The 932,297-nt window shown below is 36.6% G+C and overlaps 5 protein-coding genes, 3 long non-coding RNA genes and 2 pseudogenes across 30 annotated transcripts; 6 read left to right on the top strand and 4 right to left on the bottom strand.

Annotated features, from left to right (window-relative positions):
- Positions 1-9,055: 9,055 nt before the first annotated feature.
- On the top strand, positions 9,056-15,563 carry LOC109269554 (securin-like; annotated as a pseudogene).
- Positions 15,564-17,560: 1,997 nt separating this feature from the next.
- Positions 17,561-27,602, bottom strand: GCG (glucagon). Of its 2 annotated transcripts, XM_019457732.2 has the most exons (6): positions 27,481-27,602; positions 24,126-24,226; positions 22,235-22,396; positions 20,212-20,349; positions 18,714-18,857; positions 17,561-18,041 (listed from the first exon to the last, which is right to left on the bottom strand). In XM_019457732.2, exons 2-6 carry the CDS (start codon positions 24,215-24,217, stop codon positions 18,035-18,037), a joined length of 543 nt encoding a protein of 180 aa, XP_019313277.1. In that variant the 5' UTR covers positions 24,218-24,226; positions 27,481-27,602; the 3' UTR covers positions 17,561-18,034. The 2 variants fall into 2 exon arrangements, with proteins under 2 accessions (XP_019313277.1, XP_019313285.1); XM_019457740.1 differs by lacking the exon at positions 17,561-18,041 and having other exon boundaries at positions 18,710-18,857.
- Positions 27,603-50,964: 23,362 nt separating this feature from the next.
- On the bottom strand, positions 50,965-125,462 carry FAP (fibroblast activation protein alpha). Of its 2 annotated transcripts, XM_019457750.2 has the most exons (26): positions 125,328-125,462; positions 124,914-124,998; positions 107,296-107,394; positions 106,245-106,339; positions 105,249-105,323; positions 103,731-103,783; positions 99,970-100,042; positions 99,177-99,297; positions 98,083-98,237; positions 95,956-96,059; positions 93,624-93,759; positions 89,560-89,604; positions 83,557-83,661; positions 83,388-83,458; positions 80,541-80,594; positions 78,692-78,816; positions 74,714-74,761; positions 69,396-69,494; positions 68,868-68,937; positions 67,926-68,120; positions 62,807-62,861; positions 54,882-54,981; positions 53,735-53,799; positions 53,159-53,231; positions 52,823-52,896; positions 50,965-51,363 (listed from the first exon to the last, which is right to left on the bottom strand). In XM_019457750.2, exons 1-26 carry the CDS (start codon positions 125,331-125,333, stop codon positions 51,262-51,264), a joined length of 2,283 nt encoding a protein of 760 aa, XP_019313295.1. In that variant the 5' UTR covers positions 125,334-125,462; the 3' UTR covers positions 50,965-51,261. The 2 variants fall into 2 exon arrangements, with proteins under 2 accessions (XP_019313295.1, XP_019313303.1); XM_019457758.1 differs by lacking the exons at positions 106,245-106,339; positions 125,328-125,462.
- A 26,454-nt stretch (positions 125,463-151,916) lies between these two features.
- Positions 151,917-207,951, bottom strand: IFIH1 (interferon induced with helicase C domain 1). 3 transcript variants are annotated; one of them, XM_019457769.2, is made up of 16 exons: positions 207,499-207,951; positions 198,455-198,623; positions 194,567-194,713; positions 180,995-181,099; positions 175,522-175,742; positions 169,253-169,463; positions 168,142-168,359; positions 166,532-166,648; positions 164,490-164,613; positions 163,706-163,984; positions 162,841-163,100; positions 160,105-160,254; positions 158,258-158,419; positions 154,625-154,815; positions 154,018-154,111; positions 151,917-153,919 (listed from the first exon to the last, which is right to left on the bottom strand). In XM_019457769.2, exons 1-16 carry the CDS (start codon positions 207,949-207,951, stop codon positions 153,740-153,742), a joined length of 3,081 nt encoding a protein of 1,026 aa, XP_019313314.2. In that variant the 3' UTR covers positions 151,917-153,739. The 3 variants fall into 3 exon arrangements, with proteins under 3 accessions (XP_019313314.2, XP_019313331.2, XP_019313324.2); XM_019457786.2 differs by lacking the exon at positions 160,105-160,254; XM_019457779.2 differs by lacking the exon at positions 166,532-166,648.
- Positions 207,952-208,463: 512 nt separating this feature from the next.
- Positions 208,464-257,961, top strand: GCA (grancalcin). 13 transcript variants are annotated; one of them, XM_053908199.1, is made up of 15 exons: positions 208,464-208,741; positions 209,022-209,106; positions 218,745-218,933; positions 220,852-220,955; positions 221,943-222,127; positions 222,233-222,343; positions 223,292-223,429; positions 231,643-231,807; positions 235,374-235,443; positions 243,171-243,214; positions 243,506-243,653; positions 248,041-248,154; positions 249,835-249,932; positions 254,022-254,080; positions 254,710-257,961. In XM_053908199.1, exons 7-14 carry the CDS (start codon positions 223,310-223,312, stop codon positions 254,061-254,063), a joined length of 801 nt encoding a protein of 266 aa, XP_053764174.1. In that variant the 5' UTR covers positions 208,464-208,741; positions 209,022-209,106; positions 218,745-218,933; positions 220,852-220,955; positions 221,943-222,127; positions 222,233-222,343; positions 223,292-223,309; the 3' UTR covers positions 254,064-254,080; positions 254,710-257,961. The 13 variants fall into 13 exon arrangements, with proteins under 13 accessions (XP_053764174.1, XP_053764175.1, XP_053764177.1 ...); XM_053908200.1 differs by lacking the exon at positions 221,943-222,127; XM_053908202.1 differs by lacking the exon at positions 221,943-222,127 and having other exon boundaries at positions 222,230-222,343.
- Positions 257,962-265,454: 7,493 nt separating this feature from the next.
- Positions 265,455-743,681, bottom strand: KCNH7 (potassium voltage-gated channel subfamily H member 7). Of its 6 annotated transcripts, none has more exons than XM_019457808.2 (17): positions 743,335-743,681; positions 741,432-741,662; positions 419,033-419,188; positions 399,118-399,546; positions 394,341-394,361; positions 393,892-393,915; positions 386,067-386,281; positions 338,363-338,788; positions 323,706-324,105; positions 316,382-316,581; positions 297,466-297,718; positions 294,314-294,519; positions 291,691-291,790; positions 282,280-282,543; positions 276,354-276,522; positions 268,559-268,751; positions 265,455-266,477 (listed from the first exon to the last, which is right to left on the bottom strand). In XM_019457808.2, exons 1-17 carry the CDS (start codon positions 743,408-743,410, stop codon positions 266,211-266,213), a joined length of 3,630 nt encoding a protein of 1,209 aa, XP_019313353.1. In that variant the 5' UTR covers positions 743,411-743,681; the 3' UTR covers positions 265,455-266,210. The 6 variants fall into 6 exon arrangements, with proteins under 6 accessions (XP_019313353.1, XP_019313357.1, XP_019313386.1 ...); XM_019457812.2 differs by having other exon boundaries at positions 297,466-297,709; XM_019457841.2 differs by lacking the exon at positions 282,280-282,543.
- LOC109272070 (uncharacterized) lies at positions 688,576-717,111 on the top strand. Its single transcript, XR_002082256.2, has 3 exons — positions 688,576-688,679; positions 714,188-714,361; positions 716,810-717,111. It is a non-coding gene; the product is annotated as an uncharacterized LOC109272070 (long non-coding RNA).
- LOC128778632 (uncharacterized) lies at positions 721,381-730,559 on the top strand. Its single transcript, XR_008424312.1, has 3 exons — positions 721,381-721,587; positions 727,812-727,940; positions 730,273-730,559. It is a non-coding gene; the product is annotated as an uncharacterized LOC128778632 (long non-coding RNA).
- Positions 743,682-861,912: 118,231 nt separating the features above from the next.
- On the top strand, positions 861,913-865,137 carry LOC109269762 (uncharacterized). 2 transcript variants are annotated; one of them, XR_008422183.1, is made up of 2 exons: positions 861,913-862,030; positions 864,872-865,137. It is a non-coding gene; the product is annotated as an uncharacterized LOC109269762 (long non-coding RNA). The 2 variants fall into 2 exon arrangements; XR_002081255.2 differs by lacking the exon at positions 861,913-862,030 and adding an exon at positions 862,402-862,623.
- Positions 865,138-900,516: 35,379 nt separating this feature from the next.
- On the top strand, positions 900,517-901,306 carry LOC109269767 (4-hydroxybenzoate polyprenyltransferase, mitochondrial-like; annotated as a pseudogene).
- The last annotated feature ends 30,991 nt before the right edge of the window (positions 901,307-932,297 follow it).

Below are 932,297 nucleotides of genomic sequence, written 5' to 3'. Positions count from 1 at the left end.
GCAAGAACTCTCTCTGTCTTGGCAGGAACCTGTAATTGCCCTGGGGGAAATGTCATTTCTAAAGAGCAAAACTTCAGAACTCCTTTCCAGCAAAGTTATGGTTTAAACTCATATTCTGCCTTCAGAAAGTTTTTGAGGCCATGTTGTTCCTCAGTCGATTTTTGTTACCTGTGTAACCTGGCATGCCAGGTGAGGACTGAGGCTGTCACTCTCGTGGCCTCTTTTCTCTAGGTCCTTCCCTTGGAAAGAAGAAAGTGCAACTCCACCTCAACGACAACCTTTCCCAAACTGCTGATCGTGTGGTCTGCCTAGGCTGGGAGGAGATACCTTTGTGTTCCCAACTCATCTCATCTTAACAAAGCCACCAGTTCAGTCACCCAAAACCACCGCTTGTTCCTACTAATCGGCTCTCTTCTTCCCCCTTATTTTCTCACCAGAACAACTAGTAAATTGTCTCAATTTGATATAAACCATTATGCAGATATGGTGTCAATCCCAATGCCCTTCCAACCACACTGCTGCTATGTCCTCCTTATGCAAGGACCTCGTAGCTGCTTCTACTCCCTTTCTTTTGGGCAGAACTTGAGAGATCACAGTGGTCTACACTTGTTATCTGTATGCCTCATTTTACTGTCTTTTCTTAATGCACTGTACTTCGATCTGTTGCATCCTTCCTTTGTGGGACAGGTTTTAGTGGGCTCTTCTGGGGTACGGGTGGCATAGAAGCCAACTGGATAGTTTTCCTATGTCCTAAACGAAACCCACAAATCTCCCTCCAGCTCCCAAAACCTGCTCTTCATCCAGCATAAACTCTTCAGTGAGTGACACCATCTAGATGCCAAACCAGAGCTCTGGGAGGCATACTTTTACCACCCTCTAGCCATGTCACTTGTGTCCATGCTTACCTCTTCCTTTCTGTTTACTCTCATTATTTCAATTCAAATCTTCAGTGTCATTCAACTGAAATGCTCTTCCAAATTGCCACTTCCCTCCAATCTTTAAAGTTGTTTTATGAGATTAATAGTTCGTTCCACGTAAAAGGAGGAAAGACAGGAGAATGCCCAGGTGAAGGAGACGTAGCTGTCTGTGTCCAAAGCAGAAGACATCCAGAGCGGTAAGATGGCCAAAGGGAGAGTTAAAGAGAATGATAAGAGAAACGGAAACCGAAAAGAAGAAAGGGGCTAAAATGTGAGGGTCACAGTGACTGCTCTAAAATACAAGGAGCCTGGCATGCTCCTGAACACTTTCCATCTCCCAGAGCATCTGGTATAATTGAGCAGGAGTAGATGAACACAGTGAGAGTTGTTACGGTGGCGAGACGAGCTGAGTTGGTAGAAATGTACCTAGAATCACCAGCCATGGCTACAAAATAATGGATTACCATTACTATTATTACTATTCATTATTATCACTATTTTGTCCCCATGGGTATTTAATCGGGAATTTGGAACACAACATGGTGATTTTTCTAATTCTATAATTTCTTTTGTATTTTTTAACAAGAATTCTATTAAAAAAAATCTTTCACCGGGGTGCCTGGGTGGCTCAATTGGTTGAGTGTCAGACTTTGGCTCAGGTCATGATCTCACGGTTTGTGGGTTCAAGACCCTTGTCGGGCTCTGTGCTGACAGCTCGGAGCCTGGAGCCTGCTTAGGATTCGGTGTCTCCCTCTCTCTCTCTGCCGCTCCCCTGCTTGTTCTCTCTCTCCCTCTCTCTCTCTTTCTCTCTCAAAAATAAATTAAAAAAAAACTTTTACCAACTATTATTTACGTTATTCTAAAATAACTAAATGGGCAGAAAAAGTATAGCAAATGCTTGCTTCTTTCCTTTTATTTATTTATTTATTTATTTATTTATTTATTTATTTTGGAGTAATGTTGATATCTTCAAAGATAATAAAATTTTAAAAATCTTTTACATAGAAAAAATATTAAAACTACAAAACAGGTGAAACAATAGTGCAACAAACACTCATACACTCTTCACTTTCTAGGTATGTCAATGTGTAGCATTTTGTCACATTTGTACCACCTCTTTCACCAGCCTTTGAGCATTTCCTTATTTTCTGGCATAAGCTCATCTTGTACTTTACATTCCTTAGGAGAATCAAACATTTCTCCAAGGAGCTCCTGATTTTTTGGTAGAAAATGGTATTTGAAATCGCGCGTGTGTGTGTGTGTGTGTGTGTGTGTGTGTGTGTGTGTGTATGTGTTGTGACTCAGTTAAATTAACATTTGTTAAGTTACCCCTGGGATGTGGAATGGTGACCCAAAGTTCAAGAAAAGACCACAAGACAAAGACAAAGTGAAATAGTTACTCACAGGTCCTGGAGGACGGTATGCACCATGCCTTAAGTGAGAGGCCACACGGGAGGAGGTCAAGGCAGAGTGCAGGCAGAGAAAGCGTGAGGACCTGGGACACATGCCTTTATTAGCGTTTGAGGGTGGAGTGCTTTGTGGTTGCTGGGCTAGGGCTGAATTGGTCAATTCAAATCAAAAGAGTAGGATTTTGGTAAGCCCCAGGGGGTCTTTGGTTTTAGTGTTTATTTAGTTTGAGAGAGAGAGAGAGAGAGCACGTGGGAGAGGGGCAGAGAGCGAGGGAGAAAGAGATTCCCAAGCAGACTCCATGCTACCAGTGCAGAGCCTGATGTGAAACGTGAACTCCTGAAACCGTGAGATCACGACCTGAGCCAGAATCAAGAGTCAGACACAACCGACTGAGTCACCCAGGTGCCCCACCATGGGGTCTTACTTAGTTGGTCCCAGGGGAAACGCCCTGAGCAGTGGGCATAATGTTTATCAAGAGGGCTTTTAGAAGACACAGAGCAGGGATTTACATTTACCTGTAACTCTGCAGCTGCTATCTGGGCATGTGCACCAGGGAGGGCCTAGCGTATTATGTAGTGTAGCCAAACTCTCAACAAATATATATGTACACATATTCTTATATCTAATTCTTGTGTGTTTCTATGCACAAATACACAGATATTCATGCACATATATACATACTAATACATCCAATTCGAGTCCACATAGTGCTTCCTTCCCTTTCTGATTTCATATCTGTTTCTCCTTTCTCATGCATTGGAAACCTGATTGCTAACAGTGTCAGAATTATTATACTAACAACACTACTAAAAACAAACCTAGCTTTATGAACTAAGATTCTTTCTTTTTTAAAATGGCTATATAGTTCTCTATTGCATGGGTGTATCTTAATCCATTCACCCAGTATCCTACAGATGGTATTCAGATTGTTTCTGGTTTTTATTTTATTTATTTATTTATTTATTTATTTATTCATTTATTTGAGAGAGAAAGAGAGAGCACAAGCAGGGGAGAGGCGCAGAAGGAGAGAGAGAGAGAGAGAGAGAGAGAGGATCTTAAGCAGGCTCTATGCTCAGTGTGGAGCACGAAGTGGGGCTCGATCCCATGACCCCGGGATCATGACCCGAGCCAAAATCAAGAATCGGTCACTCAACTGACTGAGCCACCCAAGGGGCCCCTGTTTCTGATTTTGTACAATGAACAATCAATATTTACAAGGAATAATCTCATTTACACGTAGCTTTAAAATTTTTGAGTGTGTATCTTTGGGTAAATTTCTAGAACCACGGCTGTTGAGTCAAAGGGCAAATGTGCAAGTGGTTTGGTAGAGTGTCAAGTTTCTCTTCATAAGGGTAATAACATTTTGCAGTCTCATCTGCAATGTTTGAAAGACTCTGTACCCACATCCCCGTCAACAGAATGCACTGTCAAGCTTTTGAATTAGAAATAATATCTCAGTAGAGGTTTATTTTGTTTTATTTGCATACATTTTGCATGTTTAAATTCATTCAGGCAAAATTTATATACAGTGAAATGCACAGATCTTAAACATGCATTTTGCTGATTTTTGATAAATGTATACACCCACGTAACCCTCATCTCATTCAAGAAATAGGACATGTTCATCACTCCAGAAAGCAGTCTTGTGCCCATTCTATTCAAATCCCACACCATCTCCTCCAGAGGCAACCACTAAGCTCATCTACCGCCATTGCTTGCTTTGTTCTCTTTGTTCTCTTCTTAAACGTCATATAAATAGAACCATGTAGTATGTTCTATTATGTATCTGGCTTCTTTTGTGCAACATGTTATTTGTAAGACTTACCTGTGTTGCTGCGTGTATTCAGTAACTTGTCCTATTTATTGCTGTGTAAAATTCCATTGCATGAAAACACCAGTTTTTCTGTTCATTCTCCTGTTGATGGACATTTGGGTTGTTTCTAGTTTTTTTACTATTAAAAAAGTCACTAGGAACATACTTGTTCAAATTATATTCCTTCGTATATATACATTTTTTTTTCTGATGGCTATGTAGTTCTCCATTTTGTCAATGTAACTTGATTCATTCTACCATTATCCTATGGAGAGATATATAGGTATTTAGGTTGTTTATAATAATCTGTTCTTTTTCATTAATATGTATAAGGTAAATGCATGTTTAACTTTATAACGAATTGCCAGTTTTCCTAAGTGGTTGCCCCGTTTTATATTACTGCCAGAAACGTGTGACAATTCTAGCTGTACTATGTCTTTGCCACCATTTAGCCTGCTGGTTTTACACATTTGATATAAATGTATAATGCATTAATTCCATTTTATTGAATTTTTATTTGAGGAATGGGTGCTAATTTTTTTTTCAAAGCCTATGCAGGGTGTGTTAAGATCATGATATTTTTCTTTGTTTTTAGATATCTTAATATGCTGTATTACATGAGTAGATTTCCTAATATTTAGCCACTCTTGACAATTTTGGGATAAGTCAACTTTGGTCACAGTGTATTAATATTTCTAATATGCTTTTGAATTCTACTTACTGATATATTTTTAGGGTCTTTAAATCAATATTCAAAGTGAAATTAGTCCATAATTTTTATTTATTTTCTATCTTTAACAACTTTAGATATCAATGTTACGCTTCCTATATAGATAAAAAAAAAAAGGACATTCTTTTCCTTTATTACCCCAGACTCATAATTCCCCATAATTTTTGAAACATTGTGGTTACCCACTCTTTGAAAGTTTGATAGAAATTCCATGTGAAACCATCTGGACTTGGTGCCTTTTTACAAGGTGGTTCTTTGATACTTTTCTTCATTTCTTTTATGGAAATTGATTTATTTAAGCTTTTTAAATCTCTACTAGTGTCAATGTTTAAAATTATATTTTCTTTAAAATTTTATCTACCTCTCCTATATTTTCAAATATATTTGTTCAGCATTTTCAGTGATCTCATAGTTGTTTTAATTTTATCTGTTTCAGTGGATTATTTCCCAATTCATTTTATTTTAAATATTGTTTCCTTTTATTTCTTGCTTAGAGTAGTTAGTGGTTTTCTATTTTGTTGTTTCTTTTCTTAAAATGGTGATTTTGTTTTAATATTACTATGTTTTTTTGTTTTGTTTTCTGTACAGTTTCTTACTGTCTTAAACCTTATTTCCTTCTGAGAGTTTAAAAAAATTGTTAATGTGTTTTGAATTAAAAAAAAATTCTAATGTTTATTTATTTTTGAGAGAGAGACAGAGTGCGAGTGGAGGAGGGGCAGAGAACAAGGGAGACACAGAATCCAAAGCAGACTCCAGGCTCTGAGCTGTCAGCACAGAGCCCGACACGGGGCTTGAACCCACAAACTGCGAGATCATGACCTGAGCTGAAGTCAGTCGCTAACCGACTGAGCCACCCAGGCACCCCAATGTGTTTTGAATTTTATCAGATGTATTTGCTACATTTATTGAGACTAGCATGTGATTTTTTTGTATTTATTTTTGTTAATGTTGTGAAGTACAGTGATTTTTTTCTGTTTGTTTTGCAAATAATAAACCACTCTGGAATTCCTAGAATATACCTTGTTTCTCTGTACTGTAATATTCCTTTTACATATTGCTAGATTTGATCACTGATGTTTTGTACAGGATTTTTCACCTATGTTCATGAACCAGATTGGTCTGTTGTTTTCCTTTGCTACAGAAGCTTTGTCATATTTTTGTGTCAAGGTTGTCCTTGTCTCATAAAATGAGCAGGGAAATATTACTTATTTTTTCCTTATTTTGATGAGTTTATATAATATTGGTATATTTTCTTCCTTAAATGTTTAGAAGAACTCACTTGTTAAGCCATCTGGTCCTGGATCTCTTTTATGGAAAAGTTTTTTTAAATAATAGATCCAATTTCCAAAATAGAGAACTATTAAGATTTTCCAATTATTTGTGTCTATTTTAGTAACATTTTTAGAAGACATTTGTCCATTTCATGTGGTTGTCAAAATTATCAGGCATATAATTTTACATAATATATTCTTATTACCCTTTTATTGTCTATAACATCTTTTTACCGAGGTCCCCTTTTATTATAGGTAATTTTTCTCCTTTTTTTTTTCTTGCTTAGTCTTGCTAGGCATTTATTAATTTTAGTAATCTAGTCAAATAACCAATTTTTGGCTTTTTAAATTTTTTTTAATGTTTATTTATTTTTGAAAGAGAGAGAGAGACAGAGCGTGAGTGAGGGAAGCTGTCAGCACAGAGCCTGACATAGGGCTCAAACTCATGCTGGTTTTGAACTGCAAGATCATCACCTGAGCTGAAGCTGGATGCCCAGGAGCCCCTGGTTTTGTTATTTTTTATTGCCAATTTTATTTATTTATTTTCTCCCATCTTTTAAATTCTCCTTTCTTTTACTTTCTGGGATTTCTGAATTTTTTCCAGCTTTTTGAGGTAAAAGTTTAAGCTAGTGATTTCAAACTTGTTCTTTCCTAACAAACCCATTTAAAGCTATATTTTAACTTTATTAAAAAATTTTTTTTAAATGTTTATTTATTTTTGAGAGAGAGAGAGAGGCAGAAACGCGAGCAGGGGAGAAGCGAGAGAGGGAGACACAGAATCCGAAGCAGGCTCCAGGCTCTGAACTGTCAGCACAGATCCCGACATGGGGCTCAAACTCATGAACCTTGAGATCATGACCTGAGCCAGTCAGATGCTTAACTGACTGAGCCACCCAGGTGCCCCTAAAGCTATATTTTAACTTTAAACACTGCTTTAGTTCTCTCTCCAGTTTGTATTTATTGTATCTTCATTACCATAAGGTTCAAAGTATTTTTAAATTTCCTTTATGAGCTCCCCTTTAACTTACGGGTTATTTAGAAGTGATTACCTAGTTTCTTTTTTTCTTTTTTTTTTTCTTTTTTTTTAATTTGTTAACGTTTTATTTATTTTTGAGACAGGGAGAGACAGAGCATGAATGGGGGAGGGGCAGAGAGAGAGGGAGACACAGAATCGGAAGCAGGCTCCAGGCTCTGAGCCATCAGCCCAGAGCCTGACGCGGGGCTCGAACTCACAGACCAAGAGATCGTGACCTGAGCCGAAGTCGGCCGCTTAACCGACTGAGCCACCCAGGCGCCCCATAGAAGTGATTACCTAGTTTCAAAAAATTTTTAAGATATCTTTTGTTTTTGGGGCGCCTGGGTGACTCAGTCGGTTAAGGGTCCGACTTCAGCTCAGGTCATAGTCTCACAGTCCGTGAGTTCCAGCCCTGTGTCAGGCTTTTTGCTGACAGCTCAGAGCCTGGAGCCTGCTTTGGATTCTGTGTCTCCCTCTCTCTCTCTGCCCCTCCCCTGCTCATTCTCTCTCTCTCTCTCTGTCCCCAAAATAAATAAAAACATTTAAAACATTTTTTAAAAGATATCTTTTGGGGCGCCTGGGTGGCGCAATCAGTTAAGCGTCCGACTTCAGCCAGGTCACGATCTCGCGGTCTGTGAGTTCGAGCCCCGCGTCAGGCTCTGGGCTGATGGCTCGGAGCCTGGAGCCTGTTTCCGATTCTGTGTCTCCCTCTCTCTCTGCCCCTCCCCCGTTCATGCTCTGTCTCTCTCTGTCCCAAAAATAAATAAAAAACGTTGAAAAAAAAAATTTAAAAGATATCTTTTGTTTTTGATTTCTACCTTAACTCTACTGTGGTTAGAATCTTTGAAATTTGTTGAAGACTTTTGATCAGCGTAAAGTTAACCTTGATAAATACTCTATATGCACTTAGAAAGAATATTCATCTGTTGTTACTGGGTACGTTGTTCCATAAACATTAAAATTATTTTGTTGATTGAGTTTATCAGATTTTATTGATTTTTCAACTATTGCTCTGTCAACTATTGGCCAAGTTGCTTAAGTCTTTCACTATGATTGAACTTTTCTATACTTTTAATTCTGTCATTTTAGACCTCATCTATTTTTAAAGCTATATATGAACCACTATATATCCCCAATGGATTAATTACTTTATCATAGTTAATGCTCCTCTTTATCTCTAATAATGCTAGTTTCTTTAGAGTCTACTTCCTGCTATTAATATATCAACACAAGCTTTCTTGTGTGAGCATTTGCATGTTACAACTTTTATAGTCTTTTTATTTTAACTTCTTATGTCTTTATGTACAGACTATGTCACTGGTAATGGTTCGACATTTTTTTTATCTGGTTGGATAACTTTAGTCTTCAATATGAATATTTAGTTTATTTACATTTAGTATAAAACTAGTATATTTGGGATTATACCTGCCATCTTATTGTGGTTCTATTATAGGTGATCCTCATTATTTGCTGATTCCATATTTGCAAATTCACCCACAAACTTTTATTTGTAATCCCAAAATCAATCCAGCAATTTCATGGTCATTCATGGACATTCACAGCGTGGTGAAAAATTGAGTAGCTCTATGGACATTCCCAGCTGAGATTAAAAAAAAAAAAAAAAAAGTGATGTCCTACCTTCTTTTTTCAGCTCTCATACTGTAAATAAATGTCTTTTTTATGGTCTATTTAGTGTCAAGCTTTCCACATTTTTGTACTTTTTTTGGTGACTTCTTTTTTAAAAAAACAAAAAACAAAGAAACAAAAAACCATAGGGGACAGCATTTAGCAGAAAGCTGAAGAGCTGCACAGTCAAGTTACCCAGGGTGAAGGAAAAATGTTAAACCCTTCTCAGCAGTGCCTGCTGGCTCTGTTTCAGAAGGTTGTATGGTGTGGAAAATGGTCAATCTGCAGGTAAACAAGGCAGGTTGTGTATGTAGATCAGGAAGCTACAGAAGAATTTTTAAAATACCTGCTAAGTGTTACAAGGAAAAGAGCGAGGTGGAAGAGGAGGTTTTTAATGCTTATGAGACTGGTATGTTTTACAAGGACATTGGCAAACAAACCTATATAAGGCATATGGCTTTATGTTGACAAAAATGGAGGTTTGTGGGAACTTCGCTCTGTATTTCCCCTAGCAGCCCAATGTTCATTAATTCAGTGTTTACCGTGGTTTTATGTAACATGACTACTATGAATTAATGAGAATTGATGTATTCATTTTGTTTTCTTTTCTTTCTGAAGGTTGTTGGTTTTGTATATTCATTCTGTATCATTCTAATATACTAAATTACCTTATTATTTGTAGTATTTTTCCATTTATTCTTTTGAGTTATTCAGATATATAAACACATCATCTTTAAGTAGATATAGTTTTAGTACATTCTTTTTCACTGTGCACTTTCTCTTATTTAATTACCTTAACTTCTTCAATTTCTTAGTACCTTTAAGACAGTGTTAAATAGTAGCCAAAATAATGGTGTCTTTTCCTTGTTTCTGAATGTAATGGGAATTTCTCCAATATATAGCATTAAGTAAACTGCAGACTTTTGGGCCAGTATATGTTTTATCATATTTAAAAAGTACCCGTCAATTTCTATCTTATCATGATTGAGGATTCAATATTGTGGTGTGCCTTTTTGGCATCTATGGAGAGGAGATTATGGTTTTCTCATGCCTATCAGTATGATGAATTGTATTAAAGGACTTTCTAATATTGAACTACTTCATATCCAAAGCATAATCCGCATCACTTTTTTTATATCTGTCTGGTTAATTCAACCTGAATCCTTTACTCCTTTATTCCCATCATTTAAACTTAGTTTATTTATTTTATTTTTTTAAATTATTTTTTAATGTTTATTTATTTTTGAGAGACAGAGAGAGAGAGAGACAGAGCACGAGCAGGGGAGGGGCAGAGAGAGAGGTAGACACAGAATCTGAAGCAGGCTCCAGACTCCGAGCTGTCAGCACAGAGCCCAATGCGGGGCTGGAACCAACTAACCGTGAGATCGTGGCCTGAGCCGAAGTCGGGCTCTCAACCGACTGAGCCACCCAGGTGCCCGTAAACTTAGTTTTATAATTAAATATATAAAATGCTTGAATGAGTCTTATCTGAATATTCTCCAATAATTTCTTTGTTGGATGTTTTACTTTTATCACATTGAATTCAGAGGCAGTCTAGGGTTTATATAAACATGCTTGGACCTAAGTTAGGCCAACAAAACCCCAAATCACAAAGGTGACACTCACTAAAATAAAGCTTGGGCATTACACACACGCAAACACACACACACACACACACACACACACATTTATTGTGGTAAGATACATGTAACATTAAATTTACCATCTTAACCATTTATAAGTGTACATACAGTTTAGTGATAATAAATTCATTCACATTGTTTTGCAATCATCACCATCTTCCATCCCCATAACTTTTTGAAAACTGAAATTCTATACTTATTAAACAATAACTTCCCATTCTCTCCTTCCCCCAGTCCTTGGTAACCACCATTATAATTTTTGTCTTTATGATTTTAACTACTTTAAGTACATCCTAAAAGTGGAGTCATATAGTATTTGTCTTTTTGTGACTAACTTATTTCACTCAGCATAATGTCCTCAAGGTTCATCCATGTTGTAGCATGTAGCATGAAATTTCCTTCATTTTTAAAAAAAAATTTTTAGTGTTTATTCATTTTTGGGATAGAGAGAGAGAGAGACAGAGTGCAAGCAGGGGAGGGGCAGAGAGAAAGTGAGACACATAATCTGAAGCAGGCTCCAGGCTCCGAGCTGTCAGCACAGAGACCGATGAAGGACTTGAACTCACAAACTGTGAGACATGACCTGAGCTGAAGTCGGATGTTCAACCAACTGAGCCACCCAGGCGCCCCCAAATTTCCTTCATTTTTAAGGGTGAGTTATTTCCCATTGTATGTCTATGACACATTTTGTTTATCCACTCATCAGTCATTAAACTCTTGGGTTGTCTCCGTATTTTAGCTATTGTGGATAATGCTGCCGTGAATAGGGGTGCACAAATAATCTCTTTGAGATCATGCTTTCAATGATTTGTGGTATATACCCAGAAGTGGAATTGTTGGGTTTGATGATAACTCTATTTTTAACTTTTTAAGGAACTGCCATACTATTTCCCACAGGAGCTACATCATTTTACATTCCCAGCGACAGTGCACAAGTGTTCCAATTTCTCCACATTGTATTTTTAATGGACAGTTGGATTCTTTTTAAAAGATACTTGAATCTATGTTTATAAGTGACATTCATCTGTAAAATTTTGTGCGATTTGTTTTCATATTTTACTATCAATGTTATACTCGCTCACTTCAGGAAAAGAATGTACAAGTTTTTGTGTTTTCAGTATTCTGGAATAGCTTTAATAGTATTCATTATCTGATGTTTCAAGGTTAAGTAAAAATCCATTGCGAAATTATATGGTCCACATGTTTTTTGTAGGGACGTCTTTAAAACCTTTTTCTGTTTATTTAGTGGAAAATGATCTCTCTAGATTGTCCATCTATATTGAGGACAATTTTGGTAAGCTATATTTTTTATACAGGTATTTTTTAAATCTGGTTTTAAATGTATTAACATAGAGTTGTTCAAATTAGTCTTAATTAAAAAATTTTCTTTTTACTTTGATAATTATTTACTCTTTAACATTTCTTATAGTATGTATGTTTTCACTTTTTTTTTTAAAAAACAGGTTTTTCAGGGATACCTGGTTGGCTCAGTCAGTTAAGTGTCTGACTCTTGGTTTCAATTAGGTCATGATCTCACGGTTTTATGAGTTCAAGCCCCACATCAGGCTCTGTGCTATAGCACAGAGCCTGCTTGGGATTTTCTTTTTCTCCCTCTCTGTCTGCCCCTCCCTCACTCATGCTGTCTCTGTCTCTCCCAGATAAATAAATAAACTTTATTTATTTTAAAAAAATTTTTAACGTTTATTTATTTCTGATACAGAGAGAGACAGAGCATGAACAGGGGAGGGTCAGAGAGAGAGGGAGACACAGAATCTGAAACAGTCTCCAGGCTCTGAGCTGTCAGCACAGAGCCCGTCACAGGGCTCGAACTCACCGACTGCTAGATCATGACCTGAGCCGAAGTCGGATGGTTAACCGACTGAGCCACCCAGGGTCCCCAATAACACTTAGGATCTTAAAGTATTCTTCTTTCTGTAATAGTTTTTCCTTAAGTTTTACCTTCTGATGACAAAAGCACAATTCTGCTTTCTTTTATATCTGCCTGGTTAATTCAACTTGAATCCTTTACTCCTGTATTCCCATTATTTAAACTTAGTTTTATAATTGAAGATATAAAATGCTTGTATGAGTCTCATTGAATATTCTCCAATAATTTCTTTGTTGGGTGTTTTACTTTTCTCACATTGAGTTCAGGGGCAGTCTGAATTTTTGTTTTTGTAAGTGTGTTTGGACTTACATTAGGCCAACAAAACCTCAAACTACAAAGATGACACTCATTAAACTAAGGCTTGGGCATCTAACCCTGACTGTGGTAATACGCTTTTTGATTTTAGTTCCCTACATAATATTCATTTTTTCCCTTTTCCTAATAAATATGATCCTGATTTTGTATGCTGCTGAAAGGCATTTCCCAGCCTTCCTTAGAGCCAGGATGTGGTCATGGGGCACGTTTCTGGCCAGCAAGACAAAATTGAAAATCTGAGGATTTCTGAGAGTGTTTCACTTTCTCAAAATCAGTTCATTGTATTTCTGATTGTTAATTCTCACTTCCTATATGTCTTATTCTTGTTTTCTTCCTCTTTTTCCTCTCTCTCTTCCTGCCCATCTTTCACTTTTTTTCTTCTTCATCTTTCCCCGGAAGATGAACAGGAAACTGGGAGATGGGCCAGTCACCTTCCAATCTTAAGGTGACCATGGGAGGAAAGGCATTTGTTAATGATGGCAAAGCAGAAGGATAAAGACCATGTACTATTACTGACGTGTTTAGTTTTGGACTCCCTATGTCTGGATTTCTTGTATTGTAAGAAACAAACACCTATATTGTTAACTCTCTGTGATTGGGATTGTATTACACACAGTTAAACAAATACATAACTAATAATTCAACTTCATTTCTACACTTACATGACTCCTTCCTTAGCTTTATTTCCCAATGTTGTCCCTTAGTTTGCTTCTTTTACTTAAGGGAAGATTAATCTTCTCTGGTTTTGACTTTTGTCATTCCTTTGGGCTTGATTCACATATCTGTTTTATCCTTCCCTTTTCCATTCATTGGAGCCATGTGCCAGTTTTCTTAGCTGACTACCTCTCCTCTTTTGTATGAGGACATCCCATGGTTCTGAAGGCTGCTGCTGAACTGGAACATTCACAGCGATGTTCTCACACTTTTGACTCTGGTATAATGAAGATACAGTTTCTAAACCAAATTCTAGTTCCAAATGGAGCCCTTTAAGTCACCCATGGGTACATTGGTTTTGGAGCGGTAAAAGGCAACGATTTGCATACAAGAAAGCATGGTGGACATTCCCCATCTCCATCAGGCCTGTAGGCTCTCTCAATACCCCAAATGCTGAATCCACACCTCCCTCAACTCTATGCCTGTCCCTTGGTGTGTGCTCCCCAGTGCAGTGGGTGAGAGAGCCAGCTCTGGTAAATGGAGTACGCTCATAAAATTAGATCAGGGTCTTTGAGCAAGGGAGAAATCACAAACTTGAGCTATAGTGCCACCTTTTGGAAAACAGAAGATAGGTTTCCAGCAGCCAGCCTGGTGGATCATAAGAACCAGAGAAGACACAAAAGCTTAAGAATTCTTCCACAAGAGGCAGTAGGAAGTGTAGAGTGGATGTATCCATAAAAGGTCAGAGAAGCCCCTCATATAATAGGACCAATGAACAGTATATCCTACTTGAAGGCAACTAGTAAAGATTTGAGAGTGTGTCTACTACCTTGAATATGAAAGCAGCAATGCAAAACTCTAGAAGCACGAAGGATCAAGAACACATATCATCACTAAAAGATAACAATAATCCTCCAATTGCTGAACTCAAAGACACAGAATTTTGCAATTTAGTCGATAAAGAATTCTAAATTGCTATTTTTAGGTAGCCCAATGAGCTACAAGAGAACACAAAAAGACAATTCAAAGAAAATCAGGAAAGCAATACATGAACAAAATGAGAAATTTAGCAAAGAGATAGAAATCATAAAAAGGACCAAACGAATTCTAGAGCTGAAGAATTCAGTGAATGAAATGAAAAATGCAATAGAAAGCATCTGCAGAATACAAAATAAAAAAAGAGGTAGATTGTGACACCTAAAATATAAAGGGGGGCACCTGGGTGACTCGGTCAGTTGAGGGTCTGACTCTTGACTTCAGCTCTTATATCGTCATCCAAGGATTGTGGGATCAAGACCCGCATCAGGCTCCAAGCCTGCTTGGAGCAGCTGCAGCTTGGACCCGCAGCAGGTTCAGCTTGGAGCCTGCTTAAGATTCTCTCTCTCCTCTGCCCCTCTCCCTTGTGCATGCTTTCTCTCTCTCTCTCTCTCTCTATATATATATATATATATATATGTATATATATATTTAGAGCTTTTGTGGGGCTTTTGGTGGAGCTTTTGAATGTGAATTAAGTGAGGTCACCGTCAAGTTAAAATGTACTGCTTTATCTATAAGATGTTTTTATGTAAGCTTAGAGCAACCACAAAGCAAAAATCTAGAGAAGATTCACAAAAGATAAAGAAAGGGGAATCAAAAGCAGAAAAAGAGGCTGAGCCTTGCCTAACCCAGAATGGCTGCTATGATCTTTGTTGTTGAGGAAAAATGGTGATCCAGGTACCTGTGTAGCACCTAAGGATGGGCTAAAGCTAGAATCTGGACTTCAAGCCAGAGCCTTCAATGGGAGATCTCAGGTTTCAATGCCACATGTTGGCAAAATGTTTGGTGCTCCACCAGCCTTATCTAATGCTTCCAGAAAGGCTTTGAGAACTGTTAACATAACTACAGAAAAGTCAGTAAAGACTAATGGAGCCCTCAAACAGAAATAGACAAAGTTCCCTGTGAAACAGATGACTGGGAAGACTGTTAAAGCAAAAAGTTCCATTCCTGCCTTGAGTGATGCTGATCTAGAAATAGAAAAATTCTTTCCTTTATATCCTCTAGTCTTCAAGAGTTTTGACCTGCTTGAGGAATATGAAATGGCATACCTCCTCTTGAAGAGAATGCTTCCCATGAGGCTGGATGAGAAGTGGAAGCTTGAAAAACTATTACATGTGGCTCCCTTTCCCCTCTAAAAATGCCCTCTTAACTCTGGAGGTATAATCTGCTGTGGTCTCCTTCAAGCATTCTGGGGGCCTTGGATGTTGAATTGCCACCTGCTTGCTATGACTTAAATATTTAAGTTTCTTAGCACTTTATAGTTTGTGGGTATGTATGTTTTTATGTTAATAAAACCATTGTTTAACAGAAAAAAAAAACATGTAAAATCACCAATTAACAAAGGGAAGCAGAAACAGAGGAAAAAAACAATTGGACTATAAAACAGCCAGAAAACAATGAATAAGATGGCATTCCATATCAATAATTACTCTAGGGGCGCCTGGGTGGATCAGTTGGTGAAGCATCTGACTTTGGCTCAGGTCATAATCTCACAGTTTGTGAGTTCGAGTCCCATGTCAGGCTCTGTGCTGACAGCTCAGAGCTTGGAGCCTGCTTCAGATTCTGTGTCTCCCTCTCTCTCTGCCCCTCTCCTGCTCGTGCTCTCTCTCTCTCTCTCTCTCTGTCTCTCAAAATTAAATGAGCATTAAAAAAAAATTACTCTAAATGTGAATGGATTGAATTCACCAATCAAAAGGCCTGGAGTAGGTTGAATGGATTAAAAACCATGACCTAACTATATGTTGCCTATAAAAGATTCACTTTAGCTTTAAGGACACACATAGGCTCAAACTGACGGGATGGAAAAAGATATTCCATACAAGTGGAATCCAAAAGAAAGTAGGGGTGGCTGTATTTACATCCGACAAAATAGACTTTAAGCCAAAGCAGTAACAGAAAAGAGGTCATTATATGTTGATAAAGGGGTCAATTCATCAAAAAGATATAACAGTCATAAATATAGACACACCCTACATAAAAGCACCTAAATATATTAAGCAAATACTAACATATCTAAAGGCAGAAATGGATAACAATATAATCATAGTCGTAGTAAGGGACTGTAATACCCAAGTTTCAACAATGGACAGATTATCCAAACCAATAACCAACTAGGAAATGTTGAACTTGAACCATACATTAGACTAAATTAACCTAACAGACATTTCTAGAACATTCCACCCAACAGCAGCAGCATACACATTATTCTCAAGTGCATATAGAACACTTTTCAGAATAGGTCATATGATAGGCCACAAAGCTGGTCTCACCAAATTTAAGAAGATAGAAATCATACCAACTACCAACTATCTTTTCTTACCGCAGTGGTATGAAACTAGAAATCAACAAAGGAGACCTGAGAAGTTTCTAGGCACACATTCATGAACAACCAATAGATCAAAGAAGAAATCCAAAAGGAAATTAAAAAAAAAATATTGAAACAAATGAAAATGGAAACATAGCACACCAAAATACAGAGAATGTTGCAAAAGCAGGGGAAGTTTAAAGTGATAAATGTGTATATTGAGAAAATCAAAAGATCTCAAACAACCTAACTTTACATCTCAAGATCTAGAAAAACAAGAACAATTAAGCCCCAAGTTAGCAGAAGGTAGGAAATAAAAAAGATCAGAGTGGAAATAAATGAAATATAGACCAGAAAAACAATAGCTTTTTTTTTTTTTTTTAAATAAACAAAATTGACTATGAGCATGTGACTCTTCCGGAGATAGCTGATACTTAGCTCCAGATGAGATTTGTTTTGCAGCTTAATATTGCTTGATGATTTAATTTTTATTTATTTTTTAAAAAAAATTTTAAACGTTTTTATTTATTTTGAAGGAGAGAGAGAGAGAGCATGAGCGGGGGAGGAGCAGAGAGAGAGGGAGACCCAGAATTCAAAGCAGGCTCCAGGCTCTAAGCTGTCAGCACAGAACCTGGTGCGGAGCCGGATGCGGAGCCAGAACTCACGGACAGCGAGATCATGACCTGAGCCAAAGCCAGACGCTCAACCAACTGAACCACCCAGGCGCCCCAACTGATGATTTAATTTTTAAAGATAAGCCAGAAATCAATACATTTATATATTTTTTCAGGGTTGCCCACAAAGCACGGTGCAGACATTCAAATCGTGAAGCCATGTCTGGGCACCAGATTTGGCTCATGGGCTATGAGCTTAGGAAGAAGGGGTGTTTGGAAGGAGTGGGGTCATGAAGAAGAGAGAAGGCAGACAATGGTAAAGAAGCTTGAAAATTTTATTTATCTACCATTTATATATTGAAAGCAGAGCATTTTTATGACAAATGTTTCAAGAAGGAATTTCTCTTTCCAGTTTCACCACTGTGGCTACTAGTCCTTCCTTTATCTTATCATTACAATGCAGATATGTTGTGATTGAAATAATTTATAGGTACAAATTACATCACAGAAAAGTAATTTCATTGCTAAATGTAAGCAGGTTAGGGTACTTCATCCAAAATAAGAAAAGGAGAGAATTCTGCACTTCCACATTTTAAAGCTGGTATTTTAACAACTCTTTGACCATGGTTTATTCCGTTTACAATCTTTGGTCACACAATATTAAAAGAAAAGTTATTTATTAGCATGCAAAGCAATATGGCTTCAGGATACATCTCTTAAATTTACAGAACTTAAAATTTCAAATATTCCATGTGGCTGGCAGGTGATGTGAAGTGATCTTGAACAGTGACATACTTATTTCCTAGAAATTAAAAAAAAAAAGGTAGTGAATTTAACAATAGCTATGACACTTAGATGACACTTAGTAGTTAACTTATCCAGGAAATATTTCAGTGATTTACTTTGATAAAATTTGTTCATCAATCTTTTCATCTTATAAATCCCTTAGTCTTTTCAACTCTTCAAACATTTGCAGAGACGACTTATCCTAAAGTTCCCCTATGATGAAATATAAAGTTTATGAAAAATTATAAAAAGCAATTATAACCTATGAAAATAAGTGGTTAAGTTTTGGTGTTTAAACTTTTACTACTATGCTTATTACAGTAAGGACATAATACCATGTATACTGGTGTTTTCCTATGTGCTAAAATGTCACCATAAATAGCAATTTTTAATATGACATTAATATGCAAATGCCTTAACATCTGCATGTTTCATTCATATCTGTGTTCCTAATGCCTTATCCCTTATTGACACTCAGGAAATGCTTTTTGCAGTAGAGGGGTAAATGAATAAATCTTACTGATGAAAAGTGAATATAATAATGTTTTCTTAAAGGATTCATAATTTTGATTATATACCAAGAGACTAAATAAAGACCCTCTTCCCCACACCGGGAACCACCTGTAGCCTGTGTGATAATAGTTATGAAAGTTTTGATGGTTTTCAGAATTAACTAAAATGGTGTCACCTCTCAGTAATTTTGGTCTGAAGCAGCCAGTTTATAAAGTCCCGGGTGGCAAGATTGTCAAGAACTGTGTTCATCTCATCGGAGAAAGAGCCGTCGGCGTGTCTGCGGCGTAATTCTTCAACAATGGTGACTTCTTCTGGGAAACTGAAGGAATAAGGGCCAAATGAGTGGTTAAAGGTTTTAAGTAAGTGCTTATTGATTGCTTATCCCTGGTAGCATGTGTGAGGGTCACTGAGAAAACAGTAAGTTTCTATTTCCCGGGGGAGGGGCCTGCTATGAAAAGCCTCACAGAAACCTGCATGTGGGCAAGGGAATGATTTAGGTAGGAAAGAGCAGAGTTGGGAACTGAAACCAGACCTAAGGAGTAGCTTCATGCCCTTCTCAATATTCCAGGCTGCTTCGAATATTTTAGTGTATTGGCAGCACAGATGTTATTACTGAGACTAATTCGTCTATAAATCAGAAAAATGTATGATGTCTCGTAAAACTAGTGATTGTCTGAACAGCCTGGCAAAGTACAGGATTAGCCGATTAAAGTTTAGTCCATATAACATTTCCTCTTTGAATGGTTTGCTCTGGCAGGAATTTTTGCGGTACATTAAAACACTACAAAATATCCTCAAGTGTAAGTGACTATTTTACCAATTAGTTTCATCGGTTTGATCATGTTTTAAGTCACTAACAATACTAGTTTCCTTTTGCCTTAAGCTCTCTTTAAGGCTCAGTGAACTTGTTTTAAATCTCACTTAAGAAAAAAAAAAAGAGTTGAACATGAATTTCCTGCCTCTCATATTTCAAATGTCAATCAAAATGATCAGGAGAAAATGAGATGGTTCAGGAATCTGTTTGGTTGTGGTAAGTTCCAAGAAAGTCCCAAAAGGCTCTAGCTTCATTTTCAACTTTGACAATTTGGTGATTGTCTATATGACAGCCCTATTAAAAAAATGGGCATATCGTTAAATCTATGGCTGTTCCCACGTATCTGTGCTTTGAGGGTCATTTCATTACACATCTTAAATTGTCTTCCTTTTAGTCTTCATCACATTTTTACCTGAATCCTGACACACACACACATATATATATGATCCCATGTGTAAATATTTGCAGTCGGACTTTCTGTTTTCATCATTGTGTCTCCTTTTTCCTTAAACCTAGTTTTCCCAAGACAGTTCTTGTTTAAGCCGGTTGTCTTCGTACAGTTATCAAAAAAGCATTCTACTTGTTATCAAGAGTGTTCTGGATTGACAAATGAATGCCCTAATTACAATGCCACTCTAATAGAGAATAATAATTAATTACAAATATTATTAATCCTTGCTATCAAAAGTAAAACAGACTAGACTTTTGTAGACTGTCTCCCACCAATATGAGTTATTTCCTCACTTTGTGAGACTATACTAATTGCTTCTGTAATCCAGATCCATATATAGATAACTGTAGTCTAAGTTTTCAGCATCATGCAAAAAAAAAAATGTTAAATAAGAATGTACAGACTTACTCTCGCCTTCCCCGGCCTTTCACCAGCCAAGCAATGAATTCCTTGGCAGCTTGGCCTTCCAAATAAGAACTTACATCACTGGTAAAGGTCCCTTCAGCATGTCTCTCAAATTCATCATGACGTTTGGCAATGTTATTCCTGAACGAAATGTGAAAGTTAAGTTGAAGATCTGTCTCTTTAGCAATATGGTTCTCACCTTTAAACAGTGCAGCCTGGGGTTCAGGATCCTATGTAGAAGGGGCTGAGGGAGATTTGGGAGATGAGGGTAGCCGGGGGATCATCCTGAAGCTACATCAATTACCTGGAGTGAAGGATGATGGGACAGGGCTAGTAACAATGAAAGCGGGCTAAAGCCCCTCCACTCTATCGGCTTACTCATTTTCGGCTCCCCTGCTTGTCTGTGCCATTGATTATTAAAGCTGCATTCACTTCGGTCTCAATATAAGTGGGTTCTGCACCGTGCTGTGCTACTTGCAGGTAAGGCGGCTGTTTGTTATTAGTCCACATGGGGTCAGAGTTAATGCAATGCTTCTAGGGAAAGCCAAGGGCCCTCTCAAAATCCAGCAAAAGGACCACAGGATAATGGACTAAAGGAAACGTGTGATGGGCCAGCAACGAGGAAAGCTAAGAAGAGGGCTCCATTTCACCCTCAAGCATGTGCAGAGTGCTCTGTGTAGGTGGGTGACGAGCCACCCTCAGTTTCCCTGATGTGTGTTACCCCAGAAGGTTTATCTGAAACACACAACAGAAACTGCCTAAGAAAATAATCGTCTCACATTAGTTTACCAAGTTGTAGCATTCTTTTTCTAGAAATGAGGACAGCTGTTTCCATTTTTTTCAAATTTCTGATTTTCCACATTTTACCAAAGGCCTCATCTCTAGTCCTTGGCAGGAACTTTTCCCAGTGTCTCTTCTGGCCATGACCATCATTTCTGTAGCTGTAACTTTCACTTAAGAACTTTTGGTCAATCGCTCTGTCTCTCCTGTTTCTCCTGTTGGCTTGTGTCTACTCTCTTGCTCTCCCTTCCTCTCTCCCTTCTCTTTTCTTTTTTTTTTTTTAAATGTTTATTTCTTTTTATTTTTAGAGAGAGAGAGCATGAGCAAAGAAGGGGCACAGAGAGAGGGAGAGAGAGAATCCCAAGCAGGCTCCGTGCTGTCAGCAAAGAGCCCAGTGTGGGGCTGGATCTCATGAACAATGAGATCATGACCCGAGCTGGACGCTTAAGCAACTGAGCCACCCAGGCACACCTCTATTCTATCCAGACAAATCTATGCCCTTTCCTGATTTTTAGATTCCTTTAGCTACTTTGTATGCATAACTCCCTTCCCCTTGTGGGCCATCCTCCAAAGAAATTGTGAAATTCCACCATCTCTGTGAAACCCTTGCAGATGATTTCCTCCAGTAGCCTAGATGTAGCAAAAAACCCAACACTGTCAAAGAAAATCCAACATTAAAATGTATGCCTTACGATAGGCTTGTGTTCTTATTTGCCTTCTTCTCTCTTTATGCTGTGCAGCTAGGCTGTAATTTTAAATGTGTATCTTGGATTGTATTCTACAAGAAAAAGACTGCATCTGTTTCCATTCCTTACCATGATTAACTTGGCTAGAGGATACTTTGAATGTGATCACAATCATGAGTTTGAACCCTACAAGGGAATGGTGAATTCGCTGTATCTTTTGGTCAGAAATTAGATTCCTAATCTTGCAGGTTCACAAAAGTCAACTTCTGATTTTAAAGGAAAATGGCCCAAGAGGGTAAATATTGCTAAGACCACAGGTGGGAATATAAAGTCTAAGTCCCATTGGAGGGTAGATAAGGGGACTGAAGGGGTGAGAGGGTGGGACGTTCAAGGAATAATACAAAGGACAGTATCACCAACCTTGAAAATCACCGAAATTGGAAGAGCCTATGTGCACTAACTGATGAACATGATAAAAAAAAAAAACAGTCAGGAGAAATTTTAGACATATTTATGTAATATATTTGTGTGCAAATTTTGGACTAGGTTCAGACTCTTACTTGTTCCTCTTGGTGTTCATCAACCACTGCACGAAATCCTGCGCACGCCTGGAATCCAGATACTTGCTGTAGTCACTGGTGAATGTGCCCTGAGAATGGCGTTTGTCCTCAATCATCTGATCCGGATCATTGAGCGGGTCTGTCTGAGGAGCTGGGAATGATCTGTAAAGAACAGTGATGGGTACAACTAAATCTCTACCCAAGAGTAGAATCATTTCAATAGTACCTCTCTACAAAATACTGCACCGTATGACGCTGGAAGGCAGGTGCCTTGAGTATTTCAGTGGGTAGTTCGGAGACACCTTGGCTTGCCATGGGAATTCCATAGTTGTATTGGAATTGAATACACTCTGATTCTGAATTCTAGTAATAGATTTTTTCACCTGGCATCTTTTTTTCTGAAATGGGATTAAATAAATCTTTTTTCACTTAATTCATCTACTCATGATTGTGCTAATAATGACAGAAGAGATCAATGACTTGAATATTTTAAAAGAGTAAAAAATTCCACATCATTTGCTGGGCAGCAGATTTATGTTCCTAATTTTGTTTTGCATATATTCATATAAAAAGTTTAGTTACCTGGGTATATAATAGCTAATGCTGGAAGAAAGACAAACATTCAAAGAAAGACAAAAGAGGTGCATAGGTGGCTCAGTTGATGAAGCATCAAACTCTTGATTTCAGCTCAGGTCATGATCTCATGGTTCATGGGTTTGAACCCCACATAGGGCTCTGCATTGACAAGGTAGAACCTGCTTGAGATGCTCTCTCTGCCCCTCCCCCTCTCACTCTCTCTCTCTCTCTAAAATAGATTAAAAACATTAAAAAAAAGAAAGACAAGAAAAAGTGCACTTGGTAATTTGAAACTGTATAGTGGATAGTACGCATGCTAGAAATCAACAGTTCATTGGCATGGTAAATATGGGGAAATATTCAATGTGATTAATACTCAGAAATAGAAATGAGATACTATTTTTACCTGTCAAATTAGTGAAGATTCAATACTGGGGAGGATAGTGTGAGAGAAGTATTTCTATACTGCTGATGGGAATGTGTATGTGTGTGACTTTTCTGGAAAGCAAGTTGGCAAGATAATATAAAAAAATTAGACTCATTCAAAACCCTTTGACATAGTAATTCTACTACTAGAAATCTATCCTCAGAAAATAGTAAGAAGTCTAGGGGGGAAAATGTTATTTGCAGTATTCTTGGTGGGAAAATTTGAAGAATTCTTAAGTGTTCAATAAAGGAGGAATAGCTAAATAAATATTGTACATTTATGAGATGGAATAGAATGCAAGCATTAAAGGTCTTACATATAATAGGTATTTTTAATGATATAAGAAAAAACTAGCAACATAATGCTAAGAGAAAAAAAAAACATAGTATCTGGAATACGTTTATACACCATACACGTAAGATACAGGAAAGTAATATACCAAATTTCAAAATTATTAACAGTTTTCTCTGAATAATGAAGTTTGAGCACTGGAAACGAAATTGCATGTTTTTAAAATAGTTTCTATCATGAACACATATGACTTTTATAGCTAACAACCAGCCATTATTTTTAAAAAGGACACAAAGTTGGTATGAATCATGAAAATAATCTATTCTACAGTGTGTAATGAATGTACAGATAGGATCAACTGAAGATTCGAAAGAGCTATAATTTACTGTGTAATAAATTTTCAACATTGCCCACCCCTTTGGGTATGAAACAGCACATACTCTGATCTATACTGCAGAAAAGCGTGTATCACAATGATACCTTGAACATTTGGAAAATGTGCAGAGTCTTTTACTGAGACCTATTCACGAATCATAGTTTTAACAGGCTGTATTCTAACCATAATATCATGTTAGCTAAAGTCTAGAGATTTAGTACCTGGATTTCTCCTCTGTGTCTTGAAGGGAACGTTGCCAGCTGCCTTGTACCAGCATTACAAACAATCCGGCCACAAAGTAAATGCTTTTCATTTTTGCTGCCTGTGGGAACACAGAGTCAGGGAGGGGGGTGTGCGGGTGGGGGGAGACAGGCAACCACATTTAAACCTGTCCAATTAGATTAGTTCAATTTTGGCTAAGTAAATATTACAAATAGCAAGTATAAGCTAGTCATCAACTTTACTCTGATTATATTTCCTGCTTCATTTCAGATAGTAGATTATATTTTTCCCCAGATTTGGGGGGTGACAAAAAAGGATACAAAAGATATGTTCCACCCAATTAAAAAAAAAAGCTATGTACCACCAACTAAGCTCTTTCATTAGTGTAGGACACTTGTGTTAATGATCAGAAGGCTCATTTCCAGACTTGAAATTAAAAATGTCCATGATAAACATTTAAAATATCTACTGTAGATGATATGCTACATATGGTTAGCCTGAATGGCACTTTATCCATAATGCCACCCCCTTCACTATCAGTCTGGCTTTCAATTAATAGTCCTTCACTTCCAAGCATTTACATTATACTGCATTTCAACCATCTTAAAGCAGCCTCAGGCTACAACTTGGCATACCAGCTGTCGGTTCAGATGTATTATTCATTTATATTTTAAATAGTGTAACTTGGTCTAGACTTTGTAATTATAAAGCGGCCAACAGATTTGAGGTATTTTAGGGTGCTTTGACCTGTTCTAAATTAAAGGGAAAAATCATTTTAAAGACAAGCAATTTGCAACAAAAACTAATGCTTCTGGCAACTTGAACAATCACAACCAAGAAACTAAGAGATCACTGTCATAAAGAAAATTAATGCTTGCTTCTGAAGTCTTGGAAGTCCCCAGGTTGTTTTATAATTGGACTTAGTCCAGGATACGTCATTCACTGCTACTGACACCCTAGGCTTGGTTGTGGGATACACCTGGTTGCTTGTCTTCGTATCTCAAGCAGATGCCCTGTGAAGCCATTGGATGCCAAGGACCTGATGATGCAGTGTGGACGGGATGGGGATCAATATGAATGTGAGCAGCATGACCCCACAGGGCACGCTTCTCTATTTACCGAATGGAACCTTTGAGTCCAGTATTGGTCATGGGCTTCTCTCTGCTACCTTTAAGACCGACCGTGTTTACTTTGAGAAGTGGGGATTTCAATCCATGTTTGATTATGCTTATCTGTAAATGATTTGAATGAGTACTTTTGGCAAATGGCATTTGGTTTGAAATAAGGATTTTATAAATATTAACATTTGAAACTATCAATCTTTTCTTGAACATCCTAGCCATATTTACTATCTGTTTTTGGCACTAAAACACGCAGACTGTAGTACCTGCAGTGGTATTTTTTTTCTTTGAAATACTGTCTTTTTAGATTAAGTGGTCAATTAGACAAAGTAACACATTAGGAATTACAGGTTCATCCTTCTTCATTCATCAGTATTAAGTTCCTCATCTGGCATTTCGCTCTGGGTCAGTTCATCTAGTTGGCAAACTTAGGAAACTTTGTCACCTACGCAAGTTGTGTCTTCTGATTATAATTCTCAATTGTAAATTCATACTTTGGGGAATTTTTAAAAAAATTATGGTGGCAAGCATTTCTTTTTAGGATTGCCCCACTGTTAAAAGTCAATGTAGTCCTAGGGGCGCCAGGGTGGCTCAGGTGGTTAAGTGTCTGACTCTTGATCTCAGCTCGTGTCATGATCTCAGGGTTCATGAGTTTCAGCCCTGCATTTAGGCTCTGTGCTGACAGTGAGGAACCTGCTTGGGAATTCTCTCTCTCTCTCTCCCTCTCTCTGCCCCTCCCCTGCTCATGCGTGCTCTCTCTCTCTCTCAGGATAAATAAATAAACATTAAAAAATATTTTTAAAAAGTTGGTTTAGTCCTAAATAATTCCTTCTACGCAAAGATCCAAAAAATATTTTCTAGTATGTTTTACAGAGGCAGATTTAGAACAGGTGGGATTTTGCCACTGTGGGAACTGAAAGAGAAGCAACTGTAGGGAAGTGAGTATCTTCAGTCCTCTACAGTCAACAAAATGAGTTCTACTGAAAAAGGAACTGATTTTTAAGATGTCAGTTATTCATTTAGTGGAAGCCTATGGAATTGTGAACATTTGAAGAATCAGATTAATTGTTTGAATACCATTACCGAGAAAGCAAATATTTACGTTATTTTAGCTCCACCTCCTGCTCAATAAGAGAAGAATTTTAATTACCCCCCTTCAGGCAGTCTAAGGAGAGAATCTGCAGTTTTTTTAAAGAACCACATATTGCCATTCAAATTCAAAGGAAAATATAGTAACGATAGTATTCTTTGTGTAGGAAGCCTTTTAGAAAGATTAACCTTAGACCTAGGTAAGGTGACATTATAGCATATCCCTAAATATATTGGTGTTGTAGGCCAAATAAGTCCTTTTCAAACCGGTTGGCTCATTTCCTCTGCTAAGTCCTTCGTGCACATGGCAAAAACACACGCCTTGATCATTTTCTCCTTTGAGGATCTTTGTAAAATTGTTCTTTGTCCTTAAGTTAAATGGGTACTTTAGAACATCTTGTTTTTTTCTGAAGAGACTTACTAAATTTCCTTTCAGGATGTGGACATTTTAGATATATTATTTATTATTATTGGTCTTCAATCCCTGGGAGGTAATTATTCATCAGTGGTTTTACTCAGTTCCATCCAAAGACTTCTTAATAACTGACTGTATTTTTTTCTGCACCAAATATGCTATGTCTCATTTACAGTGAACTGATTTCACGGACGTTGATTTTTTGATAGACTTATCAGAAATTTGAATATTTGAAGGATGATGTTGACTCTGTTCTTTTGGAAAGCCATAAGTTTTCATTGGTAAGGAGCAATTGCTGTTATAGCGTCTCTAATGGACACATTTCTGCTGAATTTAAAAGGCGCCTTCTGTTCAAAGTAGTATATACATTTATCAAACCCTAGCAAAATATTTATTTTTCAAAATGTTAACCATTTACTTTTAAAATGCAGTCCTCATAACTGTTAAATCTTACAAGGGCATTGATTTGAATCTTTGTTTTTCTTTCTATTTTATATCTTTAAATTGAATTATCTATCCAATGCACTTTTCAGCTTCATTATGTTGAAATAAATATATGTAAATGCGTTTTATATCACTTTTTCATCTCGATTCCGCCCCCTGTATTATGATTAATAAAGTATAAGATGAAAGAACAGCACTTAATTCATAATACTTTGCCCCATAAAAATACTCAACTGTACCCCAAACAAGATTTACAATCTTGCAATCACTCCCGATTCGTCTTACCTTCTGACACTTGACTGGAACAGAGCAGGTGGAGAGAGAGCGAACCCTCTTTTCGGAACTTTGGATGTGTGTGTCCTGAGCCCTGTACTTCTGCAGCACAGTGCACTGTATTTATATACTCTCAGCGTTGTTTAGACTCACAGATATTACGCTGACAGTATAAATTTCTCATCTGTAAATAATGAGTTTTTGTTACAAACGATTTCACTCGCCTACTCACTTTGCTCATCTGCATTCTAAGCTTATATTGGGTGGGACCTCGGAGACCAGGAAACTTTTTATTTACTCTCTTGCTTTTTTTTTGTTGTTGTTGGGAATGGAAAGGGCAGTTTGGAAATTCACCCTTCACCCTCAGTCAGGCATGAAAATCACTTAAGTACTCTAAAGTGAATTTTGATGCCGAAGACAAAAAACCCGTGAAATTACACAGACTATGGCTAACCTCACTTTGAGCAGGGCCTCATTTGGGGGTCTTACAAGTCCTCCCGCTTGTTGTTTAGTTATGATGCATTCATCTGAATGCAATAATCAGTTCATTCTATCATCTACCCAAGTAATAAATCATTTGCTCGACACATAATCAGAATTTTCTCATCCCCACCCTACGAAATTTATTTGTACTATTTTCTAGAGGAATTTTTTTAAAACATCGATTAAGATCTAATGTGTCCTGTTGTGGTAAATTGGATTCAGGCAGAAAGGATACAGCAAAATGAGGATTAAACATCCAAGATAGGTAATGATAATAAGACAGGAACTAGTATTTCTTTTTTCTTCTAATGGATATATAAAGACTAACTGTTGATGAGAGACCCGGACACTAATTCACAAAAGAGAAAATGTGAGGAAAACTGTTGAGATGAGATGCATATTGTCACATTTCCTGAGCTTTGTGACCCACCACTTGGGACTTTAAAGATATACAGGATTTAGCAGACACGAGTCTGGTCACTTTAGAGAAAGAGAGAAATGTGAAGTGACCTGGACAGGTGGCATGAGAACAGTGTCAATGTAATTAGATTTTAGTCTGGCTGCTATCAACAAGCTGTGTGACTGTGGTCAAGTCACATCCTTTCTTTGTGCCTCAGCTTCCTCATTTGTAAAATAAGAGGGTTGGTTAAATGACTGTTGTGAAATAAAAATGTGATTCCATATGACAAAATCATTGCACCATTTCCTAGCTAGATTCCAATATTTGAACACCATCAAGTGCATGCCAAAGCTAATGACTTCTACAGAAGTAAATCGTGGAAGCAGCTGGAGAAACATTCCCAGGGAACTTAAACTGTTTGATCACGGTTTGGACCCACTATTTGATGTAAAGCCAGTTAACGGCCACAGAGATCAGTTCTATGTGAAATTGGGAGACCTCAGGAAAGGGGTTTGTACTGGTGATTACCGATGGTATAAAGCCTTGCTAATCAAAGTGTGGTCCAAAAACCAGCATCACCTAGGAGCGAGCTGGCTAGAAATGCAGACTCTCAGGCCCAAGTCCAGACTTACCCAGTAAGAATTTGCATTTTGTCAAGATTCCCAGGCAATTAATATGCATATTAAAGTTTGAGAAGCTTGGTTGTATAAAATACCCATCTCATTTTCTTCACCTTCTTCTCGGTGTGTGCTGGTATTTTCACCTGAGGACTACTTCTTAGCACCACCAGCAGAGGGGGTGAAAGAGCAGAGAAAGGTGGCCTTCCTCAGGACACGTGGAATAACACTTATAAATACAGTAATGGCTTGAAAGTGTGGATTAGTTTACTTCTCTCTTACCTCAGTCCTCATGAGTACATTGACTATACATTCAGTTCTATTTTTTGTCTTTGCCTATTTGAACAGATGTCTCTTCATCCCTCTGTGTTGGCCTCCTTTTCAGGTGTTACCTGTTTGTGGAGCAGTCCTAAGAAGGGGGCTCTGTGGATGATGTATATAAAATCCTTAATGCGGTCCCTGGCTTTGTTCTTTTCCAATATCTCTCAATATCTTACTACATAACTTGTTCCCCTCCACCGCATTTGCTTTCTGTTATTTCAGAAGTGCCTATGCCAAGTTCTTTCAGGAAATCTCCTCTAGCTTCATCTCCAGCCCTCCAACACTGATTCTGGGCTGTCCCCAACACCATAATAATAAGCATTCTGAAAATGCAGAAGCGTTATGAGCCTCATTGTATAGGGCTCTGCTCTCCTACCTAGCAGGGGCAGAGCAGGCTCCCTAATGGACATTGTATCATCAGAAAATAAGACAAACATCAAGTGCAATGTGGACTTGTGGATCTTCTTCCAATGACTGTCCCAACGCCAGCCTCTACGTGGCCTTCAATTCCCATTGTTGCAGTTATTCAGTTATTCATATGTAAGGCAGAGAAAGCGGTGTCCTTGTATTTATATGACTAGTGCTAAATAGCTTATCTAGGAGCAGGGAAATTCTGGGGTATGCCATCTAGAGTTCTGCCATCAGACTATATGGGAGGTGCCTGGTGGCTGCCAGGGGGCATTGCCACATAATAGCTATGATATACTTTCCTGAAAGGTCAACTTGACTTGGTATATGTAATATAAAACATAATTATTGTATGGAGTAGAGTACAAAAATGTACATCAAGTTTTAAAGTAAAGTAAGGTATTTATTCAAAGATTTCTTGCTTTCTTTATGATGATTAAGACCAGGGATAACTTTTATGGGCCTAAAACCTATGCTGTTGCATTAAGCCATATGTTTAGAGAGCCCCATGCTTGGCTTAATACTCTGCTCTCATCATCTTGAAGTTCTTAATGACTTTTGATCAAGGGCTCTGCACTTAAAAAAATTTTTTTAATGTTTATTCTATTTTTGACAGAGAGAGCATGAGCAGGGAGGGGCAGAGAGAGAGGAGACACAGAATCTGAAGCAGGCTCCAGGCTCCGAGCTGTCAGCACAGAGCCCGACGCGGGGCTCGAGCTCACAGACTGCAAGATCGTGACCTGAGCTGAAGTCGGAGGCTCAATCAACTGAGCCACCCAGGCACCCCAAGGGTTCTGCATTTTTATTTTGCACTTGGCCTCACAAATTATGTATCGAATTCTTCTTAGGACCTCACCTGACAAAATCATGGAGTATGGGAATTTTGCATGTTGATTTTCCTCAGCTGTTCCAAATGGTTGGGTTGCAATATTTGGGAATGGAAAGGATCTAGGTTCATGGTATTACCCTGGTAGCAAGACTATGGGCAAAGGGAATTCTCTTGCATTGCTGATGGGAGCACATCATGTTACAAAATGTAGGCAAAATTTGACAATATTACAAAATACAAATACCTATAACCCTTGGCCTAGTAAGGCTCATGCATCATTCTGAAAATTTGTCCCGATTTTATTCCTACACACACACACACACACACACACACACACACACATATATATATATAATGATGTGGGTACAAGATTCTTCATTGTGACATTGTGTATAACAGTAACAAGTCGGAGACAATCCAAGGAGCCATCAATAGAGCAGAATTCAGAAAAAAAACAAGAAGAAGCTCTTTATTCACCAATGTAGACTCTAAGATATGTTGTTAGGTGGAAATAGGGAGGTACATTATGGATACGTAGTAGGCCACTTTTGTGTTAGGAGAGAGAATGGGACAAATATATGTTTATTTACTCATCACTGCATTTAAAATAACTGGAAGGGGGCGCCTGGGTGGCTCAGTCGGTTGGGTGTCCAACTTCGGCTCAGGTCATGATCTCGTGGTCTGTGAGTTCGAGCCCCGCGTCGGGCTCTGTGCTGACAGCTCAGAGCCTGGAGCCTGTTTCGGATTCTGTGTCTCCCTCTCTCTCTGACCTTCCCCTATTCATGCTCTGTCTCTCTCTGTCTCAAAAATGAATAAATGTTAAAAAAATTAAAAAAATTAAAATAACTGGAAGAATGCACAAGAAACTAATGGAAGCCCTTACCCGTAGGAGGCAGCAAGAAACAATCAGGTAGACAGAAATACAATGCCAAGAATACTTCTCAACGTATACTTGTTACACTGTGGGGTTTTTTTGTTCACTTGATTTAATGATCCTATTCAAAATAACAAAAAAAAAAATTCAATTTAAAAAGAAGTGACAGTGCAACCACTTTGGGAAAAATTAAACTTTAAAACTAAATAAACAACTACCCTTTACCTAGTAATTTCACCCAAAAGAAATGAAAACATTTATCTACAAAAAGACATGTATGAAAACATTCACAGCAGCTTTATTTATAATAACTAAAAACTGGAAACAACTCAATTGTCTGTACCTAAGCAAAATACTAGACAAATTGTAGTGTGGAATTGATACAATGGAATACTTCTAAACAATAACAAAAAAAAAAAAAGAATGAATAACTGATACTGGAAGCAATATGGATGAATTTCACAGATATTATGCTGAGTAAAAGAAGCTATATACATAAAAACACTGGATACTGTATGAATCCATTTTTAGAAGTTCAAGAACAGGCAAAGCTAAGGTTAAAAAAAATCAGAACTGTGGTTGTCCTTGGAAGAGGAAGGGAGGAGATAGTCTAGGAGGAAACTTTCTCGGGAGATAGAAATATCCTATCTTGTTAAAGGGGTGTGTGGTATCCAGGTTTGTCCAATTGTCAAAATGGTACAGGTAAGATTTGTGATTTCAATTTATATAAAATTTAACTAAAAGAAAAAATATATAAAATTTAAAAAGACATGTTGGTGGAAGTATAAATGATACAAATATGGCTGACTATTGATAATTGTTGAAACTGGCTGATGAGTAAATAGGGTTTATTATGTGATTTTGCTTATACTGCATAAGTTTGAAATTTTCCAAAAACAATAAGGTAAATTAAAGCTATAATAAAATAAATGTGGGGGTAGGACATTAGCACCAATTAATCAGTTACTTTGAAAGCTAAAGAGCTTGATCATTTAACCTGTAGGACAACATCAAGTGAAATAATATCCACATTATTGGGGTCCCAGAAGAAGATGAGAGAAAGGGATAGAAAACTTATTTGAAGAAATAATGGCTTAACATTTCCCTAAACTGGGGGAGGAAACAGACATCCAGCTCCAGAAATCATGGAGAGTTCTAAATAAGATGAACCCAAAGAGATCCACACCAACACACATTATAATCAAAATGTCAAAAGTTAAAGACAAAGAGAGAATATCAAAAACGGTAAAAAACAAAACAAAACAAAACAACTTGTTATATACAAGGGAACCTCCCCATAAGATGATTAGCTGATTTTTCAGCAGAAACTTTATAGGTCAGAGGGAGTGACATGATATATTCGAAGTGCTGAAAGGAAAAAACTTCCAACCAAGAATACTCTACCTGACAAGATTATCACTCATAATTGAAGGAGAAATAAAGAGTTTTCCAGGTAAGCAAAAAATAAAAGGGTTTATCATCACTAAAATGACCTTACAAGAAATGTTAGGGGGACTCCATTAAGCTGAAAAGAAAAAGCACAAACTAGTAACAACAAAGCATATGAAGTTAAAAATCTCACTGGCAAATGTAAATATATAATAAAATTAGTTACACTACTTATAAAGCTACAGAAGGTAGTAAAATTATAATAATTAGTTAAGAGACAAAATAAAATTCTATACATGCATACGTACATACAAAGGAAAACTTTATAATGGATACACAAATGACAATGAGAAAGGAATCCAAACATAACACTAAAGAAAATCAAACCACAAGGAAAGAAAACAAGAGAAGAAGAAAGAAACAGAAGATCTACAAAAACAGCCAGAAAACAATCAACAAAGTGATACTAAGTACATACCAGTCAATAATTACTTTAAAAGTAAATGAACTAAATTTTCCAATTAAAAGACTTAGAGTGGCTGACTGGACAAAAAAACAAACACAAATAAACATCTATATGTTGCCTACAGAACACTCACTTCAGATCTAACAACACACACAGACTAAAAGTGAAGGGATGAAGAAAGACAGTCCATACAAATGGAAGCAAAGAGAACACTGGTGTAGCTATATTTATATTAGACAAAATTGATTTTAAAATAAAGACTATCAGGGTGGCTCAGTTGGCTAAGCACCCGACTTCAACTTAGGTCATGATCTTGTGGTTCATGAGTTCAAGCTCTGCGTCAGGCTCTGTGCTGACAGCTCAGAGCCTGGATCCCACTTTGGATTCTGTGTCTCCTTCTCTCTGTTCCTCCCCACTTGCACTCTGTCCTCTGTCTCTCTCTCAAAAATAAAGAAAAAAATTTATTTTAAAATAAAGACTATCATAAAAGACAAAGAAGGGCATTGCATAATGATGAAGAAGTCAATCCTACAAAAGAATATAACATTTGTAAATATTTATGCACCCAGTATAGGAGCATCTAAATCTATAAATAAAATATTAACAGACACGAAAGAAGAAATGGACAGCAATGCAATAATAGTATGGGACTTTAATACCCCACTTATATCAATCGATAGATCACCCAGACAGAAAAGCAATAAGGAAACATTGGCCTTAAAAGACACATTAGACCAGATGGACTTAGTAGATATATACACAACATTCCATCCAAAACTTGCAGAATATATATTCTTCTCTAGTGCACATGGAACATTCCCCAGGATAGATAACGTTTTAGGCCAGAAAACAAGTCTCAATAAACTTAATTGAAATTATATCAAACATCTGTCAGACCACAATGATATAAAACTAAAAATCAATTACAGAAACAAAACGGGAAAGATCACAAATATATGGAGATTAAACAACATGGTACTGAATGGTTCAACAAAGAAATCAAAGGAAAATGAAAAAATACCTGAAGACAAATAAAAACGGAAATACAACAGTTCAAAATCTATGGAATGCAGGAAAAGAAGTTTTAAGAGGGAAATTTAAATGTAAGCCTACCTGAAGAAATAAGAATTTTCAAATAAACAATGCAGCTCTACTACTGCAAGGAACTAGGAAAAAAAAAGAATAAACAAAGCACAAAGTTAGTAGAAGGAAGGAAATAATAAAGATCAGAGAAGAAATAAATGAAATAGAGACTAAAAAGACAATAGAAAAGCTGAATACAGGTAACAGCTGGTCTTTGAAAAGATAAACAGAATTGACAAACCTTTAACTAGATTCATCAAGAAAAAAAAGAGAGTTCAAATAAAACCAGAAATGAAAGAGATGTAAAATACTAAAAAAAAATTAAGACACAAATAAATGGAAAGATAATCTGTGCTAATGGACTGATAGAATTAATATTATTAAAATGTTCATACTATCCAAAGTAATCTACAGATTCAATGAAATCTTATTAAGATTCCTGTAGCATTCCAGTGGCATTTTTCACAGACTTAGATCAAATAGTTTCGAAATTTGTATGGAAGTATAAAAGATTCTGAATATCAAAAGAAATCTTGAGAAAGAACAAAGCTGGTGATATCACACTCCCTAATTTCAAACTAAACTACAAAACTATCAAACAGTACAGTATTGGCATAAAAACAGACACAGAGCTCAGTGAAAAAGAATAGAGAGTCCAGAAATACAATCACTTGTATATAGTCAATTAATCTATGACAAAGGAGGCAAGAACATATAGTGACGAAAAGACAGTCTCTTCAGAAAAGGGTATTGGAAAACTGGACAGCCACATGCAAAGAATAAAACTGGACCACTGTTTTACACCATACACAAAAATTAATTCAAAATGAATTAAAGATGTGAATATAAGACCTGAAACCATGAATATCTTAGAAAAAATACAGGTGGTAAGCTCCTTTATGTTGGTCTTAACAATGTGGGGTTTTTTTGTTTTTTGTTTTTGTTTTTGTTTTTGTTTTTTTGCATCTGACTCTAAAGGCCAAGGAAACAAAAGCAGAAATAAACAAATAGGGCTGCATGGGACTATATGGAACTATAAAACCTCTGCACACTGAAAGAAACCATCACCAAAACAAAAAAGCAACTACCAAATAGGAGAAGATATTTGCAAATCATATATCTGATAAGGGGCTAATATTTAAAATATGTAAGCAACTCACACAACTCAACAACAAAAGAACAACTCTAAAAAATGGGCAGAAGATCTGAACATTTTTCCAAAGAAGACATATAGATGGACAACAGGTACATGAAAAGATGTTTAACATCACTAATTATCATGAAAATGCACATCAAAACTATAATAAGATATCACTTCACATCTATTAGACTGGCTAGTATAAAAAAGACAAGAAACAATAAGTGTTGGAGAGAATGTGGAGAAAAGTACCCACTTTGGTGAGAATGTGAATTGGTGCAGCCATTATGGAAAATAGTATGGAGATTCCTCAAGAAAGCAAAAATAGAAACACCATATAGTACAGCTATTCCACTTATGAGTATTTATCCAAAGAATATGCAAACACTAATTTGAAAACATATATGCACCCCTATGCTGATTATTATTTATAGTAGCCAAGATATGGAAACAACTAAGTGTCCATTGTAAGTGAATGGGTTCCATACACATGATGGAATACACACACACACACACACACACACACACAATGAAATACTACTCAACTATAAAAAAAGAAGAAAATCTTCTATGTGAAATCCACTTATACGTGAAATCGTAAAAACAAAACAAATGAACAAAGAAAACAAAAACAAACCCATAGATACAGAGAATATATTGGTGGTTTTACAGAGGTGGAGGGAGTTGGAGGTAAATGGAGGAGTATTGGGGCTCAATTTTATGGTAATGGATGGTAACCAGTCTTGTGGTCACTGTGTGGTATATATAAATATTAAACTACCCTGTTGTATGCTTGAAACATATAATTATACCAATTTTACCTTTTAAAAACAGTGTACTAATTTTACCTTTAAAAAAAGGAGTTTAAAGGGTGCCTGGGTAACTCACTTGGTTAAGCCTCTGACTTCGGCTCAGATCATGATCTCATAGTCCGTGGGCTGGAGCCCCGTGTGGGGCTCTGTGCCGACAGCTCAGAGACTGGCGGCTGCTTCGGATTCTGTGTCTCCCTCTCTCTCTCTGCTCCTCCCCCGTTCACACTGTCTCTCTCTCTCTCTCAAAAATAAATAAAAACATCAAATAAATAAGTAAGTAAGTAAGTAAGTAAGTAAATAAATAAAGAGATTGATCCTTTAGTTTACTAAGTATGAGCTAGGTAAAATAAATGTTTGGAGACACATGGTGAGCAACAAAGTCTAGAGGTGAATTGGTAGCACAGGACAGCACCTGGGTAATAGAGAAACAACTGCCGTGAAGGCAGGGCAAGGGAGCCACCATTTAGGGGTAAGGGAATCATGATTGCATCACTACATTCTTCCAGAGGGTATGCCTGGGCTTCGGGAGGCGGGAGGCATGACTTGGGCGTGACAGGTAAAATTGCCTTGTGAGTTTCAAGTTCTTTTTTGTTTCTCAGAGATAATCCTCTCCATATGCCATGTTCTTCCTAGATTAGAACACTCATTTCCACAGCCTTCTGAAAAGGTGTGAGCCTTCCTAAATAAATAAATAAATAAATAAATAGTATGTGAGAGAAAAGTTTGAGATTTTTTTAAGCTTTGATGACGAAAGTATATTCACTTAACAATAGCCTTTGAAAATTTAAAAATTGAGTACACAGAATGTAAAAATCTAATGTTTATGAGCTATAAGTATAAAAACCTGTTTATGAGTGACCTGATGGGCTCAGGCATCCAGGGACAATAAAGGAAGAACTACCAGGGGATGTTCTGAGTTTGCCAGAGGATGTGAGAAGTACCCTTACTGAGAAACATTTAAGGAACAGTTTGTGACCCATCCATCTGGAATGATTCAGAGGAAGCCTGCTGGGTCAGGAAATATTCAGTAATAAGATCATCAGACATCTTCCTGCCCTGAGGCTCTGAGACCCTGTAGGGGTCTCACAAGCCTGAGGCTCACAAGCGTGAGCAGGGGACTGTGTGGCATCATGGCTTTGCATACATTGATTTTATCTTTTGCTAGATCCCTGGTATAATGAGATGTTTAAAATTGTTCTAAGTTTCAGTTGTTATTTTTATTCATAAAGGGAACAAGAAAGAGAAAGAAAACAAAATTGCATTTGTACAAAATAATCTTATCTCATAATTTATAAGCAGAATATATATTTATATGTATAAATACATATATATCATTGAATACATGTGTTATGCTTCTATTTTTCGCATATTGTAGCTATAAAAAACAAACCATATGTCATTACATTTATCCAACCTCTTGCTCATCTGGAAAGACTTTTTTCTTCAAGCTTCTAAGAGTTTTTAATGTGAACCAATTAAAACATTGCAATTTTTCAAAGGCTTCTGTAAAAGGAAGTAACTTCAGCCATTAGAAAATTAAAATTTGAAATCTGTATACCAAAAAAAAAAAAAGGCAGAAAATGTGAAATGGAGTTATAAACACTTTTTTTCTATTCATTATGCCTTATAATCAGACTTGCCCCCTGCCTGAAACTTGCTCAATGCTGCCAATTCACAATTTATCTGATGTATTGTAAAGATATGCCTATTTTTTGGTGATATTGAAATAATAAAATCATAGAGTAGAGGATAATTTATAAAGCTCTCCAGACTATTATCCTACTCTACAATAAAATTTTATTTACTTTGTTGTAATTCGTTGTTTAGCTATTTTATTCTTCAAACACAGAGAGTTAATATCCACAATTTCATTTTGTAAGAAATTACCAAAAATAATTTCTTTCTGTGCCTAGAAACAGTCCTATAGCCCCCAAGGCATCAGTACTGTGTTCTAATTCTGACTCTTTTTTGCTAAAAGTCAATCATTTTTTTTGTTGGCTATTATCAGAGGAAGTAAAGACTGATATTTCACTTTTACTTTAATAAATTATTTTTTCTCTTCCTAGAGCCACCAGAGTATTAATAGTGAGCCCCTTATAATGATGCAGAAAGATGGATTCTCCTCATCTCATAGATCTGGCCCATGATCACTAGTGTCTTCCATAAACACTGATCGACTAAAGTCTGGAAGTCAAAGCCTGTGGCTCTTACACCTTTTTTTGACACTTCTTCCTCTCAATACTAGGCACAACGTGTAGCAAAAAAGGTGATTCAATGAATATCTTAACATTTGGTTTGATTTCTTAAGCACAGTTTAAATCTAATGTTTTCTTGGGCACTTGTTCTACATAAATGTATCATTTAGGACAGTTGATGCTTATGAAAACAATCCAGTATAAATTAATTTCAGGGCTACATTTAACTGAGTGCTTGAATGAAAGTGCGGCAGCCATTCATTCCAGTGGTTAGTGCCTTATTAGGTGATTACTTTTTTAAAAAACTTCACCTGGAACTCATCTAGAGACTTCATTACAGGCGATCAGTTTCAGAAATAACAATAGATTGAATGAAATAGAAAATATTTCTGTTGTTTTAGGCCAGATTATTTTATACTTCAGAAATGAGGAGCAAGTCCCCTAAGATAATGGAACATTTACTGATTGCCTACTAAGGGCAAAGCTCTCTGAATATATTATGGTCCAATTTTTACAAGACACAGTAAGTTATTATTATTATTTTTTCGCCTCTGTTTTTACAAATGATGAGATGAGGGCTTAGAACAGACAGTCAAGTTAATTAAAGCCACACTTCTGGGTCTGAATCCAGACCACGCAGCCTTTCTAGAGCAAGACTGCAAAGAAGTGGTGGGATTCCAGGCATAATCTTCTAACCTCCTCAGAATCTGCCTTGACTGCTGTCTGAATCCATTCACAGCTGCCAGATGGCTATGATAGCAAGACATCTAAAGATTAAACGATTGGCAATTCCAGCTATTTTATAGTTTAGCTTTTAAAGTGTATGATTCAGTAGTTTTTGGTGAGTTCATGCTGTTGTATAACTCTCATCACTGTCTACTTCCAGAACTTTTTCATCACCCCCAAAAGAAACCCTGTGCCCATTAGCAGTTGCTCCCCAGTGCCCCTTTCCCAAACCTTGATGACCACTAATCTGCTTTCTGTTTAGATATTTGCATTTTGTGAACATTTCATATGAATAGAATCACTCACTATGTGGCCTTTTGCATCTGGCTTCCTTAGCATAGTATTTTCACGGTTCATCAATGTTGTAGTATGTATCAATATTTCATTTCTTTTTTTTTCAATATCTTATTTCTTTATAGGACTGAGCGATATTCTATTATATGTATATACTACATTTTGTTTAACTATTTGTCAGTTGATGGCCATTTGAGTTGTTTCCACTTTTGGCTGTTATATATAATGCTGTTGTAAACATTCAATATGAGATTTTGTCTGGACTATATATTTTTTTTAAAAGTTTATTTATTTTGAGAGAGAGAGAGAGCATGCAAGTGGTGGAGGGGCAGAGAGACAGGGTGAGAGAGAATCCCAAGCAGGCTACATACTGTCAGTGCAGAGACCTCCATGGGGCTCCCTCTCACCAATCACAGGATCCTGACCTGAGCCAAAATCAAGGGTTGGATGCTTAACTTACTGAGCCACCCAGGTGCCCCTGGACTATATTTTTAATTCTCTTAGGTGAAGTAGAATTCTAAAGAAGAATTCTAGAAATAAAATTTGAGTTATATGATAACTCTATGTTTAATATTTTGAGGGCCTTCCAAACTGCTTTCCAAAAAAACTGTGGAGATTTCATTTTTTAAGAATCAGATCCATAGTTTAGAATGTCACACAATAGGGTTTCAGCCTTTTAAAGGGCTGCAGATTTCACTTTCTGATGACAAATTTGGGGTTATTAAAAGAGCAAAGGATTTAGAGCAGAGCATAGATATGGGACAGGTCTTGGTAGGGAGAAGAGCCCATTCTTCTTGGTTTCTTGAAAACTAATGAGGAGGCAGGGAGAAGCCAAGAAGGTGGCAGCCCGAGGTTGGGTATTTGAAAATGTTGCTTTGGAAGAGCCATTGTGCCTAACGCAGTTGATCAAGAAGCTGGAAGAACGGAATTTAAAAGTCAGACAAGGGAATTGCTGATATTTGAGAGGTCTGAATGTTTTGATTGCTCATGAGGTGTAAGGTTTGGGTCTGTAATGACTGAAGGGGATGAATCCTATGGGTTTCCTCTCTTTTGTACACAGATGTCTGGTACTATGAATGTCAGTCAGTTAAAAGAGTTTACCAAATTTTAATTTTCTTTAATTGAGAATGAAAATATTCCTTTCATTAGCAATGAGGATGGATCAAAATAAATATTTATAAAACACCCAAGAGCCTAGTTTCCTGGAATATACTCTTCTATGAAACGCCTGAGTCTACTGATTCTAGAAATGGTACCATAACTTTTATACATTACTTATACTGAAAACCATTACAAATGAATTTAAAGGAGAGGAAATTCACATAACAAAATCAAATCTTTTATAGTGAGTAATTTAGTGACATTTTAGTACATTCACAATGTGCATCCAACTACCTCCATCTAGTACCCAAACTTTTCCATCACTCCAAAATAAGACTCTCTATTATTAAGCAGTGACTCCTCATTTCTCTCTTCCTCCAACCTCTGGCAACCACCCGTCTGCATTCTACCTCTGTGGACTTATCCATCATGGATGTTTCACATAAATAGAATCGTACAACAGCCTTTTGTGTCTGGCTTCTGTCATTTAACATGGTTTTGTGGTTCATTCATGCTGTAGCATGTGTTAGTACTTCACTCCTTTTTATAACCGAGTACTATTCCGTGGTATATATCTACCACAATCTGTTCTTGCATTCATTCACTGATGGACACTTGAGTTGTTTCCCCCTTTGACTATTGTGAATAGTGCTGCTGTGGGTATGCTTGTACATCTATTTGTTTGAGAACCTGTTTTCAGTTCTTTTGGGTATACACCTCGGAGTGGAATTGCTGGGTTGTACGGCAGTTCTGTGTTTAATATTTTGAAGAGCTGCTAAACCGTTTTCCACAGCAACTGAACCACCAGCAAAGTACAACCTTGCCAATACTTCTTTTCTTTTTTTTTTTTTTAATAGCCATCTTTGTTGGTGTAAAATGGTATTTCATTGTGGTTTTGATTTGCATTTCTCTAATGACTAGGGATATTGAGCATCTTTTCATGTGCTTGTTGGCTGCTTGTATATATTCTTTGGAGAAATGTCTATTCAAGTCCTTTGCCCATTTTTAAATCGTTACTGAACTTTAAGAGTTCTCAGGGCACCTGGAAGGCTCAGTCGGTGAAGCATCTGACTCTCGACTTCTGCTCTGCACTGTCAGTGTGGAGTCTGTTTGGGATTCTCTCTCTCTCCCTCTCTCTCTGCCCCTCCCCTGCTCACTCCAGCTCTCTCTCTCTCCCCTCTCAAAATAAATAACTAAACTTAAAAAAAAGAGTCCTTTATATATTGTAGATACTGTGCCCTGCAAATAGTTATACATGTACACATTAGATATACATATGTAATATATACATATATATGTAAACATGTACAGTATACATATAAAACATATATGTAGAAAATGTATAAAATATGAATAAAATTCTTTTTTTAAAATGAGTAAAATTTTAGTGAAAAAATTAAACATTTAATAAATTACACATTTTAACAATTGCATCATGATTCCCATGACTTATTTTCTGGGAAATATGGCACATGGATGATGTGAATATTATTCATAAGGTGTTCCACAATTTTTAAACACTTTGATAATGTTAAATTCCAAACATTTGTTAAGAAGCAATACCATGCAAAAGAGTCTACGTCAAAGAACTGATAGTAGAGTTTCACTGGGCATGGCTTTTTCACCAAAGATTATGTAAACAATATTTTATGGTTCCTGATACTGTATCTTGAAAAAGCAAATAATAAAAGCACTCCAGATATCCTGACAGTGTTTGGCAACCTGGAGGCACACATGACTTTCTGAAAGCATACACTGATAGCTACTAGCTAAAAACAGGGGAGAGATACAAAATACTTATTTTACCTTGGCTCTTTTAAATTGTACTTTTTGATTTTCTAAAAACCTAATCTGGAGGAATAAAGCCTCAGGTTTACACTTTCATTGTTCTTTATTTCTGGAGCCTCTGCTTTGGCAGCCTCCTTACTGTTGGCAAGACACAACCGATGCCAACTTGGAGACCATTCTTGTGTGATATTTTAGAAGCTTCCCTACCATCCTGCCCCCTTCTGTAGCTCCATGGCCATGATGTAGGAGTTGGTAGGAGAACAGGTGTGGGAAGACACAGAGCAGGGGTAACATTAGAGAAAAGTCATCTAGAAGAAATACTGATGAGTGGAGACGAGGTGATGGGAAGATTGGAAAGCTAACATCATTCTGAGTCCAGACACGAATTAGATTTACATATTGGATGGTTTGCCTGTACATACACAAAATTTCACTAGGGCCAGAAGCAAGATGCGAACCCTGTAGAAGTTACCAAGTTATAGAGTGGGACACAAAACTCCATTTTCAAAGCCACCCTGGAAATATTTATTTAAACAGTCACTTAATGGCTACTTCATTAACTGTACCTAAATTCTAATAATGACTGATAAGAGCCTACTTACTACTGGGGTTGTGTTTATTTATACTCTATATTGAGCATTTGATTAATGACAGTAATATAACAAAAGAAAAGGCATTCCACACACTCCTTCTGGAATGGCATTGCCTGTGTTACATGAAGGTATGGTAGTGGTAGGAAGACCATGGTTGAACCCATGGAACCTTAGGCAAGTTCCACAGTTTTACCTCGTTTTCCTAACCAGATAGAGTTTTGAGATTTAAATGGAATAATGTGTATGGAGTACTGGGTGTATAATTGAAATCCAAAAAAAAGGCAATTAAATTATTACTTAAAATAGAAATTGATATCCATAGGCCAAACAGATAAGTTTTCTTTACTTAGAAATTAGTTGTCAAAGGTTCAAAATTGAGAGGGAGTTTCCATTTAAAAATCCATTTTTCTACTTTCTTTCGATAAAAATCAAGCTAAGAAATAATACGCCTGTATTTCCACATGGCAACAGCTTGTGCCAGTGGTTGTTATGCCTTCAAATGTACTCACCAGCTCGCCAGAGTCCCACCCTTAGGTCACCGGAGACCTTGCTAACACCCTCCTTGGTTTGTTCCATTCATCTGATGACCTGGCTGGCCTCAAAAGTTGCTTGAGATGGGGAACTCTACTCCAAGCATCCCTTACATTTGTCTCATACAAGATTCTCAACTACCAATTTAATTCATATAACATCAGTCTCATCAAAAAAGATGATGGATAATGATGCTGATGACAATTCCCTTGAGAATGTTTTCATACCAGCATCAAGCAAGCTACCATGGTGGATCCCTGGCCTTGCTTTTACCTTCTGAGTCAGGGGGAATACTTCAGCCACTGTGTTTCTAGGGGGTCTAAGATTGTTGTTCCACCCCATCTCTATAAATAGTGCCTAAGAGACTCATGAGAGAGCTCTATATGAAGAGGAAAGAAATCTTCAGTGTATATAACCACTGTAATCCCAGAAGATTAAGAGATACAGAGGAGAGAAGAGTGAATCAAAACATGGGATTAGCTCCTATAATCTGACCTATAAGTCTCAGTTTCTGGAAGATGATTTAGGGCTTAGGAATTACCTTGCATTATCACCTGCTGGGGCACAGAGGAATTCGTAGGGCTTGCAAAGCCATGAATCTAGTCCAGTAAGTGTGGCACATGGAGGGAGTAATGGAATCTGAGGAACATACAGAGCTTTACAAAATCGCAAGAATTAGAATTCAATTTTCTTGAATTCTGTTTGGCAATCTTGCAGATACAAAGGGCTACACTTGGGTGCATCAGTGAGACCCTAGAAAGTTCAGTTCACCCATGTTGAGTTGTCAGCTAGACAAATATGATCTAAAATGTTCAACTTTTGGAAGATATATTTCATTGGCTTATATTTGATGACTGCAGGTTTGTATTCTGCATTTAAAAGAATCAACCTGTTGGAGGGGAGGTGGGTGAGGGATGGGCTAAATAAATGGTGATGGGCATTGAGGAGGACACTTGTTGGGATGAGCACCGAGTGTTATGTGTAAGAGATGAATCACTGGGTTGTATTCCCGAAACCAATACTACACTGTATGTTAACTAACTTGAATTTAAATAAATAAATTAAAAAATAAAAGAATCAACCAACAAAGCTTCCAAGGTTTGAACTTAAGACCTATCTAACCAGGAGATAGAAACAGTATAAAGCACCGGGATACTTGTTTATCACATGAAAGAAATTATTAGTACTTGAAACATATTAGGTAAAAAATATTTTAAAAACTACTGTTTTTTTTTTAAATAAAAGCTCCTAGAGTAATCGATAGCATTCCAGAGAATTTTTTGACTTTTTCCAGTCTGAAAATTTTGTGTCAAATTTCCTTAGTCTGCAGTGTCTTGGTGATTGATCTAGAAGCAGTGATATCAGGGGTAGGGCAGTCAGTGGACTGTGCTTCCATTTCCTGACCCACATTATTTTTGTTTCATAGACCACCCTCTTTCAGAATCTCTGGGTAAGGTTCATATTCTTCCTAATCTCATTCTTCTGGACCACTCGATGCTCAGGGATTTTACTTTCTCTTCACTTTGAGGGGGAAACAGCAAGTACCTATCACATGCTAAGTTCCTGAAAGGATGTGATCTGTTTCCACGGTGAGGTCACACAAAAAGATCCTAGTTTCATGGGCCCTCCCATCCACAGAATATGGGGATACATTCGGCAAATATTTACGAAGCTCCTCCTACCTTATTCTAGGGCTGTCTAGGCCCTGGATACAGAGAGGTAAAAGGACAGAGTCACTGCTCAAAGGGAGCTTATATTCAAATGAGAGAAATACATACCAGAGGAGAACTTACATAAATAAAATAATTTCTGATGCTAATAAGTGCTATTAAGAAAGCAAATTTAGATAATGTAGTTAGAAGTCTCTGGTTATGGGAGAAGCAACATTAAATCCAGCGATGAGAGAGATTCTCTCTAAGGTGACATTACCTGAGCTGAGACCTAGGTGACAAGGACACAGCCACGTGAAAATTTGAGGATACCACATTCCAGTCCCTGAAACAGAAATGAGGTTGGATTTAAAAAAAAAAAAAAAGAAAGAAAGAAAAGGAAAAGAAAAAGAAAAAGAAAAAAAATAGAAAAGGAGACTCATGGGGCTGGAGTTTGGATGATGATGGGAGCATGGTAGAGATAGGACCAGAGTGGAAGGTCTGTGTGGTGCTTTGGGGGCTGTGCCTGAAGCCTGGGTAAACAAACTGTTCATGTCTTTCAACTGCATTTTTCCCAGGCTGTAGGTCTTCTGCAACAGTGTTTCCATCACTGCTGGCAAATATTCAACCCCTCAGATAGGTATTGAGATATGGGGTTGAATGACTCATTCAAGAGAAAGTGCCAAAGTCGATGAACTTCCTTGGACATTCATGATTTCTATATTAGTTATTCCTCATGGGTCACATTGTTTCAGAAAATATAGAGATTCCTTCATAAGGAACTGATGATTCCCACACTTATAATAAATTCACTGATATGGAAAAGAAACTATTGGCTTCTTATTTAGACTATTAATTTAATTAGTTTCAGGTATACAATTGAGTGATTCAACAAATCCATACACTACTCTGTGTTCATCATGATAAGTGTACTCTTAATCCCCTTCACCTATTTCCTCCGTACCCCCACCCACCTCCCCTCTGGTAACCATCAGTTTGTTCTCTATATTTAAGAGTCTGTTTTTTAGTTTGTCTTTTTTTCCTTTTTTCTTTTATTTTGTTTCTTAAATTCCACATATGAGTGAAATCATACGGTATTTGTCTTTTCCTGACTGACTTACTTCACTTAGGATTATAGCCTCTAGATCCATCCATGGTGTTGCAAATGGCAAGATTTCATCCATTTTTATGGTTGAGTAATATTCCATTACACACACCACATCTTTATCCATTTATCAGTCAGTGAACATTTGGTGTGCTTCCATAATTTGGCTATTACAAATAATGCTGCAATAAAGATCAGACTATTAATTCCTTTAAAATTAATTTATTGAAAATGCCAACTAAAAAGTGGTTTACCTTATGTATCTAGCAAACTCTAACAAAACGCTTACTGTATGTCAGACACTGTTAGCTCTACGAATAACAACTGAGTTAAACCTCCAAACAACCCTACGGGGTAGGAACTATTATTACCCTGGAACTTCATGTATAAGGATACCAAAGCAGAAAGAACTCGCGAAAACTGAGCAACATTACACAGCGAATATGTTACCGAGTTGGGATGCAAACCGGGTAATCTACTTTTATATCTGTGCACTTACCTATTAAAGCCCACTATCTCTAAAATAAGTTATAATGAACATATTATATTTCAAAGAACTGACATATGAGCTACCTTGTGTTTTATTTGATAGGAGGGAATTTGTAACACTGCAAAGTATTACTTTTCTCTTCAGACAGCGGCATTATTTCCTTTCACCGTATGAAGTGCTTACGTATATTAAAGCATCATTGCTTTTTATCACCTCTCAAAACTGAAAATTTAGCTTAATGCTGATGTGATATAAGCAAATTCTATGACAGATCTAAAATTTCGATTGTGTTCATGAATACTGGAAAGGATGCTTCAATTAGCAAACTGAATATGTGTGGATCGATAGTAGATTTTAACATACGAATGATTTATATATCATCTTAAATGTTTCATTAAGACATTCATTTCAAAAATTCACCTTCTGTAGCAGTGAGAAAAATTCCTGCCCCTAATAATTAATGGCTAGCAACGATGCTCCTGTCTTTGCTTGACAATGGACATTACTTATGAAAGAAGGAGGATGAGTTGTCAAACCGTGGTGGCATGCCCTTTGGTAGATTGCTGCTCTTTCTTATTCACAGGTTACAGATTCTGTAGAACCATAGAACAAGGTATGTAAGGCTGTGCCAACAAATATTTGTTAAAACACAGTCTGTCAAAGCAATTTTTTAAATAAGTAGAGTAAGTAATGGAGTATTAATTGGAGGCCAATAGGGTGAAATTATGCTGCTCTAGCTTGCCAAATATATTACCTGTGTGTCAAAAAGAAGAGTTTGTGACCAGCATGTTAGTATTGCATGCCAATAATCAGAGCAGGTGGCCATTAGAGACTTTTGCTAGGAGCCAGAACGTTTTCCCCATGAATAGCTTGGGAAGGTCCAATCACTTACTTCTCCCTGAATTACACATTCTACTTCAGATTGTCAAGGTGCCTGTCCATAATGCCAAGGGGGTGTTTTAGCAATTCTTTCACGGCTGAGAATGATTCACCATGATCAGAATTTTTTAATCTGTTTTATTGGATAAACTCAAAATCTCCGCTTTATTGGATAAATTTAAAATATCTGTTAGGTGTCTTCTTTCTTCTTTACAAACAGCATAATTGAAAGCATTGTTTTGGTAAAATCTTCCCAGAAGACCACATAATCACCATTTAAATTAGTCCTAATTCATTTTACATTTGCTTGTTTTACTGTTAACTTTCCCAGAACTGTAATTTTTTTTTTTTTTTTTACAATTAGAACATCTGAATTTTAATTACATTACCATCAAGAAGCTCATTAAAGTCACTTAATTGGCAACATTTCCAAAAAAACCTTAGCTGGGTTTAATATATTTTAAAGAGTTACTGTCAAAGTATAATTTCACCATTACAAACAGCTTGGCAACAACATTTGCATAAAGATCTGTCAGTTTCTGAAAAATGCTCAAATGTTGGGAAAATCAGATTCGTTAAGTCGCCTTTACTGAAACAGTCTAGAAATGGAGAAATTGTACATACATTCCTCTTTGTAAGCCCCACAGTACCTAGAGTACTGCCATGCAAAGCATAAGTATTCAAAAAGTGTTTCTGGAAGGAAATAATTCATACATTTTATGCTTTTGGGTAGACTTAATATTTTTTTTTCTAAACCTCAATGCAAGTTCCCTCATTTATGTTAAATTTAACAAAATACCCATTTTCTTACTAGTTCTTTCTCACTCACGTCAGGATATAGGAGATAGTCACCTAGAATTTTGAAACCTTTTAAAATAGCTCTAAGACTAGCATTGGAGGGCTAACATTTGAGGTCATTTTGAGATGATGAAATTTTTTACGGTTTCCTTCTTACACATGTTAGAATCCCACCCCTATAGCACTGATATCATTTGAACTTGCATTGTAGTTACATTCATTTTTCACCTTTATAAGGCTTTAGGTTTTGCCCATAAGCCTGCATTTTGTTTAACATGCATGTCTTTTGGGGAGGTGGAGGGTCAACTTTAGTACCTAAAACAGTGGCTTGCAATTATATCTGTTGAATGGATGAATGAAAATCTCAAGTTTGTGATCTATGAAGCATGATGATAGTTTGCAGCATTAGTTAGGGTGTTGGGACACCCTCCTCCCCAAATCTCATATATAGGAATAAAATGTGGTCAAAGGATAATTATTACTACAATTCGCTTCCTACAAATAGAAAAGGAAAGATGTTTTTAATTTTCCCTTTTGGTTTGGTATTTCCTATTAAATCTTTCCCTTTGGTAATTTATGTATCTTTTATCTTCTACCCCAAAAGAAGAGTCTAGTAAAGCTGTATAAAATGTGAACATTAAAAACAAAACAAAAACAAAACACCTGCCTCACAAATTACTGCCTTGCTCTTCACTGTATCCTTAAAGTCTTGCACAGTGACTGGTATACAGATAGACTCAACAAATACTTGTTGAATGAATGAATGAATGAATACATAAACATATGCTGAATGTCCTGAGGAGCACCTGGATGACCCTACCTGAGGAGGTCAGGGAAGGCTTTAGCAACAGTGATGGAGAAAAAGGAATCTTCCGTGAACACAGAGGCATTCGCTCATTTATCAATCAGTGAGCTTCCACCATATGCTATGTTCCCAGATATGGTCTGTGAAGATTCCGAGGATAGCATCATCCAATAGCACTTTCTGTGATGAGGGAAATATTCTACATTTAATATCTACAATATTATTTTGTAGACCGTGGAGAATACTGGAGGCTTCCACCTGGAATAATGACACAGTTCGGTTTGTCTTTTAGAAGTGGCCTCTGTGGCAGTGGGGACAAAGGCGTGAGGTGGGAGACCACTTACTGCATGTTGATATTAAATTACAGCTTTGCAAATTCCACAAAGGCAGAAAAGACCTTGAAAGAACGAGATTTTCTTATTCTTTGCTCTTGCTCTGTTGTCTCCCTTGATAGGGTATCAGGAAAGGACCGTTGCTTATTCTTTTCCCCCAGTTGGGGAGAATGGATGATGAGAATATTACGAGTAAATCTTGGCTTGCTTCGGAGGCTGTTCCACGCAGAACAAAACGGGGAGGTAATAGCTTCTCTCTGCCCCGCAGGGCATCAGCAGTTGCATAGATGTGGGGAGGAGGGGCGATGGCCCATTCTAAATCTGTGTGGGTGTTACCCAAGCCCCGTGACAAAGCATCCCTTCCTGAAAGGTGAGGTGGCACTATGTGGCCTGCGTGGGAGTCATGATTTCAGAAAGCAGTAGTGGAGAGAGAGCTGGACAAAGAAATATGTGACAATTCTAGAAGAGTCTGTGGTCTATGGTCTGAGGCCCCTTCCTGCTGTAATGCTCCATGCCTGGATTGGTTCTTCTGGTTATAGAACATGAGAGAAGGGATAATGGTCTTCTGCCTGCAATGAGGAAGAATCAAGCTAGAGGTGGGGAGAAATCATCTAGAGCAATCTAGTGCCAGGGAACACATCAATGAAAAGTCCCCTAGGGAGTGGCTTCATGGCCACTTCCAACATTCATTTAAGAAATATCTTCGGTGACCTGGATCTTTTTAACTCTGTGGCAACCACAGTGATGGAAGCCTCCCATAATTTTCTAATTGACGGGGACTGTTACTGGTGGAGTATCACCTTCGTGATTGCAAGCATTATGGCTTTTTTTTTTCTTTATTCAAAATGAGCTCGATAATGTAGAATTCAAACCCCAGAAAAATCTCATCGATACAACACTTTTCCTTTCTGGCTGTCAATCTCCATTTTATTTAATTTTTTTGCTGTTTTAGTTTTGTGTGGCTCAGTAATCTGCAGGCAGTTAGCATCACTAATTCTTAAAAGAGATACAAAATAGAAATGTTTCCAAATTTGAAGCATTTATTAAAAGGAGCTTGAATTTAAAATTCAGACTTTATCCTTATCAAATGCTTTTGGCCACATTGAAGAAATTTGGGAGAAATTTAAGAAACATTTCTTGGAGGGACAGCATAGAGGGTAAACATCAGGATGACTCTGCAGAATGCATCTCAAACTTGATTTCTGAACAATGCTTTTGCATACCCTGAGCTACTCATTCCAGCATCTGGAATTCTAATTACAAAAATCCCAAACTCTTGGGTTCTTCTCCTCCATAACCACCTAATATTATTCATGTGCTTCCTTAGTGTAAGCATTTTTTTTTCTGTAATAAAACCGGAGTCTGAAATTAATTCACACAGACAAAATAATAGCACTTTAACTTCTGACTTTATTATTTTCCGCAAATAAACAGGTGATGAAACATTGTCTGTGTCCAAAGCAAAAGGCATGGTTGCCTCTCCTCTTCTTTCACAGAGTGCCAGAAAATGTAAACAATCTTTAGGAGGTTGAACTTCTGAGTTTTAATTTTCTGCCAGCCTTTAGAACATCATTCATTTGTTTGTTTGTACCAGGATTTAACAGCAGAAAGAGTAAAACAAGCAAATGGTCGGAGGCATTTATATGAAGTGTTCAGACTGCGATACAGACTTGCGTCTGCATCATTTTTAGTCGGACAAAGAAAAACACTGCTTTAGGAAGTGGGTCATGTGGGTGTATAAGTGCTTCGTGGACAGGCCGGAAATGCCATGGTTCTGGTCAGAGTACCACTGAAACACAAAGGACAGAAGCCTCTGTTACAACTACAGGCACATGATGCATCTAGTTTTGACTTACTCATGCTCTCAGGTCCTGGTAATTTTTCTAATATTGTGGTTGAAATTCTACTTAAGCACGCTCAAATAACTAAACTAGCTTACACGTAAGCATTTAGAACAGGAAGGTATGAAAGCCTTCTATTAACCCTCACTGTTCTCTCACATTCTTTAAGCTGAGATTTTAGATCTTGGTGGCTGAGCTTTAACAGTGGCCAGCATCCCGGGGGGGGGGGGGGGGTGCGGGGGGGATCCGGAGGCAGGCATGGGTTCCAGAGCTGGTGTGTTGGGTCTATTACTTTGCTTCTCTGGAGCTTGGTTTCTTCATTTGAAAAATGAGGAGGTTGGATTTGATTTCCTCTGAGGCTCCTTCTAGCTCAAAAATTCCACGAGGCTTTTAGCCTCTGAATCCAATTCCTGTCTGCTGCAGGAAATCCACAACACATATAACTGTAAACACCTTTTATAGGAGTTAAACATAGTATCATTAAAAACACCCAGGGAGACGGCATTATAAATTTAAACTTCATTGTTGGGGAGATGCTGGTAAGATGATTGTTTTCACTGAATAAAGGTAGATCGTGGTCGTGATGGAATGCTCCACATACTCATCAGGTGAATTTATGTTGGGGGGGGGAGGGTCACAATAAAAAAGACCAGAAAAACCTCACGTCCGCTTTTGTAAATTATTTTTAAAAACCAAATTTCCAAAAATGAGGGTTTCCTTTTCTAGGTTCTTATTCAGGAAAAGCAAGTGAGGGGGAACTTATGCTCACCGAAGGGGGGAAACAGCTGTCAGGGGTTGTCTCCCTTGCCGTGGTTTTCACCTTACTTTTCTCTCTGCTGTCATTTCCTATTCCTCATGCAACCTTGATTTTACAGCTAGCTCATTCATTCCTTCGCTCGGTGAAAACACCAGCTCGTGTGCTGGGCCAGGCATGTGTCAGGTGCTGAGAACACACAGATGAAAGGGCTCTCTGAGCGGAGCCGCCTGACTTCCGGGAGCCTCGGAGGCCTCTGGTAACATTCCATGATTGCTTCTTACTGGGTAAACAGAGACTTTTAGCTGCTTTGGGTCTCCCGGCCTTTGTGGGGACTCTAAGTATGTAGCTACACTTATGTAAGCAGGATCGCAGAACTATTGGATTTCGAGCTAGAAGATCAGCTCATCTCACGGATGCCTTTATTTCATATATGACTCAACTAGGATCCCTGGAGGTGACATGGCTTGCTTAGTGTCCTTCAGGGAGTTCATGAAAGATCTGAGACCCATCTGCTAATGTTCTGCCCACTCTACCCTACAGCCAGTTTGCCAGGTTTCAGTAAAAAGTAATAATTATAATCAAAAAATTAGATTCTTCCTTTTAGCTTACGGGTCTAAGGCCGTGAACATGAGTAAAACGAAATTATGTACCATTGCCTGGAAATCCACTTGTGCATTAACCAGAGCTTTAGCAATCTGTGCTGAGTTTTGAAAGTGCACATTATCTGCAACAAAGAGAGAGAGTTAGAGTGCTGCTAAATACCAGAAAGCACAGAGTGACAATGTACCGCCTGGAAATGAACACCGACAATTATCTAGTCATGCAGTTGACATTGTCAGCAGTGAGTAATCACACTCATTTATGGAAATGTCCCTGACTCTTAGGTACTGACCCTGAGCATAGGCATAGGAGGATGCTTAATGTTTCTTAAACAAAGTGATGTTGGCTCAGTATTTTTATGTGTAAGAGTCTTGCTTAAACCTCACCATCTGCTGTTCCGTGGATGAGAAGATAGTCTACATTTCTGAAATATTCTGCTCTTGCCATCACAGTTGAATTCTGGAAAAGAGGAAAAATTAACATTTTAGTTGCTGCAAGTTCTAATAGAAAACTAGCTAAATCATTGTGCGATGGACTTAGCACCAATACTGAAATTATGTATTGCTTTGGTTGATAAATATTTAAGAGTCAGAGCAACACATTTTCATCATCATTTGCATTACTTCCATCTGATTCCTAGTTTGAAAAACGGAAAGTTTATGTGTCATATGTTACATATGAGTGAGACCTTAGGCATAGATGATGCCCGCTCAAGCTGTGTGGGGGTTGGGGGTGGGCAGCACGATGGGGAAAAGGGAGGTGAGGGAAGGGAGGATGGGGAAAGAAAGAAGAGAATCCAAAGAGAGTAAATTTCTTTCTAGGGAGGTGTTTTGCAGCTAACAAAAGATCATCGCATTTGCCTGGGGCCCCAGCAAGAGTGTAAACTCTGAATGACTGCTTCAAAAGTATGTGGCACATACTGGAACTCAGTTAATGACCTAAATTAAACAGAACATGCTTACTTTATAGTGCTCGAGATTATCGTCCTTTGTTGGGAGGCCCATGAATCGCTCCGTGTAGATAGATGCTGTAAAACATATAAGAACATGTTGTTTGCATGTGAAATGGTTCATTTCACTAACCAGCAAGAACCCTCAGTTTGAGAACTGCTCACCACTTTCCCCTGTGGAGCTGCTGAGGAAGGTTCTTGCTTTCCTTTACTGTAATGCTCCACCCAAGTCATTTGCTCTGCAATTTGCCTCAGTAGGGCTGGCGAAGCAAAGGAGGAAACAGGAACAGCTAACACGAGAAAGGATGCTCTTAAGTTTTTTCTCTTCTACCCAAAGCCCTTCCGTGGGGGCAGGGTGGGGGGGGGGGTGGAAATGTTGAGCTAGGGAGGACCTTATGGGATGACCTCATTATATTTTAAAAGAAATCACAAATGCAGCTGCCTCTAGTACTTTTATTGGTGTCTTACTGTGGGGTGGAACTGTGTCCCCCAAATCCTCCTCTCCCAACACACACACACACACACACACACACACACACTTTTTTTTTTTTCTGAATAAAGATTCCCTCCAAGTTATAGTGGCTTCATTTCTATCCCAGCACAGGGACGAGGATCTGATGAAAGCTAGTTTTTGTTCAATTATTAGAGTTAATTCCGACTGATCATCCTGCGTTAATGTTAATCATAAAAATAGGCACACACGGGAGGTGTACTTCTCAACAAATTTTGGTTTGTTTTTTGTTTTGATTTCTGGAGCAAAGGAACTGGCAGCTGCAAACTGTGGTGTGGAGGTGAATAGCGGTGGCTCTGCCTAACTTTGCATACAATGTGCTTAAAAGCCAGACCTGCTGCACCTGTGTGCCTGCGAAAACAAAGAGCTGGCTCTGGTTCTAGAGGTTTGGTTTAGCAGGAGGCACAAGGTGTTGGGGGAGAGACTAACATACTGGGTTTTAGAAGAGTCCTTCCTCATTCTTAAGATTTCTTTGATTGCTGCAACATGATTATAATGAATCATATAAACAACCTCGTTTATAGATTGTATTTTCCCCAGTGAAGCTGGGGTGAATTTTACTGCATAATTTGTTTTCCTAGCAACCTCAAATATAGAGTAATTATGTGTTAAATGTTTTCGCAGCAACATTTATGAAATGTTTCCATACCGTAATATTCCCAGCTGGAGACAGGAGCCACTGCTATCCCACATTTGAAAAGACCGGTTCCTGAAGCAAGGGCCAGTGATGAAACATAGCCTCCGTAGGACTGTGGAGACATCATTGCAAGTCAGTCCCAGATTTGCTTTCAGAAACTCTCCAAGATAGTTTTATAGCAACTCCTCTCACAATAAGTACTCATGGGCGCCGGGGATGTGCATGGGGTAGATTAAATGTCTATCTTGCACTCTTGGCAGTGACTTCCACCTGACACAGCATAATTTCACCCCTAGTAAACTAAAAATACTTGGTGTGCTAATCAGAGCATGGCAGGGGCAGTTTAAGAGATATTTATAATTGTAATTTTTCTGCCAAAATTCTTTCCTCCATATTTTTCCAAAGAAGACCTTGCCAGAGCAAAACCAGGATTTTACTTGAAAGAAATGCACAAAGAAAGCAGATTATTGCCCAAATGGAAAAGCGAGATACTTCTCACAGCTTGCAAAAGTCCCAGGAGGCAGAACTCACATCTGTGTATTAACTTATTTGTTTTCATAATAGAACAATAAGGGAAGGACATATGAATCTTCTGGATATTGAAGAAATGGCCAGAATTTGGGTATAATGTAGTGTTATATATTCTGCTCTGAAGATTTCTGGCAAAGCAGCTCAAAGGAGGAAAAGCCATTGTAAAGTCTTACATAGCCCCCCACAAATTTAATGGAAGAACAAAGACATGCAAAAGGGGATACAAATGGCACAGTCAGGAGTAGGGTTAACTCTCATCAAGTTTCTTCCCCAAGGAATCAAATAGATGGCTCACAAATGTGACCCTGACAACAGGAGATGTCTGCCTGTGTCACCTGGATATTTGAACCTTTTCCTAAAACTGAAGAAAAGAACACAATAAGGTGGCATCTCTCCCTGGAAGTCAAAGGTAGAAACATGCCTGAGAGAGATGCTTCTCCTGGGAATGTGGACTAAACAGTGCCCAGGGTCCTGAGCCCTCCAAAATGTGTGTGCTAGATTAAGAAGTGATTCTCAGTGCATATTCTTGCCCCAACACAGGAAGGTTCCCACAAGTCACAAGAGAACAGTGGGACTTTCCAACTAGAAATGTAATGTGTCTTGTACTTAGGACCTTATAACCACAAGCCTCTGGGAGCTATTCCCTTAGATCAGCGGATCTTATCACCCTTTGCCAACAGAAAAGTCAGTCTTTAGAAAGAGGGTGAAAGAGTGAGTGGGAGAGCTTTATAGAGTGAGAGACAACGGGCAGACAGACAGACCGACATGGTAGTGAGGGCAGGTCAGTAGCAAGGGTCTATTCTCTTTCTTTTTTTTTAAAGCTTAGTTATTTATTTTGAGAGGGGGGATGGTAGAGAGAGAAAGAGAGAGAGAATCCCAAGCAGGATCCAGACTCTCAGCCCGGAGCCTGACGTGGGGCTCGAACTCACAAACTGTGAGATCATGACCTGAGTTGAAATCAATATTCAGCCGCTTAACTTGACTGAGCTACCCAGGCGCCCCAGCAAGGGTCTATTCTTAACCTGTGAAATACATGGTATGGGGCGGGGGGGGGCGGTAAGCTAAACAATCTTGCTGAATTGATGAGTTCAAGGAAGAATTCTTTGACTAGTTTACAGTTGTAGGTTTCCAGTTCTGAAGAATTTTATGGAGGACCCTTGGCTACAAAACACAGAATAGAAGAAGCATCTCCAATTATATCATGGCCTCCTTAGAGAAGACTAAAACATGTTTTAATAGGGGAAATATATTTTAAAAATGGAAGGAACATTGGGTTTAAAAATCTTTTGGGTAAGTGAAAATTTTCACTTATAAAAATGATTTGTTTTAATTAGTAGGTTAGCAATGACTATTACTGAAATGGGAGTTCTTTCCTTCTTTCTTTCAGTTTTAGGTTCAAAGACAGTAAAGTAAGCCTGAGTTAGAAATATTATCATTTGTGGTTTTATTGGAAAACTGTGTTCACTACAGGTAACAACAGTGGGTCCCGCTGAAATAGCATGAAACAAGATTTGAAATCAAAGGCGCTTCTATATAGTGAAAAGGGTTTTGAACATTTCTGTTTGAAATCTTACAAGTTATGAATCTGTATCTACCCAGTGATTAGATAATAATGCTGTATCTAAATAAAATTTCCGTGTTTGCAGGATGAATACAAATTTTCTCTAGGAATTTGTAAGAGCAAAACTGGTGTAGCAGCAGCACAACAAAAGTAGGTGTTCTTTAAATTCTCAGGCAGCTTAGAAAAGCTATTCCTATTGTAGAAATGAAGAGGAAATAAAATAAACCCGAGTTGACTTTTTTCTGCTCTCCCATGGGTGGGGCTCCAAGGCAGAGTGGGTGGCTGTCGCAAGAAAGGAACCCACGGAGCAGATTGGCCATGAGAATTCTAGAATTTTGTCCTTTGCACTTAGATGCCTTGCCATTTTGTTTAAATGAAGGATATCTTTAAAAACATTCTTAGAAGGGCACAGAATTTTGAAGGGTTTATAGAACACTCTTATGTGAGCCATAACGTACATTGGAACATTTTACCTACAGGCGATAATAATAGATAGTTAATGTTTGTATGGCCAAGGCTGTTGTGACCTTCTTTGAGGACCCACAACTTTGCTTCCCTTCTCCCACCTCAGATGTCCCTCTGCTTGTTGGCTCTCCTAATGTTTTCTGGAGCCTCCAAGCGTGATCTAGTCCCAGGACCTTCACAAATGCTGCTGCCCTCTGCCTAGAACACTCTAGAACTCTGCCTAGAACACTGCTTAGAACATATCTCCGGATATGGGCAGGGCTCACTTCCTCCCCACTTCAAGTCTTAACTCAAAGAGTCTCACCCGTCCTTCTCATCTATAATTGCACCAACCCTGCTTCATGCTCCTTTCTTGTTTTGGCTTGGTTTCCACCAGGGCATTTTATCATTTAACATCTTATTCATTTTACTTATTTATCTTGCTTGCTGTCTTTCTTCCCAACCATTCCTAACTCCACAAAGGTCGACATTTTCATCTGTCTTGTGACCAAAGGTATCCCCAGCCCTGAGAATAAGGCCTGGAACACAGAAGGGAATAGACTAAATATTTGACGAATATGTGACTTTCCTATTAACTCAGCTAATCTTCACAATGACTTGGTGAGGAAATCAGGGCTGCATTTCATGATGAGGAAATTGAGGTTCGGAGTGAACGTAGAGGACTCTTGGAGTCATGAAACAGCAGAGCCAGGACTCAAAGCGAGGACACTTTCCTCTACAACCCATGACTTTCCGCTCCGTCCTTGCACTAGGGCAAACCTCTTTGGGGAACTTTAAGTTTGGAGTCTAATGTAGTCTCATTAGAGGTGCATTTGTCCTACTTTTACATCGCTGATCGCACATAGCAATTCAAATTGCTTATAATTAGTCACTGGAAGAGAAAGGAACTAAGATTAAATCATGAACTAATGCTTATTCAACACCACCTGGCTAGGCCTATATTAACAAAGCAAGGCCCATAAATGAGGTTGTTATTCTAATAATTTAGGCAAAACCCCTGCTGCTCTTCAATTGTCAGAATAATTACTTCAATTTTTCTTCAAATAAACCAGTGTTTTGCAACCTCAGCACTGCTGACATTTTAGGCTGGGTAATTCTTTTTTGTGGGGAGCTGTCCTGTGCATTGTGAGATATTTAACAGCATCTCTGGCCCCTACTCACTAGATGCCAGTAGCACTCTCCCAGTTGTGACAACCAAAAATGACTCCAGACATTGCCAAATGTCCCCTGAGGGACAAAATTGCCTAGTTAAGAACCAGTTATAACAGACACTCCCTAGGCATAGTGTTGGGTGCACAGTGGATATCTAATAAAACTAAAAACAGGGCTCCTGGACTTTGATTTGTGTGAGCCAGAAAAATAAAAGGGTAAGATAAAAATGCCTCTTCTCCCCTTCTTAATCAGGATAATGGAGGGAAATGCAGGATTTTCATCTTATTCACCCATTGACTACCAAAAATTTATGTGGTTAGCTGCAGTATGTTTCTCAGACCACTCTGGCGCCTAACACTTCATGCAAACAGATATTTCCTTCCTTGATATGAAACAATAATAGCTAAGCAATGCTCATGGTCATTCTCAATATCTTCCTCTTTCCAGTCTTCAGTGTCTTGCAGGCTCCTGCTTATTATACTAGAAAAGAGCACTTGAACCTCTTCCCACCTCATACCTCACTGCCTAAATTCAGGCCGTAGGCATTGGTTGCCCATATTACTGCTCACCTAGCTCCTTGGCTCACTCCTTCTCCTACCTCATATCTTCCTTCGCTCTGCAGCCAACAGGATCTTCCTAAGACACCAATTCTATTCCCTACTGACTTCAAGAGCGCATCTCAAAAAAGTATCTGTGGAATCAAATACTTTTTGGTAATACTGTTAATCGAAATCTCTCCTTCACAGAGCCAGCACACACTATTATGTAGACTTTATAATTTACCAAATTATTAGACCAGATAAACTTTTCCTGAAAAATCCCTTGGTACTAATAAGATACATGTGGGGGGACACTGACTTCTAGGATTAAATTTAGTTTAAACAACATCATCAATATATGAGATAGCCAAGTATTATGCCAAACGTTTGAGAAACAAATCTAGAAACAGATGAAGTCCATTCCCTCGATGAGCTTACATTTTCATGGGAGAAACCAATAGACAGACAAGATAAACCATGGTAATTCCCAGAAGAGCAGTAAAAAGAACCATTGGAGGACAAAGAAAGTCATGTCTGAGCTGGGTTTTAAAGAATAAGTGAGTTTTCCATTTCAGAGGAAGAGGAGGGGGATGGAAGAAGATGGACACATTGCAGGTACAAGGAGCAGGATTCACAAAAACATGGGAGTGAGGAAGCACAGACATGAGTCAAATTATTCATAAGGCATGGGGAAAAGTGGAAAGAGATGAGGCTGGAAAAGCAGGTTTCAGCCAGCTTGTCATGGGCTTTGCATGCTAGGAAATATATTTGGGCACCAGGTCAAGGTTGATGTGTACATTAGAAAATGTACAAGCATATAAGCAGAAAAGCAACATGGTAAATTCCCGTTTTGGAACAATAACTTCATTAGCAACATTGCAGCTTCTGAAGTCAAAGCAGGAAGGCTAGTTCAGAGGCAACTGAACTACCCAACCCATGGTCCTTGGACCAAAGGAATCAGCATCACTTGTGATCTTGTGGGAAATGCAAATCCTCGGGCCTCACCAGGGAGTACTGAATCAGAATCTCTGGTGGTAGGGCCCTAGAACCTGTTTCAATAAGTTCTTCAGGTGATGCTCATGTAAGCTAAAGTTTGAGAAGGTCTGATCTAAACTACATATGAAGAAACTTGGACTAAAGCATTGGCTGTGGGCATGACGAGAACAGATTTAAATGTTTGAAGGTAGAATTGATAGATCTTACTAACCACTGGAGTGTTGGAGCTGGGGAGCAGGAGAAGTTGCAAATAGCTCTGAACTTACTATTTGGGTGACTAGGTGTGTGGTGAGGTCCTTTAATAAAGATGAGGACTTGTTTTAAGTAGACTATAACAAGTTTAGCTTGTGTGAGTTAAGCCTGAGCCTCTTGTATGACATTGATTTGGGATAGATGACCAGTGAGCATTTGAAATGTGGAGCTGAGAAGAGAGGTGGGGGCTAGTGGCAGGGATCTGACTGTCATCACCATTTTTGAAATTACCTGGGTGTCACCAAGGAAGTGAAAAACAATGAGAGCCAAGGTCAGATCCTGAAAATCACCAACATTTTTAAAAAAATGGAGTGTAATGATGATGGAGACATAGAAAAATAAGAGAAATGTCTGCAAAGCCATGGAGAGAGCCTATTCTTCTCTATGCAGTCTAAAAGTCCTCCTGTTATCTGGCTACCTATCTATCCAAACTAATTTCCTACACCTTCTTTAGTATGTATGGATTACACTTCTGAAGTTTCAGGCATCCAGACCAACTGTGCCCTACTCATTGCTACCTTCGGACCCTGGCAATGTTGTCTCCATTCTCTGGCATGACCCACTACTAACCTATCTTCACTACCTCATTTCTGAATCTTCCCTTAGCTCTCATAGCCAGAATTAACCAGTCTTCTCCCTGGTATTCTCCGCGGTAAGTTGTGTCTGTATTAACACTTGGAATGTTGCTGAGCAATCGCTTTTTTGCTCTCTGTTTTATCTAACAGAGGGCCAGGGCTATAACTTATTCATCTTTTCATCTTCTAAAGAACCTAATATAAGACCTAATTGAGATCCAATAAAAATGTACTACATGCATGAAAGAACGCATGAATCAGTGATCGGATGGATGGGTTAAATAACTCTTAAATAATTGATAAATAACAGTATAGTATTAAGGTCTTTTTCCTTCAGGATCTTCTGGACCCTGCTGATTCAGGGGTTGCTCATGCGTTGCATCCGGTGGCAGTTCACTTATTTCCCTCTTCCGCGCATGTTCTCAGGGTTTAGCTTGCAATCACTGCCATGTTGGAAAGTAAGCAATAAAGGGGACCTAATATACTACTTCTTCTAGAAGCATTTGCACAGACATCGTGAGAATCCCTTATTGAAGAATTTCAGACTGATATGGATGTATTTTGAGGTGATGAGTGGGTTCTTTAAATCATCCCACATAGATGGTTCTCTACCAAACTAATACCAGGATGTTGTAGAAATGAAATTAAAAATTCCACTTTCTGATTATTTCAGAGCTTGCAGTAAAAGCAAAGTAAAAGTGTAAGAGAAATGGTAATGATTACATGGAAGTGTTCCGCGTGAAATTTGAATCTTTTGAAAATTTACTTTAGGAAATTTCATAAAAATGGATGGAGAGATTTTATCTGAAATATTTCACTATAAAAATATTTCATTTATTTCCACCCATTTGAATTCCATTCTGTTTAGATATTTAACATTTGATAGTTTTAAGAAGGACCAAATGGCTTGAAGTAACAACTTTCCACAAATTCATAACAGCTCTTCATCTGGTCACTGAGCTGAGAGCTGAGTCGGAGCCTGCAGATTCCCTTCAATATTGGGTTTCATTCCCTCCATCTTGTGCAGGCCGCTCTCAGAGAAAACAGCCAAGAAAAACAACCCAAGCACAAACGGCTGCAAATTGACTTGCAAATGTACAAATTCAGACCAAAAAGTGAAACAGGAAATCTTCTTTGAAGGGTAATTATCATAATTTATAATGGGCAAATCTAAACTCTTTCCAATATTTCTCTAAACTTTCCAGTGACTTCATTGCCCATGATTGGGAAGTTTTGCCTCTTCCTTTTAATGTGTATTTTGAGAACCTGCACAGCTCCTCAAACGTGGGCAGTTATCTCCATGACCTATAACTCTGAAACTAAATTATACTCCTCTCCAGTTAGCACAAATTAATGTTAGGTCTGGTAAAATAATTTGATTACCAAAAAAAAAAAAAAAAAAAAAAAAAAAGAATCAAAACAGCCAAGATATGACTGGGATAGGCTAGGTACTAGGGAATTTGTATTCTAAAAGTTCCTATAGTTGCAAATGTTAGCTTAGTTTTTCATTAAAAAATGAAATTATGAACTCTAAAAGATCTTTATTAACTCCAAAATAACAAAGGAAATGAAACCTTTGATGAACATAGTTCAATTCAGGATACTTTAATCTAATACCAAAAAATTAAGTAAAAATGTATCAATTATGAGTTAATTTGCTACACAAGAAAGAAATTAAATGATTGGGAAAAAGGAACACTTAAAGCCACCACTTTGAAGCCTAGATTACCCAAACTGACTGTTTCCATTGACAGATTAAATTATGTTGCAACATTAACATTTCATGAGAAACCTTATAAGCGAACACTTTAGAAAATTATGATTGCTGAACTGAATAACAGGCATAAAACATATAAAACAACTCACCCAGCCCCATATGGCTATTCTTTTTTCATCAATGAAACCCATTTCTATGAATTTTCTAAAATAAAAGAAACAAATTTTTAGAATTTTAAGTGTGTACACATGACATTTACTTCATTACACAAGCATATTTAATCCAAAGATTTAATAGAAACGCTTCATTTTCTTTGTTTAAACACATGCATAATAATGCTGCACTTACAAATAATTAAAAGAATATGATCATGTTTTCTGCAAAGCATAAAAAAGATCCTTTAAGGCTCTACTGTACATCTATTGAGTCGTACTTTCGGGGCTGAAAGTCTACTATCCTAATTGCGGGAGTGAGTTACTCCACTCAGAGAGGTCAAGACCTGGTCTTACAGTAACACAAGAAATACTAGCACCATAACTAGGACCAAATATCCAAATCCTCAGATTTTGGAAAAAAAGATTTGCATTGTTGTTGCCTTAAATTTTATCAATGTTAAATGCTTAGATGTTAATGATAATGGCCATCTCATTTTCGGTAGCTTTCATCTGCAAAAAAATATCCATCCCTCTCCCATTCCATACTTAGGAACCCTCGGTTTGTCACAGCATGGATATGTATCTTTTAGGATATAGTCATAATCCGTTTGCGTTTCATCACAGAAGAGCCATCGTTTGAAAACTATTTTGAAAATAAATGTCTTCTTAGGAGTAAGAGACCGTGCTGAAGGACAACTTTTAAATAAAAGTCATGGGAAGCCTTCAGAAATATAACTTTCCAAAGTCGGTGCGAAAATGGGAATATTTTAGGCAAATTTATCCCATGCCCCCTTGAGGATTGGTGTTCTAGAGCAATTGTGATTTATTTGGGGGATGGTTTGATAAGAACTCCAGGAACTCTCAGAGAAGCAGGAGCAGTGGAAGAAAATAGCAAACTGGATGAGCCATTGCAGAGACCCGGATGCAACAGTAATGGGAAGGCGAGGAGAAAGAAGTGGCACACGCAGCGCCAGAAAAAGACCATTTTTTTTTTTTGTTCCCTATAGTTATGTTAATGTCCTTTGTCATTTTTCTCTGGAAGTAAGATGTAGTGGTTTCATTAGTTGAATAATGGAGTTTCTTAAGGGGATTTCACAGCAACCATTTTGCTCGTTGCATTGATTCAACATGCACGTTTCCAATGCACAGAGGAGTTGGGCAAATGCCCGGGACAAACAGATGGGAAGAAGCCCCGTCAGTCACAGCTTACCCTACACCGATTCTGAGGGACACTGAGGAGTCTACGGGGAAGAAATGCAGCAGCAAACGGGAAGTTGCTACCTGTGTGGATGCTGTTCATGATAAAACAGAGAAAATGTGCAGCAAACTGTGGCATTTCAGCAATTCTTCCACAAACTTCACAAACCAAATGAAAGAAGAGAAGGTTCGCTCTCTTTGTTAAAAAAAAAAAAAATCTTGCCACTCGTGCTGGAAGACGGTTCTGAGCCATAAAATCAATTTCGATTTTATGATCTCCCAGAAGCTAGCAATCATATTGCCTTGCATCTGGGGTAAAAGCAAATAGCAGGTGATACATGGGAGCAGGAAATTCTTAACAGCTCCCTTCCTCGGTTTATTCCGAAAGGATGACATTTACAGGAAATGATAGTGCAATAGTTAACATGGAAATGAAACATTAACACTTAATGTGGCAGGACTAGGTTAAAGGTTAGCTAGATAACCCGAGCACTTTAAGGCCACCAAAGCTCTATAAAATTTACCTACAAATTCTGAAGCGCTTCCAAAAAGAGTTATCAGAAATACTGTTGATGATGTGGTTAAATGAAGAAAAATGTTAGGAACAAATGAAAAAGCATTTTGGAGGCTAAACTGAACTTCACAACTTTTCTCTCATAAAAATGATCCTATTCCAAAGGTCAATTTGGAACCCTAGGGATCAATTATTATCCTATTTTGGAAATGTTCTTGTTGATGCCAGGTATAACAGTATGATAGATTTTTCTCACCACTAACCTTCAAGTTACATAAAAATTTTAAATTGTGGGAATGCCAAAAGTGCCAAATACACCCCAAATTAGTAGAACTGATCCTATAACTAACGAAGTTTTGTGGGACCTATGTAAGTACCATTTGCAGAGAAGTCTGGGGAAAGCAGGTCTCAGTTTTGTGTGTGCTTTGACCTCACAAACATCTCCTTGGAAGCATTCTGTTTTGTGTAGTCAAAGTAGTGAGCTTGTGTGGCTTTTTTTTTTTTTTTAACACTGCTTTGCTTTGTTTAAATCTATTTATTGAGTCTAGCATTTACTGTCATTTCCGAATAGGTACACATGATTTTCTTTTGGTATGTAAAAAATTTAGCCAGATTGCATTTTATTTAGTTTTTATTTTTGAAAATATAATTTATTGTCAAACTGTCTAACATACAGTGTGTATAGTGTGCTCTTGGTTTTGGGGGTAGATTCCTGTGGTTCATCGCTTACATACAACACCCAGTGCTCATCCCAACAAGTGCCCTCCTCAATGCCCATCACCCATTTTCCCCTCTCTTCCACTGCCCTCCCCCCATCAACCCTCAGTTTGTTCTCTGTATTTAAGAGTTTGCCCAGATTGCATTCTATATGAGATTGAAGGGGATAAATTTCATTCTTTCGTGGGAAGGTAATTTGAGGGCTACCATAAAGGGATTACAATCCCAATTCCCATGTCAGACATTCAGTGTCTGATTCCCAAAACACTTCTTGGCAGACATGCGGTTGAATTATTCCCAGGATCATCATTATAAATCTATCCTTTTTAGCTTTTGTTTTCTAAAAGCATCCGGTTCCAAGGCTTCCCTTTCACTTTTGCAGAATGGCGCTTTCAAGCAAAGCCAGACCAGCCTCAACTGGCATCTCCACTGTTGCATACGTGCTGTGCACGGGCCACACAGCCTCCCCTTGTTCACTAGGGTGTTTAGTAAAAGTTCCATCTAATGGCAATGCTGTCCCTTCAGAGTGCCAGGGGTTTATCCATTTTACAAAGATTGTAAGTGCACTGAAAGTAGAGATTATAAAAATTGCACCGTTTTATACAGAGTGGATTGCAATGGCATACATTAATATTTGATCTGTTGTTGAATGGCTGAGCAAATGAGTGAACATATGCCTGCTCTATAGCAGGAAGACTTTCTTTAGATTCCATCCTAAAAATGGCTCAGAGAAGGTAAAGGTAGCCAATAACTGCCTCTGGTCTATCTTCAATTCTAAATGCCAAAGACATTTATATTATTGTGAAAATTGGTACAATTTGTGGCTTCATGTCCTATATATTGAACAGCAGAAATAACAATTTTAGCTAAGGCCTGTACATGGAATTCAGGTTTAGATTTTCATTCCATCCAAGAAACACGATAAGAAGCTATCTGCTCTGTTTCTTGAGGTATTCTTAAATACAAATGCTGCAATTTTGGTGGTAAATAAGTGCGAAAAACATAATGATGCACTTTGTTGTTATTGGTAGATTGGGATGATGAGCTGCTTCTGTTAAGTCTGGTTTTCAACCAATGCCAGAACAAACCACTGTTTAGCGCTACGAACTTTGGAAAAGATGTAACTGAATTACGAATGAGGTATAATCTACATCTGTCTTTTGATGTGGTCCCAGGGTTGCGTATCCTTGGTGTTTATTGCGTGGTTTAAATAAAAATAGATGTGACCTGCAGTGCCGAGAAAAATAATAATAATCCTTAAAGAATTAGGTCTATAATACTGACAATGGTGTTCATATTTCCACAATGGTGTTCATATGTGAGAAGCTGATCTCGTGGTGGATTTTTCTTTGAGCTATCTCTTCTGTGTCTCTCCATCGGGCAGAAGATTATCCTAAATAGGTTAACAGCAGACAGGCCAAATAATCTGGATTAGCAAGAAAGATGGAGCCTCCTAGAAATGAGGTGTGAATGACACCTAGAGATTTCATAGTGTTATTTAATAATCTACTTATTCGTTTGTCAGATTTTATTCAAAGAGACTGTTTTTAATTGAATATTTTGTGTTATAGAAGTGTGTGTATATTACTGTTCACAGAATGGAAGGAAAATTTGAAAACATATGGGTTATGATTACTTTTCTATTTTTAAAAATAATTACTTGTGAGTCTAAACTCTTCTGCTTTGATTAGAGACAAAAACACAGAAAAGTGTTGTCTGGGCCCACCTCCTTGCTGTTAAATACATTCTTCATTGTGTATGCTATATTGAAATCAGTAACTATCAGTGACATTAAGATGATAAAAGGAATGTGCTAATGAATTTTCTAAATTGCTCTTTGTTGTGCAACAATGTCTGACCTTAAGCCGTTACACACACATATATATCCACGACTAAGGGTGCAATTGGCCTGTGTTGGCTTTTACATTTATAAACTACTGTTCTCTGACTTCACATACTCACAACATAATAACAGAAACCCAACAACTATAGAGAAATATCCTGAAGCATCCTGCACAGTGTTTCCAAATAAACAGCAATTTTGATGCCTATATTCTATTTGTTTCAGAAAAGATGATGGAGATGCAAATTGTGGTTGAGAATGTGGTTGGGAAGGACTCAGATTATGGGTCTGCCTTCCCCATGAATGTTTTCATAATATAATTTGTATCACATAAAATGCATGTTTTGTCAAATGAAAACAGGAAAACACTTTCATGCTAACACAGCTAAACTTCACAGCTAGCTTAATTACAAAAGAATGCTTAGTATCTATAAGTGTAGGGTGTTGAGGAAATCTTGAGACATTTCTAAATCTATGAGATAGAATCCACAATGCTTGAGCAAATTCAGATGTTTGGTTTCCTATAGACCATCCCTAGTTACACAATTTTTTTTTTTCTAGTTGTGAGCCATGTGAATCAACGAAAGGATATCAGAACGACTGAAACACTGAGAGTATTTGTCATTTATCACTATAAATCTTGTTTCTACACATTTATTAGCTCTTGTCTATCATTATTTTTTTTCTCATATTGGGCAAAAATATCTCTTTAAGATTAATGTTAACTTGAGAGGAAGTTAGGAAAACAGACAAAAAGAATTAAATCATCAAAGATGGAGAAACCCGACAGTGATTGCATGACTTTTGTTGCACGCCAGTTTCTGTTTGAATGAGGTGCTCACCTGACAGCTGTGATCTGGTCCTCAACTTCATAAACACCCAGCTTTCGATACACTGCATACAGGAGTTTGTCACCTTGGAAGGCTGTTCCTCGGCCATCCACCAAGGCAATGACTATCCCTTCCTTACTTGCAAGATAAGAAATCCAACTAATAGCGAATACAGACCTTACGCTCTGACTACAAGGACCACCATACCTAAAGGAAAAAAAAAAAAAAAAAAAAAGAACCTTGGATTCCTTTGTAAAACTCAACTTCTCATCGTAGCTAAGAATTGCCTTTAGTATTTCCAGTACATTTGTATGATAAAATTTCAATAACAGTGGCATTAGAACTGGCTCAAAATCAAGAGAGGACCAGGCTTTTCCCAGAGGTTTGCTACAAGGAAGTTGTTTTGGGACACAGCCTCTCCTATTCCCCAAAACGGATACATCTAGGGTTGGCATTTCAAGGAATATGTGTGGGTTTTTCGTCATTTCTGCCACCTGCCACTTGCTAAAAGCAGGCATAAGATATACTAAAAAAAATGCATGGTGTTTTAAGCAAATTGTGTGTAGGTCAGCACTGATTTTGGGTGTGATTCCACTAAATGTATTCCATTCCCTTATTTCATTTCTAACTCACTTACATAAGACATTAAGATGATTTACAATATTTTTTGGCTGCAATTTCTCTATCTCAAAGGTATTCTGACACATTCGGCAATTTGCCATACAAAGGAAATTCAAGACAGCAAATGCAAGCCAGTCCATCTAAAATCCCCAAACTTCCTCATTCTATTTTAAATAGCCATATTTTATTTACTCTGATTAGTTGAGGAATATATAAAAACAGCATCAATAGGAACTGTTACCAAGGAGAATGGTTCATTCTATCTCATAAATGTGTATTTAATTTAACATATTTTCAGTAAATAGTTTTTACACCAAAGAAAATATTACATACACTTGAATTAGCAAGGGATACTTCTTTGATCTGTCAAATTGAGGAGGAAGAATCATCTTGTACCATAAAGCTTGGGAAAAAAAAGAAAAATCTTTATTCCACTATATGTCATTATTTATTTTCTTTAATTACAATATAACATAAAATAAATTTATAACTAGTAAATTGTAAAGAATCGAGCATATGTTTTAAGCTGATTTTTACTGTGTATTTTTGTCAAATTTATAAATTACTAGAAATCTTGAGTTATTGTTTATCTAGAAGCACACGTACTAAAATTAAAATCAGATAAACTTTTAAAAAATATCAGGGTTGAAGCGGAGCTATAGAGAAGTATCAGATCAACTCTATTTACAAACACATTAAAGACATTCTGTGAAACTCTATTATAGTAGTAAGATTGCTTGAATTAAGTTATTTTAATATTGTAGTGTTTGGACTATAATATTTAGCCTGTAATTTTTTTTTAAAAGCAAGATAAGTGTTCAGCTTCATATTTGTAAATGAGAAATTTTTATGAAATCTTACTAATTTCATCCACTTCAAGTTTCTTAATTTCTTCTTTAGGCAGCTGGATATTTTTCAAAGCATTTTCCAATTCCTTGTTTTCTTCCAGGATTTTAATTTCTTAAAAAATAAAATGCTCATTTTTAATTAATAGCATTAACACAAGAAAATTCCTTTCTTAAAATTCCTTTGGTTTTAATATGGATAAAACTGAAACTGTATAAGGAACTGTGTAGCAAGTTTCATATTGCCAAGCATATTTTTAACCCAGCCTTTAAAGCAGGTATGAGTTTATGAGGACATCAGTCATTGTCTCCTGTACTGATCCTTATGGCATCGCAACACATTTTGAGCAGAACCACAGAGACAGTAACGTTTATTCCCCATATTTTCCCATCTCCAACTTTTCTAACGTGAAATTATGTATGATCTGAGAAGGTGACTTTTTTATCACCTAAAGAAAAAAAAAAGAAATAAAATCTATATTGCTGAAATCTCAATTAAAATAATTGATTATGTAGTTACAAAGTTTGTTTTTAAAATTTTCAATGTGTAAAATCAAGTATTAGTTCTGTGATTTTTTAAAATATATGTTTATTTTTAATCTTTTCCTGCTCTGCTTAAGTAATACACGATATTCTTCCTTTTTTTGTAATTGAACTATTGCACATTATATTCCTTCAGATCGTTTCCCTCAAGGTGGTTACATACCTTAGTAAAATAACAATATATAACACTACGCTCTCTTTCTGTCTTTCACCTTAAAAGATCTTCTTAAAAACTGCTGTTTATATGTGAAATTAATTACGTTTCACACTTTAATCTTTGAAACTGAACAATCCATTGATCTCCTGAGGCTGTAGTTTGGTGATCTATGCAAATGGGTTTCTAGCAATAGAGGGTTTTTTGCAAGTTTTATTTTGAACTGGAATTGATACTGGCTATCTTCTAGAGAAAAGTTAGACTTTCATATGGCATGTGGAATTTGTAGATTTATTTTTTAAAAGAAGGTCTGGATGACTTCTGAGATATGGCAGGTTTTACAAAAGACATCCTGTGAACTTCTTGTTTTTGTGCCTTTTTAAAAAGTGGTCCTTGAAGATAGGGAACTGGAGGAGTACTTGTAACTACACTAAGTTTGCCAAACCACTTCCCTTGTAACTCTCAGTTTTCATATACTCATGGCATTTTGTTCCAACATGTTATATTTAATCTTAGAACAAGTATAGATGTTTTGGTATGAGTTGTATAAGATACATAATAAATTTCATTTTAACTTTGGATAATCCATCAGGAAAGAGATACTTGTGGCATCTTAAAAGCTAAAACTAGAAAAAAACCCAAAAAACAAAAAACAAATACACAATTCTAAGTACAATGGAGCCAATTCTTCATTCTCTTTGTGTGGGTTCTGTGTGTGGAGCTATTATGGATAAAGGGAATCCTGTGTGGAGTCACAGAGTGTGTTATAATTGCTTATTATTTCTTTTTATATTTTAGTTATTATTATATTTATTATTTGCTTATTTATTTTTATCATTTTACCAACAGGTACTGGAAGATCATACCCAAGTGTTGGCAGGTTGGTTAGACTTTCACTTCTCCATTTGGCTAGCTGTTGAACTTACTGATTCAAGACTTATTGAATGCCAAATTTAATTTATAAGCTTATTAATGCTCTATAGTGCAGAGAAGCATTTGTACATACGGTAACTTGGCAATTTTGCCCACCCCTTGGAGCAAAACGGGATTTCATAGGACTGTGGCTGGGGGATGCCGACTGGGCTTCTCTATGTGGCTTTGCATTAAAAGCCAATAGTGTGGGAGGAGTGCTGCATTCTAGACTGTACCTTTCAAACTTATTTCACTCATCATTGTATACGCAGTACCTAGTACATGATAGGTACGTAGGATGTGCTCTGTATTTTTTGTGGACTATTCATTATGATGAAATAAAAAAAGAAAAAGGATGGACCATGCAAGAAACTTTTGTTTCAATTGCATTAACTACTATATGTTGCTCATTAATTAAATTATGTGAGGAATCTGTGGAAAAGCTGATAAACGGGGTCATTCAATCAGTTGGGTAACCTGCTGTGCCCGAAGCAACTAAGCCTCAACTGGGGTACGTCAAGGGCCAACTCTTCTGGGTTTTTAAAGCACATGGTTGAGGTACTATGTTATTTTCAAATGGCCCGACCCCACTTTGCAGATAAAATGAAGCCATTGTACTGTTTTCTGCAACGTCTACAAACTTGCGTACATTATATGAAATTGTACTAAATCACATTAGTAATTTCTTCATTCTTGCTCAGCACAATGCCAGGGATGAATCTCTGCACCTGTCTCTGGACTCCATCCATTTTCCCAACTCCTTGGGGACTCCCCTCCTTTATGTCTTCAACCCTTTTGGTCTCTTCATTTCTTCCATCAGCATTTAACCACGCTCAAATGTTTATTATCTTTCAAAAACAAAATTGAACTTCTATCAACTGCTTCCAGCCATCATCCACCCCCCTCTTCCTCCTCTCCTCAGTCAGACCTATTGAAAATACTGTCTTTTTATCTACCTCCTCTGCAGGCCTAAACTTGCTTTATTCTGGCTGCCACCTGCACTGTTCTCTGAAAGTGCTCCGACCAAGACAATGCTAATTCCCTCTTGCTAAATTCATTGATTTAGAGCAGGTCTCACTTCAGTCTCTGCAGCACTTGACATAGGTGGGCACTCCCTCTTTGCCCTCTTTGCCCTCCTCCCTGCCTTCTTTGATACCATATCTGCAAGGTTGTCCTCCTTCTGGTCCCTCTGTGTCTCCTTTACAGGGTCATTTTCCTCTTCCCATTTCTCATGTTGGTATTCTGCACAGTTTTATTCTAGGCTCACTTTCTACTACCTCCGCCCACCCTCATTTTTCCTACTCTGCAGTCTCATCCACTTCCATGGCCTCAGTAACCATATATTTCGTAAAGTAATGACTTCGTGTTCCTCCTCTTCAGTCCAAACTGATCCCGTGATGTCCAGATTCAAAACTTTGCCACTCCAGTCAGCTCCACTTGCATATCGTCGCAGTGCCTCAAGCTCAACGTTAAAAATAAAACTCATCATCTCCACAAAAATATTCTCTCTGTTGTGAACCCCTCTTCCAGTAAAAAAACATCAATATCAATCCACTTGACCAAGCCAGACACCCAAGCAGAATTAATACCTCCTTCATATTTGTGGGTTTCCAGTTTGACGTATCTATCCTTATGAGACATTTCCAAACCCCTGAAACCCAGATGCGGTGCCCTGCTTATGTGCTTTCATGTTCTATTTCCCGTATCTGAATTCTCTACCCCACAGTATTGTCCATTCACATGTCTGCCTTCCCCATTGATCTATAATTTCCTTGAGGAAAGGAAATCTACCTAATCTAATCCAGTCATGTCTAATCCAGTATCTGTTCATTTTTAAGATCTAGTATCCAGCACAGTGCCTGGATTAATGTGATAGGTGCTTAATAAATATATGTTGAATAAAGATTTCTGGCATGAAATGCAATGGAAAATGGGTAAAAACAAAACAAAAGAAAACAAAAGCTACAAATGAATAGAAGACACAGCATCAATTCTAAAAAGCAGCTCCAAGACGTATCTGGGAATTTATTAAAGATACAAATTCTCTAGCCCAGTCATAGAGGTACTGAACTGGAATTTCTGGGGCGCGCTTGAAAGCTCAGGCCTTTATGATAAATATCTCTGGAGAATTTCATCACTAGGCAAGTTTGCATAACTATGCTCTAAAAAAATTTGTGTTCTGTAAGAGAGTTAGAAAACATATAAATACATATGACAAATGAAAATGACATGAACACTGCGCCTGCTTTGTAAGTATTGGGAGAAGTAGTAACACTTTTGTATGCAGTACAGAAATCGATACCTGGCAGGAAGAGGAGAAGGATAATAAGAGAGTGGAAATTCATACCCTGAGAAAAGGGAAGCTGACCGGTAACAGCCATGATAAAATGGAAATCATACATTTATGGGAATTTCCATTAAAGCAAAAGATTACAGGTTTGAATGTAGTATTGCTTTAAAATGTCTCTTACTCGGGGCGCCTGGGTGGCTCAGTCGGTTAAGCGGCCGACTTCAGCTCAGGTCATGACCTCGCGGTCCGTGAGGGCTGTGAGTCCGAGCCCCCCCGCGTCGGGCTCTGTGCTGACAGCTCAGAGCCTGGAGCCTGTTTCGGATTCTGTGTCTCCCTCTCTCTGACCCTCCCCTGTTCATGCTCTGTCTCTCTCTGTCTCAGAAATAAATAAATGTTAAAAAAAAAATTAAAAAAAAAATAAAATGTCTCTTACTCAAGGTTGAGTTGAGCCATATTGAGAAATACAATCACTTATTCTTAAAAGTATTTCATTATTAGCCACAAGGTTAAAAAAAAACACAAAACTTCAAAATGAAACTAAATTCACAGTCCCTGTATTACAATGCCTGTCCTGTCCAGAGCTCCTGAATTGACTCTGTTTTTCCTCATTACCATATTTTCACCTATTATACTTGAGCCATTGTGCTGGCAGCCAAACTAATCCCAAAACAGTCTCCTGACTTGTCATCAAAGCTGTTCAGGAATCAAGATCACAGGCACAAGTGCTCAAGTCCCTCATTGTCCCTTGTCTCCATCAACTTCGACCTAAAATGTCCTTTAATAGTAAATCAGAAGACAACGGGGAATTGCTGGGAGAGCACGGGGCAGTGACACACTTGGATAACTCTGCCGAGGGCAAAGACAGTCATCTTTGGTCTGTGAACCCTTTTTAACCTATATCATAAATACAGGATGGAGGAGGACGATCTTGATCATAGTTGAAGATGGGAAAAGCCTCTGAATTTCAGGGCTTTCATACGTAGCAACACTGTGATGTAGCTGTTAAAACAAAAAGCCAGCGTGATAGTCACCCTCTGCTTTGAACTGGACTTATATCTGGAATTTGTCTCCAGTTTGGGATGTTACAAAAAAAGCAGGAATTCTGATTTGGGAGGGAGGTTGTGCTAAATATCCTAACTGTCCTTCTAGTGCTAAGCTGCTGTGTTTTTTAGGGGGCTGATTGGGGAAGACAGTATGAATCCCTGTGATAACAACCCATCCGTGTTATGCCAGGTTCTTACTGCAAATAATTGTTAAATTTCATAGGGTCCAGTTTGACTCAAAGAATACCCAAATCTACGTAACAATAGGCTTTATGATAACAAGACTCCATCACAGTCCCCGTGTTGGTGTGAGGAAACTGTCTTGCTTCCTCTAGTGTGATGTCACCGACAGTTCAGGGTTTCTTTAGACAGCAGCATGCAAGAGAGCGTACCTTGATCAGTGCGACCGTCATGAAGGGTGGAAATGGGGAGGCCTGGGCCTGTGCACAGGATAAAAACAAACACATGCTTTAGCTTTTAAATAAACCCTGGGTTTCCAATAAGAACTGCTGGTCATCTTTGTGGTTAATGTCAGGCTCAACTTCATCTTTTAATTCTACAGCTATTTTTTTTCCCCAGAGAGAAGAAAACATCACCTTGTAAGTTAAGTTTAACCTACACAAGAGATCAGAGCCCAAAGATGAGATGTGAGAGAAGAGTCACGGGTGCGCTTCACCAGGAGGGATCCTGAATAGTTCAGGATCTAGTTATAGAAATGGACCCCAGAAACTCCTGTGGCAAATGGCCTTCTGAGAAGACACCATGCTGTATGAGCTACATTAGCTATGTCTCTATTATCCAATAGCCTTCACCAGTACCCAGATAATACTTTCAGTCTGGCTCCTTGGTTCAATGGTCAGTAGAACTCAACATCTTTTTTCTATGTAATTAATAAATGAAGAAATAAATTTATCTAGAATCTGTTGCCTGTTCAAATGTGTTGTGGCAGGTCACATTCCCTGGGAAACAGACCCAGCAGGAGTTTTGTGGGCGAGCAGTTTTTCCGGGGTAGTATTAGGAGGGATGAGGCAGTGAGGGAAGGTGGGCTTCAGTGCAGTCAAAACACAAAACTCAGCCGACCCCCACAGGGAGCTCCGGAGCTGGATGGCCTGCAAAGTTGCCTTCATGTACCAGCCGGGCTGGCTTTTACACAGAATGGAGTGGCCATTGGCTGTGGCAAGGCACGTCCCAGGGTGGGAGCTCAGCTGTGAGCTGTCAGCCGCTGGCACTCTCAGCAGCTGGCAGAATGAGGGGTTCAGTCCTGAGGTGGGAGGCTCTGGGTGGCACGCCAGTGTCCACTACACATTCCAGCATGGAACTCAGGGCCATTTTAACCGGCCATTTTAACAAGACCTACAAATAATTGAGCACTAATTTTCTCTCACTTGAGAGATAAAATAATATCCTCTTACAGGATAAATTTGCTCAGGCAGTCAATGCGTTAAAAGAAACAACATGGAGGTAAGGGGTAGAGCTTCGTTGCACTTCTGATGCTTCTGCCTTCTTTTTGGAACATCATTCGGGTAGCACCCTGGATCCCAGGCAAGCAGAGGAGGGGGTGACCTTTTGATGAATTCTGAGAAGACCTAGATTTAAGTAACGCCTTCTTCTGCCTTGTTCCTGGCATCGTTCTCCCTGCTTTTGTCGGGTCCTCAGTGTTCCAAATAGGATAGTGCCGGGCTCCGTGGGGGCAGCCAGTGGCTGTCCAGTCATACCCATATTTGTGTAATTGTAATTCTGAGGTACAATATTAGGAAGCTGTACACATTTAACCACATTTTCCAATTAACATTTACGAGTAATAAAGCTAAATAGTTTAATTTCCTTCTTGACCCTTCAGTCTAACTTGAGAGTGAGGAGAAGGGATACTATTTATGAGACTTCCTCAAAAAAACAACAATTCGTTATTGTGTGGAGTGCCAAAATTGTATAGAACTTAATTTCAGAGATTGTCATTTTGGCCAGCTTTTCTTCAAAGGTATTAGAAGGGACAAACGCATATTATATTTGTGGTCAGAATGTAAGGAAATGAAACATGAATCAGAATTTGTTGACTTTAGTCAACCGGCATCCATCCTATGGAATTTTCACGGGTATGCAGTTCCAGTAGTGACAACTAGCATATCTTTTCTGGCCAAATTATGACACTAAATAATAACTGACTGCCCTAGATACAAAAGACCTGAGCACAAATGACATAAAAGCATCAATTGTCTGGAATCCCCCCTTTGCATTACTTTTGTTCCATCGGCATCACGAAGAGGGTTTTCACCTATTTAATCCTATTCTCTGGGATTTACTCACCATCTCTCTTGGAGAGTTTGAAGTTACATAATGAGGCTTTACTCTTAGTCCTAAAGGGAAAGATTTCAAGGTTTTTCTTATGATGGCTCAGTGACTCATTTTACTGGAGCTTCAAAAACACCAGACGATGTGATGCTTCCCACACAGTATATTTTTTGCTAAATGGGAAATTACCATACTGCCGAGCAAGAGTGAGTGTGGAAAAGTCAGGCGATTCAAGTTCTAGAAAGGACTCTTCCACCAACTTTTGAGGAGAGCTTAGTCTTTGCTTCCTTATCTTTTCAGTGGGCACTCAGACTCGAGCAAACATTAGGAAGACAAACCGCTATAAAAAGTGGCATAGTGCTTTCAAAAAGGGTTGAAGCATTATGCAAATGCAGGATGCACATAAATACAAATGAGTGTATGCAAATGTAGGGTCACTGATGTCTTTATCAGTAAATATATCGGCATAAGAAAAAGTTTTTTTGTTAGACTTCACAAAAGGCAGTAATGCTTGGATCTTCTTTCGTACCTATGTTCATTCAACAATTATGCATTATACATTATACATAATTATTATGCATTAGCCATTTTTCTTGGCCTTATGAATGTGAAGATTAAAGGAAAGCATCCTCTGCCTTCAGGAGAGAAAGACAAACAGATTACTCAGTAGAGTCAATTCAATGATACTACATGCCTGGCATGTAAGCTTTCAATATGTTTTGCGTGAATACATAGCTTGGGTTGAAAAATGTTGCATATAATTTGACAAGGACATTTAATATATACCTTTAAGTACCATAACCACATTCAGCACATATGATTATGAACAACAATCTCTTGGCTTTTCAAAGATGTCATTGACCCAACATTTTGTGAAAATAGTTGTAACAAACCGACATCTTGTGCCATCTTACAGGGAGCATTTGGGGTAAAATGCTTATTCATTTCTGCAGTCAAGTGAGTTGGGGCTCTGGTTCAGGGGCCAGATGACTGGAGTGAGGAGAATGGCATGTCAGGGAAGCCTTCCTTCTGGGAAGTAAAGAACCTGGGGTCTTCTGCAACTGCTCAGGGATCTCCATCAGGCAAAGATTCCTTTTGTTCTCTGAGCTGCCTTCCACTGGGAGTTGATACCAGAAAGAGTTGAGTGGTGTGCATTTTGTAATAACATCTTCTGTTTGCTGTTCCCCACCAGAGAAACTCAGGGATTTAATTATGGGGATGGGACAGAGAATGGAAAAGTAGGTATTTCTCAAGTCCATTTTCCAAATCTCCATGACCCCAACATATTTCATTGATCTACTGATGCCCAACCTGACCTGTTTCATTGCTTTTCATATGTTCAAGATATAGCTAAGATGTTATGCATAAAATAAAATATTTTGGATAGAAATTATTAGCTAAATGTACACATGACCTAAAAAACCACAAAGTATTTAGTGTATTTAATTACCCATGACTTTTTAATATTTGAATGAATTCTTATGTTTCCCAAATTTAGAAAGGACATTCTGGGTGACAAACTTTATTTTCCATCCTCGCTGAAACTGTACTTCAAAGAATTATTGGCCTCCAAGGGAAGGAGCTCAGGTTTCTAGGACTTATTCTTCCTCCTGGCTATAAGAGTTTGACATTTTCCAGGCAAATGGGGCCGAAGTCCGGCAACCATTTTTAACACAGAATGCTTCTTTTAATACTATTGCTCGAGTCTTGCTGCAATAGCTGCTAGATGGTGTTTGCATATAACTAGATGGTGCTGTGGCAGGTGGCGGGTAAGAGCTTGGGATTTACAGTCAATAGATCCTTGGTCCCATCCTAACTCTGATGCTTGCCAGCAGTGCAGACCTTTTGCAAGCTATTCTATTTCCTCAACTGCGAAAAAAAAAAAAAAAAGAGATGATAATGCTCTCCTATCTTCTTTTCATTCTTTTCCCCCATAAGCATCAGGTCAGATAACATAGGTAAGATCCCCTCCCATAAAGGTACTTGATAACCCGTAGTTAAGATCGGCTAGAGGATAGTGGTGATGAAGGCGACCACACTGGCAGTGTTGTGGTAGAGTTCGTGTTGGGTCCATTACCTACCATAGCAGACAAGTGCATAGTACTTGGCGTAGTCACTGAAACTTGCTGTGTAATATTGGCACCTTTCTTTCCTTAGATGGCAAGTAATGCACTTTTTGCTTGGAGGATAGCTTCCAATGCTAATTCTAGAGGAAAATGAAAATAAAACTAAGCTGAAATTTTGAGATTGTATTTATCAAAATGTACTACTCCATGTAAAATGACTAATTTACATATTGACATCAAACCCACTCTATTTTTCTCTTGCCAATATCATTTAAAGTGAAGGGGAATTACAGTATTTTGATGTAGCCTGATTTTCAATCATCTTTGCTTGAAGAGGCACCAGACTTGAGGGAGAAGCCCCCCCAGTTTCTCTGGGGTGGGAGAAATACCTAACACCTTGAATGGAAGTGAGGTAACCACTTCCCATAGCCATTCATCTCTCACATCTTACAAAGTGGTTGGCAATGCATAGTTCTTCATCTTTCCATCTCTCTTTTTGTACTCCCATGTAAAACATGCAAGGAAATCTGGCAGTCTCACCAAGAAAAGGGTCGCTGTTCTTATCATATATCTGGAAGGGGAAATTAGTAATAAGCAAATTGGAAATTAAAAAAAAAAACACAGTTTTTAAGTGCCTCCTGTGCCTTTCATTCTTTTCAGAAGGAAGTTTTGGTTCAGAGAAGCTCTTCCTGGGAATGCTTCCCTACCGGCATTCTTACATAAGCCAACATGGACCTACACCCTCTCCCCAGTAGAACCTTCTGCGTGGCTCCTGAAGGAGGTGGTTGGTTTTAATATATAGACTCCAAGACCTTACCCCAAACATTCAGAATCAGAATCTCATTTGGGGCAGACTAGATGGTATGATGCCAACATAGATCAGGGTCAGAATCTGTTGTGACTGGTAGGATAATCTGTGGCTGCTGCAGTGTTCTTTCTGCTGCTGCCCTTGATCTTGCCTTGGACATGGTAGAGGGGAGCCAGGGACATTGCTGGCGCCATAGAGGGATTCTCCCCAACAGATAAGAAGTCATGATACAGGAAGGAGCAGAGGAATGCAGCAGAGGGAAAATTTCTTATTTCCTTGGTTACAGTCTGCATTCATGTTCACATTTTGGTGTAATCTTGGAAATATTAAGTAGGCAGTTAACAGTAAGGGGATTAGGTCAGCATGCCCAGGTACAAATTCTGGCTATAACAGTATTGCCTGCCTCCTGAAGTTGTAGGGATTCAACAAAATTACATATGTAAAGCAGATAAAAACGTGCCTGGCATATAGCAGACTATCAGCCCATGGTAGCTATGCCTTTTACTTCTACATCAGAAAGGGCTGTTGAGGGCACCATTCATTTTTTCTCCCTTTTTAAAAATGTTTAGTGGGGTGAGGCCACCATTCCATTTGCCAAGGGGACAATTGGGCCAACTTAAACACTAATTTGGGAAGAGAGAGGAATTTTCTCCAATCCTAATAGGCTTATGCCAAGGTGAACCATGTTAAAAGAAATCACACAATATGGGAGTCAACGCCATACCTGGTACACAATAGGGACTTAATTAGTGTCTGCTAAGTGAATGAACATCGTCAATTACCTCTAAATTTAGTTGAAGTATTTAGTATCATGTTTTTATCAGCATTAGAATTCCTTGGCTTTTCTTTCTGAAGACATTTTGAGTTAGCTAATATTTTGGGGGTGTATATTTTATACTGATGTGGGGTACAGTATGCTCCAAATGTTTTACCTTAATTCATGTATTATTTTTATTACATTCATGCTTTAAAGATATTCTATGTATCCAAAGGACTCTGACATATTTTCATTCAAATTAATGTATACAAATACTAGAATGAATTGACATAAATTACCTATAGATATTTCTTCTTCCAGGGTAGCCTTCAAATTCATTGCTAGAATAAAACCTGAAATACATTCAGAAGCTATTAAATAAATATTTATAACTAAATGGTGATAGAATTTTTAGTACTAATAGAGTAAACAATGTAGTCCAATGTTCATCTAATGAAACTATATTAATTGGCACTTATGTAGATAAATCATTGCTGGTTATTAACTTATTTTTAAATGTCTATTTATTTTTGAGACAGAGACAGAGAGAGAGAGAGAGAGAGAGAGAGAATGAGTGAGGGAGGGGCAGACAGAGGGGGCATAGAGGATCTGAAGTGGGCTTTGTGCTGACAGCAGAGAGCCTGAGGTGGGGCTCGAACTCACGAACGATGAGATCATGACCTGAGCCAAAGTTGGATGCTTAAGTGACTGAGCCACCCAGGTGCCCCAGTCATTGCTGTTTATAACACTGAATTTTATATACTTACTCTGACTTTCAAATCATAGGAGGATTAAAGTGTGCCAAATATTCTTTTTTTATTATAGGTATATTATATTCTGATTCATTATTTATGAGTTATACAAAATAAGCTAGGATATTGATTAATATCACCCCCTTCCTTACCATGATAAAGTTTACTGGTTTCTCTATGTTATATTATTTAATTCTGTTTGTGATTCTGAAGATATTTTGGATTTGTTTTATAGAAGCCCTGACAGAGAAGTTTGTTATAAATCCAGAAACGTATCCACACTACGACACAACACAAAGGGGCATGTTGATTTACCCAGATGCGAAAGAAGTCACAAGAGAACATACTTGTTACTTAAGTATCTGGGTCCCAGTTCTAACCTGTCTTAATATAGCCATGAAGTGGGAAATCCAATTTAGTGGCATGATTTTCACTCCTCTGTGAGTTCATCTGAATATCACGAAGAAACCGCCTTTTTTTTTTCCTTCAAGAAGAGCATAATAGACTGTAGAAAGTTAGGTTTAGTTACCAATTTTTTAATTCTTGAGGTTGTTCAGTGGCTCAGGTACTACTATGTGTTCACTGTCATAAAAACCTTGTTACCCGCGAGTAAAAAGAAAAGGTAACAGAATGCCAATCACTCCTAGGATTAAATGTATCTTCTGACCCAGCATTTTTCTACATGACTTTACTGATTTCAACGGACTCTGATAGACTGATGGTCACTTGCACTTGCCTTCCCCCACATCATCTCAAACTACTAGTGAATAAAATACTCAGTATCTTTTCCAAACAGCACCACCCTCCCCCCACCCTCCCACAGCTTTCTTGTTCTGTCAAAGGCTTCACGATTGATTACCTTCATCTGACACTTGCATCAGAGTCCAGTTTGCCTTGCCTTTCCCTTTTCCTTCACTGCCACGAAGTCACCAGTCTTGTTCAACCTCCATCTGTCTTTATGGTCTATCTACCCTTCCTCTCACTCACTTAACTAATATTTACAGAATTCCAGCTATGTGTCAGGCACTATGTCAAGTGCTAAGGACACACAAAGAAAGGAGGCGTAGCTTTTTCCTCAAAGAGTCCATATTTTATTGCCACTATTCTAGTTTAGGTCTCTATCATTGCAGGCCTGGATTATGACCATAGCTGGGTCTCCCTGCCTTTGGTTTCCCCTGAAGTCCTAACCTTGTTATGTCTGAAATTTGCCATCCACGTTTATCTTGTCACTCTTCTTACACTGGTGATTGTAATGACTGCTCCATATAATGTTCAAACTCCTTTGTCAAATGTTCCAAGAGTGCCATAAATCGACAATTGGTTTCTGACATGTTTTTATCCAGCGAGCCTGGACTAATGATTCCCCTTCTTTGCTCATAGAATTACAGATAATGACAGGCAGGTTATAAGAAAGTACCCTGGATTTGGGCTTTATTAGAAGCAAGGGAAAGAAACTGTACATTCTTGACTAGAGAAGTTTGATCATAAATGATTATTTTAAGATGATTTATTTAAATAGCACACAGGATGGACTGAGGAAAGAACTGGAAGGAAGAAGTCCCATGTTGAGATCACAATAAGAACCTTAGATTTAATATGTGTTAGGTTTGAATCCTAGTTCTGCTACTAATTAAATATGCAGTCTTGGCCATGTTAATTTGCAAGGATCAGTTTTCTCATCTGTATAACCAGGGTAATTGTTTCTACTTTACAGTATATGGTATGAAGTAATTGCTCAAAAAACGATAGCTGGGGAGCCTGGGTGGCTCAGTTGATTAAGCGTCTGACTCCTGACTTTGGCTCAGGTCAGGATCTCATGGTTCATGAGTTCAAGCCCCACGTTGGACTCTGTGTTGAGAGCACAGATCCGGCTTGGGATTCTCCCTCTCTCTCTGTCTCTCCCCCCTGGCGCTCTCTCTCCCTCTCTCTCTTTCTCTCTCTCTCTCTCTCTCAAAATAAGTAAATAAACTTTTTTTTAAAGATAGCTGTTGTAGATAATAATCTTAAACTTATATAACAGTGAATCACTACAAAAAACTTTCTGTATCTGTGGGCTGCCCTTCATGGACTTTTGAAGCTTGCTCATTTCTTCAAGTGCTAAAGAGTAAAATTTGTGTTTAAAAGTCGTTATTATTTCTAAAATTTTATACTTTTAATGTAATTATCTACCAAGTATCAGAAGAGAAGTGACTGCTGACTAAATATTCTTTCCTAAAAGAAATCGTGTTAACTATTAAAGAATACACAATTTTAATGAAACCACAGCTGTCTGAACTACACTACAGAGTAAGTAACAAAAAATGCTTTTAACTAAGAGGTGGTACAGTATCATTTGTGGGTCCATCAGTGCCAATTAAAACCTGAATGGTGCATCATGCTTCATGCAATACTTACAGTGAATCCTGTGTTACTCTGAATATATTTATGGCCTCCCACTTGCCACTTGTAATTTGAATAGCATTTTCCTATAAAAAGACAAACATTATGTTGTGTGAAGCTGAGCGTTATTTGAGCAACCTCAACTGAATGATCTTTGAGGAGATAAATCTTGGAAGGAACATACCACAGTGTCTTTGATATAGTGAATATGTTTGTAGCCATCCTTGTCGCTAAATATTTTGTAGTATGAAATGGCATCATAGCTGAAAACTGGTGTTGAAACAAAGAACTGAAAGAAATGAACAGAGGTTATGTTCAAAAGACAAACCAAACTAAAACTATAGAATTTTTTATAAGCAGTGGATAGTTCATGATTATCGGAACCAGAATGTCCTGCCTCCCCTAGTGTCCATCAACCACATCTGAAATGCCATTCTTTCAGTTAGACAGCTTTTCTAGTAATTCTAACAGGCATTTGCACATTCCAACTGCTGCTTAATTGCTACTACATGCCCCTCTGTTTATAATGTTTAATTTGATTGAATGTCTATGCTTGGAGACACTGTGGTTTGGAACAGAGTTAAGAGAATCATAAATGAGTGTTGCCATGTAGCCAAGTCTAACTTCAAAATGTGGTATTTGACCAAAGCGTGACTCATGAAGGCTGATAGTTTTTTTGAGTTTTGATTTGTCGGATGCCAAGCACCTAATGCCAATGATTCAATGAAGACATTTTAAAGATGAAAATATCATGCCCTGCTAGTTACAGTTTTTCATGATGGAAAGAAACTTCTAGACCCAGGACAAGTAAGTAGGAGGTTTGCTCCTTGAGCTCAGGGAGCAAAGCAGACCTCATTACCCATCTCTGACCTCTTCCCAGGGTCCCTACTGGTCATTTACTGGGAACTGGTGAATGATCTAAGGAGGCCCTGACACTCAGCAAACCATACTTTCATATCCTTCATGGTATAGATAACTAAAATCCTGCAAAAGTCCTCAGACCAAATTTTAGTTAGTAATTTCTCCCATAAAAAAAATAGCCTTGGGGAGCCTGGGTGGCTCAGGTCATGATCTCAAGTTCTTTCATGAGTTCGAGCCCCATGTCCGGCTTCCTGCTGTCAATGTGGAGCCCACCTCGGGTCCTGTGTGTGTGTCTCTCTCTCTGTGCCCCTCCCCTGCTTGTGTTTTGTGTGTGTGTGTGTGTGTGTGTGTGTGTGTGTGTGTGTGTATGTATGTGTGTGTGTGTCAACAACAAATAAACATAAAAAATTAAAAATATATATCCTTATCTTACATTTGTCAGCTTCTTTTTTCCTGGCCGTTGGGTTATAAAAGGAAGGTAAAATGGTAAAATAGCTATGTGAGGATAGAGCTACTCTACATCACGGCCAGTAGATACTCCCACAAATAATCCCAAGCCAGCTCTCTCTAGCTGGAAGTGTTTCCACACAACAAGGAATCAAGATGTTTAACTCCTTCAGAATTGACCAAGCAACAACAACCAAACTATCAGTATCTTTTAGTTGCTGTAGGCCTTTTGAGTGATGGTTTTTGACCAAATTGATGATTATGATTGCATGCTATTAAAATGTAACTTATTTGATGTGGTGTCTGTAGTGATCTGGGTAGGCTTCTCCAAAATTTACGTGAACCCAGAACCTCAGAATGTGACTATTATGGACTGTTTGTGTCTCCTTAAAACTCATATTTTGAAACCCTAATATGAATTAGGGTTAGTATTAGGAAGTGGGACATTGGGCAGGTAATTAGGATTAGATGAGGTCGTAAGGGTAGAGCCTTATGGGATTTGTGCCCTCTATGAATCACCAGAGAGCTTGCTTCCCTTGCTCTGCTCTCCATCACTTGAGGATACAAGAAGATGGTGGTCTCCAACCCAGAACAGAGCTCTCACGAGAACCCAACCATGCTGGCACCCTGGTCTAAGACCTTCAGCCTCCAGAAGTGTGAGAAATCAATTTCTGTTGTTTTTAAGCCACTCAGTCTATGGCACTTTGTCATAACAGCTCAAATGAAGGAAGATAATGACCTTATTTGCAGATATAATCAAAGTAAGAATTGAGATGTGACCATATTGGATTTGAGTGGGCCCCAAATCCAATGAATGGTGTCCTCATAAAAAGAGGGGGTACAAAGAAACACAGAGGGACACAGGGAAGAAGGCTTCATGGATGGGAGCAGAGATTGGGGGAGATGGCTACAAGCCAATGGAGTCCTGCCAAGAGCCACCAGGAGGTGGAAGAGGAGAGGAAGTATTCTTCCTTGGAGGCTTCAGAGGGAGCAGGACCATGCTGACACCTTGACTTTGGGCTTACAGCCTCCAGGATGGTGACACAATGGATTTCTATTGTTTTAAGCCACTAAGTTTGTGGTGATTTGTCACATTGATCCCAGGAAACTAATACCCTGTCCTAAGTCTTATCACTTTGGCATAGAATGGATGTCTTTCACAAAATGAAAAAATGGGATAAGGAGAAACTGCTGTCTCCTTCCATGGTTCCTTTATGAGTTTCATTAATAATAAGACCAGCCTTGGTGGGATTCTGTGTATTGAGACTTGTGCCTCTAAATAAAATTAAGAGTGAATTGAGTGAAAAAGAGGCCCAGGGAAAAGAAATTCTGGTTTGCAATTTTGTGGATGGAATTTTGTTAGTATAGGTCTGACAAGCCATTGTTTCATTTGAGAATGAAGCTTTGCCTTCTCAGACAAATGATGATATACTTACTTACTAGTAACCACTTTCCAATGCCTCCCTCTCACTCCTTAGGGTGAAAGACAAAAAACTGGCTGTGCATTGTTTTTACCACTAAAATGGAACCAGGGTCACAAAATATTTTAAGATGCCGGAGTAAAAACATAGTCTCCTCACACCTCTGGTTAGTAAGGAACTTTAAAAAAGGTTTTGTTCTGGATTAAAACTTAAAACTTTCATTTTCATTGAAAAAAAAAATAGGGCAGAGTGTTTGAAGATCTTAGAATCAGGCAAACAGGAAGACTATCTCCGCTAAGCAAAGAATGTTATCTTCTCCCCTTTTATTGCGCACACTGAGGACAGCTGCTTTAGATGAACAGGTAACTTGGGTGAGCTAAAGAGAGTGTGAAATATTTCCGCATTCACTTTCCCAGAGCTAGCTCCATAATGCATCCTGAGTTAAATGCGTCTTGCATCAAGTTACACCTGGACCCTAGAAAGCACAGGTAACTAGGTGGTCCTCAGTTTTAACAAGGCCTCTTCACAGTCTCTTTATCAGCTTAGATTTTCTGATAAATTACTCACCTCTATCTGCAAAGCCATTTAAACTGTTTTACTTGGAAGGTGAGATTATTTACCACCTGATAATTTCTTGCCATGGTTGGTAAACAACCCAAGGTCCTAGATATCAGAGGCTGATGCCTAAGCTGAGTCCACATTTGATGAAAAGCACAGACTTCCAAGCATCAAGCAGAAAACTCGTTTTTCTGGCAACCAATTCAGCCAACTTTATTTGTGAAATAAGGAAATGAAGGCTTACTTAAAAGTAAAAAAAAAACCCACAAGCTCATTTTTCTGAACAAAGGGGTTTTACTGACAGCAAAGGGAGGGGCCGTATTGCTTAATTATTTTAAAATAATTTAAATGCAGCATTGTAGTCTATGCTTTTAGTGTTTGTTCTCCAAATTTTACTGATTCAATACTACATTCTTTGATTAAATAGTTCTTTTTGTCGGTTGCCTACAGGGCAAAAAGAAATTTGTTTAAAGTGAACTCATGGTTTGTTATTTTTCTGATCAAATACCAAAGGAGATATGAGGCTACGTCCCCCAAATTAAGACACTTGACTAGCTCATGCTGGAGGAGAGAGAGTGATAGGTAAAGTTCTATTTGCTAGTTCCGTGCCCCGCACCGTAACAGGTCCATTGCTTTTAGGAAGTCATTCAATCTTTTCTGATTCACAGGTGATTTCCAAAGGTGTTTTTCAGTTGAAATCTCCTTAATAAAATCTAAAGGAACAACTTCTCCAACATCACTCTTTAATTTTATACTGATACGACTAGCCTGTACACTTTCTCTAAAAAGTTCATAGATATTACTTGAACAAATGTCTGAAAGGTTATTTCATACTCCTAGGTTTTTTCTGGGTAATTTTATTAAGTCACTGATTTGATTATAGGTCAAAGGAAGCTATCCAGCACATTATGACATATGACTTATAAGCATATGAAGCTATGGCCTGACTTTCAGAAGACATGTCAAAGCTTGTAAAATCTAATGACTTCTTCAAAGCAGCTGCCTTGGGAGAGTGTGAACTTACTCCTGAAAGCTATCACTACAAAGAATTTTTGACAATACCTCTTTGGGTATTTAGAAAGTTTACTGACTATTTTAAATTTTAAAAGATTGAGATGAATACATTAAAAGATGATTTTTTTCCAATAGAATTCCAAAGCTACAGATGTTAAAATGATCTAGCACAAAATCATATGTTGCAGATACATAATACATTATTCACTAGATTTACTTTGGCATCATTTTTTATTTAATGTAGGGATCTCATCTTCCCTCAAAGGATGTGTATGTGCCTCCACTGAGGGTATTTAAAGCAAGGCTCTACAGCTTTAGAAGGCAAATAATCAATTAATTAATTAATCCACTCTGCTCATGTTTGCTGAGATTACAAGGTTGGTGCTATACACATTATAAAAATTGATAAGATACAAATGTTGACTCCAAGTTGCTTATAAATAAGAGATTTCAAAAGATGCAATCTAAAATATTTCAGAGTGTTTTGAACGCATGCAGCATTTTCAGAATAAATGTGCATGGATTCCAAAGATCACGTCTTTGAGAAGATTGTTGGTATCCTTGTTTATCTATTTGTAAAATCATGTCACTCATAATATTCTGCAGTAACTCTAGCTATGTTATCATCACGGAGAATACAAGCAAAGGAAGTCTTAAAGTATTCTTTGCCTCCAATCTTTACTGGAAATTTTATAATGAGAGTGAACTCATAGATTAACTTCCCTTTTCCTCAAGTTTTCAAACAATGATCTAGGCATTGTCTTTTTGGAAGATGAGCTATGGATTGACCAAGATTCCAAAAATTTAGAAAATTCTGTCCTTCCACTGAATACTGCTGATTTTTCTTATGTTATTTAGTACAGTGGCAAAGAGTTCTTATGTTATTTAGAACTGAGATATCTTTAACTAAAGACAGAGTAAATATATGTAAGCTAAAATTGCTAACTCCAGAAAAATGTACAAGGAGTTTTTGACATCTCAAGATTTTTACTTTGCAATTTACCTTCTTTCTACCCATCTTAACTTTGAATTTTAATGAGTTATCATCTTACAATTAACTCTGAAGTCTTTATTGTCCTTGTATCATGGGTTAATGTGTTAAGCCAGGTCCTAAGGGTCTTCTTTTTCTTTGCTTGTGCTACTCAGAGAAACTGTGTTTTGTTTTGTTTTTTTAAATCCAAATGCTAGTTGAATTCAATCACGTGTTTGTAATAAATGGCAGCATCCATGCAACATTCACTTGGTCTCTGTCCTATTTTATATTCTTCAAATAGAATATTGTACACAATTGATAACTTTGTAAATCATGATTTTTTTTACACTAAAAATTCTTACAAATCACTGAATAAGCCTATCCAAAAAATCTAGTGATCACAAACCATAACAAAATATACGATTTCCTATTTGATACCACTTAAAAACTGGAAACGAATACATAATTCATTTATTCATTTCAGTTTATATGAAATTGAATAAGAGGCAGATTGTGTTTAAATTACTATGAATACCCAATGTATTTGGTTTTTCTGGATTCAACTGGCTAGTAAGTATTATTTTAAGTCGATCAGGAATTGTAATTGCTTTTGAAAAACAGCCTTTATTTTGTTTAATAAGAATATTAATTATGAATATCAGAGAGTCAGTTGAAAAAGTTAAGGTTGTGACATGAGGACTATGATTTGTTCTCAATAGAATTTTAAATATATAGACATTAATTGTCTGGCACAAAACTGCTGAAAGGATCCCTACCTCTGTGGTTTTTTTTACCTTGGTGTTTTTTCTATGAGACAAGTAGTGTCAGTTTGGATACATTTAAAAAAGTCCTTTGATGGCTGAGAATCTGTGAAGTGTCATTAAAATATAAGGAAAAGATAGCAAAATCATACTCCACCAGCCCATCCAGTTCTGCTTTCTTCTATATGCTCCTGGGTCTAAAAGAAAGAAAGATCACGTCAAGCACGCTATTAGGAGAACGGTTTTTCCTAAACATGATCTGGGCATTTGAACCTGTTAAGCTGCCCACTCAGAGTGTACCATTGCTAATAGCCTAACTTCACACTTGAATTTAAGATGACCGTATTCAACATCTTATACATCAACACTATTGCATATACATGAGCAATCTAAGGGATGGATCTTACTGAAAACCTTTAATAATTCTGGTTTAATTTTCCATGAGGCAGTGCCTGGAATTATTTCATTTATAGAAGCTGAGCACAACCCAAGCACTTGGTGTCATATAGTTTAAAAAGACATTTCAGTGGTGTCTGGGTGGCTCAGTCAGTTAAGTGTCTGACTCTTGGTTTCAGTTCAGGTTGTGATCCCATGGTTTGTGGGTTCGAGCCCCCCAGGTCTGCTGACAACACAGAACCTGGCTTGGGATTTCTCTCTCTCCCGTTCTCTCTGCCCCTCCCTCCACTCGCATGCCCACTCTCACTCTATCCTATTCCAAAAATAAACAAATAAACATTTTTTTAAAAAAGCATTTCACAGTGGAGTTTAGGTTAATTTTTTTTCTTTTCTTAATCTTATTAAGTAGGTAGGAATCTTAAAATGTGCACAGAATCTTATTTTGGTGTACATTTTAGGATAGTATAATCATTTGTTGATCAAAATTTAGTGGGCATAAAAGGATGAATAGGCTTTCCTAGACAAATAATTAGAGAAAGATCATTCTAGGTGAAATGAACAGCACAAAGACCAGGCCAGCTTAGTAGACCACAGGGGTGGTTCCATATGGCTGAGTGGAAGGTGACTATGGAAAAGAGTTCAAGAGGAAGGAAGATGTTTGGGTATCAGAATGATCTTGGAGAAACTTTTACGCCACACTAAGAAGTTTAGATTCCCCTTCTAGACGAGCCCTTTGAAGGAGTTCAAAGTCACAATTTGGAAAATATAATTGTGAACATGATACAGAGAATGGATTACAAGTCAGCAAGATAGAAAGAGGCAGAGAGATCAATTGGAAGCCTACTGGAATGTTTGGGAAAAAGGATGATAAAGGCCTTAATCTAGGTATGGATAGCAAATATGGATCAGAGAAGATGTAGCCAGAGACATTTAAAAGTTCAAATCCTCAGAATAAATTTGAGGGCAAATGGTAACCAAAACCTTTGGTACAGATAAAAATTGCCTAAAGAGTAAGTTGAGAGTTATGGTAGAGACTAGAAGATTATTAGCAATCATTTTCTCTGTTTGCTAAGACTATTGCTAGGCTACTTTTCCCAGGCCTGCTTCCAGTAAGATGTGGTCATGTGATAAATTCTAACCAATGGTGTGTGAGCAGAAGTGACTCATTCTACGTCTAGGCCTGACCTATATAAACCTATTATATGTGATCTTCCATTCTCTTTTCCATCCCCCAGTGGGATGTTGGTGATCAGGTTTGAAAACCGTGGACTAGCTTTGGAAGTCACTAGATGAAGACAGCACAAACGCCATCAACCTGGATCCTAGAGTGACTGTGCAGAGCAGAGCATCCCAACAATTAAAATTCCCCACAAACCTGGACTCAGTATTAGGTGGTTACCTCAATGTGTAAAAATTTTCTTTCTTCTTTTTTAAAAAATTTATTTATTTATTTTTGAAAGAGAGAGAGAGAGAGAAAAAAAACACAAGTGGGGGAGGGGCAGAGAGAGAGAGAGGGAGACACAGAATCTGAAGCAGGCCCCAGGCTTTGAGCTGTCAGTGCAGAGCCGGAAGTGGGGCTTGAACTCACAAGCCATGATGACATCATGACCTGAGTTGAAGTCAGATGCTTAACAGACTGAGCCACCCAGGTGCCCCCCAAAATTTCTATTGTATTAATTGTATTGTATTGTATTGTATTGTATTGTATTGTATTGTATTGTAATAATAAGAAGGGTCTTATTGGTGTTGTAGCAGTTAGCCTACCTTACAAACACATTAATTTGGAGAATAGTAAGATTTACAGAGAAATCATAAAAAGAAGAGCTGAAAACAAAAGGTCAGTGAAGTAGAAAGGGAATCATGAGAGAAGGTACTGTCATAAAAAGCAAGGGAATAATAAATTTTAAGGCACAGCTTTGTTGTCTAACACGACACTTTGCAGTTCTTATCTGAAAATGTGTTCCATGTATTTATCAAATTATTTTGAAACAGGTTGCTTTGAAATCCTAAGGTTAATTAAACCTGGTATTCTAAATTTAATCACTATTTTGGGCCGTAAAGTTAAAGTTTATATCCAAGGAATTCCACATCTCCTTGAATAAGCATCTTTTATATTCTGTCAGTTTAGATTAAAGTTGACCCTGATTTTTATAAATTAGAATTTCAGATTCCAAAGCAATTACTGTTTTTAAATGCCTAGTTTTAAGAACTAAAATCTTAGTCTAAATGACTGATCTTACAGGTTAAAAGTAATAAGTAAAACCAACAATTCCTAATACCTAGATTCAATAAAAACATTGAAGATATATTCATCCCAAGCTGATTTATCAGATGAATGGTTTCTAATTAACTACCACAATCAAGTTGATTCTTCTTTTTCCCCCTATGGTACTGCATTGAAGCCAAAATCTTTCTGTTTTGTATAGCAAAATATAAATAAGATATAAAAAAAAAAGCTTCTAGCATATTCCATCAAAATTAGTCAAGCTTCTTACAGAGTAGTGATTTAAAAAAATATTTTTAGCCCAAGTAATGTTGACTATAATAGTCCTGATATATTTCCAAATAGATTCATATGACTCTTTTCTTGCAAAACATAGTGTCCTAATTTCAAGAAGGAATTTAGTGATTTACTTTGATTCCTCTGTGCTTTTTTTCTTGCTTGATAAAAAAAGGTTTATTCTATATTTGGTTTAATGAAACATGTCTTCATAATTAGAAGTCTTATGAAATGTATCCATCAAATTTCCTATTTAAAGAAAACATTTTGTGTGTCTGAGTCTCTAATAGGAGTACTTATGAACAGGCTCATTTTAAAGCTTTTAGATTGGTGGAGTACTTTTCTAACGCATTAATTTAACAGATTATGTTTGGATTTGAACAATAGAAACAATTAAAACTCAACAATAAATCTGTGCTTAATTTTCAACTTTTCCCTTCCTAAAATTAGCACAGTATTTCTATTGTATTAACCCACTGAATTACTGCAAGATAACAGGATAGCAGGATAGTTTGACCTGATATTTCATGTCATATTCTTAATTATCTGCTTTTAAATTTTACAATGGGAATGTTTGGCTTTCTTTTGATGACATCAATTTCCTTCAAAATTTCTATTTTTCTATTTTTACACTGAATAGACATAACACCGTTGGCATTTTTCTGTTTTATTTTTTTATCTATTTCTTTTTTTTTTAATGTTTATTTATTTTTGAGAGAGACAGAGACATAATGTGAGTGGGTTGGGGCAGTGAGAGAGAGAGACAACAGAATCTGAAACAGGCTCCAGGCTCTGAGCTGTCAGCACAGAGCCCGACACGGGGCTCAAACTCACGAGCCACGAGATCATGACCGGAGCTGAAGTTGGCCACTAAGCCCACTGAGCCACCCAGGCGCCCCTCTGTTTTGTTTTAAGTAGAATATATCTATTTCCCTAAAGACCCATCTTATCTTCTCATCTTCATCATTTTGGGTTTTGTTGACTACCAATCTTATATTCTCAAAAGGATGGAATTTCATCCTAACTCAGAACCAGATACCTTATTTTTCCAATATTACATTGTTTCATTTAGTCTTTTTCTCCATTCAGTTTCAATGCTAAAGTCATTCAAGAAAACAAGGAGTCTATTACTTATTTAATAAAAATAATGGACTGTGAATAAAGGGTTGTTTTTGTTTTGTTTTGTTTTGTTTTACAAAGCAATCAAGAGTTGAATGCAGTAATTCTGGCTTTATAATACAAAATGTTAGCGATAAATAAGTCCTCCCTCATACACTTTCATCTTCAGAAATACACCTCTGTGGGTTTAATATGACCTACCTTTGGACAATCCCATGTCTGCCAACCTTCTCTGAAATCACATATAGACAGAACTGAAACATTCTGGATTCTTTTCAGCCACTGGAAACATATTCGTTCATCAGTAACCCATGTGAGCCAACTGAAATAATAATCACTGCAAATAAACCAAAACAACAGTCACTACCATAAACCAGTATGATGTCAAATAATTTCTCAAGTTCTGTTTTCTCAAGGATGTATTTTGTTATTATGAAATATCTATTCCATAGATAAAGAAGGTAGAACTTTCCCTTCTCTTCAGAGAAAGTTTAAATATACTTGCTGACTTTTAAACAATATCTATGAGAGTTGGTTCATCTAATGGAATTATTTTATATTTGAGCTTTCTCCTCATTTTGGACTTTTATATCTTGGGAAACATTTTAAGACATGAGGCCAAAGCTATTGGTCGATATAGAGGGGGGGAAAGCATTGAACTGGTTATTTTGCATGAGTAAACTCAATTTTTCACTTTTTAAGTGGTTGAGAGAAAGCCAAGTGTGATAAATGCCCATCTTTCTCTCTAGGCAGTTTGTATTAGAAGCCTCGTTTTAACTGTGACCAGGGTCAGGGGTTGAAATTCAGGTTTAGTATCATAATCAGAGATGATGTACACTAAGTAACTCTATTAGTGCTGGCATACAGTTGGTGTCAATGAATGGCAGCAATTATCACTCGGCTCTGAGAATGAACCTATAGATGGAGAACATCAATGTAAATAAACCACAGAATTCTGGACATTGATATAAAAGAAATCACAGAACTGGAAGGGTCTCTGGCTCAGATTCTGGTTTTACCTCCTAGTAGTTCTACTACGTAAGGCTACTTACTTAACATATCTGTGCCCCTGGTTCTTTATCAAATGGGAATAACAGTATTACCAAATGCAGAGCTTGCTGTAGAATTGGCTGAGTGTGCTTAAAGTTCGTGAGAATTCTGCCTGCTCCATGGTAAGTGCTGAGAAAATGTTAGCTATTACTATTAAATTGTTAGTATTTTACAGATGCTCCTCTTGACTCCTTATACAGTACCCTTTCTATCATTCCATTTGCTTCCTAAGGAGAATGACAGTTGAAAGAAAGAAAGAAAGAAAGAAAGAAAGAAAGAAAGAAAGAAAGAAAGAGAAAGAAAGATGTACTTAGTCGAAGTTTCCATCAACTAGATTGGTGGTAGTTGGGGAAGTAATGGATCATCCCCCCAGATAAAGCCATTTTAAACTATCCAAGAGGGGCGCCTGGGTGTCTCAGTCAGTTGAGCGTCCAGCTTCGGCTCAGGTCATGATCTCACGGTTTTTGAGTTCGAGCCCCGCGTCAGGCTCTGTGCTGACAGCTTGGAGCCTGGAGCCTGTTTCGGATTCTGTGTCTCCCTCTCTCTCTGCTCCTCCCCTGCTCGTGCTTTCTCTCTTTCACTCTCTCTCTTTCACTCTCTCTCTTTCTCTCTCTCTCTCTCAAAAATAAATAAACATTAAAAAAAATTTAAATTATCCAAGAGTAGATTCACCCTGGCAAGGCCCCACAGAGGCCTCTGGTGAGGTTCTCTTTCCTGTCAGTGATCAATCATTCTGCCCTGGCCGACTCTCCTGCAAGGGGCAGCATGCCCTGGCCTGTTAGGGTTTGGGAAGTAGTGAGGAGGCCCACCAGGCTGGGTGTGGGCGGCCTCTTACCTTGATCTGCTTCAACCATAATGACCACAGAGGACTGATGGAGGGTTGGAAGGGTTGCTACAATCAGAACTAATCAGACAGGATCTACATATGGCCCCAAGCTGGGGGAGTGAGACTGATTCATGTCCCTGTCTCCTTACAGTGAATCCCAAACAGATAATTGTACAACCAGATAATTGTGAATAGACTGCATCCTAGTAAAAATTGCTAATATTTGGAGAGGGTTGGCCTCTTGTTAGTCATGCATATGTGATCAAACATGATCTATATGTGATCAAGCCCTGGGCTTGAGAGAACGTAGACCAGACTTGAAATAAGACAGGCTGAGAACATATATGAATTTTATTATTTGCCCACTGATCCCAAGTTTACATTCACACATCTGAGGGGAGTATCACTTAGATTGATCACTCTGATCGGATGACATCCTTACATGTGTGAAAGGGGCTGACACTTTAAAATCAATTTAAGAAATGTCATTTTTAATTTGGTTACGTATTTAGGTTTACATGCCAATTTTATTTATTTATTTCTGCTTAGAGTATACATATCATAAACTCACTAGAAAAGAAGTGTAAATCTCAGCTAAGAAATTTAAGTGTTAAAATTCAGGTTAAGGTGGAAAGAGAGCATCTGGGCTTGCCCTACCTTGATGCTATCATTGCTGGAACTGGCACTTCTATGGGACCTATATGCTCAGGGTGAGTGGCATCGATAATAAATAACCGAACAACAGGATTCTTAGCTCCAGCCTGCCGAAAAAATGGAGATTATATGCTCATAAATTTTTAATTATGACTAACATATTAAAGACACTTTAGGAGTTTAGGCATTTTTTATAAGCTTACAATATTAAGTATATCATTGTTGAAAACATTTGAATTATAACATGACCAGGAATTTCATTTCGATTTTACTTGCAGGGCAATTACAAATATTATGTCAACCAGAGTGAAGACACATATTTTAAGTGATTAATGAGAGAGCTTTGATTCGTAGGGGAAAATAATTTGGATACGAAAATGCAGTGCCATAATTGATATTGTCTTTTCTGACTTTCAAGACAGATATTTCTTCTTCTTCTTCTTCTTCTTCTTATTATTATTATTATTAGGATAATTATTATAATCACTTCTCCCTGTACTGGAAGGCGTGCAGGGGGGAAGACAGTATAAACAATAAATAACAGAAGATATTTTTTGCTTTTTGCCCTATACTTTGGTCTAGGACAATCATCAGTCGGTCTCCTAGCTGGTTACATTACTACTGTTATCATCCCCCCCAAATTAGGGAAATGTCACCTCCAAATAAAGTGCCTGTAGAATTTGCACTTTTCTTGTTTTGTACTTTCTGTGCTATTATACACCCTAAATTTACATGACAGTGTAGTTCACACCCAGACAGCTTCTTAGAGTTCCTGTTATTTTAACACAGAAAAAGAGAGTCTTATAATTGTCAAACAATTTAAGTCCACAGAGTTCAGGTTCACAGCCTTAAATGACTCCATGCCGTTTGGATTTATCTAAAGAACTGTCCAGGCTCTCCTCTGACCTCCTGTTTCACTGTGAAGCTTAGCTGGGACTTCTGGTTTCTTTTGAGTTGCCTCACCTCTCAGCTTGATGTCAGATGTTTCAACAACTCTAGTCTTCAAGGAAACATGAAAATTTGGGTCCCAACTTCTCTGTCAGTGTCAGTTAGTCCTCAGCTCTGGGTTCCTCCATTTCTTCCTGCTGCCTTACACCCTCTTGAAGATCCAAATTCTTTTACGTCTTGGGTCCCAAGTGCCACTTCTCTTACTTCCAAACATCTTCAGTCTTTCAGACTTTATATACAGCCGTTGAGGGGTCTCCTACCTAAACGTGCATCTCCTATCCATTATCTTTTCTCACATGACTTTTAACATAAATTTTAGACTATCTGGAATTTCTAGTTCTTTATCTATACCCACTGTGACTGGCATCATAAACCACTTGTGTGTACACATATCCATAGAGGGACCCACTGGGTCCATCTGTAACAGTGTTCTCTTTGGCAAGTAAACACAACAGGGACCAAAGAACAAAGAACTATTTTCTACAGTCACTTCCATTCCTTGTAAAAGAGGAGAATTTATTATTTGATCCCTTTTTAGAATTTCTGCCTAAGTCAAATTAGGATACGGCGCTTCTCCACTGTGACCTTGCTGTTCTACTATACATACAAGAGCCCTCTCTTCAGACATGGGACTGAATGAAGTGTTTCACTCAGAATTCTAGAATGGTTATACAAGAAACACTGGGTTCATTCCATGTCTAATTTCCTCAAGGAAGACACTAGATTCACACACTTAACCTACCTTATATGTCCAGAAAAGATCATAACTCATGCCTGCTTCTACCTGACAGGAACATCAAGTTCAACATTTGTATTTTCCATTCTAGTTCGCATTTACATGAGAATTCAAGAAGGAATTGCAAAACAGAACTTTACCCTGAATTTGGAGCATGAAAGATGAAAAATTAAAATTAAGTTAAGCTTGTTTTTCCTCCATAATCTAGACCATATGTTTTTCAAAGATTCTGCGATGGATTTTGCAAAGACTACTTCATCCAGCACAACCAGATGTCCAAAGCAACAGATGTCCACATAAATAATAGAGCACAGTACAATGTTTGCCTTACAATGCACAAGGATAAGAAGCTCTCCAAACTTGTTGATCCCACCTCTATTCATGGTGTTGGTTGCTCATTTTGACACCAGAGGAATGGAAGCATCTGCTGAAAGTACTCAACATACCTTGGGGTATGGAATATTTATTGTTCTAGGATATTGTTCATCACCATAATAGGAATAGGCGATAACTGGTATCTCGGTATCATTAAATTCTGCATATGCCAAAAATTTTCCATTAGGAGACCACCAGAGAGCGTATTTTGTAGCAAGCATTTCCTCTGAAAAATAAAACACAAGCATACAAATAACCATTATGGCTTACTCTTAAAATTATTGCAAATTCTTCAAAATATATTGTATTAGCCATTTACTGACTGCAATAATTTATTTAATGTGGGTGTGACATATGCCAAAATTTTGTTATTAAAAAGATAAATAATCTGAGTTTAAAGACATAGCCTAACTTATACCTCATTTCAAACATCAATCAGTCTGTGTAGGAATTGATATTAATCAGAAATGTAATTCTTTAAGTAAATTAATTAAGCATTTCAACAATAAATAATTTTTCCCTTGGGGCAGCTTCTGGTTTTTACAGTCACCTAATGTAGCCCAAACAAGGAGAACTGTAATTACACTACAAGAGTGACATAAGTGTTAGATGTTGACTTTTTCTCCTAGGAATATTTAAAAAAAACAAAACAAAAACCAAAAACCAAAAAAAACCAAAAAACAAAAACAGTTCAGTTATATAATTTTTAATAAAGGCAAGAACTATAAGACTTCTTAAAGTCCAGTTAGGTCCTGGATCCTACATGGCCTACAAAGAGGACACAATTCACAAAAGTATCAAAAACTAGGAATATTTCTCTGCAAAATTATGTAGACAGTTGTTTAGTTTTGGAAGAAAGATTTATTCCTCAAGAAAAAAGAAACCTGAAGAAATGTACCAACACAGCATCGAAGGACCATAAACTTCTTGAAATGTAAATTATTACTACCACTTTATAATGCTCATGAAAATCAGCTCTACCAGCCTGATTATTAGATTTTGTTCTTTGAGAACATGTACATCCTGTTCATAACCTGATAACAGCTTCCAGAAATGCCACCATTCATCTTGGTAACATACCACTTGGCTAAACTTTACTAAATACATGCAATTATTTTCAATTAAAAGCCTAAAACAGCAACGGTAGAAAAGGAATATGATTTACCTTCATAAACCCAGTCTGGGATCCCATTGAATATTTTATTTTCTCTTCCATTAAATGTTATTTGAAAAGGTGGGTCTTCTGGTCTTTGTTTCAAATAGATATTGTTTTGATAGACATATGCCTAGAAGTGGTGGTAAGTTAGTTAATAAGGAGAATTCCATAAGAAATACAATAAAGCCTGTAAGCTTGTTTTAATTATTTACCTAATACCTTCAAAATGCATGGTAATCCAGATGCAAGAAGGAATCACAACTAAAGTATCATTTTAATAGGTCAAAAAACCAATCAATTCACATTGACATCAGTTATGATTTTTAAAGTCTATCAAATAAAGCATAAAGTTTACCATATATTTGTTGTTTTATTACTCAAATAAATAATTGTACATATTAACAGAAAGTCAAATAAATCTTTGAATATTAATAGCTAGCCAGATCTAATCTTTATTTAGAGTCCTTAAATAAGAGCTTGGACAAAATTTCATGTTGTCTGAAGCTAGTCTGGGAAACTTGTGAAAACCATATTTTTCCTCAGCTTTCTGGCACAACGCATTCTGGCTGAGTATGAGGATAAAGTTTTTGACTGCGATATTTAAAGAAGTCTATCCATGAGCTTGAGATTTTGCGGAATTCTCAGATGAGTTTCAATTTATCAAAACTCTTCCCGTTTTTAACCACTAAAATAGTCATGAATTTTTTTTTTCCTTTCAGGCAGGGAAATTTAACAAAGGCCAAAATCAAATGGCTCCTCTTTTATTTAAATGATTAAACACTTCTATAATTTAAACACTTACTAATTTACTCCCAACAGGCGACCAGCATAAATACTGAATTGGACGAGGAAGCTCATTTCTTCTTACAAACTGTCTAGAAGGAAAAAAAAAAAAAGGGAAAAAAAATAATAATAAACCTTGCTGTTCAAGGGGGAAAAAAAGCATCTTTACAAACAGAAAAAAGTAAATAATAAAAATGAAGGCTCATCCTCGGCCTCCTCAAACCTAACGGAAAGAATGTGACAAAATGGCACTGGAGGCATCAGGTTCTGGTAGCAGTTCTTTACCAGTTACTTAAGTCACTTAATTTCTCTGGGTCTCAGTTTTCTGACCTTTGTAATGAAGTGAATTAAAGATTTATTAAAGATTTATAGACTGTGAAAGTGAGACTATCTCTAGAAATTATCTGGTGGAACACCTCATTAAAAAAAAATAAATAAACGTGAGGTTAGAGAGATACGACTTTTTAAAATCACATCGCTGGTTCTTGGCCGACCCTAATTAAACTCAAGTCTCCTAACCCTCAGGACTGTAAAATTTGTACACATCAGGCTGAGATGGTCGCCGAAGTGCCTTCCAGCTCTAAAATGCTATAGCTGTGCTGAAGTTTAATATGTGCTCTTCCACATTCTCATTTACAACCCCCATCTCTGTGAATGCATATGCATTTCAAATTTTTGAAAATAAGATGCCATTTGACAATCTCCCCAGGGATCTGACTTGAAATCAGAAAAGGAAAGGAACATCTGATCTCAAACTAAACTGAAAAACAGATCATACACTGGGCAGTATGCCTTAAGCTTGCAAAGTTCTCCACCCATGGGGAAATTTCAAATATCTTATTGGCCAAAAATCTCACTTTGGTGCCTAGACTCACCCTGCAAATACTCAATTGACTAACTTGCACTGTGGGGCTTTTGTAGTTCTTCAACGAGAATGTGTTCAGATTTTTGTAAGTGCTAAAGAGTCATAGGATGCCATGCTTAAGTTTTGACTATTATCTTCTTGAAGATTATATTAATAGTTTCATCAAGACTGCTTTTGAAGATAAACGAAACAAGACTTGCCTCCAAGGTATACATTGAGGAGCCTGAAGAAAGACTCTTTGTCCTCTCCCTCAAAAAGCTAACTCCAACCTGGACCTAACATGCCTGACACTTCTACTTTTCTCATTCTTTTAAAGCTGGAACCTGCAAAGAATTGTAACCCACGTTACTTTGACACAACTTATTAGGTCATGCAGCCTGAGGCCTAGCAAGCCGTGAGGGAACACAGGCAGATCAGCTTTGACTGGGGATATAGAGAGTAATGGCCATGGAAGAGAGAGACCGCTGGTGAAGCAGTGAGAATCCTGCCTGCCAGAGGGCAGTATATGAGCAGCATGCACTGGGAAGGTCCACGATATATTGAAACACATGTGAAGGCACAGGCAAAGGAATGATCCAGAAGAAAAGGCATTTCTATCTCAGGCCAGCGTTCATGTTACCTTTGACATTGCAACGCTGTCTTAGGTTTCCATATGCTGTGGAATCATCTATGCAGGCATGCAGACAGCGCCAAGCTGAAAATCTCAGCGCAGAGTCTCTTCATGACTGGCAAGTCACCACAGCTGCCATTTTCTATGTTTTCTAAATAACTAACACTATGAGAGAAAGTGGAGGAGGCTGCTCACAAAGGCTGTCGTCTCCTCTCAGTATTCCTTCCCATGCTTGAAACCAGAACTATCTTCACTTTCTCTGTGGTAGATTTTTATAGACTCTTCAGAAGCATATAGAAAATTTGGAATTAGTGGTATGTGGTCTTGCCTTGAATCTCAACAAATTTGTCATCCCTCACTTCCTAAATTATGCTATATTTACCTGACAAAAGACAAATTTGGCAAATTAGATAGTTGTGCAGATAAGAAAAGAAAGAGAGAGAGAGAAAGCAAGCAGGCAAGTAGTGGCTTGACTAAGTTCACTGCACAAAAGCTAAATATTTAAAATGATTCGAGGCCATAAAACTTATACAAGCCATAATTAAAATATTAGTATTGTCACTTTCTTTTGGAATGCTGTTTAATTTGTTGAACCTTAAGGTAGGATGTGGAGAATTTCAAAACAATTAAAAGAAAAATAAGGAATTGATTAAAGCCTTAAGAAATTGTGCTGAAAGAGTAAGGATTTTACTTCACCAATTTAAAGTTTTCTTGAGAGTAGGGTCAGTGCCTCGAGTTCATTTGTATCTCCCCATATATGCTTTTCACATAATGGGTGTTCAATAATTTCTTTTTGAGGGGCTCCTGGGTGGCTCAGTCGGTTAAGTGTCTGACTCTTGATTTCAGGTCTGGTCATGATCTCAAGGTTCGTGAGTTCAAGCCCTGTGTTGGGCTCTGAGCTGATAGTGCGGAGCCTCTTTGGGATTCTTTCTCTCCATTTCTCTCTGCCTCTTCCCCACACACATGCGCACAACACACACACACACACACACACACACACACACACACACTCTCTCTCTCTCTCTCTCTTTCTCTCTCTCTCAAAATAATAAAAAAATAAACTTAAAAAAAGAAAAAAAAACTATTTTTGAATTTGGTGATGATGTGGATACAGAGAAGAGAAAGACCCAGAGTATATTAGATGAGTTCAGTTTCTACTTTATGTAGTAGTTCACATTTCCTCAATTGACAGTTTAAGATCAGAATCATTCTTTTCTGAACTCTTAAAACAAGTAGATTTTGTTTTGAATTTTTGTGTTCTTACTGGACAAAAGAGGAAATAGACCATAAAATTTTTCAATACCTCTTCAAGCCATATAATTATTTTTCCCTTTTATATAACAGCAAATAGGATATCACATTAAGATGAGTAACTAAACCAATTCATTGTCCATACTGAGTCAGAGTGATTTTTCTAAAGTGCAAATCTGATTCCCTATTGTCATCAGAACGACATCTAAACTCTTCTTAATGGTTTCCTCATGATTATTTGGCCCTTGCTTCCTGGCCCCAACTCCTTCCCAACCTTACACCACCTCTCACTAGTCAGCATGCCCTCCTCCAATTTCAACTCAACTGACCTATTTTGAGTTTCCGAAACTCTCTGTGTTCTCCCTTCCCTTGGGGCCTTTACAGGTTATTCCTTCTGTCAGGAATTCCCTTACTAGGTGTTCTGCCTACCTACTCGTTCCTTTTTCTTTCTTTCTTTCTTTCTTTCTTTCTTTCTTTCTTTCTTTCTTTCTTTTTTTGATTAAATTGAAATATTTCAAATAGTGAAGCATACAAAGAAAGAAAGAAAATGGTATGACAGATGACAACTTATCTACAGCCCCAATTTAAAAAATATTAACGTTTTGCAATTTTAGTAACAGTTAATTTAAAATCAATTAATGGAGTCTGTGTTTAGATACAACTGAAGGAGATTTGCATCTCCTGCCCTTCTGCTTCCTTCCGTTGAAACAGCCACTCTCTCGTAAGCAGTGTATCATTCCCATGCACGTGTTTGTGCTTTCAGTATGTAGGTTTATGTCCATAAATGGTATATTTATAATTTGGTGTTCCAAAGTAGGGAGAATAAAACTGCCTGGTGAATAAAAATACAGAACATTTGTTAAATAAAAAGAGGTAAATGTTTCATAAAAGTATTTCCTTAAATTTCTTCATTTTTATGGGTGCCCATACACGGTAAAGAAGTAAAACACTAAGATCAGTAACAAGATAATGTAGTCTTAACTTTAAATCAGAACGTGGAGTGAAAAATCATAATGGATTTAAGTAGTATCAATACATAGATATGAAATTTTACCCAGTATTTAGGTCATAGATGTGATATGTTGCTGTGTAAGAGTATCTCCAAAGCTGTCGGAAAGAAGAGAGACAGAGACAAATTATGATTCTTAAAAAGCTTCTATCAATAATGTATAATAACAAATGATTCAAGATTCAGAATTATAAAAGGACTATTTTCATAAAGCACTAGGAAGGATATGTTTCAATTCCAAAAGAGTCTTCATTTAAAGAGTTTTACTGTGGACTTTTGTGATGTTTGTCTAAGTTCCAGAACTAATCTCAGCAGTGATTCAACCCTCACTCCATAAAAAGCATATCCGAAGACATTTCTTAATATAAAAAGCTTTTCTTTGACACACTCTATCCTAAGAATTTTTCCTTTATGCTATACCTTGATTTGAAGTAAAACCCCCATGATCTCCCTGGCCATAAGGATTACCCCAAACCTGTGTAGTTCATTACAATGATACCCTCTAAAATTAGATAAAGAGAATTTTATTCAACACAGAGTTTTGTTACAACATGTTTGCCTTTCTTAAAATATAACACTTTTTAAGAATAATAGAAATTGAAAAAGAAATAGAAGCTCCATAGTTTATAATTCCTCCTAAAAAAAACTGCTCTTTTTCTCATTAAGTGTATTTGTTCTGTGGTTAGTGAATAATACAAATATTATTTTGGATTTTGTTTCTTAAAAGAGCTTTCAGACTCTTGGCAAAGAAACTCCAACTGGTTAAAACATGTCTTCCTGAAGACTGGTAGCGACCAGGACCCGGTCTACTGGAAAATAATCAGCAGACTGAACAACTTGGGGGGGGGGCAAGATTAACTATTCATTCTGTTTTATGTCTCACATAGGATATGAAAAATGGCAGTAAAAAGGTTCTCTCTCTAAAGGTAATCACTAGAAGTTTCATTTGATAATAAATTCTTTTGCCTTCTTGCAAAATTATCTCGAAGTTGTGTAAGTAGAAAAAATAAGATCATCAACTTCCCTCTATAACTTCATTCAAGAAGGGGAAACGAAGTAAAGGTAAATGGTCTGATTTGGTGGGATATCCCTACCCCAGTTTTTTGAAGCCACAGATTTAAACCCTGGTGTACCGCTGACCATATATTATCCTACTTGAGCAAGTGAGTTAAATAAGCTACACCTCGATATTTCCATTTTCCATAACAATTAACTTTCACAAGGTTAAAATATGCGAGGATTAACTAACGACTTATGAAGTCAACTAGTTTTAGAAATAGAAGTGTAATTGTCCCGTTTCTGATAAATATCAGTGCCCCCAAATGAAGTCCCCTACCCCAGAGGAAAGTAGTTTCTACCGTTGGAGGATAACCAGACAAGTGCACCAAATTCTGAATTATGCGTATGTTCTTCAGTTATGTTTTTTAGGCTCATCTAGAACTCACATTAACTTCTTGAATATTTAGAGATAAAAATATACTCTCACTTCCTCTTACTTTTATAAACCAAACTGTGGATTAGTAGCAGATATAAACGGATATACCCAAATTAAATAGTCAATACCTTTGAATAATCACTTTCTAGATAGGCAAATTGCCGATCAGGTGACAAGCCATAATTTGAAGCATTCACACTTTTCTGAAATCATAAATAAGTCAATTAGAATATAGAAGAAAAACCAGAGCCATGTAAATGTGAAGTATTAAAAGGATATCACATAATAGACATACTCTTACGTACATATACTGTCTATGCAATTAAAAAAACATTTACATGGTACTGTATACAAACAAATTTATTAAACACTATGAGAGGAAGATGTGATACATAGAATATACTTTATGATTTCAGGAAGCTTAATATGTTAAACTTGAAAATAAGTAACGTATTGCAAATTAGAAAGTTCTATTGAAGAAATACAAATATAGCATTGCGAAAGCATTTGAAAAAGAGTTGATTAAATCCAATTCAGAGGATCATTGGTTGCATGAGGAAGAGAGTATCATCTGAGCTTGACTTTAAAACATTAGCAGGCTTTTGAGGGTGGAGAAAGTGGGAAGAGCCTAGGAGCATAGAGCGGCAGAAGCCTACATTTCATAGTTCTTGTTTGTCGAGCGTGTATTCCAGGTTAGGTGCCGTCCTCCCACATTCAAATGTTACACTACTTACCTCTTCTAGAAACCCAGACTGGTATTATTCTTCCTACTCTTCAGAGAGAGAAAATGAGGCACACCGTGGCTGGTGTGGTATGGAACCTTATTTAACTTTCCATAGCTAAGAAGTGACAGAACCTGGATTTGAGCCTCAGTTTGCCTGTTATAAGGAATGATTTCTCAACTCTTATCTCTTACTACACTTTTTTTCGCAGAGAAAGAAAGATGCTGGGTGATTGAGAGGAGGCAAAGGCTGTAGTATAGTGTGACTAGAAGAGAGAACTGGAGAATTCAGTGGGGGATGGAACCGAGAAGGCTAGGTCAAGTGCTGAGAGTTTGGATTCTGTTCCTTGGTCATTGAGTAGGTGGCAAAGGTTTGAGGAGGAAGATGATGCTGGATACATACCATGGTGTTATTACTCAAAATGGTATATGATTCTCCTGTTTCAATATTGTAATATACTATATCATTATCTGTAGACTGATGAAGATATTCTTGTCCTTTAAACAAGAAGGAAAACAAACTTGAAATGATCCCCCTTAGTAGGAAATGCATTTATAAGAAAGAGAAACCTCCCTTATTTCACAGATGTGCTTTGCTTTTCTTCCCTGTCCAGGACATTGCTTCGTCAGACTTAAAATAATTAGCTGACAGTGGAAGGGAGGAAAGGATGCTCTTTTCTATTTTCCACAAAAATGCCACATTTGCTAGTAGGCTGTCCTATTGTGACCAGTTCAGGGTGCTGGGGAATAAAATTGGGTTTTCTCTGTGATACAACAAAGAGGATAAATTGGTGTGTTTAAAAACTGGTGTTAAAATGGTGTATTTGTTTTGAACTAAAAAATACATTATATTTGGGTTGTGTTTGATTTAGTTTAAAACTCTTTTGATGTGCATTTTATTTTCTAAAGAGAAAATTGAAAATATTTAAATGTGTTTAGTCCCACTTTAGATACAAACTATAATACCATAAATAATTTAGTTGACCTTACTATTTGTTTGGAATTATTTGACAATATCCTATTCTGAAAACGTATATGCAAATATCAATTTTATGGCCTATGAATGATTTTTTTTTTTTTTGTGGCCAGGATGGGATTTGTCCATTTCTCAGATTATCTAGATTAACAATGGAATTTCTCTGTTGGTAAAATTCTTATGGCCTCTCCTAAATAGGTGCATATTCAGAAGAGTCATACAATACGCTCAGATTGTTCTAGCAATGTACTCTCAACTTTCACTTTTTTACTGAAAATCCAACTGGCATCATTACTATTCGGCAAATGGTTCTGTCAAAGGTGCTTTTGGTGGCCATTTGACTTATCTAAGTAAGCTCTCTTTTTTTCTATTTCAATTGATATGGCCTCTGTTACCATTGAGATGTATTGGCACAAAAAATAAAAACAAAAACACGTATTTTCAAAAACCTCAAAAGGTAAAGAAATAATCCACTTACCTGAAATCCAGTTTGGAAAAAATGTCTTATAGGAAAATGTCCCATTTAAAATATCCTTCAAAGTGAGTGTTCTTGTTGTACTTCCTTCAGAGTCATGAACTTTAGGGGAGATGGAAACAGTATTACTAAAAAGATGATTAATAACGCAAATAAATCCTGAGCCTGTCTCTCATCTTTCCTGTCTCCTGTAATGAAAACACTGCCATTGCTAAACTTTTCACCCCTGTTAAGAGTTGTGAGTGTCATCTCCTTGATAGAGAGGCTAATCAAGGCCTAGAGAGACAGTCGGCTTGCCAGAAGGAGTATGATGGGCACTCAGGAAGGCCATGATGGGTTGTAGGAACCCTCTTCAGGCAGCACAGGGTTGTCAGAGGTCTTTTATAAACGATAAGATGACAGATGACCTGGGGCACCTGGGTAGCTCAGACGTTAAGCTTCCTAGTTCACCCCAGGTCATGATCTCGCAGTTTGTGGGTTTGAGCCCCTCCTAGGGCTCTGACAGCTGGAAGCCTGTAGCCTGCTTCAGATTCTGGGTCTCCTTCTTGCTCTCTGCCCCTCCCCCACTCGCGCTCCATCTGTCTCTCTCAAAAATAAACATTAAAAAAATATTTAAAAAAATTTTTTTTAATTCTAGAAGTAGAGGATTTCCATATAAAACCTCACCTAAGGTAGCTGACAAACCACAAGGGCGACAGAGCGTGAGTGGGGGAGGGGCAGAGAGAGAGAAGGAGACACAGAATCCAAAGCAGGCTTCAGGCTCCCAGCTGTCAGCACAGAACCCAATGCGGGGCTTGAACACATGAACTGGGAGATCATGGCCTGAGCTGAAGCTGGATGCTTAAACGACTGTCCCACCCTGGAGCCCCCCCCCCCCAAATATATTTTTAAAAGATGAGGTGACCTTCCAACAACCCTAAACCTTGCAAAGCTGGGATTGCAGACCTAGCTTAAAAACTTCGTCCTTTGTGTGCCTGGGTGGGGCTCGATGGGTTAAGCGTCTGACTCTCGGTTTCAGCTCAGGTCATGATCTCACGGTTGGTGGCTTCGAGCCCCCGCATGGGGCTCGGTGCTGACCATGCAAAATCTGCTTGGGATTCTCTCTTTCCCTCTCTTTCTGCCCCTCCTCTGCTCATGTGAGAAAAGCCCTCTCTCTCTTTCTCAACATAAATAAATAAACTTTAAAAAAAAACCACACCTTATCTTTTAAGCAGTTCTTTGTACTTCATCATAGATGCTTGGCTTGGATTACTACTGGTTTGTCAAAGACATATTTTAGCATCCCATTTGGTCAGAAGAGATCAGCCAAAATCCTTACCTTCAGACATCTCAAGGGAGAATGTATCAATGAAAGTAGATAATTTCTTATCCTGACTGGAATTTTTATAAAGAGAAAGTGGGACAGGGAAAAAAAAAAAGAACCGAAACCACATGATCTATACAAATGATCTTAAAATTTCCAGAAGTAGAGGATTTCCATGTAAAACCTCACCTAAGGTAGCTGACAGACCACAGGCAAGTTTCACCTACATTTGAATCTTCCAAAACAATTGTGTTTTTCAAACACGACTCTATTCTCAGAACACATTCATTACAGAGCTCCTGAACAGTCAGATACGCCAGATGGATAGTATGGCAACCATCTTCCAGTCCTCCTTCATATCCATATTGCCATTCTTCATCCCTCCCACCCTACCCCTTCTCCAGGCCATCACTTACAGAACCAAAACTTAGAAAAATGTCCTATACCTTGAATAGCATTTGTGAATCTGGTATTTGCCCATGTAAAAATAAAACTGTCGAAGATGAGAGCTATAACTTTATCCTCCTGCTAAACTGTCTCATAGCTTTCCATAACTCTTAGGATAAAGACCAAAAATGTTAGTCTGAACTATAGGCCCTGGATGGTCTGGGATGGCCCTCCAGTCCCTTCTTGCCTCTCTGTCATTTCTTTTTAGATTCCAAACATACTGGGCTTTCTGTTCTTCAAATACTCATTTCTTTCTCTGGGGCTTCGGCACTTCTTTCCACCTTCTCCCCTCCCATATCTTCTAGTCATGCTTGAATGCTTAATATAATGGCTACTTCCTCTGGGAAGCCCCTTCTGACCCTCTGGTTTAGATCTGGTTCCCTTGTTATACATTACCATAGACCATGTTCTTTTGCATGAAAACATTTGTCTTGATTTGTAATCATGTATGTATTTGAGTATTTTATTATTATTTCTCCACCTTCTACCATATTCTCAGTCACAATAAGTTCAGGGACCATGTGTAGTTTTGCTCACCATCACATCCCTTGTATCCAGAATACAATAGGCATTTCATAAATGCTTGTTCAATGGATGAATACCTTAAATGAAGAATGGATGGATGGACAGATGGATGGATGGATGGATGGATGGATGGAAAGATGGATGGATGGATGAGACCTATGTCCTCTTTTTTTACAGAATCATTCTACTACTAATTTCCTGTATAGCTTTGGTAAGTCAATCTCTGGCATCATAGCTTACTCACCTGAAATATTATGAAGGACTGTACTAGAAAATGATAATACTTCCAGTACTTCCACACTAGCTTTTGAAATTTGAGAATCAACATGCTCTATAACCTTGTAATTACATAAATGTACTGCCATGTGACAAGAGTTAATTGACCAACTGGATAATATCATCTTATGTTATTTTAACTGATTCACACTGATGTATGTATGCTCCATATGCTTAATTAGGACACTGAATTCTTTTCTTAATTTACTAAAAATTATTCTGGTGGCTATAAGAACAACAGGTGGCTGGTGAACCCTTTTGCAAGTAGACCCTAAATAATAACACTAAGTTACTCGGTTTTTTAAAATATTCATCTTCTTAAATTCTCCTTGAATTCTAAGCCAGATAGTTATTCATAATAAAAGTTCTTCTATTTAATTAAATGCTCTTGTATAAGATATATACCACTGATTTTTATAATTCCTATTCAATGAATAAAAGACCATTTTACTACAATAACATTAGAATACTTGCTAAGTATTTTAAATAAATTTTACTTAACTCTTCTAAAAGCAAATTACAATCTGTTTCTAATATAGTCAAGGGGAAATTCTAATACTATTTGCAGTGGAAATTACTTTCTTTTTTGAGATGCATTTAATTTTGCCTACACAATCCTGAACCTATAGATGAAGAAATTTTCAATTCAGTGAATCCCTTTATTGTGAATACCGAAAAAAAAGCCCTAGATAATTGCTTTGTAAAAAACTTCTTTTGATATTAATTCAATAAATAAATATAACATTGGTGGTTTATTTATTTACTTTTTTGTCTAGCATAAGTAATGCTTTGACTTTGGCTGATGACTTACATAATAGATTTTCCTATTTAAATATCCTTGCATATAATTTTCCTTACTTGCAATTATGCTTAATCGAGAAATTCATAGCTACAGTTAATTTTCATTTCTGTAGAAGGTTAAATTAAGTGAGCTAATTGAAATGAAACATTGAGCTCTATGCTTGGAACATGGTAATCAGTGAATAAATGTTAGCTTTTGCTATTAACTTATCTGTATTCTTTAAATATTTTTTCCTTTTTTTAAAATTTGGGAATAGTTGACACACAATGTTACATTAGTTTCAGGTGTACAACATAGTGATTCAACAAGTTTATACAGTCATTATGCTATGTTCTCCACAAGCATAGCTACCATCTGTCCTGTTACATCGCTATTACAATATCACTGACTATGTTCCTTATGCTGTGCCTTTTATTCCCGTGACTTGTTCATTCTCTAACTGGAAGCCTGTATCTCCCACTCCCTTTCACCCATTTTGCCCTACCAAATAAATATTCTTGATCAGTGTTTTCCAAACTAATTTGACCACTGGCACCGTTTTTGTTTTGTTTTGTTTTTGAATATCTACTAAAACCACAGATGGGAAATGCAGTTTCAGATTAGACCACTAGTATATAATTAATGTTCACTTTTATTTTGATATAATAAAATTCATCAGTTGTGTCTGGAACATTTTGGTCATCTTACAGCTTTACAACTGAAATATCACAATTGTGATCGTAAATGCAGTTAGTACTAATATCACATACATGGATAAATAAAGTTTATAAAAAACAAGAATTTCAAGTTATTTTTAAAATACCTACACATTTTCCTTTTCATATCCTTAACAATCATACTGATCCTTGTCAGATTTTTCAAAAAGATTTTAAGGATTAGTTATTTACTCTTTTAGAACCTCTAATTTAGATTATTCAGGAAAGTTACATGAAACTGTATTTCATACTACTCCCTAGTTAGTCATTTTTTTAAATGGGTGCATAGTAGCTATAAATGCCAACAATCTATATAGAGAACTTAGCGTATGTCCTATTATGACTCAAAATATCTGAAAAGCAATTTTAAACATGTATTAATTAGATTGCTAATTAGTATAGTGATAATAAGCCCCACCAGCACCCAAGAAGTGATGAGTGGATGCACAAAAAACATATCCAGAGGAGCCAGTTATGTTGGTGTGGAAATAAGGTTCATGGCACAGATTTAGGGCAGGCCACTGCTCTTAACCTTACGTGTGGTGTAGCCAGAGCTCAGAAGGTGTGATTATGCCAGAGTCAGGCTGGGCTCAGAGGAGTACCAAATCAAATGGGAAGAATTTAAATTAGGCATTCTTTTCTTTCTGCTGAAAATGGCCACATGTTCATAAATGCAGTGGAGTAATATATCTGTTCTGAGAAGTTGCATTAGGTCACATAATATGAGTTATGAAACATGAAGTTTACTCAGAATTTCCAACCCAAGCTTTGGTTCTTTGTACATCTAGAAAGACCATAAACATAGTTATGTTTTACTACACTATCAGTGTTAACCCCTGTATCAGCTACCAGCAAAAATGATCTTCCACTGGGTTCTATGAAACTGTCATTAGCTAATTGCTATCTCAGTACTTACCTAAATTTATTGTACACATACCCTTTTCATCTCTATATTTATGTGAATTGGATAAGGTGTGGGTGTTTACCCATGAGAGTAGGGTCTGTATTTGATTTTTCTCATGCATATATGGCCAGTAGCCAGGACTACTTGGCATAGAGTGGGAGCACGATAAATAATTGTTGAATTAAAAAAAAATAAATCAACTAAACAGATTTTATGTTAACTTATTTCTGTCAATTCTCCCTCAAAGATTTGCATATCCATGGGGCGTCTGGGTGGCTTGGTCGGTTGAGTGTCCGACTTCGGCTCAGGTCATGATCTCACAGTCCGTGAGTTCGAGCCCCGCGTCGGGCTCTGTGCTGACAGCTCAGAGCCTGGAGCCTGTTTCAGATTCTGTGTCTCCCTCTCACTCTGCCCCTCCCCTGTTCATGCTCTGTCTCTCTCTGTCTCAAAAATAAATAAACGTTAAAAAAAAAAAAGATTTGCATATCCTTACTCTTTACTCTCCTGTCCATGTTGTGAATTTCATGTATACACTCTTCTACCTGGACATATCTTCATGTACAGAATGCATAAAAGTTTAGTCCTTGGAGTCCCTGGGAGTGCTTTTTGAAAAACAGATTCCTAGTCCTTGTCTCAAACCTACTGATTTAGAATCTCTAGGCCCTGGGGCCCTGGTAGCTTTTATTTTTACCAAGCACCCCAAGTTGGTGCTTCTTCAAGGAATCCAAATTTAGTGATTTCGTTGAATCTACTTGATTCAATGTACTCCTGGGCCTATCAGTGGACTTGCTCTTTGCCTATAAATTCCTGGTCTGCATCCCAATCCATACCTCATAGATAAAGACACTCTACAACTAAGTGTTGATCGTGGATTTCAAAAGGTTGATGGTCTCTCTTAATGTTTATGCCCCTGTGCAATCCTCCTGCTCATTATCTGTTGAGGCTGTGTCTAAATGGACTCCTCTTTAGGTACATTCCCTCTGCTGATCCTTGAAGAATGGACAAAAGGCAAGGGATGTGTGTGTGTGTGCTGATTCTGCCCCAGATTAGATTAAAGGAAGATTGCAGGGAAAGCATGGGAGTCATTGTTCTCTAGTGGTTTGAGTGTGTGTGTGTGTGCACGCACGCGCGTGTGTGTGTGTGTGTGTGTAAATCGGTATAAAGTGCAACTCTGTGGCATCAATCACACTAAACAAGTTCTAGTCACTTGAAAAAAAATTCCACTATAGTTACTGTATGAATAAATAGATTTTCATGCAGTTTTCCAAATAACATTTTAATTTTGAAATATAACCTTTTGATTATTTTGGAAGTTTAGTTTTGGCATCCATAATTCTTAAACTTTAAATAGTTGAACAGAAGCACAAATGAATTCTGAAAGCATATCTCTCTTCTATACATAGCTGACACTCACTTGATTAACACCTAATTCCTGATAGTGCCCTTAAATTCAATTTGGCCCGTCTTTAGCACAAGTTACTCATACACCGCTTAAACACTCTAATTAACCATACTTTAATTATCTTCATTTTCAACCTATTAAAGCAAAGCTGAAAATTACTTCAATTACAAATCCAAGAAATTACAATTCATAGAAATGATTCACAAGTAATGATTCACTATTTTCTTAATTCTTTCTTAAAACTTTGTGTATTCTTTATCAGGATTCTGTTTCTATTTCTGCTCTTTAATTTTCCAGTCCTGAAAAACTGAGAGTTCGTGTTGGAGCAGAGACATCTGATGTTAGCTGTAATATTCATCATAAACTAAATGAGAAAATACGGTTTATTAAATGGGAACACAAATGGCTAGTAGGTCATTTTGCTGTCACTTTTGAACTTGATTTGGAAGCAATGCTTATGAGCCACCTCAGGGAAAGTGACCCGAGACCCCACACACACCACACCTGTGCTTCTGTGGGGTCTGCAGAGATGCTGTCTGTGAGGCAGCGTCACCTCCGATCATCACACCAGGTCATGCATGTTTCTGGAGTGAACACCGCAAGGGTTAAGGTAGGAAGTATTAGGGTGCGAAGTATACTATTCACAAACTAACATTATATTTGAGCAAAGGCTTACAACTCTGAAAAAAAAATAGGTCTGAGGCAGCCTTAGACGAGTAATAATTTACTAGGTTCTTATAAGTACTAAGTACTACTACACGCATTGGTCCTATTAAATATTCACAGCAACTCTCGGATGTAAGTACTATTATCAACACTATGTTACAGATTATGAAATGGAAATTAGAAGAGATAAAGTAACTTGCCTAATACAGAGCAGAGATGGAGTTTAAATCCAGCTCTATCTGATCTTAGAGCCTCGCATTTTATTACTATACTGTGATTTAAAGTGAAAGCACACGTTAAAACAACCACAGAACAAAACAAACACAAAAATAAGGTCAAGAAGCAAGCCACACACAAGAGCGTAGAATAATTACACCTCAAAACGTAGGTGAAGAGAAAATGAAGCAATTTGAGCTTCGTCAAAGCAGAGGTCACAAGAAACCTTTTAACGTCTCACTGAAGAATGTAGTAGTTCGCAGTTCTGAAAGCAATTTTCCACAATTTTCTCTACAAATAACACTAAACAACGTAAGTCAAAGGAATTGTCAGTTTTTCAAGTCCGTTTGTGTATTATGTCATTATTGTGCCATGTTATTATAATTAGGGCATTTTTTTCCATGATCTCTAAAGCTTTGAAGATCAGAGGACATGGTCAACATAATGCATGAGAACAGGAACAGTAAATGCCATTTGGGTGACCTTGAAGGTAAAAGCATACCTTGTCTATTTTTGAAGGCTCACTCAGTCTACGTTGCCAGCTCATCTGCCTCTAATACCTGGTTTAGATTTTGGAGTGGCTCCTATTGGTATTCCTTGGGGTCTGAGGAGAGCCACTTTCCTCAGCCATTTCATTTTAGGATTTCTATTACACATGGTTGGCCTGACTCACCTCCACCACCATTGCCACACTTGACCCCCCCCCCCTTGGATTTGTTCTTTAGATTCCAGACCTGTATATTAAACCTTATCCTTGGGGTGCCTGGGTAGCTCAGTCAGTTAAGCATCTGTCTCTTGGTTTTGGCTCAGGTCATGATCTCACGGTTTGTGGGTTCGAGCCCCATGTGGGGCTCTGTGTTGACAGTGAAGAGCCTGCTTGGGATTTTCTCTCTTTCCCTCTGTCTCGGCCCTTCCCCTGTTCATGTGTGTACATGCACACACACACTCTCTCTCTCTGTCTCAAAATAAATAAATACACTTTAAAAAAAAAAAAGCCCTCCTTCTTAACATCTCCACTCGCACATCTCTCAGGCATTTCAAAATCAGTATGTTACAAGCTAAGAATAAAAGAATTCCACGCTGCCCCTCCAGACTCCTCCAAGTAATGGCACTACCATCCATGTAATTCCTCAATTCAAATACCTGGGAGTTATCCTTGACTTCTCTCCTCCCCCTCTTCCTTTTTCCAGCACCTAAACCTGACAACCCTGTCTCCAAAATCTCTCTCTACTGTGTCTGCTTTTCTCCATTTCTAGACCAATGGCTTCAAGACCAAGCCATTTCTCACTAGGTAGACTATAATGGACACTTAAATGCTCTACCTGCAACTTCATTCCTGGTATTTCATTCAGATTTTGATTTACGTTTTTCTAATGACTAATGATGTTGAGCATCTCTTCATGTATTTATTGGTCATTTGCATACCTTTTTTTTTTTTGGATGGGGGATATGTCTATCTTTTGTCTATGTTTAAATTGGTTTACTTGCCTTTTTATTATTGACTTTTAAGAGTTCTTTATTCGTTCTGGATTCAAATCAGATATATGATTTGCAAATATTTTTCCCCATCTTGTGGGTAGTCTTTTCACTTTCTTGATGGTATCTTTTGTAAGCCCAAAGCATTAAATTTCAACGAAGTTCAATTTATGTACTTTGCCTTTTGTTGCTTGTATCTATGAAACCATTGACTAATCCAAGAACATGAAGATTTATTCCTATGTTTTGTTTTAAGACTTACATAGTTTTAGCTCTTACATTTAAGTCTCTTACATTTAAGTGTCTGATCTATTGTGAGTTAAGTTTTACATATAGTGAGAGGTAAGAAGTCCAATATCTGTTTTTAATGTGGACATCCTGTTCTCCCAACACCATTTGTTGAAGCATTTCCCCATTTAATTGTTATGGCATCCTTGCAAAAAAAATCAATGAATCATATATATAAGGCTTTAATTTTGGACTTGAAATTGTATTCCATTGATCTATATGTGCGTCCTTATGCAGGCAGCACACTGTTATGACTATGTAAGTTTTGTACTAAGTTTTGAAATAAGGAAGTGTGATTCCTCCAACTTTGTTCTTTTTCAAGATAACTATTCTGGGTCCTTTGCATTTCCATATGAATTTTAGTTTTCAGCTTGTCAATTTCTGCAAGTTATCTGGGATTTGGATAAGAATTACTTTTAATCTGTAGATAAATTTAGTGAGTATTGCCATCTTAAAAATATTTAGTTTTCTGATCTATATAAAGTTTATGTAGGATGTCTTTCCATTTATTTAGATCTTTTTGTACTGTTTATGGCTAATGTATGTTTATTGCTAATGTACAATTGTTTTTTCACACTGATCTTGTGTCTTGCAACTTTTCTGAAGTTGTTATTATTTTCTAAAGTTGCAACTTTTCTAAGTTGTTTGAATAATTTTCTTTTGGTGAATTCCTTGAGATTTTCTATAAACCATATTATATCATCTGCAAATAGAGATAATTTTATTTCTTCCTTTCCAGTCTGGATCCTTTTTATTTCTTTTCCTTACCTAATTGCCCTGGTTACAACCATCAAAAAATATGGAACAGAAGTGGTGAGAGAAGACATGCTGTGTTGTTCTTGATCTTAGGGGGGAAGCACTGAATCTTATAGCACTGTGATGTTAGCTGTGAATGTTTGTAGATGACCTTGATCAGATAGAGGAAATTCCTCCTATCTTTAGTCTGCTCAGTGCTTTTACAATGAAAGAGTGTTAGATTTCCTTAAATTTTTCCTGTGTCCATTGAGATAATCACGTGGTTTTTGTCTTTTTTTTTTTCCATTAATACAGTTTATTATAGTAATTGATTTTTGGATGTTAAACCAACATTCTTGGGATAAATTCCTCTTGGTAATGCTATATAATCCTTTAAACATAACTGAATTTGGTTTCCTAGTATTTTGTTGAGGATTTTTTTCATCTATATTCCTGAGAGATATTAGTCTGTAACTTTTTTTCTTGTGACATCTTTGTATGGGTTTTGGTGTCATGCTAATACCGGCCTGTGGAATGAATTGAGAGGCATTCTTTTCTATTTTTGGAAAAGTTTGTGAAAGATTGGTAATAATTCTTCTTTAAATGTTTGGTAGCATTTGCCAGTGAAGCCATCTGGGCCTGGGGTTTTCTTTGTTGGAAGTTTTAAAATCACTAAATCAATCTCTTTAGTTCTTATAGTTCTATTCAGATTTCCACTTAATCTTGAGTAAATTTGGGGAGTTTGTATCTTTCTAGAAATTTTTCCATTTTATATATGTTACCTGATTTTTTGGCATACAGTCTTTTCATCCTGTTACTTTAAAGATTCTATCACATCAAGGGTGCCTGTGTGGCTCAGTCGGTTGAGTGTCCGACTTCAGCTCAGGTCATGATCTCCCAGTCTAGGTTCAGGGCCGCGTGGGGCTCTGTGCTGACAGCTCAGAGCCTGGAGTTGCTTCGGACTCTGTGTGTCCCTCTCTCTCTGCCTCTCCCCTGCTTGTGCTCTCTTTCTCTCTCAAAATAAATAAATAAACAAATAAATAAATAGACGTTAATTTTTTTTAATTTTACATATTCTATTACATCAGTTTTTCTACCAAGTATAAAATCATAACCTATATGAAAAAATTTAATTTAGATACTAAGCAGTCATATTCTTTTTATGATTAATAGGAATAAAGGTTAATAACAGTTGTCAGTTATTCTGTTTTTACTACATAATTTTTATTAATTCACAAAGATACTGAAATGAAAAATAAGTTCTTTGCTTTGCATATAAATGAGGAATAAATTTATTTATTTATTTATTTATTTATTTATTTAACATTTATTTATTTTTGAGACAGAGAGAGAACGTGAACGGGGGAGGGTCAGAGAGAGGGAGACACAGAATCTGAAACAGGCTCCAGGCTCTGAGCTGTCAGCACAGAGCCCGACGCGGGGCTCGAACTCATGGACCGCGAGATCACCTGAGCCCAAGTCGGCCGCTTAACCGACTGAGCCACCCAGGCGCCCCGTGGGAATAAATTTTAAACAAAAGATTGGCTCGTGTTTGATTATCCTATGGAAAATCATTTCAATTTGTGCCTACTGTGCTAATTATTACAATATATTTTAAGACTCAGTTTGACTGTCTCTGGTTCTTAAAAACTTTTATCCCCAAATACACAAACCTGATTTGAGCTTTAGAGGTTTTTTTTCCAAGTATATCTGTGACTAGAAGTTCTTGTGTAAGTTGTAACACAATTCCCTTTGGAAATCAGAGACAGGTAAACTCCTCTGCATGATGGGACTCATCCAAACACGGATTATTTTCTATATTATTTAAAATTTGGCAAAACTCATTGAAAGTTTGCCAAGATTCATCTTCTGTGATTTAAAAATCCAAGTGCAAATTACAGAAATATAATCTGCAAAGTTGATTTGTTTATGCTCAACTCAAAAGCTCTTTCATGTCCATGAACTTTCTGAACCTTTTCCTCAATCCTTCAGACTTGCCCATATTTCCTCCAAAAGAACAGTGAAAAAATAAGCTTAAAACTCTTAGATGTTTGAGGGAGTCTGTTTCACAGTTCTGAATGTTGATACTGGGAAAATTTCAAGCCCTAAAAACATATTCACATCTCCTTTGAAGATGATTTCGTCTCACATGTATCTGATTTTACAAACAGTGATGACGGAGGTTATAGTAGTAGTAATAGTAATATTACCAACTGTGGATTTTTGCCTAAAATGCAGACATCCTAAATTATATTTCTTGAAAAATACTGATTTCGGTTCTTTCCAAATTGTCTATGGCTTCAGATATCTTCTGAAGTGAATTATATAAGGCATTACCTAGCTAAGGAAGCAATCACTATAGATTTTATATAGGTGTGTGTATAACTGTAAACATAGGTGTATATACATATTTTCCTGTGCTAACTGGTTTACACAATTTGACCTCACAGCTATCATTCTCTTTTTGATTCCTTGAACTTCTTGAACACTTTCTTGCTTCAGGGACTTTGTGCCTGCATCTCCCTCTGCCTTGAGGATTTATCCTTGGCTGGAGGATTGTAACCCCCCTGTCCTTAAGGTCGCAGCCCAATTGTCATCTCAGAGGAGGCTCATTGATGACCTTCTTTACAGACCGGATTGTGTCCCCCAAAATTCAAAGACTGAAGCTCTAACCTTTGATGTGATTGTATTTGGAGACAGTGCCCTTAAAGAGGTACATAATTAAGGTTACATAAAATCATAATGGTGGAGCCCTAATCCAATATAACTGGTGTCCTTATAAGAAGAGGAAGAGGCACCAGGAGTGTGTGTGCATAGAGAAAGGGCCATGTGAGGACACAGCCATCTACAAGCGAAGAAGGGAAGCTTCCAAAAAAACCAAACCTGTCTGCACCTTGATCCTGCACTTCCAGCCGCCAGAACTGTGACAAAATAAAGTTTTGTGTTTTTTTTTGTTTTTTTTTTTGTTTTTTTTTTTTTTTTAACGTTTATTTATTTTTGACAGAGAGAGAGACAGAGCATGAGCAGGGGAGGGGCAGAGAGAGAGGGAGACACAGAATCGAAAGCAGGCTCCAGGCTCTGAGCTGCCAGCACAGAGCCCGATGCGGGGCTCGAACTCACAGACCGCGAGATCATGACCTGAGCCGAAGTCGGACGCTCAACCGACTGAGCCACCCAGGTGCCCCTAAAGTTTTGTTTTTTAAGCCACCCAGCCTGTGGTATTTTGTTATGGCAGTCCTAGATGTCAATACAACCCTCACTCTACTTGTTCTAGGTAACATTTTTAAGAAATTGAACTATCTTGGATATTTATTTGCTTATCATCAGACTGCTCTTTCTTAAGGATGGAGATCTTGTCATCCATGCCCTAGACTAGTGGCAGTTATTTGGAAGGTGTTTAACAAATAATCGTTGGACAAATAATTGACATGTCAGGGAGCCACAGTGGACTGGATGTTGTGGATATTGGATAACTTTAGGCTGCTAATCTCAGGTTTTTCATATTTAGTAGACTGTTATTTTTAAAAAATTTTTAGGTTTATTTATTTATTTTGTGAGAGAAACAGAGGACGAGCAGGGGAGGGGCAGAGAGAGAAGGAGAGAGAGAATCCCAAGAAGGCTCTGTATTGTTAGCTCAAAGCCCAATGTGGGGCTTGAACTCAAACCGTGAGATCATGACCTGAGTTGAAACCAAGAGTCAGACACTTAGCTGACTGAGCCACCCAGGCACCCCGTAGATTACTAGTTTTAATCCTAGGAGGAATCATATGCTTCAGTCAGTCCAAGGGTTAAAAATCCAACTGTTTTCAGAAGTCGGGCAGATATTGTAAATGAATATGGTGTCCTGTGCACAATAAAATGGGAAGTTGTATGGTCTGTGGCAGACTGGAGAATGCATTGCCCATCTAAAGAGAGCACCTACTTTTCAACTAACGGTTACCATGGGCCCAATGTTGCCAGATCTAATATTTAAAGTGGAGTAAAAAATCTAAGATTTTTATGTGAAATCTTCTGATTCTTAAAAATTGGCAACTAATACAAATTTGTATAAAACACTGCCAACCCCAAAACAGCAAAAAGGGGCAAAATGTTTAAAGGTAGACAGAGGATTTCAGGGACATCTGAGGCTGGACTTCCAATGGTTCTCCTTCCACTGAGAGATCCTGGAGGCACTGCCCAGGAGAACTTTCAACTTCTCCACACTGCATTCTCCCTCTCTTTTTCTTTTCTTCAGTTTTATTCTGCACCTCCCTTTCCAATTTCCTTTATCTTCTTCCTTTTGCGCCAATGCTGCTAGTGTCCTATATGAGTGGGTTGTGCACAAAAGTTTCTGAAAAATACTTGTTTTTCGTTCAAGGAGGTGAGGGATAAGAACAGGGATGGTACCCAGGGGTAAAGACTCCCTACTCTCAGAACGGAGAACACTGTTGAAATTGGAATACATCGACGGCCTACTTGCCATGTATGTTAGGATGAAGAACACAATAAAATTCTGGCTGTCACTATTTCAGTAGCTATTCTATATTAAAATCATAAACAAAAAATAATAGCTAATACTTGTGGAGCATTTGCTCATTATCATGTGGGGAACTCTACACGCAGTAGAAGTTTAGGGGAGGGGCATTGCATGCCCACCTTTCCTATCACACACAATTTATACAAATCAGGTCCAGGAATTCTGAGAGTGTAAATTATGAGGCAAGGAAGGCCATATAGAATTTACTCTTGAAATTCTAGGGGCGCCTGGGTGGCTCAGTCGGTTAAGCGGCCAACTTCGGCTCGGGTCATGATCTTGTGGTCTGTGAGTTCGAGCCCCGCGTCGGGCTCTGTGCTGACAGCTCAGAGCCTGGAGCCTGTTTCAGATTCTGTGTCTCCCTCTCTCTGACCCTCCCCTGTTCATGCTTTGTCTCTCCCTGTCTCAAAAATAAAACATTAAAAAAAAAAAGAAATTCTGGAACTTCTATCACTTTCCAATTCTAGGTTTTTTTTGTGGGTTTGTGTTTATCTCTTGAAATCTCTTGTAACAAGATCTGTGCATTTGTCTTTGGGGTTGGCGAAAACAGGGGGAAGGTTAGTTTCATTCTTGGCCTCATTGCATCTTCACAAGAGAAGTGGAGCGATGCTTGGGAAGAAGAGAGAAAAAGAATAGAGTCAGGAGACTAGAAAGGGCATCGCTGAAAGGAGAGTCAGCTGAGGCCAAGGGGGATAGCCTTGGGCTAAGGGATAGAAAATCCTATGAATTTCCCATTTGGTGAAAATAAAAATGGGAAATTTTGGAAGTATCCAAAAATGTTGTCCCTTGTTTTTATTATTATGTGAGTGATGTAAATGGATCTTTTCATTTCACTACTACATTTTCTATTTTTCCTAAAATCCTGCCTAATTCCTCCACAGCTCTTTTAGAACTGAGGCTTGTGTTCCTGGGACCTTCTCCCTGTGTGGAAAAGCCCATCTCTCTCCTTCTGTCACTGAGACCTGGTGGGGATTGGCAGAAATCTCCTCTGGTGGTGATGACTATGCATCCACAGTGGGTTTTTACCTTGCATTTAAGAAGGAAATCTAGACCACTGCATCTTTGTTTCCCCAGTAACTGGCACAATGATGGGCAGGTCATTGGTGGGACTCAATTCGGTAATTAATAAATAAGCAAACCAATGTTTCTTAAGTGGGTGTTTAAGTTTCTCAAAGGAAAACTGTTCTTATACTGGCACAGAAACCCTGGGCTAAGAATACGAGGGCACTTGAGGCCAATGTGAGGTAATGGTATTTCTGAGGAAGTGTGAGAAGGCTAACTGGAAGCTTACTTGGCATTGAATTCTCTGTTCCTCCTTCCCTTCTCCTCCTGCCTTATTACCTTAGATGCTATTCTGACCAGGCACCGGACAGATGTGAGAGCGAAGTTCTGAATCTAGGATGATTAAGGAGTGAGGTGAGAAGACAGGAGGGAGGTCAGAAGGATGTGCTTAGCATCGGGGCTGCCTATACACTGACTTGAGGGAAGGAAAACTTCAAACCTGTTCCTGCTCAGAAAAGTAAGGCAACGAATTGTCCCATGTGCAAGTTATTGAAGTGGCAATTCTGAGAAGTGCTTCAGCCAACTTAGAATAGAAAAAGAATGGTATCATGGATACAAAAGATACAGTTCTCAGCTTTTTTTGTGTGTGATTTTTCTGTTGTTCAATGAGTAATAAAATTTTATCTAAAGTTTAATTTGATTATTTCACTCTTTCAAGAAATTACTTTGCTCGGAGACTAATCTTGTTGGTTGAAATGGACAACTATGTTACAAATGATAGGACTTCAAATATATATGTAGATTATAACATATTTATGTGTGTAATATACATATCTAACCTTGGGAAGAAGGTAATGATTGAGATCGTATACAACTACACAAATGTCTATGTGTTGTATGCTTTTTATAAATGTATAACCATAGTATGTTTGTTATTAAAAATTATGGGTTAAACTGCAAAGTGCCAATGCAATCCAATCTTGCTTGTGGACATGGCGGCAAGCTCAGAAGAATATCTACACACTTTTTGTTCTCAGAACATTAATTTTGGGGGGAGCAAAGTGTTGATTTCAAGTACTGGTGAGTTTCTCTCAAAATAAGGAGTTAATCTTGAACGGATTAGCATTCAACAGGTCACTTAGACCTAATCCACCATCTGACAATTAATAGTATGAGGGAAATATGGCCCAAAACCTTTGAGGTGAGACACTCGTCTGAAAACAATTTTAATTTGAAAAAACATATGAAAAATATGGATGGGCACACACATCTCAGCAGCCTAAGAATAATCAGTGCCAGAAGATAGCAGGAATAAGGACTAAAGATTACCACTGAAGATCTAAGAACACTGCTTTCATCTTATTGACTAACTTCTTCATTTTATAGTTCTGTGAAAATCCCAGTAACATTTTGAATTTTTCAAAATATTTTTCTATTTTGTTTTTTTAAAGCAACAGATCATTTTTTTAGCTAAAGGCTTACCGCTGGTCTGCATTTATCGTCAGTTAACCTGTAACCAAAAATGTTTCCCATCTTAGCTATCATAAGCTTTTGATATTTATTAGTACAAACTTTTCTCCTTTCCCGAGATCCCAACACTCAAGACCTGTTATTGTTGTGATATTTTTCCTATTTTAGAATTTGAGCTTCTCTTCATCAACTGTTTCATAAAAACTTATTCCCCTAATATCACTGGATTATTTGTAGACAGTCTTAATTTAAATTCAGACTAGTCCCAATATCAGTTCACACTATCTTCCAACTTACAGCAAATTGAGATCAATGTTAATCTTTTAAAAGGATCAATTTATCACTAGACATAATGCTCACTTGATGATAGTCTTCTAATCTGATTTTTCATTGCTACTGCATCCAGAGCAACAATTCCACCTTTTCTACACAGCTATTCCTGTGATATCTATTTTCCACTGCCTTCTTAAATTTTTAGAACGATTCGTAATACAAAACCCCATAGGCTCTGTTTTGACTTTTCCATTCTTACTTTATTTTCCATAAGCGAATCCGATAATGAAAAGCAATGTTAGTTAAAAATATTTTCTCTAAAGGCCTGTCCAAACTTGTAACTTAGCATATATTGTTGGCGGGTGTGTGGGGGGAGTGATACGGAATAGTGCTTAGGCTTTTCTATTGCTGAAGTAATACTGGAAATCCCTTCCTACTTGTGCCTTAAATTCCTCAGTATTTCTGGTTGCTCAACAACATCTCTGTGAGCCTCTATGTCTTCTTAGAAATAACAGACTTACTTTGGGAAATAGACACTTAGGAAATGTTCGATCACTTGCGACCATGCATTAGTGCACTTTCCAAGCTATCCTAAGCAGAGAGAGAGCAAAACAGAGAAAATTCTTACCTCTTGAAGGACGTAAGACAATGCACATCACCAGCAAAGCAAGAACAGCAGAGGTGGCAATTCCAAATACAATTTTTAACCATATCTACATAAAATAAAGAAAATTGACAGATGCACAGTTTCTGCTAGGAAGTAGAAATGGCAAGATTTTGTTTACACCTTAATCCTATTTCTCCCTCCCCACAAAGCTTTTGATTGTTTTCCACTGATCTGGCTATAATTGCTGGAATTCTTCCAGCTCGGCCAGAACAAATGTTTCTGCAATATATTCAGAACAATCTCTCCCTCCCAACCCACTCCAGGAAGTGCATACTTATGTATAAATCTTTACCTTCTAAACAACAGAAAACTCTGATCAAACTCAACCCAGCTAGTCCTCATTCTTTAGCAATACCTGAGGCTGCATATACTAACCTTCATTTTTCCAGATGTTTTTGAAAGTTAGCTGACTTCACAGCGTGGGTCACTGGATCTGTGAAAACCGTTGAAAAGCAGCAAGTCTGTCTTCAGAGTTGGAAGCTGAAGCTAGGACAAGGTTTTTTTTTTTTTTTCTTTCCACGGACTTTTGAATACCGTGCCAAATTTCAAAAGATTTCTGTAAAATTAGAAACAGATTTTGGGGGCGTTCTTGGCCTTAAAATGAACTGTGAGTGGCTCAAGGGAGGTTTTATAGCCTTCTCATCCTTGTAAATTCTACACCAACATCTGCTTACGTTGACATACAGAGGTTTTAGTTTTATTTTTTTTTTAACAAGTTTGGGTTTATGTTTCATTTTCTTCTAGAAATCGCTCATGGATCACTTTGGCAAGTATAAACTTTTAATTTGCAACCGAAATAATTTAAAATAGTATAACTTCCAGGTACATACAATATATATATGCCTATTTTTTTTTTTTTGCAGAGAAAGAAAATTAAAGCCATAGAAGATTTTATGAGACATACACCACATAACTGCACATTTTTCTTCCCCTGGGAGATTATGAGGTACTTGCGGACAGAAATGTTTTTCTTTCAGCACAATTTCTTTGTCCATATAGCACCATATGCACTTTCAGTAAATACAGAAGTTTAAAAATTCAACTGTCTAAACCCACGACTGCTTTACTTTAAAGAAATAAAATGCCATCTGGTGAAATTTAGTATGGGTTAGGTGTGTATGCACAGGCCAGAAAGATGGAAAGATCAGTAAGAATAATTTACCAGCAGACCTTTGGAAGAATGGAAATGGCTTTGCAAAAGTGATATTTCTGCTCCCATCTCAGAATATATTCTGAGAGAGAAGACCATTTAGTAATTATAAAGCCTCTAAAACAAATAAAAAAGCATTTGAAAATAGAAGTAAGTCTTAAGTACAATTTCCTTTTGGCTAAATCCATATAATTCCAAAGAACTGGTCAATTCAACAGACCAGAAAGATGGTTGACTGAATTTTTAAAAAATGCATGCATACAACAGTTTCTTGGAGTTTTCTGGCTGGCTCAGTGCAGTTCACTTGGATAGATTCTGTGGTTCCACGTAAACACAGTTGTTAACCTACTGTGTCTTTTTTTTTTTCCACCAACGATTTGCTTTTCTGGAAGTTTATAATGTTCTCAACCTGACTCAAACAACCTTCATGGTGACATTTCATGGGTTGTTCGTGAAAGATAATGAGGAAACTATACTGAAATCTGTTGCTGTTTGCTTTAGTCAGCTGGCCTGACTACCATGGGAGACTCTCTCCAGCAAACAGCAGGACAGTGGCTTGTGAACTTCCTTTCAGACATTCTCCAGACATCCCTCCCTGGATTCCAGTCTTATGAAAATTCTGTTGAGGAAAATGAGTCATTCAGCACTTACTGGCAGAGAGATGTAGCCACCCGGATTCTAGATGAGTCGCCCTCTTTTGCAGTTGATGGGGCGAATCCTTTACAAACTGAAGCAATGATTAAGAGTAATATCCTGGTTATGCTCTATAGTTGCAGTCATATCCTTTGATTGTGAGATCCTCAAACCTGAGATAAAAGCCACCAGCTAGGTTCCAAATGAACAGCTCCCGTGTGGGTCCTCTCTGATTGCCTCCTTTGGAAAATTCACACAACATGTTCTCATAAGTTCTGTTACAGCCTGCCAAAGCCCCAGAGTCCACAAGTACTTTTTAGTGTGTTATTTCCAAGACTTTACATTCTGAAGACTGACTGTAATAAATGATTAGGGTGTAATTAAAATGGAAACTATTCGCTTTAGCAATTAAATATACACTGACACTTATCTAGTCTGAGTACCACTTAGGATTGCAGCCAAGTGTGGGTGTCCACAAGAGACCCAACTGGTAGGTTCTATGGAGAAATTGGGGTGCTTTAAGAGGAACAAATTTAAGTTGAAACTGTTAGTGAGTGGGTATTATGAGGCTGAAATATGTTTATTTAGTTTTGTTTATTTTTTCCTTGGAAAGTTGGTGATTCAAACTGCAACTTCTGGAAAATCCTTACTGGTTTAAACCTGTTTTTAGAAAAATAAGACCAACTACAGAAGTAAAGATGTCAAGAGTTTTTCCCATGCGATTCCATGGGTTAGGGACATGTTGCTTTAATAGAACTGTACATGTCCATCCCTTTGAGATACTGTAAGCGTTCTAGGTTTCATCCAAACAAAATTTGGATCCTTTTAATATTATAACATCTTTACTGGCTTTTTCTTCTTTCAGAGTGAATATTAAAATATTTATGCTAACAGTTTTTTAAATATTAGGAAAAATGACCACCATTCTTATTTTATACAGTGAGTTAATATCCAGTCAGCATGTATGTCAGGAAAACAGGTCTGTCCTCAGGGAGCTTACTTTCTAGTATAAGCAGGACTGGCAAGTTCTTACATATTCATTTCTTTTGCCTTGTGGGAGCTCTTGCTGAGAATGAGCCTGAGGCTGGGTTTGCGCTTAGTAAGCAAGAGACCCCTGATGGGCTGTTGACTTCCACATAAACGCAGGAGGAGTCAGAAAGTCCACACACCATGTTTGATATCCTTAATGTAAGTCTAGTTTTTGTCAGGACTGGACGTTTTTCAGAAAGTGACTCTGGATCTACTCAAATGCAACAAAAATGGAAAGTATGACTTTGGCTTATATAAAACTAAGAGCAAGAATTAGGATAATAGAGGCTCAACTGAGCTTTTCCCCAAAGATGGGCTTTCTGAGGCTTAATTTGGAATATGACTACTTTCTGATAGGCCCACTGGGAAAGTTGACTATAATGTAAACCTTTAGCTTACTAAAACAGATTTATAGACCTGTTCAGCAGTAGCCACTGTGCATCTGCCAAAAATGATTTTGATGTAGATGTTTTCCTAGAAAGCACAGCCAGTGATACACCTGTAGAGAGTGAATGGCAGTAAGACCATGCTGAAGGCGTGAATAAGGATGCTGTCTCTCGTTATTTGGGGGTAGGAAGATAAAAAGAGATACATTTATTAACCAAAATCTAAGACAGATTATTTAATGGCAAATTATAAGTAAGGGGTATGAGGACAGGAGTGGAGTCCACATAAGCCTTGATTTTTATAAAATAAGAATTTTCTCTTAAGAAGGCCACACCTGCCCATCTGATACCTTAGATTCAATAAATATTTCTAGTTCGGTGGTATATACAAAGAGCTTTAGTACGTTATTTTATTTAACTCATAATCAAAACTCATTTTACTGACTAGAAAATGGAGCCCAGACAAATTAGTTAACTTACCCAAGATTCCAACAGGACCCAATGTTAACATATTACATTGTTTTTTTGCAATAGCTCCTGAAGTTGGTTCAATAGTAACAAATATTTTTTTTTTAATTTAATTGACATCTCACTGATTCTCTATTCAGACATATTTTAAGAGTATGATAGTAGAATCATTATCATTAAAATATGCACAATTCTCACATCTTCAAATTGTTATGTATGTCTTAAAAGATCACAGTCTCACCCTACAGGGATAGGGTCCAAAATATAAATTTGGTTAGTTTTATTAAAATGAAGATCTAGGGGCGCCTGGGTGGCTTGGTCGGTTGAGTGTCCGACTTTGGCTCAGGTCATGATCTCACAGTCCGTGAGTTCGAGCCCCGCGTCGGGCTCTGTGCTGACGGCTCAGAGCCTGGAGCCTGTTTCAGATTCTGTGTCTCCCTCTCTCTGTGACCCTCCCCCATTCATGCTCTGTCTCTCTCTGTCTCAAAAATAAATAAAAACGTTTAAAAAAAATAAAAAATAAAATGAAGATCTAGTAATCAAAGCAATAATTATTGCCTGGGGCTAAAAGGTCTTCCTTCAGGGACCTGTCAAAATTAAGGGATTCAGCAGAATCCCATCATCAAAGAGATTTTGAGATCCAAGCTGAAAGATTCCTGAGATCTTCAAAGCTCATAATAGCTATCCACAACTATAGATCTGAAAGTGGCATAACAGCATAACAGTGCCAGAGTTTAAATCACTCTTTGAATCTGGTCTATTTCCTAAAACCACAATCGTTATATAAGGGAGAGTATGAGGCAATATGCCTCCCAGTTTGTAATTGGTAACTACTACCTTGATAGATGTTATAATTAGACATCAGTGGTTCCAAATATAATAATTAGGGCAAGTTCTCCTTGGACATGCAGAGAGTTAACTATCAAAGTTAGCTTAGGAAAAAAAAATTAGAGAAATAACCCACTTCTTTGGGTGCCTTGATGTAGTTTAAATATGTAAATATTATATCTCCTTAGAAATGCTCAATCAAGAAAGACTGACTAAATTGTATAAATTGAATGAGTAAGCATTTCATATATGTCAATACAACTTATTAAAGCACACTGCGATTTCATTAATATTTTTAAATTAGAGAATATTATTACTCTGTCTAATGTTTATTGAACACTTTTATTGAGGCTGACCTCATATATAACTGTCTCATCTGATCCTCAGAACATCAGTAATACCATTATCCTCATTTTAAAGATGAGAACATGGGTGTACAGAAAGTTTAAGTAACTTCCCCAAGTCACACAGCTTATAATCTTGTGCTCCTAAGCCATGTCGGCGGTAGAGATGGGACATGAACACATCTTATTCCATAACACAATTTGATTGGCTCATGTTTAAGATTCTGACAGGAGAGTATATATAGGTACAGTGATGGGATGTGTAATCAAGGCTGGATCTAGGAGGAGGTGAAACAGAAGGAAGAAATTAAATGGGCTAAAAAGCCACATATCTTGACGAGGCCAAAAGCAGGTATTGAGTGATAGTGTGGGAAATAAAAGTTGTTACCAGAAAGCAGAATGTTTCAATTTAAGATTTCAGTTCAAGGTGCTGACAAGGACCTGTATCCTTGTGTGGATACAGAGATGGGTGGCCAAGATAGAGGAAAGGAATGACATAACTGGAAAAGTAGTTGGCAAAAGAATGTATGGTGTCATTTGCGATATCTATCTAGGAACATGATTTACCTCAAATTATGGTAATACTTGGGGAGAGGGGAAAAATACCCTGAGTCACATTCTAAACACTTTAGAAAAGAGTTGAAGAAATTTCCAATTCAAGACAGTAGACTGAACATATACATCAATTTCTTTGCCTTCTGAAACTCCATTAGACTGATTGTAAGGGAAAAAAGGATAAGGCATGCTACACTAGAGGGAACAGGGACAGTATCATCAGTGGATGAAACAGAAAAGAAATAGCAACTCCCTGGACACACTTAGAAAGGAACTTCCATGAAACAGTTCAAAAATAGAGATAGCATTTACCCTTGAGGTTGGAGAGAGAAATGGGGCTGCAGTAAAGGGTACAAGTTGAACATCCATAGATAGACTCTTCACCTCCAGATGTAGAACAATTCTGACGCTGAGCATTTAGTCCAGGCAAAAAGATATATTTATTTGTTTGAATGTTTATTTGTTTTTGAGAGACAAAGAGAAAGCGCAAGTGGGGGGTGGGCAGAGAGAGGAAGACACAGAATCTGAAGCAGGCTCCAGGCTCTGAGCTGTCAGCACAGAGCCCGACACGGGGCTCAAACTCATGAACCGCGAGATCATGACCTGAGCTGACCTCAGACATTTAACCAACTGAGTCACTCAGGCTCCCCAGTAGAAGATTTAATTTTAAGAGATATTAAACTACTGATGATGAAGGGTACTAGAGGCACTAACTGGGAGTCAGTGCAACAGAGTAGATCCAGTCTTCTGGCTTATTGGCTTCCTGACCTCTTTTCTGTAAACAAACCCATCAGCCAATAAGCTCTGCCTGCATAGTAGGGTCTCTTCATTCTTACCCTATTCTTACATCTGCTACAAAAATGAGAATAAGTAGACAAAAAAAATACCTTTTTTTAAAAAAGAAGAATCAAAACCCTAAAACATGCAAGAAAAAGTAAAGACACTAAGAAGAATAAATAGGAAAAAAAAAGACAGACAAGGAAAATAGAAAAAGTGACCACAGATATAATTCTGAGAACAAAAGACAACCATTAAAAAAAAGTTTGTATTCAGCAATCACACTTTTGGCTACATATGCAGAGGAAATGAAAACAGGTACCAAAGAGATGTCTGCACTCCCAGTACATTGCATTATTTACAATAGTCAAAATATGAAAACAACCTAAGTGTTCATCAAGAGACCAATGGTTACGGAATTGTGGTATATATGTACAATGGAGTATTATACAACAATAAAAAAGAAGGAATCCTGCCATTTGCAAAAACATGGACGCACCTGGAGGGCGTTATGCCAAGTGAAATAAGCTAGACAGAGAAAGACAAATACTGCATAGTATCACTTAAACGTGAAGGCTCAAAGAAAAAAGATAAGAGGAAAAAAAGTCAAACTCCTAGAAAAAGAGCAGAAAAGTGGTTGCTGGGGGAAATAGGGAGAGGTTGGTAAAGAGTACAAATTTCCAGCTGCAAAGTAAATGCGGTCTGAGGATCTAACGTAAATCATACTGACTATAGGTGATAACACTGTGTTGTATAACTGAAATCTCCTAAGAGTAGAACTTAAATTTTCTCAAACACAAACAGAGAAATGAGGTGATGGATGAATTAACTAGATAGAAGGACTCCTTCCACAATGTATATGTATATCAAATCACCATGATGTACACTTTATTTATTTTTATTATTTTTTTATTTTTTAGCAAAATCTGAACTTTGTGGGTTTTTTTAATATGAAATTTATTGTTAAATTTGTTTCCATACAACACCCAATGCTCATTCCAACAGGTGCCCTCCCCAATACCCATCACCCCCCTCCCCTCCCTCCCATCCCCCATCAACCCTCAGTTTGTTCTCCAGTTTTTAAGAGTCTCTTATGTTTTAGCTCCCTCCCTCTCTAACCTTTCCTTTTTTTTTCCTTCCCCTCCCCCATGGTCTTCCGGTAAGTTTCTCAGGATCCACATAAGAGTGAAAACATATGGTATCTGTCTTTCTCTGTATGACCACGTTGCTACAAAAGGCCATATTTCATTCTTACTCATTGCCAAGTAGTATTCCATTGTGTATATAAACCACAATTTGATGTACACTTTAAATATCTTATAATTTTACTTGTCAATTATACCTCAATAAAGTGGAAATGGAAAACAAATAAAAAAAATTAAGAAGCTTGAATTAGGGGGCTCCTGGGTGGCTCAGTCATTTAAACGTCCAACTTCAGCTCAGGTCATGATCTCGCCTTCCGTGAGTTCTGCCCCGCGTCGGGCTCTGTGCTGACAGCTCAGAGCCTGGAGCCTGTTTCAGATTCTGTCTCCCTCTCTCTCTGCCCCTCCCCGCTTATGCTCTGTCTCTCTGTCTCTGAAAAATGAATAAACATTAAAAAAATTTTAAAAAAAGAAGCTTGAATTAGCATCTTCAGTGAGATTCAGCCAGATATTGCTATAGTTCAGACACCAGTTTATGAAAAAGTAACATTCCAACAAACCCTTACATATTGAAAATATAATTGCCAAAAAAAAATCATTATAGGGGCGTCTGGTTGGCTCAATAGGTTAAACATCAGACTCTTGGTTTTGGCTCAGGTAATGATTTCACGGTTAGTGAGTTCAATGCCTGCATCGGGCTCTGTGCTGATGGTCCGGAGCCTGCTTGGGATTCTCTCTCTCCTCTCTCTCCTCTCTCAAAATGAATAAATAAATAAGCTTAACCAAAAAAAAATTATTATAGGTTTAGGAAATAAAATTGAGGAAATCTCTCAGAACAGAAATAAAAAGATGAATAAAATGATGGAGAAGGTAAGAGACATAGAATATAAACTCAACCAGTATGATATCCACTTAGTATGAGTTTGAGGAAGAAAGATCAAAGAAGGCAGAGGAAGAAGGGTTATACAAAATGAATACAAGAGAATTTCCCAATGCTCAAGAATAAAATAAGTTTTTAGGGCCAACCAAATGCCCAGCATAAAACATGAGAAAAGACTCACATCTAGATACATAATTGTGACAGTCCAGAATATTCAAAGAGAAAATTCTTTTTTCTAATGTTTATTTATTTTTGAGAGAAAGAGAGACAAAGCGTGAGTGAGGGGAGGGAAGAGAGAGAGGGAGACTCAGAATCCGAAGCAGGCTCCAGGCTCCGAGCTGTCAGCATGGAGCCTGATGTGGGGCTTGTACTCATGAACTACGAGATCATGACCTGAGCCAAAGCTGGATGCTTAATCAACTGAGCCACCCAGGCCCTTCAAAGAGAAAATTCTTATTTTTTCCAGAGAGAAAAACAAGTCTTCTACAAAAGTAGCAAGAATTAGGCAGACAACAAACAATATCTGCCTAGATGCTGCAAAATGACAGAATATTGTTTTCAGGGTTCTGAGAGAAAATGTTTGTCAAGCTAGCATCTACTTAGGCAGGAAACCAGTAAAACATGAAAATAAGATAAATATATTTTCTGATGAATGGGAACTCAGAAAGTTTACAGCTCAAATATCCTATCTTAGGAAGAAACTTGAGGGTATATTTCAGCAAAATGAGGGAGGGAAGTCCTACAGTCACCATTTAGAGCAGAACAAAGCTGAACCATGAAATGGAGAATCTGGTCTTTGGAAACCAGACGCTAACAGTGTGTGAGCCCGTCTCTTGCCATTTCTTAAGTCAGATCTACTCTTTTGAGTAACTATTTTTTTTCTAAGTTGGAGCTGTTTTGCATGCCACTTATAAACAAGAGTCCCAATAGTCACATAACAGATGGAGATAGTTGATGGAATATAAAAGTAGAATCTTAAGAACACTCTCTACTGATGAGCGTAAAAAGTACTATTGGACCCACAGAGGATGAAATGTAATCCTACCAAACTCCTTAGCTCAAAAACAATACCTATATATTCAATAATTTAATGTTTATTGGTTTTAAATTCTTCTAATTCATTGTGGAAAAATCACAAAAGCCTTTTTTGTGGTCAGAAATTATCAATAAAAAGTATTTATTATTTGTATCTGAATAAAATTAAATTTACATAGAATAGAATTTGGAAAGTAGAAGAGGGTGAAGAAACACAGACAGAAGGGCAGGGAAACTTATGCCCTCATCTCACAAAGTAGGTAGTTGAGAGATCTCATCTGGGATGACGAGAATAAGAGGTGGAGAATGTTCCATGTGTACTAGAAAAGAATGCGTATTCTGCTGCTTTAGGATAAAATGTTCTGAATATATCTGTTAAGTCCATCTGGTCCAATGTGCCACTCAAAGCTATTATTTCCTTGTTGATTCTTTTCTTTTTTCTTTTATTAATTTAGGGAGAGAGAGTGAGAGAGTGCATGAGTGGGGCAGAGGGGCAGAGGGAGAGAGAATCTCAAGCAGGCTCCATGCTTAGTGTAGAGCCTGATGCTGGGCTTGATCACATGACCCTGGGATCATAACCTGAGCGGAAATCTGGATTCAGCCATTCAACCAACTGAGCCACCCAGGTGCCCCTCTTTGTTGATTTTCTGCTCAAATAATCTGCTCATTGTTGAAAGTGGTGTGTTAAAGTCTCCTACTATCATTATATTATTATTGATGAGCTTATTTATGTTTGTTAGTAATTGATTTATATATTTAGATGCTTCTAAATTGGGGGGGGGGTATAAATATTTACAATTGTTAGATATCCTTGATGGATAGACTCCTTAAATATGATATAATGCCCTTCTCTCGTTAAAGTCTTTGTGTTAAAATCTAGTTTGTCTGATATAAGTATGGCTATATGGCTACTCCAGCTTTCTTTTGATGTCCATTAGCATGATAGATAATTCTCCATTCCCTCACTTTGAATCTGCAAGTGTCTTTAGGTCTAAAATGAGTCTCTTGTAGACAGCATATAAATGTGTCTTGTAATTTTTATCCATTCTGATATCCTATGTCTTTTGATTGGAGCATTTAGTCCGTTTAAATTCAGATTGATTATTGAAAGATATGAATTTAGTGTAATTGTGTTACACTAAATGGAATGGTAGAAGATATTTGCAAATGATATATCTGATAAATGGTTAGTATCCAAATCTATAAAGAGCTTATCACACTCAAAACCCCAAAAAACAAATAATCTAATTAAGAAGTGGGCAGAAGACATGAATAGACATTTTTCCAAAGAAGACATACAGATGGCTAACAGGCACATGAAAAGATGTTCAACATCACTCATCAACAGGGAAATACAGATCAAAACCAAGATGACATACAACCTCACAGCTGTCAGAATGGCTAAAATTAACAACACAGGAAACAACAGATGTTGGAAAGGATGCAGAGAAAGGGGAACCCTTTTGCACTGCTGGTGTGAATGCAAACTGGCACAGCCACTCTGGAAAACAGTATGGAGGTTCCTCAAAAAGTTAAAAATAGAACTACCCTATGACTCAGCAATTGCGCTACTAGGTATTTACCCAAAGGATACAAAAGTACAGATTTGAAAGGGTACATACACCCCAATATTTATAGCAGCATTGTCAACAATAGCCAAACTATGGAAAGAGCCCAAATGTCTATTGACTAATGAATGAAGAAGATGTGGTATATATGGTGTGTGTGTGTGTGTGTGTGTGTACACATACATGTATTGGAATATTACTCATCCATGAAAAAGAATGAAATCTTGCCATTTGCAAAGACACGGATGGAGCTGAAGTGTATTATGCTAAGCAAAATGTTAGTCAGAGAAAGACAGATACCATGTGATTTCACTCATATGTGGACTTTAAGAAACAAAACAGATGAATATATGGGGAAGGGAATAAAAAAAATACAGGAGAGAAGGAAACAAACCATAAAAGACTCTCAGAGATAGAGAACAAACTGAGGGTTGATGGAGGGAGCTGGGTCGGGGATGGGCTAGATGAGTGATGGGTATTGAGGAGGGCACTTGTTTTGATGAGCACTGGGTATTGTATATAAGGAATGAATCACTGAATTCTACTCCTGAAACCAACATTGCACTGTATATTAACTAACTGGAATTTAAGTAAAAATTTGAAAAGAAAAAAAAAAATGGACTGCACATAACAGGTTTTGCCATGCCACCTCCAAATAGTTTTGAGGGCTCATTATGGGAGGGGAATATTTACATTAGTAGAAATATAGAGCCATATGATTTTTCATATAATTTCATATGTTTAAAAAATAAATCTGCAAATTCATATGATGGATGTAAGTAGTCTGATATAGTAGGTGACATCTGTGCTCATTATCTTTTCCCTCTCTTTTGGAACATTTGCTCCACGGCACAATAGAGAAAAAAAATGGGTAAAGAGAAAAAATAGACAGTTTATCCAGGCACAGCTACAAGTTTTAAAAATGTAAAAAAAATGATAAGAAATTAATAAAGTAATGTTAAATGTTGTCAGACTTCCAAGAAATGCAAAGAATGGCATAGTTTTCATTTATTGGGTTAGCAGACATTTAAAAACGGTAACAGGCCCTCTCATGATCAGCTGATGATGGAGGAAAGTACAGGAAACTTTCTGGAGTGCAGTGTAGAAGTAAATATCAAAAATATGCATCCCCTTCAGGACGGTGATTCTATCTCTGGTAATGTATATTCAGGATGACATTAGATAAGTGTACCAAGTTGCAAATACAAGACTGCTGTTGAAACTCAGCTTACAATATCAAGAAACTGAAAATTTTCTAAAAGCCTATCAAGAGGGAATTAGAGCCGTATGGAACATACAAAAATGAATGATGTAGGTCTAAATTTGTTGACATGGAAAGCATCCACAATCTACCTTTTAGTATGTAGAGTATAAACCCACTTTTGGGAAGAGGAGACAGGAAAAGTTTATGTAGGTATATACATAATAGAAACTCTGGAAATACAGGCCTCAGAGTGGTGGGTTTCAAGGTGGGGTGTGGTGAGCGTAGTCTTTCACAGAAACAGAAAATAAAAGGGAAGTATTATCTATAACATACTTACAAGCAATAGTGAAAGCCACTAAAATCAGTCTGCTGTTTTCTCATCCCTGTCCAGTAATTGTAAACAATGCTAGTGGTAAAACACTCCTTCCTTCCTGAAGCAAACCACTGCACTCCCAGTATCCCCCACCCTTGGTGTACCATTCCATCAGAGGTCAAAAAGTGCTATCCCAGTGAGAAAATAAGATCAGAGTGAAGGGCCAGTTTGGTCAATAAAATTGTATGAGGTTATATTTATTTGTGAGAGTAAAAAATGTTGCTGTGTGTTTATTATGCAAAGCATATGAGACCAAGTCTAAGACCTTACAATCCTTGGGGCACCTGGCTGGCTCAGTCAGAAGGGCATGCGACTCTTGATCTCGGGGTTGTGAGTTTGAGCCCCCCATTGGGTGCAGAAATTACTATGAATAAATAAATAAATAAATAAATAAATAAATAAATAGAAATAAAAGACCTTCCAATCTTTGTCTTGTCTCCATCTGTACTCTCTCTACTCATCCTGTGCCTCCAGTTTGGCCCCTGGTATACTGGAATAATCCTGGGACTCTGCCTACAGGCTTGCCAGGCCATGCCACCTACACAGATTTTTCCCTTCATGAATGTGCATATTTCTTCTTGAGTCTTACTCCCATTGCATATGAGAATTTTAAAAAAGAATTGCTGATAATGCTATACTTTAATATAATGAATATCTTAATGGTGGTGAATTTAGGCAGCTTGGCTGAGTGATGGGAAAGTTATGTAATTTCTTTAAGAAGTAGATCTTAAAATAGTAAAAGAACTGAGAGAGGAGACAGAACTTTTGGTAGCACATTTCTTGTTATTTCATATAGGAACCTACTTACTGCTCTCATGAGTAAGACCAGGTCTCTTCGGTTTTCAGGAGATGAATCCTATGTTATCATGAAAAAAATCACTGGCCTTGACCTGAGGTCTATGTAGTCTTAAGCCTACACATAAATTTCTTTTTTTTATTTCTTTAGTAGATGGCATCAGGAAAGATAATGGCAGCAAAAGATTTCTGGATGAGGAAAAAAGACATTACCAACGCAGGCTCAAGTCCTCACTCCAATGTTATCTTCTCAATGAAGCTGAACCAGTTCATTGAGCATCCAACTCTTGATTTCAGTTTAGGTCATGATCCCAGAAGGAGTCCTGGGATTGAGCCCTGTGTTGGGCTCTGTGCTGGTCTCCATGCTGAGCATAGAGCCGACATAAGATTTTTTTTTCTCTCTCTCCCTCCCTCTGCCCCTATCTCCCACTCATGCTCTCTCTCTCTCTCTCACTCTCTCTCTATATATATATTAATTGACCCACTTCAATCTCCAGTTTTTTGGTTTACTTGTCTTTTTTTCCCCATAGATTTTACTACTTCCAAATAAACTATAATATGTATGTATGTATTATTTCTATTGTTTATTCCTCTTTCCCCTACAAGTAGCTCCATTTCAGCTTGTTTCACTAATTTATCTTAATAGGAGCATCTGGGCGGCTCAGTTGGTTGAGTATCGACTTCAGCTCAGGTCATGATCTCACGGTTTGTGACTTTGAGCCCCACATTGGGCTTGCTGCTGTTAGCCTGTCACCACAGAGCCTGCTTCAGACCCTCTGTCTCCATCTCTCTGCCCACCCCCATGCTTGCACTCTCCCCAAAATAAAGAAGTAAAAAAATATATGCTTAATAAATATTGCTGTCTGAATGAATGAACGATATAGATGATTTGGAGCTCACCTGCTACTCACTGTGGGTCCAAGGTAGATAAGGCTCAGGGAGAACACCTCCAGGTGTGACCAGTAAAAGGTCAAGCTCATTATTGTTAAACAATCAGATATTAACCATTGTTATCTAACAATGGTCATTTAATCCTTGTGCTAATGCTTAAGTGTGCCTTTCAACATGAATTGCGGTTTTGTTCATTATAACATGGAACATTAGTAATAGGACACTTTACTGCAGCTATTCAGTCATTTTTTTCCTGAGAACTGAGGAAAGATTACCAGAACTGAGGAAAGATTACTTTATGAGAAGTATCTGTTTTATGGATTAGTAAAGTGGAAATTAGCACAATTCCATGTCTGCTTCTTTCTGACATTCTAATTAGCTAAATTTCAATGAACATGTAACCTAATCAATGTTGTGTTCCATTCTGATCATTTTTCCAGTAACTTTTAGTTTAACACACACACACACACACACACACACACACACACACGTGCCAGAATTGTGGGTCTATTTTTTGACAAGTGATTTGCCATGCTCATGGTAGATGGTTTGGCATAATCAGTTTGAACGGCAAAGCTAAGCTGATGTAGTCAAGGAGTTCTTTGGGTGCCTGTGGTCTCTCGTCAATGTTCACACTGGTGAACTATCATGGTAGAGGGGCTTGTGAAGAAAGATGAAGGAAGCAGTAGGCAGGAGACAGGAAGCGCAGAAGAGGGCAGATTCTGTGAAGTCACACAATCTACCAAGGCATTAATTTATTGTCCTACAATTTGATGCCACAAAACTGGCTAGAGTGAGGCACGACCTCAAACCTACAATTTCTCTCTTGCCAAATACCGAAAGCTAAAGGAACTTTTTATGTGATACTGAGGCATGCTCTTTTATTCCTTAGTAACCTTGTTCCTACTATCACAATTTTTGAAAAAGGAACATTCTGTTCCTCTATATAAATCTCCATCTCCTTTTTTTTTTAAGTAGGCTCCATATCCAGCATGGAGTTTGAACTCACAACCCTGAGATCAAGAGTCAGATGCTTAACCAACTGAGCCACCCAGGCACCCATAAACTTCTATCTCTTGATGGAAAGTAAAAGAAAATTCCCTTTGTTGAATGCAGGAGGGGTAATGCTTGACTGCAGAGGGCTTGCTCTAGTTTGGCTTTTACTCAACTAATAGAAATAGCCAATGTGTATTATTAGATATTCTCAAATATATTTTCAGGGTATTAGCATGAGATATTATATTATCAAATATATTTCAGGTATTATCATGAGATATTACTTATGCCAGAATCTCCTTATCACTGTGATCCCCACAATATGTCCTTCACTAATTGTGAGGTCTCTCTTTTGAAAAACCCCTAGTCACTGACCTCTCAGTGCTGTGTATTGAGTATCACCACAGCGTCAAACCTACTTTTTTACAGAAGCGCAGAAACTTCCATGGTTTGGTATTTCTAACACAGTTGTATCTTAGTTATACACACAATAAAAATACTCAGAAAAAAACATATTTTCTAGGATTAGGAAAATAGTCACCTGCTCTACAATTCTTTTCTACTACTCTTCTGAATTTTGCCAAGACCAAAGCATCAGCAAGATGAAGAAAAGAAATACTGTCTTCCTTGTGTAAGATTTTACCCAATCTTCTAACCTGAATGTACAAGTTAGAAAAGTTTTCCCGGAACACAAATCACTTTTAAACATTATATCGCTACAGTTTATATGACAAATAGTAGAATATTTTAGCTATTAAGCCAGTTGTGAAAAACTTCAGTAGGAGACCAAATCAGGTGGAGAATCAAAGTCTCCTAACTTTTAGTTCAGGTCTAAGAACTAACTACTTCATCTTATTTATGGGATTTAAGATGTAGGGAAATAATGGGAATGATGGCTTCCTTCTTCCACTTCCCCAGGTTGTAATATATAAAAATAATCAATTATTTATGGCTTTGTAAGATCTGGAACAGAGCCGTCAGCCATGCTGTGCAGAATTAATTGTCACTAGCCTGAATGAGTATGCATGTATGTGTGTGAGAGACAGAGATATGAAGTCACTGAAGAAAGCTAAAGCAGGAATAGTAAAAGCCAACATCCTCCAGGAGAATAACCTTAGATGTTTGAGAGTCAAAGAACTTTATGTGGCAGACGAGCCCAAGTTTTAAAACGAGGGGAAATCTAGATTTCTCTATTCAAGGAAACTGATTTCCCCTTCTTATGCTTCAACCCAATGAGGATTAATCCCATTTTTGGCCATACCTTTGACTCAGTTGTCCCTTTGGCCTTTGGGGGAAGTGTTATCTAGAAAAAGAAACATAATGCGAGTGAACAGACATGAAAGAGAGGAAGGTTCAGAGAGAGCTCTGGCCTTGCTCACTTGTGGGAAAGTAGAGTTATAATACACAGAAATGAACCAGAGTCTGGCTGCTGCTTTTCCCTCTTCTCACTTCAAACACTGCCTGTAATTTTGCTTTTGCAGAAGTGAGGCTACTTTATATTCTCTCTTGGGGCGCCTGGGTTGCTCAGTCGGTTAAGCGGCCGACTTCAGCTCCGGTCATGATCTCACGGTTCATGAGTTCAAGCGCCGCGTCAGGCTCTGTGCTGACAGCTCAGAGCCTGGAGCCTGTTTCAGATTCTGTGTCTCCCACTCTCTCTCTCTGGCCCTCCCCCTTTCATGCTCTGTCTCTCTCTGTCTCAAAAATATATTCTCTCTTAAACTGGGTTCCCTGGAAACTGAGATGGAGAGATGCAAGTAGGGTTTAGTTTATGGGTGGGGTTAGGGGTCGATAGAGGTTGTTCTCAGGAGATGATACCTGTAGAGAAAAGAAGGCAGGTCTGAGCAGAGGGAGACACTGACCTGCAGAACGATTGCAAAGGAAGCCTCATTCTACCCTACGGGGACCTCAGGAGTTGGATTGCTCTTCAGGGTTGTTCCAAATGGAGTAAAGGGGGACAGGCTTGTGTTTTCTCATCAGTCTGTCATTTGACTTCAGGCCACCACCAAGAAGACATAATCCTAGGAAAGGCAGTTCCCCATAGCTTAGGGTGATACCCACAGAGGGAGGCAGCTATGAGCTGTCAGCAGCCATATTCCCAGGCCCAGGGGGATGGGTGCCTTGGCCCTGAGGAGGGGATCTGGGCAGACAGCCATGGTGTTTATTATGTATTCTCACAAGTCATTGTTTTATCATATATAAATATATGCACAACTTTAGAGATAAGAAGACCTCAGAGAATTAACAGAAAGTAAGAAAATTCGAAGTTAGGTAATAACTTGCAAGAAGAAAATTGGAACTTCATGTTTAAACTGTGTTTTCTCTATATCTAACTTAAAAACTAAAATGTCTAGGGGCGCCTGGGTGGCTCAGTCGGTTAAGCGGCCGACTTCAGCTCAGGTCATGATCTCGCGGTCCGTGAGTTCGAGCCCTGCGTCGGGCTCTGTGCTGACAGCTCAGAGCCTGGAGCCTGTTTCAGATTCTGTGTCTCCCTCTCTCTGACCCTTCCCTGTTCATGCTCTGTCTCTCTCTGTCTCAAAAATAAATAAACATTAAAAAAAATTTATAAAAAAACTAAAATGTCTAGAATTGCACTATTCATCTAGCTACAGGTGTCTATTGACCACTTGAAAACGTGGCCAGTCGTAGGAGCCCGGCTAGCTCAGTCGGTAGAGCATGAGGTTGTGAGTTTGACCACGGTGGGCATAAAGTTTGCTTTGGGATGCCTGGGTGGCTCAGCCGGTTAAGCGTCTGACTTCAGCTCAGGTCATAATCTCACAGCTTGTGAGTTCAAGCCCCGCATCAGGCTCTGGGCTGACATATCAGATCCTGGAGCCTGCTTCGGATTCTATGTCTCCATCTGTCTCTGCCTCTCCTCCGCTCATTCCCTCTCTCTCTCTCTCCTTCTTTCTCTCACCCTCTCTCAGAAATAAATAAACATTAAAAAAATTAAAAAAACAAGAAAATGTGGCAAGTCCAAATTGAGATGTGCTAAAAGTATAAAACACAGATCAAATATTGGAGACTTGACAGGAAAGATATGACATATATTATTAATAATTTTTATATTGATAATATGTCAATGTAATATAACTATATTGAGTTAAAATACATTATTAACATTAATGTCACCTGTTCCTTTTAACTTTTTAAATGTAGCTTTTGGCAAACTTTAAATTAGTTATCTGTTTCAAACCATAGTTTCATTGCACAGAGCTGGTCTAAACTAATCTTAAAGTCTGGAAAAAGGGTCATTATCTCAGGCCACAGCCTAAGACAGAGCATTATTGGAAAGGGCCACAGAATCAGGAGTGCAGAACTCTCCCCATTTTCAGAAACTCACTTCCTTCGCCTACTTAGAATGGCAGCCTCAAAGCACTTTATTTGGTTCTTGAGAGGTCAAGACAGCACCTGAGTCATATAACCAGTTTGCCCCCATTGGTAGACTGGGAATGGATGTAGGAAGTTCTTGGGAACCAGAGCCTCTGGGAAATAAAAGTGTTTGATTTATTCACAAATCAAGAGATTCTGACTCATTTTAAACCTTTTCTTCAGGACAAGGGAATTGTATCCACCACAGCTCAGTGATCAGTGTGGGTGGATTAGAAAACAGCTGGGGCCCAGTGAGCAAGTTCTTGGGTGAAATAAAAGAGTTATTCTGTATGCCAGGAATATGACCGCATGTGGAATTAGATGACGACCAAGCAGAATTATGAGTCATACTGAGAGCAAAAAGAAGGTAACGTAAAGAAATTTCTTGTATTTGGTTCTATCACCAACTGTGCTGTACTTTTGTATTTATTTTGTTTATTGCCCTCAAGTCCGTATCAGTCACAATTTTTCCAGCTCGTGATTTTATTTCGACATCTTCCAGCATCACTCATTGCTTCCACTCTCACTGCCAATGACCAAGTCCAGATGTTCATCATCTCAGACTCAATGGCTCCAACTTCCTTGATCTTTTTCCTTCCAATTTTTCTCTCTTCAGTATGATTTAGCCTGCTAACTCCTCGCAGATCGTCTTTCCTACCTGTCACTCTACTGCTCAAAAAACTAGAATGACTTCATATTGGTTACCCAGTCAAACCCAGATTCAGTTTGGTATTCCAATAGATATGCAAAACATGTTCCTTTTTCTTCTTCCTTCTTCCTTATTACCTTCATTTAAAGCATTCTTCCTACTCTTCTTCCCTTTTAAATTATTATGAAATATGAACATCTAATATATACAGAGCATTGTTCAAATTTCTTACTCTAATTCAGAAGCTTTTCTCAGTTCTAAAATACCTGTAATTTGTATACCACGTGATTATTGTATACTCGTATTTTTTCTGATTATTTTGTGTCTATAATCATGGAACACTCCGTCAATTTGTTGATGCCCCAAGGTCAGAGATTACATCTTATACTTCAAATTAGAGAAAGAAATTAATATTTATTAAATGTTTTCTTTGTGTCAGTCACCGTAAAATGTGTTAAACATTTGTTATCTGGAATTCTCTGTAGCCACTTTTCCTTGTGTGTGTGTGTGCTTTCTCTTCGCTGTTTCCATATTGCCCTGCCAGACAGCCCTGATGCCAAATAATACCAACTGAAGTATGGAAGTAGCATATTCACTGGTGCTTTGGGACAATGAGGATGGAATTTCCACTGGTAATTTCTACTTGGGCTGTAGCCTCCTGCTTTGCTCCTGAGACTCCCTCTCTCCAACATTTTCTCCCTTCCTCTTTAGCTCCTTCTAACTGATCCTGTTTTATGCAAAAACAGTTTAGCTATTTCTTTGATTCATTATCAATGGAACTATAAGAAGGTCTCATTTTCAAAAATAAACACACATTAGGGGGTTCTAAAACAAAAGTAGTTCTCTCTCTCTGAGGGTTTTAAATCATTTAAAAAATCTAGTATACAGACATTTTCTCATTTAATCCTCTCAATGTCCATTATGTGGTCTTTCATGTAAGATGGGAATTTTGGATTCAGCTATTGGCATTATAGAACTGATGGTTGGGATTTAGAAAATGAAAGTAGCTAATTATAAAATATATTCTGTCTTGTTTCTAAATTATTTGGTTAGAGAATTGGTCAGATGCATTTGAGTCATTTCCTGTGTAAAATATAATGTCTATACATAAGAGTAACTTGATATTTAAGCACTATAACTTCTTGTGAACTAACTCCCATATTTCTTTAGACATGATTGCATGAGTGAGTCTAGTCAGGTGAGAGAAACCACAGGTAAAATGTAAATAAATAACTATTTAATTATTAGTTATTATTATTTAATTATTAGTTAAAATTTAATATAAATAGTTATTAACTATAATGGGATTGGAGTAACAGAAAATTAATTAATAAGAAGTAAAAAGAACTCTAGAGAATACGGACATAACAGAGACATGAAGCAGCTGCTTCCCTTGTGGCTGAGATAGATAACCAAGCATGAGATTCAGACCTTATTGGAGAAAGCAACTGTAGGTTATTGAAAGCAAAGAATTTGCCAAGGGGCCGCTGGAACTCGCTGAAAGTCTGCCTTTTGGAGCTCGCTGGAAATGTGCCATCTGGGTCCCAAGGAAAGTTATTCATGGGGAGGGATTCATGGGGACACTGTATACAAAGCTCCTAAGGAGATACTGCTGGCCACTGCGTACGGCTGGCTGCCATCAAGACCTGGATGCCCGAGAAAGCCACATGTCCTACAGGAACTGTATGCCGGAGAAGCTACCCACACTTGCAAAAGCTTGCCAAAAGCAAGTGCACCAGAACCAGGAAGCAAAACCTTTCCTTTCTGCATTGTTTCTCCAGAAGCCTCTACAGGCAAAGTTTAATGTCAATGCCAGCTGGCAAAGCAAAAATACTTGAAGGGCCCAGCTGTGTGTTTAGAGACCAGATTAAAAAAAAGTTGAATTTGGAGATGAAAGATAATAAATTGGTAACGGGCATTGTTATTTTCCATTATTTCAGAGACTAAAAACATGCTAATATGCATATTCACAAAAAAATTCCTCATTTCCCAACGCATAGGGAAGGTGGAAAACACCGTTTGTGGTTCAAGCTTCCATAAAACCAAGGGTAAATGAACAGAGGGAGGAAAAGAAATAAACAAGTAAAATCATGTTGATTTACATTATAAGAGGAGGAGTCTGGGAGGAAAGTAGGGGATTTCAGAGGGGATAACACAGGATTTCAGGAAGGTGATTTCTGAGGAGTTTTGAAGAGATGTTGATGTTGGGGTTCTTCTAAATACAGTATTGTGCTGAGAGAAGTCACAAACAAGACCATCTTTATTTGGGTGACCATAACATTTTAAAACTTTTTGAGTCCATCAAATCTTTAAACATTCTGTTTTTTTTCTTTTACATATCGAAGGATAAATACAAGAAAACTTAGTCCAGTATCCTGCACATTAGTATTTATTAAATGATTAGTTCTATATTTGTTATTTCTAAATCAGCCAGTCCCACTACTGCATGGTAATCTTCTTACTCAGTTTCTGATCAGTCACTTTGCATTCATCGAAGCATGTTAAAAATCTTTACTGCTTTCCTTACTTCCCCATGTCCATCCTCAAATCCAAAACCCAACTCGGCAGATAGCCCAGTGATTGATGCCAGTAGAAAAACTCCATCAGCCTTCTGCTTTTTTACCTTTACATTAAACTGTACCTTTTTTTTCATATTTACTTTTTTCCCCCTGCTTCAGCAGCAGCAGAGGCAACTATCTTCATCTTTTCCTCTGCTCTTTATTTCATCCACTTCCTTCTTCCGATGCATTTTGTAACACCAGTTATGCCCTCCTCTTTCCCTTTGAGTCTTGAATCTCTCCCTGTTTCACAGCTCTTACTCCTCAGCCTGTAGACAGGTTTGAAACCTTGGATCCCCTTTCAAAAATTTCTCCTCCTCATTTTTTTCCCCCACAATACCCGTTTAAGGATCATCTAGGCTATTACATTCATTTCATCACCTCCTGAAAATCACTCTTTGTTGAAGACTATCTATCAGGAACACTTGGTCTATGCTTTCCTTAGCCTAACCACACGGTGCAGTCAGATTGAGCACTCATTACAAAGCATATTTTAAAACTTTTCTTAAAGTATTCCAATCATTGGATATTGTGAACAAAGATGTACAATGTACCAAACTAGCCATCCTTCCAGCTGTCCCAGACAAAACTATGCTTGTTTAGGTATTCTATCCCTCAGATGATTACGAGGTAGTGACCTTACCTGGGCCAGAGAATGACTGCTAGGCCAGTTGCTGAGGCCTCTATCCAGGATAATGTTGGAAAAATAGGATTGGGTCTCAAGGCATCTTTTGAAAAGGATGGATGTGACCAGAGCACAGGCATCTCACAATCTTTCTCCCACTCCTGTCTCCATCTAGAGAAGTCTTTTTTTTTTAAATTTTTTTAAACGTTTATTTATTTTTGAGACAGAGAGAGACAGAGCATGAACAGGAGACGGGCAGAGAGAGAGGGAGACACAGAATCTGAAACAGGCTCCAGGCTCTGAGCTGTCAGCACAGAGCCCGATGTGGGACTTGAACTCACGGACCGTGAGATCATGACCTGAGCCTGGAGCCTGTTTCAGATTCTGTGGACGCTTAACCGACCAAGCCACCCAGGCGCCCCTCCATCTAGAGAAGTCTTGACCTCTTCCCATGACTGTTACATCAGAAGCTGGCATCTTTTTTCACTGGTTTCTTTCTTTCTTCAGTCCCTTATTGTGGAGTTGAACCTTATTAAAATTAGTTTAACTGTTTTATAATTACTTGGGTAAACAAAGTTTAGTAATATTTTAAGTCAAATGGCATGTTTATCTACAAGATATTTCAAACGTATTATATGCTTTAAACCAAAAATATTTTATTCTAAATACAGTTAGAGTGAATTTTCTTTTTCTAACCATATTTGATAGTAACATTTTCTTTTATGGATTATCAGGTGTTCTCCTTTTTCTTATTTCTATGTACGATCCATCTTCAACTCTCCCACTCCCAAGATGGGAAAACTCTAAATAGGACTTGAAAAAATCTCCTGGGCACTCCACAATCCAATGCAGTCTTCTATCTTCCATCCCTGTTGGAAGTAATCTCTCCTTCCCTTCTCTTGTGGCATTGGTCATTGTCTTCCGTACTGATATTTACATACATGGCTAATCTCTGTAAGTGAATCCTAAAAGCAAGATCCTCATTTTACTCACTATTGAGTAAAAGATCCTCACCACTGGTTAAAAAAAAAAATCTCTTGAGCAAGATCCATATTTTACTTTCAGTGCCTAAAATATAATACCTTACAAATAGGAAGACTTAAAATTATTTGATGAGTAGAAAAGAAACAATTGGTCATTTATTAGATGTATGAATATCCCTCAGTTAAATTTATTTTTTCTTCTTCTGTTCTTATTTGTCTATGTGTTATCATGTGGCTGTCTTTTTAATTTCTTTGCTTCTATTTCATTTGGCTTCTATCTATTCCCTTTTTACCTTCATTTTCTCTTCTTTTTCTTCTCTTGCATGGAACACAATGTTTTACATGGAATGACAGGTTTTTGTTTGTTTCTTGCAGTTAGTCATTTGAGGATTGCATTTTATCCCAAAATAAATGAGTGATAACAATAAAACACTGAACCAAGTCGTTCATTACAAAATCTAGGGCCTTAAGTGAGCTATCACCATGAGGTTAGTAGCTTTCAATAGAATAAGCCATTTAGTCTAATTAAACACAAGAAACATCACAAGATTTGAGCTACACTTGTCAAATGAGATAAATCCTTTGAAAGTTGTGACTGTGAACTCAACAGGTTATCACAGTTATTGGTATAAATTGTGCAAAGTAAAGTCATGAAATTATAAACCTGGGTAAAATGCAAAGAAAAAAAGTAAATTTAGCAATAGAAACATTGGTGTGGTACTGAAGTGATATTAATCTCAGGTGGACAACCCTGTCCAGGATAACACTAAATCAGTTGTTTTGAGCATTTTAGTATTATACAAATCCTTACAGCTTGATGAGTTATGATCATTGTTATGACCTGTTAAGTGAATCAAAATGAAGGAACTAACCATCCAACAGTCCATTCATGCTATGTGTTTATAGTAAAGTACAAGCTTCGTAAGAGACAGAAGAAGACAGTGTTTGAAGGAAATACTTAAGTTGAAACAATGCTCATCTTTGGTTCAGTATTATTTTATACATACAACTGAATTAAATACAATTTTTTCGTAAGTGTCAAAATCAAGTCCATTTATGAGATTAGTACGTAAAAACTAATATACTTCATCAAACATATTCAACTTAAATAGTGGCCCAAATGTATTCCAACTGCATGATTAAATATTACTTCCTATAAAGTCTGTTTCTCTTCCCATAGTCCCACCGAGGATCTGGTCTTTAATTTGGATTTTAAAATTATGAACTAATAGGACTCACAGCCAATTTCATCTTCAAATGAGATGCTTCTGGGATGATTAATTTATATAAAGAAGAACTTGGTAATGCTCTGTGTGGAAAATATCTAAAAATTACAAAAAATATCTGCAGTGCTTTCCATGTGTATTTCATATTTCATATGCTCCGACTAAAAAGTTTAAGGATTTAGAAACAAATAAAAGACAATCATCATTTGTGTTGGACAAAAATTACTGTTGACATGCTACAACCCCTCTCTCTTGCAATTGTTGGGCAGGTCAATACAGCAACACTATCACATTATTCTTGAAGATAAAGACGGGATCTCATTAAAATTGTACCTACATAATAGACCTAGTGAAGTCCTATAACCACTTAATAAATCAGTGCTGATCTTTGTGTCCACGCTGAAACCTGTTTTTCTGTTGGCCTACAGATATGGACATTAAATCTTCCCTCCACTGACAATGAATAGCACATTCAGAGCAATCATGTTTCATTACAGCTACCACTTAGCTCTTGGATAAGCCCTCTAGGCTAACTGTTGGATGTGGGAACTCTAGTCCTGTAGGTAACCTACTTATTATCAAACATAAATCTAAAATTTACTATTTTTATGCTATACCTACAGCTGTTCTATTACAACTATTGTTGCTTTTCTGGCCACTCTCACTACTATGTTCTATACATTAATTCCTACTAAATGCCAAATGCTAGGTATGTTCCATGCAATATCCAAATTCTCATGACAGTCCCTCAAGGTTGGTACTAACTATAGTCTCAGAGAGATCAAGTGACTTGCCCAAGTCACAAAGCTACTGAGGATCCAAACCCAATTATATCTCAGTCCATGCTCTCCCCCACAAAAACAAAGATGTAAAATTCTATATCTAGTATGACAAATTAAGGAGAAATTCACAAAATGAAGGAGACTGAAGAAGCTTATGGTTATTTCATGGTTATTTCAAATTAACTTTATAACTCTTAGAAGGAAATGAAATAATTTTCTTGTTTTTTTGTTTGTTTGTTTTACTTTACTGCTGTGACTAATGTAATTGTTTATCAGGCTTTGGAAACAAGCACTTTGTTATGCTCAGGGTGAGTGAATATTATTCCCCCTGCATGTTCTTTCCATTCTAGTTCTTCTTTTTTTTTTTTTTTCTAATCTGCTTCCTTTTATTTATTTTTTTATTTTTTTAAATAGAATTTATTGTCAAGCTGGCTAACATACAGTGTATACAGTGTGCTTTTCGTTTTGGGGATAGAGTCCCGTGATTCATCACTTACATACAATACCCAGTGCTCATCCCAACATTCTAGTTCTGAAAACGTGAACTGTGCTAGATGCTGGGAAGTGCCACATGGGTTTCATCTGTGTGGAACATAAAGGATGTCAGCTGGAGAGATGGCGAAAAATGGAGAAAGCGTGTAAAGACGCACTGTTGAGAAAGGATCAGGGTGCCCAGAAAAGACTGTAGCAGCATCATTTGTCAGGATTTATCAATAACACCCAACAAGCAATTTACTATTCTCTCACTCTTTATTATTCTTTCCCATCTGCACATAAGTGTGTTCGAATTCTTCACATCTTAAAAGCAACAATGATGGGAAACTTTAAATCCTCTTTGGCTTGATGTTCCACTGAACTGAAAATACCACCAGAAGCCTTCTTTTCCCTAAGGCATAACAAACACTCTGAGATATTAAATTGCAGTGTTTTATGCTTTCAACAACTGCTTGTGACGTGTACTCATGGTCCTTTGAGCAACCATTTCTTATTCACTTACGTGCTGCCTCAATGCCTTACATTCAAATGTTTGTATGAACTGTAAATTATTGTATTTTAATTTCATAGGGTCTCAAATGATCTCAAACTTTTGGTATAAAACTTGACATCTCTTACCCACAAAGTTGGTCACTGATCTACTGGCTTGGGAATGCTTGCTCTAAAATCTCCTGACACTTTCAGGCCTTTCCAACCCACTTTGAGATACAGGACTCCAGCCAATGGACCTTTCCTGTGAGACCCCCGCAACTGCCCTTTAGCAGATATGAGTTACTTTCAAATGTGTCATATGCCTGCCAGGTATTTAGCCCACAGCTGATATTACCACAAGTCATGAGACAAGGTCTTAAAATGAAAGCAGCGAGGGAGCCAGAAGCATAGAGAATGGTAATGTTAGACTTGTAAGAGACCTTTAATACCATTCAATCCAGTCTCTCATTTTCCAGGAGAGGAAACACAGCACCTGTGAGATGAGGTTGCCCAAAGTGCCCCAAATAACTGAAGGTTTCATGGGGACTAAAACTAGGCCTAGGCCTTCCAACTCCAGGTTGATATCTACATGTCATGAGGCTATCCTGTAAATGATATCCAAATACTCTAAGTATTAAACTGTTCGGTAACGATCAATCAAAATGCTACAATTATTACATGTATCATAATTTGAGTTTTCAGGTACCATCACATATTAAGTTTTATACTATTTGGAACACGTATTTCAAAACTTTGAGGTAAAGATAACACTTCTTTATTGAAAAAAAAATTTACTGGAAAACACAGATGAAAAAACCTGATATTTGTTGACACCTCAAAAACAGTCTACATATGTTACAGTAGTACATTTAGCTATTTTATGCATTTGGTTTCCTGCATAGTTTCCAAAATGTTCTAGAAGACAGCAGTACTTTAAATGGAGTCAGCTGGAGGTTTTAAAAGTATTTTAAGAAAACCACAATCTTCTTTGTCCCAAGAGCTCTCATTGGTTAATATTCATCTTTGCTTGGTTCTTATTAAGAAAAGCTAATGTTAGACTGAATTTAATTAATCCATCAAAACCACAGAAGAATTTTCTTTCTCATTCCCTCCAACATTTTGTTTCTCTTTAGTCACAGAAGGTAACACTTTCCATGCAGCAGATCATCTGAGTAAGTGTGGGTTAAAATGGTCAATTGTGAATCAGTCTCAATCATGTGGCTCTTCCATGGCAAAAGAGGTTGTTTGTCTCTACTGTGAGAATGTTCTGAATGCTGCACCTTGTGCCTATCTCCAAATAATCATACTTACTTCAGAAAAGCTGAAAATATCACAGTCACGGAGAGGTTACCCTTCTACCTGGTGTTAGGGACAAGTGGAGGTAGATACTTTCTCTAATAACATCAAGCATCTGCTCCCTGCTAACATCCTTTGTGAACCCTAGACATCTCTACTGACATAGGTAATCTTACAAGTATTAATAAATAGTCTGGACTTAGCCACCATTCCTGTGTTTATGGAGGGAAAGCTGAAAAAATAAGACTTAAGCTACCTGATGCTGCTTCTTCATAGTACCTTGCTTTTTATGGTGCTTTAATATTTTTCAAAGTGCTTTTCATATAAATACATATATCACTTACTCACAAAAGCTGAGCAAGTGGTATGAGAGGCAGAATTCTTAGACGGCCTCCAAGATTTCCGTCTGCTGGTGTGGTGTATATGCCCTCAAAATCCCTTAACTTTGAGTGTGGGCAGGATCTATGAATATGACATAGTCACTCCTGTGATTTTATCTTAGCAGACAAGAGAGAGATTGTCCTGCTGGCTTTGAAGAAGCAAATAGCTGTGCTATAAAAGGTCTATGAGCAAGTCACATGATGAGGGCAGCCCTACCTGTTCAGAGTGATCCCCAGTGGACAGCTAGCAAGAAGACAGGAATCCCCATCTTCATCTTCAAGGAAATGATAGCCAACAACTTGAAAGAGCTTGGAAGTGATTCAATGTTCATCCAGTACATCCAGATGAAAAACATCACTTGTTTCATAACTTGATTTCAGTCTCTGAGACCCTGTGCAGAGGACTCTGTCCAGGCCTCTGACCTACAGAACATGTGTAATAATAAAGGACTGTTGTTTTAAGCCACTAAGTTTGTGCTAATTTGTTGTGTAGCAGTAGAAAGCTAATGAAAGCAAAGGTAAATAATACTATGACGATTTCACGAATAAGGACACTGGTTCAGAAAGATGAACTGATTTGGTTAATTTCATCGTGAAGATTGGTGTGACAGGACTGATAATGGTACCTTGGATGCCTCCTTTATATGCTAGCATTCTTTCCACAGTCCCATAATGCTCCATACTAATGCGTATTACTGCTAGGTGTTCTTTACCCCTGCCCAACAACAAGATAGATACTTGAAAGCATAATACATTATCTTCCTCCATGCAGCTCAACACCAAGTAAGGCAATGACTTTATTAATCCTCACATCAGTTCTGTAGTATAGTAAAAACACTCATCAAAATCAAAGTAAATGTTAAGATGATAATATTTTTTAAAGAGTCTCAAATCGAATGTTAGTCCTCATCACTTAACAAACAATATTCTGAATAGTCAAGATCAGGAAATGTGATCGGTAATTCCACCCACTTTTTGTATTGTTTCTTCGGTGAATTATTTTTGAAAACCACTACAAAATTCTTTATTTTGAGACAAGGAAAATCTAAGCCTTTGTGCACCATCATCGTTCCCCAAGCCTAGAAAACAAAAGAGAGTGAGAGGAAAAATTAAATGCACATCCAATTAAGAATTCCCTGTGGCCAAAGTAAACATAAGCTCACAGCACTTTACTCACTTGGCCACATATTTTGCAGATAATCTCGCCATTTGTTTGATAGTCTACAAACTTCTTTCGTAGGGCTTTGTTTTCTCTCACAATGTAGAGTTCCCTAAAATGATCAAGGAGTAAAAACATACCTGAGAATTTGCAACGGACAAATATGCAAATTATGGGTACATGCTGTTGGACCTGAAGCTCAGCCACCTGCATGCATATCCCACACCTTATCCCCCTCTCCTTCCTGCCCCCACAGATCATCAGGTAGACACTCCCTTTCCGCATACATCTCTCAAGGGCCATGTTGCTTTTGGTGGCCTCTTTAAGTCTGTAGATTATTTTAACTAGACTTAAGTTGTCCAAAATTTTGAGAACAAATACGACTACACACCAGACGATGCACCTTGGATCCAAATGGCTCTGGGGCTCTCCCTTCTCCCCACCGTGCCTCAGTGCAATATATTTGAAAAAGTCACATTTGAAATAGGGATAGAATATGGGGGCTAAAGGAGGAGAAGTTCTGAAAAATAATGAACCTCATTTGTACTATTTCGGAAGAACACGCACAGTACAACCTACTTCACTTCTTATACAGAAACTAAAAATTCAGTGTTCCCGGACCTACTTGAATACTGGTGTCATGTTGACATGGTGCATCTTCTCAATTACATGGATGTCTTCCCCAGAGCAGGCTACCACACCGCAGTTTTTGCAGAGGAAATTTATTAACGATGGGTTTTCCTTGTAATACTTGGCGATACTTCTCTTGATTTTCATTTTCTTTTCCATTATACTTTGCATCTGTAATTCCAAAATCTGCATTGAGAAAAAAAAATTCAGTGTTTCTTTTTTTTTTTTTTTTTTTTTCACAGCTTCACTGAAGTAAGTCTCCTGGAATTCAGAGATCTTAAATAGTTACAAAAATGTACACTTGGCCTTAGTATAGAAAGAAAAATAATGAGGCGATAGCCTCCAAAGAATTTTGCATATAATCCTTTCCTGTAATCATGGAAATGTGTTCAGAAAGCAACCTTTTCCATTTTAGACAAGTTCTACTGTGAGAAAGTCCTTAGTAATATTAAAAAAACAAAAACAAAACAACAACAAAATAACACCTCATCCTACCACCTCTCTCCCTTGCCATTAGTTTCAATTCGGTGTCATAAAATAAGTTTAAGCCTTCTTTTACATGGAATCCCTTTGAAGACCTAAACACTATTATGACATTACCAATAGTCTTCTCTTACTTGTGATAAGCCACCCCCCCGCCACCAATTTCTTTAATCTTTTCTAGACCCTTTGCTATCTTACTCAATCTCTTCTTTACACATTTGTAGCAGAAACACTAGTTTCCCACCCAGAGTCCATTCTTCCTGGGAACAGAACTATAATTTCATTCCAGGTGAAAATATGCTAGCTACATTACAACATTTCAAGCCAGTGGCCAGTGAGACATAAGATGTTGCGTAGAATTTCTAGAAAAGCTCAAGTATCAGATAGTGGCCATTTTGCACTTTCTGTCTTTTCCATCTTCTTCTTTCTTCCACCTAAAATGAGCATGTGACAGTTGAAATTTGAAAAAAAACTCTCTTTGGCCTGGATAACAGAAACCAAATACTAAGAGGGCAGATAAGAGAGAAAGGTCTTGGCTTCCTTGACATCATGGAGCTATCATATGGATCTAGATTATCCACATTTTTTCATGAGAGAATAAGACCTTAACTGTGTATTCCAGGCCCTGTGGCTAGTGGCAAAATTTATGTCATAACAGAAACAATGTAGAGACACAAAACTTGAGATAGGCACTGGCCAGGTCTCACACCTACATAACTTCACATTAGGAAAACTTGTTTCTTAAATAATTTACCTCCAAACTAAACCACTCATAGATAGCAAAGTTATATTAAAATGTGCAGGACGCCATTGTTTTCCTGAAGGCTGAGGGGAAGTTTGTAGTAAAAGTAAATTATCAGTGCTGATGAGCAAAGCTGAATGGCCCATCTCTGGCTCTCATCTCTGTTTTGGGCTTTGATTCAAGACAGCCATATTTACTACAGAAAGGAGAACGAAACCTTGTAAGCAGCCCATGGGCCATATAATAGTTTAAACAGACAACTACAAAGACTAGTGTCATGTGTAAATTATAACAATATAAAAAATTGAAGTATTATGTTCCCTAAAAGTTTAATTAGGTTGTTCCTGCAAGATACTATCATTCACTGAGCCGATAAAAGATGATTTGGCATGGGATCATGTACATGGCAGGCAATTAAGAAACACAGGTGCAACAGAAAAGATAAAAATAAATCCAAAGTTAGTGTATGGGTATGTAACCAGGACACCAGCAACTAAAAGATTAGTTTTAAAATAGTAAAGAATAGGGGCGCCTGGGTGGCTCAGTCAGTTGAGAGCCTGACTCTTGATTTTGGCTCAGGTCATGATCCCAGGGTTGTGGGATCCAGTTCCATGTCGGGCTCCACACTGAGCACAGTCTGCTTAAATTCTCTCTCTCCCTCACATATATATACATTAATTAATTAACTGATTAATTAGTTAAAATACTAAAGACCAGTAAGGGATTAGTTCTAAAATAGTGAAAAATAGTAAAGAATGTGAATTAGAGGGGCAACAAATGAAAACAAAGCATCATAAATATATGGGAGGTACAAGCTATAGTCAGTCAAAGTCTAAATAAAATGTAACGAGTTGGAAAAGCTGTTGGGTCATTGCCAGGGAAAATGTTTAAAATCTTCACATTGTTTCTAGAAGTTTGATTCACAGGCTATCAGTTATGTACAGATTCTGTATATGACATGGAAAATAGACCTCACCTTCTGTGTCAAGGCTCACCATTTACTAGTGGCTGTTTGAACATTGTGTTGATACGGATTCTTAACTCAGAAGAAGGGAGTGCTGGGGTCTATCAGCGATGTCTGCTGAGGGAGCTGCACAGAATAGTAGTCAAATGTACCCCCTGCCATCCTTTTCTGAGTTTGTCAGCCTGGAGTAGCTTTAGGAGGGCAGGGCTCTTAGCCAAAGGAAATCTAAAAAGGTAGCCGATTCTGGGGCCCCCAAAGAGACTGTATCTTATTGTAGATATAATCTGAAAAAATTTGCCTCATAAATTCCAGAGATGGCCTAGAGTTTACCCAAAACATCTGGTCTTGAAACATCAATCTTTGAAAATATCCACTTGATTAACTTTCCAGTGACATTATATGGTCACAGATGTTTGATTTGACATTATCAAATGTTTGGTTTGCCTTATATGTAAAGGGGTTTTAAAATATAAGTTTGTGTAGAAACCTGGCCAGGAAACCTTGGAGTTGGTTATAGCAATGCACACCAATTTAAAAGCATCCCTTTCGTGAAACTCTATTTAGGGTAGAGCCAATTCCAATGTTAAGAAACTAACATTCACACCCATATGCAAGGGTGTGAATTTTCTTCTAAATGGATTGTTTGCTATTATAGTAGTTACAGTCTTTAATTCAGTGGTATGGGGGATTTCCTGAAATATTGCAGAAATGCATTCTTCCTTCACGGCATTCCTCTTGAAGCTCAAATGACTCTACATTAGTAAACTGAGATGCAGCTAGATAACATATTATGTATTTTCTTATCATTCAAATCTAACCTCAATGTCTCTATTTCTAAGAGACTTTCCCCAAACATCCAATCTAAAAAGTACTCATCTAATGACTCGTTTCATGTTGTCTTATTCTAATTCTCTAGAATTTATCCTTATGTGATATATTTCTTGGTTCATTATTGTTTCTTGTTTCTCCTCTTCAACTCTCACTACGTATACTCTAGAATATAAGCTTCACGTGGCAGAGATCGGTCTGTGCTGTTTGCTACCATGCTCTCTCTTTCTAGAACATTGCCTGGCACAGAGTAGGCACTTCATAAATACTTCTACAATGAAAATTTGTGTCTGTACTGATTCAACGAAACCAAAATTACCAGGTTGGCTTGAATGGGTGAACTGCACTAATCTTTCTAAACAAGGGCAGATTAAATTTACATCATCAAAATTTATGGTTGGTTTCATTGGAACGGTGGCCTGACAATTTCTGCTCATGATGGATCTTGATTCTTTTTGTATGTGAATCTGGACTAAGTACAGCTCATCCAACTGGAACTTAAAATTCAAGCACAATTTCTGTCTTGAGACTTAGCCACAAAGCTATCAATGGCAACCACATGCAGCCACTTTAAAGTGAAAAATAAATTCAGAGAGGTCCAAAAACAATACCTTATGAGCATACTCCTCTGGGTTCATATTTTGAACATGGTCTATAGCTTTATACATCATTTTCTCTCGGAAATCATTAACTATCTCACGTTCAATAACTCCTGAACCACTGTGGGCAACCAGGACGTAGGTACTCTCATCAGCTCTGGCTCGACCTCGGGCCTGAGAACATAAAGAAATCAAATAAACGAATGGCTATGCCTTCTGTCCACACTCTCATCTTTGGTTTGGAATGGTATTCATTGCTCAGTGTGCCAGCCTTCAAGTAATTTTGTTATTCTCAGTAAAGTTAGCTGTTACCCATTTTTTGTAAATCAGTTATTTGAAATTCAAAATGTGCTTTAATGCAGAAACAATGTTCTAGAGCGATGATGGTTAGGTCACCACACCAACCCTCAAAACCCTCAACTGCACAAGACCATTCTGTCCACCTTTTTTGTTCCCAGGATCCTCCTCTCAACCCTGGGAACCGGCACCATTGACTTAGACTGGAATGGCATTCCGGCCTGGTAGGAGGGATAGATGGAAAGAAGGGGCATCTCTGACCTTGACAGCAGGACTATTGAAAATGCAGTTTCTGCTCCTGGTATCTATGTTGGATTTTGAGCACATTTCCCCATGAAAACAGGCTCAACATGGTGATAAATTTCTGTAGTCCTCTTTAGAAAGTAATATTTCGGTACATTTTGAGTAACAGACAATGTTGTGGCCTGGCCCAGGAACCTAACTACCAGCTATAATATCTGTATGAAAAATGCATTCAGTGTTACAAGCCACCAACAAATTAACTCTTGAAATTCAATTACTTGCTAATTTGATGGTTGTCTGGTTATCTTAGTCTTCCTGACTTGTCTCCCATGCAGGGATACAATTCAATGTATTTTAAAAAGATTTTAAGTTAATTTTATAGGAAGAGTATTATATATGCAAATCAAAGGTAACAATTATATTGTTAAAATAGTGTGGGTAAAAGATAAAAGAAAATTAGGACATTTCACTTTTGTTTTGTATGTGTAACTTTGCCTCCCTCAACATTTTATGATGAAAAATTCAAAACATACAGAAAAACTGTAAGAATTGGGAGGAGAATGCAGAAATGGTAGGGATCCTTAAGGTTTGTGCATATTGCTTTGTCAGACATTTTTAAGAACACTGCACTTCAGATTCCTAGTCCAGCTGGGAGCTCGCAGACATCCTAGGAATGAAGAGGCCTCTTGACTCTTACAGATGGGGCGGGGCCAGTGTCATGTTTCTGAAGAGTCTTGGGACACAGAAATAACAACCAAAGAAGAGTTGTTTAAAAATGCAACAGTTGGGGTGCCTGGGTGGCTCAGTCAGTTAAGCGTCCAACTTCAGCTTAGGTTGATCTCAGTCTATGAGTTGGGAGCTCTGAGTCGAGCTCTGTGCTGATAGCTCAGAGCCTGAAGCCTGCTTGGGATCCTGCATCTCCCTCTCTCTCTGCCTCTCTCCTGCCTGTGCTCCGTCTCTCTCTCTCTCTCTCTCTCTCTCTCTTTCCCTTCCTCCCTCTCTCTCTCTCTCTCAAAAAATAAACATTAAAAATAAAATTAAAAATAACAACAAAAATACAACAGTTATCTGATTGTCATACGAATCAAAACAGGAGTATTCAGCTCTTCAAGATTTCTTTTTTTGAATTGAGGTATAATTGACATATAATATTGTATTCGTCTCAGGTGTGCAATATAATGATTTGGTATTTGTATACAATAAGAACCGATTTCTCTTTTAGAAGAATAGATATATTTTTAAAACTGTGCTGTTTTGCTAAAACAATTAAAATAATAACACAAAATAAAAATTTAACATATTAGAGGTATTAAGTGTACCTGGACCATGGCTATTTCATTAGTGACGAGACCATAACGGATAACAATATTACATTCTTTAATATCCAGACCTTCTTCTGCCACTGTGGTAGCGATAAGCAGATTTATTTTTCCAGTGCGGAATTTACTAATGACTTCTTTTTGTTCATTCTGTAGAAACATTTTAATAAATTAAATTTTATGATGCTAAACACATTATAATCTTCTAATTAGCAGAAGAAATAATAAATTGCAACTGGTCAGTGCAAATCAAAGGATTAGCTCATACACGGATTCACTGCCATCTGTTTTTGGCATTGAACAAAGACATGATGGTAAGACAACATTTGATATCCAATCTGGGATTACCACACAATAATAAAAATATTTCCATCATCCAGTCTGGAAGTGGGAAGACCATCATTTTTGCCAAGGAAATAAATTGATGGGTAACTTGGGAGGGAGGAAAAAGGAGATGCTTTCGGTTGAGGAGAGGATAGGGCGATGAGAAACTAGAGTGGGCTTTGCTCTTTACTATGTTAACTTCAGAATCTTTAGTATTCAGAAAATAAGATGCAGTGACACTTTGAAAGATTGTTGAATTTTGAGTCACAGAGAAAATAATACAGTCTATGCCACATTTGGTCACTTTAAGAATCACTCAAGCATGAAACCTATAGAATATTTCTGGAAGGATATGTGAAAAACTGAAAATATTGGCTGCCTCCAGCGAGGGAGCCAGAATACTGGAGGGGAGTCGTGTGCCCTGAACCTTATTAATTCTGAAAGATATGAATATGTTATCTGTTCAAAGAGAAGATTAAATAAAAATGAAATAATAAGTTATTAAAACATAATATTAAAACTATAATTAAATGAAAAAACTCTGAATTTTGAGTTTTTGAGTATATTAATTTCTTAGTATAAGAAATAGGGGCGCCTGGGTTAAGCATCCAACTCTTGATTTCAGTTCAGGTCATGATCTCATGGTCTGTGAGTTCAAGCCCCATGTCAGGCTCTTCCTCTCTCTCTCTCTCTCTCTCTCTCTCTCTCTCTCTCTCTCAGACCCTCCCCCCTCTCAAAAATAGATAAATAAACTTAAAAAGAAAAAAGAAAGAAAGAAAACATGCACTCTGGCCCTTGCATAGGAGGGGCAGGTGAACATAAACCCAGCCCCATATGGCCACGGTGGTTTTACTGCCACAATTACTCTTATCAAAGCTGTTGGTCCAGTCTGCCTCTGGTGCATGTTTATGCTGTCTTTTATCCCCAAACATTAAACAAAAATAACATGTCACACCAGCAGTGTGTTTTCCTATCCCCTTCCTTCTCTTCTTAGAGGCAGTGTGTCTTTATTTGACTCCTAAATGCGAAAGCATTGTGCAGAAAAAGCCTCTCTCCAGTCTTCACTGATAATTTCTCCCTCTGGCACTCATGTCCACTGATAAAGGCTTACATGTCTTTGGATTTTAGCAGAAGATGTCTCTGCTATTCAAGAGTACTTTAATAATGAGAATTTCAGACACAGCATCAAACCCTGAAACAGTAGATGCTAACTCCCTCTCCCAAGGAGTAAGGCCAACTCTGTTCACAAGGGGAGGATGTGGGATGTAAGGAAGGTAATTTGGTATGTAGCCCCCAAATCTGAAATGACTTAGGACCAAAAAGTAGCTTGATAACAACATACTTTCCTTTTATACCTCACCACTTTTCAAAGAGGAGCTGAGGCCACATATACCTGAAGTCATAATACGAAAGCTAATATAATAGAAACTTAAAAACAGGAGTAAAAGGATACAGATGTATTACTTGTAAGCATTAACCCAGAGGCTGTGGGACTGAACTTGAGTTTTACCTGTGAGCTTCTGGAAAGGTAAGGCAAAAGGGAAACAAATTAAGAAAACTAGTTCTCATCACAAAGGAGGAAGTAAGCTCCTTACCCAAGGAAAACAGTTCTTTCTTTCTCTGGCATAAATTTTAGAGGGAGCTTTAACTGAGTATATGTAGTGAGTATATTGAGCATTATCATGTAAAATTTCAAGAACTATTTTTTTCAGCAAACAATAAAACAGATAATTTGCTCCATTGGACTGAATGATGATGACCATAACAGAATTCAAGTCTCCTCTTGTCCCTCAAGACTCAAAGTCAATATGACTTCAGAAGAACATTTTACTCTAACAATCCATGCTTGTAATGTCTACAAGTGCCTTTTTTTAAATCTCCCATGGGTTTTTACTGTGCACATGATAAGTAGTATAATGAAATGAAAACAAAACAAAACAAATCTTTAAAAGGAAAAGAAAATCGCTCATAGTCCCAAATCTTTTAACACACGAAATGTCTTAATTTTTCCAAGTTGCCTTACAGATCTCATCCTATGCAAACATATTCTACATTTTTCTAATTATAATGTACATACTTTGGTGGGGATTTGATTTTTCCACTCGATATGATATTGTAACCAGTTTTGCATTTTGTTACTAGGTTTAAATGTCAATCATTTTTGCAAAGGAAACTCAATTTCCAAAGTTGCTCCAAGTATGTGAAAAACGTGACTCCTAACACAATGTTCAGCTTATCAAATACCACAGATTAGACTGCTATTAAACTCACATTTTATCTTAAGAACACGTGTTTCATCCGACAAAATTATTTGTGGGGTGTGAAGAGAAAAAATGAAAAAAGAAAAAGACTACAATAAATTTGGGAAGAGAAATAACAACATGAGGAAAGAAATACAGGAGATGTTTTCACCTGTGTCATGGGCTTGAACTCACTGCTGTGTCCAGCTCCAATCAGATGATGGGCTTTGACGCCAACTTCAGCAAATTTTTTATTTTCAGTAATCCACTGGGAAAGGGCATATGCACTCTGTCGTGTTTTTGTGAAAATTATTCCTCGGGCTGATTCCTCAGTCCTTGTGTATTGTTCCATTATGGTGTTTCTTAATTTGGTCAGCTTCTCATTTTCATGTTTTGGGTTTTCAGCCAGCTTTTTCAACATTCTATTGTTTTCTTTAAAGAATAATTAGTTTGATTATAAAATATGTGAATAATTACACTGGGAGATTTTATGTAATGAGATACTGAGATACGTAGTTGACCTACAGTTAATCTTGTGCTATATCTAACAATGAGGCTAGCTTAATAAATAAATGTATTGCAGTCTTGTTGATAATAAAACCAGGTGGCTGAATGACTGATCGTGATTATACACAATTAATGGCTAATCTGAACCCATCAATTAGAAGGGGCCCCGATATAGGTGGGATTTCTTCTTTCAAAATGAAAGATTATTTTAAGAGGGCCTTTTGGAGGGTGCCTGGCTGGCTTAGTCGGCTAAGCATTGGAATCTTGGTTTCAGCTCAGGTCATGATCTTGAGATTCTCGGGATAGAGCCCCATATCAGGCTCTACACTAGTAGCTCAGAGGTTGCTTGGGATCCCCCCTCTCTCTCTGTATCTCTCTCTTTCTCTCTCTCTCTATAAATAAATAAATAAATAAATAAATACATACTTTTTTTAAAAGAGGGCCTTTTGGGGAGCTTTTGAGAAGTATTGGGCTCATGCCAAAGAGGCGCATGCATGAGCATACACCATAAATGTCACATTGATTCTCACCTATAAATAAATCCATGAGAAATCTATCTGTCTTATCCACTCTCAAAGGCTTCTTGTCATCATCCTCATCTTCGTTACCATCATCGTTACCCTCCTCACCACTCTCATCGCTATCATCTTCTTGAACTGCAAACTTCTTTTCTTTTTCATCATTATAGAAAGCTTCCAGGTGATTATAGGCATCAATCGTTCGAATTGTATCATTAATTTGTAGGGCCTCATTGTACTTCCTCAAATGCTCTGCGCAAACTCTGTCTTTGCGATTTCCTTCTCTTGCAGCTGTGAAAGAACACATTATACATAGTGAAATAATGGTAAAACACACCCCTACAATTGTGCTGTGGACTTGAATATGTCTTTGATACTTGTTTTTGAAATGGGAAGTTAAGGCCCAAAATGCGCCTTGAGCTCTTAAAGCCTTTCAACCCCTGGACTGGCTATCTGAGCTCTGTTACAGCAAGAACACCTACCTGATTCTTGCTGACTCAGAAGAATAGCATGGAAAACATTTCAGTTCAGTTTGCATTTGGAGACAGAAACGTTAATATTTATCTTAATGTGTTAAACATACAATAAGTGAAAGACTCTGGAAATGAAGACAAAAATGGATAGATTGGAGCTTCTTTCCATCAGTAGATAAGAGATTAGAACATGTACATCCGTGTACTACTTCAGAGAAATTCCATCTGATATTCCATTTGCTTTCAGCTTGCTTGAGAATATATGATAGATCATCTGAAATCTTAGCATAAACATGGAAGTGTTAAGTCAAAAACCCAGTTACCTTTTTTTTCCATTTGAATGGTCCATTGTTCATAGGGTTGAGTTCCAAAATCTGACATTGGACTCATTTCACAAAAACTTTGAATCCTGGTCATTATTTCTACAAGTTTATCTTTAAATGGATCCTAAAAATAAATTATACACTTATTCTTACATGTTTATGTTGTTAAAGAAATAACATTACCTTTGTTAACATAATTTCCATGTTATAATAAATTTGGTTCATAATCTTTGTTGAGACAAAGAAACAAGTTAATCTCTGACCACTTCCTCGTACATTTATTTCTTATCCGAAATCCACCCTTAAGCCACACACACACCAACACCATGCACCCCCACTGGAATTCCCATTTTAAAAGTTTTACAAAGATAAAACTAATGAATAATAAGAAATTTGAATGCTAAGAGTAATTTTAAAATATGTAAGTTAAAGCAATACCCCAATTATTTAGAGATTGTGATGTAATTTAAGAAACATTTCCATTTGAAGAACTGGTATGATTTCTAGCAAAATAAAAAGTCAAGAGAGACTTGTGATGAGCACTGGGTGATGCATGGAATTGTTGAGTCACTATATTGTACACTTGAAACTAATATAACACTGTATGTTAACTAACTGGATTATTTTTTATTTTAGAGAGACAGAGAGAAAGAAAGAGAGAGAGAGAGAGAGAGAATCTTAAGCACGAGCTAGCATGGAGCCTGATGTGGGGCTCAATCCCATGACCTTGGGATCAGGACCTGAGCCAAAATCAAAAGTTGGACACTAACCCACTGAGCCATCCAGGTAACCCTCTAATGAATTTAAGAAAAAGTTAAGAGAGTTTAAAAAACAAAAACAAAAAAACAGAAGAGTGCATACTAAATGATTTCCTTTAAATAAAGTTAAAAATCTGTCAAAACCCATCTTGGTGTTAGAAGTCAGGATAGTAGTTATCCTTGGGGGATGAATGACTGGAAGGAGAAATAAGGGCTTTTTGGGTGTTGAAAATGTTTAGATTTTGACTATACAGATGTGTTCATTTTAAAACAATTCAGCAATCTGTATATTTATGAATTTGTACTTTCCTGTACGTCTGTTATACTTCAATAAAAAGCATACCCAAATTAAGTAAGTTAAAAAGTAAGATTGCGGCTTTTAAAAATTTATCCTAGGGATGTCGTGGGGTTTTTTTTTCAATGATGATGAGTAGAAACATGCATTTAAATTTATCAAGTAAAAGGGAATAAGTAACAAAACTGAAGGAAAATAAAGTATATTCAAATGTTCTAGTTCAGCTGGAATAGATAGTAGTCTTCTTCAGAATTTCCACCAAAATTAATCTATGGAGATTGGTCACTGACACTGGTTTACCGCCTACGACATTTCAAACACAATATTGTCTATTATACATATTTCATGTCATTTAATCCTAACATCCTATGACATAGATTTTCAATGACTACACTTATTATCAAGTACATAGAGCTAAAATTTATCATGCTTTTTATATTTTACAAATGAAAGTATTGACATAACATACTGATCATAATATCCAAAACAACTCAGTTGGTTTTTATAATCAGCAAAAATACTCATTTCAAAGGAACCATTACAGTAAATATTTTACTTCTTTACTACTGTGTGTACCGTGTGTTCTCTTAAGAAAGTAAATGTGCAAATTAGGAATGATTCCCATTATCATTACCAGCTGCAATTTGGTAGCAACAAAATTGTTCTGTGAAATGTCAGAAAACTAGTCCTGGAATTCACCAAGAAAGTTAAATGAATAAAATGAACTATAGTAATCTCTCTAGTTTACTTGTATATAACCCTCTCTACTCTCATCCCCATGGCGTCTCTTCATATAAACTGGTAAACTAAAAGGATGGACAAGAGAATTCACAGCAGTGCTTTCTCATCTAATAATACAAAAGAATAAAACTAAGTTATTTTGCTAAAAATTTAAGATAATATTCTTCGGTTTGTATAAAATAACCTTTGCATGTTTCAGTTGAGTATGGCATTATTAATCTAATAAATATAAAACTTTAAGCACATACTTCTCTGGTGTCATCTGCGATTGCAAACTTTTTGCATGGCTCTTTTATTTGGCTTTTGAGTTGATTTATATTTTCTTTCACAGTTTTAATGGTGCATGCATCAAGATTGGCACATATCTGGAAAAGAGATTTTTTTCAATATTCAAATATTTAGTTTTCCTTTTCAATCGATTCAATGTAGAACTATTTTTTCATATAATAAATAAGTACCATGACTTGCTAAATATAGCATTTTAGTATTGCTTTACTGTGGATCTGATTAACCAGTACATTTATCTCAACAGACTAAAAAGAAACTTCTAAATCAGTTGGCGGATAATTCCAAAAAAGAAGTGTATTTATTCTCCTTTCTTAAACTCCATTTGCCAGCTGGAAAAACTGATATGGAAACAGTATAGTAAATAAAAGAGATCAGCAGAGAATGGTTATAAGATAACCATATTATATGAGACATTTTAAAGGCCATCTTGACATCCCTGGATCAGATTACCACCCTCTTCTACCCATAAAAAGGACAATGTAAAGCTAGGAGCAGCTGAAGACTAGATGTGCCTGAATCTAGACTGATGTTAGTCCTTAATCCCATAATAAATTGTATTTTGGAACCAATAATTGTGCTTCTGTCTGTTGTACGTGATTTTACTGAGTCCAACTTAAAGTAAGGGACTTAAAATATAAATGCAATTGCTTTAGTACCAACATACTCCTTGCGTTTCTCTGAATTCATTTAACATTTGAAATCAACAATAGTACTTTATATGGTGTTACCATTTGGGGTCAGCTGACAAGTAGTACAACTTCGAACAGAGATTTTTGTATCCCCCTTTTCCCATTTAATTTGGATTACTCAGAATCTGAGAACCACATAGAACAACAAAGGCACAGAAGAAAATATGCAATTTTTAAACTCATGGAGTATTGTGAAAATTAGAAACTTTCATCACTTATGCATATTTCTAAATGTTTATTTATCTTTTTCAGAGAGAGAGAGAGTGCACGTGTGTGCACAGAAGGAGGACAGAGAGAATCTGTCAGCACACAGCCTGATGTGGGGCTTGATCTTACCAGTCTCACTGACGGGGAGATCATGACCTGAGCCAAAATCAAGAGTCAGATACTTAACCAACTGAGCCACCCAGGCGCCCCTTTTATTTTATTTTTTGTTTTAAAATGTTTATTTATTTATTTTTTGAGAGAGATAGATTGCTTATTTGTATATCAAATGGATCGTTAAGTTTAACAATAAGAGTGGATATTTAAAATTAGGTATTTCATTTGCCCCAATTTTTCATTTATTATATCTGCACTCCATAATTTTTGTGACATGTTTATATGTCATAGTAATCAATTAAGGCATATTACTGTTTTGTAGAAGGTTGAATATATTTATTTTAACTAAAACACATTGATTTAACTTAATCAATGATCATGAAATACCTTCTGTTATGTATTCCATGGCATTTGGACCTAATCTTACTCAAAAAGCCCAAGAAGCACTGGCATTTGCTTTAGGTTTTTGTTGTTGTTGCTGTTATTGTTGTTGTTGTTGTTATACATAACATATACATATACATATACATATACATAATGTCATATACATAGTGGCTTACTTTTAAAATATGTTCTTTGGCTTCAGCTTGCCTTTTGGCTCCTCCAACACCTGGTGAAGCTGTCAGTCCTAGTATCTGAGGTAGGGGAATCACTGGTTTGCATTCTTTCTTGAGTTTATTGTTTTTCAACTTCTGTTTCAAGTAACGCCTCATGATGTTATTATAGACTGCTTCTTTGTTGGTGTGATGGCATTCATCAATAACGATGAGGGAAAAGTCTTAAAAGAAAATCCAAGTGGTTCATTTGTCCATACCAGCGAGGTACAGTGAAGAAAAGTACCTTTAAAGTTAGTAAACTGAGGTGCCATGGTGATGTCTTTTCTCGAGCAGAATTCTGGCACAGACCTCTTTTTAAGAGGGCAATGTGACTATGCCAGTAACCTGTACATCCAGAGGTCCGTGTATATTAATCATGAAACTATTCCTGTTAGATATTGCCCCTATTTAATAGATTCGTTTCAGAAAGTTTACAAAGGCACAAAGTGTTATGGGATAGAATTCCATCTCTGCCTATATTCTCCCAAATTAATCAGGATTACACTTAAATTAATCAGGATTACACTTTTGTTCTTTAATAACACATTTAATTTTAAGTGGCTGAAGGCTTTTTTTTTTATGTCAAATGAGAACCATACCATTTAAACAGAGATAATTTTGCCTTGTTTTAACATTGAATTTAATTATTATCATTATTATGATGAATATACTTCTTTCCCCTTCTCTCACTTTTTCTTCCCATTCCCCCAAAATAGAAAGGACTGTATTTTATTCTACGGAAACATGGCAGATCTAACAGTATCCATTAGCATATGAAAATAACTTGGTACATAGAAATAAAAAGTAAATAGAAAGTCCAGCGAGTGCTTGATTTAATAATGTATCCTTATGTATATAAAGGGAGCTAATTAAAAATATACCAAAATCTTTGTACGTTTCCCCAAGAAAGGAGAAGAGTTTAATGAAAACTTAAGCAATGAAAGACAATCTAAATCAGAGATACTCTTTTAAATCAGCATTTTGAAGATTATTTAACAAATACAGCCTCTGTTACTATCATTGATATTACTACTACTAATTCTTCTTTTACCAAAATGCAAACACTTCAACCAACCTGACAACTGGACACCATCATCTTCTCCTATTTCTGAGTTTAAAAGGGAGTTTTCAAGGATCTGGGCTGTACTGATGATAACATCATAGGTTTTGACAACTTCTGGAAATGATATTTTCAATTGGGTATCACCACTTAATCCAATAGTATGATACCATTTCTTCAAAAATGGTTCAAACTCTTTGCGGAAGAGCTGTTCAACTAGTGGTACCTTTAAAAATGCCAAAATTAAAAAAAAAAAGAGAGAGAGAGAGCATGGTCAAAGCAAAAGGAGTATTGATCAAAGGCCTACTATGTGTCAAGCATTATCAGAGGTGTTTACATTATCAGTTACTTAAGCATAATGACCTATCCAATTTGTCAGTAAGCATTTACTGAACGCCTATTAGGTGTAGACATTGTATCTGAGACACAAAATGTTTAAGATATGGCTGACAACTTCAAGGAACAGTCTAGCTAAGCACATAGACTAAGACTAAACAACAAAAAAGCACAACTTATTAAAACACAATATAATAATTCTCTCATAGAAATACATACAAAGTGACAGCAAAGAGGCAGAAGCAAATGACTGGTTTTAGCTCAAAAGAAAGGTTTAGAAGGAATTCTAATCAAGTAGGCCACGGGTCAATGACGAGATAAATGAAAACCAAGGCTGGATAAGAAATACATTTTGAATTCATAGATCAGGGCCAGGCTATAAAGGGTTGTGAATACCACACAGAATATTTTAAATTTACTATAGTTCATAGGACCTTATGAGTTGTGTTTAGTGTTGATTTATTCCTGCTGTTTGTTTTGGGATGGGGCCAGAGGCAATATGCCTAAAAAACTGAAGACAGCAGAGAACCAAAACTGAGGAGGTAAGACATTGCTTAGGAGAGCAGCTGTGCGGTGAAGGGGCAGACCACTAAAATGGCTTTGGTGGCTGAGAAAGAACAAATGAGAAAACAGGCTTGGCAAAATAAGTGGAAATCTTTCAGACTTGACTGACATTGTTGAGTGGGAGTATGCTGGCATTGAGGTTACTCAGTGTAATTGGCAATTCACAGTATCGTTGCGTTCACTAGCTGGTCAACATGTCACTCTTTTGAAGACCCTGACCTGAAAGACCATCTGGAGATCGGAATATGGAACCCAGTGATAGATACCATAGAGAACATGAATGCCGACATCCAGGATAAATAAGGCACCCGGACCCGCACCCCCCAACCCCCAGCCAGCAAAGATTCATCCTTGCAGGCAAGGAGCTGGAAGATGGCCACATTCTTTCTGACTACAACATACAGAAAGTGTCAACCTTGTATCTGGTCCTCTGTCTAAGGGGTGGCTATTAATTCTTCAGTCTTGCATTCATACTGCCCAATGATGGCATCACTCTGCATTATAGCCATCTGCCCCAATTTAAGTTTAGAAATTACCAGTTTCAGGAACAGCCGAACCTGGTGAAAGTTTTAATAAAAGATTTATTGCATGGTAGTTAAAAAAAAAAGAATCCTTTCAGCTGGCTCTCCATATGTCATAGCATCTGCTGAAGGTGGCTGAGTTGATACCTGAATGTTACGCACTGCCCATCATTCAGAATACCTCCTAGATCAAGGGAAAGGAATAACCAGGCCATCTTGAAGGTTATATGCTAGGAGAATTTATACCACGGAAGCCTAGGGATGTACAGTGTGGCAAATAGGGAATTGGCAGGAAGAGTTTCAAGGGCAAGCATCAAAGAATAAGCGTTATATTCCTCATAATGTGATTACCAGATAATGTAATCAATGGTTATCTTTCTATTGGTCTGCAGAACATGTGTTATTCATCTTTTTTACTTGAGGTGAGTCCTACTTATGTGTAAAATGAGGGCTGGCTGATACCCCTGGCTGAGAACAGTGTACAAAGAACACTGTCTTGTATCATTATTTAGTAGAAATGATGAACTTGTCCAAGAGTCAGTGTGGAGGGGGAAGGGGTTAAAATGGAATCTATGAATTTTAAGGAAACAGTGTGGCCCTAAAATCAAAAACCAAGTTTGGTTACTGGAAGAAAATAACACAAGGTGAAAAGACTAAGAAGAGAAACTTTCCATTAGTATTTGTTTTTGTTTTTGTCAAGGTAAAAGTCTCTGGTCTACCTGCCACAAAATCACTTGAGAGATTTGGAAAATGAAGACTCCTGGGCCCCACCAAAGAACTACTGAATCTAGGCACCATCTCTGGGGACAAAACATTAAAACCTGCGCTTATATGAAGCCTCTCATGTGACAGTAAGGCTTTAAAATTTGAGAACCGCAGCTCTTCTCTCACTTACACAAACTCATTTCTGATACATTTTTCTAGAACTATCCTTTTCATTCTACTTATATGAGACAGGGGAAATGATCTGAGGAAGTAAGAGAGATTCTGAAGAAGAGAATGGAAATTAAGCTTAATGGAAGGAGATAGTAAGATCCAGAGGAAAGAAAGTCAGCTCTGAAAATGACTCCAGCCATCTGCTTATTATGTGACCTGGGACAAGTTACTGAATCATCTGAATCATCTCAATTTCCACATCAGTAAAATGAGGATAATGTTAGCCCTACGGTAGAGTTGTTGTGAAAATTAAATGAAATAGAGGCTGTCATTTTCTGGGTACTCATAACTCATAAAAATTTCCTGATATTTTGCTAATCCTTTTATTCTAGCTGTAGAGTGAAAAAAGAAGGCCAGTTGGCTTCAGAAGGTAAGGATTCAAGTTTCAGCTCTGCTACTTATTGGCAGGATGATCCCTGATGGACCAATTAAAGCCTCAGAGCCTCAGTTTTCTGATGGGTAAAATGAGGATAATTATGGCTACCTCATAGAGTACCTGTGTGGATTTAATGAGGTATGATAAAAATAATTAATATTGTATCACCAAGTGCAATACAATATTAATTATTATATTGTTAGTACACATCTCTAATTTCTTAGATTGTAGATTCCTGAGGACAGGATACGCCTTTGATTTGTCTTTAAACACCCTCATGCTGCTGAGTGATTTAAGAATCTCTGTACCATGGGGTGACAAAGCGACCTGGGGTTCTGCCCGTAAAGGATGAGTCAAGAACTTTCAAAGAAGAAGCATCTTCTGGTCTACAGAACAAAAATAAGTTTTCATAGGAGGGAGCAGGTGTTGGAAATCCTGATACTCACTCTGGGTGGCATTGACTTCCTACTGAAGGACACAGAGAAAGCCAGATGCAAGTCTGACATGGCTAATTGGGAGGTGTGTGGTCCTCTTGGAGCCTTTTCCTGAGATGTGACAGAGTGCCTGCCAAGACTAATCAAACCCAACTGCTACCCACTTCTGCTGAATCATATGGGGCTGTATTATAGCATCTGAAGGAACCTGGGATTTATCTCTCGTGATGTTGAAGCCCTAGATAGGAAATAGAAAGTCTGGGAACACAGGTGGTGTTTTCATTTCTCCCTGCATTTGAAGGCGATAACTTTGGAAAGCATGGAGGCAGGGAGATGAAAGTAAACGGTGTTAGAGGGGACAGGATTTCTCTTTTCCAGATCAAGGGTGATAATACCATCTATTTGGTCAAATACAGAACTAAGTTTATGTGACATACGGAACTAGCAATTTCCGGACTCAATCAAAAAGAACTGAAGCTCATGTGCCTTTAAAATGGAAAGAAACAGGGTAATAAAGTAAACAATTATGACATATATGGAAGAACCAGTGGAGGGATTTCTAGTAATTCTTAGGGAAAAACAATAGCGAAGCAGATGATGAATTAGACTTATGTCCTTAAATGTCTACACAACAGGGCAGTGAATATGAAAAATTAATGAGGATAATTTAACCTTCAAACATGGCTGTAAATGTGGATTCGTAAGAATCACCTAGTGGCATGAGATGAATGGTTTGTGATGAGCATACAGCACTGAGAGGGAGTCATTAGTCATTATAAGAAGGAGATACATTAGGTGCATACAAAACCCTGAGACCTGCAATGATCAGTCAACATGCAGAAGATGAAGAAACGAATGTTAAGTATTTACATTTAGGCTCAAAAAATTAACTGCACAAAAATAACTTAAAAGGCTTCTAGTCTAACAGATTTTCGGACAAAAAGAAACTTGAGGCTTTTAGTTTATGGCAAACTCCAGATGAGTCTGTGGGTGCCGGCACCGTGATAAAGGCAAACCTGCTCATGGCTTCGTGTCACATGGGCTTACTATCTACACTGATAAGACCGTATCTGTAGTATTTTGCCCAACTCTGGACACTGTATTTTAAGAAGCCTCAAAAAGGATGGGCACTCAGGATGATGAAAAATCTGGAAACCATGTTATATGAAAAAGAGTTAAAGGGACTAGGAATATTTATCCCAGGGAATCAAAAGAAAAATGACACAGGAACCACATTTCTGCCTTCTCTATGTGAAGGGCAGTCACAAGGCAGGAGAATTAATACTTATTGTGTATAATCACAGAGGAAAAGAACTCCCACCAATGAGTGTGGATTCCAGAGAAACAGATTTTGCTAGGGCTTTCCTTCTGAGTCAGTTATTCAAAGAATGGATCAAGCTATCTTATTAAAATGGGGACTTTCTGGATATTCCAGCTTACTCAGCAGAGGTGAGAGAACCACCCTGCAATGGATAAGCACTAGATCTTGAAGTTCTCTTTCAGCTCTAATAGTTTATGACCCTGCGGCCTGATAAGAAAAGGGAATCAAAAATATACCCTAGGTGTTGAGGCTTCATGCTTTGGAGGAGGTGGTGTAACTAACAAAGAGATAGATATAGAGGGAAGGAGAGCCTGTAGGGAGGGTGATGGTGAGGCTGAGGTTGAGGAAATTAAACTGTAGAATATTCAAATGGTATCAAGAACTCCAGCTGAAGTATCTTCAAATCCAGTTAACTCTGTTTTTTTCTCCAAACCTGGCATTAAGACCCTGTTCAACTAGTTAAGAAGTTCCATTTACCAAGTTTTGGAGGTGAGGAAGAGGGAGGGGAAGAAAAACTAATATTCACTGAATCATTCCTAGGCTTTAGACAGATCATCTAATTTAAATTTCAGAGCAGCTGTATAGGGTACTATTATTTTGTTCACTTTACAGATGAGGAAACTAAAGTGAGAGAAGTTAGGAATTTGTCCAAGGTTAAACTACTGGTAGGTAGAAGTAGTAGTCAAAGCTAGATTCCTTTTATTCCAAAAGATAATGTCCTTAATAAAGACACTATGTGAAAAGCTATGGGCAAGTAAATTCTGGTGTATCACTATTGTCACAAAAGAAATAAAAGTATTCTAATAATAGTCATTTAAGCATAAAGATCTTTTGACTTAGTAGATGTATATAGAATGCATTTGGAACCACATGATAGAAATTACTCAGATCATAGATTCTGAGTATGTTACTTCAGTACTGAAAAGCAGGTTGCAACTAAAACTTTAAGCATAACAGAAATCCAAAAACACAAGAAAGCTGTATAGTCTGTTGCTATATTTTTGGTAAGGGTCATGCTGAAAACCGAGTTATTGTAAGTAATAGAGAAAAGACTATTTTGGCCATGGAAATGTATACTCAATTTTACTCCATAAAAGTAAAAATTAATCCACTCAATATGCAAATTAATAAATTAATAAACTCATTTATCTGAATAAAGTTCAAAAAACTAGATTTTGTTTTATCGTAAAGGGGAATTATACCTGTTTACGAAGATTGGTCTTTAAATATCCCAGGACATAAATTACTAGAGGGAAACCTCAGTTACATTTCAAGTAGCATCTTTGTATAATTATTGAAAGTTAGTCATCTATTTTCCTTTTTAACTTGATTTAGATCAGCCAAATATTCACTTAATTTTCTCTTTATCTTCACATAAATTATACATATTCTGGATAAGGAGGATTTACCACCTTTAACTAAGGGCCAACAGTTAAGGAGACTTCAAAAGACAATATTTGATCCTAGATTCCAGTAATATTTTGAGGTCATTCATGTCCACATACAGTGATAACTTAAATTAGTGCCAGTTAACCTTAAAGAATATCTGGGTAAATGTATTCTTAATACCTAAATAACAGCTATTTGATCTTTGCTCTGGTCTTATGAAGCAAAATCATTTTAAAAGCTAATAACTTAGATATCATTTAACTGTAAAAGCAAAGATATAAATTAAATAAAAGATTACTCTTAATTACACTAAATCCGTGCGATCCATTGTTATAGTGTCATTTTACAAATGCGTCAGAATAATAAAGTGAAAATAAACACAGTTGTATTATGTGCGATTTGAATACCTTATTGACAAGGACTATAACTTTTCCAGGTTCAGATGCTTTTTTCTTCTTGTCCAAGTGATCCTTGGCAATGTAAACAGCCACTCTGGTTTTCCCACTCCCTGTAGGGAGGCATATAATGATATTTTTCCCCTCCAAGGCTGGTTGGGCAACTTCCATTTGGTAGGGCCTGAGATGCAGTTCTGGCTCAGGGGATGCTCTTTCTGCCACATTTTCTTCCTCTGAAGGAAATTAAAAGGTAGAAAAGTAAGGGAATGGGCAATAAAACAACTAACGCTAGGAAGTCTAAAACCGAACATAGGCTTCTTGTGGTTTAAATTCCCTTTCATGTGTGGTCCAACGCAATCCATTTTTCTATTTTTCCATACCAAATGGGTGTCAGCTCTCTTGGCATTTGCAGGATACAACCAGGCACTCCACCATGGAAGTCGCCTGGGGGTGGAGGTTCCTGGGGAGGGAATGAACAGGATGGTGGGCAGGGAGGGGAGGGAACAGGGGAGAGTCTTTTCACAGAGTGAGCAAAGCCAGGGGAAATTACAGAAAGGGCTGTAGTACAGGATTGGCAGTAACAGTTCTTAATGCGTCAGACTTTCCAATTTTTGGTTGAGCCCTTATGCCCTACTTGTTTCTTTTTAGACTTTATACCTATGAATCAAGAGGAATTGGGAAAGGAGTCATTAGTTCTCTTTGTTCTGTATCTGCCCCTCCCCAGCCCTTACCTTTAATTGCAAAGAAGATATTATAGCTAATGCTACTTTCCTTCATTTGAAAAACTTTATCTGACAACCAAATATCCCAAGGCTTGTTTGTCTGTCTGTCTGCCTGTCTATCTATCATCTGTCTATTCCCAAACTCTAAAATGGCAAAAAAAAAACCCAAAAACAAAAACAAAAAAAACCCCTATTTTTGCCATGTGAGGTAGCTAGATTAAACAAGGGTGAAGGGGAAAAACTTCCCATGCAAGCCTTTAGTTGATAGGTTGTCTTTAAAAGATGAAAAATAATTTTGTTGGTTTGAACTGAATTGTGATAAATTTAGTTTTGAATTTTGGTCTTTATCACTTCCTTGTATGTATTCTCCACATCTTTGTATTTTCCTGAAACTCACCATGCAATATATAAAAAATATTTCCAGTTAATATAGATTTCTGAATTTAAAATTCTGATAAAGTACTAATATACATTAATTCTTTGAACATTAGAATAAAATCATTATAACATATCTTGGTTTAAACATGTTTTGTTTAAAAGTGACCAGATTCGGGGAGGGAAAAAAAAAAAAAGAAAAAAGAAAAGAAATAAATAAAAGTGACCAGATTTATCTATATTAGCCAGGGGAAAAAGATCTAAAAATGTATAACCTATCATGTGGAATGCAGTAAAATAAATATTATATCAATTTAAAAGCCTGTCTTATGCTTTATATAGTCATAAGGAAAAAATGAAATGACAGCACTTAGTACTTCATTACACATGAAGTGTTCTTTCTCTTATCAATGATTGCAAAAAAACTAAACCAACATAATCCCATTAACTTCACAAAAATTGCTGATGGTTCCATTTCAGCAACTGGATGATTCTATTTAAATGGGTTTTAACTTGTTGTGATAGTCCTATCTGCATAGGTAGGAAAATTCACACCAAATACCACTTAGTAAGAGTCATCTACTAACCTGGCAGGAAATTTGTCTTCTGTATGGATGAGTAAACAAAGATGCAATACATTTAAGTTATCATTGGATCATCTGCCGATTCATTTAATATGATTTTCAGGAGAAACTTATTTAAGATCACCAGCATTTAAAAATATGCATTTACAAGTTTGCTCTCAATGCTTGTTTTGAACTCTACAGCAATCATAATGATTCATCTTCTATTACATTTATGTAAGGTTCAGATTTATTTAAGAATATCATTACTTCTCTGCTAAGTGGCTTTTATAGATTATCAAAATCCTACCATTCTACCTACATTACCAGCATTGATTACCTAACTTCCAAAAGAGCAAGAATATTTGCAAAGGAAGATGTATTTTAAATTGCGTTTAACACCAAGATCCAGTTATTTACTTTTGCTAAATTGATATTTAATTTAGGAAATTCATTAAAAGATATTAACAGATTCCCTTTGTTTAATTTCACTCCAGGTATATTTTTGCATGGATTTTTACAAATAATAAAATTCTGGTTCCCTCGTAGTAGTTAAATGTACTTCTTTAATCATTTCCCCTTTTTATTTTTCACTCTTCCTACTATATCCTTGGGTGATACAAATTAAAAAGAGAAATTAGAGCAATTTTCTGTCTTTTTCCCAAGTAATCTAAAACTAAGTCAAATGAGCACAACATCAATACCACTTATGCATACTAGCTATTTATTATACTGAAAAGTGTAAGATGAGTTAGGAAGCTAAAAGGACTATCATGTTCAAGATTTGATTCTAGAGCCAAAGTTGTGATGTTTCCCTGCTACTTACCTCATCATGCACCACTAATTCATTGTGCAGTAATTATTCACTAGGTGGCTCTTATGTGCCATGCAGCCCCAGGAATGGAGTCCTTGTCTTCAAGGACTTCAGGGTCTAAAGCACTGTATGCTGCAGCCACTAACAATGTCTGGCTATTAGACAGATAGCTCTATTAGCTTCCATACTTTTGAGTCAACTCTAGGAAACTTGATGGGTAGCCCCAAGTTTAAAAGAGAAACACAGAGTGAATATGGAAAAAATCAGAGTTGGATTCATTGTGAGAACAGCATCCAAAGAAGAGCTGGGTGAGTGCTAAATATTCAGCCTGATTCTTGCCTTATCACATCCTCTGACATAGGGATGGAAGAATTTATCCACATAAGCAATGAAAAGAGAATTTTCTCTTCTCTGTCACCAGAAGGAGAGAACTGGGCGGGTGTCAAGGAGCCAGGAGCCAATTTCCTTTATAAAAGAAATGTTTGGGTTTTTGTTTGTTTGTTTTTTTGTTTCTTTTTGGCTTGCTTTGAAAAGCAAAATCAATTAAATGCAATAATGAATGTGGTATTTAAAATATGCACAAGCTTTGAATAACACTGTGCCCTTCCTCTACAACAAATATTGATTGAAGACCTTGAAATTATACTATGCCATATAAATGGTCAAAAAATAAAACCAAATAGGACTTAAATAATAACATTTTATTGGAACTACACCATGTGGCACATTTCATTCTCACATTGATTTTGACAGCTGAGTTATTCTTGGAGAGAAAAGGTCTGTCACTGCATGTGTTTGAAATCGACAAAGTATTCCTTTACCTATAGTATGTAACCACGGAAAAATACGCCATTCCAGCTGGACAAATATTAATAGGTATTACCTCGAAATAGTAAGGAAATACTTTCTACATATCAGGCCAATGCGTATTGCCAAAAACATTGCCACTTTGTGAGATGCAGTGTATCTCTCTAAAAATGAGAAACAGAAAAACAAAAAAGCCTTCCCTAGCATAATTAGAATATTTAAACTTTAGGAGCCTTACTAATCGTGTTTTCCTGTGATGAAATACTTCCACAAAGGAACACAATGTTATGGTATTGGGTCACATCCATGAGCCTTATGTCCCATTATGTAACTGTTGAAGGTGGACAAAGGACATATGAAATAGAGTTCCTTTGCTGTCAGCCTGAAAGGTTAAGATATAATCGCAAACACTGTGATGCTTTTTAGAAATTAAATGCATGTTTACCAATTTGCAATTTATCTAAACCTTTTTTGAACTGATTTCTAATTCGCTCTACACAATGCACCTGAGGGAAAGAAATCTCATAATTTTATAAATTCAGAATTTTACTACCCACTATGCGAAGTAATTCTTCATTTCTAAGCACTGACCCCATCTAGAACTTCAATGGGTGCCCTTTGAAAATGAGTTTGTCTTCAAATGTATTTGCCTTCGAAAATGTATTTGCTTTTTAAAAGTAGGTTGCGTTCAGATTTATCACGTCTTTCATGCCACATTGAGGACTGAAAATCAGTAAATAGTTACATTTGCTAACAGCTCTAAATAGACAAAATGGCCAACACATAGGGGATGCCCATTAAATATTTATTGAATGAATGAATATTGTTGAAAAGCCCTTACTTAGACAAACAAAAATTAGGATGAGGTCCAGAAGCTTAAAACAACCATAAAGATGTTAAATATTAGCTAGAGCACAGTTTGAGTTCTAACAGCAATAACATTTAATAGAAATGTTAATTATTAAATCTAACAGTTGTTTGCATAGCAAGTATAGAAAATTCAAATACAATCCACAGAACTAAGCATAGGGCAATAACTTAATAAACACTGCCTGCAGTGAACAGAAAATGAATTAACCCTTTAAAAGCTTGGAAAGCTTTTAGAGCAGATGACCATTTTCATGTAAATGATTTTGTCCCTTCAGGACTATTCTAGCTAAATTTCTATAATTCTTCAGACAATGCAGGGTAATCTGAAATACACAACATTTTCCAAGTGTTTTCTACAACTCAGTCACAAAACAAATGAATACAAAAGTAATTTGTGTTTCTGAATTTGCCAATTTCCTACCGATTCTTAGCTGGCCACATTGCAAAGCATTTTTTGTTTGTTTATAATTTGTTAATTTAATTGTGAGATACTTCAAACACCAGACGAATATAGAGAGGTGTATAACAAATCTCTGAGGATCTATCACCTATTCTTAGAAAATGTTAACATTTTAGTTCAGTAGTAATCATTGGAATTGCACATTCAATCAACAGAAAGAAGCGATATGAATTTGACCAGACTGACAACATTTAGGCAATCTGATAACAGGAGGTATTGCTAAAGTGTGGCATTGAGAAGAGGCGCTCTCGTTTATTGCTGGTGTGCTACCAGCTAATAGAGGGAGCAATTAGGGAAACACCTAATAAAGTTCTCATTTAGTGACAAAAGTGTTTTTGCAAACTCTACTCCTATGCAAGAGATATTTAGGGAAACTGAAACTCTCTTAACTACACGTGTCATTTTTAGTTTTTCATTTTAAAAGGACTCTTGTTATCTGCAGCTAATCTACAGTCACCATCATCTTATTGACAGTATTAATTGATTTATTTTAAAAGTATTTTAATTAAAAAAAATAAGGTTTGGAACACATGTACCAAACTGAATACATCATTTAAATGCAGTCAAATTAACTGAAACAGACAGCATAAATAAAATAGATGACATAATTCTATGGAAGGTGGCATATGCATAATCTTATCGACACCAAAAAGATAAGTACTGGATCAAAAATTAGAGAGCTTGATTCTAAGACTTTTATAAGTTGTACTTTTGAAGAAAGTGAATGGCAAAGTTCCAAAACTACTTCAACTGGAGAAAAGAATTGCTTTAATTGCATAAATACATTAGGGAGGGTATGAACAGCCCCCATGCTTTCCACTATATGGCGTCTTATTTCACACTTTTTAAGGTTTACACAACAGTTAGGCAGTACCTGAATCACTTCCCATGGTGCCTGAATCACTGCCCATGTTGCTGTTATGTCCAAGACTTTCATCTAAGCAGCTGACACTTCCTTCTGCCAAACTTGTGTCTGATTCTGCAAAGGAAAACATTTTAAAATATTTTAAAAATATTTCTGAGAATAAACGTATTTTAACTGCACACCTCTACAGCACACAGTACATACAGTTCAATGCAAGTGGAAAAGGCACACCCAGACAATTATGAATAAAAGGTAAGAGTTCCTGGCAAGCAACATTTAAAAAGTCTACTATGGATGAGCAGCTGTAGGGTAGTGAATCAAACACATATACCTACTTGAAGTATCATACATCCGATTCGAGAGCAAATACAAATTTGTAAACACGTGTGACTTTTGATGTCCCCCCACCATGTAAGTTTTGTGCAAGAAGAGAAGATCTAGGCTTGATGGTGGCATTGAGACAAAAAGTACTACACAGAAACCACCGAGTTATTTTAACATAATATGGCAGGGAACTAATAAAGGATAAAGAATTGATAAACCACATGGTTCTATTGATTGGTTCTGAAAAGAACAGTTCAGCGATAAACATTACTTCAAAATCTCACAAAGAATTTGCTCAAAAGGAATATCATTAAAGTCTGGCACTGCAGTTGTAATGGAAGCTTCTGTGAGGCTGGAAATAAATGTTTTCCTTTACTACAATTAAACTAAGCTTCCATCAAAAAGTCACCATGAGGATGAATGTCAAGAGCGTTCCCTTAACTTGTTAATCCCGATTTTTGGTTTTCAGTACTCAGCATCAATTCCTTTGGAAAATCTTTTTTTCCCTCTAGGGAAGACTTCCCTCTTTACAGTTTATTGCCAAGGATTTATGCCATCTTATCCACAGGGATCAGAACTATTGCTAAGCTGGGAAAAGTAAATGAAAGATGGCAGCAAACGCCAGCCCTGGAATCAGGACTTGTGAAATTTGCTGTTGAGGTTGCTCTGAGCCTAACTTGCCCTCATTTAAAATGGGGCTAGTACAATTCACCCTCCAGAATTTGATAACCAGTAAGTAATATTAGGTACAATAAACTCTTACCACTGCAACTTCAGTGCTGATAATTGGAAAATGAAATAAAAATCAAGTTGTTGATTAGTATTAGGGCAGGAGTTCCATTAAATACCGTTCTTCTTACAACGAACAACATTTCATAATATTTATACTTGTTGCATAATTATCACTTCATGCTAAAGCTCCCAAATGCACAAAACAAATTACATAAAGTAGCCATTAGCTATTTGAAACTAGTGTGAGTGCCACCCATTTAGGGCTAGTAACAGAACCGGTTGAAACACACACATAGTATATTATCAATAAAATTTCTCTGGAAAAAGACCATATACAACTCCTCAAAACTACAAGTATCTTCTTTTTCCTTAACCAGTTTTTTTTTTAAGTTGGTGTATTAAGGTACAATTTAGATAATATGAAAATCATTCTTTTTAGGTTGTTTTTTTTAGGTAGGTTTAGTTTGTCGACACTGACACATGTATATAGTTTTGCAACCATCATCACAATCAAGATTTTTCTATCACCTCAGAAGTCCCCTCAAGCCCCTTTGTTTTCATTTTCCTCGTGCTGCCCCCTAGCAGTCCCTGATTTAATTTCTATCCCTATAGCTTTGCCTTCTCCAGAAAATCATATAAACGGATTCACACAATACGTAGCCTCTGTTTGATTTCTTTAACTTAACCTAACACGTTCAAGATGCATCCTTGTTGTTCATATCACTAATCTGTTCCTTTTTATTGCTGACTAGTACTCCATTGAGCATCTACGACATCTGCGATATCTCCCTTCCAATAAGCCTAGTTAGCAGGAAATATAATGGAATTATAACTGATGCCAATCAAATATGTAAGATATCTTTTTTTTTAAGTTCAAAGAAAGCTGATAAGGAATTTGTGGAAAAATTCTCAACGGACACGCATATTGTTTAAGTATATTAGCACAACACAAATATACTAATTTGAAAATACTGTGCCTACCAGTTGTCGTAGATTAGCTCTCAAACTCAGATTTGAGGAATCCCTTATGACTACACGGGAAAACCTGTATATCTCACTGAGAGATTTTAAATATGGCACTTTGCAATTCCCAGAGGTATGCCTTGTTAGAAGCTTAGAGGCGAGTGTGGGATAGAACTGTCAAGCAGAAGAGCGTTTGGGGCAGATGTACTGATGAAAAGAGAATAAGATTTATAAGGAAAAGGCAAGGTGTAAAATGAGATGGGGAAAATGTCATTGCAAGGATAATTCTAGATCTAGAAATACAGACTAGGATTTCTGAAGCAAAAAAGTAAATTTTGACATGCTTTTCATTTGTTGTTTTAAATAGGGTATTGAGAACTGAAGATAATACCAAAAATACCGAAAAATACAAGTATTATTTAAAATTAACCCTGTATCTTTGTTTCCCATTAAGTGTAATGCACTTGATTTTCATTTGATTCTCTAATCATTAGCAGTTCAACAACAACCTTAAAACTATTTTGTGTATATGTAAAGTCAAAGTTTTCCCCAAGCTCTGTTCTAACATATATAAGTTTGGGGAAGCTATTTAACACAACGTGCATGATTAATTTATAAATATTAAAGAAAGTTGTGACCCCAAATAGGGTATTATTAATTAAGCTTGTTACCTGGATTATTTTGATCTTAACAAACAAATCTGCAGTGTGTTAAGAAAACACTGAGCTCAGTACCTTCACAGATGTAAATTACATTTTAAACCTGAACATTCTATTCTGTGTGGTAGATATCCATTGTCACCTCAGTTTTATAGATGAGAAACCAAGGCTCAGAGAAGTTAAATGATTTATCCTGACCACACAGCCATAATGGGGCCCCAATTTCTGGATCCGAGTCCAGTCACTATTCCAGTGCTTTTTATTTGATAGCACGCAATGGCTGATGCTTTGTGTGAAGCTTTGTAAACAAGCAAACAATCCTATATCTAATAGCGTTAAGTGAAATGAAAGTTGGTTTTTGTTGTCGTTTTAAAGCATATAGACATTTTCATTGTAATGTCGAATTTTCTAGCAATCTTGAAACGGTTTATCTTCTCAAGGGGAAAAAAAGCTAGAGAGATTGTTTTATTTTGCTCACATTTCTGATTTCATCGATAGACTTTCGTTTACTTTACATTTAAACATCCACACTTATTTTTGAAATTTTCTTTTCTGCACATATATAAAAGAGGAACACTTCCATCCTTGTTAAACAAAATTAATTGGAATAATTCTGCTAGAGATAATTATGAAAATGAAAGTGAATATATAGAGGTTTATTTCTTTGTCATTTTGAGGATATATAAAATCTCTACTTTCTCAACACAAAAATAATTTTGTTTCCTAGGCAGCGAATTTTTATGCATTTGATATATATTTTTTTTATTTCATAGAAAGAGAAGTACTAGAGGAAATAACTTGAACAATAAAAGAAAATATATTGAAACTCCCATAACATTAAAAATGTCTTTCAGAGATTCTCTTCCTGCAGTCACTTAAGAGAAATCATGTTTAAAAAAATCACACACATACACACACACACACACACACACACACACACACATAAGGTCAGATCAAGTGATTGTGTGATGCCAAAATTAAACCAAGCTATTGAGTTAATAACCCAAGAATGCCTGTAATTGATTTATATAGGATTATTTTGTTTCATCTTTTGTACTTTTCACAGTACGTCAATCTGGACTTATGTCCTGATGAGTAAAGTCATGTGTCTATGATTTTAAAATAGATCAGATAAAATAGAGTAGTCAATTGGAGGCAGGGTGTTGCCATGAAAAGAACATGTGCTATGGAGTCAAACAGATCGATCTCCAGATCTGAGCTCAGCCACTGCTAACAAGTGACTTAACCTTTTTTTTTTCTTAAAATTTTAAAATATAGATAGTAGTTTCTATTTTCTCATTTATTTTGAGAATGATTATGTTAGATAAAGGAAATGAATCTTGAAGAGGAACAAATCTTAAATTCTCATGAAGTTGCTACTTAAATGGGCTTTTGAATATTGGAGTTACATTATATAATAAGTTTAGTTAACTTTTATATAGCTGTCATTTCCTCTAGGGAAAATATCAAAGCTGGCTACAAAACAGATTAGAAAATGTTGGTAATTCCTAACTGTTAAAAAAAAAAAAAGAAAAAAGCAGTTATTTATATCAAACTTTTTTGGAATGAAAGAAAATGATACTCATCCAATTAAAAGATAGGATTTTCTGTAATAACTTTGTAAACAGCACAAAAAAAGAACAGCTCTGAGTACAATGATCCTAAGACCAGTCCGTAAGCCATGGAAAAAATGCCTCATTTTGCAATCACAACTTGAATATTTTACTAATAAAGCAGAAATATTAACTGGAATCTGAGAAATTTCACATTTAACATCTTCTAGACTTTAAATACTTTAAAATATTTTTAAACCATTTAGAACCAAAAATATTGAAGTTAAAAAAAAAATTCATATGAAAAAAACCTCTTGGTTGAAGGCCTTTTTAGATCTATTTCAATGTAAAGTATGCCCTCTACTGGCCAGTGCTATTATAACAATTAATTTGTAAGGATATTGTTTATTCAACTTAAGGGCTAAGCTTCATTAGGTAAGATACAGATTGGTTCTTCTATTCCTGACAGGTAATGCACCCCCCCCAACCATTTTCAATCTAGATGTGTTTCTCACCCCACAGAATACTTCTCTTTTTTTTACCCCTGGCTGTCATACATTCTCTTTGCTGAAAAGTGGTTTTGTATTAGAGCAGGAAGCAGTGCAAGGGGCCAGGGCCTGTACTCGTTGAGAAAGAAGGGCACCAGCAGATCCCATTCCCCCTGAGAGGTAGTGCTTACAAGGTCTGCAAATAATCTAATTTCACTTGTCACAGTACTTTGATGTTTATTCTAGTTCTGACCTTGTGGTGCATTTTAGCTTCACCTCTTTAGCTCTTCCCCTTTGCCTGGTTTCATAACCCACGCACCCTGGAATGTCAAAGAGTACCCCTCAAGATTCAAACACATGTGCATGTATGGGCATGCCCAAAACTACTGCGTGGGCTTCCTAAGTGTGTTTATTTTCATACTACTAATAATACTTATTTAGTTTTTCTTTCTCTCTTTCTTCCTTTCTCTTTCTTCCTTTTCTTTTTCTTTCTTTCTTTACTTCTTTCTTTTCTCTCTTCCCTTCCTTCCTCCCTCCCACCTTTCTTTTTCTTTCTTTCTTTCTTTCTTTCTTTCTTTCTTTCTTTCTTTTCTTCCTCTCTCTCTCTCTCTCTCTCTCTCTCTCTCTCAGGGTCCTGTCTGTTTCAATAGCTCTTACTGGTACTTAAAAATGAACAACAGTTGAGTATTGCCCATATGGAAAAAGCAGGCTTTTTGTGATGTGTACACTGAGGACTAAGATGAACCTTTAGCACTTTCTTTCTTTTCCCTTCCTCTTCTTTGAGGAGCTATACTAGCCAAACCCCTCAAGACCACCAATAAAGTTATTCTGGACTCTCCTCCCACTGTGGGTTCCTTTGACTCTGTGCTTTTCTGTGGGCTCCTATAATTGGATCAGACACATTGCTAAGACCTCTTGTCTTTTTTTTTTTTTCTAAAATGCAAAGTATCCTAACACTCAAACACTCCTTTTCTTTTGAAATAACTTATCCTTAATCTTTTTTGAGAGGAAATAGATGACTTTTATTTTCAGCTCTATGTATATGGATTTGTGCGTGTGTGTGTGCGCGCACACACACATACACACACACACACGCTCACATTTTGGTCTGTCAGATTCTGCTCTCCGTGCCAGGGAACATGTGTTCCCGCAGAATGGAGAGAAGCCACCTCCACCCACCTTGCATATTCTCTCCTGGATCCAAGCTTCTAGGAAATGAGTTCCCCAAAGAGAAAAAACTCTCCTAGAGCCACAGGCCCACATGGCTATCCACGGAGCTCCTTGCTCCTGTTTATAGAATTTATACTGCCGAAATGTTTCCGTCAGAATTACATTTGAATTGTGTGTAAGTAATAGTGTTGGCTTAAATCATCTAGACCCTTTAGCCTTTGGACTTGAGTCCCAATATATAAAGACAGTTATTAAAATACAGGGTTGTGGGGATAACCATATCCACTAGACTCATTCATTCACTGCCAGTCAGTAACAGAGGCAAAAAGTCCTGGAGTGAAAAAGTTATGAGTGAAAAGCTAGATGACCACATGGGAAGTAAGTCTTGGCAGTAACAAGGTTTAGGGATGTCAAGCTAGAAGATGAATTGGAAACTAATTCGGCTGGTAAGCACCCCTTAGGAAGAAGTATTCAAGTTAAGCAGGCTTAAGCAAATGTGAGGAAAGTATGGGGAGATACATTTAAGGTTGTCCGGATAAATGCTCAATGGTCAGCTGTTTGGGGGGGAAAGCCACAATATAGAAGCGTCTGTTAATTTCCATGGTGTAAATATTCCTGCCAGGGCTGATTTCAAGCTCCCAGCATGATGTCACAGAGTGGAGCTGAGCAGAGATGTGTGCATCTGGCTCCTGCAAACCAGTGGGAGCCGGTTCCAGCTACCCAGAGGATTCATTCCTCCGATTAAGGACTCTCCCACAAACATCATCTAAAACCATCAGGCGTGCATTGTGCTAGTATTTCATAATTGACCAAACGATGAATGATAAACTTGTAAGAGTATTTTTTTTTTTGCCTTAGAAAAATCATTTATAAAAACTATGGAGAAACCCATTAACACTCATTGATATAAGAAGTCTTATCTCACCCATCCTCCTCCATAAATGCTCCCCTCTTAACCGAATTACTCTCCTACATCCATAGTTATAGAATTTTGTTGTGTTTACTATAGCTAGATTCATTTTGTATAGACTTTTGTTTTCAGGGCAGTTTCAGATTCACTGCAAAACTGAGCATTATGGAAACTTTCCCCACAAGCCCTGCTCCCACACATGCAGAGCCCTCCGCATTATTAACACCCCTCACCCTAAACATACTTTGAACTTTCCTACACCTACTCTCTTGCTCACAGTGCCCATGCGGTCTGAAATGCTGCCTGCCGCTTCTGTGCACAGACCCAACCCAGGACTGGATGAACGGAGGTCTCCGCTTCCTCCTCGGGGAGGCTGTCTCTGCATCTTCCTTCCTTCCCAAGTCTTCCCTCCTCGTCCCTGAACACATTCTCTCTTTCGCTCTGGACAGTGACTGTTTCTCTTTGGGGGGCCATAACTTGCTTTCTGGAACTGGGTTCTAAACTCTTTGAGGGTGAAGGCAATACCCCCAGGACTCGGTTCTCTCGGTAACAAGACCTGACGAACTCACTCTGTGGCTTCTTGTCTTCATCCGCATGCTAAATAGAGAAGGTAAGGCCTGAGCATCAAACTGAAATAAAACCCGCCGCCTTTGTTAAAACGGTGCTAAAAAAAAAAAAAAAGTTTTTGGTTTGTAGCCATGAAAGGATGTCAGGAAAATAAACCCAGCATGTCATAGCTGCACACCAGGGATAGCCTTTCTGTCAAAATACCTATGGCCTCATTCCTGAGATATGAACAACAACCCTCGTGGAACTATTAAGCGATTAGAAGTCATATAAGTAACTTAGATAGCTCCAGGTAGGTTTCAAATAAAATAGAAACCCATATTAACCTTTAGCAAACACTAACATCAGCAGGGACAGCATCTCTCTCTCTCTCTCTCTCAGCTCAAATTAGTATTTGCCTTTTAGATTGCCTCAGTAGTATTTCTAGTTCTAATAATTAATGTACTTAAATTTAGCAAAATATAGAAGTAAAGGATAGTTATCTGAAGTCAAACCAATCCTGTAATAGTGTGGGTTATTTTGACACAATCTTATTGTATGTTGCTTTATCGATCATCTTTTCCACTGAGGTCTTAAATGCTATATGGTATTTTTTTTTCTAGAGATTCTAAAAATCTCTAAATTTCTAGAGGCTGGTGCCATAAAACATTATTCTGGTCCTCAAGTGCAAGGATAAATTTTGTGGCATTTTTACAGAAATTAGTATAGACCAAATCTAAGATTGGACTTTGGTCTATAAAAAGGCAAAACAAAACAACAACAAAAAAAGTGCTATAACAGATTGGGCCAGGGAGAAGGAGGCTGTTTTATAAAGGTCAATTTTTAAACCCCTCCTACAGAACATGATCTATGCAAAATATATCCACAATATATTCCAAAGCATAATGTCACCGGATAAACCTAAGGAGTGGAACATATGGGGGAATATGAAAAAGAAGGTATTAAAGTCTGAAAACAAGCAGGTTGGTAAGCTCATTAGCTGGGGTGGAATTTTAAAATCTTCACGTGAACGAATATATAAATCAAAATATACACATGCATTCACAGTCATGCGCACTGTATATTCACACATGGCACATTCTACAGTTACATTATAATCTTCCACACTGGAACAGTGAATCCCATTCTCTTTTTAATGTAAAAGCGCCCTCTGGTGGCCGACATGAGGTACTGGCATTTTCTAGTTTTCCTAACCAAGATCCAAGACCGAATGATAAAAGAAGTCTGGGAGATTTTATGTGAAATTCTGCATAAAAGTAAGTTTATTACAAATACGCGTTTTATTTTGTTTTGAACCTCATTTTCTTTACTTTTATTTTATTATAGATCATTAATTCCTGAAATAGTATAATGTAAAGGTCGGTGTAGAAGAACCACGTGCTTGTTTTGAGAAAGCAGTAACAGCAGACTATTAAAAACAGTCTATTAAAGACTATTAAAAATAGACTATTAAAAATTGTACAACCAATTTTACTGAAAGCCTATAGAATTAAAATAATCCAGCTAACTTTGTATTTTCTATAATTAAAATATTTTCAATGGAAGAAAATGAACGTGGGCTTTGTGTTCCTCTGATGTTTTCTTGGGAGTTGGGGGTTTTCCAATATTTTCTCGTTATGAGAGATGGCCAGTGACTTTAGAAAGCAGGACTATACCATCCAGCATTAAAATTCTACTCATAGTCTGAGAACTATTCAAATATCCTTTTGAAATTATTGGGTTAATTTGGAAGAAGGCAAATTTTAAAAATTGGTATATCTCACTTATTAACCAGTTTTGAATGGGAAGCACATAGTTGGAAGGAGGGAGGAAGAACAATGCCAGCCCCCAGTGTGGAGTCAGGACAAAATCACTCTCCAGAGCCATCTACTAGGGAATCCTGATACATCACCCCAAGGATGAAGGAGAAATGGGATTCAACTTGGTTTCAGGGTGGGCTACCGTTCCCAGCGGTAGTAGATCTCACCCTGTCAGGTGTGTCAAGGAGTAAAAAGGGCTAACAAACAACATACAAGGAACCTTTGCATTGAAATTATAAATAATTACCATTTGTATGCACCAAGACTATGCACTGAAAAAATATTTTACAAACTGGTTCAGAAATAAAAATTAGAGGAGTCAATTTAAAATTAGAAATAATTCAAGTCACATTTTTTCTTTCTGCATATGAAAATTCATATTTATAGAATGTGTGCAGCTTAAGTAATACGTTTCTTTCAATGCTACTTTGGTAGCATTGACTATATTTGAGCTGTATATGAAATCTTAATCCAATATATTAGAATTCAAAATAAAGATTATACATTACCAGTATCGATAAAATACAAAAAACAAAATTATGCAAATGCATATCAGAAACTATGGGATAACTCCTCCTTTATTTTGATTGCTAACTCTACGAAAGGATGACAGGATAGGCAAAATCTTCCTACCGTAAATTTTGCAACAAAAACTTGAAGCAAAAAAACATCAGTAGCTGCTTTGGACTAATGGTACTTTAAAAGTTATTTATATCCATCATCTTAGTTCTGGAGAGCAATAAGAAAATAAACACACACTTGGAATGATCCATAGCATCTATGAGTAGTGGTGTCTAAGGCCTAAGGTTAAGGAACTACATTTTAATAAATAAATTACCCTTCGTTACTTCTCTGAAAAGGGCTAGAATGGATTGGACTGACTTGCTCCCATGTGCACAGGGAAGTCCATACGGCATAAGGATCCTACAAACCTGAAGGTCGTTAAAGTCTCTGGATTGGGTGGGGTTGTCAGATCACTGTTAGCATACTATACTTTCACAGGTTCTCAGACCAGCACATGTTTTAATAGGCTGTACTTGCATTTACTGTATGACTGTTATTAGCACTTACTGTGCAGCCACATAGTGACTACTGTTTGACTGACGTGCCCATCAGTTGAAAGTTGCATGAGAGCAGAAGCCCACCTCTCTTACGTTCCCCCACGGTATTTGCAGTGCTAAACACTGAACACTGCATGCCTGGGACATGATAGTAGTTAAATAAATGTTTGTTACATGAAAGAATCAAAAGGTACAGAGATCAAATGGGAGGGAGGGTGAGGGGGAAGACAAGAGGCGTAAAAAACAAAACAAAACACACACAAAAAAAACCCTTTCTGTCCCCTAAGGCCATTATTACGTTCTAGATTTTTTTTTTTTTCACAAAATGCAACTTAAAGTTTTATGTGAACTAGTAAGAAAATAGAAAAATTTTAAAGTTTTGCCTTTAATTTTGTTCACTTTGAGACTCAGAATCCTCTGTAGATACATAAACTACAGGCTGATGAGATGCATTGCTGGCAACCTTTGATGAAAAACTCGCATTTGAGATGCAGGATCGTCTGCCGGCTTCAGTCCTGTCTTTGATTCTTTCTAGGGTGGATTTAGAAAGTAGCCAGTAACCCACGGAGACGTCAGGTAGCCTACCAAGGAAGTATGTTAAAATGTGACAAACCTACATTCAGATAGTACATTTGGGCATTCCTATCAGATCACGATTTCTGAAAGAAAGTGCAGCTGCTCAAATGAAAAAAAAAAAACCCTCTAGAATTCAAGTTTTTGCTATTCTATATATTAAGCCTGACTACCTAACGTGTGGTCCAGGACCAGCAGTACAGTGTCACCTGGGAGCATGTGAGGAACACAGAATCTCAGGCCCCACACAGGACCTACTAAATCAGAATGCATTTCAGGAAGACCGGCTCCCCTAGGTGATTCAGACACACAGGAAAGCCTGAGAAGCATTGCATTAAAAAAAATAATAAAGAAAGAAAAGAAAAGAAAAGAAAAGAAAAGAAAAGAAAAGAAAAGAAAAGAAAAGAAAAGAAGAGAAAAGACAAGAGAGAAGAGAAGAGAAGAGAAGAGAAGAGAAGAGAAGAAAAAACACAACAAAAAAACTATAAACAAGGCACAAGGTTGAATAGCAGGCAAACTATAATACACACTGGTGCTACTTATGACAAGATTGCTATCCTACATGTTTCATATAGTTCATATAAACCATCAAGAAGAATATTAATACACTAACAGAAAAATAGATAGGCAACTAGCAACAACAAAAAGAATAAACTTATAAAAATGCTTTTCATTGGAAATCAAAAAATTCAAATTCAAGTAGCAAGATACCAAATTGGCAAAGTTTGAAGAATTACCTCTTCTTGTAGAAGAGACATCAGGGCAATACACACTCGTATACTCCCGAAGAACATGTAATTTGGTACAAGTTTCTGGAGGTAATTTGACATTAAGTATCAGGTATTTTAATATTGTAGAGATCATTTGATCCAGCAATTCCAGTTATGTACTATGCTTTTAAGAATTAAATTTTAAAAAAGGAATTAAATTGAAACATAGATATTAAGGGACTTGTTCACAATGTAGAGATTTTTAAACATCCTAAATATTTAACAATTGATTAATTAATTATAAATCACCCAATAAATGGAAATATTAAGTCACTAAAAACCAGGCTGTGGAAGAATACCTAGGAACACAGGAGAAATGCCACCATGTATAAAACATTCACTTAGGTAAAAAGATTAGAAGGATAGATAACCCAAATGTTAAGAGTAATAGATCTACATTGCTGCAGTATGGGTGACTTTTTCCTTGTATGTTTTCACATTTTCCAAGTATTCTGCAAGGCAACTGTATTACTTTTCTGAAGTAGAAAATAGTAAACTTTGGGGGGCACCTGGCTTGCTCAGTCAGTGGAGTATGGGACTCTTCATCTCAGGGCTGTGAGTTCGAGCACCACCCTGGGGTTAGAGATTATTTTTAAAAAATGGAGAAAAAATAGTGAACTCTGCAGTGGTGTGATAGAGTCAGCTTAAACGGGCTCGCAAAAACCAATTGTTAAATCTTCAGGAATTTTGTGAGCAGGCTGTCAAACACAGTCATTTTAAAAATTAAATTATATAGGGGCACCTGGGTGGCTCAGTTGGTTAAGCGACTGACTCTTGATTTCAGCTCAGGTCATGATCTCACGGTTTCGAGGTTGAGCCCCGTATCTTCGGCTCCACACTGAGCCTGAAGCCTGCTTGAGACTCTTTCCCTCTCTCTCTGCCCCTTCCCTGCTTGCACACACCCTCTCTCCCTCAAGTTCTAGAAATAAATACATACATACACACATAAATAAACATTAGCAAATGAATTATATAAATGTATAATTAAATAAATTGTATTGAAATCAAGGTAATGAATACTTAAAACTCATCACTTCCTTATCGTGTTCCTGAAATTTACTATCATCCGTGACGTTGATGCTGTTTACGCCCCTCGTGTCTGCATCCTGGAAATGCTAACACCATGGTGAGCTCCCTCTTTTCTCTTCCCAGCTCAGGGACATGATGTTGGAGGTTTGACACCAGCTTTAGTGGGAGCATTTGCCCTGTGAGGACTGGCAAATGCTACAAGTCAGGACTTCCCTTCTTTCCTCCCAGACACTTGCTTGTTCAACATTTACCAGCATACTACAGATCCTGAAAAATTGTTTCTTTTAAATGACTATTTCCTATGAAAATAGAATGCAGCCCTTAGGTGGGGAAAGGGGAAGGGAGAAAGATCTTCCTATCGTGAGAAAATTAGGGAAGGAAATGTAATTAAATTGGTATTATTGTTCCAGTGACTTCTCATATCAGAAAGGTGGTCATGGCGGTAAACAGTTCTCTCACCAATTAGTTACTGCAAATCAAGCCAACCCCAATTTAGCCTCCCCTCATCTGCCTTTCTACAGCCTTGCTTTTGGTGTCTACAAAAACTGAACCTCTCTGAGACATCCCAGTCTATGAAATAAGAAAAAGATAATGAACGGCCTTTTACTTTCTCAGAGCTTTGGATGAATCAAACTAATTCATACATTTGAAAGTATTTGAAAACTATGAACTATAATAAGGTATGCTTATAAATGCCTATCACATTACAAAGACCATGGGTACCTTGTAAGGCAAAATTAGAACCAAATATGTTCATATTCATCACATATTAATATTGCATTAGTTATGAAAACATTTTTAGCCACAAAGGAAAAATGTAATCTTGTCTAGAAATAAGATTTTAATAAAAATGCTTGCAAAACCCCAAAGCCTGAATCTTCTCCCTCTGTGTAACAGATCATGATGTCATCAATCCACCCACTGATTGTTTCTGGAAGTCGTAATTAGTAAACTGCTGTAAAATGTGTGCAGGTTCCAAATACCTGAAGTTACACAAGGATCCGCAAAAGACGATTCCAGTGAGTGAGTCTCCATGTCCCGACCTTCTTTGTCTGGACTTAGCTGACCCGTGGCTGCAAGAACCCCCTCTTTAACTTCAGGGCCATCTTCTTGTGATAAACTCTCAGTCCCTATGAATACAGCATGAGACTGTAAACAATAGTGCAATGCAAGTTTTTATAGAGTCTGCATAACTGTGATTGCTATCCTGAAAACAAAACAGGAGTTCCTAATAGGCATTTACCTGCATATACTGGAGTACTTTGAAATTCTAAACAGAACGTAAATTGTACGGTAATGCAAGTTTCTACACAATATAAATAGCTGTTATTGTTATTGTGAAAACCAAGTGGAAGTTTCTAGGAGAAATTTGCCAGAATATACTTTCATACTTTGACATTTTGAAAAGCGAGGAACATATTTTTTGTTATGATACAGTATTTCTATTTTTAATGTGGACACAGTGAGTAATTCTTTTGTAATGGTTAAATTTTATCTAAAAAGACAGTAAAATAAGTATTATGCTAGTCACAAAAAGAGCATGATGATGTCCTAGCTGACCATTACTGGTAGGAGGTAAGCCACGGATGCAGTGATACAAAGTTATATTTAAGGTTGAATTATGAAAATGCAAATTTGGTGGTGGTTTTCTTTAGCTTGCGCTCTTGCCATTTTGTTCCCTCGCTATGTGTTCTATATGAGATGTACATATGCTTTAATGTCAGCCTAAATTCATGTATTTTGGATATCTGGAGATTTTTTAGGAATTCAATGAAATATTCTGTATCCCTCCCTTCTCTTTCCCTCCATTTCTCCCAACGGCCTTTCTTCCTTCCTTCAACCAACATGTTTTGAGTGTTTTCTTAAGGGACTATGTGAGCTACAAAGAAAAATCAAGTTTCTGTCCTCTCGCAGCTACAATCTATCAGCGAAGACTGATCCCATAAATAAAATTGCTTAAAGTATCATTTTGGATTAGCCCATCTTAAAGAAAGTATGTCTGTGTGTGGAGAATTTCCTAAAGAAAATTGTTGTGACTTTGGACTCTATTAGATGACTTGGCAATGTCTGCAGGTACACATTTTGTTTGGGGTTCATAATCATAATAATCAATTTATTTTACACTTATCATATTAAGTGCGATAGAAATGTTGAATCATTTAATCCTCAAAGTAGCCCTAGGTAATAGGTAATAGTATTCTCCCCATTGCACAGAGGAGTAAACTGAGGCACAGAGAGGCCAAGGACTTGCTCTAGAGTTACACATCGAGGGAAGTAAAAGAGCCAGGATTCAAGAAGCATCAGGATCTGGAGCCTAGGCTGCTGTAACAGTCAGCTCAGGCCACAATAACAAAATACCATAGACTGAATGACGTAAGCAAGAGAATTTTACTTTCGCATAGTGCTGGAGATCGGAAGTCCTAGATCAATGTGCCAACAAGGTTGGTGTCTGCTATGAGTTTTGCAGCAGGCCGCCTTCTCACTGTGTCCTCACGTGGTGGAGAAAGAGACAGAGATCTCTTCTTACAAAGCCACAGTCCTATCAGATTACGGCTCACCCTTCTCTCTTCATTTAACCTTAATTACCTCCTTGGAGGCCCTATCCATAGAAACAGTCACATTAGAGATTAGGGCTTCAATATATGGATTTTGGGGAAACACAATTTCATCCATAGCAGCTCCTCACCACAAGAATAGTCACAGCTAACGTTACTCTGGTCATTAAGGCCAGAAAAATGCTTAGATTCCCATCCAAAGAGGTACGGTTGAGCAAACAAAACTTAAAGCCCAACTCCTCTGATTGGATGTTCTGAGGAAATGAAAAACTAAGCCCAACTTTTTGGAGTGAGTTGATCAGGAGCAACCTGCCTGCAGTCGGGGTGTTGAGATACTGCACAAATGCTGCCCCATCCAGGGATTGGTGTTGTCCTTCCAACCTTCAGAGGAAGCTCGGTGACCCCTTCGCATCCTGCCCCCTGTCCTCACGGAAGCTCATATCTGGGTCAAAATGCATCACCACTTGCAGTGGTCGAATGGAGGAGAAGCCCCAACCACGAGAGGGCCTGGCTGTGGGACCAGTGAGGGAGGAAGGGGGGATGGATAGCTGGTGCCACTGTTTTCTTTTCACAAGGCCTTTCCCCCTTTTACAAAGGGCGTGGCCCTGACCAGCCAAGATATGTGTGTGGGCTTAGTCCCTAAGCCATTCTGAAACAGACACATAAAGACCTCATATCAACACAAAGTCGTGGCACGCAGTAAAGAAAGGTAAGAGGAAGGCATGAGAACACCAGGTGTATGTGACGAGGTGTTAACAATGTAGCTATTACCTGGGATTTACTATATTCACCCACATTACTCTTGTTCAAAGAATTGTAATTTTTAAAATTACACTACCCTTCTAGCAAAGCTTTTGTCTAGAGGAACTTAAAAATATTTTAGAAAGAAATATGGCCAGACATGTTGTCTATATCAGGGGAATCTAGAAGACACTTTGGAGCAGATCTTCTAGACTCCATCCTAAACAGGAAGCCACTGAACACAACTGTAAAATGGGTAGGTACCATCAAACGTGAGGGATGGATATGACAAGGTCTTGTGACCCGAAAGGCTACCCTTTCTAATATCACTTGATACACTGAGACCACTATTTCCCAGGGAACAAACAAACAGATGTAGACTGCAGCCACTTTCTCTTTGAAATTTAAGCCCTTGAATGTTTGTCATGGATGGAAATGGTTCCATGAGGTCCTGAAAGGGAACTCATCATGGATGTGTGCGTGTCTGTCTGCCTATCTCTGTGTATATACATACATACAACAGATATATATATATATACACAGATATATACACATGTATATATGAGTGTGTGTGTGTGTGTGTGTGTGTGTGTGTGTGTGTGTTTGTGTGTATTTGTAGCTACTGGGCAAAATCAAGCTATTTTATAAATAACATAGAATGAAAATATAATATGTTGTTTATTCTAATAATTGAGTAACTATCTGTTTTTATTCCACACAAACAACTTAGAAAAGTGTGTACTGTGTATCTTATTCCATTAGAAAGGCATATGTGGCGATAGGAACTTTGCATGTCTCATTTAAGTCCACATCTATGTCACCTAGAACAGTGTCTCACACTCATTCCATGTTAATTGAACAAATGATGGAATGACTGGATTAACAGAAAAAGTCAAGTAGGCCTGAAGTGACTCTAATCTATTTAAATCATTCATTACCAATTAGCTTTTGATTTATCTTACATATGAGATTTTTTAAAACATAAGATCCATACCCTGAAAAGAAAAATAAGATGGTAGTTTACATTAGATTTAGAAATAATATATGTGCAAGGGCTCTAAAATGTTACTTTTATTATAATATTTGAAGGATCGAAGAAACAGGAATTAATTTGAGATATGCTGGTAATTACTAACCTTTTAACAAATATTTAATAAATTCCTTAAAAATTGATATAAATGTCCAGAAGACTATGCAGCAGAGTTGTAATAGCCACTAAAATATTTTCTTCCAGTTTATTGGTTGTCTAATCAATGTATCAATTATTTTGAGTAAAACTTTTAGGTAATCACTGTGTTTCCAATATAGGATGGGTCATAGAAACAGTGTTAGACTAGTGGTCAGCTGCCAATATTCTAGCCCACTTGGCTGAGTTTTGTGACCTTTGGTAAGTTTATTTCTTCCCAGGCAACAGTTTCCTCATTTGTAAAGGGGAAAAAAAATAGATGATCTCTCAAATTGCCTCCAGTTTTGAAATTTTGATTCTATCTTAGTGCTTAGTGTTGTGTCTACAGTCTTCATTAAACTCTCAATCACTAGGAAAAATGTACACTCTTTCTTAGTAAAATAAGATACCTGCATTGCTTCCAAAGCAAGTGGTGCCTGTTAGCTCCTCGACAAGGGCATAGTTTTCTGTTTGACGCAAAACAGTCAGAAATGCAGAAAACCAGTTTTCTTTCTGCACGATCCTTTTCAGTAGCTCTCTTACACCTGATTCATTTCCATTGCTTTCTGCAGCAGAAATCTGTTTTAAGGGAAAAGGAGGATAAAAAGAAAAAACATCTTTTTTTGAATTTTTATTTTATTTTTTTATTCTAAAATTTACTTTAAAAAAATATAATTTATTGTCAAGTTGGCTAACATACAGTGTATACAGTGTGCTCTTAGCCTCAGGAGTAGATTCTCGTGATTCATCACTTACACAAAACACCCAGTGCTCATCTAAGCCAATGCCCATCCCACAATTTCCCTGCCTTCCCCACCCCCAACAACCCTCAGTTTGTTCTCTGTATTTAACAGTCTCTTATAGTTTGCTTCCCTCTCTGTAATTATTTTTTCTTCCCCTTCCCCCATGGTCTTCTGTTAAGTTTCTCAACTTCCACAAATGAGTGAAAACATATGATATCTGTCTTTGTCTGACTGACCTATTTCACTTAGCATAATACCTTCTACATACATCCATGTTGTTGCCAATGGCAAGATTTCATTCTTTTTTGTTGCCGAGTAGTATTCCATTGTATATGTATACCATATCTTCTATGCTCATGGATTAGAAGAACAAATATTGTTAAAATGTCGATACTACCCAAAGCAATCTACATGTTCAATGCAATCCCAATAAAAATAGCACCATCATTCTTCTCAGAGCTAGAGCAGAGAATCCTAAAATTTGGCCCCATATAGCCAAAGTAATGCTGAAAAAGAAAACCAAAGCTGGAGACATCACAATCCCAGACTTTAGCCTGTACTACAAAGCTGTAATCATCAAGACAGTATGGTATTGGCACAAAAACAGACACATAGACCAATGGAATACAACAAAGAACCCAGAATTGGACCCACAAATGTATGGCCAACTAATCTTTCACAAAGCAGGAAAGAGTATCCAATGAAAAAATGTCTCTTTAGCAAATCGTGTTGAGAGAACTGGACAGTTACATGCAGAAGAATGAAACAAGATGATTTTCTTACACCATACACAAAAATAAATTCAAAATAGATGGAAAGACCTAAATGTGAGACAGGAAACTGTCAAAATCCTAGAAGAGAAAATAGGCAACCTCTCTGACCTCAGCCACAGCAACTTCTTATGTGACATGTCTCCAAAGGCAAGGGAAATAAAAGCAACAACGAGCTATTGGGACCTCATCAAGTTAAAAAGCTTCTGCACAGCAAAGGAAATAATCACCAAAACCAAAAGGCAACCAATGGAATGGGAGAAGATATTTGCAAATGACATATCAGATAAAGGTTTAGTATCCAAAATCGATAAAGAACTCATCAAACTCAACACCCAAAAAACAAATAATCCAGTGAAGACACGGGCAGAAGACATGAATAGACACTCTTCCAAAGAAGACATCCAAATAGCAACAGACACATGAAAAGATGCTCAACATCACTCATCATCAGGGAAATACAAATCAAAATCACAATGAGATACCACCTCACACCAGTCAGAGTGGCTAAAATTAACGACTCAGGAAACAACAGATGTTGGTAAGGATGTGGAGAAAGGGGAACTCTTGCATTGTTGGTGGGAATGCAAACTGGTGCACTACTCTGGAAAACAGTGTGGAGATTCCTCAAAAAATTAAAAATAGAATCACCCTAAGACCCAGAAATACCACTACTAGGAATTTATCCAAAGGATACAGGAGTGCTGATTCACAGGGACACATGTAACCCAACGTTTATAGCAGTGTTATCAACATTAACCAAATTATGGAAAGAGCCCAAATGTCCATCAACTGATGAGTGGATAAAAAGATCAAACATCTTCTGAACAATTTTAAACAATGTGTAAACATTGTTTAATAAGTGAACAATTAAGCATCAGTGTTAATAAAGGCTTATATTCAAATATGAGAGAAAAGACGAATGTCACTTGTAGCAACTCTGGATTGTAGCCGGGAGCAAATCTCTGGGTCAAGCCCCCTTAAAACTATGCACCATTTTTAAAGCCACTGAGATATTCAAAACTGACGCTTAGGAAATAAATGTTTTACCTCAGCCATTCTGAACAAGGGGTGCAGGAGAAAGTGTCTTTAATTTCTAGTTCTGCTATGTCTATTTGCATTAATTTATTTCGGTATATCCAGGGCTTGCTATTTCTTTTAAACCCATGGAGTCTATAAATAGGAAACCAAATATTGCTTGGCCATCACTACTATGAAGGAATTACTATCACAAGACTTATATTCTTGCTAACTTAATATCTGTAATATGTACTCGACTATAATATTTTTCCTAAATTTGTGTTTATTTAGTATTATGAGACAAAGGGATTTGTGCACACATTCCTTTCTTAAAGTATGGGGCATAATTATTTCTATATCTATTCATTACAACCTTTAGCCTTCCTTTAATGTCTCTTTTAGATTAAACCAGCAAATCTTTTTAAGTGTGGATCATTCACGTAATCGTTATCACAGTGCACTTCCCAGGACTTCACACAGCACCAAACATTTGAAAAAAAGGCTAAACAAGCCACATTTAGACCAGAAAGAAATTAGACACCACACCATCAGCTTGCTGTGCCGTGATGCCAGCCACATCATGTCTCTGGGCCTCAGTTTCTGCATGTGCAAAACAAGGCAACTAAAAAGAAATGTCGTGGCTTCTTCACCCACTTTAGACACACCTGGGGAGCTTTAAAAAAACACTCATGCCTGGGATCTACCCTCCCTCCCAAAGATTCTGACTTGTTTTGTCTGTGTGGGGAAGCCAAAACGTTTTTTAAATATCTCACACTTCTAATTAGCGGCTTCGATGAGAAATACTGACTTACCTACTCTCAAAGGCCCTTCTGAACATTTGTCCACTTTCTACATGTATAATCTGGGTTGATTAGCTAGATTAATTGTTTCTTATTAAATTTGTGTATTTTCTAGTCCTATAAATATGTCCCATAACCTTTTAGTGTCAGGTATTAGTTTGCATTTTTGAAACAGTGTCTGACACAAATTCAGTGTTAGTTATTATTATGGATGACTGAAGAAAGCATGTACCTGTATAAACACTTCACCAGGAGCACTACTTAGTACAGAAGTGTACAGCATAATTTCTACCCAGTGGGTATGTTAGTCTTACTTAGAGAATACTTACTAATATTATTATAAAGCGTTTGTATATATTAACCCAGAAATCCTGAAGAGGGAGCCAACATTAAACCCATTTTACAGATCAGAAATCCAAGGCACAGAAAAATCCAGTTACCTTTCTGGAGCCACAAAGCTAGTGAAATGGCAGAGGTAGAATTTTATCCCAGGCAATTGGTTTCAGAGGCCAAATACTGCCCTCCTGAACTCTAATTATACTTACTAATCCTCTCCAACTTTAAGCACATTTTCCAGCAAGAAATGGTTAAGATGACTACTGGATTTAATTAAATTTAGGTGATTTCAGTCCATCTCCCCCATAGCATTTTCTAAGCAGAGTCTTGCTCATTTCCTACCTTTTCTCTAACTTCATTAATCTCCTATTAGAAACATTTCTTCTATGGTGTTTGTAAATGTCTTTATTATTATTTGCTAATTTAATAATAGTTGCTAAAGATATTAAGTAAGACTGGTTTAAGCAAACTTCTTTTAGGGGCACACGGGTGGCTCAGTCAGTTGAGCAACTGAAACTTGGTTTCAGCTTAGGTCAGGATCTCATGGTTCGTGAGTTCAAGCCCCACATCCGGCTTCACACTATCATAGTGTGGAGCCTGCTTAGGATTCTCTCTCTCTCTCTCTCTCTCTCTCTCTCTCTCTCTGCCCCTCCTGTGTGTGCTCTCTCTCAAAATAAATAAACTAAAAAAATTTTTTCTACAGCACCTTCTTTTAACTCAACCATTCCTATTTCTAATTACCCCACTCTTTAATCAGCTTTAAATCCATCTGACAGAAGTAATCAGAAAGCATTTCTCTAAAAACAGCAAGTGAGGCACTGTAATGAATATTCTTACTAAAAATCTAAGTATATTATAGGCACTAAATTTTCTTCCACTATTAATCAGTTAACTTGATTTTAACTGTAGAATTACATTTGTCAAGCTTGTTTTGTCCTTATTGAGTTCAGGCAGTTGAAGATCATTAGGCCATTATTTCCTGCAAGTATTTATATTATTTGAATATGGAACTACATATAACACCTGTGCAATTTTAGCAGCTTCATCAAGATCCCGAGTTTTTAAGAAGTTTTCTAAGTTTGGGTGCTAGAAAGTAGATCAATTCCCTTTGAAGCAGTCATATATAAATATATATATATATATATATATATATATATAATAAATAATATATAAATAATAAATAAATATAAATATATATAATATATATAACATATATATATAAACATATATATATATGTTATATATATAACTTAATCTGTCCTCCTAAAACATACTAAAGACATTAGATTCCAATATTAAGTTTGATTATGGAAACTCTTGGAAAGATATTTAGACTTGAGACTTCAACAGGACATGTAGTGATACTCACTCATGTTCTTCCCCCAGTGAACATTTTCTCTCAATATGCAGTTTAAAATAGCTATGGATACACTGCTAACTAATTTATAAAATAAATATGATTTGTGGGTAATACAATTATATGCTTTCACATTCTAAATTCTTTCATCTATGTTTTTTCTTTCCAACAGAAATCAGGAGAGAAAACAGTGATATTTTTCATTAAACACTGGCTTGCCAACACAATTGTAAAGTTTGACAAAAATGTTTTCTCTCTTTCATAAAAACCTTAGAGAGCTATTTAAATATAATGGTAATTTTTTTTTTTAACACAGCAGACCTTAGCTCTCACACCAGTAAATCAGAAGGCAAAACTCATATGTTAAAAGCAAAGAATTTTTAAAAGCTAGTTCCCCATAAAAACTTAATGTGTTTCTAAATGAATATCTATCATCACATTGCCATAACTAATTTCTTACTAGTATAGTATTTTTTCTTGCTAATAAAATCCATAAGCATCAGAATTTACCTGACAATACAGTAAGCTGGGAGAGACAGACTCAGGTCTTTGGCGGTCACATAAGGACAACTGGACTTGGTTTCTAGCTGCACTCATCACAGTATCTCTGGATCTCCTATGTAAATGAGACGTATATGGGGTCTTCCTGAACTATGGATGTTTACTGCTTTGAGCTGGCCAGGATTGGAACATGCACCTCTCTTTAGGTGTTCGGACTGCTATTAAGACACTATGGAAATGTTTATATTATCACCTCTTTTCCAAAATTCATGGCTGTCTAAGTCAATGGATGTGCCAAGAGGTCACTAAGCATCCTTAAAAAAAGCAGGTCAGTACAGGGGCACTCCCTTTCTATTAGGGATCGTTACATTACAATGATCTATGAGGTGATTCTTATATTTATTATTGGGCCTCCAGTATTTACAAGAGTGCCTTGCGCACACTAGACATTCTTTAACTATTTATTAGATGAATACGGATCCACACTACAACATAGGCTCCATGAAAGCAGAGACAATATCTGCATTATTATCCAGTCTTTTTACCACTAGCATGGTGCCTGGCACAAGACGTCACTCTATAAATTTAAACCGAGTGAATGAATAATTAATCCTTTAAATAAGTTTCTTTGAGTACTTGCTGAACACAAAACTAAATCTAGGATCATTTCTAGAGACTCTGATGTCTGGGGCCAGGGGCTGCAGGGATGGACATGAGAATCATGAACTAAAATGCCAGACCAAGTAGGAAAATAATTAAACTAATTTTTAGAAGTTCTGACTTCTTACTCATATACTACTTTAAGCTGTCACAAAAGCAAGCTTGGGGATCTTGTGTCCATCATCCATCCATTTCCAAATGCCTGGCAAAGCAATTCATGATGTCATGTGTTCTCATCCCTTATCCTTTATTCCAGACAACTGTTTGGAAATAAAACCAATCAGTCAATGAATTCTTATCGAGTACCAATTCTATACCTAGTCTTAGCTAGATTTCTAGAGGTGAAAGACATAGCTTTTGCTTGGAATCACAGTTTAATCCAGGGAATTTAAGCATATCTGAGCTTCAATGTAGGGGATTTACGTAAGTCTCTGAAACTTTTTTTTTTTAATTTTTTTTAATTTTTTTAAAATTTATTTTAATGTCTTATTTATTTTTGATACAGAGAGAGACAGAGTATGAATGGGGGAGGGTCAGAGGGAGGGAGACACAGAATCCAAAGCAGGCTCCAGGCTCTGAGCTGTCAGCACAGAGCCCGACGCGGGGCTCGAACTCACGGACCGTGAGATCATGACCTGAGCCGAAGTCGGACGCTTAACCGACTGAGCCACCCAGGAGCCGCAAGTCTCTGAAACTTTAAATTTGCAGGGAAATGTACCTAAATGAATGATGATAGAAGTCATCATCATCATCATATCAAAACAACTCTTGATAAGACTTTTTTCATAAACATGATTTCTCATTTGCATTCACTAAAGTATTGTGAGAGGAGACATGATTATGTCCATTTTCATGGGTAAATTTAGGATCAAGGAACTTAAATAACTTGACCCAAAGTAACACACATATAGTAAGAAACAAACATAGATTTGAGATGGGAATGGTTTTCCCCTTCCAAATTCTTCATGTTTTTCCCCAGTATGCTTTGCTGTTTTGAGATAAATGGTGATCAATGATCCCCATATCAACACAGATTCCTCTAACCCTAAAGCGTCTTTTCCACTGTCATCAATAGTTTAGTTTTGAGACTGATGACACATTAAAATGATGTGTACAAAGATGATTCCAGAATCTCACAGAGACACTACTCCTCCTTAGAAAGCCTCAAATGCATAGCTCCTCCATCTTTCGGAGCCTCTTTTGAAATATGAATTTGAGGGAGAGTTTGGGTTGCTTTGGCTTTAACTGCCACCCAGTACACAAATGTCCCTTTAGTCTACATCTTCTTTGTGTCAAATCCCAAGCTTTACTGCTAGCTGCCTCCAAGCTTGCCAGAATCAAGAACTTGGATAAAATCTAGCTGGCGGAAATTCAATCCAGGCAAGACAAAAGTGATGCTGATAGGCAGAAGTATTTAGAGTAAATAAGGAGAAGTGCTGTTTCGCTGGCAATCGGGACATCATACCCACCAAACATAAACAGCTTTGTGGTGTTACTGGACTCTGTTGCTTCTGGACTTCCTAACAGCTACTGTGGCTGGAAATGCCATCTTCCATCTCCAGCTGGCTTGAAGGCTGCATACTGTCTTCCAAATTAAGATTCTGCCACAGTGATGTACACATTTGTCATATCCAGCTGGACTACTAGAATGCGTTCTAGCTGGTTCTCAATACACAAAACTACATAAACGTTACAGACAACAGTGTAAAGTAATTTACTTGTTGGGAAAACCAGCCATCAAAATTAGATGCATGCCTTGGTCTTTGGACAGGCCCTATGGCTGTCACGTCTACAAAGGAACACTAACTTTAGTCACTAAAGACCAAGTTACATCACTGGCTCATGTGAGGCCAATGCCTGAGCTTTGTAATGAAGATACAAATAACTGATGAATCTAAAAGGAAGGAAGGAAGGAAGGAAGGAAGGAAGGAAGGAAGGAAGGAAGGAAGGAAAAGAAAGAAAGAAAGAAAGAAAGAAAGAAAGAAAGAAAGAAAGAAAAAGGGAGAAACCTTGTTCATTGGGAAACAATGAACAATGAAACATTACATTAAATGTAAAGTTCCCTGTAAAATTCACCCTGTCAAAATGCCACCCAAAAAATCTACTACTTCTTTGCTAATACGAAAAACTGCAATTGCAAAATAAAATGTTTATTTTTTCAATGAATTATCTGCCACTTTTTATTCCCAGAGAATATCGTAACTTATAACTTTGATTAAAGAAAAAAAGTGTGTGTGTGTGTGTGTGTGTGTGCGCGCGTGTGTGCGTGTCGTAATCTCTCCACTTGGACCAAGATTGAATGGCATAATGTATAATATAGACCAAAAATAGGCATTTTTTACCTGTAAAGTCCAGATAATAAGTATTGCAAGTTTTGTGAGCTGTATGATCTCTGTTTAACTACTCTTAAAAAGTGCAGAAGCTGTCCTAGCATGTAAATGAACATGGCAGTGTTCCAGGAAAACTTTCTTTATCAACACTGAAAATTTAAAAATGTAAACACCATGCTTAGTTTTTGGGTCTGCAAAAACCAGTAATAGACTGGACTCAGCCCATGGGTCCATTCTATGGACTATATAAATTAAGACATATACTTGCACACCACCAGGAAGTAGGTCCTTAGCTCTGCCGCTGCTTTCCTGGAACATCTGGGGCAAGTTATTAACCTACCTCAGTTTTATCATCTGTAAAACAAAATTAATAATATAAAAAATCTTTTTTTTTAAGTTTATTTATTTATTTTGAGAGGGAAAGAACGAGCAGGGGAGGGGCTAGAGAGGAAAAGAGAGAATCCCAAGCAGGTTCTGCACTGCCATCAGAGAGCCCAACACAGGGCTCAATCCCATGAACTGTGAGATCATGACTTGAGCCCACTTCAAGAGTCAAACACTTAACCAACTGAGCCACCCAGGCGCCCCATAACCTTAAAAGTCATAATGGATTACTGGGAGCATGAACTCTGATAATACGTTTTGCACATGATACCAATTGTCTGCAGTAAGTGCTCAATAAATGTTATCTATTACTATGCATTACTATTTTGGAATTAGCTCCTCTTTAGCTTATTTTAGTGAAAGGATTAGAAAAAGAGCTTTTCTTATATTTAAATTTTCAAAATTATGTTTGTAAGTGCCTGACTAGTCTCGAGAATTTTCAAGGAAGGAGGGAACCACATTTACCCAAAGATACCAAAGAACATTTGGAGTGGGGCAAATGAAGGCGCAACCCCGAGTTACAAAATGTCCCTCCATCTGAGAGGACACCTACCCGATTTCTGTCTTCGTTTGTCAACAGTTTCTCCTCCACACACTTATCCAAGACATCTTTAACCAGAATTCTGTCCACCAGGGAGGGCTGAAGGAGGTTCAGCAGCTGGAGACACTCATCATGAGCGTTCTCAGAGGATGGAGAGGGCAAGTCGGTGAGCTCTGGGTTCAGGTAGCGGGCGGCTAAAACGCTGCCTGCTCTCTGAAGGGCCACCACAAATTGTCTAGCCCAGCCCGGGGGCCAGACTCCCTTCTCCAAGGTGCTCAGAAGCAGTTCCGCTGCGTGTATGTTCCCAGCGGTGACGGCCATCCTCTGAATCTGCTCCTTCAAGTCTGCAGGGAGAAAGGTCAGGTAGTCCAGTACGGGCTCCACCTGGATGTACGTTTTCACTCTGGTCCTGAAACACGAGAGAAGGTAGCAGAAACTCCTGTCTGCGCAATATCCATTCGACATCTTTCGTTCGTGCTCAGAAAAGGGAGGGGGTTCTCCCAAGTAGACCGACGGTTGCTGTTCTCTGCTCAACAGGTGAGAGGTGCGCGCCGCGGTCCGCTGCCTTGGCAGCCACAGGGGTTCACAGCCAGGTGCCAGACGGCCGGGGTGCGCGCAGGGCCCGCTGGCCCGGGCGCGAGGGCGCGGTCGGTCGCACCCGCGGAGGGGGCGGGTGGGCAGGTGGCCGGGCGCGCTGGCCTAGGGACGCGGCGGCGAGATGCTGCGGACGGTCAGGCGCGCTACTTCCGACTCTCTGCAGTGCTCGCCAGAGACCCGCCAGAGACCGGCCGCTGCAAACTCGAGAGGGAGCTTTGAGCCCCGCTTTCCACCGGGCAGTTCTTGTAGTTTACCGAACTTCAGTTTCTGTTTCGATTCTCTTCCCCGCCCCCGCGTCAGGGCTTTCCCGACGTAATCCGCCAGGCGGGGAGTGTCGGTTTCCTTGGGGAGGAGACGCCCTTTGGTTGGTCCTGGCGAGGACCGGTCGCAGGCATTGTAGGAAACGGAAACAGAAAGCGAATTCGAATAAGACAGCCCCGGTGGAGCCATGCTTCTTATGCAGGTGTTTTCCCTTCTTTGCAGGGTTCTGCCTCAAAAATCAGATGTCTTTCCCACCGCCGTCTAGCATACCCCTTGTCAGTTAAAACGTGCAGGGCTTGAAAGCGCGTTATGGGGGACTTCCCAGTGCAGAAACGAAGAGAAGATGCCTGTAACACTGATGCCAACAGAAGGAGACACCCTTGGTTGGTGCGTACAGGTAGGTTCTGCCCTGACCCCCTGCCCGGTGGTAAGATGCTAAGACTGCAGAGTATGGGGTGAAGAGGTAAAGCTAAGAAAGCTAAGAAGACATCTTTCCAGAGATGTGTAGACCCAGAACGCCAGGATGAAGTGACCCCTGCACCCTTTCTAGAATAAACCTGACTTCCTGTGGGTCCCCCGAAACGACCTCTTTGCTTTTACAGTCTGTGGGGAAAGAGTGAATAATGATAAACACCTTATTTTCTTGCCTCATGTAGTATTTATTTGGCTTTGACCAGGGCCCAGTGACAGACGAAGAGGGACTTTAACCACCAACTCAGCTTAGGAGGAAGCCAAGAATGAAGGTTTTCTATCTCTCAGCCTGTAAGTTCCCCATATTCTTTAATATACAACTTTCCTTTAATAAAACAAAACAAAATCCCCAACAACTTATTTTTGATATAGCTGCCATTCTTTTCTTGGATTCAATACAGAAAGTTTTGGCTGAAGCAGCTAGGAACTTAATTAGCAACTAATGTACCAACTTGTAGTAAACATCAACATTTGTCTATGTCATGAGGGAAAAAAAGACACCCACACTGAAAAATGGCAGCTTCGGTTCAGTACAGAAGCCACATGAAAGTGAGTTCTTCAGGTTGCTACTCATATTCTGCCTCCCTGGGTGGCTGTGGGTAGTAGTGTATATGCTTCATGATGAGAACCTCATGGTCTAGAGTTATGTGGAGGAAGGAGGGGGTCACTTAAGCCTTTAAAAAGATACATTTAGGAAAAGTAATCTGTTAGCAAAGCACATTCAGTGAAGTTTGGATAGGACAGGGAGGCCTGGTGGTGCTTTGGACTAGGTAAGAGAAATACTTGTTTTCGTCAGAGGCATACAAAATATTCAATTGAGCTCTTCATTTTATTTTATCTTATTTTATGTTCTAATGATATTATGTAGCTAAGCTTTTTCTTCCTATGTGGATTGTAAGCTGCTTGAAGAGAGGACATATTTACACAGTAACCAGTACAATGCAAGCAGTAGGTCCTACCAGTAGGTCCTTGCTGATTATCCCCAATGAGAATTTTATTTGCCTTGACCTTAGCAGCTGGTCCAATGTCAGACACATAGTGAGAGTTGTTGAAGCGAAATGCAACTTTGGCCTTGCAGATGAACCTGCTTTATATTATTCTTTAACGTTTCTTCATAAAACACTACTATGTATTTACTTATTTTGGGGAGTTGACCCCTTAAATAAAAGATATCAAATTAGATGCCTCTACAAAAGTATTCAAATGATCAATTTTAGTTATTGGGTGTATGAAGATATCTTTTAGGACTATTCCAAGAAATTCCTTCCATGCCTGCTCTTCAGGTGCTGGCCGGTTTCACTCAGTATGTTAAGACAAAAACCAACCAACCAACCAAAAATCGTTCTGTCCCCTAATACTCATCCCTCTGTCCTTGGGTTTCAAACACTGGAGGATACAAAGGTTTTGATGGTCAAATATGGGGAGATAATGTCATCTTCTTAACACCATGGAACTGCTGTTGGGGTGACAGAAGGTCAAAAGTAGAAGCTTTGATATTTAGTGTTCAGCGTACCTCATTTGTTCATACAATAATTTGAAAATATTTATTAAGTACCTGCAATATGAGCAGTGCTGCTCTTGTGTAGTTAATAAAACTGAACAAAGTTCCTTTTTTTATGGAGCTCACATTCTAATAGGAGTGGAGGACAAATACCAAATAATAGAGAACAAATGCTATGAGGACTATGGTAAGATCCATTCCTGTTTCTGATACTATCATAAATGAGATCATTTTCTTTATTTCTCTTTCAGATAATTCATTTTTAGTGTATACAAATGCTACTGATTTTTGTATATTGATTTCATATCCTACAGCTTTGCTGAATGAATTAGGTGATGAGATCTAATTAGGTTTTGGTGGAGTCTTTAAATTTTTCTCTGTATAGAATCATGTCACCTGCAAATAGATACAACTTTACTTCTTTTTGTCCAATTCAGATGCCTTTCCTTTCTTTTTTCTTGCCTGATTGCTCTGTTCAGGACTTCTAGTACTATGTTGAATATGAGTGGGGACAGTGGGTACCCTTGTCTTGTTCCTGATCTTGGTAAGACCTAGATAATAATGCACATTATAGTTTCACCGGTTGATTTTCCATATAGACAGCCTCCTTTAAATCACACCATTACCATTCCATAATATCCATCAACAACAATTCATATTTATTCTCAAGTAAGATTCACTTTGCTGGATGAGGATTGAATGATGAGGACTGAGAATGGGTGGGGAAGCCTGAAGGAAAATAGAAAGGAACATCTTTTTTAGGAATCTTCCATCATCTTGATAGGACCCCTTCTGGAAGAAGGAGATTGGGGTGGGGGGGGAATCCGAGCCAGTCTCTCAAAACATGTCTTTTTTCTTTATCCACAAGTTTGCAGCATGATTTAGTTTATTTTCTGCTTTTTGTTTGGGCATTTTCCTCTGTCAATTTTCCTGATAAGTTTCATTTTCATTCTCCTCCTTGTTGTCTAAATATCAGTTTCTGTTTCCTCTTTCCTTTGGGATAGAAAATCTGTTGAATTTTATCTGTTTCCTTTTTTCTAGACCTGCCTTTTCTTTTTAAACCCAAAAGAAACATTTTAGGCCCCATCACCTCATCAATTTTAAAAGTCACTTGTTAGCATTTTGTTCTCAGAAACAGTAATTCAGAAAGATACAAGATAACTGACTCCTGCCATTATCCAACTTTTCATCTGAGTTTTGTACAATTGAGAAGTAATTGTACTTTTTTTTTCTTTTTGGCAAACTGGAAGTATAATTTCACAGCTGCATGTGGTTTTAAACTTAATCTAGCAGTATACTGTTCTGATTAAGCATCATGACCCTGAGCCAGGACATCAGAACTCACATCTCAGCCCTGCCTCTATTTTTTTTTAAGTTCAGGTATTTATTTTGAGAGAGACAGAGACAGCACAAGCAGGGGAGGGGCAGAGAGAAGAAGAAGAAGGAGAGAGAGAGAGAGAGAGAGAGAGAGAGAGAGAGAGAGAATCCCAAGCAGGCTCCACACTGTCAGCACAGAGCCCGATGTGAGGCTCAAACTCCTGAACCGTTAGATCATGACCTGAGCGGAAACCAAGAGTCAGTGCTTAACCAACTGAGCCACCCAGGTAACCCTCAGCACTGCCTCTTAATTGCTGTGTGGTCTTAGGAAAAACCACCTAAAATTTTGCACTTGTGAAACAAGAACACCAGTACCATATCATAAGGTTGTTCAAAGGTTAGACCGTAAAGCACTTAGCACCAGTCCAAGAAGCGACTGCCAGCATTCTTATATAAGCAATGAGTAAGAGATGTTGCTACCTCTCAGAGAATGCACAATTTATAGTGGAAATAAATTAGTGACGTATATATAAACCTATATAATAACTAGCCATGTAATTGAGTTTTTAGACAGTATCACTTTTTTCAAGAAACAGAAGCTGATAGACTGATTTAGCAGAGACGGTTATTGAAAGTGTACTGTCACAGCTTTGTATTTCAAAACAGGAGTTCCAAAACAGAAAGCTAAAACTTTTAGCTAAGTTTATTAGATCCTCATACTCAGTTCTTAATTATTTTTACCAATTCAGTTATAAAGGTCTGGTTGTAAGCATGCACATGTAAACGTCTTTTTACATAACAAACACTGTTAGAAAAAAAAATCAGGTATCAGTGAACATTTTTCCAAACATCTGTTTTTCCAAATGCTTCCTCCATAGCTTAAGTCTTTTCAAAAACAGTCACTTGGACATGTTTTTGTTAAAACAACACCTTTACCTCAAAGGCAGAAATTGGCCATGCTTCTTTTACTTGATTTTAAAACCAATGGTTGAGAGCAAGCTTCAATCAGAGGGATTAGAGCGTCATTGTGTTTTTCCTTGAAATGACGGTTGACATTTAGCTGGTAAACACTTGGGGTTAGATGTCTCATCCTGTGTTCATTTTGATTAAAGCATTGCTGCTCTAATTACTTAATATCCACCCCCATACAATTAGTTAAATATTTTTATTTCACCTGTTCATATTATAACTGACAAAGTTTTGAAGTAGGTGTGCTATAGAACGAGTTATTGAAATCAAATATTAACATAAATTGAATCAATCTATATGAATTGCTAAATCACAAAGGGTTAAACTAAGATTTTTTTAAATAAAAAAGCATTGTCAATTACAAAATACCTTTTATTGTTAACCCACTGGATTACATCAATGACATTGAACAATGTCATTTCATCTTCATCTGATGCCTTACTATTTAATTTGTTTGTATTTTATGATAAATTATTATAGTTGTATACGTAAAGATTTTTCTAAGTGAGTACATACAAAAGTTTATTATGGTCCACGGTCAACTACTTTTGTAATAAGGAATCAAAAACAAACTCCTTGGAGACCTCAGCTCTAGAGAGCCCAAGCACTAGAGGCTGTGATGAATTTGAAGAGCAGAATTAATATGAGTAGAAGAGGAAGATGTGTAGGTGAAAGGAGAGTGAACGTCGGAAAAAGAAGGGCAATTCAGCATTTAGATCTTGGAAGAACATTTCCAATTTCTAGTATTGCTTTGTGACAAATGTCAGTATACTAAGTTAACACATGCAAACTGAATATATTTCATATCATTGCCAGGCATGCAATAGGATATGAAATGTATTCGGGAATTGAATATTTTAATAAAATTAATGTTTCACTTAAGAAACAGTTTATGTTCACTGTAGAAATTTTGGAAGGAAATAACACAATACTGAAGATGATTGTATTAATTACTTGTCCTCCCATCACCCAGGGATAAGCATTATTAATATTTTAAGTGTATTTCCTACCTATATCTTATTATGTAAATACAGGTGTATATGCCTGTGTGCATATACACATCTCTTCAACAGGGAGTGATCTGAGATGAGGAAGAGGTCTCCAAGGAAGAGATCTTCATAGGGAGACCATGTTGACATGCCAAGGGGAGAAAGAGTCTGCGGGAGATTCCCAGTAGCAGGGATGGCTGGGATATTTGGGCAGCAATGCCTATTATTGAATAACAAGCACATTCTTATGTTGCACTTGCTGTACTGACCCTTCTTGGTCCCAGATCTTTCATAAAAGTCTGCCACAAAGAACAGCTTTGTGTTGTGGTGCTTTGGTGAATAAAGGGAGTTGGTGACCCCATGTGGTACAGCAGAGCTGCATAGGAAGAAAATGTATCTGCTGAAATTGTGACAGGGAACGTGGATTGAGAATTCCATCCAAGGGTGACAATGAGAGCATAAGCCCCCGAGGAATCTTCAGACATCTTAGGGATAGTGCCAGACTTACAATGCTCTGCAGAATGGAAAGGGCCATCTCTGTAGGCATGCTTTCAGCTACAAGATGAAAAATGCTAAGTAAATGTGGTGCAGCCAGAAGGATTGGTTTTTCTCACATAACAAGAGGAGTCAGTGCATTCATTGATGTCAGAACCCTAGGATGCGTCTCATGGTTGCAAAATGGCTACAGTAGCTACAAACATTATTTCTTCTCACAGCTTCAGTTAAAAGCTTGTTGTAGAGGGTTGGAGCATCAAGTTTCTCCCATTTGCTTCCTCCCAACAGTGAAGGGAAAAAAAAAAATGTCCTAGGAGCCCCCCCCCTCGCCCCCGCAGCAGAATTTCTTGTATATTTCATTGGCTGGAACTGGGTTGTATCCTTCCCTAACATAAAGTGGTATCTGCTCATAAATTAAACAATTCTGATATTTAATAGTAAGGCACTGTTTATCCTAGGCGCTCAAACCATTTTATTTAAATTTTAAAATACACAGATGACCCAAGGAAAGCTAGAAAATTTTGTTTTCCAGCTGATTTCCCTACTGGAGCACACATATTGCCCTTGGAGAGCACCCCCAATGGGAGGTAGTGCCAAAGCAGCCGTTCAATTCTTGTTGTGGCCACAGAGTGAGTTAGGAAGTTGTTCTCAAGCCCGGTGAGCTGCATATTAGACTCACATGGAAAGATGTATACAATTATCCACTGCATCCAAATCTCCACTGTTGGAACTTTCGTGTCAGTTATTTTCCCTTTCAATTCCACTTGTGATTCTGCTCTCCAGCCAGAGGTGAGGACGAGGTGTTAGGGCCTCTGCTAGCCTAGTGCTGGCTGAGTCCAGCAGAGTCTCATTATTCATGATAGTTTTGTACTATAAAGTTGTACTGAATCACTGAATACAGAACCACTGCTCTTGGGGATATGCAGAATGAGGTCACACTCTGCTCACAACATTTTAAAAACGAATCAATATATAACCTTGATTTGTGTGTGTTGCTGTTTAAAGACACCTTATGTAATATGTACTGTTGATTCGTTAACATTGAACTCACGCTGAACAGCACTATAACTCATACCTGAGGGAAGCTTATCCAATGCACATTTTCTCTGTGAGATGCATCACAGTTTTCCTGTGCTTGGAAACACCAGATAACACTTCAGGACTCTGCTTGGAGTCATTTTAAACAGTGAAATCACCAACAAAAAGCACAAAAATGCAAAAAATCGGCACTAAATATACCATGAAAAGGACACTTGTTCATAGTATGAGAGCTGAAACAAGAAGGGAAAACTTCGCCTTGTTCAGCCTCGGCTGGGAACATCCGCATCAGGTTATTCAAATTTTTCGCTACTCTGCACAGATCCACCAATGATTCCTCAAAAGTAATGATTTGGGGGTTACAGATAAATTTTAGTGAGTAGGTAAGTAGTTTCCTAGGCTACCCAGGTGAATATGAAAAACTCAGCTGTGCTTTGTGTACTTCCTGGGTCATTCCCATTCAGTTTAGCTAAAGCCAAGATATAAATGAACATATATTTTCAGCACTTTGTTCTGAGAAATGTAGTTTGCAACATTCGTCTACCAAATCCATTGACCTGGACACTGTCAGATATTTGCCTAGAACAAATGAAATGTATTCTACATCACAGAAAATACATACCTTCATGGCAGTAGCACTGTGAACACTTCAGAATGTAAATCTCCAGCAGATATTTGAAAAAAAATGGATCATATATAAATTCAACTAAAAAGGTCATCTAATGTGTGTGAACTGGAAAGTAACAAACAAGGGCAGAAAATCTGAACCTGAGTGACGTTAGAGGAATTTTAGCTTATCTTACACCTAACTGTTACCTAGGCTCTGGGTAGTCCCCAACCCATTGGTTCAGCAAAGAGAATCAGCGACCCCTCTGGTTCAAAACAACTGTCTTCCTTATGTTAAGCAACTGGAATTTCTTATACTTCTTCTACCATTAAGAGGGAAATTAGGAAGACTATCAGGAAATCCAAGTTTCACACCCAATAAAGCTCCATTGTGTAGCCACTGTTATTCCAAGTCTGTCATACCCTTGGTGACTAATATTCAAACTGTACTTTGAGGAAACTTAATATGACATAGTGATACCTTAGAGGGGTATGGAGAGAGGCTCAGTGCGCAAGGCTCTGGGCCCCACTCCTACTCCAAAGACAGCAGATCATCTTTTATACACTTTATACTTTGGGACTAAGACTAGAGGTACATTTGGAGTAGAAAAGCACACTGGTGGTGTCAGAGAATCTGGTGGTCATGCTAAACAGTCCACGAATATCTATTTGTACAATCAACTACAGTAAGGACTTTCCTCTGGTCCAAGGAATCAAGTTTTAAATAGGCCTCACCTCAAGTCTTTCTGGCATCCCTGACACAATTTCTTCTGAGGAAGACAAGGGACATTAACTTTTGCCTGATAAAAGGCATGATTTTGAATATGACAGTGGCTAATCCCTGATGACCTCAAGGCCATGACTAGGTCAAGAGACTCCTTTAAAAAAAAAAAATTGTTGTGAGAAAAAAATTCCACAAAGACCAGAACATGACGTATAAAGAATTCTTTAAAGAAATAGAAATATTGTACCAGAGACTTCTTTTTTTCATTTTATAGAGAGAAGAAGAGAGAGCTCAAGAGGGGAGGGGACAGAGAGAGAGGGAGAGAATCCCAAGCAGCCTTCATGACCAGTGTGGAGCTCTACACGGGAGTCAATCCCACAACCTGAGCCAAAATCAAGAGTCCAGTGTTCAACCGACTGAGCCACTCAGGTGCCCCAAGTAGTACAGCCTTCTTGAACTGTCTCCCAACAAGTCAAAACTCTGAGTTTAGGCTGGGCAGCTGCCTTTGCCCCAGCCATTTTTTCACAGAACCACATATGAGAAAATTTGGGCAAGTTCTGAAACAATATATCATATTGTTGAGGGAGGGAAAGGGACTTTGTTGAGGGACGGAAAGGGACTTCTACGCTTGTTATAAGTGAAAGAAGGCATGAGTAGAATCAGTCAGTGACTCAAAGAATGACACACCAATTCACTTAGGCTGCAAATGATACCACATTTTATAAAGCAAATGATCCTAAAATGTGTAATGATTTCATATTTGTACAACTTATGATTTACTTTTTTAAATATTTTAAAATATCTTAAAAATACTTTTGTAAAATATTTCCTGATTCCTGCTAAAATGATTTAATCTTTCTCCTTTAAATTCCTAATTAGGACATGTGTTTGTGCATTGCATTTGCTTGTTTCTAATGCATATTTGTGTTGAAGGTGTATAGACTTAGGGGAGTTTGCATAGTCCTTCCCAACCTTTAGAACTGGTGCAAAAATTTTGGAACTTAGTTAGCACAGATGGTGTTAATTCATTGATTCTTTCTCCTCCAATGCAGTAAAAGATTCAAGAGAGACATATTGTGCTATGTGGGAATTTGTTTTTAGTTACAGAGCGGTCCAAATTATTTTATTACTACAAGTGATGCACTTAAAAATATTTCAAGATGAAGGATTTATGATTTTAATAGATGGATAAATGTAAATAAGGCTGCAAGCATTGATTGCGAGTGGTGTTTGATTTAATACATTTTATAAATATTTTCTTTTTCAGGAACAGACTAGTTATGTGCACATAAATGTGCTGTATGTCATTGATTAGGAATTAAGAATAATATTTGGGGCGCCTGGGTGGCTCAGTTGGTTAAGCGGCCAACTCTTGGTTTTGGCTTAGGTCATGATCTCATTCGTGAGTTCGAACCCCACATCAGGCTCTGTGCTGACAGTATGGAGCCTGCTTGGGACTCTGTCTCTCTCCCCTCTCTCTCTGCCCCTCCTGCACTCTCTCTCAAAATAAATAAATAAACTTTAAAAAAAGGAATTAAGAATAATATTAACATTTAATATTTGTGGAATGCCACAATGAATTGTAGAGAAAACTTGAGCTTCTTCACAAAATGAATTCCAAAAGCTGACCCAGGTTCTCAGGTGGGCCCAAGAACTGCCTGTGGCTCATGAAGTGCCTGGAACTTTGATGACAAGTGACTCTCTGAGGAGGTGGCAGACTCAAAGCAGCCCAGGCCAAGTGGTTGACATTCGGCTGTATCTCCCCATTCTCAGAAAGGTATTCAGAAAGGGGAAGCCAGACCTTGCTTCCCTCCTCAGGCTCTTGTATACAACCTGCTTATAATTGTGTTTCCTCTGCCGCCACCTTGTGGGGTTTTTACTGTCAATATTAACTGTGTCAGAACCGATTTGGCTGGTATCAATTAAGTAAAATCGCAACTATGAACGATATATAGAATTTTTAACAGATAAAAGAAAAGGTAGGTAATCTATATTTCCCAATGGGAAGATAAAGATAAAGATAATTTGGTATAGACTTATTTTATAAAAGCAGAGAACAACATAAAGGGGACTAATGGATCTTCTAGAAGGGAATATCCCCATTTTCCAGAGGAGGAACCAAGATTCATAAAAGTTTTATTACATTGCCCAATGTCACAGAGCCAGAAGATGAACTTGGAGTCAATTATAAAGCTCTAAACTATTTATTGCCCAGTTCTTTTAGGCGTTAGCATAAACAATAATGACTAGTACCAACTGTTTTAACATGTAAATTTTCTTATTTTTCCAGTATGGTAAAGCCAACAGATCAGAGGTGACTGCCATTGGAAAAACAGTTTGTTATAATTTCCAAGAAGAGGGGCACATCACCCATGGAGGACCACATAGAGAAATGACAGGGTCAGTCAAGAGGCAGAGGGAACAAGGGAAGCATGGGCAGAAACCTTGATTGTGGTTTCTATGGGAAAGGCAATGCGAGGTAAGGTAGGTAGGGTTAGAATTGACGAGTTTGAATAATTTTAGAGGGCTCTGGGCAGGGAGGTTATCTCTAGCTGCCTGTTGTCCAGCCCCGGGGAGATTAATGCAGAGAAGTACTGTCCTTTGGGGTGAAAGAGCCCAGAAAGGAGGTAGTTTAGGGCAGGGACTGTGGATTGCCTAGTTTACGTATGACAGTTGAGTCATTTGCTATCTCTAAGAATTGCCTGTCTCTAAGAGGGCCAGTCTCTCGCGAGGCGGAGAGGCCCCAGATGCCTGAGAGTCAGGAATACAGAAAATAAGAAAATATAGTACATACACCAATTAACGTATTCCCTTGAACTCGCAATGTGTGTGTAAATAAATGAAATCAGTAGTGATAAAGAGAAATTATCCTAACTCTGACATTGGTATTAATTTATGACATTGGTAATTAATTTATTGGTATTAACCACATGATGTGGTTAGCTGATAGTTTTATACATAAATATTACCAAATATCAATCAGGAGGAAATACCAAAATTGATCTAAGTATCGGCTGTTTTTTTCATTATTGAAAAACTATGATAGGGTCACAAACTTAAAGATAAATGTTTTCCTGCAAGGTTGAGATTATACTTACTTTTTTTCAAATTTAGACTGAAAAAGATCTATTTTAGGCACATGCTTTTCCAGCAAAAATTAGTTTTGTTTCCTTCTAAACAGTTTTCACTTTATGTGAATATTTATTTAAAATAATGTGTAGAAAGGTTTTACATCAGAATTTGAATATTAAGAACCACGTGATCTTTCTTTCAATTTTTTTTAATGTTTATTTATGAGACAGAGAGAGACAGAGCATGAGTGGGGGAGGGGCAGAGACAGAGGGAGACACAGAATCCAAAGCAGGCTCCAGGCTCTGGGCTGTCAGCACAGAGCCGGACACGGGGCTCAAACTCACAAACCGTGAAATCACGACCTGATCCAAAGTCGGTCGCTCAACCGACTGAGCCACCCAGGCACCCCACAAACCACTTGATCTTTCTTACCCATCTACTTAGATATTAGTTCTCTCTGTCCCCAGTCAGCGTTTTGGTAACTTCTCTTTATTTAATTATGCATTCTGATATCACTACCATTTTCAACAATTTATGAGCAAACCGTTTTGTAAAGCTTCTGTTGCTAGGTTACATTCTCCTTTACTAGAATCATGGTGGCTGAATAAAAACTTACGTTCATGTTCGCTCTCTCTCTCTCTTTCTATCTTTTCTATCTCTGTCTCTTCCTCTATCTCCCTCCTTCTCCCCACCTTCTATATAGCCTATTTGTTTAATCATCCCTTTGGATTTAATTCACCATTCAATATAATTATTCTATAAATATTTGTTGTATGCAGTTTGCCTGGATTTTTGCCTTACCTTACAGAAAAATTAAATGGGTTGAGTTTCTCATTGAAAAGTTGTCAAATTCTGTCAGGATTGTAAGTGTAAGTTGTGGAATTTCTTTTTCTTCAACATGCATGATATTTTCCACTTGTTCCTGAAGACCCATGCTCTACCCTCTATTTTGCACTGTGCCCTGGGATGCTGACCTTTATGGACTGCATCCATGAACTCTCTTTCCCTCTGGCTTCTGATTGAGATCAGCCAGTGGAAGCACTGACAGGTGATCAGAGACAGGGAAAAGAGTGAGGTTGTAGTATTTGTTCCCTCAGCTCCCTTCTGTGTAGTTCATCATGTATCCCTCTACTAAAGGTCATGTGTCAGATGGCTGTCTCTGTATAGCTACTCTCTTTAGGTTTCAACACTGCTTCTTTGCCCTGCCCTCTCATCCTAAGGGCAGTAATGGATTCTCATCGTAGCTTGCTCTGAGATGCCCCATCATCCCTTTTTGGGGAATCTTAACTGTATTAACACCTTTGTAAATGGTGACTTTATTGCAGTTTCTCAATTACTATGCTTGAGTGTGCCATCTGCTGTTTTCTGATGGATATGGCAGCGACTGAGTTTTTTGGCTAAAGGCAGGAGAGCAAAACAAATGTCCGAGGTAGGTGAAATGAAGCAAATCTTGGATGGGGCATTAGCTGGGCTTGTTACACCTACCCAGGTTGCTCCTGACACCATTTGTGATCATGAGTCCTCATCAATGTTAGTATATATCATAATCCCAACCTCAGGGACTATATACACAGAGAGCACCAATTTTTTTTTTCTTTTTATTTAGTTCAGTTTTTAATTTAGGATAACTCAAGCAATAAAGTTCTACCCAGTTTAATTCTTTTTTTTTTAATTGTTTTTTAACGTTTTTATTTATTTTTGGGACAGAGAGAGACAGAGCATGAACGGGGGAGGGGCAGAGAGAGAGGAAAACACAGAACCGGAAGCAGGCTCCAGGCTCTGAGCCATCAGCCCAGAGCCTGATGCGGGGCTGGAACTCACGGACCGCGAGATTGTGACCTGAGCTGAAGTCGGACGCTTAACTGACTGAGCCACCCAGGCGCCCCTACCCAGTTTAATTCTTAGTTTAAGCAACATAAAAAGCTCTAAGCATGGGACTTCATTCATATATTCATTCATTCATTCATTCAAAACTATAGGAGCACTGTAGGTTGTCATTTTCCAAACATGAATAAATCAGGTCATGTTTTGTTTTAAAAATATTTTGCAACTCTTTCGATCTGTGTCTCCCTCCATAATTCAACTTATTACTATCTTAGTTTCCTCTTAAAATATAATTGGTGCTACTAATTTCACAAGATTTGGAGGAAACTCAAATATGATAATGTCCAAAATAGCTATGAAAAGCGTCATGTGCTATATAAATAAATAGGTTGTAGTTGTTAAAATTTCTATTACTGGGTCTTATTCTTACCAATAGTTTCACATTGATGAGAGAGAGGGGCAATCTTATCTTCACACATATGCAAAACAACTAAGCATTAGTGTAGAAATGGAATGATCTCAGCTTTTAGTCTGTAATGTGTTTAAGCACTTTTATGTTTTTGATCAAAATATTTTTGTTTTTTTGTAACAGGACTACTCTAACTTAATTTCCATTGTATGTGAGCAAGTTACTAACCAAGGATAAGCACCAGCTAAAATAAGTATTCAGTCAACATTAGTTTTTTCTATATTTCTATAATTTTGAAAGTATATGATCCCATGTTATTAATATGGAGTCTAATTGATATTCACAAGCATGAAACCTGGATTTAACATGTAAGGTGGGTATTTTTCCAACATTTCCTGAGTAACAGATTATTTTATCAAGGTTATTAATCAGTATTGCAGCTTGCTCTTTTACTTTCTTTCTTTTTTAAGTAGGCTCCACGCCAAGTGTGGAGTCCAATGTGGGGCTTGAACTCACGACCCTGAGATCAAGACCTGAGCTGAGATCAAGAGTTGGATGTTCACTTGACTGAGCCACCTAGGCGCGTAAGTATTGCAGCTGTTTTTGAGGATTTTTTTGTGGACACATTTTGTGGTCAACATTTTAGATACAGTTTTAGAATTTCTCAAGAAGTTTGCATTGAATCTAGATTGCTTAATAGTGCCTGATGATCCAAGTGAGGAAGTATGTATTACGAAACTACCATTCTTCACCTCTCTGAAGAGCCCTGTTGACACTTTTCATATATGCATTACTCTTTTTTAAATTGCTTTTGAGTTTGTGCTTCTGCCAAAAGAGTACTTAATGTTACGGAAATTAGAAACAGAAAAACTGTTGTTGAAAGCTTAGCTGAATAAGGGCAGTTTGTCAAGTGGCTGGTCTCAGTAATAAAAGACAAATAATATTTAGTTCTGTCTTATTTGTGAAGCTTATTTTTCTCTGTCCTCACTAGTGGGCATTAACCCTTAGGCACTTGCAATAGTTTTATAATAAAATTGTTACTGGATAGTTTCATTTTATACTGTCACATTTTTATGCCTTGTACAAATAATACACAGAGCCTTCATTATTCCATACAATATGTTATTCCATAAAAACAATAAATAGTTTCCTCAAAAAGTATGACAATTATTGCATGTATATCAATTAAAACCATGGCATGAAATCTGTATGAATACATTTTAGCATAAAATAGATAAACAAATACTAGGGCAGATCTAAGGTGATGACACAACAGTGGACGTTATGACTAACGTATGGACATATTTCCTCTTCCTCACCTTCCAGATTTGGTGTGCTATATAGATGGAACTGTGCCCCCCTAAAATTCATTTGTTGAAGCCCTAAGCCCCAGTGTAATGATATTGGGAATCATTGGATGGTAATTAGGTTTAGATGAGATGAGGAAGGTATAACTCTCACGATGGGAGTAATGCCCTTATAAGAAGAGACAACAGAGAACTTACTTCCTCTGTCTCTCTCCACCCACATAGTCAGAGGACAGAGCAAGAATGAGGAAGAACCATGTGTGGATACAGCAAGAAGGCGGCCATCTGCAACCCAAGGAGAGAGTTCTGACCAGACACTGCCCCTGCCGGCACCTTGATCTTGGACCTTCAGTTTCCAGAATTGTGAGAAATAAACTCCTCCTGTTCTTTAGGCCAGCCAGTCTATGGTGTTTTGTTATGGCAGCATGAGCTGAGACATTGTGTGTGTGTGTAGTTTCTCAAACTACATGGACTTAAAATTTGCCAGAATCATTTTGCATATGTAATAAGCTATACCTTTTATCTACTAGGTCATAAATCTATTTCTGTTATTAATTTCTAGGAAAATGATGTAAGGGGTATTCATTTCTTGGGCTCCTCTTATTTCATCGCCAGCATTAGCAATTAATTTTCACTTTAAGACCACTTTGGAGGAATACCTTCCACGTCCCACCAAGTTCTTCCCTACCTCCCAACAGTTGCTGCATATGTAACAAGTGGAGAATAGCAAGGTTCATTAAGATACAGATGCTGGGTGGTTGGTACGAACCATCACTAGCTAAGCTGTTCACTCCATCCAGCCTCTTAGATCAACAACCTACCTCACACTATCACCTAGTTTCACAGACATCCCAAGTCTCACATGTACCATATTGCGTTTTGATTTGGCCACCCCAAACAACTCTTCCTTGGTCTTTACCATTGGCAAAGATAAACAAAGCAAGACTAGTTAAAGTGCTAAGGATGATTTTAATCCATAATATACTATTTATACTAAATAATAGGGAAATATTTACAATAACAATAATGGGGAAAAATGTCCAGAGTGGATGGAATTCAACTTTGATTTGTACAGAAGTGACAGGGTATTTAAAAGGGAGAGTGAGAGAATAGGAAAGGAGTAAGTGGGGGCTTTATAGTGTCAGGAAAAAGAAAAATTACAAAAAGCAGTAAGAGGGGTTTAGTCGATGTGAAACACATCTGGGTTTGTCTGCTGGCGTTTCTCCAAGTTAGGCTCCTACCCTCTCACAGAGACTAGGAGAGTAGGCCCGATCTTCAGATGTTGGCTGGAACAAACAGTAAATTCTTTTGGCAGGCTTGAGTTCTCTCAGATAAGTACCTTAAAGGGAGCTACAGTCATCCTAGGGATGCAGCCTGGAGCTGTCAAACTATGTTAGTGTTTGTTCAATTCTTTATAGGTCAGGATTAAGGCTTAGTCAAGAAGAGAGCTCAGAAGAACCCGGCTAGAGTTTGGTCAAGGAGAGAGTTATTTATCACCATGTCATTAAAGGGCAAATCTAGGGGCACCTGGGTGGCTCAGTCGGTTAAGCGTCTGATTTCAGCACAGGTCACGATCTCACTGTGGGTTCGAGCCCTGTGTCGGGCTCTGTGCTGACAGCTCAGAGCCTAGAGCCTGGAGCCTGCTTCAGATTCTGTGTCTCCCTCTCTCTCTGCCCCTCCCCAGCTTGCACTCTGTCTGTCTCACTCTCAAAAATAAATAAACATTAACAAAAAAAATAAATAAATAAAGGGCAAATCGAAAACATCAGTACCTTACCTTAAAAATAAAAAATAATTTCACCACATCTCCCATCTCAGCTGCTAACCCTGGTAAACACCACCATCTCTAAATTACCAACAGATTGCTATCAGATCTCCTTGCTTTTTTTTTTTTTTTAATTTTTTTAATGTTTATCCATTTTGACAGAGAGAGAGAGAGAGACAGAGCATGAGCGGGGGAGGGGTAGAGAGAGAGGGAGACACAGAATCCGAAGCAGGCTCCAGGCTCCAAGCTGTCAGCACAGAGCCTGACACAGGGCTCGAACCCACAGACCTCGAGATCATGACCTGAGCTGAAGTCGGACGCTCAACTGACTGAGCCACCCAGGAGCCCCTGGATCTCCTTGCTTCTATGCTAACCCCCTTCAGTCTATTGTCAACACAGCTGGAAGAGTGATCTTTTACAAATTAAATCATATTATATTCTGCTAAGGCCCCAAACCCTCAGTGGGTTCTTAATCTCACCCAGAGTATAAAGTCTTTACAATGCCTAATAAAGGCCCAGGGTGACCTGCCCCATTCCCCCTCCTCTGTAACCATTATTAGACTTTCCCTCTGGCTCCATCCACACCAGACTCACTGGCCTCCTTGCTGTTCTCTGACAGGTCAGAAGGCTTCTGCCTTAGAACTGTAGCTCTAGTTCTGCTGGAACATTCTTCCTGCAGGTTACTACATGTCTAACTTACTCAGGTCAAGTCTTTGCTCAAACTTCACCTTCTCAATGAGGTTACCTTGAGCAACCTGCTCTGTCACCTTACTCCCCCAACCCAGCTTTTGTTTTCCTTTTGTTCCACAGCACTTATCCTCTCCTAACATACCACAGACTTGATTTATTGTCTTCACTTTTTGTTTGTTCTCTCTGCCAGAATGTAACGTCCAGAAGTACAAAACTTCCTCCAACCCTGGTGTATTTTTTTTCTTATTTAAACCATTGCCACATTATAGATGTTCAATAATTTTTTGAATAAATGAATCAGTCTAAGTGAAATTTCTTAATGATATAAAATAAGCTCCTGTAATGTTGTTTTTCATTAGTCGGTATGTCTTGTTATAGTATTTAGCATATATAAATAAATTCTGTGAGAGAGGTAGCCTTTGGCTGTGCAACTGAAGTTTTCCGAGGAGCATTAAAATTTTACACTTGGCGCTTATGTCCCTGTCTCTCCTATCCCTACTCCCTACTCCCCCACCCCCCTGTATAGAGGGAAAGAAAAATGAGGTAGCAACAGATAGGAAAGGAAAACATTATTAATTCAGTGTTTGTATTTTACTGGTTAGTTTAATATCTAAATTTATGGTAAGACCAAAGTTCAAGAAGATTAGGAAGAAATACCATAAGTAGACATAATCATGAAAGCTCAATGCTCACCAGAAAACTTGTATCTTGTGTAAGAGAAGTAATTTGATTGGCTCATCTTAGTCAAAACAATGAATTTTCTTGTCTACTTGTCTAGTTATTGGTGTGCTGTTTTTCTACTCCTTAAACCATTTTCTCCTATAGTGTAAATCATTTTTACTGTATTTTAAAATGATACGGTAGGGAGTGGGCAGGGAAGGGAAAATGCATTGTTAGAGATTACATTCTGCAGCCAAGGTGGCCTGAGTTCTAATCTCAGCTTTGCTACCAACTATGCAACTCTGGGCAAGTGATACACAGTTTTCCACCATACTTTTCACATTTGTGAAATGGAGATAATAATAGTATATACCTGATGGAGCTGTTTTGAGCAACAGCTCATCACAGCACACAGTGCCTGTTACACAGTATTCACTCTGTAAGCAGCTATTTTTATAGATTAATGGAGTGTTTTCAGAAAAGAAAATGTATAATTTAAAATTGGAAGTTTTTTTTTTTACATTTTAGAAATGTAATGTTCTACATTTTTTTTTTTTTTTTACAAAACATTGTGTTTTTACATTTTCATAAAACGACATTGGTCATACAATACTAACTGAATCATGGAGGTAAATTTTCATTACTATATACTTAAAAAAAACCTCTTTATGGGCTCATTTGAATTTTTAAATTCCTATACTAGAAAACTTATAATTTGAAGTACTAGGTTTAGAGAGATGCTGCAGACAGTGGTGTTCTGTACAAGAGGTAAAGTAATTCTCCTTTTACCTTTCTGAGTTCTTGGCTGACACCCCTGTAATAAAAAACAGATTACCAACAGAATAAACCCAGATGTTTAATAACATGTATCTTCACGTATACATGGGAGATACCCAGGGAAAAATTAATAACTTTCAGAGGTGATTCAAGCTTAGATACCATTTTCAGCTAAAGAGAAAAGGAAGAAAGGTGAGGGGGAGACTAGTTGTGGGGAGGTTACCTGGAAAAGCAGTGTAATCAAGTGTAAGATTTGTTATGCAGATTTATGTCTGCATCTTCTCCATTGATAAGGGTCTAAGTTGTCGCAGGAATCATCTTTGTCCTTCCTGGTAGAGAGGGAGGAAGGACACTTTTGTAAATTTATGGCATGATTTTAGGCAAATGCAGGGAGGGCAGGAGCTTTTCTTGTATCTGCTTCTTCTCAGTTGCTTTCAATTCAAAATAATCCTTACGCCAAAGTGGCATATTTTGGAACGGCATCTTCTGCTACCCTTTAGTAGGAACTTCCCTAGGTAGCTCTGTAGCTCCACTGCCAAGAACTGTGAAGGATTTGACATTTTATCTCACTTGTAAGCCAACAAGTAGCCTGTCACAGTTTCATAGAAGTTGCAGATGCATGAGATTCCTCTGTCAGAGACAAAGGATTTTATTGTTCATAGCACAACAGGCAGTGTGAGCTTCAGGCTCCCATAGATTCCTCATGCTCCCAAATCCCTCCAGCGTGACCTGCTAGGCAAGTGCTGTGCAAGCAGTTAGTTTGTATCAGAATGGAGGAACTGCAAGTTTTGGAATTTCTTGCTAGCAAACCTACCCAAACTTTGCCCTGGAAGGAGAGAGTATCTTTGTTAGCTTGCAACAAATTTCTCTGCCCTTGAGGGAAATACTATCCCTATCTTTGAAAGTAGATTTGTAGCAATGCAAGAGAGCTAAGGAGACTTGATCCCTGATATACACAAATGCAATACAAACGCAGTCTATTATGATGAAAAAAAAAATGCACAAAAATTCTGACCAGAGATTTAGACTAACACTGTAGATGTAAAACACTCAATCCTTTCTGAGCATTTGAGTATGTAGTTAATCATTTAGAATCAGACCTTGCTATGATTTGTTTTGCTTTGTAATGCATTATCACTTGATGCTTTAACAGTCATATGTTTTTCCTTTTGTCAAGTAGGTTTTATCATCTATTTATTTATGCCACTAATTTAACTTTATTGCCTAAAGTATTTCTTATTGTGTTAGAGGAACTAAACACACACTTTCTCAAGAGTCTCCTGTACATTAGCAATCTTCCTTTCTCTCTGCCTCTTCCTGATAAAATTTCAGAAGGTATGTTTCTTCTTTGTTGTGTAGCTGGGCAATTGTTACTCAGCTTTGCAAGGTTGTTTTCCTCTGCTAATATATGTCTAAATCTCATCCCCCATCCTTAAAATGTTAAGATACATTTTATTGGTTGTCATATTCTTCAGATCTAATATCATCCTCTTTTTTTTTTTTTTTTTTCCATTTTTGAGCTAAAGCTACAGCTATCCTGTTCTCTCATGTGTGTATGTGCATACGGTCTTTTTAAAGCCAGAGCTACAAAATTCATTTGAGTTCCAGAGAATAGCAGAACTATCAAATACTGTTACTTAATACATTAAAATAACTTTTTTCACCATGTGATATAAACAAAGTTGTTGGCTAGGTGCATATAATTGAGGGGCATATCCGAAGAGTTTGCCTAAAGGTTGAGTCATTGGTAGAGTTCCCAGAAAATATACAGGCCATCCTGTGTACTAACGTATAAACAGCGAATGTTTCAGTATAAGTGTATATCTCGTGTGATATTTGGGACCTGCATACATTAAAAAAAAAAATCATTGTTTATTTGAAAATGAAATTTAACTGAACATTCTGTGTTTTTATGTGCCAAATCTGGCAACTCTATTCGCCATTTCTCTATCAAACTACAAATAACCTGGTAAAATTTCGCATGAAGTGGGTTTTAGCTCAGAAGCACTCCCCTTGGGGCAGAGATGATGAAGGTTTCAAAGTTTGATGATGTGACGTCAACATTACGCAAAAATAAATGTGAGTAACTGAAAGTTTTGAAATTCACAAATGTATATTTGGAAGCACAGCTCAAAAGAGTGGAAGAGTAGGCTAAAAGAAACCATGGACTGGCGGGTTTAGGGGTTCTCAGGAAAAGGAAACTTCAACCTGGAGACCCTTGCCAAAAAGAGAGTAAGTAAGTTACCGGAGCAAAGCCTTCTCTGCAGTTTGGTGAGGAGAGAGCGCGAGACCTGAGCGAGCCAATAGGAACTGAGCAAGAGGGGGGCTGGGTGCGTGAAGCCAATCAGAGATGAGGTGGGTGGGATTAGATTCCTTGAAGGCTCGAGTTTCGGTAGCTTGGGCTACCGAGGGACGGGACTCAGCCAATCGGAGCCGAGCAAGGCGGGGTTCGACTCCGGGAAGGGGCGGTCGCAGGGAAGTAAACCCCGCGGCTAGCGCATCTTTCTGCCTCACTTGCTTCTGCATCTGCCTTGTATCTGCATCGGTTCCTCCTCCTTTCTTCCAGTTGGGCGGACGCTGACTCAAAGGGTGACGAGGGACGCTTATTCAGCTCGTCATGGCCTACCCGGGATACGGAGGAGGGGTGAGTCGCTTCTCCGCAGCCTCCGCCCCTGCAAGGTGGAGCGTCCCTGCGGGCGGTGCCAGCCTGAGGGGTCCGCCTTCTGTCTCTGCTTCGCGTGGCTAGTCTCCCGTACTCAGCGGGGCTGAGACTGCACTGTGCTGGAAGCTGGGGTCAAGGGGAGCGGGGAGCCACAGGTTTTCTGGTCCCTGAGGGGCACCTTAGGTGCTCCTTGTGGAGCCAGGGATGTGTTGTGCTTTTAGAAATTGCCTTCTTGGTTTAGAGGAACCAAAGCACCCTTTTCCTGTTCAGTGATGTTTTGTGGTGGACCCACACCTTCCTCAGTTTTGCTACACGTCCTCTTTCCGATTTTTTGACCACTTCTTGTTTTCTTCCCTTTAAGTTGCTTATGAATAAATAAGGTATGCTAAAAGTCTCCTAATTTTTGCTATTCTACCAAGGGCAATCTGTTCTAGATTTTTAGGGGGAAGTGGTCAGGGTTAGGTTACTTTTTCTTACATAACTGTTTATCCTAAATCACCTTTGAGAGTTGGAAGTTGTAATTGTGGTTATATACTCTTTTTAATTCCTAAATTTGGCCTTTTATTGGTCTCTTCTCTTCAAAGAAGTAACTTAAAAAACAAAACAAACAAAAAAACCTCCATGTATTTTTGTTTGTTTTTTATCCATTATATCCTTTTAACATTTACCATTTACTTTCTTAATTGCTTCATGATCTAGTCATGCATTTCCTGGAGTTTGAAGTGCATTTCCTGAGTTCCAGTGCTTCCTCCATACCTTTGCCCTGTACACATCTAGTGATGCAGTTCTTCAAACTGTTGGTAGTATCCTACCTTTTTCACTCTCCTCCTCCCCCCAATTTAGAATTCTTTTTTTCTTTTCATTCTGGCAGTCTCTACTCATCCTTCAAGGATCAGGTCAAGATTTTTGTTCAAAATGGAATAATGAACAATCTCGATACTTCTTTCTCCTCCAGACTCATAAAAATGCTCAATAAAATGCCTCTCTGAGGTTTTAAAAATGTATACCAAGTTGCAAAGTGAAAAAAGTAGAGAGAAACCATACCGTAGCAGGAAACAAACATCAGACTATCTACATTTTAACCATGGTCTTACTTCTTACTAGTTTAGGAAACCTTTTAAGTTTTAGGTCCTCAACTGCAGAACGTACATAGTATTTTCATACTTCATAAAGTTGTTGGAAAATCAAATCACATAACGGAAAGTATTTAGTACCTGGCCTATAAAAAGCTTTCAGTAAATATTAGCTGTACATTATTATTGTCGGTATTCGTATTGCTATTCTTACTAGTTTTGAAGACTGTGGTTGGAATTATCACTTTATCTGTTTATTGATGTCTTAAAAAAATTTTTTTTAAGTTTATTTATGAGAGATAGAGACAGCACGAGTGGGGGAGGGGCAGAGAGAGAGGGAGACACAGAATCCAAAGGAGGCTCCAGGCTCTGAGCTGTCAGCACAGAGCCTGGCTCACAACTGGAACTCACAAACCATGAGATCATGACCTGAGCCAAAGTCGGAGGCCAAAGTCGGACAGAGTCACCCTGGTTCTCCTATTGGTGTCTTTTTAAAAGGATATTTTCTGGGGGAGAGGATGTTTGCACCTTATGCAGTTGCCCATGACTAGTTCACAATTTCGTTGTATTTACCATGTATTCTTCTGTGTCCGAGGTATACTACTTCTTAGTTTGACTGTAGGTGAAATTGCTTTTTGTTTATTTCAGTGATGTTGATGGTAAACACTTAAAAATTGTGTGTCATGTTCATCTGCTAAGTTCCTAAAGGTTAGAGAGTACTTTCTTCTGTTACATTTCTTTGATGCCGGATAACATATTAGTGAACTGAATTATGTCGTAATGCCAGATATCTAGGATTTTTTAGCAAACAGCTTTTGTGACAGTGAATTTGGTTGCTTTTTAGGAACTCTTTCTATCCTTGCTTTTCAGTAGACAACTCATAAATATTACTTTAGTGGATAACAAATAATGTTTGCATTTATAATCTTAACCTTTTTCACTCTTATAGTTTGGAAACTTTAGCGGTCAGATGCCAGGAATGCAGCTGCAGATAGGACAACCAATGCCAGGAACAGGGCCAGACCTGCTCCCCGGTGGATACCCAGCGTATTCTGACAGTTATTCCTCAGCAGGAGACCCCATGTGGACATACTTCACTGCTGTTGCTGGACAGGTGAGATGCTAAATATATTGCACAGATATCAGGGTTTTTGTTTTTGCTTTTGTTTTTAAAATTTTTTTTAATGTTTGTTTATCTTTGAGGGAGAAGGACAGAGACAAAGAACAGGGGAGGGGCAAAGAGAGAGGGAGACACAGAATCCAAGGCAGGCTCTAGGCCCTGAGCTGTCAGCATAGAGCCCGACGCAGCGCTCGAACCCATGAATGGTGAGATCATGACCTGAGCTGAAATCCGATGCTTAACTGACTGAGCCTCCCACGTGCCCCACAGATATCAGTTTTAAGAAGTGATTGCTTTTTAAAAGAAATGTCAACTCTGTTACTTAGTGTGTCATTTTAAATGTATATGAAATTTGTATTTAAACTTATCTAGACTGATTTTTCTCTTGAGATCAGAGATGAGGGTAGTCATAATTACTTCATTTTTTTAAAACTCTGTTAGTATGATACCTGACCCATTGTTCATTTCACTGAAAGAGGAAACAGTGTGGTATGCTGCATGGTGACTGAGCCAAAGAGGATTGGGGGAAAGAGGTCTACGTGTAAATCTCCTTGAGGAAGCTGGGGCAGAGCGTCAAAAGGAGACTTTTCAATTGTGAATAGTTTGGGAGAGACTTGAAGGTAAAGCAAATTGGGAAAGGGTAAAGAAAACAGGGCAGAAAGGAGGTTCAGCTACCAGACAAATGAGAAGAGACAGGTTCACACTGAGTCTTAGTCACAGTCCGTATCTCTTCGTTTATACTTACCGATGAAAACTTTTTGAGTAGTTAGAACTTCACAGAACTTTGATAACACTTTTCATTCGGTATTCTTTCGCTTGAGTGTTCACCAGGTCCCATATACCTGGCTGGAAATAGAGGATACACACAGAATTATTATATGTGGCAGACACTTTGTTTTCGTGACCCCAATTCGATTCACAACCTCTTTTTCCCTTGTGTAGTGGTAGTTGGAAAAGCCCCAGTGTCATCCCGGACACCTTTGTGATTAGTAAAGGTAGCCACGTGCCATAGGACTGACCCTTGAGATGTAGGTGCCGTTTCTTTAAGACACTTTACGTTTCTAAGGGAGAAAATCCTTCCTGGGAACTAGTGTTGGCCTTTTTTGCTCCTTACTTCTTGCCTAGAAAGGGAACTTGAAGTTCGGAGGTGCAGCAGTCATCTTGGTACCTTGAGTCAACAAGCTTGAGATAAAGTCCTTTGGATGGGATACATGGGAAAATGCAGAGATCCATGGCATCTTAAAGCTGCCTTACAGTCCTGTTCTGCCTGGCCTTGGACTTCTTGTGCAAAACAATGAACCCTTATTGAATGTTTAAATCTCTTCGGTAGTATTTTCTATTGTTTGCAGCTAACTGTAATGCTAACGGTTACATTATACCATTCCAATCCGCAAAGAACTCTTAAGTACTGTAATGCTGGGAATAAGTCTGTTATCTATAAGTGACTATATATTAAATCTATTTTATAAAATTATAACTTAAAACATAGGAACTGGGCATATATATTTAGAGACTTTTATTTGACTTCTGAACTCTTTCAGTGTTAAAATCGTCAACACTAATTTGCTGTGTTTGTACTGTTCTTAGTTTCACTCTCTTCAAAAAGGGTTAACAAAGACTAACATAATTTTTATACTCCTTAACCCGAATTTATAATGACTTTTCCTGTGTGTCTTTTGAACCTACTGCTGTTCAACTTTGCTTCCTCTGTAATCTTTGTTCTTTCCCTACAAAAGAATTTCCATACTCTTCAAGGTCCCTTCTATGTCTCTGAATGTATATAATTCAGAGAAACTTCTTCTGTACACTAAGTGGGCTTTTCCATGAAATGTTAGAGAAGCTCATGGTTGAACAGAAATCATCAGACCACATGGGACTGATTTCCCTCATTTTAATTGGATTGGTCAAGGTTTTTAGTAGATGCAAATTTCTCTTTTCTAGAAAGTTTTAAGTTTGAGCCTAATGTTTACACAATGTGTTATTTCTTATAAATGAGAAAACAATTGATGAAGCTGAGTTAATTATAACTAATGTTAGTCTCGGGTGGAGTATCATTTTCCTACTTAAGGAAAGTTAAAGGTGATTTATAACCATGTTATGTTAAGCGTACTAGAAGATAGAATACATTTTTAAAAAAAAATGAGACAAAAGTCATTTCCTACCTTTTCTTCTGATTTAATAATTTGTAAAAGATTGTCTTTTAAAATTTCCTGTGCAATAATTGACAATGACCTGGCATCTGTGCCGTCATTTCATGGAGATACTATTGACAGTGGCAGCTGTAGACTTCCTTGATTGTTTTTGTTTGTTTCTTTGGTGTTGTTTACTGATGATTTCTTCTCCAATCATGTTAGAAATGTATGCCTAATTTTTCAAAGTCTTGAAATATAATAGTGATTTGATATAATAGGGAGGTAGGCAATTGTTTAAATAAAAATTCCTTCTAAGGTCTTTATCATTGGAGGAAAAATTTCTAACCTAGCTTTGCTTCTAAACAAATGGTGATTTTATAAAGTACAACTCTCTTACTAAAGAATTTAAAAATTTATAAGAGAAATCTAAAAACTATGCGTGGCAGAGAAAGGAACACTTAGATACTCTTTGTAGGCACATGGATGATCCATTGGAAAGAATGCTTTTTATTCCTGCTAGAACTACTGGGATTTTTTCTTCTACCGAAATTTTTGTTATAAGGAATTCCCTGCTAAAGATCCATTAAGATATGAGTGTTTATGATACTTCTTAGAAGTAGTTTGGAAACATTTTTTTTCATTTCTTGGGTCTCTTACAAAAATGAACTCTTAAAAAGTTTGTGTTTTAAATTTGCCTCCCCGATCCTTCCTCAGAGCTATTTTTTTTTGCACTTAGACAATGTCTGTGATGCTTCCAAGTAAATTGCTCTGTATATTTTTATAGAAAATAGGGTGAGATACTGAAACACGATGAAAATATTCAACCTGTTTTACTTTGGTTGTGATTTCTTGTTTGTGTTTAAAAAAAATTTATTTCCCACAATAAGTTCAAACAAGAATGTTTGGGCAGTAATCAGAAGAATACCAACAAGATGCCGGATGACTGGGGGTAATGGTGGAGGGGGGAAGGGATTCTCTCCTCCCGGTTACTGCTTCAGTGGTTACAACCTCAGTATCCCTTAGAAATAATCCCCCCCATGAAAGGGGCATTAAGGGAATGTGTCTGAGACTGTTCTGAACACATTTTGATCAATTTTCTGTTTTAGGTAGAGTTCCAATGACTCTCAACAGATGTTATTTTGACCTACTATAGGTCAGAATGATTATGTTGTTTCTCAGGAGTAGAGAAAATAGATTGTATTTGAAGTGCTTACAAATTAATAGAATATAATTTGTGAAAAATTATTTATTTTGTATGCTCTTCTGTAATTTGCCTTTGTTGTCAATACTTGTCTCTGTTAATTTTGTAGTTGATAATAATGTTTTAAAAAATGCGTGTCTGTTGATTGGCCTAGAACAGCCAGTCAGCACTTTAATATGATTTTATACAGCTGTGCATTAAATCAGGCTATAATTATTTTTTAACAGGATGGTGAAGTGGATGCTGAGGAACTTCAGAAATGTTTGACACAGTCTGGAATTAGTGGAACTTACTCACGTGAGATCTCCCCCACCCCCGTATTTAAAATGTTAAAAAAAATCTTTTTATCACAGATATACATGCCCATAATTTAAAGAATCAAATAATTCTGCAAAGCTTATTGTGAAGATAACTGTTCCTTGTGTTCCTTGTACATAACTGTCTCCCTGACATTAACTACTCCTAGACGAAATTTCATTCAGCTTTTTCAGGTGACTCTTGAAATTTGCCTCCAGATCTCAAAATAACATACTTTTATCACTATAGATTTTAGTTTTCTTTTTTTAAAGTTTATTTATCTATTTTGAGAGAGAGAGAGAGCAAGAGCAGGGGAGGGAGAGAGAAAATCTCAAGAAGGCTCCATGCTGTCTGTGCATAGCCTGATTCAGGGCCTTATCTCAGCAACCCTGAGACTGTCATCTGAGCTGAAATCAAGAATCACATACTCAACCAACTGAGCTATCCAGGTGCCCCCCTTCTATGAGTGTTTTAATTCTGCTATCATATTCTTAAAATCCAAGAGCTTCTCTTCTTTTTTCATGTAGGTGAAGTCTTCCCTTATCTCTCTGAAACTGTTAATGTATTTTTCAAAGTTTTTTCTTCTTTTGTAAACTGTGTTTTCTCCAATTTTTTTTTCCAGTTTATTTGTTTGGTTGTCTTTCATGTTAGATGCTTTTCTCAGGTGTGCTGATCCTTGTCATACATATTTAACTGAAATGCAGGTGAGACGCTCCGAGGTGTTGGTTTGGTATTCACTATAGGCTTCAATGTCTGGTAGTCTGGTGGGGCAGTTTGTCGTGCAACAATGAGAATCAGCGTATTTTGGGATTTCCTTTTGGGCTGGTTGTTTGGTAGGAAAAGAGGATAGAGGACCCAGGAGGGTTCTCAGTCTTTGATAAACAGTTATTTAAATACCTTGTTTTTGCTAGATAGGTTAGTGTTAGTGTTAGAGTTTAGGGATAGGGTTAGGATATGTGCCTGCAGTTCAGAGACCTCTCCAGAGAATAAAACCCCAGACTTCCCCTGGAGTGAGAATCAACATGGCAGCCATCTACTGATGAGGCAAGAACAGGCTTTGGGGCTCTAAATACTTCTTAAGTAGGTATTCAGTTGATCCTTCTGTTTTTATGTCTACTTTCACACCCATTTTCAGAAATAATAGCAACTCTTAAGTGTTTGAGGCCTTTCCCAGGATAACTAGGCTGCTTCTCAGCTTTTTTGTCATGTGTTTAGGAAGCCACTTTTTCAGATTTAGGGTTAAGATTAGGGTGAGGGTTAGGGTTAGGGTGTGTGTCTGGTATTGTACAGTCGAGAGACCTCTCCAGATGGTTAGAGTTAAGGTTCAAGGTTAGGGGTTAGGGGTTAGGGGATGGAGCTTAGGGGCTTGGGTATGCCTAGTGTCTTGGAATTTAGAGACCTCTCCAGAGTATAAATTCCCAGGATTTTCCTGAGGTTAGAATAGACATTGCTGACATCTTAAGGAGCTAAGGCAAGGAGGGGATTTGGTGCTCTAAATATTCCATAAATAGATACTCAGTTGGTCCTTCTGTTTTTATCTCTACCTTCACACCCATTTTCAGAAATACTACCAATTGATAAATGTTTGTGGGGTCTTCTCCAGGATAAGTAGGCTGCTTGTCAGCTTTTCTTATGTGTTCTGAAGCCATTTTCTCACATCAAGGGCCTAGCATTGGGGTTAAGATTAGGGTTAGGGTTATGGTTAGGGTCACGGTTAATGCTAGTGTATGTTCCGGGTGTTTTGCAGTTCAGAGACATCTCCAGAGGGTGGCAGTTAGGGTTTGTTTTAGTTAGTGTGTATGGTTAGAGGTTAGGGGTTAAGGGTTGTGGGTTGTGGATTAGGGGTTCTACTATGTTCCTGGTGTCATGCAGTTCAGAGATCTCTCCAGAGGTTTAGGATTAAGGTGAGGATTAGCATTAGGGCTTCAGAAGTAGGGTTTAGGGATTTGGGTATGGACTAATATCCTGCAGTTCAGAGACCTCGCCACAATGTAAGTACCAAGACTTCTGATGAGGTAAAAATAGACATTGCAGCCATCCTCTGAGCTGAGGCAGGGAGGGGATTTGGGGGCTCTAAATGCTCTTTAAGTAGATATTTAATTGGCTCCATGTTTATCTCTACCTTCACACCCACTTTCAGAAATATTACCAATTCTTAAATGTTCAAGGTCGTCCCCAGGACAAGTATGATGCTCCTCCGCTTTTCTTATCGTGCGTTCGTTCAGACGCCACTTTCTCTGATCTAAGGTTACAGTTAGGGTTTGGGTTAGGGTTAGGGATAATGTTAGTGCATATGCCTGTTATCCTGGAGTTCAGAGTCCTTTCCAGAGGCTTAGGGTTAGGGACAGTCTTAGGGTGAAGGTTAGGGTTAGAGGTTAGGGATTGTGTGTTAGGTGTGAAAGGTTTGGGTCTTTGCCTTGAATCTTTCAGTTAAGAGACCACTTCAGGGGCGCCTGGGTGGCGCAGTCGGTTAAGCGTCCGACTTCAGCCAGGTCACGATCTCGCGGTCCGTGAGTTCGAGCCCCGCGTCAGGCTCTGGGCTGATGGCCCAGAGCCTGGAGCCTGCTTCCGATTCTGTGTCTCCCTCTCTCTGCCCCTCCCCCGTTCATGCTCTGTCTCTCTCTGTCCCAAAAATAAAAAAAAAAAAAAAAAAAAAAAAAAAAAAAGAGACCACTTCAGAGAATAAAATCCCAGAGTTCTGCCTGGGTGAGAACAGACATGTGAGCCTTATATACAGCTGAGCTATGGATGGGATGTGGGGCTCTAAATACTCGTTAAATGATTCTCAATTGTCTTCTTATCTGTAACTTCACATTCATTTTCAGAAATACTACCAATTTTAAATGTTTGGGGTCTTCTTTATGATAAGTATGATGCTCCACAGCTTTTCTTATATGTTTAGAAAGCCACTTTCTCAGATCTTGGGTAACGTTAGGTTAGGGGTGTTAGCCTTAGGGTCAGGGTCAGTTTTAGGCAATGTGCCTGGTATCCTACAATTCAGAGACCTCTGCAGACAATAAATCCACAGACTTCTGCTGGGGTGATGATAGACATGGCAGCTATCTACCGATCTGAAGCAAGGAGGGGATTTGGGTCCCTAAATACTCTTTAGATAGATATTCACCTGGTCTTCCTGTTTTCATCTCTACCTTCACACACAGTTCTTAAGTGTTTGGCATCTTCTCCAAGATAGCTAGGCTGCTTCTCAACTTTTTGTATCATGTATTTAAAAGGCACTTTCTCAGCTCTAGGGTTATGGTTAGGGTTTGCATTAGGTTTAGGGTTACCGTTCTTGTATTTGCCTTGTATCCTGGAGTTCAGTGACCTTTCCAGAAAGTTTGGATTAGGGATAGTCTTAGGGTTAAGGTTAGGGTTACAGGTTAGAGGTTAGGTTTGAAGACTTTGGGTGTGTGCCTGGTATCCTGCTGTTGAGAGATCTCTCCCGACAGTAAATCCCTGGACTTCTGCTGGGGTGGGAATAGACATCGTAGCCATCTATACTGCTGAGGCAAGGAGGGGATTTGGTGCTCTAAATACTCTTTAAATGGATATTCAATTTGTCCTTCTGTTTTTATTTCTGCCTTTGCATCCATTTTCAGAAATAACTGCCAATTCTTAAATGTTTAGGGTCTTCTCATGGATAGCTAGACTGCTGCTCACCTTTTGTTTTTGTTTTCTTCTTCTTTTTTTTTTTTAATCAGAAAAACTGTGCTTAGAAAGCCCCTTTCTCATCTCTAGGGTTAAGGTTGGAGTCAGGATTAGTGTTAGGGTTAGGGGTTGTAGGTTACTGGTTAGTGGTTAAAATTAGAGTTAGGATTATGGTTAATGTTAGGGTATGTCCCTGGTATCCTGCTATTCAAAGACTTGTCCAGAAGATTAGTGTTAGGGTTAATGTTAGGGTGATTGTTAGTATCAGGGTTGGAGGTTAGGGCTTAGTGGTTATTGGTTAGTGGTGAGGCCTTTGAACATGTGCCTGGCATCCTGAACTTCAAAAACCTTTCTGGATGGTAAATCCCCCCACTTCTGGTGTGAGCATAGACATGACATCCATCTATGGAGCTGAGGCAAGGAGGAAATTTGGGGCTCTGTATCCTCTTTAAATAAATATTCAGTTGGTCCTTCTGTTTTTATCTCTACCTTCACACCCATATTTAGAAATACTACAGATTCTTAAATTTTGAGATTCTTCCCCAGGATAACTAGGCTGCTTCTCAAAGCTTTTCTTACCATGTATTCCGGAAGCTACTTTCTCCTATCTAAGGTTAGTTTTAGGGTTAGAGTTATAGTGAGGATTAGGATTAGTGTTAGTATTAGGGGTTAAGGGTTAGCGGTTAGTGTTAGGATTATTGTTAGGGTATATAACTGTTACCCTGTCATGCAGAGACCTCTCTAGAGGGTTAGTGTTAGGGTTAATGTTAGAGTCAATGTTAGTATCAGTGCTAGAGGGTAAGGGTTACTGGTCATTGGTTAGTGGTTAGGGCTTCATATATGTGCCTGATACCCTGAAATGGAAGAACTCTCCAGACAGCAAATTGCCAGGCTTCTGCTGATGTGAGAATAGACATAGTATCCATCTACAGAGCTAAGGCAAGGAGGGATTTGGGGGCTGTACATACTTTTTAAACAAATATTCAATTGGTTATTCTGTTTTTATCTCTACCTGCACACCCATATTTAGAAATACTACCAGTTCTTAAACATGTTTGGGGTCTTCTCCTGGATAACTAGGCTACTTTTCAGCTTTTCTTATTGCGTGTTCATGGTCACTTTCTCAGATCTAGGTTAGTTAACTTCCATTCATCTTACTATTTTACAATTCTTTTCCTTTATGTTCTCTCATTCTCTTTTTTCTAATGGTTTATGACTTTAGAAACTTAATTTTTTCCCATTCCAATGGGGTATTAAAAATCTATGAACTTTCCTAAAAATTCTTCTCTATTCTTTGTCAAAAATATTTAATCTTCTATACATATACATTCAATCTTATTTTATGATTGAAGGTATGCTTATATGAAGACTCAGTTCTTGCCATTTGTTATCATCTGTTGAGATTCTCCCACATAACGGATGGGTGCCATGTTAACTTGAAAGCAAAACATACCATTTGCCTGACAAAATGATGGAATGCCATCCAGGGATTGCTCATGGAAACTTTGCCACCCTGCTTCTTCCCACCTGAACAGGATTTGAAGGAGGACTGGGCTCCTGTATTGACTTTTCCACCGGGCCTCTGTTTCTTCATTTGTAAATTGGGACTATAATACCTTTGTAGGTTTATGTAAAATCACAAAATCATGCTACCTGGCTCATAGTGAATACTCATCGAGTGTCTGTTGAATTGTCCATCTGAAAATATTATAACCACCTATTCTAACATTGACACCGTATTAAATAAACATTTAAAGAAAATCAGCTATTTTATTTTATTTTATTTTATTTTTTTTTTCTGTTAAGTTAAAAATGCATTTATTAACAAAGAAAATGTGTTTTTGTCAGAATCTGAATAATCAGAGGTCAAATAAAGTGGCTTACTTTAAAATAATAAAAAAGAGAAAACTCTAAATCTCTGCCCCTCTCCCGCTCACTCTCTCAAAAATAAAAATAAAAAAATACATTACAAAAAAAAAAAAAAAAAAACAAAGGGAGGCAGCTGCAGGCTTGAATAAAGCATGTTCTAATTCTACAAGAAGCTAGTGGTAAAAGGACATATTTTCCACCTTCAAAAATAGGTCTCCCAATATTTTCAGTCTATCTCTCCAAGTAAATAGAAGGGCACCTTGGAATCATGGGAGAAACAAATTGTGTTCTGCTTCTTCCACCCCTTACCATACCTTCAAAGTCAACTTAGGAAGATTAAGTCAGCTTTAGCCTGGTAGGCCTGAATTAATTCAGGGCCCCACAGACCAAAAAACACATTCCTATCTTGGTAGCTATTGCTTACAAAAATGCAGAAAGAAGTTCAGTGCAAATAAGCTGCTTAAAGTATGATGATGTATAAATGGCTATCAGATATTTTACTAAGGGGTTGGAGGGATGGGAGGTATGAAAGAAGCAAAAGTAGAAGATAAATGAAAGAGGCGGCTGTGGGAAAGCAATTTTTGCAGACTTCCCAAAGTTGCCCTAGAGTCTATCCTGTTTACCTTTAAGAAGTTTAGAAATATAGAAGAGGTACATAGAGATTCTGATTTCCAGGCTCTAAATGAATTTTTGAACCTTCTACAAAATCATGTCTAAATGTGTATGCATAACTGCTATATCCTAACATGGCCTACAACTGTATGACTTTTTGTGGAGGGGCACAATTTATGTAATTCTACTTGATACCAAACTTAAAATAATTTTTCCAGTACTTAGAGACTAAGGTTTTAATTTTTACATACTGTAGAAAAGGTTGTCACCTCAACTAACTTTCAGACAAATGTATTTTCCTGATAAAGCCTAAAACTACTGTTAAGTTTTCATCTTCATTTTTTTTTTTTTATCAATTATTTTTTTTTTTTATTTTTTAATATATGAAATTTACTGTCAAATTGGTTTCCATACAACACCCAGTGCTCATCCCAAAAGGTGCCCTCCTCAATACCCATCACCCACCCTGCCCTCCCTCCCACCCTGCCCTCCCTCCCACCCCCCAAAAATCAGCTATTTTAACTTGTAGAATGTTTTATGATTTTTTTTCTTAATAGGTCTAAAATTTAGCTGAAATATTTTTTCTCATAAAAATTTCAAAATATGCTAACATCAAATAACAAAATAAGATAATTTTAAGCATTTTTATTTATTCATTTATTCATTTTAAGGAACGAAGAGTAAGAACTTGGTAAGCTTACCTAAACTTTACTGACGTAATATTTCTTTTATCAAGACTGATATAATAAGTCTTGAGGTAAATCAGCATACTAATTCAATATAATTGTGATAAGGATTAGAAAAATTCTACTTAGTGTGAGTCTTCAGTTATAGTTCTATAAATATGAAAATGTTAATATTTCTAATAACCCATGATATTAAGATAGTTTATATTTATTTTTTCTTCCTGCCTTTTCCCTTGCCCAAGGGAAAACAGCTGCTTCAGATCAGAAGTTCATATTTTTACTTGATTGATTGCAGTAAACTAGCAAATGATTTACCTACATCCGGGTTCATCTTACTTTACTCTGCAGTCTGTTTAATGTAAATGAGTGTTTCTGTAATGGAAATTGTAGAATTGCCCCTCTGCTCTGTAAAATTCCTCAGTGACTTCCCTTGGTCTAAATCTTTAGGGTGGCATTCAAGACTTTCATGATCTGACCCTCTTCTCCCTTTAGATGTCATCACAAGCCAGTCCTTCACCTCAAACTTTAATCACATCTCTACATCTTTCGTGTTTTGTGTACTCCGTATATGTCAGATTTCTATTTAAAAACCTGCTCGTTGTTTGTGTTGGGAAGATCAAAACCCTCCTTTCCCCTGTGGCAATAATTTTCAGTTATTTTATAATTGCTTATATAACTACCAAATCCCCTTACTAGATGTGAATAGTTTGGAGTAGTAGTAATTTTTATTTTAGTCCTTTTTTTTTTTTTTTTTTTTTACTATGGATGCATAAGCATTCAAAGTTTGTTGATGGGGTGACTGTGTATTTTTGGCAATTTTTAAACATTTTGTTTTATAAAATAGTAATTGTCATAATTTTACATAGATAAAATTGGGCAGACTCCAATTCAAATAATAAATATGTTTTACAGCCTTCAGTTTGGAAACCTGCAGAATTATGATCGCCATGTTGGATGTATCCTTGAATAAAAATAGAAAATACTAGAATATGGAATAATTGTTTTCTGAATATAACTAAGCAATTGTTGGCTGTAGATGACTACAGTAAATTAGAGACTTTAAAAATACTTTGTAAGATTCTGTTTGAATTCCATGCTCTTCCATTTTGAAGTAGAAATCTATTCATATGCTGAATTTAGCTAACTTGCAGAAGCATACTAATAGTTTTTTAGTCAATGATTTACAGCTTTGGGGCAAGTAAATTCTCACTGGTATCAAAATTTATTTTTATTAATAAAACTATCAGAGAGATTACACAGGAAAAATGAGGTTTAGTGAATTCAAAGAACTTTGGGCAGCTCTTAATGCCTGGAAGCAAAACTTCATGACTATTGATCAAGACCAAAGTGGCACAGTGGAACATCATGAATTGAATCAAGCCATCGCTGCTATGGGTAAGAATGTTAAAATTCTTTAGAATCTATCCAGATAATTGTTCTTTGATGAAATGAATCTTAACTGTTTTAATTTGTTAAGTGACAAAGGAATCTATTATTTCACCAGCTGTTGTCCAGTTTGATTTGAAGATTGTGGATGAATTCTGATTGAAGACTTTTAACAAAACCATTCTATCTATGTTTTTTTTTCAAAAGATGATCTTTTTTATACATTGTGGTTGATAAAATTAATTTCTGAATTCCCTCTGTTGAGTATATTAAAATGCATTCCTCTAATTGTGGGTAACCACCATTTATAGTGTATTCTTTTTTAATTTGCTGAGGTGTCTAATTATTTATTTTATTTTTGCCAGATTTTTGGAAGTATTAATATGCAGTGTTATATTAATTTCAAGAATACAGCATTTCTATTCGTATCTGTATCAGGTGTTCAACAATTCTATACATTACTCGGTGCTTATCACAAGTATATTCACCGTCTGTAACCATACAACATATATTATGATCTTATTGACTGTATTCCCTATGCTGTATTTTTCAGGGTGACTTAATTATTTTGTTTTAAATTTTTTTTAATGTTTATTTATTTTTGAGAGAGAAAAAGAGAGCAAGAGTAACCAAGGGTGGGGCAGAGAGAGGAGGAGATACAGAATCCAAAGCAGGCTCCAGGTTCTGAGCTGTCAGCACAGAGCCCGACATGGGGCTCAAACTTGTGAACTGTGAGATCATGACCTGAGCTGAAGTTGGATGCTTAACCTACTGAGCCACCCAGGCACCCCTTTTTATTTTTTTTTAATGTTTGTTTATTTCTGAATAAGAGAGCACAAGCAGGGGAGGGGCAGAAAGAAGGAGACACAGAATCTGAAGAAGGCTCTAGGCTCTGAGCTGTCAGCACAGAGCCTGATGCGGGGCTCGAACTCATAACCGGCGATATCACCATCTGAGCCAAAGTTGGATGCTTAACTGACTGAGCGACCCAGACGCCCCTGGGGTGACTTAATTATTTCGTAACTGGAAGTTTGTACCACTTATCTCCCCTCTGGTAACCACCAGTTTGTTCTCTATATTTAAGGGCTTTTTTGTTTGTTCCTTTTTTCTTTGTTTTGTTTTTTAAATTCCATATATTTTTGAAACCATATGGTATTTGACTTTCTCTGACTTATTTCGCTTAACATAATACCCTCTAGGTCCATCCATTTGTCGCAAGTGGCAAGATCTCATTCTTTTTTATGGCTGAATAATATTTCATTGTATATATGTACCACATCTTTTTTATCCATTTATTGGTTGCTGGACACTTTGGTTGCTTCCATAATTTGGCTATTGTAAATAATGCTGCAGTAAATACAGGGCTGCACATATCTTTTTGAATTAGTGTCTTCCTTTTCTTTGGAAATATTCCAGTAGTGGAATTACTGGATTATATGGTATTTCTATTTTTAATTTTTACTTTATTTATTTATTTTGAGAGAGAGAAAAAGCAGGGAGGGGCAGAAAGAGAGGGAGAGAGAGAGAGAATTCCAAGCAGGCTTCCCCATCAGTAAGCCAGATGTGGGGCTCGAACCTATGAATTGTGAGGTTATGACCTGAGCCAAAATTAAGAGTCTGAAGCTTGACCATCCTAGCCACCCAGGTGCTCCCCTCTATTTCTGACTTTTTGAGGGCTCTCCATACTGTTTTTCACAATGGCTGTACCATTTACATTCCTAACAACAATGCAGAAAGGTTTCTTTTTCTCTACATTTTCACCAATACTTGTTATTCCTTTTATTTTTTGATTCTAGCCATTCTGACAGATGTAATGGGATCTTTCATTGTGGTTTTGATTTGCATTTCCCTGATGATTAGGAATGTTGAGCATTTTTTTGTGTGTCTGTTGGCCATATGTTTATCTTCTTTGGAAAAGTGTCTGTTTGGGTCTTCTGCATATATTTCATTGGATTATTTGGGGTTTTTTAGTGTTGAGTTGTCTAAGTTCTATATATTTGGATATTAACCACTTACAGGATATGTCATTTGCAAATATCTTCTCCCATTCAGTAGGTTGCCTTTTCATTTTGTTAATGGTTTCCTTCACTGTGCAAAAGCTTTTTTATTTTGGTATAGTCCCAGTAGTTTATTTTTGCTTTTGTTTTCCTTGCCTCAGGAGACCTATCTAGAAAAATGTTGCTTCAGCCAATGTTAAATTACTGTCTATGTTTTACTCTAGGAGTTTTGTGTTTTCAGGTCTCATATTTAGTTCTTTAATCCTTTTTGAGTTTGTGTATGATGTAAGAAAATAGTCCAGTTTCATTCTTTTGCATGTGGCTGTACCATTTTTCTACACCATTTGCTGAAGAGACTTTTTCCCATTGTATGTTCTTGCCTCCTTTGTCATAGATTAATTGACCATATAAGCATGGGTTTATTTCTGAGCTCTCTATTCTGGTCTTTTCATCTATTTGTCTATTTTTGTGCCAGTACCACACTGTTTTGATTACTGCAGTTCTATAGTATATCTTGAAATCTGAAATTGTGATACCTCCCACTTTGTTCTTCTTTCTCAGGATTACTTTGGCTATTTGGGGTCTTTTTAGTTCCAAACGAATTTTAGTATAATTTGTTCTAGTTCTGTGATAAAATGCCATTGATATTTTATAGGGATTGCATTGAATCTGTATATTGCTTTGAGTAATATGGACATTTCAACAACACTGGTTTTTCCAATTCCTGAGTATAGAATAGTGTTCATTTGTGGTAAGAGCTCTAATTTGATAGCAAAGGCTTATCTCAATATATTACTGGTTTCTGTATTATACTCTAGCTTTTCAGCAATAAAAACCATGTTTTCTAAATTTTTCTTCGTTTTCTTATGTGGTTAGTATACACAGTATATGCCAAAATACCTCAGAATGCAAAGTCTGCATTTTAGAGTATTTTAAAAGAATGTAACTTTATTTTTATCCTATCTTTGGTAAGCTGAGGTTCTCAGTCTACTTTCTTTCAAAAGTGGTAATATAAAATGGTGTTTAACCTGCTTTTACAGTTCATGTAGTATTCCTAATTGTGTTTACCCTTTGATTTTTTTGACACTCATTTCTAAACAAAATACAGTTTTAAGAAAATTAACCTTTTGAAATTTAAAATCTGAACCCAATGCAAATTATCTCAAATTCCAATTTAAAGAAGCTAAAGCTAGTGATTTGTTTTGTTTTATAATTAGACATTTTAATTTAATAGATGGTCATTTTAGAGACAGTCCTGGACACATCTTATATAGTTCAGTTAAAGCATTAATACCTAATGGATTAAACTTGATCCTTAATTCAACATAATGTAGAAAAGGTACTATAACCTTAGGCAAAAAAGAAAACTGCCAGAGTTCACATAGGCATTTGAGTGCCATAGAGAGATATTGTGGATTATTCAAATTTAAGATCTTCAGATACATGTTAAAATATTCAAATTATTTTGCTGAGAATGCTATGGGAAATAATAAGAGTTTTATCATTACACATTCAGATCATAACTCTCTACCAGGAAGCTTAAAATACATTTGCATATAATTACATAAGTTTCCATATTTTACTTCTATTAATTTATACCTTTCCATTTATTTATTTATTTATTTATTTTTAGCAAGTTCCCTGGATTGTAGCTACACATAAAATTTTCTCTACGTTTATTATTGTTTTCCTCTTTGAGTAGATTGTCCAAATCTGCTAATATAGTAATAAATAAAGACAATAATTCTAGGTCAGCATCCTTCACAGTACAGTATGCACATATTGGAAAGTTGCTAAGAATAGATCTTAAAAGTTCTCATGACAAGAAGAGAAAATTCTGTAACTATATAAGGTGACAGGTGTTAACTAGACTTATTATAGTGATCATTTTGTAATATATGCAACTATGGAATCATTATATTGTACATCTGAAACTAATATAATTATATATGCCAATTATACCTCAATGAAAAAAAAAAGGCAAAAAGGAAATAAAGAATTTAAGTGATAGCAAAAATCACTAATAATCTTTCCTTGATATTTTTTAAAGAACTATGAAATTACAGAATTGAAATATTGGAGCATTAAAATCTATAAAATATTCTAGACATTATTTAAAAATAAAAATATATTCTAAAAATACAAAAACATAATTTTGTTTTTTCTTAGCTATGACTTCATTACAGAGCTAGAATTTAGATGTTTATGTACCACTTAACTATTAGTAAAGCCTTTGTCTGATAAGTTTCAATACGAATGTGTTTTATTTTTAGTATATATTTTTATGGAATGAATTTTGGAATTTTATTTTTTTGATTGTTTTTAAAGAAAATGCAATGCTGTGATGTTCTTATGGTGTTTGGTTTTAGAAGTTTTAATCTGTTAGTTCTTATTTCTAGGTTATAGGTTGAGCCCTCAAACATTAACTGCTATTGTTAAACGGTACAGCAAGAATGGCAGAATCTTCTTTGATGATTATGTGGCTTGCTGTGTGAAGCTTCGAGCACTGACAGGTATTCATCATTTAAAAATGGGTATAGTATGCTCTGGTTTCTCTTCAAATCGCATAAATCTTTCGCCTTTTAAAAATGGGTATAGCGTTATGTAGCTATTTTTCTTTTTCTTTTTCGTTTTTGAAATTACTGATTTTTTTTAAGTTTATTTATTTTGAAAGAGACAGTAGGGGAGGGGCAGACAGAGGGTGACAGAGAATCCTAAGCTGGCTCCTCACTGTCAGCACAGACTGATGTGAGACTTGAACTCATGAAACCATGAGATCATGACCTGAGCAGAAACCAAGGGTCAGACACTTAACTCGCTGAGCCACCCAGGTGCCCCGTAGCTATTTCTCTGAAAAATATCTCTTGTTTTCTTCGACAAGTTTGTAATATTATGTATTTTTCACCGTTATTCACTGTTAAATTTAATCAGTTTTAAGGCTTTAAAACTTTAGCAATATTGTGAAAAAAAATTTTTAAAAACTTTAGCAATATGAATACTGAAAGATTGTTGTAGCTCAGTTTTGGAAAGTTTTCATGTCTCAGTTGCCTGGGATATGAAATCACTTGATTTAATTGAGTATGAAGAGAAAGAGGGAAGATGGCAGTGGAGTAGAAGGACCCTAAGCTCATCTTGTCCCATGAACACATCTAGATAGCTATCAAATTATCCTAAGTACCCCAGAAATCAACCTGAAGATTGACAGAACAAACTCCACAACTAAAGGGAGAGAAGAGGCCACATCAAAGAAGGTAGGATGAGTGGAGACACGGTTGAGGGGAGAAATGGATCATGGGTGGTGTAGGGAGGAGGAAGCTGTAGTCATGGAGAAGGGTGAGAGAGAGAGGAACAAATGGGAATGCATAAGGAGAATGTTTCCCCAAAGCATTGGCTTGGAAAATGAGAGAGGCTGAATTTCACGAGTTCTTGCCACTAGCAGGGCTTGAAGCTTAGACTTTTGAAGGTCAACAGACTTGACTAGGATAGAGTCCAGAGGGTACTGCACTGCTCCTGGAGAGAAGGCAGGCACACAACCTAGGGGCAGACAGCATGGAAACAGTGATTTGAAGAATGCTTGGGGTACACAGTGGGGAGAATATTCACTCTTCTTGCACATCCCTGAGAGGCAGCATTCACAGAGACACCTCTCCAGGAACAAAGGAGCCAGCTGGTGTCATTTCCCTCCCCCACCCTTCAGCATAAGCACATAGCTGCATGTGGGAAGTGGCATAGTACGTACACGGGCTGCCTGATTTCCTTATACCAAACCCCACACCCCTGTGCTCTAGCAGGACTCAGTTCTCAGTCAAGCATGCCTTAGTCTCAGAATGGCAGGCTCCTTCCCCAGAAGACCAGCACAAGCCCCTGCCTCCACCACATCTGACAGAAGAGTTCTATACGGCCTCAGTTCTGGTGCAGGTGGTGTCAGGTCTCATTAAACAAGCAGACTAGAGCACACCTAGTTAAAACTTGCCATGTTCTGGCCAGTGACCAAACACTGCCCACAGCAGGTAAGTAGAACCTCTACAGATGACTGGCCAGAAGGATAGAGCAGCCAAAACATAAGAGCAGAACTCACACAGCAAACATCAGAGATACTCCTTGAAGCACCAGGCCCTGGATACTACATGACCTCTTCTTCATAAAGCTATTACTCTCAGGAGCAGGAGAATTAACTGGCCTTTCTAACACAGAAGAAGACCGAGACTTAGACAAAATGCCAAGATGGAGGAATTTATCCCAAATGAAAAAACAAGATAAGGCCACAGCCAGAGATCTAAGCAAAACAAATGTAAGTAACATGCCTGATGGAAAATGTAAAGCAACAATCATAAGGTTACTCACTGGGGTTGAGAAAAGAATATAAGACATCAGGGTGACCCTTGTCACAGAGGAAAAAGAGTTAAAAAAAGAATCAGAGATGAAAAATGCAATAAATGAGATTGGAAATAGGCTTGATACAATGAACAGCAGGCTGGAAGAAGCAGAGGAATGAATTAGCTATATTGAAAACAAAATGGAAAATAATGAAGATGAACAAAAGAGACAAAGAAGAATTATGGAACGTGAGAATAGACTTAGGGAACACAGTGGCTTCATCAGATGTAATAGCGTTCATATTATAGGAGTCCCAGAAGAAGAAGAGAGAGAAAAGAGGGCAGAAAATTTATTTGAACAAATAAGGGCTGAAAACTTCCCTAATCTGGGGAAGGAGACATCCAGATCTAGGAGGTACAGAGAACTCCCATCAAAATCAACCAAAGCAAACCAACACCAAGACATACTATAATTCAATTTGCAAAATACAGTGATAAAAAATCTTAAAAGCAGCGAGGCAAAAGAAGTCGTTAACTTATAAGGGACAACCCATAAAGCTAGCTGGAGATTTCTCAACAGAAACTTGGCAAGCCAGAAAGAAGTGGCATGCTGTATTTAAAGTGCTGAGTGGGAGGGGCGCCTGGGTGGCTCAGCTAGTTAAGTGTCCAACTTCGCTCAGATCATGATCTCACAGTTTGTGAATTCAGGCTCTGGGCTGACAGCTTGGAGCCTGGAGCCTGCTTCGGATTCTGTGTCTCCCTCTCTCTCTGCCCCTCACCCACTCACACTCTGTCTCTCAAACATAAACATTAAAACTAAATTGAAAAAAAAAATAAAGTGCTGAGTGGGAAAAATCTGCAGCCAAGAATACTTTATCCAGCAAGTTTGTCATTCAGAATAGTTGAGTTTTCTAGACAAGCAAAAACGAAAGGAATTAGTGACCACTAAACCAGCTCTGCAAGAATATTAAAGGAGACTCTGAGTACAACAGAGAGACCAAAAGTGATAAAGACAAGAAAGGATGAGAGAAAAATCTCCAGAAACACTGACAAAACAAGTAATAAAATGGCACTAAATACATTTCTCAAGGACTATTTTGAATGTACATGGACTTAACACTCCACAATCAAAAGACATAGGTTGTCCAAATGGATTAAAAAACAAGACTCATCTATACATTGCCTATGAGACTTGTTTTAGACCTAAAGACACCTGCAGATTGAAAGTGAGGGGATGGAGAAAAATTTATCAAGCAAATGGATGTCAAAAGAATGCCAGAGTTGCAATGCTTATATAAAACAAATAGAATTTAAAACAAAGACTGTAATAAGATATATAGAAGGGTACTTACATCATAATAAAGGGGACAATTCAACAAGACTATCTACCAATTTGCAAATATTTATGTACCCAACATGAGAGCAGTTAAATATATAAAACAATTAATAACAAACATAAAGGAATTAATGATAATAATACAATGATAGTAGGGGACTTCAACATCCTGACTTACATCAATGGACAGCTAATCTAAACAGAAAATAAACAAGGAAACAATTTCTTTGAATGACACTCTGGACCAGATGACTTAACAGATATATTAGGAACATTCCATCCTAAATCAGTATAACACATTCTTTTCAAGTACATATGAAACATTCTCCAAAATAGATCACATGTTAGGTCACAAATCAGGCCTCAATTATACAAAAGGATTGAAATCATACCATGCATCTTTTCTGACTACAGCACTATGATACTAGAAGTCAACTACAAGAAAAACTACTTGGAGAGATCATAAATATACAGACATTAAACAATATCGTACTAAACAATGAATAGGTCATCCAGGAAATTAAACAAAAATACGTGGACACAAATTAAAATGAAAACACAATGGCCCAGAATCTTTGGGATGAAGCAAAAGTAGTGCGGAGAGGGAAGTATATAGCAATACGTGTCTATCTCAAGAAGCGTAGAGCCAGAAAAATTAATCCTCAAATGTTTGTATAACCACAAAAGACCCCAAATAGCCAAAGCAGCCTTGAAAAAGAAAAGCAAAGCTGGAGGCATCACAATTCCAGACTTCAAATTAGATCACAAAACTATAGTAATTGAAACAGTATGGTGCTAGCACAAAATTAGACATATAGATCAATGGAACAGAATAGAAAACCCAAAAAATGACCCCACAATTATGTAGTCTGTTAGTCTTTGGCAAAGCAGGAAAGAATATCCAATGGGAAAAAGACAATCTCTCCAACAAATAGTGTTGGGAAAACTGGACAGCAACATGGACCACTTTCTTATACCATACACAAAAATAAATTCAAAATAGATTAAAGACCTAAACTGTGAGCCTTAAAACCATAACAATTCCAGAGGAGAACACAGGCAGTCACCTCTTTGAAATTGGCCATAGCAACTTTTTTCTAGATATGTCTCCTGAGGCAGGGGAAACAAAAGCAAAAATAAACTATTGAGACTTGATCAAAATAAAACACTCATGGGGTACTTGGTTGGTTTAGTCAGTAAAGCATTCAACTCTTGATTTCAGTTCATGTCATGATCTCATGGTTTCATGGGTTTGAGCCCTGCATCGGACTCTGCACTGGTGGCATGGAGCCTGCTTGGGATTCTCCCTCTCTCTCTGCCCCTCCCTCACTCACATTCTCTATGTCTCTCTCAAAATAAATAAATAAGCTTAAAAAAAAATAAAAAAATAAAACACTTCTGCACAGCAAAGGAAACAATCAACAAAACTAAAAGGCAACCTATGGGACTGGAGAAGATATTTTCAAATGGCATGCCTGATAAAGGGTTAGTATCCAAAATATATAAAGAACATTATAAAATTCAACATCCAAAAAACAAGTAATCCAATTAAAAAATGGGCAGAAGACTTTTTTTGCAAAGAAGACATCCAGATGGCCAACAGACACATGAAAAGATGCTCAACATCACTGTTCACCAGGGAAATACAAATCACAACTACAATGAGTTCCCCACCCCTAATAGAATGGCTAAAATCAACACAAAAAACAACAGGTGTTGGTGAGGCTGTGGAGAAAGGGTAACCCTCTTGCACTGTTGGTAGGAATGCAAACTGGTGCAGCCACTCTGGAAAACAGTATGAAGGTTCCTCAAAAAGTTAAAAATGGAACTATCATACAATCCAGTAATTGCACTACTAGGTATTTACCCAAAGAATACAAAAATCCTGATTCAATGGGATACATACACCCAGATGTTTATAACAGCATTATCTATAGTAGCCAAATTATGAAAAGCCCAAGTATCCATCTATTGATGAATGGATAAAGAAGATGTGGTACGTATACACAATGGAATATTACTCAGCCATCAAAAGGAATGAAATCTTGCCGCTTGTGACACGGATGGAGCTAGAGAGGTTCAAGCTAAGTGAAATAAATCCATTAGAGAAAGACGTATACCATATGATTGCACTCACATGTGGAATTTAAGAAATGTGCAAAGGGAAAAAAGGCAAACCAAGGAACAGAGTTTTAGCTATAGAGAGAACAAACTGATGGTCAACAGAGGGGAGGTGTTTGGGGGGATGGGTTAAATAGGTGATGGGGATTAAGGAGTGCACTTGTGATGAGCACCTGATAATGTGTGGAAGTGTTGAATTACAATATTGTACGCCTGAAACTAATACTCCACTGTATGTTAACTAGCTGGAATTTAAAGAACAACTTTAAAAAAAACCTTAAAAACATTTATTTTCATTTTTATTAATTATTTTGAGAGAGAGAGAGCACAGGAGCAGGGGAGGGACAGCGAGAGAGAGAGGGAGAGAGAATCCCAAGTAGGCTCTGCACTATCAGCACAGAGCCTGACACAGGGCTCAAACTCACAAACCTCAAGATCTTGACCTGAGCCAGAGTCAGATGCTTAACCGACTGAGCCACCCAGGCACCCCTAAAAAATCCTTTTTTTAAAAAATTGAGAATGAAATTAGTCATTTTTTAGAACCTAGGGACACTAAGCATTTACAACTATATATTTAAAATTGTGATAATTTTTTGTTTGTTTAAAGATTTGTTTAGGAGAAGAGACCACTTGCAACAAGGGGTTGTGAATTTTGTATATGATGATGTAAGTATTCTGGTATTTACACTGTTCCCTAGATGTGTTCATAATTGTTAAAAAAATTTAAGAGGTCTCTGGTACCAGTAATGGGAATAATATATTTTATAGACCATATTCCTTTTCTGAATTTATCAGCTAAATGCAAATAAAAGGTTAAATACTTGTATAAATATCAAGTTGACATTATATTATAAAGGTACTTCTAAATTTTATGACATGTTTTTGGCAGTTTACCTTTCAAATCATTTTTAAGGGCAAAGCTACCATTTTTATAAAGAGTAGTTTATTTTTTGGTAATCTTCAAGAGGAAATTTTCATCTATGATGATAAATTATGAAGCTGTTCATTTCTCATTTCAAATGGTTGCAATTAACCTGATTCCAGTGTTTGTTTTTTTTTTTAATTGAAACTAATTATATTTCACATGTACTTCAATGTTTCAGGGTTTTTGTTTTGTTCTTGTTATGAGGAAGTTAGGGAGTCAACACTTCCCTGCTAGTACATACTGGTTTAAATTACAAACCTTGGAAACTTTAAAAATTTCCCCTCTTGTGAAAATGTTTTCATGGAGTGTAATTAATCAAAAGCAAAAAGCCTTTTTTTGTTACCAGCTGATGATTTTGCTTATGTGTTAGTTTTTGCAGGGTACTATGGCAATTTGAATGTCTAGAATTTGAAAGCTGAAGAAATACTGTGAATTTTTTTTACTTGGAAGATATGAACTGGACTACTTTGAATTTAATGCTTTTTTGGCTTTTCCATGTTTCTACCTTGTTATAAGTCTGTCCTATTTCTGTGTGTTTTTACTTTAGTGCATAATTTAAAGCAATACAAGAAATGTTTTTGTATTTGGAATAGTAGTGCTTTTAGGAAAGCTGTTCACTTAACATATCTTAGTATCATAAAACATTGGTATATGATGAATTGATGTAAATACCTTTTAGCCTTAATTTTCAACATTGTAAATCCAGAAGAATGTATTTACAAGATAGATTATATAAGAAGCCAAATGTGAAAGCCTAGATAAAGCTAATGTATACTTACCTGAAGGTTACAAATTATACATTGAATTTTTTTTCCTCGTTGTTGGTTTTGAAGGTGAACTAGAAGAAGTCTGAATTTTGTGCCATATTTGTAGAAGGGTTTCTTTATTCCTTGATTGCATAATTTAAGAAGAGAAACTCACTGGTCTTTGCCTATGAAGAAGAAAATCGTAGTTCCTAAAATTTTGTATTACGTCACCTTAAGTAGACAGCAAATTAATATATAGAGAAATAAGGCTATAGGAAGCATTTTTTTCCTTTATTTTTTTCAGTGTATATTTTTCTTCAATATGCTTTATTATCTTCTGTGGAAAAAAAAGTTCTTAACAGAACATACATTTTCTCTCTGCATTTTTTTTTTTCATTAGTGATGACCTAGAGGGCCTAAAATAGCATCTTCCTTTTAAATCTAGACTTTTTGGAAGTGACACATATTTTTAATGAGATGTCAACATTTCAATGTATTCTATTAAACTAAATTGTTTCATATATAATGCCAACTGTTTACAAAGTTAAAAAAATCAAGTAATCTACCAATTTGTTTAGATATTCAGAAACTGTAAGTTCACCTTTCTTGACAACATTAGCTGCAGGTTTTGGCATTGCTAAACTGGCAAGTCGTTGAACGCAGGTGTATAATGTGGGGGGTACTGACCACAGCAGGCACCACACCCTGTTTCAGAGTGGCATCGCTGTGGAGATTGCAAAGTGGTCATCACATCCTTAGCATTTCAGATCCCTGATATGAGCTGTTGTAGTTAATCCTGCCCCTTTCCTTGCAAACACTCTTAAGTCTTTCTTAATGAAGATTTGAAACACCATGTGTTTTTCTTACACCTTAACTGAATGTCTTCCAGCTTCAAATGCGAGTACAAATTGACGTAATTTTAGTATGACTGATGACCACATTAATTATTCTTTTTAGAAAATTCCGGGTTTCTTAAAGGATGGAGGATGAATGGTAGCATCTTGAAAAAAAAAAAGTTTCATAAACTTACAGAATTTTAAATCCACTTTTACTTTCAACAGTCCTGGAAAGGAAGTATTGGGTAGTCATTCTGACGTTATATTTTTATATGATTAGTTGTCAGATTCATTTGGTCAGCAGTATAAACGTGTGAATAAATAATCCATATACTTTTGTCCTCTGGCTGCTAATTTTTTTTCCATGAACATATATTTGATAATGTGAGAGGATGTTAACTGAGGTATAAAATAAAATACAGTATTCTAATTAGAAGTGTTGTAGAAGAAACTAATGTAAACACACTCTTACATCGTTCATGTTGAATGAGGATGATAATATGACTCAGCAGCCTGGTATCTTAACATCCAGCTTATAGGTAATTGCATTGCTGTACCGTTCTGACGTCAGTTATAATTTTTCTTGCTTGTAGGCTAATGGTTGAGGCTAAAAACTTTAAAAATGATATATGATAGTATTCATTTAAGTTTCTGCCAAATGACACTTTGTATTAGAACTCTTCATATGATTCTCTAACTCGTCCTTTTCCAAAGGTGTTTCTGTGAATTTTGGTCATGGTCAGTCTGTGAAGCCGTTTCAGTGACCAAACATATTTGGGAAATTCTCACCCTTTTCAGGGAGCTTGATAAAGCCTAAGGTCCATAAAATCCTGTTTATTTCTGTTTGACATAGTTCCAAAAATTTTTGACTACAGAACTCCTTTCTCTAGAAGAACTAATTTTCCATGCCAATCCAACTTGTCAGACAGTTCTTTTGCACTGTCCATTAACTAGATAATCTTATAAAACGTTAGGCATAGAGGATATTTTAGATGGAGTTTTTATACCGAAATGCAACTCACTTTTTGATGCTTTAAAGATAATTGATGTAAACAGACATCCATTACTAAAGTAAAAATTAAATAGTCTTATGATGAACAAGGACTGGAATATGAATATAGTATGGTAGTTTGTACTGGTTAACTCACACCCAGTTTTCTTGTAAAGAGGAAAATACTGAATAATGTACACTCTTAACATCTAAGTGCTTTTATTTATACAGTAAACATGTTTCCATGTCATTTTGAGAATTTTTTAATAAACATTCAAATAGCTTGCTGTAAAGTTTTGTATCATACAAAATCTGTTAACATATATGAGATGCTTCAGTTCAAATAACAGTGCAGTAATTCACCTCCGCCTAAAAAACTGCCAAATGGTTCAATGTCAGATGTTGCACTTCTATTTTGAGTGGCAGTTTACACCTTTTCAATTATATCAAGGGGAAATAAATACTGTTGGAATCTTAATTTGGTCCACTTTAAAGTAATTTCAAGGACTGTGCTCATTTGATCTATGTAAGCATGCATTCAGAAACAAAAAGTAATTTAAAAGTGTCAAATAATATATTTATTTCCAGAAAAGGTATTCACCCTGGAAGAAAGTAGAATTTATTAATGAAGTTCAAAGTCTGTGCAGTTTAAAAAATGACAAACATCAATTTATAATTCTTTCTCTAAGGAAAATATACAAATCAAGTTCACTTGTACTCTTCCGGCATTACTAAACTGGACAAACTAAATGAATACAATTTGTCAGAAATGTGCTTTTCTTTTGTACTTTTGACAAATTCATAGATGATATGTTTTCTCGGATTTGTAGCAGTTTTCTGGGAAATTAATAGGAATAAATTTGTGAACATCTGGTAATTAAATCTAGTGAGTAAAAATCCAAGACTTCTTTCACGTTAGCATTTTTTCTTTTCTTTTAAACTTTAAAATGCAGCCATGGGTGTTTTATTACTTTGAAACTTGTATTAAAAAACCACATCTTTTTGATTTTGTAAACACTTTGAAATAAATGTACAATTCTAAGCTATCATCTAAGAGTATGTATGTCTAGACTTTATAATAAAATTAGATGACACAAAGAAAAAACAAATATTTAAAACTTCTGTTATAGTAATGAATGCAGAGAAGATTTTAAGTGAATACTGTTTAGGTAATTTGTAGTATAGAATAAGGTTACAACATCATATATGTCCATATATTAAGTTAAATATTTCCTGTAATTTAGAATACTGAGCACAAAACTACTTTCCAGCAAAACATTAGGACACTTATGAAAAATTTGTCTGGCTCACTATCAACTCATTATTTGGATGCTGGGAAATCTGTGCTTTTGTTTCTTGCCATTTCTTTTTCTACTTGTTTTAAAAAACTTATTTTACCGGCATCTAATAAAGAAAAGAGCCTTATATTGCTTAACATTCCTTTTACCCAGGTAGCTTGGCAATGTACAGCTTTGTGTATTATTTTGTGAGCATTCAGGAATAACTTCAGGTGTGCTTCTGTAAATCTGAATGTAGAGTAAGTAGACATTGGCAGCACTCCTACATTACTATGATGCACCAGACAGTTAGGGGGTGAGGAGGGTCCTTGCCTATGTGCTACTTACATTTCCAACCCTTCCACAACATCAGAGATGGTGGCGATTTGGCAAGCTTACGGGAAATGAGAATTTTGGCTATGTCATCATTTAATAGCTATATTCAGAGACAAATATGCCAGGAATTAGTACCTTCATCAGATAACACTGTTGGGGGGGGCGGATCCCAACATTTTCCCTTAAGCATGAAAATATAAATATGTGCTTTACAGATACATGCAGTCATTTGCATTTTAGCTGGCTATATTTAATCACATTTATATTGCTATGATAACTGAAATTTCAAAAGATAACCTGAACAGGTATGTATTTTCCAGAAACATACTAAACAAAGATCCATATTCTTTTGAAAATTATAGGCCATATCAGAAAATTTTCAGGTTAGCCGAACTTTTGGATGCATATTTAATTTCCCAAAGCTATCTAAATGCATCACCCTCAAATCTCTCTTATGGCAAGAGATTTTAAGTTTTTAAATAGCTTATTCATACTTTGATTCTTTTTCTAATCAGCCTCACTTAAAGATGAAACAACACGTTTGTTTCTGCTAATCTATATTTGATTTGGTTTTTCATTTATTAAATAGCGAAATGTTCTCTTGGCTTCTTAAACCTAAAAAAATGAATGGTGGAGAATCTAAACCACTAAACAGAGTAAATAGTCCTTAGCTTAGAAAATGCCACATTATGACCAACTGATTTTGTGGAAAAGGTTTCTCTGAAGATAGATGCTTTTTCTTAAATAATAGATAACTGATTCTAGGGGAGGAATTAGAATATATGAAACATAGGCAAATGAAAATAATGTTATCTGGATATTTTCATTCTTGACGAAAAAAATGAACCATCCACGCATTATACCAAATGTGTCCCATGTAATTTGAAGCCTGCTCAGTTATCAGAAATTTTCAATAAGGGAACGGTAGACGTTTTAGTCAATTACCACTGTGTGCTTGACAGTCAATAGTAAGTGAAATGTTTTTACAGTTCTTCAATTTTAGACGTAATGCTTTTACCACCCAGTCCAGTTTACTAGTGTCCCAGTGAACTCCATAAAACTGTAGTGGCACTGTTGCAATTATGGGATTTCGTGAAGTACATCAGCACCACCATGCCTGTATCTAGTACTCTACCTAGTAAAATGTTGGAAATAGTTGGCTTCTCTAATAAAAGCTAGCTAATGAGATTTACTTTCTTTTTCCCCAAAATAATTTCTTTTACAAATTCTTGAATTTTCATGTATAAATAGATCAGAAAGTATATGCTTCGTTCTTAAATTATGTATATATACTATATTTTCAATACAACTTGTACACTTTTAGCTACCAAAAATCTGCAACCATTTTTACATGAAATTTACATTTTTCTTATTTACAGTTATTTGTAGGTTATTGCAAAACTAGTTGTGCAAGTAGATTACACTGCCAATACCACATACCAATCTTTGAAGAAAATATTTGCTAAAAAATAAATATATCCGCACAGAGTATTTCAAAAGCGTCATGATTTCATGCTACATTATGTGCATAAAGACTAGGAAAAAGTATGTGTTTTGGTAGATTGTTTCATTACATTTAAAGCATTCCAAGGTACTTACTACTTAACCAATGTGAGTGAACTTCTTTTTATCAGATGACTGACATTTTCAAATGATTACACACATTATTTTTTGAAATGTATTATTGAACTGGCAAACATTCTGGTATATATTTTTCTATCAAAATCATAGAATGCAAATTTCAGCTAGAAGGAGGTGTGTCTAATTAATCCCCGGAGATGAAAACTAGGGATTCCTCGGTGTTTTTATGTTTGGAAAAAGGGTGCCATATTCAATGTTATTGTAACATTGTATCTTCTGAAGAGACTGTGGAGGAGGTAAGTATAAGATGACCAGTCCTTAAATTTTACTCCAAAATAAATGAGGTTGATGAGATGGTGTGGAATTTTCTTACATATACTCAGAATACTTAATACAGTGTCAATACAAAAAGTATATGATTTAAGTGCTAACAGGTGTGATTATTTTTCATTTAAAAATGATGCATACAAGGGAAACACCAAAAGTGAAGGTTAAACATACAGTGTTTTAAAACCATAGGTGTACCAAATTATTTTGTATCTCTCAAAATATAAATTAACTAACGAAAGTCACAAATGTCATGACTTCATGACTACCGGTTAGGAATTCAGCTAAGTTTTGACATTAGCTTTTCAAGAAAAATCATGTTAAATTTGTCACTTCTCATAATAAATATTTTATTGGGAGCATTTCTCTAATACTTGCTACTCATTTAAAAGTTTGATTTTGATTGCTAAAACAATGAAATCGGTCAGTTGATCATATGGTTCTGTGTTCTTAACATTGCATTCCTACAGATGTTTCATCCTATTCATAGTGATAATGTATTTTAAAAAATGTCTTGTTAGTCATCTCTCTCAACCTCCACTTAATAGTTTATATAAATAGGCCTTGTGATAATTTCTTTTCATGCTGTCAATTATTAATAATTCATGTCTTCCGTGAATTTTCTGTATTGTATATTCTTAGAGCAAGTGTATTTGTACTACAGAACATGTAATGAATTATTCTAAGGTTGGGCACTGATCAGTCACAACAACTAATACCTTACAAAGCATTTTAAAACATCCTTTCAGTTTTTAAAATGGTAACATCACTTTGTTGTAAGTTAAGTGGAACCCAGAGACAGAAGCTTTGAATGAGAACACTTAAGAAGTGAGGGGGTGAGGGGTAAAGTACTGCATACCTAGAAAACCATCACAACTCAAATATATAATTCTATGGATGTTGGACACCGACAATTTTTGACAAATACGGGGATGCTATAGCAGAGGATAGCTTTCCTAACACTGGTGTTCTCCTACTCTGAGTAAATAGATCTTTGAGAGCCGTGTGAGAATCACTGTATAGATTTTTGTCAGAGTGGGAATGCTGTCAGTTTTGGGTAGGGGAAGGAGCCATGGAAGGTTTTCAGAAGACCTAGGTCATGCTACGGCACTGCCACCCTAATGACACTGTATTTGTGATGATGCACAAGTCACATAAAGAGCTTATAGTTACATGGTGCTTTATGGTTTACAAAGCACTTCCATATACGCACTTCAGAGGCTCCCCAACACTCCTCAAGATATTTAAGACATTGCCTTCATAATTTTGGCTACTGGGGCTCACCGAGGGTTTGTCCTAAAAGTGGAGAAGGTAGGATTTTAATTCAGGTTTATGACACCAAGTCTCTTGCCATTTCTACCATTGCACACTGGACTTAGGCAGGCAGTCTGTTTAGCATATCTGTGCATGATGGTGTGGGCCTAGAAGCCTGCAAAGGACCACTACAACTATAAATTCTATTTTCTGAGAAAATAGAAAGTGTATTTTCTTTCAACACTATTTTGAAAATGCATTTCCAAATACCCATCTGGGAACTACGTCATGGATCTAAAGAGGGGCTTCCCCAGTGAGCCGGTCTTTACAGACCAATTTTTAGTAGTACTGAATTCAACAGATCACTGATTCAGAGTACACAGGTTTGTAACAATGACATTCATACTCTCACTATCATTATAAATAGTATTACTTTAAAGCTAAAAACCTAACAGTGCAAAATGCAATTAGAGAAAACAATAGCTACTCTTGTGTCTTCTGAATCAAAACCTTCAGTCTTGTTAATGGATATTTAGCTGGAGGCATAGCATATTACAGAAAAGCTTTATTGTGGAAAAAATTATTTGTCTTCCTGATTGTTTTTAATATCGTGGTCCTGGATGATAATCAAAGAATCTAGCATTTTAGGGGCACCTATGTGTGCCAGGCACTTTACTATATGTTATCTCACTTCTTCCTCAAGCTTCTTTGAGGCAGGTACCATTATCTCATTTTTACAAATTCAGGAAAAAGACTCAGGGAGGTTAATTAAATTGGTCAGGGTCACACAGCTCTTCATGAGAGAACTCCTGAGACCCACGTGGGTCTGACTGCAGAGCCCATGCTCTACGTTAGTGATTCTCAAAGTTCTTGTGTTTATGGAGATCATATAGAAGAGGGCTTGTTAAAAGATGATTGCTGGGTTCCACCTCTAGAGTTTCTGAGTCAGTAGGTCTGGGTGGGGCCCATGAATATGCATTTCTAGCATGATCCCTGGCTGTTTTAGTACTGCTAATTCTAGGCCTACATGGGAAGACATCATCATCTGTCTTCCAAGTGCCTCTGAACTTACATGATAGACACATTTTTCTATCGTGCAAAAATCAAGATCTGAAATTTTTTGTAATTTATAAAAATTTTGATTTGCAGTAGGAATCTCCTCAAATACATTGATTTACTTTTGGTTTCAATCATGGATAAGCAATTTAAAGACTACTATGTTCTAAATCAGTGTTGCGACTCATTTTTAATAACTAGATCTCCCACATTCCTTTTTTTAATCATGAAAAGCCTTCAAGGGAAAGATTTACCTGTTAGAATGATTGTTTTAGGTATGCCAACGAGGTGATAAACTTTTTCCTTTGATAATATATGAAGGGATTTTAAATGACATCCGGTTAAAGAAATGGTTCTTTTAGGCTTTTGGGAACCACTGTTAAAGATAAACCTCCAAAAGGACCTGTAAGCAGCTGTCATATACATATATCCAACCTCACACCAAATGCCACTAGGCCCTGATACGATACCCATATCTTCTGACTGGAAGAGTGGGAAAATTCATCTCTGATGACCAATCCATTACCATGGACATAAGAAAAGGAGGCTGTCCCAAATTTGCCCCTGCCTTCTCATGTCTGTTGAATGGGTGAATTTTAATTTAAAAATCCTGCAAGAACATTGCTTCAACATTTTTCATTCCTAGTTTCCTTATCAACTAATTAGAACACGGGACTCCTCTCTAAGGTAAAATGATATGTCCCGCTCTCTGCCCAGCAATAACAGCAGGAAAACAACTCACTCAGATAAACTTCAGATTTTAGATGGAATTTTATTTAGGCCTGGGAACCAGATCTCACTATTTTTAGGTGGAAAGCATCAGTTGTATTAAGTGGTTCGAATTACCTAGGAGGACAGCAGTGCTCCTACTGCCAGGACTGATGGGCAGTCAACCCTGCCTCTCAGGAGGATCGCCAATGGAGGGGTCAGACTGTTGGCCACAGCAAGCATGACAAGTGATTTCAGGCATTGGACCTTTGACTGGGATAAGGAGATGCATTTTGTAAATTAAGATAATTGCCTTGGTCATCTCTAAGTCATGTTAACCATTGAGCCTCTGACATTTCTGCCTAACTAATCACATGTTAGCTTTTCCAGGCTCTTGTTAAGCTAATATCCTAGAAGAGGGGACCTTCTTAATCCTGTCCAATTCTCTGAGACTTAGATTTTAATATCAAGGAATTATTTTATGTCAAGGCATTAAGAGGAAGAATGTTTGTCTTATGCAAAACTTTAAGCAAGCTGGAAACTTGTATACTATTCCCCATCTTTCCATTCCCTCAAGCTCAATTTTTATTTATTTATTTTTTTTCATGCTCAGTTTTTATAAAGAAGTATAGAGGCTTTATGTGGGATTTTATGCACGTCACAGCAAGTGTTGGAGCTGAAGCATCCACTAATCAAACAATCAGATCTAAATTCCTCACCTGCCAAATCCTCTACAAATGACAGTCTCTGGTGAATTCCTTCTGACTTTCCCTGGAGCTTAGGCTGGCAATCCTTATGAAATTTGTTGCAGCTGCAAAAATATGCCTAAATATAGATATAAAATCCTCAAATAGTCCTCTGAATCAACGTTAGCCATTTGCCTCCCCCAGCTAGGCACCCATAAATGTTTGTTGAATGAAGGAAAGAAAGCATTAGTCCTTAAATTTGTATCTGCCTAACACCAAATGGTTTGGGAAGCTAGTTAAACTTGTTCTGTTTTTTACTGAATTGACTAGTCATTTTGTCATACATACTTTATCGCTTATGTTTTCTTTTTTTTCGAACATTTAGCAGGGATAAGAATATGTTCACGCCTACAGATTGCCTCCCACACATGTGACCATTTAAAAATATATAGGGGGCAACTTAAGGTCACTTTCATCATTTTAAATAGTGCAATAGCTTTGTAAATTTAAAGGAATTGCTTATATTTGAAACCAATAGTGTCAAAGGTAAAAGTAAGTCAATAGATTATATTTCTATCCTGGAGGGATGGAAACTAATCCATTTAATAATGTGCACCGATATAATATTTCTTTAAAAATATATGTGGGTGTAAGAATTATTAAAGAAGGAAGAAACTTGCAAAAAATTTCAAGATTTCGTTCAGAAGGAAAGGATATAATAGATCAGCCCAAAATAAAATTACAATTGTACTCAAAGGAATTGAAAAATAAAACTTAAGTAAAAATTGACAACTCAGAATCTTAAATTAACTTGCAGTTTTTTCTGTATCCTGATTTTATGAGAAGCATATCGTACCCCCTCCGAAAGAGTCTAACAGCTAAAGATATTAAAATATGTTCCATTGTATGTTCTGATATTCTGGGGTCCAAATATATTCAGCCCAATTCATACAGAATGCATTTTCATTTAATCTTTGATTAACAAATGTGTTTGAGTAACTGAACAAAACAGAAATTTTACTGCTGGTGTCTTCATTTCCTTTACAGGCAGGTACAAGCATATTGTTTTTCCACAGCTGGGATTAAATCGAAAACCGTGGAACAACATATGCTCAAATGGGAGCTAGTTTTGCCATGCAAATCCACTGGGTTGCACATTTTTAAAAAAGAACCATGTGTGTCCACTCTTTTGCTCCAATTCAGGATTGCCCTAATATATGAATCAGAGGAAAGCTGTAGATATCACTTTGTGTCAGTCACACCTTGGCAGTTCTTGAGAAGACTCCCTTCCCCTCCTCAAAAAAAAAAAAAAAAAAATAATAATAATAATAATAAAAAGAGAGAGAAACTTGTTTCTACTTGTTTCTAAATATGCAAGGAAATGTGCCAGTGAGAAACATGTTAGGTAGTTTGTAAATGCAGTTAAAGACAGAATTTTAAGTCGAAAGTCCTTTTTGTCCTCATTAAAGCTGGCCTATATTCATGTATTTGGAGATGGACACCCAACGTGGTCGAAGATTCAGAACTCTAAAACTATTTTTTTTTTCAGTGTGGTGAAATGGATGTAATTAACTATAAACCTCTCAGAACAGAAGGGTATCTGTTCTGAGTGACTTAAGTTCCCTTTCTACCCCTGGAACTTCCGTGAGTTTAGGATCTTCCATGATTTGCTTCCATGAACAATGTCACCCTTGGTTTCTTACTTGCTTGGAAGGCATTTTCATAACAAAGTACAGATTTAGTAAAAGTAGTAAGTAGGAGTCTCCATGCAAGAGAAATTGGAGTTTCCTAACATGCACATGATTTAAAAATAAATAAATAAATAAAAATAAAATAAGATGCCTGGAGATGCTGGCAGTTTTAACATTTGGAACAAAAGAGTTCATATGTATATTTACATCCTAATTGCTCAATTTTACCTTACAAGCTTCAATTTAGGAAAATATACAGTACTTTTGCATATAATGGTAACTTGTGAGCCCCTGAGTCAAGTAGAGAGGATTTAAATACAAAAAAAGGAAAACAGCCATTAAAAGCACTTACATTGTATGTGGAGTAAATAGTACAAAATGATTATTTCCCCGGAAGACCAGGATCAGAAACATGCCTATGAAGACCCAAGATTCCTACAGTGCTTAGGGATGAATCTGTCAAAGAAGGATGCCTAATTGGATGAAGGTAAGTTTTTCTTTGCCGCGGGTGAAGCTCTAAAGAGAGATCACTGTCTTGTTTTAAAAGTGAAGTCAAGTTGTCTTCCGAAGCTGTGTTCAGATGCACCCCACTTGAGAGGGAGTCTTTGGATTTAAGTTTAGATTTTTCAAGGTCTAGAAATTCAGGACACTGAGAGAAAGACAAGAAAACACGTTTTTACAATTCATTTGGACAGATTTCTAAAATTACACTCACGAAATCAAAATACGTTTTATTTCCCCATTAATCTATATTTGATTAGTGGTATTAACCAAACTTTCCCTCCCAAGGCCGGATCAAGGCTTTGGAGGTTGGGCATCAGTTTATCCTAAACAACCATTCTAAGAACTTTAATTTTGCACTGAAGCCAGATCAGATTCATACAGATACATACATACATACATACATACACACAATTTAACATTGAGTTTGAGTTTCCAGATGAGTTTTAATTCAAAATTCAAGACAAAACTAAGATCAGAAATGTGTGTCATTTGGTGACTAGACAGTGTAAGGAGGAGAGGTAAAAAAAACAAAGGAAAATCACCCATCCTTGGTCAGAAAATATTACCTAAATCCACTGAAAACAAAGAACAAAGTACACAGTTTTGCAAGATCGGAGACATTCAAAACTAGCTAGGGATAAAAAAAATTATACTTTCATATCTCAGAAAGATTTCATTATTTTCTTTCTTCACATTTCTCCCTGTTATTAATGTAGCTTAATTTCCCATAATATTTTGCACTAAATTTCCAAACTTCTAAAAAAAATCTTACAAGACTGTGCTGGGTCCACCTTCCTTAGAGTCAGTTTGGCTATTCGGCTTAAGTAATTAAGAATAATTTCCCATGCAGACCTTCATATTAACATAAGTCAAAAGGTCTTAGAAGTCTTTAGGGGCATCTGGGTGGCTCAGTCCGTTAAGCATCCAACTCTTGATTTCAACTCCGGTCATGATCTCATAGTTGGTGAGATCGCACCCTGAATGGGGCTCTGTGCCTACAGTGGGGGGCCTGCTTGGGATTCTCTCTCTCTCTCTGCCCTTCCCTCTCTCTCCCAAAATAAATAAACATTTTTTTAAATTTATTAAAATATTTTTATTAAAAAGACCTTAGAAGTCTTCAGAGGCGAGATAAAGGACACTTTAACATTACTCCTTTTACTATCATGGGGATGTGAAAAGCTTAGAGATCTCAGGTGATGGGTGGGGCACAAATGAGATTACTAGTCTGATCTCACTGGAACCTCAGATCCTCTGTGGACAACTGCTCTTTCTCCTCCCCTTACTTCCTTCTGGAGACGGTGCCCAAGAGCACCTCTTGTCACCATAGTAAATTACAGACCATTCTTTGAAGTGCTTTTTGGACCCAGGGCTACAGCTTTCAAAGCTCTACCATATATAAACTCAAGCAGATTGATTCTTGAAAATAACTTTTTCTTAGGGGGGAAAAAATTACTAGGGGTTTAAAATCATTCTTTGAGGTCCACTGTTCTCAAACTTGAAATAAACATAACCAAGGGATACGGGCATTTTGTTTCAAAGGGACACATGCACCCCAACGTTTATAACAGCACTATCAACAATAGCCAAAGTATGGAAAGAGCCCAAATGTCCATTGATGGATGAATGGATAAAGAAGATGTGGTATATATATATATATATATATATATATATATATATATATATAGGAGTATTACTCAGCAATCAAAAAGAATGAAATCTTGCCATTTGCAACTACGTGGATGGAACTAGAGGGTATTATGCTAAGCGAAATTAGTCAGAGAAAGACATATATGACTTCACTCATGAGGACTTTAAGATACAAAACATGAACATAAGAGAAGGGAAGCAAAAATAATATAAAAACAGGGAAGGGGACAAAACATAAGAGACTCTTAAATATGGAGAACAGAGGGTTACTGGAGGGGTTGGGGAGGGGAGATGGGCTAAATGGGTAAGGGGCATTAAGGAATCTAATGAAGTCATTGTGCACTATATGCTAACTAACTGGATGAAAATTTAAAAAAAAAATTTAAAAAAATGAACAGAAGAATTATTGGGGGGCTGGTTTAAATTCAAATTCTAGGGGCTATTCCCAGAAATTTAATGGAGCAAAAACAGATGGGGATGAGACTTTTATTTTCCCATAGCACCCTAGATGATTCTAACTCATGTGGTCCCCAGAAACACCCAGAGAGAGACTCTCGTTTATACAGCATCTATACTTACTTGTGAGGAAGGACTGAAACTTCGATCAGTCTTGATGGATGCTGCTGGATGGCTGGATCTCATCAGGCGAATAATGGGTCTCTGATACTCCGCTCCGGCAGTTACCATACTGTAGGCGGGGGGAACCACAGTGGTTTGTTTCTGCAGCAACTGTAAGATGGTCTGGATGTCAGCAGTCATTTGGGATTCAAGTCTGCAGGACAGACACAAATGGGGGAAGACAGTCCTAAAATAGTCCAGGATTGCAAAGCATTTGAGAAAATTCAGTACCACCAACAAACAGAATTATGGCCCTGCTTTAAACAAGAAGGACAGGAGAGGGAGCACACAGATTCTCTCCTGGCTGATGCTCACTTTCTGTGTTCCACTAGTGGTTCTGATAAACACCATTGCTTTCCTGCTTTCCTGCTTCTTTAATAAGATCTTAATGGAAAAGCAGCTGAATTGAAATAGACTACATTTTTACCAACCTTTATTGATTTCAAATGTAAAACATACTGAGAATCCATTGTTAATGACAATTTTCTTTGCTTTTTAATCAGGCTTTGCCAGTTTCTTCAGAACATTTTGTTTACTCTTTAAATATGGACTTGGTAGCACATTTCTTTCATAGCTGCAACAATTGTGTAATTTCTTATGTATTTCAAGTTTACCTTTATTTTACCTTGTTTCTGTCCTATTCACAGTATTGCATGTTATTCATTGTATTCTTTTTTTAAAAAACAAATTTAAATTTACCTATTTTGAGCGGGGGAAGGAGGAGCAGAGAGAGAGGGAGACACAGAATCCAAAGCAGCCTCCAGGCTTCAAGCTGCCGATGCAGGGCTTGAACTCGTGAACTGTGGGATCATGACCTGAGCTAAAGTCGGACGCCTAACCGACAGAGCCACCCAGGCGCCCCCCATTGTGTTCTTTATTGTTAAATGCTGTTAGATGCTAAATTTCTAACCAATTTACAATTCCAGGCCTTTGGCATTTAAGAAACAAACCAAATATACAAGTTCACTTGCTTCTATGACCCATCTGGCTTGCAAGATGCCAGTCTGATGTTTTTTTCCCCAAAGCTCAGAAGGATCCAACTGGCCTGTTAAATTCATTCTCATTTTTAATTAAAATTCGAAGGAAAATAGCAAAATACAATAGGACTAATTTTCTTTTTTTGCATGTGTTAACAGCACTTTAAAAAAGGAAAGTTTGTGGGCATAAGAACAGAAAATTTGGACTGTATGCATCTTTAGAAAACTTTAAATCTTACTTGTGCTATTTTGTCTCTGAATGAAAGATGCAAAGGGAAGGTAAATTTTACCAAAATTTTAAAATCATAGAACTAATTTTGTCCAATTATATACATGCTGCATTTGTTTGTGACATTTGAAGTGGAGAGAACTTAGTCTTTGATTTAAGAAAAGGTTATTTTGTTTTTCTTTTTAGTTCTTAATCCTGCCACTACAGATCTTCCTCCTGAGAATCATAATAACATCATTCGTACAGGTTTTCTATACTTGGTATACTTAACCATATAGCTTCCTGTCTTCTAAACCAAAAGCTATAAATTATACATGATTGTGCCTCACAAATGTCAAAACCACACACTGAAATGAGACAAAAAAAGGAGTTATCGACCAGTTTATTTATCTACTTGTTACCTGTAGGTCTGATCTATTTCTTTATGGTGCCAACTAACTGGAGAAAGCTTATTATTTTGTTGTCATACGTCAATTTTTCCTTTCATTTCTCAAGCTCCAGTTCAAATTTTATCTGCACCCGAAACTCTTTCCATCTTGGACTCATTCAGAATTCATTTCTCCCTCCTTTGCACCCCCAAAGAAAAGTCTGCAAACAGACTAATGTTTAGTGAGTGGCTTACAAAGTATTTATTACATTGAATATAAATGGACTTGGGGGTGGGGGATGGAATAAAAATTTCAACACATGGGATTCAAAATGCAACAGAGAATAAGAAATCATGATACTGTTTTTGAGTCCTTTATCAAACAGCAGTGGTCTCTGAGAAACGGGATCTTAATATCATGGATTCTATTTGAATAGTCTCCATAAGGAAGAAATCTGTTGGAAGGTGGGTCTTCAGTAATGGCAATGTACTACTGTAAGTGGGGCTCATGCATGCAAGAGTTCCCTGTGCAGGTGAAGTAGCAGGTGCAGGGTGAGAACTGAGACTGTGTGGACCACTTCTGTCAACCTGACTTTGTTGTTTGTTCCGGGAAAACCTTGCCTGAAAAAAATAAGACTAAATATAAACTTCACTTCACTTCTTCAGGAAATTTCTATAGACCAACTCATTGGAGACAACAGTCTGCTCATCTGAACAAATAATTTGTTTATCAGACAGATTTTATTTATTCAGATTTGCTTGAAGATCTTCACCTCACTGTGTCCCTCAACCTGGATTATAACAGCATGAACTTTGCCCAATTCCAATTAGTTCCCAGCCTTGAAGGGCCCAGATTTCAAAGTCCTAGGAATGTCCTACTTCTTACTTCCCCTCCTGAGACACCACTTAGGCTCTTTCAAGATAGCATTCTCTCTTCCTGCAGTAATTTTGAATACTTAGTTTTTGTTTATTAACTGGTTATCTGATATTTTGGGTAGTTCAGTGCAATGGCTTGAATGTTTATATACTCAAAATTCATATGTTAAAATCTTAACCACCAATGCGATGGTGTTAGGAGGTAGGGTATTTAGGATGTGATTAGGTCATGAGGGTGGAGCTCTCATGAGTGGGATTAGTGTCCCTATAAAAGAGACCCCAGAGAGCTTCCTTCCTTCTACCTTTTACCTTATGAGTACACCCCAAGAAGATAGCCACCTATGAATCAGGAAACCAGCCTCACCAGACACTGAATCTGCTGGTACCTTGATCTTGGACTTCCCAGCCTCCTGTGTTGTCAGAAATGAGTCTCTGTTGTTTACAGACCACCCAGTCTATAACCCGGTTTTAAAACTTTTTTTTTTTTTTTTGGTCAATGAAAGGTACCGAAATATGCCACTTTGGCATATTGATTATTTGAGTTGTAGGCACATGAAAAACAGAAAATGCGGAGAGAGGCTTTCTCTGAACTTCCCTTATCTTCCTAAAAGCAGATCCAAAAGGAACTCAACTGTGATAAATTCACTCCTCTCGTATTTCATCAGCAAGAGAAGATTGGCTCTTGTCACAAGAGAAAAGACTGGAAGCCGACACCACACTGAGACAAACTTTTTCACAAACTATTATATCTTCTACCTCTTCTTCTGACTATCCATTTACCTTTCCTAAAAATCATTTACTCTCCTCTAAGAGGCCTACGTCCCCCTACACTTTCCCTTAACAAGGTGGTGTCTAATCCCGGATTCTAAGCGACCTTGGGGATTTACTCATTTTCCTCTGTATATCTCCCATGTATACATGAGGGCAATGTGTTAAATAAACTTACTTGTTTTTTCTTGTTAATCTGTCTTTAATTACAGGGGTCTTAGCCAAGAACTCAGAAGGGTAGAAGGAAAAATATTTTTTCTCTCCTACATCAACATAACTATTCAGCTGCATAAAGTAAATGCGTTCATGCACTTATTTAAAGATCCACAATATACCAGGCACGTTGTTGGGCAGGAAGGTGAAAAGGAGAACATGATGATGATATACGTAGAATCTAGTCTAAGGTGCTGAGAGAAGCTGACCACGTAGGAAGGAAAAAGAAGGAAGTACATAAATAAGTATAACACTAGGTGAAGCACATGCTCAATGCCATACTAACGGCACACACGCAAATTGCTCTGGATGATCTGTAAGACATGAAATCATTATTCAAAGCTTTTACATGCTCCAGAGCTCCCTACCTGTAGCGTGGTCAAAGCTGGGCGCTTGTTAGAATGGAGTTCTAGATCTACGGGACTTAGAATCTGCATTTTAATAAGATCCCCAAGCGATTCCCATTCACTGTAAAGTTTGAGAAGCCCCGTTTTAGGATCAAGTGCTATTGCCCTAAGTATGTATGTCTGTAGACATAATATATAAATATGTAAGAACCCTCCTTTTGTAAACCTTTAACCCTACATATAGTTTAATGGTCATTAAAGCAGGAAAGTGGTAGCAGCAAAGCTGATTCAAGATAGACCCATTTATATCTGTTCTTATTGCACAGTTTGCTTAATATGAATATTTGAAGGAGACAAACGGGGTTGTGATTCACAGTTCTACATTCGAACAGAATGCTGAAGCTAAACAGGGCAGACCCAATTCCAGAAAATGTCCCAGGATTCCCGCTCAAAGTCAAAGTTTGAGCTGAGTTACCCTCTTCAAACTTGTTCTTTATACTTTTGCTTTCGTGAGTAAAGTGGAGGAAAGATGTTGGAGACGCCAGTGCGGTAAAAATGTAATATTTTGGATTTCAAATCCAAAAGAGGCTAAGCTGAGTTAGGCCATAAAATGTTTGTTGAAAATATTGGAGAGAAATAGAAGTAAGTCAAAGTGAGAAGTAGGTCAAAGGACATATAGATGCTGGGACTATGTCAAAAGAGATGCCAAGATAGATTTTTTTAAAAATATGTTTATTTTGAGATGAAGAGACAGAGAGTGCACACACGCGCATGCACGAGTCGGGGAGGGGTAGAGAGGAGAGGGGGAGAGAGAATCCCAAGCAGATCCTTAACGCTGTTAAGGCAGAGCCTGATGTGGGGTTTGATCTCATGAACCGTGAGATCATGATCTGAGCCGAAATCAATAGTTGGACACTCAACCTATTGAGCCACCTAGGTGCCCTAGGAGAAATTTAATTGTACTTTAGAGATGAAAAGTTTCATATAAAAATCATAATAAGTAATGTAATAAGATAACAATAAAAATTATTATTACTAATGGGCTATTGCAAATCAAATGCTCCTTGATGGGTGTGCCCTTAAGAGTTTACACTTTTGGCTCCGGGACATATTGAAGACATATGTTTTCAGTAATCTCCGATTTATCTCAGCAGCAATGATTGGTACCCCTGAAAAGGCAACTAAAGGGATCCTAACACCTTAACTTTAATCCTGAAGAAAGGACTAAAGGAAGTAAATATAAACTAGGAGAATACACTCAGGAGGAACACCAATAATAGAGTTCATTGTTCATCAGATTTTACCTAGCTGCTGGTACAACCCCTCCCTGTGTGAGCATGTATAGTTTCCATGTATCATATCTTAGTCCTTAAATACCATTGCAGGTATGTATGAGTCAAAGACAGAAACTGAGGCTAGAGAACCATAAACCCTATACATAGTTAAGTAGCAGAGCTATGACCTTAATCTAGGCTAACCACAAGTATTTTGTAAAGAAATCACTGCTGTTCCTGTCAATTCACTTATTCATTCACTCATTTTTATTTATTTATTTATTTATTTATTTATTTATTTATTTATTTAATTCACTCATTTTTATATCCCCTCAACAAGTTGAACACATTTTATGTCCTGGCAGTAAAGAAATGGACAATTATTTTCCCTAAGTCACAGGAATCAAAAAATTCAAGTCCAGAGATCACACATATCAATTTTTATGTGTGTACAGTATATATTTTTGTGTATGTTGTGGCTAAAGGATCAATGTGACTTGGTAAACAAGGCAAGGAGAGTAAAAAAGCAATTGTATTAATTAAGCCACTAAATATGCTTCTCTGACCAATAATAAGTATTACCATGGCAAGTTCTTATACTTGAATTAGGGATTGCTGACCCTAAGTAAATGACACGATACTTTAATCTTCTCAGGTATGTTTCAATTTTATAAGACTTGCATTTGGCACTTGAAAATGGTGTATGGACCTTAGCACCAGGAGGTTTTAAATTCAACTAAAATCCATGAAAAGACAGACTACAAAATAAATCTTTAGCTCCTACAATATTTTCGTACTTTTGTTTGAAATGAACAAATTTATTTGAATTTACAAACCTGTAGATTTTCTATTTGTCTGTTTTAATTCCTAATTTATTTTTTTGTGGCAATGTATATGTGTGTGTACACGCATTTTAATGTGCTTACTGTATTGTTTGTCCGTATTCATTTCTGGCATAAACATTTAAAAAAAACCATGAAAGATAGATATAATGGATAAAGCACATAGGAAACATTAAGCAAGTAGTTAGTAAACCAGGAGCTTATGTGGTGTAGGCAAAACTCATAGGACGTGTTAGTTAAGTATAGATAACGAGTAAGTAGCTTGCTAAACGTGGAGAGAATCCATAAGGTGTATTAAATACAGACAGCATGCTAGGTAACATGTAAGACCTTCCAAAGATAGAACAGAAATAGGATGTAACAAACGAGAGTGTGGCTTACAGAGACAGAGATAGAAACAACAAATTATTCTCAAGTCAACTCAGGACAGACAACTGTCACCCCCAAATTTGGCCATCCAGTGGTGACACACAGCATAGGCTCACTCCAGCTCCACATGGGCTTTACCTACAAAGAGCAAATAAAATACATAGTTGTTGAGCAGACTAACTGGAGAGCCACGGCTGTGGCTGGCATATCCAGCCTTACATCTCCGTGATAGAGCAAGTGTGTGTCACTGGAACAGATTTTTTTGTCTGTGGATGCTTTGTGCAAACTGCCACTGTCGTCCTAGGCACCACACATCAGGGCAGGATGATGCAGCATATATGAACACGTCATAAATCAGGATTCGGGTAGTGTGTTCCTTTTACCACGCTTGCACTTATTAGAAATGTGTTAAGTATCTCATCTAGCTTTCCTCAACTCTCATTGTATGTTTTTTTTTCAATTTTTAAAAATTTTTTTATTTTTTTATTTTTTTATTTTTGGGAGAGAGACCCAGTGAGAGCAGGGGAGGGGCAGAGAGAGAGAGGGAGACGCAGAATCTGAAGCAGGCTCCAGGCTCTGAGCCGTCAGCTCAGAGCCCCACGTGGGGCTTGAACTCACAGACTGCGAGATCATGACCTGAGCCAAAGTCGGACGCCCAACCGACTGAGCCACCCAGACGCCCCTCTCATTGTATGTTCTACATTGATTTAGTAAATTGTGTGATTTGAGGATTTTAGTTTAATCCATGAAGCTTTTCGTCTATGAACACTGCCTTGCCTGGTGGTGTATTCAGAGGCTACGTTTGAATCAAGGTCAATTCCCACGTGAAGCACAACTAAAGCAGTGATATCATACTCAATCACATGTTTTTTTTTCCTGACTTAGTGACCAGTTTGATTTTACGAAATCTACACAGATTGCGTTAAGGAATTCCATTCTCCTTAAAACCAAAATTCATGCCTCATCTTAAAAGGGTATAGATCAAAGACGGAGGGAAAATGGAAAAGATCTGGGCTTCAACGTTGTGATATTTTTGATTCAAATACATTTTTCACATATTGACTGAATATCTAAATGTTTAAATAATTTTGTCTATACTTAAAAAAAATGCCATCACACATAACTAAGTTACCAGAAACAACCAAAAGTGTAAAAGCAGGATTAAAAGAGGGTGTTAGTAAACAAGCCAAATATGAATTATTTTGAGGAACAAAAAGGATTTTTCTTCAGCAGCTGGTGTGGGTGATATACTAATTTTATGACAAGTAAAGAAAAAATAGGATTTATGTTGCCAGAAGCATGACGTGTTCTAAATAAATGCTCCTTGCAACACAGATTAATAATTCTGTCAACTTGCAGCCTTATTTTAAATAAGTGAGCATATATGAAAACTACGAGATTATGGTAGTAGGAATTTGCTATTTACAAGGAGAAAAGCTAGACCCCACCAAGGGTTTGAGTGATGCTCTCTCTTTGCCTTGCCGTTACTTGTACCTGTTAAGTTGTTCTTGAAGCAAATCTAATCTTTGCTCCACTTCCCCATAAGTGAGGTCACTTTCGGTTTCAGAGATCCCCCAGGCAGCTCGCTGAAGTGCTGAGGGGCTAGACTCATCAGCCTGAGTCTGCGCGTTTTCTTGCTCCCAGCTTCTGGTGTCAGCGATATCTGTGGGAAATAGCAAGATGGATGTCAACTTCTTTGGGTGCCTCTTTGCCTCAATAATACAGAGACTTCTACAAGATAAGCAGGAAAGGACCTCAGAGTAGAAGCCGAAAGACCCAGGAGAGTGATTCAAGGACCTGTCCAGGGGCCACAACCAATTGGTAGCTGAGTCCTACCCTCACCCTGCCTGCCACCTCCTCTGTCCATTTCCATATGAATGAACATACAGGAGGGCAAGAGTTTTGAACGTGATTTTGTCTCTGGTAGACAAATTAGATTACTTGGGAAGAAACAGCATATTTTGCTTGTTTTACTGCACCTTGCTTTGTTGCACCTCATAGATCCCGGTTTTTACAAATCAAAGGGTTGCGGCAACCCTGTGATGAGCAAAAGTCTATGGGCTTCATTTGTTTTTCCAACAGCATTTGCTCACTTCGTGTCTCTGTGCCACATTTGGGTCATTTTTGCAATATTTCAAACTTTTTCATTATTATTATATTTATTACGGTGAACTATAACTAGTGATTACAGCTTGCTGAAAGCTCAGATAAACTTCAGCATATTTTTAGCAACATAGCATTTTTTTTTTTAAGTACGCTTCACACCCAGGGCAGAGCCCCATATGGGGCTTGAATTCACGACCCTGAGATCAAGACCTGAGCTGAGATCAAGCGTTGGATGCTTAACCGACACACCTCAACAACACAGTATTTTGTAATTGAGGGATTGTACATTGTTTTTTAAACAAAATGCTATTGCACATTAAAGAGTGATATTCACTTTTTTTGCAGTTGTCTGCAACTGAACCTGCAATCTCTCTGAGGTATGCCTGTACTGCTTTGCCTTGCATTTAAGATTTTAGGGCCGTTCTCCCAGGATAATCAGCATGCTGTGTGATTCAGAATGGGCCCAAGGAGAAAGCCACAGAAAAGTGCCGAGCTTCAGGGGATTCCCTTGGGGCAACTCAACTCAAAGTGGAGCCGTTAAAGATGGCAAGGGCGTTAAATGTCCTGTAGGCCCACTACATGTTTTTATCTTTCCTTGTAGCTCCTTCTGCACTGCCCTTTACTATAGTCACGTTAATTTCCAATATGCTTTCTTGTGGCGCTTTCATTTAGAATATTTTTGTGTTTCTATATTTGAAACATACCGCTTATCTGTTCAAGTCCACTTTTCAAGCGCTCTCAGTGTCTGTTATGTCCCAGACACTCTGCTAAATGTGGAGGAATTTAAGGCAAAGAACACAGGCCCTACACCTGAAGAATTTGGTAGCAAGGTTCTGATAGTTTTCATAAAGAGATTCATCTGTTGATTAATCTTTTAATTTACAGCTTCTCTTACGATCTGTGCTTGCAAGTTATCACTATCTGAGGACAGATGTAATATCTTACTTTTCCTCTCATTTATATCATATACTTTGATGACTTTTGCTCTGCTTTCTTACCCTCTACATTCCACAAGAGAGCATATAAAATGATTAAAGGGTTGGAAAATAAAGCCCATGAAAAATTACTCGTGGAGCTGGGAGTTTATTTCAGGGATAAAGAAGAAGTGACATCTTCTCACTGGGAGGGTTGGTAGGAGGAAAAGAGTATCTAAAACTGGTCTTCATTTTCACATGGAAATAGATTTGAATTATAGAAAGTGATTTTGGTTTGATAGACAACCTTTGTTTTTCTTTTCTTTCTTTCTTTCTTTCTTTCTTTCTTTTTTTTTTTTTTTTGGACACTAGCTATGATTAAATGCGGACAAAAGTTATATAAACTTAAGGAATTTATATCCTCAGCTATTTAAAAAAATGGGTAGAAAGTAACTGATTTGGGAAGATTAGGTATGATTCTAGAAATAGGGAACAGGATTTGCAGGGCTTCTTGTAGTCGCTTTCCTGCAGTTTCTCCAAAAGTACAGTCAGATAGCTCAGAAGCATCCCCTCTCTTTAAGGAGCAGAAAGATCTGTATTCTTTCTTCAGGCTTTTTTTTCTATCATTATCTCTTTATCATTGAATACACAGAAATTTCTCTAATGAGTGGCCTACAATTGCTGTCTCATTTGGGTGAAGCTGTATCAAAGGAAGCAGCAGCTTCAAAAAAAATTTTTTTAATGTTTATTTAATTTTGAGAGAGATAGAGCATGCGTGGGGGAAGAGCAGAGAGAGAGGGAGACACAGAATCTGGAGCAGGCTGCAGGTCTAAGCTGTCAGCACAGAGCCCGACGTGGGGCTCGAACCCACAAACTGCGAGATAGTGATCTGAGCCGAGGTCGGCAGCTTAACCAACTGAGCCACCCAGGTACCCCAGGAATCAGCATCTTCAAAGACAGCATTAGAAAAATAGAAGGTCGGGGCTCCTTGTTCTCTTGAAATGGGCAACAGATCTCATAGAGCTTGATAAGCATTCCAGAATGGCTCTTTGTGATTAAGGCTTCTTAGCCTATGAGATCTTTGGTGTTTTGTTTTGTCTTTTAAAGGGACAGTATACGATTTCTTTTGATATTTTACCAAACACAACAAAAGGAAAATGAACGTAGAAAAATGACAGTGCTGAAGTTTTGGGTAATAATATATCAGCAGATTTTCACTGAAAAGTATGATTTGCCGTTCACAGAATTGTGACTCTATGTAAAAGGAGAAACAATAATATAATGTCTTAGTACACCAGTTTTTCAATTTTGGAGCAGCAATGTCCAACATTTAGGGCACACATATAATGGTTTGGGGATGCCAATCCTTGTCTCTGTCTAGCTACCTGCTAGCCAGCTAGGAGGAATCTTTACAGAAGACAGTAAGAATCGATAAGATGGAAGTTACATATTATGCTCAGAAGTTTTGTGCCAAGAGAGCTTATAGAATTTCTGCCTGTGCTTAACAGCTCTTTCATTCTCAAATCATGTATAATAAATTGATTTTTAAATAACAATGGTGAATCGCATGCAATAAATTATGCATGATTATATATATATTTTTACGGCTCAAGAAAAAAACTGATTATCTTCTCAGCAGAAATGAATAAAGTGTAAACTATCAGATAAAGGCTTCCTTAATTGTAATTTACTTTTTTATTAAAATCTGGCTATGCATGATTAGCTTGTTTTAACAGTAACATAGAAAAAAAGTTCAAAGGGGAAATCCTGGTTAGTGGTCTTAATCAAAATGAACGTCCTTGTAGACACTTTCTAAATATAGCTCAGAAAGAATCTGCACTTGGTTGCCTAGGAAAATGTTGCTATAGTTGCAAGACGCATTTCTGGAAATGGATGAACAGAAAGTAAACTTTCACTTTGCTCTGGGTACACGATATTTCTAGAGTTAACTTTTGGCCTCAATCTAAGTAGGGTCAGAGTCCACTTAATTTGCTTTTTTTCTTCTTAGTTTTGCCAAAAGGTGCTCTTCTGTTGGATTCAGCATGATAAGTACCAGGAATGTGAGTAAATGGAACTTCCTATTGATGATAAAACTAAAATTTTCGGGGATTTAGTAGTTCAAACTGTAGCAGTTACAGCTACATCCTACGTATTATTCAAATTCTCAAACATTCCATAATACTTCCCCTTAAAAAAATCATTAGGGAATAAAATTTGCGGTGAATGAAGTTTTAGAATTCTCCATCAGTTGATCACATTAATTAACCAGGTTAACCATGTGTCACAATGCTATAGGCCATCAATTATTTTATTCAATTGGCATGAATATTTAGCTATGTATTTCCATTCAAGGTAATGATTTATGACTTGAATAGGGATTGAATTGTACATTTCTGAAAATTAAAAATCTGGGGATATTAAGATTATTTGTTAGAATACTTTTTTATTATGCACGTAAAATAGCTAATTAAAAATAATTGGAAGACGTGGCCAAGAAAAATACAAGATGAAGAGCATGACAATTCACTGTCAGCAAGAGTCATGATAAAGCCAAATAAAGTCCCCCAAATATATCTTCAGTGACCTGTCACTTGAGACGCTACAACTCAAGAAGAAAACAATGGAAAGTACTTTTTAAAAAATCAAGTCCACATTATGCTGACTTTTGGAGAAGTAGAGATGGCTCAGTGAGCTCTTCAGAACTTCTGACTTCGATGATACAACCTTTTCCTATTTTTAGCACTTCCCAGAATCTGATTTCATAAATAACTAAAATGGGACATTTGGTAATCACATCGAATATTCCATTCTTCCATTGTGATAAATGAGGTACTATTTTCATTCACTTCATCAAGATTTTAAATTGTCCAGAGAACATTTGCATATATTCTTAGCTTACTTCAACACAGGGTCATGGCAAAAGCTGATTTGATACACGATAGGGAGAGATGTAAAGCCTAAACATCCAAAATTCAATGAAACGATTGTTGCTAGGTATAGTCACTTCTAATAATGGTGACAATGATACATAATATTTATTTACCTGGTGCCATAATTTTACTATCCTGCCAGGCCAAGAGCATCCTATTTTTCCTTCAATTCTGTTACATTCTTTTGATTTTTTTGGCTACGCATTCTTTATTTCTACATTTTTATAGCTCTATTTGTATAGGCATTTTATATATACATTCAATAATTAAAAGGTTAGGAAATAAAACCTGTGAGACAATACTAGACTGATTTAGGGATTTTATTTCAGAGAAAGTAACTTATGCATGTTCTCCTGTTCAATAATTACAATCAACTATTGTTGGTTAGAAAATGTTACTGTATTTGAAAGAGGAGCAAGCTGGGGCGCTTGGGTGGCTCAGTCCGTTAAGCATCTGACTCTTGGTTTTAGCTCAGGTCATGATCTCAAGGCTCATGAGTTCAAGCCCCACATCTGGCTCTGCTCTGACAGTGCGGAGCCTGCTTGGGATTCTCTCTCTCCCTCTCTATCTCTTGCTTGCTCTCTCTTTCAAAAATAAATACATGAACTTAAAAAAAAAAAGCTGAGCAAGCTGAGCCTTAGTGGGGTCTGTCAAGTCACTTATTCAAAGACATAAAGGGGGCAAGTGAACAAAGCAAAGAAATAAAGAGAGCCAGGTTGGGACCCAAACACCTGTTCTTGCACCCACTTAAAGGTTAGATTTAACCACCTCTGTAGCTCTAGCTCCTGTTATGCTAAGTTATTTGTTCTTCCATGTGATAGTTCTCAAGTTTTCCTAAGTTTCCCATCCTTTAGAACCAAATCTGCATACATTAATTAAGCATTATTATCCATCTCATGCATATTTTCTACAACCCCCCCCCCCCCCCCCCCATATTCCTTCTGGTAGAGATGTTAAACAAATGTGTTTAAATGAGTTGGATAAAGCACATACTTTATTTACGGGCATTTTCTCCCATTTCTTCAAATTCCCTATAAACAAATTCTTCTTGGCATGTATTACAGCGTTACTGCATTGGCTTTTCATGCTATAAAATGGCTGGCTTGGAAGTGAGGAATAGGTACAGAGGGTACATATAAGAATCAACTGGTTAGCTCTCTTAAAATACCCATTAATCCCTCCTCTCTCTTAGAAGCACAATTGACCTTCCCACAATGTTCTACGTGACATTATGTTAAAGCTCACTGCTACAAAAACCTCTTACACTATCAATGTTTAGAAATAATTAACACTGTTCCAGAATTGCACAAATGCTTCGTAGATGATCTGAGATCTGAACTCTGCAAATATTTCATGAAGTTGTAAAAGATTAAATTAACACGTGTCAGTACAGTTCTTGATTTGTGAAAAGCCACCGTTTTACAATTAGCACTAAAGGGAGACAACGTGACTCCTGAGAAACTTGATTACCTTTGCAAGAGTGACTTCTTTTATCTATGTGAATTCTTCCTGAGGTTGGGACTGTTTCTTCAAAATGGAGTCCAGCTGCTTTCCCTATTCCTGGAGGAGAATCTACTATTCCTGAGAAGAGAGGCTTTTGTTCATCATCAATGGATGAGATGAAAGATGAAGATCTGCTTTTTTTCTCTTCAAAGTGTTTCTTGGAACTCTGATAATGTCTTATGGTATCTACAGAGTCTTCGGGACCATTTGTACTGTTCCCTTTGCCAAAATCTATCAAAAAAATTATTTTATAGAAGATAATCAAATGTGAGACTCTATGCATATTATACTGCCTAACTATACATAAACTGCCTTTTTAAGAGTTATGGCCTTTAAATAATTTTAACATAGAATTTCCTTTAAAACCACCAGAAAGGATGTTCATTCTCCTTTTCCCATTGAGAATGTAGCTACCTAAGGAGAATTTTTTTTAGTTCAAAGGACATTAGAGTATCTTTGTGAAATACACAAATTTGTTTCAGAGTTAAAAGAATATCTGCAATAGCAATAATGTTTATATCTCAGAAAAAAATGATAACATAACCTTATTTACACATGCTCAACGGTCATTTGTATTCTTAAAATCTGGTGCACTATCTCTTTAAGGAAAGGGAATAGGGAGGGAAAATATGTCCCAGTTCTAAAATACCACGACTATGCACCTTGTTTGTTTTTAGCCTTCATGCTCTCTCATGTGGCAGCCATTCACGCATGGCAAAGGTCAAAACAGGAAGCCTCCTCGTAGCAAAGGCTGAAGGGATGAATTTCAACCTTAGTTCAATGTATATAAAGGCCTTGACATTCCAGGTAGTTTGGTCTTGTGGCATATTGCAAAGAATATAAAGCTTAAATACAGTAATTAAGGTGAGTTTACCTAATTACATTAAAACCAGCAGTGCATATTGGCTGTATTATACTGAAATGTCAGGATAATTTTAGCCCTGAAGGTTGTGTTAGAACATATTTCAGCAGGAAAAGCTCAAAAAGACAAATCCTGAAACTCGTTTCCATTAGTGTCCTGGGGAGACAGTATAATTCTCCATCTGCTTATGGCTAATAACTAACCAACACAACTCCAGAAAGTATAGTATTTTCAAGAGAAATGGTTAAGATGGTGTCCCCATCTACTTAATGCCTGATTGCTTACTCTCTTATTTATGGAAGAGGCCAAATGAACTGATTTAAGGCCACTCCAGATAAACTACCAATGATTCTTTAAAATTCTTATATGGCATAGAAATTAAACATAGAATTTTTCCTTTATTAAAAAAAAATATATATATATATCATAATTTAAAATCTGAGAAACCAGGACGCCTGGGTGGCTCAGTCGCTTAAGTGTCTGACTTCGGCTCATGTCATGATCTCACCGTGATTTGAGCCCCACATCGGGCTCTGTGCTAACAGCTCAGAGCCTGGAGCCTGCTTCAGATTCTGTGTCTCCCTCTCTTTCTCTGCCCCTCCTCACTCACTCTCTGTCTCTGTCTCTCTCAAAAATAAATACAAACATTTAAAAAATTAAAAAAAAATAAAATAAAATCTGAGAAAACAGAAAGCAGCCCAAGGTAAAAAGTGAATAGAGTTTAAAAATCAACTTGATGTGATTAAGGAGTTAGTTTATGTCCTGTCAATTAAAGTTAAATGTGGCAAAACCAGACTGCTTAATTTAAGATTTCACATTTGCTCAATGATTTCATCGTTGATCAGAGAAGATCACAGATCGTTCTGGTTTCCAGCACTGTGGGCAGCATTGGTTTCTCGGTGTCGCGTTTCCCCACTGAAGCGCTAATCTAACTGCCTGTAAATATTCAGATCAGCATTTTCTTTTCTCTCCAGTGACACGGACATGACCCTTCTTAAACTTCTAGAGTTCATTATTGTCATCTCACCCTCTGTTCTTTTTGGTTTTAACTTCTCCCCTCCTGAAAATTTGATCCACATTCCCCATCTTATGAACATATTTCATTCCTCAAAAATAATAATTGTTTCCAATTGTATGCTAGTAAAAGTAAAAAAAGTAAAAAAAAAAAAAAAAAAAAAAAAAAAAAAAAAAAAAAAAGCTTTCCTTTTCTAAATTGTCCTCACACTTGCTTAGTGAATTGCATCAGTTTCTTGTACAGCATATAGGTGCAGTTTTGGGCAGCAGTGGGATTTGAGTCAACTCTGGCTTGGTTTCTCATCTTCTTGAAAATGCCTTTTTAAAAAACACTTGCATGGAGTCTTTTTCCAGGATATTCAAAGGTAAACTGAATTAACCATCACTTCTCATGCCTCCAATCTAAGTATGGACAATGCTAACATGGATCTTCGTCATGAAAGTACCTCACAAATTACACAACCATTTTGTCTTCTTGGCTTGAGAGGTCTTAAGAGTTCTCTGTGGATTTTCAAATCCTCCCAGATGGTAAATGTTCTGTCCTTCCTACTATCTGGGCCTCGGTCTTAGTTTAACTATGACTTGATTTTGGATGCTTAGGCACAAATTCATCATATTTTTTAACGAATTCTAACTTGCTCATTTCAACTCAGGACAAGTATTTGTGACATGTGGTGAAGGAAGGATCATTATTTTGTTCTCTTGTAAAACAGAACAAATTACTTAAATTTTTTAAAAAAATTTTTAATGTTTATTTATTTTGAGAGAGGGAGAGAGTGAGCAGGGGAGGGACAGAGAGAGAGTTTAGACACAGAATCTGAAGCAGGCTCCAGGCTCTGAGCTGTTAGCACAGAGCCTGACACGGGGCTCAAACCCATGAACTGTGAGATCATGACCTGAGCTGAACTCTGACGCTTAACCAACTGAGCCACCCAGGTGCCCCAGAACAAATTACCTTATATACATGGTCTCTAACTCCTATAGTAAAAATTCCAGGGAAAAGCAGAATCATGAGAGAAGAAGCAAGAGTTAGGTATCTTTGAACTTTTCCAATATGTAAGGAGAATTACCCCACATTTATTCTGGGTTCACTGCCATTGGATAATAAACCAGCTGCTTCCTAGAACACAGGCCACATGGACAAGTTTCTTGAATGCAACCTAACTGCAACAACATTTTCTTATTCCTTATTAGACAAGTCAAAACTTCACATTTTATCATATAAAATGAAAGTTGAAAAACAATTTATTTATGGCTTAAAAATGGAAACTGCTCAGGGTTAAGCTGGAGGTTGGTTGAAGGAATACATGAAATTAGACTAAATGTATTATAATTAGCCTCTGGGTACCTCTAGATTTTGATGGACTGTTCCATTTCTGTTTTTTTTTTTTTTCTAATTAAACTGAATTCTTTGATAGATATTAAATAGTATTAGATACTGTTTTTTCTTAATACTAGTTTTTTCTTAATGCTATTCTTATTCTATGTAGAAATAGTACTCTGAAGTAAGCTGAGGGAGTTTTACATTTTCCCCTTTGCTAGAAGTGAGATTGTATGTTTGCTCCTGTTCCCACCATTTTACAAAGAAAAAGTTTTGCTTGTCGATCTGGAAGCAAATGCTTGTGCTCACTCCATCTTTTATGGAGCCTTTATCTCAGATTAATGACCATTTTTATTCATCAGACCCGACAAATAGGTGCAAATTTTGGTCAAAGGGAGGCATTTAATGTGCCCTGTCAGCATTCGAGTTTTGTATTTTCTATTGGTAACAGTTTTGGAATAAGCTGAGCATTTTCCAGCTAGATGCATTTTAAAAAGTTATTCCATGAAAAATTGAGGTCTGAGATAAATTTTTTCATTTTATTTCAAATACCTTAGTTCCTCTCTAGCTTCAAGGAATGTTGAAAGGGGACTAGTGTCATTTTTCTATACAAATGCAAGATAAAAAACATTTAAGCTATCTTAAAAATTAAAATAAGCAAATCACATTTATATATCACTAAACTGCATAACAAAAGCTAACTACTGTTCGTATTGGAGGAGATACTCCAAAAAGATGCCAAAGTATACCACCAACATATTTAAGGCTTAATTTAATAGAATCAAATCACCTTTATTCCATAAAAATAAGTTCAACTGCATATATTTACTACTTACTTCAATAACTTTCATACTACTATACCACTTTGATACTGCATATTCTGTGCATAGGAAGAGTTGTGCAGAATATTCCAACTATTTAGTCACAAAAACCTTGTCGGTTAAAACATACATGGGTGTGAGTGTGTATGTGCATATCTCATGTGCTATTACACATGCTATTGTACTTATAGACTATGTATTTTACAAAATAAACACAACATAAAATCTTGATTATTATTCCCATCACCCAATGAATCATAGCGCCATACCCTGAAGTAAGCACAACTTAACTCTGGAAACTACTTTAATCCAGACAATTTTTTAGCATGTTCCAAATGACTATACCTCATTTACTTCTGTTCTGTCCAACCATCTTAACAAGTCCTTAATAAAGGCCACTAAATAGGTCACTAAAGCATCATTTTTCTTCTTCACTTTCTGTAACAATGACTTTATTTCCATTTCAGGAACTGTAGGGCCTCCTCCTACAATGACCTTAATTAAGTTGGGGGGTTCCAGGGCACCTCCAATCCAGAATTTCATGAAAGAAAGAGAACTACTTGAAGATTACAAAAAAAAAAACAACCAAAAAAACCCCACTAGATATTCTGAAACTCACGCCTAAACTAACAACTCTCTCTTGTTGAGAAGTAGGTTTATTTCATCAGAAGAAATGTGAAGCTCATGAGGACAAGCACATTTATTAACACATTAATTCTAAGAGATAAGTCCAAAATGTCTAGCCTCTATTTTGTTCAAGTCAACTTGCCAGAGATTCTATATACGTTTTCTTTTTAAATATTCTTTCTTTCTTTCTTTCTTTCTTTCTTTCTTTCTTTCTTTCTTTCTTTTCTTTCTTTCTTTCTTTCTTTCTTTCTTTACTATTTTTAATGTTTACTTATTTTTGAGAGAGAGAGAGAAAGAGAGAGAGAGAGCATGCAGGGAAGGGGCAAAGAAAGATGGAGACACAGAATCTGAAGCAGGCTCCAGGCTCTGAGCTGTCAGCACAGAGCCCCACGGCACGGGGCTTGAACTGGTGAACTGCGAGATCATGACCTGAGCCAAAGTAGGATGCTTAACTGACGGAGTCACTCAGGCATCTCTTAAATATATCTTTTTGAATGTAAGCTCCTTAACAACATGTAGTTGGCATGATTGTAAGGGGTAGGGCGCGGTAAGGATTGAAGCCTGAAGAGTTCTGGTGCCTTAAGTAGATAGTGGATGGCACTGTAGGACTCAGCCTCTCTCTCTATCCCCAGTGCTCAGCTTTGTGTTCTTCTGTCTGGTTCTTGGTGCCTCTGCTGAGTGATTCACAATCATCGGCGCTCTTGGATGTCTATGTTTCACACAAGCAGTAAATAATCGATGCATTTCATGGGCAGCTTTTAGTTGATGTACTTCCACAGTATTTAGTGTCAATAATTTTCTAAAAGTTCCCCGTTCTTCATACTAGTGTATGTGTTTTTCTCTTACACATTAAGTCTACACCAAGATACGTATCAAATAAGTGGCCACTCATTTGTGGAACATTAAATTGAGTCCATGGGGACTAAATTGCTTTCAGCAAATTTTATACTTGCTGTAGTGCTATGGAGTCCTAAAGACTAGTGCTAAAGTCTAGAATCGGTTCTCAAGCTGTGTATAACCGGAGTTAATTTGTATTTTCTCATTGCCCAAATCATGCTTACTCACTGACACACCAGGAAATTTCAAAGAGAGGCAGGCAGGCAAGCAGGCATATCCCTTACTATCTACACGTCATATAAACTAAGTCTCATAGATTAAGACTGTGATTAAAGGAAAAGTTTCCAGAATTAATAGAAATGTCTAGTTGCATGAGCACAATATACATTGTGACACGCTCTGAGGGCCTTATCAGGAGATAAAAACAGATTATTTAACTTGAGACTGAGGAAACTAAACAAGATTGAAAGGAGATTTAATAAATCTTCAACTGTATGGGGAACATATTATATAGACACATTTTCAAGTTTTCTTCATCTCCAGAGAGATAAAAATAAGAGATTAACACCAGGATAAGGGATTTTGGTTAAGCCTACAGAAAAACAGCTTGACAGTAATCGTGCTGATTTTAGAAAAAGTTACCAAGAGAATGATGAAAGACACTGCAGAAATAAATTAGCACCTATCTGAGTGGCTTATTGTTCTGCAATCAGCTAGAGAACTCAACAATTAGCCCAATTAAGCAAATATGTATCAACCATTCTTTGTTAAAGGAATCTACATTTTTGTAGAGAAAAAAGACAATAAGCATTAACCACTGTGCAGGGCATATTTTGACAATATCACCAAAGGAAACTGACACAGGAATTCATAAAAAGAATAAAATCTATATGTTTGGGCAAATCAAGAAAGAGTTCATGTTGGGGAACATCTCTCTACTTGTTAGATAGATGCTGCCGAATTCACGAATTGCTTATAAAACCAATTACATCTCTCTAAAAAAGAGAAAGAGAGAGAGAGAGAGAGAGAGAGAGAGAGAGAGAGTTCATGTTGAATATATCATTGGAGATTAACCATGACTAAAAAAAAAAAAAAAAAAAGGTAATTTTGGATGGTGGATGAAAACAGTGGTGTGGTTGCATGTGCCTATGCTTGAGGATAGGGAGGTAACTTCTGATTCGGGGAATGGTAGAAGCAAAAAGACACATGATTTACATGGAAGAGAGGGAAGTGAAGTTTACTCGAAGTGTAGTGAGTGCTGAAGCTAGTAGACAAACTTCCCAAGGGAAAGAATTCAGAGAGAAAAGGGCCAAGGAAAGAACTTGGATGAAGGCAAAAGAAGAGAATCAAAAGGAAGATGCTCAAATTCTATTTCATTATTAATTCGCTCTTTCAACAAGTATTTGCTGAATACCTGCTGTGAGACAAACACTGAAGTTATAGGTGACTAAATATTTCCCACCTTTATAGAGTTTATAATCTAGGGACAGATAGCATCAATTAAATAATGATGCCAATGGACATAGAAGTACAACTGGAATTAATGCTGCAAAGTAGATGAGCTGCTGGGAGAAAGCCAGATTAGGGTTGTTGAGGGAAGGGGAAGTCCTTAGAGGGCTTTAAATATGGGCATGACATAAACATAACTGCATTTAGAAAAAAAAATCACAAGTGGTCCAGAAAATAGATAAGAGAGGGGCAAGTTAGATCTGGGGAGGTGAGTTGGGATGCTGTTTCAGTATGCCAGGTGACAGATTATGGTAGCTTGGCCCAGAGTTGTGGCTAAGAAGGTGGAGAGAAGTAAACCAAAGGGACCTCATTCGAAAACTAAACGAACATGTGGGGCACCTGGGTGGCTCAGTCGTTGGGCATCCGACTTCGGCTCAGGTCGTGACCTCGCAGTTCGTGGGTTGGAGCCCCGCGTTGGGCTCTGTGCTGACAACGCAGAGCCTGGAGCCTGCTTCGGGTTCTGTGTCTCCCTCTCCCTCTCTGTCCCTCCCCTGCTCGCACTCCGCCTCTCTCTCTCAAAAATAAATAAACATTAGGGGCGCCTGGGTGGCTTGGTCGGTTAAGCGTCCGACTTCGGCTCAGGTCATGATCTCACGTTCCGTGAGTTCGAGCCCCGCGTCGGGCTCTGTGCTGACCGCTCAGAGCCTGGAGCCTGTTTCGGATTCTGTGTCTCCCTCTCTCTCTGCCCCTCCCCCGTTCATGCTCTGTCTCTCTCTGTCTCAAAAATAAATAAACGTTAAAAAAAAATTTAAAAAAAAAAAAAAATAAATAAATAAATAAATAAACATTAAAAAAAATTAAAAAAGAAAAGAAAACTAAATGAACATGTAGTGGAGAAACAATAACAAGAATTGATGGAGAGGTTGAGAGAAAGTCACCTCCTAGATAGATATTGGATTAGTGCAATTGATTGGGTTGTGGTTCCATTTAGAGATCTGGTAAATGATGGAGAGAGGTTTCCAGAGGGCCATGATGAGTTCAATTTAGGGAATGTTCAGTTTGGGCTGCCTTTGAGATTTCAAGCCAGTGTTTTTTTTTTTTTGTTTTTTTTGTTTTTTTAATTTTTTTTAATGTTTATTTTTGAGAGACAGAGTGCAAGCAAGGGAAGGGCAGAGGGAGAGTGAGAGAGACACAGAATCCAAAGCAGGCTCTGGATTCTGAGCTGGATTCTGTGCTGACAAGCACAGAGCCTGACACGAAGCTCGAACCCACCAATTATGAGATCATGACCTGAGTCGAAGTCAGATACTTAACAGACTGAGCCACCCAGGTATCCCACAATTCGATGGTTTAATAGGCAGTTGGATATATGAGATTGAAGCTCAGATGGTCTGGGATTACAATGTGAATATTCACATCTCTTATGTGAGAATATAAATAAACTCAATATAAATGAGATCACCTAGGAAAGAGTTCGTATAGAATAAGAAGAGAAGAAGAGCTAGGGCCACACCTTGAGAAAATCTAATAACTAATAACTGGTTTAGAAGATAATGATCCTGTAATTCTCCTCAGGGAATTACTGAGCATAGAAGGAAAATAGGAAGAGTGCAGTAACACAGATGCCAAGAGAATATTATTCAAGAAAAAGAGGGGACTTGTTTTAATGAGAGCCAAATAAGGTGAAGAATAGAACACTTATTGGATCAGCATGGGAAAAGTGTAGATGCTTCTCCAGAAAAGCCTTCACTCATCTGCCCACGCACAATTAAATATACCTTCATCTGGGTTTCCATCGAGGTTATTCTGTTACAGCACCTGCTGTTTTTATTCAGATTTATAAAAGGTATGTGCCATCTCTCTTCCTAGGAAGGGTAAGGGCTGTTTTACACAATTAGTTTCTCAGAAATTGAGTAGTTCTTTAAAAATGTGAAATGTTAAATATTTTTTGAATACATGAGTGAAACATAAAGAATAGTTAGAAGGGCAGAAAAACCCAGAGACGAGTAGGGTGTAACCCTTCAGAGGGTGTAAGGATGAAGAGACCTAACAAATACAGTCTTCATCCATGTCACACACGCCTGTGAGAGGGTTTAGCACTCTGGCTGTCACAAGGGTCCTTCTTCCAGAACACTCTGTTCAAGACTTTGAGTGTAGTTATTCATCTGCTATTAACTGGTCTTTTTTTTCTCTTTTTCTTTTTTAACCAACCTCCTCTATATCTCTATCTGTGATGTCCCTGTAGATATCAGATAGCTTTGCTGAATGACATCATTGATAACTATCAATCAGAAAACACATTATTAGCTACTGAGAACAGCAAAGGATTTGCCTTTCTAAAATCCAAATGAAACTTACCCATGAAATCAGTAGTAAACGGGCATTTAGTAAGAGGAGCTAATCACCACATGCTTTACGTTTAAATTTTAGAAATAAAATGAAATTACCTTTGTCTCCTTCACTATCAAATGAAAATTTCCTTCTTCGTAGCTTACAGTTGTCTCCTTCAGAATCATTCACAGACTGTGATCGTAGTAAGAGATCAGCCTTTGTTAATGGACATGAAGATAAAATGGAAGATTATTCAATTTGAACATATTATCAGTAACTTCTCTACTGTTTCATATCATTTCAACCACTTTGAGACTTAACTATTAGATTGCAGGCAAATAGCTACAATACTTTGTTTCCCGGTTGTCTCTAAATTATAAAATGGACTAATAGAATAATTCAAGTAGTTTCACCATCTGATGGGGAAATCATAGTTGTATAAGTTATTTATCAGAAATGTTTAGGAATAATGTCAACATTTAGAGACAACATATTTCTTCATGTAGAATGTATTTTATGTAACTTGGTAAAGTTAAAATAAAAATAATAATTAAAAAAATTGCAGGGGGCTCCTGGGTGGCTCAGTTGGTTAAGCATCTGACTTTGGCTCAGGTCATGATCTCACGGTTCATGAGTCTGAGTCCTGCATCAGGCTCTCTGCTGTCAGCACAGAGCCTGTTTCAGATCCTCTGTCCCCCTCTCTCCCTGCCCCTCCCTTGCTTGTGCACACACTCTCTCAAAAATAAATAAATGTTAAAAAAAAATTCAGAATCTGTATTACAGCAGGGAAAAAAGTATAAGCTAATTATAATTAGCTATGATGTTTAAATACATGGTAATGATTACAAAGTTAAATTTCACAACAATAAATATAAAGTTAAGTTCAATGAACACTATGCTGTAAGCATTTTCTTATTTTGAGCTATTTATTATTTCTCCTTCCTCCCCTTCTGGAAATTATGATCATTTCTGTAATAAAAATGGAAGCTCCCAAATAAATAAAACAAATGGAAGTTCCTATTTTATTTGTTTGCTGCTTAAACTTTTTTTTAATGTTTATTTTGAGAGAGAGAAAGAAAGTACACATGTGCAAGGAGCAGAGAGAGAGAGAGAGAGAGAAGCCCAAGCAGGCTACACACTGTCAGCACAGAGCCCAACATGGGGCTCAAACTCATGAACCGAAAGATCATGACCTGAGCAGAGATCAAAAGTCGAATGCTCAACCCACTGAGCCATCCGGGCTCCCCTGGTTGCTACCTAAACTTTTTATGTGAAGAAGTTATCTGGGGAGCCTGGGTGGCTCAGTCCCTTAAGCGTCCAACTCTTGATTTTGACTCAGGTTATGATCTCATGAGATCAAGCTCCATGTTGGGCTCCACACTGAGTGTGGAGTCTGCTTAAGATGCTCTCTCCCTCCCTCTGCCCCTCTCCCCTACTTGTGTTCTCTCTCTCTCTCTGTCTCTCTCAAATACAAAAATAAATAAATAAATAAATAAATAAATAAATAAATAAAGTTATCTTGTTCATCAAGGCAAAATCAGAATGAGGTTGGTGACATTAAACAGATTTTAATAAAGTACTGAATTCAAACCATTATAAAAAATATATGCTCTTGATAACTTGAATCTCTTATCACCTAGATATTTTTCAACTTCAGTGTTTTGAAAAGAAGCTATTATATGAGCTGGTGCTTCAGATTATGAAATGGTACCCTGGTGACCTTACAAGTTTATCCTCTTTAAGTCTCTCACAGTACCTGGGAATGACTAATTCCGGGGAGAATTAAATCTACTCCCTTTTACCTAACTATTGACTTGAGGATTTTTTCCTTCCAGAGAGTATACTAGTTAGCATTAACAAAAAGAAAAAAAATAAACAAACAAAAAAAATGCAAGAAAAAAGCCCAAAAAACAAAACAAAAAAAAAAACCCCAGAAGTTTCAAAAGCCCCAATGTTTGATTTCTGGCAAAAAGCTATTTAGAATCAGAGCTGAGGTGATGGGGTTTTGGGGAGGAAAGAAGGAGGAATAAACTAGTAATAAATTGTAGACTGCAATTCTGTATTCTTAGCATAGTGATGTCATAAAGACACATTTTTAATAGTAGTAGAGAGTGAAAGAGACAAAGGCTACACTCTTAAAATTCACTCAAGGTTAAATGATGTGTAGAATCATTTAAAATATTATTTCTACTAGACCATATGCTATTCATTCTATAGCACTAATTTTGACTCAGGTTTAAGCCTGATTCATTTATATTTCTGTGATTTGGAAATTGTGTGAAATATGGACCTAAACTTGAGTGAGTTTAAATGTTTCATTTTTATTGAAAAGACATTGCTAACCCATGTGTGGTATAAATAATAGCTTGGAGAATATTCTAACTCTTGTGTAAAATAAGCTCTTCTAGGGGACTTAAATAGCCTAAGATCATTCATTTCTTACAAATAATTGGCACACTCAATATAAACCAAGGCTATTTTAAATCAAGTATGTCACCTAAGTGTTTCTGAAAGGTCAAATTTAACTGACCTCCTTGAAGTTATTCAATATATTTGAAAGTAATTAGACAGAATTCCTTCCCTATAATTTAGAAATTCCAAAATTAAGAGTCGGTATCCAAATATTCAGAGTTGGTAAAGTTTTGCTATATTTTGCTTGATATTGCAGAAGAATTTTGGCAATCCAAGAATAAAATAAAATGTCATAAATCCAAAAATAAGTAAACCATTAACATATACCTTTGCACTCTCGTGCCTTAGGTTAAAAGTCAACTCTAAGTTTGTGAGAAAGTGGTCGGAAAACTCGGGATACATATCCAAAACCTCTAACAAGTCTTCTCTCTGGATCTTATGCAAGTCACAGTACGTGAGAGCTCTTACATCTGCATTAGACTTTCCAGGTTTGGCATAAAGATGAACCATTTCTCCAAATATATCGTTTTTCCCTAAAAATAAATAAATAAATAAATAAATAAATAAATAAATAAAGGAGGTAAAAGGAATGTGAACTTAATGCTTTCTTTCTAAAAATACAAGGGGACCAGTGACCAATCCATGGGCCAAGGAATTCAAATGGAAGATCCCCTGGCCAACAGACACGAGAGCCTCAAAATTCCAGCACCTCCTACTGATTGCCTCAGTCATGTTTGTTTGCTGAGTGGTATTTTACCTCTTAACCTACTGGTCCTGATATAATGACTATTATTTCCATGTTTTGATTTTTTGGCTACATGCCTAGAAATGTAGCAACGTGGCTTTAGTCTGCTATGCCTTACATGGCTAGAAAAGGGTGTTGCCATCCAGTAGGTGTGGTCCAATTTTGTCAATCCAGGAATATGAGAAAGGCAGCAGTGAGTCAGATTCACAAACTTTCTATCTCAGGATGGTCTCCAGGGGTGATGGCAAACATGGGGGTATAGTGGCACACTTTCAACACTTAGAGGACTAGGGGTATAATTTGAACATACCCTGTTTCCTTTACTAACCACTTTCAGATTTGCCCGTAATGACTCTGTCCAATTATTGAATATATCTAGCTTTATTTATAGTCTTGCTCTTTACCAAATGGCCTTTACTCAAAAAGTGTGTCCTCCTTGCTTTCTTGCCAAACCTGGGATTATCTCAGTGTCTGGCTTCTGATGGGCTTTCCTCATCCCCTCTCCCTGGCCACATGCCACCTACTTTTCCAGGCTTTGTTTAATACTGAGGATGATGACAGCAACAACAAATGCTTATTAAGAATTAAGTAGGTGCCAGGCACTGTGTCAAATGCGTAGGTGAATTATCTCATTCAATCCCTAAAATAACTTCATAAGGAAGTTACTCTCTATTATTTAAATACTATGACTATGAAAAGAAGATTGAAGAGGTAAACTGATTAGACCAAGGTCACCTACTTAGTTGGGTGAAGGGAGGGAGAGAGTAGCCATGTTTAAATCCCATGCATTCTGACTCCAGTCAAAACTTTTTCACACTTGATATGTTTATCTCCTCCCAATATTTTACCTGAATGTCATGGCCATTTAGGTTTTTCTGTCTCTCAATGTCAAGACACTTAAAAATTATAGCTGTGAAATAAATGCTTAATAACTACCAATAAATTATCTATCATACATCTTTTAAAGATCATCAGTGTAAAATGGTACTTTCTTATATATATCCTGAAGCTTTTCAGATTTAGAAAAAACTTTTTGGACCTGTTAAGTTATTTTTTGACAGACAAGCTTATATATACCCAACTATAGAAACTATCAAAGACTTTTAAATGATAAAATTCTAACCAGTCAAAAAATGCTATAATGTTCTTATTTTAAATGTGAATTTAATGGGTAGAAATCAGAGAGCACATCTCTATGACAGAAACTGATATGGGAGAGAATATATTAACTTTGTTTTAAATAAATACTTAGCTTCAAAATGGAATAAGGAATGATAATTTGTGAGGATTTTAGGTGCAGATTTACATGGAAATGGGGACAGAAGAAAAGAATCTCTTGAAATTCTTTATAGTTTTAATACTTCAGTATAGATATTGTCAAAGAAAAGCTCTCAACTAAATTCAGCATGGGCTTTGCATCTTAATTAGTTTACACGACTGTAAAAATGAGCAAAAACTAAGCCAGTCAGCGTGTACTGCTTAACTACACTCTAAAATTACTGTTTTATAAAGCAAGAAGTCTTGTTACCTCCCTGTAGAAGGTGGGGCAGGCTCATTCTAAGATCAGGAAAGCACTGAAGCATGCTTCTTCCCTGGCAACATACAGAGCAAACTGTCAAGGCCGAATGTGGTGAAAATCCAACTTACTATGTAGCCACTACCTGATTTATGTTTTTATTCTTTGCCTTATGCATCTTGTCAATATGGGATTTTAAAAAACCGTCATTAAAATAAAATGATCAAAATATATAGGAATCACTCAAATTTCTTTGTCCTGTGCTAGGCCATACTCTGGTCCTACTAGGCAGCAGAGAAGAAAGACAACATCCTGTCCTTTTGGATGTTGACATCAAGAATCTAGTGAAAGGAAGTCATTGAATTACATGTTCATTATCTAAATGGACCTGGATTTAATCCACAGGAAAACAAAAAAGTGCAAATGTTCACAAACATTGGGAGCGGATGTTCCCTCAGGGAGACTGAGTCTTAAGGTTGCTGGCTGGGTGTTAGGGACGAAACACTGATCTCCTTTCTCTCTGCTTCCTTCCTCTTCCCCACTCTTCTAACAGTCCAAAGAAATCCTACAAGTTCACACTGACTAAATTTGCTTTTGAAGACACAGATTGGACAGACGGACATTCTTTTGCACCCAAACCAGTTTAATTAACTGGTAATTTTAATTTCCTCAACACCTTTATCCCTGGATGCTAAGTTCATAGCTCATAGTTCATAGGTCATAGTTCACAGGTAAGGACTATATAATTCCATTTGGTGGGACACAGCAAGTAAAAGTGCAGAGCATATAGATGGAACCTATCAATACATAGACACAGTTCATGACAAGGCATTGGCACATGCTAGCAAGTAACCCACAATGGACACATTTTATTTAAGGTGTTAAGGGATCCGAAATGAATCCAAGGCCCTCCAACATGAAAAGCGAAATGCTGACTATTTTCATACATTTGGGTTCTGATGTTTAAGTAGCTTCCAAGAACTAAAGAGAGTCATGGAAGTGTTTACACATTGGAGGAAAAGTGAGATAGTCAAGAAAACGTATTTTCTGCAAGGTCAATTTGATTTGAATTGAATTTTAAATAAAGCTTTAAAATTACTATCAGTCTTAAATAGTACTCATAAAAAACCAGATCAATCCTTTTTTTCTATCATTTTAAAATACACAATGCACCAGCTAACAACTGAATCTGTCACCATCCAGTTCTAAAACACTCACCCAGAATAGCTACCACAATGTCATCTTTGAGGATTTCGATGGAGCCTCTGGATAAGAAATAAAGTGCAGTGAGAACATCCCCACAGTGAACCAGGGTGTCTCCTGGAGGTGCATGGGTGGTCTTGAACTTCATTGCCAAAGCTCTAAGGCAACCTTTACTTGCCCCCCGAAAGGCTTTGCAGTTTTGCAGCAAAGTCTGGTTGAGGTGTAGACAAATATCAGCTTGTAAACATTCTGGGAAACCCTTTAGGACCTGAAGAAAAAACATAAAGAGTTTCATACTACCAGTGCACAGGGTACATCCACTTGAAATAAAGTATATTTCTTGCTCCCAGAACTGCAGGTGTAGTCATTGTCACACGAGTTCTTACAATGCTTCTACCTCGCCAACCTTAATGAATACTTGGTTTGCTAAACATGTCAGAATTTTAACTCAAATACTTGTTCTCTGAATTAACTGCAGGCATTCAGACTCAACACAAATGCTGTCTCATTAAAATGTGATGCCGATGTTTCACACTGCTTCTCATTCCCTGAATTATGTGAGGTAGCATCATACTGTGCACATATATAATGCAATGTGACAATTAATAAGACATAACTAATGAGAGGCGGTACAGCTAGGAAGACAACCTTTTGAAGGAATCTCAAGTCAATCTGGATTGCTATCTCTGGTATACATTTTAATTGTAATTAGTAAAAATAATGATCCTGAAATAGCCATGGCATTTGTAAATGTCATATACAAGAGAGTGCTCTTAGCTAACAGTACGTGGAATATTTATGTTTCATATGCACACTATTAATACTAAATATTTTGATAAGCACTGAAAATAGAGAAAGGGAAGGATAACAGCAAACATACTTTAAAAGTATAGTTCTGTTTTCAGAAATGGAAATCGTGCCAGAGTTTACGATGCAAACATAAAGCTTCTAACAGCACTACTAGTAGTTTTGACAACTTATTCAGTAACTGATTTAAAACTTGTAGAAGAAATTAAATAATAACTTGTGACAAGTGCTACTCAGTTTAAACGGAATAAAATTGAATATTATTTTATAAAAATCCCCAGGATATGGGCCAAAGACACTCAACTCTTACTTCTCTTTGTGTGTCTTAGTTATCTTGGGTGTCGTATCTAGATTTTAATTCTCATGTTGACTTTCCTCTGTCATTAAAAATAAATCCATTTAAATATGCTTTGGAGTAGAGGGAGGAGGCAGCACATAGTACCTAATAATGCAATTTTAGGATTTCCTAACCTTTGGGTCAACCTTGCTATTGCTGTCCGATAAAGCTAAAAATAATCATGAATCATTTGTACAGATAATTGAAATGTATATGGTCCATAGGAGAACTTCAACTTAGATCATATTTGAGTTACCTTACACTTATTTCTATTTTACATGTTAAAGCAGCCACAGGTCTACTGCATCTGTAGGACCACTGTGTGATGCAATTGGTCAGACCAGTTGTGGTATCATACAAACGGATCAATGAGAGACCTAAAACATGGCAGCCACTATCTGCAATCTTGTTTCCTTCATGGTAACGTCACCCATAGAAATGGGTCAAGGGTGTTTTAGAAGACAACTCACAGAACATGAGTTCTGGTCATGAATTTGCCACAGGTTGACACTTGTGCAAGTCACTTGATCTATCTGTGTTTCTTTGCCAGAGAATAAGAGCTTTTACAATTTTGAAAATTGCCGTAAGTTACCAATGCATAGTGTGCCAATTGCTAGATACCGCTTACCCAGCTCCAAATATCTGTAGGAATTCAGACATTCGTCCCGAAGTTTCTGTATTACCTGGCTCAGACCTGAAAGAAATGAGCCTTCCTCTGAGTTCCTGGGCACTCATCTGAACCTCTGTCCTTAACTCTCCCTTTCAGACTTTGTCTACATGACTGGACTTCTGCCAGATTTCCTGCATGGACGGAAGACCTCTCCAAAATGATAATTTGCCTAGTCTTTGCCCATTTTTGCTTTGGGGGGCTAGTGGGTCTTTCTGCACTCTTTGTCAGATCCTACACAACCCAGCTCCTCTCCTAGAGCCAACCCTCTGGTACGTCACCGATCCCTCCTATATGGGATTCTTTGGCAAGTTATGCCAGACTAGAATTGAGTGATGTTTGTATACTGTTTTCTGAAATGGGACCACTTTATTTGGAGGTGTTACAGTAGGAAAAACCCCAGTTCACTGGTCTTCCTGCACACTTTTCCTCCCTGAAGCCCATTGTTGTGGTCTTGGCATGATTCTCAGATGTCCCCAACCAGGTAAAAATGTAAAGGGCCTCACACCAAGTTAACAAGTTAGACATGCTTATTTTTCTCCTAAGATTTCGCTTATTTATAATAAGGCACAAAAAGACATTTTATATTTCACATAAATGGGGAACTAGCACTTCTACTATAATAGTTGGAATGAGATTATTGAGCTTATAGCTGCTATTTCTGGCATTTTCCTGAAGTTCCTCCATTACACTTTCTGAGTATAGCTTGCTTATAAAAGGAAAAACTGTGCATGTGTGTGTGCGTGCACACGTGTACACAGGTGTGTATGCATGCTTTGAATTGGAAGGTGCAGATAAGATAGACATAGGGACTACTCATTTCTCTGAGCACATTAGATGCGCTATGGAATCAGACAGGCATGAGCTGAAGTTCTAGTTCCATCACTTACTAGTTGGGACTTTGGTCGATTCAATTCAATTTTCTTGAGATTCAGTTTCTTCAATTGTAAAAATAATTAATAGTATCTACCTCACAGGGTTGTGCTCACGATTAAATGTGATAATGTATGTAAATCATCCTATCCATTGTAGATGTGCCATAGACCGTTTATTTCCGACTCTTTTTTGTCATACATATTTGTTGTTCCTGAAGAGCTGGTAAATTATCTTTAGCCAGAAATTGAGATATGCAACATCCGATGTATTCTCCTTGGTCTCTGGTGAATAGAAAATTCACCACTAACTTTTGTGTTCCATTGTCTCAACAGAGTTTAAGACTTCTTTTTTTCTCTCCTCTTTCTAACTTCTGTTTCCTGTTTCTGACTTGTGTTAAATGTTTTGGCTTACTTGCACTTAGGTTTTCACTGTGAGTGTTCTTAAATTCTTTTTGAAAGTAGGCATTTACTAAATTAATATAAAAATGTTATTGGAATTCCGATATTCTTAGAAACACTCAGAAGACCATGAAAGGCTCTTGGGAAAGTCTTTCAACATCATTCTACTCTCTTCTCAAGTGTCCTTGTTAAGTGTCATTTTCCTAGCATTTATCCTATCAGATGTGACACCCACTGGAAAGACTGGTCTCAAGTTGGAGGTACCATAGAGTTTCATGGAGAAGTCTTTGCTTGTCCACAGAGAAGATACACACCTGTTAGCATGAAGGACTTGTCCAGATTAAGGAATTGTCCTGTGGGGTTAGTCCTTCACTGACTTTCTTGATTTTCTTAAGTCAGTTATGTAGATCACTCAAGTAAAATTCCATAGAAGTTAATATTTAGTAATTGAATGTCTTACTAGCCCAGAGATTTAAATGTCATACATAAGTCAGCAGCTTATGTATGAATCTGGGCATGCCTAAGTAAAGAGACTTTATAGAAGCAGAGTTAAAAGACAGAAACAGTAGAGAAATAGAGGTAGAAGAACACTGGAAAGAGTGAGGAGAATGGGGTAGGTTTAAATAGTAGTCATCGGAGACACCCATTTCCATTGGTCCCAGCAGTGTTCCCTTCCTTACTTCCTACTGATTCATTGTACTTTTATTTGTCAGTTTTAGTTCCTCTGCTAAATTCCCTGACACAGAACTTCCTCATTTAACACTCAAATATTGGCATTTTTACCAGGCCTAGAAGATCTGGTAGTAAAGGGTAGCTATGTCAAACACACAGGTACAAACTAAGACACAAGCTGGCTTTGTGATTGTTAAAATTATTTCTACTCCACGCAATATAACCTTCTCTGTCAAGTTCTGAAGCTCTGAGGGTACACAGCACCTTTCACTGTGTATCTTGAGTCATTATTTATTGAGTTAATTAGATTTCAAAGACCAAGGAACATCACAGAGAATCAAGTTCATGGCCTGCAGCTTGGAAAAGTAGCTCTCACTCTCAGCAAATATGTAATAAGTATCTACCCTGTACCAGGCACTCTACTGGGTATAGAAGCATAACTATGAAAACACACACACACACACACACACACACACACACACACAACAAACAAACAAAACAACAACAAAAAACATGTTCTGAAAATATCCCTGAAAATTTACCTAAAGCCCAGATTTAAGTGCCCAGATTAAAAATATATATATATAGATATATATAAAATCAGAATTTCCCATTGTTTGCTCTGCATGAACATTTATAGCACACATTTGGACATTTATAATAGACATTTATAATACCAATGGTTGTTCAAATGAACCCTCAAAATACAGTTAGTTAATTTAAGGTGAATGAAAAGCTCTCATTTAACTTTTCTAATATTTGCAGTTATGAGGGATTTTTTAAACTTTCTGATGCTCCAGAAAATTTTTTCAAGGCTAATAAAAATCTCATGTCTTTTTTATGGTATAAGGTCACTTGAATATTTTACAAATGTAAGGTTATCTCCCCTTTACTTCACTTTATGTGAATAAAACTCTTTGGGATCCTCAAATTATGTAAGACAAATGAGACATTCATTCTTTTGACTTGGAAGTGCTTTCTGTGATTGTTAAAGGCAATCAACCCATAGTTTAGTATCAAAGGACCCAAAGTTTAAGGGCATTCAAACAAGGATAACCCAACAATTACAAAATACCATAGCATGATCAAATCAAACTAAAACTCTGAAGAATCAAACAAAGAGCAAAAATGGAAATAACTATTCCATTGTAAGCACCTATCAAACATGATTGAATATTAATTCAGGAGTATTTAACTTTACACTAAACTTCTCTCAAATGTGAATTTGCTGACACACACCTAATGGAATAAATACTACCATACTGTTAATATTTGCAATTATGCAGTGTGTGAAGTCAAATTTCTTCCATACTGAGCAATGAATACAAAATTTAGAAAGGAATGGAGGCTGAGGTTAATATAAACCTGCAATTTCTGATTTGATATGAATGTGCCCATCAAAATGACATTAGTCTCATTTTCTTTTTAGTAAGCAGATCTTAAATTAAACTTTTATACTTAGGTCAATAAAAACAATTATAGTACCTAATTTATGTATTGGGGTTTCAGTGAAAAACAAGTTTGGCTCAAGTCTATGACAGATTATAACTAGAAAAATGTGTCCAGGGCTTCTGTCAGTGGAGTCTAAGAGAACAGATATTAATGAATATTAATTAAGATGATTATTATTGTCTTTTATATGAAACTATTATATCATCCTTCAGGGTGAGGGACTGCTGCCTATTGGATTTTGCTCTGGAAAAAGTTCTCTTGTAATCATACTTCAATACAACTTTGTCTTCTAACAGTAACTATATGTCTGGTGGGTAGGGCAGGTGACTTATAGTCTTAAAGCCACATTCTCTTCCCCACCCAAAAGTTTAAGGCTTCCCTTTATTCTGTGAGTCTCCACGGTCCTGGCCTCACCCCTATGTGATTAAAGGAAGGTAGAGGTTGCAAGAAAGAAATGTTGTTCGTTCCTCAATCAACTTTTACCTGGATGCTGACAGGTAAGGATTTTCAAATTAAGTTAAATATTCACAATATACTCTATTATTCCTTCCTCAAATTTAAGATACATGATTCAATGTTTGCTGTTTCTTAGGCTGGACTGCCAAATGCTCTTTTATGGTGGGTATATTTTCTAAGTTCTGTTAGAAGAAATCAACAATGGAGTTTTTTTTTTTTATGAAGATGTTCTCCAGACACCATCTATAGTGTTTTAAACCCTCTATGTGCTCTGGAAAGAATCACAATCTATTTTCTTATAGATATCCTCTATCCAGATAATATTGGAAAGTTGGTTTATGTTGTAATGAATGCATTTTTATTTGTTTCACTTAGCATAGGTGCAGAGAGGAACATTCCTAAAGGCAGGCTGAAAAGGGCACCATTGAAGAAGACAGTCTGTGTCAAATGATTCCCCTAAACAGCAAATTAATCTTATGAACAAGTTTGGTAACTATGATAACTCACATTAGGAAATTTTCTGAGGAGCTTCCCTGGTTCATTAAATACACTTAGATCTTGACAAATTAGGATTAATCAAAACACAAATTAGCACTCCCCATAAAACACTAATCCTCAAGTGTGATTATCAAATAGATGATGCAGGCAATATATTAAATCTTAAATCTCTGCCCTTAAGACTTTATAGCATTTTCTGATTCTGATAGAATCACTGTTTGCCATGTGGGCATTCAGCATTTGATAAATCCTTACCACTTACAAGATACTGAACCTTGCTTTTGTTGTTTCTAGAAACTCATGCATTCCCTAATTTTGAGGTCATCCCAGATCATGTTATTGCTATGGTTATGGTTTATCATTAAGGAATAGGAAACATATATTTTTCATCTTTCCTGGGAGATTACATGTTTAATACTTCATGTTTACCCGCTGATCATGAAAAGTGGATTGTTTTAGGAGTTATAAACATTCAAGTGTATGCAGCTGTGGTCTGAAGTTCAAACTGCTTTGCTATCTGCTTTCTTATTTTACCTTCATGTGACTAATGAGAATAAGGAGTTATTTTATTGTATAAGGATACCATATCTGGCCAGATTGTTGGCAAAGCAAAGTATCCTGCAATCCATGATAGGGGGCTTTATAAACCTTGAGAAAATTAACTAATTTTAAAAATGTAACTTTTCCACATTTGTCACATGGTTACATCATTTAGAGACAAAATCATGAGCAGAACAGAAACTTGCCACACGTAGACAGGGAAACCAATGTCATAAATCCTGAACGACTTTTGATACAAGTAATGATTCCCTGAAAAATGAAACAGTTTTCCCTCCTGCTTCTTCTCCTTGCCTCTCTCAGTTAACAGCATAATATGTGAGATGCATCTTTGCTTCCAGAAGGACAACTTTAAACTGACTCCGATTAAGTCAGGGCCAAGGATGAGTTGGAGTGTGGGTAATGATTAGTAGGCAGAAAGGATTTATTGCTTTTACATCCATGTCCTTGTTACCCAGATTCTGGAGTTCTGCTGACTCAGCAGAAGACTGATTATTTTTATTTTATTTTTTTTTTAAAAGGTGCGTTAAGATGTATGCAGTAAAATCTCAAGGGAAACCCACGGAACCCACTAGGTTTTCTTAAGGTAACAGGAGGAACCCGGATACTGAGAAACAATTGCAGGACCTTCCCCTGAACCCAACTCCTTGAGAGAGGGAGCGAGGGCAGGCATTAACAGAATAAATTACAGTGGGGTCTATTGGATGCTTTGAAAACACTTCTTCCAAAATGGATGAATTGTAAATGACCTGAGCTTGCTCACAAAGAAAGGAAAAGGGAGTGCAGTCTGCCAGGTAATGAAAAGAGTGATTTAAGTACCACCCTGTACTTGATATGCTGTCTTGAACTTAAACCTAGTTTTGTTTTCAGAAACCTTTCTCATGTGATAATATTTTAGAATCAAATGTTTTGATTCAACTTTATATAAAGCATAGAGAGTGGTGATTACCTCAATTTTTATATGTGAAAGCTTAAATATAAATGCATTAGGGATTTTATTTGTGGAGGAACTAAGACTTCAGACTTAGTCTAGGGTTCCTTCAACTATTTGACTTACCACAGCTGTCCATTACACTGGATTTCTAAAGTTGCGTCTAACGTGGTGACAAAACGTTCCCCATTCATTTCATTTATTGGTTTTTATCAATAATTAACAAAGAATAGAAATGTAGCATAAATGTCATTTTCACTCTGTACCAGTTAGGGTATTTGTTCCTTGGAATGGTTAGGGTCAGACAACAATTCCAATTGTTTCCTAGAAAAAATGATGACTACATCAGCAACTACCAAACTTTTCACAAAATAGGAGAAGCTCTCAAAATAGCAGAAGTTCTCTTCCTCCACCTATCTGATTCCTCTTCTGTAAAATGTATTGATTCTTGCTACTCGGCACTCTAATAAATGTTTCAGATATTGTTCCTACACATTTCTACTTCTGCCAACTGAATTTTAAACCAGCTGTGCGTGTTCTGAAATCTATTTATGCCAGCTGTACTTGTTAGTGGAATCATGTAACTTAATCACGTTGCACATAAAATAATAAAATATGTGTAAAACAAGAGAGCAGTTTCCTTCATCCTCATGAAAATAAAAAGCTAAATGCTTTGGAAAGACTTAATAAAGATGAGTCATCTTAAAAATTGCAACTACAGGGGCGCCTGGGTGGCTCAGTCGGTTGAGCGTCCGACTTCGGCTCAGGTCACGATCTCGTGGTCCCTGAATTCGAGCCCCGCGTCGGGCTCTGGGCTGATGGCTCAGAGCCTGGAGCCTGCTTCCGATTCTGTGTCTCCCTCTCTCTCTGCCCCTCCCCCGTTCATGCTCTGTCTCTCTGTCCCAAAAATAAATAAACGTTAAAAAAAAAAAATTGCAACTACAGATTGTTTTTACATTAAGTGTACGTGCTTAAACATTTATAAAAGTAGAAATGTTATATAGTCCATTAACTCTGACTATAATCCAAAAAGTTTTAAAAATTATTAAAACATGACCAGAAAATCAGAAATACATGGCTATTAAGAACCACACTTTATGATAACCTTTGGATCAAAGAAGAAATAATGCAGAAAGCAATAAAAGGAGAACAAGTCATACCAAAACCGATGCAACCACAGAAAAGCTTGCATTGAAAGGAAAATGTACAGTCTTAATGCCTTCGGTATTACAGAAGAAAGACTCCAACAATAAAAGACCTTAATACAATCTTGAAAATAATAGACCAATCCAAAGGAATAAAAATGGGGAATTAATGAGGGCAAACTCTGGAAATAAAAAGAATAGTGGCAAGTATAAATTAATGCAAAGGCTAGTTCCTTGAACAACATCCAATGAAATTCATAAATCTTTTGAAAGCCTGCTGAAGGCTAGTAGAGAGAACAAAACATACAAGTTTAGGAATGAGAAGGCAGATGTACCTGCTGATACAGAAAAGTCTGGGTTAGAAGAGAACCCTACATGCCATTTTACAACTCTGAAAGCCTAGATGAAATGGACGAATGCTTCACAAAACAAACATTACCATATTGGCCAAGGAAGAAAAAGAGTAAATAAATACCTAGTAGAGTTGAAATGGTGATTAAAGACCTATATGAAAACCCCCAGGACCACATGGTTTTACAGATAATTTCTTTCTAACATTAAAAGAACATATAAGTGTATGCCATATCAAAATAGAGGCAAAATTCTAAATAATTTACTAACCAACAGAATCAAAAAAGAATAAAAAATAAGTGACCAAGTAGCGTGTATTTCAGGAATGCAAAGATATTTTAAAAGTATTAGTCTTAATGGTGAAGTTATTTTTATTGAAGTCAGCTATCACTATTCAAAATTGTTTCGGAAGATCTAGTGAACTAAAAATCATAATACATAGTATTTAAAAAGAGAGAATGAATTTCTTTCTTTTTGATGCTGATATGACTGCACATCTAGAATATCCAACATAAATGCTCAAGGAAAATCCTCCAAAACCCCAAACCAAACCAAATTACATTAAACTAAGAAAAAGTCCTATCAAAACAATGTAGGGAATGTACTAGGTTGCTGTAAAGAAGATAGTTTGACTCCTTATTATCTATACACAGGTAAAAATGGAAATGTGTAATATATGTCATTTGTTTAACTGACTATGCTGTACAAAGTTGAAGAATAAATTTAATAGCAAAGATAAGAATTTCTTAAAAAAATTTTTTTAATGTTTATTTATATTTGAGCGAGAAAGAGAGACAGAGTGGGTGTGGGGGACAGGCAGAAAGAGAGGGAGACACAGAATCCCAAGCTGGCTCCAGTCTCTGAGCTGTCAGCACAGAGCCCGACCCAGGGCTCGAAACCACGAACCATGAGATCATGACCTGAGCCGAAGTCAGAGGCTTAACTGACAGAGCCACCCAGGCGCCCCCATACATTCTTTTTTTTTTTTTTAATGTTTATTTATGTATTTTGAGAGAGAGCGTCTCTGCACTGTCAGCACAGAGCATGATGTGGGGTTCAATCTCACAAACTGTGAGATCATGATCTGAACTGAAATCAAGAGATGGACGCTCAACTGACTGAACCACCCAGGAGCCCCAAATTATATACATTCTTGACATTGTTGGTAAATCTTGATATTGGTTACAATTTCCGACTCTCATTAGCCAGATCTGACAATCTCATCTTTGGATTATCTCAAATGTCAATGTGGACTTTGTTGTAATTGAGTGAAAACAGTCATATATCTTATCTGGAAGAATAAGAACTCTCAAGTAGCCAGGGAAAATAAGAAAAACAAGATTAGTTAGGGTTGACCTACTTTGTCAGATATTAAAGCATAGTATAAAGTCACTAGGTACAAATTATTATATTGCCATAGGAATGAACAAATAGAGCCAATTTGAAAGTAAAGATACAGGGGCGCCTGGGTGGCGCAGTCGGTTAAGCGTCCGACTTCAGCCAGGTCACGATCTCGCGGTCCGTGAGTTCGAGCCCCGCGTCAGGCTCTGGGCTGACGGCTCGGAGCCTGGAGCCTGTTTCCGATTCTGTGTCTCCCTCTCTCTCTGCCCCTCCCCCGTTCATGCTCTGTCTCTCTCTGTCCCAAAAATGAATAAAAAAACGTTGAAAAAAAAATTTAAAAAAAAAAAAAAAAAAGAAAGTAAAGATACATATACCAATTATATCTGACAATTTAATGTTTAAATAAGATGGTATTTTGAATCAATAGAAAAATAATGACTTATTTACATTCTACCTTCTATTCAGATAAAGAAAATAATCTACAAAGCTACATTTCAAACAGAATACAGAATTTTCTTTCTAATCACACAACAAAATTTACAAGTAAATCTGGGACACTAATTGTATAATCCATATGTTTCATAGGACCTTTGAAAATCAGGACAAGATCTCTGAACTATATAAGTTGACTAACTGGACCATATTTAAAAGAATTTTTTTTTAAAAAAAACATTTTTAAATCTGAAAGATATTTTTAACAAAATCAATATATTGAAAAGAGATTAGAAACAAATTGCAATATAGATGACAGACAAAACATTATTATCTATAATTCACAGAGATTTCTTATAAAATAAGAAAAAGGTAACCAAAAAACTATACAAAAATGCTGCATATAGGTAATTTATAGAGGAAACATCTTGATTAACCATACGTGCTTTATTATAATGCTGTGACCTCAGTGTTTTGTGTCTATTGTTCAATATGAAGCACTGGTCATTGACAAAGCAGACAAAATTAGAGTCAGATTCTGGGCTAAAGTGCCCATCTTAAAATACGACTAACACCCCAATTTCCTGGCATCCACACATAGTGATTCCACTGTTAGAACAAGCTGAGGGTGGGGCGCCTGTGTGGCTCTGTTGGGTGAGCGTCCCTCTTGGTTTTGGCTCAGGTCATAATCTCACAGGTCCTGAGATGGAGCCCTGTGACCAGCTCTGCGCTCATGGCGCAGAGGCTGCCTGGGATTCTATCTCTTTCCTCTCTCCCTGTCCTTCCTCTGCTTGTGTGCACTCTCTCTCTCTCAAAATAAATACATAAACCAAACCAAACCAAACCAAACCAAACCAAACCAAACCAAACCAAACAAAGCAAAACCAAGATGAGGGCTAGTAGAAATGGAGCTCTATGATTCAAATACAAGAATTATACCTACACAGAATGAACCTTTGACTTATCTTCTCACCCTGGTAGGCGTTTCTAACTACTGATATGTTTCAGTTCTATGGTGGTGTAAAGCATTGTGATCTAAGAAGATTCCAGTGGAGTGGGAAAAAAATGAACTGCAGCACTTATATAAATGATTTAGCACAGCTACAGAGTATGAAAATGTACTATCTTAGGTGCTGGAGCCTGAATAAGAATGATTCTTATCAGTTCTTAAATTGAGTGTAGACTTCTGGGGGTGACCCACCTGACCAATAGGAGCCCCAAGATGCAAACAAAAAGAGGTTTTTAAGGAACATCTGCTATAAAAGAGGCAAGGATTATATATTTTTTCCACTCACACTCATCCACGCGGATAGCATAATGTCTAAACCAAGAAAACAATTAAAAAATATGTCAATTCCTTAAGTACTACTGCCTTAAGACTATAAGAACAATTGAACTGGATGAACTTACTCTTGTTTGTTTTTACCCCTAAAAACTGATATAAAAAAAACTCTGACATCTGTTTAGATGTATATTAAAAAAATAAATTAAAAAAAAAAAAACACCTAAACTCTGACATAGTGGGTGGACTATTTACATATCCATTTCTTTCTTTCTTTCTTTTCTTTTTTTTTTACACATCCATTTCAATATAAATTTCCAGGTTCCTGCAATGTCTCAGATAATTCTCCCACTAAAGAAAATACTGGACTTTATTTTGTGAGAAATTGTGAATGGCTTGATTTCATTAAGTTTGATAAATGCTGAATTACTCTGATATTTGAATTAAAAGGGACTGAAAGTCATATTTACAGAATGTTGGAAAGCTAAATTTTGATGTCTTTCTGTATTTTTTTAAATTATAGGCTAAATCTGTGTTGAGTACTAAGTGATCTCAAACTGAATGGAGTTTGAATTACTCCTGTGCTTCTAGGACTCCAGAGAAAGTGTTTGGAAACGCATCACATGCTCCAGCAGGAGAAGTTGCACTCTAGCGTCCTGTTTGAATAGTACCATTATTTCAAAGAGCTAAAAAAAAATTGGACACATCATTTCCACTATCCTATTGTTGGGAGAAGAACATTACTAATGAACGGAAGAACTGCAATATGTTCCACTGCCTCAGTGTGGTGTTTTTGCAATGACTGTTTTTTCATGCGTAAAGCCCCAGGCCACGCTGTCATTTCCCGTGGTTCAGGAACCACCGAAAATAAAATCCCACTGTTAAGAGCTCCCTTTGCACAGAAGCAGCATGGTGCCAGCCGTAAATAAGTCCTTCTTGATAACGGTTGGAGACAAGGATGAAGTGACCATAATCATTTGTGAAACATGATGGGGCACATACCATTTGGGACACAAAAATACCAGATGCCTGTCTGAAGTCTGCTATTGTGCATGTCAGGGGGCTCCAGATGGTACTTGCTGCTCTGTGTGCTATTTTTGAGACTTTAGAGTAAGTAGCTTGGTAAAAAATAGGAAAGACATGCACCTTGCCCTTTCTAAAGCACATATGGTTCAGGTACTGGCTACACTAGGCAAGCACGTGTGCTAGGAGATTTCTTGCTAGCAAGAAACTTTGCTGCCTACATAGTTTCTGTAGAGCCAGGCAGTTTCTGTTAACTAATCAGCATGCAGATGAAAACATCTTCTAAAGTACATTGTAGACAGCTATTTTAATACAGCTCTTAAATAGTACCTAGGTATTTCCTTACAGAAAACTAAAAGATGTCTCACCAGTCCTGATGGGATGAGCCCTGGGTGTTGTAAGTGATGAATCACTATATTCTACTTACTGCTGAAGCCAAGACTATACTGTATGTTAACTAACTTGAGAATAAAAAATAAATAAATAAATATAAAAAAAATAAAATCAATGCAGGTTTTTGCCAGTCTCCATGCCCCATTTTCAAATGTATGAATTTACTCGCTAGTCTGTGTAGAGAAGCAACATGTTTTTCAAATTCGGCAATATCTGCAATGCTTTTTGCAGGCTGACTGCTGGTTTTGAAACTATGCTTTTTTGTTAAGAATATTACCGGTCAAACAAAAAAAACATCAATGCAAACTATACACCGATGTGAAAATTGTGTTGTGCTATTGGTATCTTTAAATATAAGTGATTTTCTTCTCTGAAGAATTCCTAGAATCCTTGCCTGCTAGAGGGGTAAATATGAGGCCACCGTATTTTTAATCATGTTTTTAAACTTTATGACTAAAGAATCAAAGGTTTTCCATTGACCCTATTTATCAACTTGGCTGCATAAAGGATCCTTAGAAAAAGTTAAAAGGGGGATGAAAACAATATGGTAAAAACAAGCCATGCTGTTCTGTATATTTTGCTTAACATTTCCAATGGGGTTTAATGTCACAAGGACTGTTTCTGTATGAGCGGCTGACTTGCACAGGACTGAAAGAGCTCATCATTACCTTTCACTATGGTGTATCAGAATAGACTGTGAGTGGAGGAGATTTATATAAAGGCCTGGCATAGATGAAGTCATTTCAGTTAGCCTAGAGAATAGGTACAACAAAGTATTTGATGGCGTAGAGTTAGATCATGGATGCAGAAATAATCAGTGTTTGTAGTTAACAATTAAGTACAGAGTAGTCAGCAGTCAGTAGTAGTCGTAGGTAGGTAGTAGTTAGTACTTAAGGTCAATAGGTAGAGTTAACAAATGATTCTCTGAGGGATAGCAGAGGAGCTGGAGAAGAGCCGTTGAAGGAAACCAGATTTTCACTAAGATGCTTCTTAGACATCACATCAACTCCAAGGAGTAAGAATTTCTATTAAATAATATGCTTATTATTTATTTGTCTCTTCTCCATTTTGATTGGCTTTGTTTGTTTGGGCTATTATAAATGAATGATTTGTCACTCCGAGTCCTATTTTGGTTCTAAGCATTTTTAGCCTACTCAGTTGACTCTTGAATGAGATCCCTAAAAGTTCTCCCCGCTTCTTCAACTCTTCTCCTATTTTATACCTCCTTCTTTCTGAGGACTTAATCTACCCTCTGCTTAACCAAGGAGATTGGACCATGTGGTGCTAATACCATTGAGTTTACTCCTTTTCTACTCAAAGTCAGTGCCTTTACCCTTTTTCTTTTTGTACCTGCCTGTCTTTAAGGAAAACTTGTCTATCTACCCTGCTGAAACATTCATCCCTCTTCCTAGGTTCTCATTCCAACTCCTTTCTATGTCTCTTTCTCAAAAATTTCTCCATTAATACCTCAGGATAAAAAAAAAATGTCAGTTGCTCTCTTTCCTCTTAAAATAAATTAAACAAAGTTGTTTCTGCACTACCTGCCTTAATTTTCTCTTGTGCTTCCCCACATATGGGACTCAATTCCTGTCCTAGTGTTTACCTGAAATGGTTCCCTTCTGTTCTCTGTCATTGACAATTCACCATAAAAGAGAACCAGAAGCTCACTACAGATAGCAAGGGAGCAGGCAGCAGGTAGGTTTGAATCTCCATCTTTAAGCAGAAAATCTCCCATAATAATTGTTCTATATGTTTAGCATATTTGAGTTCTGGTGCTTTAAAAACATTTGACAATGACAAGTTTCATGAAATTACAGAGAGGTTAAGTGACTTGTCCAAGATGAGTGGCAAATTGAAGAGCTGGTATTTAGGTCTTCTGAATGCCTGTTCTTATTTTTTTATATTATTAGGCATAACTAGGGGGGGGCATTTTTAAGATAAGAAATAAAATTCTTCCTCAGTTGTTCATAAAGGATTGTCTTCCATGTCAATATAATTTTAAATTATGAAGTCGTTTCTGTCATGAATGATTTATTTCCCTCCCTCCAGGATGATGTATAGAGCCTGGTCACAAGGCCAAGCCCTTGTGTGTAATATGAAGAAATTTGACTCTAGATTGACTTTCAGTTCTTGACAATGTGGGATAATGTCAGAAAGTGTCAGACTGGGTCAGAGGACAGCTTTCAATTTGGGAAAATCCTTGAGATACCCTTTCTCAATCTTAATCTGAGAAAGTATCTCCTCTTCCTAACTGGTCAAATTTGGAGGAGTAGAAGGGAGAGAGTTTTTCAGAATTGACCTATAGACATTTTTGAGAAAATTGTCATTATTCCTAAGCTTGACATCAGATACAAAAGAACACTATCCTTTCTCTAATTTCATTATCTTGACTCTTTTCCTTTTGTACTCTGAACCATTTGGTTCCATTGAAAGGGAGCCCATAAATTTCCCCAGAATACTTTTGGTTCTGGAATATTGTGACAATAGCTATTTCACAAAAAGCAAAAGATCCAGGGAATAAGAAATATGGCTGCACATTTTAGGCCTATTTCCTATGTTTTGAGTTCTGTCAAGGAATCCCATGTTTTGGGTTATGAAAAATAATTTTGAGTCAGTTAATACATGTAATTGGAAACCTTTTACCTCATTTTGACATGGTTGGACAGTAAAAAAAAAAAAAATGACCTGAAATGTTTCACGAGAAACTATGTCTAAGGTTGTGCTTAAATGAAATAACGTGAAATGCTGATGTAAAATACAACAGTTTGATGTACTTTTATGTATCACAATACATAAATTTAAATCACTTTAAATTATTATTAAATTACTATTTGGTTAACAATAAACTAACAAGACACGGGGGTTATAAGAATGTGGTTTTAGTGGTAAAAAAATCTACTTTTTTTTTAACCTCTCAATAGTCTAAGAGTACAGTTACTTTTCTCTAACTTTGTTTTGTTTTTTGCACATTGTGTGTAACAAGCAGGCATCTTCCACTTGCTGAGTTTTCAGTTATCTTGCACTTTGATTTTTTTACTCACTTTGCAGTCACAAGATGAGAAATGTAGACACTGTGTACAAACAAGAAGTTCGTGCAAAGTCAAGCTCTCAAAACCACATGCAAGACTCAGTGGCACATGGTTTCGAGCTTACACACTCCAGGATCATGTAATTACAGGCATGCAGATGGAAGGAAAGTAAAGCACCTACATCATGAAAATAGAGGATGATGAAAGAGAATGACATTTTCTTTATGACAATTATCTAATGCAAACCGTATACCCATAACCTTTATCAGAGTGGAGGAAGGAGCAGATAAGTGACTTTTTGTGGGGAGGGGGAAACTGTATATAAATATTACTAGAGGTCAAGTTCTTGTTAAACTTAAGGATTTCTATTCTGTACTTGGCCTCTTCAGGTTATCTTCTCCAGGTCCTTGCTTTGTATTTCCTTTGCTACATCATGCAAAAAAGATCAGAACTAACATTGGAAATCACTTAACAAGCTCTAAACCTGACAGATAACAAGGGTGTTCTCCACAATTTACACGAGAATTAAATTGGATATAAATACCTCCTGTTCTTACCGGTGGGTGTTGTGATTCCATGTATTAAGGTGTGAAGCAGACAGGAAAGAGATAAATCTTTCATAAGTACATTGTAAATAGGCAAGTGGTATATAAACCATATTCATAGGTAATAGAGTCAAACAATGAAAGCTAAATCGTTGTCAAAAAGAGACTTTATCACAAAAATGGTCACAAAACTAGTTATATGGAGAGGGGATGTACAATATATAATTGTTTTATTACTGTTAGTGAAATAATCTGGCAGTATGGAACAACAAAATTGAGTGACACGTGTTCTGATTAAAAAGTCTTGACACTGCTTCAGCCAACCCAGAGTTACAGAATCCCCAATAGTTTCTGAATGCTGGTATCTTTGTTCAACAATAATACAGATGGAAGCATCGAAAGTGATAAATTGGTAGGTGCTTTCTTATGAAATTTAAGTTATATCTTAGTGATATAAATTTATCAAATGAATTTTCTCAAGTAACTTTGGGATAATTAGAAATAACTCATGGAATTCAGTTATGCTTTTATATGAAATGTACTAATTGATTGGCTTATCAAATGTAAATTTTTATAGCTGCATGTCCTTACTTCTCAGTCAAATACATCACATTTGGCTTTAATCTGCTTATCCTTACATGGCTTTCAAATTGGGCAACATTTGCAATGCCTTCTGCCCTTTGACTGCTAATTTTTAACCTTTGCTTTTTTGTCAGAATATTACCAGTCAAATAAAAAATGTCAAATTAAATTGGATAGGCTCACTTATGCAAAAATTGTATTATGCTGTTCATGTCATTAAATGTGAGTGGTTTGATTTTCTGAAGAATTCTTAGCAACAGGGTCCTTGCTCACTGGAGGAGTTGACAGATGGGAGGCCATCATATTTTTAATCTTTCCTAATAGATCTGTGATATGCCATAGAATTTGGGCGTGTCACATAATTTATCTGTAGGAATCAGTCTCTGTAGCTATACAGGTAGGTCAAGAGAATGTGTGCAATTCACCTAATAATAAAAAGAGCTCTTTATGCCATGGTGATGTCCTTAATTATGTTGATTTTTAAACATTGATAGACGTGGGAGGAATTATGAAAAGTGATTGTTGATGTTGAATTTGCTTAAAAGTTATGAAGAAATCCATATTTCCTCCTTGAAAGGAAAGATGCATTAAACCAGGTACAGTAAAAGGGCACATAGTTAATTGTAAATATAGAAAAATTTGTCCTTAACAGAAATATGAAACTTCCAATCATAAAATGTTTATGGCATGCTGAAGTTCCCTAACCTCTCCCACAAATCCTCAAAATGTCCTGTTTTTTTTTAAAGGAATGTTAACTTTGGATTTCTGTTCGGGGGCATCAGAGTGATTGTTACTATTTGCTTGTCAAATCTTAACACACATGGGTCCAACTATTTTTTTGGGTGCTGGAAGCTAGGACAAGTGCTGAAAGCCCAAATCCTGTGTTAATCATGTTCTCCCTAACCAGAAGTGGGAACTCTACTACACAGTTATATCAGTTTGCATCATGTTATAATGCCTTTGCCACACAGTATAACTAGATATAGCACCATGCAATGCCATGAATTGAGAATGAGAGACTATCTCCAGGGGAGAAAATAAACATCCGAGAGGAAAACAAAAGCAAGGGGTTCAAAGCTGGTGAGACTGGCTTTCCCATTTGAACTGTAGCTATAATGCCTGAAGTACTTCCATTTTGGAAAACAGAAATACATACCATGTTCATGTCAATGCCATTGGTGTATGTCCATGCATGCTGGAAATATTCTTCAAGCCGTTGCCTCAGAGGGTTGGGGATTTGGTGAAAGCGAATGAACTCTTTTACTCGAAGCATCTGCATGTGGTACCTGGCAGTTCCCGAGTATAGTCTTTGGATAATTGCAGATACATTTCCAAAAATGCTTGCATACATTAGTGCTGGATTGGATAAAAAACAAAGTTATAGGGGAAGACTGCACTTGGGCATTTTTATATCTTGTCAGAATCTCAAGTTTGTAGATTTTTTTATGATCTCAATCCAGTTGTAAAGATTTATCACTGGCCAATGGGGAAAAAAAATTAAGTGAAGCCAATATTATAAATTTTGTAAATTTGATAATAAACCTGGAGAGGAAAAGTCTCCAAATTCACCATGGATTCTAAATTAGAATATAAACTCAGATTGTTTACATTATCAACCTATGATCTGGAATATTGACTACAGAGATAAAATGCCTTTAAAATAAACATTTTCTTTGTAATGTAATAAGGATATATGTCACAGAGTTACCACAGATATGTTTTCTGGAGCTGGATTAAAATGTTTATTTTTAACCTGTGACATCTCTGTCTCTCAGACTCAAACCTAACCTTTTAATATTAAAAATCTATTATAAATCTCAAGATTATTTTGAATACTTTGGTTTTGCTAAGGAATGATACATTGTTTTAAGGAACTCATACTTTCCTTATTTATTTGTATATGATTTTTAACCTATTAAAATTCAGTTTTACAGTATTTTGACATGAGAAACATATCTCAGGCTTGAGTATGAGGACATCATTTTATTTTTGTAGAAAAAAATAGAATATACATTTCCCTTTTGTCTGTGAGAAGAAAGAACTGCAATGAGAACCCTTGCTATACATTCCAGTACTTATGTAGAATAAGTGTTTTCCGGGCTAAATCTTTGTGATTTAACATAAGTTCTTTGAGTATCTTCTCTTTCCTTTTATGTTTGTATTGTTTCCAATAATCCTAAAACAGTGCTATATTCTATACAGAAAGTCAAATCATGATACATGGACCGTATTCTATCTCTGGGCATGTGTCAGAACCGTAGAGAGAGGGTAGCATATGTTTAAGGCACTGGGCCTGCAATATCCTGAGCACGTGGTAAAAAATGACCACAGTGTTTGATTCAATTGTATTCAACAAACACATTCCCCACCCGCCCCCCACCAGCACAACACACTTTACAGACCTTTACTTCTATAAACCCCTTGATCGTTTTTCAAGTAGATTTTGACCAAATTCGGGTTAAGCATTTTAAAACAACTTATCTTCTTGGTCATTTGCTTAATTTTCCATCTGATCTTTGTCTCTTGGTTCATATGGCCTTGTATACCATAGATACCTCAAGTCAGAGAATGCCATAGAGAAAGAAGTGACCCTTTGTTTTTATCTATTTAGAGATGAAAGTTGGGGAGATCTGTAGTGAGCCTGACCTGGGATGTGTGAAGGACAGTAATTCTCAGTAAGGTAGACAAGCTGTTTAGATTGGACCTTCCAAAGATAAAGACTTGTGCCTAATTTGAGTAAAAGAGTAGTTGATTAAGAAGAGAGTTAGCAATACTTGCCTGAAACTGATTCCTGTGATCCAAGGAGACTCCTGTGAAAAATGCATTTTACTCTTCCTAACTGTAGTGTCAGAAATATTTATGCATGCTGTTGTGTCTCCAAAGTATCTATCATTTTCTCAGGTAGCACACATTAAGTTCATTTGATTTAATCAGGGGGACATAATCAATGCCAGTTATTTTTTTTTAATTTTTTTAATGTTTTTATTTATTTTTGAGACAGAGAGAGACAGAGCATGAGCAGGGGAGGGGCAGAAAGAGAGGGAGACACAGAATCTGAAGCAGGCTCCGGGCTCTGAGCTGTCAGCACAGAGCCCAACGCAGGGCTCAAACTCAAGGACTGTAAGATCATGACCTGAGCTGAAGTCGGACGCTTAACCAGGTGAATCACGCAGGTGCCCCTCAATGCCAGTTATTTTATTTAAAGCACATAACTACTTGGAGGCGGGTCAGGGAAAGCATTCTTAATTTGTTTGTAATACATACTATGGTTTCATTTCTACACTGTGGCTTTATCTCCATACTGCTATGAAAATGAACCAAAACATTAGTCTGGGTCACAGACAGGTATTTTCATTCATTGACAAAATGGCAAAATCTAGATTAAAAGCATGTAGTTTAATATATGAATAACATGTATTTCTCTTAGGCAATTCTATGTGGTGGCTTTTTAAGTTGTAATGAAGGCACAAATTATTTTTTCTGATTTTTTTTTCAGGAGCAACTGGAGCCGTAAGCAAGAAAGAAGCACAACATAGTTATATTCTTTATACATTATTCAGTTAATGTTTAACAATTGGCATACGAGTCAAAAGTAAGATGGCAAATATGAATCAAAATATGAGTCAAAAGCAAGATGGTAGACTATATAAAGGCATTTCTCTCTTCAACTCAATATTTTATTTAGCTTTCCTCAATAGATAGTTGCAATTTCACCAGATGGTTTGTTTTAGGCTTGGATATTATAGAAACAAAACAGGTGTATCTTAAAACTGCCTTCAGCACACCACACCTAAAATCTGATATGCTAACCAAATGGATGTATTTAGTAGGCCATTAAACATTAGCTGAAATGTACAGATAGAGCAAATACACGTTTTCTACCTAATACACAAACTTTTAAAAAGTTTAACCTAAAAAATTAGATGTTATCGGTGTGTAATTTACATACAATAAATTAAATAGGTGTTAATGGCACAGATCAATTAATTTTTACCAATGTATACGCTGCTATAAACACAATCAAGATATAGAACATTCCATCACCCCAAAAGATTCTCCAGTGTTCGTTGGCTGCCTGCATACTCACTTCAGAACCTAGACAACCACTAAGTTCCAATGTATGTCATTAAAGATTAGTTTGCATTTCCTAGGTTTTCATATAAATGGAGTCATGATGTATACATTCATTTGTGTTGACTTCTTTTGTTCAGCATGTTTTTGAAATTAATCCTGTTGCTGTATAAATCATTAAAATGTTCTTTTCTTTTTTTTTTTTAATCACTGTGCAGTATCCATCCAATGGCTCTACCAGTTCAGTTCATCTCTTCTGTTGACAGAAAGCTCATTGTTTCATTTTTGGTTACTATGAGTAAAACTGCTGCGAACATTTGTGTACAAGTCTTTGTATGGGCATATACTTCCATTTCCCTTTCAAACACCTAGGAGTGGAATTGTGTGGTATGTTTAACTTTATAAGAAACCACGCGACTGTTTCTCAAACCTGTGTCAATTTATACTCCTTCCAGCAATATGTGACAGTATCAGTTGTTCCCAAACCAACAGTTGGTATTGCCAGTCTTTCATTTTAACCTTGTAGTGGCCATGTAATACCTCATTAGAGTTTTCATTTGCATTTCCTGATGACTAATGACATCTTTTCCTGCACTTATTGCCCATTAATTTATCTTCTTTTGTGAAATGTGTTTAAATCTTTTGCTACTTTTTAAATTGAGTTGTCCTTTATTACAGAGTTGTAAGAATTCTTGATATATTCCAGATACAAGTCTTTTTTTTTTTAGGTCTGAGTATTGAGAGTATTTTCTTCTAGTCTATCATTTGTTCCTTTTCTTAATAGTGTCCTTGGAAAAGCTGAGGTACCAATTTTGATGAAATACAATTTATCAAATTTTATTGTATGGCTCAGGCTTTTTGTTTCAGTTTTGGTAATTTGTTTCACTATGGAGCTTTTCTATCACATCTAAATTGTCATATTTATTATTATAAAGTATTTCATAATCTTATTTTATTATTCTTTTAATATCTTTATAATGGATAGTAAGATCTTTTCTTTCATATAAGACATGTTAACTTATGTCTTCTCTCTTACCAGTCTAATAAGAGGTTTAATAATTTTATTGATCTTTTAAAGAGCCAGAATATACTATCATTAATTTTCTCTAATGTATGATTTCTATTTTATTAACTTTTGCTCTTATCTCTGATATTTCTTCTACTTATATGTTTAATTTGCTTGTCTTAAAATAGAAGCTTAGATCCTTGATTTTTAGATCTTAAGACAGAAGCTTAGATCTTTGATTTTTAGATCTTTTTTTTTTTAAAATATAAACACTTAAGGGGTGCCTGGGAGACTCAGTCAGTTGAACGTCTGATTCTTGATTTCAGCACAAGTCATGATCTCATAGTCGTGTTATCGATTAAGCCCCACATTGGGCTCAGCACAGAGAGTGGAGACTGCTTGGGATTCTCTCTCTCTCCCTCTCTCTGCCATTCCCCCAACTTATGCTCTGTCTCTAAATAAATAAATAAACTTAAGAAAAATAAAAACACTTAAAGGTACACATTTCTGTCTGAGCACTGTTTTAGCTGTCTCTTACACATTTTGATACATTTTATTTTCTGGTTCCCTCCCCCATTTTCAGGGAATCCAGATACACATTTGTTAAAGTGCTTGGTATTGTCTACCAGTTTCATCATTTCTGTCAATTCTGGCTCTGAGCTTCATTTGTTTGTTTTATTAAGATATGATTGACATATAGCATTATATTAGTTTCAGAAGTACAAAGTAATGATTTGATATTTGTATACAGTGAGAAATGATCACCAAAATAAGTCTACTTAATATCCATCACCACAGTGATGAGAACTTTTAAGATCTACTTTTTTAGGGGCACTTGATGGCTCAGTCGGTTAAGCATCCAACTTCTGGTTTAGGCTCAGGTCATGATCTCACAGCTTCGTGGGTTAGAGCCCCACATCAGGCTCTGTGTTGACAGCACAGAGCCTGCTTATGATTCATTCTCTCTCTCTCTCTCTCTCCATCTGTCTTTGCCCCTCCCCCCCTTTTTCTCAAAATAAATAAATAAACATTAAAAAGTAGCCTAAATTTTTTTTTGGTAGTTTAGGGGTGCCTGGGTGGCTCAGTCGGTTAGGTGTCCAACTTTGGCTCAGGTCATGATCTCGCGGCTTGTGAGTTCGAGCCCATGTCCGGCTCTCTGCTGACAGCTCAGAGCCTGGAGCCTGCTTCTGATTCTGTCTCCCTATCTCTCTGCTCCCCGCCCCCCCAGCCCTGTTCACGCTCTGTCTCTCCCCCTCTCTCAAAAATAAATAAACATTAAAAAATTTTTTTTGGAAGTTTATAAATGTTAGTTTAAAAAAATAAAAAAAAAGATCTACTCTTCTAGCAAGTTTCAAATGTACAATATAGTATTATTAACTATAGTCACCATGCTGTACATTACATCTCTATTTGTTTATTTATTTTTTATTTATTTTAATAACCAGAAATTTGTACCTTTGATTCCTTTCACCCATTTTACCTACTCCTCACCCCAGTCTCTGGTAACCACCAATCTATTCTCTGGATCCATAAGCTTGTTTTTTTTTGTTGTTGTTGTTGTGGTGGTGGTGGTGGTTGTGGTTGTATCTTACTCTACTCAGTTAACTAAAGTGTTTTCTCTTTTCCTAAAATATGAAAATTGTCTGAAGAAACCAAGTATTCTTCTTAAGGAATCAATAGAAATAGCTTAGTGCTATATTTAAGAAGGAAGGTAGGAAAGAAAGGAAAAAGGTAGGAAGAAAGGAAGGAAGGTAAAAAGACTGCCAACAACCCTGATTTAGGGATTAGAGATTGGGTATAGGCCAAATAAAGAACTGGGTTTTCTTTAATTTAAGATAATTCACAGGATAAATAGTAGTATGTATTTAACAATCCTCACAAGTGATGGGTATTCCCTAAGTGGTGAGCAGGTTAAACTTCAGTGCATTTGAAAAATTCCTTCTTGCAAATTCTAAGTTTCAACATACAGGTTCTGTTTTCTTTATGAAAAGTATATATATTTTTTTCTATACAGATGTTTAAGTAATTAGGAACAGACTTTTAAAAATTTTGTTTGCTACCTGTTTCACTAAGATTGATAATCTCTGTAAAGTATTTACTGGCAGTTGTAATCACAGAGTGGGTGGGACTGTGCTTGTTCCGAGAGATTTAGTCTCTCTGGAATGAATTTTTCCATTTTTCCCAGTAGGTCCCTCTTCATGTCCTTCTGGGTACAAGATTACGTCTGTGTTTGTAGTACAGACTTAGCCTGCATCTGTAGAATATGTTGGGTTATTTGAATATAATACAATTTGCCTATAGCAATCCTAGCATAATAAAAATACTAAGACATACATATGAAAAGTAAATTTGAAATACATTGAACAATAAACTGGGTGAATTGATTTAAGTTTCATAATAAAGGTTATCTAAGTATATTTCATTAGTTAATGTGTTAACATTTAAAAAGCAACTCTGGATCTGTTTTCATATTTGTATACAATCTAAGGATGATGCCCTTTTTTAAGCATTCAAAATCCATTATGCTTTTGTCAATTGCTGTTTGGTATCAGCAAGGTTATCTTTAGTGACTCCGCAGTATGATTTTTAAGAAAAATTATACATATTTTTTAATGCGGTTTTTTTTTGCTTCTTATTCCAAAAAAATATACCTCATTAATGACACTGATGTCATCATCCTATTACAAGGTAAAGAGCAATAACTGAAATTTGGCCTGATGTCATAGGAAAAGGCATTTTTAGTCAGTAAGTGGTGAAGAATATATATATTTGTGTATATATGTGTATAAATGCAGATACATAAGAAACATTTCTATTATTTCTATATATTTTATATAGAAATATATATTCTATATAGATAGAAATATATATATTTTATATAGAAATATATATTCTATTACTATTACATTACTAGATAGAAATGTGTATATATATATGTATATGTATATACATACACATATATATATATGTGTGTATATATATATATATACATATATATATATATATATATATATATATATATATACATTTCTATCTATCTAGAATATAATGTAAACTAGTCTTTCCCATTGTAATCTGACCTCAGCTTAAAATAGAAAATAACCATTGGTAACAAATTACAGACACTTTTACAGCAGTAAAAGTGAACTGCAAGTCTCAGTTCCTGGATCCCAAGATCCATGCCACTCCAGTTTTCAGTTTTTGGTTTTCTGAAGTCCCGAAAGTCCTTCGGTGTCTCCCTTTCACAGAATCAGTTTTGATAGAATATAGTACCCATATATGTAATCCCATTATCTCTACAGTTTTCTATAATTTTTTCTTTGCCTTATTCTTAATGTTCTAGAGATATCAATTTTGTGATATTATCTCATCCTAATAGATAACAAAAGAGAAATCTACTTACAGCCAATCAACATGACACAGATTGAAAAGATTTTCTCCGAATTGGTGTTAGGAGACACATTCCCGAATCCTACACTGGTTAAGCTGCTGAAGGTAAAATAAAGTGCTGTGACGTATTTGTCTTTAATGGATGGTCCAGAACTTGAGTCACTGTCATTGTAACGTTTCCCAATTTGTTGTCCTAAGGAATCCAACCATCCGATTTTGTCTGTCAAGTAGGGCCTTTCTACATTCCCAATTGCATACCAAATGCAAGCCAGCCAGTGAGCAATCAAGGCAAATATGCACATTAAGAGCATTAGAACAGCAGCGCCATATTCTGAATAGCGATCAAGCTTCCGGGCCACTCTCACCAGACGAAGGAGTCGAGCTGTCTTCAAAAGACCAATTAATGTTGTTGTCTGTGGAAACAAATGTGTATGGTCAGAAACAGTTGGCAAACAACTCAGTGTATGTTCCTGTGAAGCAAAGTAGGTAGAAACAGGTCAAAACAAGATGGTAGCATTGAAGATAAATGCATATTTGAATGAAGTATTAAGGTTAGTTTTTGTTTGTTTTAACTTTGTCTGCTTTGGAAAATACTTTGAAAGTGTGTGGTACATTCATATCTTGGCATGCAAGACCCATGGGACAGACACTCCATCTGTCTAGCTTTATGCTCTAACCAAGTGCCTTGGAGATAACGAATAGTCAGTAAATCATTCATTCACCAAGAAACATCCCATGTGTTACTGGTGTGCCTAGCAAGTGCCTACACACTGGGATTATAGCGTTGAGCAAACAGATGTGATCACTTTTATAATAGAAAGATATTTATTTACTAGACAAAATGCTGTCTCTAGTGAGGAGAAATGAGGTCCACTGTCTCGAGGGGAGAAACAGATTTTTTTTTTTTTAACATTTATTTATTTTTGAGACAGAGAGAGACAGAGCATGAACGGGGGAGGGTCAGAGAGAGAGGGAGACACAGAATCTGAAACAGGCTCCAGGCTCTGAGCAGTCAGCACAGAGCCCGATGCGGGGCTCGAACCCACAAGCTGTGAGATCGTGACCTGAGCCGAAGTCGGACGCTTAACCGACTGAGCCACCCAGGCGCCCCGAAACAGATGTTTTTTAAAGAAATGAACAATAGGATTGTTTAAAGAGTAAAAAAAAATGTGACAACAATAATAAGACAAAGTGGTATGATAGAGGGTATTTGAGGGTATGAGTCAGGATGGAGACTGCTTTGGAAAGAAAGGCCAAAGAAGAACTTGCTGAGGAACTGATACTAGAATTGAGAGAAACCTGCATAATGAGAAGAACCAGGCAAGCAGATAATTGGGAAACTTATTGGATGATTGCATGCATGTCTCAGACACTATATTTAAATTCATTTTTCCTTCCCAAATGTGTTAAATTGATAAATTGTTTCTTGAAGTCCCAATGATATTACGTATTTTTCTTTGGGGTGTGATATGTGTAATTAATTGTATGATTATTACTGACCAGGTATCTAATGATAGGACACTTCTATATAATAACAGGATACTTCACTGGTTGTTTGGATTTGAAATCTGATAAGTACAAATTACAAGTTCATTTCTTAGGTTTCCTAAATAATGTCAGCTATAAGTACTATATAATTCACAGGGCATATAATTATTCCATAGTTACATGGTGTTTACCAATCAATTATTGAGTCATTTTATGTGTTCATTGTTGGTGTTTATTTTGCAAAGTACATCCAACCGCATTAGGAATACTTATATTTTAATTAAAGAAATAGCACATGGAAGAACTATCACCCTCTATCCATATTGATTTGGTGGAAAAAAAGCACTAAATATTAAGAAAAATAGTTTCATCAGAATTCTATAAGTGTTATAGTTTCTTTTTTCTTTTTCTTCAGAGTGGTCACTAAGAGGAGGGGAGATCCCTTGGTCTCCTCTAAATTCTTTTTAAGTTTATATTGGAACCTTCTAGAAGTGAGAGGAGCTTGTGTAGTTGGGATGTGCTTATTACATTTGGGCTCTGGTCTTTGTTCATTATGGGATGTGTGAAGAAGTGAGTCTTCTCTGCTCCCAATGTTGAATTATTGTTTTTCAAGGTGGAATAAAGAAAATAGCATTTTTTTCTTCACAAATGTAAGAGTATATCTCTTCTCAACAAATAAAGGGAGAGTCTAAGTTATTATTAAGTAGTTCTCTGGAAGAAAAAACTTTCCATCATTTGAATTATTAACATTTTAGATGATCAGTTTTTTTTCAAATTTCGTTGGTTCTTTGTTTCAAGTTTTTGTTTAAACTCTATTTAGTTAACATATAGTATAATATTGGTTTCAGGAGTAGAATTTAGTGATTCGTCACTTCTATGTAACACCCAGGGCTCATCACAAGTGTCCTCCTTAATACATCACCCATTTAGCCCATCCCACACCCACCTTCACTCCATCAACCCTCAGTTTGTTCCCTATAGTTAAGAGTCTCTTATGGTTTGCCTCCTTCTGTCTCTTTTTTTTTACGTTCTTTCCCCTATGTTCATGGGTTTTGTTTCTTAAATTCCACATATAACTGAAATCATATGGTATTTGTCCTTCTTTGACTTACTTAGCATAATACACTCTAGCTCCATCCACATTGTTGCAAATTGCAAGACTTATTCTTTTGATGGCTGAGTAATATTCCATTGTATATTTCATGGAATATATATTCCATTATATATCTATATCTAAATCTATATGTATATGTATATGTATATGTATATGTATGTGTATGTGTATATGTATATCTATATCTTTACCCAGTCATAGTCAATAGACATTTGGGCTCTTTTCCTAATTTGGCTATTGTTGATAATGCTGCTATAAACATCAGGGTGCGTGTGCCTTTTTGAATCAGTATTTTTGTATCCTTTGGTATAAATACCTAGTAGTTCAATTTCTGGGTCATAGGGTAATTCTATTTTTAAATTTTTGAAGAACCTCCATACTGTTTTCCAGAGTGGCTGCACCAGTTTGCATTCCTACCAACAGTGCACGAGGGTTCCCCTTTCTCCACATCCTTGCCAGCATCTCTCATTTCCTGTGTTACTAATTTTAGCCATTCTGACAGGTGTGAGGCAGTATCTCTGAAGTTGTGATTTGTATTTCCCTAATGATGAGTGATGTAGAGCATCTTTTCATGTGTCTGTTTTAGCTGATCAGTTACACATTGGGACTTTGGAACAAACAAATGGGTGTATGAATTCTGTATCCATACCCATCTATCATCTTGGAGAAGTTGTTTACTTCATCTCTAGACCTCAAATTTTTCATCTGTAAATGAGCATAATAATGCCTCCTCATAGGTTTGTAGGTAATGCCCAGTAAATAGTAGCTTTTTGTTCTTATTTAAATATCTCATAAGCTTTAGTTTCTATCAGTAAGTGGGAACATTATATTGTAAAATGGATGGATACACACATTTTCCAAATGTATTACTTTGATATCTAGAATTCCAAATGGAGGATTTTCCAACACTGGCCTTGGCATCCTCAGGAAACGGTGGGAATTTTAAAGACAAAAACATCATCTACATGCACTGATTGCTTGGATTTAGTAGCAGGAATCACTGGTCCAACGTGTCTCTTTTTACACTTCACAGCTTGTTTGTGTGTTTATATTTCCTCCATGCTCTGTTAGCTATTTACTTGTGTTGAGAAATCAGAAATATTGAAAATTATTGCTTAAAACTTCTCTTCTTTGGAAGAAAAATTTTCTCTCAACCTCAAAATAAGTGAAATATAATGAAAATTCTCTAAGGTATTTGGTTAATGAAGTGAAATGCTTCAAAACAAATGAGATGTTTTAATAACATATTGTGATAATAAGTACTAATGACTCTTCTGGCTGCCAAGATAGTAAAGCAAAAATGATGTTATATAATCCATCTGCTGTGTGGGCCAGCTCCCTCCTTTTTCTCTCCCTTCAAAGAAACATCTGATGTTTCTTCTAGGATTATATCAAAATAAGGCAAAACCTAAATGACAGTAAGTTCTCTAAGCAGATAAGTGAATATAATTTATATAATAACACACAAATGACATCTTTTCTGGACAAAAAAAAAAGCTTAACAAATATGGTACACGATGAAGTCTCAAACCAACTGACATGATACTAAATGACTGCAAGGGTAGAGAGAGGGAGATGGGGAGAGAAGGAGGGAAGGAGAGAGAGAGAGAGAAAAGAAGAGGGAGAGAAAAGAGGGAGAAATTTCTAAGCAGTTGTTTTATCTTTCAGTTACTTCTGAGGATGAATGAAAATGGACTTCAACAGTCAAAGCCATTCTCTTGTGATTCCATAAGATGTACCCAAGCATAACTACATATGTTGTTTGGCAATGTAACAAATGACTTGATCTTATTTGTATTGTTATCAAGATGCTGCTAACACACCTGGGCTTTCTTCCTTAGCTACTGTTGTGTACAGCCTATCTTGTAGATAGATGACACGAGACTGCAATAACACTTTTCTTCTTTAAATTTCTCTTTAAAGATTTAAAGGGTTTTTCCCATTTTACACAAAGGAAAAACGACTGCAGCAAAATCTCAGAGAGCAAAGACTAAAGAATGATCAGTTTCCTCTTGCTGATTTGTTGGTGACTATTTGTCCCTTTGTTTACTTCAATGTACTATCTCCGTCTTATGCACAAATGAAAAATGAGACCCACAACTACCTTATAGCTGTGTTAACATCAGAACATGGCTGAGGGGAATGTTTTTGGCATACATGTTTCTCTGACCATATATCTAATTTCATGTAATACTCAGCCATACTATGAAAATTTATTTTGTGTTTTTTTTTCCAATTTTTGAAAATAGAAATAAATCCATCCTTACGCTTATCGCAACAATTAAAAAAACAGTAGAGGTACAAAGAATCTTAGGTATTATTTTTTAACTTTCCACTGGTATCAGAAAAAATATTGTCTGCTTTTTGCTACTTTGGGTAGACTAACCAAGCATAAGAGCTCACAAGAGGTATGTGTGATTATGCACTACAAAGATATCATGACAATAAATAAGATGGAGAAAGAGGTGAGCGACTTGGCAGTAGATGGAAGCAAGGTACTTTGTTTTTTGGTCATGCCCATGAATTGCAGCAAAAGAGACATAATGAACTCTAATAAGTCATGTCTCTGCCTCATCAGTACCTATGCCACTTCAGAACTCCTTTCACTGTGATTGAATGGTATTTCAAACTCTTTTTGCCTGAATGCCACAGTAAAGAAAGTGTACTTGTTTAAGACTTGTATTTTTAATGTATTTTGTCAGAACTTTTTAAATGTAAAATGATTTTTCCCCTGGAATTTCAAATTATTGACATTTTTGGGTGGCTGAAGCATATCATCCAATTTAAATTTTTTTTTAAAGACCTACCCACATCCATAGTTTATTAAAGTCCTGGATACTTTCTTATACTGAGGTAGAAGTTAGTCTCCGTTATTATGGATGACTTTCTTAATGAAACTGTATTTAAAAATATATCCTCTAAGCAATTGAAATTTTGTAAACACGTTAGATACCAGACCCAGACTCAAGATATTTTCAAATGGTTCAGGCAATAATCTCTCTCAGTGTAAGTGGGATTCATTTTAAAGACCTGAAATTAGAATAGGGGATTTCTTGCTAGTGTCCAGCAATTCTCTACTCAAGAATAAATTTGGCTACAGTCAAACTGGGAAAGCCTCCTCAATACGAGAAAGTCTTATGCTCAATAATTTTTCAAAATAATTCTACCTTTTTAAAGTGAGCACTTTCAAGAATCTTATGTGTAAAATACTTTATTTCAGAGGCTTACTCTTCACAACTTTCGCCTGTAGTCAGCGGACAGAATTATTCTTTTATAAATGAGGAAATATAAGTATGTGATCTTCAGTGTTGTCTACAGGACTGAAAGAATGAATCATCGTTGAAAATCTCTACTTAATCCATCATTCCGTTCTGTTTGTCAAGAAATATTTGGGTTCAAGTGGAGAAATGGGAACACTTAGTGAGTAATACATTTCATAACTCTGCATTCCTGTTTTGCTTTAGATTTCATTTCAATTCCCTCCTAAGCCCTGGTACTTGTATACACCATTCCATGAATTACTTATCCAATAAAACCCAGTAATATTGAAACTAGTTTCAAGTTCCTTCAGCTTGAGCCACATTTTTTCAATATTTCTAAGGACACATTCACTAATACAATAAAAAAAGCGCCATATTTGCATATGTAAAAAACCTTAAGGAAATCACCTAGCTTATCCTTTTCTTATTCGTACCAAAACTTCACAAATCCCTGCACAAACTGTGGCTTTCAAACAGAAGGTTTTACAACCTGTCTGGGACAGTCACTCCAATATTTAACAACCTTTACTGTCAAGATGCTTTTATGCTTATTTTGTTTATAATTAACATTCTATTTTTGCTGCAGTTGGAACTCACTTTCCCTTTCTTTGGTTACAATAACATGGAAAACTGGTCATCAAGTGATTTTAAAACAGTAGTAAGAAATGTTACAATGAGGGGCGCCTGGGTGGCTCAGTCGGTTAAGCGGCCGACTTCAGCTCAGGTCATGATCTCGTGGTCCGTGAGTTCGAGCCCCGTGTCGGGCTCTGTGCTGACAGCTCAGAGCCTGGAGCCTGCTTTGGATTCTGTGTCTCCCTCTCTCTGAATCCTCCCCCGTTCATGCTCTGTCTCTCTCTGTCTCAAAAATAAATAAACGTTAAAAAAAAAGAAATGTTACAATGAATAAAAAATTATGGATGTTGTATTTTTAAAAATGGAAATTTGACTTGTTTTGAGAAATATATAACCAAAAATTGAAACTTATATCATCTCTAGCAAATTGTAGACAATAGATGACATATACACGATGAATAAATGATCAAATTAGTGCAAAATATATTTTTTGATGGAATGTTCTTATCTTTCCTTGGTTCAAAAATTACTGCACTGGGGATCCTGTGTCTCTCACTTGTCCTGCCACAAATTTCGGCAGGCATGACCGACAGCCTCAAATACATGCCAATGAAGACATCTGCCTTAACTCCCAAAGAACTATCTAAAGAGAGATGCAGTCACTTTATGTATAGAAATATATTATGTATACAGGTCTTCAAAATGTATTTTTTATTTAAATTTGAACATGAGTGTGTCTAATGTTTTAGCAATTCACTTCTAACAAACTAATGGTAACTACTGTAGAAATCAGGTTCAGAAAGAATGCTGACAAGATGATCAGAATTGCTATACATATACTTCCTAAGTTTTTCCTTGTATCCATTCTATGATGCATCTAACAGACTAATGAAGCAAACATACCAATGTGAATAGAAACTCCTCTTTTCTATTAAAATTTCCCCCAAAGAGCACTGTAAATACTTAGGTTTCAAACACCTTGCCTGCATTCAGGATTCATGAAAAATAACAGTAAAGTGGGAATGGAGAGAGGTTGACAAAGCAAGTGATGAATCAAAAGAACACCAATTTTCAGGACAGGAAGAGGTTAATGAAGTGTGTAGCTAAAGAGAGAGCTCTAGATTCTAACAGTTGATCTATCTGAAACTAAGATTTGCCACAGATAAGCAAAATATGGGAACACTTGAGGCAGATAATGAAAAGTTGACTTTTTGGAGACTGAGCCGATAGTGTTATTCTCTTGCATCAGTGATATTGGGATAATTTTCTATGGATGGCATCATACTTGACGATGTAAAAATTAAGAAATAGAGAATCCCTTCCTTCCTGGGTCCGACTGGATGGCACTGACATCAGGAAGATATTAAGGACACAGGAAAACCAAGTTATTGTTAGTATTCCTTTCTTAAACATTTTTTTAACATTTAAAAAGATTAAATGGTTGTTTTGAAAAAGTGAGCAATTCTGCTCATGTATCTGCTTCAGTAAAAATGTATATGTCAAACTGTCCTCAGCATTGCTAGCATGTATGTATTATAGCTAAAATAATATAGATCCAAAATTTGTAAAGGTTTCCTTCTTCAGAGTTGAATGTAAATGAAACTGAAGTGTCACGGTTGCTTACCACTTAGAGAAATTGGCAAGGAAGACATTAATGTTTAATTGGCATTGACAAAATTGTTTTCTCTAAGGTTATCCAAGATGCTGTGATGCATAGAAAACAACATTTTAATAATTCAGCTAGAATTAAGCAATTATGAAATCATGACTGTTCTTATATTTAGTTTTAAAACACTCCTTCAGTTGATTATTTATGTCTTCATTTCGTAGAAATGTTCACCTATGAGCACATGAAAGCCCTCTTCTGGACTTCCTCTTTGTCCCAGATAAGGCCACCAGTTCTTGGATATCTAAACAGCAGAATCGTTCCTGCCATTTTTAAAAATGCAGGTTTCAAGGCTTTACTTTAGACCTACCAAATATGAATCTACAAACTTTTTTATAAGACCCACACAGAAATCAGTGCATGGTCCTGATGGACAAACACTGATCTAAACCAATCTTTACCATGATTTCATCTAATTTATGTATAATTTAATGGATCTCAGTTCTTTTTCTTATATTCACATATATATCTTCTAGATGCTCATGGAGTCCTTGACTTGCCTAAATGCCATCTGTACTCGGATGACTGATAGGCATCTCAAACTTCACATGGTTCAAACAGGAATTTCTACCCCATAACGCACCTTCTTCCCCCCAGGCTTTTCCCATTTGGATACATAAGTGGCTACCTATAAAAGTCGCTTACGTAGTCTCCATCCTCCAAAATATTTCAAACAAGAAGAAACAACAAAATCTTTGAACCATCATTAATTCTGCTTTTTTTTCTTACTCCAGCAATATTTAGTCCATCAACAAGCCCTAACAGCTCTCTTCTACCATTTTCCAAATGTATTTACATCTCTTCACCTCTACTGCCACCATGTGGTGCAAACCCTTGTTGTTTTGTCCCTGCTACATTATAGCAAAAGCTCTAATATCATTCCTCTGCTTCTACCCTGACTAAACTTTCTGCAGACATCCACCATGAGGTCTTTAAAACTGTCCATTATATCATATTATTCTAACTCAGAAGGCTCCACTGCAGCCAGAATAAATACCAAATGTCACTGCTCCTTGTGATTTGGTTCCTGTCTGCATTCTCATATCTTAGCACTCAATGGTTCAGCCTAGCTGCCACTGGCCTTGTTTCTATTCTAATACACCAAGCTTGTTCCCCAGTTCATTTTCACTAGTGTTTTCTTCTGCTTGAAATGCTCTGCATGTGTTTTCATGAGGCTCGTTTCTTTGGATCAAGTCTCAACTCCGCAAAGGTCTTTCCTAATTTCCCCATCCAAATTAGCTACCCACTGAAGTCGCACTGCACTACATGGCTATTTTCTTGTCAGTTCACAAAGTTCTTAAGAGGAAAAACAAAATAGCCTCTTCCTTCACCATGTGCAACCTTCTAATACTGCTCTTTCCTCTTCTCTTTATTACCAAGATTCCAGCAGGAGGGAGTCCTACTCCCTGCCTGTTAATTTCTGAAGATACTTCAGTTTGGCTTGTGACCAGTATCTGATCCATTTGCTACCAATGCATACTGAATTGACACATCCAGTGACTTGTTTTCAGTCTTCATCCTACTTTATATATTTACAGTATTTGACACCGTCTTCTTGAATTTTTCCTTACTTCTAGTTGAGTGAGGTAGTAGAAGTCCGGTAATGCCTACAGTGGTCTCCAACAACAGCAAAAATCTTCTGTGTCCTATATAATTTTTCAACATATCACAGTCATTTGTATGGGCAAAAATGAAATTTATTTACTAAGCGTCAATGCTGGGTTTTAATATAACAGATATTCACTTTTGTACATTTTAACATTCGTGAAAATATCCAGGAATTTAGCTACCATGTAAACTGAGAGATAATGAACTAGTCCAGTTTGGACCTTCATTAACAGGTGTTTGCTATTTCAGGAAATTACATCTTCAATGATATCAGGTCTTGTAGTACGTGTGTACTGTGCATATACATCATGGCTCTGCCAGTCTATGAGCACTATGAGTCTATCTCACAGTCCTGAGATTTCTAGGTATGTTAATATATGCATGTATATACGTATCTACCTGCATATATGTATGTATACACATAAAAACCTATATAAGCACATACATATATATTCAACCCTTGTGTTAAGATGAAAATATAAAATAAACCAATAATGTTCAGTTTAATGTTTAATTTATTGCTCAAATATGAACTTCCTCATTATAACTAAGTACAAGCATCTGATAACTCCATTATATCATTTAATGTAGACCTATCTGAAACATTTACATATTCAACTAGGTATTTGATGAACATTTATTTCTTCTTTATATTAAGGGTGGACATTATATTTTATGTTTGTGAAATTATATGTATAAGAAGGCTACACTATCTATGACTCTTATTTAACAATAGTAGAAAGGGGCATTATAAAATATTTCTTATATTGGTTCTGATAAGACTGGGAACCGACGCTTTATAGCTCCATGCTTCTAGTGGGCTTCCTCTGTGACTGGCTTGGCTTTCCTATACTTTCTACCTGAAAAACTTCTACTGGCAATCAGGAACCCTTCCTTCCATGCTCATATGTCCTCCTGTACCTAACATTATGAAAGCATTTATCAGATAGTATTCCAGCTGCTTATCCACTGCTCCCCATTCTAGACTGCAAGCTCCCAGACAATGGGATCTTGTCTTACTGTTTTTGTTTTGTTCTGTTTTGTTTGTGTAAATACAGGATCTAGCCTGTTGGCACATAGTTTGTTCTTAAAAAATGCTTATAGAATGAATGAATCCACCTGAGTGGAGGCTACCATAACACTTTCTGGGAATGGCAAAATGAATTAAGTCAATTCTCATTCAAATTTGTCAAAAAACTACATGAAATTCTAACTGGTAAAGCAGATAAAATCAAGCCAATCCTTTTTAGTGGAGGTGGATGGCTCTGAGTCTTATCAGTCTGTCTTGATGTCAACTCTTGAGGGCCTCTGAACTCAGTCCAACTCTCTCAGGCACCTCAGCGATACTCCAGTTTGAAAAACATTGCACTGGATAATTCTCATCAGAGTGACCTCTAGCCTAATGATTTTAGGATTTGTCACTTAATTTGGGGTTAAAAATCCCCAAAAGTCTTTTTTATTCTATACTCATATGATGAAATGTCCAAAAATAGTTCCTTTGAATATAAGAGCTATTTTCTCTGGAAGCATTTTCTTCTTCTTCTTCTTCTTCTTCTTCTTCTTCTTCTTCTTCTTCTTCTTCCCAAGAAACAAAAATGAATGCTGTATATTTTTAATACTAATATTACATGACATTATACACTTTTGGAAAAGTATTATTCTGAAATATCATTATGTACTGAAAAGCCCGATTAAGAGTTTCATTACAATTATATACTATAGTTTGTATATAAAAGAAGTATCTTCTTTATTACTCTTGAAAAATGTATGAAGTAGTCCAATCCATCACAGGTATTATTATTACCTCTCATAGCTGACTCAGCCCAATAGCTGATACCCTTAACCCCCTTCCAGACCCATCCCTGCACTTGCTATCTTTGATGCCCACATACTTTCCTCACAATATGCCTCATGTTCCTGTTCTTTGCAATCCAGTAACTGTCCTCAAAATATTTTCTTTCTGTCTCCCATTTCTTCAGGTTTCCCACATGCAACTAGCTAATCTAATACTATTATATGATTATAGATAATAAATATTTGTTGAATAAATGCCTTATTAAAGTATTTGCAGATTACTGTGGTAATGTGTAAGTAAAATGTAAGTAAAATGTAAGGAAGACTTCATTAAGAAACAGAGACTTTGGGGCGCCTGGGTGGCTCAGTCGGTTAAGCGCCCGACTTCAGCTCAGGTCACGATCTCACGGTCCGTGAGTTCGAGCCCCACATCAGGCTCTGGGCTGATGGTTCAGAGCCTGGAGCCTGCTTCTGATTCTGTGTCTCCCTCTCTCTCTGCCCCTCCCCCGTTCATGCTCTGCCTCTCTCTGTCCCAAAAATAAATAAACGCTAAAAAAAATTAAAAAAAAAAAAAAAAGAAACAGAGACTTTAATCCAAAGGGATGGGAAGAAGAGGAGTAACCTTTGGCAAGCACATATTATGTACCTAGTACTGGGTTAGTCTCTTCATATATGCTGTTTTTATTTTTTTTTATTATAAAACTTTTTAACATTTATTCATTTTCTTTTGAGAGACAGAGAGAGACAGTATGAGTGGGGAAAGGCCAGAGAGAGAGGGAGACATAGAATTCAAAGCAGGCTCCAGGCTCTGAGCTGTCAGTACAGAGCCTGATGTAGGGCTCAACCCCATTAACAGTGACATCATGATCTGAGCCAATGTCAGACACTTAATGGACTGAGCCACCTAGGCGCCTCATATGCTGCTTTGCTGCTTTATTTTTAAAAAATCACAAGAGCCTACCTTTCACCATTTTACAGAAAAATAAATGAAATCTTAATAAACTATCTTGCCAAAATATAGCAAGTAAGTGGCACAGACGAAAACCAAACCCAGGTCTGTCTAAGTCCAAAGTCAGAGCTCTTCACCTATCAGATCATATCTTAAAAAAATGAGTGGCAGCTTTGGGAACATGGGGGAAGCCATGACAGTACACAGGAGTGGAGAACTGGCATTGCTTTCTTTAGGCAAACTTCACTTTTTCCTTGATGATATATGGGAAATGTGGTCCGGAGACCATTTTTTTCCAGAGACTATTTCATCCTCTACTAATGTGAATCACATAAATTTTCTCCTGTTTCAGTTCTCTTAAACTCTTGCCTAAAATAGTGATTATCTAAATTGCATAGGTTAACTTTATCATTTTCAAGTGATATAGTAATGGCATTAAATAAGTCAAATGTTGCATCCTAGAAATTCTACCTTCACGGTCATAATCAGCATATCCAAATACTCACTGGTTTGATTATTATGGATTAAATCTCATCAGTAAAGCAACTACTCTTAACAATCCTATTTACTTATTTATTTGTTCATCCATTCTTCTATTTCACCAAGTTGAAATGTAATTTGCTGTTGGTATACATATTTTAAAGTTTGAAAGAGTGAGATTTTATTCTATTGTTTACCAGTAAGAACATATTTGGTTTAAGTACATGGCTCACCCATTGTAAGAAACTCATAAAGATAAATATCTATAAAGAAGTATTTCACTTTCTTCCCTCTTACTTAACAACGAAAGTTAGGAGTAACTGACATGAAAAATTCAACTGGTTTAAGAGCAGCTAACTTTTTTTGAGTATATTTCTAAGAGTTTCACATGCATTATCTCCCTAGATCCTCAAATTAAAAATAAATAAATAAAACAATGTAAGGAGGGGTAATATCATCCTTACAGAGGAGGAGAGTCAGGCTTGAGGCTTTGTGTGAGGTTTGTAGAACCAGGAAGGATATATTGCTCCATTGCCCTGCTCTTAACTGCTCAGAGTTTGACAGGCAGGGTCTGTAGGACAGAATTTACTTCTAAAGCAATTGTTCCTCTTGGCAGAGGAGGATTCCTTAATCGGTCAGGGAGCAAACATCTGCAGGAGGCATTTTTGATATCTGATCTCCTCTTAAAAACAAAAAAGAAAAGATGCGGTTTACCCTGAATTTTAAAAATTCAACACACTGAGGTTATCTTTTTTTAAGTTTATTTATTTACTTTGAGAGAAAGAGAGAGAGAGAATGACCTGGGAGGGGCAGGAAGGGAGGGAGGGAGGGAGGAGAGAGAGAGAGAGAGAGAGTGAGAGAGAGAGAGAGAGAGAGAGAGAGAATCTCAAGCAGGCTCCAAACTGCTAGCATGAGACCCAATAAGGGGCTCGAACTCACAAACTGAAAGATCATGCCCTGAGCTGAAATCTAGAGTCTGACACTTAACTGACTGAAACACTCATGAGCCCCCACATTGAGGTTATCTTTCCCAAGCCATTCCCTTAGAATTACTTTCACATCTTCTGTAAATCCTTCCATGACAGAATCCAGGAAACTTATTTATAGTAAAAATTAGTGGCAATTAAGTGGAGGGGACATTAGGAGAACTTTTGGATCAAAGAACCTTTTGAGAATCTGATTAATGTTATGGACTCTATCAAGAAAATGCACACTGTACACGTACTTGTCAGATTTCCTTGAAGTTTCCAACTTTATAAGATATTGGGGACACAGAAGTATTTTCCAACGTAGATATTATTTAAGAGAAAGAGTTTTGAACACAACATTTCAGGAGATGCCTCTTCTATATAATTTGAACATAAACTAAGCTCTGGCTGTCTCAAACTGCAATTATGAGTTAAGAAAGAAAGAGACTTTGTACCCATGAAGTTAACATGTAGAGACTTTACATTCTGGAAATGTGTTATGTGTTATGAAACGCTTTTCCTACAGTCTGTTTTCTTGGTTAAAAGATAAATAGTCTTTAGTATCTCTTAGTATAAAAAGAGAGAACTATGAATTGTTTGCACTGGCAAAATTGTTCCATTTCATTTTATAGCATTTCCAATGAAGTGAATTTCGTCTCTGAGATATAGGACGTTTGTAAAGCAACCACTTGTGGTTTTTTGGCAGTCAAGATAGATGCACTTTAGTAATTGTGATTTTTCAGAAAATAAGAGTCTTAAGCAGCTCTTACCTCATCAGAACCAGATCCAAAAATCAGCAAGTCAAAAGGAATTGCTGCCACCATGTCGATCAGGAACCAGCCTTTGAAGTAATGTATTGCTATTTTGGCCGGGTCACTTACCACTTCTTCATTCTGATTTACATATGTGGTTCTGAAGTTTATTAAAATATCTATGATGAACATAATATCCACAATCAAGTCCACCACATTCAAAGGGCTACAAGAGTAGCCGCATTCTCGTCTTTTCTGTTCTTCTCTGTCATTGAGGAGAAAGGCTGCAGAGTAGGGCGTGAATATAGCAGTGTATATGACCAACAGCAGAATAAGCCAGTCCCAGACTGCCTTGAAGGGGCTGTAGTGCAGTATTGTAAACTTGTTGATACGTGGTGTCTGGAGTTTATATTCTGGCAGGACATCTGCTCCTAAAGAGAGAACCTGAACACAGAAGAGAACATTACACAGTATATAAAAATGTCATTATGTGACCTCTTAACCTATAAAAATATGAAGGTAATTATACGTCAAAATCGATTAGGAAGAATGCATGTAATTGTGAAGTGTGTAAGTAAGAAAAACACGTACATTGAAACGAACCCAAATACCCCCCCCCACTATGTGGTATATTTGACCCCAGAAAACTCCATTGGTATTTCTTGATAAACATGATTTGCACTGAAAAGTAATGGATATTGTCACTCTGATAGCAAGGAATGGTTGCGGGTTCCTTTGGAACATACTACTACTCAGAAATAAAAACACATACCCGTTTTTAGAAAATCATAAAATCAGACTGATACACGAGTAATTCAGTTTTCAAGCCTTAGAAAGGATTGTCTGTAATGAATAGAAACAGCCTACTTGGATCCAGATTCATATTTAATTTACATATATTTAATTTATAATTAAACCCTGATAAATTAAACTCAACTCATTGAAATCTTTAATTACAATTTTTCCACCTGCAATCTGTTTTTAACCTTGGGCGGGGGGGGGGGGGGGGATGCGGAAAACACAAGAGATTAAAATAAACACAAAGGAGTCTTTTTCCTAAAAGGTTGAGAGAATATTTTATAACCTGGGACAAATGTACTTTCACCCAAACTCCTCCATCACATGTAGAGAATCATGAAAAGACAATGGTGCAAAGAGATGTTCAGAATATCGATCTGGAAATGTTGCAAGATTAGTATCACCAAGGGGTACGTAAACCCTGAGATTTGTTCTACATAACAAGACACTGGGTAAAATAAAATAGCTCATCTTTTAGAGTCTTGATTGATCTGAAAAAATGAGAGTTCAATTTGAATCATAACCCAGTAGAAAATTTCATGAGTTGGTAATTTTTTTAACTTTTTAAATGTTTTATTTTTGAGAGAGAGAGAGGGATAGAGTGTGAGTGGGGGAGGGGCAGAGAGAGAGAGAGAGAGAGAGAGAGAGAGAGAGAGAGACAGACAGACAGAATCCAAAGCAGGCTCCAGGCTCTGAGCTATGAGCTCAGAGCCTGATATGGGGCTTAAACTCACAGACTGCAAGATCATGACCTGAGCTGAAGTCAGACACTTAACCAATGGAGTTACCCAGGTGCCCCCATGAGTTGGTAATTTTAGACTAAGTTTCAAGAACAAAGCTCAAAACAAAAAGGTTACCTAGCTACCTAGAAAATGTAATTAGTCTAAATATATGGGTTTTACAAAAAATAAAAAATTTTGATGACTCCACAAATGGCAAAGACATGTTTTAAGGGAGCAGTAAGTTATAATCTTGTATTATGAATATTCCACCTATACACAATGGCCCTATTTCAGAGTTAATTTCACTAAATAAATTTTCTTAGGCTAGATTCTTGCAAATACAGCTAATATATGCTCATCTTTGCAGTATGAACCTCAGGCAATCTCCTATTGGTTAGAGAGTATTATTTCTGCGTTCTTGATAATTCTATCCCTGTAGGTTTTAACTTGATCATAACAATATCTTAGGCAAATTTCATTCTTAAATCTTATTTTCATTGTCACATCTCACACCTTTTTTCTCCACATATAATGAGTTACCATTCTTATTTTAAAAAAAACTTGAGAAGTATAGTAACAACCACAAGTGAGGTAGAACATGATTTTTAAGTATACCAGAAGAGTTCAGTTAAAATAGGCAAAGATGTTTGAAGATAAGAGCTAAACTGATTTAATTCAGTTTAAAAAAATAATAATAATAACAAATCAATAATAATAATGAACTTAACCATTTTTTCAGTCCAGAGTAAATCTGAACAGGAAATAGGGCTTTATTTTAAGCTATTATGAGAAAGGATAGGAATTAATTATTGGTAAAAAAAAGAAATCTAGAAAAAAAGTGATTTTATTGTTTCTGGAAGACTAAAAATCTTCAGAGTCCAAGATTTCAATCTCAATCTCTAACTCTAAAGAGGAGTATGTTTGGAAAATCTGTCAGTTGATGAGTGCAAACTGATAGGACTCTAATCCTGTAACGGTCAGTACAGAAAACAAGCCTATAACATTTTGGTCCAGAAAGAATGGATCAGCTCTTATGATGTCATTATATAATGTCCTTTTCTAAAAAACAAAACAAAACAAAGCAAAACAAAAAAAGCAGGGAAGATTCGGAGTGTAAGAAGTAAAACCCAAAACCTTATTTTGCCTCTCAAAGTCATCTAAAACATGGACCTATTATATCTTTCCAGTTCCCTCTCTCAGTAGATTCTTTTATGCACTCTGACAAGTCTTGGCTAAAATTTTTGAACTGTGGAGATCTTACCAAATCCCTAAATTCACAAATATCTCTCATTAAAAAAGGGTATATAGTTATTCAAAGAGAATGCCCAAAAAGTCATTTTTAAAGAAAGGGATATTTGTCTAAGTTTGTTTCCTGCTTAAGTGACATGCCCCTGATACCAACCTCCCACAGAGGGCAGTTTGAATACTTGTTTTAGCAGAAGTCTAAGTTAGACTGCATTCAGCACAATGGAGCATCCCCTGAGAAGTGAAAACTGTGGATGGAGCCCTTTCCATCCCACACATGCAAGCATTCTTTTAACAGTTAGATAACCACTGTGCTAAGAGCTGGAGACTGAAACCTTGGGAAGATACTGTCCTAGACATTGCAGAGTTTACGGTCTACTGGGAGAAAAAGACATGCAGGAAAATGGGAGCCCTGCTGAGGTCCACTTGGTTCATTTCTGGGGTTGGTGGTGGTGCTGATGAAAGGGGTCCCTAAAGAGGACTTTGAGGGAAGGATGTCACTTGAACTAAGACTTCAAGTGGGAAAAAGAAAAGAATGCAGCTGGGGAATGAGGATACTGGCAAGGGAAGAATAGTACAGGTAGAGGAAACAGAATGAACAAAGGTAGGGAAGCATGGAATAATCTGTTGTGTGTTGAGGAATTACAAGCTGCCTTATGCTGCTGATGGATAAAAGGCAAGGGAAGCTGTGGTGGGGATGGCAGTACCGAAAGACAGTGACAGGCTGTGGAAGATCTAATGTGATAGGGATATCTAGCTTTCTCCTATAGGTCAGTTTCTCACACTTGAATAAAGTACAGACTCCTTTTAAGGGAAAGATACTTATTACAGGATCTCAATGGTAATGGCTATTATTTTTATTTATAGTGTTAAGGAAATACATGCAAAAGTAAAAGGAAGTTAAAACTCCTTATGTTTATATCTCTTAATATGACTGTTGTGGGTTGAACTGTGAATCCCAGAAAGGTATGTTGAAGTCCTAACCTCCAGTACCTGTGAATATGACCTTAGTTGAAAAGAGGGTCCTTGTAGATGTAATCAAGGGAAGATGAAGTCATCTTGGATTGGGGTGGGCCTTGATGTGATTAACTGTTATCCTTATAAAAAGAGGGAAATTTTGGGACAGAGATGCAAAGAAACAGAGGGATGATGCCATGTGACAATGGGGGAAGATATAGCTGCAAGCCAAGAAACACAAGGAATGGTGGTAGCCACTAGGACCTGGAAGAAAAGCCTGGAACATATTCTCTCCCAGAGCCTCCAGAAGGAACCAACCTTGTCAACATCTTGATTTTGAACTTCGAGCCCCCAGAATTGTGAGACAATAACTTCTGTTGTTTTAAGAAATCCATTTTATTTTGCTATGGCAGTCCTAGAATACTAATACAATGACAAAAAATCTCAATAGATGAATTACAAAATATTTGCAAACCAATGAATTCAAACTATCATCACTAATTGAGTATTTGACACATCTGTAAGTCAAAAACTGTTGACATTTGGGTACTGTGTGGGGTTTGATCTAAGGGGTAAAATATTTTTCTCTATTCTTAACCTCAATGCCTTTATATCAGGTATGTTGTCAAAATACTTCAAAGATTGGAGTCCTAGGTGGCTCAGTCAAGTGTCCAATGCTTGATTTCGGCTCAGGTCATAATCTTATGGTTGTGAGATTGAGCCCCACGTTGTGCTCCACACTGGCAACAAAGAGCCTGTTTGGGATTCTCTTTCTCTCTCTCTGTGTATCTCTCTCTCTCTGCTCCTCCCCCCTCTCAAAATAAACAAATAAATAAATAAACAAAATAACACTTCAAAGTTTTACTGTTATTTTAGGGTAATCTGATCTAACTCTTAATTCAAATTTTTCTCCTACTGGGCTTCAAAATCCCATTTAAATCATGTTCCTTCATGCTGTATAAAAGTCTTTGTTTACCTGAAGTTCAGTTTTGCTTTGGGGCATTATTAAATTTTAAATTTAGTGATTATCTACTCAAATGATTTTTGGAACTGGCTTCAGAAAGTTAATCCATTTGTTATATTTCAATATACCTATTGATAGCTAACCATTGAAATTTGTTAAATATAGCAATGGAATGTGTTTTGACAATGCATTTGCAGTAATTGGTATGGTACCAAATTATACGGTACAAGTTCTTTTGATTTCTGCATGGGTATGCCTGTGTTATATAATCATTCAATTCTCTCATGAATTCTACTAGCCAATCACTTCAAAACTTTTATTTATAGAGCATATTTTAGCACCATGAGGTCTCATTATAAATCCAAATGTGGTCATAGGCACTGAAGTCAGGTAGCACTATGTTATTAAGTGATTATCTTACTGAGTCAGATTATTTTGTTTTGAGCTTTCACCAACATACACAAATTTTTAAGATTTTCTGGAGGAACTTATGGCTGTTTGAGAATATTCTTTTCTGTGAATATTGGTTTAAGAATTGTTAAAGGTTACCATACAGAGAAGGCAAGGTGACCAAATTTAGTTTTAGATAAATGCATCTGGCAATGGAAAGCGGGAGAAACCAGAGGGGGCAGGATTAGAGGCTTGGAGATAAATTAGGACTTTGGTATGGAAGAAAGATAGACAAATGCAGAGAGATCAGGAAAGCCTGTATTAAGGAAAGGTGGCAGAGATTGAGAAAAGGACACTTTTGAGAAATAAATGCATCTTCAGATAAGGATGAGGAGTAAGGAAACATTTGTTTCTTTGTGGTTTCAATGAGTTTTATTATAGCCTATCACAGTAATATAACTCTATGAAGGCTAACCCATTTATGGAATAAGGCAAAGAGTTCTAGACTTTACTTATTTCATTTTCAAATTTTATTTAAATTCTAGTTAGTTAATCTACAGTGTAATATTTGTTTCAGGAGCAGAATTTAGTAATTCATCACTTACATATAACCCCAGGACTCAACACAAGTGTCCTCCTTAATCCCTATCACCCTTTAGCCCATCCCCCACCCACCTCCCCTTCATCAACCCTCAGTTTGTACTCTACAGTTAAGATTAAGAGTCTCTTATGGTTTGCATTCCTTTTTTCCCCCCTGCCCTTATGTTCATCTGTTCTGCTTCTTAAATTCCACATATAAGTGAAACCATATGGCACTTGTCTTTCTCTTAACTGACTTATTCTGCTTAGCATAATACACTCTAGCTCCATCCGTGTTGTTGCAAATGACAAGATATCATTCTTTTCATGGCAAAGTACTATTCCATTGTGGAGATATATATATATATAATTTGGGATTCTCATATATATATGTGTGTATATATATATGATATATATATGTATCTATTTATATCTATATATAGAATATATATCTATCTATATATGTATATATAGATATATATATATATTCTTCTTTATCCATTCATTAGTTGATGGACTTTAAATGTGAAGATCTGGGTTTAAATTCCAGATACATTTTTTTCTTGTAATTAATTTAATCTCTCTGGATCTATGCTTTTTTGTTTTGTCTTGTGTTTTCATCTGTGTAATGGAGATAGAATCTTTGCTCAAATTACCTCTCTATACAGAGCTACCATATCACATTAGGTAATTTCTGTAAAAGTAGCTGATAAAATGGGAAGTATTTACATAAAGTAATTTCATTGTTGTTTAGAATTCTAGGCTTACCTATTTATATCTTGATTCAGACAAATCAACTATAACCAAAACATTTATGGACCAATTGGAGAAAGTTGAACATTGACTAGACATTGAAAATATTAAGGAAATGTTTAGTTATCTATTCACTGGAAAACACTAAAACAAAACATAGTGGCTTATAGAGTGGCTCTCTATGGATGAGAAATTTAGGCTGGGCTCAGTTGGGCCATTCTTCTGCTCCATAACAGTGTCAACTGGGGTCACTCAATGATGTTTAGGTGTGGCTGAGCTTGTGTAGAGAATCCAGAAAGTCTTAACTGATATTTCTAGTACCTTGGTGGGGATAGTTGTAAGGCTGGCCTCATGACAGATGCTGGAACAGCTGGGTGGCTCTTTTTTTCTAGATAAATATAGATATAGATAAATATAATCTAAAGACATATATCTATATTTACTTATCTAGCTATAGAGAGACTTTTTATATATATAGTTTTTATAGAAACTGTGTGTATATATAGAGTTATATAGAAAAATATATAATATAAAGGCTCTGTGTGTATGTATATATATATATGCATATGTGTGTATATATATACATATACATAGATACAGTTTTTATAAAACTTATATATAATTTCTTCATATAGTCCCTTTTCATGGCACTTTTCCCTATGGTCTCTGCAGCAGGGTAGTAATATGGCAATGTGGAGATTCAGTTCTCCCAAGAGAGAAATAGAAACATCCAGCCCTTTTAAAGTCAAGGTCTAGGTATAGTACAGCATCATTTTTGCCATATTCTATTAACCAAAGCAGTCACAGGCCAGCCTGGATTCAAGAATATGGAGGAGTAGCCTTTACCTTTTGATAGAAGAAGAATAGCATAGATCCAGAAGGAAGGAATAAATTATGGCCATCTTGGAAACAAACTGTCACAGGAATTATTGACGATTGTTTTTAGGTGTGATGATATTGTGGTTATTTTTTACTAGTATTTACTTTTTAGGGGTACATAGTGAAATACTTTATGGATAAAGTGCATTTGGGAGTTTGCTTTAATATATGGAATAACTGTGGGGCATACATTCCAAGACCCAGGGTGGATGCCTGAAACTACAGATGGTACTGAACTCAATAGATATATATATATATATATATATATATATATATACACACACATATATAATGTTTTTCCCTATACATGCACTCTTATGATAAAGTTTAACTTATAAATTGGGCACAGTAAGAGATCAACAGCAGTAACAATAAAATAGAACAATTGTAACGATATGCTGTAATAAAAGTTATGTGAATGTGGTCTCTCTCTTTCTCAAAATATCTTATTGTAGTTCACTGACCTTCTTGTAAGGAAGTAATAACATGTCTATGTGATTAGATGAAGTGAGATGTATGTATAGGTATTGTGACATAACATTAGGCTACCATTGGTCTTTTGTGATAAACAGACGATCAGACGGAGGGTCATCTGCCTCCAAATTATGGCTGACCATGGGTAACTGAAACTGAAGAAAGCAAAGCTTCAGAAAGTGGGGGTGATTGTAATCCAGAGAGGTGGAATGGAAGGCAGAGAGAAAGTCTGGTTACATGTAGCAACGTTAGCCATATGTTGACTATTACTGAAATTGGGGGGTGGGCATATAGTATTCCTTTTATTTTCATAATAGTCCACCTTTTTTCACAATAATAAAAAAAGGAATTTTAGAAGTTCAGCCAGAAAAGCCTAAGATAATTTGAGGATGTAGTTTCCTGATGGAAAAAAAAGAACTGGGTCTGCACAAATCACAAGGGCTCACTCTTATCAGAAATGAGTTGGTTCCTTGCTGGGTAAGCTTGGATTGCTGTTTTTACAACAGAATGTTTAATGTGCTCTCTGCACATCTCATTCATATTATGTCGGCCTCCATCCATCCACACAGACTACACACAATGCCAACTTTGGCAGCCTTGAAATGTTTGCCTTTAAAGTCCCGTCAAATTGGTGGCTCAGACAAATCATGTTACAAGAAGACAGTTGAACATGCTAAGTCTGCAGATGCTCATTCCTGTGAGTATACTTGGCTACTTTGTTCATTAAGTTAGATTAAAAAATACAGCCACATCTCAGAGACCCATTAGGTCAGACCTTGTCTTGAAATACTTTTACTTTATTAACAATTCATATTCAAACTTCAAGCTTTCATTCTGGAATGGCATATGTATGCTTTTGCATTTTTCCTCCTTAATGCTGCCACTAAACACAATGTTTATGTTAGTTAATGTCATTTTGGTAAACATTGGCATTATATAATCCTTTTATAATCCATTTCTAGGAAATAATCGATATTGAGAAATCAAACGGTTTAATTTCTTTTTTGTTTAAAAAACATGACAATCAAACATGATGGGAATGCAAGCTGGTGCAGCCACTCTGGAAAACAGTATGGAGGTTCCTCAAAAAACTAAAAATAGAACTACCCTAGACCCAGCAATTGCACTACTAGGCATTTATCCACAGGATACAGGTGTGCTGTTTCGAAGGGACACATGCACTCCCATGTTTATGGCAGCACTATCAACAATAGCCAAAGTATGGAAAGAGCCCAAATGTCCATCGATGGATGAATGGATAAAGAAGATGTGGCATGTATATATATACAATGGAGTATTACTCGGCAATCAAAAAGAATGAATTCTTGCCATGTGCAACTACGTGGATGGAACTGGAGGGTATTATGCTAAGTAAAATTATTCAGTCAGATAAAGACAAAAATCATATGACTTCACTCATATGAGGACTTTAAGAGAAAAAACAGATGAACATAAGGGAAGGGAAACAAAAATAATATAAAAACAGGGAGGGGAACAAAACAGAAGAGACTCATAAATATGGAGAACAAACTGAGGGTTACAGGAGGGGTCGTGGGAGGGGGGGATGGGCTAAATGGGTAAGGGGCACAAAGGAATCTACTCCTGAAATCATTGTTGCACTATTTGCTAACTAATTTGGATGTAAATTTTAAAAAATAAAAAATAGGGGCGCCTGGGTGGCTCAGTCGGTTAAGCGTCCGACTTCGGCTCAGGTGATGATCTCGCGGTCCGTGGGTTCGAGCCCTGCGTCGGGCTCTGTGCTGACAGCTCAGAGCCTGGAGCCTGTTTCAGATTCTGTGTCTCCCTCTTTCTCTGACCCTCCCCTCTTCATGCTCTCTCTCTCTCTGTCTCAAAAATAAATAAACATTAAAAAAATTTTTTTAAAATAAAAAATAAAATAAAAATAAAATAAAATAATAGAAAAAAACATGACAGTAAGAGTTCTTTCATTAATTACAGTCTCCATTTGCCTCCTTGCAGAAAACTGTGAGTTTAAAATTTCAGTACAGGGGCGCCTGGGAAGTTTGCTTGGTTAAGCTTCTGGCTCTTTATTTTGGCTTAGGTGGTGATATCACAGTTTGTGAGTTGGAGCCCTGTGTCAGCTCTGCGCGCGCTCTCTCTCTCCTTCTCTCTCTGCCCTTCTCTCTTTCCACCCCCCCCTCCCCCCAAAAAAAAGAAAAATAAAATAATATAATGTCACTTCATACTTCTTTGGAAATAGGATAAATATATAAATCATAAGTCACAAGTAAGTTAATACTAATCATGAAAGTGCTTTAGAGCCATTATGTTGGAAATGGCATAGTAGGCAGGCAAATATTTGTTTTAAAACTGTGAATAGGATTCTAAGGTGCCAGTGATTGAATAGACAAAGGCTGCTACACAATCTAGTACGTTTCCTTAAGACAGCCAACTTCTCCCACACATTTGAGAAATAACATACTTTAGAAACATAAAACATGATTAATTGAACTATTATAAGGCTTCTCTTTTAAGAGTGAAAGAAAAAAGGGAAAAAACCTCTCACTATATAAAAAGGGGAACTCCATGGTCTCCAGAAAGACACTTCTATTTTCTCTTTCCTGAAACCACCAATTAAATGTACAGTTTAACACAGACTAAAATATGGTTTTCTTTACCAAATTCAGTTTTTCTTCTTGCTTGCACATTGCTATTTGTTTAACCTGTAACAATTCAGTGTTATATAAAACCAAAATCTTTATACAAAATAGCACTATTTATTCAATGAAGATCTACTGCGAGAATTGTGTGCGAATACCAGGATTAATAACTACTCTTCTCTTTTGAAAAGTGCAATAGGGAACGATTAAGCTTTCCAAAAGATTATACAGTACTTTTGGCAGCTGTTAAACGCCATGCTGAGGTGTTGGTAGAAACTGCTCATCTGTTATTTATCCTTTACTTGGGACTTGCAGTTAACTAATAGGCTAGCTGTATTTTTATCTATCGGAAAAAGTAGTAACAAAATGAATCAGAGAGATAAGATAGCATCAGGAAAGATTTAAATTCCCCTGGCTTTTCAGGGGATGATTTAACAAGTCCAGCAAAATCTGAGTAATTTTCCTTAAAACAGGCAGCCCCACTGATGATCACCCAAATATTTAAATTAAAAGATGCAAAAGATTCACACAATAAAGTCTGTCACATCGGAAGCTTTTTGAACAAATAAAATATAGGACTTAGGTAGTAGAAACACTGCAGCTGTTCATAACCAAATAATTTTCTAAGGCTTAGGTTAAAGTAGACATCTTACAATTTGTGCCTGTGTGTGCATGTATATGTTTGCAGGTATATCTGGCTGAGTCGGAAGACAGTACAATTTTGTAAAAATCAGAGTCATGTAGGCTCATTTAATGTTAGGATTAGTGTTTTGTTTTGTATGTAATATATATGCTAGTACAAAAAATATCTGCTGCTCAAATTTTGTGACCCAATATGAGAAATAGTTTAGATAATATCTTAAGCATTCATAATATTCATAAATTACTGGAAACATATGTCTATTAAAAAATTACAGGTTCTTTCAGAGCCATAAACTCTTAACTCTCACACCAATGGCCAGCTGGACACGGCCTTTGGTTTTGACACCCCACTTCTGTGCCAGGCCGATCTGGGGAGCTCATGGTATCACCTTATTGCTGATACCAGATGCTCTCTGGCCTGTTTGCTTCCTTGCCTCCTCTCTCTTTCTTTTCTTGTGGAAAATTCACACATGCACTCTTCTCTCCATTTCTTTTATCTATATTTTTAAGTGGATCTGATTTAAGGAAAAGGAGCACGTAGCACACTAGTTTGTAAGTAAACCTTTCACAAATGCTTTTCAAAAGCACAGATAACTAAGAAACAGACTTACAGATGGGAAAGGGAGATACAGAGTTTAGCTAGGATACCTGGAGGTAGACGTTCCAGGTGCCAATAGGAGAAGATGCCTGCCTGGAAGATAGAAAGTCTAGGATAGAACCCCCAAGTGGGGTGGAGCTCAACATTTCATCCTAGATAGGCAATGGTTGAGGTTCTGGAACGTGGATTCATTTGCCAAGAGAGTATAAAAAGAGAGAGAATATACTGAGAATAACTGAAATGTGGGAAAAAGAAAAAGGGCATAGCCAGAATTTCTGGGGCTTAGCATGGTGACTGGAATACATACATAGTAAGTATGCCAAAGAGTGGGCATGTCTGTAGCTCAGAGAGAGAGAGAGAGAGAGAGAGAGAGAGAAAGAGAAAGAGAAAGGGAATGGAGATGGCAATATGGAAAATACGTGAGAGAAAGGATTATGGTAGACAGCTGCTGTGCACCAAAATTTGTTGTTCTTCCTTCCATAGAATAGAGTTGTTGCTGCTAGAACATGTCTGCTTAGCCCCAAATGACATTCCCAATCCTATTTGAATCTAGGTATGTGTATGTGTCTGATGAAGAGCACTTCTTGGCTGAAGCTTCCAAGAAGCAGGTGTATCTTTTCCTGCTCTCTCTTTTTCCTTCCATTTGGTAAGCACAGATGTTTCCGAGGCCTTGAGTCCTTAAATCCAGTGGAATGGTGGAGCCTCAAATTTAGGAAACTTTGTCACCAAATTACAAAGGGAAAGAAAATCACTCATTGCACAGGAATATTGGCTTCTGCTATTGCTTGAGCATGAAACATAATACTGGGTAAGGTACAGTAATATGGGTGTTTATTAGTTCCAGCAGCTAGCATTACCCTACTACTTGGATCTTTTCCTGGGAATATGCTGCAGAGATTAACATGGACTCCCGACAGATAACTCCTACACATTTTATCAATGCTTTGTCTTTGAGAAAGAGGGCAGTTAATACTGAATATCTTTCACGTTAGTTACCAGGCTCAGTACTGAATTATAGCATTCAATTCTCTCAACAGCTCTTTTAGATAAGCATAATTATCTCCTTTTTTATAGGGTAAGAAACTGAGTCAGAGAGACTGAATAACTTATTTGAGTTCTCAGAGCCAACTATAATATTATCAATCATAATATTCTCTAACTTTATTGAATGCCTATTATTTACTGAAAATGATATGGGCAGTTATCTCATTTAAATGTCACAATTGTAGGTATTTATTGTGGGCAGAACTGCATCCCCAACCAAAAGATATGCTCAAATCTTAACATCCAATACCTGTGCATGTGACTTTATTTGGATACAGGGTCTTTGCAGATATTATCAATCAAGTTAAGATGAGTTCACACTGGATTGAAATGGGGCCTAATCCAATGTGACATGTGTCTTTGTAAGTAGAGGGAATAGACACAGAAGCAGATCCACAGGAGAATGTCATGTGGTAATGGGAGGCAGAGATTGGAGTGATGTATCTATACACCAAGGAACACCAAGACTGCCAGCAACACAGAAGCTAAGAGAAAGGCACGGAACAGATTTTTCCTTAGAGGAGAGGGAGAACATTCTTCTGCTGCTAACACCTTGATTTCATTTTGAGCCTTCAGAACAGTAAGTGAATAAATATCTATTGTTTGAAGCCACCTAGTTAGTGGCAATTTGTATGACAGCCCAGAAAACTAAGACAGTGCTATTGTCTTTTTCACTCTACAGATGTGACTACTGAGGTTAACTAACTTCCCAAAGCTGTCTGGTTCCACAGTGTCTGTTTTCTTATCTAAGCAGTATACCAATATTCAACATATTTTTTTAAGGGAATAAAGTCTGTGTTTTTTGACCAGAAATTCTGTTTCCAGAAGAAGAAATTCTTTTCTTTTTTTTTAATGTTTTTTTTAAATTTATTTTTAAGAGAGAGAGAGAGAGAGAGAGAGAGAGAGAGAAAATATGAATATGAGCTGGGCACGGGCAGAGAGAGAGGGAGACAGAATCCACCAATCAGACTCCAGTCTCTGAGCTGTCAGCACAGAGCCCAACGCGGGGCTCGAACCCGTGAACCACGAGATCATGCCCTGAGCCAAAGTCAGACACCCAACTGACTGAGCCACCCAGGCGCCCCAAAGAAATTATTTTCTAAGGGTCTGTGTGAATGTTTTCATAGTTATCAAATACTTTCTAAAATCCTAATCACCTGTGACAAAATAGTAAAGAGACTCATGTAGAACCACTTCTTGTCAAGAGCCTAAATGCCACTTGTTTGGATGGATATACACGTGTAGGACATTGAAAAAACAAACAAACAAACAAACAAACAAACAAACAAACAGAAATGTTAGATGGCCATGATGGCACCAAAAATAAAAACAAAGATAATTTCCATTAATTAGTAATCCATAATCTGTCAAATAATGCTGAACAGGACAGACTCTGGACTGAAATAGCCCTGTTACATATCCCAGCTCTGCCATGGCCATTTCATTTTGAGCCTTCAGAACAGTAAGTGAATAAATATCTATTGTTTGAAGATAGATAGATAAAAACTCACCCTGAGGGAGCACTTGGGTGGCTCAGTTGGTTAAGTGTCCAAACTCTTGGCTTTGGCTCAGGTCATGATCTCATGGTTTTGGCATAGGGCCTGCTTGGGATTCTCTCTCTCCCGCTCTCTCTACCTCTCCCTCACTAGTGCTGTCTCTGTCTCTCTCAAAATAAATAAATAAACCTAACAAAAAATAAAAAATAAAAATAAAAATAAAAGATCTCCCTGAGTATTAGATTCCTTAGTAGCAAATTAGGACAGCAATATCTTCCTCACAGGAAACTGTACAATAAGTACAGTACACAACAAATATATAAATTTCCACAAATAATTCCCGTCTCACCATAAACACCAAATAAGTGTTATCATTATAATTTTCAGTGTTTTTAGCTTGAACAACTCAAAATTTAATTATAGATAACATTCAATGCCAAATGTAGTTATTGACTGAACCAAGTTCTCTGAGGTGACCCTTGGAGAAGTCAATTATGCAAAGACAGAGACAGAAGACAGATGGTTCGGTTTCTTGATTGCATGTGTTTGCTGGTAAGATAGCAATTTTTCTTTGTTTATGAACAACTCAATTATGCTATATTGACCCATGGGCCAGGTCTAAAGTGGTGATTTAGGAAATCATCTGTTTTTTAAAAGACCTCAAACACTTTGAAAGGACCCAGTTCAAACAAATGATAGGATATTTTTTTTCTCATAAAAGGATGTGTCCTAGACATAGAAAACATCTAGTTGATTTGGTTGGAATGCTTTCACAAAGAACTGAACATCTGATGGGTGGTTGGTGAAAATTACTCTTGAATATCTTTGAAGAGTGTATGGATTTCTCTATTTTGCTGCAAATAATGGAATGCTATTTCTTTAATATGAATTCAGTAAGTATTTATGGAATCCCTGTCAGTTTTTAAACTTGATTATTCTTCCCAAGGATCCTACAGAAATGATATACACCACAAAATCAGTACGATGATCTCTGAAATTCTCTAATTCTGTTCTTTTTTTTTTTACCTAACAGGTTGTTTACCCTGTTACACTAAATCAGTGTGATTTTACTGCGTCTGCATCATCTGCAGGTCAAGGATCAAGGTATTTAAGGGAAGAAATTGGAAACCCTCTCCACAAAAATTTCAGGATGATGGGGAAATGTAAATGTGTATGTACGTGTGTGAATAGCACAGTGAATTATCCTGAGATGTATAGGTGGGCTTTTGTGAACTCCTTGAAATTATCTAAAAAATATGAGATAGGTGGTGCTATTTATATCTCAGGCAATATGTGTACATGTCTTTTATCAGAGTTTCAGGCATCTATGACCTACAAGTATTTATAAACTCCCTGACTTAGGTCATGAACTTTTATGGGTCTCTGAATCTCTTAGGAACACAAACACATTTAGAACCATCAAGTGAAAGAAGGAGACGCAAAGAGAGAGGCAAGAAAAGTAAGAACAGGAAATGTTTAGAGAAAAAAATGAAGCAGAAGGTGATGGCGGTGGCACTAACAGGAAACGTGCTCAAAGTTACAGTGAAGACAAGGATGATATCTTGACTGAAGCACAGTTGAGCTGTTTCTCTATTATTGATAGAAATTTTCTGAGTGTTTACAGGGTGAATGGTCTGTTAATTCTCAAGCCTGTGTTTTGCTTTTAAATAACTTGGTTTCAAGGACAGTTTCTTATTCCTGCTAAATTTTCAAATGAAGAATGTCTTCCTGTCCCAGATGAGTACATTCAGTTACTAAGCGGCCTTAGCAAGTGTGACATTGCTACCAAATTTGTAGTTGAGAGTCTTACTTGGTTGGGCCAGGTCTGTTGATGAAGCGGTACTCTCAGGCTGCCTTGTTAAGACAGGCAGGCGCCGGTGACGTGGCGCTAGCCCCTGCCTTGCTGAACCCCCAAGAGTGAAGGCAGCTGCAGCAGTCCTTCGCTCCCTGACCGGGGCATTCTCCGGCTCCCAGCCTAAAGCTGGCCGACATGTGTAGACAAAGCACTCACCTACTGTCTTCCTGAAGCCAATGGGCCTGTACAGTCAAGACATTTTCTCTGCTGCCTTTCTGAAGACTGCGAGCATGCCCTGCCCCCTACACTCTACAGCCGCCTTGTTAAAGCCAGTGGGTATGCACAAGCCACATAGAGGACTCCCCTTGATCTCGCCTGGCCCTAGTGGCCAGTGGGTATGCACAAGCCACACAGAGGACTCTCCTTGATCTCGCCTGGCCCTGGTGGCCAAAGGGGATGGTGTTCCTGAGCTCCACAGCAATGTAACAATTGGAAAGACAGTTCTTAGCAGGCCACCATCCCCAGGGTACTGCACAGACAGTAGACTGAAATACAAACCCCATCTTCCTGCGAAATATGCCTATTTACTTAGCCTGGAGCTTCCACCTGAGGGACAGTCTTCACGTTTTCCCACATATCTAAAAGCTAAAGAGGTGCTCCCAAGGAACATAAACAGGGAGACACCGTTCTTATACACTGCCTTGGCCTCGTTACCACTTGACATGACCTCCCAGAAAGGAGCTGATATGCTTGTCTGGAGCCCCTATTTTTACAACTGTCATCCAGGGGACATGCCCAGATTTCTTGGTCTGGAGGCTAGCAGGGATTATGATTGCAGCCCCACAGGATTGTGTATATTCTTATACTTCAAAAGCTGCTGTCTGTGGCTCAGGCTTCCAATCAACCTGAAACTAGGTGCTCAATGAGATTCCTCCCCTTGGATCACTGGCAGGTGTTGAAACACCCTCAGTACAACAGAGGTGTATCAAGAATAAATCAAGTGCTTTAGAAGACCACAAAGGTTTGAAAGACAAGCTGAGGGAAAGATTGAATGAGAAGTTTCATTACCTGCACGAGGCCACTCCTTTGAGACTGAGGGACATAGCTGTTTTGCTACATAGAAATACATAGAAACAAACACAGAGAGTCCAGCAAAATGAGGAAATGGAGAAATATGTTCCCCAAAAAAAAAAAAAAAAAGAACAAGATAAAACCTCAGAGAAGTAATCTACCTGACAAAGAATTCAAAGTAGTGGTCATAAAGATGTTCAGCAAACTCGGGAGAAGAATGGATGAATACAGTGAGAACTTCAGCAAAGAGACAATATAATAAAGTATCAAACAGAAGTCATTAGATAAAGAATGCAGTAACTGAAGTAAAAATACCATGGAAGTGCTCAACAGTAGACTGGATGGAGAAGATATGCAGATAAGTTAGCTGGAAAAAGAAACAATGCAACTCACCCAGACACAGCAAGGAAAAGAAAAAAGAATTTTAAAAAATGAAGATAATAAGTGATCTATAAGACAATAGCAAGTAAAATAAAATTCACATTGTCAGGGTTCAAGAAGCAGGAGAGATAAAGGGACATAAAACTTATTTGAAGAAATAATGGTTGAGAAGTCCCCTAACCCAAGGAAGGAAACAAACATTCAGGTCCAGGAAACACAGAGTTCTAAATAAGATGAGCTCAAAGAGATTCACACCAAGACATTACAATTAAAATGTCAAAAGTTAAAGAATCTTAAAAACATCAAGAGAAAAATTATTACGTACAGAGAAAACCCTCTACGGTTACAGCAGATTTCTCAGCAGAAACTTTGCAGGCTAGAAGGGAATGAAATGACAGGTTCAAACTTCTGAAAAGAGGAGTGCCTGGGTGGCTCAGCCAATTAAGCATCTGACTCTTGGTTTCTGCTCACGTCGTGATCTCATGGTTCATGAGTTCAAGTCCCACATGGGGCTCTGTGCTGACAGCACCGAGCCTGCTTGGGATTTTCTCCCTCTCTCTCTCTCTCTGCCCTTCTCCTGCTCTCTCTCTAAATAAATAAGTATACTTAAGAAAAAAAATAACAAAAACACAGTTCTGGAAAGAAAAACAGCCACCATGACAAAAACTTCCAAACAAGAGTACTCCACTTGGCAAGGTTATCATTCAGAATTGAAGAAGAGATAAAGAGTTTTTCCAGACCAATAAAAGCTAAAGAAGCTCATCCCTACTAAAAAAGCTGGAGGTACCATGCTCCATGATTTCAAACTATCCTACAAAATTGTGGTAATCAAAACAGTTTAGTATTGTCATAAAAACCGGCACATAGGCCAATGGAACAGAAGAGAAATAAACCCATGTATATGTGGCCAATTAATTTGTGACAAAAGTCAAGAATATATATACAGAGTAGGAAAAGACAGCCTTCTCAATAAATGGTGGTGGAAAAACTAGATTGCTACACATAAAAGAATTAAACTGGACCACTATCTTATATCACATACAAAAATTAACTCAAAATGGATTAAAGACTTGAAAGTAAGACCTGACACCATACAACTCTTAGGAGAAGATATAGATGAGAAGCTCCTTGATGTTGGTCTTACTGATGTTTTTTTGGGTTCTGACTCCAAAAGCTAGGGAAACAAAAGAAAAAGTAAAAAAAAAAAAAATGGAACAACATCAAACTAAAAAGCTTCTGTACAGCAAAGAAAACCATCAGCAAAATTAAAAAGCAATCTACTGAAAGGGAGAAGATACTGCACATCATCTATCCAATAAGGGGTTAATATCCAAAATGTATAAAAAACTCATACATCTCAATAAAAAAATAAACAAACAAAAAATGCAAAAAGACAATGTGATTGAAAAATGGCCAGAGAATCTGACTGGACATCTTTCCAAACAAGACATACAGGTGGGCAACAGTCACATGAAACGATGCTTAACATCATTAGTCATCAGGGAGTGCCGTTCAAAGCCATAATGAAATATCACCTTACCCTTGTCAGAATGGCTAGGATCAAAACACAAGAAACAACAAGTGTTGGTGAGGATGCGGAGAAAAGGGAGTCCTCATGCATTGTTGGTGGGAATGCAAACTGGTTCAGCCACTGTGGAAAACAGTATGGAGTTTCCTCAAATGTATGGAGTGATCTAGCAGTTCTACTTCTGTGTATTTATTCACAGAAAATGAAAACACTGATTCCACAAAATATATGCGCCCCTATAGTCATTGTAGCATTCGTTACAATAGGCAAGATATGGAAGCAACCTAAGGTGTCCATCAATGGTTGAATGGATAGAGAAGGTGTGGTGGATCTCCACAGTCGAATATTACTCACCTATAAAACAAGAAGTAAGTATTTCCATTTGTGACAACATGAATGAACCTGATGGTTTATGCTAAGTAAAATAAGTCACATAGAAAAACAAAAAGGACATGATTTCATTGATATGCAGAATCCAAAAAACAAACCAACAAATGAGACCAAACCACACCCAGGCCATAGATACACAGAACAGATTGGTGGTTGCCTGAGGGAAAGGGGATGCGGTGGCAAATGGAGGAAGGGTATCAACTGAAGTACAAGCTTCCAGTTATAAAGTAAGTAAGTCATGGGGATGTAGTGTGCAGCATGGAGAAAAAGTCAATAATACTGTATTAATTTTGTAAGGTAACTGATCTAGACTCACAGTGGTGATCATTTCAGAATATACACAAATGTCCAATCACTATGTTGTGCACCTGAAATTAACATAATATTGTAGGTCAAGTATAAGTCAAATAAAATGGTAAAATATCTTGCCTTCATGGAGTTTACCTCGCAAGGAAAGTTTCAAAAATACTAAAATAAGCCTGGAAAATGGATATAGTAAAAATGGGTAACTTGTAGTTTTCACAGAAATTGTTTAAAAATAAGACCCCTAAGCAGGTCATGTAGGTCTCTTGTGTGCAGATATTAGATAATATTGAAGGCATATCTTACTTTTACTGTTATGACTACTGTTTGGTATACTAATCAGTTGTAGTGTACATAATTATACTCTTTGTGTAAATGCACAAATCTACTATGAGTCTACAAAACCTTGGGTCTAAAAGTGTAGAACAATATGCTTTGTTTTAATATCTTCGAGAATAAAATTTTAGACAAATAGCACTCTCCCTTTTATACCAAGAATAAAATCAATTTTTAGAAATATAATTGCTATTGACACTAGGTCATAAGGTTATAAACCATTGTTTTAAAGGTATTTTTTCAGTAAAGGTACAACAAAAAAGGGCACACATATGGTAGTTAAACTAAATTTAGAATGGTTTGGTGTTAAAAGAGAAATTTCTATCTAAGTTGGATTGTTGTTTAATAGAGCATTCTTGGAGATTAAATTTTTTTAAAGAAATATGACATTCTTGCATATTTAAAAGACTTGATGTAGAAGCAAAATTTTGTACCAGGGATTCATTATCTTCCTACTTTTGTGCATCTTCTTGCAAGGATCGCTTCTTAGGAGGTAATTTATCCTGATTCTAAGTAGTCCTGAATTCCATTTTGCCTGATATTATACTCTATATCTCATTAGAAATTCTTTTACTTTTACACTAAAAAAAATTTCTAATATTTCTGACTCCTCTCCATGAATCTGATAATGTCTGTCTGAAACAAAACGTATTATGCATGTGACACAGAACAAATAGAAATCAAGCCAGTTTATGCCTCCTGATGATAAGTATCGCTCTCTCTACCACCTTTATCCTAACAAATGTGTAACAATATGATCATGACCATGCTTCCTTCTCTTTGATTTCTTTATTCTTTCAGATTTTACATCTTACTGAGTGAAAAAATAAATGCCAGTTTCTTTTCAAATACAGCTAAAAACTGTTAAATTTATTCTCGTTTAAGTCATGCATCAATAGCAAAAGACGTGTATAACTTCCTTTGAGACCGTTTGTCAAATTTTACGTAGAAAACAGAATCAGTGTTCTTTCACATAACTCATTTCATAAATAACCCTTCTTAGTAATTTTGCCTTTTTGATATTTTAAACCTCGCATATATAGAATAGGCAGTGGACTCCATTTATTATTGGAATCTAAGTCGGTAGTTCCCCCACTCTTGGATTTTATAATCTGGTAAAATTAAAAAAGAATTGGAGCACATAACAAGGTTGCCAAGTATTTCTCTAATTCACTACAAATGTAAGGAAAAGCAACGGTCTTTCTTTATCCTCAACATTTCATAAAAGAATGTTAATATAAGGGCAAACTCTTAGAAAAAAAGGCTATTATTTTAAATCAGTAAATTCAGCTTTATGAAATTTTGTTACACTGTTTCATCTTCCTCATTTTGTTGTGGACAGTATAAACTTCAAGCAAGCATTGCTCTGCAGGCCAGAGTTTAGAAAAAATAATCATGCAAATTGGCTCAATTAGAAAATACATGGGTTGAATTAAGTGATCTCTAAAGTCCTTTCCAGCCCTAACATAGTCTAAGTTTCTGATTGTTACTGCATTTTTTGTACTGTAAATTACTCTGCTAGTTGGGAGTGGTTATTGTGTTGGTGATATTCTATTCAAACTCTATCATAAAAGGAAAGAATTCCAATACATGACTGCAATTTTTAAGCATAAGATGTATCCTATACACTTATTAGATAGGCAATGGCAGGACTTCATAGAGGCAGACCACTGAGTGCTAAGATTTCTGCCCAAGTGTATTTTGTGTTAATTGAAATGTCCTAGAGTGAAAGCTGCCTCAGATTAATTATTTTGGTCACAAGGATATTATTCTGTACAGGGACAATTCAGTTAGTCCTGCTGAGTAATGGTGTGTACTGTATTCTTGAGGGTGCACGTAGGAGCTGACTATAGCTAACTACGTATATTAGTATTATACATTGACCCCCAAACCCACTAAGTACCATGCAAGTGTGCATCCTACTATGCAGTCATGCATCTCTTTCTTTTTCATCTTTTTTCTACGCATTTTTAAGCAGCTATGGATCCAGAAAAGGCATCTATTTTCCTAGAAGATAGACTGGCCACCATTCCATTATTTGTCCAATCCATCTTCAATATTTGCTTTTATAGAGTGTTCCTTTGAACTAAACTCAACCTCTGAAAGTAATCAGACTTTACCCAGCATGGCGAGAAATCAAACTTAACATCTCAGTAGTGTGTTGTCTTATCTTTCTGTTTAATTGAATGCACCTTTTTCCTTGCCACTATAAGTTCAGTGGTTAGGGGGTAAGCTTATAAATGTGATGCAAATGAGTGTATAAATATAGTAGCGTGTGTGTGTGTGTGTGTGTGTGTGTGTGCGCGCGCTCATGTATCAATGTTGGTATGTTGGCTAGAGTCCTAAAATAGCAAGAGAGAGACACTACAGGTTAAATATGGTAGGAAGCTTTGGTTGGCAATATCATATCATGAAAGAAAGCTTAGAAGACATCAAAACCACATTGCTGTGACTTACTATACATGCTGTATAGTCACGTTTCATGGTGACTAGTTTAGGTTCCGTATTCAATTTAAGGACTGGCAATGGGCTTAAAGTAATGGGTGCTCAGCCAGAATACTCAAAATTATCTAATGTCTAGGAAATTTGCAACAATTTAACTGGCATTAGCATCATAAATAAGTTGTGGAATGAAGAGAGGTGATTCTAATATATTAAATATTCAATAAAGTAATAGTGAATGATTTTAAAGGGAGAAAGAATCACTTAAAAATAAAGAGATGCATTGCTTTATCAACTTTTGCCCACTTCTGTTCTTGAGGGAAAGAGGTGGATTACCATAATCAGCATATCATTTACAAATAATTCTATACGATTCCATGATAGGTTTTAATTCCTTCTAATGATAGTGGAGAAAGCTTTGTTCTGGGAATTCACAGGATATTAAAAGGGAAACCATACAGCCTAAAGAATCCCCCACTGACTGAGGACTGGAAAGCTATGTAAATTGCCTGGCTTTAGGGAAGAGGTTAGTCAGCAGACGTCATGTCACAGAAAAGCTGAAAGTGATTCTTTCACCCAAGGTTGTGAAATCAATATGTCAACTGAATTCTAAATGTAATCTGCCATGCTTGATCAACTGGCAAGCTTGTGCATTTATGTGCCAGGAGCTGACTCTGTCAGCTGCTCAGGTGTTCTGCTGCCCATACCTCTCGATCCTCCCCATCTTGGAACAGCCACCCTGGTAGTGGTAGACTCAGCAATGGCTGCCTTTAAATGCTTTTGGTTATTGAACGTTGGTGACTGTTTAAGTTGGAGGAGTCTGTTTACCGGCCACCTGATAGAGTCCAAGTTGCAGTGAGAGAAGAAAAACTCAGCAGCAATCTCAAAGTATTAAAATAACTGGGACATCCAAATAGAAATAAAAATACCAATACGATCTGAACTTATGCCTTTGTACTATGGAATATAAAGCCATTATGCCAATATAACTAAAAGTTATACATTATCTAGTTTGCAGTTAGCTATTCCAAATTATGCAAGATTATCAACAAATGTCTTGGCAGAAGAATTTAATTTAATGTCCTATTTATATATCTTGGGGAAGCTATATATTCGTTATTATAATGTCTTTGAAACGTTAAGGTGGCACGCTATGGCTAAATACTCCTATGATATTTTTTTTATGTTTTAAAAAGTAAAGTCTTATAGACTAATACAGGATAACACATTTGAGAGCAAAATAGTATTTTAATGTAATAGCTAAAATATCAGGTAACATTGAACAATGACTACTTTTGATCTTGTACCGAAAGTGCTGCCAGAGGTGGTCCTTGCACTCAACTTGTTCTTGAACTGACCTGGAGAATGAACATGCAAACTAATAATTTTCATAATGTGTGCCAAGGGCCAAACAGAATCCATCAACTGCTGTGGGGCCATCGAGGAATGTTTGACAAGGGTGCTATTTGAGTAAATCTTAAAGGGTAACTGGGATTGTTTTTTTCAGTTGGAAATGAGATGCTTTTCAGGAACACTAGTAAAGCTTGGAGACATGCTCATCAAGACCATTCAGCGGGACAAGGGCTATGATCTTCAAGCCTTTCTATGTATGAGGATTACCCATGAAACTTGTCAAAAGGCTGATTTCCTCTCCTCTGCTCTCTGAATCTAGGTGAGGCTTAGGAGTTTGAATTTTAAGAAGTGTCCATATTGAATCCCAGGCAGTTAGTTTTTTTGTGTATATATTTGTGTGTTTGCATATGTATGTATTTGTGTGTGTGTATTCTTGTGTGTGTGTTTAGTATGTGTGCGTGTGTTTGTATGTGTATGTGTATGTGTGTGCATGTGTTTGTGTGTGTATGTGTGTGTAGGCAAAGGAAGAAGGGGGTGTAGAGATGGTGTGGATGGAAGGGGCTGAAGGAAATAGTTTGAGTGCAGCCTTAAATGCCTATCTGAGGAGTTTGGTTTGCGAAGCAATGCAGTTATTACAAAGGTGTTGACTTCAAAAGCCCAAATAAAAGGAAATCAGTAAAAGAGATATGGGTTTTCATCCAATTTGTGTGTTAAGAGCTGCAAGCAAAGAGAAACATGTTCTTTGATCTAAACAAAGAATAGCAGTTCGTGCAACAGTCTCTTCAAAGCCATAGTTGAAATATTCTTATGGAACCAGGACCTGTAGGTGAAGGTATGAATAAGTGAGGGCAAGCAGTAGTATTAAGAAATGGAGAAGGAAGGAGGCTGCATCAGAAATCTCTCAAATTGCTTGTTTAGTAAATCGTTCCACCACATATATTGGGGACATACTCTGTGCCAGTCACCGAGCTAGGCTCTGTAGATGTAGAAATGTAAGATTTATTCTTTCTCTTGAGGAGCTCACATTTCCACAAGGCCATAGAAAAATAGACAATGACAACATTGTGTGATAAGTACTATAAGCAGTTAGGCATGTGAGCTGAGGGAATACAAGAAGATGCACCTAGCCCAGGAGGAAAACTGAACTCCTAAATTGAGTATTTAAGCATAAACAAAAGTTCTCAGGTAAAGGAGAATAGGGAAAGGCTTCCCAAGCAAAGAAAACAGCCTTGTAAGAGGTCAAAATGGCCTCCTCACTGTAGGTTGGTTTAGTTAGTTGCATGATATGTTGTGAAATGGCCTCAGATAAATGGAAAGTTATAACAACTTATTCTTATTGAGGTCTTACTATGTGCTAGACACTGTGTTGTCTCAGGTTTTGACAAATAAATCAAAGCCCAATGAGGTTAATAAACTTGCTCAAGGCCATAAAACTGATAAATTGTGGAGCCTGGCTTTATAGCCCACGACCTTAGAGACCATCTGATACTGCCTTTATGCACCATACATAAAGGGTCTTGTGTGTCATATTAAGAAGGTTTGACATTCTCCTGAAGACAGTTAGGAGTTGTTAGATGACATATTCAGATTTGCAGTTTTTAAAAACCACTTCACCATAGCAAGAGTAGGTTGATAGGAGGGGATCAAAATTAGGCTCTGGGTCTAATTAGAGGTGGCTGCTATAATTCCAGAGATAAATGCTGAGGTTTTAGACTAAGAGAGACCCTCAGTGTGGTAGGCAGCCCCTATGATGATGGTCCCTGATGATTCTGCTTTCTGGTATTCAATGTCTTCGTCCAATTGCTTCTCTTGAGTGTAGGCTGAACTTACTGACTTGCTTCTAATGAATAGAATATGGTGGATGAAGTAGGATGTCACTCTCAATATGAAGTTATAAAAAAACTGTGGCTTCATTCCTACAAGTGCTCTGTCAGCCTCTCTTGGATTGCTGCTTTGGAAGAAGCCAACTGCCATAGTGTGAGGCAGTCCTGTTGGGAGGCCATGTGAGTGAAGTCAGGAGAGGATCTTCTGAGGTTAGTCATTAGCCTCAGGAGTGAGCTTGGAAGCGGATCCCGCCCTAGTCCAAGCCTTGAGATGACTGTGTGCATGCTGTCACCTTCTTGCAGCCTTGTGAAGACCCTGAGCAGAGCCACCTAGCTAAACCTCTCTTTGATTCCTGACCCACAGAAACTGAGATAATAAATGCTGCTTGTTTTCAGTCACGAAGATTTTGTAATTTATTTCTCAGTAGCAGCTAACTAAAACATCAGGAGTCATCACATATACCGCCAGCCCCTGGAGACACTTGGTATAAATGTGGCAGGTTGACACTATTTAATGATGCCATTTGTGTACAGAATACTACGTAGGTGGATTTTTCCAGGAGGATATTACTACCTCTAATTGACAGTAAAGGCCTGAGGAATTCAAACTGTTTATATCATCTGTTTTTGTCTACTTTTCTGACAAAATATATTTTTTGGCATCTCCAGCATAACTCTGGAAGATCTGAGAGTGAACCCTTACGGAGCTAACATGGCATGAAGCCAGATAATGGGGCTTGAACTCCCAGCCTCCACCCAAATTGCCCCTCGCTCTGGATATCGAGCCAGTTCTTTATTCTACATCCGGGCATATGGAAGAAACCACACTGTTACGGTATAGTTGTTGTAACACATAGAGTACAGCCAAGTAAGTGACTGTTGAGACATACAGCGAATGCGTTTTGATATGGATGAGATTATTATGCACTCTTATGGTGGAATTTCATGACTGCATAGTATATTTGTAACCCTTGAATAACTGCCTTTCATTACGTATTCTCCCCCAAACAGTTGACAAAAAAGAGAGCAAATTTAAAATGGAGTCCTTGAAGCCCCGCCCCGCTATGATGTGTATTTCTCAGTCTTATGAGTCATGAGCTGTGTGCATACAGTTGGCTCAGATGAGCTGGCACCCTTGGAACTGCAGCAGCTGGGCTAAACAATTACCAGGCTCTGACTGAGAAAATTTCCCACGGGGGACAAAGAGCCAGCTGGGTATTGCTGATGCTTGTCTGGTGGACGTTGTTAGTTTGTACGAACACTGAAATTCCCAGGGCAGCAATCATTGGATGAGATAATTCAGCCTAGAATACATTAACCCAGAAAGCTGCAATTGGAGAAGACCCTTTTGAGGGGGATCTCTGTGCCTTCAGCAAAGCAAATTGGCAAGCCTTGTCCTGACCATTTAGAACCTGGATGAAGCCCCTGAAGCTTGGCATCTCATTAAAGGAGTCTGGCACCCATTAATGAAGTTCAACCTATCAAGCCTCCGTTTTCTCAATGTAACCTGCTGAAATAATGTCCTGAAACTTTCTGGTCAAAATTACACCAGAGTTTTATATACAGAGCAAACTTCTAGTGCTAATCCTCTAAGACATATTCATTATACCAAAGGCTGCACCAAAATATTAATATTTGCCTGGATTACTGTCAGATAAGAATATCTCAGAGCATCTTAATACATTCAGTGATTCAGAAAAACTCATTATCTTGAGACTATCATTTACCTTGTTATGAAGACAGAAGGTGAAATGAGGTGATTTTTATAGTAGATTTTATATCTTTAATGTAATATATATTTCAAATAAAGGTTGTAAATCTTAAACTAATGAAGCATGTTCTTACCAGTTCATTTCAAATTACTTCCATTTTGCTAAGTTATATATCATTTACTCTGTATCTTTAAGATTATAGATTCATTAGTACATTTATTAATACATTTAAAAACATCTTTAAATACAACTAAATCTTGAGATAATTGATCAAACAGAGGTTAACCCCTATACTATCTCTAGAAAATGATAATGGCAGAAAGCATTTTATGCCATTCCCTTAGAAGTGGAAGAAAGAATAGCTTTCCAGAGAATATTTGCAAATGTGAAGCTTCAAAAAATAAGATCCTGTTGTTACCTCTGGTAGAAACATAATTTCTCAGATGTTAAAAGTAGTTATGCATATAGTTAAGTTCCACAATTGCAATAGAAGCTTTTATTGCAGCAATAAAAATGTGCATTGGTCAGGGGCAGAAGACGCATCCCTGAACATCTTTTATGTTTCAGGTATTAGGAAACAGGACATCTAAGGCTTAGGCTAGCCACTTAAACCTCATTCACAAGCAATAAGAAGAGAAAAAAAAGGATAAAAGAAAAGTTTGCAATTTTTGCCTGGGACATGGCAACAATTAAAGGCAGTATCTTGAAAGATTTAGGGCTTATGATCATTCCTGTCACTCTGCAGAGTTTCCTGCCATGATGTCTCTTTCGGGTTGAGAGCTCTCCTCTCCTAGCTATGGACTTACCCAGCAGGATACTAAGGCCCTGCAGGCATCACAAGTGTTCAGAGTTTAACAAGCCCTTGGAGAGTAAAAGAGCAGAGCATGCAAGAGGTAAAGCCAAGATCCAGGATTTGTGGAGTACAAAGGAGCCCGGCACAGTCCTACTCCTTTGGCTCTTTCCCCAATTTCGGTCCTATCTTCCCCGACAAGCAGACTTGAGAAAAAAAGTCAACAGGGTCTTCCCTGTAGGCTTCAGAGATAGGATAGGGAAGGGAAGGTTTTAAATGAAGGAAGTTTTCCTGTTTTGTTGTTGTTGTTGTTGGTAGTGGTGGTGGTGTGTGTGTGTTTGTGTGTGTGTGTGTGTGTGTGTGTGTGTGTGTGTGTGTGTTGGCAGGCCCTAGAGAAAGCAGCTGGTCATTTCTTTCTTTCCAGGAAATAATACTGATGCACATTTGAAGCAAAATATTATATTTTGTTCCAAGAATATATTTTATTAATAATCCTTTCTTATTTTCAGTTTAAAGACTTTTAGTATCTTTCAATAGAAAGATATTACTGGGTAAAATATTGTTTAGATCTTAAAAACCAAATACTACTAAAGGTTTAGGAGGGGCTTTGGTGGAACTCTGGCCCCACTTTGCCTCTTCAAATATATGCCTATTCTTCATATATAGCTATCCATGCATCCATTGGACATTTCTTGAGCACCTACGATGTATCAGACATGGGGAAAACCATTAGAAAGAAATATGACATAAGCCCTTGTCTTCACCATGCTTACATACTCGTGGGAGAAGGCAAGCAAGACACAAAAAACTACACAGATAAAGATTTGATTACAATTGTGATATGTGTAATAAATGATAAAAGGAAGGAGCTATGAGAGTGTAAAACTGAGTGAATTTAACCCAGTCTGGTGAGGGTGGGGCAGCCGTTCTTGAAGAAATGGTATTTCTTGAAGAAATGTGGGCTAGATATGTTGGTGGCACACAGAGGTGAGACTAGAGACAGGTAGGGCTCACACACCTGGAAGAGCTGCCTGGAGACTTGCAGTCATTCCCTGGACCTAGAAATCTAGGCCTCTCTTGTAAGAAGCATTCACCACCTCCCACTGATACCCCATCTCTTCCCACTTAGTAGTGTCTTTACAGCTTTGGCAGCTCTGGTGGTTGTCCCATGTGGATGACAGTATTAGAGACGGAAGTGGCCGACAGACTGTCCAGCAAGCAGCTGTGACCTGCTTAAGGTCCCAGAGCATCATGTGTTACCATGGTGGTGAACATCGTATAGATTTAATCTACTTCTTTGCTATAAAAATCTCAAGTTCAGTAAGAATTATTTGTAATTGGCACATTCATTCTGTGACTCTTCTAAAATGATCCTTGATCACATTTTGTTGGTCTCTAGCCTTACAGGCTGAATGGTTCTTTAATTCATTTTGCAAATTCTCCCCTCCACTCCACTTCAACTTTAGAGAATGCTCACAACTATTTTGAACCAGGTCATCATCTGAATTAATGCAAATTAAAAATTGCATAAGTCTGAGTGAATTTGGTTTTTATGGCTTTATTACACACTGTAGATCCCCATCTTCCTGGTCCAATAGGAAACCATGGAATCAGGAGTCATCACAATTCTGGTGCTAATTTAATTTCAGACTTGCTTGCCTCTAGTCTAAAGTAGGCCCTTGGGCAGTTTAAGCTCCTGACCTACTTCGGAGTTTCTTTTATGCTCTGGAATGTAGCACATTTTATAGAGCAGGTTAGACTCTAGAACAGGTCATTAATCACTGTAGCTCCCTGGGCTTTCCTTGCGCTTTTGAGAAGGAAGCAGAACTGATACAAATAAAACATGTGGGAAATTTTTATTTTGAAAGCTTCAGATCTGTTCACAGAAACCACGAGGGAGGGAGATGTACTGCACTCTAAATTTAGGTAAGTAAGGATGACTCAATTACTGGCAAATGTTAACTTCCTCTAACAGGGATAGGGAATCTGAGGATCTAAAAGTCTTCTCTTCAATTATATAAAAGATTTTTCAATATCTTGAATTTATATCTAATATTTATTGATAAACTGAATATAGATTATTTATCTCTTAAAACTAATGTTAACTTTTGATTAGCTAAAGGATACCATTACATATCAATTAAATGTTTTAGTTTATGTTTAGGAGTAGTACCAGGACTTGGATTTTTGGTGAAATAGAAAGCTTATGAACTGTATATATTCTTGCGGATTCCAAGTAAGCACATTTATTTATTAATGAGAGCAAATGATCAGTACCCAAAACACAACTCAAAATTCAACTGAAGGAGAAATTCGTGCTCACAATTTAAACATAAATCAAGTAATAATACATATTTTACTCTTTGTTTCAATTTTTATAGATTAGAAATGGAGTTTACATGTATACTCACAGGATAGATAGGCACTTTAAGGGGTATTCATCTGAGGGAACTCAGAAAGACCTAAAATAATTAGGTATGGAGAATGAAAAGTGTGAAGTCACAATGGTAACTTTTTTGAGACTGGAGTGTGTTCTCGTGCACCCCTTCTCAATTCCACAGCTGGGGCTTGCCTCAGCTCACCCTCATGTCCACAGGCTTTCTCCACACTTCCAAACGCTGCTCACCATTCAAGGCCCACTCTGGTTTTCCATGAAATTTCTCCTGACTATGCAGATATATCCTTTCCCTGAATGCTAACTGCAAATATAGTCTGGCCTATACAGGTTACTCTTTAATCATACAGAGCTCAGTAGTATATTCTCCTATTATGTCATATATTACAAATAGTCTTCCTACTTAGACTCATCAGAGGAAATCACTGTGCATACTGCTTCTGTATAGCAGATAGTGTCTTATATGTCATAGGTACACAACATATGATGTTCCCAAAGGATAGAGGCAGTGGAATTAAACCTGAGATACAACATTAAAGAATTGCGTGTGTGTGTGTGTGTGTGTGTGTGTGTGTGTGTGGTGAAGATAGTTCTTACTCGTATGATGACTGAAGTATGTATAGCTGGAATCAGATTTTAAGAGCTGAAGAAAAATATTTTTACCTACCTGGGAATGACTTTGGAGGGGTCTAGATAGAATCCCTATTAATGCCACTTTTTAAGTTCTATTAATTTCTGACTCTTTGTCTTTCTTAAAATAGAAATAACTCAGGCTGGTCCTCAAGATAGAGGGATGGAATTTATTTTAATTTCTACTTCATGACATTCTCATCTTAGATTTTATTTGAAGGTATTGCAAATATAAATCGATATTTTGTGAAGAATGATTTTGCCAAGGAGACCATAATTTCTCAAGGGTTTAATGAAGCTATTTCAAGATCTTATGGGAGGAAAGAAAATCTCTAGTTGAAGGCAACCATTAGATTAAGCTATAAAAAATTGAGTTCTGGTTAGTTCATATAAGAATTATTGTTTTTAGGGGCGCCTGGGTGGCGCAGTCGGTTAAGCGTCCGACTTCAGCCAGGTCACGATCTCATGGTCCGTGAGTTCGAGCCCCGCGTCAGGCTCTGGGCTGATGGCTCGGAGCCTGGAGCCTGTTTCCGATTCTGTGTCTCCCTCTCTCTCTGCCCCTCCCCCGTTCATGCTCTGTCTCTCTCTGTCCCAAAAATAAATAAAAAAAAAAAAAAAAAAAAAAAAGAATTATTGTTTTTAAAAAATGTAGGTTTATTGAAATGTTACTGTTTTAAACAGACACCTGTGGTGTATTGCACTTTTCTTAGTTTTCCTGACCAAAGACTACCCTGTAAATGGTTCAGTTTACACTAAACACAGGAAGCCCATCTACTACATTTATAAATTTATTTTGAATAACAATGAATGCTCCTTCATCAGGAGAAGACTGTTTTACTGAGCCCAGAACTCCTCCTGAAAGGGAAATGATAATGGCAGGGGGTTGAGTGATACCTGAGGAAGGTAGTGTGGCAGGGAGTTTGGAAGGATACAGACATAACCAGAAGGACTGCTTCTTAAAAATAGCTTTTCTTGGGCTCGTCATCCCTTCATCTCCCTCCCTGGCCTTTCCATCAATAAAAGATTCATTTGAGTTAATGAGTTTCTCCTGCAAGATGCAAATACATCCCAGTGAGACCAAAACTCCCGGTTTTTCAAATAGCTTTTTATATGAAATACTCCAATCAAATTAGCAAAATTCAGAAAACATGGATTTTTATTATAATGAGAAGAACTGGGGGAATTTATTTTTAACGGATATTGTATATTACTATAAAACACTTGGGTAGTCTATTGGATAGTCATCCAGGATACAGAGGGAGTATTTTGGAGTGGAATATAGACCAGAAACAATGTTCTACCTAACAGAGTAAGAAGTTATTAGGTGCAAGGGGGTCAAGGAAGAGGAGGCAGGAAATAGGAGGGCAATTCAGAAATGGAAGCTATGTCACCATACTCTACCTACACTGGCTTCTGGGGCTTTGCTTCACTTATTTCACTGGCTTGGAAACCTCTGTGTGAATGTTTGTATGTACTGTGTGTCCTCACTGCTTATGTCTCTAGCTGCTTCTGTCCACCTTCTCCCTTCATATTTCAGTGGAGGCACTGCTGCCTCTTACTCCTCCACACTAGGTTAGATGAGAGGCCTTTCTCAGGTCACGCTGAACTCCACAGTATGATTTTTATCATACTTTTTAATGGTTTCTGTTAATCTTTCAATCTTTGTCTGCAAACCTAGATGGTGGGGATGTGTTACCATTGTAACCAGACTTTCAACACAGCAGCCTGTTCAAGAGTAGATACTCGGTACATACCTGAAGAATTAGAGAACTGTTTGCCATTTTGCCTTAGGGCCTGCCACTAAACATTTAGTGAGTGCCTACAACAAGGAAGAGATAGATCATCCTTACTCAGATCCTAATTACGAATTCAAGGCAGAAGGATCAAACAATGTAGCTAAGAACACTGGCAGTATTAAGGGATGGGGGCTGGAATTTGAATCCTGGTGACATTCTTTTATCTCCATTTGGAAGCTAATGGTATCAGAGTCTCTACCTCTTACAGGTCAGCCCAGGTTAGTCCTGTCCAAATTGCTCTATCCAGTCCAATGTCTCCCTATCATTCCTGGCTCTTTTCCCATTGGTTAACAGGAGGTAACAGGAGAGGACAAGGGGGAGTAGAATTAATTTTCATATGTCTTATTTGACCCTCCTGACACTTAGAGGAACTTAAAAATGTTAAATGAATGGATATATGAGCTCCTTATTTCTTATTGCCAAAGTATTATCAGAAATTAGAATCTTCTTTTATGAGTGCCAACAATACACTATATGAAATAGCATTTTATTGAGCCTGACTACCAGTTGATGAATGAGCCCTGTGTTAGGTCTTTAGGGGCATATTTTAAAAAGGTGTTATAATCCTATTGTTCAAGGCATAGTTAGAAAGATGAAAAAAGTCATTATGAAGTCACACATACACACAAATAATTATCATCTCTCTCCCTCTATCATCTATCAATTATGTATGTATGTATGTATGTATGTATGTATGTATGTGTGTATCTATCTATCCATCCATCTATCATCTATCTACCAAGATATATAAAACAGCCTGAAAATAAATTGTTTAGTTTTATGAAAATAGACCAAGTGAAGTGCCTTAGAGTTTAAGGATAGGAGAGATCAACGCAAGCTGTGAAGGCTGACATATTCACCTGGAGATGCTATGGATTTCAGAAATGGGTAGGACTTGATATATAGAGAAGAGGATGACAATGTTGCAAGTGTAGGAATCCTGCCAGCAACCCTCCAGGTCTCGTAAGTAGAAAAAATGGAGACTCAAGGAGACTCTTTGCTCAGAACAGACAGTATGTGTTGGTGAGGAGTAAGAACACAAGTGGCAAGAAAGGAGAAAGCATACGCAGTATGAGGGTGCTTTGAGGAGAGAAAATATTCAAATGTCTTCTGCAGTGTGTGTGTGTGTGTGTGTGTGTGTGTGTGTGTGCGCGCGTGCACGCACGTTTTCCAGAAAGATGAGAGGAGTCAATTCCAAAGGATATACTGAAGTGAGTCGATGTGGGTGATAGTGCAAAAAAGGAATTGCCTCATTAAAATACCAAAGTTTTCTCTCTGAGTCAGTGTTGGGAACAACTGTTTTAAACAATGCCAGTACTTTTAAATAGCTACATTAAACTCATTGTTTGAAGCAGAATCAAGACGCGCAGGCAGGTCACTCAAGTGAAGCATTAAGCCAAAGCAAGAAAAGAGAATGATATTATTGATGTCTGTTGCTTTCCGCAGCTACAGAAACTCGGGGAGTTGAAAATGTTCCAGAAGCAGGTTCTCCTAACCTTCACAGATTAATCAGGAATCTTTCCTTCCTCTACTGGATAACTACACCAAAAATAAATGTTTCCCTATAAACTTCAAAGTCTATTCTTAATGTTTTCTGGAACACAAAGTGAATGTCAAGTGCCCAGTGAATATAATTATATCCCAACTATTAGCAGGTTAATTTTCATATGTTGCAACTGAAAATTCGTGGAACTGTTATGTACCAGTAACTGTGTTCTGGGTTTTCCTTCAAGGGTTGAGGATAGGAAAGGACTCTTACTAATAAGGAATTAACTCTTCATAAGCTATGGACATAAAAATAGCATGCAGAACAAAAAACAAGGTATATTCCTCATTTTAATATATTCTCAAATTCCACTCTTGACTCATAAATTTTAAAATAGCTAATTTGATATTCTATATGGGTAGGAAACAGAGATGTACATGTTAAAACATAGAATATATTTTTAGGGGCGCCTGGGTGGCTCAGTCAGTTAAGCATCTGACTCTTGATTTCTGCTCAGGTCATGAACTCACTGTTCATGAGTTTGAGCCCAGCATTGGGCTCTGTGCTGAAAGAACTGAGCCTGCTTGGGATTCTCTTTCTCTCCCTTTCTCTCTTCCCCTCCCCTGCTCTCTCTCTCAAAATAAGTAAATAAACTTAAAAAAATAGAATATATTTTTTAAAGTCTTACCTTAATTTTATAATTAAAATCAATAATTATAAAATTTTACATTGTAACCTCTTCAAATACTGTGGACAAGGAGCCATACTGGTTAAATCAAGTTTTAAGCTATTTCCCCTACCCACAAGGCACCTGTTTCTCATATATTTCTGTATATTGCTTTGTGGTCTTTTGATATTAGATTTTAATTTTAAGTATAGTGGAAGAGGGATTCTGGAATGTCAAATTACTGCTCTTGACCTCATTTGGGAATCCTATTTTTTAATGATAACACTAATTTCTTAAGGAACAGAAGTTCTCTGTTTTCTTTGTTGCCTTTTTAAAGTTCTTGTATATTGTGTTTCTTCCTGACGATATCAATTCTACATTTGAAACTGCTGGCACAAAAGTAGCAACAGATTTTTTTCCCCCGAGAGTATTCTCAGAACAAATGAGTAATAACAGTCTAAATTTTAGTGACTGTGTTTAAAAAAAATTGTTTGCTTTCCCACATAGTTAATTTTCTGTCTTATTCTTGAGACAGGTAGTAGAATACTCATCTTCAAAAAAGTAGTCTGTTTGATTACTTGGTTTTAACTAGTTATGAAGACTCACATTCAGTGGTGCCTACGCTACTTGAACAATTTACCCTGTAAAGAAGAGGGTTGGAGTTAGAAGTTGGACTAGGAGGCTGATTAGATTCTGGGATCCTGCCAGTTTAGTGGAAAGGAGAGTATACAGGAATCAAAATGGTCCTGCTCTCAAGTGGGCATGTCAAGTGGAAAAAATCCTGGACTCCAAGTCCAGAAATGAAGGTACGAGTCTTGGGTATTCAGTTAACAATTTGTGGGACTCTGGATAATTCACTTATCTCAAAATTCTCTATAAAAATAAACTCTTGACTAGAATCAATGAAAAAGTCAGAGATTGCGATAAAAGAAACCACAAAGTAAATAGTAGACTAGAGCAAAGTTTAGTGTCTGACCCTTTCAAATTCCTCAAAACATATACACACATATGAAACGTTAAGAGAAAGTCAATATATAAAGCCACTTGGAATGAAGTGGATCTGACCAACCTGGCCATAATGTGGGGGTCCCAGAGGTCCTTCCCTTTGGTCCCATCCTGCTTCTTGGCACCTATTACCCTACGGAGCACAAGTTACAAAACTATTGGAACAATTATATTTTGTAAAGGAGATTTCCTCCAAAATAGCACTAGAGTATTTCTCTATATTACGTTATTTTGTCTTTACTGCTAAAGCAAAAACATGGTGAAGAAATCAGAAAGACTGCCACTGTCACGATGTACCCCAATCCAGTCATTCGACATGTAATAATGTTTTTATTGGCAGTTTGATATGCTAGACAATATTGCTGCCTGGAAATAGGAACTAAAAAAACCTATGTCTCTGGTATCTTCCCTGAACTTAAAAAAAGGGGACGGTTTCAAGATTCAGGATAGAACAAAACTGTCTCGTTGAAGGCAAGATTCCTTCAACTTCCCTCTGAAAAGATTGTTTTCCCCTCTGATTCTAAAGGACTAATTTGGTTCCCAAATGCAGAAAATTTTGAGGAAATCTATGTAAGAAGCATATTCAAAATCTTAAAGTGACTAATGAGAAGTCTAGGCAGAGGGGTTATTTTAATTCATCATATAAATAATATAAAATAGTTCTAAAATGTAAAAATATGGTAATGATTTCTCTTTTTAATATCCAGAAAGTTAATGCCTTAATTTTTACCCACTTTCAAGTAATAAGTTGTATAGAGTAGACAGTAATACTTGTTCTTTGGGAAATACTTCTTCTTTTTTCCAGTTAGCTTTATACTGAAATCTCATGGTTGCAGTTTGCTGTCCATTTACTGGACATTCATTCATTAGGATTTATTCATTCATTTTTGTAGAAGGAAATATAGGAAAAGGAGGGGAGGAAGCTGTCTTCATCTGAGACACAAAGTGGGCTGTTAGGATCTGATGATGGTAGAAAAATTGCAAGGGCACACGAGGTAACGTAACAGTTTTGGAAGTAATTCAGGTGCCTGCAGGTAGGAAAATTTAGGGGCCTGAAATCACTATTCTCCAATACCAGCCCATGAATAATGGATATAGCTATGGGCATAATTTACAAATGACAGTTTATCACTTGGAACAGGATTGCATAGCTCAACCGACAGGTGCCAGTCAACTAAGAAATAGTATTAGGATATTTCTCTCAGTACATCTTTTCTTCACTCAGTTTCACCTAACACTGTTGCCATGACCTGAAAATCAAGACTGTGTTCCTAGGAATAGTATGGAGATTTGTCAGCTTGATTCTTCACTTCAAATGTAAGAAGGATCAATAGGCACCAGGAGCTAGCTGCAGACCATTTTTAAATATTTTCTGCTCCATCTGGAAAGGAGAACTGAGACACCAGAATGACATAGAAGTGCCAAGGAACTGTGGAAAATGGCATGTTTATGTGACCTGGTTCACCTCATATCACAGGCCACCTCATCCCTTCCCCACCATTAAAGTGGTATCGTGATACCACCAACCTCCGGATATCGGAACGAGGGGCAGAAAAAGCAAGTTCTCTATTCCCAACAATATGGCCACTAAAACACAGCAGGTCAGCCTCAACTATGGCAGCCTCAGAAGAAAGACACTTGTTAAATCTCTCCTTCATGATCCTGCACTGCACATTTTTTCCCATTTCTAAGTGATTCTAAATAGTAGGCTTCAAAATACAGTTATATTTGAAACAGCTGTATTTAAAACAGAAAAAGGAATAGAGATGGGATTTTCTCCAGCTCCTCTAAGCTGAATTCTATATGGTTTGAAAAGAAACCTAGGCGGACTTCATTAAAATAAGGAAGAAAAATGTAGTACTTAACATGTACTACCTTCTTCCCATCTCTATTGTCTCGTGCCGATCCCAACCTTGTTTCTTTTAAAAGTTTTAAGATTTCTATCACATCCACGTTTAAGTTGAACTACAGTGCTCATAGTTAGCCACGAAAAAGCCTTTTGTCTGGGCTGGTATTTCCTAGAGAATCTCCCCTTAAATATGAATTCCTCAGAATATCAATACATGTATTATATATAAACAGACATTAGAAATGGTTTCTGACGGGGCATCTGGCCAGCTCAGTCAGTTGAGCATATGACTCATGATCTCATGCTTGTAAGATGGAGTCCCATGTTGAGTGCAGAGTTATTTAAAAATAAAATTTTAAAAAAAATAAAAGCAAAAAATAAAATAAAATAAAAAAATAAAAATTGGTAAAAAGATGAAACATTGAGCCAAGCAAATATCCATCAAGCAAATAGTCATCAAAAATATTGAGTAAAAGTTGTACAGATTTCTGTAAATTAGGACTTCTGAAAACTTCTAATGTGCTAATTTGCTATGGTAATCCCCGGTGGGGGGGGAGATGGCAGTGGTGTTATTTGAATAAGAAAAGTTTTCTGCTAGGAAATGTTTGTGAGACCAGTGTTCTGAAGACACTTTGGAGCACTCCAGCCTATGTTCTCTAGAAAAATGTTCTTAAATGGAGATTGCTTCTTAGAGGGTTGTCCAGTAAGTGAAAATGGCAATAGTTTCTCTTGGACTCAGTAGTTTGCCGATGAAAGTAAGTCTGTTTCTCCAATATGAATTGCATAAGTAAGAATTAATATGTTTTTATCTCATTCAGAAATCTACAGAAAGAGATACACCTACAATAACAATAAAGAAAGATAAAACCTAGCTTTCTACTTGGGTTTTCCTTTTAGTTTCTTTAGCTGCATAATGAAAGGATTAAGCTACATCCATATTTCCCAAATTTGTCTCATCTTAAAAATGTGAAAGTAGAGGTTGCAAATGGAATGGAGATTGCTAAAAATCAGAATCCTTGGACTCCACTGAACTTTATCGACTTTCTAGGGAGTGTATGTGTGTTGGGGATGGATGGGAGAAAGAGAGAAGTGTTCCAGATGATTCCATTGATCAGGAAGTTTTGAAAAAAACCTAGGGAAGATGCTAAGTTTCTTTGAATATTAAAATTCTATGAAGATTAACTGCTTTTTAATGAACTCTTTTAAAGCAATTGAGTTTTAGAGGGTTTATTATCTAACTACATAGTTTCCATTATAAATGTGATTTCCACAATATAGAGAACTAGGGCTAGAGGGGATAATATATTACCCAGGATATCACCATCCAGAAAATCAATGGGATATTTTATTTTATTTTATTTTATTTTACTGTATTATTTGGGATTTCCTTTTGAATAAGATTCCATGGTTGAATTAATTTCTTAACTCTAGGGACAGTTCACAGCTACTTAACATTACAAGACCTTGTGCTGCCTGGTATGAGACAATGGTATGTCTGCTCTGGAATTTCCACAGCTGATAAAAATCCTTTGCCTGATTCTCATCCTGTGAAACATGAAAAATTTACTCCTTCTGCCTACTCTCATTAGGCAACCCACTTTGAACTAAGTTTGTCCCAGCCCCTAGGCTATGAGGGCAAATGAGCAAAGAAACTCTCCTTTCAAAACTTCCTTTCTGTCTCTGGGTCTGACGTTAACCCAAGGCTCACACAAACTGGGGGGATTAAAAACGAAACTTCTTGGCAACAGATATCCACAATCTTTCTGTGTCTCTGTTGCCGTAGCAACCAGGCTATCACTATGTATGCTGAGCCAAATTATTTTTACCTGTCTTTTGTGACCACGGGTATTTTGCTTCTTTTCTTCAAGCATCTATTTTCAACATGTTTTTTTTGGCTGACAAAACTTTTAAAGAAGGTGATATTTTCTCCTTCCTTCATTTAAAAATATATGATGAATGTACAAAACCAAACAGGTGTTTTATTTATTTATTTTTTAAAGCAATCATACCTAAATGCTTGCTCTACAAGCTTTGGCTCTTAGTTGCCATTAGGGCTTCATATGGTTGCTGTGCTTCCTCATCTAGAGTATGGAGAAGTATGACTTTTGAACTAATTAGGCGTTTTAAACCGAAATAAACTGTATTTTAATGTAGAACATGTCAGCAAATAATGATCAGTTTTGATATGCATATAGTATATAGTAAAAAGAGATAAAAAATTAATGTTGCTTTTTAAAAATCACACATTTCCCTTTTCAAAATTATGAACATCTTTATTTTAAAGCAAAAAACATGCTTTTAGTAGTCAATGGCTACTTAAGTGTCTATAGTTACTTTTTATCTTTTTTTCATCATAACTTAGATAGATAGAATATATTTATTTGTCCAGAGAAAACTCAATGACATAATCCCGGATCTCAAAGATCAAAGCTTTGTATTCAGTAAAAGACCCTTGAAGGTAAAGACCTTGACTTACATATTTTTGTATCACTACTGTACATAAAACTTTGACTTACAGCTGGTAAGCACTCACTAATATGAAATCCATAATTATCCTGATGAATGTGCTTTATTTTTACTTGCAGATCCACAAATACTGTTTTTCATTTCAATTTGCATGTATAGACATAGATCAAACCCAGGATAATGGGAAAACACTAGATGAAGATTTCTGTTTTGCTGAGCCAAGTTTGATAGTATTCTATAAATAACAGTAAGATAATGAATGCAAAACCAACGTCATATTAAATTGGAAGTGTTCAGAGGCAATTTTGGACTCCTGCATTACATTTCAAATTTAATTTGGAATTTTGTGATTATTACTATTTCTGGCAGTTCAAGATGATCTGTACAGTTTTATTGAGGCTTGCATGATTTTATATTAGTTTAGGCAAGAAATGAAGTTTATGAAAACATTTAAAACATACTGTAGAAGTACTATGACTTTTGTTTTTTGTAATTTCATGAGTGAAGAATCAATAAGGCTTTATAAAAATAACTGTTGAATTTAGACTTTTTAATTAAATGTAATTTTTGATTCATGACCATGATATTATGGTTTATAATAAGAAACACGAATTTGGTCTTTCTCCCTGTTCCTAGCACAGAGCTCTAAAACCCTTGACTTTCCTAAGTGAAGAGAATGACAAATGTGATTTTGTTATGTTAATGAGGTGACTCTGGAAAGCCCCTAGGTCACCTAAGGTCACCTGCAGATGGGGGGCTGGTCACCAGAAGATCCAAAGGTGTGATTAAAGTTGGAATTTTCAGTCCCAGCCCCTACCTCTGGGGGGAGGTGGGGTGAAAATGGGTTGGAGGTTGAATCTATAGCCAATAGTCAATGAGTTAATCAGTCATGCCTATGTAATAAAGCCTCTATAAACACCCAGAAGGATGGAGTTTGGAGAGCTTCCAGGTTCCATGTACCATGGAGGTACAGGAAGAGTGGTGGGCCAGGAGAGGGCCTGGAAGCTCTCCACCCCTTTCTTCATACCTCACTCTTATGCATCTCTTCCACCTGGTGGTTCTGAGTTATATCCTCCTATAATAAACTGGTAAACTTAAGTAAGTGTTTCTCTAAGTTCCATAGCTGCTCTAACAAATAGTCAAGCCCAAGGAGCAGGTCATGGGAACCTCCAATCTGTAGCCAGTCATGGAGGCACAGGTGACAACCTGGACTTGAGGTTGGCATGGTGGGTTTGTAGGGGGGAGGGGGAGTTTTGTGACACTGGGCCCTTAACCTGTGGAATCTGTTGCTATCCCCGCAGGTAGACCGTGTCATAATTGAGCTGAATTGTAGGACATCTAGCTGGTGTCAGAATCTGAACTGGAGTTAGACTAATAACGGCATTATTAATGAAAACTATTGCTACATAGAAAACCACTTTTAATTTGCAGTGGTGTCAGAAACATATTTTTTAATACTGTCACTGAAGAAAGTTGAGGATTAAATTTATCCAGTATGAGGGAAACTACAGCAAGTGTTAAGAAGTTTTGTACTGTTAAGGCTGAGATGATAAATGAGTATTTTTGCTTTACTGAAGCTAACTGATACACAATTATATGCATTTATGATTTTAAACATTCACTAATAAAATCAACACTATCTCTCTATTATAAACCAATCTCCATTTCTAAACAAGTCTGGAATTACAAGTATTGTTTAGGGTTTCTGTCAAAAGTAAATATAAGTTGAGAGTCACTGAAAAACACGAAGAGATAATGAGCATATTCGCGATGGACAAAATTCAATGGCAAACATAAAGCCATAATCTCTAAGCTCCACTTTATGTCAGTAATCTCTGTGTAATTTTCCTTTTCCTGAGCGGCATGCTACCAACAAAAGCCAAACTCTTTTATCCTAATCTAAAAGTAGCATAAGCAAAATGGGATATAAACTTACACAAAAGATAATGCTGAAATGAAGCTCTCCTGTTAAGGATTGTTTTCTTTTGCTTTTTGAAGACTTTCAGGAGTTCTGGAGAAAATCTACCATATTCTCTTTCCTATTTCTGTAGACTCACTTTTCCGGTAAATTGCTATTAAACTTTCATATTAACATTTTGATGAAATGGCCAAATGTTAGGGGTGTATCCAAATGGCATCCTAAATTCTGAGTGGATCTAGGAGGGAAACAGAATCATAGAGAGGGGGTACTTTAGAGTACTTCAAGTTTGGAGTCATATGACCTCAGTTTGAAGGCTACTTCCATCATTTCCCATGTGACCTGAGCAAGTTGTTTCCTTTCTCCAAGCTTGATTCCTTTTCTATGAAATGGAGATGATAATAATAGTACCAAGTCACAGGAAGGACTGTTATGTGGATTCAAATTGACAATCCATTAAACCACTTAGCATAGAGCCTGGCGCATAGTGAGTGCTCAATCAATGTCAGCTATTATTAAATCTATCACAATTCTATTTTCATGCCAACAATACACTTAAATGAATCCTAAATAATGGGAATCTATTCTGGCTTTAGAGTTCTATGTGGATTTCACGACTATATGGGCTTTTAAACATTCAGAGATTTCTTTCTTGTGACCTAAGTCTCTAGTTAGTCCTAAAATTATTTTCTTGAGTAGTCTCTTTTAGTTAAGCTATGGAAAAATTATACTTGTGGACCAGCAGCAATTCTTTTCCCCGTCATCTTTTCCCCAAATTAAAATCTCCTGGTTCATTTAGGGCCTTTCATATGTCTTATTTTTCTGGTTATCACAATATGAATGTCTACTAAATTCATCAGACATGCCTCCTAAGTAATAATGCAATAAGTTGTAGAATTATTTGGTCATAATTTGGCTAGTATTGAGTCAAAAGGAAATGTAAACTACTTTTAGTTCATAATATATTCTTGTAGCATTTATTACATTAGCACCGTAAAAAATGCTATCATTATATATTGTTATATAGTGTTTTTCTGAGTAGTTTATAACCCCTAGTACTATTAGTGCTAGTTTTCTACTTCTGTGTCTCTAGTGCCTATCTGGCACATAATGCATATTTAGTGTGTGTGTGTATGTGTGTGTGTGTGTGTGAAAGAGAGAGACACTGATGTTTAACCTGAATCCCATCTTCGTCTTTGCAATGGGCCACTTATTTTGTTTTCCTTCTTTAGAGCCTCCCCTCCCCCACTGCATTTTTTTGATGTGGTCATTGGTCAAGGGGCTATACTTCTACAAGGATGAGCACAGGACCCATAGTGGCCAATAGAATTCCACTTTCTCAGGCATATAATGGACACCAGAGGAGAGAAGGCCCTTCTCATCAGATTACCAACTGTGAGTATTATGTGAGTCAAGAGAGTCTGAGGTTCTTGCTTCTATCAGATGTGGAGAAAGGTCAATATAGAAGAAAGTATGGCTGAGAGGGAAAGAATGTCATCAACTCTTTAAACAATGAATGCAGCAGCCACGGCCCAAAGCAGGTCTGTCCTTGCACTTTTTGGTTATGTGACCCAATAAATTCCCCCTCCTCCTTTCATATTCCGCCTAAGGTGGTTCCAGTAGGCTTCTTTTATATTCTGTTATGGCACTGACTGATAAAGTCTCATGTGACCAAAAAAGATTTGGAACCCATAGTGCCTTTTTCTTAAATCTTCCTGATATTCTTATGCATATCCAGGGAGAGTGATCTACTACCAAATTGGTAAAAGCTGAACATGACAACATATAATATATTTTATCCTAAAATTAGCATAACATTTGAAGTAGAAGTAGAACTAGCCTCAGGAATAATGAAATCATCCAAGAGTGCAAGAGTTTGGTTTCCTTTTATTTAAAAGGGAGCAGATATAGCAAAGGATTTTATCCTCAAATGAGAACCACAATTACATGGTAAAAGCAGATCTTTATTCTTCACTCACCCAACTTTTATTCCAATCCATTGTCCTCTCTCCACTACTCCACTGCTATTTGGTAGGAATTAGCCAAGTAAGGCCCTGTCTCCTGAGGACGGACCCGACTACACATCAGCCTGTACCAGCTAGACTGCGGTTAAAAAAAATCCACATCTTCTGAGTTAATTTCTGTTTTCTCCAATTAACAGAGAAGGTCATATAGAATAGCAAATAAAGAGATGATGCATTCTAGAAGTATGCCTTATGAGACCAGCCAATGAAAGGGGTCTCTGGACCAGAAACAAGAGTCAGATTTAGAATATTGCCTGAAGGGAGAATTTGGAAGGCAAGCATTTGTTTTGGGGATTGTTGACCAAAAGACGTACTCTTGCTTAATTCTCTCCAATGCCTTCAGTGGTTCATTTCCAAATCTTTTAAGAGTCTTCTTATATGTTGTATATATCACGCTAAGCACTAAAAATACAAATACCTCATGTTTCATTCCTTCGCTGGTACTCACAGTTCCACAACTATGTCCTATTCCAGATTCTAATTCCTCGCCTTGAAACTTCTCAAGCTTCAAAATTTCTCTAAGAGTTTATATTCCCCAACCACTATCCCAAACTTACAATATAGGTACTGTTTCCTCTTTCAGTATGTTTTGCACTCTGTTGTTTACCTACAGTGTAATCCTTTACACTGCATCCTAATGCCTAGGTATTGTACTTGTCTGTTTCTCTCACACATCTAAGGCACAGTATTTGCTTTTTCACATGAATTCCCAGAACTTACTAGCTCTTAATAAATGCTTGTTGAGTGAATAAACAAACACGTGAATGCATACATGCATGAATGAATGAATGAATGAATGACTAACAGCATGGTCTCTACTCTGAAGAAGCTCAGTCTAGCTGGGGAAGAAATAACCATTAGGCTAATTAGCAACTAACCATTGCATAATAGAGATACGATCCAAATATTGACAGAGTATAACATGAGCAGAAATTAATTGTTCCTTTGATTTTGTGCCTTTTTTTTCCTCGTGTTTGCTTTATTGTTTGTGCTCAGAGGAATATTTAAAACTCACTGTTGAATTATCTAAGAACAAAACCCTGATATCTTTGAAGGAAGGATTACCATCCAAATCTATAAATGGAATAAAACAAATAAGAACATTAGATAAAGAAAATACTGCTGGCTGCCTACAGAAATGCACTGAGACTATCTCAATAAGGAACATTTCCACACAGGCCTAACAAAGGGAATAGTAAAATTATGACCTAGTTTTTTTTAGTGACTAGAGGACCGTTGTTATATGTTGGGAACATGGAAATTCCAGAGATAGCTATGATGAGGAAGCTTCACAGACATTAAATGAGAAGAGTCCTGCTGTCAAGTGTTTAAACAATTTCCAGAGGCTACGTCTGCAGGAGGAATTTATCAATATGCAATCTCTACCTTGTTTGGTTTGACATGTGGGCTGTTGGCGGGTTTGTTACTGGGAGCTATAGATGACACTAAAAAGAAGAGGGAGCATTCCTACCACCTCTTTTTTTTTAGTTTTTGGTCCCAGCCTTTTTTCAGTTCCTCATCATTTTGGCCAGAACCAGATCCACTTAAGTGTTCTATCTTCAGAATGTCCTTCCTATTGCTGTATTTTTCACATTTATTTTAAAGAGTGATAGTTTATAAAACAGGATCTAATTCAAATCTTCTAGCATCCTTAAGATGCACTGTTTTTCATTTGGGGCCCTCTGGAGTCTGTGGTAAGGGTACTATACTGTTTGTATGGAATATGAGAAACTATAGGAAAGGAATGTGGTGTTTCTGTGGGCTTGGGATTACCTCCGTGATAAGGAATGAAGACATTTTTTATTTTTATTTATTTATTTAAAAAAAAATTTTTTTTTAACGTTTATTTATTTTTGAGACAGAGAGAGACAGAGCATGAACGGGGGAGGGTCAGAGAGAGAGGGAGACACAGAATCTGAAACAGGCTCCAGGCTCTGAGCAGTCAGCACAGAGCCCGACGCGGGGCTCAAACTCACATACCGCGAGATCGTGACCTGAGCCCAAGTCGGACGCTTAACCGACTGAGCCACCCAGGTGCCCAGGAATGAAGACATTTTTTAAATGTTAAAACAAATACTGTGATATTATGAAAGATGAAGGTAAAAATAAGAGAAGAATTTAAAGAGAAAGCATGAGACCTGAAAAGAATGCCAAGCTTTTGAGGTTAGCTGTTGCATTTTACTTTGACTCAAGGCATTTTTGTGAAAAGGTAATGGAGAACCATCTAGAGGGGAAAGTTGCCCTTGTCCCAAGCTCGTGCCCAGCCTAGCCTCTCCCTGGGCCAGGAAAATACCTGTTTCTAAACACCCAGGGACTTTTGTACAGTTTTTTAAATCTCTTAATTTCTATGTTATGGAATTATTATAAATAATCATTATAAATTACATATTACAACATAAACATAAAATATATAGTAGCATATGGCATGTAGAATGTCTCATCCCAAACACAGACCACTCAGGACTATTTTGAACTGACTCCTGGTCGTTACATCGCTATTTCAGCTAACACATAAAGGATTATTTACTGACTACAGTATTGCTGGCAGTGATCATCACTACAGAAAAAACTTGATCAATTCAAAATCTTTAAGGCTTGGGACAGAGATTGGGGCCAAGTTTACCTATATATTTGTGACAGTTTTTGAAAAGATGTGCTAAGCAAATATATCAAGTAAAGTGTTTGTAAAAGAACTGTTTACTTGACACAAATTTTAGAGTCACGAATTCCCAGCAATGTAAGTGCATTGTAAGCAAAAGCTAGATGTTGCTTAGGTTGGTATTTTGATATAATAGGTACAAATTATTTTTATCTATTCTTTAAAGCAGGGCTTCTGCTAGACATTACATTTTTACCCTAGTTCAAATTGCAATATTTATTTGAAAACAATAAAATATTGTTCCTGTGGAAATGTATTATTTACTCTGACTTTTAATCATTTCGGCTCTTTTCCTCAAGTCAATTGACTTATATCTGAGTCTACTTAGTAGAGGAAGTGAACAAAAGGAGGTCACAGTTAAGACTAACTCCCAGTTAGTCACCTAAAGTTTCAACAGTCACATCCATTATATTAAGAAACTGTGCTTTAATAATGCAAGAGTTGGCAGCAAAACAATAAATGTCCAAACATGATAAATAGCAGGTTAACCACCTCTGCGACAGAGAGAACAACAGTATCAAGCTAGCCCATTTTTGCTTAGTCTTGTAAGAGATACAATCACAGTCTATAGTTTTATTTTAAATCTGTCACATTAAAGGGTTACCCAACATTTCAAGATATATTAGGGTGCAATAAATAGCTTACCTTTTTTGATAGTCGTTTACGGGAAAAATAATGTGCTTTATGGTGCAGAGAAGAACCTTAAACATGGTCAATATTGAGAATAAAATCATATCCCACCTGGGTGACTTTCTCTGTCACGTTGTGTGTTCGATCTTTAACCTTGGGTGCAATAATGGTTTTATCTGAAGAAGGAGGGGATGCATTCTTTTTTTCAGTTTTGACATCTGAAAAATTCAGAGTGAGCTGTGGAATCTTGTTAATGGTGCTGTATTTGTTGAGATTTGAATCTGACGTGGATCCCAGGAGGCTTGACTTGATATGATTAAAAGGCCCTAAAAAAATTGGAAAATATTTGTAAAAGCAGGATCAGGAGAAACAGAAGAAGAAAGAGATGGTCCTGAATGACCCGCTAATGATCCACAGCCAGTGTGACCCTGCTTCGGGAGGGACTAAATGCAGCCAGCTGGTACCTGACCACAGGTTTAGGATCACGGTCTGACACATGGAGCAGCACATGGGTATCGAGGGTAAGATGGGGTCCAAGGCGTGTACCCAGGGGGCAGATGACATCTTTGGCTGTTACTTAACTTCTTTCATTAAGGGCTGGAATAAAAGGAAAACAAAACAAAACAAAACAAAACACAAAAACCAAAAACCTCCACTCCCTATTATTGGCCAAACTGGTTTTTCAAGAATGTCTTTTTATAATCCAGGAATTATTCAAGGAAGAGACTTGCCTGTGGATAAAATCATGTTGGCCAGGAAATTTCTGAACAGGCTGTGTCCCCAGCTCCAATGTGTATTACTTTCTTCTCTGGGCCATGACAAATGACAAGTGACGAACCAGCTGTCATGTGCTTCTACTACCTATGTGAGGTGTTTTACAGAGCTTCTAAGAATTTCAGATAAGAGGGAGAAGGGCAAATGTCTGTGCGTACGTGCGTGTATTCTATTGAAAACTCCAGGATCCTGTGTGAAATTTTTAAAATCTTTCCTTCTTTTCCCCTTTCATTTACATTTAAGACTTTTTTTTTTTGAGAGAGAGAGAAAGAAAAGCCTCCATAAAAAACCATACCAGAAGAATACTTTGGTGAACATAACTTAACATTGAAGTGACCATAGCTAGGTAATGGCTGGGGTTAGTGGTACCTGGCTATTTATTTATTTATTTATTTATTTATTTATTCATTTATTTTCAAACATGCTATATGTTAGATCCCCAGAACTGATTCATCTTGCAGCTGGAAGTTAGTACCCATTTTCCGACCCTGGTCAATTCCCACATTTCTTTCCCACGAAGACAATTTAGCAAGGTTCCAGGGCTCCTGGTTCCCTTGTCGAGGATAAATACTCTGACTAGGTACACCTTGAGGTGAACTTACTGTGTGTTGCTTTTGAAGAGTCAGGAAATGCTCCAGAGTTTCTTGTAGAATGGGTAATGCAACTTTTACTAATATAGAGCTCCTAAAAATTGGCATCAGGAAGAATTTTATAGAAAGCCTGAGCCCATGACTGTTACTCAGCCATTATTTTGCTGCCTCAGAGAGTGCTTCAAACACACAGACTGCATGACTGAGCTTGTTAGTCAGCACATTTTGCCTTATGCTACTTTTTCTCCTGTTCAGAATGAAACAAATACATTTTAGGGATCAAAAAGTACTTTTTGCAGGGCTGAACACTTGAAAATTAAATTTATAGGTGGTGTATTTTGAACCACAATAACAAATCAACTCAGCTAAAATATAATGCTAGTAAAATAATTGCCATCACCTGGCTGATAGTTAATTTGGAGAGAATTCACATATATTTCTTTACAAAATTTTATTTTTGGTTATTTAAAAATTTGAAATTGTTTTAAGATCATTTTCATCCATACTGCAGACACTGTGCTTCTTGAGGTGCAATTTTATTCACTCCCTGAGTTTTATCCATGATGATGATCAAATCCATCTAGGTGAAAAATGTCATTGAGCAATTTGGGCATTTATTGCCCAGTATGCTCTCATTTGCATATAGACGCTCACTCTCTTTTCTATTTATAAGATAAGGAGAGAAATAGGAGCCAAAAGTGGCACCAAATTAATCTTGCCTTCAGACAGGTGTCTGATAGAAACCCCATTCTCTAGATCTCTCTATAAGTCTCCATCACAAACCACTGATTTAGTATTGCAACATATCCTAGATAGTGTTCTCTTTTTTGTATCATTGTATAATATTATGGCTATATTCCAGGCCTATATCTTAAAATTTGTAATTTGCAAAATATTCCAGGACTTCCAACATTTTAGATAATGTCTTTTTCTCAACTCTATTGTCATATTTTCACTCATTAGATACTTTTATTGCACACAGGGGTACAGAGAAGAGATTAGAGAAAGTTGAGCTCTGATATATAGTTAAGTTGTGTTTTAAACCCTTATGTCTATCTTTCAACTCTATTTCTGTCATCCTTCTATGTGGTGAATTTCTATAGCTGACTCTCTACGGAGCTGTTTAAAAAAAATCAGGCAAAACCATGGATGATCTATCACATTAGAGGAGACAAACACTGTTAAATATGCTTTGATTGTCCTTGTAACCAGTTTCAATAAACTCCACTGAACTGGCTACACCAATAAGCACGAGGTCTCAACCATGACAGTACTTCATCCTAGGGGCATTTGTTGGGGACATTTTTGTCTGTCACAATGATGAGAGGTGGCTCAATTGAAAAATTGTCCCATATGTCCAGTGGGCATTCCTGTAGGTGAAAGCCTGTTTATAACAATCTGAGCCTTGAACCTGTTTCACATATAAAGAGTACAATGTACTTTTAACATGATTTTAATGTGTTGAACTTTGTAGAGCTACAACTACCATGTAAAGGAAAGAGTTTTACATTGTTTGGTTCAGAACTTTACCAAAAGTTGTTCACCATTTTGAAAAATTGTATCACTTGGAGTTACTCTACTTGTGGCATTTGAATTGCCAATACAAAATTTCAGACTTCACGCTATAAGGTTATAGTCTGTGTTTGCAGGTCACGAACAAATATGTAAACAAAGAGATTTGAGTATTTTTTTTGACAGTGTTGGAACTGGATATTAAATTTGCAGAGAATTACAGGAATCACACTGAAGATCATTAATAAAATTTCTTTCAAAAATATTTCATATGATTGTTCTCTATGTATGTAAAATGATACATGATGTAATGAAAAGAAACTATGTAGTAAGAACTAAACACTAACTGATTTGTCTTGAGATTGCCTGTTGGTTTCCAATCTCACGTTAGTAACTCTTTAGAGATCTGCCACAACTTCATCATAATGTCTCGATTGCCATTTCTTGCTCCAATCCATTTTTTAGTCCCATTGTTTAGGAAAGCATATGGTCTGCAAGGCCTTTTTACAATATTGGATAAAGAATATATGTTCTGACATTTGGTGGGATTTCTTTCGTAAACAGTGCAATTCATTAATATTGATGTTATCACATATGAAATCATGTTGACATTACACTGAGCTGTTAAGGGCCAGCTTACTGGTGAGAACATCATCCTTTTTCATTTTCTCCCCAGTTTATTTTGGGATATTTTTCATAATTCAATTTTTGTTATTTCCTGTTTCTAAAATTCATATATAAATAATTCTGGTCTGTTATTGTTTATTCCAATACTGCTTTTTATTTTGTTATCCACTCATATTCCTGCTCTATCATTTTCTCTAGTACTTATCTGGATGATTTTCTCATGTCTTTAATGCTCTTAAAGCCATTTTCTAAAAATGTCTGCTCATTGCATTATGTCTTCTAGTGTAGTTAGTTATATTTGAGCATTAATACATTGAGAAATGTATCATTTTATTATAAACTGCTTTCCTTGTATTCCTCCTTTACATTACAGTTAAAGAATCATGTTGATCTTTTAGAAATAGGTTAACTTATTTCTAAATGCTGTTACAGGATAGTAAAATGAGTATAAAAAATATTGTTGCAAAACAAGGGGACATTGGGTCTGACAGGGCTGAGAAAGCACTGGTCAATATATGTCATATGCAGATTTGCTCTCAGAATATTATAACTTCATTAAGTCCATATTTTAGCTTCTCGTATTTACTGGTGGATAACCCTTCAAACTGTTATTCTATTCTGCTTTTTTTTTTTTTTGTAACTTCTTAATAATAGAGATTTAATCTAGGCTTTCTTTTAAATCTATATATTTAAAGAATTCAGCAGAACCTAAAGTGTTACTTAAAATACTTCATGCATGCTACTTAGATAAGACATTTACAATCTATTTCATCCCATAAACAAAGATCATTATGCTTTTTCCACTGATTTTGAAGCAGATATTTATTTGCAGAAGTCTGAGTTTGCAAGCCAATGTGCATTAGCTTAGGTTCCTCTAAAACCTATCTAAATTCTAGTGAAAAAATTTCCCAAGATTTTAATTATGGTAAGTATTCACAGTATTCTCGTTTTCACTAATCGTCAACCTAAGCAGATAGAATATGGGGCCAAAAGGGAATAAGCATCAAGGACTAGAAATCAGAACACAGGGTTTCCTACCTCCTAGGTCTATATTCAGAGAGGCCTTGGTTGAGGATTTAAAGGTGAAAGGCAGCCTCCCTGAGAGTGATCATGAACAGATGGGATTTAGGATTCTAATGAAAGAAAGGAGGATAACCTGAAAAACAAAGTAAATGAATTTAAATAAAATAAATGGGCAGAAATAAGGGGAAATAATAGCTTCAATAGAAAGGAATGTAAAACTCAAAGGTGCATAAGGAGGAATTGATGTTCTTTAGAGAAACATTTGCAAAAGGGATGACCATTCATTTAAACGTTTCTGTATTCTAGAAGGAGACGAAAAACAGGTGACCAAGTAGACTAAACCAACATCTGGTTAAAGCTCTAATATATTACAACTGTCTGATTAAATATAAAGTAGGCCATGTTCCAGCTACAAAGAAATAACCTGAATTTAGAGATCAAGCCAGAGGCTAAAGCAACAACTGGGAAGAATTTTAGATTAAAGATGTTTAAAATTTTTATGATAAGGTTATTTGAATTTATCATGAGTTACAAGATGCTAAAAGAGAATATATTCTCTTTTAGAAGTGCTGGAAATATAGCCAAGGACATCTGATAATTTTTAAAAAATGCTGTTTTCTTTTTTAAAGATCATTGCTCTTGAGGATAAAATGGGACACAAGAAAAGGAGAGAAAAAAAAACGTAAGGTTATCACATCATCAGGTCTTTACACAATATTTCTTAGGGCACTGAGTTTATTTGGCTAAAGTTTAATAAAATGTAAATTGCTGAAGTGACTTAACGTTAGAAAAAAAGCAAATGCAGTGTTTAGTAACTGGATTTTGTAAAAGAACACTGGCAGCCAGTTTAAAACTTAGATAGATAAGAAGTAATCATATTATTTGTAGTCCATAATCATATTACTTCTTTGGGTGTGTAATATATAATTTTCAGAAGAAAACTATCACCATTGAAAATTAGTATGCAAATTCTTAGAAGATCACAAAAACTTGGCCAGTGTAGCTTATAAGAAACAAGCTGTATCAGATCAGTTGATTTCCTTTGTGAGTCTGACAGGTTTTGTGGCTTGGGGAGGTGAAAGCGGTGATCAGTCTTGCAGATAGTTTTGTTTCTGACTCATATGCCAGATTCACACACAAGATGGAAACTGAACACACTATTGTCAGTGGGATGCAGAGTTCCTTGGAATAATAAGCAGGTGGAAGCAATAAAGGGGTAAAGCTATATTAAGGACCTATTTACTAAGTGGGGTAGGGGTGGGTTAATTTTTATGGATGACTTGGAGAGCAGTGTAGGCAGAGAAACCACCACTAAATTTGAGGTGAAGATCAGTTGATGAGTGATTGAGACAGGATTAGGTTCACCTCTCACAACATTAAAGAGATTGTTAACAGCATTTAACGTACATGCACACATAGAAGCAGCAAATGCAATTTATTTGAATTAACTTTTCCAATCCTTGATAATGGGTTACACTTAGATCTCTGAGGTCTTATTTCAAAGATTCATAAATTTCAAGGAAATGTATTAAAGGGAAACAAATTTAATCCTAAGTAAGAAGGTTAAATGGAAATGATTCTGTTTTAGAAGAAAAGACTGAGTACCGATTGCTGTTCTTATAGTATGATATTATATCAAGATTAGACGTAACCAGCTGGAATCTCTGGCCACTCAGAATAGATAAAGGAGGGAAGAAAATTGCATTTCAGCAAGAAGGATTTAGGTTAGCTCTTGGCGTAACAGGCAGTAAAATAGATTTCCCAAGAAAGTTAGAGAATGGGATCCCCCCAAGATAAAGATTCCTCTACCATTTGTGTCAGAAATTTTGCCAACCACCTCGTCTGAGGGGAATAAACCAGATGCTCTTGAGGTCCTTCCAAATGCCTGCCGAAATGATTTATTTTATTTGGTCAAGAAATTATTTGTGGGTGACTTTGATATTTAAGAACTGTAATTATGCATTTGTACACAAAGAAGTATAGAAATTTGTCTTTTATTTTTTAAGTTTTATTTAAATGTGGTTTAGAAACAAAACCAAAAAATTTTAAAAGCGCACTTAATGTATTATTCTATATCTACTTAGCATGTTAATTTTTCAGCGAAAATCTTAAAGAGCCAGATACTTAAGTATTTTTTGATAGTTTCAAAACCAGAGTCTGAACAAATAATGAAGACTTTGGAGGGTACATTTACATTAATTTTTAAATTAAATTTGCGCATTTTTAAATCTAATTTGGGAGTTTGACTTCATAAATATTAATATGGGAAAACTTCCTACAATGGTTTAGAGTTTCCTAATCCCAAATTCTGACTTTGATGATTCATTTTTATTTAAAGACTACTGCTATTAAAAAATTGAGGGTCAAGGAAAAAGGGTTGGGGATTAAATGGATTTATGAGAGAAAAATAAAAATGTGGTTTGAATGACAGCTGTGTGAACTACTAATTTTAAGATAAGCAAGCTCAATTTTCTATTTATTGAGACAAATCAGATTCATTTTTCACTGAATTCAAAAGATCATTGGAAAATTAGTGTCTAATAATTAATTGCTAATTATTAAATGCTAAAGCCAATCATATTTCATACAAGCAAGTTAGCAAGGGGTGTCTGTATTCTGTTTCTTGACATTATATCCTGAATTATACTCAAATCACCATCACAACTGACACTAATTTGTTCCCTTTTAGAAATCACAGTAGACAGGCCAAGGATAGAATAATCATGTGGATGAAATACCATCCCGGTATTGGAGGTCACCTGCATAGACCCTTTTTGAAGTGCTCGCAAAAGAAAATTGGGATGGGAGAAGCTGCCACAATTTCCCTTATTTTCAAATCACCCTGGATTGATGACCAGAAAACAGCTTTAGTGTCTAGTGCTATTAATTCATAAGCATCACCAGCTCTGACTTAATTAGGGAAGCAATTGAGAAATCAATATACAGAACTTCATAGTGATCAGAGTAGCAGTGACATACAGAAGAGGCCAAAACAGTGAATTTTAAATAATGATGGTTACCGGTGGAGACGTGTCCATGCAACATACATGCACCAAATGAGTCATTGTCACCATATGCACACTCACAGCGGCATGCATGGCCTATGTTAAAAGACTAAGTCCAAATGTTTTCAATTTGATGAGAATAATATGATTACTATATTTTGTGATTCCTCGTACCTACTATGATATAGTAGAAAAAACAGAGGTGAATTTCAAATTTTTAGTCAAATCCAGACTTTTCCAGAGGTACTGCCCACTTAAACTTTAACCTACAGTACCTATAGGTCATGCCAGTGATTTCAGACTAATATAGGACACAATTAAAAATGACTGAAATGTAATATAGAAAAATAGAAAATGACCATCATGCATGTACAGTTTACTACTACAGTAAGCTTAAAACCATACCCCCTGCCATCCAGGAACGTGAAACTAGTTTTAAGGAAACAAAAGAGGAACAAGTGAAGAGATACTGTCATGTAGCACTTTGATTACTTTATTTAATCTTGCACTCAAAACCTTTTTGGGGCTGAAACAGGCTGATGTGCCTCTTTCATACTGGAATGTATTTAGCTTAATATTTGTTTCTTTCCAAATGGTTTAAATATTTAGGAAGTGTTCATTGTCAACCTAGGCTTATACTTGCAAGAAAAAGGAGTTCAGAATGATTTTGGTGCCACAGCTGAGAAAGTAACAATGTCTCCAACAAAATCAAGCCACGATATCTCCACCAGGCACCTGGACCAGCTAAGGGCAGCATGATGTTGCATTGAACAGGGCATACAGCAGGCAAGTGAACATGCCAAGTAAAGGGGCTCTTTGAGCATCAGATGATGAAATTTGAGTTCGTACATTACCTTTGACATTGCGACCATTGTCTGTTTTGAGCACATAAGGGTAAAAAAAAGAAAGAAATATAAAAAGAAGACTAAAATTATGTTATATACACTGAATTACAATCAGAGTAAACAGGATGTGATGATTGAAAATTGTATCTTTGAAATTAGCATTTTGTATTATTCAACCAAGTAAAATGCACAAACCAAAAATAATATCTGCCATCATAAGCATGCACGTTCAAGTATGTGAATCATTTATCTCATTTATTTTAACTGGATTCCAAGATGGATATCTTTTATAATTACGACACTTTGGAGAAGGCATCTCCAGCTGTCTGCAGTTGTGATAAAAACTTTCAGTCTTGTCAGAAGCCAATTTTAGTGTCCCTTCAACCGTCATTTACAAGAAAGACTGCACAACATTCGGTATGCTAAGTAATTGTTTTTTCATATGGTTTAACCTAGAAAATTAAGACAACAGCTTACCTTAATAAACCAACTTGTGTCACTAATCAGAATTCTATTAACTGCCACTCCCACAAATGTTCTTCGATGCATATTTTGAAAACACCAAATAGTGCTCAAAGAATCATTCTTAGGCAAAAATAATTGTAAGAAATCAGTGAAAGATTTGACTTTTAAAAGTAATGTGAGATTTGTAAGTCTATGTTGTCACAATGCACTCAGTATAATACCTAAAATATTTAAGAACTTCATTTATATTAAGATGGGCTGTTTTCAAATCTCAGAACAAAGTGTTTTCAGATTTATTTTGAGATTAGCAACCTGACCCTTCGATGCATATTTGCTAGTAACAAAATCTGCATTACTAGTTTTGAAACAAACAAGCTTAAAAGAAATGAAGTCATGTCAAAACCATACAAATATATCCAAGATTTGAAAAATCTGTTCAACATTTGTTGACATGTACAGTAATGCTGTGCATATTTAAAATCTTGGGATACATCATAATTGTTTCAAAGTCTACAAGTGAAGCAATTTCCATAATGCGGTATATTGAACTGCTAGTGTAGACACTGGCTCACATAGAGATATGCAAAACTGTGACCTTACATGACAACTCTGCCTTCTTTGAGGGACCATAAAAAAGCAAATATGGGTAGTGAAGAGACCTTGATTACATAGAATTAACTAACTCCATCAGAAGCTGGGCCCCCAAATCGTTAGTAAAGTAACAACTACTTATAAGTAGTTAAAAATTATAACAAACCTCGAAATTACAAAGATTTGCAAATTCCCAAAAAACTGACTAGAAGTTATATTATATGGTTAATGCTGCTTTGACATTCTAAGACAGAGCATGCAGTCTGTGCATTGGTGCTAGCTGAGACCTTGTTATTTGTCCGTGACAATATAACTGCAGAAATTAGAGTAAGCATCTAGAATCTTCTAGCAACTTGTCAGAGAAATTCTATGTCGGGTCAATCTAATAATAAAACAGTTAGGGCTTATATTTTCTATGTATTTTTTTTGAAAATTTCATTTTTCTAATAGTGCATTTTTCTTATATATACAAATGTATTGGTCTGTGATGAATTAGAAAAAATCCTGGTCCTTCACCATAAATGGTTTGAGAAGTAGAATTCTAAGGTACTTGGTAATATAGATTAAATAAAAGGATAATGTAAAACATTATGCACTATTATGTTTGCAAATTATTTAAAGTTCTATAAAGATAGCCTATAAAGAAGGAAATTTCTCTTCTTGAATGAAGAAGCAATAATCTGAATTCAGAATCTGGTGCATGTGGGACTTAACCTGTTAACCAGTCACATGAATTCATAAAATTAAAATCAGTTTAAAAGAATTTTCATCATCATGTAGCATTGTGCATCAACTACACCCAAAGAAAAAATAAAAACTTTTAAAGTTTTCCATCTTCTTTTGTCAGCAGCTCAGTTTCTAAAATATATCAAATTATGTAGCCATAGGAAGTATGGTTTCTTCTAGGCTAATCAGTGATTTTGTGGCTAAAAAAACTGTTCTAAAGCTGAACTATAAAATACCCTCTGAATTTATTCACCGATAACCAGACAACTGTAGCATCTGTAAGCAAGTGATACTTTTCTGGAAACTAACATAGCTTTGGTGTGGGAAGAAAATGCAGGATGTCCCCACTACTGAGTGTCCATGTATAGAACCTGAATTGAGAAATCCAGAAATGTGAAATCATCCTTTCCCATAATTGTATCAGCAACTATGTTCGAAATGAAGACTACATAAAATGGAAGCAAATAAGGTGAAATCATGAAATCTGATCTAACCTCCTCAGCACCACTGTCAAATCATAGGCGAAGTCTATACCACGCACTGATCATGTGCCATCTAATATGGAAGAATGGTATTAAGACTGTAACTCAGGTTCTAGGCAATAAGGCCAATTTCTGAAAAGCCAGGATGATTTCTAAAGATGCTTACACTAACGGGACGAACTAAGCAAAATGTATGTTAGTCATTTGAATCACCCTATTGGATTTATTAAATTTCGGCTATATGATTCATTGCTCATAGATCAAATTTCAGCAATTTCATTCAGTCAGGAGATATTGAGCATGCAATCACTCCATGGTATGGGGACTTAGATGACTATTCAGCTTGGAAATTGTCCTTGATTTTATTTTCCTTTTGACCTTCTTTAGACTACAGATTAAAAGGGATGTGCTACTGGCTTTTGTCCCATATATAGTTTCTCAAACCTATCTGTGGAAAACCCTTCTGTTTTTGTGATACTGATTTATCTCTTTTTGAATTCTTCCTGGAAATTCTGCCTTCTGAATTCTCTTCTGCCTTCTCATCTTCACTGTGGCCTTTAAATAAAGACCCCCACATGATTCAAGTATTATGGAATATAATCATTTTCTGTTGTGCGTGGTTTTGAAACATAGTTCGGGAGCATGGTCCTCTCAGTGTGGTACCAACACTTATTGAGTTCTTGCCATGAGACAGGCGATTGTGTTGGATACTAAGGGTGCCAAGCACACTATGCCCCAGCTTCTGTGATGGGGGAGCTCACAGAAGCATACTTACGGCTTTGTGTATCCCGCAGAAATGACAGACTTCTAATGCGAAATAAAGGTAGAATGTAATAAATGCTATCATAATGTGCAAATGCTGCTTTGCACATTAGGGTGTAAAATCATTGAGTTCTTTTGGTTTGGGAAGGGGAAATGGGCCCTGAGGACTGTGAGTGGCAGGATGAGGAGGAACAAAGTAGAGAACAGATATTCCTGGCAGAACAAACTAATGAAGCAAAACAATGTGTGATGCATGTTTGGGAAAAAGCAATTACCTTTGTGCAGGTTTATACATAGTAGGGGAAGGAGTCCTGCAGAAGCTGGAAGGAAGGCTTGAAAAAGAACTGTGGCCAGCTGGCAAAGTGCCTAGTACCCTACATTAAGAGCCCAGTGATCAGATGCATGTTTTAAGAAGAAAACTCACAAAAGCAGCAGTGATGATGGGAACGCACAGACATGGATACCACAGAACAATGGGCCGCTCAGGAACCTGAACTGCGGGATTTAGAAAAGTGGGACTGATATATCCATTCAACAGGTACTCTGAATCTCCGAGCCTCGGGGAAAGCTCGTTGAGTCCGCAGACTCAACACAGGAAAACACTACCACAGGAAAACACTGAGTGGTGGACTGTGGGCTCTGGAGAAAGGTGGTCCTGGGTATGCAAGCCGGCTCCGGAACTCTTTAACCTTGGAGGAGTCATATATTTAGCATATCTAAGCCCCAGTTACCTCATCTTTAAATGGGGCTTAGCAATAATTCCTAACTCACAGAGTTGTTGTAAGAATTAAATCACTTCATGTGTGTCAAACATTTTCAATGCCTCAACACATAGAAAATACTCAGTAAAAGTTGGCCATCATCATGTTAATGATGATTTTTTTTGTCGCTGTCTTTTTAAAAAAATATATTTATTTATCTTTTTGGGGGGAGAAAGCGCAAGTGGGGGAGAGGTAGAGAAAGAGGGGCAGAGGATCCGAAGCAGGCTCTAAGCTGACAGGCTGACAGCAGTGAGCCCGATGTGGGGCTCGAACTCACAAACAGTGAGATCATGACCTGAGCCAAAGTCCTAAGCTCAACTGACTGAGTCACCCACGTGCCCCTGTCATGGTCTTTTGAGCATTGCTGCTTTCACTACCGGCTAATGTAAGAATGTGAACACAAAGAGGCCAGGGAAAAAGAAACGAATTCTAACTTGTTCTGACTTTGGTTTTCAAGTTTGGTCTTCCAATACTTTCAGGGATTACTTTTTCTCTCTAAACCTTTCCCCTTCTTCCTTCCTACCCCATCCCTACCCAATCAGTTTATAGCTTTCTGATTGGTCGCTACACCACATTTTACACACCTCTTTCTTTGGAAAGATTTGGTTAATAAAAGAGTCCTGTGAAGGCACATCACTCCTGCTCAGAGCTTGACTATTTACTAAATGCAGCAAAATTAATTATGCTTGAGATGATAGTGTCATCACCTAAGCACATCTTATATTAAGTATTAATTAACACTCCATAAAGTCGGCAGATAATGGTTATCATACCATTTCAGAAACACAGAAAAGAAGCCAGAAGAAACCAAATTATTCACTAGGGTTCAAAGAGGAAAATCAGTAACACTTCCAGATATAAAATTCATAATTTGTAATTGCTGTAATTTACTCATATTTCTTCCCCCAAGGCATAGGCATTAATGTCAAAATTAAAAACTATGGAAATTACCTTTCATTACCCATTAATATATGTTTCCATATTTAAAAAAAAACATACCTTCACTGGCATGTCGGTCTCTAAATATGTTCTTGGGGTGGACACTGAATCCTTCTATATCATGAACCGAAGAAGCCCTCCGTATACTACAAATGCTTTCCTTCGATCTGGAATGAGTCAGCTGGGAACTTGACTGCAGCATGTCAGGGTACAGTCGGTCCCATTGCCTTTTGGGAGAGGAATGGTCAAGAGGTCCCGATATATTCACCAAAGGGGAACATTTGCTGGGCTGTATCAAGGCTTTTGTATCATCTGCTTCAGAAGGGCTGCAGCTCTCTTTTGTAGGAGACTTGAAGTGCTTCATGGCTACTGAATCATCGCTGTGTTTAGATGAGTCAATTACTACCACATCCGGGTCTTCTTGTGGTAAGGACTGCTTTCTGTAAGTGAGAACTCTCAGACCAGGGAATTTGAACCCAAAAAGTTTCCCTACAAGTGGAGACAGGAAAAAAGAAACACATTATAAGACAAATATATAGATATATACAATCCATATACACATCCATATATACATATATATACTATATATGTACAAGACATATCCCTTAAGAAAAACAAACAAATGAACATCGTTGACTCATACTTAATACCATGTAATAAGATTTATTAATCAATACTGAATTAAGTCATTCACAGTTGGAATGAGAGATATTGTCGAAAATTTCTGAGACTAATTACCATAAAAGCAGTAAGAAAATAATAAAAGAACGTTGTCATGTTTCTGATGGTTAAACAGATACACTCCACTGACATGGAAGCATTACTTGGATGACATGACTTTTTTTGTTTCAATAAATTAAAGACATGTTACACATTATTGCATATAACATATTGTTAAAAACACTATACATCCATTTTTAAGGGATTTGGGGGAATTTTACGGGAATTTGAAGGGTAGAATACAGTTTGGAAAGGAAAAGAAGGGATGGGACACCATAGGCAAAAGGGAGGGTACTGGAAATATTATAGTGCATATGTGTGGAGTGGAGGATAGGGGGTGATTGTACTGGAAGAAGGGAGGGAATGAGGTGGGGATAAGAAGTTGGCCTGACATATCTAGAAGGCTTGTATTAGACAATACTGTGACTCATGTGTGGATTAGAAAAACAGGGTCAGCTGTTTATGAAAACATTCCTCATTCCATTGGAAAATCTTTAAAGGCTTTACGTTTCAGATAGAGATGTAAAGATAAGAATTTCTCTTTCCTGATATATATTTTTTTTGTTTTTCCAAAATACGAGAATATGGCATGAAATGTTATCCTTATCTCAGTGGATGAGGCTTAAAAGGACAACCAAGTATAAACATTCAAAGGTGAGTTTTAAAATTAAAATATTAGCTAATAAATGCATAAACTCACTGGCAGTAAGAATGCAAATCAAAACAAAAACATGTCATTTTCCACTCTTTAATTTAGCAGTTAATTGGAAAAAACAAACAAACAGATAACATGTAGTGATGGCAAAAAATGCTGGTGAGCATTCTGGCACTTTGATGGTGGGATTGCAAATTGCTACAAATTATTTCAAAAATCATTGTGCAGTATCTATTAAAATGAAAACATACTTTTCATTTGACTCAGGAATCCCAATAATAGGATAGTACAAAGGCACAGAAATAAGACACAGCCTGGATATCCATTAGAAGGAGAATGATTAATAAATTATGACCTTTTTATACTTTGGAATCTTATAATGCTCTTTAAAAACCATATATATACATATGTATATATATACATATATATATATGTATATATATATATGTATATATATACATATATATATATGTATATATATACATATATATATATGTATATATATATATATGTATATATATACATATATTTTTATTAGAATTAGAAGTTTATTAAAATAAAAGTGTTAAGTGAAAAAGAGTTTCAGTTTAATGTTTGTGACATTTCATTAAAAATAATAAAAGACTTTATTTGTCTGTAGAAGTAGTATAGCAATAGAGAAAGATGTGGAAGAACACACATCAGACCCGTAATGTTGACTGGCTAAGTGGGTTTGGAAGCAGAAGGTAATGTATTGAATTCTTCTGTATATATTTTTATTGTTTGTTACATCAAGCATCCATGCATTCCTTATAAACTTTTAAAAAACTGATGAGGTAAAACTTTTACTTCTAAAGAATGAAGAGATAAGACATAGCCTCCAAACAATATTGTGTAATTCAAAGCTTGTCTAAGTATTGTCTATGAGAAAACGCAGAGTTTCTAATCTCCATTGCTAGTGCAGTGGTCTATGTTCAAATCGCCTGATGGCTTGACAGTTACACATTGCTCTTCTAGTCAATCATTTGGAGTCTTTGGGCTACGATATTATCTACCTTATATTCTTTAGGTGTCATGGGCACCATTATTTTTAATACATTTATTATGAACTTTCCCTCAGTCATAGGATGGTTTTAAAACATGGAAGAACACTTCCAAAACTCATGGATTTTTCTGTATTTTATTTAAATAATTACTCTTAATTACTCTTCCAGTAAATGTCTTACCTATACACATAGTTTCCATTCCATATTTATTTAATCCAATGATTCATAACTACATCTCCAGGCCAGACCTTTTCTCTTAGTTCCAAACCTGCATATCGATTGGCCTCATTGACATCTTCACTTAGAAGTCTTAAAAAGACACCTCAAAATTCCATAGCAAATCCAATCTCATGATCCATCTGTCCAATTCTAGCCCTTCTTCTCTGATTAACATTTCTCTTTTCCAGTGGACTGTAGGCCTCATGAGGGCAGGGACCCTGTCTATTTTGCTTACCAAATCCTACCTCTGACAGAATGCCTGAGCATGGTAAATGAATTTCTATCATTTATAAACAGATCCTAAACTGACAATGTGCTTCAATTCTGAATGTGGAAAACTAAGATACTTAATTACTCTGGCCAACTTAATTGGATAATCTTAGCCTTCTGGAATTGTATTGACCCATGTTTACCAAAAATGATTGATTAAGTGGAACTCAATAGCTCATGGAAATGATGAACTCTATACCCTGCCCTTTATACCCGATTCCAACTCTACTTCTTAATTTTACCTTTTTCAGAGGTTACTAATTGCTACCATTCTGGTTTTAGAACATAAGACAGAAGTGTTTTCAAATTCTTCATTTTATGTAAACAATTACAGAAGATTTTAGAATTAAGTTGGCTACTTTATTATTTTTTTTAATGTTTATTTATTGTTGAGAGAGATAGAGCATTAGTTGGGGAGGGTCAGAGAGAGAGGAAGACACAGAATCCGAAGCAGGCTCCAGGCTCCGAGCTGTCAGCACAGAGCCCGACACAGAGCTCGAACTCAAGAACTATGAGATCATGACCTGAGCCGAAGTCGGATGCTTAACCGACTGAGCCACCCAGGCGCCCCAAGTAGGCTACTTTATTACTGTAAGCTTTCATTTGTGGGCTAGCAGTTAATAGTGTTAAATACAACTGTAATATAATTTATCTTTCTGGTAAAAAAAACAAAAAACAAAAAAACATGACACAATGCACAGACAAAATCCAAATATGGTCCACTTTAAGTTCTGGATTAATAAATTGTAGGTGAGAGTAATCAATCTATGCAAATAAGATTAAATAACAGTGTACCAGAGTAACTGTTTTGCAAGCATTCCTACATAATTTTACCAACAACTCTTATATGCTCAAGTAAATTGCCAAGTTAAAAATCAGTGAACTGCATCGAAGTCACTTGATTAGTTTTTAATGCCCATGGAATTGACTTATAAAGCAGTTTACAAATCAATTCTGCAAGCTTATTACAATGCACTGAAGGTCAATGCATACTTTTATTCATTTTTCATCAGTTACATTACCCTCCTCCTTTAAAAACCATTCACTGTGTTTCTTAAATTAATGGCCACACAAGGCATTTAGCTTGCTCCTACAGTTTAGTCATATCCAAGGTGGTACAGATGGTCTTTTCTGCATCACTAGGTTAATATGACCATGTTATATTGCATTACAGATTTAGTTGTCTAACCGCAGCTCATCCGGAAAGAATACACATTGAGAATTTTGCTCAATGCTAGCACTTTTAGGCATGAAATATAAAGCATGGATGAGTATAATCCTGTCATGGTTCTTAACACTGAAAAATACCCTTATAAGTTAAGTCTCCATATTTTACCATATCTGCTTTCTAACTGGACAACTAAAATAGTACTATTTGGCCTTTCATCTATTAAATGTTTTATAAATCTGAAATAAGAATGACAGATTAGGAGTTTTTACACATTTTTTACACATTCTCCCAGTAATTATAAGTTTTAATAAACTGCTTACACAAACCTGATTTCGTTTAAATATACCATTTTCATCTAAGAAGTATCTAACATGCATGAATGAATGACTGCTACAAGGTCTTTCTCAGAACATGTCACTTTTATGAAGCTGTTAAATGTAATTTTGGAAGCTTCATCTTCATGTATCCTGTGTCATATTTAACTGAGAGCTTTTAACTTCTCACCCAAGTAGGTACACAGTTAATCAATTATCTTTCTCTTTAAAAAAGGCTGGAATTATGACTCCAATCGATACATGCAAAGATGTTAAACACTTGGCTCAAGGCCAAACAGGAAATCAGGGTAAAGTCAGAATAAAACAGCAACTTATTTTATTTAATTTCAGTTTTACCCAAGATTTGGTGGTTTCTTGGGCCATAAATATCCACCTGAGTATTTAATGAGAACCATAATTCTCCTCTAAATAAATGTAGATAAATGCATACACACAATTTTATTTATGACCTCTGAAAATGAATAACAAAGTTCCCTTCCCTCAACCAAAACCCTTCTTCTAACCTCCCCTAGGATTGCCTGGGATTAGTTGACTCTTAATATTCCTTTTCGTTCTGAGTTTCTTTGTTTATATATTTATGCTATTCATAGTTCCCACAAATTTATAATGATCACAGCTACATTTCTGCCCTATCTCCTGTGGTAATGGGTAATGGGACTTTAGAAAATAGTTGTACTAAACTTTTCCAAATGAAGAAGACCTCGTTAACCTGAACTGCTCTTTCTCTTTCCTTCTCTCTTATCCTGGGAGTTGTTTCTTATCTACTAGCATTTGGAAGGAAACAGTTTTTCTAATTTAGGAATTAATCTGGGAATATTAGAAATAACATTTCTCGCAGAAAAGCAAATATTTCCAAAAAGTCCTCCACATACTGCTAATCATTGAATTTCCTCACAATTGCCAATTCCCAGTCATTTCCTGGGTTCAGCTTCTCTTCATTGCTGCAAACTCTTAGAACTTTGATTACCTAATAATTTTACCAGGGGTGCCTGGGGGGCTCAGTCAGTTGAGCTGGTGACTCTTGATTTCTGCTCCTGATCCCAGGGTCATGGGGTTGAGCCCCACCTTGGGCTCTGTGCTGAGCATGGAACCTGCTTCATGTTCCCTCTCCTCTTGAATATATATTAAATATGTATTCTCTCTATCTTAAATATGTATTAAATATATTTAATATACTTATAGTATCAGAAACAACTTACTCTGGCTTGGTTCTGCTTAGTTGAATTATGGACTAAAAAGTAGAGAGAAACTTAAGTTCAAGCAGCCATGGAAACTAGAGAATATAGTAGGGTAAGGAAGGGACATGCTTGGTGGGGGTGGGAAATGGGGGATGTCGTGAAGACGATGAACAGAGATGTTTTCCTCTCACAAAGGAGTACAGGTAGTGGGAGGCTGGATCCCTGAGACGTGTCTTGTACCAAAGGTCTTTATGAGGAGTGTTCTCAGGAGATATGCCTGAGAAAAGGGATTAAGACAGGATTGGGTTAAACTCTCATGCAAATGCAAAGGAAGCTTCAGCCAGCCCTCCAGGGGGCTCAGGATCTAGAACAGCCCTGCAGAGTGATGCCACATTCAAGTCAGGGTATTGGTCTTTGTCTCCCAGCATCAGCCAGTCACCTGCTACAGCTACCCCATGAGAAGGTCCATAACCTGCGTAAGGCACTTCCCTGCCTTGGACCACAGTTGTCAGTGAGGAGCAGAGCTGTGCACACTCAGCAGCCAATATTCCCAGCTGCGAGGCTGTCCTAGGCCTGAGGAAGGTGTCTGGCTGAGTAGCACCGTGCCCACAGCGCGAGCAAGAACGATAGCCATATTTTGGTCTGAAAAAAACTATAATCTGAATTAAGCCTACTATCAGCTATTATCACACCATAAGGATTTGTGAAGTACTGTTGATGTACCTCTCTAAAATCACTGTATTCACAACCTGACACTTAAATTGGAAGCCTTAAAATCACCGTGAGATTTTTCTCCAGCTAAATAGCTCCAGATGTGCAGAGAGACATGACTTTAATCTCTGAGTCAGAGAGAGCAACAGACTGAATCTGATGGGAGAAACAGGCAAGATAATTGACTTATCTGCCTTGTCTTTTTAGGCAGAAATTTCCATCGAGGCACCCTGCAAGGAGATGAATCTTTCCTACTCCCAAGTGTGTAATGAATATATGATGTTGCCCATAGGCTGCTAGAATAACGCATAATATTGTCAAAGAAGGCAGTAGGTGGCAGTTAGACTGGGAAAAAGGATCACTCAGTATGAACTCAGCGCTGACCTGATTAGCGGGTGACAAATGGGGCAGTGCAGCCAATGAAATCCTGATACTAGTGACAACAAAAGATCACCAGGGGGCCCATGGATCTAGTAAAGCCAAAGCTAAATGTAGGACCCTTTAAGGGGACAGAGATGGTCAGTAATGCCTTGAAAAACTAACTCCTAGGGTGACAGATACCAAGAAAAAGCAGCAACGTACAATGAGGCAGTAAGTGTGAGACCAAATTGGAATCTTGAAGCAAGGCAAGTCCTGACCCAGTACCGCATGGCGCACATGTGTGGAGGTGGGGGAAGTTAGTGCCGCAGTAGCAGCGAGAGCCATTACGGGAGCTGCAGCAGCAGCAAGAACTTCTGGAACAGGGTCACAAATGCTGATGATGTCTGAGACACACTGCTTCCAACCTAGCCAGGTCATCATGAAAGCCAAGAGGCAGAAAAGACAGGTTTGGGATAAGGGATATAAGGCAGAAAACAGGACAAGGTGGTGGACTGCTTTTAGCCACCCAAGGTTAAAATATCTCAGTGAAAAGGGATTGGAAATGAAAGCAAACACATCGGTAGTATATGTACCTAGTAAGGTTTCTATGTGATAAATACTTAATAAATCAATGTGTGTCTTATTAATACTGTTATTTTATTTCTCTCCAATAGATTTCTTCCTTTTCCAAATGCCATTAGAGAAGCCATTCAAACTATGTGAATGTAATGACACTTAACCTAAATTGACCTGGGATGACCATATAGTCATCACATTGACAGGGACTCTCTTGATGGAGTATTCCAAACACAAATGGTACAGACACCAGCTACCCAAAGGCAGTATGACCAGAAACTGTCCCTGATTTGGATGTTGCTAGGTAACAAAATTTTCCAAATGATATGCACACGAGGAGTTTCTGGCATGGATATGTCGATTTAGACGGTCATTAGCATTCATTATTAATAAAGAGATAAAACATAATTTTTTTCAACTACCAGCAATTTTCCTGATCTCAGAAATACGTCTTTTGCCCAAATCCTAGAGGGGAAATGTAATATAAAGTTGATTGCAACCCGTGACGGAAATTTTCCTGGACTTCTTTTAGCAACCATGTCATAGTTCCTTTTTTATATCAAATTTAATCTTTGAAAAGAGGAAACTTGCAAACCCATGATAATAGTAAATATTAGTTACGTTGTAAAACCTTTAATTAAATTCATCTGAATAATAGATTGTTTCCATAGTAATGCTCACTGAGGGGGAAACTCTGTATTACTACTACAGCTCTTCATCTTTGAATTAAAGAATAACTTTCAGCTCCAATGGAGAATAGTAAAAACACTGCGAATACCCTTTTAGAAACCAGTATATAGAAAATTTCTTTGTTCTTTAACTTGAGGTCTGAAAACTGATATGCAAATTTGAGGGAGTAATGTAGCTATTCAGGCAAATATATATTTTATGTGTCAATTATTCAGAATATTGAGTCCAAAGCATGCGAATACATTTTTAGTGGTTTAAATTAGTTAGATAATTGCTTAAATTACCAGCTGCATTTTGTGTGTATAGACTAAGCTGTTGTCAAAGCTTTTAGAGTAATTCAAACTTTTCTTTTAATAAGCACAAAAGTAGAAATTCTCCTTTGGTTCAGACAGTATGATTTTAATCATTTCAAAGATAATGGAATCTCCTTTGTCATACCTTAATAAGATTAAATTAGATTAAAAAGTTCACTTTTGAAAAGAACTGTAAGAATAAGAGACTATAAAAACTTAACTTTATTATACTTTTACATTTAGTTTCACTTAAAATTTATCTTTATAGTTTTATGTAAACATTAATTAACATAACCCAGTAGTTTTCAGATTTTAGCAGGTATCAGAATGACCTGAAGGGTTTGTTAAAACATAAACTGCGAAATTTCTGTCTCTGAATCAGTTGTTCTGATGTAAGGCCCAAGAATTTGCATTTCAAACATGTTGCAGGGTGATGCTGATGGACTTACCCTTGGGGAATCATTGATTAATGCCCATTCAGTAGGAAAATTAAAAAAAAAAAAAACCTTAAATTATTCAATAAAAATAACTTATTCATTTTTTTAAATTTTACAAATATGTATTCGATACTTACTATTTGCAAGAGGTTAGGGATGCATGGAAAGGAAAATAACATCCCTGCTATGTACTAGAGGTGAAGGGTTCTTGGCCACTTTAAATAAGGAAGGTGTTTTCCAGTTTTCTACAGACCTTACCCTTCTCTCTATTTTTATTCATGGCTTTTTTCAGTCCTTTATGCTACTTGTCTAGTAGGCAAATGAATATGACCAATGTTGTAGTAAAGTCAGGCATGATGTCACAGAGGCAGGAACAGGTACATTTTTCTGGGTGAGTTCGGAACCCTGGACAGATGAAGAGTTCTTTGGAGCAAGCACCCTAGAGGGATGAAGGCATTCAAATAGAGGGGCTACCATGTTGTACAAACAAGGTGGTATAAAGCATGTTTCAAGGAACCACCACTGAAATATGGGATGTGATGGGGTGAAGGGATAGGACATAAAGCTAAAGAGGTATCACAGATCAAACCACAGGTGTTTTGTATAATACACAGGACTTTGGAGTTTTATATTGTTAGTAACAAAGAACCATTTAAAGGATATAAAAAGATGGGTATTATAATTTGATGTAAAATAGTGTGACATGTGATCCTGAAGAAAAGAGGCTGAAAGCAAGGATACCAGTTATGAGACCCTGCATCAGCCCAAGAAAGATGTGTTGTGGGCCTACTAGGCAATTACAGTGGGCTGTACAAGAGATAGCCACAAGGTGCACTTGACCAAATTTGATCACTTTCGTTGGGAGAAGAGATGATTAAAGATTAGCATAATCCCCATGTTTCCAGCTGTGGTGGCTTGGATGACACTGTTTGGGATGTATGAAGAGCGAGAGTTTTTGATGGAACGGATGGATGGTAACTGGAGATAGAAAGATAAGTCTTAACTTGAAATGCTAAATCTATAGAAATTTAAAAGTCTTCCAAAGGAGATGCCCAGTGGACAGTTGGATACATGACGTTCTAAGTGGTAAGGAAAGTCCAGAGAAAGGTATGGGCTGGAAATACTGATTTGTGAGGGAGTCTTTACCCTGTAGGTCATGGATAAGTTTGCCCATCCAGGGTATATAGAGAAGATGACTAAGGAGAAGAATACTAAGAGTAGCTATTGGGAGATAAACAAACAGCATTTACGAGTAGAGTAAGATGAATAAGAAAATGGTATGAAATTGGCTGCCACAGAGATCGAAAGAAACAAAGGAGTATGGTGTCATGGAACATAAAACAACAGAGAGAAGAGAATCAGATTTAATAAGGCACATTCAACCTAGAGGGTAACATAGAGAGCACAACATAGAGAGTTCAATTATAGTGAGCTGAGAAATGAAGGAAATAAGAGAAGCAAATGAGGAAGTATGGGAAGTCTGAAAGCTTGGAAGAGACAACATAAATGAAGAAAGCCAGATAGAAACAAACAATAAAGACAGCTGAGGACTATCGCAAACTGGAGAATGCAGGTCCCATCAAAAGGTGTGGCCAGTATTCTGTTTCAGCCTATTGCAAACACATAGTCAGATACTTGTGTTTTTCCAAAATAAGCCAGAGATCTTCATTTTAGATGTCATATTCCAATTTTTAAATGTTGGCAACAAACTTAACTAATTAAAAGTTTGAGAAAATATTATGAGATATAATCAATGTGTCTGTTGAAGTACAGGCTATTTTCAGCAGCATGAGTGCGAGCCAAAGGGAAAGAGCCAGTGAAAATATTGGGAGCGGCGGGTGGGATTGGTGAGGTTTTGAAGGAATGGAAGAGAGAATGGGTTGCAAGTGGAATCTAAGCCTCAGTTAACATTATTGGGACATTTTTGTTGAGAGTGGGCTTGTTAAAGGAGTTCCTGCCTGTACCCTTCCCCTTGCTCTGAGGTGTGGGAAGTGAGTTTATTTTTGGGGACAAATGAGTGATTTAAGGTTAAGAGTGACTAGAAGCCAGATGAAAGTTTAAAATACTTGCCAAAGGAAAAAGTTCAAAGATCTGAAAAAAAAATTAAGATCTCATGTACAGTTTTGACTTGCAGTATAATCATTTTTAAATTAAAAATGACAAAGTTCATCATTTTTCTGCAAGTAAATGAAACAATGTGGGCCTGTTTTCTTGTTGGGAAGTATTTAAAGTTTAGTAAAATGAGAACACTTCAGAGATTTGTGATAGTGATGGTAAGAGTAAATTAAATAGATTTAAATTTAAACAGAAACTATTTTAAATTGATAAAAGGAGTGAAAATGTTATTAGTTAAAGTTTACTTGGGGATATGAGCTTAAGATCAATTTTCATAGTGGCTCAAAGTGAATCTTTGGTTTTAAAATAAGATGAAAACATAGAATGCATCTGTTCTCTGTTTGGATGTATAATGTTAATCAAGACTTTTTTGTTTAATTCAGGTTGCCCTAACTCCCTTGAAAATTTTTTTAACAAATTAAAGTGTGTGTGTGTGTGTATGTGTGTGTGTGTGTGTGTGTGTGTGTGTGTGTGTGTGTGCATTTGTGAGTCAGACTGGTGATCCTAGACTCCCGCTATAAAATAGAACTCAACATATAAAGCTCAAATATACTTGTAAATAATTTAAATGAAATGTTGATATATTTTAGTTAAAATAACAAAGTGAAAGTCTCTTAAATTTGATGACTATTAACTTTGAAATTAATAGTGTTACCAAAAACGCATAATTTGGTTATCCCCTACATCGTGCAAATATTTCACAGGAACAGATATTAGAACAGAAAAAAAGAACACATTTTCCCCATTCCATTAATTCTTTTAGATGTGGCCCCCTTTTAGTTGGTAGGAAAAGTACAATCTTCTCTTCCATTTGGTATCATTTCCATTCTTCAGATTTTAGAGCTTTTACAGAAACCATCAATGAGAAAAGACTTAGTTGTACATTTTATTTGGAATTTATACTTTTTACGTGGCAACTAATTGACTCAATGATGCAGTGTTTATCAGTTTGGTAGACTTTTCAGTATAGTACTCTCTCCTGTATTTGCTCCATTTCAGGGTAAATAAGTCATTTATCTGTGGCTGGTTCTATACCTTTAACCTGTGAAAAATTAGTTTTTCCCATAGAAAGCTGCTCACTTTAGTTGGATAGGGTTCCTTATCCAGAAATTAGGCATTTGAATTGAGAAACGATTCACAACTTCATCTGATGCAAAACAAGTCTCTAGGTTTCCAGAATTTTCTCAGCCTTATTGATCATAGTCCCTTTTTATGATACATCTTTTCTATTGTGCATTTACCTTCTTTCCTATTGCTTCTCTATTTAAGACTTCATTCTTCTCACTTGCATTTCTTGTGTTGTCACTTCACAGGTTTTCCTTTATTTTGTCGTCACTTCAGGAGAGGCAGTTAAATTTATAGAAACCCACATCTTCTTAAACAAACAGTAGCTTTTTCTGTATTACTCTCATTTAAATCCCAACACTCAGGGGCATACACTCCCACCCACACACTTAAGTGCTTCTTTTTTTATTTATTTAAATTTTAGTTGTTTGGGGTTCCTGGGTGGCTCAGTCAGTTTAGCATCCAACTCTTGATTTTGGCTCGGGTCATGATCTCACAGTCATGAGAGAGCCCTGTGTTGGGCTCCACGGTCAGCATGGAGCCTGCTTGGAATTCTCTCTCTCCCTCTCTCTCTCTGCCCCTCCCCCACTCATTCTCTCTCCCTCTCTCTCTCTCTCCTTCTCTCAAAATAAAAAAACTAAATATTAAAAAAATAATTAAACGTGAAAAATTAAATTTAGTTAGTTAACATATAGTGCATTATTGGTTTCAGGAGTAGAATTCAGTGATTCATCACTTACATACCATACCTAGTGCTCAACCCAACAAGTGCCCTCCTCAATATCTATCACCCATCTAGCCCATCTCCCACCCACATCCCTTCATCAACCTTCAGTTTGTTCTATATCGTTAAGAGTCTCTTGTGGTTTGCTTCCCTCTCTTCTTTCTCCCTCTCCTTCCAATAGGTTCTTCTGGTTTGTTTCTTAAATTCCACATATGAGTGAAATCATATGGTATTTGCCTTTCTTTGATTGACTTATTTCATTTAGCATAATGCATTCTAGCTCCACCCATGTCATTGCGAATAGCAAGATTTCATTTTTTGATGGCCGAGTAATATTCCATTATATACATATACATACATATATATATATATATATATGTATATATATATATATATAAAGCTTATATATATAATAATATATATATAATCATATATATATAATCTTATATATATATATATATATAAGATGTACCACGTCTTCTTTATCCATTCATCAGTCCATGTACATTTGGGCTCTCTTCACAGTTTGGCTACTGTTGATAATGTTGCTGTAAACATTGAGGTGCATGTACCCCTTTGAATCTATATTTTTGTATCCTTTGGGTAAATACTTAATAGTGCAATTGCTAGATAGTAGGGTAGTTCTATTTTCAGTTTCTTGAGGAACCTCCATACTGGCTGGAGTGGCTGCACTCCAGTTTTCATTCCCACCAACAGTGCAAGAGGGTTCCCCTTTCTTTGCACCCTCACCAACACCTGTTGCTTCTTGTGTTGTTAATTTTAGCCACTCTGACAGGTGTGAGGTGGTATCTCCTTGTGGTTTTGATTTGTATTTCCCTGATGATGAATGATGTTGAGCATCTTTTTATGTGTCTATTAGCCTTCTGGATGTCTTCTTTGGAAAAGTGTCTATTCATGTCTTCTGTCAATTTCTTTACTGGGTTATTCATTGTGGGTATTGAGTCTTACAAGTTCTTTATAGATTTTGTATACCAACCCTTTATCAGATATGTAGCTTGCAAACATCTTATCCCATTCCATAGGCTGTCTTTTAGTTTTGTTGATTGTTTCCTTTGCTGTGCTGAAGGTTTTTCTCTTGAAGAAGTCCCAATAGTTCATGTTTGCTTTTTTTTCCCTTGCTTTCAGCGACTTGTCTAGTAAGAAGTTGGTCCAACTGAGGTCAAAGAGGTTGCTGCTTGTGTTCTTCTCTAGAATTCTGATAATTTCTGTCTCACATTTATGTCTTCCATCCACTTTGAATTTATTTTTGTGTATGGCATAAGAACATCCAGTTCCATTCTTCTGCATGTTGCTGTCTAGTTTTCCCAGCATCATTTGTTGAAGATACTGTATTTTCTCCATTGGATATTCTTTCCTGGTGTTTGAAGATTAGTTGACCATATAGTTGTGGGTACATACTTCTTATTTAGGTAAGAAATTAGGCATTTTGAAGGTTAATATGTTTCTTCAAAAAGAAGTGTATCAAAATTTGATTTTCTTTTCTTTATTTTTTTGTTTGTTTTAGTGGTCACCACTGGAACAACAATGTTTGAAATAGCCAATATCAGTATTTTACATGGATAGGAAAATTATACTTTAAGAAAAAAAATTGGCAGGATTTTCCCCCAGATCAGAAATAATACAAAGTAGAAACTGGATAGTATCAGAAACTACCAAGTTCAATTTGTCTCTCTTTAAATTTTCTGCTTGATTTATCAACTCTTCAAAAATTAACATCAAGTAAAGGAAATTCCTCAGCATAACATGACAGAAGAGTATAATCAAAGCCAATATACTGGTTGTAAACAATGGGCCTTTGTAATGTTCTGGAAACAATTTTATCTGCATATTTATACTTTCTCCAATGACTCTGTATATGAGCTGCGGTGTAGGGAAACCACTCATATTCACAAACTAAAAACGAACCTCTACTGAATTTGCTATGGCTTATACATGAGATGCTATTTTAATCACAGTGTAAAATTGCATAGATTATGTATTACATCCTGAGAGCTACCGTATAGATTATCTTCCATTCAAGGAATCCAAGTTTCAATTCTCCATTTGTATTTCAGTTTGAAATGAATACTTTATTTATTTTTTAAATTTTTTTAATGTTTGTTTATTTTTAAGAGACACAGAGACAGAATGCGAGTGGGTTAGGGGCAAAGAGAGAGGGAGACACAGAATCTGAAGCAGGCTCCAGGCTCCGAGCTGTCAGAACAGAGCCCGATGCGGGGCTCAAACCCACGAGCTGTGAGATCATGTCCTGAGCTGAAGTCGGACGCTCAACCGACTTAGCTACCCAGGCGTCCCATGAATACTTTATTTTTAAAAAATCCTCTTTTTTGCTATGCTGCTGATACACCACTCCCTTTTTCACTTCCATTCAAATTAATGGACCATGCAAGATAACTGTTCTATGGGAAAAATGAAGAATCTGTGATGACGATGAAGAAAAACATTAGGCATCCCCAAAACAACAGATTTTATTGACATTCATGACCAAAATACAGGCTGACATTACCTAAAGTATACTCTCAGGAATCATTCAGTAATGACTGAATTGATTAGTGGGAGATATAAAGAAATAAAAATGGTCATCAACTTAAAGGAACAAGACTTTAGTATTACAATATATTTTTAAAAGTACCTCAATTTTGTTTTTAAATATGTCACCAGGGAGACTGACACATAGGTGATTTTGATAAAAAGTTTCCCCCCCGAGTGTGATATTGTTCAGAATAAGATATTTAGTATATTGGAATCATTTTAGATTAATATATTTCTCCCATTATTTCTTTAATATAACACTGTACTAGCATCTGGACATACCTAAGGAAGTACCTGATACTATCAAAACTTCTCAGCTGGTATAGATTTAATTTAGTATTATACTTAGGTTTACAATATAGGCTTTTGAAACTGTGTTTTTTATTTTAGTTATAGCTTGCTGTCTGAATTTATGTGTAGAATAACAATTTCTTTTTTAAAATATTAAAGTTTTTTGACAAGGCCTAGCTCCCTACAGACAATAACAGATCCCTAAATTTCGATGTCCTCACGGATCTTCCTAAAAACAATAGAGACCAATAAATGAGACAAGTAAAAGTATCCATAAATTATGCCTAAAAAGTAATTAGAGACAGAGACATTGCACACTTTAATTTACATATAAGCAGGCAAATAAATTCCTAAGAGCAGCAGAATTGGTTCCAGAAAGCACACTGCAATGGAGTTCAGCAGAAGCTTAGTGAAGAAAAGGGGAGTACAAAGGTCTCCTTGGGGTGACGGAAAACACATATCAAATACGGTTAACCCACAGATGAGGAGGAGGACTCTGCACTGTGTAAGAAATCCTGAGAGCAGGTCTGCGACCTGAATGGTCAGAAGACTGGTTACTAGATAAGACGATAAAAAGTAACTTGAAAAGTGCACAAGACCTCAATTAGCAGCTTTGGAAAAACACTGCTTCTTGGTGGGGGGGCGGGGGGAGGAAGACTAGTGGTGAGCACTGAATATATTTCACTAGAAATTTAAAGCCAAAAAAAAGAAAGTGAGGGGGCGGCTGGGTGGCTCGGTTGGTTAAGCGTCTGACTTCGGCTCAGGTCATGATCTCATGGTCTGTGAGTTCGAGCCCCGGGTGGGGCTCTGTGCTGACAGCTCGGAGCCTGGAGCGTGTTTCAGATTCTGTGTGTGTGTGTCTCTCTCTCTGCCCCTCCCCTGTTCATGCTCTGCCTCTCTCTGTCTCAAAAATAACTAAACATTAAAAAAAAATTTAAAAAAATTAAAAAAAAAGTGAGACGTATGTAAACATTATGGCCTCTGACCAGCTAGAAATACTGAAACAAAACAAAATGAGAGGAGAAGAAAATGTAGAAAAAGTTCACTGAGTACCTTGTTGGTAAAAGTTGGGAATAAAATAATACAATTTAAATTGACAAACTGAATGGTAGAAGCCCATTCTTAGGAGTGCAAAGATAAGAATTAGAACAGATAATATTATTAACTAAAATTACATGGTGGAAAGGGAAGGAAAAGAGTTACAGGCTAATTTTATTCTTGCTCATAGTAAGGAATCAAAATACAGTGTCTGAGGGAAAGGAGGAGAGATTAAGGACATTACATAAAATTAAAAATACAAATATTCTCAAATATAAAAACAAAAGCAAAAACAAGAGAAAACAAACCAAAAACACACAGTTGGAGTTTAAAAAAAAAAAAAACAAAGAAAACATAACATAATGAAATGTCTCAAGAGAGTATATTTAAGTGGTGCCTGGGTGGCTCAGTTGGTTAAGCTACTGACTCTCGATTTCGGTTCCGGTCATATCTCACAGTTCAAGAGTTTGAGGCCCACAGTGGGCTCTGCGTTGACAGCAGGGGGTCGGCTTGGGATTCTCTCTCTCTCTCTCTCTCTCTCTCTCTCTCTCCTCTCTCTCCCTCTCTGCCCCTCCCCCTCTCACATGCACTCTCGCTCTCTCTCTCTCTCTCTCTCAAAATAAATAAATAAATAAACATTTAAAAAGAGAGTATATTTAACATAGACTATATTAGTACTAAGAAAAAAGTTATATCAGTAAATATAAGTACCTGTTATAATTACAAATTAAAAGACAAGTATTATTTTTTTCTTCACTCCACAACGCATAAAAAAAGCACAACTAAAACAAAGAAAGACTAGAAGATGGTTTAAATATATAAACAAGAAAATAAAACTGAAGAAATCTTTGAAAAGTAATAAAAGACAACTTTGCATAATTGTGTTAAAATAAATTCTTTAAATCTACATAAAATTCTTGAGAAATAACATTTAGTAAAACTGATACTAGTTGAGATGGATGACTGGAATAATCCAATCTCTGGAGAAAAAAAAAAGGAAATTTGTCAAAAAGCTACTCCATAAAGTAGTATCAGACCTAGAGGATTTCACAGGGAAATCATACTTAACTTTGCAAGTTCAGATAATCTCCAAATTATTTGATGGTTCTGTAGCACAGACCATAGAAAATAATCTCCAGATTATTTTCTGAAGGAATTATAGATTGATACCAATACCTGATGAAAGTGCACATAGACATACACACAAATTTCAGGTCAGTCGCCCTAAAGAATACTAATGTAAAGATCTTAAATTAATTTTAGATGAAGAGAGGCCAACTGCATAGTACAAAATAAATACATCATGGTCAATAGTGACTCCTTTCAGAGATGCACAAATAGTTCGATGTCAGTAACTCCCTTAATAAAATTTATCGTAAAAAATAAAGAAAAACAATAGCACACTCATTTCAACAGATGCTGAAGAGGAAATTTACAAATTTCAACACCCATTCTTAATAAATATAAGTTAATGAAAAACTGCAAGTATAAAACACATACAACTCAAACCAAATACTGTCATTTGAGTGAATATAAACACTTGGCATTTACACAAAAATCAGGAACAAGGCATGATGTTTACCATCAATGACTTTTTCATAATATGTTGGAAGTAATAGCTAGCACAATTAAACAAGAGAAAACTATTAGATGTATAAGAATTGGAAAAGAAAATGTAAAACAGTCTCTATTTGATATGATGGACACTTGAAACATTCATAAGAGTCAATGTAAAAACCACTGAAAACTAAGAAAATTCACTAAGACAGTAGGATATAAAACTAACATTCTAAGAAAAAAAATCATTAGCCTCAGAAATAATCAGAAGATATAATGAAAGAGAAGATCCTATTTATAATAACAGCAATAACAAAAAGTTAAATGCCAAGTAGCAAACTACAGTGTAAGAAAAAATTTTAAACACTTCTGAAAGACACAAAAATTAGACTTAAAGATGAAAATACATATAATATTCTTGTATAAAATGACTCAACATCATAAAGATGTTAACATTCCTCAAATTAATTTATAAAAGTAATGAGAATCCAATTAAAAACCCAAAGAATTTTTTCCATATCTGAACAAGTTGCTTCTAAAGTTCATATTGAAAAAAATTTTTTTTTTAAAATGGGGCGCCTGGGTGGCTCAGTTGGTTGAGCGTTGGACTTCGGCTCAGGTCATGATCTCACAGCTATTGAGTTCGAGCCTCACGTGGGCTCTGTGCTGACAGCTCGGAGCCTGGAGCCCGCTTTGGATTTTGTGTTTCCCTCTCTCTCTGCCCCTAACCCTCTTGCATTCTGTCTCTGTCTCTCTCAAAAATAAATAAACATTAAAAAAATTAAAGTTCATATAAAATTTTTAGCAAGAAATAACCCCAAACTCCTGAAAATTAAATTCAAGGGAAGCATGTCATATCAGAGATCAACTGTATATTTAAAACAATATGATTCTGAATGATAAATAAGCCAACAAAACCGAAGACAAAGTCCAGAAATATACTCAAGCAGATAAAGGAAGTTTAGTGTGTGATAAAGGTGGCATCTCAAATCATTGCTGAAAAGATAGACTTTCTAATAACTGATGTTGAAACAACTGGAGAGCCATTGCTAAAATGATAAATTAAATTTATATCTTGCACTATAAACCACGAAAAACAAAATATATCAGAGATACTAAAAAAAGAAAAAAACATACAAGTTCTAGAAAAAGATTTTTTTGCAACCTTGGGATGGTGAAAACTTTTCTAAAAATGGCTCAAAAATTCAGAATCAGCAAAGGAAAAGGTTCATTAATTTAGCTACATTACAAACAAACAAGAGAAACAAAACCATTGCATGACACAAATTAGGAAAAGTTAAAAAAAATATTTGCTGGGGAAGAGATTTGCCACTTATTTTACAATTTGAAAGAAAAAGACAAAAAATGTATACAGGAAATGGACAGCTGGCAGAAAAAGAAATATCTATAGTGCTTAAATATATGAACCTCATTCGTAATAAGAGAAATGTAAACTAAAACTAATTGAGGTACTACTTCTCACCTATCGTAATGATAAATATCGAGAAGACTGACTCCCTTTGTTAGCATGGCTTTAGAGAAAAGATCTAATAAATTGCTGGTGGTAGTATAAAATGGTTCAAACCATAGGAAGGGGAGTTTAGTTGTATCTTAAAAAATTACATATGCATTTACCCTTTGGCCTAGGAATCCCACTTATAGACTCTTACCCTGAAGATAATTTTCCACAAATATACATGCGTGTTCGCAATTCATTCTGGCATTATTTGTAATAATCAAAACGTAGAAACAACCATCAGTAGGGGACTAGTTGAATTAACAATGGTATAACCAAGTCAAATGGCTTTGAAAGCTATTGATCAATTCTGTAAGGCACCAAAGAGTAACAGCAGCTATGACTTTGTTTAATATAAATTTATTTTACCTAAAATGAAAACATATTTTGAGAACTGACTCAAAATGAAGAATGTATGAAAATTACTACAGTAGCAGAATATCAACAGCATTACGTGCATGTTGCCTTTTACTTACGGTTTACAGTTTTGACTGGTAATATTGGGTTTACCCTCTCTGGGGAGCCAGCATTTTCCTCATCTGTCACATATTCAAAATTAATGATGAACATCATAGCCACGCCCTCTTGGTTTTTCACTGGAATTATGTGAGTGTTACAAATGAAAGTGGACCCTAAGGAGATGAAAAATGAATGTTAGGTCAAAAGTATGCCTTCATTTTGAAGTGTTAGTAATATTAAAATTCTAATAACCCCTTAGAATTTTCTATTGTAAATGATCACTGAAATTTAACAAAATAATTAGACTTTTATTTCATATTTCATTTCACATATATCTACATAAAAATCCACAAATTTTGCCATAGACTTTACAGGAAAATTCAGGTGCTACATTATGGAAAAATAGAATATCAAATCCCATTTGTTCTCACACACACCACTATAATAATATAAGGAACAAAAAGTATATTCTTTGACTTTTTAGAAAAACTCTTAGCCTTCTCATATATTTTAATTCTGAAGCTATATAAAACAGCTATGTAAATAATGAAGATAACTCCTATTATGACATCTTGATTTTAGTGTTAAGCAAATTATTTCTTTTTTCTCTTTTAATTGCCAGGGTATAAAATAGTAAATTATTGACTGTGTCTTAAATATGTTCCGATAATTCTTTTCTTTTTTTCTGCAAAATTCACAATGCCCAAATTATAATGGTTTGGCTTGTAATCTGTTAGAAAATGAGATCAAAATTTTGTATATTTTATTGTACTAATTTGATTCCTTCCACCAAAAATATGATATTCTTTTTAAAGCACTTATGGGGCTAATACACCTTTTATTAGAATCTTCGGAACATGAGATGAACAAAGGGATGAATCAATTTACAATTAACCACTGCCACTCATCCTCAAACACAAAATCCAAGATCCAAGATTTAGAGAACACTGTCAAGAAGTTGATTTCTTTTAAATTAGTTGACTTCTGACTGACTTCTTGAACCTGACTTCTAGAACCAAGTATTTTCTTCAAGCAGCTTGCTCACATCTTTACCCTCTGCATATTTCTTTTTTTAGTCATGGTGATGGAAACCTCAGGTTAGGGATTTGTTTGGGTTCAAAAGTATTGTATTTTTTAAATGCAAAACTTCAGGAAGAGTTCTCAATCAGGTAATAGAATGTTTTTTTGACTTGTTTGTTTGTTTGTTTGTTTTGTAACAACTGGTTGGAACCATCTTGAATCTTGAGAATGATAATTTAGTGTAGAGGCAGAAGCAGGTTGGGAGCAAGAGGGACCTGGCTTCAGAGGGAGATGTGAGAAAGTGAGACACCAAGAGTCTGAGGTCAGGGGCATTGGCAAGTAACAGGAGAATGTAGTTGGAATACCAACATCCATGAAGCCCAGTGGATGCTCGTATTCCAAAATGGTGTCCTATGCATGAGCAATCAAAAACAAAATAAGTATGATAAAACTCTTTCCTTTCTTCTCATCCTCATCCCTGCAACATGGCTCCTACCGCCAGAGCCGAGAACAAAGGCTATTGCTAATACTGCTATCGATTGAGACATCACAGGTGGAAGAGATTTTGAGGGTGGGCCTGGAGATCTAATTATTGTTTATGAAATTGTTTCTATTGGCAAACATGTTCTAATTTCCAAGGAACTGATTTTCAAAAACACTCTCAGAATACAGACTCTTTGTAAGTTGGGGATGCCTATGTGTTAGTTATGATTCAGATATTTATATGTCAGTCGTCTCCCAGATTTGAAATGTAGGAGAACTTATTTACAATTAATTTTATATTTTCTGTAAATATGGCCGTGGTTTTACAGATGTTGAAAAATGTGTTTTAAGAATGACGTGCTGCACCTTCACAGTCTTCAGCTGTGTCTTCAATTCATTTAATAAAATAGTTAGCTAGAGCACTTGTCATAGTTTCCATGGTAACAAACGGGATGACTTTAGTAAACAGAAAATAAGTAATTTAAGACTGTTGCACTAGAACTAAAAATAGAATTGCTTCAGGCCAGGCATCAGAATACAAACTGGCTAAACAGACTGAGAAGATACTAGAAATAGCCATTGTGTATTCTGCTAATGAATCAAAACACATATTGATACTACCGCTTAAAATGACATTTCCTAGATCGTGTAGAGTATCATTGTGAATTCATAGATTTGTTACTTAGCAGTTTAAAATCTTTCAACAATTGAAGTATATTTATATTGCTGATTGTACAACAAAACACAAAGCACAGATTTTTAAGAAATCAATAAATAAAAGATGTGGGAACAGAGATTTAATAGGCTTGTAATAGAGCACAGTAATTTTGCTTTTGGTAATAGTTGGTAATAGGGGCAAAATCACGTATTGCAATACTAATGCTTGTAAATTTACTGGCTAGTGCTAAAAATCATAAAATTATAGTGCTTTATAAAAAAGTTCAGTTATACGCATTGGCTCCAAAGCATATTGAAAATATGTAATTAATCTGGGATTTACTGCCCACTAGCATTGTTTCCTGCGTGTTTCTATTAAGCAATATATCTCCTCTAAAGTCAACTGAAAATTCACATTTACATTTTTTTTCTCTTTTAGTTTTTGGATTTAATGTCTCCATCAATCTTGCATAGCCTCCTGGAAAGCAGATTATTGAAAGGAGATACATGGACTTTAGAAAAGAAGGAGAACCAAATACATTTTGTAAAGCAAAAACATTTTAGCTTGCATCATTCCGCAAACTCCAAGTTCTGTCAAGGTATTACTTTTGTAAAGTAACATTATTTTAATAAGGCATTACTGGGCACTCCTAAATATTTTTCTTGAATGCAACATTGGGAGCAAGAGAAATGGAAATATCAGTCAGCAAACACTGATCTAGCAATTAATTAAAAAAAAAACATTCAATAATATGTAAATAAGAGAACTAAACAAATCTAGAAATAAAAAGCTGAGACCTTGTTAAAATGAATCAGTATTCAAACGGAATTAATAATGTTTGTTAAGAAGCTTATTTACAATAAGATTATCCAATAATTTTACAATTATACATGCAATTATACAAATATTAGTTAAACCCAGATTCATTTCCACATTTTGTCTCCTGACTAAAAACATTTTCAAAACCGGGAGGGCCGCTTAGGAGGAATAACCCTCCTTAAAATAAAATGGCTTGAGTGTTAATTTTTAACGGTAGCCACAGAGCAAGCTGACTCAGAGTAATCTGAATAATTTTTCTTTTGTTAATAAAATTGTTGGCCCACTCCTTGCTTTCACATTTTAAAATAGTGACCAGAACTCCTCCCTTTGAACTGCTCTAAAGATGTTTTATTCTACCGTTTGTATTCACAGGGCATCCCTGTGTCCCCTAAAATCAACAAATGTTTATTGAGCACCTAACATTGGGTCAAACGCTATTCTGAGTTCTCAGACCGTGATGAGAAAGACGGCAATGATGAAAACAAAGGTTCTACTCCTACAGAATTTATATCAACACAATAAACAAATACAGAGATATCTAATATGTCAAGTAAAAATAAGTACAATGAAGGAAGAGAAAGCAGAACAAGGTGATAGATCGGAAGGGAATGCATTTCCTTTGAAATGACATACAGGTGAAGCCATGAGATCAAAAGATATATAGGCTAAGTGATGGAGTTGGCTATGTGGCTCCGTGTACAGAGCTCAGCTGGCAGAGAAAGCTGCAAGTGTAAAAGGCTTTAGGTAGAAGCAGGGTTGTAAGCTCAAGGAACAATGTGGATGCCAGTATGGCTAGGGCAGTATGTTGGTTGTAGGGTTGGAGTTAGAAAGCAGATAAAGTTGAAGAAGAAGTAGGGAGCCACACCATGTGTGGATGGATTTGGAATTTTCCTGAGTTAGACAAGAAGGCATCGGAAGGTTTTGTGCAGAGGTTGACATGACTTGATTTAAATGTACCCCTTCCAGGGCACCTGAGTGGCTCAGACGGTTAAGCGTCCTATTTCGGCTCAGGTCATGATCTCAGAGTTCTAGGGCTCAGGCCCCACGTCGGGCTCTGCACTGATAGAGCCTGCTTGGATCCTCCGTCTCCCTCTCTCTCTGTCCCTCCCTCACTCATTCACAAGCATGCGGTCTCTCTCTCTCTCAAAAATAAATAAACATTAAAAAAAGTACCCCTCTCCAAAAGACCTGAACAAGACATTTTTCCAAAGAAGACACCCAGAAGGGTAACAGACACATGAAAAGATGTTCAACATCACTCATCATCAGGGAAATACAAACCAAAACCACAATGAAATACCACCTCACACCTGTCAGAGTGGCTAAAATTAACAACTCAGGAAACAACAGATGTTAGCAAGGGTGTGTAGAAAGAGAGACACTTTTGCACTGTTGGTGGGAATGCAGACTGGTACAGCCCCTCTGGAGAAGAGTATGGAGGTTCCTCAAAAAATTAAAAATAGAGCTACCCTATGACTCAGCAATTGCACTAATAGGTATTTATCCAAAGGATACAAAAATGCTGATTCGAAGGGGCACATGCACCCAATGTTAATAGCAGCACTATCAACAATAACATATTAGGGAAAGAGCCCAAATGTTCATTGACTGATGAATGGATAAAGGAGATGTGGGGTGTGTGTGTGTGTGTGTGTGTGTGTGTGTGTGTGTGTGTGTATAATGGAATATTACTCGGAGATCAGAAAGAATGAAATCTTGCCATTTGCAACAATGTGGATGGAACTAGAGAGTATTATGCTAAGCAAAGTAAGTCAGAGAAAGACAAATATCATATGACTTCACTCACATGTGGAATTTAAGAAACACAACAGATGAACATAAGGGCTGGGAAGGAAAAATAAGATAAAAAGAGAGAGGGAGGTAAACCATAAGAGACTCTTAAATACAGAGAACAAACTGAGAGTTGCTGAAGCGGTGATGGGTGGGGGGCTGGGCTAAATGGGTGATGGGCATTGAGGAGGGCACTTGTTGGGATGAGCACTGGGTGTTATATGTAACTGATGAATCACTAAATTCTACTCCTGAAACTATTATTACCCTATATGTTAACTAACTTGAATTTAAATAAAATTTTTTTAAAAAGTACTTCTCTGACTTCTATGTGAAAAATAGCTTGGGAGGCCAGAAGGAAAACATCACAATAGTACTAGCAAGCAATAAGAGTGGTTTGGACTAGGTGCACCTGGGTCGTTCAGTTGGTTAAACATCTGACTTCAGCTCAGGTCATGATCTCACAGTTCGTGGGTTCAAGTCCTGGGCCAGGCTCTGTGCTAACAGCTCAGAGCCTGGAGCCTGCCTTCGATTCTGTGTCTCCCTCTGTTTCTCTCTCTCTCTTTGTTCCTCCTCCACTCACAGTCTGTCTGTCTCTCTCCCAAAAATAAACAAACATTATTTTTTTTTAAAGAGCAAGGGTGGTATTGCTGAAGCTGTTGAGAAGGGGCCTGACTGAGATGTTTTCAAGGTAGGGCTTATATGATTTGCTGGTGTAATAGATGGCATGTGAGAGAATGAGAGGGGTCACAGACAAGTCCAATGCTGGGGGTTGAGAAACGGGAAGAATGGAAGTGCCAATTATTAAAATGGGGAAGACTGTGGGAGGAGGTGGTCCTGGGGGTTGTGTAAATCCATAGGATTTGGGTATATTAACTTTATGGTTGCTTACTAGATATCTAAGTGCAGATGTCTAGAGGACAGTTGAAAACAGGATACTGCAGTTCAGTTCAGGGAGTGATCTAAGCCAGATATAAGAACTTGAGAGTCATTAAGGAATGGGTTATATTTAGAGACCGTAAGATGTCATCTAGGGAACAAGTAGGGAAGTTGGGGGTTGGAGCCAAACATGAGGGGACTGTAGCATCAAAGAAAGGAAGATGAAGAACCAGAGAACATTGTGGATGAGTAGACAGTGAGGTAGGAAGAAAATCCAGAGTGTAGCTCACTGGGGGCTAAGAAAAGGAAGTATTGCAAGAGGAGGGCATGATCAATTACACAAAACTTGCTGGCAGGCTCAATGGGAACTAAGAAAAGATTGAGTCATGGGTAACCTCTTCAAGAGACATTTTGGTAGATTAGTGGCTATGAAGCTGTTTGGAATGCATGAATAAGAACAGAAGTGTACACAATTATATAGGAAAGTCTTTTGAGGTGCTTTACTAAAGAGGTGATCAGAAACCTGGGGTAATAGCTGGAGATTTTGAAGTGATCAGATTTTGGATTTTTTGGGTGAGAGATATTATAGCATATTTATATACAAATTCAATTAAGTTTTTCAAAGATTGTATTTCAAATTTTTGTTGCATCAAGTCTCACCATTTGGTGAGGTCAATAAAAGCCTAACATAGTTATTTAAAACACACAGTGATTTTCTCAATCTGTTCCCTTTGTCAAGTGCAACTTCAGTGTTCATTAATTTTTCACGTATATACTACTTGTAGATAACAGTTTATAATCTACTGTTTGAGAGCACTACCTCTAATCAGACTGTCTAAATCTGAATTCGGGCTCCGTCCTTTACCTGCTGAATAAACCTCGCGTGATTTCCTAAATGTCACAGCAACTCAGTCTCCTCAACTGTACAAGAAGATAATCCTTATTTCGTAGAATTGTTCTGGGGACCAAATGAATTAATACCTGTGTACTACGGTGTTAGAATAAGACTCTCCTTCTCTCAGTTTTCAGTCATGTGATATGCTAATAGGTATCAGGACCTAAAATGAGAATGACCCCCTTCCTCCCACCCCACACATGCAGATCTGTAAAGGAAATAGTTACAGAACCTTTCTATCCAGGATGTAGAATAGACAGGGAGAGGAGAAGGGGAGTGGTGAGAAGGTTGGGGAAGAGATTTCTTTGGAGAGGACTGGTCCATTACTGTGAGCATTTCTCTTTCCCACCCTCACGAGCTGCCACCTTCCAAGGCCAGGCCTAATGAGGGGATTTTAAGGGTCCATTAAAGACTTTTGAAACGTGTTCTCTGCAGTTGGGAGACAGGGAGAAAGCTATATGGATGAATGGTAGACCTACAATAGTGAGGCCTCAACCCTGGGGGTGTAGAAGGCCAGGAAGGAACAAGCTCTCAGTTTCTGTGGCAGAGACAGAAGGCATCATTATTGGAACAGGCAGGTGCACCTAAATTTTGGCAGAAATGCCTCAGGGTCAAGTCTTCTGGACAAGGAGTAGGCATGGGGTCCTCCAGGAATGGGGATGAGGGGAATCCAGAGGAAGAGACAGATAGGAAACTACCAGATGCTGGAGACCAAGGAGGGAATAGGCAAGAAACCCCAGGGTAGAGGGTTAGCACCAGCGGTGGAAGGAACCTGAATGAAGACAGGGTCCCAGCAAGGGTTCTGGAGAGCCTACCCCGGAAAGACAGTGTCAGCTCTGCCCTTCGGCCAGATCCAGAGAAGGCAAATACAGCAGCCAAACAGGAACTGTCCTGCTCTGTAATCTTTCTGCCCTTTCATCTTCTACTTGGAAGGGAGCAAATAGCAACCAGAGTGTGGGGAGAGGGTAACAGTGAAAGGTTGAAGCTGGCTTCCCCTTGCATTCTGACCTGAAGGCAGTTGGGAGTTGTAATTTTAGAGACAAATCACCATCCAAAGACAGGGGTCAATTACTCCAGTGAATAAAGCTTAATGGGATGATATAAAACAAAAGCTGCATTTTGTTCACAGTCCAAGCTTCACACTGTTCAGTAAAACTCACACACATGTAAAACTCTTAGAATAGTACCTGGCATGCAGCAAAATTCAACAAGGTGAACAATTATTTTTGCCTCTTATTAGAGGATCTCCAGAGGGGCCACTTAACTCTCCAGGCTCTCTGTGTAATTTCCTCCAACCTTTTGCCATTCCTGTAACCACAAGCTACACTATTTGTTTTTAAGGGCACCAAGTGGAGATTATTCTTCTCCGAGCTGATTGGTTTAGTGAATGGCTGAAAGTTTTTAATTTCCTACTTTCTAGTAGCCCAGGGAACCCTTTGAAGATTTAAAAATACCATTAGAGACCTGCTCTGGAAGAAAAACAAAAGACAGCAGCCTCAAGATACAAAAGCCTCATCAAAGAGGCAGCATTGCTCATCTTGAGTTGAAAAGCCTTTTAGAAAGGCAAAAGGGCTGTTGCACCTCCTAGAAGGAGAGAGGTACCCAGTCACAAATGACTTAAGGTGGAATGAAGGGGAGACGAAAATAGGAAATTAGTGAAATTTGTACTTGAATCTAATGTTTCCCTATCTTTCTTTCTTTCAGCACTTCTCAACATCTTCCTCTGCTCTCTCCAGGCCTCTAAAGGGAAGTATTATGAACTTCCTCTTATCAAGGAGCACCATGAAATATATTAATTTCTAATAAGACTGTTAACTAATCTGAGGAGAATTTTTTTTAAAGGGGAGTAGTGAAAAACAACAATTAACTCAAGATGGACTCTAATGTAGCCTCTGTGTAACAGAAATACTTTGGCTATATTGATAATGCCTTCCAGATATTTCTAAATTAACATCATATACTGGGGCGTCTGAGTGGCTCAGTGGGTTGAGCGTCTGACTTCGGCTCAGGTCATGATCTCACAGTTTGGGACTTCAAGCCCTGTGTTGGGCTCTGTGCTGACAGTTCGGAGACTGGAGCCTGCTTCAGATTCTGTGTCTCCCTCTCTCTCTGCCCCTCCCCTGCTCACATTCTCTCTCTCTCTCTGTCAAAAATAAATAAAGATTAAAAAAAATTTAAATTCACACCATATAAGTAACTGCCTGCTGATATCAACATCGCTGCTGGAAAAGTTGTGGCTTAGAGAACAAAAGACCATGATGGAGTCCTGAAACAGAACTAGAAGAAAAAATTGCTATGATTGGAGAGTTTATGTAACATTGTTTAACCTTTGATTATTTTTTAACCGATGTTATTCCACTCTGATAGGAAAAGTAAACGCACAAAGACTTAATTCGTACTCACAATCCGGTTCCAGAATTCATCCCAAGGTCTGCAGAATAATTGAGAAGTGAAAATATTCCATTTAGAGCATATTTATAACCAGACTACAAGCTCCCCAAAGACAGGGTATTAGCAATCTATGCACACAAGCCTCAAGACATAATGGGAACTCAATAAATATTTGCTGACTTATTTTTACTTCTTCCTGACAGTGAGAAGTTCATGAAAAGCTGTCCACAAGAGATGGCTCTTGAGCCAGGCCAGAGCAGCATTTGTGACTGTAAGTAGGTGATAGCTTACAGTCTTAAGAAGATGAATTTCAGGGGTGCCTGAGTGGCACCCTCAGAGTTAGTTAGGAGTCTGGCTCTTGTTTTCAGCTCAGGTCATGATCTCATGGTTGTGAGTTCGAGCCCTGTTGGAGGAGCCCCATAAAGAGAAGCCCAGTGCCGTGCTGACAGCGTGGAGCCTGCTTGGAATTTTCTCTCTCTCTCCTGTCTGCCCCTCTCCCACCCCCATGCACTCTCTCTCTTTCTCTCTCTCTCTCAAAATAAACAAGCAAAAAAACTTAAAAAAAAGAAGTTGGATTTCAGAGTTAGAAAAAGACCTGAGTTAGAAAAGATTCTAAACTTGATGAGCTATTTAGCTTCTCTCTGTCTTGGCTTTTTCTCTGTAAATTCAGACTCATAGTTCTCTTTTAAAGAATGAGCACTAAACGAGAGGATGCATTTGGAGTACGGTGCCTCGTGCACAGTAGATACTCACAAATGGTAGATAATGAGAATGTAATCTTTTAAAAGGATATGGTAGTTGTAGAAACTGAATATGCCTGGGGCCCCTGGGTGGCGCAGTTGGTTAAGCGTCCGACTTCAGCTCAGGTCATGATCTCGCGGTCTGTGAGTTCGAGCCCCACGTCGGGCTCTGGGCTGATGGCTCAGAGCCTGGAGCCTGCTTCCGATTCTGTGTCTCCCTCTCTCTCTGCCCCTCCCCTGTTCATGCTCTGTCTCTCTCTGTCTCAAAAATAAATAAATGTTAAAAAAAATTCTTTTTTAAAAAAAGAAACTGAATATGCCCGATGTGTTACTTTTGTAAGAGGCCAAAAAATGTAGGGCCTGAGTCTTTAAGGCTGAGTAGGAGTAAAGTTGGAGAAGAAGGAAGTTTCATGGAGAAGAGACATATGCACAATTGAAACCAATCTCACTTTAACAACTAATTATTCAGAAACAACCATGTGCTGGGCATTGTTCTAGGTGCTAGAGGTTCAGCAGGTAACAACACTGAACCAAATCCTGCCATCGTGTTGTTTATAATGGAGTTGGAGACAAAAATAATGGAGAGAAAAATAAATAAGGAAATGCATAATAGATTAAATGGTAATAGTATAGACCACCGTCGAGAAAATAAAAAAGGGGATAGTGAGCGCTAGGAATAGGGTAAAGTTCGTAACTTTTAGTAGAGTGGGAAAGGCATCCCTGAATGGGTTACTTCTAAATAAAGACCTGAGGGAGATGAGAAGTGAATCATGAGCATATCTGGGAAAATAGATAACAACATATCTAAGGCCCTGCCTGGTATGGGGCTAAACTGTATTGTCCCAAATTCATACATTGGAGCCCTAATCCCAGTGTCACTGTATTTGGAGATAAGACCTTCAAGAAGGTAATTAAGGTTAAATGAGATCATAAAGGTGGGGCCGAAATCCAACAAATGTAATGTCCTTATAAGAAGAGAAAGAGATACCAAGAGTCTGTGTACACAGAGGAAAATCCATGTGAGGACTCAGTGAGAAGATAGCCATCTGTAAACCAAGCAGAGATTTTTCACTAGAGGCTAACCCTGTCAGCACCTTGATCTTGGACTTTGAGCCTCCAGAACTATGAGAAAATACATTTCTGTAATTTAAGGCACCCAGTCTGTAGTAGTTTGTTACTACAGCCTGAGCTGACCAGGATAGGCCCCCAAGCTGAAGCATGCCAGGGCAGACAATCCATGTGGTTAAAACAGATTAAGCTGAGGGGAAAGTGATAACAGATCCAGGGCAGAGAGGTAACCCAACAAAGGAGCAGGGAGAGTGTCAGAGGAACTAGTCCCTTGTGGGCACTGTAATGTCTTTGAGAAAAGAAAGCCATTGAATGGATTGAAAAAGGGAACTGATAGTCTCTACCTGCTGTAAAGACATGGTACATAAAACTTTGTTACTAACTTGCTCTTGACAGATTAAGAGTATACTAGAACATATAGTGTGAACCAGGAAGTGATGGATGAGGCTTGAGGGATAGGAGGTCACGTCGTGAATGTCTTCTATGTACTTGGAATTCAGTCTTTTGAGGTTGAGGGTACAATGAATGGGTTTAATCATGAGACCATCTTCAAAACTAGTATTTTCTTTTAAAGTTTATTTATTTATTTTGAGAGAGGGAGAGCACAAGTGGGGGGAGGAACGGAGAGAGAGAGAGGGAAAGAGAGAGAATCCTGAGCAGGCTCCACACTGTGCAGAGCCCTATGCAGGGCTCAAACTTAACAACTGTGAGATTATGACCTAAGCTGGAATCAGGAGTTTGACCCTTAACCAAATGAGCCACCCAGGAGCTAATAACAGTAGTATTTTAGTACACACTTAGGCATGCACTGTTTTAGATACTAGTGATGTCTTAGGGAAGAGAGATAAGTCCAAAAGAAATAGGAGTTATTTATTTGAAGAGACAAAAGGCGTATATAGAAAAACTACTTATTAACCAGAATAACGGAATAGCCTACAGTCTATTTGACCTTGTGGACTGGGTCAAACTGGATTGCTTATGGGAGGCAGATATTCCAATACTTGCCCATTTCTCTTATGTTACCAGTTCCATGGTTAAATCTAAAGGAAGTTAGTGAAAACAAATTGGAGACCTTCATGTGAACGACAAAAAACATTTTATGGAGGAGTTATTAACAAAAAAACTGAGTTGGCAGATATTTAGCAGTGTACCTAACGATACCTAACAATACATTAGGTCCAACAAAGGAACCTCAAAATAATAATCACCAACATGTATAGATTTAGCATAACAATCACAGATATAATTAAAGCATAACAATGATGAACATATTTAGATAGTTGATGAAGTTGATAGAGTAACATGGTGCTAGAAATACCATTTCAGAATTTCCAGGAGAGATTATATAGATGCCTTTTCACTTGAAAAATGAAGAACTAACCTAATTTACACAAAGCTGCTCATCACATTCATATTCTAGGTATTGGTATTAGCACTGTGTGAGATGTCCACAGCATGAATAATTTACTTTTAATGGCTTCTTATGTAAAACAATTTCAAGTATTCCGAAAAGGGCGAGGCAGTGCCAGTGAGGAGTAAATTTCTTGGATATGTAGCTCTGTGTAGCCCTGGAACTGGACAGACCTAGCTCTGCTTTTATTCACTGAGTGGCCTTGGATAGGTTACTTAATCTCCCTGAGACTCAGATTCCTCATCTGTAAAGTGAGGAAAAGAAGAGAAAGAGCCTTACCTCATAGTGTTGTTGGGAAGGTGAAATTAGATAATACTTGTAAATAGCATTGAGCCTGGTGTATAGAAATTGAGCAAGAAATGAGAGTTGTTGCCCTTACTGGGTGGGTGGGGGGGGATAAATTTGAAAATAAATTTCAACTTGAAATGGTGGTTAAACTTCCCTCAAAGGTTTGATGAAAAAATTGATTCATTCAACTCTTTATGGAGCTTCAGTGAAGAACTCATTAGCCTAATCCCCTTGTCTTCAGATGAGAAAGCACATCAAATGGCAGCTGGAATGGGGTAGGGGCTTAGTACAGGAAAGACTCTTTTGTTATCTAGTGTCTTAAAATATGTCTCCTTCACTTTGCAGTGACAAGGCCCTTGGTTTATTTCCAATAGTTCTTCTGTCCCTGTAGACTGTCTTATTGCCTTCAGAGAGAAAACCATAGACTTGGTAACTTTTATGATAGCAGAGCTCAGCCTCTTTGGGCAAGCCCCACAGTCAGTGGAATCTGGTACATAGTGGAAATGTGTGAAACAATCTTTAATTCTGGGTTTGCTCTAGGAGTACCATAATTAGTATTTGAAAGCACATTTTAGAAAGAAGGGTAATAATAACAGCTAACATTTATTGGATGCCAGCCACCACTCTAATGCCTTTATATGCATTAATATCACTTGCATCTTCACAAATGATAATGGCACCATTATATTCCTATTATGTAGACGAAAAGTAAGCCATGCACATTTCCCTTTTTCCTTGATCTTGGGGCACTCCTTGCCCTTTCCATGACTGGGGAGGAATATGTGGGTTCCAATTCCTTCATTAGACAAAGACCCTGAATGCCATGATTTTGAAATCAGATATGTTCTAAGAAATCTTTATCTTTTGTGAGTAATGGCCTGAGAGCTAAAACTCTTCCTTCCTCCTTTCCCCTAGTCTTGCACATTTCTGCAGTATTCTCAGCCTAGGCAGAGGTCCTTTCTGCTGCCACCTGACAGGCAGGAAGGTGCCCTGTACTTGCTGGGACTGCTCCCGCCTCACATTTCATGTAATCTATTCAGTCCTATACTCCTTCATGACCTTTCTACCTCCTCTCCTTTTTATCAGCTCTGGGCTTTCTAGGAATAACGGTGCTCTACTCTGCTCCCTCAGTCTCTCTCTATTATCTTTATTACTGCTGTTAACAGCCACATAATGAAATCATGGCTACTATTTTCTGAATGTTTTCTACATGCCACAAGATTCTCATGAGTAAACTTTATCTTAGAGAGGTTTCTCAAGTAGGCAGTAGAACCAGGTTTGAACTCTGAACTTTCCAGCTTTTACTCTTTCTCCTACATCATGTGTCCCAAACAGAGAAATGTTAATAGGTGTTATTGGAAAGTGCTTTCTGTAATTAATCCAGTCTGGGAAAGTGTCCTTCTCTAGAAGATGCTCAGTGAACATCATTGCATTCAAGTTTTGAGAAGTTCTGCAAAAACACGTATATTTACTTTGTTTAATGTAGCACATCCCAAATTTGACTCTGAGATATTATTTTAGAGAAATCTGCAACGTCATTGAAACGTGCTGAATTGTGCCATACTCCTTCTGTTTCAAAGACACCCTTCTAAGAGGGAGAAACATATATACCGTAAATTGCCTAGATGCTTATAAGAGAGGAAGAAACTGCAGAAAACACAGGACTGAGGCAGGAAAGGAAAGATAATTGCAAAGGCTAGTGTTACCTACTCAATATATTTTGCTTGGTATTGGTCCTGATCTGAGCTCTCAGAAGCCCAAGTGAAATAGCATTATCATATTTGATCACATATCTTGTGGCAATGATTTCCCCATAAGCTAGCTGTAAGTTGAAAGACCATCACTGAACAAGATATGAGAGAGTGTTTCACATCCTAGGTCCTACTAATTAACAGAGATTAGGTTTTAGCACATAAAAGCCCTAACTCAATAATTCCTTACTATTCTGCACCAGAAATTGCATGAGATAATTCTGATATCTGAAAGGAAATATTTTCACTGTGTTTCCTTAGGAATCATTCCTTTTCATGTGCAAAATACGGGCGTATGTATCTTACAATTACTTGTTTACTTTCACTTCTTCCCATTGACATATTTTCTGTTGACATTTATGCTCAGGTGTTAGGCTCTTTTCATACTTTTTTCATACTTATATACTTGATTATTGAAAAAAAAAAAACAAGTTCAACTGTTTCTCTATACTTGACAAACCACTAACAAATTATTTTGGGGATTGAAATTAGAAAGAAAAACTCTGACACCTTGCCTGGCTAGTAAACCAGATTGTCTCTTAAGATGTACTATTATGATTCCCCACTTCCCAGCCTTGGTTCCTGTTTAATTTTAGAGCTGTTTGGATTGAATTAGTGTATTGGAACTAATAAGTGTTAGAACAAGCTGAGGCTGATTTGCAGTGCTGTACTCAGTGTCCAGGCAAGCCAAGTCTGTATTTGCAACCAGGAATTTTGGGGCACATTTGTGACAATTTTTAATACTTTGTGGTTTTTACACTCAAGTAAATATTTGGTTATTTGGTTCAATTTTTTTTTCATAAGACATATTCATGTTACCAAGCTGCAAATGTAGCTACAGCAAGCCCACTCCACTAAACTGCCGTTTGTTCAGTAAAATTGCATTAACACTTAACCAACTGCACTGACTCAGAGTATGAGCAAATCTGCACATCACCAGAGTATGGTACACACCACTGTCAAGGTCAAACACAATTAGAATCCTGAGGCCAGCACCACTGTGTTGATGTTAGCCACTGCTAACTAAGACTGTATGTGTCCATATGTGTCTATGCTCTATTTGTGGTGTTCCTGTGATTGTGGAGGAGAATTCTACATTATTTCTCATGTTAAGTTTGTGACTTTGGAGCAAGTAGAAAACTTATAAACAATGCGAGTTTACTTCATATCTTAGAATGAGTAAAAATATATTTTAAATTACTAAAGTTTTCAAAGACTGTGTGAGGGACCCACTATGTGCAAGGCATTGCACCAGAAATTGTAGCAGTTACAAAGACAAATAAAAAAGGGACCTTTCATCCAAAAAAGAATCCCCTCATGAGCATGTGCTATACCTGAGAAAAAAAGACCAGTCTTTCGTGGAAAAAATGCATCTTTTCAGCTGGGCCTTAAGTGATCGTGATGGGTAGGAATTGGGAGTGAAAGGAAAAGTGTTAGCAATGAAGAAACATGGTGAATCTCTGGCAAAGTGAGCAGTGTGTGGCCCCCTCCAGGGCAACCAATGTAATTACCTCATGCCTAGCATTTCTGATTTTAGTAACAAGAAACAGGTAACTTTTATTAAACAACTGCTATGTGCCAATTATTATGTTGAGTCTTGTGCGTGCTATATCTTACTTAATCCTCGTGAGAACCTTAATGAAGTACCTACACTAAATATCCCCATTTCATAGAAGAAGACCTTGAATCATGGAAAGAACAAGTGACCTCCCCCAAGTCACACAGCCAGTCGGCTGGAGAGTCAGGATAACAATCTAGACGGTCTATCACATGCCACTGTCTTCACACAACATAATCAGACTTTTTTTTTTTTCTACTTCTTTATAGGTGACACAAATGACCTCAGTCACACACAGCCCTATATGCTTCCGGGGTTTGATTCCAGCACACATCTTCAGGATTCTGAGAGACACCTTCTGCTTCATCCAACACAGAAAAAAGGCACATGTTAAAACACCAAAGAAACCATGGAAAGTGGTCCAGGCTCTTCTGAGAGTCCTCAACATTGAGTACAGGCCTCGATGGGGTTAAAAGTAGACTCTGTAGGCCTGTCTGGGACAAAAGCCATAGAAGCAGAGAAAGGTGAAATCGAAGTCATTTCTCCAGGTAACTTAGCCTTCCCCTCTTCTCACAAAAATTTCGATCTTATTCGACTATTACAACTTGGGGTTTTTATTTTTATTTTTTAAATGCCTAGATTATTTTTACAGAATAGCAGATGGAGCAGAAAGGATGTCCTGGTAACTAGTGACAACACGGTTTTTTTGTTCCTATTGGCGGTATTGGGGGGGAACACCCTCTCCCAGGCTTTGACACCAGACTTTGGGGCATGTGACTACTACAGATGTTCCCTGCTCCTTAAGGCTGCCAGAAGCGTGGGCCTGCAGCAGACGCCTGATGGCAAGGATTGCTTGGCAATGGCTCATACTGCCCTGACTATATATTTCCAAGTACAGTTGCACAGCAAGAGAGGGAGGTTTGATTTCAAAAAATGATGAGTACATTTATTGTTGTTTTTGTGTTTACCCATATCAGGATTCATGACCTAGTCTGCGGTTTTCAAGGTAGCAGAGTAGCAATTGCTGTGGGCCGTCTGTACATTGAGGCTGAGAGAAAAATGTGGATGAGGAATAATCTGATTTGTGCACACAGCAGCATACATTTATCTGGGGGGCAGGGTGTATTTCCCGTGTCCATGAGAGGCTGCGTAGGGTAGTGCATGAGCAGAAAGCTTTTGCATCAGATTGGCAGAGGTTAATTTGCCGATCTGCCACTTTCCATTTTTTGATTTTGGAATAAGTTATTCAAATGCTTTGAGACTGGTTCCTCATCTGAAAAATAAGGATGATGCTACCCACTTCATGGTGTTATTTGTGAAGATGAAGTGAGCCTTAGTAATTATCTGCAAAAAGCTTAAAACATTGCCTTATACACTGAAGAAAAAATGTTAGCTCTTATTACCATAAAAGAATTATCAAAAATAATTTGGAATTCTATAGCCATCAAGTCATTGACTGAAAGACAGAGCCAAACTTTTTTTTTTTTTTTTTTTTTTTTTTTTTTTAAGTTGAGGAGACAGAACACAAATGTGTTTGGAGTGTCCCCATCTCCCTTGTGAGCATCTAACTGCCAGTACACATCCCATGTTTCAGGTTTTATTGGCCTCTAAGTATACATTTCCCTCCTCAGACCTTGCTTCGAGTTCTAAACTTCTCCTGGGTCTTATCTCTTAGGAAAATATACCAGTCCACGTATTTATCAAAGGCACTTGTTGACAGTGATACATGGGCTTAATTTTCAGATAATAGAATAAATCTCAGCTCTGGTGTCTGAAAATTTTAGGCAGATAAGTCTGATGTTCATTTGGTTTTACCCACGACTAGGAGTATGTTGGACATAAAAGCTGGGTTAATTCCATCAGCTGAAAGTTAAGCCTTTAGAGTCTCTAAACAGAAATGTATTTCTAAATACCAATGACTCCTTTTTGCCTGATGACTTTGAAGCTGATTAGTAACTATGCATTAACACGTTACTTCTCTTAATCTAAGTCCACTTGATAGCAACTTTCTGGAGATAAAGTCCTACATCAGAGAAGATTTTCTAAAGAAGGAAATTTCAGTCACTATGGTGAACCAATGGGAGAAACATTTTGGGATGACAATGGAAATTTGCCACCCTTCAAATGATAAAGAAGAACTGAAAAAAAATATTAAATTGAACACGCTGGTGATATTTCAGTAGACATTATAAAACCACCAGTAATGCTGATTTATCATGATTGCATTTGAAGAAAAAAGATTAAAACTTTTAAGATGAAAAATTAATTTAGTAGATTCTTTTCTTTTACTGTCACAGTAAATTCCTAGGGACAAAGAAAGCAGGCAATATTATATACCATTAATCCATTAATGCTAACAAGAACAAGAGAGGAGACAACATTTGGTCATCTACTAACATCACTAGAAAAAACACAGTAGAAAGAATCTGGACAAAAATTTTAATTCACAAGAAGTCAAGAAGAAGATGAATTGATTTATTTTATGTTTTAACTATTTTTTTAAAAATTTTAATCTTTATTTATTTTTATGAAAGAGAGACAGAGTGCGAGCAGGGGAGGAACAGAGAGACAGGGAGACACAGAATTGGAAGCAGGCTCCAGGCTCTGAGCGTTAGCACAGAGCCCTTTGCTGGGCTTGAACTCACAACTGTGAGATCATGACCTGAGCTTAAGTCAGATGCTCAACTGGCTGAGCCACCTGCGCTCCCCGATTTATTTTATATATTAAAAAATGCTGGGGCGCCTGGGTGGCTCAGTCGGTTAAGCATCCGACTTCAGCTCAGGTCACGATCTCACGGTCCGTGAGTTCGAGCCCCGCGTCGGGCTCTGGGCTGATGGCTCAGAGCCTGGAGCCTGCTTCCAATTCTGTGTCTCCCTCTCTCTCTGCCCCTCACCCATTCATGCTCTGTCTCTCTCTGTCTCAAAAATAAATAAACGTTAAAAAGATTAAAAAAAAAAAACAAAAAAATAAAAAAATAAAAAATGCTGCTCCTTCTAAGAACTGCACCTGAGAAGCAATCGGCATTTCAAAGTGTCTACATGTGGATTTTATGGAAAACCTCCCAGGGAGGTGATATCAAGTTGCATCTTAATGGAGAGTGCATAAGTATTTCCAAACTATTTTCAGAAACCAAGGTGTGGAATGCTTGGCAAAATACACACAGAGAATGGTAATTCAGAGCCAGGCTAGAGGGAAAATAATTGAACAACGGCATACCCTGTACCTAAGCCATGTCCCCTTTAGGGAAGGCATTGCCATTGGAGTGTCAGTAGTGTTAATATTTCTGCTCAATTCATTCAGTTTTCCCTTCCAGGCTCATTCTCTATCCTTCTCCTGTTCAGAGAAAGAAGATGCTACAAGGATTGCCTCATCTTCTGGCTTCCAGTTGGGTTGTAGCCAGTTGGGATTTCCAGCAAGAGATTGGAGGGAAGGAAGAGAGAGGTGGAGTGTTTTTTCCTCAGATTCCAGCTCTAATAAGGGCTGCAACTAGGTTGCAGTCTGGGATGCATTCTTCACGAAACTTCATAGTTCCTGTCAGCCCTCAGCATAGAGGTCTGTCTCAGGGTTCCAATAATTACCATTCCCTCTGCTTGCCCCTTCTAATGACTTTCCGTGGTTACTAAGCCTGAGACCCTGCACTGTTTCATGTTGCTCCTCATATACTCTACCCTCATTTTGTAAATGGCTCTTTGATTAACTTTCCTCACATTACCCAATTTGAGTGTTCCAAAAATATTTGGATACTGATTCATACAGGGTAAAAATATTACCAGACAAGGAAAGTAAGTGAAGGCAGACATTTCATCCTTAAAGAATAAAGATGTAGCAAAATATGGAGATAATGAGAATCAGATATGTGAGACCAAAAGAACCTAACCAATTAGGTTAGATAATAATAATAATAATAATAATAAGGCACTCCATTTGTCCCCATATCGATTGTCAGAAATCTTTTTTTTTGTTTTTTTAATGTTTATTTATTTTTGAGACAGAGAGAGACAGAGCATGAACGGGGGAGGGTCAGAGAGAGAGGGAGACACAGAATCCGAGCAGGCTCCAGGCTCTGAGCTGTCAGCCCAGAGCCTGATGGGGCTCGAACCCATGGACCGCGAGATCACAACCTGAGCAGAAGTCGGATGCTTAACCGACTGAGCCACCCAGGCACCCCGTCAGAAATCTTAATTAGGACAAAATGTGAGTGTCAGGTATCTGGATAAGATAAATGACTTTCCAAGATGAAATTCCTTTAAAACTTCAACGGAGATAAAATATAATAGACTAAGTTCTGAGTAGTGGTCAGAAAATGGCAAATTAGTAAGCAGTAACAGCATAATCAAATTCAACATTTTAATGTAAGTGAGAGGAACTAAAAATAATCATCAGGAGAGTACTTAATGATGGAAAACAAACAAACAGAAAAACTGACAGAGGATTTAAAACACTTTTTTTTTAATAAAGTGCTCATTAATATCCCAGGGGACACTTTCAGTTCATTTAAATGCACCATAATGTAATTCCAACAAAATAACTCGACCACGAGCCATGCATGACTAAGTGGCAAACCTATACACTTGAATGAAGAAAAGAAACAAACAACCAAGACAGTTTTTCCAAAGTGAAGAAATTGTGAAAGAAAATTAAGGAATCTAGTAAAATTTGAAGGTGAAACGCAAAAAAATTAAGCCAAAAACAATTTGAGAGGCACTTGCAAAGAATTTCAAAGTGACTAATTAAGTTAAATAAGTTATTAGAAGGTTAAAAAAAAACCAGGAGATAAATTGGGGAACAAATGTGATCATTGAAGGTACATTCAGTGTAGAAAAGGAAACTCAGCTAAAGATCCTTTTACAAGACACAGAAGAGTTCTAGAACCACATATAAGTTGAGTGCATTAAATGTATTGTACAAAAATAATATAAATAAGTCACCTTCCAACATCAATATTTAAAGTACTCAAGGTATGGTGCTGGTGGCCAAAGTATGTAATTTATTACTTTAATGACCGATGTGCTGGTCAATGTGATTCCCACGATACGCATTTAAGCGGGATCAACAGATTAAAGCAGTGCTTCTCTGCCAGGCAAGCTGTTGGCAATGGTTATAAATTGTAGTATACTAATGTCCTATTGAGAATAACATGCAGGTGGAAAGGTAACATTTTTCTGTAAGGCAAAATCTGGTCTATTTCATCTGTTGTATATTTTTTAGCTTAAATAAATACCAAGCAGAACCAAAATGAAAAGAGAAATAAAGCAACGGAATAGAAGGCAATTGTTAGCTAGCCACTCTGGACCCAGCATTGTGGTAGCGAATCTAACACAGCCATTAAATACTGACAGTGTTCCAGGGGTAAGAATTATTGTCTCCTTTTTACAGAAGGAAACAGGCTCCACAACTACATCACTAACTGGCTACGGGTGAATTGCCATGAAAAAGTAGAATCCAGACTCCTGCCCAGGTCTGTCTGGTTCTAAGTATCCTGTTTATTTCAGTAAATTGATTTGGATTATTTTAAAAAAAAACATTAACAGATATTTATCAGGGATTTTAGGTTTTAAAAAACTGAATGAAAGTCTTCTTTAGACAGAGTTTTGCAAAGACAAAGAACTGATTCAAAAATAAGAAAAAAAGAAAAGGATAGGAACAATCAGGCATTTCTATGCCTAGGAATCATTAACAGTGTTTGCTGGGCAGAATTCTAAGATGGCTCCCAGGATTTCCTGCCTCTCATGTGCATACCCTGAATAATTCTAGTGACAGTGAATAGTATGAATCTGACGGTCACAAGTAGTTAATGTCTCATGGTGCGGTTGACCTTAAGAGAGGGAAATCTGTGCCTGGGTGGCTCAATCGATTAAGCGGCCAACTTCAGCTCAGGTATGATCTCCCGGGTTCCTGGATTCGAGCCCCCCATGTCGGACTCTGTGCTGACAGTCCAGAGCCTGGAGCCTGCTTCAGATTCTGTGTCTCCCTTGCTCTCTGCCCCTCCCCCACTCACACTCTGTGTGTGTGTCTCTCTCTCTCTCTCAAAAATAAATAAACATTTAAAAAAATTAAAAGAAAAAGGAAAAAGGAAAGAAAAAAAAGAGAGATTACCCAGATGATCCTAACATAATCACTTGGAACCTCTAAAAGCAGAGATTTCTCTCTGGCTGGTCACAAGAGAGAGAATCTTCCTTGACTGCTGGCCTGGAAGGAAGCAAACACTTCTGTTTGAACTGCTGAGGGGGAGGCCTCTAACAGCTGAATGGGCCGCTGAATTGACAGCTAGTAGGAAACGGATTCTGCCATCAACCTTTGCACTTGAAGAGAAACTCAACCCAGATGAGAACCACAGCCCTGGAATGATAGCATGATTTCAGCCTTGTGAGATCCTGACAAAGAAACCAGTCACACTGTGCCGGGACTTCTGACCTAGCTAATAAATTGTTTAAAGCTGCTAATTTGTGGTATTTTATCATGCAGCTATAGGAAACTAATACACAACCAAAACTACTTCTGGAATTTGTCTTATCTGACAGTTTTACAATAGTTCAGGTGACTGAACGGTAAAATTACAGGAAGGTTTTGCATATAGTAAAAGCTTGATCTGTGGGGAAAACACTGAATGGACATTGAGTTACGTGTGCTATGTGAAATGGCAAAAGTTTCGGTCTGGGCCTCAGGCAAGGCATTTCAGGAGGAATTAATCTAGATGGTATTTGCAAGATAATGGATGGGTCTCAACCAGCAATTACGGTTCATTAAAGAGCTACAGAGAGCATTTTCATTGCTCCCTGTAGATATGGGCTCCACAAGCTACTGCTGTTGAGAGAAGACCACCAACATTTCAAGGCATCCTCAGGAAGAGGGTGTTGGAAACTAGAATCAAAAGATCTGGGGGGGGGGGGGAAATACGTAGTTAATCCTTTCCTTGGATAACGTTAAGAGTCACCCTTCTTAAACATCAGGAAATGCTTAAGTGACAGACCAGGTCCCCAAATGAGAAACTAAAACGAGCGGCAAGCAAAACTTTCTTCAGAAGTACATTTTACAATTATACTCTTGATCTGGAGAATTAAAGACCGAAGACGTATTCTCAAAGTTAATTTAAAAAATAATAAGGGACTTTATAGAAGGCGTGTTGGTGACAATCTGAAAGTCCAATTAGTGGGAGAGAATGTTTCTTTCCCTTTCAGGGTATTTCTTTCATGTCCTGGAAATTAAACTAGTATAACACCTGACTTCTCTCCATCCTTTTGGTCACCTTTGGGAAAGTAGAGAAATTTGTCTGGTTGGTAAAATTGATATGATATATTAGGCAGGCTTGACTCAGCTGCTCTTTTTATCTCTTAAGAATAAGCCTGACCAAAGAAAGCACATTTTCTCCTTTGGATGTTTCTAGCTGAGTGGGCAAAGCTACTGGGCCTCAGTATTCAGGGGCTTAGTATGAGGAAGTTCAATAGTATGAGGAAGTTCAAACCTCCCCCAAATAGAAGACATAAACTCTACCCTGGCCTTTTTTTTGGAGTTGTAAAGGTGAAGTTTTACTCCAGAAATCATATATTTTGTTTTACTTTTCCACTGGCTTAGTTTGCTGTGTGGTAGGGAAAGACCCTGATGATGAGCACAAGGTAGCTCCTCCAAATGTTACAAAGACAAAGACGAATTCTAAAATTTGAAACTTAAATCACAGCTTTTTTCATAATTGAAAAGTATATTTAAGAAATTTGTTACTTCAAGAAGTGCACAGGGCGAAATTACAAGACTTCAGGAAGTGTTTAATAAATCTAATTATTATAAATTTAAAAAGAATTAAGGCTAAATACATCCCCACATGTCTGAGGTGATAAAACTGGGTTGTTCTATCATTTTGTATAGTATTCCCAGTATGCTTTAATTCATTTGTTCATTATTCATGCAGTAGTCTGAACCGCTGTGTTCTTTTTAATATTTGAAGATCTTTCTAGCATTGAAAACATTTCTAATGTCAATATATAATGGAAGAAACATCACCTGTAAGTCTCAACAGGAAAGATTTGTAATCCTAGTTCTCTTGTGTATTGTTTTTATTCACTACTAACTTTATAACATTGAGTTTTTAATTACTAAATTCTTGATACAGAATGTGAATTTTACTTTTAATGATTCTTCTAGGAGTTGTTAGGAGCACTTTAACCAGTGGAAATTTATGACAAACATTAATTAAACTTTTAAACATAAATATCCCTAACAAGACAGTGACAAAAGATCTAAAATGGAGACCTTGATGAATTTTCCATGTTAGACATCTCATCCTCATGGTTCCCTGGACCCAGGAATGAGAAAAAATCATGTTGACTTCATCTAGAAAACACAATTTAAAAACTGTCACTTTCTTCTTTGCAGAAATTTAAAGGGTCAAAGGCAATGTATTGGACAATTCCAAAGGACTCTATCACCATTTTATCTGGGATCTCTTCTGCACTTTTGAAAGAATTCTGCACTTTATTATACCATTTACATTGATGGTCTATTTTGTGGGATTCTATTGTATTATTTGTATATAGGTTAAATTCTCGGTTTGAGTATAAGATGAAGTTATGCCATTTCTTTTGTTTATGTTTATTAAAACATAACTCATTTGTGCACACAGGCTTTGTTCAAATTTAATGAATAAACTTCCCAAAGTAGGTCCCACCAGAAACTACAAGGCTATGATTCTAAGCGGGGTCAAACCTGAAGCATCTGTGGTGGTTACATTTGCCTACACACCCTTGGGATATACTTCTTTATGATGTTTAGGGAATACTGGGTTATTAGTGACTATAGGGATCTTAGCTTCAAGAAACAAGTCACTTTATCCTTGGCATAGCTATAGTAATAACATAAAATCATTATTACAAAAAGCCATGAAAGGAAGGTGTAGTTGACCCTGTACCCTTTGCATGGTTTTAGAAGGATACAACTGGATAAAAGCTTGTGCAAGAAAACTGAGGGAAACACGTGAGGTTGAGGATTGCAAAGACAGGTAGAAATACAATCACATCTGTGCTCTAATCAGAACATAACACTATGAATATATAATGACTGTTTCTAGCTAGTCATATTCTTCTTATCAAAGCTACATTACTATGAAGAGATGAGCTATGTCATTCTTAGTGTTTATTTATTTTTGACAGAGAGAGACAGAGCATGAATGGGGGGAGGGGCAGAGGGAGGGAGACACAGAATTGGAAGCAGGCTCTAGGCTCTGAGCTGTCAGCACAGAGCCCGACGCGGGACTCGAACTCACACACCACGAGATCATGACCTGAGCCAAAGTGCGACGCTCAACCGACTGAGCCACCCAGGCGCCCCAAGCCATGCCATTCTTTTTAACAATGTACTTCATTGGTAGCATATTAGTTTTCTGTTGCTGCTATAGAACACCACCACAATTCAGTAGGTTAAGACAACAGAAATTTATTATTTTACAGTTTTGAGTGTCAGAAATACAAAATGGGTTGGCAAGAAGTGACCACTTGGTTGGAAGGTGAAGTCTAGGAAACTTACTTTGGAGCTGTCTTGTCATAGCAAGTTTGATATTTTTACATGGATTTTATGTTTATACGGTGGCAGATTGAAGAGAGGAACTAATAAAACTTTTGGACTCAAATTCTTCTCTTCTTTTTCCCCTTCAACTCAAACTGCCTTGGCTCTGCCGTTGCTAGTGTTAGAAATTCTGCTTAAAGGAACAGAAAAGACAAGGCAGGTGGGTTGGTCCCCCTGTGTGGAACTTACTTGCAGATAACACTGATTAAACAAGTCCTGCTCTCTTTGACATTTTATTTTATCCATTAGGTCAATTTAATGTCAGCATGCCAGTGTACCTCAGTTTCACTCAGTTTCACAGGATCTATGATTTCATACACTTTACTCAAATTCTTTCTTCAGATACTCGTGTGTATTTGGAATTTACTTAGTCTCTGATTAGAATTTCACATAGCATAGGGGCGCTTGGGCGGCTCAGTCGGTTGGGCATCTGAGTTCAGCTCAGGTCATGATCTTGGGGTTCTTGAGTTCAAGCCCCACATCTGGGCTCACTGCTGTCAGTGCAGAGCCTGCTTCAGATCTTCTTTCCCCCTTTCTCTGCCCCTCCCTTGCTTGTGCTCTCTCAAAAATAAATAAAACACTTAAAAATTGTTAAAAATGAATTTCACATGGCATAATATAAGTAAGTGTTCTCTTTGTGACATACTACACTTAATGTAGGAACCCAGCATTTTGAACTAAACTTGATTATTTAGGAGATCTAACCCTGATAATATTGCAGAAATTTTAGGTTTTAGGTTTCTCTAGTTCTTGTCATCTGCATATATTGGTTTCATCAGTATTTATTTCCTGTGTGTAGATTAGCAGCCTCATGGTGTCTGTAAGTATTTGGAGTTAATAAAGCACTTGTAATGTAATCATAAAATGGTCTAATCCATTTGAGTAAAAATTTCCATGTATTTTAGGGTAATTATTTTTCCAGTTTCTTTATTTATAGGATCCTATGTATAAGAGAACTTAAAAAATAAAGATGTTCGCTGCAGTGTTTTATATGCTGGTTCAAACTGTTAATAAAACAACAACAACAAAAAAACATTCAAATATAACCCTGGGAAAATTTCACCTATGTTGTGGATAAATTAGAATAGAAAGTGATTGTAAAAAGGAACTGGGAATATTTCTGTGTATTGGTATAAAACTGTATTCACACCATGTGAAGAATGAAAAAATCAGCTTGAAAACTGAGCATTTATGAGTCCATAAATTTTGCTAAAATGTGTACATGTAATTATGCATGCTTAGAATAGAATCTGGAAGGAAATACACTTATACATCAAACTGTTACTAATTAAAAATAACATTGAATGCTTATTATATGTCAAGCTCTGTTCTAAATGTTTTGTATGTATCATTTTATATACTTCTAGAGGAAGTCCATGAAATATTATTATCTTGAATTTATAGAAGAAGAAACCAAATCACAGAAAGATGAAATAAGTTGGCAAAGACATTTGGTAATCTAATATTATTTTGAGATGTGAATTTTCAGAGGACTCTTACCTCTACTTTGTTCATAGTCTATGCTGGAATTCTCATAATGAATTGCAAGTATTCCCTTTGTAATTATGAAAAAGTAGGAAGGTATTTTTCATTTGGAAAAAAAACACTCTATAAAGGAGGAAATCAGTTATGAACATCTGGCTGCAATTTATCTGACACGATATATTACTGAAAATGTAAGAAAACTGATACTTGAAAACCTATCTTACTGAGTTTTTAAAATCCATTACTTTTGAAAATGAATTTATATTAGATTTCAAAATTTCTACAAAAATAATTGAACAAAAAGTCAATGATTTTTTTTAGTGTTTGCATGCAAATTCCATCTTTTCCTAAAAATTAATTTCACACTAAGCTGCAAAACATGTGAAATAGTATCTTCATTTTAAAATTAGTCTAGGGGCACCTGGCTGGCTTAGACAGTAGAGCACGTGACTCTTGATCTCAGGGTCATGAGTTCAAGCCCCATATTAGGTGTAGTGCAAAGTTTACTTAAAAAAATAATAATAAAGTAAAATAAAATTAGTCCATAAAATTTTAAAAGTACATAACATCAATATGATGCAACCACTAAGGGATTTTCTTTAAAAATCACCTTGGTTTTAGTCAAATTGTATTAATGTATTCACAGAAAGAAACAGTTGATGTTCTGGTTATCTATTACAAACCACCCCAGTAATTGGTAGTTAAAAATGACAATGTAGCATTATTTTGCATGGTTCTTTAGTTTAAGTTCTGAGCTGGGTTATTTAAGCTTAGTTTCCTTCATGTAACTGGGGTTAGATTTTGGTTGTGGCTGCAGTCATCTGAAGGCCAGACTGGACTAGACAGGACAGGACTGGATATCCAAGATGGCACATTTTACATGGAAGGCAGATGAAGGTGGCTAATGGTTGGAAGTTTAAGCAGAGCTGTAAACTAGAATGTTTACATATGCCTTCCCCAAGTGGCTTAGGTTTCTCATAAAAAGATACCTTGGTTTCTAGAGGAAACATCCCAAGAATGAGTGATGTTGTGAGCTTTACAAGAGGCAGAAAGTGGAAACGGCCAGGACAACTAATGCTAAGCCCAGAACCAGTACAGCATCATGTTTTTCATATTGTATTGAGCAAATTGCCACAGGGCCCACCTATACTCAACAGAGTAGAGAAACAGACTCCCCCTCTTGATGCAACAGTGGTAAAAAATGGGAGAATGATGAAATGCTGGTGCAGTTATCTTTGGAAAAGGCAACCTGCTGCAGTTGACTGAAAAGCAAACTAGTCTTTGCAAAATATATTTGCTTTATATTTGATGTCAAAAAAATGTCACTGACAAGAAATGGTTAAATTCCTGGATGAGCCTGATAGTGATTATACGGAGAGTGATTATTATAAATGATGCTGTATATGTCACTTTATAGTTGATAGTCTATTTTTCTGTATAAGTTGCCTATTTGTTTTTCTTTTAATTGTGCGTGACTGGGAAATGGAGATGTGTAGAGTGGGAATAAAGGTTGGCAGTAAAGGGTAACTCCACAGAAAGAAACCATAAAACCATCACATATATTTAAAGATAATTGTTGTTAATCTGCAAATTTAATTTTTAAAAGACAGAAGATCATTCTTTCTATATAAATATAGTAATATATATCATTGTACCTTGCAATTTATAAAGGCTTTTCATATATATATTTCCTGTTTTAAGTCTGCATTAAATTTTTTTTGGATCAGGAACCTGAGGGACAAGTAAGTTAAGTGATGTCCTTAAAGTCACATAAGCTAATAATGGGGATTGAAGCACATGTTTTCTGTTCCAGTACCTTACACTTCCATCTAATCTATTCCTTTTTGAGAGACAGAGCATGAGTGGGAGAGGGCAGAGAGAAAAGGAGACATAGAAACTGAAGCAGGCTCTGAACCATCAGCACAGAGCCCAACGCGGGGCTTGAACCCACAAACTGTGAGATCATGACCTGAACTGAAGTCAGATCTTAACCAGCTGAGCCACCCAGGTGCCCCCACCCTTTTTAAAATTTTTTTTCAGGGCCCTACACTTTGAATCAAAGTACTTTTTTTGGGCTTTTCTTTTTTTAAAAGTACATGAGAAAACAAAAATGAACAAAGATAGTCATATAATTTTGGGCAAGCTACATGACCTTTTTAATCTGGAAAAGACATAAAATGGACACAATAATAACAGTGTCTACCTTGTATAACTGTTGGAAAGATTAAGAGGGAAAGTGTGATAAAGTCAGAGAGAACGTCTGGTGGATGTTAACTCATACTCCTGTTATGGCAATTATTATTAACATTATATTAATAAGACAATATGGTGCAACAGAGCAAGTATGGAGTCAGATCTAGTTTTATTGGTAAAAAATTGCTACAATTTTTAAAAGCAAACAAAACCAACCAACCAACCAAACAAAACACACTTGCTGAGAATACCTTTCTGATATTAAAATAGCCTGGGAAACCTGTTGAACTTATCCATATACTAGTCACATTTAGAAGACTGCACTATGGAAAAAACAACTTCCCAAATCTCAGTAGTCTACTCCAAAAATGGCTTATCTCTTGCTTCTGTTAAACATGGACTTAGCTGCGGGTTATCTGTGGCTCTATTGCTAAATCCTTCTTTATTACAGAACCCAGGCTCACGTTGTTTTTATGCCAGAGAGAAAACACAAAGACTGAGCTGTATAATGGCTCTTAAAACATTTTTTCAAATGTGATATATTTCACTTACACTCACATTTCATTGGCCCAAGACCTATTGTATGGGTAAGCTCAACATCAACTTGGCAAGGATGCTTAATTCTCTTACAGGAAGATGATTAATTAATTAGAAGCAATAAAATCATCTATTGTAATCCAAGATAGGAATCATGTGACTACAAGTTCCTGGAGGCAAAAATCATCTGCAATATTAAAAAAGCCTTTTTTAATGTTTATTTATGTTTAAGAGTGAGAGAGACAGACCGCGAGTATGGGAGGGGCAGAGAGAGAGGGAGACACAATCTGAAGCAGGCTCCAGGCTCTGAGCTGTCAGCACAGAGCCCGACGTGGGGCTCGAACCCATGAACCATGAGATCATGACCTGAGCCAAAGTCAGACACTCAACCAATTGAGATACCAAGGTGCTCCGAAATATTTTTAAATATTTGTTTCTCGCTACCTAGCACACAACTTCATACGCGGCAGGTGCTCATGAAATATGAATTGGTGAATCATGACACGGGCAAAGATTAACATGCAGCACACCTTTGCACTGTGACCCTTTCTTCCCTTGCTCTAAGATGAGGAAGGAATGATTAATATTTAAACTTCTGTTGTTAACCTAGATGTGTATTCAAACATACTCAGAAAATGAATAGAGTGTTCTTCAAATAATTGCAATAGTAATGAATGAGAGCAAACAAGTATAGGCAATTAAGTCAAGTTAAAGTAGTTAATGAATTCATTCAACAAATAAGCTATTAGAGGTTTCTATGTGTCAGGCACTGAACAAAATATTTAAAGATGAATAAGACTGAGGTATAGCCCTTACCCTTAGTAAGGTATAGGGACACCTAATCAGGCCCTTAGTTTTATAGTGAAAAGTTTTGTAGATTAATCTGTTGTTTTAATTTTAAGCTCCCAAACTGGAGTGGGGAGGCATGTCTGTGTGAGGGTATATAATTATTTTAATATAACTCCTTTCTTTGAATAGTCCACCTAATCTAAAGACAATGGTAATTTTTTTTCTAATATCCTTAAAAATAGAAGATAGCATTGCACACAGAAATGTGCTGAAAAGGTCTCCTAAATCATGAGCAATCTTTATATATTATGGGAAGTGCATTTGTATATGGGAGTTAGAGTTCAACCTTCAAACTCTATATCATCTTGTGAAAAGAATTTTAAATGCTAAATTACTTTGATAAGACATATGTAAGTGCAGAGAAAGTAACATGTAGAGCTTTAATTAGCACCTTCTTCTGCAAAGAGACCATATTCAAGAACTTTCCATTTCCTTTCTTTTTCTTAATATGATAAGATATAAGTCAGCTACCTACCCAAAAGATATCTAGAAACTAATGGGGGTGTAGAGTGAGTACTAGTGGAAACAATAGACACATTTCTAAACTTAAGCATTAAGCAAATATTGAATAGTAGTCAATAAATAAAATTAGAGTTTCCAAAATCTCTTCTAATTAACAATTTGTTACGTAAGCAAGTGTCATTTTTGATATTCATCATTTTTACTAAGTTATTTAAAATCACAAAAGACATATTAAGTCCCTGGCAAGACACTTAAAACATCCTTAAAAATGGCTTATTGTTTCAACTATGGGAACTGTTTCTGGGGGGAAATGACATACTTGATTTTTACTGATAGGAAATGACAGGGGTGCCTGGGTGGCTCAGTTGGTGGAGCATCTGACTCTTGGTTTCCCCTCAGGTCATGATCTCACAGTTCATGAGTTTGAGCTCAGCGTCAAGCTCTGTGCTGACAGCGCAGAGCCTGCATGGGACTCTGTGTCTCCCTCTCTCTCTGCCTCTCTCCACTCACGTTCTCTATCCCTTTCTCAAAATAAGTAAACTTAAAAAAAGAAAGTGATATACACAATGATTTTTTAAATTATCATAACTTGAGGTTATTTACTTACATTGATGCAGATATCATTTGGAGAAGTTTATCGAAGTGCCTTTTAAAATAAATGTTTTCCCTCTTCATGTACTATGAATAATTTTGGAAATAAATATAAAGAAGATCAAAATTAAGTTGTTCATCCTCTGGCACGCCCACAACCAAGTGAGGCTTGTGCTGGGGGCAGTAGCCATAGGGAGGCTCTTAATGTGCCTGCCACCCAGGGGCTCTCCACTCCACAGGAGCCCAGCAGGGGTTGTTTTATCCCCCAAGTGCTTGAGCTGGGTTTTCCCCTTTCCAGTTGGTTTTTCTATCTCTCTATCAATATGGCAGTGTTCTTAATCTGAGTCACCTGACTCTTTTGCGGCATTTTTGAAAGGACTTTAACTCTCTCCTTCCTTATACCTCTGTCCACCTCCTCTAGAACTGTAGTGAAACCCGACAATCAAGAATCCTACTTTCCCTCTTAAGGTGCAATTACACACTGCATCATAAAGCACTGGGTAATACACATATGATGGGCTACAGTATTAATGTATGTTTTGAGTCCAAAACCAAAAATCTTAAAGAAAGCCATATCAACTGTATTATTTAGAGCATAAACAGATCACAATGCGCAATGTGCAAGATATGATTAAAAATAAATAAAAACATACTATTCAAATTTGAATAAAATTTCATGTGCCCCACTTTTACTATGTCATACACAAATTGGTGTTTTTTCAAAAATAAAATTTGCCTTGAAAAAGGGAAAGATACCATATGTTTTCACTCTTATGTGGATCCTGAGAAACTTAACAGAAGACCATGGGGGAGGAGAAGGGGGGAAAAATTAGAGAGTAAGGGAGGCAAATCATAACAGATTCTTAAAAACTGAGAATAAACTGAGGGTTGATGGGGGGTGGGAGGGAGGGGAAAGTGGGTGATGGGCATTGAGGAGGGCACCTGCTGGGATGAGCACTGGGTGTTGTATGGAAACCAATTTGACAATAAATTTCATATTAACAAAAAAAAGCTCTATTAAAGGAACCATTTTATAGATGATATGAGGTATGGTGAGTTATTACAGACAAATTTCATTTTATTTTATTTTACTTATTTTATTTTATTTTATTATTTTTTAAAGTTTGTTTATTTAGTTTTGAGAGAAAGAGCATGAGTGAGAGAGAGGGAGAGAGAGAGAATCCCCAGCAGGCTCCACACTGTCAGTGCAGATCTCCACACGGGGTCCGAACTCATGAACCATGAGGTCATGACTTGAGTCAAAATCAAGAGTCAGGCACTTAACTGACCGAGCCACCAAGGCACCCCATTTTAGACAAATTTTAGTCTGTAAACAACCTAAAATAAATAAGTGAAAGAAGTGAATAGTGTTATGGCAGAAATTTACAAATGAGGATAAAAAGTCACATTAATGTGCATTTTTGGGGAATTCACAGCCAACTCAGAACTTTTTGTTTCTTCTTTGATCCACTAAAGGAAGATGCAAGGGAATCTGAATAAAGTGTATGAAGTTATGATACAAAATAGAGTCTTTTCTTAAAAGTGTTTTACTTGTTTAAAAGAATAAATGGGTGGTTTACAAGTGGCAAACGTGTGAAGGTCTTTTGACATCAAATGGTTTAGAAGTCATAGAACCACAGCATTTTAGAAGCCATCAAATTTAGGCTCCTCAATTAACAGATGAGGAAACTTAACCAGAGAATTTAAGGAACCAGACTCCAAAGTAAAAGATAATTTCTAAAGAACTTAATTACAAGACCATGTTTAAAGAGCTCCAGATCAAAAAAATCCCAATCAATTAGAGAAAAATCAATGTGAGAGCCAGCTGTAGTCAGTAGCAGTAAATTTAATAATAAAGGTGCTGACTTATACCAGAAACTGCATAAAATTCTCTCAATATTTGCTATTAATCCTGGTACTAATATTATTATTGGCAAATCTATTTTATTTTAGAATATTTAAAAGCAAGGACATAAAAAAACACAAGCTAATGTCTCTGTTAGTTTACCATTCCTATGACATCACACTATGTAGCCAGAAACCCATCACCATTTTATAATATTATTTCTGAGTTACCCAATTGGTTCTTTTTGGCCACTGTCATTATAGTCTTTATTGCAACCAGTTTAAAATGAAAGCTTTATGTATGAACACAGAATGCAACAGGAAAACAAGCTGGACCAAAGAAATGATGCTGATACCTATATTGATAAAGAAAGGTAGCCCCAGTCCCATATATCTGCATGGACTATATTATGGTTGAGCTATGGTTGTGTCTATTTGGGCATTGGGCATTGGGTGTGTGGATGTGTGCCTGAAGTATATTTGTCACAAGTTGATATTTAACAGATGTAGTTCTGAATCATGGGAACACAATTTACAATATAGAGTTGTATCACAGAAAATTATCAGTTAACCAAACAGGGCAGAAGTGTTCTCATCTTTAGAAATGGACACCCACTGTAGGCATTAGTTACAGTTTTCTAAACTATTTGTTTTCTGACATAGCAACTTCACCTATACGTTTGTCCATGATGAAATTGATTTTCTTTGAGGGTAAACTCCAAAAAGTAGTGAGGATGCCAGCTATAAGAATACTTTTTGTGTGGCAGCTAGCCAGAACATCATGTTCTCAAATGCAATAAAGTAAATGCCATATTGCATCGCCAGGAAATTTATAAATCAGGAACCAACTTTTTCTCTGTGATTAGAAGTTTACATTTTTGAAGCATCTCTGTGCTATTTCAAAGTTTCTTGTGACTATAAGACTCTGGTCTTAGAGATACGTGCGTTGACAAGCTCTTTTTATGTCTCAGGTAGCAGCTAATTTAAAACCGCCATATCAGAACAGGAGCAAAAGTAGCACACCATTCTGGCCTCAGAAAGACTTGAGGGATAGGAGAGGCCAGAGGCTGAAAAGGTAAGAGCCCAGTTAGCCAGTCTGGGGATTGCTAGCAGTCTGCATCCAGCTGGATGGCCAGCAACCAGAATTCGAAAGGAGACACAGGGACAGAAAAGAATGTGTCATGCCCCAGCTCTGACTGTTGAAACTTTGTGTATGAAAGGATGCAGCATTCAAGGTTAAAAAGCGTTCTGCCTTTGAACTAGTGAAGCTGGTCAAGTCTGAAAAAGAAGTAGACTGTTTTTGTAACATACAGTTTTAATGTCTAGATCATACTTACAAACACCAAGACTGAAGAAAAACCAGATAAAACTAGTGTGCTCTCATGAGCTGTTTGTTCAAAATAAAAATAATTTTATTTCTACAAATATTTTGATTTAAAAACATTGCAACGTTACAGAAGATTAAAGGCGTTATAATCAGACTCTTTAAAAGATGACTATCCAGACAATGGCTCATTCCATGATTCACCCTTCTTGAAATAACTAAGTACGAGGGCATTTTTTTCCCCTGTATGTTAGTCTCTGCAGAAGTGTTAGTTGTTGAAATGGAATGATTCTTAGAGAAAACCAGAGTAGTCCGACAGCTTCATACTTAATATAGATTTGAAATAACTTTTATTGTTTTATAATCTAAAAAAAAATCCTTCCCATGACTATTGGATTTTATAGCCTCAAAATTTTTGCTTAGTAGTAGATTTTTCTTAGATCTATAATTTTTATTCATATTCTCTAAAGACTGCAATTAGACATCTAATTTATATTGAAAATTCATGACATATAGTATGTATGCTTCCCTTTTCTTTTTCCTTTAAGTACTTTATTTTCATTTATTTCTATTTTTTTTAAAATTTTTTTAACGTTTATTTATTTTTGAGACAGAGCATGAATGGGGGAGTGTCAGAGAGAGAGGGAGACACAGAATCTGAAACAGGCTCCAGGCTCTGAGCTGTCAGCACAGAGCCCGACGGGGGGCTCGAACTCACGGACTGTGAGATCATGACTTGAGCTGAAGTCGGACGCCTAACCGACCAAGCCACCCAGGCGCCCCCATTTATTTCTATTTTTGCTGTGGCTGTTGCTTTTGGCTATGAAGTAATAGTAATAGTTGTTATCTTTGCTGGGAAGAAGCAACACCTTATTTTCTTTAAAGCCATTTCTTACTCTTAAGTAAAAATGAAAACTTTGCCTTTGCCATGCAATACACAAAATTTTAATCAAAACCTCAATTAAAATGTATTGATTTATAATGTGGAATATTTTATTAAAATATTGCTTGTACATAATTAAAAAGTTAAGTAACTGAGACAGGCTTCAGTTGTAAGGATGTGGATTTGGCAGGGGAACACACAGAACCTTCCACGTATACCTTTCCTGGTTTGTGAACACTGTGTGTATCTCTTACATGGAGATTGGGTGTCCTGTGTAGTGTTCTGAATTGGCTGAGCAGAGGCTCTGGGATGAGTTCAGGGCACTGCAGTTTAGGCAAAGGGTAAATGAGTATAGTTTTAGCTACCCAGGCAAAAAAGGTCAGTCCTTAGCTCAGATGTTGGAACCTGGGAGGCAGACTTGTCTCTCTCTGGGCCCTGCTCATTTGGTTGGGCTTTGAGGAAGCTCAGTGTTGCCAGGTGGCCAGAGAAGGGTAGCCTCTGCCAAACAGAAGCAACTTGCTTAGGAATCCCAAATATAATGGGATCTTGCAAACTGGCTCTTCAATGTCTATGTTACTTTCTTCGTCTTGCCCATGTTGCTGTTCCTGGGCCCTTAGCAAAGTCTGATATAAATGTTCTAGCATGATCTCAGCTCTTCTAGAATCCATCTTCAAGTTGGATGATGCCAGATAGATGGCATACACTTATGCCAGATAGCCTGTTATGACCATGGCAGTAGGAAATAACGCTTGCCCTTGTGAAGATCCTACTGCTCTTGCTACCATTTGAGGATAAGGGTAGGTTTTGGTTTTTCTTCACACTGTCACTTATCTGACTCAGAAACACAAGGTCACTTTTCATAGGGTAACTATTTTCGACACTTGTAATTTAAGCGACTGCCACTAAATGAAAGATGGCATATTCGCTGAGTTTAAATGTGCAGTAATAAGCATTTCCCAGGCAGGGACAACTGCCAAGGGTTTGAGTTTGATCTCTGCCGCATATTATCTGAGGAAACTTGCTTTTCTGCATCTGAGAACTCAGTTAATACCAAATCTTTTGTGGGTGGTGTTCAGCATGAAATCATTTAATGACTGACATGAAAGTCCTGAATATGTAAACTGTACTATTTAGTAAGCAACAATTGATAACCACTCTAACCATTGATAACCACTGATAACCATTGGCCATTTATACATTAGTTAATCCATTTTGTACTGTATTTCTTGATTAACACAAAATGGGAATTTGCGTGCATGTGCAGACAGATGCATGTGCGTGTACACACACACACACACACACACACACACACACACACACTCACCTACTTCAGTAGTGGTTTTATTTGCATGGCCTAGAACTCTAGTATGCTTTTTCTAACTAATAGTAAATCTAGGATGAACTCCATCAAAGAATGCTCTTGCAATGATTCAATGACTTCTTGTATTATGCCCTTGAATTTCCAGATTTAACTGATTACCTACTATTCTTTTAAAAATGAAGTGAAAATTGAGTTCAAAGTTTATAAAGTGCAAACTGAAAAAATTAACCCAGCATGTTGACTGTTGGATGAAAGCATATAATTAGAGTTCTCCAAATAAGATCCTGTTCAATAGTAAGAGGTGACTTCATGGCATTGTCTCCTTATGATTATAGACAGTGTCTGAATCTAATCATCTGTCAACTTACACAAAAATTTCATTCCTAGTTCTCTTTTTCCCTTAACATTTTCTTGTGTCTGGCATTTACAATGATTTATTGTGGGATTATTTAAGGCATATTCTTGATTAGAGGCTTAAAATTTATCTAAAAGTAAAGTTTTCATTGGGCATTCATTCTCTAATAGTAATAAACTAGTGAAATTCAAAATTACTTTTTACCAGAACTTAAAACATATACTATATTTTTTCTATACCCTTTTCCTTCTATAATTCATTTTAAAACTATTATTACCACATATATGTTGCTTCCTTGATCCTGTTTTTCCATCTATATTCCTACCTTTCCTTTGTTTTGTTAAATCTCTCTTTCCAGAATATCTGTGTAGCATGATTAAGACCTGTGTTTTTTCAACCTAATTTGCAGATATGAACCAGAGAATTTAAATGACATGACCAAGGTTGAGGAACAAGGGGGAATTTCACAGGTAGTGAGTCCCAGTTAAAAGCATTAGTACAAACCTTGAGAGTGTTATATTTGCAGAATTCTTCTCAATGAATTTTCTTAGCTCTGCCAACATAAAGCAAGCATGGAACTCTGAGAAAATTGAGGTCCAGAGAGGTGAAAGAGAATTCACTAACCCCTAAAATTGGTATACAACTGATCTGCTCTGCTTTCCTTTCTTGGAAAACCTTGGGAAGAGACCTCTTGTGGTAAATTAAAGAGACATTTACACAGGTTATTTCCCTCATTATATGTTACAGAATATTTTATAAGTGACCTTGACCACTAATTCTTTGTAACATTAAGGATGAGAAGGATTATTGGCTTAGGATTAAGGAAGTACAACATAATATTTTTGCATCTCAAAAATTACAACATTGTTCTACTTCTGAAGTTCATTAAAGGGTAGATCCCCATTCTGTTCATTTTTAGCTCCCTTAGATCAATCTTATTCTGCATCAAACTTTTTGTCTCACATTTCATAAGCTTGGAAGATTTATAATAGATCTCTATAGTTTCTCCAAACCCCACCTGGTTAAAATAAGTTTAGCATTAAGTTAAACATGTGATTCTGAGCCATTTTTATTTCTGAAGGCTAATTCAGCTCAGCGATGGATTAGTGATGGCATATCCCCTTAACCTCCAAAGTAATTTGTTTTTATGTTCTCAGCCTGGAATCATGCCCCCACTATTAATATTTCATACCAATAAGTAAGGGCTTCAATATGCCCATCTGCTAGGCTGGCATAATGCCTGTTACCCATATCTAAATATTGCCCCTAGGAATGAGTAATGATTTTCAGCCTCCTTCAGTTGCCATGGTATTTTTTTTCTTACACAGTGCTTAGACTACAGTAACATATTTCTTTACTGATCATCACTTGTTTAAGTAACATGTACAAATAAATTATTTTGTTTGAAAAAATCCAAAAAACTGACTAGCCCTAGGAGATGTTGCCATTTACATAAGTTAGACAACATAGACTATTTTTCTTTTTTTGATAGAGAGAGAAAGAGCATGTGAGCAGGGGAGGGGGAGAGAGAATCTTAAGCAGGCTCCATGCCCAGCCTGGAGTCTCTCTACCATGAGACCATGACCTGAACCAAAATCAAGAGCCAGACATTTAACTGACTGAGCCACCCAGGCGCCCCATCATAGGCTATTTAAAAAGATTTTCATTATTTAGTGTAGCCCCCCACTAGGATATAATATGTTTTATGTATAAATATTGGGAAAATTAGCATATAACTGTCTTGGTAAGAAGTACCAAAGGATGCCAAGTTTTACTGACTGGTGAAATAAGATGGAAAGGAAAAAGTCAATGCTATGTTGCTGTATGAGATCTCAACATGTCCCATTGAGGAGTCATTTGTTGAATGGTGGTTTAGTTATCCTAACTTAAACACATACTAGGACACTGCAAATTGGAGGTCAGTGCTTGGTCTCCTAAGACCATGACAAAGGATGTGAAACTGTATTTATAAAATTTCACCACCTGTAAAATTTTCTTGTTATCTTTTAAGTTTGGGAGCAGAAGAATGGTTTTAAATGTCATGACATCTCAAATTCAAATGTTAGCTTCTTCAGTCTGAGAGTGTGACCTTGGCCAAATTACTAAGCCCTTTGTGCCTTCATTTCCTCATTTTTGAAGCATGGGATAATAAAAGGTTTTTGTGAGGATAAAGAAAATAATGACTATAAAAGTGCTGGGTATTAAATACTTAAAAATATTAGCATACCATTTATTGCTTTAAGATACTTACAAGTCACTTTCATTTTTCTGGGAAAAATGAACCATGCCCTGCCACGTTAATGCTCAGAGTGGAGAAAATCTTTGAAGGAACTCAACCAAAGAGGGCACTGCCTCTGGGCAGTCTACCAGAACCAACTCTTTCCTCTTTGAAATGAGCACCTTTCATTGGTCGTTCAGTGTTTCTTTTCCATCATACTTCATGGAGTTCACCAGCTTCAGACCTAAGATACTTACCTGTGTTTAATGTCTTCTCTAAATCTATTTTTATATAAAGCATGACTCCTTTGTTCTAGTCCGATTTTATTTAGGGAGATCATAATATTTGGGGACTTGCAAGGTGTTCAATAAAGGCTTCATCATCATTTTCAGTTCACTTATTTATAACAAGATTAGAATGAGGCTTCCTCACAAACTCAGTTCCATATGGTCTACCCTGTTGACACAAACTGCCAGCCTAAATTGACTGGTTGGCTTAAAAATATGAACATTAAGTATAAGGGAAGAAAAATAATTTTCCACCTTATGTAAACAACATTAGTGCATTATTCATTTAACCAGACATTTATTAAGTACTTAAAAGACCAGATACTTTGCTTGACTGCAAAGACAAATAAGACATAGTAATTGCCACTGTGGGGTTTTCATTCTGGTAAGCAAAGGTGAGGGTCAGGGAGATATCAAATCTGGATACACCAAAGTGTAATATTTTTGTTTCGGCAGCTGTAAGAGAATTATGTACTGAACACAAGGGTACCCAAAGGGAAAGTGAAACAATTCTACCAGGTAGGTATCAGAAAAGTCCTAAAAGATGAGCAGGATTTGATCAGCTAGGTGGGGATGCAAGGGTTCAGGCATCCAAAAGCTATAGTTTATTGATGACATGTCAACGGTGTAATTTTTAACTGAACAAACGCAGAACCGTTATTATACTGTATATAGCATGAACCCAATACTTAAAAGAAAGCAAGATAACTGCCCAATCCTTAGAAGGAAAATGATAATTATAAAATTATCACTTTAGCTATCATAGCCGGCTATTATCATAGCCGGCTATGATAACTCCAAAATAACTCTTTACACACTGCAGTCAAAATAAACTTTTCCTAATGAAAATTGAAAATTACAAAGGGTAGTGAATTTATAAAGGGTTCAGTCCTCCTTTCTTCTTTCTGTCCTTTCTGAATAATTCAGTGAAAAACCATTAGGTGAGGCTCAGCAAGGTAGGTATCCATATAAAACTGGAGGTTGGAGGTGAGTAAAAGTGAGAATGGTAGGTGTTACTACTATGATACATGCTGTCTGTACCTTCCATGAAGGCAAGTCTTTTTCAGGCTTCCTCTCCAACCTTTCACCACAGCTAATACTAGCTTAAGTGAAGCATCCACATAATTATAATTAAAAAAATATATATATATATATATTTACTGTTAATTTTTACTCTATATCTATTATCTACCTATCTATCATCTATCTATCTATCATCATCATCTATTTGCTTACAAGAGGAGGGCTGAAAGTATACTCATTTCTATTTCATTTTGAATTTTATCTATTCTTTTTTACCACCATCCATGATCTATTTCCTTGTTTGCTCAATCCCAGTAAAGATGTATAGTGGTATCAGAATTGTTAACCTGTACTTCCATGGGAAACAGCTTTTAAAACTATACTATAGTGCTTATGTATCATTCCTTTAATCCTTATTCTTAGTTTCCACTAATTTCTTAAGTTATTTAGGTAAATCCCCCCAATTCCCTTCAATGAAGTTATGTCATATATTTGTAATACAAATTCTTTTTATTTGTATATTTTTATTTTTTAATATCTATGAACCTTTTTTTCAGATTCCATATATGAGAGATCAGACAGTATTTTACTTTTTTTGCCTGACTTATTTTACTTAGCATAATACACTTGAGGTCCATCCATGTTGTCATAAATGGAAAGATTTCATTCTTTTTTTATGGCTGAATAATGTTTCATTATATATAATATATGTATTATATATATATATATATATATATATATATATATATATAATGTGTACACACACACACACACATGCACACACACCGCAATTTCTTTATTCATTCATCTACCTATGGACACTTAGCTTTTTTCCATATTTCATATTGCAAATAATACTGCTCAACATGAGGTGCATATATCTTTTCAAGTTAGTGTTTTCATATTCTTTGGATAAATACACAGAAGTGGAACTACTGGATTCTGTGACAGTTTTATTTTTAATTTTTTGAGGAATTCCCCTGCTGTTTTCCATAGTGACTGCACCAATTAACATTCTCACCAGCAGTGGAAGCCTTTTCTCCACATCCCTCAGCATTTATTTCCTATCTTTTTCATAATAGCCATTCTGACAGGTGTAAGTGATATCTCATTGTAGTATTGATTTGCATCTCTCTGATTATTAAGGATGTTGAGCATCCTTTATTTACCTGTTAGTAATATGTAGGCCTTCTTTGGAAAAATGTCTACTCAGATCTTCTGCTTATTTTAATTGGATTATTTCTTTCTTCATTATTGAGTTGTAGCAGTTTTTTAAATATTTCAGATATTAGCCCCCTATCAGATGGTTGATTTTCAATTATTTTCCTCTATTCATAGATTGACTTTTCATTTTCTTGATGGTTTCCTTTGCTGCATGGAAGCTTTTTAGTAAGATGCAATCCCACTTATTTATTTTTACTTGTGTTGCTTTTGCTTTTGGTGTCAGATTTAAAACTCATTATCAAGATCTATGCCAAGGAGTCAGTCTACTGCCTGTTTTCTTCTAGCAGCTTTATGCTTTCAGGTCTTACATCCAAGTCTTTAATCCAGTTTGAGTTAATTTTTGTGTATGGTGTAAGACAGTGGTTGAGTTTCATTCTTTGGCATGTGGCTTTCCAGTTCTCCCAGAACCATTTAGTGAGGAGATTGTCCTTCCCCTATTGTATGTTCTTGGCTCCTTTGTTGTAAATTAATTGACTGTGTATGCATGGGTTTATTTCTGAACTCTCTGTTCTGTTCCATTGATCTGTGTGTCTGTTTTTATTCCATTATCATCCTGTTTTAATTACTATAGCTTTGTAATATTGTTTGACATCAGAGAGCATGATGCCTCCAACTTTGTTTTTCTTTCTCAAGATGGCTTTGTCTATTCAGGGTATTGTGTGGTTCCAAACAGATTTGAAGATTATTTGTTCTATGTCTTTGAAAAATGCTGTTGAAATTCTGATAGAGATTCAACTGAATCTGTAAATTGCTTTGAATAGTATGGACGTTTTAACAATACTGAATCCTTCAAAGCATGAGCATGGAATATCTTTCCATTTGTTTGTGTCTTAAATTTCTTTCATCAATGTCTTCTAGTTTGCAATATACATGTCTTTCACCTCCTTGGTTAAATTTCTTCCTGGTATTTTATGCTTTTTGATGCAATTATAAATGAGATTGTTTTCTTTATTTCTATTTCTGATAATTTGTTATTAATATATATGCAACATATCTTTGTATATTGATTTTGTATGCTGCAATTTGATTAATTTTGATTATTTTTCCCAGTAGTTTTTTGATGGAGTCTTTAGTATTTTCCATATATATCATGTCATCTGCAAATAGTGAGAGTTTTATTTCTTCATTTCCAATTTGGAGGCCTTTGTTTCTTTTTCTTAACTAATTCCTCTGTCTAGGACTTCCAATACTATTTGAACAGGATTGGTGAGAGTGGGTATCCTTGTCTTGTTCCATATTTTAAAGTAAAGGCTTTAGTTTTTCACCATTGAGTATGATGCTAGGTATGGGCTTGTCATGTATGGACTTTATTATGTTGAGGTATGTATCTATACCCACTTTGTTGAAAGTTTTTATTATAAATGAGTATTAGATTTTGTCAAATGCTTCTTCTGCATCTATTGAGATGATCATATGATTTTTACTCATTTTGTTAATGTAGTATATTACATTGATTAATTTGTGGATGTTAATTCTCTCATTATTAAAATAAATCCCACTTAATCATGGTATAGGATACTTTTAAATTTTTGTTGAATTCTGTTTGCTAATATTTTTCTAAGGATTATTGCACCAATACTCATCGGGGATATTGGCCTATGATTTTATTTTCTTGTAGTATCTTTGTCTGATTTTGGTGTCAGTATAGTGCTAGCCTCATGAACTCTTCAATTCTTTGGAAGAATTTGAGGATTGGTGTTAATTCTCCTTTGAATGTTTGGTAGACTTCACCAGTGAAATCATCTGGTCCTGAATTTTTTTGTTAGTGTTGGGAGGTTTTTGGTTACTGATTCATTCTTCTTAATAGTATTTGTTCTGTTCAAATAACCTATTTCTTCCTGAGTCAGTCTTGGAATATTGGATGTTCTCAGGAATTTGTCCATTTCTTTTAGTTAGTGTATAATTGTTCATAATAGTCTCTTTGATTCTTTGTATTCCTTCAGTAACAGTTGTAACATCTGGTCTTTCATGTCTGATTTCATTTGTCTGAGCCTTCTCTCTTTTTTGTTTGGTGAATTTAGCTAAAAGTTTGTCAATTTTGTTTATTTGTTCAAAGAACTAGCCCTTCCTTTCATCGATCTTCTCTATTGTCTTTTCAGTCTCTATTTCATTTATTTCTGCTCTAACCTTTGTTATTTCATTCCTTCTACTAACTTTGGGCTTTATTTGTTCTTCTTTTTCTAGTTCCTTGAGGTGTAAAGTTAGGTTGTTTATTTGAGACTTTTCTTGTTTCTTGAGGTCAGCATTTATTGCTATGAACTTCCTTCTCAGAACTGCTTTTGCTGCATCCCACAAATTTTGCTGTTATATTCCACTTTTACTTGTCTCAAGGTGTTTTTAAATTTTTCTTTTGATTTTTTTTGACCCATTTTTTTTTAGTAGCATGTTATTTATCTTCTGCACATTTGTCAAATTTTCCAGTTTTCTTGATGTAATTATTTTCTAGCTTTGTGGTGAGAAAAGGTACTTGATATTTCAATCCTCTTTAATTTTTTAAGACTGTTTTTATGATCTAATGTATGATCTATCCTAGAAAATGTTCCATATGCACTTGAGAGAATGTGTATTCTGTTGCTTTTGGATGGAATGTTCTGCATATATCTGTTAAATCCAGCTGGCCTAATGTGTCATTTAAGGCCAATGTTTCCTCATTGATTTTCTGTCTGGATGATCTGTCCGTTGATGGAAGTGGGATATTACAATCCCCTCATATTATTGTATTGCTGTCTATTTCTCCCTTTAGGTCTATTAATATTTCCTTTATGTATTTAATTGGGTGCTTTTTTGGGTGCATAAATATTTACAAATGTTACACCCTCTTGTTGGTATGACCCATTTATCATTATGTAAAACCCACCAACATCTCTTATTACAACCTTTGTTTTAAAATATATTTTGTCTGATATTAGTATGGCCAATCCAGTTTTCTTTGGTTTCCATTTGCATGGAATTTCTTTTTCCATCTCTTCATTTTCAGACTATATGTGTCTTTACATCTAAAGTGACTCTTTTGTAAGCAGCATATAGATGGGTCTTGTTTGTTTGTTTGTTTTAATCCATTCAGCCACTTTGTCTTTTGATTGGAGAATTTAGTCCATCTAGTTTTTAAGTAAATACTGATAGGTGCATACTTATTGCTATTTTGTTAAATGTTTACTGGCTTTATTTTTTGCAGTTCCTGTCTTCATTTCTTCTTCTCTTGCTCTCTTGTTTTGTGGTTTGATGACTTTCTTTAGTGGCATATTTATATATTCTCTATTTTTCTCTTTATTTTTTGTGTATTTGCTATGTGTTTTTGCTTTGTGGTTACCATAAGGCTTACATATAACAACTTATATCTAAAACTATCTATTTTAAATTGATAACAACTTAAGTTTGATTCCATTCTAAAGCTCAATATTTTTATTCTTGCCCATCTTATGTTTTTGATGTCATGTTTTATTGGTATGTTCCATAACTAATACTGTAATCATAGTCCTTTTACTACTTATGTCCTTTAACCTTCACACCAGCATTTTTAAGTGATTAATCCACTACCTTTACTATATATTTACCTTTCTGTGAGGTTTATTCTTTCATAAGTTTTCTTATTACCAAATAGCATCCTTTCTTTTCAGTTTAAGGAAGTCCCTTTAACATTTTTTGTAAGGGTGGGTTAATGATGATTAACTCCTTACTCATTTATTGCCTATTTATTGTTATTGTTGATCTCTTTTGTCTAGAAAAAAAACTTTAGAGGGTACTTTTACTATTTTATTCACTGGTTAGAATAGTGTCTGGTACACAGTAAGATCTCAATAAATAATTTTCAAATGAAAAAAATAAAAAGAATGATTTGGATAATACAAACACACATATGAAACAATGAGTCATTATTCTAAAACTTTTAAGATGTTCAATTAAATACTTTGTATAATTTCTATTTCTAGTTAAGTAAATAACAAAAATGGTATAATGAAGCCAAGTTTAGTGGCATTTTAATAAGCATTTTTTCTTTGTTCAAAATTTATTATTGGGTTGCATAATGAACAGAGTCAATATTTTAGGTATTCTGTAGATCAAAGAATGAAGTCAGAGCTTGGGAGAGCAGAGATAAAAAGAAAATCTAAAGATATATAAGAAATGTGTAAAAGAAAGAATTCTAGTGAGAAAGTAGTGAGAGAAATGTTATTTTTAGGAATTTTAATGAAAATTATTGTAAATAGAATTAAATGTAAATAGAACTCAAATAGCATAGAAGATGCTTATCTTTTATTAAAAATATCTTTTTTGATTCCTTAAAATATCTTTATATTTTTTCTCAGATATTGCACATATGGCATAAATACAGCTATAATTTAAAAATTATCCATAACTTTATGTTCTGAAAATACAAATACAGGCTAATAATTTTCAGATTAGATCTCAATAAACCCTGAAACTAATCCCTTCAAGAAACACTGTGAAATGGTAGGGGAAAAACTATATAAATTAAGTATCTTAAATGGTATCATATACAGAAAGGTCAAAGAGCTATTGTGATGGAGGCTAGAGGGATTCTGACATTAATCCATGACTGGGTGAGAGACCCTTATGGATAGGAATAATAGCTCTTTCCTCTAATTATTGGGTCAAGATCCAGTCTCCCAGTGCTTGAAAAAGAGGAGCTAAATAAACATTTCCAGAAGAAATAAACACCAGAATGAATGAATGTTTCAATTTCATGAAGGTACTGTTAATAACAATTAAGTATAGGTACAAATCAGGTGTAGATTTCACCTGAAGTAACTTAGAAAACAGCCAACTATACAATTATGTTGCTTGAATTTATAAAAATTTTACTTACTATTTGGTTACAGAATTGTTATAAAATGGTTATTATTTTAAAATATCAGTAAATGAAATTATTTTCTTCAGTCCACTCACTAAATAAAATATTTCTGGTGCCTTTTATTTTTTGTTGGCATTGTGTTAAATCTGAATCAAGACTAGCGAAATCATTCTTCGTCCTACTTTGGCGGAATTATTCAACATGTTACCATGCTCACTAAAATTACTTGAGTGTTTTATAGAAATATTTCTATATATTTAATTGGCAGGCAGCTTCTATGTTTCAACTTTTTAAGGAAAATGCAAAGAGATATTGGTATCATCGTTTAAAACACATGCAAGTATGTTGCTGTACATATTCCCTGGGAACAAATTCCTGGGAAGATGGGTTGTTATAAATTATGGATATGTTATTTAAAAAGCAGAATAAGCATGTTTGTGGCTCACAATTCTTCATTTATTCAAATTATCATCACACCTCACTCTTAAGCAGGTAAAATGTTTTTTAAGAAGTTGAAATTATTCTTAAATATTGGTATTTAATTATCTTCAATCACAGAATTCACTATCCATTGAACAAGTCTCAAAAGACCAGGTGCATTTTTTCATCTCTGTGGTGTGAATATTTATATTTTTATTGGATGTTACAAACTAAATACACTAAAGATTAATAAATGTGAATGTTTAATACAATACACATGTGGCTACTTGAGAGAGCATGGGCTGTGTATCCCACTTTTCATTAGTCATTCTTCAAGTTGAAAGAAAGAACCTGTCTCAGCTCATTATTTCAGGGCTTTCATGGTCTTTTTATAACTTCAGCATAGTTTTTTTTTTTTTGTTTTGTTTTGTTTTGTTTCTTCTTAAGTCTCAATTTCTTCTCTTTGTAAAACAAAAGTAGAGGAACAAAAGCTCAATCACATACATGTTAAGAGAATTGGCTTAATAGAGCTGTAATATTCCTTTATTATGGTCTCTTAATACAGTTGTATAAATGCACTTGAAACGTAAGCCATTTACTTAATAGACTGCAATGACTTTCAGAAGCTACCGAGGGCAAAGAACTCTTGGTTTTCATTTAAAAATTTAGGTCACCATATGAGTGCCATGTGAACTATCTAAAAGAAAAACCACTGGATACTTCAGTGATGCTTATCCCTGATTGTTTTGGAAGAAAAATATGGAAAGCTAGAGCCGAAATGAACCTGTAAAGTCATCCCGCCAGCGTGCACATGATGAAAACAAACGTGTGTCGTGGCTAAGATACTGCAGCCAGGCCCTGCGGGTCCATGACCCGAAGCATGCTCTTGGGAGACTAAGTTCTATGTTCTTTCCTCTATATGGTATTATTAGACTTGGTTTACAAAAGTAAAACATTAACTATTGTTTCTTCTCTTGATCAAATATATATTTTTTTCATGTAGAGAGCTGAATGTTCAGTAGATGAGAATGGTAAATAATGTATGAGTTCTCCTTGGCATACAATATCAAACATCAGTGGAAGTTTTAGGCATTTGAAACTTTCACTTCCTTGATTTTTCAATTATTGGCAAAATTTACTGTTCATATCAGGCATCGCCTCTGCACAGGCCCAGACCCCTCCTCTCCAGCTAAGTCTCTTGGCAAGCAGGCTTAGTCCAGGATCCAGAGCTGGGAATCTGACCGTGCGTGGGAGGGTTTAGACATGTAAAGCCTTCTATTTGGGGACAGAGGATCAAATCACACCTGCTGCTAGTTTGCTACTGACCTTGAAGATCAGTAGAATAGCTGGCTTTCTGCCTTATTCCTCAACCCTGGCTCCCTTCCATATTTACTCTACTCTTGCTTTCTTGTCTGAATCCCAGCCTTTGTAACTTGCTTCAGTCTCTACTCAGCTAGGATAGTCTCCCATGGGGAATTCTGCCTCTGTCTATTGTCTGGACCTTTGCTATTTGTAGACAGATTTGCCTGGGACAGCCCACCTACCTGTCTAGAATTCCTGACACTGTCCTGTGATGCCTGTGGAGTGACCCTCTCAACCTCTGTTGGATCTCCCGATGCCCAGTGATGTCCCGGCCAGCCAGCTCTTGTTTATAACCATGCATCCTGCATGTGATAGTCTCTTTGGGGCCAGACTTTCTCCTAGCACGAGCAGCTACAGCTGGCACCCAAATGACTGATTTTCCCAGGAAATAGATAAAACTTCAGGTTCTGGCCTCTAGTATCTGCCATTTTCTTCTGCATGTAACTACACTGACCGCATCCCAATGGCATTTTCACATACTTTCTTTTGTCAACAGCAGCACTTATTTGTGAGATAGTATAGGAATACAATAATTTACCTTACACTGGAGAAAATGCTTATGTGACGTGAACCGTGACAAATAATACTAAACTAAATGAATGCATATGCACATGTACACACACGCACACAAACTTTAAACAAAGAAAATCACTACTTTAGTTAAGAAATTCCAAACCTAGCTCACAGAGATATTTTACAATGGGCTTTCTTAGTTGGCCACAGAACTGTAAAATTAATTTAAACCAAACAACTATGTTTGCAATACTTGAAGCATTATGAACAATCTTTCAGATGGCTGACTCACTCGTAGGAAATGGGGTTTCACCATACATAAACAACTTTGTGAACCACCCAATTTGGATTTAATTCTAAAATTGAACCCATCAGTTTTGAAGGATGTCTGAATTTGGCAAAAGTGCATTTTTCTAATAGCAACATCTATTTTTTTTTTTTTTTTTTGCATAAAAAGAGATCATGGCTGTACACCAAGTCACTGGGTTTTTTTCCCCCTTAATTGATGTGAAGAATTTAAATTCTCTCATGGAATTCTCCCTGTGACTTTACTAAGTTTGTTATACTTTTTTTCTCTGGCAATATTTGAGGTTAAGGATTAGGAGTTCTTGAGGCAAAGACAAGAAAACTTGTTGCTCTGTTATCTTCTTTGCAACTTTAGTCGAGTTATGTAACCACTCTGCCTTTCATTTTCGTTTGCTGTGAAATTGGGAGCTTGGGGATAGTGAGAAAGAAGGAGATGAAATGTCTTCCAATTCTAACTCACCAAGATTTAGGGAGTCAGGGAACTACTTGAAATGGAACCTATTATTTAATGGAATCTGTTTCTTAGAGCAGCAAACAACACTCCTTCATTTTATCTTTACCTACTATTCCTTCAGTTTCTGTCTTCATGTTCCCTCACTTAAGGCCATATACAATTACATTAATATCTTTAATTCCAAAGGTAAAGAAGAGAGCAGTGATAGTCAATATATTAAGGAAACTGAAGAAATAAAGTTTGCTGCTCTGGAAACTTCTCTGGAAACCTGTCTCCAATGGCAAAAAGAATGGTGGATCTTGGGTCAAAAGTCTTGAGCTTGGGGTTTTAGACCCAGCTTCCCTATTAATACAAGTTTTCCTGAAATTTTAGCCAATGCATGTAACCTAATTTCAGTTACTTCTGTAAAAAAGGTAAGAAAATATAACCTGTTCCTTTCCTCACAGAGTTATATTAACTTAGATGAGAAAGAGTTGTAGGGAGACTATTTTATAAACTGCAAAAGACTATAACAACATAAAATACTTCATTGTTTTTTCTCCACACAGTGGAATAGCCTTAGCCTCATTAAGATAGCACAGTTTTATCTAGAAGACTTGACTTCTACAATTTTCTGTAAGTTTCTCATTAAATCAGTGAAAAAAAAAGACTTTATGCATTTATATTACCAATGTCAGGTTCTTTCTACACAGGCATTGCTATTTCCATTTCGCAACTGAAGAGACAGAGCCTAACCATATTGTCACCTGCGCAAGGTCAGAGAGCTCCTAAGTGGTTGAGTTATGATTCCAAATCTGCCTAATCTATGATTTTTCCACTAGGATGCCATGCCCTCTGGAATGGCATATGGAGACAAGGAATAAACAAGCCCCTATGCTGCAGTACATACCCGAGGTCAATGTGCCTGCAGTGATTCAGGTCATTTTCCACAAAAGGCGTTCGGATAGCATCTCTAAAGCATGCCACTCATTGGATAGTCTCATCCCCAGTCTTTTTCACTGATTTATTTGCTGCTGACTCAGATTATCCACGAGCATTTATGTGGGATCAAGATTGAGAGCAGACCAGGGGTGCCTGGGTGGCTCAGTCGGTTGAGCATCCGACTTCGGCTCAGTCATGATCTCGTGGTCTGTGAGTTTGAGCCCCGTGTCAGGCTCTGTGCTGACAGCTCAGAGCCTGGAGCCTGCTTCAGATTCTGTGTCTCCCTCTCTCTCTGCCCTTCCCCTGCTCATGCTCTGTCTCTCTGTCAAAAATAAATAAAACATTAAAAAAATTAAAAAAAAAGATTGAGAGAAGACCAGAACAAAAAGCTGAAACATTTTTAAAAGGGTGGATTATATTTTCACAAAATTATCAAGAAGGAGAGCATGATTTTTACTCTCTTGCCCAGGGCCTACTCTGCACCCCTTATCCCTTTAGGCCTTTCTTTGAGAACTGATTCTCATAAGGCATCTGTTTTTAATTATTGATAACTTAGTGGGAAGAAATTCAGTTGTTAAGCAACCCTGCCCTGGGAATATTCATTATCTATGATTTGGACTGCAATAATTTGTCTCTGGATAGAAGAATTTCACAAATCAAAGAAGTGAGAGAGAGCTTTCGAGCGCTGTGTGTGTGTGTGTGTGTGTGTGTGCATGTGTGTGATATTTGGAAAACAGTGGGCCCTTCAACAATAGCTGGGAAATAGCAAAGGGGGAAAATGGGCGTAACATGCATTAAACAATAAGGTTTTTAGCGTATTATTATCTACTGAGCCAGACATTCGACATAAGTTATTTCAAGTATTTAAATCTTTATATTTATTTTATATTCTAAGCTTTCAGAAGCTTATATGTGGAAATGTAATGTATTTCCACATATACATTATAAGTCTTCATCTTGCCCCTGTAAAGTAGGTATTATTACTCCCAATTCACAGAGGTTGAGGACATGTCTAATATATGACAAACCAGTAAGTGACACAACCAAGTCTTCTGATCCCCAGATTTGGGTTTTTGCCAGTATCTGAAAGTCAATTCAGTAAGCAAGTATGGCAGACCAGGTAGGGCACCGCACCTAAGACCTCAGGAAGTCAGGGCTGAAGCTTGGTTAAATGACAATGAAAGAAGAAACCGAAGTATTTTGCCTACTTCAGGGGTTTGTTCTGGACCAGCTCTGAAGGCAGCACCTGGGGAGATCATGCAGTTTAGTTTCTGACATAGGGACCGTGGGTTGGAACAGACGCATTTATGGATGGGGAAGAGAAGAGTGATTCCAAGGTGTGAAGGTGGGACCTATTTCCCTTGATAAGCATCTTTGCTCTCACTGGAAAAACAGACTTCCTATGAGTATGATCTCATGGGAAGATCAAATTATGATTTTCAGTTGGACTAAATTATTATTTTCAAATTACCAAGTTATTATTTTCAGTTCTACTAAAATCAAACATTAAGTCTTCATTCAGGTTCATGAGATTTTTATGTGTGGCAAGATAATGAATTTTATGTTATGTCTTCTTGTCTACTGAAATACCTATCCTTGGACTGATTGGGTAATAGAAGAATCCTATTTATTAGTGAAACCTAGCGATAGCATGGAGAAAAATATATGTCAGATTTTTCCTGGGGTCATTTATGAGGCTTAGGAGGGCTGTGTGAATCCTTAAGGGTCATATAAATTATTCAAGCAGAGAGCCAGCCAAGGCATTTCTTATTTGTGCTGCCTGAGAGGGAAAAGGGCCAGAAGGGAGACTTCATTGCTTCCTAGTGGGAAGCTCACCACTCTAATGATCAAGACTCACACTCAACTGGTCATCTGGCTCCTTTGTGGGCTTGCACCACTCTTTACCCCTTCCTGGGACATAGAGAACATCAGTGGAAGGGCGGGTTCATTCAACTTTCCTTCCTATAGAGGGAGATGCAGTATTTCTTGGCTGATGGAAGTGTGTGGAAAGAATCAGTGCCGTCACATTTCCAAAGCAGTCATGTCCTTCCTGTTCCTCTGCTGCGTCAACATGAAAGTTCTGTTTTCCTCTGCTTCAGTGAGCAGCTTGGAGAGGCTTTAATCTCCCTAGTGTCTGACATTATCGGTTTCAGCACAGAAACCTGTAGGGCTTCTTGTCCTCGATGCAGTGAAAACAGTTGGGGAGCCAGTTGAGGGACATTGGCAGACGAACCGCCCCTGCTCAGCTCACCCGGCACATAGTGGGCATATATGAAACATGTGTAAGCCTTCCCAAAAGTCCATATATCTTATAACAGCAGCAGAGGTTGTCCCTTAATGAGGAGCCCTAGCCAAGATGGATGCAGAGTGGAAAGAATATTTAATCATAGATAGAAAACACTTTTTTCTCCAGAAAGGTTAGCAAATGGAACTGTAAAAAAGGAAAGATTTACAGAGAGATAATGATTTCTTATTTGTGAAATATTCTGATAATAATTTTTAAGTAATTCTTTATGAAAAAGTTAAAGATGCTTTCTGCAGATATATATATATGTGTGTGTGTGTATATATATATATGTATGTGTATATATATACATATATATGTGTATATATATATGTGTGTGTATATATATATATATATATATACACACATAACAACCTCAGGAAGAGCTGGTGTCATTTCATGTAGTAGTTCCCTACCTTCATTCAAAGCAGGCTTGACTATAGTTCAGGTCACATGTACCCCAGGCTGTTCTCTTAAAAGTATTCAGATAATGCAACTCTGTGAGCTTTCCTGGCTTGTGTCATAGGCATCATAGCTCAAAGCCAGGAAAGTGTTTCTAAGTTATAACTGAACTCTTGTCCTCTGGCAGTGCTAACTTGTTTACATTATTTATGGTTCACTGTCAATGTCCAACACTGGTATAAGCTGGTTTTCAGACACACACACACACACACACACACACACACATTTACCAAGTACCTACAAGGATTGATTAAGACTCAGTTTCCATTCTTCAGGAAGATATATTTCATAAGAGTGATTTTTTTCAAAAATAAAAATGGGTATAAATAAATCCAAAACCTGGACAGAGCTATCACCCTAAAAAAGTGAAACTTGGGCTCATTGTAAGAGTCTAAGCAGGAAAGCCTTCAAAGGGGAAGGGGTCCAGTACTAAAGTATCCCCTTCTGGTCCTGCCATCCTAGGCCAATCTATTGCATTCAAGTCTATTTAATTCACTTAAGTTTTATCTTTGCAACTCAATTCAATTTTTCAATACAAGAACTGTCATGTGTTGCTGTAGAAAGGAGGTCCCCTCTATGAATATCATGTGTCCTGAAGGCCAGTGAATGACTTGGATGAGAGAAAGAGGTGCTGCTAGGAGAAGAGAAAACCATGACACCATCAGAATGGCACCGGAGAATGGCTTTTAAAAGAGTGGCACCAGAATGTGAGAGGAATGCTTGGTTAGGGGTAGAAAGCAAAGAGCGTAGCCTCAAGCAGAATACTCCTGTAAGTGCTGAGGAGCAGGTGGGGAAGCTCCTAAGGTTCTTATATAGAAAATGATCTCAGGATGTTAATAGGCCTGGGTGATATTCTTACAGAGAAAGAAGGTGAGACTAACAAAGATTTTTGAAAAATGGTAGAATTTCTTTTTTTATTGCCTGTGTCCAATGAGAGTCATGGAATGTTTATGGACACTGCTTTATTATAATTAAAATTGGGGGAAAATTGAAAATTGTAAAGAATTTGGAGTGATCATGATGGATAATGGTGGCAGGCTTCAGCCAAGTGAAGTTCCTGGATGTGTTTCTAATTTACAAGAAGAAGAACTTCCATTTTGATTTCAAATGATAGGGCTCTTTATGACAGATTCAAGTCAATAGACAAAATGAACCCAAATGTTAAAACTTATTTAAAAAAAATCCAATCCAAGCATAGCCTACTGCATAACTTACTTTGTTAATTGCTTTTTTTTGTACCCATAAATACTGCAGAGACTTTAATAAATCAAACAACAATGGTTAGCTATTTTCAGAAAGGCATGAAATATTTGAATGACTGAACAATACAGCAATCACTACTATAACAGTTTAGCAAAAATAGAATCATCGTTTTATTGTATCCATTACCAAGGTATTTGGGGCACCTTCTTTTGGAGGTGAGTGCTTACTCTCTGCCTTATTATAAGAAGAGTCATTGCAGGTCATATCCTTTGCTTGTCCTTTCTAACCACGGAAAATTACTTTTTGTTTTATGGCAACTCTTTAGGGTTTTTTTCTCAAGTATATTTGAATATATATATTTTTTCTCAAGATGCTCTTAATTTTACCTACTGGTATCTTGTTAGGTCATAGGCTGATTAAAAATTAATATTTATTTTGAGTATTATTTGTAATTATTGGGGAAATTTTAATACCAAATGCCAGGAGTAATGTCATGTACCTTAACTGACTAGAATTTGGCTTGATTTACAATTAAGAAAACCGCAGTATACTCCAGAGAGATGCTTCAAATGTCTTGACTACAAAGGGACCCATCTGACCTGAGAAACAAAAAGCAGGGATGAGACCCTCATTGTGGAAGGGTGATCTGCTGAGTTGGCCTCTCTCTTGCTCCCTTTATGTTTCTCATTTGAAGATGACAAGCACAGTGTCTGACTGAAGGAATGGGGAGGTCCCCACGTACAAGACAGCTTGCAGAGCAAAATGGGCTCGATAAACTGAAGGGCTGTTTAAACAAGGCTGGATAGGCATGGCTGCACAATCATGCCCTTTGCAGTTAGAGATTTATGAGAAAGGTGATTCTGAAAGGTCAAGATAATCTCTGCCTGGAGAGGACGTAAGACTCCATTTGGCTTCACAAATAGCTGCTCACGTGGTTTGGTCTGAGAGGATGTTAGGCTGACATTGGCTGCCCCAAACAACCTGTCATTCTTTTTTAAGATTGAGAAAGGTCTTCTGGAGTCCCTTATTAAAATAATGAACCTGAGAAGCATTACCTCAAACTCTTCTATACAGTATGACACTTTAGCATTTAACTCTTTAGTAAAGATTAGTAGGGATAAAACAGAAAATAATCACTTTAAGACTGATAGGAAGCCTCCTTAGAGAAACTCCCCTATTTCAATTTGGTTGAGACTTTCTGCCCTTTTGCTGGTGGGACAAGTCCACAGACACAGAGCAACTTGCAATCTAATTTTCAGTGACTCATTTTTTAAAAAATATTTATTTATTTAGAGAGTGGGAGAGAGGGAGTGGGGGGTGGGGGGCAGAGAGAGAGAGAGAATCCCAAGCAGGCTCCATGCTCAGTTTGGGAGCTTGACATGGGGTTCAATCCCACCACCCCAGAAGCATGACCTCAACCAAAATCAAGAGTCGGATGCTCAATGGACTGAGCCACCAAGGTGTTCCTCAGTGACTCAGCTTTAAAGTCAGACCTGCCAAAGGGAGTCTGGTCGAGTCACATTCTTTGTCCCTAGGCCCCACAGCTGCCTTGGCGCTCTTGAGACTGTCCATGTGCATGCTTTGGGGAAAGATACTATCACTTCCTCTTTAGATTTGGTGTACTGCATTCCAAATGATAACAAAACTGTTATATTGAACTCAAAGTGAAGGGCCTGACTCAGACACTGCGTAGCGGGGTGATTGAACACAACCTCACACACGAGGCCTCTCAAAACCTCGTTTTAGTCTTCAGATCCAAGAGACTGAATGACATTGTTCTCTGATTATTACCTTGGATAACGGTAGATGACACCTGTACGGAGAAAGTAACACCAACAATAACTCAATGCAAGTTTGCTATAATTACTTGCTCATAAATCTCTCCACACTGAGGAACATTTTAAATGCTACATTTTAGTTGCTTAAGAGTGATATATTTATTACCCATTTTTGGCATGGGCAATAGAGACGACTTCTGTGGTAAATGCTAAATCTCAAAATTGCATCCCTGATTGTATTTTTGAAGTTTAAAAGCAACCTACCTATTTAAATAAGTCTGATTGACTAATTGCTATAAATCGTTTATAATTAGTTAGTATATATTTAGAGAAATTTTCATTTCCCAGAATCTACGGATGCTTCAGGTAGATGACCAGATGGTTAGTACCAAAGATAGGCTGGATATCTGTCTGATGCAAAGAGAAGACGGACTTTTTACAGTAAAGAGGCTGGGAGTTTCATCATGCTTTCTGTGAGGGAATAAATTCAGATCTACTTCCATACTATGTTATAAGCAATAAAAACTGTTTCTCCTGATACTAACAAAATATCACAGTCATATTTTAGGACATAGCTACATTTTCCCCAGAGTAATTTTGCTAGTGTATAAAGCTTAAAAAGGTGAAAAGACACTCTAAGCTATCATCTTGTTATACTTGTTCTAGTTACTAAGTACAATGTTGAATGAGGTTTTTTGAATATGATTAATATACTTCTTTTTAAACAAGCAAAGAAAAAAAAGTCCTGTGAACTTTCTAGTGGACCTAAAATAATCTTATTATAACAGTATGGAAAACTTTTAAAAACATAAAATTCAAAATTAATTTCTTTGTAAAAAAATGTTTATTTTTGAGAGAGGGAAAGACAGAGCATGAGTGAGAGAGGGATAAAGAGAGAGGGAGACACAGACTCTGAAGCAGGCTTGCTCTGAGCTGTCAGCACAGAGCCTGATGCAGGGCTCGTATTCACAAACATGAGATCATGACCCGAGCCAAAGTCAGACGCTTAACCGACTGAGCCACTCAGGCACCCCAAAATTCAAAATTAATTTCAAGTGTTCACAATTCTTAACACATTTACAACTAAAATGCATTTACCCTTTAACACAAACGAAACAACATAAACAATGCCATCCCTCAAAACAAATACCAGTAATATGATGGCTGGTGTGGCTTTGCTGAAACAAACATCAGCAATAAGAATAGGACAGTAATGTCTCAATAAAGCTGCCATTAAAAATAAAGAATTGCATACTGGCCATCTTGACACAAATTCCTTTGCAGTATCATATCTGTATGGTTCTGCAATCTGTCCTTTGAAACCACAGAGCAAGAACTATCTCAGAATTCAAAATCTTTCAGGTTTTAGAAAAGGACAGTACCCAATAAGCAAGCATATTAATATCTTTGCCTTATAATTTACAAATACATACACACATTCACAGTAAAATATATAAAAACTATAAACAGCCTCATGTCCATACAGGTCAAGTTTGCTACCAAATGGGTCAATAGCATTCACATTATTATTTTCTTTTAGTTCAGAACTGATTGCATTCAGAATTTTAGATCCAAGTGGATAGGCCTCTACTACAGTATGCTGTGCAATCATTTACTTTACATTCTGTAAAACCTTTCACACAGCATGATGTAAAATCTTTTAGTTTTCATGGGAAATATCACGTACACACTAAGCCCATCTTCATTGGTTTCTTATTAGCAATTTCAGGATGGTTAAACTAATTCTTGAGCATTTGCTAATCCGCAAGATTATGCTCTTGAACTTTCAAGAGCCTCAGACCCTAGGTTGAGAAATGAGCCAAGATCTAATATATGTGAAAGCCAGATACCACCTTTTTAGCTCCTGAAATGCCAAAAGGAGCTAGTTACAAAGCAGTCAGAGTTGGTCTTGTATTCTAAATCCTGGAGCTATTGAAGGTGGGAGTGAAGGTATTTGAGAAGCTACCACGCGTTAGAACTTGTCCTTTGGTCTTTACCTACCTTGCCTCTCGAAAAACCTATATAGCTGCGAAATTTAGATCTTAAGGTCACATGGTGTTATATCAGAGCCTCTGCATTTTTCAGTGCTTATGAACTGACGAATAGGTATTATTGCAATATTAAGCTTTTGCCCCCCAAACAGAAAGAAAGAAGAAATAAGATGAGCATGAGGCCAAGGTTGGGTCCCAATTCTGTCCCATTAAAATTTTTGGTTTAGTTCTGGGCAACTCACTTTCCCTAATTCGTCACCTGTTGCTTGATCTGTTAAATAAGGGCTCTAGCTGTCTCTTTGAGCCCTGTAGGATTTCTTGAGAATATGAATGACTGTGAAAGTGCTTTGTAGAAAGAGATGTGCTGTGAGCTTCATCATTATAGCTCATAGTCTCACTTCTGCTCCATGGTTAGTAAATTTCTGTGCATAAAGCATCGATTGAGTAATTATCTCTGCTTCATAAAATATAGTAAAATGAAACATATACAGCTTTCAAAAACATAATATATCTAAGACCCCACTTTTTCCAAATTTGGATTCATCTAATTACGTATTAATTTTTATTCTAATAATTCTTAGATTTTGGAAAAAAATCAAAATTAAATTGATCGTTTGATCAATAAAGCATTTCTAAAATATCCTCTAATATATAACTGAATAATAGTCTCTATCTAATATAAATGGACACAACTAGATAAATGATGAAATAAAAAAGACACAACTTGATGAAAGATCAAACAATAAACAATTTTCCGTGCCATATCTCACTAACCCAAACTTAAAGCAAGATTTTCAGAAATGTTGTTAGATTAGTCTTAAGCAAGTTAGAATTCTGTTTGAATTGTTTATGTCGACAAGCCTTATTTATACTTCTTTAAAAGAAAGGAACTGTATGTATTTTGGCAAAATGTAACAAATGTGTGAATTCATAAAGCCCCAGAACTCTATTCCAGAATCATGGAATAGTTTAAAAAGTTGATCAGAATTGAAAATAGATCTTTTACACAATAAAAGCTTCTGTTTTCAAATAAAATTTTCAGTTTTCAGGATTGTCTTCCTATGCATTCATGATTGGATTACTGTAATTTCATCCAAGCATTATTCCTTTTTAATTCGATGATTGTGGTAGATTGAAAAATGTGGCTCTAAATTCCTCCTGTCCTCATTTGTGTGCCCATTTGCAAGGTGATTCCCCCGTTTACCCAACAAGGGGTGCAGGGTCTTTCCTCACCCCTTGAAGCTGGCGTGGCCTTGCAACTTGCCTTGAAAAGAAAGGCTTTCTAGCTTCTGTTTTTCCTTTTGGAAACTCTGAGAGCACCAGGCCCTGAAGGAGCTTGGCAGGAAGGACCACACGAAGAGATAGGTCCAGTCATCCCAGCTGAGGCCTCGGGCCTGTTAGGCCTCAGACTTGGAGCCATCGGAGATGTCCTGCCCTGTCAGTTGATCTGATGACTGTAACTCTGTGAAGGATGCCTGGTGAGTCCAGCCAAAAACCTGGTCTGCTGAGTTGGGCCCAAATTGCAGAATTATGAGTGAATAAATGGTTTTTCCTTGAAGCCACTAAATTTTTTTTAATATATGAAATTTATTGTCAGATTGGTTTCAATACAACACCCAGTGGTCATCCCAAAAGATGCCCTCTTCAATGCCCATCACCTACCCTCCCCTCCCTCCCACCCCCCATCAACCCTCAGTTTGTTCTCAGTTTTTAAGAGTCTCTTATGCTTTGGCTCCCTCCCTCTCTAACCTCTTTTTTTTTTTCCTTCCCCTACCCCATGGGTTTCTGTTAAGTTTCTCAGGATCCACATAAGAGTGAAAACATACGGTATCTGTCTTTCTCTGTATGGCTTATCTCACTTAGCATCACACTCTCCAGTTCCATCCACGTTGCTACCAAAGGCCATATTTCATTCTTTCTCATTGCCACATAGTACTCCATTGTGAAGCCACTAAATTTAACGTGTTTTGAAATTCCTGAATATCTGATGATGTGAAAAACTGATGTAATGATAACGGCTTTTTATTCTGTTTTCTTTTTTCCCCCTAGAGAGAGAAGGTGGGCTTTGAAATCAATATGAAAGTTGCAAGTGAATTTGAAACTAGAAATAGAGTGATATATGTGGATTTCTTAATACAAATAATTTTTACCATGTCTTAAAAACCCACTAAAATTTTAAGATAAAAATAAGAAACACTTGTATCAACTTCATTTATGGAGTCAGCTATACTTCTGCATCCTTCCATTGTCATCACAACCACATTCAGTCAAGACTGCATGTCCCGTGTAAACACTGACTCAAGGTATATGCACATTTTTCCAATGGAAGAAGTAGCTTCACCCTCTTCTATCTCAAATTGCCTAAATGTTACTTGCAAACAAAACTAAGAGTTGGCATGAAATGAATTCACATATATGAAACTGTTATGTATAGCTACAATTTTTTCTTGTAATTCATGTACTTAAATTTCTGCTTTTTTATTATGCTATTTACTTCGTATTTATGAGTCAGCTGCCAGTCCTAACAGGGAAATTTGAATGGGCTTCACTTTGACTACATCAGTTTTTTTTGGTTGAGAGATACTTAAGGTCCAGATACAATTTTTCTCGGAAATTGTCATTGAAGTGTAAAACCCAAACAAAACTGTTGGAATATCATGTAACAAGGTTGCCTTTACTTACATATGTTTACCTCCTTTACTCTATATGACATGTACTTATAACTTCCCAGAATTTCATAAGCCTGACATGAGAAAACTAATACAGAGTCCATGTTAAAAAATTGTTTCTATTGTTTTTAATATCGACTTTATTGTGAAGCCTTTGTCCTTACAGCACTTAGAATTTTTTTAAGTACAAGATAGTAGAGGCAGCTGCAAAAATATGTTTGGTTATACACACATGTATGCTATGTCACCCATACCCTCTTGTGTTCTTGTGAGTCTATTTTGGTTTATATTGTTCCCTTTCCCCAACTTTGTCCAGAGAAAACACTAGCATGTATGATGAGTAGCAAATAAAAAAGTATAGCCCTTTTGGCACTGCAGTGAATGGTCCCTTCTTCCTCCCAGTGTTCCTGCACCTTAGGAGCTATTGAAAGACCACAGAATATACACAACTAAATACTGTAGCATATGAAAAGAAGCATTAGTAATGACCACTCAATTCCTAACCTTACCTTACCATCCAGTGAACGGTACCTATGGAGTATTCAAACATAGGCTTCTTACCACAATATATGTTACCTTTTATTTGCCTTGTCTTTGTCTCCATAAGAGGCAAACTCATTTAGATATGTTTTTATGTTTTTTCAGACCCTAAGAACACAAGATGAGCCAGAATATATAACAATACAAGATAGCACAGCGGAGATACATAAAAATTCTGCTGCATATACTAAAAAGCCCATTTCCCTGCTCTACATCTGTAATTTCCGCCAAGATAAGAAAACCAGTCATGCTATGGAACAGCAACAAGGGTGCCACTGGCAAACTGTCCCTTCTTCCTCCCACTGTTCCTGCACCTTTAGAAGCTATTAAAAGACCACAGAATGTACACAGCTGAACACTGTAGCATATGAAAAGAGGTCATTAGTAATGACGACTCAATTCCTAACCTTATCTCTGAATGTTGCCCAAATTATGATAAATGCCTTTTGGAAGAAAAGTTAGAGGCAAAAATGAAGAAATAGCACCAATCTAAATTTAGTTATTTTTTTTTCTTAAAAAAAATCAATACATTTTTATGGTTTATTCACCCAATAAGTATATCAAAGAGGCTTGTTTGATATAGATCCTGGTAGCTTCATTACCATATTGAATATGAAGTACATCTAATGTTTATGAATTTGGTACACTTAATTAATTAATTAACTAATTAATATATTACTACTACTATGGTCTTTTCTATATACCTCCTAAGAACAAAAATTGAGTGTTTGTCAGATTGAGATATGTGTAATAAATTTATGAACCTCTTGTCAATTCATTATTTATTTGTTATAGTTTAGATTCATTTTTCCAATAATTATGATATACTGTCAGTCCTCCTGCTCCTCGCTCCATGTGATTAATGGCAGGTGTAATCCTAAACCTGGATTACTATATCAGGGAATAAAGCTTGTACACTAGGACCCAACGTGATAAACCACACGATTTTTCTGACACCCTGTATGACCCCAGTCACAATTTCATGAGTAAATAATACAGAGACGGGTGCCTGGGTAGCTCAGTCAGCTGAGTAACTGACTCTTGATCTCGGCTCAGTTCATGATCTCACGGTTTATGAGATTGAGCCCCGCATTGGGCTCTGCACTGTCAGTTCAGAGCCTGCTTAGGATTCTCTCTCTCCCTCTTTCTCTCTGCCCCACCCTGCTCGTGCTCTCTCTCTCTCTCTCTCTCAAAATAAATAAATATTTAAAAAATAATCTGGAGAGTTAATTTGGCTCATTAAATGTGGTCTCATTTCTTCATGCTTCAACCTGTACTAAAGATTTCATCCCTGTTTACCTCACAAGGCTGATAAAGAAGTAAATGAAACAAGAATGCTGGGTGGAGAATGATAATGTGGCCAGGACACCCGACAGCTTTCTGGGTCAAACGATTCCCAGGGGAGGCCTTAAACTGCATGAATCAGGAAAGTGGTGGGAAGGGTCCAGAAATCTGGCCTCATTTTTTATTAAATAAAACTCTACTTCTGAAGAAGGTGATCTCTTCAACGTTTATCATGAAGCAGAGAACAGGATATTCTTCTTGATATCTTGGATATATGTCTTAGAATTAAGAGGTGTGTGTATGTGTGTGTATATGTGTGTGTATATGTTTATGTGTATGTGCGTGTACATATGTGTGTGTATGTGTGCATGTGGGACATTCATTAGCAGCAGCACTAGTGACTTATAATCATGACAAGTAGAATAAGCAGAAAAACTCCCAAATATGACATTTTAAAGAAAATAGATCTAGTATAATTTTTTTAGCCCTGGGGTTTCAGACTGAATTTTGTAGAGCACAAGACTTCATATGGATAAATGTCTCAAGCATAATCACAGGGTCCACAGAAGAGACGGGAAGGGTGGCTCATCTTCCTCTTTTAGAGGAGTAGCCCTCCTCTTGTCTCTTTCACATACAGGGTGTTGGGGCTTCACATAGGATTCTTCCTGAGGGACAGTTTCACTGATAAAATAAGTTTTAAAGCCATGAATTTAACATGAGAAGAAACTACATCTTCAGATTTCACAGTAGGGGGGCTTTTGAAACAAAAGGTAACAAGGAAGGATAAGGTATAAAATATCATTGCTGTTATTACCCCTGTATATCCGTGGGCACACACAATCCATTAAACATGCGTTATATTGTTGTTAAAGTATCTGTACATTAAGGCAAGAACTAATACATTGAGGAAAGAATGGAGAGAAATAAAATGCAAAATAAACAGGAAAAACATGCATGTGATGAGGAAAGCTAGATTGCTTATTTAATGCAGGAAGCATTAGTGCAGTGATAAAACCCCAGATGGGCTCTGAATGGAAACTGGGGGTAGAAGAGGGAAAGGAAATATTCAACTATGGAACATGGAGGCAACTGGAGAAAAGCTCTTTCATGTAAAAATGCACTTAAAAATAATTTTGTCCCACCTACATCAAAGAGATTTCAAAAGTTCCCAACCACAGTGTGGCAAGAAAACAGACATCTTGTACTAGACATTTATCCTAGTGCATTGGAGTAGGGGAGAGTGGTACCTCCTGAAGCTCTGGCAAGTGCTATCACTGCAAATAGGAAAGAGGTAGGGTAAATATTAAAAAAAAATTTTTTTAATGTTTTATTTATTCTTGAGAGAAAGAGAGACAGAGCATGAGTGAAGGAGGAGCACAGCGAGAGAGGGACACAGAATCTGAAGCAGACTCCAAGCTCTGAGCTGTCAAAACAGAGCCCGATGTGGGGCTTAAACTCATGAGCCGTGAGATCATGACTTGAGCCGAAGTCGGACGCTCAACCAACTGAGCCACTGAGGCGCCCCTAGGGTAAATATTTTAAAAACTTCAGTTGGATCGGCAAACCCAGAAAATGCCTAGACTTCATCTTGGAGCTGTAACACAGGAGACAGACTAGAGTGGCAAGGCTCTTGATGGAGCAGTGCCTAATCTCACGTGGACTGGAAAGTGACAGAGAAGCATATCCCAGGACTTTTCTCCAGAAAAATAGCAAAGGAAGACAAATGGAAAGCTGTATTCTCTAGCCTTCCTTGTGCTCAAGGCAAACACTATAGAGTCCATTTTTATTCCTTCCCTAGCACCCGAATGATCAGCACAAAGTTATCTGTCTAATCTATCAACAACCCATAACTTCCAGGTTATATTAAAAAAAAAGGGGGGGGGGGCGCCTGGGTGGCTCAGTCGGTTGAGCGTCCGACTTCGGCTCAGGTCACGATCTCACGGTTTGTGAGTTCGAGCCCCGCGTCAGGCTCTGGGCTGATGGCTCAGAGCCTGGAGCCTGCTTCCGATTCTGTGTCTCCCTCTCTCTCTGCCCCTCCCCCATTCATGCTCTGTCTCTCTCTGTCTCAAAAATAAATAAACATTAAAAAAATTTTTTTTTAAAAATAAAAAAATACATATACTGAATCCATCCATTGATCCCCATTTCCATTACTATTACTCCGTAGCCTGGATAACGGTTATAGTTCCACTTCTACTCTTCCCTCCCTAAAACCTACTTTCCTTACACATTTGCCAGAGTGACTTTTTAAATATGTAAACCACGGCACATTGTTAAAGCCCTTCAATGGCTTCACAAGCAACCAATAATCAAATTCAAACTCCCGACCCCAGCCTCTATGGGATCACCGTCTGGTCTTTGCCTACCATTTGACCTCATCTCAGCCATTCCCATGCCCAGTAGTTATTTCAGTCTCAGTAAGTTTTCTGTTGCAAGAACATGCCCAACCCCAACTCCCACCCATAAGCTTGTGCTGGTCCCTCTCCTTTGAATACATTTCCCCCAGCTCTTCAGTCAAGGCTGGCTCCATTTCCACCTTTAGGACTCAGACTATTATCTTCTCCTCAAACAACCAAACCACCTCTCCCAACAAGCTTATTGTCTTTTTATATTACCCAATTTATTAGCTCCATCACATTATCTGAAATTACACACTGATTTGTGTGTTAATTTTTGGTCTGGCTTCTCACACCAGGCTATGGTTTCCACAAAGCAAGGATCCTCGATCACATGGGTCTTGACAGACCTTATAACCATATCCAGCATGTTACAAACATATGACAAGAGCTCAATGGTTATTTATTGAAATGAATGAATGACCTTTAGTCACTTCTAACTGTTCCTATTTCAGACTTCCACCTTTACAAAAGTGATTTTTCCCCCAGAACTAAACAGCTACATATATTTTGTGGAAGACATGAAAAGCAAGAGAGAAACCATGGATGGCATGAAAAAAAAAGCCAATCTTCACAGTGCTGCAACTAACTAACTAACCCACATGCAGCTGCTGGAAAGAGGCTGGACAACTAACTCTCAGTGAGTCATCAAGTAGGTCTCATGGTTTTGGCATGTCTCTATGTCAAAAATGGTTAACTGTAGGTATTTGTCACATAAAATCTATACATTTTTTACTCTAAATTGTGGCTTAGCCATTTTTTCATATTATAGAAGTAGCAAAGAATTTTAATTTTAATTTTTGAAATTTAAACCCTCATTGTTAACAGCTTCTTTTCCATTTAATTAAGAATCAGCACACCTGTTATTCCTGTTAGGGCTCCTTTCTCTTCCTGTCACAGATCACACTCCTAGTTCCAGGATTCTAAGGCAACCCATTACAAGCAACGAGTTAACTTTCCGAGACTTGTTGAAAGCCTTGTAAATGTTGAGGTAATGGGACAAGTCCCACACAAGATCAATGGATTTCAGTATACTTCTTGTTTTTTCTTCTACTAGGTTAACAGAATGAGAGAAAGAGAGAGACTGAAAGAGAGAGAAGGGAAGGGACTGAGAGAAAGATTGACTGAGAGAGAAGAGAGGGGATTGAGACAGAGACTGAAAGAGAGAGAAGGGAGGGAATTGAGGGAGAGAGACTGAGAGAGAGAGAGAGAGAGAGAGAAAGAGAGCAGTCTTATCCTTTTCCATGTAACAAAAACACTGACAAAGAAACAGTTAAGAATAGTGTGCAAGGTTGGTAGGGTGATTCAAGTTTCCCACAGCTGAAAGGTTACTTAATTCAGAGTTGTGCTGAGTTTCCTGATCTATTCCTAGTCTCCTGATAGACAAAGGTTTCACCCACCATCTGCAATCAGCACTAGAGTTATATTAAGGCAAAGAGGCTGATGCTTTTCTAAGTACATCAGCAAGGAAAGAGGTGGAAGCCCACAGCATCAGGCAGGACACTGTTAAGTATCAGAGAGTCCAGGCTAGTAAATTACAGTCCCCAGGCACATGGAGGGGGAGGGGGGATGCGGGCATTGGAAACACTGTGAGGATACTAGTTTTATTAGGTCTTCTCCATGACTCTTCTCACGAAACTAAACAAAAAAAGTACCTGGAGTACTCTGGGAAAATGGACTCTTGGTTGAGGGTAATAGGCAGGTTTAGAAATTTAACAGCAGGAAAAGTGTCTATACTTAGGTGATCTGACTCAATATGGCTAGAAGAAAGCTGCAAAAATCGGCTGCAGCAAATGTCTACAATCTCTCCCTGCAGTGATCCTCAGAGCCCTTATTAACTTACTGGATAATTTAACACTACTCTATTTGTTTATCTGTGTTATTATAATGATGTTGATAAACTACATACATAGTTTATTAAAAGTCATATATATATATATATGGCTTTTATTTTATGACTCCTATTTATTGGCTGTACTGGCAAAGGTTTGCCTTATCAACTTATTTATCTTCTTTGGAGCTCGCCAAGTTTACAAATAGAAAAGCTTCTTTCTTCTTGATATCAAAATATTAATGTATTTTTGACACCCATCAACTAATTCTACCTCAAAAGCATAATACAGAATTTTGCAAATGAAATGAGTATCTGCATCCTATTTCTATTTTCTAAGTTTAGATAGAAACATTTCATTTTTATCCAAATCATTTAATTTACTAAAAATCAACCACTTAAGTTACATTTAAAGGTACCACAAGCATACTGTAGAGATACAGTGGGTTCAGTTTCAGACCACTGCAATGAAGAGAATATGATAATAAAGTGAGTCAGATGAGCTTTTTGGTTTCCCAGTATATATAAAAGTTATGTTTACATGATACTATAAAAAGCAATGCGCGCACCTTAATTTAAAAATACTTTATTCCTAAAATATACTAATCATCATCTGACTTTCAGTGGGTCATAACCTTTTTGCTGGTGGTTTCATGCCTTGATGTTGATGACTGCAGACTGATCAGGGGGTTGCTGAGGGTTGGGGTGGCTGTGACCATTTCGTAAGTTAAAACAACGTGTTTGCTGCATTGATTGACTCTTCCTTTCACAAATGATTTCTCTGGTAGCATGTGATGCTGTTTCATGGCATTTTACCCATAGCAACACTTTAAAATTGGAGTCTGTCGTCTCAAACCCTGCTGCTGTTTTATCAGTTAAGATTATGTCATGCTCTAAATCATTTGTGGTCATTTCAACAATCTTCTCAGTATCTTCACCAGGAGTAGAAACCACTTTCTCTCCTCAATGATAAGAAACAACTCCTCATCCAAGGATGAGTTTTATCATGAGTCAAGTTTTATCATGAGACTATAGCAATTCACTCCCATCCTCAGGCTCCACTTCTAATTCTAGTTCTCGTTATTTCCACCACATATGCAGTGACTTCTTCCACTGACGTGTTGAACCCTCAAAGTCATCTATGAGGGCTGGAATCAACTTCTTCCAAACTCTTGTTAAAGTTGATATGTTGGCCTCTTCCCATGTTCTAAATGGCATGTTCTAGAATGATGAATTCTTTCCAACAGGTTTTCAATTTACTTTGCTCAGATCCATCAGAACAATCACTATCTGTTGCAGCTATAGACTTATGAAATGTTTTTCTGAAATAATAAGACTTGAAAATGGAGATAACTTCTTGATACTTGGGCTGCAGAATGAATGCCAATCATCAATCTCATTGTTAATATTAATGCAACATCAATCTCATTGTATATCATCAGAGCTCTTGGGTGACCAAATGCATTGTCAAGGAGCAGTAATATTTTGAGAGGAATTTTTTTTTTCCTGAGTGGTAGGTCTCAACAGTGGGCTTAAAATATTCAGTAAACCATGTTGTTTAATGAACAGCAGAGTGGATTTAGTAGAATTCTTAAGGCTGCTAGGATTTTCAGGATGGTGCATGAGCACCGGCTTCAACTTCAAGTCACCAGTTGCATGAGACCCTGATGCTAGAGTCAGTCTGTCCTTTGAAGCTTGTGACTTGACTTCTCCTCTCTAGCTATGAAAGTCTTATATGCCCTCTTCTTACAATAGAAGGCTGATCTGTCTGTGCTGAAAATCTGTTTAGTGTAGCCACCTTCTCTAATTATCATAGCTAGATCTTCTGGGTAACTGGCAGCGACTTCTGTATCAGCATTTGCTGCTTTATCTTGTACTTTTATGTTATAGAGATGGCTTCTTCACTTACATCTCAAGAACCTGCCTCTGAGAGCTTCAAACTTCTTTCTGCAACTTTCTTTCTTCTCTCAGCCTTCCGGGAACTGAATGGAATTAAGGCCTTTCTCTGGATTAGGCTTTGGCCTAGGAGAATGTTGTCATTGGTTTGTAATTCTAACCACGCCACTAAAAGTTTCTCCAAGTCAGCAATAATGCTGTTTCACTTTCTTAACCTTTCTGTGTTCAGTGGCATGGGATTCTTAATTTCCTTCAAAAAAATTTTTTTTCCCCATTGCATTCACATCTTGACTGGTGTAAGAGGTCTGGCTGTCAGCCTAGATCTAGCCTAGGCTTTCAACATGCCTTCCTTGCTAAACTTTAAATTTCTAGCTTGGATTTAAAGTGAGAAACATGTGACTCTTCCTTTCATTTGAATACTTAGAGGTCATTTGAGGGTTATTAACTGGCTTAATTTCAATATTGTTGTATTTCAAGGAATAGGGAGGCCTGAGAAGAGGGAATTGCTGGTCAATAGAGCAGCCAAAATGCACACCCTTATCGATTAAGCTTGGCATCTTATATGGGCATGGCTCGTGGTGCCACCAAACAGTTACAATAGTAACAGAAAAGATTACTGATCACAGATCACCGTAACAAATATAGTAATAATGAAAAAGTTTGAAATATTGCAAAAATTGTTAAAATGTGGCACAGGGCCATGAAATGAGCAAATGTTGGGAAAAAAAATGCACTGACAGACTTGCTCCATGCAGGGTTCAATTTGTAAAAAAATCACAGTATCTGCAAAGCACAATAAACCGAGGTGTGCCCATATATTATTAATTGCCCTGCAAAGGCCACAAAATAGAAAATAGTTTAGGTTTTGTGGGTCACACAAGTTCATGTCACTGCATATTTTTAAAAAATATTCCTTTAAAAGTGTAAAAATCATTTTTAGTTCCAGGGCCATAAAAAAGTAGGCTGCAGGCTGCATTTGGCCTCTGGACCTTAATTTGCTGATCCCTGGCATAATTAATGGAAATTATATTTAAGAATTTGCTTTGCTATAACCAAATAGCTTCATTTTTCCTCTCCAGTATAATGGGAATAATAATGTAAGCAGACAGAATTGACAGGTATTCTGTATTATGGACAAGGCGGCTGACTTTGGGAATAGTGATGTTAAACATTTCTAAATGCACACTATAATATAGTCAATATTAGTTTAGTCTAGTCCAATCTCAAAAAATTTGACCCAATATAATATTGGAAGCAAAGATTTTTTGTTGTTGTTTCCAGAAAAGGCACCCTGTGCAATTCTGAAATGTGCAATTCTTCAATATTGTTCTTCGGTTATTTAAGTTGGAATGGGTTGGGCAGGGATAAGAATGGCCACTTCTCACCTGTGATAATATGATTTTCCCTGATTTCAGGCCAAATCTTCAGTCTTGATAACTAATAACAACAACAATAGGGCTGTGTGTCTACTTGACATTTCTCAGCTTGCAGAGTTCTCATTTCTAAATGAGAATGAAGATGATTTCTCTACAGTTTTGTTTCTTTTTTTTTTTTTTTTTAATTTTTTTTTTCAACGTTTTTAATTTATTTTTGGGACAGAGAGAGACAGAGCATGAATGGGGGAGGGGCAGAGAGAGAGGGAGACACAGAATCGGAAACAGGCTCCAGGCTCCGAGCCATCAGCCCAGAGCCTGACGCGGGGCTCGAACTCACGGACCGCAAGATCGTGACCTGGCTGAAGTCGGACGCTTAACCGACTGCGCCACCCAGGCGCCCCTCTACAGTTTTGTTTCTAATAATACTTGTCAAAGATTCAATCTCATAACCAAAGAAAGAGAGCTGAATCGAATTATCTTCAAAACAGACCAATTTATGTATTTATTGAGTCAACAGACCCATGGACAAGAACTCAGATATTGCACACTTTTGTTCAAATGTTGCATAAGATCATTTTAGTGCTATCTTTCCTGTCTTGTCCTGCATTTACATTTGACTGGCTAATCCTATATCTGAAGAATGAAGGAAGGACTATGGCCCTAGTAGCATCATTTTGAGCACAGAATCCTGTCTTCCATGGCCTTTTGGGACCAGGTCTTCTTTCATCTAGTGGCAGTTTTCTCTGTTTGCATAGCATACATCATCATATTCCAAATTAACCTTATAATTTTAGCAAAGTCCTTAACAATTTGGGGTGGGAGGGAGCACATCCCCATCGCTGTCTTTTAGAAGAACATTTCTAGTTTATTTAATAGACATGCTAGTTTATAACCAGTGAATATTCCTGTTGGAACTACAGCCTTCATGAAATTGCTTCAACCATGTTTAGCCTTTATCAATCCCCCCCCCCCCCCCCATATATCACTGCTCATCAACCAAAGCAAAGTTTCTTACTGGGGATGAGTATTGAGATGAGGGCAAGGGAAAGAGGATGTAGCAACACCAAAAGAACATTTTGGAAAATCCATTATTTTCCTGCTATCAGAAATGGGAACATGTTTGGATATTCATTTTATCAGATACATAAACTGCCAAATCTACATTAGAATTCTGTTTGCACACTATTTCCCAGAGAACATTCCTACTCTGAAGTCTCAGTATTTCTAGCCAATCCTCAGCCTGTTTGTTTACCCAGTACCAGTGTTCATTCTTTCACTCTTTCTCTCTTCTTACTCCCATGGCTTGCACACAGCTGATATTACAGATACCAACATCTCTTTCATGGTAAATAAGTTGCTGGAACCAACACTGTGCACACAAGTTAAACTATGTAGAATCTAGCTGTGTGCTAAAGATACTTTGGGGAATCCCTTTACAACACCTGTGAGGTTCATGTGGAAGTTGCCAGTTTTCTTTGTTTATAAGGTAAGGATATAACAACAGAGGTGAAATCTTACCAGAAAAGGTCACATTTTGCTGCAAATTAAGAACACAGTAAGAAAAATCACTTAAATTATGCAAAGACTCATCTGAAGGGCGTTAAATGTCAATATAAGCTATAGATATCCGAATGTATAGTCTTTTAAAACTGCTAAAATTCGGTCAGTGTTACATGTGGCAAAAAAAGGGGGGGTGGGAATCAAAAGTTTCCCTAGGTATTTAAGAAGTGCAATATTTTAATACTGCAGTAAAAGCTATAAAACACCATATAGGCTAAATATTTTATGTGCATTTAAGCCAATTTAAAAGTTCCTTCACTGAGTGATTTGGTTAATTTAAAAAATGTTACCACCCACTGAAAAGTACTGTGTGGCTATCATTTCAAAGATTTATAATTATTAAAGGTGTTGTTACAATTAAATATGCCAAATGAAATGATTAATGGGATTAGGTCAAAAGTCCTTTTTAGCATTAAAGTTTCACAAATAACAGAAGATCCCAAACCAGTTTTTCCTGCCTTGCACAATAGAGATATTACGTGGTATCAGCATAATCTTTGTGATATTCTATATCAAATAATATTAAAGATTTTATTAAAAGGCTTTGAGAGAATTTCATAATTTCTCAATAGTTGAAGCAATAACTTTGTAATCACTTATCATGAAAGGTTATATGACTCAAGACGTTATCATAAACTAGCATTTCTTCAGGGACAGCAATCAATACTCCACATAATATTTGACCCTTACAAGATCACAGCATCCTAATTCTTTCACATTGTTGCATCCAAGCAAAGCTGTTGAGTTAACAACCTAGATCAACACTCTGTCTATGAAGTAATGTTCCCAAATCAAGGCCGACTTTATAACATTCAAGATCTTTTGTCTTTATTTATGGCCTAAACTCTTCGTGATGTTATTTAACATATTTTCTCTTCATTTCTCTTTAAACATTGACCAGCTTTATACTCTTAACCTTTCTAAATCCTTTTATTAACATTTCCTAACTTTTCTACTTTCCTTGTAATTATTTCCATCCTAGGTTTCTGCTTCTTTTCCAGGGTTTCCAAGAGTTTCTTAATTTATATACCTCATAAATTAATTTTAAAATGTTACTTAATGATGAATCTACAGTTTCATTAATCCATTAACAAAATTATATATTATACTTAGTCAAATATTAGATTATACATTTTATGAGATACATATTACCCTGGTTTTTAATTATACAATCTGGAATTAGGATACATTTCTAATCAGCAAAATAATGCTGACCAAAGTATGTACAGCTTGTGGCTCACTAGGCAACAACAAGTATCTGCTCAACTCATCCATTTCACACTTGAATTTGTGCAGTCTGTGGTCTCTTTAGTATGTTGCTACAAGGTTGATTCTAGGGAACTCAATTTCATTTGCTTGTAATCATTTTTCTAACTGTCAAGGTCATTTTTAATTCTAATTCTGTCTTCCAAGGTGCTCACCCATCCTGATGATATGATGTACTTGGCAAATTTAATGACTACTCTCCAGCTCGTAATCAATCACACACAGAGATGTTAAATGCACCCAGGACTGCTCTCTGCAGAATATCACCTGTTATGGGCTTAGGGGCAATGGTTCTACATTGTGTTATTTTTAAATTCTGGTGATTGCCGTATTCTCCACACTGAGCCTCAGAGAAAGACAAATAGAAGGCTCACTGAGTTAAACAAGACGAAGCAGAAATGGCAAGGTGATCACCTTTAGCTGGCATCTTCCCTCAGGGCACTTTACAAATTATGGCACCCTGCTTTGACATTATTTCATGGACAAACCAGACAATTTGAGGGTGAAAGATTCTGTCTGTGCTATATATATGCGTTTAAAAAATTTTTTTTTTTTAAATTACAAGACAACTAGCATGCTTCCCAGTATTTAGGAAAATTTTATCTGGCCCATATGAAAAGAACTAGTTTCAGTGACAACTCCCTAAATGGTCTATTACTGTTGTGTTGAGTAGAAATGGTAAAGAAGTGAGCCTTTCAAATTGTCAGGTCAGTATTGAGTAGTTTAATGTATATGTTTTGGATCTGTAACTTAGAACATGGAGCAAACAAGATTAAAGTTTTACTTCTTGTATGGATCAATTTATTTTCTTTTTTTTAAATTTTTTTTCTTAATGTTTTTATTTATTTTTGAGACAAAGAGAGACAGAGCATGAGCAGGGAAGGGGCAGAGAGAGAGGGAGACACAGAATCGGAAGCAGGCTCCAGGCTCTGAGCCATCAGCACAGAGCCCGATGCGGGGCTCGAACTCACAGACTGTGAGATCATGACCTGAGCCAAAGTCGGATGCTCAACCGACTGAGCCACCCAGGTGCCCCTGGATCAATTTATTTTCAATAGGAAAAAGCCCCATTTCAAGATTAGAGGCTGAATCTCTAAACCAGCTGTAAATGAGTTCTGGGTCTCTGTTTCCTTACCTGTGAAATGGAAATTTGGACTAGATCAGGTATGGCAGGTGATTTTTACCTGGAGTACCAACTGACTAGAAGGGGCTGCCTCAAGTGTTCTTCTGGAATTGTGAGGTGGACTGTATGTTTTATGGGAAAGAACCTTCCATGGAGTAGTGATATCTCTCATGGGGAGAGAAAAATAGAAAAAAAGATATCATGTATGCTATTTATTATCCCTGATCTAGATGATTTTAAGTCCCCTTTTGCTCTAAGATTCAATGAGAACATGGCCAACCAGAAAGGAGCTAAAGGGTAAATCATGTTCACATCAATACTCCTGAGAGAATGCCTAAGCAGGCTTTTACTCCCCTACGTATTTGGAGAAGAGTACCTATGTGCATAATCCAGTAAAAGTGTGTGACCTACTGGTAGCCAGTGGTTTGCAGATAATAGGGCAAATTATATCAGTTGACCAGTGGTCCCTTCATTTAAGGTGAGACTATGAGGCTGCCATTCGAGATTCTCTGCATTCAGCTATAACATCTTTCACCAACAATTTTTTTGAGGATATTGCATTTGTTCTGACTTCTCAATTAAAACAAAAAACAAAAAAACTTCTTGTTTTGTGGTGTGTGTGTGTGTGTGTGTGTGTGTGTGTGTGTGTGTTAACATTTCTCAGGCTAAACTTATAAATCAAGTCACAAGTGACTTTTAATGATCATGCAATTATTCAGTTTGGACTTAAATGTCACATTCCCTAACAAACTATACAATTAATCTTTTCAACCTTCTGTTTGGACCATCAATGGCAAAGTTTATTCTAACTTGTCTTCTTTGAAGGTTAATAAGTCATACAATTATCTTTGTGATAAAGGATGTGTTCAACCATAACTGATCACTTGAAGGATTTCAGAAGACTATCCTGTTAAGTTATATTAAATATTGTAAATACCTGGGTATGTGGTTGTTCCCTTTCCTGTGTTAAATAGGTAGGGACTGCACTTACTTTATTTTTCCCAAGACTCTTTTCATGACGTGCACCTCTTTTAAAAGGAGTGGACAGTCTGCAGCATTTTTTTTTGAATTCATGTTCTCTGACAAATAGATTAATGTCAAATTTAAGAAGATAAGTGAGGGTTGCCTGGGTGGCTCAGTTGGTTAAGCATCTGACTCTTGATTTTGGCTCAGGTCATGATCTCATGGTTTGTGTCAGACTCCACACTGATAGCATGGAGCCTGCTTGGGATTGTCTCTCTCTAAATAAATAAATAAATAAATAAATAAATAAAACTTTCAAAAAAGAAGAAAAGTGAGAATAGTTTTGCTGTGAGTTTAAAAAGCAATTTCTATTCCAAAGTATTATAACCTGGACACGAAAGAGTAAATGCTCCTGAGCCCAACTGAAAAAGAAATTAGTAGCGTCCACAAGGTGTGAGGGCAGAGGAGGGGCAGGGGTGGCAGTAGGGGAAGGCACATGTGGGAGAATCTACTGCAATATTTTGGAATAAAATGCCATTTCATTTCCTTTTACTCCCTACTTTCAAGTGGGTGAGGGCCATGGTCTAGTAAGTTTAATTAGAGGTAATAAGTAGGAGGCCTAGAAAGATGATTGCAGGGAAAGTCTTCTGCATGAGAGCCAGACCTTGACGGGCCAGCAGGCAGAAAGGGTATCGCTTCAGGGCCCTGTTGAACTGGAAGCCTGTGTTATGGGTTGACCCAAAGAAACTTGAGACAAGGTAGCTAGCTAGTGGTGAAACCCAAACACGTTTGAAACTGCACAAGCTAACACATATGAGGAAGGTGCTAAATATCTAATTCTCCTCAAAGGCCAACAAAACCCTACCTGACCTGGCCTCTGTCTATCTTTTGAACCTTACTTTCTGCTCTTCTCCTCCTCATTCAGTGAACTCCTGCCTTCCCTCTATGAGTCAACATGAAAACACATTGCTGCCATCACGGGCCTTTGCACATCTATATTCCCTCTGCCTACATACTTACTTGGACCATCCCTTCACTTTATTCAGGCTTCTGCTCAAATTCCATTTTCAGAAAGACCTTCCTTAACCACTTTATCTAAAATATTCTAATATTAGTTATTCTATGACTCTGAATTATTTTTCTTTATAACTCTTATAACCATCTGGTGTTATATTAAGTTATTGTTTTATATGAATAAATGAACAAAGAGATCAGAAAAGGAGAAATAAGCGATGAGCGGGAAAGCTGAGTGTGTCAAAAGCCTAAAGAAAGGCCGTAAGAGGTTAATGAAAGGCACTAAAATGGGAAGAGAAACTGGGGGCCCCTTTTTGTTATATTCCTGTAGACTGGCATAGAGTTCAACTTGGAACCATGGCAGGAAGCCCAAGGTTGGAACCAGGGGTGGACTGGTGCATCATACAAGCAGGAGTTATTGTGAGAACCAGGTAGGCAGAGTTTAGGAGTTTAAGACTGAATTATGGTGTCAACTCTGTGTTTTCTGACATGTAGAGTCTTGTTATTTTTCATTTTTGCTAAGTTCCAAGGCTGGAGAATACAAATAAAGTGGACTATTGATATTGCCAGTATGAAACATATGTCAAATTATAATCCGGCTTTCCTGTGTTTTGGGGGTGTACAGATTGCAAGATGATAAATTGTGACCTGATAAAATAGAACATGGTAGTTTTAACTATTTATTTTTAAAAACCTATACTTTGTGGGGCATCGCTGATACTCCCAAATTCCCATGTTGCTTTTTGATTTGTTCAATATCTGGAAGATTGATTTTTTGTTTCTATTTAAATGCTATGCTTTCATTATTTATATGGCCAAGGATTTCATTCTATTGCATATTTTCAAAGATTTAATGAAAGACGCAGAAAGGGTTTTGAAAACATTATTCTTACTATGTTCAAGAAAGATAATAGAATCACAGAGTTTTGACATCTAGAGATATTTTTCCACATACTTCTGTTCAAGAAACGAGTAAACTATCAGCTTTCAGAAAACATCCTATATACACAAAATCACTTTTGCCCTTATTCTCTATGCATTATATGTTTGAATCCTGTCCTCAGGCTATCGTTCTAGAATGGAAAATTCAGTTCCAAAATTCATAAGGTAATTTATTATCCCTTAATAATCTATTCTAGTACTGTTTTTAAAAAAATATAAAATAACTTTGCAGTATTACTTGCATTTATCATAGATAGTCATAAAATACAGTTAAAATAGATACCTTAAAAATAACATCTTAATTCATAAAATAGGCTAATTTAAGTTGTTAAGGAAGCTTGGCCTGTTGACTCTTTTTTTCTCTGACATGAAAAAATATGTGTGGCAAACACATAAGGGCAAGTTTACTTACTTAGCTAGAGAAAGTTCTATTTTATACTAGAGATTCTCTTTCAAATTTGATTGCTTCAGGAAGAAAGCATATTTTCCCTAATTGTGGCTTCTGCCCTTATGATATTTTTTTTAGGAAATTAATAAATTTCAGTTGGCTATGCATGATCAAAAGTTATGAGCAAAAAAGAAAGTAAAAAAAATAAATACAAGCATTCTAGAAAACCTACTCTTTGTTTCAGTAATGGATTGTTCATTGGTCCTAAATTTAAAATAATAATAATAATTTTCCATTGAGAGACTGGGAATCGATTTGTAGACTATCGCCATTCTACCTAACTGATGCCATTCAACTCCATGGAGTCAAAGACCCTTTAAATGTTAAGGATTCCCAAATTTCTTTCTTTCTCTCAAGCTCCCACTTCAATATTGACTGTTTATTCCACAGTATATGTATATTTCATACAATACATCCAAAACTGAACTGTTTGTTCTCCCCTACAAATCTTTTCCTCTTTCTGTATTTCTTATGTTTGTAAAAGGTGCCACTAGCTACCAAATGACTAAAGCCACAAATAAGAGAGCTATTCTGGAAGTATTCCTCTTCCTCATCTGAGCCTCTCAAATATTTTTGACCTTTTGATTTTACTTTCTCTAAATCTTTCATATCTATCTCCTATTCCCCTGTTTTCAAGCTAAGGTATTAGTTGAGATTTTCTTGCCTTAGAAAGAAGGAAAAGAAGTCACCTTGACCTGTGAAACAAGAAAAAACAATGTTCATAAAAAGAAAGGAGTCTCTCACCTGAATTGTTTATATTAAAAGCAGGAGTGGTATGTAAGAATTGAGTACCATTGAATAGTTAACAATGTTGTTTTCATTTATCTGCATTAGTACACAGCGGGAAATAACCTCTTTCAAAAGTTAGTTTTAAAATACCATCAACTTATCCACATTTTTAAAAGCTACCATAGGCGCCTGGGTGGCTCAGTCGGTTAAGCGTCCGACTTCGGCTCAGGTCATGATCTCACTGTCTGTTGGTTCGAGCCCCGCGTTGGGCTCTGTGCTGACAGCTCAGAGCCTGGAGCCTGCTTCGGATTCTGTGTCTCCCTCTCTCTCTGACCCTCCCCCGTTCATGCTCTTTCTCTCTCTGTCTCAAAAATAAATAAAATGTCAAAAAAAAAATTAAAAAAAAAAAAAAGCTACCATAGAGGTGCCTGATCAATTTTCTTTCCTCACTGGAAAATAGAAAATTATCTAACATTACATGAGAACTGTAAAAAGGAAATGCGTATCAAAGCCTTCTTTTTTGGAGAGATTGAGAGTATGCAAACATGTCAATCTCTCCTCATCCTGTGTGGCTGAAATGAATGAAGTTCAACATCAGTTTTCTACACACCTAAATTACTACCAGGGCTCTTGGGCTGAGCATAAAAAGAAAGTAAAGCAGCATTAATTACTGTCACAGACTACATGATAGACTAAAATTCACCTTTATAGCAGCAGATTAATTTTGCTTTTCAATTTAGGCTGCTCTGGAGCTATGACAAAGTATATCATTTCAGAGAAGACTTGTTAAAACCTATTAGGGTTCTTGTGGTAGCAACTCTCAAACTTGTAATGGTCCAGTGGCTAGCAATAAACAGACATCTAGGGATTTATAACTAGAAATCTCTGGAAACGGAATACAGAATGCATTTTTAATTTTTTGAATCTCAAGGAAAAAGTAAAACTTTTAATCTTTTGACAAATTTCCTTTGTTTTGATTTCTAGATGCCTAGAAGCTGATAGATGTGAGCACTAAAATTCTGCTTTAATTTGAGTTCTGCAACTATCATTTCTCTGAAAAAAAGTTACTCTACATCTAAGAACACACTATAGCTGTTGAAAGTTTCAATTTTTGGCTTTAACCCTATCCCCTTGAAAGCTTGCACCATCCCTGTTACTTAGCTTGATAATTTGTTTTTCTTGGTATTGAGATAGACCCTTGATGGAGTCAGTGAGAAAAATTCCGTAACTCATACAAGTCAAAAAATCTGGGGTTCCACTTATACCTTAAGCACAACTAAGATAGTTATTTAGGGTTTAATTCTAATTTTCCAAGTCTTTTTATACTTCCTGGTAGCATATTAGGTGGATATACTGCATGCCTTCCTAGCAAATTCTATTTTGCTATGTGCTATTTTTTTTTCTACTTTATTTTAGTTGTACTAGAAAGATTAATATCCTGTTCAGGACAGATTTTTATAAGCAATGGCTGACTACATAGTAGAAGATCCCTTTGTACATAAATAAATCTCTCTCGCTACCTTGAAATTCTATTGTTAAAGATTTATTTCTCTGGCCCATAATTTTTTTTCACATCCTTTTCAGCTGCTACTGGGTAATCAGCTTGAGCATGTGGCTGAAATATGTGGCCCGGGAGAAATGAAAGGAGACTGTGACAATGTACAGCCTTCAGTGAGAAACCTGATTTTGGAATTCAAAAGTTAATTTTTTAAAAGTCAAGCTTAAAAAAAAAAAAAACTGAAGAGAGTTAAAAATTATTGTGTTAATTAAAATTCTCATTGAACTAACTGACAGTAAATTAAAAGTTGATTAATTTTTAAGTATTCATTTAATTACAAGGTGACATTTACTGTTATCATTTTTTAAATTATTTTTTTTTTCTACTCAGTCTTAAATCCTAAATTCTATTCAATTAATCGGAAAGAAATGGAAATGTTATAGAGGATATGAACAGTTAATAGAAGCAGTATAAATGGCTTCTAAATGTGAAAACGTTCCACCTCACTATTAATCATATCAATGTAAATTTGAATAGATCGTCTTTTTCTGCCTATCATGGTGACCAACAAAAATAACAGTGCTGTTGAGGATTTCAGGCTTGCATACCTGAGTATAAATACATTGAAAAAAATGAAATCAATTCCTGAAGAAAAATGTGGGAAGTTGATTTTTATAGTTCCTGCACTTTGATTCAGTAATTCTTCCAGAAATCTATCTTATTAAAACAACCAGAATCATAAATAAAAGATTTAAACAAAGACATCCACTAAAATGTCATTTTAAACAGGAAAAAGATGAAAACAGCTTAAATGTATGGCAATCAGAGAACTCACTAAATAAGCTAGGATCCATTCAGTTTAGATTATTATGATACTACCAAAATTGGTCCTTCCAATAACACATATTGGCTTGGAATAATGTTCAAAAAAGCTGATGCAAAAAAAAAAAAAAAAAAAAAAAGATACAACATGTATATCTAAGATCCAACTTGTAAAACACATACATAGATTTTAAAAAGACTAGACATAAATACGTCAAACTATGAATAGTGATTACTTGTAGGTAGTGAGATCATAAATTGTTTTCTTCATGTCTTTATTTGCCTATGAATATACATTCATTTTCCAATTAGAAACATAAATGTTTTAAAAAGTAGTAGAAACATGGCTTGTATATTAACAGAATGCAAGTTGACTACATAGTTGCTAAATTTTGAGAAAATGAAAACTCATTTGGAATAAAAAAATATCTGGAGTTATTACTTCATTTTTAATCTGTATCCAGTGGACATTAATGCATAATAATATAAGCTCTATGAAATTATTCTCATTATTAACAATATTCACTCTCCTTAATTATATACTTATGTAAGTTGAATGAAAATTCTAAACACACTATACAAATTATTTTCCAAACATGTAATAGTTAATAGTGTACATTTCGCACACCTTTGGATGAAAATATAAATTTTTAAGTACACCTTTGATCTCCTCTGACTCTAACAAATTCAGTCAGCTTGAAGATATGATTATAATTACAACATTCTGAAAATATGGGCTTGGTTGACTTACAAAATTTCTTAATATACAAAATCTGACTTACTCCCTTAGCTGTTTCTTTTTTTAAATACGGTTTTTTAATGTTTATTTATTTTTGAGAGAGGAAAAGACAGAGAGTGGGCAGGGGAGGGTCAGAGAGAGGGAGACACAGAATCCGAAGCAGGCTCCAGGCTCTGAGCTGTCAGCACAGAGCCTGATGCGGGGCTCGAACCCACGAACTGTGAGATCATGAACTGAGCTGAAGTTGGATGCTTAACCGACTGAGTCATCCAGGCTCCCCTCCCTTAGCTGTTTCTAACTTGGAAACATTCCATCTTTGTATTTCTTAGATAGGTTTATTCCATTCTGTCAGATTCCAAATCCAGCTAGTATTTGGGGTTGTACTTGGGCTGAGGTGTTTACAAAGGAGCTGCATTTTGAAGAAGGAATTTGACTTTCATGTGCTGACCATATCTACACATGCAAACACAAGTAGCTTAGGCAGTGAGCCACAGCTAGCCCGAGGAGAGAGGGATTCTGTGTGAGGGGCTGATGGCGTGATTTGCTGACAAAAAACATGCAGCTGGCATAAATAGGTATTTTAACTCTAAACAAACACACAAAAAATTGATTTCAGTAGTATTAAAGTTCATGCTGCAGGCACAGGATGATGCCAAATTCTGGGCCCAACCAGGGCACCTCTAATACAGACTGTTCTGGGCATAACATGGCACTCAGAAGTCACTTCCCTCTGATTTTCCATGTCAGTGTAATTTCCCATCCCTACCAGTGCTTAAGTGAGGGACTCTGTGGGGCTATCAAAACTGTTCTCTTTATTCAGCAATAGGAAAAAAGTATATTTGGAAGTGGCAAATTTTACCCAGTGAATTCCTATTCACACTCTAACTTTAGTCCAATAGGCCTACCTATAGACCACTCACAATTCCATGCATTCTGCTGACTCTGCCTTTGATCACATAATTAATTCTACCAGGAATCACTCATCATCATTCCCTCATACCCTCTCCACATGTGTTGGTGTAGCTAATTTTAAGTAATTTTTGTTAATCAACCTCTGAATTTCTAGCATTCTATTCACCTCATGCAACTAGCATGTCTTCCTATGGCATCTTCTGAACTGTGCATTACTGTATGATGCTACATTGATGTTTATTTTATTTAAAAATTTCTAATGTTTATTTATTTTTGATAGAGAGAGAGAGAGAGACAGAGCACAAGCTGGAGAGGGGCAGAGAAAGAGGGAGACACAGAATCCAAAGCAGGCCCAGGCTCCTAGTTGTCAGCAAAGAGCGTGATGCGAGGCTTGAACTCATGAACTGTGAGATCATGACTTGAGCTGAAGTCAGACACCTAACTGACTGAGCCACCCAGGCGCCTCTCTACATTGATGTTTAAACATTCTATAGCCAGACTAAATTACTATTACATAGCTTCCTGAAAAGGAGATGCCCTTACTGTAACATTTGAATCTTTACAAGTGGTACTGCCTTTAATCAGATTGTTTTCTCCTCCCTGATTCCATTTAATTATGGTTCCAATACGCACACACACACACACACACACACTCTCTCTCTCTCTCTCTCTCTTCAAATCTCAGTCTGATATTATTTTTCCCAAGAAGATATTTTTATCTTCCCATATAGGAGGTGGTTGGGTACTGTTCCTCCATGAATTGCCAAGTATCTTTTATTTTCCCTATTGTGGTCCCTTCATAACTGTTTACTTCACCATCTGTAAGTAAAGCCCCACCAGACTGTGAGTTTCTTTATCATTCATGAATAAATGAACGAACTTCTCAAATATCATTTAACTTTTTTCACATGTAGGTCTTCTATACTTCAGAATGAGGTTATAGGGTTCCTGAGGATAGAAATGGGTCTTTTTTTTTTTTTTTTTTTTTTTAGATACCATCACTCCACATGTCACACAGAATGGATTTTCAATACTTATAGAATTTTTTAAGGACTGGATTGGATTTTTCCTTTGCATTGTTGTTCTCATATGAAGTCATAGATGGGCCCTTAGAGATCACTTAGTCCAACCTTTTCATGGATATTTCTTTTGGATTTCACTGTGAAGGTATTTTAGGTATTTTGGCCCAGAGGCAAGATGAGTTAGTTAAGGGAGAAAGTGCTAAGTGTGCATAAATAAAGTTAAGCCAAACTTCTTGCTGCTTTTTCCTCCTTTTGAAAGGATATTTGGCAGAAAGTAGAGGGAGAGGGAGGGGAGAAGTGGGGACTTGAGTAGCAGCTCCTGAAAGAGGTCCGGACACTATATGTGACTCTGGAGGAGTCAAGGAATCAAATGAGTGGAGGGTCAGTGGGAGGGTGTCCTCGTGCTATAAGACCCGAGTTCTGGCCTGGGCTTTGGATAAAGCAGCCAGGAGGTTATGGTCTGGAACAGTCTATGTCCAAATCTAATTGTGTCTAATTCAAGCTCAAAGCAGATCATCCCTAGGAGTATTCTGATTCCAACCTCCCCTTAGGAGAACAGGGAACTCGGGCATGATTACACTCACTCTGTGCCTCTTTCTCTCACCAGTACTTTTATATAACAAAGATATGCTAAACTGAACAACGGAATGAGCTTGGAAAGGGAAACAGGAGCACAAAACCCAAAATTTGGAAATAAGGTCAGGAGAGTGTGGCATATCCTTTCAAAGTCATATGGGAGCATTTTTCTTAACGTTTTGAAAAGTACATTATGGCAATATAACTTGAGAAGTTAGGGAGCCTAGGCAAGCAAGGAAGGCATTTATGTTTTCATTTTAGGTACCACAGCTCCTTTAGGGAATAGCTAATGAGTTCTTTTTCCCACCTAGGTCTGGCTACCTACATCATTTTCAAGAAATATTACCTCTATGGAGAGCTCTTCTCCCAAAGCTTAGGACATAGGGAGATTGAACTGGAAAATAAAAGTAGTTAGAGAACCGTTTTTACATGTGTATTTCTTTTTTTTTAAATTTTTATCAATATTTTATTTGTTTTTAAGACAGAGAGAGACAGAGCATGAATGGGGATGGGGCAGAGAGAGAGGGAGATACAGAATCTGAAGCAGGCTCCAGGCTCTGGGCTGTCAGCATAGAGCCTGACGCAGGGCTCAAACTCACGAACTGTGAGATCATGACCTGGGCCGAAGTCAGGCGCTCAACCAACTGAGCCACCTGGGTGCCCCTAGATGTGTATTTCTAGAGACAACAAAGATACCCTATTTTTATTAACTTACATGCGACTCACAATTTATTAAAATATCTTCCACTTTTCTAGTCTCAATTTTCTGCCAATATTATGCAAATAAAGCATGAAGCTGGTGATTTAGATGTTTTTATTTTCATTCATTTTGTCTCTGATAAGTTATTGAAATAATAATTGGGTTAATATCCTAAAAATTAGTAAGGTGTTTTCTTATTGGCCTGAGTACTAGACCTTCACTTTGCTTACCTCAACGCATGGAGTGAGCAATGTGATAACAATTAGGATTTGTAAGGTTTTAAATGTCATGCAAAAGAAAAAGGATGGCTCTGTGAGACAACAGATTTGAAGGCTGGGTTCACTGAAAACACAATATTGGTCAAAATGGACAGGTAAGTTAGATAGAAGTGAGGGAAAGGAAAACTCCAGATCCTGCTCCCTGTAGGAACCCTGACAGAAACCACACTATTCTTCATCCATTAAGGGTACAACATAAGAAAGTAAACTTGGCAGCCCTGAGGTTTAACTTTTCCAACCATCTCTAGTCACACTTGACATGGCTACAAATTTGAGAGCCAGGGGGCCCACATGGGGCTTTACTGTGGTGGCCCTAAAGTGGACAGCCAGGCACAGGGACAAATGGAGGTTATGGCAAAGAGATAAGATCTTGAGTTACACAGGCCTTACTCATTATCTAAAGGTTCTAGCAGGGCAAGCTACAATCAAGCGAATAAGAGATCTTGTCCTGTGACATGAGTCGCCAGATAGCATCACATATCTAGACTTTGACTTTTGCTCTCTGGTACAAGGTTGCGTAAGACACACTACTCTCCAATATTCTGATGCTATTCTAGGGAGGAACTGAGAAAGCAATAATGAACTAAGAAATATGAGATGTTAGGACATGTTGTTTTTCCAGATAGTGAACATTATTTCAAGGCACTAATTAAAGCAGCAGATCTACAAAAGAATCAATGGATTAGCCATTAAGTTCATGTTCTAAGACTCAGATGTGCTTGAGGTTAGGGGGAAAGACGGCATTAGTAATGGGAGAAAAAGAGCTATAGTTTTTTTGTACGTTTGAACACATTGTGAGTTAAACCTACAACTGTACCTCACAGTAATGTAATGGATACATACTGACAAAGAGCAGTACCCATTTTCTCTCCTGAGACCCTTAAAATTGAGAAGAAATCTAGATAACGCTACTGCTTTTCTGATGTCTGACTCCTGTCCCATGTTGCGAGGTTCACTGGGGGGGTGGGATTGTTAAGGAATGCTTCATAAAGGAGGCAGAAATTGATTTGAATCTTAACTTATGCAAAGGCCTTAGGAAAATGGAGAAAATCATTACAGGAAGAGTTGATGTTTAGAATAGAGCTATGGAGTCAGGAGGAGCTCATGTAGTGTAGATAATAGGAGACATAGAATTTCACTTCCATTTTCAGCATTAGGGCATATTGGATAATTTGAAAAACCCTGTGAATAAAAAATACATAGAAATGTTGGATAAAATATAGCAAACATTCATTTTAGACTCAGAATTGCGCTTCCAAGAAAGGAAGGAAAATAAGCAAGAGTCAAAAGTGAAAAGTGGCTAAACTCTGAAGTAGAAGCTGATGTAGACATCATGACTGCTTCAGAAGGGTTTCCCAATCCTGTGACTAAGAGAACTGAGTATTAGTGGCTATGCAAGTGTGGAGCAGAAAGCAGCATACAAAGCCAAGATCCATCATGAAAGATGGAATTGAGAAAAATAAGTAAAATCTATCTGGACTTGAGCTTGAGTGAAAAAAAGTCTCCTCTTAGCCTACATTCACATTGGCTTAAAGGTTAAATCTGTACTCTGCCGGTACTCTCAGAGACCCCCAAATAGAAAATTACCGTAAATAATTGGTATTGATGATATTATGCCAGGGCATCTGTCAAAAGGAAGTGAAACTTCTCAGGGTTCCCAGAGATAAAGCCTTGCCAAATGTAATCTAAAGTGTATAATTACAATTAAAAACAAAACAAAACAAAACAAAACAAAACAAAACAAAACAAAACAACAACACATGGGGAAGAATCAGCAAAGTGCTTAATTAAAATTAGATCCACAAGAATGCCAAATAGTTTACTTATTGAATATGAATATGAAATGCAAATACATATGTTTAAAATGCTTACAGAAAAATAGGTTGAAACATGTGAAACAATATATATTTTTAAGACAGTTCATAATTTGAAAAAGCACTGATACAAATTTAAAAAAATAATTAAAATTTAAAATACAAGGGAAAGCTTAAATAATTGCCTACTCCAGTCACCGGCTAAAGGGATACTTAATAAATAATATGTATTAAAAGAATTACAAAAATTGGGCACAGAGACACGAGATGAAAATCATGACAGGTAATGTAAGGGGCTTAGAGGACTGAATGAGAAAATTTTGTATGTATCTAATTTGCCTTCTGGTAAAATGCTTCTACATAACGAGAGAAAGGTAAGAGAGGGAAAAACACGTTTTCCAGAATTGAAAAGCATGAATCCTCAGATGGAAGAACGCTAATAAATCTCAAGCAAATAAATAAAAAAGAATCCATAGCTAGATACACACCATGTCATAGTGAAACTGCACCACACTAAATGCAATAAAAATATCTCAAAAGAAGCCTGAGATAAAAGCAGATTTTCTCCAAAGGACGATAATTAGAGGGATTGTAAATATCTCAATAGCATCATTAGAAGTCAGAAGACAGTAGGACAATTCTTCCATGTAGTAAGAGGAAATACTGTCACATAGACTTTTATTCAAGGGAAGAATATGTATTTTAATCAAAACAGCACTAAAATTTTGCCATCAACAGACCTTCAGTGATTGGAAAAACTTCTAAAACATTAAAACTTCTTAGTTACTAAGAATAAAATTATTCCAGAAAGCAGACAAGAAGCTCAAAAGGCACTAAAGCAAAAAACTGGTTAAATTTTAGACGATTCAGTCACTGATGGCATAAAACAATAATAACTAGTAATTCAAGTGCAAAAAATGAGAAAGAAAAATATACTAGGTATAAATAATATGTGAGAGGGGAGAGAATGATTGTTGATAAGTATACATGTTAAATTTTTGCAGGGTCATCACTAAAAAAGTAGAAATAGAGCATTTAAATTCTGTAGTAGAGGGGAAATGAAATACAAATTGAATAATCACTCTGTCAAAAGAAGTTTTAATGGTAAGCATAGGAAAAGAAGAGCAAACAAAACACGAAGGAACAAAGGCTTCCACATTCCTAGTGTGAATCCAAATGAACACAACCATTCTGAAAAATTATTGACAATATTTTGAAGATTAAGTTGTGCAAATCCCAGACAAAGCAACTCTATCCCAAAGTACAAAGACTGGAGCAATACTTCTGAAACTATCTATGGTTAAAACAACATTTAAAAAATTATTTTAATGTTTACTTATTTTTGAGTAGAGAGAGACAGAGAGAGACAGACAGACAGACAGAACATGAGCAGAGGAGGGGTAGAGAGAGATGGAGACACTAAATCCAAAGCAGGCTCCAGGCTCTGGGCTGTCAGCACAGAGTCTGACACACAACTCAAACTCATGAACCCAGAGATCATGACCTGAGCTGAAGTAGGACTCTTAACCGATTGCGCCACCCAGGCATCCCTCAAACAACTTTTAAAATGTGTGATCCGCTGGAGAACAATATGTTGCAAAATACAAAATCATATAGGCAAATGTTGTAGCAATGTCACACTGCTATGAAGATTTTCAACTGCTTACTTTTGGAGGTTATAGTCAACTAGTAATTCATTGATTGACTCTGGTCCAAACCACACTTTGAGTACACGGCCGTGTAGAAAGTCTTAAACACCTACATAGAGAGAAATTTATCAGACTAATCCCAGTAACACTGCTTGTAATAAATAGCAAAACCAAACCAAACAAAGCCAACTAGTTAATTGCTCCCCAAAGAATAGCTAAATAAATTACGGAACATCCATACATGTAACAATACTTAATGATGTGAATGAATGAGCTGGAAGTAATCACAATGGATAAATATTTTAGAAAAACATAATAGTAAATGGAAAAAACAATTTGCAGAAAAACACATCATGTGTAATAGTGTTTTATAATACCAAATGATGCTGTTTTCATGAGGAATACACATCTTTGTAGTGAAGTATAAAACCATGCACAGGAGTGATAAGCACCGTATTTGGGATCCTTCCTACTACTGGATGGGAAGAGAAGAAAATGCTATTGGAGAGGGTTCTTGAACTTTGTATTGTGATGCTTCTTCAGCTGAGTAGCAGTTTTAAATGTGTTCATTATACTCAGTATATCTTTCTGTAAGTTTGAAACATTTCCTAATTTAAAAAGAAAAAAAGTATAATGAAAATTTGTTTTTCTTAAAGTAAGAGTTAAAATTTACAGCGACCTGGTAAATGTCAGCAACTACTCAGATCTGCCATTCTCTAACACACTTAAAGAATTTTATTTTTCACAGTTAAAGAGAACCTCAGGTTATATGCTGCTAATATTTCAAGTTAGCTTAAGTATATCATCTGTGGCTTCTGGTCACTTGTCCTGAGTCCTATTCCTACACAAAGCAAGGGTTTGTTAGGCATCAATGTACCCGGAGCCCATCACAGGAGATTTTATAGGAAGGCTCTAATAAGTATAGAAAAATGCTGTCCTTTCCACATTAGAATCTAAACTTAAGTACCATAAACTTTTCATTTTCTTATTCAGCACTTCAAACATTGCCTACAAACATGTTAGTTGTAAATAACCAGGCTATTGCCTACTCAGCTGACTGTTTACATAAAAGAAAAAGCATTAAAAAGATATCCCTCAAGGGACTCAACAACCTAAAACTAGTAAGGATTTGCCTAGTGGTCAGGGTGGCTTGTGCATTCTTTCTTAGCCTCTCCTGAGGCTTAAAAAATTCATTAAGTTTCTCAAATGCTAGGCAGCAAGGCAAAATCATAATCCTACCTTAAGAATCGTGTTACCATTCTGCACACACTGACAATATTATCTATCAATTGCTATTTAAAAAAAAAAATTTTTTTTAACGTTTATTTATTTTTGAGACAGAGAGAGACAAAGCATGAACAGGGGAGGGTCAGAGAGAGGGAGACACAGAATCTGAAACAGGCTCCAGGCTCTGAGCTGTCAGCACAGAGCCCGACGCGGGGCTTGAACTCACGGACTGCGAGATCATGACCTGGGCCGAAGTCGGCCGCTTAACCGACTGAGCCACCCAGGCGCCCCTCAATTGCTATTTTTAACTATAATTGCTTATCATTTACACAGCACTCTCTTAATGTGGAGTAATTTATTTATTGTTAAGGTAATGAAATAATGAGGTTATTAAACTATCCCATTGCTTTATTGTATTTCTTTTCTTTTTAAAAGATTGTGATCAGCAAAGTGTTTCAGCTCTGGGACAATGTTTATGAATGTAATTATAATTATGAATGCACATGCAAAAAAGTACAAATGACCCATACTTTAAATACACTGGCAAAAAGAAAAAGTACAACTTGCTTCCTCGATTGCTTATACATCCGTTTTCAAGTAAGTAACAAAATGATTTCCTATTCACACTAAATTACAAGTCACTAAATTCGAGATAGGAAAATTGTTGAGATGAGTTTCTTTTTTTTTAAGTTTACTTATTTATTTTTGAGAGAGACAGAGAGCGCAAGTAGGGTAGGAGCGGAGAGAATAAAAGGGACAAAGAGAGAGAGAGAATCCTATTCAGGGATTCTGGTAAGTGTAAGAACATTATGTAGAGCCCAAGGAGGGGTTCGAACCCACAAACCTTGAGATCATGATCTGAGCCAAAGTCAGGAAATGAGGCACAGTTTTTTTTCTTTGGTTTTGTTTTGTTTTGTTTTGTTTGTTTGTTTGTTTGTTTTGAGGCATAGTTTTTAAAAATGACGAAGATTCTGATTGTGTACTGATCCTGTTAGGCATAGCCTATCACTCCAAAATTTTCTACATTAGTCTGACCTCTATTTAAGAAGCTCAGTTTATGACTCATGGGGTAAAAGAGTAAAATTCAGTTCCACTCAATTCAATTCTAACTCATATATAATAAATAAACCTTATGTCCCCCACTATGTGGAGGCTGAAAATGGGGCTGGTGACATAGCTTTCCTCATCAGGCCGCTTGGAGACTTTGGGGGGAGACAAGACTTGGGAGTGTGAAATCTTTTAAATGAAAAAATAATCACACAATGATGTGTCATATCTGGTGGAGAAGAAAAGTAACCTGGGATTTAGAAAACTTGTATTATTGTTCTCATGTGTCACCAACCAGTTGTATACCTTAGGTCAAGTATCACTTTTAACCTCCCCGGGACTCAGTTGCCTCATCCATAAAGTGAGCAAATCAGATGGTAGATGTTTAAATTCCCATCCAGTCTTCCTACTATATCATCAATTATCTTGACCTCTTCATCCTTATACAGGATCTGTTATCGGCCTCAGCCTCACCTTCTCTACACCAAAAAAGGGTGTGGGTGGCAGGATGAAAAGGGAGCCACACAGAAATGCAAATTCTGGAAAGGGTCTTTCAAGAGGACTCTGTCCTGGGATTTATTTCTCTTTGACACGAGGAAAATGTATAGCGATAGAAAGCATTTGTACAATTTATATTATGAGAAAAAAAATATTTCTACTTAAAAAATGGGCCTTTTTATCTCCCCAAAGGCCACTGATTTTTCTACTTAAAAATATAGAAATTCATTCTAAAGAGGAAAATTCAATAACCATCTGTGCCTGCGGTGTGGCTTTCTGCTTACGTGCACATGGTTGTGTTCTTTTCATTTTTGTAAATGCACTTCGCAAGCTCTACAGAGAAGTCGTAGTCCTGGAAAGTGAAATTTAAGCTGTGGCTTTGTGAGTCAATGAATCAATTACATGGTGTGACTGGAGAAGCCAGGGTGGGAAGGAAGCATAGCAGGGACTGATGTCTTGTCCTTAAGAATTTAGAAAAACCAAAGCATCCAGCCTTCAACAGCAGTTCAACTGGACCTGATGATATAAGAAGGAAGGGCAAGACTGAGAAAAATGCAAAAACAAAATCATACACGTAAAACTAAGTGGCGTCAGTGCTGGTCTCAAGTCAGATGTACAGAAACTGGAGAACACTTGAGTGGCAAGCAATATTAGTCTAACATTTCTATGGATTACGTGGGTTATTCACGGGGGGACTTAGTTGGTGGAGCTTGTGACTCCTGATCTTGGAGTTGTAAGCTGGAGCCCTATTAAAAAAAATAAAAATAAAATCTTAACAAATTTTTTTTCTTTCAAGGGGTTATTCATATACAAAAAAGTCAAAATGTTATGAAATTTAACATGAATTAGACTTAAATAAAACCTATAAAATGAAAACTATATGAATGAAATATAAATGAAACCTATAAAATGAAACCTATAAAATGAAAAAAACTATAAAATCTAATTTATAAATAAGGAGGGAAATCTGCATTTATTAAAATAGTCATTAGAAATTTTTTCTAATGTTTTTCTCTTTAAAGGTCTTATATAAATCTTAATTCTGGTAGTCACAAGCCTAAAATTTAGGGAGTTTTTTAACATTTATGTTAATTTTTTACAACTAATAAAAAAAGAAAAAACAATAATAATATTTCTAGTTAAACCTAGCTTATGTAAAGAAAAGGACATTATTAATTTATCCTATCAAGCAGGATAATGAAGAGAAAAAATTGATTATATTTTTCTAAGTAAATGCTGCATAATAATACAAAATGTTTATAAAGTCACATACTCATAATTATTGCAACTGCAAGAGATTTATCTACCTCTTTCCCCAATTATTTAGTCTCAGGCTGCAACATTTTGCAAATGAGAGTTGTTCAGTTGCTTTGGAAACAGTATGACTAGCAAAGATAAAACCAAAGTATTCTCCTAATCCCCAATGGGGTTCAGGGCACATAACCCCAAAATATGGGACAGTGGCATTTTTCAAGCTGAAAGAATTTGAGAAATGACATGTTAAGGAAGAACTTTGTGAACTTTCCCTGAAGCAAGTCACAAAACCCTCATGTGAGAGGTGCCCTCTCTACACTTGGAGGAAAGGAGCATTCTTAACTCTGAAAACAAAAGGGACACAGAAAGGAATCTGAATGAACAGGCCTTGTTAAGTCTCCCCCAGTTTACTATACTTAATGTACACCCTTCATCCTATCACATCATTTTCCTCTTCATTAAACTTAGCATAAGAACACTCAGGTTTAACTGTATCTTCTCATCTTCATTTCCTTATGAAGGCTTTCATGTCAGGTAAAACTTATATTAAATAAATATGTATGCTTTTCTCCTGTTAATCGTTCTTTGTCAGTCTAATTTTCAGACCCCAAGAGAGTCAAGGAAAACTTTATCCTCCCCTATATACCACATATGGATTTTTTTAAAAGTTTATTTATTAGAGAGAGAGAGCACAACCAGGGGAAGAGCAGAGAGAAGGAGAAAGAGAGAATCCCAAGCAGGCTCTGTGCCAACAGCACAGAGCCCAACTCAGGGCTCGAACTCAAGAACTGTGAGATCATGACTTGAGCCGAGATGAAGAGGCGGACGTTAACCAACTGAGCCACCCAGCTGCCCCCCAATACTGAATTTTATAAAACAGATCCTACGACATCATTAAATAAGCTAATTATTATAAAATCTGTATCTTAAAAATCATTTTAGAGGACAGGCGTGTGCACAAGGACCGACAACATAAACTTACATAACATTTTAGTTTAAATGTATACAAAGATGTCATTAGATTAAAAAAAACACTCAAAAAAAAAAAACACTCAAGAACAGATTTGGAAATAAATCTACATATATTCAGTTTTACTTTGGGAAGATGATATAATCTATCTCATTTTTCAAACCGTAATCTTTTACAAACTGTCACATTTGGTTTAAAATTCTTCTGTAATTTGGTTTTCATTCTTTGTGATCTGTAAGAACCTATGAGTTTATGGTTGCAGATGTTAATGAGTTGATGTGTCAATTGAATCTTCTCTTTAACTGAAGTAGCTTTTTTAAAGAAAATGTTTATTAATTTTGAGAGCAAGAGACAGTGCACTAACGTGTGGGATTGGTGGGAGGGGTGGTGGGGTGCAGAGAGAGAGGGAGAGAAAGAATCTCAAGCAGGCTCCAGATTGTCAGCCCAGCACAGGGCTTGATTTCATGAATCATGAGATCATGACCTGAGCCAAAATCAAGAATCGGTCACCTAACTGACTGAGCCACCCAGGTCTCCCTTTAGCTGAAGTAGCTTAATGTCTCTGAATCTCTTCTATAGGCACCAGAGGAGGTATGGAAAACTGTCCAAGACAACAAGCTGATTTTGTTACATTAATCGATTATATTATTATTAGATTAATTATAGATTAATTAAATAGGGATGCAAAAGAGTAGAATAGCTAGCTTAGGAGACATTAGACCAGGAAGTTTGCTATCACTGTTTCACATATTCACTCATGAACGATTTGATTCATTCTTTCAGTAAATATTTGGTAAAATTCTGGCGTGGGTAATTCTCTCTTTTGGGCACTGTTAGTGATACAGAGATGAAAAAGAGGGGCACCTGGGTGGCTCAGTTGGTTAAGTGTTGATCTTGTTTTCCGCTCAGGTCATGATCTCATGGTTCCGGAGTTTGAACCCCACATGGAACTCCACACTGGGGCTTCCCTGGGATTCTCTCCACTGGGCTCCTCTCTCTCCCTCCCTCCCTTCCCCTCCACAACTTGTGCGTGGGCATGTGTGCACTCTCACTTTGTCTCTCACAATAAATATATAAACTTTTTAAGAAAAGAAAAAAAATTCTATCCTTAAGGACATTATAATCTTGGCCAGTTTTTGCTGAATGTATACCTCATCTGTCTACCTATTCATTTATTCATTCACTCAATTATTCATCATCAGGTATTGTGTGCTAAGAGCTGCTGTGGTAGTCTATTTAGTCACTAAGCACGGAAAGTAAAAAGTTATTACTTAAGAAAAAAAGGATCATCCTTAACAGCTATGATATACTCTACTTTATTAAGGTATGTCCCAAACAAATAATAAGTTCTGAAAAGATACTGCTGAGAGAATAAGGACAAAATGAGAAAATATCAGAATTTTGTTAACTAGGTATATCCTATGGGAAGTCAGGACAAAAGACCAAAGGTAATGTTGCAAAGTTTTTTGAAGGAAATTAATTATATTCTTTATAATCCTAAGAAGGAACATCAAGCAGAACTTTTTATGCTTTGCACCAGGAGACTCAATTCTTCCAAAACAAACAAACAAAAAACAAACCAAATCCCTAGTCTTCCTCTAGAAAACCCTCCAAAATCAATGCCAAGTGACAGTTGATCTATTAATGTTTTCCTCTGTGACAGCACACCTTGAAAACAAAATAGAAGACAATTATGTCCTTCCCCCAAAGGGATCCTTTTAATAGATGAGCCAATATATATCCCTATCATTGATGAAATAATTTTTTTTCTCTTAAGTATTTGCTGACAACTAAAGACTTTGTTGACAATTGCAAATTAATCTCCAGATCCTGGAAGATGCTCCACAGTAATTAAATTCACCTTGTCCCAGAAATCTGTTGCAGAGCATAAAGCTTGGCAAATCTAACTTGTTATTATGTATTATACAATTTTTATTTATCTTTATACCCTATTTTTAAGAGAACATAAGGAAGTTACATAAAAATATCTAAATTAAGTATGATGTCTATTAACTTTTAAGCTTTGGGGATTTTACAACTTGTTCTATGGAGACAGCTGAAATAATGGGGTGCTGAGTGCAAAGTACTGGGAGTCCTGGGGACAGTCCCCAGATCTACTGCTTTATAGTTTGTTGATCTTTCATCAAACCATTTTATATTCACTCTCTCTGTCCCTTTCAGGGATAGATTAGATAGATAGATAGATAGATAGATAGATAGATAGATAGATAGACAGATATAGGTTTAGATATTGGATTCTGTGCTAGACCCTATCAATAAAAATGTGCATTCCAAGGTCTCTAAGGTCCCTTTTATAAACTAAATGTCAACTTGGTCCAGAAATTTAAGATCCATGCAAAATCATCTAAATGCTGATGCTTTCAAATGTGCATTTGCTGTTTCTATGATAATTATGAGATGACACAACTTTCTGGGCTAGACTTTTTGATGACTGAAAATGATATTTTTACATAGTGGACTCCTTATTTTCTCTTTAAAATATTTTTCTTCCAATATTTCTTTCCTGTTATTGACAATGCCATTTCCCAAGTTCCCCAGATTTACAACTGATCTCTACTTTTGAGACCCTTTATCTGTCATATTTTATTTTAAATCATTTTAAAAATTCTATCAATTACCTCTCTACGAGGTCTTATGGATTCCCCTCATTATTTGCGTCCTACTCACTAAATTATATTTACTTCCTGTTTATATAAATGGTAAATGGTAAAGCTTCTCACGGTTTTTCTAGCCTCCCTTTACTCCAGATGCCAGGAAATCATAAAATAATCTTCCTGTCACAGACCCTCTGTCACATAATTCCTTTGCTCAGTAATATACAAGAAATCCCTAATACTTGGCACAGTATGATGTATTATTCAAACTGGGTATCATGCTGGAACAAAAGGCATAAACTGGAATGCCTCTGTCATTTGAGACATATGGCTACTCTAAACAGAAATGACCCAAACCTCCTTCCCTGACTTCCTAATGCCTCCACCAATTAACTATCCCATCCTGTCTTCCATTACACACATATCTGTGTGTGTGTCTATGTGTGTGTGTGTGTTTCTGGTTAAACATTTTTAGTTTAACTTATTCCCAGAGCACACTGCTAATTTTGAAACTTATAACTTCTGCAGAGGCAATTCTATACTCTTATTTTGTGATTTCTTGTTTTTCCCTCTGCTTCAAATCCTGGGTAAAAATCATAAAGTCAGAGAATATGCAAGAATGATCCATTGCATGGGGGAAGCTACGCGTGTGCTCCTGCTGGCGATAATCTTCCAGTTAAAGAAGTACCAAAGCACACAGACATTCCTCTCAACTGAAGCTACTCCATTTGCTTGGCTCTGCTTAGAAATTATGAATTTATCTCACTTTGCTTCCAATGTGGGGAAGAAGCCTGGGACCTTTTGTAGTTACTGTCCTCCTATAAATGCTTTTCAAGGATTGTGAACATAATTTGTGCTTAATATGTCTTGACAATTGATTACACACTTTAACTGGGTGGCTTTATAAAACCACACTGAACTAACATCTAAAATATATTTAAACCACAGACTTCAACTCAGTAAGTACATGTTCAGTACCTAGCCAGTGCCGGTAGGTACATACAGAGGAAACAAACAAAAAAGATTAAATTTTAAATTTTATTTAAATATAAATTTTGATTTTATTAGCTGGTTAATTTTCTCCAGACGCTGAAATCTTATGTAAAACCTCCTTTTACGTAAGGGATTGTGCAGTATACAAAGCAGCCATTAACTTTTGTTTTGGCAAAATAGAAGTAGTTTATTTAGTTACGTTTGTTGAAGAATCAGTTTGCATTATCCTCTGTATCATCACTAGTTACACGCATAGTCCAAATATTTCTTTTATGAGAAAAGTCACCAAAATCCCAAAAGATAAAATTGCTATCAAAGGGTATTTTCCTTTTACCACTTCTCATGTGAGTCTTTTTAAAGAATATTCAGTCTAATTTCTCTCTTGATATATAGTTTGCTATTCTATTTCTGCGGAGTGAGAACATTCTGTTCTATTCATTCTCCCACTTACTTTTAGAAACTGCAGAAAGGCTTAAATTAAACTTGTAAAGAAATTAACTGCCATTCTCATGCATAGTTATCAAATATACAACACTCCTGAGTCTACTGCTAATAGGAGTTGTGCCCTGCTGATGACAGTGATCAACTCCGCATTCACAGAAAACAATCATGGGAGGAGTACCAAAAGTGGGTTAGGATCATTCCTTCCTGTGATGATACTCAGTCAGGTTCCTGATCACATGGAGCTTACAGAACAGAATGGTTTGTTTGGTTCTAACAGAACTCTATTGGTGATTCTTTTATTGCAAACCAATAGTAAGTATTATCAAACAGGTCTTTCAAAGCTGGCAGATGTCACATGAAGTTAAATTAGTTTACTCTTCACACAGAATACTTAGTGTTGAATACTTATGTGCTAAAGTAACTTTGATTGCCTCCTTTGGTTTCAATTTCGTCATTATTGGGGGTGGGTTGAAAGACAGACTTGATCTTTCCGTTTTCTTCTAGGTCTAAAATATTGTCTTTTAAGGTCTAGATTTCTGGAACACAGTAATAGTAAATTCTCCAATTTATATTTATGTATGTGCCACTTAAAGCCCAGTTGTAATTGGTGATAAAACCTGGTCGCAAGTCTTTTAAGAATAAAAAGTTCAGATTACACATGTCCAGAGAATTGAAATTTATCAGGGATGTGATTAGGAAACTAATAAAGAGAGCTGATACAGAATTTGTGCATAGAGTCTTGGCTTTGCCTCTCATACATGTTACTTCATATTTTTTGTTCCATGGATTTCTATTTTGTAAAAGGAAGGGACATTAGAAAAGCATTTCACATTTTTATTTATGATCCTAATCATTAATGAAAAATATTAGTCTAAAGATGGAAAAGAGCAAGAGATGGAAAAGAGAAGAGTCTTCTACTTCAGAGAAATTTCTGCATTATTTCTGCATTATCTATGGCTGGGATAATAAGTAGAATATATAATATGGTTAGATAGACTTTTTGTGCTCAAAAACTTACTTTACATGTAAATTGTAAGGCAGTTTGTGAAAACTGTGGATTATCTTGGTTTGTATTCTGTATTTTATAAGAGGTGATTTGTCCTAGGGCATGGTGAGTTTTCCATAACATTAACCTAAAAAATGGAAAATGTCTTCCTATTTTAACTTCTTTCCGAAGGAAATATTTGTCAATCTTTTATAGCTTACTACATTGAGTTTTCTAAAATGTTTGTATTTCACTAAATCATTTTCTTAGAGATATTGCTTATTATAACTTGTCTCTTGTCATTTTTGTAAGTCTAATTTTTTTTCTTAGCAATTTCAAATAGTTTAAAATAATGAGCATTTATACTTGAGTAAGATTTATATTACACATTTTCTTATTAAAGGATCTGATACGTTGGCAAAAATAAACTAATTTGACTACAGAGCTTTTTTTTTTTTATGTGACCTATTAAAACACTGTGGGCCCACACTGAAAATACACTGATCTAATTAAAATTCATCTTGCTGTGGTTTAGTGTAGATGTTATGTACACGGATTCCAGAGCAAGACTACCTGGTTTCAAAACCTGGATTTATGAATCAGTCATAACACCTTGAGCAAATTATATAATCTCTCTGTGCCTCAGTTTCTTATAAAATAGAGATAACACTACCTATGAAGTTGTCATAAATATTAAATGAACTATCATGTATAAAATTATTTCAATAATGAATGCACCTAGCTTACACTATGAATGTGTTAGTTAATACCATTAACTTCTGACCCAATAATTTGGGGAGTCTTTGAGAGGCAGAATAGCACCTAGATTAGGAGCAATGGCTGTTAGGACTTGAATTCTTAACCCATATGAATCTCTTTCCCCATGTGAAAAATGCTTATAAATGCATAATGTAAACCCTGGTCTATTATTTGCTAAGGTGCAATTTCCTTTTATTTATACTCTCTTACCTTTCTGAATTTCCAGCATCTTGTTCAAATTCTGATATTCCAAAATTAATTAGATAGGTCCTTATTTATTTTAAATACATTATCTGTACTTTTACGGATTGCTGTCACACACGTCGTCCCAGAATAAGGAACTGTAATCAATTTCCATAACTCCTTATACAACAATCCTGTCATCTCCAATGACCAATTTCTAAAGCTTCTTTCCTAAACTTCTCCACTTCCATTGTCAGTTGTGTAATGATTCACTATATTGTATCAAAGCAAGATTTAGAGAGTTTTAAGCAGCATGATGGTTAAATATGTAACTCTTAAACTCTAACTCCTTGGGTTCAAATCCTGACTGCTATTTACTAGTCCTATGACCTTGGGCAATTTACTTAACCCCTTGGGCTACCTTTTTTCTCATCTATGAAAGAAGGAAAAAAGAGTTCCTGTCTCAGCATTGTTGTGAAGATTAAATGAGTAAATGCAGGCAAAGCACTTGGAACATTACCTAGCACTTGGTAAGTCTTCAGCAAAGGTTGCCCATTGTTTTTTTCTCACCTTAGGCAAGCAGGAGCTAGCAAGGGGGGAGGCAACTGGTGGGAATTTGAGAGTTTCAGAGGTACAACTGCTTTAGGCAGAAACAGGGCACAGGCAGCAAGAAAAGATGCTGCTTTTAAAGAAAAAGATGCTTTCTAGTTACTACACGATTAAAAAAATAGAAATGAGTAACCAGAAAAAAAAAAAAAATAATATATAAGAGCATTCACCTACCCCACAGGGTTTTTTGTTTAGCTTTCTAGTATTCTGATATGTATTAAGATAAGTAGAAAGAGCTACAGGATTTGAGATTACCTTGGAGAGTTTACGTTGGAAAGAGGAAAGCTCTAACAAAAGGGAAGAATTTATCAGGAAAGGTAGAGGTAGGAGCTAACATAAAAAGGCATACAGTGTGTGTGAAGTGAGAGAGAAGGACAGTTTTTGCTCACTTGGGGGAAAGAGGTTTCTGAAAAGTCTTGCCGTGGGAATCTTAGTACGTATCTAAAATGAAAAAAAAAAAATGTCGATCAAGTAGAGTTCATTTGAATGTGATCCGGTCATAGAGCTGGGACTTTAGAGCAGTCTAACTATATTCTGGTTAAACTTCTGACGTAGTTGCTCTTAACTGTGGAGTGCTATGGATATGGAAGAATTTTAGTTATATTAATATGTGATTGTTTAACTCAATTTTCAATAAAAACATATTATTCATATAGTATGCAGTTCACTTACACTCTCATATAAAATTTAACTTTGGGAAAAACGGCTGAACAAAAATGTCAGCAAACACAAGCCATTTGTTAATTAAGATAATACATATTTAAAGACACAGAGTGCCCACAGAGAGCTTTGACTTTGGATGAAGGCCCTATATAAACACTTAGTTTTATAGCCTTGTAATACATGTTCAGTGTCTCATAAAATAATTGTAATACTAATATTAACCATAAAACAGATGTTAAACATGGAGATGTTGCTATTTGGTAGAAAGGAGGGAAAACTGGAATTCTGAACATCAAGAAGTAGCCTAATCCGTTTACTGTGATTAAAGATCCAAAATCTCTTTTAACACAAAAAGAAATGATCGGCATGTGTGATACATGGTAATCTAAATACAGTTTGGTGAGTAATGGATGCTGCGATATAATAAATTCAGTCTTAATATCTGAGCAGAAGTTAATTCGCTGATTTTTCTGAATTGTAGGTTAGCAGCACCATCACTAGGAATAGGTGCTATCACTGTGTAGACAAGTTCATTCTATCCCCAATATGGGTCATTATTAAAGAGTTATGTTATTACAGAATAAAAAAAAAAAAGAGAGAGAATTACTAACTTAGCCTGTATAACAATACCAGTTGGGGACATAAAGACAATTAATTAAAAGGGTCAACTACCAATACAGAAAGTAAAGGAGAAATAAACTGGTAGAACTGGTAGTTTTTACGCTGGATTATTTTTCCAAAACCTAAAGACTGAGCGGTCTTTCTTACTCTTTGTGGTACCAATCAAAGAAAAGAATTTTAAAAATATATTGGCATTGAGTCCCTATGTTGTGGCAACTTGAAAGATTATGCTCATAGAATGCACTCAACCGGAAATAGTTGTTGAATTAGTGAGTGAATTCCCTCCTAGTCCTGAAAGGGGCTTCTCAATCATGTGTGTTCTTTTACATCTATGGGGAAATTAAAGTCTATCCTCTTAACATTTTGCCAGAGACAGTCAGCCTGGGGAACTTGATTTTTCTGGCATCTAAGAATATTGAGAGTGCACTGCAATCTGGATTTGTTCAGGGCTTCCTATTCAGGTAACTGCAGTTATTGGAATGATCTGTGATTGGTGGCTGATTTCTCCATCTGTCTGCATTGTAACTGGTTTAACAGACAGGGTGAGATGGTGAATAAAATGGGATGTCTGACCCAGGTGAACATTACTTACCAATGTCATAGTTGAATGTGTGAAAAAAATAAATTCATGCAGACTGGAACTAAATTAATATGTATACAGTATTAAATAAACTGTATTCCTAAAAATGCATCCCACCAAAAAATACTGAGATAACTAAAAATGTTAATTTCTTTTTAATTAATAAATACCGAGATAATACATAGAATATAGAAATAATTTAAAATTCATGGCTAAATACTTTTTAATGAAGTAAAAACTGAAAGATATGAGACTACCAGTGATTTTCATATCTCATTCTTTATAATGATAGATATTTAATGCCTTTGACTTGAAACTACTAAAGGAACTTGTGGTGGCCTAATGGGGGGAAGGGCAGTGATACGGGGAGGAGAGAAAGAGAATTCCAAGCAGGCTCTATGCTGTCAGTGCAGAACTTGACATGGGGCTCGAACTCATGAACTGTGAGATCATGACCTGAGTTGAAATCAAGAGTTGGATACTTAAATGACTGAGCTACCCAAGTGTCCCAATTGACTATAAAATTCAAAGAAGTCACATATTATATGTATACCATCTTTTCAGTTTCCACTGAATGCACCAAACTGCATAAAAATAAATAATGATGAATTAGAGTTTTTATAAAATCAAGACAAAATTTGTATGTACCTATTCCTTCATGCTTCCAAAGTTTAGATGATAGAGAGAGAGAGGAAGAGAGAGAATCTCTTCATGAGAAAAATATTGGTATTGAGATGAAAATATATTTGTTTTCTTTTAATTGGCACTTGCCTTGTAACTAAAGTTTTTCCAATAAATGTGGTAGTAGAGAAAGAAAACTTTCCTCCATTTTTGAAACATGCCCTACCAGGAATCACACGGAACAAAGAAACTAGGTTACCGATCCTACAGAAGAGTAAGTTTTTCATCCTTCCCTACTCTAGGCAGAGATATAATATTCGCCAGAAATAGAGAGAGGGTCTTCAGGCCAAAGAGTTTTTGTGATTCTTTAGTTTCTGGTGCTTATACCATCCTTTCCGCATGGCCTCCTTCCTGTGTGAGGTGGGGAACACCTATCCTCTTTCCTTATGAGGAATCTTTATTCCCAGATAGATTTGCTCACAACAGTCTGTAGGTATTTCTGAACACGGGACCTGTATACATTTTGGACCTCAAGTTTAAGGAATGGCAGAACACACAAGGTTATCATCTCTCCTGGGGTGTGGGATGAGTTCAGTAGCAAAATGGCATTATAGCATAAGCAGTTGAAACAAAGTTAAAATCGATAAATGCAACCCCCTCCCTGCCATCACCCCCACCACACGTAAGTTTTCTATAAAGCCAGGAAATAAATGGTGGTGTGGTGATGGGGTGGGAATACAAATTTCCCCCATGGGCCTACAGAAGGTAACCAGCCATGACTGAATTGCACATCTCACCAATGGTTGGCTGAATATGAAAAATACCCTCATGCAAAGGCCCTGGTGACTCTTCCTAAGGGGGTTATGCTTCCATTAGATTACTGACACAAGAGCCCATGCCTGAGATGCTCCAGTAGAACAAAGAGAGTTACATAACAGGCCAGTGGCAGAGACTGGACTGGTTAAGGGAACCAGCAGAGAGGTAACCAACTTGCATTTTCTGTGTGCTCATTTGTCAGTGGATTACACTTCTTCCCCACTGCTCTTGCTGTCAGATGAAATATTAACACAGGGCCTCGTGGGGTTTAGAATCTGACATGAGCCAGAAGGAAGAGCAGTGCAAGCTTAGAAGCAGTGAGTGGTGTGCTGGAGCCACAGTGGCTCTTTCAAGCTCTCAAGACCTGATTACACACAGCTTTTCCCAGCACGACATTCCTTGACATCGTGTTGGTAGCTTGAAAGTGGCCATGGTGGGAATATTTGCAGAAATCAGAAAGCTATAAGGAATCAGAAAATGTTATACGTAAGAGGTTTTATTTTTCACAAAGTTAGTTATTAAACATTTGCCAGCACACTACTGTTTAGTTTCAAATTCTTCTCTTTGATTGGTAACACATAGAATAAGAAAGATTGCTCACTCTTTAGGTTTTGGAAAAATAATGCAGCATAAAAACTAAAGTTCTACCAGTTTATTTCTTCTTTATTTTCTTAAAAGACAGGGTGTTGAGGGGCACCTGGGTGGCTCAGTCGGTGGAGCGGCTGACTTCAGCTCAGGTCATGATCTCACAGCTCGTGAGTTCGAGCCCCGCGTCAGGCTCTGTGCTGACAGCTCAGAGCCTGGAACCTGCTTCGGATCTGTGTCTTCCTCTCTCTCTGCCCCTAACCCACTCACATTCTGTCTCTGTCTCTCTCAAAAGTAAATAAACATTAAAAAAAATTAAAAAAAAAAGACAGGGAGTTGAATTATGAATAATGACAGATTTGAAAATCTTAGCATCTGAATTTACCCAAGAAAGGCTAAAGTATAACCTGGAAGACTTTGGATTGACTTGTTTTACTGACTGAGGTAACATAACATTATTTTGGGTTTCAGAGGCAGAAAACACTCAAGTGATGACAACATCCAAACTTGGTCATGAAGTGAACTACCAAAGTGGGGTGGATATAAAGGTCAAAAGAATTGAGGCAGTCAAGGAACTATAAGGCTTAGGACCTGGAAAAGTTATCATGTAGACAAGAAAATCACTCAAAACAATGGCAAAAATCTATATATATGTAAAAATGAGTTAAGTTTTCCAGAGACCAAATTTGAATTCCCTATGGGGAATCATCTATAAATGAATAACTGGTAGCTATAGGATTTGTGAAGGTAAAATTTCAGGGAACATAATACAAGTTCAAGATACAATTCTGAGATTTACATCCATTGCCACGACGGGTGATAGCATGAACCCAGAAAAGATTACCCAGGAAAATATATGTAGTTAAGGGAAATATGCTAAGGACAAGACCTGTAGGAATACATACAACTAAGAGATGGAGGGAGGATGAGCAATCATGAAAGAAGTTAAAAAGTGACATGAAATAACAAAGATGTCACAAAAATTTTTTTAAAAATGCAATGTTATAGCCAAAGGTGAAGACACTGGCTTTAGCAATTAGAAGTTGTTATTATTTTCCTTGGAATATACAATTGTATTGAGAAGATTAGATAATAAAAACACTAAATGCAGGTCACCTTTAAAAAATGTAATGGATATTGTCAAAATAAATTAAATGATTAAACACAGATTGGCAGGGGTACCTGGGTGGCTCAGTCAGTTAAGCGTTGGGCTTCAGCTCAGGTCATGATCTCACACTTGTGAGTCTGAATTCAGCATTGTGCTCTGTGCTGACAGCTCAGAGCCTAGAGCTTGCTCGGATTGTGTGTTTCCTCTTTCTCTGCCCCTTCCCTGCTCACACACTGTCTCTCGCTTCTTCAAAAATAAATAAACATTAAAAGAAATTAACAAAAAAACACCACATAGATTGGCAATATTGGTGTAGTAATAGATTCTACACAGGTTTAAAGGTTGCATCAGCCAGGGATAATGGCACCACTGGAAAAATGATTTTTAAAATTGAAGTTTCCCATCTGGAGAAGAGGTGGATGAAAGTTTTTATCTTCTTGAATGGAGAAGGTTACAGAGTTAACTGAGAAACCCACAAGCAATTTTCTTTTAATACTGCCAGCCTAATTTCTCAGATCAGGTTCCTGCTAATTGGGAGACTCCTGGCATGGCTGCTATGATTCTGAAGATCCTTGTCTGTCACTGGACCTAGAATTATCCCCATCCACATTATGCCCAGAGTGAATGATCACTACTGGGGAATGCCAAAGGGATTTGGACCAGGCTGACCGAGGTTTCTTAGCTGGGCTTCAAGAACACTAGACTGCTAAACTGAGTAGATTTTTCCTGGTATTTCACTTACCTCCAACAAGTGCATTTTAGGCAATTTAATTTTGTGGGCTGACAAGGCTTTACTCCACTTTCATCTGATGGGAACTCGTAGGCCGGGAAGCTCCCCTCCATCCCCCACCTACCTCATTGTAGGTGACACTATTTACTAGCTCTGTACATTGACACTACATTGTTTCTCTGTATGTTGAAGGAACTTGCATTTTTTTCCCCTGTGTTTCTGGATACCTTTCCATCAAACCACATCTCTCTGTGATAACTGTGTGACAGAAGTTGGAAAATGATGTACTCACTTTAGAAGCTGTTATAACAAAGTCCAAGAAACTAAGGGAAAAAAATAGTCTTCTATAACAATTTGGAGAAAAATTTGATCTGTTTCTCATCAATGGATAGATTCAATATCTAACTCCTAAGAGTAAAGTTGAAATAGATTTATGAAATATTGTTCTTTAATTTAATTTGTAGGATTTTTAAAAAATGTTGAATTATTTACAGTAAAATGTGCAAAAGAAAAAAACCAGACATTTAAAATAACATGAAATAACATGAGTTAATTTCAGTTTCATATGAATTGGTAAATATAACTGTAACACATAAAAACTACCTGAAACATTAGAAGTAAAAAGGAACTAAAGGAAAAAAAAAACTCTAGATCACAATGAATCATAGAATAAAATTAAAATTCCATTGAGAGGAAAAAAACTGACATCAGAGAAGGTGAAAAAACTAACAGAGGATTTAAGAAGAATGTAAATGTATTTTTAAGTGTATTTATTTATTTTGGGAGAGAGAAATAGCAGGGGAGGGGCAGAGAGAGAGAGGGAGAGAGAGAATTCCAAGTAGACTCCCTGCTGTCAGTGCAGAGCCTAACTCGGCTAGAACTCATGAACCCATGAGATCATGTTCAGAGCCAAAATCAAGAGTCAGACATGTAACCAACTGAGCCACCCAGGTGCTGCAAATGTAAATGTATTTTGAAAAGATAAATATAAAATGAAAGCATTGTAAGGAATTGTGTTTCAAATATTATTAATTAATTAAAATAACAAGGTGTTCCTTTAATGTTCTTTTTTTGTAAAAATATTGAGCAAGGGGGCAACTAGATGGCTCAGTGGATTAAACATCTGACTCTTGATTTCAGCTCAGGTCATGAGCCCTAAATAAGGGTTCTCTCTCTCTCTCTCTCTGCCCTTCCCCTGTTCATGTGCTCACACACACACCTGCTCATGCATTTGCACATGCACACACACATTCTCTCTCTCTCTTTCTCAAAGCAAATAAACTTTAATATAGTAGAGTTTTTCTATTTTCCACCACCCTGCTCCACCCACTTTTTAGGCATTTATTTCCCAGCAAAAATTGTAATGTCCCTTTCTCTGGATGAATGGCTCCAGCATGGGGAATGGTTTTGAAAGGGGAGGGGCCTTTTTAATCCCAAAGAAGATTATCTATTAGAAACAGACAAAATCATACTTAATGGCTAAATATTAGAAAACTTCCCATTAATAAATACTTGGGACAAAACTACTATTCATCATTATACAGAGAAAACTCCATTCATTCAAAGAAAAAAATGAAATAAATAAATGAAGGTATAAAATATTGAAGAGCAGGGGAAAAGGCTTTTATTTTCAGATGATAAAATTATCTAACAGGAAAATGCATACAAATTAAGTGAAATTAGTGGTACGAAGACAATTATTCAGCAAGATAATAAGTTCACCAAACTCAGTAGCTTTTCTATGAAGCAAGAATGTACAGTTAGCAAATTTAATGGGAAAAGAATATCATTTGAAATAGCAACAACAAAAAAGTAAAATGCTTAAGTATAAGCGGAAAAAGGAATGTGTGATGACTATGTTAAGAAAACTACAAGCTTATTGAATGCGTGGTGCTAAAAAAATTTAATAATTAGAGAAATCTACCAAGTTCCAGGCTTTAAAAAATAATTTAATCTATAAATTTAAAGCAATTCCAATAAAAATCTCAACATTATATTTACAGAACTTGATGACTTATTTTAAAATTCATATAAAAAAGAATTCAAAAATAAAAAAAATTCAATAAATGATATTAACCTAAAATAAATCTAAAAATTGTAAATAATCTGTAGTAATTAAAGCAGGAAGATTGTCTGAGGAGTAAATAGGTCAGTGGAAAAGAATAGGGTCCAGAAAAGGAAAAATATTATGAATAAATTTATTATGAATAAATATTAATATAGCTTTAATAAATGACATTTAAAACATTTTAGAAAGGATTATTCAATAAATAGTGTTGTGACAATCAGCTAATCACTTAAAATTAAATAAAATTAGATCATCTACCATACTTACAAATTTTTTTGAATTAAAAATCCAAATGCTAAGTAAAAATACAGGAGAATATTTTTATAGTTATGTGAAGAAAACTGAAAAAGAAGGGGAGACTTCCTAAATAAAATGAAAAACCTAGAGCCATGAAGGAAATATCTAATAGATTTAACTAAATAAAATGAAAATTTTCTCTCTTACAAAGACAAACAATCAAAGCAAGAAACTATCTTGAAAAAAAATATTTGCAAGATTCATATCAGAAAAAGAATAACATTAAAATTCATCATCTATGAAACTACATAATATCATCTATAAAACTATATAACAAGTGTATTAACCTTTTATTATTTTCAGGTTACCATTTATCTCCATTTTACTATGTTTTAAGAAATGCACTAATGTCTTACACATTTATAAATTTCTCATGTTAACCTTACGACATTTAGTTTTTCAAATTTTCATTTTAAAGATAAGAAAGATAAGAGAACATAAATGTGGGTTAAATAATGAGCCTGAGGTTGCATAGTTATAAGTGCCCCAGTTAGCATTTAAACCAAAGTCTTTAAGTGAAAAATTCCTAATTCAACAAATTTGTCTTTAATTGTATTTATCCATTTTATTCCACTTTTTATGTGTCTATTCTTGAACCTATATTACATTGGTTTACTTACTGCAGCTTTACACAAGTTTTATTCTATTAATACTTGATGGAACAAGCTCATTATTCTTATTTTTCAAAGATTTCCAGAAAATTTTACACGTTTAGATTTTAAAATCGATTATGCTTTTCCACAATGTTTATTCTTCCCATCCAGGAACAAGGTATGCTTTTGCATTAATTCAAGTTTTCTTTATATATATTTGATAATTTATATACATTTATATAAATTTGATAATTTTCTTCCATAGGTCCTTCATACTTATTGTTAACTATTTTCCTAGATTACCTGTTTGCTTGTGTTTGTGTGATGAAGGAGTTGTGTGTGAGATAAATATTACTATAGATAATGGGATTTTTTTATCATATCTTATATTTGTTGTTCTCGCTGGTTGCTGTATAAGAACCTTGTTTCCCCTTAATTTTTTTTTACATTTATTTATTTTTGATAGAGAGAGACAGAGCCCAAGTGGGGGAGGGGCACAGACAGAGAGGGAGACACAGAATCCAAAGCAGGTTCCAGGCTCTGAGCTTTCAGCACACAGCCCAACCTGGGGCTTGAACTCACAAACCACGAGATCATGACCTGAGCTGAAATTGGACGCTTAACCGACTGAGCCACCCAGATGCCCCCACTTTTTTGTACATTTATTTATTTTTGATAGAGAGAGACAGAGCACATGTGGGGGAGGGTCATAGAGAGAGAGGGAGTGAACCTTGTTTTCCTTTAGCAGCAGCAGTGAAGACTGTAGTTTTATGTCATTCAAAGTCAGTAACCATTATTAAACACTATCAGGTTCTGTTCTAAGAGTATGAAGACATAATTAAGAGAAGAATCTCTTCCTCAAAACCATGTAGAACTTCGTAGAAGCGCCTGTAACCTTTACATGAGGGACTAAGATTAATGACATATTGATATGGGACAGAAAAATTACTGGTACCTGTATAGAGTAAATGAAAATTTTTAGAATATCTCCCGAAAAAGCCAGGGACTATACAAATCTTTCAATACCCTCATGGCACTTAGCACATTATTTTACCCTTAATAGCAACCATAGTAGTAACAAGTACCATTCATTATCTCTTATGTATCAGGCATTGCAGTAAAGACTAAGTCATTAATCCTCCCAATGACCTATCAGGTGGTTATTACAATCGCCATTTCATTGATAAGAGATCTTGTGTGCTTGTTCTATTACGCTCTACTCTAGACGTAGAGTCAATAATTATGAGATGGATAAGTGATATTTGGTCATTGCAAGTCGACAAGGAAGACTGATCACTTTTAAGTAACCTGAAATACGAGACTATTTTTTTCTTTTGATTTCTTACTTAATGAAAGATGATTAATTGAAAGAGAAGACAACAGATAGTATTAAAATAGCAAGTTACAAAATCAACATCTTCAATACTCTTTACTTTTTTGTAAATGTAGCACCACACTGTCCAACGTGTGGCTAGCTTCACTTTACCTTGAAATTATTTAAAATTAAGCAAGATTAATAATGCAGTTCCTCAGTTGCACTAGCCATATTTCAAAGGGCTTAATAGCCACTTGTGGCTAGCAGCTATCAAACTGGGCAGTGCCAACGATTTCCATCATAGAAATCTCTGTTGAACAGTGTTGATTAAGCACATCCAACTTGGAGATCATATTCTGAAGTTGCTAATTTCATTTCCTTAGTGAACATTTAACATGCTATGTGCCATGACATCAGCTGGCCACTGGTTTACAAAAACAGGTGACTCCATCTCGTTCCTTAAGTTTCTCAAAATCCAGGAGACAAATTCTTGGAAATAGTGATTAAAACTAACAGTGATAACAACAATAGGTCTGAAAGAGACTACTTCGGTTTTTCTGATCTCTTTCCTTGCAGAGATGTATAACTGATTGACATGGGGTGATCTGAAGTATCTATTGCCCTAAAATTCTTTAAGTTTAGTCCTGCTTTTTGACCTTAACATTTGTAAATCTTAGTGCTGATTTTATACCCGCCTACACAGGCCCAGAACTGCCTTGGCAGTATATATCTCTGAATCACAATTTATACTAATTCTTCTTAGACAATAACTTTGTGGAGAGTGATCTATTCACATCATCTTTGTCTGTGTTACTTAATGGAAAATAGAAAATCATGACCTAGAATTGTCCCCCATTCATCTTGTATGAAATAACCACTGATAAAATTATCAGCAAAACACTCTGATTCTTTACTATTAGGGATGTGAAGTTTATCACCTGTGAGAAGCTGCTGGAAAACCCTGTTATTCTTGCACTACGTAAGAGAAAGCTTGACTTCCCTATCAGTTTTCATCCACGTGCCAGAGGGGCTTTGGGGAACATCTTGCTGTCAGAGAAAGCTATCAAATATGCAGCCTATGTGGCTCTCTCTTCAGTCACGGTTAATAAGAATAATTTTCTTCCTCACTTTAAAAAATACAGCAAAAAATCATTTCACTTTTTGCTGGAAGAGCCATATCCATTTCATTAGAGCTTCTTTTTTGCACCTGCTTTGATTTTGGGTATTTTAGAATTCATGCATAAAATGTCTCCTTTCCAAAGTGATGTTTAGTTGTATTTATTTAGCACATTTTCCTATTTGGCAGCAAGAACATTTTATCGGGTTGCGTTATTTCATGGAGATAGCCTAAAATTAGCACCATCAAATGAGGGGTAAATCAGAATCTTAGCCAAAGATGGAAACACAGAAGAAAAGATTAAATGTATCTAAAATATTCATCTTTCTTTGAGGAAAGATTTGTCACTGAATGTTGTCCAGCTTTTACCTGAATCATTATGTCTGTTTGTAGGACATTCATTACAGCTGTTGCCAAGTGCTGTCAACCGAAGAGCCAACGTCATGTTGATTGCTATTTCCTGCAATTTGTTGGTCCCTCATTGTGCTTCCTAGTCCATGCAAAAATCAGCCTTGGCTGGTTTCTAACATTCTCTTTTTCTCACTGTCTAGATAAATTGTCCTATTTTGTTTCCAGGTCTGGTTGATTTAGGGCTCCACTACACTGATGCCAAACAAACGACTGGACATGAAAGTTTGATGACATGACATAGCCATCACATAATACATATATCGCATCACACAGTGAATTTTTAATACCCTATAGTCAGTTGCTTTTAAGGTTTGTTTTTATGTAAATGTTAGCGATATATCCCATGGACATGAATGGAACCCAATAATCCCTCTAGATTAGCCTATAAATTCCTTGAGGTCAAGAAACAAACTTGTTCCTTCTATTTTCCTCCAAAGGCCCAAATCTTGCACTGTGCTTGGCAAGGCCAGCCAGGTACATGTGGCTGAGTAACAGAGCTTCCCCTTGTCATTTGCAACTTAACCCTCCACATTTCCCCATGCTATTCCTGTACCTAATCTAGGGCCACCCGGTTGTCTTCCACCTCTTCTCTATCCGTTCTTTTTTTTCTTAATATTTATTCATTTTTGAGAGAGCATAAGGGGGGAGGGCAGAAAGAGAAGGGGCAGAGGATCTGAAGCAGGCTCTGCACTGACAGCCAAGAGCCCAATGTGGGGCTTGAACTCACAGACTGTGAGATCATGACCTGAGTTGAAGTCAGATGCTCAACCAACTGAGCCACCCAGGTGCCCCCATCCATTCTCCTTAATTATAGAATCTTATAGAAGGGGTCTCTTTTTAGGTGATTCATTAAGGTGTCAATCAGGAAGAATCAACCATTGGGACTTTTTTTTTGTTTAATTTTTCACAAACCTCTACTACTGCCTATGTCAAAATGTACTTCCTCTGTGCCTTCTGCTTTGGTCTCTTGACACTTGATAATGCCACTTTCCATGGTTAGGAGGACTCCTGTCCTTATATTTTTATCTGGAGCCTTCCCATTTATCATCTTTCTCTTTACCACTTAATCTTTCCTTTATGTGACCTGGTGGTGTTGTCTTCTTGGGCAATGCCTGTGGGTTGAGGCAGTGATTCCGCTTGCAGCCTGCTAGGTGAGTATGTGCTTTGTGGACTATCCTTTGGATCGTCTTACATTAGTAGAAGAAACATATCAGATAGTTCTAAGTGACCAAACATCTCTACTTTGTTCTCTAATCCATCTGACTAGATGTTATACAGAATGTGTTAATCCCCATGTGATCCTGGAGGAGAAGAATGGCTATAATTTATTGGATCTTGTTGACCTAAATATTAATATTGTTAGTTTACATGTAAGTGATGAAAAGTTCTAGTGTGTCATCTCTTTTAGTGCTATATTTGCATTATGTTTTGATAGTCCCATGGGAGAAACACAATGTTTTAATTCAAAGTGGTTACTATGATGGAGGTAACTCATTTGCAATGGCAGGCCTTTGGGAGAGCTTTTTTGCAATAGGATGCATCTCTCAAATCTTATCATTCAAATGGAACCATACACTAGCTATAGGTGTGGTACTTGAGGATAAAGTCCTTGGCTAGTTTATTTTTGTTACTGAGATGGAAGTTCCATCTGTAGGTAGACTCTGAACATTTCTAGGTCCACCTTGAAAGACCAGGGGTTATGCTATAAAAGTGCTCCTGGTCAATGGAAAAACCTCACAGGAGGCCAAAACAGTCACTACATATACATACATTTAGATTCTGCTTCAGATTGGTACTCATGGGAAAGGATTTTTGCTCAATTAGCCATTGAATTTTTTCTACTAATTTTGAGTCCACTTCTCAAATGCTGAATTGAATGTGAAATGAAGTCATCTTATATACATTGCTATTTGGGGTATTTCTAACAATATAGTAATGACTGGAGCATATAGAAAAATAGGTTTTTACATTTTGAAAGCAGAAGAGCAATCTTATTACTAGACAAGGTGTCATATCATTAACTCTAAGGAACTGCTGTAAAAGACATAAATAAAAACATGACTTTTAAAAGTAATCAGAGTTTAAGACCAAAAAAGTAAAGCCAAGGCAGAATTATTAAACAAATTTGGTGACTATCAGCAATGTGTACTAGAAAAGTGGAGTTTTCTCAAAGAATAAGAATATGCAGTTTTTGGCTGGTGATCCAATTGAGATCTAGGAGTATAAATTAATGTATTATTGAAAGGGTGTGGATGAAAAGCTGTTCTGAATTTGAAAAATCCAGCCAAAAAAGGGTCTTGGAGAAAGTGAGTTTAGGCCAAAGATTAAAGAGGGAGTGGAAATTTACTGGTAACCTATAAGCTATTTTTAACATATTCCCACATATATGTTTGTTATCCATCTAAATCAGGTTTTCTCAACATTTACACTGTAACATTTTGGACCAGAGAATTATTTGTTATGAGGGACTGTCCTATGAATTACAGAATGTTCAGCAGCATTCTTGGCCTTGATCTATTAGATGCCAATGGCACCACCTACTCTAGTTGAAGGCTGAGGTAGGGACACAATCATTCCTGTCAATCTAATTGAGAACCACTGATCTAATTACATGATTACAGGAGAATTTTTTGTTTGATAATCATGGTCTAATAGTTAAATTTCAAATTCCTACCATGTGCTAAGTATTTCACAAATATCCTGTCATTCAGTTCTCACAAGTTTGTGAGATAGGTAGGTACTTTTAGTATCAAGTTTTTAAAACACTGAAATTAAATTTATGGAATGGATTAATGCGTGGTACCATTTTGCAGATAAATAAATTGAGACTTGGAAGGGTTATGAAACTTGCCCAAGGTAACACTACTAGGAAGGGATAGAGCATGGCATCACACCTAGATTTGGCTATCTTAAAGCCCATGCATGCAAGCACTACATTACAAGATTTTTCAATACAGTTTTTACTTTAACTATAATAAAAACAGACAAACATAAAAACTGATGTAAATGTTAAATGCATGCTAAGATTAAAATATCAGAGAGTCTGAGTCCGAAAGTCTGAATGTTTTCCCCCTAAGATCAGGAAAAAGGCAAAGATGTCCACTCACAAAATGGTTATTTAACATACTGCTAGAAATTGTGACCACTGCAATAAGGCAAGATAAGGAAATAAGAGACATCCAGATTGGAAATGAAAAAATAAAACTGTCCCTATTGTAGATGACATGATTCTACATAGACAATCCCAAAGATTCTGCCAAAAAACCCTCCTGAACTAATAAGTTAGTTCAGAAGATCATAGGATACAAAATAAACATACAAAACTCAATTCTATTTTTACATACTAGCAAGGAACCAAAATTAAAATAACCATGTCATTTCCAATCACTAAATAAGTATATATATTATTCAATTTTTATTAACTAATATGTAATTATAAATACATACATACATACTTAATGGTAAATTAAAAAAATATGTACAGAACTTGTATGGGGAAGCCACACAATGGTGATGCATCAAAGATGATTTATAACTATAGCTATCAATATATATTTATACATATTTATACAAATATATAAACATTTCTACATAAATGGAGAAACCTATATGTTCATGGATTTAAAGAGTCAACAGTAAAGATTTCAATTCTCTGCAAATTGGTATTCAGGTTTAACACAATTCCTATCAAAATCTCAGGAAGATTTTTTTGAAGTAGATATAGATAAGCTTATGAAAAACTTTATATTGACAGGCAAAGTAAATAGAATAGTTAGAATAATTTTGAAAAAGAATGAAGTGGGAAACATCAGCCTATGTGATTTCAAAACTTATTACATAGCTATCGTTATGAAGGCTGTGTTATGTGCAAATCAATGGGACAGAACAAGGAACCCAGAAATAGATCCACACAAATATATGCTACTGATATTTTAGAAAGGTACAGAAGCAATTCAATTGAAGAAAGATAACATTTTCAACAGTAACAACAACATCAACAACAAAAAGGAATCTCAGTCTAAGTCTCACACCTTATGTAAAAATTAATTAAATGTATCACAGCCTTAAATGTAAAGTAGAAATCAACAAAAACTTTAGAAAAAAAACCTAGGAGAAGTCTTTAAGATATAGATCAGGCAAAGAGTTCTTACACTGACACCAAAAGACATAAAAGACAAAAAATGGTAAGTTGGGCTTCATCAGAACTAATAACTATGATAAAAATGACAAGCCACAGAGTGGGAGAAAATATCTGCATATCACATATCCATAAAAAGACTGGTATACACTATATATAAAGAACTCTTGGGGTGCCTGGGTGGCTCAGTGGATTAAGCATCTGACTCTTGATTTTAAGCTCAGGTTGTGATCTCATGACTTGTAAGACTGAGCCCTGCGTCAGGCTCTGCATTGACAGCATAAAGCCTGCTTGAGATTCTCTCTCCCACTCTCTCTCTACCACTCCCCTGCTCTCCTCCCTCCCTCTGTAAATAAATAAATACCACTCCCCCCTCTCTCTCCCTCCCTCTGTAAATAAATAAATAAATAAATAAATAAATAAATAAATAAATACTTAAAAAAATAAAAGGAAAAGATGTCAACACTCAACAGCCAAAGCAACGAACAACTCAATTAGAAAGTGGACAAAAGGCAGGAAGAGAGATTCCACTGAAGAGGATATACAGGTAACAATCACATGAAGAGATGTTCAATTTTGCTAACCATTAGGAAAATGCAAGCTAAAACTACAATGAGATACTACTGTCCATCTATCATATAGCTAAAATAAAAAATAGTGACAACACCAAATGCTAGTGAGGATTTAGAGAGACTCGATTACTCATACATTGCTCTTGAGAATGTAAAATGGTAGAGCCACTCTGCCAAACAATTTGATAGTTTGTTAAAAAAAAAAAAAAAACAAACTAACACGTAACTACCATGTGATAAAGCAACTGCATTCCTGGGAATTTATCCCCAAGAAATGAGGACTTATGTTTATATAAAACTTGTATATGGATGTTTATAGCAGCTTTACTCATAACAACTGAATCCCAGAAATAACACAGATGGCCTTCAATGGATGAATGGTTACACAAAATTGTGGTACATGTATACCATGAAATACTACTCAGCAACGAAAGGAACTATTGATTCATGCAAAAACCTGGATGAATATCCAGGGAATTATGCTGAATGGAAAAAAAAAAGCTAAGGTTATGTACTATCTTATTCTCTTTGTATAATGTTCTGTAAATGATAAAACTGTAGAAATGGAGAGCAAATTAGTGGTTGCTAAGGGTTAGGGAAAGTGTTGGTTAAGGCGGAAAGTAACAGTGATCACTAAGAGATCCTAGTTGTGATGGAAATGTTTTCTATCTTGACTATATCAGTGATAATATTCTAGTTGCTCTCCTGTAGTATAAGTTTACAAGATGTTACCATTGGGGAAACCTGGGTAAAGGGAACATGGAATCTTTCTGTATTATTTCTCATAACAGCATTTCTTACAATTATCTCAGAGTAAAAAAAAACAAAAGCACGATTAAAAAATATCACATACAGAAAATATCAGAGAGACAGGGACATTTGGATAAGTTTAATAATTGAAAAGCTTTAAGCATATTTTTGACCCTTTCAGTTTTAATTGCTTTTATTTGCTCGTTAAGAGAAAGGACAATAATGTGACCATGCAGAGTATATCTTTCAAGTGGAACAAAAGACTCCTGAACTCAGTAAATAAATTCTACTAGGAAGGTATAAAGTATGGGAGTTTTTGCCTTGATTAAATTCTATCTTAAGCTCTACCCAACCTTACTACCACAAATCTGTTCAGGTTTCCTGAATGCCACACAGTGATGGCTCCTGTCTAGACTCTTAAAGCACTCATTTGTATGCACAACTCAGCTAGTGTATTAATCATAGCAGCAAATACATATCGACTAGCCCCTAAATGTAAGGAAATATGCTAGGACACGTTACCTTTTGCATTATTATCTTGTCATGTTAATATTTATGCAATTTAGTTTTTACTTTCACATGCTTTTATTTTCAGTTAAACAAATGGGTAGTAAGGTCCTTAAGGTGAATTCTTGTCTCTGCATCTTGTTGCGTATCCACCATGACCCTATTGCAATGTCTTATGTGCAATAAGAATGCAGCATATATTTCTGAAATATGTTAGTAACTATAAGTTTCTCAATTTATCTATTTACAGCGCTTTCTCAGGGAAGGCACAGAATACGTTGTGGGTTTTTGAAGGGGTGAGTTGTTGTCAGTATTTGAATGATTCAGGCAAGATCATTTCTGCTGCCAAAATGCTTCTTTCACTTGTATCACACTTTGCCGCTTCCTAGGAACAAAAGCAGCAGAAACACCCGCATGTGTCTGCTGGAAGCCACAGATAAGCTTTGGGGCTGCAGTAACACTCGCTAAACTTAAATCCACAGCAGCCTGCAGTTGTTTTCTTGCTGTTCTAAAGTGGAGAACAGATGACCAGGAAGCTGATAACCAGGAGGTTACTTAGCACAGGTAGACAGAAAAGCACTAAGTAATAATGTACCAGAGATTTCAGAATGTGTTTATGGTGATGGTGAAACAATTTCATGAGGAAAAGCATAGCGGTCAAATTATAAGCATTTGGGGAGGAATAAGATGAAAGAATGCTTATGGTTTGAGAATTTTAAAATACTTTATGGAGTTAAATGGAGAGAAAATAGAAATATTTATGCAATTAAAACTTGAAACCATACACAGCTCAAGCTATTACCGAGGGGAACCCCCGAGTTAATGGGATTTCTTCCTTCAAGAGTTTAGTGACTTTAAGAACTGCCCTTGCAGTGCTTTTTATGGTGATTTTGTCCAATAATGCTAAACCAGCTTACTTTCCAACCTTATTGTATCAATGGGGCAGCTGGCTGTCTCAGAGCATCCCTAATTGATGATCATTCAAACTATTGATTTTGTTTTAGACACCACCCTGAGCAATTTATCTTAAACTATTTGCAAAAAGTCTCCCAGAATATGCTGCTTAACTCTAATTACACTGTAAAGAGAAGTATAAATTTCAGAGAAGCTGTATGTAAAATTTTATGGCTGAAATTAAATTGCATTTACACTATGGAAAACAAAGAAATGAACTTCATTATTTAAAGAAAAATGCTTAATGAAACAGATTGACATACTATTCAGTGAGATTTGCGTGCACTTTTAACGTTTATTTATTTTTGAGACAGAGAGAGACAGAGCATGAACGGGGGTGGGTCACAGAGAGAAGGAGACACAGAATCTGAAACAGGCTCCAGGCTCTGAGCTGTCAGCACAGAGCCCGACGCGGGGCTCGAACCCACGGACCATGAAATCATGACCTGAGCCGAAGTCGGACGCTTAACCGACTGAGCCACCCAGGCGCCCCGCATGCACTTTTAAAAGTAATGGCTCTGACTCAGGTAGGAAGATTGTGTGATTCCTGTTTATGGGCTTGGAGGCACCAACATGCTACTTTCCTTCTACTTGCTACCTTGTCTACTATCTGCATCTTCCTCTCCATTTGTCCAGGGTTTAAGGAAGTAAGTACATTTGAGTAACTACAGGAAAAGTAGGCTTGAGAAAATGCATGGCATCTGTGGTATTTAAAATGACTCACTAAGTATCCATAGCCTTGGCTCTGAAAGGAAACTTTAGTATGTAAAAAGTCCTTTACGTGAGAGGAAATAGTTGATGGCACATCCTTGCACTGTGGCAACGTTTCAATTTTAAGTCAAGTTGTCCAAATAAATAAAATAGTTAATAGCAACTAATGATTCCTAAACAATATCCTATAGCTTTATATTATATAGGCTCTAATTGTTTTTAGCAGCCGGAAAGCTCCCTTGGTTTCTGTGACACTACATCTACAATTTTTTCCTCAACAAATGGCGAGTTAAGCCATCCTGTCCTGAGTATCACCAGAAAGGCAGCTCAGTGATTTGAAATCTTAGCAATATTAGGATTTATCCGTAGAACAAATGTAAGATTTTAGCTCTCAGTATCTCTATAATGAAAAATAATAAGTATTCATTTTAATAATTAGTTACATTTAAGCAAAGTCATAACCCAAAATAAGTTACTTTTTTGTTTGATATTAATATATCATATACCTAGGAGGAAAGAATCACTGCTTTTGCTTTTCTAAATAAGCTGACACAAATTGCTTTCCTCAGAGTCCAATTTCTTCTTTAATTATTTTAATTTTTCTCCTCTGAAAAACTTGAAACATCCTTACAGCAAACACAGACTACACTCAATACACTGTTTTACTAAAGGTCAAATATTGCTAAATGTAGGGAGTATCTATTCAACCGAGGTTTCTTGACCCTAGAAAATAACAATCTCATAAATCAATTTAGTCTCTCTCATTCCCTCTCTCTTTCTTTCCACACACACACACACACACACACACACACACACACACACAAATCGTTACCACTTTGCTTGCTCATATTTAACTTGTGGCACTTCACGATTAGTGAAACTTTCCTAATCTATTTTAGTAAGACAATCTAAGTTTGAGAGGATTTATTTTTTAAAAAAGAATCCCTATGGTATTACTGCGTATTCCATTTGATTGAGTTCATATTTAATGAAGCATTTTTATAATCTGTAATTTTTTATTATTTAAGTTTTACCATGTAATTGGGAAACAACTCTCTGTGGCTGAGCTCATTTGCAATTTTAATGAGCATATACTGTACATGACCTGCTCTATGACTGTTAAAAGAGGACAGTGCTCTTTTTAGGTATATAAAATCTTAGAAAAAAGTGTATCTAGATTTTCTGAGGCTATTAGCCATGCAGATTTCTCACCTACTGTCCTGGAGATTGAGTTCCCTTGCAAAGGAGGCTAAGTCAATTTATAAGATTTCTTTTCTTTTTTCTTTTCCTTTTTTTTTTTAAGTTTATTTATATTTGAGAGAGAGATGGAGCCTGGGGAGGGGCAGAGAGACAGAGAAAATCCCAAACAGTCTCCACACTGTCGGCTCAGAACCCGACATGAGGAGAGGGAGAGAGAGAATGTCAAGTAGGCTCCACCCCCAGCAGACAGCCCCAAATGGGGTTCAATCTCAGGACTGTGAAATCATGACCTGAGCCAAAATCAAGGGTGAGCCACCCAAGCTCCCCTGGGCGTTTCATTTTTAAATAGTTGCATTTTAAGTGGTCATATAAGTGCCTACCTAATACCTTCGATTTTGTTTGTAGGCCTGCAAAACCTTAAATATTTAGTATCTGGCCCTTTATAAGACAAGTTTGCTCATTTCTGCTTTAAGTCCAGTTTAAATGCCAGTTTAGATGAAAACTATCTAAATTCTTCCAGGTGGGTGGGAAATGTCTTATGTCTCTTCAATAGATTGCTTACAACTTTCTTAAACACCTATTTAACAAAACTGCTTTGCTTTTCTCTACACATAGAGCACTCAGGCACATTTTTCCAGGTTTTGGATAAATACGGTTTTCACATGCCATTCTTGTTGAACAATTAAACATATAGGAACCATTTGAATATCAAAGCTATTAATTCATGAGTATGATTGGTAGGTGACAAGGAGTGAATGTTTATAAACTCTCTATGCATATCTGACATTTTTTTATATAGTATTGCTAAAACTAGGCCTAGAATTTAGTACATGTTATTGATATGCTTTACATATTTTTAATGTAATAGTGTAAAATTGTAAGAAATATTTGTATTTAGGAATATTTATTTAATGATTTTGTGTGCTTTTGAGAATATCTAAATATTCAGTTTAAATATTTTAAAAGTGTAAAGATGACTGAACCATTTGAAAGAATTTTGAGAAACCACATAGACAATGACCCTAACATCTCATGAGAGGATAGGAAAGGTGAACAAGAATGTTAAAAAATAAATAAGCTAGCTGAATATGAGAAGAACAGTGAAACTCCTTAATATTGATCAGACAGAAGTATTGGATGTCAATTATCAACAAATTGCAATCATTATGGAAGGCCGTGATATGGAAAATAATGTTTGTTACAACTAAGAGATGTTGGAACACATCAAATAACTATATGAAATCCTGTAATTACACAAAAGTTTTATTCGGCCTGCTGTCTCAGACATCTACTCTCCCATATAAAGATGCTCATAGGAGAGACACTCAAAGCAAAAGCCCAGAGAATATAAATAAGCAATTGAAATGGCATTTGCATCTGGGGCATCAATATCAATTCACTGCCTGGAAATGGCCCATATGAGTTTCAAATACATAGCTAGAAAAAGAGAATGTGTTAATATTTTATTAATAACTATTAAGACTTACTGCAGCAGATTTTATTACTAGAGGGTGAGTAAGTACTAGAATTATTTGGTAGGCTATTTTCCCTGCTATGATTTTGAGGTTTTCATGGGCAGATAGTATATATTATTTATTTCCATATCCTGTCTGCATCATTTTTGCAAAAAGTAGATACTCAAGGGGCACATGGGCGGCTCAGTCAGTTGAGCATCTGACTCTTGCTTTCGGCTCAGGTTATGATCTCACTATTCATGAGACTGAGCCCCAGGTCAGGCTCTGTGCCAAAAGCACGGAACCTGCTTGGTATTGTCTCTCTCCTTTTCTCTCTTTCAAAATAAATAAATACTTTTAAAAGTAGATAGTCAAGAATTTTTTTCTTTAAATGTTTATTTTTGAGAGAGAGAGTATGAGTGGGAGAGAGGCAGGGGGACAGAGAATCCAAAGGGGGCTCTGCACTGACAGCAGTGAGCTCAATGTGGGGCTCGAAGCCATGAACTGTGAGATGATTACCTGAGCCGAAGCCAGATGGGATGCTCAACTGGTTAAGACACAAGGCACCCCAAGAAGTTTTTTTTAAATAAATGAGAGTATGAAAAGTACTTGATAAATAGTACTTGATAAAAAGTACTTGATTTGATAAATTTTGAATGAACCTCTTTACCATGCTTATACTCAAATTGAGGTATGGATATCCTACAGATACATGAAGGTAACAAGGCACAAAAAGTCACATGGTGCTCCTTTCTAAAGCTTCAATTTTGTTAAAAACAAATTTGGATAAAAAAATATGGAAATAAAACAATGCTGTATTATTCAGTAAAATATAAGACTTGCATTACTTTTTAAGTTGAAAAAAACCTTCTACGATATGTATAGTTTGCGCAAGGGATTTTTTTTTTTTCAATTACTTGCAAGGATACATTTCACCAACCTTTGCCATTAGGCACATTTCAGTGGGCAAACTTTAGATGTTGTGAAGGAGTTAAGTTATGAAGGAGAAGAGAAATAGAGATCAGATGATATGTTGGCTTTTCTGACTTTCAAAATACAAAGTCCAAATAGAGCTAAATATAATATGTAGTTTAGAACTGCGGGGTGTCAGCTTTGCCAGAACAGTACCTAACCAGACATAGGCTTTGGGTCAGAAGTTCAGAGCACTTTAATGTTAATTAAGACCCAGCACTTAGTGGTTATATTAACATCTCTAAGTCTTGCCAGCATTAGGGTCAAGTTTATTTTGATTAAGTAAGTTAGCAACCACGTAATGAATGGATAATGGCAGAGCAGTCAAAAGCTTGAGTGTCAGACATACCTAACTTCACGTCCTGTCTTTGTCACTAACTATAGTTATGACTTTTGGCAAATAATTTTAGAGAAGCCTTATTTTTTCTTCACAGATAAAATGGGCTCAATAATTGTATATATGTGAATCAAAACATTCTAAGAAATAGATAACACACATAAAGGACTTAGTATGGTACCTGGCTAAAGTAAGCATTCAGTTAATTTTATTTGTTAATATTTAAAAATCCCTGATGAAGAGAGGGTAGTCATTCCTAAATAATCTCCTAATAAATACTTGTATCTTCTTTAGAAATGTATGGTTTCCTTACAGCAGCCGTGTTTTCATATAAAGTTAATGAATGCTTAACAGCCTTTGTGACGCCTCTAGCTAAGGTCTGACCTACTTATTAGGAAGGAAGTGCCAATAATCTGGCCCCTTAAAAAGGCTTTTTTTGTTTTCATGGACTGAGAAAATTGCATAAATTGCATAATTGTTACTTTACACATTGCTATAGAATGATTTAAATTATATGAAAGTCCTACAATTCTTAAAGTAGTTAATTGGTTACTTTTCCTAAATTTATCCTTTCTTGATTATTGCAAATGTCTCAAATCCCCAGAAAAAATATGATAAATGAACTTTATGAATGTGTTTTTAATGTGGATATTATCATTAATAATCACACTTTAGAGTATTTAAGATTAGTATTTCAAAAATTACAAACAAGACAATACTAAAATAAGGTAATATAATTTTATATTAATTATATAATATGCATTGTGAGAAGATAAATTTTAGTGGCCTTATAGCCTCTCAACTTTATAGTGTCCAATGAGATCCTAATCAGATTTTTATAGGCTCTATTCTTGGTATTACATTTTATAGAAGGGAAATTGGTAGAATAAAATCCTCAGAGAAAGAGGCAACAAGATATAAAGTTTGAAGGAAAGTTCATATGAGGAAGGAGTGAAAATATCAAGACTGGGTAAAAGAGAAGATTTCCCAAAAGCCATGAGAGCTGCAATCAAAGTTGAAAGTTCTGGAAGAGAGAAAAGAATTCCCGTGATTCCAGAAGGTGGAATAGGGACCAATAAATAAAAATTACAAGTAGCATTGTTCATAAATGGGATAGACAATTTGAGACTAGTTTGTGGCTTCCTGTCCCTGGCTGAATTCCAGTAGAAGCCAGACAATAATTTTTCTGTCAGGTTAGGTTGCTACTTTGATAGAATGACGGGCTGCTAAGAACACTGCTCATTTTTAGTCTCTGATTTAGTGGTTCTAGAACATTAGGCAATTGAAGTTCCAGTATTTCGGGGCTTGAGTATCTTTAGATTTGTAAAATAAAAAGTTTTGGCAGGGGAATTACCCTAATATTGGAGGATTCTTTCCAAATGTTATGATCCTAAGAAGGATGATTTTCTCAATTTTATTTAATAAAAGTGTCAATTTAACCACTTTCAAAGCGGTAGTCTTAAATTTCAATGAACCTACAGAAATAATAATCAATTCCAATGAAATAGTATTACTGTTACCAGTGTCCAGTCTCTGAAACTGAAAAACAAACACTCATTGAAATTAAAATGTATGGAATAAGAACACATGTTTCTGTCATGAGAATTTTCTCCTCACCACTGCTTATATGGGTTTTATTCGAGCTTAAGGAAGAGAGATTAGTGCCTGAAAAAATTTTCCAACACAGATACTTTATATTGCTAATAGGAGTTTTAGTTAGGCAGTCAGGTATAAGTGTACACATCAGTATTAGATAATTATAAAAACTAATAAATACAGAGCTCATGTTTCAGGAAGATGGGAATTTCATTAAGACTCTATTTCCACTCTCAATTATTAAATAAATTCACCTGAGTGTTTTCTTCTCGTAACCTATTCAAGACAAAACCTTCTCAGAGGAAGAACATCTTTGTTATGCATGAATGAATTTTGAAATAAAGCACCAAAGCCCTTTTTTTTTTTTTTTTGTATGCTGAAGATTTCTTAGAGATTATATCAATAATTATATCACAGGGCTTTTTATTTCAAGAAAAGCTCAAGTCTACACACATGGTAAATTTTCAGAGAATAAAAGGATGCCAGAAAAACTTGAAAACGATTTTTACTTTTAGGTCTGTAGTAAAAAACCATCTAGTGCTATTTTGCATTCAATAGATTTTTTTTTGAAATATATATTTTTTGAAATATATTATTATTTTGAAGTCATTTAAATATTATTAAGTCTCTCCTGAGAAGTCACGTTGCTTGAGCATAGTAGTACAGCATGCATTTTCTTGTTTGGGCACTGTTACATTAGGAGATTCATCACGAGAATTCAATGAGACAATGGCAGAACCTGAGAACAAATCCTGGGTCTTATTTTTCAAGTTCTGCATTCAAAGTCTTCTTTGGTGATGAGATGCCATTGAATACTTGAAAAAAGAGGGTGAAACTTTCATATGTTGTTTGCAACTCAGAATATTTATTTTTTTAATGTATATTTTACGTTTTTTGTTTTTTGTGGGTTTAAAAATGTAATTTATTGTCAAATTGACTAACATACCGTGTATACTGTATGCCCTTGTGTACCAAGTGTGCCTTTGGTTTTGGGGGTAGATTCCCGTGATTCATCGCTTCCATACAACACCCAGTGCTCATTCCAACAAGTGCCCTCCTCAATGCCCATCACCCATTTTTCCCTCTCCCCCAGCCTCCCTTCAACTTTCAGTTTGTTCTCTGTATTTAAGAGTCTCTTATGGTTTGCCTCCTCCATCTTTGTAATTATTTTTTTCCCCTTCCCTTCAGAATATTTACTTTAAATTAACATGGATTCTGCTCTCTCGTTGTTGGGTCAGTAACAGAGTATAGTTAAACATAGCTACATTTGCATTCATCTGTACAATAATACAGCAATAACAATATGTTCTATATTAATGACACAGGATTGATTGCATGTTTACTCATATAAGGTAATTAATATATTCCTAATATATTGGGCCTTTAGGTAAAGCCAAACAATGCAGTAAGTTGTAAAAGAAAAAAAAATTACTCCCTCCCACTTGCATGTTCTGCTAGCACTTAAATCAACTGAAGAGTTTGATCTTCCACATAATTAGATAATATTTCGCTCAATGCTCGTATGGATCTTTGGTTTGATTATGGGCTCTCAGAGCATGAGAATATTATCTTATATTTCTTTGAGTCTCTAAAGCCTAGCACAATTCTTGGCCCATTATGGTAATTTGCGAGGTTTTTAATGAATTTCACACGGCCAAAGATTTTGCTCATTTCTCCACATCCCTAAAGTAGACAGTATAGTTAGCTCATACACGGGTGGAAATGCTTCATAATTGTTTCTATGATAGTGTGTTTTTAAAAATCTCTTTTTGTGTATAAAGCTGTGTATGAAACAAGGACTTTTTATGACTTGTGCAGTTCATTTATGAACCTTTAATTCTTTTTAATTTTTTTCACAATTCAGAACCAAGTGTTCAATTATGTTAAGGGCTCTGTCTCAATATATATAATATCTATTTAGTATGAAAGAAACTAACAAGAAGCTTTGGTATAGGCTGCTACCGTGAAGGCAACTTTTTTTCTTCCTTTTCACATGGTCAACTACTATTCTTTCCTCAGGTCCAGTTTCAAATGTCACTACTTTAGCAAAGCCTTCTCCAACCTTCCTGACAGGGTGAAATTCTCCTGTGTATTCTCACAGCACTATGTATCTCTGCTTCATGACACTCACCTCAATTGCCAATTTTTATCTTTTAGTACATTCACTTATGTGATACCTGTGTCTGCTACTAGGCCCTCAGCACCAAAACAAGGGCCATGTGTGCTTTAGTAGTCACTCTCTTAGCATAAGACCTGGCATGGAGGAGGCCCTCCATCAATACTCAATGAATAAGTGAATAAACAGACAGAAGAGTCTATGAAGACCCAACTGAGACCCTCTCACTTACAAGGTAGGTACATATAACAGAGGCCATACCATCCCCCCCCCCCCACAACATTCTAAAATGAATCACACCATGAATAGCATTCAAAGATAGCATATTAGAAACAAAACAAAACAAAAAAACATAAATAGGGGCATGTGGGTGGCTTAGTTGGTTAAGTGCCTGACTTCAGTTCAGGTCATGATCTCACAGTCCATGAGTTCAAGCCCTGCATCAGGCTCTGTGCTGACAGCTCAGAGCTGGAAACTGCTTCAGATTCTGTGTCTCCCTCTCTCTCTGCCCCTCCCCTTCTCGTACTCTGTTTCTCTTTCTCTCAAAAATAAATAAACATTACAAAAATTCAAAATAAAATAAACAAATAATTCCTTATTATCTTGAAAAATGCATGCTTTTATACTTAAGAAGCACTGCTAATTTTTGGAAACATTTGACTACTTTTGGTTTATTAAAAAGTGCATTTTGACTACTTTTTATGTATTAAAAAATAAACAGTGGCATTTTTCTGTATGCTCAAGAGAAATTCTGAAATATGAATACCTACAAAATGTAGGAGAGAAATAGCTTAGCGCGTTATTTATTTTTTTTACAAAGTCTTAAGCACAAGAAAATGTTTTGTCTCCTAAGCACTTCATAGTTACCTTCAGTTTTAATTAGGAAAACTCAAAAGCAGTGAACTTTAAGCTTTTGATGTAGTGGAAAGAGCTGAGACTTTACAGTCTACCACACCAGCTTGGAGGAAACTCCTAAATTTCTAAGCCTTTAACTTATTCTCAAAATAGAGATAATAATAATACCAGTTAGCAGGAGCATTTTGAGGCTTAAAAGAAATATTTCAAATAAAATATTTTGCATTGTAGCTATTTTATAAATACTAGTTCCAATTTCAATACTTTCATAACAATAAGCATTTATCAAATGTTGTTTTTCTTTATATAGCAAACACATTATTTTAAGTCTCTTAAAATATACAGACAATTTGAAGAAAGATGTCAAGGAATCTGGACAGCACCTTTCACTGTGTCTTTGGAATAAATGTATGTGCAGATATCATTGAGTGATTCCTGTGTGCCAAGAGCTTTACTTTATCTCATCTAATCCTCACAAAACCCAGAGTTATAATTGCATTTCACTTGAAAGAAATGGAGGCTTACAAGACAAACCTGACTCCAACATCACAGATTTTAACCTTGCTTTAGTAGATTTCTGGCAACTGCAATGCCAAATCTCTGGGTTTAGAGTGTAAGGTGATGGACCTAGTAACAAACTATGTGTCTGCTCTTTGTGTATTTACACATATACTCTGTTGAACTCAACAGAAGTTATTGATGCAATTTTAATATTTTTAAAGCACCAAGATTTGAAGTCCTAAAGGCTGAATATAGTAGGTTATAATCCCAGCTCTGCCGTATGTTAAGAATCCTTGAATAATCTAAAGCTGCATCTGTAAAAGGAAGATAATAATGTCTAGTTCACAGGGTCATTGTGACTATCATTGACATATTACATGTAAATTCTTAGCATAATAAATAACATACAGGTAGTACCTGATCAAGTATTTGGTACAAACACAATATAACACAGAGAAAAAGATACAACAGTACACATCTACAATCACTTAAAATAAGGTAATGCAGGAAGACTTTCAAAAAAAGATTACATTATAATACGTAAAAAGTTCTTAAAATATGGTATTTTAATGTATTTTAAATATTCCTTCTTGGAATTTGGTCTTTTGTAAACACTCTAGAAAGTCTAAAATGAGGCCTTTTTTGTTCCTGACAAGTTTCTCTGGAAAACAGAAACAAACAATAAACCACTGACTCAAGTTCTATGCAACCTTAGTGTCAATCTTTTTATAAAAATTCTATATAAGATTGGGGTGCCTGGGTGGCTCAGTCAGTTAAGCATCTCACTTCAGCTCAGGTCATGAACTCATGATCTCATAGTCCATGAGTTCAAGCCCCACATCAGGCTCTGTGCTGACATCTCAGAGCCTGGCGCCTGCTTCAGATTCTGGGTCTCCCTCTCTCTCTGCCCCTCCCCTCCTCTCTCTCTCTCTCTCTCTCTCTCTCTCTCTCTCTCAAAAATAAACATTAAAATTTTTAAATTCTATGTAAGATCTATATAGATAGACTATCCAGACTATAAAATAGTCTACACAGAAAATAACAGTCTAAATGTATATATTGAAATACCCAGTGCATGAGGACTGAGCATTTAGAGGTGGGTCTTGAATTCAGTTCTCTTGTTGCTCTTCCTGCTTGGCTTCTCCTTCCTTCTTATCTATCATTTTTATGAGGAAAGAAATCATAGACTAAAAGCTTACAGGGCATTGTAGAAGGGTGAAAAGGTATTACTCTACCTTAGTGATAATGATAAGGAAGGAAAGATGAGCATAAAGGCTACAAATCATCTCTTTTCCTTTTCATTTCTCTGAGACTATAGCCAGGCCTATTTGTAGAATACTGTATCCTTGTTGGCATGTTTGATGACATGGCAGAAAACCAATAAATGAACAGATTGCATCAATGGTGAAGCATGTGGATGTTCATTATGGAGCATCAAAAGAGAAGGTAGAAGAATATACAGAAAATTTTCAAAAATTTGTTGGGCTAGATCCGGCTTAAAAGAAACACTGAATGTTAGAAATGATTAATCACCAAGCTCAAGGGTTACAAATTCAAATGACTTACAGATAAGAGAAATGGGAAATAAACTGGGAAGGACTGTGACAATTTGCAGGGCATGTGTCCTCTCTGAAGATGCTAGACAGCTGTAGCAGATCACCACTAGAAAAAGGGACACGTGTGTAAAACTTCCAATTCTGTAAAATGTACTTTATTTTTTAGAGCAGTTTTAGGTTCACAGTGAAATTGAGCAAGAAGTACAGAGTGTTCTCATATTCCCTCTACCCCCACATACACACAGCCTCTCCTTTTATTAACATCTCACATCAGACGGGTACATTTGTTACAATCTATGAACTTAACATTGATATCTCATTATCATCTAAAGTCCACAGTTTCTACTAGGGTTCACTCTTAGCGTTGTACATTTTCTGAGTTGCAACAAATGTATAATGATGTATACCTGCCATTGTAGTTTACAGAAAAGTTTTATTGTCCTAAAAATCCTCTGTGCTCTGCCTAGTCATCCCTCCCTCTTCCTGAACCTCTGGCAACCATGCTGTTTTTACTTTTTCCATAGAGTTGTCTTATCCAAAATGACACATAGTTGGAATCACACAGTGCATAAGCTTTTTAGTCTAGCTTTTTTTCACTTAGTAATATGCATTTAGGATTCTCCCATGTCTTTTCATGGTTTGATAGCTCATTTCTTTTTAGCGCTGAATAATATTCCACTCCATAGTTGTACTGCAGTTTATTTATCCACTCACCTACTGAAGGACATCTTGGCTGCTTCCAAGTCTTGGCAAATATGAATAAAGTTGCTATAAACATCCATGTGCTGGTTTCTGTGTGGACATACATTTTGAGCTCATTTGGATAAATACCAAGGAATGTGATTGCTGCATCATATGGTAATAGTATGTTTAGTTTTGCAAGAAAATTCCAAACTGTCTTCTAAAGTGGCTGTGCCATTTTGCATTCACTCCAGGAATAAATGAAAGTTCTTATTGCTCCATATCCTTGCCAGCATTTATTGTTATCAGCATTTTGATTTTCATCATTTGAATAGGTGTGTACTTATACTTCTTTGTTGTTTAAATTTGCAATTATTTAATGCCATATGATGTGGAGAATTCTTCATTTGCTCATTTTCCATCTTTATATTTTTTTAGGCAAGGTGTCTATTCAGTGGGTAAAAGATATCCTTATGTTCACTTTTTTTATTGTTTATTTATTTTATTGTTGAGTTTTAAGCCTTCCTACATATTTTCTATGTATTCTATCCTATTTCTTCTGCAAATATTTTCTCCCAATCTGTAGTCTCTACTCATTGTCTTTTGATAATGTCTTCTACAGAGCAGATTTTATTTTTATATAAGTCCAACTAAGCAGTTCTTTCATGGATCATGCCTTTGGTTTTGTATTTTAAAAGTCATGACCAAACCCAAGTTCATCTAGATTTTCTTCTATGTTAGTTATCCTTAGAGATTGTATAATTATTTTTTGACATGTTGATCTGTGATCTATTCTTCTTAAATTTTTTGAAGAAGGTAAAATCTGTGTCTAGATTCAGTTATTTTGTGCGTGCTGATGTCCAGTTGTTCCAGCACTGTTGTTGAAAAGAGTCTTTCCTCCATTGAATTGCCTCTGCTCCTTTGCCAAAGATCAATTAATTCTATTTGCATAGGTCTAATTCTTGGCTCTTTATTCTGTTCCATTTATCTATTTGTCTGTTCTTTCACTGGTATCACATTTTCTCATCTACTGCAGCTTCATAGTGAGTCTTGAAGCTGCGTAGTTTGTCCACGGACTTCTCTCTTCTTCAATATTATGTTGGCTATCCTGGCCCTTTTGCCTCGCCTTGTAAACGTTAGAATCATTTTGTTAATATCCACAAAATAACCTTGTGGATTTTATTGGGATTGTGTTGAATCTATAGATTGAGTTGGAAAGCCTGCCTATCTATAACATTGAAATAACTCTGCATTTAGTTTGTTCTTTTACCTTTTTCATGAGAGTTACATAGTTTTCCTCATATGGATCATCTATATGTTTTGTTAGACTTATATCTAGGTATTTCATTGTTGGGGGTGCCAACATAAATGGCTTTGGAAAGTTCAAATTCCGGTTGTTCATCGCTGGTATATAGGAAAATGACTGACTTTTGTATATCAGTTTCAGATCTTATAAACTTGCTGTAATAGCTTATTAGTTACAGGAGTTTTTTTGTCAACTCTTTTATACTTTCTACATAGACAATCATGTCATCTGCAAAAAAAAAAAGACTGTTTTATTTCTTCCTTCCTTACTTGTAAACCTTTTGTTTCCCATTCTTGTCTTACTTCATTACCTAGGACTTCCTATGTGATACTGAAAAGAAGAATTGAGAGGGGACACACTTGCCTGTTCTGATATTAGCAAGAAAACTGAGTTTCTCACCATTGAGTATGATGTTAGCTGTAGGTTTTTTGTAAATATACTTTACCAAATTGAGGAAGTTATCCTCTAATCCCTACTTAATAAGAACTTTCAATCATTAATAGGCATTGGCTTTTGTCAAAGCCTTTTTTTGTATCTACTGATATGGTCGTGTGATTTTTCCTCTTTAGCTTGTTAATGTGATGGATTCAATTAATCAGTTTTCAGTTTTTAAACTAGCCTTGCGTGTTTGGAATAAATCCCAAATGACTGCTGTGTAATCCTTTTACATATCAGCCAATGCAATAGGCTAGTACTTTATTGGGGACTTTTGCATCTATGCTCATGAAAGATATTGGTCTCTGATTTTCTTGTAATGTCTTTGTCTGGTTTGGTATTAGAGCAATGCTGGCTTCACAGAATAAGTTAGAAATATTCCCTCTAACTTCCAGAAGTATTCTGGAAGACATTATAGAGAGTATATATACTTTCTTCATTAAATGTTTAGTGGAATTCACCAGTGAATCCATCTGTGCCTAGTACTTTCTGTTTTAGAAGATTATTAATGATTGGTTCAATTTCTTTAACAGATATAGACTTATTGTCCATTTCTTCTTGCAAGAGTTTTAGTAGACTGAGTCTTTCAAGGGATAGGTCCATTTCATCTAGATTATCACATATGTGGGCATACAGTTGCTCATGATAATCCCTTATCATCCTTTATTTTATGTTATTTTTTGAGAGAGACAGAGAGAGACAGAGAGAGAGAGACAGAGAGAGAGAAAGAGAGAGAGAGAGCATGAGTAGGGGAGGGGGAGAGGAGAGGGAGAATCTTAAGCAGTCTCCATATCCAGTGTGAAGCCTGATGCAGGGCTTGATCTCACAACACTGAGATCATGACCTGAGCTGAAATAAAGACTTGGGTGTAAGCCAAGTCACCCAGGTGCCCCTCTTTTATCATCCTTTTAATGTCCACAGGTTCTCTAGTGATGTCTCCTTTTCATATCTGCTACGGTAATTTGTGTCTTCTCTCTTTTTTTCTTGGTTAACTTAAATAAAGGCTTTATAGTTTTATTGACCTGTTTGAAGAAATGGCTTTTGGTTTTGTTGATTCTTCTCTACTGATTTTCTTTTTTTTTTCAATTTCATTGATGTCTGCTCTAATTTTTATTATTTTTCTTCTGCTTACTTTGGATTTAATTTCTCTGCTTTTTCTAGTTTCCTAAGGTGAAAGCTTAGATCACTGATTTTTAGATCTTTCTTCTTTTTAAATGTATGTATTCAATGATATAAATTTCCCTCTCAACACTGTTTTGCTGAATCTTACAAATTTTGGGAAGTTATATTTTCATTTTGTTCAAACTATTCTTTATTTCTTCTGAGAGTTTATCCTAGAACTATGATTCCTTTAAATTTCCAAGTATCTTGAGGTTTTTCGGCTATCTTTCTACTACCGATTTCTAGCTTAATTCCATGGTGGTCTAAGAAAAGACACTGTATGCTTCCTATTCTTTTAAAACATTTAAAATGTGTTCTATGGTCTAGAATGTGGTCTATCTTGGTGAATGGTTTATGCAAACTTAAGAATGTGTATTCTGCTGTTGTTAAATATAGCATTCTTTAGATGTCAATTATATCCAATTGATTGATAGTGCTGTTGAATTCAACTACATCCTTCCTGATTTTCTGCCTTCTAAATCTACCCCAAAACTCCCAACTTTTCACTTTAAAAATTATTTTTTATACAATGGCAAACCAAAAATCCTGTGAAATATTGCGATGTGGATTTAAATTTTAATTGTGTATATAGAAATTAATACCAAAGAAAGGTAAAAATCTGATGTCCTCTAGTTATTTAAGAGTGAGACAAGGACTTAGTTCTTTAGACACCAGTAGTCTTGTCTCTACTATGACTGGCTTCCTGATGATTCTTAACAAAAAGTTCTGTATAATAATATAGTGCTTTTCTTTGGCAAAGAGATATATCTTAGAAAAAAATAAAAAAAATAATTTGACTTATTAATATCTTGAAGAAACTATGACAATTTAAAATTATTCTCCACATGCTCCAAAGAAAGACATTTTCCAGGCAAGACTGAATATGACAATACTATAATCCTGATGCCCCAAACATACGGTGTTACAGTCCATTCTCTACCTCCTGCCGGCACCAGCTCACACAGAAAAGTGCTCCATCAATGGAAACACTGTGGATATTTACCTATTAGCAAAGGCAAAATGAATTGTTACCGCCTACACTTGCAGAAGGTTACCAAAATGCCTAAAAGTTGCTCTTTGAGACAAGAACTTGGAAATGTGGAGAATTCAGAGTTGAAGGAAAGATAATAAAGAAAAAAAAAGTTTGTAAAAGATGAACCAGATGTTAAATAGAAACTAGAGTAGGGTATTTTTAACAAAATTCAATGCAGAAATAAATATGGTTGGGAATCTTCAACTTTTTTTTTCAGATAATGTTATTTGTATTTAAGAACGTAAAAGGTCATTGTATATAGTGAAGATTATTTCTTTGAGAATCTAAACATCTCTAGTCATCCAATTCATGAAATTCTGGGTAAGCTATGAGTGTTGATTGTTGCTATCATGGAGGTTCAATCTCTGGTAAGAACAGAGAACTGTAGATTGTAATAGATAAAAATGATCCTGTAAGAAGCTATTTCAGGTAATGTAAACCTCATATATTTTATGGGATAACGGTTGTGTACTACTGAGAAGGAGATACTCCAGATTTAGAAAGGAAATGAAAAGCAAGAGTGGTCTAGTGATACTGAAAGATGTTTCCAAAACGTTTTTGCATCATCTCTCTTTTGTTGTCTGCATACACTGTTATAATGGGTCCTGACACTAGGTGGTTTTAGTTGTAGATAAGTAAAAATTTCAAAAGCTTTATATTATCGTATTTAAAAAAATTTTAAAGAAAATTGGTTGTATTTAAAATTCCGATTTTCTATGTAAAACTTGATAACTGAGCTAAAATGTATTCATTGTACACTTTCATACCCATTCACTATGGAATATATATATATATATATATATATATATATATATATATATTCTGTATTCCTAATACATATATTCTATATTAATATTCTCAAGTAAACCTTGACCTGATTTATTTAATTTCCAAGTAACTTGAGATTTTTAGCTATCTTTCTACTACCAATTTCTAGCTTAATTCCATGGTGGTCTAAGAAAATACATTGTATGGTTCCTATTCTTTTAAAACATTTAAGATGTGTTTTATGGTTTAGAATTTGGTCTATCTTGTTAAATTAAATTGATGGCAGATACTTGACATACCAATCAATTTATGTGATCCCTTTATTTAATAAGTAAGTACATTTCATCCTGTGTGCCAAAAAAAAAAAGTCTTTGATCTTCGTGTTCATTGGGAGTTAATAAACCCAATCTCTTTCCTACCTCAGCGCCTTTGCACATGCTTTGCCATCTGTCTGGGATATCCCTCTCTTCGTTGTTGACTCTTTCAAAGAGGCTCTCTGATCATCTCCTTAATTTACTCTCAGTAAGCTGTTCTCTTTCCTTTATAGTCCTTGTTTGCTTAGATGTTTAAAATGTTTCCCATAATAGCCTATAAATTCCACTAGAACAAGAACTACAACTGTTTTGTTTGCCATGGTTGTAGGTACAGCATGTAACAAAATGTCTGGCAAAGATCAAGTACACAATCAATATTTGTTCTGAGAATAAATAAATAAGTATGACATAGTAGAAAGTACTGAACTGAGGTGAAGAGACTTCACCTTTCTATCTAAAAAGATGACTTATTTAACTTGTTTAGGCCTTAATTGTCGCTTGTCAATATAAATAATAACAATAAGGCTTCTCTTACATGTGTTTTAGAGAATTAAAGATAGTGAACGAACAGTGCTGGTGCATGTTAAGCACTTGGTAAATAGTAGCTGGGGTTTTTTATAGCCTTGGGTAAGTCATAACCTTCAGAGCTGCCATTTACTCATCTACAAAACCAGTAAATGAGTCATTGTGAAAGTTAAAATATGATTCCTATAAGCTGTGTTGTTCACACAGAGTAGAAACACAGTAGGCATTTGTTGAATACATATTTTCAGAAAGTATATTCTCTCATACCGACTCCTGGACTCCTAATACAACTTCATTTTACATTTTTGGGAAAAAGTACTACACTTGCAGAAATTTTGCTTGTTATTGTTCCAATATTTCTGTTTTGTTTTTTTTTTTCATATTTACTCTTATACCAAGATGAGTTTTGATGGCAACTTTTGATGATTTGCTAGTGACAATCCAGTCAGGTGCGATTTCTCTTATTTACTTTCCTCTCAGAGTAACACATAATTTTGATTACCACTAAATTCTCCTTCTTAAGAGAGAATTGATTAGATCGCTCTTCCAGAAAAGCATCATTTAACATTTTTTACCTACTCTGAAAATGTTCGAGAGAATCAAATAATCAACTGTCAGAGAGAATAGAAACTGAAAGTGCAAATTTAAACATTTAACCTGCGAAGGGAAGATCTCACTGAAAAAGCTTCATCAAACCAGTTATTGAGACTATCAGTTATTCAGAAAAAGTAACATCAGACAATATGACAGTATAACAGTGATGGGATGGCTTCAATGTCTCAAAATTGGGTGGAAATATCAATGTAAAGCACACAATACAGTAAACTGAACCACGTAAACGGTTTTGAGTAACAAGGAAAGATAAAACAGAAGCAATTTGGAATGTAACAGCTTCCCAGGAATCTGTTAAGAATCGCTGCCCTTACCGCAGACCCCATCACAAAGCTGCAATGTTTCCTACCTGGCTTTATTAATTCTGTCTGACCTCATCTACTCTTTTCTGCCAACTCTACTTTTGCGCCAAGACCGTATCAATGCTATGGGCTTCTTCCTCTGTGAATTCTTCACATTAGTTTTCCATTTAAAGTTGAGTCCCTGTTTAGCTGCTGTCCTTACTCCCTGTTCTTCATCTTTTTCTCTTTCTGTGAAATTCCTTCTCCTTTTTCTACCAACTTTTCTTCAATCACTTTTTCTTCTTAACCGCTTTAAATTCAAAACACCCCTTAAGAATCTTACAAATGCTATGGACTCTTTCCCCAGAAGAGTGTATAAAACATACAATCTGTTTCACTTGAGATTTTAGGAATTCTTAGACATTGCAAGGTCTAACCGTGTATAAACTCCAGGTGAAAAACACCTGCTTTAGCAACCTCCTTCCAATTTTCAAAGCAGTAGGAATAATTGCCATTTATTGAGTAACTGCCACGTGCCAGATGCTGCGCTGGGTGTCTTCTGTTCTTTGTCTCTAAACTTCACGAACCCCATTTCACAGAAGATGCAGTTGAATGAGAAAAAGGTTACATAATTTGCACAAAATTATGGTTCATCTGTAGTGGAACCGGGGTGTGAATCGAAGTCTAATCCTAATTATATACTTTTTTTCCACTGCACCCCACCACCTTGTGACATTTGATGAGGAGAATGAGACACAGAGAAGAAAAACAATCGAAACTCCAGAGATTTACAGGTAATAAAGTAGAGTTTGTATAGTGTATCGTTTATTCCAAATGCATATAAGTATCCATCTAACATATCCACATAACTATAGAGTATGGATAGTTATTCCATATACAGACATAGCACCTTTTTATATAAAGGTGATGGTGATGATGGACAATATTGTTTTGCAGCTAGTGTGCAGCAGAATATACACACTGGTTGTTAGATATTGAAAAGAGTACTGAAAAGAGTCAGAAAAATATTCAGCTTTAAGTTCCCTAAATATTCTTCTGGACGATCTGGCTTCCCGGCCCCTCTCGAAGGATACCCAGCAATTAGGTGTTTAAGCTTGTCATGGTATGGTCCCAGAAATGACTGGCTCAGATTTGTAGAATTTAAATATTTTGAATATCATTTGGTTATGGACAGAAAATAAAATAAGTTGCCCAGTTCCTCCTCCTAATCTTTAACTACTTCTTTTTCTTGCAGGTCATATTCAACTCATACATCTCATCTCTTATGAACATCTTTGAAAGTGTACTCTATTTTTAGAAATGCATTATGAAAAATGGAAAAATATCATACATTATTCATTTCTATCCTTAAATTCTATAAGGACATAATTGATTTCAAATAGTCTTGAAAAAATATTGTCAAAGTCGTCTCAAATTATAATTGTGTTCTTTCATTTACTTATCACTATTGAACGTAAAAATCAAACAGAATTCTAATTTTCATGTAAGCATATTGAATAAATCCAAAATTACAATTAAGTTTTTGGCTTATATACTAATTAGAGTTTATCTGCAATTGAGAATTTTAAAACCTGTTTAAGCTTTAAATAAGGACATTAATTTTAAACATAAACCACTAATATATCTATTATCATGTCTTTTGATGAAAAGTTATGTTTGGCTCTAAATAAAGAGATATTAAGGGAGGAACAGAATTAGTTATTTTTAGAAATAGAGATAATTTTCTAATATCTATCTAAAAAATGATGAAAGAAACGTATTTCAAATGCTCATTGAAATTGTTACAAGGTAAAGCAAACAAACAAACAAACAAAGAAAACAAACATAGAGCTGTTTCTAACCTGGTATTTTATCTGGAAGCAATTCAATTTTGAATAGTTACCAAAAATATTTAATTTGTTTCCCTTTCTACTTCCTCTTACCTAGTGATTCAAGAATCAAGTGTTTTGCTACCTGACTCCTATCTCCTGATTAATTTTTTTATTCTGATGCAATTATAACATAACATGCAGGCTTCACTTCTTTAAGTATTTTTCTCTCTGATTTTAACTGGCCTCTTTACTCTCCTTTAACCTCCTGGAATTTTCTGCCTGAAAACTTTACGAACATGACAGGGTAATTTGGAAATCAGTATTTCTTAAAGCATGGGATGTGTATAATAAATAATGGTATATAAAAAGTATAGAAAGGAACATTTTTTGTTTTGAAAATTCTATCTTTATTTTAGTGAACATTTAAATAAACAAAGAAAACAAGAACTATCACATCCAGCATTTTCTTCCACAGAAATTACTGTTTACAATGAGCTTAGAGTGACCAACCACCTCAGTATCTTCCATTGCCTTGTGCTTCAGGGCACTATATTTAAGCCAAATAGGGAAGCAATCTATGTCTTGGTTTTAGATCACTGTTGTTCGCTGCAACTTCCAGTGCTTATGTCATTATGCCTCATACTTCTGTTCATGTCCAACAGCATCACAAGTGCACCTTCTCAGATTCTCTCATATCTTATTGATAATCATTTTCCAAATCTTCTGAATGCTCTGTATGATCCCTAGTAATTCTTGCACTTCACCACGCCCACCACTACTTTCATTCCACAGTGACTTTAGAATTCTCATTGCATCCAAAGGACACTTTCCTCCTTCTTCAAGCTCTTCTATGATTTCCTTGGCAGTGAAACCTCACTCTTACCTGAGAACATTGTTTTCCTACAATATTCAAACAGACTCCAGTTCTTCCCTCACTTCTTTCCTCCCATACTTCATGTGCCTTAGGACTTGGAGCTATGATGAGTGTCTTCTTTGCTCTCTACTGGTGCTTTTTGTTTCCACTCCTTCCTTGCTAGAAAACTTCAACTCCATTAAAGCACATTTTTTAAAAATTTTAACAACCATTATGTCTCTTCTTTATTGTCTTCCTAGTAATTTTATATCATTTACTGTTGATGTCAGCAAGTTATTTCCTGACTTCTTCTCCAATGTTCTTGGAGATTTCAGCTATCATAAAGACCCATCCCAAACTAAGTCTCTTGGTTCCTCTCATTCTTGAAAAAAATTATCTTTTCTCTACTTTGATCTTTAGTCACTACCACATCCTCAGACTTTCAGGTCCATCATGTCTCACTTAACACTCACCTCCAATACTTCAGCTATTGTATTCTTTTGTAAGAACCATACCCATAGATCTTATTCTCACTCCAATGTCTGCACCTCCTTAGATATATAGATTTTGCTATCCCTCTCACCGAAACTCATCTCCTCTCCTCCAGTTATTCTTCTTTAGTACATCCAATCCAACAATCCTCTGAGCACAGTGAGTCTCCTAATCTGTGACCACACTTCAGGCAAATCCTTCCTTATCTAGAGTACATTCTATGATCCAATACTATACTTACTCCTTTGCAAACATCATAACAATCTAACCTCTTTCTACCATTGTCAAAACTGCCTAATAAAACCTCAACTCTGGTTAACTCAATTACCTGCTAACAAAAGACCTACAGATGTACCACTATAGCTGAAAGTTGGTAAAGAAATTATGGATTGACACGACTCATTTTAATTTCATGAACACTTATCTGGAAAGTACACTCCCTACCTGGTTTTCCTCATTTCCCTTTACTGATATCTTCTTTGCCAGAGCAGTAATTGCTTAACTACTCCTGCTCTTTGTCCTTAGTTTTCTTCCCTTCCCTACACTCATTCTCTTTGTAAAAAATCTCATTCAGGGCACCTGGGTGGCCCAGTCGGTTAAGCATCCGACTTTGGCTCAGGTCATGATCTCACGGTCCATGAGTTTGAGCCCCATGTCGGGCTCTGTGCTGACAGCTCAGAGCCTAAAGCTGCTTGAGATTCTGTGTCTCACTCTCTGTCCTTCTCCTGCTTGCCTCCAAGTCTCTCTCTCAAAAATAAACATGAAGAAAAACTTTTTTAAGGAAATCTCATTCAATTCATTAGCTTAAACAACAAAACTTTGATGACTTTCAAATTTTATCTCCATCTTGGACTTCTGTCTAGTTCCACAATATGAAATTGCCTCCTTTTTTTCATTTTATTTATTCATTTTTAGAGAAAGAGAGAGCATGAGTGTCAGAGAGAGTGACAGACAGAATCCCAAGCAGGCTCTGTACTGTCAGCATGGAGCCTGACATGCGGTTCGATCCCATGAACCTTGAGATCATGACCTGAGCTGAAATCTATAGTCAGATGCTTAACAAACTGAGTTACCCAGGCACCCCTGAGATTGCCTTCTTAATATATATAACAGGATATCTAAAAGGAATTTCAAACTTAAAAAATTAACAAAATAACTATTGTGTTTAAAAAAAAGTTTGCCTATAAAGTTTTCTTATTTCACTAAATACTCTCCTTAGAGTCAGTGTCTATTCCTTTCTTTCTCATATACTCAATTTATTACAGTTCCACATGTATCTCAAGCCAACCCTTCTAATCACCACCTCTTCTCCAACTCTAATTCAAGCTTTTCCATAACCTCCTATGGATGACAAAATCATTCTTGCCAGCTTACCTTTGTTCTTGCACTCTCTAGTCCATTCTTTAGACAATAGCCAGGAGGATCTTTTAGAAGTGTAAACCAGGGGGTGCCTGAAGGTCTCAGTCTGTTAAGCAACTCTTGATTTCAGCTCAGGTCATGATCTCAGTTTGTGAGAATGAACTCCATGTCAGGCTCTGTGCTGACAGTGCAGATGCTTGAGATTTTCTCTCTCTCTCTTTCCTTCTCTGCCTCTTTCTCTCAATCTCTCTCTCTCGGAATAAACTTTAAAAATTAAAATAATGCCTTTAATTTAAAAAAATGTGTAAATCATATCAGTCACTCCCATGCAAAAGTGCCTCCAACGGTTCCATATTCCACTTATTAAAATAATCTAATCTCTATGGCCTACAAATTTTACCATTTGTCATATACCTTTATCTTTAAACTTCTCTCTCTCCTCATCTCACCTTCTGTACTTAAACTAGCCATCTTTCTTTCCTCAAACACTCAAGCTAATTAGCATCTCCAGACCTCTGCAATTGCCGTTCCTTCAGACTGGAATGCCATTCACCTTTGGATGAGCAAGTATCTAGTTCTCATCATTCAGGCCTCAACCAGTATTTTACTTCCTCCAAGCAACTGGTCCAATCCCTAGGTAAATCAGGTCCCTCATCCCATACAGCTCTATCATATTGTCCTACTTAATTTTACCTACAACACTCATTGGTGTCCAGAATTATTCTTTTCATGTTGTTTTATGTTTATTAGGTTTTCCCTCTCATTAGAATATAAGAATTTTTTGAAGGCATGGATTCTGTGCTATTCAAATTATACCTCTAATGCTTAAAACAGTGATTAGAACATTGTAGATGCTCAGTAAACATTTACTGGATGAATCAAGTAGATAGCGTTCTTTGACTTGAGTTCATTTATATAAAGGCATTTTATTTATAAACTAGTATTTTTAAATTAAATAGAAATTAACGTCCATTTACAGTATATATTAGAAAAATTCTGATTAATATTTTCTTTTCAAAACAACTAAAAATCTTCATTAAGTTATTGAAAAATAAGTTGAATTTTATTGCTGAGCTATCAAACAAGTAAAAAAAAAATCCAAAAAGTGGAAGTGAGGGAAAGCAAGAATCCTAAAAGGTAACTATTGTCAAAACTTGATAGCTACCTTGAGTGCATCTATCAATTCTTGTTGATGGAGAGCTTAAGTTTTAACATTTTTTAAATATGTGAAAAACCAGAGATAAAGTCTAGGATTTACCAAACTTTGAAAATCTGACAAGATATGATGAGAAAACTCAAAGGACTGTATGCCCAGTGAAACCTACTCAACAGAAATAGAGGCAATTCTACTCAATGGTAATGAATTCTGCCTTAAACTTGCTACACTCGGTAAGGAGAGGGGAAAATTTCACTGAGAATTCAAAACCTCAAGATTGATATAGGCTTGGAGTCCAAATTAAGTTATGAGCCATCTTCAAAACCACAAGTCCAACATTAAAGTGATCCAGGGTTTGTAGCTTTCCCCAGTGCTTGACATAATCAGGAGCTATTTCTCTTTGGAAAAGAATATAAATTTTCAACCAGGCCTTCATAATGTTCTCACAGATAAAAGTTCTATTGACAATGAGTATATAATGAAATCATAAGACACACATAAGAATAAGGTACCATGAATGAGAAGCAGTAGGAAAAAAATGGGATTTATAATTTCAAATATATTAAGTATTGGAATTATCAGACAAAAACTATAAAACAACTAAGTTGCTATGCACAAAAGGAAAGAAAGCATCGCAAATACATATGAAAATATAGAAAACCTAAAAATGGTTAATACATTAAGAAAAAGTTTTATAGAAATTAAAAATGTAATATTTAAACTATGGGTTAGGGTAGCTAAATAGAAATTTGTTAAAAGAAATGAAAATATAGGTATGAAAAATATAACTAAAAAGTAGCCTAGAGAGTCAGAGATTTGGTCTGAAAGAGACAAAGAACTATAGAGGATAGCGTGAGAAGTTGTAATATATGTTCATTTAGATATCCAATAGGAGATGAGAGAGAAAAATGAGTAGAAAATAGTTATAGAGTTTGTAGCTGGAGAATGTTCTAAAAATAGCAAAAGATGTGACTATTTAGCTAAAAAGTCAAAATTAATCTAATGTAGGGTAGATAAAAGGAATAATTTTGAATTACCTATTAAAATTAAAACATGGAAGATTGTTTCCAACAGCAAAATGTTAGAAAAAAATAAATATATATTAAATCAATGTTGGATAAATAAATCGTAGTACATTCATACAACATATACCATTTAATAGTGAAAATGAATGAATGATGATACATGCATCAACACAAGGTAAATCTCACATTCATAATTTTGAGTGAAGAATATGCAGGTTAAAAGTAACATGCAGGATATTTCCACTAATACAAAATTCAAAAAATATTAAAAACGTAACAATGTATGGTTTACTGGTTTCTTTTAAACTTTAAAGAAAATAAGAGGTACCTGGGTGATTCAATCGGTTAAGTGTTCGACTCTTGATTCTGGCTCAGGTCATGATCTGACAGTTCCTGGGATAGAGCCCTGCTTGGGATCCGCTCTCTCCCTCTTTCTCTGCCCCTCCCCACTCTCTCTCTCTCTCTCTCACTTCTCTCTCTCGTTCTCAAAATAAATAAACATAAAAAAAGCTATTAAATTTTAAAGAAAATAAGAATAATAATAAGCATAGTAATATTATGGTAAGGAGGAGGGGATGTATTTAAATAGATTTCAAACGTCCTATTTCTTAAGCTAAATACTGGATACTTGGGTTATTATTATTGATAATATATACCTTAAAATATTTTATACTTGTTAATAATTTAATTAAGAAATAAAACAAAAAGTTAAGCAAAATTTTATGACAGACATTATACAGATAGTGTGCAAAGTGTTAGAATCAACAATATATATCAATCAGTTCTTTGAAATTATCATACTTGTTCACTACCAGTATGCCATTAATATATTAAGTATGTCTCCAATAAGTCTCCACAATGGGAAAGGTGAAGGACTGCATAAAGATAGATAAGAAATCAGTGTTTAATCTTCTTATATTAACTCCAGTGTCCTTTTCTAAACACACCCTCTCCAAATTTTAAATTAACTTGAGTGCTTAAAAGTAGACATCATGTCAGCTTGAATATCTTACAGTAATGATGCAGTTAAAATCTATCTTCCATTTAGGCAGGAAGATTTATCACCAAGGCTCTGTTCCACTTACAGGAAAGCATGCTAACATTTAGTAAAAGTTCTTAAGATGTTGAAGACAACAATGGAGCTTATTAAGTAATCCAGTAAGACACCTCATTGAAGGCACCTACAAATCTCTGTTACACTTAAGCAGAAAGCAATTGTACAGTAAAATGGGTATATTTAATGTTCTTATCCATTTATGAAATAATGATCAATTTCTAAGCATTTAAGGTATAGAACTTAGGAAACTAACCAAGAGAAATGCCAAATGTTTCAGTTCCTCTGCTTCTATTGACATAGTTGCATAAGACAGTATCTACCCCCCCCCCCAAAAAAAAGCAGAAAGAACAAAATTGAACATTTGCTAGAAAGGAAGGCACTTCCAATTTTTATTTCTATGTGTAGAAAACCTGTAACTGCCATAGCTGACATCCTCTGGAGCTTCTGAAGTAATTTTATAAGAATTCCCAAACTAAATGTTGCAAACAGAAGTACTTTGGAAAGCTCCAGTAGTTACTACTGCCACGCGTTTTAAATTTGAAATAAAAATGAAGTCTTCCAAAGTAACTTCACATAAAACTTTTTTATATTCTGTACCATCACACACGGCTTCATATTGTGATAGAGTATCCACATTCTTATTTCACGTACCTGATGTTTCCCTGAGAAAAACTACCTATGCTTAGAGAATTTGCAAGGATATCATTCATGAAAAAAAACAAAAACAAACAAAAAAATCCTGTGGTACCATTGCTTAAAGATATGAAAAAATTATATAAATGTAGAAAGTTTTCTAAAATATTACTTTATAACTTAAAATTAGCATTTTACTCTCCTGATTTATTTGATTCTGCCAATCAACTTGGTTAACTGAATGTAAAAATACTAGTAAAAAGGACTGAAATCATTAGAATCCACAGTTCTTTTAAATTTTGACAGATTATATAGCAGAAAATGTAGACACATGGGAATATGCACTCTGAAAATGTCTTATTGTTTTGTCATTAATTAATTAATTAATATTCATTTTGGCAATGTCATCATGTGGTTTTTTTAACATTATTTGGAGATATATAACATGGAGGAGTAAGTGTATTATAAATGTACCACCTAATGAATTTTCACAAACTGAACACACTCACTTTACCAACACCCAGATTAAGAAACAATGTTACCAGTACCGCTGGAGCATGTTCAAGATACCTTCCCCACAGATACCCTTTATGTCTGGCCTCCCACCCTCAATGTTACATTTGTGAAAGCCATCCATGTTGTTGTAGGGAGCTGTCATTTGTTTTTTCTTATTGCTGTGTAATATTCCATACTTTACCACAATATCTTTATCCATTCTATTCTTGAGGAGCATATGTGCGGTTTTCAATTCAGAATCATTATGAATAATACTGGTGTGGACATTCTTTATTTTTTTTTTTAATTTACATCCAAGTTAGTTAGCATATAGTGCAACAATGATTTCAGGAGTAGATTCCTTAGTGCCCCTTACCCATTTAGCCCATGCCCCCTCCCACAACCCCTCCAGCAACCCTCTGCTTGTTCTCCAAATTTTAGAGTCTCTTATGTTTTGTCCCTTTCCCTGTTTTTATATTATGTTTGCTTCCCTTCCCTTATGTTCATCTGGTTTGTATCTTAAAGTCTTCATATGAGTGAAGTCATATAATATTCGTCTTTCTCTGACTAACTAATTTCACTTGGCATAATACCCTCCAGTTCCATCCATGTAGTTGCAAATGGCAAGATTTCATTCTTTTTGATTGCCAAGTAATACTTGGTGTGGACATTCTTGTGCATTTCTTTAGACAAACATAGTCTGCATTTTAGTGGAATTACTGAGTCACAGCGTATACACGTGCCTAGCTTAGTGGTTACTGCCAGTTTCCCACACTGGTTTTACCATTTAATAGTCACATCCCTAGAGAGTTCTATTCGCTTCACATTCTCACCAATACTTGGTATTTTCCGTCTTCATTTTAACCATTCTGGTGGGTGGCTAGTAGTATCACTTTATGGTTTTAATTTTCTTGTTCTGATTGGTATCACTTCATTTATTGGCCATTTGGATATCCTCTTTTTAAAGTGTTTACTTGGGTTTTCTGGTTCATTTATTTATTGGATCATCATCAAGTTATCTTGAGGGTATGGTAAGATCTTACATATGAAAGATCTTTATACATTTGCAAGTGCTGAACAGATGTAAAGCATATTTATTATTAATTATATAGATTGATAGACAGTTATACGTATAGATATATAGATATACTGGAAGACTGCAGTTTTCTAGGTTGAATGAAGGCTGTGAGCTTTCCTAACAACATTCTTTTCTTTTAATGTTTATTTATTTATTTTGAGAGAGAGAGAGGCGGGAAGAGGGGCAGAGCAAGAGGGGTAGAGAGAGAATCCCAAGCAGGCTCTGCACTGTCAGTGTGGAGTCCAACGTAGGGCTTGAACTCATGAACCTTAAGATCATGACCTGAGCCGAAATAAGAGTTGGACGCTTAACCGACTGGGCCACCCAGGCACCCACTAACATAACATAACAATAAAATAACTCTTATTTTTATGAAAATAAGAGATTATACATAGAGGTTCCTCAGAAGAGGATATGGCATTTTGTACTCAATCACTAATTGAGCTCAATAAGTAATAGCTTCTGTCATTATAATTGCATTATTTGACTTGAGTTTGAGCTATTAAGAAGAATGCTAAGGAATGATGATATTCCTGAACAAGATGGGACTCGGTATCCCACTAATGGTAAAAGAAATGACAATTGATAAGAAATTTTCATCAACAATGAAGACTCATTTCCAATAACAATCTCTTCATGGTAACTGTGCACACACTGGGCATAAGTGGCAAAGTCTAAAGTCTACCAAAAACCTTTCAATGCTCTGTGAAGACTGGTAGACTGAGCATTATGGCTTCACTGACATCATTACACAACATATCAAACTCAAATGACTATATTCTGGGGGCTTCATCTGTGTGAATTTTGCTTTAGAGCAAAGAGTAAGAGATTTCTTTCACCTCACTGTTAACAGATGTTGGACACATGTGCTTGGTTTGAATGACTTAATTTCCTATTGATCATAGCCAAGGGACCCTTTCAAAGTTCTTGGAGTAAAGCATATTTTCCTAGCAGGCAGTGGCCATATTAGGGATGGGGGTAATATTAGGCTTATGTAGAATATTTATCCAATGTAAAGTGACAAAAGTCTAGAGCCTTGAGACTGAATGAAGAAGATGATGGTTACACACTCAACAGTTGACCAGTGTTTGAAGTGAGCACAATAGGCACTGGATGCCTTTGCAGGATAATTGAGTGTAGTAGTTATATATTTCAACACAGACTTCAAGAACTGTAAATACATGCCAAAGCAACATTTGAAATAACAGGTCACAGGTGTGAAACTGGAAACAACAGCAGCACATAATTGTCTTAGAGTGCAAGTTTTCAGAAACAGAGTGGCTCTTTTGAGTTGAAAGGAAGCTATTGAGATGTTAAAGGAAGGGAAGAGCCCTGCACAACACAATTGGCAAACAGCAGTTTCCCAGAACAGTAGTTTTGTTTGTATGGTTCTCAGAATGGAATGAATTGTTATCATGTAGCCATATCTGCAGTCCTCTCAGAGAAATGTTCAACAAGTAATATTGCAACATTTTCAGGTTTACATGTGTAAGCTAATGTGTTTGTGTGTATTTAATATATTAGAGTGCATTAGTAGATGATTGAGATATATTGTTTTAATTTAAATTATTTGCATATTATACTTTGGGGAAAGGGAGATTACTAAAGCTTAAAAAACTCCCAGAGTTAAGCCCATTACTCTCTATTAATGCATCCCTGATGTGCTAATTACCGAAACATTCTGAGCAGTTGTTTAAAATATAGGAACATTTTACAGAGTTAAATACAGAACAACGGCATCAAACTACATTTTCTTGCTTTTATGTTATGAGTCTCACATTCAACTTTTTCTTTATATCGTTATCTTTATTTCTAATCCATTCAGTAACCCAGGAGTCATATGAAAAATACTTCACAGGGTTTTTAATTCTTTACTTCAGGGTGAAAACCAAGGCAGGATTTCATTTTGTGTTAATTAATGTATTATGCCTTCCTTATGTCTGTACCCCATATTTTTCAATTTTCATGACCTTCTGAAATATTTCTAAATTTGACTTAATTTGCTTTTGAAAATTCATTTCAATGGGGCGCCTGGGTGGCGCAGTCGGTTAAGCGTCCGACTTCAGCCAGGTCACGATCTCGCGGTCTGTGAGTTCGAGCCCCGCGTCAGGCTCTGGGCTGATGGCTCGGAGCCTGGAGCCTGTTTCCGATTCTGTGTCTCCCTCTCTCTCTGCCCCTCCCCCGTTCATGCTCTGTCTCTCTCCGTCCCAAAAATAAATAAAAAACGTTGAAAAAAAAAATTAAAAAAAAGAAAATTCATTTCAAAAACTTATCCGAGAACATGTAAAGTATATAGAATCTTTCAAATTTACAAAATTCAAGATACAGAAATTAAAGTTTTATTTACGGAAGTAGAAAACATGCCATATTTAAACCTATTACAGAAACAAAACCAATAAAGAATGTGGCATCTTTCTAGATAAAGAATGGCAATATGCAGCTAATTGAGTACATTAATGGCTTATGGTATTTGATATTACAGTCTCAGTATTTTGTGCTGATTCACTTTCAAGGATCAAAACTGAAAAGGAAGCAGTGTTCACTAGGACTGTACTGCAATGATTCTCTGAGGAGAGCGGATGGCAGAGTGGTGGTCATGTAGTGGGCCATCCTCTCGCTAATGATATATCATTCATGTAAAAGTAGTCTCCAAGTTTTGAGGGGGAAGAGAAGGCAGGGAGGACACGGTGAAAAGAGCAACCTACAATCCGAGAAATATGAAACAACAGAAATGGAAGACACAGTTGCTGGACAGGCTACTCATTGTTGGAGTGAGTAGGGCTGGAGGAATAAAAGAAGTTGGATTTCCATAGTGTAGATATGCCACATAGGAGAAACTCAAGTCTTTTTCATTTTTCATAGCACCGGCTAGACATCGACAAAATTATTATTATTTTATATATATATAGAGAGAGAGAAAGAGACAGGGAGATAGAGAGAGAGACAGAGAGAGAGAGAGAGAGTGCAGGCAGGGGAGGGGCAGAGGGAGAAAGAAAGATCTTAAGCAGGCTCCATGCTCAGCATGGAACTCAACACAGCCTTGATCCCATGACCCTGGGATCATGACCTTAGCCAAAATCAAGAGTCGGATGCTCAACTGACTGCAGACATCAATGAAATCTGTAACCCCCTAGTCCATCTACCCATCCATTCACTAGATACCTACTGAGCTGCAGTAATGGGATAATGAAACACACACACACACACACACACACACACACACACACACACATACACACACACACACACACACACACACACACACACACACACCTGTGTTCTACCTTCATGGAGCTAACTATTCTACCTTCATGGAGCTAACTACATAGTGGGAGTTTACCATTATGCCAACAGGTATACAAATACTTAGTAATCATAGTCATGATCTTCCATGAAAGTAAATTTCTAAGTGCCATGCATGATAGTATCTCAAATCTGGTATGGGAGTCCAAAAAAGAATGTGGACTAGTGGTTAAGAGTCTGAGTTCTAGAGTCTGAGAGTCCTAGGTTTGGCTCCTCTGCTGGCTACATGGTTCTTTGCTTTCAAACTTACTAAGTCTCTGGGTGCTAACTTTTAAATGACTATAATACTAATCTCTATTTTAAAAATTTCTGTAGAAAGTAAAGACTTAGTACTACAAAGAAGGGGAGTTGAGAGAGAAAATCATAGGCCATAGGACTTTTGTATTGATAATGTGACTCTTCCCAGTTGCATGGTGGATCATGACTAATGGTTATCATGCTGATATTTAATCACATGTATTATTTGGTGTTTATCAAATTCCTTATATAGAGCCTTTAAAAACAATTTCAATGAAGTAAGATACCCAAATACTTTTACAGTTATCTCTGTGTTATAGGATTATGGGGGATAATAGGATTATCTATATTATACATTTCTGAATGCTTTTAATTTCTGAAGATGAACATATAATATCTGTTTTTTTTTAAATTTTTTTTTAACGTTTATTTATTTTTGAGACAGAGAGAGACAGAGCACGAACAGGGGAGGGGCAGAGAGAGAGGGAGACACAGAATCTGAAACAGGCTCCAGGCTCCAAGCTGTCAGAACAGAGCCCGATGCGGGGCTCAAACCCACGAGCTGTGAGATCATGACCTGAGCAGAAGTCGGACGCTTAACTGACCAAGCCACCCAGGCGCCCCAATATAATATCTGTTTTTAAAGAGACACAGAGATGAAAGAGAGATAAATAAAGAAGAGAGCAAAGGTAAATGCTTATCCCAGAGTATTCCAGTGAAGGGCCTAAACAAGGGGGCTTAGATTATCCTGGGAACTTTAAAGACCAGGGTATGGCTGAAGCTTAGGAACACAAAAGAGAGCGGCCAATGGGAGGGCTGCCAAGTAAAGAGAGGGCAGGTCATAGGACCTTGTTGGCCAAGTCAAGTTCCGATGAGATAGGGTCTCAAGAGGAGAAGAACAGGTGGCTGTAAGTAAGTGCCAAGTTGATTAGAATGAACTGGTTGGTAAGTTCTGTCCAGAGAAGAGATTCAGGTCTATAAAATTTTTTTCATAAACTCAAAGGTTTTCTAATGTTTTTCTAATGGAAGAATGCACTGGAAGTCATGTTTTTTTTAACACCGTTGTTTTTCGAGCAAACCATCAAGTCTTCATGTATTTAATATCAGCACACTCTAGGGATAATGTTGTCAACGGGAGGAAATCCACATTTTATATCAATACAGGGGGCACCTGGCTGGCTCAGTCAGTAGAACATGTGGCTCTTGATCTCTGGGTTGTAAGTTAGAGCCCCCATGGGAGGCATAGATTACTTAAAAATAAAATCTTAAAACAAATAAGCAAAAAAACAAAAAATAATTTTAACAAGATCGTTACAGAAAGTTAAAAACAAAGGGGAACTATGAGTGCCATATTATTTGGTGGCACTGGCACCATCACCTCAGTTTGGAGTGCTCCTTGGCTCCTTTCATCTCTGAAGTCATGCATAAGAACCACTGCTGTAGGCCAAAGGACAGAGCTCAAAACTGATTGAGAGAGATAGGGTTATCAGTATCCAACTGAAGACACCAATAGGGAAAAAATCAGAGTCTGGAGAATTTAATAATTTTCATTACAAAAGAGGAGAAGACTGTCGTTCTCATGGTACCTTTTTGGTATCTACTCTGCATTTCTCAGTGACTTTCTAAGGTCCCTCATCTGCAGCTTAGCTCATCTATAACATGTTCCAGTAACAGTCCTTCCAAATCGTCGATCATGTTTGACAAAAGAAGTAGTTAAAACACTTGTAACCCATTTTTGTGTTCAGCAGGTGCAGCTCATCTAATATAATCCAACAACTACAAAACAATATTGAATGACAACAGGCAGTACCTGTCTTTAGTTAATCATTTATTTTACTGATATTTGGTGAATCACTCTGTAGCAGGCAAGGTGTAGGGATTAGTCTATGTGATTATTCTCTCGTTAATTCCCGTTCATAAGGAAAAATAATTTAAGTTTCTCATTCTTTTATACTGTTTCCCTCAAACAGGAGTCACAGACATATTTATTTGTATATGGGGGAAAGACAGCTTCCAAAATTTCTATTTGGAAATGTTTTCTAAACTTAACTTTGAATTTCAATGATAATCTATGCTGTATGATGTGGAGTACCATCTTGTAGCTATACCGCCAGGAGATACACATGCCTCTGTGGATATTGGAGTTTTTCATGAAGTTGGTACCACATGGTACTTTTCAAAACCTTTAAATTAAAAAAAAAAACTTTTAAGTGGCATAGAAGATTAGGTAATTAAAGGCTTGAACACTGGGGTCCAACCATTTGGGTGTGAATCCTAGAACCCTAATTTACACGTTATATGACCTTGGGCAGGTTACTTGCTTGCCACGTGCCTCAGTTTCCTCTTTTATAAAAAGATAATAAGAGAATGATAAATAACCTAAAGATATTAAAGTAAATAAATAACAATAATAATAAACCTGTTTTGTTGCCTTATTTGAAGATTAAGTAAGTTTATTTCAAGTTAAGCGCTTAATAGAATGTCCAGCACATAGTAAGCACACCACGTTAGCTATCATCATTAGTGAGGAAAATGTGGAGTTAACACATAAATAATAAATTTGTGTCAACATAAAAAACCTAAATGATGCCACAAAGTGCTATCAAAACAAAAGTTTCACAATACAGGTGACCCCTACTTTTCAAATATTTGTTTAAAAAGACCTATGTTAGCAACCTATTTTCCCTAACCAAAAGAAATCTGAAAAGGATTTTCACTTTTATGAAAAAAGGCAAAAGGCAATAAAAGCGTTCAGCATTTGTTTTGCAGTGAGCCACTACAGAGGCAGACTGCACCCAGAGCAGAGACACCGGTCCCACTAGCGTATTTCCCTGAGAAATACACTCAGCGTCTGCAACGAGCCGCAGTAGCTTTAAACTGTGTCTGTGAACCTCTGTGCTTTTGTTTGATTTTTTTTCTGAATCTCTTAGCAAGATGTGTCCAAAGGTATCAGAAAAGCCTAAGAGAGGTTATTTTTAGGTCTGGGAACACTCAAAACTTTTCCATAGAAATTAATGGTGATTGCTTCTTCACTTAAGGTCACTGCGGTTTATGAAAGTTTTCATAGGAATGCTCTACTTTCAGAAACCGAGGGATATCTGTACTTCAAAAACAGAAGAGGATAGAAGTTGAAGAGTCATGGGGAATGCAGTAGTATAAACACGCCACCCACACAAACTAGTGCTGGGTGGTCTTTAGGAAAAAAAGGAAGGGCACAGAAACTGGAATGGGATACAGGAAGGTGCCTGGGTTGATGGCTCCATTTCTTCATCTGGGTGATGATTATATGGGTATGTTCACTTTGTGATAATTCAGAAAGCTGTACTATTATGATTTGGGCACTTTTCTCTACGTGTATTTTACTAAATAATTTAAGTGAAAATAAAGAAGGTGCAGACTTCTTTGTCGGGTCTTTCCTAAAAGCTCATGCTTTAGCCATTAGCACCATATGAATGCTTTTCATGCTGTGAAAATGGTTAATATTTGGACAAAAAAAATCTCCCATTAGTGTTGTTTATTGAAATGTTCCTAGTTCTGTAGTATTATTTGGAGTCAATTTAAATTTAGATTTTATAATTACATGTGAGCTAAAAGCCAGAGTTTGTGGTTAGTGTTAAGTGAAGACACATTTAAATAACATAAAAATAGTTACACTTAGAAGTGTGATTTTTTTCCCTTTAAAAAAGGTACTTATTTATTTGCTTTGATGCATCTGTATGATGTGATACAAATACATGTGATAAAATGCATTTAAAAAATAAAAAGTATAAGGAAATCATAGCTCTTTAGCATTTGTCATTTGCTTCCTACTACTAGCAATTAATTTTTCTTCTGCTTTCAAAATTAATTTTTTCCTTATAAGAATTGGTTGAAATGAATTTATTGCCACAATTTATTTTAAGCAGTTTTTTTAAAAAAATTATTTATTAGAGACAGAGAGAGAGAGACAGAGCATGAGCATGGGAGGGGCAGAGAGAGAAGGAGACACAGATTCCCAAACAGGCTCCAGGCTCTGAGCTGTGAGGACAGAGCCCGATGCAGGGCTCGAACTCACAAACTGTGACATCATGACCTGAGCTGAAGTCGGGATGCTTAACCGACTGAGCCACCGAGGTGCCCTGCCATAATTTATTTTAAAAAGTAAAGTCATGGGGCGCCTGGGTGGCTCAGTCGGTTAAGCATCCGACTTCAGCTCAGGTTATGATCTCACGGTCTGTGAGTTCGAGCCCCGCGTCGGGCTCTGGGCTGATGGCTCAGAGCCTGGAGCCTGCTTCTGATTCTGTGTCTCCCTCTCTCTCTGCCCCTCCCCCGTTCATGCTTTGTCTCTCTCTGTCTCAAAAATAAATAAAAACGTTAAAAAAAATTAAAAAGTAAAGTCATAAAACTGTATTTTTGACCCTGTGAAGTGATGGGTCAAGTCTTAGAATACAGTGCCAATGGTTGGGGCACCTGGGTGGCTCAGTTGGTTAAGCGTCCAACTTCAGATCAGGTCATGATCTCACAGTGTGGGTTTGAGCCCCGTTTTCGGGCTCTGTGCTGACAGTTCAGAGCCTAGAGCCTGTTTCAGATTCTGTGTCTCTCTTTCTCTCTCTGCCCCACCCTGACTCGCACTGTCTCTTAAAAATAAATAAACATTAAAAATTTTAAAAAAGAAAAAAAAAAAGAATATATTGCCAATGGCAATGAACAGGATTCCATGCAGCCAGAATGAAATAGCCAGACCAGCCTTTCTTCCAACACATTATGTACCAATTCATTGAGGAAATATTTATATAAGTGCCAAAAGGTACTATATTAAGCAATGGAGAGTTGGAAATGGTAATACATACATGTGATGTACATAATGGAAATCCATTATGGAAGGGCCATTTTTTAGAAGCATAAACACTTGCTGTTGCTATTACCCATTTATTTATTTTTCAGGTGATATAGATAGTACAACAAAAAATACTGGAAGAATGTTTGACAAAATGTTATCTTTCCATGGTTATTTCTGTGTGGTAGGGTTACATATGCTTTTACTTTCTTCTTTGAGCTTTCTATAGTTTACAATTTTAAATAAAGAGACATTAATTGTTTTTGCAATCACAGGGAAACACTGAAATGTAACGTACAGACCTTGAAACAGAGTTTAAAACTATACTAATAGACCTGCTTGGACCTGCAATGATAGTGCAAAGTTGAGACAGAACCACATTGAACTATCACTTCCTTGAATGTTCATTCAGAAGAAACCCAGACAATAAATGATTTGCCAATCAATACATTTCAGCTTAAACAAGACTGTCTTACATAGTGGCTTGCACCGAATTTGGCTTGCTTAATATATGAAAGTATAGATTTTTTTTCACCTTCCTCTTCTCAAGGGCACGGATCAAAAAATAGGCATAGAAGAAAGATAATATTGAAATAGAAAGTGTTGAAGGACACGGTTGAAACTTTAAGCATTGTGATAAGAGAAAAGCATAATACAGAAATGGTTTTTCCTGCTGAATGCACCAGAACTCTTTATTGCAGGGCACGCCAAGGTGATGATGTCTATTTATGTACTGAGAGACATACTGAATTTTAGCATTTAGAGATTTACATCCATCTCTGTAAGGCAAACAGGAATATTAGTTTCTTAAATGTATGTATACCATTTGATATTCAAACAAAGCATACAATTTTCTATTCAGATAGTGCAGATATTTAAAAATTAACTTAATATTTTTAGATCTCCAAGTCAAAAATTCCTCACTTAGAAAAGTTTTTCACTTAGAAATTATAGTATTGTGGAGCTGAAAATAGCCTTTGGAGTCATCAACTACAAGTTCCTTATTTTTGAGATGAAGGTACTGATGATAGAATATTCGGTGGCTTATTCAAAGTAACCTAAATGGAAAAAGGCACAGTTCATTCTGTACCTTGTTCTATCCCTAGCCTGATATCTTTCTGTTAATCTTGTTGAAAATGATTTTTAAACATTCAACCAACATATTATAATATATCATTTTGACAACTTACCCTTTACAAGTATTTTTCCTCTTAGATTTTATTTTTTATTTGAACACCTAAATTCATACTTAATTTGACCTCCTGTGGCTCACTGAGAACATTCCAAGCTTTCAAATACACTACTTAGTTATGTGAGACACAGTGAAGACATTTCTAATCAGAGACATGAAGTCACATTAGGAAACAGATGTCTAATTCCCTAGAATAAAAGGAACTTTCCTGCATGTCTAAGTTAATTTAGGCATAGTATTTCTCTAATTCAATCATCATACTCTCTGGTCAACAAGTAAGTTTTTAGCACTTGCTGAGTACCTGGAAAATTGTAAAGCACTAAAACCAATATAAAAAAATATTTGAGGATCATACCTTCAGGAATGCTAGCAGCTCATTTAGGAGATAAAATGTACTATTAGAAAACTGGTATAGTATAAAATAGCATACAACAGAAGGCCAACTGAATATATTCTGGTGGCAGAATGTGTAGTAAGATGTGGGTGGTTATGGGTGGCCGGAAGGAAATGTTGGAATTATAGGGAATGGCTCTGTGATGCATCTAGAACTGAGCTGGTACTCGGAGACTGGTAGAGTTCCAAGGTAGAAACGTTATTTGGCAAGAAAATAGAAGCAAATGTTGGGGGACAGTACTAGAAGTGCCTGGTGGGAGGGGCTGTTTCAGGTGTATCAGGACAAATAAGGTGAGGCCAGACTGGAAAGTTAGAGGTGCCCATGAGTGGCTAATGGAGTCACTCAGGGGGGATTATGCCAGGGTCTGGCCCACAGCACAGAAAAAAAGGGGCAAACAAAAAATCAAGGGAAAGGGAAAGAAAGGACATGAAAACATATCGATTTGCTCAAACCTTAATAATGACTCATTGTTAACTCATCCAGTCAGGGAAGAAAAAACAAAGCAGAACGAAATGATAAAACGGATGTCTCATTCTAAAATGAGAAGATAGCTTACTGAATTTTTAGGCCTTTCTTTTCTAATCAGGTGACTGATAATCTGACTCCAGTGGAAATAAACACCTCAGTTTAACAGCGGTTCTCTGACATTACTGCTCATACCATAAGCTAGTTTTAATGGAAGAAGCCAACCAGGTCAAGAAGAATGAGGCATAAAGAGAGAAAGTGCATTCATTGCAATACTGAAAACAGTTTAGCGTGTGGTGGGGCAAAGACATGACCTTCTGATGGACATAACAACGGTTTTATGGGATTTTGCTGTCACTCTATATACTCCCCTTCCATAGCAAGGAATTTAAGCGCTTAAACATTAAAAGCAATATCCCATTTTAAAACCCAAACTTAAAGACATGTTTGCTTCTTTCTTTAGCTGGGGTTTAAACAAATAAATTATCCAAGGTAGTTAACCTCTCTGTCAACCAGAGGAGTGACTATACCAGTTCATTTTTAATCCTGAGATTTTGCTAATATAATCTCCTAAAAAAGCCCAGTAATTTTTGTTAGCTATGGTTAGTGAGTGCGAACTATTTCATTGCCAGAAATAATATTACCAACTTTGGCTAGTTATGCTGTAAATGTTTGTCATAGTTTTGTCTTAAAAGGTACCCAGGGAGACAATGTGAGCGTGTTTTGCAAATCTCAGTCTACAAGAGATCAAAATCAGTTCAGGCCTTAAAAGGTCTGGAAGAAGTTTATCTACACATCAGAACAAAGTTGCATGCCATAAAAGAACAATCTACTTTTCTCCTTTGAAATGTTTCCTGAAATCCCTTCTGTAATATCATATTTCCTTCTATATTCCTCCCTTTTAAAAAACGTGCCTATGCTTTATAGGTCCAAATCAGTTTTACAAACCCGCCTAGACCAGTACAAATTCTTGAGGGTGTCCAGCCTGCCTGGCATACAAGCAGTCTCAGATGAAGTTTCAACAGGTGCTTCATTAGAAGTGAACAATTTTCTATTCGTTGGAATCCTCCAGATCCCGTGAAAAGCCCATGTTCAGTATGGGAAAGTTATTTTTGTTTGTTTGTTTATTAGTTTGTTTTTCCAGAAGAAAGTATTTCTAACACAATAGATGTGGTTATTAACTGTCCCCAAGATTCCTTGTCTAGACCTATCACGGTCATCTTGAGCAGGAAGAAGCCAAAAAAGTAGTGCCCAGCTATCTTTACCCAACAATGAAAATGTCCATTAGGAAGAATATGGCTGGTAACAACCTCAGCTTTGAAACTGACCTTGATTAACTTTGGACCATTTTCTAGACAGTACTATCTTCATCGTTCATTGTCTCATTTTTAAAACCTTGATGCTTTGCATTGCTATGTATGGAGGAAATTATATGCCTGGTACCAGTGACCTGCTGGAGCTGACTGATACTGCCCCACCGTTTATAAAGACACCCAAGAAGTGACCTACATTTTCAGGATTTTTGTGACACAACAGTTAAACAAAGCTATCATTAAAAATTAAATTGCATAAATCAACCATTAAAAAATCATTTTCAAAACGAAGTTAACAGGGGTGCCTGGGTGGCTCAGTCAGTTGAGTGTCCAACTTCAGCCCATGTTGATTGGACCCTACACTGGCAGTGCAATCCTCTATCACTGACCGTCCCCCACTTGTGCTTTCTCTCTCTCTCTCTCTCTCAGAATAAATAAACTTAAAAAAAAAAAAAGACTTTTCCATTTGGTAAAGATATGGCCCAGAGGTTAAGATAAGATTCCCCCAGGGGCACCTGGGTGGCTCAGTCGGTTAAGCGTCTGACTTCGGCTCAGGTCATGATCTCACGGTTTGTGAGTTTGAGCCCCTCATCAGCCTCTGTGCTGACAGCTCAGAGCCTGGAGCCTACTTCGGGTTCTGTGTCTCCCTTTCTCTCTGCCCTTTCCCCACCTGCACTGTGTCTCTCTCTCTTCCTCAAAAATAAATAAACATTAAAAACTTTTTTTAATAAAAAAATAAAAATGAAGTTAACAAATATACAAAACTCTCACTTTCTAATAATTTTACAACATGTTATTATTTTCTGTGCTCTTGAAGTTATTTATGCTGTTGTATCTAACTGTATGGTAAAAACACTTTACAAGGTGTATCAGTGCACATTTCTTCACAACTCCACATTCAGTGCTATCACACTGGTAGCTTTAGATCAGCCATGTTGAAGTATTTACCACAAAAATTTTCAGAGAGTACAAATCAGGGCTCCCCTCCCCCTGCAGTAGATCACCTGTTAAACATTTGCTAGCACACCTCTAGTAAGGACCCACCATTTTGAAGGCTGAGCCATGCAGAACAAAGAGTGTGTTAATTTAAAATTCAAGTTTTTTGTGCATGATAACCACCAGACTGATTTTTTATTGGAAGAATACATTCAAAAGATGGCCCAAGAAACTTTCTAGTAAATGAAAACTACTTGTGTGCACAATCCAAGTTTTATCAAGCATTTCATCAAGAAGTTTTTCACTGAATCATATTTCACTGTATAGGGGAACAATTTTTAAAAAATTACTAGTGATATGTAGGACTAATATTCAAGTTTTCAGAATGAAATAATAACTGATTAAGCAATTAGGAGACTTATAGTTCCTGCCATGCTACTACATCATATTAGATAGGAATATAAGGTTAACGCTATTTAGGAAGTGAAGTCACAGTTTTCCAATGATGGAGTTATGGCTTACCAAGCAATCCAGTACAACTCATTCTTTTGTTGTTAGGAATTGTAATCATGGTCTAGGTATTTTCTTTCTGTTTTTCCTTTTTGGTGTCTGCTGTCTACACTGCTATCTAATGACACGCTACGTTCATTGTTATTCACAGGGGGTGTAGGTGTCTTAGGTCCCAGAGTTGTATAAGCTGCCATAATGCAAAAAGCCAGAGATGGAGTCAGAAAGATCTGGAATGAATCCCTTCTCTGCCACTTATTAGCTGTATAACTTTTGAGACTCTGTTTTCTTATCTATAAAATGGGTATATCACCTGCCATTTTTCCATATTTATTTTCAACCTGAGTAATGCAGTATTCAATAATGCTCTCATCTTCCCAAGTCAGTGTATAGCACATAGTTCATTTTACATAAACAGTATCTATTATTATACTGTTGTGATACTAAATAAAATACTAATAATTATTGTATTAGATTTAATTGTTATGGTTATTTAGGCCTCTCTCTTATTTAGTAACACAGGAATCACAAAAATATTTTTTTCTGAAAAGACAAACATGTTGCCCAGTATAAGTAAATTAAATTCAATAGCTATGATATGCAAGGTTCAGTTAAATCTGTTTGTATTGTTTCCTATTAAAATGTATTTAGTGCCTTGTAAGGCCTTATTGTATCAAGCAAAGGAAACACTGGTGTTTACCCATCAGGATTGTCGCATGCACTGTTTAATCTAAAACTAAATGGTTTCTAGAGTTTTTGTTTTACAGAGGAAATGTATAAATATTTCAACATACCTTTCAGGTACAAATATCTGAGAAGGATAAGGTAGACAAGAAGTATGAGGAAGATGAGTAGCTGGATGAATACTCTACCTTCTAGGACTCCTTTTTATACAATCCAACAAGAGGGGAGAAGAAGGAAACAATGCCTGTCTTTCAATGGTAGAATTCTGTCAATATTATTGTCTCAAATAATTGGCATTTTAACCATACTTTCCTTTAAGGAGAGGAAACTTTCATAGGCAAGTTCACTTTCTATCTCCATTGAGGAAGCCTATTGCTTATTCCAGCTTTAGCACTACCCATTTGATGGAATTTCCTGGTTGGTTTTCTGCACTCTTCAGATAGGTGGATATTAGGTCAGTTTCCATTATTGTTGCTCCGGCTTCTGATTGTTAATGGAGATAGAGATTTACCTGCTTCCTGGCCACAAACTTCACTCAGAAGTATCATTTCCACCCATGAATGATAAAGATATATTTCTAAATTAAACAACAACAAAACCACAACAACAAATTTAAAATCTCTTTACATATCAGATTTGAGAATTAAAATACCTCTTAACATATCATATCAGGTTGATATGTCTAAATTCATAGAGAAGATGAAGTGAACACTTCCTCTGAATTACTTTAAATTATTTTATTTTTCTGGGACCATTGTTAGTAATTTACTTCCTAGACCGTTGCTATTTATTTTTAAGTTGTATATGCTGTTTGTTGACACTCTAGGCCGGTGGTTATTTTTTCTGTAACCTGTGGAGACCATACTTTGAGTGAATTTTTATCTTTAAGATCAATTTAGAGGGCAAGAAGAGACACACTGGTCAACAGGTAAAGTAAGAATCCTGGCCTCATCTCTGTGAGACTTAAATGCAGGATTCTCACTAACTCAACTTATTTTCCTGTAAAACTTTTTACAGTAGCAAACTCTTAGAAATGATGAATTACATAGTAAATATTAAATATTTTATAGGAAACTCTTTATAGACAGAGTCAGTCCAATCTAGCAATTCAGGAGTAATATGACTGGTAAGTCATAGTTACACGGGAAAACGACAGACTAGAGGTTGTATTTTCCAGATGTGTGTGAAGTCTGTTTTAAAATTCCTTTGCAATAAGGCTAAAAACTATTTGGTCTTACATTTTCTTCACCCATCCTTCAACTGAAGAGACTACTAATACAATCTGACAACGGCCTTGAAAAGTATCTTTTATTTTAACAGATAATCTTATATGTTTTTCAAGTCAGATGCTGCTATTCTGTGACTTTTTTTTTTATTAATTGATTAAAACACAATATCAGCCATTTAAAGTACATGAAATAATTCTGGCCTTTGAGGATGATGTCAAACACCAGTGCCCCTGAGGTTGCTAAGACTGCATAATATTCTTGGGGCACCTGGGTGGCTCAGTTGGTTGAGCATCGAACTTCAGCTCAGGTCATGGTCTTGTGGTTCGTGGGTTTGAGCCCCTCATCAGACTCTTGCTGACAGCTCGGAGCCTAGAGCCTACTTTGGGTTTTGTGTCTCCTTCTCTCTCTGCCCTTCCCCTGCTCATGCTCTCTCTCTCTCAAAAATAAATAAAGATTAAAAAATTTTAAAAAAGACTGCATAATATTCTCTTATAGCTTGAAAGAAAAACCTAACATTTTCCCTCCTATGGTTTCTACTACTGCTGATCTATTGGAATCATAACATGATCATTTGTGTTTAGGTCTGCAAATATAACTCACATCTACTTATCGTTAAAACCATGATGTTGGCATTATCTAAGGGAAATTAGCGTTGATGCGAACAGCATTACATTTCATAATCAAAGTTACACCATAGCTACACTGAATTTTGAGTCTTAGAATCTATGTCAAGCTTCTTTAAACAAAATCCCCTAATGTACACAAACTCATTCACATGCATACCCACCTACCCTCCTACACACACATACACAGTTTTGCATCTGAAATGTCAGTTAATGGGTTTGAGTACCATATATATATATATATCTATATATCTATATTTCTATATATCTATACCTATATAGATATATATATTTATAAATATAGATATAGATATAGATATAGATATAGATATAGATATAGGGAGAGAGAGAGAGAAAGAGTGAGCAGAGGGAGAGGGAGAGAGAGAGAGAGAGAGAGAGAGAGAGAGAGAAAATCTAAAGCAGGCTCCTTGCTCAGTGTGGAGCCCAACGTGGGTCTTGATCCCATGATCCCATGATCATGGGAACATGACCTGAGTCAAAATCAAGAGTCAGGTGCTCAACTGACTGAGCCATCTAGATGCCCCGAGTTTGAGTACTTTAATAAAAATATATTATACCAAATTTTGAAAAGATTGTGTGAGGACAAGAACAGATTGTTTCCGGCTTCATTTTTTTATTGACAAATCCAGTAGGGACAAGGGACTCTCTAGATAATTAGATTTTATATCTATTGATATTTTAGAGTATATGCTGCTATAACACTATTAAAGACAAAAGCAGTACTTGAGGTCAGGTGGTAAGGGTTGAGAAAAGTTCATATTTGGACTTTATTTTCAACTGTTGGCAAAGAAAACAAGTGTTGTTGTTGAAGAATTAGGGGCCATATGGGAGAATCTGGAAGCCACTTCTAAAATAAGTGTAATCCAGTTTATGTAATCAGTCTGTATTGGTCCCTATAGTTTCCATAGAGGTCATTCCACGTCCAAATTCTAATGAGACTTATATGGCAACAAACAATTGTTCCATAAAACTAAACACTGTAAAGTAGCCATCCCAGTGCAAGTCATCTAGCAAAAGGAAGTGTGAATGGGACAGATAATAAGAAAAAATGTACCAGAGTTACAAAGAAAACTTTTAAATAATCCAGAGGACAAAAAATGAAATAAGTAAATGAAAGAGAATTTGCATGATCATTTATTTAATTTGTAAATGATCACATTTAGATTTTATCTAAACAGGTACAAATTCCATTATCGTCCACAAACACATATGCTAAATAAGTAAGAAAAAGATGTTGTGGAGGAAGGGACTCTAAATTGTTTACATGGACCATTTGACCATTTACTTGTTAAAATTGCTCATTGAAAAACACACCCCCAGGGCCCTTTAGCTTCACACTGATTCTTCATTTTAAAGGAGCTCCTGAGTAAACTGACCACCAAAAAGGACCACATTCAGCACACATTCTTCTGTAACACCTAAAAAGAGCTTAAAAATTAAAAAAAAAAAAAAAAAATAGAAAAGAAAAGGATGTGGCTAAATTTGAAGGGAAATATTGTGGGTAAGGTTAAATCAGTGATTTTCTTTTTTTTCTTTTTTTTTTCTTGAGGTTTATTTATTAACTTTGGGCGGGGAGGGGCAGAGAAAGAGAGAGAGAATCCCAAGCAGGCTCCAGGCTTTCAGCATAGAGCCCAATTCAGGGACTGATCCCACAAACAGTGAGATCATGACCTGAACCAAAATCAAAAGTCAGACACATAAGCTACCGAGTCACCCAGGTGTCCCAGTAATTTTCAGGTATAGCGTGCAATTTGTGTTTCCTTTCCTTTGGATCAGTTCTAATCATACATCAGAAGAATGTCATATATTGGGAAGCATTAAAAATAAGTAAGGTAACACTGAAGAATTATTCCATGTTTAAACAGCATCAGGTGAATGGAAGGTCATTTTCTTCTCTTTTCTTTGTTTTGTTTTGTTTTGTTTTCACATTTATTTACTTTTGAGAAACAGAGACAGAGCACAAGTGGGGGGAGGGGCAGAGAGAGAAGGAAACACAGAATCCAAAGCAGGCTCCAGGCTTGAGCTATCAGCACAGAGCCCGATGTGGGACTCAAACCCACAAATGGTGAGACCATGATCTCAGCAGAAGTTGGACGCTTTACTGACTGAGCCACCCGGGTGCCCCAAGTCAGTGGAAGGTCATTTTCAATGTGCAATGTGCTATGCCATGAATACATACATCCAACCGCAAATCAGGACAGTTAAGGACAAGAATCACCACTGATGGCAGGGAGTAGAAGGCTACATGGTGCTTGGGGATACCCACCATACATCTCTTCGTAGAAAAGTTGACTGAGGGGTAGAAGACTGTTGAGCATGTGGGTGAGAAAATGACACAAAGGCCTTGTAAAGGAAGATGACACTGCTGATGTAATGAGTAAAAAGAAAAAAAAAGACAATTTCCAAATCGCTGAAGTCTATGTGGCAATAAAAGCTGAACGCAAATACTAAACCTTTTTCATGTAAAAAAAAAAAAGCTGGCTGTTATCTCAGGGGATATTACAGATAATAAGGAGTCAATTATGATATTATGGGTAGAAGAAACACTATTCCATTAGTTCTAATTTTGAATGGTGCAGCGATTTCATAATTTAATTTAAGAAAAGCCCGTGAAGATTAATAAGATAATGTTTTCGAGGTCCCTTAGAGAAAGGTGTTATACAAGTATAAAGTCTAGTCATTAACAACTATCTATATATTTTAATGATATATACTCTCTGAGAGTGTATCTTTCAGTAATTTACCAAGTGCATTATTGAAAACTCTCATTAGCACCTCAGAACTTGGGAAATAGTGAATTGGGGGCTGGGCTTTTAAAAATGATGCAGAGAAAATATCTGATGTATTGAGAAAGCTATCAATGATAAGTCATTGATACATCAGATTTCTTTCTTCATCCTGACAGTTCAGTTTTCTACAGTTATTTTCGCTCCAGCAGAGAGGCAGTGGGAGTTCTGACCACTCAGAAACTATATGGGGTACCTGTATCTGTGTGTGTGTATGTGTGTGTGTGTGTGTGTGTGTGTGTGTGTGTGCGTGTATGTGTACTTAGTACAAACACAGGGGCTCAGACCTCTTATGATTCTTAAGCCTCTCACTTGGGAATGTGATGTTATAGTCTGGGAGTGAGATGCATAATCAGAGGTTATGTTACGGGTTCTCACTCTTTCCTGAAATTTCCTTCCCAGGAATGGAGGACAAAATAACTACAAGGAGGTCAGGAAGTAGAAACACTCCTTGCAGCCAAGAGATTCCTGGAGCACAACTCCCAGACTGCTTAAAGTAAAATATATATATATATGTATGTATGTATGTATGTGTATAGACACACACATATATGTTAAAGAGTGGAGATTTTTACTAAATCTAGACATCCTTACTTTGCAGTGTTTTTAGATAGTAATGATATTTGAAGGAATAAAGTTTCATGTTTTTCTAATGAAAAACTTGTGATCCTATTGCCTGTGTTATTTATCTAAGTCTGTTAATTTTCTTTGGCTCTTAACTGTAGTACTGTTATGTGTGTTACATAATAACCAGTTATCGGATTTGGGAGGATGGTGATGGCATCAGTTTGTTTGAATGTCAACAAAATTGACCTACAGGAGCACCTGGGTGGCTCAGTCGTTCGAGTGTCTGACTTCGGCTCGGGGCATGATCTTGCAAGGTTCGTGGTTCAAGCCCTTACTGGGCTCGCTGCTATCACTGCAAAGCCCACTTTGGATTCTCTGTCCCCCTCTCTCTGCCCCTCCCCTCCTTGTGCTCTCTCAAAAATAAATAAACATTAAAAAATAGACTTACAAAAGAGCAAAACCAAGAACCTATGGACAACATTTATGACAAAATTAGCTGATAAAATATTCTCATAAACCCCAAAGTACAGATTTCTGAGGACAAACCACTGCCAGACACTGGCTGTGGGTTACCTGAATCTTTATGGAATAAGTAGAGGAAATTATTGGGACATCTAATGATCTTGACAACCCTCAAATACTCAAGAGGTTTTTACTGGAAAGCACAGTGGGCCACCTTGAAAACAGCAGTTGAAACATCAAAGTGGTTTTGCTTAGCCCAACAGTCAGTGAGTGTAAGAGATCTAAGCTGGGTATGTCTCCAGAGGACAAAGAACCACCGCAGTCTAGGCTCTCTATCTCTGAACACTGACATCCCAGAGCCCACTCTAGGAGAAAACCATGGGAGAAGAGTCAAAACTAGATAAGCCACTGGCAAAAGGAAATGAAGCAGAAAGAAGGTCCGTATAAAAGCAGGTGAGGGAAACAGCTCCAGGAGATATTGGAAAACAAGCCACCAAATTTTTTGTATATCACTACAAGAAAACAACAAAAAAAGGGGCTGTATGTATTTAGAAAAGATATCTTGACCCCACCTCTTCCTAAAAGTTTAGAAAGACAAATTTCATATAAAGGAATATTGTTCACACAAGCTCTTCTTGAAGAATCTACAAGAGAATGATCTTGAAACAAGTCATATGACCAAAGGAGGCAAAGAGGTGAGGACTGAGGAGATAATTAAGCATATGGTTATATGTGGAACTAAGACTAAACGAGAGTTAAAAAGGGGATCAAGGGTCATGTATGTATGTAGCATAAATATAGCATTACTGAAAAGAAGAGGGGGAAAATAATGTTAAAAGTATTTTATAAATGTTTATTGTTTTATTTTATTCCTTTTTTAAAAAAAGCTTAGTTATGTATTTTGAGAGACAGAAAGTGAGTGGGGAGGGACAGACAAAGAGGGAGAGAGAGTGAGAATCCCAAGCAGGCTTCACACTGTTGGCACAGAGCTGGAAGCGGGGCTCGAACCCATGAACCCTGAGATCATGACCGGAGCTGAAATCAAGAGTTGGACACTTAACTGACTGAGCGATCTAGTTGCTCTAAATGTTTATAATTTTAAAATTATAGCAATATATATTTAGACATTACATATATGTAACATTATTCTGAGTCTATTACATGTATAATATGGTATACACCAAACAATTACAGGTTTTTTGAATGCTATTATCCCCTTAGTCTTTAATACTAGAATTTTTGATGTGGAATACACAGAAGAAGTTAAAGAATAAATAATGACATAAGTCCCAGAGTCCTGATAAGAATGGGAAGTGTCCATAAAAATTCATAAGGCATTTTATTTTTAAAAATATTTTTTCTAACGCTGTCTACTGAAGAGGTCTGGAAAACAGCAATTAATGCACCAAAAGTGAGCATTCTTTGACCAAGATGTGGCTTTAAAATCCTCTTTCCCATTAAAAGAAACCAGGACTCCTTTAAGAAAAGTCTGATTCCAGGTCTGGGCAGAAACCATACAAATAAGCCTTAAAAATCTTGGCATATCAGATATTGAAGAAGCAAGCAACTACTTCTACTGTCATGTCAGAAGGGCGCAGGAACCAAAGTAAAGATACTTCCTTTCCCCAAAATTGGAATATTTGAGCTTCAAAGAGAATAATAATTGCAATTGATAGAAACTCTTCAAATATGTTCAAATTTATAAGCTTATAACTATATTTTAAAAATCTAAATTAAAACAATTTTTTTAACATTTATTTTTGAAAGGGGGGGGCACGAGTGGGGGACGGGCGGAGAGAGAGAGGAAGACACGGAATCTGAAGCAGGCTCTGGGCTCTGAGCTGTCAGCACAGTTGCACGGCTCCAACTCAGGAACCGTGAGATCATGACCTGAGCTGAAGTTGGACGCTTAACCGACTGAACCACCCAGGCGCCCCAATCTAATTGGCTTTTGGAAGGTGATAGGAAACCAATGGATTTTATGTTGAAAACTGATAAATAAATGGAAGAAATCAAACTTTAGTCTTGGTTCTTTCCATTCAGCTAACCTTTTCTATATGAACTGCACCACTGACTAAATAGAACATGGGGGAAATGTCTCTTTAGAAAACTATTTCAATTAATAAATGAAAAAGAAATGCCAGGAGTTTGTAATTGCCAATGAATTAACGGATCTAAGCACTGAGTATCAATGGCTGTTAATATCCCAAATAGAGAGGCAACCAGCCTTTATGTGCCTCCTGAGGAAAGAATATACCACCACTGACAGTCTTGCCAAAGGGATAGAGCAGAGCCTAATTTAGTCTCTGAATCTATCTGCCAACTTACAGGAAATACAGAGGTCAGAGGCTCATGTTGTACTATGCCAGGAGCATGCAATCAGCAAAATGCAGACTGCAAGAATGTTACAGGTCAAATGTCCTGGGAACTAATATCAATAAATACAAGAAAATGTGAGGGCCGGAGGAAAAACCTATAGATTGAAACACACTTTAAATTGAAAAAGGATGGGCAAGGCTAAAAACTATGTGTTCTATAGATGCACACTTGAATGATAAATCTAAAAAGAAATTCTAGGGATTAAGGTCTGGGTAATGGTTACTTAGTGGACAGAGAAGGGAGGAGGATGGTGTTCATACAAGACATGGAAAGGACTTCTGGGGTAGAAGTTGTATTTCTTGTCATAGGTGGGAGAGAAGAATTGTCTTACAACAGTTCATAATGCTATACTTTTTTGTGACTTTCTGCATCTGTGCTTTATTGTTTTATAATAAGATGTTACAAAATAAAACAATAATAGCCAGGGGCGCCTGGGTGGCTCAGTTGGTTAAGCATTGTACTCTTGGTTTCAGCTCAGATCATGATCTCATGATTCGTAAGTTCGAGCCCTGTCTTGGGCTTCATGCTGACAGTGCGGAGTCTGCTTGGACTGTCTCTGTCCTTCTCTCTCTGCCCCTTCCCTGCTCACTCTCTATCCCCTTCTCTCTCTCAAAATATTTAAAAAAACATAAAACAATAGTAATAACCAGTTGTCAATCTCTTGCTCGGGAGACTTAATGAGTGGACAACTAGCTTTGGTGTACCTCAAGGTGCTTCATCTTCTATTCCTGCCATTTTAATCTCTTATCTCTTACTTTCTTTCTGTGAAAAACAACTTCATATTATTTGTGTCTCAATCTCTGGACATGAAAAATAAGAACATTACTTTTCCCAAAGTACGTTGTTCATAGTTTGACCAAAAGATTTTAGGGTTTCTTTTTAAATTTTTTTTAATGTTTTATTTATTCTTGAGAGAGAGAGACACACAGCAGGAGCGAGGGAGGGGCAGAAAGAGAGTGGGACACAGAATCCGAAGCAGGATCCAGGCTCTGAGCTGTCAGCACAGAGCCTGACGTGGGACTGGAACTCACAAGTGGTGAGATCATGACCTGAGCTGAAGTCAGCTGCTCAACCGACTGAGCCACCCAGGTGCCCCAAGATTTTAGGATTCCTAAAATTAATGCCACCCCATTACTCACACAGTGTTCATAGCACTTATGGACGGGGTGCAAAGCTCACAAACTTGGGATAGGTGACCTGAAAACCATAGCCTCTCACTCAGTTTTCCCCTAATTCCCTCTTCTCAACTCTTGAGCCTGTTACTCTCCTGTTTTTACAAATCAGACCCGTGAAACATTTAACTGCTACAAGATGACATTTTGCACATATGAATGGATAGCAGTGAGAGAGTGTTTTATCCTGTGAAATTAATGCCTCTGTCTGAAAACAGTATGTACTCTAGTGCTTATGATTATGGATAGAAAGCCATGCCAACTTGTGAGCACTAAATCTCCCTTATAATGATTTGTTCTGCCTTTTCTCTGGGTCAGTGGAGATAAGTTTTCATAGGATAACTATAATCTACCTCTTTTTTTACTACCATTGCATAATTTTATCTCTCCAAGACTTATTATTAATATGCCATATTTTTCTCAAAAGAAAAGCTTCGTACTTAATGACTCCCATTTCTTTTTATGATAGCTCAAAATTAGAGAGTCTTAAGAATCAGTTGCATTTGAGCAAAACTCAAAGAATTGGATATTAGAATGAGCACTCGCTTCAAGTCAGACAGACCTGTATTTCATTTCCAGGCTTTGTATTTACTTAGAGAGAACCTACTTTATCTCCAGAAACTTCAATTTCTTCATCTATAAAATGGAAACCAGGAGACAAATATCACAGGATTGTTGTAAAGGTTAAGGGAGAAAATGCATCTCAAATATTTAGTGCATTTCAGATACCCTTTAGATGATAATTACTCTTCCTCACCTGTTAAGTATTACACTCTCAAGTTTATGTTTTGTGCTAGAGTATATTTAATTCTGAAATAGTTAATGGGCAGGAAAATATTTTCTTTGGCCAGGCATATTGTCAGTTTTTGTTTTTGTATTTTCAGTAGCGTTGACACACAATGTTACATCAGTTTCAGGTGGACAACATAGTGATCCAACATCTCTATACGTCCATGCTACCTTTACGGCAAGTGTAGCTACCATCTGTCACCATACAACACTGTTACAGTATCATTGACGATAATTCCTGTGCTGTTCCATGACTTACTCAATCCGTAACTGGAATCTGTATCTCCCCCTCCCTTTACCCATTTGCCTATCTCCCTTGCCTCCCTTCCCTTTGGCTATAAATCCAGAAAACAAACCGATGGTTGCCATAGTTGCAGTTTTAAACTTTAAACATCTTATCCTTATTCCCCCCCAAATTTATTTTGATCAAAGACATGCTGGAACTGTATCAATAGGCATTTGGTAATTTACTATTCCTATTTACTATTCAGTAATATTCCTAAGGGATGGATTCTTGCCTTTATTTCATATTCAATTGTTTTTCAAACATTTATATATTTTTAATGTTATTTTTAATTTTTTAATGTTTTATTTTATTTTTGAGAAGGAGAGAGAGAGAGAGAGAGAGAGAGAGAGAGAGAGAGAGAGTGGGGGAAGGGCAGAGAGATGAGGAGACACAGAATTCGCAGCAGGCTCCAGGCTCAGAGCGGTCAGCACAGAGCCCGACGCAAGACTCGAACTCATGAACCTTGAGATCATGACCTGAGTCGAAGTCGGACGCTTAACCAACTGAGCCACCCAGGCGCCCCTTATAGCCTTCTTTTTATTTGCTTTTAACTTAGTAACTGACAAATGGACAGCCAATAATCACCTCTAAAAAACGGTCTTTCCTGTTCCTGGTGATTACAACTTCCTCTAATAATATTGAAAATAAAGTGAGGCTTCACTTTGAACAGCACAGAAAGAGCCATTCAAGTTCTACATCTCTAAGAGTATGTGCCCCCTCCCCCCCCACTACCTTCCCTTGCCCATTTTTCTTAAGTATGTGAGAAGAGAAACAAAGAAAGGCAAATAACATGGCCTAGAAAACTAAGGAAAGATAGATTTTTCCCCCCAGTAAAATAAACAGTGATACCTTGGAACTATTACCACATTTTTAACTTGATATTTGCCTCCATAGTATGATTCCAGGGGTGGTAGAAAGAACCCTAAGCTCAATAAAGCATCACATATTTCCTTTCCTTTTCAAAAAAAATTTTTTGAGAGTTCCCAATGAATATGTGAATATATCCAAAGTTGCAACTGACTCTCCCCCACTCCACCCCACCCCTTCCCCACTGGAGCAAGTGACGTGATGTTGTAAATGGGAAGGGAGTGGTGAGTTTGGGGGGGGCGGAGGCATGATGAGGTACACCATCTCCAAAGTCCCAGCCAAGAAGAAGAGGAAGACATTTCAAATATTACTGTAAGGAAAAGACCAAAAGCGAACACTTTTCATCCATTTACACTTTTGCTATGAAGCCGGGAGGCGCTCTTCCGAATCCACGGTCATCCCACAAGCTGATGACCTTCCGCAGATGTCCCCAAGATCCCTGTTGGCCAGTTTGTCTGCTTTCCTTTCAGTGGGAAAGTTTCTCCTCTATAATGATCATGATTTGAAATACTTATTTTTGGTGTGCATGAGAAAGGAAAGAGGGCTGAATTAAATATGACAAAACTGCCATCCTTGCTCTAGTAGACAACTACTCCAGAATTCTACATGTAAAAAATGTAAATGTTTGCAAGGAGTCTCTTCTTTTAAAAAATCCATTACTTTATGACTGTCAGCATATTTGAAAAATAAAGATCCTTTCCAATTTCTTTGAAGCTAACAGAATCTGTTTCTTAGTGATTGTGTCAGAGGTTTAAAAGCTGTTACTCTCAGTTTTTTCCTTAACATTTAAGAATCTGTTCCTTTTTTGAGTCTGTCAAAGGCTTTTAACAAATTGGAAGATTGTTGCTCATTCAGTTAGGTTTTTTTTTTTCCTGGATGAACACGATACAACAAATCTGTTTTGGTGTCTTTAAAATCAGAGTTTTGGCTTATTAAAATAGTTAAATATTGGTTGCTCTCTTTAAGGCTTTGGGGTTGCTCTTTCATAATAAAATTATTCTTGTGTTTGGCCTATGTGCCAGAGCACCGGTTTCATAACCAGCTAGACCAATAGAGTTTCACATAATCAGGTGCTCTGTTAATAAGGAATGACAAGTATACTGCACTCCTGGAACCTGCAGAACTATTATAATACAGTCAATGAATTGTTACTAAGGATACTGTCAAAAGGAAATGGTTCTAAAGGAGGCTTTGGGGAATGAGAAAAAGAAAGCTATTTTGAATATTGTCAAATATAAATAATTGGGGCATTCTCATTCTTGTGGTTCAGATTTTATTTATAGTCTATCTATTGTAAATATCTGAATTTTTTTCCCTAGGGTATGTATAATACAAATTTTGCCAGTTGTATATCATTGATAAGTTATCTGAAAATTATTACATTTGATAAATATATATAAATTATAAATATTAGATATATAATAAATATTTAATCTACTTGGAAACGCTCAAAAAGTGCTTACAGACGATTTCAAAAGAAATCCTGGTTGAAATCCATTAACATAGTATTTTCATCTTTTAAAAATTATTTTACCTATTACTATTTTCAGCACCAACGTGCCTAGAAAAAATGGTACTGACAGAAGGGTCCAGATAGGCTAGATTCTGCTAGAAACAGCGATTTTGCACATAGAAAATGTTATATTTAAAATATAATCTCATAACGCTCCAAAACACCTCTAAACTCCTGTTACTACACAATCTAAAATTAGGCTTAAGGGTTAGAGTTTAACGTCATAAACATTTAAAATCAAATTAAAGATTATATCCTGGTGCTCAACAGAATTTTATAGTTTAGCCTATTTCAATTTCTTAAAAGGCATTACAAGGTGATAAAATATTGTCTTCCAAACGTTAAGTCCTTTTAAAGCAAGAACCGAGAAATATCAGCCCACATGAACCATAAACAAATTCAATATATTATTACCATCATCAGTGTTACTACTGATTGTGAGAAACACAATATTCTCTTCAGAAATCAGACAAATCTAGATCTCTATTCAGTATCTCCCTCCATCCTGCCAGAGTATTGAAATCCTGAGGCTATTACACTACACTGTGCATAGATTAGGCACGGTAGTAAAATAAGTTGTATGATATCAATTTGTTTTGTCAAATAAGTGACACACCATCAGGTAGAGACATCTGGTTCTCACCTTGAATATAATGTGTTATCACTTTAGTGCAATCAACTGAAATACTGTGCCTCAGACAATGTTACTCATCATTTGCTTGGATTGCTTAAAAATACTCTAAAAATAATCGCAACAATTATCCCATGATAATGTGTGAAATAATAGTGCACTGTAGATGTGATAAGAAAACCCAAGACATGTGTTCCAATATCTGAAGGGAAAAAAAGTCAAATTCCCAGTTACATTATTATTCATGAATTTAAAGAACTGCATCTCTAGTTCTTCCTCTCTTAGCATTCTGGTCCTTAAACAAGCTGATCTCTGTGTCTGGAGTACCCACTCCTAACGGTTTCTTTGCCAGTTTATTTTTTCTTCTTTTTCTTTTCTTTTGATCTTCTTTAGTCATGTTAATTATAAACCTCTACCTATTTTCTTTCTTCCTAATTACCCCAAGTGTTTATTGAGGGATAATGTTTAATTCATCTTTGGAAATATAGGGTTCCCACAATACCTTAGGTCTTTGTAGGAACTTAATAACGCTCATGCGAAGAGTGTTACGTGGCACTAATTCAGGAAGCTGCAAGTACCTGAACATCGTCAGGGTGGTATGAATGATGAAAAAAAAAGTGTTGCATATGATAGATAGTCAGAAGAAAGAACAGTTTTCATAGCTCATTATGACAGTAGTTGGAGGTAAATAATCACAATAGCTAATCATAGCTGGTAACAGCTATTACTATGTACCATGCATTATGTAATATCTCATTTGATCCCCACAACAACCCATGAAATGGCTAGCATTATTATCTCTACTTTATGTACGGGACACCTAAATCACGGAGAATGTAAGCAAACTTCAAGCATTTAAGCATGTATACTTGAGAGAAACAACAAAAACTCACAGAAATATGACACATCACAGAAATATGATCAGAGTTTGGATCACTATGTAATCTATTTTATTATTTCATAATAGTTTTTGCATTAAAATAACCAGTTTCAAATGACACATCTATATTTAAACACAGATGATGTTAAACCTTATATATAAAGTCTACATGATAGCAATCTCTTTTTAAGAAGTAGGTATTTATTTATTTATTTATTTATTTATTTATTTATTTAGAGAGTGAGTGAGAGAGCAGGGAAGGGGCAGAGGGAGAGGGAGAGGGAGAAAGAGAATCTTAGGCAGGGCTCGATCTCACGATCATGATACCATGACCTGAGCAGAAATCAAGAGTCAGATATTTAACCGACTGAACCACCCAGGAGCCAGTAGGAATTTTAAAACACATATAAGAAATAAAGCGGCATAAAATTTAAATTTAACTACTTCACCATTTGGCCTAGGACTAACGCTGGCTTTTACTAGCCAGTTACCATAGTCATTATGGTACTGGGAGGATGACAGAAGTCATTTGAAGTGGTAACTCAACTGTCTTGTGGCTAGAACTTCTAGCACTTCTGAGGCTCCCTATATACTTTTAAGAAAATGACAGGAATGGTAGAAGGTGCTTTAATTAAGTAAGCAACCTGCCAAATGTTCAAAATTATATGTGAGTTTCTCGGGAAAGAACAGAAAAAAGAATATAAGAAAGCTTTTTATTAACATGGGAAAATGTAAAGATGTAAAATACCGACTTATGGTAATATCGATTTATGACTTCTGCTATTAAAATACATTTTAAAGGGTTGCAGTGAAAACTATAACATTAGCAAAAAACAATATAGGTGAGCTTTCCGAAAAATATTAAGATAATATTTTCCAAGGTAAAAATATAGTTTTGGATATCCTGTTATGCCTCCCTAATCACCGAAATTATGTTTGACCTTGACTAAATCATAGAATATTTTCTGTATTTTTGTTCCCCTAGAGAAATTTACTTGTTTCTAGGGTAGTCAGGTGTTTATAGATTTCATAATTAAAAGATAAAAAATAATGACAAAGCATTATTCTTACTTTAATATTATGGTCAGCCAAAAAAAAAGGCAATTAGAAAAGCAATTAAGTTATTGAAATCTCAGGGAAAGACATTACGGACATTATTTTTTCTCCCATGAGTTAACACTGAATTGAAATGCAACATTTGGTTGCACAGAAATTATAGGCTGTTGTTTATGAATTGTATGCCTTGATTCAGATTGAAAGTAAGGGTCAAAATTTCAGATGTGTCTTTTGGAAGAATTATTACTTTTAAATATTTGATTAAATAAAAAAAATTCCCAGCCTCAGGCAGGTAGAGTTTCTCTTTCCAGCTCCATGAGACAGAAGGAGAAACAGCGCAATGGGAGAAATACTTTTTTCGGTTCCCTTTTCCAGATTCTCTGCTGTTTTGAGCTTGAGAATTAGTCAACTGATTTTAGAAAATCATGACCTCCAATTAGCCTTTATAGGTGACTGAAGACAAAATGGTTTTCTGGCCAGGCAGAGTATACAACGATACCAAAAACCTACACAAATATTTTTTGTTCCCCCTCTGGCCTCTTAGTCAAAGTCTGATTTGAAGTAGAGTTGGAGATAAAGAAAAATACATTCAAGGGAAAAAAGCTCATAACAAAAAAAGTTCTCATATTTTTGTAAATCTGTGCTTTGACAAAATTAAAATAGAAAAAAAAACTAAATTAAATGAGTTAAATTTCTTAGTACTTTTAAATAGCTTGTCATTATGGATTTTTTTTACAAATCATACTTCATTTCTATTATCATACATTCTACTTACAAACTGAAAAGCTATACGTAAATGATTAAATAATACTAGAATCAAGAGAAAAACTGATGAACATCTCATAACATTTAGGTAATTTATCCCAAAGCAATCTAACACCCAAAATTGGTGTATGCATTATAGAATTTACATGTCGGTCACATAGATTATTCAATAACAGAGTGGTACCAGAACCATGGGAACATTCTCTATGCTTGTTTCTTTATCTAGAAACTAAAGACAGTATCTGTTTAAATGAAAACAGGTGAGAGGTGGCACATTTTAAAAGTATTTTAAAAATAGCAAATTTGAGTAACTAACGGGTGTAGTGGCAATTTTATTATCTTTAGGGACCTACTCAAACAGGTAAGATTTATAAATCTTGAGCTCTCCTCTCACTTGTGGGAAGGCTGTAGAATTATGTAACATTTGCCTTTTCAGATCACCGAAACAATGAAGTGGATTCACGTTGTTCGCCTCATGCCTCAAAGGGAAATTATGCCTGGACTTAACTCTTTTGTGTCTCATCAGGTGTAAATTTGTTATAGTATAAATTGCAAAAATACACTAAATTGGTGTTCAGGGATTTGTCCAATGAATGGTACCCATTATGATCCTTGGGCTGGTAAAATGGACTGCGTTGTATTATAAGTGACTAGCAAAACCAAACTCAGGTCATTTTAGATTTTAAATTAGTCTTCACACAGCTAAAACCTCGCTAAGCACATCCAGCAAAAAGTTGGTATTTAGGGTTAAGGTCAGTGAATCTTTTTCTTATCAATGAATTCTGGGTACCAAACAGGGAAAGCCCTAAAAATGCATTAAAAATTAAGTTAACACACTCGAAACCAACTGTCAGCCAGTGCTTCCAGCTGGAGCATTCATGGTGCCATAAAATTAGAACATTGGAAAGAAAACACACTCTACACAAATGTACTTGATTTGAAAGTCAGACTTCACATTTCAAAGTTTTTGATATTTCAGTTAAGCCTCTGCTGTGTATGCCCACAGAGGTACACTTTTGAGTCACAGAAAAGTGCTCTGCTAAATGAAAAATCTTCTGTGTTCCATCACCCAAAGACAGGAGGGCTCAGGAAGGGCTTTGATGCCTTTAGGATGACTTAGCCAACATTAACAAACCTTGGAAATCATTTAAAGTCCACCTTCGTATCTACAGAAACGTTAAGAAACCAAAACCGTTTTCAAAAATGAAACAGTGGGGGAAGATGCTGTAATCTCCATGAAAAACGGCTGCAGCAGAAATGATCATGATGCTAACATGAATAATGATGATATTGTCGATGATGACGATAGGAGCAGTTCTTATATACAGCATGAGTGTCTGCTATGGACTTCACATGCATTACTCAGTCTTCATACAGCAGGGACCCTTGTTACCCCCCTTTTACAGAAGAGGAGACTGAGGTTCAGAGGTGTTAGGTAAACTGACAAGGTCACAGCAGGCATGTGGCTGGGCCCAGTCAAGAGCTCAGGTATGCCTTACCACAGCTTTTATCCATAATTATCCATTTTGTATAATGAAGGATGTTCAAAGCCCTCCAAAAAATATACTATCTGGTATCCCTGTAAAATATTTTTTTATTTCTACAGTTTTCAGAGTGCTTGATAAACTATTTGCCTGTAATTGCTTTCACCCACAGAGAAGTCATGTCAGCCACCATCGAAATGCAGCTGCCTGTAGGAGGGAAGAGGCTGGAAATAATGCTCGTCCACATAGGAAATAAAAACTGCTTAAAACCGCCTCTCGTACTTAAGAAGGTAATAACCACAGTTAGAGGTTGTTCTGGTCATTTAAACCAGCACTTTATTTTTTACAATGTGTGTTACTGAGACCTTTAATGAGCACAGTTGGAGTGGGGAAGCTTTCTATTTCTGAAAGCCAAGGAACATCTCCAGTTTCATGGTGTTCCCTCACAGTACACTAGAATGTGCATTCACTTAAGCTCAAGGACACAACTTATTAACACATCTCTTGACAGTCCATATTTTTCCCTTAAGAGGTTTTGCATTTACAGAACATTATTTCTCCTTCTTGCATTTGGAAATCAAAGGACGAGAATCTAAATCTGTGTGACTATAAAACATCTAATTGATTTTTATTTTTGTTTAAGGATTTTTAATCTTGGCCACGAATTTGAAGCCGCATTTGGTGCTCCTTTAGATTTAAAAAAGCAAGCACAGAATTCATAAATTCAAAAAAGGTAAAAAGAACTAGGATTATTAACCTTTAAGGGAGAAGGCTCTGACGTCAGTTGGTAACAGCCAAATTTAGATATCATTACGCCTAAAACAGAAGGGTATGAATTAGATGGTCTTTACCATAAACTATGTGGCTTATAGCAACCATCATCTAAAAAATAATTTAAACAATTTAAAATATGTTCGTAAAGAAAGGCCTCATTTTAAAAGTCATCACTTATTTCACTTAATTCCGTTAAAGAAATATTGATCAAGAACATATATTGTATCAAAGGAACAAAGCTAGGGTCTGTGAGGGATCCAATGGTAAACAACGTTAAACTCTGTTTAAAGAAGGTGATGTTCAGGGGACCCTGGGTGGCTCAGTTGGTTAAGCATCCGACTTCATCTCAGGTCGTGATCTCATGGTTCCTGGGTTCAAGTCCTGCATCAAGCTCCGTGTTGACAGCTCAGATTCTGGAACCTGCTTTGGATTCCATGCCTCCCTCTCTCTCTGCCCCTCCCCCACTCGTGCTCTGTCTCTCTTTCAAAAATAAATAAAACTATTTCAAAAAAAATTAAAAGAAGGTGATGTTCAAATAAAAGAGATGGGACATGTATATAGATATGCCTGACATAAAAGAAATATGTAATGAGTATTCAAAAGAGGCAAAAGGTAGGATGGAATATAGTAGAAGCAGATAAGTGACATCATCTGATACATCTGACATCATTTCTCACTACTGTCTCTCTCTCACTCTCTCTGCTTTGGCCAGACTAATCTTGAATTTCCAGATCTGTTGAGTCACCAGATACTCTTCAGTCTTGGGGTCTTTACACTTGCTTTCTTCCCTGCCCAAATCTAACCATAAACCTTGGTCTCTCATTTTCATCGCAACTTTCCTCAAATGTTTCCTCACACCCTCCCTCATTGCCCTATTTAAAATGACAAAATCCCTACCCACTTCCCATTGTCCTTGCCTACTCACTGTTTTTCTTAGCTCTTTTTTTAAGTTTATTTATTTATTTTGAGAGCGAGGGAGCATGAGTGGAGGAGGGGCAGAGAGAGAGGGAGAGAGAGAGAATCCCAAGCAGGCTCTGTGCAGAACCTGACGCAGAGCTCGAACCCACAAACCGTGAGATCATGAGCTGAAATCAGGAGTCAGATGCTTGACTGACTGATTTACCCAGTTGCCCTGTTCTTCTTAGCACTTATTTTCAAACATAGTATAGTATTTTCTTACTTACATATTACCGGTCTCCTTCCTACAATCTATGATCCATAAGAACTTTTATTTTGTTTACTGTTAATTTGTTACAGCTTGGGATAGTTCTTAGCATATAGTAGGCACTCCACAGTTATTTGTTAAATAAATAAATGAAGCATTGACTACTGTAGGGTGGGGGTCATTAAGACAAAATAATTTAAAATTTTAAGATAGTAGCTAGAGTGTTACCAAGGCCCAGAGAAAGTCTTGGTTTACTAAAATCTAAGGTATGTTTTAAACATATCTGAAGGTCAAGGAATATGAGACGGGGACCAGAGAAAGAAAAAAAGAATTAAGGAAAAAAAAACCCATTGAGGATCAAAGTCCTGAAAGAATTGCAGGACACAGGCTTAGAAGCAAAAGTAGACCAATTAGCTTCCTCTAGGGGAACACCTCATCCTCTAAGACAAGATCAAAGGAAAGGAAAGAGCTAGGTGAGAATAAAAAAGGGACTTGTCAGCGTGAGAAAAGTAAAGCTGAGGAAACTCACCTTTCCCACGGCTGTCAGCTGAGAATGAAGCATGCAGGGGCAGAAACCGGGGGCTTCTGGGAGGGTAAAACCTGAGAATAGCTGTTCAGTATAGTGCAAAAGAGAATTACCGGAGATGAGTAGAATGCCTTTTAGGAGTAGTGAGAACTCGTAAGTGTATAATATGCACCTATAGAACAGTCAATCAGCCACCTTATGTACACTCCCTGTCATCCTTGAGAAAGACAAGACAAAGAAATACTGTGGGTGCCATCCAGGCCTAGGGACAAGGAAGATCAGAGTGGCAGAATGACAGGCGGGACAGCCATGAAGTAGAAAAAGTGAGTATATGTTTAGAACCACCTAACATTCAACACATGGTATGGAAACGCATGGCAGGCACCCAATAAATGATTGTTCTTATGTTGTTGCTGCTACAGTTTAAGTAATCGTGCAGATGAAAGAATCCAGCCTAGATTCAGTGATAGAGAGTAGTGGGGCAGTGATACGCTGAAACTCGCCGTTAAAATGGTGTGTAGCTCTAATAATCTGCAACGTTCCAAATATGCCTTAATTTTATCATTTACAAAGTAAAGATGATACTAGTACCTACATCCTATATCTACTGTGGTGATTAAATAAAATCCATTTTGATCCTGGAGACAAAAAAAGAATATTTGAAGAGGTATTAAAAACTGATATAAATTTAAGATCAAGCATCGAAAATAAGGTCCGGCTTAGAATAAGCACAGTGTAAGTGTTGGCTTTAAGGAGTCATAATGTGATAGTGAAGTGTAGAGACTCTCCGGATCCGGGTCCTGGTGCCTTTGTTGGTGGTGATTGTCTGAGTAAATTCCTGAAAACCAAACCTCCTGATCCAGGGGTTATTAGCATGCTCTCCATCCCCTACAACAACTGATGGATAAGATGGTAACCATCTGTAAGAGTGATGCACTAGAACAGAGGTTCTTGACTGCTTGCATAGAAGGTGAAGTGGGGCTGTCAGAACATTTCAGTATGACTGAAATGTGTGTGTGTGCATGCGCAGGCACGCACGTGTTGATGTGTGTCTGAAATGGAAAAGGCCATTTTCTTCACCTCATAATAGGACTATGTCTCAATAAAGCCATTGCAAGTTGAAAATATTGGAAGCTGAATGTGCATCTAATACACCTAACTCACCAAACAGCGTAGCTTAGCCTAGCTTCCCTTAAAGGTGCCCAGAACACTTACATTAGCCTACAGTTGGGCAAGATCATCTAACACAAAGCTTATTTTATAGTAAAGTGTTGAGAAGCTCAGGCAATTGAGTACCGTACTGAAAATGAAAAGCAGAATAGTTGTACAGGTACAGAATGGTTGTAAGTGTATCGGTTGTCTACCTCTGTGATCACATGGTCACAGCTCCTTGTGTTGCCACCGCCCAGCATCATGAGAGTATGGCAAACATATGGCTAGCCTGGGAAAAGCTCACAATTCAAAATTCGAAGTATGGTTTCTACTGAATATGTATTGCTTTTGCACCATCATAAAGTTGAACCATCATAAGTTGGGGGATTGTCTGCACAAGTAGCAGCTTTGCATATTATAGTAATATCCTAACTAGTCTTTCTGTGTTTATCTTGCTTCTTCTAAGATTAATTCTATATTTTAATCTCTGTTCTTGCTTATATATTTTTAATACTGTGTGTGTATACATGTGTGCACATTTAAGTACATAACATATACCTAATAAATGTTACATGAATAAACACCGTTTTCCAATTAGCTGCCTAAGAGCTATGGCATCATTCCCTGGTCTGAGTTTTCTGTGGTTATTTCTTATCCATACAGAATAAACTTTGCGCTCTTAACCTTGGAATTCAAGGGCCACCACATTCTGCCCTTAACTTCTTTTGCAGACTTTAGTCCAGCCAACCAATCTGTTTATACTATACCCTACATCTCAAAGCACACCCTATCTCTGAGCCTTTGTTTTTCTCTGAGCCTTTGTTTTTCTCATTGTCTGTGTTTAGAATACCTTTTGCCTAGTTTACTTACTGCTAATGCTCTATTCAAGTCCCTCCTAAGTACTTCTCTACCTTCTCCATCCCTTAAATATCTTCCCTCTGAATGTCTATTGAAACTACATAACATGTGCCCTAAAGTGCACATTGTTGCTAAAATTATGAAGGCAGATAGTTTGATTATTCAATAGTAGATGTTGAAGGGATAAAACTGGGTCATTTGAGGGGCACCTGGGTGGCTCAGTCGGTTAAGCATCCGACTCGATTTGGGCTCAGGTCATGATCTCACAGTCCCTGAGATCCAGGCTGAGATCCAGCCCGCATCAGGCTGTACACTGACAGAGTGGAGCCTTCTTGGGATTCTTTCTGTCCATCTCTCTCCAGCCCTCCCCCACTCACATATTCTCTCTCTCTCTCTCTCTCTCTCTCTCTCTCTCTCTCTCTCTCTCTCTCCCTATCTCAAATAAATCAATAAACAAATAAAGAAACAAACTACAAAACCAATGGCATCATTTGAGAGTGAATTTTGGACAGAACTCACCCTTTTGCACATGCACGGTCATCAAGCAAAGAAGATAATGAGATAAAAAGGAGAAAAGAGTGAATAGGTATACACTAGTTTTCAAAAGTGACAACCAAAGATTTGCCAATCAGGTGAGTAGAATTGGCTAGATGTTAAAATAGCTTCACTCCATAGCCACATGACATAAATCTGACATCCAAAATTACCTCCAGGATCCAAAAGAAACTTTGAAAGCCAGTTGCTTAGAATTAGCTCAATAAATCCTTTATGGACTGTAGCACTAAAATGACTATGGGAACTACCATAGTAATTTGAAACAAAAACAACGGTAACCTGGAAAATATGACATACACATGTATGATAAAATTAGCCTCGTTTATTTCTAGATGTTTTTGACTAAAATTCTGGTAAGTTTAGAACTTTCTGTTTTTCTTCCTTTTGATTTGCTGATGACCCATGCCTACTGTCAACCCTTTGGTACTGATACTATGGAGAAGCTTGCAGTAGAACTGCACAAAGTGTCATCATAAAACAGTATTTATGTATACATAACTCAGAAAGTACAAGCATGTTAGCACTGTTATCCACTCATATTTGGGAAAAGACACACTTTTATTTGGATTTTTTTTTTTTTTTTTAGAATGAAGGTCATGGGTGTCTGGTGTCTCAGTTGGCTAAGCTTCTGACTCTTGACTTCAGTTCAGGTCATGACCTCACTGTTCGTGGGTTTGAGACTCTGCATCAGACTCTGCAGAGGGACCGCAGAGCTTGCTTTGAGATTCTCTGTCTCTACCTCTTCCTGACTCGTGCTCGTTCTCTCTCCCTCTCTCAAAATAAATAAATAAACTTAAAAAAAATTTAGAATGAAGATCACACACTCGGAAGCCTTCAGGGCAGATAGCACGCATGCGTGCTGAGTGAGGGGTGCGGGTCCGAGGCACATACATTGTGTAAGGATGTGGACTGGTGTCAGGAATTCTGGCAAAACTGGTCAGAGCTGCCCTTTGGAGCCAGCCAATTTTGCCATTTGAGAATGTAAGCCTAGTATAGCAAAATCTTCCAGGGTTTGGGGAGAAGTTGAGACCTTGACTTTTTCATGTGAAATTCAAAGATTTAAAAAGTTGACACACATTCTTCTAGAACACGGTAGATCAAACACATCTGCGGTCTTGATATGGCCCGCACACCACCATTTTGCAATTTTTGCTTTCGATTCCTACAATTTTTTTCAGCGTCATTTCAATTCAATAACCATATAAAACACTTACCTATAAGATGTTAAAAATAATGATTATATTTTTAATTATTATTTGCACATGGCTGAAAAACACCTTTATCTAAAAATAACAGGCAAAGCTTGAAAACCAAGAGGCAAGGAACAGGGATTTTTAAGGGCAACTGCAGACTGTGTGATATTCTTGCCCCTGTTTCATTCAGTGTATGCCAGCCGGGCTGAGTATTTTCCTAAAGCAATATTCCCGATGTCATTTCTGGGTCTTCTGTATCAGCAGAGATTTTGAAAGGCACTACCTTTTTAGAACTCTTGCACTAGAGCCGCTATTGCCACCATTAACCTATTAGTCTCTGCCTTTGCTAGGAAGGTACTAAGAAAACAGCCTCTGAATGGTAATACCTTGATAGAGTATAAATGGGAGAAACAGGGAAACAAGTTATACGTGGCAAAGACTTTTGTAACATGTGTTGCTCAGAAAAAGTCACACACTATTCCCCGCCCCCCCCCCACCTCCACCACCACCTCCATCCTGCACTGTCAATAACAGGTTTCAAAGGGATTAGTCCATATATATTACTTTCATTAAAAGAATGACTTTGGAGCTTTGTGCCCATGCAACCTCACGGGAACTTTTCCTGATGACCAAAAGTCATGTTTCTCTTCAGCAGTTAACATAACTCAAAATATTGGAAAGGGTACAATATGCTCTCAGCTTTGAAGTCAACGGGCCAGAGTAAGTTCTGAATGCTTCACACCATCAATGTCTTTTTGTTCCCATAAAGAAGGAGAACACAACAGAAGCCTCAGTTCCTGCAGGTTTACAATAGCTCTTACCTTCAATAGGAAAGGAAGGAGAAAGGGAAGGGGCACAAACAAACACACAAACACAAGCTAAAGGAATAAATATGAAAGAGTAAAGAGTCAGGAGATGACAAAAGGAGAGCAGTCCCCTGCCCTCTTTTCCCATCTGCCTTTGTCCCCTTTTCATTGTTGTGCATTTAGGACAGTGCGTTTTCTCTTCAAAGTTCCCCAACAGGACCCGAGGACTTTGATCAGAGGGTATTTTGTCCTCCTGTACCAGACTTATCACTCACCACTTTAATTGGCTAATAGGGCTTTTCCCAACATATTTTCAGCCTTTGAATTCTTTGGCATCTTTAGAATTAAAAAAAGACAAAGTGGACAACTTTAATGTCAGCTGAACAAGAGCGAAGAGTGGATTTGGACAATCACAGAAAAGTGCTTCTGTGCCACACACTCTTTCCCCCTCAATCCTAGGTGTACGAGTTGGTGTTCCTCATGAGGATGTCTCCTACTTTATGTCATTAGCCATCTCCAAATGGCGCCTTCACACCTCTCAGTAGAGCAGTTCTCTGGCACTGGCAAAGGGCTCTGTGAGAGTACTCTTCAGTGCCCTCCACTTGCTCTTCTCTTGCTCTCGATGAACGAGAAACTATCTTTGTGCTGCACGAGGGAAGAGTGGTTGTGACGACATTACTAAACTACACTCAGAATGGTTTAAAATAATAAAAACTTGACATAGACAGCTATCAGAATGATTTTGAAACAAAAGAGAATGAAGATCAGATGAACAAACCATTCTCAAGAGGTTTTATGAAATAGACTAATTAATACTTTCTGAAACATCCATATTGGTTCTTTCTAGGGCACCGATGCCTTAATATTGCTCTTCTACCAATTGGCCTGCTATAAGTTTTCAGCACATATGATTCAAACGACCATTTAAAAAAGTATCAGATGCTGACTTAGGTTTTTACATTTCAAGCTTCACTTATCAGAACAATTCACTGAACTGTACTAGGCAGAAGGAAGACATCTCCTACTTTGTTTAAAGTAAAGGGGAAAATATTCACTCATATTTGGTTGTGAAATGCCAGTTGAATGCTGTTGCTGCAAGATGTAGTTACCTGACTACAATCTCTCTTTTTCAGTATTTGGAAGGAAAGATGTGTATAGAGTTCAAGTAACTGATTCAGGTTGTTGGAATGACAATTCCTTATGACTGGAGAAAGTAGTCATAGATAAGGCATTCACTGTCAAGAGAAGAAATAAGATGGAAATTTCTTATTTTATCAGTTGAGAGAGAATGACTGGGAAGGCAAATTCTGAGACAAAGCAGTGCTAAGACAACTGCCGCCTGAGCCAGGAAATCTCTGAAGGCAGAGGACATGCCTTGTGGCTGGTAGCTCTGGGCAAAATTGATGGCATTTTGATCCCCAAATGCACTAAACACTCAGAACCTTATGTTAGCATTGAAAATGAGCTAATCCCAAAGTAAGAAATGGAAGTGAGTTAGAAAGGAACTTTAAAATCCAGCATGAGGATAAAAGCAGAATTATATAAAATTATTCGCACTAGTTTAATGACTATTCATAAAATCAAATACATAGGTAAGTCTACGTAGTTAAAAACGGAAACAGTATATACAAGCATGGTGTTATGTTTAAGTGTGGGGTTTTAATTCTGACGTGTAATTATTTAACAACAACATTATATATTTAAATTGTTAAATAAACATAAAGTAGAAAATGTAATTATGAGCTAAACATCTAAGGAACCATGACTATAGCACGATATAGCACTATTCTAATATTTAGAGTCAGACTATTTGAATTCTCCATCAAGCTATTTCTTTTACTAAATATACACTTATGTCTGAGGGGTTCTGCCTTGTTGGAGCCTAAAATGTTAGGTCAGAGCCAGCAGGCTCCAGCTGGGGGCGGGGGGGGGGGGGGGGTTCTAGTTCTTGCTACTTCTGACAGATGGGAATATTGGCAGGATGCTTCCAGAACTGGACTTCTCCTTGAGATGAACTTTGCAGGGAACAACTGGTCACTGAGACTCACATCAGTTAATTGCCCAAACCTGAGCTGCAAGGACACTGCAGAGGGATAGCCAGCTAATGTGATGTTGAAAGATTAAATAAAGCAAAAGAGCAGTGAGGGAAGGAAAAAAAACAAACAAACATGTAGAAGATAAGCTGACAAAGAAGGTACATTAGTACTAACAGTTGAAATCATGTAATATCACTCCTCAACCTTCCAAATTTTTACTGAGGAATCTTAGAGGAGTGACCCCACATCACCATGCTAGACATCTTTAGAAATGTCTGTTAAAAAATGTAAGATCCATTTAAGTATTCTACAACAGGGGGTCAGCAAACATCTCCGTAAAGAGCCAGATAATAAATATTTTAGGTTCTGGGGTCCACATGATTTCTGTTTCAGCTGCTCAACTCTGCCATTGTAGTGCAAATGCAGCAATAGACAATAGATAAAATAAATGAGCTTGGCTGTATTCCAATAAAACTTTCTTTAGAGACATTGAAATTTGAATGTTATATAATTTTAACGTTACATAAAATATTATTTTTAAAATTCTATCTTTTTCAGACATTTAAAAATATAAACACATATTTAGTCTGTGAGTTATATAAAGAGACGCCATATGACAAATGTGGCCCAAGAGCCAAAGTTTGCTGACCCTTGTTCTAAAGTTATGTCCATCAAGGCAGCTGTATTGCAAATGTCATGATGATAATGAGAATCTCTGTAACAGGATGTACAAAATGTATTATAATTTTTACTGAGGGCTTTCAAGTACATCATTTCATCTTTACAAAGGTCCTATGTAATAAGTTGGTGTGGTAGATTGATTGCATATGGTCCCATACAGGTCACCCTAATGAGAGTTCTTCAGTTCCCCCTGTATCCACACCCATTGCCATGACTTTGAAGCTCCTTACAGCAAGAATCGGAAGTTCATTCCACTGACCCTTATTCTGAGGCCAGCCATGTGGTTTACTTTGGCCAATGGTATGTTGGCAATTGTGACACAAGTAGAAACTTGAAAAATACTTGAATGTTTACACTTAGTGTTTATCCCTCAGTGTTGCCATGAGAACATGATGGAGGTAGCCTGTTGAAAAACAAACAAACAAACAAACAAACAAACATAAAGCTGATAAATCAAAAAAGAACTAAATAAATAGACAGTCCATGTCGAGGGATAGAAAGACTCAGTACTGTTAAGACATCAGCTCTTTCAAAACTGATCTATAAATTAAATGCATTCCTAATCAAAATACCAGCAAATTAATTATGAAGTTTACATGGAGAAGTAAAAGTCACAGAATTATGAACACAATATTATAGGAGAAGAACAAAGGTGAAGGACTGACACTATCTGACCTCGAGACCTACTATAAAGCTACAGTAATTCAAACCAGTATATACTGGTGGAAAAAAAAAACAGGATGAACAGATCAATGGAACAGAATAGAGAGCCCAGAAATACGTCCACATAAATATGGTCAAATGATCTTTGATAGAAGAGTAAAGACAATGCAATGGAGCAAAGATAGTCTTTTCAACAAATGATGCTGGAACAATGGGACATCCACATGCAAAAAAATAAATCTAAACACAGACTTTATACCCTTCACAAAGGTTAACTCAAATTGATCACAGACCTAAATATAAACACAAAACTATAACACTCCTAGAAGCTAAAATAGAGAAACCTACGTGACTATCTGTGAAATAGCAGATAAACTAGCTGTAGAGCAATTCTGCTCTGTGAAAGGCAATGTTAAGGGAATGAAAAAAGAAGCCACAGACTGGAAGCAAATATTTGCAAAAGACACATAGGATAAAAGGATTGTTATCCAGAATATACAAAGAACTCTTAAAGTTTATTTCTTTATTTATTTTTAAGTAATCTTTACACCCAACATGGCCTTGAACTCACTACCTCGAGATCAAGAGTTGGAACTCTTAAAATTCAACAAAAGTAAACAAACGATCAAATTAGAAAAATGGGCCAGAGACCTGAACAGTTAACTCATCAAAGAAGGTATACATATGGCAAATAAGACTATGAAAAGATGCTCTACATCATATGTCATATGCAAATTAAAACAACAATAAGATACCACCACATACCTATTAGAGCAGCTACAATCTGGACTACTGATAATACCAAATGCTGGTAAGGATGTGGAGCAGCAGGAACTCTCATTCATTGTTGATGGGAATGCAAAATGTATAGCCAGTTTGGAGGACGGTTCAGCAGTTTCATATAGAACTAAACATACTCTCACATATGATCTGGCAATTGTTCTTGGTATTTACCCAAAGAAGTTGAAAATTTATCTCCACACAGATGTTTACAGATGCTTCATTCTTAATTGCCAAAGCTTGGAAGAAATCAAAGTGCTTTTCAGTACATGAATGAAGAAAGAAATGTTGGTATGCCTAGACAATGGAAGATTATTCAGCACCAAAAAGAAATAATCTCTCAAGCATGAAAAGACATGGAAGAAACTTAAATGCATATTACTAAATGAATCCAAGTAGTTACAACAATATGATTCCAGCTATATAACATTCTGAAAAAGGCAAAACTATGGGGACAACAAAAATATCAGTGGTTGCCAGGGGTCAGGATGGTGGGGAAGATGAATAGGCAGATCACAGAGGATTTTTAGGGCATGGCAAAACTCTCTATGGTATTATAATAATGGATATATGCCATTATATATGTGCCCAAGCTTATAGAATGTATAAAACCAAGTATGAACTCTTAGGTAAACTATGGTCTATGAGTCATTATGATGAGCCAATATAGGTAAAAAATGTACTCTCTGGTGAGTGGTATTGATAATGGGAAGGCTGTGCATGTGTGGGATATAAGGATATATAGGAAATCTCTGTATTTTCCTTTTAATTTTGCTGTGAACCTAAAACAGCTCTAAAAATATAAAGTTCTAAAACACACACACACTCTCTTTTTCACACACATACATAGTCACACAGACACAGACACACACGCGCTCACAAGCACACACACACACACACACACACACACACACACACACACACAGCAGAATTAATACTCCCATAGCCCTACTCAAGGCCATCCAAATCGGTCAACAGCCAGGCAGCAACTGATATGTGAGGAGACCCAGCCAAGGTCAGTAGAATCACCTTGCCAACGCATAACTCATCTCAGATGCATGAGTAAGCTCAGCTAAGATCAGCTGATCCTTGCTTATTTGTGAACTAAGTAAATGTTTGTACTTGTATGCAACTTAAATTTTGTGGCTGTTTATGAAGTGATATTACTGTGACAATACATAACTGATGTAGTGGGGTGGTAATTATGTCTGTTTTACAAAGGATAAAATTTAGCCAGGTTCTAAGTAGGATTTATGAAAAATTCTAAAGCTCTGAAATTTAGAATAATCTTTGAGAATTCTATCAGAACCTAAAATTCTGAATTTCCCAGAGGCGGCACGTAGTTAGTAACTGGCACAGCCAGAGATAGAATTTATGTTCTTTTATTGACATCTAAATTCAAAGAAATACAAAAATTAATATGATGCAAGAAACCAGCATGCTGTTTAAAAAAATGTACAATGAAACATTTTAAGAGATCTGAGATTATTTCATAAAGATCTATGTTTGCATTTAATGGATTTATAAAATTTTTTCAAAGAAACTGTATAGACTTCTTTAGCTATACGTACTTTAAGAGGTAAAAATCTAACTAAATCATTACTCTAAGGAGTAAATGAAAATGTGTTAAGAGACTCAGAAACAAGTTTCAACCTTAAATACCTTGAAATCAGATCTTACTCAAGCTTTTTGGCTTTTCATATAAATTAGGCTCAGATTCCAGAAATCTCAGCTTTATAATCAGTTCTATTATACCTTCTATGTCCAAAAGTGATTTATTATAAAATATTACTTTCAAATATTGTTTTAAGTAAACATTTTCTGCAAATTGCATTGTGTAAAGAATCAAAGTCTATAAATAGCGTTGAACAAGGTCTGTTTTTAGACTAAACACTGTCTCACCAAAGGACTGATAATAGCTTTTAAAGTGGTCTAACGTATAAAAAGTTGTCTGAATCAACTCAGATTACTTATATGTGAAAATAATAAATATCGAGTGCTAACGTGGACAAATTTTGAATGCGAAGTTAGAAACTGTTACAACTCCCCATGAGATCACATAGGTATTTTAGGGAGCAAAAGAGCACAGACTTTATTAGGGGATTACAAAGAAACTACTTGTCTTTCTTTTGGTACAATAACTAATTTACCCTGCAGAATAAATGTCATCATTAACAAATAGAAATTAAAACTTTATGAAGACCTGTCATTTGTCAGACAGATAGATATATCTGCAACCTTCGAATGCCCATTTTCAGATGAGGAACCCGAGCTTAAACACGTTCAGGGACTTTTAGTGAGTCGTACCTACTAGTGAATGGTGGAGCTATAATTTCAATTATATTGATCTCTTCCCGAACTTGTGCCCCTTCTTCTATATGAGGTTTCAGAATAAAATGGCTTGGATATTAGAATGTCAAAAGAGCTTCTGAAGAGGTTTAATAGCCAATATTTCCTCACTTACCGAGAGCCCTGATAATAAAAGATATTTTACTGTAACACATAGTTATAGTACTACATTAGATGGTTAGAGTTTTATTATAAGACTATAAAAATGTAAAACATACAACAATCTAGGAAACCCAGAGATGAAAGAAGACACAGAAATTATCTTCCATTTTACAGACAAGAAAACTGGACTTAGAAGATGTCATCTGTTAAAAAGTCGCAGAACACAAACAGATTTTAAAAATATGAAACCCAATCCAGTGCTTTTTCTATTTTTCAGGGAAAAGACACTGCTTAATAAAATAGGTATTAATCACTTGCTTGGACTTTACATAGGCAGTTATTTTTGGCTGAGATTTACTTTGTGTCCTCACCAGCAGTTGTGGACTATAATACTTGTTTCTATAAGACTGTGGTCTATCAGAACTTTAAGGAGAAGATTCATTTTTGACACCAGAAGGGATAATGTCATGAAAAAAGGACTGAGCTTGATAATTTTCAGCTTTTTTTAGACCGATTTTATCTAGGTCAATATCCGAAAGACAGAAGTGGAGAAAAAAGAGTTGAAGAATAATAAATTGTTTTAAATTTGTTTTAAAATTGTTAAGATTTATTAAAGGAACACACACACGCTGAGAGAGAGAGACAGAGCCAGAGGAGAGCCAGAGAGAGACAGAGATGCTCCTACATGGCAAGACATACTGCAAAATGTTAGATAACTCCATATTTATAAATTTAACACAGTTCCAATAAAAATACTAAGAATACACTCTTTTTTTTACTTTTAATTAAATGTTTTGAGGTGATTATAGTTTCAAATGCAGTTGTAAAAAAATAACATAGAGAGATCTTGTGTAGCCTAATTAACCAATTTCCCTCAAAGGTCCCAACTTGCAAAGCTACAGTCCACTATCACAGTCGAGATATTGATAATGATACAGTCAAGACACAGAATAATTCCATCACCATAGAATATGTCATGGTGTCCTTTTTAGTGACATCTATTTGTTCCCATCCACACCCTGTCCTGAATCCCCAGAAAACATTAATCTGTTCTCTATTTGTATAATTTTCTCATGTCAAGAATGTTATATAAATTAAATGCTGTGGTGTGCAACCTTTTGGGAGTGCCTTTTTTTCACTAAAAAATAATTCCCCGAAGCTTCATCCAAGCTGTTACAAGTATCAATAAATACTTCATTCTTTTTTACTGCTGAGTAGTATTCCATGTTCTAGATAAACCTCAATCTGTTTAACCACTCTTCTGCTGACAGCTATTTCCAGATTTTAGCTATGATGAATAAAGCTGCTGCAAGGTTCCCATACAGGTTTTTGCGTAAACATAAATTTTCATTTCTCTGGGATAAATGCCCAGGAATGCAGCTACTAGGTCATATGGTGGTTTCATGTTTAGTTTTTTTTTTAAAGAAACTAGTAAACTGTTTTCCAGAGTGGCTGTACCATTTTACATTCACACCAACAATGGATGAGTGTTCTCTACATCCTTGCCAACAACTTACACGGTGTTACTTTTTTTTTCTTTTTTCTTTCTTTCTTTTTTTTTTAAACTAGCCTTTCTGGTATGGGTATAGTAACAACTCACTGTTGATTTAATTTTCATTTCTCTAACAGCTAATGATGTTGAAGTGGAGAAAAAAGGTGAGGAATAAAGAATTTCCTTTAAATCTTTTTGGTGAAAGAACATGCACATATAGACACACACACTTACAGAGTGACATGACATAATCCCAGGTGAGAAGAGTTATAATTCAAAGACATCAGACCTTCCAAATGCATCTATAAATTTAACACAACTGCAATAAAAACCTCAAAATATTTTAGCTTAATAACATAATATAAAATTTATCTGGAAGTAAAATAGATTAAGAGTAGACAAAACAATTATGTTTAAAAGCAGTGATGCATAATAAATTTGCTACCAGATACTTAATGTTTATAATATCATGATATACTAATGATCTTAGTGTAAAATTATTAAAATAATGTAATACCGGCTCAAGAAAAGACTGTTGAAGGAAAAAAAATGAAAGTCCAAAAACAGACCCAAGTAATTTTTATGCATTTAGTGTTTGAGATTTCAATTTAGTAAAGAGATGAGTTTTTGAGTTTTGCCTTTAGGAGAAATATTAAAGTTAGATCTCCATTGAACTATACAGCAAAATAGAGATAAATTAGAAAATCCAATGTAAAAATGAAGTCATAAAATATGGTCAAATCTTTACTACAATATCGAGTCACTAGGATTGGTTCAAGATACCAATATGTAATCACATGGAAAAATATCCTCTGACTGATTACAGCCAGGATATATATAATTTTCCTGTATTTATACTTCTGTGCTTTAATTTTTTTTCTTTTGATAACCATGTAATACATTTGTGATTATGAAAAGGGGCATAAAAACTTTATATCAGTTGTGTTATTATAAAGATCTTGAACAGAGTGGGTGCTGCTTTGAAGGAGCTGACCCTAGAAGTAAATAAATGGCAGCTGTTATCAGGAGGTGGTGAGATGAAGGACTGCATGGAAACCTTTAATTTTTAGCTGGAGCTAGAAAGTGAAACATTTTTTTAAGGTTTTCCCTTTTAATATGTGAACAGATACTTAACTTTCTTTTTTTGAAAGACACAACTTCATGTCTCCATTCTCTCTTACTTCAACTAATTCTTGACTGCTGATAGCACTCTGGCACATGATGCCCATGTGTTATGTTGTTTAATTGCCACATGTATGAGATGGTGCTTCTGTGATTCCCATTTGGGTGTTGGCGATCCAAAACAGGGAGGGGTTGGAGCCCCTGAGTGGCTCAGTCAATGAAGCATCTGACTCTTGATTTCGGCTCAGGTCATGATCTCAAGGTTCGTGAGTTCCAGCACCACACTGGTCTCTGTGCCGACAGCCCGGCGTCTGCTTAGAATTCTCTTGTCTCTCTCTTTCTGCCCCTCCTGGCCCACATACACACGTGCTCTCTCTCTCTCAAAAATAAACATTAAAAAATGTAAAAACAAAACAAAACAGGGAGAGGTTAAGAAAACAGATAATAATTGATGCAGCTAGTATGTAGGCCCAGGACCTTAACTGCTTCCCTATATACCTTTCGGAGAAAGTGTCTACCTTTCTTACCACCAGCCCTGTCTACTCCTCTTCTGCCTCAGTGGCACCTTGTTGCTCCTCAAAGCTCTCAGGGTGTCTGCATTATTCCCTCTGGCAGGAAAACATTCCAACTATATGCATGCAGATGTGATCATCTGTCAACCTCTCGAAGAGGCCTTTTTGATCACACAGACTGAAATGGTGACTTCCCAGCTTTTCTCACCACCTGATCTTGTATTATTCATTCAGGTGTTTATTCTCAGTTTCCTCCACTAGAAGGTAAGTGCCTATTTTTTTCAAACATATATTCCCCAAACTTGAATGAACAGATGATCTACGTACTAGCTCCTTATGGAAAATAAATTCAGTAGTACTGAAAAAGACAACAATTATAAAAATTATCCCTAAAGAGTGAAATCTAGAAAAAACTCTAGAAAACTCTGGACATCAATATTTGATTTTAAGACCCCAGGCCACATTTAAGGAAATCAACTGTGTGCCTAAGAAGCAATGTGACTTGTTAAATGAAACATAACAGGGTGTCAAACTATAAGTAGGGCTTTCACCTCAAAATCAACCCCTTGGCAGGCAATGAACTGACTCCAAGACTCCAGAATTGCTCAAATATGTTTCTTTCAACAACTCTTTATCAGTGCCTTCAGAGCTTGTGAAAATTTAACTTCAATATATTCAATAATGGTTCAATATATTCAATAATGGAAATTTTTATCTCTTAAGAGTGGACTTGGCCTTGGAAATAGCCAGAAGTCATTTAAAGCCCACTGTGGGGAACAAGGTACGGACAAAGCAGACCTCATGAATTTTTCATCAAAAAAGTGATGTGATTAGAACATAATGAGACTCTCCTTTTCACTGTTTGCTTGTAAAGTGGCTCTGGAAGAACTTTTCAAATGGGATTGCGAGATTCGTTTTGAATGTCATTGTATAACAAATGTTGGTATTGACACCCTTCAAACCACTACTTTAGATGGAACAACACTCATTTTGATGTTTAAATTATGATTTGCTTGATTTATGTTTTAAAAATGCCAATCCATTTTATAATTAATATATACAGAGTTCAGAATAAAACATTTTCTCTCCAGTCTTCATGTTAATTTTAATTCAAATGTCTCTGAACCTGCATATGGATACCTTTTTAGTTGTACTTTATAAAATCATATTAACTTGTTAGGTGGATAAATTTCATTTTGTCCAGTGGATATATCTCTGACATGCTGTATAACAACCCAATTTTAAGAGTCAGAGAGGTATAAAATTTTTAATGCACAAAAGAAATTGATTCTGGAAAAGGCAAATCTATGAAAATAGTAGATAGATCAGTACAAATGGTCCCTAATTTACGATGGTTCAACTTAAAATTTTTGACTTTATGATGGTGGGAAAGCGATATGCATTCAGTAGAAACCATGTTTCGACTTTTGAATTTGGATCTTTCCAAGGCTAAGGGTCTGTGGTATGATACTCTTTCATGATGCGGGGCAGATGCAACCACAGCTCCCAGTCAACAATCGCAAGGGTAAACCACCAATAAATTTATAGCCATCCTGTCCCCATCCAACCATTTTGTTTTTCATTTTCAGTACATAGGTTTTGTGTTAGATGATTTTGCCCAACTGTAGGCTAATATAAGTGTTCTGGGAATGTTTGGAACTAAGCTATAAAGTTCGTTTTGTAGTCAGATGTATTAAATACATTTTTGCCTTATAATATGGTTTTATCAGGATATAACCTCATCATAAGTCAAGGATGATTTGTAGTTGCCAGGAGTTGGAGGAAGGGAGTGGGATGAACAGGTGCAGCATAGAAGTTTTAGGGCAGTGAGACTACTCTTTATGATACTGTCATATTGGATACATTTGGGCATTTGTCCAAACTCACAGAATGCCCAACACCAAGAATGAGCCCTAATGTAAACTATGAACCTTGATGGATTATGATATGTCAGTGTAGGTTCTACAATTGTAACAAATGTGCCATTCTGGTGGGGAACAGTGACTATTTTAGTTTCCTTTTTTCCCCATTATTCCAATTATATGTTCATGCTTTTCTCTTATATAAGATTTCTACGGAATGCACACATTTGGTAAGGTTCAATCTAATTTCCTATAAATTTTGCATAGGAAAATTTTTAAAAATTTAAATTACATTTATGATGATGCTTAAGAAGAATTGCAAGCTACTTAAGTGTTTTCTCAATCATTAAAGATTGAATTAGTTCTATATATATATATATCCTATGATATATGATTAGTTTAATGTATATATGATATATGACATATATCATATAATATATACTTATAATTATCTAAATATAATATGATATATGATGGCTGGTAACATATATCTATGATGGCTGGAAATAATTAACTTGAATATTATTTTCCCCACACATTTAGAATAAATATAAATTCAAAAATTAAAAAAAGAAAATAAAAGAATTTGGTCCATGATCTCCCACCTGCCTTCCAATTCAGTGATAGTGTCACTCTCTTTGAAAGAAGGCAAGTCAGGAGACATGAGTTATTATCCTGTACTGTAATATCTTAGCTGTAGATCTCAGACAAGATACGTAACTGTTCTGGCTTCAGTTTCTATGGTGTGGTTGTGACTTTGGAACTAATCATTGCAATCTCTTCCAGTCCTAGCTATTCTTTTATTCAGTGCCATTAGAGGGGGCTTGCTATTTCAAAGGACCGTATTGTAAAAGATCTTGTAAAGCTAATATTTATCCTTACTTAATCCTTTTTAGGAAATGCATTAAGTGCATGAAACCTGGTAAAGTAACATAGTTTATTTTTAGTACAGACATGTTAGATATGTAAGCTGCAGGGTTTTTTTTCCCTTTGTTTGTTCTTAATTAATGACATGTTATAAATCCAAACTTGTGTTCTAAAAGGTTGAAATGTCAAACTGCTAAGTAACAAAGTGTACCTGTGAGATTTGTTCTAAAGTGAACTGACTTGCATTCTTTTCTAATATCCACAAAATATCTCCATTTTGTTAGGAATAAAGGTGTCCTCATGGGTTAGCAAGAATATTTTATTATATTCAAAAAGAACACCCTGACTATGCAAGTAACAGATTTAAACAGATGGAGTGAAAACTCTAATTTTTGCAACCTCGTTTTTAAATAGGAATATGTGGGCTAGTTACTAAATACAAAACCATGACTTCAACCTACTCACTCTCCCAAATTGCTTGCTATTTTCAATCAACATCCTCAGGTTCAAGAAAAAACAAACAAACAAAAAAAAACTCCTAAGACAGATAAAGTTTACCTGAATTTACCATTTGGACTTCACCATAGCCACCCCACCCCCCCAGCCAGCCCTTTAACAATCTTTGTTTAATTGGTCCCCTGCAGGTTTATTTATAACACAGTCTTTATCCCTGGATATGTTTAAAATACTAGAAGCTGTTAGCTATTACCAAGAGGAAAAAAAAAAAAAACAAATCTTATCCATCCAAATTTTCAAGTTGACTTGCCACTATAAAGATAATGGTCACAAATGTATGCCTTTCACTGCTACTTTGAGACTGTTTTATCAGGAAGCCCAGGAATCAAGTATTTTCCTTGCACATTTGTGGAGATAGTTTTGCATCTCAAAAAACAAAAACAAACAAACAAAAAACCCAAAAAACAAAACACCCCTGCATCTATAATGAAAACTGTTTGGTGAAATGTTAGTCTTCATAAAGCCCCTGGGAAGATTTGAGGGACAGATTTTTTTTTTCCCCATCAAGAACAAAGGATCAAGTAAATCACAAATTCTCTACAAGCCTTCCTTCCTTCCTTCCCTCTACTTAAAAAAACCTGTTATGTTTGATTAGAAAAGAAAAAAAAAAGAGTGAACCATAGTGTGGAGAAATCAAGTCTTATGGAGTTAATCTATATGGGCAGTCTTGGGTTATAGGCAGTGAACAACTAGCTTTCCCCTTCCCTGCCGCTGGAAAAAAAAAGTGTGCACTGGTATACACACATAAGTTGACTATAGTTTTTTTCTGGCACAAAGGTTACATAGCACACAATTTTAAGATAACAGCAAAATAAGCAATACTCTACTGTAAATTCCATATAGCCAATTGATTCTCACAGAATACCTTAGCTGAATTTTAAAGTATGGTTGCAGTTAGTAAATGAATTTGGTTCCAACTTGAATGTTGGTTGACATTTTCATTTAAGTTAATGAGTAAGGTGAAAGCGAAGCATCTATGATATGTGTAGGAACGGCACTTGGTCTTCATGTGACTCCAGCTCATTGGATTCAAGTTTGTGAATGCTAGAAGAATTTCGAAAAATCCCCTCGATTTTTTAATGGGCTAATCACAGTAGAATGGCTACAGGCACTAAAGAATTTTACCTATAACCTGCATTATTAGCATTTTTTCCATCATTTTTAAAAATTTAAACAATCAATAAAACAACAAATTAAAAGCAAATTTGTAACGTTTGTTGAATTCTGAGGTGTAAATGCTGACACCATGATCTATTTCAAGCTACCAGCGTGATGCCAGGAAATGTGAAATGGGGAGATACACAGCAGCCCACGCGTATATTTTCCACCATTATTATTATATTTCCACCATTCACACAGCAGAGGTAAATAACCTCAAAGGCATAAATAATAGTAAGATGAAATAAAATAATTAGGAAATGATGAGTTTTGAGGATTTATTATCTTTGATTTTAATATATTTTTATTAAAAATTCTTAATGTTTATTTTTGAGAGAGAGAGCAAGTGGGGAGGGGCAGAGAGAGAGGGAGACACAGAATCTGAAGCAGGCTCCAGGCTCTGAGCTGTCAGCACAGAGCCCAATGCGGGGCTCGAAGTCACATACCATGAGATCATGACCTGAGCCAAAGTCAGATGCGTAAGTGACTAAGCCACCCAGGTGCCCCAATATATTTTTCAACTGTAAGTTTGCATGAGTTAATTTTTAATAATGGCTGAAATTTAAAAAAGGCTTTAATACATTTTTTAAAAGTTTATTCGTTTATTTTGAGACAGAGACAGAGAGTGCATGTACATGTGGTAGAGGGGCAGAGAGAGAGGGAGAGAGAGAGACTCCCAAGCAGGCTCTGTGCTGTCAGGATGGCCCCCAACATGTGCCTGGATCTCACCAACTGTGAAATCATTACCGGTACTGAAACCAAGAGTTGGGTGCTTAACCGAGTGAGCCACCAAAGGGCCCCTACTTTTAATACATTTTTAAATGATTTTTAACAATTGGCTCACAGAATTCCTGAAAATTTAAAAATCAGTTCTTGTGAGTTGGTAAAGCTGGTGCCAGCATACCCCTACATGTGGGTAAAGACATCTGAAATCCAAAAAACAAGACACCACCTTCTTCTGTTTATGCCAATATCTACATAAGCTAAAGACACTAAAGGGCACAAACACTAAGATTTTTCCCTAGTCACATAGCAGTATTTCCTCCCTCTCAGGTCACTGCCTTTTATTAGCTGATCTGTAGTATTTGATCTCACGACCCAGTAGGGAAGGTGAGAAAAATGTAAGAAATCATTCCCAATTATGATTGGTTGCTGTAGCAGGTCTTTCTTATGGTTAACTTTCACAATATATAATTAATATGCTTTAATTATTTTGCACTTCAAATGCTCTGAGAAGTAAAAATTTTCACGCTGAATCTGAAGGCCTACAGTATTATTGTTTTCAAATTCAAGTATTACAAAGAAAAATAATTAAGGATTTTTGAGTATTTGATTACTTTTATTAAAAAAAACAAATCTTACCAATGTTTAATTGTTTTCATGAAAGAAAATTGATGGATGAATAATTTTATATACTACCAAGTAATTCTACATAATTAAAATCTAAGAAAAAGTGAAGTTGATTGAATTAAAAGCTTTTCAGAAAAAAATAAATAGCAATATTTAACAATTTGTTTTATTTTTGCCTTAAATATTCATACTCTAACATTTCTTTTCTTTTTTTTTATTTTTTCATTTTTTTTTTAACATTTATTTATTTTTGAGACAGAGAGAGAGAGAGCATGAACAGGGGAGGGTCAGAGGAAGAGGGAGACATAGAATCTGAAACAGGCTCCAGGCTCTGAGCTGTCAGCACAGAGCCTGACGTGGGGCTCGAACCCACAGACCGCGAGATCATGACCTGAGCCAAAGCCGGACACTTAACCGACTGAGCCACCCAGGTGCCCCTCTAAGATTTCTTTTCTATGATGACTCTGGAGGTCAGCATTCAACCTCTCACTGGTATATATTGTTGTAATAGCTGATGCCCAGGGGAACATGAACATATAGGCCAAAATAAGCACATAAATTCTATTTACTAAATGAAGAAAAATTATTAAGAAAGGAGAAACAAAGAATTTAAACTAATCACAGTAAATAAATTCAAACAGTTTAAAGAAGACAAACTGACAAAGCAAGAACAGGAGTCATAAAACAGTTTAAGAATAATTTTAGGAATAAAAAATGTATAATAGTTGAAAAGCATACTAAAGTGGACCATGAAAGTGCAGGACAGATAAAGCCAAAGAATAAATTAGTGAGCTGAAGATCAACTTGAGACCCCATAACAGAAGACAGAGGAGATAATAAGGAAGTATATTTAAAAGAAAAGCTAAATAAGAGACTCTTAAAAACTGAGAACAAACTGAGGGCTGATGGGGGGTGGGAGGGAGGGGAGGGTGGGTGATGGGTATTGAGGAGGGCACTTTTTGGGATGAGCACTGGGTGTTGTATGGAAACCAATTTGACAATAAATTTCATATATTTAAAAAAATAAAAAAGAAAAGAAAAGCTAAGAGAAATGGAGGATAGGATGGGAAATGTATCTGGATAATAAAAATCCCCCCAAATATAAAAAATAATAATACATTTCAAAGAATTAAAAACAGATGAACTGTTTATGATTGAAAACATTTAAAGAGTACCCATCTAACTGAAGTAATCATACTTTCATATATGGAAGTAAAAAAAAAATTAAAATTAAAAAAAATAGAAAAAAAAAGCACATTAACTACAAAGCCAGGAATCAGACTAATCAGATCTTTTTTAACAGCAACATTATATACAAGAGAAAAATGGAGTAATAATTTTATGGATTCAAAGTGGAAAAAAAAGTCAACCTGGTTATATATATCCAGTCAAGTTTCCATTTAAATAAGAAGACATTTAAAGACACTAAAAATAAAGAAAGTAAATAAAGTTTATTATTTTCTAAAATAGAAAGCAGCAAAGAAGTGACATATCAAAAATGCATTAATAAAGTCCCAAAACTTTAATTCTAGGTAATATAAACATTACCTAATTTGAGGATGGGGAGAAGAGGGACTAGAGAGATATGACAGCATACTAAAATATGTGTTTATTAGAGGAGTATATAGATACTGATAAATTTTTAAAAATCTACAAGGCTAAATACCAGTATGGTCTCAAGGATATCCACCATTTGAAAAGAAGCAGAACAATGAACTTCTATACAAATTAAAGAAAACTGACTAACCAGTTGAAAACAGAATAGAGAGATAGGTAACCAAAAGGAAGTAAAGTAAATTGAAATATATGAAAAAGAAGTGGCAGAAATGAGAGTCATTACAATAAATGTAAATGGACTTAACTCAACAATTAAAAGATATTTTCAGACTGGATAAGAAATGTTTAATAGTATATCAGGTAAAAGAGACACACTTAAAATATTGTATATAGAAAGTTAAAATAATAGAAAAAGATAAACCAGGCCAAAATTAGTCAAAATGAAGTTGAAGTAGTAATTTGAGTACCTGACAAATTTAAAGCAAATTTAAAGTAGAATCTAAAAGAAAATGACATAATAAAGGATAAAAAGAAATGAACAAAAGAGAACAACAGAGCAGAATATATAACTGCTACACATGTGTGTAAAGTTAAAACATATAATGCCATAAGTAAGAATACTGCAACAAAAATAAAGCACCAATCATAGTTTAAAATTTTAACAATTTCTTTAATAACAAGCATAGTAAAAATATAAGTAACCTGAGTAATACAATTAATAGGTTTAAATTACTAGATAAATATAGAATACTTTATCAAAAAACAGAGATGGGAAGAGAGAGTGTGCAGTACTTAAGTAAACTACTAAGTATATTTATCATGGAAAAAATTATTCAGTATTTAAAGATATATAAAATTAAAAGTTAAGTATTCAAAGAATTGTAAAGAAAGTGAGCAAACCCAAATAAACAAGAAGAAAGACCATTGTAAAGAAAAGGGCAAAAATCATGGAAATAAAAAAAAAGCAGTAAAACAAAAAAAAAATCATTGTTCTTAAACAAACTAATAAGCCTCTGGCAAATTAGACAAAGAGAAAAAGAATAGATGCACATAACAACATCAATAAAGAATTAGAAAAAAAAAGCACTACAGTTGTAGAAGAGTTTTTTAGAAGGTATGATGAATAACAAACTCTAATAAAATTTAAAACCTGTAAGAAATAATTCTATATCTAAAAAAAATATGTAAAATCCACAAAGTGATACAACAAGAAATAGATAACCTAAACGTATCAATCGTTATTGAAAATTGAAACGGTAGACTTCCTTTCTTACAATCAATCTAGGACCATATAAGGAAGTTAATAAAATTTAGTGTTAGTCCTTATTTTTACTAGTTCTAAAACACAGGAAAAAAAGTGAAAACTGTAACTAATTTCATGATATTCATGTAATCTCAATTGCAAAACTGGATAAAAATGAAATGCAAGAATACCATAAGTCATTTCATTCATTAGTGTATATGTTCTAGAACTAGAAGTGACCCTCCTTAGTTTGGCTTAAACACACACACACACACACACACACACACACACACACACACACCAAATCCTATTTAATGTACAGTGAGTACCAGACAATGTTGTAAGAAAAGGAAAAGAAAATGGAGGTACCAAGATTGAAAATTAGAATTTATAAATAGTATGCTCATGTACAAAGAACCACATTATTAACAATTCCAGTTCCTAAGAAAGGTTAGCAAAGTTGCTAGATTAAGTTAAATAGAACAAAAATAATTTATCTTTTACCAGAAGTATGTACTAAAAAAGATGGCATTAGAAATTAGTTAAAAAAAAATTCTAGAACATATGTAAAAACTCATTTAACAAAGAATACTCAAGACCCATTTAGAGAGAATGTTAAAACTCTATTAAAGGACAAAAAGGAAATTCTGAAAGATGGAGATGAAAAACATTCCATGCTTTTGACTGGGGCACCTCTAATCAAAGAATGATAAATACTATCATCACTATCTATACATTCAATATGACCCCAAATTCCAATCTAAAATTCTAAGTGGATTTTTTAAAGAATGTGATAAACATATTTTAAAATATATGGGGAATAACAGAAGTACATGAATGGTTACATTACCCTGAAAAAGAATTCAAAAGGGGACTTGCTTTACTAGACTATAAACAATACTCCAAAGCCATAATAATAAAAATGGTGTGATAATGACATATAACTAAAGAAATAGACCAGTGAAAACAACAGAGATTATAGAAATGGATGCAGGTATAAAGGAGAACTTAATTTGTAATGTCTCCACAAACCAATGAAGGAAAATTAGAATGCTTGGTAGATGGTCTTCTTAAAACCAGCTGACTGTGTGGAAAAAACAAAATTTCCTGCTTACTACATATGCAGAAGGAGCTACCTGTAGATTTAAAAACTCAAATGTAAAACTTAAAACTATACTTATGGAAAGATAATATAGGAAAATAAGCTGTGATCCAGGGGTGGAGAAAGACTTCTTTAAAAAACTATAGAGCTCATAAAGAACTTTAATACCTTAGTTCTGGGGCTAACATCATGAAGGCTACAATGATAACTAACAATCAATTCACACAGTTTTAAATACAGGTTCTTATCCAGTTTTACTTGAAACATGCTGTGTTAGAATAAAGATTCAGCTGAAAAATTGCTAGACCTGTTAACAACTTAAATCTACTCGTGTGTGTGTATGTATGTACTACATAGCATTAAAAATGAATATAGTCAAATAGATATAATGGCAATTGACTGCATCAGAGGAAAAGATTACTTCTCTTAAATTCCATACAACAGCCCTGGAAAATACTTTTTTTTTTTCCATGACTCACTGAAAGTGTGTTTTATTTTTGGAATGTCTTCTGAAAAGCTAAGGTCACATCAGCCAACAGCTTGCTGATGAACATTTCTACAATATGAAATAGAAAGCCCATAAAGCTAGTTTTAGCCATACTGTGGTTTCTCAATTCAACTGTATTTAAATAAGATTATTTCAAATATTTTTGATAACATAATACAATTTAAATTTTTTTTTTGTTTTACTTAAATTTGAGAGAGAAAGAGGGAGACAGAGCAAGGGAGGGGCAGAGAGATGGAGACAGAATCTGAAGCAGGCTCCAGGCTCCACGCTGTCAGCACAGAGCCCGACGAGGGGTTCAAACCCACAAATCGTGAGATCATGACCCAAGCTGAAGTCGGACACTTAACCAACTGGGCCACCCAGGTGCCCCATAACGTGGTACAATTTATTTGGATTTTAATGCAAATACAATTTTGTTATTGGTAATATTCACTTATATATGTTACTTTCACAGATTGTTGCTTCCCACTACAATAATTTAATATATAGTATAAGTGAGGACATATTGATACAAAAGTCGTCCTTAGCATTTTTTCCCAAATTTTGTTTTAAATTTAGAGAAGCAACATTTATTTACCATCTTTCCTTACATTTTTAAAATGATTATTTGCTATGGTAGGATCTCTCTTTAGAATAATAATTATAAATAAAAATCTTTAATCATATGGTAACCAAAAGAACTCTAGATGTATTCAGAATATATTCATGCAACTTTTATGCAGTCTTTTTACAAAAGGCGCCCGATATTATCGGAAGCTTAATTATCTTGTCCTATTTCATCTCATGTCACCATACTAGAATAATATAAGCGTTCAGAAATCATACGGGAAGAAGACCACCAAAAGGAAGAAGTCAAGTTTTTGTCTTTTTTTTTAAATCACCTTTAGCTCTTGCCTGGTTTCTTTTACACTGTGTATATAGAGCATAAATATTTTTGCTCAGGTGAACATTTCAAAATTTTTCTTTTTATTATTATGGAAAACTTCCAATACATTCACAATTAAAGATAATAGAGTGGAAATATCTGATACCCTCAATACTCAGGTTACATAACTATCAACTCGTGGGTAATGCTGGTTCACCTTTACTGACACTATCATATCTTCTATACAGCAGATATCATATCATCTGCACATAATTCAACACCTAGTTCTAAAAGAATATTTTCCTCAAAAAATACACAGCCACAACACTACAATTTTTTTAAATTAGTACTATATCTTAATATTATTAGATATCCAGTCACTATACAACTTTTCCTGACTTTTAAAAATTTGTTTGAATTGGAATACAATAAGATCCATTCATTGCCTTTAATAAGTATGCATCTCATTTGTTTTGATCTATAGATTTTAACCTATAAATTTGAATCTACATCCTTAGCCTCACTCTACTTATAATTTGTTTTATAACTAAAAATAAAAAATAAAAAACTGGGTTATTTGTTCTGTAGTTTTCCACAGTTTGGGTTTTGTTGATTGTATCCTCATGATGCTGTTTTTAATGCTCTTTTGTCACATGATGAATAGAAAACGAAGTTCAAAGCTGGATTGGTTTCAGGTTCAACTTTTTGTATTGCTACCACATAGGTAGTGTTGTGTATTTTTTTCAGGAGTCCATAATATCTGGTCCTTTCTCTTTTTGTGACAATGTAAGTAACAGTGATAATTATTGGTTGGATCTGTTGTTTCAATCGAAGTTGCAAAAAGGTGTGATTTTATTTCTTTCATTCATTCTTTATGTATTATCTGGAGTATCTTTTTAAAAGCTCCTCTTATCAATTACTTGTTACCAAAGGTATAATTATATACAAAACAAGATAAGTGCTAGAGTGTTTTGTATTTTCTAATCTTCAAAATGATGAGTTGGTTACCTTGAATGGTGACGAATGAGGTTTTTTTAAGGTGTTATAAACCCATATTTAAACACGTTTCAGTCTATGGAGGTTATTATTACTTTTCAAGTTCAAATTTCCCCATCTATAACTAGTAAAAACATCTTTAATTGACTGCAGTGTCTTCTTGGTATGTTCATAAAGGCTTTAATAGTTTCCTTAGTTTTTAATGTGACATTCTGGGCTCATATGTACATTTCCTACCCTAGACCTGAGTGAAATCAGCCATTTCCCCAAGGAATGCTTGTTCATTTCACTTTAGTGGGAAATGGTAGATAGGAATTATTATCTAAATATTGGGGAAGAAGCTTATCATTGCTACTGGGTCAGTCTGTATTTTTAAGGTTTGCTTTTTAGTGGCAGGACCAGCTTTTTTAAAAGACAAAAACACCATGAATTCATACAGATACCTTCAATTCAAATTTACTTAAACTTATCTGTCTTGTCCATTTTTTCCTTTACCTGCACCAAGAATCCTGGTTTCCAAAGATAACAACATAATCAGAAACGCTCCAGGCTCCGAGCTGTCAGCACAGAGCCCAGTGCGGGGCTCGAACCCATGAACCGTGAGATCATGACCTGAGCTGAAGTTGGATGCCCAACCAACTGAGCCACCCAGATGCCCCAGCTTCCAAACTTTTCTGATTTTATCTCTTATATTTAGTTAAATTATCTACTTCAAATTTAGTTTTATATGCTGTGGAGTAAGGTTCAAAGTTTTACTTTGTTTTGTTTTGTTTTGACATGGAGATCTAATCATTACACCATTTGTTTAAAAGACCACAGTCCTTTGAATTATCTTCGCACATTTGTCAAAAATCAATTAAGTATACATATATATGGTCTAATCATCAACTTAATAATGTTCCACTGATCTGTATGACTATCACCTATTCCCTATGTCAATATTTCTTATCATAATTAATGTAGCTTTCATAATACATTTTGAAGTCCTCTGATTTTTTCTTTTCCTTTTTTCAGTTTTTTGGCTATGCTAGGTGCTTTGCCTTTCCATATGTAGCTGACAATCAGCTTGTCAATTTCCTTTAAATTGCCTATTGGAATTTTGATTAGGATTGTATAGACTCTACACCTCAATTTGTGAAGAAGACATCCTAACAATACTGCATGTTTCAATTTTTTGTAGTTTTCAGTAAACAGTTTTTACACTGCTAAATATTTCATGTTTCAATGTTATGATTTCAATTTCTAATTTTTTATTCCTAGTATTGAGAAGTATAATTGAATTTTTGAAATTGATCTTGTAGTCAACAACTTGCTAATCTTAATTAGTTGTAGTAACTTTTTTTGTCATTTGTATTTATAGACAATTTTACTTTTTTTCCAATCTGCATATTTTTTTTCTTTCTTATGCTTTTTAAACTAGATAACACCTTCAATACAATGTTGAGCATAAGTGAGGAGAGTGAACATCTTGCCTGTTTTTTGTTAATTTCAGGAAAACATCCAGTATTTCATCATTACATATGATGTTATTAATAAGATTTTGTCTGGGTTTTTTTAGATGCTCTAAAGTTTGAAAAGATACTATTCTATTCGTAGTTTCTATTGGTTTTTATCCTAGGTAGATACTGAATTATTTTGTTCAATGTTTTTCTGCATTTACTGAGTAGATCATATAGTTTTACTTTTTAGCAATAAAATCAAGACTATAAAATAAACAGATTTAAATGTATTAGGTACAGAATAAGGAATTGAAAATAGAAGAAAAAAACAAGACAATCTGAACATGAAAATGTTAATTTAAAAGCATACATAACAAAACATATATAAAGATAAACTTAAAAATTGTATTATAGTTCCTAAAATAAGAAACTAAAAGTAAGACTTAAACATATTACTAAACACAGCCAAATTAGAAATTAGACGATTTTGAAGGAAAAGAGATGAAAAATATGAAAGAGAAATTAAGAATCATGGATCCAAATGATTCTTATATTTCTAGAAAGAAAGAATGGAGAATGGAGAATTAATTAATATTGAAAATGACCATAATTGAGAGCTTGTTTTCCAGATTTTGTGAAAAACACAAATTCCCAGTTTATAAGTACAGAAAGTTTGAAGCAATATTAATAAGAATAAATTCCTAGGTACTTTGTTATAAAATTTCATTTCTTCAATGGGAATTAAAGAATATTGTCACTCAAAAACAAAAAGTAGGAAAGTGGATAAAAGGAAACAACAAGAAATAAAACACAAAATAAGATAGTTGAAATTAATCCAAATATGTGAGAAATTATCATACATGTATATGAAAAAGTTTATTTAAAAAACACCACAACAAAGCTTACTGTATATTCACACAACTGTATAATTGATCTATATCCTATTTACAAAAGACACATAAAATCTCAAGAATATACAAAAATGATAAGCAAATGAATAGAAAAGTATATATCAGACATATACTGACAAAAAATAACTTGTAGTTATAACAATAATAACATCAGACAAAATTTGTTCTAAGGCAAAGAGAATGAGGTAAAAGAGGCTCAATGCATAATGCCAAGAGGAAAACTCTGCCAAAACTCTAAGTCAAAACTTAAATGCAACTAATATTAGAGTCTCAAAAAATACAAAGCAAATACTGCACACAGAAATAGAAACTGAAAAATAGACAACCAGAGTTTCAAAAAAGTTATTAATGTATCAAAAACTTATTTATTTGCAAAAAACTATTATTACAATTTATGTGAAAAAACACTGACTACAAGTAAAACCTCATGGCTGGAGAACTGGTATTATACAAGCTGCATTCATTAACCGCATGTAATTAAATTGAAAATAATGAAAAATTAACTAGTAAAAAATATACTGGAAATTTTACAAAATGAAAGTGCTTCTAAATAACTCACAGGTGAAACAGAAGTCATACTAAAAATAAGAAAATTAGAAATAAATTTAAATATATTTAAATCCTTAAAAAAATTAAATAATACAGGGGCACCTGGCTGGCTCAGCTGATAAGAGCATGCAACTCTTAATCTTAGGGTTGTGAATTTGAGCCCCATGTTGGGTGTAGAGATTACTTAAAAAGTAAAATAAAACCTTAAAAAAATAAATACTTTATTCAACTTGTGGAATTAAATTTGGAATTAAATGTTACAAACAGGAAAATTTATAGCTACAAATTCTTGCACTAAAAAATCATGCACTACAAATTAACTATGCCTGCAAACAAAAATTTGGAAAAGAATTAAAGAAAACCTAATGAAATCTCTAAGAATGAATCAACTAATTAAAGTGGAGAGAAGATAATAATGAACTAGAATATCAAGAAACAATAAAAACAATTGGTGATTCTTGGACAAAAGTAATGATAGAACCCGGATCATCTGACCAAGGAAACTAGAAAAGGCAAAAATAAACAATATTGGAAATAAGGGTCTCAAAAATGAAGACAGTGATTTAATTAATCATAACAGAATACTTTTAACACATTTATACATTTACATTTAATATGACTAACAGAATAAATTAAAAACCTGAATTCTAGCGACAGTGAAGATGACTGAATTAACAGGTTAAAAACGGTCAATTTTCCCAGAAATATCCTTCCCTCCAAATTTGCCAACAATGTGATATGTTTTTATAGGTAATCTCTACCATCTTACATAAAGTATGCAAAAACTAGAAATAAAAAGAGAAATTCAGTAATTCATTTAATCACTTTAGTGTAAAACGGATACCAAAACCTAACAAAGACAGAAGAAAGAAAAGATGTTTCTATATCACTTACAGGTACAAATACAAAAATTCTAAACAAAATTAAAAGTGGTGGAACAACTGGTTATCAAAGAAAGGAAGGGAGGAAGGAAGGAAAATTAAAGAAAACTTGGATCTATCCTTACAATATACATATAACTGAATTACAGTGAATTATTGACCTAATGAGAAATTAAAAACGTATAATGAAAAATAAAAGAAAAATCTTTATTACCTTAAAGCAATAAGGATTTCTAAAATAAGATGCTAAATATAAAATAAATAACTGGTAAAAAATTAACAGCATTAGAATTAGAATTTTCTCTCAGAAAAAGAAAAAGAAATCCACCATAAACAATGAGAGAAAAAAAAGTCAAAGCCTGAGAAGACTGTTGATTTATGCATATTAACTCTTAAAGACTTTACGTCTTCCATTTATATAAAGAGCTCTTAGAAATCAATAAAATAGGGGTGTCTGGGTGGCTCAGTCGGTTAGGCATCCAACTTCAGCTCAGGTCATGATCTTGTGGTTCACGAGTTCGAGCCCTGCATCTGGTTCTGTGCTGACAGCTCAGAACCTGGAGCCTGCTTCAGATTCTGTGTCTCCCTCTCTCTCTTCCCCTCCCCCACTCACTGTGTGTCTCTCTCTCAAAAATAAGTAAACATTAAAAATTTAAAAAAAAATCAATAAAATAGATAATCTTCCCTCAAATTGGGGGCAAAGATGTGAATAAACAATTCACAAAAGAGAAAACCTAAATAAGAAACATAAAAAGATGTTCAAACTCACTAATGAGATACAAATGTGCATCCATGATCTTGAACAAAATTAGGTATGATAATACCAAATATTGCTGAGGCTGTGAAGCAACGTGTTATTTTATACACTGTTGAAAGAAAGGTAAATTTGTTGTACCTATTTGGAGATGTATTTGGCAATATTTAGTAAAGTTGTAGTTGTGTATATTTTTAATACAATTCTATGCCTAATTTATATACATTCTAAAATGTTTGCACATATGTACAAAAGCTGCTTCTGTTACTTGTTTTGAAAAAATAATCTAAAAGAAGGAAAACAAAAAGGAAAAGAAAAGGAGAAAGGAAAGGAAAAGAAAGGGAAGGGAAGGGAAGGGAAGGGAAGGGAAGGGAAGGGAAGGGAAGGGAAGGGAAGGGAAGGGAAGGGAAGGGAAGGAAACACCTAAATGGTCATGAACAGAGTACTGACCAAAAGATTTTTGTCTATTCAGTCTACTGAATCTTAGCGATTAAAATAAATGAATTTGTGCTACCTATAACAATACGGTAAATAAACAAAATATTGAACAAAAAGTGCACAGTGCAGAAGGTGAAAACATTTTATAATATTTTATAAAGAATTCAAAACAATGCCTTACTATTTTTATGAATACATGCTATGAATGAAAGTACATAAATGTACATGGAAATGATCTATACCTGGCCTTGAATTCAAAGAATCAATTAATGAAAGCATTATTTACACTTAATTTTTTGGATTTAAGAGGTGAACAAGAGCTCACCGCAGTTGAAAAACATCACGCAGTATCTAATATCAGACTCCTTTCACAACCAATATTTTGGAAATATGATAATAACCAATGGTGCCCTGGGTATGTTAAATTGTGGGGTTGAGAGGATTTGCTCTTGTATCCACAGATAACGGGGATACCTGACTCCCAGCCCGGCAATTAAAACCACGATACAAACAGATGGGCGAAGAGAAAAAGAGTCTACAATTTTCGACCACTGGAGAAAGATAGGGAAGAATTAAGCCTGGAACGAGAGATAAAAAGAAGAACCCAATAAACAACGAAAGCCAAACCTCGACATGGGGACAGATGAAGAAGATGCCTCTAGAAGCAGAACAGATCCTCCAAAAAACACGAACACCTAAGACTTCTACTACTCTGTTTATTGACATGATGTCGGTTCTTACTTTAACCGTGAGTACTAAAGAAAATCACACATATTGGGCTTATATTCCAAATCTACCTCTTAATAATTACATGGGATGATCCCTCGTTCCCAGTTTATGTAAATGATTCAGTCTGGTTGCCTGGACCTTATGATAATAGAGGCCCATTTAAACCAGAAAAAGAAAAAAAAAGTAATCCCAGAATATTCTATAGGTGCAAATAGGCCACCTATATGCTTTGCAACAGGCAAACAATGTGTTACATTTCATTCACAGGTATGGATAGCAAAAATACCCAATGGGACTAATGTCTCTATATTGTGCTTACTACAGGGAGTCTCCATGAGAAGTCAAAGAATTACGTACAATCGCCCTCCTAAATTGCCTCGATGTCAATTAAGAAAGATCATAAATCCTGAGGAATGGGTTAATTGGGAGCTCTGTAGAGGAGAGGTTGGTAGAATTCTTCTTAATACTTCCAAAGGAAGCGCCATTAATTGGGCCTCTGTAGGTTCTGCTCGGACCAAATACTCCAGAAAAGAGCTCCGATGGCATCAATATCAAGATGACATCATTTCAAATGTAACATCTGAACCCATTGTATGGCATGAAGGAGGGATGACTGCCCCCAGTCCACATTTACCTGATGGGCCAGTTCATTCAGAACTTTGGAAAATTGGTACTGGATTATTAGGCATGGCCACTTGGAAAGGCCACTTAATGAATGTTTCAAATAAATTCTCCATCTCTTTTAGATTAAATGAGACTCATACAATTTAAGCATGTGTCAGACTTCCTTTTCTGTTTATGTTAGGCATACTTCATTCCAATTCGAGTATGAGGACCTTCACTTAACTGCACTTTGTTTGCGGACTCATCTTTTGCGACTCTGGCCCTACTCCCTGCAACATATACCAAACTCAGGATAGTAGATTACTTTTGGGAAAATTCTGAAGAGGAAGAAAATAAAATTTACAGTTTTCTCTTTCTTTTTTCTTTTAACAGAAACAATTGTGGCAAAAGTTAAATTTGTAAAGCTGGGTGGTGGGTATAGGGATGTCAGGTATATTATTTTTATTTTGTTTATATTTGAGGTATTTCATAATTACAACAAATATGAATATAAAAATAAGCCTGTTGGCTTAGAAACCTGAACTGCTGACAGCTGGCAGATAAAGTTGGCAGAATTAAGGTGGCTGCATCTCCTGCTAAATGACAGAGTAAGCTACATATAATGGTAAATGCCAAGGGAGGGTGACCAGACATCCCTGCTCTCCTCTGCAACTGTAAGAACATCAACTGCCACCATGGTGGTGTTGGAGATAAGATGCCTCAGGAGTGGGCAGATTCTATGGCCATTGAGAGGGATTGTGTGTGAGGAGGATGAAGATTTTATTTTCCTGTTTCTGTAGCAAGCTGTTCTCCTGAGTGGATATTGGAAGGTAAAATGACATTTGATTGATTATCTGACAGTTTTCTGATACAAGCTGTAGCAGGGAATACTATCAATGATCCAGGACATGTAAAACCAATAGGTTCTATATAGGAAAAAGGAAACCAAAAGTAAGTTAAGCAGTAAGTTGAGACAGAGTGCACGCACACAGGGAAGGGGCAGAAAGAGACTGAGAGAGAGAGAGAGAGAGAGAGAGAGAGAGAGAGAGAGAGAGAGAGAGAGTCCCAAGCAGGCTCTGTGCTGTCAGCATAGAGCCCAACATGAGGCTTGATCTCAGGAACCATGAGATCATGACCTAAGCCAAAATCAAGAGTTGGAGGCTTAACTGACTAAGCCACCCAGGAGCCCTGATGCCAGCCATCTTTTTAATTTCAAAATTTTAAAGATTTCCACTGCATTATAGTTTTATGAGGATTTACGCATTTAGAAAGGACTTAAAATACCATTTGGTCATCGTTCACTTTTATTATAGAATATCTAAATCTATCACTGTAAATGTTTTGTGTGATAGAACAAATCCTTCATCCTTCATCTTTCCACCTAAATATTCTAGATACGTTAGTCAGACAAATGAAGTCCCTAAAAGCTGGCCATTCCCCAACAATGGAAGAAGAAAATGATCCACTTATTTACTACGTAGCAATCTGACAACTTGCTCGATGACTCCCTCTTAGAAGCTGCCAATTCAGGAAAGTGGAGGGATCTCTAGCCACACCATTATCATTATTCAGAAACTGGTCAGTGCGCCAGACTTTGTTCAAATCATGTTTTGTTAGTCTGGCACTGTGTTATTAAAATGCTTGAATTCACTGATGACATTAGGAAATATAAATCTTTTACATAAAATTCCAGGATTCCTGGGGCGCCTGGGTGGCTCAGTCGGTTAAGCGTCTGACTTCTGCTCAGGTCATGATCTTGCGGTTTGTGAGTTTGAACCCTGCATCAGGCTCTGTGCTGCCAGCTCGGAGCCTGGAGCCTGCTTCGGATTCTGTGTCTCCCTCTCTCTCTGCCCCTCTCCCACTCATACTCTGTCTCTCAAAAATAAATAAACATTAAAAATTTTTTTTAAAAATTCCGGATTCCCATCTTTTCTTGAAAATCTGGCATGTGTAGATGTCCATTCCTTCCAGCCCTGGTATAATCTTATGCTATACCTGGTATTAGAGACTAGGGAGCCAGGATCTGTCCAGGAGCTGGACCCGACTCAGAGCCAGCTATGAATGATGAATGGACAGAGTCACCAGTCCTCACCTTCTTTTGGAAATACAGATCTACAACACTGGGTCCACAATCCTGCATGACAGCAAATTAACTAGAGCTGAGTAGTTAACTGCCGACAGCACCCACTATTCTCTATTGTGTATATCTTGTCATCTTTATCGGCTTACTTTTACCCACTTCGCTAGATTGTATTATTGTTCAAAATATTTGTTACTTTTCCCTATGACTAGATTACTCTTTCCTTAATCTGGTAACATCATCTTGGCCAAATAACTTACTTTGGCCAATAAATTTGGGACACATGCCAGTTCTGAGCAGAAGCTTTAACATACCTCATGTGGCTCTGCCTTCTGCAACTCTCCCTCAGCCAGGAGATCAGGATTTCCCCAGATGAGAGCTGCTCCTCTAGTCTAATCCCAGAATGAAGATGATAAAGAGCAGAGCTAAAGCAGGCTCATGATGCACATGCAGCCTGAGCAAAAACAAGCGATTGTTTTCATGAGCCTCTGAGACTGCACTGTCATTTACTATCACGGCAGATCCTAGCCTAAGCTAACCCATACATCTTTCTAGCTCTGCCAGCCATTTTATTCTGCCAAACATCAGCAACAATATCATGCCTGCCTAGAAAGAAGAGGCATCTGATCCAGTGATAAATCTAATTTTTTTTTTTGAGAAAGGAGAATGTATAGAGCATGATAGAAGTGTCTAGTTTTGTAGAAAATGGCATAAATGTTTCCTTTTTAGTTGTAGAGCTTAGAACGGAATGGATATAAATTAACTGAAGCCCCACCATGTGCTGGGTGTTTTTCATAGTTTACCTCATTTTAAGTGATCAACATTGCTTAAATGTATAGTTACTGTTCTTCCCAGTTCTTAAACAAGTAAATTGCAGTTCAGAAATGTAGATTGTGTCTGTATTTGAATATGTATATTTTTTAGTCCTAAACTTATGTTGTTTTTTTTTTTTTTTTTCTAAGCCTATTCCATTCTTCAAAGTGTAGTTTCTAGGAAGTCTTATTCAAAAAGCTCTATTCAGAAATATGGCAGCATTTATTTATTTATTTTTGTTTCCTTTTTTTAATCTTTATTTATCCATTTTGAGAGAGAGAGAGAGAGAGTGTGTCTGAACAGGAGACGGGCAGAGAGAAAGGGAGAGGGAAAACCTCAAGCAGGCCCTGGGCTGTCAGTACAGGGCCCAATGTGGGGCTCTATCAAACAAACCGGGAGATCATGACTTAAGGCAAATCAAGTTTCAGATACTTAATCTACTGAGCCACCCAGGAGCCCCAAAATTGGCAGCATTTAAAATTTTTTTATTGTTTATTTATTTTTGAGAGAGAGACAGAGCATGAGCGGAGAGGGGCAGAAACAGTGAGGGAGACACAGAATCCAAAGCAGGCTCCAGGCTCTGGGCTGTCAGCAAAGAGCCCCACGTGGGGCTTGAACACACAAACCGCGAGATCATGAGGTGATCTCGTGAACTGAGGTTGGACGCTTAACCAACTGAGCCACCCAGCCACCACAAAATTGGCAGCATTTAAATTCTACCTGACTTTTGAGTAGAGACAATGATTCCTTCATGGATCTGTGACATCCTCTGATGAAGTTTTATCACCTCTGCCCCCCATGGATAAATGAGATAAATAGGAAAATATGTGTTTTTTCATAATGTTCCATATCATCTATAAAGAAAGGACTGTTCTTTATTTTTAGTTTATGACTTTTATATGTTTTATAACAAAATGTGTTTTCCTATGAGAAATAATGGACATAAATATTGATTTTGTATAATGTTTTTATCTGAAATCACTAAGGCAACATGGTATAAGTCTTTATTTTCTGTTATTAATGCAACTGTGCATGTGTGGTGGATATATTTTGAAACATGAAAAAAATGTGTTTTCCTCTCTGTTATCCTTTATCACATGAAAGCCCTCCTTCCTGTGAAAACTAGACATTAGACATTAGACACTCCTTGCTTCAAGAAAAGTTGCTTAAACAGAAATGGAAAGTTTTGAGTTTCTAAATGGACTTTTAAAAATCATGGCATAGAGAGTTTAAGTGCAGTTTTCAAAATCATGGCTTGATTTTGAGCTCAATAGTACTCAAGACATAAGGCTTCTATTATAAGCCATGGTTAAAGACAAACCTATGATAGATTGAGACCAATTATGCATACTAATCCTTCTTAAATAAACAAATAAAAATAGGGACAGGAGATGGGGCACCTGGGTGGCTCAGCTGATTAAGCATCTGACTCTTGATTTCAGCTCAGGTCACAATCTCACAGTTCATGAGATCCGGCCCATGCTGGGCTCTATGCTGACAGGGCAGAGCTTGCTTGGGATTCTCTCTCTTCCTCTCTCTCTGTCCCTCCCCTGCTCTCTCTCTCTCTCTCTCTCTCTCTCAAAATAAATAAACTTAAAAAAAATTAAAAAACAGGGACAGGAGAGAGTGGTGTTGAAGGAAAGGAATCCCAATAAAAACAATAGATTTAAATGTTGTTGCAAGTCCTTAAAAAGATGTTTTAAACCCTTATATTTACTGGGGCGCCTGGGTGGCTTAGTCGGTTAAGCGGCCGACTTCAGCTCAGGTCACGATCTCACGGTCCGTGAGTTCGAGCCCCGCGTCGGGCTCTGGGCTGATGGCTCAGAGCCTGGAGCCTGCTTCTGATTCTGTGTCTCCCTATCTCTCTGCCCCTCCCCCGTTCATGCTCTGTTTCTCTCTGTCTCAAAAATAAATAAAACGTTAAAAAAAAAAAAAATTTTTTAAACCCTTACATTTACTGACTTGTCTCCAAGCCTTGTATTTGGGGATCTAAAAGCTAACAAATTATTTTTGGGATCTTAAGGTTAACAGAATTTTTACCTTTATTTCTGGGAAATGACAACCTTTACATTCAGTCTCACATGGTATAAAGCAGTAAGAAATGACTGAGTCATGCCTAGACCAACAAGACTTGGTGGAGCGCCCCATTGAACATTTCATTGCCTACAGAACCTTCCTTGAGAAGGGCATGGACTTAGTTGAGAGGAAGCCACAGATCTGAAGTGCCTCATGGTGAGGATAAGGGGAATGCTGAATGACTTGTGTGAGCCACTGACTTAACGATAGAAGGAATGGACATTTTGAGTATATGTCTGTTGCAGTTGGTGCTGATAAAAACAGAAACAGTATAAACACTATCTGTTAATGGATGCCACCTTGGGCAGCAGATGAGGAATCGGGACCAGGTTTCCCCCACTGAATCCACTGGCATAGCCCCAGGAGAAGGGAAGGAATCCCACACTGAGTAAAGATCCTGACTGGACCAAGAAAAGTCTGAGTACGTGAGTTGCTAATTGAGTAGAATGGAGGCCCATCACCAAAATTAATTTCAATTAAAGAAAATTACAGTTAAGTTTTGCATATATATTTTAAGAAATCTAAACTTTTTACCCATTTTGCATAAACACCTCCGATCTGGGAATATCTGTGTCTTTGTGGTCCCTACCAGACATGAGTTACATCAAAATAAAGGTTTAAAAGAATAGTGTTCCATAAAAATAAATCTGTCAAGGCAATTTGTCCTTATAAAGCAATGGTGAGGCTATAGATTGAGAAGGGAGTTCCCTATCATTAAGTTACTCAGAAGGTAAATGATCCATTTATGGCTAAGGGACATTTAAACAGCTCACCCATCATAGATGATGTGCTGTTCTCCAACAGACAGAAACTGCTATCATTTCTAAGGTAACCAAAGACACAGAAGAAGAAGGGGGCATATTGGACAGTGGTCATTAATCGAAGAAAGGTAGGAAGCATCAAGAATTACCCTCAGAATTCAAAGCATGACAGCAACAGGCACTGGGCCTTCCTAAAGAAAAGGGCACAGGAAAAGGCCCATTCCTTTGTAGGACTTCTATTATTTCCTCCTGTCTTAATTATCTTTATTGTATTTCTTCACGGTGATTGACAATTAAATGCTTTTTTTTTTTTTAAAGACTCATGCTCTTATTCTGGATTTCAGCAACTAAAGCAGCTTTGCTAGGGAGATATAGCCTTTTCACAACCCAATATATTCACAGGTCCAGATATTTAAAAAACAACAACAACAGTACTATAGTTCTAGAAACAAGGTGCAGCAAACTCTGTAGCTTGGCAGAAAGTCTCACAGAAAACAAGCTGTGGACTTAGATTTGATTTTGCACATAACAGTAACAGGACCATGTGTACAACTTCCCAGTGAAGGATGAACTACATTTCTGCATTCCTAAAGATTTATGGAGTATCCAGGGAGATGAAAACTTTGAAGTCTTTTGAAAGAAAACTGCCTTTTACATTTTCTAGCAAGCAAAATATAGTCTTTTGGAGAACATGGTTCTTGTCTAGGACCATCAAAAATTGAACAACTAACATCCCCACGTTATTTGTGAGCATGTGGTGTTTGATGAAGTGAGCCAAGGGCGAATACTTCAGACTGGACCCTATGTCTTCTGTGAGTCCATCAAAGGCATGTAGGATGGAAAAGGTAATTGGTCCTAAGTTTTGTTAGGTTAGAGATTGTCTGCTGTAAGAGTTGAGTCCTCTGCCTACATGACAGGAGGGCCCGGAGCAGCAGGTGAGGGCTTGTGATTCCCAAGAGAGGCAGCTGCTAATATATTTGGAAAGGACCCTGTTCACGCTTATGGATCAGAACAGTGGGAATGCAGCCTTGTGACTAGCACAAGGCAAGGTGAGATCACCGAGAAAAAAGGAAAACATGAGACATGGCCCCAAGGACATTGTGAAAAATGTGAGTATTCTAAGGATTCTCAGAAATATTTAAGAAAGGTATCATGGTTCTGCTGTCTTTCAGGTGAGAGATAAAATACAGACATTTGGGCTACATATGTTAAATGATATAAGACCCCTTCTGGGAAAAATATGCATGAAGACTAAAAAAAGTTGTATTTGAAAATAATTACATACTGCATTGAAAAAAATATTAGTGACTGATAGAAACTACAACATCAAAGACAATAATAATACTCAAAGTTAATCACAAACACACTCTGGGATTTTACTGACGGAGTCTAAAATATTTTGCTCCCTTTGCCATTAACTGCATTCTCCTGCTATAAGGTCAAGAGGGTCGAACACTGGATAATACTGCGTGGTTTTTGAAAATAGTTGTAAAAAAAGAACAGCACTATTTTGTTCTTGCTACAATGAGATAGACTATTTCTATGATAAGTTCCTCTTAAAAATTCTAACCTTAAATGTTAGTAGCCAAACCATTGGTCAATTCTGGTGATATGGGTCTATTCCTATGTGTGTGTATCTATATACACATACACACATATATTTACTATTAGTCCTTATTTCCAAAGACTCTGCTCCTTCTTGTGTGTAACTGCTAGCTGAGAGAGGGTGAGTAATGACCGTCCCCTGTTGATGACCAAGTGGTCTGCCCGCTCGGTATTCTTGAGCACAGAGAAGCACAGCCCTTATATATTAAAATGATCAGTGCCCTAATTTGAATTTTTTTCAAAGGATGAGTTCGCCTTGCTGGTTTCATTTAATCAGGGTTTTGTAGAACTTGCTGACGAAGGCTTTCTGACTCAGTCAGGAGGTCTCTGAACTCCATAGCTTCCTGCTGAATGCTGCCTAATCTGACCCAGTTCTTCCCTGTGAACAAGAATCCTAAAGGAAGCACTAGAACTGAGTCGATGCCAACAGAGCACATTGCACAAATATTCAAAAACAAAGCTCAGAGCCCTGTGTGCCCTGTTTTCTGATATTGGTCTGGCTGTTAGGCAATTTTTTATCCTTACTGAGACTAATCCATAAAATGAAAGTAACATCTTCCCCATGCCGGCTCCTAGGAGGATTAAAAAAAATAATAGCAAATATAAAGTAGCATTTAATGCATCTTAATTGTCATCCTCCTCTTGTTGAGACCTAGACAACCAAGTTGTCTGCCTTCATCCTGATGATTCTGAACTCCATCACAACATATATTCAGTAAAGCAGAACACCACTTTCATTGGGTCTATGTCAGATTCTGCCCAATTCCTCGTCCATAATCCGCCCCCCCCCCCCCCCGGCATTAGTCGCCACTTTGAGAGATATAGCTTTGCCTCTGCTTCTGGATACTAACCTATACCAGCACTTGACCTCAACTCTCTCCAAGCTCCTCATGCCCTCTGGTATTCAGGCCCTTCTGAAATACAGACGCCTGGCTTCTTTGGGAGCCTCCGACACCCTTGGCTCCTGTGGCTCCAGTTCTTATAAGCACACTTCTAAGATGCCTATTTTCAATTCCTCTCCTCAAAACCCTATGCACACTTGTCCTGCTCTTGGCTCTCCTTTCTTCTGAACTACATTCAACCTGACTTACTTCCTGTCTAAAAAGCTATGAACCATGCTTCAAATTCCTGTTAAATGGCTTAAGGTCCACTTCACCACTGTTTCATCCCCATGCCGCCTGTCTACCACAGCTTCTGAGTGTTGTCACCATAGACCTTTAGATGTCTCATCACCATGTTCCGACACAATTTTATTTTGTCCTGAACTTCCTGATTGCCAGCCACATGCACCTGGATGTTCTCTATGTTTGCCTTACTACTTGAGGCACCATGTTTTTTTTTCCAGTTGATAATTTAAATTTCTCCTCACTGCTTATGCCACTGTACCCTCAGAGACCATCCTGGGCTATTTCAGGAGACTGAGATATTGTGCCCTAGCCTCTGCTTGAGGCCCTGTCATCAAGTGAGCATCCCTAAAATTTTCCTAACTCTCCCATTGGAGGCTGGGAATGGCACTGAGGGCACTCCAGACCTGGCCATGGTCCTGTGTGAGGCCTGGTCATTGAGAGCATCTCCTTATCTCCTTGATATTTTTCCACATAGTTTGGTTTGGCTTCAAGGAGTAAAGATGCCATATCCTATTCCTTCCTGCCCACTTTACTACAAGTAATCTATGGTCAGTAGTCATACTTGAACATATGATCACTCAGACATAATGAGAAAAGACACAGCTATGAGGTATGGCATATGAGGGCGGCAGTTCATGGGTGAAGAAGGCTAGGATTGAGTTGAGTCCCAGAAGTACCTAATCATTAAAGCACTACGCATGAGAAGGATTAACATGACAGGAAAAACTAATCTAGAGAAGGGGAGCCGAGCAGTCGATGGCCCAATATCCCAAGGGGCCACTATGTCAGGAGCAGCTCAACAAGTTTTAGCATGTTAGTGCCTGGGGTAAACGGTGAGTGATTCCAGTTCAAAAGCAGTGATAATTCAACGACAAATGGTAATGTCAAGTCAGCATTGCTTAGAGAGTTCTATCCCTTTGTGTCAGGACCCCAGCTGGGAGCTGAACAGCAAATGTATAAGAGTCAAGGGAGAGAAATAAAGAGAAAGGTGGAGCCAAATACTCAGAAGAGGCAAAGACAAAACAGATGAACACAAGGGAAGGGAAGCAAAAACAATATAAAAACAAGAGAGGAACAAAACAGAAGAGACTCTTAAATATGGAGAACAAACAGAGGGTTGCTGGAGGGGTTGTGGGAGGGGGGATGGGCTAAATGGGTAAGAGGCACTAAGGAATCTACTCCTGAAATCATTGTTGCACTATATGCTAACTAACTTGGATGTAAATTTTAAAAAAATGAAAAAAGAAATGAAAAAAAGAAAGAAAGAAAGAAAATGGGTTTGGAGCAATGTCCTAGTCTTAAATAAACATGAGGCCTTAGGCAGCTAACAGAACAGACAAGCAAGATTTAGAAAGTATTGTGATTGAAAGGCCAAAAGATCCCAGGGTTCCTCCCAAGCATATACAGCACTTGACCAGGTTAGTGGCATAGGTAGACTCCAACACCAGAAGGAAAGAATGGAGATGCTGACCTTTCTCCCAGACCAGAGGGAAGTGAATTTGGGTCTGCAGGTAAAATTCAAAAGCACGTCCAATTAAAGTGAAAGACACAGGATACAAGAAATATTATTACAGTCACACCATTCCTCAATGACTTGCTCAATGATGCCTAACTAGGGATCATATTTGGATCTTTACACTGGTATCACCAGCGTGTCAACTGTATGGCAGATCCCAGGATTCTAGCTTTTTAAGTTCCTGGCCATATTTTTAGTAGTGACCTTCCAGTTCTGCATCATGACATCTATTACAGCCCCTCAAAATTTCTGCTGTTTCTGCCTCCATGAATTTGGTCTGGACTCTCACCTGCAATTTCCTTTCCTATTTCTGTTAGCTTTCCAACACTGCCAAGTCATCAGAAATGCCATAGTTCTTATGGTCCCTGTGTATCTTTAAAGCACTTTCCTGGACTTTCTAGGATTGTTAGTTTGCTATACATGGTGGGTTGTGTCTATCTCAAAGGCATGACATTTTTTTGTTATTATTTCTTTCTAATTCTCTCTGAATCTTTGTTCAAAACTGCACATAATATAGACTTCAGAAGTATTTGATGATTGACTGATAAGTTATGCATATCCAAACACAAGTTAACTTTGTCTTCTCAAGGGAAAATTCAAGCAGTGTTTCAGGGGAGGGGTATTTGGCATTAGACAACTGCATACTGGTATGTTAGCTCTATACATATTTCATTTTTACGTTAAATTAAAAAGATTTAAAAAAAACACATTTTATACTAAGCTGTTATATATTTTACATTACTATATATTAAATAGGGTTGGTATATATATTTTATATTATTAGATGTCCTGTTATAATTATTATATAATATTATATAACATAAGCTCTGTTACATACTAGATGTTATATATTACGTATTTCATTGATCTATCACAACTGTTTTACCAACATGCTCTAAATAATTGTAATTCCATATTGCTTAATGGTCAAAACTGATTTCAGCTCTTAAGTTTCAAGTATGAAAATCTCAACTCTAATAAACTTTGTTGTGTTCCTCTTAAGAAATATGGATAACTAGCAGTTCATAACATAAAAATAATGAGCTTATATAGCATGCTGCATTTCTCAAGGAATTTTCATTAGATTACTCTACAAAATATACTCCCATTTTCAAGGAGAAATAGGAGATATGTATAAAGTGTTAAAACTCAGTTTAAAGATGAAAAAGTCTTGTTTTCTTAAGTTAATTTATTTCCTTTGAAACAACAGTGTTGCTTATGAATACCTTCAAACTTTGTTTTGAAAATAGACTTATTTTATCACTTGTGATAAGATAACCAATGTTCAAAATGATTGCATGGAGAAGTCCAAACGTTGTCTTTAAGACCAGAAGTGGCTTCAATTCCAAATGATGACAGAAGTTCTAAGCCCGAAAGCCACATCTCCTGATATTTGTGTTGCAGAGACACAGTTTTTAAGAATAAAAGAACACAGAATGAGGAGTGGTATGAATAATTAAGATCAAAGTGTCTTGAAGATGGTCCAGAGCAATATGTGTGTGAGAGTGACAGAGGGAATTGGTTTAATCTATCTTTTAACTTTGATCTTGTATTTGTAAATGGAATGGTCCTAAAATGGGCTTCTTCTTACCTCATTTCTATAATTTTCCTAGATTACATAAGCTTTTCTTCTTGTAAAAAATAGAAAAATATAAAATAGAAAAATAGGTTTTTTTTGTTTTTAGAAGTTAAATGTTAATCTGATATAATATATTATGTTCATATATTTTGCATATTTAATCCATTTTTATTATCTAACTACTATTTTGCACACTATACGTTTCATATTTCATTTCTTGGTAAGAAAGAAATTTTTTATTTTTGTTTTTTGTTTTCTTCTTGAAAACTAAATATTTTAAAACTATTTCTTCAGAGAGAACAAAATAACACTGTAGACAAATTACCTCCAATTCCACTAAGTGAATGATGTAAACAGTACAGATGTTTTCATTTCAGGCTTCACTCCTTTTGTCACAGTGCACTCTGGTATTAACTTGCTACTACAGAAAAGAGCAACAGAGATTGAGAGACCTCCCTACGGTTGACGCAAGACTTGAAATTTAGCAAAGACGTATCTTTTGTTTGTGACATGGCTCTTGCAATAAGAATTGGGATACGCCCCAATCACCTCAGATAGTGAAACTTTATTGTCAGATGACAATACACAGGAGTAAGAAATGTCTCAGAAGTAATACATTCAAGTTTTAGGTGAACTGGAATGTTATTCTTCACTTAAAGGTAATCTGCCACAGGCTCTGATGGCCTAGCAGAAACTCTAGTTGTCCGTCACATTTAGGGTCCAAGTTTTCCTTCTGTGAGTCTCTCACTAGTTGCTGTCTTCCTATTTCATTAGTTGCGCTTGTCAACATGATTTATGTTTCTCTCTCTCTCTCTCTCTCTCTGTTAGTTACTACATTGCTTTATGTGATAGAGTCTATCTCCTGCATCTCTCTCGGTTAACTATTTACAGGTAGTAACTTCTGGCAAGTGGAACTGGATGGCTCGGGGCCAGCCAGAGATGAGAGCCTTTTTGTATACTGGTCTTAATATTTTGAATTCTATATCTTGTGTATTTATTTTTAAAAAAATAACTAAGTAATTTAAAAGAAGCTCTGTAGAGAGACATTCTTAATCATAACATTATGAGAAGGAAAGGAGGGAAGAAAGGAGAAGAAAAAAGATGAATAAAACAGTAAATACACTGAAGATTTTAAAAGGAAAATGGACTGGAGACTGTTACCAAAATCAAAATAGTATCATATAATGGAAAATGTTGGCAAAAGAAAAATGAGAAAATGACAGAACAATAACTTACTAACATAAGCAAAACTTGGTTAAGAACAGGAATCAGAATTCAGGCTCAGTGACTGGAATACTAGACTCATTATATCTCTGGTATTAAAAATTAAAAGTATGCAAAATGTTTTAATGCACTGATACTCTATTACCAATGGGCATTGCTAGGGGCCAAAATTTCAGTAGTCTGGAGCAAACTGATAACAATGGCAACAAAAATAAATACAAGAGAGACTAAAGTTCTCTGAATTTACATTGCGCCACTCCAGAATGCCAGAGCTTGGGTCATTCATACAAATGGTAACCACAGAATAACAATTAATCACAAAGTACATCTAACGGGGAATAGCATAGTTTATACATAGTTTAAACATTACTTCACACATTGTTCCAGTGTGTAAGAAGGATGACCCTTGGGGCACCTGGGTGGCTTAGTCAGTTAGGTATCCACCTTCAGCTCAAGTCATCATCTTGCAGTTCAGGAGTTCAAGCCCCACATCGGGCTCTGTGCTGACAGCTCAGAGCCTGAAACCTGCTTCAGATTCTGTGTCTCCCTCTTTCTCTGCCCCTCCCTCCACTTGCACTCTGTTTCTCTCTCTCAAAAACAAGTAAACATTAAAAAATTTTTTAAGAAAAAGCATGATCCTCTGCCACAAAATTATATTCGTAAACTTCACATTCATCTAAGTTCTGTTGAAAGTGATTTATTTCAAGATATTTTACAGGCACAAGGAGAACTCTTTCTATTTCAAAATCCACATAGTTCTTGAGCTCCTCTTATCACCCAAATGTTGATCATCTAGAGGTGATTAGGGAGGTAGAGCAATCAATAAATAAATAGAAAAGAGATCATCCTTACAAATGCAATCATTTGTCAGGTTATTAAAAAACTGACAAATACATCTGACTACTCCTATCCCAAATCGCAGAGGATTTAAAATGACATAAAGGTTTACCTTAGTAAATGCATTATAAATAGTCCCAAATTGCCAAGGAATTTGTGACATAATTTTTTATTGTATGAACTAAATGTTAATTTTTTGATAGTCCCTCTAAGATATATAACTGCTGCCAATACAACCTTTTAAGATTAAGCACCAGCCTTTTTCTTCCTCGAGTGATTCTGGTATTTTCCCTTTATTCACTATAATTAAGTTCTCCCCAGGCAAAGAAGCTTCCCTACCAAGCAGGTATTCCCAATTCCTCCTGGCTCTAATCACAGCATTCTCACGAGCTTTGTCTGGGCAATTTCAATTCTACACATATAGTTTCATCCTAATTTACAGAACTTTTCATTACCACAACAACCTGTGATTATTCCAGAAACGAGACTGGTATGGCAAGTCTGCTGATATTCAGACCCCACTTAACCATGACTGGTTCCACAAGTAACCAAACACTTGGCAAAAACAGTCAAAGCTACTGCTCATTGATTTTTACGTATTTACTTTTTGACACTCAAGTCGCCAAAATACTCAAAGATGCTTTGGTCCTGGAGGATATTCAAACATTGAAATTTGAGAGTATCCTTGTATGACTACTTGACTTTATATGAACTTGACTAGTAGAGTTTCTAGGCTTTTATAGACAGAGATGATTAATAGGGGTCTTGTCATCAGTCAACAATCATAAAACATAAGCAACTTGACACAGTTCGTTGTCAATTCAATCCCAATTCTGTTCTAAACTTAATTTACCTCAACGAGGCTTACTTACCTCTACTCAACCACTGTGTTTGATCTACCTTTTATAGCTGCAAAATGTATGTCATGTATAGCTGTAAATGTACATGTATTGACAAAATGTACATGTCAAGACCTAAAAACATTTTGTTTTCTTTTTAACTGAAGAACCCAATATTAAACGGGATATTTAGGAAGTGATGTGAATTAAGCCCCCTAATTGAGATTTTTCCTTTTGTTTGAAAATAATAATATTACAAGCTAATTTCAATAAAAAATCTCTTTAAACAAAAAATAGTAAGTATGATTTCTATTGCATTAACAGAATATTCCTTGAAAAATAATATTCCCCACAGAAGATATTTTCCAAAGGGACTAACTAGATATTAAATAGAATAGAATGATATATTAAAGCATACTTTTTTTTATTTCTGAAGTGCTTGTTTAATCATAATTCATGAAAACCAAAACTAAAAAAAAATTAAAATAGGTAATAAGTATGTTTTTTATTCTAATATGCATTAGATAAAATATTTTTATAACTGTCTTTTCTTGGCATTTTTCTCTTAAAAAAAAAAGCTTTCTGTTTCTATCTCAGTTTTTTTACAAATAAAAGAGTACTAAGAGGGGCGCCTGGGTGGCTCAGTCGGTTAAGTATCTGACTCTTGATTTCTGCTCAGGTCATGATCTCATGGCTCCTGATTTTGAGCCCTGCATAGGGCTCTGCGCTGACAGTTTGGAGCCTGCTTCAGATTCTCTCTCTCCTTCTCTCTCTGCCCCTCCTGCTCTCTCTCTCTCTCTCTCTCTCTCTCTCTGTCTCAAAATAAATAAATAAACTTAAAAAAACATTTAAAGAAAAAGCATTAAAGAACACGTAATTGTATTGTAGTTTTTTCTTATAAGCCAAAATCTGCTTCCTCCCAGCTCAGCACATTAATGCTTGGAGCTGATGTAACTTTATAAAGATTGTTGGTTTCATATATGTAGAATTTGCAAAACTAAATTCATAAACTTGCTGTTTTCAAAGGTAAGAACTGCTGTTCTAATTCTTTTAAAGCAGGTACATAACAATGATTTCTCTTCAACTTCCCTTTCCTGATAATTTGGTTTTGAGGATTTCAAGCTAAAACAATAATGTAAATATAGTAACTAATAATGCTGGAAATTAGTTTAATAATTTCAAACTCACTGACTTTGCATTTCAGCTGCATCATTCTTAATAATATTACAGTAAAATATATGGTTTTCAAACAGTAATTTGTCATCTTAGCCTGTAAAAAGATAACTGATTTAGCCAGCAATGCCGTAAGTGTTAACATATAAAAAAGAATTTGAGTTAGAGGTCAGAAAGTATTTTTATCTTGAAAATATTTATAGTGAATTCGGCTTCGGTTCTTGGGTACTTGTCCCTTGAGGATTGCTTTGAGATCCAGGTTTAAATGAACCAGAAAACTTAAACTCAAAATTGATCGCACACTGCCAAACTTTACATGGTTTCTGCCTGAAATAATAAATCAAACTTGAAATTCAGCCCAGATTTGTTCAGAACTCCAATTTCATGAAATCACCAATGTCCTGACACTCTAATAAAATTTGCTATAAATCTAAAACAAGTCTATAAATCAGAAATCAGGTAAAATGCCAATAAATCCACACACTAAAAAAACGGGTCACTCTATTAGCAAATCATCTTTGCTCATTATGATTTCTGTAGATGATATATGGGAACAGAATAGGTAATTAGCATAGTAATTTAAAAGACAACATTTTAACATTAAAAACCCGAAGATATTCATAAAACTTATCAAGTCTTGTCAGAATGAAAGAACTGGAAAAAAAGCAAAACCTCTCTTTATTTTTCTTGAATTGCCATGAACTTCCAAATGACTTTGCCTTCAGCCATTAGCAATTAACAATTTAGGTTTTTCTGCTCATATGGAAATAATAATGGAGCCAAAGTAGCAAAGCAGGAAAAATGTCCGAAAAATGTTCATCATTTTATTGGATACAAATCTAAAATATTGCTTGTAAAAATATTCTTAATTTTGTAATGCACATATGCACATATTTCCAGTTTTAAACAACTCCAAAATGTACCTGACTGAGAATTCCATTAGGGGAAGGGGGAGCTAGGCAGCATGATAGGAAAAAAAAAAAATTTAATGAGGTAGAAAAAAGCCATGTGGTGTGACCAGCAGTTGAATGAGTAAGAAAACTGTGAATCTTAAAAAGAAGCTTTATCTAAATGGGGGTTAGATTCTGAGGATTTAACATCAATGAGAAAAGACACCATCAAGAATTTTGATCTGTTAGCACGGAAAAGGACAGGAGCCAATATAATAGTTCCAGGGAGTTATTCCCAAGAGTTTTCAAAAGCAAATACATATTCTCTATTTTTCATAAATGAGAATAAAGTGCTTGTGTTTTTATTGCTTTTTGTTGATGTATTTTTTATTTTATTTTATTTTTTGTGTGTGTTTATTCATCTTTGAGAGAGAGAGAGAGAGAGAGAGAGAGAGAGAGAGAGAGTGTGGGGGTTGGGACAGAGAGAGAGGGAGACACAGAATCTGAAGCAGGCTCCAGGTTTTGAGCTGTCAGCACAGAGCCCAACGCGGGGCTGGAACCCATGAGCTCTGAGATCATGAGCTGAGCTGAAGTCAGATGTTTAACTGACAGAGCCACCCAGGCACCCCTGTTGATGTATTTTAAAAGTATTCCTTGTACATTCTAGTTGGGTGTGGGTTGACCAGCTGGGATTTTGTGGAGTGTCAGCAAATGTGTGGGCAGAAATGAACTCAATATCCCACCTAATAGGCTAGTTCAAGATGATGGAGTAGCTTGCTAATGGAAGTTGCTTTACTAGTTTAACTGAACTAAAAGACATCAGAAGATAGAGCACCCTGGAATGATGGAAAGCTACCAAAGCTAACCAGGTAGTTTGATGTTTATAACTTCTAGTGGAGAACTGGATTTTTGATATTCAAATGTCCTCACTATTCAAATAGAGTAATTCATTTTTTGAAAAGGTTGATGTTTAACTAGTGACCTAGTAACTCTTAAGAACTACTTACAGTACTTTCTACAATGGCCCAGAAAAAAAGATGTACTAATCTATATCATGTATCTATCTTCCTTATGAACAAACACTGGTTTTTATCTTTCGTTCTTAGCTTTCTTGACAGCTATTCTTTAGTTCAGAGATCTGTGGTTGGTGGAAGTGGTTGCCTGGGCAAATAATGAACCTTGAAATAATAATCTTTGTATATCAATAAAAACAAAACAAAACATTTTATTATGAAAAGTCTTCAAAAGACACTAAACTGATTGTGTAGACTTGCACAAAGGAAATGCAAATGTCCTTGTGGCCTCATCACTTCATAGCCCTCAGGGAAATCCTATGGAACAACAAGGCTTAGAACACATTACAGAGTTCCTCATACCATAAAGTTTTGTTATGGCTTCTGTGAAATTTGTCTTAAGTGTCATCACTGTAGTTTTAAAATTTCACAGGTTACCCATTGATATCCTGATTGGATATTTAATGCCTCACTTTTTGTTTTTTCAGCTAGAACAATAGTTCTTTTGCTGAGATGAGCTGCACTAGATTTTTATGCCCTTCTCCAAATTTATTAAACATCTTCCTTTTCAGCCTAGTCAAGCTGTTTAAAGAACAATCATAGTGCAGGTATAGAAAGTACTGAATAACTAAGCCAAGGCATTGATGATGAAAGGAAAATAGAAAACTTTTCTTGCATGAGTTATCTAAATGTAATAGGCTCAATGATTTTGCTGATCTGGCTAACGAGACAGGCACCCTCCTCCTCCCTCATAATTCTGTTCTCTCCAAATTTGACCTTACCAGAGTAGAATCAACTTCAGATATTAGTACACAAGTGGCTGTACTCTTTTTGCAGTAACTTTCAGAAGACTACTAAAAATTATGTGTGACCATGAGCATAGGAGATATAACACTAACAAACCAATACTTAACAGAGTCAACAAGCACCAATGTAATCTTCCTTTCCCTTCTTTCTTTCTTTAACTTTTTTCTTTCTCTTTCTTTTTCTTTCTTTTTTCTTTCTTTCTTTCTTTCTTTTTTTCTTTCTTTCTTTCTTTCTTCTTTTCTCCCTCCCTCTTTGCCTCCCTCCCTCCCTCCCTCCTTCCTTCCTTCCTTTCTTTCTCCTTCTCTTTTTCCTTTTTCTTTCTTTCCCTCTCCCTTTCTTTCTTTCTTTCTTTCTTTCTTTCTTTCTTTCTTTCTTTCTTCTTTTCTCCCTCCCTCTTTGCCTCCCTCCCTCCCTCCTTCCTTCCTTCCTTCCTTTCTTTCTCCTTCTCTTTTTCCTTTTTCTTTCTTTCCCTCTCCCTTTCTTTCTTTCTTTCTTTCTTTCTTTCTTTCTTTCTTTCTTTCTTTCCCCACTCTTTTTTTTTTTTAATTGGAGATCTACCCAATGTGGATAGATGTTTTTTGAAACATGTTGCACTGAGTGCAAAGGAACATGGGAACAGGACACAATGCAGGAGACTGATATTATTCTTGCCTTCAACAATCTTTTCCAGAACACATATCATATATCAGATACTCTTCTAGGTTCCCAGGATATGTTAGCCATCAAAATGAACAAAAATATCTGTCCCTGTGGGGCTCACCTGCTAGTAACAAAGGCAGACTATGAACATAAAAATAGTATTTAAGTAATTTTATAATACCTGTTATGAAATGTGACAAGCAATGTTTAAAATATTTAGCAGATGAGGGCAATCAGGACAGTGGGTGAGGATGACAATGTAAGGAGAGAGGGAAGTAGCAAACAGCAATTTCACACAGTAAGCCTTTTTAAGAAGCTGACATTTGAACAAAGATTTGAAGGGACTAGACAGTCCTCAAGTTAGTTGATCTCCAAGACCCTTGAACTATATAGCTGTGCAAAAAGTACACAGACTTGTTAAAAAAACAAAGTCAACCAAACAAATTTGAAGATCTAAAAGGCTTTGTTAAGCTATTCATGAATCAGGAAGCATTGCATCTAGCTCCCATCCCAAGTAGAGGGGAGCTCCCAGGAGCTGTATAAAATGGAAGGTTTTTATAGGAAGGTGGGTGGATCAAGAAAGTTATTAGCAAAAAAAAGAAAGAATTGTTCCAGCCAAAGTCATCTTCCCTTAGAGGGATGGGCAGGGTGTCTGGGTCATAAAGATTACCTCATCTTTTGGGGGGGGGGGGAGGATGGAGAGGGCCCATGTGACAGATTACCTCACTAATGCTGATCAGAAAATTCCAGACTGACTGGCTTAAAATTCCACTCCTGGAGAAATGAAACTGCAATTAAGTCTTGGTTTGCTATCCTGGAGCCAAGTGACTCCACCTTGGCTTTTAGTTTTCTTTTTAACTGACTAAACTGGGCAGAAAATGCCAAAAGCAATATATCTCAAAGAACAAACTGACAGAATATCGAGGGTCTCTATGGGTGCTGAAGGAATGCACAGCCCAGAAATGATTAGAATTTAAAGTTGATAATAAGGACTGAATGAAGAGAGGACAACATTCTTCTGAGAGTTGGTAAAGTTTAAAGGTAGAATGAAATACATGCTGTGATAGGAGTGAGTCCATTTTTTTAATGAGTAAACTTAATTTCATCCTATTGATGACCTGGGTTTCTCTGATTTCAAACATGAAACTTACACTGGGGATTTATGTGAGCCTAGGAAGGTTAATCAGATTAATTAAAAGAAACGACAAATCTGAATTCAACCCATTAACACAGAGGAAATAAGGATGAAAACTTTAAAAGAAGACATCAAATCAGTCTCTGCAAAGCCAGAGAGTCAATCACACACACTGCAGCATTAGCTTCAAGGCTGTGTCACAGAAAAAAGGTGGCAAGAGCATGAGTTACAAGGAAAAAGAACCACAGCCTTGCTGTATTCTGGTTGGAAATACAGAGACAGTACAGAGAATGTCTTGGAAGTTAACTTTTAATCTCACAAAGGAAAGAAAAACAAAATCATGTGAGCAAACAAACGTAGAGGCCAAGAGTAGGCCCCAAGATGGGCCTCTTCGACAGGTACATTATTTTCAGTTAAAAACAATCATAACCCGGTAGATTCAGGAAAAGCTACCTATCTCCCACTCAACTTCCTGCTGATACCAAGGAGTTATTAATAGAGGTTGCTCTTTACCTAAGAAATGTATCCACATTAGAGAGCAACCTTTGTTTTCTAAAAATCTTTCACTTTCCTGATAATGGTCCTGATAATGGTCAATAGTCCATTGTTGTGATACTCTGGTCCTCCTGATTTCTGGATGTCTTGGATTTCTTCACTTATGGAACATTGTATCTAACCTTTGTTTTAAGAGGAAGGCATTCATACTGTCCAAAGAAGGAATTCAAATGGAAATAGAAAATCATGACACCCTTCATAATAGCTAAGCTACTTTCCACCAAAGTATTGTATCATTTAATGTTCTATGACAAGAATGATGAATAAAAGATAAGCAAAATAAATGAGAGAAGTCCTTCACTTTTTCCTGTTTATATTGGTTAAAAAGAAAACGATAAAGTAATGAATCACCGACTACTTCTCCTGAAACCAATACTGCACTGTACGTTAACTAACTAGAATTTAAATAAAAAATTGAAAAGGAGAAAGAAAAAGGAAAACCATAGAACCAAAATGGAGCCACTCAGGCCAAGTCACCAAACCAGGGCTTAATTACCTTAGTTACAGTTTCAACCTCCCCCCAAAATGCAGTTTTAACCAGTCAGGAATCTTCTGGTCAGCACTAATGAGGTAATCAGTCACATGGGCCCTATCCACCTCTCAAGGGAAGATGAGATAATCCACCAAAGAAAACCCACTGCCCTTCCCCCTAAGGGAAGGTGACTTTGCCTGGAACAATCTTTTCTTTTCTTTTGCTAATAACTTCTTTGCCCAACCCTCTTTCCCATAAAAACTTCTATTTTGTACAACTCCTAGGAGCTCCCCTCTACTTGCTAAATGGGATGCTTCCTGATTCATGAATCATTTAGTAAAGCTGTTTAGGTCTGCAAATGCATTCAGTTGATTTTTTTTAAGAGATTAAATCCCATATTAGCTTTTCTTCTGCTGTCTCTCTTGTGGTAATTCATATTTTCTATGTCAGTAAGACTTATTGCTCTATGTAACTGATGGTTATATTTACCTAAGGTGGAGGCTGACTGTACAAGTAATCCATTGTATAAAATTTTACCTCAAAATTATTAAAAGGAAAGTATTTCCATAACCAAATGAATGTTCAGCAGAAACAAATGACATTTTTGTTTTATTTTTATGCTAAAGTTAAACCAAAAACCTCTAGAAATTAACTAACGAAAGTCTAACTACCCAGGATCATAAAGAACACAAGAGAAAGATTTTTAAGAAGAAAATAGCACTTTGTTGTTTCAAGTATTTTGTTGTTTTCCAGTATATACCTGGTACCTCTTTAAAAACACATCAGTTAATGTTCTATTTTTGTCTAATGGTTTTCTCTTATAGACCTTAAAATAAGTCATTTTTTCAGCTGAAAACACAGGGTTAAAATAACTAAGCAGAAGTCACATAAATAATTTATTGTGCTCACTCAGGATCATACTTTGAAATTATCCCAGAGCAGGAATTTTTACCTGTGATTCAGGGAGTACTTTAAATTAAAGGTGGGAAAAAAATTCTACCACAATGGCATTAAAAATTTCTTTGACTTTGTTACTGATAGAAAGTAAAGATAGTTTCATATCAAGTATATTGTTGTAAATATCTCAAATTATTATTTATACTCATCACTTTTGTTCTTCTTATTTAATATGTTATTGAAGAAAGGGGTGCCTGGGAGGCTCAGTGGTTAAGCTTCTGACTTTGGCTCAGGTCATGATCTCATAGTTCCTGAGTTCAAGCCCCGCATTGGGCTCTGTGTTGACAGCTTGAAGCCTGCTTCGGATTCTGTGTCTCCCTCTCCTTCTGCCCCTCCCCTGCTTGCTCTCTGTCTCTTTCTCAAAAATAAATAAACATTAAAAAAAATATGTTGAAGAAAGACATTTACATGTCATGAAATTCCACATTTTTAAAACCATGTAAATTTCTATAGTTTCTGATAGATGATAGATAGATAGATAGATAGATAGATAGATAGATAGATAATTGATAGATGATTGATAGATAGATAGAGGTATTTGGATTTGGGACATTATTCTAAGATGGCCTTCATCGACTTCATCAAAATGTCAAAGAGGCACAGAGTATAATGTAAGATAAAGAAGTCTTGATTAATGATAGTCATAAATCTCATTTGATTTCTAAAGAATTTCTATGAACCTGATCAAGAACACATTTAACCTTAAAAGGCCATCCAGAATTTTACAAATGCTTATAATTTTGTCCTGATCTTTGTCTCTTTTTGCTTTCTTCACTTATTATGAAGACAGATAACATTTGTTGGGGGTGGGGGTAGGTGAGGTTCTAATATTTATGCTTTTTGTCATTTCAAATATTCCCAATGTTATTGTTATTATTATTTTGGTCTATTTGTTTAATTTGACCAGCTTAGATGTGGAAAATGTGGACATATAATTTCAATTTTCTTCAACACAGTTTTCTGCCATAATTATTTTTTGTATTTGAAACATACATTGTAGTTTCTCTGATGCTTCTGAAAAGTTAGAGATTATTACTCAAACTAGGCCATTAAGATGCTCCTTCCTGGGGCACCTGGGTGGCTTAGTCTGTTAAGCTTCTGACTCTTGATTTAGGCTCAGGTCACGATCTCAGGGTTCATGGGATTGAACCCCACATCAGGCTCTGCACTGACAGTGCAGAGCCTGCTTAGGATTCTCTCTCTCTCTCTCTCTCTCTCTCTCTCTCTCTCTCTTTCTCTCTGTTGCTCCCCCACTCACATGCATGCATGCTCTCTCTCTCTCAAAATAAATTAAAAAAAAAAAAAAAGATGCTCCCTCCTTAGACTCTGAATCATGAGCAGAGGGGCAAAGAAACGGAAGATGTGGGTATTCCATTCTATCAAACAGTGGTGTTAAATTTAGTGAATTCAACCTTTGGTTGAGTTGGCAAAATTCTAATATTCTATCAGTCAATTTCTTATCATCTACATTAGTTGGAGTCAGCTCTGTTGAAACAAAAAACTAATTCTATAATCTCTCAATTGGTATTCTAGAGGAATTACTGAAGATGGGACTATTCCATTTTATAATTTTTAAATTAGTTTGGAACAAGCTGCTTACCCTTCTTTGCTAATAAGATTTCCTAGATGAATGACTTTGGGTTTAAGAATTATTTCTCTTCCCTGTTAGTTTCTCTTTTTACTTTCTCTTTCCCTCTAAAAGCTTAACAAACTCAAACAGTTCATACATAGTCAAGTTGTAAAAGTTCTATTTGCATATTGAAAGGGAGCAGAATTTGCCACCCCAAAATTCCCTTTTGGCATAAGGATTATCGTGAGCTGGTTATTTTTGAGAAACTACAGACACAGGAAATCCTCAGAGAATGGTAGAAGTTGCCTCATTGTAAAAGAAATTTACATTTATAAGGGAAATCTCTCCATTAATAAGGATCTCTCCCTCTGTGTACCATGAAGAGGAGGGTGGCTAAATCTCTAGAAACTTATCAGTGGAGAAGACAGGGACTCAACTGTGTATAACAACCATACCATGATTTTCTGTGTTTTGCCTGAAAACTCCTGCAATTTGCTCCCTCAATCCTCAACATCTTCATTCATCCTTAGCTAGATGTGGTACTTAAGGTGATCTCTTGGACCATTTTGTGGAGTTACTCAGTTTCCCTCAGTTTCTCCCACATACAAAGAAGGTGTATGTGTTAATAAATTTGTCTGTTTTTCTTTTGTTAATCTGTTTTTTATTACAGAAGGGTCTCAGCCAAGAACCTAGAAGGTAAATGGGAGAATTATTTTTCTTCCCCTAGAAAATAATAGTTTACATGTTTTATGGGTTAATCACTTATATTTTAACCATTAATTTCAATTAAGATTGAACATGATATTAAACATTACTTGCTTTTAATCTTGAGTATAATATATATATATATATATATATATACATATATATATATATATATAAATCATGTATACAAACGCATTTTCAACAAATACAAGGGAATGATATTGATTATTTATATATTTATTAAGTGATAATATTTATTATTCACCTTATAATATCCTTAGACATAGTCTTTCATTTCTTTGAGTGTATAACCCAAATCAATACAGTGGTTGTCACAATAATAAAGGATGCATTTGAGAAGGAAGAAATTGAAAACCAGGAGAGGAAAAAGGAAGTAGTTGCAACAGACCCGGTTACAATTCTTAAGCTGTACACAAGTAATAGAAATGAGAAAAAAAAAAAAAAAAAAAGGAAAAAGAAAGACATTGCAGAGTGAATCAGCAAGTTTGGTAACTGATTACATAAGAAGGGGAAGGGGGGATACGGAAAGTGTAAAAAAAAATAAATAAAATTTCTAGCAAAAATAAAATTAATGGATAGACCAGAAGAAGGGTTGGGATAAAATGGTAAAAATGATTAGTGCAGATTTCAACATGAAGAGCGACTGAGGTATTAGTAACTTTTCCATGTGGAGATATCCAAGCAACAGGTGAAAGATCAAGGCTGGGTTTATAAATTTATAAATTATCTAACAAATGCAATTGTCGAAATGATGAGACCAGAAGAGTTAAGTCTAGGGACAGAACCTTGGGGAATTCACATTTACTTTTATATTTGCTTTTAAGAGATTAGGAGATTTAACAGATGGATAGAGGAAGCGCAGATGGAACAAGGAAGCTGGGACGAGATATTCAGAAGAGTCCAATCACGAGAATGTAATTACTTCAAATCCAAATGAATACAATGCAAAGGGGGAAAAATGACCCTATGAAGAAGCCATAGGATTCAGCACTTAGCAGTTTGGGAAACTTGGAAAAGCAGCTTCAGAATGTTAAGAACAGGAGTCACTGTGTATGAAATTTATTTTGGTCCCCAATACACATGAAATGCCTGGCTTCTAAGGTCTACATTGGGCTGGAAATCTGTGACTCTACATTGATGACCGCCACAATAAGTGTCTGAATGGAAATAGAAGTTTCTTATACTATAGTAGTCTTCCCGTTTATGTTTAACATTCTCCATTGTTATTTTTTCTCTAGAAAAATAGTAACAAAAATTAAACTTTTTCCAGAAGAATCTACTTTCTTTTGAATAGAGGATATTGCCAATTCAGTTATGTTTATTTTTTTTATTTTTTTAATGTTTATTTATTATGAGAGACAGAGAGAGAGAAAGAGCACAAGCAGGGGGAGGGGGAAAGAAAGAAGAGAGAAAGAATCCCAAGCAGACTCTGCACTGTCAGCACAGAACCCAATGTGAGGCTTGATTCCACAAACTGAACTGTGAGATTATAATCTGAGCCGAAATCAAGAGTTGGATGTTTAACCAACTGGGCTAACCAGGTGCCCCTATTCACTTATGTTTAAATATATACACATTATATAATTAAAAACCCACAAATTTTACCAATCTGCTTTATTCAGTGTAACTTAATGCAGTTTTTCTAAAAAATGTTTAGATGGAATCCTCATGTGATATTGTGTAAATGTAGATTTAACTGTAAAGATGGTCACAGTGAATAATTCCTAGCAAACACAAATGGAAGAACTACAATGTACCTTAAGACACATTACATTTTAAGATGTAATGACAGAAATTTCAACCACTTATGGACACATCCAAACAAACATTATTGTTTCATTATTGACTCATGAAAATTTTTACCATATTATTTATGTTATGACATGAAATACTAATCATGAGCTATAATTGACTTGGATTTGGGAATTAAAATCATCAGCATATTCTTGGTAAATCTCAACGACAATCTTGGGGAACCTGGGTGGCTCAGTCAGTTAATCATCTGACTTTGGCTCAGGTCATGATCTCCAGGTTAGTGAGTTCAAGCTCCACATTGGGCTCTGTGCTGTCAGCTCAGAGCCTGGAGCCTGCTTCAGATTCTGTGTCTCCCTCTCTCTCTGCCCTTTACCTGCTCGTACTCTGTCTCTTTCTCTTTCAAAAATAAATAAACATTAAAAAAAGTTTTTAAATGACAATCTTAAAGAAAGCTAGAAGTTGTGTGTACCACAACCAGAGTAGTAATCCTATTTACATCTGCTTTATTGTTATTAGATTAGGTAAGTTGAGGTCTTACTACTAACAAAATACTAAGTTAAGAAAAGCAAGTGACATTAGTAAATTCAATGTTTCACATTTTAAGGGATATGTTCTAATTACGTTGACTAAAATAAAGAGTTCTATTTTTAATTTTCATAAGTTATTCATCAGAAATGAGTTGTTATAAAAGAAATATAAAAAGAAATATTAGCTTTTTTATTCAGTAGACTTCAAGAGACTGATAAAATTTTATATATCTTCCTCTCAAAATATATAAAAATATCAGTAGTATTTGAACTAAAGAGGAGGCTAATCTTGGGGTGCTTGGGTGGTTCACTTGGTTGAGCACCTAACTCTTGATTTCGGTTTAGGTCATGATCCAAGGGTCATGGGATTGAGCCCTGCATCAGGCAAGAATGGAGCCTGTTTAAGATTCTCTCTCTCTCTCTCTCTCTCTCTCTCACTCTCTCTCTCTCTCTCTGTCCCTATCCTCTACCAGCAATCTCTCTCTCTCTCTCTCAAATTAAAAAAAAAAAAAAAAAGAGGAAGCTAATCTTATTTAGAAAAATAACTATAAGAGGTAAAATGACTTACCAAGATCAGTTTTAATAAGTCATAGGTTCAAATATAAACGATGCAACAGCAATGGCCTTGCCTATTTGTTTGTTGCTATACCCAGAGTCTAGGACAAGTCCTGGGATATATTAGAGTCCTCACAAATGCCTATTGTTGAAGTGACACTTATCCGGCTTCAGTCTCCTTTCTTTGACATCTGAGGAAAATCTCATCTCTGTTGCTTTCATTTGAAACTATTAACTAAACTAAATCAAAACACTTAAGGACTTGTTTGCAAGAGCAATTTAATTTAACTTATACAGAGAGTATGTTTAAAGTGACATTTGCTCTTAGGTAATGCAAATTCAAAAACAAATACCAACTAATCCTTTAGCTAAATAATCACAAAATTTAAAGTAATAGGACTTGAAACTATGACTTTCTTTAAAAGTCCAAGTTAGTCATCAACACATAAGCAGTGGTAAAATTAGGTCCTGTTTACATTTTGCTGTTATTTTCTTTCCACCATTTGGGAGAGTATGAAGAAAAAAAATCTCTTCGTTTAAGAATATTTTTCTATGTTTAATTTTAGTAGTGTCTTTTTTTTATTTTTAGATTATTATTTTTTATTTGAATCTGTAAAGCTGTTAGAAAATATGGAATGAATTACTGAGGTAATCATCTGCTGTTTTACCATTTCCTTCTGGTACTAGCTAAAATTAAAATGGGAATATCAGTGTTTAGATTTTAAATGTTAGGGACGATTGAAAGAAAGGCTTCCAGACAAACCTCTCAACAAGTATTGAACAGGCAGGTGATTTTAGTGACTAGCCTTCAGGTTCCCCAATTAGTCTATTTAACGCATTTTTCCTTTCTAAAAGTGCTGTCTTGAGGGTACTAGTGATGAAATGATAGTTTTATTGTTAGAATTTAAATCTGTCAAGAAATAGAAAACAAAATACATTCTCCCTGAAATGACTATAGACTTACTTCGCCATCATCTCCCCCGACCCCACCAAAATGTATATTCCAGGAAGCTTTTGATCACAAAAATACCAAAATTCCTAAATAAAGGAACTGCCATGCAGAGATGATTATTTCTGCAGAGCTCAAAAACATGCTACAAAGAATGATGTGAAAGTATTCACCACCCCCCGCACCCCGACACCATGTTCTGAAAGAACATGGTATCAGACCGTAAATTTCTCACAAGGTAATAAGTACAGCACACATTTCTACTACAAGTAAATAGCAGCCAAAGACCTTGTTTGTTGGGACAATTGTCAAGTTATATGGTTTCTCCAAAATTTAGCACCTTTCAGACACACTGCCATTGAGTGCTATGTTTTCATACACTCCACCATTTAATCCACGATTCTGCACCATGCACTTCTGAGGTGACCTTAATCTCAATGAGTTCACTGTACCTGGGCAGAATCAAAGCTAGAGTGAATACAGTGAGTAAGACTGGAGATTATATATGCAGACCTGGTCTGTTAACGCCAGGGAAAAAAAGTACAAGAATCTATCCTTTCTGTTTCCATGAAACCAACTGTGCCTGGAACATAGTAAGAGCTAAGTAAATATTTGTTGAATAAACAAATGGATATTTAATGAGTTTGTTCTAGGAAATAGGAGATATTGAAAATTTGAGATTAGGGAAAGTCAGAAAATCACATATATATATTATTGTCAGCTTTAAACTTTAGCAATAAAGCTACATAGTTTCATCAGTAATCTTCAAGATTGTACTTTTATCCCTGGAGAGGACAATCTCCTGAGCTCCTGGGCAATCATTAAAGATTGGTTAGTATCCAGTGTAAGCAGCAAGGTTATAATGGTATTGAAGAATATATTATGTTTAAACAAACAGAAAAAAAATACTTTTTTTACAACCATCAGGCTTAAAATGTTGAGGAAATTCTTTAGCTTTAGGTAGTAATTTGATTTCTGTAGTTGTGTTAATGCTATAGACATGAAAATACATGCCATCAGCTCTGATAAAGCATTAAATTTGGAAGGAATTATTCCCTATACCAAAGGCTTTATTATTGGATCCTCTTATAGATTCATCCTGTATACTTAAAATGTGAATCAATTTACAGAAGTTGCAATAACTGAAAGCAAACAATAAAAACTCTATGGCTCTTTAACTAAATTTTGAACTGTCACGATACACTATGCATGGGAGGAAATTTAACAATACCATTATGAACTCATTTTGAGATCAAAGAAATATAAAGGAAGAACAGTGATTTATTTAAGGAAGAAAAGGATGACATAAAGAATATTTAAATATAGTGTAATAGATCGATCCAATAAAAGTTTCTTGATGAATGACCTGAGAAGTTTTTGCCTTTTCAAGAAAGGAGACACACTTTCCCACCCTTTAGCAAATAGGTACATAATGATTGGGTCTCTGCTTCTTTGACCTCCAGGAGCAACAGTCATTTGTTTGGGAAAACTTAGATCTCCGAAGAGATTATTAAATCGTATTTATCTACATAATAAAGTGAATAGAGACATTGAGACTCCTGAATACAAAGGGAAGTTGCCTATCCAGATAAGTGACTTGGATTGCTTTTTCTATTAATGGTGGTGATCTACAACCTCGTCTCACACACAGGTCATAGAAAGTGGCACATCCCTGAGGAGGAGGAGTTGCATGGATGTTACTGGAATCTAGGGAGAAATGTCCAGAACAGCACTGAGAGAGTGAATGTGATAAAAGAAATGCCATCTTTTAAGTAGATCTCTAAGGTAAGTCAAGGTACATCTTCAGTGGTGACCACAATGAATTAATCAATCAAGTCTTCTCAATCCATTGGACGATGTAAGCCCTAGACCTCTACAAATTAAAAATAATAAAGATTAAAATGATTGTTTTTGAACTTATCACTGACATGGGTTGGAATGAAGTTGCAACCAGGTTTAATTGGATTAAGGACCAAATATAAGGAAGAAAGAAGGAAAGGAAGAAAAGAAAAAAGGAGTAAGACACAGAAAGAAGGAAGGAGGAAGGGCAGAGGAAGAAGAGAAGAGGGAAGAAAAACAGAGAAAGGTAAACTTTTAGAATTCTTAAAACCAGAGACGCTCAAACAATTTAAACCTGTTACAAGTGTGTCAGTAATTACTTTCTAGATAATAATGGCTATTTGTTTCCCAAATTCCTTCTCAACATTGCTACTAATATTGTCAAATTAGGCTTCAGAGTCTCACCTATTAATACATTGAAAAGATACAAAACCCTGAAGAATGAGTATGTGATAACTTTGTGCATAATGTGATAATAATGTACAGGCATACCTTGGAGATACTGTATATTTGGTTCCAGAACACTGCAAAAAAGCAAATACAGTATTGCAATAAAGCAAGTCACATAGTTTTGTTTTGTTTTTGGTTTCCTATTGTATATATAAAGTTATATTTATACTACCCTCTAAGTCTAAGTGTGCAATAATAGCATTATGTCTAAAAAACTAAAGTACACAGCTTAATTTAAAAATCCTTTATCGCTAAAAAAATGCTAACCATCATCTGAGCTTCCAGCAAGTCATAATCTTTTTTGCTGGTGTTGGATTGACGTTAATGGCTGCTTACTGATGAGCATGGTAGTTACTGAAGGTTGGGTGACTGGGCCAATTTCTTAAAATAAGACAACAATGACGTCTGCCACGTTGATTCTTCCTTTCAGAAACAATTTCTCTGGTGGCATGTGATGGCGTTTGATTTTTTTTACCCGTTTTACCCATGGTGGAACTTTCAAATTGGAGTCAATTTTCTCAAACATCACCACTGCTTTAGCAACTAAGTTTTATAATATTTTAAATCATGTGTTTTGGTTTCCACAATCTTCACAAAATCTTCACCAGGGGTCGATTCTATCTCAAGAAACCACTGTCTTTGCTCATCAATAAGAAACAACTCCTCATCCATTCAAGTTTTATCATGAGTTTGAAGCCGTACAGTCCCATCTTCAGGCCCCACTTCTAATTGTAGTTATCTTGCTATGTCTACCACATCCACAGTTACTTCCTCCACTGAAGTCTTGAGCCTTTCAAAGTCATCTGTGAGGGCTGGAATCAGCGTCTTCCAAAATGCTGTTAATGCTGATATGTTGGCATCTTGCAATGAATCATGAATGGTCTTAACGGCATCTAGAATGGTGAATCCATTTCAGGACATTTTCAATTTACTTTGCCAAGATCCAACAGAGGAATTGTTATTTATGGCACCTATAGCCTTATGAAATGTATTTCTTAGATAATAAGACTCGAAAGTCAAAATTACCCCCCTTGAATTCTGCACTGCATAATGAATATTGTGTAGTAGGCATGAAAATAACATTAATCTCATATATCTCCATCAGAGCTCTTGAATGACCAGGTGCATTGCCAATAAACAGTAATAATTTGAAAGAAATCTTTTTTTTCTGAGAAATAGTTTTCAACAGTAGCCTTAAAATATTTAATAAACCATGTTATAAACAGATGTGCCATCATCCTGGCTTTATTGTTCCATCTAGAGCACAGGCAGAATTCATTTAGTATAACTTTTTTTTTTTGAGAATGAGAGCAAGTGCAAATTGGGGAGGTTCAGAGAGACAGGGAGCGAAAGAATCTTAAGTGGGCTCCATGCTGAGCATGGAGTCTGTCATGGGGCTCAATCTTACAACATCATGATCTGAGCCGAAATCAAGAGTCGGATGCGTAACTGACTGAGCCACCCAGGTGCCCCGCATTTGGTATAATTCTTAAGCACCCTAGGGTTTTCAAAATGGTAAATGAGCATTGGCTTCAACTTAAAGTCATGTGCTTCATCACCCCCTAACAAGAGAATCAGCCTATCCTTTGAAGCTTTGAAGTCAGGTCTTGACTTCTCCTCTCTAGCTATGAACGTCCTAGATGGGATCTTCTTCCAGTAGATGGCATCTTCTTCTACCCCGAAAATTTGTTGTCTAGTGTAGCCACCTTCTTTAATTCTCTTAGCTAGATCTTCTGGATAACTTGCTGCAGCTTCTACATCAGTGCCTACTGCTTCACCTTGCACTTTTGTTATGATGGCTTCTTTCCTTAAACCTCATGAAACAAACTCTGCTCGCTTCAAACTTCCTTCTGCACCTTCCTCTCCTCTCTCAGCTTTCATAGAATCAAAGTGAGTTAGAGCCTTACTCTGACTTAGGCTTTGGCCTAAGAGAATGTGGTGGCTCGTTTGATCCTCTATCCAGAACACTAAAACTTCCTCCAGATCAGCAATAAGGTTATTTTGCTTTCTTCTCATTTGTTTGCTGGAGCAGCCCTTTTGATTTCCTTTAAGACCTTTTCCTTTGCATTCACAACTTGGCTAATGCTTTAAACAGACTCAGGAGGTCTGGTTTTCAACATGCCTTTCTCACTCAGCTTAATCATTTCTAGAATTTGATTTCAAGTGAGAAATGTGCAACTTTTCCTTTCACTTGAACCCTTACAGGCCAGGGTTACTAACAGGCCTAGTTGCTGTATTGTTTTGTCCCAGGAAATAGGGAGGCCCAAGGAAAGAGAGAGAGAGGGGGGATGGCCAGTTAATGAAACAGCCAGAATAAGCACAACATGCATCAATTAAGTTTGCCATCCTATACGAGTACACTTCATGGTGTCAAAACAATTATAATAGTAACCTCAAGGCTCCCTGACCATAGGTCACCATAACAAATATAATCGTAATAAAAAAAAAATTAATATTGTGAGAATTATCAAAATGTGAGACAAACACAAAATGAGCAAATGCTATTAGAGAAATGGTACTGATAGACTGCTCTATGGGATTGCCACAAACCTTCAATTTGTAAAAAATGCAACATCTGCAAAGTGCAATAAAGCAAAGTACGATAAAATGAGGTCTGCCCGTAGCTTATGGGGAAAGTGTCGTAATACATTCACGATGTTAACTAATTATGTAGCATGCAGCAGATAATTTCTTAATGCTGTAAATACAGCTTATGATGGTAGAAACTTTATATAACAATTCCCTGACATAGTTGAGAAATATGATGTATTTCAGTGAGAATCTAAAGTAGGGGCTTCTGATCTTTTTCAGTATAAGAACAACTTTACATAATTTTAAACATGTCTCAAGTTTGCACATAATACTTTATTCTGACATATACTGATTAAAGATATAATTAGTGCCCTGAACCATTATTCAGTAGTTGATTTAAATTTTTATCAATCTCAACAACTTCTCCTTATATTAGAATTACATGTGTGCAAGACATTTTTTTTATTGAATCTTCAGCTAATGCTTATTTCTTTTATGGATTTTTAATAATTCTGCAAGCCCGTAAGGTCTGTGATCCTCAGGATGGAAAGGTAAAATCATTTAGTCATGATTAAAAGGGGAAAATATTATAAATTTTGATTTTAGGCTAAGTTATTAAGATCCCTTCATTAGTCCTCTAAATGCTATCTTTTGAGTCATATACTAGTATTCTTAATGTGCTCAAAAGTAGTGAATCACTTGTCTTTCAAACCTAATTGCACCAGAAATGGTAAGTATCTGGGATGCGTACAAATATGCTCAGCTTCAATTTTTTTTTCACTGCATTTATTTCATTACAGCATCTGCTGAACAAGGATTTTCCTTTTAGATATATACTCTATTGAATGCATAAACACAGTCATTTGGAACAACTCACTTAAAATGTCTCTAGATATGCATGCTAATAAAACTTCCTTAAATCAGCACAAAGTATTATTTTCCAATTACAAACAAAACATTATTTACATGTAGAGCAGCAGGTAATTATAATTTAGATATCATTCTAGTTGCTTGGCCGTGATTTCTAAGTTTATGAGTGTTTTGTAAAAGTTTCCTACGTAAGAATCACATTGCTACATTACAGCAAACCTAAGCTTGTTTTTCCTATTCTATAAAACTGACCAAACAATGGTCTTTGGCCACATAATATCTATCTAATCTATCTGTGTCTGTATTTTCTTCAACTACCTTTTTTAATGTTTTATTTATTTATTTTCAGAGAGAGAGCAAGGGAGGGTCAGAGAGAGAGAGAGAGAGAGAGAGAGACAGGGAGAGAGAGAATTCCAAGGAGACTGCACTGTCAGCACAGAGCCTGATGTGGGGCTTGAACTCACAAAGTGTGAGATCATGACCTGAGCTGAAACCAAGAGTCAGATGCTTAACCAACGGAGTCACCCAGGGGCCCCACTTCAACTACTTTTGTACCTATGTTTACATTGATATCTACATCAGGGATTCAGTTAGAGACCCACTCAAGCAAGCTTAAATGAAGAGAGACTTTTTGTAAGCATAAGATAGATACTGCAGATATCTACATGTGGCGAACATCTATTTCTTTATCTGCTCGGCATTCTTCCCATCTCTTTCTGTGGAAATGTCCCTCCCCTTCTGACTTCAAAGTTGTAGTTCCAAAGTCCCCATATTCTTATAGTCTAAACACATGACCATACATAGGATAATTAGAACAATCTCAAGCTGTTTTCAAACTAGAACGTACAGAACAGAGACTGTTTCTATCAGGCAACAGCACTATGAGAAGTGAGTCCCCAAAGGCAAAATATCTGTTACAACAACTATAACAACAGCTGATATTTGTTGAGTTCAGACACTGCAAGTACTAAGCACTTTAAATGTTTTACAATCCTATCTTTAGTCACCACATTACATAAGTGAGCAAACTAACTTGGAGTTGTTAACCAAGCCTTAGTGCGTGTGAGGGATGGTATGGTATTTGAAGTCAGGCAGTCTGATCTTAATCTGGTAAGATATTTTTTAAGTTTATTTATTTTGAGGGAGTGGGCCAGAGAGAGCAGGAAACGGGCAGAGAGAGAGGGAGAGACAGAATCCCAAGCAGGCTCCATGCTGTCAGTGAGGAGCCTGATGCAGGGCTCGAACTCGTGAACTGTGAGATCATGATCTAAGCGGAGGTCAAGGTTCCATCGCTTAACCGACTGAGCCACCCAGGCACCCCAGTCTGTTAAGTTTTAACAGTACCTTCCCCTCCCGCCACTGACAATGGTGTGAGAATGTGATGTACCTCACACAGGAGTTAGTCAAGAGTATCTGGTGTATTTGAGTCTGTGGCTCCAGTTGTTTCTCAGTTACAGGTACACGAGTGGTCCAGCCTCTGCCCTTTCTATTGTTTGTTTAATTATTCCTTTAATTCTGACAGAAACTCTCATTCTTCCAGTAAGTCTCAGCTGCCTCCCCCCCACGTCTGCCCCAACCTAGTTTCAATTGGTTGCTGATACTCCAAGGAAAGGAAACAGTAAAGGTGAGTCCCTCAGAGATGGACAGAGGATTTGGGAAACCAAGATCCAGGGTTGCTCTTTCTCTCCCCACAAGGGCAACAAGTCTCCATTCTTTCCCCATCCTCTCTATTCTTTAGATCTCCTGCCCCCCCCTCCCCCGCCCTGGTCCCTCTGTCTCTCAGCCTGGCTTCACTCATCTATACATTTTACTTTCAATGGCCAAGACTTTTATTTTTCCCTCAGTTTTTTTTTTCTTTTTTTCCCTATATACTATATATCTCCTTTTATTACTATTTATTTTTCATGACCTGAGCTGAGGTCAAACACTTAACCAGCTAAGCCACCAGATGCCCCTACAATTCCTTTTAAATGGATCATGAAATAACATATACATGAATGAGTCCTTGTTTTAACATCTGGGCAGCAAATAACTTAAGCTAATGAAGCTCATGTTAGAAGGGGAAATGCCTAGGACAGGGGTAAGAGTAGGAAGTGTGAGAGCAGTGAGAAGAAAAGGAGCAGTTTTTAGATTTGTTCTGGTCTACTCAGCAGAGGAAGGATCAACAAAGACCATGGTACAGATTGGAGGCCTCTTCTCAATCCTAGCAGTATTGTGCACATCACTCACTTAGAACTCGTTCTAACGTGTCAAGTGTTTTTTGATACGTTATTAAAGTTTGGGCTCCTTTAAGAAATTCTGAAGAAAGTTGGCTGGAGCCACGAGAATTGGATTTTAGTCATACTATCTCTGTGCCCCAAACTCATTGTTTATATAATAAGTATCTTAACTCCTGGCCTTTCTACTTTAGAAAATCCATGAGACATGAAATTATATAATTAATGTGAATGTCTGTAGAAAAACTGTAAAGATATAGTTAAACATGGGAAATATGTTTTTTAAATTTATTTATTTATTTTGAGAGAGAGAGGGAGCAGGTGTGAGTGTGGGGGGGGTTGGGGGCGGGGGAGAGACAGAGAGGGAGAGAGAATCCCGAGCAGGCTCCATACCATCAGCACAGATCCCGATGAGGGGCTCGAACTCACAAACTTCAAGATCAAGACTGAGCTGAAATCAAGAGTCAGACATTTAACTGACTGAGACTTCCAGGCACCCCATGAGACATGAGACATGATTCTCAACCTGTGTTTTATTCAGAATAAGCAGTCAATATATTCTATACAATTAAGAAACTATTATTTCAGCAGTTCATTCAATGTGACTAAAAGAAGATTCAGCCACTAAAATAACAGATTCATTATGACATCTTGAAAGCATTTTATTATATGATAGATAGACTAGAGATGATAAGATCCATCACTGTTACTATAATTCTTCCTCTGTCCAATATATTTTCCACCCTTCAAGGTGTAGTTCAGGAAAGATGTCACAAAATCCCCTGCAAATGACGCATTTCTTTTAACTGCTATAACTTTGTCTGAATTATACAAATTGACTATCATAAAGGAATGTACACTCTTTTAAGACAGCAACCATAGTTCACTGAGCACTATTCTGAGTAACTCAATAAACACTAAAAATACTATTTCTGAGTCATTTCCAATCACTGAACTGGTCAGCATCTTTAAGGCAAAGTCTTGCATCTATATTCTCTCTTACATCAATTACCACTGTGCCATTTTGCATCCCATTTATGATAAGCCAAGTAGATACAATTGTTCATTGCAAATAGCATCTGCTCAGCATCCCTTCAACATTATTGATTTTCATTATTTAAAACTGCACATTATTCACTGCAAGTTACACAGTATGTTTCTTTCTCATTTCTATCACTATGCTGATACTTAAAATGATCAGAAAAAAATTCCCAAATTGGTAGAGTATAAAGTGGTCAGAGCCTGATGCCTTAGCAAATAGTAAATGTCTGAGTGAACTAGACAGGGGAAAGAAAGGAGGGACTAGGGATTGGTTAATAGAGAAGAATGGCCAGGGGACATAGAGAGTGCTACAAGTTTTGTCGGAGTTAGGTTGATCACCTGGTGGAAAATTAACTTGAAGGAAAGCATTTGCAGCAGGAGTGTTTTATACTGCTTGTGCATATTGGTTCCTTCATTCATTACATATTTATCTAGTACCTACTGTGTGATGACTACTAGAGTAGCCTCTGTGGATAAAATTTATTGTTTTTGTTCTTAATTGGACGCATCTTTAAACAATGCAGCAAGTACATAATGGATCAAGGAGAGCATAATGAAGGTGCTTTAGGGTTTAGGTGTGTATGGAAGGAGGGGGGCAGTTCTCTACCTGAAGGAAAGATTTTATACCAGTAGGCGGTGTTTGTAAACTTCTTTCTAGTATTTTTCTTTCTAAACACTTGCCTTTTCCTTTGTTTATATTTTCCACATCAGAAGTGGGTAGATATTTTTCAATAATGTATTACTATGACTAAAAATTTCCTTAAGGTTTCATGTGAATCTCAAGCCAGAGAAGTGTAAGGCAGGAACTGGGAAATCTACAGGCAGTATGCTGTCTTGGAAAATTGCATATTATAAAAGAAAAATATCAACATCTACAATAACCAGTGATGCTTTCATTTTATGACTGGTATGACTATAAAAATTCAAGGCACAAGGTAGCAATATTTTACATAAGTACTAATAAGGAAATCCTTTATAAGGGAATATCTTTCTTCACATATTGTCCTTAATAGCATCTTATAACTAGACAACATATTGTATTTTCTTCTGCAATTATCTAAATATTGATAAAGTTGATAAAAACTAGTATAAGCCAGCAAGATAATTCTAAGGTATCATTAGAAACCGATTAAAATTGAAAATGATACCTAAATGCTTTCAAAAATGCATGAAACAGACTGATTGATCCACTTAAATTACATGCAGGCATAAATAATCACCACTCTACAAATTACCACAAGAACAATGGCTAGAACAGAATTGACGGGGATAAGCCATTGACTTGGATATTAGATACCTAGAAAAAAAATCTATTTATAAATCATTTTTCCAAAACTAAAGGCATTTACCCAAAGTAAATGTAAAAAATCTCTAAGCAGATACAGTTTCAAATTTAAATTTATTTTCTAAAATTCATGATATTTTAGTATGTTATGAAGCATCATGTATAAGTTTACTCCAGCCAAAATAAATTTATGTTAAATAGGCAAGGCGAGCCTAGCCAACATATTTTGGTTAGCTAACATAATTTTTTAAAGCTGCTATATTTTTAAATTGTTAGACATATATAACCATATAAACATCAAATAGAGCCATAAAAGGAAGTTCAAAAAATATTAAAATGTCATGATGCTAACATGAATATTTACAGGGATTTTATTTTGGTCGATGTGACTAGGAAAAGGATATGAAAGGAGGAAAGATAATACAGGCGAGCAGAAAGTAGACTAGTCTGCTACTAATGCCAACATTCAACAACAAACTTACTCCTCAGAGGGTAAGAAGGAGGAAGAGAAAGAAACCTAAATAGGACTGAATTCAAAGTACTGGAAGAGGAATATTAACAGAACTAATTTGAAAGAACAGGCAATTCACAAATTGAAGGTTGACTACCAAGAGATATAAAAGTATATGAATATGAATGTTGATAGATTAATCAAAACAAAACTTTGCAGGCCATTAAAACTGAAATAAAATGATTAGAATCTTAATTATTTGGGACAGGTTTTCTGAAGCTGGGTTCAATTTTTATAAACTATGCCTGTATTTTCTACCCTATGGAGAAACACAACAATCTTGAGCAACTAGTGCCCCCCATCTACTTCTGAAATCAAAACTCTCTTATCTATCAATTTCATAGCAACTGTGCAATCAGGTTCCAATCAGATTCCATTCAGCCATGCCAGGTTTGGCTCATGGGCATGGATATGTGGTGGGGGGAAAACTGAAGAGATGAAAGAGACATTATTACTTTCTCAAGTAGAGAATGGGAAAGGCCAGTAGTATTCTTTAAAGAAGAAAGAGCAAACAAGTACTTCGGAAGTGTCAATTTCTGCAGCCTCTTCATAAGCTTCATTGGCCAGGAGCAAGTCCTCCAGCTCTTCTTGCAAAGTGTAAAAAGCAAGCTAAACCATTCCCTCTGCCTGCCCCTCACGCCCCGCCCACACATGGTCCAATCATCAATCACCATTTCTGCCCAAGGGAAGTCTGCACTGGTGCAAAAAAGGAAAACCAGGAGGGGTGAAGAGGAGGGATTGGTTAAAGAGAGAGCTTCCCCGGAGTTCTACGGTTGCTATAGTAACAGCTTCTTTTGTTTATACATATTCAGAACAGCTGCTTCCTTTGGGTTTCTGGTGGCAGGGATATTATAAAGGTAACTGACAGGGGAAGAAGCGCCACTCTGACCATGGAATGGTTAACATAGTGAGATTATTCTTATTTAACTGGGCTTAACTTTATATTTGGGTTAAATGGGGGTTTCGAATGTTGGCAACCAGATGTTTTAAAAGATGAATTCCACCAAAGAAAGAACCAGGTGCGCTAGGACCTGCAAAATGTCTTATGCTAATCTGAACAAGACATCCACTCTCTTGTGCCTTTAAAACTCAAAGCTCTCCATTCTCTTTTTACCTGGTGTGCAAGCTCCCTGGGAGGTATTTTTCTTCTGTGGAAATACCCACAAATTTCTGTTCACCTTTCCAAGTCCTAATTAATTCCTCTAATTAGAGCTTTTTCTGGGTGCAACCATTTACAAAAGTGAAATGCTGCTTAAAAACAAATTTAATGAATTCTCGCAAACAATATTCATTGAATTAACAGTCCTGCTGTCCACATACTATTACAACTAGCCTATTAAGGCCTTCTATAGATCTTGGTAAAGAAGGGCCATCTCCAAAGGAAAGGTAGAGATAAATATGGAACAAATGAGGTATCTATCTAAGTAATATGGACAAATACGGTTTTATTTTAAGGAAGATACCCTACCAACATATGTAAAGATGTATATGTGCATCTGTACATGTGTGTATTTATATGCATATGTGTGTGTGTGTGTGTTTGGAATAAAGTAGAAACCCAATGGGTTAAAAATATTGAAGCAGGATATTAAAAATTGCATCTGCTAGTTGAGTAGTCAAATTTTGTAAATACACAAACTTAAGATGCAAATAAGCAAAACAGGAGGAACAGATGTCCTTATAAACAAATTAATATTGTACATAGGTGTACTATCGTGTTTCTGATCCTTTGGGATTTTGGAAAAGTGCAATATGAAAGCAAAACGATGCTCCTGTTTTTTAATTAAAATTTATTCATCATTTGCCTAACAAAGGCTTTTGAACTTTGAATTTTTAGTAAAGTCCATGAAATATTTGGTTGGTTTCATTTGCCAATCTCAGGTATTCAGAGGTGGTACATCTTAAGCCCCAGTTGTTGCAATTTGATTACATATTTGCTTGAGAATTGTCATTACAATCTAGTCATTTTATCTCTACACAGCATAAAATCTGAGTGAACAGACGGATTCAAAATGGGAAGAAATCTAAAGAACAGTAAAAATGTTTATTTAATTAAATATAGAATTGTTGAATATTGCTATTGGATCTTGTATGTATATTTATTTGACTTATTTAATAATGGTATTTTAGAATCCAAAGACTATAAATTTCAATTCATTATAAATTACTAAAGATGAGATTTGAGTCCAAAAGCAAGCACAAGAATTCCAATTTCTTCATTTGGGGAAAATGGCTTAACCTCTTTAAGTAACAGTCTCAAAAACTACGAAACAATGGTACTAACACCTTTGAGGTATGTTTCTGAGAGAATCAATTAAGATAAGGCAAAATCACATGGCTTGAAACTATAAATATCCTATGATACTGCTCTAATAATAAATATTATTATGAGAAAGTATCCAGTTTTTATTATTTTTCATCTCACAAATTTTCACTTTTACTCTCTTCTCAAGTCTTGTGTATTACAATATGGTGATGACACTCAAATCTCTTAACTTAGTCAAATTTTCTTCCAAACTCCAGACCTGAATTTTCCAAAGGTGAGGTCAAATGCCATTGCTGTATGAAGTTTTCCTCAATTCCTTCTCCCATATTAAGGGAGACCTACATGGTCCTTTCGTACTCACGTTTGGCTTTATGCCATTTTTCATGTTTGTGTATTTCTGATTGTCTTGAGAGATTTCTAGACATATTATTTATTCAATTTAGTGTTCACTCTAGCAACTATTAAAATGAAGTTTAATGTGGAAGCTATTTTAAATGATTATAATTTCTACAAATTTAAACAGTTTTCAGATAACTATGTATAACTTCTGATCTATCAATAAAGGAAGTCTAGAAGTGGTTTAGATTTTTTTTTTTAATCTTTTGTCTGTATGTTCAGAATGTTTCATTTGAGTATTTTATGGATAGCTTTAAAATTATTTGTATAATTCTATGTAGTTTACAAAGAAAACTATTGCTGGAATATACCCAATGAGTAGTTTTGGCTCTTAAAAACAAATGTGCAAGCAAGAACAGGTTTTGAAGACAGCTGATGCTTGAGACTAAGGTATCTATCTGAGGACCCTGTTAAGTGGCCAGTTGAAGACGATAAGCCTACAAGTGGAGGTACAGAAGTATAAAGGGAAGAACCTGTGTCCACAATGACATGGTTGAGCTGCTGAATTGTCAACTCTGGATCTGTTCTACCTACAAAAACTTTGTGTTACATAAAACAATGAATCCCTTGTTGTATAAGCCCCTCGTAAACAGCTTTTCTGTTACTCTTGGCCAAAGACATCATAAAGAATGGCACAGGAATTCAGAGAAATGAGGTGATAATAGACCATGAGATCCCAGGGAAAGAAAGGGGAAATTAAGAGAATAGAGTCACAGTGACTTTCAAATTCTTATGAGCGAGGCTATACTTCTTTTGATTAGTCATTAATTTCCCTTTAGTCTTTAAAATATATCCCTATTTTATTTGAGTTAGTAAATGGATTTCAGTTTCTTGAATCCAAACAATCCCTAAAAAAGAAAACACATTTTATCACATTCAGTCATCATAACAAATAACTCTATAGGTAAAATACAAATATATCCTCCATTTTATTTTTACTTAAAAAAAAAAAAAATTTAAATGGGAGACACAAAATCCAAAGCAGGCTCCAGGCTCTGAGCTGTCAGCAAAGAGCCCACCATGGGGCTCGAACTCAGGAACCATGAGATCATGACCTGAGCCAAAGTTGGACACTTAACCGACTGAGTCACCTGGGTGCCCCAATATTTCCTCCATTTTAGAGATGAGAAAACTGAGAATTGCAAAGTTCAATGCCAGTAAACACAGGAAAGTCTGAACTTGAACCCAAGCTATTCTTTTTCACCATACTTTGTCCTTCCATTGCATTCATTTTATTGCCTCATTATACTCTTTACAACTTCTCCAGTAACATCAATTGTATTACCTCTTGGCTTCACAAAAATGAAATCTTTTTTAACCTTTATCCTTTCTTTGTTCTAATTCATGCACTATAGTATAGTTTCTCCTTTTCAAGTATTTATTAAATCTATCTTCCTTTTCCCCACTTTCCATCGGCCACAAATGTTATTAAAGTCAAGTGAGTACCAGAGCAGCCAGCTCAGATATAGCTGGAGACACATCAATCTGTTTCAAACCTAATATCCTCAAAGCCCTATTTCAATCACATAGAATCAATAGTGGTGGCCAATTAGGACTATAATTAAACTAAATACGACCTTATCGTTTACATCTCCAGCGTTTTGCCTCCCCTTTCTTTCTCCTAATTTAACAAATTCATGCATTAAATATTCATTGTGTGTGTGTCAAAGTGAAAGATACTGTCCTTGTCTTTGAGATGCTTATACAGTGGAGGAGAAAGACACATATACAGCTCAGACAAGAAAACCACCAGTTTCCATTCTTCCCATACACAGGGAAAATGGATCCCCACACCGCTAGCTTCATCACCTCCTTGAAGCTTTGCATCTATTTTTTTCCTGGTAGCCAATTGTCATCGTTTTACCTTAACTGGATCAGTTCCTCAATCATTATAGTGACTTTTACCTACATTTATACACAACTGTACTTGGTGAATTCTTCTACCGTATCAGAATTCTTCCTAGAGCAAATAAAAATAGCTATACTTTCTTAAATTAAATGATAAATTTGTAACAGTCAAAGGATAGAGATTGTCTGTCCTCCAGTATCAAAAAAAGAGAGTCCTTGAAAGGAGACAACATGTCTTGCTAAAAATAAAAATAAATATGCATGTCAAATCAATATTTCCCATATCCTAAACTGGGAATTTCTGGATCTATAATACTCACAAATTTTGACAAAAATTTATAGACGTCTCCCTGAACTTTCATTAATTTATTCAATATACATGTATTAAATAGGTATTTTATATACAAAGACAAGAAACGAGTTACTAGGCTTCCAGGAATTTATAACCTTGTAAAACAAATAATTCTTCTCATACCAAGGGAAGATTTCTAAATAAATTCTTAGTGGACACTAGCTTCTGTTTTCTCTGGGTCCCCTAATCTAGTAACTCACAAGAGCAAGTTTAATCTGACAGTTTTCAATGGTCAAAAAACTATTATATAGTTCAGTCAATATGAAACTAAAAGCTCCTTGAATATTGCAGTTACAAAAAAAGTATCATTCTAAATAATTCCAGTATGTCTTTACAAGGAGCAGTAACACTTTTAGGAGTTGTGTCCTACCAACATGAACTAAAGGTTTTGTCAAACGACAGTGAAAAAGGGGGGAGTGTGAATTGTGTTAACTTATGACTCAGAAATAAAATGAAACAGAAAGCACACAGAGAAACATAAATAAAAACCTCCTAAATCAAAACCAGAAACAGAAAGGGTAGAAATGAATCTTTTTATACATTTGAGATCATTCTTCATATTGTAGCTAGAATTACACTTTATCAGAATCAGTATTATCACAAGACAATACTTAGGATCCATCAATTCTGATTATCAGCATTTTATAGATGTTTAAAACTTTATTACTAACCATTCAGTTTTTAATGAGAAAATTGATTTGCAGTGAAATGCCTTTCATTAAAAACATAGTAGGGAAGAACAGAGTTTTTTTCCTCCTCAGAAAAAAAGCTGAAGTTTATACTAAACGGCTACCTACTCAAAGAATTTCATCTTGGGAAAAGGCTTATCTAAGTGGTGGTATTTGCCGCTGTTCTGTAACACTTACCCTGCAGGTAAGGTGGGAAACCTCAAGTGTCTTTTAACTTGGAGCCCTAAGATTTAGTGCCTCATGTACCACAAGCAAGGCTGTTCCCAAGATGGAATTGGCAAGTGGATGCTCCAGACTTGTCTGTAGTGAGAAGTCAAGTTGTAAGAAGATTCCTTTAAACACAAACCTAATAGAATATTGCCCTTATACCAACCTGTTTATCATAGAAAACTTGGAATACGAAAATATATTGAAAAAATTATGTATAATTCTACCGGCCTGAGATGAATGCTACAAATATTTTGGTGTCTCTTCGAGTCTCCTCATTTGTGAATGTGCACATATCTATTTACGTATAGCTTTAGAGTAATTTTTGTAAACATTATTTCAATGGTATTTAACAATGATAACTGATTTTTTGTAAACATCATTTTAATAGTAGCATAAGATTTCATATGTATGATATCTAACTTAACATTTTCTCATTTTTGAACATAACTTATCACCAGGCTTGACTGATATAACAGTGATAAACAGCACTGTACAGAAATTTATGCCACTCTTGAAATAATTTTCTTAACATATAATTTTTGAAAGATAATGAATATTTTAAAGACTTTAATGCATATCATCACATTCTTTGCTAGAAATACACTGCTCTCCTACTTTGTGTCCTCTACATCAGGGAGCATTACCGTTTTTTTTAAAAATACTAGTTTAATTAAAAAAGAAAATCTGTGTTGGTTTTTCTTTGATTAATAGTAAGTCTAATGTCACTTTGAGCTGTCTTGTACTTTTTATTTCATTGTCCTTGTATTTTACATAATGTTTTGAGTTTCTGAGATTACATTGTCATTAGGACTTGCTCTTTGTTGCGCAGAAGGCTTTCCTCTTATTGTCTACTATGCTTTCCTTTCTACTCACGTATTATCCTTTGAGAAGTCATTGAAAATTTGTGGTTCTGAGCTATAGAACAGAAATTGACTATAAATGGTTTCTACAACAAGAATAGCTTCCCCACTGAGTAATCAAATGGTATAAATAAAATGGCTATTAAAAGGAAAAAGATTGATAAAGAGAAAGGAAAAAAAAGAGAATATAAGATACAGAACCAGGGAGAAGAAAAGTAGAAAACATTTTCAGGAACAAAATGTTTATTGTTTTTGTTTATTTATTGACTTTGAAAGAGAGAGTGTGTGTGTGAGCTGGAGAGGGGTAGAGAGAAGGAGAGAGAGAGAGAGAGAGAGAGAGAGAGAGAGAGAGAATCCTAAACAGGGTCCACACTGCCAGCAGAGCCCAATATAAGGCTCAAACTAACGAACTGTGAGATCATGACCAGAGCAGAACTCTTGAGTCGGATGCTTAACCAACTGAGCCACCCAGGGGCCCCTGTTTACACTTTTTAAGCCATCAATATTGCATACCAGTCAACTCGAACTTCTTGGTGTCTGTTCATTTGTTGTTATACAACTCCATTCTCTATTTTTTTTAAACTACTACTAGTATACGTTAGTGGTGTAAGTTAACATACACTTACTTTGTACTGTCAGAAATAAACTGTAGATTGAAGCTGGTTTAGAATGGAGGTCAGGATTGTGGATACAAGAGTCAAGGGCCCAGGCATGGACTTGGGCATATCCCCGAACAATTATTTAGGTTCTCCGTGCCTGATTTTACCATAAGACTGTTGTGAAGATGACAGAGTGAACACATGGAATGTACATCAAACAACGCCTAGCTAATGATAAATACTTGATACATACTGGCTGTCAATGATTAGTAAAGCTGAGATCTTAGTAAAATAAGGTATGAATTTAGTGTTATCATTTATTTATTCAGCAGACATTTATTGAACATACACTACTCTCCAGACCCTGTGAGAAGTGCTAGGAAAATAACTGATACTTTCTTAATGAACCTGCTCATATGTCCCCTGGAGGAGGTTTACTATAGGCATCACATGAACACAACCCACATGCACAAACTCATGTCTAGGGAGGCCAATCCACTGATTAACACAAATGATCTGAGCCAAACCAGCTCCTCTCTGGGAAGTGTAATTAAAATAATGAAAGACTGACCCAATTATCTTTGCATGAAGAGTTGAAAGATATAATAAAAGATATATTGATTTAAAGACTGCATTTAGGACCAAGTACAAGTGAAAAGTGCTGGTAGGAGGGGTGAGGAGAGAGAGAACGAGAGGCAGAGGAAATAGAGGAAGAGAGAAAAGAAAGAGAAGACCGTGGATTTGCAGAGGGCAGATCAGGAAAGAGAAGAGAAAGATGACAGGACAGGAGACCATGGAGCCTCTGAACGAGAGTTGTCCAGGATTTAACAGTTCCTCATTTCCTTTCCATGGGATGTGGATGACACATTCGTAATATATGCCATAATATTTCACTTCATACTATTGGGTGACAATGAGATTGGCTCTCATATCCTCATCGTATCTGTTACTGTTTCATTCTCATTTCTACTTGAGATATCAAGGTGGGGTTTTGTTTCTCATTCGTCGAAGAACAAAAACTAAAGCAGTGCATAGTAGAGAAACATGAAGTAACTTGCTGATTTGGGAAAAGTATGGATGTGGGATCAGCTATTCTGCAAGAAGTTTTCTCTATGAACTCTCCCCTTCTGACAGTTACTATTTTCTTTCCCTCTCTCCCTGTTCTCAATGCTCTGTTGTTGGAACTGGAGTTGGGCCTTGGAGTCCAGTGTCCACCTGCCATCCCAGGCTCCATACATACAGGCTGAGTGAGTTATCATATAAGCGGGTCCCGGAATCTTTAAGATTATTCTGCTGTTCACTAAACAAGTATCACCGCTAGAGTACTCTCTTCTGGTGGCATAGGAAGTGGGAGACTGAATGTTGAACTTGAGACTAATCTCTGTTGCATGCGTTATATAAGCTAAGCATTATGTTAAGTACTTTATGTACACTTACTATATTATCTCGTTTTATTGTCCAGCAATCTTGTGAGGTCTGTATCATCATTTTGTAATGAAGAAAACTGACACTTATGAAAGTGCAACTTTCCAATGACCCTAAGGCCAGTAGCAGAGCCAAGATTTTTAATCAGAGCTAAGACACATGGCTTTGAGCAAATTCACAGCAGGATGTCATAAAGAAAATGGTACCAGGTACTTTATTTTGGTCCCTTGTGTGAAACAAGGTAGACTAGTAGCATAAATTGAATTAACACCAATTGCATTATCCTGCTGAATACAATACTGAGTTGAAGCAGATTTTAAAACACGAGTTTTCTAAGACTGGCTATTGTCATTTGTTAAAATTTTAAAAAGACTCACTTTGGCCTGCATACTGATCCTTTTTGGTATGCATTAGGTAAATGAATCATTAAACACAAATCCAATGTGTGCATTAAGAAAGATTTGAAGTAAAGAGTTTGGCAGTAAGCCTAACCTACTGCAAATTGCTTAAAAGAATAAACCAAAATGCATGAGAGACAGCAATGTACATGTACAGCATGACTCCATGCTCAGTGAGCCACCAGAATCCCCATCAAGGTGAAATCATGCTGCAAGTTAAATCATGTTTGCATGAGAGCTAAAAGATTAACAATTAAATAAATACCAAAGTCAGTGGTGTGGTAAAACATCAGAACGCAGAACCACTTAAAATACATGAAGCGTAAGAGGATACATGTCAAAAGAGACACAAAAGAGAAGATTAACAAAAAGTAACATTTTCAGGGAAACCTGGTATCAAAGTAGATGGGAATAAACACTGCTTTGCTTTGCTTCAGAATAACCTCAGGCATTCAGCCTTCTTTCTACTCTTCTAGTCACATATGGCTAATTGTAGGAAAGAGTTCTAAGAACAGACTAATGGTATGAGTAAGCATTTACCCCCTGCTCTTAATGTTTCCAGCAGAGGAACTTTTGGTAGCTTGACACTCTTGGCCTTTCGCCTTCTCTTAAGAAGCAATGCTTAAGATTGAATTTAACAAAAAAGTATTATAAGGTCCATTTATTTGCCAGCTAAGCCAAACTTGCCAGATCTGGTTTTCATTGGTAACAAAACTGACCCAGCCATTTGACTCTTGCATCTAGTCTAAGTCTCCATTAGTTTCTCAATCAGGTAGAAAAGAAAAGGTACACTTTTTTCTTTCCTGAAAGTTCAATAGCTAAGACTGATTATAGGGGTGTGGGTATAATATCTTATAATATCTTATAAATCTTTAAACTGTACATTATGACCACTCATGTATGTATAAAACCTATCCATTGACAACTACTATAAAAAGGTTGTTTGCGGGGCACCTGGGTGGCTCAGTTAAGCAGGTGACTTTTGGTTTCCACTCAGGTTATGATCTCCCAGTCATGAGTTCAAGCCCCGCATCAGACTCTGCGATCACAGCACAGAGCAGGTTGGACCCTCTACCTCCCTCTCTCTGCCTCTCCCCTGTTCACACACATACACTCTCTCTCTCTCAAGAATAAATAAATATTTAAAAAAAAATTTTAAGTTGTTTGCTTTATTTAATTTTGATTTTGGTATTTGATTTGTAGGTACTATGTAAAAAGGATATAGAATGACGAGTGAGGATTAAAAGGGCAAAGAGAGGAAAACAATCCTCTGGAGGAATTCTTGGGTGAGTAGGTAGGTGGCCGTGTCAATCTCATTATGCCCTGGGATGGCTGTAGAAAGACAAATGGTGAGGTTGAAGCATTTATTAAAAATAAAAATAAATGTGAAGTTGAAATACTAAGTTTTCAGATGAGAATAATCTGATCATATCCTATAATTCTATTAAAATTATACCAATTTCAACAAATAATTCTCTAATGCTAATGAATCATTTAAATTTATTCTTCAATGCCAAGGAAATTGATGTTATGCTAGAAAGTTTCCTACTTGGGCATGTACATGACAAATTGTCTATTAAGGAAGTATGAAAAAAAAGATGATTGAATACGAAGAAGAAAAAGGCCAAAGTCAAGCAAAGGGTTCACTTTTGACACAAATGAAAATGAAATCTAATGTAATGCAATACTTGCTATGACAGCCTAATTTCCATAGTATTTTAAAATATAATAACTTTGTGGACAATAACGATAGCTTAATATTGCTACAATTAGGTAATATGTCCCAATCCCAATGCTAACTGCAAGGCTTCTCAATTAGAACTCACCAAAATGCATCATTTTCCTTATGCTGGATAAGGAAACAGGATGGAAAAGGTCATTTTGTCAGTGTCACATGGTACAGTTGGGAGAGCTGGGACTCCAACCCAGGTCTCTCAGATCTCAAGCCTGTGACCTCTGTGCTATGCCACATTTAATGCCTTACACATTTCTAAAATAAATTTCTCCATCTTTTCTTCTACTGTTTTCCTTTCTCAATTCCCCATTTCTGCACTCATTCACCTGACTCCTCTGGATCAGCCTTGATGGAGTCCCACAATTGCATTCCATCAGCCCCCAAGTCTATGTCTACCCTCTCCTGCCTGTCCCACCCTGGGAGGTTCCCATCACTTCTTTCCTGCAACAGCAGCAGAAGCGCCCATACATTCATACTGCATGAACAACCTTGTTAATCTTGTTTACACATATATCATTGTTTTTTTAAATGTTTATATTTGAGAGACACAGAGAGAGTGTGTGAGCGGGGGAGGGGCAGAGAGCGAGAGGGCAGAGGATCTGAAGTGGGCTCTGTGCTGACAGCAGAAAGCCCAATGCAAGGCTCGAAATCACAAACCGTGAGATCATGACCGGAGCCGAAGTTGGACGCTTAACTGCCTGAGCCACCCAGGCACTCCTATATATATATGTGTGTGTGTGTGTGTGTGTGTGTGTGTATGTATACACACACACACACACACACACACATATATATATATAATATATATAGATATATAGATATATACATACATATGTATACACACACACACACACACACACATATATATATATAATACCATTATTATGTTCCACATAATCCATTTCATTTTGCTAACAACTTTCAACAACCCTTTTTTCCCTATAAGGAAAGGCAAACTATGAAGGATAGTTTTTTTTTCTGTAAAGGGTCAACCAGGAAATATTTTAGGCCATATGAATCACATGGTCTCTTGCAACTGTTCAACTCAGTTAATACAGTGCAAAAGCAGCCAGACAACAATCTGTCAATGTGAGCCACAGACTCACATAAGTGAGTGTGGTCCTATTCCAATAAAATTACACTTAGGAAAACAAGACAATGGGCCAGATTTGGCCCACAGACTATATAGTTTATCAGCTCCTGGTACAGGGTAAAATAAAAATAAGAACTTTCACTTGTTCTTCAGGGCCTTTATAAATTAATAAAGTAAAGTAAATACTGTTAATGAAACATTTAATTCAGCGCGCCAAATTGCTACGGGAAAGGCCTACTTCATAGCCTTTCTTTCATGGTCAAATGTCATGAAAGAATTATGTACACAAAATATTCACTTTTCCCTGTTCTAACCACCACCCTTCATTACATTCTGCAACCTTGCTTCTTTCACCCCCACTAATGTTGGTGACACTAAGAGTTTTATAGTTAGAACTGAGTTCATATACCAGCTTATTAGCTATTTGACCTTGGGTAATATATTTAATATCTTTGATTCTAGGTCTTTTCATCTGTAAAATGAGTATAGTAATAATATTGCTATCGTGAAGACTGAAATAAACAGTCACATAAAATGTAAAATAACATAGCCACAAGTATACATTGCAGATGATAATGAATGTTACCCCCCTTTTCTTCCCCCTCGCTCAAGTCACCATTAACAAATCTAACCCACAGCTTATGGGCTTTTTGAAACTTGATTCTTCTGATTTGACCATGTTGATCACTCTTTCTTGGAAATCTTCCAAGAGCACCTGCTATCACTCTGACTGCTCTTTCTCAGTCCTTTTGGCCAGCTCTCTTTTCTCTGCTTAGCTACCTATATAACCTTCCGCCCAAAGTGGGCTTTCTCTTGATTTTCTTAGGCCTGGCTCCTTCCTGCCATATGGACCTTACCCATCACATCCCAGAGAGGCTCCTGTGATAGCCTGATCCACATTAGCCCTATGTTACTGTCCCTCCCATCAACCTCTTTCAACTCTCTGCATAACCTTTGTCACTAACTGATATTTCCTTCTGGGTTTTATTTGTTTATTATCTCCCTCCACCAGAATGTAAACTTCAAGCACCCATTCATCACTCTTTCTCAAGCATTTAGAACATTAGCCGGTATATAGCAGGTGCTCAATAAGCACTTCTATAATTGTATCGACATCTGTATTCCCCTGGGTTCTGACCTTAGCCCATATGTCCCTGAGCAAAATGATCTACTCCCAGAACTTTGAGTACAAAAATGATTACAATCATGAACCGTTACCTCTCACCCCCAGAAACCTCCCTTCTTTTCTCCCTTCACTTTGACTGCTAATGCAGTTATTTTTCTAACTTGTAAATCTGATCTCTGAACATCTTGAATTAAAATCCTTCAGTGGTTCCTCACTGCTTGCAGAACAAAATGTAGATTCTTAAATTTATCAGACAAGATTCATCCCTCGTCTAACTTTCCAGTGCTCGTCTTATCACTTCTCCAGATAAAAAATATTAATGGTTTGCTAAACTTTTATTGAGTTCCTACTGTGAATACAAAGATTGAAAAAAAAACAGAAATGCTTCCTTCCCACAAAAAGGAGGCTTTGTAGAAAAAAATCTAACCCCAATAAATTAAAGGAGAAGAGAGTTTCTCTTTATTGGGAGCCTATTCGTTTCCTAGAACTGATCTCTGTACAGGTTCCGTATATTTTTTTCATTCAATTTTTATTGCAAAGAGATTGTTATTATTATGTTATTTATCTAATGAAGTAACTAATATGTAGTTTCTTAAGGTCAAGAATTTTATCTGTTTTATTCACTTCTGTTTGCCCAACACTGTAGTGGGGATGTGAGAGACTCTCCATAAGTATTCTTTAAATAAATGGAGAATTAGAGAAACTAATTGATTTGTAAGTATTACATGATCAAAAAGCCACATGTTGGGATACCAGTCAGGTTTACTTCAGACCCTTTACTTTTCATAATCATATACCATGAGGTTTGGGACTGTATATATTTTTTTCATCTTGTAATCAGTGCATGCATAGAACTTGGCACAGGAAAATAACTAGGAAATCTTCTTTAATAAATAAACTTGCAAGGTTCTTCCCTCATAGAATAGATACCAAAAAATATATTTTATAACATGATCTAAAATACTTCTTTCAAAATTATCAAATCATGTAAATGGATTGACAGAGAATAAATGGACATTTATTTATGTCACGTAACACTGATATTTTAGATACTCACATTTCAAACTAATACATATGCTATCAGACATCACTGCCCAACATGATATTCTAAGATAGACCCTTGTGTCTATTATAGAAGATTTATCCATGGAGTATGTGCATTTACTACTCTGCCCATTATTGACTCCATGATCCTGACGCCATGTCAGAGAGAAGCCCAATATTTTTTTCTGTTTCTGGAGGATTCAGCCTCCTCAGTAATTCAACTCAAATCTTAGTGCAACTCAGAAACTATTGCCATCTTCATTACCTATGTCAACTCTGTTTTAATTTACAATTCGCTGTTTTATTTTGCTGACCAAATTTATAGGAAAATATTTTTTTCAAAGCCATAATATGAATTTTAACACTAACAAAAGTGATAGCTTTTAAGAAAGGCTTAAACAACTGTTTTATACACATACACATTTTTTTTTCTCTAAAAAGCACTGAGTGTAGAACTGAATTGTTACATGTATGTTTCTTGCTATAATAACTTCTGAATAGTTACTCATACTGTTTTCCACTTCTTTTTTTTAACTTTTTTAAAAAATTTATTTTTGAGAGACAGCGAGAGAGCATGAATGGAGGAGAAGCAGAGAGAGAGGGAGACACAGAATCTAAAACAGGCTCCAGGCTCTGAGCTGTCAGCACAGAGACCAACACCGGGCTCGAACCCACAAACTGCAAGATCATGACCTGAGCTGAAGTCAGACGCTTAACCAACGGAGCCTCCCAGGCGCCCCTGTTTTCTACTTCTTAATCCAAAAGTCATTTTTACCTTCCTTCTACTAATCATTAACCCATCCTAATCCTTACTAACCTATAGCATCCAAACTGTTTTGGGTTCATGTGCCACCTGGTGGTAAGAATACTGTCTGAACCAACCATGTTCCTCCAAGGTCTCCATTTGCAGAGAAATTCTACATAACCGAGTGTCACTGTTGCCTTCTTTGCTTCTTTCTATATCTTAATTGCACCATAAATAAACTCCTTCTCAATGTACTCCTATAACCCTTTGGACCCTCTTCCTCTTTCCTTCTCAATTGCCTCCATTTCCTCAAGGTGTATGTCTGTTTTCTCCTTCCCTCTGTTGCAGTTGAGCATTTAAACAAGCGTCCGGGGGCACCTGGGTGGCTCAGTTGATTAAGCGTCCTACTTCAGCTCAGGTCATGGTCTTATGGTTCATGAGTTTGAGCTCCACATCAAGCTGTCTGCTGTCCACAGAGCCTACTTCAGATCCTCTGTCTCTTTCTCTCTGCCCCTCCCCCCCTAAAAAAATAAAATAAACATTTAAAAACACACACTCACACAAAACCCTTCTGGTGTATGGTTGATTAGCATATCAAGAGTGCTGGTGCAGGGCACCTGGGTGGCTCAGTTAGTTAAGCATCCTACCTCAGCTCAGGTCATGATCTCATGGTTGGTGAGTTCGAGCCCTAAGTCAGACTTTGTGCTGACAGCTCAGAGCCTGAAGCTTGCTTCGGATTCTGTGTCTCCCTCTCTCTCTGCCCCTCCCCTGCTTGCTCACTCACTCTCTCCTTCTCTCTCTCTCAGAAATAAATAAACATTAAAAAAAATTTTTTTTAATTTAAAGAGTGCTGGTGTTATTAATATATCCAAGGAGATGGAAAACATGAAGTCAAACTATGTGCTTATAAATTCATTCTGATAACAAACAACAAAAAAGTCTCTTCATTCCGTTTGCGGAAAAGTAATTCTTTTCCTTAGAGATAATAACAGTTAATAGAATTTCACTTATACATAGAAATATTATTTTCCTCCACAAAAATCATAACTCATTATTCAGACCTTCCTAGGCCTTGTTCATTCCCACAATAAATATTTTAGTGATGTTTTCACACAAGTACTCAAAGAACTGCCACATCCTTTTTAAGTGTTGCACAGTATTTCACTGTGTGGTTGTGCCTCACGTATGTGACAAGTTCTCCAATGAAGGATTTTTAGTTGTTTTTTTTTCCCCCCTATCTTTGGCTACTACAAAAAGTGATGCATTTTGCCAGTCTAGGTGGTTGTAAAATGAACACTTTGAAATCGTCACTGAGTCCTAAGGGTAAGGGCAGAAAATATTAAAATTTTGAGATAAAATGAAGATGAAAAGCCAGTACCCTAAACACAACTTTCAGACTCTGCAAAATCATTCTTATCTATACCCTTATCCTAACTGCATTAACTTTTCTCAAGCATAAACAAGTGTGGCCTCTATTTCTAACCTTATGTCTTTGTAAAAGGCTTTGCAGTTCTAAACAATTGACTTAGAACTTTTGGGAGAAAATGTATTTGTAAAGATAAGATTTCCTGCAGAAGACATTATTTGAACTAGTCATTAGACTAAAAATCTTATAAATTCACAATTTGAAAAGGGTACTGCTTCAAATGAATATGGTTTTCTTCCTTTTCAGAAATAGCTATTAGAACAGGTATCAGTCATGAATAAGGACTATAATAAACTGGTACAATGATGTTATATATTCTATTACCATCGTTGTTTAATTCATTTAAGAGATAAGTCAATAGAAATTATGCCATATGCTTAAACATACAGACACATACATTTACACTCTTAATCTGTATATTATAGACTCAGAATTTTATAGCTGCAAAGGAGGTTAAAGATACACCAGTTTTTTTTTAATTCTCTTTTAATGTTTATTTATTTTTGAGAGAGAGACAGAGTGTGAGTGGAGGAGGGGCAGAGAGAGAGGGAGACACAGAATCTAAAGCAGGCTCCAGGCTCCGTCTGAGCTGTCAGCATGGAGCCCAACACAGAGCTCGAACTCATGAACTGCGAGATCATGACCTGAGCCAAAGCTGGACACCCAACCGAGCCACCCAGGTGCTCACCCAAGATACGCTAGTTTAATATTCTCATTTTACACCTGAAGAAACAGAGAATGAGAGTGATGAAGTATTATAGACAAGGCATATATCCACGTTTATCAACAGTAATATTAATAATAGCATGGATTCAATGTGTGCTTATGTCTTTGGCATTGTTAAATGTTTTATGTGTATTCACCCATCTGGTCCCCATAAAGATAGACTCTATTATTATCTATTATTATTTAAACAGGTGAGGCTTAGGGAAATAAAAAGAAATCAGAATTTGAAGCTGCTTTAAGTGGTAAGACAAGAGACTGAATTTGGGTTGCTTATTAATCCTAATTTACATAGTTATTAAGTCCCTCTGTTTATTAATTAAATCCACATGTTTATGAACAATCAACATTATTTATGCACACTCTCCTGACCTGGGCAAATGGAAACAATTCAATGTGGCAGGAGAGAATGAAGAAGATAAAATTTGGATTGAAGGTGGAAAAAATGAAAGCAGTGGAAGGGAAGAGATCACTGAGGTAACAAGTAAAGACATTTTAGCATTTAACTAGACAAAATTTTCTGCCAAAAACATGTTTTGAGTACGAGGTCCTTAAAGATTAATGATTACACAGTCAAATGTAAGAAATCAACAGATAAATCTAGACAGTTGGTTTTGAACTGTTTTTCCTCTAAGTCTCCAAGCCCAAGCTTTTAAAATATCAGGGGGATCAGTTAGAAAAGTGATTAACTTAAGGCTTTGGGAGGAAAGCAAATTTCTTATCATGACCGAGAATTTTCATTTGTGAGTGGCTGTTTCAAAACCCTGCAAAGGTGGAAATTTAGATAGCTAGGTAAATTCCACAAATATTCCTAAATGTTGCAAGTCTCATCTCACTGAGATGAAAGTCAGAATGAAAAACTAACTGGAATTTTGATTTTTCTAGCATTAATTTTGACATATGGCATCTAAAATTACTCTTTGCATTTGTAACGCAAAACCCCTGCACAATCCTTGTGAATGACCAAACAATTTTGTGACTGATTGTTTCATTGAAAAGATTCAACAAATACTTGTGCAGTTGCTGCTGGCATATCTGTTCGTCATGTGCCAGGTACAGCAGTAAATAATATAGACAACACTTTCTGTCCTCATGGAGCTTACTTTCTAGTGTGGGAGAAAAGATACCACACAAAATTGATATGGAATATATATAGTTTGTTAGATAGTGGAAAGGACAATGGGAAAAAATAAATCAAGAAAGATAAGTAGGGAGTCAGGGGTACAGTTTTAAATAAAATAGTCCTGGTATTTAAAAAAAAAAACAAAAAGAGGTGATAGGATGAGTCATGTGAATATTTTGGGGAAAAGCATTTTGGGAACAGCAAATGCACAGGCACTAAGGCAGGAGCACGTCAGATATTTTCAAGGAAACGTGAGGGGGCCAGCCAGGGTAGCTGTAGCTGAGGGAGGGGAAGAGAGAAGGCTGGAGGTAAGATCAGTAAAAACATGAGGAGTTCATCTTCAAAGCCTTTTAGGTCATTGTAAGGACGTTGGCTTTACCACTGAGGAAAAAACAAAGCCACTGGAGAGATTTAATGAAGAAAACATCCAAGAAATACATCCAAGCTGTAAGAACAACAATGATTCCAAGTGTTTCTATTACATTATTCTGAGAAGAGAATAAAGTCAAATAGCTTCAGAAGGAGACTGAACAGCCTTCACCATGGCCAGCAACGGAATCAGCATCCATAATATGCGTTATGGAACATGTGATGGTTTATTTTTTTTAATTTTTTAAATGTTTATTTATTTTTTGAGGGAGAGAGAGAGAGCATGAACAGCAGAAGGGCAGAAAGAGAGGGAGACAGAATCCAAAGCAGGCTTGCTCTCAGCTGTGAGCAGAGAGCCCGACGCAGGGCTTAAACTCACGAACCACAAGTTCATGACCTCAGCCAAAGTCGGATGCTCAACCATCTATCTGAGCCACCCAGGTGCCCCAAACATGTGATGGTTGAAACTGCGTATCTGGTTAAGTTGGAAACTGTTTCCAAACTCCCCTTCCCTGTATGATTGCCACTCTGGTTGGCCAGAAGGGGAGCTTACGTGGAATTTGGAAGGGGAAAGTAGAGCAGTCCAGGAGTCATTACTAGGTGAGGGTCACCGTCATCAGATGCTACGATTGACAGGTGCAGAGGTACCTGGCAGGTTACAGCCTGTCCTAACTCTCCTCCACTACATCTAGCATCTTCCTTGCTGTTGACCCTTTTAATCCAACAGTGGGCCACAACCAGGCACTTCATTGTGGAAATACAGAGGTGGCAATTTATCAGAGGCAACATTTGCCTAAAGACTCACATGCAAGCTTCTTCTTGGCGGTCCAACTTGGTAGCAGGAAGTGTGTGCTTTTTCTGATTGATTGCTTCTCTGATGATCAAACTCTCATTTCTGACCTTCACTTCCATGGCTCCTCTCACAGTAATGTAAGGTCTAATTTCTTTGATCAATTCCTTATCCCTTAACACTCATAAGTGACCACTCATTAGTGGACTTTCTTGATCCAGTCCATTTACAGAAAATTATCCATTTGCTTCAACATTTGATAAGCTTAGCATTTACTGGCAAATTTTGGAAAATTGTAAAATAAACATGTATCCTGCACAGGATGTGTTGGCTTAGGCCAATGATGTTGTGAGATATTTTCAGGAAGGCTTTATTGTAGCAGACAGAATATTGATTTCATAGCCTGATCCAAAGTTTAAGAATAACATCTAATCCTAACTTCTGCTTCCGAATGGTGTCAATTTGGAAAATGAGAGCAGATGTTGACAGAGATGTATTTGCCAGTCTGATGCCTCAGCAAACACTGTGAAGGGAAGGCAACGTAAGACTAGATTGAATAAATATCCTCTTTTAAATTTATTTTACCAATCCCTTTAGCTGTATCCCCCAAAGGTGACATCTCTAAGATGATGAATACAAAAAAGTGTTGTCATTAAAACTCAGCAAAGTTCTTACACCTTTTACTCACAGCCTTGAACATGAGATACCTACATTAAAGAGAATTTTTCTGCATGTTTCAGTTTGAAATGTAAATGAATGTCTGACTTATTCATCAGTAATTCCAGACTTCAGAGTTTCTTCTTTCTAAACGTACTGAGTGCATTCCAGTTGCAGCTCAAAGAGCTAATAACTACTATGTCTGAGTAAAACAAATGTTGATATCCTTTGGGGAAAAAAAAAACAAGTTTGAGAAATTGCCTTGATTTTTATTCAAGCAAAACTCCCATTTAGTCTGAATTTACATTGTTGCTACAATTTGCATTTTGTGAAATGCGGACTGCTTGTAGAACAGCCGTGGAACTCTTCAGCAAATTAAAGATTTAAAAAAAGAGCCATCCCTCAATGCTACTAATACAAAGTTAACAAGAATTTATTGAGCTACTATACATTACAGATTCTCTATTACATTGTTTTATTTAATCCTCTCGACCATTCTGTGGTCTGGTTTTACAGAATATGGAGGTTCTGAGAGATCAGTTTGCCCACATTCTTAGCATCAATGAGTGGCAGAGCCACTCTGTAGACACTGGCCTATTAACTACAGATTAGCACTCCTTTCTTCAAGCTCTGTATGTTCGGTATGGAAATAACAATACTGACCCCAATATTTTATTTCTTTCTCATTATCATTACCAGGATATGTTCATTCTCCTATTGTCAATTATATAGCCACTGACTTGAGCACCGAATAATTAACTTTTAGTTGAGTGGCTTTGTGTTTAATTTTATTCAAATATTTCCATCAAGTAGTAGAAAACAGCTTAAGCGTGAGGATGCCAGAGCCACTCCTTGTCATACCTGGCAACATAAGGCAAATGACTCTCTGAGTTTCATTGTTCGCATCCACAAAAAGAGCAGGCAGATCACCTTACCCTAGGATTGTAGTGACAGTCAAATGTAGTCAGGTATTCAATAAACATGAGATTCCCTTCCTTTCCTAAAAACTCCATAGGCGGCACTAGTTGTTCTGGATAATTTCAGTACATACTTCAGGGAAAAAGGTGTCTTTGGCAACGCTGCCCTGTATTACCAACAGCGATATTTCAGAAGCTTTGAATTGAGAATGGAGTTCAGTCTGGGCCAGTGGGATAGAATGTCTTTTAACTGCTGGTTAACCTCCACAGTATTATGACCAGCCCACAGAAGGAGGAGAGCAGGATGAGGAAAGCTGGTGAGGTTGGTTTGGAGACAGTCACAGTCTCCTAGACCTCTTCCAATTAGTGCTACCAATCTGCCAGGAACAGCTGACATGGGCCCAATGAGAATAGGTTCCGTTGTGCAAAGAGTCTGCACTACTTCCTCATTTTCTTTTATTTTTACAAATCCATCTAAAATACTGTCATCTATACATATATTTCACTTTTGAAAGAAAATATTTGCTTGTCATGAAACAGCATAAATCAAGAAACACCAGGGTTTTTAAGTGCTATGAATCACATTTAGCCTGAAACAAATACCCAAGTTAGCAATATTTGTTCTTAAGATTGATGACTTTAAATATAACACTTTAATAAAACCCATACTCTTCTATTAACATCTTACCCTATCATTGTAGCTCCTGCTTCTATGGTCGTTTTTAGTATATTCCCTCCATGTCTTATTTTCTATCAAAAGTTTTTCAACAGTTCACTGCTTTATTGATTTGTGATCATAATTTGCTGTTGGCTAGTTATCCTGACTTTCTTCACTGAAGTTTTTGCAGTCATTTAAATGTGACTTTCTCAACATTCAAGTAAGGGAGTTAAAAAGGAAGCTTTTCTCCATTTTGGATTTTCTATTTTTCTGGAGTGTTTGTTATGTAGGGGGAGAAGTGAGTGGGATTGTTGTTTTAGTTGTTGTTTTTGTTTATTAGTTGTTGATTTGTTTGGTTCTTTTGGACCACTTTCTCAGGAAAGAGTCTGAGACCAGTGTTGCTTAGAATTTGGAACCCCCTGAATATGGGCATTAATTTGAGACTGCACCACTTTAATTGGGCTATTAATTTTCCAATAATTTAACCAGCCCCTGTTTTTAATGGCTCTGAAAACCTCTACTAAAACTAGTAATATGAGCCAATATTCACAGAGTACCTACTATGTGCTGGGCACTATTCGATGAGCTTGATTATCACCTTTTACTTACTACAACCTCAGAAAAAACAAAAACAAAAACAAAAACAGAGATAAAGCTGTCACCCATCCAAGGGCACACAAGGATATAAAATCCAAAGTGGTCCTAGAGCCAGGATTTGGACCCTGGGAGTGTGGTTTCAGAACTCTCATGCTTCTATCAGGAACAAAGCAAGCTTAAAAACCCATGTGGTTTTTATAGATTGTTTCAGTAAATGTTGGTATATTGTTTTTGAAAGTGCTGTGAAAAAAGTATATTTATAATAAAGTATTTTTATATTACATTTTCATTCTAAGTAAGAATTCCAAATACAAGCTACTGTTAACATCAGTGCACCTGAATTTATCAACACGAAGTACCTTAATTTTAAGAATTATCCAGATGTTCAACTTTTTAATCTGAATGATGAAAATAAGTTACTTGTTTTTTATCTCAAAATTTGCAGGAATATTTTCAGAAATTAAAAAAAGTAGTCTTTATTCTGGATGGAAATTTTATGGTAAAATAAAGAAATAAAGCTAGATGGATGAATGGCTAACTGGCTAGCAGAGAGAGAAACAGAAAGAAAGGAAGGGAAGGGAAGGGAAAAGAAAAAGAAAAGGAAAGAAAAGGAAAGGAAAGAAGAAAAGAGAAAAGAAAAGAAGAGAGAAGAAAAAAGAAAAGAGAAAAGAAAAGAAGAAAAAATAAAAAAGAAAAGGAAAAGAAAAAGAAAAGAAAAGAAAGGAGGAAGAGAGGGAGGGAGTAAAAAAGAGAAGGAAAGAAGGAGAAGGAAGGAAGGAAGGAAGGAAGGAAGGAAGGAAGGAAGGAAGGAAGGAAGGAAGAAGGAAAAAGTAAAGATGGGGAAAGGAGAAGGAAGGATTTGGCTGCTTATCTGTCAGGGGCTAACTCAGACATATTATATCATATACCTGATATCTGACATATGTGCATGTAAAATCACTCCATGTTCTTTGCCTATAAGCAACAAGTACAATGCAGACAGTATCACCTTTTTCTCCCCTCCTCTAACACAACTCCACTCCTTGCTGGTCTAGAAAGATTGTGAAGAGGGACACCTGGGTGGCTCAGTTGGTTAAGCATTCAACTCTTGATCTCGGCTCAGATCACGATCTTGGGGTTTGTGGGATAGAGTCCCACATCAGTTGGGCTCTGTGCTGACATCACAGAGCCTGCTTGGGATTCTCTCTCTCCCTCTCTCTCTGCCCCTTGTCCACTCGCACTTGCTCTCTTGCTCTCTCAAATAAATACAAATAAAAAGAAAAAAGAAGATTGTAAGAAACACAGGAGAAAATGTTACAGCTGTGGCGCTCATACATTAATTGCCAGGGTGATCTCCACAAGTATGTAACCACTGTCCTTATAATGTTTTCTCTCTCTTTTTCTCTCTCATACTCTGAAGTCTACTTCCATTGCCCATATGAAAAAAGAGTCTCAGGGAAGTTTTTACTTGAATGAATTGCCTAAAGTTGCTGTACTAATTAGACTTACCAAACCAACTTTTATTGTATCATTTATGTGTTCCTATTATTAGTACATGATAATGCCTTTCAAAAAGCCGAACTTCAAACTACAGTATGACTTAAGTCTTAGAAGAATTTGACATAGAAAAATGGCCTTATTAATATGTATAGAAACACATTAATTTTATTTCTTGATATCCTGTGGTTTTAATAGTTTTAAAGGTTTTAATTCATAACCTTGAGTAAAATACATATCAGAGCTAGCGAAATTACATTCTGTATTTTTTCTTCTTAAGTTATTCATTGCGCTTTCAGCTATTTTGCCCAGTCAGTAATTAAGAACATCGTTTAGTTTTTAATATCACTTAAATGAATAAGTAACCACAAAATCTATATACTTGGACAGTTAACTCATTTCATAGATAAAAAAGGACTTATTAATTAGCTTCAAATTAAGGTTTGCCTTGCATATTATCAATAATTTAATATTATATGATCAGTAATTAGATAATACAATTACTTTCTATTAGAATCTTTTTTATCATTACAAAATTTAGTGGATAGATTGGAATGAAATTGTTTAAAACTTTACACTTTCAGGAGGGTTTGGTCACCAAGGAGGAGAGAGAAAAGAAGGAAGGAGCAACAACAGTTACAAGGAATCTAGACCACACCAGTGTGTTTCACATTTCTTATTTTGGTTCCAGGGGCACTTTTTTTTTTTCCAAAGGAATATCCCACTCAGATGGTTAAAGTAAGGTGAAATCAGTCCTGAGGGCATCGTCCCATCATTGGCTCATAGCAATTCTTGAGTCCTATTATCAGGACCCAAAATTTGTATTCACTGCTATCTCTGAAAATATACCATTCCAAATCTAGCACATGAGAAGAATGTCAGAGAAGCTGCACATTCAGATTGTGACACTGAAGGTTCCTCGGGTCACACTGAGATGCATTTGAAACCTCCATAGAACAGAGACCATCTCTCGTCACTTAATCTTGAGATGTGCCCAGAGCAGGAGTTTATGTCTGTGGGATTCATCAACAATTTAAGATAATAATTGTGAACTCCTTGCTCTGACTGGTTCCATTGCTACAGTGAAAGAGGAGAGCATCCTGTGTCCTACTTATGAACACATCTAAGACACAGGGTCACGCACATCAGGACATGTGAAATTCTATAATAAGTTAGCTTTTTAAAAAGTTGTTTTTACATACCATGAATGACAAAAAAAAAAAAAAAAAAGAGCTCAGGTACCAGAATCAAAGAAGGTAGGGTCTGAATCTCATATCTACCGCTGATCAGTGTCACAACACTGGGTAAGTTATTCAATCTTTCTAAATCTTAGTGATCGTATCTGTAAAATGGGTATAATAATCTGAACTTCAAAGCATTCTTGAGAGGACTGAATGTGTTAATGCACATAAGGTGCCAAGACAAAGCCCGGCACATAAAAAGCAGCAAGCCAACACTGTTTGACAAGGAGACCTTCCCATTGATATTGAGTGAACCAGAAGTCAACTGGGATTATGATAGTTTGTCCAGTGAGATACTCTGCCATCTATCTCAGGTGAGCTTAGTGGGCTCAAGCACCTACATAATGATAGCAGATTTAGAGGTTTTCTCCTCATGTCATCCAGGTAACATAGCTGACCTAAGGTCATAGATTCTTGTCTTAGATAATGTAAGACATATGATAGAAAAACAATTAAATCAATAAATAATAAAATACAATACGTGATAGCATTTCCCATCTTTTCTTATCAGAAAAATATTTCTGAGGACAGGTACTACCTGTGGTTCCTTAGCAGTAGCAGTTTTGTATAGCGTATTCTATCTTATGTTTACCATGGCACACGTGTGAACATCTAACAAGCCATGGTTCCTATGCATTAGCAACTGCAGGGTATCTAAGAGATAAGGTAAGAGAGCTGTAGCTTTGATAAAATAAACTGTGTTTGTGTTTGTTTCATACTCATCACTCAGGACTTTTTAAAAAACTTGTTTTTATTTAATCATGTTTTATTTTTAATTTTTTAAAAATCTCTTTGCATGTGAAGTTGCAGCAGGAGATAGGAGATGAGAAAATATCTTCTCCTCTGACCTGACTTAATCTCCTATCAATTATATAGGTAGCCTTCCACGCTTAAAGCTCTGAGACACGTGCCACAAGGAGACATAGATATTTAGCACGCACACTCACCCAGTTGGATTACAATCTAGTTGAAGGATGGTGGGGCTATATGGCAAGTACATAATTATAAAGCATAATATGGTAAATTCTCATCTGTTGGAAACACAGAAGTTTGATACACCTTAATCTCTCACAACTAATGACCACCAATAACTGTAATCTTTTGCTATGAACTTGGATTTAGTCTCAGAAATTCCCAACACGATGGTCTGTTAAACCAACATTTGATCAGAGTCAATTGTCTATTTAGTGTTCTTACATTATGATGTTGGTGATTCTCGCTGGAAAACACATGAGTTACCTAAAGAGAACTGATCCCTTCATTAGTAGTTATTAGGATATAAGCACATTTGATTTGAACAAAGATGTCTAACATTACTCAGCAGAAAACAAGAGTTGTCATAGGGATGGAGAACTAATGTATCTTCAGGGGCCAAGTGATTATTATAAATGAGTGTAATGGGCTGGAAGGAAAACAAGACTGACTGGTCTGGGGCTACAGCAGATCAGACACAGGGGCATTCAGACAAAATACTATCAAGAACAAAATGAAAGCAAATTGAAGGAATATTTGGACTATTTTTAGTGTATGGGCCAGAGTTGCAAACCCCTGGTCTGCAACATAAATGTCAATGGTATGGGAATGTGTTGTTAATGTGATCTCTAAAATGATAGCACAGTGGGCAGCACTGACCAACAGGCGTCTGTGAGCACCAGAGGCAAGTTCACCATTTTGCTTAAAGCAGGGCCTGATGCGCCTGGGTGGCTCAGTTGGTTAAGCATCTGGTTTCAGCTCAGGTCATGATCTCAGGGTCCAGTCCGTGAGTTCAAGCCCCACGTCAGGCTCTGTGCTGACAGCTCAGAGCCTGGAGCCTGCTTCTGATTCTGTGTCTCCCTCTCTCTCTACTCCTCCCCCACTTGCCCTCTGTCTCTCTCTGTCTCTCAAAAATGAATAAAGGTTAAAGCAGGGCCTGACTGCACTAAGGCTCTTGACTAGACAGGCGGGCCAAGTTATATCTCTGGAAATTCAGCAAAGGTTAGAGAGAGATATTATGGGTTTATGTAAATCAATCAGATGTCTGGAAATTTGAATTGTTGCATTAGCTGTTTATAGTGGCCCATTTCTAAATTAAAAAGGAGACTTATTTGGATCTTTTTTCCTACTTGACTGATTAAAGAAAAGTGTGATAATGACAAGAATAATACTTATTATAATATGAATTCGGCACTCCTTAAAGAAATACAAGTTTATCTGCTTTCAGTAAATGAAAAACAAAGGTAAGAAGCTTTGTCCCTTGTGCCCTATATATATACTATATATAGATATAGATAAAGTTTACAGCACTTTCCTATTTTATATAATAGAAACTTCTTTTCTAGAAACAAAGTAATTTCACAACAAAACAAAAATGGATGATCCTAAGGCTTTTGCAAATTTACATTATTTTTTCCTGTGAATTTTTTCTCCTAGAGAATTTTTTTCTTTTTTTTTTCTCTTTTTTTTTCTCCCAGAGAATTTCTGAAGTACTGTGGAGCTAACACTTTTGGAAAGAATTTCAAACAAGACAATTTTTGACAAAGCTTTCATGTGCATTATAATCAGAATAAATATAGTCAGATTCTTAAAGAGACACACATGAATTTTAGAAAAATATACATAGATATTTCAAAGTCTTCATTGTGCATTCTATTTATTATATGATATAATCTTGAACAACTTTCTAGGATTCGTTTTCTATGAATGCTTTGTTTCCCTAGTAGGGGAATATAATGACAGATCAAATCTGAATACATAATAGTTGAAATATTGGCTCAAACCAAAACAATCAGCAACATATATTGAACCCTCTTATGTCTAAGATGCTGTCACTTTCTAAAAAAATAGGCAGTATGAATAAATCTTCCATACAATTAAAAATATATATATATATTATCTTAAAATCATTTTTAAGATTCAAAAATAGAAGAGGGTCCCACAGAATGTACTAATGAGAAAGGTAAAACAATCTTTGCACTATCTTATTTTTCCTTATTAAGTGCTTAAAATGTACCAGGCACTACACTGTAAATGAAAAGTGGTCCCCACCCATAGGAGCTCACGATAATGGAGATGGAAATATAAACAATAATTATAATGTTGCTGTGAGAGACCAGACACCCTGTTTTTTATATATATATATATATATATATATATATATATATATATATATATATGTAAGAACATTTAATATGAGAAATATCCTCAAAAATAATTAAGCATACAATACAGTACTATTACCTATGGGCCCGATATTGTACAGTAGATCTCTAGAACTTATACATCTTGCACAACTGAAACGTTATACTTGTTCATTTTTCCGTTCCCCACTCACAACCTCAGGCCCTGGCAATCACAATTCTACTCTCTGTTTCTATGAGTGTGACTAATGTGGATATTTCATATAAGTAGAATCATGGAGCATTTGTCCTTCTGTGACTGGCTTATTTCCCTTAGCATAATTTCCTCAAAGTTAGTTCATGTTGTCACATATTGTAGGATTTCCTTCTTCTTCTTTTTTTTTTTTAAGTTTCTCTTTATTTTGAGATAGAGTGTGCACGTGAGTGGGGGAGGGACTGAGAGAGAGGGAGAGAGAATCCCAAGCAGGCTTTGTGCTGTCAGCACAGAGCCGGATGCAGGGCTCCATCTCATAAACTGAACCATGAGATCATGACCTGAACCCAAATCAAGAGTCAGACGCTTAACAAACTGCGCCACCCAGGCGCCCCGGGATTTCCTTCTTTTAAAGGTTGAATAATATTCCATTTCATCTATATACTACATTTTCTCAACCCATCCAGCTACTAGTGAATATTTAGGTTTTTCCACATCTTGGTGATTGAATAATGCTACAATGAACGTGGGAATACAAATATCTCTCTGAGATCCTGATTTCAATTCTTTTGGATAAATATCCAGAAGTGGAATTGCTGAATCATAGGTAGTTCTATTTTCAGTTTTTTGAGGAACTTCCATACTGTTTTCCATAGTGGCTGTACCAATTTATATTCCCACCAACAGTGCACGATGGTTCCAACTTATTCACGTCTCTACCAACTGTTATCTTTTGGGTTTTTGATACTGGCCAATATTCTTGGTTTGCTTTTCTTATTTAAAAAAAAAAAAAAAGTCTCGTTCCCAATGAATGACAGAGGATTTCTGTATCTCAAATTCCAGAAATATAAAAGAATTTTCAACGGTCTCTTATTTAGCAAAAGTACAACTGAAAGAAATGAGAATAATAGACTTTTTGAAAGACATTCTTGCTGGAAATTCTCAGTTTTGTCTTTGAAATAAAACAAAGAGTTGATTTTTAATGCTTGTTGGTGATTTTCATTGATGAACCCTTATAAAAAATGAGCTCTCTCAGGAGGTTTGTTGTTGGATTGTATTTGAGCAGAGTTAGTTATGTATCTATCACCAAAGACCCTCTGGTTGAAGACTCATTGAAGAAATGTCTTTTATTTTTTCAGTAGCAAGGACAGCTTTGCTTCCCCAAAGAAACAGATGTTTTCTCCTTTTTAACTGGCCCTTTCCACATTTTCCTTAAGCTGTCAAGAAATTCAGTGCCAAATTCAATGCTCAAATATAGTAATTGTGGGGTCTGAATGCTGTATATATTGTGTATTTTTTTCCTCCATAAATATTCCCTTTAACTTTTGGAAAAAAGTAACATTCTTTTTTAATTTCAGGAAAAAATATTTTATTATTGTATTGCATATATATTCTCTGTTAAATGACATGAAGCATAAGGAATAATCAATGGATTAATATTTTTTAAAGATTAGGTAAACACTGATATAATCAATCATTATAACCTAGCTCTTAAATTTTTAGAAGACTGTTTTGTATATATAAGTAGTCTTTCCTATTTTATCAGATAGTTGTATTCAAAACAAATCTTGTATTCATAAACTTAAAATTAATCTAAAATCAGATATAAGTATACAAATGCTCAATCCCTCCTTTCTTTCCACCCCTAGAATACTTAAACATTTTGAGATTGAAAGGATGCTAAAGGCCAAATTTCAGCCAATTTGTGAATCATAGTAAAACACAGGTGCAAGTGAAACAAACGGCTGTCACACAAGGGAACATTTTCATTTTTGGTCAAACAATTTGCATGCCTGGTTTTCATTTCAAAGCCTTAGAAAATCCAAGGATCATCAATTATACATTTGTCTTTTCTGTATTTCTGTACTACCTGTGTTTATCTAAGTGTAAGAGAGTAGCTTTGTATTATATATAAAACACTTCATTTCACATATAAATATATATATACACATAAATATCTATATATCTGTGTTTACACATACACTGTGAATAGCTTCAGAATGGGAAGAACCAACTCAAAAGCTTCAAATGTAAGAAACAGAAATACACATATTTTATCTTTTACCAGAGCAGTAGAGCTCTTATCAACACAACATCACAACAAAGCGGCAGGAGCCCGGGGGTATCTAAAAGAAGGAAAAAGGAAGTCTGGTGAAAAAAAATCGCCCAGTTTAGAAAGGTGAGCTGCCCAGGTGCAGCATTGTAGAAAAGGAAAGTAAACAGCCTTCCAAGGGCTTTTGCCAGACCAATTTAAGGCAAGTCATATTCAGCATTAGTATTTTTAGTTTGTATTGTATATGCTATTATTACCGATGTCAATTAGTTTGTAATTTCACCCATCATGTCCAATTTAAATTTTTTTTAACATGTATTTATTTTTGAGAGACAGAGCATGAGTGGGGGAGGGGCAGAGAGAGAGGGAGACACAGAATCCAAAGCAGGCTCCAGGCTCTGAGATGTTAGCACAGAGCCCAATGCAGGGCTCAAGCCCATGAACCATGAGATCATGAAGTGAGCTGAAGTCAGATGCTTAACCGACTGAGCCGCTCAGGCGCCCTGCATCATGTCCAACTTAAAAACCTTGATTAGAGCAGTTTAATTCCAGGATGCCTCAAGTCCTAATTCCAAATATTCCATCAAGTGCTCTTTGAAGCATTCAAGCCCACCTGTCATGGTAAAAAATATTATGTCTTTATTATCCACTCATAATGGAATAGGGTATTATTGGGTCAAATTACTACATTTTAAGAAGGCATTAGTCATGCACACGAACAAGAATAGCACTTGTTAATACCAACAACCACCAGCACAACAAGCTGCAATAGCTTTTTTTATTCCTGTACTTTAGATTATAAAATATAATAATCATCAATGTTGATATGGGTGTTGCATGCCAAAGTGCTAGGACTTTGATTCCTTCAGATGTTTAATGCTTTTTGAAGAACTCCTAGCTTTAGAGTATTAACAGTTACCCTGTGTTCTTGTATATTTGTCCTGTTTTTTAAAAAATTGTATCTTGGGTGTCAGGGGGTTAGTATTTGGAAAGGCATTTTTTAAGGTGATAGTAATTAAAAGATTTTTCTTGCTGGCTTGTCTCTGCCGGTAAGAAAAGAAAAATGTACTCAAATAGTACATGCATATATTGACTTTTTATTTCACATTTTAATGTAAAATTCATGTTTTATTTCTTTTAAATCTATATTTAGTTTTATGCAAGGATATAGTCAAGGATTGTTCATTTTTAAAGGAAGGAAAAATTCATTTTGATGTATTTGGAACTAACCTGAAAGGAGTAAATATGTCTACAAAACAAATGCAGGGTATTTTACAGACTTAAAACCATTCCTCAAATTAAATGAATAATGAAAGAGAAATTTATTATGAGAATTTAAAATACAAAAAGACAAGCTTTCCTTTCTTAAATATTTAAAGTTAACTTAAATATTGAGGGTGCTAAAATTAATAGCAAAGATAACAATTCTGAACAAAGGAACTTTCTTTTTCTTTTTAATTTACACAAGCAAACTCTGAAATAAAAAAATTAGTAAGATTCTGAAGTAATTTCTTAAAGCACCCTTTTTCTTCCTGCGAAGAATGTCATATTCAAAATAATTTAGCACCATAAAAGTTACATAATCATTCTGACATTCTTAAAAGGCAACACAATCATTTTTCATCAAAATGGATGAAGCATAGTGAGATGCCTTAAAACTCACATATTATCCCATTCAGTGATCCAGTGTTCATTATTAAAAGTAAAAGCATGTGGTCAATTAGAATTCCTTTCATCACAATAAATCAGGTGTTGTTTGAGAATGCTAAACAGTAAACTCAATTAAGACAATTGATAATAATAGTCAAACTATAACCAGGAAAACCCATCTAGAGGTCTTTCTAAAATTCATGATTTAATATAAGAAGTTGTTGGAAGAGGGCAGCCATGATTGTGTTTCAATGAGTTCCTTTAATGAGTTCCTTAGGACATAATCATGGCCCTATAGTTAGCCATCCATTAATACCTACTGACTCACTGTTTTCTCAGCCTATTAGTGATTTTATTAATCAGCACAATTATATTCCAGCACAAGAATATTGTATTTCAGAGGTTTGAGAACTTCAGTGTGCAACAGAATCATCCAGGGGGCTTTTGATAGAGATATCCGGAACCCATCCTCACAGACTTTCTGATCAGTGGATCTGGGGAGAGGCTGCAGGATCTGGATTTTTACTAAGATTGCTAGGTGATGCGGATGCTGATGGTTCTAGGAGTACTTTAAGAACTACTCTTCTGGTTTAGTAACTTTCTAGTTTCTTTTCCTAAGAACAAGAGATACAGTGTGACCGAAAATTTACTAATACTCAAGTGAACTGGGAAAACCTAAGCAATTATAGATTAGGTAAAACGGTCAGCACTCTAGCTAAAAGACAGTTTTCTGTACTAGTGGCTGAGACAAACACTATAGCAGTTTCTGAATTAGAATCTAAGAGCAGACAAATTTTGTTCTTTCTGCTACAAGGTACCCTTCCTCTCCCAAGTCACATTATAGGCCTGATTTGACTTATCTGAGGCTAGCATTTAATTCTCAATGGGGGTATTTTTGCTTCAGTCATCTCTCTATATCAGCATCATCCAATAGAAATAGAAACAGTGTCACAAGAGACATTTTAAATTTCTCATAGCCACAGGGGAAAAAAAAAAACTAGAGAAACATGAATAAATTTTAACAATATATGTAATTTAACCCCATATATCAAAAATAACAGCATTATTTTTGTAACAATATACAAAAACTTGTTAATGGGATATTTAAAATTTTTATATAAAATCTTTGAAATGTGGTATCCATTTTATACTTCTAGCACATCTCAATTCAGATGCTAAGTTTTCAGCAGTGATTTAACTGAAAATGTAGTTTAAAAAAACAATAATTTTGTTTAACAGAAAAATATTTAGACTGATTCAGTGTTTTTTTTAATTTAAATTAAATTTAATTTAAAAACACAATTAAAAAAGAATAAGCTTCTCAGTCTTACTAGTCTGATAGTCATTTCAAATTCCTGAAAGCTGCATATGGGTAAGTGACTACCATGAAAACCAGCACAATTGTATATGTTTAACAACAGCATGGATCCATTTCTTTGGGCAGGAGACCTGGGAAGGCCTATGGACAGGAGATTATATTAGGGAATTCTTGAGCCTCCAAAATAGCCCTTAAATCCTACTGAATGTGGCAGAGGGAGAATTGCACGCCTTGAAGAGTACTGAACTCAGTGATATGATGCACCAAGTCGGAAGAGGAGGACTTCATCATCAATGAAAATGCCTTTTGGTCAAATAATAAAGCTTCACTGAAGGCAGAACATTCACGGATCCATAACAATTACTATTCTATTGCATTTATTATTCTTAATTTCCCAAAGATTTCTATTTTGAGAACTAAACAGTATTCTAATTCTAATATGAATAATTTTGACAGTTCAATCCATTTTGAAATAGTCAACTTATTTACAAATAAAATTATTTATTCTAACCTTTTTTACAGACTTCTTCTGAAGGAATAACTGAATTACTTAAAATGTACTTCAATTTGTGATCAATTCCCACAAACGAGAAATTTATTGTGATTAAATTACTTTTAGAAATGTACAAAAGGGAATAGTAGGAATTTAGAAATAATTCTAGGGGCGCCCGGGTGACTCAGTCAGTTAAGCGTCTGACTTCAGCTCCTGGTCCATGGGTTCAAGCCCCACGGCAGGCTCTGTGCTGACAGCTCAGAGCCTGGAGCCTGGTTCAGATTCTGTGTTACCTCTCTCTCTGTTCCTCCCCCACTCATGCTCTGTCTGTCTCAAAAATAAACATTAATTTTTTAAAAAATAATAATTCTAGAAGAGCTTCTGTTGACAAACTAATATGTTTCAAGAAACTTAAGGCATTTTTATTGACTTACCTCTGTGAGATATTTTAATATTTAATATTTTAACACTGGATTCAACTCTTCGTTAAGATGGTTATCAACCTTGTTTTACAGATGAGGAAAGTAACACAAAATGTGTACTTTCCTCAAGGTCACATAGCTAGTAAATGACCTCTTCTGACTGGAGAAATGACCTCTTCTGGAGAAGACTGTGCTCTTTCTACTGTAAAATTCTGCCACCGTGAAATAATATAGAATTATTCTATTTGCAAAGACCATTATTTATAGGCCAATAATCTGAGAACAAACATTGATATATGTTTCATTCTAATCAGAGAACCATCGCTAGAACCTTAGTGACTGAAGAGAACAATTTTACCTTGGTATATAATTCACAGAGCAATATTTAGAGCAACAAAGGAACAGAGGAATTTACTAGAACTCGGACTTAGGCTGAAGCTCCACTTCAAATCAGAAAGATGCTTTCTTCCCTTGTGTTTCCTGGTCTTCATTACTTAGTTACAGAAACTATGGGCAATGACACATTTGGTGACATGCCAAGATGTCTCCAATCATCTCCAAAAAAATCAAAGAATTTTCCTCCCAAAATATTTTAAAATCAAAATAACTTCATTTAGCTTTTACTCCCTCACCCTCGATTATACCATTTCTGTGAATATGACAATGTGAATACCTAAATTCCCAGCCATGAAATTTTCTAATCTCACTGCCTCAAAGGATTATATAGATTTATAAAATCATTCTAAACTAATTCTAAGTTTAGGTAACTCAGATTTAGGAATAATAGCTTGTGCAACCATTCATTGTTTTCAATTCAGGGGTTTTGGGATGAAGATAACAAAATGTTATTTAAAACTCACAGTTTTTTGAGTTCTTACTATATGCTCTGTTCTTTAATACTAGAAAATAGTAGATGCCTTTGAATTGTGACTGACACAAATTATTACTGTAGTTTATAGATTTCCTTATCTCAGTAATTCATGATTGTGAGTAGGCAATTACTAATAGCTATCATTACTGTTAATAAAAAACAATGATCTGGGGCACCTGGGTGGCTCAGTTGGTTGGGTGTCGACTTCAGCTCAGGTCATAATCTCATGGTTCATGGGTTCAAGCCCCACATTGGGCTCTGTGCGGACAGCTGACAGCCTGGGGCATGCTTCGGATTCTGTGTGTGTGTGTGTGCACACGTGTGCGTGTGTGTGTCTTTGCCCTCCCTGCTCACACTCTGTCTCTCTCAAAACTAAAGAAGAATTTGAAAAAAAAAATTAATGATCTGGCCTTCTAGTCCTCAAATTCTACTAGTCAGTGTTACAATTTACATTGTGCTTTATGGCATTCTGTTTAAGTCACCAAGGGAAGAAATATTAGCAGTCTGAGACAATATAAGTTTTCCTAATAAAGCAATGATACTTTGTATTCCATTAGGCATTCACACAACTGGAAACACTAGATATCTGAATGGAATTTGAGGTTTCAGTAAAACTACAGTTGTGGGAATAAAAAATATTATTTTTTAGTGAAGCCAAAGACATAAAAATGATAAGTACTAACTAGGTTAACTCTTAAACTAAAAATATTACCTAAACTAGCTCCTATAATAATCTTTTAACATTTTTAAACACAAGATTATATATATTAATCAAATTATAGGAAGTCAAATTTCTGAAGATAAGGCTTATGGTTTAATTTATAAACCCGAAGTTTAACATCCCTTTGCAAGTTGAAAATAAAGAAGACATAAAATGGAAAACTGATTTATAAATAATTTATATAATATGGACTTTGAAGCCATTTACTAATTATATTTTTTTGCATTCATTCATACATTATTTCCCCTCTCTTTCTCCTTCCTTCCATCCTTCCTTCCTACCTTCCTTTCTATAAACTTTACTTTTTTAAAAAAAAATAATTTTTTAAAGTTATTTTGAGAGAGAGAGACAGACAGACAGAAAGCATGAGTGGGGGAGGGGCAGAGAGGGAGAGAGAGAATAGCAAGCAGCCTCCATGAAGCCTGACGCAGGACTCGAATGCACGAACCACGAGATCATGACCTGAGCCAAAACCAAGAGTCCAGCGCCCAACGGACTTAACCAACCAAGTACCCTAGACTTTATTTTTTAAAGCAATTTTAGGTTCATAGCAAAATGGACAGCAGATATAAAGATTTCCCCTATATCCCCTGCCCCCACACATGCATAGTCTCCCTCCCAGTTATCAACATTTCCCACCAAAGTGGTACATTTGATCATAAAACAAAACTGATGCACCTTTATAACCTAGAGTCCATAGTTTATATTAGGTTTCACTCTTAGTGTTGTACACTTTATGGGTTTGGACAAATGTATAAAGTCATGTATCCATTATTATTGTATCACACAGTATTTTCACTGTGCTAAAAATCTCCAGTGCCCTGCTCATTCATCCTTCTTCCCCCCCCCCCCCACCTCAACCACCAGCAACCATTGATCATTTTATTGCCTGTATGTATAGTTTTGCCTTTTCCAGAATGTCATATAGTCGAATCATACAAGTATGCAGCCTTCTCAGATTGGTTTCTTTCACTTAGTCACATGCACTTACGATTGTTTCTTCTCATGGCTGGATAGCTCATTTCTTTTTAACACTGAATAATATTCCACTGTTTTGATGAACACAATTTATTTGTCCATTTACCTACTGAAAGACATCTGGTTTGCTTCCAATTTTTGGTAATTATGAATAAAGCTGCAGGTCACATTTAGGCTGAGATTCAATTTCAGATAGTTTTTGTGAAGGGTGTAAGATCTGTGTCTAGATTATTTTTTATTTTTATTTTTTAGATGTGGATGTCCAGTTGGTCCAATACCATTTGTTGAAAAGACTATCTTTTCTCTTTTGAATTGTATTTGCTCCATTGTCAAAAACAATGTGTGTGTGTGTGTGTGTGTGTGTGTGTATGACTATTTCTGAGTTTTCTGTTCTTTTCCATTGATCTAAGTGTCCATTCATTGCCCATACTACAGTGCCTTGATCATTGTAGCTTTATAGCAAGTCATGAAGATGGATAGTGTCAGTCCTCCAACTCTGTTCTTCAATATTGTTAGTTATTATGTTTTTTTATTTACTCTCCATATAAACTTTATTTTTTTATTTTTTTAAGTTTATTTTCAGAGAAAGAGAGAGAGAGAGAAAGGAGAGAGAGAGAGAGAGAGAGAGAGAGAGAGAGAGAGAGATTGAGAATAAAGCGGTGGACATAAGTTTTCAGCTTCTTTGGGCAAATGCCAAGGAGTACTATTGCTGGATCATATGTAAGAGTGTATTTAATTTTGTAAGAAACTGCCAAACTGGCTTCCAAAGTGGTTGAACCATTTTGCCTTCCTATCAGCATATGAATGAAAGTCCTTGTTCCACGTCCTCACCATCACTTAGTGTTGTCACTAAGTGTTGTCAGTGTTCCAGAATTTGGCCATTCTAATAGGTCTATAGTGATATCTAACTGTTGTTTTAATTTGAATTTCCCTCATTTGCCATCTGTATGTCTTCTTTGTCAAGGTATCTGTTAATTATTTTGGCCTATTTTTTAACTGAGTTGTTTACGTCCTTACTGTTGAGTTTTAAGAGCTCTCTGCATGTGTTGGAAATCCATTCCTTAACAGATATGTTTTTTGCTAATATTTTTTCCCAGTCTGTGACCTGTATTTTCATTCTCTTGAATGTTTCTTTTGCAGAGCAGAAATTTTTAATTTTAATGAAGTATAGCTTATCAATATATTTTTACTGGATTGTGATTTTGGTGTTGTGTATGAAAAGTCAATGCCAACCCTAAAATCATCTAAATTTCTCCTATAATATCTTCAAGGAGTTTTACAGTTCCTCCTTTACTCTCCATATAAATTTTATTTTTTTAATTGTTTTAAGTTTATTTATTTTGAAAGAGAGAAAGAGAGAGAGGGAGGGAAGTAGGGAGGGAGGGAGAGAGAGAGAGTGCATGGGGAGGGACAGAGAGAATGCATGGGGGAGGGACAGAGAGAGAGAGAATCCCAAGCAGGCTGCACACTTTCAGCACAGAGCCTGATGCAGGGCTCAAACTCACAAACTGTGAGATCATGACTTGAGCCAAAATCAAGAGTCAGATGCTTAACTGGCTGAGCCACCCAGGCATCCCGTCTCCACATAAACTTTAGATCAGTTTGTTATATCCACAAATAACTCACTTGGACTTTGAGATTACATTAAATATACAGATCAAGTTTGGCAGAACTGACATCTTGACAATATCGATTGAGTCTTTCTATCCATGAACATGGAATATTTCTCCATTTTTTAAGTTCTTCTTTGACACCCACTCTCTTTTTCCCAGCATATAATTAGTGAAGGCCTAATATGTGTGAAACATTGTGTTAGACTTTGGATGTGTGGTGATAGTTTTTACCCCATAAAGCCTTTAGTATGGAAGGAATTCAGAAAGAGTTGATTGATTCAGAAAGAATTCAGTTAATCTCTGAGAAGTAGGGCTGGGTTTTAAAGAGACATAAGAAAAACTCTTACTTTTTTCTCTACATTATATAGCCAGTTTGGACCTTTCTCAAACTAAATTTTTATTATTTTTAAAAAATTAGTTGTTTTGTTTTGTTTTTTTTTTTTTTTAATTTAGAAACTTCCAATTCCCAGGTGAAGAGCAGGCCAAGAAGAATTAAAATAACAGAAGGCAAATTTTAAAAATTTTGAAAATGAGGCCCAATATCTTATAATCTATTTCTTTAGTTTACTTCAATCTTGCAATGTGCCATACACACACATGCATGCACACATATGTAAATGTATTCATGTGCATATTATGTGTGAATGTATACACATGCATACGTACACACACGTCTGCGCATACATACAAAATAAAGAATCTGAACTGCATTTTTTGTAAAGTAATTTGGGAATTAGTTTTCCATCTGTAAGGACAAGCAGCTGTAAAATAGAAGATAACAGGTAGAAATGTTCCAGGTGGTGAAGTAAAGGAGACTGGTGGTTGAATATTTCCTGAGATAAGCCATCATGCTAGTCCTAACTTGGGTAGTCCAGTGTTTGCTCTGCAAGTCTCAGTACTTGGAGGATGAGGGCTGTCTTGTACATATCAGTGGAATCGCCTCATAGATTTTTCTAATCCATTAACAGTGGAATTTTCCAGACAAATCTGAGTGAAGATTTAGACAGGATCATTTTTGAGATCCATCAACTGACAATTAGTTTAACTTAAAGATGATTATTATCATTCACTACATAACAATATAAAACTAAATCATTATTAAGTCTAATGTTATAAAAGAGAGAAAGTTCAAAGAAACAAAACAAAACAAAACATCTGGCAACTGCACTCTTTCTTGAGGCAATCTGAATAAAAAGTTAAAAAAAAAATATCAGCTTAACTCAGATCCTTTGACATTCTTTAGCTTCTTGTTTCTTGTGATATGAATTTATTAAGAACTAGATCTTTCCGAAGATTCTTTTCCTTTAACTTACAACACTGAGAGATACTAAAATGACATTTTTGAAATTTTTGTTCTGCCTCTTTCTAGAATAAAGTCAAAACTTTATTGAAATGCAACTTAACCTCATTGAAGGTAAAGCATTACTCAGTACTTATGGTAATTATTAAGAAGATAGTTCAAGCTGATTTTTTACTAAGAAACAAATATCACACTTGTATATCAGAAGCATGTTTTGCTGGAAATATTTTGGGGAACATAATAAGATTAGTGGATCTTGTAAGAAGTAAAGCTTTATAAAAGTTTTTTTTTTCTTTTTTTAAGGATACATAAGATGATCCAGGTCTAAGTCTTCCGCTTGATGTAAACATTTTTAGACATCCTTAGGGTAGTAAATATATAAGTAAAAGATTATTTTCAAATTTTCCATATTAACTGAGAGGGGCAGAGGCAGTATGGAGCTAGGATAACAATTTATTTGATTCCATAAAAATTTGTATAATCTTCTGACCAACAGAGATGCACAGATTTCAAAATTCTTTTGTAAGTGATGCATTCTCACCTCTTCTTAATATAATATACATCTGTAATTTAATAACATCTATAATACATCTATACTATGATGTATAGATGGATACACTGAACCCAACAGAGGTTATGCTTTTAACAGCCTGCTGATACAAAATAAGTTTATTATGCTGGGAACACATCTCTGAAATGGGAGAAGTGTGGGTAAGAAAATCAAGACATGAAGTGGGTGCCAACAGAAAGTCTGTCAGAAATTTGTCATCATATCAGAGGTCACGTGTTTACCACACATAATAAAAACCAAATGAATGGGGAAAGAGAAATGTTGTACACTGAATTTTGTTTGAGATAGAGGTAAACTAACATTGACAGGAAAGTCCTATCAAGACTCATGGTTGCTCGGCTCACCATCTTTACCCTTTATATCTGCTATCAGTCTCTGTTACCTAATGCCATCTAACTGATGCTAGATAATTTATGCCAGTAAGTTCCACTCTTGGGAGATTGGTGAGTAAAAAACTACTTTTTAAATTTAAAACACTTAACAGACATGATTTTATGTGTGTCACTTTTCTTTTAATCTGCATATATCATAGCACAGAAAGTTGAAAATGAATTTAAATTTAGTTCTAAAATCTGATGCAATATGTGCCTCTAAAACTTAGTGTCCTAGTTTATCTTAAAATACAAAACCTTCCTTTCACAAATTAAAAAAATAGCATCTCATAATTTGTCAAATAACTAGTTATGCTAAAGGCCAAGCCAACACCCGCCCTTCCAAAATGAAGAATTAGCTCAAAATATTTCTTTTTTCATTTCAGAAGCTTTTTAAATTTTTAAATAAGACATTTAAAAGCAATTTAATTTGGTATAATGAATCTTCAGAGTTGGTGGAACAAATCTTACAATGAGACTCTTCTAAAAGAAAATATAATATAGAAGCTGGTTTTATCTCTTTGTTCTCTAGAACATCAGAGAGTCATGTATTGATTACTACAAGGGGTGATAAGAATTTGAAGGCATGCACAATCTCCCATTTATTGTTTGGCAGACTTTGTCTGAAGAAGTATAAAATTTAGAAAACTGTGTCTGGTAGGTAATCAGCATAATCAGAAAAGTGCAACAAGGAAGACCACAGACAAGATTGCACTTGAAAATATTATATACAAATAGAAAAAAAAAAAACAAGCAAGAAAACTGATAAAATGGTTATGTGCCAGGACAGTGTATTTAACCACAAATATTCAGTGGGTGAGTGGTATACGCCAAGAACTCTTGCAAGTATTCTCATTTCATCCTTTTCACAATTTTCTGAGGCAGGTTCTAGTGTTCCTCCTGCTTTACAATTAAGAAAGAGATATTAAGGATTTTGCCCAAGATCACATACCTTATAAGTAGTAGAGCTAAGATTTGTACCTAGCCCTCAGAAACCAAGTTCATGTCATCATATAGATCCAGCAGTTTGAAAAATAGGTTACTTGCAAACTTATTGTTTTATAAATTAAAAAAAATAACTTAGGAGCTTTGTTTTGACCACTTAAAATCAGTGTTATTGGGGACATAGTGTTATTTGTAATGAGTATACAGGCTAGATAAGGAGAAAATTTACTATTATAAAACCATTATAAAATCAGCAGAGGATTATGGGTCATCTTGTGTAAGACAGTTTAGAAATGCTGTCCTTTAGAGGAACTGGGGATTTTCAAGAGCTCAAGGTGGCAGAAATGTCTTCATAATTAGAAAATACTTGGGCTGGAAAAACATGAATGAAAACTCAGAAACCTGAGTGCTTGTGCTTGTAGGGCAGGGATAGACTGTTCTGGAGAGAGTAGAGGGGGCAGAGTGTGAAAAGGTGAAAGATTAGAGAAGCTAGACCATTTCAAACTGTGGGATCATGACAGGAAGTCAAGTGATCATGACAGGAAGTCAAGTTAAAATAATAACTTCATTATTTTAAAGGAAACACAACAGGAAAATGAAAGTAAATTGTACATAGTATGTGTACATATGGTTTCAGGAAACTTCTTTCAAATATGTGAGTGGATAGCACAGTGTGTGTGTGTGTGTGTGTGTGTGTGTCTGTGTGTGCGCGCACATGCCAGGTTACAATATAAAATATATTTCTTTTCTGGTCATGGTTTAAAAAGTTTGAAAAACATCAGGTTGCAGAATGGAGTTCATTTATAAGAGACCCTTGAAAGTTACCATATCAACAGAGACTTTATGGGAAGCAGAAAGAAATGGGAGGTCCTCAGATATTTTCTTTAAAGTGACACAAGTTGAGATCAGACTGGCAGTGAAATATAGGATAATTAGAGTGAGGTTAAAATGAGCATTAGGCCTTAGGAAATGGTATCTAACTACAGTAAAATAATAGTTCTACAGGTAAGAATGCAGAGGTCAAAGTACAGATGAAAAGTCAACAATAACAATAAATAATTAAGATCCAAAGACAGTAGAAGATGAGAATACGACAATCAGAGAGGAAGAAAACTACAATATCAAGAAAGATGAGAAAGGAGAGTTTCCTGGCATATATTCTGAAGAAGGGCAGGCTGACCTTGCAGTGAAAATATCCTTAATGACCTTTGAGAATGCAGTTTCACTAGAATGTCTGGGATTCAAAGATTTCTGGAACTCAAAGTTGGAGAGAGTGGTAAGGAAATGCAGAAAGAGGGTAGGCAGAAAAAAGAATCTAGAACTCTCATGTGGAAAAAAAGAGACCAAAAACAGAGAATAACTAATGGGAAAATAACAGCTACCTTCTCGACACTCCCTCTGAAACTTAGGCAATATCTTTGCATGTTCGAAGTCAGAGAGGACAAAGACTATGGAGAGAGGGATTGGAAATACTGAAGGTGAGGAGATAAGTCAGAAAATACGGCAAACTGTATAGTTAACATTAGATTGTTTTTTTCCCAGAATCCAAACAGGGCCAGGGATAACTGGTACACGCTAACCTTCAATTCAAAGAAAGCTAAGATGATCACACTTAAAAATTAAAGCCAAATTTGCACTCTTCTGCTCTGCCAGAAGTCTTCCTCACCAGCTGCATCCCTCTCTTTCTGTATACACAATAGTACCTCTGAACAGTAGGTAAGAAAATTTTATTAGAGGGGTTGTAAAATATCAGGCTGCCATCAGGAGTGATTAGTGAGGCTCATTAAAACTTGGGGTGAAAATCTGAAAACCTTTAGATCAGCACTTCATGTCCATCATTCACTCTCTCCCAATTGTTGCTGGGAAAAGCCATAAGGGCACTAGAAGACTTAATTATTTCCTATCCACAATGAATCACTGCTCACACAGCTTTACAAATTTAACAATTCATCCATATTTCTCTTAAGTCTGTCATTATAAAAATTTGATTTTCATATTGGTGTTCTCTTTTACATTTTATATACCAAATATGACAGAGTATTTAATAAACCATGTCCTAGCATTACTTAGAACTTTGGGAGAAATCTGAGTTGTAGTGAATGGTCTTATCAGTAATATTGTCTATCTCTTTCAAGACTGCTCTAATAACTTCTAAACTCCATTAACCAAGAAATCTCTAAGCAGACATGCTAATACGGTTCACAAAAATTCCTAGGCTTTTTTTTGACTGAATAGCTGATATGGAGACAAATTCATATGGGCGGCAAAAATCCAGCTACGGTAAAGAAAAAAATTGTGAATCATACCATCAATAAATTTTTGATAAAAAAAGTACAAAAACCTATTATTTCAGGTATGGGTGATATAGTCTTTTTACATTTCCTGTTAATAAGTAACTCCCCTCACCCACATAACTATTCTAATACATTTTCTATAGGAGTAGACAAATTTACCACACCAATCTTTACTAATGGAGGCCTGCATTCAAGAAAGAAAATCGCTAAACACTATGCAGCCACTAGTCGCCTGAATTTCAAGAAATTTTGAAAATTCTGGTATAAAACCAGAATTCTAATGACTATTAGGAAATAATGTTAAACTTAGGTAATAAATAGCAGTTTCCCCTCATTCTGACTTAAACCTTATGAGCCCTACTTATATATACACTGTTCATACTGATAAAAAAATCCATGTGTAATAAATAGTATAAAATAATGGTGCACAATGTGGTATTTGTATATGATATATATATACATATATATATGTGTGTGTCTATGTAACACACGTATATCCACACATATATATAACACATGTGTATATAACACATATATATAACATATATATATGTGTTATATATATATATATATATATATATACACACACAGATATACACACACTTATGTGTGTGTCTATATAACATATATGTGTGTGTGTGTGTGTGTGTGTGTGTGTGTGTGTGTGTGAATGACTTTCAATTTGGTAATTACACCCAGTATAGCCATCCCTGTTAATAAAATTCCAAAACATCTCAGCATACTTTGGTAAACAGCCACTAATCATGACTTTCTGTATTGTGCCCGCCCTACCTTGGCTGCACCAGATCCCATAGACTACTACATGATCCAGTTACTAGGGGATTATTCCTGGCACACGAGAGACCGCCAGGATCCTGCTCCAGCATATGCTTGGTTGGCTCCCTACTTTTATGGGAAGTAGTCTTTTCTAGCTAGTGGTCTGTTTGATCTAAGTCCATGTCTTACAGATTGATTAATATTTCTTCTCTCTTCTGATATAAGTAAAACAAAGCAAAACAAAACAACCAAAAACAAAAAAACCTAGCCAGAGCACTGTTATGATTCCCAACCTTAGAATCCTTTATCTTTTAAAGTACTATACATGCATTTCAGTGGCAGCTATACTGAGTTTTAATTAGTTTCTAATCAAAATGAGTAATAAGATTTGTATTGGAAGCTACTTCAGTAATGAACCCTTCTATGTTTAGATTTCTCAAACACCTTGTGCTATAATGTAATACTTAATGAGAAAGAAACTAGATTATTGAAATATTATATTATGAAAACTTCCTCCCCTAACTATCATTTAGGAATTAAAGGGAAAAATGATTTAGAAAAAAACAAGCTGCAGACACCTAAACCTTCAGATAAAATAGGTAACATGACTCTTGATACCATTACTTTTTCAGTGAGGCAGAAATACTTCAACAGAACATATACACAATTAAAAAGTTAAAGTAACTAAGACATAATCTATCAAATGAAGCTAGTAGCAAATGGAATAGTGTGTCTTCAAAACACTGACCAGTTACCCACCCAAGAGATGGAGTTTAAAAAAAAAATAAATGTTTCATTATTTTCCACAATTGGGCGAATTAAGAGTGCAATCAGCAGGGCAGATCCTGCAGGAAGAAAATATCATTAACTGTGGTTTCTTTAATTGTCCTACCACCAGTGTCCTCTTAGGCACAACTGGGAGCCAAAAGGGCACAGAATGATAATAGTTTGCACCACGGTGGTGCTTCGGATAAAGCGTAATCTCTAAAGATTGTACTCAATTTCTGAAACTGTAGTCAGAAAAACACACAGACTCCAAAAGTCTAGCTGTAACTAGAATGTACCGTCCTCAGTTAATTTTTTTTCTCCACAGTGAACATGAATTGTCTTCGTGGCACAGCTAAGCCTGAATGATGTTAACATTTCACAGAGACACAAATACAAACATTCTCTAAAACTATCTGCAACAGCTCATTACCCAAAACTACCTGCAAGGATTCATAAAGCAAAATAAGTCAGACTCACCAACTTAAATGGATTAATAGTGTTTCATTTCCAATGTCCCTGTCAATGCTCTGTGAGATGTGAGTTCCTTTCTTACTGACACTACTACAGTGTCATTTTATGGCAAATAGTGATGCCTTACCATTTTAATATACAGTACAAGTAGCACCATTCCTTCTCAAGGGCTTAAATCAATTTATAGATTCATACACTTCATGTATTGTATTGGAAAAAAGAAAAGTGTTATGAAAGGTTGTTTAAAAAGCACCAAAAGAGCAAATGAAATGCTCGGCAAGGAAATACAAAGCTACGTGATTGTTCAAACTCAGTAAGAAATGCCAATTTGAAATTCAGGCCAAGTGTTCCTCGTCTTCAAGGAAGCAAAAACTGACTCTATTGATACTTGTAAGAGTATGATTTGTTTGAGTGCATGAGCAAGAAGACAATGGGGAATCAGCCCTATTTTAGAAATTAGAAGATAAGGGCCCTGATCTTGATTTCAGGTGAGCTTGGACAAGTTGCTTGGCCTTGCCTCCTCTGCAAAATAAAGGTTTTCGGAAGAAGGAAGGGAAGCGGAGAGGAAGGGAGGGAAAAGGGGAGGAAAAGACGCAGGCAGGAAGGAAGCTGGTTAGTCAGTTTCCATTTGGGGAACTGCTACTCTGGGCCAGGAACCATTTGTCCACTTCCTAGAAAGTATAATGCGGGATCTGAGTTCCTCACCATCTTAAAATTTTGTGATTCTGCAGCAGTTCATCTTTAGATACTATTGTTTTAAATAGATTTTGAAACAGGGGGGAGATGCCATTATCATCATTATCTTATTTTCCATGAGGCTTAATGTAGTTACTTCACCAAAGAGATGAGGTGTGGAAGGCAAAATCAGCCCCTATTAGCTTCTACTTTTGAAAAAGTAAATCTGTTGTTTGGAACAAAGACCTGTTATCTATAGAGGGTAAGTTCTTTTATCTGTGTATCTGTCAATATATGGTCTCACACAATAAGGTATAATGAATTCGAGTATTGCCGCCTTTGTTACAGAGACAATTAGGGTGTCCTGTTATCCATTATTCATCACTCTTGCCTTAGCTCCAACTAGAACAGCAAACACATCTAAGGAATAAATATTCTTCACACTGAAGAATTCATCCTTCTAGGATCACCATGTCTAGTCTCAGATAACCCTCTTGAACTTGTGCTTGTCAGAGATTTCATTGGCATGTTTTCTTTGAGGGGATGAAGCAGGAGTCTTTTTCTCTCTCTCTCTCTCTCTCTCTCTCTCTCTCTCTCTTTTTTTACACATTCTCCTTTCTATTATTCCCTCATTGACTTGAAGCAGTTTTCCTACCCTCCTCACTTTCCACATCAGGCCCATGTATGGGTTTTCTTTGTACTTCACAGCTTGTTTTCCTACAAATTTTCCCCCATTCTCCATCTCTACTTCTGTTTTTTGCCTCTTCCAGCAAAAGAAACAAATACGAACTTTGTCTTTTATACTCTGAAAATTATATTTTTTACAGGAAGTAATCTCTCCAAACATTTCAAATTTAAAGACCAGAGATCCTAATCTAATGTTTACTACAATTAAAGGAGAGAATATACCTTATCCTCTTATTCTAAACATGCTGGTTCAGTTTAGAATGAAAGGAACAGAATTACCAGTGAATCCTCTGTTTAAAGCAGTGAAGTTTTAAGATTGCAAACCAATAAAAGTAATCAGGGGGCGCCTGGGTGGCTCAGTCAGTTAAGCGTCCGACTTCGGCTCAGGTCATGATCTCATGGTCCATGAGTTCGAGCCCCGCGTTGGGCTCTGTGCTGACAGCTCAGAGCCTGGAGCCTGTTTCACATTCTGTGTCTCCCTCTCTCTCTGACCCTCCCCCATTCATGCTCTGTCTTTCTCTGTCTCAAAAATAAATAAACATTAAAAAAATTAAAAAAAAAAAGTAATCAGAATGATAGTAATAAAAAATGAGAGGGGTGCCTGGGTAGCTCAGTTGGTTAAGTATCTGACTCTTGATTATGGCTCAGGTCATGATCTCAGGATCGGGAGATCAAGCCGTGTGTCGGGCTCTGCACTGGGAGCGGAGCCTGCTTGACTCTCTCTGCCCCTCCCCTGCTCTGTCTCTGTCTCTCCCCAAAAGAAAAAAAAAACAAACACAAAACACAAAAAACAAAGAGACACATGAGAGGCACCTGGATGGCTCAGTTGTTTGAACATCTGACTCTAGGTTTCTGCTCAGGTCTTGGTTCTAGAGTCCTGGGATCAAGCCCTGAGTTGTGCTCTGTGCTGAACATGGAACCTGCTTAAGATTCTCTCTCTGTCTCTCTCTCCCCCACTGCCTCCTCCCTCCCCCAAAGCTTGTGTGTGCTCTCTCTCTAAAAATCAATCAATAAATAAATGAGACACATGACATTTTTTCCAAAGATATAAATATGCAATCATAATCTTTAGTGATCTATCACATGACAAAATAATTAGGATATAGTTCAACTCTCATTATGATAAATGTGAGCAAACACTCCATCATTAGGAAAATCTTGTGAAGTAATGCAATCGTGTATGCACTAGGTTTTAGGTATGGTTTTGAACTGATCTTACTCTATTAAACATAAAGAGGAATAAAAGAAAGTAAGGAACACAACAATTGGGTCAGAATGCCCTGATTAATTATGCATACTGAAAAGCAAAGGGGCACCAAAGGATGGCCACTAAGGAAAACTGGCTTCCCTTTGTGTCAGTCTCAAATGAGTCAATAAAATATTAAATCTACATCTCAAACACGTCTGTCTCAGCTCTAGCAATCACAAATAAACTTTTCTTTCTTTAAAAATGTTAGTTTATTTTTTTGAGAGAGAGAGAGAAAGAGAGAGAGAAAAAATTGAGCGTGCGCACAAGCTGGGGAGGGGCAGAGAGAGAGGGAAACACAGAATCTGAAGCACGCTCCAGGCTCTGAGCTGTCAGGGCAGAGCCTAATGCACGAACTGTGAGATCATGACCTGAGCCAAAGATGGACACTTAACCAACTGAACCACCCAGGTGCTCCATAAAGACATACTTGTCGATTTAATCAACACTATACCTTGGGGGCAGCTATATTAATCTCAGTATAGCTATACATTTAAACATGCTTTCTTTCATTCTTCAAATAAAGCTGGGCCATTTTAGTTTTCAGTATTTTGGTGAAGAAGACATGTATGTGACCACATGAGTAGCATGTATGTATCTTTTGGATTACACGATTTCCTATCACTTATATTCTCTAGATCAAAACATTCTAGTTAGAAATCTGCCTTACTAAAGAAACCTTTTCTACCATTGCATTTTCCTCTTTACTGACATTTGTCTTCTTTTAGTAGAACTCTTTGGATCTACATTTAACAACAACAACAAAAACAAAAAAGGACTCTCATTAAAACTGCCATTCCTGCCTTACCCATAATAGAATCTTGAAAACTATAAGCAGAAATCAATAGAGAGTACCCTACCCTGAAGGACTCAGAGATTATTGAAGATCAGTTTGTTACTTAAAAATAAAAATAACGTCCTTAAACAAAAGCGAAATACCATTTACTAATGCAGGAAAGAAATAAATACAATTGTTTTAGATATAGTTTTAAGAGGATGACATAAGGATTTCAAATTATGAATTACCACTGTTACCAAGGGTGAAATTCGATAGAAAATAGGCCACCACATAGTAAAGCAATAGATTTAGTGCCTTTGAGGCATTACTAAAATCTGAGAGGCCACTGGGGAAAATAAACACAACTAGTAGCTAATCAAATGTGAAACTCTTATTTCCAAATACTGAAAATAAATCCTAGTTGGTATTTCAAGATACTTCTAATGTCTTTCATCTTTGAAAAAGAAGACAGGAAATGAGTTATCGGTTGTGATTTTTACTGCTATGATGAAAATCCAATATATAGACTACTACATATAATGTAAATTCTCCTATACATGAAAGTAAGTGCCCTGGATTTGAAGAATGTGTTTCCTTTGATGCATTTATTTAAGTCATACTAAAGTCTGTGTAATGGTTGTATGGTTATAGAAAAAAACTATGTGACTCTGAATGTATATAGTGACTTTATTATATTCACGGAAAATGTATATACAGTGAAATGGAAATTTAAATGCACAATCTGTTAAGTATGGACTAATATAAAGATTCATATAATCAACACACCAATCAAGATCTAAAATGTGTCCATCACTTCCAAAAGTTTCTATGTGCTCCCCTCCAGGCCATTCCTACTCCCCCTACCCCACAGGCAACTACAGTTTTGACTTCTATCACCATAGATTAGCTTGTTCTTCCTAACTTTGAGCTTTATATAAATAGAATTATGCAGTCTTTGGTCTTTTATTTATGGCTTTTCTGCTCAACATATTTATGAAAATCATTTATAATGTTTCTCTTTCATATGAATAGCTTGCTATTCCTTACTGTTGACTGGTATACCATCGATGGTTATACCACAATTTATTTAACCAAATGCCTGTAGATGAACACTTGGGTTGTTGGCAGCTTTGAGCTATTATAAATGAAGCTACTATAAACATTTTACACAAACCACTTTGCGGACATATACCTTCATTTGTCTTGGATGAAGACCTACCAAGAAGAGGAATTGCTGGATCATAAGGTAGGTGCATGTTTAATTTTATAATGAAACACTAAACAGTTTTCCAAAGTGTTCATACCATTTTGTAATCCCACTGGCAATGTATGAGAGTCTCAGTTGCATCACATTCTCACCAACATTCGATGTTGTCAGTCTTTTAATTTGATATATGCTGCTGAGTGTTAAGTAGCATCTTACTTTGGTTTTAAATTGCATTTCCCTTTTCATGTGCTTAGTGGCCATTCTGTATTTTTCTTTTGTGAGGTATCCATATGAATCTTTTGCCCATAATTTTTATTTAGGCTGTTTGTCTTTTCATTACTGATTTGTAGACATAAACATATATTTATTATATGTTGTATGTTATATGTTATATAGTATATAGACACATCTATTTAAAATATAATTCCTTTGTCAAATAAATGAATTGATGATATTTTCCTCGCAGGTTATGTCAATTTTCATTGAAGTACATAAGTTTTCAATTTTGATGATGTCCAATTCATCATTTTTCTTCTAATGGATAATGCTTTTTTTATACTTTCTTAGAAATCTTTGCCTACTCGAAGTTACAAACCTTTTTGTGGTTGTTTATTTCTAGAAACTTTATAGGTTTAGCCTTTATGTTTAGATCTACAAACCATATCAAATTAATTTTTGTGCAAAATACAATGTAAGGACCAAGATCTACTTTTTCTTATATATTTTTCTAGTTAATCTAGCTCATTTGTTGGACAGATTGGTGTTTCTCCCCATTGAATTACTTTGGTGCCTCTATCAAAAATCAATTAACTATATATGTGAGGATCTATTTATGGACTATTCTGTTCCACTGATCTATTTTACTACACTATATGCCAATACTCTACCATCATGATTACTGTAGCTTTATAGTAATTCTTAAAATCAGGCAGTTAGAGTTCTCCAATTTTGTTCTTTTCTGTAACTGTTTTGGCTATTAGATATCCTTGGCATTTTTATACACATTTTTGAGTCAACTTGTTACTTTATATTAAAAAATCTATAATTTTGGTTAAGATTATACATTGATTTGGGAAGACTAGACACCTTTACAATATTGAGACCTCCAATTCATGAACATGTAGTATCTCCTTTATTATTTGCTCCTTAAGTTCTCTTAATAATATTTATAATTATTTTAGTGTAGATGCTTTGCATGTTTTTGTTACATTTATTATATTGGTGCTGATTTTAAGAGTATTTTTAAGTTTCACTTTCTAACTGTTGAGCCAAACCATGTAAAAAAAAAAATGGCAAGACAAGTGATGAAAGTAACATCACCAATAATGGGACAAACTGACATTAGGTGCTTCTGGTGATATTCTGAATAGGACACACCATCAGTTATATTTTATACATGACAAAAAGCCACAATCTGAATTAAGTTATGATGATTTGCCAAACAAATTCAAACTGAACATTCTATAAAACAGCAAGCCCTTATCCTTAAAGAATGTCAATGACAGAAAAGACAAGAAAAGCTGAGGAAGTCACTCACTCATCCATTTAAAGGGGACTAAAGAGACATGACAACAAACTGCAATGTATGATATTGGTTTAAATCCTGAATTGTTAAAAACAAATTAGCTAAGGGGCGCCTGGGTGGCGCAGTCGGTTAAGCGTCCGACTTCAGCCAGGTCACGATCTCGCGGTCCGTGAGTTCGAGCCCCGCGTCAGGCTCTGGGCTGATGGCTCGGAGCCTGGAGCCTGTTTCCGATTCTGTGTCTCCCTCTCTCTCTGCCCCTCCCCTGTTCATGCTCTGTCTCTCTCTGTCCCAAAAATAAATAAAAAACGTTGAAAAAAAAAAAATTAAAAAAAAAACAAAAAAAAAAAAAACAAATTAGCTAAAAAGCAATACAGGGACAATTGTCAAAATTTGAAGGATATACTAAATGACAGTATTGTATCAATGTAAAATTTCCTGATAATTTGATAATTAAGCTGTAGTTACATAAAGGAATTTTCTCATTATTAGTAGAAAAAAATATTGAAATATTTAAGGATGAAAGGTTCATGATCTGTGCAAGTAATTTTCTTTTCTTTTTTTAAGTTTATTTTTTTATTTTGAAAGAGAGCACGAGTCGAGAGGGGCAGAGAGAGATAGGAACAGAGAGAATCCAAAGCAGGATCCACATTGACAGCACAGAGCCCAATGTGGGGCTCAAACTCACAAACCATGAGATCATGACCTGAGCCGAAACCAAGAATCAGACATTTAACTGACTGAGCCACCCAGGTGACTCTGTGCAAGCAATTTTCAAGTGGCTCAGCAAAATAAGTAAACAGACATAAAAGAGCAATGTGTATATGTCATACAGAAAATGTAGAAAGAGATAAAAAAAACAGCTGAATCTGTATATTACAGTAATATGAGAGTTCACTGTAATATTTTTGCAACTCTTGTGTAGGGCTGATTATTTTTGAAAACAAAAATTTTAATTAAAGTGATCATAGCAGAATCAGACATATGGACCTTTACCTATAATTTTATTTATTTTTTATTTTTTTCATGTTTATTTATTTTTGAGAGAGAGAAAGAGCGTGAAGCGGGGAGGGGCAGACACAGAACCCAAAGCAGCTCCAGGCCCTAAGCTGCCTGCACAGAGCCCTACGCAGGGCTTGAGCCCACAAGCCATGAGATCATAACCTGAGCCGAAATCGGATGCTTAACCAACAGAGCCACCCAGGCACCCCTCAAAATTTTAAAAGGATAATGTTGATCTGGGTACCATTTGAAAGAGAGTAACACATCTTGCTTTCCAGTTGCCAAAGCTTTTGCCATGTTCAGCTCATTACACTTTGTTTGGACGCAGGACACTGTTTCCTTGGAACAAAGAGCTGAGAAAGAATGCAGGCTAAGGAACAAGAAGAAATTGCTCCTAAACCAAAACTAGATGCTGCTTTTTCCTGTGACAACCTTTTCATTAAGGCTAAATTGAAAGTAGTGCTGATTTGAGAGCCTGTGTGTATTTTTTCCATCATAGTTCATTAAGAGGGGGAGACATTTCAGCCAAAAATATGATCACCCACCAAAATGCAACTTCCATTACCACATATAAATTCTTCAATTTATTTATTTAGGTGTTTCTTTATTCCATGAACTTTTATTTAGGAAATATAAAGCGAATGAGATTCCACAGATGGACAGGAACACAGAGCAGTGTGGAGGGTGTAATTCCCCATATCCCCATTTATTTTGCCCACACTCTTCTGGTAATGTTTCATCACGGGCAATGACCTCAACAACCAACAGCATTTTTTTAAAAAGGCTGTTAGTAGAATCTGGGAGGAAAGAAGGGCTTTTTATCATTATTGTTATTTATAGCTATTTTTTGTGGTTGTCTTCCCTTTTTGGATTGTAGCACTGCAAAAGCTAAATTTGTTTACAAACCCAATATTCCCATTCAAAGATGATTTCTTTCATGTTTGTGTATCTGGAAAAATACAAACAATATGAGAATCCCAGTAGTATTACTTTCGCTTAATTTTCCTCTGTGTAACAATGTCTTACGCCTTAATTTTGATTTTTTGATAATTACATCTTTCTCTTTAAATTTGGAAATACCAATTTCCACTCAAACTCATGAGAACCAATAAGTGTAGTGTGTACTGCCAAGTCTGAATGATTTAATTATTTTTAAATTGTTTTTTATTAGAATGTTAATAACTTTCTGCTTTAATGCTATCTGTCCCAACTTCTCTGGGGTTGTTCCTCCCACTTAATAGATATCCTTTAGACAACAAATCGTAGACACAAAGGAAAGCTAATTTTATCACAGGATTACAAATAGACCAACACAAATGACTAAGGCCTGACAGAGAAGCTGGAAAAAAGATGGTTGGTCACACACCCTGTGCACACCCATGCTGTAACAGATTCCAAGATAAAGATCCTTTTTAGGACTTCTGAGAGTCAGAGGTATTTTATAAAGGACTGTTGGCATTCAACAACGAGCTCAGTCTCTTCGCTTTTAGTCCATTCTGCTCTCATGACTCACTGTGGTTCATAAAGTGGCTGATGTTAAGTCCTTTACTAAGAACCTTCAACATGGTATTTATAGAAAGATTCATTTGTAGTCTAACTTCAAAGAGGTCAGCAGGTGCAATATACGCTTTGGAGGAATTCTGACTCATTTCTCCAGATTGCAAGATACTGTCTTTGTCTACACGGTAAGCATTTTAGGCATCACAAGAATGAGTAGCTACACTTTTAAACTCACTACTTTCAAAAACCTACAAAACGTTCATGAAAAGTCTGTACTATAGAATGGTATACATTTTGAAAACCTGATACACAGTGCCAGATATAGGTTGTATTTAGAGTGTTTATATGTCCAGTTTGTCTGGACAGTTCTGGATTTTTCCTATTTTCTTGGTATAATTATCAATAACCTCCCCTTTTACTTTAAAAAGAATCCTACTTTGGATGATAGATTATATGGTCACCTTAGCTATATTTAGGTATTTATATCCATATATTTTCTTCCAATCAATTGGTTTCCATTAATTTCACATCTTGGTTCTAAATAAGATTATTTCTAACTTTCCACGAAATCCTAGGGGGGAGGAAGGGTGGACTGAACTTACACCTCATTGTGACTTGAACTTTTGCTCTCAAAACACACAGGTTTCTGGAATGCCATTACTAGAATTGGTTGCAATGTAGCTGAAAGACAGATGTGCACAGAGCCCAAGCTGCCCAGACTGCTGACATTTTCAGGGCAACCACACCTAAAATGAGTTTCAGCATTTCAAAATAGGTCTAAGAATAAATTATAGGTCTAAGAATAAATTATACAGGATTTGACTGAGGCCATATTCTCCAAGATAAAAATCTCTGGGATTTCACATGTAAAATGTTTACGAAACACTGCTGATTTCCTCCTTTACCTACTGACATCAAAATTTGGTTCACATTTTTTATTCAGTCACACATGCAGCTCTAAATTTCTTTTTGCGCACAACACTCAGTGAGCACATCGACTTAATATGCATTTTTAACCCAATTCTTTTTCACACATTTTTTTCCTGTTCATATTATTTTATTTGTTAACACTTACATTACACTTACTAGGTACTGGGAGCTGTTTTAAGTGCTTTTACATATAGAAAACATTTAGTCCTTGCAAAACCTAGAAGATAGGTTCTAGTATTACCATAGTCCCCATTCACTGATGATGCATCTGAGGACATGGTAGTTAGGTAACTTGCAGATCGCACAATAAATATGTTCAATATTTAGACCCAGGTGCCCTGACTCTAGAGTCCATGACCTTAGCTACCATGCTATGCTCCCTCTGTATCATCCTTTTCCAACAAGCAAGAGATGACTTCCACTTTATTGAAGCAGTAACTGACAGATCAAATGGTTAAGAGAGTTTGCCTCATGTTTATATTAATTCATATATTTAAAGAGATTATTTATTGAGTAGCTACTTTTTGCAAGGCACTGAATTAGGCGGTGGGGAAAGGGGTGAAGTCGTTTCTAAAACACCAGCGGCAGGCATCTAACTGCATTTAAGAAAAGAAAATCCGAAGCTTCCAGATTTAAAACATTTGCATGCCTGAAATCAAGAAACGATTGACACTTTTCTGTCAAGAAGGGACGTGAGTCTACAGATGTGTACACTGTGTGTGTCAGGGCCAACACACGGACAGGAGGCATGCTCAGTGGTGTTCTGGAGTTGAGTCCATAGGCTCTGAAGGAAGACAACGTGTACTTCAAGTGCGGCTATGTTATATGCTACTTGAGTCGTTTTGGGAAGTTTATTGGCTTCATCTTTCCAATCTGTAAAATGGGAACACCTACTTCATAGGAAGTTATGAGGATTAGAAAAAAAAATGAGATTTTAGAAGAGTACTAGCACATTGCATGTGCTCAATAAATGATGGCTAATATTATTTAAAATGCTCAAACCACACTTTATTATTTAATCCAGATCAATTATAAAATAAGATATAAGTTGCCACAGATAATTCAACAAGCCCAGTCTTAACTCACTTGCAAGATACCACTATGCACGGATGTAAATAGACTAAAATCAACAAAAAGAACACCAACCCAGGATCTTATTTTCTCTTAAGTTATGCTTAAATTAGTTGTAGTGATGGGGAAGGGGTGATTTATTTCAATTCTGGAACAGAGGGACTAGTAGCAAGGAGGTCCTGCCTGATTATATTATAATGTCGTTACTTAAAACATTTTTTATTTCTCTTTTTTTTAGTCTATGTTTCTTGGATTCTTTAACATAAGTTAGCACATAGGACTTCTGCTGGAATGAAAATGACATGCCTGGAATTTCTTTTGTTTGGCTCTTCCAGGTAAACCAACATGCAGCTAAAGTAGTTAAGAGGTAAAAGTTTCATCTTCATTCTTTATATTTTAATTTTTAAATTCTATAACCTCAGATATTCTAACCAAAATCTCTAAGCCCTCTCTTCTGGAAAAGAAATGTTTTTAAATGTTACTAGCAATTTATCAAATGCCGTATGAGAAATATTTATGAAAATATGCTTGCCTATTCTTTTACACTTGAGATTAGTTTTCTGAGGCTGAGCTGTAGCTCAACCAAATATTTATCTTTATTTTCTATGATTGAAGACAAATCAAGAATGACATTATGAAACTTACAGTCAAGATTTAGAAAACATAATCAGTATCCATTACATTTTCAAAAAAAATTAGATTAATAACAAAAAGTACTAACAGAACTTTTTATATGAAGTATTCTCTGGAAGGAAATTCATTGCTGAAGTTATTGGCATCCTCGAAGGAGAGAATAATTAAAACAAAATGTTGTGCAAGTCACACTATACTCACATTGCTGTGAATACACTTAAAATAATGAATGTTGGTGGGTATGAAATTTCAGCAGGGCTCACTACTGCTTCTGCTCACTCTAGAAACATGAACTGCAAAGAAACAAGTCCTGCCATTTTAGAGTGAGAACCCAATAGAAGCCAGCTAACAGGACAGTTGAGGTTGTGCATCATTAGTGGCATTTTTGTGTAGTCCTTCATTCAGGGAGCAAATTCAGAGAGGAGCAATCTGGGAATCCATAAATCCTACTGAGCCTTGGTTAAGTGACATTCATTATAAAGAACACCTGGAGGGAAGACCCGAGAATTGAGTCACAGCTAGAAAGATCAGATTACCTGAGCTCTGCATGTCTCGGTTAAGTAAGGCTGCCTAGGAAGAGAATGATCTTTCTCTGCAGTCATTTCGGTAGTGTTATATTGGAGAAAGTTACAGGTTTGTCTAATACTATGTGGAGTTTCTTTCGCTTGCATATTTCCCACATATTATTGTGTATTTTGAACATTTGATGTCATTTATAGTTTACAAGTACATTTTGTATCTGTTACATGGTATTTCAGCTGAACGTTTATTACGAGTTTTACTACCTTTCATGTCTATCACTTCGAATCTAAGCAAAACTATAAATATTTAAATATGTATATATATGTGTGTGTGTGTGTATATATATATATATATATATGTATGTATGTATATATTCAGATGCAAACTACCAAATAAAAACTCTTTCCACTAAACAAGATTTTTATTATAGTTTAGAGAGATAATACAAAATACTGAAAATAACTTCAAATCCAACTTATTCCAAAAAGAAAGGAGAATATGCTCACAGAATCCTGCTAAGTAGCCAATAATTACTACGAGTTTCTGAATCTGAGGCTTGGAAAACTGTCAGCAAGTTACTGAAATGAAAATGTGAATGTGAAGAGCAGTTTTTGGAAAAGTGACCCTGGTGTGGGGTAAGGCGTCCAGTATGCACAATCAGCTACTTGGGAGACTTCCATAGCTCCCCAGGTTTGGCAATACTGAGCACTAGTTTCTTTAAATAAGAAAATAAATGGCCTCAATGGTTTCTACATGTGTTTTTCAATAAGGATTGCAGGTTAAATTCAGTGATGGAACAGTAAGATTCTATTTTTATTGGGTCAAAATTTTTTGAAAGAACTCCCAGCTTTACATGGTAAGTGTGCACAAGAGGTACAAAAGGTTTTTTTTTTTTTTTTAATGTTTATTTTTGAGAGAGAGAGGGAAGGAGAGAATGAGCAGGGGAGGGGCAGAGAGAGAAGGAGACAGAATCCAAAGCAGGCTCCAGGCTCCAAGTTATCAGCACAAATCCCGACACGGGGCTCAAACTCACAAACCACGAGATTATGACCTGAGCTGAAGTCCGACGCTCAACCAACTGAGCCATCCAGGTGCCCCAAGGTACCAAAGATTTTTAAGATACACATGCTGTTTTACGCAACAAGTATACCTCTAGGAATGAGCATTAAGGAAAAAAAATAGCACAAGTGTGCAGGAGAGACAGACTCTTTGTATGTGTTTACAATTGTGAAAAGTTGATAATAAAGTATCGTTGGTAATATTTTATTCCCTTTAGTGTAATACTGTGTGAATATTAAAATAATTTATGTACTGTCCATATGTTAAATGTTATATATTCATTAATTTCTCAGTGAGGAAAACAGGCTACAGCTTGGTATACACAGTGCTATCCTGTGTGTGTGCATGTGTGTGTGTGCACGCGTGCACGTGTGCGCTCACGTGCACATATGTGTGTGTAGAAAATACACTTATTCTTTAGGTTCAAGATTATTAGGTTTTTTTTTTTTCTATTTGTTCTCTGTATTTTCTAATTTTTTGACAAGGGAGTTAAATCACTGTAAGAGAGAGTGGAGATATGAAGTCCTTGTTGAGGTGGTGAAATCCTGTATCAGGATGTGACTGATGAAGTGTCTGCTGATACCAAACAGGCCTTGCGATCTCAACTTACGACTCTGGGTTTGGGGAAAAGAATGAAATGTGTTGGGAAGCCAAAGTAAGTCTGAGGCTGTTCTTGGTATTTACAGAAAGACTACAGAAAAAGACATCAGAATAATGGCAAGGATTTGCAAGTATTTTATTATAAGTATTCAACTAAGGAAATTCAGGGAGGGCTGGGATTGCTTCAAATGTGCATATATTATTGTAAGAACATGTAGACATATTCTTTCCTTCATTGATGTGAAGATGCCCCATCAGAATCTGCTCCGTAGGCATTAAACATCGATCTAGACTGTCCTGACCCTTTACCCCTCTCCTTCTAGACCAACTGAAGAAGGGTGATTAGTTATGTCTTTTCAGGAAGAGAAACAGGTCAAGTATTAGAATAAATTGCTTCATGATGCAGAAACCATATGGCAGCCAAGTTACTAAGTTAATTATTAAACAATGCGGGTTTTCAATTTTTACAATTCTCATACCAAGCAAAATGACTGGCACAGAATGTTGAATGAAGGAGACTTCTATAAAACGTGCCACCTAGCATTTTCATTGGCAAACAGTGTATCCCCGGGTTCTTTCAAATTTATTTTTTTCTCTCCCTCCATTGCCTCTTTTTTACATAAGAGCCTTAACAAATCTCTTCAAGTTCAACACTGAGTGAAAGAGACAGACATAGAAACAAATTATTACAAGATAATTTCATAAGTGTTCTAACAGAGATAAGAAAAAAGTGTTAGAATATGTGGACAAGGTTGCCTGAGGGATTTAGAGAAAACCATGCACAGGAGAGGGTGGTGGCCTCTGGGCGGAAGGAGCTCAGAAGCACAAGATAATTGGGTGTGTAGCAGAAACTGAGACTGACATTTGGAACCAGGATGAAGAAAACTGGAGGTATTTTAAATAAGCCAGAGACTCCCCACCCCAGAAAGTTTATGATTGCCCTTTTATTTTCTATTAAAAAAATTTTTAATGTTTATTTATTGTTGTGAGAGAGTCAGAGACAGAGACTTGGCACAAGTGGGAGGTGGGGAAGGCAGAGAGAGAGGGAGACACATAACCCGAAGCAGGCTCCAGGCTCTGAGCTGTGAGCACAGAGCTGGACGCAGGGTTAGAACCCAGGAAGCACGAGATCATGACCTGAGCTGAAGTTGGAGGCTTAACTGACTGAGTCACCCAGGCGCCCCTAGGATTTCCCTTTTAAATACCAGTGGTGGATCTTGTCAAATTGCATAATTTTCCCAGGAAACAAAACTCTTTTGTGGGAAGAAGAGGGTGAGAGCACAACGGAGCTCCTGCAATTGAATCACGATACCGTAAGAATTTTCTTCCACACTTAGATAAGGACTAGACAAATAGTAGCTGAGGAACTAAATGTCCTGATTAACTAAAATGTCCCCCAAATCTACCTTGACTATATAATTTACAGTCTCAAACAGGGACATTTTGAAAAGGAAAAAAGGATGCCATTAATAATTATGCAAAGATTTTGGCATACACTGGCTATCCTCATTCTACTGAAATTGAGCATCCTACCACATAGAGATCCATTCTGAATGACATAGTTCTGTTTAAAATACAAAATACCTAGGATAAAGCTTGCTTCATTCACCTTCTGGTTCAAATTAATTGAAGCAGATTCACACCTCAGGTAATCGATAAAAGACTATAATTAAGAACTACAATTAGGACATCTAATTACAAAATCAGGTGAGGTTTGAACAGTGTATCATTTGGAGGCAATAAAGTTTGCAAGCACAGACAAATTTAGATTTTAAACTCATCTCCACTTTCCTCTGTGATCATCAGTACTTTACTTAACTTCTCTGAATGTCAACTTAACCTGTAAAAAGTGATAATATCTACTCCCAAAGCTATCATGAAAATCAGATAATGTAATGTATATAAAGAGCCAGTCACAAGATTGGAACTCAATTAACATTAGTCCTTTGGGAGAAGAGTAATAACGTGGAGGGCTATGGTCTATAAACTGCAACCACAAAACTTAAAACCGGGAGAGCATATCCATGTGTATACAGGACCTAAATGAATATACAGTTCAAGAGTATCTGATTAACACTATTAAAGAAAATGGATGGTGTAATAAGAATTTGGTAGTAAAACTGGAAGAAATTTTTCACTAATTTAGCTAAGAGAAGTAATGGGAACCTGATGAAAAATTATTCATACAACATATGATGTCACGTAGCTCTAACACTTATTTTATTGAATTGATGTAATCTTAGTATATTAAAAAACCCAAGGATTGTGATTTCAATATGTGATCTTTTCTAACACAGATGGATTTTTATTTTTTTCTTTTAAATTTTTTTAATGTTTATTTATTTTTGAGAGACAGAAACAGAGTGTGAGCGAAGGAGGGGCAGAGAGAGAAAGAGAGAAAGACACAGAATCCGAAGAGGCTCAGGCTCTGAGCTGTCAGCACAGAGCCCGATGCGGGGCTCGAACTCACAAGCCATGAGAACATGACCTGAGCCGAAGTCAGACGCTTAGCTGCCTGAGCCACCCAGGTGCCCCTATTTTTTAAAATAAAAATACCTTAGTTTATCCTCATTCTTTTTAAAGTTTATTTATTTATTTTAGAGAGAGAGAGAGAGAGAGAGAGAGAGAGCACGAGCAGGGGAGGGGCATAGAGAATGGGAGAGAGAGAATAATCTCAAGCTGGCTTCACACTGTCAGCATGGAGCCCAATGCAGGGCTCAAGCTCACAAACCACTAGGTCATGACCTGAGCCAAAACCAAGAGTCGATGCTTAACCGACTGAGTCACTCATGCTGTTTGTCCTAGATCTTATTCTTTACTTGATCTTTGAGAAATTGATTATGAAACCACCACGAATTTTATACTTTTTGTCATCACTCTAATCATCCTGGGTCATTAGTACAGACTTCACTGAATATAATTAAGAAGGGTGTTTTGAACACAGAAGTCAAACGTCAGTATCAGAAGCAACAACCATTCTAAGTTACCTCCAACCCAGGCAGTTATTACATGTTTCTCAAAACCAATTAATTATTTCAAACATGAAAGAATCCATGTCTTAGGAAAACAAAATCGGACAAACAGAAACACTCCCAAATGGAGCTGTCTGGGTGGCTCAGTCAGTTAAGTGTCTGGCTCTTGGTTTCGGCTCAGGTCATGATCTCACAGTTCATGAGTTCAAGCCCTTTGAAGGGTTCTCCACTGGCAGAGTGTAGCCTACTTGGGATTCTCTCTCTCTCTCTCTCTCTCTCTCTCTCTCTCTCTGTCCTTCCCCCACTCACACTCTCTTTCACTCTTTTTCTCTCAAAATAAATAAACATTAAAAAAAGGATTCATTATTTCAAAAAAGAAAAGAAAACACTCCCAATGATTGTCAAGAAAGAAATAAAGACGAAACAGAACAGAAAGAAAAAAACCCAAATAAAAGCAGCAACAGTGAGAGTCCACCTGCTGTCACAATGGCGTCTGACTGGCCACCCAGAGAAAAAAGCAGGTAAGCAAGAGCAGCAGTGTGGCTGTAGCAGCCTCGCCAGACCCCGCATGGCACAGTCTAGTTTAGATGAGTTTGCAAACAGGAGCCAACTAAGGGCAAAATGCACCCGCAGCTCTCTCTCACTCCTCTCCAGTTCTCACCCACCAAGCACCAGCCGGGCTATCTTATCCATTTTTGAAATAATAAAAAAAAAAAGTGTGAGACAATTCTACAAAACAGTGGAAACCACGAAAAGGAGAGTTTGTTCACAGGCAGACCTACTTTAACTGAGGAAAAGGCCCAGGGGGTCATCTCAGCCACCATTTGAACTGCCCACAGAAAGACTACTTTGGTTTTCTTAATTAGATATTTCATATAATTTAAAGGACTAAAAGAAAAATATGGAATGTTCTGTCATAGCAATAGGAGCCTAGCACTTGGATTTCTCTTAACCCACCTGTGTGTGACAAGTGTCAATTTCACCTTAACTGTTCAGTAATAGGACAAATTTCCTCACGATGGTGATTAATGTCTTACTGCTGTCTGATTCGATTGTTCCTCAGTAGTTCAGCTAAACGCAGATAGCACAGTAAAGAGAGAGAAAATGTTCATTTGACAATCATAATTAATAATAATGACTTTTATTATTGCTAATAAACTATCTTTATTATTTTAGATTTAACACCCTCATTACTAAGTGGCCCTGAGAGCAAGCTTCACTGTCAATTAAGAATTTTCAAGAAAACATCAAGAAATAAAACGTTATACTACATATAAAATGCCAAAACTGTGTAACTTGTGTGGTCAATACAGTATGTCAAACACAGCAATAAATTCAAGACAGAAAAGAACAGGAGAGAATTTTGGGTTTGGCTATTACGGAGAGATTGTTGGAGAGCCATTTCGATGCGGTGCTGAGTGAGTGCCACTTGGGTAGTAACTGGTTACTAATTTTTGGTTAATAGCTTCTAACATTTTATCAAATATTTCTAGCTATCTGCATAGTTGTAGGTTATAAAGATGATTTATACCTTAGCTTATAAGCAAGGAAGTCTAGTTACTGAGGAAATTCAGGTGAAAATTCTTCTTAACATTTTAGAAAGTAAGAAAAATCAAAGCGTCACATAGTCTCCATAGCTCACGTTTCTCATGCGTCCTGATCTCAATTTGTTTCTTGCTTCCCCAGCGTCATGGTACCATTTCTTATCCTCTCTTCATTCTTTGTGTGAATGCTAATTGAGCATGTACTTCATACCATGCACTCTTCCATATATTCCGGACATGGAAATTAGTGAGATTCAATATTTTCTCCTGATGAACTTTAAGCAACAGATGGTTAACTACAATAATATATAATGACATACAGCACATTCCAGGTGCTACATTGGAGTTTAGAGCCAAGTGTTGTGAAGACACAGAGAAACGTTAAGTTGGTAGTCTGGAGCAGGCAATGGGATCATCAGAAAAGACTTCACAGAGAAGTCTTTTGATCGGTCTTTGGAAGGCGGATAATGGTTTCTTTAGAGTGAGAAGCTGAGGGAAAGGCAATATATTCATTGAGGTTTTGAACTGTTTACTACAGATGAAAGAAAACTTGTGAAGGGTGAGCAAAGCCTCAGTGACATAAAAGTGCATGGCTTATTCGAGAAACTCTGAGCAGTCAAATATTATTGAAACATAAGATTTGTAACAGAAATGGACTTGGCAAGATATTCACCTAATAAATATTTATTAAGTACATATTATGGGCAAGAGACCAAGCTAGAAATAACGCTATGTATTTTATTGTATACAACACATCCAATTACCCTAACAAAGTGGATGTTATTATCCAAGTAGGTATCAGGAAATAAATGAGGTGCAAGTAAGGTAAACTTGGTCAGACCTGTGAATCCAGCTGGTTCCTCTGAACATACCCTACTTAAAAACCCAAGTGAATTCAATTCTGAAAGGGACCAAGCATCCTATTAAAAAGTCTATAACTTTAGCCTGAGAGTCTTAATGAGTTAAGATAGGTGTTTTAAGTCAAGGTATATCATAAGGGCATTTAGCAGCAAATATGGCAAAGTGGTTAAGGGATCAGGCATCACCACTATAAGCTGTGTGTGATTTGGCAAATTAATGTCTCAGGGTCACAGTGTTTTTTTCTTATAAAATGGGGATGATGAGAATACATATTTTATGAGATTGCTGTACTCATCATTTAATATATGAAATTTATTTAGAGTGATGCTTGGCTTCAATAAGTCATCAGCGTATGGGATTCTTGTTTCAGAAACAGCTCTCTGATGGCACTGTGAGGAAAGGATAGCAGAGGCAGGAAAACTTCAATCCTCAATATTCCAGAGAACAAAGAGGGCTTCGACTATGGCATTTGGCAGTGATAGAAAAGTAAAGGTAACACTGGGAGATATTTCAGATGTAAATATTGAAAAAAGTTTGTGACCAACTGGTTTGGGGAGAAGAGGAAGGAAAACCCAAAACAGAAAACAACCCCGAGGCCTCTAGTTTATATGGCCAGATGAATGCTGATGTCTTAACATTTCATAGTCCAACTGCTACTTCCCTGTGAATTAATTATCCTAGGACTCTCCTGGCTGCTGAGTGCCCGTAATTGATTTAGTGACTATTTATAGTGAAAAAATAAAAATAAAAACAATGTTGAAAGCCAATAGAGGCCAGAGAAGTCAGTTCCTCCCACTAAGGCTAGTCTGTCCCTATCACCCTGAACTGACCCTGTTCTCAAGTCCCTTGGGTGTGAAAATAACTGAGCAGTTATCTCTGAAGCTGGCGGACAACACGGCTTCTAATTTTTAGGACCAGAGCTGCATAGAGGTACAGTGCTGGTAGGTGGTAAAAAGGGGACTGATGAATGTAGCCCAACTACCATTTGGGGACATTTTGTTTTCACTTGGGACAACGGTGAAATCAAGTTTTCAAATGGTGAGGAGGAATGTTTCTCGAGAATTCTTAATTTCTTAATCAATACACTGATCATATTTAAGTTCTATACAATATCCAGGGTCCATGAGATGTCACAAACTTTAGGTATATGAAAGAAAATACATTTTAAGGTTACTGTTGGGTGAAACATGAGAGTGTATAAACAGAAAGTTAAAATGAACACCAAAATAAATTCTAGGCAAGACACTCCCTGAAAATTTTTCTTATCACTTGAATTACACATACATAGAATATATTTCCATTCTTCTATAAAAGCTACTGTCTGTATCTCTACTACACAATTCGGGAATTACGAAAGCTGAATATTTTACATGTCATACAACACAGAAGACTGTGATAACATTTATTTTTGAGCTATTAAGGCTTTAACTGAACTACATTGTTCCTTTAATAAGTTAGTATTGCATATAAATGACAAAAGGAGACAGGAAATACACAAAAACAAGTTTATTTTACAGTGGGGGGATAGAGGAAGAGTGGTAATTAACCCTAAATTCTGTTCTCCATTTATATAAAAGCTTCTTCATTTCATGGTCTATACACTCTTTTTTCTTTCAAAACAACTTCACGAAAACATCTTGGGGTTTCGAAGATAGAAGGGAATGTTAGTCACTCCATAATGCAAATATCCTGAAAGCAGAAATGGACTTGTGTCCTCTTTTGCATCTCCTCCTATTGTTCCTCTAGCGCCTAAAACACTACCTTCAAGAGAGGTGGTGGCACTCAGCACACATCTTCACCTTTCCTCCCAACAATGAAACACTTTCTATAAGGTCTTTCCAAATAACCCTCAGAGATGGTAGATTTAATGTTATCAAACCAAAACCTCTTTTGAGTCTAGGTGAATCAAACACTGCCTCTGGAACTTTGTCCCAACATGACTGGTGCCCTGTCTGGATCACGAAAAGACTTCCTTCAGCCTCTTCTCATCCTTTAGTTCTTTGACGGCAAGGCAAAGATAGGCACATTTCTGGCTTGTTAACGAAACTGTCATTGTACCATGTCTGAGAGCATAACGGCAAAAAGACAGGAATGCTCCAACCTCTAAAAATGAAGCATTGTATGCCCTGTTTTCTGACTGAGTTAAGACATGCATTTATTTATTTACTTTGGAGAAACAGACTTTGATTTTCCAAATGTTTAGACTTGCTGGATAATTTAAGGTAAAAATCACACGTCTGTGTATGCCTGAAGTGGACAAGCACGTCAACTGCTAGTTCTCTTTGTAGTGGAGAACTACAAAACCTACACACTCCAAACCTGATGAGCGATAAATTAAAAGAGGACCAACTTTTCTGTTTCCTTGCTGTTAACATCACCTTCAAACTATGATCTAGTTATTAACTGAAGCATTTGTTATTCCTCAATCTAAGTTTAAAAACTGTTTGTTTGTTTTTTTTTCCTAAGTAAGCTCTACTTCCTACGCGGGGCTTGAACTCAAGACCCCAAGCCAAGAGCCGTATGCTCTACTGACTGAGCCAGCCAGGCACCCCTAAAAAGTTGTTTTAAAAGTGAATGCATTACCCTATTAAAATACATGCCCATCCTTGTATAAGCCTCTGCGTAATTATAGTTTTGTATAATTAGAGCTTTATGTCAAAAGATTTACAGCTTTATCACCTCAAGCAATATTTCACAGCTGCCAAGAATGATTTATGCAATAATGACTTAAACTGTAAAATAGAATCCTCAAAGGAAGGGCTGTCAAATATGCCTACTGCAAATAACTAGGTTTTTAAAAATTGATATTCTGGTAAACAGCAAGTTCAACGGTACCTGGTAAAATCACATAAAGTAGCATGGAAGGAAGTGTGGCTTCATGAGGGGGATCATGCAGCTGATCGCACACTGCATGTATGTGAACTCATGGCATAGATCATGGGTTCAAACTTCGCAGAACACCTCTGGCCAGTTTGGAAAACAAGCGTTCAGAAGTAAAACCAAGCTTATGGTTTTGCTGCTCTAGTATGAGTGACTGGAAAAAGTGGAAACAGAATATCTCAACTTTTTGTTACTTTGCTCACTGTGCTTAGTACATTCCTATCCATATTCCTGTAAAGTGCTAAATAGAGAATAAGTAAAGGAAGCATTTACTGTATATACTTAAGAAACCAAGAAACTCCCCAAAGTAAATTAGCTCAATAATAAAGAAGTAAGGAAATTGAAAAACAAACCAATACAAAATGTTGGTGATTTTATCCCTTCCTGATTTTATAAATGTAGGGTGCCAGGCAGGTCTCTAAGGGCAAGGTTTCCAAAGCATTTGAACTTCACAAACTCTGACTGAATTTGCAGTTGCCATGTGAATAAAACCAATGCACTTTGAAGATTCTATTCAAGGTATCTGAACTAGCCTCAAAAACACAGGTTGATTACATTGAGAGCAAATTGGGCTGTGTCTTCACAATCCAAAAATATAATAAAATTAATCTTTTTCTTTGGAAAAAGAAAAATAAAAAGCTTGGCCCATTATCTCACATATTTCATATCAATAAAAGTAAAATAGGCAGCATTTGGCATTAGCTCTAAAGATTACCAAGTCTTTGTAAACTGACTCAAATCTGAAAATGAAGCCAACAGAATCAAAATCATCACCACAAAGGTTAATATTTATATAGCTAAACAAGCTTCTAAGTAAAGATTCCTTTTTTAAAATGAGAAGGTTTTAATTCATATAACCAAGTGCATCACTCAGATAGAAAGATTTGCATTAGTCAATGTACCAGGAGCATCTTCGCTGTAGAAACTTTTACATTCATGTTTGTGATTCCACCTTAAGTTGCCTTTATTGGGTATTCTGAGATAACTTGTTGTGCTCACATTATACAAGTTACACAAGATTTTGAAATATCACCATTCCGTGTGCCATATAATAAATAACAACTTTCATTTCAAAATACTTTCTGAAAAATATAGTGAGTATCTAAGTGATCCTGACAGTCCAGATTCATTTTATACTTAAATTCTTCAAGTTTAAAAAAAATACTGAAATATCCCAGAAAACATAATGATCAAATGTGGACCAGCATGCCCTGCATAATCACAATATAGATTGTGTCAATATCATGATAAATATTCAGATGGGGAAAAATGTCAGACAATTAAATTACTCCAAAAGCCCAAATTGTTGGCATCAGATACACACACAAAAAAGATGGGTTGCATTTGGATAGTGAGAGCCTTAGTCCAAGAAATGCTTTCAAGACAACAGAGCAATTAGGCTATTTCTAGCATGCCAACACTACTGATTGAAAAGGGGGGGAGGGATGAGAAGTTTAAAAGCAATCTCTATGTTGGTTGATAATCATATAATTGTTTTCATTGCAGATTGATCCAAAGTTATACAAACCTGTTTTTCTAATCATAGTTTGTCACATATACTCACATAAGTTGATGTTAAGGAAAAACCAGTAATTAAGAACTACATTTTCTATCATAAAATATTTAATTGTAAGAAAATAAGAGGAAGGGTTAAACCTTTTCCCTGCTAGAATTTCTGCTGTGTATTTCATCAAATGATGAATCATTATATGATATAGGTTACAACATATCATTTTCTCATTTGTAAAACTTAAGAGTTACCTAAAAATCTGACTATATACCCTTCTGCCTCAATGATTTCTGCCAATGGAAAAAAAATGGTAATGCAATATCAACAAAACCAACCATAGCATGCATTTTAAGTGATTTACATTTAAGCACTAAATTGTCAAATATCACTGTGTATATTTGAGAATGTATATTCTTTTAAATGGGTATATATGAATATTCATACATGTGAGTTCATATGCTATATATGGTATGTTTAATGAATGCATGTCTATTAAATGGACATTTGGGGGGAACTATTATAGGTCTATTATATTATACTCCCATAGCAAGCCTGAAAGAAGGAGGGGTGCCCTTGAAGTTGAGGTATGACCTTAAGTTTGAGATGCCAGTTTTGTTGCAGCTATAAAAATGATTACTGACAACACCACAGTATCATAGCTCCCTTTGCCCATTTCTTATTTTAGGACAAATCTTTAACAGCCTTTATTATTTGAATATACATAGGTTTACTGGACCAATTCTTCACGTTCTTACATATCACCTTAATGTTACATGAAAAGGAGCAAAAGAAACAAGGGGTGTTGACTATCAAATAAAGCTGAAGAGCCAAGAAACATTTATAACTGCAGTAGTTTTACTTGAAGATACATAGTTTTCTATAAGATGTTGCTTTGTGAAATATTTTCAGGTTCAAGCAAATAAAATTCTGTATGTGTCTCCTTGGAAACATGTATCAACGCAATCAGTAAATTATTGGCCTTTATATTATTCCCTAGAAAGGGGAGAGAGTAAGACTGATTTGTGGTACTTTGTCCTAGTGATAGTAAGTCATTGCACTTTTGAAGAGTACAGAGTACCCTTACTCAAAGAAGAAATTGTCCTTACTAGTCCACTAGTGAAAGCATCCAGATTTCCTGAATCCTAAAATACTAGAAGCAAAAGATATCTACAACTGAATATTTGGAGCTTCTCTGCATATGAACTTTCAATAATCAGTTGTCAAAATTTCATTTCACTGCAATCAAGTAAAAATAATTCTAAATAGATGAACTTTACCATTTTTGTGATAGTAGGTGACCTCCACTTTCCTCTCCTCTGACCCCAGCAATGCCTGGGCAATTTGGGCAATATCATGTCTCTTGGTCTCAGGCCCATGGAGAAAGTCACAGGTGCACGGCTTTTGCATGACATCTGGCCTGGAGAAACCAGTCATCTCGCAGAACCCATCGTTGCAGTAGATGATGGCACAGTTTTGCACTCTGGCATTTGCAATGATAAATTTTTTATCTGCAATAAGAAGATAGTGAGACATCTTTTAAAAAGCTTCCACAAGATTTCCATAAACACTGGAGCAAATTGTTGCATAACAGGAGATCTGAAAAGCAGGTGCTTCCCAAATTTCTAACTGCCCAGGGTTTTAAAAGAAAAAAAAAATCCTAAATGTGAAATTAACAGTCCTAAGTAGTTTTAACAAAAAGTATTAAGGAACTACTCTTCAAATTTCAAGAATGTACTTTCTCAAATAGTCTAGTTCTCAAGCCTTGTAACTCCCGGGGGTCCTAATGAACACTCAACAAGCAGCTGGCCCATTGATTATTTCCAGAATACCATTTAATTGTAAGATAAATATTTTCAAAGCCCAAACAATGAAACACCTTGTAACTGTCAGATTTCTCACCTCAGCTTTGGCCCTTAAGAGTACAACTTTCTCAAAGTAGTTATTATTTTTTGGATTTGGCTTTTTTTCTCTATCCCTCTAAGGCATGCTACACACTCATCATGTTAAAAACAAAACAAAACGTGAAACTATTAGCAATAAAACTATTTTGTGTTAATAGTTTAATAATTTGAAGATTCACCTTTCATAATATATATTGTCTAGGAGATAAAAAAAATTTACACATACACAGTAAATGTCACATTAGCACCTTTTCACTTTTACTTGGGGAGAACCTTGAAATTGTGTGCAGTAGCAGGGATTTCAATACAAAGGGCTCATTAAGTTTCGATCATAAATTGTATTTACTATTTCCAGGTAAGATGGGAACAGGATATACTAGTATATTTTGTACACAAGGTACTATATCCTCATGTCACTAAATGCAGTGCCAATACCTGCAAAATGTATAACATAATTGTGTGCTAATGTAGTTTTAAGGAAATGTGGAATATGAATTAACAAGCATAGGATTTCAAATTAATATGTTTATATAACAATAATTCATTCCTTACAGTTAGTCCACAGAAGAATGTTAAATGTATCTGCATTCAGTTGTGGGATTTACTTGTTACATTTCAAGTTTCACATTTCGTAACGGAAATTTAAGGAAATGATAAAGGGGCATAAATGTTGTTTTGAATAATCAACCGTTTGCATTGGGAACCAGCACGGATCAGATATTGCTTTTCCCAAATTATCCTTCTTGGGATATATTTGCGTTGATTCAATGCAAAGTTTAGCTTCTATAAACTAAAAGCAAGCAAGCATCCCTGTCATACCACAGCTTAGCAATTTAACCCAGGTAAAATACAGTTTGCATAGCCGTTTACATCGCTGCTACCATTTACATTTTCTGGTTCCAGTGGTATGCTCTGCTCTACTCCTGACTTTCAAAAAGTCTACAATTAAACAGCCTCAAAATATAAACCCATGTTATACTAGTACGTTCCCTTTAAGATAGTAGAAGAGTAGGACATTAAGTAGCAAGGCAGATAATGGAGCAGTGGGAGAGGAGGATCAAATTGCCTCCTACAATGGAGACCATAATCTAAAATGTAAATCAGAATTAATATCTGGGGGAGAACACTCCCGCTGCCATTCGAACCTCCTGGCTCGGTTTCACAGCCTGTTAACTTGAAAGAGCCCGGAGTTGCCGGCTCCTCAGCCTGAACGCGGCGAACGCCAAGTGCACCGTCAAAGCAGAAAGCGAGGGAGAGATAAGAGAACAAATGAACTTACTTTGCCCTTCAAATTTCCGTATGATGGTCCCCAAAAATGTGTTTTGTGGTGCCACATGCCCCCTGCGAACAGGCATGTTGACCCCGGTCCTCCGAGGAGCGCTCCCCCCGAGCTCTGGAGTTCTCCCGGGATCTCTCCTCGGCTAGAGCCCAGGCCAGCGCGCGAGCCGCTCTTTGTGGCAGAGCATCCTCTTTTGAAACCAGAAATCTCTTCCCATTAGCACCACTTCTAGACACCCGCTTTCCCTAGCGGAGCCCAATCCATCCCCTTCACCTTCCGGAGGGGGCCTCGCACCGGACTGCCGCGGGTGAGAGGGTTTGGGGGTGGGGAGAGGGAAGGAGGCGGGGTGAGGGGGGTGGCGGGGGAGGGAGGGAGGGAGGGAGCGGTGGGGGTGGGGTGGGGTGGGAGGGGGGCGGGGAGTCACAAGGGCAATCGATCTGTTTCTCTTCTCCCAAACAGCGCCAATTTCCCAGTGCAAATGGGCTTAACCTGGCGGTTGCCCAGAGCTGTGAGGATGGCTGGGGGGTGGGGGGGGGGGGGGGAGGAGGGGGATGGAAGACTCGTGCGGCTTTTGCAGGAAGACGAGAAAGAAAAGGAGGCTGGGGGGTTGGGGGGAGTTGACGTTTCTATCCCCGCCCTCTCCCCTACACACACACACACACACACACACACACACACACACACACACCCTTTATCCCGAGAGCTTGGGCGCCGCCACAGCTCGGATTACTCAAGCGTGCTTTAGCGGAAGCCAGCCAAGAAATCTCCAAAACTCAGTGACAAACAGCTACTCTGGGAAGGTGATCTCCACGGCCACCAGCCACAGGGCTCCATCCCTGAGCTCCTCACGCCGCAGTAGCTAAAACACCCTTAGCTGCAAAGAAAAGACAGGTGTGAAAACAGTCCCTCAGTGAGGACTATTTCTAAGCTCTGGTGGCGTTCGGGAGTTTGAAGACTGAGGATGAGCCACTTAAGGGTTCAGGTTTAGTTCGGATCCCCAGGACTCCGCGGAGGTGGGTGCTGAAGCCCTAGCTGAATTGGCACTCCTGTCCCTGCCCTGAGCTGAACCGAGTCTCCCAAAGACTAAAGTCTGCTGGTACCGCCGCTGAGCATGCCCGGTTTCACTGCTTGAACCCGTGAGGAGTTGCAACGTTGGGGGTTGATTGGGACTCTTGGTGCTAGAGGCTGGAAGAAAGATGGGAAGGCCAAACACTAGCAACTGGTACAAAACAAGGGAAGTGTTTGAAATGGGCGAGGCTGTGCTCCAGGGGAAAGGAACAAAAGGTGGGTGGGGCAAAGAGTTACCAGCCTTGGTGTGATCTCCAATGCTACTCATCTCCTGAACACACTAGGCACACCATTCTACTCTCTTCCACTATTTCTAAGAAATTATCTCATTTAGGATGGGAAAGGGTTCAAGGAGCAGAATAGAGTCCTCTTCGTTCTTGCTCTCAGAGCCTGCCAAGGCGGGAATCTCCTGTTATATATACACATCTTTCTAAACAGACCTCCTGGAGACTTAGGAAATCAAATGTGACAAGTCATGCCAGGAGACGGTGTTTTCTAAGTTGTTTTTCTAGTTTTTCTCGTTTCTTTTCCCTTCATTTATGTTATCTCCTCCTTTAACCTAATAGTCTGCCTCTATCCACGCCCCTTTCTCTAAATGGAATTTGCCAAGCTACAACCTACAAAACTACCACAACACAGACGGACAAACCTCTTGTTTCCAGCTGGTGACAAAAGTCCTAAGTCCTCTATCGAAACATGTAGCTGTATAATAGTGTTGGGGGTTCTTGCAACTCATTAGCCTGATTTGCCTGTGCCTTGAATCAGTCAGGTTCAGATTTTCTCAGTTACAAACTAAAATCTAAAGTAAAAACAATGAGACTGGAACAGAGAAGGGCCAAGAGGGAGGTTTAGATTAGGAAAGTGAAAAAGTGGACTACAATAAATAATGAGGAAATAAACATATTGACTTTACCTTTATGTTGCAGAAAATACAAGCCAAGAAAAAAAGAAACCCTCCCAAATAACCCCCAAAAACCTAAGCAATTCTTCCCCTTTCATGTCAGAGTAATGAAAATGAATTAGAAATGCAAGACATTGCCTGGGAATGTTGAATTTTCAGGTTAATTAGCTTTACTTAAAAAAAGAAACAATCTATGACAACCCTTAGGCTCTTATGGTAGCTTGAGCTTTTCTGAATCTGTACAGTTCCCTCTCTCGGAACATAAAAAGACACGCTCCTCCAATGTACAGCTTTATTTTCTCCCCTTCTGCAGTATAAGTAGATCACTCTATCATTCTATTCCCTAGCTGCAGCTGGGCTCATGAAACGTCGGAGTTCCTCTCCCAGGTGTTAAAAGTGTGGAGCTATCCGTGGTGCTGACTCTGACTCTGCCGTTAGTAACTGCTCTCCGCCTACATCCAGCCCCAGACAATAGAACTGCAAACTCGGCAAGTGGGCCCGAATATATCCACATACACATGTCCTCACTAGATACCCACAGAAACGGTGCTGTTTGCACCCCCATCTTCTTTTTCTACTTATCTTGTTAGCTAAATCCAAGCTCAAATGCATTCTCCCCAAAATGCACCAAGAACTCCACAGAAAACAGAAAAACTTAACATTGTGCAGATTGTAATTAAGGTTTCATGTACACTATAAAGGCATAACAGTAGGTTATGGCAAGGCAAGGTCGTATGGCAAACTATTTCTTTTTCAAGTCACAAGGAAAGTCAGTGAATGAATATTGCTGTAAAGGGAAACAGGCATTTCCAAATGCAGTTTGAAACAGATTTATCTGCCATATGACAAGATGTATTGACATGCAAAAGGTAACAGTGCAAACTGTTTCTAGTATGAGTTTGATACTTTCACAGATTATTGAGTCTCAAAATCCTTGAATTCTTCTTTCAGGGTGGAAGAGTGGCTTCTTTTAAGGGTGGAAGAGTGGCTTCTTCAAGAGAAAAAATGGCTTTTTGCTCCCTGGTATATTATTTCTTTCTCTATAAATTTCAGAGTAGTCTCTGTTTGATTGTTCTGAGTAATTAAACACATGATAGTTGAAGTTCCATTGTCTGTGTTCATATTAGCAATCTCTGTGGCTTCACATTTTTCCCAACCTCATTTAGCTGTAAGATTAGTTCTATTAAGGATTCAGTGTAAGATCATAGGACATTCTATAACCTATGTATTGTAATTGATTGATCTGAGCAGAAGATTAAAGGCATCCTGTTTCTAAATTACCCCAGTAATCGTGTTCATGCATTATACATTGGTACAGTGGAGACAAGTACATCAATCTATATTCAGCCAATAATAGAATCAAACCAGAGGATGGTAATCATGGCTGCTTGCTGGCTGGAAAATTACCCCTCCCCTCATCCCCATGATCTACAAAAGCACATTTTAGATACTGTGTTGAGGACAGATTTTATAAGTTGTTCAGTATTTGGGGCCTTTTTTTTTTTTGGAAGTCCAAATATTGACTAAAGTACATATATTAAATGTTGCAACCCTATCAAGTGTACAGTTTAATACTCAAAATGATCTGCTTATGGGCAAAGATACAGTTTATTTATTTTGAGAGAGACACAGCAAGTGGGGGTGGCACAGAGAGAGCAGAAGAGAAAGAATCCCAAGCATAAAGCCTGACATGGGGCTTGACTCCACAAACTATGAGATCATGACTTGAGCTAAGACCAAGAGTCAGATGCTCGACCAATTGAGCTACCCAGGTGCCCCAGATTCAGATATATTCTTAAAACTACTTAATTGTCCCTGTTACTTTAAAATTAAGTAGTTTAGTATTCATAGTGTGTTAGAAACTTTTTAACAATGTTTACTACATAGTAAGTACTCATAAATTTCATACACACAAAATTCTGTATACAGGCCCACAGAATTAACGGAGCCCTGCTTAAGAACCTTACATTTGAAATTATTTAAGTATCATACTTCAATGCTTGAATCTTTAAGGAAATAGTAGCATCCATTGTGGGCTATTTAAGCGGTATTCTTATACTGACAAAGAATAAAAACTTTTGAGATCAGATAAGCAATGTAGTTTGTTTCATATTTTTTGAATTATGTAGAATATAAATCAATGATATTAAAGTGAAGTCTTCTCAATTGGGTAAAACTAGTTTAATAATGTCATGGCCACAATGTAGCATTATAAAGGTTATTTTAATGTGGCCTTCTATGGGGGTCCTGGTATTATCCTAGTAAGTGGGTCACATTTAACCTAAGAAACTTCGGACTTTACAGTTACAAGTTAGGCAAATTTTGGCTTGTATTATTATACATAGCTCTAGAATATCATAAGAGGCAGAAATTTGGAGGTCATTAAAACAGTGTATCTGTGCAGCATGGAGTAGTGTAAAAAGCAGAAAAAAAAACTGGATTCGAACTTGAAACTGCCATCACAGCAGGAACCAATAAAAGTAGTTAAGCTCTGTTGTTGAAAATCAGTATAACAATCCTTAAATTTCCCTTTTTTTTGTAAAGAATAACTAGGAGAGTGGACTTCGAGTGTTTAGTGCAAACTCTAGCAGTTAGTGAACATTTAAATAACAGCTATCCTACAATCTAAGCACCATATTTTTTAAAATTAGTAAATTAATAATATTAACATTAACATATACGATTTAACTACTTTAGACTAAGGTGGTACTAGTGCTGTGTGTTTGGGGCAAAATCAAGGTAGAAAATTAAGGTAGAGAAAGGAGTAGGTAAATCATATTTGTACTCATTAGTTTCAGTGATTTGGACTAATCCTAGTGGCTGTTTCTAATACATTAACATAAGCATGTCTGGTTAGAAAATTGAACATTCCTTTAGAAAATTTAGATGCTTTCCTGATAATATACTTTATATGTCAGTTTTAATCCAAATGGTTATTACTTTACCTGGGGTACTTTTGTAATAACAAACTTCACATCATAGTTTTTATGCAAATGATTAATATTTGCCTCATCTCATTGAGTATATGTAAATCTTACTGAAAGACTAAAGCCTTTTCTATGAGCAATAACATGTTAGCAGACGCTTTCTTAAAATATGCCACCTATTCCTGCAGAAGATAATCTGCTCATACGTGAATAGTTAATACATTCATCAGTAATTGACATATGAAAATAATGACCTAACAGCTCTAATAATTTATGAAATCTAAGTTCATTAAAAAATTATATAGACATTCTAGGTGAAGATTTGATTAAGTGCATTTATAAGGTTGTTTTAGAAGATAATTTCTTGGGCACCTAGGTGGCTCAGTTGGTTAAGCATCCAACTTTTGATTTCAGTTCAAGTCATGATCTTTTGGTTTGTGAGTTTAAACCCCATATCAGGCTCCATGCTGATAGTGTGGAGCGTGCTTGGGATTCACTCTCTCCCTGTCTCTCTGCCCCCCCTCCCCTCCCAATGTCCCTCTCTCTCTCTTTCTCTCTCTCTCTCTCCCCCCCTCTCTCTCTCAAAAATTAATGGATAAGCTTACAAAAATAGAAGATAATTTCTTTAATCAATTTATAAGTAATCTTTCACATTGGACCAAAAATGAATCAGTTGTTACAAATTATAGCTTTTTTGAAGACCAAGGTAGTGAATGAAATGTATGTTATATCAGTAGATCTTAAAATTGTCCTTAGTTAATAAATGCACTCTTATCATTATCCAGATTAATTATGTGTTGTATTTATTAAATCTAAATCGCTGGTCTTTGTACATTGTAAAAATACACAGTTTTCCCTAGAAATACACTAAATTGCATTGCTTCTTTTCTGGAAGACATTCTCTTTAGTTATCTAAAAAAAAGTCTTTATATATTTGAACAGATTTATTGCACTATAAAAGCTCTAAACTTCTAACCAATCTGTATACCAGGAACCAGCTTTGTCCTAAACAAATAATTTGAAAGCTACCATCTGAGCTTCCAGATCTCTTCATAATGGAGTCATGAGATCAGAAATTAACTTCTTACTTTTAACAACTACATAATGGACAAAATATAGAAAACAACAGTGTTCAGATATTGGACAACAAGGAACACAAGAGACTGTATCCTGAAAGAAGGACAAAAATGAGGTAAGCCCTATGATTGCCACAGCTTACCAGCTAAATAGAATTTCCAGACCATTGTATGCAGAGGGGGAAACCACACAGAGCTCAATGGACTGAATGAGAAGACAAAGTTTAGAGTTCAGGGAAGTCAAGGCAGCTTGAATTTACAGAACAGAATCATGGAGAGAAGGAAGTAAAACAGAAAGAGAGGTTCAGATATCTTCATAGATGTCAATTCAAGTCTTGTCTAATTTTCACAAGTGTGTGAGGAAACTACCCAAGACTAGAGGGAAAAACTAAGGAAAACATTTGGCTTAACAATTACCAAAGATTACACAGGACTGGAAATAGTTGCTTATGTCATCATCTGAAGTGAAAAACCTACTAATGTATGGAAAGAACACTGGTGAGACTCTTCAGAAAGTTACTACATTAATAGGTGAAATGAAACCATAAGTAGAGATTGATCTATCAAGCTCAAAAGCAAGTCTCAAAATAATTATAATGATATGTTAATTATGTTTCAGAACAAAGGCCAGCTATATTTAAAGGAATATACAACAAAATCCAGCACATAAGACACAAAATGAATAATGTCCAGCATCCAATCAAACATTATCAGGCATCCCCCTCAAAAAAAGCGGGTGAGGGAAGAAAAATCAATCGAGAAATAACCAGAAGGAGATGGATGACTGAATTAGCAATAAGGCCATTACACAGTTATTATAAATATACTACCTGTGTCCAAACTCTGGAAGAAAATGAAGCTGATGAAGAAAGAAATGGAAGACATAAAAAAGATCCAAATCAAACTATAGACATGTAAATATAACAACTAAAATTAAATATATATAAATACTGGGCAACATTAAGAAGTCATAAGAAATGCCTAGCAAGCTACCACAGTCACAAAAGGCAATTCCTTTCCTTGCAGTAAATTATATATATTTTTATATATTATTTATATATTATATATATATATATACACTTTATGTATACATGTATGTATGTGTGTGTGTATATATACATATACATATGTATATTTCTATGTATCTGTCTACCTATCTATCATCTGTTTTCTTGGTAGAACCCTTGGCTGATTACAGTATAGAAGAAATTACAAGTAAAATTGGAAGGCAATTTTAATTGATTGAAAAAAAATTACATGTCAAAATTTGTGAGATGCAACTAAGGCAAGACTGGAAGGGAAATTCACAGAATTGCTAAGTTTTTAGAAAAGAAGTGTATCAAATCAATAATCTAAGCCTTCACTTAGAAAACTGAAAATAAACAAAAAGACACCAAAACTAAAAACCTACAAATTGTGCATAAGAAGGAAAATAATAAAGAGCAAAATAATAAAACAGCAGAAAACTGTAGATAAGATCAATGAAAACAATAACTGGTTCATTGAAAAGATCAATAAAATTGATAAACTTCTAGCCAGATGGACCAGGAAAAAAAAGAAAAAGAAAAAGAAAGGACACAAACTAGCAGTATCAGGAATAAAAAAAGAATAAATGCTTCAAATCCTATAGACATATAAAAAATACAATTCTGTACAACTACACATTTGTCAAATTGTATGAAATACACATAAATTTGAATGGTATAAGTTAAGAAAATCCACTCAAAAAGAAATTGATAACCTGAATAGTTCAATAATTATTTTTTAAAAAGTTAAATTTGCAGTTAAAACTTTCCTAAAAAGAAAATTCCAGTTCCAGTGGCTTCATTGGTGAATTCTACCAAACATTTATGGGAAGCATAATACCAACCGTAAAGAAACTTTTACAGAAAGGAGAAGAGGATAAATTCCCAAATCATGAGGAGAGAAATCATATACTGCAACCACATAAAGAAATTAGAAGAGATCTCAGAGCATTCTCCTTATGAACATAGATGTGAACCTTCCTCACCTAAATTTTAGAAAACAGAAGCAGTTTCTCTGAAGAATTTAAGTTGGTTTGATATTTAAAAATCAGTGCAATTCACAATATTGACATAAAAAGAAAAATGAGATCTTGTAACAAATGCAGAAAAAAGAAACTGAAAATAATAAATTTCAACTTATTAAAAAAAAACAAACTCTCTAATTAAGTTAGGAATACCAGAAAATTTCCTTAACATGAAAAAAGTCATCTCCAAAAGCCTCAGGGGCACCTGGGTGGCTCAGTCAGTTGAGCGACTGACTCTTGATTTCTGCTCAGGTCATAATACCAGAGTCATGGGATGGAGCCCGAGGTTGGGCTCCGCTCCCCTGCTTGTGCTGTCAAAAATACATACATACATACATACATACATACATACCTCTTTCAAATATCGTATCTAATGGTGACAAGCTAAATTATTTTCCTCCTAAGATCAGGAACAAGAAAAAATGTTCACTCACAGCTTGTATTCAACATTCCATTAAAGATTGTGACCACTGCAAAAAGGCATAAAAAGTAAGTAAAAAGTATACAGACTGAAAAGGAAAAAGTAAAATGATCTTTATTCACAGACTAATTGATTATTTCAGCAGAAAATCCTAATGAACTCACAATAAACTTTAGAAGTAATAATTGGGTTTATCAAGTTTATAATATACATGAAGAAATTTAAAAATCAGTTGCATGCTTTATATACCGGCAATGAATATTTGGAAACTCAAGTTAAAATACAAGACAGTTTAAAATAGTCTAGAGATTATAGTATACACATAAGGATATATTTAAAAATTATAAATAAAACTTATCCACCAAAAATTACTAAACATTATTGAAAAAATTAAAGGAGGCATAAATAAATGGAAAGATATACTATGTTCATAGATCAAAATATTTAATATTGTTCAAATGCCAATTCTTCTTAAATTGAGCTTAGATTCAATAAAATCATAATAAATTTTAAGAGTTTTATAGATATTAATAAGCCATTTCTAAAATGTATATGAAGCCCCTAGCACCCAAAATAGCCAAAATAATTTCAAAAGTGAGAAACTAAGTGGGAGGACTTACATTATCTGATTTCAATGCTCACTTCAATGCTACATTAATAAAGACAATGTGGTATTGTGTAAAAATAGATACATAGATCAATAGAACGAACAGGAGAGTTCAGAAATAGACCCAAATATATATGACTATCAGATTTTCAACAAATGAGCCTAGATAATTCAACAGAGAAAGGGTAGTCTTTTCAGTAATTGGCAGTAAACAATTAAGCCATATGAAAAAAAAAATCGACCCTTATGTCACACTATATACACAAATTAACTAAAAATAGATCCTATATCTAAATGTGAAAGTTAATTCTATAAAATTTCTAAAAGAAAACAGTAAAAAAAAATCTTAATGATTCTGACTGAGGTGAAGATTTCTTAAAGAGAACACACAGAAACAAAGCCCATATTATAAAGGAAAAAAAATGATAAGTTGGAATTCAATGAAATTAAAATACTTGCTCTGTTAAGAAAATAAAAAGCTAGCCAAATATTGGGGAAAAGTATAATGCATATATCCAATAAAGTACCTGTATCTGGAATATTTAAAGCTTTTTTGAAGTGAAATAAGACAAACATCAGTAAATATGGGTAGTGTATTTGAGCAAACACTATGCTAAAGAAGATATAATGATGTCAGTGAGCACTTTAAAATGTGTCCAATATTATTAATCATTAGCAAAACAAATATAAAAACCAAAATTAATTTCCACTCCATTCCCAACAGAATGGCTAAAATTTAAAAAGAAACGTTTGACAATGCCAAGTTTTGATGAAGATGTGGAACAGGTAAAACTCTCATACATTGCTGGTAGCAATAAAGCATGATGTAGCCACTACTGAAAAAATAAGTTTCCTATAAAAGTTACAAAGTTTCTTATAAAGACTTTCATATATATATTGGGGCACCTGGGTGGCTCAGTCGGTTGAGCCTCCGACTTAGGCTCAGGTCATGATATCATGGTCTAAGGGTTCGATCGGGCTCTGTGCTGACAGCTCAGAGCCTGGAGCCTGCTTCGGATTCTATGTCTCCCTCTCTGTCTGACCCTCCCCCACTCATGCTCTGTCTCTCTCTGTCTCAAAAATAAATAAAAACATTTAAAAAATTTTTAAATAAATAAAGACTTTCATATAAAATTAAGTATATATTTTACCATATGATCCAACATAAGTCCAAACGGAGTCTTGTATATGTGTTCATAGCAGCTTTATTCATAATAGCCCCAAATGTCCAAACAATAGTGAATGGGTGAAAGAATTGTGGTTTATTCATACAACTGAATACCTCTTAAGAACAAAATGAAAGAATCTACACTGATACATTCAAGAATATGCATGGATCTCTAAAGCATTCAGCTAAATGAAAGAAGCCAGTCATAAAAGTATATCAACTATGTTATTCCATTTAAACTAAATTCCTCTTAAAAAAGCAGAACTGTATTAACAGAGAAGTGGTTGTCAGTGTGTGGAGAGTGAGGAAGAGGATTGAATACAAAAGGCCCAGAGGGAAATTTGGGAGATGAGGGAAGCATGTTTTATCAGGATTGTGGTGTTTATATTTATCTAATTGCAGAAATGAAAATGAAAATAGAAGACATTCCAGCTTCATAGCCATAAAATATTATCTTGTAAATAAAATATCATATTTTATCCATGCCTAATATAATAGGTAGTATACAGACCCAATTACATGCTGAATGAATGATTAGTCTGAAGATTGTGTAACAAATTTAGCAAATAATTCACAGTGTATACTCGATATATTGTTACTAACAATGAGTCATTCATCCATATGCTGAGAAGAAAACAGCAAATTCCCACTGAAAAGAAATAATGAAAAGTATAATAGATACAGACTATTAATTAACCATTAAATCAACATATAGTCTCTTTGATAAAGGCAAAAAGCACGCAGATCTAATTATTACCATTTAATAATGTATTAGGTCAAAGAGACACCTTGATCAATGGAACAGAACAGAGAGCCCAGAAATAAACTCATACTTATGGTCAATTAATCTATGACAAAGAAGGTAAGAATATACAATGGGAAAAGACAGTCTCTTCAACAAATGGTGCTGGGAAAACTGGAGAGCTACATGCAAATGAATGAAACTGGACCACTTTCTAACACCACACACAAAAATAAACTCAAAATGGGTTACAGACCTAAATATGAGGCCTGAAATCATAAAAATTCAAGAAGAAAACATAGGCAGTAATTTCTTTGATATTGTCCATAGAAATATTGTTCTAGATATGTTTCCTCAGGCAAGGAAAACAAAGACAAAATTAAACTATTGGGACTACACCAAAATAAAAAGGTTTTGCAGTGAAGGAAATCATCAACAAAACAACTAGGCAATTTATTGAATAGAAGATATTTGCAAATAATGTATCCCTTAGACTTGTTAGAATGGCTAAAATAAAAAGACAAGAAATAACAAGCATTGGTGAGGATGTGGAGAAAAAGGAACCCCTGTGTACTGTTGGAAGAAATGTAAATAGGTGCAGCAAATGTGAAAAACACTATGGAGCTTCCTCAAAAACTTAAAAATAGATTTACCATATGATCTAGTAATTCCTCTCCTGGATATTTACCCAAAGGAAACAAAAAGACTAATTTGGGAAGATTTATGCACGCTTATGTTTACTGCAGCATTATTTACAATGGTCAAGATATGGAAGTCGCCCAAATGTCCATCGATAGATGAACGGATAAAGATGTGATATATATATGCAATGAATATTACTCAGCTATAGAAAGAATTAGATCTTGCTATTTGTCAACATAAATGAACCTAGAGGGTATAATGCTAAGTAAAATAAGTCAGACTGAGAAAAACAAATACCATATGATTTCACTCATATGCGGAATTTAAGAAACAAAATAAATGAACAAAGAAAAAAAGAGACAAATAAACAAAAAACCCAGACTCTTAAATATAGAGAACAAACTGATGGTTGCCAGAGGGGAGGTGTGTGTGGGGGGGGGGGGGGGAATGAGTGAAATAGAAACAAGAGATCAACAGTATCCTTATTGTGATGAGCACTAAGTAATGTATAAAATTGTTGAATCATGCAACTATGTGGATGGAACTGGAGGGTATTATGCTAAGCGAAATTAGTCAGTCAGAGAAAAACAAATATGATATGACTTCACTCATGATGCCTTCAAGACAGAACAGACGAACACAAGGGAAGGGAAGCAAAAATAATATAAAAACAGGGAGGGGGACAAAACATAAGAGATTCTTAAATATGGAGAACAGAGGGTTATTGGAGGGGTTGTGGGAGGGGGATGGGCTAAATGGGTAGGGGCATTAAGGAATCTACTCCTGAAATCATTATTGCACTATATGCTAACTAATTTGGATATAAATTCAAAGAATAAAATTATAATTAATTAATTAATTGTTGAATCATTATATTGTACACCTACAACTAATATAACACTGTATGTTAACTATACTTCAATAAAAATGTTATTAAATTACATTATTATGTTACTATAAAAATTTACTTTTATTTGTGTCATTCTATTTCTTGGGTCCAGACTTCAAGATTTCAGACTTTTATCACTTCATATCTGGGTCATCAAAGTAGTCTCCTACATCTTTCCCATATATTGAGATTATGTAATTGTAAACCATCCTACTGATGAAGATCACATTCTTACTCTTTGAGACACCAACTTTTTATTGTGCCCAATTAGAAATTTTTAATAGCTTTTTATTACTTCTCAGATAAAAATATCACCTTTATTTATTATGAAAAGTTCTCTACAATTGTGCTCTTCATCTATCCATCCTCATGTTCCACCATAACCCTGTAAATTCATTACCATTTCTAGCCCAATGCCAAATATCCGCCCTTGTTATTAGTGTTTTATATTCCTGTACCTCCACCGAATTTCTCTACAGGTTACTCAAGTCCCATCATCTTTAAAATTCCCTGACGCATCATTGTTTTTGCTCCTCTTCCGAAGCTCATAGTGTATGTACTCTTTTCCACCCATTCGACCACTTTCTTCGTATTGTTACATAACACTTTGAAATTCATTTAATTCTCATAAATTATAAGGTAAATACTCTTATTTTCACTATTCTATACTTGAGAAAACTAAAGTTCAAAGAAGAAACTTAATGTCCCTGAAGGTATGGATCTTGTTTTGTGTAATTTAACAACTTCTGCAATTCCTGGTAAAACATTAGCATTAAATAAACACTTAGTTAACCTATTTTGAGTTGATTTAGTAGGGTCATTAAATTTGTCTTTATTTTGAAGGAGGGGTTCCAGTTTGTGTCTGATTGGTTTTACAGTGTGTTTGAGTACTTCTGGCAGAAAGATGAGGTTGCCCCCTAAAAGCCTCTTTGTGGAAAGGACTGAGGAGCCTCTTGAGAAAACGTTACACCTAAGTAGAAAAGCATGAAAAGTTGATTTACTAATAAAAACCAACATCAAGGGAATGCATAAATGTTTCTGGCTACTATATGAAGGGCAAGGACCGGGATCTTATAATAAATAAAGCAATTTGGAACTTTTTTCAATCAGTATAACTCGTAGTAGTGACATGTTCTCCCAGTTCTTAGAATATTTGTGTCAGAATCCAGAAATTTTAAAATCAACTTCTGGGGTGTAAATTGACATAAAATAAAATGCACCAATTTTAAGGGTACAGCTCAAAGACTTGTATAAAAAATTATTTTGAGATCTTGAGATGCATTTTATTGTACATGTGGATCCAAATATGGTTGTAAGAAACACAAATCGAGTGATCCCATACACTTTCACCTAATTGCTCTCAATGGTATTATACTGCATAACTACAGTATTATGTGTCATCTATAGAAAGTACAGTAAATGGAACAGTTATCTCTTGGCGTCTTAAGGGTCTCCAAGACCACCCTCAGGCTCTGTTTTACTAGGACTCATAGGACTCATAAAGTTGTTATTATACTCACTGTTATATCTTATTACAGTGAAAGGATATAAATTAAAATCGACTAAGGGAAAAGACACACGGGTGAATCCCAGGAGAACCAGATACAAGCTTCCATGTGTCCTCTCCCGTAAAGCCACATACAAACAGGCTTAATTTTCCCCTAAACAACATGTGACCACACATGTGGAGTGCTGCCAAACAGGCAAGCTCACCTGAGACTTGGTGTCCAAGGTTTCTGTTGTAAATCAGTCACATTAGGCATGCAATGCTCATCTAACTGACCTCAGCTATTCGGTCTCCTGGCCCCTAAGATGTCAAATTGATACAGAATGGCCCAAGACCTCAGGAAAACAAAAACATTCTTATCAGGCAGGTTACTCCAAGGATTCAGGTCAATTCCCAGCTGAACCAAGGTCCAGGCATAAAAACAGGTCTTTCTTGAGAATGTGAAAGGTTTAAGAAGCCCAATTTCTGGTGCTTGACTAATTCAAGGCCTCTCCAGAATGAACTTTCTTAGGACAATATGATGGGCTATTGAAATAAATAACTGAAATCTGCAGAGAGCAATTTTTTTAAGAGTTGTGATACAGTGTATCACAGTAGGGGGGTGCTTATTTTCTGCACTAGATATCTGTAAGTGGTCTCTGAAGGTAGAAATGGAGGGTAGAAATGGAACACTGTGCACAATCCTCATTTTTCAACCCATACCTCTTCCCGCTACATGATTTTACTAATAATTTGATATTTTTCTTTCCTCCTTGTATACATTCAGTTCCTTGGTGATCATGTGTTATTTATTTCGGAGTTCCTAATATTGGGCATGCCATCTGGCATGTAGTAAGTATCCAATAAATATTTGTTATAAGAAAGAAGAAAGCAAAGCATGGAGGATAAATATATGAATGTATGGATGTAAAGGAGGCAGGACGCATGAAAGGAAGAAAGAGGAGCAGGTAGGATGGATGGTTGGAATTGAGTCAGGAAGTAAGAAAGAAAGAGAAGAGATGGAAGGAAATGAGGATAAAAAGAGAAGATGAAAAGGTGACAGGGGAGAAGAAAGAGAAGGAAGGGATAGAGGAGGACATGTAGGGACGGATACAAGAAGCAAGAGAAGGAGAAAGGAAAAGCAAAGGAAGGGAGTAAGGAAAGGAGGAGGAATGGAAAGAAAAGAAGGAATAGTAGAAAGAAGGGAAGAGGGATATAGAGGAAGGAAGGTAATCACGAGTTCACCATCACCTTTCTGGAAGATGGGCATCCCAACTACAACACCAATCAACAATCATTTTAAAAGCGTCATCAAAATTCACACCACCCCACAGAGAGTGAAAGAAATACCTTATTTCTAAGTATTGACAAGATTCTATTTCTAAATAAATATAGACATGTTTTATTCAGGTTGCTATACAGTTATACCATATGCATGGCACTATAAAGGTATCTAGAAATAATTTACTACAAGTTGCCATCTAGTTTAATGACATTATAAAGAAGAATAAGCATGTGCATAAGTAAAGTAAAATACTCATTGACAATATAAAATCAATTCTGCCTTGAAACTGCCAAATGAAAACACATATTTGCATTTAAATAGCTGTGCTTGACTATAAATCAAAGATAATCATAGTTGCAAGTGGCTATTACTATAACAGTAAAATCTAGGGCTTACACGTACAACTGCATGTGCATTAATGTTTGTTTTTAGTGTAACCTTCTCTGTACTAACTTTGAAGGGAACTTCCTGCCCATGAAGTGAGGCAGGTTAAGGAAACAAGGACCACTGATTTCTATCAGCACAATTTTACAGCAAAGGAAATCAAGATGGAGAGGAGATATGCTTTAGGTCGCAAAATGAGTTCAGTTCAGTTTATTTCCCAGCCTTGTAACTAATACATGAATTCCATGCCCTTACTAACTGCTAAAACAGACTCCCTCTTCCAAATCTGTTAAATTTCTAAATTTGATAACTAATTTGAATGTTTCTTTTTTACCAACACTGCATATGTAAGCCATACTGCATATTCAAGCACATTTTGGTAATGTTTTACAGCACTTTGGATTTTGAGATTCTTTGAGATGCTTTTGCCCAATGTGGACGTATTTAATCTTTTCAAAGACAAATTTCCATTTCTCTTGCTCTAATTTGTCCTGACGGAATATTCTGTCTCTTGTTGGACAAAATATAATTATGAAACTCTTCATGCTAATATTTTATTTCAAGTCTTCCACATTATATTCTTTTGCTGAATACTGTTAATATATTTTATGCAGAAAGTTAATCTAAATAACAAAATTGTAGTTCCATTAAATTAGTCATTAACATTGTTAGTCCTGGACAGAATTAAGTATTGGAAATAATTCTCATCTGCTAAATACATTCTTCCTACTTTATTTTTAAAGATTTAATTTCTTACCTTTTTTAATCTAAATTATTATTATTTCATAGTATAATGCGACATTGCAGCAAAAAATCTGGATCTTTTTCCCTGACAGATCGCTTTTCACTATCATTTCTCATTATGCTGTCAACCATAATCTAAAGAATAAATTCAGGTCAAGAAATTCCTCTTTCAATTCTTTTTACTTTTTGTTTCATGATATTTTGTCATACACCATTATGGGCCAAAATAGGGTTTCTTCTACCCTATTCTGGCAGACACTACATTATGAAACCTGCTAAAAATAAACCTAGGAGAAAAAAGACATACAGATGGGAATTCTTTGCTCTAAATGATTGTTTAAATACTCCACAAAAAAACCCACCCTGGGCATTATTTTGTTCATGTGTGGCATTTTTTATGTTGAATAAGTTTCCATAATAATCATTCAGGATAGTTTTAGAATCCTTCTCCTTTACAAAAACTTTCTAACGTTGGTGTATTAAGCAATGTGACACTGGCATTCTCCTGGGTTATCTAATTGGCTTTGGCATTGCAACAAGATTAGTAAGTGATGGAGGAGGCAGTTCCCTGCATGGTGAGATTGAAAGTTTATCTGTTAGAATTTCACTTGGCTACAAGCAACAGAAAACTCTATATTAATGTGCTTGACTCAGAAGTCTATTAGTCTCAAGCCATAAAAAGTCTTTCTTAGTTCCATGCAGGACAGCTCAAGCACATGCCATTAGAGGCATAGAGTTATCCTATCTTATGCTTTAATATTTTTCTCATGTTTGTTTCTTCATGACTGCAACATAGCCTCTGATCAGTATTCTAGGCAAGACAAGTTAGGGGAAGAAGAAAAAAGACACCAAAAAAATGCATAAAGGGGTGTTCCATCTGGGTCTTCTCTCTCTCTCTCTCTTAATTAAAAAAGCCTTCATAGTCTCAGAAATACCACCTAGCAAATTACTGCCTATGACTCTTTGAGCAGAACCATGTACCATGGCCACCCTCAACAAGAAGGTAACTAGAAAAATTCTTTCACAAGTTGTGTTTGATATCCGAAATTTCTAACACAGAGTTTTATTCTTCTCTGTCAAAGGCAAAGTCCTCAAGAAAATATATACATGCCCAAGTTATACAACATGCTCATTCTATAATCTTCCTCACATAATTCCCCAAAGAGAACATTCCGCCAAACACATTTTTACAAGATGTTTGGTGACCCAATACATTTCAGAAATACTTAGATGGCCAATATCTAAATCAAAAATATAATTGCTAATAGCAAAATGTAAGGGATATGATAGGAAATTAGTTGGAGGAAATTCTTTCCAATATCCACAAATCCTATTACCATAAAGCTCAAACCACATTAACAGACCCACAAATACACACAGAGAACTACCTTTTACCTAGATTTTGATTTCCCAACAGTTTCACCTTCTTTTATTCTTTTATACCAGAGAAGCATTATGATTTCCTACTATTGTCACCAAAACTCAAAATCAATCAGACAAGGGTCAACCATATGGTGACTCAACGATAGGATCAGTACTTTTGCTGCCTTGTCGATTATGTCACAAATTGAACACAATTGTATATAGTCTATTATTTGCTAATCAGAAAACTATAACTTTGGAAATGGAGAATACAGTATTTACAGGCACAAATATTTTGACCATGTGTACATGTACATTAACCTATTTAGTTGTTAAGCTGTGTAGCTTTAAGAGCTATTAATTTTGCAGTGAGTACAAATTCAATTAAAGTTATAAAGCATGTTTGCCAATTCCTCCAATGAGTTGCTGGGTGAGATTAACTGGGCAGCATGTCACTGTAATTTTAGTTAAGTTATAATTTTTATAAAGCTATGTGTTTTAATAAATAGTTTTCTCTGTTCCCACCTCTTTGATTTATATATTTCTTACTAGAGTCATAACTCTTAACTACCTCTTAACTATATTACTTGAGAAAGAATAATTCATATATGTGCAGAAATTATTCATGGGAGACATTCTTGTACTAAGAACGTATGACGTGAACCAGTACTTTTAAAAATAAAAACAAAATTTTAAGCAATTTATTATTCATGTTTTTGTAAGTATAAAGAGAAACAAATACACTGATTATTTAGCTTAGTGTAAATCTTATCACTGAGTACCAAAGTTAGCTTTATACTTTTGAGCACTTAAAGGGAAGACAAATGTGACCTGTTACATAATGTTTACTGTTTGCTAGATAAGTCAGTATTTGATAGTAAATCAATATTAACTGGGTGTAAATTTTAATAGAATTTAAAATTGCTTTGTCACAGAAACACACACAAGTGGCTATAGAAACACAAAATAAGGAGAGGGAAATGCTGGTCTGAAGTAGGAAAAATAAGTCCTTAAAGAATTAATATAATGTCTGATGAATAGAGAAGGGGAAAGGTTTTATAATTGATTAAATCGCTAACATTTCATAATTCATAAGACTTTTTATCTATTGCATTTAATTGTAAATGATTGATCTTGTAAACAATGATCTGAATCTGCGTTTAAGTAGAAGCAAGTGAATATAATTATCCTTGCTGCAAATAATATGAATACCTCCAGACACACTGGAAAGAAAGTGGTCTTGGAAATTTTCCTCATAATGTCTTCCTAATGGACTAAAGCAAACGAATATGTTTGTCCAAACAAAAAACTTAGGTGACCAAAGGCCTCATGTTTTATTTTTTAAGAGAGGTGGGGAGAGAGACCAAGAGGGAGAGAGAGAGAGAGAGAGAGAGAGAGAGAGAGAGAGAGAGAGAGAGAATCTTAAGCAGGCTCCATGCTCAGCACAGAGCCCAATGCAGGGCTCATTTCCACAGACCCTGGTATCATGACCTGAGTCAAAATCAAGAGACAGATGCTCAATGGACTGAGTCATCCAGGCACATCACATGTTTTCTAATATCCGCTTCTCTGTTACGTCACTTTCTCTTCCTGAAATGTTATCTTCTCCCATATTAGACAAAAACAAACAAAACCTCATTCTTCAGGGATCAGCCCATATATTTATTTCCCTGAAGGGTTTCTTGTTTGTATAGTTAATATCTTCTTAAACTTCAATGTATAGGGACCTCAGAATTACATTTTGCCTTGAGTTACTGTCAGCTTCTCCCCACCCGTGCTTTCCTCAGAGTCTGTTTGTATCAGAGTGCACTTACATTCACTTGAACTTTAGGGTTGAGGGCTCTAATCTACATACGAAATCTGTACTGTTTACCTAGTAGTAACCAAACACAATGGGGAATCTGTATACAAACAGTAACATTTTAAAACATAATTTACTGCAATTTTGCAGCATTAATTTTTAAAAAGTCTACCTATAAGTTTTAAAGACATCCATCCATTATATACTTTGCCTCATAGATGACCTTTTATAAATCAATAAAATATTCAGATGAAGGTTTTGATCATGAGATTTAGAATCTATTTGAGTGCATTGCTGGCATATAACAAAGTATTTTGTAGCTCTATCATATTCTTGCTACGTGACTTATGCAATCTTCATGAAGAAGCAGTGTTTTGTTTTGTTTTGTTTTCTCTCTCTCTTATGTCTACCACTGTATCCTCAGGACTAAGAGAAGAGTGTTAATCACATGGTAAGTATTTAATTAACATTCATTTACTTAACACAGTCACATAGTTTCTTTTTCTTGTATTACATTAAATACAATTAACAAGTATTTATAAAGTGTGTATTTATATAGTGTTTCAATAGTCCTGCCAGGACCTCTGAATGCTTTGAATAATACCAAAGCCCTTATTCTATTGCCTCTAATAATCCATTCTCCAATGTTTTCCACCTTGCTCTTTATCCCAGGAGGCAGGGGATCTGTGTTAACAGGAATCCTTTACCTTATGATTTTTTTTTCTGAGAGAGAGAAAACATGTGCACATGCATGCAAGTGGGGAAGGGCCAGAAGGAGAGGGAGAGAGAGTCAAAATCCCAAGCAAGCTCCACACTCAGCATAGAGTCTGACAGGGGCTGAATCTCAGGACCATGAGAGCAGGACCTGAGCCAAAATCAAAAGTCAGACATTTAACATACTGAGTCACCCCATGCCTTATGATTTTAACTGAGTTTGTCAATGAGAGACCAACCAGACTAAGACAAAGGTCTTATTACTTTTCCAGGTCCCATGCAAGACTATCTGCTTCCTTGAACCAATAATATCTCTCCTTCTGGGTTCTGGTATCTAGTCCTTTCCTCTTATGCCTTCTTGTTTAGGGATGGTATTAACTTGCTGATACCATATCCAGGTTATTCCACAATCCCTTATCCCTCACCTACACCCACAACTGTATACATAGACCCTTTGTAAATAAATGCTCTTCAACTTATCCTACTCTGTGTGTGCCACTGCCATCTGTTTCTGCTTGGGACTTAGACTCTAAATCCAGTGCAGGTGTCCTTATAAGAAACAGAAATGTGTCCTTATAAGAAAACACACTGATCCAGAGAAGAAGGTAATGTAAAGATAAAGGCAGTCTGGAGAAGTATCCACTTTCTTGCCTTTTCCAGCTTCTAGAGGCCACCTGCATTCCTTGGCTCACGGTCTCATTCCTCTACCTCCAAAGCCATCACAGGAGGGCAGATTCCTTCTCATGTTGCCATCTCCCTGCTTCTGTCTCTCCTGCTACCTCTTTCACATTTAAGGATCTGGATGAGGATAGTGGGCCCACCTGGATAATCCAGGATAATCTCTCCACCTTAAGGTTAGCTGAGTAGCAACCTTATTTCTATTTATAACCTTATTTCTTGTTTGCTATGTGTATTAATTCTCTAGGGCTGCCATAACAAATTACCACAAACAGGGTGGCTTAAAACCAAGGAAGTTTATTTTCTTATAGTTTAGGAATCCAAAAGTCCAAAATCAAGATGTCCATAGAGTTGAGTCCTTCTAGAACCTCTGAGGGAAAAATAATTCCATGGTTTTCTCCTAGTTTCTGGTGGCTGATGGCAATCCTTGGTATTTGGCTTGTAGATATATTACTACGTTTTCTGCCTTTATCTTTACATCACCTTCTCTGGATCAATGTGTTTTCTTATAAGGACACATTTCTATTTCTTACAAGGACACTGCATTGTATTTAGAGTCTACCCAAAGCCATTATGATCTCATTTGGATGCTTACCTTAATTATATATGTAAGGATTTTATTTCCATATGAGGTCTTATTTTGAGGTTCTTGGTGGATAACAAATATTTTAGGGGACACTATGCAACCCACTATACCACATAACCTAGCATATTCATAGTTTCTGAAGATTGGGACATGAATATCTTTGGGGGTCCATTATTCTGCCTGCCATGCTCATCATCTCTCTCCTGTTAGAGAGGATACAGTGAGCCAAGGGAGAGGTTTAGGTGCAACAATGGGATATGGCATTAGGCCTAGATAGCCTGGCTTTGCAGTTCATACTCTCTGCCCTTCTTCTGTCTGATTCGAAATGAACCACTTTCACTTGTGAATTGGTGCAGATTCCACCTGATTTTATGACTTGGTGGGTCTGATGGAACTCAGCTGAAGATGAGCTACATGGTTGCCTGATGGCTCCTAGCCAGACCACTAGTCAATCTCTACCAGGGCCCAGCATCATACCGGGGGATGACTTCATAACTGGTATACAATATTCTGCCTTCTCCAAAATCCCAGGATTATGTGTTGGAATTCTACAGGAGTTTGCCATAAACTCTACACAGTATATGTTCTCATCATAGGTACCTCTTACATTAGAGGGTCTGCTGGGTCATGGGTCCAAAGTAGCAAAAGTTCGTGTGTTGTATCACAGCTTCCGATGTATTTGTCTCTTTCTGTTCATTTGGTCTGATTAATTGATGTCGTTAATATGGTGCAATGTGGGATTCATGTAAAATGTGCAAATGCTTCAGGTCCCTTTGGACTCTATTATAAAAGAGTTTGAGGAAATTAACATGAACCCTTGTGCAAGAGAATAAATATTTACTTTATCCATCTCGCGTGAATGTGAACTATTTCTAGTTCCCTTTCCCCATAGACATGAGAAACAATGCATTTGTCAGATCATTGGCCATATACTTGACACTATGTTCATCTGGTCCAGTGAATCTATTATCTAGCTAAGATACTTCATGAGGCACCACAGTTGTGAACAGACAATTAATTTTGCAAGTTTAGAGTAATCTAATATATCATCCTAGATATGTCTGGTCCATATAGGAATCAGACTGGAAAATTAAATGGGTGTACAATGAGGATATCACCCTTGCATCCTTTAGATTTTTAAAGTTGATGATAATCTATGTTCATTATCTCTTGGAGGAGTATTGTTTTTATTATTTTGACACAGAAGGGTGTTGGCAGTTTCAGCAGCTGCCACTTTGAATTCCCCACATATAATAGCTCTTACCCTACAGGTCAAGAAACCAGTGTTATGGTTCTGCTTACTCCCATTTGATGTGTCTGCAATTATATGCTCAGAAACGTAAAAATGATAACCAGTTGGTGGACTCAACTGACCTACTATGAGCTGGGGCTTGTTCAGGACGCTATTTATTACCTGTCCCCACATAAACCTCTACCCTGATGAGAAGACCATGATGATGCTTCAGACTCCTTGGTGTCAATATCAACGTGAAATCTGGGTTCAAAAGTCCTCAAAACATTTGGGCATGCCTCTTTTGCCGCTGGAGGGTAACCTGAGCAAATTTATATATGCCGCTCTGAGGAAAGTCTCAGAGAATCATTACTGCATACATTTGCCATCATGTTGGTGTCTTCTGCCTCCTGAGGACCCAGCTTTCCCTCCAGTCAATGGATTTGGGGTCGAAGAACTAACTAGCTCAGGGGCAAAAACTGGGTAAGGAATTGTGATTTCTTGGTGGTGGGTGATAGGAGTTTTTTCAGTCTCCTGGACATTTGCCCTTGTATGAATTAATATTCTTATTTGCAGTCCATCTATTAATCATCTCCAGTTCTCGGCATGTCAGGCTCTTTAACTATCACACTGACCTTTGTCAGATGCTCTAAAAGAAATGTACAAGAATAGTCACTATAGTCTTGTTTATCATATCTTCAAACTGAATACAATCAAATGAATATGAAGGGTAAATGAATTTATTGTGACATATAAACACAATGAAATCATGTGTAGCATTAATTTAGTGAACTACAACTCCAGGAAATCATATGAATGAATCTCACAAGCATAACATAGACTGAAAGAGGACAGACCTCAAAGAACACATACTTTATAGTTTCATTTATATAAAATTTATATACATACATATAAATTATAAATACAAATATATAAATTTTATAAGTCAGAACTAATTCTAGTGTTTATGGATACATGCTCACTTAGTAAATCTATAAAGAAAAGTAAAGAAATATTTGGCATAAAATTTAACGTGTTGATTGCCATTTGCAGGATGGAAGGGTAGGGGTTGAGAAGTGACATCTAGACGTACTCTAGATGCTGACAATGTCCTATTTTCTTGACCTGTGAAGGTGTTAACATGGATGTTTCCTTGTTATAAATAACCACACTAATATATTTTTTATGAAAGTTTCCTTCCAAAAGTTAAAAGTGTATTTACAACTGAGTGACAGGAATACCACTCTCGACTTTTTCAAATAAAAATGTTTGTGTTCAATTTTCAATTTCAATTTTCTATCATTAGAATTGATCCGCTTTAAAACCTGTTTGACATCAGCAATGGGGTATATAACAATGCTTTCTTTTATATCCTAGATCATAATACCCACTTAGTACAAGCACTAATATGCTTTCTGTACATTTTAAAACCAACCTCCAGACAAAAAAGTTGGATTGCTATAAGCTATAATTTCTTAGCAGGCTGAGTTTTGAAGGAGGTGGAACAAAGGTTTGATAAATTATTTTTCATAGAAAACGGACATTAGAAAATATCAAACGGTTTTAAAAAACAGAATGTCACCTCCTCATTTTATATTGCTTTATTTCACCTTGAAATTTGTTATGAGACAGTTTCCAAGGTAAAAAGAAAAAGAGGCAATTTATTTTTTTCCCCTTTGCTTCCCTAACTTGCCTTCAGTTTAGTGTGAAGAAACTGGTAATAGTGGCAAAGGGCAATACTAGAAGTAAGGAAAGCAATGGGCTGGGAGTCAAAACAAGTGTGGCTAAAATTGCCGAGGAATCCATCCTGATGCCAAACCACTCTGATGATCTCTCTTCAACCATTACTCTAAGGGTTCATATACATAGTTTTTAAAAAATTATCTCTTTCCTATTTTAGAATGGCCAGTGATGGACAGGGAGATAAGGATATCAGAAGAGAAGACTATGAGGAAAAAAAAAAAGGAAATCTTATAATTACTTTGATTAGCACTCTAGCAACTGGAGAGCTAACATTTCTCACTCCTTTCAGGTGCCAGGCTCTTGATCTCTGACAACTGTAACAGTAGAAAAACTACCTGTCCTGACTATTGTGTAAAATGGTGGTTCTCAAACTTCGCTAAGAATTTTAATCAACTGGAGAGCTGTAAAAGCATTCCAGTGTTTAAGCTGACCCAGTAATTAAATCGGAATCTCTAGAAGTGGTACCCAGGCATCCATAAGTTTTAAAATACCATTGGTGATTCCAGATGTCAGATCTACTCTTAAAAGAAATAACTGCACTTGAAATTAAGAGACTAAATATCATAACATTTTGGTGTCCCCAAAACATTTTTAAAATATTAATTTGTGTATTTAATATCATACTTATATATAACACAAAAGAAAACAGTTAAGTCGTATATGTAAGTTTCACTCAGCCAAGTATCCTAGCCGCCCAAAAAAGACACTGTAAAGACCAATAGAATCACTTACCTAGATTATAGGAATTTTATTTTTTATTTTTTTAAAATTTTTTTTTAACGTTTATTTATTTTTGAGACAGAGAGAGACAGAGCATGAACAGGGGAGGGGCAGAGAGAGAGGGAGACACAGAAACTGAAATGGGCTCCAGGCTCTGAGCTGTCAGCACAGAGCCCGACGCGGGGCTTGAACTCACGGACTGTGAGATCATGACCTGAGCCGAAGTCGGACGCTTAACCGACCAAGCCACCCAGGCGCCCCTAGATTATAGGAATTTTAAATGAAGACATTCTTAGATCTAAGAATAATTACAATAGTTATAATTGTCCTCATGGTTAATTATAGCAACATTATCTATCGCACAGACAGTGTGTTAGTTGATTTATCTCTGATCTAAAACAAACTCTTATAAGATATATATTATTATTGCCATACTACGAAAAAAAGCTTGGACAATTTTTTTTAACTTTAAACTGAGCTATGCATAAACCAATATGGAAATGGTGCAGATTATCATCAAATAAACGTTGGGAGCATTTCTTAGAATTGGAATGGGCTATTTGTTAACTACAAGTAGGCTGTATTCCATGTGGCAGGAAGTCTGAAATAAGAATGATGTCAACAAGATAAAATTTTATTTTCCTCTCCTGAATTGAAGTTCTAAGGGAGGCAGTCCTGAAATGATATGGCAGTTCCTCTGTTTTGGGTACCCAGACTTCTGATTTGTTTTTCCTCTATTTTTAGTGAATTGTCTCAGGATGGTTGCCAGAGACCCAACCATCACATTAAATTCCATGCAGCAGAAAGCAAATAAGTAAGCCCTTTCTTTAATGGCACTTTCTGAAAGTTTCACACAGCCCTCCCATTCAGATGTCTTTGGCCAACATCTATTTACATATCTTGATTGGCCACACTCCACTCAGGAATGAAGTTTTTTATCGGCATGGCAGAGTGCCCAAATAAACAGCTCACACTTTTTGTCAAGACTAAAGGAAGAAAATTTTTAGAGCTAGATGTATGGAAGGTGACAAGACAAAAAAGTGTGCTGGCCATGTGCATTATTTTCTGAAAGGCATTTGTTATGTTGAAACATTTGTTATAGTGTGCTAATGTGTTTATTTTTATGAGACTGGATGGGATAAACAGTCTAGGACAGTGGTTCTTACTGAGGGAGATTTTATCATTTTGCTCCCACCTCTTCCTTCACCCCTCACCCCAAATCTCTCCCCCTCCATAATATCTGACAATCCCCGGAATCATTTTTGGCTGTCATAACTATAGGGGTGTCTCTAGCATGCACTGAGTAGAGGCTTCGGATGCCAATAAATATCTTACAAGGCACAGGAGTACCCCTGAAACAATGAATTTTCCACTACAAAATACCAATATCTAGGTGAAGACCTGGATATTTTTTTCTTTCCTTTTTGTTTTTTTTTGGGGTTTTTTTTTGGTCAAGATGAAGCTGATATCCTAAATGTAAACAACTACATCAATAACAGCAGCAGCAGCAATAACAAAATTATATTTTTGATAGTTGTGTTAAAGAAGATACACAACTTGAAATAAAAATGAACATATTAACATACAAATACTAAATTCTAAACCTTACAAGGACCAAAGACGTAATGCAAATAAGGGAAATTGGCTGAGTGTAACGTGGCAGATGACATTAACACTTAGCCTTGATGACACAGAAACCATAGGAGGTTACAGGGTCTATCCTTAACTCCTGGAACAGAAGATCATAAGCCCCATCTAAAGGGAGTGGCCTTTGTTCATTTCTTGCCCACTGTTACTGTATTAGTATCCTATGCTGCATAACAAAATACCATAAATTGAGTGGCTTAAGACAATAGAAAATTCTTGTCTCATAGTTCTGGAGGTTAGAAGTTCTCAATATAAGTGCTGGCAAAGCTATGTGCTTCTTAGGGGAGGACTCTTCCTTGCCTCTTCATAGACAGTTATCCTTAGTGTTCCTTAGCTGTAGATGCACCACTCCATTCTCTGCCGCATGGTATTCTCCCTACATCTGTGCATATTCGCTCAGCATTCCCTTTTATCAATGTCTCTGTCCAAATTTCCCTCTTCTTAAAAAGGCCACCAGGGTGGCTCAGTTGGTTGAGCATCCAACTCTTAATGTCCACTCAGGTCATGGTCGCAGGGTGGTGGGATTGAGCCCCACGTCGGGTTCTGTGCTATATGTGGAGCCTGTTTAAAGTTTCTCTCTCTCCCTCTGCCACCTTCCGTGCTCACACATGCTCTCTCTCTCCCCACTAAAATTAATTAATTAATTAAAAGTTTGCAGGGGAGAGGAGGTGATGAAGCACAAGAGGTAATGGGACAGAGTAGGGACTTGCTAAAAAAACAAAAACGAAAAACAAAAACAAAAACAAACAAAAACACACAAGAACACCCAGTCATTAAATTAAGGCCCACTTTGATACACTTTTACCTCACCATTTTACCTTGATTACATTTGCAAAATCTCTGCTTCCAAATAAGATCACATTCATAAGTACTAGCAGTGAGGACTTTGATGTATCTTTTGGGTGGAAGGTGAGGACACAATTCAACTCACAACGGTTACCATAAAAGACCTTGGGCTTTAGGTTTGTTGGAACTTATTTTCAAGATAAGCCAGAAATTTAACCTTTATGTTAGATCCTCAAGTTGCTATAATTTGGTTTCTGAAAAATACTTCTGTAGGCTTGATACAGTTTTTGTCTTGCACCTTTTACCACTTCTGTGTTGCTGGTAAAGAGAGTGTGAAGAGGTGGGGTACACCTGTATTTTCTCCAGAAACTGGTACCACAGAGAACTAAGACAGGCGATGGGAAAATAAGAATTTGGAGATGGAGAGGAAAAATGGAATTGTTGGGACATCTCAGAGGAAGGATTGTATGACTGCTAAAAAAAAAAAAGATTCAAAAATAGTTGTTCTGCCATAAACACCAAAAGAATATCAACATATAGGATATGCATAAAGATATTCTAGGCAAAAGTTCAAGTAAGTTTTCACAAAAAGTATGTAAACTTGCATCCAAGGACTCATTTGCATGGATAAATGATTTTATTCATCTCTGAAAGTAATGAGCTCATTCATAGATTAGGCTTTTGGGATATAACACCTGCTAGATATTTAGTAGACAGCTTTGTTGATACATATGATAAAGGAGTATACAATTTCACTTTCAATATGACGTATTCTTGGAAAACATACAACACAGTTTTTCTATGTCTGAAATATTTGAGCTTTCAAAGCTTCCACATTCAGAATTGGCAGAAAAATTTATACTTGTATTTTCAAAATCCATATGTCCACCCTTGAAGCCAAATGTGGAATTAACTCCACCTGAATCACACAAACTAAGAGTAGAAGAGGGTGGTTCCTATGGAATCTACTACTGGAAGGACGGATGAAGAGATGGATGAATTCTGGACTTCTTTCTTCCTCCCTCCTTCTTTCCTTCTTTTCTTCTTTCTTTCCTTCCTTCCTTCCTTCCTTCCTTCCTTCCTTCCTTCCTTCCTTCCTTCCATTCTTCTAAGTACCGAATGACTAATGTCAAGCTCTATTCTAAATAATAGGACTATACCAATTAAAAAAGCAGTCCACTACTAGATAAAGATGAGTCAAGTGGCAGGATACAGACCATTGCAAAACAGTATAAGTGGCTACAGGGGCGTGCACAAAATGCAACAAAAGCAATGAGGAGGAATATTGGGCTGTCTGCATACAGTGTCTGGGATGATTTTTCAGGGAGATAAGATTCGAAATATGTCATGAAATATGAGTAGGAGTTATGCGAAAAAGTAGATGAGAGGCCTTACTAGGAGATGGGATAAAACATTTAAGGTATGACGAAGAGAATGCAGTAGTCAGGTAACTTGCAAACGATTTGGTATGGCTTCATGTTTGTGGATGAGTGTTGGGCAAAGCTGGGAAGCAGTCACCAGGACATATGCAGGACATGGTAAGAAGTCTGGGTTTTATCCTAATGACCGTTGCAAAACTTTAGTAAGGCAAGGGAGAAGAAATGAGTGTTGTTACAAAATGATAGGAGAGGCAGCAAGAAAAAAAAAGGATTTAAAGTTCAACAAACCAGTGGAAAGATACTAATCCAGAGGGTTTTTAAGTAATGGAGACAAAAAATGCTAACGTCCTGCACTAAGGTCACAACAGTGCAGATAAGAAAGGGATGAGCTTGATACAGTAAGAGAGGAGACCAGAGGTTGAAGGAAAACCAGGAAAAGTTATTAATGAGGCAGTGCATGCGGCTAGACTTTAAAAAAGAAAAAAAAAGTAGTAAAATGTTTCTGGGGCAGAAAGTTAGAGCGTGAGGACTAAAGCCTGTGCAATGAATTAGGGATGTCCCAGTTTAGTGGGATGCTGAGGATAGCTGAGCAAAGTTGCAGCGCACTGAGGCACTAATGGGAAGTGAGCAGGTGGAGATTTTCAAAACTGTAATGATGAAGGTAAGGAAAGAGGGAATACAACAGCAGAACAGGAGCTGGAGGTGACCTAATAACCGTTTTTTTTTTAAGATGAGAGTAATTATACCATGTAAATATACCTAGGGAAAACATGCAGTGTACTGGGAGAGGTTAAAGAACAATAGACCAAATAAATAGCAACAATGAAGAGGTAAGTCTTCATTTTAAGCACCTTCCCCATTTACACACTTCCTTTCTCTCCTTATTATACTGTCAACGGTAGCCTTATCGTTAATAGAGAAATTTTCTGAGTCTTTCCAGTGCTATTAAGAAAAGCTATTGCTTCCCATTCTTTATCCATAGCACCAACTTTGGGTTCATAAAGAGATATTGGTGATAAGACTACCAACTTGCATGTGTTTTCTTTTCTTTCTTTCCTTTAAAAAAAAAAAAAAACAACACGGGTGCTCGGGTGGCTCATACAGTTAAGCATCCGACTTAGGCTCAGGTCATGATCTCGTGGTTCGTGAGTTCGAGTGGGCTCTGTGCTGACAGCTCAGAGCCTGAAGCCTGCTTCAGATTGTGTCTCCCTCTCTCTGCGCCTCCCCTGCTCATGCTCTGTCTTCTCTCTCTCTCTCAAAAATAAATAAGCATTAAAAAAAAATAAACAACAACAGCAACAACAAACAGCCCCCCTTTGCACTCCAGATTGAGGAAAAATGGCTCACTGAAACTGAACCTACCGCTGGCCCCCTGTTCCTAAGGCAACTGATAAGATGTTAACATAATACGTGAAGGTGGCATTACAGGCATAAAGCCATATTTCAGCAGTAGAATCATCCACCCATAATTTAGTAGTAGAACAGGTCACAAGTACCCTTTCTCCTAACAGTCACTATGGCAAAGGCAAATGTAAATAACACCAGAGAGCTGGATCTACATATGGTGTGTGATTCGATTTTTCTTTAATTTCTTTACGGGAAATGTAATTTGATAGCAACTGCTGCCATGAAGGTGCAGATGGTGAGTGTCAGGCAGATCTTATTACCTGCAATGACCACGTCCAGCTTGCCTTCGACAGCTGTAATTGGCCTCCTCTGCCTCTTTGGAGTTGGGCTGGAAACGTTAACTCAGAGTCCTTCGTGTTTTTGCAAGAAGAATGGAATGGTTTATTTTTCACTTATTACTTGTGACAGGACACTGTAAGAGGAAGAGCTGGCCTGAATTCAAGAGAGACAGCAATTCTGGATGAAAGCCTCGCCTCCCAGGAGAACAAACATCCATAAAGGTGTGCATAATTCAAAGATCATTTTGTACTTATGTCAAATGCTTGGCAGGAGTCAAATGATAAAATTCTTTTAATTGGTCAGTTAAATGTCCACACCAGCTGCAATTATTTCAAATGGTTCCATGAATATAGAGCAACTCTGCGAACACATGGCATTCCCAAAGCTTGCTTTCCCCCCAAAGCCTTCTTTCCTGGCATGGGGACTTAATTAAAATTGAATGTGCTGGCCGGCTCACTGTCCATTAAGGCTTGTGGCCAGTCCTTACTATCAGATCTGAGAGTTCTGACAGCTTTTCACTGAGGATGCTATCTGCTCAAAAAGGTCTGCACAAGTAAGAATGGCTTAGTTTATTTTTCCCCCTTCAACGCACCTTTCTATGTAAAACCCCGAAGCCGTCATTTTTATGCAAACATAAAAGGTTAAGTTTCATTTTCAGGCTCCTTTCCACACCTGGGTTCTAGGAAAAAGCGCATGAAAAGCAGTGGTTCACGACAGGGAGGTTATTCTCTTTCAGTTTGTGTCTGGTTGGAGAGAATTCCTCTTTGAAAGCTTTTGACAGGACACAAAATTCGACATTTAAATCCCAAGAGTTAGTGCATCTTTCTGTGGAGAAACATTTGTGTTCTTACATCAGAGACTTTACTACAACTTTTTCTCTCCCAAAGTTAAAAGCTCTCATTGCCGGAAGTCTTTCCTGTAATTGTATACATAAACTTTAAAGTACAAAACCTCACCATCAAATGATGACTTTGCTTATTTTAATTTTCTGGAATCAGTTTAATGTTTAATTCCATTAATATCCACTTAATATTTAATGAAGGACTCAGTAGGGTACATGGCACTTTTAGAAACCTCCCATCCCAGTGAATACAAATCACAAGAATAAATAGATCCCAGCAGAAGACAAAACAGATTTGTTATTTATCTAAATAAGGCCTTCTTCTGTCAGTATACCTAGCATCAGTAACAGAGGTCTGGGAGTGAAAGATTTAAGCCTAAGGGAGAAAAGGAATCCTAAAATAATGAATCCTTTGGAACTGAGACTGGCATTCAGTTTGGTTTACTTCAATTAAATAAAGTTATTCAATATCTATTATGTGCGAGATAGGAAGTAAGCTAGGGACAGTGGATATAAAAGATAGCAGATATCACCAATTGAGACAGGTGCCAAATACACCTCTTTGAAAGACTAGTTTAACCCATTAAAACCCAACTTTGTATTAAGTACCAGCCAGCCAGCAACCTACCATAGCTTTAGAATTATAAGGTCAAAGCAAAGAATGTTGTGTATGTACCAACTTAAAATTCCTTTGTACAGCTGCCGTAAAATTCCTATCTGAAGAGCTGCTAAAGACAGATGGGAACATATTCTGAAAGTCATAGGGACATCAGTCTTCACAACTACATTTTAGGCATAGGAGTGAGAATATTCTAGGAATGAACTCCCCAAGGGCATGGGCCATGGACATGTGCATTTACCTGTAGTATTTCCAAATTCTAATGCACAATAGGCAGTCGATATATAATTGGTGAGTAGATGAATGTTTTCAAAAACAATTGGATGAACTTGTAGATTTCATAATAGAAGTCAATTATAAATTCCTGAAGTCAGATAATCCTTTTCTCCTTCTCTTCTAATCCCTATAACTTTAGCAAGTTACTTAGTAAGTATTAATTTTCTCTTTTGTGATTGGGAACAAAATCATACCAAGATCATAGTGTTGTGAGGACTAATGAGAGAATGTTAGTTAATCATATAACAGAACACCTGGCAAATATAGACTAAATTAGTGTTAATTATTGTTGAAGATGGTCACTGTTTGCTTTATTTTCAAGTTTATTTATTTATTTTGAAAGAGAAAGAGAGAGAGAGAGCTGGGAGGGGGAGAGGGAGAGAGAGAGAGAGAGAGAGAGAGAGAGAGAGAGAGAGAGAGAATCCCAAGCAGGCTCCACACCCTCAGAGCATAGTCTGACATGGCACTTAATCTCACCAACTGTGAGATCATGACTTGAGCCAAGATCAAGAGTTGGACACTTAACTGACTGAGCCACCAGGTGCCCTTGTCACTGTTTGTTAAGGATGGCTGCACCATATTGTCATCTAGAGAACGTTTTAAAAATGCCTAGGTTCCACCTCCTGGTTGGATTTAATTACTTTAGAGTAAGGCACAAACATCTTTCTTTTTTAAATAGCCTCCCAGGTGATCCAGGTGCTATAATGTGAAGCCAGGGTAGAAAATCATAGTTGTAGGAGAAATAAACACCACACTCCCACTCCTATCCCACATATTTTCTTCATAAAAAAAATCAACCATTCCTCAAAGCCAGACAACTGTTTTATGAGTTAATTTTTACTTATGCATCCTATCACTTTCCATGTATTTCTGGATTGAGTTTTGAGTTACAATTAGGTGTCCTTTTTTCTCACGAAGTTGTTCACTTCTTGTCCAAGTATTTTGTTCGCCATAACTAGACCATAGAAATCACTTTTCAATCTTCTGGTAGTTTATTTTTCTCTAAAAAATCAATTTTGAGTAAGAACTGAGTACTCCTGTCTCTGTATTATGGAATCAGAAGAATCATAGTTCAACAATTTAACATTTGATGACTCATGCTCCTAAAGACTGGATTTTTTCATTTTTTTTCCATTTTTCTATCAGCCTGAAGATATATTATATTCTCTTTTTAGTAAGGCAATTTCCTTGTCTAACTTGTAGACAATCTATTATATTGCTGAATTTCTGTGATACTTAAAATCATGATCTTAGTGTGCAATTCTATTTTATTATACTTCTCATGCCTGAGACTATGGTAGACCTTTCATTGTATGCCATAACCACAGATATCTGTAAATTACCATCTTTTAAAAGTTAAATTTCGGGTGCTTTGGTGGCTCAGTTGGTTGAATGTCCAACTTTGGCTCAGGTCATGATCTCACGGTTCTTGAGTTCGAGCCCCGTGTCAGGATCTGTGCTGACAGCTCAGAGCCTAGAGCCTGCTTCAGACTCTGTGTCTCCCTCTCTCTCTCTCTGCCCCTCCCCTGCTCTCTCTCTCTCTCAAAAATAAATAAAAACATTAAAAAAATCAAAATGAATTAAAATTAAACTTAAATGCACACTTGGAACTTACTTTGTAAAGGAAATGTTCTGTGATTTATAAAGGAAATGATTATCTTCAAATTTATTTTTTTGTAGTTGCTACATCATATATTTACTTAAAGATAATTATACCTGTTTATGAGAGTTAAAAATAAATGTATTGAGAGGCACCTGGCTGGCTCAGAGGGTGGAGCCTGTGACTCTTGATCTGGGGGTCACAATTTCAAACCCCATGTTGGGTGCAGATTACTTAAAGAATAAAATCTTTTAAAAAATATACTGAAATGTGTACCATCTCAGTATTTGAACAGAAATATGAAGTTTATTTTCACTATATTAATCATTTCCTGGGCTTTCAAAAATAACGTCACTCATTTACCAGATTATTTTATATCTATCTACATAAATGCTCCTATTTGCCTCTGAATCCTTTCTTCTAAAACATTAGCTCCCAGCTTAGCACGTCTTTTTCCTAGTTTTGCATAAGGCACTGCTGTCTTGAGAGTATTCTGGCCCAAGCATGTTACTGTAAAGTGGTAACTAGGGTGACACTTTCTGTGTTTCTCTCTAGACCATTTCTTGCCCTCTCTTTCTTTTCTTAGATACTGAATTGGTTAGAATCTCTTGGCACCTGGCAGTGTGTTCTCAGTTCTGAGTCCTGGCCAAAACCCACTCACTCACTTTTCTTGCCTACAAGCAGTGTGTTACTTGGATTGATTTTGCTTATGTGATCAGGGCATGATGCTGTTTCATTAAAACATACACACATGCATGTACAGGCATGTACACGTTCACAAACATACCCACGACATCCAGGAGTGATCATATAATTATGAGTTTTTGTTTATTCTACAATTTCTTCTCTCCTATGTTAGCTGCATATATTAAATTTGGTACAGCCTTACCTACGTTTTATTTGTTTGCTTATTAAAACTGTCTTGCACAGTGCTAGGAGTAAGATAGACTTTCATGTACTGCCTTGATGGAAACAAACTAATTATATGAGACTGCAGATAAGGGAACTAGACTTGCAAACATTAATAACACATATATTCTCTCCAATCAGTGTTAATATGGCAGCAATACAGTCATTGCTGGGCACTTAAAAGGAGATGGTGTATGTAGCCTTGGAATTCAGCAGTAATATCTGGTGGTCCATTCGAGATAATCCACTGTCAGTTCAGTATATCTTTGAGGGCCGGTCTTCAGTGCAAGTGTGATGATCCACAAGGATCTTGTCAGCTTTATATTTTCTTCTTAATAATAGCTATTTGTAACTTACTATATGCCCAGCATTGTGCCAGGGGCTTTGCATAAATTACTTTTAATCCTCTTTTGAAATTGGAAAGGAATGTGTTATAATTCAAATTTTTCAACTGAGGCCAAATCATGTATCTTGTAAAACATGAGGTGATGTTCTTTCACTCTTTCACAGCTCCTTGGGGGTGTTTTCACGAACATACCAAATTCCCTTAGTGATGGTGGATGTTAGTGGACATTAAAAACAAGAATTTATTGTGATGTATAGGAACAAGTGCTGGCATTGGAACCAGAATTCCTAGTTTCAACAAATCCTTCACTAATTTATGTTTTTGTTTTTTTATTTATGAAATAGGGATAATTAGTCTTATTCTCTCCACCACAAGAGTCTTTTTTGAGAATCAGATACAGTAGAACATATAAAGAAAATTGATAAAAAAATATGTAAGTTGCTATGAGAGTAGAGCTTTAATGTTCTCACTATAACAATACCAGCAACAAAATTGTATTTATGTGAGGTGAAGAAGGTGTTAATTAATCTTATTATGCTAAACATTTTACTATATATATATATATATATATATATATATATATATCACGTCATTACATTGTATACCTTAAACTTACATAATGCTATGTGTTGATTACATCTAAATAGAGCTGGAAAAATATGAAGAACTAATTTACTACTCTATTTACACACTGTGGAAAAAATTCTGATAAGAAATTTATTATAGTATATGTGAATAACTCAAATAGGATATCTATGTTATATAGACACATACATACAATTGTGACAAATGTAGAAGCCTGAACTGATAAATTCCTCAAATAGGAAAAGTAGACCACAGATGTCAACACTGGTATTCCATAAGATTCATTCATTTAAAGCATAATGAACTAGGGGTGCCTGGTTGGCTCAGATGATTGAGTGTCTGACTCTTGGTTTTGGCTCAGGTCATGATCCAGGTCATGGGATAAAGCCCTGCATCAGGCTCCACAGTGAGCATGGAGCCTGCTTAAGATTCTCTCTCTCTCTCTCTCTCTCTCTCTCTCTCTCTCTCTCTCTCTCTCCCTTTGCCCCTCTCCCCCACTTGTGCTCTCTCTCGATCTAAAAGAAAAAAAAATAAATTAAAAAAAGTTAAAGCATAATGTATTAGAAAAACATGAACAGCAAGATCCAAAGTGATATTCAATATTATTTTCTAAATACATATTTTCCAGATGATATAATGAAATTTCCAGACATTGAAAAGTACCAATCAACACCTGTCTCTATTGTGATGTGAAGAATAATATAGAGCAGCTAGTAATGAAGACAAGACACTTAAGCTAAAAACGATGATTTTAGTCTTGGAGATTTTTAAAAAATGACTTAAACCACAAAGGGAGGTCATGAGCCATATCTGTTTGATTTAAAAAATTATATGTATTACAGTATATTTTCAAATACTGGGGAGCTTGATTTCCTTCACTTACAAAGAGTAAAGTCACAAAAAATTAAAAACTTTTAAGAAAGTTTATCCTTGAAAGTTAAAAATTACTTAAAGCATTCTAAAGTTATAGTTGAAAAAGTAGATTTTTAGTATCTTACTATTTTCATATTTTCTTCAAAAAAGACATATTGATTAATCATTGAAACTTTCATCCCTTGTTGTTTCTCAGGGCTTTCTGTACAGTTTATTGAAAGAGATAAACCAGAAATATGGAAAATACTTCTGCTAGGTCTCTCTGAAAAATATTTGAGAACATGTGATTTTTATGCTATGGGCAATGACTCAACTAGTCAGTCATCCATCCTTGTTTTGCTGCCTTTTCTATACTCTTGCCACCAGGTGGCAGTGAGACAACACATAAGGTTACCATGTAATTTCCCACATTTTAGTATGAAATGGGGTTGGGGGGGAAAGACTGAAGATACCACTGAATTAATCATCAAGAACCAAGTTGTTAATACAAGGATACTCAGGAAATATAGAAAATGTCAACAGGTTATACCTACAATGACATATACAGAAATGCATGGATGAACACATGCAGAAGCAGGACAGGATAGTTTTACTCCTGTTTAGACAGAAGAATCATTGCCAGTAAACACATCTGCAATGATTACACATAGTGTACAAAAGAATAAACTACTTTTGAAATTAAGAGGAAAAGGAGATAGTCAGAATTTCATGGCTATCAAAACTATTGCAAAAGTACTTATAGCTGAAAAGAGCCTTGAAGATTACAGATCGAGTCTTGTCAAGGTTGCCCAATGCTCAAGGAAGAGACATAGATGTCCACGCTATTTACTGTCTAACCACAGACACTTTTGAGAATGAAAGCCACAGTAATAATTGCCTATCATGACTGTAACCAAGATTGCCTTGAGCAAACTAGAACAACAATCAATCTACAGACATAGGACTAAGATAAGGTTTATTAATTGCCCATTGATGCTTCTATGTCTGCAGAAAAAAATAATAATATGTGAAAGATTTCAACTGAATAATCCAGCCATGGAACGTTCATAGAAGAATATGTTTCTGGTGGAATATGTTTCCTTTGCCTTTTACCTATGTAATATCTCTCCCTCTCTCTTTTCATATCTCAGCTCAGTCAGTATTCTTTTTAAAACAAAGACTTTCCTGCTTTCTTGGATTAAGTCATATTTCTTCATTATAAGCCCTCCTCACAGCACTACACTTCTTCAATGTAATTTGTATTTTAATGAGCCTTTAATTAATATCTATCTCTATCACTTCACTTTCATCTCCATGTGGCAGAAAATATGTCTAGTTTTGATAAGTACCTACTCCCTAGCACATCTAATCACTGCACACACACACACACACACACACGCATGCATATGTATGTAACAAATGAGTGAACATTCCAATCACTGGGAATACGAATTATAATATTAGGTTTTTGTAACAAATATGTTTAAAAAACAGTAACTTGTCTTCCAAGTTCTAGGAGAAAAGCTTTAATTTCCCCTCCATTTCTACTTGATAGAATTTTACAAAATTCCTTTGTAAAGGTAAAAATATCATTTGTACAGAAAAACAAATCTGTCTTTAGAAGTAAATTCTTCTCTATAATTTCTACAGTAAAGCACTTGGCTTCAGTCATGAAGCTTACAGTGTATGCAGAGAAATTCACACTGTGTGCAGCAACTGTCTCACTGCCATGTAGTATTAACTTGAAGGTAGATTCCTAACCCAGTGTCTAAGGATAGACTTCAGTGCTTTGGTGCTCACTCTGAAATTTTAAGAAGATTGTGTGTATGTGTATGTGTACATAGGTATGTGTGTATGCACATTTTTATTAAAAAATATAGTGTATAACATTCACTAAATTATGAAATAACTATGCTATAGAAGCATATATTAGAATTATAATTAGGAGAGAAAATGTTACCGCAACCCACATTTAATTCAACCTCCCCAAAGCAACAATGCACTTTCTGTGGACAGTATATGTCTGTACAGCTCATTCTGTTGTGATTGTTACTTTTTAAAGTATCTATATCTGATGAAAGACTGCGGACAACACAGGCAAAATAATAAATTTCTTCCAATATCAAGGTTATTTGAGGTATTTTATGGCCATCATGAAGCTTTTATACTTTGGAAAAGTTCAATTGAGAAAGGAAAAAAAAATTTAGTTTTAGAACAAAGTGCAAAAATACATTTATTCTGATTTTAATAATATTGAAACTGAAAATTTGATTAAAAACTCAGATTATATCAGTGATTTTTTCTTCAAATGTAGTTAAAGAGCATGATCTGTAATAATAAAGGATGTAAACAAACTAAGAGTCCATCAATAGAAGACTGGTTGAACGCACTGTGATATATCCAAAATAGAGTATTATGCAACCATAAAACGGAATGAGAAATAACTTTACATAGTATTATGGAGTGATCTCCAAGATACATTAGTGGCAGATGCAAGAAAGAAAAACATACGTCTAGTGTGCTATCATTTATTTAAGAATGGGAGGTTATGAAAATACACATGCATTTGCTTGTATTTAAAAAAAAGAACAGAAAAAATGTTTTAAGATATTTTTCCAAAGGAAAAGGAAGAGAAGGAGATTGAAGAAACATGGAGAGAAGTTACATGTCTCTGAATATACTATATTTGACGTTGAAAACAAAAAAAAATTAACACAATTATCAATCCGAATTAACTATATTAAGGCAAACATTAAAAAATGAAAACAAAAAATGAAACAAACTTACATTTTGAGTTGGTGACATAACCAAAGGGATTTATTCTATAAAATGTTCATGCACAGTAATTTGATTATATGACTTTAGTAAAATGTATCCTGAAGACAAAAGCACTGCACATCAAGTTTGAACCAATTTTATTTATCATATTTCATGGTAGTACAGTTATTGTTACTCTAAACTAATATGCATATTGCAGGAAGTGAATTTCAGTATGACAGAAAATGGGTAAAAATGAAAAATGTTCTGAATTTTAGTCGAAAGTATTGGTATACATTTATGTTCTACATTATTTTGAAGAAAAAAGAAAGGCAAATTATTTCCTATCTCTATTTACTGAAAGGCCTAGAAAAGTGATAAACCTGATATTAATGAGCATGTCTAATGTCTAGATTGTGGTCTCTAAATATCAGTTACCACTGAACATAATCAGATTTCCTTTTATAAGAGGATAAAGGTAGGTCTATGACAGGAAATGTTATCTCACCATAACAAAAACAAAAAACAAAAAACAAAAAACAAACAAGGAAGTCATCAAAAATTTGTAGGGTCATGTAAAAAGCTTCAAGAACCAACTTGAGAATGTTCCCATTGGCCAGAGATGAAACAATCTGTGCATCAGTAAGTATAATATATGCAGGATAATAAAGAAGAAAGAAGGAAAGGCAGAAAGAGAGAAATGTAGGAAAGAAGGAAGAAAACAAAGAAAGAGAAAGAAGGGAAAGGGAAAAGGGAAAGGGAAAGAAAGGGGAAAGAAAGAATCCTCACTGGTCAACATCTGAGGAAATAAAGAGAAATATTAATCGTAGGATTAGAATAACAAATAAAGAATATTCTAGTCAATAATTTTGTACACCACAAAACAGAAGAACAAATAGCAGATAAAAAGAAAAAGGAGAAATATGGTAGACTTAAACATAATAATATAAATAATTACATTAAATGTAAGTGGACCGTGTAATTTAAATAAAAGGTAGAAATTATCAGAGGAGAAAAAAAGAACAAAACTTCGTCAATCTATAAGAGATGGATTTAACGGGGTGCCTGGGTGGCTCAATCAGTTAAGCATCTGACTCTTGATTTTGGCTCGGGTCATGATCTCACATGTTCATGGGTTCAAGCCCCATGTCAGACTCTGTGCTGATGGCATGAAGCCACCTTGGGATTCTCTCTCTCCCTCTCTCTCTGTCCCTTCCCTGCTCACGCATGCACTCTCTTTCTCTCTCTCAAAATAAACAAATAAACATTTAAAAAATAGAGAGAGATGCATTTAACATATATTTTAGAGAATCACATGGCCATTTTCTTCTTTTTTCACATTGTCTTCTTTCTGTGAGTGTTTGTCTTCATAGGGCCATCTCTTTATAAGGATTTTTGATTCATCATGTGTAGGCTTCTGAATTTTGTCAAATGCCTCTTTTTGCATCTATTGATAGGATCATATGGTTTTTATCTTTAATTTTATTACTGCAGGATATTGCATTAACTGATTTTCACATATTTAACCAACTTTTCACTCCTGGTATGCCACAGTGTATAATCCTTTTTTATATGTTTTATTTATTGCTAGATTCAATTTGCTAGTTATTTGCTGAGGATTTTTACATCTCTAATTACAAGAGATATTGGTTTTCTCATGATGTCTTTGTCTGGTTTTGAATATTGACCTGATATAATTATACTGGCCCACACATAGTGGTTACAGTTCTTAGGGAAATACTTTCTTTGTCGAAAGTAAGTGTTTTCTCCTCTTCTATGTTTGGGAACTCAAGTCAGTTGTGACAGTTTATGTCTTTCTAGATTTATCCATTTAATTTGTTACCTAATTCAGGAGCATGCTTTCATTTGTAATATTTCCTTATAGTCCCCTTTATTTCTGCAATATCGGTAATAACACCACCTCTTTCATTCTGGTTTGTTTTTGAGTCTTCTTTATTTTGTCTTAGTCTAGATAGTTTTGTCATTTTGATGATTTTTCCAAAGAACCAACTTTTGATTTTGTTGAATTTCTCTATCATTTTTCTCTCCTTTTCATTAATTTCCACTCTAATCTTTATTATTTTCTTTTTTTCTGCTTGTTTCCAGCAGGTTTGCTTTCTCTCTTTCTTTTTAAAATGGTTGTAAGAAGTATTTGATATTATTTGACACTGTTTGAGACTTTCTTCTTTTTTTTTTTAATATAGGCGTTTACAGCTATTATTTGATATTATTTGAGACTTTTTTTTAACATAGGCTTTTACAGCTACAAATTACCCTGTATAAAATGCTCAAAATGTTTTAGTTACATCTCAAATCTTTGCTATGTTGTGTTTTAATTTTTATTTATTTTAAATTATTTTCTAATCTCCCATGTGATTTCTCCTTAGATCCACTGTTTATTTAGGTGTGTATGGTTTAATTTCCACATATTTGTAAATTTCCCAAATTTTTCTGTTATTGAGTTCTAATCTTATTCCACTGTGATCAGAGTATATACTTTGTATGATTCCAATTATTTTATATATATAAAGGCTTCCTTTGTCACTTGGCATATAATCTATTCCAAAGTACTATCCATGTGTAGTTAAGAAAATGTGCATTTTGCTATTGTTCAGGGAAGTGTTCTTTAGATATGTTAGGTCTTGTTGGTTTATAATGTTCTTAAAGTCTTCTATTTTCCTGTTTATCTTTTGCTTAGTTATATCTATTTTTGAAATTGGAGTATTGAAATTTCCAACTATTATTATTGAATTATCCATTTTTTCCCATCAAGTCTATCAATTTTTGCTTTATATATTTTGAGGCTCATATATGAAATACATAAATGTTTATAATTGTTAGATATTCCTAATGAATTGACCTTTTTATCTTTATCTTGTTGATCTTAGTAACATCTTTTTTTGTTTGTTTTAAACCTATTTTGTCAAAAACAAAGAAAAAATAAAATCTATTTGATATTACAGTAGTCACTTTAGCTATCTTACAGTTGCTGTTTGAATGATACAACTTTTTCATCTTTTTACTTTTCACCTATTTGTATCTTTGACTCTAAAATGTTTCTTATAGACATCATAAAGTAGAATATTGGTTTTAATTTGGTCTGTTGATCTTTATATTTTCATTGTATTGTTTAATAATTTTACATTTAATATTACTGTCCGTACATTTGGGTTTATGTCTATCATTTTACTTCTTTATGTGTCTCACATCTGTTTGTTCCTCTGTTCTTCCTTTACTGCTTTCTTTTTCATTAAGTAACTTCCAGTGTAACATTTTAATTGCTTTTTTATTTTGAGAGACAGAGAGGGCGCAAGTGAGCAAGGGGCAGAGAGAGGGAGAGAGAACCCCAGGAAGGGCAGAGAGAGGGAGAGATAGAAGGAGAGAGTGATTCCCATGCACATTCTGCACTGTCAGCATGGAGCCCCAAGCAGGGCTCCAGCTCACCCAAAGCGGCGCTCGAGGTAACCCAATGCAGGGCTCCAACTCAGGAACAATGAGATCATGACCTGGGCCAAAGTCAGATGCTTAAATGACCTAGCCACACAGGCACGCCTAACAGTTTGCTATGGTTTACATATTTATTTAACACCTTAATTAACTTAGCTTGTTCCTATGGATTCCAGTTACCATCTGATGTCATTTTCTTCCTCTAGCACAGCTTTGCTCTCCTCACCTTCTCCTTTGTGCACGTATGGCCAAATGTACTGCGTTTCTATACATTATAGACACAACAATTTAATTACACACATATTGTTTTATATTACTGCTTTTTAAATTAGTTAAGAAAATAAAGGAAAAGAAATATACATTTTTATTGTGCAGTCATCCTAGGATGAAAATGGTTTTAGCAGGGTCTCTGAGAGTTTTGTTGTTGTCGTTTTCTGATTCTCGGTGAAGCTGTCTGCTTCTGTTGGTATCATAGCAGTTGTTAGGTTCCACTAATTGCTAGATGATTGTTCTACTGTTTTCAGTAATGCCCTGGGGCACAAACTGCTCCACAGTCTGAGCCAATTAAACCCAGGCCTCTTTGCAGGGGTAGCTTTGAAGGCCAATGAAGTTTTTCTTACTGTGGGAGGGCTCTTCCTAAAAATCTTTTTTCCTTTAAAAGGAAAAAAAAAAAACATTTTTTTCGAGGTTGTCTCTAGTAAACTAGCTACTCCACAATTTAGCCCTTATGGAGCTACTAGCCTCTTAATTGCTTACCACCAATATCTTCATTGTTGAAGGGTGTCCTTAGACTTGGAGCTTTTTCACACTCTGTTTCATATAAATTTGGTTTATTTGGGGAGAGCTTTGGAGCACTCTGCCCTTATATCCTCCCTCTCCTCTTGCGCAAAATCTCTGTAGTGAATGGGGGGACAAAGGTCTGCTTTTCTAGGAGCAACACCCTTGGTTTGTAAACAGTATGCTGGGTTTGAGTGATAGTCTCTGGTTTTCTTGGCTTGTCTCTTTCAACCTCCATCCTATGAGGAAGTTAAAGTAAGGGTGATTGGGGCAACTGTACCCTCAGTCTGGAAAACCATCCTTTGAGTGAGTGGATGCTGGTTGGCAGAAGGGAATCACCAATGTCTTGATTAAATTTACCATGGTGTTAGTCTTTGCAAATCAAGGCTGAAAGTGGGGGATGAGAAATGCAAGAGGTGTCTCTCTCTCCTGGAGAGATACACTATCCCTTGGCTAAGAGAGAGAAGAGAGGGAACGCCTATCCCCATCTTCTTGGTCACATCCACACATAGTGGGGTATCTGGCACACCGATTAGGAAAGGAGCAGGTTGTGGTTCAAGTTCCACAGAGTATCACTGTTCTCCCCAAGATTTAGTGGATTTTCTTGAATAAATATATTTTCGTTTTCTGTATATCCTTATGACAATTAGCAGAAACTTTAAATAGTTTTTCAAAAAAATACGTTTTACTAATAATGATTGTTTAGCTGGGAAGTGAGTCCACGGAGCTCCACAGCTGCCATTCCAGAAGTGGAACATCTTTTTATGAGTTTTTCCTTTGAAATAATTTTCATTGATCTGTCTTACAGTTCACTGATTCTCTTTTTCTCTTCCCCCTGTAGTATCCAATCTTCTGGTTAGTGCATCCACTGGATTCTTCTTCTCCCACACTGTAGTTTTTAGCTGTAGAATTTCATTTTATGTGTATATGTTATATATAATTATTATATATATGTGTGTATATGTATATACATACATATATATATATATATATATATATATATATATATATGGTCAAACAGTATATATGCTAAGACTACTCATCTTTTCACTTTATCTAGTTCTTCCCTTTAGGTCGTTGAACATTTTTAATTTTTTTTTTTTTAACGTTTATTTATTTTTGAGACAGAAAGAGACAGAGTGTGAACAGGGGAGGGGCAGAGAGAGAAGGAGACACAGAATCTGAAACAGGCTCCAGGCTCTGAGCTGTCAGCACAGAGCCTGACACAGGGCTCGAATTCACAGACCGTGAGATCATGACCTGAGCCGAAGTCGGACACTTAACCGACTGAGCCACCCAGGCGCCCCGGTCATTGAACATTTTTGAAATAGCTGTTATCAAGTTCTTACCTGAATTCTAACTTATGAGTCATCTCTCAATCTCTATTGACTTTTTTTTTCCTTGATTATTTGTCACACTTTACAGTTCCTTCACATTCTAGTCATTTTTTTAATTCATTTCTAGAGATTAAAGGTGATATATTATAGGTAATCTAAATACTGCTGCCTTCCTAGAAAAGGTGTGGCATATGGATACATCATGGGAGATGCTCTTGAATCTGTCAGGTTTCCTTTGGTTTGTTTTGCTTTATTTAGTTTTAGGGCGATTTCAGTTTTGTCCTCAGTGCTTGGGTATTATCTTTACTTGAGGTATTATATTTCCTTAATCCTAAACGCTAGTCTTTCTGTGGTCTCAGCTGAATGCCCAAGTACTCAGTGAGGCCACTCCACTTTAGGTGAACCAGAATTCCATCAGCCTTAGCCTTGTGTGATTTCTGATAGCTCCATTCAGGTTTCAATTCATCTACTCTAGCAAGCCACAGTGAGTTTTGGCCTGCTCGTGCACAACCGGGCCCTCACCCAGGACCACAGAATAACCCTAAGCAGGCTTCTGTACCCATCTCTGCTGCTCCCTTATTTCCATTGCCCTGCTGGAATTCCAAACACTTCAGTGAGTCCAAACTCAAATCTCTGTCTGACTCCTTGACTTACTAGGATTTCTATTCTTTCTATTCTTTCTCAGTGAAGTGATCCAGAAAATTCTCCCAGGCAGGAAGTGGGAAAAATACAGAGCTTTGAGTGGTTCTTCTTGCTAAAAAATCACAATACTGCACTGCTTGATACTCAAACAACGAACTCCTACATTTTGTCCAGTTTTGTATTGTTTAGCGCAAAAGGGTAAATCTGGTACCAATTACTCCATCACAGTGAGAAGCAGAAGTCTTAGCATATAAAATTTTCAAAAAATCATGTTCAAGTCCTTAAGAGAGTGCCTGCATATCATAAACACTAAGTCATAGTTTTTGAATAAATGTCTTCTATTTTTATTACTTTCCATACTGGAGAAATAAGCCTAGAAAACAAACTGGGTGAGGTTTAAAATTAGAACAAATCCCAACTGGTAACTCTGTGAGTTTAGACACATGTATTAGGCCCTCTAAGCTTTACTTTCCTTGTCAGAAAAAAATGATACTTTATTTAAAGGGTTGCAATAATACTTCAGGGTGTGTACATTGTGTGTGTATGTGTAAATATGTAAAATCTGTTACATAATTGATAGAATTTTAGGCATTTAAAAGGAAGATATCAGGGACAAAACATATTTAGTGTAGGGGTTAAGAATGTGAACTATGAAGAATTGCAAGCCTGTGTTTGATTACAGCTCTACCCTTGCTAGCTCTGTGAACTCAAGTTACTTAACCTCCCTGAACGTCAGGAGTGCATAGAGTGAATTAGTTAAAGGTAGTATGTACCTCAGATAAACAGCAGGTGTGAAACACTTAGTTCAGCACTTGGTATACAACAATATCTCAATAAATTATAATTTTATTGTAATTGTAATTTCTAATTCCTCTCAAAGAGCATAGTTATAAATTACTTTTAAAATCTGTCTTGCCAATTCAGTTTTCATCCTAATAATAGCATGTCTAAAGTCAAGCCCAAGGGAAAAGAAACCTGCTAGTATATATACCACATTCTTAAGATAAATTTCACAGCTGCTGGAGGTAAAGAGTATCCACAACATATGGGCTACATATAGGCTCCAGTTGCCATATTGTCAGGGATGCTTAAAGGGATTAAGTTGAATTATGTGAAACTTACACTTGCATAAATGTTCTAAAGTTTCACCAAGGTGCTGGAGAAAGTGACAGAAGAGACTCTCACATTCCTTGAAGAATAAATATGATATCCAAATATTCCCAGACTACTTTTGGTCAATTCATGTTTGAGATTCCATCTTCCTGATTGATTATCATCAATAGTCAATGTGGGATATATTTTCCTCTCCAGTTTCCTCCATACAAAAAAATACCCTTGCCAACCAGCCAATTCTGTAAAATAGTAACGTGAGTCATTCTTGACTTTTTTTTCCTTCACTGACTTCTGGCCTCCAACTCCCCAGTTCATGCTACTGAATTTATGTCCAAATATGCCCTAAATTCATCTATGCTCTGTATCTATTGCCATTTCCCAATACACCATCATCTTAGTCTTACAGCAGACTAATACATTTTTAAAAATTATATCATGTCATACTCTGATTTAAAGTCTTCTGATGTCTGAATTTCATTTAGAGCAAATTCAAGCTCTCTACCACAGCCAATAAAAGTCCTTGAATACTGTCCCTGTCTCACTCCATTCTCTTCAGTTATACTCAACTTTTGTTTGTTTTTTGATTATCATATATGGTAAACTCATTTCAACTATGAAACCTCTACATTTGTTTTTCCCTCTGCCTGGACCACCCTTCTCTCAAATTTATTTTTATTTTTTACGAAGTGAGATGCTGTGAACTGAATGTATGCATCCTCCCCAAATTCATAGGTTGAAATCCAGTCCTTCAAGTGACGGTATTAACAAGTGGGTTTTCAGAGCTGCTTAGGTGATGAGGTGAAGCCCTCATGAATGGGATTGGTGTTTGCATAAAAGAGATCCCACAGAGCTCCCTAGACCCTTCCATCATGTAAATTCACAGCAGGAAGTCAGAAGTTTGCAACCCAAAAGGGGGCTTTCACTCTATCATGCTGCCACCCTGATTTTAGATTCCCAGGCTCCAGATTGTGAAAGATACATTTCTGTTGTATATAAGCTACCTAGCCTATGATATTTTGTTATAGCAACCCCAACAAAGAGACTAACTGGATTTTCTATCATTGCCATAACAAATTACCACATACTTGGTGGCTTAAAATACCACAAACTTACTATCTTACAGTTCTGTAGGTTCAAAGTCTAATATGTCTCACTGGAATAAAATCAAGATATTAGCAGCCTGTGCTCCTTTTTGGAGATTCTAGGGGAGAATCTGTTTCTTGGTCATTTGTACTGTTGACAAAATTTAGTTCCTTACAGTTGTATAACCAAGGTGTTCACTTTTTTGCAACTTGTGAGCTGAGGGCCATCCTCAGCTTCTAGGAGTTGCTGCATTTCTTGGTTCCTGACCCTCTTCCTCCATCTTTGTCGTTAGCCACAACAGGCTGATTCTTTGTCCTCATTTCTCTGACCGACTCTTCTGCCTTCCTCTTTTTAAGGACTCATATGATTATATTGGGCCCATCCAAATATCCAGAATAATCTCCCTATCTCAAAGTTCTTATGTATAATCACATCTACAAAGTCCGTCTTACCATGTATAATAACATTGTCCCAGGTTTTGGGGATTGGGCCATAGACATTTTCAGGGCCATTATTTTGCTTCCCATACTAGTTTATTTCCATTACTTGGATCTTAGCAAGATGTCACCCCAGAAAGAAATTATTTTACCCACATCATGTCACTCTCTACTACATCCTTGTAGTGTAATTATTTCAGATACGTCATTCTCTGAAAGACTTTACATCATTGGTTTGTTCATTTACTGTTATCTAACTTTACTAGATTATAATCTTTATGAAGACAGAGGTGTTTTCTGCTTGCTCATTTTCTCATCCCCAGTACCCAAAACAGTTCTAGGTTCATCAAAAGTCTCAGTGAATCATTTTGAGATGAATTAATGAATGGATGGTTTTAATTATTTGTCATTGTTTAAAACTCCATAATTGCATTGGTGGAAACAATCTTATTAACTCTTGATGGGGTATACTATTAAATTTACTACCCAGTTATTTCCTGTTCTATCCAAAGACATTTTAAATTCTTTTTTACCTGGTACAACCGAGTATCTGTAGTAATTGACAGGATTTTACATTTCCTTTTTTTTTTTTTTTTTTTTTTTTTACTCCTACCGCTCCCAACAGAACTGGTAAATTTTATATTTTCAATTTGCTCATAGTGACAGTAAGATGTAATTCCTTTCTTACCAAACCATTTAAAACCTGCTCTTCTGGTCATAACTTCCCATTAAGTTTCTGAAATGATTTTAAGTTCTTGGATATAAAAGTCACTACATCCATGCAAAATATTTTTTTTTCACTTCTTTGCCTAGAAGTAGCCTCAAAATTGCTGCAACAGCTCATGTAAATGTAAAGGTATGTCAAATCTTTCTGGGAATAATCAGTTCGTGTTTAGCATAAAGTTTGACAATTATTTTCTTTAATACCTTGAAAAGGTGTTCTATCTCAGCACAAGAATAATTCTGTACCTTTTAATTTTTTATTTGAAAACATGCTTTTTAGGGGAATGAAGTAAAACTGGGGCTTATGGAGGTAAATGACCAGCTTGTATTTATATGGCAAGTTACTGGCAGAACCACACCCATAACCCAGGAATACCAGCTCCCAGTCCAGTGTTCATTCCACTATACTCCACTGTCTCAGTGCAATTGAGAAGCCCACAATGAATTATAAAGCATTGTTTATTAATAATTTAAGATGAAAAGCAAAAAAAAAAATCCAGATTTAATTTGTAAAGTGGCATGGTAGGATGCTTACTGTATAGCCTTTGTTCTTAACGTCTAATGACTTGGGTCTTCTAAATATCACTCATTAAAAGAACAAAGCCCAGAAATGTCTAGGTTGTAATCCCAATCCTAAGAATAGTTAGCAACTTCAGTTATAATTATAGGACTCATCTCATGAATATAATTACTCTGGGCTATGTTATTTTGACATGATCTGCAAGCACTCTATGCTGCCGGCGAGGCCACAGAGCAGGCTGAGGCAGAAGGCCAGTTTGCTCAGGCCTAGGTCTGGCTAGGTCATGTGGAGTTAGTCAACAACAGTGGACACATTCACAAACACATACAAACACAACTAACCTCGTTATTTGCATTCTGACCACCTTATATTGAACAATCAAGGGAGCAAGCATGGTGACGGTCAGGGTAGAAATTCACTCAGTGCAATATTGAAGGAATATCTGCATATGGCTTCAGGTTATATGAGTGACATTCATTGCTATTTTTCTTGTAATTTAAATACACTGAAATTGATCTATTATCTACTATATGGTCTATTATCTATCAACTATTTTGAGTTTTAGGGTTTCTTTTCCTAAAATAACTTAGCATGATTGATTACGCTCCTTTTGGAAATTCTGTTCTCCTTTAATTTATTATAACTGTCCCTAATTTTTCTCTAAAGATTCTGTCCACTCTTTCTCAGCTTCCTTTGCTATCTTCTCTTGCCCATTAAAATTTTGTTGACCCATAGAATATTGAGAGCCTACATGGTTTTCTCAGGCAAGCACAGATGATAGCAATGAAAATATCACCAATAAATAGTGTATTTCCCCAGCCCACCTTTTTTCTATATAATCTATTTTCATTATAAGCCTTACTAGCATTCCAATGGTCTAGGATAGATATCTTAAACCTACTTTGAACTCTCTGTTATAGGTTGAATTATGTCGGTCCCCCTACCCCCACCAGAAGATATGTTGAAGTCCTAGCTCCAATTACCTCAGAATGTGGCCTTATTTGGAAATTGTTTTTTAAGATGTAATCAAGTTAAGATGAGGCCTTGGGCTGGGTTCTAATCTAATCTCTGGTGCTCTTATAAGAAGGAGGAAATTTGGATAGAGACACACAGGTGTAATGCCATGAGATGACAGGAGCAGAGACAGGAATGATGCAGTTATAAGCCAAGGGAGGCCAAGGATCAATGGCCACCACCAGACGCTAGAAAGAAGCAAGGAAGGATTTTAGCCAGAGTCTCATAAGAAGCCTTAATTTCAGAGTTCTAGCCTCTAGAACTGTGAGAGAATAAATTTCTGTTGTTTGATGCCTCCCAGTCTGTGGTCACTCGTTACGACAGTCTTAGGAAACTTATACACCCTCCTTCTCTCTCATCCAACAGCTTCTCTTTCCCACATTTAATTGCTCACCAGCTCTCATGAAGCCTGCATTTATCTCATGGGGAAAAAAACCTTTTCTGATGCTCCTATTCATTTCAAGCTAATGTTTTAAGCCTTTAGATTTACCAACTACCACACAATGGCAAAATAAATGTTTTATATGTAATCAAAGTAGAAGGGGGAAAATGTACACATTTTACACATAAAATTAATCGTAAAACTCTTTATTACTCATAAACAATTTTGAGCAATGTTTACACACATACAGAGAAGCAACTGTTTCAGGGTAATATTTTGAAATCACAACCCAAGTCATCCGTGCATGTTGGATTAGGCATTTAATAGCCAACAAGCAAGAAGTGAGAACCGCTAAATTCTTGGGAGACCCTTTCAGACCCAAATTTTGGAATTTTAGTTGTGAATAAATTATCTTAAGACTTAAAAGCAGTGTAATAGTTTATAAGTTTTAATCTTGCTACTTAAAAAGCTTCATAATACAGTAAGACCATCAGGCTACCCATAGAAGTATGTAAATAGATAGTCAGGATAAGTGAGAAAGATAAAACTCAAGCCCAGACCCTAGACTATTGATAGTAAATGCCATAAAAATGTGAAAATGTTTGGCCAAAATAATAATAATAATAATAATAATAATAGTAATAGTAATAATAATAATAATAATAAATTTAGACAAATCAAGCAAACCTGGAAATACTACTTTAAATCCCACTGTAGAATTCAGCAATGCATTAACTGACTCTTATCTAGAGAGGACTTTGATAAAGACTCTCTCCTTGACCCAGCCTGAGTAGACTCAGGCTACTTTGAACTTTTTTTCAACTAGGCCTTGATCTTTAGACTCCTGTGTTCATCTTTGGATTGTCCAATTTTAGCAAGAATCCTGCTAAGCGAGTTTAGCCATAATCCCTCATCCTCCCTATCTGATCACCTTCCATATTTAATCAGGTTCCTCATCTACTATTTCCAAGGTGATGTCTGATCACCTTGGCCTGCCTGTACCAAGAATCCTGTTAGGTCAGTTTAGCTAGAAACTCTCCTTACCTTTCATGTTTCCACTTAGTAACTTTCCAACCACTGCCCACTTACCCTGCTCCTTGGCTATAAACTCCCACTTTTCCTTGTTCTATTTGGAGTTGAGCCCAAGCTCTCTCCCCCACTGCAAGACCTCATTGCAGTAATCCCTATTCCTATTATCTTAGTCCCCCCTTGAATAAAGTCTTCCTTACTCTCTTTAACAAGGGTCATGGGTCATGAATATTTTTTCTTTAACACCTTAAGGAAATGAAGTTGGCTTTATTATCGAATTTGAGAAGGTGCTAGAAATGAGTTGAACTGGAAATATTTATTCCGATGACACACTCAAATCAATTGCAGTGAATGGATAAATTATGTATCCAAAAGAATGTATTAATCTTCTTATATATATCAGACTGAGGATTAAATTATAAGCAAGACACACTAGGTCCTGCTCTCTTGGAAATTATATTCTTATGGGAATCTAAGTTAAAAGACATGGGATGCTTTGGAAGAACTTAGGTGAGAAAAAGAAAAGAGGATATAATGGAGGGTTAAAATTAGACTGGGTAATCACGTTTGTCGTGAGGCATTCAGCAACTAGAAACTGAGGAGCTAGGAAAGATGCTGATAGGAAGGAGGAAAGTCCTACAGGTAAATCTGACTCCTTCAAAACCATACCTTATTCCATATAAATCATCTGATTTGTGCCTTCCTGCTAGTAGGATAACAGTGAGACTGATGTAAACAATGAATTAAATATAAAACATGATCCCTATCCAGAAGAGCTTCTCTAAACAACTCAACCAATAACAACAAACTTAAAATTGATAATGTGAATTTTTCCTAAAAGCTAGATTTGGAGAATTATACCTTTGGATCAGTTGGCCTCCTGCCCTTTCTTTCTTTTTTATATTCTCAGACTCATTCAAATGAGTTTAATATTTGAATATGGAATTCAAAATGTCACAGAAATCAAAGTAGTAATAGATTAGTATGTGGCACCGCCTATGAAAGCCATTACTGTCATGCTACCATCGTCAAGTTGTGTGTTTTTACTTGTTTTGCTAGTAGTGATCATATATTGAACACATGCACCCTTTCCCTGTCTTACAGATTTTGGGGGCTTGGTGTGAGTCAGTGGAGTTAGGGGCAGGCTAAAGATGAGCCAGCCTCACTGATCTTCAAACTAGTTAAGGAGGAACAAGATTTTAACTACGTATCTTACACTCAACAGAATCTGGTTGTTTCATCAGAAACAAAGGACTCAAACAAATGGATTTTTTTATCCACATTTGAAATATATCTTGTTATGCCTGCCTCAGCCATTAGAACGTGGAACCCTAGTTACACTCTATAGGCTTGGAGATAATGTACTGGTCATGCCTCAGGGATCTATGTTAAGTACAGGTTGTGCATATTTATGCAATACTTGTTCCCTAAACCGAGAGAACTTCTGAATTAAACATTAAAAAATTCAACAAAATATATTCAAGAAATTTACCATTCAGTGTAGAGTGAACACCCAAAAAAAAGAAAAAAAAAAAAAAAGAAAGAGAACTAACCAAAGTTATATTAATAAGAGGCTGTGAATACATGGGTTTCTATTCATCTTGCTTATCAATGGACTTATTTCTCTAATTAAGTTAATGCAGTGAAAATAACACTTTCAATTTGCAGCAGAGTATAAAATTAGGATCTCAAATGAGACAAATTAAAGCTTCAGCAAAAGCACACTGATATCCAGTAACTTGTTTCCAAAGTCTATTCAGAATGCCATAATTCAAACACCTTCAGGTATTTTTTTTATTGTGCATTTATGTTTAACTAACGTTTCTTGCTCTTTACGGGCATTTTCCCATGGTTTCTTAGCTTGAATTGGTAAAGAAAAATATGAAATAAAGATAGCTTTCTGCTCCCCTTCCCTGCCTTGTCAAATATTCATTTGGGAATGAACACTGCTGGAAAAATAAGCAAGAATGGTCTGTAAATTTGAAATCGTTCTATAAATCTTCTGACATCTTGCATTATTCTTTAAGGAATTGCTTTTAATAGTTATGGGGTTAGTGGGAATATTTAGTTCTGACGCATGCCTTCTAAATTCAAAACCTGCTTGACTTGTTACTAAAATCCCTCTTGGACCATTTTTCCCTTTCTCTTTTCAGAAGAATGTTGAGGGGGGTAATTCTGCTTAAGTGGGTCAGGAAAGAAGAGTGGGAAATCTACAAATTTCCAGGTCTGAAAAATCTAAGTCTCCCAGACAGGGTCCTTATGATACCTTTAAGCTACCCCACAGATAACTGAAAGACTCTGCCTGAATCCTGCCTTCTATTCCTGAATGCTTCTTCTGCACCCCTCTGGAATGGCTCTGTGATCTGTTCACAGTTCTTTATAATTGTGCTTCCTGGCCAATGCCTACATGTGACTACATAACAGAACTGGCACTTCCCTCATCCCCCTCTCTGCCAATTGATCCTGTTAGAGAAAGTTTGAAAGATAGATCTTTTTTTTTTTTTAAGTTTTTATTTATTTTGAGAGAGAGAGAGACTGAGCAGGGGAGCAGCAGAGAGAGGGGAGAGAATCCCAAGCAGGCTCCACACCATCAGCACAGAGCCCAATTCAGGGCTTGAACCCATGAACCATGAGATAATAACCTGAGTCAAAGCCAAGAGTTAGATGCTCAACTGACTGAGCCACCCAGGTGCCCTGAAAGATAGATCTTATAACAAAATTACATATCCCAAATTCTTTTTCATATTTCCTAACATTTATATCTTTAAGTTATATCATTTAGGCATTTAAAGGTGCAAAAAATTTTGAAAAAAAAAGAAAGAATATTTAATTCTAAGAATCGTAAAATTGATTTGAAATAAGATAACTGCCATTATGTTATGAAAATGATACATAAATAAAAAGAGCATTATGCATACTTTTTACTTGGGTTAGGGCCGGTATCCTACACTGATGGATAAGATAAGGGCTAATCAACTTCTTTGATAAACCAGGCAGCTAATTGAAATTGTCAAGATTCAACACATAGGATTCAATATACAGGTACATATAAATTTAATAAATGTGAACCAAAAACCAATATAAAATGCACTTTGGTAACTAAATTCATTTTAATATATGTGAGAAATTTGTTGTTTAAATTACTTCCAGGGTGAACAGAGCCTGACGTGGAGCTTGAACTCACAAACCTGTAAGATCATGATCTGCGCCGAAATCAAGAGTTGGGCACTTAACAGACTGAACCACCCCGCACCCCTGAAACAACTTATTGTTGACACCAAATTTTCATAGTTATCATGAGTGCTACTAAATAAGCCAAATTTGTTTTAAAGTTGCTCTTTCATTAGATTGCCTACCAACATTAGTGAAGAAAAATGTGCTTGACTAGAAATACTTGCCTAAAGCAAATTACAAGACATATATCCCACCCCTGTTCACCTTTTGTTGTTATTGTTGATGTTGAGAGATTATATCACAGGAAGTAAGTTGTCATTATTTTAAACCAAAGTTGAAGAAATTTCCCTCAATTTAAAAGTACTTGCATTTATCTTTGCAGTATAAGATTTTCAACAAAGCAAGTCTGATCTAAATCAGTTTATAATTCTCTTCTTAGATGATGGAAAGACACATCACAGACATTCTTCTTGGTCATTAAACTCAATTTGCAGACATGGGTGTTCTACAATTTCTCAGACTTGGAAGTTCATGTGTAAATTCCTTTATGTTTCTTTATTTTTCCTAAGAAACATGATTTTAAAATTGATTTCCATGAGTACTTCTACAAGTGTAGACAAATGAAAGATGTCCAGTTCTAACCTTTGTTATAACATGCCGTTTATTTTTTCATGGAACACTAAAACTTGGTTCTTGTTTAAAGTTTAAGTAAGAGGTCTCCTCTTCAAACTCAAATGCCATATTGTATACTGAAAACAGCATAAATAAAGGAATTCTAAAAAAAAAAAAAAAACTTTATGTGAGAAAAAGGGAATTATCTCTGCTTGGAAGAGAGTATATTTATGATATATTTATGCTACTATATTTATGATATATAATGCATATTCATATATAAGATGTCTATTATAACATCTATTAAATTATCACTTCTTCAAATCATAGAATTTCAGAACATTAAAGGACATTAGAGCCATCATGCATAATTCTCCACATACCCTGGACAAAACAGCAAAAACCTACCTAAAAGCAAGACCCTGCCAGTATGTGATCCAGAACTCCAGATTCTGGTCAGTTACCCTCTCACGACAGCACAAATTAGTGTCGCGTATGAATGATCAGTATTGGAGCTGGCATTCATTGTGTCAGTCCCATGTCAGTGACTAGACCTGGCACATGACATGCATATCCATTTATCAAGTGAGGTATTTATCTTATTTAAGCTTCTCCACATCTTTCAGAATAATAAATATCAGCTTTCACAAAAAAATAGAAGGGAATGAAGTATTCTTTCTGTAGTCTCTCTTTCATCCATCTACTCTTCCACTTTCTCTTCCTAACCTAGGCTGTTGAAGTCATACCTTTGTTTTATCTGTATCTTAACTGAGATCCTGTTTACAGTGTCTCTTCACTTCAGACAATCCTATACACCATAACCAAATTAATGTTCTCAAAACTTGGCACGAGTCAATACTCACCATTGGCATAAATAAATATTCCCCATTGCTTTCAGAATAAAGTAAAAATCCCTAAGTCTGGCATTCAAAGCTCCCCACCATCCAATGCAAACATTTTCCAACTTCGTTTCCTACTGTTCATCAATCTTTATGCCATTCTGTCTATCTGATCGTTTTAATATCTCTTTAAATATTTTTTGCTCACATATTTATCTCTGAGAATTAGTTTCCCCTACCTGAAACACATTATCCCCTCTTCACTGTTCTAAATTTCATTCATTTTCATGTTTCTTCTCAAGATTCTTAGCTCCTTGGATCTTTTTTCTCATCCTGCAAGCAATTATTATAACCCCTTCTCAGGTGCCATTTTCACAAGTTCCTCTCAAACACAGCTGTACATCAGTATTACTTTCAATGCTTGTAAAATGCACATCCCCAGGCTCCAACCTAGCAATTCTGATTCCATAAATCTGAGGCAGGTTCCTAGCATCTCCATTTTTAACAAAAACTGTAGTTGATCCAGACTCTGGTGGATCTGCAACAGCACTTTTAAAAATACAACATAACAGTTTTCTGGCTGATTTATTTGAATCTTAATCAGACTCATTTATGGTTTGCACTTTTTCTACTTGCCTCTTTGATTGCCCCAGTAGGACTGTCAATTCATTGAGGTGTTAAAAAATAAACTGAGGCACATTAAAAATGGTGAGAGTTTATTTGAGCAAAAATTCGTTGAAATTGGGTGGCATCGATCCACAAGGGGCTAGGAGCACTATGTGGACAGGAGCCAGGGTAAAGACTTACAAAGATCTCAATTTATGATGTGATTAAATCCTGATAAAACCATGGTAAGTTGAAAATATCATAAGTTAAAAATGCATCAAACCTTAGCCCAGGCCACCTTAAATGTGCTCAGAGTACAAACATTAGCCTGTGTCATTTAGGCAAAATCATCTAGCGCAGAGCTAGATGGTTGAATAGTACAGAATGGTGGTAAGTATATCAGTTGTTCACTTTCATGATAGCATGGCTGACTAGGGCCTGTAGCTCACTGCCACTGCCCAGTGTCACAAGAGAGAGGACCAAACCACATATTGAGAGCCTGGGAAAATACCAAAATTCAAAATTCAAAATACAGTTTCTACTGAGTGTGTATCACTTTCACGCCATCGTAACACTGAAAAACTGTAAGATAAATCCTCAAAAGTCAGAGACTGTCTACATAGAGAAAGTGTGGAAGAAGAAAAGGAAATTGATTGGCTATAGTTTAAAACCTAGTTGGCTGTTTGTGATTGGTTGTCTTTAGCATTTTGATTTAGTAACTCTGAGGCATGGAAGGGTTTATATTTAAATTTGCTTATATATGTTGTAATGGCACTAGAGGCACATTAGTCTAATAGCCTCCTTGTTTAATTAAAGAGATGATGTGGAGAGAACATACTCTTTTCTGTATTCCACATAGTACTTAGTATACTAATAGATCTAGTGCCCAAAAAAGTGTACTAAATTATCCATTTAACATATACTAATTTCTAAATTATCTGAAGTATCTTGTATATTTGTTGCTTGCGTATTTATTATCCGTCCCTTCCTATAAAATGTAATCTTCATGAAAGCAGAACTATCTTATTCACATCTGAATCCCAACATGTGCCTAAAATAAGTTTTTTTCAATAAGTGTCATTTTTGAAGAAATGGGTGAATAACAGATGAGAGTCTTTCTTGTTTAAATGATGTTCTTCTAGTAACATTTTGAAAATGACGAGAATAGGTACTATTTGCATTATTTTGCCACAGTTTTTGGTTTTCAGGCTTAGCTTGTAAGGTGTCTCTTCAGCTATAATGGATTAGATCGTGTAATGGATGCTATGATATGTCATCCAGATCACCATTTCCAATGAAGGGTATTTTTCCCCAGCTGCTGGAAGCTGCCTTGATATGCCAGTCCTCTTTTAGAATTACCTTAGCTGAAGAAAACTTCATGCTTCCTTCGAGGGGAAGCATGCACACCAACATTTATCAACGAGGGGGTAAAAAGATACCTCTGTCCCAAGCTGATATACCTCTGATGGACCATTACATTTCCAGAATCCCCCATGGTACTAGCTTAAGCCTTTGCTGGGATTTAATCCCAGTTCACTTCTCCCTGTGCTGAGTCACATTTTCTTTCCTGTTCCTCCCTCCACAAGTGTTGATCCCAATGGCACTCTTTAATAAGCTTGCTCCTGCACGTTAATCTATATCTAAGAGTCACCTTCCTAGGGAAACCAATCTTCTATATGGTCAGTGATCAGAGGAACCAGAAACTGACTGGGATTTGAAGCTGGATCATCTGTCCCTGTCTGGGGATGGAAACAAGGAGCTTGTCATTGGTAGCACGGGAACACAAGTAGCACTGAGTGTAAGGTAGCAATGGGATTATTAAAACTTTCATCAGTGGTAATCCGTAATGTCACACTGTGGCAGACACTTCATTAGCTTGCAAGGCAAATTAGGGAATTATGGAGGAAACAGTAACCCCAAAGATATTGGAATTGGGTTGCTCTTGCTAAGCTTTATCAACCTTCTGGGGAAATACAAAAAAAATAAATAAACAAGCTAAAAAGGGATTTTTTTAAAGCTAAAAGTGATTAACATGTTACTAAAATCTAAGTATGAAAGCCAAATAGGCTCTTGGTGTCAAATAGGTTTAGTCTCCTATCCCAAGAGGACAGAGAAAGCTGAGGGCCACACCCAGAACTGAACTGTAAGAGTACTGAGCTCAAGAATAAAATTATACTCCCAGTCAAGGTCGATGTGCCATGCCCAGGTCAGGTCTTCATTGTGAAAGAATGAAACACTGATACCTGGAATCGGTATATGTGGGGTGATACATGTAAAACTCTTGAACCTGCAGATTCCCCTGAACCCTTTTAACTTGCAGAAATGACCCAAGTAACCTAACCTTACTAGAATTAACTATCTCCCTTTGTCTAAGTAAAATGCAGAGGCATCTATCCCAAAAGACAACATGTCTCCAGGATCTACCTTCTCCTCTTTTTGGCCACCAGGACAATGAATTAGGCAAAATTTTATAATAACCCAGGCAGGGAGGTGCTAGGCCTAATAAGGGCTAAAAGGGGATTAAACTTCAAGGGAACACTAGAACCTGGCCATATGCCAGCATGGGGTGTGAGCATATGCTTGGGACTGGATTCTGAAGGCACTGAACCAAGGAGGAGGGCAGAAAATAAATTTGGGCAGTGCTCTTCAAGTATATAGCATGTACCACTCTGGCAAGGGCACCAGGAAATCATGTGAACACATAGTCAGGCTGGCATTTACTAGCATGCCCTTTAGATGGCCCATTCTAAGTGAAGTGGCAATGCCAGAATTGCCATGCAGATGCTGGAATAAGAGATGAAAAAAAAATATATATATATATATGTATATATATACACATGTTAGAGGGGATGTATTGTATAAGGTCAGAAATCCCATTAGACTCTTCTGTTCCATGGGAAGGTCAGAGGGATACACCATTTACCAAAACAATAATGAATATGCTGATGAGACTGGTTACAACATCACTGAGAAGTTTATCTATTGCTCTCTCTAGACCAGGTGAGTGGAAAATATCACCACTGATCTGAGATCACCAATAGCAATGAAGATTACAGGGCCCAACACAATAGTGCCAAGGTGGCACCACTTAACTAGAAGCATGCAGATGACTGCATTTGCCATAATGAATGGTAAGGCTGGAGTCAAGTCATGGGGTCAAGAGTTTCAGAGAGTTATGGAGATGGTTAACAGAACATAGCATCCCAAGGGGAATGATAAATAAGTAGCAAAAGGATATTACTCAATCTATAAAACCAATGATAAAAAAATCATTGGGTAATGAGCTGTGGGTAAGACTAAATATTCAAGTAAAAAGTCACAATGTCTTACCCAGCTTCCATCTCAGAGCCAGGTTTTACACCTCAAATGCACTGGTTTTCGAAAAAGATGTTAAGTCACCAGAAAAAAGAGCCCTGCAAAGTCATATTGTTTGTACCTGGCCATAATTTCCAAGTCTTATCCAAAAGGGACCTTCAGGTATTTACTAAAGTTATTGTACACTGAGCAGAGAGGAATATCTAAACATCTCAAGAACTGTTGGACACAGGTCTGAGATGAGATGATACCTTGAGACCTGAAGTACATCATGACCTTCTATTACAGTGGGATCATATAAAGATAGATAATAAATGGGGATCTGACCTGGGCATAGTTCAAAGTTGGCCCACTGGATTTGCAGATTCACCCAATGATCATTTTTAGAGTCCCGAGTGTATCATGATTATATTTGCTACTTGGCACAATCCCATATGTTAAGTTCTTGGCCTGTGGTACAGGAACTGTTAAAACCAAGTAGAAATCTCTAAAACTGTTTCACCTAAACTCTTTGCTAGGATAGTAAATAAACAACAATATCCCATTGCAGGGGAATGGCAGAAATTAACATCACCCCTAAATACCTAAAAGATGCAGGAATGGTAGTCATCATCATAGCTTTAATACCCATCTTATTCCTGGGAAAAAAATGCAAAACCAAAAAGCAACAAATACTGGAGGATAAAGTTGATTACTGTAAACTCAAGAAAACAATAGCCCCAATTATTGCTGTGGTGCCAGATGTGACATATTTGCTGGAACAGATTAGCATGACCTCAGGAACTTGGTAAATGGCCATTGATTTGATCTGGTAAATGTTTTCTTTTGTATCTTTGTCAGTAGAAAAGAACAGACAACAGAATGTATTTCCAGTTTTGCTCTAGGGTATAGTAGCTATTCTGTCCTCTTGACATAACATAGTTTGAGGAAATCCAGACTGTCTGACAATCTCACAGAACATCATACTGTTCTACTATTATATAAATGACACTATTCTAATTGGACTGGATGAGCAAGAAGTGGCTAGTATGATGAAAGTCTTGGTAACTAAGTCATAGGCATTCCACAGAGTGTGAAATAAATCTTGTGAAGGTTCAGGGGCCCACTAGGTTAATAAAAATTTTAGGATTTCAGCATGCTAGGGCATTCTCTCCAAAGTAAAGGACAAATTATTGCATTTTGTGCCTGGCACCATGAAAAATGGAACATACAACTGGTAGGGCCAGAGGCAGCATATTTCACACCTGGGGATACAGCTAGTGCCTGAAAGATCGGCAGCTATGAGTAGGCCACAGAGCAGGAAAAGGCTCTGTAGCAATTCCTGGCCACAGTGCAGGCATCTCTTGAGTTGTAATCATATGGCTCAGAAGACCCTGTGGTACCAGAGATACCGGCGGTGGAAAGGATACCATATGAACTTTATGACAAGCCACAGTGGGAGAATGTCATGCAGTCCTCTAGGATTCTGGAGCAAGGCTATTGCATCTGTAGTCAGTATCTATGGCCTTTGAGAAACATCACCTGTTGTGCTGTTGGAACCTGGACTAGTAGCTGGGGCTAGTTTGTTCCACTAACCTTTCTCTTCTTAAACTCCCCTTTCACCAAGAGAAGAAAGGTGCTCCCATAACCTGTAAGAAGAAGAGAATCCAAGTGGTAGAAAGGGTGCACTATGGTTGATGCATGATGTATTCTCTGGATCGCCTTTCAGCAATAAAGGAATTATTATTTCCATGGGTGTTGGGTGTGATATCAGAAGATGGTCAGCACCATTAGCCTTTTTGAAAGCTATATTCAGTAAAAGAAAGTTTCCTTGGGTAAGTCACACTTGTTTTCAGGTGTTCCTATATCTAATGGCTGATCAATCTGGGTATACAAAGGCTCGCCTCCTTTATCCTAATTAGAGACATTTCTGAAACACAGATGAGTTCTAGAGCTTCCTGCAGGGTGGGTTAAGATCTTGGTTGGGCAACATCCTAGTCCAACTATATTCTCTTGCTTCTTCTTCCTCCCTTCCCTGGTGTTGATTCTAAGAGCACTCCCCAATAAATATTCTGCATGCAGATCTCCATCTTAGAGTTTGCTTCTCAGGGAACCCAACCTGTGACACATGGCTTGTCCTTCTTTGGTTGATAAATATTAAGCTGAGCCACAACTGATTATTTTCCACTTGTTAGAATAAGAAAGAAAAGTCAACAGTCTTTTATTCCTTTCCTTCTATTTCTAGTCTCTTCCTCCCTAAACTAGAAGTTTCAAGACTGTCTAATCCTTTGCTCCTTGAATCAAATTTACTTATCTTACCTGAAATATTCAGTAGAGGAACTTTTAGACATAAATATTATCATTTATTTAAAAAAAAGTAATGTCCATTCTCACGACTCTGTTTCTGACTTATATACCTACACCTTTGTTTAATGTGTTTCTATGTTTAAAGTATCTGAAGCTAATAAAGGCAGTTTCCAAGGATTTTTTCAGTGACTTCCATGTTATTCTGGAGAAGTCATAGTTTTCATAAATAAAATTGAAAATTTTGCACATAAATGTTATGAGAACTTGCTTATTTCTCCTCTTCTATGAGTTTTGGAGTGATAATATTTAGACAATTAATCTAATTAGAGATAATATCCAGGAAAAATAATATAACTAAATATAATGCATGGTTTCTGATTCAAGTCATTGGGCTAAGAATACATGTTTTTTTCTTTCTTCCCAAAGTCATATTAAATACTTAAAATAGTATTTGTAAGACAAAAAAATGAGATCATTGGGAATCCATGAAGATAAAAATTTAGAGATATTTCTCAAGCCAGATTGAGGCTGGCAGAAAAATCAGAGCAGGTGACATAGCAGAGCTGTAGTTATCCAGCTGTGCACTGCACAACTCTAGGGGTCTCCATTCACATAGACTCGTGCCCTGTTTGTTTTGCCCCAACATCTAGAAAGGCCTTGAAGACAGAAGCCCAAGATACCTATCAGTAGTTTTCCCAAAAGTGTGGCCTGCAGCCATCAGAAAAAAATAATTAAATAATTTAAAACAAAAGAGCTGAGAGATTAACCCCTTCCTTTCTTGCATAGGAAAACACAGCGACTAACACAAAGGGATTTTGCCCTGCTGGTAAAATCCTGACATAAATTGAAGAAAGTCTATAATCTGTCTGGGGAGGGTGTAAGGTTCTAAAGGAGAGGCACACTGGAGCTTTGCACAATCCTGACTGCCACAGTGGATAAAGTGGGGAAAACCAGACAATCCAATCTACCCTTGAGGGAAATCACTTATTCTGCTCCATCTCCAGAGTGAAGTCATCCTCCTGGCAATTGTGTGGGTCTCTAGGCTCCTTGCTTATATTAATTAATCTAGTCATTCAATTAATTATGAATGGGCAATTGAGATGGAACAGAGAGTTGAGAACAATCAACACTATGGGTGACAGAAATAATACAAGTGCCTAGGAAACAAGTCATTAGAGAAAAAAAGTAATTAAAATATATAATTAATAACTTCAGAGATTTTCAAATGATTGTGTGTTTTTAAAATAAAACCTGGATAACATGATAGAGAAAAGAAAATTTATGAAAAATAAAAATTCTTGAAAATTATATGATTTTTAAAAACAAAAACAATAAATTTACTGATTAATAAAATAAACACAGCTTAAGGCCAAATAAGTGATCCAAATTAAAGACATCATCAGAGACCTCTGGAAGATGGTGGAGCAGCATGGAGACCCTGACCTTGTCTCATCCCTGAAATGCAGCTAGGTCAACACCAAACCATTCTGAATACCTAGGGAATTGATCTGAGGATTAACACAACAATCTGCATAACTTGAGCCATAGAACACAGCAGGTACATGGTGTGAGACATAAACTGGGGGAGAGAAAAGCTGTGGAGGGTAGGGGGCTGTTTTTGCAGAGAGAAGACAGAGAAAGAGAAAGGGGGAGAGTAGAGCACATCAGGATCGTGCAAGAAAAGCACTCCTCCAAAAGTAGCTGGAGAGAAAGAGAATGAGTGTAAGCACTCACAGGGGACTGAACAAGAAATCTGTTCCCCAAAACCACTGATGGGGTAAAAAGGAGAGGGTTTTGATACCACCAGCATTCTATAAACAATGGAGCACAGACTCTGAAGTTCTGGAGCTCAGTGCCTGGCTGTGCTCTGGTGAGGAAATAGGGTGAATCCCCAGGAGGAGGAAGAAAGGTCTGAGGGGTTTCTGTGCCACACAGAGAAGTAGTTCACTGCTTGGAGAAACATTTGGGAAAGGACATACAGCCTCCCCACAGGCAAAGGTCCCAGCAGACCTCAGAGAGCAGCCATGTTCTCTGGTATTGGAACAAAGACACCAGAATGTAGTGAAACCTGGCACCAGCTGTGTGTTGTGGTTTGCCATAATATCTGAACCTCTGCTCTGTGTAATTGCCTGAACGTTTTCTGGGGCAATTCAGCACCCAGCCATTGCGCAGAGACAACCTCCCCAAGAGAGCTGATGTGTGGGTCCAAGCCTCCATGGTCTCTGAAGTATGAGATTTTGAACACAACACGATCTGAGAGAAAACTCTGGCAGAGCTTGGGCATGGAGAGGGTAGAGGTGTGGGGTGGACAGAGGCCTGAGACAAAAGAGGGGTGTTTGATCACCAGTCAGTGAAAGCGGGAAGTTCCCGTGCCAGAGACCAAGAATCTGGGTAGAGCCATTTCCACCTCTCCCACACATGTGCACCATACGGATCCACCCCAGTAAGCTAAGCAGCATCACCTAGTGGAGAATGGAGCCATTACACCAAGCCCTGCCCAACTGCACCCTCCAAGTACATCCGCTAGAAGACCAGCATAAGTCTTGCTTAATATATGGACTATAGAGTGCTTCATAGTTTCAGTTCTAGGGGAAACTGGATGAAACTTCATTTGGGTTTCATTCTGTTTGCTGGTTCATTTATTTGTCTGTTTTCCTTGCTTCTGTTTTTGTTTAAATTATTTTCTTTCTTCCTCTTTCTTGCATACAGAAAGAGAAAATTCTTTTTTTAGTTTCTTTTTTATTTTTGAAAAAATTATTCTATTTCATTTTTATTTAATTTTATTCTATTTTATTATATAAGTTTTTTTAGTTTTTAAATTTTTTCTTACTTTTTTCTTTTCTTTGCTTTTTTCTATATTCTATCAAGCCTCTTCCAACAAGCAGAGCAAAACACACCTAAGATCTAGATTCTTTTATTTGAGCTTTTGTTTTGTTTTTAATTTTTTAATTTTAATTTTTAATGTTATTAATTTCTACTTCCCCCAAAATGACAAAATGAAGAAATCACCCCAAAAGAAAGAACAGGAAGAAATGACAGCTAGGGGCATAATCAACACAGATATAAGCAAGATGTCGGAACTAGAATTTAGAGCCACAGTAATAAGAAACTAACTGAGGTCGAAAAAAACATAGAACCCCTTTCTGTGGAGACAAAAGAAGTAAAATCTAGTCAGGATGAAATTAAAAATGCTATAACTGAGATGCAATCTTGAATAGATGCCATGACAGCAAGAACAGACAAAGCAGAGGAGCAAAATTAGCGATATAGGAGATAAAATCATGGAGAATAATGAAGCAGAAAAAAAGAAAGGCAAAAGACCACGATACAAGACTAAGCAAACTCAGTGACTTATAAAAAAGAAATAACATCCAAATCACAGGAGTCCCAGAATATGAAGAGAGAAAAAATGGGCCAGAAGGTTTATGTGAGCAAATTATAGTGGAAAACCTTCCTAATCTGGGAAACACAGACAGCAAAATCCAAGAAGCACAGAGAACTCGCATAAGATTCAACAAAAAACAACCATCACTAAGGCATATCATGGTAAAATTCACAAAATATACAGACAAGGAAAGAATTATGAAAGCAGCAAGGGGAAAAAAAATCTTTAACCTTTAAGGGAAGACAGATCACATTTGCAGAAGACCTATCCACAGAAACTTGGCAGACCAGAAAGGAGTGGCAGGATATATTCAATGTGCTGAATCAGAAAAATATGCAGCTGATAATTCTTTATCCAGGAAGGCTGTCATTCAAAATTGAAGGGGAGATAAAGAGTTTCCCAGACAAATAAAAAGTAAAGGAGTTCATGACCACTAAACCAGCCCTGAAAGAAATTTTAAGGGGAATTCTTTGAGTGGAGAAAAGACAAAACAAAACAAAACAAAATAAAACAAAACAAAACAAAACAAAAACAAAAGAGACCAAAAGCAACAAAGACTAGAAAGGACCAGAGAACATCACCAGAAACACCAACTTTACAGGCAACACAATGGCACTAAATTCATATCCTTCAGCATTCACTCTAAATGTCAATGGACTAAATGCTCCAATCAAAAGACAAAGGGTATCAGAATGGATAAGAAAATGAGACCCATCTATATGCTGTTTACAAGAGATTCAGTTTAGGCCTAAAGACACCTGCAGATTGAAAGGAAGGGGATAGAGAACCATCTAACATGCTAATAATGGTCATCACAGGAAATCTGGAGTATCCATACTTATATTAAACAAACTAGATTTTAAAATAAAGAGTATAACAAGAGATGAAAAAGGGCATTATATCATAATTAAGGGGTCTATCCACCAAGAAATCTAACAATTGTAAATATTTATGCCCCTACTATGAAACCCTGCAATATATAAATCAATTAATCACAAACATAAAGAAACGCATTGATGATAATATCATAATAGTAGGGGATTTCAACACCCTACTTGTAGCAATGGACAGATCATCTAAGCAGAAAGTCAACAAGGAAACAGTGGCTTTGAAGACACACTGGACTGGATGGACTTGACAGATATATTCAGAACATTCCATCCTAAAGGAGCAGAATATACATTCTTCTCAAGTGCACATGGAACATTCTCCAGAATAGATCACATACTGGGTCACAAATCAGCCCTCAACAAGTACAAAAAGACTGAGATCATACCTTGCATATTTTCAGACCACAACACTATGAAACTCAAAAAAAACCATAAGAAAAAATTTGGAAAGACCATGACTACTTGATGATTAAAGAATATCTTATTAAAGAATGAATGGGTTAACCAATAAGCTAAAAAGGAAATTAAGAAGTATACAGAAGGCAATGAAAATGAAAACATGACAGCCCAAAACCTCTAGAATGCAGCAAAGGCAGTAAGTATATAGCAATCCAAGCCTTCCTAAAGAAAGAAGAAAAATCTCAAATACACAACCTAACCTTACATCTAAAAGACTGAAAAACGAATAGCAAATAAATCCCAAAATCAGTAGAACATGAGAAATAATAAAGATTAGAGCAGAAATCAATGATATTGAAATTAAAAAAACAAACAAACAGTAGAACAGGTCAATGAAACCAGGAGCTGGTTCTTTGAAAGAATTAACAAAATTGATTTACCACTAGCCAGATTGATCAAAAAGAGAAAGAGAATGAAAAAGAAAAAGGAAAATAAATAAAATCACAAATGAAAGAGGAAAGATCACAACCAACACCGCAGAAATACAAACTATAATAATAGAATATTACGACCAATTGTATGCCAACAAATTGGGCAATCTGGAAGAAATGGAAAAATTCCTAGAAACATATAAACTACCAAATCTGAAACAGGAAAAAACAGAAAATTTGTACAGACCCATAACCAGTAAAGAAATTGTATCAGTGATCAAAAATCTCCCAATGAACAAGAGTTCAGGGCTGGATGACTTTGCAGGAAATTCTACCAAATATTTAAGCAGCTAACACCCATTCTTTTGAAGCTGTTCTAAAAAAACAGAAATGGAAGGAAAACTGCCAAACATTCTACAAGGCCAGCATTACCTTGATTCCAAAACCAGACAAAGGCCCCACTAAAAAGGAGGACTGCATACCAATTTCCCTGATGAGCATGGATGCAAAAATTCTCAACATGATACTAGCAAACCAGATACAACAATACATTAAAAGAATTATTCACCACAATTAAGTGAGATTTATTCCTGGGATGCAGGGCTGGTTCAGTATCTGTGAATCAATCAGTGTGATACATCACATTAATAAAAGAATGGATAAGAACCACATGATCCTCTCAATCGATGCAGAAAAAGCATTTGACAAATATAGCTTCGTTTCTTGATAGAAACCCTCAAGAATGTAGGGATAGAAAGATCATACTTCAAGATCATAAAGGTCATAAACAAAAGACCCACTGCTAAAATCCTCAATGGAGAAAAACTAAAAGATTTCCCCCTAAGGTCAGGAATATGACAAGAATGTCCACTCTCACCACTCTTATTCAACATAGTATTGGAAGTCCTAGCCTCAGCGATCAGACAACACAAAAAATAAAAGTAATCCAAATCAGCAATGAGGAAGTCAAACTTTCACTCTTTGCAGATGGCATGATACTCTATGTGGAAAACCCAAAAGACTCCACCAAAAAACTGCCAGAACTGATACATGAATTCAGTTAAGTCACAGGATATAAAAATCAATGCATAGATATCAATTGCATTTCTATACAACAATAATGAAGCAACAGAAAGAGAAATGGATCCCATTTACAATTGCAATGAAAACCATAACATACCTAGGAATAAACCTAAACCAAAGAGGTGAAAAATCTATACAGTGAAAACTATAGAAAGCTTTTGAAAGAAATTGAAGACACACACACACAAAATGGAAAGACATTCCATTTTCATGCTCATGGATTAGAAGAACAAAGATTGTTAAAATGTCAATACTACCCAAAGCAATCTACCTGTTCATTGCAAATCCTAACAACATAACACCAGAATTCTTCACAAAGCTAGAACAAACAATCCTAAAATCTGTATAGAACCAGAGAGACCCTGAATAGCCAAAGCAATCCTGAACAAGAAAACCAAAGCTGGAGGCATCACAATCCCAGACTTCAAGCTGTATGACAAAGCTGTAATCATCAAGACAGTATATTACTGGCACAAGAACAGACACTTAGATCAATGAACAGAACAGACAACCCAGAAATGCACCCACAAACGTATGGCCAACTAATCTTTGACAAAGCAGGAAAGAATATACAGTGGAATAAAGACAGTCTCTACAGCCAATGGTGTTGGGAAAACTGGACAGACATGCAAAAAAAAAAAAAAAAATGAAACTAGACCACTTTGTTACACCATACACAAAAATAAACTGAAAATGGATGAAAGACCTAAACTTAAGACAGGATGCCATCAAAATCCTAGAGTACAAAACAGGCAAGACCTCTTTGACCTTGGCCATGGCAACTTCTTACTCGACATGTCTCCAGAGGCAAGGGAATCAGAAACAAAAATGAACCATTAGGACCTCACCAAGATAAAAAGCTTCTGCACCGTGAAGGAAACAATCAGCAAAACTAAAGGCAACTGATGGAACAGGAGAAGATATTTGCAAATGACATATCAGATAAAGGGTTAGTACCCAAAATCTATAAAGAAGTTATCAAACTCAATGCCGCCCCCAATAAAAACCAGATAATCCAGTGAAGAAACGGGCAAGAGACATGAATAGACACTTTCTAAAGAAGACACCCAGATGGCTAAGAGACACATGAAAAATGCTCAACATCGCTCATCAGGGAAATACAGATCAAAACCACAGTGAGATACCACTTCACACCAGTCAGAATGGTTACCATTAACAACTCAGGCAACAAAAGATGTTGGCAAGAATGCAGAGAAAGAGGAACCATTTTGCACTGCTGGTAGGAATGCGAACTGGTGCAGCCACTCTGGAAAACAGTGTGGAGGTTCCTCAAAAAATTAAAAATAGGGGGGCGCCTGGGTGGTTCAGTCGGTTGAGTGGCTGACTTCAGCTCAGATCATGATCTCGCGGTCCGTGAGTTCTAGCCCCGCGTTGGGCTCTGTGCTGACAGCTCAGAGCCTGGAGCCTGCTTCAGATTCTGTGTCTCCCTCTCTCTGACCCTCCCCTGTTCATGCTCTGTCTCTCCCTGTCTCAAAAATAAATAAGACGTTAAAAAAATTTTTTTTTAAAAATTAAAAATAGAACTACCCTATAACCCAGCAATTGCACTACTAGGTATTTATCCAAGGAATACAGGTGTGCTGTCTTGAAGGGGCACATGTACCCCAATGTTTATAGCAGCACTATCAACAATGGCCAAAGTATGGAAAGAGCCCAAATGTCCATCGATGGATGAATGGATAAAGAAGATGTGGTATGTGTGTATATATATGTGTGTGTGTGTATATATATACATGTATCTATATATATGTATATATATATCTATATATCTATAGATATATATATACATATACATGTATATAGATACATGTATATATATACATATACATGTATATATACATATAGATACATATATATATATATATATATATATATATATATGGAACTAGAGTGTATTATGCTAAGCGAAATAAGTCAGAGAAAGAAAAACATGATATGATTTCACTCATATGTGGACTTTAGGAAACAAAAAAGATGAACATAAGGGAAGGGGAGCAAAATAATATAAAAACAGAGGGAGACAAACGATAAGAGACTCTTAAATACAGAGAAGAAACTGAGAGTTGCTGATAGAGTGTTGGGTGGGGGAATGGGCTAAATGGGTGAGAGGCATTAAAGAGGACACTGTTGGGATGAGCACTGGGTGTTGTATATAAGTGATAAATCACTAAATTCTATTCCTGAAATCATTATTACACTATATGTTAACTTGGATTTAAATTTAAAAAAATTAAAAAAAATAATTAATTTAAACACATTAAAAAATAAAGATTTTTTCTAGGCTATATAATAAAATGACAGAGTGAGTGCAAGAGTTATAATATGTGGAGGAAAGACTCAAAAGTATAGAAAACAGGGTTAGTGAAGGAGAGAAAATATTTAACAACTAAGAGAAAATTTTCTGAACTGAAGAATAGTATATTTATGTTAAAAGGACTCAGAGAATTAATGGAAACATTACAAAAGAACCCATACCTAGATAGATAAATCTTAAAAGTCAAGAAAGAGGGAGAATAAAAAACACCAAAAAATTAAAAACCATATTTACCCTAGACTTTTCATCAGCAATACTGAACAATAGGAGAGAGTGGAGTAATATTTTCAAATCCTGAGCCTACAGTTTTATATCTAGCCACGTTATTAATCAAGTGCAAGAAGAAAATAAATTTGGAAAAATTAGAATACAGGTAGGGACTCAGAAAATTTCTCATCTATTATACTCTGTACATGCATATACATGTAAACATATACATATATGTGTTATTTTACATATACACATACATATATCCATATACCAGAATTTCTCAACCTCACATCCTCAGTACTATTGACATTTTGGGCCTGATAATTCTATGATTTGAAGATATATCATGTGCATTACAGAATACTCAGCAGCATCCCCAGTAAGTGGGAAAGTGGGGAGCATAATATCCCACAATTAGGAATCACTGATATCTTTATGTGTGTGTGTGTGTGTGTGTGTGTGTGTGTACACATGTGTATATATACACATACACAAACAGGTATACACACATTTATGTATATGTATAAGACTATAAATATATGTATATATAAAATTATAGATATATAAACTATATATATGTACAAACAATATATATATATATGTATATATATATATATACATATACACACACACACACACATAATCTACAGACAGGATGGATGGATGGATGGATAGATGGATGGATGGATGGATAGATAGATAGACAGCTAGCAACCCTTGATAAATGATTGATAGATAGATAGATGATAGATGATAGATAGATGATAGATATATAGATAGATGATTCATAGGTAGATAGATGATAGATAGATAGATAGATGATAGATAGATGATGATGATAGATAGATAGATAGATAGATAGATAGATAGGCAGCTAGCTAGCAACCCCTGACATCCAGGTGGCATTGTCAGGTAAGTTTTGATGTTACTGAGCTGGCCTGGCAGTCACTGCTAAGTCTTGGTTTCTTCTGTTGAACATAAACAATTTCACAGATCATCAACACCAGACAAGGCCACTCTGTGACAATGACAAAACAAGGCAAATTACGACCACTACATAATGTCTGAATACAAACAAAGATGAACAATGTCCAAACCACAACAATGACCAACATCCTCCTTTCCTGCCTGATAAGAGTGATTGTTCTTTCTTTATCAATTATGGTTTTAACCTCCATCAAATCTTCTCCTTAATTTACCAAGATACTCAATCATAGGCTTACTTTCACTTCCTGAAAGTATGCAATCTAAAGCAACCCCTAATTACTTAAACTATCTCCCAAAGCATCTAACACAAACCCAAATCCTATAGTCAGTTAATTCTAACACTCTTAATGCGATGACTTACAGTTCCCATCTGTGTGTGTCTCCCCTGCTACAACAAGTAGAACATCCAACTCTGTTCAGTTGCAAATGTGTCTCTGGTGATTCAAGGATGTATTACATAAAATACAAGAAAAAGACATTTAAAAGTGACCCAGAAATGAAGGACACTGAAAAGGAAATAAAAGAGAAACCATTAGCCCTTGCCTTTTAGAAGTTTCAGTTACATAGGATGTTATTGCTCTTTTTTCTGGTTCAAATATTTTATCTGATTGTACAGTAAATAGGTGTGTTTAAGTGTGGGTATAATAAATGTCATTTATTGGGACAAAAACCTGGAAGTAAAGGAGAGCATACTTAACCACAGTGATGGGACTGAACATACTAGTCAATATTATCAATCTTGATGTTGTAATAATCATGTTACAGCTAACATAAATTAAGGCATGGAATGGTGAAATATAAGATCTAGGAAAAGGTCAGTGGGTGAATTAATTTCCTCATCTTTCATAGAAGGGAATAAGTAGATATTATTAAAAGTTGATAGAAAAATAAAATCTTAAAAATACAGTTTAAAGTTAAAATTAGAACATGAAAGCTAAAAATAAATCAGTAATAAATATCTACTTTGTGCAAGGGAATGGAATATATGTTCTAGATTCAGTGATTTTTCATCCTTCATTTAAGGAAGTGATTAGTTACTGTTTAATGTTGACAAACCAAAAAAATAGAGGGAAAGCACAGAATTTAAATTTGTAATATTGAACTCAGTGTGAATAACTAGTATAATGAATTTTTAGCAGTGATTGCAATAGCAGAATGGAAACGAGGCTATGGGGAAAGGCTGATTTTATTTTATACTTCATAGCTTTCTGCACACATTCCTGATTATGTGTGTCTATTACTTGTATAATTTAAATAAATAATGGTACACCCATAATACATAACATGTAATACATAATGACCTAATCACCTCCCAAAGAGCCCATCTCTAAGTACTATCACGTTAGGGATTAGGTTTCAACATACGAATTTTGTTTCAACATATAGAATTTAGTCTACAGCATGAACCAGGAAAAGAGGTGTGTGATCCCTGAGGCACATAAACATTTCAGGCTCAAAGAGTATTAGATACAGTTAGGTCATGTAATCTAGAAGTGCGAACTGAGAACAGTTAGACCTGTCCTTTCCTAGTGTATTAGTTCAAGTTCAATCAGAGGTTTTAATATAGGAATTTGACCCCACACAATGTGGAAACTGGTAGTAAGACTACTTCCTTTGTTTCTGATGCTGGAGCTTGAAATGCATAGGCCACAGACAAATAGGAAGGGAAGATGGGTGTGAAGAAGCACAAGGATAAGCTGGCATTTATGAGCATCAGCTGGCTGCACCTTTATGAAGACAGAGTGGGACTGCCCCTGACCTTTATAAAGTGTCCTGTGGGAGAAGCTGATATCCTTTCTCGTGGAGCAAACACATCCCTCGCCCAGAAGTCAGAAACTGAAAGAGGATCAAAGGATGATGAGACAGTTGTAGGCCTGGCTACCACTGGATCCTAAGGTGAACCAGTGGGTAAGTGACAACATCCATGAGCTGTACAAGCACCTGCCTTGAGCTGAGCAGGAAGAAAAAAATGAGTTGCTGCTTCACTCTTGCCTTCCAAATCTCTCATGAAAATAATTTTTGTTACCCACCCTAACAGCAAACACACAGAGAATTTTGGGAAATACAGTCATAATAACACATTTAAAAGCTATCAAACCTGGAGATATTTTTAAAAAATGTAAAACTAGTCAATGGTACCTACTCATTTTCTGTTATCTAGTTCTTTTCAAGTTCTTATTGTACAAAATCCCTAGGGGCCCACCCTAGGCAGTACCCATCCATACTTCTGCTGAATAGTCAACACACAGCCACCTGATCTACCTCCACATGAAACCCAATTTCCCAGTGCCCCTCATCTCATGAGGCTTCAGGCAGTAACATGGTACCCCACACGGTGTTCAACACATGCTTACTGGATCCTGGATGAATGCATGAGGCTAGATTTAGTTCATCACATTAAAATATGAAGTGCTGATAACAATGCAGAAGGCAGTGTGGAATGGCAGAAGAAGCAGAAGAGATACTCTCTGGGGCCTGATACCTGTTTTTGAATTTTGGTTCCATCACTCTGGTTTTGGTGAATTACTGAAACTTTTTCTGGGCCCTTGTTCCTTCATATCTAAAATCTGAATAATAGTATCATAGATCACAGGGTGATTACGAGAATAAAATGTCTATCAAATGCTTCTTGGCAGCCACTCAACAGGTATTAGGCAGTTCTGCTAATTTTTGAAACCAGTGAGAGGCGCTTGACCTTTGACCCAATATGAAGCTAAGTGAAAAGTTCAGCTAGCTCATGAAGAAGTTAGTTTTGGCAGTAGGTTACTGAATAGGCGTATCAGCCCAGTCTAGAAGTACAAAACTCTACTTTCCCTAATATATTTATTTCTTAATCCACAAGTCCCCTAATGGGTAGCAAACCTTTAGCTTTTCCTTTACAGCTACCACAGCATGAAGGAGTGGGGAAAGGGCAAATGACAGTGAAAGAAAATCAGTGGTGCTGAGGGGCAATAGGGACAATGACTGACATTTTTATCTAGAGGCCATTATTAAGTCATGGACTACCAGTATTGATTTATCATTAGTTCACAGAGTATTTTCCGTAGGCTCCAATCTGCAAACATACTGTGACGTGACACTGTTAAAACTGTTGCTTTGTACAGTCTCTTTACTAGTAACACGGTAGGAACAAAGAGGAAAATGGACTGAGATCCGCTAGGTACTTAGAAACCAGCTGAAAGATTCTTGCTCAGGCAAAGATCCCTTGGCCAGCATCCCACCTATAGTATTAGCCTGTAATTATTTTGAGCTATATTTCACAAGTCTGTCATATCATTTGTTACCAATCTGTTCTGCCTTCCCCAACATCACAAAATAGACAGTCATTGATTTCCCTCACTGGTTATCTATTCACTGGACTTTTTATTGCTCAGTTTTGCTCTGTTTTTATGCTTTATTTCCTACTGGCACAGAAGCCTCCTATGTGCTAAAATAATGACAACTGGGAAGACCTTGAGATTCTCAAACTTTACCTGCTTTATGCAAGTTTTTCAGTAATAATCACCTGTTTGTTTGTTTTTTTTTGTCTTGAAATCTTTCAGGCACTTTTATGAACCCCTACCTATACCACCATCTTCAAGACCCCAAAGTTACCAAAATAGATTATGAAAACAGAATAAGAAATTATTAGATTAGCTTGTTCAATATTACTGCTGTTTAGTTTGCTATATGGAATTTATGATTAAAAACAATGTTCAGATTTCACTAATATTGAGCTACTTAGTTCTGGTTATAATTCTACAATGTCAAGGGTATAATTTCCCTCTGGTAGATTATTTACTTTAGATGATCATAATTTATACTCAATGAAAATGCTCCTTGGGCTAATGTACACAGGTCATTGCTTAAATATTAACAAAACATCCTAAACATAAGGTGCCGCTCTTATGGATTAAAAAGTAAGGGTCATATTTTTATATCTTCCTAGCAAATTCTTTGCCACACAAAAATTTGTTTTATTTTAAAAAGCAGCTACATAATTCCTACCTTTCCCAACTGAAGCCAGTATTAATGACAGCCAATGCTCTCCACCTGTACAGCCATACCTGAAAGACTCAAGTGTGACTTATGTTCCTTCCCACAGAGCCTTCCAATAGACTCTGTGCCCATAATGTCAGAGCATCCGTATTTCTTTCAAAGAGAGAGAAAGACTGAAAGAGACTGAGAGAGAGAGAGAAGGAGGTAGAGACAGAGAAACACAGATAAAGGGAGAGAGAGAAAAGACAGAACACGATTTGTTTGATGTCTTGTAGACCGAAAGAAACAAATATAGCTTTGACTCACTGTGTGTGTGTCATACTGACTCAGTGCTGTGAGACTGGCTGTGTTCCAGGCATTTGGCTGTGGGACTCCTGTCTTGCCCTGGAATTTTGAAAATGATCCCAGGTAAGGTTGATGAAACAGCTGTGCAAGTGTGGTGTGCTATCTGTAGCAAGTTCAAGTCTGGCATGTGTTTTTAAAACAACAAGGTCTGTAAATTGTTTTGTGAAAAGGTAATATTTGAAAGTCAATGACATTTGAAAAAACTTTAAAAATGGGAAAACGTGTTATAAACACAGGAACCTATTAAAAATGGGGAAGGGGATGTTTATACAAAAATCCTTCGGTAAACAAGAAAAATTCCCAAATATTTAGGGACTCCCAGTTGAACAGAAGATATGAGATGTGTTATTATCTAACAAATGTTCCAGACATTAGGGTACCTTTTTAACTTTGAGCTAAGTTTCTGCAGAGCTAAGGGCCTCATTGAGTTCCATCACATTGGAGTTGCCTACAAATGATTGTTAGGTTTCTCTGGCTCAAAAGTATACGAGATCCTAGTATGCATATGGATGGATATGTGAAAAATAGAATTGCCATCTTCTCTTTCTGGAGGTTCATGTATCTGTGCACTGTTTTGTCTACTCATATCACAAAGCAAAATTTAGTTTATGCAAATTATGCACAAAATATCTTTCCATATCAACCATCTCAGAATCTGTATTACCAATCACCTGGCATGAACATGCAAAGTGCACTAAGCACTATCACAATCTTTATATCTTGTCATCCTAACATATTTCAAATGTTCTGTAGAAACATTAAAATAAAAAGCTAATATATTCACATGTTTTCATATATATATATACACATATATGTATATATACGTATATATACACATACGTATGTGTATATATACGTATATATACATGTTTATACATGTAATTGCACGCAACTATTGTTTTAAAACTTGGAATCATATTCAAAACTTTAAACTATATATTTTTCCAAATATGTATCATACATGGATACATATAGCCATGATGTGGACCATCCATATCAGTCCATACACCTTTTCCACCACTGGGTATTATTCCAGATTGTCCACGTGATGTGAGCATTGTGTTAGATAACTTCTATGTGACTACCCAGACCCTCTCTCCAGTCGCCTCTACCCTGCACTCTGGGAGGCAACCTCACAGGGGTTCCCTTACCCAGTGGTTCCAACTGGTATGACAAATAGAAAACCCCACAGGAGAGTAAAGAAAAAAGGGCTAGGACAGTGTATTTATTTCTTTTCTTTTCTCTTCTTTTCTTTTCTTTCTTTTTATTTTTTTTAATTTTATTTTTATTTTTTGGAAGGCATATTTCTTAGCTCCCTCCATGCAAGTTTGCTTCAGCCACAGATTCTTCTAGGGCTCGAGGAGAGTAACAACTCCACTCCTATTAAAATTGGGTCATTGAAATTACTCTTGTGGATTCCCTACATGCTGATCATATTTTTAAAATATTCCCTTTGTGTATAAACTCTCCTCAGATTATCATACTTTACCTATTTCCTTGGACTATGATAATATTATGCAGCTGTTCCTCACTGATGAACATTCAGTTTGGTTTCAGTATTTTTGCACAAAGAAACATCCTTCTACATATGTTCTTAAATACTGGTACTCTTATTTCAAAAGTAGCAGTGCTCAAAGTTTAAGTGCATTTTTAATGCTGATTGGTATTTCCAGATAACTTTCTTTCTAAAAGATTTGAATCACTTCATACTTGCATTAATAGTTTAATTATTTATTCATTGATTTTTAAGCAGAAATGTTAAGTGCTTGCCACATGCCACTCTATAAAGTGTTTAACAAATATTAACTGATGTAATCTAGAATATGAGGTTTTCCATTTCCCTATATCCTTATAATCACTGTATGTTATTAATCTTTTATAATTTTTTCCAGTCTTATATGTGTAATATGGTGTCTCATTATTTAAATTTCCATCTACTTGGCTATTAATGAGGCTGAGTATTTATACATCTATCTATTTAACTTGTCTAATTATATTTCCTTTTCAGTGAATTCTCTATTTATATCCTTTGCCTCTCTATTGAATGTTTATATTAATGAGACAAATTAGATTGAAAGAATTTGGGTGAGTGGTTGGAATCCACAAAATTTAACAGCCTTTAAAATAGATCACAATTCCCAAATTAAATAATTCTATAAACACAATGAGAAATCAGATGCTATTCAACTATGCTGAGATATCTGTTGCTATTATCCAGAGCCAGTACTTATGCACCGGAGTGTGATCAAAAGAAATACTCGTTCATTTTAGTGACAGAATAAGAGACTATTTTGTAGACTGAAGAACTGTGAAAAATTTCCTAAGAGATCATTTATATAGTAACCGATTATGGTTGATAGGTATCTAAAATATGCAAATGTGACTAGATCAAACTTGAAAAGATGCCTGAAAAAAACTGAATAAAAATCTTTAATGTTATAGATCAAGAAACTGAATCTCCTAGTAACCCAGCTGACTAATGACATTTATGTGGAAAGAATCTCATATTGACAGAGAGTAGAAGATCTTAACTTCTTTGAGTCTTTGTTTCCCATGCCTACAAATGGGAAAATAACAGGAGTACTCCCTAGTGGACAGCAGGTTGGGCAGCTCAAATGAGACAATGAAGAGTTAAAATGTTATAAAATTCTACCAATGATAGAAAGGTAAGATATTGCTCTAGGATAAAACCAGGTCTAAAACCTAGAAGTTCTGGATTTTCTGTCCCATTCTCTTTGTCCATCACTGTGCTGCCTAATCCAGGAAGTCCTGCTCATGGGTATTTCATAGATTCTGGACATTTTAGGCAGAGGAATACCAAATATTTCTTCAGGTACTCGTAGTTCCCATGAACCTAGAAATCCTCCAGTTTGCAGATACCTAACTTTTCTTTTTTCTTTACTCAAAGTTCAGCAACAGAGGGAATAGTCAAAACAAGCATCTAATATTTTTAGCTAAAGGTGCCAGATGAGACACAAGTCCTTTTGTAGGTAAAACTCAAGTCTATGTGTTTGCTCACACTCCAAACATACTGCTTCTTTTCACCATCACCCTGCTACTCCACACAGAGCACTTGGATGACGACAATGCAGAAGCTCCAACCCTGCTAAGAATAAGTTATGCTGAGAAAAAGTGGATAAAAGTAATGCAAGGCCACATAATGAGCTGCATCTGATGACAGACTCATAAAGCTGATGAGAATTCAGAGAAATTCAATTATTTTCAAACTCCTACACTACAAAGTAGACAGATTTTTTGTTACATATGTAGTCTAACCTATGGCTTTATTTCAGTCTTTACTTAAAAATCTATGGTATGCATTTTTTCCCCACTGTAATTTCTGAGCACTGAAGTTTGCAAGTTAAAAATCTGTTCAACTCTACAGTTCAACTCTACAGAGTGATGACCACCTTAATTTTGAAAATCAAAATGTATTTAAGTTAAAGTCTTAACAGCAAATATATTCTAACCTGGGAATGAAAGGTATTTCATTTACTGTTTACCTAACAAACCTGTCAGTTCTGGTTCTGGATAACATGGAGTAAGAAAGAACATTCCACTCTGTGTCTCCTCCTAAATGCAACTAAAATCTCTGAATACAATGCACACAGAGGTCCTCTGAGGACTCTGAAAAATAATGGGAGCAGTTGGTTGGAGAAGGAAACCAGAACTCGAGGTACCGCTGGGTAGAAGCTTCCCAGTTTACCTTCTGGTGTCTCCAATGCTGAACTCAAAGGAAACTTGAACTCTTTAACTGCACACAGAAAGAATGCCAAGGAAGCCTTTGTTTCTTCTTTGAATAGTAGGAAAGGAAGGCACTGTGGGTAAGAGACAGTGAAGAAAACCCCTTATATTTTTATTTCATCCATTCTCCCCTGCTCCAGCTCCAGGCATTCCCATGGTAGTGGTGGCAGCAATAGAATCAATAGTTGAACAGGCAACAGAAACTCTAGGACACGTGAACCCTCTCTCTGTCCGGAAGAACCATGGTGCTAACATTGTGGAGAGAATCTTCACTGCTTGTCTTTCTTTACTCTCTCCATCCTCTCACCACTTGATCTCAAAGGCAGTCACAAATATCAGAAGTATGCAACAGAATGGGAAAAATAAAGCCCTGGTTTTCTAGCCAGAGGGCAGGGAAGTGGGGATCCCGTGAGGAAAACTCACCGAGGTTGTAGAGAGGAAGAATAATATACCACATCAAGTGGAGTTATTCTGGAAATGTAAGTAAGGCTAGTCTGATGTTCATGCATTGATTAAAGATTAGAAAAAACTTAAAGATTAAAAAAAACTCAGAAGATGTTATCAATTGATAAAAAATTTGACAAAACTCCAACTCTATTCACTCAGGCATCTAGAAATAGCAAAGAATGTCTTTCAACTGGTAAAAATAATCTACACACACACACACACAAACCCACAGGTAACACCAGGCTTAATGGTGAAAGACTAAACGTTTTTCCCTTAAGATCAGGAACAAGACAAGGACGTATGCTCTAACCACCCCTAGCCAACATTGGACTGGATGTTCTAGACATTGCAAAAAGTCAGGAAAAAATAAACAAAAGTCATTCATTAGAAAGAAAGAATGAAATCGTCTCTATCTACAGATAATGATTATGTACATAAAATATCCAAAGGGATTTTCACATACACATACATGTGTACACACACACACACACACACACACACACACACACACACACACCACTCCTAGAACTAAGTGAGCTTAGTAAGTCATAAGATACAAGGTTAGCACATAAAATTCTAGATTTCTTTTTTTCTAGCAATGAACAATTAGAAATTTTAGGAAAAAAAAAGCATTTGTGAAGACTCTAAAAGTATTTAGATATATATCTTTAAAAACAGGATCTATATTCTGAAAATTACAAAATGCTAATGAAAGAATTCAAAAAAGACATAAATAACATTATAGTTCGAGAGCACGATATAGTTAAGGAGTTAATTCTCCTCAAACTGATCTACATTTCTATAAAAATCTTGATGTTATTTCTTATAGATAAAGACAAGCAGATTCTAAAATTTATATAAAATGTGAAAAATTATAGAATAGCAAAAACATTCTGGAGGGAAAATCATAAATTTGGAGAAGACATACAGCTGACAAATAAGCATGTACGAATACTCTCAGCATCATTAGCCATTCAAGAAATGCAAACCAAAACTACACACGGATATCACTTCAAAGCTATAATGGCCAAAACAAGCAAACAATAACAACAAAAAGAAAACCTAAAAATACAAAACATTCACAATGATGTGGAGCAACAGAAACTCACATGCACTGTCAGTCAAAACAAAAAATAATATAGTCACTCTGGAAAAATAGTTTGGTAGGATCCTATGAAGTTAAACATACCTTAAACATAAGATCCAGCAATCTCTCTTCTAGTTATTCATGATTTAGAAATTTAAATTTATGTTCACACAAGTATATGCACACAAATGTTTCTAGCATCTTTTTATAATTGCCAAAACCTCTAAGTACTTGCGTGAATGGATAAAAACTGTGGTACATCCATGTAATTAAATACTCTTAGTAATAAAAAAGAAGAGAGTATTGATACATACAATAACGTGGATATGTGTCAAAACATTATGCTAAATGAAAGAAAACAGTCTCAAAATATTCATTAACATGAAATTCTGGGGAAAAAAAAAAAAACACCGACAGCTCTAGGGGTAAGGAACGAAATCCATGGTGGCCTGAGTAGTCTTGGAGAAGGTTTCATTACAAATGGGCAGTTCAGTCCAAGAGTTTTTTAGGGTGATAAAACTATTATGCATCCTAATTTTAGTGGTGATTACATGGATTTATATATGTTAAAGTGCCTAAAATTTTAGAAGAAAATAAGGTCAATTTTACCTAAGTAAATTTAAAAGCAAAAAAATATCTTTCATCATAAATTTTAGTTGCCTTCCTTGTTATGCTGTTAGTTACAACAAATATTCATAATTTTAAACAATGCTACTATCAAGGTCAAAAGAAAAGAATGAAAGTTGTATGACCCATTCTAAAATATTGTAGGCAGTCCATGATATGTCTTTGTCTATAATTGAAATCTTCTCTATCTTCCTATGGATCAAGATTTCTAATACTGATAAAGGATTATAAAAACAAATTCTCTCATTCTCTATTAATGTATGAATGCATCAATATATCAATATTAATGTTATTCACCATAGACAAGTATGTTTAGTGTGTCTACAAAATTATCCTATTTTTTTTAGAGAGGGAAAATGGTAAGGCATAGTCTATGACATTGAGCTAAGAAAATTCTTTATCCAGAAATACCTCTTTTACACCATTATATTTATTTTAAAAGTGAGACAAATTTATAGTAAGAAAGATTTGAGCTTTCCTTAACTTAATCTGATTCCCATAATAACCAGATAAGAAGGAAAGATCAGAGATATAACATATACTATATTTTTATAACTTTTTTTTTTTTTTGAAGAGCAAGGATTGAATTTCAAATAAGTAACCTTCAATGCTCTTTGAGATTTTGGGGAAATCAACACTTAAATTTGCAACTTCTGCATATTACTGTAGTGGCCTTTTTGATGTGTCAGTTGGCTAGTTCCCAGTTATTCTTTCAACTATTCTAGGTGTTGCTGTGAAATTTTTTGTAGATGGGATTAAAATCCATGATCAGTTGATTTTAAGAAATGGGGATTATTTTAGATAGTCTGGATGGGCCTGATTCAATTAGTTGAAAGGGGTTAAAAGCAGAGCCAAAGCTTCCATAAGAAGAAATTCTGTTGACAGCAGTTTCAACCTGTCCCTGAGAGTTCCAGCCTGTTGCTCCTGATGGCCTGCCTCCAAAATGACATAAGCCGGTAGAAAATTTCTTACTTTATATCTCCTACTGATTCTGCATCTCTGGTTTAACCTTGACTTATACAGTTACTTGGACTGTAATTCTAAACATAACGGTAATAGATGAAATAGTTCAACAGTACTAAATGGTGTTTCCTAAGCCTGATGAAAATATTATTGCATTTTAGAAATTAATTAAACTCAGAGATTACGTTTCATTGTTAGAAGGTGTCTTGTCAATTTTGTAAATAATTTTTATATCTACAGTCTGATTTTTCTGGGATCAATCTCAATAATTTTGTTCCTTAGCCTGTGGAATCCTACTTGTTTTCATGTTTGCTACTTTAGATGTTTATATAATCATAAAACGGTCTATATTATAAATACAGAAATGTAAGGTAATATAAACAAGAAAACCAAATTTATTGATAATCCTTAGTTCTTAAATATATATGATGGAGGCTTTTGTTTGAATAAAGAAATACAGAAACCGGGTGTTTCGTTATCTTTCAAAAGTACGAGACCTCACCAATATCGCCTACTCTACGATACAGCTAGAGGCCTCACAAAATGCTGACTTTTGTTTATAAAATGGCCTCCAAGAAGAACTTGATCAGAAATACTTCAGAGGTCTCCTTGTAATTCCTTTTACATTTTTGTTGATGAAAATATGATGATTCTGCCTCAGAGTGTGTGGTGTTAGAAATGGTCATGTTACTTATCCAATCCAGAGCTCACTCTTTCCTAAGCTTTTCACAATGGAGAATGGAGCAGTCTAGTACCCAGTCCATTTCTATTGTCCCAAGGCTGCTTTCATTTTCAAATCAATGTCATTTTGAAAAGCGTTTTCTTTAACTTTTCCTTCTTTCTTCATAAATGCGTTTCCACAGGTCATATTCTGGTTTAACACCCTCTCTTACTATTAGATCAATGGCATTTTTTTGCCCATATCTGGAGCACATGCTTCAGAAGGATAAGCCCAATCTATACTGAGGAGGGAAGGATGACAACAAGTGTTCTGACTCAGTGAGTTGTTTCCCCTCTTCTCTTAATACCTCTGGGCTGGATTTTATGATGCAAGCTAAAAAGAGTTTCTCCTACCTTAACCTTCATGGCTGTATTTCTGATTTGGTGTAGTGATGACATTTGATCAGGATTTTAAGCTCTAGAGTTTTCATTAGAGAGCTAAAAAACAGCCTTAAGATCAATGCTGGAGGACACAGGGTGAGTGATATGAATAAATCATACGGTGGTTTATTGATAAATGTACACTACTGAATACACAGAATTTAATATCAAGGTATTGTGGCTGGATTTTTCAAATACCACCGCTGGAGTATTATCAATACTGCTATAAGCTATTTTTCAAAATAAAAGCTCTCATTTTATTAACATTAGTAATGTATATTTAAATTGTGTGCTTCAGGGCATTAACTGATTACCTTTAGTACCCACAAGGATGTTGTTACCTAAACTAGCAAGATAAAATTCATTAGTAGTATAGTGGGCCTTTTTCACTCCTCTCTGAAGCCTGAGGGATTTTAAGTGTAGCCAGAAGCAGAATATTCAAGTGAACAACTTAACACTCAGTTTCAATGGGATGAATTTGATGTTGCTATCTGGGCAACTGACTTTTGTGTATGCTTTTTTTTTTCTTTCTTTTTTCATTATGTCTTCATTTGTAGAAATAGGAAAGCACTGAGGAGAACTATAAGCTACATTTTCCAAAGTAGTCCAAAAGCTGTGTCTTTCAAAAATCATTAGCTTGGGGGCGCCTGGGTGGCTTGGTCGGTTAAGCGTCCGACTTCGGCTCAGGTCATGATCTCACGGTCCGTGAGTTCGAGCCCCGCGTCGGGCTCTGTGCTGACCGCTCAGAGCCTGGAGCCTGTTTCAGATTCTGTGTCTCCCTCTGTCTCTGCCCCTCCCCTGTTCATGCTCTGTCTCTCTCTGTCTCAAAAATAAATAAACGTTAAAAAAAAAAAAAATTAAAAAAAAATCATTAGCTTGTATTCCATGCAATGTATAGCTATTAAAGTCTTAAAACAACTTTCAATTATAAGGGTGAGACAAAACTGGCAAGAGTCAAAATCCATTCTTTCCAGGTCTTCTACTCATATCTAAACTATATCAGACAATGGGCATGTTCTTTCATTTTGGAACATATGAAATATATGCATATGTTTATTGTTGAGTAAAATGGCAGAGATCAGTAGTGTCAAGGAATTTACTGAAAGTAAACATCTCTTGCCAAGCAGGCAGTGTCCCAGAGGAGTTTGGCTTGAATTGTACCTTTAAAAACTAGGGGGCAGCAGAGGAGATGAAAAAAATATAGTTTCTTTTAGCATAGTGGTCACAAACTTATTCTACAGTGCATCAGGCTATGTATTTTAGGCAAACAAGATTTGTAAAACTTTTGGAAAACTGGAGAATAATTGCTCTTCTTACATTCAAGTCAAAATAAACTATCTATAGAGAATTTCACTTCCAAGTAAGATAAAGTAATTTGCAGGAGGCTGACATTCCCAATGTAAACATTTAGGAAAACCAGGATAAGTTTTAAAAATCACAGTTTTAAAGGCATCAGAGATTAACTAAACTTGTAGAGAAAACATTCAAGAGGGACTTCAGAATTTTCAGCTCTCTTTTCTCTGGGAACATGTGATAATTTGGAGTGTGATCTAGAAACTGGGGATCTGGGTTTCCTTCATAGAGTAAACCAATGACAAATACACCAACAGAGTTTTTAAGCCATCCAGGGCTGAGACTTAAATTGCCCCAAACACATGGCTGGCTTCTTTCATAAGAGCACAACTTAACTTATAGATGGGCAGAGTGATTGTTTAAAGAAACAAGTGGAAATTTTACTGAATTTTTTACTGAATACTAAAATTTTGCTGAATACTTAGGTCTCTCTGCCAGAGGAAACAGCAATTAAAAACAATTTTTGAAGGCACTGAAGACAGTGGTGAACTGACACTGACATTCTACCATTAGATTTTCTTTCTGAGAATATTTGCTTATTCTGAGTGCAGATAGTGGTAGAGAATTTAGGTTTGGTGCCTGGCAGAGAGTTTTGGGAAACTAAGAGACAAGCAAGAGTTTTGGCAGTTAAACATACAACCAGACTTCAGAAGATAATTGCCATTCAAAACCTGCATTGGACAAGAATAAGTTGAAAACCTATGAAAAGCAGAGCTGAAATTCCAACAATCTCCCAGAACCTGGAAAAATGCTTTCCAGACCCTCAATTAAAAGCTATTGAGGGTTGGAGCGCATGGGTGGCTCAGTGGGTTGGGTGTTCTACTTCGGCTAAGGTCATGATCTCGCAGTTTGTGGGTTCAAACCCTGCGTCAGGCTCTGTGCTGACAGTTCAGATCTTGAAGACTGCTTCAGATTCTGTGTCTCCCTCTCTCTCTGCCCCTCCTCTGTTCATGCTCTGTCTCTCTATGTCTCTAAAAAATAAACATCAAAAATAGTTTTTAATTAAAATAAAATAAAAAGCTATAGAGGGTCACATCCTAAGGATAAAGACAAAGTAGAGATAGATTGATGAATCTCACCAAAAATCCAATGCAATCTTGACCTAGTTCCATTTCTGATTGGATTATATACATTTCCTAGCACCTCTATAGTGAAAATATGTCATCTATTATCTGAACCTTTATAATTTGTATGTACACTGTCATAATTATATTAAAAATAATTAAGCATTTAGATAGACGGGACCACATGACAAGTAAGCAAGGGGAAAAACAGCCAATAAAATCAGACTTTTAGGTGGTCTGATACTGGAATCTGATATCAATGATTTTAAGATGATTATGATTAATATATTCAAGAAATTAGAGAAAAGATGGAAAAACTAGTTACATGGGGATACAATACACAATACACAATAAGGAATAAATATTGTAGAAATTAAAACCCATTATCTGAAATTAAGAAAACAACAGTTTTCACAGAACTTTAGATAAAGCAGAAGACAGATCAATAGGAAACATCCAAACTGAAGCACAGAATAACAACAACAAATGAGCTTTATAGACATCAGGGACTCTGTCAAGAAGTCTACAGGAGAAAGAAGAGAGACACTAAGATGTTAGTTAAGATTTTTAAAAACAGAGGATCACCATCAACACACAGGTATATAAAGTTCAACAGGTCACAAACAAGATTTCAAAAAATATAACTATGAACTTTATAGTCAAGTTGCTTATTACCAAACAGAAGGAGAAATTTTCATTAGGTGGCAATCAACAAAAAGACATTATTTTCAAAAGAACAAAAAAGAGACTAACAAATGACTTCTCATCAGAGACAAAGCTGGAAAGTAGTCGGTTAATACATTATTTTATTATTTTTAAAATTTTTTTAAAATGTTTTATTTATTTTTGAAGGAAAGACACAGTACGAGTGGGGGAGAGCCAGAGAGAGAGGGAGACACAGAATCCAAGGCAGGCTCCAGGCTCTGAGCTGTCAGCACAGAGTTCAATGCAGGGCTAGTACTTGTGAACCATGAGATCATGACCTGAGCCAAAGTCTGGTGCTCAACCAACTGAGACACCCACGCTCACCATAATGGGCTAATATTTTAAAGTGTAAAAGTAACTGTTAATGTGGAATCCTATACCTAGTAAAAATATTCTTCAAAAAAAAAACATGAAAGAAAGATATTTCAGCAAACAAAAACAAAGATTACATCATCAATAGGCATTAGAAGATATATAAAAAGAGTTCTTACGCTGAAGTGAAATAATTCCAGATAAATAAGTCAAATACTTAAAGGAAGTAACAGTGTGAAAAATGGTAAATATTTGGGGAGATATACATTGATTGCATAAAACAATAATTGTAACATCTTATGAAGAGTTAAAATGCATTACAACAATGCAAAAATGAGAGATAGATTCTTGAAAGTAAAACATTCCAAGATGCTAGCATTTACAGGGAAGCAAAATTATTAATAACTTGTATTAGATGGTAATAAATCAAAGATAAATTTTTAATCAGTAAGCACTAAAAGAGTAATAAAAGAATGTATAATTCAGAAGATAATAGAGAGGGAAAATGGAATAATAAAAATATTGTTCAAATCCAAAAGAAAACTTAAGAGGAGAAACAAAGGACTAAAAGAGACCTGGAACAGAGAGAAAACTAATAGTAATAGGGTAGTTTAAGTCCAACTATATCAGTAATTACATTAAAGGTAAATGGATAGAATACTTTAAAACACTATGTTAGATTGGAATAAATAATAATTCTGCTAAGAATAAAAACATTTGGAATATAAGCACAGAGTCATGGTGAAAATAAAAAGATAAGAACTGATGAATCATAAAAATACTAATAAAAAGAACAATGGTATATTTATATTAACAGAAAATGTAGGCAATAAGGCAAGAAGCACTACTAATAATAGAGAGACATTTTAAAATCATGCAGAGATAATCATCCAAGAAAATATCACAATTCTAACTATATATGCAATAAGTAACATAGCTTTAATATATATAAGACAGAAAATAAGAAATCTAAGCAGACAACAGATAATTCCACAACTATAGGGGATGGATTAAATAGGCTTGTGTCTATAATTCCTAGAAAAAGCATAGAAGATTTAAACAACACAAATAACAAAACTTGACCAAATTCTCATATACAGAACACTGCACCCAACAATAACATCATTTTCATTTTTGAACTGCACAGAAACATGTAAAAAATTGATCATGTGTTAAGACATTAAAAGAAATCTTTAAAAATATCAAAGAACTGAAATCATTTAGAGGATATTCTTTCACTGCTGTAGAATTTAACTAAAAGTGAATAATGAAAAGAAAACTATAATAACTTCATATGCTTGGAAATTCCAAGTAATTCATATGTCAAAGAAGAAATCATAATGGAAATTATAAAATGTTATGAACTAAGTAATAACAAGGACGGGACATATCAAATCTTGCTGGATAGGACTAAAGCAGTGCTTAAAAGGAAATATGGAGCCAAAAATAAGTGCATAGAGTAGAAAAGAAGAAATCCTTAAAAATCAATTACAAATCCATTTCAAGACACTGAAAAAAAATTTAAAAGAGCAACTCAACCCTAAAGAATGAAAAAGAAAGCAAATAATAAGGATAAGATTGAAAAATAGATAAGACAAATAAAGCTACAATAGAAGACATTATCAAAAAGTTTTCATTAACTTTTAATAAAGTTGAAAAAACCCTAGCAAGACTGATATTTAAAAAATAAGAAAAAATACAAATTATCTGTATCAGGAATACAAGAAGCAGCATCAATATATATTATCCAAATATTAAAACTATAATGATTAAATATGAAAAACTTTCAGGTAATAAATTTGACAATTTGAATGAAAAGGAAAAATTCTCTGAAAACTCAACTTACCAAAGAGACTTACTAATAAATTTAAAATTGGAATAGTCTTTAAAAATCTAAAGAAATGAATCCAATTTTTAAAATCTTCCCAGAAAGAAAATTTCAGGCTATAATAAACTATGAATCCTTCCAAATACCAACATTACACAAATCCACCAGCGAACAGAAAAACAGGGGGCAATTCTACCTCTTCATATGGAGGCTGCATAACCTTGAAACCAAACTCTATAAAGACATGAGAAAGAAAATTTAGTGGCAAATATCTCTCACCAATCTAACTCAAATATCCTAAATAAACTACTAGAAAGTGGAGCTCAGTTGTATCTGAAAAAAGGAATAATTCATGACTAAGCAGAGTTTATTCCAAGAAATCAAGGTATTTTCACTTTTGGAAATCCATCAACATAATCCGCTGCATTAATAAAAACACAAAAGAAAAAGTATGCGGTCATCTCAACAGAAGTAGAAAAGTACTTTGGTAAAATTTAACATGTATTTATTTCAAAAATACTTAGTGAACTAAATGTTAATAATGAAAAAAATACAAATAAAAGGCACACTGTTATATCACCACACATAAGAACAATTAAAAATAAAATGACTGAAAATACCAAGTGCTGGAGACTGTGTTCTGAATTGGAACTTCTCATATACTGCTGGTTGGGGTGCAAAAACCCTTAAAAAACTGAGAGTATACACTAATACTGAATGTACATTCACCCCATGACTCAGCAATTCCATTCCTAGGTATAGACATAACAGGACATGGGCATACGTTCACAAACAACATGTACAAGCATGCTGACGGCAGAAGTATTTGTAATAGTCTCAAATTAAAAACCACCCAAATGCCCAAAAGTTGAAGGGATAAATAAATGGTAGAATATTCATAAAATGGAATTTTATAAAGCAATGAGAAGGAACAACTGCATCCATAAGCACAACAGGTTTATGAGCTGATATGTGTATAGTGTTAGTTATCCATTGCTAATGTAACAAATTACTATAAATGTAATGGCTTACAGCAACACATATTTGTGATCTTGCAGTTCTGTAGGTCAGGAATTTTACTGGAGTCTCACTGAACTAAAATCAAGGTTTCAACAGAGCTGCACTTCCTTCTGAAGTCTCCAGGGAACACTCCCCACTCCTTGTCTTTTTCAGCTTGAAGCCTGTTCAGTTCCTCAGGTCATTAATCTTAGATTCTGGAGTTCTAATAGCCCAGACCGTTTTCAAGGTAGCCCGGGCAAAAGGAGCCAGTGCAAGAACTTCTGGCCACTGTGTCTAACTTTCTATTTAAGAGAACCAAAATCCAAGGGAATTCCACCGCCACACTGGAAAGAGAACAGCACATGGCTTACATTTTAGTCTGGAGAAGACAAGCAGTTAACCAGGAAGGATTTATTCATCTAGGAGGAGGTAGTCTGAAGGTCCAGCTTTAGAAATTTTAAATCTAACAAATCTGTTAAGAAATCATCTAGGAGATGAGCCAGGAAGAAATTTGAGAATACTTTGTATCAACTCAAAATCACTTTTTCTTTTTCTTTTACTTTTTGTGTCTTAAAAGATTATCCATGTATTCTATATGCGAAGAAAATGTAAAAGGGATGTTGTGCTTGCATCTGGATTGCCACATTTCTAGATTAAAATAAGGCCAAACTGCACAAAGACTTTAAAATGGTGGAGTTTAGAGAGACATTGATACCTTCTTTGGGTAATGTTAATAGGAGTATGCAGCCTACTTCTGGCTGTCTTGTGGAGTTTCAAAAGAGCTCTTCAGGTAGCCCTCCTCCCACGTGACCCTGTGCTCTGATACTCTTGAGAGTGATTCGGTGCATTTGGGTCACTTCTGTCTGTGACTTTGGTATCAGTGTAGTTTATAAGGCACTAAAAGGAGGTTTGTGTATAAACAATCAGACTGTCTCAGGTTGCTGTATCAGGCAAGCAACTGTGCCAAGGACACAGAGAAATGAAGCAGAGGCGCCAACAACAACACACCAGTCTTCAAGGCAGTTGGTGGGGTCACAGTCTCTTTTTGGGGGGTCCAAAGCAGCAGCAGTGCATGCGTTCAATGCGTGAAGCTTAAATGCAGTTGTGAGGGCCCATCTGATGATTTGGGAGAGTTTATGAAATAGTAAAATAGTAAGCATTAAGTTGTAAAGTGTAATACTAAATATCATTGTATCTCTATAGGACTGTGTGTGTGTGTGTGTGTGTGTGTGTGTGTGTGTGTGTGTGTGTGTGTCGGGAGGGGGCAGTTGGGGAGGCTTCAGGGAGAATTAAATATTTAAGAATTTTACTTTTCCCCAGACTATCATTTATGGTGATATTTCTACCTACACAGCATCAGATATATGTACTGGAAAACAGCTGCTTTTCCAGCAGTCCTATTTATATAGAAAAAAAGTAAACAATGTATAATTGTTAAATCTATACTTACATAGAAAATAAAAATTATACTCTGTTTAAACAGTCTATAGACACATATGCACAGAAATGTTTAATCTTTATATATGTATAGAATATGTATTTATGTATATTTTTTAATAACTACACTTATCAAGAGCTTCTTTCTATATTCACAGTAAGCAATATGTTTTACATCTATTGTCATAGTTGTTCTCACCACAATCATGAGTGATAGGTATTTTGATCCCATTTCAAGGGTGAGGAAATAAAAACTTGGGGAGGTAAGTAACTTGCCCTGGATCACACTAATCAGTTATGTTGATCGATGACCTATTCTCCATGAAGTGTTGTACACCAAGTAATAAGTCTGTAAATACATGTTTTGTTTTTTATTCAATTATTTCCTTCAGATAAATTCCTGAAAGTTGAATTGCTGATGCACAGGGGAAGGGAGGGGGGCAATCACTGCATTAAAGGTTAAGGATTTTGTCATTTATAGCTTTATATTTGTACCAGCACTGTAGGAGACTACCTATTTCATCAAATACTCACTAATACAGAGTATTGTAATGTTTTAAAATTTCAATTTGAAGAGGAAGAAGATGGTATATGTTTTTATTACAATTTTATTTTACACAAGTTATGTGTTTTTCTTACAAATACTCACTGACCATTTTTATGTATTTTTTCTTTGAATTCTACAGTTGTGTACGTTGCATAATTTTCTACCAAGTAAATCAGTCATTTGCTTAGTGATATGATGAAATAATCCTAAAACCCATTTAATAGAATTTGCAAATAAGAACAGCCAAGAAAATTTTGAAAAAACAGGGGAAGTTTATTCTCTTAGACATTAATAAATGCCACAACTAATACTCTGATCAGCTTCAATAATTTGTTCAGTTGATAAATCAATGTATGGGGTATTAACATCTTTACAATTTTGAAATTTCAAATTTTATTTATTCAATATCCTCCATCTATTCAAGCTTTACTTTATATGCTATAGTGAAATCTGTTTTATTTTCCTTTTGATCTTATTTTACTATAAATCTGTAGTATTTATATGCTTATTCCCAGATAAATTATATTTTTGTTGCTGTTATAAATGGGATATGTATTATTATATTTTCTAACTACTGACATTTTTCGCTTTATAATTCATCACTTGAATTTTATTTTTGTCACATTATTTTGTTTCATACATGTATGTATTTTTATGGACCCAATTTTTCTTTCACCTTAATCTTTTGTCATAAACTGTATGGACTTTGTGGATCTGGTAGATATGGCTGACATATGGGCTAAGGAAGGGGTAAAAGAAAATAAAATACAGAAAATGGAAGAAAGAAACCAAGAGGATAGAAAAGTCCAGAAGTAGGAAGAATCATTTTTGTTAGTTGTAACTGTATTGGAGATGATGAATTTGCTTTGTCTTGCCAAAGACAAAACTCACATAAGAGGGGATTGACCCTGAAAATCTCTGGACGTTTTCTTTACTCTTACATACAATCATAGCAAACATGGAAATTCCTGGCAAGTTAACCCCATGTACTTGTGTTTGCAATATGAGTTTCAAGGACAGAAAAACATACTTCTAGAACACAGCGCTCTTCCATTAAGTACTTGGTGACTGGAGCACCAAGGCTAAATCTTGCACTTACTTCACTCTCCTCTAGTTTCTGCTCTAGTATCCATTACACGGTTCAGCCCTTACTGAAACCAACAAGCATTTCAATAGTAGCCTATTCTTTACCTTGGTTAAAGGGGACTAATAAGGCTAGTTCTACCACTCTCTTAAATGTGGTAGAAAAACTTTTCCTCTCACTAAACCCATGGCAACCAGCACCCTGAAACTAGTAAGATTTTAGTACTTTATTGATAAAATTCAAAATATTCACCCAGTTAGTTCTATTCCTAACCTTTTCTTCAGTTTATATGTATATAACTGCATGGTGCACTTTTAACCTGAAATTGAGATCATTTCCCTATTCTACCCACAATCCAATCTGTATTTTAAAAATATTTGCAACAATAAAAAATGGAAGAAAGTATTCTGTTATTAAAATAATAACTAGTTTTTATGTTAAATATATATATATACACATATATATATAAATGTGTTTTATTTGGGGGGTTCACTAAAGAAATAATAAGCAGTAAACTTTAATTTTATTAACCTACTAAACCCAACAATGATCTCTCAGCCATCAGACACTCTCCCTAAACCATGAACAAAGAAATATCTCTGTATAGGCTTTGTTTATTTAGCCCAGAAGTCTTCAAAAGATGTGCATTTGTGCCTGTGGGTGGAGGGAGGGGAGGGTATGATATCCTAATACCTTGGAAACTGTTAAAAATTGTACCTGGCTCCCCCCACCTGACATTTTGGTACACATTCTTCTATTCTCCTTTTCACTTTCCCCAACCAGTCTATCACCTTAGAAGATTTGCTGCCAGTTTCTTGTATCTATCAGTATATGAAAAATTGAGAATAGTAGATATAATGCTTGATGTCAGCATTAAACATTACAGCTGAATTTATGCTGAGACATCTAAGGCCTTGATAATATTTTTCATAAATCATAATTATTCACATTAATATCTATTTTTGCCTACAGGAAAAAAGTCATCTTTATAGTTGCATTTTTGTGAGATTCTTTTTTATACTCTCCCAACTTTCTGGGCAATCGCAATAATTGAAAAATACTTATAAGATACGGGGTGCATCTACCTCTTGATTTTGCTCAGGTCATGGTCCCAAGGTAATGGGATCAAGCCCTGCATCAGGCTCCATGCTGAAAGTAGAGCCTGCGTAAGATTTATGAAAGAAATTGAAGAAGACACAAAAAATGGAAAAATATTCCATGCTCATGTACTGGAAGAACAAACATTGCTAAAATGTCGATATTACCCAAAGCAATCTACATATTCAATGCAATCCCTACCAAAATAATACAAGTATTCTTCACAGAGCTAGAACAACCAATCCTAAAGTTTGTAAGGACCCCGAAAAGACCCCGAATAGCCAAAGCAATCTTGAAAAAGAAAACCAAAGCAGGAGGCATCACAATCCAGGACTTCAAGCTATACTACAAAGCTGTAATCATCAAGACAGTATGGTACTGGCACAAGAACAGACACTTAGATCAATGGAACAGAATAGAGAACCCAGAAATGAACCCACAAATGTATGGCCAACTAATCTTTGACAAAGCAGGAAATAATATCCAATGAAATAAAGACAGTCTCTATAGCCAATGGTGTTGGGAAAACTGGACAGAGACATGCAAAAAAATGAAACTAGACCACTTTCTTACACCATACACAAAAATAAACTGAAAATGGATGAAAGACCTCAACGTAAGACAGGAAGCCATCAAAATCCTAGAGGACAAAACAGGCAAGACCTCTTTGACCTCGACTGCAACAGCTTCTTACTCAACACGTCTCTGGAGGCAAAGGAAACAAAAGCAAAAATGAACTATTGGGACCTCATGAAGACAAGAACATTCTGCACAGCGAAGGAAATAATCTGCAAAACTAAAAGGCAAATGACAGAATGGGAGGAGATTTCTGCAAATGATATATCAGATAAAGGGACAGTATCCAAAATCTATAAAGAGCTTATCAAACTCAACACCCAAAAACAAATAATCCAGTGAAGAAATGGGCAAAAGACACAAATAGACACTTCTCCAAAGAAGACATCCAGATGGCCAACAGACACATGAAATGATGCTCAACATCATTCATCATTAGGGAAATACAAATTAAAGTCACAATGAGATGACATCTCACACCAGTCAGAATGGCTAAAATTAACAACTCAGGTGACAACAGATGTTGGTGAGGATGCAGAGAAAGAAGATCTCTTTTATAATGCTGGTGGGAGTGCAAACTGTGCAACCACTCTGGAAAACAGTATGGAGGTTCCTCAAAAAGTTAAAAATAGAACTACCCTACGACCCAGCAATTGCACTACTAGGTATTTATCCAAGGGATATAGGTGTGCTGTTTCGAAGGGGCGCATGCACTCCAGTGTTTATAGAGCACTACTGACAATAGCCAAAGTATGGAAAGACCCCAAATGTCTATCAACAGATGAAGGAATAAAGAAGATGTGGTATATATATATATATATACAATGGAGTACTACTCGTCGATCAAAAAGAATGAAATCTTGCCATTTGCAACTATGTGGATGGAACTAGAGGATATTATGCTAAGAGAAATTAGTTGGAGAAAGACAAATATCATATGACCCACTCATGTGGAACTTATAAATACAAAAATGATGAACCTAAGGGAAGGAAAGCAAAAATAATATAAAAACACGGAGGGGGACAAAACATAAGAGACTCTTGAATACAGAAAACAAACTGAGGATTGCTGGATAGGTTGTGGGTGGGAGGATGGGCTAAATAGGCATGGGGCATTAAGGAAGAAACTTCTTGGGATGAGCACTGGGTGTTATACATAGGGGATAAATCACTGGAATCTGTTCCTGAAATCATTATTGCACTATATGCTAACTAACTTGGATGTAAATTAAAAAATATATTAAAAAAAAGATTCTCTCTCTCTCCCTGTGTCCATCTCCCCTGTTCACTGTCTCTCTAAAACAAAAACATAATAATAATAATTGAAAAATACTTATAAGATGAATGAAAAAAAGAAGTGAAAGGTCTAAGTAAATTGTCACTTTGGGGTGTAGAAAAATTTATTTTCCTGGGGGCTTATAACTTCATGTCCAAAGAAGTTTGGGTGCACATTCCATACACAGTAACTTCCCCATTAAGCTCTGCAGACTTGCAAAATGCAATCAGCGAAAAAGGGGTGTAGGTTAACTTAAGGGGTGAAGCTTAACTCTCAGTTTCATACTAGGGATCAGAATTCAGTAAGTTCACAGTAGTCTGGAGAATCTTGGAGAACAAGATTGTGTTTACCCTAAGTTTAGATCACAGAATCATGGAATTTCATTCAGGGCTTTAAAAATACTCAAATGGCAATTAGCTCATATTACCATTCCATCTATTTTTTTAATATTTTATTTATTTTTGAGAGAGAGAGAGAGAGAGAGAGAGAGAGAGGAGGAGGAGGGGCAGAGAGAGAGGGAGACACAGAATCTGAAGCAGGCTCCAGGCTCTGAGCTGTTAGCACAGAGCCAGATGCGGGGCTTGAACCCATGAGCCGTGAGATCATGACCTGAACTGAAGTTGGATGCTTAACCAACTGAACCACACAGGCGCCCCACCATCTGTTTTTTTTTTTTTTTTTTTAAGTCTAGTTGTCTTCTTATAAGATTCTAGCTCAGAGAGCTTTTTGGCCTTCTGCTAGGTTTCTAACTTCCTTGGAGAGCAGTTAAATGTTCTTATATTTCTGCTCCATATTACTGTACTTAGTACCAATATAGTAGCTGAAAGTAAGATCAGAGAACTCCACAGATATTACAACTAGGGCAACAAAAGAAAATGATGAAAGCTGGAAGCCATGTTTAGAGACATACAGGAGTCAAAGTATCAGACAATTAAAGAACGGGCAGACTGGGAAATGAATTGGAAAGCAAACAAAGAGAGACAAAGACGGGGTAGATATATACAGAATTAATGTAAGAGCAAAGGGCATTATTCAAATACAGATAGAATGGACAATTGATCATATGAGGCATAAGTTTTCAGTAAAGGACAAGGTAACAAGTGGAAACTGGGGATATCAGATACAAAAGAAAACTGGTTCATGGTCACAGAAGGGCATGATGTTTGGAGCCAGTCAGTTCTGTGAACTTGGCTAATTTGCCTACTTTCTCTAACTTTGCTTTCATCACAGCATTCTAATAAGAGTATGGTCTACTTCAGAGAGTTGATGAAAGCATGTCAAGTGACTGCACCCAGTAAACACTCAATGATGGAAAGTGGTTATTAATTTTAAGAGGTCTGAGGGTCCATGACATTGTGTTGGTGAAGATAGCATGCTGTTATACTGGAACCAGTAGTGAGAAGGAATCATTGAATAGTCAGTACCACACTATTCTAGTCTGACTTGTCCTCTATGTGAATAGGAATATTCTTTAATATGTGATAGAACAAAACCTGCTGATGGCAGCTAAGCCATCATTTATAATGGTTTAGCAATCACAACTGTGTGGATCTTGATCACCCTAGTGACCTTGCTATTTCCTTATCACTCATTTTTGTTCAACCAAACAGGTACCATAGATTAGAGGTGCAATGCCAATTTCTCATTTTTAAAATAAGGCAAAGTATAATCACCCACATCCAGCTATCCAACCTTCTGCAGACCCCTAACGAGGAAACTGCTACTTTTCCCACATCCACACATGTCAAGATATGCTAATGCCAGGATTTCCAGTACTGATTCAGAGCCATATTTCTCTATTCCTTGTAACTGCTTCTCTTTGGGAGAGAATAATGCCAAGCCATTTCAGCTTCTAGTCCTCCACAGTGCTGGCATACACCACTCCTCTGTACACACATTCCTCATTCACTGGAGATTTTCGTGCCTGGCTATCTTCTTTCCCACTCCAATCATTCCATTATCCTGGGAGATATCTGCTTTCACAAAGAACTCATTCGGTTACCTAATTTCTGAGTATTTTCATCATAACTCTAATAACCCTCACCTTCATTCCACTTAAGCCAATGTTTCTTGGACATTTTCATCTAGTATTTCCCTTTCCCCCCATCTACAATCTATCTGAAGATGCTGCTGGATAGTTTTCACAAAACGGCACAAATTACACCAAAGGGGTCCTCAGTGCCACCATGATACTTTCATGATTTCTCAATACTTTAATATTTTTCAAGATTCCCAAGTGAATTGGAAAGCCATTCTCACCTCCAGCCCTTTACGTTGCATGACCTTCCACTCTTAAACATTTGATTTAGACCATCTATGCTATTGGTCTTATAGAGAAAATAAAAGATATAAGCATTTTCTTGATTTTCTATAGCCATAATCAAATTTACAGACTTCTCTGCATATACATTTATATTTTTCTGCTTTTATTTCCTTTTTAGAATGAAAATGGCATCTCTTCTCTTATCTGTGGTGATTTTCTCCACTTGACCTTGATCTTACTCTCCCCTGACTCTTCAGGTTTATAAATTATATTTTTCCTTGTCCTATACCTAGACTTAAACATTTTAGATTTAAACACCTAAGCCAGCCAGGCACCCCTAGATTTAAACATTTCTTTAAATTTATTTTAATTTTTATTTCATTTTTGAGAGAGGGAGGGATGGGGGAGAGGCAGAGAGATCAGGAGACACAGAATCTGAAGCAGGCTCCAGGCTCTGAGCTGTCAGCACAGAGCCTCACACAGGGCTCAAACTCATGAACTGTGAGGTCATGACCTGAGCTGAAGTCAGACACTTAACCAGCTTAGCCACCCAGGCAAAACATTTCTTTTTTTTTTTTTTTTTTAAAGTATTTATTTATTTTTGGGAGACAGAGAGACAGAGTGCAAGCAATGGAGGGGCAGAGAGAGAGGGAGACACAGATACCGAAGCAGGCTCCAGGCTCTGAGCTGTCAGCACAGAGCCTGACGTGGGGCTCAAACCCACAAAGCGCGAGATCATGACCTGGGCCGAAGTCAGACACTTAACCGACTGAGCCACCCAGGCACCCCTAGATTTAAACATTTCTTAACTCTCAAATACCCATGCTTAAAAAAAATTCTCTCTTGAGATTTTTTTTCCTAGCTAATGCATTATCTTAATCCTCCATTCACAGTGAAGTTATCCATAGAGTTCTCTATACTTATATTAACTTTTTCCCCTTGCAGTCACTTCTCAGTCCGTAAAAATTTGGATTTAGCATATCCAACTCCGCTGATATTGTTCACATCAGTTACCAAGAACTTATTTGTTGCTAGATGCAAAAAACCACTTCCCAGTTTTATCTTCCTTGATTTCTTAAAATACATGTGGTATACTGACTCCTGCTTGACCAAGTGGTCTTCCTTTGGAATTCATCCCACCATAATAGTCTCCCAGTTTTCCTTCTGCCTTAGCAGACACACTACATATATAGTGTGTGCATAGTGTATGGTGCATTTCTCCAATGTTAAAACTCCTCTGGGTATTGTCCTCTTTTGTTCCATTTCTTGCTACAGTCACACTACCATCTTCTTTGTTTTCTACATACTCTGGCCTTCACTGAAATAAAAGTCTATCAGTGGGACCTCCAAACCTGCTGATTCCTCCATATTGCTTATCCTTGTTTTTACTTAATTTCTATTTATTATGTCTCAGCTAAGATCTCAAATCCTTTGGAAAACCTAACTTAGCCTCAGTAAATATCCCCCCAATGTGCTGTCAAAAGTTTTTCTACTTCCTCTTTGTTATCCCTTGTAATAGTGTGTTTAAGATGTCTGTTTTCTATTTTCCCTATTTGATTATAAGCTCCTGGAATGCAGAGAATTATTTACCATCACATTGTGAGAACACAGGCCAGCACTTGGTATAAAGTAGGTACTTAGTGTGTATTTTTCAAAGTGAATAAATCAACAAATTATATCATAAATATATATTCTGGTGAATTTAATATTAAGCCATGGAAGAATTCCATAATAAATTATTAAATATATTATTCATAAGCACTTCAAAAATAAAGTAGTGATGATTAGAATACATCATGGGTTCACAAAGAACAAGTCATGACCTGTTAATTGGATTTTCTCTGGCAGATGAGAATGCCCTAGATGGAGTGACTAGACTTTTCTCTTTAGAAATGCTTTTGCTTCAAAAGTATCTAATAACTCAGTTCTTAGACTTCTTATATCATTGTGGGCAAGATGATGAGATAAGGTCAAATAAAAAAAAAGCATGGTGATATTTCTAATAGGTCTCTGGTACTGTAGAGTTAGTATCTGGCTTTGTTTTTCCAATTTTACAATTGTTTGGATAAGTATATAGAAGGAAGACTTAAATTTTTTTAATAGTAGAAGCTATCAAATGGAATACTTGAAAAGCATTCAAACAGTCTGGGTGATAATTTCTGTCAGGGATATCCTTGTCAGAGAAGGTATTTCTGTCTTGAGTGGGAGGCTGGCTTTATAGTTTCCAAAGTCTTTTCCAAATTTAAGATGTCATGATTCTGTGAAGTATTATCATCTCAAGATGTGCTAGAAATGCCTGTATAGTCCTAGAATGTTCTACATAGAACAAATTACAGAGTGTACCACTGACCAATAAGGGAGTTAAGTGTATCACCTTGTCTACCTGGGGCTTTTCAAAGAATGCAGGGAAAAACTAACAAAAACTAAAGGCTGTACCTAAATTATGCAACAATAGCTCTTCAGGATATACTTAGGGATAGCTTCTTCCAAAGTTCATGCATTCTACATAATAAAGCTTTAATTATTCAACTATAACATATAAACAGGATGTACCTAGCAAATACTTAATTATTTGAAAAATCTAAGCACTGAATAAGTTTTTTTGTCCAATTTTTTATGTTTTAAGTCCTTTCAAAATTTTGTTTTCATTGGTATTGTTTTGCCACCTACAAAGCTAGCCTCTCTGTACACCATCACCTAAGAACCAAGGAGCTTAATGGAGCTTTTATATGGTCAAATTCACAACCTTTGTGTTTTCAAATCCTTTTAAATGATAATGAACCCATACTGCTTTAGAACTTAATGTTATTTTCTATCTTCGGTGCAGACAGAGGGTTCTTTCCCTGTCAGATATGATTTGGAAGGGACATCAGAGGCTGAGGAACACTGTTGACTTGGATAAGTTCCACAGATGAAAAGGTCTAATTGAAGGGACAGGCTAAATTTCGGTAGGCAGGATATAAGTGAAATTCTGTTTCCAAATGTGTTTGAATAATTATATCCAAATAAGAAAGCTTTCTGGGTTTGACTTGTGTGACCTTTTAAGTGATAAATTGTCACACATTTCAACTGAGTCAATGTTTCACCAATCAACTCACTTGAGACTTCTGACCACAGTTAATGATAGAAGCACCAAACTTAGTAAGTAGTTGCCACAACTCCTCAGTTCTTACTTTAGAATAACTTTTACATTAGACCTTTTCTTTCTACTCCACTGCCTTGATCCAAATTCAGATCTTACTTCCTTATGTATACTTTATTGTGATGATTTTCCAACTGAACTTTATCCCTCCAATTTCTCTCCTTCCCAATCCATTTTTTCTGAACTATCAAGTCAATTTTGTCTAATACGATTTTGATCACAAAAAAAGTCCCCTCTGTAAAAACCTTAGGGCCCCCACTAATTAAAAAATGAAGCTCAAACTATTCAGCATGTGTTCAGTACTTAAACCTATCTACTCTTGCCCCCAATCCTATTCCTGTAAAGTAAATTAATATAACTTACAGGATCTTAAGATCCTGTTTATAAGCATTTAATAACAGAATGTTTCCCCTGAATGCTTCCTTCTACTTATATTTATTCATAAGGTTTTTCATCAGATTTCACTAGCCCTACAGATTGAAGGGATCTCTCTGGGACTCTTAAGAGTCATCACTTTCTGAACAACTCATCATCGTGCATTAATCTTCTATTAATCTCATGACACCTATTATAACATTTAAACATTATTTTATTGTTTAACATCATCTTATGAATTTATCTGTTGGAGAGAAGAGAATACATTAATCCTCTTAATATCTTTGATTATATAAGGCACAGTGCTGTGGTAATCTCCTTGGCCCCTGTTCCCTGTAAACTTCAAATAACTTCAGCTGAAATTCATGTCTTTCATTTGCAATATCATCTTTCTCATCCTTTCTTTAAACTCCAGTTTGGAGGTTATAATGTGATTCTTAGTCTGGCGAAAGACAGAGATCCAAATCGTTAGTTCAATAGTATCAAGCCATTCAGAAGGTTATCTTCCTAACCGAGCAATTATTTTCTAGTAACCTTCTTCTTCTATCACAGGAGGCCAAGCTCATATATCATTCAGAATCATCGCGCATTGCTCTCATCACTTCCCCTCACACACTGATCATTTTTCTACCTCTATCTCTCCATGTACTGGCTACTTCAGATCTCTTTCAAACCTAACCTATCCACCTCAACAAGCCTATTTTTTTTAGGTCCTCCATATACTAGCTACTCTTGCTAACTTTAAGCCCTTATTCTAACTGTGTCTTTCATAAACAGATCAATAAATATTAATTGATTTCACTTGATAGTGAGTTTTGACATTCTCCTACCAAGCTGGCTAGTGTTCTTGAATAATAGAACAACACACACATCTGTGCACGTAAAACCTGATTTCTAGTGTTATTCTGTGACTTGAAGGTGGCAGCTGAAAATTAGGCACAGGATATGGCCAAACTTTCAGAATGACAAATGAGATAATGATTCTTTTTCCAGCTTAAACTCTTGTTCTTCTTTTTCTGTTGTTTTCTCCTTGAGAATCTTCCCCTGGTCTCTCTCTCTCTTTTTTTTTACTTTATTTATTTTTGAGAGATAAAGAGAATGCACACATGCTCTTACGCATGCACGTGAGCAGAGTAAGGGCAGAGAGAGAGAGAGAGAGAGAGAGAGAAGGAGAGAGGGAGAGAATCTCAAGTAGGCTCTGCGTGGAGCCTGATGTGGAGCTCAATCTCACAAATCAGGAGATCATGACCTGAGCCGATCGTGATCATGACCTGAGCAGAAATCAAGAGTCTGACACTTAACCAACTGAGGTGCCCCTCCCATGGCTTCTTCTTAAACACTTTCTACTTGATTTGCCCACTTTTCTCAAAAAGAACACAAAGCCTTCAGTGGGAAAGACATGGATTTAAAAGTCCTTTTTATGGTATGTGCTTTTTAAGTTTGAAGCAAATTTGTAAAATACACTAATTATGCTATTTAAGAAATTTGTGTGCTCTTTTCCGGTTGTGAATAATGTATTCTGCAAGTGACCTCAAGTCTTTCAGTTCTTTCAGTTATGACACTGCTCTGACAACTGAAGATGTGAAAGAAATAGGTTGCATGATCTTGGGAAAGGCTGTTATAGAAAAGACTCTAGGCCCAATCTGTGGTTAAATCACTGGTTTACTATGAACACAAAATCATCTGAAAGTATTTTCAATGCCCTGACACATTTTAATCAATAATTTGTGGCAATGGAACACAAAATATTATATACATTTAATATATTTATATGCATTAAATATATATAAATAATATATGTGAATAGAAATATATAAAACCACAAATGTATGATTATAATATATAATATCCAATGTATATACTTTATATAAATATAATAAATGCATATATTAAAATAAAAATGTATAAATTATACACATTATTTAATACATATTATATATATAAATGTATTAAATGTATATGTATTAAATGTAATTATATTACATTAAATTAAATGAATATGTATTAAATACATATAAATAAGATACATATTTATTTGTAATAAATTCAATTGATTCAAATATGTAGTCAGAGTTGAGAACCAGTTAAGATTAGTTCATTACACTTAAAAGTTCAATTTCAGGTTAAAACTTTCTTTTTTTTGGTATTTTGTAATTAAAATACTGTTTTTCAGCACTAATTTCCATCGTAATGTGTCTATAAATTCATTAATAGCCTGTCATAATCACTTAAAGCTAAGGTAACCATCAAAACCAAAAGAGTGATGTAGTCTCTAGCCAATCCCCTTACAACAGTAAGAACCACTGGACTGAAAGGAGTTTTCAATTTTAGTAGACTAGAAAAGGCCACTTTTTTTTAAGCAAATTTCTATTGCTACTGAAAAGCTTATTCAGAATTTGGATTTGTCAGGTATTATTGTTCTTTAACATTAGGGGCTCCGTCTCCTCTTTAGTCTTTGAAACCATTAGCTAAGGAAAGCATTTCAATTGGATAAGCATTCACTGAGTGTATTCTAGTCTTTATTTGTCCAGGACTCTGCAAAGTCTGATATAAATACAAGAAAAGTGTGTGATCCACACACTTGTGTGAGCCACAGTTTATATACGTAAAACAATTACAGAGCTATATAAAAACATCCTATGATTAAAGAGAACCTAACACCAGAATGTATATGGAATGTATATGTGTGTGTGTGTGTGTGTGTGTGTGTGTGTGTGTGTGTGTGTGTAAAATGACTGATCAGAAAGAGAAGGGACCAAAGTTCAAAGGCATCATGGACAGTCTAAGATATGAATGAATCATACAAAAAGAAATGGGGTCATGAAAAAATGGGTAGAAAGAAACTAGGAAAATGGGAGGAAGAACAAAAAGAAGCAAAAGGGAAGAAGTGGTTAAATGTTACTGAAAACTGCTCCTTTTTGTGAACAGTCACACACCTGCAAAACATCTGAAAGAATATAGTCTGCTGACATCCTGAGATTCCAATACCTAACAATTTTAACTCTCAGTTTTGATCTAAATTATTGATGAATTTAGATATGACCTGAGAATAGAGGTACAAGACCATAGCCCTCACGTTTTTTCATCCATCTATTTTTATAAGGTTTCCTACTATATTTGTTATTATTCTGGTAGTATGAAAGGGTAAATCAGAACTGCACATACCAATGTTTGACTCACCACTGAGTGACTGGGTGAACTATCTGTCTCAGTTTCCTAGTTTGCAAAATGAGAACAGTGATACCTGTTCAGTGATTACCTGAAAAGAAATGGCATACCCAGTTATGTTCACGTGATACATGAGTCATAAGGAGTCATTGAAATGCATACTGTGTGATTAGCACTATTCCCAGGACATGATAAGCACTGAGTAGGTAATAGCTCTTATTATTGTTATTTTATTATTATTTGGTTAATAGATGTATTTTTTCTGAATAAACAGAAGCAGTCTTGGAAAGTGGGCCTATGGGTATATAGAACAATAGAAAGAGAGTTCAAAATTAACATGTCTTTGGCAACAGGGGCCTCACAGTCATCTTTATGTGACTGCTCAAGATTTTAATGTTATGTGAAATAGACCCACCACACAAAATGTTCTAAGTAGAAAGCTACCTTTATCTGTGAGGCTAAAAGAACTACATTGTGCACTCCAGGTTTTTTCCATTCATTTGCTCAAAGATAAGCAGCAAGCTATTACTCTCTTTAGGGGTTGTCTTCAGAGACTATTTCTAGCCACCACTTGTGGGAATGCTTTATGAGATGTCAGCGTGTGTGAGTCAAGATAGCATGGTTTGTCATGGGCAGATAGGCCATATTCTGCTATAAACTGATGGCTTTGTCTTTTATCACTGTCACAGGCTTATTTAACAAGCTGTGACTCTGTGGTTCCTCACAAAGAAAACTGTCATCCCCAGACACGTGGCCTGAACATCCTTTCATCTTCCATGCCGGTAGGATCTGTCATGTGACATCAAGCAGACCAACAACTCCAGATGGACCATGCAGGCTGCAGCCTTGTAATGAGGAAGGTTTGCACTGGCACATACCCAGGGTTTGCACCTTTGATTAGATTACATGGATGAGAAAAACATATGTAAGCTTTTAAGCAGGGTACACTGATAATATGTCATAAATACCACTTGAAAGGAAATAGTACAACCAGTCGTGTTTAGGTGATAATTATTTATCATGGTGTTATTCTGAGTAACTGATAAATCAATTAAGATTGATTTCCTCTACCATCCCTCCATTTTAACAAACTCTTCTCATTGCTAGGTATTAATAACATTTAAAATTCTAAAGAAACTTCATAGCTTTAATTATAAATAGTCCTTCAAAATTGTTGACAGTTGGTTAAACTTTCTTTCTGCGCAGCAATTCTGTACATACGGACTCTTCTACTCATAATATCAATTAAGAAATGACAAATCCAGAGACCTCAACAGAAGATTCTTTAAAATTTCTAAGAGAGCTCTGTGGCTGAGAGTGGAGGGCGATGTTTAGTTACAGCATTCTCACCGAAGCTTGCAGGACATATATTTTTGACTGTGGAAACTGGGCCCATCCTGCTGAGTTCAGCACATCGCCTAAGCCTGGGACACAGTATTCTGCTGTAGCCGTGACTTGGCAGATCAGATTAAACTACTTTGGGAACATTAAAGTATAAATATTTCATTTGTGCCCTCCTGGGATTGAATTTAAGCTAAAACATTTGAAAGTCTCAGTTGTTTGGTCTCACTGATGATTTCTGCTTTTTTATTCTCTTTAAATGTCCACATTTTGCAAAGTTATCTTTTAAGGAGTTTAGCTTTATCTTTTTGTTGCTGTTGTTTTCTGGATACATCCAAAGATGGGTAAAGCTGGAATGTTGCCTGAAACAATTTAAAACTAAAGGGTAAGGAATCCATTTCTCAAATGTCTCTTATGAAGGGGCAAGATTGTTAAACTGGATGAGAAAATTTTTAGAAAGTGAGAATGTAGATAATGATCACTTATACAGAGGGTCAACTCAGGACCACCATAACCATGCATACTGGATGTTGTGCAAAAGTTCCAGCTGGGGTTGTGACTGGGGACTCAAATCTAGCCAGAGTTCAGCTCACCAAGCACCATGCCCATGGGGTTCATCTGCCTAAAGGGGGAGTCTTTTCTTAATTACCCAGAGTGAGTACTTTTTCCATCTGCACAAAGAGACCAGATAGTCTAGCAGTGGCCTTGGATAAATTAAATACAAGCATTTACCAAAAAAAATACCTGCTTACAAAGAAGGATTATTCTAAAGGTCTCCAGGACTTTGGGAGCAAGAGCATCCAGAATTTGATAGAAAGCCAATTGTGTATATTACTTCAAATATTTAAATAACATAATTAGACTTTCTGAATTTCTGTTTAGAATTTTAAGTTTTCCTGGTCGATTTATATAGTGGCTAAGACTAGGTTTGATCATTCTTGGCATTCCCCTACTTTAAATGCACAGGAAATACCCTATGTAAGCAATACTAATATTTATTATAATTGATAAATAAATTTATTTAATTAGTACATTATAATTTAGCCTAATAGAAGGGATGCAATTACCCTTGGTTGTAATTATGTTTCAGGTTCCGCATTCCCTGCCTTTGTCAAGTTTGACACTCAGTTTTGGGATTTTTCAACTATGATGGTGAATACATCCTTACTACTTAACACAGGGTATATATAGAGAAGAACACTTTGTGAGAATTTACCGTTATAATCTAGACTAGGTTGATGGCCTCTTTGCTATCTTGGGCAAGTAATTTAAGTCTTCTTTTCCAGATTAGGTAACAACAGATGGGGCACTGGAGTATTTTCTCCAGAGGGTGGAGTGCACTCAACAGTTATGCATACAGTAGAAACACTGTTTTTTTAATAATTTGTATGTAAAAGTCAAATTTGCAACAGTTAGATTAAAGAAAGGGTCCAGATTAAAAGCTATTTGTTAAATACAATATATTATCTAAAATTTTAAAATATGAGAAGAGCTTAATTATATATGGTATGGTATCTTGATTATCCTGTGGTCTTAAAGAAGAAATCACATAGACTTAAAAGGAAAAGCTGAAGAGTCCATATATACACAGAACTCCTTTATTTAATTGCCATATGTAATTAATTACATGGTCAACTGAAGTCAGTTAAATCAATGAAAACCAAAAAAACAAAACAAAACAAAACAAAACAAAAAACCAACTGGTTCATTTATTTAATTGACCAAAATAAAATCTTTAGATTTAAAGTGAACAGCAAATGTCAAAGATTAAGTTTTTCACATTGAGAAGCCCTTGTATATTCAAGATCACCTAGAAAAACGTGAGTCAAAGTGAACCACACAGATCTATTTCATTAGAAATTGTTCATGATCTATCTCATTCAATAGCTGTTAAAAACGAAGATTCATACCAGGTGTAAATTGCTTTTACTTTGGTTTACTAGCAGATTATAAAAAAATAGTGTAAATTATACGTAAGATAAAGATGAACAGGAGCATGCAGGTGTAGCTCCCCAATGGGATCTAGGATTCCCTAGTTCCTCACAAAGATGACTTCCACTTTTGGTGGTCAGCATAGTTTATGAAGAATGAGGTTCCTGGCAAATCACGACACCTACTAGCTCAGTGCCTTTTGTAATATTAGGCTGGATGAGGGCCATGTCAGTACTCAAAAGTGTACCTACTACACATAAGGCAATTCCTTTCTGTCCTTCGTGTTTTACTTCTTACAGTGTCACTGATCCAACGGCAGTTCTGGCTGTGAGCTCCCACCGAGGGCCTGCCATAAATTAGATGCCCCCCAAATTCTTATTGAATTGACTCATCAGAGTTTAGGCTATCCACAAGAGGCATCTCTGTGGGATAAGCCTAATCTGCCAGACTCCCATGGTTATAGCAACCCTTGATGCTTTGGCTACTCTAATAGGAAGGAAGAAACTTGAAAATAACAAATGAACTGCTTTATTGCAATATAGTGTAATTTCCTTACTTCTCTTTTGCTTCACATAGTCCATCTCAAGAATATAGCTAAAAGATCATTACCCTGTTCATACACATCAGGCTCAGAAATAGAAGTACTACTTTATATTCCTTGAAATTATATGACATATTAGATTCATTTCCAGAGAGGAAGTTGTGACACGTTTGGTGGCCAGTTTTTCATTTTCCTCCCTGAATTCAAGTCATTAGAAAGTGAATTAGATTAAAGAAAAAAAATTGCTAGAAAACTATCTTGGACACCTTTTATGAATACTAGATATTCCCAGTTGGAGATGTCCCTGTCAGGGGAGATGTCCAATAGCATTGTTTGTAAGGTGTGTATTTGTGTTTAAAGGAAGATTAGGCAAGAATTAGCAGGTTACCGGTGTAAATCTATTATATTGGTGACATTAAGAACAGAATAAAATTTTAATATGTATATATTTTTCATATAGCCAGCAAGTTCTCCAGACATTTTACAGGACATTGTTTTTTAATTAAAATAGCCACATCACTAAAACTAAATCTTACTTATAATTACTGACTTAAACTAAAACCCCTGGCATATTAATATCACAGGAGCACATACTTCTGTGAAATAACATGACTCAAAGAAATTTAAATGCCAGCTAACCTCTCCGAATCCCAGAGTCTGGTCTCTCTATTACCAAAGTCCAGCTGGGGACAGTTCACCAGTATTTCGAGAGAAGTTCAGTCACACAAATGGCACGGGTTTGTTTTCAAATGTTAGACAATTTGGAGAGGATTAAGTGATATTTTCCATTGAGTTTAGAGTTTACTTAGTAAGTTATGAAAATTGGGAATTTGGTCTCACCAAGAGACATAAAAGGAAAAAAATTCAACCTTGGTCTGTTTTTTGGGTGTTTTTCCTCTCACATTTTCATGATCAAGTGAAGGTTTCTCGTTCCCATTTCAAATTACCCAAGCTTACGTCTAGTGTAAAAGGCATAATAGCAGCTCTGTGCATGAAGTAGCTTTGTAAAAGTTGTTATGCTTGACCACATTAGTTTTGCTACCACAGCACAATAGATTTTGAATATTTCATAGTTATTCTTGAATGACTCATTTTGCTGGCATCTGTCTCAGAACAGTGAGCGTTTTGTGTTCACCTTGTCTGTGTTTTCTAAATGCACACCTCTTTTCTTTTTCCTTGAGGGATATTAGAAATACAAAAATGAGTAATTAGCCTCCCTCTCTGTTTTGTGTCAGGTAGGAAGCTTGAATATTACATTCTATTTGTAAAGACCCTTAATGAGAACATTAACAACAACAATTTATAGAGCACTCCACTCAGAATCTGGCATTCAGTACTTCCCAATAAACAAAAGGGAATATATGCACACATACAGTCAGCCGTGAGTGAACATATACACATGTACACACATACATACACTAAACCAGGAACACTAATCAGTAAAAGGTAAGAAATGGTGGGGAGAAGGGTGTGTGAGCATGGGGTGGGGATGAGGAGAAGAGAGTCAGAACAGATTTAAATTGCAAAGAATACTATTCATATAGTAAGAGGGAATTTGCCTGCCTGTGTTGCTTGGAAAGATATGCCAGTTAATAGTGTTCTATATCAGGGTTATACTAACCACTTTACATTGATTATTTCCAATGTACATAACTGGGCTTAAATTAGTCAATTTCCTGAGTTCCTCCTTCAAAAGGGTTGTAACATCCCTACTCAGTAAAACACATATAGGGAAAAGTTTGCTAGGCTAGGAAGCAAAGCCTCAAATTCTTGTCTCAGATTGGTCACTGCCTATGTGACCTTAAATAAACTCTTTCACCAAATTGTGTTTTGTTTCCTTCTTTATCAAGCAGGGAAGAAATATTGGGAGATACAAATCATGGGAAAAATACTTTAAAATAAATAGAACATAGTAAAAAGTACAAATTACAAATATATATATAATTGCAAATATGTAATTATATATTATGTATTTTTAATTATGTTTATATATAATTACATAATTACATTTAATTATGTTTACATATAATTATAAACATAATTAAAAATACATAATATATAATTGTATATACATACAGAATGTATAGAAGTCTAAATATTTAAGTTAAAAATTTCATCATGTCTTTGTGTATATTTGTGTGTGTGTTTGTGTGTGTGTATGAGATAGCTGAAGTAGGTCTTGGAAATATTTAATATAATCCTAATTAAATTAGAGTAAATTGAATATATTTTGGAAAATATATATTTTTCCCAAGGAAAACTCATGGGAAAGGCCAAGATCATTCCTATTTATTTTTTTATTAAGTCTATGATATACAGTCTGAGCAAGTTTTCTCACTAATTTCAGAAAAATACAGATAAAATGGCAAAATATTTCATCTTTTGTTTCTTACACAAAATTTCAAGGAAATTGTGGTCCCAGAACAATATCAGAGAAGCAGTTATGTTGACTATTAAATAAAAATAACGAGTAGCTGGAATCAGAGAGAACATCAACTGTGAATAATTAATTAAACCACAGGATGAAAACTCTCTGAGTCACAAACCTGTGCTTTCTCTAAAGTTTTCCATCTGAGCTGTCACCTATTTTTATAAACAAAGAAGTATATGGGTGAAGTGGAGAATTGTGTGTGTATGTGTGTGTCTATGTTTATACATGTGTGTGCGTAAGGGCAGCGTGCCATTTAGGAGCAATAATTAGATTATTTGCTTTCTCTCTTAATCCTTTTGAAGTCAATAAAGGCAGATGTAGGGAAAGCTAAAATAGTCTCAAATTATTTTTTGCAGCAGTTTATGATTGAGTTCTAATTCTAAAGTGAATGGTAGTGATGGCTAGATATCTAGTAAGTATAAAATGCACATTTAATATCTATAAAGATGTGTCTATGACACATTTAATGTCAAAGCACCATTTTTCAGTGATGAAATAAATTACTTCCTAGAGGTAGTTAGGCCTCTGAAAAGCCCCTGTTTATCAATGGTGATCAAATTTACCATTTGGTACAGGTTTACATAAGCAATAAATATATTATGTTGAATGTGGAAAAGATTGGAGAAGGGAAAAAAGAAAGAGGGGTGAAAGGAAGGAAGGAAGGAAGGAAGGAAGGAAGGAAGGAAGGAAGGAAAGAACATAAGGAGGTAGGAAGGGAGGAAAAAGAAAAATGAAGGACCATATATTGTACTTTTTAACAAGAATCCTCTGCTAATCTAAAGCTAATTGTAGTAAGTAAACAAATATTTTAAAATCAGTTCAGAGACTGATGACCTCAGCAAGAACCTCAGTGATTTTAAATTACACTTTTTGACAAAAATCAATTTACTACAATAAACTAAGTTATCTTGGTATTTTTGCACTTGCTTCTATCAGAGATGAATTTAAGAAAAACAGTGGGTGTCTGCAAACTGTTAAAACTAATTTTATGCATATTTTAATACAAAGTTTTCTACCTCTTCATTACTCATTCTTCATGAGAATGAAGACCCTTACAGCATTGCAAGAACATGTATTGGCAAGGAAAATCTCAAATTGTTTTGCTTCTTGAGATAGGAAAATGAACAAAGATATTTTTACAACAGTCTGGACATTTTTGAGAAATCTATGCAAAGAAAAATGTTCCAGTTAAACAGACCAGCTCAATTCTGTAGCAACATTGTTGGTCCATCAAGTTTTTCATTACATCTAAGAGCTACCACATCCTTTGGGAAAGAACCCCGTATCTGTATCTTTTGACATATTTAATTTTGGTTTTACATTCTAAGGCATTCACAATTATTTCTGTAATTATAATATTTTATTTATGGTTTCAATATGATGAAAAGACAGAATTAGTTTGCTGAACCAAATCATTTCTAAAGAATAATTTCATCTTACATAAATAGCTGTTTCATTAAGCTACTAAGATATAAAGAGAATATTTAATAGTCTACTTTCTGTCATAATTAATTTACCCACTTAACGAATGTTAGTTTTCAAGTATCAAGAATAGTGCCCCTCAAATTTGCTCTAGGTTCTAGAGCTCCATGAAGCCACCCAAGAATGAGATATGTGCCCTAAAGGCAAAGAATTCACCGTCTCTAACTACAGTATCCTATCTACCCTGGCTGCTGGTATTCTGGTTGCGTTTTATTCTTCTTCTTCCACTTCTGATTTGTCTCTCTTCAAGTCTGGGCTGCCAGAAGAGACAGGTGGTGCGTGAAGGTTACTTAAAACAGTGCCAATTTTAGCTGTATAGCAAACGTGGGTCAAATCAAGTGGAAAGTGATACTAAAGTAGGAGAGAAGTAAGGGAGTTAGACATGGCCATGGTCTTTTTCCATGCTTTGGGTGCATTTTAGCATTTTCTTTTGCTCTGCCCGGATAGACTATCGGGACTTCTACAATTTAGGTTAACAAATTGTATAATCAATAGATTCTGTGCAAGGCCCTGCAGTACAGCCTCTCATTCAGTATTCATAACACTCCCACGCAGTACCTATTATTACACACATTTTACAGATGAGGTGTCTGAGGCTTAGAGGTTTAGAGTAGTGAAGTGACCCAACCAAGGTTGCATGTAACTAAGAAGTGACAAAGTTTAAATATAAATATATCAGTGGTAGATCAGTTGTTCTTAACTAGGGGCAATTTTGCCTTCCAAGGGCATCTGCTGGTGTCTGGAGACAATTTTTATTTTCCCAACTGGGATGGGGCACTTCTGGCGTCTGGTATCTAGAGGCCAGGGATACTGCTAAACATCTTGCAATACACAGGACAGCCCCCACACCCACAGCAAATAAATTACCCAGCTAAAAATGCCAACAGGGCTGAGCCTGAAAATCTCTGAAATAGAGGTTTTCAAACTTGAGGCTCAGTGTTCCTATCACATTAGTGTTTTCCCTTTCAAAGCAATCACATGGAACATAGTTCCGGCAATACTGTATTGGATATATTAAGAGGGATGGTCTGATCCAGGATACCAGCGGGAAAGTATACAATGGAGAACTATGATGTCATTGTTTATGTAACACATTTATTAAGTCCCCAGACAGCTGTTAGGGTTCAGCCCTTTCAAGTGAGATGAGAACCATGTATATATGTATACATATAGATAGATAGATGATAGATAGATAGATAGATAGATAGATATGTATATACACACGTTTGTGTGTAGATATGGATATACAGAAAATAAGTAATTATATAGGTAGCATATGTTGAGGGTAAGTGTGGAGTAGGTAATAAACAATAAATGCTAAGAATTAGAGAGTGCTTGCTATGTGCCAAGTATACTTATGAGGTACATACTATTATCATTACAAATTACAATTACAAATTACAATGAAGAAACCGACCTTCAAAAAACTTAAGTCACTTTCCCCCAAATCACATGTTAAGTTCTAGAGCTGCTAGAAACCCAGTCGCCTGGCTCCCGAGTCCAGCCATAATACACCTCTACTGCTACAGACTGCAACCAGAATTCATAGGAAAGGCACTTCTGTGAGAAGGCTACATTGACTCAAGGTGGGCTTGTAGGAGGGGAGATGGTAATAAATTTAGAGGAGTAGGAAGGCAGATAACCGAGATCAGATAACCGAGAAAGGCCAGGAGATAGAAAGGTGCCTACTGCATTTGGGAAACACTGACTAGAGTGGAGGTTCCACAGGACACAATGGGAGACATAACTGCAGAGGGTTCAAGAGCACACAGTATATGCTCAGCAGGTAACCTCGGCCCTGTGTCAATGAAAAGTAAAAGTCTTCTGGTGGAATCTACTTCATCTCATTTCACCATAGAACTTCACCTCAGAACTTCAATATATTTTCCCATTTTTCCTTCCTCTTTAACAAGGCTGATCCCTCTGTGTGTGCTCTGGACAGTGATTCTCACAGTTAAGTGTGCTCAGGAATCAGGTAAAGAGAGTTATTACACAAATTCCGGGCCCTCACTGGCAGAGATTCTGATGCAGCAGGCTTCAGGGATGGCCTGAGAATTTGCATTTCTGTCAGTCTCCCAGGTGATGCTGACACTGCCATCAGTAAACCACACTTTGCATCCTCCTACTCCTTCTAAAATCTTGTTCTATCAACAATCCTTCCGGCACAGAATATAGACTCCGTGAGATGAGACACTATGTTGGGTTCATTGCTGCATATTCAGAACTTAGCATCATGTTAGGTAGAAAAAAAATATATAGTTAAATATATATATGTGTGTCAAAATAATTTATTATCCTTTTTTTCCTTGAGTATCTTTCCCTACTGCCTGCAAATATGTTTGGGAATCCCTGTCCAAACAAAAGTTCTCCCTTGATATATTATACCATCTTAAGCACCTGGACTAAATCATGTTAAGGTCAAGTTTCTTTTGCCAGAAAATGAGCTAAAAAATATATGGTTTTTAGAACTTCTGGATTTTGGAATTGCAACAATCTACGGACCTGCAGGGCATAGTGGCTCCACCATTCAGTAACTGTGTATATTGGACAATTTTTTTCAACCTCTCTATGCTTTTGTTTCCTCATCTACAACGAGGATAATATTAACTACATATCTCATAGGGTTATCAAAAGAAAAAATGTTGTTATATATGACAGTGCTTGATACAGAATTAATGTCCACCATAGAATATATTCTATGCAAGAGCAAGCTACTGAACTATTTAGCTTAATTTCTAATATTAATAAGGCCCCAAGAGGTAAGTAACAAATGACAGAAATACCTGCCCGGAAAGTTGTGGTCCTAGGGAAAAAAGAAACTGTAGTCTGGGGAGTCACCCACATCCTTGTATAATTGCAACTATGATGTAAGGATGTTATTTGTCAAGAATCAATTGCTGCAGTACCAGGGAGAGAAACTCAGGCAATCAGAAAGTCAGAGGGAGAACCAAGAGCATAATGTGTTTCCAAACACTGATGGGATAAATAGTGACAAAGAATGTAAAAAAGAAAAGTATAATCATAGGATAGTAAAACAAAGTATAGGATCATGGTACCAAAGTTAAGGACAAGAAAAGAAATTAATTTTAAAAATATATTAAAAAGGCTTCCAATTGACAAAGTGTGCTTTATTGTTATAAGGCTTCTAAAGTTTGCCCTTTCAGAATCACATCTTTATGAAGAATCTCCTCTATGGCACTCGTATGCTCATGAATCATCTCAGTGATTCTTATGAACAACAAATTTGTTGTTATCATTATCCCCAGTTTTACATGTGAGGAACTGAGGATTAGAGGTCAAATAAAATAACTAACAATTGGTGGGGCTAAAATTCAAACTCAAGGGTAGCCAGTTTACTTCTAGATATTCGACTACTTCGTGTGATAAAGGAAAACAGATATTCTAGGAGTGGGACTACATGGTGGGGATGATGATTTTATATCTGCACTTCTTCCTCTTCTTGAAGAAACTTCTAAAAGACTAATCTACACCTGATGACATTTTTTCTTGCCCATATTTAATGTACAGTCACCTCCATTCTAGCTTCCCCTCACAGAACACCTCTGAATGCCTCTTGATTATGTAAAAAAGGTTCTCTACGTGTCCATCTCCACTGGATACTATGCTTCCTACATCTTATTTAACCTTTCCATAGCAATCAACCTAGTTCATAATTTTTTTCTCTCTCAGAAAACAGTTTCTTCCACTGTGGTTGTAATGCCGTAGTGTCCCTCTTACTTTTCTAATTGTGCCTTCTCATCTCCATTTATTGTGTCATCTCCTCTAAACAAGCTTTAAATGCTGGAGCTCCTTAGGGCAAATTTCTAGGATGCCTTTCATTCTTGCTCTTCACTTATTCCCCGGAGACATTGTTACCCACTGCCATGGCTACAAATACTACGCATTAACCATGAACAGATTTCTTTCTCTAGCCTCCATTTCCAATGGCCTATCAGATATCTCCATTCAGATGTCTCATAAACCCCTTGAACTTCACATGTCCGAGATGGAACTCACCATCTTCCACTCAAATCTCCTATTTCTGTTTTGCCCACGTACTCCAAATCATCTTCTCCTCTTCACCATTGCAATGATGTTCTAACTGGACTCTTTGTTTTTGTGATATTATTTCACTGTAGATTCACTTTCAAATGTAGAAATGTAACAGGCTTTATGAATGAAAACACAAACAAAACAAAGTGAAATAAAAGAAAATTAAAGGAAAGGGGCACCTGGGTGGCTCAGTCAGTTAAGCACCTGATTCTTGGTTTCGGTTCAGGTCATGATTTCATGCTTTGTGAGTTTGAGCCCCACTTTGGGCTCTGCACTGCCAGCAGGGAGCCTGCCTTGGATTCTCTCTCCCTCTCTCTCTGCCCCGACTTGTGCTGTCTCTGTCTCTCTCAAAATAAACTTAAAAACAATTTTAAAAAGAAGAGTATTAAAGGAAAGGAAAATAAAGAAAAGAGAAGGAAAGAAATGGAGAAGAAAAAAGGAAAACAACACTTCACTATTCTTAATAACCATCCTCTTGGCCTCCCCTTTTCAACCACAACAAAGACATTTCTATGGCATAAAGGGCCAGAAGTAATGTTTCTGAATCTACCTGTATTCTATAAACTTTAAATGAAAAATTTCCCTAATCATATTTTTTCCATTTTATCCATCAACAAATATTTATTGATGAAACATCATATGCATAATCTTGCATTAGATTCTAAGGAACAATGGGGGACATGACATACCCTTCACTCTCATGAAGCTTGAATTCTGGAGGAAGAAACATCCAACAAACAAGTAAAATAATACATAGAATTCTGTACATTGCTATAAGGAAACAATAGGGTACTATGAAAAAGTGAGAGAAAATTGTTGGTTGTTCTATAATGGTAAGAAAAGATACTTCCAAGGAGATGAATCTTATATAAGAGAAGAATATTCCAGAAAGTGGGACTATTATGTGTGAAGATCCTGATATGGGAAAAATGGAATCTATTTGTGAACTGAAGATAACCAATATCATTAGAAAGTTAGCTCAGTGTGGTAGATTAAGTTATTGGCTTCGATTCTTTATCCTTATAAGCACATCCTTCGCCGTGTAACAATGCATTTCCTTGCACAAAAGGCAGAGTGTATCTCTATGCTTCTTGACTCTAGACTCAATTATGTGAATTTCTTTAATCAATGGAATATGAATGAAATTAGTATTGCGCCAATTCTGAATGTAGTCCTTACAAAGCCAAACGCTTTGGCTTTCCCTGTTGCACCTCTGTCATTTCAAGAAAAGAACATGCTTTTTCTAGCCTGCTAGTCCAGAAAGATGAGAGACACATAAAGCAGAACCACAGGGTTGATTGCAGACTTTCAATTTTAATCAAAGCTGTCCAGGTGATTTTATCTAGTCCATCCAACCTCCAGTTTATGGATGCCTGAATAAGCCCAGCCAAGATCAGTGGAGCCATTTCAGCCAACCTACAGACATGTAAGAAACAAATTCTTAATATTGTATGCCACTGAAATTTTCTACTTGTTTGTTATACAGCAGTAGCTGAATACTATAGTTGGCAAGATAGGTAAGACAAAATTAGGATTCATAGAATATTGTAACATGTTTTGATGAGTCAATTACGGATATCAAGTTATGGTGGCAAGGGAGGTAAAAAAGGAGAAAAATAAAACAGTCAAATATGGCATCATGAAGACAGAAAAGTCACAAAGGAAGAGTGCTTAACTATGGCAACCTAAGTCCACTGTGTGAAATAAGAACGAATAAATGTCCATAGGATTTGGTAAACATTTGCAACCTGTACAAAGGTAATTAAATTGAATGGTAGAAGGAAAACTCAGAATGGATTGGGATGAAGAATAAGTAGGAGATGAAGTCAAGACTTTATTTACAAACAACTCTTTTCTCAAGAAATATATTTGCTCTGGGGTGCCTGAGTTGCTCAGTTGGTTGGGCAACCAACTTTGGCTCGGGTCATGATCTCATGGTTTGTGGATTCGGCCCCTGTGTCGGGGTCTGTGCTGACAGCTCAGAGCCTGGAGCCTGCTTCAGATTCTGTGTCTCCCCCTCTCTCTGCCCCTCCCCTGCTCATGCTCTATGTCTCTCTGTCTCTCAATAATAAATAAACGTTAAAAAATTTAAAAAAAAAAGAAATATATTTGTTTTCAGTTTTGAATAAGAAAAATCTTTCCTTCAACACCCAATACAGTAGTTACATTGTAGCCATGTTACTTAAATTTAACTTCAACAGTATTTCTACATTTCTTAAGGAGTCAGTGTTTTGTTTTTTTTTTTTTTTTCAACGTTTTTTATTTATTTTTGGGACAGAGAGAGACAGAGCATGAACGGGGGAGGGGCAGAGAGAGAGGGAGACACAGAATCGGAAACAGGCTCCAGGCTCTGAGCTGTCAGCCCAGAGCCCGACGCGGGGCTCGAACTCACGGACCGCGAGATCGTGACCTGGCTGAAGTCGGACGCTTAACCGACTGCGCCACCCAGGCGCCCCAGGAGTCAGTATTTTTTTAAGGAGAGTATTATATTTCACTGCCAAACAAAAGATTTTAAATTACTAATTTGTTATTCAAAGCATGTAATGTTAAAAATTGTATATTTTGTAGATATATTTATTTATAAATAATAAATTAAATATATACACATGTTAGTATTACTAATTCAACACTGAAGAATGCTGGATATACCTTACTACCTATGTATTTTAAATCAAGTGTCTATTTTGATGATTTTTACTGGAAGAAGGAAAAATTTTGTCTCTGGGAAAAAAGCAACAAAAGAGAAATATTTTCACAGATGGTTGAAACAATATATGGAGGAAACAGTAAACAGTGAAGAACCCTGTAGACAGATGTGGAGATTAGTTTAAAGCCACAAGATAGGAGTAGTTTGAACACAGAGTGGCAAAGACTCTTTATTAAAAACACACAAAACCATACAGACTGCTTCGTCAAAGCAGACAACCACAAATTTAAGATAAGAAGGATCTGCTTTCTGTATCTAATAGGCCATTAGGGTATAATGTATTCACACTGAAAAACTAACAGAACAAATATGTCTTGTTTTTTTACCAGGTAATACTTCCCACAAACTTCCAAGAATAAGATTGGATACGTTTACATATATTTTTGATGTGGGAAAACATACATTAAGGTCTCAAAGCACAGTCAGTCGGTGACATTTCTTGCTTTAAAGCACAAAACCTCTATATGTCTGCCGAATCTACAAATCTTTTTAGCATGGCACCTCTTCAGTTTGGTAATTATTTTGTCAGTCTGAATGCTGAAAAGGTAGATTTTTTTTAAACCGTGAAAATTATATATAATCCCATAACTTACACCTGATGGTTGCAAGATGTGTTAATAATTTTAAAAAAGAAAATAATCAAATCCCTGCAAGCAGCCACCTAAAATACCATCTACTCTAGCAGCCAGGATGCATGAGCACAAGAGGGAGCGAGAGGATACACCTACAGGTGGAGTCAGACTGAAATGCCCTGGGCAGAGTAATTACTCGGCATCCTTTCAAATTGATATTCTTTACATATTTGTTCAATATTTATTTAGGGAGATAAGGATGAGAACTTCTGAGAAGTGATTTGTGTGTTTGTTTCCACTTGAGGGACAATGCTGTGAATGTGAAACTAATTTCAAATTCATGATCTTTATGGAGAGATCAGAGATAACAGACATTTTCTTTTTTTCTTTTGGAGGCAACTATGGATTTGCATGGTCTGGATCTCCCTCCAGAAAAATCTGCTGCAGAGAGCATAGTTGATTGAGTTTCCAGAACACCTGTATTCCTCCCTAGCAGCCACACCAACGCCATGCTTTCCCTAGGCTGCTGCCAGCAATAATGAAGAGTGGTGGCCTACTAGAGCCAGCTCATTTCTGTCTGACATTGAACTCCTTCAAGGAAAGGTTTTCTGAAGACTCTTCATGATCCTAGCCTAGATTTTCAATTACACTTCAATCTGAAGCTTTTCCTATCAAATCCTTTTCTCCTTTTAAGGTGTCAAATCTGTAGTCCATAGGATCAGAAATAATTTGAGTTCACATGGAAGGGAAAAAAATATTCATTTACAGGTTTGTCCTGTAAGGTTATATGAACTCTTCCATTTTCTTTCATAATATAGTCCAAATAGATCTGTGCTCTCTGAATGTTTTGCAGGACCCGACAGTGATTATTTTGTTGGTAACATAGTAGTGATCAGGCAGATTCAGCATGAAGTGGTTAATAGCCTGGAAGGCTTGATAAAACACATGCACTGAGAGAATGGGGATTAAGCCCTATGACAATTGAGAGATTCAGAGATCTTCCATTTCATTAAAAATATGAGTCTCCAGGAGATTGCGGAAGATGGCGGCGTAGGAGGACGCGGGGCTCACAGCGCGTCCGGCCGATCACTTAGATTCCACCTACACCTGCCTAAAGAACCCAGAAAACCGCCAGAGGATTAGCAGAAGGGAGTCTCCGGAGTCAAGCGCAGACTAGAGGCCCACGGAAGAGGGTAGGAAGGGCGGCGAGGCGGTGCGCGCTCCACGGACTGGCGGGAGGGAGCCGGGGCGGAGGGGCGGCTCGCCGGCCAAGCAGAGCCCCCGAGTCTGGCTGGCAAAAGCGGAGGGGCCAGACAGACTGTGTTCCGACAGCAAGCGCGACTTAGCGTCTGGGAGGTCATAAGTTAACAGCTCTGCTCGGAAAGCGGGAAGGCTGGAGGACAAAGGGAGGGAGAGCTGCTGAGCCCCCGGACGGCAGAGCTCAGCTTGGCAGGGAACAAAGGCGCCAGCGCCATCTCCCCCGCCCATCCCCCAGCCAAAATCCCAAAGGGAACCAGTTCCTGCCAGGGAACTTGCTCGCTCCGCGCAAACACCCAACTCTGTGCTTCTGCGGAGCCAAACCTCCGGCAGCGTATCTGACTCCCTCCCGCTGCCACAGGGCTCCTCCTGAAGTGGATCACCTAAGGAGAAGCGAGCTAAGCCTGCCCCTCCAGCCCCCGTGCACCTTGCCTACCCACCCCAGCTAATACGCCAGATCCCCAGCAACACAAGCCTGGCAGTGTGCAAGTAGCCCAGACGGGACACGCCACCCCACAGTGAATCCCGCCCCTAGGAGAGGGGAAGAGAAGGCACACACCAGTCTGACTGTGGCCCCAGCAGTGGGCTGGGGGCAGACATCGGGTCGGACTGCGGCCCCGCCCACTAACTCCAGTTATACACCACAGCACAGGGGAAGTGCACTGCAGGTCCTCACCACGCCAGGGACTCTCCAAAATGACCAAACGGAAGAATTCCCCTCAGAAGAATCTCCAGGAAATAACAACAGCTAATGAACTGATCAAAAAGGATTTAAATAATATAACAGAAAGTGAATTTAGAATAATAGTCATAAAATTAATCGCTGGGCTTGAAAACAGTATACAGGACAGCAGAGAATCTCTTGCCACAAAGATCGAGGGACTAAGGAACAGTCACGAGGAGTTGAAAAACGCTTTAAACGAAATGCAAACCAAAATGGAATCCACGATGGCTCGGCTTGAAGAGGCAGAGGAGAGAATAGGTGAACTAGAAGATAAAGTTATGGAGAAAGAGGAAGCTGAAAGAAAGAGAGATAAAAAAATCCAGGAGTATGAGGGGAAAATTAGAGAACTAAGTGATACACTAAAAAAAAATAATATACGCATAATTGGTATCCCAGAGGAGGAAGAGAGAGGGAAAGGTGCTGAAGGGGTACTTGAACAAATTATAGCTGAGAACTTCCCTGAACTGGGGAAAGAAAAAGGCATTGAAATCCAAGAGGCACAGAGAACTCCCTTCAGACGTAACTTGAATCGATCTTCTGCACGACATATCATAGTGAAACTGGCAAAATACAAGGATAAAGAGAAAATTCTGAAAGCAGCAAGGGATAAACGTGCCCTCACATATAAAGGGAGACCTATAAGACTCGTGACTGATCTCTCCTTTGAAACTTGGCAGGCCAGAAAGGCTTGGCACGATATCTACAGTGTGCTAAACAGAAAAAATATGCAGCCGAGAATCCTTTATCCAGCAAGTCTGTCATTTAGAATAGAAGGAGAGATAAAGGTCTTCCCAAAAACAAAAACTGAAGGAATTTGTCACCACGAAACCAGCCCTACAAGAGATCCTAAGGGGGATCCTGTGAGACAAAGTACCAGAGACATCACTACAAGCATAAAACATACAGACATCACAATGACTCTAAACCCATATCTTTCTATAATAACACTGAATGTAAATGGATTAAATGCGCCAACTAAAAGACATAAGGTATCAGAATGGATAAAAAAACAAGACCCATCTATTTGCTGTCTACAAGAGACTCATTTTAGATCTGAGGACACCTTTAGATTGAGAGTGAGGGGATGGAGAACTATCTATCATGCTCCTGGAAGCCAAAAGAAAGCTGGAGTAGCCATACTTATATCAGACAAACTAGACTTTAAATTAAAGGCTGTAACAAGAGATGAAGAAGGGCATTATATAATAATCACAGGGTCTATCCACCAGGAAGAGCTAACTATTATAAATGTCTATGCGCCAAATACCCGAGCCCCCAGATATATAAAACAATTACTCATAAACATAAGCAACCTTATTGATAAGAATGTGGTCATTGCAGGGGACTTTAACACCCCACTTACAGAAATGGATAGATCATCTAGACACACAGTCAATAAAGAAACAAGGGCCCTGAATGATACATTGGATCAGATGGACTTGACAGATATATTTAGAACTCTGCATCCCAAAGCAACAGAATATACTTTCTTCTCGAGTGCACATGGAACATTCTCCAAGATAGATCATATACTGGGTCACAAAACAGCCCTTCATAAGTTTACAAGAATTGAAATTATACCATGCATACTTTCAGACCACAATGCTATGAAGCTTGAAATCAACCACAGGAAAAAGTCTGGAAAACCTCCAAAAGCATGGAGGTTAAAGAACACCCTACTAACGAATGAGTGGGTCAACCAGGCAATTAGAGAAGAAATTAAAACATATATGGAAACAAACGAAAATGAAAATACAACAATCCAAACGCTTTGGGACACAGCGAAGGCAGTCCTGAGAGGAAAATACATTGCAATCCAGGCCCATCTCAAGAAACAAGAAAAATCCCAAATACAAAATCTAACAGCACACCTAAAGGAAATAGAAGCAGAACAGCAAAGGCAGCCTAAACCCAGCAGAAGAAGAGAAATAATAAAGATCAGAGCAGAAATAAACAATATAGAATCTAAAAAAACTGTAGAGCAGATCAACGAAACCAAGAGTTGGTTTTTTGAAAAAATAAACAAAATTGACAAACCTCTAGCCAGGCTTCTCAAAAAGAAAAGGGAGATGACCCAAATAGATAAAATCATGAATGAAAATGGAATGATTACAACCAATCCCTCAGAGATACAAACAATTATCAGGGAATACTATGAAAAATTATATGCCAGCAAATTGGACAACCTGGAAGAAATGGACAAATTCCTAAACACCCACACTCTTCCAAAACTCAATCAAGAGGAAATAGAAAGCTTGAACAGACCCATAACCAGCGAAGAAATTGAATCGGTTATCAAAAATCTCCCAACAAATAAGAGTCCAGGACCAGATGGCTTCCCAGGGGAGTTCTACCAGACATTTAAAGCAGAGATAATACCTATCCTTCTCAAGCTATTCCAAGAAATAGAAAGGGAAGGAAAACTTCCAGACTCATTCTATGAAGCCAGTATTACTTTGATTCCTAAACCAGACAGAGACCCAGTAAAAAAAGAGAACTACAGGCCAATATCCCTGATGAATATGGATGCAAAAATTCTCAATAAGATACTAGCAAATCGAATTCAACAGCATATAAAAAGAATTATTCACCATGATCAAGTGGGATTCATTCCTGGGATGCAGGGCTGGTTCAACATTCGCAAATCGATCAACGTGATACATCACATTAACAAAAAAAAAGAGAAGAACCATATGATCCTGTCAATCGATGCAGAAAAGGCCTTTGACAAAATCCAGCACCCTTTCTTAATAAAAACCCTTGAGAAAGTCGGGATAGAAGGAACATACTTAAAGATCATAAAGGCCATTTATGAAAAGCCCACAGCTAACATCATCCTCAACGGGGAAAAACTGAGAGCTTTTTCCCTGAGATCAGGAACACGACAGGGATGCCCACTGTCACCGCTGCTGTTTAATATAGTGCTGGAAGTTCTAGCATCAGCAATCAGACAACAAAAGGAAATCAAAGGCATCAAAATTGGCAAAGATGAAGTCAAGCTTTCGCTTTTTGCAGATGACATGATATTATACATGGAAAATCCGATAGACTCCACCAAAAGTCTGCTAGAACTGATACATGAATTCAGCAAAGTTGCAGGATACAAAATCAATGTGCAGAAATCAGTTGCATTCTTATACACTAACAATGAAGCAACAGAAAGACAAATGAAGAAACTGATCCCATTCACAATTGCACCAAGAAGCATAAAATACCTAGGAATAAATCTAACCAAAGATGTAAAAGATCTGTATGCTGAAAACTATAGAAAGCTTATGCAGGTAATTGAAGAAGATATAAAGAAATGGAAAGACATTCCCTGCTCATGGATTGGAAGAATAAATATTGTCAAAATGCCAATACTACCCAAAGCTATCTACACATTCAATGCAATCCCAATCAAAATTGCACCAGCATTCTTCTCGAAACTAGAACAAGCAATCCTAAAATTCATATGGAACCACAAAAGGCCCCGAATAGCCAAAGTAATTTTGAAGAAGAAGACCAAAGCAGGAGGCATCACAATCCCAGACTTTAGCCTCTACTACAAAGCTGTCATCATCAAGACAGCATGGTATTGGCACAAAAACAGACACATAGACCAATGGAATAGAATAGAAACCCCAGAACTAGACCCACAAACGTATGGCCAACTCATCTTTGACAAAGCAGGAAAGAACATCCAATGGAAAAAAGACAGTCTCTTTAACAAATGGTGCTGGGAGAACTGGACAGCAACATGCAGAAGGTTGAAACTAGACCACTTTCTCACACCATTCACAAAAATAAACTCAAAATGGATAAAGGACCTGAATGTGAGACAGGAAACCATCAAAACCTTAGAGGAGAAAGCAGGAAAAGACCTCTCTGACCTCAGCCGTAGCAATCTCTTACTCGGCACATCCCCAAAGGCAAGGGAATTAAAAGCAAAAGTGAATTACTGGGACCTCATAAAGATAAAAAGCTTCTGCACTGCAAAGGAAACAACCAACAAAACTAAAAGGCAACCAACGGAATGGGAAAAGATATTTGCAAATGACACATCGGACAAAGGGCTAGTATCCAAAATCTATAAAGAGCTCATCAAACTCCACACCCGAAAAACAAATAACCCAGTGAAGAAATGGGCAGAAAACATGAATAGACACTTCTCTAAAGAAGACATCCGGATGGCCAACAGGCACATGAAAAGATGTTCAACGTCGCTCCTTATCAGGGAAATACAAATCAAAACCACACTCAGATACCACCTCACGCCAGTCAGAGTGGCCAAAATGAAGAAATCAGGAGACTACAGATGCTGGAGAGGATGTGGAGAAACAGGAACCCTCTTGCACTGTTGGTGGGAATGCAAATTGGTGCAGCCGCTCTGGAAAGCAGTGTGGAGGTTCCTCAGAAAATTAAAAATAGACCTACCCTATGACCCAGCAATAGCACTGCTAGGAATTTATCCAAGGGATACAGGAGTACTGATGCATAGGGGCACCTGTACCCCAATGTTTATAGCGGCACTCTCAACAATAGCCAAATTATGGAAAGAGCCTAAATGTCCATCAACTGATGAATGGATAAAGAAATTGTGGTTTATATACACAATGGAATACTACGTGGCAATGAGAAAAAATGAAATATGGCCTTTTGTAGCAACATGGATGGAACTGGAGAGTGTGATGCTAAGTGAGATAAGCCATACAGAGAAAGACAGATACCATATGGTTTCACTCTTATGTGGATCCTGAGAAACATAACAGAAACCCATGGGGGAGGGGAAGGAAAAAAAAAAAAAAAAAAAAGAGGTTAGAGTGGGAGAGAGCCAAACAAAGCATAAGAGACTGTTAAAAACTGAGAACAAACTGAGGGTTGATGGGGGGTGGGAGGGAGGGCAGGGTGGGTGATGGGTATTGAGGAGGGCACCTTTTGGGATGAGCACTGGGTGTTGTATGGAAACCAATTTGACAGTAAATTTCATATATTAAAAAAATAAATAAATAAAATAAAATTAAAAAAAAAAAATATGAGTCTCCATGATAAAGGGCATGCCAGGCTATTCTTTCCAAATTAAAAGACAAACTAGGGGCACCTGGGTGGCCCAGTCCCTTAGGCGTCCAACTTCAGCTCAGGTCATGATCTCATGGTTCATGAGTTCAAGTGCTGCTTTGGGCTTTCTGCTGTCAACGTGGAACCCACTTCAGGTCCTCTGTCTGTCTCTCTCTCTCTGCCCCTCCTCTGTGCTGTCTCTGTCTTAAAAAATAAACATTAAAAAATTAAAAGACGGGGTGCCTGGGTGGCTCAGTAGGTTAAGCGTCCGACTTCAGCTCAGGTCACGATCTCGCGGTCCGTGAGTTCGAGCCCCGCGGTGGGCTCTGGGCTGATGGCTCAGAGCCTGGAGCCTGCTTCCGATTCTGTGTCTCCCTCTCTCTCTGCCCCTCCCCCATTCATGCTCTGTCTCTCTCTGTCTCAAAAATAAATAAATGTTAAAAAAAATTTTTAAAAAAGTTAAAAGACAAATTGCTACATTATCTCTCCTATCACAGATAAGGAAACATAGCATCTGCTGGAACTCCTCAGGTTCTAGAGTCAAAACATTCCAACTCCAGGAATAATGTTTTAGCCTACATACTGTGTCCCATGGAAGGCTGCCAACATTGAGTCAGGTTCAGAGTAGGAAAGGGCTCCAAAGAAAGTCTACATTGACTTTTGGGCCACAATAGCTGGTGATGGAAGTGTGTGGAATTTATGATAAGCCCAAGTTAAAGACTCACAGTGTAGTCTCCTGAGACTCTGGAGCAAAACAATGCCATCTACAGCGGATAATGATGTACTTTTCAAAAAACAGTTCCTGGAATGTTATTGGCCCTTATAAGAGAGGAAATGCTTGACCACTGATCGTCCACTAAGTGTCTGCAACTGCCCTTTATGATATGGATTCTATTAGCACCATCAAATCATGAAGATGGACAGGCCCAGCAGCATCCATCAGAATGGAAATGGTACATCTGGAAATGAGGTTGAGGAGGACCAGAAAGCACAAGAAAGCTGCATGAGCAGATACGCAGCCACCCATATCATCCATCAAGGCCCACAGGCAACCATCCTAGCTCACTGCTATGTTTTTATGAGGGGGATTAAAAATGGCAGGTTGAAAGACTAAGAAAGAGGACAAGCCTGATTTTCTAGTAAGTCAGTATGGTATATGAGTATAAGCTTAAAAAAAAAGTAGCTATGATGTAGCTACATTAGAAAGGGCCTTGAAAAGCATTGGAGACAGAATATCTTTCTAAAGGGTACAGATAAAAAATAGTATACGTGATCATGCATTTCATGTAGTCCACGGTAGTAAGGTCCAATATCCCTGCTATCTATTCAGGAGCCTGGAAGGAATAAGACTGGAGAATCTGAGACAAAGAGGACTGAGGTAGAGACATGTGGGTGAGCATTTGAGAGAAGATAAAAAGTGTGAAGATTTGTGTACCTTACATTAATATTCACTAGAAGTGCTTACCACAGAAGAGGCACTAACCAACCATGAAAACAAAATACCCGACTAGTGAACATTAGCCAGTCATCATCACTGGTCACCCCAGAAGTGGTATAATGTGCATATGGACAAAGTGGTCATGTGGCATTGATGGAAGTTACTCACAGGCCACTTGCCAAGGCTAATCTATCTACTACTGCCCTTCAATGTCCAACATGTCAGCAACAAAGGCCAATACTGAGCCACTAATATGACACAATTTCTGAAGGAGACCAAGTGGCCACTCAATGGAAAGTTAACTACACTGACCCTTCTCCTCTAGAAGTGCCAGGGGCTTATCCTTACAAATACGAATACTTCTCTGAGGAATGGATTTTCCTTTCCTGCCTATAGGACCTGAGCCAGAATCAGGGTGTATCTGATTTCAGGTATTAAATTTCATATAATGTAGCATTCAACCAAATGACCCATTTTACAGCAAAGAACATGCAAGAGTAAGCCTATAAAAATGGGATCCATTGATTATGTCACAAACTGCAACATTCAGAAGGAGCTGGTCTCCTCTAATATAGAGATGGCCCTCTGAAGAAAATGGTAAAGTACCATCTTGGAAGCGATAGTCTATGAGGATGTGGTGTCATCATTTAGGATTCAGTATACATATTAAATTTAGGACTCAGTACATGTACTAAATCAGAAAACTGTATATGATGCTGTGTTCCCAAAAAGAATTCACTGACCTGAGAACTGAGAGATGCTAGTAGGAATGTTCTCCCTCTTACCATCACTCTCCTTAGGAACACCTACTTAGGAAATTATGTTTTCTATCCTTGAAACTCTGGTTTCTGTAACACTAGAAGACATTGTCTCCAAAAAGGGCATACTCTTGGGACACAGCAAGAGACACACTGAACTATAAGCCACAGTTGCCACCATGGCTCTTTAGATCCCTGGTGACCAAGGGCCAGCAGGCAAGAAGAGCCATCATTACATTAACAGAGGTAATTGACCCCAATTTGTAAGAGGCTGGGCTACTTTTACAAATGCTGGTGTCTTTTCTCAGGATGTCATTATGAGATGCCATAGATTAGGAGGCTTAAACAGCAGAAATGTATTTCTCACAGCTTTAGAGGCTCAGAGTCTGAGATCAGAGTGCCAGCATGACTGGGCCTGGTGAGAGGTCCTTTCTCAGCTTGCAGATGGCTGTCTTCTCAATATGTGTTCACATGGCTTTTCTCTGATTCATGTGGAAGCAGATCTCTCTCTCTCTCTCTCTCTCTCTCTCTCTCTCTCTCTCTCTCTCTCTTTCTCTCTCTCTCTCTCCTCCTTCTTATAGGGTTTCCAAATCCTACTGAAATAGGACCCACCCATATGACCTCATTTAACCTTAATTACTTCCCACAAGCCTTGTCTCCAAACATAGTCACATTGAGGGTTAGGGCTTCAACATATGAATTTGGGAGAAACACAATTAAGTCCATAGTAAGTGATGAAGAGGAATAAATGGGAAACCCAGTTGATCCACTTGGGTGCAACTTGGTGCCTAATTATAACTGAAAAGAACACATGAAGCAAACCCTGGCTTGGGAAGTTAGGGATGTCTAACTTTCAAACAAATAACTGACTTTAAAATATAGGCAATATGAAAATATATTTGTGTTTGATAATATATGATTTTGGAAGTAATACCTTATAGGATTATTTGTGTACTCCTTTATCTATATAGTTATAACATATTTACATTAGCATTTTGAGTTAGGTTTGTAGGAAATGTCTCATTTATTTATTTCAAGTTAATTGAACTCAATAAAGGTCAGTGGAAGGCCTTCATCCGGTCTGTTGCTAGGGAATTAGAACTCAATTTTATGACATTCATTCTTTTTTCCAGGATAAGGTAAAATGCTATATTTCTCTATGGCAGTGGCCTTGGTAAATAATAATAATAATAATAATAATAATAATAATAATAATCAGTTTGCAAATTGCCTTTGACATTTTATCTTTATTGTAGCTTCCTTGTATCCATCTCTAAGCAGATGACCCCAGATCTCCCTCAGCTGTCATGCACTAAACATGCACAATTGAAAATGGGGCTCTGATCCTGGATGCAAAAGTTTACTGCAAAGGGTGATGCTGGTAATATAGCATGGTCAATCAAGATGTATTATAAAGCCAAAAACAAAATCAATCCAATTATAGGTCTCCCCACAGATCTTCAGCACTTACGTGAAGCACAAGGACATATTCTACTCACTGGAGTTTGGGCAGTATTGATTTTTCTTCTTCTAAAATGCTTATTGATTTAGATATTTTGCACAGCATAAAGAATTAATGTGTGGGTTGAGTAGGTCTTATCTCTAAAATACTCAAATTCTCAAAAGCCACAACTGTTAAAAATACAGATATAGCAAATATGATATACTTGTCATACCATATGATACCAAGGATGTTTAAGTATAACACATAGCAAAAGTTCACTTACCTTTAAAGGAATCAATAACTATTATGGTCTATGCAAAAGAGCATGCAAGGCTTAAATCTATTAAAAGTAAAATTAAAATCTAGAATTATATTAAAATTATCAATTTCTAAATCCATATTATTAGTCTTTGTGAATGTTAAGTAAATCATCAAAAATTATGAACTTATTGTGGAGAGGAACAACATAATGTAGCAGATGTGTGTTGTCCACAAATTAAAGTTTACAAGAGATGTACAGTTTTCTCATTTTCTTTTAATCTACTTAAATCCAGTGCGGGTCAAAGAAGAGCTCTCATCCATTAGGCCTGCTGGGAAGTTAGAACTCAATTATTTTTAGTGTTTCTTCTACTGCTTCAGAGAGTCATATAAAATACCAAGACTCTCAAATAGTACATTAGAGGGTAAGCCCTCTGGTTTTCTCTCATACTGGTTATCATGGAGATGCCCATCTGTCCTAGCCATCAGGGTCTCTTGAAGTTCTTAGGATCCATTGTTCCAGTAGAAAGCGGGACATGGAGGTGGATATTGGGTGGCTTCTGCCTTGAATGGGTTGGTAAATAATAAACTTCTCCCATTATGGCAATAGTGTACAGAAAAAAAAGAGCACACAGACATGTGGAAAGGTTAGAAAGATCAGATCCATGTGTCCTTGCTCTCCATCTTTCAAGGAGAGAATAGAGGATGTGAAAACTAAAATGGAAGAAACACCCTGAAATGGCAGGCAACTGGAGTATGGTGGCACTAGCCAGTGACATATTTCCCTGGGAAGACCACAAATCTCTATGTGTAGCTCAACACAGTCACATTTATCATGATGTGGGAATATTATATCACTCTGGAAGAAAGAAGAAAATTTTTTCCAGAAAAGAAAAAGAAATTTTTTAATTTTTTTAAATTTGTTTTTGAGAGAGAGAGAGAGAGAGAGAGAGAGAGAGAGAGAGAGGTAGCGTGTGAGCAGGGGAGGGCCAGAGAGAGAGAGGGAGACAGAATCTGAAAATCTGAAGCAGGCTCCAGGCTCTGAGCTGTCAGCACAGAGCCTGAGGCGGGGCTCGAACTCACGAGCCGTGAGATCATTACTTGAGCTGAAGTCAGATGCTGAACTGACTGAGCCACCCAGGCATCCCGAAAAATTTTTTGAAATGCCTCTGCATCTAGTTCCCAAGCCCTGTATGAAATATAAGGAATTCAGGTGTTTTGTGTGCCTAGATTGAAGAACCACAGAGAAACTGAGAAATTTGGTGAGTCTGCAGAGGCCTGGGATCAGGACAAAGCAGCCACCATATATAAAGACTTTCTGACTAAGGACAAGTGGCCCTTACAAGATGGTTTTAATGACTGAATAGAACTGATCTTGCTTCAGTGATGACCAATTCAGAGAGTAGCCTAGAGCAGACACACCACAGCATTTTCCAGGGAGCTTTCAAAGTTACCATGTGGATCAAAGACCCAGTATTCATTCCCTACTTTTTTGAGATAAAATGAAAACTAACGCTTATATCACATTGTATCAGAACTCTACCCAGAAAAGGAGTAGGGAGGAAGAGGAAGGTATGTTCAAGATTTCTTTTGACCTGAAAAAGACCTAAAATCTAAAATATCAGATTGGATTGAGTTTACCAGACTGAACTATATTTAGTTTTTTTCTGGAAGCAATATACATAGAAAAACATACATATACATATACAGACACACACACACATGTATATATGTGTACGTGTCAGTGGAACGGATACATATTTAATGTGGTGGTGGAATGCTTTCAAGGAAGGTTAGATAACATACAGGATATAGGCAAAGAAAGTTTTCTGTTGTACATATGAGTATAAAGTATAAATTTGTTATCCTAATACAGCCATGACCTTGAGTGACCAGTATAAAGCCAAATTATAAATAGATTGTTTGTAGTGCCTTCTCTTTTCTTGGCCACCCATTTCTACAGAGAATGCTTTGGCTCCTCTGTTGTTGTAATTCATACTAATCTAGAGCTTTTCCAATAATACGTTCAGATGTTACCCATTCCAAAAGGATTTGCATCTACTAGCAAACATCTCAGATGTGGAAGATCTTCCAAGCCAGAGGAATGAAAGTTTAATTTACAAGAACTGTGAGCACTTTGCTAATGATAGTAAATATGACTAATATTTATAGAGCATTCACTATGTACCATGCACTGAATGAAAATCTTGCATTTTTTTGATAGGTTTGTTAGTGTATACCAATAAGGTAGGAGTAAGATACTTTGAAGGAGAAGGTCATCTTACAATATTCAACTCATATCAGTTGGTGGTGAGGAAATGAAACACAGTTTCCTCTGCTTTAGGTAGCTATATTTGTGCCAAGAGTTTGTGAATAGAGCCAGTTAGTTGTTATGTGCTATGTTCTTTAGCCATCTGGCTACCTAAAGGACAAAGAATGGATGTGATGAAAGCCTTTATCAAGTATCCACTCAAGAATCCTCTCCAAGTCATTCAACCCTTTGTGAAAGAGAAAAGGTACTGGACAATTCTATCAGTATTGGGTGATTCTATTAGGCTATTACAATAGTGAGAATGTTCACTAATGAATAACAGTTCTATAGAGGCAGGTAAACTAAGAAATTATCAGTGAATCTTACGGGAATCATGAAGAAGGACAGAGATGGGTCTAATCTGACTCACTGCAAATAGGCAGAGGTGGAGGAGAGTCTTTTCATTGTAATATGAGGAACAGGAAAGGATTTTTGTGGTGAGGTTAACCATTTCTTGAAAGAAAACGGTGAGGAGATTTGGAAAACAAAATGGTGAGAGGATTTCCCAACCATCATTGTTTTCCTAGAAGACATGACTCAGATAAAGATTAGCATAATTACTTCCTTCTTCATACTAATTAAATAAAGGTATGTTTGTAGCAATCTTCCCAAAGTTCTTGAAATCTTGATTAACCTATTTGGCCAATAGGACATTCTATCAGTCATAGGACTTTGTCTTTCAAGTAGAACCTAAAAAAATTTCAAACAGCTTTTATATACAGCAAATCCTTATTGTCACAGAGCATTTATTAATATTAAGACTAAATTAAAATATATAAAGTATACAAATTAAAAGTGTAGTAAAGGAATATAGCACAATATAAACAAGATTTCTTTGGGAAAATGTCTCTTCAGGTACTCTGCTCATGTTTAATTGGATTCAATTTTTGTTTCTGGTGTTTTGTTTGGTTTTGGATTTTTTGTTTTGTTCTGTTTTGGTGTTAAGTTATATAAGTTATTTATGTATTTTGGATTAACCACTTATTAGATATATCATTTGCAAATATCTTCTCCCACTCAGTAAGTTGACATTTTGCTTTATTGATGGTTTCCTTCACTGTACAATAGCTTTTTACACTGATGCACCCCAATAGTTCATTTTTGCTTTTATTTCTCTCGTTTTAGAAGACTTGCCTAGAAAGAAATTGCTATGGCCAATGTCAGAGAAATCACTGCCTGTGTTCTCTTCTAGGATTTTTACAGTTTCATGTTTCATTTAGATGTTTAATCCACTTTGAGTTATTTTTGGGTGTTTAGAAAGTGGTCTAGTCTCATTCTTTTGCATATAGTTGCCCAGTTATCCCAGCACCATTTATTGAAGAGAGTATCTTTTCCCCATTGTATATTCTTGCCTTCTTTGTTATAGAGTAATCGAGCATATAAGCATAGATTTATTTCTGGGATTTCTATTCTGTTCCATTAATCTATGTGTCTATTTTTGTGTGAGTACCATATTGTTTTTATTACATAGCTTTGTAGTATATCTTGAAATCTGGAATTATGATACCACCAGTTTTTTTCTTTCTCAAGATTTCTTTGGCTATTTGGGGTCTTTTGTGGTCCCATACAAATTTTAGCATTATTTGTTCCAGTTCTATGAAAAATACTATTGGTATTTTGATAGAGATTGCATTGAATCTGTACATTGCTTTGGGAAGTGTGAAAATTTTAACAATTCTTCCAATCCATGAGCATGGAATATCTTCCCATTTGTTTGTGTTGTCTTTAAATTCTTACATCAGTGTTCTACAGTTATCATAGTACAGGTCTTTCACCTCCTTGGTTAAGTTTAATCCTAGGTATTTTATTCCTTTTGGTGCAATTGTAAATGGAATTGTTTCCTTAATTTCTCTTTCTGCTACTTTGTTATTAGTGTACAGAAACACTGCTGGTTTTCTAGGTATTCATTTTGTATCCTAAAACTTTACTGAATTCATTTATTATTTCTAGTAGTTTCTTGGTGGAGTCTTTAGGGTTTTTATGTATAATATCATGTCATTTGCAAAAAGTGACAGTTTAACTTCTCCATTATCAATATGGATGCCTCTCATTTCTTTTTCCAAAGAAGACAAACAGATGGCCAACAGACACATGAAAAGATGCTCAACATCACTAATCATCAATGAAAACCACAATGAGATATTATCTTACACTTGTCAAAATGGCTAGAATCAAAAAGACAAAAAATAACAAGTGCTGGCAAGGATGTGGAGAAAAAGGAACCCTTGTGCACTGTTGGCAGAAATGTCCCTATGGAAAATGGTATGGAGGTTCCTAAAGAACCTCCCAAAGAAAATGAAAACAATAATTTGAAAAGATATATTCATTCACCTTTATGTTTATTACAGCATTATTTACAATAGCCAAGATATAAAAGCAACCAAAGGACCTATCCATAGGTGAACAGATAAAGAAAATGTGACATAGCACAATGGAATATTACTCAGCCATCAAAAAAGAATGGGCTCTTGCCCTTTGAAACAAGATGGATGGACCTAGAAGGTATAATGCTAAAGGAGATAAGTCCGACTGAGAAAGAAAAATACCATATGATTTCAATATGTGGAACCTAAAAAACAAAACAAAAATAAACTAACAAATAATAAGCAGAATCAGACCTACAAATATAGAGAACAAACTGATGGTTGCCAGAGGGAAGTGGGTAGAAGGACGGGCAAAATGGGTGAAGGGAGTAGGAGATATATATTCCTATTTATGAAATTAATAAGTCATGGAAATAATAGGCACAGCATAGGAAATATAATCAATGATGTTGTAATAGTGTTGAATGGTGACAGATGGTAGCTACCCTTGTGCCGAGCACGGCCTAACACACAGTGATGCTGAATCATCTTGTACACCTGAAATTAAGGTAACATTGTGTGTCAACTATACTCAAAAAAATTTTTTTAAATAAGAACAGACTTTTTTAAAGAATTGAGATAGAAATAAGAAAATTTTAAATTTATGCAGTTGAAATTCATAAAAATAAATGTATGAAAAATTGAAAGGCAGAAATAAAGGTGGAGAATGGGGCCTGAGTCAACTGCCACTGATGGGTTTTCCTTTAGTTCCATACTCTTTCATTTAAGTAATCCCCATTAGCCCATTAGCAACCCCATTCCTAAATACGCCAAATAAAAAATGAAAGAAAAATATATATACACATATATCAGTGTATTCTCCCAAACAAGGTAAGAAAATCTAAAGACACTGAATCTTTTTTAAAAATTTTTAAGTTTATTTATTCATTTTTAGAGAGAGATCATGAGCAGGGGAGGGGCAGAATGAGAGAGAGAGACAGAGACAGAGAGAGAGAGAGAAGGAGGGGGGGGGGGAATCCCAACAGGCTCTATGCTGTCAGTGCAGAGCCTGACACAGGGCTCAGTCTCATGAACCATGAAATCATGACCTGAGCTGAGATCAAGAGTCAGATGCTTAACTGACCTGAGCTACCTAGCAGCCCCAAGACATTGAATTTTAATACTATTTTAAAACTTAAAAAAATTTTGAACCATCTGCTTTATGGTTCTTTATGAAAGTTGGTCAGCTGACATGGTTCTCACATCTCAAATTTTAGAGCAGGATTTCTTACAAATAATATTCTGGCCCTCTTCCTAATTACACAAAGAAAAACACCAGCCATTATACTGAGGGTAATTAGCAATTAGCAAAAAAATTAAATCAGTGTGGCTTCCCCGCTGTGTTCATAAAATTTTTCAAAATCAGCACAAATTGTTTAATTATTGACAGTAAAATCAATACTGTGTATCTTAGTAGAGTCAATGATCCACAAGAATGAATCCACTGCTGAAGACAGTACAATATGAGTGAGGAGACCTCATGTCCAGCTGCCGCATTTCTTGTCTTCTCTCCTGTCCAACCTTTTCTAAATGAAGTCTTTCAACGCAAAACTGGCATTTGTTTTTCCTGCATTTGTTCTTTTCTTTAAAATTATACCCATTCAGCCTATATTAGTAACTCAGTTTATTTTCTCTCTGTTAGCATGGAGCTAGATACATTTTAGTTTGAATGAGTTCTGTAAACTTGGGCAAATTATAGAACCTCTCCAAGACTCAGCTTCCTTGTTTGTAAGAATTGGGTAGGGGCACCTGGGTGGCTCAGTCGGTGAAGCGTCCGACTTCGGCTCAGGTCATGATCTCGCGGTCCGTGGGTTCGAGCCCCGCGTTGGGCTCTGTGCTGACAGCTCAGAGCCTGGAGCCTGTTTCAGATTCTGTGTCTCCCTCTTTCTCTGACCCTCCCCTGTTCATGCTGTCTCTCTCTCTGTCTCAAAAATAAATAAATGTTAAAAAAATTAAAAAAAAAAAGAATTGGGTAGACTTGTAACTATCATTCACATGTGGTTATTGCAAAGAGGACTAATGTCACACAAAGTGTGACAAAGAGTCATGACATGTAGAACACCCAGCAATGCCATTTCTCTTGATCAATCCTTTCTTCCTCTTTTCCTTTCTTTTTGATAGGATACCTTAAGTTTTAGGAGCCAATCCTAGAAAGAATGTTCAGGGGCGCCTGGGTGGCTCAGTCGGTTAGGCAACCAACTTTGGCTCAGGTCACGATCTCGCGGTTCTTGAGTTCGAGCCCCATGTGAGGCTCTGTGCTGACAGCTCAGAGCCTGGAGCCTGTTTCAGATCCTGAATCTCCCTCTCTCTCTGCCCCTCACCCGCTAACGTTCTGTGTCTCTTTCCTTCAAAAATAAACAAACATTAAAAAACAAACAACAACAAAAAAGAATGTTCAAATTGTGTGTCTCTTCCAAATTGGCAGGAAGCCTAATGGTTGTGACTATTTCACTTTCTCTGCATTTAAGGTTGATAATCAGTACCATGATTAACACACTCTATTATAGCTGCCAACATCAATGTCAAAACCATCACCACCACCATTCCTTTGAGAGCCTGCTACTGGGGACTTGGAGGATTCTTACTTTAGATGCTTTATTTGTACCACATATTTTGTGTTATTTGCCATATTTGTTAACTTTTTATCCTACTTGTTGGTTGTCTTTTCCTGAAAAACCTTACTTTTATAACGGTAAAAGGCAGAGAGAACAATTGAAGCAGTAAGATGCTGAAGTTTTTACCCATCTATCCTGACTCCCAAATGCTAAATATGGACTTCAGTCTTTCAGGCTGTGGTCCCTTCCATACAATGAGTATCACATGGCTTTATTAAGACATAATGCATTTATACTGGCTATACCCATCCCAGTAGAAGAATGACATGCATTGTAGTACCCAATATATCTTCAAGTATTGATATAACATCACTATGAACCATCTGGTCCTTTTCCATTTAGTATTTTGCTCTAACATTTCCATTATGACATCATTATAATTTTTACCCCAGTTGGCTCATTTGTATTCTTTATGCTTCAATTCAAGTATCATCTTCTCAGAAGAGCCTTCCCTGAATTCTCTCTACAGTGACCTCCTCCAATTTTTCTTTCTCTCATCACCCTGGTTATTTCCTACATAAAACGTATCACAACCTGTATTATATTGCTTATTTGTTGTGTATTTTCTTATTTACTTGATTATAATTTGTTTCCCACATTAGGATGTACGCTCCATGAGGGTAGGAATCTGTTGTCTTAATTCCCCCCCAACACACACCACAAAAAAGAAAAGAAAAAACCCTGAAAACTGAGATCAGGAGTTCAGAGCAAGTAGTTTATGTGAAAAGTGATCCAAGGAAGCACCAAAAAAGGTCTGGGAGAAGTGAGAAAGGGAAATGAGAGAAGCCAATTATGCCATCTATTAATGAGCAGGTCTCTGGATTGGCCAACTGAGGCTCATTTTTCTGGAGACCTTCTGAAGAACAGAGTATAGAAAGTGCCTCAGTTCTTATATAATTGTGGTACAGGGTTCCTAAAAAAATTACTGTGTTACACAAAAATATGCAATAAAACTACAGGGCTCATGGGAATAAAAATGACGTCAGGAGCACAATACTGAAAACCTTCATCAGTCACACATAAAGAAAATGATAGGATCCTTAAAAATGGTAGCACAGTGTCAGCCATATTAAATGGTTAGGAAACACACCAAGCCTATAATGAATATGGAACCTTGCTGTGAAGAGAGCTAACGTTTGTTGATGGAAGGGCCTGCTGGAAGGTTCACAGTTTGTGAGTTATTGCAAAGTGGCGGAAGAAGAATTATGTGAAATCTGATGGAAACTTGTAACACAAGTTGTGGCTGGCTGTGACTCACAACATACCTGATGCTCTGAGGTCACAGGGAGATATTTCAGTTGTGTGCCTATGTGCCTTTTAATATGTATGTATGTATGTATGTATTTTTAATATGTATGTATTTATTTATTTATTTAGTATCTTTAAGTAGCTTTGGTCAACTGTATGCTGCATTCACCTAGATCAGGAATTATCACACTTTTACTTAAATGATCAGATAGTAAATATTTTCAGTATTGAGGGTCACACAGACCCTACCACAGTCATAAAAGGTTAAAAAAAACTTTGTCTGTAGTGCTCCAATAAAACCTTATTTACAAAAATAGGCAATTTGGGGGGCCAGAGTTTTCTAATCCCTAATTTAATATGTTTCTCATGCAAGAAATCATGTATTAGAAAACACAAAATTCAGGTTCTGCTCAAAGCATTCCTTAACATATCGATTGTGTTGGAATAACTTCACATTTTCAAAACAAGCATGAGAGCACAAATGACTGTACCTCACAATTTTCCCACTGAGGGGACTTGTCCTGATAATGCTTCATTCCCAATTCTGCTGAGCTGCCCATTGTGTGGGATGAACAATTTCCTGAGTTCTGGAGAAAACCCAGCATTTAGATTGTGAAGCATTAAACTACATGAGTGGAAAAGCTGCCAGCCTGCATAGGAACTGTCTTCTCCTTCCAGAGGTCGAGGTGACATGAGATGTGGCATCACCTGCATCTACCTCACTTGTCTAACTCACAGCTGTCTCCTCAGTGTGTAGAAGGCAGCGGGCACTCATAACAAATGCCTCACCTTGCAAAGGGGTCCACTAACTGAAGAAATCTGGAATAAAGACAACCCGATTCATTCTTAATTGAAATCTTTACAACACTTGTCAGACTTAACAATATTCCCCAGAATGCTTCATTTTCATGGTTACAAGAATCCAGAGTTCTCATGCTTTCTTCCTACTCTCTCTTGCGTCTTTCTATATTCTGAAGACATTTTTTACTCAGTCTATCAATCTGGTATATTCCAGTTCTAACAACTGAACATACATTTGCAAGCACAATAATCACATGATTATACCTTTCTAGCCTTCATGCTAAATGCATTCTATATTAATTTTTCTTAATCTAATACATTTCCCTGTTTCAACATGAATGATTTCCTATCCAATCAATAGTAGTGAGCAATGCCTCTGACATATAAGTGGTAATAAATCTTTTAGAGTGAGAACCACAGATATTCCAAGAGAAATGTAGTTATTACTAAATTTTGCATAAAAATGGCATTTTTATGGATGTAACTGTGTCCCTCCAAAATTTATATGTTGAAGGCATAATCCCCAATGTGGCTGTATTTGATGGCCTTTAAGGAGGTAGTTTAGGTTCAATGAGGTTATAAGGTTGGCCCTAATCACAGGGCTTGTGTCCTTAGAAGAAGAGAAAGGAAGAGACACCAGAGAGCTCACCCCCCACCCCCATTCATACAAAAAGGAAAAAGCCACATGAGGACACAGCAAGAAGGCAGCCATCTGAAAGTGAGAGGACAGATCTCAGCAGAAACCAACCCTGCTGGTGCTTTGATCATGGACATCTAGTTTCCAGAACTGTGAAAATGTGAAAAGGTAGATTTCTGGGGTTCTTTTAAAGCCACTCTGTGGTATTTTGAATGGCAGCCTGATCATAATAATACAGATGTATTTAGAATCAGAGGGGAAAAAATAACAGATAAAGATTTCTAAAATAAGAAAACAAAATAATATTAAGAGCTGTCCAGAAGCATGAACCCATGGAATATAATTCAATAAACATGTATTAAATCCTGAATCTAGCAGACTTTGCTGTTTTAAATAGCAATTTTGAGGTGCCTGGGTGGCTCAGTCAGTTGAGCGTCTAACTTTGACTCAGGTCATGATCTCACAGTTCATGGGTTCGAGCCCTCTCTGCTGTTAGTGCAGAGCCTGCTTTGAATCCTCTCTCTCTGCGGTTCCCCCACTCGTGCTCTCTCCATCTCTCTCTCTCTCTCTCTCTCTCCTCTCTCTCTCTCTCTCTCTCAAAAAATAAAGAAACATTTTTTAAAAAGTCAACAATTACTGTCTATTTCCACATCCTTCAATATGCCACTTTTGCTTTATTTCTAGCATAACAAGTCTCCTACTAGAGAGATACAGAATTAGTAAAAAAATAATAACATGAAAAATTTTAAATATTTGTGTGTTGGTTTCATCCTGTGGCTTTCTGCAAGGGGCTATACAACAAAGAGAAATTAACCTAAGGAATGTCAAGCTGAAAGAAGAAAGGCAAAAAATGCAGCCTTGAGAATAAAGATTTCTATCTGTAACAGGCTTTCTAAGTAGACTGAATCCCTTGTGCTTTTCAGGGTGTATAAGACCAGTTTCTTTTGCCTTGAGCTGAAGTTAATACCTTCAGAGAATCAGAAAACAATTTTGCAGAATGTATCATTGTTGTGAGGGAGACCCTAGCCTATTCTAAAAATCTTTCATTAGGTATTCTCCACCAACAGAATGAATCAAGTTGGTTAAGAAGAAAATCTGATTAGTCGTTATTATTTCCTGGACTCCAAACAGTAGCCATTAAACCAGAGGTTAGATATGGAAAGAACATGGGAGTTCAGTGAAGTCAAGATCTTGGCTTCACTTATTAGCCCCACAAATAAGCACTATAGAAGACTGTTAAGTTTTTGAGAGGACTGCATTGATACAAAGGCACTTAAGAACCTGTGAATGTTCAATCCTAAGGCCACCAACTTAACACCAATAGGAAGTGGAGCGCTAAGGCAGTATGGATGGAGAAAGGGTCCCTCTCTGTTGTGGTCATGCAGGACAATGGAGAAGGAGCCTCTTCCTTGAGAGTAGAACGATCTTCTAGATTGACCAACACAGAAGCCTATTCTATTAGCAGGCAGGGAGTCTTAACTGATTCTATTTAGCAGAAAATATATGCTATGGAAAAAAGACCACTGCCTTTCTTAGTCTGCTTTTTCAAGTAGGTGCCTTCCTTGTAGAAATTGTGTTTCTGTTCCATAATTTTGTATCATGTGTTGTGGAGGTGGATAGCTTGATACCATAAGGTGCCTTACTCAACTGAGAATAATGCACTGGCCATAGCTGCCTTATCCTGGGCCAGGATTTATCCTCTTATTTCACTTTCCTCTTGTTCTTGTCCATCAGGAAAAGAAACACCCTATTGTATAAGATAATCAAGACAGTTACTTAAAAGAAAGCAATCACTTTCTTTTTTTTGTAGGAAGATCCCTTTTTAAAAATTGTGATAAAACACACATAGCATAAAAACTAACCATTTTAGGGGCACCTGGGTGACTCAGTCAGTTAAGCATCCAACACTTGATCTCAGCTTAGGTCTTGATCTCAGCTCAGGTCTTGATCTCAGGGTCCTGAGTTCAAGCCCCACGTTGGGCTCCATGTAGGATGTGAAGCCTACTTAAATATATATATATATATATATATATATATATATATATATATATATACCATTTGAATTGTACAATTTTGAGGGGCACCTGGGTGGTTCAGTCGGTTGAGCATCCACTCTTGATTTCAGCTCAGGTCATGATCTCATGGTTGGTGAGTTCAAGCCTTGCACTGAGCCCTGCACTGACAATACAGAACCTGCTTGGAATTCTTTCTCTCCTTAGTCTCTGCCCGTCCTTTCTCTCTCTCTCTCTCTCAAAATAAATAAACATTTTTTAAAAGTTTAAAAAAATAAAGTATACAATAATTTTGTGACATTTGGTACATTCAAATGCTGTGAGGCCATCACCACTATCAAGTCCCAAAACATTTTCATCACCCCAAAAGGAAATTGCGTACCTATTAGCAGTTAGTCACTCCCCAATTCCCTCTCCCCCATCCCATGGAAACCACTGATCCATTTTCTGTCTCCATGATTTTGCCTATTATGAATATGTCAGAATTTCTTTAGCTGCCTTTTTTTCCCCTAAGCGCTGTTCAGAAAAGAAAAATAAAATAATAAAATAGCAAAAGTCAAAACAATTTTAAAGTTAGAATTCACTAATTAATTCATATTCATTGTATGTTTCACACAAAAACTATACAGTATATAAAACTAAATAGATTCTTTATGGCATATTTTTTCTTTTCCCATTTGATATTATCATTAAAGGATTCTTTTTTGGAAATTATCTATACTCAAACGACCATTTTATCTCACATCTTGTATAATTGTAAACAGAAACTGGAAGAAATGTCTTTACATATTGGCAGGAGCCCTCGCTGACTTTTGCCTAATTCTATTTGATGACCAGTCAATACTGAAAAGTCAGAAGCTCTTACTGACAGAAAACAACACAAAACAAAAATCCTATCAAGCCTTTAAAAGATTATTAAGTTCAAAAGAAGGTGACTTTTTGAAAGACACAGAAGTTTTTTCTTATTAAAAGAGTTAAACAGAAAAAGAAAACACGTTAGAAACAAAAGATTTTTTATTCCCAATAAGACTCAAAAAAGATTTTGCCTATTTGAGTTATAAAGAAGAAGCATAAAAGTATAAAAATGGGGGCTATTTGAGTTTATGAGGAATTTTAAGAGAATTTAAAGCATACATACCATATTTAAAAAATAATGAGGACAGCGAATGCTGCAGAAAATCAAATAACTAAAAAAGTTAATCTCAAGAAATTCTCTCAAAATTTAAAATGAAAGGAAATTTTTAAAATAAAATACTGGGAGGGCGCTTGGGTGGCTCAATCATTAAGGATCTTACTTCTGCTCAGGTCATGATCTTGCAGCTCCTGAGTTCGAGGGCCACAATGGGTGAGCTCCAGCCCCACATACGATGAGTTCAAGCCCCGCTTGGGGTGAGTCCCATTTGTCTCTGTCTCTGTCTCTGTCTCTGTCTCTCTCTCTCTCTCTCTCTCTCTGCCCCTCCTAGGATTCTCTCTCTCTCCCTCTGCTTCTCACTCACTGCACCCTCTAAATAAATAAATACATACATACATACATACATACATACATACATACATAAAATACTGAAAGCCTTAGGTTAGATTCTGCAGAATCCATACTACCAAAATGGAAATTTTAAACACTATCAATAGAAATAATAGAACAAAAAAAATTATAACCAAAGAAAACTTAGCCTAAAAATTTATAAGGAAACTATGAAATAAAGTTTTCTTTAAGTTAATGAAAACAGAATATGTATTCTTCTGGGATTTTTGAAGATTAAACATGAATAACCTTATGAGGACATTCAGTTGCTTCTGCCTGGAACCTTCTGGTCCTCCTGCCTCCCTATTGCCAATATTCCCAGCCTTTTCCATTGTTTAGTTCTCAATTTCAGTCATATCACCTTAGAGGCCCTTGTTTGACAACTGGAAACCAAGGTTCCTTCCTAGTATTTCTTATCACAGCATGGGTTTATTATAATTAAAATATTTTCTTAAGTTTTTTTGATATATTCATTTATTTTTATGTATTCACCTCTTTACTGTATCTTTTCTCACTAAACTCTATACTGTTATGATCATGTCTACTTTATTATTTTTAGCCTATGGGCTAGCACTATGTAAAATTAAGTATTTATAAACCAAATATTTATTAAAGCAAGAGAAAAGAAGGAGAACACAGTGTTATATTTTTGGATTAAAGAAACAAAGAATGGGAAAACACCAGTGAACAAAAGATTATTCTCTTATCTTTCACACAGAAGAGAAAAATATTACTATTTGTTCCAGATATTTACAATTTCATGATAATCACAATGCTGCAATGGACTGACTAAGGGCCCTAAAATTCATCTCCTGAACTCCTACCCCTACTTTGATGGAATTAAGAGGTAGAGTCTTTGGGAGGTAATTAGTTCACAAGGGTGAAGCCCCCATGAATGAAATTAGTGGCCTTAGAAGAGGAGACATGACAGCTTGCCCTCTGTCTGATCTCCACCATGGGAAAGGACACATGGAAAAGAAGGTGAATAAAACAGTAAGAGGGCCCTCACCAGACATCAAATATACCAGCATGTGGTTCTTGGATTTACAGTTATTAGAACTATAAGAAATGCCTGTTGTTTAAAGCACCCAGTCTGTGACCTTTGGTATAATCTGCCCAAATGGACTAAGAAAACCGTTTTCAACTGTACAGTATTTAAGATGTGCCAGGGACTGTAAATGTGTACACACACACACACACACACACACATATATATACTCATTTAATTCTCAAAAAAATATTAGGACTCTCACTTTGTAGATAAGGAAATTGTCACGGAGAAGTTAAACTTGCCTAAGTCACACATCTGAGAGGTATCAAAGCAAGGCTTTGATTTTAATCTCCACATTTCACAGCATAATGTTGGCTTATGAATTTCACAGAAAAACTTTGAGGAAACCATTCATATAGCTAAAAAGCATATGGCTAACTTTGAAACAATTCTGGAAGTTAATAAGCAGATAAAACTACTTATTTAGAGAAAGGAACAGCTAGATTAGCACAAAGTAAGAGAAATTCATGCCAAAATTAAGTATTATATCTTTAAAATACAGATCTATTTGTTCAATTCATTCAGTCCACAAGTATCCTAAGTCCTTTGTGTAGAGTGGTTAACAAAACAGGCAAAGATGTCTTCCCTCATAGAACATGCATTCTACCAAAGGAGCCAGATGATCAATAAGATAAATTAAGTAAAATATTAAATATGGTAGACCATGGTACATACTAAAGAGAAGATGTGTCAGGAGTATTCAAAGAGCAGCAAGGATACCAGTGTAGCTATGGCAGTGAGATAATCAGATCTGCCCAGGAGATCAGAAAGTTACTGAGGAACCAGGGAATATAAAGTCTGATGCACTGGAACAAGAATTCAGATTGCTTAAAAATAAGTAAGCAAAGACAATCAGTTCATAAGAAATATAAGAAAGAAAGAAAAGGAGGAAGGAAGGAAGGAAGGAAGGAAGGAAGGAAGGAAGGAAGGAAGGAAGGGTGGGAGAGAGGGAGGGAGGAAGGGAGGGAGAGAGGGAGGGAGGGGAGCCTGAATGGCTCAGTCAGTTAAGCATGGACTCTTGATTTCTACTCAGATCATGATCTCACGGTTCCTAAGGTCAAGCCTAGTGTCTGGAATCTGCACTGACAGTGTGGAGCCTGCTTGGGATTCTCTCTCTCTCTCTCTCTCTCTCTCTCTCTCTCACTTTCTGCCCCTTCCCTGCTCTCTTCCTCTCTCTCTCTCTCTCTGAAAATAAATATATCACCTTAAAAATATACTGAAAGAAAGGGAGAGAGAAAGAAGTCAAGAAAGAAAAAGAAATCTAAGAATGAAAGGATGTGCAATGGCTAAAGGTAAAACAAAGAATGCAAAGCAAAGGCAGGGCCGTCCTACTAGCAAAAGAGAACTCCCCTGAGTAAAACAGATCAGTCAAAGCAGGTCATTTTACATTAGTAATGGTATAAGCACTAATGAAGAGATATATATTGAGATGTTTAAATCCAATGTGACATTGACAGAAATACAACTGCAGTGAGAGATTTTAAAATACTAGTAACGATCAAAAACTTAATAAGTAGAAAAAATGGGAATGATTTAAACAGTATAGTTTATAAAGCTGAATGAATAGATACAATTTCGTTGTACTATGACCCTGATGGAAGGGTCAAAAGAGCTGCCAGATTAGGATAGGTCTGGCTTGAGAGTACCCTGAGCAAAGGACTTAGTGACATCTACAGCTAATTCTCAAGACTCTTGGCTGGCTCTCTGTATCATGCCTAATTATCTACATCAACTAAGAACTTCTCATGCTCTAAGAAAGTCATGATAGAAATAACTCATTATAAATAACTAGAGATTTTTAAAATGTAGTCTTAGTAGGAAATAGTGAAGGAAATAATTTACCATTAGTAAGTGTCTACAGAAGTGTAAGTATTGGAACACAGTGGCAATACCAGGCACTTACTGAGGAATTCTGGGTGCTTGGGACTGCCCCCAGAAGAAAAAAAAAATTTATAACCTAGAGAAGAAACTAGCTAAAATAGGGTTAAAAATAGGGTAAACTAACATTTTTTAACCTCATCTGATATCTCTCTGGAACAGTAGCCTTTTGGAACAAAACAGCGCTCTGAAGCTTCTGTGAACGGTAGAGAAAGCTTCCCCACACTATTTCTTTTCATTGAGTACATTAACTGGGAACACTCTCCCCACCTCCCATTCCTGGCTTCCCTGAGGAGTTTTTTCTCAACATACTGTTCACCTATCTTTGTCATTAGGAAGGTAAGATGATTTATGTGATGGGTAAATCTGAGGCGATTAACCAAGCATGCTTGGCTCACCTCTGCCTTCCTTCCTCTTGGGAGCAAGCTGTCTGCTACATAAACACACATTCCCCTGTTGCTTCAGGGCGGCTGCCTCTTTGGAGTGGTGGCCTGGTCTAATTATTCAGGGTTGCCAGCAACCTACAGGGCAGGGATGATGGAGATATTAGTCTACCAAATGAACAAACCTAAATATCCTACCGTAATCTGCTCACTATCAATAAAAAGGCAGTATTTTGACTTATGCTATCATTCTTGTGTTTACTTCTTAAATTATTCAGAATTGGGTAGAAAAGAATACTGCTATTTACGGAGAACCTTTTAGAAATCCCAACAAGAATACCTCTGGAATGTTCTAAGAAAGAACAGATACTTAGAGAATAATGGATGAAAGGCAATGAGCAAAGAAGGGAGAACAATATAATCCACCTCAGCACACTGTTTGACCCACCACTGCAAAGTCACTTTAAATCAGTTAAGAAAGGTAAAAGAGACTTACAACAGTAGGCAAAAAGTGTTTAACAACTGAGCTAAGTGAAATTATCTGTCCACATATGCCAACAAATAAGGCCACAAGGTAGATTTCAAGATTGATAATACACTTATAGTTATTTCTTAAAACTTGTTTAGCAAAAGGCTTAACATTTAGTATATTTATACTTATTTGGTAAAGGGATAGAAAATTTTGGAATTCTTTATCCAAAGAAAGGTCACAATAAAGGGGGTATATAACCTCACCTTAACTTTAAAACAAGCCCAACCTAAATGAAATAGGGAAGTCCCAGTCTTAGATTGCTTATTTCCTTTCTGATTTATTTTAGTATTGGTGTCTTCATGCAGCTAGAAATAGAGAAGAATTTTACTTTTCAACAAAAGCAGATAATAAACTATATTATGATAAGGCATAATATTTTTAGCTTGTTCTTAGTCTTTAATTCTCATAAGTCTATGGATATGTGGAAATTTTACACAAGTAAAAATTTGTGAAATATTTTTAAAATGATAATTTGTCTAAGGGTACAGGCATGCTCATGGGATAATGAGTTTCTCATCATTGTGTGAGTACAAACAGAAGCTGAATGACTGATGATCTGGTAAGGATGATGCTAATTTCCAACTCTGTTTAACAGAAACTCTAACTTCTTTCTTTTCTATTTTTAAAATTTGAATTTATAGAAGTTTTATCATTTTTTTCTTAAGAATTGTTTAGAAATGTTAATGAATAGTCATTTTTCACATCTGCCAAACATTTTTTTAAGAACTTCTTTTTCTTTTGATAACTTTCAACTATGGAAAACCCTTTCTTACCACACGTACTTGTCCGTCTTTGGCCTTATACACTAAGAAATTTTACTTCACTTGAGACTACTGGTACTTGTAGGAAAGAATAATTCATTTTAAGGCATAACCATAGTTGTGGTTCATAGGCTCATATGGTTAGAAGAGTAAACAAACTGTGTAAATCAGCAGTGCTTTGGTCTACACCAATGTTAAAAAATGTACTGCAAAAGGGTTGCCACTCCTGGTCCCTTGACCATTAATTGATTATTCTGTCCCCTTGGGATTAACATCCTAGGCAACACAGAACAGTAGAGAAGCAATGCAAAGGGAATAGATTAGGCCTTTAATCAAGATATGAGATCTAACTGTAATCTAGAGTGTACACCATGTCAAACATCTAGTAGTGTAATTTTTTAATTGAACCGCTGCTGACATTGCCTGAAACACATAGCCTCTTAAATGTTTCCATAAGTTTAAAGGATGCAATAAGTTTAAAAGATGGTGAATGTGTTTCTACCTCTGGCAGACAGAATTGTGACAAGTAGATTACAACAAATGGTATGTACCTGTGGGTGTTCGATAATTGTGAATTATCCCCTCCCTAAATCTGAGGAAGCTACAGATAATAAAATGCCATATTGCTATGGCATTTGCATGAAAACTCTCATAAATATATTCAATACGGTATTACTAATAACATAGTAATGAATATAACATATTAATAAAAATATTCAGTCACATTATATAAATGCAAGTCAAAACTGAGCAAAGATTACAGGTGACAGAGATACGTGATATAATCAAGACATGTTCAGTCAAACTTTGCAGTTGTTTAATTTTACTAACAGAATTGTTAAAAATAAATAGCACAATTGTTGTTAGATGTCTTTGATAAAATATGTGTTAAACCATTACAAATTTTAAATCAGAACAGTCACTAATACACCTAGCAGGAGATAAGAGCCAAAACATTAACTATACTCCTCTGTATCCAATATACTTCAGTAAGAGTTCAACAGGGTACAAATTATTGCAAATTGTTAATACATTTTAGCAGAAGCAGCAACAAGCACAATAAATATTTAAAAACTTGAAAACCTGACCTAACAATTCCCCAAAAGAGCACATAGTTGGATAGGTACACAATGTGTCCTCATCCAATGCATGCCTTTACTTTGTTTCTTGAACCAATCTAATACAAAATAATACTAGAAAGTCCAGTATACTCTATCAGATTGACAAACAGGGAAAACGTATCTGATGTATACTGGATTTGAAAGGAAGACCTGTGTTGTAACAGGACACAAGTGATGAACACCTACTCACAGAGTATGATGAAATAAAAAGGTCACTAGCAAAATAAGTATTCGTGAAATTGAAATGATAGATTGAGGGGGCAGAAACCAGGGAGAAAGGGAAAATGAAAGGTATATGATCAAAAGATAAGAAAAATACACATAAGTATACATATTATATGTAAAATAAATATTAATAAACACTCATTCCCATCTTTACAGACAGAAATCCACATAGAGAGATAGAATCCAAATATCTGATCAAACTGACCAATGCTAAAGAGTTCTTAGCCAGTACCATGTTGAGTTACTGTTAATATTTTAAATGTATTTCAGATAAAAATCAGAAAGAAGGCAGGAAGGCAGAAAGAAAGAAAGAAAGAAAGAAAGAAAGAAAGAAAGAAAGAAAACAAAAGAAAGAGAAAGAAAGAAAGAAAGAAAGAAAGAAAGAAAGAAAGAAAGAAAGAAAGAAAGAAAAAGGAAGGAAGGAAAAGGAAGGAAGGAAGGGAGGGAGGGAGGAAGAAGTGTTAGAAATAAAAATATATATACAAACAAAAGAGAAAAAATGCAAACAAAATTTCATGTATAACCAATTCAATTAACATTGATTTTTTTCAAGATAACATGCATTTCAAACTTGAATTGCATAATATTTCAGGTCTATTTGGTAAACAATGTTGGATTGAAAAAAATAAAGTATGAATAAAGATTTACCCGATGGGGTATAATAGCTTAGCTTAAAGAACTATAATTGTGCACATAATGCTTAATGTTTACCTTGAAAAGAAGTGCTTAATCATGTAAAAGTGTTTTCCCAGAAAATTACTTTTTAATCTTTCGAGAGGCAGCCTTTCCATTGATTTGCAAGCACAGTACGAAAAGGAAAGCTTAAGAACAAAGGACCAAGTTTAAATAATAGAAAAGGCAGGCCATAATGTGGGCATAGCTGGGAAATTCAATGTTTAGGCTAAGATGATTATTATTTCATTCTTTGAAGATAATTGTACTTCCATTTACTTCTGTTTGCTAGAACAAATTTTATAGGGATAGCTATAAGGAGGAATTAATTTTGACTCCTGAAATTAAGTGTGAAAGTAAAAGAAAACTGCCCTGAAATTGCAAGATACAAGGATAGTCTTGGCTTCAGAAGTAGAACCCAGTGATTCGTCTCTTACGTATGACACCCACTGCCCATCCTGAAAAGTGCCCCCTTAAAGCCCATCATGCATTTAGCCCATCTCGCCACCCCCATCAACCTTCAGTTTGTTCTCTGTATTTAAGAGTCTCTAGGCAAACCTTAAGAAACCTATTCTTTTCACATGCTTCCCAAATGAAGCAGCACACAAAGATCACTGCCTGGCATTTTATTATTAATAAAATAATTCTGTTAGTCATAAGAGGAAAAATCTTACTTTTCAAGAATCCGATAAAAAATTTAAAAGTTCATTACTATTTCTTCTTTGAAGTCTTAGATTATAAGAACTGACATTGTTCCATGAAGCCTTAGATTTAGCAAACTTAGTGTGTGATTCAGTCTAAAGATCAGATTTTAGAATGGGACTACAAAGCCAAATGTTATATTTCTTTGATTTTTTTTTCCTGTTTTTGTCAATTTATTTCATTGTTATTTTGAACTACTTGATATCCCTAACCTCTATTCAAATAAAAACAAAATCAGATTGTTAAAACCCAAAGACCCAGTGGAAGGCATTTTTCATGCATCATCCTAAGAAATCAGTAAATTACTATCATTTAGGTTTCATTCTATCTTCTTACCATTCTTTTATAGGTTGTTTTCCTTTATTTACAAATGTAAATTTAAAGAGTTTGCTTTGGTAGAGTAACTGGTATAACTTAACCCTCTCCCAGAAAACAAATAAAAATGCCAAACAAAATATTTTTAAAAATAACTATTCGAAGGCATGGGAGAGCAAATGAATAGACACAAAAAATTAAGGGGAATTATATCTTAAAGTGAGCTCCACTTTTTTTTCTAGAGCATATTCCAGTCCACATGGCAAGAGGTGACTAGAACACAAGCGAAAAATTGTTGTCTCAGTGGCTTGTAGCCTCAGATAACAGAATTAGGGCTACCAAAGTTGCTGAAAATTGAGTGTAAAAACCCTAGGGGAAAGAAAGAGGACACTGAAGGGGTATTCCCCAAATCTATGTATGACTATCCTCAAATTACTGGCTGTTCCCTAAGCTGAGCATGCATGGAGAACATTCTAATGATAATAGTGAAAAACATCAAGTGGAAGGGTGACTTCAGTGGGCAGAAATCTGTTTCTTCCTACAGAAGGAAGATAAAATTTTGAGTTTGGGTTCTTTTCAGGGAAATACAACACCATCATGTCTTAAGACTATCAAGGACATACTAGTACTACAATACTTATCTTGAACAAAGATAAAATCAAAACGGATCTTTCCTTTCTAAATTTTTTTTTAATGTTTACTTATTGTTGAGAGACAGAGAGAGACAGAGCATGGGAGCGCGGATGGAAGAGGGGCAGAGAGAGAGGGAGACACAGAATCTGAAGCAGGCTCCAGGCTCTAAGCTGCAACCACAGAGCCCAATGTGGGGCTTGAACTCACAGACTGCAAGATCATGACCTGATTTGAAGTCAGACGCTTAACTGACTGAGCCTCCCAAGTGCCCCCAGATCTTTTCTAATAATGTATAAAACCAAGCTTCCATAGTTCAAGTTTAATAGCCAACCAGTCCGATAAACAAAAATCAACATTCTGCAGAGAAAGATAGTAGAATCTAGAGTTTCTGTAAGTATTTATCTACAATATCTAGTATACAATAAAAATTACTAGTTACATGAGAAAAAAAATGTCGCCCATATTTAAGAGAAAGACAAGTCAATAAGAGATTCCAAGATAACCCAGAAGTGGAGTTTTCAAAAAAGAACTTTAAGCTACTAAAGCATATTCAAGGATCAAAAGGAAACTATTGTCAAAATTAGTGAATATATGGAGGATCTCAGCAGAGGAATGAGAAATATAAAAATAACCCAATGGGAATTTAGAATTTAGAAGTGCAATATCTGAAATAAAAGATTCACTAAAACGGATTAACAGATGACTGGAGATGGCCAAAGAAAGGATCAACGTATGCAGAAAATGTTCAATAGAAATGATCTAATGTGAAAAATGGAGATAAAAATGACAAGAAAACAAAAGAGCCTCAATTATCTGTGATGAAAAAACAAGTGATCTGTGATGTGTAATGGGAGTTCCAAAAGGACTTGAAGAGAAAATGGGATAGAAAAAGTATTTCAGGATACTAGAGCTGAAAATTTTCAAAATTTGTTAAGAATATAAACTACAAAGAGGTCAGCAAATGCAAAATAGTATAACACAAACTAGACCATATCTAGACATGTATATTTACACTGCTGAAAACCAAAAGAAAAAACAATGTATATTACAAAGACAGATACAACTAAAAACCATGGCTGACATTTCACTAGATTTAATGGAGGCCAGAATGTAATCAGATCTTGACAGTGATAACATTAAAACCAATAACAAGGAGGACTTCTATTTCTGGGATGATGGAGTACACGTACTTTTCCTTATTTCTCTAAATACAACAAAAATCATATATATGTGAATTTATGCCTTAATCTAATCTGGTACCATTATACGAAGAGAAAATTTGGGCGCACAAACACCAGACATATGCATGCACAAACATGCACAGAGGAAAGACAATGTGAGGACACAATGATAAGACAGCAATCTACAATTCTTGAGAAAGGAACCAAACCTTCTGACACCTTGATCATAAACTTCTAGCCTCCCCAACCATGAGAAAATAAACTTCTCTTGTTTAAGCCACCCAGTGTGTGGTACTTAATTATGACAGCCCTAGAAAACTAAGATGGTGGGTAGATAGAAAGATACATAGATAGATGATAGATAGATAGATGATAGATAGATGATAGATGATAGATAGATAGATAGATAGATAGATAGATAGATAGACGTGTGTGTGTGTGTGTGTGTGTGTGTGTGTGTGTGTGTGTGTATTTGTGCATGTGTAATACTTTAAGACTTTGAAAGGTAGCAGAAGGTAGACCAGCAAGGATCTCAAGACCCAAGGGGCAACATGGTGGTGAGTTGCTTTTTGTTTCATATCCCAGACTTGGAGCTGAAGAAGATGATAGCCTAGAAATTCCAGAAAATGCAGACAAAAAAAGAAAACAAAACAAAACAAAACAAAACAAAACACAAAAGTGTCTTTTCTCTGCCCGAGAGACTAGGAACAGTCAATCTAGCAAGACCAAAAACTTTTAGACAATAATCAATCTACTACAATAAAAAATAAAGAAAAAACCATGGCCACAGCCCAACCAGAGCAGCACAGGCTGAGTGGCAAAGCTAGACTTCCATTCTTATGAGGCTGTCATTATTCCTGAGGTGGTGTTGAAGAAGGTCAAGTAAGGAGTTAGGATTTTGATTCCCATCAGCTAGTAATGAATCCCCTGCCCTCAGAGTTAATGAAGCCCATACAGCCTAGATCCCACACCAGCCAGCAGTTAACAAGGAACTACTCCCCACTGGTGTCATGGCAGCCCTAGGGAAGATTCAGGACTCTTAATCAGTGGTAATGAGCCTATCCCCACCACAATGTGAGTGGACTCCACATGGGGAGCTCGGATTTGAAAGTTCATCAAAAAGTAACAAAGCCTTTACTCCCATAGTTGTTAACAAAGGCCAAGTGGGCAACTTGAATTTCTATTTCCATCTAGAATCCCCACTCCTTCCTTATGAAGCAGAGTCAGAAAAAGTTAACTAAACCAGAATTTTAAATAATACCCGAAGTCTCAGAACATAACATAAAAATGTCCAGATTTCAACTGAAAATCACTCCTCATACTGAGAACCAGGGAGACCCCACACTGAATAAAACATAAATAAATATAAAAAAGACAGTCAACGGACACCCATACCAAAATCACAAAAATGTTAGAATATCTGACATAATGAAACCTGGATGGTGAGTGGAAAGAAAAAACAATCTCAAAAGGTACATACTGTATGATTCCATTTATATAATAACATTCTTGAAAATACAGTTATGGGAATGGAGAACAGGTCTATGGTTGACAGGGGTTAAGAAGAGGGTGGGGCAGGAGAGAAGTGGGTATGGCTAACATATGGCAACATGAGGGATTCTCGTGATGATGAATGTGTTCCGAATCAGTTGAAGGCGTTAAGACAAAAACTGAGGTTTCCTGGAGAAACAGGAATTCTGCCACAAGATTTTAACATGAGAATCCTCCCTGAATTTCCAGTTGCTGGTCCTTACTACAGATTTTAGATTCAAGGCTACATCAACTCCTGTCTGAGCATCCAGATTGCCTACTACTCAGCCCTCTCCATCACATAAGCCAATTCCTCAGAATAAATCTTTTAATACATCCTATTAGTTCTGTTTCTCGAGTTCTTATTATATACCTAATAAGATAATAGTGGTGATACGAAGTACTCAATAAGCCAAAGAAGGCAGGGAATGACGCAAAAAGAACAAAGAACACATAGCTCAGGGACCATACCTCCTAGGTTCCCCAGCAAAGGTTCATGTGGAGTTTGTGGGCATGAGGCAGGCAAGGCTGCTGGCCTCCTGGGGCTGCTCCCTGACTCTGGCACCCACTGCTGCAGGGGGACTGATGACCCTCAGGCCCAGCAGCTGCTCAGCCTGTGGCTTTGGGGATCATGGATTTGGTGCCCCACCCTCTACAACCCTACCTGCTCTTCATGCTCTTGGACAAACCCATTGGAATCTGTTCCCCAGTCTGCCATGTATCTGGAGCACAGATTTGGCATCTGAACTGGGTTGTTTTTCAGATTCATACATGCTCTTTGGCAATGGAGCTTCTCTGATGCATGGAGTAGGCTGTACTATTCACGACATCTGGGACAGTGACTACAATAAAAAGCATAGCTCAGGGAGCAGCATCCCTACTTCTCATTATCTCCTACTCGCTAATGAAATGAATTACATACATCATAAAAAGAATTACATACCGCCCGAAGAATTAGCCTTGGGGATCGTTACTTGGATGGTCTACTTTCAAGGGCTCCTGTGATCCAACTATTTACCTGCATCTTTATTTTCTGAAATTATATGGCCAGTAAAATGTGATACTATCTATGCTCATCAGGACAAAAGAGATGATGTTCTAACTGGTCTGAAGTCCATGGTGCTGTGGCTCTGTAGAAACACCAAGCAGTGGCTCAAGGGCTTTAGTGTCAGGATACTGGAGGCACTGTGACTAGTGGGGCCTGGTCAGTACCAGATCACTTGCTATGACCCCCCTCTGGCCATAGGAGACAATCAGCCTCATCAGAGTCACTCTAGACATCCACAAACCTGAGGACGGTGGAAATAACTTACCTCCAACAAAGTAATAGGACTAATAGTTTTTTAAGGACTGTCCTTGGGAATTTGTAGAAAGAAAAGAAGACAGACAAAACAAAGAAAGATATAAATAGAAGAATGTAAAATTGGCAAATGAAGTTTACCTAAGAATTTTTTAATTTTTTTTAATTTTTTTTTTATTTATTTTTTTGAGAGAGAGAGAGAGAAAGAGACAGAGTGTGAGCGAGGGAGGGGCAGAGAGAGAGAGAGAGAGAGAGAGAGACAGAATCAGAAGCAGGCTCCAGGCTCCGAGCTGTCAGCACAGAGCCCGATGCGGGGCTTGAATTCACAAGCTGTGAGATCATGACCTGAGCCGAAGTCAGACACTTAACTGACTGGGCCACCCAGGCGCCCCTACCTAGGAATTTTAAAAACAAATTATAAAACACTCTCAGGTCTTTCTAGCACATGTTTAGATTTGATTAAACTGTCTGTTGCAATATATTAAAAAATTTAGAATCAGAAGATGAAGATTTAGAGCATTTTACCTGGATTTTAGTCCAACTATTTACTAGCAAAACTTCCCTATCACAGAAACCAGGGAGTTTTCAGGATTTGAGATGACCTTGAGAATTTAAGCTGATGTATTCTTCTGTTCATTATAATTCTCCTCTGAAATAATGGGGGTTGTATATGTTTTGGCATGTTAGGAAAAAAAATGTGTATTAGAATACATATGTAAACGAATGTCTCTCTAGAAAAAATGGGCTTTCTTTTTAAGGAAAAAATAAAAGCGGCTATGGAAAATTAAGGTTTATTGTTTTTAATTGCAACTTTTACTCACTGTCAAAAAACTATAATTCAGGAAACTATTCTATATTATATATAGAATTTAAATAAGAAAAAAATTATTTTACCTACTATAAGAAAAAAACACATGACAAAACAGAAAACAAAGAGCAAGATTATAAACTTAAATGCAAGTATATCGATAATTATCTCAATTGCATATGGCATAAGTGTTCCAATTGTAAAGTAGAGCAGAGTAAGACTCACTTTATGTTGTGTATAACAAATCTACTTTAAATGCAAAGATATGTTAAAAGTAAAAGGACAAAAGTGACATATCATGTAAGCACAAATCAAAACAAAGTTAGAATGGCTATAGGAATTATTATATAATGTTTATTTCAGAGAAAAGAATATTATAAACGGTGAATAGCAATGTTTTATAATGTTAAAGGGTCAATTTGTAATTGAATTAGATGAAGGCAGTTAAAAGGTATAAACTTCCAGTTATAAATAAGTCCTGGGGATGTAATGTACAACATGATGACTAATAGTTAACACTGCTGTGTGGTATATTTGAAAGTTGCTGAGAGTAGATCCTAAAAGTTCTCATCACAAGGAAAATGTTTTCTTTTTAATTTTTTCTTTTGAGAGAGAGAGTGAGAAAGAGAGAGAGAGCATGAGCAGAGGAAGGGCAGAGAGAGAGGGAGACAGGACCCTAAACAGGCTCTGCACTGACAACAGACAGCCCAATGTGGGACGTAAACACACAAACCATGAGATCATGAGGTGAGCCAAAGATGGACACTTAACCATCTGAGCCACCCAGGTACCCATGTTTTGTCTCGTTTTGTATCTATAGGACATGATGAATGTTAAGTAAACCCATTGTGATAATCATTTCACAATGTATGCAAGTCAAGTCATTATGCTACATATGCCTTAAACTTATACATTACTGTAGGTCAATTGTAGCTCAATAAAACTGGGGTAAAAGATACATTTTTCAGGGAAACATAAAATCCTAAATATATATGCATTTAATCATAGGCCTTCGAATGCATAAAGCCAAAACTGACTTCCACAATATCAAGTGCTTTATTACTTACGGGATAGTCCATAAATCTGTATTTTTCTAACCCTACACCAAATGAATGGGAATGGCTGAAGGGGGAGACACTAACAAGGTTCATATTTCTTCTAGCAATATGGATCAACCCAGTGGCTAAACCTGGGTGCACACTTGAGGAAGAAAAGTTTAGTTCAAAATAAATGGAAAGAATGTAAACTAATGTCTGAGTGTAAAGGAGTTAACAAAATAATTATTCATAAAGGAACATGAAACACTGTTTTGGTATCTTGAAAAGACTTACACAGCAAAAAAATAATTTTCTTTCTTAGTTTTGGGTCAGATGCCTGTAAGGATGATACACTTTTTTCTGCTGATCCTCCATCATTACTAAAAGAAAACACCATGACCTGGGAGATAGCATCATCCAAAATCATTATTGGAATGGCTTATGTCATATGCTTCCATAAAAGAACAGAATAGAAATCCCCATGACATCTAAAGGGAAGAACACTAATATGGTATGTATGTTGTTTGGTTCTCATTGTACAGGCTATATTTACTATTGTGACCCAAACTGGACTATATCTATGTGGATTTCTTTTCATAGGCCAAACCTCATGCACTTCATTCTATATTAAAAATGAAGATCATTGTGTAACTATAAATTTTGATGAACTGTTAAGAAAAGGTAGAAGGACAGAATGTCTTCTGCTACTTTGCTGGTGCCTCATAGTGTTTTAAAGAAACTGAAATATGAAATATGGCATTTTTAGTTATAAGGTATGTTTTCCAAATACACATGGACAGTTAGCACACAGTGGGCACAACAAACATGATGGAAAAACACAACCAAATCAAAGAGACCTTTAGGGGAAATAAGAGCAGGCCTAGGGATATTTAGATAAACGGAATTTTCTTTAATTAAGAGAGTTCTCAGAGAAAAAAAGGTCCTGTAAGAAAAGATGGCTTGGGGATCATTCAAATTCCATGAAGTAGCCACAAGACTGCAAGCTGTTTGGTCTGATAATAGAGTTTTAACTCAATAGTTTTTACAAAATAGAACAAAGTTAAGACAACATGCCCATGCCTAACAGTGAGAAAAAGCTTTGTATCATCACACAAACAGGAGTTTTAAATGTATTACTTCAAACAGAGGCGAACACAAGCAATCCTGTTGACCTGGTATATAACTGCCAGAGCACAAGCAGTCCATTTATGGAAAATATATGGATCCCCTTATTAATAGAAGTTTCCAAATGGGAAGTATATTTTATATCAGTCTTCTTAACATCTCTGGCATCATCACAGATCAGAATAAGACAGCCCAATTGTACAATTGACAAACATTAAATTTTACATGAATACTCCCAAGAGATAGTTAAAAGCCTTTCTTAAGAGCCTCCTTCCATTTGAAACTCATCTTGTTTTGATTCTGTGTGATGAGGAACTTATCTTCACACAGAATACCTAGAACTTTATATCTCACTGACACACGGCCTTTGGTTAATAATTGTACATAATATTTGGCACACAGGAAATGGTTATTTCTGTTGGAAAGTAGCAATAAATCCTACAGTCATAATTTCTTATTTGTTTTATATATTTTTAATATTCATAATAATGTTGCAATTTGATACAATAGTCAGATGACTGGTAAAGTCAATTTGATAGATGACATAAGACTTATGAAAATACAGATAGTTGATCAAATGTACTGGGAAACTGAGTTAAAGTCTGCTTAGGATGTGATATAATCTCAGTGGAGAATTATGGGCCTGAATAGGACTTAGATCTCATTAATAATGAATTAGTTATCTATTAAAAGCTATAATCCTAAGCTTATAATAAAGTTCAAATTGCAATGGACAAAGGTTGTAAGAAAATAGCTAAGTTGGTGCAAAAATATGACAAAATTTTCACAGGAATTATGTGTTATTTGGTTGTTGTCTTATATCGATAATTACACTTCACTGGTATAATGTGGATTCATTTTATCTGGTTTGGATTTCTCTCATGCTTATCTCAAGAGCTACTGACCCTTGGTGAATGCTATGGAAATTATTGAAAGATAAATAGTATTCTATAACCATGTGCTGGTGAGTTGTTTCAGAGCAGGATTTAATACCCTGAAAGCATTGTTTAGAAATACTAATTGGATTTATAATTTGCACCTGGTTTCCATAAATGGTAATGGGGCTCCAACAGTTAAGGCTAGTCACACAGCTACAGAATATGGCCTGTAAAATCAGCATACTTTAAAGACCTTCGCCATCATAGATCTTGGCTTTTCCTGGTACTAAGATGCCTTGCCTGTAAGCAGTTGATGATGGTATGAGACCTTAAATAATAAATTTGTTTTGCAAGTAGAAACTATTTGAGACGTATGAGCCCTTGTCACAATTGAACAATTAAGTTGATTAATGTGTAATTAACTCTTTTTATATACTACTATCATTTTCTCAAAGATTAATAGAAAAATATAAAGATCCAAATGAATTGGAACAACACTATCAACTTTGCCAAATTGACATTTATAAACCCTATTTCATGCTGGGTGAACAAGTATTCTTTTGTAGTGTACACAGAACATTCATCGAAACAGACCATATTCTGGTTCATAAACAAATCAAAATAAATTTGAGAGGACTGAGTTCATACAAAACATGTTATCTGAACACAACAGAAGTAAACTTAAAGTTATCTGGAAAATTCCCAAATATTTGGAAATTAAACCATACACTTTGAAAGAACTCATAGAAGAAAAATCATAAGGCAAATTATAAACTATTTTGAATTGAATGAAAAAGTCCACATAATAAGATATGAAGTACATAGCTAAAGCATTGCTTGCAGGGAATTTTACAGCATTAAATTAAATAATCATTAAAGGAAAGAAGAAACATTTCAAAGCAGTATTTAAGTTTTATCTTAAAAAACTAGAAAAATAAAAATCAAACTAAATCCAAAGTAACTAGAGGTAAGGAAATACTAGTGATATGAGCAGAAGTCAATGAACTATAAAATGAAGTAGAAAACCAAAAAAAGTAGAGAAAATCAATAAATTAAAAAGCTGGTTCTTTGAAAAATATAATAGTGGATAAAATAAATTGATCAAAAAATACAAATCACCAATATCAGGACTGAAATTAGGGACTTTACCACACATATTAACTGATGTCTATGTCTTAATCCTCTAAACCCATGAAGATGTCACCTTATAAGGCAAAAGGGACTTTGCCGGTGTTATTAAGGGTCTTTATTTTCCAGGCAAAGACAATGTAATTTCCAGAGTCCTTAGAAGAGGAAGGCAGAAGATTCAGAGTGAGAGATGGCAATGTGATGACAGAAGCAGAATCAGTAAACTAGATTTGACAGGGCTCTACTGCTGGCTTAGAAGACAGAAGAAACGGCTTTGAGCAAGGAATCTAAAGAACCTCTAGAATCTGGAAAAAGTAAGGAAAGGATTCTACCTTAGACCAGAAGGTACTGGCATTGCCAACGCCTTGACTTTAGCCCAGTGACACTGACTTTGTACTTCTAACCTCCAGAACAAACTTGCTAAGCTACTAAATTTCTTTTCATATGTTACAGCACTAATAGGAAACGAACGCAGTAGCCTCTTCCACAAATGGTGCTGAATTGGATAACCATATGTAAAAAATAAACCTCATATCTTGTCCTACACCATTATAAATATTGGATGAAAATTAATAATATACCTAAATGTAAGAGCTAAAGATATACTTCTAGGAGGGGGAAAAAAAAAAAAAAACTTAGGAGAAAATTAGATTGGGCAAATATTTCTTACAATACAAAATCATGAACAACAATACCAAAGATAAATTGGGCTTCGTCAGAATTGAATTATTTTGCTCTTTAAAACACACTGTTTAAAAAAACGAAACGGCCATCCACAGATTTGTAGAAGATATTTACAAAACATATCTCATAAATAACTTCAATGTCCATACCACATATTAAGACCAACTAACTTAAAACACGTATCAACAGGCAAAATCGTTTAACAGGTGCTTCACCAAAGAAGTAAGAAGTATAAATAGCAAATAATCCCAGGAAACAACGTTCAAGATCACGTGGTTGGAGAAACACACGACAAAAACATGAGGCAGCACCTCCCGGTTGCGGCAATTGATAAAACAAACCCAAAGCCACCTACGCAGGCGCACACACGCACCAACACACAAAAGTGGCAGGGCCAAGTATCAGTGACAAGGCGGAGCAACGGCAGCTCTTATACACTATTGATGGGGCTCGCCGGTTCCCAAACTGGCCCCCGTGGTACACAGCGGGCAGGAAGAGAGGGAAGAAAGAGGCAGGCCGCCCCAGATTGGAGGAGGCCGGCTGAACAAACAAGGAGCTTACTTACGAGGCTTGTGGAGGACCGCGGCAGCAAGACGAGTGGATCTCCGCGCCCGCCGCCAGAATCTTGAAAGTTTATACAGAGGCCTTAACTGGGTTGAGCAACGTATCCAATCCAGATGGTCTCAGCAACACCTTACTCTCTCAGGGATGCGTCCTTGGAACAGCTCTTTATGTAGAAATGGTGGGTGGGCGGAACATTCCAAAGATGGAGGAGTGAGGTAGGGTGGGGCGTGAGGAGCTTTCAGGTGCCCGGATCCAGCTCGTGGGTCAATTTGCGGTCGTGTCCTTTCAGTGACCTCCTCCAACACTACACCACTGTGACCGGCTCTTGGCAATCTCACAGATCTCCTTCTTCACAAATGTGCCTTGTGCGAGCAGTCGGCAAGGGATTTCCTTAGCGTGAAGGTGGCTCGTTTGGTGCCTGTCTGGCTCCATTGGAGGCAGACACCACAGCAGGAATAGAGGCGTACGCAAGGGAAAACACAGATTAAGATAATGATTCTCAAAATAAGTAACGTTTTTTTTCCCCCACCAAGAGCCCCATGATATGAACCATTGAGTTATTATGTCCCCCTAGGCCGGTGGTCGGATGCCTCAAGGAGGTGTCACTTGTGTCTCATGTGATTTAATAAAGTTGATAAATTAGCAGACTCATCAGTATGAACACACAGAATTCTGCTGGGATAATGGCACAGGTGCCTCCTAGCAAGGCAGTAATAATGTTGGATTCTATTTTGGGAGACAGCTTTTCTCGTTAGAAAGATTTCAGTGTTCAGTAAAGAGAGGCTTTTCCGGCTGTCCTCCTGGGTGAATTTAGTAAGCATTTCCATGTACTCTATAATGTCCACCAGACCAATGGAGGGAACAAAGATGGTGGTCGAATGATCTATCAATGGAAAACAGAATGTTCCCACCTGGCCTTAAGGAGAGAGAGGTTGGCAGCTTTAGAAATCTGACCTGCATGTTCATACCATATATGCAGACTTAGGGAGGCAGTGCTGTCAGGCATGATGCGATGGACTGAGGTCGGATATGCCAGACCAGAACCTCCATGTTCTCCCCTCTTCCAGTGCTGCATGTTCCATTCCAGATATAGTGTTTTGTAGCAGGACAATAGGATTCCAGTGGAGGTGGGGTAGTTCCCCCCTCACCCAGAAGTGTAAAGTAACTCGCCCATCTGGGTGGGGACATCCTGTTGCATATTCCAATAGACAATGCCTTTTCCTGGTGTGATGGGACTTGGCATTCTCAGCATGTTGATCCACAATGAGAGTGGGCGCAGTGGCTGTTTCCCATGACTTCCATACCTTTATGGTATTAGGTGCCTCAACAGGGCCAAGCTAACATATGAGACCATAGGCTCTACTGGTTGATCACTGAAATGTATTAAAGCCTGGAATAGTACCTTAGTATACCCAACCTAGGTGGTTTTATCTGTTAGTAATTTGATCTACTGCTTTAATATTCCATTCTTCCTTTCTACCAACTCTGCTGCTCGCGGGCTATAATAGAGATGGAACCTCCACTCAGTGTCATGTACTTTTGTCTAGTCTTGTACATCATGACCTTTGAAATGGGAGTTCCAGTCCCTGTCTATTCAATGAGGGTGTGTGTATCTAGTACTTAGCTTCTCTAATCCTCTAATGGTGGCAGCCTGGTTTGTGCAGTAACAGAGGAAAACTTGGGTTAGGCCAGGTGCAGTGATCACACAAACCAGGGCATACTTGGAACACTCATTTGATGGAGGGTGCTAGTATAACCAATTTGCCAGTCTCTCACAGGTTGAGAACTTGGATGGATGGTCCCCGACTCTTTTGGCAGTTGCCTTGGCTGTTTAGAACACACAGGACATGCTATTATTGCACTAACCAGGTCACTGTATTTCAAGGGCAATCCAGCATCCTTGGCAATACACCTTCCCCCGAGTGCTATAGTGGTCACTCTCTCTTTGCATCCAATCTGCTGTATCTACTGAAGGATCAGCTGCTGGCACCCAATGGCTGCTGGTACCCAGTGCCTTATGAACTGGGACATGGAAAGCAGTGAGGACTACTACAGGCTTTTGCTGGTGAACTAAAATGCTTTTCGACATTTCTTGGCCTCAGAATTCTCATTCATGATCATCCATTCCCCAACTTCCCATTATCCATGCCACAGGGTTAATCCCTTTAGAACAACTCAACTGTCCCTGCAGACAGTTAAGTGGCTAGGGTTCATAAGTGATCACAAGTTAAACCACGGAGTTTGGCCCGCTGGCTTCTCAGTTCATTTGTGTTTCCCTCTGGCTGAGGTCAGAATTGGGCTGAATAGTGATTGTAGTCCCTGTCAACCAATTGCCTTGACTAGATCCATCAGTGGGCCTTTCTTCTCCCTATCTACAGGCCGCAGGAAGGGGAGTGGCCATTTGGAGGATCTACATACCCTCTGGGGCCTAGAAGCACTCACATTTGTAGGGACAGTGAACTGGCAGACAAGGTGCTCCTCTGCTGCAAATAGGGATCCATTTAGTCAGAGTGAGAATTGGAGCCACCACAGAAATGGGGCAGTGGAACATATTCTCAACCCTGCCCTTGATAGAAGAGAAGTGGGGTTTTGTTGTTGTTGTTGTTGTTGTTGTTGTTGTTGCTTTAACCATGAAATGCTCTTCCTTTACGAGAGGCTCTACTTGGAGGAGTGCTGTGTATACTACCAGAAACTGTTGTTCTACGGGTATATATGGAGTCACTGTTCCGTTTCAGAGCTAGGGACAAAATTCCATCGATACTTTCCTCTTCTGTTTTCTTCGCTACTGTGCCCAACCCATATCTTCTGGAGTCATGGATATACCTAAGTCAAATGGTAGCCCTGCTTGGAAAATGCCTAGTTTTAATCGGCTTTACTAACATTTTTGTTTTTTCAGAGGTGGCTTTCTGCTCTGATCCCCAGTCCCACATGTACCCTTTTACCAGGTGGTATAAGGAACAGAGGCACTCTGCCAGGTGGGCAATTACAATCCTCTAAAAGCCCCAAAACCCTACAAAGGCTTACATCTCTTTCTTTTTCTTAAGGTTGGATAGGCTTGCACTTTATCAATCACAGCTTCTATGAGAATGCACATATTATGTGGGTTTTTTTAATACTTATTATTTTGGGAAAGAGTGCAAGCAAGGGAGGGGTAGAGAGGGGGGCAGAGGACCTGAAGTGGGCTCTGCACTGACAGGTTGACAGCAGTGAGCCTGATGTGGGACTCGAACGCATGAACCATGAGATCATGACCTCGGATGCTCAATCGACTGAACCACCCAGGCTCCCCAAGGAGAATGCACGTCTTACCTGACCAAATGACTCCTAAAAAGTTTATAGCAGTGCCTGGGCCTTGAATATTCTGTAGATTCACCATCCATCCTGTCCCATGCGGATGTTCTAGGAAAGCCTGTAGAGTGTCCTGAAGCAGAGACAAGTCTTCACATGTTAACATTGTATCATCAATGTAATGGGCCCATTTTACTGATGTGAGGAAGGAGACCAGTGACAGATCTTAAGCTACCGTTGCTTGACGTATTGTGGGGCTATGCAGGTAACCTTGAGTAAGCACTTGAAATGTCCTTTGCTGCCTATTTGAAGGCAAAATGATCTTGTGACTCAGTGGCTAGAGTTATACTGAAAATTCATTTGTGTACTACAGCATGGTATATACCTAGGACTGTGGCCAAGTTATCTAAGATGGTGGCAGGGTTGGGCACAGCCAGAAGGATGGCAGCACTACCTTATTCAATTCTGAGTAGTACACAGTCATCTACCAGGAGCCATCTAGATTTTTTTATTGGCCATACCAGGCTGTTGAAAACACTATGGGCAGGGTGTACAATACCCACTTGTTGCAGGTCTTGGATAGTTTCTCCTACTTCTTTATGCTCCCTAGACAATTTATATAATTCAACAGTTGCCATTCTGTGGGGGCAGTATGCTTACTGGTTCCCAATTGGCTTTTCCCCTTATCTCTGGTTTTATTACTGTAACCTGGAGGTGGAATTCATTGCTAGAGGTTTCCAAAATTTTATCTTGTAGGATACCATCGCCCAATATGTTCTCTGGTATCAGAGAGATTAAAAATATATGCTTGTGGGGAAGAACGCCCAACTTGCAGTACCGAAGAAACCTTCCTAATCATAACATTTTGCCTTCTGTAACCATCAATGGTGCTGACGAGGCCAGAAATCTTCTGAGAGTTACCATGTAAGTGAGTATAGTAGTCCTCCCTTATCCATGGTTTTGCTTGCTGTGGTTTCAGTTACTTGTGGTCAACCAGAATCTGGAAGCAGGTGATACTCGTGATGAATCACCAGAAGGTCAATAGTAGCCTAATGCTATGTCACAATGCCTACATTATTTGTCCCACTTCATCTCTTCACTTAGGCATTTTATCATATCACATTATCACAAGAAGGCGCAAAGATACTTTGAGAGAGAAAGACCACAATCACGTAACTTTTATTACAGTATATTGCTATAATTAATCCTGTTCTCAGTAATTATTGTTGTCAATCTCTTTCTGTACCTAGTTTATATACACTTTATCATAGCCATGTGTGTAAAGGAAAAATCATAGTATATATGGGGTTCAGTATTATCTGTCATTTCAATACTATCCCCTGGGACTCTTGGAATGTTTCCCTTATGGATAAGGGGGACTACTCTACATGTCACCTCCAGTGTCACCTTTTGTTTATTTCTGGGGGACCAGTAAATAACTCAATATGAGGCTTGTGATGGCCTCCAATGGCTGTCAGTTGGAGGTAATCTTGGCTTATATCCCATACCTGGGGCATCGGAGGAACCCACCCTAAGTTGGATGATATCCCCCAGGCCTTGGCTGGAGCTAGCAGGGCATCAGGTATCATAGGGAAAGGTGGGGCAGGTATGAACTGTTGTTCAGTTGTTTTTTTTTTTAAGTTTATTTATTTTGAGAGAGACAAAGAGAGTAGTAAGTGGGGGAGGGGCAGAGAGAGGGGAAGAGAGAGAGAATCCCAAGCAGGCTCTGTCCTCAGGGCAGAGCCCAGTGTGGGACTCAATCCCACAACCATGAGATCATGACCTGGGCCAAGTAAAGAGTTGGATGCTTTAACCAACTGAGCCACCCAGTAGCCCCTGTTGTTCAGGTTTTAAGGCTTTTCCATTAAATGACCAACATTGTGTTGCTTTATATATGCTCAGGTGGGGATCTCAGCAGCAAAGAGGTCAAACCACATTTGCTTCTAGGTCACACTTCACACCATATTGGGATAGCTTTTTGTTTTCAGAGCTCCCTTTCTTTCTTGGGTCTTTCCCACAGCCCATACTCATTCCTGATATTTGTCAGTTTCACCCAAATCAGAAATGGATTGCTCAACATCATAAATGTCTTCTTCCATGATTAGGTTCAGCATGGATAGCAGCATCCTTTACTTGGTGCTGGGGTGCACCAGAGTATCTTACAGTGATTGTGGCCATATCAGGACCTTCTAAGACTATAGCACAGATTGTCTATCTCATTTCAAAACTCCCTAAGAATTTGTTTTATCTCCTCTATAGGTTTCCAGGGACCCACATGCCCACACTCCCCCTTCATTGGGCCAAGCATCCCTGCAGGCTGGAATAATCCAATCTATAAGGTAGTGAGTGCTTTAAATCCCCTCAGTACCATGCAAATGTTGCCAATGGGCAGGGTATGTGGTGATGTTGCTCATTTTTTCTGCCTGCTGTCAGTCAGAGAAATATCACAGCCACCTCCCCCACTCCTTGCCCTCCATCCCCATCCTATAACCACACTAACCATGCCTGAATACTTTACCTGGGTTTTTGCCAGAACTTGATGGCTATTTACATAAGCTTGGTGGGAGTATATTCTTTCATCACAAATATATCCTAAATTAAGGGCTGTTCTAACTGGCTAGGGATGCTGTTGCTGTGCTTCTATTTTCCTTTGTATTAGAGGTCAGACAGTACAGGGCATTTCATGTGTTTCACTGACAGTCACCACAACATCCTCCTCTTCACTCCCCTCACTTTCCCAGGGATCCCATTTCATAACATCCCTTTCAGGCTTTGGCAGAAGAACCTTGATCTCCATCCTAGACAGTTTGTTCCCTCTTAGCTTTGCAAAGTGGCAGGTGAAGTCTTCAACTTACTATCCCGATCTCCTACCTTGTCAGGCAGCCCCGAGGCTAGCAAAATTATGGATACCACACATCCTTTCTCTAACCTCAGATCTTCTTCCAACTTTCTAACTCAAATGTCAGCCTCTAATTGGGCGTCAGTGGACAGCCAAATTGCCCACAGTAGAGGCCAGCCCACTTCAGCAGCCATCTGTTGTTCTTCTCTGCCACAGTATACTATGCCCGGTTCCTCAAACAAATGCATTAAAATGGCTGGCATTTCAGGCAGCTCATTTAATAGTCCACAAGCATCTAACATATGGGCCACCTCTCCCTACCTATATACAGGTAAATGGCCAATTCAGGATTCTCCCCAAGAGTACCTCATTCCCAAGATCCATGTCTTCGGTCTGCTGGATAGCTCACCAATTCTTGGTTTGCCACTGGCCCCACATAAGGAGGGCAAAGAGACACCCAAGAAAGGCAGGCCACTCCATAGTAATAGGTGCCAGGTTTAATAAGCAAGGGACCTTATATATGAGTATTGTCTTGGGCAGTTGTGGAACAAGTAGATGTTCTCACCTGCTGACCAGAATCTTAAAGGTTTAGATAGAGGCCTTAAATGGGTTGAGTCACATAATCAGTCCAGATTATCTCAACAACACCTTACTCTCTCAAGGCTATGTCCTTAGAACAGCTCCTAGTCTGAGAATGGTGGGCAGAACACCCACTTGAAGGACAGAGGAAGAGGTGAAGAACCTCGTGTTGCCTGAGTCCAGCTCTGAATTCAACCAGCGGTCACATCCTCTTGATGATCCCCAACATGAATAAAAAATGGTACAGTTCCTTTAGATAACAGCTTGCTTTTTCTTTATGAAGTTATTTACGCACATCATACAATTCAGCAATACAAATTGTAGCTAGTTGTGGAATTAAAAAAATGAAAATAATTGTGTATCAAATATTTGCACTTGAATGTTTATAACAACCTTATTCCTAATAGTTCCAAACTAGAAAAAAAAAAACACATAAAATATCTATCAACTAGCCCATGGACACACAAATCATAAAATATCCATATAATAAGATGCAATGAATAATATTCAGCAATGAAAAGGAGCATGCTACTACATTTCAAAACAAACAAATTGTGAAAGCATTAAGTAAAAGATACCAGAAAATAAAACACTAAACAATCTGTTAACCCCATTTATTTAAAATTCTAAAATAAGCAAAACTATTGTGACAGAAAGCAGGTCAGCGTTTGGCAGAGACTCTGGGTAGACAGAAGTGTTGACCACAAAGGGGCATGTGGGACATGATGTTTGGGATGATGGACATATTCTATATCATGGTTTGGGTGATGGTTACATGATTGTATAAAATTGTTAAAACTCCTTGAATTACACACTTGACAACTAACACACTCAACAACACAGATAAATCTCTAAAATATGTTGAAAAAATGAAATCAAACACAAAAGACTAAATGCTTTATAATTCCATTTATATGATTCACAAAAGGACAAATAACCTACAGTCTTTACAAAATAGACAATGATTGTTTATGGGGATGTTGGTTGACCAGAACCTTATACCAAACTATCATCTTGGGTGATTGGAATTTTTTGGCATTTTTACTGGTATGGTGGTTACTAAGGTGTAGATATTTATGACAGCTCATCGAACTAGGCACTTAAAAAAAAAATTTGTTGTATGTAAATTTTTCCTCAGTAAGAAAGATTGATTTTCCCTACTTGGACTGAAACTAAGTGTACAATTTGGCACATCCTTAGGGTTTCTTACCATGCCATTTATTTCAGGAGCTATCAAAACACTCAGTTGTTTCAGGCTTTGCACTTTCCAAATGTCACAAGAAGAAAGTCACCTAGATGAACATGCTAGACCAAAAACCACAACTTTCAAATTCCCTATTTAACTCCTAAGGTAAAATTAAATTGTAAGTGTGCCTGAATTACTATAATTCTCAAATTCCCTGACTGTGGAGTGGCCTCCTCTGGCAACTAAGCACATTTTGTTTAAAAAAAATTTAAACATACAGAAATATTGTTTATGCAGTAGTCTTTCTATAAAGGGAATGAAATCTCAGACCACTTGTGATAAAAGGGTATGGTATATACTGGGAAACTACAATTAAGTGGAGTCTACCCTTACAAAATTTTGATCACTTGTACAAACTGTTGCTATTTAATAAATGTCCATTGTAACTTGCTACATTCTCTTCCTATGTCTATCCCTATCTATATCTATATCTATATCTATATCTATATCTATATCTATCTATCTATTGATAGATGATAGATAGATAGATAGGGATATTTTTAAGTCTTTAATTCTCTGTTAGTTTAAAAATAAGGGTTTACATTTATCAGTCTGTTAGCATTGGCAACTAAGTGTTAGTCCATACTTAAGTTGTATAAGTAATACAAATCAAACTGGTTTAAAGAAAAAGAAATTATTGGCTCACCTAACTGAAAAGCAGAGAGTATAGTTTTAGACAATGATGGTAATAGCTGTTCAAATATTATCTTCAAGACTAGATTTCTATCTGCATCCCTCAGTTCTGCTGTCTTCCATGTTGGTATTATTTTCCAGCCAGTTGTCTCCCCAGTGGTAGCCTCCAGAAGATTCATGTTTGTATCAGGGTAGTTCATGTAAAAAGTATACCTGTTTCTCTTTCTTAATAGTTCCAGCAAATTCCCTGAAATGACTGCCATTGATCTGGCTTGGGTAAATCTCTGAACCAATTACTGTGGAGAGTGAAAAAAAAATTCTATTCCTGGCTAAGGGGAAAGTCATGTGGTTATTGCTAGAAATGTGGTATAGTTCATATGTCCCAACTAGATGATCTGAGTGTTAGGGAGCTGTGATTTTCAAAAAATAAATCAATATCTTTCTAAGGAAAGTTGGGATTAGAGGAGAGTCAATCCACAAATATAACAAACAGAACTGAAAACCAACAAACACAATCCACCCTCTGCAGTAATTGAATAGGGTGCTTAAATAAATCCCTTGAACAGAGTTGTTACGTAAGAAATATTTTTCATGGAATGAAGCACTTAAACGCTTTTTCTGTGTAAAGTCATGTTGCTGTTAAAATTGAAATGGTTTCTCTCAAGATAAGCTAAACTTCCTAAACTTTAGAGAGTTCTTCTGTTGGCATTAGAGATTTCAAAAGGAGAAGTATGAAAATTTCTCCCTAATTTGTCGTTTGTTTTCATATTTTTCTTCCACTGATATATTCTTGTTGTATGTCTAGTAATTAATGCCAATGCTAACTTCCTCATTCCAGTAAGGTTTAGAGGCAGGGCTGGAATAAAGGTATAGATATTGCCCACCATGTTATCAAAAGGTCAATGATTTAAGATATACATACTATACGTATGATATATATTGTACCATTGCATACTAGTTCTTATACATTTTATATGTTAATGTTATTTTATATATTAACGGAAAAAATAAATTATCCTGAACCTTGCACACCATCTGTCCTGGTTCCTTTTGTCATCAAAAGGATGACAGAATGCTGATCAGAATTAGGAGATTGATAGGGTTTTTCCTCTATAAAGCTAACTGGTTTGTTAGCTAACTAGTTTGTTACTCAGTGTCTTCCTTCATTATTACAAATCCCCAGCTGACCAGGCAAATATTTTAAAAACCAAGAGTAAAAAATACTGGGACTTTGAAATCAGAATTCTGATAATAAGCAAAATTATTCTGATCTTCATGAACATCCTTTTCCCTTAACACTAGGTTTTTGAGAATCTTACCTTCAAGTATGACCTCTGCTTGGCTTAAACCCATCATCATTGGTTCTGCCTGCAGAATTGAGCATCTGATCCAAGTCAGGCCAGTGAGATTTTAATCCAGCCATTGGTGGAAGAAGAGCAAAAAATTTTCTTTCCTGATGGATAAGGAGGAAAGCTTTGCATGAGGCACAGGAATAAAAGGTACAACATGGGGAAATAGTCAATGATACTGTAATAGTATTATACGGTGGCAGATGGTATCTACACTTGTGGTGAGCATAGCATAAAGTGTAGAGCTGTTGAATCACTGTTTCACACCTGAAACTAATGTAACATTGTGTGTCAAGTATACTTAAATAAAAAAAAATTAAAAATAAATAGAAAGACAGTATATTAAATTCAGTGTGTAGACAAGAACAAAAAAACAAACAAACAAAAACCTAACCAAAATATGTCTTTAAAACAATGCACTTTGAAAAGGGAAACTATAGGCTCCTCTCGAAAATTGTCTATCTGAATAATGCTGTGGCCAAAGACCTTCAGCAATTTCCGGAAGAACCAAAAAATGATTTTAGCATTGAAAAAAACCAAAAACATGTTTCTTATCATACTATGGTTGCTAAAGTATAATAAATTTGGGTGACCACTAAATTAGAAAAAGAAAAAAAAAAAAAAAAGGAAAACTTTGCCACTGCTGGCCATTATTTTATGGCTATAAGGAAAGACCGTGCTGGAGAACAGAGTCAACAGTGAAAAGTTGGGCAAAGAAATAGGGACGAAAATACTAGGTCTTTATATGAGTTCCAGGATCAAAGCTGTCTTGAAGCAATATTAGTCATATAAGCATTTGCTTTGAAGAGTCAATGAACTGCCTTTGTTGTTCAGGCCAAACTGAGAAGGTTTTTTATGACTTTCAACTTAAAATATGCTAATAGACTCAGGATTCCTATTAATATATAGCAGCAATTGTTTATTAATAATTTTAAAAAGAGATCAAAGGACAATCAAAGATATAAAACTGAACAATATGTCAGGGGCCCTGAGTTATAGTCCCTGATTTTCAAATAACAAGCTGTTAGATTTTTCTGGGCTTCTAATCTTTTAAGCAGTAACATACGATCGAAATCCTGTCCTGTAGTTTTTGAAGCTCAAATGACATGACGTATATAAAAAGGCTTTATAATATCCAAAGGGTTACCAAAATTCAACTTAATATTTTGTCAATGCTAATTAAAGACTAACACAAATGTCTTAAAAGCACACTAGACCATTTGGATTTGTCTGGCCACTTATCAAACTTGGTGTGCATGCAGTGAGGGCAAATTTAGTCCAAGTCTCCATTGACAAGAAAAAGCTGAAAATCAGGTCAGTTCCCCTGATTATTCAAATAGCAAATTCACCTGCTCAGGGATCGACCTGATTCCCTTCACTTCACTGGTCAGTTGCCTCCTACGGGTGTGTTACTTTAAGAGTAGGGATGCCTTATCACTATGTCCTGTACAAAGAGGCTGGGGAGGCACAGCCTTTACTCTTCCCTTGACCTTCACTCTGTCTGGGTTGCCAGACTCGTTATGGTCTATTGATAATCCCACACCACCTTCACATATAGAGGCTGAAAGAAAATATGAAAACCAACTAAGATTTAAAAATCTAGTATTGAATCCCAGAAAATTTTTAAACTGCCTGGACATGGTTTATGTTTAGGACCACAGACATAAAATTCACCAAGGGCAGTTATTAAATTCCTTAATTCAGCTTCCACACTTACAGACTCCTGCTCAGTGGGCATAAATAGAGCCCATGAACCTGCAATTTTAATAAGCCTCCCAAATGACTATTAGGTATATGAGAATTTGAAAAACATTAACACAAGTTAGGTCTTTTGCTTTCCACCCCTTTCTAGCTAATTATTTGGTCTTTATGGCTGACTCTAAGTTGATTATATCATAGAGTTTTGGGGGAGTCAAAAATAAGAAAGGGGCACCTGGGTGGCTCCTTTGGTTAAGCCTCTTGGTTTTGGCTTAGGTCATGATCTCATGGTTTGTGAGTGTGAACCCAGGGTCACGTTCTGCACTGACAGCATGGAGCCTGCTTGAGATTCTCTCTCTGTCTGTCAAAATAAATAAATAAACTTTTACAAGATAGCTTTAGGAAATAGTTTAGTTTTCCATCAGAAACTAACTTTTATACAGGCAATGGGGGCTCTACTGTCACGACCATGGAGAAAAATTAATAAGCACTTGAAGCTGCATGTTGTATTGACATTTTCTATAGGAGACCTAACTAACATATTTATGCAGGGGTGTTGAACAATTGAGCATATTTAGTGATAATATACTCTTTGCTATTTGAAAACAACAAACACAATCACATTAATTCTGTTTTTAAAATAGCAGATCCCAGTTACTTTGCCTGTGAGGTTACTCATCCAAAATTTCTGTGGGAATTTTTAGCACAGACATATTGCACATGCATGGCACCAGGTTATTTTGGCACAATCACATCAGATTAAAGATCCGCTGAGACATCCTGTAAGTCTAGATAAAACAGCTCCCAATAACTGCAACTGTCAATGACAGAGCTCCAAATGCTCAGAGTCTGCCGAGTAACTTACATAACAGTCTACCTACCACTAGTATTTTGGCAAATCACTACAGATACCAAGGAATGTATCCAAACACTGTAAACTAGCTATGTAGTGGCAAGAGAGAAACATGGAACAAAACAGAAATATAATCACCTAAATCAGAAATAGGCAGCTTCCACATATACCCATTCTAAGAGGAAGAAGAAAGAAGAAGGAAGGAAGAAAGAAAGGAAGGAAGGAAGGAGGAAGGAAGAAAGAAAGGAAGGAAGGATGGATGGAAGGAAGGAAGGAAGGAAGGAAGGAAGGAAGGAAGGAAGAAAAAGAAAGAAGGAAAGAAGGAAGGAAGGAAAGAAGGGAGGAAGGAAAGAAGGGGGAGAGGCAAGAAGGAAGAACAAATTCCAGGTTTAAAATAATATTATTATTTTTCAATATTCAGGTGAACATGTGAAAGGAATTTAATTGTATCCATGGGAACAAACTTTTATTTGAGCAAATAGCTATAAAATATGTATTTCATCAGTATCCAACAGTATCAGTATCTGAAGTGTTAGTATCTGAAGTATCTCTGAATCTTACAAAAAATTTCAGGAGCTGTGTAACAAATCTGATATCCAGAGAGTGAGAATTAATTTCATAATAAGGAGCAATGACTTTATCTTATTTCCTCAGAGCTCCCAGGACGAGAGCATAATTGAGCCTGTCTGCAAATAGTGCTACTCTTGTGACCATTTCCAATAATTTTACCTGCAAGTGCAGGCCAGCTCCTGGGACACTATCTGGGCTTCCAAGCTGGGAGGGGGGCGGGAGAGGAGAGAGGGGAAGGACAGGAATAGTAAGTACAAACTAATAAAGCTTTCATGTTGCAGTAAAGCGAGTTTAGACACAGTTGATTCAGCAAGCTCACCCAGTTTGAGTACCAACTTTCATGTCAGAACCTATGGTAGGAAGACAGAGTAAGACTGTCTCTGTTACTAAGAAATTATAATCTGGCGATGGGATTCTCCTTTTTGTGCTCCACTGTAAAACGATTTGACTCCAATCCTTTGTATACTGAGGTTTAGAGAAAGTTTTTTTCTTTTGATAATCTCCTGTTTCCCAAGCTTCCATTCTTATCATTGTTTTAATCATCTTAAGAGCTGCCTTCCTTTTACCATTCCATAGGTATACATATTTATGATATATAATATACACATATATAATGAGAAATTATGCCCCAGTGTTTTTATTTCTTAATCTTCCATTGTAGTTTGATTTCTGCTTCCACCATTTCATTGAAATTACTTTTGCCAATGCCTTCAATCACCTCTCCAATGGTAAATTTTTAGTGTTTATTTGAATAAACTTTGGTGGCGCATTTTATACCTCTATGGATTCATTAATTTACCATTATTTTAGTGTCCATTAGGGTCCAGACATTGCTGCCAGTGCTGGGGATTCAGCAGTGAACAAGTCAGGCAGGTGCCTTGCTCTAATGAAGCTGATATTTTAAGTGAATACTTAGTTTGGTTATTTGTAAAACTCATTTTCTTCAGTAAAACCCATACTGTTGATTCTTTTACCTTTATGACTTTCCTGTTCAGTTTCTTTTATAGTACCTCTTTCTTATTGTTTTAATGTTTATTTATTTATTTATTTTAAGAGAGAGCACGTGAGTTGGGGAGAGGCAGAGAGAGAGGAGAGTTATTGAGAATCCTAAGCAGAACCCACACTGCCAGCACAGAGCCCAATGTAGGGCTCGATCCCACTAACTGTGAGATAATTACCTGAGCTGAAACCAAGAGTCAGACACTCAACCAATTGAGCCACCCAGGTGCCCCTATAGTACCTTTTCATTATATCAACGTTTAAGCATTGATATTCTATATAGGGTTTTGCCAGTGAACTATTATGATTCTTTCTTCTGTTTTCTCCTAATGTGATTTCATCCTGTCTACCACCATTTGCTGTTCCTGACTAAATGACAACATTCAGCTCTGAAATCTCCTCAAGTTGCATTCATACTTTCATATCTTGGATGGGAAGCTCTATTTGCATGCCTTGAAGAATCTCCAAATTAATATACTCAAAGCTTAATCCATCATATTCCTCTGCCTCCAATCATTTTCTTCTCCTGTGTTCTCTATCATATCTGGTGATGTCATTAATCATCCCAACCTATGCTAAAAATCTTAGAAACTCCCTCAACTCTTTCTTTTCCTTTGGTTGTTTCCATTTTTTACATACAATTAATCATCAGAAGGAGCCAATTTACATTTCTGTATTCCTTGAATTCTTCTCTACTTCTGTCTTTATCATCTATCTCTCTCACAGCCTGAGTAAAATTTAAACACTTTTAGTCTGGACTCTGGCATCATCTTCCTAATGGGATGATTGCCTCAAATTCATCTTCCTTACAGACTACTGATTAATTTCTCTGCTTAAAACTCTTCAATACTGCATATCAATAAAAATTCAAGTGAACAATTCTTGACACACAGTAGGTATGTAGCAAATTATTGTTTAACTGGATTTCTCTAGACCATATTAAATCACTTCTTCCTATAATCTACATAGACAGCATGTACACCTGGAGGGTAAAGCAAAGAAATGCCAAAAGGTTACTAATTAACTATTTTAGTAAGGCCTGAAAGCTCTGAAAATCAAGTTCTAGGAGGAATCAAGAGCCATATGACATGAATTTATTCAGTTGGAGTCCCAAATTGTGCAAATTTGTCTCAGGATGTAATTTATTCATGGGAAATGCTAGCCAAATTCATGATGTTTTGCTATCAGACCAGAAGTATATTACTTAAAAACAAAGCAGGTTGGGATTTTCCTAAGCTTATTTTAAAGAGGCACATGTTTCTTCTACAAGCAGTAAATTTCATCAATTAAAATAAGAAGATTTAGAATCACTTCTGCACATAAAATGTTCTGAAATAAAGTATTCATTCATTAACATTCTAGAACGTTATGATTTAAAAAATACCACTAGTATGTGGAGTGCCCAGTTACTTAATACCACAAGCCTATTTATTCTTTATACTTTATACATAAACATTAGCAGTAACAAAATCACAGAATTCATTTAATACTTGAAATCAAAGCTTATTTGTGTTTTTTTTTGTTTCTGATCTCGTCACCCAGTCCCCTCATTCTTTTACAGTAAAGATTAAGCAGATGTTTACAGAAATCATCCCTCTATTTGTCCATAGGTTCGTGTTACTATTGTACTTCATATTCAGACTAATACCTTCTTCTTCTAATGGTAAATTTTGTATAAATAGGTTGTTATTTTTTTATGTGAGACCTAGATAGTGAAGTTATACTGTATGTTGTCATTCTGATGATGCTATCAATAATTGATATATACATTTTGAAAGTATAAATGATTGGTCATCAGAAACATGAATAATGGTATTCTTCTTCTAGAGATCACTCAATAAACCGTGTCCCTTATATTCAACATGTTGATATTACCTTCAGGAATAACAATGTAGTCTATATTTCACATGAGGCCAGCTTATTCCTATCATGAGGTAGAAATGATCCAGCGTTTTCTATTTAATAAGGCATACTAACATCCTTTTTAGGTATATGCACAGCAGGCATAATTCTGCATATTTAATAGTGTCAGTTTTTTTCCCATATCACATTTATGTGTAGTAATAAAAATTATTTTAGAGAAATCCTAAAAACATTTGTCTTATTTTAAACACTTGTGTATATATGTCTTAAGCATGTATACATATATTATGTACAAATGTTTCAAGTATATGAGATTTAATGTAGAGAGAAACACAGCCAACCATCTCTGGGATTTTACAACATCTGAATTCAGGTCCACAATTATTTATTTATTTATTTATTTATTTATTTACTTATTTATTTATTTATTTATTGTTATGTAATTTCTTGGAAGACAAAAGACAAATACATTATATTATTAGAAAATCTTTACTGTGGATATGACTCTATCTTCTAGAAACGTGGTATTCAAAAAACAGTTGAATGGCTAACATGGATTTCATGTTGTTGCTTCTTTGCCAAGTTCAAAAAACTCAGTTTCAATTTCTACAGCACTGCTGGAATTAAGAGTATATAACATATTTTTATCTACTTTAAGTTTAAAACCATAGTATTACCTTAATACTCCTTCAGTAAAAATAGCACCTTTTACTTGCTGGCCTAATGCAAGATCTTGAGATGCTGATTTTCCCTTCAATTTAGTTAGGAGTCACAGCCTTGGAAAGGGAATGTCCTTACTGCTTTAGGAACTACCCCAAACCGCAGAAGGGGTTAATACTAGGGCAAAGATTGGACTCGGGCACTCGTTCTTATACTCTGGTGCTCTTTTCCAAAGGCTGTGATGTTAGTTTTCTCCAGTTCTAAATACTGTCACTTTCTTAACATTCCCGTTAGGAAAAGCCCAGGGACTGTGGTGTGAAAAAGCTGCATCTGTTCAATACTGCTGGCACCTCCCCTCATTAGGTTCGTGTGACAGGCTTGGTTGAATATTTGTCTGTGACTAATTGAGACCTTTTTCTAGACTCCAATTGACTCATTGCATTTTGAAAGGACAGTCGTATCGACATCCCAGTTACCACCTCTGGGACTGCTTCTCAAGCTGGAAATAAAAGTGTCTGCTGCTCTGTTCATGTTAGACACACCTGTATAAAAAAACAATCAAATAAGCAAAGGCCTTCAATTTTAGGTTTTTTTCAGACTTATGTAACATTTCAGTCTTATTTCTCATTACTGTCCTGATAAAACAAAATAGAAGCACTCTCTTATCTATACACACTGTGCTTCAGTGTTTGCAAAAATTGCTCAAGGCTCTTATGTTGGAGATGATCTTGTTCATATGTTTATAGGTTACTCATTCTTCAAGACCCAAATCAAGTGTCTCTCCATCCACACAGCCTTTTAAGCTCTGCTCACAGTAGAATATACTATTTCTATCTTCTGAACTCCAGAGAACTTTACTTGTGCTATGAGATTAACTGTTTTATAACTTGCTCAACCCCTTGCCCTTGTCCTAACACAGATATTTCTAAATGTTTTACTTGTTTCCAATATAAATATCATCTACTATTTTTTTGATGTTTATTTTTGAGAAAGAGCTTGCCCATGTGTAAACAGGGAAGGGGCAGAGAGAGAGAGAGGATGACAGAGGCTCCGAAGAAGGCTCCGTGCTGACAGCAGAGAGACCCACGTAGGGCTCCAACTCAAGAACTGTGAGGTCATGACTTGAGCCAAAGTCGGGCGCTTCACCAACTGAGCCGCCCAGGCAGCCTCATCTACCTTTTCAAACTGTAAGTCGTACCATTATCACAACAGAAAACCTGTATTTAACTTTCCCTAGGAATAGTACATCGTACTAAGCGCTTATTATTTCATTTTATCCTTACAGCAACTCTGTAAGACTTTCATTACTCCCATTCCTAAAAAAGGAGAAAATTAAGATGCAAAACATGAAGTGTCTTTCCCACAAAAGCCTCATTATCCAATGTCACAGTGAGAATACAGAACACAGCCTCTGTACTACTATACCATCTGCCTCTATCTTGCAAAGAATAGGAATTAAATAAACTTCCTACTTTATTTGATTAGTTCCATAAAGACCAAGTATTTAAAAGATCATTTTCAATTATTTGGGTAAGGTTTTAGGATTTCGTCATGTAATTAGCCAAAAACTTCTTCCTGTAGCCAACACGAAACAATGATTTTCAAAGGCCAGTTGCATTAGAATTACAGAGCCTTAGTTACATTTCAGATTCGGGGCAGCTTCCTGCTCCTACGGAATCAACTGCCCATGGGAATGTGGGTTTACAAGCTTCCCAAATGAATCTTACACACTTTAAATTTTGTAAAGCTCTGGATGAAGCAAAATACAGGGTATTTTTGTTGTTGTTTTTCTGTTGTGATGTGGGGTGACTTTTCCTGATGGTTGTAGCCAGCAGTGAGGCTTTCAAGCTTTCTGGTTGTAGACTGTAACGGTGCTGCTCTGACACAGAAGGTTGCACCTTACAGCTCCTGTCATTCCAGTTACGCAGGGGTTTCAATGTAAAATATCATTGAAAGCAGCCCGGCCTCAGATTCTGTGCTCAGATTTTTAAAGTGGTGGGTGTGGCCAAAGCAGAAGCTTCTCCGAGGCCACCAGAGCTGCCGTGTTCATTGCCTTCCCTGTAACCTTAGGAGAGAGAATGGGTTTGAGGAAAAAAGCAGAGGCTTCACACATTTGCCTTCTGACAAATTCGGATGAAAGAAGACAATTTCACTGTTTTCCCCCAAATAATTTTCTGTAGGTAAAGAACTTACCTACAATTCTTTCATCAAGAGGGTCTCCCCCCCTACATTTAACTCTTCATTTATTCCACATTTACCCAGTACCAGTGTATGCAAGGCACTATAGTAAGAACGGAGAGTTAAAGGTGCCTTGAAGGAGATGAAGCAGCCAGGCACAAGAACGATGATGTTACACCCTATTAGAAGCAAAGAGAAGGAAAACTTAGTGGTAGGTGAAGTCAAGAAAATCTTGCAAGACAAGAACATTACAAGTAGAAGAATTAGCATGTGCAAAGAGACTGAGACACGACAGTGTGCTTAGTGTAAGGAAAGTACAAGTAGAAGTTAGGACCTACCCTTCCTGAAGCAATTTAAAACACATGTTTTTTTTAAAATTCCCAATTGAAATAGAAAACACATTTTTACTCTCCTGCATGATAGTCCTGATTGTAAGTCCTTTAGATTCCTCTTTTGTCTTGTGTTTGTTTGTTTTTTTTTTTTCAGCATCCCCTTTTGCAAATTGCTCTTCACATTTCCCCTTTCTGCTAAACTGGTTGGCTCAAGACTGGATACATTTTGTAAGGTTGACGGGATATAAAGAGGACTTCACGTGCACATTGTGCTCATTTGTTATAAGTTAATGGCCTGACACTAGATTGCTGACTCACAGATATCAAGCAAGGTGGAAGCCTGTTTGAAAGAAAATAAAATCATTCAAGTTCTATATCAAGAACCTGAGATGGTTTAGATAACCTCTGAGACTGTTGGTAATATTCTAGTTCTGCGACTCTTGAATCTGTTAGGATTTATATAGGATCAAAGAGAATATAATCACCTCTGTTCATCTATGAGAACAAAAAAAAACCATGGAGAGTATAGATAGAAAAATCCCCAGAATAATCTTAAAATCAATTTTAATCTATTTCTCACACACTCTTTACCAAAACCTGTGAGAAGAAAAATTGACAAATTTCCCTCCTCTTACCACTATATTAATATAAGGTGAAATGCCAAGAAAATGGTGGCAGAGAGGTGCCATTGCAGCAAAAGGAGTTGGTCCTCTACATACTGGACATGGATAATGAATAATGGAGAGTAAATTCCTTTCATACATCTTATTAGGAGACCTAATACATGCTATGACAGTGATTCATTGCTTTATTGATGTACATCAAAATTACCTGTGGAGCTAGTTAAAAATGCAAATGACCAATCCCTAGGAGATTCCATATAATAAAGTTGGGGGGGAGGGGTTTGAGCATCTTCGAGTTTATTAAGTTCTGCAGGTGATTACATTGTAAATCAAAATTTAAGAGCCACTCTGCTAGGGAAGTGTAATGATCAGTTATAGCAATTCATAAATTTTAACTAATCAATACATGTATTGCTGATTATCAGTACATAATTTCAACCATTTGATTTTTACAGGCTCTATTACCAGACTAGACTAGTGAATTTTGTTTTTATTTAATAAGTTTTCACCTAATTATTTAGATCCATCACGATATTTAACTTTCTAATTTTGTTCTACGGAAATCTATTATGACTTTGGAAAATTTTATAATGTAGGAAAATTTACTTTTTTCTTTCTTTCTAGATTTATAGTTCATATTTTTTAAATAGACCACCCTTCATACAAGAAATGAGAAGGAGGAGTAAGTGCAGGCTTTTGATGTTTCCTGAGCTATAAAAAGAAAACACAGCATTACATCTTCTGTGGGGATCATAATGAATTTTTAAATGGCGCCTAGCCATTGATCAGCTGTCTCAGGGATTTCAGCAGGGACAGAAGCTTACGTGAGAAGAATCATCGGTATTGATAAGTCCTTTATGTTCAGCAAGAGGAGAATTGTGATTTTCTGTTTGCACATTACCATGATGTGTATTGAACATCTGAGCAATGAAGTGAATCAAATTGTACATACTCAGCATGCTTGCCACTGGGTCTGTGTAATCCTTCAGGGTATATAATAGTGGAGAGTTTAAAATAGAATCCCAGAGCTACCCAAATAAACAACTAACTGCCAATTTCTTTAAGCATGGCAAAAGCACATCCCATGGTGATTAGTCTGAGTTTGTTTCCAAGGTAATTTTCCAATAACCAGTCTACTTTTGCAGAGATATTAACATGTTTTCACTAATATGGAAGTCCGGAGTTAAGAATTAAAATAATCTATTTCAAAAAGGAAACACTGCCATTGATAAAGAAAGAATATTATTTTGAATAGAATTGCATGTCTTTTACCTTTCCATATAAACTTAAGAATGAGTTTATCAATATTGACAAAACAGTTCCTTGGAATTTAGATTGAGATTGAATTGAATCTGTAGATCAAGTTGGAAAAAGCTGACATCTTAACTATATTGAGTCTTCTAATCCATCAACATGGAATATCTATCCATTCTTTATACCATCTTTAATTTCTCTCAGCAGTGTTTTGCAGTTTTACCTACACAGATTCTGTATATATTTTATTAGATTTATGCCTAAGTATTTGATTTTTGATGCTATTATAAGAAACAATTGACTTTTATATATTGACCTTTTATCTGCTACTCACCATATTCTAGTAGGCTTAGCTTCAGTAGGTTATTTTGAAGATTCATTGGCATTTCCTACATAGATAATCATTGCATCTGTAAATAAAAAGTTTTATTTCCTTCTATTTATTCTGTTTATATTTTGTTTCTTTTTCTTGCTTTGTTGCACTAGCTAGGACATCCAGTATAATGTTAAATAGAAGTCATGAGACAAGACCTTCTTACTCATGTACTTTTAATGAGTGACATTGTTTCCATTCTGGCATTATTTTATGATATAATTGATATTTGTATCATGTTCTATTTAATGTAACAAAGTTTTCTTTTATTATTTAATTTGGTTTTTGGGAAAGATTCTCAAAGTCTAGTGATTATCTTTGTTATTTATATCTATTACAGTGCCCTTAATTCTAATTTTTCTTTAAAAATCTTTTACTATAGGGGCGCCTGGGTGGCTCAGTCGGTTAGGCGTCCGACTTCGGCTCAGGTCATGATCTCGCTATTTGTGAGTTCGAGCCCCGCACTGGGCTCTGTGCTGACAGCTCAGAGCCTGGAGCCTGCTTTGGATTCTGTGTCTCCCCGTCCCTCTCCCCCTCCCCTGCTTGCGCTCTGTCTCTCCCCATCTCTCAAGAATAAATAAACTTAAAAAAATTAAAAAAATCTTTTACTATCTAGTCTGTCAGTTTTATGTACTAGTCATTGACACTAACATATGCAATAGCCAATTGCCTTTTTCAAATTTTGTTCTTCTTTCTCTCTCCTTCCATTTTTAATGGAATTTTTTCTACATAGATCGCTGATATTTAAATATTATCATTTCATTCATGACCCTACTCTTGTAGTGATCTTTGATTTTCGACCAAATATTTTATTTGTTTATTTATATTCCAATTTTTATGATTTCATTTTTCTTGACTTACTGCACTGGTGCCTTTTTTATTATTTTTTAATATAATTTATTGTCAAATTGGGTAACATACAGTACGTTAAGTGTGCTCTTGGTTTTGGGGGTAGATTCCCATGATTCATTGCTTACATACAACGCCCAGTGATCATCCCAACAAGTGCCCTCCTAAATGCCCATCAACCATCCCCCCCACCCCCAATCAACCCTCAGTTTGTTCTCTGTATTTAAGAGTCTCTTATGGTTTGCCTTCCTCCCTCTCTGTTTGTAACTATTTTTTTTCCCCTTCCCTTCCCTCATGGTCTTCTGTTAAGTTTCTCAAGATCCACATATGAGTGAAAACATATGATATCGGTCTTTCTCTGACTGGCTTATTTCATTTAGTATAATACCTCCAGCTCCACCCACGTTGCTGCAAATGGCATGGTTTCATTCTTCCTCATTGCCAAATAGTATTCCATCATGTATATAAACCACATCTTCTTTATCCATTCATCAGTTGATGGACATTTAGGCTCTCTCCTTCCATAATTTGGCTATTGTTGAAAGTGCTGCTATAAACATTGGGGTACATGTGCCCCTATGAATCAGCGCTCCTGTATCCTTTGAATAAATTCCTAGTAGTGCTATTGCTGGGTCATAGGGTTTTTCTATTTTTAATTATTTGAGGAACCTCCACACTGTTTTCCAGAGCAGCTGCACCAGTTTGCGTTCCCACCAACAGTGCAAGAGGGTTCCCATTTTCCACATCCTCACCAGCATCTGTAGTCTCCTGAGTTGTTGATTTTAGCCATTCTGACCTGTGTGAGGTGGTATCTCATTGTGGTTTTGATTTTACTTCCCTGATGATGAGTGACATTGAGCATCTTTTATATATGAAATAATCATAAATCCATTTACTAAGGTTTCCTTAGTATGTCTTGGTTACATGAACTCATCCTGTAGTAGATTCCTCACAAATGATTCACACAGATGATAGACCCTGGGTTCTTGCACAGTTAACACTGGTTTTCTATAGTCTTGATACTTTAAAGACAACTTGGCTGAATTTAAAACCTTGCTTAACTTTTCTTTTAGTGAACATTTTGAAAGGGTTGCTTCACTGTTGCTTTGTGTTTTTTGTTGTTCTTGAGAGGCTGATGTTAGACTAATATACTTGCCATTATAGATAATTTCATTATTTTGTTTAGAGGAACTGGCGATTTGTTTTTCCCTTAAAGTAGAATAATTTTCCTAGCATATTTCTCCAAATCATTTGTTTTAGACCATTTTCTCATGTACAAGGTAGGCCCCTTCAAAATGTAGATTTAAGCTATTTTTTATTTCTGGATAATTTTCTTGCCTTACAGATTCCAATGTTTATTTCTGTTCTGTTTCTCTTTATTTTACAGTAACTCTAATCATGTTAAGGACAGATTTTTTTCCTTGCCTGCCTGGCGTTTCATCCACTTTCTTCTTAACCTTTATACTCTTAAAAACAATCTCAAATGTACTCTCTTGGTTTTTGTCCTGCCTTTCTTCAAAGTCCCTTATTAAATTTTTATTCCAATCTATATTTACTCCCCTGGGTACCTTCTAATTTCTTCTTCACTTCCTGGTTTACTTTTTCATTTTCTTCAATTTTTTTTCTGAGTTGGACTTACATTGCATTTTTTCCTGTGTTATGTCATTTTTGTCACTAGGTTTTTTTTTTTAACTTTCTGTTTTAATGCATTTCTGGAATTACAACTAAGTGCTTCCTTGAAAGTAATATAATTTACAATATTTGATACAGTGTTCTTCCTTATTGAATTTTGGGAAAAAATCATCACAGGTAATATTTTAATTGGAATTTTCTGTTTATTTATTTATTTATTTTTGCATACTTTTGTGTTGATTTTGGTTGATTTTTTTAAATCGTTGGCATTTTTTTGATGATCTCCTAGCTCAAAAATGCCCTTTTCTACCAGTATGGTAAAGTGCATTTTAAAAGAATTAGTTGTGCCGTTTATATAAGTGATGATGGCGTGAAAATGGGATGAATGGCATCTCATTTTATCTTTTGTTTCTGTAGGATCCTTAACTTTTAGGTCTCCTTCTTCTTTCTCTTTCTATCTTTCTTTCTTTTTCTTTCTTTCTTTCTTTCTTTCTTTCTTTCTTTCTTTCTTTCTTTCTTTCTTTCTTTCTTTCTTTTCTTTCATTCTCTATTTAGCAGATTCTCCACATAAGAAGCAATGTTTCCCAAAAGCTAATTCCTCCAGGTTTGCCTACTTTTAAGCCCCATTATTGTAGCTGGTGTTGGGAACTACCAATTACTTGACTCGTTTCTAGTATTTTGGTACTAACTGTTGTAATTTCTTTCTGTAAGTGATTTATCTATCTTTTTGCTATATGTTCTATTCTATTCTTCTTTGTCACAGAATCCCTAAGTTCTCCTTCACTTATTCTTCACACCTATAGTCTTTCACCAGCCATGAGAGCTTTCTGGAATTTAGTTTTTATTTCTCTACTTATAAGAATTAGAAGCTGATGGCATTTGTGTCCCCTAGTGATGTCTAAAATATGGTTGGTTGTAATTTTATTTTTGTTTATTTGTTTATTTATGTCATTTTATTTGTCATTGTTGGTCATGTGGGTTTTCAGAAGGTTGTAGGAAGAGATTCAGATTCAAGGAAATCAAGAGATTCAGATTCATTACCCTCCATACTGGGATGCTTCCCCAGGGAA

This window comes from Panthera pardus, unplaced genomic scaffold (genome assembly GCF_024362965.1).
Source record: "Panthera pardus isolate Hobbes unplaced genomic scaffold, ASM2436296v1 HiC_scaffold_10, whole genome shotgun sequence".
Lineage (NCBI taxonomy): Eukaryota > Metazoa > Chordata > Mammalia > Carnivora > Felidae > Panthera > Panthera pardus.
Note: the sequence above shows the minus strand (reverse complement) of the source record. Positions and strands in the feature narration are given on the sequence as shown.

What these genes read in the sequence shown, in the direction of transcription:
- GCG (XM_019457732.2), bottom strand. Translation starts at nt 24,217, where the DNA reads ATGAAAAGCATTTACTTTGTGGCCGGATTGTTTGTAATGCTGGTACAA. An exon ending in GACACAGAGGAGAAATCCAG is followed by an intron (nt 22,397 to 24,125) that starts GTACTAAATCTC and finishes TGTTCTTTACAG; the next exon opens with ATCATTCCCAGCTCCTCAGA. An exon ending in ATGAACACCAAGAGGAACAA is followed by an intron (nt 20,350 to 22,234) that starts GTAAGAGTCTGA and finishes CATTTCGTTCAG; the next exon opens with GAATAACATTGCCAAACGTC.
- FAP (XM_019457750.2), bottom strand. An exon ending in TTTTCCAAACTGGATTTCAG is followed by an intron (nt 106,340 to 107,295) that starts GTAAGTGGATTA and finishes TCTTGTTTAAAG; the next exon opens with GACAAGAATATCTTCATCAG. An exon ending in GAACTGGATGGGCTGGTGGA is followed by an intron (nt 83,662 to 89,559) that starts GTATGATTTTGC and finishes CATTTCTTTCAG; the next exon opens with TTCTTTGTTTCAACACCAGT.
- IFIH1 (XM_019457769.2), bottom strand. Translation starts at nt 207,951, where the DNA reads ATGTCGAATGGATATTGCGCAGACAGGAGTTTCTGCTACCTTCTCTCG. An exon ending in TTGCTTTGGAAGCAATGCAG is followed by an intron (nt 194,714 to 198,454) that starts GTATCTTATTTT and finishes CTGTATTCATAG; the next exon opens with GGACTGAGAGTTTATCACAA. An exon ending in CATTCAAATGGAAAAAAAAG is followed by an intron (nt 163,985 to 164,489) that starts GTAACTGGGTTT and finishes GTTCTTTCACAG; the next exon opens with CTGCAAGAGAAGGAAATCGC.
- GCA (XM_053908229.1), top strand. Translation starts at nt 223,310, where the DNA reads ATGAGGAAGAACCATGTGTGGATACAGCAAGAAGGCGGCCATCTGCAA. An exon ending in GACCTTCAGTTTCCAGAATT is followed by an intron (nt 223,430 to 231,642) that starts GTGAGAAATAAA and finishes TCACTCTTATAG; the next exon opens with TTTGGAAACTTTAGCGGTCA. An exon ending in GAGATCTAAGCAAAACAAAT is followed by an intron (nt 249,933 to 254,021) that starts GTAAGTAACATG and finishes GTTTGTTTAAAG; the next exon opens with ATTTGTTTAGGAGAAGAGAC.
- KCNH7 (XM_019457808.2), bottom strand. Translation starts at nt 743,410, where the DNA reads ATGCCTGTTCGCAGGGGGCATGTGGCACCACAAAACACATTTTTGGGG. An exon ending in ACCAGTCAAAACTGTAAACC is followed by an intron (nt 399,547 to 419,032) that starts GTAAGTAAAAGG and finishes CTCCACTTGTAG; the next exon opens with GGAAACTTTTTGGGTTCAAA. An exon ending in CATTGTGGTAGCTATTCTGG is followed by an intron (nt 294,520 to 297,465) that starts GTGAGTGTTTTA and finishes ATTTATTTTTAG; the next exon opens with GGAAAAACGATATATTTGGA.